At 46.2% G+C, this 1,153,433-nt stretch overlaps 2 protein-coding genes across 3 annotated transcripts in view; one reads left to right on the top strand and one right to left on the bottom strand.

The window, feature by feature from the left end:
• The first annotated feature begins 205,086 nt into the window (after positions 1-205,086).
• C3QH17orf75 (chromosome 3q C17orf75 homolog) lies at positions 205,087-922,754 on the top strand. The gene is made up of 10 exons (XM_069654978.1): positions 205,087-205,607; positions 319,326-319,406; positions 404,732-404,857; positions 536,261-536,401; positions 631,259-631,301; positions 631,430-631,549; positions 673,242-673,306; positions 765,851-765,987; positions 822,658-822,761; positions 910,819-922,754. Exons 1-10 carry the CDS (start codon positions 205,228-205,230, stop codon positions 911,038-911,040), a joined length of 1,419 nt encoding a protein of 472 aa, XP_069511079.1. The 5' UTR covers positions 205,087-205,227; the 3' UTR covers positions 911,041-922,754.
• A 92,427-nt stretch (positions 922,755-1,015,181) lies between these two features.
• The window catches only part of RHBDL3 (rhomboid like 3), a 1,128,603-nt gene continuing 990,351 nt past the window's right edge, over positions 1,015,182-1,153,433 (bottom strand). For both annotated transcript variants that reach the window (XM_069654975.1, XM_069654976.1), the window contains exons 6-9: positions 1,145,028-1,145,140; positions 1,062,890-1,062,990; positions 1,036,575-1,036,635; positions 1,015,182-1,030,057 (exon numbers count right to left, since the gene is read on the bottom strand). In XM_069654975.1, coding sequence (XP_069511076.1) covers positions 1,029,786-1,030,057; positions 1,036,575-1,036,635; positions 1,062,890-1,062,990; positions 1,145,028-1,145,140 — 547 coding nt within the window. In that variant the 3' untranslated portion in view covers positions 1,015,182-1,029,785. The remainder of the gene's footprint in view (positions 1,030,058-1,036,574; positions 1,036,636-1,062,889; positions 1,062,991-1,145,027; positions 1,145,141-1,153,433) is intronic.

Raw genomic sequence — 1,153,433 nt, 5'->3', positions numbered from 1 at the left:
ATTTGCATGCAACGAAGGGGCCTGTCCTGAAGGATCCACTGGAGAGGAGAGATATTTATTAGACATGCACACTGAGGAACATACAAAGAGAATTTACATACATATGCATATAGTGGGCTTTTTATGAGTTCATTCAGACTTTGCAGCCAGCAGTTTGTGCAGTGAATTTCGGTGACGGGGAAATTTTGGTTCGGTAGGCTTAGAGGTTGACGGAGAAACAATGATTAACCAAGCACAGGGTAAACCATTGAACAGAACAGTTTTATGGGTTGCTAGTTCCGCAGGGAACAGATGTAATCTCTCTCAGTGCATTGAAGTCTTGCAGAGGGATCCAGCCATTTGCTCTGGCCAGCAATAAACATGGGGTGAAATGGCAAATGAAGCCATCCTCCCGAGGCAATACAGACTCTCTGTCCTGTCCAAGAAGAGAGCCCACATCCAAACCAGCGTCTCTGCGGCCTCTAACAACATGGCCGAACTCTTCAAAATCTGCAAGGAGCTGGCCAATCATACTGCAGTCTCCACCTCTCCTGTTCCCTCCCTCTGCACGGCTCTGGCTTCTCGCTCCCCCCTCTAAGCCTCAGGACATCCTGTCCTCTCTCTCCTCCTCCTCCTCCTCCTCCTCCTCCTCCTCCTCTCCCTCTACCTCTCTTGCCCCCCTCTGGCCACATCTCCATCTCCTCCTGCATTCTCCTCTTTCTCCCCGACCACACCTGATGATGTCCAATCTATGAAAGTGAAATCCAAGCAGGTGACCCTCTGCTCCTCCAGAACCATCAAGGACCACATTGACACCCTCACTCCAGACTTGGCAGCTTTCTGCAATCACTCTTTTGCCACTTTTCCCTCCCTCCAAAGCACTCACTTGTGCACCCCCTCCTTAAAAGGCCTTCCTCCCGACAAACTATCACCTGATCTCTATCTCTCTTTTCCTGGGAAATCTCTTGGAAAAGCTCTGCCCCTTTGTGAACACACCAGCCCTCCCATCTGAGGTGATGTTCAGCCCCTGTGTGCATACACTAGCCCTCCTTTCTGAGGTGATGTCCCGGCACATCTACCTTCCCCTCTAACTTTCAGTGTTTTGCGGATGACACTCAGCTCTCCTTCAGGCTCCCATCAGCCTCATCTCCTCTCTGGCTCATTCCTGACTGGCTATCCGGTATTCAGGAGTGGTGCACTTCCAATGATCTCTGCCTTAATGCCAGTAAGACTGAGATCCTTCTCATTGGGACTCCTGCTCCCGCTTTTCCTCTTTCACTCTGGCCACCCTCCTTGGGCCCTCTTCCTGCGCCTTCCTGTGAGGCAAAAAACCTTGGTGTCATCTTTGACTCCACTCTCTCCTCACATCACACACCTTGCTAAGAAGGCCCACTACCAGCTGCACTTCCTCAGAGGTATTCTTCCTTTTCTCACTTTCCCCCATAAGCTCACTGTCTCCAGAACCCTGGTTCCCTCTAGGCTGGACTACTGCAACAGCCTCTTCCTCAATCTGCCTTCCTCTACTCTACTCTCCGCCCTCTGCAACTAATCCAGAACAGGACTGCGAGACTTGTCCTTGGCCTCAAGCCCAGGGATCGTATATCTCCAGCTCTGAAATCTCTCCACTGGTTCCCAGTGGCTTCAAGGATCAAGTTCAAGACCCTCTGCATCGTCCACAAGGCTTTCTGAGGCCAGGGACCGCACTACATACAACTCTCTCTTCCTAAACACCTTCCTTATCGAGCCATTCGCTCAGCCACCTCCAACTCTCTGAGGGTCAGACCCTTCTCCAGGCAGAGAGTGGGTGATAGATCTCCCTCCTCTGTAAGTGGCTCCTTCTGTAATGGCCTCCATGCCCGTCTCAAGCCTGAGCTGGACCACCTGAGGACCTTCCTTCTCTTTTTTTTCTCTCTCTCTCTCTCCCCCCTACCTGTCTGCTATGCTGACTGGCTACCCTCAGGATCCCTATGGGCATCAGGCTCCTCCACTGCCATGCACTTAGGGGCTGTATATGTAACCCTACAGTCCCCTGCCACCTTGCCTCCTTACACTTAGCCAGAGCCGCGCTGCCCTGGCTGCACCTACCTAGAGCAATGCGGCCCTGATTGCACTTCCTCCTTTCCCTCCACCTGCCACTTCTCCTCTCCCTCTCCACCCCTGCACTTGCACAATCTGAATGACACAAGGCCTAGTAAGATCATTTGTTTTGTCCTCCCTCTGTCTTCCCTACCTTGTCTTGTCGCGCCTAGACACACTTGTGTACAGGTGTGTTATAAATAACTCATCATATATCATGGTGTCCGATACTCAATTGTTATCTCAGGGTGAAACTAGAGGCCCTATGTGTTGAAGTGGTAGTCATATAAATTAGAATGTCTCAATGGAGCCAGTGAGCCAGGTGCATGAGATAACAACCATATTTCAAAAATAAGCTTTTTTTCATATTGCTTAAAGTATCTATGCGGACCATCTGTAATCACAATTAAGGTTAAAGGGCTTAGACCAGTTGTTATTAGTAATGAATTATGTTGGCACATAAATGTTTAACTGTTTGATAATGTCATGATTTACCACAGATTAAGTTCAACACAATCTAGATAAAGTGATAGGGATGGAGGCCAAGAGTTGGCTGGAGATTCAAGCACATATTGTACATTTCTGTAAAAGAAGGCAACAAAAGAAAAAGGAGGGTATAGAACAAGCGCAAAAGGCAGAGGCCAAGCTTGTTAAGAAAGAATTGGCAAAGATTTATTTGGAAGGGACAGTAATTACCAACTCCATGAAGGGACAGCAGGGGCAATAGGAACAACAAGGATAAGGTGAATCGGGTATGACATAGGGTTGGATGGACGGGTATGCCCCTGGTACAAGGCAAATAAGAGGTGTTCTGCGGGGTAAGGGAGGATTTCTGCGAGGAAGTGGATCATTTGGTAGGTTCACAGGAATGGGGCACCGGTTTAATGAGCCAATGGTAAATAATTATGGAGAATTCTATGTGATTCAGTGTTGGTCATGCGGAACGGTGAGACACATGTGACGAGATTGCTGTGACAGGCCACTGTGTTTTAACATGGGAACTCAGCAGATGCAATCTCGACCCGGTCATATGCCCCAGGATTTTTGCAATCGCAACAGGCATGGATTGAACAAAACCAAGCAACTGGAGCTGCACTGCATCAGTACAGACATTGGAGAAAAATCCTTTACCGCAAGGAACGGTTACTCATTACACTGGAGCAAGTGTTTTTGGAGGGAGTCCTTTTTCGCTCCCCGGTGCTAACATTTACCAGGAGTAGGACAGCCCACAGGGTTCTCTGATGTGTCCAGCCATGTCTGTTAGCACCGTTCCAGAAGAGGAACCCCGGATAGGTATGCAGGTAGGTGACCGAAAATTCTCATTTAAGGTCGACAGAGGGGCTAAACAATCTTGCATTAAGGAAGATGAGTTCCCCTTATCAGGTAAAACGGTGGACATGCATAGATTCTCTGTGGCTAGCCTGTCAGTTCTGTAAGGAAGGCATGGTATCAAGAATAGACAGACACAAGTGATCACAGTTCAAGGGTGTTTATTAAACTGTATAGGTAGGTTGGAAAAACACCGAATCTAAACCTAAGTCTAAGATGGGAGCAAGCTATTACCATCAAATAATAATAAGGCAGTCCTAGTATCTTGTCAAATAAAAGGGCCTATACTAAGAAAAACCTATTGCCAATCCTTACAACTAAATACAAAAGAGTGTGGGATAGGATTCACAAGAAAAAAAGAAGTTCTCACAAATGATAAGTCAGGATGTGGTAGCCGGGAGTCTCCCTTCCCCACGTTTTGAACATGGGACAAGGAGGGACTCCTGAGCACAGCAGACGTTCAATCTTCCCCAGCATGAGATGACAGTCCTGCTTCTCAGATATCAGGACCTTCGGTAGTTAAGACTCTATAAAAAGTCTCTGGCCTCCCAGGACCTCATGTGATCCAAAATAATAAACAAAAGTTCCTTCCTACTTGTACGTTGGGTGATGCCTTTTCACCCCTGGATCCCCTCTTCCGGGCTCAGATCCACAAACAGTTCCTTTCTACAAAAATCATAACCAAAAGTTATTTTCCGATTGCAATTGGATGATGATGCTCCACCCCTGAATCGCCATCTTCCGGGCTCAGACCTGTGTCAAATATCAGCCTCCCTCCGTCACGTTCACTCTGGCTTGTATTCAAAATATCTCTTCTGTTCCATTCATATCTCAATGGGGTGGGGTTTGTTCACCCTTGGATCCTCATCGTCAAGGCTCAGACCCTTCTCAAATGTTTGCCTCCCTCTATTGGGTTCAGTATGGCCTTTTCCGGTGGGTGATGGCTTTTCACCACTTCCTAGGCTCAGACCCTTCTCAAATGTTAGCCTCCCTCCGTCGGGTTCACTATGGCTTTCCTCAAATCAACTTCACTTATGGCATTCACAAATCTCAATGTCCTTTTAAACAGTTTATTGTGGACGTCCCTCTGTCGGGATCACCTTTGTCAACACATTGTTCATCGGGACTTTAGGCTTCGCCTCTTTACATCGGCATCCCTCCGTCGGGTTCACTCTTACCAACCTTTGCCAATCACACAATTTCTTTGACTTTCTTGCGATGCAGAATTCACTTCCCTTAGCTTTACAATCTTCTGCCGGTCAAAGACTTTCAACTGTACAGAGGATTTTCTTAGACTCCTGTATACAGAGGATTTTCTTAGACTCCTGTATGACAACTTTGACCCCTTTTCCGCCCCGTTCCTAAGGCCTTCTGCTAATGGTAATTTCAACAATAGGGTAATCGCCCAGAGTTGCTCAAGTGAGCACCCACATGGTGCCTGACTCTTCTGTAGCTGGTTTCCCCTCTTGCATCAACAGTTCTTTGTACTTTCTTCAAATAGCCATTTGCTACTTTTGTTCAACACAGTACGGTTTATTATCAGTTCTCCCCTCGACTCACAGGCTGTGATGAACCGATTGGCTTTTCTTGTCTCTGGAGTCAAGGACGGCGCCACCGTGGTAAGCGTGTCTCTCCGGTTTGGTTATCAGTGGAGGAGGGCCCTGTGTACCGTTGACACCTGCTGCAACACACCTTGGCTATTGTTCGTGGTCTTACGATTCCTTCTTTGGAGGTTTCACAGGTCAGGGTCGGAAAAGGGCAAGGTCGCTTTTCTCCTTGCCATCCTTTCGGTTCTCATAGTCTTTCTCCTCCTCTTGAACTGCCGTACTTGGATAGCAGCGTCATTGTGCGGTCTGCCTTGCTTGTCTTGTGCTCGTGTGCTCAGCCTTTTATCCCTGTGGGTAAGGTAAAGGGCCGTCAGGTGTGTGTGGTTCTGGTCAATTGTTTGTCTATGCCTGACCCTTGTATTGGGACATGTCAGGTAACGGCTTTGGTGTTAATCTGTTGTCTGTCGTACTGTGCGAAAGTGTTTGGGTCGGAAAAGGGGGTGGGATAGAGTTTCTGAGTATCCCACATAGCAGGATGGGGAAAAGGGGTTAGAAGAGGGGGATACTGCGTCTCAACCGCCGGTGTCCCACTTCCACTCCCCGAGGACCCCCCATCCAGGTGATCCTCCGTCACTGGTCCACCACCAGGAACTGGATCCAATGGTGGATGACTGGTCCCTAGGGACTAGTCAGGGAGACACCTTCAGGTTTCTCACATATCCTTCCCCTATGAGAAATGGATATACCAGTCCTTTGTCCAGGTCCTGTGTTGTTAAGACCAGGCAGAGAACAGGGACGAGAGATGTCCATGAATTCTCACATATTCCACTGATTGGTTTTGGTTGTTGTAGGTAGAGGTGGAGTGGTTTTACTGGTCGCTCTACAATAACCTATGAATTGGGATTTAAGGTCTATTTTATTTTCAAATTTGTTTATTGGCATTTGTAAACAAACACTGGTACAGGAAACCATTGTGCATTCATTACAAGTATACAGTAAGGTTGAATGGATAATAAACAAACAAAACAAGTCAAACAACATAACAACACTTCTCCACACATGTTGACTAGGTTTTAGCATTGTCAATTTCATGGTCAGGCCTGGAATAAGAGGACCAGCGGCATTACAATGGTACGCAGTTGGGCCATGGTAGTCGAGCTCCAGTTCGATCCAGGAACATTAGAACTGTCTAGAAGAGCTAAGAGAGTAGTGAATCCAACTATCTATGCAGCACTTTAAGCTATGACGGGGTACTCACGGTGGCTTAGGGGTGAAACATGTACCAAACCAATTGCTTCCATGACTCATAAGCTCCACCCTTGGCCGCATCTAGGCTCTGCGCCAACCTGGCCCACACTCTGGTCTCCGCCTCAGCCCAAGACTCAAAATCCCTGTGCCAGCGTGAATATTGCAGACCCCCAGCTGGGTTGCTGACATGGCAATGCAACGTTTAACAAGTAGCATGCCAGATCCATAAACGTAATGATGGGTTTGTGCTTAGTGTTCCTCGGGTATGCACCTAATAGGCACTCCAGAGGTTTCCAGATATATCTCATGACCCCGGCCTTCCTGCATGCTTGCTCAACACGGGACTAGAGACCTTGCACCTTTGTACAATGCCAAAACATGTGTATCAGATCAACCCCATTACCACGACACCCAGGGCAGGTTGACTGTTTATCTTTATTAAATTTGGCTACCTTATTAGGTGTCATATAGGTGCGGTGAAGCACATTTATTTGGATCAGTTTGACGTGGGCATTTCTAGACACATCCTTGGGAAACCTGTGAATACGTTCCCACTCCTGCTCCCCAATCTCCACTTCTAGATCGGATTCCCAGCACGTTTTCAATCTGGAACCCCAGGGATTAGGTCTATCAATTAAGGCACCGTACAGTCTAGACACTGGTTGCCAACCATCCTCCAGAGAACACATTAAGACCAGCAGCGCAGTTGCCTCAGACTCCTCAGGCCACCCAGACCATTTCCGTTTGGCCACCCCCGCTATTCTCATATATCACAGGAACTGCTCGACCATAGTGTCCAATTTTTAAAATTTACCATTTTCAAACATATCGCCCCATGTAGCAACTCCCCAGCCCTCCCACCATCATGCCACCACAAGATCATCTCTATTCCTACATACATCCGATGCTATCGGCACATCAGGCGAGTAAGGGCAGTCTTGTAGGGTGTCCTGACCCACGTTTAAGCTACCCTGCTACAACATTTGGTGCTGTGGGCTTAGGAAATTCAAGATGGCGGAAAACCCACATGTGCGCCGAAATCCAGGAAAGCTGCGCAGTTGTGCGCACACCAAAATGGTTACCTAACTTGCCACCCACCAGGGTAAAGAAAGGTCTTTGTTAACAAAATCCACTTTTACTGATGTCAAAAAGTTGCTGAAATCGTGACTCATTGGACCACTTTAAAGATTCAACCCTTTTTGTGGGGTTCCACATAACCATCTTACTGTAAGGAGCCCCATCAAAACAATGTTAAGCAAGGATTTACTACCATGTAAGAACCATTCCTGTTTAGAATGCATTAATCCAAGAAAATCCCAAAAATGGGTGCAGTACCAGTACTCACCACTATCCAAAAGCCGGCGTTTTAAAACCCACTGTGTGTTTTTCTGAAGGCAAGCAAAATGCCTATTTCAAACCTTGCAACATGTGCAAAATATTCACTGAACACCAGCAGACATTTGGCAGAATGGAGTTTTGTGTGCCTACAAAATCTGGGAAATGAAGAGCCCAAAAACAATGCTTATAACAAAAATGCTATGGAGTCAGCAGCTTAAGCCTAACTGCAACTGGATTTAAAACCACCAAAATCGAAAATGTTAAATTAAATGAGTGACCTATGTTTGGTGTCACATGCCTTTGTAACTGTTGAAATGTCATAGTTTTGCACTTAGAATCAGCATTCTAGCTGCATGTGTAAAATTACAAGTTATTTTAAAAGCAACAAAAAGTTAGCTGAAGGTCTGGCTTAAGGAACTTGATTTTGCCTAGCAACGGATCCCATCAGGAGTGAAACTTGAGTCACAACTATGTTCCCAGGCCAATGTTCCTTTTGCTGCCCACACGAAGGATATGCCATCTATCTGATAATTGAATTTCCTGTGCTCTGCCAGAGAGTGAACAAAGCCCTCTCCACTCAGGCAAAGGTTTTTATTACAGACGTCGTAAAAAGTGGCTTCCTCCTGGAGAAGCTGGGAGGGGCACTGCCTGTGAGAAGCAAGCTGGCTTGGCAGAAACTGGAAAGACTGGTTTCTGTACCATGTGACCTGAAAAGACACACCCCTGCAGCAAGGATATGGTTTTATAAAAAGGGGGATAATTCATAGTGCGGACATGTGAAAATTTTATAAATGATACCATAATTCTTGTGATTTTTCTGCCCACAGTTTAAGACGTGGTAGGAACCGGTGGTATGTTCAGGGGGGTTTTAGCGGAAAAGTGGATATTACTCTAAATGTGTGCATGTTAAAAATCTGAAACTTCATCAGTTAATGTCCCTACCCCCTGCACACATGTATGTAAAGTTGGGTCCATGTCGGAAATTGAAAAAGCAGTTAAAAAGTCAATTATGTACACTCTTTGAATGCAAGCTCCGAGAATGAGCAGATTTGGACATAGACATGGCTAAATTCAGCCACACCATGTATATGTAATTTCAAACAACTGTGTAACTCTGAAGTATGGATTTTGATCATATATATATTTGGGTGCACAGATGATAAGGGAGGTTGTTTCAAGAGATCATAAAATGACATCAATCTGACTCACAGTTCAGTTTGCCAATCAAGCGGAGGAATGGAAGCCTGACCAATGACGAATGAGAGGGGCAAGTCTAGTGATGCAACACACACACCCATTCTCAAGAAACAGATAAAAGCAGAGAGTCAGGACACATAGAGAGATTCAATTTCATCTGCCGCTGGAAGCCCTGCCGGAAAAATCCATACTTACCTCCATCAAACTCCAGAAAGCCAAACTAGAGACTTCAATCTATCCAGAGCAGAGACCAGACCAGAGAGAAAGCAGTGCTGTGCCTAGCAGAGACCAGACCAGAGAGAAAGCAGTGCTGTGCCTAGCCGAGACCAGACCAGGCGCTGTGAGCAGAATCCGGAAAGACCTGACCAGACTGAAGATCGTGACCAAGTCGCTTTCCTGTTCAAAATCTCTTGTGAGTACTTAGCAAAACTCAGAACACATCTCTTAGTTTAAATTCATCTAATTCAATCTATTTAACCTAAGTAGAACTGCCTCCTATCTGTCACCTGTCATTTCTAGTAAAATTTGTCATTTTGAAAAAGTGTGCGTTTAAAATTTACAAAACCAAAAACGACCTTTACTAAATTACTCATATCTCCGCAACCGTTTGGGCTAGAGACTTGCAGTAACTTTCATTTGGAAGCTGAGATCCCAGGCTTTCCTAGGACCCCAAAACGGTAGAGATAGTCCTTGCGGTTCCTTTGTAATAGCGCTCGGCGCATCCGCGAATTTTGCCGCGATTTGCAATTTCTTCACATGTAAAAAAACTGCTGCTGCCTGATTTCATTTGCCAGAAATTCGTTTAACCTGCTAACTATCCCTGCATCATTGCTAGTGTGAGCCTGGACTAATATTAACTAGATACCACTCATCCTGAACCTCTAAAAGGGAATTAAGAGCGTTTCCAGCATATTTCTCATTCATTGCTAGCACCTATCAAAGCATTTGGGCCTGTGTTTTCAAAACTCCTATCTGTGTTTTAAACTTCTGTTGTCTAAGCTTGGGGGGATTGAACTGAATTACATTGAATTGCATTTCTGAGAATTGTGTGCCTTCCATTTCCTTGCATTGCATAAAGAGGGGGGGAGTGAATAGCCAGAGAAAAGTGATTACATTGTTTGGTTGGAATCATATTGCGTATTTTCTGTACTGCATTCATTGAATATTGCATCCACCTGAGCCTACATAAAGCATCCTCTACCACATTATACTTTTGTTCCTATTTACCAGTGTGCTACCTTATCCATTTCATGTCAACTCATTAGTGATTAAAGAAGTGTGCTAGTGCCAGATTCTCCGTTGTTAATATTTACCATATCAGATTAAGTGTGATATTCAATTATTAATTTATTAAAAAGCGTGATATATATTTTAATTTATCAAATAAACCTTTTAAACTTGCAAAACAGAATTACTTCTTGGCTCAGTGGGGTCAGGGGGATTCCAAGAGAGGGGTGTTATACAAGGGTAGTCATCCAGAACGCATGAACTGGACCTAAAGATATATCAATAAGGGTTTTCATTCAGTATTCTAGACTAGGCGTTAACTTGGCTGTAGTGCTGAATTGAATCCTCTTACAAAGTGGGGGCTCGAGCCGAGACGTTGGGTTAGATTTACTATTTGTGCAGCTTAATACAGTGTGCTAACTGACGGGATACATACATCCGGTCGGATCACCACGCTGCATTACGCTGTGAAGCATTCCTCAAAAGGGACACTCCAAGAAAAGTTCTGTTCTGCAAAAATAAAATACTAACTTCTGTAAGTCAGGACAGAGACCAATCTCTAGAATGACGACCTTAGTAGACATGAAAATAGCCAGAGAGCACCTCTTGCATAAGCTATTTGTGAGAGGTGAATGGACCGAACAGGGCCAGGATGTGTGGTTGCAGGCCATCACACAACAAGTCACTGAAACAGGGTCAGATATATATAGAGATCAGGGTCCCTTACATGTGGCCCTGAGTGAACTATATATGGCTCCTAAAGCCAAAGAGGAACACAATAAGATTGCCAGGATAGCAGCATACCTGTACCTATATATGGGAGACATGCAGGATAGATGTGCTGAAAGCCAAAATCTGGCAAATAGGCAACAGATGGCATTACAGAAGGTCCAATCTGATCTGGACTCTTCTGAGCAGAGGCTGCAGAGGAGCCAGGAGTCAGAAAATGACAGCAGACTGTACATTACTAAAATAAAGGAGGATATGGATGTGCTGCAAAAGGAAAAGTCAGAACAGGATACTAGATTTCTGGCCCTGCAGAAGGAGCACCAAGACAGTTTGGACTCCTTACTGCAGAGCCAGAAAAAGCTGGAGCAACAGATCAATTTCAATAGGGCATGCACAGAGCAGGTAGCCACCCTGCAAATCCAACTAGACAGAGAGAAAGAGGAGAGCAATAAACTGATCCTGAAAGACCTGGATACCCAGGCAGAGTTTGATCAGGAGCGCCAGAAAGCTGGTGCCTTCCAAAGGCAAAGGGACGACCTGGCGGCACAAATGCAGGCTCTTAGTCAGGAAAGAGACGCCTTAGGCCAGGAAGTCTGCCATTTAAAAAGGAAAATGGAAGAAAATCACCTGGCCCACCAGGGACTGGGTGACCTCCAAAAAGAAAACCAGAACTTGCTAGAGCACACCAGAAGGGTGGAAGATGCTCTGGCAAGAAAGGAGCAGGCCAGTAGGGATGGGACTCAGGAGGTAAACCTCCTGCAGCAAAGACTGGCCCAGTTCTCCAGGACCAACCAGGAAGCACAGAGGGAAAATGAGGCCCTCTGTCAACACAATGATAGGCTCCAGCAACAGGTAGCGATGCAGGAGAAACTGATAGAGTCGAGTAAGGCCTTAACAGAGGAACTGAAGGCACAAATGCAGGCTCTTGCATTGCAACAGGGAGCAGGGGCAGATAGAGATGAGGTCCGCTGGGAAAGAGAGACTCCTGACCATAACCGCAGGAGCCCTAACCCCAGGGGCCTTCATCTCCCCCAGTCCCTGGACTCTGCCACCCCCATGTCCCCTGGCGCACATGAGCACAGGGCCGCAGGGATGGCAGATTACTATCCAGCTAAGAGTATGGGGCTCATAGGCCAGTACCACTCAGGAATGGAGGGGTGGGCATCCGGGTATGGGCACCCAAGTACAGTACAGTTCAATGGGGAACCCCAGGAGAGTAGGCCCATTAAGGGCATCCTGAAAACCTCTGCCCAGTTAGGTCAGTGGAGGGGGTACCCATCAAATCCTGGCAGCAAGGAGGAATCTGAAGACTCCTCTGAACTGCGCAGGACACAGGAGACCAGGTCCCCACATTCTGCCAGCCATTCCCAGGCTCGCAGAATCCGGGAAAACCTGGAAGAACAGATGGGAACCTCGGGGAGCAGTGCCTCTGAGTCCGAGGAAGAATGGACAAGGGTTACCCGAACCAAAAAGGCCAATAAGGCAAAAAGGGCTTTGCTTAAGGACCCCTTAAAGCAGATTAAGGCGATCAGGAGCGTCATTACGCCTTACCATAAGAACGCTAAGTATTCTGTTTGGGAGCACTTAGAGTTGTTTGAACAAATGATGGAGACTTTTCATTTGAAGGACAGCCAAAGCTGTATTCAATATGTAAAGTGGACCTTCTCCCCGGAATACTCCAGTTTCTTTGCGGGGCTGGAGGACCAAAATCATATAAGATGGTCCACCTATAAGGCGGCCATCCTGAAACATTTTTCTGTTCACAGAAATCCTCAAGAGGCTCGCAAGGCAGCCTACAATTTGCAATGTGGGGAGGATCAGGCCCCACAAGAATTTGTGCAGGAGTTAAAGCGGGCTTTTGCACAGACCACAAGAAGGGTGCGCACGGATAGCCGTGAATTTATAAACACGTTTTTCCATGCCTTGCCCAAATATATCATGACCCAGCTCGTGAGGGATTTTCACGAGAAAAGATCTTTAGACTGGGTCATTGAACAGGCTACCCGCATCTATGAGGTGCAGAAGCCCATAGAAAATAAAAGCAATGCCCAGAAAAACCCCAAAGCCAACAGCACCCCTGCTGCTGCCAAGGTGGCAGAGGTAAAGGTCACCCCCGTTTTGGATTTGGAGATGGGGGGGCCTAAAAACCTACCTGCACCTAATAATGCTAGGCCCAGAAGGTCCTCGGGCCAGTCGCAGACAGGGAGCCAGGGAGGCAGCCCCACAAATGGGGTCCCTCGCTCTCCTGACTATGTAAGTCCTCGCTACAAAGGTAACAGACCCATCCTGGGTTATGTGTGGACTCCTCCAGCCCAAGGGGGGGGATCCAGCCAAGCACCTAACCCAGGGAACTTCCCTCCAAACTTCCCACAGGAGGGCAGAAATTTACCAAACCCTGGGCAGAACTTTTTCCCCAGATATCCACCCGACTTCCAACCCCAAAATCATCCATCCTTCTTTCCTCAATTCCCTGAGCCCAGACCACTGAATCCGGGAGAGGGGAGGCCAAGGGTGGAGGGGTACCAAAATCTTCCCAACCCGGGGTATTACCAAAGAAGGGACAGCTACCCTTCCCGGGATCAGCCCAGGGGAGAAAACAGGGCCCCGTATCAGGCTGAGCGGGTTTCCCAGTTAGAGCGCCAGGTTCAAAACATGGCGCGGGATCTGGGTCATATACTGAGGGCGCAGCAGAACCCTCAGATCAGCATGCCGGCGCAGAACGCACCCAACTCTGGACCTGGTGCTCCAGAACAATGACGGGGGCAGCACCCCGATAACTCACCGGTTCCCAGGGAGGAGGCACAAAGGGAAGGGGGGTGTAAAGCCTTGGAGGAAGCTTCCTTCCTCACTTGTAAACAGCCCCTGGAAACCCAGGAACCGGAAACAAAATCTCTTGCCCCTGAAAGTCTGCCTCCTAAGGAGCAGAGGGGGGGTAGGAGAAACAAAAGACCCAAACAGACTCAGTTTGAGGAGGAGGTACAGATCTTCCAATTTGAGGGAGAGGGATCCTCAGAGGATCCTGGGAAAAGAATCTTCTCCTTCAGAGAGGGGGGAACTCCCCCCAAAGAAAAATGGGTCCCTAGGGATGCAAATCCAGACTGGGGAGATGTGGAGACTGAGCTACCGCCGCCCACCATCTCATCCCAGAACCAACAGCAAGAAAATCCCCTGGTTCAAACCCATCCTGGTGACTGCCTCCAAAAAGGGGGGGGCGGCCCAGAACCGGAACCAGGGGAACCCACAATGGCTCTGATCTCCAGTTGCCAACTTTTTCTTTCAGATTCCCAAGGCTCTCCACAGAATTCTGCCCAAATCTCTTCTCTCGCGATGTCCAAAACCAGAAAGTTAGCCCACCAGTTGTCCAAAAATGTACATTATCTGTGCCCCCTTGAGGAGAAGGAGGGAAGATATTATGCCCCGGTACAAGTACAGGGACAGGGTACAATTTTGGCACTGGTGGACACTGGATCTCAAGCTACCCTTCTGTCCAGAAGGGCCTTTGATGAACTGAATGCAGGAAGGGGAGAGAATTACCAAGTTCCTCTCACCTCTCTTCCTGGACAACTGCAGAACTTTGACGGGAAGGAAATTCCCGTTGAGGGGACTGCAGACTTGGACATTAAAATTGGGCGACATAAGTTGAAACACCCGGTCATAGTTGTGACCCCAGAGGGCACCCCTTGTTTACTAGGGAATGACCTCCTGAGAAGGTTGTCACCCCTAATAGATTGTGTAAACAAGGTCCTCTGGACCCAGACTAGCCGACCAATAAAATTAAAACAGAGTGTCAACCATGTTAGTTTAAACGGCACATGCCACATGGTTGAACAAAAATCTGACCAAGTAGAATTTCACTTCCAGAACAACCAAATTCCAGACGTGACGGTAATAGCAGTAGGACAACAGACTAGTGATGGGGGGTCCTCTCTATTTCTGAAAATCAACCTTCCTTCCAGTTTAAGGTGGTATTCCACGCTGGAAGGAAACACTCTGAAATTCTATACCAATCCACAATCTGAAACTCCCACTCCTATCGTCCAGAAAGATGTGAAATCAGCTCAAAGCCTGGCTGCTATTCAGCAAATTGGAGAGCAGTTGTTCATCCCTGTTCAGTTAAATGATGGGAAGGACTCTGTTCTCGCTCGAGTGTGTGTGAACAACGGTAAGAGCTTCATCAGCGAAGCCATGTTCCGCCAACTCCCAAAAGATCCAGCCATTCCCACCTTCAAACTGATAGACAAATGGGAAATGGACCTGGAAGCACCTGACTCCAAACATCTCCTGCCAAGCAGGTGTATGCTCAAAATCTCCATTGGCAACAAGAGCATAGTCCATAATTGTTGGGTCGTGCGAGACGTCACTGCCGCCTTTTACTTAGGCAGTGACATTCTCAATCGCTTTGCCATTAGTTTGGACCTAATAAACTTCAAAGCTTGGTCCCGATTAGCGGATAATCCCATGGGCTTTGATGATCCAGAAAAAGCATTTAGGTCAGCTCAATTGCTACCTTATGCAGTCGAAATTCAGGTTAAAGAGGAAGTCACCATCCCAGAAAGGACCCGACAATTCTCCCTGGAAGTGAAAGTTAAAAGGGGACAAGAGTTGAAAAACCCTGATGCTTACATACATCTAAATGCTTCTCTCCAACAGCAAGGGTTGGGGGTAAACCCAACACCATTAGTCAACATAGAACATGACACCATTCCAATAGAGGTGGATAACAGCGACTTAAAGAGTATTACTCTAGCCGCAGGCACCATTATTGGAATGGCGGTTGATGACCGACATTTTTCCATCGACTTAGTAAATGAACTGTTAGGACCAATCCCCAAGGACTGTTTTGAGAGTGACAGTGAGGACAACACAACACCAGACAGGATTTTTACCCGGCATGGGGGGAACTTCCTGGTGTACACTTCCTGCCCCTATGGTAAGGAAGATGTGACTTGTGACTTCAGGAGGGATGAGGTGATTTTCCAGGTCCATGAGGGCTGCCTTTCCCACCTGAAGCCTCCGGTCCAAATCAGCACTCTAACCAGGGACTTCTCCACCCAGCTGGAGGAGGCCGCTGAAATAGCCAAACCAGAAGTCTTTCCAGGCTTCAGGCAGATGGTGGAAGAGAGAGTCAACCTAGCTGATGCCTGTGTGACTCTGGAACAAAAGCAAAAGTTGAAACAAGTTTTCTTGGATTTCCAAGATCTCTTTGCGGTAGACTCATATGACTGTGGTCGCACTGACATCCACACAACAACAATCCCCACGGACCCTGGCATGACTCCTGTGTTTGTGAAGCAATATCGCTTGCCTCTCGCATCAATGGAGTCCCTTACTGAAATAATTAAGAACCTTGAGTCCCGGGGAATAATCCGTCCAGTCCACAGCACCTTCAATAATCCGGTGCTGGGGATATTGAAGCCAAACGGCCAGTGGAGACTCTGCGCCGACCTCAGGGAGCTCAACAAACGGGTCCATACTTCCCGATGGCCTCTGCCCTACATTGACCAAGGGCTGGCCCAGATTCAGGGGTCACAGGTATTCACTGCAATAGACCTGACCAATGGATACTGGACCGTGCCTGTCAGTAGGGAGGACCAATACAAGCTGGCTTTTACCTTTGGGGGCCAGCAGTACACCTGGACCCGGACTCCCTTCGGATACCTCAACTCCGGCAATGAATTCAACATTTTTCTACACAAGGCCATGCCTGACTTGGGTGCAAGGGGTAATTTGGCTTATGTAGATGATGTCCTCATCAAAAGTTCATCTGTGGAGGAACACATAGCGGAGATCCGTTATGTTCTGACACAGTTGAGGGCCGCCGGAGCAAAACTTTCCTTTCAGAAAGCACAGTGGTGTAGAACCCGTGTTAATTTCTTGGGGCATGAGATTACTCCTCAGGGCCTCTGTCCCCAGGAAAAGAAAGTGGAAGCACTTCAGAAACTGAAAGACCCCACAACTCTGCGGGAACTAAGGAGCCTCCTTGGACTGACTAATTACAGCAGAAAGTTCATTGAGGGCTATGCAGAGATCACCAGACCCCTGATTCATCTCCTGAAGGGGGGGGTCAAGTGGGAATGGGGTCCAGAACAAGCCGAGGCGGTAAAACAACTCAAAAGAAGCCTCTCACAAGCGCCTTGCCTAGCTTACCCTGTCAGAAACAAGGAGTTCTTCCTGGAGACGGGGTTCTCTAATACGTGCTTGACGGCAGTATTATATCAAAAGCATGACAAGATCAATAAAGTAATCTCCTATGCGAGCAAAACTTTATCCTCTGTGGAGGAAAAATTCAACGATTGTGAGAAGGCACTCCTGGCAACGGTGTGGGCATTGAAGAATTACCGCCCGTTTATCCAGGGGGAACACATCATAGTGGAGACTCCACACCAGCCTCTGCAATATCTCCAAAGTGACAGAATCCGGGCCGGAAATGTGAGTAATTCCCGAATTACTTCCTGGATTCTGTCAATGCAAGGCTTTCCTGTGGAGGTCAGATATGGCCAAAACAAGAAGAGTCCCCTCGCGCAAGGTCTGGCTGACTTGCATGATTGTGCCAGAGAAAACTGTCTCGAGGACGAAAGTCTAAAAATAAAGGACAACATGGAGGCATACCTTAATTCCCCCCACAAAGTCTTTGAAGAAGACAAGTGTGAGGGAATGCCCACTGTGTATGTGGATGGATGCTCTTACCATGTCGACAACAACGGGGAGAAAGAACTGGTGGCCGGCGTAGGGAATGCATGGGTGAATGAGTCCCCAGAACCCTCCGCTGGATACAAAATTGGTCCCCGAAGTAGTCAGGTGGCAGAATTGATGGCTGTGCATCAGGCCATCCTCACTGCTGTCCAGCATCAACTCCACGAACTGGTCATAATCACAGATTCGGATTATGTACGGAACGGGTTCGTGGAGCACCTGGTTAATTGGAAGACCAGAGGCATGGTATGTGCTAACAACAAACCCTTGAAACATGGGAAGTTGATCCAAAACATTGATGATCTGGTCACCTCGAATGGGATGACCATCTATTGGAAGAAGATCAAGGGTCATTCCAAAGTAGAGGGACCAGACAAAACTGGAAATGACTTAGCTGATCAGCTGGCCAAAACCGGGGCCATCCAAGGGGATCTAATTGAGATTGAGTCCCTGTTGGGGGAAATCCAGGTCACTGCCATCACTAGGTCCCAGACAAATGCTCACAACGACCTCTCAATTGCACAATGGAGTAAGGAGACCCCTGATGCTGATTTGATTACTGCTCAGAAGGGGGATCCAATAATTGGTAAATTTTACCAGCACCTTGAGGACCCTGAGAACTTTCCCCTGACGGATACCGATTACATTGGGAAAGAGGACCTAAGAGTGTTGATGAAATGTCCCAAAATGTTCTGAATCCAAGACGGTTTGTTGGTAAGGAAATCCAAAGCTGGCCACGATCAGTGGGTGGTTCCTACCTCATTCCGAAGCCTGATGTTAAGTCACGCCCATGATGCGGCCACTGCCGGTCATAGGGGGTTTCACACAACATTGGAAATCTTAAGAGAGGTTGCATACTGGCCACACATGGGGCAGGACCTCGACCAATACTTGAAGGGGTGTCTTGTGTGTGCACAATTTCAGCCATCATCCCTCACGCACCGTGCGCCTCTCCAAAAGAGGGGGATGACACTGCCATGGTCAGATTTACAAATCGACTTTGTAGGCCCTGTGATTCGCTCGGCTAGGGGGAATAAGTACATGTTGACTGTGACATGCTTGTTTACCAAGTGGGTGGAATGTCTCCCAGCCCCAAATTGCAAGGCAGAAACTGCAGCGGCCTTGATGATTAACCACATCTTTTCCCGTTTTGGTCTACCTCAAAGGATTGAGTCAGACAGAGGTAGCCACTTCACCAGTGAAGTAATGACAAAGATGTGGGAGATACTGGGGGTCAGTTTGTGAGCATATTAAAGAAGTTTGTGGCAGATTCTGGGCCAAGTTGGGATATCCGATTACCTCTGGTCCTAATGGCCATCAGATCTACCCCTTCATCTGCAACCAAAATGTCACCATTTGAGTTGATGACTGGGCGCAAGATGGTGCTTCCGCAGCATTTGCTCTACAGGACCCAAGAGCAGACACTGATAAATGCCTCCACTACTCATGAGTATGTAGAGAATTTAAGGAAACACCTCCAACATGCTTTTGCTTATGCTCAGCGGAATCTAGAAAGATCGACTGATAGCATGAAGACCCATTATGACCTGAAAACTTCCAGGAAGGAATATCAGGTGGGAGACCGGGTCTATCTATACAACTTCCAAAGGAACCAGGCCAAGCAGCGCAAATTTTTGCCTACATGGAAGGGACCCTTTGAGATCGTCGATAAGATCTCCCCTGTGGCCTACAAGATCCGCATCCCCAAAGGTGGTTCGGCAGAGGGGGAAGACAAGTGGGTCCACATAAACCAGTTGAAATGTTGCCATCCCAGGCACACTCTGCAACAACTGGAGGAATCCTCTGGAATCCTAGCGGGTACTGTATCAGACTAATTCAGTTCCAATCATAAAACCTACCACATCTAGTCTCTAAAATATTGTGATTTACATGAAACTGTCTCTAGTGATGCTGTTTTTTTTTTCAAAATAAGAATGTAATATTTCGTTACGATGAAATGCATATGCTGCCCCACTATCTCAACAGTGGTGGAAAAAAAAAAATCGTCTATGAGTAGATATTGCCGCTCTTCCTTTATCATCCTAGGAGAGATGAAACCATGAAGGATGACCAAGAAGGACGATCCGGAGACCGGGAGCAAAGACACAACGGGCCCGGGGTACCGCCCAATCTTACCATCAGGACCGGCGAGGAGAACTGATCGATCTGACCGGATGGAGAAGAAGATGCTGAACTGTGCCATCTACAGAAGAGGAAGAAGATTATGCGGACAGACCGGTGCGTGGGTCAAAACCCTTGGGCACGCGACTCCCCATCGACCCAAACTCAAAGTGCAGTCACGTGGGGGGGCTTGTAGGGTGTCCTGACCCACGTTTAAGCTACCCTGCTACAACATTTGGTGCTGTGGGCTTAGGAAATTCAAGATGGCGGAAAACCCACATGTGCGCCGAAATCCAGGAAAGCTGCGCAGTTGTGCGCACACCAAAATGGTTACCTAACTTGCCACCCACCAGGGTAAAGAAAGGTCTTTGTTAACAAAATCCACTTTTACTGATGTCAAAAAGTTGCTGAAATCGTGACTCATTGGACCACTTTAAAGATTCAACCCTTTTTGTGGGGTTCCACATAACCATCTTACTGTAAGGAGCCCCATCAAAACAATGTTAAGCAAGGATTTACTACCATGTAAGAACCATTCCTGTTTAGAATGCATTAATCCAAGAAAATCCCAAAAATGGGTGCAGTACCAGTACTCACCACTATCCAAAAGCCGGCGTTTTAAAACCCACTGTGTGTTTTTCTGAAGGCAAGCAAAATGCCTATTTCAAACCTTGCAACATGTGCAAAATATTCACTGAACACCAGCAGACATTTGGCAGAATGGAGTTTTGTGTGCCTACAAAATCTGGGAAATGAAGAGCCCAAAAACAATGCTTATAACAAAAATGCTATGGAGTCAGCAGCTTAAGCCTAACTGCAACTGGATTTAAAACCACCAAAATCGAAAATGTTAAATTAAATGAGTGACCTATGTTTGGTGTCACATGCCTTTGTAACTGTTGAAATGTCATAGTTTTGCACTTAGAATCAGCATTCTAGCTGCATGTGTAAAATTACAAGTTATTTTAAAAGCAACAAAAAGTTAGCTGAAGGTCTGGCTTAAGGAACTTGATTTTGCCTAGCAACGGATCCCATCAGGAGTGAAACTTGAGTCACAACTATGTTCCCAGGCCAATGTTCCTTTTGCTGCCCACACGAAGGATATGCCATCTATCTGATAATTGAATTTCCTGTGCTCTGCCAGAGAGTGAACAAAGCCCTCTCCACTCAGGCAAAGGTTTTTATTACAGACGTCGTAAAAAGTGGCTTCCTCCTGGAGAAGCTGGGAGGGGCACTGCCTGTGAGAAGCAAGCTGGCTTGGCAGAAACTGGAAAGACTGGTTTCTGTACCATGTGACCTGAAAAGACACACCCCTGCAGCAAGGATATGGTTTTATAAAAAGGGGGATAATTCATAGTGCGGACATGTGAAAATTTTATAAATGATACCATAATTCTTGTGATTTTTCTGCCCACAGTTTAAGACGTGGTAGGAACCGGTGGTATGTTCAGGGGGGTTTTAGCGGAAAAGTGGATATTACTCTAAATGTGTGCATGTTAAAAATCTGAAACTTCATCAGTTAATGTCCCTACCCCCTGCACACATGTATGTAAAGTTGGGTCCATGTCGGAAATTGAAAAAGCAGTTAAAAAGTCAATTATGTACACTCTTTGAATGCAAGCTCCGAGAATGAGCAGATTTGGACATAGACATGGCTAAATTCAGCCACACCATGTATATGTAATTTCAAACAACTGTGTAACTCTGAAGTATGGATTTTGATCATATATATATTTGGGTGCACAGATGATAAGGGAGGTTGTTTCAAGAGATCATAAAATGACATCAATCTGACTCACAGTTCAGTTTGCCAATCAAGCGGAGGAATGGAAGCCTGACCAATGACGAATGAGAGGGGCAAGTCTAGTGATGCAACACACACACCCATTCTCAAGAAACAGATAAAAGCAGAGAGTCAGGACACATAGAGAGATTCAATTTCATCTGCCGCTGGAAGCCCTGCCGGAAAAATCCATACTTACCTCCATCAAACTCCAGAAAGCCAAACTAGAGACTTCAATCTATCCAGAGCAGAGACCAGACCAGAGAGAAAGCAGTGCTGTGCCTAGCAGAGACCAGACCAGAGAGAAAGCAGTGCTGTGCCTAGCCGAGACCAGACCAGGCGCTGTGAGCAGAATCCAGAAAGACCTGACCAGACTGAAGATCGTGACCAAGTCGCTTTCCTGTTCAAAATCTCTTGTGAGTACTTAGCAAAACTCAGAACACATCTCTTAGTTTAAATTCATCTAATTCAATCTATTTAACCTAAGTAGAACTGCCTCCTATCTGTCACCTGTCATTTCTAGTAAAATTTGTCATTTTGAAAAAGTGTGCGTTTAAAATTTACAAAACCAAAAACGACCTTTACTAAATTACTCATATCTCCGCAACCGTTTGGGCTAGAGACTTGCAGTAACTTTCATTTGGAAGCTGAGATCCCAGGCTTTCCTAGGACCCCAAAACGGTAGAGATAGTCCTTGCGGTTCCTTTGTAATAGCGCTCGGCGCATCCGCGAATTTTGCCGCGATTTGCAATTTCTTCACATGTAAAAAAACTGCTGCTGCCTGATTTCATTTGCCAGAAATTCGTTTAACCTGCTAACTATCCCTGCATCATTGCTAGTGTGAGCCTGGACTAATATTAACTAGATACCACTCATCCTGAACCTCTAAAAGGGAATTAAGAGCGTTTCCAGCATATTTCTCATTCATTGCTAGCACCTATCAAAGCATTTGGGCCTGTGTTTTCAAAACTCCTATCTGTGTTTTAAACTTCTGTTGTCTAAGCTTGGGGGGATTGAACTGAATTACATTGAATTGCATTTCTGAGAATTGTGTGCCTTCCATTTCCTTGCATTGCATAAAGAGGGGGGGAGTGAATAGCCAGAGAAAAGTGATTACATTGTTTGGTTGGAATCATATTGCGTATTTTCTGTACTGCATTCATTGAATATTGCATCCACCTGAGCCTACATAAAGCATCCTCTACCACATTATACTTTTGTTCCTATTTACCAGTGTGCTACCTTATCCATTTCATGTCAACTCATTAGTGATTAAAGAAGTGTGCTAGTGCCAGATTCTCCGTTGTTAATATTTACCATATCAGATTAAGTGTGATATTCAATTATTAATTTATTAAAAAGCGTGATATATATTTTAATTTATCAAATAAACCTTTTAAACTTGCAAAACAGAATTACTTCTTGGCTCAGTGGGGTCAGGGGGATTCCAAGAGAGGGGTGTTATACAAGGGTAGTCATCCAGAACGCATGAACTGGACCTAAAGATATATCAATAAGGGTTTTCATTCAGTATTCTAGACTAGGCGTTAACTTGGCTGTAGTGCTGAATTGAATCCTCTTACAGTCTGTCTTCAGTAATTTCAGAGTTCTGTGCCAAACCTTCCTGCCCAAGCTAACTAGCAAGGGTGTAGTGTCCAGGCAGTTCAGTGGTAGCCATATCATGTCCCTGAGATGGGCAGTGGCCACCAGCTGCTGTAGCAGTAGCGACTCAAGACATAACATCATCTGATAGCCATTTCATTATAAAACTAAGTTGTGCCGCCAGGTATTAACATTCCAAATTCGGGGAGCTGCACGCCGCTCTCCTTATAAGTCAGACACAGCAGTGCAAGGGCAATCCTATGATGGGATGAGCCCCATAGAAATCCCATAATCAAAGAGTCCAATAAGCCGAAGAAGGAGACATTGATATAGTAGTGGACATTGGGGAAGAAGTACAAGAATCTAGGTTGGACAATAATTTTTATAATCGCTACTCTACCCAACACTGAGAGTGGGAGCCTAGACCAAAAGGACATTGACCTTCTCACCCCTTGCAGCAACCCAGCTGTGTTATGTGTGTGCATGTCTTCAGGCGTGTGCATGATGTGTACACCTAAGTATCTAAAGGAACACACTTCCCACGGGAGCCCCATTCTCATCAAAGCCTCAACGTCAACCCTGCAGAGTCCCGCCAATGGGAAAATGCAAGACTTCTCTCTATTGGAGGATAGCTCAGCGGCAACGGGCGTGCCTTGGCAACAAGACGACACGAAGCAACACAGGTTCGATCCCCGGGTCCGCACTCTGGGTGTTTAAGCGCGTTATAAATACGCAACTAAGAGAAAAAAACAATTACCAAAATACAAAACAAACAATTCCTGTAACAGCGCATCGATGCCTGCGGGCTGTGTGAGCGCTTTAAAAATGTAAATACAAATACAAATATCCCAGACAGTTTAGCAAAGTTGTCCAATACTACCAACACCATTGGCAAATTGTGTTGCGGCTCCCCTATATGCATCAGGACGTCGTCGGCTTACAACAATATTAAGTGTCTAATGCAACCAACCTAAATGCCTGCCTCCAAGAATTCTTGGCATAAGTAGACCACTTAAGGCTCTAGGGCCAATATGTACAACATTGGTGATAGCGGGCGTCCCTGGCGCATTCTCCTTTGAATGTCCCACGCCGCAGACACCTGCCTCCCAGCTTTAACTCTGGCAGTCGGCGATGTATACAGGATCATCACCTATCTTATAAACTGTTCCCTGAACCCAAATCCCTGCAGTACTATAAATAGCCATTCCCAATAAAGTGAATCGAAAGCTTTTATTGCGCCTAGCGATACCACCACACACTGTTCAGGGCAGTCATTGGTCTGTGCAATAATGTGGTGCAGTCGGTGCAAATTGAGGGCGAGGCTTCAGCCTGGGATAAAATCTGTCTGGTTGCTATGTATCTGACCCACAATCACTCTGCGGAGCCACCCTGCCATTATAGTTGTCAGTATTTTCATGTCATAATTGAGCATGGCCGGGGGCCGGTATGATCTGCATCTATCCATGGGTTTCCCTGGCTTAGGTACCGGGACCACCAGGGTTCCCTGCATGCTTGCCGGGCGTGCACCTTTAGTGTAGGCTTCCTCAAAGGCCTTGAGCAACACTGGGTCCAGTGTCAAATTATACATTTTCTAAAATTCAGGTGGAAGTCCATCAATTCCCGGTGTTATACTTGTAGTGAGTGATGCGATCGCATCACGCACTTCTTCTACAGTGATGGGCTGGTCCAAAGTGGCCTGTTGTGCGATCTCTAGATTGGGGAGCGCCATAAGTGAGATGGCATCCATCAAATCTTCTGGGGGAACCTGCTTTGTATGACTGTATAGTTGGGAGTTCACTTTGGCAAAAGCATTATTGATTCCAACTTGTGTCCTGCATGTGGTCCCGTCTTCCTCTATTAACGCGGTGGTTAGGTATCTGGGATGTTCCCGCCTACACAACCATGATAAAAGCCTTCCCGGTCTATCCCCCTCTGCATTCGCTCTGGTGGTTCTTACGTTATGATCAAATTTGGATAACCTTTCCCATGCCTGAAGGCAGCGGTACCAGGTTTTGGCCAACCTCTCTTCACCCGGTTGCAGTCCCACATTCTGGGCCTCCAAATCTCAGATTCCGTCCTCTTGAGTTTCCAGTTCCATCCTCAGCCTTCTTCAGATGCCCACAGCACTAGCTATTACATCTGCCCTGACCACCACCTTCAGGGCTTCCCACACTAATACCTCACTCCTTTATACTGCCCACATTGTGTTCTAAAAACTCAGCCAGTGTCGTCTGCAACTTGCCCCTAAAAATATTGTCAGTCAAGACATCTGCTGGCATATGCCACATTGGGATGGGGGGCTGCAGGACCCTTAGATTCCAAGCAACCACCAGAGGGGAGTGGTCTGATATTGTTCGACCCAGATATTCTGCCCCACATATGTCAGCCATCTGACATCACCCAACAAAGAATTTATCAATCCTGGTGTGTGGTGAAGAATAAAAGGAGTAACCCCTACCCTCAGGATTCAGCTCTCTCCACACATCTGCTTAATCCAGGTTGTTCATCGTCACATTGAGTACGGCAGACGCAGACGCAGACGATGGACCACTTGTCAAGCACAGGATCCCTAGCACAATTAAAATCACCTCCCCATATGAAGAAGCACTCCTTGTGGCGTGGCCCCTTTAAGGGCAAGCACGCGACGGAGTGACGTTCACTCCGTCGCGTGCCATATAAATAAAGGGGCGTCGCCCGGCGGCGGCAGCAGAGCCACCGGGGAGCCCACACGAACAGCATCGGTCTCCGTGTGTCTCTGTGTGCACGGGGGTGTGGGGGCTCACGGGGGCGGCGGGATCGCCCGCTAACAATGGCAACGAAGTCGGATCGATCCCTGGGACAGGTGGCAACGTTTTCGAGATGCGCAGATGATCGCGTGTGAGCGCATCCGTGAATGTTGGCCGCGGAGAGGGGAGAGACACGCGTGGCCGGCGGCCATTTTGACTACAAGGCCTCGGAAACTCACGGCTTCATAACGAAGCATCTGTGAGAGATCCGGACCCAATTTTTGGAGATTCCAGTGGCGGACAGTCACTGCTTGCAACACGTGCTGGTGGAAATGCAAGTCATTTGCATTTTCACTGTTTTTCATCGAGTTTAAGGGTGGAGCTACCTGGAGGCCTACTGGATGCACACTGGGGCCTACCCTGCTCGATTTTTGGATTCTTCAATCCTACACCGGCTGAAGTCTGGAACCTGGTGGTCCTACATTTGCCTGGAAAACCCTCGAACCTGGACATCATCTGAATCACCTGAGGGGCTGGGATCCTCATCAAGGTACTGGTTGTGTTTGGTGTCCAAGTTGCGGCCCCATCACGGGGTGCCTGTGCGCTTTACACCATGGATCAAGGTGCAGCGGCCGCCGTGGCCCAACAGCAGGCTGCTGCTCCAGCCCAACCCCCGCCTGCCCTTCCACCAAGACCATTGCAGAGACCTCCCGGTACCCTACAGCCAATGCCAGAGTTTGATGTCTCGGGCACGCCATCAAGCCTGGGACAGAGGTGGAAGATGTGGATGGACAGGCTGGAAATGTACTTCAGGGCCACGATGGAGACGAGTGAAGACAGTAAGTTGGCCACTCTCCTGTATTCTGCAGGCCCTGCTGTGCACGAGATCTTCTTGTCCTTGCAACCAGCGGATGGGTCTTTTGATGCCGCCAAAACTGCGCTCCACAATCACTTCCTGCCCATGGCCAATGTGGATTACGAACGGTTCCTAATGGGCAACACCAGACAGAAAGATGACGAGACTTTGGATGTGTTTTATGGGCGGCTGCGCAGGCTGGCGGCACCTTGTGCTTGGAATGACCCTGATGATATGATTCGCAACCACCTCATTCAAGGCTGTTCCTCTGGTAAGCTGAGGCGTCAAATCCTGCGCGAGCCTGGTATAACACTACCCCGCATCCTAGAACTGGGGAGGTGCCACGAGGTGTCGGAGCTGCGGGCATCAAGGATGGAAGCGGGTGTGCGCCCTGGTAGGGTGGAAGAGGTATGCGCAGTCGGAAGAGGTCGCGGATCAAGACGCCCCATGAATACTCAAAGTCCACGGCCCCAAGTGGCGCAGTCCTCGTGCCTAAAATGTGGATATGACCTCCCGCACCCAGCAGACTGTCCAGCAGCGGGAGTGAAGTGTGGACGATGTGGGGGCACAGACCTCTTGTGCAGATCGACGGTCCCGAAAATGGTCCCCAGGGGACCTGTCCGGGCTGGCTCTTTCCGCCCCCAGAGAACATCCAACGTTGCCCAGGTGGACCAGGCCGACGATGGCCCCCCTCAAGAAGGTGAGGAGGAAGAAGAAGAAGATGAAGAGAATGTTTTCTTCGTGTCATGCGTAAGAATGCTGAAATCGCACTCCAAGAGACAGCCGAGATGCGACGTACTGGTCAATGGGGATTCAGTACCCATGTTGGTGGACACGGGGGCGTCTGTGAACGTGATGGCCAGGCAACACTATGATGCAATGCAGGCACCCCCACCGCTGGCGGCACCGATAGCGCGCATTTTCACATTTGGAGGCAACCATCCAATCCCACTGGATGGTGTGTTTGTGGCTGACACTCAATATGGCAACTCAGGCATTCGGGCAAGGTTTTACGTCACGCCGGTGAGCACCAACACGCTCCTCTGCTGCGCAGCTGCTGAAGCTTTGGGGATTGTGACATTCGCATACAACGTATATCTTGACGACATCCGGGAGCTCCTGGAGAAGCACACATCCCTCTTTGAAGGCATTGGACAGTTAGTGGGGGAACCAGTCCGCTTGCACATTGATGAGTCCATACAACCGGTGGCTCTGAAGCACCGGCGCATACCGTTTCACCTCAGGGATCTGGTAGACCAGGAATTGGACAACCTTGTTCAGCTGGACATAATTGAGAAGGTGGAAGGCCCCACTCCTTGGGTCTCACCCATTGTCGTCGCACGGAAGCCCAAACAACCAGATGCAGTAAGGATTTGTGTCGACATGCGCCTGCCCAACAAGGCGATCAAAAGAGAGAGACACCTAACCCCCACCATGGACGACATCATTGCAGAATTACAGGGGGCGAGATTCTTCTCCAAGCTGGACTTGAGGGCAGGATATCATCAGGTGGTTCTGCACCCTGAGTCCCGATACATCACCACCTTCACCACCCATCGGGGCCTGTATCGGTATAAGAGGCTGAGGTTTGGAGTGTCCTCTGCAGCGGAAGTTTTTCAAAACATCATAAGAGGGGCATTAGCAGATCTGGATGGGGTCATCAACATCAGTGACGACATCTTAGTACACTCCAAGTCAGAGGCAGAACACATGGCCCGCCTTGCAAAGACATTTGAGCGCCTCCGTCTCTTGGGACTCACCTTACACAAAGAGAAATGCGAATTCCTCAGGACAACAATCGAGTTCTTTGGGTTCGTGTTTAAAGCGGATGGGGTGTCACCCGACCCCCGTAAGGTGAAGGACATTAGAGAGGCCCGCCCACCTGAAAACGTCGCTGAGGTGAGGAGCTTTTTGGGCATGGTCACTTATTGTGGCCGCTTCATCAGGAATCTAGCGTCCCGCTCTGAGCCTCTAAGATCTTTAACCAAGAAAGACTCCGTGTGGCAGTGGGGGCCCCTCGAGCAGGCGGCATTTGATGACATCCGGGGTGCCCTAGCGGCAGAAGACACCATGGCGTTCTTTGACCCTAGCCTGCAGACGGAAATAGTCGTGGACGCCAGTCCCTATGGTCTGGGGGCGGTCCTCACTCAAGTGGGGCGCGAGCAGGAAGTTCGGCCAATAGCCTATGCGAGCAAGGCACTCTCGGACACTGAACAACGCTACTCACAAATCGAGAGGGAGGCCCTGGCGGTGTTGTGGGGTTGCAGGCATTTTCGCCTATACATTCTAGGGCGTCCTGTGACTGTCATCACTGACCACAAACCACTGCTACCCATCATGGCAGGCTCCTCCTCCAGACCACCAGTAAGGATAGAGCGCTGGATGCTTGCCCTGCTTGAATACGGCGTGTCGCTGGTGTATCGGCCTGGTGTAAGCAACGCTGCAGACTATCTGTCACGTCACCCATGTGGGGATGCCTGGGCGTCTGTGTCCGCGGAGGAGGCTGATGAACACGTTCGTCTCGTCGTTGAGTCTGCCACCCCCAACTCCATGCAGGTGGAGGAGCTGGAGCTGGCGTCGAATGATGACGAGTGCTTCGCCATTCTAAGACTGGCCATGCAACAAGGTGCGTGGAAGACGGTGCTTGAAGCGCTTGACCGTCGAACATGCGAAGCCAGGGTGGCACTGGAACAACTCTGGAAGGTGCGGGAAGAACTTGCATTCTCGGAATCGGGACTCCTGCTGAGAGGCGACAGAATAGTGGTGCCACAGACGAAGATCCCACAGATAATCGCTCTCGCCCACCAGGGCCATCAAGGGGCGCCCAAAACAAAGGCTCGGCTTCGCCAGAAGGTGTGGTTCCCGGAGCTAGAGCGGAGGGTAGAAGAGTTTGTGGCCTCGTGTCGGTGGTGTCAGGCCGCATCCCCAGCCCAGCGGGACCCATCCATTGAGACAATGCCTAGGGGAACCAAGCCATGGGAAGTAGTGCATGCTGACTTCGGCTCTACATCTAGAGGGACGCACTTCCTAGTGATGGTCGACGAGTGGTCGCGATACCCGGAGGTGGAATTTGTGGAGTCGCTGGCGTTTGGTGACGTGGTGATCGCCGTGGAAAAGATCTTCGCCACCCATGGCCTTCCATCGGTTGTGTGCACTGACAATGGCGCACCGTATCAGGGTGAGAGCTTTGCTGAACTCTTAAAGAACTATGGCATTCAGCACAGGAAGGTCACACCCCTCTGGCCCAGGGCAAACGGGGAGGCCGAGCGCATGATGCGCACCCTTAACAAGGTGTTCCGGATCGCCCAAGGCAAGGGTGAATGTCTGCAGAGGGCCCTGTATGTATTCCTACGGGGATACAGAACCACTCCCCATTCATCGACGGGAGTAGCACCGGCGGAGGCCCTCTTCCAGAGGTGCCCTCGGGATGTCGTACCTGAGGTAGGGGCCCGAGAGCCCGCCATCATTGACAATGAGCAGGTGGAGGAAGATCGGCTGGCAAGAACTCGGGCGGAGAACATGAGAAGAGGTCTGAAGCCACCCAACATTGCCCCAGGGGATAAGGTATTAGTGAGGAACCGTCATCCGCAGGGCAAGCTCTCCCTCACATACGAGCCCGCCCCCCTGGATGTTGTAGCGGTGAAGGGGTCTATGGTGACTGCATCAGATGGGACATCGTCGGTGACCAGAAATGCCAGTTTCTTTAGGAGACTGGGTGACCCGGGAGCGAATCGAGTAGAGGCTGGCGAAGAACTACCCGACGATAGTGGAGGAGATGTCCCCACCATGGACTCGCCTGTTCGCGGAAGAACCGACTCAAGTACTCCGGTAAGGGACAGTGGCAGGAGGTACCCCCTGAGAACAGGGCGTGGGAAACCTGCCCACCTGAGTGACTATGTGACGGACTGATCTGGGGTCATGTTGGCGATGGGTCGCCGGACTGTGTGAAGGCACCGCTGGGGATCCAGGGTGGTTGCCAATAAATGGGGGATTCCTAATGTGTGTGCTGTAAAGTAGTGATTAGTCAGTTTTGTGTGCTGTAGAACGTAGAACAATTGTATCCTCCTTTGTGTTTGTTGTTATGGAAAAGGAGGAGTGTGGCGTGGCCCCTTTAAGGGCAAGCACGCGACGGAGTGACGTTCACTCCGTCGCGTGCCATATAAATAAAGGGGCGTCACCCGGCGGCAGCAGAGCCACCGGGGAGCCCACACGAACAGCATCGGTCTCCGTGTGTCTCTGTGTGCACGGGGGTGTGGGGGCTCACGGGGGCGGTGGGATCGCCCGCTAACACTCCTGGTGATGCAAAACCCGAGCACAGAGTATATGGATGTGGATGTGGATGGAATGCCGTGGTACAGGAAATAAGAATCAACTATACACACCTCAATATGGTCAATGTAACCCGCAGTATGAGGTACCTCCCTTCCTTATCTGTCTCCATCTCCAGCAGTTGGAATGGCAAAGTATCATTTATTCACATGAACACCCCTCTAGCATATTTAGAGTATGTCGCCCCATACCCTTTTCCCCCCAGCGCTCTCGGACCCTCTCCAGTTCCTCAGTAGCCAGGTGGGTTTCTTGGAGCAAGGCAATGGATATCTTCTTTTGTGTCAGGAAAGATTTCACTCTATTCCTACATATGTACGTGCCCAGCCCAGGCACATGCCAGGTCAGTACTTTAATGGGGGTCATAGTTCAGGTGTCTGCAAACCAGCCTGTGCACGAAATCATCAACACCCACCGACCCTTTCATGGTAGACCCAAGATCATGCATCTGCCTTCGATACCCCCTCACGCAGCTCCCACCCGACCAGTGAAACCTTACAAGCAGCATGCAAACCAAAATGCGTTGAAGAAATAAAACCAATAACACAGCAAACCAAACAATATTAACTCGCCCAGCTCCTGCACGGTGTGTACAGCGCTCAGACGTACCAGTACTACTAGGGCCTGTCCAGGCCGTCATATGTTGGCTAATGGGAACCAGCAACAGGCCAGCCACCAACCTATGCGTGGGGCGCTCCAACAAGGCCAGTGGTGGGTGATCAAACATTGCCCCTATCGTATGCAAAAGCTGTTTGTTCAGGCGGACATAAACTTCGCTCATCACACACAGCACAACAAGAGTCATATAATCAAATCTAACTGGTGCGCCATTCTAGGGGGTGACCATCAGGACGTAGACGTGAACCCCCCACCCAGCAGTTCCTCACATACTTCTCTACTTCAGCTAATGTTGCATGGGGTGCCAGGGTGTCGCAACATCCCAACTCTTGTGCCCCATCTCTATAATGGCGCCTGCCGGGTCAAGTGCTAGGATCTTCCCTGCTAGCCAGGTTGTTGTGTTCCAGCCACATGTTAGCAGCTGCAGGGGTATCAATGAAGTGTGCCCAGCCCTTGTAAATAATTTTGAGCTTGGCAGGGTATATGAGCATGTATTTGATATTTAAATACCTGAGCCTTGCCTTAACCAGCACAAAGGAGTTCCTGGCCCTCTGGACGCAGGTGTGTAGTCTGGGTAGATGGCAATTTTATAGATCTCTCTGGATCTCACCACCTTCCCTGGAGTGTTTCAGTATTACCTCTCTATCTCGGAAGTTCATAATCTTTGCAATGACAGGCCTGGGATGGGATCCCGGTGGGGGCCTCTTCTGCAATGAGTGGTGAGCACTCTCAACCGCAAAACCCTCCAATAGGTTCCCAGGCCCTTTTTCCTGCAGTAATAAGTTCTCAACCTACTGAGTGGGGTCTGAGCCCGAACAGCCTTACATTGTTTCGTTACGCACTCCCTTCGGCATCTTCAGCCCGCAGCTCCAAGGTGGTGTTTCTTCTCTCCAGATCCCGGACCCGAGTTTCCAGGTCCTTTGTAGAGTCCCTCATTTCCTTCAGCTCCATTTCAGCCGTCGTGACTCTTTCAGCTACTTGTTGAACGTCCTGTCGTAGCAACTGAACGTCCACCTTGACCTCATCTATTTTCATCTCCAATGAGGATCTCAGCGCAGCTATTGCGGCCAGTAGCAGATCTTCCTGGGAGCCTGTTCCAAGAACACTCGTCTCTGTTTGCATCACAGGCGCACTCTGTGCAAGTTTGCGGGGCTTACCCGTCTTAGCAAATGAGTCCATAATTGTAATTTTACCCTTACCCTTTGTCTGGGACATTATTCCAGGTGAGGGAGAAAGCAGATGTGAATTTGGGTCCCAGAGGAGATCCAGGTGCCCAGCAAGCAGCAGTAAGTGGATCAGTGCTCAAGATAGCGTTGTGGAATCGTTGTTTACCTGTGCTTTGATATACCTGATCCGCTATCGGCACACAACACCCAAGGATCTCGGCAACGACCAGACAGGAGGGGGCACCCAGTGCAGTCTGCGACCCCCGTGAGGTCTGTTTTGTGCACTCCTGCTGACCAAACAATGTAAGCACAGCAGCCAAGAATGACTAGTCACACAGGAGTATTGTGTCTTGGCCAGCGCTGTTAGTGGTCTACCCTCTCAGAATCCAAGACCCAGAGTCAGGTGGTATCTTACTCAGTAGCGTATCTGCCGAGTGCTTGCCTCTTCATATTACAGCATTCCTATCCACCTTTCATGCAATGTAATGCGGGTAGGCATCAGCAGGGTTTAGAAAAACTATGGCTATCGCCGGTCCGCTGTTTAGTACAGCTGTGGGTGGATGCACGTCTCAATATCCAGTGAGCTATGTGAGTTAATTACCCAGACTCTCACACCCAAAGGTTCCTGAGACTACCAGACCGATAGTAATGCAGCCTTTCCACCAGATCCACCTCTCGTACTGCGCATCCTCCATCCCAGTTATTTGCAGGAGGAGTTCATGGCAATTTCACTGCGCAAGCACTTCTGTGATTCACCTGCCTGCCCTGTCCTCAGCACCAGCAACTGCCTCCACCAGCAACCAGACCACAGCCACCGGTACATGCACGTTGTGTTCCTTAGGTATGCAGAGTCAGTGCCATTGAAGCCAAACGCTCAACAAACATGCCTCTGAGGGGCCCAGGCTTCCCACCGAGGAGGAAGCAAGTGTTGAAAGTGATCCAAATCCCTCACCCACCTCTCGTGTCTCTGGTGTAGCGCAAATGTGCAGGGTCAGCACTGCTCATCTGTAACACAGTCTATGCCCGCTGCCGCCTGGGTCCCCTCACATGTCCTCAGCAAGCCCCACACCAAGCAGGTGGGATGTCTGTTGCACCACTTGGCACCAGATGCCCTCAGTCCGAGCACAGCAGTGATGTGGCGTGCGATGGGTCTCCCGGTGGAGCACTGGTGGACTGCTGCTGCCTCCAAACACAGCAGAACAGCTTGCGTCGAGTGGGAATAGGCTCACATGGAGCAAGGTACCAATTTGCCTGCTGCACAGTGCAGCAATATCAGTATGGACCCCATGTCTTGCAGTACTGCAAGACATCAAACATAGAGCGGGCTCTCCTCGGTCACACGCCCCTCAGATCGCCTCTCCAGGTCTCTGCATCCAGCAATCGGGCCGCCGCTCTGCTCCGGGCACCCCTATCAATCAGGTCCCCCCAGACAGCGAGCACAGGATCAGCTGTCCTTCCTCACCGCCATCCAGATCAGTCGTCTGCAAACGTCGGTCTCCACAGCGCACCAGTGCAGGTCCAGCCCACAGTGCAGTTTGGCTTCCCAGCAGGCGCCGACCACTACTTCCACAGTCCCCTAAGCACCACAGTGCAGTTCCAGCATATAGCGTAATCCAGCACCCAGGCCCCAGCAAATATCCAGGAGGCGACCCGAGCAGCTCCCAGCAAAGTTCGCTCAACCAAGATTAACCCAGTACAGGCGACGGCAGGAGTGGTATCCCAGCACGGCCGCGTCACCGTCCCTCCTCCTCTTCTTCACCGCATCACAGCCGCAACCGGCAACTTTTCAACATCAAGGTTGAGTTTCCACAAGCACATATTCTGACCGGGCATTCCGATTTACACCAAAACAATGACTCATAGCAGGGCGATGGTGTCCCCTTTTAATTAATATTCTTGTGTGTGGCTGCAATCTTCTGAAGCCGCGGAACCATAGGATCTATGCAGGATCACAATGGGAGCTCTGTGGATTCACAGCCTCACCACATGGGCTCAGAATAAGCCCCTGGGATTTAAGGTCTTGTTATGCTTGAGCTAAAACATGGCGCTGGTGCGCAGTGTATTCTGGGAGCACTCAGAGCCATAATGGATATTTACTTCAGGCCGCAGTGAAAAGCTGTACTAATTTTGCTGAGAGCTGGATTTACTTTGCTGAAGAAAACATGCTTTCCAAACCTGGTATGCAGTCAAGGACATTCTGCTGGGAAATCTGGCTTTGTTATGTCTTGCTATGAGTTATGGGACTGTTTTCCGTGGCGTTTGTTTTTAGAGGAGGGAAGCACTTTGCTCCTTGAGGTTACTGTCGGTTGACCCACCAATGCGCAAGTGCGTTACCAGAAGGTTCGAGAAATTACCACCCCTTTTTGAGGAGTGCATATATGCGGAACCCCTCAACAGTCAGACGGAACCTCAGTCGGAGGGGGGACGCTTCCGTCCGGCATACCTGTGGGCTTTTATCAGGGTCTTCCAGCCGCTTCTGGCGAGATGAGGGATTCAGTTACGCCCACGGTGATGTATTTTCTTTTGAACTCTGTTTTTTTTCTGTGATTTATTTCTGTGTTATCACTTGTTGTTTCCAAGCTTTGAATAAATATCCGTATAAGTGCTCATTATTTTCTAAGAATGCGTGTGGTTGTAAGTCATTGCGTCATCTACCTGCGTTTAAAGTATTGGCTCTGCAATTGCATTGGTGATTAATGACTGTCCGTGCACTCTGGGCGAGCAATACAGGTCTATGTTGGGTTTTATAAGTTCTGAATTTTCCCAATCCCATATTGGAGAGTTTTGGTAGTAATTGTTTGCCTGGCAAGAACTCTGGGGTAGAAAATCCCCATAAGGAGGTGGAGTTTCCTATAAAAGAGTAGAGGATGTGGGCAAGTCCCTCCCTAGAATGACTTCTTCGGGAAGTCCTGGAATGATGGCTGATGGCACCTCACATGATTCACACAGATTTCAATGTGTACAGGTATTTTAGGGTAAACTTCATTGTCTCCATGTACACATGTAACTCTGACTAGGGCTGAATTATCTAGGACTTTTATTGAAACCAAATTGGCTCGCATAGCTGTTTGTTTACTCCTTGAGTAAATTAAAGCCCGTACCTGCTTCCCGTTTATCAAAGCCTTTTCATAGGTAAAATCGGTAGGAGTTTGACATAATCAGATGCTAAAGGTCTCTAGCTCTTCCTCAGGTTTTTCCCACTCTTCGCCCTTTAGACACCCTATTTCCATGGGTTCATCTTTTATATTCTTTGGACAGTGTATAGCCAAGTGCCCTGTTTCTCTACAAGAGAAACAGACTGGAGGAGGTTGTTTGCCCCTTTCACATCCTCTCTTCTACCTTCATCTTTGATTTTTGAGTCTGTCTTCCTGATCTCCACTCTCTCTCGTGTCAAGCCTTCTTTATTTTGGAACAACCCCCCTGGTTTATCTATTCCCTGAGTTGGAGGTCGGTGGATAGGTTTATGATCCTTCCGTTTCTCCCAACGATAGACCAAGTGGAAATGTTTAGCTGCATCAGAATGGTTTTGTGCAGTTGCTATAGCTATGGCTAGGGTAGGTCGATTTAGCTGCAGAACGGCTTTCTGCAACAAAAAAAAAGGGGGGGTAAGGAATTAGTGAATTGTTCCAGGGTGATCATTTCTGTCAATTCTTCAAAGGATTTGTCACTAATCCAGAGGGCCACTGTGTTTTTGACAGGTTCATCCATTTCTAAGTTTTTTTTTTTCCTGGGTTCAATCAAATGGCCCTCAATTTCTGCCGATAAAAATTGCAGGTTTGGCTCACTCTTAAGCAGCCCTTCTTTGATGGGTGGAAAGGTGGCTCCCTGGGCAAGATTTAGTAGCTGATAGGTGGTTTGTAAATCGCCATTCAATAGAGCGGCGAAATAGCCATTTTAAGGTTCTCTTCCCATCCTAGTTGTTCAGATAGGATATGTTTTCCTAAACTTTGAATGCATAAATCTTCACCTTAAAGATAGGGTTGTAGCACCCCTTGTGGTAGTAAGGGTCTTGCTTGCAGTTCAATCAGCTTAGCAAAATTTTCCTGAAGTCTAATCTCAGCCTGCATCTGATGGGCTGCTAGCTGGGCGATGACATTGTCTAAATCGGCCATTTCTTCCGGTGGTGTAAGGGTCCCTTCGGTAGATGGTTCGGAATCAGAAAGGAAGCAAGTTTCAATTCCGTCGGATAAGGTTTCAAAATCGTCCGACTCTTCTGACTCCGAGTTTGTTAAAGTAATGGGCTGTGGTGGATTGATCCCTGAGCACGATGGTCCCGCATTAGATGACTGGGAAACAAGGTTTGAAAGGTGGTGGATTCAGGGCACTGGGTGTTACGCTCACCTGGTATCCACGGGAACGCCACCCAGCCCTGGTTGGATGATTTGCACTCTCGAACCCTCTCCCGGTCCCTTGGTAAGGCCTCTGGTTAAAGAGGGGTCTGCAATATAGGAGAGCTGGATTCAATACCAGATTGTCTTTATGTGTTCCCACCTCCCTTGGCCTCAACTCCCCACCCCCCTTGGGCCTTCTCCTCACCTTAATATTGTAAAAGGTGGATTCTCTGTCCTGCTCCTCATGGTAGGGGTGCGTAGATGTGGGGGGGCGAGCAGCAACCAAGTTACTTCACTGGTGCAAGCCCCCTGTGGGAATCCAGGCCTGCTGCAACTCGGTAGGTTTGCTGCTTTACAGTCTTTATATGCAGTTCTTATGTTCCTCTTAGTTCGAATAATAATGTCTTGCTTCTTTCGTTTTAGGTATGGAAAGGTATTTTGGTGTTGTCATGGAGTTTGAAGATGAGCATGGGCCGGTAGGCGAAAGCACGGTGTGCGCGATGCTGTCCGGTGAGTAATGCGCGATGCGCAGCGCTGTTACACCTTTTATATTGCTAACCTGTGTCTTTTCTCTCCTTTCAGGTTGCGATGTTCCTCACCGAGCGCCGTGATGTTCCAGCGATGATACTGACCAGGAGATGACTACCCAGGTAAGAATTGTGTGGCTTTCTTCGTTCGGGACGAAACGTGAGTAAACCCTTACTAATGCTGTCTTTCTATCTCCTCTTTCCAGGTTATGGTATTCCAGGATGCATGCGGTGCCGGATGATGGAGTTCGCACCTTCAGGTGAGTGAACTGAAGTCGGCGATGGATTGAATACAGGATACCTAGTAAGTTTTGTAGTGTTCTTTCTCTCTCTGCAGGTCCTTGGTTTCAGGTAAGATGGCATCAAAGAACTGGACACGGTGAGCGTTATGCTGCCCACAGCAGAATAACGCAAAACATGTTCTGCTGTTTGGGTGCGGTTTAAATTGTCTCATGTAAAGTAGTCCAGGTAAAGTAGTCCCAGGCCCGCCACACCCAAAAGACTAGACCGCATAGCTCAGTTCCTTGAATGTGTGGAGGCTATGTGTTCCTCCATGTTGGCTGAACCCCCCCAAGTTAAATAGTCCGAAGTAAATAGTCCCATTCTAATATTGGTCTTCATGATGGCTATAAGCCTGGCGCCAATGGTGCCAGGACTGACTCCAAGAGAGTCTTGGATGAGGTTTTAAGGCCTTTGACCTGGCCCTAACTGGAAGGCTGACTTGCCAGTGAGGGCCAGGGGTAAGGGTCATGACACTTGGTCTGATGAAGGAAAAGACGTGTAAAACTTTTAGAATTATACAGTCCCACAGTTGTATGCGGTAATGAGAGAGAGGAAGAGTATCTAGCAATAAAGATCCTGTTGACCAGGTGGAACACCCAATTGCGAGAACACCTCTTTCAGCGTGGATACGTGGTCAGAATCAAGGAGATCAACTATCTTATTTTCCCCTTCTGGTGGTACCACAATTATTAAAACACAAGAAAGAGAAGGCTCAAGCTTTGAACCCTCCCGTCCCCTGCACACTGTTGTGTGTTGGCTAAACCAACTACTGTAAACTCAAAATGATTAATTCTGTTTGTAGGTAATAATAATAGACCAAAAGCAAATTTTGTAAAACACAAAAATGTGTATATTTTGTTTTAGCGTTACAAAAAAGGTTTTTGAAGGCAAAAACAGTCTTGAAGGCAAAAGCAGTCACACTATTCTTGCAAAAGAAGGTACAATTTGAAGAAGTGTTGCTAGTAGTCTGTTTTTCATTTGGCGACGCGTTTCGAGGTTGAAAACCCCTTCTTCTCAGGCCTAAGCAGACTATAAACAAATGTATAAGAAATAGACAAATGGTGTATAGCACATTGTATTTGTACATTCATGATAGAACAATTGTAAAGTTAACAGGTTAGAGAAAACAGTTAAATTATAGCACTATTTACAAAATATGAATAATAAACATGTTAGTGTATTTATATTCACATTAGTTTGTGTCACCTATAGTTCAAGTGAACAAAGTCAATCTTGTAATGATTGAATTTATAAACAGCCAATAGTGGCTCATCGGATGGGCCCAAGACCTGTGTGGATAGAGGTCCAAAAATCACCCCTGATCATCAAACCAAGTTGTAATGAAAGAATAACATGCAAGTGGAAAATAAATAGAATAAAATAATCTTGTTTACCTGATACTCTAAAGAAAATGATGTGAGTACAATGTCTAACACCCCAAGGAAAGGGGGTGTCAGTGCGTATATCGATATGCGGAAAGCTGCTTCCCAATAGGCGTAGTAGCGGTCAACCAAGTCAACAACATGGGCTAGCTCACTCTGAAAAATATGAAGATATAGTGGTAAACGGGTGTCAAAGGATTCTGGCATGCACCCTATAAATTAGCATAGTGAGAGATATCCTAAAGTGTCCAATAATAACTCCACATAAAGTTTAAATAAGGGGTGGCCATCATGTCCTCCAATCGGGGGGCAGTGTGGTCAATATACGGAGTAATTCTACATCTAATATGGCAAAACCCTCTGGTATACAAATCTTACATTGTAGAAATCCTTTCAGAAATGAACACTATATTTTGAAAAACGCTTGCTAATCCCGAATGGTCGTAGACGTCCGTTCAGCTAACACTGAATTTCCACAGTAGCTTCAAAACAAAGGTTCTGTAACCGAAATATAGAAATATAAATGTGGTGGAAAAGGTAAATGGGCAGGGGTAAGGAGAGAATATATTGATGAGTCAGAGTGGCTAGATAGAGTACGTACCTAAATAGTGCGGAAAGATGAAGCAGGCATGTTTGAACCAAATCCCGGTGTAAAAGCCGGGAAGGCCATGTTATAGATGCGAGGCAAGAATTCATCAGTGGATAGGCACAGTTTTCAAACAGTTCTACGGTATCCAAACTGTAAGAGGTAAGTAGAAGAATGCTATAAACAAGCATATAGAATAAAGGAGTTATTTTGTGAAACGTCCCTAACGGAGTTCTCTATCCAGTGCAGGAGCGATTGCTCTTATCTGTTGCCGTGTGATTGAGAAAGTAGTTCAAGCTCTGCGTCGAGGCATCGGCGAGCGTTACCATGGTAACACGCTTCGCCCTTATGAGCAGAGATCACGTCGTGTACGTGGACCAAGTTATCCAATCAGGGAACTTTAAATGATAGAAACTAGAGAGGGGACTAACCACGTCCCATAGGAGTAACCTGACCGCCATGTTTAAATGTAAGAACGAACGTGAATACATGTATAAGTGTACTACTGAATTTCAAAGATGAAACGCCTGGGATGGCGTTTAAAAATTGTAAAAACGAAGGTAAATACACGTATAATTGTCATACTAAATTCCAAAAGATGTAACGATTGGGGTGGCGATTCTTAAAATAGAAGCAGAGGAAAAGAAGTGGTAGATGGAAAGAAAAAAAGAGAAAAGACGTTGAGAGTAAACTCTAAAGCGATAATAAAGAAAATGAGATTGATAGTAGTGTCAAAAAGCTGGAAAACAGAGACCCTCAAAACACGGCCTGAATTCAAGTTCAACAGTCAATGGGATCAATCGGACCGTATCCACACAAGCTAATCAAAGCTCAATCACAGGTCGACATATTTAACAAGTGTACATATGGGCAAAAAAAGAAAAACATTTGTAGAAATTAACATTTTTACACTCGGTCTATGAATGTTGTTAGAATAGATGTCCAAGACAAATAATCCATTAGTCCATTAACATAATATAAATCCACCATATTCATGAAGTCTCAAAACAATATACATAGAGTCTCAAAAGATACATCTGATCTTATATTTTATACGAGAGTGTATAGGGCTTGGAGATAAATTTATATCTTACATAGAGAAATCCATAGTTGTACGTACGGTCAATTTGCCAAAACATCCATGATGCTGTACTAAAAAGTACCCAGTATAAAGAACCACAATAACGATTTAAAACCAGTGTAGTGTACACATTTCTAGTCGTAATAGGTTTATCTTATAAGAAACAATTGAGTGAGTGTTCTTCATTAAGACCCTTAGGATGTACAGTGTCCAAGGAGGTAATCCAAAAAAGTTCTCTCCTAAGGAGCATGGAATGATAATCACCACCTCTTTGTTTTTTTTTTTTACAACTTCAAGGATTTGAAATCTAATCTGAGCAATGGTATGGTGCTCCGAATTGAAGTGTCTTGCCACTGGTGATCGTAGACTATTGCATCTTATGTTTGATTTATGTTCTGACCACCGTTCCTTGGCTGGTCTCGCTGCTGGTCTACATAAAAATTACCACACAGGCACTTGATAGTATAAATGACCCCTGGGGTTATGCAGGTGGAATAGTCATGGATCTTAATTTTCTTGCCTGTTTGTGGATGGGAAAGCATGTTCCCCTTGATGATATTGTTGCAGTGTGTGCAGTTAAGACATGGGTAGGTACTGTTGGTTTTCTTTCAATGGTCTCTCTGCTTTGATCAGTTTGTCCCTCAATTATTTTCCTCTTTTAAAGCACATCATCAGCGCTTTAGGGAACAGTCTTAACAATGATGGGGCATTGTGTAGTATTGACCAATGTTTCTTAATACTTTTACTGATTTGAAAGCTCTGGCGAGAAAATTTAGATATAAATAATAAAGGAATGTCCTTATTGCGTGATTTAGGTTGCAGTAAATCTGTTCTTGTCACGCCTAGTGATCTGGTCTTTGCCTCGTTAAGTACAGTATCTGGGTAACCTGTGTTTAAATTTCTCAATTAGTTTGGAACACTCAGTGTCAAGCCCTTCTGGTTCTGAGATAATTATTTTGAGCCTAAGGATCTGGCTATATGGGAGACTTTGGAGCATGGCTTTTGGGTGAAAACTCAAAAAATGTAATAAGTTATTGGCATCTGTAGGCTTGTGGTAGATATTGGTTGTAATATTGCCATTTTCAATCTTCAAGTTAACATCCAAAAAATGGAGGGATGGATTGCCAATCTCCATAGTGAATTTGATTCTCGAATGGACTGAATTAAGGTAACCAAAGAACGTTTGTAATTCATCGTGTGTTCCACACCAGATTCCAAATATGTCATCAATGAAACGTTTCCAAATCAATATGTACGATGACCATTTAGGATGTTCCAGTACAAAGTAGCTCTCAAATTTAAACATAAAAGTGTTAGCATACATCGGTGCCTTGGATGACCCCATGGAGGTTCCTGAGGTTTGTAAATAGTATTTCCCTAAGAAGCGGAAATAACTATTGTATAGTATGATGTTAAGTAATTCAATAATGAATTCAGCTTCGCCTCTGAGGTTTGTTGTATTAAAGAGTAGCCATTCTACCGCTTCAATATCCTCAACATGTGGTATGGAGGTATACAGGCTACAGACATCTAGACTGAACAGAATGCAATGTGAGCCGATAGCTGTGATTTCCTTCAGGCAATTAAGAAAGTCTGTGGTGTCCTTCAAATAGGTAGACGTAGCTTGGACAAGCGGTTGGAGTAACATGTCGACATAAACAGAGAGAGGATCAAAGATACTCTCTGTACCAGCCACAATGGGTCTTAGTGGTGGATCCAAACCGTCCTTGTGGATTTTGGGCAATCCATAAAAGACCGGAGTAATCGGAAATGTGTTGATTAAGTATTCAGATGTTTTGTCACTAATCCACTGATTTTGTTTGGCTTGCTCTAAAGTTTTGGTAATTAGAGATTTGATATTCATAATAGGGTCATTGTCCATTTCATATATGTACCTTCAACACTCAGTAGGTCCTGACATTTTTTATTGTAGAATGGAGTGTCCATCACAACGATGGCTCCTCCCTTATCTGCAGGTTTAATGGTTAGGGATTCATCCTTAGCCAAACTCTCAATGTGATCCAACTGACTATTTTTGATATTCAGTGGAGAGTTCTTTCTTTAATTAATTTTGTTCAAATCATGTAAGACATTCTTCTCAAAGAGATTTAGCACTGAATTTTGTACATGGGGGTCAAAGGAACTTTTTGGGCGCATTTCCAATGGATCATCAATGGAATGATGAGATTCCATTGGTGGTTGTGTGGCAAAGACAATCTTGAGTCTGATTTTCCTTAAGAGACGATGTAAGCACACCTTCTCATCAAAGAATATAGTGTTGCAGGTCGGGACAAAGGACAGGCCTTTGTTCAATATGTTCAATTGACCACTGGATAGTATTTTGCTCGGAATGTTCACTACTAAATTCACAGAGTCTATTTGTTCTTTTTTCTTGGTTGTTTTTTTGCTACTTCTCCTGGCCTTTCTCTTGTGCCTAAAAAACCCCCAAGAATTAGAGGGTTCATTAATGGTTTGTGGTGTTGGGTTATTAATTAGAGATGGATCTTCAGTTTCGGTTGTTGTGGAACTTTATTTTGTATCGGTTCACCGATACTACTATCGCTGCTGTTGCCTGAGTTTGGTGACCCGTCCTGTCTTGGTCTTGACCGATTAGAGTTCCTCTGGCGGTAAAATTCCTGCCAGTTGTACACTATACCATGCAAATAGTCGAATGTGTCACGTTTGAATTTGTGTAGTTTTCTTTGTTCTATTTCTGATCTATAGTCTGCCAATTTGGAATTGATGTCATCTAATAAGTCAGACAATTCTTGAGGTGTTTTAAATTTTGAGAGTTGTTCTTTCAAAGTTGAGATATCAGTGTCAATAGTAGTGAGTGATTTTGATAATTCTTCTATGGTAAGAAGGATCAAATCTAAAGAGCACTTGTTAAGAATTTGATCCCATCTGGCTACAAATGCTTTGTTGTCACTGCAAAGAGTAGGTCTCAAATAAACCCTAAGACCCCTCGGTATTTTTTGTGATGTATAGTACTCAACCAGGGTACTCGCATGGAATTTTTGAGAAATTTCCCGTCTAATAATTTTTTTTTGAGAAGTGGGTGCAACCAATAAATTGTGCCACACTAGAAGGCTAGTGAAACAAAGACAAGAAAAATACAAGAATTGGTGCACTCCTGAATTGAGGAGTGCACCTATTCTTGTATTTTTCTTTGTACCATCATTATTAGCATGGATTTCACTTCTGTAGTGGGGCAATTGTTAACTAGAAAGTAGGTGTCCCCCTGCCTTTTACCAGAAAACACGGAATTATAAAATCAGAAAGAACACATTTGAAACTGCACTTTAAATTCTCCTGGAAAGGCAGCTGGCACAAATAATAGTTTGCTTTGCTATACAAGTAGGGACAGAGGAGGTATTAGCTTGTACAATTAGTGTTTCCCTTTTAAATAGAATAGACTAGGTGGAAGGAAAGCGTGTACCAAGAGAGGGTCTCGCTACTCATGTAGGGGCAGCATGGCTATAATAGGTAGGGGCATTTTGCAGCGTACCCATAGGTAGAACAATCATGTGTCATGCATGCACCCGGTACTCGGTAGCCTGCAAATAAATGCAGAGCTAATGTGTGTTGCAGAAGAAATATAAACGTGACAAAATGCCATTTTAAAAAATTGCACCAACAGAGAATTCGACCTTGCCACTTTAAGAAAGGCCCAGTAGAACACGCTTGAACAAATCAGGAAATGCTGGAGCCGGCTTGATGGTGACTAAGCCAAAGGTATGTCAAGGCCGTGCCATTGCAGGAACAGCACATGGCGAAGTAAGATATTATTGTGTTCGGTCAGTTGTCGGAGAAATCAAGTTGCAAGGATACAGCAAACCATTTCAAGTTTATAACATCCTGGGAAATCAGAAGGAGATTACAAATTAATATATTTTGAGCCCGGCTACGCATCAAGGGAAGATGCGAGAAGCAGCCTAAAAAAAAACAACTAAAATGCCTTGATGAAATCTTAGCAGGATGAGTCACAGAATAATTATTCATAAATCTGTCAAGAGCATGATGGTTCACAGAATAATTATTCATAAATCTGTCAAGAGCAGGATGGTGATTACGGATTGCAAACAAGGCTTTGAGCATGGCATGGGAGGTAAAATATGGGCTATTTGGTTTAATTAAAATAAAGCGACATGCTTGTCTCTCCCTCTCATACCTAGAAAAACATATCAGCATATAGCCAGTTCATGGATAGTTTGACTGCATTGTACCCCATTAGCACATGTCTTTTTTCACTGCAAAAGTAATTTAGGGCCTACCAATTATTTCCAGATATGATGAGGTAGCACTTTCTTAGTGGAAGGGCCATGGGTGGGGTCTTAGATAACGATTGTCCAATCCCTAGGTCACACATATAGGTTCCATATGTAGCTTAGTAAAGGGAGCCAATGAGCAGGAGCAATAAGTTTTCACAAGTGTGACATCACAAACAACCTTTCTTTACTGCTGTTGACTGTTAAAACATTGGAGAATTCTGGAGTGAGAGTTTGGCTTTTATCTTGATTTATCCTTGTCCTATTCCAATAAACTGGGTTACCTTGCATTTAACATACCACACTCTGTGTTATCTCTTTTTTGACAAATGTCAGTTGGAGGTTTTTTTGGCTTTTGACCTCTACTTAACATTTGGCAGCAGAGAACGGTTCAAGCTTGTGGAGTTATTGGGGTGCCACACCACACACTTTTTGAGCAGCAGATCAGTCAGGGGAGCAGATTTTCTTTTGTGCACAACTCAACAGGAAGCACAGCGGGTCTGACTTTTGAATGGAACCCTTCCTGGGGTACCCTCACTGGCTGCTGGAAGCAAAAGGAGGAGCTGGCCAGTGAGGGTACCCCAGGAGCCCACAACCATCAAAGATCCACTGAAAAACATGAGGGTGCTATGTGCAAGGTAACAGGGGGGTGGGACATTTATTGTATGATATTTAAGAAACTGAAGTTGATTGAGGATAGCTCAAGACAAGGTCTTGAAAGACTGTGCAGTAGGGCCACTTAGGGACCTTTTGAGGGTAGAGTAAATGAGGCAGAGAGATAAGGATATCCCGGAGGGGAACCGGAAGACAGCTGTATTTGATTGTTTTATTGTGGTTTTGTTGATTAAATTGTTGTTTGCCGACTTTGCATTGTGTTGTGAGCAGGTCCTTTAGAGGTGATTTTTCTTGTACGATTGTGAGAATAGTAGATAGTATTATTTGGTAGAGGTTGATGGGGTAAGTATGAACATTTAGATTAGCAGATTTTTTGTTGAGCTCCAGAGGTAGGATTTTGATTTTGGGGCGTGGCACCAGGGGAAAAGTGTGAAAAAATGTGTCAAAAAACTATTTCTGCTTCTAAAAATTCAGTAACCTAACCACTATTTTGCATTGTTTATTCTGTGTAAGTGCCAAGCTGCACGCTGCACTCACTATAAAAATTTACTCCAACACTTGTGCACATACTTACATGCCACACACAATGTCATGGTCATGAAGTCATGAGCACCGGCATGCAGGGGTCGCATGCACAGGAGACCTGGGTGGACACTGTCCTGGCGCATTTGGCGCCAGGCTCATGAAGAAAAGTAAACAAGAACATCCATTTAACACCAAAAAGCTTTTATTATGGAAATAGCCCTTCAGATGCATTAACCATGAACATTCCATCCATTAAGCAGGATGCATTAACCTTGAACATTCCATCCATTAGGTAGCCCCAAGTGTATTCTTGGGTGTGGCTGCTAATGGATTACCTTTGCACATGCTCACTCTCTAGGAGTGGCAGGGTGTGGCTGGTAAGCCGGCCCTAATGGGCGTGCCCACGATCTCAGCTATATAAGCTGCCCCGATCCTCAAGACAGACGCTTCGCGTTATTCTGCACTTGCAAGCAGCGTAACGCTCACCGTCACCTGAGGTCAGACTTACCTTTGAAGATCCTGCTTCCTGGACATCCTGCTTCCTGCCAGCATACTTACCAACTGGGGGAAGCTGTTCTTACCTGTACATCTCTTCGGCGAACCAAGTATTCATCTTTACACTTTCCGGAACGCCGAAATCTTCATCTTGGCACCGCAGCACGACACGCTCCATCGTTGACAGCAGCGCCTGCAAGGAAAAACAGAAGACAATATTAGACATCGAAAAAACAGTCCGTTTAAGGTTGCGCTTTGCCATACTTCGCACTTTTCCTTAAACCATCACTTACCTGCTGTCGAACTTTGGGGTAGCATCCATCTTCCATCCGGCCGCATCTTGCGTCCCACAGCTGCATTGAGGCCGCATTTACATCCAAGGGAAGAAAACAGAAGAGAGACATTATTGCGGGCATAAATAGGAGCAACATATAAAGACATTAAACAGAACGAACAGCATCACAAGAGCTCAAGAAAGACTTACCAATCATAAGGAGAAGCATAGTCGCAGCTGGACTGGACTAATCCTTATCAGGGATCAGTGAAGGAACTAGATTCCATTCAACGCCCCCCTGCCAGAAGTAGCAGGACGGAGAGATTATCTTCCATAATTCACAGGTGAGCTTTATGGGCCGGCGTATGCTCGCAGAAACCGTATTTTGGGGTGAAGGGTTCGAGAGGTACAACAATCACAGATTGGCGCACTCACACTATTATCGCCACGCAAAAAGAGCAGTATCACCACGTACCACCGCTCACAGCTTTTCTACTGAGGGAGAGGCCTGAAGAGGTGATTCAAGTTCAGGGAGGGCTGCAACCATGCTCCAAAGCCTCCGCAGAGACCAGGTGAGCGTAACACAGTGGCAGTAAGCTCAAGAACAGGCTATGGGTATTAGAACTATGGAAGACCAGTGAGGAAGAAACAGAGGGTCCTAGGAAAAAATGGAAGCTGAATATGTGTGTCAGGAGAAGAGAGCAGCCCAGTGTCGCCGCCCTCTTCCTCTGAGGAAAGCGCTTATACACAGCAAACAGCTCCGCCACCACCAGCTGAGGCAGTCAGCCACACACAATTCACAGCACCACCTCCGTATGAGGAGAGCATACCAGCCTCGACCATCTCAGGAATATACCTGATACAAGCAGCAGCTGTAGAGTATAGTAACCCCAGGTATGAATCCCCTGATGAGGAAGGGGATGAAAATAGGAGAAGGGTAAAAGTGGTAAAAGGAAAGGTGCCATTAATGCAAATGGTAAATGAAGCACAGCTCAGAGACACAGTTAAGGGATGGGGAAGAACAGAGGGGTAAATAGCTTAGAAAAGCAGCTAAAAGCAGCTAAGAAAGAGCTCCAGAGAGTGAGAGGCATGCAGATAGATGGCCATAGGGCAAGAAGTGTACCCACAGGTAATGGGGATAGTGAAGAGACCATGATGAAACCAGAGAAATAGGTAGTAGGAAAAATATTGCTAAAATTCGATGGGAAATGAACTGAAAAGAGGTATGTGAAGAGAGTAGAGTAAGATGAAATGAAGGAAGTAGCCAGAGAGGAAGTCAGGATGGGAACGCAGGAAGAGAGAGCAAAATGCACAAAGGGAGACAAAGGGAACGGAGAGAAGCAGCAGGGAAAATGCAGAGAGGGGAACAGGAAAGACAAGGAAGGAAGAGGGAGGTAGGAAAAAGAGATGAATATGTAAAGAGGCTAAATGAGAAGAAAAGGAGACTGACAAGCGAAAAGGAAGACATTGAAAAAATGAGAAAGGAGATGAGCCAAAGGATGAGCGGAAGTATGATTCCAGGTATGTGGGGAGAAGGGAGTGGGACAATAACCCCAGAGACCAGGGGCAGAGATGTGTTACCAGAGACAATGAGTGGAACATATGTAAGGGAGTCTGTTAAGGGACTGAGTTTAGATCTCATACGTGAGGATGACGAGAGCGGAGAAAGTGACAGGGAAGCAGATTGGGTAGACATGAATGGTGAAGAGGGGGGAGAAGAGGCAGCGCAAGCCCCACCAATGGATACCACGGGATCAGGCGTGGGAGAGATAGTAGATATACTGGTGCCAAACCTAAGCAAGTATCCAGCCCCCATTTCAGTACTGCCCATAAATGAAGACAATAAATCACCATATTTCTTAAGAAACATGCCAAAATGCCAGCGACACCGACATTGAACAGGAAAACTGCAGCATCACCTTTGCGCAACAAAAGGGTAACAATTCACACTGCTCCACAAGGGATTAGGGCAACCCCCATATACTCCATGTAATCAGACAGACAAAAATAACTTGATGGATAAGCTGCCATCACTGACCGCAGGGGCGCGATGTTGGATCTACAAGCTAGATCGAGAGACAGCTGGGATAGCAGTAGCTGCAGTGACAGAATATAACACCACTAAATAGGACGGGTCACTCTTTAATAATTACAGAGCTAATGTATGGAAGGCACTGAGCTAGCTATTTCTAGATCAATCTGACGTAAGTGCCATAATAACTAGAAAGATGGTGCGTACTGAGGCCCCCGCTGCATATGTTCAAGACATTAAAGAACGTTGGCATTTGAAAACTAAAGACAATTGGGATACAAATATACCAATGTTTTATCATATTCTATGCCAGGGCCTACCTGAAGAAGTACAGAGACAGTTAAAAAAGATGTGGGGATTGAAATGAGACCATGGGCGGCAATATAACTGACTATCATCCATCACTGTAGGTTAAAATAGGAGAAGGATCCAAAGAAAGTAGAGGAAAGGCAAAAGGAAGAGGCAAAATTGGCACAGAAGAAAATATCCAAAATGGCGATAGAAGGAGCCATACTGATATACGGAAGACAGGACTAAGGGATAAGGGATAAGGAGTTATCATGCAACAGCAGGGCAGGGGTGGTTGTTTTGCAGGAAGAGGGGAGAGTAGTTTTTAACCCCAGAGGAGGAAGAATAAGATTCACTCACAAGGTGAGAGGTCTTGGGTTTGGTGGAAGGACCACCCTGCTTTGGAGGTCCTGGGGGAACGGGAGCAGTATGTTGGACATGTGGGAAAGTAGGACAAATTTCACATGTGTGTAGAAGTAGAGGAGCAATGCAGCAAGGTGCAATGCAGTATGGGCCAAGAGGAGGTATGGCGTATCCAGCACCATATGGTGCACAAGAGCAAAACTATGAGTACTATGACTACAAATAATATTCATCAGATCATGCACAAACACAGCAGGTGCAGCAACCCCAAGGGCCACAGATACAGCCATAGATAGTGCCACAAAGACCACAGCAGACATTGACACAGCAACCACATCGTACAGTGCAATAACAGCAAGCAGTGAACAGTGGGATACTGTCACGATTCCTGCCCCTCATGTCCCCAGCCCTCCAAGATGTCAGGCTGGAGCCAGGCCACAATCACCTACATGGCCCTCAAGGGCCTCTCCATCCCTCCAAAGACCCACTTGGAGTCAGACTTGGCGCTTGTGGCACCAGACTCACTCACTCCCATAGGATAACATTGGGGATAGGACTTGTAGTGCATTGATGGGGACAAGATGGATGCCCCCACACATTTCGGTTCTCAGAACTGCATGTGCGGTCTGTGTCTTTTGGGTGTGGTTCAGCCCAGAGACACCTGGGATACCCAGAGACTATTTAAGCCACACCCAGGCTGAGAAACATGCTTTGCGTTTTCTGCACCTGCAGCGTGACACTCACTGTGTTCGGATCGGTCTCCAGTAGGCCTGCATCTTTCTTCTGCGCTCAGCTCCTGCAAGAACAAGAACACTGTTAGGAACAGCCTTACCTTGCGGCGCTTCTGCCCATCATTCAACGCTCCTTCTGTTCTGCGGGCATCTTCGGCGGTGTCATTCCCATCCCGGCACGCCGCTTCCTAAAGAAAAGGGAAAACAACAGAAAAAAGGCATTAGTAAGCATTCTGCAAATCTTCGCTTATTTTTAAATACTGTACGAGCTTCAAATGCTTACCTGAATCCCAGCCGCTCTGGGGGAACTCGGTCTCCGGAACTTCTCATCCATCTGCAAGAGGGAAAAGACACTCCAGGTTAGCGTGGAAACATCTAGAGGCGCCGCACACCGCACTTACTCACCGCATTTGTTCTTCATAACCGGCATCCATGCTGAAAACGTTGCGGCACCTAAAAGACACAGAAAAATAACTCTGTTCAATATAAATACAAAAGGGGTGCATCGCGCATCGCGCTCTCACTCACCTTCAGCGCTACTCATCTCAGCAGCACGCCGCCATCCCCGGACGCCGGCCATCATCTAAGGAAGGAAAGGAACGAAGTTAGAGAACTGTTCAAAAGACTCATTATACTTACCTGTCGGACTCTTGCCAGTGAAGTAACTAGGCAGCAACGAGCCCGCATCAATCAACACGCCCCTGTGCTGAAAGCAGGATGGAGAGCACACTATCCAAGAAAACAAGGTGAGCTGTGGATCAAAGGGAAGGGTTGGACCCCGGGGAAGAAGGGTTTCAAGCACACAGAGACAATAGGGAGTTAAACTCTACCAATCCTGTGTTTCAGGCTCAGTCTCCAGTCGAATAGTCTCCAGGGAATGGTTCGAGGTCGTAAGAGGTCAGAACAGGCTGAGAGACGTTCCCGTGGATACCAGGTGAGCGTGACAGATACCAATATACCTCCACAGACAACACGAATAGGAATAACAGCGGTTGGGGGGAACCCTTTTACAGGGACAGGACTGAACATGTATCCCCAATAGGACAGCCCACAGAATAGCTGAAGTGCCGTATCCTATCAGCAACCACAGACATTGAACAGGAAGAGAGGGTGGAGGTATCTACAGGTGACCAGACTCTTTCTTTTTTAGTTAACACTGGGGCAGCAACATTCTGTGACAGTAGGACAATAGACGGTAGCTATCACATTCCTATATTCCAGGAAAACACCTGTTAACATAATGGGAAGAGATCTTATGGCCAAATTCAGTATGTCAATATAATTAACAGAGGACAGTATGATATGCTGTACACCAGGCATACACTTCCAGACAGAAACATAATACATGCATGCCTTAAATTAAAGACTTCAGGGGTGCAACAACAAATAATGTTAGCTAAAAAGGTACCATCAATTATGGGAAAAGATGTGTCAAGGGTAACCAGCACACTATGAATGACCGGTCCATATGCTCTGGGTTTGTTAAAAGAACTAAAGCAGTAAAAATAAAATTAAAGAAAGGGTCAAATTTACCTGAAGTGAAATAGTACCTAATGTCCAAAGAAAGAAATGAGGGTATTTATGAAGAAATAAAATTGCTCATTAAGCAGGGAGTGATAGTGCCATCAGAATATCCTTGCACTACTGCTGTATACATAGTGAAAATATATCAAGGAGGGTTGTGCAGATTTACTTATTTATCTTACACTTATAAAAAGCACAAAACTCTCTGGCATCACGGGTTAGCAAGATTGCACCTGACTCCTTATGAGTTGGTGGCAGGTTGTAGGATGTATGTGCCCATTACAAGTAAAGTAATTCCACGGTGCCTGAGTGCGCTTTATACATTCAAATAAATAAAATGACCTCACCCATGAGCATGCAGACAGATTCCCAAAGCACTGCGACTGTTTGTAAATGTGTTACAGGGCTTGTTGTTGTCCATGACTAAATAACTCTCTTTTTCGGTTCTTGACAGGAAAGGAACAGTGGGGAGGTATCGAAAAAAGGCACAGAAAAATACAATAAAATCATAAGCTACTGCAGTTGTCAATGTTTTTTTAATTTTATTTTTTATTCTTCTATGGGTCAACATAACCAACATAAAATCGATAAAAGAGTGGCGCCTCCTTGCCCAGCTACCAGGATCCAGGGGTAGAAGAGTAACAAAAACAGACCCAGGACAAGAGCTCAAGTGCAAATTAAAAGGAATAAGAAACTTGAGAGGAAAGTTGATAAATGACATTGCACCACTTGAGGAACACTGATGCTGAAGTATTTCTGCTGCCGAGGACTATCTTTCACAAGGACAACAATTTAAAACAGATACTTTTCTCTACTTTCCTAACTGAACATTTTATTGGGACTATTTTATACTATTTTTCACAAGGACTATCATCTTTAACTGACAATTCTCTACTTTCCTGTCTACATTTTAAATGGACTATTTTTTATACTATGCTACACAAGAGCATACATCTACAACGGACTGTTTTCCTACTTTTTATCTTCACATTTTTTATTGGGACCATTTCTATTTTCTACATTTTTATATTTTTCTGTTTTTATCAGCACTATTTTTATATTTTTCAATGAACCACATAATAGTGAAAGTGGTTTGGAAATCAAATATTTTATTAATGTCATTTAATACAAAATGTTTTTAAACCAGTATATACAGCTCGCCCCACTCACTTGAAAAAATATTGACTATTGCCCGATACTAAGCAAACTGTATGAATGTTTTCATATCCTTATACTCCCGATATCTTCATAATACCCTGATCAATACGCTGCAGGACACATCTACAAACAATTGACATCATGGCTATTGTAGTTCTTCTATTTTCTTTTCTATTTTGTTGTTTTATTGCTTATTTTATCTCACATTGCATTTAAATTGATTATGATGAGATGAATGTGTCCCTATGGCAGAATGTTAGTGAAGAAGTTAGAAAACAAGTAGATTTCTAGTTAGAGAAGGAAATGGTATTACGCCCAGTTGTGGAGACAGTAAGGGCTGGGAGAAGCATTACAGATGTGGATTTCATAAGAAGGTATTTTTATAATTAGATAAATAAGGAACAAAACTCAGGGTATAGGTCAATGGAGAAGGCAGAGAGAGAGAGAGGGATATCAAGGGAATGCTGTTTTGTTTTCTCATTTATCCCCCACGCCATGACAGCCGCTCAAGCATTTATACTTCAAGAGTACAGAGCACATTGATTGGCACATCTCGCAATATGCCAGACTAGATGATAATTTCAGGGACAATAGGCCATGGTAAAGTATTTCACAAGATCAGAATTCCCATATGTAGACAACTATGTAAAAGAAGCACACATGATGGAGGGTATAAAAATGAAAAGTAAGGTACTCAAGTACATACTATAAGGTCCAAAAAGAGGAGATGTTGAAGTAGCGGATCACCAAATATTAAGGTGTAGAGATGCCAAATCTAATTTGATACCTCATTGTGCCGACAGACAGCACTTACAAATAAAAGGGAAAGTATATTCCTCCGGATTGGGTTGATGGAATGATGGGATGCAAAGCAGAGGCAGTATGGACTACACCAATAGAAGTGATAAAAAACGCGACCAGAGTATGCCGTGAGGAATGGAAAGAAACTGCAAAATATTGAACATAGGTAGAAGATGAAGCAGGACCACTACCCATAACCAAACTACAAGCACCAACATTATGCTTTAGAACTAATGGTTCAGTAAAGCTTGGTGACAATGAAGGGTACAAACGCATTATGGATTTACCAGGCATGAAAGTTGGCACAGCTGTACTAATGGACCATTACTGGGCTTGCGGTACAAGAACCTACGTGCAGCTTCCACCCAACTGGGGTGGCATATGTACCCGCACATGATGAGGAGAATGGAACCTCACAGAGGCCACATACACCCTGAAAAAGCTGCATGATAAAATGGAGGAGGAAGTAAATGACATTGAAGACGATAGCTGGTTCAGTTATCTTCTTTTTTCCCCCTGCACGATCTCAATGTCACCTGGCCTAGTAGGATCATTGTCTCTTTCTTCCCTCTGTTTCCCCTCCCTTGCCTCGTTGCGCCTTGAAACACTTGTGTATAGGCGCGTTATAAATGCCATATCATATATCATATCTATTCTCCTGGATGCCCACATGGTTGACAGATGTATTAAAATTTCTGTTAGCAATTTTGGTACTGGTCCTAATGGCGTTTTGCATCTTGAGAATATCAATAAACCAATGTAGAAGGACTGGCAAGAAGGCATTCCAAATGACAGTAATGATCAATGTGCCTGACACCGTACATCAGTATACTCAAACTGATGAGGAAGTTTACTGTCCATTGTACCCATTGGGGGAGCCAGTCAGACAACCTGGAGCATTGTTTACATCCCCAAAAGATGCCCATACCTACAATGAGCACTGGATGAAACGTGACGACAGTGCCGAGTGCTGGCTTATGACATGCAGTACAGCAGAATACATAGCACAAGAAGGTAACGTAAGGGGGGGTGGGGTCACCAGAGTGTGGCTGTCCAAGGATGGCTATAATATGATGAGAAAAATGAAGGTGTGGTTGATGACTCGACCAGAGGGGTAATGTAGTGGGGGCAGTTGTTGTCTAAAAAGCAGGTGCCCCCCTGCCTTTTACCAGAAAACACATAATTATAAAATCAGAAAGAACACATTTGAAACTGCACTTTAAATTCTCCTGGAAATGCAGCTGGCATAAAGAATAGTTAGCTTTGCTATACAAGTAGGGACAGAGGAGGTATTAGCTTGCACAATTAGTGTGTGCCTCTTAAATAGAATAGTCTAGGTGGCAGGAAAGCGTGTACCAAGAGAGGGTCTCCCTACATATGTAGGGGCAGCATGGCTATAATAGGTAGCGGCATGTTGCAGCGGACCCATAGGTAGATAGATCATGTGTCAGGCATGCAACAGATACTTGGTAAACGGCAAATAAATGCAGAGCTAATGTGTATTGCTGAAGCAATATAAATGTGACAAAATGCCATTTTAAAAATTGCACCAGCAGAGAATTTAACCTTGCCATTTTAAGAAAGGCCCAGTTGAACACGCTTGAACAAATCAGGAAAATGCTGTAGCCGGCTTAAGGGTGACTAAGCCAAAGTTATGTCAAGGCCGAGCCATTGCAGGAAGTGCACATGGCGAAGTAAGATACTGTTGTGTACGGTCAGTTGTCAGATAAATCAAGTTGAAAGGATACAGCAAACCGTTGCAAGTTTATAACATCCTGGGAAATCAGAAGGAGATGACAGATTAATATATTCTGCGCCCGGCTACGTGTGAAGGGAAGATGCGGGAAGCGGTATAAGAAAAAACTCAAATGCCTTGCTGAAATCTTAGCAGGGTGAGTCACAGAATAATTATTCAGAAATCTCAGGATGGCGATTACGGATTGCAAACAAAGCTTTGAGCATGGCATGGGAGGTAAAATTTGGGCTATTTGATTTAATTAAAATCAAGCGATATGCTTGTCTCTCCCTCTCTCGTACCTAGATAAACATGTCAGCATACAGCCAGTTCATGGCTGGTGGGACTGCATTGTAACCCCATTAGCACATGTCTTTTCACTGCAGAAGTAATTTAGGGCCTACCAATTAATTTCCAGTTACGATGAGGTAGCACTTTCTTAGAGGAAGGGCCATGGGTGGGGTCTTAAATAATGATTGTCCAATCCCTAGGTGCACACATATAGGTTCCATACGTAGCTTAGTAAAGGAAGCCAATGAGCAGGAGCAATAGGTTTTCACAACTGTGACATCACAAACAACCTTTCTGTACGATATAAACTCCTGTTGACTGTTCAAACATTGGAGAATTCTGGAGTGAGAGTTTGGCTTTGATTTTTCCCCGGTCTATTGCAATAAACTGGGTTACCTTGCATCTAACATACCCCACTCTGTGTTGTCTCTTTTTTGAAAAATGCCAGTTCGAGGGTTTTTTGGCTTTTGACCTCTACTTAACACTTCTTATCAGTTGAATCACATCCCACTTATGACACCATGTCAGGAAGGCATGGTATCAAGAATAGACAGACACAAGTGATCACAGTTCAAGGGTGTTTATTAAACTGTATAGGTAGGTTGTAAAAACACCTAATCTAAACCTAAATCTAAGATGGGAGCAAGCTACGACCATCAAATAATGATAAGGCAGTCCTGGTGGCGTCTTGTCAAATAAAAGAACCTATAATAAGAAAAACCTATTACCAACTAAATACAAAAGAGTGTGGGATAGGATTCACAAGAAAGAAAGAACTGTTCACAAATGATACGTCAGGATGTGGTAGCTGGGAGTCTCCATTCCCCAGGTTTTGAGCACGGAACAAGGCGGGACTTCTGAGCACAGCACACGCTCAAGCTTCCCCAGCATGAGACGACAGTTCTGCTTCTCAGATATCAGGACCTTCGGGTGTTAACGAAAAAAGGAGGGATTGGACCAACTGGACCAAAGATGACAGTAATCTGTTCAGATGATCAAATCTTAATAACACATCATATTTATTACACATATCAGGTGAACAATGTCATGAGAATTAATAAAACAGGCTCAACAAAAAAGAAGTTTCATCCCTTCTTACTCTATTCAATCATTACTCACACATACCATTTCCATACATACGTTCTAACAATTGGGTAAAATAATGTTCCCATTCCATATTCCAATCAATAAATGTCACTTTAACAGTTTGATGTTCATAGATGTGACCCTCTGTACATCTCCAGGGGTTGAAAATCTATCGTCGACACATGTTTCGGTTGAAAAGGCGACATGCACTTGACGTTTGCACTTCGTCCTGAGGAAGATTGATCTAAATAACAGGGCAAGGGATCCCTACCCTTGTTTGAAAATTCAACTGAAACATGTGTCGACGATAGATTTTCAACCCCTGGAGATGTACAGAGGGTCACATCTATGAACACTTAGAAGCTCTTCCTACTTTATTTCCATAGATAATCAGGGAGCCTATGCACTGGGACCTAACATAGATCCCTGATCAGGCATCCACCTGGACTCCTACGATCTATTCAGCTACCTGTGCAGTCTAACAAGCATTGGCTGCCTTTCAGCTAAAGGAACACCAGCCACAGCCCCCCTGTGGGTTTTTGTACTCTAAAAAAGTCACAAGGTTAGCATTTCTCTTTTATCCCTCCATAACCAATGGATTCTCAGTCAAACTCTTTCTTATTATAGATTACATGAATCAGATGGTACTTACAAAAATGTAATATTGATGTGCACATGTAATGTATGAGTCGAATACGATGTATATTGTACATTGCTAATCACTACTCCTGGTTTTTGAGTTAATGTTGTTCTCTTGAGACATGGAATGTACATATGTAATGAAAGTTTTGAAACACAGCATTATAGAAGAGCTACTAATAGTTATCTCATATGTACTTTTTCTATAGAACCTAATATGCCCTTGATGAAGAGTGATCCATCACTTGAAACGCATTGGGCCCTTTCTGCATCATCATCACAAATGAATTAAAAAGAAGATTCTTGTGATAAATAATTGTTACATTGTCATTTTTTAAAATTTGTGTTAGACCGAAAGTCTTCTTGAAAATGTTTATTGAATAACACTTAACCATATATGGAATGATACCCTAAATTGTCAGTCTGTCTAACCAGACTTTAGATGGTGTGCAGGGGATGCAAGTTCCCAAATTGGGAACTTTTTTCTGGTTATGATCAATTGCCTGACTGCCTGACCCTTGTATGTCAGGTAAACGGCTCTGGTGTTAGTCTGTTGTCTTTCGTACTGTGCGAAAGTGTTTGGGGCGGAACAGGGGGTGGTGGTAGAGTTTGAGTATCCTATATCGCAGGATGGGGAAAAGCTGTTAGAAGAAGGTGATACTGTGTCTCACCCGTCGGTGTCCCACTTCCACTCCCCGAGGACCCCCCATCCAGGTGATCCTCCCTCACTGGTCCACCCCCAGGAACTAGATCCAATAGCGATGGCTGTGTCTTGGCTACCTGGATGACAGATCCCTGGGCATAGTCAGGGAGACACCTTCAGGGTTCTCACAGTTCCTTATACGGAAGATCTACGTATTAAGGTAGGTACTTAAAATGTATCTGCCCCATTGTTGTATTGTACAGACACCCCAGTGAAACAATTGGGAAGAGACCTCCTGAGCAAGTTGCCAATGTCGATTCCTTTCACGGAGAAACGTATAGCGTGCTCGACTCCAGGTTTGTATCCTGTAATAGAAGCAGCGTGCTTGCATGCATACTGTAGCAACAGCGAAATAAAGGGTGTGAAGGCAGACACAGACAACGGAATTACAATTTGGGCTATAAACGTTTATTCAAAAGAAAAGAAGATTGGAAAAGACCTAACTTGCCCTATGCTAAGGTGGGATTTTCCTACCTAAATTAAACTAAGGATAGTCTATGTCATGAAGTCCAAATTAAATGTCTGTCTGTGTCCAAAACCTCTGCTTGCCCTTACATCTATTTCTATACAATGTGTAGGGATGAGGGATGTCAGCCTCAAAACAATAAGTGTTCAAATAACAGTACAGAGCTTCTTCCAGCTCTTGCCTTGAAACAGTTTTCCTTTCCCCACTGCAAGATAGTACACAGTGCAAAAAGGGCTTCCCTTCCCCAAACTTTCAAGTCTTTCAACAGTTCCAAAAACACAATTCCTTGGGATGCTTCCCAGCTCTTCTGGTCTGGTTATTGTTCACCAATTTCACAAGTTCAGTTCCTTAATATCAGTTCAAATAATATTTTCTTTATATTCAATCATAAGTTTCTTTGCAAGTATTTTACGTGGCTTTTACATAAGTAGGTGTCCTCGGTCTAGGCACAGTTGTCAGACCACACAGTCCACCCATAACAGGTCATGCATCTGACACTCCTTATTTGCTTCTTCATATGCACGTTGCCACTGTTTTCAGCTCTGCAGTGGTGTTTGACACATCCTCATTATGTTTTACCATTGCTTGTTTTGCCACTATTCACTTATTGCACTTTCATATAGCCATATGGCTCTTACCAATGCTTGTTCTCTCATATTACACAGTTTCTGTATGGCTCTTGCCAATGCTTGTTCTTTCAACCTGCACAATTCCTTTATATCCTTATGGCTCTTGTCAAGTGTGTTCTCGCAAGTTGCACAGTTCCTTTAAATCATGTGATTCGACAAATCCATAAAACTGCTTTCCTTCATAACAGTGTTGAACCGTACTTGCTTTCATTAATTTCAGTATTCAAAGTGCTTTCTTTCATTTAAATCGGCGTTCAATCATTTTCTTCTAAGTCTTACATGCTCGCCTGCCATCCCGATGTCCGTCTTCCTAGGCTGACTACCTGGTTGGTGCTTAAGGCTTTTCCGCGAGGTCTCTCTCTCGAGGTCTCTCTCTCTCTCTCTCTCTCTCTCTCTCTCTCTCTCTCTCTCTCTCTCTCTCTCTCTCTCTCTCTCTCTCTCTCTCTCTCTCTCTCTCTCTCTCTCTCTCTCTCTCTCTCTCTCTCTCTCTCTCTCTCTCTCTCTCTCTCTCTCTCTCTCTCTCTCTCTCTCTCTCTCTCTCTCTCTCTCTCTCTCTCTCTCTCTCTCTCTCTCTCTCTCTCTCTCTCTCTCTCTCTCTCTCTCTCTCTCTCTCTCTCTCTCTCTCTCTCTCTCTCTCTCTCTCTCTCTCTCTCTCTCTCTCTCTCTCTCTCTCTCTCTCTCTCTCTCTCTCTCTCTCTCTCTCTCTCTCTCTCTCTCTCTCTCTCTCTCTCTCTCTCTCTCTCTCTCTCCTCTCTCTCTCTCTCTCTCTCTCTCTCTCTCTCTCTCTCTCTCTCTCTCTCTCTCTCTCTCTCTCTCCCCCCCCCCCCCCCCCCCCCCGCCGGCAAGGGCCCCCCCCCTCCGGCAAGGGCCCCCCTCTCCATGGCTTCACTCCCACTACTGATGAGTCTATCAAGCTCAGGCCTCACTTTCCAGCTCAACCTGTTCACACTGGTTCCTTTTCTGCATTCCACCACCAGCCTCCAGCTTCCTGGCGGAAAAACACTCAGTGTTACTCACCACTCCGAAATAGGCTGAAGATGCAGAGGAGTGACCTTGGAGATGATGGTGGTACAATAATCGATATTCAGCCTTCCATCCCAGCTCCCCTGAGTACAAGACTCAGGCTTCCTCAAAGAGGGGCTCTTTTCCACAATGTACCTCTCTGCTGTTTCAGTTGGGACAGACAGAGGTGTCAATTGAATAAAAGAGCGGGGAGAACACACACCGCCAATACCAATGCTGCAAAGGAATACAAAGATATTAGACAGTGTTGAGGTTAGTGCAAGTAATTAGAACAGTTGAATTAAACTGGGCAACTACCTAGATAGGTATTGGAGTGGAGCTTCCCTGGGGTGGATCTACAAAGAATAACACAAAATGAGTGGAAATGGTCTAAGTCAATATCGGTCCCAACTATATATAGAATTGATAACAACTAACCTGAATAAGGATATATTGAGGAAAGGAATCCGGGAAACAGAAGACAACGACAGGAGAAAATAACAAACAGGGATGTTGGTATAGGGAAGTAGCCACAGATGGCACGAGGGTCACACTACTGCCGGGTTGGTGCAGTTTCAGGGAAGCGTTCATATGCACTTGAGGACAAGCTCACAAGAAAGTCACTCAATGTCCCAGAATTCAACAGAAGACAAACATCCAAACAAGTCGTGGAGATGAATAGTAGCAAAAATGGGGTTAGCCAATTAAGTATGTACCTGAGCATACATGTATCCAGAGTAGTTGTAGAAAAGTTCCAGATAGTCGACAGCAAGTCTCTACTTTTTTGGTTCTGAGTGCAGAAGCGGCAACCTGGAATGCCAGTACCGCAAGAGACAGAAGGGAGCCGGATCCAGTAACGTTCCAAGTCAAACAACCAGACGAGCACGACAGGAATAAAGGAGGAGACGAGGCAATCCAGTAGTCAGGCAAAGGTCAAAACCAGTTGTTCAGATGAGGAATCGTGTAAGAAGACGCGTGTAGCTTGTAACGCTAATTAGCAGCAACGAGCCCCTTGGAAGATGGTGGTTTTATAGTCGTAAGAGGGGCGTGTCTTGCCGTACGTCTTCCACGTACAAGACGTGTCAGCTGACTCGGAGTCCGTCGTAGTTTGTACAGATGCCATGGCAACCTGTATCTGGTTCATAGAGGAACTAAAGAAGTCGTATTGTGCAAGGAGGCCCGTGGGGAAGCCTGAAGTGTAACACTCAGCATCTTTCCGGGGATCTCAAGCCATCCATCTGCCACGCCACTCCCAGGAGAGGTCTGGTCTAATCCAGCAGACTATAGACCTGCTTCCATAGCTGATTCCACTATTTACTAGAAAAATAGGGGAGGGACTGGTAATAGTCTACAAAGGCCTGGGGGAGATCAGACTGTCTGGCAAAGGGAAATGGGGGATACAGCGTCCCACCCAACGGTGCCTCACCTCCACCCAAGTCTCCTCCACCCAGGTAATCTCCCTCGCATATCCAACCCCAGGGTCAGGATCCGATAGAGATGGCCTTCGACCCTGGAGGAGGATATCTGAGGAAAAGTAGTGAGGGCACCCTCAGATTCCTCACAGGGGAGGTGCCTGTACATGCAGAGGGCTTTATAGTAATCATTATAACCTTTCCTTGTTTGTTTTGTAAAGTTCTTATCATACCTCTTCAACTTCTTTATGTGTAACGCTCACCTGGTTCCCACGGAGGCGCGGCGTCGAAGGCGCAGAACTCTGAAGATGGACAGGAAGCGCCCCTCTATTCTGGCTTCCCTGGCTCGTTGGATACCCTCCTGTGCGTGAAAAGGGAGTATTACCAACTGTGGAACAATGCTCAAGCCTCCCACTCCCTTCCAACCCTCCACGATACCTCCTCCACGATTCCCCGTGAGGCCTCACCTTAGGGTTTGGAAGGATGAGCTCTCCATCCTGCTTCTGATGCAGGGCGCGTTGAAACCCAGTTACTTCACTGGATTGAGGATTGATGGGAGTTCAGGTAAGCTTGACTGTTCAGGTAAGGCGCTGTTAAAGTTCTGTTCAAATGTTCAAGCTTAATAATAATGTTCGTTGTCTAATTGCAGCAAGCGCTAATGCTTATGTCTTTTTCCCCTTAGGGGCCGGGGTTCGGAGTGCCGGAGATATGGCGCCGACCCGAAGTGAAACAGTTCTGGATGAGCGCTCAGGTCATGTCTTTGCATTCGCTCATTCAATGTCTGTCTTTTTTCCCCATAGGGGCCGGGGTCCGGAGATGCCAGGAAGCGGCAGGACCCGAAATGCAGTGGGAATAATCCAACAGGTAAGAGCTAAAAGGAAACTGAGCTTTCCTTATTCCTTTTCTCCCTCTCACCTTTGTTCTTGTCTTTTTTCCTCTAGGCGCCGGGGCGTAGCTGAATCCGGAAGATCGCTGCTGAAGATGGAAGCGCCTTGCAAAGGTGAGTAAAATGCAGCGCTGCAGCGATCGAAACGAAATGCCTTTAAAATTATGTCTTCCTTTTCAGGGCTGTTGGAGAAATGACTCCGGGATGCAGATTTAGCAGGCAAGGGCTTTTCTTCTCCTATTCTCTTCCTTTCTCCCCTTGCAGGTGTTCCAGGGTGCTGGCAGGCGTGGCTGAAGTCAGGATGCAGGAGCTGACACGGTGAGCGTCCAGCTGCTAGGTGCAGAACAACGCGAAGCATGTGTGGCTGTTCGGGTGGGGTTTAAATAGCCTTGGAAGAAGTTCCTGGTATGTATCCTTCCACCAATCAGGTATGTGTCCTTCCCCGACCACACCCGGGTGGTGAAGTAGTCCTACAGGTTAAGTAGTCCCATTCAGGCCTCAAGAGGGCCTGGATGAAGCAGCAAGGTCTGCATCAGGTAAGTGTGCACCCAAGCACTTAAACACATATCCTCTTCTCTGAGCCTGGCGCCTAAGGCGCCAGGACTGGGGTCCGCTATGAGCCTGGCGCCTAAGGCGCCAGGACTGAGTCCAAAGGGCCCCGACTTGGGCCCGCTGAGACTTCCCTGGGGAAAATGATGTCTGCCTCTGGGGTTGCTGGGCCCGGCCTGGCTCCTTAGAGGTAGGCATCATGACATTATGTCAGTTTTGTATTCAAAATAATCATTAGTGGCCAGCGAGCGACTACGGAGCGTACCAGGGTTACCCAACAGTGGTGAACTCATTGGTTGCTGCATACGCGTCTGCTCTGTCCACTGTCACAGTGCCTTCTGCTTCCTCTGCCACCTCCTGCACAGCAAACTGCTTCTGTTCACTTCCTGCAGCCCACACCGGTCTGGAAAGGAGCATTCCTCGCAGGTGAAGCACTCTGGTACTCGCCTGTCACCGGAGCACAACTCACAATAAAGAGATACTCTCTCCAGGGAGAAAGCTTTTCACAGTAACGCTTCCAGCGGTGCAACCTCTGCATACAAGGTCAGCAAAGGTGGAGACCCTCACGGGACTAATCTGCTCTGCAACTAGCTGCGTTTCCCGCATCTCTATTCCCCTTCTTCCTCTGCTGCCACTGCAATGTGGAGTCTCTACAATCACCCCACCTTCTATTTCGAATGGCCTGAACCTGAGGGGGTCTTGTATATTAAAATGTCTCGCTCAGGTGTGGGTCATTAGGAACACTGGACTGCACCTTGCAGTCTGGTGCCTCTGAATCCCCCTTCCACGTCCCAGTACTTTGGGCATTGTGGGACTTGAAGTCCCCAATGTTCATCACTTCACTCTTTTCATTAATTACACCTGCAACAAGAGTTTTAAAAGGGCTCAATGGTTGGTTCAAATTTAAAGGAGAGTTAGCTTTATCGGATTTTAAGATATTGATGTTTTGATGTCCACATCTATCAATCTGCTGTGAATTACAAGAGTTTTTGCTACTATAAATGTGGGCAACTTTGGGAAGGGAAGGTGATTCAGTTGTAAGGGAGAATCAGATTTATAAGAACCCAGAGTATTAATATCCTGTTTCCTATGTTGATTAGGACAGTTTTCACAACCAAAAAGATGGATAGCTTTGGAAAGGGAAACTTCACTCTCAAAACAAGCCATTACATTCTCTGGTATCACGGAAATCTCTCCCTCTGAGGATGACAAATACTCTGTCTCTCCCAACTGAGTCCTATTTCCCTGGGGGGCCTGCTCCTCCCAGGTGATCCTCCCTGCTAATACCACCCTCATGGCCAGGATCAGGTAGCAGTTGCCTACCTCTGTCCAACGGGGAGGAGACTTTAGCTAGGGTCTTTGTGAGGACTGTGCAGGATTCATCACAATGCCTTGGAGGGAGGCGAGGTACTTTTTGTCAATGGGTCTTCAACCATCAATCAGGACACTGTTGAAAGGCATACAGATGCAGCTGTTGTGGGCTTCATGGACCGGGAATACCGGGCCAGACTGAAGAGATGGTTGCCTTTGTATTACTACGCGCAAGAGGCGGAACTAGTGGCACTTAGAGGCACTACAAACGAGTATGGGGAAGGCAGTCACTATTCATTCTGACTCCGTGTATGTCACCTCCACTGTGCATTCAGGGTTATCAAAGTGGCAGAGAAGAGGGTTTAGGAGATCTGATGGGACCCCTGTCCAGCATGCTGCGCTGCTATCCAGACTAATTGAAGCGTTAACCTTGTCCACAGTAGTAGGCATAGTTAAATGTGCTGCGCATACTAATCTTACTAATCCAGTAGCCCTCGGGAATGAGGCCACAGACAAGGCGGTGAAGGAAGTGGCATACTGACCATTTACAGATTCCCAGAAAATGGAAATCGTGTCCCAGCAGATACAGTTGCCAGCCCCATACACTGCAGTCCTGGAGCTTCAAATAATAGAGATATAAGGACAAGCCCCTAGAGGAGAACAGGAGCTCTGAAAAAAGAGACGATGTGTCCTCTCACCCCCACGGATTTGCTGTGGAGACAGGAGTTGACATGGAAGGTAGTAATGCCTGTTGAGCTGCTCCTTGTGGCTTTAGAGCAACTACATTACCCATCGCACACTTCTCAGTGACAAGTTACAGCAGAGCTCCAGGAAGAATGGTTTATACCGAACCTCCAGGAACAGGTACTTTGATTCGTAGGGAACTGTGTAGTTTGCAAAGAATTCAATCCCGGAAACACCATGAGGTCAGTAAGGGGAGTCTTGCCTAGGCCCTCTGGGCCATTCAGGGAGTTCCATATAAACTTTGTGGACATGATCACGAGGTGTAACAATTTTTGGTACTTTATCCTAATGGTCCATTCTTCTGGTCATTTGAGATTGGTCCCAGCGTACATCATGATGCTTCAATCGGCAGCACGATTTCTGGTGATGGAGGTATTTTCAAAGTGGGGAATTTGCAAGGTCTTAAAATCAGATAATTGACACCACTTTTTGAATGTCTTGTTTGCAGAAATAACTTCACTTCGGGGAATCAAGCACAGGTTGTGCTTGCAGGTCAACAGGATTGTGGAGAGACTAAACAGGCTCCTTAAGGCCCAGTTGGCAAAGATCTGCAGTGATTTTAAAAAGCCATGGTACTGTTGCTTACCCTTAGCACTTTTTTATTTAAAAAATCAGTCAGGAAAGGAGCACCACTTCAGCCCCCACAAGATCATGACGGGGCAAAGGCTACATGCATCTCTCTCACCTGCACCGACTGCAACAGACGCACTCGAGACTGTAGAGATCCTAGGAGAGGAGTTTATGGAGTACCTTACAACTTTAACCAAAAGTGTCAAGATTATATCTTCACAGGTTATCCTCTCACCAACAGACTACAGTAGAAAGCGGCAAGGAAAAAGATGATTAGAGCAGGCAACAATTACTTCTGGGAGACTGGATATTCGTCCAGACCTTCATGCGCCGCTGGAAAGAGCAGTGTATCCATGGGCCGTACTGTGTTTTTTTATGCCACTCCAACTGCTGGGAATGTAGAGGGCAACAAAAGTTGGATCCACGTCAGTGATACCCAATGGGATACTGACACCCCTCCACCGGCATAGGAGCAGGCTCAAAGTTAAGTATACCATAGGATCCACCTTTCATTCCACTGGAAACGGGAGGTGTGAACAAAAATCTGTGACTTTAATGTTTGTTTAGAAAAAAAAGAAATATTCAAATTTATAATGTAAGTTAAAATGATTGTTCATATGTTTTTTTAGTTCACTTGTCATAATGTTTGAAGATGGCAACAAATGTAAATGTAGAAGGTTCACATTTATCTAGGTTTGTAGAACAGGAGGATGTATTGCCAAGAGTAAAAAGAAGTGTTGATGTTGGTTTTATGTATAATGGGGATGATGAATTATATCCCACAACAAATGAACATGGTTTCACAGTGGATAACGTATGGCACAGCCATGTAAGGAATGTTGAGAGACAGAGATCAGTAGGATATTGCTACATTTGCTCTCTCGTCCCCATGCTTCTGGGGTTCCTAGGGTGTTTATACCAAACAAAGCAGAGATAGCAGATGCACTATTCCTAGTGCACCTCGCATTTTGCAGGGTCAGAGGGCAATTTAAAGGGCAATCAGTTACAGCATCAATTATACCTATCAAAGAATGTTCGGCCACCCATCGTAAGGAGCAGAAGAATGTTTGGTACAAACATAGGGCCTGATCATAAGCTATTAGCACTGGATCACGAGTAGAGGTAAGGCAGGAAATTCCCCCCCCCATTGGGTCCATTGGCCCAACTCGTGATCGGGCCAGCCCTTAAATACACCACTAAGAGTGTTTCTGCTCCATTTAAGGGCTACAGCCCAACTCGTGACGAGGCTCAGAGTCCAATTGAGTTAGGAGATATTTGTTCTAAAAACCGATGGGAGCAAGGGGGGGAAGAGGGGATTCTCAGAAGGGGTGGCACGAATAAACCAAGAATGTGGGAATATGTAACAAAGTTATTTGCAGCATCTGATGTGGCTCAAAGAGCCAGAAAAAACATGTTAAGATACTGTAAGATACTGTGAAGAATCCGACTGATCCCTCACTGAATCTCTGACTAAAGTCTCCTCCCAGGTGGCCAGGGAAAGGCAGACGCTTCCTGATCCTGACCTTGGGGGTGGTGTACTGTGGCAGGATCACCTGGGAGGAGACAAAGCCCAGGGTGGTGAAGTGATCCAGTGGGATGACATGCAGAATGTGTCCTTTGAAAGAGAACATCTTTCTAAATTGCCAAAGCAGGTAAAGGCTTATTGCCATTATAATATCGCTGAACCACACATAGAATCTGTGGCTCTGGGCACAAGTACTATTAAACCTGAACAAGCCTTACCCACAGAAAGATGCTTCAAAGTATTTCAGGATAAACCCCCTCGATAATCGCAAAGTTATAATGGAAAGAAATCTAGAAGCATTGCCTTAAATAGATTGTCTTCCTCTATAACTACACATTCTAATGAGTTATCTTTAAGATAACTTTACGGGGACTAAATCCACCCTTGAAAATCAAAAGTTATTTAAAGGAACTGACTTTGTTGTTGGGGATTACGAGTCCTATAATATCATAAGTACTGGGACGAGGAAGAGGACTGAAGAGTCCTGCAGTAGAAATAGTCAGGGAATTAAGCTTAAAAGCCCACACCTGAAGGAGCCTGGGTGGCATTAGAGGCCCCCTCAGGTGCAGGCAATCAGAAGGAGCTTGAACTGTGCGTTATGTAGTAGCAGAAGCAGAAAGAAGAAGGAAACGCGTTTGCAAACCAAGCAGAAGTGCGAGAACCAGATGGATGCTGCAACGTGCATTTTATTTATTTATTTATTTAAATTCTTGGAACTTGCCACATGCCCGTGGCGCACAGAAAATAAGACAAGACAATACTACAAAGGCAGGAAACAGTCTTACCAAAAGATCAGCAGAGGAAAAAGTGTCGAGTATTAGTCAGGACTAAGCTTGAAGAGATGTGTTTTAATGGCTTTTTTAAAATGAAGAAAGGTTGTTGATCAGACGCGTGGAGGCAGGAAGAGACTTCCAAAGAAGGGGTGCCTGAACATCGAAACTAGTGCTGCCAAAGCGCACCAATTTAAATCTTGGTTGAACAAGTGTGGGTGCCGAGGATGACCAAAGATTTCTGGTGGGTATATTACGCTTAGCACCATCAGATAGATATGCAAGACATGAATGAGACCGGCATTTATAGGCTAGTGTTAGGATTTTGTGTGAAATCCTTTGTTTCATGGGAAGCCAATGTAGGCCTTTCCTAGATGTCGAAACTTGTGTGGCGAGAGAGATCAAAAGTTGCTTGTACCGCGTTATTCTGGGTGACTTGCAGAGCTCGAATGTTAAGAGTGGTAGTACCAGCCAGCAATCGACCCTGGAATTGATTAAAGCAGTAGAAAGCAGGGCACAGTTTTCTGTGCTAATAAAAGGGTGAATGTAGTGTATGCGTTTCGTAATAAGATCGCATGTAGAACAGATATATGACACATGAGGCTTCATGGATAGTTCATCATCCAGAACTACTCCGAGGTTTTAACCTTCTTGGAGACAAGAATAGTGTGACCCGCATTTAGAAAGCTGGAGTAGTCCGATGTAAGCTTGCTCAGACCTGCTTTGGTGGCAACGATCATAAGTTTGTTCTTTTTACAATTGAGAGTCTGAGAATTACAGGCCATGCAATTCTGAATGCCATTGTAGATGGTATGGAGGTTGCCGAGGTCCAGTTTGTAGTGCCCGCTGAGCTGAAGAACAACCTGGGTATCATCAGCATAGTTGGTATTTTGGACAACCAGGCTGTTCAACAAGTCAAGCAGAGGCCGGATGTAAATATTAAACAAGAGTGGGGACAAACAGGAGCCTTGGGGACACTGCATGTTTGTGTGATGGGAGAGGAGTGCTCATTCCTCGCACAGACCCATACAATGCGAGGTCCCGGGGGCGTGGCCTGCACGCATGGAGTGAAGTCAGCAACCCGCCGTGCTCCTGCCCATGATCCTACAACGGCCGATATAACGGCGTCTGAACTAAAAGATCCGAGACACAAATCAACGTGCTCGAAGGAGAACCCTTTTGCCGCACTTGACCGTGTCGCTGGAAAAAATCGGCACCAACAACGCAGTGAACGGAGCATCGGAAAAGGCACCCCGGTGGCACCCAAGATGGCGGCTTCCAGCACGGAGGCTGACGGAGTGCCGCGACAGTGAGACGGACTAGAGTGCCGGCGAGCTTGCTGGATGAGGCTGATGTCTCGGGCCCATCTGCGAGCAGCCGAAACGAAGCACGACTAACACCGGCACGAGCGTTGTGGCCTCGGTGCATTCACGGCGTACTGAACGCGAGAGGAGATCCTAGTTGGCGGATGAGCACAGGAGGTAACGGGGAATCCCAGCGGTGCACTGAAGCAGGGACCGTTCGGTGCCCGCTCCTGCCGGCACCCGTTAAGAGGATCGCCGAATCGTCTGGTCGGGAGACCGCGAGTGCTATCAACGGATAACTCCTCGCAACACGGTCCCATCGGTTGGAGGCGGAAGGTGAACCCGATTGCTGGAAACAACTGAGGCACGCTGGGAATAGTCCCATACACGCACCTGGTTATCTTAACCGGTAGAAGGAACCACAAAGCACCCACAATACGGAGGATCCACAGAAGGTAATTCTATGCCTGAAATTTGGCGGGCTAAGTAATACGCCAGGCGAGCCTCTGGACTAGGCGGCTGGGACCGGACGCACCGCCACCATCCGGGAACCCACAACAGTCTGTTGCACTGCTCCCTACTAACCCAAATACCACCCCACAGTGCCACAGATCTTACCGGGGCAAAAGACACCGCTAACCAGACGGGACCGCCGGAGGCATCTAACGGTTGGAGAGAATTGAATACTCACACGTGTGCCCAAAAGGTAGAGCTCCCACCCCGCCTGCCGGAGGTACAAAACGCGAAGACTGGAGGCCAAACACAGCCCATAAAGCCCGGCGGGTCAGATACTGGATCCGCACTGGACCTGTAACCATATTCCGCCTGAATAAGGGCCACCCGAAACAAACCTTTGGTCACAGGCTAAAGCTCATATCGTAGAATACAAGTCTGGATACCCCAAACCGGGCCATGTCACCTCCAAAGAACAGATCAAAAACTGCAACGATGGACGCCTTCACAACGACTTTGCAAAGGCAGCAACCAACGCAGGAGATCAATCCCCCGACTGAGACACCCACTCTGGTGGCGGACCCCCGAGACACTCAAATCCTGCAGGCTATTGCGGCCCTACGAACTTCCATGGAAGATAAGATAGGAGAAATCAGGTCAGACATTCAACTAATGAGGCAAGACGCCCGCAACCTGACGGAAAGGGTGACCAAAACTGAAGCCTCCCTACAAGAAACCAGTGAGGACACATGTGAACTGAAGGCAAAAGTCCAAGAGCTGGAATCAATAGTGGCTAGACTGGAATCTCGCTCCGAGGACGCGGAGGGACGTGCCCGCCGCAACAATGTTCGAATTCTTGGGATTCCGGAAGACACGGAGGGCCTGAACCCCACTGAGTTCATCGAATCGCTGCTACTTCAGGAAATTGGAGCAGGCAATCTCACCCAGGGATTCTCTGTGGAGCGTGCCCACAGGTCTCTCCAGAAAAGGCCGCCACCTGGTTCATACCCACGCCCAATAATAGCTAAAATCTTAAACTTCCGAGATAGAGAGGTAATATTGCGGTTCTCAAGAGAAGGCGGAGAGATCAGAAGGAACGATTCTCTAATAGTCATATACCCTGATTACACCCCCACGGTGCAAAGAGCGCGGAACTCCTTCGTACCGATAAAAGCTAAACTACGGGAACTCAATCTGAAGTATATGCTGCTGTACCCAGCCAGACTCAAAATACTGTACAAAGGGAAGGCAATCTTCCTTGAAACTCCGGCGGCTGCAAATATGTGGCTTGAACACAACAACCTCGCCGATGACACGGAAAAACTCGAAAAAGGAAACAAGCGATAAAGCAACGATTGAAACTGCCTGAGAAAAGGATCACGACACTAAGCAATCACGACATTGTCTGCGGAGCCTGAATTAACGCTGCAACTAACAGAAGTCTTAATTGGGCAGGAGCACGAGGGCCCAAGTGCAGGAACACCAGCGACCCGCCCCACCCAATACAGTGTTGGCCGAATGCCTACACACCACCCGTACCGAAAGGCCTGGAGAGGCCCCGGAGGCTCGGGAGCCCCCGAGCGTTGTGAGTTTGAAACAACTGCTGGGGGCAGTTACTTGTTGTTCCCTTTGGTTAACACATCCTTCGAGATGAAAGTTGAGAAAGTTGGTAAGTCTCCGAACGTCAATATAAGGATAAGGGATGAGAGGGTGGAAATAGTGGACTTGATGGGTTTGAACCTACAGCTAAAGGAACTTTGTGGGGGCTCAGCCAAGTTAACAGATGGCCCCTATGAGAGGTGGATTGACCCCGGACCCCTTCTGAAACCATTATGGCTGGTCAATTCAGGATAATGACATGGAATGTGCGGGGCCTGGGTACCTATCTCCGCAGAAATAGGATTAAATCCTACCTGCATAGGAAAAAAGTAGATATAGCTCTGCTACAAGAGACGCACTGCACTGCCGAGTCAGAGGCGAAGATCAGGGAACACTGGGTGGGACAGGGCTTTGGGGCCTCCTACTCCAGATTTGCAAGAGGGGTTTACACCTGGATCAACCCCCAGGTACCGTTCCGACTCACCAAGATGGAAAAAGACCCAGAAGGCAGATATGTGGTAATATGGGGGACCTTTGAGCAGATGGAAGTATGTATTGTGAATTCGTACTTCCCCAATCACAATATCCCAACACACTTGAGGGAGCTGAGTACTAAAATGCTACAATATAGGAATGGCTTCTTTATATGGGGGGGTGATTTCAATTGCGTCCATAACCCAACGCTCGATAGGTCCTGGCCTCCAACAAGGGGGCCCTCCACTGCCACCACGTCCCTGAAAGCTATGACCGATGAACTAGATCTGGCAGATGTTTGGCGGGAAATACACCCAGAGGAAAGAGGTTATTCGTACTTCTCGTCTCCACATGCCCTTCACACTAGATTAGATTATTTCTTTGTGGGTAGAGAGCACTTACCTCAGATAGGGGATGCACAATATCTGGGAAGAACCATTTCAGACCATTCTCCACTCCTAATGGAATGGAATCACACTGGCCCAAAACCTCCCATCCCCATGTGGAGAATGCCGGTGGAAGCCCTGAAAGACCCGGCATTTAAAGAGGAGCTACATGAGTCCATAGACAATTTCATATCAGAAAATACTGGGAGCGTAGACCACGTCAGTACTCTATGGGATGCCCTAAAAGTAGTAACGCGAGGAGAAGTCATTGCTAAGGCGGGTGGCATCAGGAAACTATTGCGCAGCGAATTAAGCAGGAAGGAACGGGAAATTGTGAAACTGGAAGCTGCCCCCATAGACACCCCGAAGAGGGAAGAAGAACTTAGTACGCTTAGAGAGGATTGCGCTGAAGCATGGAGCAGATTAGCTAGATTTGACTTTGTCGCTAGAACAAACAAAGCACACGCAGAAGCAGACAAACCTGGCCGGTTACTAGCTTGGCTCTGCAAGAAAGAACACCCCAGACACATAACCACCACACTACGGGATGAATTTGATGAAACTCACAACACTCAACAGGGTGTTAATGATACTTTTACGAGTTTCTACATGCAATTATACTCTCACACTGATCGAGTCCCCCAAGACCAAATACTAGATACTCTTGATGAGATTGGCCTGCCTAAACTAACTCCCACACAAACTGAGACCTTAGACATGGACATCACACCCGAGGACATAACTGAGGCAATTAGATCCCTGGCTACATGTAAAGCCCCGGGCAGCGATGGGCTGCCTCCGGAATTTTACAAGGCATATGAACCCTCCTTAACACCGCTATTACATGAAGTCTTCTTGGAATCTTATGAAAGGGGGACCCTACCGGATAGCATGAGGGAAACTCTGGTCGTCCCAATGCTCAAGCCTAATAAACCCGCAGATAGATGCGACTCTTACCGCCCCCTTGCCATGCTTAATTATGACGTTAAAATACTTACATCAATTCTAGCTAAGAGGCTATCCAGAGTAATTGGAGACATAATACATACGGACCAGAACGGCTTTGTGCCTGGTCGTAACACGACCATGAATCTGCGCAGGCTCCAGCACATAATAGCTCAAACCGATACAAGCCAGGAATGCTATGCACTACTGTCCTTAGACGCCATTAAGGCATTCGATTCTATTTATTGGGAGTGGCTGGTGGCAGTTCTGGAGGGATTTGGCTTTGGCCAGGGGTTCATTAGGTGGATTAAGATCCTTTATAATAAACCAAGAGCACGACTAAAATCTGGGAGATATGTGTCAGAGGCCTGGGACATCTGTAGGGGAACTAGGCAAGGCTGCCCTCTCTCACCCATGCTTTACATCTTAGGTCTGGAGCCCATAGCTATTTACTTTAGAAAGCAGTTTTTTGACGCGGGCATAAGGATAGGCGGGGTAGACCACATTGTTTCTTTATATGCCGATGATGTGCTTATATATGTCAACAACCCTCTTCTTAATGTGCCAACAATGCTGGAAGTCCTTGACAATTATGCGAAGGTCTCGGGCATACAATTCAGCAAAACCAAGTCCTGCTTGTTTCCGCTAGCGGGACTAAAGGGTCGGCCTGCTGAAGAACTTCCTTCGGTGGGCATAAATTGGCAAACCACTTCATTCCGTTACCTTGGGATCCAGATAATGCACACCCCAGAGCTAATGCATGAATGTAACACGAGGGCTGCACTCCCGGGACTGCGTAAATCCATGGGATTCTGGGCTAAGCTACCTCTATCAATGATGGGTAGGGCCTCCATAGTTAAAATGATTGTTCTTCCCAGATTCTTATACGGGTTCCAAAATGTGCACTTCTACATCACTAAACCCTTCTTTCTATTACTTGATGCAATAATCCGGGACTTTTTATGGGGAAGTGGTAGACACCGAGTTGCCCTATCCACATTGGTTCTACCATACAAACAAGGTGGAATTCAACTACCGAATCTAGAGAAATATTACCTTGCTGCCCAGCTGGGCTTTGTAACTAAATGGCTAGCAGACGAGATCACGTCTGAAACTCCCCTGCTACAGGACATGATATCTCCGGTAAGACTGAAAGAACTGATTTGGGCCCCCCAAAACCTGCTACGCAATGCACCCTTTTTGGTGACCCTGGGTAGAAAAATTTGGCATAGAACCAAGTCGGTCAGGCAACTAAAACAGCCATACTCTCCGGAAATGCCAATAATATCGGGGCAGGGCAAGGCCGACACCGATCTGCATAATATCAGACTCTGGGAAAGGAAAGGGGTATACACTTGGGGAGATCTATATGCTGAGGGGACCTTCCGGGAATTCCCCATGTTGCAAGCGGAGGATGGTATCCCCTCTGGCCAATACCTTTGGTACCAGAAGATTCGAAAAATAGCACGAATAGAATGGGCAACCTGGCCAGAGGAACCGGAAATGGACCCCTTCATAACACTACTATATAATCTCGGAGAAGGCGGGAGGGTGGTGTCCCAAATATACGGTCACCTAATCGACACTCCTAACCCCCGGAGTGCAGTACTTAGGTCTAAGTGGGAAACGGACATGGGACTGGAGATGTCAGATAAGGAGTGGGATAGAGCACTGGCGTTCCCTAGGGAGGTCTCTAGAAACCACAGATTTCGACTGATCCAGATAAATGTATTATACCGCACCTACCTTACCCCAAGCAAATTGGCTATATTCAACAATTCTACACAACCGAACTGCACCTGGTGCGGGACGGATAATGCAAACCTGATCCATATGCTCTGGAACTGCACCAAAACTCAGACCCTCTGGTCCAAAATAAAGCAAACGTGTGAAAAGGCGGGTCTGACCAGGTACACATGGACTCCGCATGAATGCCTTCTGGGAACCTACCCCAGACTAGCTAAATTCAAGCACTCAGTTAAACTGATGGACTTAGTGTGCATATTGGCTAAAAGAACTATGGCCATGTCATGGAAAAAGCCCACAGGTCCGATCTTCACGGTATGGCATAAAGAACTTGAGAAATGGGCGAACGCCGAAACAAGGGCCTGGGAGGATAGTGTAGCCAGATCTTCCGAAGACTCGAGCATGGCACTAGCTGCATGGAAAGACACCATGGTAAAACTGTTCCACTCTCCAGACGACAAACCCCCTTGAATAACTCGCCAGGACGAATCGCTGATCCATGCAGCCAACTAAGTCACTTGGAACTAAACCATCATGGCCCAAGAAGGCTCCTGAACTGGTTTTGCCCCCCCCCCATAACCCAAACATCCACCCTGTCGGAGACCAGTAAAACATTGTTCAAGACGACTCAGGAGACGGTTAATGTTAATTTGTTGTTTGTAGTTACTGTTTAATATGCTGCTGAACTATGTGGAAATTTGCTCATTTGATATTGACAGATGCACCCGCTGATGGTGTTGTTTTGTAACCCTAACTAAATGCCAATAAACAAATTTCAAAATAAATACAATGCGAGGTCCCATAAATGAGGCGCTCCAATTGGATGATGAGGTGGAGCAGTGGGCAACCTCTCCGAGCCTAGTCCATAGTAATGCATAATCGACAAGATCGAAGGCTGCGGAGAGGTCTAGGAGCATCAGCAGGGCAGGATGACCCTCATCTGCCATGCCAGCCAGGGTGGACTTGTGGTCAAGCATGGCAGTTTCTGTCCCATGCTGTGCTCTATAGCCAGATTGTCGCATACCCAAGATGTTGTGTTCCTCAATATGTGCCTGGAGTTCAGTATATGCCGATTTATCTAAGATTTTAAGGATAAATTGCACATTAGTTATGGGCCTGTAAAGTCTGCAATCAAAGGGTCCAGGTTAACTTTTTTCAACAACGGTGTAACCCAAGCAGCCTTGAGAGAAGATGGAACAATACCCTCATCAAATGATAGGTTGATTAGCTTTGTAAGCCATGGAACCAATAGATCAAGAGTCTTTAAAGATGTTAGAGGACAATCATCTCCTGGGCATGAGGTGGCTTTAAGTTCCTGAATGACCTTACGCACTTGTGCCTCCCAGTAATGGCTAAAGGAGAAAGATGGAATATCATTGACATTATTAATGGATATATTGGGTGTATTTTCCAGTGACGCAGGCTTACAAGGGTTTTGAGTGTTCCTGATGTTTTCTTTAGGGGCTGCTATTTTGGACATGAAGCCACTATGAACCTCTTGACACAAGGCAGGGTTTTTAACAAGGTCACTGTTGGTAGGAGAATCCTGGCCAGGATTTTGAAGAGTTCTCCTACATTCGACTGGGCATTAATGATTATTTTCATTGTAGTGGGTAGCTTTGACTGATATGATCAGAGCTTTGAATTTCTGCACCGATTGCTTGTATGCTATAAGACTGAGTTCATTGGGGTTTTTACGCTAGGCTCTTTCAAGGGCCCTTTTGGCCCGCCTACCAGCAATGATGTCTTCGGAAAACCAAGTATCCTGGTTAGTTTCAGGTTTGATAAGTTTCATTTTCAATGGAGCAAGGTTATCAATAGTTTCCTTAATGGAGATGGTTAGATGGTCTACCAGAGAAGAAGAATCAGATAAACTGGCAAGAGGCTGCAAATATGAGGATAATAGCCCAGAAAAGTAAGCAACAGTGGTATCCTTAAGATTGCGAGTACGTTTGCAAATGCGAGCAAAGAACTCCATTTTGGTGGAGGATCAGGTAATGTAATCATGGCTTGAATAAAAGCATGATCAGAGCAAACACACGGGACCACACAGTGAATTTCAAGATTCTGGGAGATGAGCCAATCCAAAGTGTGACCACTTTTTTGAGTAGGAGTATTGATCCATTGTTTAAGTCCTGTGGATGTGAGAGAGTCCAGCAATGCAATACCCTGCTTGTCAAGGGGGTCGTTTGCCCAAAAATGGAAGTCCCCCATTATTATAAGCAGGTTTTTGGATTTAAAAATGCGAGCAATGGGATCAAATAGTTGCTCTTCAAAAAGAGTCCTTACCTTGGGCGGGTCTATAGACTGTAAGCACAGTAAAAGAGGTGTTAGGCGGGATTTCACCTGCTAGTTCTGAGAGGGTCCTGTACCACCAAACTCTGAAGTGCAGAGGCTGCACAGGGAAGGACGTTTAGGAAGGCTGTCTTTCCCCATGTGAGCCTGATTGCCGTGGTTGCCATGCAGGAAATGTGTCGGAGACTGAGGCGAGGAGCTGTTGTCAAGCCGGGGGTCTCTGGAGCGAGAGGCGCTCCTTAAACGAGTGGCTAGGCCAGCGACACCTTCACTGAGGAAGGGTGTGGGTCCCTGTATAGCCAGAAGCAGTAGAAGTTGTGGCAGAAGTCGTGGAAGTTGTGCAATCCGCAGAACAAGGTGCACAGAAGCTGTTGAGTAAAACCTGGTATCGGATTCCTTGCAGAGCACTGCCAGCAACAGTATCCAGTTTCCTTTTCACTTGCGTATAATCAGAAGTTAGCTGAAGTTGTTCGTTGAAGTTCTAATAAGGGAAAAATGGAAAAGTAGGAATCGCAGGTAATTACCATTTACTCGCGTGAAGAGCAAATGCAGCGAAACACCATTGTTAAACCCTTAAAAGAAGTGGTCGCATTTCTCTCATTATGAAGAGTAAATGTTGTGAATGCCATTCCAGAACATTTACCATTGCTAAAACACGGTTTGCTAGGCGTGGCTAACCGTCCAATGAGCGGACGTGAGCCTCTTGAGCTCCCGTGACCGCCAACATATCCTGCCTTAATATCCTGGATAAGTGGCACAGAAATAAACCCGGAGTGCTCCAAACAGATCGCCAGCTGATGCGGCACAATTGAATACAATATAAATGCAGGGAAAACACCCCTGAGCAGAGGTACGAGAAGCTCAGGAAGAGCGAGCGGTGTCTGGCCAGTGCAGCAGACGAGATGGCCGATGGACCCGCGCCACCCTAAAGGACAGAGCAACCCTGATAGAGGCATCAGCGCCAGGGAGGACCAGACGGCGAGCGGCTGCCCGCGGCCAGAAACAGCAGAACCACGCCAGCAACCAGCTCTGAAGGGAAGGAAGAACATCCAGAGTCAGCCCAGAGGGGAAGCCACGATCTGGTGAGTGAATGCACTGCGACGGCCGACGAGCCCCCTAGGATCGGCACTGCAGTGGATCATCTGGCTGCAGATAATAGACCAGAGACAAGAGTAAGAGGGGCTGCCCTGTGTGGACTGGTGCCTCGGATGTGACGACTCAACTCATCTAGATGGAGGTGCAGCGACTCAGTTGGGACTATGGTGGTGTGACCGAGGAGAGCACAGAGGTACCGTTGGCAGCAGCGGACCAAAACCGGGGACATTTTAACAAGTCAGTCTCGTGCCCTTCCCCCAGCTGAACACGCTGGACTCCTGTGCATCGAGGGACCTACAGTAGGTTTCAGGCCTCATCAAGTAAGTGAGCGCTAGCCAAAGCCGACTCTGGGTGCGCTAGAACAGCTTCCAGGCAAAAAGAACAGCGAACAACATACCGTGCTGGGTGACCCCCATCCTCTTCAACCGCGGTGAGCGTTCTCAGGAGCCCCCGAAGACCTAGGCCACCAGCAGACTGTGGGCCCATGCCAGAACCGCATCTCCTGACATATTGAGGGGGGTGAGACGTGGAGCACGGGCTGGTGCCTGCGGTTGCCTTGGACCAAGGGAGGCAACACAGTGAGACACTCTCCCCACCGTGGGGAGGCGAGCAATATCTGCCTGGAGGGGGGGTGCTGTGAATGCCGGCAGGAAGACCCAAAGCAAGACCCGACCCCTGACCTGATCCTGGTCTCGCTCCTCAACTGGCGAAACACCAAACCTCCACAGTGGGCTAAGACAGTTCCACGAACTCAATGATACGAGTACATCAAAACTGCTAAACTTGGGGCACAACACTGGGACACCCACAGACCCTTAAATCCGGATACTGGGCGCCAACGACTTCGCAATGGACAGGAGATCTACCTACCCTCTTCATACCCAAACCCCACGGCCCGGTAGTTGACAACAAGCGACAGCCCCATCCACACACTGCTTGTCCTGTGGCACAACAGAGCCCCACTGCACCCTGGGCATGGGACGGAAGATGTGATTGGGCTGAGGTGATGCTGGAGGGCTGATGGGGCTGACCAAGATATCCTCACAGAGACTGAAATCTGAGGCCGCATTCTCTGGGCCGGCGTCGTTGCGCCAAGAAATATCGAAATAAAATTGCCCGGCGAGCTGTCTGAGTACTGGAGTGTCGCAAGCGATCCCTGTGATCTCCTGGCCGGTCGGCTAGTGCCACTGCTGGAGCCCCAGGAAAAAACGGACTCTACATCCAGCGTTTCCCCAGGAGACTACTGGTGACCCCGGAGCAGGCCAAAACATACTCCCGAGTATGAGGTAAGGCATAGGCCCCAGATCCTGCACCAACTAAGCCTACCACAGACATCGCGTGGTAACATCAGATAAGTGAGACAGCTACAGAAGGGCCGGAGAGAGCCCAAAATGGACGGCGACTCTGGACTGCTGGCTGAACACTAGTTAGGTGGAGGGGAGTCCACGAAGCGGTAGATAGCAATATTACACCCAGAACTGACAACTGTGACTGAGTGGTATATAGATCCTGTTTCCGAGGCCCCGATTGCAGCCGCGAGCGTCTTGTGCTGACGTACAGAGTGGCAGTCTGAGTGTGCTAACCCCAGAATCACCGTCCCTTGGCAAACCTACAGCTGCTGTGACCACAGCACCATTGGGGAAGAGGGAAAGACACTCCCTTGCATCCCATAAAATGGCCAAAGATAAGTTACGGACAGCAACAACACAAAGTAGGATGGAATATGCGGTCGCCAATGCTCCTCTGCTAACAGATCAAGCGCAGCTGCCAGCCCCCCCAGCAACAAGGACACCCTCTCACTAAAGGATGTGATGGCTGCCATAGCCAATTCTCACTCCTCCATGGAGATAAAAATGGACAGCATTGCGGCAGACGTTTCCTTCCTCCGCCACGATCTTCAGAAACTTACCTCCCACACAGGGGAAGCAGAACAACGTATCTCGGATACGGAGGACAGTATAAGGGGCATCAATCGACAGTTGTCAAAAGTGCTGGCCCGCCTGAAGACCCTGAAAGCCAGAGTAGATGAGGGAGAGGGCAGGTCACGCCGTAACAACGTGCAAATCCGAAGGCTTCCGGAGGGAGAAGAAGGTCCAAGTATGGAGCTCTTCCTAGAACAGTGGCTGTCAGACATCTTTGCAACTTACTCCTTTTCCAAATTTTTCTCTGTGGAAAGAGCCCACAGGATGTCCTCAGGCACACCTCTACCAGGAGAGCCGCCCAGAACAGTAATCGCCAAGCTGTTGAATTACCTAGACAGAGACGCACTCCTGTAATTGGCACGCTCGAAAGGAAAAATAACCCACAACGGCTCCAGGATAGCCTTCTTCCCTGACTACACCCGTGAAGTGCAGCGAGCAAGACAATCCTTTGAACCACTAAAAAGACAGTTATCCTTCATGAATGTCAAATATGGATTGTTGTTCCCAGCTCAGCTCAAAATATACCATGGAGGAACCACAGTACATTTCAATGATCCACAGGAGGCCTGGAAATGGGCGGAAACGCATATTGAGGGTGATTGGACGACAAGACCAACAAGACACAGGGGCAGACCCCGGCCCGATCGCGCCACTCCGAGGGAGCACCCAGAGGTCCAAGATCTGGTGGCTCTGGAACAGGAGGCTGACCCCGGCGAACAACAACCGGAATGACCCCAGTGAGACACAGTGCGGATAACTACGAAATGGAAGCCTAGTGTCTCCTTAAACTAAACAATCCACATAACCAACAGAAAGGCGGCACAAGTCACGTAACTCAAGGGGGGCTCTTTCTGCCACATCCTTCTGTCCCCCTTGCTTTCTACCACCTTTCTCTTGCCTTGTTCTCCCCTCTTGTTTCCGACTGTACCAAGATTGGTATAGTTTTAGTTTTTAAGTTGTAACCAACACTGTAGTTCCAGATGTCGGCAATGTTCGGGCGACAGATACTTCAGGTTGGGGTGGAGTATAGGGAGGGGGTAGGGAAAGTTGGAAAATGTTTATCATTGATGGTTTACAAGCACACGTCCACAGGTCCACATGGTGTCAAATGGAGTCACTCGCCACACATTGCCCAGTATCATTGTGAGCCCAAGCCCAATATTTGATGCAATGGTCCCCCCGGCACAAATCATGCGCTTTCCCCAGTTACATTCTAGCACTCTACAATCATATTAAAATATGGCAGTACCATCATCAACTCATACAACACTTGCGAGCCACCATAGATCCCTCAGACTAATTACCTGGAACGTGTCACAGGTTTCCCCCCTTCTCACCTGTCTGTGTTGTTTGTTCGAGTTCTTCAATGAAGTCTTCTTTCGCACCGTTCGGGTCTTGTATAACCCTGTGTGTGGGTCCTCTGGTTCCAGCGTGCAGTTCGAGTCCCGTCTCCAGGGAACGTTCAGGTGTCCGGGAAAAAAGTCCAGGAAATGGCGAGGAGCACACTCGTAAGGCGAGTGCGAAGGAAATCCAGGAATGCAAGGTGATGACAAAAAGGGGAGGATGAAGGAGGAGGAGATTTAGGGGACCGGGAACCAGGAATCAATGGAAATCGCTGTACGAACTACGGCAGCACACGTCTGACTACTGCAAGCGGTAGCGTTGAGACGCGCAGGGCCGCGGGGGCGTGTCTGCTTCGTAGAACGCAGAGCGTACAACGCGGAGACTGGCAAACGGCGTTTCACATTCAGCGGCCATGTTGGGAGTACTGCTGAGTTCAGTCCCCTATGGGTCAGGGACCACGAAGTCCAGAAGGGACGCGTCCGATGGTTCATGACAGCATGCCTCCTCCGAAATCCAGTTCCTCCGGGTTTACCCGGGTATATAAGGTGGTACCTTCGTAGTAGTCTGGGGGCATTTATGTTTGAGACTGGTTCCCAGGTGCGTTCACTGGGAGGGTACCCTTTCCACTCGACCAGATACTGTAGCTGACTAAGTCTGTACCTGGAGCCACATATTCTGGACACTTCGTATTCTAATTGATCATTGAGAACCACAGGGGTAGATCTTGGAGCAGTCCGGGAGGACTGGATGTATGGTTTCAACAGAGAAGTGTGAAAAACTGGGTGGATCCTCTTTCAGGATTCTGGTAGTTTGCGTCGGAAGGCCTCTGGGTTAACAATTTCCTTTATGGAAAAAGGCCCATAGTACCGGGTAGCCAACATATTTGGTCGTAAGTGTCGAGGCAGTAGTTGAGGATAGCCAGACCTGATCACCCACTGCGCATGAAGGCCCTGGTCTTCTTTTGGAATCTGCATAATGCTTGGTGTTTGTTCGGGCCTTTTCGAGGTGTCATTTGGCTTCTCTGTGTACGTTGATGAGGGTTTCAATCCAGGAGGCAACTGTAGGAACTGGGGTAGGATGTGGGAGTATGGATAGTAGAACCGAAGGGTGGAATCCTTGGCTACAGAAAAAGGGGCTGGTTTTGACAGCTGAGTGGTCCGAATTATTGTATGCAAATTCAGCCACGGGTATTAGAAGTGACCAATCGTCCTGGACCTTGGTGGCAAAACAGCAAAGATATTGCTCCAGGGTTTGGTTCAGTAGCTCCATTGGTCTGTGGATGATAACCTGAGGAGAGGGCACGTTGGATTCCTAGAATACAACATAAGTGTTTCCAGAACTGAGATATGTACTGAGGTCCTCTGTCAGATATGATCTTGGAGGGTAGTCCATGAAGTCGGAATATATGTTCCAGGAAGATTCCAGCGAGTTCAGAGGAAGATGGTAGTTTATATAAGGGTGTGAAATGAGCCATGTGAGTAAATAAATCAATGGTAACCATGATAGTTGTGTATCCCCTGGAAGGTGGTAGTTCCACAATAAAGTCAGTAGTGATGAATTCCCAAGGTCTTGTTGGCAGCGCTGGTTGGAGCAGGAGACCCGTCGGTTTCTTGTTATGCTTATTTTGAGTGCAGATTGCACAGGTTTGGATGTAATGCTGGACGTCATCTTTCATTTTCGGCCACCAAAACTGTCTTTGTATTAAACGGAGAGTGTTGGTGATGCCACGGTGTCCTGAATGAAGGGTGTCATGACATAGGCTTGCGATCCTTTGTCGCAGTCTCTGTGTGGGGATGACAGACCATTATCCTTGAACAAATATCAGTCCTTTGTTTTGAGATTCCATCGATTCTTCCCAGTAAACTCCTTCCAGATCCCAGAGGACTGGGTTTGAATCCGAATGTCTTCCAGGAGACTGATTGCTTGGGCAACAAATATTGTATGGTGAAACATCTTTGGGAAAGATCGGTCTTCAAGAATTTCGTAGTCGGGACGTCGGGATAAGGCGTCAGCAATTATATTGTGTGTTCCAGGAACATGATGGATTTGAAACTGGTACTGCGCAAAGAAGAAGACCCAACGGGCTTGACAACTGTTCCTACATTCCAGGGATTGCAGAACTTGAAGATTCCGATGGTCCGTGCGGACCTGAACAGGATGTTTCGCTCCCAGGTGTAGATGACGCCAATCTGTGAAGGCTTGACGGATGGCTAATAGTTCCTTTTCCAGAACAGAATAGTGGGTTTCGCTAGGAGTCAGGGTGCGTGAAAGATAGGCGATGGGGTGTTCCAATTTACCATCAAATTCCTGTTTTAGGACTGCCCCGATGGCGTAGTTAGAGGCATCCGTTTCCACTAGGAAAGGTCGATCAATGTCAGGTTGAGCCAAGATGGGGGCTTGTGAAAACTCCAAGATGAGGCGTTTCAACGATTGAAGTCGGACTGCTGCCCAGTGAAAGGGAGTATCCTTCTTCAACAATGTAATGATCGGTTGTACTATCTCCGAAAAGGAAGGTATGAATTTTCGGTAGAAGTTGGCAAGCCCCAGGAAGGATTGAATCTGTTTCACAGTAGTTGGAACAGGCCAGGATAGAATGGAGTTTACTTTCGAGCGGTCCATTCCAATTCCTTCTGGGCGAAGGACAAATCCGAGATAGTGAACAGTAGACACATGGAAAAGGCATTTCTCAGGTTTAGCCAGGAGTTTATGTTCACTTAGACGCTGTAAGACTGCTTTAACATGTTCTTCATGCTTCAGATGGTCCTTGGAGTATATCAGTAGATCGTCCAGGTAAACTATGACGAAGAGGAACAGCATGTTGAAGAACACCCAGTCCATAAAACGTTGAAAGACCGCTGGGGCATTGGCGAGTCCGAAGGGCATAACCAAGTATTCAAAATGACCAAAGGGTGTTCTAAAGGCTGTTTTCCATTCGTCACCCTCCTTTATACAGATCAGATGGTAGGCACCTCTGAGATCTAATTTCGTGAACACTACAGCTCCTCTCACCGCTTCCAGGATATCCGAGATCAAGGGCAAAGGGTAGCAGTCCTTGAGGGTGCATTGATTCAGACCACAATAATTAAGGCAAGGCCTAAGCTCCCTGGTACCTTTCTTGGGAACAAAAAACAACGAAGCTCCCGCCGAGGATTTGGATGGTCGTATAGTGCCATTTTCCAGGTTGGTATCCAAGTATTCTCAGAGGGCTCATTTCTCTGGTTCTGATAGAATGAACATCCTTCCAAAGGGAATCACTGCTGAGGGCTCAGTATCCATAGCGCAGTCTTCAGGTCTGTGAGGGGGTAGGGCCTGAACTATGGCAGTTGAGAACACATCAGTGTAATCCTGAAAGGCCCTGGGAACCTGGATGATATTTGAGACCGTGAATGGTCCTTGCTGGTCTGTTCGCGTATCTTCAGAGGATATTGACGAGGAATCCAGGGATAGACAGTGGGACATACAGTGCTCTGAACCAAGAAACAAGGATCCTGCCGCCCAGTTGATGTAGGGGTTGTGCTTCTGTAACCAGGGCATACCCAGTACCATTGGATAATGGGCAGATCTTATGATGTCAAATCTGATCCTCTCTTGATGGTGGTTTATAGAAAGCAGGATCTCTTTGGTTTGCAGGGTTATGGGTCCTGAAGAAAGAGGTCTTCCATCAATAGCCTCTACAGGTTGCATGATCTCTCGTGTTTCATATGGAATGTGGTGGGTAGTGACCCAATCATGATCTATGAATATCCCCATGGCCCCACAATCCAGTAATGCCAGAATGGGATAAGCTTTCTTGGAAGGCGATAGAAAGGCCGGCAAAATCGCAAGATTGTCTTGTCCAGGAGAGTTCAAGGATGGAATAGATGTGGAGCAAACATCTCTCTCCCGAAGCTGTGCTCCATCTAGGATCGGGAGCTGGCATTTCCTGAATGCCGTGGAGGGGCTAAAGGACATTCTCACAAGATGTTTATCAGAGGTACAGTACATGCACAGCCCAGTGTGATTCCGTCGCATCCTTTCTTGCAGAGTTATGGGTCCGCGGAAGGCTCCTAGTTGCATGGGTTCTGGGTCTGTGGTCGGGGAAGGAGCGGGCTCAGGTCTAGAGGAAGGTTCTGTAGAGGTCTTTTGGTAGGGCATTTTAGTCTTCTTTTCCGCCTTCCTTTCCTGGATACGAAAGTCTATTTGTAAAGAGAGGTCCAGGGGAGCCTGGAAGAAACTTGGACGAGCTACCATGGCTAGCTCGTCTTTTATCTCTTCATTCAGCCCTCTTCGAAAGAGGGTAAAACAGGTCTCAGAGGACCAGTCTGCTTCCTTGGCCAGTTGCTTAAAGCGCGTTACATAGGTAAGCATATCCTGGGATTCTTGTTGGAAGTCCAATAAGCGTTCTTGGGCACTGTAAACCTGTTCTGGGCGGTCAAACATGGTCTTTAGCGCCCATACAAAACCATCATAGTCATCCAGGAGGGCATCACCCGAATTAACTAAGGGCGTTGCTCAAGTTAATGCATTCCCGAAAAGATGTGAAATCATAAAGCCCACCTTTGCCCTGGGAGTGGAGAAGTAGTAGGGCTTAAAGGTAAAGTGCACTAAACACGAATCAAGGAAGCCACAAAGATTCTTTGATGAGCCATCATATTTATCCACCGCTCCTCCCAGCAACACACTTTCCTATGTCGCGCAATCACGTGACAGGACTAGTTGTTTCAATGCAGCATTCTCGGCCTTAAGATTCTGAACTTCTGTTGTTAACTCCTGCATGCCGCGCATGAGGTCTTGAACTGCAGCCTCCATGTCCGTAACTATCAGTTTGTTGGCGTCTCAATCTGTCACAGGTTCCCCCCCCCTTCTCACCTGTCTGTGTTGTTTGTTAGAGTTCTTCGATGAAGTCTTCTTTCGCACCGTTCAGGTCTTATATAACCCTGTGCGTGGGTCCTCGGGTTCCAGCGTGCGGCTCGAGTCCCGTCTCCAGGGAAATGTCTGGGAAAAAAAGTCCAGGAAATGGCAAGGAGCGCACTCGGAAGGCGAGTGCGAAGGAAATCCAGGAATGCAAGGTGAGGACAAAAAGGGGAGGATGAAGGAAGAGGAAATTTAGGGGACCAGGAACCAGGAATCAGGGGAAATCGCTGTACGAACTACGGCAGCACACGTCTGACTACTGCAAGCGGTAGCGTTGAGACGTGCAGGGCCGTGTCTGCTTTGTAGAACGCAGAGCGTACAACTCGGAGACTGGCAAACAGCATTTCACGTTCAGCGGCCATGTGCCAGGTTGGGAGTGCTGCTGAGTTCAGTCCCCTATGGGTCAGGGACCACGAAGTCCAGAAGGGACGCGTCCGGTGGTTCATGACAGAACGTGAATGGAATGGGCTCAGGAATCAAACACCGACTTATTACGCAATTCTTGAATAGATACTCCCCCAACGTGGTATTCATCACTGACACCCATCTAGCGGGCTCGAACTGCACTCTGTTTCGGAGGATGAACTACCATTCTGCATTCCATGCAGGATACACTATGGGGTCCTGGGGCACATTGGTCTTACTTCACAAACACATTCCATTTGGCCCACTTGATGTTGAACAGGACCCTAGAGGCCGCTACACACTTGTGCTCAGCACACTCTGGGGTGAAACCTTGGCCTTAGTGGCTGTGTACTCTCCGCTGGGGCTTGGAGACAAACTCCTGGATGATGTAACCACCCTCATAACGAAACACCAGCCAGATATCTGGATTCTCGAGGGGGGATTTTAACGATGTAATGTGTAACACCCTAGATCGTACCCACATCAGAAGTCGTGATCCACATATTTCCACTAGACTGGCAACATTTACTTCAGCACTGGGCCTCTGGGATATTTGGAGAGAGCTCCACCCTAGAAGCAACGGTTACTCGTTTCACTCAGGGGCTCGCGGCTGTCTTTCCAGATTGTACTATTTTTTTCTCCCTGACACAGATTGCCATAGGGCGCTTACCATAGAAATACTTCCCCCGTGGCATCTCGGATCATTCACTGATAATGGTGGAGATACGCGTTCAAGGGATAACCCCCCCCCCCATCATGGAGACTAAACAGTTATTACCTAGGCTTCCCTGACTTTATCGACCACCTTGCTGTTACACTACGGCAGCAAAAGGCTTTCTTACGAAGAACTTCCCAATCATGGAATCTGCTTTGGCATCGTTACAAGTTGCCTTGGAAACTGTTCAGGTCACGTAAACGTGCTAGTCAGCTGATCGGACGTGCTTCACTTACACGGAAGCCACGCCCCCTTGTTCCTTAAAGCCTTCAGCCGCGGGAACTTCGCTGCTGCTCATTGTACGTTACTATGTGCCTTTTAGTAGCCTGCCTACGGCACTGTTTGCCTTCCTCGGATTACCCTCTGTGAACCTTATTGACTTTGAACTCTCATTACCAGACCTTGGCTTTGTACTCCGTTTCTGCTTATCTGGATTACCCTATGGACTTGTTGCAGCGGCTTTTTCTATTCACGTGCAATTTTCCTTTACTGCTGTAAAATTGCAGAAGCCTCCCCGCTCAACTTTCAGTTCTACAGGCTCTGCGGCGCTTCACTTCCGCTCAAAACTGGACTCCAGCTTTCATACAACTTACGTTTGCACGAGCACCTCTGCTTTCCATCTGAGTTCTGGCTCTACGATCAAGACCTGCTGAGATCTGCTTCAGCGTGATGCTTGGGGATTTCGCTAATAGCGTAAGTGGCATCCTGGTTGGTGTTTTTCTTCCTATTCTATCTGAATCATCTATTTGGAAGTATAAGTCCCATCCTACCAGTGATGCATATGAATGATTGCCTTTACTCTAACTACCTGATTAACTGTGTTCACATACTGGGAGACTGTTTGTCTGATGAGGAAGCAGGGCCGCTGATGTCGATTGAGTTGCCCCCCCCCCCCGGATCAGATACAGGTCGTGAGCCGGTGGCCTCCAGATGATGGATGGGACCCGCGGGAGCAGCGCCAAGCAGCAACCGCCCCCTCAGGCAAGGTCCGGCAGGGTGGCGGAGACGAGGGCGCGAAGGCCCCGGCGGCAGATCGCCAGCTGGGCCAAGATGTTAGTTTGACCGGTTCCCGCTACCGATTCGGGCCGGGAATTCTATGGGGAATGCAGGAAAGGTTCACGAGCAAATTCCCGAGGTGTCGGGCTGCAGTGTCGTGTATCCACCTCGCTGTTTTTTTAAATGCCTGGAGGCTTTTTCCCCATTCCAGCTATCCCGGAAGAGGGGCCGCAGTACTGCCATTGGGACGGCGGTCACTGGGGCTTCTTCACGGGGAAGACCCTTACTCCTAAATAAAAAAAAAAAAAAAAAAAAAAAAAGAGACTTTGACAGTCGGAGAAAATCTTTGAAGAAGGTACCCAAGACCAACTCATCGGACTCAGGTGAGGAGCAGGAATTCAGTGAGTCAGGGCAGGAAGAAAAAGAACTTGACAACTGTAGCCCCTAATACTTCCAAAAACGTGGAGATGTTCATTCAAAATTAAATGAGCACGAGACTGACAATTGCTTGGGGAGAGCCAAAAGTATAAGGTTCAGTATGTGGGAGGAGGCTGAAATAAACACTAATGGGATCTCTGAGGTTCCGGAGTTACAAATGTAACGTACGCCGTGGATAAGAGACGGTGTGAAAGTATAGCGGGCTACAGCGAGGCAGAAGACGCCTGCTGATCTGAAAAGGTAAGTGGCTCTCTCTGAAGAGAGTATTGCGTGCTGCAACCTGGCAGACATGCCCGCCGCTCTGTGAAGGAAAAAGCAGCTCTCGCGGCAAGAGTAAACGCTGCACTGAGGCTTGACCGAGCATGGAACTCTCAATGCTGCTGAAGGAAATACAAAGCAGCGCTGACAATATCCTTGCTCAAATGGGCGCAGTGTGAGTGCGAACTTGGCAACAAGTTTCCCAAAACTAAATAAATGTCTGATAAGTCTGTGGTGAATGTGTTGCACACAGATGATGAAATACACTGGGGAACGTGTTGCGCACTAGAACGATACGATAAGATATTTATAATGTACCTATACACATTGTGTTTCAAAGTGAAACCAGGCAAGGGAGGGGGAACAAGGGAGGAAAAGACAAAGACAAACAATCTTACTAGGCCTAGTATCGTTAATTGCAAGGAAAGCTGGGACTCCAAGGAGACTCACAACCCGGTAGTGCAAGGGACCAGGTGGCAGTGCAGAAAGGCCAGCATGCAAGTGCAGGGGGAATCGAAGGGGGGGGGTTGCTAGTTTCCTATAAGACCCAGAGGAACACCAAGCAGCCAGTCTGCAGAATGGTGCAGGAGCAAGGGAGGGTTAGCAGGGGAGATGGAGAGAAAGAAGGGGAGAAAAGGAGGGGCTTCCAGAACTTAAGGAGATCCGGCTCAAGTCGGAGGGAGGCCATTCCAGAGATAGGCACCTGCAGAGGAGAGAGATCTCCCCCCCCCCCCCAATCTCTGCTTGGAGAAGCAACTCACCAGCAAAGAATTAGAAGTGAAAGAGCGGAGGGCTCTAGTAGGAAGGTACTTAGGGAAAGAGAGTTGGAGATAGTGAGAGCCCTGGCCCCAGAAAGCCTTGTGGACGATGCAGAGGGTCTTGTACTTGATCCTTGCAGCCACCGCGAGCCAGTGGAGGTATTTCAGGGCCGGAGAGATGCAGTCACTGGGCTTGAGGCCAAGGATAAGTCTTGCGTTCCTGTTCTGGATGAGTTGTAGAAGGCGAAGAGTAGAGTTAGGCAGATTTAGAAAGAGGCTGTTGCAGTACTCCAGCCTAGAGAGAACCAGGGCTCTGAAGACAGTGAGCTTCTGGGGGTAGGTGAGAAAAGGGAGAATACCTCTAAGGAGGTCCACTGGAATGGGCATTTCTGGCAAGGTCCGTCATGTGTGGAGAGAAGGAAAGAGTCGAGTCGAAGATGGCCCCAAGGTTTTTTGCATCACAAGAGGGTGAGAGCAAAGGGCCTTGGGAGGCCAGCTAGAGTGAGAGGGGGAAAGAGGGAGCAGGGGTGCCAACGAGAAGGATCTCAGTCTTACAGGCCTTAAGGCAGAGATCATTAGAGGTGTACCATGCCTGAATAGCAGCACAGACGTCATTTAGGGGTCACAGCTGCAACCCCTGTGGAATCCCTTGCTACCCCTAAAAAATAAAAAAAATAAACTAAAAACATTTTTTTTTTATGGAAGTTCCTGGGTTATGGCCAGCGCCATGTGGCTCTTTGTTTCTGGAGAGGCTGGATTTTTTGTTCAGGCCTTCTAAAAAAACAGGGGGTTCCACAAGTATAACACTTTGAGCAGTGAGCCTAAATAAGAAAGAATAAGAATAACCAAAAATGTGTCTTTCTGGAATTCTACACAACAATTGCCCATTAAAAGTTTATTTCAGGCACAATTCAGGGGGTGAGTCACTGATTTAGAGCTTCATCAGCAGTTGGGCGGAGCGGTAAAAATACAGCGATAATGGTATTGCCGCTGCATTACTGCTCCACCCAATCCCGAGTTTGGCCGGAAAGTAGCAGATTTAAATCTTTCCACTTCTGCCCATTTGTGGTGCTATTAGTGCCGGTGGTAATAGCGCTGATACTGCCCCATAGGGCCTCATCACGTGTTGGGCAGTATCCTGGTGGTAATACCACCAGAATGCTGCCCAACGCTACTGCAACTATTGCGCTGGATCACGTGTTGTAGGGGGGGGCGGTAAATCTCCATTCCCCATTGGGTCCATAGTACCCAATGGGGTTGGGAAGCGCCATTAATGCTGGCGGTAATTGTGCCAGCGGCAATAGTGCCAAAAACAGCCAGAAACTGCTGTCATTTTTACCTCCAGCAAAATCCTGGAGGTAAAAATGCAATTTTCTGCCCAACTCATTTGGCCAGCCCTTAAATGCGGCAGCAATACCGTTTCCACAACATTTAAGGGCTCAGGTGAAACCTTTGATGAGGCCAATAGAGTCCTATGGACTCTTAACAAAATGGGGAGTAATAGCCTTACCACAACTCAGTATTCAGCGCTAATAGCGCCAGACCAAGTTGCAGTAGCGTATTTGCATTGGCGGTATCCCGGCAGATTTACCTGCAGAAAACTGCCAATCTTCTGATGAGACCCTTAGTACAGACTTAAACACCTCAAATTCACAATGCAGACAAAAACTTCCAAAAAGCATTAAAACTAGAAAAAGCATCAATTTTGGACAATTTATTTTGCTTTACTCAGGTTGCCTGAAAGAGAGCTAGCTGTGTGTCATCCGCATAACACTGAAAGTTAGAGGAAAAGGTAGAGATTAGGATGGCCAAAGGGGCCAGGTAGACATTGAAAAGCCAGGCAGAGGGGATAGAGCCCTGGCGAACACAGCATGTGGAAGAGAGGTAGTGAAGAGTAAAGACCCAAGTTGAACCTGGGATGGTCGTTCCAAGAAGAAAGAGGACAGCCACGCCAGAGCCTTATCTGCGACGCCCAAGGTATCGCAGAGACAAGTGATCAGGATGCTGTGCTTCACAGTGTCAAAAGCAGGGGATAGGCTGAGGAGAATGAAGACGGAGGGAGAGCAGGAGTCAAGGTTAGAGAGCAGATCTTCTCAGGGGTTCAGAAGAGCATTTTCCGTGCCCCTGGATGCTCTGAAGCTAGACTGATGATCATGGAGACAAAATGGTCATGAAGAGAAAATTCAGGTCCAGAAGTCCCACAACGAGTAACACAAGGGAAACAGGACCAAAGAGAAGAAGAAGGAAGCTAGATGGGCAAGGGGAAATAAAAGAGAGAAACTAGAATAGCCAGGGGAGTAGAATAATACTTAACAGGAGTATTGAAATCAAGGAAGTAGCAATGCACAGAGCTGGTTAAAGAGAGCCTTCATATACAGTCTGCAATGTGTTTCTGGCCAATGTATTGGGTTGCAGGTGGCCATTTTAGAAAAGACCAGCCAGCACAAGGCTGTTTAATCTTAGTGAACAATTCTGCGCCATCTTGGATGAGGGTTGCACATGTCTTAACCCCATCCTCCTCCACTTGCGCCAAAGAGACCACAAGGAATAGTGGCTCATAACAGTAGTCTAAAGTACAGAAGCTGTGGTGGTGGTATATCTGGTTGTCAGTAGATGCAAGACTTCAGAGGTACACAAAGTGGAATGCTATGAGGCAAAGGAGAATATCCTCATGGTAAACTCAAGTAGAAGTGAAGTAGTGAAGTAGAAACAGCAGTGCTGTGACGCATCCTGACAAATATAACTATTGTGAATCCTAATCTTGTGAATGAAGATATAATAACTGTTAACCAAGACTAACATTTTTAGAAGTTGTATTTCTTCTGAACTGTACAAAGTCTTCTTGGATAATTGGAAGAAGTGGAAAAGCATTGTGGCTGGGAATAACATTGATGCTATTTTGAAAAAGGGGAGGATCTTTATTTTACCAAGAAGAGCTTTGTTGTTGTTGGAACCTTGTTTAACAAAACTTTACCTTGACATTGAACTTTCAAGAACTGAATTGAGACTGTGCTACCTATGTGGATTTCCTTATTTCTTTTGATGACCATTGAAGCTGAATTACCTTGAGTTCTTGGGAAGGGAGTTCACCCCGTTTACTCGAAGGTTATCAAGAAACTGTGATGTTCATTGTTGATGTTAATTGAATTGCCATATATTTTTGTTTGGATTTGATGTTTAGCGTGAGGGCCAGACACCTTGTGTTGGAGTGTAGTGTTTCCCTTTAGTTTTGTAATGCAGGGAAATCCTCAGTAGGGCAGGGATAGTGATGCATTTTAATATAATTTTGACTTTAATAAAATATCATATTTTGAACAATCAAACAGGTGTCTGCCTTGCATTGCTTACCCCTCACAATACAGACACTTACCCCTTTTTCTTTGTGTTTTAAGGGCGATGGCACAGTGCCCATTGGAGGTACAGCTGCCCTTTTGGACATGTTCTGGCCATTGAGAGAAGTCAGTAATGCAAGGCGGCCAACTGTTGGTAGTATTCTCAAAGTAAGACATTTTATTTAAGGATAGGTTTGCAAATAAAGCCTTGCATGCCCTACCGTACTGAGGAATTCCCTACATAGTCTAAAGGAACAATCTCTGGCATGGGTAAACTGGACCTCACTCTAAGCAACAGTGAAGAAAACTATAAAGCAATAAAAAACATTTAACCATATTTGGATGTCCTTCACCTGTCCTGGGTAAGATCCTTTTCCCAGGATTTAAAGTCAGTTTCAAAATATTCAAAGGATAATTAAAGCCGTGAACCTGTTTTTATCAGTTCCAAGTCAAAACAAAAGTTCAACAAAAATCCAGAGGAAACAAACTTCTGCTTTCAGTTGAAAAGATCCCCTTTCAGGTCAATACAAGACAATAGCACCAATGGTTATCTTGGTTATCTGCTTCTTCAAGATTATTTGTCACAATTCAAAAAGAATAATTGCTTTTAGGATTTCTTCAGCTACAACTCTGCCATAGATTAGAACTTCTACAGTACATTTGGGTAATATTTGTCAGGGTGCTCCTCTTTGGGTTTCTGCTTGCTTTTAACAACCACTCTTCTTATATTATCACTATGAAAACTGCCACAGTATGCTACCACTTCAAACCTCTTCAATATGACATCCGCTGACAACTTTATGTACCACCATAGTTCGGATACTTCTACCACTACTTTGTATATTCTTAATGATCAGACAACAGTCTGACAAGACACTTTACCTCTTCAGATAGGTAAGCCATTCTTCCCTTAATGACGGTCTACAAGGGAGCAGCCTCTTTGTCTCTTCGATGTGTCTACTGCAACAAGGGTAACCTGCCTCTGCCCACAAGACTGGCTTCCTTTCAGCTTCAGCAATCTTAAGCATTACAGGTTAACTTCTGAATAAGCTGTAGTGCCACCCTTTCAGCTTTAGGTAACAATGCCACAATTATTGAGGTCACTGGACTGTTAGCAACTTTCCAGATTAGGTGGATGAGTTTAAACAAGACTGGGTTCACTGTACAAAGGGATTGCCTCTTGGCTGGGGGAATGCTTGTTCTTCTCTTCGGTATAACAACTTCTTGAAATAAAAGAATGTCAATTAAGGATAAGACTAGGTTCAGTCTTGAAAGTGAAAACATAATTAGGCACACAAGACCACTTTTTAGGGTATGTTTTTAGCATTAATGTTTTGAATGTATTTGTAGTCCCTTGTAGTATCATGGAAGCAACTTCTGACATCTCTCAGGAAACACAATTGGCCATGCGTGACCTTCCTTTGATGCAGCTTTCACTTGTTCTTACTTGTAACTCTTGTAAGACTTCGGTATTCAGCTTTCGGAATGTATTCAATACGCGTTCCTTCTGTTCAATTAAGGACATTCGACCACTCAAGTAATTCAGAAAGAGTTCAACAATGGATAGAATAGTTTTTACGTCTCACACAAATGACCAAGCTTCAGGAATATGCACAAGTGCTACATTTCCATTGTTAATCAACAGTAAAGATGCTGCACGACTTTTACTCACTTAACACACTACACAAGTTACTTCAGAGCTGGGTACAGTTACCGGCAAGGCTTATAATGTGAAAGCTGAACGCTGTGCTTCACTCACCGGGCTTCAGGAACACTGTGGTTGCAGTTTTCTTTGCTTCCCCAACTTCCTCGACTGCTGCTACTACTACTTCAGGCTCACTTGGGACCCACCCTCTTCTGGCCCTGGGCTCCTGCATGGTCTTGGCTCTGTAATCGCAGCAACTCGGCTCACATTGGGGAAGCCTCCTTTCCGGCATATCTTCCTCTGCTCAGCCTCTGAAAAACAGGTTTTGGGAATATAGGACCCTCTCAGAACTTGCAGGTGAAATCTACAGCCTACACGTTCTGGCGTCCCTTCCATGCTCCCACTTCCTCGTGAATTGCAGCCTCGTGCTTCTCCTCTGCTACTATTACTGCAAGCCCTCCAACTCCTGCTCCAGCTCCTTCTCCCTCTTCTTTCCTGCTGGTGTCTTTTATGCCCACAGAGGTCTGACAATTGGCTTCAGTTATAAGCCATTAGTTTCCATTGCCACTACATCTATATATCTCTTCCTCGTTTCAGTTCCTCTAGGATTCTGGGACATGTAGTTTGTTCTAACAAAGTTAGTTCTTTCTACTTCTTGATTACTTGTAAGGGGAGATTTAATTCCCTTAATATGTTTAGCAGAGTGGCTGTGTGTTTTAACCTTTATAGATGTAAACCCACATTTCATGGGGGTTGCCATGTGTAAATGGGATCTGGTGTCACATTTATTTGGCAGGTCTCTCTCTCTCTTTCCGTATTGTGTGTCCAGCGCGAGAGTCTGAGGGAGACTTGGTATGCTCTACCAGCAGGGGGAGTTGGCGTGTGACCGAGGTGATTCCACCTCAAGGTTCAGTCAGTGTGAGGAGCAGAGCGGCGTGATTTTTGTTCTTCAGTACCTCATTATGGGCTGAGGAGTTTGTTTATCCTGCCCAGCGTAGAGTGACCTGTGGGGTACTAGTTTGTTTGGTGGAGGGACAAAGGGAATATCATTATTAAATGAAAAAAGGGAATATAGGTGCAAATAAACCCAAGCAAAGGGAAAGTCAGGGTAGCGGTCACAGACATGTTCCAGAGTTTCACACACAGGGTTTGGTTGTTTGATTACTACGCAGTTGTGGGGTTTACTTCCCTGCTCAACGGAAAGTGTTTTATGTAGGTTTTCGGAGGACTGAGTCGGCAAACTCTGGTGATAACCCCCCGGCTCCCTTTGTGCCATCACACTTTAATCCCTGTCTGTTGGGGTTTTGTTTTTTTGGCAACGAGGGAACAGGGAAGACCAAAGTAGGGTTGGTCAGGTAATATTACAATGCCAGTAGTACTCTGACCCCTGGGCTGATTGTGGGTTGGAACGCGCAGGGAGACATTGACTATCCAGGCTGGTGTCAGTGTACATAGGGAGAGTCGGTGGGAAAACGGATGCTTCAGTGGTGAATAAAATTACCCTGCACTGCGCACAGGGTCGTGGTGGAAAGTTTCTGGTGTTAGTTGTATTGTGTCTGTGGTAGTATTTATGTTAGTCTTAGTGTGTCATGTGGTAATCTGCAGCTACCAGGTGCTCAGGAGTACTGGGGTAAGTTAAGAGTAAAACAAGTTCAAGCAAAAAAGCAAAGGAGAGGCCAGTACTTATTTACCAAATGTGAATTGACTTTGCTCACAGGTGACCCAATTTATGCTATTTAAAAACTGATTTGCTCCCAGGCGACCGACACGAAAATATTTATTTACCAAATGTGAATCGACTCGCTCGTGACCCTCTTTATGAGATTTAACTATTTATGTACCACATGTGAACTGACTCGCTCCCAAAGGGGCCCAATTGATGATACTTATTTATTTACCAAAGGTGAACTGCGTTGCTCACTGATGACTGTTGATGTCATGTAATGATTTTATACTGAGTGTCTGTTTTTTAAAAATCATTTCTGTTGTATAAAGAAAGCTGTCAAGCTGTCAAATGAGATAAGTATGACTGTTTATTCCACCGTTGGAAAAAACTTACGGTTAGCCTCCATAGGAGAGGGCTGTCCCTTCCACACATCATACTGTCCACTCGGAGGTCCGTCTGAGGCCCTCATATGAGGGTCTCCCCCATCCCACCCGGGTTATCATGCGCACAGGTGTACAGTAAGGTTTAAGTATCCCAGGCTCAGTAATCCTACAAGTTGCTGCCCACCCTTACTTTTCAGATACATTAGGGAGAAACACCTGACACAGAGGAAGATGGTTTAAAGAAGGTAACATTTCCACAATCCTTTGTAGAGGACTGTGATGCTAGAAATACATTATGGAGGGACAGGGCCCCCTAGTCCTTGTCCTACCACTTCTCTGTGGGTTTTCTCTATGTTTTCTGCCCCTGAGGTCCAGATGGACCTCTGCCAGCGCAGCTCTTCATTTTTTCTTTTAGTGAACATCCCCCATGGAATACCCTTATGGCTTCCATGGGTGGGGCTACACCCTTGTACCCCTTATGTGTGTTTATGGGCACCTGTGTGTTGCCCACAGAGCAGGGTATGGGCTGATGACAGCTACATGCTGACTTGGCAGTGGCTCTGAGTTTCCTCCTTTTTTGGGACACCCAGGCTCTGCGTTAGGAATCAATGGATTCCTGAAGAAAGGCAAGATGGCCACTGTGGCCTCTTGGTTTCCAATGCCTTTTACCTTGTTTCCCAAAGTCCTGGGGAGCCCGGTCTCTGTTCCCTTCCTTCTGATTGGCTGTTGGGTGTAAATACTGTATATGGCTCTGGGGCTGCCTCCTGTCAGACTGCCTAGAGCCTTCCCAGGGGTTGTGTGTTGTGGGTACAACCTAGGGATGGGATATGTATGAATGGACTCTTAAGTGAACTCACATTCTGTGTTGTGGGCGTTTGGTTTCTGTGTGTGTGACACAATGAATGAGACCGCCCTGACTCAAACGGACATAAATGCAGTGTAGTGTGCTGAAAGGCTCGTGCTTATCCCAATCCACATTCTTTGTTATGGGTGTCTGGATGGAGTGAATGGCCTGACTGCCTATGAGCCTGATTGACTGCCTACCTGCATGAATGCCCTTCTGCATGATTGGCTGACTGAGTCTGGCTGTGTGTGTGTGTGAGTGTGAAATGCTAAATGCTGCAGTGTTCCTGCCTAAATCTGCCTTCCCATTTGGGGCTCTAGGGCTCCCCACGGGGAGCCCTAGAGCCCCAAATCGCAAAGCAGATTTAGGCAGAAACAACGCGGTTGTGTTTGAAAACGCTGCGGTTTTTCTTTCTAAGTTTCTCAGGCTCGGACGAGCCTGAGAAACTTAGAAAGAAAAACCGCAGCGTTTTCAAATACAATAACGTTGTATTTATGTTTGCGGTCACTTCAAAAGCTACCGCAAACATAAATACAACGTTCTTAAAGCTGCGGTTTTATTTCTAAGTTTTCCGGGCTCCTCCAGCCCGGAAAACTTAGAAAGAAAACCGCAGCTAGTGCTTATTTTAAAAAAAAAAATAGCACTTACCCAGATGCAGCTGCAGCTTTTCTGCCTGTAGTCTCCGGTCCGCGTCCTCCGAGTCCTGGCACCAATGAAGGAAAAGCCACCCAGTGGTAGCTTTTGTTTACTACAGCTGGCTGGCTTTTCCTTCATTAGTGCCGCAAAAGAAAAAGCCAGCACAGGCGGGCATCCATTTCACAAAATGGATGCGCCCATGTGCTTGCTTTTGCAAATTTTGAGCTTGAATTACTCAAAATTTTACATAGGGACTTGGAAAAAAAAATGCCAATCGTTTTTTTTTAATTTTGCCAAACTGTTTTTGAAATAAAAAATTGTGGGTGAACCATCCCTTTAAGTAGAATACCTCAGACTGGTTATGACTGTATTCTGAAACTGAGTGTGGAAGAAATAAGCCAGTATGAGTGTATGAATGCTGCTTTGGTTGCCCAGTACCTTAAGATGCTCAGGGATTATAAGAAGAGAGAGAATATGTCTTGGGTTGAATGAGTGAGTGCTGCATATATGACCGTGATGGGATGGCTTGATGGTTACAAAGCCAAGTCTTTTGTTGAATTGACTCGCCTCCTGTTATTTTAAAAGATGTGAGGCTTGTTCACCCGAGCTGTGCCAGTACATTGCTGACCAGAATATCTTAGACCCCCTTAAATTGGCCATGTTGGCTGGTAAGTGCGTCTCCCACAGGGCGTCCCCTGAGGACCCCAGTGGGAAGGACATGGAAAAAAAGAAAGGGGCCCCTCAGAAGGCTGAGGAATCCAAGAATCAGCCACATCAGAATAAAACTATGGTCCTCCCCTCCTCTCCAGGAATCACCTTTGGTGCTCCTGTAGAGATTTCCTTAGTGTCCCTTCGGGCCTGGGACCAGTACTCAGAAGTACTGGCTACTATCCACAGAATGCACATATTTTTGAGAAGTGTCCCCATAAATGGCCAGCCTTCCACTGGTTTGAGAGACACTGGGGCTGGCTGGCATGGTAGTGGTGGTCAGGGCAGAGGACTGTGTAGGTGCTCCTCTGAACCACCGGGTTAGTTGGTGGGCCTCCCAAACTATCGCATGTAGCCCTAGTCATCATTAAGATTGATGGCAAGACAGCAAAGCTCCTGGTTCAGGACAATGTACCTGCCAACATTTTGTTGGGGAATGACTTAGTAGAGATGGTATTAAAATCTGACGGGTTACTCCTGACTTCTGCTGCAGTCACTAGGTCACAGGTCAAACACAGTCTGACTGATAGTTACCCAAGCCAAAGGGGAAACCCAAAGCTAAGAGGAAGAGTAAGAAGACCACCTCTGTGAAGGGGGCTCCTCCTCTTCCAGATGTTTCAGCTGCATCCCCTGTGGTCCCAGCACCCGAGAGACTAGGCCTAGGCCCAGCAGTGACCCTTTACTCAACTCTTGAGGGAGAAGAGCCAGAGAATCCTCCTCAGGGAGAGGTACTCACCCCAGAGGATCACCCAGACCTCCAGTGCGTGTTGGCTGAATGTGGGCCCTCTAGGGCAGACTTCTGTATGGGTGAAAGAGAGTGCCACTCTTTAGAGGGTCCAAGAAAAAAGGCCCAGACCCAGGCACAAGGTGAAGTGCCTAGGTCATTTAAGATTTGTTGGGAGGGTGAGCTCCTTTACAGTGGGCCCACTCAGCCTGAACCTGATGCAGTCAACGGGTTGGTTGTACCCAAGGTATAGAGGTCCTTCCGTTTTCAGTTGGCACATGAGGTACCCTTAGCTGGTCATCTTGGGACCAACAAGACCAAGCAAAGGCTCTCAGCCTACTTTTATTGGCTCAGAATGGGAGTAGAAGAGGAAGCTCACTGCAAGACTTGTCCCACTTGTCAGTTGTCTGGCAAGACTGGAGACAAATTATTTGTCCCACTGCAGCCTGTGCCAGTGGTTGGCACACCTTTTGAGAGGGTGGGAATCGACATTGTTTGTCCCCTAGACCCTCCAACATCAGGCGGACGCAGGTTCATCTTGGTACTGGTAGATCATGCCACCTGGTACCCCGAGGCTATAACCCTTTGGAACATAACAGCCAATGTGGTTGACAGGGCTCTCCTGGGCATTTTCACTAGAGTTGGTTTTCCTAAAGAAGTAATTTCTGACAGAGTAACCAACTTCATGTTTTGTTACATGCAAGCTATGTGGAAGCAATGTGGTGTAACATAGGTTCTCCACCTCCTACCATCATCAGACCAATGGTTTGGTTAAAAGATTAAACAAAACTCTCAAGGGCATGTTGGGTGCTTTGGAAGAGCGCCTAAGGAGGAAATGGGATCTACTCCTACCATGCCTGCTGTTTGCTTACAGAGAGGTGCCTCAAGAGGGTGTTGGTTTCAGCACCTTTGAGCTCCTCTTTGGATATCCAGTGAGGGGGCCTTAGTACGAGAAGCTTTGCAAGCCACCCCGCAGGTCCTGCCAAGCAAGTGAGGGACTATGTTTTGGGCCTCAGAAGGAGGATGGCACAGATGATGGGCCAGGCAACAGCAGATCTTATGGCAAGCCAGGAATGTAACAAGTACTGGCAAGACCGTATGGCATCACAAGTGGATTGGACTCCTGGTCAGGAGATCCTTGTGATGGAGCCTACCAAGCCTCAGGCTTTGGCAGACAAGTGTACTGGACCCTTCAGGATATTGATATTTTATTTCATCGTGCTCGTACACAATTGTTTCAGAGCGTGACAAGGCAAGGGAGGAGAACAGGGGAGAACAATACAATGATCTTACTAGGCCCAGACACATTGAGAACGCGCAAGTGCATGGGAGAGGGGGAGTGGAAAAGTTCACGGAAGCGGGGAGAAGTGGAAAGTGCGAAGCAAAGGAGAAACAGATAAATAATAATAAATAATAACGGCAACAAACAGTGGTAGTCCAGCCAGCAACTGGCAAGTGCTAGGTTTGAGGCAGCAGACAGGGTAGGTCTGATAAGTGCAGGAAGAAAAAGGAGGGGGGGGGATGTATGGATACAGACCCCAGTGCAAGGGGTGGCCCGGAGGAAGTGCGTGAGGGTGGCAGGGTGAGCAGGTACCTGGGCCCGGAGGACAGAGGGTGGCCAGGTGCACTGTGCCAAGAGAGAACAGATCAGCAGGGGAGAGGGGGAGCGAAGGCAGAAGAAAAGAGGAAGGTCTTGAGGTGCTTCTGGAACCGGAGATGGTTCTCAAGTTTTAGAGTGGCAGGGAGGCTGGTCCAGAGGGAGGCCCCAGCCGAAGACAGATCTACTCCCAGCATGTTTCTTTGAAAAACGACTGACCCTGACCTGAGGGAGTTAGAGGTAGAGGTAGAGGAGCAAAGAGCTTGAGAGGGGAGGAATTTGCAGAGGGATAGCTGAAGGTATTTTGGACCCAGGCCCCAGAATGCCTTGTGGACAATGCAGAGGGTTTTGAATGTAATCCTTGCATCCACTGGGAGCCAATGGAGGGATTTCAGAGCTGGAGAGATACAATCCCAGGGCTTGAGGCCAAGGACAAGTCTCACAGTCCTGTTCTGGATTGGTTGCAGAGGGCGGAGAGTAGAGGCAGGTAGATTTAGAAAGAGGCTGTTACAATAGTTACAATATAGTACAATAGAACCAGAATTTAGGAGAGCATGAGCTTCTGGGGGAAGGAAAGGAAAGGCAGAGTACCTCTGAGGAGGTGCAGTAGGAAGTTTGACTTTTTAGAGACATCAGAGATGTGGGCGGAGAAGGAAAGTGTGGAGTCAAAGAAGACCCTGAGGTTCTTAGCCTCGCAGTTGGGGGTAAGAGGAGGGCCAAGGGAGGCCGGCCAGAGAATGAGGGGAAAGGATGGTGTGCCGATGAGGCGGATCTCCGTCTTGCTGGCATTCAGACAAAGATCATTGGCAGCACACCAATCTTGAATGGCAATTAGGCAATCGGAGATGAGAGAGGGAGGGGAGGTGGCCGAGGGCAGCCTGAAAATGAGTTGACTGTCAATAGCGTAGCACTGGATAATCTCCAAGAAGTGTGAAGTCAACTATATGGTTGATATGGGTGTTCCTGGGGTAGTCCCTCACGTCTTGCATGTCAACAGGCTCAAACCTTATCACAGGAGAGAAGTATCATGCCTCTTGCTAACTTCAGAGCAAGAAGAGGATGAGAGTGAGTCCCTACCTGATTTGCTGCATAGCAACCCTCAGGATGGCTCAGTGGAGGGAGTGCAACTCTCTCCAGATCTGACACCAGTGCAGCAGATGACCTGCAGGGCTTTGCTCCAGCAGTATGCCCCTCTAGTCTCACTGACACCAGCCCTCACCCCATGGTGTAAGCACGATATTGACACTGGTGACAGTGTACCTGTCAAGAAGAGATGCTACAGGAGGTCAGACACTTAAGAACCACATCCAGGCAGAGCTTGCCAAGATGTTGGACTTGAGTGTAATTGAACCCTCAACCAGCCCATGGTCCAGCCAAGTGGTCTTGTCCCCAAGAACCTCCAAGAACAGTTGGAGGTTCTATGTGGACTACAGAGGCGTCAATGCACTCATCAAGACTGATGCACACGAATTGCCCAGGGCTGATGAGCTCGTGGACAAGATAGGTGCTGCGAAGTTTGTGAGCACTTTTGACCTCACCTTAGGCTATTGGCAAATAGCTCTGACTGGCCAGGAGAAGGAGAAAGTGGCTTTCTCAACACCAGAGGGGCCTTACCCGTTTAGGGTTATGCCTTTTGGGTTGAAGAATGCCCCTGCCACCTTCCAAAGGTTGGTCAATCGTGCTCGCAGGGGGCTGGAGGCCTTTTCTGTGGCCTACCTGGACGACATTGCTATCTACAGTTCCACCTGGAAAGAGCATTTGACACACTTGCATAAGGTGCTGCAGGCCATGAAAAGGGCCAACCTCACTATCAAGGCAACCAAGTGCCAGATAGCACAGGGGAACGTTGCCTACCTTGGTCAGGGGGGGGGGGGGGGGGGTCAAATCCAACCTCCCCTAGTAAAGTACAAGCTGTACAGGACTGGGAGACTTCCTCTACTCAAACCCAGGTGAGAGTTTTTTTGGGCCTCACTGGGTACTACAGAATCTTCATGGCAGACTATGGCACTATAGCTGACCCTCCGACAGGTCTTTCATCACCCACATAGCCTAAGAAGGTTCTTTGGAGTGAAGACTGTCAAAGTGCCTTTGATGGCTTGAAGGAAAGTCTGTGCAGGGCAACTGTCAGGCTTGCTCCTGACAAAGAGAAAACTCTATTGTGCAAACTGATGCCTGTAACACTGGAATTGGAGCCGTCTTGTCTCAGATAGACACCCTATAATTTTCATCAGTAGGCAACGCAAGGGTAGGGAACTTAGGCGGGCCACTGTTGAAAAGGAGTGTTTTAGTATAAATTGGGCACTTAGGCATTTTAGATGTTACCTTACAGGGTCTGCCTTTAAGGTCCAAACTAACCATAAGCCCTTAACGTGGCTTATGCAGATGAAGGGTGAACACCTCAAACTGCTCAGGTGCTCCATTAGCCTGCAAGGGATAGAATTCACTATTGAGCATAGGACAGGGAAGAGTCACGACAATGCAGATAGCCTTTCTAGAAGGTATGTTGACTGTCTGGATGAGGGTAACAATATCGTGGGACATCTGGTGCCCTAACCTCAGTCTTGGGGGGTTGGGGCGTATGTGATACTCAAAATGCCTTATGGAGGGGCAGGGCCTCCTAGTGCTTGTCCTGCCATTTCTCTGTGTGTATTCTCTATGTTTTCTGCCACCGAGGTCCAACGTGGACCTCTGGCAGTGCAGCTCTTCATGTTTTCTATTTGGTGAACAACATCCATGGGATACCCTTACCCATGGGTGAGGGTTTACCCTTGTACCCCTTATGTGTGTTTTTGGACACCTGCGTGTTGCCCACAGAGCAGGGTATGGGCTGGTGGCAGCTACATAGTGACTTGGCAGTGGTTCAGAGTGTCCTGCATTCTGGGAAACTAGGGCCCTGCATAGGAATCAATGGATTCCTGCGAGAAGGCAAGAATGCTCATGTGGCCTCTTGGTTTCTATTGTCTTTTACCTTGTTTCCCAAAGCTCTGGGAATCCTCGACTCTGTCCCTTCCTCCTGACTGGCTGTTGGGTGGAAATACCATATATGGCACTGGGGCTGCCTCCTGTCAGACTGACTGGAGCCTACCCAGAAGCCGTGTGTTGTGGGTACACCCTAGGGGTGGGACCTGTATGAATGGAATTTGAAGTGAGCTCACATTCTGTATTGTGGGCGTCTGGTTTCTGTGTGTGACACAATGAATGAGACAACCCTAAATGAAACGGACATGAATGCAGTGTAGTGTGCTGAACGACTGGGTGCTTACCTCAATCCACATTATTTGTTATGGGTGTCTGGGTGAAGTGAATGGCCTGAATGCATGTGACCCTGATTGGCTACCTACCTGCATGAATATCCGAGTGATTGGCTGAGTGAGCCTGGCTCAGACAGAGTGAATTGGGAACTGTGCATATCTGGGGACCTCTCATTTACCAGTTCGTTCAGAAGCTGAAGTCGAAGCTGAAGCAAGAAGAAGCTTTTCCTTGAAGCCCAGCTGTAGGAGAAGTCTGCTGCTGCATTTTCTTCGTGTAATCCAAAAGCTGCGGTGTTCTTCCAAGGACTGATCCAAAGAGGACCTGCGAAGGAGTCCTCTTCCCGAGCCACGAGGGACCATCATGCAACCTGCTACTCATCATCAGAAGTACCCTGGAAGCCGGTCCTGTGGGCCTGCCGTCCAGAGAAGGGGTCTTTCTGAGTCCTGTAGAGGAGCGCCCTGACAAGTCGAAGAAATCCATTGGTGTAACCCAGGGTGTGGAGGTGCGTTTTATGACCCCTGGAAGCTGTTGCTATCTACCGCCCAGAAGAGGGTGTACCCTACGATAGTGCTGCCTGGACAGTTCCAAACTGCCTAAGAACAATTGAAGGGACATCCTTGTCATCATCACTGACCACTTTTTTCTGGCCGTAGAGAGTCTAGAGTCGCTGAGTGCAAAGGAAGGTTTGTCAGTGGGTTTCCCGACACCAGAAGCTAACGAAGACATTGTGCTGGTCTAGACTTGGTGAGGGTCCATGGTCCACTCTAGTGGTTGAGTCCAGGTCACCAGAAGCCATCCAGACGTCTGCTGTGGCTGCAGCACCCAAGAACCGAAAGTCTGAAAACCGCGATATTCCGAAACCCGACACGAAAAGTAACCTATACAACCACGCCAACAGAAGTCATCGATAGGTCCCAGGGGTCTTGCTCTCATCTGCCAAGCCTTTAAGGAGCCCACAGGAAGTGTCATCTTCACAGGACTTCTACAGTCAGAGAAATCATTGACCAAAGGAGAGCACTGCAAAGAGCAAAACTGCTGCACTTCAGAAAGACTTTGGTTCCATTTCTCTTCTTGGACTCAGCATCCCAGTGGCTCCTTCTTCCAAATCCCAGTGGCTCCTTCTTCCAAAGGGGTCCATCTACGGAGGGAATAGTGGAGTGAAACCGAGAAACTCTGCCACTTTGCCTGCCAAGGCACCAAAGGTACTGTGATGAGGAAGAGCATTTTCTAGTCTCAGGAGTCATCCTGGAGTCCCATATTCAACTTGGATCCTGTTCTCCTGTGGCCGCTCAGATACTTTGGGGTGATAGAACCTTTTAAAGAAAGTGGAAGGTTATTGAACGTTATTGACTGGGCTGTAAAAGACAAGGTAAGTTACGCCCTAACTTTCCCTTTAAGGTTGCCCAGGTGGGGGATCTTCATATACAGAATTGTATATCTTGTAAGGACGGCATGGCATCATCAGGAAGACAGACACAAGTGACCACAGTTTAAGGGTGTTAATTGAACTTCAAAAAAGGGTATGCTAAACGCCCATCTAAACCTAAATCTACACATGAGGGCAAGCTACGATCATCAAATAATAACGCAGTCCTAGTGGTTTCTTGTCAAAATAAAAGGGCCTATACTAAAAAACCTATTGCCAATCCTTACCTCTAAATACAAATAGTGTGGGAAATAATGTTATGAAAAAGAAAGAAGTGTTCAAAATGATATGCCAGGTTTTCAGGCCGTTGGCCTCCCTTCCCCGTGTTTTTAGCACCGGATAAGGCGGTTCACTCGAGCATAGCACAGTCGCTGGCTTCTTTAGGGCAAGGTTACCGTTCACTCATCAGCATCAGGGTCTCCAGAGCGTAAGTCTCCTTGCTTCTCAAAGTCACTTCGCTCAAAGTGCCTGATGCAACCAAATAGGCAAAAAGTTATTTTCCCTTCTAGATTTTCCCAAGTATTCACATCGTGTTATTGAATATCCACCCCCAGATACCCCTCAACCGGGCTCAGATCATTTTAGCATAAAGTGCTGCAAAGCCTTTCCTCTGCCGGGCTCGAGCCTGTCTTTCACCTTTCACTTTATCGCACAATGTTCGGAGGTTCTTCCTTTTCTGGTGACTCACGGTTCACCCCGGATCCCCCTCTGCCAGGCTCAGATCCCTTCTACACAATTAGTCTCCCTCAGCCAGGCTCGGACCAATGTCAACTTTACATCAAGTATTAAAGACTTTCGAATGTGCACAGGGTTGGGCTTGACCCATTGCAGAACCACTTTGATTTCACAATTCTCTTTCTTTTAACATTTGCATCCTTTCGGTTGGATACCTAACAGAGCCTTTCGAATGAGCACCCACTTGATGCCGGACCACTCTGTCTACTGTATCGTATTTTAGCTTCAAAGTTCATTCACTCATTTGCTGTCTTAATCTTCTTCATACAAATGTTGCCGCTTGCAACCTTGGTTTCCACACAGACCTGTCTGGCATCAGTCTCCCCAACTCACCGGCTGTGCCGATTTCACTAGTGCTGCTTTGTTGTAGGAGCCAAGGACAGTACCACAGCGGCAAACGCTTCTCCCTGCCTTGACTATTGATGCGGGAGAGCCGCGGTACCTGCGACACACAATGCAGGATTCTTCAGCTTTAATTCCAGGTCTTACGTTTCATACTTTGGAAGGCTCATGAAAGATGCGGCCTGTCGGTGTAAAGGTCAAGGGTATTTCCCTCCTTGCAATCCTCTTTGGTCGTGCCATCTTCCACCTTGTAGTAAACTGCCATTTTGAAACGGCTGCTTTCTTGTGTGCTTTGCCTTGCTCAGAGTGTGCTTTGGTGCTCCGCCTTTTATCCATGTAGGGAAGTGTGATGGAAGTCAGGTGTGTGTGTGTAATTGTCAGCAATTGCCTGACCCTGCCTGACCCTTGTGGTGGGACCTGTCAGGAATATGGCTCGGGTGTCAGTCCGTTTTCCCTCAAAGTGAGCTGTGTGGGAGAAAGTGCGTCTGAAAAGGAGGGTGGGGTGGTGTCCGTACGTATCCTACCGGGTAGGATGGGGTAAAGGTGTTACAGGGAAGGGGATACCGCATCTCGTGTCTGGTGTCCCACTTCCACTCCCCGAAGACCCCCCATCCAGGTGATCCTCCCACACTGGTCCATCCCCAGGAACTGGATCCAAAAGCGATGGCAGTGTCCTTGCCACCCGGATGACAGATCACCGGGGACTAGCGGTGAGACACCTTCATGTTTCTCACATCACCCTTCCCCTATGTGATGTAGCAACATCTGTTTCACAAGGGAACCAAGAAAGGAAATCCATGTTCCCTTGATCTTTACCTTTTTTCGGTGCTCCACAGTGAAACAGTAGGGTTGCAAGTCTAGGAACCATCGCATGACTCGGGGGTTGGAATCTTCAGTTGGCAGATCAAAACTAGTGTAGAATGTTCTGTGACAAGTGTGAAGTTTCATCCTAGGAGGTAAGGTGAATAATGGCCCACTTGATGGCAAGCGCCTCTAATTCCAACACGGAGTAATTATTTTCACGTGGAAAGAGTTTGCGACTAGTAAATAAGATAGGATGTTCCAATGCGTCGCAGAATTGTAACAAGACTGCTCCTAGCCCTGTAAGGGAGGTTGTAACAAGACTGCTCCTAGCCCTGTAAGGGAGGCGTCTGTCTGTAATGCAAACTCTTTCAAGAAATTTACCTTTAGGATCGGGTTCTGGCACAGGTTTCTTTTTTTAGGTTGTTATAACACACAATGAATTTGCTGGGGTTCAGCATTATTTAATTGGTCTGTGAGTTTAGCTGTCCTGTCCAAGTAGTTAGGGATAAACCTACGGTAATAACCAATTAACCCTAAGAATGCTCAAAGGTCTCTTTTGGCTTTAGCCACAGGGGTATCTAGGACGGCCTTCCCTTTCTCGTGTTGAGGTTGGACACTACCATTCCCTACAAAGAAGATGTCACGGCTAATTGGGCTAGCCTACAGTTGGATGGATTGGCAGTTAAGCCGGCTTCCCTGAGGGCTCACATTATAGTAAAGAGGTGGAAAAGATGGTCTTCCCTGGTTTTACTATAAATGACTTTATCGTCAATATAAGCTCCACAGAAATCGGAGTACGGCTGCAATATTCTGTCCATGAATTGTTGGAAAGTGGCAGGGACCCGTGTAAGCCAAAAGGGAGGACTTTAAACTGAAACAGCCCCAGGGGCATCGAGAAGGCTTTTTTTCTCTTTATCAGGTCCATGTACTGGGACCTACAAGTACCCCTTAGTTAGGTCTAGGGTGGATAGAAAGGTGGAGTTTCCGAGTTTATTAATCAAGTCATCAATGCATGGCATGGGATAGCCATCGAAATCGGAGATGGCATTAACTTGGCGGAAATCAATGCAAAACCTCCACGAATGGTCCGGTTTGGTGACCAATACTATAGGGGACGACCAAGGGCTTGAAGAGGGTTCAATAATATTTCCCCTTAACATTTTATTTGCTTCCTCAACCACTATCTGTTTACGGGCTTCCAGGAGACTATATGGTTTCAGATAGACCACTTTTCCATTAGATGTTCTAATATAATGATAGGTGCCCTTCACTCTTCCTGGTTTCTAAAAGAATGCATCAGGAAATGATATAACTAAATCTTTTAAATCTTCTTGTTTTTGATTAGATACCTCTTGGGGAATTAACTTAAAGTTATCTATTTCTTCTGGCACCAAAACAGGATAGTATTGTGGCTAGAGGATTTTCCTTCCACTCCTTTCAGAGATTTTCGTGATACAGATGGGTCTTTTGTTTCCTGTCGGGTTGGGGTACCTTATAAGTACAGTCTCCTGTTTGTTGTAATATTTCATATGGCCCATGCCACTTAGAGACAAGTTTGTTTTCTGACGTGGGTAGTGTGATAAACCCACGGGTATTCTCCCAAGCAAACCTCAAGGAGCCCTTATTCAGGTGGCTAAAGGAAGCTTGACATTCTCAGATCCCAGCCCTGGGGGCGAAAGAGCAAAAGGGAATCACCTGGATGGGGCAACCCAGGGTTATGCTCAGGAGATTTCCCCAGATGAGATGCAGTATTACACCGTAGAAAGGAATGAGGAAGACAAGTTCCCCGAAGCTTTTATGGGCTGCATCAACTCTTCCTCCCTTGCAATCCGATAAACTTCCTTTTCAAGAATCCATCATCCCCCTCCAACTCTGATGAATCCATTACACACCCTGCTACCTTCAGAAACCATCTTTTCCAAAAACCGTTTTTCTGTTCCCTATACGAATACTCCCAATCATTCTTCTTCCTGTCCCCCCCGATTATTATTTTCCGCACTCCCAGCCTGCTCAGGTAAAATACTACAGTTCCCACAATACCCCTTGTTTATTTCACAATCCTAGCTATTCCCATTTATCCTGGAAATCCTACCAATTCTGTCCCTCTGATTGTCACTTTCTGAACTCCGAGTCAAAAGTGACCCACAATTACAATTCCCACCCTGCCCTATATTCTGTTCATCCTGGTCATTCTCGTCTATTTCACTAACCATCCCTATCCCCTAGGAGACTGACACTCCAACCCCTCCCCTTTCCAATACAAATACTCTAATGTCAGACACGAACACCTTTACACACCCAAGACAACAGACTAATGTAAAACCTGTTTACTTGACATGTCCCAACCCCAGCGTCAGGCAAAGTCAGGCAATTAACCTGAATCACACACACACCGGAAAGCCCTTTCCTTTCCTCACAGTGATAAAGGGTGGATCAGAAGAGCATAATACGAGCAAGGCGAGCACGACGGCACAGCTATGCAGGTGCAGCAGTTCAAGAGAAGGAGAAAGGTGACAGGGATCGAGAGGGTGGCGAGGAGACAAGTGACCTCGTCCTTTTCATCCCAGGCCCGCAGAACCTTCGTGGAAGAGAGCCTAAAACCGCAAACAATAGCACAAGTGTCTTGCAGCAGATGCCAATGCTACACGGGGCAAGCTTATGTCGATAAGTAGGACAGAGAGAAGCTCCTGCGCCCGCGGTACCGGCCTTGACTTCAGGAAAGCCAAAAGCCAAGTGGTTCATCACAGCCGGCGAGTCGAGGGGAGAATTGATAAGAACCGGACTGTGTTAAAGGAATAGCGCAAGTGGCAAGTTTAAACCAAGTTTTATGAACTGTAAAAAGTGTTAAGGGGAGACCAGCTGCAGAGGAGAAAACCGGCACCACGTGGGTGCTAATTCAAGAGACTCTAGTCAATCCCTGTCTGAGTGAAACTATGGGTACCAGAAGGCCGTAGGAGAGTCGCCAAAAGAGGTCAAAGTGGTTATACAGGAGGTCTAGTAAAAATCCTGTACAATCGAAAGACTTTGATCTACACCAGTGAGAATGTAAGGGAAGTGAATCCTGCAAATGCCAGCGAATGTTAAGTTGGCAAGAGTAAGCCTGACCGAGGGATGCTGATGAGAAGGGGGAAGTCCAAAGTCCCAAGAAAGTGTGTTGACAAGAGTGAACCCGGCAGAGGGATGTCCACTAGAACTGTTTTGAAAAGACATCAAGGTTTGTGAACAAAGGAGAAGCTGTAGTGAACCTAGAGAAGGGGGGTTGAAAGTAAAGAAGGGTCAGCACCCAGAAGAGGGGGACCCAGGGGTCAACCCATCACCCAGTGAACATTTGAAAATTTCATTTGTTAAAGGAACTTTATTTTGGAACCAGAGAGGCCCTTAAAAGTGAGAAAACCTAGCTATCCGGGGTCTTGATAGCTTTAAAGAACTTTCCAGGGATTTATGGCCAGAGGAATCCTGGAGTGAAAGTCGTCACCCAAAGGCAATTGAAAAGAGACAGTCTGTTTTGTTAGTTGACTACGCCAGGTCCTCGAAGGTAAGAGACTTTTAAGAAAATGAGACTTCACCATCACCGGTCCTAAGAGCAGCTATTAGAAACTGTCGTCTCGTGCTGAAAAAACCCGAGACTGTGCTGTGCTCCAAGATCCCATCTTACCCCGTGCTATAAATGTCGGAAAGGGAGACCTAGGCTTCTGCATCCTGACATATTATTTGAGAACACTTCTTCTTTTTCTTGAGAACTATCCCACAACCCTTTTTGTAGTAATTGTAAGGTTTGGCAATAGTTTTCTTAGTATGAGCTCTTTTTATTTGGTGGAAAGAAGTAACTTGAAATTGAATGTTTGCGATAGTGGAATGTGATGGTGACCGAGTAGAACCTGTAGAGCTGTTGTGGAAGGGCACACAGAGGTTCACCTTGCCATTTGGATAGCAGAGGGCAACCTAACACTGATACATTGCATCAGCTGAGTACAGAAACATACCTAAGCATTATATATATATATATATATATATATATATATATATATATATATATATATATATATATATATACACATATATATATATATATATATATATGTATTCGGTAAAGTGCAAAGTGCAGTGCAATGTTCTTCGTACTGAGGCAATAATTCCAAAAGCTGATTCCCTTAAATGCATCATAATGGTGAACATATTTTCCTAGTTCATTAATGTGCAAAAATCCCACACAAACATTCTGTAAAAATATGACTGAGGGGATTTCAGTTTACTCCTAAAATTCCATAAACAGCAGTGCCATTGCTCCATGGATAATCCATATCTAACCCCCAACATGCTCAAAACCGGCAGCTGATTAATCTGGAGTAATAAAATAAATCGTCGAACTTTAGATGAAGGGCAGATTAACAAATATCTATGAGGAGTTAGATATGTATGCATATTCTCAAACACATGGACATATGATCTTAGTTTCCTGAGTTTGCCATAGTTATTATTGCAGTCTGTAAGGAAGGCATGGTATCAAACAGTGAAGACAGACACAAGTGATCACAGTTGAAGGGTGTTTATTGAACTTCAAATGGGTTGGTTAAATGTCCATCTAAACCTAAATCTAAGGATGAGAGCAAGCTATGACCATGAAATAATAACAACGCAGTCCTAGTAGAGTTCTGTCAAAATAAAAGGGCTGCTACTAATAAACCTATTGCCAATCCTTACTTCTAAATACAAAAGGGTATGGGACAATGGTGTATGCAAAAGAAAAAAGTGTTCAAGAAATAATATGTCAGGACGGTTGAGAAGTTGGCTTCCCTCCCCCACGTTTTCAGCATGGGGCAAGGCAGCATGTTCAAACATACTTCTCTGCTACGAGGACACTATTCAAAGCACAGACATCAGGCGCTTCTGTCGAAACCTCTTTTGTAATAACAGTCTCTTACTGCAGATGGTTTGTCGTAACAAAACAAATCTCAAAGTTCCATTCCTATCAGGATTTTCACAAGCACAAGTTCTCGCTTTCAATGTTCATCATGGACCTCCCTGCTTCATGCAGAGACCTTTTCATCACAATATTCACACTTGGTCTCCCTCAGACCATGGATCTCCCTCATTCAGGCTCGGATCCTCTGGATATGGATCTCCCTCGTTCGGGCTCGGATCCTCTTAATATCAAAATCAAAGATTTTTGAATGTGTGATGGGTTTTGCTTAAACCGTCGCTTCGCAGGACCACTTCAATTCACTTCATACAATTGTTTCCATCAATCTTCTACTTTCATTTCTCTTGGCGGGACACCTTAAAGAGACATTCGATTGAGCACATTCACTGTGCCAAACCACTCTGTCAATGGTATTGTATCTTGCTTTCTTAAGTTCAAACTTTTATCAGCAGTTTAGCTTTACTCGCGTCTTTCATCACACGCGTTTAACAATGTTTGTTACAGCGCTTGTTATACAAGGTTACCATTTGCAACCTTGACTACAACACAGACCAGTCTTGCATCGGTTTCCTCAACTCACCGGCTATGCTAATCTCTCTGTTGCTTCTTTGTTCTTGAACCCAAGGACGATACCACAGCGACTGCTGCTCCTCCCCGCGTTGGTCAGTTACGCGGGAGGGCCCTTGGTATCTTCGACACACAAAACAGGATTCTTCAGTCTGGTTTTCTGCTTTGCAGGTTTCAAGTAACAGCGTCTACCCGAAAAGGTCAAGGGTATTTCCCTTCCTGGGAACCCTTCTTGGTTTGCGATCTTTCTCCCCCTGTTCAGCTGCCGACTCAAAACTGCTGTTCTTCTGTGCGCTTTGCCTCGCTCAGAGTGTGCTCTCGTGCTGCGCCTTTTATTCGTGTGGGGCAGTTTAATGGAAGTAAGGTGTGAGTGACTGTCAGTGATTGCCTGACTTTGCTTGACCATGGTAGCGGGACATGCCAGGTACACAGCTCAGGTGCAAGTCTATTTTCTCCTAGAGCAGGCTGTTCATGTGAAAGTGTTTGTGAAGGGAAAGGTGGGGTGTGAAGTTCCCACGTATCCTACCCAGTAGGATGGGGTAAAGGTGTTACAGGGGGAGGAATACTGCATCTCGCCATCCGATGTTCCACTCCCGCTCCCTGAAGACCCTTCACCCAGGAGATCCTCCCGCACTGGTCCATCCCCAGGGTCTGGATCCAAAGTCGATGGCCGTGCCCTGGCCACCTGAGAGAAATATCCCCGGGACTAGCGGGTGAGACACCTTTTGGTTTCTCACAAGTCCCAAGTACAAAGTTTAGATTTCTATTTGTAAAATATCACTGTAGGAACCATGGACAGGTCAAACATCCAAGCCAGCTTTTCAAGCATATCGTGGCTTGCAGCTTCAATCACTGGCCTTTTTTTATAACTAAGTTCCTGCAGATAATGAACATAGGGCACTTAGGTTCTTTAAGCGTTTTAACATATATTAATCCTTTCTTTACAAGTACCTGACCCTCTAGAGATATTAGGCCCATCTCCAATCTAATTATCGGCATTGGCACGCCAGGGGAGAGCAATAGGATTCTTTGCCCTCGACTACATCCAACCATTTCAGGACAGAGATAGAATTCTCCGCCAAAATTTGGCCTCAAGTACATCCAACCATTTCAGGACAGAGATAGATAATGCTTCCAGTCCATATACTACTGAGGGGAAAAAGTATTGTGTATAAAGATGGATAATCCCAGCCAAACTGTAGCCTGAGGTCTGGTGTGCAATCTTAGCAATCAGAGATGTGTACTGTAGAGCCTTTCATCTTCTATCCAAAACGAACCTAGTATCAATAGCTAGTATCAATAGCTACATCTAAATATCTGTAGCTATTGATATATGCCAAGTTTTGATCCAGCAATTGGATAGGAGGACGTCAAGCTTATGAATGAACTTAACTGCATTACCTTAGTCTTGGAGAGGTTAATGACAAGATAATTTTCCCTGGCATAATATTCCAAGGTCCTAAGGGAGAGATTTAAACCACTCCAGGTAATATCAAGCATAACAATATCATCAGCTTAAGCCAGACTTAAAAGCTGAACCTGTCCAATCCTTGGCGGGTGTTATAAAGTTGCTACCGAGACATATGTGCATAAAAAGACGTTTATTCTATGAGCCCCCGGAGCCTAACGCCGCCGGGCCAGCATCACACATCAGTATGGCTCTGGAATGGCTACATTCCAGAACCATGTTACATATCCATTCAATGAAACGTGCAATACATACCCACTGTGAAACTACTATAACATCCCCCTCCCTTATGTTGAGAAAAGGAAAACAATTTGGAAATAAACGTGAATTATAACAGATATCAAAACAAAAGGAAAGAAAACAAGAACAAAAAACAGAAGATAAATCACAGATACAAATAACTGGAATAAACAAAAGGATACATGTGAATAGCAAGGTGGTTAACCACCACTAGTAGTAGATGAAATTGTTGTTGAAATTCTGAATCATTTTGCGGTTTCTCTTGGATAACCCACCACTTGAAACTTTGTCTCTTTTGTCATGCTCCTGACCTCTGTCGCATTGTTCAAGATGTCTGTTGTGACTTGGGCAATACCTCTACAGGTGCTTGGTCTATTAAAATACTTTTCCACTCTCGCCATATCACCACAAGACCACATCTTCCCATCTTCCAACACAACTGATTTGCCGGAACAGCTACTTACTCTCTGTGGTGATCTGAATCTAGATTCGCCTTTTATTGTTTTCTTGGGTTCCTTGATACCATCCCAATCTCCTTCCCTAATGATTTTCTTCTTCACTCCATTCTTGCGATCATAGTATTCCTTGTATCTCGCCTGTTTCTGTCTTACTCTTCTTATAACTTGATCAATGTCTAACTGCACTTCGCCTGTATCCATGAACATCCAGGCAGGTCTCAACCGTTTGGATGCCAATCTGCCACGCATCATGGTAAATGGTTCTACACCTGTGGTGGAATGTGGCGTTGTTCTATAAGCACAAAGAGCCTCCTTGAGAGCTTCCCCCCATGGGAGAGCATTTGCTACAGCCAATTGAATCACACTCTTACAAATGTGTTAATTGCAATGGGATGGTAAAGTGATGGTTTTTGTTCAATCGCTCTATTTCTCATTTCCCATTATCCGAGACCAACTCCTTGGGGTCGCCTTCTCTGTTAAAAACATCAATCAAAAAATTCTAAATTTTTCCGGTGGTGACACACCCTTCCACAACTCCCCACTCGACCCATTTTTAGGTATAGTCTACCAAGACTATAATGTATATTCTGACAGCATCATGATTTTCATACGGTCCCATGACATCAATTGCTAACTTGGACCACACATTATTGGGAGTCAACACTGGTTGCAGAGGGGTTTTCCTTAAGTTTTTTCACTTGTAGCACATGCAGTACAATTCCTGACACTCTCTTCTACTTCTCTCTACATACCCGGCCACCAATAATTACTCTTTACCCTCCACCTGGTCAGACTCCTCCCTAAATGTCCTTCATGGGCCAGAGTAATTATCTTGTTCCTCAATTTGACTGGGGGGATGATTCGGTCACCTCTATAAATATGTTCTGAATCCATCAATAGCTCCTCTTTGACTTGAGCAAAATCCCCCAAACTTTGGTCATAATTATTCCAATCACTGGCAATGGCTTCCCTGAGCTTCAAGTCCATACTAGCCATGTCTTTCCAGTCTTGTCTCGCAATGGCCGGGTTTATGGTAGCAATAATTTCATCACACACAGCCTCCTTCTCTGTTTCATGGTCCACCTCTCCATAGTCCCATGGCAACCTGGAGAAACAATCAGCCACCTGGTTTAGTTCACCTGTAGTATAGCATACACAGATATTGTACTGCATTATGTCTAAAATCCAACGCCTAATCCTTGGTGATATCAGATGGGTAGTCGTAGACTGTAGAACATGTACCAGTGGTTTATGATTGGTCTCAAGGAGAATGGGTAGACCCCACACTAGATTCCTAAAATGTTCCAAGAGCCAGTTTACCCCCAAAGCCTCTCTCTCTATCGTAGTGTAGTTCAATTCTGCTCCTCTCAAGACCCTTGATGCAAATGCAATAGTTACCACACCGTCTTGAAGCTGTTCTAATACACCTCCTAAGCCAATCTTACTGGCATCCACTGAAATTATGGTCTTCACCTTGCAGTCAAACATTCCCAGTGCTGGTGCTTTGTTGATGGCGGCTTTTATTTGCTCAAATTTGCCTTTGCACTCATCTGACCATACATACTTCGTGGACTTTTTCATAAGTTCTCTCATGTTCTTGGTTCTACTGGTGTAATCATTTACAAATTTAGAGTAGTACTCTGTCATGCCCAAGAAACTTCTTAGTTGGACTTTGTTTTCTGGTTCAGAGATGCCCAATATGGTGTTCATCAATTCCTCTTTAGGACTGATACCCTTGGCATCAATAGAATGACCTAGATATGACACTATCACATTTAATCTTACACTTTTCAAGTTTCAAAGTCAGCCCACTCTTTTGGATTACTTGCAAGACCCCCCCATCAGTTTTGCATCATTTTCTTCTTCCGTAATAGCAGATATCAAAATGTCATCTTGGAAGCAGTGTACACCTTCAAGACCTCCAAATAAAAACGACTTTAGCCTCTGAAATACCGCGGCAGCCAAAGCAAGGCCAAAAGGCATCCTCTTATACATGAATGCACCTAGCGGAGTGACAAATGACGTAAGGCTTTTTGACTCCTCTTCCAAAGCTATCTGGTGGTAAGCCGATGATAAATCTAGTGTGCTGAAAAACTTGGCAGGTTTCATGGTCGTCAATAATTCTCCTATATTCGGAAGGGGATGTCCATCTATTCAGATGCTTTTGTTCAGGTCTCTCAGATCTACGCACATTCTTATTGTCCCATCTGTTTTTTTCACTAACACTATAGGGGCAAGCCATTCTGAGCTTTCTATGGGTTCGATTATGTTCGGTTCACACAATCGCGAAAGTTCTTTATTTAGTGTTTTTGTGCCGATTGGAACCCCTCTTACCCTATGCGCTATGGGTATAGCTCCCTTCTTAAGAATGATCCTGTGTTGAAAACCCTCCAGGAGTCCAATTTTGTCACTGAACACCTTGGGAAACTGTTTTGCAAGTGTGGCTTTAATGTCACTATTGTCTTTTAGGACACTCAGGATGGGAATTTCTTCTCCTGGATAAATTCTGACACGGTGTTTGCATTACCTTGGAGCTTCGTTTTGCAGTTTGAACTCTACCCTGCTATTCACAGCATTGCAAGCTGCAGATAGCTCTTGCTGTGGCCCCTTCTGCTTCCTGGAGGAGGCGGAGCCACGCTGCATCACGTGACGGATCACGTGATTTATCCGGACCTTTTATTCAGCCGTGAGTCAGCTGAGCGGTGTGTTTGCATTTCCTTGGAGCTTTGTTTTGCAGTTTGAACTCTACCCTGCTATTCACAGCATTGCGAGCTGCAGATAGCTCTTGCTGTGGCCCCTTCTGCTTCCTGGAGGAGGCGGAGCCACGCTGCATCACGTGACGGATCACGTGACTTATCCGGACCTTTTATTCAGCCGTGAGTCACCCTCGCGGCGTTAAGCCCGGCGGGGAAAAGCCCATCAGCTGTTGTGCGGCTGTTAGGCGCTGGTGGTGCCAGATTCACTCGGGAAGTGCGCCTATGTGCAGACTGTGGCAGGGAGACAAGAAGGCAGCAAGGTAACTGCAAGATCTATTTATTCTGAAAAGACCTGTATATCAACCTGGTACTTGTGAAATCTTAGTAATTCGGCCTGGTCTTACTGACTGTTCACAATGGCGGACTCACCGGTCTCAAAGCTCTCGCCATATAGGACAGGTGTGGGCTGCTACCCCGAGGTAGCCATTACATGCAGCACTGCCTCATTCGAAAATATTTTACAAACAAATGTGGAAACGGCTGAGGAGGTGGTGAACGGATCAAGTATAGGAGAAGGGGAAGGCTCCCACACACAGCTTCACCTACAGCCCCAACAGTCTTCCAAGACCCCGGATACATCAGTGCCCCCCATAGAAATTGAAAATCGGGGACTTTTTAATAGCACGGTGGTCACTGACGATAGGGGCCAGAACGCGAAACCACAAATAGGACTGTCCCGCAAGGCCACAGTGTGGGAGGTTTCGCCCAATTCCATTCCCTTAAATTCTACTCTCTCCTCCCCAAAGGACTTGGGCGCAACTTATGATGATGAGACGGGTTCTCTAAGGCCAACCGCACCTCCTGTTGTGAACCCCTTTGTCTTCGGTTCCTTAAATGGGAACAAAAGAGATCAGCCTCCAGCAAAAAAAAAAAATTTAAAAAAAATCGGACAACGGTTGTAAACCCTTCGGGATTTCCTTACTGAACACCGATTTCCACACAAACTACTCAAGTACGAACCAGCAAAACAGGGTGACTATTCGAGAGTGTCTTCTGGACCCCTCTACGCCACGGTCTAGATCCCAACAAATGACCACCCCAGAGTCGTACACATTTATCCCTGAGCGTAAGGGGTCATCATCAAATAAATGGGGGGGGGGGGTCTCTTGCCTCAGTCAACAAAACTTTACCTCAGGGACCCCCACAAAGATTCCATAAAGGAGTATTCCCCCAGCAAGCGCCGTTTCCAAGTAAACGGCAAAGAAGACAACCTTCTCCCACAGACGAGGATCTCTTGTCCGTCTTGGAATCAACTCAAGGATATGCTCCTTCTAAAAAGGATCCCCAAATCGATCCTGGAATGATCACAGCTTTTGCTCTTGTAATGGCCCCCTTTATGAAACTTATTGAGTCGCAAAAAGATCAGCTTCGGGACCATACGACAACAATCGCAATGATGTTTTCTAAAATGATCTTTATAGAAGGCTTTGTTTCGGCAATTCAGTCGAAACTCGAAAAAAATGATGAAGATAAGACAAACACTTTGAAAAGTATCATCGAGCCAGTCATAAAAGAAAAAGAAATGAGAAGATCGGAAAGGACAAGTCTCAGGTTAGGGAGTGCAGGTGGCCCAGAGAGTGGTCCGACTTCCCTGGAACAGACTCATAACCAGCAGGTGGTTCTGTCTACAAAGAGTACTTTTGAGGAACTTTCCACTACTAAATACAAGGACAGTTCTACCAACACGGACCCTGCTGTGCGGGCAATTAGCCCAGTAATGAAGGAGGGTAGGCTAGCACCGAAGGAAGGATGTTCAGCATCTTCCATTGCAACTAATACTCTGCCCCTGGTTACACGGGATCCGCTCGAAGCTCCAGTCCCAACTAGCAACATCACATTATTTGACTTATTTAAGAAACCAAAATCAGGTTTATCCCCAATGAAGGAAGGTCTACTTAAAGTAAACAAGAAAGGCGACAAAAACTATGGGAAAATAGTCATACCAACGGACAAACCTATAGGACAGAGACATTTGCCTACAAGAAAACTCACATTGAGATCTAAAATTGCAACTGGTCTATCCCTTCTAAGGAACTTGGCACTTCCCTGCAAACTGCCAACTCATGAGAGACCAGTAATAAAAAAACAGAAATTGCTCCTCCTGCCCGCCTAAAAGTAACTCCTGATGAGTAACCTCGCCCACTGGACATCACGTCGACAAATGACAACATGGACATCGCTCTCATGGACTTATCTGTTTATTCAGACATAAACACCACATGGGAGGGGGAGTCAGGATCGAATACCTCCGGAACAGAATGTGGTATCGAGGAAGAAGATCCAGAAATATACAGCAAGATAAAAGAAGTCGACCTTAAAGGGGAGACGAAGGCTCAGACGATTAAAGAAAAAGTGCGGTGCGGCTAGTGTCCTTCAAAAAGCCCTCAATGCCCACGTTATCGATTCCGAACTCGGTCTTTGATAAAAAACTCAAGTGGAAAACTAGAGTGCACTCCGGTAGAGAAATATCGGCCAGCCCCACAGAAAAAGAGAGGGCAGACATACACCCATTTAACGCCTTGGTTTACACAACACTGGAAGACAGACAGAACTTCCTTGTCCAGAGATCCCTGGAAACTACCAGTAATAAAGGAGTCAGCCCTGACGCGTCAAAGGAAACAAAAAGAACAGTGTCATGGGCAGAAACGATTGAGAGAAAACCGACATGTGGGCCCAACAATCAAAATGCCCACAATGGACCGGGGGCAAAAAATGCCAAGGAACACTACAGAATACTATTGGAAAGAACTCTAGGCTACGAAGACAACTTAATTATGAATCGGGCTAACGTTATGAGGCTCTTACAATCCCTGGATCTTCTGGAGAAATTAAAATCGAGGGATTTAGACTGGATCGAATTTCATAATGAACAGCGACACGACAGTGTGATTCTTCACACAACTGATCAAAACACTAAAAATGTACTCTTAGAGTTGGGCCCAAAACTTAACTTATGTGGATTCGTGCTTAGGGAGTTGGAGGAGGAAAACAGATCCGACCGTGTAGCTACTCGGAAACATCTACTACACAACCACCGAAGTACCACTACCAAACCCTATAAGGACCATCCGATGAAAGCAGGAAATAGTGGTAGAGGGACCCGAGAGGTTGATAGTGGAGGAGACCAAGTGCATATTCAATCAGAAAAAGCAGGACTAAACTTGGTGAATAGTCAAGACGACTGGAGTTGGCTGGCTGGGGTCCTATCTGCTAAGTCATAACGCCAACACCCATCTACGAGTGCCCACTCCAACTCCAAACCAAAAGGGATAAAGATCATGAGTTGGAACACAAGGGGTTATGTGCATTTACTTGGCAATTCAGCAACACACCTGTCCTCTTACGACCTATTTTGCTTGCAAGAAACCTGGTTGTGCGATCTACCTCTTCTGGACAGGTTTGAGCTATATCTAAACCCCGCAACAAAGGGCTCAAAAGGCAGACCGAGCTCGGGTTTCTTGTCGGGGGTAAAGCGCACCAGTGGCATAAAAGTGCTCTCTTCTCTAAACAGAAACCCTTGGATCCAACTTACTAGTATTTCATCCACATCAGAACCAGCTTCACTTACTTCAGACTGGCAGTTGCTTATATGCAACGTATACTGGGGCCCGACAGCCAGAGATGAGGACAAACTTATGGAAGTCCTACTGGAAGCCATAGATGACGCCAGGATTGAATGCCCACTACTTGAAATTCTGCTATGTGGTGACTTGAACATGGAATGTTACGACACGAAGCAGAGGAAAATAGAGTTCCTGCCTTTGAACGCCTCAAAAAAATAACGAGAGGCGTGGTCATGGAGAAGGAACTACTAGCCAGAAATATATACTTGGTAAACGGTAACTTGGCGGGCGACAAACCAGCCGCCCGCACATGGAAACGGGGTGCCAAAACAAGTACACTGGACTATATGTTTGCATCAGAAAATCTCTTTGGCAAATTAATATCGTTGGAAGTGATCCCCACGATCCAGAGTGATCACAACATCCTGGAACTCAAAACTGAGGCCTGGAACAAGCTCTCGTCTGTACCAGGCAAACATCTACCAAACCAGTTTGAGTCAACTCCTGGTGGCAATAGACTACGCATGGGAAGAAAAGATGGCTCTGGTGCTGGATTCCTTAATCAAGGACCAAGGTCCAAACCTGATAGAATATGCTGAAACACTGAAGATCTTTCGCCCAAAAGTAGTCACCAAGGAAATTCACCAATGCAAGCGGCACCACTATGATCACCAAGTAGTGACAAAAAAAAAACTGGTTAAAAAAGCCAGGAGATTATATGTTAAAACTAGAGCACCAGCTGACTTAGTCCTGTATACTAAAGCTAGAAACACCTACAGGAACTGGCTTAAGCAACACAAACATCAAATAATGCAACAAGACAGTGAGAAGATGCTTCACCTACTATCTACTAAAAACATCACTGGTATTTGGAAGTTGATCAATGAAATAAACATCCCTTCCGACTCATAAATGGTAAATCCAATAGCCTCAGAAGTTTGGGAAACTCACTTTCGGAACATTTACTCTATGGGGAAAATCTGTGGTCCTGCCCCATTCTTACCATCGAATGAGCCCTGGGACTTTAAATTTGGAAAACAAGATATTCTAGACCTTATTAAACAGTCCAATTCTTCAAGGGCTGCAGGACCTGATGGTCTCACCAACGACATCCTCAAAAGGGACCCGGATAAATGGGCTTCGTTCATGCTGGATTTGTATAACAACATAACAAGACTAAAAAAGTTACCTAAATCTTAGACGACGTCCATAATTGTGCCGATCTTTAAGAAGGGAGATAGGTCCGTGCCCACTAACTACAGATCGATTGCCCTTTTGGATGTCGTCGGCAAAATATTTGCAGCACTAATCTTGAAACATCTAAATGATTGGAGTCGGCTGGCAGACCATCTGGACCCTTGGCAATCAGGCTTTCGAAAGGGCATTGGAACATCCTTAAATGTGCTACTCATCAACATAATCAAATGCATGGTTAAGGCCAAGAAATATAAGAACATCTATATCGCGTCAATAGACTTGGAACAGGCATTCGATTCTGTTGATCGCGGAATGCTATGGCACAAATTAAGGAAATGGGGATGTCCGACCAACCTGAGAGAACCTCTCGAAGCACTACACACGGGGACAACCCTCAGAGTAAGGTTGGACAGACAGGGCAACCTCTCAAACAATGTGGTGGCCATGCACGGTCTGAAACAGGGCTGTCGGTTGGCTCCCGCTGTTTTTTGCCTTTTTATATCCGACATGCAGGAAGCTTTCGAAGCAGTGATGTGTTTCCCCCCAAAAATCGCGGAGACCGTCGTGGGAAGGCTGTTATTTGCGGACGATCTTCTGTTGCTAGACCAAACGGCCATCGGACTTCAGCGGCAACTAAAGGCACTCGAGTCATACACACAAGGAAACGGCCTCCGTATAAATCCAAAAAAATCAAAGATCTTGAGGCTAGGACCTATCATCGGCATGGAAAATCTAAGGTGGTACCTTTCCGGGGAAGGAGTACCAGTGGTTTCGTCCATGATATACCTTGGAGTAACTTTAAACAACAGCATCCAAGATGGTCCAGGTATCTGCAGGCTTAGAAGTAAAGTTACGAACTTGGCTTCGCAAGCCTTGTTAATCAAGCGACGATACTGTTCTTTTTCCCTTCGTCCTCTGATAGATTTCTACAAACTGAAAGTTGTGCCAATTCTCACTTACGCAGCAGAGGCAAATTTCTTCATCAATTCAGATGTTTGGAAACTGTTGGAGGGCCTATTCTGGAAAAGAGTATTGGGCTTACCGACATCAACTCCAATGGAAAGTGTGCGTAAGGAACTAGGCCTATCGTCCCTTTACATATCTACGGTCTGGAAATCCCTGACACTCCTCTGCAAATGTCTGCACCCCCAGGAAAGAAGTGGATTTGTGGCAATTAACAAAGCAATCAAAAGACAATTGATTCCGGTCCTAACCAAGTGGCAATTAATTTGTTTAGAAATCCTGAATACCATAGCACTAAAACCAGACAATCTCATGTTAAATCCGCTCATGGTAAAGAGAAAACTCTTGGACTGGGAATGGATAGCCACCCTGGACAGGCTTAGTGCTTTGCCATCAATCACCTAAGGCATGGACGAGCACTATTGCAGAGGCACCGTCCACCCTTACTTGGATAAATTTCCCTCAAATACGGAAAGACAGCGGTTCTTAAAATTCAGACTAAACCTCTTCCACACAAGAGAAGTCTTAGGGAGAAGGACCAAAAAAGAGGAAAAACCCAGTCTGCTGTGTCGAGGCTGTGGGCAAGAGGCTGAAACCTTACAGCATCTAGTGATGAATTGTGTTACCTTAACTAAGTTCAGAGGGAAATGGTTGGAGACGCACCTTTCAAATTTAAGCACTTTAACCTTGCAGGACAGGTGGCTAATTCTGAGAAGGGGGGGGAAAAGTATCTACGACCCTGGCTCTGTTGATCTTTATGAGAGAAACCTTTACAATTTTGTACATTTAGTTATTTTTCTCGAGTTATACTGTTTCCCCCTATATATATATATATATATATATAATTGATGTAACTGTTTTTTTTTTCTTCTTCTTCTTCCTTTTCTTTTCTTTTCATCTCCACAATTCATTTAAAGTTTCCTTTGGTAACTAATTGATGCAATAAAATTTAAAAAAAAAAATAAATAAATTCTGACACGTAGAGCGGCTTGTTCTTCCCAAACTACTACAGACAAACCATTTCTTGCTATGTACAGTCTACAATAAGTTTCTCTGTCACAGAACTGCAACTTCACCCAGGTACATCCGATGATCTCAATAGGAGTCTTACCGTACCCCGTTGCTCTCACTCCAGTGCATTGCATCTCCTGCAAGTTGCCAGATAGTATGAATGTCTGGACATCAACCATGGTATACGGAGACCCAGTGTCCACCATAATGGGTAAGGATATGCCGTTTATTTTCATGTTTACCCATGGTCCTTTATTGTGTTCTATTGAAGTGACTGCAAGTATCTGTACATGCTGTGTGTTCTCACTGCTGACGGTTAGCATGTTGTCTGGTCCAGGGTTCACCTCAACGAATTTCACCATGTGTCTTGCTGGTCTGTTGAAGGAGTATCTGCTGAATCTGCCCGTCCTACCGCGAACATTCCTGCACACCTTGGCAAAGTGTCCTATGTGACCACATTTGTAGCATTCTACAGCTGCGGCAGGGCATTCTTTCTCAATATCATTGTGTCTGTACCAGCCGGATTCTGGACAATGGCTCCGGTTTTGGTTCCTGTATCCAGCGTCTCTACCTCTCTTGGAGTTAGCTCTTGAATTATTAGTGGTCATCCTCCTCACCATGGACACTAGAGATTCTTCCAGGTTTTCTCTTACTTCTTCTTGGACCATTTTGATTTCTCTATCCTCACTCTTGTCAAACCTTTCTCTCATGCAGCGATCACCAAGTTCCATACTCCTGGCTATCTCCATTGCTTGTTCCAGTGATGGAACTTTGGTTTGCCACAATCTTTGATGTATGCGTGAGTCAGCCACATTCAATACAGGTTGATCCTTCAAGTATTCTTCGCCAATGCCAGTGAAGTTACATGTGGACATAAGTCCTCTCAGAGATGCAATGTAAGCATCTATAGATTCACCTTTCAATTGTCGTCTCAAAAAGAATGTGTACCTTTCCAGTACCACATTGGTTTTGTTGGCAAAATGTTTCGCTAACTTGCCTAGCGCACACTCAAACTTGTGATTGTTGTCGCCGAAGTCATCCTCTGTGTCGTCCAAATCAGGGAGTGCCCTGAAAATCCTCAAAGCCTCCGCCCCAGTGCAGTTTAGTAGGGTGGCCTCTTTGAGATCGTCATTATATTTGCTGCCTCCAACAGCCCTCAGGTATACTTGGAAGCCGTTGATCCACTGCTCGCAAGGGCATGTAGGATTTCCAGGGAGTGGAAGAAATTGTACTGGTGTTGTAACATGTTGCATTGTGAGGGTGGTTAAGTTTAAATGTCTTTTTTCATGTTTTGTTTCTCTTTGTTTTTTTTGTTGCCCTTTTTATTGTCCTTATCAGTATTAGAAATCCGATCTGGATGTAGTTTTATTTATTTATTTTTTATCCTCTATAAAGCGCTCCATTATTGTCCAAAAAAAAATGTAATAATATGCCATCCATTGTCTTTGGTGTTCTTACACGTATTCCACAATTGTCACAATTTTATTGCAGATGTAAAATGCAATCCCTTGCTTAAATCAACAGTTTCCTCATGTGGTTTACAGTTTATTCACTCTCTCACAAAGAATTATTGTATGGATTTGTGATAAATCTGCTGTAAACAAAAGCTTACCTATTAGACAATCAGGGACTGGCTCTGTCAATACTAGATTAATCCGCTCCCTGAAGGGTTAAATTTCAGCTTACAGCTGACACTTAATGGACAGCTCTGGGAGCCAATCATTGATTTTCATGCCAGTGAATACAACTCTTTTTGTTTTCCTTTGGTTGCTAGGAGATCAAGGACCTGGAGCAGAGTGGTGACAGTTACAAATGGGCGTATTAAGGAGTCTGTTGGAGAAGGAGCAGTGACCCAAAATACAAAGTTATTCCGTGGCGCCGTTGCGCTCTTCCCTACAAGTTAAGCGTCTTAAAAATAAGCGATCAATCGTCGCTAAGTTTGGACTTTGTTTTGTAACCGTTGTGAGTTGAGGCGGAGTTGTCAACAGAGTACAACGAAGGAGAGGTCGTTACGTTTCGTCGGCCGGTGAAAGGCACGACGACGAGGAGCTTATTTCGGGCAGCCGGCTGAGGGAGTTACGAGCCGTCACTGAAGGTGAGAGACCGAGACGCCGGGCTGAAACGAAGCCGCGGTCTTCAGCTCTGCGGTCGAGGAGGCGGAGCTGAGTCGCAGCTGATATTGTGTGACAGTCAACGGCCATCAGCGGGGAGAGTGGAAGTAGAGCAGAGGTTTCATCGAAGGGCCGAAGAGAAAAGCTTAGACTGTTGTTACGGGACCCGATTCCTGCTTAACTTAAACCTGGTGCTGACAACAAGTGAAAGGTACATGGATCGTAACAGGGAAGGAGCGCATGAATGTGCCGAATGGTCAAGAAAGCATAAAGTGAGTTTCCGAGACAGAGGCTACGAAAGAAAGCAAGGAAGACTAGCACAGGAGCTTAAAGAGGCAGAGTGTCAAGTGGAAAGGAACTAGAAAAGCTGAAAGTACAAACTAAAAGAATATATGACAATAAACAGTGAAGTATGTAAAGGAGCTTAAGCAAGGCGAATCCAAGTTTTAAAGAATGCTTTAAAGATTAGAAGAAATTTCAGTCAGGAAGTGAACGAACTCTGAGAAATATATTTTAAAGAAAGAAGAGAGCAAGAAAAGAAAGATTGACAGTGGAGACAAAAGGAAGAAAACAACGTACCAAGACTCTTGAATCTGGTGGAGAATTGACAAAACAGATATTCTTAAAGAGACTTTTGCCAGAAAAAGAACTGATTAAAGACTTACCTTGAAAAGACAGACTGGTGTGTGAAACAGCTCCACTCGCAGTTCGGCTGATGAAAACGTATCCTTTTTCCTAAAAGAAAAGAAATTAGAATTTGAATAAAAGTTGTTTCTGAAACAAAATAACACTTACTTGCCGGCTCAGTGTAATTATTTATTCAAAACCCATAAAGACTTCACGTCATAACAGGATTGTATGTAGTTTCGTTTGGCCGGTTAGTTCATTTGTCTCTATCTGCCCTGTGATACAGTTGCCACAGTTACATGCCCATAAACAATGTTGTTTCTAAGATGGCTGCCACGTTATGGCACGCCTGTAGGTCCTTTCCACTAAAGGCTGTTGCCGTTGCAAGAGTCTTATTGGATTTATAAAATGCCGTGCGCTTGAGCCTCATCGCGTAATACTGCCTTCCCTTTTTACTTATAAACGAGCGGCTCACCATGTGCTTTCTTTCTGTGGATCAGACAGGATGTCAAATGTCCTTTGCCGCTACGACGGCAGTCCCTTTCATCTTGCAGCCGTCGTTGAACTTCCACTTGTGTTCATCGGGTCATACGGCATCTCATGTTCAGCTGAGGCGCTGAACTGAACTCCGGGGGCTCGCATGTAGAAGGTACCTCGTCGCCAAATGTTATGAAGTTGCTACCGAGACACATGTGCATAATAAGAGGTTTATTCTATGAGCCCCCAGAGCCTAATGCCGCCGGCCCAACATCACACATCAGAATGGTTCTGGAAGGGGTACATTCCAGAACCATGTTACATATGCATTCCATGAAACGTGAAATACGTACCAACTGTGAAACTACTATAACAGCTGGCAATTACAGAGCATTACTAGATGAATCCCTTCGTTTATACCTAATCTGGTTTTCCATCAGGGGGATGGTTGCCCCCTTCCATACTGTTAGGCGATCCTCTGCACACCAGGCCACGACACATCAGAACACTGCTCACATTCCCCCAACATCTCCTCCCAAGCTTCGAGGCTCAAGTGATTCGGTGAACCCACAGAACCGAAAACTCCGTACCAGTGTACGGGCTCGATTGCAACCCTTTCTGCATTGGCAACTGCCTTGGAGAACGTATAGCAGAAAGGGCGGCCTTACGTCTTCACGCCGGTCACGTGATACACTACGGCGTTCCCCATGTGATCTTGGTAGTAGTCACATGACCCAGGGGCGATCAGTATAAAGGTCTGAGAGACAGAACGCTCATTGCTTCTCAGCTGGCTTCGGACACTGTTTGGCGTTACAACTTGCTCCTTGTTACTTTGATCACGGAACTCTATCTCGGACTCCCTCGGACACCCCTTGGTACTTTTGCTTGGAACTGTTTACCTGTTGCCGGATATTTGGACTGCACCTCGACTTGTCTTTGGATCATCCCTTGGTACTTTGCTGATCTTCTATGCCTTTTCCCTACTGGGGATTCAAGTCAAGCCCTGACTCCCACAGGTGGCTACTCTTCATCCACGCTAAACCTGCGGTTCTACCATTCCAGGGACCGCCGCTTCTAATGAGCCTCGAACCTCCCTACTAGGTTACCTGGGTCTCCATTACACCAGATAGGTAAGACACTTTAGTTACTTTCGTTTACCTCATTGTATTGTGCTTGCCTGGTACTTAACCTCATTCCCTCTTGACAGCAGCATCGGTGTTCCAAGAGGCTCCGTGGATCTGAGAAGACATCTCTCACCTGTGGCCTCAAGGGTCGTACAGCGGGTTTCTATTAGTTCCCCTGTGCGTCACTTGGGGACGGAGGTCTCATCGGTCTACACGACACTCAAGTCAGAACAGACTGAGAAGCCGTAAAGTCGCGTTAGACGATGCAGGGATCCACGGATGAACCCATAGCTGCTTTGGTTCAGGCAATTACAGTATTAAGGGCAGATATGGCCGCTGCAAACACAGTGATCCATCAAAGGTTGGATTCCATACAAAGTGTTCAACACTCCCTTCCTGCAGACCCTGAGTTTGGAGATACCAGCTCCTCCACTACACCCTCTCCCTTTACTGCTCCTATAGTCCCAACTCCGATGATACTCCCAACTCCTTCCCCCTTAGCTGCTCCTGAACGCTATCAAGGGGATCCCAAGAAGTTCAGAACCTTTATTAATCAGTGCAAGTTACATTTCCTATGCAGACCTTTGGCTTTTCCTACAACCACTGCTAAAGCTGCCTTCGCCCTTTCCCATTTGGCCGGAACAGCAGCCGCTTGGGCTAATCCCCTGTTAGAGAACAATAGCCCAGTTCTTTATGACTTTGATTTGTTGGTCCTAGAAATGGCCCGAGTATTCGATACCCGACACAAGGTACAGTCTAGGGATTTGGAGTTGTTGGAATTGACTCAGGGTAAAAGGCCTCTGATAGATTACATCACCCGGTTCGGTAAAAGGCCTCTGATAGATTAAATCACCCGGTTCAATCAGCTAGTTGCGGAAACATCATGGCCAGAAAACAAAAGGGCGGTGGTCTTCTATAGGGGGTTGAGTAACACCATGAAAGATGCATTAGCAGTGATCCCTTCAATGCCTACTCAGTATCAGGAATTGGTTGATCTGGTCTTGCAGGTAGATGCACGACGATCGGAGCGTAGAGCTGAATTGGGGGCCTCTTCCTCTCCCACTCTTGTTGGCACTCCTGCTTCCAGTACTGAAGAACCTATGCAAGTGGGAGGGTTACGTAGTCCTATTACAACATCTGAGAGAGAACGTAGAAGGGTGGATAATGCATGCTTTTATTGTGGCACCACTGGACATTTCGTGAAAGAGTGTCCTCGACGGCCCAGGAAGAGTCAGGTTTTTCGGACGGCTCGACCTTAGAACCGGAGAACAGGTCGAGTGTTCCGTCATCTTCTCCGGGTACCTCCCTTGCCTTTACTCGTGTTCAACCCATTTCTGTAAAGGCTACCCTATGTCCCTCTACAGGCATTCTTCATGCAGTCAATATCATTATTGATTCAGGTGCCACTGGTAATTACATAGATATCGATTTGGCCCATTCCCTCAACCTACCTTTAGTGGTAAAAACACGACCGGAACACGTCCAAGCCGTAGACGGCTCTGCACTGGTTTCTGGTCCTGTTAGACATCAAACTGCACCCCTCTTGTTAAACATACAAGAAGTACACACAGAAACCCTGAGTTTTGATTTGATCACCACACCCCAATTTGGCATCATACTAGGGATTCCATGGTTACGTGAACATAATCCATTGATCAATTGGCAGTCAGGCACTGTAATCTTTGAGTCTGAAATCTGTCAGAATTATTGTCTTCCGGTCCATCAAGCCCCTGACACACCTTCTCGGGCCTTGGGGGCCTTAGCCCAACTCACACTGACTGTCGACGATCCAGAGCTTGTGCATACACATACTGTTGGGGGGTTGGTATCTGGGATTCCGCCAGAATACAGAGAATTCGAATCAGTGTTCGATCGGGGCTCGTCTGAGGTACTTCCTCCACACAGACCATATGACTGCCCAATCGAATTGCTTCCCGATTCCAATATTCCTTCGGGCAGGATCTATTCTTTGTCCCCTTCGGAGGAACTGGCGTTGAAAGACTATGTACAGAACGCCCTACGATTAGGACACATCCGCCCCTCCACTTCACCCGCGGCAAGTCCTATCTTCTTTGTACCCAAGAAGGAGGGGGATTTACGTCCTTGTGTAGATTATCGGCGTCTTAACGCTATCACTAAAAAGGATAGGTATCCCATCCCGTTAATCACTCCACTTCTAGACCATTTAACACATGCTTCCATTTTCACTAAGCTTGACCTACGCGGCGCATACAACTTAGTACGCGTCCGCGAGGGAGACGAGTGGAAGACCGCTTTCTGCACTCGGTATGGTTTGTACGAATATCTAGTCATGCCCTTTGGCCTATGTAACGCCCCGGCCACATTCCAACGATTCATGAATGACATATTCAGGGATATTCTGGATGTTTATATGGTTGTGTACTTGGACGACATCCTAATCTTTTCTCGTGATCTTGATGAACACGTAAAGCATGTCCGAGAAGTATTAACCCGTTTGAGAGCACATTCCTTATTTGCCAAACCTGAGAAATGTCAGTTCCATAAAACAACTGTTGAGTTTTTGGGTTTTCACATCACCCCTGGGGCGTTATCCATGAACGAATCTAAGGTCAAAGCAGTATTAGATTGGCCAGTACCTGAAACACTCAAATCCTTGCAGGCTTTTTTAGGATTCGCCAACTTTTACAGACGTTTCATTTCTTCCTTTTCCACAATTGTAGCCCCGCTTACGGCCCTGACTAGTCCTCAGGTACCATATCAATGGCAGGGAGAACAGCAGGAGGCTTTTGAGGCTTTGAAAACCGCCTTTACTACCGCACCGGTACACCAACATCCAAATCCTGATCTTCCGTTCATAGTAGAGGCGGATGCCTCTTCCTTTGCCCTCGGTGCGGTATTATCACAAACATGTCCAAATACAGGCAAATTACATCCAGTTGCATATCATTCCCGTAAGTTTTCCAGTACTGAGTCTCATTATACCGTTACGGAGAAAGAACTCTTGGCTGTCATGGATGCTTTCCGTGTCTGGCGTCATCATCTTCTGGGGGCTAAACATCCCATCACGGTATACTCAGATCATCGGAACCTACAGGATCTGGCTTCTTTGAAATGCATCAATAGCAGACAGGTCCGATGGCATCTTTTCTTTTCCGCTTTTGATTTCCATATCATGCACCGTCCTGGCACTTCACATGGGAAGGCGGATGCCTTGTCACGTTCCCCGGGGGGGGTCCAGTTACCGACATTCCCCGACACTGTTCTCGGTAAGAGCCATGTGATTTGTCTCTGTACACCCTCATTGTCTCTATTAGATTCGGTTCGGTCCTGGACTAGCAATCATTCTGACCAGTTACGAGAATGGGATCCAGTGTATTCTGATGGTTTACCTTTCGTACATGAACGCCTGTTCCTTCCTACACCTGATACACGTAATCTAGCCCTTGAGTGGTCTCATGACGCTCCCTTTAATGCCCATCCCGGACAAGAGCGCACTTTAGATCTTCTCAAGCGTTGGTGTTGGTGGCCTTCTATGAAGCGCGATGTGGAGTGCTATGTCAGATCTTGTGCGGTATGTGCTCAGGCTAAACATCAAAGGGGTCGACCGGTTGGGTTGTTGCTTCCGCTTCCGGTACCTCCCAGGCCCTGGCATACATTGACAATGGATTTCGTTACCGATCTCCCCAAGTCAAAAGGCTTCGACACCGTCTGGGTAGTGGTGGACACGTTCACAAAAATGGCCCGTTTTGTTCCTTGTAAAGGTATCCCTTCGGCCCCTGTCTTGGCGGACTTGTTTTTTGAACATGTGTTTATGCTATTCGGCCTCCCTTCGGTCATTGTTTCCGATCGAGGTTCACAGTTCACCTCTCGGTTTTGGAGGTCCTTGACAAAACTATTGGGCATTGATACGAGGTATTCTTCGGCCTATCATCCGGAGACCGACGGTCAGACCGAAAGGACGAATCAATCGATGGAACAGTACCTTCGTTGCCTCATATTGCAACATCAGTCCTCTTGGTTGGCCGTTTTGCGGCTTGCGGAGTTCGCGTATAACAATGCGGCTCATTCAGCTACTGGTTATTCTCCTTTTTACGCCCTCTATGGTCAACATCCCAAGGTTTTGCCGGTCCCTGATGCCTCTGGTTCTTCGAATCCTGCGGCCACGACATGTCTTAGGGATCTTGCTGCTATTCATGCGAGTACAGTGGTTCATCTCACTGAAGCAAAGGCCTCTATGAAGGCCCGTGTGGATGGCAAACGTCGTGCTGCTCCCCCTCTGGTGGTGGGTTCTAGGGTCTGGTTATCTTCTCGTCATCTTCGCCTAGTGGGTTGCCGGAAGTTGCTGCCTCGCTTTGTCGGGCCGTATGTGATCTCACAGGTTGTTAATCCGGTGGCTTTCCGTCTAGTACTCCCCAGCTCTTGGCGTATCCATCCTGTATTTCATGTCTCCCTCCTCAAACCCTGTCCTGACTCAGTCCGTCTTCGTACCCCTGTTGCGCCGGTGTCCTTGACCTCTCCTGATGTTTTTGAGGTGTCGGCCATTTTGGGTTCTAGATGGTTTAGGGGTAAGCTCCAATATCTGGTGGATTGGACGGGTTACGGCCTGGAGGAGCGTTCGTGGGTTTCCGCATCTGATTTGAACGCCCCGCGGATGGTAGCCCGCTTCCATAGGGATCATCCGTCCTGCCCACGGGGTCGTGGGCCGTTGGGGGGGGGCTATGTTAGGCGATCCTCTGCACACCAGGCCACGACACATCAGAACACTGCTCACATTCCCCCAACATCTCCTCCCAAGCTTCGAGGCTCAAGTGATTCGGTGAACCCACAGAACCGAAAACTCCGTACCAGTGTACGGGCTCGATTGCAACCCTTTCTGCATTGGCAACTGCCTTGGAGAACGTATAGCAGAAAGGGCGGCCTTACGTCTTCACGCCGGTCACGTGATACACTACGGCGTTCCCCATGTGATCTTGGTAGTAGTCACATGACCCAGGGGCGATCAGTATAAAGGTCTGAGAGACAGAACGCTCATTGCTTCTCAGCTGGCTTCGGACACTGTTTGGCGTTACAACTTGCTCCTTGTTACTTTGATCACGGAACTCTATCTCGGACTCCCTCGGACACCCCTTGGTACTTTTGCTTGGAACTGTTTACCTGTTGCCGGATATTTGGACTGCACCTCGACTTGTCTTTGGATCATCCCTTGGTACTTTGCTGATCTTCTACGCCTTTTCCCTACTGGGGATTCAAGTCAAGCCCTGACTCCCACAGGTGGCTACTCTTCATCCACGCTAAACCTGCGGTTCTACCATTCCAGGGACCGCCGCATCTAATGAGCCTCGAACCTCCCTACTAGGTTACCTGGGTCTCCATTACACCAGATAGGTAAGACACTTTAGTTACTTTCGTTTACCTCATTGTATTGTGCTTGCCTGGTACTTAACCTCATTCCCTTTTGACAGCAGCATCGGTGTTCCAAGAGGCTCCGTGGATCTGAGAAGACATCTCTCACCTGTGGCCTCAAGGGTCGTACAGCGGGTTTCTATTAGTTCCCCTGTGCGTCACTTGGGGACGGAGGTCTCATCGGTCTACACGACACTCAAGTCAGAACACATACTCCTGATGGTTGATTATACAGGCCTAGGTTTTAATGGTATTCCCTGTGGTTTGAATTGGTAGTGGATGTATAGATATTGACATCAGACTCCTGGCTTGGTTTTAGTTGGTTTCTTTTCCTTCCCCACCTTGGGCGATTGGCTCCCCCGCCCCTCGGGTCATTTATGACGGGCCTGAATATAGGGAAAATGAGACCTGGATAAGGGCGAGGGCAATCAACGTATCCCATAAAGGCATGCATGACTTTCTCCTCCTCTTCTGTTACCCTGTCAGAATACTACATCTCGCCCAGGGCATACCCACAAAGGCGACCACGGATTCCTCTATCCAGGTGATCCTCCTTCGCTCGTCCACCCCCAGGGTTGGTATCCAAGAGCAATGGTCCTCTCCTGGCCACCTGAATAGAGGACTCTCATGGTATTAATAGGAGGATAACTCTAGGTTTCTCACACTCTCCACACTGCATTTATGGCAAGAAGACACATCTACCTAGATTAATTGGTCCCTACAGTATAACTTGTGTGATCAATCCGGTAACCGCTCACCTTCGTTTGCCTAGGTCTTGGAAAATGCATCCTACCATTCATGTGTCTATGCTAAAACCATTTGTTTCTACCACTTGCTTTCCTGCTAAACCGTCTCCCTTTCTAGTTGAGGGCTTTCCTGAACATGAAGTGAGACGCATTCTTGATTCCCAGATAGTTCGGGGAGGTTTGCAGTATTTGATTGACCTGGAGGGTTATGGACCGGAAGAACGGACCTGGGACCGGAAGAACAGACCTGGGAACCAGTCGCCATGTGCACGCCCCCCGGCTCGCTTTCACCGTCTGTATCCGGAACGCCCATGCGATGCACAGGCTTTGGGGATGGGGAATGTCATGGTTCCAATTCATTTGGGACATAGAAGACGGAAGGGGTGGTGCCTTCACTGGTGCCTGCAAGCGTTCGGGAGCATGTCCTCATGCATGATAACCCTATCTTATTTCTTTAAAAATAAGAACAAGCTAAAGTGCTGGTCTCTTGACAGTCAAGAGCATAAAGAAAGTAGAGAAGTAGGAAGAGTAAAACTCATCATTTCCCCTTGGAGGACAAAGAGATCAGCGTCTTAAGGGGAAGGGTATGTGATGAATCTAGCAACATCGTCACGGATTCTCTGGAGGGAAGCTTCTCCTACGTGGCCAGGGAAAGGCAGAAGCTACCTGATACTGACCCTGGGAGTGGTTGTGGTTATCTGCGGGAGGACCACATAGGGGAAGACAAACTCCAGGGAGTCAAGAGAATATTAGATTTAACCCTTCAGTTGTAACTCCTAGTAACACCCAAGGACTAATATGAAATACCTGTATGGCTTATTGCAATGTGGACACTGAATTTCCTAGCCAACCACAGTATGCACTTCCCACCACCCACCCTTTTCTAGTGCAGCGACTAGGAAGAGGGATGGAGTAATGAGGGAGACCACATGCAGCAAACCAACACAGCATTCTGGTAATTGGGAACTACTGAGTAAGACCGGGACATTTAAAAACACACAGCCGAGTGACCAAAAAAGAGATACAGACCTTGCCACTACATCTGACTTGTTTTGACACTGTTTGGGACACCGGAGGAAAGAGGAGTGTGGAATGCAGCTCAGAAGCCGACAGACGGCATGCAGTGAAGAACAGCAGGAGGACAACGCTGTGTGGCTGTCACAGGAGCTGCTTGTGCTGCTAGACACAGAGTCAAGCCAAGTGGGAACGAAGCGGCTCACGGAAGACATTGCCGGTCAATGGGCGAGAAGCAGAGAGAACGGAGAAATCCAGACAAATGCCAAAGATCCTAAGAGATGCCGGTAAGCCCAGGGACAGTACATGGGTTACAGGGGGGCTTCAGGGCGAATACTGCGTACCGCACACAATGCGAGAGAGCCCAAATGAAAGAGTTGATATAATTGATGCCAATATGAACATTGTGGAAAGCCTAAAGGCAGCATATTGGAAACAAATACAAACAGACAAGTAAAGTTAATGCAAACATTGTGAAAAGTCCAAGTGAAGGCAGTACAATAGATACAGATATGAATATTGTTAAAAGCCTAAATCAAGACAGTGCAATTGATGTGAAGCTTGTGAATAGAGGATCAAATACCCTTATACTGCAGAGGTATTGCGTTGTGAACACCAAAGAGAGTGAAAGGAAAACAAAGAATCCCTGGCAGGATAGTGAACTAGGCACCCTGTGAGTCTGGGAATCCCCCCCCAAGCAGGAAAGTGGTAACACCCTGGCAGGATTGTAAACCAGGGGTGAAAGGAGAAGTGAGAATAGACAAAAGGGAAAATAAATACCCTGAAAGTATGGAACAATCAAAAAAGGTCCATATTCCTTTTAGGAATAAGCTACAGTACCTTGGCAGGAGAGTATACCAGGGAGAGGTGAGGGATTGAGAAAGCTCATGGTTTAAAACCCCTCTGTGAAAGTGAGAAACCATAAACGGTGATGGAGAAAGGAAAGAGCCATGCCCCTTTGAGTAATTAAGGACACAAGAGAAGTAACAACACAGTGAAATCCTGGCAGGAGAGTTAAGCAGGGGTAAGAAGATAATTGAATAAACTGAAAGTGTGGCACAGTAATCAAAAGGGAAGATCCATAACCCATTTTAAGGATACACCACAATACCCTGGCTGGAGAGCATACCAGGGAGAGAAGAAGAAATAAGGAAAGCTCAGGGGTCAGAACCCCTTTTCGGAATTGTAGAACATAGATAAAATGGAAAAGGGAGAAACCAGATCCCTTTAAAAATAAGTGTAATTCAGAAGAACTGTATATTGTGGAGAAGATTCAAGGGAAGAGCCGTCCTCCTTGGATAAATTGGAACCGGGATAAAAAAAATATGTGAAGCAACTAGAAGAAATTCAGGCGAAGGGAGAACCCCTTTCCTGGCAGAAAATGATTCCGTTTAATTTCTGCACTTTAGAACTGTATGTTTGAAACCCCAGGAATAAGCCATACGTTTATAGCTCAGAGAAATCGCCTTTTTTCACTTTGTGTTTACTTTAGCACGTAAGGGTCAGTTTAGGGTTTTGGACACAGCACTGAGGACGCTTTATTTATTTAACATCCTGACACAGATGTTCCTTAGTTTTGTTGAGGCAGGGAAACCCCTTGTGAGTTAGGGATAGACAGGATTTTCCCCAACCCCTCTTATTATTTGGACAATAAAAGTCTATAACCAACATTTAACATGCCGCTGTGTCTGAGTCTTACTCTTGATCACTTACAGGTCTATGAGTGACTCTACAGTGGTTCTAGTCGGTGGATGACAGTCGTCCAAGTGGTGATCTAGAGTGTGTCGATGTGCAATCAAAAAGGCGGAAGTTCAATGGCTAACTGTGCCAAATCGTTGTTGTAACCCCATGATTCGGCTTGGGTCCCAGTGTTGAGCAATCGCTTCAGGCCCACCAGAGATTGAACTTTGGCTGGGACATGATGCAGTGTCCAGCTGTCATGCCTGTGCCATGGGCGCATACATTGGCGATCATTATGGACCTTATTTCCCATTTTCGAGACTTTGGTACTTTTCTATTTCTTCCAACAAACTTCAATAACCACAATGCACTTGGCTATAACCATCTATTCCTGGCTATTCCTATTGGTCATCATCAGAACTACAATCCCCAAAAGCCCTAGGGATTTGCTCTGCTCCCACCAGCTCAGGGACAGAGAGGGAGGTGGCCGATTGTCTACAGGTGTGCTTAGCCAGGTGCGACCAATTAGCCTGCCTCTGTGCTGGGCTGGGCAGTGTAAAAGCTGCTGCCTGCAGGGGCTCAGTCTCTTGCATTAAGAGTCCTTCCAGCACCTTTTTGCTTCGATCGACGTATCTTTGTATGCGGTTCCTCTGCATAGCAGCCGATCACGCTCCGCTGCTACCTTCCGTCCTTGCCTTCCAGGATCCAGCCTTGCAGCTGACCACGCTCCGCTGCTACCTTCCGTCCTTGCCTTCCAGGATCCAGCCTTGCAGCCGATCACGCTCTGCTGCTACCTTCCGCCATTGCCTTCCAGGCTCCTGCCTTACTGCAGATCACGCTCCACTGCCTTCAACCTACAGTCTTCGTTCGCTGGGCTTCCAGTCTAGCAGCCTTCTACAGTCCTCCTGCACCCTTCTACAGTCAGCGGCCCTACTCCTCCGGGCTCACTCCTTGCTGCCCGGCCCTTCTGGGCTCCTTGCCGTGCAGCCTGCTTCACTCCGCTGCCCTAAGTCCTTTCCCTATGGGCTCCCTTCCTTACAACCCTGCTCCTTCTGGGCTTGCCCATTGCTTCCCTGCTTTTCTGAGCTTTCTACCTTGTACTCTACCATCCTCTGCTATCCACATCAGTTTACCTTCATTATTTACTTTGTTACAGTTCCTCTGTTTCCTGACTGCTGCTCCCTTGCTTTCTTCCTTGTTTTCAACCTTCAGTTCTTTCTCCCTATCCAATCCTGTTATACGGCTTTCCCTTCATTTCCTTCTGCTAGTTTGCTATTCGACTTCCTTTTCCCTGGATTTATCTGTTAGTGTCTTCTCTTGTACTGTTTGTAAATCCCTTGTACAGCGCTTGTCTGTTGGTTTCCGTCAGGCAACCTCTGCCCTTTCCCTTGTCTAGTTTCTACGTTACAGACACCCATAGCTGTTGTTCTAAGCCATGAGCAAACAGTGTGGGCCTCTGTTATAGCAAACTGTGCAGAAGGCTAGAGTTTTCCTAAGGTTCGTGGAATACTCTTTTCGTATATCTGCATACACCCCAAGAGGGAATCTATCCTGTACCTTTTCCCTTACTACACTTGACTACTCTTCGCTCTCCTTTCTTTCCGCTGTGTGTGAACTATTTCTGTCCTCTTTACTTTGGCACAGCCACCCAAATCCTTCCTGGGTGTCCTTTGTTAATAGAGTGCCATCCCTGATACCAGCTGGTGGAAGGTGCAAGCAAATGTTCTATGTGGTGGAGTAGCACAGAGACCAGCGCCAGCGACTTCCCTCTTGTTCCAGGTGCGGTGAACACAGAGCAACCAGTTCGGTGCGGTATAACAGGGAACTTCGGCTGGTTTGGTCTTCCAGTTGCTGTGAGGCTCAATAAGGGGGACACGAGAATAGGATGGTTCCATTCAGGGCCTGCTCTCCCAGCTCAGAGGATTCTGGTGCAGAGTGGTGGGTCCTGATCCACAGCAGAGGTTACTCCCGATGTGCCCTGGGAGTGGTAGTGGACAGATCTTCCTACTGTCTTGGATGATTCCTTCTTCGCCTCAGGCTGAGGACTATGGAGAGTACAACTCTCCCAAAGGAAGTCCAGTGAGATCTTCAGAATGAATATGCAGCCTTAAAGGAACTGAGCAAATATGCTGGGAGGCCCCTTCTTTTAAGGGCAAGAGTCCTCAGCTGATTGGACGAAAACTAGCCTGCCTTAGTGGTCCAATCCCTGCTTTGGAAAAGGCTGGCCTTTGCCCTGTCGGTGTCACACCCAGAGTCCTTTGCTCAAGAGGAAGTGGAGGGGACAGTATAGAGAGACAAGGACATTGAGAATCAAGATGGTGGAAACCTCTCCAACTGACCAGAGCCCACCTGCCCATCATAAGCCCTCCACCCTTCGATTCTTACTCAGAACAAAGGCGTTTAGATATGCAGCACATTGGCGTGAGGCTACTCCTTGTGTGCTCTCTTCATGCCCAGGACAGCTGCTTGCTGTGCAGCTGTCTCGTAGGGAAGGGTGTTACCTTTCCTCACAAAGAGATCAAAAAGAAGGTCCCACTCTCCAGGTTTTTGTCCTGCCATTTGATGGACTACACCCAGCCGACCAGAATACACATCACCTTCCATAATGGAGTCAACTCACAGGAGCTGACACATGTGTGATAATAATTTTAATGTGGCAGCATGCACTATGCCTAAACGTAGGGATAACTTTAATTTAGCTTTTAACCCACCATAAGCACAGGCGATTTATGATCATACTTTTGGGTACAGGGAGCATATCTTAAATGCTGCCTCTGTGCCTCAGGGACTATAAAGGTCTCTGCGGGGTATCCGGGCATTGCATCGAATACATAGTATTGAATGCAAACGTTTTGAAGAAAATGCATCGGAAAAATGCATTTTTGTTGTAGGTAAAGTATTTTTTTTACTATAATGGGTTTTAAGGGGTAAAAAAACAGGGGTTGGGGATGCCCCCATTAAAAAAAAAATGCATTTTTTCGATACATTTTTTTTTTAAACCTTTGCATTCAATGCTTTCGCATTCCATGCAATCACTAGGAACCCTCTGCGGCTGTCAAGTGGGCAGCTCTTGACCTTCGAACCTGCTCTGTGCCATGATCTGTGCCACAAGTAGATGTGGTGCCATGGATCAGGATACTGATGAGTCAGGGCACAGGTGCAGTATGCTTTTGGCATAGAGTCAACGGGGAAAGGGTATCTGGTTGGCAGATTGCTCCTTTTTTAGACAGAATTACCCTCATCATTCTATGTGTTAATGAAAATAAAAAAACTATGGCTTGCAAGATGTTGATTCCTTACAGTTGTTCTTACAATATAGGCTAGCATACCTCTTTGAAGCACATGTTTACGATGGCTTGGCCCAAAACATATGCCTGCATAGAGTATGAATAAATAATGTGAGATACAGTGTGTGAGCTACATCCTTTCTGTAAGGAAGTCTTGGTATCAACAGTAAGACAGTGTTACGCTCACCTGGTATCCACAGGGACGCCACCCAGCTGGGTTACTCGCTGGTATGCTTCTCAGCTTTGCCCTGATGTGGTCTGCGGGGGAAGGTTCTGGCTGAAAATACAGGAGGTCTGTGTTCAAGACTGACCGACTGGGGTAAGTATCCTCCCACCACCGCCGTATGCTTTCAGTCCCTCTGGCGCCCTCTCCTCACCTTGTGGTAGAATTAGGCGTGCTCTCCGTCCTGCCTTCTTTGCATGGGCGCGTTGTCTTTCATGGGCGAGTGCTTCCCAGTTACTTCACTGACGCCGGCCCGTTTTATATTATTCAGGTAGGTCTTATTGCTGTTCTTTAGTTTTGTTGCTATCCTGCATGCCTTTCTTTGTTTAAAATGTCTCTTTTTTCTCCCTTAGGTATGCGGAGCTTCAGCGCAGCTAACTGGCTTGGTTGAGCCGCGCTGGTAAATGATGGCGCATTAAGAGCGCTATGATGTGGTAAGTAAGCGCTATGCGCACCGCTGCAAAGTCTTGCCTTTGCTAACCTGTGTTTTCCTTCCTTGTAGGTCACGGTGTTCTTCAGCGCGAGTTGAATGTCCGGAGTGGTGCCAGCCGAGAGGCGACCAGCCAGGTAAGCCTTTTGAGCAGTTCGTAATTTGTAAATGTCTCTACAGCTTTCTTTAATGTTGCCTCGATCTTCCTCTTCCAGGTCGTTCTGTCCGGGAGGCGTGCAGATTCGAGGAAGCTGTTCTCAGTAGCTGCGAGTGTTTAAAGATGAAGACTGCGGGTAAGATGCTGCTGCTAATGATGTTCCTTTTGTCTCCTTGCATGTTCTGCTTCTCAGAGGTTCGAGGGAATAGCTAGACACGGTGAGCGTCACGTTGCAAGCTGCAAATTAACAGGAATCATGTTCTGCAGTCAGGGTGTCGTTTATATAGCCCAGGTAAAGTAGTACCAGGAAAAGTAGTTCCAGGTCTGCCACACCCAAAACACTAGACCGCATAGCTTAGTTCTTAGGAACCAAGCTATGTGGATGCCTCCATGTTGGATGACAATACAATAAAGTAGTTCCCAAGCACAGTGTTGTTCATGGTGTATGAGCCTGGCGCCATAGGTGCCAGGACTGGCCCCATGAGGGCTTTTGAAGAGGATGCCAGGCTCTAGAGGCCCGAGTCCTGACTCCACCTGGCCAATGGGTTTGCCAGAGGGGGTTTTGGGCGAGGGTCGTGACAGCCAGACACAAGTGACCACCGTTCACTGGTGTTTATTGAACTTCAAAAAGGGTTTGAAAACTCCTATCTAATCCTAAATCTACAGATGGGAGAAAGCTATGACCATCAAATAATAACGCTGTCCTACTGGTGTCTTGTGAAAATAAAAGGGCCTAAACCTATTGCCAATCCTTACTTCTAACTACAAATAGTGTAGGAAACAATGTCATGCAAAAGAAAGAAATGTGCAAGAAATAATAGGTCAGGATGTTCAGGCCGTTGGTCTCCCTTCCCCATGTTTTCAGCACGGGACAAGGCGGTACACTCGAGCTTAGCACACTGTCTGGCTTTTCTAGCACGAGAATACAGTTCAATCATTAGCATAAGGGCCTTCCGTGCCCAAGTCTCTTTGCTTCTCAAAGTCTCTTCTTTCATTAGGCCGGATGCAACAAACAATATGTTCTTTTCCTCTTAGAATTTCACAAGTACTCAATTTCTCAGGCGATTCACCATTCACCTCGGATCTCCCTGAGCTGGGCTCAGATCCTCTTTAACACAATGTTCAATTATTCTCCCTCTGCCGGGCTCGGACCAATTTAAATTTAACTTTTGACCACAAACATGCTTTAACCAAAAGCCTTCAGCTGATCACCCTCCACCGAGCCCGGACCAACTTCATCTACTTTGTCATCAACTTTCTTTATGCTATTAACATCAAAGACTTTCGATTGTGCACAGGATCTTGCTGGACCTGTTGCATGACTACTTTGATTCACAATTCCTTGTCACACTTTCAGTTGGATGCGCCTTACAGAGACCTTTGAATGAGCATGCACGCAGGGATGTCATTTAGGGGTCACCAAGGGTCGCAAATGCGACCCCTGAAGTCTCCCTTGCTTACCCTAAAAAAATGTTTTTTAAATTAAACTTTTTTTGTGGCTCTTGCTTTCTGGAGTGGCTGGTTTTCTGGTAGCTATAGCTGGTAAGATAGCTCAGTGGGTAGCGCGCTCACTGCGGCAATGTGTGTGTGATCTGCACATTGAAGGTTCGACTCCCGGCAAGGTCAACTCAGCCTTTCTTACTGCTGAAGTTGATAAATGAGTACCAACACAGGTTGGGTGATATTGTATGTATATTTGTTCTATATGAAGTGCTTAAGCTAAGTGCTATATTACAGAACACATCATTATTGTTAGACCTTGGATAGTGATACCGTAACCATATTGTTCATAGTTTACTTAGATACAATGCTATGTGATGCCACTTCCTGTTTTGTTTGTAGTGTTCCAATGCTTCCTGTGATGTCACTTTATCACATACGCCTCATACAATGTTCCCTTCATTGTTCACTATACAATGTTGCTGCTTGCAACCTTGGCTTCAACACAGACCGGTCTGGATCAGTCTCCCCAACTCACTGGCGCTGTTTTGTTGTAGGAGCCAAGGACAGTAATACGGCGGCAAGCGGTTCGACCCCCCCCACCCCCTGCTGACTATCGATGCAGGAGAGCCCCGGGTACCTCTGACAAACAATGCAGGATTCTTCAGCCTTGTTTCCTGGGGTTACGTTTCATATTCTTGAGGTTCATAAAAGTAACTGTTGCTCATCGAAAAGGTCACAGGCACTCGCCTCCTTGTGATCCCCTTCAGTTTTGCTGTCTTTCACCTTGTATTAAACTGTCATCTTGGAACTGCTGCTTCCTTGTGTGCTTTGCTCAGAGTGTGGGGAAGTGTAATGGAAGTCAGGTTTTTGTGTAATGGTCAGTAATTGCCTGATCCTGCCTGACCATTGCATTGGGACATGTCCGGTATACCGCTCGGGTGTTAGTCCGTTTTCTCTCATAGCGAGTTGTTCATGAGAAAGTGTTTGTGTTGGCAAAGGGTTGGGTTCCTAAGTATCCTACCTGGTAGGATGGGGTAAAGGTGTTACAGGGAAGGGGACACCATGTTTTACCATCCGGTGTCCCACTCCCCGAAGATCCCTCACCCAGGTCATCTTCCTGCACTGGTCCACCCCCAGGAACTGGATCCAAATGCGATGGCTGTGTCCTGGCCACCTGGATGACAAATCCCCGGGGACTAGCGGGTGAGACACCTTCAGGTTTCTCACATTTCCCTAATAATGCTAGCATTCAGTCACTCAATCATGCGAGACACACACTTCCCTGGTGGCTAATACCTCTTAATAGGACTCTGTAACCATCACAACAGAGCTGACTAGTGAGGGAATGGACATGACTGGTTTGTCAGCTCTGTTTTTTTATTGATTATCCGTGGAAAAAGGGTGAGTGGATCTCTACAATATGAATTATTAAAATCTTTTTGAATAATTGTTATTCACATACTAAGCCCACTGTAGCCAAACAATTTGTATTTTATTTCTATAGAATATTTTTGTATAATTGTAAAATAAAGCAATGTTTTGTTAAATACATAGGAGTTGGAAAATGGATGGTATAAATGCATGGTGAAAGAATATCCATAAGGGCACATAATTAACTTGATTGAGTATAAGGTTAATATATTTCCATTCATGTGCGTGCAAGATCCTTCTCTTGTTTATGCTCTTGATGACTATGAGAAAAGGTACGTGAATTCTTTTTTTGCAATATTTTGGTCTCCTTTGCTGGTTATATATGTATTACTTGAAGTGTAATAATTACAATTTAATTCAATCAGATTTTTAATGATTTTATAATGATGGAATTTCAGTGCGCGTTTGACGATGAGAGGCATTTCAGTGTGTCGTGTGCGCGAAAAGTTATATATTCCCCACAAAGTCCTTGAGCAGAATGTCTGATACTCTTCGCTATCGTGAGTGGGGGTTTAGAATCTATTAAAGATAGAGTATTATGATTAATCCCCTTGGTCTACTCCTCCAGCAGCAAAACAAACTGTTTACATTTAAAGGAAACCTTTTCAAAATAAACTTAAACAGTTTCTGATAACATTAAACATGGCTTCATGACCTGATGGGTTCATGACCTCTGACCCAGCCAATCACAGCCAGACCCAATACATAAAAGGCTGTTTTTATTAGTCTCTCATTCTTCTTTCACGCTCAGAACAATAGCATTTAGCAAAGAGGTAAAACAGCACCGTTGTCACTTCATATCAGCCACTGGCCTTCATACGCTGTTTTGAGGATCAAGGATGCTTCCGCATGGCCTTTCGACAGCTTGTTTGACACTAATAAACCAAGAGGAGCCTTTAAACCATGAGGTATGCTCCTCCCTTGGAACCTGAGAGAAAAGAAAGAAACTAGTGGGTAGCATGTTCAGATGACACCACAAGTTTTAATAACCTGACTTCCAAATTCCAATTGGTGACCATTGCTACTATCTGTATATATATTGAAGAAGCCTAGGAGCCCCGATATGGGGGTAAATAGTAATAATAATAATAATAATACTGCACAATAAAACATACTTTTATTCCCTTCAAGTTATACAACAACAAAACAATACACGTTTCATAGTAAAAATAATAGTAAAAATAGATATACAATTGGCTAGAAATATATTAAAAAGATGGTACATAGTCTAATAAAAACCTACATTCATAAAACAGCAGCAATAATTAGGTACCAGAATATCAATACATATGGGGTGGAATCTCGCTTGGCGAAGGCCAGTTATCCTAAATCATCACCGCTGGTCAATGGGTAGATACTGACAGGGAGAGTGAACTCACAGCCCCAGTGAAAGCATCATAGAGCTGTTTGGTCTGGACTCCTTCACCTGGAGCCTTTAAGGCATTTAATCTGTGCAACCACGCTCTGTGGGTATATCTGGCAGTTGCAAAAATGATGTTTGGTTGCATAGACTGTCTCAGGAGCTTGACAGCATCACCTGTACAGAGAATCCTCAATTCATTTAGTACTGACTTCAGGTAGCACTGTCTCAGATTAATTGTACAAGGGTATACCAATAAGTAATGAGTTAGCGTTTCTTCTGCTAATTTACACATGGGGAACATTGCAGAAATATTTGTGTGCCACCCTCTGGTGAAGGAGGCAATCTGTAAGTCCCATGTTTCATACAGATGTATAAAGATAGTTCGTAGGGGGGCGAAATATGGTCAAGATAGGTCTGTAGGTCACCTGTCGACCACCGAGATAGGTAATCCAGGCCTAGCTTTAACATGGCGGTTTTGTCGACTAATCTCTTTGACTCTTATTTTTATCGCTTCCTTCAGATTCAGTGGCCTTGAGCCTGGGCAGGATCTAAAGTGATTTCTCAATTCACTTATTCCCACCACGCTCAATGTGCGTTTCAATTGTGTGACCCATTTGACCCTGTAAACTCCATTCAAGGATAGCGGATGGTTTGCTGCTTGGTGGAAAATGGTAAATTCATCGAATTTTCACAGGCACTCCCAGTATAATACCGATTTGAACTCAATTGAGTCACACAGCGGGGACAACATTAAGTTCAAGCTGTAGTAGCGACGAAGGTGTACTACTTGGCGGATGGACCAATTCTTTCAGGAATGTGTTCTCTATATTGCCCAGTTTCCTGATATTGGCATATCCCCGGAGTTCAGATCCATAAGTGGCTGCAGGTACAGCCTGTTTATTGTATAGTTCCAAAGCCGGGTTTTTTTTGCCCCATTGCCATGCCTTCTGTGTGATAATTGAATAGCTCTCTATATTTTTCCAGAGTAATCCCAGATTTAAGAATGCGTTGTGACCTGGCCCCAGAGTCTTGAAATCTTACACCCAAGTAGTCAAAATATTGACCTGCTCCAGTCTGACATTGTTAACTTGGATCGGCATGGAGCAGTACTTGACAGACTGTGGTTTGTACACCATGACTTTTGTTTTCTGCATTCAATTCGAGGTGCAAGTCTTAAAGTCGATATTGAATGAGTTTTTCAAGCCCATCGGTATGGTGGCTAGAATGACTGCGTCATCCACATAGAAAAGTGCAGAGCTCTCCAGGGATGCCATCTTTGGGTGGTCAAAGCATCCCCTCGCCAGGGCATTTATTATCTCCAGAATGTAGATACAAAATAAAAGGGGGGGGCTAGGAAACATCCTTGTCTCATCCCTTTGTTTACAATAAAGGTATCAGTCTGTCCCCCTCCCACACCCCTGGGCTAAAGCATGCAGTGGCTTGATTTTCTCCATATAGTAGCATTATGGAGGTCAGCAATTGAGTTTTTATTACGATTTCTTACGATCTGCCGCAGTAATTTCCTTGACACTGTATCAAACGCAGTTTTTAAGTCCAGAAATAGAGCATGAAGTTTAATTATATGTAATACCGTATATTTCTGGATCACTGTTAACAATAAGAAACCATGATCAATTGTGCCACTTTTAGCGCGGAAACCACCTTACAGGTGACTCCCATTATTGTTATCAACCCATTCTTGCATCACCTTCCCAAATATCTTCCAAATATCTTCAAATATCCAAATATCTTCCCTGCACAATCCAATAGGGAAAATCGGATGGTAATTCCCTGGCAACTCCCTGCCCACTTTAATATATTGGGACTATTATTGCATTCAGCCAGGACTTGGGGATGAACCTTGAGCTGAGCGTGGCGTTAAAATGTTTAATCAATACCGGGACCCAAATTACCAGCTTGTCCTTATAGCAATGTTCCTTCAGCACCCTCACGACTTCATCAATTGATATTAGCAGCCTGAGGATGTCAAATTCCCTGGAGGGCATGGCTCACTGGCCTGATGGATTATTCCCTCCTTGCTCTTGTATAGAGCACTGAAGTGGGAGTGCAATGAAAGAGCAGATATTATATAGTGGTTGGCTTTTTCCCCAATCGATTCTTTCCCAATGACCAACTTCCAAAATGTAATATGATATCCATGAATTGCTTTTGTAAGAGCAGGCCAGTGGTTGACCGCAAATTTGTTCTTTTTCCATGCAATCAGGTTTTTATATACCCATCTAAGGGACCGTAGCTCGTTTTTATCCACCCTCCTATATGATTGTACACACCTCACTAACTTCTTTTCAGGATTTGGGGTTGTTTTACCACGGATTAAATGTTCGAGGGAGAAACGACCGAAGATTATTTGTTCGAAATAATCTTCGGTTGTTTCTCCCGTGAACATTCCTGAAGTGCCCAAATGCCTTCCCACCCACCCACCACACCCCTACTTACCCCGCCAACACACTCCTGCCACACCCCCTTACTTACCTTCAATTCCGTCTCGCTGGTCCGTGCAACGCCAGTTCCTTTTCACTTCCGTGATTGGGAACCGGCGCCGCAGGGGCCTTTCCTCTTTTTTTTCCTCTTTGGATGGGCTGCGGGGGTGTCCCCCTGTACAGTATAGTGAGCGGAGTGTTGCGGGGGACACCCCTGCAGCACCTGCAGCCTTTTTATGTAGGTTCAGCTGTGGCGGTGTCCCCCGCTCACTATACTGTGTAGTGAGCTGGGTGTTGCAGGGGTCACCCCTGCAGCCCCCACAGCCTTTTTCTTGGACTGCGGGACAGCTGCGGGGTCACCACCGCTCACATTATAGTAAGTAAAGACTGGGGGACACCCCTGCAGCCCTAAACCGAATCCAGATGACCTACCCAACCAAACATCCAAAAGAAGGTTGAACATTTGGTGATACATTTTGGTTAGGCAGGTCATCTGGATTCAGTCATTTTGGCCGAATCCCTTTTTAGCTATACCGCAGGCATCATCCCAGCCAGTAACTAGCTGAACTTCCTTTTTCGCAGCGGTTATGGGAAATGAAATGTGCAGGACCAGATTTTCTTTCAGGTGCTCAAATTCCTTTGTTATTTCAGTGTCTTACTATTACTATGGCCTCCAGGTTGTCCTAAATCGCACTATACAGTGCCGGTATGCCTCTGTGTTCTCTTAATCGGTCCTATTCTATTGATTTGCACATGTGGCTCATCAGAGAGGCGATGTGCTATCTCGTAGAGTTATGGGCTACCTCCTTATCCACACCTAAGGATAGGATGTGGATAACCAGAGGGGGGTGGTCACTTTTGGGTCTGTCTTGAACCTCAAAATCCTGACCAATTTCCCATTTATTGCCTGAGATCATGATGTAGTCAATTACAGATGACCCCGGTTCCCCATTAAAGGTCAATTTGGCCGGCTGGTCCTTGGTAAAGCGACCGTTGCATGCTCTCAAATGGAGGGCCTGTAAAACAAAAAATGATTCCTCTGCAAGTTGATGGATACTCTTAGGGGATGGAGATTTGGCAGTGAGGTCGGGTATGCCCCACACCTGGTCTTAATCATCCCAGAGACCCACTATGTTTTTCGAAGGTTTAATTTGGAGGTTCAGGTCACCAGCCACCAATGTACAGTTATTTAACACTTTAAGATGACCCTTGATTTGAGCAGGCTTTGGAGGTAGTATTGACATTCCTTGCTGGCCCTTTGCCTATTATAAAGATTACAAAGCAGCATATTTTCTCCCACAGCAGTTTTGATTGACAGCATTTGTAGGTAATTTTCATGAATGTCTATGCAACAATACCAATTAGCATGAACAGCAGCGCAGTGATCTAAAAACATCGATATTTTGTGATCTGTATGCCAGGCAGAAATAACAATAAAAGATCTAAACAATGATATAAGGCATAGCAAATCACACCTTGAGGAGGAAAATAATGTCTTGCAGCTACTCAGCAGAGATATGCGAAATCTGCTTGAGAGGAAAAAATACATTGTAAATAAAATGCACTCTATTGCCCTGAATGTAACATTATGATAGGATGGCTTGCACCTTGCCGCCTTTGGTGTTCTTTGAATGCTTTATAGAACAGATCAAGGTATGACCTACCCTTTCTTTTAATATGGAAAGTTATTCACCTTAGTGGGAAGACTTAGGCTACTAGCAGACTCCATCCCCACGGGATGAAGTGAACCTCCGTAGGTCTTTCTGTACCTGATAACTAGTTAAAATAACAACCCTGAGATCACAGTTTTTACCCCCAGACATCACTGGTATTAGAATGTGTATTCAAATATACCTTGAGTGATAATTGAAACCAAATGGGAAGTGCACCAGAACAAAACTCAAAAACAAACACTTGTATAGGTGGTTCCCTATAAACAAAAGAAATGCCCTAATCCGAAAGGTAACTAAAACGTAAGGTCATTCCTACACGAATGCTGAGGAAAACACATTCAAAGCAAGGGGAAAGAGGAAATTGATCCCGAATAGCCCTTTCCATTTCTCCCAAATGTGATGTATTAAATTGAAAGCAAGTATTTAAATGTTTCACATAAGATGATCCTCTGCGTCAGGATAAGATACATCCTGGATAGCAGAAACAGGTGATTGAGGCAACCTACCCATAGGAATATGTTTTCTAACATTCTACAAAACGGGTACCTACCATTAAAAAATAACTTAAGAGAACTAACATACTTTCTGTGCACTATAAAATGGAACAGAGTTAATTAGGATAGAGTCATGTATTTATGTTACCATAAGGAACAAGACACATTGCGTGGACTAACCTAATGCCTGCTCCCTAGGTCTGATAGCATCTCTCTTGTCAATATACATACTATGAGATGTTTCATGCAATCGTTGACACTGGATAGCTCACATTAATCTTTTCCTACTCATTTAATACTTGTCTTATTGTCATAGAATCTCAATATGCAGGCCAGCTGAGTAAAAACACACCCATTATAGTTACTGTAACATAAGGGTTTGGGACTGAACGACGGGTGAGCCAAAATTGACAAACTTGTGTAACTGCATCCCAGGGATCTAGGGTGATAAAGGAATCCTCTGAAGCAACAGGAAAGAAACTTCCTGACACCAATAACATTGAAACCATACAATTGTAAAAAATTGCCCATTGTCATTGGGCTTTTTTCTTCCAGTCATAGGATAGAATCATCTTTGCAAATACAATCCTCTACTCCAGCATAACCCAGGTATGAAAAGTGCTACTATAAACCCGGAAGGGAGGGATAATACTCTCCCTCTGTGTCTTTAATACAATCTAAACGCCCCACTCAGGTTAGCGATGGGGATTAGCCATTCTATGACAAGACCGAAGGCTTCCATTATGCAAGTTTAAAGCCTTTTTTTGCAAAGGCCTTTTTCACGAGTTGTGAGTAAACCATGTGTTACACCACCAAATCGCATCTGTTATCCCTCTGGTGCTATACTATATTCATCCCTAAAAGGCAGAAGGTGTAACCAAACCAACACCAGTACCAAATCAATCCTCTGCTAAGCAGGCAGACACTGCCACTGCCGAGCAGGCAGAAAGGGTAACAGCACCAGGCACATGGTCCCATTATTAAACTAGGCCAATCTGACAAGCAGGCTTGAGAGCAACCTAGCCCGTAAAAGTGGAGCGTGTAGGGTTCCAGTATGTGAGCGCAACTATTACACAGACAGAGCAGGGATGTAAAATAAATGTACCAAATTACATACACAAATATATAAAAGGCATGTATTCAGAAGGACACACAAGCAGAGTGCCTTTCTTACCCTCAACTTCCATGATGTAGAACAAGAGTATCGAAACACAGCAAGAATTGAATAGGACTTTCAAAATGACATACATAAATACATAAACGGCATGGGTAGTATAGCTCAGTGACAACGCACTCATCTTAGAAGCAAGATGGCGCAGCGCAACACAGGTTCGAATCCCCGGTCCGCACTTAGAAACCTCTTCAGTATTAAGAGATTTATATAAAACCAATCAAAAACGCATTCATGCAGTGAAGGGCACGCCTTGTGTCTTGATTGCCTATGATTAGGCGTGACCAAGAGCCTCTTATCTCCACCTCGTTTGAGGTTCTGAAAACAGACCCATGGTTATCAGCCACCCATGTCAAAACTCAACCTAGGCTGTGTCTGTCAGAAATCTCCACTGATAGGACGTCAATATCCCTGCTTCCCTCCTCCACCTCCTCACCTGTTGAATCAGAGTCTTCTTCAATAGATCTGAGGGTTCGATGTGCTCTGTAGTCCTTTTCTTTTTTTCTTTGTTGCGGAAGACTCCCACGAGAAGAAGCCACAGTGAGAGCGATAGAAACGCCCTGACCGTGACCCCCTCCCGGGAGGGACCAGAAAGGAGAAAAAAGCCAAGTGTAGGCAAAAACCCCAATGAATAACAACGGCAGATGGGTATCCTGATGGAGGTTGTACTAGCTGAACTCAGCGGATATCAGCAAATCTCAGAAATGGAAAGCGAGGAAAGAATAACCACGAAACAGGGAGGGTAGGAAATTACAATAGCTCCTACTCCAGGAAAACGGAAAACTGCAGGCAAACAGGACGGGAATAACAAAAAGAAAAAGAAGAAAATAGAGAGAGAAGGGGGGTCCCGGGAATTGGGACCCGAGAGGACGAGGAGGTGCAGAAAGAGGAAAAGCTCAGCGGAGCAGAATTACAGCGTATAGCAAACCGCGGCAGCAAAAGAAAGCACAGCTGACTGAAGGGGTTGCAACGCACAGAAGGAAGATAGGGTGTGGCTTAAATAACACCACGTTCGCTTGAGCGAAAGAAGACTAGACCGCTAAGTGGACGTGATGCGAAAGACGTGACCGGAATTAGGAAGTGCGTAAGCGGAATCAGGGCCAAAGACGCCAGGTAGGAATACATCATATGACAGTATGCCCCCTTCCAAGACACAGACCCCCCCCCCCCGGTTTACTGGGATGTAATCAGTGAAACTTTCTGAGAAGTATAGGGGCATGGATATGTGAACGGGATTCCCAAGAGTCCTCCGTATGAGAAAAACCCTTCCAATGGACCAGGTATTCCAGGCGCCCTTTGCGGTACCTAGAATCCAACAACTGGGAAACCTCGTATTCAGATGAATCAGGGGAGTGAGAAAGAATAGGGAAAGGTCGAGCCTTGTGAGACTGATCGGCACTCTTAAGAAGTGAAGCATGAAACACTGGGTGAATCCGCCTCAATGCATGTGGCAGTTTTAGGCGGAATGCCACTGGATTGATTTTCTCAGTGATAGCATAGGGACCAATGAACCGAGGGGCGAGTTTAGACGGTCGAGACTATCTTGGAAGGTATTTAGTGGATAACCACACTTTAGAGCCCACTTTCCAATCAGGTACCACCTGCCGGTGTCGGTCGGCCTGTCTCTCATAGACTTGTAAACTGTCGTTCAGGTTTACCTTTGCTTTTTCTTGAGTATCTTTTATCCTGGACAGTGTTTCAGCAACCGTCGGAAGGGTATGTTGAAAGGGAGAGAGAGGAATAATGGCTCAGGGATGAAAACCATATGAACAGTAGAAGGGAGACATCCCACTTGCTGAATGGCTGGCGTTGTATTCGAATTCCGCCGTTGGCAACAGGTCCACCCAGTTATCTTGTTCCAGGTTCGTGTAGCTGCGTAAGTACTTCTCCGAGGTGGCATTCAAGCGATCCGTGTGGCCATTTGTGTGGGGATGATATCCAGACGATAAAGCACGCTGGATGTTAAGGGCAGCACAAAGTGATTTCCAAAATGTAGAGACATATTGACTCCCCCGGTCAGATATGATTTTGTCTGGGAGACCATGGAGTCTAAAAACATGCCATGCTGTCAGCAGTCGGGAGACCTGGGAGCGGAGAAAAATGGGCCATCTTCGTGAGAGAACCAATAGTCACCATTATACATGTGTGTCCCTTTGAGGGTGGTAAGTCCACAATTAAATCTGTGGATATATGACTCCACGGGCGATCAGGAATGGTGTCTTGTTGCAACAATCCAATGGGCCTCTTAGTACTGTTTTTGCTCTGACAAGAGACTTTGCCGGTCCTTACATACCATTTAACATCCTCAGGCAAACCCTGCCAATAGAAGGCTCTTCTTATCAAGTCCAGGGTACTGGCTTGCCCTCTATGACCTGCTGTCTTGTGATCATGGCACCAAGACGAGATGTTTTTCTGGAGGGTCTTGGATGGTAGCCATATTTTTTGACCTTTGAAAAACAGGCCATCTCGTTCAATCATGTCATGGGGCTCCGGTTGAGAGGAGGCAGCTTCTCTGATCTGTTGAAAGAATGAAGTGATGGTAGCCACTATTCAATTCCTTGGGAACAGTTTTTCAGGGTAGGAAGAGGCTGTCTGGGAGGTAAGTGTCTTTCTGGATAGAGCATCAGCCAAGGTATTCTGACTTCCGGGAATGTAATGTCATGATCTCTGCTTCCAAAAGATCAGGACTTGCCCGACTCCCTTGGAAGCAGACCCATAACCTCGGTTCCGAGTGCCAGCCAGTCCCAATTGGGACCTTTTGGACCCTGTCCTGGCGCCAGTGGCGCCAGGCTCAAATATGCCCAGTCCCAGCGCTGCAAGCGCCGGGCTCATAATGCTTGGGTGGACTTACCTGCAGCAGACCATGCTGCTTACTTACCTGCCAGTTGAACCCCTGATCCTCTTCTGTTTGGGACTACTTTTCCTGTTGGGTGGGGCAGGAGCCACTCCCTAGGTTCAGAACACTGGAACTCTTTTGGAAAGCAGGAACTCTTTTCTTACCTAGGCGTGGCTGTGGAAGGAGACACCTAAGCACTACAGGAGGCTATTTAAACCACACCCGATGGATGAATCTTGCTTTGCGTTATTCTGCATCCTCTGCAGCAGAACGCTCATCGTGTCTTCTGCATCTGATCCTGGGCCTAGAGGAAAAAGGCTTACCATCCTGAATCCAGTCTTCAGCAACACCTATAAAGACAAGAAAGAACAGGTTAGCACTACAGTCTTCAGTGACAGCGCATCTCTTACCTGGTCCATCGGCTGTCATCAACGCCTCGCGCAGCATTCCTGCATCTGAAAGACAAAGGCTTACCTACTCTTCACGCGCTCCGGAGGTCATCGCACTGCATTCCGGCATCTGAAAGACAAAAGCTTACCAACTCTTTGCACGCTCCGGAGGCCTTCGGCGCTGCATACCGCATCTGTAAGACAAAAGAAGGTGCGTTTAAAGACATTGGGTAACGTTCAATACTCACGTGCTATTACTCCATCCACGCCGAACTCAGTGGGCATTCCGGCATCCTTCAGCAGCTCCGAACTGGTACCTGCAAAATAAAAGGACAGTTAGTGCGCATCGTGAAGCAAGCAACAAGCGCTTACTTACGCGCTTCCAGGCGCTTCTATTCCGCATACGGGTCCATCCTCAACTCACTTCAGCCAGTCAACCGCCATCGCCGGAACCCTGCAAAATAAGAGACAGCATTACAAAAGACTTTTAAAGACATTTGAAATATTCGGAACTCACCGTTCGTGAAGTAAACGACGGACAGCAGTCCTCTGAAGTCAAGAGGCCTGCGCTACCTATCCAGTGAAGAAACTGGTTACAGCACCCTGCCCCGAGGCAGATGGAGAGCTCGGCGTTCACTTACCTAAGGTAAGAGCGTTAACCTTTGGGGTTCTACAGGAGAGGAGAAAAGGAAAGAGATAGGGACACCCCAATAACCCCAGTTCATTAATCCCATATTTTCTATCTGCAGACATCTTACTCTTCGAGTCAGGCATACAGTGCACAGAGGTCCAGCCCAAAGAGCCAACCGGGTGGTGCACATCACTTTTGAAGATACGGTAGTCGCCCAGTCAAGACCGGCGCCTCTGCGAGAATCAGGTGAGCGTTACACTCCTAGAAGCAAGGTCCGAGGAGGCGGAGGGCCGCGCTAGACGCAGTAACATTAGAATACTAGGCATACCAGAGGGGACGGAGACTACAGACCCGACGGCTTTCGTGGAATCACTAATACAACAAGAAATCGGGGTGGCAAACCTTTCACAGGGCTTCGCCATAGAGAGAGCCCATAGGTCACTCCAGAAGAAACCCACTCCAGGCTCCTACCCCCGTCCCATCATAGCAAAGGTCCTCAACTTTCGCGACCGAGAGGTGATCCTGAAATTTTCAAGAGAGGGTGGGGAAATTGAGCGGGGCAACTCTAAAATCACCATATATCCCGATTACACTCCGTCCAAAGAGCGAGGAACTCCTTTGTTCCAATTAAGGCCAGGCTCAGGAAACTGAACCTGAAGTATATGCTGCTCTATCCCTCGAGACTGAAGGTTATCCATAAAGGTAGAGCAGTATTCCTAGGGACTCCAACAGCGGCCACCATGTGGATGGAACATAATAACCTGGCTGAGGTCCCTATCGAATCCAACCACGGGAAACTCAACAAAGACAGCCAAGAATGAGGGCTACACCCCCCCGACAGAGGCACAAGCACCCTACATGATACACCTGAGAACTTTTAGAACCACCACTATCAACGAAGAAAAACTACAAAAGGAGAATGCTGAACGACTGCGGGGCTCACCCAACCCTCCACACATGTACGCGGACCACAACCCCACGAAAGTCCAGTGCCGACCAGTTGTCAGCACACACCTACTCGCGCCAGACACCCGGATTGGGACAGAAAGCGCGAGAGCGCCTGAGCACTCCACTTCGGTGATAGTAGCTGGGTGCACCAGTTATAATTGTTCTATACAAGTTGTTATTGTTTTGACTGCCCTAACTGAGGACCTTTAACCAATCTGAAATGAACCCGGAACTAAACACTGGAGTAGACCACTCCACACAGACAGATTTAGGCAAAGCTCACAACAGCATACCATTAAGCCGCAGGGAAGGCAGGGAATCCCCCTTGGCAATTAATACAACCAGGCAATGGCATCAAAACTCAGGGTGATCACATGGAACGTCAGAGGGATGGGATCCTACCTCCGAAGAAACCGAATACACTCCTACCTGAAGAGAAAGATGATATCATTTGCCCTCCTACAGGAAACACACCTCTCCTCTGACTCTGCAGACAAACTGTCAAACTACTGGGGAGATCAAGGTAACGGCTCATCATACTCGAAATACGCAAGAGGAGTATACACATGGGCAAGCCCAGGCACACCGTTTCAACAGATGGGGGTAGAATCAGATAAAGAGGGCAGGTACCTGCTGATGTGGGGCATGCTAGAGAACACTTGAATATGCATAATAAACTCATATTTCCCCCAACATGGCATACCTTCCTATCTTAAAAAGTTATGCGCCAAAGTTATGCTCCACAGAGAATACACTCCCCTGTGGGGAGGCGATTTCAATTGCGTTATGAGTGTAGTAATGGACAGATCCGCCACTCCACGAATACAGAATAATCTTCCCACATGGGCCCTACACAGAGCGGTCGAGGACCTACATCTGACAGATATCTGGCGAGACCTTCACCCTGCTGACAGATCCTACTCATTCTACTCAGCCCCTCACAACTTACACACCAGGATAGATTACCTCTTTATAAATGACGAGCTAACCCCACAGATCGAGTCCGCGGACCACCTGGGCAGATCAATCTCGGATCACTCCCCACTAATGATACAACTCTGTCTCCTCCCTCCCCGACCTCCCATCCCAATGTGGCGAATATCAGCAGAGTCACTAACCGACCCCGCATTCAAGGAGACCTTGGCCGAGAAACTAGAAGAGTACATTGAGATTAACAAGGGAACGGTGGAAAAATGGAGCACTCTCTGGGAAGCATTGAAGGTGGTGACAAGGGGAGAGGTGATCGCTGAGGCAAGTGGGATCAGGAGGCAACTGAGAAAGGAATTAGAGGCCGAGGAGGAAAAGATCAGGCACCTTACAAACACCCCCTCTCCCACAATCGAGACAGAAAACGAGCTGAGGGAGATCAGGGAGGAATGCAGAACCGCATGGGATAGGCTTTCGAAATTCGACTACTCTACTCGTACTTTGAAAGCTCATAAAGAAGCGGATAAACCGGGTAGGATATTAGCCTGGTTGTGTAGAAGGGAACACCCAAAGCTGGCCCTCAATGAGATTGAAGATGGCAAGGGCATAGTCCACAGAGCACAACAAGCAATAAACAATGTTTTTTCCGATTTCTAGGAGGAACTATGTACTCACAGCGACAGAGTACCTGAGGCAGACATAAGAGACACCTTGGCAGAAGTTGACCTCCCTACACTGAACCAGGAACAAAAAGACATGTTGGGACAAACCATCACGATCAAAGACATCTCCGAGGTGATACGTTCTCTTTCCACTTGCAGGACGCCTGGGACCGATGGCCTTACCCCAGAGTTTTACAAGGCATACGAGGAGATCTTGTCCCCCATACTACACAAAGTATGCAGAGGCATTCAAGACTGGAACACTATCAGGTACCATGAGAGAAACACTCAGAGTGCCAAAGCTCAAACCTGGCAAACCACCTACAAAATGCGACTCGTCTCGCCCGTTGGCGCTCCTGAACTACGATAGCAAAATTTTAACAACCATTTTGGCCAAGAGGCTTGCAAGGGTGATAGGTTCATTAATACATGTGGATCAAAGCGGCTTTGTACCAGGGCGAAACACCACAGCCAACCTGAGAAGGCTCCAGCACATAATGGCACAGGCAGAGGAACGCAAAGAAGACCTGGCGGTTCTTTCACTAGATGCCATTAAGGCTTTTGATTCAATTTTCTGGGAGTGGCTGTTTGAGACCCTGAGGGGGTTTGGACTTGGCGAACACTTTATCATATGGGTCAAGGTACTATACAATAATCCAGAGGCAAGGGTAAAGACAGGGGGCTTGGTATCAGGGGCCTAGGCTCTTCAGAGAGGGACCATACAAGGGTGCCCGCTCTCGCCAATGTTATATATCCTAGGCCTGGAGCCGATAGCAATCTATTTTAGGAAACAGCTTTTTGACGCAGGCATCAACATCAGTGGAACAGACAACATCATCTCCCTGTACGCCGACGATGTCCTTTTATATCTTCGAGACCCCCAAAAAAATGCTCCCACAGCCCTAGACATCCTGGATAATTTCGCAAAATACTCAGGGATAAAGTTCAGCCGGCAGAAATCATGTGCCTTCCCTTTAGCTGGACTCAGGGGAAAGAGCATAGAAGAACTCTCTAAGATCGGGATACAATGGCAAGTGGAAGCCTTTCGTTACCTGGGTCTTACCATCAAGCACACACCAACCTCCACTCATGAATGCAACACAGAGGCTGCAGTCTCAGGGGTACGCAGATCCATCAAATTCTGGCTGAAACTACCGCTCTCAGTGATGGGCAGAGCGGCAATATCTAAAATGATAATACTGCCTAGATTCCTCTATTATTTCACCAATATAACATACTATATCCCCCATCCTTCTTCAAGAAGCTGGAATCCATAATCAAAGACTTTCCCTGGGGGAAGACCAGGCACAGACTCACATTAAACATCCTCACATTGTCCTACGCCGCAGGGGGCATTCAGTTACCCGACTTCCAAGGATATTATCTAGCGGCACAACTGTCTCATGTGGCCAAATGGCTATGCGACGAACCCACAGCCGAAACGAATCTCCTCAGCCAACTAACCTCACCCATGCATCCAAAGGAACTGATATGGAACACCAAAATTGGGCCTCCTAACCCGCCCATGATTGTACAAGTGGGGCGACAGGTGTGGAAAAAGGTCACCGCTATGCTGGGGCTACAACAATCATACTCGCTGGAGATCCCCATCTTAGCAGATGTATGCAAGACCTCCAGCGACTTATCTACAATGAGGAGATGGGAGAGCTATGGCCTCTACACGTGGGGAGACATGTTCGAGGAGGGGCTATTTAGAGACTTTGAATCACTTCAGGGGAAAGACGGACTCTCCCCGGGACAATTCTTATGGTACCAAAAGGTGAAGCTTATCATCAAGGAAAAATGGAATGTGTGGCCCGAGGAGCCTGAAACCCATGCCCTCGTGCAGGAGATCTATGGTGTTAGCGATGGCTGGAAACCGACTTCGAGGTTATACACCCAAATAAACGATAAACCCAACCCAAGAAGCGCGCGACTGAAAGAGAGGTGGGAGGCTGACCTGGGGCTGGAAATCGCAGAGGGGGAATGGTTGAGAGCCTTATCATACCCTAAAGAGGTCTCTAGGAACGCTAGATTCAGGCTAATTCAGCTCAATGTCAGGACCTATATGACCCCGCACAGAATATCCACATTTAACAACAGGTCCAGCCCGACATGCCCATGGTGCCCCTCTGGTCAGGCCGACATGATCCACATGTTCTGGACGACATGCCCCAAATCACAGAGACTCTGGTTCGCCGCTGAACAGACCTGTAGGAAAGCCGGCCTGGAGGTATATGAATGGACACCTAAAGAGTGCCTCTTGGGCACCCACCCGGAACTGAGTAAAATCAAACACCTGGTGAAGCTCATGGACATAGCATGTGTGCTCACAAAGAGAACGATTGCCATGGCCTGGAAATCGACACAAGGCCCCAGGTATGAACCCTGGATCAGGGAGATGGAAAGATGGACGGCAGCTGAAACCAGAGCCTGGGAGGAGGGGAACAATAGGGGTGGGGAAGACTCGAGCACTACACTGGAAGCTTGGAAGGCCCTTCTGAGAGACATGATCTTCTCAACAAGCTACAAATCTCCCTGAACCTACCCCTTGTGACGTACATGACAGCTCAACCCACGAACTGCAATAGTAATTCCACACTCACTCCCCCCGCCACGACCCCCGGAAAGCAAACAGAGCCCAACAGAGTAGAGGTCGAGATCCAACTACAAAGCTTGGGGCCAAGTAACTCAGAGGTCAAAAAGGACAGTCATGTTATTACTGTTATCTGTTATTTGTTTATTGTTTAAAGTTACTTATGCTTATTTGGCACAGGTGTATTATAACACAAGATCTGACCTATGTCATGAATGTAATGAATAGATGTCTAAAATAAATGCCAATAAAAACATTTAAAAATAAATTCAGTGCTGCTCACTCTTAGACGCATGTTTTGCAGGCATGCCATATGCAAGTTCAATTTTGGAAATTGTAAGGGTCTTAACTTGAGACTCAGCCAGAATAGGAATTTGAATTGTGATGGCATGGGTATATTCAGAATAAACCCTCAGCACTTCACTTGTGTACTCGCAGTAACCAGGGTTAGAACGCCAATTGCAACATGGCAACAGGACTCATTGAATTGCACCAGATATGAGCCATTGGATAAGCTGTGTACTCGACTGTGAAAAAATGCAATTGTTGGAACAGGAAGTGTGCATTTAGTGCTACTATCACAGGAATTAATTGGCTCTGCAAGCACGCAGACCATGTGATTAGACCCTTTGCATTCACGATAATGAATGCAATGAGAACAATGAGTGTAATGAGTAAAGTGTTATATCAGGACTTGAAGATGACACACATGCTTGTGAATAAGGCACTACATAGTCTTGTCTTCCCTGATCCAAGTATCATTAACCAAGTGCACATTACCCCAGGAATGCAGTTCCTGACGTACCATGGAAGGTGTTGTATGTGTCAAGAATGGCACTCTCAAGAGTGGCACAGGGTACCCAGGTAGGTTTTGGGTGGCTGTGCTGAAGTAAGGTAGCAGTTAAGCACACACAGCAGGAAGATCAACAAGGAAGAAGAGTAGGAAACTGTAGCTGTGAGCCAAAAGGGGCAAAAGATACAAAGGTACAAACAAACTGGATTCCCTCTTGGGGTGTATGCTGAAATGGGAAAGAGTGTTCCACGAACCTTAGGAAACCCCAGCCTTCTGCACGGATTGCTATAACAGAGCCCCACACTGTATGCTCATGGCTGGGAACAACGGCAGTGGGTGTCTCTAACACTGAAAACGGGACAAGGGAAGGGGCAGAGGTTGCCTGCCGGAAACCAACAGGCAAGCTCTGTACAAAGGGATTACATAAGACACATGAGAAGACAAGAACAGATATATCCAGCGAAAAGGAAGTCAATGAGCAATCTAGCAGAAGGAAATGAAGGAAAGGCAGTTAGACTGAAATAGATGACCTAAGGTGGAGTACAGAGGACTCAAGGAAGAGAACAAGGGAGCCGCAGTCAGGAAAACAGAAGGGCTGCAAAGTAGGAAGCAGGTCTGCAGTCCAAGAGTGGCACTAGGTGCAGGCATACTGTAGTGGGCTGTGGAGGACTGTAGTAGGCTGCAAGGCAGGGAGTCCAGAAGAACAGGACAGAGAGATTAGTAGTAGGCGACAGACAGAGAGCCCAAAAGAATAGGGCCGCGAGGTAGGGAGCCCAGAGGAGCAGGGCCGTAGGTAGCTAAGTGTAAAACAGGCTGTAAGGCAGAGGAGTGGAGCAAGCCGCAAGGCAGGGAGCCCAGAGGGCAAGGGCTGTAGGCAGCGGAGGCAGACAGGCTGCAAGGAAGGAGCCCAGAGGACACGGGCTGTAGGCAGCAGAGGGCGCAGGCTGCAAGAAAGGAGCCCAGAGGACAAGGGCTGTAGGCAGCCGGAGTGAGGCAGGCTGCAGGGAGGAGAGCCCAGAGGACAAGGAATGTAGGCAGCTGGAGTGATGCAGGCTGCAGGGCAAGGAGCCCAGAGGACAAGGACCGTAGGCAGCCGGAGTGAGGCAGGCTGCAGGGCAGGGAGCCCAGAGGACAAGGACCGTAGGCAGCCGGAGTGAGATCGCCTGCAAGGCAGAGAGCCCGGAAAGGGCACTGGATCAAAACAGGATAATGCAGCAACAGGAACAGCATACAAAGTAGCGGGTCAAGGCAAAAAGGAGCAGGGAGATCTCAAGATGCAAGACACCGTGCTCCTGTAGGCAGCTGCTTATATACAGCCCTGCCCTGTTCTGAGGCAGGCTAATTGACAGCACCTGGAGCAGCACACCTGAAGACAATCTGCCTCCTCCCTCTCTGGTCCTGAGCAGATGGAAGCAGCACTGGCCGCTAGGGTTTCTGGGGATAGTGGTCCCAATAACGATGAATGAGAATAGCCAGGAATTGAGGACTGCAGCCAGGTGCATTATGGTAAATGTAGTTAATTGAATACAATAAGAAAGAACCAAAGTTGAGCAAATGGAAATAAAAGACCAGGGCGTGAAAAGGAGTTGTTCAAGGAGTATTAGGAGGATAAATGAGTACCAAGTAGTCCATGTTGGTTGCCGATGCGTGTGCCAGCTGCGCGGGCATGACAGTATGAAGGGGAACATTTAATACACCATGCAAAATCCAATTAGTCAAGCCTGTTACCAAGGCAGATGATGCTGCAAAACCTTTTGTAAGTACACTAAGCAACAAGAACGTAGAGCCAGACATTGCCTGGCGTATTGCAACCTTGGACAAGTCAAGTGCATTTATTTGTTCTGGCCATGAAACTACATTCCTGTCTGGGACTCCTCTGCTAAGAGGGTCCAGAAAATCTGTTACCACAGAAAGACTTACTGCGGCTTCTTGGTCGCTTCTAGTCATAGACAGGTCACTCTGAACCAAACCCACTACACCTGTAATGACATCTCTAAGCGCATAGAAGCCCTGCTCTGGCGCTTGATCATTAGATTCTGATGCATGAAATCCTAGTCGCACTGCCTCACTTTCAGTCTGCAGGATTTTGTATTATTGCTTGTGACCAAGTGTAAGTTTTACCTGTTATTGACGCTTGTCCCACCTCACAAGTTACTCTAGGTTCAGAGGTGGTGCAGCCGACACGCCGAATCTGTGTGCTCCTCAGAACAGTAGATGACTGCATGATGGCTGTCCAATTCTCTTCTTTTATAAAGTTATCTAGAGATTGTACCACCTCACTCGGGTGATACAGCGAAAGCATTCCTAGGCACAGTTTACCTATGGATATAGCTTGTGTCAGAGAAGTGTTATGGGAATTCCACACTGGTTCCTGCTTCTCTTTTATTGCATTAATTTGCTTGAACCACCTATAATACAGGACCCCCTGATGCATAGTTTATATGCTTGGTGACATTGCGTTCTTTTTCTTCTCTATAGGAAGTACTCCAGAACTGAGCTTCTTCCCTCTTTCAGTCAGGGTAGAAGCTCAGGTTCCTATTAATGCAAGTGGCCTGGAACTGCGTATAATTTAAAAAATACATAAAATGTGGGAATCTATCTGCCCTGTCTAACGTGAGAACACCTTTGATTTGCCATATCTGCTGACCCCAAGTAGACCATAGAGGAACAGTTTCCAGTCATGTTTGAAACATATTCTCTGTCAAAAACAACTGAACCTGCAACATACATGTGCTGTGCATCATTTGGCTCTGGAGGGAACCTATACTGATTTTCAACCATGTAATCCCCTGCTTGGTATGGTCTCAGTGAAATATATGGGAACTGTGTATGGAATTCAGGACTATCGGTTTGGAAAGGCACTGCACAGTATTCCTAGAAAGTGTATTTTGGCCACAGGATGGGTTCATTTTTGACAAGTAAAAAGGCATTGTAATATCGCACATAACATATATGGGATCCCATCTCATGGAGATCCTCAACATCATCAAAAGCATCAAGCAACACATTTTGCGCAAATGTCTGGAGCCTAGTTCTTAACAGTCCTCTATATGTTCTGGACACAGGATTACTGCGTGCAAACAGTCTGGATTCATCAATCACAGAAAAAGTGAACTTGCAGCTGCTTGGTTGGGCCATTAAACATCTTAAATGATGGCATCCACACATGATCCATGGTTAGAGGAAACATTTGTATTGAGGCTGGAGGTCCTGGCTCTTGAAGCTCTCTTTTCTCTAACATGTGTGAAGAATTTACAGGCTTTAGAACAATTTCTCTGCTTGTAGGTAGAGTGGAAACCTTGCTCAGAAAATGCCCCAAAGTCAGTGAGCTGAGAAACACAGCGAGGCTCAGTCACAGGAGAAGGAACTATACTGCCAGCATTATATAACACTGTTTCAGAAAGTCTGTCCAAAAGAATTCTCTCATTACGTTAACAATCAGAAAGGCTTTCTGTTTCCAAATTGGCAGACCTGCGGTACTTCCCTGAATTGTGGAGTTGTAGTCAAGAGTGGCATATTCTTCCTCATCATTTGTCGGATCTCCACCTCTTCTTCTTCTGCAGGCTCCTCAACTGGAAGAGGATGATTGCATGGAAACATCGCGGTAACCATCTGGAGCGGTTTCAGGTGGTCCACAGAAACTTGACTGGTGCCTCCCTTGGGTGGTATTGCGGGCAGGACAGCAGTTCTGGACCCTTTCAATCTGATTACTTGTACTGCTGGCCTGTAGGAGGGGCCAAAGATAGTTTTCATCATCATGGATCTTCTCCAGGACCCAATCTCCTGCTATGAGAGTGGTCTCAGCATCTTCCACCTGAAGGGATTCCCTCAGCAGCATAGTCACCAGCAGTTGCTGTTGCCTAGAGAGGGGGCTGGGGAGAGTATGCAGAGCAGGCATACACATCCTTTACCCAAACAAGAGTTCAAATGGAGTTTTACCGTTAGAGACTGGCATGGTACATTATTTAAACTTCTGCTTACTAGATGCACGTGGTGTACCCAGTTCCCCCTGCCCCCCAATCGAAAGGATGCATTTAGTCAGACACAACATTGAGTGGTTTGCCCCTTCCTATGAGCCTATTTATTCTCCGGATAAAACAGGTTTAGAAAAGGTCAGCTCTGATCCCCAAGTCTCTAATGCCTTTCTCAGGGCCTGCCCTGCCAACGCTGGACCATTATCAGCATGGAGCATTTGAAGTTGCTGTCCTGGCTACTACACACTGGAGTGCCTGTATGGCTGATTTGTAGTCTGCTCTCTTTTGAGGAATCATCCAGGTGAACCTAGTACACAAGTCCACTATTACTAGAATATAATTGTACTTATTTATTGCTGGTAGAGGGTCTAGATGACCCAGATATTTAATCTCAAAAGGTGAGGTTTCCTTTCTTAATAGGAGCCTCTTTAGGTATTTTGCTGTGGTCCACAGTTGTCTTCAGACACATGTGTCACAGTTCGCTATGTATACTTTAACCTGTTGCCTTAATCCTGGCCATCAATACCAATACTTATCAAGGAGCAGCTGTACAGTTGCAGTAACCGCAAAATGGGTAGATGCAAGTCCAACATGCGTGGCTGCTATTACCTTTACCCTGTCTGCCCCATTATAGATTCATCTTGTGACTACTGCTTTATTATTATCAATGTCATACATGTAATTACTTGGGAAACCTTTTCGGCCTGGGTATAGTACCCAAACATACTTCTTTTATTTCCTCATCCATTGCAGTTGCTGAGCGAGTTATGGCTGCTATTGTTTTTCTCACTGTGTGTTCTTTGGCATATTTATCTGCTAATGCATTGCCAATGCTATCAATTTGCCCTTTAGTATGTGCTCTTGTGTGCATCACTCATTGCAAAGGGTAAGTTTGTATACCGTCCCACACTTGTCTCCAGAGTTGCCTGGAAGTAATATATGCCCAATGTCTCCAAGTCATTTTGAATCTGCCAATGCAAATCATTCTCATAAGCCCTGACAATGTAATCTGAATCTGAGACTACTAGTGTGGGCTTCTCCGAGTCTGCTTGGCGCAATGCAAGTAGCAATCTATGCAGTTCAGCTGTCTGGGCAGACAGGTCTCCCAGATGCTTTGTTGCAATATCAGTAGGTATACATACTTAATGTGTAAAATGTCCTACCCCTGCTGCACATGCAGCAGTGTATTTGGAACGTGTTCCAACAGCTGGTACGGCAGAGTCATCACAGTAAATTTGGAAAAAATCAAACAATGGCATGTCAGACAGTGATGTGTCTGGTTCTGTATCCATTGTCCAAGTCAATCCACTCATTCTTTGCAATTCTGCTTCATAATGATACTTTGCATCTGAAGCTTGTTGAGATGCTGACCATTGAATCCATCTAGTATGTAATGCCTTTGCCTTGGGCACGCTAGCTTATGTGTCAGCCTCAAGGTGAGCTACAGGTGTATTTATGTGTATAGTTCTATTCACCGCCAACGGCCTTTCTTTCTGAATGATCATCTGAACTGAAGAAAATAATCTTTTCCCTCACATGTAAATCTTAATTCAGGTGTGGAATATACATGTGACTTATATGCAATTGGTCTAGTCTCCCCTAGATTTCAAACTGTGTATGTGAAAGCATTATCTCCCACCAACAAGTTCATTTTTAAGTCTCTTTCTGTTTTTGTCTTGCAAAGGACCAGTTTAAATCATTAATAAGTACACATGGTGCGGAATGTGAGTGAGTTCTGGCAACCAATGAACTGCTTTGAAATTTGGTTTTTATCAGAGCATACAATGGGTTCATTAGCTCGGCAAAATTAGACAGATAAGACCTGTCAAAATTCAAAAGCCCTAAAACGGCATGCAATTGTCTGAGTGTTTTAGGCAGTCATATCCTGGCACATTTCTCAATAAAATCTGCTGACAAGCCTTTGCCCTCATCTGAAGAGTGTATTCTAAGAAGGTAACCTTGCGATGAGCTATTCTTGTGACTGACTCAATGAGTGTGTGGGCTGTGCATGCTGTATAACTCAAAGGGCTGCAGTACAGGGGAGTTGCTAGGTCTGGAGAAGACCCGGGGCTAAGCTGATGTTGGAACTGTTGGGACTGGGGGCTAGCTAGTCTTTTGGCTGTAGCTCCTGAGATTCTATCAGGGGCTACAACCAAAAGATCAGGGGCTATAGCCCCCTTAGACCCCCCCCAGCAACGCCCCTGCTGCAGTATGTTATTTCTCAACTTGCACATCCTTCCCCTCAATTTTAGAACGGTCTGGCATCTTTGCTTGTGAGGAATGAGATAAGCTCTCATCAATGCTATACTTTTGTGAGCTCTTCATTTGTCTACTGTCTCTGAAATCATCTGTTGGTCTAAACTGAGACTGCCCCCTAGCTTTACCGCACACTTGTTTACCCCTGTGAGTGCCTTGCCACTGCGGGGCATCCCTATCTCCTGTAGTTTTCTCATTCTTTGGTTCATGCTCTGGGTAGGTTTCTTCCTCTATTGGTGAAAGCTGTTGTCTGTGTGTTCTACCACCCTTTTTACCTTGAAATGATCCCCTTTCATTTGAGGATCACCCTTCCTGGTGTGTCTCCTTGTCTGGTTTACTATCCTTGTTAGCCTTCTTCTGTGCCTCAGCAGGTCTCCTGTCTGGGTGATCTCTGCCTAGCGATTGATAAGTGGATGTCACTATGTCCCCAAATTGCTCCTTTTTTCTTGCTCCTTTAACTGGGACAATATTCTATGAACTTCTAACCTCGCAGGCTCTCCTTTCAATAAGGGTAGAATTATGCTCTCACCCATTTGATAATTATTGAATGCTGCGGACAAGCCTATGTTCATGGCGGCAGCAGCACCAGCACCCCGTGTTCCCATAATGTCTGCCAGTATTGATTCTAAAGATGTGATAGAGCCAGCTATAAATTGAGATCCAGCGGTCACAGCTTGCTAAAGGCGGTGTGCAGCCAGAGGGAAGGAACATGGCTAGTGCCCTATGCATATGCTGCGGTGTAACCTGGGGATAGGCGGCTTGCAGCAGTCCTAGCTTTTCTGAATACCACTATGTCCTCATTTCTGGAAGGGCATGACCCTAATATAATTGTCAATGTATGCAGTTGCACTCCTCCTGCGTATATCTGTCCTTGTGGCTGCTGGCAAGGTGCTATGCAATGCTGCACAGCATATTGCAATGCAAGGTTACGTACAGTGTCCAAATGTGCAGCCAGTAGTTGATAGTCTGTTTGTGAAAAGGGACCTGTGCGGTTTGGATGTAACAAGGCCAAAAATTCTAGAGACAGGTTCGTTTTGGCTAACGGTCCATGTCTAGCATTTGTTTGTGGATAAACTAGATACCTCCAAACTAGTTGACTTGATTTGTATGTGTAAAAGCCAATTCAGGAAACTGGTATGGGTGATATTGGATGGTATTTAAGTCTCCCCTTATCAGGAGAGTTACATGCACGTTATTTACCTTGTTGGCTGGGGTTTTCAAGCAAGTGAAAAGAGATTCAGCGGACCGCCCCCCCAGTTGCCCAATCGCTACTGTAAAGTTTATATTAACTCCCTGACAGTGTGATAACCTAAGCCAATCGAAAACTGCTGTCCTGCAATAGATGGAAATATTGATTTCCTGATGGGCCATCTTCTGTACCCACCTAACCTCTTTTGATTAAAAACACTTTTGAAAATATATTTTTGCCTGGTCCATTTATCATGACTGGGGCATGAGGTTATTATTAGAAAGTCTACTACAGTCATCTCTGGGGTGCCACCGGTCTTGATTGCCTATGATTCGGCGGGACTACAAGCCTCTTAGAGCTACCTCGTTTGATGCTGTGAAAACAGACCCCTGGTCATCAGTCACTCATGTCAAAACTCACCGTAGGCCACGTCTCAGTGCTAAAAAACAGGCACGCCTAGGTTCATGTGCCCATCAACATGATTAAACATATATAGTCAGGAATAGTAAAGAATCAAAGAAATACCACTCTGATAAATTACTCTGAATCATACACTTGTTGACATAGAAGTTATCTCATTAATGCATTTAATATGACCCCCTATCTTCTGAGGCTTCTTATTTTCATCAAACAAGCTACAGCAGAAGCAGATATAACATAACATCACTCCCATGAACAAGATTGCCATGTGGACTCAGAATGTATGAGTATATAGGTAGTAGAACAAGTTCTGGTTTTAATTTAACAGCATGGATAACCTTTATCTCTTAAGCTACGCAACACTATACTAAACGCCATCAATTTCCTTGCACCCAGCAAGCATCCACCCGTCACGTTTAGAGCAGAGCGTGCTTCAAATGAAACGGCTCCTTCTTGGGTTGAGGAGTTCCGCTTAGCTGGGACTGGCTGTCTCTCTCCTATGCTGCTGCTCTGCACTCTTCCCCAGCCCCTCAAGCTTGAATGGACTGGCAAGTCTGTTGGGCTTCCTGCTTTCCCTCCTTTTACTTATCCTTGTGTTCTGCTATATATCTCAAGCAACATGGTTGCCCTGCATGTGTGAGTTTGTCATATCCGCTATTTGGAACAATGGGGGAGCTAGGTCATCACTTTGTTTGTTGGAGGAAGAACTATGTAAAACAACGTTAGATGGGTTTTGGCACCTCAAAGTGAGATCTCTGCAACTGTTTAGTAAATGTCTTCACTGTACTCTATGGCATTTGTGAAGTTCTGCAACATTACACGCCATATGCTTCTGCAGGCTATATTAGCCAGCTGTCTGTTATCAAAGGACACCTATCTCTCTTGTTACCCAGTGTTTTCCATGGTACCCTATGGCCTTTGACTTTGCGAATGAGCAAGATGCCTCTGTGCGTCTTTCAATTTCCTGTCATTGAATACTTATCAGATATAACACTTACCTGTGTGAGGTTAAAAGGCTGCTCTCAGATAACACCTCATGGTGTGAAGTCAAACAGGCTGCTAGCTGACATTTGTGGTTGGCCGATCTGCCATAACAGGGAAGCACAATTTCCTGGACATTGGATCATCTTGCAGAGCCTATGAACACTTGTTCAGCAAGTGCCGCACACAGTGTATGGATCATTACATTTCTATGTTAAAAGTGTGGTGTATATTTAAAAAACACCTTTCATGGCTACAGGTTGTATACGATATGAAAAGCTGTCTTAAATTAGTTGGCGGTCATGTCAGTGGAACCTGCAAGGCCTGATAATGCAGCAGTTCATTTGCCCTTTAAGGGTTAACCTACATTATTAAATAATTTGCCAGGGCACATAGTACTCCTATGAAAATAAACGTTTAAATAAACAAATAGCAGTTTAAAAAACGAAAATGAACATGCTAGCTCGAAGCCCCACTGTCTAGCCCCATCTTGTTACTAGGACAGAAACATTGCCCTTGATCTATTAGATGACCTTTGGTTGGAGGCAGAATTATAAATTATGTACAGTATCTGTACTGAGACTCAGGGAAATAGCTCAGTCTGACAAAAGAAGCAATGCATTTCCCAATAAAGCAGAACTCCTGTTGCTTAAACAAAAAAGCAGATTTAAATAAGCAACAAAACACGTGAGTCACATATTTTAAAAACACGTCGTGTGGGCCCTACACTGGTGTGGTGAAAGCTGGCGTGCTGGTCGATGATTGTGCTGATTTTGGAAGTTGGCCCGATTGACTCCGACCATCCGGTGGAACGGAAATAAGCTGGAGGGGGCGGTGAGGGTTTCGGGAAGCGGTGCCCTGTAATCACATCTTGAGTGAGGAGGGGGAGGTCAGTAGACGTGCAACAGTATCTCACACGCCGCGGTTATGGGGGTCTTTTAATAAATATAGTGACGGGAACAGTGACCACACAAGGGCGCCAGGTGACTGTCGAGGAGATGGTAAAAGTCGTTTTTGTGATCAGAGTTTGAATGGCAATCTTCTTTGAAGTTCGTCGGCCACACAGAGGGGACCTAAAAGATATCGTAGATCCCGTGTAGTATATATTACATACTTATCCTAGCATAAAGGCCAGCAGTAAGCAGGCCCAGCTGACAACCATTTTTACCCACTGCAGGGAAACAACCAGTGAAATGGGGAGCGTGGATCAGAGCATTTGAAATCTATTTAGTAGCCAGAGATGGGACAATGTATAAACCGGAGAACTAGACTGCGCGGTTAGTCAATTACTTAGGTTTGGAAGGACATATTGTTTTCCACCACTTGCCTGTAGCAGTAGTTCAGTATGGAGACATGGAAGTATTAGGCTGTGCTGTGCATGAGGAAGCACTATAATTTGCAGTCCAATGTGATTTTGGAATGCACCACTTCTATACTTTCCAGCAAAGAACAGATGCATCTGTGGAGTAATATCTTGCATTACTCAGGGTATTGGCAGCTGATTGGGAGTTTGGACACCTGTTGGATCAGCATTTGAGGGATCAAATTGTGGTGCATTGACACAGTAAAAGAATCCAGGAAAGACTGTTGAGTTGTAGGGATATCACGTTGGACCAGTCAGTGTACATACCAAACGGCATGTAAGTGTCTGCCAGTGGAATGAAGGCTTTGGATATGCATGTTGGTGAGAGTCCATTGTGTTCCTATGTCAACGAGAGACCTGTGAGGATGTTGTCAAGAGGAGGATCTGCATTTGTTAAAATAGTCGGACGAGGCCCTGTGATTGATTCAAGGGAGTGTTATGGTTGTGGCAATGTAGGGCACATAGCATCTAGCAGGTGGTGTCCTGCGGGAGCCAGAGCGTGCAGCACGTGTAGACTTGTGGGACATTTTGCAAAGACATGCCGGTGGGGTACAGGATGTTGGGTGAACCTTGTAGCAGGAAGTGATGCAGAAGATGACAATAATGGAGAATACATTGTGGTGATGGTCGGCATGAATAGTGAAATCGCTAAGGGAACAGATTGCCACGCTGGAAGGTGAAGATTAACGACAAGTGTGTCAACTTGGTTGCGGACTCTGGTGCTACTGTTAACATATCATCACTGGACACGTACAGGTCAAATTTTGGTCAAGTGGGTCTGATGAAAGCTTGGATTGCACCAGAGCAGTATGAAGAAGAGGGAATAACACTACTAGGTTATGTTCACACACAGCTGGAATTTAAGGGACGCTATGCAGAGGACAAAATGTATGTGGCAAAGAGAGGCCTAAAAGTGCTAGGATGGGAGACGCAGGCACGGTTGAAGATAGACTTGGTCCCATGCAGTGAACCATGCAATGAAGGAAAGGTTTTGACTGTACCCCTCAGATATGATTTGGAGAAATTTCTTCTGGAAAATGTATTTAAAGACAGGCTTGGTAATCTGAAGGTCTTCATGCATCGAAATTAAGCTGAAGAGGAATGCAGAACCAGTCAGACAAGGGGTTAGAGCTGTACCGTTCAGCATGCAGAAGAACTGGCTGACCATTTGGAGAACAAGGTTAAATATCAAATTATAGAGCCGATCGAAATAGTCATTGTGGTTGTCGCCTGTGGTAGTGGCAAGAAAAGGGAATGGAGCCATTCGGCTTTGCATAGACTTGAGAACTTAATGCTGCGATTTGGGTGGATTTCCATTCTTTGCCCATGCTTTAAGATCGGATTTCAAAGGTGGCGGATGCAAAGTGTTTTACGTCTCTAGATCTAAGAGCTGCATAGCACCAGATTCAACAGCATCCGGATTCTGGATATTTGACTGCTTTTGTGATGCCAGAAGGAGCATATCAGTTTAAATGGATGCAAATTGGGCTAGCATCAGCTTCTTCTGTTTTGCAGAACATCATGCATGAGATGTTCAGAGGTTTCAATGGTGTGGTGGCATTTCAGGATGACTTATTGGTCTTTGGGTGTAACGAGGATGAACACAATAGCGTTATGTCTGAGGTGTTAAAGAGGTTGCGTGAGAGAGAAGTGACTTTACAAAAGGCCAAGTGTGTGTTTTTAAGTGCATCAGTGGAGTACTTGGGTCATGTCATATCGGCTGAAGGAGTGAAACCGCGGGGGGGGGTTGGTAACAGCTATTAATCAGGCCATAAGGCCTTGTGATAAATAGAGTTTGCTGTCATTCATGGGATTAAGTGAATATTATTCACGGCGCGTTCCTGGGTATGCCACAATTTTTTAACCATTGAGGGAACTATTCGCAAGGGTGTAAACTTTGAATGGACGGAGGAGAGACAGAAGTGTTTTGCAATAATCAAAAGATGCATTGGGGATGCGCTGATTTTGAGGGTGTTTCGCGAAGGTAGCCCATGTATGATCACAGTGGATGCAAGCTTGTGTGGTTTGGGTGCTGTTTTAGGTCAGATGAATGCTGGGAAGGAATGTACAGTGGCATTTGAATTGCGCATGCTGCGGAAAGCCGAACAGCAGCACTCAGTAATTGCGCAAGACGCTCTGGCGTGTGTGCGGGCTGTACAACATTTTAAATCATATGTTTGGAGTGCGGTTTTTATTTGAGGACCGATCATAAACCATGGTTGACTGTTCTACAGGCAGGTGGATCGGGAAAAACAAGTCTGAGGTTGCCTCGTCTAGCTTCTAAGCTGCACAGGTATATTTATGCTATTTAATTTGTGCCGAATAACAGAAACATAAGAGCTGATTTAATGTCCCGGATGCCATTATAGGATGCTGGGGCTAATGTGGATACAGAGGTTGATGTAAAAATGGTGGCGGGTATCTGGGATGGAGAGAGTCTCATAGCACAGGAGTGGAAGAGCAAGTTAGGGAATGACGAAGTGCTGGCACGTGTAGTGAATAACGTGTTGAATGGGTGGCCTAGGGAACAACGGGTTCTGGACAAAGATGCAAGTATATGCTACGGTCCAGGAGGAATTGTCTCTGGAGGATGGTATGTTGATTATGTGAGACACCAGAAGGTGCGTCTCTAGCTAGTCCCCAGAGATCTGTGATCCAGGTGGCCAGGACACGGCCATCGCTATTGGATCCAGTTCCTGGGGGTGGAACAGTGAGGGAGGATCACCTGGATGGGGAGCCCATGGGGATTGAGAGTGGGACACGGAACGGTGAGACACGGTATCCGCCACCTTTCAACACCTTTTCCCCATCCTACCACGTAGGATATTCCAAAATACTGCTCCTCCCCCTTTGCTGACAGGAACACTTTTGCACAACACGAAAGTCAGACTAACATCAGAGCCGTTTACCTGACATGTTTCAATACAAGGGTCAGGCAAAGTCAGGTAATTGACCAAAACCACACACACCTGACAGCCCTTTCCCTTCCCCACATGGATAAAAGGTGGAGCACAAGAGCACAGGACAAGCAAGGCAGACCGCACAACGTAAGGGCTAACTCAGCACTGCAGTTCAAGAGGAGGCGAAAGACGGCAAATACCGAGAGGGTGACAAGGAGAGACGTGACCTTGTCCTTTCCGATCCAGGTGCGTGAAACCTCTGCAATCAGAAACATGAGACCACGAACAAAGGCCAGCATGTGTTGCAGCAGATGTCTATGGTACGTGAGACCCTCCTATGCTGATAACCAAGCCGGGGATAGACACTTGCCTCAGTGGTACCAAACTTGACTCGAAGAAGAAGAAAGACAAGTGGTTCATCACAGCCGGTGAGTCGAGGGGAGAGTCGATAATAAACGGAACTATGTTGAACGAAAAGTAGCAAAAGCTGATTTGAACTTTGAAAGGAACTATTGCGAAAAGAGGGGGGAAACCCCGTAACAGAGGCGACCAGTACAATGTGGGTGCTCACACAGGAAACTCTGGGTGATTACCCAATGATAAGAGACTACCGTAACTTTGGGAAGAGGCAAAGAGAGGTCAAAGTGGTCATACAGGGGTCTTGTAAAATCCTCAGTACTGTCAAAAGTCTTTGACTGACCGATGATTGTGAAAGATAGGGAATTGAATCCTGCATGGTGAAAAAGTAATATATGTACTGTTTGTTAAAAGCTGGCAAGAGTGAACCCGGCGAAGGGATGCTAACGAGAAGGGGCGTAGTCTGAAGTCCCATGGTGAACTGTGTGTAATAGTTGGCAAGAGTGAACCCGGCAAAGGGAAGCCGACAATCACAGGCAAAGCCTGAGGAACTGTTTAAAAATACATTAAGACCAGTGAAAGTAAGAAGCATTGGAAGACCAGGGTAAGTGAATGATCCCCCTTGTCAAGTGGGTCTGGTTGAGGGAGATGCAAGAGTGAAAAGTCCTCACCCAAAGTCCATTGAGAAAGGAACTTTGTTGTTGACTACATCAGGCCCTCGAAGGCAAGAGACTTTTTATTGAAAAGAGACTTATCCATCGAAGAACTTTCAGCGGGAACGGAACTGTAAGCTTGTGCTGAGAAAGTTTGAGCGTGTGCTGTGCTCCAAGGTCCCACCTTGTGTCGTTACTGAAAACCTGGGGAAGGGAGACCCCTGGCAATCACATACTGACTTATTTGAGAACACTTCTTTTTTTATTCAACACTCTTTTTGTAATAAGTTGTAAGGAATTGCCAATAGGCTTTTCTTAGTATAGGCCCTTTTATTTTGACACAACGCCACAAGGACAGCCTTATTTTTCATTTGATGGTCAATACATGCTCCCATGTTAGATTTAGGTTTAGATTAGGTGTTTTTCCACCCTGCATTTACAGTTTTAATAAACACCCTTGGACTGTGATCACTTGTGTCTGTCTTTACTGTTGCCACAATGAGTTCCTTACAATTTGTGATCACAGGATGCTTCCATCTGTTGGAGTGCGAGGGACGCTATTAAAAATGGCTCATGAAGGGCATGTGGGGGCCACACATGCTAAGAGGCATCTATGAGAATGTCATTGGTGGCCCGGGATGGACAAGGAGGTTGATTGGTTAGTTAGCGGATGTGGTATTTGTTGCTCAGCTGACAAGGGATTCGAGTGTCGTAGGGTGCCATTGCAAATTGTTGATTGGCCTAAAAGGCCATGGGCCAAATTAGCAGTGGATTTTATAGGTCCGATGAACATGTCACCCGAAGAGCGTTATGCGTTCGTTCCGGTAGATCATCACTCCAGGTGACTTGAAGTGAAATTTATGTCTGTACCAAACATTGCAAGCGTGATTGAGTATTTACAGGAGCTTTTTTGGAAGAGAAGGGACCCCTAAGATGTTGGTGACTGATAACGGGGTGCAGTCTACCTCAGGAGAGATGCAAATATTTTTAAATGAAATGGGAATCAAAAGTTGGCATACTGATTCCAAGGTGGCCGCCGTGGGTAGAGGACGTGCAAGTACCTCTCCCCACGGGGCCACAAAGAAGGGGAAAATAAAGCAACATTGGTGGTCCAGGAAACATCCCTCTGAAGAATAACTGGGCAAACAAAGCAGAGCGGCAACTAGCCTTCAATAGTGCCTGTAAAGGGACGACGCGACGGAGGTGGGCGACACAGTTTTCAGGTGCTGCCCGGATTCAACATGGAGGAAGTGCAGGCCGGCGACCAGCGTAGAAGACAGTGAGGACAGGAGGCCAGCTCCGGAATAAATGTGCATGACTATCCGCTCTAACTACCAAGGGCAGCAAAGTGTTGTGGACAAAGGTTAACAGGTGACAAGCTCAGTCCATTACCCTGACAGCAAGAGCGTCGAACCAGAGATGGCCGGGAATCATTAGCAGAAGGCACACGCATCCCACAGCCCTGGGAAAGGGGATACAAAGAAGCTCCGAAGAGGAGCACCCGATAGAGGAGCACCCGGTCGGACAGCGGTAGGGGTGCGCACAGTCAGGCGATCGGCAGGGAAGCACCACAAGTACCGAACCCGGCAGGAGGCATACCGGGCTGGTGAGGAAACCAGATGGGCACCTGGGCCCAACAAGCAGATGGGAACGAGCGGATGGGACGCCAGCAGAGGAGCAGCCTGACCAGATCTCTGCTGTATCTAAAGTAAGTGCAATAAGTGGCACGGATTGTCTGGAAGAAGCCACAGCCCCGACCACAATCACGTTAAGGAAAGAGGCCCCCCCCCAGGATGGACAAATATTGGCGACTACGGGGATTGCGAGGCCAATTGAACAACAGCATAGAGCGCCCCAAGGCATCACTGGACAACCACCCGTGTGGCATCGGGGGCACGCCAGGAGGCTCAAGACATAGAAACTCAGCATCTAAGGCAACTGGAAGGGGGTGCCTCCCACATAAAACGTGCATTAACTGCAGAGCAAGGGGTGACCTGGGGACCCACAATAGGAGGCATAAACGTTAAGAGGCCAAAGTGAGAATGGCCCACCTAGCATACCTAACGTAGGTTGGAAGAGAGGGTCAAAAAGGGCCAACAGACAAATTGCCAAGCCTAAAACAGGAGGCACAAGCCCAGTAAAGGAATCCAGACCCGGGGACCCAATGATCGACTACAAGGTCAGGGCAGAGAGCACAGGAGGATTTGAAAACAGACAACGCTGGACGCAATACTCCGGAAGATCGGGGTAAGAGCAGGCCAACCCACCAATGGGATTCACTCCCCACATGTCCAAAACAAGAGGAAAAGTGGCGGTGGAGGTGACTCAACAAACCCCCCCAATTAAAATAAGCAGTGAGCATCAAACAAATGTGGGGTACTGAACCACCTAAGATCCGGCGGCCTGGAGGCAAGGAGCAATTTTCACCAAACAAGGAGGCAGGGGCAGCAGGCACGATGGCCATGTGCAAAGAAGGAGTTCCAGGACCAGTTTATGGCCTCCTTCCAATCGCAATTTGAAACATTAAAAATTGAAATCAAGCAATCCGTTCAGGAACTAAAAATGGATGTGGCAAAGTGGAGGAAAGGACAGACACAATAGAAAGAGCTTTGCAAAGCATGGAAGAAGACTTGCTGAAAACAGGGGAGACCCTAGAATGTATAGCACGCCTAACACAAAAACTGGAAATACAAATTGAGGGCTTGGAAAACCGATCAAGGAGGTCCAACATAAGAATTAAAAATCTTTACGAGCAAGTCGAAGCTAAGGATTTGAAGCCAACAACTCAGCAACTTTTCACAGAAATCCTAGCAGTAGAAGTGGAGGATGTGGTGAGGATAGACCTGATCCAGACCTGATCCATAGATTGGGCCCACAAAGAGCTGGAGAACTACGGGCACGACCCCGGGATGTCCTAGTCGCAATTACTTTGTATACCCAAAAGGAAAAGATCCTGAGGAAAGCGAGAATCGCAGGCCGGGTCCGAATCAACGGTGAAGAGGTGCAACTATTCCAAGACCTAGAACTAACTACAATGCAAAATAAAAGGCAAATGGGCCCAGTGGTGAGATTCCTAGTGTCAAAGCAGACGAGATACAAACAGATGTTTCCTTTTGGACTGCTGTTTACGTGGGAAGGACGGCAGCACAGAATCACCACATGTGAAGAATGCTAACTGATTCTGAACCTGCAAAGAGACACAAAGGATGCGGATGGGGAATCAACAAAGAGGGGATAAGCCCCGGAGGAAGCCATGGGAATGGAAAAAGGTCGGAGGTGGGGGGTAAGAAAACTACATGATGGGCCATGAGAGGCCAGAGACTGGACTTGCAGCCCACAGGACACACAAGTAAGAACAATGTTATATTGAGCAAGGGGGGAGGATCCAAGACTCTTGGAACTCACAGTGGGGTTTAGCATCCCCCACGAGGATGTCCCTGGAAGAAATGAGGGCCAGGTGCGGCAGACATGGCGTCCGGGCAGCCATAGGAACCTAGTCCCTCCTCAGGGAGTTGTGGAGTTTTGTCAGTCCAGAAAAAGTAGACACCCCTCAATGATGAAGGCAATGTATTCTGTTGGCCGAAGATCAACCGCCTCATGTGTTTAGTATTAGAAATACATAGCCATAAGCTTGACTAAAGTGCGGCCATTTTGATGGGATTGAAATCGCCATTTTGTTTTCTAACCTTTGCCTCTTGCCTTCTGTTAAAACTGCTTTGCTGAAAACCTATTCTGCTCCACTAGTACATTATTGTTCATGCATAGAGCAAGGCTGTGAGAGACATAATGCAGTGACCCAGACAGAAATGCCCGGTCTTCTCCCGCACAAATCCTTGAAAGTAAGCAAGAAGGCATTTAATCATTACACAGGTTCCAGCTAGTCTCGCTAATACAGTAGAAAAGTTAGAAACAAACATTTAATGGCTTGAATTATGCTTTCGTTTATGGCCCCCCCCTTCCCTGAGCCCTGTAGAGCCCTGGAGAGCGAGTTGACCCCCAGAACACAAATAAAAACTAGGAGATAGCAAGGCTTGGAATGTGTCTCTCCCCTGCACGCAGCTTGCTTGCAGAGAACAGAAGCAGTGTGTTCTTAAAACAAAGAATTGTGTCTGCAGGCTCATGAAATTGCAAACTGTTGCTAAATAAATGTCTGAAGGTGTCATACTCGTCACAATTGTCAATTATCGAACCCAATTCAAAGGAAATACATTATGGGCGGTATTGAATGTGTCACCACTGATTGTAGGATGCTTTCTTTGTATATATGTAACTGTTGTACGATTCTCACTCTCTTGCGTCCCCCGGGGTCTGGAAACACGTTGCGGGGCGTGAGACCCAGTTGGCCAACTGAGACTATTTGCTTTGCAATAAACCCTAGCTTTTGGGAATACAACCTCATGTCTGGCGTATCAGTTCGTGTGTGGTGATTGTGCCTTGTTTCCATACGCGAGGGTCCCCTACTGGCCCCTTCAAGATGGCGCCCGAATAGGGACCCTCCCCCACTTGTTCCATCGTGTACGTTGTAAAATAAGGAAGGCGGAGAGAACGGCGAGGACGGGACGATCGAGCCGGGGTCAAGAGGTGTTTGGGGCGCCCCTGTGAAAGTGATGAGACTCCTTTGCAGATCTGCACACAACTGATCCCTGATCGACGTGCCCGGCCAGAGAACAAGGAGGCGAGGGTCCCAAAACGAGGCAGAGTGAGCCAAGATACGCAGATATGAGGATTATTGGTTGCGTCAGTATATGGACAAATCACGTCTTCAAAGACGACTTGATTGATCAGGTGAGTCGTGCCCCGATTCAAAGTAACTCTGATATTGGTTGAGAGTTGATTTTGCAAAATCAAACGCCCAGTGTAAGGTTGATACATGCCTGGGGTATTGTCCACTTAAGCAGGATTTTTCCACTGCGGTAGACAATCTTTGGAAACTGGCCAGGTCGCGCCACCCGTGGGGTCGCCAGCGCATGAGATGTATGTGAAGTATGGTGTAGGGGCGATAATGTTTTGTGAGATTTGCCATAGGCAAACCAGAAAAGAGGAAGATTTGCAATGGCCGAATCACAGGAGTTTTGAGATTCTGAGAATAGATTATTTGGAAAAGGTGTTGTTGAAAAAGAATACACGTCCTGCGGCATTTGATATCCTTAGAGACTCGAGAAAGGAAGCTATTCTTTGTTGGAAAAGTAGAGAGAAGAGTGCGCGCAGGCATAAGTAGAAAGCAGAAAGAGTGAAAGAAAAGCAGAAGGAGGAGTGGGATGATAGTTTGAGAAAGTCAGACAGACGTGGTCAGTTGAGTATAGATAAGATACATCCACAACAAGAGTTGCATTCATCAGATGAGTTAATAAGCAAGATACTAACTGAAACAAGGCGAGAGTGTCCAATAAGAGAGTCTAAGAAGACCACACCGGTGACTATTGCTCAGCCCCCTCCAGCTGCTCAGCCCCTCCCTATTGTTCAGATCCCAGCACAGCCACAAATCATACAAGCAGCACCTCCCATTAGCCAGCCAGCGCTGCAGCAGTTACTTCCCATTCCCGTTGTCCCATCCGCACCTCCCTCCCAAGAGATTGTTGTCCCATCCGTACCGTCAATTATTGAACTTGAACTCACTGAAAGAAGAGAGGGGACGGGACAAAGTGAATGCACTAGAGTGACCCTAAGTGTGATTAGCAAGGAGAGAAAGCGGGAGCTGCAAGAACAGGCAGAGATGTTTATAGACGGGAATGATGAAACGTCGACGCTGGCCTCGATATATGATTTCAGGAGGAGCAATGAAAGACCGGTAGTGTTGGAATGCATGGGGGAATATTTAAAGGGGAAATGGAAGCAGTTGATTGGGAGGGTACCGCCACAGCAGTTGTTGGATTTGAATGCGTTGGCACGTTGTAGAGAGAGATGAAGAAATAAAGGAACATGTATACAGGCTTTTTGAATTTAAGAATGAACTTGATGAATATGCTGAAATGTTTAGAATGCCAAGGTATAGGGGAAAGGATATAAGGAGAGACAGGGGGGAGGTGGTGATACCATATGTACAGCAGCAATTTTTTTCCTCATCAAGACAAATGGGTCATAAACTAAAAGTATGTGTACGAGAGGCATTAACATTCCCACAATGGAAATACATGAGATATTTGATGAATACCCCTTGCCAATGAAAAGAAAAGCACTGCAGACAATGGTTGAATATTTAGTAGACAAAGATATAGATAATAAGAAAGCTAACCCCCCAGAATTGATGGCGGTATACAAGAGAGCATTAGAACATGGAACAGGAGAAACAGCCTTATCACTTGATTTTGGAATAATATTACATATGAGAGAAGGGGGAGGAAAAGTGAGTGTGGTATTTCCTATGAGGGAAGTCCCACCTACTTTTGTGCCTAAGGTAGAGATTCCTGGAACAACCAGCGCGAGTAACGGAAGCACATTATACATTACAATATGTGCACCTCCCCTTCTCCAGACAGGAAGTGAATAACATAAAACAGACGATTACCGATATAAGAAAGAATCCAGTAGGATTCTATAAGGAAATAGAGTCCTATTTGAAATCGTCCATGTTCACTATGAATGATATAGATTTAATATTCCCAGTAGTTGTGCCAGCAGACATATAGAAGCAAATAAGAAAAGTGGATGATGATGTGGCCTATGGCGCCACATGGGCAGATCTAGTAGCAGAGGATAAGAATAGAGAAGCAGGCGGAAAACCATCGGCAAATATGGCGGCGTTACCAGCACGGATAATACAAAAATTGAAAGAAATTGTTCCAGAAAAAAGAATTTTATGGGACAAATTAACTGCATGCGTTCAGGGCAAGGATGAGTTAGCCACATATTATTTTAATACATTTGAGGAAGTATTTACAGATTTTAGTGGACAGGATGTAAGCACAGAAGCAGGTAAAAGACCATTTGTCGATAAGTATGTGAGAGGATTAATACCTCCAATCCAAAACCTAATAATGACGTCAGAAAGTGCATGGCAAGCAAAAACATTGAGCGAAGTATTACATATGGCCCAATATTATGAGAACAGAGTGAATACAGAGAAAGAGAAAGAGGTGGAGGATAGGGCGAATTTGAAAACGTGGGTGTTACTTCAGACGGGACACTATAGAGGGAGAGGAAACGCACAAGGCAGAAGTAATTTGAACATGCATGGAGGGCCTCTGGGATTACATCAGTGTGCGTACTGCAGAGAGGAAGGCTACTGGCGAGCGCAATGTCCACATTTGCAAAATAGAAATGGATATGGACAGAGAAGATAGCATAGGGGGCACCCAGGAACAAATGGGCAGAATAGAAACAATATGCAGCAGCACCAAAATAATCAAGGCAATGTTACTCAGAATCAGAATCAGACTGCTTTTAGCCAAAATCAGAGCCAACAGAACACGCAAAATGGAAATAGAGGGAGGGGCAGGAACATTTTTGATACACAACCAAATACGTATTATAGTAATGATTACACATTGGATGATGTGTTGTTGCCTCAATAGGACAGCCCAGGACAGGGGTCTGGACCAGTGCCTATTCCCGTGAATCAAAAAGGACCCTACATAGAAATGAAAGTCAGGAATAGAGAGCAAAGCTTTCTCGTAGATACAGGAGCGCAAAAGTGCTCGATAGACCATCACTTGGTTCCGGAGATACCACTGTCAGGGCAAATAAATATTTCAGTAGGGTTCGCAGGTACCCCAGTGATCAATCCAGTGTCCCAACCAATAGCAGTGACATTAGGTCCACACACTGAATATTGTCCATTTCTCTTAACAGAAAATTGTGGGGAAAACCTTTTTGGTTTAAATCTATTGCAAAAAGTGCAGTTATCCAGGAGAATTGAGTAAAGTGCCAACTTGCATATGGGCGATGAATGACAATGATGTGGGATGTTTGAAAATAGAGCCAGTAAAGATTGTTTTAAAAGAAGGAGTAACGCTACCGCGTATTACACAGTAAAACATTTCAGCAGAAGGAGAGAAAGGATTGAAGACTATTGTTTCAGATTTGGTAAAACTGGGGGTAATCGAAGAGATTACTGGCAGTACATGTAACAGCCCCATTCTCCTGTTATATAAAAAAGGAGGTAATGAGGTACCATATCGTTTTATAATTGATCTGCGCACATTAAACAAAGTAGTAGATCCTCAATTCCCATTGGTTCCAGACGTCACCACAATTTTGACAATGATTCCCGCCTTGGCAGAGTACTTTAGTGTTATAGAATTGAAGAATGCCTTCTTCAGTATTCCAGTACACAAAGAAAGTAGATATCTGTTTGCCTTCACATTAGGAGGACGATCATTTACATTCACGCGCATTCCACAGGGCTACACAGAGAGTCCGAGTATTTACAGCAGGGCATTGAGAGAACAACTGGATATGCGAGAATTACTGACTGGATGTGTATTGTTACAATATATAGACAATCTATTGCTCGCTGCTGATACAGAAGATATTTGTAAAAAAGTACTATTTTACTATTGTCACATTTAGCAGCGCATGGCCATAAAGCGAGCTTAAAGAAATTACAATATTGTCGAAAGGAGGTGGCTTATTTGGGCTACCTACTTTTGAGAGAGGGGAGAAGATTGACCCCGGAAAGGATAGCGAGTATTTCTGGTATGCCTATTACAAAAACACAGAAAGGAGTCAGAGCTATAATAAGCATGGCTTCCTATTGCCGGCAGTGGATTGTGAATTTTGTATTGATTGTGAAGCCAATGGTGGCATTGCATTGACAAAAAAGGATGCTGTGATGCCTTTGCAGTGGAATGAAGAATGTCAGAGAGCATTTGATGTGCTCAAAACTGCATTGTGTACTGCTCCAGTTTTGGGCACACCAAATTATGAAAACATTTTTAGGTTGTTTGTACATGAAAGTGAGGGCTGCGCGTTGGCTGTTTTGACACAGGAACAAGGTGGAAGAAATGGGCCATGCGGCTATTTTTCTTCCGCGCTGGACCCTGTACGCGCACATTGTTTGCGAGCTGTTGAAGTGGCTGCTGCGTCAGTAAAATAAACTGAAGGAATGGTGTTGGGGCACACCTTGAGTTTGATGGTGCCACATGCCATAGACGTTCTATTAAATAGAACGCAGACGCAACACCTCACATCTGCTAGATTGACTAGATACCAAATTGTGCTGTTTGCGCCACACATCCAAATTATGAGGTGTAGCGCTTTGAATCCTGCAGAATTAATGCCACTGCCCACTGGAGAATTAGGGGAGAATGAATTACCTCCCTATGATTGCTTAATGGTTACTGAGGAAGAAATGAAAGGAAGAATTGATTTAACAGATACCCCACAAAAAGAGCCAGATGGAGAACTGTTTTGTTACGGCTCCTGTTTTAAATTACTTGATGGCACATCAACTGCTGCCTATGCTATCACTACACTGAAAAGAATTGTGGAAACAAAAAGAATCCCCTACAACTCCGCCCAAGCCGCGGAGATAATAGCTTTGACAAGAGCCTGTGAAATTTCTGAGAATCAGAGTGTAAACATATATACTGACAGCCAATACTCCTTTGGCGTGGTTCACAATTTTGGTCGACTCTGGGCTGAGAGGGGTTTCTTGACATCACAAGGAGCCACAATTCAACATGGCCCTTTAATTGTACGATTACTGTCTGCACTTACGTGTCCAAAGCGCCTAGCAATAGTGAAATGCGAGGCGCATAAAAAGGTAACATGTAAAGTGGGAGAGGGAAACGCATTTGCAGACAGAATTGCGAAGCAAACTGCCACTGATTTCAATACCAAAATGTTGACAGTACAGACTGAGGAAGTGCCCTGCATGATAGAAAATGGAATTGCCACTGTCAAAGAGATGCAGGCAGAAGCTACTGCTGACGAGATAAAAGGGTGGGCAGAGGGCTCTGCTGAATTAGATCTAGAAGGTTGCTGGGTAGACAAGAAAAGTAAAAACTGGATGCTGCCCAACTCATATGTAACTGCAATGGTCACCATGGCCGACAGCCCTACTCACATTTGTGCCAAAAAGATAGTTCAGCATCTAGCCACAGTATGGGAGAAAACACACAAAGAAAACTGCAGAGAGGGTGGTCTAAAATTGTATTACGTGCCTACAACACAATGTGGGGAAGGGAACGGTGACTCCAACAGGCAGTTTCAGCCCTCCCTCTATGCCATTTGAGGTAATCCATTTTGATTTCATAGAGATGGAGAGGTGCCAAAACTTGAAGTACGTTTTACTGGTTATATGTGCATTCAGTAAGTGGGTGGAAGCATATCCATTAAAAGACTGCACCGCGATGAGCACTGCAAAAGTAATGTTGAAAGAGTATTTCTCCCGGTTTGGTCTGCCCTGTGTCATATGGTCAGAAAATGGCCCATATTTTGTGGGTGCAGTGATATTACAGATTTGCGCAGGTCTCCGGATTGACAAGAGATTCCATTGTTCTATGCATCCCATGAGTGCCGGTCTTATTGAACGTCACAACAGCATTTTAAAGGCCAAAATAAGTAAAATTTGTGCAGGAAAAAAGTTGAGCCTAACCTAGCCTCGCGCTTCACTCAATATACACCAGCACGAGCACTCAGATCTACACAAAACCAAGGCCTTGCGATCCCAAGATTCAAGCTCCACTCTGTTGGAGGTGCTAGCTTCCCTGTCCTGGCAGCCAAGCTCTGGAACACTGTACCACTCCGGATCAGAACGCTACCTTCATTCAACCAATTCAAACACAAAGCCAAGCTCTGGTTAGCTACATCCTACTAATAACTGCTCCTCTGTATTGGATGGGCCATCCGGGACCCTGCTTTGTTCTGATGATCGATGCCTGATTTGTAACGTCTATTGTTTACTTTGTTGCAATCTGCTGGGACCTTTGTGATGACATGCCCCACATGTAATGTACTGCTCCTTTACTTGTAATGTAATGTAATGTTCTACTAAGATATGCGCCCGGTTGCCCTTGGGCCTGGCCTGCGCTATACAAATAAAACAAATACAAATGAGGTGGGTGGACGCATTACCGCTAGCGTTACTGTGCATGCGCACATCTGTGCAGGCAAGAACTGGGCTCTCCCCATACGAGATAGTGATGGGGAGGCCGGCAAATGTTTGGTGTGCTCCACAGCCAAAGCGGCTAAATGAGATTGAATATCCTGTGCTCAGCATTTACTGTAATCTGTTAACTCAAAAATTGTTTGATTCATCAGCAGGTGCAGGAGGCTCTACCCATTAGGTACACTGGTCCTGGGCATTCACTGGAACCCGGAGAGTGGGTTCTAGTGAAACATTTTGAGAGGAAGTGATCACTTGCACCCAGATGGCGTGGTCCCTACCAGATACTTTTGACAACCCAGACTGCAATGCGCATGGACGGAAGGAAAGCGTGGATACATACCAAAATGGTCCTATCGCCATCTGAAAAACTGCCTGATCGAGACGATCAAGAGACAGCGGCCCCAGAAACGAAAGAAGCTGTTGCCAGTTCTTTGCCACAAAATCTGCCTGACCCCGAAATAAAGCTTGAAACGAAGCCTGAAAAAATTGCTATAAAAGGAGAAAGGGCAAAGAGTACCCCAACGTTGTCCAGCAGAATCTGCATCATTGCTGGCCGACACAAAACGTGTACCACTTTGGCGCCCACCATCTGCCGTTGCTCCGCAGGCTGACTCCGAGCTCGAGTCTGGAAGTGCGTCCACACTATTCATTGATCACACGATACCAGGAGCAAGGCGGTATAATTTACGGAACCAGAAGAAGGAGTGATCAAATCTTCATTTCTTTTGATCTTTGTTGCCTCTGTTTCCTATCACGCATGAAGTAGGAACCGGAGGCCTAGAGCAGAGCGGCGTGAGGGTTGTGCAAATAGGACAGCCCAAGAGCGAGGCTCCTCGGTGCTAAAAAAATCCATGTGCAGATCACCCCTTACGGACAAGAGGGGCTCACCTGGTACGAAGGCAATTGATAACTGCTCTGGAGTTCTTTGAGCAATGTGCAGATGCACAGAAATCTTGCCCAACGTATAGCAATCCAGGCTGCTAAGAACTGGCAGAACAAACTGTTGACATTTTCCGGACTTATTGACATTCGAACGAGTGCAACGATAAGAGACATTCACGACAAACATTGATGGAGAAGAAGAACAGCGAGAGAAAACTGCCAGATCCAGCTTTTGCCTCCTCCTGCACCACTGCGGATAATGAGTTAACTATAGAGACTGAAAGGTTACAAAAAAGAAATTGCCAAAAACATTGTATGCTGATCTTAACGATAGTCATGTGTATAATGAGTATATTAGCCCCAATAATAACAGTATTGGTATTATGGTACTTAGAGGAAATACACCCCTTGGAAGTACTCTTGCCTGTTGGAAACATATCCACTACTGAAAGCCCGGTCCATGTGATCACTCACACTCTGTCCCCGATGGAAGAAAGACACAGGGAAGGTCATGGGAATAACACATTACTGCTAATAATGAATATGACTCATTCAATATTGGGAAAAAATAATTGCTGGGTATGTGTCCACTTGCCGCAGCATGGTGGTAAGGGAAATGCTTGGTATGTGCAGCCGCTGCCATTGAATTCTGGATGTTAAGCATCCTTGAGTGCATTATATTATGGGAAATGGAACGAAAGTGAAACTGGTCAATTAGATAGAACAAATATGAATGAATTCAAAGAGATTATTATGAAACTTGTAGGTTGTTCTATATTTCACAAAGCACGACAGATCACACCAGTAGTGATGCCACAAGACAGATTATTTGTGCCCTATAAATCATCTGTAATCACGTTTCATATGAACCCAGAAGGAAACAAAGATACAGTGCGCCCCTCCTATACAGTAAATTACAGTCCACACTCTGTCCCCTTTTGCCTGAGAAAAAAGGGTTCCTATTCGGTGGGGACATTCACTAGATGCATGAATATAGCATTCCTTGATAAAGAGGTAGAGCCATTTTATGTAGGTGACCCCGTTTATTTCAAATGTGGAGAAAAAGCGTATCCCTGGTTACCTAGAAACTGGAGAGGTACTTGTTACTTGGGACTTTTGTTCCCAGGGGTATTCCTTTCAAGAACAGCAGATATAGCCAAATTAGCCAGGTCAAGACCACGGCGAATTGAGGAAGGAGGTTTGATCGCGGAAGACATAGCAAAATCATTCATACCATTTTGGGGCCAAGCAATAAACTCCTATAATATAAGACAACTGTCCAGAATATTAGAGAAAACAATAAATGGAACAGATATATTATACAATATGACATTAGAGGTAAAAGGAATTAGATTAATGACACTCCAAAATAGGATGGCTCTTGATGTAATCTTGGTTGATCGTGGGGGAGTTTGTAAAATCGTGGGATCAGCGTGTTGCGTATTTGTAAGCGACTCCTCCCCTACGATTTTCAAAGCAATAAGAAAGTTGCACGTTTTAAGCTCTGACCTACACCCCCCTGAAGGAGGTTGGGAATTGAACATAAGCTCCTGGTTCTGGGAGGTATTACGCTCATGGGGATGGAAATGATTTGCGATCCTAGTAGCAGTGCTATGAATATTCATGACATGTTGTATACACTGCTTACTTATAGTGTGTACTGAAATAAGCGAGGAGTGTGTACAGATGGTAGCAAAAAAGAGCACTACTAAATCAGGTACTCAGGAAAATGATGAATTGAAGACAGTAAAAGAATTCATGTCAATCAATATTGATGACAACGAGGAGGAGACTAGTAGTATGCAAAATTCAGAATCAGATACTTGGTCGGAAGAGGATGCAATGTATGGATGAGGCGTTTGGCATACGGCCAAAAGGAGGGTGTGTCAGTCCAGAAAAAGTAGACACCCCTCAATGATGGGGGCAATGTATTCTGTTGGTCAAAGACCAACCCCCTCATGTGTTTAGTATTAGAAATACATAGCCATAAGCTTGACTAAAGTGCGGCCATTTTGAAGTGATTGAAATCGCCATTTTGTTTTCCAACCTTTGCCTCTTGTTAAAACTGCTTTGCTGAAAACTTATTCTGCTCCACTAGTACATTATTGTTCATGCATAGAGCAAGGCCGCGAGGAAACATAACGCAGCGACCCAGACAGAAATGCCTGGTCTCCTCCCGCACAAATCCTTCAAAGTCAGCAAGAAGGCATTTAATCATTACACAGGTGCCAGCTAGTCTCGCTAATACAGTAGAAATGTTAGAAACAAACATTTAATGGCTTGAATTATGCTCTCCTTTACGCCCCCCTTCCCTGAGCCCTGTAGAGCGAGTTGACCCCCAGTACACAAATAGAAACTAGGAGATAGCGAGGCCTGGAATGTGTCTCTCCCCTGCACGCAGCTTGCTTGCAGAGAAAAGAAGCAGTGTGTTCTTAAAACAAAGAATTGTGTATGCAGGCTCATGAAATTGCAAACTGTTGCTAAATAAATGTCTGAAGGTGTCATATTCGTCACAATTGTCAATCATCGAACCCAAATCAAAGGAAATACATTATGGGCGGTATTGAATGTGTCACCACTGATTGTAAGATGCTTTCTTTGTATATATGTAACTGTTGTACGATTCTCACTCTCTTGCGTCCCCCGGGGTCTGGAAACACACATTGCGGGGCGTGAGACCAAGTTGGCCAACTGAGACTATTTGCTTTGCAATAAACCCTAGCTTTTGGGAATACAACCTTGTGTCTGGCGTATCAGTTCGTGTGTGGTGATTGTGCCTTATTTCCATACGCAAGGGTTCCATAGGGGCCCCTTCAGTTGGGGCAGGAGGGAGTTGGGGAAGTTGGGGGGGGGGGAGGGAGAGCCAAGATTAAGGGGAGGAGGACTCTCATTGTCAATGAAACAAAGGGATTGAAAGCGGATGTATTAATGTACCAGGAAACACATATTAAGAAACAGGATAAACATCTTTTAAGACCGAGAGGTTTCTCCCAAATATATGAAGCCAACACAGGGGAGAAGAGGGCGGGAGTTATGATAGCGATACTGGATGGCCAGGGAATAAAGGTGCAGGGAGCGCAGGAAGATAAGGAAGGGTGATTTCCGTATATGAATATAAGTATGGGAGATCTGGCCTCAATTTATTCCCCCCAACACCGGTCAGGATGGCTTTTTGAAGGGTGTCCTCCCTAACTTGGAAGATTTTGCTTGGGGTGAAATCATAATGGCAGGGAATCTCAATTTAGCATGCGACCCAAACTTGGATAGGAGCACAACGTACAAGAGAGAGATGGCAGTAACCCAGTCTAGGGTCCTTAAAAATAGATTGGAAAGGTTGGCACTTCAGGATGTGTGGAGGGTGGTGAGGGGATAAGATTGGGGATACACAGGTTATTCCCACGTTCATTCTTCACCATCAAGGATAGATTATATATGGGCCTCAACAGGTTTAGTAGGTCAAGTCAGAGATGTCGAAGTAGGATCCATTTCACTTTCGGAACCATGCCCCAGTTACGGCAAGTTTCAAAATGGGATGCCGTGGTAGAGGCTTGTGGAAGTGGAGGTTCCCAGCAGAGCTTTTATGGGATGAGGTTATAGTGGACTCCATCAGGGGGAAAATGGAGCAATACTTTACAGAAAACGACACATGTGGCCTACAACAGGGATATTATGGGATGCGTTTAAGGAAGTGTTAAGGGGGCAATGTTAGCCATAAAAGCGAGTACAGATAAACAAAGGCGAAGGTGGGAAGAGGAGCTGGAGGGGAAACTAAAAGAGATCCAAGGGGAAATGTCAAAGAACCCTATCAAGAAACGGAGACAAGCTAGAAGACATATTCAGGGCTAATTGGGAATGCTGCATAACAAACAGGCAGGAAAGGCGCTCCTATGCCTAAAACATAGATACTATATAAAAGCCAACAGGGCTGATAAATTCCTGGCAAGGCAACTGAAGGCGCAGGAAGAGACCAGGACAGTGATGAGACTTTGCGACCAACAGTGGTTGATCAAGACGAAGGATGAGGACATGTGAGAGATTTCAAGGGAATACTATCAAACATTGTATAAGTCAGACAGCCCATGTCTGGAAAAACAAGACAAATAGTTAGAAAATCTGATTTTCCCCCGCGAATCACAGATGAAGAAAAGGTAACCCTGGAGGGTGATATAACTGAGGAAGAGATCAGGAAAGCAATCAAAACCATGGCAAGAAATAAAGCACCAGGCCCTGATGGATATCCAGATTGCTTTTGTAAACAATATCAGGACATCCTAGCTCGCATATTAATGAAACTATTCAATACTTTTAAGGGGGAAGGCACTGTCACCCGGTCAATGGATGAGGCGAAATTGGTGGTGTTCCCCAAACAGAGGAAGGATCCAAAGCTCCCAGGCTTGCACCGCCTGATAGTCTTGATAAACTTAGATGCTAAGCTCTACACGAAGGTGCTCGCAAATAGGCTCTCATACTTGCTTCTGGCACTTATAGCTCCGGATCAATCGGGGTTCATCCCAAAAACGCAAACATCTGACGATGCACGCAGGGTATGCCATTTGATAGAGAAAGTGGAGAAAACGCATATACCGGCAGTTCTCGTTTTATTGGATGCAGAAAAAGCATTTGATAGGGTAGAGTGGTCACAGCTTTTCCGTACAATGAAACAAATGGTGTTTGGGCAGAATTTTCTCTATATGGTAGAGCTAACCATCACTCGTCCCGGATACGGATGGCCCTTAATGGGATAGTGGCGGAAACGATCGATTTAGGAAGGGGTACGAAACAGGGATGCCTGTTATCGCCCCTATTGTGTGCGTTATTCCTGGAGCCATTATTGGCTATAATAAGAGCTACAGATGGGATAAAGGGAATACAGATGGCGGGAGGAGAGCAAAAAACAATGGCACTTGCGGACGACATGTTGGTGGCACTAACAGAACCAAAAAGATCCCCCCCAGCGCATATGCAAGAACTAGACAACTTTGGGGTAATATCTGGATTAAAAATCAATCAACAAAAGTCAGAAATATTAAACTTAACGGAAGAACCGGAAGTTGTGGGAACCATAAGTAGAGAATTACACCAGAAATGGGCAAAGACAGGGGTAACATACTTTGGGGTAACACAGACACCGACCCTGGGCCAAATGTATAAAGCAAACTAACGGGACTTACTAGAGAGTGAAAGCAGATCTAGGGAGATGGAACCCCTTAAACACTTCATGGTGGGGGGAGAATGGTGGCAGTTAAAGTGGTGGTGCTGCCCAGGCTAATTTATCATTTTCAAGCACTACCAATTTGAATACCAAATGTGGATTGGCATTTCCCCATTTTCGCAGATACTATGAAGCAGCTCAATTGAGGGTTCTAAAGGAATGGTGTGCAGAGACTCCACAACGTATATGGGCAGTGCAGGATAGGCGGTAGCAGCTTCCCTACTCTCAGGACTACTATGGATGAAGGGTCAACATAGGCACCCGAATTTTAAGATTAGTGAAGTGATGGGGGTGGGAATTGAGATATGGGACGCAGCAATTAAACGAGGGGCCTTCTCAACATTTCCCTCCCCATTCCTACCAATACATGGGTATCCCGATTTTCAACCGGGGATGGGGAAAAAACTAATTTGAGAAGTGGGCCAAGGCAGGTTGTCGAACAATTAGAGATATGTATCAAGGGTGAAACTGATGACACAGCAAGAATGCACCCAAACACTGAGGCTGACGGGGAAAGATAATTTCAGATATACACAACTTCAGCATTGGTTGGCAAAACCCCAATTGCAGCAAGTGGCCACTAGACAACTGACACCGTTCGAGACATACTTGACAACAAATACGGGACAGGTGAAACTAGTATCGAACATTTATAGGTTCCTGAATACGCAGGCGGAGGAAATTCGATGAAACTAAATGGTGAAGTGGGAAAAACATTAGGGGAAACAATAACAAATAAACAGTGGGAGTATACATGGGGAAAAATCCCGAAACGTACATGCGCGATTCAAGTGAGGGAGATGTGTCAAAATATTTTCCTCCAATGGCACTACACATCGGAGAGGCTGGATGCCATGTTTCCGACAACATCAGACAGATGTTGGAGAGGGTACACAGCAAAGGGAGACTGGAAGCATAAATGGCCCGGTAATACAACAATTTTGGAAGGAGGTGGGGTATCACGTGGGTGAGATGGTACAAGGTACATAACTTCAACTTCAGGAGAGGGTATGGATGGGAGGGGGGGTTAATATGGGACCCGGATCTGGGAAACCTGACAAAGTCCCAAAAAAGGTTTTTCATGATTCTTGTAATTGCAGCATGGCTGTAGATTGCCCAGCAATGAACAAAAGAAAAGGGAGGCACCCACGATATTCGAGGGGCTCCAAAAAGTCTGACATTTCATTTCCCTCAAATGGGTAACCTACCTACTACAGGGGGCCCAGGAAGCGTTTAAGGAGGATTGGGGCCACATATTACGACACCTACAGAATGACTATATGCTACAATGGTGTCCACACAATATTAGAATAATGGACATTGTAAACTCGTAAGACATTGTAGGGGGATGAGATATGGAACACGGAATGAGGGTGGGGGGTTTGTTAAATGTATTTTATGTTTTTGAAATCGAGTAAAAATATTCAAATAAAAAAAAAGTTGCCATACCGCACTCTACCATCCCCAGGAGAATGGTTTGGTGGAAAGGGTAAACAGGACGGTGAAGAGTAGCATTCAATGGGCAATAGCTAACCAGGTATCTGTACAGTCTGCTATGTGTGACATGATTTGGGCATATGGATCCACGTCTAATGTTGTGACAGTTGTTTCTCCTTTTGAATTGTTGAGAGGTAGGAAGGCTGGGTCAAAGTTGGTGCCAGTTTGGGTTGGTCAATTGTTGTGGGATGGGTTGCCTCCTGTGGATGTTGATAGTGTACACCAAAGGGTTTTGGAAACACAGTACAAGAGCAAGGTTGGTTTTGATAGCCGGAGGTGTGTCAAACAGAATTACCTTCTAGTGGGTGATGTTGTTAGAGTTAAAAAACCATTCAAAGTAACCAAAGGAGAGTCACTGTATTTTGCACCTGAAGTTGTCACTGAGACGAGTCGTAGTGCCATTAAACTAGGAAAAAATTGATGGTGGAAACAAAGAAAGTATTATGAGGTTGAACAGGAGGGGTGGAATGGTGGAAAATTAGTTCTTTATTGGGGATGTTACATGTAATGAGAGCAAAGTGGAGAATCCTCTCATGAGTGGTGGGGAGCATGTGGACCAATCAGTTATTGGTTCAGCTGAAAGGGAGTGTAGTGATTAAATGAATGTTGGAGACCATGGTCAGTGCAGTGAGACAGTTTTGGCGGGTGATTCATGCAATCTTAGAGATGGCTCAAGAGACTATCTCAGGCGCAACATTGGATGTCCTGACAAGTTCAAAGACTAATGTTGGGAAGGAAATGAACCTTTCCTATCCCCCTAGGTGCTTAAGAGTAAGGCGAGTCCCACAGACAGACGTGCAATGTACCAGGAGGGAGAGAGCTGTTCTAAGAAACCAGGAACAAACCCAATATTGCAACATAGAGACTTAGCACATGCATATAAAAGAGACGCCATTTTGTAGTTATGGTAGACACATTCAGTCCTTCATGGCCGTGCAGTAAACATAGGCGGGCCACACGCTGAGGGCAGATGAACCAGCGCTGCTAATTCCCACAGAAACTTCCCCTTGTTCTTTAACTGTTGCAATTACTCGTTATCCCAGAGAGGAATGTGCCGTGCGAGGCCATGAGACAGCACCAGGCTCCTCGCAGCGCACATCCATCACAGCCAGGTCACCAGCAGACCTCCAACACCCACCCAGCCCTACAGGAGTAATGGCACCCACCACTGACCCTTGAATTCCGCACTAGTAGGTGACATCAGACCTCCAACTATAAAACCAATGGCCATAAAGATCTAAACAAACACAACCATTTCACCATATGCCATAAAGACACCCTCTGTAATACGAGGTACAGGGAGGAATAAATTATAGCTGAAAATGAGGGTGGAACCCTTGGGTGCGGAGAGTGCGAGATGAACTGAGCAAAGAATGTGTGGCTCAGCATGATTGTGTTCCTCCCCCTGTGCCAATTCCCAAGCTTCTCAGGTGCATGCCATTAAGATGTAGTAGTATTATCTTACAATAGCAACTCTCTAATAGCAACATGTGAAGAGCCTGACCTTCAGTCCCTGGAGAGATGAGCCCAGCTGACTCCACGTGAGGGAAAACAGATGGACAAGACTGGAACCAATCATAGCCTGGCGTCCATTATGGAGCAGGCCCATGTATAGGGTCTCACCAGCCAGCCATGCAGATTTTTACTGTATAGTGATGACGCAGTGATGGTTAGAAGCTTCTGTTTGTACTACTTTAGACCAGAACATTCTCGACCAGCAGAGTTCTTTGCTTGCATCCCTATTTTGGGGAGATTAAAACTCGTTATCCTTTCAAGAAATCTCTTGGCCTTTTTTCCCTTGCGGGTTGTATTTTTCTGGCGTGAGCGTACAGGAGCGTGCCTTCACTAGGTTTTCTATGATTAATTCTTGCTCACATTACTTTACCTGTTTGTTTCTTAATTCATTGTTGAAGGGGAGATATACTCCGATCTTCTGTTCCATGGTGCGAAGTGCCCCCGCCGCCCGCCATGGAACACAACCATGGAACGTTGGGTGCGGAAGCTGGAGGTGTGGCAGTTGGGGTTTGGCAGTTGGTGTATCGTAGCTGGTGGAAGTGGTTGGCACTGCCCTGCGTGTGGGCCCTAATAAAGTACTTACTTTACACTTGTACTTTTTTCAAACAATTTTTATTTAAGTGAACATGTTGCGAGTACAGAAAAACGCTTACCATTGGTTACAGTACAGTATGAATACATTTGGGGGGTGGCCCCTGGATCTGCAGGTTTGCTGAATAACAATGCATTACAGTCATGAGTTGGCTGCACCCGACTCTGGTTGACACCCCCGGCCACCGACAGATCTGGAAGCACAAACAACCATGCCAGGTTATCAACAGTATATATAGGTAGGCAATCTGACGAAGGCCCAAGAGGGGTGATTGTTCCAACCACCCCCTCCTGGCTTCCCAGGGGCAAGGATCACAGAGGAGAAAAGGTATTGCAACAGTGGGAGCATAGCAGCCATTGCAGGATATGTTTCAGCATAGTCAATAAATGGGGCCCACACCGAGACATACTTTGGGTAACGCCCTTCATATAGTGCCGTAATTTTGTCTGTCACCAGTATGTCCCAGGCCTTAACCCACCACATCTGAACCACTGGGCCCTCAGGCATCTCCCAAGTGCGGGAATTAACCAGCTTTGCTGCCGGAAGGAGATTACCTAATTAAGGTTGCCATTGGACCAGTAAGGGGGAGCGCCCCGCACACCCCAAAATCACCATACGTGGGTCCATGGGGAGGGACAACCCTGTGATCTTTTATTCTAGCCAAGACCTCCTTCCAGTAAAGGCCCACCTTGGGACATAACCACACCATGTGAAATAGGGAGCCTACTGCTGCGCAGCCCCGCCAGCAGGAAGCAGGTTAACCACTGTCCATGTGATGCAGCCTCGCCGTAGTGAGGTACCATCTGTAACAAAACGTATAGGTACATTTCCTATCGGTGACATAACGGTAGCACTTGAGCATCTGACCCCATATTCGCAGCCATGCCTCATCCTTGATGGGGCTCCCCAAATCGTCTTCCCATTTAGCCATATATAGCAAGCGCGCAACAGGATCTCCCATGTCCAGAAGTTTGTATAATGAGGTCCGACCCCCCGTAGTACCCTCCTGTAATAACAGCTCAAGGGCAGATAGAGACCTACCAGCCCCTTTCCTAGTGTTAGGGTGGGAGGCCCAGTGCCTCAGCTGCATATATCTGCAACTCTCCGACTCTTGTAGGTTAAATGTAAGCTTGCACTCTTCAAATATCAATGGCCTATTATCCTTATAAAGCTGCCGCAAGCATTCCACAACCCCTTCCACCCATTTATTAAAGCCCCCCTGCATCCCGGTCGGAAACCTGGGTTGTTCCACACGGGCGAGAAGGGCCCCCAAACCCCTACAGATTCCCCATCTGCGGAAAGCCCTTCCCATGTAATACAGTGTGCTTTTGGTTGTTGCGAGTAGAGTGAATCCACCTTCCCGCTCCAGATGTCTCCCTTCTATGTACGGCAACCGAGATAGGTTGACTGCCGATTGGGCCTGTTCAATTGATTTCCATTTTGGCAAGGAGGTGGGCTCTCCCCAGGTGAAATAGTGCGAGAGCTGCGCTGCGAGATTATAGCAAAGCACATCCGGGACCCTCAAACCACTCACCCTTGCTGGCTTTAGCAAGACCCTCCTAATATTTTAGCCCACTTGATCCCCCAAAGGAAACTGAGAATCTTCCCCTGAAGTGAATGAAGGTATGAGTCAGGGACCCTCACCGCCGAGCACAGATAGAGCAAACGTGGGATCAGGTTCATCTTGACTGCCGCGATGTGGCCAAACCAGGAAATCTCCTGGTGTCCCCACGTTCCCAAATCGCTCTGAGAACATTGGGGGAAAGTTGATACGATATACCTCGGATGGCTTGCTTGGGATACGAACCAGGTATGGGGTAGAGTCCCGGGTCCACTGTATAGGCGCCAGTGCTCCTATAGCTGCCCTCTCCTGGGGACTGAGAGCCACATCTAGACCGTGCGACTTGTCGTAGTTCACCTGAAAGCCCGAGACCCCGTCTAACTCCTCCAACACCACCAACGAGGGGGCAGAATTGCTCAAGGTAAGCACAATATCGTCCGCGTAAAGGGACACTTTATAGTCTGCACCCCCCCACCCTCACGCCCTCGATAGCCTCTTTAGTCCTAATGCGGTTAGCAAGTGGCTCCATGCATAAGGCGAAGATTAATTGGGATAGTGGGCAGCCCTGCTTCGTGCCTCTAGTGATGGTCAGACTGGATGACAATGCCTCATTCACGCGGAGGTGTGTGGATTGGTGCTGGTAGATTGTCATAACCCAACTAATGAACCCCGGTCCAAACCCAAAGCTTTCAGGCCAGTCCACTCTGTCAAAGGCTTTGTGAGCGTCCAGCGTGATGATCCCCAGATCCAGGCCGACCTCCACCCCACCTCCAACAAACCCAGCACGTTGCTCACATTATCCTGTGCCCCCGCCCTCTGACGAATCCTGATCCCCGTCTATGAACCGGGCAGAACCCCCATAATTCGACGTGCCAATATTTTTTAGAAGAGCTTCGAGTCCACATTAGTGAGTGTGATAGGGCGATATGAATCACAGAGGGATAAGTCCTTCCCCGGTTTGGGGAGCAACACAGTCGTTGAGGCTCCCATAGACGGGGTAACCCTTTTGAGGGACCTGAAAGAGTTGAACAGCCTCACCAGCGGAGGCACCAGGACACTGCAAAACGTCTTGTAAAAAGATGCTGTGAAGCCATCAGGACTCGGGGCCTTATTTTTCAGTGACTTTATGGCCCATTCTACCTCTCCCGATGATATAGGTGCCTCGAGGGCCTTTTGGTCTGTTAGAGAGAGGCGAGGCAGGTGAGCACCCCTCAGGTAGCAGGGCTGGGCCTCCGCCAGCGGGAGCTCCCCCCTAAACACTGCTGAGAAGTGTGCTTCAAAGATGCCCATTTTGGCAGGCTCATCTTGCTGCATCACCCCGGCTTTGTCACGTAAGGCCTAAACCGAGTTCCCGGGACTGGAGTTTGTGCAGCTTGGCTACCAGCAGCCGGAAAGCCCGATTCCCCTTAGCGTAATAAAACTGCCTAGTTTACAAGGTTGGAGCTGCCTGGGCACCTGGGAGACTGCTGGAACCGCAGGGCACCATTCCTGCGACCTGGACTGGAGGGGAGGTGGAGCCCTGCACCCCACGGTGGAGTGAGCGGGGGAGAGCAGTGCAGCAGAGGGGTGACCTCCTCGATCAAGGTGAGTTCACTGCTGTGAGCCCAGGGGAACCGCCAAGACTGAGGCAGGAATGGTGAGGGCCTTTCCCATAACCCTCAGGACTAGCTGCCCCGACTGTGGAGTCCTTTGAGGCCGCTTTGGCGGCAACTAGGTTGGTCCAGTTGGCTGTGGACCAAAAAACTCGCGCAATCCATGGAAATGTATCCGACTGGGTGTGTGGTGCTGGTGGCCCGTGAGTGAGGGGCATGTTGAGAAGCGGGGGCCTCTCCATGCCATGGAAACTTCCCTGGCACTCTTGCAGATCGTGGGCCCACCAAAATAGCCGCACTTGGCCTATGAATCCCAACGGGCCACTGAAGTCATTGGGCACGTGAGGCCCTGCACCCCATGCCCCCGGCTCATGGTAGCACATTGAATTCACTTTGCAGGTGCCACCGTTAGAGGACAGAGGGCCAACTTGGAGGAATAGCTACCGCACTAAATCCCCACTGCCTCTGCGCCCAGCATTAGGGGCAGGCACCTTTACTGCCCTTGGTGCTTCTTGGCGCCTCAATGGCCCTGGTGACGTTCAGTGTGGATTGGCTGCTCACATAGGGGTCACCTCAGGGTACAAGCCGATTGATCCTGCAAGCCCCCCTGAAAGGACACTCACCAGCTGGCTTCCTGCGGTTGCCCTGGAAGTGGAGTACTGCGCCCAACAGACATTTTTAATCAGCTAAAGACTCAAAGCCCCACAACCACCACTATGGCCGAAGTCTCGAAATATGGCAAACAGGGACATCTCCACTATGCTGCAGGCGGTCGACAGGAACAAGCGTACAGAGTTGGTGACTGCCCAGGTACACAGCACTGATCCTCTTCCGGCCATGTTCACTCAGATGTCCACGAAACCGGACCTGCAAGATCTGCTGGCAGAAATCTGCAAGGTGATTCAGAAAAGTACGGAGGAACTCTCCCATAAAATCCTGGTACTGGGCACGAGAGTCGCTGAGGCGGAGCACAGGGTGTCTGAGGTGGAGGACACAGTCTGTGAGCAATCCTATGTGGTGGAGGAATGTTCTAACCGTCTGGAGTCCCTGGCAGCACTCTGCACGGCTTTGGAGGATAAGCAGGAGGATGGGGAGAATCGCTTTCGCAGGAACAATATCTGCATCCGAGGACTTTCTGCTGCAGTAAAAGACGAAGAAATACCATCCTTTGTGGCCGACCTGTTTTGCATCATCCTCAAACTGCCTGTGGAACAGGACATTGAGCCCGACAGAACACACTAGATCCTGCAATGCATCGAATCAAGATAGGCCTGCGGATGTTCTGTCTCAGGTTCATTTTTTCCAACTGAAGGAGCGTATAATGGCAACTGCTAGACCTATGTCCACTATCACCTTTCGCAATATGTCTCTCTCTTTGTACCAGGACCTGGCAGGAACGACCCTAATGAAACAAAGCGCTGCGCCCACTATCTGAGTGGCTGCACACAAAGGACATACCATATTGGTGGGTTTTCCCACTGCTCTCCACTTCACTCACCAGGGGAGGCATTGGTTGGTGCGCTGCCTATCAGAGGCGGATGGTCTGTTGAATTCCGAGGGCCCTGGTGGGGGAAGCCAAAGGGGGGGGGACCCTGACAGAAGTGCGGAGGCAGCCTCCTTGCAAAAATGGCGCAAGTTATGTGTCTCCATGGTGGCCATGAAACCCAGATTTGCTGCACTGCCGGGGGGAGGGTGGGGCTTTCACCTGAAATGTAGTAGTGGGCTGGGGTATGGGTATGGGGAGGCTGGGGACGTTTATTGGTTAACAAGGGTTCTTCTCTGCGCACCAAGTCGAGCCCTTGATGTATTTCTCTAATGTTTGGAAAATGCTCATGTTTGAGCTTGTTTGGGGAAGGGGTTGTGGGGGTTGTGTTCCAGAATGTTGTTTGTGAGTCAGCCATTCATAAAAGGGTGTTGCTGTGAGTATGGTTCACAAGTTGGGAAGGTGGGATGGAAGCCTGCTCTTGCGGGGCCATGTTTCGTAATGTAGCCAATGCCGATAGGGGGAAGATACGATAGCAATGGGCATGTGGAATGTACAGGGCCTGAACTGCCCAGTGAAAAGAAAGTCAGTCCTGGGCAAAGTAAGGGACATGTCTTTCTCTATCATGTTCTGCAGGAGACACCTGCTCGCTCAGGATGAAAAGCGCATGAAAAACAGGGAGTTCCCACACCGGTACTTCGCCTCGAGAGGAGAGAAGAAACTGGGGGTTGCCGTCCGGGTGGGCGGGCAAATCCCGATCACGAATGTCAAGGTACACCGAGACCCACAGGGGCGATATCTATGTGTTATGGGCCTGCTGTGGGGTCGCGTGTTCACCTTGGTGTCCTTGTATGCTCCCAACGTCAGCCAAGACAGTTTCCTGGAAAGCCTCCTACTTAAGATACTGCCATTCACTGAGGGGCATATCCTCCTGAGGGGAATTTTAATTTGGTTCCCAAACCCGCAGTAGATGAGACTCTCCCACCCACTAGGTCGGACTTCAAATATTCCACATCATTTTGCCTTTTCCTCCGAGAGTTGGGGTTAGTGGATACATGGAGGCTGGCGCTTGGGGCAGGCAGGGATTTCTCATTTTACTTGCATGTCCACGGGGGCGTCTCAAGGCTGGACCTAGTACTGGTACCCAGCGCACTATACCTATGTATTCGGGAGGCAGAAATAGGCCTACATTCACTATTTAACCATGCTCCCATGCTGATGACCCTGGTGATATTGGATAGACCTGCAAGGCCCAGGTCGCCTGCAGAAACTGTATGATCTGGTCCTTAGGGACCCCAACCTGGCCCTGGTGATAGGGGAAGTAATCACCAACCACTTTAAAGAAAATTAAGAGTCTGGTCCTTCGCAGGATATGGTGTGGGATGCTATGAAGGCAGTGGTAAGGGGCGAAATTATTAGTAGGATTGCAGCATATACCAGGACGAGGAAGGTAATCCGCGAGGGGCTAGAAAAGGAAGTGGCCCAATCCGAACAGGAGCATAAGCAATCGGGGTACCGCAAAGCAATGCGGGTTCTGAGGGTGGCGCGGAAGCAGTTGGAAGCACATCTGGATGACAGAACAGCTCAGGCAATATTGTAAACTAGGCAAACACTAATGCAGGATGCAGGGCTTCTCTCCTTCTGCGGGCAGGCTTGCCCAGCAGATACCACACTGCTCCGGCAGCCCTCCCGGGCACTCAGACCGTTCCGTATGCGGCCCCACCAAGGAACAGCAGTTGGGGTCGTGGGGTGGACAGCTCACTCCACATTTCAGCCGGGTGCAGCGGCTACTGTACGGCACGCCACGCTGACATTCCGGATAGAGGATGATTTGTGAAAGAGGGCTAAATTCCTCCTTCTCCACCCTCGCAGCACCAGAGGCACTCAGCAGGCCATCTTCTCGATGGCGCGCCAAACCACGCCTTATCTACACTTGGACTTTTGTTCATCGTCACACTCACATGAACCAGTGTCACTGACATACAAAAGGACATGAGAAGGAAATAAGCCTGCAACTGGGCTGTGAAGCTCAGGTGGGAGCTAAGACTAAAGCAGTATATTTTGTCCTCCGAATGCTACGTCAAGCACTCCTCTATATACCAACCAAAGATCACGCATCTGTGGTAGAAGCTTTAACTAGTGCCCACTTAGACTATTGCAGTAGTCAATTGCTGGGTATTCCTACCAAACAGCTTCAGAGGGCACAAAATGCGGCCATCAGACTAATATTCAGGCTGAGGAAAACTGATCATGTTTCACCTTTTCGCCAGAAGCTGCATTGGCTATCAGTCGATGATCGCATCAAATTCAAGACAGCTTGTATTGTCTATAAATGTGTTAATGGCATTGCTCCCCTGTATCTACAAGAGCTAATACAACCATATCAACCTATGAGACAACTGCATCTTGCAACGGACATCTCCTAACCATCCCTCACTCGGTTTTTATATCTAGAGGTGACAGAAGATTCTCCGTCTTTGGTCCCAGGTTGTGGAATTCTCTGCCGCTATCTTTAAGAACTATGAGCTCACATCTTCAATTTTCACGAGGCACTGAAGACTTTCCTTTTTAGGTAGATGGTCCCATTTCATCTGGGATCCTTTTCTATTTTTTTTTCATCTAACCTTAGTTGTGTCATCTGCGCCGATATACGGTTCATTTTTTTTGGTGCGTGCTATAAATGTAAAAAATCAAAATCAAACTTTGTGAAACCACAAAGAAACCGGGGGAGACCCTTGGCAAACTCAATTAATGCAGGTGTTTCTCCCTTAAGCTTCAAGTGAAAACAGCGTTGGTGCACGCAGTTCGAGCATTTGCACACTGCAAGCAGGATTACAATTAAAAACATATGAACACATATAGATTGTAGTCTACTGCCTAAGCAAAAGTAAGCACATAAGCAACCTTAGCTAAAGGAACACACGTACGTAATTAGCATGGGAGAGGAGTACTTATCTACTGTGATGAGCAGCAAAGCAGCAGGCGAGAGAACTTTATCTTGCTAACAGTTTTGATCTGTGGGGTGTGGGGAGGGTAGCCTTTATGTAAGCCTTTTATGTATTGGGTCGGGCTGTGATTGGCTGTGTCAGAGGTCATGAACCCAGCAGGTCATGGAGCCATGTTTCATGTTATCAGAAACTGTTTAATTTTATTTTGAAAACTGTTTCTTTGAATGTAAAATGTTTTCCTTGCTGCTGGACGAGTGCTAGATACAGGAGATTAATGCATAATAGGTGCCTTCGTTCTTGACATAGAAGTGAGAGGGAAGTTTGTGTACACGTATGCATGAAGCCACAACTTGAAAATTCAAGAAAAACACACAACAAAGACCGCTCTCATCAACACGTGGATGAATCAACGCGGAATAATCTTCCTGGCTCTTTCCCTGAAACCAGGCGGAACCATTCTGCCCCGGAACCCAACACTCTTGCTTTGTGTATACAGGGGGAGCTGCTGGCGCCGTACCGCTGTTTGTTTTGCTGTCACTGTGTTAGTACTGCAACGTGCATGGCAGGGATCATGCTCCGCACTCAGACCTCCTTACAGGAGTCTGTTGATGGGGATGAGCGTGAGCTGGAGAGCGAAGAGGCGGTGGCGGAGGAGCGGAGGGCAGAGCGCCAGAGTTCGACCACTTACTACTGCCTGTACCTGTATCAGCCCAGCAGGTGAGCAATGCGGCCGCAGCCATTACTGCAGTGGTATTCATTTTGTTTTTTTTGTGCTAACCCCCCGGCCCCCCCTTCGAGTACACAAATTGTTTGTGGGACCCCAAATGCCATATCTGCATACATTTTCTATTACAAGCAGTCACCATACTGCCTTTGGGAAGAGCCTTCCCCCTCCCCCTGGACTTTCTTTGGGACCCCGCAGCCCCAATGTTTGAAGACCACTGTGTTGGAAAGAGAGGCTCTAATAACACCCCAGCGCTCAGGGGTGTTATTAGAAAATATGCCAGGCAAATTCTACCCCTGGTGCAATGACTTGATGGCAGATGCCCTGAGGCTCATTTCAAAATGATGCCCTGGGGTCCCCTTGCCTTCATGTTGGAAAACCCGTCTGTTTATGCCTGCAACAAAAATGCATTGATATGGTACAGTGCATTTACAGATTTTCAAAAGGGCAGTGGCATAACGACTTCATACGTTTTTGGGTTAAAAGCAGTGGCAATTGTTGCTGTTTTATATCCCTGGAGCCACGTATCTGATCATACAATATATTGTAAAGAATGGGAAGAATTATTGGAAAATGATCTGTTTTGTTTTTCATACTCTGCAATATTCTTATTATATTTCTTGGTGAATTGCAGGTCTCTAGATCAGCATAATGCAAAGAATTTGGCTTTCTTAGTAAATATATGCATTACCCACCACTTCTCCTTGCGTATTAATTCTGTGATAAAATCCTTTTGAGATATGAAATACTTGTGTTTAGTACATTACATTTCGTGAGTAGCAGTCAGAGCTGTCGAAGGGGCCGCTATGGTTCCATAGTACGCCATGAAGATGCGATAATACCCAGTGAGACCCAAAAAGGCTCTCACCTGGGTTTGAGTAGTGGGAGTCTCCCAGTCATCTACATCCTGTACCTTACTGGGGAGAGGTTGGATTCGACCCCCTCCTACCTCATGACCAAGATACGTGATTTTCCCCTGAGCTATCTGGCACTTGGTGGCCGTGATAGTGAGGGTAGCCCTTTTCAATGCCTGCAACACCTTATCCAGGTGAATCAAATGCTCTTCCCAGCTGGAACTGTAGACCGCAATGTTGTCTAAGTAGGTCACACAAAAGGCCTTCAGCCCACTGAGTGTATGATTGACTAATCTCTGGAAGGTGGCAGGTGCATTTTTCAACCCAAAAGGCATGACTCTAAACTGGTAGAGCCCCTCAGGTGTCGAGAATGCAGTCTTTTCCTTGGCATGATCCATCAGAGCTATTTGCCAATAGCCTGAGGTAAGGTTGAAGGTGCTCACAAATTTGGCAGCACCTATGGCGTCCAAAAGCTCATCATCCCTGGGCAATGGGTGGGTGTCAGTTTTGATGACGGCATTGACTCCTTGGTACCTGCCTGGGAACTTGCCTTGGGGACAAGGACCACTGCACTGAACCAGGGACTGGTTGAGGGTTCAATAACACCCAGATCCAACTTCATGGTGACCTCAGCCTGGATGTGGTTCTTAACAGTGTCTGACATCCTGTAGTATCTGTTTTTGACCGGTACGCTGTCACCAGTGTCAATTTCGTGCCTGCACCATGGAGTGAGGCCTGGTGTCAGCGAGAACAGAGGCACATACTGCTGCAGCAAATCCCTGCAGGCCCTCTGCTGCTCTGTAGTCCGATCTGGAGAGAGATGTACTCCATCTACTGAGCTATCCTGAGGGTTGCTATGCAGCAAATCAGGAAGGGACTCCCTCTCATCCTCTTCTTGCTCTGAAGCCAGCACGAGACATGAGACTTCTGCTCGCCTATGGAAAGGCTTGAGTGGGAGGGTCAAGGTGACCGGCAATGTCGATGCCCACCCTCTCAAATGGTATGCCAACCACTGGAAATGGCTGCAGTGGGGCAATGACACTGCCTGCAGTGGGACTACACTTCTACTCCGATACAGGGCCAGTAGAAATGGGCAGAGAGCCTCATGAATGTCCTAGGCACTTCTCCCTGTGCCAGGGCCTGTTTCCTCAGACCCTTGAGAGAGTGTCACTCTCTCTGTCCCTTACAGAAGTCCGCCCGGGAGGGTCCCCCTTCAGCAAACAGGCATTGAAGGTCGGGGTGGTCCTCAGGGTTGAGCACCTCTCCCGCAGGAGGTTTGCACACTGATTCTTAAAACCATTAGCATCCCACCGCTGCCACCAGTGTAAAGACTGGAGGGGGGTATCTGTACTCCTGCTCCTTATATGGCAGAGTCGAGGCACAGAGCACCCCAGCCAAGATTCTCTATTGTTGGTAAAACGTGGCGAGCAATCAAGTATCAACTTCAGCTTCTGAACGATTTCTAGGAGTGAGAGGCCCCCAGTTATACTGTTTGGACTCTCATTCATTCTGCTGGATCACACTCAGGCAACCAATCACCACTCAGAGGGACATTCAGCAGGCAGGCAGTCAATCAGGCTCACAGTGCATTCAGGCCATTCTCCTCCCTCTCAGACACTCGTAACAAGGAATGTGTATTGGTAAAAGTACCCAGCCATTCAACACGCCACACTTCATTCATACCAGTTTTGGGCAGGGCTGTCTCAGTCTTTGCATCGCATACCAGAAACCAGACACCCATAACAAGAAGTGCGTATTGGTCACACACTCCATTCACCCGGGTCCCACCCCAAGGGTGTACCCACAGCATACAGTCACTGGGAAGGCTCCAGCCAGTCTGGCCAGGACTTCCCCCACAATACCATATATGGAACTTCCACCCAACAGCCAGGCAGGGGCGAAGGGACATAGTCACAGCTTCCCAGGACTTTGGGAAAAACAAGGTAACCGGCAATCGAAAGCAAGAGGCTACAGGGGCCATCATGTCTTCTATGAGGAATCAACTGATTCTAATGGCAGGGCTTGGGTATCCCAAAATGGAGGATACTCTGAGCACCTGTCAAATTCAGCATGGAGCTGCCACCAGCCCATACCCTGCTCTTTGGGCCACACACATGTGCCCAAAAACATACACTAGGGGTACAGGGACCCACACCCATGGGTGCCGTAAGGGTATCCCAAGGGTCTGTACACCAAACCAAAAAGGGGAAAAGATGCACTGCCAGGAGTCCCACATGGACTCCTGGGCAGAAAATAACAAAGAACGTACCCGAAAAAGGACTACAGAACAAGGACAGGGAGGCCCTGTCCCTCCAATGCATTTCCAGAATCACAGAGAGTCATCCTGAGTTGGAGCCACTCACTCTCGCCAGTATTCACGTTTTGCATTCCCCCCTGCAATCCTGCTTGAGGGGTGGAGGGTTCTGCGCAGAGCTGGTCATTGTGGATCAGCATGTCCTCCGTCCGAGCATGTGAACAGGTGCATAAAGCCGAGCCACAGGGACTCACTAGCCCACCCCTATTCTCCACACCCCTGGCATGAAGCAGAAGGAGATGTTTCAATGAACTGTCACTTCTGAAGCTCTTGTAAGAACTGTCCCTGGCAGGAGAGTGTGCAGTGGAGGGTTGTGCTCTACCTGTATTGTCACTGGGCAGGATGCAGCAGCTTCACGGCCACACTTTCTGCTGTAATATGTGAGCAGGAGGCTGGTGATTAAACTTCATCCATTACCCACAGACACTGCTGTTTCGCAGCCACATAGGCCACACCATTCTTGTGAAGAAGTAAGAACTGGTGGGGGGAGTGGAGGTCAAAAGGAATTCTCAGGTACCTAGTGTACGGGTGTGGAAGAAGGAAGCTGACACAAAGGTGGCATGGTAGTTGCTTTACATTTATTTTGTAAAAAGAAACCCTCACTATCCCTATCTTCTAAGAGGGGTTTCCTTGCCTCAAACTAATACTGAAGGATCTGTCGGAATGTCTGTCGAAATCCATCGTCCTGTGTCACAACCTACTTCTATCCTTTACACTAGAATTAAAGGATAATCCAACAGAAAGTTCCTCCCCCAGAAGAATGACTGTCTTCTCCTAGTGCTTGAATAGTGTTATAAAAAATTTCTTGCAAAAGGATGCTAAGGGACTGATTCCCTTCCCCTGGATTGCGGTTCCAACAAAAACCTTTGTACAGCTCAGCTTCCTGGACCAGTAGAATGACTCCCTTCTCCTGGTATTGCTCTGCACACACCAATATAGTTCACAACAAGGCCCGGGGGAATGACTCCCTTCCCCTCGCATCTCTCTTGAGTGCATTCCAAAAGTGATTTAGTTCCTTCACCAGGAGAATGACTCCCGTCTGCTGGTGTTTGAGAGCTCTTTTCCGTATCTTTCAACTTGCCATCTCTCTTGACACTTTCTCACTGTATTAGCAAAGTCCCAAATCCTTCTCTGGGTTTCAGTGAGGTTATCTCTGCCACTGCTATGAGGAAGTTCTCCTCGAATGCTCAGTTCACTTATGTTAGCATCCCGACCCTTCTCTGGTGGTCGGTGGTCTTATTGCTGCCACTGCGATGAGGACGCTCTCCTCGGATGCTTGATTCACTGTTCCCAGTAGTTTGGTTCTTACTACTGGGCCAGGGGAGAACCACTTGAGCCTGCCTCTTTTCCATCCCTGTGTCCCCTCTGGGTCTCTCGTACCTCCCGTTACCTTCTTTGGGACTTAGGTACACCAACGGGGATCCTGGTATTGGAGTCTCTCTTTGGGCTTCTCTCCACTGCTTCTGCAGCTTCGCGCTCTGCTGCGTGAATTGGCTCTCTTCCTCTGCTTCATGTTTCGGGTCAGCTCTAGCTCTAGAGATCTCACTCTGCGATTCTGCCTGAGTCCTCTGTCCTTCTCCAGGCTGCTGACAGTATTTGAAACTCCCATGGTTGTTTTTCACATCTGTTGCCTCTTCCAGCTCGGCTTGACAATTTCTTCAGTACATTGTCTCCTCTTATGCATTGTTGCCAGTCCCGCTGTGGTGGATTGTCAAAGTCCTTTGTTTCTTTTGACAGCTTGATCTTCAAGCCTCCTCGTGGCCACCTCGTACTAGCACAGTCAGTAATCCTTATGTCTTCTGTGCTCTTCTTCGTCCTGGTACTTTCTGTTTTGGCTGTATCCCATGTATTACAAAAATACATTGGTCTACTCTCAAGGAAGTGGCCCAGAATGGAGGGGGGGGGCTAGGGAATTTTGGGGTGTGATGTTTCTCAACAGGCTGTACCGTAGGTGATCGTCCTTGTCCTTAGAGGCGGAGTTCCTCCCCATGAGGTCCTCCCGCACTAAACCACTTGTAGGGGGACTATGGAGTAGCGTCCTCACCACCGTAGCCTCACAATAGGCCTAGTGTCATTTAGCACTGCTTTCTTACAGGACATTATGGAAAAGGAGCTTGCTGGGCTGATGGTGAATAATGGAATCTGACCAATATGCTTATATTAAGCCTCAATGAATCTGGCCAGTATGTGCATAAGGGATTTAATTGAATCTGACAAATATGTACACACTGAGCATAATAGACCCTGAACACGATGTCTGTAATTGGCTCAATGAATTGGAGCCATCTGTGCATTCTGGATAGAAATTAATGTGACCAATAGGTGCATGCTAGGTTTTATGCAATCTGACCAATTTGAGTATAATGGTTATACTGGAATCTTACCATGAAGTTCTGTTCACAGACCTATATTGTGGCATATCTCTCGTAGTGCAATTACACAGCAATCAATTGTGGTGGTCCTTACCGCCAAGCGGCTATGCAAATGGCACAGTTCACATTATTAATATCCCATAGCGTAAAGTATTAACTGGGCATAATAGATTCTGACTTTGCTCACTGGGCATAATGTAATTTGATGACTGTGATTAGTGGGTATAACTAATCATGGCCATTGGGTAATGAAGTACTGGATTCAGCCATGAAGTACTAAATAATCATAACAGGCTTTATTTGATCATGATGTGCTAAGGTGGTTATAATGGAATTTGACAATGATGTGCTAACTGGACATAATAGATTATGGCCATGATGCACTAACTTAATAGAAACGTGCAGTGATGTGCTAATTTGTCATTATGGAAACTGGATGTGATGTGCTATCTGATTAAAAAAAAAAATATATGGTTTCCAGACATGATGTACTAACCGGCCATAAAGTGAAATGTCCATAATGTGGTAACTGGGTAGTTGGTGTCTGTCATTCCTGTTCTTTCCCTGTCTCCATGCATGCCTGACTGAGTGAGGGCATATGTGGAATGTTAGGTGTGTGCATGGAATGTTGTGGTATTCATTTTCGCATAGTCAAAAAGGAACATTGTTGGCCAGACCACAAAGCGAAAACCGCTGGACAGAATTTGACCAGGTATGAAACAACTTGGACACAAAGCGTTGACTCAAGTTTTGGGGGGGGGCTGGGTGTTGGGGTTCTTGTATCCAGTAATTTTTACAATATGTGACCGAGAAGGGGATGTCCCCTTCTTACAAAATTATAGAGATATCTCCAATGGTGCTTTGCAGTAGAGGGGCTTTTCAGAAAAGAAAAAGCCACCATCTTTTTTTTATTTTTATTCCTGTTGCAAGAGATATTCGTAAATATTCGAGGTTATCCGAAAATGAAAATTTTAAAAATGCCATTTGGCGGAGGAAAAAGAATGAAATGGTATCAGGCTAGATGCGGCGTGATGATTCAACAATGATTCACCTTCATCCCCACAAAGCTGGCCTGTGACACGTCTTGTGTGCTTAGGGAAGGGCAAACGCTTCCTGATCCGATATTCTGTGGGAGGATCACATGGGGAGGGGGGAGAGAACCAGTCAGGAACTGGGAAACCCCCTTGTGTAACTTTTCCCACAATCCCACACATCTAATGGCTTATTGCCAAGTACAATAAATAAAACATAATTCTGTTGGTTTGGATTACAAGTCCCATAATCCCCTAAATACTGGGACGAGGAAGAGGGCTCAAGAGCAATCTTACAGGAGTAATCTGCTTGTTAAGTATAATGACCCACACCTGAGGAAATCAGGGAGGCTTTAAAGGTCCCCTCAGGTACAGGCCATTAGATCGAGTTGGAGCTGGAATAGTTGCATCAGTAACAGCAGAAGGAGAGCACGCTGTTGGCAATCCAGGGAGAAGTTGGGGGAAAGAAGAGATGCCAGGACTTTGACCAAGCAGATTCCAGCTGCCTGTCCTGAGAGGGTCCTGTTCACCCTAAATATGAAGTGCAGAGTATACTGTCATGATCACGGGCAGGACACTAGGGGTTAATTCCCATAAGAAGGTGTTGAAAGGTTGGTCACTGGCATGGCATGGTTGGTTAACAGCTTCAGACAAGGTATAGGCTTATGTGTAAATTAACTCTCTGCCTTCTTCTCATGGCCGCCTGCATTGGGCACTTGTAAAGAAGTTGTGTTTCTTTAAATCTGTCTTTGACATTTGTAAATTGTGGCAAAACATCTTGAACCAGAACATCACTGAAGCAATTTGTTGGAGTGGAAATCATTATTCAAGTAAGAAGAGAAATATTTTTGTTGTTTGAACATTGTTTAGCAGAACTATCTATGACAAAGTGAAGGAGCCAAGAACTCAAACCTGAATTTCCTTGTTTCTTTTTGCTAAACATTGGGACTGAATCTAACTTGAAACGTGGAAGGGGATTTAACCCAGGTGACAAAGGTAGACTGTGACTACATTGAAACTACCATTGTTGATATTTGTTGTGAATTGCCAGACATTTTCTTGTGTATTTTATGCTTAAGCGTGAGGGCCAGATATCCTTAGAGTGTTTCCCTTTAGTTTTGATAGGCAGGGAAATCCTCGTCAGAGTAGGGATAGTGAGGCGTTTGACGAAAATTGTAATTTAATAAAATGGCATATTTTGAGAAATCGTCCAAAAGTTCTCTGCCTCACATTTCTGACCCCTCACAGTGGGGAGGGGGAAAGAGGATACCATGTGAAATTGGGGAGTAGAAGGAGGGGGTGGGGGTGCTGTGGACCAAGTTCAGAGCTTGTACTTTGTCTTATATCCAATGTTATTTTTTCATATTCGAGGTTATTTTTGAAAGTCTGTCACAATATTTTCGGAATATTCAGGGTTATTTGTAGTTAATTTGTAGTTAATTTCTGAAATAACTGCAGGCATGGGGGAAACTTTTTCTTTTTTTTAAAAACAAGAGCGAGTTAAAAAAATTTGAAAAAGTGGCCATGACCAGTGAGCACGAAGGCCTTGCTCGCTGTCCAGGGCCAAAGGCTCTGGCTAGTGGGCCCGAAAGATGTGTACAGTGGCTATGGCCATAGGCCACAGCCACCTAGTGGGTGTAGAGAAGTCATTTGAAGCTCACACCAATAAAAATACAACCCACTAGGGAACCAGGCCCAGCACACCTCTTGCAAGGAGAATTATTCTCATAAAACGACAAATGCGCGCAAGCAAAGAACTCTGCTGCCATAGAGCGCTCTGACGAATTCAACATTGGCAATGGTATGTAAAGGAAAAACGTGTCTCAGCTGACGTACCTTACATAGGTTACTGATCCACGTAGCTGGTTGGAGCGACCCTATACATAGGCAGGCTGTTGCATATGGGATGCCAGGTCATTGGTCCCAGCTCCTTCTGTCTGTCTTCATCCACATGGGGTTCTTCCTTGCACGTCATCGGGCACAGAGTCCCTAATTGCATATTATAAGCACTAATCATAACATTCCCTATCTGTAACCTAATGTGCACCTGGTATTGCAGCCATGGGCATAGAGGATACTCTCGAGGTCATCATAACTTGCAACCCCGGCTCGATCCCAGACATGTCGTGCCGTTCCAGTCCTTCTCACCCCGGGCTTAAATTTGTTACTTTCCCTCTGACACCTCGCAGCACAAATCACACGTGTCTAGGATATTTTGCTTTGATCTTTTTGATAAATTGGTGATCTAACAGTTTTATGGTTGTGGTCTGATGGAATACTGGTGTCTTTGGATGGTGGCTATCTGAGCACAGTATGTTATGGTTTGTACTGGGGAGGGACGGAGGCTCGTGCCCTACTTCTCGTGGGATGTTTTTGTACAGGGACCTTCCGGCCCCCTCATGGCTTTGAAGGGCGCATTCCGTCTGGGATACGAATGCTAGTAGTGTGAGACAATGAGAGGTTTATGACTGTCCACGGGTTTGGACTTTCACTGTTCTCCTTGCTGCAATCTGACCCTGTATGCACATGTCTATCTCTATACTCTGAGGCTGTGCCTGCTGTCCTGGTTGTAGTGCGACACTAATTCTAAAATGGCAGCTAGTTTCTAAAATGGCGTTTTTACTCTCAGCACAACCTACACTTAAGCAAATAATATCTACCCATGAGGCAACTTCTATACAACAATCCGCTAATCCCCATAACGTCCCCAGGTACCTATAACGCGCTCACGGGTCTCTACCTCATCCGGGACCTCTTGGGGAGCCTGGGATGATCATCCCCTCTTCCCAACATTCCCCCCTTTCGTTAATCCAACATTAACAAACTCCCAGGTAAGCCTTTCTCTATCCTCCTCGATTTTCTCCCTTTCCAACCTTTCTACTTCCACATATGGCGATGTTCCCTCCTTGGGTACCCATGTTCTACACACAGATCTTAAACGTTCCCCTGCCTGCACATACTGCTCTGGGGTGCATGTCATGTATATACACCCTGTGTATCCTGCTATGTCAACCCAGTGTTCTTTATAGTTCTCAGTGTCTGGTGGGGGAGTGATGATGGGGCCTAGGGGTTGAAGGCGTGGCTCTATTGCAGCAGTCTTCAAACATTTTTGGCCTGGTCACCCCCCTTGAGCGAAATGTGGCTGGCCGGGCCCCCCCACAATTGACAAATGGATCCTAAGTCTAAATGGCTATGAACTACAGCGCACTGTCACCGCACCCTACTCCAGTATAGTGTCTGGGCTCTCCTCACCCTGTTCCCATCACTATGCCATGGCTCCAACCATCCTGCTCCCACCACAGTCCCTGGGCTCGCCCCACCCTGCTCTCAGCACAGTGGTGGCTGGTGAATTTCTTAAGTGGGGGCGCATAATTAATTGTCACAAGTAAGCCACAGCAACAGAGCATAGCGAGGGAGCCCGAGCCAATCAAGCAAGGTTCTGGGAATGAGGGGGGAATAAAAATTCAGCCACCCCCCGGGGTGGGAGGGGTGTGCCCCACAGTTTGAATACCTCTGCTCTTTGCAACCTGGCTGGGTATGTTGGACCTGGCTGTCTTTTGCACCGCAAGGTGCGTCCTGTATCCTAATTGAAACCATCATCAATGCAGTGCTAGGCATTGCATTGGCACAACATCTAATTACCATTTGGCTGGAGCAGAAGATCACCAACACGAGCACTATCACTGGTACCAGTATTTTCACAATCGCCCCCATCCATGATGGTGCCCAAGAGAAAAGGTCATTGCACCAGTCACTTCTCTGGATGCCAGCCTCTGTGTGCATGTGGGCGCCAAGGGTGTGCAGGGCCTCTATTATGTGCATGAGACCCGTTGTCTGTGTCGTTTGGGGGTACGTACGTACAACATGAATTCCCCCGATCTTCTTACAGACCCTGCCTTCCATTGCTGTAAGCAAGTCCACACACAGAGGTTCTGAAACGTCATAAACCTGATTGCTTGCATCTCCATTTTTCTGGCATTGAGGCCATGTTCAGGGTCATTTGCCAGCTGTACCACCTCCCAACGGATGATCTGGAGCCACTGGGGATTGGCAGCTGCTTGTACTCCTGGTAGTAACGATGCGAAAAATGTCTCTACAATCTATTGGTCTGGTATTCCTTTGAGCTATTTTGATGAATCTTGGGAAATAGTTGGGCCTCGCTTTCTCCACAAGTTTTCTTTCTTCTCCTTTTCTGGCAGGATACTGAATATGGGCTGCTGCAGAGGAACTGTGGTGGGACATCTGACACTGGTGCAGTTGTTGGGGCGGACAAGCCACCCGGTCCCACTAAAAGTGCTCCTCAGGGACCACCAGAAGAGCTGAGTGCACCGAGGCCAGTGAGCAGGTGCCCCTCCATGGAGGGATGTGCAGAAACACCTGCTGGCCACAGACCCAATAATTGTCCATCACTGCTGCTGTCCCTTTTTTGATTTCTGGGATGTATGTCTTGTTGCACTTGTTGTTGGCCCCCACAAAGACGTTCCCTTCATTATAAAAACCCAGCTCATGTTCTCCTTGTTTCTTCAATTTACAGGTTTTTCCATCGCCTCGATCCACGTGAGTTTCGCCACTTGCTCATTCCAGTATTCTCAGCATACAGCATTCACCTTTTGTATTACTACTTCTCCGAATCCCATGAGGCCTCCCGGCATGCAGCTCATTGTAGTCTCTTGCCATCTGTTTGCCACAAAATGTACACCTTCCAGCTTCAGATATGGTATTTGTAAACACTGTGTGCTTCTGGGAATGCGGGCACACTGTAGTTCCTCTGGGTCCATCATCACGAGTTGTATGATCTGTGCCTGGAAAGGGCTCCGCAACCTGCATAATGTCAAATGGACCATACATTGAGCTTCCAAAAGCAGAGTTTCTTGCTGCGTTAATACCTTGGGGACCCCCCACGCGTGTGATATCGAGGACCACATGTAACCGCTTCCATTAACCCTCTTTTTCCCCCACCGAGCTCATGTCTGCGTACCAACTGTTACTCAATTCTGGATAGCACATCTTCTATCACATCTAAACCCAACCCTCTTTACTCGTCATACTTTGCTCTTTTCAATTGTCTCTTGAAACGTTTAGATGTGGTACTGTGCAAAGAATTCAAATTTGCAGTAATGTTAAAAAACTCATTAGGAAATAATAATCACATAACCAGTTTAGCGAACTTCCCCATTTGCTCCCGGGTAGCATTTGTGTTGCTAGCAGTTGTGTTTGTTTTTATAACAGCTGTGTTGTTATTCCCATATGTTGAAGAAACATTAGCAATATTGGCATGTGAGGAAAAATGTTAGTCATATTGCCATTCCCCTGTCCCAACCTTTTTATATGCCCTCCCCATATAAAACTACATCCTAAATATATCCCCAATCCGAACATAGATAAAGCAAACAGTCCAGCGACACAATGCATGACACAGGCATATGTAGAGAAAAATGTGGCAACCTCAGAGCGTTCAGGCGAACTTAAATATCGCTTTTTTCCAAATAGGTTTGTAGGTTTCTGCATTATATCAACGGAAGGAAAGAGTGAGGAAAAGAGAAAGATGGAGGGATAGAGTTGCAGAAGACAAGGCAGAGATAAAACAAAGTGCAAATTGTGCATAGCAGCATAAATCATTTTTCGAGGTGAACAGGTTGCAGAAACACAAATCTAAAAAGTAATATCGCAAAACAATGTGATGGTGCAATTTATGTACATCAGGAACATTGATATGTGATATCAGTCTGTCACAGTTCTCGCACATTTAACATTTACTCAACCTGTGCCGGAGGTGCAGCATTGAGGGCCTTCTGGACATCCGAAAGATATATCCAATACCGCAGCTACTAACCTTAACTGCCAGTGGCGTGGCATAGACAACAGTGAAGGGACCCCTGTACCTAGGCTTGCTCCATCTGTCGATGAAATTCTTCATGTAAATCTGATCGCCTGGTAGGAGCTGGAGTGGTGGTGACTTCCCTGAGGTAGATGCAGCACTGGTTGGATCTTCAGACCATGGTGGTGCTATCTGTTGAGAAAAAAATTGTATTGCTTTTGTTAGAGTAGAAAGGTTATCTCAGAACTCATCCCCTAGAACGGACACAACCCTGTGAGCATCTGAATCTCTTCTGATGGGAGACACGGGCGTGTGTATTTGCCGTCACGTTACCACCTTGTGGAGCGATAAATGATTATCCTTATAGGGCTGCGTGCGCATGCTAAACAAGGCTATGGGCAAGCAGTGCACCCAGTTATTCTTTAATGTGGTGCACAACTTTGAAAGTTTACTCTTCAAAAGACCATTTATCCGTTCTACAATCCTGTTGTCCTGGGAGAGTTAATTGTGCATAAATGATGCTTGATACCCAGTAATGCTGTTATTTCCTTAAACAGCTAATTGAAGAAGTGGGTGCCATTGTCAGACGCTAATACATCGGACACGCTCCATCAAGGGAAACCTCTCTGACCAGAAATGTAGCAGCACACCTAGCATCTGGATGTGCACAAGGACCTGCGTCCACTCATTGGTAGAAGGGACACTCAATTACAATCATATACTGACACCCATTCCATCTCTAACTCATAGCCGTGTAGTTGATGTGTAACTCACGGAATGGCCCACTTGGGTGCGGTAGTGTACCTCGTATAGTTCTCAACGTGTGGCCATTACTGTAAGATTGACAAGTAGTGCAATTAATTACCAATTTAGTCAGTGTCTCTTGCAGACTGGGGACAAACAAGTCCTCCTGTAAATCTGCAGCAATACATTGTTTTGATATGTGAGACGGATGGTGCAGCTGGTCTAAAGCGACCAGCAGGAGCTCATTCGGCATAACCGCCTTGCCTGTTGTTTTCTGTTGCCATAGTAAGTCTGTAGGTGACTGTTTACATCCCCCTTTGTGCCACAAGTTCTTCTCCTCCTGTGGGGTACGGCCCTGTAATTCAATAATCTGTGCACTTGGTATTGAGTTGTAGGCAATTGCGCTTATCCCTGTGCCATAACCGGATATTCAGAAACACTGGGCGCAGGGAAATGCTTGTTTGGCTGCTGCATCCGCATCAGCATTCTCGAGTGAAACCTCATCTGTGTCATTGGTATGGGTGATGCATTTTACCACCAATGCTGCCACGGAGGGCTGGGAAAGCGTGTTGATAAGTTTGTCTAATAACACTGCATGTTTTACTGGGGACCCGTCAGCCCTCCTAAAACCCCTTCTTTTCTATTGTGCAAGTCCTGAATGCACTGTTGTGGTAACATAGGGCGAGTCAGAGTAAATTTGTATTTGTATTTTGTTTATTTGTAAAGCGCAGCCAGGCCCAAGGGCAACTAGGCGCATGATCTTACATACAGGTTACAGAACGTTACAGTTACATAAAATTATCAGGAAGATACAGTTGATCAAGGAAGGAGACTCAAGCTCTCCCCCTTTACAAGGAGATAATGGAAAAACAAACAAGTCAGTAATGGTAAGGCAAATAAATAAATAGGAAAAGTACAAAAATAAAGGCAGAAGACAAACCTAATGATCTAAGGAGGTTAGACTGTCATTGTATCCTTGTCCTGAAGCCAATGTTTAGTGTTGTGCTTGAATACATGGAAGGAGGGTTCTGATCTGAGAGAAGCAGGAAGTGTGTTACATAACTTTGAAGCCAGTACAGGGAAGCTAGCACCTCTGGAGCTATGGAGTTTGAATCTCAGTATGGTCATTGTGTGCACTTGGGCCGCTCTAAGTGGTCTTGAAGACGTATGCGAGGTGAGTTGGTTAGTAAGGTAGGCTGGAGCGAGGTTGGCCCTAGCTTTGTGTGTTAGCGCAAGAGTTTTGAGCGATTATTCTGTGCTCTACCGGAAGCCAGCGCAGGTTGCATCTAGTCTCAGAAATAGGAGATTTCTTCGGGATGTTGAGTGCTGCCCTGATGGCATTATTCTGAATTACTTGTAATTTGTTCATGTTTTTGTGGTTAGTACCTAATTAGAGGGCGTTAAAGTAATCAATTTTGGACAGAACTAGAGTTCTGGTAAATGTGATGCAATTAGGTGTGGTAATGAAAGGCCTGCAGGCGGTGATTAGTTTACATGTATATGCGGATGATGTTGCTACTGCGTTAGTTTGTTTGGAGAAGGATAAGGTGGCGTCAAGGTAAATGCCAAGAGTTTTAGTGTTGTTGGAGACGGTGAGGGAGTTACCAGCTATAGTAAATGATTTGAAGGCAATGTTTAGTTTCTTCAGTTTAGCGTGTGTACCGAGGATTAGCATCTCCAATTTTTCGTCGTTTAGACAAAGATCGTGTTGCGCCATCCATGCTTGTATCACTGAGTAGATTTCGTTGAGGGTTTTGCTGCCAGGTGCATAGTCTCCAGAGATGGGAATGAGTATCTGGGTGTCATCCCCATAGTTAGTATACGTAACACCCAGATGGTCAAGGATGTCAAACAGGGGCTTAGTAAAGACATTGTAAAGCGTAGGGGACACACAAGAGCCTTGCGGAACCCCACAGGGTACCGGGGAATGTTCAGCAGAGTCCGTGGGAGAGAAGACCCTCATAGTTCTGTTAGCCAAGAAGGAGCTGATCCAAGAAGTGGCAGAGACGGAGAAATGAGCTGCAGATTTCAAATGGTGGCAGAGCATTTTTTGATTGACCAAATCAAAAGCTACTGACGGATAAAGCAGGAGGAGGAGTGCTAATTTACCATTGTCTTTTAGTACTTGAATTTGTGTGGTGAGATTTATCAAGGCAGTTTCCGTGCCGTGTTTTGGACGGAAACCGGATTGCCGCATTCCCAATAGGTTGTTGGATTCTAAGTAAGCCTGTACTTGCAGGTAAGCTGCTCTATCCAATATTTTTTGTAAAAAGGGAACCGTTGTAATAGGCCTGTAGTTAGATGGGTTGGCCGGGTCAAGAGTCGGTTTTTTGATTAGAGGAATGATCCAAGCGTCTTCTAAATTGTCAGGCACTACTCTAGTTTTGAAGGAGGCATTGATAAGGTTAGTGATAAACGGTGCAAGGTCATGTGCAGCTGCTTTGATGATCGGAGCAGGGCAGACGTCACCTTGGCAATTAGATGGTTTGAGTTTCCTAATGATATTCTCCACTTCCCAAATTGTCTGGGGAGAGAAACTAAATGGTTTGCATGTGGGCTCAAAGGTAGGGGTCTTACTAGGATATTGCTTGTAATCGGGGTCAGAGAGTAGCATACATTTTTTCGTGTTAATGTTAGATTGTAGCAGGGCTATTTTATCCAAGAGAGCCTTCTGGATGTTAGTACACCATAATGCATCTGTGATACATTTGTCAACAGGAGCGATGGGAGATTCCAGTACTTTTAGGATCTTAAAAAGTTATTTTGTATTTGATTCTGCTTGTATGATCCTTTTTGTTATAGGTGTCTTTTTTAGCAAGAATAATCGCTTTTTGTAGTTGGGTGATGCTAGGGTCAGCTCATTCTTATTAGTTAATGAAGGACACTTTTTCCAATGTGCTTCTGCAGTTCTCTTAGTTTTGCGCAATTCCCTTAGATGCGGCATGAACCATGTATTCAGATGGCGTTGAGGTTGAGGTTTAGGTTTCCACAATTTTAGAGGGGCGATGGTATTCAGTGCTTTAAGTATTGCCTGATTGTAAATATCCACTAGGACTGTGGGGTCCGAAGTGGGAGTATTGTTCAGGAGGGGGAGTATTAGAGGAAGGAGTTTATCCAGCGTAATGTCTTTCTTGTTCCTGGTGTAGGTGGCAGGAGCAATGATTGGTGCAGGACATAGTGTGGTGGCTTTGATGGAAAAGGTTATTTTGTGGTGATCGGACCAAATACATGGTTCGTTAGATAGTAGATCAATAGTGCAGTTAAGGTTAGTGAGCCAGTCCAATGTTCTTCCTTTAATATGTGTGGGCTCGTGAATGATATGGGTGTGACCAAGGTCTGATAAGAGTGTTGGCTAGGTCAATGGCGTTAGTATTCAAGGGGTCATTAAGTCCAAGGTTAAAATCACCAAGGAAGATACTTTGTGAATTAGGTTTGGTATTAGTAGATATAAGGGACACAATGTCCTCAGTGAATGTAGAAATAGGTCCTGGTGGTCGGTAGATGAGGTGCACTGTTGCTGTATGGTTAGGTGATAATGGTAGTTTGATGGACAGGGATTCAGCAGAGGGGATTTGTAAGTCCTGAATGACTCTAATGTCGATGGTGTTTTTGAAGATGAAGATGAAGGTGAGTCTGCCTCCCTTCACCTGATTGGTGTTTCTATCGCACCTGATGATGGCATAGTCATTAGGTATGGCTAGGGCCAAGGAGGGGCCAGATGCTGCGTTTAGCCAAGTTTCCGTAACCGCAAGTAGGTCAAGGTTTTCAGAAGTTATAAAGTCAGCAATGTCCAATGCGTAGGCAGGGAGGAACCTAGCATTCACTAAGGGTGCTTTGATGACAGTGTCTGTTGCAAGGGGTTCCTGCGTTTGTAGGGGAGTGTCAGCCAGAGTGTTAGAGGCCAAGCTAATATCTAGTTCATTAGCCTGGTTGGCTGGATTGTTTTGCTGACGCACATGTTTATTTCTCTTGTGGGGGTGAGGCAAGGAGTTTTAGTCCACAGTCGAGCTCCTAATCTGAGGTTTCTGCATGTAATGCTCGGGTGGTAGTAGCGTGGTATGATTTGAGCATAGTTGCTTGTGATATTGTTGGGTGGTGATGATGAACTATTATATAGCTTAGAGTACGAGCACTGTTTTAATGAGGTGGCTCTGGAGTTCAGTCTAAGGTTTTTCTGTAGTAATAGTACAGGGTTGATTTGGTGTTGGTCTGGTGGCAAAGTGGCGTATCCAAAGTGCAGACCATAGTGTTAATCCACAAGGTGTGGGTGATAGCTACGTAGGGAGTGAAAGTGGACGTGTAGTGGCCAGTATGTAGGTGAGACTGGAATGTCCAGCGTCTGGTGTAGATGTACAGTAAGTGAAGGAGAGTAATTAGGCACCAGTACATAATGGAGGTATGATGTTACTTGTAAGCAGGAATTGTATGCTAGTACTCTGGATGTACAGATCAGATGGTACGCTAACTAATATAACACAGTCCGCCTATAATGAGGAACGTTTTACTTTTTACATACCCATCTGTGCTAGGGGATACGATTGGCAGATGCACTTGTATTTGTCAATGTAACAGTCAATACAGAGTATTGCTTACTTACGTTGCAAAGCGCTGCGAGGCAGCAGAGATAAGGATGCAATTCTATGAGCACACAATGTCAAATGTGATACAAAGCGCTGCAAGGCAGCAGTAATCGAGATGCAAAGTCATAGGCAGGCAGCATAAACACGGATTCAAAGCGGTGCACGGCCGTGATAAGGCAGTAGTATTGGTGCACGAACATACAACACAATGCTACAATGATGATCCAAAGTCAGATGTAATTGTGAGAATACTTATACTTAAGGATGGGCAATTTAATAGACAGGAATAGTAACGTGGCATGTGGCCAGAGGCGGAGAGCTCTTGGGGTAGTATCTATTGGAGCGCACTAATGTAATTTGATAAATGCAAATGCTAAAAACATGAAATGCCAGGGGGGCTCATTTCTCTAAATGCGCAATGCAAGGCTAGAATCGGAGGGCTCGAATGTCAAGATGCCTAATGGACACGTTAAAAGCAAATGCTAAAAACATTACATGCCGTAGGTGCTCATTTGTCTAAATTCGCAATGAAGGTGCAAAGGGCACGGCAATACATTATCAGGGTGTGTGGGTGGTTAGATGTGCGGCAGCGGATTGAGAGAGGATGAGCGCGGGCCGCATGGTTCATTGCAGGGCGTATGGAACCCATAATGATGTTACAGGCAATTACAACTTGTGATATAGTTACGACAGGGGCCCAAGGTGTGGAGCTCAGCATGTTGTGTCGATAAAGTCACGTAGATTATTAGAGGCAGCTGTTCTTACCCGGCATGGAAGATGATTCCAGGTAATGGTTCCAGGCGGGCGCGGGAAGCACGGCCAGAGTTCCTGGCCCTGGTCTCTGTCGGCTCTGGACAGGATCAGGACCAGAGCTTGTTCCTTGTTGGGTTCCTTAGTGGGTGGGCCAGCGCGCGCCTGCCGGCAAGGGATTGGTCCTCTTAAGGGGTGAGAGGCCAATCAGGGTGACCTGGAGGGCCTGGTAATGGTTGCAACTAGGCTGCATCAGTGGCCTGGGGCGGCGGCCATCTTAGATTGGAGTAGCCTCATGGTAGGCAATGGAGGCAGAGCGATTTTCGGCAACAAAAAGATTTTCAAATGTAGATGGTGCAAAAAGCAGCAATTGCAAACGAGCGTCAGCACATGAGCACAATTTACATGTGCTTTTGGATCAGATTGGGCGTCGGAGAAAACTGCTCTCAGCAGTGGGTGGCAGGGCAGCCAGGGGGCCTACCTTCTGGACGGCTGAAGCTCCAGCTTCCGTAAATAGTGATACAGCAGCCTTGGAACGTTAGAAGCGATTCGATGAGCGCTAAGAGCTCTGCCGCTTGAGCTGAATAATGCAGGGGCAATCTTTTTTTTTTTTTTTTTTTTTTTGTACTATCCTCGTGCTCTTTGTCCACTAGGCAGACAACTGCTGCACCAGTATGTCTCAGACCTGTCCCCTGCTCAATGGTTGCTGACCCGTCAACGGAAAGGACACCACCGCCCCTCCCTCAAGTGCACAGTCTTTTGCATTTGCATATCTTCTTCCTTCCCCTCAAATGTTACTCAGTCATGTTTTACAATATCTTCTTTGGTACATAGTTCTGTTAAGAACGTGGCAGGATTTACTGCCTTGCCATGTGGATATTTGGGCTGGACAAGATTGCTTTATATGCAAATGCCCGCTGTGTGGTCAGAGTTGATTTAGATCGATCAAGGATGTCAAATACTACATGCTTCACGTACAGTGTTGCGGAACACCCCATGATCATTCCTGAGCATTTCTCAATGGCAAATGCAGTGGCAGCAAGCGTCTGTTCGCCAGGGAACTGGCCCTTCATTACTGGATCCAGCACTACACTGTAATAGGCCAATGGCTTGTGGCCCATAGTGCTCTTCTGCGTGAGTACCGCAGTCGTCATTTCACCATTAGAATGGGAAAACAAATAGAACTATTGGGTGTAATCGTGGGTTGCTAGCACTGGGGCAGTACAAATGGCCCCTTTTAGTTTGTCAAAGCTGGTGAGCATGTCCTCTGTCGAAGGTATTGGTAGTTGAAGGGGCAGTAACAGCTATCACTCAAACGGAACCACCAGGGCAGATAGCAGCATGAACGGATGCAAGAATAGCTGCGCTTTGGCCAGGCAGAGGACAAGGACAATGGAACGGTAGACCCCAGCCACCTGGTAGGTTTACTTAGATTTCATTGCAGAAATAAGAGATGTACAATTACAGAGTGCAAAAAATATCGCAAAAAAAAATATCAACATGCCTTTTACAGTGCACATTGTAAAAATAACTAATTTTAGGGCCTGCGGACCCCCCAACCTCCCTTACTTACTCCTAAACTTTTTTAGTCTCCCTCTCCTCAATCCAAATTGTAACCTTAATCTGTTGTTTTTTTTTTTAACATCTAATACCACCCCTATGATTAGATTATCTTTTCTTTATTTCGATATTTTGTCTGCTGTTAGGTATTTTTTACCCGCTCTATTATTTCTGGCACTATTTTTTTCATCTTTGTAATTTCATTCTTTTATTTCCTGCAATATTATCACTGGATGCTGACTGGTATCAAGGAGTTCAGAAGCATGGAAGACTGGGGGGGTAAGGGGGGTTGCAAAGGTGCAGAGGCGGATTTGGATGGATGGGGCCAAGAGGGAGAGCGGGACCAGTTCAGTGTTGGGGCTGCGGGAAGTGGGGTAAATTCACAAGGGAATGCAGAAATAGGATGAGAGCACGATACCATCCATATGCCAGTGCAACAACAGCAACACTTTCCCGCGCCCCGATAGCCACATCAATACCATATGAAATAGGCTGTAGGAATGGTTCCGTATACCGAAGAGGTAGCTATGAAGATGAGAGGAAAAGTGGTGCGTGCAATCTTACTATACTTAAAAAGCTCCCCAGTGAATTTGCTGGGGCGCGTCCTCTTCCGCAAGCTGAATATGACCCATTTCCTTCACAGAACAGTGAAAAGTATGTGCTACCCCGGGGATGTGTGCCATGAGGGCAATGGTGATCATACATGCAATGGGAGGAGAGGTGGTGATTCGCGTCATTTCCGTCGACCCTGATATGTTTGTGTATAGGATCATAGTTTTGCGTGATGCAGTACCCAGATTTGCAAGGCCTGTTGGCGAATACCATCTGATTTTATTTTCAGGCCGTTGTGATCCCAGAGCTTGTGACAGGAACAATACTATCGTTGGATCTGCAGTGGTTGGTGGTGTCTGCAAAAAGGATTATTGTCGTGGGGACTGATTCAGATGGGTGCGAGTGGCGCATTGTATTGTATATTGTGCCAACTGTGCCCCTAGAATATTTGACAGATGTAGAATTTTTTGAAGATGGGGGTGGAGAAATTGTGTTGGCTATCTGTATCCCCTGTGAGATCATGGGGCAGTATCATAAGGTTCAGGGTTCTTTGATGGTCCTTGCCATTCCACCCTCCTTCACTGAAAAAGTCCTAGCGCAGGTCCCTGAGAGATAGTGGACAACCAGTGCCCAAGATGTAGGACTCTTTCAGGGAGTGGCACCCGTAGGAATCGCACTCAAGCCAGGTGTAGTGTTGCTCCGTGCAAAACAATATCCATTGTCTAAAGAAGCTCAGGAGGGAATCTGGGACACCATTTCTGTACTCCTACATCAAGGGACTGTGCTGTTGTAATTACATGCATATACATGGTCTGTTAATGTACTTACTTTGTCGGATGTGAAGGGGATTCCTTTTGCAGTTCTTATCTTCGGCAATGTGCTTGTTTCCTGTAATTGAAAAAGAAAGTTAGTGGAGATATGTGGTAATGGTGAAGTACTTTTAGTAATCAAGGTTGTTATTTATGAAGGTAGGAAGAGTTGTTGGGGGGAAAAACAGTGAATTAAATTGATGGACATTTAAAAATATATGTTTTTAGGAGCATTTTCATAAAAGTTAAGAAATGCGTACGTGCATTTATAGACGCTCTGTGTGTAACGTTTTGTAAAAGAGAAGAAAAGTTGATGGAAAAGATTTGTAGTACACTTTTAAATGGCACTTGCTGAGTTGAATTTTAATATGCAAGGAGTATATGCATACTTGCCAATATGATGCATTCTGTAGGTGCTTATGTAGTCCTAGATTTTTTTTTTTTGCGTTCTGGGACTTGTAGTTCCACGTTTCCCATTATAAAAGTTGGAGTACAAGTCCCAGATTGTAGAGAAAAAATTAGGACTGCATAACCACCTAAAGATTGGAATGGGTTATGTTAGGCAGTATACATGTACTGTCAATATGTTAAACTGGCACACACTGAGTGCCAATTAAAAACGGTCTACAAATCTATTTTATCCGATTTTTACTTCTTTTATGAAAAAGTGACACAGTGCTGCTATAAATATACAAAAGCGTTTTTTTACTTTCATCAAAATGATTCCAAAAATAAATATTTTGAAATGCACAGCATTTTATTTTTATTTAATATACATGTCACAGTTTCGAATATTCAAGTCCAGTCCTGTTTTTTACTTTGCATTCTCACACTTGTAGTTTGAGTTTTACAATGGGATAAGTGGAATTGGAAGTGACAGAATGCGAAGGAAAAAATGAAGGCTTAATAAGCACCTATAGATTGAAATCAGTGATGTGGCAATGTATGGATGTACTGCCAACATATTAAACTGGAAAATATCCAAGGGTTATTGGAACACTCCAAGGTTCAAAGTTAGATGCTCTAAATGAACTTTAGGACAATAGATAAATACATTTCAAGGTGCAGTGGAGGAACTGTAGTCCTGGCACAGAACCACCAATCAGTACAAGAAGAGGAAGCAGATTCATATATGGAATCCTCCTGTCCCCTGCACACTTTCTAGGACTGTGAAACACAGTTTGTGTTACATTTAAGGATGTGTATTCGCAATCAATAGTTGGAGGAAAAATATAATGATTATTGAGATTCAAATTTCATAAAAAGACAATTTTAATTATTGAACGTTTCAGGCAAAACAAAACAGTATGTCCAGTAACAATGACTGATGCGTTTCTTGGGCGAAGCCTCTTCTTCATGAGCCTTACGGACTGCGCAGAAAATATCATACAAAAAGATATATTCAGTCACATGTATATTTAAAGGAATGGTTCGCCCAAAAATTTTTATTTCAAAAATAGATAGCCAATATAAAAAAAAAACGATTGGCATTTTTTTTTCGAAGTCCCTATGTAAAATTTTGAGCAATTCAAGCTCAAAGATAGCACATGGGGGCATTCATTTTGTGAAATGGATGCCCGCCGCTGTGCTCGATTTTGGCTTTTGCGGCAAGGAAAAGCCAGCCAGCTGTAGTAAACAAAAGCTACCACTGGGTGGCTTTTCCTTCATTGGTGCTGTACCCGGAGGACGGGGACCGGAGACTACAGGCAGAAAAGCTGCAGCTGCATCTCGGTAAGTGCTATTTTTTAAATAAAAATAAACACTAGCTGCGTTTTTTTTTCTAAGTTTTCCGGGCTAGAGGAGCCCGGAAAACTTAGAAATAAAACCGCAGCTTTAAACTTGTATTTATGTTTGCGGTAGCTTTTGAAGCGACTGCAAACATAAATACAACGTTATTGAGAGCACTGGAGACCCAAAGTGAAAGCCAAGGCAGGCAGAAACACAACACGGTTGTGTTTACATGCCACAGCGTTTCTGCCTACAGCTGATTACCTATTTGGGGCTCTTGGGCTCCCCAAGGGGGCCCGAGAGCCCCAAGTGGGAAATGCTAAATGCTGCAGTGTTTCTGCCTAAATCTGCTTTCCCATTTGGGGCTCTAGGGCTCCCCGTGGGGAGCCCTAAAGCCCCAAATGGGAAAGCAGATTTAGGCAGTAACACAACGCGGTTGTGTTTGAAAACGCTGCAGTTTTTCTTTCTAAGTTTCTCAGGCTCGGAGGAGTCTGAGAAACTTAGAAAGAACAACTGCAGCGTTTTCAAACACAATAACGTTGTATTTATGTTTGCGGTCGCTTCAAAAGCTACCGCAAACATAAATACAACGTTTTTAAAGCTGCGGTTTTATCTCTAGGTTTTCCTCCAGCCCGGAAAACTTAGAAAAAAAAACGCAGCTAGTGCTTATTTTAAAAAATAAATAAATAGCACTTACCGAGATGCAGCTGCAGCTTTTCTGCCTGTAGTCTCCGGTCCGCGTCCTCAGAGTCCCGGCACCAATGAAGGAAAAGCCACCCAGTGGTAGCTTTTTTTTACTACAGCTGGCTGGCTTTTCCTTCATTAGTGCCGCAAAAGCCAAGGCGAGCACAGCGGCGGGCATCCATTTCACAAAATGGATGCCCCCATGTGCTATCTTTGAGCTTAAATTGCTAAAAATGTTACATAGGGACTTCGGAAAAAAAAATGGCAATAGTTTTTTTTTATATTGGCTATCTATTTTTGAAATAAAATATTTTGGACGAACCATTCTTTTAAGTACATCTTCATATTGAGTTTTTTAAAAGCACAATTTGCATAGTAGGTGAGTTAAGCCAATGCACAAAAGTTAATTAACACCAGCTTCAGAAATGGCCCAAGGCCCCTGCCGACTGCTAATCTAGATGGTGCCATCTGGTTGCAACAAACACCTCTTTGTTTCCACTAAGTTTGTATTTGTATTTATTAAGTTTATATAGCGCTTTACGTCAAAGCGCTTTACATTACAACAGCAATAAAAAATTAGAATAACAAAGGAGCATAAATTACAAAACCTGAGACAAACCATCAAAAACAGAATGTAGAACAATTTACCAAGGTCAATAAAAAGAGAAATCGAGCAGAGGAAGAAAAGAGGGAAGTAGTGAGGAAAGTCAGGGCGGGGATTAAGAGAATTCAAGGGGGAGGGGAAGGAGGTATATGTCATGATGCCTACCCCCGGAGCACCAGGCCAGGCCCAGCACCCCCGGGAGCAGGCATCATGCCCCTGGGTAAAAGCCCAGCGGCCCCTTAGAGGGGCTCTTTGGACTCTATCCTGGCGCCGTTGGCGCCAGGCTCATGTTGGACATCAGTCCTGGCGCCATAGGCGCCAGGCTCATAAAGGAAGGTGTTTTATGCACTTACCTGATGCAGACCATGCTGCAAGATTCGGGCCTCCCTGAGACCTGAAAGGGACTATTTTTTCATTGGGACTATTTTGCCACTCGGGCGTGCCCAGGGAAGGATACTTACCTGGAACTACTTTGGGGGCTATTTAAGCCACGCCCAGACAGTAGCTCACGCTTCGCGTTGTTCTGCATCCAATCAGCTGAACGCTCACCGCGTCTGCTCCTGCATCTGGTCTCCAGCCACGTCTGCCTCGATCCTGGAACACCTGTAAGGAAAGAAGAGAAAGGTGAAAACCAAGAATTTTATCAAACTTCTTACCTGCATCCGGAACCTTCACGCCAGCGTTCCTGAGAAAAGACTTTCATTTAAAAGCACTGCGTTGCTCGCTGCAGCGCCGTGCTTCACTCACCTGTCCTCGGGAGTTCTTCTGGCTCCACCGCGACTGTCTGTACCGGTCGCCACATCTCTGCGCATAGGGGAGAGAAGAAGAGACAAAAGGCGAGCAGAAGGAACATATGAGGAAAGCCTAATTTTCTGCCATAACACTTACCGGTCTTCTGTTGGTGGACCATTCCTCATTTCGGGTCGGCGCCGCTTCGTTGGCAGGTACCGCACCCCGGCCCCTATGGGGAAAGGACAAAAGACATTACTGGAGGAATATAAAGACATTAAGAGGGATCGCCCCCATCTCTAACTCACCTGAGTTTACCATCGGCAATTCAATCCCTCAACGCATCGCCTTCATTCTGCACCTGAAATAAAGGACAGATCACAGGTTAGGAAGGCAACAGAAAAGGAGGCTCTACACTTGAACGTTTGTAATCTTCATACTTACGGCGTTCCGCTCGGAAAAGTCAAGTGGATTTTGCCAGCGCCATTCTGAAAACCAGTGAAGTAACTGGACAAACACGCAACCCTGCACCAGAACCAGGATGGAGAGTTCATCCTTTCAAACCATAAGGTGAGCTTCAACCGGGGATTTCGGAGGAAGTTAGAGAAGAACGAAGGGGGGAGCAAGCACACTATTCTGCAGACTGTTAATCCCCTTTCTCATCTGCAGAAGGATATTCCTACGGGCCAGACCAGCAAGATTTGAGGGTCCTGTTCAGTCGGTGTTCCGAGTTCTGCGCATCACGCTCAAAGAGGCCACAGCAACCCAGACTAGACCAGCGCCTCCGTGGGAGTCAGGTGAGCGTTACAGTATAAGAGAGAATGGGGAAGATAGGAAGGTGTAAGAAGGAGGGAAAGAATGAGGGATGAAGGAGACAAGTAGCGGAAGTAAGGAGGGAAGTCAGGACAGGGGGGGGTGAAGAAGAAACAATTTCAAGGAGGCACGGAAGGAGGAGTAAGAGTAAATGGAGCGGATAGAGAGAGGTAGATAGTTCCAGTGTAGAGGGGCAAGGAGCTGAAAGGATCGGAAATGAGAAGAGGCACAAAGAGATGGAGGAACAGTGAGGAAGAAGAGCATCAGCAGATTGGAGGGAGCGCGAAGGAGTGTAGAAAGAAAAATATCTACACCAAATTCTCAACATCATTCATGGGTGATAGAAATCCCTATGGGTACAATACTCGGGGTATACACTCGTACCCGTCTTGTTCTGCCACTCCCTTCATTCCATCAAAGGTTTGTAAACCTTCACTACTTTACGTCTGATGTGAGTTCAGATAAACCAATCAATAGGTATATATTCCTGTGGGGACATAAGAATTCCCCCCTGTGAGTATGCAGGAAGTAATGGAACTATGTTTGAACTAGGGGTGACTAAAGTTAAAAACGGGAGAACAATCTCCATATAGGCAAAATGTACATGAGGTATGCACAATTAAGGCCACTCGCCACTCAAGGTGATCCTGGTTGAACCAAAATTCATATGCGTGAGGAAACCATTTTAGTGAATCTGAATCGCGTCACTTTCTATTGTGCACCCTCCGTGTGCTGTTAGTTGAGGAGAGCCTGGGGAGAATATATACAGACATATCCCTATTGAGGTTGCGTGAATAATCCAAGGCACCATTATATATTGGTCGCAATTTTGGTTGGTGAAGGAAGTAAGTAAAAAACACTTACCCCCGTATGTAGAGTATTCCAATATAAACATAGGAACTATGAGGGTGGCGGAATTCGGCATCACTCTGTATCCACCATTCTGCGCGTTGAACAGACCAAACGCGTCTTCACTCTACAAAGAAATAAATTACGTGAACTTTTTAGTCCGTAAACCCGAAGGAGACTGGCAAGAATACTTTCCTAGTTGGGTCGACAAACTCATTCAAATGAATCCATGCTCAGTAATGGTAGTAAGAAGGAGAGACTCCCCATCTCTGCATCTGTCCCCAAATGGGTGTTATGGGATATATCGAGAACCTGGGGTAAAAGGAATCTTCACATGCCTGGTGACGCGCGTTGTAATCTCAAATGCATAGAACTGCTGTAACAGAATATTGTAAATATTTCATATTGGCCGCCCGGAGATCGGGTCATTCATCTGTCATATAGAATGGGGAATATCCATTCGGCTTACCAGTGCGTTCAGAAGGGTTGCTATCCCCCTGTGCAGGTACGATGGTAAGCGTCGGTAGTCACAGCAACAGTGCAAGCTGTCGGATTGTGCTATGCGCCATCTTGTGAAAGTATAAGGTTTCGGGCAAGTAAGTGATTAGAAAATGGACTAGGTAAACGCATTGAAAGTGTAAGTCCATATTGGAGTGGAGGAGGTCATACGTGGAGTCTATCCAAGTTCCCATCATATGGATTGTGACCCTAGTTTTTAAAAGAGGACAGTGAATAACATAATAGTTAAATTGTTCAAAAATATTTTTTTGGGTGAACATAGCAGAAAACAATTTAAACTGGCATACATTAAGTGCCACTTAAAAATGGTCTACAAATCTATTTTATCTGCTTTTCATGTCTTTTATGAATAAGTGACACAGTGCTGCTACTATAAAGGCACATGTACATTTTTTTTACTTTAATCAAAATGCTTCTAAAAAGAAGCCATTTTGAAATGCAGAGCATTCTAATCGTTTTCTGCTTCATGTGAGCAGGTGATGAATGCTGCAATGCCTAGCATTTTCTAGAGTGGTTAAAAAAGAGAATATGCTTATTGAGAAGCTTATCACAGGGTAAGTAGCAGTAACCCTTGTGTATTTGTCCAAGTCTTAGAAAATGTTTTTTAAATATAAGCATACCTTTTCTATGTCTTGTTAGATGCAGATTGTGTTAAATCTGGATATCAAAATCTTGGACGGTTTCACAGTCATTTTTTGTATGCAGATGCCGTTGATTAACAGGAGATATGTATTCTCACAGTTTGTGTACATCTGAAGTTTTGAACTGAGATGACTGGGTTGGCTATAGAGGTTTTGGATGTGATTGGTGGATGGATCTGCGACTCTTGGAAAGCAGCCAATGAGGGAGTGTTGATAACATGAAAGTGTAAAAGGTAGGATGGCTGCCCCTGTGTTAGGCGGTCCGCAGACAGCATGTGCCACATCCAGGCCTTCTGAGGATGCCTGACACGGAAAGGGGACTGTGGGAATCTGCCAATTACATTTGCTGGCTGTGGTGTACAGGAAGAGAGGGGTTTGCTAGCAGGAGTTATGAGAGCATGGACAATAGCTATGGCTATGTCTTTGAGAAGGCAGTGTGTGTGGATTTTGAGGTACTTCTGGGCCCATTGGTTGAAGGTCTATGCTGAGCAGTGTGGATTGGTGGGAAATCTTCGAGTCCATGAATTTGAAGTGTCATGGTATGGAGTGCGAGCGATGAAGTGGGTGGACTTGCTCCCATTTTCTGCAAATATGGTTCAATTGAAACAACCGGACATTATTATTCTTCATTGTGGAGGGAACCATTTCGGTTATGTGACTGGAATTTCATTGCAGTTCGCAATGAAGGAGACATTGGAAAAGTTGAAGGAAATGTTCCCAAATTCGAAAATGATTTTTTCTCGCATTGCTCTCAGACGGATGTGGATGCGTTCGAGTTTATTTGGTCCGCAAATGGAAAAAGCGAGGCGCAACGTCAATAAAGCTGTGTGTGCTTTTCTGTGAGATGTTGGCATGACATCTTTTCATAATTGGAACATTTAATTAGATATTGCCAACATGTTTCGGAGAGATGGGAGTCCATCTAACTGATGTGGGTAATCAGATTTTTTTGGAAAACATTCAAAAAACTTTGAAGTGGTTTTTGTGAAAGTTAGAAGAAATAATATTCAGTAAAATGTTTCTTGGTTCCAAAACCAAAAACAGAAAAGAAAGTTATCTTAAGAGCCGCCATTTTTGAATGCAAAACAATTAAAATGATTTTCATGCCCCCACCCCACGCCTGGAATTTTTCTGATGACCATGGAATACTGCACTGTCTGTGGACTATGCCAGCTGCACATGGGCCTGGGACTCTTTTTCTCAGTTCTATTTTTCAACTGTGAAATATGGCTCCTAAAGGAATTTTTCTTTGTTTTTAAATTTTTTTGGCTTCTTTTTTTTGCACGAGGTGCAAGGTAGGGGAGGGAAAGGAGGGATGGGGCACCAACCACAGGGACGAAGTGGCAGGTGGAGAGAGGAAGATGTTGGGTGGGCCTTAATCAGGTAGGTGGCAGTGGTTCTCGTGCTCCTTGACCGCAGCCTCAAAAGCACTCCGAAACGCCCCCCCCTTACAGATCGATGATTCACAGTACAAGCAAAGCACTCTGACCCTCGAAAGGTAAGGGTCAACAGCGTTCTGTATGGCCTGCGAGGCAGACTTTGGGATCCTCTGGCCCAAAGGAGTATACCTTGTGGTAACAGGAGCAGTAGAAGAAGATGGAGTAGAGGGCGTCAAAACTACTTTTCCCTGAAAAAGGTACCGCCTTCCACTGTGCCCCGGGGTGATTGGACCTGGTGTGGTGCTGCATGGAGGTGGTTCCGCAGGAGTAAAAGCCTGGTTTTCCGCAACTGAGTACAACTTTGCACTCAGTGAATCAAACTTTGGCTGCCCGAGCCTTTGGTAAACCCACTATGGTAGTGAAAAAATGCCACATCCAGGACTCACTTTGGGTGCTGGAGATAGGGACTTTCTCTACTTCATCTTCTTCTTGATCCTCCTCTTCACCGGGCCTCTTCCCATCTCCAGGTCCTCCAGATGGGGGTGGTGGTGGGGGTGGTTGGGGAGCAGAAGTGGCCATAGGAGATGTCATGATGGTTTCCACAAAACAGATCTGCAAAGCAAGAACTCGGGAACTGCAATCAGGTGCTCTCTCCTGGATAGCCAGATTGAGATTAAGGTAAAGTAATGGATGGGTCCCATCAGAGGAGCTGTCCGCAGACTACCGAGTCGAAAATGGACCTTGGAAGTTGTAAAAATATGACAGATCACCTAACAGTGGGTCGAGGTGCTCTAGAAGGGTACACTTTCAGTTTGAAACATATTAGATTAGCGGCAAATGCAGTTTTAAAACCCCTTCATGCCACACGGGTGCAGTCACATGATAACGTCATGATGACGATGTCTGCAGTCATGACAGCTGTCCGCGGACAACAATCGGGGAGGGAGATGCAGTGAGCATGTGCTGGATGTCCGTAGAACAGGCGGACTAATTAAAAGGGCATCATGCGAAAACCGGGCATGTCCGGACATCACGCCTGTCTGAGGGCATCTCCTTTTTTAGTGCAGACACCCCGGATAGGCGTAGTTCCGCACTCAAAATTGGGGTTTAAAAAGAAAAGGGGTGACCGAGCAGTATACACAAAAATGTACAGTATAAAACATACATTTATTTAAGAAAGATATTGGGTATCGGACAGGGAAACATAAATGGGAGAGTTAGGAATTTAATTTCTGTACAGTAATCATTAGGGGAGGAAGGGAGTGAGGTTTCATTAAAGCGTCTTTCATGGAAAATGTTGGGAATTTGATGGGGATGATTGCTGCGGACAGGTGCAAGAAGGGACAGTGATAGTGAAAATGTTTAACTACATGAATTTTACTTATTGTAAAAGTTCCTTAAAATTATTACTTAGTTCATCCAATTTTGTAGACAAGTTCATAATTTGATTATCTACAGTTGGGGGTAGAGCTTCTCTTGGTAATTCTTGGGATTGTGTATAATTCATTTGGTAGATAGATAATCACCATGCACACCTATTTTTCATTCGTATTATTTTGTATATGAAAAAGTATATCTCCCCTGCACCTCAAACAGTATACCACATTTGACCTAATTATCTTGAGAAGTGCTCAGCCTTGGTATCTAGGCTGGAATACATACATGGGACAAAAGTTTACTAAGTAAGGAAACCTGCGTCCCCTGCACACTATCAACAAGAGGCACAAGGCCTGTAAAGGAGTTTTGTAGGGTACTGATAGTAACCTAATGATTTTTAACAATTTTTTTTTTTTTAACTTGTATTTATTAGTTTTACATAAATAAAGCAGGGTATACACCATTAAAACATTATAACTTTCCCTTCTCCCTCCCCCCTCCCTCCCTTCGGATCGGATGAGTCATATTGTCCCGTGTTCTTATTATGCGTTGAAAAGGTCTGATATTTTGATATTATGCGGGCACCATTGTTCCATAAAGTCTGACTGGAGATATTGCAAAGTCCCTTCCCACTCTTTTACAAATTTATCTCCAGTGCCTTGAATTTTGTGGGTGATTTTCTCCATCGTTATATGGGTCCAAACCTTCTGTAGCCATGTATAGATCAGGGGGGTATTCTTATTTTTCCAATTTTGTGCTATGGTGGTCCATGCCGCTATAAGTAGTCCCATAAAGCTTCTCCATTGTGATTTGCTGTATAGCCTTGCAGTATCATCTCTTATTCTGCATGGCCACACCTCCTCCCCCATCAATCCCACCTCCGGGAACATTTTGCCCATTTCGCTTTTCACTTCTTCCCAAAAGGGTATTATGCCTTTGCAGTCCCACCATATGTGTCTCCATGTTCCCACTTCGTTACAACCTCTCCAGCATTGGTTTGTTGTGTTTGGGTACATTGAGTGGAGCCTCTCTGGAGTGTAATGCCACTGAGTCATAATTTTGATCCACATCTCCCTGGTTTGTGCCGAGCGGGTCATTCTGGGGATCTGTTTCCATAGGTGTTCCCATTGTCCCTTCATTGGTTCCTCCCCTAAAGTTTTGCCCCATTTAATTCTGTATGACCATTTAATGCTTTCCCCTTGCGAGTTTATGTATTTGTACAGAGTTGAGACACACGTTTTTCCCCCTGTGTTGGAGATGATGTATGTCTCGAATCCTGTAAGATCTCTGGTTGCTGCCTCAGTGATGACCGGGGAGGTTAGCCAGTGTTTTAGCTCCTCGTATCTATATCTGTCACTTTTGGGGATATTCATGCCTACAAAGCAGGATTCAAGGGAAATGATTTCCTTATCTGTGAACATCTCGCCTATTTTAGTAATGCCCACCTTTTCCCAGTTATCATATGCCCCTTTTTCCATCCCCGGTGGAAATTGTGGATTTCTGCAAATGGGCGTAAAGGGTCCTAATGCCGTGGTCATTATGCCTTTTCGTGTTTGGTGGTCCCATGCTTCCAAGGTGGTCTTCATAATTTCACGTATTCCTAAATTTTCATGTCTGTACTGCCTCTGTTTCCAATGGAGTTCTACCAGTGGGGTCCTCGCTACTGCTCGGTCTTGTTTGGCCCATATCTGCTGCGGATTCTCCCACACCCATTCCCTCAGGACTTTAAGCTGTGCTGCGTGGTAGAATTTTTTTGAAATGGGGGAGCGCCATCCCTCCTTCTCTGGTTGGGGCTGTGAGAACCATCCTGGCTATTCTAGGCGTTTTCCCCTTCCATACAAAGGACGATACTACTTTTGTTAATGTTTTGAAGAACGTGTCTGGGACACCTACCGGGAGAGCCTGAAAATAATATCGAACCTTTGGGAGAATGGTCATCTTGACAGATTGAATTCTACCCCACCAGGAAATCTGTAGTGGGTTCCATCTGCCTAATTCCCTCCGGATGTATGTAATTAGTGGTGGGTAGTTTTCCCCATAGAATTGCCCTATTTTTTGGGGTACAATTATTCCCAGATACTTTATACCTCTCTGTACGATCTTAAGGTCCAGTAGTTTTGCTTCCCTTTCTATGTTTGCTCTATCCCCAGCCAGAATCAGGATCTCTGATTTTTTCCTATTAATTTTTAGGCCAGAGATGGCCCCGTAATTTTCCAGTTCTCTCACTGCAGCTGATAATGAGGATTCTGGGTCTTCTAGGGTTATTAACATATCATCCGCATACGCGATCACTTTGTGTTGCTGACCTGCCATATCTATCCCTTTTATGCGTATTGTTTCCCGATGGATGGGGTATTGTAATTCGCTCTAATGTATGCAATATATTGGTCCCCGAAGCCCATTCGCTCCAGAATTTTGAAAAGAATTGACCACTCCATCCTGTCAAAAGCTTTCTCTGCGTCTACCGACAGTAGTATCGCTGGGGTGTGGGTTACACCTATTTTTTCCACTAAATGGGCTAGCCTCCTTGTGTTATCGTGGGTCTGTCTGCCGGGAATAAAGCCTGATTGATCTTCACTAATCAGTTTTGGGAGGAGCGGGGATAATCTTGTTGCCAGAATTTTCGTATATATTTTTGCATCTAGATTAATTAGGGAGATTGGTCTATATGATGCTGGGCTATTTGGGTCTTTACCTGGTTTGTGGAACAGCAGTACCTTCGCTTCATTCATGGTGGGGGTCACATTACCGCCATTCTTGAAGGAGTTCAGGAGCCTTATTAGGATCGGGGTCAGGATGTCTGCATATTTTTTATAAAATGGAGCCGTAAACCTATCTGGGCCTGGGGCTTTATTACTCGGAAGTCCTTTTATGGCTTTACTGACTTCCTCTTCACTGATAGGGGTCTCTAGCGATTGTTTGTCCTCTTCTGAAATTTTTGGGAGCTTAAGGGCTTCTAGGTATGAGACTTGGGCGTTTGTATCAGGGAATTCTGTGGAGTAGAGAGTTTGATAGTATTGCCTCAATGCTTCCCCCATGTTGCGTGTGCGTGTTTGGAGATCACCCTTCGCATCATATATGACCTTAATCGTTGTTTCTTTCTGCTTTACCCTTAATTGTCTCGCCAGGAGCCTGTCTGCTTTGTTCGCTCTCATGTAATATCTCTGTTTCAGATAGAGTAGGTTCTTCTCTGCGCCTTTCGTGCGTTTTTAACAATTTTTGACAAGAAATATTTCTGTTTCAACAAGTTAAATTGCTTTGCTCAGCTCGCAAAGATATTCTAAAATCACCCAATTATTTTTTGACAACTCATCTGTTTATCAAACAAACAGTTATTTATTCATTTTTATGACAACAAATCATAGATCACAATAAAAATGTGGCCCAACGCGTTTCGAATATCGAAATTCACTCTTCATCAGGGGCAATGCGTTCTTTATTCTTAACAAATACATTTCTGAAGAAAAAAATGAATTCAATTAATTCAATAAGTGTATTCATGTTTGTACATTTAGAGACACAACAAGGTATTTTGTTAGTTAGATAGTGATACAAAAGAGAAAATATACACAATTCATAACGTTATTGCATTTCTTTAGATTATAAATCATTAATCAGCTTCATTGTTCAAACAAATGAAAATGTTTATAACTGCTAGGAGCCTTTTAAGTTAGCAGACAAGACCCAACCATTAGTTGAAATGCTAAAACATCACCCACTGTGAATAAGGTGTAGAACGGTGTGTGAAGGTTCTGATCCTATAATCTCAAATGCAAGCCTAGTTGTTAAGACATCAGAAGTGAGAGTAAGGTAAAGCGTCTGGTTGGACTTACTCAAAAAGAATCGTGTATGACTCCATCCACCCGCTCCAGTGCTGCCTCAAACCATTTATGGAAGCGTTGGGGGTCTGGAATGGCATCCTTGACCCCCGGCACCCAGAGATGACCTAGTGAAGATGGCCATGTTGTAACCCCTCTCATGTGTCAGGACGCCAAATGTCCCAAATAGTTCTCCCAATCGGGTGCTCACAAATTCTGCGAGGGAGCCTGCCTGTCGGCACCCAAGACCAATTTCCTGACTGTGGCTGGGCGGAACTGAAAGTTACCCACAGAAGATCCCTTTGAACCCTGAGGTGAGATATAAGAACTCGAAGCTGGGCTGCCTTATAATAGAGTTTAATGTCAAGTAGGCCTACTCCCCCTTTGTCTTTGGGCAGGATCAGGATTTCCCTGGATATCCTGGGTCTCTTCCCCTGCCAGAGAAATTGGATCGTGCACACCTTATTTCCCTGAAAAATGTGCCTGGTATCCGAATGGGGAGCATCTGGAACAGGTAAAGGATCTTCAGAAGAACAAACATTTTAATTGCATTGAGGCGCCCCAACCACGATATTGTTTAATTTGCACCATTTTTCCAGATCAGGTTGGGTAGGGGAGTTTACCCCAAATAAGTCCCCTACGTCCCTCGGTACATTCATTTCCTGGTATCTAGGCTTTGCCAGGTTAACCTGCCGGTCCAGGGCTCTGACTCTCCCCGCCTCCCAATCTTTCCTCCTATCCAGAGGGAAGAGGACCGACTTTGCCCTGTTCATTTTAAATCTGGCTAAGGAACCATATTGCTCGATCAGTTGGATCGCCGCTGGAATGGAGGACAGAGGGTTCCTTATGTGCAAAAGGACATCACCAGCATAGAGGGCCACTTTACAGATCTAGTCTCCCACCTGGAAACCCTCTATGTGGGGACCCTCTCTGATCCTCTGGGCGAGAGGGAGAAAACAAGGTCTGTCCGAGAAGGCAGCGCTGCCTGGTACCTCTTCCCAAACCAAACCACCGGGAGTGCCCCCCATTTACTGCAACACATGCCTTGGGTGAGGAGTAAACTGCCACCATACCCTGAGAAATTGTTCCCAAATACCGCATTTAACGAGCACGCCACTCCACCCTGTCAAGAGCTTTCTCCATGTCTACTGAAAGGAGGGAGGGGTCCCCCGGGAGCCCTTGGGCTTTATGCACCAAGTGTAAGGTTTTCCTCATTGTGTCGGCCCCCTGACGCTCCTTAATGAAACCCACTTGGTCTGGGTGAATCAGTTTTGGCATGTACCCCCTCCAGCCTTGCCACCAACACCCGGGTGTAGATCTTGGCATCTATCTTCAGGTGGGAGATTGGGTGATACAAGCCACACGTCCGGGGGTCTCTCCTCTCCTTATGTATCACCGGAATAAGCACCTGGGCAAAGGACTCCGGAGCTCTGCCAGTGTTCAATATGTCATTAAATAGTTCTGTTATAAACGGGAGTAGTACTGGGAGGAACGACTTATTCTGTAGAGAAACCATCCTCCCCCGGAGCCTTCCCCAACGGCAACCTCCCCACTGCTTTCTTGATTTCTTCCTCTGTTATGGGGGCCTCCAGGACACCAGTTTTGACCTTGGACAGCTTAGGAAGATGGATGTGCGCTAGGTATGTGTCCGCGTCGCCCTCCCCTTATTTGGAGTCTGATTCGTACAGTTTCTCATAAAAGGAGGCAAAGGCCTCCTGAATCCCTTCTGAGGAGGACCTGTGTGCATTATCCCTCCCTTCAATTTCAGCCTGCTGCTTCTTAGTCTAGCTGCCAGGAGTGTAGTTCCCATGTCACCCGTCTCATAAAACCTCTGCTTCAGAAAATTGCAGGTTACAGGTTATTTTCCCCTCCTCCAAGAGCCTCCCTTCCTCTCTTCCCCCTTGCCTCCAAAATCCACTCCTCACGTCGCTCTGATGGGTCCAAAGCCCTCCTATCGAGCAGTGTTATCTCCTTGCACAGTATTTCTTCAATTTGTGACCTCTCCCTCTTTTTCCTAGCCCCCTTCCTGATCAGAATCCCCCTCCAAGTGGCCTTCCCTGCCTCCCAAACCGCTCTTTTATCCACCTCCCCTATGTAGTTGGCGTGGAAATATTCCTCAATTTCTTTAGTCAATTTGGAGAGACTGATGCAGTCTCTCCATAGGGACTCATTACACCTCCACCTTGAGCCCTTGGGGCATATTCCCCACCAGCCTAAGTCGACCGTTACCATGTCATGGTCCAACCAGTTGATAGGATGAATCTCTGAACCCTGTGCCTCCTCCCACAGGTCCCTCAAAATATACATGTAATCGATTCTTGTAAAAGTACCATGGGGCTGGGGGGGGGGGCGAGTAGAAGATGTATCCCCTTTTCTGCTGATGGAAATGCTGCCATATGTCCCTCCACCCAAACACCTCCATTGTATCCTTGATCTCCCCGTATCCAGACCTTGGGACATCTTGTTTGTTGGGTAACGACACCTGCCTATTATCTAGGGTGACGTCAGCCCACAGTCTCCTCCTAGGATAAGGTGCCCTGAGCTCTTAAGCATTATTTTCCTAAGGATGGAATTCAGGAATCTCAGCTGTCCCTCTGTCCCTCTGTCCCTGGTTCGGGGCATAGATTGTAGCAAGCGTAAAGCTCATCTTCTTAATGGTGCCCGAGACAAGGAGGGCTCTCCCCTCCTCATCGGACTAGATTCTAGGATCCTCCACTTTACTTGCTCTGCTTATTAGAATTCCCACCCCCGCTTTCCTAAGGGGACCAGATCCCCAGTATTCCTGGCTGACCAAACTACAAGGGATCCTCCGTTCTTCTCCCTAAATGAACCTAGTTTCCTGTAAGACCAGGACATCCAAACTGGTTCTCTGGAATGCCCTTGCCACCAGAGATCCTTTAGTTGGGGAATTCAGCCCTTTAACGTTGAGGGTGCCTATCCAGAGGCGGTCAGCCCGTGCCCCAACTACTGTAATTGCCATCATGTAAACCCACTACTGGAGCACCCTCCTTCCCACCTGTTAAGCCTCCCGGTGCCAATTCAAACCTCTTCAAAAAAGGATAGATCAAAAGGAGCAAACCTGTACTAAGGTCCCTCCCCCGCCCCCCTGAACTCCTCACAATTCCCCCAAAGGCACCATGTTTTCCCCAGTTAGCTTCACTAGGTCGATGCCGGACTACCGGTTGGACCCGTATCGACGCATCCCTGCAGAACAAAACACATGCTCTAGGGACCCCTCTTCCCCCCCCACCCTCCCTTAAACTCTCATAAAACTTTAACTCCATGTCCCCCAGAGCTTTGGCCCCATCCAGGCCTCACTGTGAACATACTGAGACTGATGGGTGAACAGCAGACCGCATCCAGGGCCCTCACTGTGTCCCCCCCCCCAACCCTGCGTGAGGCACCACCGGCGTGTCCCCAGCCCATTCTACACCGTCACTTCAGGTCTCTGTGCGGGAGATGTATTCAACTTTCTAAACTTTCGGGATTCAGGCACTTTTCATCTCCTCTGGCCCTTGACTCTCCATTGTCCGTCTCCTTACCCATTTGCATTTGGCCCATGTGGAGTTACAGGTTCTCCGGTTTCCCCTAGGAGCTCCCTAGTGACCCTGCGGATTTCCTCCTCGGTGGATATCTTGTGTTGGTTTCCATCAATCTCAAACGTGATGGAGAACGGGAACCCCCACCTGTATCTGGCCCCTTTCTCATTCATCCACTTTGTGAGGGGTTGGCACAATCACTTCTTTTTGCCAGGGTCAAGGAGGAGAGATCCTGGAAGATCAATACTCTAGCCGTGCCCTGCATTACCAGGCCCTTCTCCCTTGCTTTCTCCAGGATCTTGAGCTTCTCCGCATAGTTATGGAAGCGAACCAGGACTGACTTAGGCCCTCTTGTAGACCCACCCGCTCGATGGATTCTCTGTTATTGCTTCGTCAATGGAGTCCGCATCGAAGATAAGTTTCATAACTTCATGTAAGATTCTTCTTAGGTCCAACTCTGACTCCCCATCCCTCTCCAGGATCCCAAAAATTCTCAAGTTATTGCGTCTTTCCATGTTTTTGAGGTCGTCCAACTTCAATAGAACTTCAGCTTCCCTTCCCTTTTGTCCTTCAATTCTATTTGGTCAGTATTTAAAATAGTTATTCAATTGTTAGTAAATTATTCTGGCACGTGTAGCTGCAGCAAAGTTTTATCTCTGGGAGTGCTTCCCCTGTCTTGCAGACTCTCGTTTGGTTTCTGCGTCGTCTTCCCAACCACTCACTGATGGGACTGAGATAGCCCCTACAGGACCACGTCTCCTACAGCCTCACAGTGGCTGTCTGCCTTACAGCTGTCCCTCTAAGGCACCCTCTGCACTTTGCCAGACACCCAGTCTTCCAGTAAAGTATGATTCAACCCAGTTGCCTGCATCCGTTTGGTTTCTTTAGCACGGCTCGTCTGTGTCTGCTTCTTATGTTGGGTCTGCTGCCCACTTTGCTTGCTCTGCAGCTCTCCTCTCCTTAATTGCAGCTGTTCCTCCGGTTTAAATGTCCTGTGCAGCTGATTGTTAGGCTGACATCGAGTCTGCACGTTTACCTTGATGTTACTTTCATTCCACATTGACTCCAACTCCCATAAAGCCTCAAGTACTGAGAAGAGGAGTAAGGAGTTCAACGAATTTGTAGGTCTTTTTAAGTTGAATTAATTCACACGTGCCACCCCTAAATCGTGGAAGAGTGCTGTTGTTGTCCCCATCTTTAAAAAAGGAGATAGGACTAACACTAAAAATTACAGACCGATAGCGCTTCTTGAAGTGTTGGGGAAAATCTATGCCACTCTCCTCCAACAGAAACTCCTAAAATGGTCCACGGAAACCAATCACGTGGACCAGAGACAAGCGGTGTTCGTAAAGGGAGTTGGTTGTAGCCTAAACCTACTATTGTTGAATTTGCTAAAGATGGAAGCGCTAAGAACCAACACCAAGGTCTATTTAGCACTCGTACACTTTTCCCATGCTTTTGATAGTATCAACTGAGACCTGATGTGGAAAAAACGAAGCATATGGAACTGTCCTCCTCGTCTTTTGGACGCGATCAGAGAATTAGATACTGATCATTCGATTAAGATCAGATTAGACGCTAAAGGCATTCTATCGGCTCCGATCTGCACATTCAAAGGCGTCAAACAGGGCTGCCCCTTGGCGGCCAGCATTTTCAATTTGTTTCTATCTGATGTTAACAACGTCTTTAACGGAGCTGCTACGTTCCCACCAAAAATCCATGGATCTCACTTTAATTACCTCGATTACGCTGATGACCTTATTCTACTGGACTTGACCCCAATAGGGTTTTAGCGTAAACTTGGCATCCTCGAAACCTGTGTAGCAACTAATGATCTATGCATCAATAAATAAAAATGTGAAATACTGGTGTTTGAAAAACTGACAGGAAATGGTGCACAAAGTAAAAAATGTAAATGGCACTGTAACAAAGAAATCTTGAAGACCATAAAAAACACTACCTGCTTAGGTATGAGGATTAGTGCTAACAGAAATGATGCTCCATGGGACGAAACCTCGAAGAGTAAACGTCGACAGTTGGCATGCCAAGCCTCAATGATAAACCAACAATATGGACATCTTTCATTGAAGGCAACTGTCACCTTTTATCAACAAAAAGTAGTGCCAGCGTTAATTTATGTTGCGGAAAATGCCTTTGGGTATTCACACGATTTGTGGAATACACTCAAACATTTTTTGAGTCAGAGTGTTACAATTGCCTAAGGGAACCTCGACGGTTTGCATACGCTATGAACTGGGCCTCATCTCGATCCAGGCCAGAGAATGCTGGAATTTACTAACTTTATTTAGGAAAACGATGCTAATGGTGCCAGTGCCGCAAGTAAAAATTGTACATAATCCAGATACGGATAAAGTGTATAGCATTCTTTCAATATGAAATGAACAATGTCTTGAAACGCTGAACGAACATGACATTACCATAAAAACACTTATTGAAAACCCGGATTTGGCAAAAAAGAAGTTATGGGGATTTGACTGGCGCCTTACATGTGATCTAAGGTCAAAATCTAAACTGATGAATGAGGTCCCTGGCGAAGCGAGAGCATATGGCCAGCTGCAAGCCTATTTATCTCGCTTTCCAGATCATAAAACGAGATCTTTGTACATGCAATTTAGGCTAAACGTGTTGGCAACTAAAGAACGATTAGGCAGCTGGGCTTGGTATGTTGATTTAGATCCTAAATGTCGCTTTTGCATGAGCAAACAAGGAGACACTGAAGCACCTATTCTGCTCTGCGTTTCGAAACCAAAGAACTAACATTTTGGGACCTGTGATTAACTAACATCAAACATTGAGTGCTGACGACTGGTGGAAAGTAATGTTCGACGGATCTAATAGAACAGCGTTGTTAGCTTTGACTACTTTTTTGTGAGTCTTAAAAGAATGTCTTGATGTCGAGCGAGTTATTCTTGAACTTGGTCACTAAGGAGAACGCTCCACGGACTCTGAAATGACAAACAATCTGTGCTAACTTAACAGGTGACGGTATAATGTGTGGTGTCATAAGAGTGTCATATGTGTCAAAATGTGTATGTTTTTATACTTAAATTTGAAAGGTTGATTAATTTCAACTATAGCAAATAAATAAAATTGTCATTTTCCTGTACCTTTGCTTGTCTTTTTTTATTTTTTATTTTAAAAAAAAATCTGTTGAAAGGTTTGACTAAACTGAATAAGAATAAAAAAAAAATAATAATTCACATCTTTGTTTAAATAACAACCATCATAAAAAGGAGATGTTAAATGTGTTTTGTGGGTTTTATGTATATTTGAAGATTGAATGGTATTCTGTCTAGGATGTTTGACAGAAGGGGTTTCAGGGTTTTACCTGAGGGTTTTGAATACTGACAACATGCCATCAGGAGCTCTGGAATTATAGGGTCTTTGCCACATGAGAGGGAGGAATACCGCATGGAGCCACCCAATCTCCCTGACAGCCATCTACTCCTCCCTCTCAATACCAACCCCAGGGTCAGGATCAGGTAGCGACTGCCTTCCCCATGCCACCTGGGAGGAGACTTTAGGCTGGGGATCAGTGATGACTGCATGATTCATCACATAGCCTGCAAGAGACAATGCCTGTAGGGAGCAACAACAGTCCCAGTAGATGGGGTGGGGGAAGGTGGGCATACATCCCAAGAGGTCTCTCAGTTCCGTTTCCAGTTCCCAAAGGGGGGGAGACTGTAAAATGGGATTAGAATTCCAGAGGGTTCATCAGCGCAAGGACATGACCATAGGGCCACAATCTAGATTGTGAATAAGGGGGTGCAGACTGAGAGATGGGCTTGTAGGACTTGCTTGATCAGGGCCATGTATTTCACTGGCAGAGGAATCAGCAAGAACCAGTAAGACTGGGGTCCCTATTCTTCCACAAAATATGTGGGATCACAGCTTCAGCCCTTTCACACAAGATTTCCTTCACCCCTTTTGGCAGTTGTTCCAGAATGGCTGTATGGGGTTGTCCTTTCCAAAGCAAAAACAACCTTGTAATGCAGGTCATCTGCGGCACTAGCCCCAGGTTTACTACTTCCCCCAAGCCCCATCCCATGGTGTCTGTGCACTTCATCTTTTCTTTAAAAAAAATATAATCTATATCTGAGTGTTGTCATGGCCTGGGCAAGAAGAAATGCAAAACACTGAAGGGGTGGCTAGGAGCTGAGCCATTTGTGGTGCCTCTGGGGAGAGAGCGGCTTCCCTACTGTGCTCGATATATTTTTTTATTTGTGTGATACAGTTAAGAAATGGAACCTATTCACTTAATTTGTTAAACCAAAAAAAAGAAAAAATACAGTATATAAAGTACATACACATATATATTACACGGCCCGCGGTAATGGCCGTATAGTTATGGATAAGTTGCTCAACTCATAGGAAGAGCACTTTTTGGGTGGCTTCTAACTTCGCTCCCTGTGGACGAATCTTCACCAAACTCTGCAAAGAAAGTATATGGTCCACTCTGATTTTTTTCGCCCAGTTGGGCGAGGTTTCGTGTGTGGGGGGAGTTATAGGGGGTCCCACGTTTTTCTTTTTTTTTCTCCATAGACTGAATGGGGAAAACCTTTGCAGACGGCTACAGGTCGAATGGCTGGATGGATTTTCACCAAATTTGGGCCAGGGGCTTGGGCCAGAAAGCGTGCTTTTGTGTGTTTGGTGGAAATCGGACCGGTAAATCTGTTATAAAACACTGAAATGTACGGCCCAAAACATTTGTAATATCTGGGTCCGCTCCGTGGACCCATTTTCGTGTTCGCTTTGCGGACAGAAGTGTCATTGGATCACGGTACGGCGTGGTGTCGGAGAAGTTTGTACGCGGCCGGTGGTTAGCTGGAGGGAAGCGTGCTGTGCGTCTTTGGGAAAGCCGCCATGGTATATCGGAGGACACTGCAGCGACGGCAGGGTCTGCAAAATATACCGTACGCATTGTGTCGGCGGCCATAAAGGAAGGAATGGCTGGGGGAGTGAGAAGTGGCTCATGTGACATACGTAGGCTACTATTTTCTGTGGTGATTGGAGGCAGCAGTAGTAACAGTCCTTTTCTTTCTGGCGTGACCTGTTTGTGGAGAACTGCTTTCGTGGTGACGGCTCATTTGCAGATGAGGAGTGAATTGCACATGATAGGTTGGGTGGGAACGCGGGTGGCGGTGCGCTGCGGATGGAAAGCGGTAGTTGGGTGAATGAATTGCGGTGGGTCTGTGGAAGGATTACACTATTGGGTGCGTGGTTGAAGGCCGTAGCCGTAGGCTGTAGGGCATGCACTGGGGAGCGTAGGGCGGCATCATACACACCGCAGGAAGGCATGTTTCAGTCTGCATCCGGTACAGGGTGATGCTTGCAAAGTGCAGTGTGTGCCAATTGGTTGCAGTAGCGTTAGTGCTGCAATCAGATTGTGGGGAGGTTGGCAGTGACACAGTACTTTGTGCATGGCTGTGTGAAGAGGTGGTGGAGGATGTGGTATGTTTGTGCATTCCAGTAAGTGCAACCTATGTTCGTAATTGCGTGTTTTATGGTGTGGGAGAGTTTGGGTGAAGTGCTTCTACCCACGTGTGGTACGTTTGTGCAAAGTGGTGACGGCCCACGTGGCCGTCATGAAACCTTTGTCATTCTGCTGCTTTGTAGCGCCATGGCGGTGTACAGGTTGGGTAGGAGTGTTGGTGGCAGTGGTGTCTATGTGGATGGTCGGAGAAGCTGACATGGAGACATTACGTTGCATGGTGGCCTAGATTATTGGATGCATGGCCGAAGGCCATAGGCCATGCATTCAAGACCCTAGGCATGGAGGTCACGCACTCCAGTAATGCATTTTTCAATGTGCATGAGTTGGAGGATGGTGACATGTAAGGAATGGGTGTGGAGCCCATTTCAGCCGTTATAGGCCCCTGTTGCAAATAGATTGTGGGTAGGTTGGCAGTGGCACAATAGTTTGTGCATGGTAGTGGGTACGGTCATAGTATGTGATTGAAAGTGTACTGGGATGCAGGAGTGAGTGTCTTGTTTGTACTTTATGGTAACTGTTGCAATTTGTTAGTGCATACCTCCATGGTAGTGCTCTGTGGTTGGAGTTGCTGCAGAGAAAAGTCACGCTGTGTGGGCACTGGGTCCAATGCTTGTGCCAGTGGTGCATATGTGCATAGTGGTAGTTGGCAATATGCTGACATGTATTGTTCAATTACGGTGGGCGGAATGTGTGCAAGGAACAGACCCAGTGCAGCAATGCGGGTTTGGTAGTGCATGCCGCACAGGGTGGTGATGTTTGGAAAATGCGTGTGAAGCACATTGTCGACATGCTACAGCAGACCAAGTGTGTTGCAAAGCGTTTATTGTGCATTCTATGTTTGTGGTGATAGTTGGAACATGCCACAGTATTTGGTGTGCGGCAGTAGATGGTGCAGTGAGAAGTTGGGTATAGTGGCCACAGGGTGCAGTGCGTAGTGCGTACATAAGGTGACTATTGAAGTGGGTATGGTTGAAGGGCAGCTTATATGTGGTTGGCTACTCTGCTGTGTGCAAATTTATTGTTGTGAAGGTGGTGTGCATAGGTTGGCAGTGACACAATAGCGTGTGATAGGTAGCGCGTAGGGGTGGTGCAGGCTGCACTATGGTTGTGGCTTCTGCTGAGTGAGACACGTTTTCGTGCATGGGTGTTTTATGGCTTGAGGGATATGGGTAGAACTGGCACTACGTATTAAACGTTTGTGCATAATGTTGGGTACCCACATGGTGGCTTGCTTGGGTGTGCAGTGTTGCGGTGGTTGTGGAAAGGGTTGCAATGCTGTCTGCATACCTAAAGGTGTGCTGGGTGCGGGTTAGGATGTTTGTGGTTAAGGCAATACTTCCTTCTTTAACAGACATTTCTGGTGGAGGGGCTTTGCAAACAAATTGAATGTGTACTGAGAGTGTTGAACGGTAAAAAAGGAGAAGTGTACAGAAATGACAGTATGCAATGCAGAGGTTTTGTATGCGATTGGTGCATACGTGTTTTGAAATGTGACAGCACCCAATTTGGGGAGTGCTGCAAAAAGTGACTGTGCAAAGGGACGAAGTATTGGCACAGCTTTATTGGGCCGTGGACCGCACTGTAGATGAGGAAAGCGCATGTGCACATCCTCCCATTATGAGCAGGGTGGAAATGGAAATGTGGGAAATAGACAATTAGGAGTTTAGGGCGTGGTTAATAGGAAGGGGCGTTCCATTTCGTCACAATACTGTGTCGTGAGGGTGGTCGACATGGAGAGACGGACCGTACTTCTCGTCAGTGATATCTTTGTGCGTCATCTGCACAGGTGTTGCATGCAAAGAGGCGTTGCTGGTTGGAAGGAGTGGACGCTTTCTGGGTCTGACAGGGTGACTGCAGTTTCAGCGGGATGGTTCATCTTTGCAGCTATGTGGCGTCCGTCACGAATGTGGACTGTGTCGTGGTGGACTAAGTGCACATTTGGGTTTCATGCCATGTGGACGATTAATCCGTCTACTGATGAGGTTGCTGACTGTAGTAGTGAATATTTTCCCAACTGCCAACGTGGCTTTCTCATGCATCACACCAAGAGAAGTGTGGGTCCATGACGGTGTTATTTGTCCCCAACTAGCGGTCGGAAGGTGTGTTGTAAACAGATTTATGCGTCGCTTTATGCAGACTGCTGGCAAATGTTCTCTACCCACTGAGATCATGAGGTCACAAAACATGCAGTAGTTCCATAGAAATGGCATTTATTTGAGCGCCGTTGGCAATGCCGTTTTTTTCTTCTGCACTGTTCAAGAAGCCTTGACCAGAATGTTGTAAAAATTTGAGGACAGGCAAACAAACGCATACGAAGAGAAAATACAGAAAAAATTAGCTTGTATGCACGAAAAAAGAAAAAAAAAACATTCACATATATATGCTGGAAGACTGATTCCCCTGCCTAGTTTCAAATTGTTTACCACCCAGCACACCGCTCCCCCCTCCCCATCTTCAATATCATGAAAAGATAATGGATTACGCTGCACTTTCAGGATGTCACGTGCCACATCCTGGGTGGCCATGTAGATGTATGCGGATGGAGAAATCGTGCATACTTTCATTGAACTTTGCAGTGGACCTGCTTTGAAATGGCACAACTTTTGTTCTGTGAATGTGTAACGGTACATTCGAAAGTGTTGTACAGCAGTGACAGTGTTCGATGATGGAGCCTTTAATGCGATTGGTGGATGCTTGTGTGGAAGGAGGACCATACCAGTTATACAGAGGTGCGGCTCATGCGCTACTTTGTGAGGTGCACGTGGCAAAATCTGCCCTTTTAGACCACCTTGCCCAATTGTCATGGCAGTGTGGGGATTAGCCAATTAAGTAGAGTGGGTGTGGTTAACAGGAAGGGGAGGGGATACGGTTGCACATTACACTCTGCGTACTGAGGGTGGCTGACATGGCGAAACGTATTGTGTTGCCTGTAGGTGCTCCCTTTGTAATAGATGCGCACAACAGTGCTCTGCAAAGAAACTTTGACTGCAATTTTGGTTTGGAAGGAGTGGACGCATTGTGGAATGGTGTGTATGAGTGCTATTTCGTCGATATGCATGCACTTTGCAAAGACCTCGCCACGTTTCCAGTAGTAGATCTTACCGTAATTTCTTACTGTGGTATGCATATGGGTTACCTGCCTTGCTTAAATTTGTCTCGTAAACTGAGGAGGTTGCTGGGTGTCGTAAGGACGCTTTTTCCCACCGCCAAGGTGCTTCTCTCATCTACAATACCGCGAAGAGCATGGCCTACCATGGATGTTGTGCCAAACCAGACGAAGGAAGGTGTCGCATCAACAGAAGCATGTACACTTTTTTTGTCCACTTCTGGAATGTTCTTCTGCAACAGTGACCTTATTACATGTGGACATGCTGAGTGTTTCCAAGAAAATGGCATTTTGTTCTCCTCCATTGGCAAAGCAGTTTCATTTTCTAGTCTACAGGATGCGGTGAAGTTTACTGAACTAATGTGCGTAGAAGAAAACTCAAAAGCTACTGAAAACGGACAAAAAAGGTGTTTTTGTAGAAGGATCTAAAAAAACGGCCTCTTTTAAGAGTCGCCCCTTACTACGAACTCCCCCTGCCCTGGATGCAAGTTATTCCCCCACGGCTGCACGCAGTACGAAAGTCACATGCAGGGATTTTACGGGTGGCGGCCATGGAAATGGAACTGTGAGGATTGTCCAATGAGTTGCTTAGGATGTGCAGCAATAGGAAAAGGGACTCCTGCTGCACTGGGTACCGGCCCTCGACGTACTTGGGGACTCGCACGTGCCACATTCAACGCTCCTCACTATGTTGGACTATGGAAATGGGACTGTAGCGATTGCCCTATGATGTGGTGCTCAGGGTGTGCGTCAGAGGCACGCGCGCCAATATGATGAAGGACTCCCCCGGCTTTACTGGGGCGCGGCCCTGGCGGTATTTGAAGAAAGGCACGTGCCACATTCTGCGTTTGTGAGCATGCTGGCCAATTAAAAATGGGACTATGCCCTTTGGCCAATGAGGTGCTCTGGGTGTACGTTACAGAAAAGAGCACCAATAGGGCGAAGAAGTGCTCCTGCTTCACTGGGGCGCCTCCCTCAGTGATTGGGGAAAGGCACGTGCCACATTTTGCCCTTCTCACCATGTTGGCCAATGGAAATGGGATTATGGCCGTTGGCCAATCAGGTGCTCTGGGTGTGCGTCACAGGAAAGGGAGGCATTCGCTTTTCCAGAACTTTGTGTACTGTGGCTTGGAAACATGGCAAGGTGCACAGTTTTCGTCGTGGGTGATTACTTTGTGGAAGATCTGTGCGTATATGCCCTCCAAGAAGACTTGTCTAGCAATTTAGGTTTGGAGGGAGTGGACATTTTGTGGAGTGGTATAGAATCGTGCTGCGTCGGTGGGCTGCTTCTAGAATGTCGAAGTGTGGCCTCTTCGGCAACTGTACACGTTGTGATCGTGCATTTTGGAGGCTTCTTTTTGGGTTCCAAACCTTGTTCTCGTGTGTTCAGTCAACTGAAGAGTTTTATGAAATCGGTGGAGCGCATTTTTCCTACTGACAAGGTGCTTTTCTCATGTATACTGCAGAGAATCGCCTGGCATTATTCCAATGCTTCCTGTCCGCAGCCAGAGGTCGGAAAGGGGTCTTGTGAACAGAAGCATGAGTGACTTCTTGAGTGCTGCTGGGATGTTCTCCTGTGAGAATGAAAACGTTGGTTTCCGATACATACACCTTTTCAAGGGAAATGGCATGTCTTTGTCGGCCAGTGGCAATGACATGTTCGTGCAGAATCTACAGACTGCACTGAAGACCCTACTGTAAGATTGTGAGCTGCAGTTCAAAACGCACATTCATGTATGAAAACAGCAAAAAAAGTGTTTCTAGGGAAGCACCTTTAAAAATAATAAACCCCGCGACATGCACTCTCCTAGTACAAAGTTATTCCCCCACTCCCGCGCATCACGAAAAGTCCACAAATATCGCAATAATTGCAGGGTGGCACGTGGTACATATGCCCCTTTTTCAGATGACGTCCATAGAAATTGGCCTGCAGAGGTGACGGGATTGGGCAGTGAAGTTTGTGGGTGTGGTGTGTACGGCCCAACAGAGCTACACTGTGTATTTGTTCACAGAAATGCAGAGGGTGCCGTTATGGGTGTGTGTTTTTTGAGGCACAGCATGCAGATTTCAGGGTATGCCGACATGCATTCAGTGAAAGTGAATGCAAGACACTGTGCGCTCAGTACTCATTTACCAATCTATGATGTACATGTGTACTGCTATGGACTAGGTACAATGAAGTGCCTGATTTTGGTTTGTGTGTGTGATACGCAAACATGCCGACATTATTATTGTTCATTATGCAGGGAACATTGCACAGCATGTTACAGGAGTTCCAGTGCCGTTTGCGATGAAGGAAGCACTTGCCGAGGTCATGCGTTTCTTTTCGGTCTCTTGCATAACTTCTATCGCAGTATGCAGCTACCAATGTGGCAGTGTAATTTTCTAATTGGTCTGTCAGAGGAAACCGCGCGGTACATTGCAAAGAAGGGTATTTGTGCATTTCTTTGTCACGTGCCAATGGCATACTTCGTCCATGCCATTATGACGTTTCACAGCACAAGTACTTTTCCCTACCTACAACGTTCAACTTACTGTGCCAGCTATCTCGATTTCTGCACACCCCATCTAAATTTGCTTGGTGCCTTTCTTGCAAGTAGTGATATTTTCTTGCAGTAAGAGTTGCACTGCGACTGTCTTCAAAACGCTCTGCAACGCGTAAAGAAACCTCTTTCTACAGTGCACTCCTTTCTAACCGACTGCACTACAGTGTTATCCACAATGCCACGCCTCCACGAAGGTTCTTTCCTTACCTTTTTTCGTTCTCAAGTGCATCTTTATTATTGTGTTCTCATACACACCACAGAAGGAAAGACAGGAAAAGTCTGCTACAGAAGGGTCCGCACCTGCCTAGATATTATATGGGGCGTGCCGGGAGACGGAATTATTGGGTGGCCATCACCTACATAGGCGGTACTCATTGTAATGCTCCTGTAACGACCGTTGCAATGCACTTCCCCTTTATGTACAATACAGTGCCCTTTTCCAGGTAAGGGTCTGTAGCGCAGCATCTGCTTTGGAAAGGTTGTTTTACAGCTCCGATGCCGTATCAGTGATGTCATCAATGACATTTGTGATGTCATCTTTGATGTCCTGGGTGTTAGTGCACGGTGGTGGCACGAGTTATGGTTGCTTAGCTTACCAAAACTGCGAATTCCTGAGGTTTTTTTCGGTTTTACTTGTAAGCATAACGTCCCTTTAACAATGTTTTTTCAGTGAATTGTATAGGTTTTTGTTAGTGCAACTTAACAATAAAGTCCATTTAACAAAAAAATTCTGAGAATTCCATGGGTTTTTACCAGTGCATGCTATTTTCCTACAATTTATTAATATCATACTTACCCCAATATAGCCACGTTTTTGTCCAATTTACATTTCACCTTAAAACTCTGCCACTTCCCACCTTCTAGCATCATTTTTAACACTTCTATACTTTTTCCACTGTTTTTGCTTCCATGGACGGCATTGTGAACCTTTCGGATTGTGCCACGTGACCATGCGTTTGTGCGTGGCATGATGACGTGTCCATTAATGTGTTTGCACTTCGCGTTAGGGTCCTTGCTTCGAGGACATTTCAGAACTGCATTTTCAACTGATCTAGGAACTTTCAAGATCAAAATGTACCCATGAACAGATCATACATCTATTCTTACTCATTATCCATTAACAATCTAGTACAAAGCACATACTTAGAAGAATAGTAGCAAAACTGCTATTTATCTTAAAAGTGGCATCATCTATTGCCATCCCTCCTCCCCAAGAGCCACCACCACCACTAGCTGAAGGACCCACACAACAAAAAAAGAGCATTATTTCCAAAGACAATGAGGAGGACCAAGAAGATGAGGTAGAGGAAGTGCCTACCTCTAGCACCCAGAGAGAATCATGCGTGTGGCATTTCTTCTGGTTTATACTCGAACATAAAACCTTTACAAACAAAACATCAATTATCGTAATCTCTCAACCTTTTAGTACATAAAGTAGTATGGTTGTAATTTCTCCAATAAATCCCTGAGACATGTCACAATATGCTGCTTCCGCAATTCATTTGCGTGCAAAGTAGCAAGTGTTCAAAATGTGCTGTATAGTCATGTGTAAAATCCAGACTAAAAGACTACTTAAAAGACATTATATAACTTCCACATTAAAAGATGTAAAACCCACATGCCCGTATTAAAGAGTGTACGATATCTAGTTTAAATCGAGCATTGGTGTCATAATTATTAGTGGGCCAATTAAAGATGGCCACAGGAGATACATATTCATGTGAGATAAGTTAAACATAAGATACATTAAAGATTTTAGTAATAAAATCACATTAAACATAACATTACAGTATAATAGTTTAAAATATTACACATTTGTAATCCTACATAAAAATTCAATAATTATAGCCAATAGCTGGGTGAGTTCTTTACCACTGTTGGGAATGTACCAAAGGCTAATTCTCCAAATATGAAATGCTCTGAATGCAACTCTGTCGCGGACTACCTGGACATTACTCCTACGGGACCACCTCCATGTGCCTCCACACCAAATCCAACTACTGCATTGCTCTCAGAAAGATTTTTCCTTTCTTAGCAAGTAGTAGACTGTCTTCTTCCACATCGTCTTCCTCGACCAATACAGCAACCACACAGCCTACTTCTGTGGGACACAAAATCCCACCAGCTACCTTGCAAGCAATATAAGAGGCTGTAGATCCATATATTTGGAAGACAACAGTCCTCTGTATATAATGAAACACACCGATCTGCAGGCGAAAGCAATTTCTATATGCGTTTGAAGCTGTAATCCAGGAGCATGAGAAACACTGCCCACTACCTTAGAAGTAAGACACGCGCAACATCTTCCCTTCTCCACCTGCCCCTCCATATTGCATGGTGCCTCTTCCCTCATTTCCCTCCTCACCTTATGTTCGAACCTCACTGCAAACATTTTTTTTTTTAAAACAACAAGAGAAAGATTCCTTTAGGAATCACCTTTCACAGTTAAAAAATAGAACAAAAACAAATCTTAGACTCCATCTACTTTACATTTCTCAGTAAAGTACATAGACTCGATCCGTTTTGCCAACATTTTCCATTAGCATTTTGTGTTATACTAATGGGACTAATGTGACGTTCACCCCCCATTTCAGAACCAGAACGGGGGGATAACGGCCCGGCAGACCACGTTATCGGCCCAAGCGAAGTGTGTCTGTGTGCGCCCTGATGCCTGCGGGCTTCGGCGCGTTTATAAATAAATAAATAACGAGGGCTCCAGACTATTATCCTCCATTGCAGCCCCTGCAATGTGGGATAAAGGCCATTAGCACCCCTGGTTCCCAAAGCGGGAACCCGGGTTCTACAAAATGGATTTATCTTCTTGCAGCAGGAGATGGCGACTATGGAAAGAGAAGGCGGGACTCCATACAGAGCCCCTCTTCCCTTTCCATGGCAGCCTGCCGAAGGCGAAGTCAGGACCTTATGACCATATTACCACGATCACATTTATTTCCCCTTTCAAACCTATCCTACTTTCGAATAACTTTACCACATAGCCGGTCCCAGGTGGATATGGCCACTTTAACACAATTTTTCATCCCTCGCGGTCATAGTCCGTAGCCAGATTGTCCAGGTCATGGCCTTATACCATGACTCGGACAATCTGGCCACGACCTATGGCCACAGGCTATACCTCGGTCATCAAAGGTATATCACTATTTTATGTACCTACATTATGACACTTGTCAAAAAATAAAACACGGGCACATTTGCTAACCCATGCTTTGAGGTCCTTGCCAATGCTTCTTACACGAGTTTGCTTGAAATCGCCCATGTTTTATTTTTTTCAAAAGTGTCAAAATGTATTTGTACCACGCACAGTCACCAACAGAGTCCCAGGCGCTCTGGCAGATCTTCAAACGAGAAGGCTTGGTGGGTTAGTAGGGTGAAGGGGGAGTTAGGATAGTGAGAGGAGTGGTGTTCTGTTGGCAGTTTCATCTTGGTATACACTGCGCGCTGAGCTTTGTTGTGAGTATCGGATGTCAGCCCTCGTGTGCTGTTGGTGCGGCTTATGTGTTGTTGCGGTGTGGTGAAAGGCATGCGGCTTGCAGTGGGAGAGGTGGTTGTGTGAGCTTTTTGAGTGATTTAAGAACACAGAAAGTTTGAGCTTTTTTGTTAATGGGTTATATGTTTTGCAGCTAATCTTCACAGTATGGCTGAATGCCTAGATTTCGGGAATCCTGTGTGGTGTGACAACAGTTAGATTTAAGAGTCCTGCATGGTGAAGCGAGAGGCCTCACCTAGCAGAGTAATTGAGTATAGTAACATATGCAGCTGGGTTTGAGAAACAATTGAATGATTCAGTATAATCCTAAAACGCAGCTAGTTTTGAGAGTGATGCATGGTGGGAGAGAGGCCTACGCCTAACGGTGTAATTGAGGTTTTAGTGTGGCGCACTCCCTGTTGTATTATAATGAACTATGTATGGTGTAGTATTCTAATGAACAATGTGTAGTGAGGTTCGAGTGTCTATTCTCCTCCATTGGGTGTCGGAGCATGAGTTGCGGTGTCCTCTTTCCTTACTATCTATGGGAATTTGTCTGCTGGAACTTCGGGTGTTGTCCAGGCCGGGATGCTATGGGTGAGTCGTCTTGGTCTGTATATGTGTTCAGTCTCAAGTGTCCTCCTCTTGTGGCTATCTCTCATTATGTCTTATTGTATGTCGTGGAGGGCGTTCCATGGATTCTGTTTGTGTACAGTTGTTTGCTGGGAACCGTGATTGGTATCTTTTTTTCATCGTTGTTTTAGCGGTGTGGGCGTTCTTGTACATACAATAGTCATAACTTGGCTACCACTTGACAAAATCCATTCAGTCTTTACACAAACATTGAAGGTTGGGTCTATAATCTTTCTGAACTTTTGTCCACATTCGTCAAACGGCAACAAAGTTATAAGCCATCTAAAAATGTTGAGATCCCCCCCATCTAATTTAGTCCCCTCTTGAGAAAATCCCACTAAACTTTACAAAAACATGTATATGTAGATTTAAAATTATTTTGCAAAAGTTTGTGCAGATTCATCAAATGGCACCACATTTATAAGCCTTTACAATATTTTGGGACCCCCGACCCTCTAAATTTGTTCGCTCTTGACAAAACCGCTCCACACTTTCCAAAACCATTCAGAAGTTATAAACCATCCAAGAACTGCTTTTCACCAACCCTGTAATGCAGAAATAGGCATAGATGTTTCTGAACATCTGAAGAGATCGCGAACATGACAGGACTGTCTCCGAACATCTGGACTGTTCGTAGATGTTGGGGATAAAAAACATCAGTTTTTTGACTTCTTACGGTCATATCCCATCCCATCCTCATCACCCCTCAATTCCCCAGAGATAGTTTGATAAGATTGACATGTGCAATGTTGAGTTTTTTAATGTTTCTACCGCGGTGTCCTCAAATCCAACATGGCAGGCATTTCCAATATTTGGACGCACTTCATGCTTTTCACCATCCAATCAGTGGGCGTGTCTGATGTCCACGGACTTCATGGCACCCTCTAGGCCAATCGTACACCTGTCCACGGACCGAACAGGGAAATGGGTCAGCAAAACAGAGCCAGATATCACAAATGTTTTTGGACCTACATTTTGGTCATTTTAAAAATAACAACTGGACGAATTTACACCTAATTTATAAAATCACGCACTGCGAGCGAAGTGCCAGGAAGTGCCTCTTCGCCTCGTCTCGCTGCTACTCTGTGTTGGAGCTCCTGCACGGACTCTGCTTGTTGGAGCATTCCATTGAAGGACTATTTACGTGCGACCTTTCGCTAAACTACGTCCACTTGGGGCATTTACTACATATTGGACGGCGCGCGCGCACCGAGCAGGCTAACGAGCTAGCTTGTACTTTGCTAAGCATTAGCATATATTTACAACGTTCCTTTTCTCCTTCTACACCGAGCGAAGTGCCAGGAAGTGCCTCTTCGCCTCTTCGCCTTGTCGGCAATCTCCCTCATTAGCGGGCCACACACCGGTAAGGTGCAAAGGTGCCGAGGGGGGTTCTCACAGCATGGACATACGGATGTTCTGCAGTGGGTCCCTCTCGGCGCATAGAGCCAGAACCAGGTTAGTCAAGGAGCGGACTTTGCCTTCATCTGACAACTTAGTAGGAGTGCTGGCGCAGCCTTTTCCCCAAGAATCGTTCAGTGACTTGGTACATTCTAAAGAAAGTGCGAACTTGGGGCAGGCTGTGAAAGCAACAACATGTAATGATTCAATCACGGACACTGCATTGCGTGATTTGATATCTATTTCCACAGACCATGGAGTGTACTAATATAGATTTAACATCGAAGGATGTTGTTGTGATTGATCTTGATCTTAATGATTCTGTGTTTTCTAAGCAAATGTTATCTGAGAATCTGTCTCAATCCCCTATGATGTTTACTGAAGAATCACATTCTACAATCCAAACTGTGTCCCCCATGACAGGTCAAGATAGGAATAGAACACAAATTGACACACATGGCACAATGTCTTTGGCTGGTTCACAACGCATAGATACCTCGATAGATGTTGCTATGCATGCAATGAATTTGGCCATACAAACATTGGGGAGTTTATACCAAACGGTGGAGAAAAGAATGACGGCCCAGGAATCAGTATTAAGGCAGGTGTTGACGGTTTGTGACACATTGAGGTCGGAAGTACAACAAGTACATGGATCCATTAAGCAATCTAACATTAGCGTATGCACTGTTTCCTGTCAAACTGACCAAAACATAAGACACAAAGTGAATGATGTAATTGGGTCAAATCAAATAGAACAAAACGAGAGGTGGAAGGTTTTCCCATGTATTGATTCTATAATTTATGATCCTAAGAAGCTGAATAGAGAATCCCGAGTAGATATATGTGTGGACTCACAAAAAAAAATTATCCCTTGTTTTCATCTGTTTTCGCACATCGCTGCAATAAGGAAAAGTTGTTGGATAAAGATACTTCCCAACAACTAAAGGGTAGGTCAAATACTGAGAAATTGATTTAAAAAAAGCAGTGGAGAGCAACATTGGTAAACTATCAAAAAACATAGCAAGTACAAAGCACCCGGGAAGTGCGGCAACAAAACATATTTTAAAAAATCGATTACATTGCCTAAAAACAAAAAAACCTCCAATATTAATGGAATGGCTTCCAAGGCAATCAAAGATAAATATGAGAAGCAAAGGCTAGAGAAAAAGAGAATGGGGTCTTTGAATTTTCAGGCCAAACATGTGCTAAGCTATCCTCCACTAGATGAACTAATTAACATAGTCACACAGTCGGAGGAGACACCAACCGTAATTAGGGCTGGTGTAAAGACTGAATGTGTGCCGAACAAAATGCCTGTAAATTCCCTGAGTAAAGAGGCAATAAGGCAGGCGGTTGATGCATACATGTCAGGTAGAGCACAAACCCCTTTAGAGACCTTAAAATCAGTAGGTACTTCAGCCTCACAACCGTCTGGGATTAGTAGTGCGCTAAAAGAGAATACGATTAGTGAGAAGACGGTGGCTAATGATGCCCATTCAAAAAGAGACTCAGCAATAAGAGAAGTGTTACACATGCCCGAAACAGATTCTGCTCAATTGAGTCATAAAAAACCTTCTCAGGATGACATTAGAAACCCGATAGTAGAGGACTCGCTCTTAGCAAGTGATCTATCTTGAGTGGTCATGCGTCTAATTGAGAGTGCCTTGGGAAAATTTAAGGCCGATATATACGGTAATGGCAATTTTTTCAGATGTGCAGCAATTGGAAGATATTGTGTCATCAGATCTGACACTAGTTGAATTTGTCAATAAGGACAATTTAAATGCAGTACAAATTTGGACGCATTCTAGGGTTGTTCAGAACCTCATATGGAAGGCGAAGGATTCCCTATTTCAACTGGGATTTGTTTTAAGCATTGACCAAGTATCTAGGCAAGAGACCTCAACACGTCACAAGAACACTGAATTAAATAACAAAATGTTGCGGAATGTTAGTAAATCAGCATCTACAAATAAGCCCTGCTGTTGCCATGGGAATGCTCAGCAGGGATAACTAGACCCAGTACCCTCGAATTGTACCCTGTCCTTGATTAGCTGGAACTCGAGAGGCCACATGCATCTGTTAAATAATAATCAACATCACTTAGGTTTGATGTGGTCCTCTTGCAAGAGACATGGTTGTTGGTGAGACCAATTTGGGAAGGAAATGATGTGCATATAAATTCAGCTATTGAGACGGCTGCAGGAAGACCTATGGCGGCTCTTAGTAGCTGTAAAAAAACAGCAGGGTTTAATTTCCACGTTATGGGCAACACCGAACAAATTCATGATGTTAGTTAAAGTCATTTCTCAATCTGTCGGCCATGCTATTTTAAACATTTATTGGAATCCTATTGCTCTCAGTGATGAATGTTTCTTTAGAGATATAAACACTTTACTTGATATTCTGGCGGAAGACCAACTGATCAAATTTTTCACATTGGCTGGTGATTTAAATCTGAAATGTATGGATGAGAATAGTGATTCGAATAATCAAAGAATGATACAATGGAATAGTCTGATGCATTTCAGAGGGTTTATCTGGCTTAATGGGGCCTTTTCTTCAGACATTCCTCCCCGCCCAACTTGGCACAAAGGCAAATTGACCTCTATCATTGATTATATATATGTGAATCAGGCCTTGTGGCCAGTGGTTCAAGAATTTAAGGTAATTGCCTCTGAGGCCAGTGATCACAATATGTTGGCAATGGAATGGGCTGTGCAAGAGACTTTCCGTCCTATTGCGAAGCCACCTGGAAAAGGATCCTTAGTGGTAAATACAAGTGGTAATCGGCTCTGATGGACAGAGGATGCACTCATACACTTTAGGGATCTATTGAGTGAATCAAATGCGCAGGACCATAACAAATTAGGCAGTGTTGGCATTGTTTATAGCAATGCTATACAAGCCTTTTGTCAGAGTAAGAAGACCTGGGCCAATAACAAAGGGATACAGCACTTACATGTTTTCTATAATACAATGCGGTTGAAGAAAGATATACATTGCGCTGAATTAAGAAAACTCAGTAGGCTTACCCCCCCTCTTAGAGCTGGCAAAAGTAAAAAACTACATAACATCTACACCAATTGGGTTAAAAGACATAGAATGAAATTGTACCATCGTGATGGAGTCAATATGTTGGGGCTCATGGCCAATAGAAATATACCCAAAATGTGGGCTGTGATGAATCAAGTATTGGGTCGGCAGCAGTTCAGTCTACAGAATTCCGCTGTTGAACCGCATCTGTGGGTGGCCCATTTTAACAATCTTTACGCTGTTACAGTGAACAGTACAGCTATAGAGCCAACCATAACAGATACGTTCAACTTAGCCTTTCAGGAAGACGATCTATTACACCTTATAAAAACTGCTAGTAAATCGAAGGCAGTTGGACCCGATGGAATATCAAATTATACTATGCAGCAACACCCAGAGCTATGGGCAACTATTCTGTATCATATATTCACTTCGATCAATAATGAACAGAAATTGCCTCTGACATGGACTCAAGCAATAACTGTGCCGATTTATAAGAAGGGCGACAGGCAACTGCCGGCCAGTTATCGCCCTATATAATTACTTGATGCTCCGGGCAAAATTTATTGCAGGCTGATTCTGAATGAATTGAAGAGTTGGTCGGAAAGGATGAATTTGTTAGATTGTTTTCAATCTGGTTTTGTAAAGGGCCTCGGTACGATCCCCAACATATTCACAATCTCGATGATTCAAGAGCAGCAATTGCCGCAAAAGCACCCGTTATATTTGGCTTTCGTGGACTTCAGAGCCGCATTCGACTCAGTCGATCGCTCCCTGTTGTTAATGAAGCTAAAGGAACATGAATGCCCCAAAACTTTAGTAGCGTTAATAACTATGCTTCACACAAATACAACGATGCAGGTACGTGTGTCCACTGATGGAACACTATCATCTGTGATAGCTACGCAGAGAGGGTTGAAACAGGGCTGTGCCCTAGCTTCATTCCTATTCAATTTTTACATTTTAGACATTGGCGTTTCATTGAAAGGTTGTGTAGGTGACCCGCCTCGGATTGGCATTCAACGGATACCCTACCTATTATACGCTGATGATCTAGTGCTTTTATCATAGACTACCATAGGTTTACAGAACATGTTAAATCAACTCGACATGTATGCTCAGAAAAATCATTTGAGTATACATTTAGAGAAGACTCAAGTAATGATATGCAGACCAGGTCGGAAGTCTAAGATATATAAACAGAGATGGTATTTACAACAACAGCAATTGCATGTTACATACCAGTCGAGATATCTGGGTGTGGTGATTCATCAGAGAAAATCACAAATCCAGTATATGTGTGAAGCGAAGGCCAAATTGTCATCATTAGTGTCCCAAGCCAAGATATTGTGCAAAAGATTTGGTAAATTCTCAATGAAACACGTTATTTCGTTCTTCAAAATGAAGGTTACACCAATCTTGTTGTATGGGGCCGAAGCCATGAAAAGAGTGTTGCAGTTGCCTAATGGTGTCTCTTTAGCACCCATTAGCTATGAGATAGGATTATCGTCCCTCTATTCATATGCAATATGGAAGCAATCTGCCTTCCTCCGGAAAGTGTTGGAAGGGGTTGACAAATTGTGCGTTTTGCAAACTATAGCCTTTAATCTCTTTTTGTCTGAAAATAACTTTCCACGGGTGTGGAGGGAGCATGTCATGGAAAATATGTATATGGCCAATGTAACTGTGTCACTCTTGATGGAGAATCCTGAGCGTGGAAAAACTAAGATATTACAGCATGATTGGGCTGAAACTATCCAAAAGTGTATGCTTCTCAAAGACTTTCACATATGTTTGTTAGGGCTCAAAAGGTATGGAATAACAGCCTCCTACTTAGAAAAATGCCCTTGCGCTATGCAGCGGAGGAAATACATCAGATTCAGACTGAATTTATGGCCTACACGAGACATTCTAAGAAGGAGAGGAATGATTACTGATGAGACCAATTATTGTCGTTACTGTATGGAAGTGAATCAGATTGAAACATTGCAACATCTATTAGTAGAATGCGAAGTTGTGAGCAGGGTGAGAAATAGATGTTTTAAGGATAAACTATTATTCCAGAATCACATGTCTCAGTACCAAATATGGCAACAGTTGTTTTCTAATCCAAGAATTACAATACAGATTGCAATTGTACAATTCTTAGATATTGTTTTGCCTGCTATAGAGTGTATATAGGAGAGCACTGGGAATCTATGAACATAATCTAATGAAAAGGCACATCGCTCTTTTATCATATTTGGCCTTGTGAATAAGTTTTACTAATTGCAGGAATTGATTTTGATATTTTATGAGTATGTTTTACGGTGTTATTTATGAGAATTTGTTAAGTATGAAGTAAGAGGATTTTATGCTAAATCTTTTATTTTGACAAAGATTTAAATGTAATTACTGGTATGAATTTATATAGATATGTATTTGAAAAGTTGTATTATTCAACTAAACAAATACATTTTTTTTTTTTTTTTAAATCACGCTTTCAGGACAAAGCTGCTGCTCCTGGCACAATATTTGGTGAAAATCTGTCCAGCAGTTGGGGCTGCAGGCGTGAGCAAAATTTGTTTCCATTATGTCTATGGAAAAAAAAAAAATGTTGGGACCCCCCTCTATAACTTTGCCCCCTCTTGACGAAACATCACCAAACTTGCGAATATATTTTTTTTGCTGCAACGTTTGGTAAGGATTCGTCCAGGGGAAGCGAAGTTCTAGGCCGCTCTTCCCATGAGTTGAGCAACTTAACCATAACTACACGCCCGCTACTGGGCATGTATATAGAGATACACATTTTGAAGAGCTTTTTTTGGGTGGCTTATAACTTCGCTCCCCCTGGACGAATGCTCACCAAACTTTGCAAAAAAAAGTATATGGCCGGCTCTGAATTTTTTTTACCAAGTTGGGTGAGGTTTTGTGCAGGGTGGAAAAGTTATAGGGGAGGGTGCCAGATTTATTTTTTCCATAGACTGAATGGGGAAAAACTTTGCCCACGACTACAGGCTGAATGGCTGGATGGATTTTCACCAAATTTGCGACAGGTACGCGGGCTTGGGTTAGAAAGCTTGCATTTGTGTGTTTGGTGGAAATCGGACCAGTACTTTTGTTGCAAAGAACTGAAATGTACGTCCCAAAAAATTAGTGATATCTCGGTCCGGGTGGTGGCGGGAAGAAGGGATGGAAAGGGTGGGGGAGTGAGAAGTGCTTCAAGTGATGCATCTCATTAGAAGAAGACAGTGGTTTGCCAGCGGTATCCGTGCATACTACGCCAATTCACAGTTATCTCAACAGGAAACAATCTTGTCTGGTCATTGCTGGCAGTCTATGTTATGGCATGCCAGCTGCAGCAGTGATACATTTCTGTGATGAGTGGTGTCAGGCACATTTGCAGAAGGGGAGTGCATTCCACAAGACCTTTATATTTACAGATGGGGCGTACTATGGTGTGGTGTGTGTGGTAGGTCCGTAACCCCTTTAATGCATGGCTGCAGCTCTTGCACAGAAATGTATGTCCACTGGTTGAAAAGGTATGTCGACTGGTTGAAAGTCGGTGCCACATTGTCGCTTTGTGTGTGTGGTTTGCCTGCATTGCACACATTGTTGGTTGCATGGGTGTGGTGATTGGTAGAACATCGTACAGTTGTCGGTGTATGGGTGGAGATGCTGCAGTGACCAGTTGTGTACTGTGTCCACTGGGTGCACTAACGGGATAGTGTAAATATGGAAGAGGTTACGGTGCAACTGGTTCTTACATGTGCTTGCGTAGTGTGCATTGCGCTGATTAGTAAGTGTTGCAGTGCACTATGCAGTACTTACTGCTTGTGTGGTGGAGAGCAGGACCAATGTTGCGACGATTGTGGTGTTTGGTTGGCATTATTACAATAGTTTCTGAATGGAAGTGGGTAACGGTCCCAAAACCTATGGTATGTTTGTTCATTACGGTAAGTGGAACATGTGTGCATCCATTCCTGCTTTAGGGTGCAGAGGTTGTGTAGAAGTGCTGGTGCCTATGTTGCCTTTCCGAATTGTGGCACATGCCTACATGTTCGCCTGCATGGCTTTGTTATATTGTGGTGGGTGTGGACAAGGCCTAGACTGTTGGGTGCATGGGCGAAGGCCGTAGGCCATGCAACCAGCAGGCTAGGCCGTCATCACAGCCACCACAATGTAATGCACTCATGCACTTGTCAGTCTGCATGCATGTCAGGTTGATGACTTTTACGCAATGGTTGTGGAGGACATTGTGCACTTGGTAGAGCAGCAGAAGTGAGCTGCTATGCGTACATTAGGATACAGTGCACATCATTGCCACTGTTGCACAGTAAGGGGGCACATGTCACCACATGCGTTTGCTATGGTTAGACCCTTAGAAGACCCTTGCTGTAGGAAGTAAGGTAAGATATGTCAGCAAGGGCATGCTCAGCAGCACACGCTCAGCAGCACACATGTAAAACATGGCCAATGCACACAGCCTCCTACATACCGTTCACCACACCTGCACCCAACAGCGTAGGCCTTCAAAGCAGCCACCACAACATATTGCAGCCATGCAGTTGTCACTCTGCATGCATTTGAAGATTTGAAGTTGGTGACTTTTACACAAAGTTTGTGGAGGACATTGCACACTTGGTATACCAGCGGAAGAGAGTTGCTATGCATAAATTAGCATATGGTGTACATCATTGCCCCTGTTGCACAAAAGGCCACCACATGTCACCATGTGCGTTTCATATGGTTTGTCCCTTATAAGCCCCTTGCTTTACGGAGTGCCTTCAGATATTGCAGCATGAAAGGATGTGTTGAGCAGCACACATGTAACATATGGCTAATATACACATCGCCTACATACCATTCAGCACACCCAACAGACCGTTATGCAGCCATGCATGCAAATATGTGCCCAGGGTGAAAGCTGGCAGGCTCAATTGAAGATGGGGAGTGCAGTGCACATGGCATGAGCATTTAAACATATTGTGTACGATGGTGTCTGCATACATGTGAAGTTGGTGACTTTTACACAATGGTTGTGGAGGACATTGTAGACTTGGTACAGCAGCAGAAGTGAGCTGATATGCGTACACTAGCATACAGTGTACATCATTGCCCCTGTTGAACAATAGGGAACCACATGCCACCATGTGCATTTCATATGGTTTGGCCCGTATAATCCCCTTGCTTTTGGGAGTGCTTTAAGATATTGAAGCATGAACGTCTGTGCTCAGCAGCACACATGTAAACTATGGCTAACGTAGACGGGCTCCTACATACCGTTCGGCACACACAATGCAACGTTAAGCAGCCATGCATGCAAATATGTGGCCAGGGTGAAAGCTGGCGGGCTCAATTGCAGATGGGGAGTGCAGTACACATGACATGAGCATTTAACCATAGCGTGTGCTATGGTGTGTTTTCTGTGGGGCGTCCCTAGCGCCTTGCATGCATGGCTGGAGTGGAAAGGGAAAAAGCAGTTCTCCCGCTTTACTGGGGCATGGCCGTCACGGTACTTGGGGAAGCGTACGTGCCACATTCTGCGTTTCTCACCATGCTGGCCAATGGACATGGGACTATGGCCTTTGTCCAATCAGGTGCTCAGGGTGTGCGTCACAGGCAAGAGCACCAATAGGGAGAAGGACTCCTCTTGCTTTGGGTTTGGAGGGAGTGGAGGCTTTGTGGCGCAGCGTCGAAGCGTGCTGTTTCAGCGTAGTGACATTTGTGATGTCATCTTTGATGTCATGGGTGTCCTTGCAGTGCACAGTGGTGGGGCGAGTTATGGTTGCTTAGCTTACCATAACTGGCAAATATTTGGGGTTTTACCTGTAACCATAACGTCCCTGTAACAATGTTTTTCCATTGAATTTGATAGGTTTTTATTAGTGCAACTTAGCCATAATGTCCCTTTTAACATTGTTTTTGTTAGTGAATATATACACATATATAAATATATATTACACGGCACACGGTAGCGGCCGTGTAGTTATGGTTAAGTTGCTAAACCCATAGGAAGAGCCCTTTTTGGACGGCTTATAACTTTGCTCACCCTGGACGAATCCTCACCAAACTTTGCAAGAAGAGTATATGGCCCGCTCTGAATCTTCTTGCAAAGTTCGGTGAGGTTTCGTTAACGGGGGGGCAAAGTTATAGGGGGGCATCCAACATTTCTTTTCTTCCATAGACTGAATGGAGAAAAACTTTGCTTACGCCTACAGCCCAAACCGCGGGACGGATTTTCACCAAATTTGCAGCTTGAGCAGCGGCTTGGTCCCGAAAGCATGCTTTTGTAAATTTGGTGGAAATCCGTCTAGTCGTTTTTTTTTTTTTTTTTAAATGACCAAAAAGTAGATCCAAAAAAATGTGTGAAATCTGGGTTCGGTCCGCGAACCCATTTCCATGTTCTGTCCGCGGTCAGGGCTCTGATTGGCTTAGAAGGCAACGGGGTGTCCGCAGCCCCCATCTTGGATTCGCGGACAGCAACCGGTGTCCCTGAACATTGCAGTAAAAACATAACACATTAAAAAACACAACATTGCACTTGTCAAACTTATCAAATAATCTCTGAGGATGTGAGGGGTGATGAGGATGGGGTGGGATTTGGCTGCAGGAAGCAAAAAAACAGGTGTTTTCGACATAAAAGTCACGGAACAGTCCTGTGAAGTTCGCGGACACCTCTGCATTACAGGGTTGGTGAAAAGCAGTTCTTGGATGGCTTATAACTTTGGCGCCACTTAATGAAAATGCATGACATTTTGCAAATATATTCTTGACCTGATTCATTCGTTTGCAGAGTTTGGTCGGATTCTGTCAAGAGGGGGCAAAATTAGAAGGGTGTCCCAAAATATTGTGAAGTCTTATACATGTGGTGCCATTTGACGAATCTACACACAGGTTTGAAAAAAGATTATACATCTAGCTATAAATGTTTTTGCAAAGTTTGGTGGGATTCTTTTAAGAGGGGGCAAAATTAGAGGGGGATCCAAAAATATTGTAAAGGCTTATAAATGTGGTGCAATTTGACGAATCTACACAAAAGTTTGCAAAAATATTTTAGATCTAGATCTACATGTTTTTGGAAAGTCTGAATGGATTTTGTCAATTGGGGGCTAAGTTATATGACTGTTGTATGTGCATACATTTGACACTTTTGAAAAATTAAATATGGGTGGATTTCCAGCAAACTTTTATAAGGAGCATTGGCAAGGACCTTAAAGAATGGTTTTGCAAATGTGCCCGTGTTTAATTTTTTGACAAGTGTCATAATGTAGGTACCAAAAATAGTGATAAACCTTTAGTGACTGAGGTATAGCCTGTGGCCATAGGCAGTGGCCACATTGTCTGGGTCATGGAATAAGGTCATGGTCCGGACAATCTGGCTACTGGCCATGACCACGAGGGACAACACATGGGGTTAAAGTGGCCATGTCCACCTGTGAGGGAGCATACTGCTGTCGGGAGAGCGGTATTTCTTTGCTTTGTGGTAAAGTTATTCGAAAGTGGGATAAATTTGAAAGGGAAGAAAAATGTGCTTGTGGTGATATGGTCATAGGGTTCTCTCTTCGCCTTCTGCAGGCCGCTTTGGGAACGTGGGGTGCTAATGGCCTTCATCTCCCATTGCAGGGGCTGGAATGGGGGGGATAATGGTCCAGAGACCTCGTTATCCACCATCGCTTCGCTTGGGCTGATAACTTGGGCTGCCGGGCTGGTATACACCGTTCCAGTTCCTGGAACGGGAGATGAACGCCACAATATTCCCTTTAGCATAACACAACATGCTAATGGAAATGTTAGAAAATCTTATTGAGTCTATGTACTTTACTCAGAAATGTAAAGTAGATGGAGTCCACGTTTTCTTTTTAGTTCTATTTTTTAAATGTGAAAGGTGGTTTCTAAACGAACGTTTTTTTTGTTGCTTTTTGATGTATTTACTTTTTGGGCAGGAGAGCTTAGAACGAAAGGTGGGGAAGGAAAAGAGGGAAGAGGCACCAAGCACTAATATGTAGGGGCAGGTGCACAGGGGAAGATGTTGCACATGTGTTACCTCTAAGGTAGGTGGCAGTGTTTCTCATGCTCCTTGATTACCGCTTCAACAGCACTTCGATGTTGCTTCACTCTGCAGAATGATATATTGTAGTATATACACAAGATTTTTTTCTTAAAATAATATGGATCAACAGCATCTTTTATTGCTTGCAAGGAGCTAGTGGGCACAGAAGTAGGCTGTGTGGTTACAGTATTGGTTGAGAAAGATGAGGTGGAGGAAGATAGCCTCCTACTTGCTAAGAAAGGAACAACCTTTCTGAGAACATTGCGGTCATTGGATTTGGCGTGGCAGCACATGGAGGTGGTCCCGTAGGAATACTGTCCAGGGAGTCTGCAACTGAGTCTAAGTGCATTTCACTTTGGCAGCTTTAGCCTTTGGTACATTCCCAACAGTGGTAAAGAACGTGCCACACCCATGATTCTCTCTCTCTGGGTGCTAGAGGTAGGCACTTCCTCTACCTCATCTTGGTCCTCTTCATTGTCTTTGGAAGTACTGTCTTTTTTTGTTGTGAAGGTCCTCCAGCTGGTGGTGGTTGTGGCTCTTGGAGAGGAGGGATGGCAATAGATGATGCAATCTTTAAGATAAATAGCAGTTTTGCTAACGTTTTTCCAAGTATGTACTGTTTAATAGATTGTTAATGGATAATTAACAATGAGTAAGAATAGGTGTAGGAGCTGTGCAAGGGACATTTTGAAGTTGATAGTTCCTAAATCAGTAGAAAATGCAGTTCCGAACTGTCTGCGAAGCACGGATCTGAGTGCAAAGTGCAGACACGTTCTCGGACACATCATGCCGCGCGCCAACATATGGTCATGTGGCACTGTCCGGAATGTCCGCTATGAAGTCAGATGTTAGTGGCCAAGTTTTTTTTCAATGAATTTCATAGGTTTTTATTAGTGCAACTTAACCATAACTTCCCTTTAACAAAGCTTTTTCAGTGTATGTATGTATGTGTGTATATATATATATATATATATGTGTGTCAAAACGAGGAGAGGGGCGCACTCCAGTTCCCTGCACAACCTTCTCAGCCACTGGTGTTCTCCTCCGACCGGTTTATGTGCTCTTACGCGTCATCAGGGAGGTAGTCTTAACTTGCAGCTCACAGCAAGTGCAGGTGATGTTAATCAAAGATGATTTCTGCTGCAAGGGCTTCTGGTAGATGTAGTCATCAGGTTAGCAAGGAAAAAGCTCAGGCCCAATCCCACAATGGAGAAAGGGGGGGAGTAGACTGCAGTGAGGCACTCCCCCGCCCCACTGTGGGATTGGGTGTGAGCTTTTTCCTTGTTAAACCTGATGATACGCGGAGCAGTCTGCAATGCTTATCCCTGCCATATGGCTCTTCGCGCTGTAGTTCTGCCGCAGTTCTACGTTCATTGTTCCTAAAGTTCAGCAGTTCATGAAAACTTCAGAAGTTCGTTGTTACTGAACTCTCCACACCATCAGCATTCTAGCTGTCATTAGCGGCACTCACTTTTGAAGTCATGCGGGTGACACAAAACTGTGCTTTGGTAGTAATGCGGGTGACTGGAAACAGTGCTCGTCCCTTCAGTAGTGTCTGCAATGATGTTTATCACATTGTGGCAAATCTCTCATGATAATTACAGAAGCTTTATTTCCCACGGAAGTTGATGAATGTATGCCATCTCAACAGTATAGAGCTTACATGCTTCAGCCGTACATGTGTGGGTATGGCAATTCAAGCTTGCAGGCTTCAGCCCTACACGTACAGCACTTATGTTGGGGCCGCTGATGCCTCAGCTGTAGATCAGGACACCAATAATGTTGCTGCGCAATCTCAATGCTCAAACTCAAAGTAGCTGCAATCAATTTAGGGGATTCATGCTTTTCTCATGGTCAGCTTTATTTGGCTTGCTCCAGAGTTAGAAACAAAGACAGTCTTTTCCCACTAGCTTGTACAGGAAAGACTAGCAACATTGTCTACAAAGAAGCATTGGTTTAGTTAATTAAATAAGCTTCAAACTGGGACTGAAGTAGTTATTACCATGCGAAGCATGGGTACAACTGCTAGTTCATTTATAAAATACTCCTATTGTTAGATTTACATTTTTACTAACCAAAAAATCATTTTACTCCTGACTTTAAAAATATAGGAAGTAAAATACTCCCACTTCCAAATCTTATCTGGAGCACTGCCCTCCCCTTCTCTTTTCATTCTGTCTCTGCCTATTGTGTCCCTAACACAAATCTGGGGAGGGCGCTAGAGAGCCCAGCCAAGATGGCTGTGAGCTCCTGCACGCCTCTAAAGATCCGGCAACTATCCGGAGGATACCTGTCATGATCTCTGCTTCCAAAAGATCAGGACTTGCCCGACTCCCTTGGAAGCAGACCCATAACCCCGGTTCCGAGTGCCAGCCAGTCCCAATTGGGACCTTTTGGACCCTGTCCTGGCGCCAGTGGCACCAGGCTCATAAATATGCCCAGTCCCAGCGCTGGAAGCGCCGGGCTCATAATGCTTGGGTGGACTTACCTGCAGCAGACCATGCTGCTTACTTACCTGCCAGTTGAGCCCCTGATCCTCTTCTGTTTGGGACTACTTTTCCTGTTGGGTGGGGCAGGAGCCACTCCCTCAGTTCAGAACACTGGAACTCTTCTGGAAAGCAGGAACTCTTTTCTCACCTAGGCGCGGCTGTGGAAGGAGACAACTAAGCACTACAGGAGGCTATTTAAACCACACCCGATGGATGAATCTTGCTTTGCGTTATTCTGCATTCTCTGCAGCAGAACGCTCATCGTGTCTTCTGCTTCTGATCCTGGGCCTAAGGGAACAAAGGCTTACCATCCTGGAATCCAGTCTTCAGCAGCACCTGTAAAGACAAAGAAAGAACAGGTTAGCACTACAGTCTTCAGTGGCAGCGCATCTCTTACCTGGTCCATCGGCTGTCACCAACGCCTCGCGCTGCATTCCGGCATTTGAAAGACAAAGGCTTACCTACTCGTCGCATGCTCCGGAGGTCTTCGCACTGCATTCCGGCATCTGAAAGACAAAAGCTTACCAGCTCTTCGCACGCTCCGGAGGCCTTCGGCGCTGCATCCCGCATCTGAAAGACAAAAGAAGGTGTGTTTAAAGACATTGGGCAACTTTATTACTCACGTGTCATTACTCCTTCCCACGCCGAATCCAGTGGGTATTCCAGCACCCTTCAACTTCTCTAAAGCTCCGAACTTGTACCTGCAAGATAAAAGGGACAGTTAGTGTGCATCGTGAAGCAGGCTACAAGCGCTTACTTACGTGCTTCCAGGCGCTTCTATTCCTCACGCGGGTTCGATCCTCCACTCTCATCAGCCCGCCATCCGCCATCGCCGGAACCCTGCAAAACAAGAGATATTATTACAAAAGACTTTTAAGACATTTGAAGTGCCCAGAACTTACCGTTCGTGCAGTTAACGACGGACAGCAGTCCTCTGAGGTCAAGAGGCCTGCACCCTTATCCAGTGAAGAAACTGGTTACGGCACCCTGCCCCGAGGCAGGTGGAGAGCTCAGCGTTCACTTACCTAAGGTGAGGGCGTTAACCTTTGGGGTTCTACAGGAGAAGAGAAAGGGAAGAGGAGGGAGGCACCCAATAACCCCAGTTCATTAATCCCATATTTTCTATCTACAGACATCTTACTCTTCGAGTCAGACATACAGTGCACAGAGGTCCAGCCCATAGAGCCAACCGTGTGTTACACATCACCTTTGAAGATACGGCATTCACCCAGTCAAGACCGGCGCCTCTGCGGGAATCAGGTGAGCGTTACAGAACGCAAAGCCTACCGCAAAACTCCCACCCAGGCGCTATGGAAACCTCAGATACCGACCAGCTAGCCCAGTTACTTGGGGAACTAAGAGCAGAAGTGCATGCAGCCCGTCAGGAAACGAATGCTCTGAGAAGGGAACTGATTATTTCCAAGAGCGAACAGACGCTCTCGCTAGACAGTTGCTACAGTCACAAGCCGGACAAACTCCGTTACCCGCATCAGGAGCAAATCTTCCTTCAACATCCTCTACGAACCCAGTGCAGATCAACCTACCTGGGAATGTACCTCTGGCTCCGCCCGAACGATTTTCTGGTGACCCAAAGAGGTTTGCAGTATTTATTAATCAGTGCCGGTTGCACTTCTTATGCCGGCCAGCAGCCTTTCCAACTGATCAAGCTAAGGTAGCTTTCGTGCTTTCGTACCTTAGTGGCAATGCGGCAGACTGGTCGATCCCTCTAGTTAATCAAGATGATCCGGTTCTCCATGATTTTCAAGCTTTTCAGCTCAGTATGGAAAAACTGTTTGCAAGACATTCACAGGGGCAGGCCTTGGACAATGAGCTCCTTTCATTGCGACAGGGTAATCGAGACCTTTTGGCTTATATTGCGTCTTTCAACAGACTGATAGTGGAAACTCAATGGCCTGAGGACAAAAGGATTACGCTGTTTTATAGAGGTCTACGTGGAGAGCTCAAAGATGTGTTAGCCCAAGTAGTGAATCCCCCGCAAGACTGTTCGGACTATATTGACTTAGTCGTTCAAATTGACCACAGACTGCAGAACAGGAAGGCCGATCGTTCCAAGTTTGATGCTCGAGTATTTTCCAAACCACCAACTCCTACCAAAGGAGTAGACTCCGGGGAACCCATGCAAATAGGGGGCCTGAAAGGACCACTAACACAAAAGGAGCGGGAAAGGAGAAAACAGCTGCAATTATGCCTCTATTGCGGAAACTCGGGGCACTTTCTTCGAGACTGTCCGGTTAAACCAGCCAAGAAGGCAGTAGGAGCTGCAGTTACCAGGGTCACAAACTCTGAGCAGGGAAACGACCTCGCGCGGCAAGAATAGAGGTCCTCTTGCCGAGCGTTAAAACCAGTTCCGTGACCTCGCATTTCGTGATACCTATGGTCCTCATTAGCCCTGAACATCCGGATCGATTACATTCGATTGAAGCTTACGTCGACAGCGGTGCCATCGGCAATTATGTGGATCATGAAATGGTTTTGAGGATGAATCTGACTCTTTGTCCAAAGGCTGTAAAGGACGTCATTACTACGGTGGACGGTACGGAGATAGCCTCCGGACCAGTAACGCACACCACCCAAGAAGTGACGCTAGTAAGTCAAGATGGACACCATGAGAAGATCGTGTTCGATGTGATCAAGGCCCCTCAGTTCCAGATTATTCTAGGAATTCCTTGGTTAGAAAAGCACAATCCTCAGATCGATTGGCGAGCAAGAACGGTTCAGTTTCCAGAATGTGTCTCTACTTGTCATCCTCGACCTGGTGTTGCACTGGCAGCAATTTCCTCGGAGGCTCCCCAGTTACCTCCTGAATACCTAGAATTCCAAGATGTTTTCCGGAAGGATCAGGCTAACTCTCTACGTCCTCATAGGTCTTATGACTGCCAGATAGACCTGATACCTGGATCTACTTCTCCTTGTAGTAGAATGTATGCCTTCACCAAGCCTGAGAATCTTCACCTCCGACAATACCTGGATCAATACCTAGCGAATGGGTTTATTCGTCCTTCCAAGTCCCCTGCTTCCTCAGCTTTTTTCTTCGTTCCAAAAAAAGAAGGGGACCTTAGAACTTGTATAGATTATCGCGCCCTGAACCAGATCACCGTTAGGAATAGATATCCGTTACCTTTGATCCATGAACCCCTGGACCAAGTCAGAAAAGCATGCATATATACAAAGCTGGATCTTAGAGGAGCCTACCACTTGGTACGAGTAAAAGAGGGCGATGAATGGAAGACGGCCTTCCGCACCAAGTATGGGCTATTTGAATATCAGGTCATGCCCTTCGGACTTTGCAATGCCCCGGCCGCCTTTCAATATTTTATGAACGATGTCCTCAGAGAGCTCATAGATGTGTGTGTTGTTGTTTACATTGACGACATCCTCGTTTATTCTTCATCGGAAACTGAACATCGGAAACATGTGAAAATGGTCCTCGAGAGATTGCGTCAACACAAACTTTTCGCTAAGTTGGAAAAATGTGTTTTCAACGTGACTGAAGTTGAATTCTTGGGATTCATATTATCACCTAGCGGAGTGCGTATGGATTCAAAGAAGGTCGATGCAATTCTCAAATGGCCATCGCCATCCTCCGTAAAAGGTGTTCAAAGCATGTTAGGCTTCGCTAACTTTTACCGCAGGTTTATCCCCGAATTCTCTCGAATAGTCCAGCCCATCACCGCCTTGTTAAAGAAAAACAAACGTTTTGAATGGTCTACCGAGGCGGAACAAGCTTTCCAGAATTCTAAGACTAGATTTATCTCTGCACCGATCTTAAAACATCCTCGCCCAGAACTCCCCTACATCGTTGAAACTGATGCTTTGAGCCTTGCCATGGGGGCAGTTCTATCACAAAAGGACCCAGTAACCAATCAGTTGCATCCTGTGGCATTTTGGTCCCGCAAATTCTCGCCTCCTGAAATCAATTACGCTATTACTGATAAGGAACTTCTAGCTATCAAGTCCGCCTTTAAGGCTTGGCGGCATTATCTTCTGGGGGCCCGACACACCGTTACTGTGATTACAGATCACCGAAACCTGCAATATTTGAAAACCGCAAAAGCTCAATCCTCTAGGCAACTCCGTTGGGCACTATTCTTTGCCGAGTTTGACTTCATAATTACCTATCGACCTGGTACAAAAAACGGTAAAGCTGATGCCCTTTCTCGGATGGGAGTGGAAGAACATTTGATCAATCCTAAACCTGTACCTATCATTCCCGAACAAAGAATTCTAGGTGTAATCGCCACACAATCCATAGAGGAAGTTGAGGATAAAGCCAGGCTACTGGTAACTCCAGCAGACATTCAGAATTGGCATCTGCAGGGAAAGGACTTTACGGTGAAGGACAACCTATTATATTTCCAAGAACGGTTATACTTGCCCAGCACCGATTTACAGAAAAAGGTAATCTCTTGTTATCACGATTCTTTAATGGAAGGACATCCCGGTATGACCAAGACCTCGGAAAAGATCAAGCGCTACTTCTGGTGGCCGTCTTGGAAAAAAGATATCAGAGAATTTATAATGTCCTATGGAGTATGCGCCCAAAACAAGAGTCAAAAGGAAAAACCAGCCGGCCTCTTACACCCCATTGACATCCCACCTCGCCCTTGGCATACGCTTTCTATGGACTTCATCACCGATCTACCTCCATGCTCCGGATACAATACGATCCTAGTAATCGTGGACCTATTCTCCAAGATGGCGCATTTCATTCCACTCAAAGGCTTGCCAACAGCAGCAACTCTGGCCCGAGAATTTCTCGAAAACATCGTCCGACTGCACGGTTTTCCTTCAGTTCTCATTTCGGATCGAGGTAGTCAATTTATTTCTCATTTTTGGCGAAGTTGCTGTCGGTCGGCTCAAATTGATGTGAGACTTTCGACCAGCCACCACCCTCAAACCGACGGACAAACCGAGAGGACCAATCAAACTCTGGAACAGTATTTGCGCTGCATTCTACAACAAACTGAAAAACCTTGGAAAGATATCCTTTGGATAGCCGAATATGCCTACAATAACTCTGTCCACTCGGGAACTGGGAAGACCCCGTTTTTTCTTTTATACGGTAGTCACCCTCGAACCTCGGAGTTGGATCCACTCCAAGATCTTGGAACACCAGCAGTAGACCACCTGCATTCTACCATCACCCAAGCCTTTAAGGAAGCCGTTTCTGACCTTCAAAGGGCTAAAGAACAATACAAGAAAGGAGCAGACCAACATCGGAAGGAAGCCCCCCAATATCAAGTAGGAGATCAAGTCTGGTTATCTACCAAATATCTACCTCTAAAAGGACCACGCACATTCAACCCAAGATACCTTGGTCCCTATTCCATCACTACCATAGTAAATCCAGTAGCGGTCAAGTTGGACTTGCCCCCTCACATGAAGATACATCCGGTCTTCCACGTCTCTCTATTAAAACCCGTGCAACCTGAAACCCGACTAACTAAATCTCCAAAACCTATTCTAGTTGATGGAGAACTCGAGTTTGAAGTCAAAAGCATCCTGGATTCCAAGATCTCCAAATCTAAACTATTTTTCCTGATTGACTGGAAAGGCTACGGTCCCCAAGAAAGATCCTGGGAACCTGCAGAATATGTCCACGCCCCTCGTCTAATCAAAAGATTTCATCGAACATTTCCTAACAAGCCAAAACCCCCGGAGGGGCCTTGAGGGGGGGTGCTGTCATGATCTCTGCTTCCAAAAGATCAGGACTTGCCCGACTCCCTTGGAAGCAGACCCATAACCCCGGTTCCGAATGCCAGCCAGTCCCAATTGGGACCTTTTGGACCCTGTCCTGGCGCCAGTGGCACCAGGCTCATAAAGATGCCCAGTCCCAGCGCTGGAAGCCTGCAAAACAAGAGATATCATTATAAAAGACTTTTAAGACATTTGAAGTGCCCAGAACTTACCGTTCGTGCAGTTAACGACGGACAGCAGTCCTCTGAGGTCAAGAGGCCTGCACCCTTATCCAGTGAAGAAACTGGTTACGGCACCCTGCCCCGAGGAAGATGGAGAGCTCGACGTTCACTTACCTAAGGTGAGGGCGTTAACCTTTGCGGTTCTACAGGAGAAGAGAAAGGGAAGAGGAGAGAGGCACCCAATAACCCCAGTTCATTAATCCCATATTTTCTATCTGCAGACATCTTACTCTTCGAGTCAGACATACAGTGCACAGAGGTCCAGCCCATAGAGCCAACCGTGTGTTACACATCACCTTTGAAGATACGGCATTCACCCAGTCAAGACCGGCGCCTCTGCGGGAATCAGGTGAGCGTTACAATACCCTGCTGACTTTCGTCTCAGAAGTGGTGCCGTGCTATAGGAGGCTTACATGCACAACAAGGCAAAATCGGCACACAATACAAACTGGGGAAGTGTATATACGGAGCACATGTGGAGGCCCGGCCTGCTGCTGCTCGGAGGTGGGGGAGGAGGAACCGCCTCTGAGAGTTAAAAACTGGCGAGCTCTGGCAGGAAGGAAAAAGCTGCCGGGACAAGCCGGGTGCTCGAACATACACCTGCATCGTGTAGGAGCCCCATTCTGATCCCATCTGGCATCTGAAAAGTCTGCGGGAGGTGAGTGATCGGCAGGAATTTGGGTGCTGACATTGCTGTCCCGGGAAGTCTATCCTAGTACTGCCAACTGACGTGGACCAACAGCGGAGGCGAGGGGACTTGAGTTAAGCAGCATCTGGAGGGCTGGCGAACTGAATCCGCGGCTCCATTAACATCCCGGTAACGCTACGAAGCGTGGTGTCGGACTGCGGAGTAGGGGGCTGCGGACCTGACCCTAGAGTGGCTGCAGGCGTGGATCTCATGGGGCAAGGGCAGAAGGTGCGCGCCTGGGACCGCACCCGGGGAGAGCGATCAGGCAGGAGCCATGTGCCCTGTCCGCACAGATTGAGAGGAGACAAAGTGGCTCCGTACCGGCGGCATTGGGCTGGTGGGGCAGAGAGCGTACTGGTGCTCGAGAGGAACCAGAGCGTCCTGGTGGCGGAGGTGCCCCTTTTTCGGGTGGAGGCTGGGATCCTCTACATCAGCGGAACTGCTGTCCTGCGCTAACGAAGTAGGAGTCGATGGGTGACCGCTCCGCTGGCATACACACTTGCTACCGACATGCAGTGGACAACGCTAGGGAAGGCGGGCTGAAGGGGGGAAGGAAGGAGCATAACCTGGTTGTTGTGCATAATTTATTGGCTAGCGCGGTGCCTACCAGGACAATACTAGACAACGGACTTGTGAGTGGAGAGGGTGAGGACCCGCCCGATCCAGAATTTGTATACCATCTGGACCTGAGGGAGAATACTGCAGATAAATGTGAGGCTTGACAGGAGGGAGCGCCTGACAGCACAGAGTTGGGCCTGGCACTGCACAGCTTGTGGGGAGAACCAGTGTGCACTGCCAGAGAAGAGGAGCACTGGCCTGTAGGGGGAGGAGGAAAGAACCCCCATCTCAGACGGCGAAGCTGTGATCCCACAGTTCTGGTGGTGGGGGCAGCAACCCATGCAGCTGCCGGAACAAGGACCTATCTGAACACGGAGTAGATGGTGCAAACATAGCAGGTTGTGGGGAGGTAGGTGAATAAACGGCGACAAGGCTCGCAGAGTAACACAAGTCACGCATCTACAGCGGAGTACACCTGCTTAGATAGGTCAGGTGTTAGACTAACGGCAGTGCTAGATCTCGATCTGCTCTGGTGCGGGTGGTGTAGTGAGAACGTTGGGGCTGACATAAGCTGCTTGATGGGCAGGGACAGGTGACACAATATTAGTCTTTGACCGCAGAACCCTATTGCTTGAAAGGATCCCCTGCCTCTGGTACCTACTACAGAATACGCAAGCTGCAGGGGTAGGAAAAAGAATGCAATCTGAAGGCTCTTCAAATCACCACTGAGCATTGTAGCTGCATTTGGGGTCACTTGGTAATAGTCGGTGCCTGAACAGGTAGGGGGCTGCATCAGATCAAGATCTCAACCGGGACTGGACTAGCGCAAAGGAAGTCGTAATGACCCAAGTTGCTGGATAAAAGTAGACAGTGGGTGGAATAACAATCCTCCAACACGGAACCGTTTCGCACACGAGGAGTTCCTGTTGCTGTTCCATACAGACGTATAACAACCTTGGTGCAACAAAAAAAGGGTGCAACCGGAGTATACTCTGCAGCAACACTTTGGGGGCTCCCCCGGATAGAGAGCCAAACACAACACGGCGCACTCATACTACAGAAGCATCAGGAACAGTGGAGATGCCCAAATCCGGTAAAGGGGGCAAACGGCAGTCCAAGTTACATTTCGACACGCCCTTGCCGATGAGGAACAACAAAGCAATGGAAGACTCTCCAGAGGCGCAACCCCAACCAGCATCCCAAGACCCAGCGGGGGCGTTTCAGGATATTTAAGGTGATGTTTAAACAACTACAGTCCAGCATACAGTCTCTGGATGGGAAAATGGACACGCTCACCTGCAAGGTTGATCACATGCAGGTCCGCTTGGACAAACACGGGAGAGGCTAGACGAAGTAGAGGGGAGAGTGTCTAGTGTGGAGGATGAATCCGCATCAGTAGCCAGAGATATGACATTGGTGAAACGGGCTCTGAAGTAGCTTGCCGATAAACAGGATGACTGAGTCGAGATCCAGAAGGAACACCCTAAGAATCGTTCCGTACTCGGTTGGGGCAGAGGAACATGCAATATCTCCTCCATGAGAGGTTCCATGAGGCATTTGGAACAGAGGAATTCTCAGCAGTATACATAGTAGAAAAAGCACACCGGATCCCCAGTGGAAATGGGCCAATCACAGGGGCACCGCCCCGCCCGCTCATTGCCCGCTTGTTAAACTATCGCGATAGAGACACTACCCTCCACATAGCCAGAGAGAAAGGGACGGTGACCTACAAAGGTGATACGATAAAACTCTTCCCGGATTTCTCTGACAAAGTTCAGGCTTCTAGGAGGACATTCATGGAAGTCAAGAAACAACTAAGGGATAGGGGCATCTGCTATGCCATGGTATTCCCGGCCAAGCTATGCATAGAACACGAGGGACGGGCAATCTTCTTCCACACCCCGGAGGAGGCTATTGCTTTTCTGGAGCTGCAACCAAGACAACCCCGGCAACGTGGGAACAACGGGTGACGGCAAGATAGGTGACATGTTTCCTTGGCAATGCATGGCACCTGAGATAAATTGAGACGTGACCAGGGACGCAACCACAACATTGTAGAGATGCAGCGGGGGGCTGGTGCCAGGCTACCCCCCCCCCCCATGCGAAAGCTCATGTTTTGTGTGCGGGAAGGGGAAGGGAAACAGCTGATGAGTTGGGGTGATTGGCAGGGGGTTGCAGAGATCAGGATACTGACAAGTTGGGGCTGTTGGTGGGGATCACAGAATACAGACAGATTGGGGTTGTTTGTGGTGGTGGGAAGAGGGGGAATCGGTACGAGCACTACAGTAAGCTACAGAGGGGGCACTGAGGGGATAGAAAACCTAGAGTTCAACTCCCTAGGACACACATGTTTAACGATACTCGATGACACCACTTAACTTTATAACCTGGAACGTTTAGGGGGCTGAACTGCCCATGAAAAAGCCAGAAGGTCCTGCTGTATATGCAGCGCCATCAGGTGGGGGTTGCCTTCCTACAGGAGACCCACTTAACATTGGAGGTGGAGGCCAAGTTTGGGAAGAGCTGGGGTTGTCATAGGTACTATTCATTGTACTTCTCATACGCGAGGGGGATGTGCACCCTCGTACACAACTTTGTAGGGTTCCGACAGGCCAATGTTGTTAAGGATCAGGAGGGGAGAGCTCTTGTGGTGCAGGGTACCATTCAGAGTAAACTCTGCTATGGCCCGAATCGGGATTCTGTAGAAGCACTTGATTGGATTGAACTACAGTTGGGGAAGCTGCTGCCAGGAGAGATATTTGTATTTATTTGTATTTTATTTATTTGTATTGCGCAGCCTGCCCGCGGGCATCAGGGTGCATGTTTAGAAAGGTGGTTACAAGAAAGTGTTACAACAGGTAGTTAGAGGTTACACTTATGTATACATAAACATATATAAATTATGTACAACATTTACAAGGATAGTATGCAGATGCATTATATACAAGGTAGCCGGAAGGTGCAGCATGCAGCCAGTGTTACATAGGATTGGCCGTCATAGCGTTTTGCTCATGGAGCCAGTGTTTTGTTTTCCTTTTGAAGGATTGGAGGGAAGGGACATTCCTAAGTTCATTGGGTAGGGAATTCCAGAGTTTCGCCGCAAGGACTGAGAAGCTCGAGCCTCTGGCAGTTCGGAGCTTGAAACTGGGGATGACAAGTGTGTGCGCTTGTGCAGATCTTAACGGTCTGGAGGCTGTGTGTTGGCTGAAGCGCGCTGATAGGTGTGCCGGTGCAGCGTTATTCTGTGCTTTGTGACTAAGAACAAGTGTTTTGAGGGCGATACGCCGTGCAATGGGGAGCCAATGTATGTTGCGTCTGGTGGAAGAGATGTTGGCGCGCCTGGGTATGTTTAGGGCCGCCCTGATAGCGTTATTCTGTGTTACCTGTAGTTTATCAATGTTTCTTTGGCTCGTACCAAGGTAAAGGGCGTTGCAGTAGTCAATTCTTGATAAGATGAGGGTTCTGGCGAGAATAAGGCAGTTGTTCGTTGTTAAGAAGGGACGGCAAGCTGTGATCAGTTTACACGTGTACGCGGATGCTGAGACTACTGAGTTGGTTTGTCTGTTGAGTGATAGGGTGGAATCTAGGTAAATACCGAGGGTTTTGGTGACATTATTAACCTTGATAATGTTGCCATCAATGTTGAAGGCCTCATATTTACGGTCGAGTTTTGAGAGTTTGGGCTGAGATCCTAGGATGAGTAGCTCAGTTTTCTCGTCGTTTAGGCAAAGCCCATGGTGGGCCATCCACGCTTGGATGGCAGTGTAGACGGCATTAAGCGCTTTGGTGTCCGTTACATAATCCCCAGTGATAGGGATGAGTATCTGGGTGTCGTCTGCATAATTTGTGTAGGTGACACCCAGATAGTCAAGAATATCGAAGAGTGGTTTCTTAAATACATTATAGAGCGTGGGTGATACGCATGAGCCTTGAGGGACTCCACAGGGGACGTGAGCTGGGTCCGCGGCGGCAAGTGGTGAGAAGACCCTCATGGACCTGTTTGCAAGGAATGAGCTGATCCAGGAGGTGGCTGCATCAGAGAAGTGGGCGGCAATTTTGAGGTGCTGGCAAAGGATTTGGTGATCAACCAAGTCGAAGGCCGCAGAGAGATCCAGTAGGAGTAGGAGCGCTTGTTTACCCTTGTCTTTCATGTCCTCAATTTGGGTTTTTAGATCTATCAGAGCTGTCTCAGTGCCGTGTCTCGGGCGGAAGCCCGATTGTCTGAGGCCTAGTAGGTTGTTGGTATCGAGGTAATCTTGAATTTGTAGATACGCAGCGCGGTCCAAGATTTTGAGGAGGTAGGGTACAGTGGTGATGGGCCTATAGTTAGAGGGATTGCTAGGGTCTAGGTTAGGTTTTTTGATCAAGGGGATTACCCAAGCATCCTTGAGGTTGTTAGGTACTATGCCAGATTTGAAGGAGGAGTTGATGAAGGCGGTGATGAAAGGGGCAAGGTCGTGTGCTGCTTCCTTTACAATAGGAGCTGGGCAGGCGTCACCTTGGCAATTGGATGGTTTTAACTTCATAATGATATTTTCCACTTCCTTAATGGTGAGGGGTGAGAAGCTGAAAGGTTGGAAGGAGTGTTTAGGCGATGGGATATTGTAGGATTGGGGATTACCTGTTGAGACAAGGAGGTGGGTTTTTTGGCATTGATTTTAGCTTGGAGTGTAGTGATTTTGTTTGGTAATGCTTTTTGTATGTTAGCGCACCATTCAACGTTAGGGGTACACTTGTCTAGAGGAGCAACTGGGGACTCTAATTCCTTGAGAATTTTAAAGAGTTCTTTAGTGTTGGATTGTGCTTGTATGATCCTGTTGTTGTACAGTTCTTTTTTAGCCGCTAGTATGGCTACCTTGTACGAGTGGGTGATGGATAGGAGGTTAATTTTGTTTACTGGTGAGGGGGAATATCTCCAGAGAGACTCCGCTTTACGTTTATCTTTGCGCAGTTCTCGAAGGTGTGGGGTGAACCATGAGTTAAGGTGGTTGCGCGGTTTTTCTTTGCGTTGTTTGATAGGGGCAATGGAATCAAGTGCTTTTAAAATCGCTCGGTTGTACGTGTCCACAAGGACAGTGGGGTCGGTCCAGGTGGAGGAGACCGAGTTCAATAAAGGGAGGATGAGTGGGAGTAATTTCTCAATAGTGATGTCCTTCTTGTTGCGAGTGAGGGTAGGTGGTGCGGTGCAATGTTTGTCTATGGGTTGGCAGGAGGAGTTGATAGAGAATGTTATTTTATGATGGTCGGACCATGCACATGGTGACACTGAGATTATGTTTAATGCGCAATTCAAGTCTGAAACCCAGTCTAGTGTGCGTCCCTTGATATGAGTCGGTTCATTGACATGTTGGGTGAGGCCAAAGTCAGAGAGGACACTTGCTAGGTCGCAGGCTTTGGAATAGTGCGGATCCAGGTAGCCCAAATTGAGGTCACCAAGTATGATGATTTGGGATTTAGGCTTGATGCTAGCTGCTAAAATGGCATAGATGTCCTCTACGAATGTGGAAATGGGACCAGGTGGCCGGTAGATGAGGTGCACTGAAGCGGTATGGTTGGGTGAGATTGGGAGTTTAATTGAGAGTAGTTCGGCGGAGGGCAACTGGTGGGTGTTCACAGCTCTCAGATTAAGAGAGTTCTTGAATATGAATGCTAATCCTCCCCCCTTTGTTTGGTTAGTGTCCCTGTCGCACCTAATGATGGAGTAGTTGTCGGGGATGGCAAGCCGCGTGTAACCAGGTTTCTGTGATAGCCAGAAAATCAAGGTTTTTGGTCACAATGAAGTCTGCGATGTCTAGCGCGTGAGCGGGGACAGACCGGGCGTTGATGAGCGCACCTTTGAGCGCACCTTTGAGTTTAGCTTGGGTATTAGGGGTGTTGGCTGGGGGGGGCATCTGCCGTTGAAGGGGCTGCTAGGGTAGAGGTATTATTCTTGATGGAATTGACCGGATTGTCCCTATTGTCTGTGTTCACGTGATAGGACCAGTGGTGACATCTGGTTGCTAGTCGTAGGTTACGAACTGAGGTGACGCATGGTTTGCTACGTAGCCTTGGGGTTAAACAGCTAGATAGGCCTGGCGATGAGGGTTCGTCTGCTGTGGGTGTAGGCTTATTGGTATCAGACAGGAATGAAGTGATGCAGTGCCGTGGTGTAGAATGTGTTCTTGAGGAGTAGTGTAGGCGGGAGCCAAGCCTCGCATTTCTGATGGGTGTATGGCACGGTTGGATAGGGATGGGTTTGGAGGTGAAGTGTCGTAGCCACAGGGCTGGATCATTGAGATATGGGTTTGGAGCTGTCGTATTGTAGGATAAGGGTGAGCGCAGTAGGGTGGTGGAAGTGGTGGTCGCCAGATTATGTTGAATAGCCATAGTGGGACCAGGTTGCGCGGTGGTTAAGGCCAAGATGGTGTGCAGGGTGGTGTACAGTAAATGAAGGGCACAATGTGGCCGTGGCAGAAAACCCGGTTTATATGAGATGGTGTCTGGTAATGGGCATTGTGGGTAAGTGGTCGGGGTGCAATGCGTTGTTGACAATAGTGAGGCACAATGTACCATAAGGCACAATTACAATAGGGTCAGAAAGCGACTATAAGGCACAACACAATTGCAATAAGGTCTGTAAGCGACCATAAGGCACAACACAATTGCAATAAGGTCTGTAAGCGACCATAAGGCACAACCAAATCACAATAAGGTCTGTAAGCGACCATAAGGCACAACACAATTGCAATAAGGTCTGTAAGCGACCATAAGGCACAACACAATCACAATAAGGTCTGTAAGCGACCATAAGGCACCACACAATTGCAATAAGGTCTGTAAGCGACCATAAGGCACAACACAATCACAATAAAGGTCTGTAAGCGACCATAAGGCACCACACAATTGCAATAAGGTCTGTAAGCGACCATAAGGCACCACACAATTGCAATAAGGTCTGTAAGCGACCATAAGGCACAACACAATTACAATAAGGTCTGAAAGCGACTCGTTGTGAGGGTCAAGGTTAGGTTTCAGCACATGGTAGTTAGTATGGTTAACTGGTGCCATTAACTTCCCTTGCTTCGCTAGGATATCTGGCTAGAGAAGGATGGTGTAGATAGCAGGTGGCAAAAAATACATGTACAATCTGGGTAAACCTAATCTCAGTGCGCTAGTAATGCAAAGGGCTAGTGTGCAGCTGGGTGGAACATTGTATCAGCAATAGCATGGTGGTGTAAATAGGTAATACAGAGTTGGTACAAGTATTTACTAAGCAGGCTAAGTGCGCAGATAAGCGGTAGAGACAATAGAGTGGCCGAGATCAATATAGAACAGCGTAGGTTTAGTGGTCTATGCACTGTTTATTATGGTCTGCAGCTTTGTGCGTTAGTTTTGTGTACAGCACTTTGGAAGGTGAGCTTACCTGGGGCTGCGTGGAGAGCAGAGTACTGGGCCCCAGGCTCCTTAGGAGGCTGGATATACAGGTGCATGGTTGTGACGGATCATCGCTGGCGCCTCGTCGGTAAATGCAGGATTTAACGGATGCCCTAGACAGTTATATGGTTGTAGTCAGAGGGTTCAGATGTTGTTCAAGAAGGGTCTAGTGAGGGGACCTAGATAATCTAGGCTGGGGACTTCAAAGCAGTTATGAACCCGGTGCCAGATAATACTGGGAGCCGACACGTCCAGGGGGCAAGGGGACTAGTAAAATACAGGGCATACACATCATGTGGGAAGTTGAAGATGTGTGGAGGGTCAGAAACCAGGACGCACGTCGATACACACAACACTCAGCACCCCATAACTCTGCCTCATGGCTAGACTTCTTTCTGACTTCACAATCACTGCTTGGGTGGGTCAAGGAGTTAGTAATACTGGCCCGTACATTGTTGGACCACGCCCCTGTGCTCTTGGCTGTTGGAACTATCGGGCCGGGAGGTGGAGGAGGCGGCCTCCATGAGCTTTAAGAGTGAGGGCCTCATGGATACTGTGTTTGTGGATGGGTTAACGGAGGCCATAGACTCTTTTTTGACGTTAACGTGGGCTTGGTGAAATTTCTGGGGACGTTATGGGAATGTTTCAAGTGTCTGATCAGAGAGGAGTGTAGATCCAGGGAATCGGGATTTTAAAACAAATTAGAAAATAATTGACTGCCCAGAAAAGCAAAATAAGTGCATTACAAGTGGCTGTGCCCACCCCTTAACACCAAGAACAAGCAGAGATTCTGCAACAGCTCCGGGACTTCCAGGAGTTGGCGCAAAGAGAAGCCAAATGCATATGGGGGAGGGTGGCACTGCGCCAATATGGAGATGGGGCAGGTTTGGCAGATCATTATCAAGGGCAACCAGAATGGATAACCTTGGGGGTAGGGTCCCAGCGATAGCGGACGAACAGGTGGTGGATACATTTGAGGACAAGGAGATCGTCCATCACTTTCATGGGTTCTATGACCGACTGTACTCATCCCAAACCTGGGCCTGTCAAATTGATGAGATAGATGCATGCCTAGATCAGGTTGCTCTGCATTGGTGCACCGAGGAGCAGAGGGAGTGGTTGGGCTGCCAACTGACATTGGATGAAGTGCTGTACGCTATTAAATACGTGCTGTCTGGGAAGTGCCCTGGACCAGATGGTTTTATGTCAGAATTTTATAAACACTACGATAATAAACTGGCTCCCCACTTGCTGCAAATGTATCGGCAGAGCCTGGAAGACGGGCGGCTGCCGGAATTCCTAGAGCCGAATAAGCCTGTCAATGACTGTTCTTTCTACTGCCCGATATCACTCATTAACCTAGACAACAAGATTCTAGCGAAAATCTTGGCGTCCCAATTATCTCCATTGATGCAAACAATGGTGAGAGCGGACCAGTCAGGATTTATACTGGGGTGTTCCACCTCGTATGGGTTGAGGAGAATGTTTGGGTTGGATTACGGGGGTACAGCGGGAAGACTCAGTGGTGGTGGCGGCCCTGTTGGATGCCACAAAGAGTTTCTATTCAGTTGAGTGGCCATTCCTGTTCATTGTGCTATGCCACATGGGATTGGGGGAGCAGTTCATAGCCTTGGTGTCCTTATTATATACGAGTCCGGTTACCAAGATAAGGGTGAAAGGTCAATTAACATTGATAATGGCACTAGGAAGGGGGACACGACAGGGGTATCGCCTCTCCCCTTTGCTGTTTGCCCTAGCAATAGAGCCGCTAGCGGAAAGGATAAGAGAGGTGCACCTGCACCCTGGAGTTCAAATGTATACTCATAAGGTATTGATATTGCTGTATGCAGATGATATGGTGCTGTTTATTAGGAACCAATAACCTAATCTTGAACCAGTTATGCAGGATGTACAATGGTTTGGGGATTTTCCGGGCTTAACAGTGAATGCCACTGAGTCAGTTCTCTTCCCATTGACGGACAAAGTGGAACAGTATCGAGACAGATGGGGGTTCCAATGGAAAATGGTCCAGACCCGCTATTTAGGGATTAATATAGCGAGGGACATGAAGGTTGTATATAATGGCAATTATATGAGAGTCCTGGAACAGGCAAAGACTGCCATGTCCAAATGGAATAACCTACCTCTCAATCTATACGGTAGGATTTCTGTGATCAAAATGACGTTGCTCCCCAACGCCCCAATAGCGGTACCTGGGGAATACTTTTGGGAGCTGAAGTCGGCAGTGCTACAGTTCGTATGGACGGACATAGACGCCAGGGTCTTCTGGGATAAACTAATGGTGCCCATACAGGAGGGGGGTCTAGCGATGCCAGACTTTGAAACATATTATAATGTGGCACAGGTGGGGTTCATCCTCTACTGGTTTGAGAAACTTGGAGATAGATGACACTTGGAGGTGGAGAGGGCGATTGTGGCACCAGCTCTTCTGCGGTACGTAATTCTTATGGCGCCGGGTAGGGCAATTCGGGCACAGTATACGGCTGAGGTAACCTGCAGAGCCTGGACCCGTATAGAATGCAAAGCCTGAGGAGGAGGTCCTTTACTCGCCTACGCTCCCTGTAATACATATCCCCGGAATACTGATAACTGGGGAGGTAGTCTTTGTGGCCATGGTCAATAGGAAGGGAATATCACACTTTGCAGAGCTCTTCCCTGAAGGGAGGTTTATAACACTAGAAGCACTGAAAGAGAAAGGGGAACTATCCGCGCTGGATATATTCTTATACTACAGATTGAGGGTGGCCATATGTCACTATTTTCAACCTTCCCGGGGCAACCACAAATAGCTTGCACGCTTGACCGACTACGTCAGGGGGGGCCTTGGTAGTAAGGTGACGTCCGGATTGTATGCCATGAGTCTTGGCATTGGCGATGAAATGAAGGCCTCTCCCCGGAGGAGGTGGGAACAGACCCTGGGGCGGGAGATTTCGGATCGGACCTGGAGGTACTGCTGTGTGATGACAAGAAAAGGGGCCATTAATGCGAGGTATAAATGACTTCACTTCAAATATTTGCATCAATTCTAGTACACCCTGACACAATTGAGGGGATATTTTCCAGAAACCTTGGGTAGAGGCTTCAGATGTGGCGGAACATCAGCCGATTTCCTTCACGTGGCCTGGGGATGCCCTGTCATACTGCACTTTTAGGAGCAGGCATTTGACACGATTAGCAGGGTCACAGGTCAGGAGGTAGAATTGGACCCGCTGACAGCTCTGCTGGGCTATACAAAGCTGATCCCCATGCATTCACGAAAGTTAGTGGGGTTGCTCCTGATACTTGCCAAGAGACGGGTTGCGATGCTGTGGGGCCGGAAGCAAAGCCCAAGGATTAATCAGTGGAGAGCAGATATCTTATATTGTAATGACATGGAAAGAAGATGGGGCTTTTTGACCTGTAATCAGTATGGCGATAGACGCATGTGGGACCCTTATGTCCAATTCTTGATCAGGCAATCTGATGAAGGAGGGGCGGGTCCTAGTACATCTTAGCTTAAACCACATAGGCGAATTGGAACAATGTTTTGCTGCGTTGTACACGTGGACTTCTCAATCACTTGACCACTGCTGGTTGTCACGTAGGAAAACTTGATGTGATACTAACTGGTAAATGCACATTCCATGAAGCAACAAGTGAATTATATCATGTAAACTGTTGGAAGGTACCAAGGGGAGGGAAAGTGATACCAGGGATGTTGGCACATTTGTACTGGTTATGTTTTAAATGCCAATGAAGAAATGTTTTAAAAAAAAACCTTTATACAAATCTACCTCTCCCACCACATCACATTCCTCACACTTGCAGCTTCTTGCCTAAACCTATCTCTGTCTCACCTTCCATCGGTCATACATGCCAGTTTCACTTCTCAATGGGCTTGCCACAAAAACCTCCCATTTCTCCCTCCTTTCTCACCCTCTTACCTCTGTTTGTTCAACCCAATGCTTATGCTGTATATCCCTTTGTACCCGTACAGGCGATTGGGTCTATTTTATGGGTGGTGTCGGTTTTGTCTTCAGGCTTCTGTGGGGACAACCAGTCTGTTGAGTTCTGATGATTTGGTTGTCCCTGTCATCTATTTGATAGCACGCGACTTCGTGGATAGTCATGTTAAAAATTGAATGGTTCAATGCCAAGGTCATTCCCACCACTGATTCTCCTACTTTGTTTTTCAAACATGAGAATAAAATGTAAGTCAAAGTAGAAATTGGATTTGTAGAAGTCCCAATCTGAGAAAAAGGAATGGTGGGATGGTGGTTGAGAAATGTTCAAGAAAAATTTGAAATATCACGAACTATAACTACACTAAATATATATATATATATTTAATTACACGGCCCGCGTTAGCGGCCGTGTAGTTATGGTTAAGTTGCTAAAAATAGGAAGAGCACTTTTTCGGCGGCTTATAACTCCCCCTAGACGAATCCTCACCAAACTTTGCAAAAAAAAGTATATGATATCCTCTGAATTTTTTCGCCAAGTTGGGCGATGATTCGTGCAGGGCAGGAGGGTGCAAGGGTATAGGGGGGGGTCCCAACATTTCTTTTTTTTCCTTAGACTGAATGGGGAAAACTTTGCGCATGGCTACAGGCCAAAAGGCTTGATGGATTTTCACCAAATTTGCGGCAGGGTTGTGGGTCAGAAAGCGTGCTTTTGTGTGTTTGGTGGAAATCCGACCAGCAATTTCTTTGCAAAATACTGAAATGAACGTCCAAAAACATTTGTGATATCTGGGACCCATTTAATTGTTCGCTCTGCGAACAGAAGTGTCATTGGCTCGCAGTACAGCGTGCTGTCGCAGAAGTTTGGACGCGCCGGTGGTTGGCTGGAGGGAAGCGTGCTGTGCGTCAATTTTTTGAGAAAGCCACCATGGTGTATCGGAGGACAGTGCGGCGGCAGAAGGGTCTGGAAAATTTACCAGATGCAATGTGTTGGCTGCAATAATGGAGGGAACGGGTGGAGGAGTGAGAAGTGGTTTGTGACATATGTAGGCAAGTACTTTGTGTGGTGATTGGAGGCAGCTGGCGTAACGGCCCCATAGCTTCTGTCGCGACCTGCTTGCGGCAACCTCTTTTTGTGGTGAATGGTGGCAGGTCCATTGCAGAAGGGGAGTGAATTGCACATGACATAGGTTGGGTGGGAGCGCAGGTGGCTCTGCGCTTCGGAGGATGGAATGCGGTAGTTGGGCCCATGCTGGCATGCATGGGGGAATGAAGGTGAGGTGGGTATGTGGAAGGATTAAACTGTTGGGTGCCTGGCCGAAGGTCGTAGGCTGTAGGGCACGCACTCAAGAGCGTAGGGCTGCAACATACCCACTGCAGGAACGCATGTTTGACTCTGCATCCGGTAGAGAGTGGTGCTTGCATAGTGTGGTGTGTGCAGATTGGTTGCAGTAGGGCTAGTGTTCAGAATAGAATGTGGGTAGATTGGCATAGACACAGTACTTTGTGAATGGATGTGGGTATGCCCCTAGTATGTGAATGAAAGTGCACAGGGGTGCAGGAGAGATTGTTTTGTTTGTACATTATGTTAACTGTTGCAATTTGTTGCTGCATAGCTCCATGGCGGTGCGCAGGTTGGGTAGGAGTGCTGGTGGCAGTGGTGTGTATGTGGATGGTCGTAGTTGGTGACATACATGGTGGCATTACGATGCTGTGAGTGTGTTCAAAGCCTGTGCTGTGTGCAGATTTGTTGAAGTAGGCCCAATGTTGTGAAAATGTTGTGGTTAGTGACGCAATACTTTGTGAATAGCTGTGGGTAGGGGTGGTGGAGGCTGTGGTATGTTTGTGGATTCTGCTAATTGCGACCTGTTTTCATGAATAGGTGTTTTATGGTGTAGGGGAGTTGGGGTGAAGTGCCGCTACCTACATATATGTTTCGTTTGTGCATAATGATGCCCCCATGGGCGTTATGTTAACTGTTGCAATGTGTTGCTGCATAGCTCCATGGTGGTGCACAGGTTGGGTAGGTGTGCTGATGGCAGTAGTGTGTATGTGGATTGTCGTAATTGCTGACATGGTGACATGGTGACATGGTGGCATTACGTTGCTGTGGGTGTGTTCAAGGCTTAGACTATTGGATGCATGGCAGAAGGCCGTAGGCCATGCACTCAAGAGCCTAGGCCTTGAGGACACCCACGGCAGTAATGCATTTTTGACTGCACCAGTTAGAGGGTGGTGACATGTAAGGAATGGTTTTGGAGCACATTTCAGCCATTATAGGCCAGTGTTGCAAACAGAATGTGGGTAGGTTGGCAGTGGCACAATACCTTGTTAATCGAAGTGGATACGCCCATAGTATGTGATTAAAAGTGCACAGGGGTGCAGGAGAGAGTGTTTTGTTTGTACATTATGGTAGCTGTTGCAGTTTGTTGCAGCATAGCTCCATGGCGGTGCGCTGTGGTTGGAGATGCTGCAGTGAAAAATCACGCAGTGTGGGTGCAGTGTTTGCATACTGTCACTATGGTAGAGGGTATGATTGAAGGGCAGCTTAAGCTTATTTGTATTTATTTGTATTTATTTAGATTTATATAGCGCTTTAAGCCAAAGCGCTTTACATGAGGAACAAGCAATACGTAACATTGAATCAAACCAGAAAACAGTACAGGGAACAATTTACATTATTTTTGATGTTAAGTGCATATGGAGGGGGATTAAGTGAGAGAGGAGGGTTAGAAGGTGAAGGAGGAGGAGGACTCAATGGAGAAGGAGGAAGCAGAGAGCTAGGGGGTGAATGGAAGAGGTAAGATTTTAGAGAGGTGCGAAATGAGGGTAAGGTGGCAGCAGAGCGGATTGGGAGGGGATGGCGGCTCCAATGGTAAGGAGCAAGAAGTTTGAAGGAAACGAAGCAGGAAGGGGCACAGGGTGGAGGAGGATAAGAAAGAAGGAAGAGATCTGAAGAGCGGAGAGAGTGAGGAGGGGTGTAGAAAGTGAGGAGGGAGGATAGATAGGGAGGGGCAAGACAATAGAGGGCTTTGAAGACTAGACAAAGTAAGTTAAATTTAAGCTTGGAGTGAAAAGGGAGCCATCCTAGTGAGTCAAGGGAAGAGGAGATAAGAGTTGTGAGGTGAGAGAAGGCAGAGGGAGTGGATATCGGAGTGGTAGATGGATTTGAGGGGTGAGGGGTGAGAGGTGGGAGGAGGGGAGTCCAAAGAAGAGAGTGGAGCAGTAGAAGAGTCTGGAGAAGATGAGGGAGGAGACTAGGACTTTAGTAGCATGGAAGGTTATGAGAGGACAAATTCTACGGATAATGTAGCGGTGGAAGCGGCAAGATCTGGCAGTGAGAGAAATGTGGTGAGAAAGAGAGAGGTGGGGGTCGATGTGGAGACCAAGGTTGTGTAACGCTCACCTGGTTCCCTCGGAGGCGCGGGTCTTGACTGGGCGGTGAAACCGTCTTCAACGTCAGGCGTAGGATTCGTTTGGCTCCCGGATTTGGCCCCTTTCTCACCGAAAGTTTGACCTGAAGGGTGAGGTGTCTGCAAGTGGAAAATCAAGGTATTAGTGGCTGGAAGGTTGGGAGAAGTTCCAAGCCCCTCTCTCCCTCTCTCCCCGTGGTACTCGGTCGATTGTTGTGCTCACCTTAAATAGGTGAATGCTGGGCTCTCCATCCTGCGTCTCATGCAGGGGCGCTGGGTCCAGTTACTTCACTGGATATGAGTTCAGCCTCTTAATTGCAGAGGGTAAGTTGAGAGCGATGCCGCCGTGTGCTGCACGAGCGTGACTTGTAAGTATTAAAGTTCCCTTTAGATTGCTCTCTTCAAATGTCTTATCTCCTTAATGTCTATGTCTTTTCCCTTTCAGATGCTGTCGGTGCCGAAGAAGATGCTCCCCCCAGGTTCGTGGCAGAGAGCGTAACAAGAAGATGGTGAATGCGAAGGCACGTAAGTAGAAAGGCTGCTCTAGGGCTGTAGAATGCACCTTAATGTCTCTTTTGTCTTTACAGGTGCCGGAATGCAGCGCGAGCAGAGTTGGAGCGAGCGTAACACAGGTAAGCAGTTTTGTAACTAAGCGTTACTAACCAATGTTCTTTGTCTTTGCAGGCCCGATGCCGGACGAGATATGCAGAAAAAACGCCTTGAATGCTGCCGATGGATCGGGTAAGTTGAACCGCTAACTTTGCCTTTGCCTAACCTGTGCCTTTTGTTTTGCAGGAGCTGCTGAAGACTGAGGATTGGTTCCCAGCAGGTAATTTTCGTATTCACAGGATCCGGAACTGAAGATTCGCTGGAGCTGACACGGTGAGTGTCCTGCTGCAGATGCAGAATAACGCGAAGCACATTGCACCAATCGGGTGTGGTTTAAATAGTCCATAGGAGTGCCTAGGTTTCTTCTTCCACAGCCTCGCCCAGGCAAAAGAGTTCCTGCTTCCAGAAGGGGTCCAGCATCAATGATCCAGGGAGCGGTGCCTGCCCCACCCAGAAGGAAAAGTAGTCCCTGCCAGAAGAGAGTGAAACATCATCTTGCTGGTAAGTAAGCAGCATGGTCTGCTGCAGGTAGGTCCACCCAAGCACTTTCACACTTGTTATGAGCCCGGCGCTTCCTGTGCCGGGACGGGTCCATGCTATGAGCCTGGCACCACCGGTGCCAGGACAAGGTCCAAAAGGTCCCTATTGGGACTTGCTGGTGCCGATAGTATATGTCATGAGCCTGCTTCCAAGGATGTTGGGTAGGTCCTGACTCCTTCGAAGCAGTGGTCATGACAGGTTGCGGGCATGAGGGGAGAAGGGGAGTTGGGAGGGGGAGAAGGAAATGAAGGGAGGAGGAGAGGGAGGAGGAAGAGTACTGGCAGGGAAGAAGAGGAGTTCAGTTTTATCAGAGTTGAGAGAAAAGGAAGTGAGAGGACATCCAGGATTTAATGGCGGAGAGGCAAGAAGAGAGCTTAAAGTGGATATCAGGTGTGAAGGAGGAGAAGGAAAGGAAGAGCTGGGTGTCATCGGCATAGAAATGGTGTGATACACCAAAGGAGGATATAATGGGGGCAAGGAAGGAAGTATAGAGTGAGAAGAGAAAGGGGCCAAGGACAGAACCTTGGGGAACACCGTGGTTGAGAGGAAAGACAGGTGAGGAATGGCCACCCCAGGAGACTGAAAATGTGCTATTAGAAAGATAGGAGGAGAACCTGTCGAGGATGGAGTCTTTGAGGCCAAAGGATGAGAGAGAGTTGAGGAGAAGAGGGTGGTCAACAGTATCGAAGGCAGCTGAGAGATCAAGTAGGATAAGAATAGAAGAGTGCTTAGAGTAGCGAGCAGATAGTAGAGAGTTAAGAACGGAGGTGAGAGCAGTTTCCGTGGAGTGAAGAGGCCTGAATCCAGATTGGGTGGGGGGAGGAGTGAGTGGGTGGAGATGAAGGTAGAGAGTTGACAATAGACAATACGTTCTAGCAGTTTGGAGAGGAAGGGAAGGAGGGAGATAGGGCGATAATTGGATGCGAGATGGGGGTTAGCAGAGGGTTTTTTGAGAATTGGGATGATGGTAGCATGCTTGAAAGGAGAGGTGAAGGTGGATGTAGAGAGACAGGTGTTGAAGAAGCACGTCAGATAAGGTATTAAGAGAGGGTAGATTTTAGGGATAAGGGAGGTAGGAATGGGGTCCGCAGGAGAAGCAGTTGGATGAGTTTTGGAAAGGAGGAGGGTGACTTCAGGTTGAGTGTTAGGGGTGAATGAGGACATGGAGAAGGGAGGGGGAGAAGGGGGATGGAGGGAAAGAATAGGAAGGGGAAGAGAGAATAGATTGTCGGAGGTTGAGGACTTTGTTGGAAAGGAAGGAGGCAAGGTCAGAGGCAGAGAGAGGAGAGGCAATGGAATGATCATGGGTGGGAGGAGAAAGGAGTCGGGATAAGGTTTGAAAGATGCAGTGTGGATTGGAGGACTGAGAGTGAAGAAGGTCGGAGAAGTAAGTGCGCTTGGCAGAGTTGAGACACAAGTCATGCAGATTTGTTGGAGGGGGTGGGGTGTTTGAGCCAGGAACGTTCAAAGCGCCCAAGAAGGCAGCGCATGGCGGAAAGATGGGGGGGAAGCCAAGGTTGAGCAGTACGGCGGGAAGGGTGAAAAGAGGAGAGCGGGTAAAGATGATCTAGAGCAGAGGTGAGGGAGAAGAACACTTCAGTAGCTGAAAGAGAGGAGAAGTGTGAGAGGAGGGGGAGGAAGGAAGAGCAGGAAGTAAGAAAGAGAGAAGGATTGAAGTTACGTAGGTCACAGCGGAAGAGGGGGGAGGAAGAAGGGGGAGGGGGATGAGGGGGTTGGGGGGAGAGAGAAGGAGAGTAAGGAGTGGTCAGAGAGGTAGTTAGGTAGAGAAGAAATTGGAGAGGCAGAGATAGAAGAGGTAAAGATTAGGTCAATGTTAGAGGCATATTGGTGAGTGGGAGGGGGAAGAAGAGGGGGAAAGGAGGTAGGAATCAAGGATTGACAGGAGAGGAGAGGAGGGGAAGTTAGTGGAAAGATTGAGATTGAAGTCACCATGTACGATTAGAGGGGAGGGGCTGGGGGAGAGGAGGCTGAGAAGATGGTTGATGTCTTCGTAGAATGAGCCAGGAGGGCCAGGAGGGCGGTATATGATGAGGAAAGATATAGCGTGGGGGGAATTAAAGATTTTATACATGTTTTCGAAGGAAGGGAGAGTGGGAAGAGAAGTAGGAGAGGGAGAGGAGGTAAAGTGAGGACGGAAGAGAAGGCCTAGGCCGCCTCCACGACCAGAGGGTCGAGGGACGTGCTCGAAAGAAGATGAAGAAGAGGTGAGTGATGCGGGAACAGAGGTGTTATGGGGTGGGATCCATGTTTCAGTGACACAGAGAAATTGGACGTTGAGACGTAAGAATAGGTCAAGAACAGCAGTAGTTTTATTGCAGATCGAGTGGGTATTCCAGAGGGCAACTTCGAAGGTATTGGGGGTATGGGAGATTTGTGGGTAGATAAGGTTGCGGTGCCTGAGTGAGTGGTTAGGAGGTGGGATGGAGTGGGTTTTTTGGACTGGAGGGAAGGTTGAGAGAGGAAATGGCAATGGTGATGAGGTAGATAACCTTGAGGGGGGAGAGCGGAGGGGGAAGAAAAGAGGTGGGGTGGGACAGAAAGGGGGAGTCGCGCATAACAAGGAGCAATAATTAAAGCAGAGGTCAGGTGAGGAAGGACTGGAGTACCAGAGTAACGGCTGGTAATCGGTGGGGAGGGTTGTAGGGTAAATTGTAGTCCAGGATGCTCAGGAGAGTTAGAGGTCCAAGGGGCTGATGCCTAAAGCTGGTGAGGACGCTGTCGGAAGGGCGGGTGGAGTAACGAAGCAGCGGTGGTAAAGGTTGAGGGGGTAAAAGGAGCAGCGGAGGCAGTGGTGGCTAAGGTGGAGATGGTTGATGCGCGGGTTGCAGCACTGTGGTTGCGGAGGAGATGGCTGATGAAGCGAGCCAAGGATCTGCAGGGCTGCGATGGCTGTAGGGGTGATGGTAGATGTAGCAGTACAAGGAGCTGTAGGAGCTGCTGTGGCTGTGATGGCAGTCAGATGTGGCAGATGCCGTAGATGGAGCCATCAAGGAAGCAGAGGAGGCTGAGGCAGAGAGGTAGAGGTGCACCCAGGGGTCTCCAGGAGCCGTTGTAGGAAGCTGTTGATGAAGGCAGCGGAGGACAGTGAAGGGAGTCAGATGTGGAAGGTGCCGTTGAAGGAGCAGTCTAGTAGGCATAGGAGGCTGTAGCGGTGAAGGAAGAGGTGCCCCAGCAGTAGAGGGAGGGAGAAGCACAATAGGTCCAGGGGGAGTAGGCCAGTGCTGGGCTGCAGAGTCACACAGTGGACACTGGAGCTGCGGAGGCCGTGGCAGACTGGTGTAGTGGGAGCATCAGTATGCTGAGTCAGGAGCGGCCTGCGGTAGTCATCTGCGGAAGGGGGAAGGCTGGTGGATGAAGTAGCTGCCAAGGCGTGAAGCAGGAAGGAGACCAAGTGCAACTGTGGAGCTGTCAGGACTGGCTGTGGAGGACACAATAATGCACGTAGGAACCGTGGGAGCCAGTTGCAACGAGACAGTAGTTGGGCGTTTTAGGCGCAGTGGCCCGACACTGGAGGGAGTCAGGAGGATGACTGCAGCGATATCTGGACAGGGCAGTGGAGGCGGAGTTTGTAGCAACTTGATGTAGGCAACTTGGACCTAGAATGGAGGGAGTCACCAAAACGAATGCGAAGCTGACTGGCCCGAGCAGAGGATGCAGAGGACACAGCCGGAGGTGGTAGGAAGAGCGGGCCCTGGAGTGGTGGGGACCGCGGGCTCAGAGGCAGCGGGGGCCGGACAGGCCGAGGCAGAGTGAGCCACCGTATGTGGAATGAGGAGCTGTCCATGGGAGCTACGAGGGACCTGGTGTACAGGAACAACGGGGGCTAATGCAGACGAGGTTGTGGTAGCCGCCGTGTGCGGTGAGAGGAGCTGGCTGCTGGATCCGGGTGCTCGGGAGCAGCGGGGCCGCTGCAGGCCGCAGCTGAGAGAGCCGCTGTATGTGGTGTGATGAGTTGTCAGAAGGGACCGGGGGCCATTCCAGGTCGAGGTTTATGCAGGCTGCCGTATGCGGTATGGAGCTGGCTGAAAGGACCGTGTGACCAGGAACCGCGGGGGCCGTGGCAGGCCGAGGTTGTATGTGCCGCTGTATGGAGCTGTTAGCAGGGTCCGGGTGCATAGGTGCACAGGAACTGCGCGAGCCGTTGCAGGCCGAGGTTGAGGAGCCGCAGTAAGGAACTGGCTAAAGGGGCCCGGGTGCTCGGGAGCTGCAGGGGCAATGCAGGCCAAGGCAGAGAGAGCAGCTGTATGGAGCTGGCCGTGGGGGCCTGGTGCCCAGCAGCTGAAGGGGCCATTGCAGGCCGAGGCTGAGAGAGCAGCCGTGTGGAGCTGGCTGCGGGGGCCTGGGTGCCCAGGAGCTGAAGGGGCCGTTGCAGGCCGAGGCGGAGAGAGCAGCCGTGTGGGGCTGGCTGCGGGGGCCTTGGTGCCCAGGAGCTGAAAGGGGCGTTGCAGGCCGAGGTGGAGAGAGCAGCCGTGTGGGGCTGGCTGCGGGGGCCTTGGTGCCCAGGAGCTGAAGGGGCCGTTGCAGGCCAAGGCTGAGAGAGCAGCCGTGTGGAGCTGGTTGCAGGGTCGGGGCGCACAGGAACAGCGGGAGCCGCTGCAGGCCGAGGCCGTGAGAGCCACAGTATGGAGCTGGCTGCGGGAGTCCGGGTACTCCGGAGCTGCGGGGGCCGTTGCAGGCCGAGAGTGTGCGAGCTGCCGTATGCGGTGAAGAGCTGGTCTCAGGAGCGGTAGGGTCCGGGTGTGAGAGGCGGGTGGCTCGGAAGGTGGTGGTGAGTAGAGGGGACCACTGGAGCCGCTGCTCCGTGGCAGCAAGAGAGAGGAGTCTCAGGAACGGCAGTAGGGCTTGCAGATCGCTGGAGTAGCCGCTGGGATGAAGGACCAGGACGCCATGTTGTAGTCCACAAGGCTGGATGAAAGCAGAGGGGGGCTAAACAGGTAGAAAGGAGCTGAGTAATAGCAAGCCAATGCAGCTGAGTGGTGCACAGGATGTTTACAAGGTGAGAAATTGCAGCGAAGTAGTATAAATTGTTAAATATACTGCTTTCAGGAGATAGGATTCAGCCTGAGGAAGGGAGACGGATCAGGCTTCCGATGCTTGGCGCCCCCTGCTGGTATACGTGCTTGTGCTTGGATAGTGTGCTGTGTGCACAATGCTTGCAGTATGGGCAATGTTGTAAACATTTTGTGGTTAAGTTGAGGGGAAGTGGGTAAGACAATAGTATGTGAATGAAAGGGCGTAGGGGTGCCGGGGACAGTATAATGTTTATACATTATGGTAACCTTTGCATGTAACGCTGTGCATATCCATTGCGGTGAGGAAGTTGATTAGGAGTGCTGGTGCCAGTGGTGCGTTTGTGCATAGTGGTAGTTGGTGATATGCTGGCCTGCATGGTTGCATTACGGTGCAGGGAATGTGTTCAAGGAGCATACCCACTGGAGCAATGCAGGTGTGACACTGCATGAGGCACAGGGTGGTGATCTTTGGAGAATGGGTGTAGAGCACATTGTCGACGTGCTACAGCACCACAAGTGAGTTGCAAAGCGTATATTGTGTGTTCCATGGTTGTGGTGATAGTTGCAAAATGCTACAGTATTTGGTGTGTGTGTCAGGAGATGGTGCAGTGAGAAGTTGTGTAGTGTGGCCACAGGGTGCAGTGTGTACGTAATGTGGGTATGGTTGAAGTGCAGTTTATATGTGGTTGGTTACTCTGCTGTGTACAGATTTATTGAAGTAGGCCCAATGTTGTGAAGCTGTTGTGCTGAAGTGAATACTTTGTGAATGGCAGTGCGTAGGGGTGGTGCAGGCTGTGGTATGTTTGTGGATTCTGCTAAGTGTGTGTCAGAACTCTCCTGCAAAAACCTTGACCCTGTAGTGAAGAAGACAAATTCTTCCCACTAATGTAACCCTCTGGATGTACAAAGGAACATACAGAGGGATCAAAGACTGGATACCCCCGAGACAACAGTGGCTGCAAAGAAAACCCTTAAGCTTAGTGTCTTTGAACTTAGCATAAGTACTCCAAAGAAATAAGGCAGACTACCCACTAAACTGTGCCGTGGTAGCAGATAACTCAAAATACCAGATTGAACAAGAGACACAGTAAGTTGTTATAGGTTCTGCATAGAATGATTGCAAGAAATAGCCAGTAAACAAAACAGAGCAAGAAGCAGAGTTAGCAAAATAGTCAAAACAGAATCAGTCTTACCAAGGGATCCGTGAGTGCTTATAAGTTCCAAAGATGATGTGAAGTTCGTGGTTGTTGATGTAATCCAACACAGACTATTCCCGGAGGCACACGGATGCCTGATATGTCCAAAAACCATGTACCGACGGAACGAGGACACCTGGGGCATACACAATTCCAAAAAGTCTCTAGTTCGTGTGTGAAGATAGTATTTTAATGCAGTCCACAGTTCCTTAGTAGAAGAAGCAGGTTGTGCAGAGTCACTCCCAAGTTAAGTCGAGTGCGATCCAGCGATGGTTCCACAAGCAGTCGGAGCGGGAAGAACAGAGCCACTAAGCCAAAGCCTTCCGCATACACTTTCCGAGTCGTAGCACTAGCGGGCAAAGACAAAGCAGTAGGTTGAAGCAATTCGTTTTCCGAAATACAGTCCGTTTCGTAGCAAGAGGTGGGCAGTGACAAGGCTGAGGGATTAGACAGAGGAAGGTCCAAATACGGTCTGGGTCGTAGAAGCAGACGATCAAAGATGGTACCGAGGATAAGACAGAACAAGGTTAGAAGATGTAAACAGAGGGTACGTAAATACCAGGGAAGTCGATTATTACCAGTACAGAACAGGGCAATCCAAAAACAGGTCAAAACACAAAGCAATAATGGACACGTAACGCAAAAAACAAAGTAATCGCTAATCAGAAGCAACAAGAGACTGCCAAGGCGGGACTAAAATAATATTAGTCACATGAGACCGGCGTCGGAGCCCAGGACGTTGGTTACCTCCCCTTAGCAACGGATTGCATAGCTTCCATGGCATCTTCCAGTCACCACGGAAAACAGACTTCCGGACTCCTGGAAGCCGATGAGCACATATTTTCTATTTTTATGGGAATTCTTTTAATATGCTGTCTGTTGCATAGATCGCTTATTTGTTTATCAGGAGCCAAAGTGAATCTTGATGTCGGCACACAGCGCCCCGAGTGCTTATTCCTGACAGTGTGACACGTTTCCGTGAATGGGTGTTTTATGGTGTGGGGGAGTTGGATAGAAATGCTGCTATGTATGTTACGGTTATGAATAATGTTTGGTGCCCACATGGTCGCTTGCTTGGATGTATAGTGTTGTGGTGGTTGTGGAAAGGGCTGCACTGTGGTGTGCATGGCCAAAGGTGTGCTGGTTGTGTCTTAGGATCTTTGTGGATGCTGCAATTGTGCATTCTTTAGCAGAAGTTTCTGGTGGAGGGGCTTTGCAATCAAATGGAACGTGTACTGAGAGTGTTTAACGGTAAATATGGAGTGGTGTACAGAAATGACTGTGTGCAATGCAGCGGTTTTGTATGTGATTGCTGCATGCCTGTTTGAAAATTTGACAGCACCCAATGGGGGAGTGCTGCAAAAATGACTGTGCAAAGGGAAGAAGTATTGTGTGTGTGCACTTTACTAGGCCGTGGCTCTCACTGTAGATGGGAAAGCGCGCATGCCACATCCTGCCATTATGAGCAGGGTGGAAAGGGAAATGTAATTGTGGCAATTAGGAGTTTAGGGTGTGGTTCACAGGAAGGGGCGGTATCATTTCATCCCAATACTGTGTCGTGAGGGTGGTTGAGATGGAGAGACACACAGTGCTCATCGTCGGTGATACCTTTGTGCGCCATCTGCACAGGTGTTGTGTGCAAAGAGGCGTTGCTGGTAATTTCAGGTTGGAAGGAGTGGATGCTTTCTGGGCCTGCAGTTTCGGCGGGATGGTTCGCCTTTGCAGATATGTGGCGTCTGTCACGAACTTTGACTTTGTCGTGGTGCACTATGGAAGTCTACATTTAGATTACATGTTGTGTGGACGATTAATCCATCCTGAAGAGGTTGCTGACCGCAGTGATGAGTATTTTTCCTACTTGCAAGGTTGTTTTCTCATGCATAACACCAAGAGGAGTATGGGTCCATGACGGTGTAATTTGTCCCCAGCCAGAGGTCAGAAGGTGTGCTATAAACAGAATTATGCGTGAATTTATGCAGACTGCTGGCATGTTTTCCACCCACTATGAGATCATGAGGTCGTAAAATATGCAGTGGTTCCGTAGAAATGGCATTTATTTGAGCGCCATTGGCAAGGCCGTTTTCTTTTACATTGTGCAAGAAGCATTGACCAGAATGTGGTAAAAATGTGAGGAGAGGCAAACGTAAACGCATATAAAGAGAAAATGCAAAAAAAGTTGCTCGCACGCATGTTAAACCCCCCCCAAAAAGCTTTATACATCTACGATGAAGCACTGAATCCCCTACCCAGTTTGACATTGTTTACCCCGCCACTCCCCTCCACCCCCCAAGAAAATTGCATTTTGTTGTCACCCATTGGCAATGCAGTTTTGTTTGCTCCTCTGCAGGATGCGGTGAAGAATTTACTGTACTAATGTGAGCACAAGAAAACACAAAAGCTAATAAAAAACGAAAAAAAGGTGTTTCTGTAGAAGCATCTAAAATAAACAACCAAACAGGCCCTTTTAAGAGCCGCCCCTTACCATGATCTCCCCCTACCCTGGTTGCAAGTTATTCCCCCACTCCCGCCTGCAGCACGAAAGTCACATCCAGGGATTTTGCGGGTGCCGGCCACGGAAATTGAATTGTGGGGATTGTCAGATCTTAGGGTGTGCGGTAATAGGAAGAGGGACTTGGGGAAAGGCACGTGGCACATTTTGCGCTTCTCGCCATGGTGGCCAATGGGAATGGGACTGTGGCCTTTGGTCAATCAGGTGCTCTGGGTGTGCGTCACAAGAAAGGGCAGCATTCACTTTTTCCATTACTTTGTGTACTGCAGTTGGCAAACATGGTAAAACGCACAGTTTTCATTGTGGGTGATGGCTTTGTGGAAGATCTGTGCGTGTATGCCCTCCAAGAAGACTTGTCTGGCAATTTCGGTTTGGAGGGAGTGGACGCTTTGTGGTGTAGTGTCGAAGCGTGCTGTTTCGGCAGACTGCTTGTAGAATGTCGACGCGTGGCCTCTTCGGCAACTGTACATGTTGTGATCGTGCACTTTGGAGGCTTCTTTTTGGGTTGCATGCCTTGTCCGTGTGTTCCTTCAACTGAAGATTATGATGAAAGCAGTGCAGCACATTTTTCATACTGCCAAGGTGCTTTTCCCATGTATACCCCCGAGAATAGTGTGGAAGTATTCCAATGATTCCTGTCGCCAGCCAGCGGTCGGAAGGGGTCTCGTCAACAGAAGCATGTGTGACTTCTTGAGTGCTGCTGGGATGTTCTCCTGTGAGAATGAGAACATTGGTTCGCGATACATACACCTTTTCAAGGCAAATGGCATGTCTTTGTCGACCAGTGGCAATTAAATGTTTCACAATCTACACACTGCACTGAAGACCCTGTGTAAAAATGTGAGCTGACGTTGAAAACACACATTTAGGTATGAAAACCGCAAAAAAGTGCTTCTGGGGAAGCACCAAATAAATAAATAAATACCCACAAAGGTTCTTTTAAGAGCCACCATAACCAATGAGGTCCGCTCCCCTGGTTGAGTTATTCCGCCACTCCTGACCGCCCAGCACAAAAAGTCAGGTAATATCGGCATAGCTGCAGGGTGGCACGTGTTGCATACGCCCCTTTTGCAGATGACGGCCATAGAAATGGGCCTGCAGAGGCTATGGGATTGGGCAATAAAGTTTGTGGGTGTGGTGTGTACGGAAAGACTGTGCTACACGGTGTGTTTTCACGAGGCACAGCGTGCAGGTTTTAGGGAATTCCGACATACATTGACTGAAAGTGAATGGAAAACACTGTGCAGTGACTACTCATTTTGCAATCTATCATGTGCATATGGAGTAGCTACAATGAAGTGCCTGATTTTGGTTTCTCTGTGTGACACTTTGGTGAGACGCAATCATGCCAATTTTATTGTTGCCTATTGTGCAGCGAAAATTGCATAGCATGTTACACGAGTTTCAGTGCCGTTTGCGACAAAGGAGGCTCTTGCCCAGTTCATGCATTTGTTTCCGATCTCTTGCATACGTTTCTATCGCATTATGCAGCCACCGATGTGGCAGCGCCATTTTTTATTTGGGCCTTGAATGCAGACAGCACGGTACATAGCAAAGAAGTGTATGTGTGCCTTTGTTCAACCTGTGCCAATGGCATTCTTCGCCCATGGGAATATGATGTTTCATGGCACGAATACTTTTCTCCAGCTATAACGTTCATTTTACTATGCCAGCCATCCCGATTTCTGCACACCCCATCTAAATTGGCTTGGTGCCCTTCTTGAAAGTAGTGATATTTTCTTTTATGTACGTGTTGCGCACTGACTCTCTTGAAAACGCTCTGCAACACGTAAAGAAACCTCTTTGTACTGCGACCCCCTTTCTAACCGATTGAACTAGAGTGTTTACCACACTGCCACGCCTCGCACCCTGCATGCGTGCATTGGCAATTCCGTTGTTGATCTGTGAAAGGTGCTTTTTTTATTTATCTTTTTTCCTTTCCCAGTTCATTTTAATTTATTATTGTGTTGTCACACACGCCACACAAGGAACGGCAGGAAAGGTCTGGTACAGAAGGGGCAGCACCTGCCTGGATGCTATGGGGGACGTGACGGAATTATTGGGTGACCCTCACCTACATAGGCGGCAGTCATTGTAATGCTCACATAAGGACCAATCCCACGCACTTCCAACTACCTTCCCTCGGTACAGTAGGGCGTTGCAGTGCATGCACAATACAATGCCCTTTGCCGGGTAAGGGTCTGTAGCGCGGCATATGGTTTGCAAAGGATGTTTTACACCTCCGCAACTCTTCAGAATGCCCCTCTTGTTGCCCACAGCACATGTGGCAAGTTCTGTACATGAAAGTACCCTTTGTAATTGTTGGAAGGGCGGTAGCTTGCCCACTGGTCCCTTGTTCTTTCATTTCATTTGTCGTCACATGTAGTACAAACACTTTATGCTACGCCATTAGTGTTAGGGGTAGCATTCCCGGATATACATACATTGTTGAATACAATAATGTTTACACCAACGCGAAACGCAGCTTCGTTACGTGCAGCAGGAAGCCATTTATTGTGTGCGATCCATGCATCTACAGTGCTTTTCTAACTACCACTAAGATTGTTTGCGCTTTGCATATTCTGCTGTTTCCTTACTTGCCTTTACCTGCACTAGTATGTGTGTGAGGAAGGTGCACCAGCTTTGCCATTTTGCAGACTTACTAAAAACTGTCCCACCTGCAGTTACATGTTTTCTTGAACTGTACGACCGGCAGGCGACCTCTTGATCCTTTCCGTCACACTGCTGAGTGCAGACACAATATATCTGTTTCACAGGTCATGGAAAGGCAAGCAGAAGATAAATCAAAGTAATACGACATTTAACACGACCACAGCAGGTTGCTGTTCCTTGTTTGCAGTGGCCGTTATACCGTTGGGAGTACTTTAGCCACACATTGGTAGGTTTGAGAGCCGCCCACGAAGTCGGCAGCAGTACTTAAATGTGGTAGCTTACTGCATGAATTTGTAGGGCTGGCGACAGGGGTGGTGTTACCAGCTTACAGTGGATGACCTATGAATGAGTCTAGGTGTGGAATGGAAACACGTGAGCTTCCACAACTACTTTAAAGTGCATTCGAAGATGCAGACATGCGGTCACTAATGGAGTCCTACGGATACTTGCAGTGTGATTGCACATACGCCAACCAGGTGCAGTCTCCCTAGGAAACGTCCATATTGCTAATCTGTAGTCATCTCGGCCAGTAGTGTGCAGCACAGATTTATCATGCACTGTTAACACAGAAAGAGAGCCTACTGACACACTAAACAACATTTACTATGTACATCTGTAATTGGTACATACACCAGACAATTTGCCCTTTCCACACGTTTATTATGAGGGCAGCCAAGGAATCCGTAACAAACTGTTGTTAACGGGACTTTATGGTTATGTTGCCGTACCAAATACCTATCCTCTTTACAGAAAACGCTATGCTAAAGCAACATTCTGCTTACAGTGCCCTACTAAAAACCTATGAAATTCATTAACAAAAACATTGTTAATGGGACGTTATGGTTGAGTTGCACTAGCAGAAACCTATGAAATTCAATGGAAAAACATTGTTGCAGGGACCTTATGGTTACAGGTAAAACCGAGAAAAAAACCCCCAAAATTTAACAGTTATGGTAAACTAAGCAACCATAACTTGTGCCACCAGTGTGCACTGCAAGGACTAACACCCATGACATCAAAGATGCCAGCACAAATCTCATTCATGTCCCGCTGTAGGAAGGAAAATTCTTTTCCAAGATGGCCGCCGTTTAAAGAGAAGGCGGGGCTCCGTACAGAGCCCCTCTCACTTTCCATGGCAGCCTGCAGAACCCCATGACCATATTACCACAATCACATTTGTTTCTCTTTCAAACCTATTCTACCTAAGAATAACTTTACCACATAGCCGGTCCCAGGTGTACATGGGCAGTTTTTTTTTTTTATTCAATTTTATTGAGTTTTATTCAATGCAAGTCACAATAAAAAATACAAAACTCGAAATTACAGAACAAAATCAGAGCTTTTCAAGACTATGTCTAATGATACATCTTTTAGGTACATCCGTCTTCCAGCTGCAAATCTTCAACATGACTTTCCCTTCTCCCTCCCTCCACCCCCCTTTGGGCCGAGCAAGCATCGTTGGAGACATGTCTGTGTGTGTCTATGCGTGGTCACAGTTTGTAGATGAGGGGACTGCCCTGTTGGGCGAGTCTTCTTATGCCTTCATTCACAACCTTGCAGATCTCATGCATTACATTTTAGCCCAGTGCATCAGTCAGCTTAGACCCGCTCAGGGGGTGGGGAGCTCCACCGTCGATCCCTTTTCCATCACTTTGGTACTCCTGACAAGTGTTTACTTGTGAAGTCCATCCATAGGGCCTCGTATTGTGAAGGTCTCCCATGGAGAGATGCTGTTATCCTTTCCATTATACATATATTTGAGGCCACGTTAACCCATTCGCTCTCACTCGGGATCGTTCTGGACTTCCATTTCTTCACCTGTATGGCACGGGCAGCTAGCAATAACTGAGGGGCCAGACCTTTAATCCTTTGCATTTCTCAAGACCAAATAATATGAGATGGGGGTCTGCAGTTCTGTGAATGCCGTCTATATCTCTGATCCAGCCCAGGACCTCATCCCAGTATACTCTTATTTGGGGATAACCCCACCACATATGCCAATAGACGGCGACCCCACCACATTCACGCGGTGCTTCGTGGAATGGCCATTTGAAACCTCTTAAAGAGCCTGAGAGGGTCACATTGCCATCTATGTAATTATTTGATAGCGTGTAGTTTGTATTGACTCGATATGGAGGTTTGCGAGGCCGCTCTGCACATTCTCCCCCCATGTCTGGGCTTATGTATTCACAGAAGTCCCTCTCCCATCTGCCTCTCGATGGCTCCGTAGTCCCGTCCCCCGCTTCTGCCAGTTCTTTATACATGGCCGATATCAGGCCCTTGATCTCTGTTCTAGAGTCTAATAGCATTTCAAAGGGGGCAAGGTCCCGCCTCAGCTTGTCCCTCCACTCTGCTTTCATCAGAATGCCTTTTATCTACAGATATTGAAAGATGGACAATGTGCCTATCCCCAGGGCTTCTATCTATTGCGGGAGTGTAACAAAAGTCCTTTTCAGCAATTGTACCACCCTCTCTAGACCGGCCTCATACCATGTTTGCAATCTCTACACATTAGGAATGTGTTCGTTAATTCCCGGGGACCATAAGGGCTCAGTGGGGGATGGCCATGTGGAGACCTTTAGCATCTTTGTACCCTTTCTCCAAATCCCCCATATGGTGCTCCATATTGGGTGGTTTTTGAGTCTGTTAAAAAAACTTTTTCCTGGGGGCCCAAAGCCACTCTGAAACTGTGGCCGGTGATAAGTAATGATTGTCCATGGGAATCCATTGGGGTTCTTTGTGGTTGCATAGGTGGGGGATTAGGATTCTTAGTTAGGCCGCTTCATAATATTTTCTTAGATCCGGGAGACCTAACCCGCCTTTGTACTTGGGAAGTGTAATGGAGTCACATGAGATTCTAGCCTTTTTCCCCTGCCAGAGGAATCCCACAATAGCCCTCTTGACCTCCATGAAGAAATTCCTTGGCATCTCGATGGGGAGAATTTGAAGGGGATACAAGAACCGGGGGAGACGAAAAATTTTAATGGCATTGAGTCGTCCCAACAATGAGATCGTCAGCTTTCTCCATTTACTAAGATCCGCGTGAAACTTTTGGAGAAGAGGAGGGGGGAAGTTGGCTTTGTATAGGCCGACTAGGTCTTTAGTGATTTGTATGCCTACGTATTTCAGCTTAGAGTGTTGGATCTTGAGACCTAGTAGGGAGAACTTGACTTTGTTTGTCTCCACCGAACCCTGTAGGGGGAACAGAGTAGACTTGGCTTTGTTCACTTTAAACCCGGAGAGTCGACCATAGTCTTCTAGCAGGTGAAGAGCCCGGGGGATGGATGTTATGGGGTTAGTCATATGTAAGAGTATGACATTTGGTGTAAAGGGCTACCTTGTATTCAACCTCTACCAGTCCCATTCCCTCTACCTGGGGGTCAGCCCTCATCTTTTGTGCTAAGGGTTCCAGAGAGAGAGCAAAGAGAATTGCGGAGAGAGGGCATCCTTGCCGAGTGCCTCGTTCTAGTTCAAACCATCTGGAGTATTCTCCACTCACAAATATGGATGCTTTGGGAGATGTATAAACCGCCTGTATTCCCTTTCTAAAACATGGGCCTATCCCCTACCTTTGCGATTGACCGCCCTCAAAAATCCCCACTCTACCCTGTCAAAGGCCTTCTCTGTGTCGATTGAGAGGAGGACAGACTCATTGGGCATATTCCGGGATGCGTGAATAAGATGGAGGGTTTTCCGCATTGTGTCGGCTCCCTGTCTCCCCAGTATAAAACCCACCAGATCGGGATGGATGAGTTAGGGCATTAGTGTCTCTAATCTGGAGGCCAGAACCCCAGTGTAAATTTTTGCGTCTAGGTTAAGCAGGGAGATGGGGCGATATGATCTGCATTTATTGGGGTCCCTTCGATCTTTGGGAATTACCGTAATAAGTGCTCGGATGAAGGAGTCTGGGGCTTTCCCTGAATCTAGTATTTTGTTAAAAGGCTCTACCATGAATGGCATGAGTTGTGCGCTAAAGGATTTATAGAATCCGGCCATGTAACCGTCCTCTCCTGGGGATTTGGCCAAAGTTAACCTCTTTATTGCATTTTGGACTTCTTGTTCAGTTACAGGTGATACTAACAGCTCTGAGTCTGAACCTGATATCTTGGGCATATTGATAGAGGACGGATAGGTTTCGATATCTGGTTGGTCAGGGTCTGTATCCGAAGTGTATAGAGTCTCATATAAAGTGGCAAAGGATTCCGGGATGGTAGGAGTGGTCTCGGCTGGGGCAGGACTATCTTCAATTATTTCTAGCACTTTTCGCTCAGCCCTTTGTTCCCTAAGTCTGTTGGCCAACAGTGCATCAGCTTTGTCTCCTTTTTCACAGAATTTCTGCTTCAGGAGTCGGACCTTGCGCACTATCTTCTCATGTTCTAAAAGTCTCAGTTCCTCCCTTTTCTTTTTTGCTTCATTGATTTTATTGGGGTCAATCTCATCCCCTCTCCTAACTTCCCCTTCTAGCTGACAGATCTCAGTTCTTTCGATAAGCTTTCTCTCTATCTTCTTGCGGGACCCCTCTCTTATTAGAATACCTCTCCAGGTAGCTTTCCCCACTTCCCAGACTACCTGTTTGGGTACCTCCCCAGTATTATTCAATTTAAAGTATCCACTAATCTCTGTCTCCATTTCTGTCTTGAGGACAGGGTCCTTCCAAATACTCTCATTACATCTCCATTTCCCTCCCGCAACTGGCAGGTTCTCCCACCGGGTGTCAGCTACAACCATGTCATGATCCAACTATGCAACTGGGACTATCTCTGACTGTGTTGTAATTTCATAGAGATCCTTGGATAGGTATTGTGTGGGGTGGAGTAAAAAGTGTAACCCTGTTCGTCTGGGTGCATTCCTCTCCACACATCTCTCATTCCATATATATCCATCACATCAGCAAACTCTGTGCGGTCACCCCTATTCTGATCTCTCGCCTCTGGGTTACCAGGCTTCCGATCCATAATTGGGTCTGCCCATTGGTTGAAGTCACCGCCTAGAATGATATGGCCTGTGGCCTCTAGCATTATTTTAGGGATCGTTTTAGCCAAGAATCGGGCCTGTCCTGAGTTGGGGTAGTAGATTGTGGCAATAGTTACCAGCGCTTTTCCAATGGTCCCCGTCACCAATAGGGCACGCCCTTCTACTTCAGACCAGGTCTTGGCTACCTCAAACTCTATTCCTTTCCTGATGAGAATCCCCACTCCCCCTTTCCTTAGTGGTCCAGAACCCAAGAACTCTGTACCCATACACCTCCTGAGGATTTGCCGCTCTTCCCCCTTGGCATATTTAGTCTACTAGAACATCTATCTTGGCCCTACCGAATTTTCTGGACACCAGTGATCTCTTAGTTGTGAGTTGAGACCTATTACATTGAGTGTTCCCACCCTTAAGTAGTCCCTTCCCCTGGCATCAAATGTCATTGCCATTGAATAATCTTGTGGGGAAATGGCTTACATTCTGTGACCAGTAATTTGTCTGCCCGTTATACATCACACAATATCTGACCTTTTGAACCAATGCAGATGCTACTCCGACCCTGTCCCCTTCTCTACTCCCCTTCCCTACCCCCTTCCCATTTCTCAGTTGGTGGCGTCCGATCGAGCCAGGTTGATAGCACCGGCCCTGCATCGAACCACCAGTGGGGGCCATTACGTCACAGCCTGTGACATGATGAGAAACCTCAATGTTAATTTAGCCCCTGTTGTGTCCCCTCCCCCCTAATTCACATGTCAGAATCATGGCCCTGCTGGAGTCCTTTAAGTTGGCTGCTTAATCAGGCCACATTCTCTACAGTAAAGTGTTTCTAGCTTACCGAGTTCAACAATACTTAGTTTTCCCCTTCAGGGGAGACATTGCCTCTCTGATATTTTCTCAAGTCTTTCACCCGCTTTCTCCTGCGACCCTGGATGCGCCATTCTCGCTCCTCCCGTCTCGGCTCTTCCCGATCTCCTCCTTCTTCCCGAAGTCCAATTAGCTCAGAGATGCATGCCTTAATTTCTTTTTCCGATCTTACTCATATCTTTGTTCCTTCATATTCAAAGGAGAGGGAGAAGGAGTATCCCTACCTGTATCGAATGTTCCGTTCCTTCAACCATTTTGTGAGGGGTCTGCACATCCACCTGAGAGCCGGTGTCAGGGAGGATAGGTCCTGATAGATTGATATTTGTGCGCCTCTTAGAGTAATCGCCTCGCTACTTCTTGCCTTCTTGAGCACCCTGGCCTTGTCTTGGAAGCTATGGAATCGGGCGAGGACCAATCTTGGTCCTCCCAGGGGACCCCCGGCTATATGGATCCATTCTATTTTGGGTTTGTCTATCGCATTGTCAGTGACCAGGAGCTTGATGATGTCGTGGAGCATTTTCCTGAGATTGCTTTCAGTTTCTCCTTCTCGTTTCGGAATCCCAAAAATGCGCAGATTGTTCCGTCTTTCCCGGTTTTCCAAATCGTCCATTTTGTGCTTAAAGTCCTCTTCTTGTTGCTCCAAGTCTGTTATCCTATGCTCGAGCTGTGCTTCAAGGGTGTCTATTGACGCTTGATTGTTTTCCACCCCGTGAAGTCTTTCTTCCATGTTATCTAGACGTTGTGTGATTTTTGTCTATTTTGCCTCCTATGCTGGCCCCCATGTTCTTGATTTCACCCAACAGGGCTGCAATGTCTCCTTTCGTGGCTGCCGATTCATTTCCTGTGGCGTCCATCGCTGCCATGATGGAGTTATCAAAGCGAGTAGGTGTTGGAGTGTAGGCAAAGGGGGCTAATTTTTGTTTCCTGCTCATGTAGACTTAAGCAGGCATATTGGCGATGGGTAAGGATTCCGATTAGGGCAAGGCGGTCCAAAGGTTTGATGGAGGTTTTGAGCGTATATTGAGCAGTCTCATGGAGTACTGAGGAGCTGAGCGCTTGGTTTTTCCCCTTTCAAAAACTTGCCAGTGTTGCTATTGATGGGGTATCTGTTGCATGTGTTGATGCACTAGGGCGGCCGGTGGTTCTCTAATGTCCCCTTGGCATGTGGCTTAGTGCCCAACTTCTCTGCACCCCTCTTTCCTCTTTAATTGTTTATATGGCATGTTGGGTTGGTCCTCGTACTACTTTCTTAAAGGGATGTCAAACCATGGGATCGTATTAGAGGATGCCTTCAGATTGATTCCAGGAGTTGGCAGCGGTGTTGGGGCTTTTACCAAGTTTACCCTAGGTGTTTTTATTCCAGGGTGTGATTGCCTTCTGCTCGTTGTTCACCTTGAGGAGGAAGGGGGGTGGTTGTGCTTTTCGCCCCTTAAGCTGGGCCCCCTCTTTATTCTCCCATCAGGACTGCCCCGGGTGGGGGTCGCTGTGCGCTTCCTCCGTTCATCTAATTGTGAGGACATAAACAGCGCGCTGAGTGAGTTACAGTTGTTAGGTTGGCGGGGGTCTGATAAATCCCCGGGAGGAAGCGTTACTGGAGTTCACACGTTTGTCCTCTCCTGGCGCTGCAAGATTGGGATCTGCAATTGTTTATTTTGGTGTAACTTGATCCTGCGTGTACGTTGTGGCGTCCGGTTCTCGTTTTTGATCATCTTTGTGTGTTTATGCGATTGCCCCTTTGTTGCGGTCCATGCTCCGTCCCATGCCTGCTTAGGTGGCGCTGTGAAGTGGGTCAGGGATGGGTGCTTTCGTGTGAAGTCACTGCTAGTAGGGGGTTCCCACTTAGTAGTCACAGCGCTCCCGTGGTTCGCATGAGAGCACGTGGGATTATTCCGCTCTGCAGGCCATGGGGACGCAAGGGTGAGCAAGTTTTAATATTTCGACTCACCGCACGAATGTCTGGTACGCCTTCAGGGTCCATCCCACAGATGCCCGATTTCCCGGAGTCCCACGAATCTGCAAGGTTTCTGGAGCACTTCAGGACGTAGAGCCATGGATCTCCGTAGCCGCCGTGCAGGCAGGAGAGTACTTGGAGGCGCGGTGCATGTCTCGAGCGCCTCCTCTTCTGCTCTTCCTCGGGTGGGGGGCTCTGTCGGCTCCCACCATGCAGCATGATCTTGTGTTTCATGCCGCGCACCCCGGGACACAGGGCAGAGCAGCGCCCAGTTGAGAGTGGCTCCGTGGTGCTCCCTCGGTGCGAGTATGGGGAGGAGCGGGTCATGGGCTCCGCAAGGTTGCTTGCCTCGTGGTTGGATTCATCCACCTCTTCTGTCCTCTTGGCCGACGGACTGTTCCCTTCAGTCCGCGTATCACTCGGAGCTGGAGCTGGGTGGCGAATGTTGGCGAGCCGTCCGCTCGCCGCAGGACAACCTTTCAGCAGTCCAGGATCCGTTGGCTCACGTGTGCCTGCCTGCTTTCGTTTTCTCCAATCCGGGTCCGGCAGACCGTAATTTATGGGGGGAATTTCACCTTGATTCTTCCCGGGATTTCTTCTGCTGGGGGGCGCTTACTTTTTGTCCACGGGCCGTGGGGGCAAAAGTGGGGACTCAATTCACTTTTTGGGCCGTAGTAGCAGAGCTCACACAGAGCGCATGGTTACCTGTGCGCCCCCTGGTGGCCAGTCCGTACATGGCCATTTCAACACGATTTTTTTGTCCCTCGCGGTCATGGCCAGTAGCCAGATTGTCTGCGTCAAGACCTTATACCATGACCCTCAGTCACCAAAGGTATATCATTATTTTTTATACCTACATTATGACACTTGTCCAAAAATTAAACATGGGCATATTTGAGAAACCATGCCAATGGTCCTTACACAAGTTTGCTTGAAATCCGCCCATGTTTTATTTTTTCAAAAGTGTCAACATGTATGTACACACAGTAGTCATATAACTTAGCCCCCACTTGACAAAATTCATTCAGTCTTTACACAAACATGGAAGGTTGGGTCTATAATCTTTCTCAAAACTTTTTTCCACATTCGTCAAACAGCAACAAAGTTATAAGCCATCTAAAAATGTTGAGACCCCCACCTCCAAACTGTAGAAAAACATTTATATCTCGATCTAAAACCTTTTTGCAAACTTTTGTGTAGATTTGTCAAATAGCACCACATTTATAAGCCTTTACTTTATTTTGGGACCCTCCCCCCATCTAATTGTGCCCCCTCTTGACAGAATCCCACCTAACTTTGCAAAACCATGTATATCTCGCTCCAAAATCGTTTTGCCAATTGTTGTGCAGATTCGTCAAATGACACCACATTTATAAGCCTTTACAATATTTTGATACACCCCCTCTAATTTTGCCCCCTCTTGACAGAATCCCACCAAACTTTGCAAAACGATTCAGAATTAGGTCTAGAATATAATTACATGCAGTTTCATTGAGTGGCAGCAAAGTTATAAGCCATCCAAAAACTTCTTTTCACCAACCCTGTAATGCAGAAATAGGCACATATGTCCTAGGTCATCTGAAGTGTCCGCGGACTTTCGGGGATGGAAAACGCCAGTTTTTTGGCTTCTTATGGCCATATCCCATCCCATCCTCATCACCCCCACCCGCCCAGAGATTGTTTGTTGAGTTTGACAAGTGTAATGATGTGTTTTTTCCCGTACCACTTGTAATACCGCTGGTGGTAATACTGCCGGACCAAGAGGTGGCAATGGTAATATCATTGGGTGGTATCTCTGTGGTTTTCCCGCTGAGATACCACCAAACTCGCAATGCGACTGATTGTAATGACTGTGTAGAGGAGAAGGATTAAAATGTTGATTGCTTGCTAGTATTCACTCATACACTGTGTTCTAATGTTAATCGTATTCCTGACTTTTTTCCCCTCTTATGTTTCTGATTTTGAAAAATGTGGTAGTTCTTTGGTTTTGAGAACAGGACGTTTCAGAAGCCACATATAATGGTATCTAGTCCAAGGGGTGAGGGTACGTATTTTTTTGTTTTAAAGCGCAAGCTAAGTTGCCTGCATACAAGACCTTGATTTATCGCATATTGTTAGGACCAGCCCTACAGATAAGGGGTATATGGTAATATTACCCCACACAAATGGTCGCCATACATATAGTCGCTGCTGTGGCAACATTATGTGACCATTTTGTGAGGGGAGCGGGGCTGTCCCCTGCTCGACTTGGGGGGATGAGGGGGAACAAGAACAAATAAAAATAAAAACAGGGGTTGCAGGGGTGTCCCCCGCAGATTCACAGTGATAATGTTGCTGCAAACCACAGCCTTTTTGCGACTTTTTTGCCACACAGCCTTTTTGAGGGGAAATGATCACATGGAACCAGATAAAGGGTGTATCTGACACTTTTACTCCATAAAAATAGGCAAATACTCACAAAAAATAAATATATGGAGTAAAAATACTCCCAACAAAAACAAGAAATATACATAGGAGCATGCCCCACTGCTTTCATTTACGAAACTCCAGGGATATGTTTGGACAAGTAGTACACTTACTACTACCGGAAGAAACTCTGCTATTACTGTCTGATCTGAAGAGGTAAAAAAGTATATTTTAATGTGCATGAATAACTTGGTGCAAAGAAATATCTAGTTCAAAACATTTGTTTTACAGTCAAAACATTTTTACTTGCTTATTAAATACTTGCATTTGGAATGGGGCTTACTTTTTTACTCCCTAAAATATCATTTTACTCCCAACTTTAAAAAATAGGGAGTAAAATACTCCCACTTAAATAGATTATGTGGAGCACTGGTTAGGACAGTGAGAAGAATCATTAGGGCTTGTTTTGTTCATTGCAACTTTACAGCCCTTGGGGCATCTGTGTATATGAAGTATGACATAACATAAAGTATGATTAGGTGGAAAAGAAATCGCTGGTAAGCGATCCGCGCCTTGATGCAGTTCACACAACTACTGTTAAATGTCGCACACATTAAGCACATTTTCAAGTAAACATTTTAACAAAAGTATAAGTCTTATAGATTTTCATCTTATTACAGATCTTCGCAGTCCGGAACAGATAGTGATGATGAAGGGCGACAAAGCATAGCTGCAGAAACCAATTCCATGGAAGATTTTAGGTAAATATACGCACTGTGCAACTCCTTACTGTAGTTATGTGAACCAAAAGGCATTGCCCTTTAATGTTTCCTTTGAGTTACTTGATGACACTCTAAGAAGCTTCCTCATCCCTTATACTGTCAACTGTTCCGTGCTCACAACTCAGAGATTTGTTTTCCAAAACCTTTATAAGATGGGAAGAATACAGGTGTTGTCCCTTTGGCTGTGACAAGCTCAACAAATTGCAATGTAAGTACCAAAGTAGATTTCCATATTTTATTAAGAACAAGATTTGTCACGTTGAGGGGAGACTCTGAAGTTGGGTTCTGGGCTTGCCATAGGATCCACTTGGGTACTTAGCAGTTAAATTACCTCTTGGAACTTTGACTTCAAGTTTGCAGTTTTTTCTCTTTAGGTGTTCATAGCCTGAATGTCTCAGTGACTTTGATTCCAGCATGTTCACTTTCCTTTTAGGTATTTGTTGTCTTCCAATCCCAGCATGCAGCCATTCCTTTGCTCCAGGTGCTGATAGGAAAATGTTTCTGTGGTTACTGACATCAGAAAAATACCACCCTCCCCTGGTTTACTATTATTTAATGCTCCATCACTTTGCCTAGGCTTGGGGAAATCACCCTCCAACTTGCAGCCTGCATCAGTCGTTCTGCCGCACAATGTATCCCCATGCTCAATTACCCTTTTCTCACAATTACAGCCGTCAACCTTTTCCCTCTTTTGCTTGCTCAAAGCCTTTGTGAGTTCATCCTCCAAATTCCACCATGTACTAGCTCTATTCTCATTCATATCATTCATTTCTTGTCTGTTCCAGCCATCAATGCCTCTTTCCGATAGGATTCGGACACAGAGATTGAACGTTTGGAATAAAGTTAAATATCAAGAGCATGAAGAAGATGCTGCAGAATCTCCCGTAGCATAAGAGGGGACAAAGGATTACTGTTACTGCACAGGCTACTTAATCTGTATTACTTTTAGTCCTACTCTGCCTCATCACAGTACTGAACCGTGAAAGCCGCCTGCTTTCTACCGGTATCTCCTTGAAAAACCTTTTGCTTGCCTCCCCCCACTCGCATCCATGCATGAATGTAAAATACATACTACAAAAACTCACGTGCCATACCCAACGAGTCAGGGGATCTGTGAAACCGGAGATATGTGAACCTGGGCAGGAGAGGCAGGTGCAAGTAATGTGATTGGAATGAGCAGGACTAGGAGTAATTACTGGTAATTAGCCATGTCCCTCTTCCTCAGCCCAATACTAAACAGTGAAGTGTGCAAAATACAAAATTCTGAGATCGATCCTACTATCTGTGACGAATCCAGGTAGATTGTCACCTCTCCCCAAGGGGGAGCTGCCCCCTTTGGGACTAGGCAGGTGAGCCAGCTACCCTTAACTTCCCCTAGGGGACAGGGTAAGCGGGATCCCCTCTGGAGGTGGGCCCACCTATAGGTGACTGGGACCTCGAAAGGGTTATAAGTCATGATTTCTCCCCCAGTTATTAACTTTTTTGCGGGATATCTAGGTGCTATGATTTACTATGAACACTCTTTTGTAATGGCTTACTTGGCTTCTGACCTTACCGTGCCCAATCTTCCATAGAGAGTGAAGAGATGAGTGAACTAGCCCCGTGGAGGAACGGCCCAGTGACAACCAATCAAAGAGGAGTCTCAAGAGGCAGTGTGGAACTTAACTTTGCAAAACGGAAAGAAGAGAGTGTGTCCGACGAGAGAGGAGGAATGCCAGTGTGGGCGTTCCGACAGAGGACGCACATTAAAGATCAGCGCTGTAGAAGGCCAATTGGAGCAGCCAGTGTGCGTAAACGACTCAGCCTGATCTGCTACAGGAGCGATGAGGGAGATCCTCGAATGACCGAGGGGTAGCCCAGTAGACAAGATGCAGAAAAAGCTCAGCAAGCACAGGAGAAGTGACCCTCTTGCCGAACACCACAGCAGACAAGCAGGTATGCTTTAGCTCCAGTGGAAAAGGAGGCAGGCAACCGAGTGGGGAGAGAGAGAACAAACACCCCAGAGTGGGGAGAGAGAGTGAATACCCCCGAGTGGGGAATATGAAAGAGAAGAATCCCAGTGTTGGGAGCGTGTGTAGATACCCTAGATTGGGGAGTGTGATAGAGAGAAGCCCCAGAGTGGGGTAAAAGCAGTGGAAACCGTAGAAATGGGAGTGTGAGGAATTTGACGATTCGGACGGGGGAGTGTTCGCTCGGCTGGCCTTTTTTATTTTTGAATAATGAAAATGAATAATGGGAGATCAACCTCCGAAAATGTGTGAGGCTACCGCACACATTTTGTTTGCTAACCGCACAAAATGCATAGTCATGTGTACTCTGGGAGGACACAGCCTACAGGCGCTGTCCTCCTATGTCATGTTTAGCTGGAATGTGACAGCCACGGTACATCAGAGCATCTCAAACAGGGGGGGTACACCTTCCTCCAGCCATGGAGAGCCTAATTAAAATATCAAAGGCTCCATGGATCTGCTTTCCCATTGTTTAGTTCGGCTGGTGGCAGTACATACTAATGAGAGATAATTGAGGCAAGCCTGGAAGGGGCTTGGTTGCCAGACAGACGACAGGAAAGAGGGGCTAACGCCCAGTTGGTATGCAGTGTGTCAACTTGAAGCTAGTTCCCACCCCTCTATATGAAAGGCAGTGAATGGAATTTATTTAATTGGTTTTTTATAACATGCTTAATACCTGAGTTTGGTTTCTAAGCGCAGATCTGGGATTTGAACCTCTTTTGCTCTGTGTAGTCTTGCTTCTAAGACCAGCACGTTGCCCCGGTCATATCCTCCGTTCACTGGCATGCCTGGGTCCATGGGTACCCCTGCAGAGCGAACCCCTTTTAGAGGGGAGAAGTATGTGATTTGAGGGAGACAGGAAGTGTGCTCTCGTCGCAAACTTCAAGGGAGAGCTGCGCTTTAATCAAGAGTTACAGAGTGCTCTGTTAACCAGAGAGACACTTTGATCTATAACAGACAGGAAGATGTGTGAGACTTGGGTAAATGTTATCACACCTTAGCTTTCCTGTGTTGGAGCACTCTGGCTCTGACCTCATGCATAGCAGAATATTGTTGGTGGGGACCCAGGATTGATTCATTAAGGTAGGCTTAGACTGGGGAGTGGGGAAGAGACTAAGAAAACCCTAGAAGGCGGTAAGACTGAAAAAACTAAAAGCTGGTGGCGGTCATGGAGTCATGGGGGGGAAGCAATACCATGGGCTAGAACACGTGGAGAATCTCCCGGCATCCCAGGAACTGTCTTTTGTTCTGAACTGCAACCATAGGCAAAGACCTTTTACTGACGGGAAGTAAAGACATTTACTGACAGCAGCCATCCCCTTGAGTTGATATTTCCACAAAGGCTTTCTACACTTATCTTTTATTTTTGTTGGATTGGTTTATTTTTGGGAAATGGGGACAGTGATAGGTTAGAGTAGGATTCTGGACAGATGACCGCTATTAAGTTACAAGACATCCTGACCAGGCACCTTTTGACTTTCTTTCATATGATGGGACAGTCGCAGCAAAAGATTCATTTTTAACCTTACACAGAAATAAACAACCTGTGAACCATGCCTCGTTGTCAGTCCTGGTTCTGACCTGCCGTAAATACCACACAAAAAAATGGACAAGTGGAGGGGATGTGGCACACTTAGTAGCAAATGTATCAACCTCTGTATACTAGAAATTATGGATGTGCGGCTTGAAGCACCTCTGGTAGGTGCAGTCTGTAATGGTGAATGAAAGGGGACTGTCTAGGCCATGTTGTTTCATATTCCGTTTGGAATTACCTGGCTGGCAAGTAATGCCGGTCTTCAAGAGGAGGAGCCCTCCCTCAACCCTAAGCTGTGGCTTAGCCCACAGGAAAGCCCTAGCATCCTTGTTTTGCGACACAATAGCACAGGGTCGTTGCTCAGAAAGCTTGGTAGACGTCTTTACCTTTGTCTGAATACAACACCCATTGTGTGCCTGCTACAATGGTAGTTATTATTGATTAGGTCTGTTTGTTTTGTCTTGTGCAACTCAATGGTAACCACCCTCCTTCAACCCTTTCACATAATCCCATTGATACAACCCTGTTGCCTCATTATATAAAGTGTAACTTCATGCTCATGTTAAAGAGTGCTAGAGCAGAACAACACAGAAGTTAAACAGAATAGCATAAAAACACATCAGCACATCATTTGCACAAAATGTAAATTGAGTCAAAAAAGGCAATGGCTTTTGTTATGTAAATGAATACATTTTTATTATGAAAAATACTGTCCATCAGTTTGTTCTTTTAATGAAGCACCAATAAATCGGATCAATTCTTTTAGAGGGTACAGTTCACATTTTTATTAAATCATATTCATGAGCAGTGACTGCAGGACACTACCTTCCCAAAAACACTCCAAAGTTGTTATGTTCATGCACCCACAGGCAAAGCACAATTTCTCCTTACAAAGGTAAAAACATCAATACCAACTTTGAACACCTGCCAATGCTAGGTATCCAAACTTAAACTGAACAAAAGCATATATCATACCCTATCAATGCAAAAGTGGAAATGCAATGCTGCAATGAAATAATGTCAAATGAACCAATCATATGTCATGAAATTTGCGAAACCTAAAATGTAACATGCAATGTTAAACAATGGTAAATAAAGCAATCTATTTCAAAAATGTAATGACCAGCTAGAACACTAATTTAAGTCAAGCTATTGCTCAGCAATAGAACCTATTGAATGGTCATCTTTCTAAATTCTGCAAGTTCCTTCCCTGTAGCATAGCCCTGTCAATTTATGACAGGATCTTCTGATCACTTCAATTTGAAAAAAACCCTGATCAATATACTCGCATGTCACTTGATGGACCATCCCTCTGGGTCTAGTGTCCCTAATCCAGATCTATTGTTGCTGAGACATTGTATCCCTGACCTAAGATGTGATGTGTATCAATAAATCATTTGTTACGCCCCCACCAACATTAAGTTGGGCATCAGCTTTAAGTTGTGTTAACAATTCTCAATGCTAAGTGGCATATCTGTCACATGCAACAAGTTTGCTTCATGTCTAAGGCCACGTTTTATCAGCCCCGCCCCCCCCCGGAAAAAGGTTCCTGGGATAGACATAGATAATAAGTAATTATCTCTCTGTTCTATCAGTCTTCAGCTTTTTTGCTTTTGACTGCTAGTGTCCTGAACGTGCTATCACAGCACAACATAAATCTTGTATTTACAAAGTGCAAGGTCCTTTTGTGCAATGCTTCCCTTGAGGGCTGCTATTCAAATCCCTTTTGAGAGGGATAAAAACAAAATGGCCTTTTGCTGGTTTTCTCTACATGGTATAAAATATTTTATGCAGAGCTACATTCATAAATTAAAATGTATCATAAAAGCAAACACCTCACTTCAGTGGTTGTTTTGCAAATAAAATCAAAGACTTTGAATAATCGATTCTGCTCGATAAAATCCTATTTGAAGGAATGATCCCGATTTCATGGCAGAAGGCAATCCTAATACCCATTTATAAAAAGGGTGATAAGTTTGACCCAGCTAACTATACATTACTATCGATGCTGGATTGTACTGGCAAACTTTTCTCCAGCCTGTTACTAAATGAACTACAGGTATGGGCAGATAAAAAGAGATTGTTGAACCGCTTTTAGAGCGGCTTTAGGCTGGGTTATTCCATTACACATAATATGGCTATAATCGATACCCTGTGCACGAATACCAGGAAATCAGGCAATCCTCCCGTTTAACGCCCTCTACGTCGATTTTAAATCCGCTTTTGACTCAGTCCGAAGAGAATTATTGTGGTTAAGATTGGAAGCACTTGGTTGTCCACACAGCCTCTTAAACTATCTGAGGCTTCTCCATCAAAATAATACAACTTCCCTAAAGTTGGATTTTCAAGGAAATATGACTGCACAGATTGAGCAAAATCGAGGTGTCAAACAGGGTTGTGTCATGGCACCAACACTAATATAATTTGTTTGTTTACGATCTACCAGAGGCAATCTGTGCAGTTCATAATTGTCCCCCACTGATGGGATTTGAACATTGTCCGGTACTAGCGTACGCGGATGACTTGGTCATTCTTGACCACACATTTGGCGGCTTGCGGAGATCAGCAGTGGCTTTATGGCTGTATGCTAAAAGTAAATATCTTATAATTAATCTGGAGAAAACACAAGTTATGGTATTTTTCAGTAAGAAGATCGCTGGCACAAAATTAAAGGTACAAGAGCTAGAGCTACTGTATACACCTAATTACAAATATCTCTGTATCAAATTTGAAATTAGTAATGACTACCTGCTATGCATACAAGCCAGAAAGGTTAGAGCTTCTCAAATTACGGCTCTGGTCTATCGTTTTACAAAGACTCATGGGAGCTTCACTATTTGGGCCGCTCGATTACTGTATCAACAGGTTCTGGCGCCAATGGTGGTATATGGCCTTTAAGCTTTGCAGCTAATTGACCTTAAATGGTTACAGGTAGTTGAGGGTAAATACTGGAAAAAGATTTTAGGCCTTCCTACCTATATACCTATGGCCATCATTGGGCTTGAATTGGGGTTACAATCGCTGAAATCACTGGTTTTAAAGAGAAGGGCCGAACTGTATTTGAAGATAATGACTACATCCAGTAACCAGCTATTGGTCTCTTTGCGACAGGAATTAATGAAGGAGATGAAGAAGAATTTGCTTAAGGAAAATATAGAAAAGTATCTTGGCGAGATAAGCTGGAGTAATCGACTGGAGGAATACTGCCCGGCAATTAAATCTGCCCTAGCCAGAAAAGTTGATCTTGGGGACTGGCTAGAAAATTACGCACAGTTTGTGAAATATATGTGTTATACTTGCAAAAAAACCACAGCAACATCTTAATATGTGCCCAGCAATAATACCTAGGCGATTTATACTACTTTTTAGTATTAATCAGCTACCAGCCTTAGCAACTGTAGGTGCAGTAGGCCAGTTAGCTATGACAACTGTGTAAGGACAAAAAAACTGTAGAGACAGGTAAATATTTATTGACCAGTTGCCCCAAGATGCGGAATACCTACAATAGGCACTACGATAAATATGTACATAACATAGAGCATGTTATGGAGGCTATTTTTTGGTGCCGAAATATTAATACTATACATTTGAAGTTTTTCATTGCAATGTATAACGTTTGGTTATTGATTGAGAGCCTTTTAGGAATTTTTATTTGATTATAACAGAACTGCTCTGTAATCGATTATGACAACACGTTATATACGCTAATGAAATTGAAAATTAAGTAAGGAAATTATTTAAAAGTTGTTACAATCTTAATATTGTTCAATATTATATGATTTTTACTTGGTTTTTCTGATGTAAGTGTTGATAAATTGCTATTGTATGTATGTGGATTATGAATATATGTTTAGATATATGATTTATAATATATGTGAAAAGTTTATAAACTGTAACACATGAATACATTATTAGTATTATAAAACAAATACATTGAATACAGGTTAACTTCAGGCATCTAGCACTTAAGGTGTTTTCATGCTTATTCAAAGCATCAGCACTATAATGCATATTCTAAATGCATCCTAACTTAAAAGCATAGCACATTAACTATTCAATAGGACCAAAGCACTATATTCTACATTTAGTATCTTGTCAGGCATAGGCTGGCTCTGCTTCTATAAGGGGAAATCTAGCAGGACATTGTGTCTTATGTTCCTTCCCTAGCTCGTCGGGCAAAAGGGGTGCCGATGCATGGTTGCCGATGCATGTCAATGTGCTCTGCAGATATCCTGTAGTGAAGCCCCTCTAGCTTTCATCCAAAATGTTTCCACAGCTTGAGTGGAGTGGCATTGAACTCCCGAGATGGAGTATGCCAGGGGGATTGTATATTTGAGTCTGTTGAAAGCTAGAGAAGATGCTTTGTGGCCCCTACTGACAGCCACATAAGCCTCATAAGAAAGGAAGAGGCAGTTGGACTTGTGTAAAGTGCCTGTCCTCTCCAGGTAGGGCAGTAGAACCTGACACATTTTCAATCCCGCCAAAGATTCATTATCCCCTACCAGGCAGTAGTATGCTTGTCCTGGAATGGGATATTTGAAATGTGGATGCCTTCTTTGTCCTGAATGTTGAGCCGCATCTCAGGATTATGGCATTGGAGACCAGCTGAAGGTAAGGAACAGTACACCGGAGAGCCCTAAGATCCCCATTGTGACAGCAGCTAAGAAAACTTACTTCATATTGAGGAACTTGTGTTCATCCTCTTCCCGGGGCTCGAAAAGAGACTCCTGCAACAATCTGAGGACAGGGTAGGCCCCAGGAAGGTGTTAGTCTGAAACCTACTACTAGAAGTGGCAAAACACTTAAGGAGTCACACGATCAGAGACTTAGCTTGAACCATTCCAACTCGCAGACCGAATTCCTGCGCACTGGGCCCTAGGGGACGATGGAGACAAGCCCATCAGGAGCCCATTGTCTTGGACATAGAAGATGGCAAGTTTTCTGAATTCTAACAGTAGAAAGTTAATTCTCCCACACCATGAGGAGAAGTTCCCCAGTGCCTGGCATAGGAATGATTGGTGGAAGGAACTGTTGATGACCATGAAGATGTCTCCTGAAATACCTTGTAGGAAACGACCCTCCTTTTCAATGTTTATGCTTCCCAATTCCAGCTGTTGACTGCCAGAAGAAGGCTGGATCCTCTACCGGCAGTGGGAGCCCTAACGGCATTAGGGAGGAGCCAATGCCAGATGTGGAGGGAGGTGAAACGAGGTTCTCCTGAGCCAGTATGGGTAGGGAATGGCACGGGCAAAAGCATAGAGGAACACATGGAGCAAGTGAGTATTCAGGGTAACCCTGCCCCAGGCCATCAGCTCTGGGGACCTGGCGTTTAAGTGGTGCCACGTCATGTTCTCTTAGGAAGCTAAGAGTGCTTAGGCTGGGCTATCAAAGGTATGTGCAAATTTCCTGAAGACATCCGGTTGCCGGGTCAGGTCCTGTAAGGATTGAACATGCCAGCACAGTCAGCAGAGTGTACTCCACTATCTTGATGATGTGTTGTCGAGATGGAAAAGAAGGTTATGTTCTTCCCAGCTCCCCAATCCTCTTCATTAGTGGACATCTGGTCCAGCCATTTCAGTTGATACAAATCAGAACCATAGTATTGTCAGTTGTGATGAGCACTGGAGGCACCTTTGCCTGTGGAGCGAATACTATTGGGGCTTTGTGTGTGGACTCTAGTTCCTTGCAACTGGAGGTTCTTGACAATTAATGAGCCGACGAGAAACACTGCATAGTCAAATCCCCCATGAAGGGACCCCACCCATAGCGGCTGTCCTCTGTCATCAGGGTGTGTGTCAATGTGTTGGGGTATAAGAGGGAAGGGGAAACCCTTTCAGTAGATTGGTGGTGACCAACCATTACAGGAAGTGCTGTCCAGGTGCAAGAATCCTAGGGACTGGAGCTTCCCAGACCATCAATGATGGTGACCACTGTTTGCTATACGTAAGCCAGGAAGGGGTGTAGATGGAAACAAGGCCCATAGGGTCACAAAGATATAGTCTGCCATTAGGTCTTGGACCCTGAGCCATTACTTGGCTGAGGTCTCTGCTCAAAGGCTTAGCTTGGACATTTCCTGTATTATGGACTTGCTCCTGTCCAGGGGAAGCAGACCATCCCTATGTGTGTCTGTAAAGGCATGCCTACGAACTGTAGTTCCTGGTCTTGAGTTAGACGATATTGTTCACTTTTAAGGCGGAAACTAGACTTTAGTAAGTCATTATTCTTCACAACACAGATTATGATCTCTCTTGTGTGGGACATAGGATGAGCCAGTCATCTAAATATGGAAAGATTGTCACACCCACCTTGTGCAGCATCTTTATCACAGGGTGACAAAACCTTTTGTACAAACCAATGGAGCATAGCATTATTCAAATGATGAGCAATGTAAACTGGTAGTGATGGACCGGGATTGCAAAGCTCAGGAATCTGTAATCATTGAGGGGGTGGGTGTGAGGGATGATGGAAATTTGGTGATTGGCACCTCATCCTGGAAAGAGAGGTTGTACCAAATATTTGGAAAGGAACTCTTAGACCCAAGGGAACTGAAATGCGTGCAGTGAAAGGCTTTCATCAGCTACACAAAATGGCCAGCAAGGAGGTCAAAACCCCTGCTTGATCGTGGGGCATACAATCAAGTTGCAGGCTACTAGCCAGCCATAGAAAAGTAACTTGCCACGTAATTTCTGTACATAAACACAGCACACCATTTCATACTCACCAAGAGTCGAAATATCACTATCCAATGGCTAGTGGTGAGTGCAAATTTTGCGTCCATGTTGGGTGTTTTGCCAAGAAGATAAGACTGTCTGACAAGGATTATGGTGAGGAGGGAAAGAAAAATATCCATCCTACTGTGCTGATCCGTAGTTCCACCGAGACCAAGCCTTGAGAAAACAGTTGAAGTTAAAGTCCAGGAAGGACGAATCAAGAAACCACAAAATTAACCTAAGATCTTGGTCTAGCCATCTCTGAAACACAAAGATAAACCTAACGTCCAGGATGTCCCAGTTAAGGGACCAGAGGTTTCAGAGGACTAACTTCACAAATGAGGAACTGTATTTACCGTCCAGGAATGCCCAGAGAAACCGAAGATAAAAACCAAAGCGACCAGGGGTAAACGGCTTTATGGAAGTTAAGACCATGAGGTTGGTCTAAGCCTCTGCATCAGGAAGGCTGAGAGAGATGATGCTGAGCAAGTTTGAGACCAAAAGGAATCCAGACTGGCACCTTCCGAGGCTGGGTAAAGCTGAGAGGCATCTGAAGTGACCAGGAGGTAATGATCAAAGGAGAGAGCGGATCTCCCCAAAACCGAAAGATATAAATACTCCCAAATGTGATGATGGACGACAAGCCCCTGAACGCATATAGCAGGAGGCAGAAAACTCTCAGCGATAGAGGTCTCGATTAGAGAGGATCCAGGAAGAGGCAGGATCTCTAAACTCTACAAAATGTTGGTGGAAGAGTACAGGGGCAAGAAATTACCATACATGACAAAATGGGAGCGGGTGCTAGAAACAGAAATACCGGAGGGCTTGTGGTCCCACATATGCGGCGAGTCCAGAAAAGCTCTAGATTAACAAGAATAAAGGAATGCACATACTAAATGATGATGAGATGGTATTGCACCCCCAGCGCCTTAACCACCTAGCCCCCACCCAGTCTCAACTTTGTTAGAGAAATTGTGGCATTATAGGAAGGCTGGGGTACATGTGGTGGATCTGCCCCACAGCGCCTTTTATTGTAAGGAAATACTCTCGAGAATTAGGCACATCACTAAGATACAGATTCCCTTAGACGGTTAATCGTGACGCTGGGTAACTCGGAATAGGAGATGCTGTATGCCTCGAGTAGCGCATCCCTAATCACACACTTCCTAAATGCAGCCGGAATAACCCTAGCTTGGGCCTGGAAGAACCCAGAGGGCCCACAGGTAGTAGCTTGGTGGGGCAAGTTTTGGGAAATATAGTCCATGGAGAAGATCTTCGCCAGCCAGACTAATACAACAGCAACATTTTCCACGATCTGGGACCCATTCCACACGCACTACCAGAACACACTAACACACATAGGCCACAGATATTGAAACAAGTATGACTGATCTAATACAACCTGAGAGTAGGCCACAAAGCTATAGTCAATAACGGATGGAAAGGGAAGTGCAAGGGTATAATTGATGAACTATATGGGGAATAATCAAAACAATTGCCCATCTCTATTATCTCTTGTTTCCCTTCACCATATTTTCAAATGTCATTCAATGAGATGATAGATTACATCGAATTCATGCCTTGCTGTCATATAATCATAAATTCTAACTGCCGTAAAGTGCATTGTTACGAATTATATTAAGCTATGTTGGAAAAGTTCAATGAAGTTGACCAAAAAAGAAAAAAGAAAGGCCACTGAACAGTGCCCTTTGTTGATCATCGGGTCCCATAATAAGGACAGCTCAGAAAAACATTAGGCATTATGTATCCCAGTTAATATAGCAAGATTAGTCTAAGTTAGAAATGTTTAGTGAGGCAGCAGCATCAACTGTTCCGCGCTCGTACATCAAACGGTGCAATTATACTAGCGGTAGCACCTGCAGGCAGATCCCAGTTGATAAAAACTAAAAATTCAAATATGACTTGGGCCGATCACCCCCTTCGCCCGCGCACACTTGTGATGAGCAGTTTCCTCGTTCAAGCATTCAAGCACATAAATGCAGAGGAGTCAGTACTGTGAACAGTGGTAAGAGACACTCATAATAGAAGCTTGCTGTGTTTAAGCACATGTGCGCAATGAAAGTCGCCCTCCATGGAGTCCCTAAGCTCTTTGCCTGATTGGAGTGAGGAGGACATCCCTGATGCAGAATGGGGATCTATCCCAAAGTTTCAAGAAAGTCCTGGGGGACTTCTTAGTCTTGGCGGTTTCGTAAGAGGTTAAACCCATCCAAGACTGCTTGAGGTATTGGAGTCACTCCTAGCCAGTAAAGGAGCAGGAGTGTTGCAGGAAGTGTGCAGAAAATGGAGGGCGAGTAGCCAGGCAAAGGGACATCTGCTGGGCACCATAAGAAAGGGGCTGATGACAAGGGGACTAAGAAGGCCCGGAAGAGGTCCACCTCTTCTATTCCCCCGGGCCAATCGGAAAGGGGGAATACTATTCCCTGGAGGTTGCCAAGGCGTTCAGTAAACTCAAGACTGCTTTCCTTACGCAGTCGGCTGTGCCAAAACTCTTACCCCCCTAGCCCAGGGGCAAGCAATATAGAGTGGTAGACGGAGGAAACACATGATGAGGATGCAGGTAACTGCCCGGAGAGACATCCCAGCGAGCCGGGTCCATGTAGAGACCTGAAGACTGCAGCCCGAGAGAAAGGAGACGAAGGGGAGAATAGGGAGAAAATGTTTGACCCCAAGGCAATTGGGCACCCCAAGTCTATGGACTGGTTGCTCTCTCAGAGGGGCTTATATGGCTCAGCGGATAAGAAAACTGCTAGAGAAGAAAGTAAGATTTCGCATGAGGGCCGAATGCCTAAGGCCAGATTTACCCGGCAAGGTCATGGATACCCCCGAAATAAGACGCAAAGATGGAGACCTTTGTCACAAAAGCATCAAGAGACATCGGACAAGGAGTAGACCGTGCCTGAAGGGGCTGCCAGGACAAGTTACTGGACTTGGCCAGACCCATTGCTAAAATAATGGACTTAGCCGAAAGTCAAAAGACTTAGGAGAGCCTGTGGATGCACAGACACTGGCTAGCTGGGTTCAAAGAGCTGTATGCCTACTTGGGAATGCCAACTGTGCACTTTCCTCCAAAAGGAGAAGGAGCCTGCTGTTAGATAATTAGCTTGGCGATCTCGCATCGTATGAAGCAGATGAACTGGCACAAGGCATTCTCTTTGGGGATGCCTTCATGAAAGAAATGATCAGATTTGCCAGCACGTATTCAGCGATACGAAAAATCTTCCTGGGCGTGTTCTTGCCGGGACCATTCGGCTCAGAGTCTGTTTGACTGGTAGCTTCAGCATGCAACAAGGGCCTCAGGGACCCAGGGCCCAATACTGGGAGTCGAGGCAACACACCGGTTTCTTCCCCACCATTGGGCGTCAAGGAAGAGGCTCCTACAGGCAGCAGAGTGCTTCTGGCGGTAAGTGCGCAAGGCAGTCAAAGTCTTGTGGTGGGGGGCAGAACAGCATTGTTTGCAAAGAGGTGGCAGGAATTGTCAAGCGAATCTTGGGTTTTGCAAGCAGTGAGAGGTCTGAGTTTAAAGTTTTTAGGGTCCCCAGGCAGAGAGCAGAACCTTGACCCATACAGATGGTGTGGGGGAAAGCAGAAATATTACATGCAGAGCTCAGCAGTCTGTCGAACAAGGATGTTATAGAGCACAGTATAGCAGACTGTCCCAGCTTCTTCAGCAATATGTTTCTGGTACACAGAAAAGTGAAGTCGTGACTAGTGATCAACCTGAAGGATCTCAACGGGTGGTTAGTCTACCACACTTCAAGATGGAGGGGATTCATCTCTGGGACCTGCTCCAAAAGAAAGACTGGTTAGCGAGACATCAGAGGTTCCTACGTTTCCACTGTAACGGGGAGAGTTAACAGTTCAGATCCCTTCCCTTTGGCCTAGCGTCAGCACTGTGTGCGTTCACCAAAATGATGAGACCCGTAGCAGCGCTGACCAGGGTCAGGGGAGTAGGAATCATTGTTTATCTGGATGACATGCTTATTCTGGTGCAGGACAAGACAGCCCTGCAGGAGCTAGTGTAGTGGGTATCCATACTCTCACCCTCATTTGGCTGGGATTCTTCATCAATTGGGACAAGCCGGAGTTGAAGCCCAGCCAGAGGCTGGAGTTTCTGGGCTTCATAGTAGATACCACAAAAGCTTCTCTGGAATTGCCCTATCAGAAGATGAGGGTAATCATGAAGGAGTTGAGGTCAGTGATCAGGAAGACAAGTATTTTGCTTGGGAATCGAGCCAGAGTAGTGGCGCTTTGAAACACATTTCTGTTGTATAAAGTGCTTTATGAATGCTCAATAAAATAAAAATAGTGGGGCTATTGGCTTCCTCCATCCAAGCGATTTTCCCCGGCCCAATGCATTACAGGGCTCTGCAAAGATTGAAGATCAGGCTTCTCAGGGGCGGTGTAGGATACCAGCTGGTACTGTTAGACGAGGATGTAAGGGCAGAGCTGATGTGGTGGTTGCATAATATGGAGGCATGGAACGGCAGCGACGTCTTCGGTGATGTTCCGGACCTGATAAGACGCAAGCAGGGCCAGTTGGGGCGCCTGATTCAGGGAATTAGAGACAGGAGGCAAATGGTCCAAAGAAGAATTGTAGCTCCACATAAATTGTCTGGAGCTGTTAGCAGGATCATTTGCGGTAAGGATGTTTGCCAGAGACCGGGCAAACTGTTGCTTGCTGCTGAAGATGGACAACATCTCTGCAGTGCCGTAGGCTAGGAGGTACGAAATCCAAGATGCTCGCCGAACTGGCGAAGGACTTTTGGCATCACTGCCTAGAAAGGAAGATAGTGGTAGCAGCAAACTATCTTCCAGGGGCGCAGAATATGGTGGTTGATTGGAACTCACACTACCTAGTAGATTCCAGCGATTGGAAGTTGCATCCAGTAGTATTCGCGAGGCTGCAGGAGATCTGGGGGCTCTGGACATCTCTTTTTGCGTCCAGGTTGAACAATCGGACACCCGAGTATTTCAGTTTGAGATTGTACTCCGGAGCCCTGGGGACAGATGCGTTTCTCCACATTTGGGCAGAAGCAGTCCATTAGACCTTTCCCCTGTTCATTATGTTTGAGAATGTTAGTGAAGGCTTGCAGGGAAAAGGAGGAGTTAGTAGTGGCAGCGCCATTATGGAAGTACCAGGCTTGGTTTCCTGTGCTAATGGAACTTTCCTCGGATTTCCCGAAGATGATTGCACATCGAATAGATCTGTTAATGAGCCCATCCGGTCAGGATCATCCGTTAGTCAGAGGGGAGCCTTCAAATGCTGCCTTGCTGGGGTTCGGGCAAATATGGGCACTGCAGGGGCTTTTGCAGCTTGCTTCTGAATTCATTAAATAATCATGGGCTCCCTCCACTTTTAGGAGCTATGGCGCTGCATGGGACAGATGGGAGTCCTGGTGCGGTCAACAGGGTGTTTATCCAGTTTCTATACCTGAAGTGCAGGTGCTCACTTTTTTGCCACACCTGTCCTAGGATGGCAGGGCATTCCGAACTACAGGGGTGTACAAATCAGCCATATCGGGTGGCCATGAGAAAGTGGACGGTTTGCCAGTTGGGGAGCACTCGGCAGAAGTGCGTTTGCTTCGAGGCGTAAAGCTGCGGAAAGCCTCCGGCTCTGAGATATTCAGTGTTGTGCAGGGCTGGACTGGGTACCAAAAGAGGCCCTGGAAATAAAGTTCAAAGTGGCCCTGTCGGACACCTTTTCAGCAAGCCCAATGCTTTTCCTATGAGAAAATTTGGAAATACCACAGAAAAGAGGCCCAGGGTGCAGAGGCCCACCGGGAAATCTCCAGCGTTCCCTCTGGGCCAGTCCACCCCTGGTGTTGTGGGATGTTGACCAGTGTTTAGACTGTTCGTAAGCTGGCCGGAAAACAGCCAGATGTCCATCACTAAATTGTCAGGGGGGAAGTTAGCAGTGTTGCTATGTTTAGTGTCATGCAGGAGAGTATTCGATGTGAAGGCATTGGAGATGAATAGCAAATTCTTCTATCCAGACGGTGTAGTCTTTAGCATAGGCAAGCGAATGAAAAGTGGATCTAGATTGATATCCTATTAGTATTTCCCAGGTAATCCTAGGCTCTGCTTGGCCCAGTGTATTAAAGATTGAGAAAGCGACGGGCCATGGCAGGCCAGTAGGGGTGCACCAGTTATTGATAGCAAGCAGGAAGTCTTTTCATGCGGTCGTTTTATCCACCGTAGCCAGGTGCGTCGGGGAGATTTTGGAACTGCCAGGTATCGATTTATGTGTATTTGGAGCACATTCTGCTTATGGCGCAATGGCGTCTAAAGCCTTTGCAGCAGGCGTTTCTTTACAAGATATTCTGAAGTCTGCTGACTGGCCTTCCGCTGCAATGTTCAAGGCGTTCTATTGTAAGCCAGTGTTCACTGTTGCAACGGCAGTATTAAACAGCTTTGAACAAGCATAATGCTCGTCTTCGGTCTTGACCTAGAATGAAGATCTAGGCTTATAGCACAAAGTCTTGATTCTATTAAAGACAGAGGCAAGCATTATCGCACCCAGAGTCCATTGTGCATTGTAATGTGCTATGCTGAAATGACTGTGTTGCTATTGTTTGTTCTGCAACATGTGTACCCCAACCTCACTGCATTGTTTTTCTTACCTTCATGTTCTGGTGATGACCAGAAGAATACTTGATGGGCCGGCAGTCCGATGATGCAGAAGACAATTGTTCAGCTTCTCTGCAACATCTTGGAGGAGGTTGTTCACTGGAGCCGCTGCTCCCTAATTGCTAACTGGACTTGCTTCGTTACTCAATTTTGCGAGTTGATGATAGTTTCAAGTCATCAAAAGAAAGAGGAAGGGACCCATGCAGGATGTGCCTCATAAGGACTGCTGTGTCAGGATTGTTGGATCGCAGGACTTCAAAATAAACTGCACTTATGGATATGGAGTTTTGTAGTTGCCCGAGTGTTTTGTTTCTTTTAAAGAGTATTTGAAAGAAAAATAAAACAAAACAAGTTGAAGTTTAATTTTAAAGCTGCTGGACAGTGGCAATAAAAAAAGAAAAGGATAATGCTGGCTTGTATGTTTTTAACATTGAGAGAAAGCCTAAAGACAAATGGGCAAGGGGAGACCGTCAGAAGAGAAGCCTTCCTTTGGCCACTTTTAGTTGCTACTGTTAGTGGTGGGATCAGGTAGGTTTAGGGTTGGACTGAGAACGTTTTGAGTTTGGACTTCATAACAACAGACGGCCACCTTTTAGTTTAAGTTAGCTAGGGAATTCACCTCTAGCGATAGGGTGAGAGAGGCCCTTTTCCTTATTATTTAAATAAAAGAACATCAGAATTTCCACTGTCTGACTCCTTCTTCTGACGAACCACAGTTTCTAGAGGATGTATCCAATAAGCTTGTCATACTCCAAGCTGACAAGAGTTTAGGAGGTGTATCGACAACCCATGGAATGGGTTCAGCTCTGATCGTGCAGGTTTTTTTTGCCTTTCCAGCCCAGTTCCAACCCGCTGTTGACGGTTTACTTGCTCTTCGGTGCTGTTGCATTTCTATATCTTTGTCCACTGTTTGAATGCCTGTGTTCTGATTCATGAGGGCCTCTGTTTTGCAGGTTAGTGATTGACCTTTCATTGGTGTGTGAATTGCAGACCTGAACCAGTCTGTGACATTACGGAACATCCAGCATCGAGTATGGGTGCCAGGGGAGAGGTCCTGGAACAGCTGTACTTTTAGTCGTTCATAGACTGTGTCTCCACTGCTTCTGGCTTTGCTTAAAATTCTCTTTTGTCTTAAAAAGTGGACTTGGGTAAGAGTTTCTGGGGTCAAACCCTTCTTCCATTGGTAAGAGGTATACACTCAATGTGTGCAATCTAATATAAGCTGTTTGTGTTCCACAGGCAGGCAGAATCGTTTTGAAGAGTGCTGTGATGTATTCTTCTAGTTCGTGGTTTACTGTTCTTATTGGAATCTCCTAGATAGGAATGCTGTTTCTCTGGGACCTCTTCTCATAATCTTCTTGTTATGCGCCGTGTTTCGAGTGTCTCAACCCTCAGCTATGTTAGGTCACAGGAGAATCTGCATCTTCTACTTCACTTACTCTTCTTTCCACTGCTTGGACCAGAGTGTCGAGTTGCAAGACTTTCTGGTCAGTTCCGCAAGGTTTCCAAGAATCTCTTCAAGATTTTGTAGGTCAAACTTTGTGGCTGGCACATCTAGATTCGGCATCGGATTTGGCGTCTCATCTTGTGCTGCGTTTGTTGTTCCTAGTGTGATCTTGATTAGCAGAGCTTAGAGTTTCTATGCTCGCTTTCCTGTTTTTGCCCATTCGAATAGTTGTGTGGTTTATTGCACTCTTGATGAGGAACTCTGAGGTGGGCTGCTTGGCTTGCTTAGTGCATTTGATTTCTTTGTTGCAGGGGTATGCATCTCCTGGTTGTTTCACCCATTTTTGGTGATGATGTGGAGTGACTGCAGGGTTCGGGGGGGATTGTGTGATATTACCAACTACTTGTCAAGGCTGGATTGACTCGTACCCTCCCCCTCTCTCCTTACCCTGGTGGAATCTCTTCAGCTCCTATGACTGGGGCCTTCCAGATCACTTCTCTGCTATGTTTGGTATATGGGCATTGCCCCCATTTGATGTTAATGTTAGGACTTATCAATAACTCCCCCCAGTATCATACGAGGCAGCAGCATGATGTAGAACGCCCTTGTGTTGTGCCACAAAAAATAGGCCTTGGTTTACAAGCAAGTGTTTTTCCCCATATCGATCTTGCTGCTCTCACCGTCTGTCGGTTTTGCATGTGTTCTTTCTGCAAGAGGGCTCACTGCAACACTCTGAAGTTGTCACCAGACGGTGAGGGGGCCCCCTTGAGTGCGGCAACGTCTTGGATTTCCACAGGCAGAGCCATAGAGTGCTGCAGTCGAGCGGCAGCCTCCTCTCTTCCCAGCCCCCCTGCCACGAGGTTAGTCCTATGTTGTGCCCCCCACTGTACTCGGTCTTGATGGCACTCAGCTCGGACCCCAGGTCGTAGGGCTTCTCCAGCAGTTTGTGTCCGTCATTTCCTGCATGTGCTCGCCGGGTCCCCATTCAAATTGGCTGGGTGCTCCAATATCACCTTGGCACAGCCCCTGTTACGTGAGTGTCTGAGGCCGGCCAGGCCACTTGTGGGACAGTTCTGCAGTTCTTTCTCTACTTGTGCTCGCCAGGGTACCACCAAAGCCGTCCGGGTGCTCAGTTATCACCACTGAGCGCGTGGTTTCCATAGCAAGCTCTTCAGGTCGACCAGCAGTCCAGCTCCGGGCCATCTCTGCAGTGCACCCCCCGTCTCAACACTCCAGTGCCCAACCTCCAGGCTCCTCCTGAGCCCCTTAGATTAAGCTTGCACTCTGGGTCACTGTACCTCCCACATGGACAGTATCACAGGGACATGCAGCCCGGGTCTCAGTGGGTCTCCTGTATTTATGTTGTTGTTTAGAGTGCCTCTCGCCACCCGTCTCCTTTACTCTCATGTCCAGGGGGGCTTAGGTCTCTCAGCCCCCATTTGTCATAGGCCCCACAGGAGCTTGTTTAGTTTGCGGGCGCCATGTTGAGCTGTCAAGCCACGACACATGCAGTGGCCTTTCTACAGCCACGTGGTGAGGAGGGACTTCAGAAGTGGACTCCACCACGTAAAGTTGTCGATTCCAGCCATCATCCTGCAGGAGCATTCTAAAACCTTCAGGTTAGGTTATTTATGAACAAGGGATATCTACCGTGATGCTGGAAATGCTTTGGAGGGACATGGCCTCCTTGTCCCACTACTTCCCTAGTTTGTGTTTTCTGTAAGTTTTCTCACAGGTGTCAAGTTCTAAACCCTGGCCGTGCTATTCTACATCTTCATTTTCGGTGTACAAGACACATGGGATTACCCGTTTGGCACCTATGGGTAGGGGTACATTTTGGTACCCCTAGTGTGTGTTGTTGGGCACCTGTGTGTTGCCCCACAGAGCAGGGTATGGGCTGGTGGCAGCTACATGCTGATTTTGCAGTGGCTCTGGGTCGCCTCCATTTTTATGACACCCAGACCTTGCCATAGGAATAATTGGTGGCTGCATGGATGCCTTTGTGTGTGATCGGCTGACTGGGCCCAGCTCAGCCTGACTGAATGTGGGAATTTGTGTATATCTGTCATGGCCACAGGCCTCAGAACACAAAACCCACACCATCTAGTGATGGGGGCAATGGGTCATTTGACTCACTTATGTCCCTTTGGGACCCATAAACACAGGGGCCCTGGCTGGACTCAGTCCTGTTGCCTTTGGTGCCAGGCTCATATAGAGATATGAGTAGGAACACTTTATTTCAGTGCTGGAGTGCTTTTACTTTATTTCAGTGCAGGAGTGCTTTTATTTTACAAGAATTTTCCAGGAGCTGAAAGCCTTTATTCCAGAGAACATCCTCATGTGCTGACTCATCGGGTGTAGCTCCCTAGGCCTGGTCTTCATGTGCTGACTCATCGGGTGTGGCAGGCAGGCTGAACCTGGTGGGCCTGGCTTCAGAAGCTCAGCTATATAAGCTGCTCCATCCTTAAGGCCTGTGCTTCATGTTACTGTGCACTCGCGTGCAACGTGACGCTCACTGCCTCTTGGACCAGTTTACTTACCTTTGAAACCAGCCGTTCTCCTGCATACTCGCCTCCAGGAAACCGGTGCTTCATCACTTCATCTGCAGACTCATCTCCTGACATCCAGTGATCCTGATCCTGACGCCGCAGCACCACTCTCCGTATCCACGAACTCAGACCCTGTGAAGAAGAAGAAAGACAAGGTTAGAACATCTGTCCTAGGGCCGCGGCGCATTTGCACCACACGCGCCCCCTAGTTAACAATTCACCAGCTACTGTAAACGCTGCAGCTTCGTTCCTCATTCCCTCCGGCTGCCGGGCCGGCAACATCACCTGCAAGGGAAGAAAGCAAAAGAACAAACATCAAAAGTGAAACGGACAGCAATACAAGACAACAAACTTTACAATACAACAAAAACAGACGAGGAAAGACGAAGGCAAACAGGAACACTTGCCTGAAGTATAGTGGCTTAGTCACAGCAGGACTGGACTACCACTTGCAAGGGACCAGTGAAGTAACTTGGTCCAGATCATACAAGCGCCCATGCCAGAAGCAGCAGGACCGAGTGCTCGCTAAAACTAATCAACAGTGAGCTTTCCAGGGACAGCGCATTACATGGGTACCACAGTTTGGGAGAAGGGGTCTGGAAGGGGATCAGGCGCACAAGCTACCATACTCACGCCCCCTATTCTCCACGCAAGAGCAGTCCAGAGCAGCATCACCTATTACCACCAGTCACCACATAAGCACAGGGGGCAAAGTCAGACCCGAGCGACCTCACCCCCGGGAGGGCTGCAACCATGCCCCAACGCCTCCGCAGAGACCAGGTGAGCATAGCAGAACCCGAAGCCTCTTCGAATCTCTGCCTGGGTGTTATGGAAACTTCTGAAACTGACCAGTTGGCCCGATTACTGGGAGAGTTACGGGCTGAAGTTCATGCTTCAAGACAGGAAACCAATGCCATAAGGAGGGATCTAATAGTGAACCGGGAGCGGACAGATGAACTAGCAAGGCAAATGCTCCAGGCACAGGCAGGCCAGGTCCCACTGCCAGGGTATGCCCCTCCTGCCGTGCCTCCACAGCCCACGCCAGTACAGGTGGTTCTTCCAGGGGGGGGTTCTCCTGGCCCCACCAGAACGCTTCACAGGCGATCCGAATAAGTACGCCATCTTTATGAATCAATGTCGCCTACTTTTCTTGTGCAGACCTGGGGCATCCCCCAATGATCAAGCGAGAGTGGCATTTGTACTCTCATATTTGGAAGGTAGTGCAGCGGACTGGTCAATACCCTTGTTAAACCAGGATGATCCTTTGCTTCGAGACTTCGGAGGTTTTCAGCGTGAAATGGAGAAACTATTTGCAGGGCACACTCAAGGGCGGGCTCTGGACAATGAACTGTTATCACTGCGGCAGGGTAATCAAGACTTACTAACATATATCACTTCCTTCAATCGTCTGATAGCACAAACTAACTGGCCAGAGGAGAAAAGAACTACGCTCTTTTACCAAGGCTTGCGAGGGGAACTTAAGGACGTATTAGCCCAAGTAGTAAATCCCCTGGAAAGATGTGCTGAATACATCGACCTGATAGTGCAGCTCGATCGCAGATTGCTGGATCGGAAGATGGATTGGGCCAAGGCCGAGGGGCGGTCGGTCTATGTGCGACTCCGTGAGAATCAAATCAAATCGAATGACACGAACAGTCCGAGCCAATGCAAATTGGAGGCTTGCGGAGCCCACTCACCAGGGCAGAAAGGGAGAAAAGTAGACAGCAGCAGATTTATTTATTTATATTACGCTGGTAGCTTGTGAGCTTCGGGGCGCAGATACATGAACACAAAGGACAGAAAAAAAGGAAGAAAAGGCAGAACACAGAGCACAAGACAGTACAATAATAAAAGAGGGAGCTGAGATGGATTGGAGGCTGTACTTAAAGGCTTTTGGCTTTACTTAAAGATTTGTGTTTTCAGTAATTTACGAAAACGTAGATAGTTTGATTCCAAAGATTTGCCTGCACCGTTTTTGTGTCTTAAAGGGCCACAGCAATAAAGCCTTGATCCGCCGATCTAAGCTTCCTGATGGGCACGTAGGGAGTGAGTTTGGATTTTAGGTAGGCAGGAGCTTTACTAAAAATACATCTGTGTGCCAGTGTAAGAGATTTAAGAGATTTAAACTGGACCCTTTCCTCAAGTTTTAGCCAATGCAGTTCTTTTCTTGCTTCGCTGATATGCTGGTTTCTGGTTTTCTGTTTGATGATTCTTACTGCATTGTTTTGTAAAACTTGGTAGCTATTATAGCATTGTTATTGGAGTCTAGGATGAGCGCATTGCCTTAATCAAGGCGAGATAAGATTGTGGCTCTTGCAATCGTTGCGCTGTTTTTTTTCCGATAAGTAAGGTTTTATGGCTTTTAGTAGGCGAAGATGGTATGAGCAGGTTTTTTTAACGTATTGGATTTGAGCATCTGATCCCAGGGATGCTTCCAGCATCATTCCAAGGGTCTTGACCTTGTTCAAAACTTGGATTTAGGTATCTTTTATTGTGAAGGCACTGTATGAGGGAGTGAGCATTGATCTGGCTAAGTCTGTGCAAAAAACCATGAGCTCTGTTTTCTTGCCATTAAGGCAAGTTTTTGTTTGTACTGTGGTAAGGCAGGTAACTATGTCCGATAATGCCCGGTGAAACCACTCAGGAAAGCAGTTGGAGCAAGTGACAAGGGTGAAGAAGAACAGGACTCGGGGAATCTCCAACGCCCGGCAAGCATAGGGGTCCACTTGTCGAGCGGTGAAAAGGAACCTACACAGACCTCACATCTAGTCATCCCTGTGCTCCTGGTAAACCACAAGCAACCATGGGAAATACATGCCTCGGAGGCATACATTGACAGTGGGGCTGTGGGAAATTACATGGACCAAGATCTTGCTACCCGGATAGGCCTTCCTCTCTGACAGAAGCAGGTTTTGGAAAACGTCACAGCAGTTGATGGATCTCAGCTATCGACCGGCCCAGTGACGCATTACACCGAGAAGGTCACTCTTCTGTGTCAGGACGGTCACCAAGAGGACATCACCTTCGATCTCATCGGCGCTCCTCAGTTCCAGATGATATTGGGAATGCCCTGGCTGGAGAACCACAATCCCAGGATTGACCGCCGTAAACGAGTTCTGACCTTTCCCCAAGACTGTGCCGACACCTGCTATAGCAAGAGATTCTCATTAAAAGGTCTTACCAACCCAGGTTCGTCGAAGAAAGAAACCATACTGGTCCTCACCAGTTCACTACCACCTGAATACCAAGATTACCAAGATGTCTTTCAAAAAGAGCAATCAGACACCCTACCTCTGCACAAACCGTATGACTGCCAAATTGATCTGGTACTTGAAGCTCAAGTTCCCTGCAGCCGGATTTACGCCCTAGCAGAACAGGAACACCAGCATCTAAAAACCTACCCCGATCAGTATCTGGCAAATGACTTCATTTGTCCGTCCAAGTCTCCCGCATCCTTGCCTCCTCCTTTTTTGTGCCTAAAAAGGAGGGAGACCTGAGAACTTGCATTGACTACAGAGCACTTAACCAGCTCACGGTAAAAATACGGTAGCCGTTACTGCTTCTCCCCGAGCTCTTGGATCAAGTCAAAAATGCTCAGATATATACAAAACTAGACTTGCGAGGGGCCTACCATCTAGTAAGAGTCAAAAAAGGAGACGAGTGGAAGACGGCCTTTCGCAACGAAATATGGCCTTTGTGACTATCAGGTTATGCCCTTTGGACTATGTAATGCCCCGGCGGTGTTCCAATTTTTCATGAATGATTTGCTCTGCGAACTGTTGGACGTCTGCGCTCTTGTCTATATTGATATTCTTACCTATTCGACCACCAAGGAGGACCACGTCAACCATGTCCGGGCAGTTTTGGAGAAACTGCGGCAACACCGGCTATATGCCAAATTGGAGAAATGATTATTTCATGTGACAGAGGTAGAATTCCTCAGCTTTATTCTCACACCACAGGGCGTATGCATGAACACACGCAAGGTAGACGCTATCCTTAACTGGCCCTCACCGACATCCATAAAGGGAGTACAGAGTATACTTGGGTTCACCAACTTTTATCGCTGGTTCATTCCCGGGTTCTCCCAGATCGTCCACCCAATCTCCTCTTTACTACAGAAAAATAAACAATTTAATTGGTCCGCAGAGGCAGAGAAAGCCTTCCAGGAGCTAAAACAAGCATTTACCACAGCACCAATTCTACGGCATCCTCGACCAGAAAGACCATACATGGTCGAAACTGATGCTTCCAACATAGCATTTGGAGCAGTCCTGTCACGAGACCCCTAAACAGGTCAGTTGCATCCCGTGGCATTCTGGTCTTGCAAGTTTTCAGCCCCTGAATTGAATTATGCAATCGCTGATAGAACTGCTAAAAATTAAGGCAGCGTTCAAAGCCTGGTGACATTTTCTTCTTGGAGCTAGACATAGTCACTGTCGTCACGGATCATCGTAATCTACAATATCTGAAGACGGCTAAAGCGCAATCATCACGCCAACTCCGCTGGGCTCTCTTCTTTGCGCAATACTACTTCGTCATCACCTATAGACCCGGAGTACGCAATGGAAAAGCGGACGTCCTGTCTCGCATGAGTGAGGGAGAAGAGGCATTCACTAGACCAGACCATGTGGCATCATCCCTGAAGGACGAATTCAAGGCATGATTGACGCAACCACCACTCTAGACAACTTAAAATCTGACCTGTAACACTTGATGAGCCCACCAGCGCAACAGGAATGGCTAGGGAAGGGAGACTGGTATACGATCATGGACAACCTACCATACTACCAAGGACGATTGTACATCCCGGATAGGAAATTACAGAATCAAATCATTGCAAACTTTCACGATTCATTAGTAGAAGTGCATCTGGGAATAGCCAAAACCGAGCTAAAATAAAGAAAAATTACTGGTGGCCAACTTGGCGAAAGGATATTGTCCAGTTCATCGCAACCTGTGGCACCTGTGCACAACACAAGTCCCAAAAACAAAGTCCTGCAGGTCTGCTACATCCTTTAGACGTACTCCCAGTACCTTGGCATACGCTATCAATGGATTTTATTACAGACCTTCCCTCCTGTAACGGATACAATACCATCTTAGTTGTCGTATATCTGTTTTCCAAAATGTCCCACTTTATTCCCCTGAAAGGTCTCCCAACTGCTTATACTCTGGCTACCGTGTTTTTGGAACAGATCGTCCGGCTACACGGGTTCCCATCAATATTGATATCAGACAGAGGAACTCAGTTTGTCTCTGCATTCTGGAAAAGGTGTTATAAAAGTGCCAAATTCGACCTCCGGTTATCTACAAGCCATCGCCCCTAAACCGACGGCCAGACCGAACGGACTAATCAGACCCTCGAGCAATACATAAACTGTATGCTGCAACAAACCGAGGATACCTGGAAGGACATACTTGGAAGGACATACTTTGGTTAGCAGAATACACATATAACAACTCCATTCACACCAGTATGGGACAAAGCCCATTTTACAGTGTACGGTCGACATCCACGGACATCTGTTTTCGACCTACTCGAATCATTAGAAATGCCCGCTGTAACAACCTTACACAAAACCATCACGCAGGTTTTTAAGGACGCAGCAGAGCATCTTGCCAGAGCCAAAGAGAAACGGAAGCAGTTTGCAGATCAACACCAAAGGGAAGCTCCCAACTACCAAGTTGGAGACAAGGATTGGTTAGCATCCAAAAACATCCCCCTGAAAGGACCACAGGCGTTCCGTCCCAGATATCTGGGACCCTACACTATCAAGGCTGTGATAAATCCTGCGGTGAGGAAATTAGAATTACCGGCCCACATGCAGATCCACCCGGTGTTTCATGTCTCCCTCCTAAAACTATTGAGACCAGGTACGCGGATCGATACTCCACCGGATCCCGAAATAGTTGAAGGAGAACCAGAATACGTAGTTAAAAGGATCCTAGACTCTAAGATGGTCCAGTCCAAGTTATACCACCTTATAGACTGGAAAGGTTATAGACCCCAAGATCGGACCTGGGAACCCAGTGAGCATGTCCATGCTCTGCGATTAATAAGGCAGTTCCACCGCAATAACCCCACTAAACCAGGGGCAGGGGGGGGAACCACCCATGAGAGGGCCCTTGAGGTGGAGTGCTGTCATGGCCAAAGGCCCCAGAACACAAAAACCACACCATCTAGTGATGGGGGCAATGGAACACTTGACTCACTTATGTCCCTTTGGGACCCATAAACACAGGGGCCCTGGCTGGACTCAGTCCTGGCGCCAGGCTTATATAGGGATGTGAGCAGGAACACTTTATTTCAGTGCAGGAGTGCTTTTACTTTATTTCAGTACAGGAGTGCTTTTACTTTATTTCAGTGCAGGAGTGCTTTTATTTTACAAGAACTTTCTAGGAGATGAAAGCCTTTATTCCAGAGAACATCCTCATGTGCTGACTCATCGGGTGTGGCAGGGTGTGGCAGGCTGGCTGAACCTGGTGGGTGTGGCTTCAGAAGCTCAGCTATATAAGCTGCTCCATTCTTAAGGCTGGTGCTTCGCGTTACTGTGCACTCGCGTGCAAAGTGACGCTCACCGCCGCTTGGACCAGTTTACTTACCTTTGAAACCAGGTGGTCTCCTGCATACTCGCCTCCAGGAAACCGGTGCTTCATCGCTTCATCTGCAGACTCATCTCCTGACATCCAGTGATCTTGATCCCGACGCCGCAGCATCGCACTCCTCAACCACGTACTCGGACCCTGTGAAGAAGAAGAAGAAAGACAAGGTTAGAACATCCGTCCTAGGGCCGCGCCGCATTTGAACCCTGTGCGCCCCCTAGTTAACAACTTACCAGCTACTGTACCACTGCAGCTTTGTTCCTCATTCCCACCGGCTGCCGCCTCCAGGTCCGCAGCTTCTGCCGGGCCGGCAGCATCACCTGCAAGGGAAGAAAGCAAAAGAGCAAACATCAAAAGTGGAACGAACAGCAATACAAGACAATGAACTTTACAATGCAACAAAAACAGATGAGGAAAGACAAAGGCAAATGGGAACACTTACCTGAAGTATAGTGGCTTAGTCGCAGCAGTACTGGACTACCACGTGCAATGGACCAGTGAAGGAACTCGGTCCAGATCATAGAAGCGCCCCTGCCAGAAGCAGCAGGACGGAGTGCTCGCTAAAACTAATCAATAGGTGAGCATTCAAGGGACAGCGCATCCCACAGGTACCACGTTTTGGGAGAAGGGCTTTCGAAGGGTATCGGGCGCACAAGCGGGCATACTCACGCCCCCTATTCTCCACGCAGGAGCAGTCCCGAGCAGCATCCTCTATTACCACCAGTCACCACATAAGCACAGAGGGCGAAGTCGGACCCGAGCGACCTCACCCCCAGGAGGGCTGCAACCGTGCCCCAACGCCTCAGCAGAGACCAGGTGAGCGTAACAATATCAACAAAAACCCTCACTTACCTCATTCTTGTTGTCTCAAGGCTAGTAAGAATGCTATTGTATTATTCCCCTGCTCCTTCCCCTGCCTTGAAGTGCTTTGAAACACATTGTGTATAAGCGCTATAGAAATAAACTATCAATATCAATACCTCTGTGTCAGAAGCTTCGAGTTTTCCTGGAGGCCTTCATCCTGAGTGCAGCAGGGGTGAAGACGTTCTGCTCTTCATCAAATCGTAAGGCTGCTGTGTTGATTCAAGGACTGATCAGAGAGGAACGGGACAGGTGACCTCTTTCCGTAGCTATGAGGGGACATCGTGCAACTGTAGTTCTTCACCTGAAGTATCCTGGAAGCCATTCCTGAGTGCCTGCCGTCCTGAAGAAGAGTTACTGGGCATCTTGGGCCCAAGAGGTCCTCCAGCATCGTCCAGGGTCTGGAGGCTGTCTGATAATTGGAAAGCCAGACTGCGGTGTATAGCCAGAAGAAAGGCAACCCTTGCTTAGTGTTTCTTGACGCCTAGAGCTTTCCAGCTTGCCAAGTTCAAACAACTCAAGAAATTTTCAAGTGACACTGCAGACCCTATATCTGTCCAGTTTTCCATGACTGAGGAAGTTCAGTGTTGCCGCCTGTAGAGAAGTGGCTGCCGGTGGTTTTTTCACCACTCTGCACTGCCGAAAGAGTCTTGAGGGTCCAAACTTAGTGGAGGTTCGCAGAGGAGCCAAGTGCTCGAGTCCAATTCACCAGAAGCCATCCCGTCATCCATGCAGCAGCTGCGGAACCGAAAAATCAAACGGTGACAAACTGCTAATTGACGAAACCCGACACATACTTTTGTCACTGCACCCGTTGACACCGAAGGTCATTGATGAAAACCAAAGAACTCATTTTCACCTTCCAAGCCTTGTCGAGGTCCAGTGTTAGAATCAATTTCTGAACTCTGCACTGGTGAATAGATGTTCAGGAGGCCACCCTAGTTTAGTGAAACGGAACACTTCTGCATAGTTAGCGAGGACAATTCAAGGTACTTTGGAGAGCTGTCAAGGCAAAGTCTCAGGAGTAGTGGGGGTGATATGAGGTCTTGGATGAGCACACATAATAGGAGACAAGAATTACTCTTAGACAGTAGTATATCAAAAATATACAATTTATTAGCCCTTTAACGAACACGTGAATAATGAATACAGTAGTATCACTACTTAAACACACACTATGTAAAATATATATAGTGTCACTTTTCAGTCAGTGCAGTAGAGTGCGGATTCCCACCAAAACCTACGAGAAGAGAAAAAACACAAACCCGTGAAACACAATGACCAACTCCAGAAATTGATATTCTGGAGGCACGCCCTCTCCATAGCCCTCCTGCCAGGATACACCCTTCTCCGGCAGGACAGCCCGATTTCTAAACGAGGGGATGTGGCTCTCATTTTTAAGGATTCACTATCAATCAGACAGATCAACTCCCTTATAGGAGGCAATGTGGATGCCCTTACCGTGAAACTCTCCATTTCGCCTAACTGCACAATTGCCATCCATGTCATCTACAGGCCGCCTGGCCCACTACTTGACTTCCAGGATAACCTTCTCCACCTATTTAGTAGCAACCTGAAAAGCGCCACTAAATCCATACTATTGGGGGACCTTAACCTTGGCCTTAATGACCCAAAAGACAAACAAGCTAAATCTCTGGCCAAAGCACTTCAGGACTTGGGCTTTGAACAACGAATCTCTAACCCCACTCATTCGAAAGGATGCACCCTAGACTGGGTAGTGGACTACAACTGCAACATTGACATCAGCTCCAACACCCCCTGTCCATGGACCAACCACCACCACATCCACTACTCCATTCCCGCCACCCCAAACACTGTCACACCTATCACACCAGCGCCACCTGCCTTTGCTAGAAGCGCGCGAAAACTAACGGAAAACAATATCCTCCCATTCCTAGACATCCCTGCCCTCAAGCCCCTGTTTTCCAAGGATCCCATTGCGCTGGCAGAACTTTACAATCAGACAATCAAAAAAGCAATCAATACGATTGCCCCTCTCGAAAAAAAAAGAAAGCGAACTACGGAACTCAAAGAATTAGGCACCCTCAAACGCACAGAACTCAAACTGGCAAGCTAACCCTCAGGACATCACCCTACAGACCTACAAGAAACTTGCAGCTCAATACAAAAATGACATTACAGTAGCGAAATACTCATCTTATAACACAAGAATCTCTAATGCCAAATCGGAATCGAAAGGGCTATTTGCCATATTTAATCCCAAACCCAAGCACCCATGATATTGTGAAAGATGAATGATGGTGTTCAAGCATTCAGGCAGCGATGCTCAATAAAATCGATCTTCTACAGACTAAAATTAAATCCCACCTTGTGGCCCTGCCTAAATCTGATATGCCCACCCCACTTTCGACTAACCCACACGTCACGCTTGAAAAAACGCTTTTCCCCTTCAAAGATGTGTCTGAATCAGAGGTACTAGCCATCATGAAAAGCATAAAACTATCCATCTGTAAGGGTGACGTTTTCCCGGCCAATCTCATCAAAGATTGCGCAGACACATTTATTGATGCCTCTTTTGCTTCCAGCACTGTCCCCTCATGCCTGAAAGAAGCCTGGGTTCGCCCTCTGCTGAAAGAACCACCCTTAGACCAGGCCTCGCCAAACAACTACAGACCCATCACCACTGTGCCCTTTCTCCTAAAAAGACTAAAAGTCTTGGACAAAGCTGCATCCACCCAAATCCAACTCTTCCTAGAAACTAACAGTATCCTTGGTAAGAGGCCATCGGGGTTTCCGCCAGGGTCACAGGACAGAAACAGCACTATTAGACCTAAAAAACCAATACGGTGAAATTAGATGAAGGTAAGCCTGCCCTTCTCCTCCTCCTCCTCTTCCTCCTCGACTTGTCTGCAGCATTTTATCTCATGGACCACTCTGCACTCTGCAGGCAACTCATCAACTCGGCCCAATTCTCCCAAGATGCCACGGCCTGGATTACCTCATTCCTTGAAAGGAGAGTCATGAAGGTATTCTCAGAGCAGGCTTGCGCATCTCCTACCACCATACACTGCAGGGCTCCTGTACTTGCCCTACACTGTATAATCTCTTTACCTTACCTCTCCAACAATTTGGACAATCTCTGCATAGCTTACACAAACTATGCCGATGATACCCAAGTTCTCCTTCCCCTAACTGGTTCATATAAAACGGACGCAGAATCTCTTTGACAAAAAATCTACACCACCATCCAATCTTGGATGCCAGCCAATTGATTATGCCTCAACAGTGATAAAACTGAGCTCCTTCTATTAGGCCCCAAAGAAATTCTCAAGAAGCTTGACAAACCATACAACTCCTTCCTCATTTATGACTCCCAAATCCCTGTCTCTGCAGCAGTCAAGATCCTGGGGGTATACATAGATTCCACGCTCTCAATGACACGCCATGTCAGAGCCATTGCATCTTCAGCCTCCTTCACAACCAAACTAATAAATGCGTTCAAACCATACTTCTCAGAGACTAACTGCCTCTCCATAGCCAGTGCCACCGTCGGGTCCAAATTAGACTACTGTAATGTCTTATTTGCCGGCACTTATTACAAAAACTTGTACCGCCGTCAAGTCATACAAAAGAATGCACTAAGGGCCGCCCTCCGCATCCCAAAAAGAGAGCACGTTGCCAGTGCAAGACAGAAAGCTCATTGGCTTCCTGTGAAAGAAAGGATAATATTCAAAACCATGTCCATAACACACACATGCCTCCTGCTCACAACCTCCCCCACCCCCATATCTTGCAGAAAGATTTAATAGAGTATCATTCTCCAGACCGATCAGGACTCACCACTCCAACCAGCTAAAAGTCCCCACCATCAAAAGAGTCAAAGCAGGAGGGACCTGCGTCACGTTCCTTGCCCCCAAGCACTGTAATGCCAGTCTCCCACTACCCTGCGAAACTAAACATCATATCGAACCTTCCGCAAATCGCTGAAAACCGAGCTCATCAATTAGCTCACCCAGTATTCTTTGCACACTCCCCTGCATCCCAGGAGGTAGCTGACCGCCCTATACTGTTTTACCACCCCAAGTTGCCTGCTTGTACAGTGGAACTCTCTCTTTTACCACCATTTCTATCTTTGTACTGCTCACCTGTCTGGCAATAGGTTCAATGTAACTAAGAACCACAGCCAGGTGCCACTGTCTTCTGCCTTGTAACTAAGTAAGCACTGCTGTAATAGCGCCACAATGCCCCAGGGCCACTGTGCGCTTTATAAATTCAAATAAATAAATAAAATATTCCAACTTAAGAAGTGAAGATTGGAGCCTTGTGCTCGATGTTTTGTTTGTGCGTAAACAGCGCTCATCGATGCATATAAAGCTCACAAGGGACCAACTTCAATGGGAAGGATAAGTTATTAGAGGACACTGGAGAGTGAGGAATTTGCTTACAAGAGTCGGAGGCGGGCCTGCTACGGTGAACAAAGTTGTCCCCGACTTTCGGATGACATTGGGAAGCAAGAGCCACCAAGCAAGTCAAGACAAGGACTACAAGGGGATCCTTTGTGCGTAAAAACGGTATGAATGAACTAGAGGCCTGATTACTCACCACCTTTGGCTAACTCCGAGTCAAACTTGCTGGGTTTGAAAAAGGTTGCCTGGACTAAGAAACTCCCTCATCGGTTACGCTTCAAAGTGCACCGGCGCTGCGGGCGCAGGTCCAATTTACATCAGGAGCTGGAGCTCTCGTCACGAATGCAGGACAAAGAAAGCACCAATGCAACTGGTCTCAGGACACTTGAAAACGTGCAGGAAAGTCACCAGCAGCGACTGCCACTGTTGCACAGTGACGCAGGAGCACCCAAGTCTTGCGGACTGATTCACGCTGCTCTGTCGGGGTGCAAAGCAGTAGGGACGACGAGAATTGGCAAGAAGGTGCTTTGCAATGTGAACTAGGGTTGTCTCAAAGCTCGAGCCGTAACTCGATGTAGCAATGCTCGAGTACGGGTGCTAAGGGACAAGGTGGTCAGCACACTGGAGGGCCCAGGTACACTTCTGAGAAGGCTTGTTTCCAATGGCGCCATGGAGACGTTGAGTGATTGGTCCCACCACTCAAAAGGGCTGAAACACCTTTGAAACACCTCGGTCTTTGGAGATCGAGCGCAAAGCAGGGCTTTACCGGGACAACAGCGGGCTCAGGGTGCCAAACTTTCTCTGCACGGTTCCGGACAGTCTCTTGGATCTGCGTTGCATCTCAGGATACTTGGCTCTGTTAAGAGATCGATTCGGACCTCAGGGTGATCTGCGGGTCTGCACTCCGGGGCACTCCTCATATCCTAAAGTCCAGTGAGTGCTCGCCAATGAGGAGACCTGCCCCACTCATGCATGCTAGCAGTGGTCCAATCGGGGACCACTGCAGCTCTCATGCACACCAGACATGCTAACACCAGTAGTGTGGATTGGGACCAGAGAGTCCCAGGCCACTTCCTGGGTACCCACACAAGTGTCGTGCATTAGCCCGCAAAAAAAGCTCCAGCTTTCGCAGGTGAATGCATGCCCAAATAAGTACTCCCTAGGTCACAAAGAGCAAGGGGAAAGCCAAAGGACAAAATGGCCAAAGGAGAAGACACAAGACCTTATAGCACGGCCATGGCGCACACTAGCCACAGTCATGAGCCAAACGCGGTAAGCACGGTATGGGTCTGTAAAAGTGAATACGAATACACAAAAAGCTTCTGCTGTCACCAGTCTCTACTCCTAGGCACATTGTCAATTTACCAAAAACTCCTTAAGGGCTGTCTAGGTCCAGAAAACGCAAGTACCCCAGTATGTGGACAGTAATACAGTTGCCAAAAGTGGCAACAAAGCATAAGGCTAAGGGAAACCATGAAGGACAAGTCGTTTCCCCTGGATGATGAGCGAAAGCCTAGTGGAGCGCAGCTGAAGGCTGTGCTTCGTTGGCAAAAAATCAGGCAGTTGAAACAAAAGCAAACAGTTGTGGGGTCCACAAATGTAGAGGTAAAACAGCAGTAAGTGAAATCCTACCTAACTCACAGTGAGTTTCTGCATCGTGGGACATCCCCAACCCCGTAGTTACCCGCCCAAGGAAACCACTGTGACAGGCCATCATTGCTGCCTTTCCGACACTGCCTGGTTCCCTTCTCCTGCTCGACAGCAATGACTTAGCGATGACTTCGTCCAGAGGAAATCCATCCTCATAGGGCATCGTCAAGTAAAGCTAAGACACACCACAGCTTTAACTTCAAAGGCACCCAAGGTACTGTAACAAGGAAGCAGGACTTCCACCCGCAGAGTCCACCCAAGGGTCACAGATTGGTCCTAAGCCCGGATCCCCTGTTAATTCCCATCACTTAGTGGGTGGTGGGACCTGTAGGAATAAAATCAGACACTACACCATCTCGAAATTCCACTCGACATGGCATGAAAGGCTGCTGGTCTCCCATCTCTCTAACCTGCCTCCTCCTACCTGCTCTGAACTGTCGATTTCAAACCATGGTACTGCACAGGTGTCTCCTGGCTGCTTTCCCTTATTTCATCTGATTTTGTTGTCCCATCACTGATGCTGCAGCCCCGTTGCTCTCCCCTTCCAACCCGCTCCCTCCCACGCCATCCACTTCCTGTTTCCATTCCTCCAGTCTTCCCTAATTGGCTTGTTGCCGATCTTAACTGACCCTCGCAGGGCAGCCCCCTACCCCAGCAGCCCCCGCTGCTAAGGGTCCCAAGGCAAAGGGCGGCTCCAACAGTGGCGGCTCAAGCTAGTGTCTGCAGGTGTCAGCAGGGGACTCCAGTTGCCAGCCGTCAACCAGCAGCGACTAAGGAAGGTAGGAGTGACCCAGGTTAGGTATAGAACCTCACTCTACCTCGCTAACCTGTCCATATAGTAGTACCTCAAACTTAGGTGTGTTTTTCCTATTGTATTTAAAATTGCATTGTGAAAGTAGTGACGTTCTGTGGCTTTGCCTCCTAGCAAAGAACTCATCTAGCAAACCTTTCTACCACTATCTAAGCGCCTGTCGTATTATCCAATTGTCAACTTGTCTCTCTCTGTCTCGTCTGCTTGCACCCTGCCCTGTGTCCTTCCCTAGTGTTCTCCCCTGCCCCTTCCCTCTCCCTTCCTCTTCTCTCCTCTCCCTACCTACTCTGTGGTGCTCTGTCCCTCCTATCTTTTCTAACTGCTTCTCTATCGAGACTACACAAATCATGTGCCCAGTTCTCATGGCACTCCGGTGCGGTACGCAAGAAATGGTCTGATATGACGCTCCCATATGAGAAAGGGGGGGTTTACTGCCCCCGACCTAATATCTTACTGGACAGCAGCGCAGGCCCAATACGCCACTCACTGGTACCCCGGCTCCCCAACCCGCCCACATGTTAAGCTGGAAATCCACTACACATTTCTTTCCCCGCTGCAAAGCGGAGAAAGCTGATCATTTGCATATGTTTTGGAACTGCCATAAATTGGGGGAATTCTGGGGAAGGATCCTAGAGACACTTGCCGAGGTAATAGACATTACAATTGACCCTGACCCACTGGGGATCTTGTTTGGGGTGTGGAAAACCAACAATATTAAACGCATGGCTAAATTCGTTAATATAAGCTGCATAGTGGCCAAGAAATGTGTACTTCAAAGCTGGAAGAGCCCCCCTCTCCCCTGACATTTCAGAAGTGGTTAAGCTTGCTTACATGGTCTCGAAACTGTGAAGAAGAGTACCTTACTATGCTCCCTGCTCATTCCCGCCCCAAGAACATATGCACTGCATTCAACAGCTACCTTAACAATCAAGAGGAGAGAACATCTGAGAGTGGCTCCTCTCCGGCCCCATTAGAAAGTACTTGATCACCATGAAACATTATACTTTGTTAATTCCTCGCGTGCTATAATATTGCCTTTCCGGTTGCAGCACTAATGTTCATGTGTATATTGAATGCATCTCTCGCTTTAACATGTGTGATTGTTGTAAACCTCTGCCAGCAAAAATAAAAGGTTCAAAAAAAATAATAAGAACTCTACCATCACTATGCGATACACAGCCATCGGGAAAGGGGAAACCGACTAGGGCGAGGTCTAGACACGTCTTACAACCCGCCACGAAACTGCGCCACAGCATAACTGATCCCGCTGACACTGCATGAAAGCAGACAATAGGTGAACTGTCGTATGATAACCCGTTCACATACCTAAGAACTGCGGTCATTTTTAGCCACTGTGGGCTACCCGAACACCCCAGCCAGCTTACCCACGCTGAGCCAGCCCTTTTTGTACACTGTATTGGGCCCCTTTGCCGCTTGGGACCGGACGACAGATATCGGGGTTACCAGAAAGAACATGAGGTCTGGGAGCTCGATGCAGGTGAACCCAGACGAAAAGACAAAGTTAGAATTGTAATCTTCCCTAATTCTGTGACATCCGTGCTCCAGGCCCCTGGAATCAGCATAGTAGCTGGACCACATACCAATACCACTTCAACGCCAGACATTACCCAGCGATAGCCTGCCACATCCCTAACCAACAATTGGCACCCAGAACATAAACTATTGTGCTGGACTCTAGCCCCAGAGTGTGCGCATGGCAACGAGTCAGAACCCATAGGGAAACCAGCCAGTCCCCCCGGTGCTGAGCTAAAACCTATGCTGCCTAACACGCAGGGTCATGAAAGAAACATAATACTGCAAGCCCATTCCGGCCCAGAGGAACTCATGCTCAACTATACCCTTTGAGAGGCAACCACAGCATAACTTCAAGACAAGTGCATTCACGCATATACCAGGCCTCTGGCCCCAATGAAGGACTGTCCTCCACCGTGTCATAGAACCGCAATACAGCACAACAGATTTTCACCACAGTGCCTACTAGAGAGAGTACATAGAACACTTGGCCCCCCTCCACGCCCCTGGGCCCCTATCCCCCTCCCCCGAGGACGATAATTGCTAGACTGCTAAACTACCGCGACAGGCACTTGGTGCTTCGGCTCACCACAGAAAAAGGCACGCTACAGTCTGAGTCAAACAGAATTCATATATACCCTGACTTCGCGACGGGCATACAAACACAGACAACATCTTACGACAATGTGAAGTGACTCCTCTGTGCCTGAAAGATCCTATATTCATTGAAGTTCCCAGCCAAACTGAGAATCCACCATGAGGGTAAGGCAAGGCTCATTTCTCCGAAGATCCTGCTCATGTGTGGAAGCAAAAATACCTATACCTCCAAGACAGCCGCCCCCGAAAGCCATCCATACCGCGTAATAATGAGAAAGAAGATTTAGATGAAAAAGACTGACAAACACAAACTCATGACAAGGCTGGCCAGAAACTCTGACAACCTACTACACCGAAGATGGACAAATAAACTATGAATCCCCACGCAATGTCCAGCTGACCAGACAGCAAGCCGACGACATGGCCCCCAACCCCTGGAGATTGTCAAAGAAACCAAACCAAAGCAGCTTACACAATAAATCAGATCATGTCACAATACAGCCCAATAGATATCTGGAGAGCAGAACACCCAACCTCCAGGGAATATACTTACTAGTCCACAGTGCATGATGCCCACTCCCTGATAGACTTCTGGCTGGTATCTGAAGCCTGGTCAAATGGAAAATGCAAATCTACAATAGTTTCACGTATCTGGTCTAATCACTCATCTATAGTCCCTGAAATACTACAAAACGGCGCCGCAGTTTCAAGACCTCTGGAGAATGCCTCCGTCTGCACTATTCGACAACTTCCTTGTAGAAACACTGAGGATAGAAATTGAAGCATTCTTTGTTGAAAACGAGAACTCTGTCCCAAAAATCTCCACAGTCTGGGAAACCTTCAAAGTGTGGCTACGAGGAAAAAATTATTGCCACCACATCAGGCATTTTTAAAAACCACTAGAGCAGAGTTGAAAGAGATGGAAGGAAATCTTAGGGAACTCGAAAACGAATACAGAAAGACACATGATAGAACACTACTGGGATTGATCAAGGGTAATAGACAAAAGTTCTGTGATTTAGCTAGTCGTGAAGCCTGTTTCATGACCTGGAAAGCACAAGCACGACGATACAGCGAGGTAGACCGCCCCGGGTTGCTGCTAGCCGGGATAATTAAAGGAGAACGCAATACACAACACATTGGAGGAATAACCAAACCTATTGGTTAGACTACTATTAAACACAAAGAAATAAACCATATGTTCAGGGTTTACTATTAATCACTCTACTCTAACAACGATAGCGTTACTATAGAGGAGGTTCGACAGTACCTATCGCAGACCAAACTTCCCACGATAGAGGATGCCATTACTGCAAAACTGAAAAGCCCCATCACAGTTGAAGACATCATAGACACTATAGCCTCCCTGGCATCAAGTAAAGCCCCAGGCCCAGATGGCATAGGCATAGAGCTGTATAAGACTTATAATAATAATAATAATAATAATAATTTGGCATTTATATAGCGCTACGAACCCTCAGGTATCTGAGCGCTGCTTATTATTACCCACGGTGTGTGGTGCTCATTTATCGACCTCGGAAGGATGAAAGGCTGAGTTTGGCCCTGCCGGGATTCGAACCTCAGTTAGCAGGCTCTGCACGGATGTCAAAGCGAGCGCTCTACTCGCTGTGCCACTTGACCGGCAATCTTATAAAGATATCCTTGCCCCGAAACTCCTTAACTAGTGGGAAGAAGCATGCACTATGGGCAAACAACCAATCTCCCTCACTGAGGCTGTCATAACGGTACTCTCTAAACCTGGGAAACCCGTAAACGAAATGGCCTCATACTGACCTTTATCTTTGATAAACTCAGATATGAAAATCTTCGCCAAGACTCTTGCCAATAGACTGATGCCATACATGCCTTACTTGGTACACCCCGACCAGTCAGGATTTATATCTGGAAGATCAATAGCTCTAAACTTAAGACGGCCATTCGGAACTATGGCACAAATAAACTGTGAACTCCCGGAAGCAGCAATGATATTAGATGCGGATAAAGCATTTGACTCTGTATCATGGAATTTTCTAATTGGTGTCTTGCATTGCATGGGAATGGGAGGGGAGTTCAGTAAATTCGTCAGACTACTATATACTGATCCAGGGGCCAGAGTCTGCACTAACCAGTAAGGCCTCTGGTTAAAGATGGGTCTGCAATTTAGGAGAGCTGGATTCAATACCAGATTATCTTTGTTTTCCCACCTCGCTTGGCCTCAACTCCTTCCTCCCCCTTGGGCCCTCTCCTCACCTTAATATTGTAAAAGGTGGATTCTCCGTCCTGCTCCTCGTGGCAGTGGCGTGTAGATGTGGGGGACGAGCATCGACCAAGTTACTTCACTGGTGCAAGCCCCCCTCCTGTGGGAATTCAGGCCTGCTGCGACTCCGTAGGTTTGCTGCTTTACAGTCTTTATATGCAGTTCTTATGTTCCTCTTAGTTCGAATAATAAATGTCTTGCTTCTTTCCTTTTAGGTATGGAAAGGTATTTTGGTGTTGTCATGCAGTTTGAAGATGAGCATGGGCCGGTAGGCGAAAGCACAGTGTGCGCGATGCTGTCCGGTGAGTAATGTGCGATGCACGGCGCTGTTTCGCCTTTTATATTGCTAACCTGTGTCTTTTCTCTCCTTGGAGGTTGCGATGTTCTTCGCCGAGCGCCGTAATGTTCCAGAAATGATACTCACCAGGAGATGACTACCCAGGTAAGAATTGTGTGGCTTTCTTCATTCGGGAGGAAACATGAGTAAACGCTTACTAATGCTATCTTTCTTTCTCCTCTTTCCAGGTTATGGTATTCCAGGATGCATGCGGTGCCGGATGATGGAGTTTGTACCTTCAGGTGAGTGGAACTGAAGTCGGTGATGGAGTGAAGACAGGTTACTGTTCCAGGTAAATTTCGTAGTGTTCTTTCTCTCTCTGCAGGTCCTTGCTTTCCGTAAAGCTGGCATCAAAGAACTGGACACGGTGAGCGTTCGGCTGCCCACAGCAGAATAACGCAAAGCATGTTCTGCTGTTTGGGTATGGTTTAAATGGTCTCAGGTAAAGTAGTCCAGGTAAAATAGTCCCAGGCCTGCCACACCCAAAGTAGTCCAGGTAAAGTAGTCCCAGGCCTGCCACACCCAAAAGACTAGACCGCATAGCTCAGTTCCTTGTACCTGAGCTATGTGTGTACCTCCATGTTGGCTGAACCACCCCCCCCCCCCCCCCCAAGTCCCATTCTAGTGTTGGTCTTCGTGATGGTTATGGTTATGAGCCAGGCGCCAAAGGCGCCAGGACTGACTCCAAGAGAGTCTTGGATGAGGGTTTAAGGCCTTTGACCTGGCCCTAACTGGAAGGCTGACTTGCCAGTGAGGGCCAGGGGCAAGGGTCATGACAAGCCCCCCACAAAATATTTCGTGTTATGCCGCCGACACCCTAACATACTTGAAACACCCTTAGGAAAATATATCACCGATACTGGCAGAGATCGATAACTTTACCCTGCATTCAGGATATAAAATAAACACCTGGAATTTGAGTTGTTCCCTCTAAATGAAAAAACCATAGAACCCACGCAACTGCATGGAATGAAATGGGCAAACACAAAAGTCAAATACCTAGGAGTACAGGCAGCGAGGTCATACAAGCTTCTGCACGAACATAACCACGCAAACGACCTATCCATACTGGCACATAAGCTTACTTTATGGAGTAAACTTCCAATATCGTTAATTGGCAGAATAGCAGTTCTGAAAATGATTGTCGCCCCAAAGTTGTACTTTTTCAATACCATCCCGATATGGCCAGGTCAGCAGTTCTTCGATACACTGAGTAGCTTAGTAGTGGGGTTTGTTTGGGGGAGATAACATGCTAGAGAGAACTGGGAGTCTCATAGAACCTTATAACCACGGGGGACTCGCAGGTCCCGACTTCGAGATATATTACTGGGCCTCACAGGCACATTATGCAGGGCTATGGTACCAACCCGACACTAAATATTCACATGATGAAATACAAATGACATTAAATCCATACTGATATGCTCATGCAAGATTGACCCCTGCCCATTCGATCCACTATGCACTACATGAGAGGCTTGGAGGCGCATAATGAAAAGACTTAACATCACCAGATCATATAATCGGAACATCCCACTATGGGACACCCCAGACCTTCCTCCCACAATGGACGCTGACATTGGGGCGCATGGGATCCTGGCAGAACATTACACCTGGGCGATCTCTTCCCTGAAGGCAGATTTGTTAACATAAACCAATTCAAGGATAAACTGGGTGATAACCCTATAAAGACACTACAATATTATTGCATGAGAGCTGCGGTGAGACGGCAATGGCTGTCCTACCCGAATGAACCTGAAACCAACGAATTGGTAATACACAACAACAACAGGAAAGGACTTCTAGCGAGACTGTATTCCAAGATACAAACCGAAACCCCATTACAACCTAAACTCTGAGAAAAATGGGAGAGAGATACGGGAGCAGTGATTGACGATGTCAAGTGGCAGAAGATGTGTACCCTAACTAGGGAAGTGTCGCTCAATTCAAGACTATGATCCAATATAAGTTCCTAAATAGACTGCATTATACTCCCAGACACATCACGAAATTCAACCCACATTGCATACAGACCTGCCAAAAATGCAACTCTGAAGACGCTGATAAAACCTTGCTATGGAGTTGTAAACCAATCGCCGACTACTGCCAACAAATTGCACAAACATTATCTGTCATGCTAGCAATCCAACCTACTTCCCAGCCGCTAAAATACCTCCTAGTTGACATTGGTAAAACGGGCATAAAGACCCAAAAATTGTTTATGTTGGGATGTATCATTGCCAAGAAATGCATTCTACTAAAATAAAAAGCAAAAGAAGCCCCGACACTCAATCAGTGGCTCAAGGAGATGTCGCAAGTGAGCAAAAATGAGGAAGGATATGTGCAATCTATAGTCACTAAGTCCAGACCAAAAGACATATGGGCCCCATACCGTGTATATTTAGATAAGGAGACTTGTTTTGCATCTGTCCCTCAATTTCTAAAAATCGTTTTGGGCTGGGTGTATTTGTACATCTGTTCACCTCTATTGGAAAGAGGGGTGCACGGATGTGGAGGTACACCCAACCCAAAGCGATTTTTAGAAATGGAGGCACAGATGCAAAGCAAGTATGTCCCTCCAATTTCTAAAAATCGTTTTGGGTTGGATGTATTAGTACACCTTTTTTTATTTTTTTATTTGCTTTTATTTCAATTACAAATAAAATAACCTTTGCAAAGATAGAAAATTAGAATACAAAATATTTCTTTACTTCAGATTAGAATTAAAATTTTTTAACAATGCGTATTCAGATTATGTAAAATACTCAGATCAACATCATCATTAAATATTTCTTGAGTGCGCCACTTTTGTTGTATTTCCATATTTAAAGTTTAAAAACTCTTTACCACTTGACGAATAAACGATTTACCATATTATTGTTATTCCCTATTTCAAGCAATGCAAGTTCTTTTTCAATATACTTACAAAAGCTTACCACTTCAAATATTAAGGGGTTATGTGCTCCTTGCATAATTCGAGACCATAAGGACTCCAGTCTTCAAAATCAATATGAACAAATTTCATCAATCTATCAGTTCGGATTCGTTTGAAATGAGGACAATAAAGAATCAAGTGCTTCAATGTTTCAAGCGGTTCATTACAACCATCAAAGCGACATCCGACTAAATCTTTTGTATTATTTACTTTCCAATTCTTAATCCTTTCTCTGGTATAATAAAGGTTAAATCTAAATCGAATAAATGCTTTCCTAGTGATTTCGCAAGGAAATGGTATAATATGATTATATCGCGGAATACGCTGCTTAAGAAAAGCTCCATATTCCTGATATAATTTATGTCTTAATCCGATCAGTAGTTAAACACCAGTCTGAATCAAAGTTTGTTTTTTTTTTGCAAATGAGGGACTGTAATATTCCCTTCGCACAGAACTTGTTGCATTTTCATATGATATTTATAGAACGAGGTTGGAGTGTGTGAACCTAACATCTTATTCATATCCACATACAACGAATTAGTAGGTGGGTAATGAATTTTCGCATAATTAGAAAGCTGTCTCTACTTCCATCGGGTCGATAATGAAACCAACCCCAATTCATGTCGAATAACAGCATTAGGTATTGGCATTGGAAGGAACATTGCGGCTTTCAAAAGTGATCCTTGTAGGCAATCCAGACTAGCAGACATGTCACACAGACAAATGTCCAACGCATAGAGGATAACATTCTGTCTTCAGTGCCATAAATTCGATTAATGGTGTTAGTGAGAATTTACACAGCCGTGAAAAAATCTTTTTCATCTGTAACAAAAGCGGCCTAATCTTAGACCTAATGATATCCGTCCACAAATTCATTGAGCTCTGAGCTGAGAGATGATACCCCAAATAAATTGTGGTATTGATGGATGTTAATTGTGTGTCTTTGATGTGCTATCTAAAATTGCCTTTTTTCTGTTTTAATCCAAATTGCATAATGGCAGTTTTTGCCGGATTTGGAGTCAAGTTATGTACATGTGCAAATTCCGCAAAAAGTGATATTTTGGTTTGTAGCCCCACCAGAGTTGGGTCGAACAAGATAATGTCATCTGCAAATGCCATCCATTTCAGGGAGATACTCCCAAACTTGACAGAGAATAAGTTCTTATTATCCCAAACTTTATCCAAATCGACATATAAAGATTAAATAGGGTTGCTGCTAGATTGCAACCCTGTTTTAGTCCCAATGCTGTGCCTATTGGAGCTGTGGTACCTCCATCCATTGAAACTTTTACTCTATACGATATTTTTGTGTATAGTTTCATAATCCAATACATCAAATCACTCGGAATACCCATCCCCAACATTTTCCTCCATAACAGGTTACAAACTACATTATCGAATGCTGCACTCATATCTATCATTGCAATGTACACTGGGTTCGAATTCTTGTGCTTTGCTCCTGCTATAACGTGGGCGAGAGTGACTGCGTTTAAAGTTGTGCTCATACACTTCCTGAAACCAGATTGATATATAGAATATAAGCCCTTTGTTTCAATACATTTCTCTAGATCCTGTAAGAGTAAGATCGCAAAAATATTTGCTTTAGTATCAATTGGAGAAATCCGGCGATAGTTTTCAGGAAGTGAAGGATCGCCTGTTTTAAATATATGAACTATATTTGCCGTTAGCTATGATGGTGGAATTTCCCCAGATTCGAAGATGGTTTCAAATTTCGTATTGGTAATTTCTGCCCACATAAGAGGGTGCGCCTTACAAAGGCAGGGAGGGAGTCCATCAGGACCCGCGGCCTTAGAGTGGGATAGCCGTGAGATTGCCCAGATGATGTCACTAAGATTCCAGTTAGGCCGTGGTATGTTATTAAGATCTGCTAGAATGCTCGTGCCAGACCGAAATTTGTTGTGTAATTGGTATTTAGCAGTTATATAATTTACCCACGTCGATTCAGAAATACAGTTAGGCATAGATAATACAACATTTTTAGAATCGGCTTTTAAAGTGCACCAAATAACACGAGTGTCATGTGACACAATGGCTCGTATTAAAGCGCAATTCTCCTCATTGTGTCTTAGTATACGTGCACATTTTAGATAATGTTTATAAAAAATTATAATTTGAGACTTCCTTTCCATAATTTCCTTATTAGTTATTTTACTCTGTTTCAGTTTTCTTAAAGATTTTTTTTCCCCTTTTTAGCAATTTACATTTTTGGTCGTAAGAATGAATATAATGCCCCGTACTTTGAGTTCTTTGGAATCTGCCTAGTACTGTTCTAACTATTTCAGAGTATTCAATGGTGGAAAGTCTTCTAAAATTAGCACGATCTTTCCTTTCTAATTCGAGCAAGATCTGTTTAACAATTTGATTACATATCCCATTGTTCCATCTGATAGAATGTTGTGGACGATCAATTTCAACCACTGCTGATGTACTATTTGCTCTAAGGTGGTGATAGTTCAGTTTCAAAGATGTTGTTAATTGTGCATGATCACTGATAAGTATCTGATTTATTTCCAAAGGTGCCATAAAAGTAATGAGATTGCGAATGACGTAAATAAAGTCGATTGTTGATTTCCTCCCTCCTCTTCCCATGTTGCACTAGCTTTCAATTCATTAATCGTTAGTAGATCAAAATCCCAATTAGTTAAAAAATCCCGGAACTTGGCTCCTCTCCTAAATGATAAAGTGAATGAGTTAGCAATGCCTATTTCATTTGAATTTCTACAGTCACAGTTAAAATCCCCCCCTACTATAATCTCACAGGACTGGTACTTTCCAGCAATGAATTCTAGACATGTGTCCAAATCATCAAACATTTAATCTATTGTTACATTCACATGATTCCAATATAAGGAGATTATAATTAATGACGGGTATCTAATAGAGGGTATCTCAGGGTGAATGCCTAATAGACTTCCAGAGTCCCAAACTATTGTAGATTGCAATGAGAGTGAAGTGTTAAATGCAATTGCTAACCGCCCAAATGGACGACCCTTTAGATGTCTCTTAGCTAGCGAACTAAAGTTAGAGTATCCCCTCATTACTAGGGGTTCAGTTTTCATCATTTCCTGTATAATAATTATCGTGGGTAATGCATCACTACATAAATTAAGATACCAGTTCATTAAATTCCCGAATACACAAGAGTTCCAAGACATGATTTTTAAATATTGAATCATTGAGTGGCTATACTGAGGGCAATTTAATTGTAGATGAAGAGTTGGAGCTCAAAATTGCCGAAACCATCGGCTCCAACCAGGGTAAACCCTTTGAGTTGGCAACAACTTTAAGGAGTTCAACCAAGTCGGCATCCGAACCTTCCTTTAATTTCATGGTTGGACCTTTCAGATCACAGCAATTTTCATCAGAAAGATCTGGTGGTTCTAAAAAGGCAGCCGCATCGTCCTCAGTTGCAAAAGTGATCAATAACCAAGCCTTCCCTTTTTATATCCTCCCGGCAGAAACAAATAAATTTCATTATTGCCTCTGAAGTGAAATAACATACAGCTTTGTAATTATTTGATCTAGCCATAGATACCCTAGAAATATCATCCGACTGCACCATTCTCAGTTGGGGAATTTTAGAAAATAAAGAAAATAAAAATGATCGATTGATAAGTCTGTCCTTCAAATCTACAACATTCCCTCAAACCCAATTATATACTGCCTTGGAACATCTGACTGTGTGTTGAAATTAGATTTGGGTTTGGAATGTCCTCCATTCCTCTCTTCAGAGATTGATTTTGTAGAACTGCCGTATTAGTAGTTGGATTCTGATACTCTGAATTTAGCATTTTATGCTGTACTGTATGTCTTTCATGAAAGTTCGGCAGAGTTCCATTATTATTGAAACTTTGTGATAGTGAACTACTTTGTGAAAGGCCATGAATAAATATACCGTTTTGTGTTTGAATAGTACCATTAGATTCACTTTGGGGAGGACAGCTAAACGTATAATTCTCAATGCAAGGCATCTTCATTGGTTCGGGTAATGCTATTTTTATATTTTTGCCCATACCATTTGCTGACATAATCGAATTGATGGTATTCACCTCAGCTACTGTTTTACTGGATGATTAGCCAAACACTACTTTTGTGGTTTTACCCCTACCATTTACAGCAACTAAAGTCATTTGTTTTCTTTGCTCATCTAAGATGTTCGCTGTGGGTGCTCTGCGCACCGCATGTGAGCATACTTCACTATAAGATTTTCTTAACAATGACTGAGAGTCTACACCACTAGGAGCACCATGTTGTTTATTGGCAGTTCTAGTCGTGCGGGTTCGCCCTATTATAGGGAAATAGTTGTTTAGATTAGTTTTAACTTCCGTACATATCATCGGTACAATTGCTGACCCTATACCTTCTTTATTGTTATTTTCCATCACCTTCAAGGACATCTTACGTGTTTTGGCTTCAATTGAGGATTTAGAAATGGATAAGACCTCGAGAGAATCATTCCTAGATTTTATACTTCCAGATTTAAGATTTAAAGTCTTTGGAGGAGCTACTGCCCCTGTTACTCGATTCATAATATTATGATTATCTTCCTCTGCCAAGATAATATTTGGGTTAAGAGCATCTTGACTTTCTTTTGACAATTGTCCTACATCAATGTGTTCATCATCAGTTAATTCTAATGTGGAATTGACTCTTTTGTCCTTTCTAGGTTCATTGCTCGTGTGAGTCTTTACTTCCTTCTTCCGCTTGGCGGACCTCTTAACAGCTCGCATATGCATTCTTTTTGCTCGACGGGACATGAAAGTCTGTGTCTCACTGGATGCATCGTTTTCAAGCTCCTCCTTTTTTTGTTGTTGGATTATTTCAACTAGTGCAGATGGGCTATCAGGTATTGATAAAAGTACTGATGAAGATGGTTTCCTAATTGGTAGGTAAGTTTTAAAGGTAGTGCTCAATGCATTAACCGATGCCTTGATCTCTTTCCAATCATGTTCACATTTGCACTTTACAGGTCCAAGTATGATATCATGATTAGTCTGTTGTGAACCATTCATACATTTACCAACACTCTCAGTACATGCCTCACTGGTTCCTTTCTCGCCTGATTCGGACTTAAGGAATCTGAGGGTATCGATAGCAGTTATGAATCCCTCAATTCTATCAATTTTAGAACATAGATGCTATAAAATAGCCTTAGTCTCTCTAAGTTCGAGGTGTGTGAGTTCATGACCCTTGTCAAGGAGATCCAAGATTTTAATAATCACGGGGAGGGAAGTTGGGGTACACTTCCGTCTGCGTCATTAGTACCTACCACAGATTCAATCTGTGGATATTTGTTTTGTGATTTGATCTCCTCCGGGGGATAAGTGTCTGCGATATTGTTCCCAAATGTATCTCTTCCAAAACATGATCGTTGCTCTTGATGAATTGACTACTCTTAGATTTTCTAAGATTACTCGTCTGTGTTGTGTTGTATACTAATGGAGTCATCATACTGATAGATTGATTAATTTTTGCGTCTAATGCGGCCATCCTCTGTATTGTAATTTTAAATTGCTCTTTACTAGGAGTACACAGGGCTATTGTGGTTGCACAATCACTTATACTCACATGTACAAGGTCACTTACTACCTCCTGTGTAAAGCTATCCGTACATGCAGTTGATGCAGCATGAACTTGAGCTAGGTGGATAGCTTGATTGGCATGACCTGTACAAATTGGACGAGCAACAGGCATGCTCCCAGCCAAGGCATCCAGTGATAATGATTCCTGGTATGATGTATATCCTTTACATACCATAGAATCAATGCTAGATGATGATAGAGCTTTAGTTGTGGCCTCCATAGAACGACCACTTCGTAAGCCATGTGCCATTATCAATTAATTAACGTGAGGTAGGGATAAGATCAACAAAGTACAATTATTAAAAGTTGGATTTTGAAACTAAAACAACTGCGCTGAGAACTCCTCCGCCTAGCGCAGGTATCAATAGGGTCGAAATGCAAAGCTATTCAGATAAAATTGCAATTAGATTTATGCATAAAGCATCCAAATATCCCAGGATTAACCAGGAAAACGAACAAACAGCTATCAGCCTGCATTACTTATCATATATCTCACAAATGCTGGGCACGAATGCATTAAACTAGATAGATATAAAAGAATAAGTGACATTGGTATGGGGTGGAACGCCACTATTCAGAGACACCTGGATAGGATCAAAGAGGAAATACCTCCACAGTTTCCTACCAGGCTAAGCGCCACCAGCGCCTAACAGCCGCACAACAGCCAGCAGGCTTGTCTGCGAAGGGCATAACGCTGCAAGGGTGGGTCTTGCTCTCCTTTCAGGCCCCTGCAAGTCACGTGATCTTGCACGTGTGTCCCCTGGCTCCGCCTCCTCCAGGAAGCGAATTTCAATGGCAAGAACAACGCTTTGCTCGCAGTGCGTGGTCACGTATAAGCAATGTAAAAAGCGTTCGTTTTCACCAGCGTTCCACTTCTGATGTGAGTGATGCAGTCTTGAAGCAGTTTTATTTATTGTACATCTGTGCACCCCTCTTGGTAAGAGGGCTTCTATAATTGTAATACTATGCTTTTGTTGAGGCAATGCTAGTTCATTTTAGTGGGGCTGCTATACTTTTGATGGGACAACATCAGCACTTCTCAGTTGAGCTGCTACACTCTTATTGACAAGGCCCCCCAGCACTTCTCAGCAGTTTTATTTATTAAAATTTTAATTGGTTATTTATTATGCACGTAATACCCAGAGGTTTCTAAGCACAGACCGAGGGATCGAACCTATGTTGCACGGACCGAGGGATCGAACCTGTGTTGCTCAATGTCGTCTTGCTTCCAAGGCGAGCATGTTGCCCCTGAGCTATCCTCCCGAGACTCTGAAGATCTGAAGTACTTTTAATGATAGAGAACCAGAACTATTGAGCAAGTCTGAAATCATCATCATCACCATCATCAGAATAACTAAACACTGTTGTGGTTATACAAGAGCTAATATATGTAAAAGGATGGAATTACTCAGAATGTAGCGGCACTATTCAATAACCCAAAGTGCTTAAGCATAGTTAATGTGAAAATACTACACTTCTCACCGTTGGGACAGCAATGCCACTTCTCACAGAGGCTTCTACACCTTTTATGGGGCAGCACTGATCCAGCCTACTGGACATCTTCACTTTTAATGGCACTTCTCAATAGGGCTGCTATACTTCAATAAGAAATGACCAACACTACCCCGCAGGGAATTGCAAACTCTTGATGCCACCGAAGCAGCACTTCCACCAACCACAGCTGCTTTATTTTTAATGGCACAGTGCGTGTACTTCTCAGCCACTCTGCTTTACATTTAAACAGACCAAATTGTCATTTCTCAGCAGGACTGCAACACTATACCATTGTGTTCTGTATGTTGAGTGCTTCTTCACCACCAATGTGGGTTCATGGCACTCTCCCAGTGTCTAAATAGTAGATCCGGTTACATTCAATTGGCAACAGGCATGTCCCGAGCTCCCTGCTGTACATAAACTGCCGCTCAGAATGTTGGAAGCTGTGATGGGGCAAGGGATAGAAGGCTCAAGCCTGTAGGATAGCACAATTAGCAGGGTCTTAAAACCTGCTCACTCATTCTGGAGTGAGGGGCCATGGGGCAAAATGAGCCTGGTCCCACATACAGGGGGGTTGTTACCCCTTTATCTCTCCTTTATGAAAGAATGAACTCTCTCAGACACAAGTTATCACCCCTGCACACACAATGAATTAATATGGTATGGATCTCTAGATTGAGAAAACTGGAGTGAGAATTCAGAGTGTTTTAACAGAAATATAATTGTCTTCCCAGATGGGAGACTGTCTCCATTAATATACATGGGGTCACTGAGATGACCGAGAGTGAAACTGTACGTCCAGTTGTGAGATTACCAGCAACGGGTATACTATGCTCCAAGGAGTGAGGTGCCCACTCAATATATCACACTGTTTAAAGGTGTGAGACCCATCCTGAATGCTTGCCCAAAGAGCCTTGGCCAGAGTTTCACACTGAAGAAGTGAGCATGTGATCCGGGGTCTGCAGCCCACTCACACACACGCATGGGATTCCCATGCACCCACTTGCGTGATTTGCACCAAATTAGTGGAATCCAAGGTAGGAGGCACACACGTAGTCTTTGCTCTGAGGTTTGACACACCCACAGGATGGGATGGCATTTCGTTCTCCCATCCTAGTTGTGTTGCTCTGCCTTTTGAGGGCTACTACAACCTGGATGATTATAGAGAGGTAGAGTAGGGGCAGTGTTGGCCTACTGGAATGCAACTGGATGGTTTAAACCACCTTCTTACTTGACTTTAGTATATGCAGTACATGCGAGCCAATGTTTCCCCTGTTCAGCGCTCCCTCCCACCCCCCCTCGCAACAAGTTGGCGACAACGTGCAAATGCGGTCATATAACGCTGGTGATGTCACTTCCTATATTTGGGCACCCCCACGGGAATTTCATAAGTCGGCTCCCCTGCTCCTTGGCATCCACACCATATTCTCTGTGTGCCTGGGGGCCTCTGTGCCTCAGTTTCTGTCAAATTCCTCCAAGTCAAGGGGGGCCTACCTCCCTTGTGCAGGTCTGTCACTGATGCTCTCTCTGTGGGAGGCCCTCAACCACGACCTGCCCGCTGTCGCTGCATATATGAGCTCCTCATGCCGTACCCCACCACTCAGTTTGTTTAGGCTGCACGAGGTCAGCACCTCTACGGGCTCTCCTCTTTGCGCTGCATTGCTGTGCACCTTGCAGGTCACACCTCACAGCCCTGCACTCGTACTATTTGGAAATTAAGAGCCTTTGTCCATTATCAAAATGTATTTTTATATTTTTCCCTTCAGCAAATGAAGGGTGGCAGTTAGGATTAAATGATGAAAAAGAAATGCAAGGCCTAGCACAATGGTAATCTTTGGACTATGCATGTAGTCTGCATAAAAATGGATCTTGTGTCTACTGTGAGGGGTCTGAAATGTGAGGCACACATACATACAGTTTTCTCAGTATTTGCCATTTTATTAAATAATAAAGTGTGAGATAAACTCATATATTTCCCTATGCTAACGTAAATGTCCCTACCAGGCAAACTGAACTAAAGAAGAATTACCTAGTGTCCAAAGTCTCTGGCCCTCGCACTAATACAAACAACAAAATAATATCAGGACTATTTGCAATCTTCAATTCAACACCCGGTGCAAAGGTTCAAACATGTAAGTTTCAAAGAGCACTCCTTGTGACCAGGGTTGTGTTCCCTTCCCCTGGCTCAAAGCAGGAACACTCAAAGAATAGTTCTGATTCAATAAAGTTCATTTTAATCCAACACAAGTACCTTTTCTCCCAATACGACTTTGCCTTGGGTAAAGTAAATGTCTCTTCATGAACACTTGTTTCCAAAAACAAAGCACTTGTTGTTCTTTCCACTTTACTTTTGGTTAAGGCAACTATCTTTTCATAACACTCTTCTTCCAAATATCTTCCATGATAGTCTTTTTATCAAGACCAATGCCTTTCTCACCAAACAGCAGTTTATGACTTAAGAAAAAAGTTTCTCTTCAAGACAGTGTAATTTTATTTTAGCATTTTTATCAGTGTCCAAGACCCTCGGGTATCACGGGTCTAGTTACAGTAAGTGCAACGTGAACAGGTAATAATAAAGAGAACACGCATAATGGTTACAACATGCAGAGGGGAGTTCCAAGACGAAATAGGTTTGGGTGCATCCAGACTGGCAAAACCTCAACTCGTGGTGCTGGGGACTACATCAGGTGTACAAGTACAGGCCGGTAGTAATAGACAATGATACAGGTGCATCATTCGGAAAGCCTCACCTCTTGGTGCAGGGGGCTACAACAGGTATGCAGTTACACGTAGGTAAAAAGCAACATTGCTAAGGGTGTACCATGTGGAAAGCATCACATTTTGCTGCGGGGGGGTGGGCTGTTGGGAAAGATTTCTCTGAATGTAATGTTCCCTCCACATTATGGACCTCCCAAGCTTTTTGCTTTTGTTTGGCTATCCTGACCTGACTTCTTCTAGTGGAGCCTTCAGCTGCGCTCCCCTGGGCTTTCGCTCATTTGTTATGGGGAAACTGACACGTCCTTCAGGCTGTCAGTAATGGGAAACTGTTTCCCTTAGTATTTTACTTTGTTGCCATTTCTTGGTAACTTTTATCAGTGCACCAAGTACATTACTGTACCGTGCACTGGGGTCCCTTTGTTTCATGGCCCTAGACACCCTTGAAGGAATTGTTGTGCCTAGGACGAACTGGTGGCAACAGTTTTAGCTTTCTGGTATTTTAACTACTTTTTATCAAACCATACCGCGTTTACCGCCTATGGCTCATGACTGTGGCCAGTACCGAAAATGGCCGTTCCACAAAGCCTTTTGTTCTGTCCTTTGGCCATCTTGTCCCTTTGCCTTCCCCCAGGTCGAGCTGAGGTTTAAGGCATGCATCCCGCGAAAACCGTATCTTTCGCAGTCTCCTGCATGTCATGGTGCTAGCGCCCAGGAAGAGGGTTGGGGCTGTCTGGTCCCAATCCACTACTGGTGACAGGATGTCTGGTATGCATGAATACACGAGGACCACCGTGGACCATGCATGCACACCAGCCATGGTCCAATCAAGAGAGCATATCTTCTTTTGGTTGTCCAGGTTCGATCACGCATTGAACTTTGGATAAGAGATGGGGCCCTGCATCCATTCCAGGTGGATCTACGTGTTTCATACCGAAGTAAAGTATTCTGTGAGTTAAAGCAGACTTGTGAACCTGCCGGAGACTAGCTGGAAGGTTTGGCACATTGGGCCCCCTGCCGTCATGTTGGACCCCTGCCTTGCTCTCAACCTCAGAAGGTATGCGAGGGCGCTTCGACCCTTTTGAGGAGTGGGAACAACTACTCTCAGCGTCTCCTGATTTCCTGCCAAAAGATCCTTCTTGGAAGTGTTCGTGGGCCGTACAAAGAACTGACCAGGTCTGTCCCGTGACGTCACGCAGAAGCACGGCCGTTTTGAGTTGGGGCTTGAAACTTTGGGTTCTTGACACTCTCCTGCCAAATTTAATAGGCCTAGCTCCTCTGGGTCGTGAATTAGGAGAGTGCATCACACTGCAAGCATTTGTGGTCCCTGCATCACTGCGTTTTGGTCACGTCATGGAGGATGACTTGTGGTTACTGTCCTGTCATAGACTAGTGTCCCGCAACACCTGAGAGCCGGATCAGCAAGCAAAGGTGGAATTCACAATTGCAGACTACCTCGACTAAACTGGCATAGTTTGGTCCGGATTGAAGCAAGGGACATAAACGGTACTTACATAACTTACCTGTGACCCTTGGGACATCAATTTGTCTTTATGTACAAGGGTTCCTAGGGAATCCTCCCTTTGGCTCCCTGGCCTGTTCCAAAAGTTGGACACTGCTCTGTCTGCAAGGGCAGGCCTTTCCCTTGCGATTTCAACTCCTTCTACCCCCCTTCACCACACTTACCTAACTATCCCAGAATCTTGAAAATGTACTGTCTTCGATTCATGCACGACCACACGTTTTTACGCACTGCTGTACTTTGAGCACAAGGCTCCCCACTTCGTAGGGCTGGACTGACTAAGTTAGGGTTTCCATCCTGAAGACTGCCTGATGCTTAAATTGTGTTAAACCCCCTTCTGTTAAAGGTTGTGGATGTTTTACTCCCTTTATCGCATTAGGATACAGCAGTTGTATATGTGTTAGACAGTGAAATGCTTGTGTGGTAACTGGCATTATTAGTTTGGTTATTCCTGTTTTATTAGGCTTAAAATAAATGTAATGTATTTTTGATATACACCTGTCTAAGAGTATTCTGTAGTATCTTTACTGTCTGTGCTCATTGTGGGCTTCTGATCACTCTCACCCTTCTGGAGACTTAGTCCTGAGCACCTGCCAAACTACCGTGATTGGTCTGGCTTGTCTAGGAGGTTCCCTGTTTCACTCAACTAGGGTTGCCTCCTAAACTTCAGTCCATCAAGCCAGAGTTTAGAAATCCATTCTAACAGGGGCTACATCAAGTGTGCAGTTACAGATAGTTAAAAAAACAACATTGATTAGGGTGCAACATTTGGTCCACAACCCATAGTCTGATTTTAATCAATTGGTTGCACAGACAGTCAGGGCCAGGAGCCTGTGATGACTTGCTGTTACTGATGAGCCTAGCAACTTCAAGTTTGCTTTTCAGAAAGAGCCACTCACCGGACTGTTGTGGAATTACAGGCTGTTCCAGGTTGTTACCCCCAAGTGTGTCATTAATGTAGGTGACCCAGGCAGGTTCGGCAACACAATTGATTATGGCAGTACAGCTCTTATTTTGTTTAATAATGATCTGCCAAAATCTTTTAGAATCATTAGTTTGAGCACTAAAAACCAAGTTCTTCCACTTTTCATGTTCTCTAAACTGACGATGTTGTCGAAGTCACTTAGTATAGTTGCCCTTATTGTTCTTTGGCCAAGGGCATATTCATCCTGGTCGGTATTATGTAGGGCCAGGTTGCACAACTCTTCCAATCTAGTTGCATGTCTTCTGTTACTCCCGGCATTTGGGAATATAGCATTGTTAATGGCTAGACCACACTCCTCATATTTGGCCAACAGTTGACGGCCAGAGAGCAAATCCATCTCCTGTCGATGGGAAGTCTCTTTTGCACAAAATTGGTCGACTACCATATGCGCTATTGCTAAAGCAGCTTCGAATTTAGTAGAAGACCATTTTATGCTAGTCATGGCATTAAGTGAAAGAGACCCTGTGTTTTTTATAAACAAAGTTGCATTGTTGTATTGAGTAGATAGGGTTGGTGGTTGGTCGTGAATAGGGCCATCTTTATCTTTCTACCACCATTGTGGGTGGTTACAGATGGAACATCTTCACATTGATAGGCAATCTTTGTCATCTGGGTGAATAATTTGTAGCAGTCTGATAGTTTGGAATAACTCCATGACCTGTGACCGATTTAGGTAGTCACATGCTTCCTGGCAAAGAGGCTTCTAATTTGTAAGGCCTTCTCCAAGTGCTCAGACTGGGTGCTGGGCCCCCCTGTTCCCCGATGCCCCTACCAGAATGGGGTGAGTATAGCAGGCCTTTGTTTCTAGAACATTCCTTTTATTAGAGCTGATGGTTCTAGGTGCACCTATGGTCTCCACAATCTTCGGGGTTGATGAGGACATGGCCATCCTTTGGACCCATAGAGGTAGGAATATCGTTGGTTGCCACATCTGTTCAACAGATGTTTCAGATTATAGACTGGAGTGTTATCAGCTTGAATTCCTCCTCCAGCTGGCGCGAATGTATGTTCATTTTTTAGAGCACCCCTTTTCTTCTTACCCAAGGCCCCACTGGCAGTGGTGGAGGATGGTTTGGCTTGTGGGGCAGGTTTAGCAGCTTAAGGTTGTACCAGGATGTTTGCATCGCACAGTTAGAAGTTGGATTTCCTTTGTATGGGCCTTTGGTATTGGACTCCGGAACACCATGATTTAAGTAAACTGCCTTCCCAGTGATGAACACCAAGCTTTGTAAGGACGCTTCTTCCATAGCGTTGGTTTGTTAGTCGGTACCAGTGATTTTTTTTTTTTTTTTTTTTTTTTTTTGCTGTTGATTACAGATGAGTCGTTCAGGGAGCATTTATTAGACAGGGCTAAACCTCTGAAAACAGGAAACACACCACCTGGGCCTGCTCCCGCAATTGTCTCTGGCGGGATATCGGGCAAAGATTTTTGATTTGCATAGATTTTATTCTCATATTTTTTTGCCTGACAAATGACTCGCTTTTTTTTCAATGCATGGCAGGAAGCAGGAACACAGGGGGGAACTGGATCGTTTGTTAAGAATGTCGTGTCAGCAGGATTTTCGTGGATAACTAGCAAATCTCACGATAGATGGTTGGGGGGTGTCAACCGCTCGAAGTTTGCCCCTATTTCGGCAGTCTTAGGTACAAGGACTAGTTGTGTTGTTTCCAGTGATTTGACAGTGCATTCTAAAGTGGCATGTAGGAGGTCTTGGTGCATCACATGATTCAATATTTCATCAGTGCAGGAGAGTAAAGTCGAGAGTAGGTTCTCTGGTGTATCAAATATAGCTGCAGAATTGAGACTGCTTGTGCTATACACGCTACGTGAGCCATTCTGAGACACCATAGCATGATTCGGAGAGACCGAAAAGTGCCATCCTGGTGTATCCCAGAATTATTGAAAAAAGCTGAAAAGTGATCATTTGTGTTGTTGGATACATTTAGGTCATGCAGTATTGTAGTTGGATGTACTTCGCCAGAATTGCCTTTGTCTATATTTGCAGTTACGACCCCTATGGATGGTATGGTACAGGGTGGAACATCTGACGTTTGTGGTGTTAGTCACCGTGTTACAAAGGGTAGGTGAATGTGGAACCCTGGGGCTTTCCTCGTCAATAAGATGACCATTGCTGGCCCCTATATTGGAAGTGGAGCCGATTATAGCCATGTCGTGATTGTTATTAGTCAGTAGTGGCAAGTCGATACCTCCCAATAGGGCCGTGGAGACACTTTCAATGAGCTTAGTTCTTAAGCAGGGCACCGAGCAGGATAGCTCTGCCATCCACTCCACACTGGAATCTGTGGTAGAACTCATGGTTGCTTCAGCGAGGGTAGCCGGGATGGCAGAAACATGGTCCTCCTTATGCGTTTGCTGCAATTCCGTTAGTTCAGAATTATCACTCGTGATTTCAAGAGATAGTACTTCCATCTCGGACCCAAACAAGAATGTCTGACGTAGGCAGGATTTTGGTGAACATGTAGGGGGGAGAGTTTTTTGTTGTTTGCTCAACTGATGTAAACAGCGGATATGTGAGCATCGGCAGATTGTTTCTCGGGGAAGATTTTTTGTTTAAGGATCAGTAGTTTCTTTCTCCGTTATTGTGGTCAAAGCTGTATGCACTGTGTCGGTGGACGCAGGTTTCACAATAGTGGGAAAGAGCAATTTCTTGGCTGATGCAGCCACAGCAGCACTATGGATTCCCATCAAGAGTAGCACTAGGGGAAGTTGCTGGTCTGTCGGTACGCTTCGCACTAGTGGTGTATTTAAGGCTTGAACTCCCAAAGGGTACATATAAGCCGATTAGACTTGCTAATACGTCTTCTCTGGATAGTTTCATGAGAGGGAATTAAACAATGACAACATGCCATCTGGTATCTGGGAACCCCCTGATAGCCATCTCCTCCCATGTGAACCTCCCTCCTCACACAACCCACAGGGTTAGGATCAGGTAGCGGCTGCCTTTCCCTGGCCACATGGGAGGAGATCTTAGGCTGGGGCCAGTGATGACTCCACAGGATTAATCACACTACATAACTGAAATAGGCATGCATATATGTACAGGTGTAGCTCATAGATGGATATTATTTCAATAAAGTATCTAATGTAGTCATGTTAAACTTAACATTTTACATGAATCTCGGGTAAGGACCATGTATTAAAATAATACCACATTAAGCCCTTTAATAATAGCCACTCTGAACTCATTTAATGGTAATGGAATAACATTTAATTGGGTTTTGTATAGTGCGGCTTATGGTGATTATAGTGCCCTTGGTACTTCTCAACATTTCAATGCTTAAAGGGTGAAGGGCTGAGTGGCCTTTCCAGGGATTCGAGGTTGCAAAGTACATACTTTCCCCCTGTCAAAGGCAAGCACTTAATCTGTGAGCTATCCCCCTGTCAGTCATAGCAATGGTAAAATCAAATGTTTACATAGCGCTTCATGCCAGATGCGTCCCTCTTCACCCAGCTCAATTCATGGATCACAACAGATATGCCCTGGGGCCTTTTGAAGTAAATGAGAAAGCTGTGAAAAGAAAGTGTTTCTCCGACAATTACCTTTTTTTAAAAACATTTGCTGTATTAATATGCTTAGTTCAAAAACTTTTCACATCACAAATAAACACAATCATATAACAAAATGTATCAGATAGAATTCCAATATAAAATACTACATTCATAAAACAATACTGTACATTACTCTTCCACTCTTCACACCTTTTACCCCAGTTTATTAGCTATAAAACCAATGCATACTGTACAATCCTTCATACGTCTATAAAACCTTTTTATCCCTTACAATCCTCATCGGCTCGGTTAACTCTTCCAAGTTCAACCGTCATGCCTCTAGCACATTTCATTTAAACGTACAATCCTTATCATTTGGTCACTTTGTCTAGTATACTCATTATATTTTGCCCCATCCTAAACAGAACCATATTCAAATTGCACTTATTTGCCATTAAGCATAATCGGCAAAATGACGTTGTTTTTATGAAATCCAGATTGTGGGTGAATTCTCCCAAGAAAACCATGTACACTGGCCCGAGCATGCTACACCTTGTCATTACATGTCTATTTGATTCCAAAACATGTATAATTTTTCTCAACTGGCACCACAAGGGATCCCCGTTCTTGGAACATTAAAGGCATGGTCTAGTAAAAATTATTATTGTCCCTACGGGTCGGCCATGTTTTTTTTAAGCCTAAGTGGCTCGATTTTAGAAAACTTTCCTATGGACCTTACCCGAGTTTTCATCCATCAAACGCACGCGAAAACAAGCACCAGGGAACTGCCATTTTGTGATAATCCTATCATTTCCCCCATCGCCCTCGCTGACCTGCTTTTGCGGCACTAAATCATATCCCCCGCCCCTGAGCCTGTCATCAGCAGACTCGTACCGCCCATTTCCCAACACCAAAGCACGTCTTGTGTCAACATTCGCTGCGCTTCAGCTAATGACGTGTCGCCATGGAAATGGCAGGAACCCTCTTTCCTCAATAAGTATAAACAGACCGTTTCACAACACACAGCAGCAGATTTTCGATTCCATTCCTCTCTCTGTGTTACTTGAGTATTCTGTGACTCGTTTCTGTGCTCTGGTCAGCTACCTTCGCCGCTTGTAGCCCGCGAGAACACCTGTACCATCTCGGTAAATTATTTTACTTTGTTTACCACACAATGGCTACAATAATGCCCTACATGTACAAGCCCGAGTATACCGAGGAGGAACTACTGGAAAGGGAAGCACGCGAAAACGATGGGGATTCGGATGGCAGTTGGCAGGACGAATCAACAGATGAAGAGCCTGGGCCTAGTCGCATGGACGGCGTCTCCACCTGGTGCACATGCAATCGATGCGAACTATTGCCGACCGAGGACGAGAACTGCTGCTGCCGAGAAAACTCGGGATGCCTGGCCTACATTTCGGAAGGCGAGCCACGACCGCAATGCATCACCGAGCTGCCAGACTTCAGGGCAGCCTGCCTCACACGGGCCGTGTTGAGGATAATGATGGTGCTTATGCACGAACTTCGCGCAACTGTTCGTCCTTGTAATCCGAGTAACGAGTAAGTATACTCTGCTTGTCATGCCACTCCTATTACATGTTCTTCTACTATATCCAAAATTACATCTACATATCATTGTAAAGCATGTAAGTCGTTCAATAGTGTGCATTGTCTAGATAGCATTTGTCCGTGTAGAATGCCATTAGTTACAAGAATTGTCATTGACAACAAACGTTTATTAAACTTATCTTGGTCATTTAAAAACAGTTTGTTTCATTCCTTTTCACTGGTGGTACAGGCTGGTGGCCTATCGTTCCTTTACATGGTGGCTCCACGGGAGGCTTGGACAACGCGTTCGAAGATTGATACCCGCCTGTGCCGTTCGTGCCATTAGAGAAACGTTCCCGAGTGACAGCGGTCAGTACAGGGGATTTTTTCTCGCTGTGCTGCTACCTGACCTGTATAATCTTTAAAGTCTTGTATTTTTGTGTCATGAAAATAAGATACAAAATAAAACACCACATATATTTTAACAACGGTTGTTTCGATTTTTTTAAATGAATCAAGTGTGTCTCCATTCAAGGATGGACGTCATACATCTGTGCTCCGAATGGGTGAAGGTCTGGTCGCTGTGAAGCAGGGTGGTCACTATCTATCTAAGCTAACCTAACATATTCTTGATAATGCATGCACTAAATAACACTTGTTCAAAGTCTTTCAGTAGGTTGTCTCTATAAAAGTCACACATATATCTATACTAACAATTACCATTGGATTATACAGGCCTAAGGGTTGACCACTATAATACACCGGTTGAAGTGTGGGTCTGTGCTCACAAGAATCTCCGGTATGTGGCATTTGTTATTGATAAGCAACGAAATACTATCAAAGGCGGTTCGCGCCAGTGGATGAGCGCTGGCATGGGGGGCTGTCAGGGGCGCGAAAGGCCAAGGTGCCAAACTGCATGTACACTTCAAAAGGTATCCCACGCCAAGGGGCCATCGGTCACATGGCCTCCTCAGACCCCGTGTCTCCAGCCAGGCCTCCCCTTGAGGCAGGCCGCCCCCCTGCAATCGCCATAAGTGGGTCTCCATTCAGCAGTCTTCCTGTGCCTTATCTGCACGCCCCAGGCCCATCCATCCCACCCCCCTCTATGAAAGGGGGTTCGCACCCGGGGATGAGCGCTGGCATGGGGGGCTGTCAGGGGCGCGAAAGGCTAAGGTGCCAAACTGCATGTACTCTTCAAAAGGTATCCCACGCCAAGGGGCCATTGCTCACATGGCCTCCTCAGACCCTGTGTCACCAGCCAGGCCTCCCCTTGAAGCAGGCCGCCCCCCTGCAGTCCACATAAGTGTCTCCTTTCAGCAGTCTTCCTGTGCCTTATCTGCACGCCCCAGGCCCATCCATCCCACCCCCCTCTATGAAAGGCGGTTCGCACCCGGGGATGAGTGCTGGCATGGGGGGCTGTCAGGGGCGCGAAAGGCCAAGGTGCCAAACTGCATGTACACTTCAAAAGGTATCCCACGCCAAGGTGCCATTGGTCACATGGCCTCCTCAGACCCCGTGTCTCCAGCCAGGCCTCCCCTTGAAGCAGGCCGCCACCCTGCAATCCACATAAGTGTGTCTCCATTCAGCAGTCTTCCTGTGCCTTATCGGCACGCCCCAGGCCCATCCATCCCACCCCCCTCTATGAAAGGCGGTTCGCACCCGGGGATGAGCGCTGGCATGGGGGGCTGTGACGGGCGCAAACGGCCAAGGTGCCAAACGGCATGTACACTTCAAAAGGTATCCCACGCCCAGGGGCCATCGCTCACATGGCCTCCTCAGACCCCGTGTCTCCAGCCAGGCCTCCCCTTCAAGCAGGCTGCCCCCCTAAGACCACGACATACATACGTCATTCATTCACAAACACACCCCTGTTTCTAATACTTTATAAACCACTTGATATGTCTCATGAGAACATCTTTGTGCTTCGCAAGTCAACTCCTGAACGTGTTACCTGGCAACCACTGAGATCTAAGCTAATCTGCTCGTCGTCCTGCTATCCGTGAACTTCTGTGACCGCTTAGAGCAAACCCATCAGTGTGCTACCTGTGGCCACCCACCTATTCTCCTGCAACATACTGCTCTGCTTGCTGAAGCCAACTGTTTGTTGGTCAAGGTAAGGCCATGTATCCTAGTCATATTTCGCAGATTTTTAAATGTCTATCTATTTGCGAGTAGAGTACACAATAGTGCTATGTTCATTGGTCTTATTGCTATTGACTTGAGTTTCCATTGCTATGCTATCAATAGATCTATTTATTTTCATCTGTGTCTATTGTCATCGAATTGCATCCTTCGGGGGTCCAGTCTATAATGTAAGCATGTTTCCTTCTCGTGCAAGACAGAACATCCAAGGGACGAGTCACATGTTCAGATTTTAGTCACATCATTTATACATTTCTGCAACTTATGCAAATACTAAGCCACACATAATGAACTGGTATAGTTCCTGCGACCAAAACAAACCTTGCATTGATCATTGTATGATTCATTTACTTTTGTATCAAATCTTTATTCTTGAAGATTGTATAATAATGTCGATATTTACTTTTCAGATTTATCAACAATGCCTGCCTGTTCGATTAGCGGTTGCACTTCGAAGACCCATGCGAAATCTGAAGGCACTACAATGCATGTATTCCCGAAAACTGTTGATCGAATAAGAGAATGGGTCAGACATTGCGGATATCCACTGGATGAGCTGGAAAGTAGAGTCCAACAAGTCTTACAGGACAAGAGGGGTGATCGATACCGCATCTGCAGCCGGCACTTTTCCTTGGACATGTACACAACATCTTGGGTAACAAAGAAGAATAAATGGCGAACGACACGGAAATTGCTCAAAAACGCTATTCCCACTCTATTCGTCCACATTCCGCCACCGGTGAGTCAAGTGTCCGGATTTAGCTTTAGGCCTTGCGGTAGTGTGTAGGTAGCCGAACGGATTAATTGATTTTGTAGGTGTTCTATCCCTTGTAATAATTTCGATATTGATATGAGTGTATAGTTTTTTGAATAATGACATTTATCAATATATTCTTTTTCGATTTCATAACCCACAAACGCAATGTATATATATGGGAACAGGGAACTGTGCTGTATTGAGCATTTTTCAAGTATTCTGTCGCCTTACATGCCTATTTTTAATATTGGCATTTCATTATCAATCATTAATTTACCTTTACAACTTCTTGACTATCCCTTGAATCTGAAGCAAGAAAATTCTACATCCTTGACGTGGTCGCAGTTATCAACCACTTCTAGCGCGTATCAGGTAATCTTACTAGGCTAATCCGCTACAGACTTCTTTTATGCATGTCAAGTAATAGTTTTACTTTATCGTGTAATTATTTTACCGAATGTTTGGTTAGTGCTTTCCAATTGATATACACCTTAGTTATCGTCCACTGGTGTTTGTTTTCAGTTATAGTGTTATCCATACTAATGCAAGTACTGTCTTTCAGGGAGATGCTGAAGAGTCCGCCACATCTACAACATTTCTAGATGTTCTTCACCAGCAGGAGGTATGGATACTGACAGCTCCATCGAGCGTCATCATCAGAGCTGGAATTCTTGTCGTTTGATTGTTCTACACAATGTTTCATTCGTGGTTAGCCGTTGGTGTGTACCTGTGCTGTCGACCCCAGGTGTGTGTTATGTTTTCACTATTGTAATCCTCACTAATGCAAGTACTATGTTTCAGGCAGTTGATGGAGCGTCAACCCCTGCACTTGATGCAGAGCCTGACATTCAAGTAATTCCAGGGGAAGTGGAAGCAGGACCATGCGTATACGAATCAGCGCAACAGCTTTCGGAAGTGCGCACTACATTTGCAACATCCATAGATATTCTTCAGCAGCACGAGGTATGGATACTGACAGCTCCATCATGCGTGATCATATAACGTGATTCCGTTTGCTATACTTTCTTCCCTATTAACGCAAGTGCTGTGTTTCAGGGAGACGACAAAGCTTCCACTACAATCACAACATCCAATTTAGATGATGCAGATGTAAATAAATCGGAGAAATAAGTCGATGAAATGTGATCTTATTTAGATTTTCCTTGATTCTTTTGAACAATGCATCATTTGTGGTTATCTCTTTATATGTACCTGTGCCGTCGACCCCAAGTGTGTGTTATTGTTAGGGAGAATTCTCTGTTTAGGCTGAATTTCCTAACCTAGTGAGTCCCCCAGCAGCTTTACTGGATTCTTGGGGTTTATTTTTTTCTCCTGCCAAGAGTGAGACTTTCTTACCCTCACTCTTGGACATGATTTGAGTGTGTTTCTTTGAATCTAGAAGTGTTTAATGGGCTATGGGGTCTTTTACTCCATAGGGTTTCATGTGCTTTTGTGATGTGTGTTACACAGCACCCTCAGTGCAGTGACACAGGGGTGTCTTAGTGATCCCCCAGTATAGACTCCATACCCTGGGACTGACTACTGTCTCCCAGGGCATGTAAAGTCACCATTGACTTTACTAGTCTTAAATTCTGGACAGAACCAGTACAAACCATCATATTGTGGACGTACTGGCTGGGGCAATTCGATTGCCCCAGGGTCTGTTAGTCGAGGGGGCACGTCTCCGTCCCCCCTGATCGAGTTTTGGCTGGTGGCAGTGGATACTACTTTTTATATTCAACCGCGAATATTTTCCTATGGGATTTCCCATTGTTTTAGGCTACTATCTTTATTTAATTATTTACGGTAGCCTCGAACATACCGCTGGTTTATTTCATTAATATTAATTCTCCGGTTGGTATTTTTTGCCAAAACTTGATTCTAAAATGGCGTTTGTGTTCTCTTCTGTGACTCCAACCCAAGTCGACCCCTTTGTTCCACTTTTTGGCGGGCTTCTCCACAGAAGCCCTCCAAAGTGGTGCCACTCTGTCTGGGGTACTTAGGAGGGGTGGAGGGGAATTTAGGCACCCTGGACTGAGTTGCCTAGGCAACTCAAGTCGCACTCCATCCTGATTGGCCCAAGTACTTAGCATGTTTGAGTGACAGCTAGGCTGAGTGAATGGGGGTTTGCTGCATAAAAGCAGGGTTTTGGGGACTGGAACTTCAGAAGTCGCCACAGGACCTAAGAATCCGACGAGGGAGAAGCTGAGCCGACCTGCCACGACACCACCACCGGTGGAGCCCTGCTGGACCGCCTCACCACTTTTCCCAACGACAGAGGAGATCTCCCGCCGGAGAGTCTTCTTCCTTTGACTGGTGGGGATAACCAGTTTCACCGTCTTTTCGCTTTCCAGACGTACCTCGTGGCCGCCTTGCCCGTGCCAAGCACCCCGGCAACCGGGATACCACGTTTTACCACGACCGTGAAACCAAGGTACCACGTTTAACCGGAAAACTCCGCGGCTGGTTTCTTCCCTGGTAGTGCAAAGACCTTCATCTTTCCTCCAAGTCGAGATCTTCTCTTCCCCTGGACGACGACGCAACTTGCACCCACTACCAGGAACAACTGCCACCGCTGGAGGATCCTTCCCACTTAAGGTACCGTGTCCCGCCTGGCTTCCCTTGCTACGACTGTACGGGGTAGATTTAGCCCTCGGCTTTCGAACCTGGGTTAGCCTCGGACACCTTGGCTAAACTTTTCTAAGCCTCTCTAAACTCTTCTTGAACCCTCTGCAAGACTGTCTAAGCCTAGTGTAACTGTGTGATCTTGGGCGCATTTGTGCTCTGCTCCCTCTAAGAGTGGGCCCAGCCTTTGGACTTTGGCTCACCAGTGACTTTTTGCTCTCTGCCTTGCTAACGGTGTTCCTGGATCATAGAGTGGTGCACCTCTTCATCTTCTGTCTTTTTCCCTCCCTTTCTCACAAACTTATTAGAGTGCAATCTAGTTAAGCGCTCACCTCTGTATGAAAATAAGTGGTGTTTTACTGTGATTTATCTAATAGGGAAAAGGGGGTGTATATATCAGAATAGTAACTGTGTTTAGAATATTTTACAATAAGAGTGCTGGAGTGTTTCTACTGTGTGTTTTTTAATAAATAATTATATACTTTGATACCAAAGCTCTGGTCAGTGTTTGCTTGTATTATTGTATCTGAGTGCCTATTGAGTATACTTTGCATACTGCCTAACTCTTCTTGAGGGAAGTCTGACTGCTCAGCCACAGCTACCAGGTAAATCTGGGTGGTACAGACTGCTACCAAGTGGGTTTACTGCCAACACCTATAGTCTTAAATCTTTTGCAGCCTTCCCTAAGGGAACTGCACAGGTTTCTGCCTAACAGTTACGTTTCCAATATTGAAAAGCATCCTAATGCAAGTACTGTGTTTCAGGAAGATGCGGATGCCTCCTCTCCAATACAGCCATTCATGGCAGTCCATGCAGAGCCAGAGGTATGGATACTGACGGCTCCATCGAAATAGATCATCACTGGTCGAATACTTGTCGTTTGATTGTTGCACACAATGTTTAAATCGTGTTTGGCTATTGAGATGTACCCGTGTGTTCGTCCTCACGTGTGTTTTATGCTAACAATATTTTGATACATAGTAATGAAAGTAGTATGTTTCAGGGAGACGATGGAGCCTCATTCCGTGCTGCCTATGCGGATACAGAAAATATAGTTGATGCAGCGCAAGAGGAAGGGAGGACATGCGGAAACGAATCGGAGCTACAGCGTGCAGATGTTGAAGGTCGAGTCAAAAAAGTTGCAAAGAAAAAATACAAAAAAAGGTTAGTTACAAACAGTTCATAAATTTAAAAAAATGTTTGTGCTGGGGACTATTTTATGTTTTTTTCCAGTCAATTGGACTACACTTTATCTTGTGTTTTAAACTGAACATCCCTTTTCCAATCTCTCCTCCAGTTACCCGTGGGTGTCAGAACTATACATACACAGACAGTGAAGCGAATGAGAGATGTTGCTTGCCAGACCATGTACACTATGGAGGAACTATTCATTGAGGCGAGGCGTGTTCAGGCTCGAGATACTCATGTCCAATGGCCAGAACATGAATTAACTGTGTTTGGAGACTACAGCAAAGTTGCATTGGACCATAGCTACAGTGCGACCGCACCACCACAAGAAGATGTTATTGAATGTATGGAAGATAGCTCTGAAGTAGTTGCAGATCAATTCACACAATCTACACCGGCAAAAAATTTGCCACCAAAAAACCTGTCGACATTGTTGTGTTCTCCCATCAATGTTGAAGTAATAGATGTCGAAATGACAGAGAATGAACCAGCCGCAGCATCTATAGACGCATCAGAACTTGATATCAGCGATATTGCTTTCCAATGTGTTGAAATCTCCACAACGTCACAGGCCGAAACAACGTTGACGTAGGATGACAGTCTAATGAAAGAGAGCAAATACATTGTATTCGACAGTTGTTTGATGGAAATTATAAGTATGCTGAAATGTGTGCATTCCATTAGAGGGAAAGTATGTGGGAAGCCATTGATTAATGTGACTCGTCAAAAGGCAGTAACGTCAAAATAAATGCCGCCTGTAGATTAAATCATAGGTTCTCATGGTCTGCACAACCGATGCTGGGGAAACTGCCAGCAGGCAATCTACTGTGTGCAGCTGCATCACTTTTTAGTGGCTCCAGTTTTAGAAAGTTAGAGGCTTTCTTTCAGTTTGTGGGACTCCATTTCATTTCTAAAGCGCTGCACTACATATACCAACGTGATTATCTGTTTCCGGCCATTAGTGATGCTTGGAAAATTGAACAATTGTCTCTAGCAAGTACATTTGAAGGCAAACGATTCAGGCTAGCCGGCGATGGACAGTGGGACAGCCCTGGATTTTCTGCCAAGTACTGCACCTACCACTTTCAGGACATGGATAGTAAGAAAATTGTGAGTTCGGTGGTCGTGCAGGTAACACAATGTACATCGTCAGTTGCCATGGAGAAACTAGGATTTATAAAATCAGTGGAATATCTACAATCAAGGGGAATGCACATCGACCTCATAGCCACGGACAGACACGTTTCAATTGCCAAGACAATGAGAGAGCAGTTCCCACATATTAAACATCAATTTGACGTATGGCATCTTGCTAAATCAATCAATAAGAAAATCTCGGCTGCAGGGAAAAAAAAAGGTTTTGAAACTATTTTGCAGTGGTCTCTTTCTATCACCAACCATCTTTGGTGGAGCTCAAAAACTTGTGAAGGGTTAGTGGAAATACTACTTGAAAAATGGCGGTCACTGATGCACCACTGTACCAACGTTCACCGCTGGACAGCAAATCAACATTTCCACCAACGTGAACATGGCCCTTTGTCCCCAGAGGAGGCACGGAAGAAGAAGTGGTTGATTCCATCTTCACCGACACACAAAGCCATTGAGAAGATTGTTTTTTCGACAAAACTCTATCAAGAGATTTGAGAGGACTGACAGAATTCTGTCACACTGGAGATTTGGAGGTGTTCCACAATATGTGCCTAAAGTACAGGCCAAAGCGCTTACATTTTAGCTTTCGGGGCATGAAACATCGCACTCTACTAGCGGTCTTGGCCCATAGCAGCAATGTCGGACGTGAACAATCTAGGACTAGGGGTAAAGTAAGGATGCCTCGCTACACTAAGGTGTTTTCAAAACGAAGGAAGCAATGGGTGATCAAACCAGTCTATGATGAAATGGAGTTCGACTTTGTGAAAGGCCTTATTGTTGCTGTGTTAGAGAAGCACAGATATGGAATTTTGGACGTTTCTGTGCAGAGCAGTGATCCATTGCCACCGAACATTGCGACTGTGCCATGCCCACCCGAAGCACAGCTGGTTGTGAAGTACAAATCCCCGTTTAAATAATTGCAATACGATTGTCTTTTTGTAAATAAATGTTATTGTACAGTGTACCTGTAACCCTAACCCCTACCTTCACCATCATGGGTGGCGAACAAGCTGGGTGTCATCTTTGAATTCTCTCTATTCACCTCATATATGTGTATGTATATATTTTTCTCATGTCTCATCTCATGTAAGTGTAAATGCTGCGCACTGTTAACGGAGTGGAGGCTTGCATATTGCAAATAATAAAACAAACAAACAAACAATAAATCTCACTTTTAACTCAACTCCTGTGGTACTTTATACTTTCCCTGACCTTCCGCCAAAAATTAAATGTCTCAATTTGGGCTGCAAAGCTCGCAGACAACGAGGACAAAATCGGGGCACTTAGAACGCGCCAGCCAAGCGGGCCGTGGCATTTGGGAGAGAAGCCAGTTCGCATTTGCACATTGAGGCGCACTACATAGACGGATTCTAAACTTCAAATTCTCACAGATGCCTATACTACGTGATGTTGCAAATAAAGAATGCGAAGGACAGCGGCTTTGATTTTCAGCTCGCGCCCAGATGAGGCCCACAAGTCGCACTGGAAGTATAAGGGTCTATTGTTTTTTTGACCTTGAGACAGGGACCATGCCGAAAGAACTACACTTAAAGGGGGTGCGCAATAACGTAAGAGACGATAAGGCAGAAAATTCAGAAACTAGACAGAGTTTCATTTTAGTTCAGTATACGAAAAATCGTTGTCAAGAGCACGGTCCGTTTTACAGACTGCATTACGAAGAGACACAATGGAAATTTCAAATATAATGTGAGTAAATCTTTACACGCTTTTATACCGGAATTAAGATTTAATGAATGGATGCATGAATAAATGAATGAATGAAGAGCTAGGAAAAGCAAGGAAAACGTGTTCGTAGTGGGCACATGGGCATGCAGGTCCACTGGTCTCACCGATCTCGGTCCTTGGCCCAGCCACTTTTCCCTGCACTGCCTACCTGCACTACGGGACTGTCTCTGTATCCTTCAGCCCCTTCTCCCGGCATTTACCTTGCACTTGCCACCAGCTGGCCCTATTATTTAATTTGTATTCAACTAACCATGTACAGCCCTTCCCCATGCGCGATCAGAAAGATACCTGGCCTAGTAGGATCGTTGTCTGTCTGCCCTTGTTCCCCCACCTGCCTCGTCGCGCCTAGAAACACTTGAGTATAGGCGCGTTACAAATGCCATATCATATATCATATCATTCCTCACGCATGTAGACTGTCGTTTATCATTGTGTGTTGGCCTCAATTTATTTAGTTACTTTTCGCATTGATTTTAGAGCCGAACATACTCCATTGAACTATCCTTTCAAGCAAATAGTTTCTGATGGGCTGTAATAAATAAAATAAGTAATATTAATGAAGATCGGCTGGCGAGACTAATTATAATTTTTTTGTTTTCATAACAGGTATTTGCTCCCCTTCTGCTACTGCCATCGGTTTGAGACACCAGCAGATGGCTTTTACAGCAGACACCTGCAGCTTCGTGTGAACAACTGGAGCACACTGACAATTTTATGGGACGATCGCCAAGGGCCCACATGCCCTTACGCTGTACTAGTGGCTAGAAGCAACATATCAACCTTTACGATGGACTAGTGCCTAGTTGATGGAACAGCCTTGCGGTTCACCGTGCTTCCAAAGTGCTTCTTTTAACGAAAAGCAACACCCTGTGTACCATGGCGGATACAGATAAAAGAAAATAAATGGCTTTCGGAGTTCATATGGCAATTGCTGAATATTCTCTAAACATTTAATGTAAAATAAATGTACTTTACCAAATGTACCGTGTTGCTGTTTGATTTTAAAGTACAGTTTCATATTCCGAATTGTGGCGCGCTGTGTTGTGAGATGGTCTGTGTTGGTTTCCGGGTTCTGTGTGGAGTCGCGTAGAAGACGACTGGGCGCGTTTGCCTACGCAGCACAGTAACGTCACGGAGAGAGGCGGGGAATATGAATGTTTGGATAATGTCAGGCTCAGGGGCAGGGGAATTGATTTAGTGCCGCAGAAGCAGGTCAGCCAGGGCGATGCGGCAAGTGATAGGATTATCAGAAAATGGCGGCGCCCTGGTGCTTGTTTTCGTGTGCGTTTAATGGACGAAAACTCGGGTAAGGTCCATAGGAAAATTTTCTAAAATCGAGCCACTTAGGCTTAAAAAAACATGGCCGACCCGTAGGGACAATAACATTTTTTACTAGACCATGCCTTTAACCCCAACGCATCGACAGGGCAAACCTTCTCAAAGCTGGCGAGTGGGAGAGTACCAAATATTTTTGCGGCTATAAATGTCGTTTGGCATCCCAGGTAATATTTATATGTTTTTAATTTCGATAGATGGTCATGGTTATATCTCCAATACCATTCTTTTAACTTTATGTTAAATTCTTTTCTTCGCTGATGGAGGTCCACGTCCCACTTCGGCACCCAACCAATCCCATTAGACAGTTTTATGTCAAGTTTTTTTAACTCACTTATCGCGTGCCCGTAATGGTCCTTCATATTTTCCCTGAGCAAAGAAAGCAATAGACACTTGGAGCCTTTTAACGCTATTATGTAGTTGTCCTGTGCAAGAGGTCAGCCCCAGCTCCAATCTTAGCGCCTCCATGTGCGCACCCTGTGGCAACTGCAAGATTCCTCTCCAGATTTGTCCTTCTATGACCTTAACCAATTCATATTTGTAATGTACGCATCAAGGCCATATATCACAGCAGGAGTTATGCTTTGTTTGTACACTAGCATGACACCTTTTAGGGTATACCCCGCGGTTCTTTCTGCACATATTTTCGTCTTGGCAGTAAGGGCTAATGCATTTATTCTGTTGGGTTGTTACCATATCCACGCATTTTGCTTCCTTGCTTATGTGAAGGCCCACATATTTATAAACGGATACCTATTTAATACATCCTTCAGCGGTGTAAAGACCACGACCTATTTTACGACATTTTCCTATTCTCATAAACTTGTTTTTTTCATAATTAATAACCAGGCCATTCTGTTTCGCATAACAGTTTAACTCATTTGCAGATCACATCAGTCCCACCAACGTGTAGTCCATCAGAACCACATCGCCTGCCTCTGCTAACCAGGGCACGTGATGCCCTCCTATACGTGGGGGAAAACGCCTGATCTTACACAGTTTGTTAAATCGGACAGGTAAAGGTTAAACAGCATGGGGGCAAGCACACAGTCTTGTTTCAGCCCTTTTGATGTCAGTATCGCTCTAGTGCAACACCCATGCTGTTTCAGGATCCACAATAGGTTCAGAAAGACATTGTTCTAGTTAAGACCACAACCGCTGTCTATCCACTGTGTCGAATGCTGCTTTAATGTCGACATACAGCCTATGTAACGGAGCGTTGTTATGCTTTCACGCTGTTAGCCAGTGCATTTAACCCCTTAAATGCGGAGAACGAGGTCCATTCACAGTGCGGGGTACGAGTTGCCACGTCCGCCGCGCTGCTTTAATTTGGGGGGTGGGGGTGGATTCCCCCGTTGCTCCCTCGATCACCCGGACCCCCAGGCAGTGAAGGGGAGGACTTCCCCTTCCGTGCCTGTGGGTCAGGGGGATTGCCATGATGATGTTGGTGCACGCTATGTGTGCCGACGTCATCAGGAAGTGATATTAGCATGTAAATATCACAGCCATGCTTTTGCCTGCTGCCCAGGCATTTCTATCCCAACTTCCTTGAGTGAGGGCTCGTTGAAAAGGGGGGAAAGTTCAATCCTTGACCAGCAATCGCCACTGAACCACCAGGGAATTGATTTTGGGGGTGCAGGCACCCAACCAGGCTAAACAGCCCCTCGACCCCACCAAAAAAAAGAAAAAGGCCGAAAGGCAAACTTGGGGTCACTGAGGGGCTGGCCCTGTGCCTGTGGGCCAGCTCCCTAGAAATCCCCCCAGGGAGGAGCAGATTCTTGCTACTTCCCATGGGGGGGGGGAATTGAGTTTGACTCCATGTCATCCCAGGGAACCATCAATGACCACTAGGCCACAAGGGATAGGACCTTGGGGGTGGAGTGTGGGTGGGCAGGCCAATCAGCCCCCACCCCCAGAAAAAGCCAACCCGATGGCATAATGTTTTGTTTTTTTTGGGGAAATTGGTGCAGTTTTGCACCGATTTGCCCCCAAGGAAGGCACAACATTGCACTCCACATATAGTGGAACGCTTGTGGTACGAGGGGGCTGGCCCTGTGCCTGTGGGCCAGCCCCTTAGGATCCCCCCCAAGGATGGGCAGACCCTTGCTGCTTCCGTTGGGGGGCACAATTGGGGTTCTGGCCCCATTTTGCCACCCTTGGGAAGCAGCAAGGAACACTAGGCCACCAGCGATATGATCTTGGGGGTGGGTTCCCAGGGTGAGCTCCCAGGCCAATACATGGCCTGGGAGCTCACCTATGCATGTAGGGCCAGCCCCCTCACAAATCCTCCCATGGAGGGTCAGATCCTTTCTGCTTCCCTGGGGGGGGGGGCAAACTTGAGGGTCTGGTCTCATTTTACCAACCCTGGGAAGCAGTAAGGAGCGCTAAGCCACCAAGGTTAGGGCTGTTTCGCCCGTTGCCCGTCGCAGTACACCCAGCCGTCCTGGAACTCTGGCAGGCCCACGTTAGAGCTTTTGCCTCCAGGGCGGGATGGGGACCCAGCAGGGGCTTCCTGGGCGGGTGGGGAGGGGGCCGTCGACCCACATGCGAGGCAGACGCTAAAGGCCGGGGCAGAACTCCCGGACGTCCTAGAGCTCCGGCTGGGCTGCCTTTCAGCTTTTGCCTCCGGGGTGGGAGGTGGACCCTGCCGGGGATCCCTGGGACCGGCGCTGTACTTGTGTACGGTCGACCCAAATTGGACACTGGTGCCCAAGGCTGGGGGCTGCATCCCCCGGCCGTCCTGGAGCTCTGGCTGGGCTGAATTACAGTTTCTGCCTCGAGGGAGGGATGGGAACCCTGCCGGGGCTCTCGGGACTGCCACTGGGCTTGGGGGCAGTCGACCCATATGGGAGACAGGCGCCCAAGTCCAGGGGCAGCAACCACGGTTGACCTGGAGCTCTGGCTGTGCCAGGTTACAGCACGGATGGTGACCCTGCCAGGGCGCCCTGAGACTGCCGCTGGACTTTGGGATAGTCGACCCACATGGAACACCTGTGGGAACGTGGTACATGTGTTTTTGCTGGCATGTTTCGGTGGTTTCCTGGTGGCAAATGTCTAAACATTTTGTTTTTTCACCTACATTTTGGACTTTGCCAGGTCTTGTGGGTAATAAATTCTAGGACGATTTGTGCAAGTCAGACCGCTTTGGATTCCCACGGGTTTCTTCTTTTCAGAAATGCATGGGGTTCCCTGTTTTCCTTGGTGGCTGCAACACTCCATGCCCAAATCTGTGGGTTGTCCACAAGACCGAATACAGTTAAAATGTGGTCTTCTCTGGCCCTTAGTGTACCAGTGGTTTTGCCTTTTCCGGGACACCTGTGGCAAGGTAGGAGATGTGGTGTTGACGGCGTGTTTCTGTGGTTTCATGGTGGCAAATGTATAAAAATTGTGGGTTTTTCCCCCCTACATTTTGGACTTACCAGGCCTTCTGGGTAATACATTCTAGGGTGATTTGTGCAAATCAGACCTCTTTGGATTCCCACAGGTGTCTTCTTTCCAAAGAATGCCCGGGGTTCCCTGTTTTCCTTGGTGGCTGTGACACAACAGGCCTAAATCTGTGGGTTGTTCAGACTGCCAAATCCAGTATTTCCTATGGTGTTTGATGTACCAGTGGTTTCGCCTTTTCCTTTTGCGCCCATGTCAGTGCACAGACACATGTGAGGTACCATTTCTATCGGGACACCTGTGGGAATGTGGGAAGGTAGGACATTGCGACAGGGTTTGCTAAAAAGGGCGAGCTTACTATCCACCACCAGAAAACACCTACAGGAGAGAAACCTTATAAGTGCACTGAATGTGAGAAAGTGTTTACTACTAAGGGAGCGCTTACTATACACCAGAGAACACATACAGGTGAGAAACCTTATGAGTGCACTGAATGTGGGAAAGGGTTTGTTCAGAAGGGACACCTTATTCGCCACCAGAGAACACATACAGGTGACAAACCTTGTAAGCCCACTGAATGTTGGAAAGGGTTTGCCCGGAAGGTAAAGCTTACTATCCACCAGAGAACAAATACAAAAATAACAATACAATAACAAAAAAAACCTTATGAGTGCATTCAATGTGGGAAAGGGTTTGCTCGGAAGGGCGAGCTTACTATCCACCAGAGAACACCTACCGGTCAGAAACCTTAGGAATGCATTGAATGTGCGAAAGGGTTTGCTATGAAACAAGGCCTTATTGACCACCAGAGAACACATAAAGGTGAGAAACCTTATGAGTGCGCTGAATGTGGGAAAGGGTTTGCTCAGAAGGGACATCTATTAGCCACCAGAGAACACACACCAAGGTTTATGACCTGTATATTGAATGTGGGAAAGGATTTGCCCCAAAGGGACAATTTATTTGCCACCTGAGAACGCATATAGGTGCGAACCTTATGAGAGCACTGAATGAACCTTTGTATATACCTGCCACAAATTGTATATATCTTGTGTATATCCTGTACAAAACTGTAACTATTACTGTATATTCTCGTCCTGTTGTAACTATGTTGTACACTAAGTGAAAGCGCCCAGATACTTCTGGGTTCGGTGCACTATATAAGCAAATAAACAAAAAAACATTTGTTGTTTTCTCTTGGTTTTGTTAACGTTTCATAAATTTCCTACTGCACTTTGTTACACAACCCTTTCATTTTCCAAATGTGACCTACATTTAGGTGCTGCTTTAGGCACTGTATGCTCTTGTAACATGTGCAAGTCACCTATCCTTCAAAAGGTCTGCCTGTGCTCTTTCAAAAAATGTATGCTTGCCATTCTTCACCACATTTGTTTTCCTTATTTTCATATGCTAAGTACATCTGTTTAGGCCGTCGGCATAAAAATCCTGTGTACCATGGCTCGGTTTTTGGCTTGTGGTATTGCTTGTTTTGTGAAACATTATGAAAAATGTGTAATTTCCTAACTAGAAGAGTCAGGGGAATGTAGTGGTGCATTGCTTTTCTCAATATTCACAGAAGCCATTACCTTACAAGTCCAAACATGTCCAGCACATACCTTTTTTGTTTGTCATTTTTCCAATTGTTTCACATACTATGAGACATTTAGCTACCTAGTTGTTGCCTGACCTGCACAAACGACTCCTTCCTGAAATTGGAATTTTGTCTTCTTTTCAGAAATGTATGCCTTTCTGTCTTCTAATACAGCTTCCCTGCTTTCCTCTTCCATTCCATCCAAGCATGTCTCACAAAACAGATGGTAACATATTAAAAAAATATATTTTTTTGTTTCCACTCACCCTGTTCTTGAAAGTTTGGAAAATGGCGAATTCAGAACAGCAAACCATTTGCTCCTTGCTCTTATAAGGAAAAAAACGCTGCTTTGCACCTAATTTTATTGGCATTTTCTGAAAAAACACAATATATTTTCACTTTTTTGTTATTTTCTCACCACCTCTCCCCACCACAGCAAACGTGAGCCGTTGGTGGCATAAGAACCGCCTACACCTGGGAAGAAAAGGGTGCACGTTTGGCCGGGATACCACTAGTAACAAAAAAGTTACAAGGGATTGAATGCAACATACCGAAATATCAAAGGAAGGGCTCAGTACTGGGAGTGAAAACCCTCAGCGGTAAAGGGGTTAATAATAACATGTTATGCGATGTAGCAGAGGCAGCCCTAAAACCAGTTTGGAAAGGGCCTGGAATAAAGCGTTCTACAACCCAACGTTTGAGCTCTTTTAAAACAATTGTTGCAAATATCTTTAGAGATACTGGCACATCCTATAGAGATATGAGTCTATAATTAGCTGGATCTGTGCGCAGGTTTTTATTTTTTGTTTGTGTGAGTTCTGATTGCTTGTCTCCATGAGTCTGAAATACATGCTTCCTCACATACTATTTTAAGTAGTGTCAACAAGACCTCCCCCACACTACCAGATTGTTTATCAGAACCATGTTGGCAAGGACTTCAGACCTTGGCGCTCTAGATTTATTTTACCTTCTTATCATTAGTTCTATTTCTGCCTTGTCAAATTTCAAATCGAATAGTGACGGCAGCTTAACTACCACACAACTGCTCTGGCCACTGTTATCGCCATATGCCTTGGTTATATAACCCCCAAGGCCACTTCGTCAATGGGGTTAATAATGGCTTCCGACTTTGCCTCCTTGATGTCTTTTAGTACACTCCACATTCCCTTGGAATCACTCTTTTGAATAATTCCTAACATAGACTGCCATTGAGCATTTTCTTTTAGAAGTCGCAATTTCTTAACCCAGTTGTTATATTTACACTCAACCCTCTTGATTTTTATTACTGCCTTCTCCACCTCTGTAACCTGCCTCTTTATTAACCTAATGTTCTTCCCAAGTAAGCGTTTTGCTTCTTATCACTGAGTCATACACCCTCCCCCCCAATGTCTCACACCTTCTCTATGTACGTTTCTATTGCCAGTAATCGCAATATTAGGACGCTGGTATATCATACCTTTTGCATATTTCCTCTAGCTCTTTTCCTATCATCAGGGTGTTCGTAGCAGTAAGGATTTTACTGGTCCAATTTATTCTGTTCCTCCCTTAACTTATCTCCACATCTGTGACCATTCTTGGCAGGAGCATTTCCCGTTCCAAATTAACAGCAGCCTCACAGCGGCATGATCACTGAATTAATTAAATTCTATATTTACGCCCTACACATAGTTTATATGACTGCTGTTAATAAAGAAGTATTCCAGCGTAGCCTGCATTCCGCCCACCTGCCAGGAAACATTGCCCAGGTTGTCACCCCTTAACCTACCATTTTAACCTAACCTGCCTCTAAGCATAACACCTGGTAGGACTCCGAACTTGTAGCCCTGAAATACAAGTGCAGAGCTGTGGAACGGAGGTGGCAGACCTCAGGCTCACCCTTTGACAAACTGGCCTGTCGCCTGCTCCAAAGGCAATAGAGACTCTCCATCCGTGCCAAGAAAAGGGCCCAAATCCAGGCTTGCGTCTCTGGTGCATCCAACAATACAGCTGAACTCTTTACAATCTGCAGGGAACTAGCCAACCCCTCCGCAGTCTCCTCTTTACCTCTTCCCTCCCAGGCCCTCTACAACGCATTGGCCACACGCTTCACTGCAAAAGCTCAGGACATCCTGTGTACCCTTGCACCCCTTTCCCCCTCCCCTTGCCACACCCCCTTTTCTCCTTTGACCTTCCATCCGCCCTCTTCCTTTCTTTCCTCCTTCTCTCCTATCACACCTGATGAGGTCACCAAAGTTGTCTGCTCCATGAAGGTCTCATCCAAACAGGTTTCACATGCTCCTCCAGAACCATTAAGGAATATTGGCTCCCTTGCCCCTGCACTCGCTGATTTCTGCAATCACTCTTTTGCTACTGGATTTTTCCCCTCCTCCCTCGAGCACTCTTTTGGACGCCCCCTCCTGAAAAAACCTTCTTCAGACCAGTCTTGCCCAGCCATCTACCGCCCCATATCTATCACTGCCTTCCTTGAGAAACTCTTGGAGCAGCTGGTCGTCCCCCAACTGACCCAGCACACTGAACTTGTTGGCTGCCTCCACTACCATCAATCTGGATTCCAAGCATCCAGAGGCACGGAAACTGCTCTTCTGAACACCTGCGAAGAATTGCTTGCATCTCTTGATACCAACTATCCAGCTGTTCTCATTCAAATTGATCTACCCTCTGCATTTGATACGGTCAACCACTCCATCCTCATAAAATTCTAATACCTTAGGTATCTCGGAGCGGGCGCTGAACTGGCTGACCTTCTTCCTCAGCGACCATACGTCCCAGGTTATTCTGGGCTCTTTCTCCTCCCCCTCCTCACCTCATTTCTACCTTCTCCCAAATTTCCACTGTTTTATTTTTTTTAAAACAATTTTTATTGGTTTCCAAACAAACAATACATTTAACAATCAACAATAAACCAATAACTCCCTCAGTGCTTTGTATTATCTTGCATGATTCAGACATATATTTAAAGTCTACTGATCCCTTTATCCCACCCTCCAACAAGCCTACCCCGCTCCATCCCCTTGCTCTTTACTTGCACATTCTGAATGCTCAAAAGGTCTAGCAGGTCCGCCTCGATCTTTCATTGTTATATTTGATTTTCATTCTCGCGTTTCCTCCCTGTTGCCCTGTGGGCGCTTTGGAACACAATTTACTTGATGTATAAGCGCCTCACATATTCACAATAAATAAACAAATACAGCCCAGCCAGCATTTCCCCTGTTCAGTAGTATACTTCTACTTCAATCTGCACACAGCCCCGATATTCCCTATTTCATCAGTAGTTTGGCCATCTACACAGTGTGTTGAAGTCGCCACCGATTAGAACCAGCCTGTCCCCATTAATCATGTACCACCTTGCGATTATCGCTCCTATAGTACCCTGGATGCCATACGTAAGTGAACTCCCTGGGGTGATCCTAAACATAAATTAACATCTTGTCACATTGGCTCTTCTCCTTAATAGTGACCTCAACTGCCATAATATACTGATGGTTATAAAATCTTTTCTAATTCCTATTAATATTCCCCAGAAGGGTTTCCCCACCATGCCCCTTTTGGCCAAAGCTTGAAAAACGGTATATCCATCAATCTAAACCGGGGCTGTCCTCCAGCTCTCTTGTATGAAAACAATATTGTTACTGGCTGCACATTTGTATGTCCTTTCACAGGTAAAGTTTCTGCAGCCCCTGCTATTCCAAGTTAACATAGTTAACAATCACGGCCTGTTACTCTGATTCATAGGTAAAAGCCTGTGAGCCAGTCCCATTCTTGGGTTCTGGAGGTATTTTGTCCACAACCGTCGTACCCACCTTTCTTTCCCCCCTATTTCCTCCCTCTTGGGGATGTCACTTTCAGACCTGCCAGTGGATGCGTCAGCTCATGCATTCCATTCCTCCCACAGGTGTCATCTCCCTTCCTGACTACCCTACCTCTTACAGTGGAATGGGTCAGAATAGCAACATCGTAGCCCATCTTCATGAAAGTGGAAAGGTTAGCCCTTACTAGGCCAACCGTCGCGCAAGAGAAGCAGTGAACCTTCGTAGTAGGGACTTCCATATTCTCCATCAGCTCAATAAAGTCAGTGTCTCTAGATTGGAGCACTCAGAGGTGCGGAATAGTATTGAACAGTTTTAGTTTGTGCTGTCTATTCAGCACAGAGTCCTTTCTAGCTGGGCACCGACATATTATGGTAAACGTATAACTGTCCTTCACCATTACCCTGTTCTTTCCTTCTTCGAAGTCTACTTCAGGATTGCTCTTACCATCTAGTACTGTTAACAAAAAAGACCTTTCTGGGGTGGAAGATCCCTCAATATTGTGAGGGTGTAGGAGAAGGAGACTGACAAGGAGGGGTAATTTTGTGGCTATAAGCTTTTAGTGTGTAACTCCCAAAAAAATCTCTCTCCCTACTTTGAAGGGGCTTGCACTGCCTCAAACAAGGACAACTTTTTGACCTTTCAGAATGTCAGTCAAAATTAAATGGTCTCCCTCCTCTGTCAGAAACCAACCAATCTAACCCTAACACTATAAACATAAGTCTTCAACTAAAGTGAAGTTTGTATTTCCTTCAACAGGAGAATGACTCCCTACCCCTGGTTTCTTGCTTCAATCTTATAGTACAAGTAACTCCTTCAATATTCCTTCACAAGGGATAAGGGGAATGACTCGCTTCTCCTGGCTCTTCTCAGAAAGGTCTCCACAGTGGTCTTTAAGCAGTCTGAGAAAACTTGGATTAGTCTCTTTAACACCTTCCAGGAAGTAGAAAAGCTCAGTCTTATTTGGCTTCCATTTAGCACTCTGATGAGGGATACTATTCCCGGGGTTCTTTTGTATTTCTCACACGTCTCCTCACTGGATTTCTTCAAAAGTAGTCTCTTGATGAGGGACATGTCTTCTGAAGAATTCTGGTTTTGTAGCTGGATTTAATGTACCAGTACCATGAGGGAGAGGGCTCCCATTACGCTCAGTCTTATTAGTGGTGTTAGATGGACCACTGTGACGAGGTAGAAGACTCCTGAGGCACTCTGCTTTTTCATTGGGAGATGACTCTCGATGACCTCTGTTCTATTTGGGCCACTTCCTGGACACCACCCGGTATTTCTGCCCTTCCAGTTACCTGTGGTATTTTTGGGACACGGCTCTGGTTCTTCACAGGGTCACGGGCGCCTCGCTTCCTTCTTCCTGCCCGGCCCAGCGGCAGGCTGGTTGTCTCAGCCTCATTTCCGGCCCAGACGGTCCACCTCTCTGCAGCCAAGCCACCACCAAGTGCGATGGCTCCCAGCCGGCTGTCAGAAAGATTCGGCAGCGTTCTGTCATTCTGGTGAGATACTTCTGCTTCACCTTCGGTCTTCCCAGTTTGAACTTTCCGGGATTGGTTTGCGTATTGCAGGCTTCCGTGATGAGACTCTCGTGGTCCTTTCTTGCTTTCTACCTTATATGGTTGATTCCGCCCTTGCGTAATGTGAACACCATTTACTAAAGTCCCTTTAGTATTCTTCATGCCTTCCGTGGGCCACCTAGTTACAGTACTTGATTTGTATTTGCATATTGCTATTCCATATGCTTCCCTTGCTCTTCCTCGTCCCAGTATATTTTACATCTGGAACAGTATAGTAGCACATGGTTTCATTATCAATGGTTTGAGAAAAGGATGACCATGAGGGAAGGCGTTTAGGTAGGATTACATTGGTGGGCTCCCAACATCTGTTATCATTTTTAAACATCAGCTCGTTACTGGACTGAGAGTGAAGCAAATGAATGTGGAAAACCGGGAGCCCGTGGAAAGTAGAGGGGCTACTGTACAGCGGTCGCCTTTTGAAAGAGCGGCTTTTCAAAATCAACACTTCTTGTGAATTAGAACACATGATAAAAATGTAAACATCTATTTATTGATTGTGTTTTTCTTTGGTTTCTTTAACCGTTTGAATAATTAAAATAAAACGAGAGAAAAAAAACATTTAAAGCTATGTACAGCAAGACAACAATGCATAACATAGAATCGTACACATATTTTGCTTAGATTTTTCATTAGCATGTACTCTATTCAACTCATGTGACTTTTCTGTCATTTGCTTCAGACTAAGCAATCAGCGATTCCAAGTATGGATCTTTACTTGTCTCGGCTGATTGAAGATTGAATCGAGTGGCAGGTTGGGCGTTAGGTGACTTTTAGGGAGGCTTTTCACCAGGTGGATGATCTTATCCTCAGGAAGGGAGTCCCTTCCTATGAGGTCCTCCTGCATATTACCTCAGGAGGGAGAGTCCCTTCCTCTGAGGTCCTCCCGCATATTACCACCTCCAGTAGGACTGGTGGGTAGCGGCCTAAGTGTGAGACTTGGTGAATCGTCACAATATCTGACCTAAAACATCCTCTTCCCGAGTAGAGATGTTATCTTTGTCAGCTGCAACCTCGTTGACTTTACCATTATCAACCGATTGCACCAGCCTTTTTTCTTGCTTGCTCTTTTAGTTTTATTTTGGCGTTCTTCCTGGCCTTTTTTGTTGCTCGTACCGGGGGCTCCCTTCTTTTTTAGGATTGTTTTTGACAGAGGTCGCAATGTGTTGCTTAGCGATGTTTTTGGATTTCAGTGTTGCAATTCTTTTTAGACTACGTCTCTTTGCGTGATAACCTTTCCACTTGCGCTTCCAGTTGAGTCGGGGTTGTCCCTCTGACTCTGCACCGGGGTCTCATTTTCACCTGCAATGTTATCTGACATGATTATAGGACTTACATCGCCGACAATGTTATTAGGCACAATTGTCTGACTCACTCCTTCATCCAACGAATGTTGTTGCCACCCCTCATATGGCGTTCGTGAGGGATTCATTGTTCTCTCCACTTTAGCGATAACCTGCAATTTCTCAGTCCTTGTCAGGGAAGTGCCCACGTTTTATGATGAACTGCAAGGTACCCATGCTAGTGCTTTGTATGGTCGTATATTCACCATTATCAGAGTGAAGGTTGTTGCTTGATCTATCTGCAAACTGTTCTGGCATGTCTGAGAGGCAGTTGCTAAGAGGGACTCCTTCCGTAACATGAGCCAAGTGTCACACTTCAGGCTGTCCAGGCACATCCACCAGCATTGTGAGTGGCAAGTTGTTTCGTTTTGAAGCGAGTAGGCTATATCTAGTAGTAAGTTGTTATCCACTACCATTGACTTAGATCTGTTTGGAGCCTTCAATACCGCCTCTTCCCCAGCTTTATTACCTGCCACCTGCCGATTATGCTCAAAGAAATTCATCATTTTTTCTTTGATTCATGTCATCTGACTGTGTGTTTGGCATTCACGTTGGGCCCTTTCTATCGCCATTTCTCTAGCCGCTTCCTGAGTAGCCATCTTGCTGCAGTTTTACCCCTTATCCTTGCTGCTAGATTGAAGGTTATGACTGCCCTTCTTACACTTATTACAGTTTGGCATGCTGTGACGAATCGGTGAACAGGATAGCTGTATTACACTTCTCTTTACCCGGTGGGTTAGAGGCGGGACAATATCCAACTGATTAGTTACTGTGGCACTTACTTTCCAGTCAATGCCGTCTTCCGGGCAATACCCTGGCTGCCACTGACGAGGGCCATGACCACCGACCTGCAAGACTGCAGACACTTAGCACGGCACTCGCCAAACGCATTGTGCAAATGTGCTGCGTTCTGAACTTAACGCCTCTCAGGAACACAGTAGATTACCGACCCTGCAGCCCAAACAGGTTGAAAGCAGATACTCTTCTCCAGCAAATTGGCCGGTACCCCTGCAAGACTGCACGCACTTGGTACCACACTTGCCATACGCACTCTATTCTAAAATTAACCTTTATAAAAGCAAAATCAATTTTTTTTTTACTTTTCTTAAAAAAATATTTGTTTAAATAGATCAATGTGAAAACAACTTGTATTAAAATTACTATTTTGTCGAATTAAATATGTGCAATCTCTTGTGGCAATTGAATTTAAAGAGCCTTATTGAGGTTTGAAAGTGAATTTGCTCAAATTTAAAAGACTCTATATTGGGATATTTACAAAGATATACCGCTTATGAGGCACTAACATTTTAAATTTCAGTACAAATTTATAATCTAAAACCAGTACGGATTTTTTGGTATATTCTTAAAAATGAATTTTAATTGTATTGACAATAATTTTAACAAAGTTTATAATGCTGAATTGTAATTAAGTAGTGTAAACAATAGACACCAGGTCTTTTCTACTCACAAAGAAGTTAGAATTATACCATATGATGCTCCTGCTCTTTGTTGGTAACTTTAAGATATCTGAGTATGGCAAAATGTAGAGAGACTGTGATATGGGGTCCTAAAACTGGCGATTTTATGTCATTGGTCACACTTGGCTCTCTTATGATGGGGTTAAATTAGAAATATCTCCCGGAACCCACTATAATTATTCCAGGAACTGAATAACGTATAAAAAAAGCGCTGATGCACTAGGCACCTTATGGAAACAGCACAATGCACTTTAAAAATATCATTTTGCACTTTACCATTTTAGGATTTGCACATGGAATGATCCCACTCCACTATGTGGATGGGGGAACTCCAGAAGCACTAGGCACTTTCAATGAATTGCTTGCACGATGCACTTTATATTGTTTTTACGTTAATTCATTTTAAATGGCATAATTTTAGCTTAGAAATCAAAGTGGGGTTTTTAAATTTAAACGTGAGTGTGACACACATAACCATTGAGTTATTCTGTCCCGTTCCAAGATGGCCGAACTCAGAATATCCAGCCACTCAGTCTTCTTTCTATGGCAAACTTCCTGTCACATGGGATGTTTTTAAACAGTATTGGCTGTATGGATCACTTGTTGTAAACAAGCGGTGAGGTAACCGCGAAACCAGTCAATTGGGGCCATACTTTATGGAGCACCACAATTTAGGTGGTTTTTATTGACAGTCATGTGTTCTGCAAAATAAAGAGGACATTTTTTCACAAAATACTGGTTTCCTGGTGATTCTTCAAAGAGTGGGGGAGTGCTTCTCACCTAGACTCTAAGAAAAACAGTCTCAACATAAATGTATGTGTGTGTATGCACTTTGTGTTTTAAATTAAGTTATATTAAGAGAAGTGTCTGTATTATATTGAAGCATTCCGGTATTTGTAGTTATTAAAAATGTATTTTTCTTTTAAGTCTTTCCTTGTTGGACACTAATTTACCTGCTGATGCAGAGCCAGAACTGCGTGGTTTCGTTGCAAAGCGTCTCTGTAAAGGAACACTTTTCGAAGGCATGGGCAATACTACATCTGTTGAATTAAGGTAAGAGCATACCTTTTTATCTGCAATTGGGTTTGTATAATTCGGACTGTAAATATTGTAACCTGATAATCTGTTTTTTTTAGTCTTTCTGGGCCTTGGTATATCTAACAACTTTAATCTCTCTAAGCTGGGCAGGAGGAGAAGCACAACATTAGATATTATGCAGTGCGTATGAACAGATTTAAGCAAATAGCAATGTTTGCTGTCAAATTAGCTTTTGAGGCGGGAAAGGAAGTGTAGTAGAAGTATTAGCTGTATTATAATTGGTTATTTATAACTAAAGCTTCCCGTTTTCCAATTTTATTGATTTTTACACATAAATACAGATGGAAATCAATCTGTCTGTATGTATTCTGGTCCTCTATGATGTCACTCTTACCTGCGTTTCCTTTCTTGTTTTGTCTCTTCTGCTTGCACACCCCCCTCGTGTTCTCCACCAGTGTCTCCACCACCACCCTCTTCCGCTCCTCTCTTTCACCCCCCACCCCCTTCACTCTCCTCTTCCCCCTCCTCCACATCATCCATGGCTCGCTCTATTTCTCCTATCTTCTCCAACTGTTTCACCATCGTCTATCCCACCCTTTTCACAAAGTCTGGTAGGAAGAAGTTCATAAAGGATATCCTGATCTCCAACCCTAGTCTCCCTATCGCGTACACCTACACCAGTGCTTCCTCCAGACAGATCCTCACTGACGTCCTCTTTGTTGTTCCTTCGCCAGACCTATGGACTCTTCATATGCTCTCTGTGCTCTCTCCTCTTCTCCCATTAATGGTGGCATCCGTTGGGAGGCCCTCCTGGCATCCTTCCACTCCTCTATGGTCATCATTAATGTTTACCTTAATGGCACCATCTTGGTCCAAGGCTCTTGGGCCAACCTCCTCTTCTTTGACAGAAGTTTCCTGCGATTTATCAATTTCCTTTCCTCTCCTGCTGTGGCCTCTCTCCCGTCTTTGGCTTCCTTGCCTCCACCCTCTACCACCTCTCTGACAACCTCTTCCTCTGCTACCTTGCCCTTTCCTCCTACCTCCTCCACCTTCCCTCAAGCTCCTTCTTTGCCTCTGCAGGGAGTACCTCTAAATTGTACCTCTCCCCAGAAGTCTTTCCAGGATGGCAACCTTCTCCACCTCACCACTCTTAACTCTCACTCAGCTGTGAAACACTCCTCTGGCATCTACCATCTCCTGGAAGAACTGTACCTTGATGTCCTTGGTCTCACCGAGACATGGTTCACAGTCAGCTCTGTCGCAAGCTTTGCCACTCTCCTTCCTGATGGCTACAAGATACTCTCTGCACCCAGATCCAACCGTCTCGGTGGGGGTGTGGCCTTGATCTTTCCAGAGTGGATCCCTGCCCTGATCATTCCTATGCAGGCCTACTCCTCCTTTTGAATGCCTTGTTTGTTGGGTTTCTCTCTCGCCTGGCTACTTTCTCACAGTTGCCACGATCTACCGCCACCTGGTCAGATCACCTCCTTCCTCTCTGAGTGGGCGGACCTCTCTTCCTCCCTCCTGGCCTCAACCACTCATTTCCTCCTCCTTCGAGACTTCAACCTCCAGCTGGATGCCTCCTGTCCTGCCACGGGACTCTTTTGCAACTTCTGCTACTCTCTCTATCCTTCTCTCTGGCCCAACTCACTCTGCAGGGCACACTCTTAATGTTCTGATCTCCTCCGACCTCCCACTCTAACCCTCTCACTGCTCCTCTCTCCTGTAGTGATCACTATCTCTTCTCCTCTCATCACCCCCCCAGGCCAATCCTACCCCCAAATTGCCACCCACCTTCTCAGTCATACGACCTATGAAACGTGTGTCTGTTGAGGCTTTCGCTGCATCCTTCTCTCTCCCTCCTGCACCTCTGGCTGACTCGCACCCTGACACAGCCCTCTCCATGTTCCACTCTGCTATCTCTGATACTCTTTATGTACTTGCCCCTGTCATGAGGATCCACATGAAGCCTAAAATCAAGTGCAACTCCTGGTACGACTCTGGCCTCGCCACCCTTCAGCGCAAGTGTAGGGTAGCTGAGAGTAAATGGTTGGCATCTTGTACATCCTCTCACAAACTGGCCTGCCACCTGCTCCAAAGGCAATACCGACTCTCTCCTTACCAAGAAGAGAGCTCCCATCCAAGCACGTGTTTCCGTGGCATCTAACAACTCAGCTGAACTCTTTAAAATCTGCAGTGAACTGTCCAATCCTTCCACAGTCTCTACCTCTCCCGTTCCTTCCCAAGCCCTATGTATGACCCTGGCCTCTCACTTCATCTCTAAAAATCCAGGACATCCTGTCCACCCTCTCTGTTTCTCCTGCATCTTTTTCCACTCTCGCCTCTTCCACTGGACCCGTTGTGGCCACACCCCTCCCTTCTCTGCCTTTCCTCTCTTCTCCCCTGACAAGGTTTTTAGACAAGTCCGATCTATGAAAACCTCATCTAACCATCTAAGCAGGTTCTTCCCTGTTCTTCCAAAACCATCAAGAACCACATTGACACCCTTGCCCCCCTTAAGCACTCACTTGTGCACCCTCTCCTCAAGAAACCCTCAGCCGAACCCTCCCTTCCGGCTAATTATCGCCCAATCTCTATCACTCCTTTCCTGGGCAAACTCTTGGAAAAGCTTGCCATCTCCCAGCTTAACCTCCACACTGACACTGTTGGTTGTCTCCAGGACCATCAGTCTTGCTGCAGAGCAGCCAGAAGCACAGAAACTGCTCTCCTGAACGTACGTGAAGACCTGCTCTCCAACCTTGATTCTAACCTCCCCTCTGTCCTCATCCTACTGGATCTCTCTTCTGCCTTTGACACAGTCAACCATGCCATCCTGCTCAACCGGCTCCGTGATAATCTGGGTATCACTGACCAGGCTCTGACCTCGCTGACTTCTTTCCTCTCATACTGACCCTCCCAGGTCCAACTTGGGTCCTTCCTCACCTCTACCTCTCTCTCTCCACCTGTGGTGTTCCCCAGGGATCTAACCGTTCTCCCTGGTTGTTCAACCAATACCTCAATGCCACATTGCTGCTCTTTGCTCCAACTTCCAGTGCTATGTGGATGACACCCAGCTCGCCTTCAGGCTCCCCTCTGCCGCCTCTTCTCTTTCTCTCATCCCGACTGTTTCAAATCCAGGAGTAGTGTGCCTCCAACAATCTCTGCCTGAATACCATTAAGACAGAGATCCTCCTCATCGGTACACCTGCACCCCCCTTTACTGCCACTCTCTGGCCGGCCTCCCTTGGCCCTCTTCCTGCTCCCACCTATGAGGCTTAGAACCTCGTGTTTATCTTTGACTCCACCCTCTCTTTCTCCCCTCGCATTTCCGACATCTCTATGAAGTCAAACTACCAACTGCACCTCCTCAGAGGTATTCTTCCTTTACTCTGCTTCCCCCAGAAGCTCACTGTATCCAGAGCAGCTCTGGTTCTCACTAGGCTTGACTACTGTAACAGCCTCTTTTTAAATCTACCCCCATCTACTCTCCGTCCAGAACAGGGCTGTGAGACTTGTCTTTGGCCTCAAGCCCAGGGATCGTATATCTCCAGCACTGAAATCTCTCCGTTGGCTCCCCGTGGCTGCAAGGATAAAATTCAAGACCCTTTGCATTGTCCACAAGGCCTTCTGGGGCCTGGGACCAAAATACCTCCAGCTTTCTCTTCAGAAGTATCTTCCTTCTCGAACTCTCCGCTCTTCCACCTCCAACTCCCTGAGGGTCAGTCGCTTCGATAAACAACGAGTTGGGGGCAGATCTCTCTCTTCGGCCGGTGCCTCCCTCTGGAACAGCCTCCCCGCATCTCTGAAACTTGAGCAGAACCAGCTCCGGTCCGGAAGCAGCTCAAGACTTTTCTCTTTGCTTCTGCCTTCTTTCTTCCACTTCCCTGCTGATCTCCTGTCTGAAAATGCACTGGTTACCTGTCTACCCTCTGCATCACGGACCCAGGTCCCTGCCCTCCCAGTTGCACACTTGCACTGCCTCCTGGCAACCCTGCACTTGGGGGCTGTATCTGCATCCCTACAGTCCCCCTACTTGCGATTATCCAACACTTGTCGTCTGCACTTAACCCCTGCACCGCCCCCTGTTGGGTGCACTATTTTCCTATGTCTTGATCTTTTGTCTCGCACTTCTCCTCCTCCCCCTTGCAATTTTCCTCTTCCCTCTCCCCGCACTTGCGCAATCTCAATGTCACTTGGCCTAGTAAGATTGTTGTCTTGTCCTCCCTTGTGTCCCCCCCCTTGCCTCATCGCGCCTTGAAACACTTGTGTATCGGCGGGCTATGAATAAAACATCATATCATATATCATATGCAAATCACATTGTAGATTGGCAGCATGGAGTAAAGGTTGTTTAAAAATAGCATTAAGGGTCTTCAAATTGCTGCCAGCATATATCTTAAGACAACAGCAGTTACGGAAGCCACATTTTGTTATGGAAACAATTAAGCTAGCATTCTTTTTCCTTTATGGCTGCATGTGTGCATTAATAATGCATTTTTCAATAATTAGAATAAATGCAGAAAAATACTGCTTGTAAATTATCTTTTTATATGACAAAAAATAAATATGGATACATACAAACCCAGAGTGTGCAATAGTTACACCTAACTTTAACCCACAATGCCAAAGCCAAGAGAGGATATTATTGAACTTTCATTGCCAAAGCCAATATTGAAGCCTAGCTACACCTGACATTGCCAAGAAATATTAACAAACCTTGGCTTCGCTATCACAGGAAAAGGGGAAGCAGTTGGATATATGCCAAATGAATACGTGGAATGAGGCGACATCAATGGATGTTGTAGCTTTGTGGAAGAAGTTGTGAATCTCAAACTTGTTGAAAGCTGAAGAAGTTGAGAATTTCAAGCTTGCAGAAAGCAGACTTGAGGTTAAATTAATCACAGATTAATTGTAGTACTGGTTGGTGTTTTTTTTGTCCTGACAGGCGAGTATACCTGGGAAAGGGCCTATTATTGGTATTCCTGGCGGGTTAGTGAACCAGGAAGAAGACATTGAAGTACTACATTGTGGTGAAAGGTTGGGGTGGAAAGAAAGTGGCAAGGCCACTAAAGTTGTTTGAACTGTGATAAACAACAGCCTGATGCAAACATTGTTGTTTTGGTTGGGAAGCAGTTGTCTTTTTCAAAGAACAGAAGTCCTACTTTGAATATTCATTGGAAATGTGGAACAAGGAAATTTTCATGCGATAAGCTGAAGCTTGTGGAAAACTATTTTTGCCAATTGATGAACTTTGTACAGCCCTAAACATAATCCAAGTATCCAGTAAGCCAGAACTTGGATGTTGAAAAGAACTTTGGGGTTATTTTTAAAGTGGAATTTGACCATTAGAAAGAACTTGTACTTTTTGGAACTTTATTCAGAGATCCTGCATTGATCTTGGGAATAGGATCCAACCCTGGTTACAAGGTTATTTAGTTTCATTTGAATTTAATTGTTTTTTTGTTGAACTTAAAAAGCCATCTGTATTCTTGTATGGTTTTTTTGTATGTACAAGTGTTGTTACACTCACCTGGTCTCTGCGGAGGCGTTGGGGTGCTGTTGCAGCCCTCCCTGAACTTGAATCACCCCCTTCAGGCCTCTCCCTCAGTAGAAAAGCTGTGAGCGGTGGTACGTGGTGATACTGCTCCTGCGTGGAGATAAGAGTGTGTGAGTGCATCAATCTCTGATTGTTGTACCTCTCGAACCCTTTACCACAAAGTACAGTTTCTGTGAGCATAAGCTGGCCCATAAAGCTCACCTGTGAATTAGGGAAGATAAGCTCTCCGTCCTGCTACTTCTGGCAGGGGCGCGTCAAATGGGAACTAGTTCTTTCACTGATCTCTGATAAGGATTAGTTCCGTCCAGCTGCGACTATGCTTCTCCTTATGATTGGTAAGTCTTTCTTTAGCTCTTGTGATGCTGTTCGTTCTGTTTAATGTCTTTATATGTTGCTCCTATTTATGCCCGCAATAATGTCTCTCTTCTGTTTTCTTCCCCTAGATGGAAATGCAGCCTCAATGCAGCTGTGAGAAGCGAGACGCGGCTGGATGGAAGATGGATGCTACCGCAATGTTCGAAAGCAGGTAAGTGATGGTTTATGGAAAAGCGCAAAGTATGGCGAAGTGCAACCTTAAACTGACTGTTTTTCCGATGTCTAACCTTGTCTTCTGTTTTTCCTTGCAGGCGCTGCTGTCGACGATGGAGCATGTCGTGCTGCGGTGCCAAGATGAAGATTTCGGCGTTCCGGAAAGTGTAAAGATGAATACTTGGTTCGCTGAAGAGATGTACAGGTAAGAGCAGCTTCCCCCAGTTGGTAAGTATGCTGGCAGAAAGCAGGATGTCCAGGAAGCAGGATCTTCAAAGGTGAGTCTGACCTCAGGCGACGGTGAGCGTTACGCTGCTTGCAAGTGCAGAATAACGCTGAAGAATCTGTCTTGATGAGCTTATATAGCTGAGATCGTGGGCACGCCCATTAGGGCAGGCTTACCAGCCACACCCAGCCACTCCTAGAGAGTGAGCATGTGCAAAGGCAATCCATTAGAAGCCACACCCAAGAATACACTTGGGGCTGCTTAATCGATGGAATGTTAAAGGTTAATGCATCCTGCTTAATGGATGGAATGTTCAAGGTTAATGCCTCTGAAGTGCTATGTCCATAATAAAAGCTTTTTGGTGTTAAATGGATGTTCTTGTTTACTTTTGTTCATGAGCGTGGTGCTAAAGGCGCCAGGACAGTGTCCACCCAGGTCGCCGGTGCATGCTACCCCTGCATGCCTGTGCCCCTGACTTCATGACCACGAGAGTGTGAGGGACAGATAGACTTCTATGTGAGAGTGTTTTCCTTTAGTCTTAGTTTTGTATGCAAGGAAGTCCTCGTAAATTTAGGGAAAGCGAGGAGTTTATCTCACCCATATACTGTAATAAAATGGCTACTTGTGAAAAACTTTTACCAGGTTGTCCGCCTTGCATTTCGGACCTCTCACAGTCTGTTCCTCTTTCCTTTTCATGTGTAGTTGGCCCCATTGCTCCCTAAATCTATGTAAGGGGGCATACTTAAGAGTAGTGTGGTTTTGCCCTTTCCTTTCACAGTGATCTGCCCAAGATTTAAAAATAGCATGTGTCCCTGATGCCTCACAGAATACACCCACAGTCTACGACGGTTCATGTTTTTTAAAACCTTTATGTAGGGCTCTGGGGCTATCCGTCTCTCTCTTGTCTGAAAAGCACTGTCCTCCGTAACCCAGGCGTCCCTACTCCTCAGTTTAGTATATACAGCATATTTCATCCTACTGTTCTTTCTTAGGCTAGGCGTGAAGACCTAAACGAGCAATGCCTTCTCTATATGAACTGCCTCATGGATTTACTCAGCTCTCACTACACTATCAGGGAATTGTAATCCAAAGGGGTTACTGGGATGTGCTGTATATTTACTCTGCTGGATTCGATCTCCTTTCATTTATGCCCACCAACTACACCCAATTTATTTTCTCCACTCCCTTTGTCCTTCTATGTCCTGCCGACGTCACACTCTCTTTAGAAGGCTCAAGTCTTCTTTTTCATATTACAACTCTGCCCTCCACGCTACTGCTCCCCACTCCATGCTAATGCTCCTCCCACCTGTCATGATCACTGCTTCCAAGGAGTCAGGACCAGCCCAACGTCCTTGGAAGCAGGTCCCTAACCTTAATCCTAGGCACCAGCCGGTCCCCACTGGGACCTTTTGGACCATGTCCTGGCGCCGGTGGCGCCAGGCTCATCAATGCCATCGGTCCCGGCACTGGAAGCGCCGGGCTCATAATCTATATGAAGATGCTTGGGTGGACTTACCTGCAGCAGACCATGCTGCTTACTTACCAGCTGCATAGGAATCCTCAGTAAGCTGGAACTACTTTCTCACCTGGGTGGGGCAAGCTCCACTCCCTGGATACAACACTGGAACTCTTCTGGAACAGGAACTCTTTTCTTACCTAGGCGGGGCCGTGGAGGAAGACGCCTCAGCACTCCAAGGCTATTTAAACCACACCCGATTGATGAAATGTGCTTCGCGTTATTCTGCATCTGCAGCAGAACGCTCACCGAGTCTGTTCCAGCTTTTCTTCTATCCGGGCCCGAACCTGCAAGAACAATACTTACCATTCCTGCATCCAGTCTTCAGCAGAACCTGCAAGAACAATACTTACCATTCCTGCATCCAGTCTTCAGCAGAACCTGCAAGAACAATACTTACCATCCCGCATCCAGTCTTCAGCAGCACCTGCAAAATAAGAAACTACAGGTTATCACGGCAACCTTCATACGAAGCGCATTACTCACCTGATCCATCGGCAGCGACCATTTCATCACGCTGCATCTGTTATTTCTTACCGGCACTCTGGGTCTCCAACGCTGCAATCCGGACCTGAAAGACAAAAGGAGAGACATTAGCCGGGTATTTACTTACGCCCATCGCGCTCGCCATAATAGGACGCCTGCAAATACTCCGGCGTTTTCCAGCATCTCTTCAGCACGAACCCGCAGCTGCAAGAGAAAAGAAACAGTTAGAGCGCTTGCATTTACTCACGCATTCCAAGCGCTTCATTCCCATTCCAAGGCTCTGGCTCCAGCTTCGGCTCCCTTCACACCATCTTCTGTCTCCAGAGCCCTGCAAAACAAATAGGAGAAAGCATTATACCAAACCCTGATCTACATAAAAGTGCCCTCGCACCTAAAGACTTTAAGGACAAAAGGTGTCCGGAAACTCACCGCTCGTGCAGTTAACGGCGGTAGCGATCCTCTGATGTTAAGAGGCCTACGTTTTACCCAGTGAAGGAACTGGCAACGGCACCCTGCACCAGACGCAGATGGAGAGCCCAGCATTCACCTATCTAAGGTGAGCACGTTGACCTGGGGTTTTCTACGGGGAAGCTGGGAATAGAGAGAGAGAGAGAGAGAGACACTCAACTGCCCAGATCATTAACCCCCATATTCTCTCACCTGCAGAAATCTCACCCTTCGAGTTCAACACACAGTGCGAAGAGGCTCAGCCCCAGAAGCCAACCGAGTCCTGCACATCACCTTTCGAGTCACAGACACCTTCCTGCCTAGACCAGCGCCTCCGTGGGAATCAGGTGAGCGTTACACCACCACTGCAATGCCCTGCTCTGCACTACAACCCACAACTTCCTGCTGTCCTTGATGCTCTCCATCCTCCTGCCATGGGACTTCTGATCCTGGTCAATACGGCCCTGTCTTCCCCACCCAGGAGGTGATGCAAGCAGGCAAGATATTAAATAATGGGTTACACACTGCCTCTTTCTTCTGTGCGAACCCGCCACAGAATAGTGAAGGCGGCCCGCAAAGTAACTGTCAAAGTTCATGTTAGGGGAAACCTGGTCCCGGCTACCCTAGGGTAAGTACAGGATAGGGTTTTGTGCCACTCTGCTTATTCCGTGGTGCTCTAGTGAGCCTTCCACCATCTGCGGGTCCTCACTGCTGGTGCTGTGGCGCAAACTATGGCTTTGCTCTCATCCTTTGTGGGAGTTTAAATGTTGTGTCCCAGCTGTCTCGGAGATGGGGGCAGAAATTGGGGCCTCTCATTTGCCACCCTCCTCCTCTGGAGTAGGGCTGGCTCTGTATTTCTCCCTGATACGCCCCAACTCCAGGCGGAGAGGAGATCCCATCCCCTCTTGATAAGGCCAGGCTACTAACCTTGTTACATACCGAATTTTTCATTTCGGGATGGCAAATCCCCGTTTTGTCAAACACATCAAATAAGAAAATGTGCTTAAAAGGACAAGGGTAAACATAAGGTCCTGTTGAAATTCAGTGCTCCAGATAGGATTTTGGAGTGAGAGTATTTTGCTCCCAATTGTTAGAATTGGAGAGTAAATCAAATTTCAACAGAGTAAAAATTATTTTCCTCCTTCGCAATAGAGTAAAAAGTATCTGACAACTATCCAATGTGTGCGTAAAATTAAAACTTGTTTGAAAAGCATGACAAAACAGCTGTATTTCAAAGTGGTTCTAAATAACGTATTCCACCTATGGAAAACATTTTCCCCAAAAAAGAACTGTGCCGATGCATGCTACCCAGCTTCATCTTCATGATACTTGGGCACAAACTCTGTTAAGAGTTACTACAGATGCCAGCTAGTTACATCGGGTGATTCATAAATGAAGTCCCTCACTCTACCAGGATCACTTCTGTCTCTCGGGCCTTCTGTTGCTGACTGACACTACCTGCTTGACAGCCACTCCATGTTTTTGCTCCATCTCTCCTTCCTTTTGCTTCTTTGTTTCCCCTGTCTCTCACTTTCTGATGCTCTGCCTCTCACCCTTAAGTGTTGCGATGCCACATTTTGCGGTCTGTTTCTCTGTCACTCTGGATCTCCCATCTCTGCAGTCTTTTGTTGCTTTTTCTCTCCTATATCGGTTGTTATAACTCCTCTTCCTCTCTCATGTCATTCCTCTGGCTATATCTGTTTTTTCATTTTCTCTGTTTTGGTTGCTACTCCTTTAGATTATCTTTCTTGCACTGTCTCTTGCAGCCCTGAAGAGCTGTGTGTGCCGAGCCATCACAGTTATAGCAGCCCTGATGAGGTGTGTGTTATAAGCCATTACAAGTAGAGCATCCCGGATTAAATGTGTGTGTTCTTTATCACTGAACATTTAGTAGTCCTTTTGACAAGTTGAAAGTTAAGTCAACTGTGTTACAATTGAATGTTACATGCATCCTAAATGCATATCTCTGATGCAGACTAATTAACTCACCTATTAACAGTATTTGAACTAACGGGTGCACAGTCATCTCTGCAGCAGAGTTGTTGACCCACTGAGCTGCCTTTACCAACAGGCTGTTGACACTGAAAGGCACATAGGGTTAGGGCACTGGTAGTCCGTGCGTGTGAGACTTGCCTGACATAAATGGCTTGTCAAAAGCTCTAAGCCAGTTTGGACTATCTTAAATTAGTCAAGCGATTCATAACGAGGCTTTGAAATGTGCTAGCTTTTTGGCAGTGGGACTCGGTAATCGGACATGGGAGAGGCGGAAGTTTTGAAAGTGCAAGAATGAGTAGAAGGGATTGGAGTATATGACAGCAAAGCCATCATCTCACACTGTCGGAGGTTGGTGGGAAGAGCTCAGGCACTGTTCTTGCTCTGTACTTTAGCTCACTGAAGAAATTGCCAACACATGTTCGTGCTTTTTTAACAGCAGCTCTGTTAAGAAATTCAGGTACTGCCCCAAAACATAGCAGTCCTGCTAAGAAATGCGGCCATGATGCAATCAGCCCTGCTGTGAATATTTGGCATTGTGTGATGACATGCATAAGGTATAACAGCTCTGTTGATAAATTAGGCTACTTTGCCTGAATATATAGGAGTCCTGTTAAGAGGTACAAGTACAATCGGTGCCACTGAAAATATATACAATACTGCTTCTACCTGTATCCGATATACCTGCTTGCGGTGGGTGGTCAGAGAGGGAGTTAAAGTTCAAACCACATGCCTAGCTATGCAATTGGCGTGCTGTGATGAAAAGAAAACAAAGTATGAAATGCCCATGCTGCTGCAAATGCGTTGCCTCTATTAAAGCCAATTAAGCAGAAATGCAGCCTTTGTTTAACAATAATACATGTGTCTTAAAACAAAGAGCAAAGCATGTTCATGATTCAAGATGCTTTAGTAACACTGTAACCTACAAAATGCAGGCAGTTGAACAAAGTGAACAAAACACAAATTCCCTTTTACATTACTCAGAAAGTATTATCTTGATAGAATCATTAACACATGAGTGTGTTCAAAAAATTAAACAGACCAGGACTCATCCCAGTTGCTTCTTTCAAGGAACTGTGTCGATTACTAAGGTAAAGAGTGGATTTTCAAGCTGCTACTAGCCAGGCTGTCACCAGTGAGCTCCATGATTTATGGGGGTGCTGCCATAAATAGCCTGTTTAAGTGGTTCGCAAGCAAGAATTAAAAGGGCCGTATTGACAAGATTTCTGTGCGTAAAAAGGCCTGATACACACCTTATCTGGAGGGCTGTGTAGCAATGTTCTCTGCATTCAAGCGCTACCGGTCAACTGTTTCACAGAGAAGGTGTGGTTTCCCTTGTATGTTGCTTCTGTTAGCATGCTGCGCTACATTCCATCAGGTATGGTTTGAATCTGGAGACTTTCACCTTATTGAGCTCCTATTACTAGTTATTCTTTGTCTGTGGCTCAAGAGGAGAAAGTAAGAGAACTGTTTCTAGCCACCTGCTCGAAGGCACAGAAGAGAGATCGATGTAGATTGTGGCTTGTAGTAGTAATGCCTATTTCCGATTTGGCATTGCCATAGTTTGAAACTCTTAACTCATTTCTGTGGACGCGGTTAATATAATTTTGGATAAAGGGCCACTGCCAACCAACATGAGGAGGGCAGTTTATGACCGCAAGTACAGATTGTGCACAAAAATGCATGGAGGCTGAATTGGAAGACTCTAAGATGAAGGTAGCGTGCTTGTTGCGTACAACAGTTCAGTGATGTGATGCTGTACACAATGTTAATCATTTGTTACAAGGGACTTGGACATGTGCAGTTCCTGGATGGCCCACTCCACATGCTCTTCACTAAGATACTAACTCATGTAAGGAACGCATGGGGGCAATAGTAAGACTGGCACACGTGACCACAGTTCAAGGGTGTTTATTGAGCTTTTGCAATGGTGTGATAAACGCCTATCTAAACCTACATTTATAGCTGGGAACAAGCTACAACCATCAAATAATAAAGAAGGCAGTCCTATGGAGTCGTGTCAACATGAAAAGAGCCTATACTAAAAACCTTTTGGCAATCCTCACTATTAGTTACAAATAGTGCGGGGTGCATTTCATGAAAAAGAAGGAAGTGTTCACAAAATGATAAGTCAGAATAGTTGGGCCGTTGGTTTCCCTTCACCATGTTTTCAGCACGGGGCAATGGAGAACAGAAAAGGCTCCATCCACAGATAAACTTAAAGACACTATCCTAATGTCGGGGTGTCTATATAGTTCTATTATGAAAAACTTCAGGGTAGTGCTTCAAAATAGTAAGCCAAATATCCTTTACATGCATTATTAGGTCATCAAACGTGATAGAAGAAGGCACAAATCCCTCGTTCTTAATTGTAGTTAAATTCAATTTATTGATTTTTTATATTAACCAAACAATCATAAGCCATAGCTGGCTAGTTACTAAACAGAAAAAGAAACATAAGTACAATAGTTGGAAAAACAATTTCACAATGGACAACTCTCGCTGTTCAGTAGTCACACAGTGAGTGGGTTAGTATCATCTAGTGGTGCAAGAAAACCTATTTGTGCATAGTGAACGGAAAGAAACAGGGTCTTTTCAGTTATATCAACAAGTTGTTCAGTTATTCTGTAACACAATTAGAATGAATATGCTGGCCAATTGTTTGGTCCCCATGCTATAACAAAGGCTGACTAGTAACTCTGTTTTAAGTTGGATGTCCAATGGGTAAAATTCCACAGGTCAGAGTGAATTCAATCAGAGTAGAACCAAATTGGTATATCCAAAAAGATGCTTGTGAATAATGCACAAAGAACAGGGAAAAATATAGGAAATGGGGGGGAGGGGGGAGAGAGCCCGATTTGTTAGTCCACTAATACAGCCAGGTGCTCAAATTGCCCAGCTTTATTTGGGGGGACAAAACAATCAAATCAGGATGTCAATTGAATTGCAAGAGCAGAGGACCAAAACCATCGGTCTACGCCAGGGGGAGGGGCCCCCTATCAAGTTGTAAAGGTCAAAAAGAGCACATAAAGTGCTGGGACTTGGGTGTTTCGGCTGGAGAATGGATAGCCTTCGTCTGGGCCTCCGGTTTGGAAATCTGTGGTTGAGAGCCACTGGACTTCGCCGCGGCGGGGCGGGGATCCCGTCTCAGTCTAGGCACCTGGCATCCACGTGCAGGGATGGTTCGGCTGTCACAAGGTGGGTGCACCTGCAGGTGGGAGTTGGTGGTCCCTTGCGTAGTAAGAAGGGTCACCTCAAGGGGGGAAACTCTTAGAAGGGAGTCCTAATGGATAGGTCCCCAGTCGGCTGGCGAGGTGTGGAGGAACTGGCGTGCTGCAGGCTGAAGCTAGCTGTCAGCACTTCATATTAGTCACAGTAAACAGCTGTGGTGGAAACGTTAATTCCAAATATTGCGTTGTGCTCCGTTGTGGCTGGAGCTTTCCTAATGCCGCGAGGGAGCTGAATCAGCACGGGGCAAGGCAGTTCACTTGAGCAAAGCGCACACTCTGGCTTCTGCGGCACGAGGATACGGTTCCGGTTTCATAGTTCACAAACTCAAGACATTCTGTGTTCAAGTCTCTTTACTTATTACCAGTCTCTTGACTCAGAGGGCTTGCTGTAACTGAAAGTACACGTAAATGTTATCTTAAGTGTTTTCAGTATTCATTTTGGGTATTCACCCTGGATCCCCCTCTTCTGGGCTCAGATCCTCTCAACATTGGATTCCCCCTCTTCCGGGCTCAGATCCATTTACCAAAACAAGGTTGAATGCTCAGCCGGGCTCGGACCAAATGGATTTACTTTATACTGTCGAAGTCATTTGAATGTGGACAGGGTTTAGCAAGACCCGTTGCATGACCACTTCGATCTTAATATTTCTTTCATACTCGGGTATCAGTTGGATACCTAACAGAGACTTTCGAATGAGGACCCACGTGGTGCCAGACCACTCTGTGCATGGTGTCTTTTCTTGATTTCCTCCTAGTTCAATTATGACATTCAAGTAATTCTTTCTGGGTTTCAAAAACAGTTGCGTCGCGCATTCCAAACGCTTCATACAATGTTCCCTTTGTACAATGTTGCTGCACGCAACCTTGGTTCAACCTTGGTTTCCCATTGTTATATTCCCCTTTTAGGGTGCATCAAGATTGCAAGATGATTGAAGAAAATAGACAAACGTCTATATAAACAAGACCGAGACTTTGACAAAATTAATTGTTGTCTTCGCTAATTGTAACCACGACTAATTATGTTGCTAGTTAGTCCTGAAGAAAGCGGATACACTGACATTGATCATGCTGAAACAAGTCGACCTAAAGAGTGGTTCAGGGTTATTATGTGAGCCATAGAGACTTCCAGATAGACTGCAAGCTCAGTTAAAACACATCATTCCATTTAGCAGATTAATTCTGCAAAGGTTTTTGTGGAACTAGTTACATACAAAAAACTTCCCTTGTTTTTTAATATTGTTTTAAAATTTGATAAGACAGATGAGAAGGAAGGGTTAAAAATACATTTGACTTCCTATAGTGTGCGACTGTTTTTAGTTGTGAGAAAAGTAGTGAGTGAGTGAAGGGTTAGTCTCTTTTCTATCCCCTAACTTAGACAGGCGGCACACCAGCGCTGACTAGGGAGACTGCACTCAATTGAGTGAGAGTTAGTCTCTTCTGTACAGGGATATTCAGTAAATTAGGCTATTAGTTAGACAGTATGCTATTGTAGAAGCTATGAATAACTCAAATAACTTCTGTCTGTGTTGTGTGAAAAAGTATTGCGCATCAGGCAGATTTTGCAGCTCTTAGACTTTGTGGTATTTGGACCACAACACTCCTAGAACCGGGTGGTGAATCACCCTTCTTGGTATTCTATTTTGCAAAACCCAAAGCCACTCACCCATTGACACAGGAGCCAAAACCGCATTTTCGAATGAATTGTGTCCTCCCACGTATTCATCATCTTTGATATATTCAAGTCCGCATGCAGCTTGCTTCGGAAAGTTTTTTTCATAGGGTCGAGCGTCGTGCAGTGCCGAATCGTGGTCCTCAAATGCCTCTGTAGCGTCCTTTTGTGACGTCAACGCTGATTATCTATTGGCATGCGCGCTGACCCTTACTGCAGTTCTGTTTTTTACACATTGCTGCGTGCTTCGGAGTTACATACCTCAGCGATAAAATGTCTTCTTACTTCGAGAAATGGCTTCCACACTGAAGACGGGCTTCAAGAGGTGTTCAGACTTTGGGGTCAGGGTGACTATTACAGACCTGCACCGTGTTTGTCTGTGGTGCTTGGGATCGGGCGACAAGGCCGATGACTGTGGCTCATGTCAGTCGATGATGGTTAAGGCCTTGCGGGAAAGGAAGGGGAAACTTGACGTAGGTAAGCCCTCTCCCAAATCCCCGGCCCTTACCCCTTCGAAGAGGAAATCTTCCTTTGATTCGAGAGATGTCTCTCCTGTTAAACATTGGAAACATAGGCATTCGAGGTCCGGTTCACGACGCTCATCATCCTCTTCCCATAAAAAGGGTAAGAAACGGTGTTGCAGGTCCTCGTCTTCGTCTTCCTCTTCTGAAAGAGTTAGGTGCCCAAAGAAGAACTCTGCTTCTCCAGCATGGGGTCTGGCATGGATTCACATGCTCATGAATATTCCCCGTCGTCAGGCTGGGAATCCTCGGTAAAGAAAAAACCAGTATCAGTTTCGTTTCTGATCTGTCTTTCGTAGTAATAACCAATCACTGGTCTCTGCGTCATACTGACCACAGCCAATGACTGCCCTCTACCTAAGCACCGCCTCTGGCAGCCATCCTCCGATTTTTACCGCACGTTCATGTGTTGGGATCCTCGTGCTATTGCTCTCGAGCGTTAGTTCTATTTTTTCACGTTTTTTCTCAAAAACTTCGTTTTTTTCGGTCAAAAGAGCCTCAAGCTCCACCGACTCTCCATCCGATCAACGGGGACCCGTGTCGGATTCGTCTGCGCCCCTCAAGGGTGAAGATTTCGTCGAGCTACGTTTTTGGAGGACTCCAGAAGCTTCTCAGGCCCGGACATGGCCCTGGAGAAGGGAAGCTCGACGCCCGGAAAGCTGTTCAGGGTCTGCCCTGGATGCCAGCTGCAGAACGTCTTTAAGGAGGACGAACACTCCTTTTGTCTCTACTGCTTACATGAGGACAAGACGCACGTGGAGAAGGACTGTGCGTTTTGCGGCAATATGTCGGAGCGGACCATGAAGGACCGCCATCAACGCCTCGCCAACTGGCTGGAAGGGAAGAGCCCGTCAGGCGAGAAGAAGAGGAAGAAATCCGAGCGGTCTTCTAAGACCTTTGAGGACGCCCCGGCGACGGGGGTCCAACACAAGGCCAAGCACCGCGAGTCCGCTGGCACCGGGAGCGCCGAACGGTCGGGCGCCAGGCAGGGCGCACCCTCCCCGGCACCTTCAGCCACGAGCCAACGCTCTGGGTCGGGTAAGAGGAAGGGCGAGCACCCGGCGAGGCTCCTGGAGATGCCCCGGTCGGGCTCGAAGGCCCCATCGGAGGGGGAGCGATGCAGTGTCCCCCCCTCAAGGATAAGGAGGTGAGCGCACCTAAGGTGGTGAAGGCCTTAATCCATCCAGCCAAGCCCTCTATCGATACTGTCGCGGCGGCCCTGGCTCAGCCTGTGCAGGCTACACCAGTGGTGGCGATCTCGGGGCTCAGAGTCTCCCTGCCACCTCGGAGGAAGTCCTCTTTTGTGCCCATCGATAGGACCCCCGTGAAATCCCCGGCGGGGAAGAAAAAGGGGGGGCAGGGCGTCGTCGTAGATTCAGCTCCAACCTCGGAGGAAGAGCTGATCGAGGTCTTAAGCCACGGCCTTGGCGTGGATGAAGACCGGCCCGTCGGGATGGATCCCGACGCAGGTGACGACGACATCGTCGAGGGTGCCGACGGGGCCCCTGATCGCCCGTCGGATTCCCCTCTGCCAGCGCCGCAAGACAACTCGGCGGCCATTTTGTTGGCTATACAGTCCTTATGCTCAGAGATAAGGACGAGACTACCGTTGCCGACGGAGGAACCTCTCCCGTCGGGGGATCCTGAACCGGGACCTTCGGGTGTTCCCCCGCCCAAGAAAAGAAGGATTCACCCTCCACCTCCTTTTCAGCCGTCGCGACCCGTCCAGCCCTCCTCCCCATCCACCCGAAGGGATGATACGGGGACTGACACGGCAGCGACGGGTACGGACGACGAGGTATACGACGAGGATCTGCCGTCGTCACCTCCCACCAGGGCTTCTCCGCCCGACGAGATTGGATCGTTCCACTCCATGATCGCCAGGGCATCCGAGCTTTTCCAACTCTGCCCTGAGGAGAAGAAAAAGGAAGGATTCCTTTATCAACGGCGCGAGGCCAAGAGGAAGACGGTCCTCGCGGTGCCTCTACTGGACGACATTTGGGATGAGGGCCTCGCCCTCCTCAAGAACCCTTCCACGACGCCAGCTAGAAGAGACCGGTACGAGAAGAAGTACCGGGTCACGGACGCGGCCCCCCTGTACTCCGGGCGCAGCCTACCCCGGACTCCGTCGTCTCTGCGGCGGCCAGGAAGAAAGCGGGGGGGTGCGGCCTCCACATCGACTTCCCCACCGGACGGCGAGGGAAAGAAATTGGACGCTATGGGACGCAGGGTCTTCTCGTCTGCAGCGACGACGATTAAAGCGGCCAACGCCTTGGCTATCGTGGCCCGCTACGACAGGGAGCTATGGTACAAACTGGCTCCCCTGCTGGACTTCCTACCGGACGACAAGAGGGCGGATGCCCTGGAGATCTGGAGATCCTACAGGAAGGTGAGGTGGCGTCGGACCACGCCATCACTATTGCGACGGACATCGCCGACACTGGGTTTCGCCAGTTGGGCAACGGCGTGTGCCTTAGGCGGCGTGGATGGCTCAAGGCTACGGACTTCCGTCAAGACGTACAGACCAGAGTCCTGGACATGCCGTTCGATGGGAACAACCTGTTTGGGAAAACAGTGGACGATTCCCTTCAGGCCATTAAAGCGGACACTGAGACGGCCCGGGCCCTTGCGGTTCTGCAGCAACGGCGGACGCCCTTTCGGAGCAGCGGAGGCAAGGGCGCCTCCAAAGGTTCCGGCGGCGGTTTCTCCACCTACCGTCAAGCGGCCCGCTCGTCGTCTCAGGAGGCCTAGAGAGGACGAGGCAAGTCTGGCGGACCCCGCCGTCGTTGCCAAGGAGGTCAAGGCGGCAAAGCCTCGTCGAAACAGGATTGAACCGGCCGTGGGGTCGGGCCCCCGCCGAAGCACCCCGGTGGGATGCCGGCTGGCGAGCTTCGTCAGCGTGTGGGAGTCAATCTCCGCCGACCGTTGGGTGCTGGATGCCTTAGCCCGGGGCCACGCGCTCGAGTTTCAAAGAAGGTGCCCGCGCGTCCCCCCCGTGGCCAGGAAAGAGCTTCACGTCCCTCAGCTTCTCCTGAAGGTAAAGGCGATGCTCAGGAAGGGCGCCATCGAACTTGTCCCAAAGAGGCTTCGGGGCTCCGGAGTTTACTCGAGATACTTCCTCGTGAAGAAGAAGACGGGAGGATGGCGCCCCATCCTAGACCTGCGACGTCTGAACAAGTTCATCAAGGCGCAGAAGTTCCGGATGGTCACCCTCCAGCACGTCCTGGGTCAGCTGGAGGAAGGAGACTTCCTGTCGTCGTTGGATTTGGAGGATGCCTACTTCCATATTCCCATCCTAAAGGGGCACCGAAAATTCCTCAGGTTTGTGGTCCAAGGGCGTCACTACCAGTTGAAAGCCCTCCCCTTCGGACTACGGTCGGCACCCAGGGTATTCACCAAGTGCCTCGCACCGGTGGCGGCGCAGCTGCGCCGCGAGGGGATCCACGTCTACCCCTACCTGGACGACTGGCTCATCCGAGCCAAGACGAGGGAGCTCGCCGTGGAGCACACGGCAAGGACCGTCCAACTTCTCACGGACCTGGGATTCTCAGTGAACTACGCCAAGTCCCACCTGGTACCCGCGCAAAACGCACTGTTTCTGGGAGCGAAGCTCGACACAGTGTCCCTTCTGGCCTCCCCGTCGGAGGAAAGGACCAGGTCCATCCTGGGCAAGGTACAGCGGATGTTGGTTTCCGACGCGGCCAAGGTGAGGTCCATCAAGTCCCTCCTCGGAATGATGTCTTCTTGCATCTACCTCATTCCCATGTGCAGGCTCCGGATGCGCCCGTTGCAGGAGTTCCTGGACGCATGCTGGATCCAAACGACGGGCGGCTTCGAGGAGAGGATCACACTCGACGAGAGTTTCCGCCGAGCGGTCCGGTGGTGGGGCACCCGCGCGCATCTGACGGCGGGCATGGACTTCCAGACCACCAGGAGACAGTGACCACGGATGCCTCCCTGGAAGGGTGGGGAGCGCACACTGAAAATCTGCACGCGAGAGGCCTTTGGCTCCCGACGGAGAAGTCCCTCCATATCAACGTCCTGGAGCTCCGTGCAGTGTTCTGGGCCCTCAGGTCCTTCCTTCCGTCCCTCAAGGGCAAGGTGGTGAGGATCTTCGCCGACAACACCACCACCATGTTTTACATCAGGAAACAGGGCGGAACCAGGTCCCCAGCACTGTCCAAGGAGGCGCAGGACCTGTGGCATTGGGCCGTCGCCCAAAGGATGTTTCTGGTGCCGTTTCATCTGGCAGGGATAAAAAACACCATCGCCGACTCACTCAGCAGGGAGCTGCGCTCGTGCCACGAGTGGGAACTACGGCAGGATCTAGTGGATCGCCTCTTCAGACGGTGGGGCACACCCCAGATCGATCTGTTCGCGACGGCGACGAACTCCAAGTGCCAGAGGTTCGCCAGCAGGTTTCCCCAGGCGAGGAGCATGGGCGATGCTTTCTCGTTCCCCTGGGAGGGCCTGTTCCTCTACGCGTTCCCTCCTTGGCCACTGCTAATCCGGCTCGTCAACCAGCTCAAGAGGTCACGGTGCAGGATGATCCTCGTTGCACCTGCGTGGCCGAGGCAGATATGGTTCCCGGACCTTCTGGACTTGTCAGCGTCCCCGCCAATCAAGCTGCCGGTGGACGCGGATCTACTCTCCAGGGAAGGAGGCGCCATCCTCCACCACGACCCGAAATCGCTGAACTTGCAGGCCTGGCTCCTGCAGCGCTAGAGTTTGGAGGATATGACATACCGGCCGACTGCAGAGAGGTTCTTGCAAAGGCCAGGGCATCCTCGACTCTTAAATGCTACGGACACAAATGGAAGAGGTTCTCTGTCTGGTGCCACGCACAGAAGATTAACCCTCTACGGATTACGGCTCCCCAGGTACTGCCGTACCTGCTGACGCTGGCCAAAGCTGGACTGGCACACGCATCCATCAAGATTCATCTTGCTGCGATCTCCCGATACACCAGAACCACGGGCCGGACGTCCCTGTGGTCTCATCGTCTGGTGAAAGAGTTCATGAAGGGACTGTTCAGATCGTTCCCGCCGGTAAAGGCGCCGGCCCCGGCGTGGGAGCTCAACGTGGTGCTGACCATGCTCATGGGACCTCCGTTCGAGCCTCTGCACTCGGCCCCGTTGAAGTTTCTGTCGTGGAAAACAGCGTTTCTTGTGGCCATCACCTCCGCACGACGGGTGGGAGAGATCCAGGCCCTTTCCTGCAAGGCCCCGTACTTGACTTTTCACGACACAAGGGTAGTGCTCAGGACGCACCCCTCCTTCATGCCCAAGGTACCGTCGGACTTCCATCTCAACGAACCCTTAGTGTTGCCTGTGTTCTTCCCGTCGCCTTCGTCGCCGGCTGAGAGGACTTTGCACTCGCTGGATGTGGCTAGAGCGCTGAAGTTCTACGTGGACCGCACGAAGTGTTTTCGGAAGACGTCACAACTCTTTGTGAACTTTGGACCTGTCAATCAGGGGAAGGCTCTCTCGAAGGCTTCCATTTCCAGATGGCTCTCCGGCTGTATCATGTACTGTCATCGGTTGGCAAACCGACCGCTGCCTGGCCGTCCGAGAGCCCATTCCACCAGAGCGATCGCAGCTACCACGGCGTTCCTTTCTGGTGTGCCTCTGCTGGACATATGCAGGGCTGCTACGTGGAGGTCGACGCACACCTTCACGAAATTCTACTGCGTCGATCGGGATTCCAGGGAGGAGTCCAGGGTCGGCCAAGCAGTGCTGCGCAACCTGTTCGCCTGAGGTGAGCCTGGTTAGGAGGTAAGATGCTTAATGTTGAGTTTGATGTAATGCTTAATGTTGAGCCTTTGCCACCTCCCGTGGTTGTGCATGTGTGTACTGCTATGTATTCTTTATTCATGAGCATGTGAATCCATGCCAGACCCCATGCTGGAGAAGGAACAAGTTACTTACCTGTAACTGTTGTTCTCCAGCATGGATCTGGCATGGATTCACATGCGAACCCTCCCGCCTACCCCTCTGCGGCTCTTCACTTGGTCATACTGCCACTTCACGTGCTTCCAAATCTGAAGATGGCTGCCAGAGGCGGTGCTTAGGTAGAGGGCAGTCATTGGCTGTGGTCAGTATGACGCAGAGACCAGTGATTGGTTATTACTACGAAAGACAGATCAGAAACGAAACTGATACTGGTTTTTTCTTTACCGAGGATTCCCAGCCTGACGACGGGGAATATTCATGAGCATGTGAATCCATGCCAGACCCATGCTGGAGAACAACAGTTACAGGTAAGTAACTTGTTCCTTAAAAATGATAGACTTTTTTAAAAGGCACGCTCCTACGAGTGTTGCTCTATAGTAGTCCGAGAAAAGTGGCCACTCATCAGCGTCTATTGAGACTGGTAGGGAGTCCCTGAGTCCCCTTTTTGCGGGCCTAAGAGCCAGAGAAGAGAGGTTCCTTGACATTAATTGAATTAATCTTCTTTGACGCACAAGAAAAAGCCTGTGTCTTACCTCGAAACATTCACTATAAGCATCGAAGCCTTCTTTGAAGGATTCAGAATGTTTGTCACCTGAACCTTCGAGGCATATAATTCATATTGAGCCTTCGAAGCATAATTCGTCCATAGTTTGGAAGAAACCGTCGAAACCTTCGATCTCATCGGAGCATTCTTCGCTCTCGAAGATTGTAAAATCTATTCCTAAGCCTAAATTGTTTCAACACATTCCATTACCTGATTTCTTTAGGCAAATGGGTTCTATCTTTGAAGATGATGATGAGCTGGAAGAGGATCAGCCCCCTTTGAGTATGAATATATAACCCCAAATGTTCCAGAGGAATTAATATCAGAGGAATCCAAGATGCAGAATCTTGTAGATACACTAAAGGAAACCAGTAGTTGGGAAACATCACCAGAGACAGAATTTGGTAATGCTGAGATAGCTGGTTACACTAATCCTTCATACAGAATGGCTATTGGTGAAGTAGCTGAGTATCTGGGATAGTCCAGACCTGCAGCCACTGTGGAAAGTGATGATTTCACTGACATATTACACAGTGGACCAATTAGGGAAACCTTTCCTGCCATTCCATGCAGCCCTCCGGGTCAGAGTAATGGAAAACTGGTTGAAACCAGATTCTATACCATCTGTTAATAAGTTATTGACAAAGAAATACAAGACTGCTTCAGTGGCTCCTCCATTTCTGAACAGGCACCAAATGCCTGAAAATTTAGTGGTTCAAGCAGCAACAGCATCATCAAAGGCAGGCTGCAGCCTATCCTTCTGCTCCAGCAGATTAGGAGAATTGACTCTTCGGCTAAAAGAGTTTTTATTTGCAGGAAGTACGGCATTCAAATCTGCCAATGCTTCCAGTGCATTAGTGAAATGCGCCCATACCCTTGGGGTGTGACTGCTCTAGCAGCAGAGCACATACCAGAGGGAGAAGAGAGAGAAGGCTTTTTAAGCCTCATACAAGATGGCAGGGATGCCATGAGACAATCCCTGCAATCTAGTTTAGATACGGTGTACTCGACCAGTAGACCCATGGCTGCCAGCACGTTACTTAGACCCATGTCCTGGCTGAGAAAGTCTGGATTTTTGGGAGAAGTCTAGGTACGTCTGTTAGACATTCGGTTTGACAGCACTTCTCTTTTTGGGGAGAAGGCTGATAGCAGTCTAGAAAAACTGCAAGCTTCAGAGCTGCAGCTAAATCTTTGGGGGCAGTGATAAAACAGCCTCAATCTGTAGGTCAAGCATGGCGAGGTTGTTCTTTTTGTTTCTATTCTTCCATTTCTAGAGGTAGAGACCAGTTTGCACAAAGAGGTCAAAGACCCTATCGTGGAAGAGGTAGAGGAGGAAGGACTCCTCGTTCAGTGCCTGCGGAGTTACCCTCAGCTGCAGGTGGAACAACACGATGACTCCTTCAACCACAAAACTGTGGTGTAGCGATATATTACACCGCACAAGCAAGTCGGGGATCTCCTTCCCCTACAATAAATGTTGCGCACAATAAAACGCTTGCATTTTCTTTAATACATCAGGTTCTTTGTTTGAGTAGGCCTCCAAACCGTCTCGCACACAACCTCCACAAACACCCTGTGTCACAATGGACTAGGAACCAGGCTGGTGTGTATCAATACGATTTTTATTAATTTATTATTTAATGTCAAATTAGAATCAACCAATGTTGTGGCAACACTAAACGCAATATCCTCTTTTATGGAACAGTATACTGAGATAACTCAAAAGATACAGTACAAGAATGTCAGGGTGCATGCCCCCAAAACCCTGAAATCTGCGAGCCCAGCCCCGATTCTGGCTTCCTTTGGGACTTCCCAGGCCCCAGTTAGGCTCACCTGGGCTCAGTCCTGGCGCCGCTGGCGCCAGGCTCATGGTAAGTGTTAAATACATGGGCCATTTATTTGGCTCTGAGATGCTGAGCCATTCAGTACAGGGTGTGGCTTGGGACTACTTTACCAGTGAGACAGGATACGATGAAGGGGATTATTTTCCTGGAACTACTTGCAAGGCTATTTAAACCGCGCCTTGCAAACTGAACACGCTTCGCGTTAATCTGCACTCCTGCAGCGTAACGCTCACCGTGTCAGTTCTTGCTTCCTTTCTGCCACGTCCGTCCAGAGTCTTCTATCCATCGGCACCTATGAAAATAGAAGAACAAGAGTTATTCACGCATTGAAGGCCTTACCTGCAGAACATCCGGACCTCGCCTTTATGCTTATCCAAGGGCCGCCGCATCTGTAGAAGATCAGAACAGAAGGTACCCTCTCGAGTAGCGACGCACCTGACTCGGCCTCCTCCATGAACTCCAGCGAGCAGTTCTCCATCATTCTGCATCACGCCGCATCTCGACACCGTCAGTCGGACCTTCCATCATCTTCCTGGAAAAGCACTGCACCTGCCGAACAGAAAAGACAAAGCAGGTTAGTCGCACACAACAAGAAGGCTAAAATAAAGCAAACTATTAGCGCATCTCGCACAGCGCTCTACTTACCGGCAAGAATCCGGCACATCATTATCAGGAGAGTCCTCCATCATCCGAAAACAGCTTTTGTGCCGCACCTGAAAGACAAAAAACGAACATTAGATATCTTGCATGCAAGGATTTAAGGCAGCTATTTCAAGGAGTTATTGGAATAGAGACTTACCTGCTTACTCCAGTCCATCCACTTCAGCAACCTCCACCGGATTAGTGAAGTAACTCGATCCTGGAACTACAGATTAACCGCACCCCTGCCAGAGAGTGTGCAGGACAGAGAGCTCACCCATATAATAGACGAGGTGAGCCAGGGAAAGAGAAGGATAACACGGAAGGAGGTGAAAAAACCAGCTCCACACGGTTGGCTAATATCTTGTTTCAACTTGCAGACGAACATCTCCTGAGGCAAGACAGAAGGGAAGACGAGACATCATCCTTCGCATACGAGCACGCCCCCATGGAGACCAGGTGAGCTTGACAAAGAATTTACTTGTTGTTTCAAAACACACCAAGAAAATGATTGCAAACAGGAAAATGCAGGTGCACAAAAATGAGGCTCAAGTCCCAGCACCTCACCCACTCCTCAGCTCCCCACATCCCCACCTCCCCCCAACCCATCCCCCCCCCCGATGTCCACTAGGTTTGTCAGTTTTGGACGGAAGGCAGGGGCAAGGAGTGAGAACAGAAAAAGGAAAACATTGGATTTGGGATCTAGTTCATAGAAACTATATGGGGAGCAAGCACAGAATGTGAAAAATCTGTTTTAGCACATAATGGAGAAATTGGGTTTTTAATTAGTTATCACAGCTTCTATGGGAACGCATAGAACAGTCTGGCAGGGCTTTAGAGAATATTAGTCAGCAGACAAGGGGACATCGGTTTTTGGATATTTCAACACGTAGGCAATGTGAAAGAAAATGCAAAGGGAAATCTGTTTTTATCTCGCCGTAGGTAAAGAGGAACAGAAGGGGAAAATCGTTTTTTGGGATGTTAAGCTCAATTTAAATGGGAAAGAAAATGCAAATGGAATTTGTTTTTACTGATGCTTACAATGACAGGCAAGCTCTGGGAAAGTGGTAGCTCACAAAAGGAAAATCGGTTTTAGAATATGATGACAGATGCACTGGGAAAATCCAGTTACATATGGAAATTCGTTTAGCGGGACACAATTTAAACACAGGGACAGATTTGTTTCTCAGAACACAAGGGGTTAATTCTTTGGGTCACACTTTATAAATATAACAATTCACAAGACACTGGGAGGAGATGTTGGTTTCGAATTCTAACCATTCAAATCCTGTGAAATAAATGGGGAAATAAATTGATTTAATTAGAAAAATATACTAAGGATTTACGCAGGCAAATGGGTATTCTTCAATGGGGATTTGCTTCCATACACAAGCAAATAAGGAATTCTTCATTGGGAAAATGACTGAAATACACAGGCAAAGAAGAGAGGGGATTTTCCATGGGGGAATCTCTATGGCAATGCTGAAAGAATATAGGGCTTATGCAATCGATGGCTTGGGGTATCTATGCGTACAGGAGTGGTCTGTACTGGACATCGGGTGGAGTCGGGACACTGCTGGGACAGCCAATGGGGTCAGTCAAGGCAGCTTCTAAACCTCCTGGCTCCACTGCAAGTTTGGCCTCTTCCAGATTTCACCAGCCGCTCGCATCAGGATTTAGTGGGAAAGGTGCTGATTTGAGGAGGGGTTACCTAGTTATAGGGCAGATGACATCACTAATGTATCATGGTTTCCGCAGAAGGGACTGGTCCTGTGTCTCTAGTCCACTCTCATCTGTGTGCTGATAGGTCCGGAAAATGTAGGAGTGTTTTGGGATACCAGGGGAGGAGACCTATCCATCATCTTCCTTCGACAGGGGGACTTGGTCTGGTTCAGGGAGATGGAAATCTCACTGCCTGACAAGTACCCTTAATCTCCATAGTTTTACACATATGAATACATTTTTTAACAATATATTTTTCGGCAAATCACCTAAGCTTCGTCAGGTGTCTGTGCATATATTGGTGCAAAGATACAGTTTTTCTTCAGTTGCTCCTGAACTATATCCGTGAAAAATATGACGTTCAGTGGGCGGAATATGAATCAAATTTTGCAGGTTTTCTCAAATTGTCATACCCCTCAACTACACAAGGAGGGCCCCATGATGTTTTCATAAATATCCTAAGGTGTGTAGGTCCCACAAAAATTGTTTTTGGGTGACCAGAAAGGCCTGTCTGACACCTTTTCAGAACTACTAAAACGATTATTGTGGGGTAAATATACTTTATTTTATATGATAAAAACCATGTCTCCCAATGGGCAATGAACTCTTTCCTTGGCTTCTGGCCCCCACCCTTGCAGTCCATGTTCCTGGCTGTGATGCCAAGAGGGGTCCTGTTTCGAGATAAGATTACATATTCCAAGAGCTAATTGCCAGGTAAGGCAGGTTTTATTGTGGCCTCAGTGACCTGGGTCATAAAAAGCTGGGGAACAGAGCTGCCTTATCTTGCCACACCGCAAATGAGTATTTAGTTACAAATGTTTAAAAGGATGGCCCTCAGGTCTGCAGTGAGCCAGGCTTACATCCCTATGACAACCAATGGAAAGAATTTAGTTTCCCATCTGAGGAACCCACAAACAAAGGGAGAGAAATGAAACCAAAGCCTTTCCCCCCTCAGTTGAATTTGACTTAGCTCGCATTTTAAATTGACATTAACTCTTGAAAGGCACACACTTAATATGTTGAAATACCACTGCAAAGTTGTTCCCCTGCATGCCGTGGTGAAAGAAAACATCATAATTAAATTTTTAAAGGCTTTGGTGTAATTCTGGCTTTGCAACGTGGAAGCAAAATCTAATGAAAAGGCATTCATTTTACTGCAGAAGTGTAACCCAGTTCAGCCTCGCAGAATGACGGGAACAAAGTTCATATTTTAAAAATCCTGCATACATTTTGATGAGCATATTTTTAGTTTTGAAAGGGAAAAATTTAATTATTCATTTTATTTAAGGTTCAGGACAGACCGCAATCTGCTTCACTGCATTTTCTGCACACAATGCTGACATCCCATTGAGGGTTCTGTGGACTGTAGCTTCTGAGGATGTTACTTCAGCTCTCCAATAATTTGGCAAAGTTTGCAATCTTGCAATGTGTCTTTCCCTTATACCAGGCAATTGTCATTTTTCTGCATCTGCATCTGCATCTCCATGTTTTGAAGCTCAAATTCACTCCTTTTTGCTTTGAATGTGCAGGGCCTGGTTTCCACATTATTTTAGGGCAGGCCTTTCATTTCTGGGGACACTTCAAAGCTGACTCTGACCTTTAAATTATGGCATCCAAGGCTATTTCACCCACATAATCCCCCCCTACTAGCTCTTTGATGTGTTTATGCAGAGAGAAGAGCTAGGAGAGAGTGCGGTGTCCCTTTCAAGGTGGCTTCGGTTTGCGCCAGGAATCTCCTTTAGAGCACGCCTGCTCTTGGGTTTGTTCCAAGACTCTCCTTCTGAGCACGTCTGCCCTTTTCCTGGTCATGATAGAGTGGTACACTGATTGGTCCTCCACTCTTTTCGGATTTTTATTTTTCCATTGTTTTTTTTCCCTGGACCTCTCCCTTTCTGGTGGCTCCCCTCTGGCCTGTAGAGTCGAGGAGTTATTTTATCTGCCAAGAAGAACGGAGAGATTAAGTATTTCATACAACACCAATTTCCCAGGTAGGGACGTGAAAATTGGCAACAAAAGAACAAGCGAAATATCACCATATATAGCATTACACACATTGGTTTACATGCCAATCATTTACCAGCACTTCAAAATAAGGATAACGGTTCTACTCCCTGTAAATGTATGATTTTCTTCATCCGGGGTCCAGCTCTTCATCTGATTTATATGAACCCATTTCTCTTCCGTTTGTCCTCCTTTAGGGATGCCGATCTTATATGTGACAGGTGAAATTTGATCTAAAATTTCAAAAGCGCTGCACCATGAGGGAAGGAACTTCCGCTCTTTGGTCTGGTTCCTTTGAACATTGTACAACTAGGCCCTGTCTCCTACTTGGTACTCTTTCTTAGTGGTCTTTACATCATAGTGGGTTTTTCGTCCCCTCTGCTGACTTTTGTAGATTTCACTGAGCATATGCAAAAGCATGTTGAAGGTGTTTTCGCAAATTCTCAACGTATTTGTGTCGTGGACGTGTTGATCAGGGTCTGCTCTTGAGTTCTGTAGAGCAGATGCTGAGGTAGCACCATTTTCCGTCCTGTCCTGAGCTCGAATTGAGACATTTTTGTCGCAGAAGATGGTGTAGACCTAATGGCCAACAGGACAAGCAGTAATCAGATGTCCCAAATAGTCCCAGAGTGCGCCACAAACTTCTTTAGGATGTTCACAATCATTTTATTGTATCTCTCAACTCCCCCACTAGAGGCTGGGTCGTAGGCAATGTGGATTTTTCTCTTTACCCTGAGTATCTCCCACATCTTTGTCATCACCTCACTGGTAAAGTGACTTTCTTGGTCCGACTAACTCCTTTGGGGAAGGCCGAAATGCGTGAAGATGTGTTTGATAATCAGGGCAATTTGGGGCCGGGAGACATTCCACCCGCTTTGTAAACAAGCATGTCACAGTTAATATGTGCTTGTTTCCTCTAGAGGGGCCCGATGAAATCTACTTGGAAATCTGACCAAGGCAGTGTCATCCCCCTTTTCTGTAGGGGAGCTCTGTGTGTGAGGAGACGTGGCTGAAATTGCGCACACACAAGACACCCTTTCAAGTATTGGTCGAGGTCCTGGCCCGTGTGTGGCCAGTATGCGACCTCTCGCAAGATTTCCAAAGTTGTATGAAACCCCCTATGACCAGCTGTGGCCGTGTCATGGGTGTGACTTAACATCCGGCTTCGAATGAGGTAGGTACCACCCACTGGTCACATCCAGAGATGGATCTCCGTACCAAGAAACCGCCTTGGATTCAGAAAACATTTTGGAAAACTTCATCAACACCCGGAGATCCTCTTTCCCGATGTAATCAGATTTGATCAGAGGAAACTTCACGGGGTCTTCAATGTGTTGATAGCATTTCCCAATAATCTGATCCCCTTTTTGCATTGTAATCAAATCAGCATCTGGGGTCTCCTTACTCCACTGGGCAGTTGGGAGTACCTTGTGGGCAAGTGTTTGGGACCTGGTGACAGCAGCGACCTGGATTTTGCCCAACAGGGACCAGATTGTTAATGGCTTGTATTAATTTCCCATGCTTGAGTGGTTTGTTGTTTGCACACAGCATGCCTTGACTTTTCCAATTCATCAGGTGCTCCACGAACCCGTTCCTGACATAATCTGAATCAGTGATTATGACCAGTTTGTGGAGTTGGTGTTGCACGGCAGTGAGGATGGCTTGATTTTCCGCCATCAACTCTGCCACCTGACTACTTTGGGGACTTGCACCCAGCAGAGGGCTCCGGGGCATCATTCACCCAGGCATTCCCAATGCCCACCACCTGTTCCTTTTCCCTGTTGTCAACATGGTAGGTGCGCCCATCCACATAAACCCCTGGCACGTGTCTTCCTCATAGACTTTGTGCGAGGAAGTCCGGTATGCCTCCATGTTACTGTCTTTTGTTTTTAGACTTTCGTCCTCAAGACTTTTTTCTTGAGCACAATCATGCAAGTCAGCCAAACCTTGCGTGAGGGGACTCTTCTTGTTTTTGCCATATCTGACCTCCACAGGAAAGTCTGGCATGGACAGAATCCAGGTAGTAATTCTGGAATTACTCACATTCCCTGCTCGGATTCAGTCACTTTGGAGATATTGCAAGGGCTGGTGAGGAGTCTCGACAATGATGTGCCCCCCCCCCCCCTCGATGAACAGGCAGTCATTTTTCAATGCCTACAATGTTGTCAGGAGTGCCTTTTCACAATCGTAGATTTTTTTCCTCCACAGAGGACAAAGTATTGCTCACATACAAGATGACTTTGTTGACCTTGTGGTGCTTTTGGTACAATACAGCTGTTAAGCAAGTATTCGAAAACCCTGTCTCCAAGAAGAACTCTTTGTTTTTGAATGGGTAAGCCAAACAAGGCGCTTGTGAAAGCCTTCCCTTCATTTGTTTCACTGCCTCTGCTTGCTCTGGACCTCACTCCCACTTGACCCCGGCTTTTAGTAAATGGACCCAAGGGTCTTGTGACCTCTCCGTAGTCTTCTATGAACTTCCTACTATAATTAGTAAGTCCAAGAAGGCTTTGTAGTTCACGCAGGGTCGTAAGGTCTTTGAATTTCAGTATGGCTTCCACCTTTTTTTTACCTGAGAACTAAGACACTCCAGGGTAATTTCATGCCCTAGGAAGTTCACGCGGGTCTTACACCACTGTGCCTTCTGGAAAGACAGTTTCGCTCCAGCTTCCTTCAACTGTTGAGCTTTTGATAAGAAATCTACATAGGCCAGGTTTACCCTTTCGCCCAAGTCTGGCATGGCCTTATGCAGAAACAGGTTGAACTCATTGCCGGAGTTTATGTATCCAAAGGGGTTCAGGTCCACATGTACTGCTGTCCCCCGAAAGTAAAGGCACGCTTGTACTGGTCTTCCCTACCCACGGGTAATTTCCTCAGGTCAATGGCGGTATACACCTTTTGACCCTTGCATCTGGGCCAGTCCCTGATCGATGAAGGAAAGAGGCCATCGGGACATGTGGACCCATTTAACTCCCCAAGGTCTGCGCAAAGTCGCTATTGGGTTTTAGGATCCCCATTACCGGGTTATTAAAGTTACTGTGGACTGGACACATTATCCCACAGGATTCTAAGTTCTTTATAATTTCTGTGAGTGACACCCTAGACGCGAGGGGAAACCAGTATTGCTTTACAAACATGGGAGCTATCCCAGGGTCTGTTGGTATGGCGGTGGAATGTATCTCGGTGCGACCAGTCGTACGAGTCCACAGCAAAGATCTCTTGAAAATCCCAAAACACCTGTTTCAGCTTCTGCTTTTGCTCCTCAGTCTCGCAGGTATCAGTGAGGTTGATTTGTCCCTCAACCATCTGCCTGAAGCCTGGAAATACCTCTGGTTTTGCAATTTACGCAGTATCTTCTAGTTGAGTGGAGAGATCTCTTGTTATGGTGTTGGCCTGGGAAGAAGGTTTCAAGGAGGGTAGGAAGTCACTGTTGACTTGAAATACCACCTCATCCTTCCTGAGGTCGCAGGTTACCCCCCCATAAGGGCAGGAAGATTACACCAAGAAATTCCCCCCCTTGCTAGGTGAAAATCTTTTCAGGAGGTATGTCATCGTCACAGAGGTAACAGTCGTTTGGAATTTGTCCTATAATCTCATTCCCACAGTAAATTGAAATATGTTGGGCATCAACCGTCATTCCAATGAAGGTGTCTGCACCCAGAGTGATACTTCTAGGGTCGCTGTTACCTACCAATATTCGAATGGTGTCGTGTTCTAGGCCAACTAGTGGTGTCAGGTTCAAATACAACCCCTGCTGTTGTAGGTGAACATTTAGATGTATATAAGCGTCCGGGTTTTTGATGTTTTGTCCTCACTTAATTTTTAGGGGAATGGTGAATTATCGTACCAGTCCTGGGATGGTGACCTCTTCTCCTATTTGAACTTCAACTTCATTTTAGCTGAAATGTCTTCAGGCTGAGTATGATAGTTAATTTCACATCCTTACTGTTCATGGCCTGTAAGAATGTCATTGTATTTTCCCTTGTTCCTCCCTTGCCTTGAAGCGCTTTGAAACACATTGTGTATAGGCGCTATATAAATACACTATCATATCATATGGCAGCAATTGAGGTGACCAAAATGCCTTCTCTGGATTGTCAAAGCCCACAGGGTTACCCACCCAGTCAGGACCAGACTTTGTAATTAATTAGGTCCCAATTAATTGCAAATTCATTGAGAATGTCACTACCCAAAAGTAGAATGCAGAGGGGACATCCCTCACAACCCAACAATTATGGTCTATGCTTTTGTCACCAATGGACATTTTTTGCATGCACCTGCTAGGCAGGAGATATTTGGCCCCAGAGGGAGGCCGCAGCCGAAGACAGAGATCTACCCCCAGCTTGTTTCTTTGCAAAACGACTGACCCTGAGGGAGTTAGAGGTAGAGGAGCGAAGAGCTAGAGACGGGAGGTATTTGCGGAGGGATAACTGTAGGTATTTTGGACCCAGGCCCCAGAAAGCCTTGTGGACAATGCAGAGGGTTTTGAATTTAATCATTGCATCCACTGGGAGCCAATGGAGAGATTTCAGAGCTGGAGAGATACGATCCCAGGGCTTGAGGCCAAGGACAAGTCTTGCAGTCCTGCCTGTTCTGGATTAGTTGCAGAGGGTGGAGAGTAGAGGCAGGTAGATTTAGAAAGAGGATGTTACAATAGTCCAACCTAGAGAGAACCAGAGCGTGGGATACCATGAACTTCTGGGGGAAGGAGAGGAAAGTCAGAGTACCTCTGAGGAGGTGCAGTAGGAAGTTTGACTTTTTAGAGACCTCAGAGATGTGGGCAGAGAAGGAAAGGGTGCAGTCAATGATGACCCCGAGGTTCTTAGCCTCGCAGTTGGGCGTAGGAGGAGGGCAGTTAGGCAATCGGAGATGAGAGAGGGAGAGGAGGTGGCCAAGGGCCTGAAAATTTGTTGTCAGCGTAGCACTGGAAAGTTGAGCAGAAAATGGCAATGCAGTGGGCAAGAGTTGCCAGGTATTGGTTGAAAAGCCAGGGCAAGAGGTTAGATCAGTGATACCCAGGTTTTCATGGAGACGGTTGAGCAGGACGGTATGGTTGACCGCATCGAAGGCAGAAGAGAGATCGAGGAGGATGAGGACAGAGGGAATGTTAGTCAAGGTTGGAGAGCAGATCTTCACGGATGTTCAGGAGAGCAGTTTCCGTGCTTCTGGCAGCTCTGAAGCCAGATTGGTGGTCATGGAGACCGCCAACAGAATTGGAATGAAGGTTAAGCTGAGAGATGGCCAACTTTTCCAGGATTTTGACCAGAAAGGGAGTAATGGAAATTGGGCGATAGCTGGACAAGAAGGATCAGCTGTGGGTTTCTTGAAAAGAGGATGCACAAGGGAGTGCTTCAGATGGGAGGGGAAGGATCCTGAGGCAAAGGAGTGGTTGCAAAAATCAGCAAGGGGCGGAGCGAGGGTGTCAATGTGGTCCTTGATGGTTTTAGAGGAACAGGGATGAACCTGTTTTGATGAGGATTTCATAGATCGGACTTGTCTAGCGCCTCGTCAGGGGAGAAAAGAGGAAAGGACGAGAAAGATGTTGGGGGGTGGCTAAAGGAGGGTCAGCAAGCACAGATGGAGAGGGGAGGGGAGGGGTGGAGAGGGTGTACAGGATGTCCTGGGTTTTTTAAATTAAGTGAGAGGCCAAGGGCATTGCAAAGAGCCTGTGAGGCAACAGGAGGGTTAGAGACTGCAGCAGGGTTAACCAGCTCCTTGCAGATTTTAAAGAGTTCGGCCGAGTTGTTAGATGCTGCAGAGACACAAGCTTGAATGTGGACTCTCTTCTTGGTGAGGACAGAGTGTCGGTATTGCCTTTGTAGCAGGCGACAGGCCAGTTTGTCAGAGGATGAACAGGAAGCCCTCCATTTTCTCTCTGCAGCCCTACACTTACGTTTAAGTGTAGCTAGGTCAGAGTCATACCAGGAATTGCACTTGGTTTGGACTTCAAACGGATCCTCATGACAGGGGCAATAGTATCAGAAATTCAAGAGTAGAGCAGAGACAGGGCTCTGTCAGCATGTGAGACAGCCAGAGGTGGAGGGGGGGGAGAAAGTGGCAGCAAAAGCCTCAACTGACACACGCTTCATGGGCCGGATGTCTGTGAAGGTAGGTGGCAGCGATGGGGTAGGCTTGGCTTGGGGGGGGGGAGAGATGAGATGAGAGGAGGGAGTGATCGCTCCAGGAGAGAGGAGTGGTCAGAGGGATGGAGAGGGGATGGTCAGAGGAGATCAAGATATCGAGTGTGTGCCCTGCAGAGTGAGTCAGGTGAGAAGGGAGGATGGACAGGGAGAGTCACAGAGGTCACCGAAGAGTACAAAGGAGGAACAAGGAGTGTATAAATGTATATTGAGGTCACTGAGGGGGAGTTGTTGAGCGGTTGAGGCCAGGATGGAGGAGGAGAGGTCCGCCCACTCAGAGAAATGAGGTGATTTGACCGGGAGGCCGGTAGGTGGTGGCCACAGTAAGAGAATGGGTAGGCGAGAGAGGAAGCCTACAGACAAGGCATTCAAAAGAGGAGTAGGTCTGAGTGGGAATGATAGAGGCAGGAATCGACTCAGGAAAGATCAGGACCTGGCACTCCATTTGCAACATCCTCTCTGGTTGGTATGGGGGTCTAAAGTCATACCTTTGCTGCTCTCGGGAAGAGTAGCTGTCCCTTCTAGCATAGTAGCTTGGGTATTAAGGGTTTCCCTGGTAGCCCTCCATCCTTGGTCTCCCTTCTTCCTGATTTGGGGGTCTAGAGTCCTGGGAAGAGAGGGAGAGAGAGGGAGGGAGAGAGAGGGAGAGAGAGGGAGAGAGAGGGAGAGAGAGGGAGGGAGAGGGAGGGAGAGGGAGGGAGAGAGAGAGAGGGAGAGAGAGGGAGAGAGAGGGAGAGAGGGGGAGAGAGAGGGAGAGAGAGAGAGAGGGAGAGAGAGGGAGAGAGGGGGAGAGGGGGAGGGGGAGAGGGAGAGGGAGAGGGGGAGAGGGGGAGAGTGGGAGAGGAGAGAGAGTGGGAGAGGAGATATATATATATATATATATATTGGAGGGTACCTGTGAAAGAAACCTAAATTGGAGGGTAGAATATTACTTCACTCCTGAGGGAATTTTTGGGGGAAGTTCCTTGGGCCGTGATTGGACCACTCCTCCCCCCATTGTGCCGGGGGAGTCCATATATACCTCAAGTTGGGCCAGTTACCCTGGTAGCTCAGGCTAATGTAGGTGGCTGTCAGGTGATGCACTTGTTGGATACCCTGCCTAGCTACCACCCACTTGGGATTGATCAGAGGGTCTCCTCTGCCTCTCATTTGGCTTACTAGAGGCAGGAGTGTTTTTAGCCCCCCCTCTATTTGTTGGATGGTTTGGGATTTTTGTGGTGGTTTTTGTTTTCTACTGCTTTTGGGTCTCATAGATCCGGGTTACCTGTTCTATTACCCAATCCAGGGTCCTTTGCTCATGGAAGTCCCTAACCAGTTGGGTCATGATATACTTAGGGAGGGCATGAAAATAAATATTGAGAAACTCCTTACTATTGGTGCGCCCCGTCTAGGGGTCTGGGAAAATGCCTGCTTCAGTTTCTGCACAAACTGTCTTGGTGCCTGATCCTCTCAGCACTGCAGGTTGTAGGCCGCCTTGCGAGCCTCCTGGGGGATTCTGTGCACAGGGAAGTGTTTCAAGATGGCCGCCTTGTAGGCAGACTTTCTTGAATGATCTTGATCCTCCAGCCCGGCAAAGAAGCTGGAGTATTCTGGGGGGAATGTCCACTTGACAAACTCCATGCAATTGTGATAGTTGTTTATGCCAAATGATGTCATCATCTGGTCATACAGGTCCAGATGCTCCTATACTGAATATTTTGCATTTTTGTGGTAGGGAGTCATGAAGCTTCTGATGGCTTTTATTTGCCGAATTGGGTCTTTTACGAGAGTTCTCTTTTGTTTGGCAGCCTTCTTTTTCTGCTGCACCCGAGTCCATTCTCCCTCAGACTCAGAGCTGCTACTATTTGTGGTTCACTCCCTATCCTCTAGGCGCTCCCTGATTCTTTGAGACTGGGAATCCCTCCCAGAATGACGGGGTCTGGTCTCTGCTCCCTTGTGGTGCTGTGGGCTCGCTAGTTCACTTCCCTTGGGCTCTCCCTTTCGCACAGGGGAGTACTCATCTTGCTCCTCCGTTCTTCCGGGTGTGGTGGAGAACTCCCCCCACCTCCCTGAATGGGTGGAGGCTTTCAAGATGCTCTTTTGACATCTGGACTCTGATTCTTCTCTATCAGCAAAGTGGACCAGATAGTCCCTTTGTAACCTGTGTTTCTGCCAGTCTAGCTCCCTGATCTTCTCATCATGGGATCCCTCCTTGTCAGATGTATTTGCTAAGATACTTTTAAAACCTAAATAAAGACAAACGTCCGTCAATATCTGACAGGGACTGGCTTTCCGGCTCAGTTATACTAGGCCTGATTGAGTCCAGCTGCCCGATGTTTCCCTGTTCTTGTAGATTTTGTTGCCAGTACAAGAGTGCGACTGAGTATGCAGCACCCTGGAGTGCGGACTTCCCATCTTGCAGGGATCCAGCCACTGACCAACACATCCGGGATCTCTCACACCAAACAGAGACCAGGATCTCATCAATCAACACCACCCAGACATAAACTATGGACTTCTGGGTTTAAGGTGGATGTGGTAATCACTGCGGGTTTAAGGTGGATGTGGTAATCACCGCCATATCATATGGAGAAGACGATCTAACCTGACGTTGCAAATTAATGGTCCTGATGAAGAAACGGGATACACAATAGAACCAACACCACTGAAGTGGAGAACAGCTTTTCTCATTTTACCAATGACTTTTGATCATAACAATGACCATACTGGGGTTACTTGGAAACTTACGATTGATTGCCGAGAATAAAATAAAACAACTGTCAACAATAGGGTGTCAATCTGGCCCCAGGAGAAAAAGAAAAAATAAAGACACTTTTTCGGCCAATCACCCCAAATGACAACTTGTGTAATCCATAGAGGATTGCCTGAAGACTGTCTTCACGATCTAATTAAAAGATTGTTTTAGACTTGACTTTAGATGATTTTGGGCTAACCAACAAATCTTTCATTAGATCTATATAAATACTGTTGACACACTTCCAGGAAGGTCATTAAACGAAATACGGGGCATGTGTACCCTGAGGAAACAGTTCCTCCATGAAATGTTCGCAGAATGAAAATATACACGGCTTACCCATTTTATTATAATCTGTTTGTCCACCAAGAAACACACTTGAGGAGCGCACCTTGTAGATATAGGGACACCTCTCCTTCTTCTTTCCCTATTAGATAGGCGGTCCACCACCTCCTACCTAGGGATAGGCACCCCATACACAGGGAAAGGGTGTTCCGTTTCGGGATTCCAATAGTTCACACATTCACTGTAAAAAGAAATGCTCGAAGAAATGTTTTTTCCTGAAAGTGTTGTGTGTTAAAGCGGTTACCTTAGCGAACACTTAAGGCTAATTTGCTATTCTCAATCATATTCCCTGATTGTTTTCTTCTTGTAAATTGGTAGACATGAAGTTAGCAGCATCCTGCACATATATTGTGGTGAGTTGGCTTGAGGCCCCTGGTAAAGATGCCATCCCACCGTGTGTTGCCCTTCCGTACCCTAACTGTTCGGGGTTCCTCAAGGCCTGATCAAATCTAGACAGTTACTTCTCTAATCCCTCTGATTTATCTTTCTCAGCCCCATATCTCTTGGTGGTGTGCAGAGGCCTGAGCCTTGAGCTCTGCTACCAGGGCTTGAGTAGCTTTTATGATCTTGCTTTGTGCCACTACCTGGCCATGGAGTCCCTTGTTCTCCTCACAAAGGGCCTCATTTTCTTTCTGTGAATCTTGTATTATCTGGGAATACACAGACCTCTTCTTTTGCAGGAGACTAATCTCCTGGGCAACGTGCTTGGAAGTAAGACGACATGGAGCAGCACAGGTTTGACCCCTGGGTCCGAGCTTAGAAACCTCTAGGTATTAAGTGCGTTATAGATAACCTATCATATCCTCACTCTGTGCATTTTTGGTCTGTGTTGTCTGCTCTAGGTCAAATTCTATTTGTCAATCTATTTGTCAAACATGTCCTATAAATGTTTCATTTTCTACCCTCATGTTAGTCAGTTCCTGAAAACATGACTCACTTTTCTCCAGGTCTGTCTTTATCTGGCACACTTCCTGGGGTCAGGGCACTTTTCTCCTCATTCAATTTGCTATTTTGTTCACTGAGGTGATCTCTGTCATTTCATAGCGCTCAGATTGTGGCGCTCCTGGTCGAATTCTGCCGGTTAATGGACCTCCTTTATGATCCACTGGTTATTCTCCTCTTTCAATTGCTTAATCTGCATCTGAAATGTACAGATGTCCTCTTAGCAGGCTCTATTATGCACCACTTGTTGACTCAATTTTAGTTGACTCTCAGGTTCTCAACACCTTCTTGGCATTCCTCTCTTAGTGCAGAGAATTGGGACTCTGTCTCTAAATTCATTTTCTGCTGCACTGCTAACTCATCCTTTAGCTGCTGAATCATGTTTTCTAATTTTAATTCAGCATTTTGACCCTGTTTCACTTTCTCCTCTACTTGCCTTAACTCTCTCTGTGCTTGATCCAGAAGCTCAGATTGATTTTGTACACAGGCAACACTCTCCTGGTACCTTTCTTCCATGATCATCATATGGTAGTACATATATGCTGTGAGCTGGACCATTTTAATTTGCTCATCTCTGGTGGTCTGTGTCATATAAAAATCTGTCAGGGCTTGATGTAACAGGCCACTATCCTGCCACACATCCATATTTATAGAGGTAACCTCTTGCATCATTCTAGATTGCAATGCTTCACGTTACTGTTCTACCTATTCCCCTTTAATGAATAATTTGGATTGAAGGTGCCTCCTAGCCTTGTTAATTTCTACGGTGCTCATTTTGAAATATGTTCTGCACCTAATGGTTTCTTTATGCCAGGACAAAATCCCAACCCTGTTTCTGCTTAGTTTGTATTCACAATATTTTCTTTATACACACAGCTCTGAACTCCGGGTGCAAGTTTGGATGGTGCCTTCACAATGCAACCCAGCTTTTTATCCACCAAAAGTAACAATACCTTCAGTGACTAGTATTCTCTGTTGCACTTTCACGGGTGAACACACTTTCCTCAATTATGGCACAAGCCCCCACTTTGTCGCAATATATTGCACAGCACAAGCAAGTCAGGGATCCAATTCCCCTACAATAAATGTGGCGCACAATAGAAAGCTTTACTTTTTTTTTTTTTTATTACCTCGGATTCTTTGTTTGAGTAGGCCTCCAACCCGTCTCGCAACCAACCTCCACAAACACCCTGTGTCACAATGGACTAGGAACCAGGTCGGTGTGTATCAATAAGATATTTATTAATGTATTATTTAATGTCAAATTAGAATCAACCAATAACAGCCACCAATGTTGTGGCAACACAAAACGCAATATCCTTTTTGATGGAACAGTACACTGAGATAACTCAAAAGATACAGTACAAGAATTTAGTTTTGCTTTCAAAACACACCAAGAAAATGAATGCAAACAGCAAAATGCAGGCGGACAAAAATGAGGCTCGAGTCCCAGCACCCCTTACCCCCCAGATCTCCACTATGCTTGTCAGTTTTAAATGGAAAGGAGTGGGAACACAATGTAAACATCGGATTTGGGATCATTACCATCAGGGCTGAATGCAAAGTGGCCTTGGTGCAGGTACCTCTCCATGATGGTGGGCGGTGCAGGTATGCTTGTTTGCCACACACCCAGTAAGTGTCCATTAATGCTGCTGTGCCTTCTTTAATGTCTGGAAGGATGATTGTCTTGTTGCAATGTCTATTTGAGCCCATGGGCACCCTCCCTTCGCGGTGAAAACAAGAGTGTGTGCTGAATTTCTTTTTGTATTTTGATTGGTATTTCAAGGGCTGTTACCCACGTTAGTTTGGCGATGTGTTGAGACCACTTTGGAGTGCATGTTCGTTTGACCTATTGAAAGTTTTCTTGCTTCAGCTTTACATGTGATCGTTTCTTCATGCCATTTATTTTCTGTGAGCATTGTCCCTTTGATGATAAAAAATTGCTCTTTCACACACATTACGCCTTTAGGTTTTGTTTTCTCGTTCTGCAGCATTTGTATCGTTTCCGTGTGTGCTTGGAAGGTACTTTGAATTCTACATAAAGTTAGATGAACCAGACACTGGGCATCCAACAAAGTTGTTTCTTGGGGTATGAGAACCTTGGGTGTGCCAGAGGCATGAGGTATCAGAGAGCATACATCATAACTCTCATTAGTTGCCTGTTTAGCCGTGGCATTCATATCCGAGTACCATTTATTCGATCGGTCAGGGTGGCAGGGCTTGCTTCCACCCAACGTGAAAAGTGGCATACCACTACTATGAAATATATTGAACCGTTCTCCCATATCGGCATATTCCATGTGCAATTCTTTAAACGGTCCTGACTGGTGTAGCAGTGTTCTCAGGGTCATACCTGAACTGTTTGTCCGGCATGTTGTGCATTCTATTATCAATTTAGTTAGTGTTCTTGTAAATTGGGGACAAACCAGTCCTCTTGAATGTCTGCTGCTATGTGTTGTTTTGTTACGTGTGCAGGGAAGTGAAGCTGTTGGAACGCAATTTGCAATAGTTCGATCAGCATTACTACTTTCCCTGTCAGTTCCTGACGCCAGAGAAGGTCTGTGGGCGATTGTTTGCACCCTCTCTTTGTCCACATTTCCTGCTCATATGGTGGGGTCCATTTTTGTAATTCTGTTAACTGTATTATGGTTGTGGCACTGTACCCTTCTTCTTTTTCGTCTTGTGTGGGTGTTTTTACCACACATTCTATTGCTTGGGGAACTTCAAAGTATGCTGCTTCTTTTGCAGTGGTGTCTGCCGCTGCGTTCCCAAGTGAGATTGTGTCTGTGTTATTCGTATGGGCCTGGCACTTCACTAAAGCCACTACCAATGGTTTTGCTAATGCTTCAATGAGGTTGTTCAACAGTTGTGCATGTTGCACGGGAGAGCCATTCGCTCTCCTAAATCCTCTTCATCGCCATTGTAACAAGCCAGAGTGCACCGTTATTGTCACGTATCCTGAGTCGAAATAAATAGTTACTGCACATCCTTTCGCTGTATGCAATGCTTCAATTAAGGCTACGAGCTCTGCTGCTTGTGCTGAAAAGTGGGAGGGGAGGCACTTCTGTACTATCACTTCATACTCTTCTCTCACTATCCTTACCACCGCTGCACCTTGTTTTTTTTTCTCCTGTTTCACAGTCAATGGACACAGAACCGTCCACAACGTATATCTCACCCCCTCTAGGGCATTTTCACTGGCCTTGGGCATCTCGTCACCTTCTCCCTCATATGTGGCACAGTCGTGCGTTTGCACATCCTCCACTGTACAGGGTTCTGTGATGAAAGTGGCTGGGTTACAGTTTTACAACGAACAACGTGAATGTTTGGGCTGGAGATTATTATTTCGTATGCAGTTGCTTTCTGTGTGGCGAGTGTGGACTTTGACCTTTCTAATATGGTGAACAGAGAGTGTTCAACAAATAATGTTACAGAGCATGCCATCACTATGGTGTTGCTTTCTTCTATCGCGAAGGCTGCTGCGGCGAGAGCTTGTTCGCACGCAAAGTGCCCTTGTATTACTGAGCCCAATGTGCTGCTGTAATAGGCCAAAGGCTTATGGCCTAATGATGTTCTTTTGCGTTAGCACGGCTGTCATGTGTGCCATTAAAATGGGAGAAAAAGTAGACTCCCGATCATAATCTGGTGTTGCTAGGACGGTTACAAGAACTTTGTGATTAGGTCTTGTAATTTAAAAAATGGTGTCATCATCTCTTGTCTCCATTTTATGGGGGCTTTGTTCTTTTGTGCTTCTTTCAGTGCTTGGAGAAGAGGGCAGGTGTATGCTGCATAGTCTAGTGTCCATGCGTGGCAATAATTACATATGCAGAGAAATGTCTGCATGTCTTTCACAGTGTTGGGCATTAGGGCGTGGCTTATTGCTGTTGCTCTGTCGGGTACAATTATTTTACCATCTTTTGATATTAACTAACCTAGATATAGCACTTCTGTTAAGCAGTACTGCAGTTTTCCTCTGTCCACCTTGTATCCTTTTGCTGCTAGTAGGTTCAGTAACTGTATGGAGTCGGCTCTGCACTGCTCTTCACTTTCACTACAAATTAGGAGATCATCCACATATTGAATGGTCGTGCTTTTTACATCAGTATTACCATGGTCTTCGTGTAGAATTCTGTTAAATATACTGGGACATTCACAGTAGCCTTGGGGTAATCTACAATGATCATATATTTTTCCCCCCAGGGGAAAAATATATGCTGCTCCTTCCGCATACTCATCTAGGTTGCTCCAAACCTTCTCTATTTCCCTGTCCAATTCTCCACTTCATTGTTCCTCCTCTGCTTGGCTACCTTCTTGTTCTACTCGTACTATCCTTATGGGGGTATTAAGTTGGAAGAAAAACTCCCCAGATTTCCACTCATCTTCCGGCCTGCTAGACGCGTTTCCGGGCGGGAGTGGGGATGGTGTTGGCCCCCCCTGCCGAGATCGATGGTGTCTCCCCTCCCCCGTGCAACATTTGGCCTCTGTCACATAAGGCCCTTAGTCTCGTCAATTCCATCGTTGCCGAGACAAGCTGCCTCTCTAAATCACCAGTGAGGTGTGCAAGGTTTACTGAAGGGGCACTTGTAGGCCCATACAACCCCCATGGATCATAGGGAGGCGGGCCGTTGCTGCGGGGGTGTAAGGTGCACTTGGTACAGGTAAATAAAATGGGTCACTGTACCCCGCAGCAGGCCTAGTTAACAATGGATATAGTCTAGTGAGTTCTTCGTCTCCTGCTTTTACCATTTTCCCCTCTGATGTTTCTCTCCCCTCCCCTGTTGGGACTGACGCGGCTTCCGATGATGCCTCCTTCACTGTACCATTAACGGGGGATGTGTCTTCGAACATCCTCCAAAGATCTAATACTTCACGCCTGTACTGGAGCTGCGTCCCCCAATACTTTGCTAATAGGTGGGTTGTCACAAGATCTAATATTCACTTATCGAATGGCCCTCCTTTTGGCCATACTTGGGATGATCCCTCTCACTTTATCTCGGTGAGCCATTGATCATGGTATTTTTGTATTTTCTCACTATACAGGGGGAGGTGCTGGCAAATATGAGCTAATGGTGTGTCTCCCCCCATGGCTCCCCTCTTCACCTTTTGAGTTTACTCGGGTATGTGTTGTGCGTAAAAAAAGAAAAACTAATTGAAACACACTTCTGTTTAGCTTATAATATTTCAACAAATACTTTGTATGTTGCAATTTAGTTAGGAGAAAAACGTTTTCACTTACACCTTCTCGTCGTCACATAATCAAAAAAAGTTATGCTACTTCAATATTCATACAGCACACATTTACTTTGTAGACATACCAACACAATTGACTTTAACGACGATCAACATAAAACATAAAATTGCTTTGTTTCTGGCTATACTCCTTACCCTATTTTTTTTAGTTTACACTACCATATTTTTCTCCAACTCACTCTCCTTGCCCCCCTTCCCTAAACCCCTTTAGGCTGACTTCTAAAAGAGTTATGCTCACAAGAAAAAGAATTTGCTAATACCTCTCGAGTCTAGTGACTACACAAGACTCCTACATTTTTTCTACTTTTTCATTTCCTGCACTGATCGAGACAATGCTATGCAGCGCCGCCTTCCACCCCCTTTCGGAGCTAGGATCCCGTACTCTTCCCGTATTCTGTTATCTCCGTATTCACAACCTAATGGCCATATAAATAAAATAGAAGAAAAAGCATACCCATTACACTCACACAAGCCCTAGGCCCTAAATCCAATCCCCCCTTATTCTCTCACGTTACTCTTACACCTATAACCTTTTCCCCTCCTTTGATATTCTCGCAACCAATACTCACGTGTCCGGGGTGATCCAAGAGGCTCCGTTCACAGTCTATCCACAATCTGGGCCGCACCTCAACCAAGCCGTGACCCGCCCTGGCGAACAGTCTGGTATTTGCAATGGCTGCGACACTTGGAACCTCTCTTTGTACGTGCACTGGTCAGCCGTAGGAGGCAATGGTTTTACTGGGGGGGCGTCCCGGATCTCGCTGCATGGCACAGGGGTGTCTCTTGGTACACCCTCTGATCACGTCATGGGGGGGTCACCAAGTGAAGACGCTCACTCCCCAGAATAAAGTACACATCCCAGTAGGGAATGAGACCAAGAGATTGGTTGTGCGAGTCATCAAAGTCTTTATATAAAATTCAGCATCTAGAGAACTCTACTGCCTCGAGAGAGCTGTGGCAAACAATACAAAAACAATATGTTTTAAAAGGTTACAGCGTCATCAGTGATGATTTCTATACAGGCTAAAAGTTACAGTTTCATTGGTTAGAAAGGAGGTGTACATATAGGTCTGTACAGGCCGGCTCCACGGGATTGGTTGACGACTTGGCAGGAGGTTGAACATCACATGGTTCAGCTGGGCCGGTTTGTGCGAGGTGAAGTTTGGGTCAGATCGGAGAGGCGGCTGGTCCTCACTAGACTAATCTACACACTTATTCTAGACATGCAATAAACATCAATATACCTTTGAGTAAATCTTAGAAGCCTATAAATTGTACACGTGTGTTTGCATTGTCCCACTTTGGGTCATTCGTGAGGTGAAAGGGTGTGGGGGGGATCTTGCCCCTGAGGTAACCTGCTGTGGTCGGGGTGGATAGCTGTCAGGTCTGGCACATCAGAGCGGGAAGGGGGTGGAGTGACATATGTTAGTTTAGGACAGAATATAGGGAGACATAGGTCTGGTTTTATTAGGGGCACTTTAGGGTGGTCAACAAGGAAGGGTCACACTTCTGGTACATCAAGAGAATAGCTTTGGAGGGACACAAGATTGAACAAGCAGTAATTCTCCAACAGCAGGGAGGGTGAGAGGTGCGGGAGCAGGTTTGTTGAGTTGGATGAACTACAAGTCATGGTTCAGCTCGGTCACACACAGGACAATGATCTCAGAGGAAGAGTGAGAAGAATACATTGTTTATAAGTTTGTAACATCTTGTCTCAGAGCATCCGTGAGAAAGGGAATTCGAAGGCGCAGGAGGAAAAAGGTGGGGGGCTCTCAGTGCTCACTGTGTGTGCGGCGCTGCTGAGGGGAGAGGAGACTTCGCAATGCCAGAATGCGGCTTAGTCCAAAGATGGAGTTGAGGATACACAAAAATGGAGTCCAAGTGTGTCTTGCAATAGCCCCGACTGCTTATGCCAGGGCCTCATTCCCCATGGCTTCAGAAGAGCAACAGAGGCGTCCCCCACTAGTACAAGAGCAAGTGTTCCCTTTAGCGTTGAATGTATGGGGGGGGCTCAACCAACCCCCTCCATCCTTACACTATATGGGAAGCAAGCAAAGAACGGGAAAAATCAGTTTTTAGCACACAATGGAAATAATTAGTTTTTAATTAGTTATCACAGCTGCTATGGGAAAGCCTAGAACAGTCTGGCAGGGCTTTAACGAATACTAGTCAGCACACAAGGGGACAATCGTTTTTTGGATATTTCAAAACATAGGCAATGTGAAAGAAAATGCAAAGGGAAATCTGTTTTTAGCTCACCATAGGGAAAGAGGAACAGAAGGGGGAAATCGGTTTTTGGGATGCTAAGCTCAATTTCAATGGGAAAGAAAATGCAATTGAAATAGTTTTTTATTGCTGGTTAAAATGACAAGCAAGCTCTGGGAAATGGGTAGCCTACAAAAGGAAAATCGGTCTTAAGATATGATGACAGATACACTGGGAAAATACAGTTCTAGATGGAAATTTGTTTAGCAGGGCACAATTTAAACACAGGGACAACTTTGTTTCTCAGATCACAATGGGATTACAATACTTTGAGCCACACTTTATAACTATAACAATTTGCAAGACACTGTGACATGATCTCTGCTTCCAAAAGATCAGGACTTGCCCGACTCCCTTGGAAGCAGACCCATAACCCCGGTTCCGAGTGCCAGCCAGTGCCAATTGGGACCTTTTGGACCCTGTCCTGGCGCCAGTGGCACCAGGCTCATAAAGATGCCCAGTCCCAGCGCTGGAAGCGCCGGGCTCATAATGCTTGGGTGGACTTACCTGCAGCAGACCATGCTGCTTACTTACCTACCAGTTGAACCCCTGATCCTCTTCTGTTTGGGACTACTTTTCCTGTTGGGTGGGGCAGGAGCCACTCCCTAGGTTCAGAACACTGGAACTCTTCTGGAAAGCAGGAACTCTTTTCTTACCTAGGCGTGGCTGTGGAAGGAGACACCTAAGCACTACAGGAGGCTATTTAAACCACACCCGATGGATGAATCTTGCTTTGCGTTATTCTGCATTCTCTGCAGCAGAACGCTCATCGTGTCTTCTGCTTCTGATCCTGGGCCTAAGGGAACAAAGGCTTACCATCCTGGAATCCAGTCTTCAGCAGCACCTGTAAAGACAAAGAAAGAACAGGTTAGCACTACGGTCTTCAGTGGCAGCGCATCTCTTACCTGGTCCATCGGCTGTCACCAACGCCTCGCGCTGCATTCTGGCATCTGAAAGACAAAAGCTTACCAGCTCTTCGCACGCTCCGGAGGCCTTCGGCGCTGCATCCCGCATCTGAAAGACAAAAGAAGGTGCGTTTAAAGACATTGGGCAACTTTAGTACTCACGTGCCATTACTCCTTCCCACGCCGAATCCAGTGGGTATTCCAGCACCCTTCAGCTTCTCTAAAGCTCCGAACTTGTACCTGCAAGATAAAAGGGACAGTTAGTGCGCATCGTGAAGCAGACTACAAGCGCTTGCTTACGTGCTTCCAGGCGCTTCTATTCCTCACGCGGGTTCGATCCTCAACTCTCATCAGCCCGCCATCCGCCATCGCCGGAACCCTGCAAAACGAGAGATATCATTACAAAAGACTTTTAAGACATTTGAAGTGCCCAGAACTTACCGTTCGTGCAGTTAACGACGGACAGCAGTCCTCTGAGGTCAAGAGGCCTGCACCCTTATCCAGTGAAGAAACTGGTTACGGCACCCTGCCCCGAGGCAGATGGAGAGCTCGGCGTTCACTTACCTAAGGTGAGGGTGTTAACCTTTGGGGTTCTACAGGAGAAGAGAAAGGGAAGAGGAGAGAGGCACCCAATAACCCCAGTTCATTAATCCCATATTTTCTATCTGCAGACATCTTACTCTTCGAGTCAGACATACAGTGCACAGAGGTCCAGCCCAAAGAGCCAACCGTGTGTTACACATCACCTTTGAAGATACGGCATTCACCCAGTCAAGACCGCCGTCTCTAAGGGAATCAGGTGAGCTTTACACACTGGGAGGGAAATGGTTGGTTTCAAATTCCAACCATTTAAATCCTGTGAAATAAATGGGAAAATGTATTTATTTCATTGGAAAAATGTACTAAGAATTTACGCAGGCAAACGGGTATTCTTCAATGGGGAATTGCTACCATACACAAGCAAATAAGGAATTCTTCATTGGGAAAATGACTGACAGGCAAAGAAGAGAGGGGATTTTTCCATGGGGGAATCTCTAAGGCAATGCTGAAAGAATATAGGGCTTATGCAATCTATGGCTTGGGGTATCTATACTTACAGGAGAGGTCTGGTCTGGACTGGACATCAGGTGACGTCAGGACACTGCTGGGACAGTCAATGGAGTCAGTGAAGGATTCCCTCTTTCCTAGCGGTCCCATGGCAGCTACTAAATCTCCTGGCTCCACTGCAAGTTAGCCCTCACTGTGCTGGGATGGTTCTTCCAGATTTCACCAGCCGCTCGCCTCAGGATTTAGTGGGAAAGGCCCTGATTTGAGGAGGGGTTACCTAATTATAGGGCAGATGACATCACTAATGTGTCATGGTTCCCGCAGAAGGGATTGGTCCTGTGTCACTAGTCCACTCCCATCTTTGTGCTGATAGGTCCAGAATATCTTACAGTGTTTTGGAACACCAGGGGAGGAGACCTATCCATCATCTTCCTTCGACGGGGGGCTTGGTCTGGTTCAGGGATATAGAAATCTCACTGCTTGACAAGTGCCCTTAATCTCCATATTCAGAAACATATGAAGGCATTTTTTAACACTATATTTTTCGGTGAATCACCTAAGCTTCGTCAGGTGTCTGTGCGATATACTGGTGCAGAGATGCAGTTTTTCTTCCTTTATTCCCAAACTATATCCGCGAAAAATATGACGTTTGGTGAGCGGAATATGAATCATATTTTGCAGGTTTTCTCAAATGTTCATCTCTCAACCACACAAGGAGGGCCTCATGATGTTTTCATAAATAACATGAGTTGTGTAGGTCCCACAGACCAGAAAGGCCCGTTTTACACCTTTTCAGAAATCCCAAAACGATTATTTTGGGGTAAATATTCTTGATTGTATATGATAAAAACCATGCCTCCCATTTTATACAATGAGCAATGAACTCCCTCCTTGGCTTCTGGCCCCCACCCTTGCAGTCCCTGTCCTGGCTGTGACATCAGGAGGGGTCCTTTGTTGAGATTAGATTACCCATTCCAAGAGCTAATTGCCAGCTACAACAAGTTTTATTGCGGCCTAAGTGACCGGGGTCATAAAACACTGGGGAACAGAGCTGCCTTATCTTGCCACACAACAAATTAGGTCTCTACAAGTATTTAGTTTGCATTTTTAAAAGGATGGCCCTTATGTGTGCAGTGAGCCAGGCCTATATCCCCATGACAACCAAGGAACTAATTTAGTTTTGCATCTGAAGAACCCACAAACTAAGAGAGAGAGAGATGAAACCAAAATCTTCCCCCTCAGTTGAATTTGACTTTTTAGCTCGCATTTTAAATTGGCATGAACTCTTGAAAGGCGCACACTTAATATGTTGAAAAATCACTGCAAAGTTGTTCCCTGCATGCAGTGCTGAAAGAAAACATCATAATTACATTTTTAAAGGCTTTGGTTTAATTCTGTTTTTTTAACGTGTCACTTGGAAGCACAATCAAATGAAAAGGCCTTCATTTTACTGCAGAAGTTTAACCGAGTTCAGCCTCCCAGCATGACAGAAACCAAGTTCATATTTTACAAATCTTGCATACATTTTGATGAGCATATCTCTAGTTTAAAGGGAATACTGAATTATTCATTTTATTTAAGGTTCTGGACAGACCGCAATCTGCTTCCCTGCAATTTCTGCACATAATGCTGACATCCCATTGAGGGTTCTTTGGACTGTAGTTTCTGAGGATGTTACTTCAGCTCTTCAATAATTTGGCAACCCTTGCAATGTGTCTTTCCCTTATGCCAGACAATTGGCATTTTCTTGCATTTGCATGTTTTGAGGCTCAAATTCACTCCTTTTTGCTTTGAAAGTGCAGGGCCTCATTTCCACATTATTTTAGGGCAGGCCTTTCGTTTTTAGGAGCCCTCACAACTGACTCCGACTTTTTAATTATGGCATCCAGGGCTATTTCACCCCACAGTGGTAGGTGGCAGACTGTCGTACCATGTCCATAGTTGGCGAAGCATAACTTTGGATTCATGGGCCCTACAAACAGTAGCAGACGGATACTGCCTACCATTCCTGAAAAGAGCTCCCGATTTGCTCCCCAAGAGCAAGATCAACCTTGGTTCCAGACCTGCTCCTCCAAAAGGAGATTTTCACGCTTTTGGACAAAGGTGCACTAGAATTGGTGCCTGTAGCAGAGAGGAACCAAGGTTGGTACTCTCCTTACTTTCTAATACCAAAGAAGGACTGAGGAGTGTGACCCATCTTGGACTTGAGATGCTTAAACAAGTTCCTCAGGAAGGACAAGTTCAAGTTGGAAACTCTTTCGCAAATCCTTCGTCTCCAGGATTGGTTGGTGTCTCTGGACCGTCAGGATGCTTACTTTCATGTGCCGATACATCAGAAGCCCAGAAAGTCCCTAAGGTACACGGTTGGTGGTTCTCATTATCCGTTTTGAGTTCTGCCATTTGGGCTAACCTCTGCCGCAAGGCTTTTCACCAAGCGTATGACAATGGTGGTAGCAAGTCTCAGGAGGGGGGGGGGGGTTCACATCTACTCCTACCTGGATGACTGGCTGATCAGAGCTGTTTCTCCGGAACAGTGTCTGAATCATCTCAGTCGGACCTGTCGCCTCCTCCACAAGCACGGTTTCTCACTGAACTTCAAGAAGTCCCATTTGACACCCTCTCAGAAGCTTCAATTTATTGGAGCAGTCCTGGATTCAGCCTCAGAAAAGCTTTGCCACCCGAGCTAAGGGCTCAACATCTTTTGCAGATGGTCCAAACATTTCAGAGTGCCCAACGTCTTCCGGCTTACGACTTCCTAAGGTTGCTCGGCCTCATTCCATCCTCCATTTTTCTGGTGCCAGACGCCAGTCTGAGAATTGGATCCCTTTCGTGGGCTCTTAGATCCCAGTGGTCTCATTTCTCCGGCAGAATGACAGACCTTCTCCAGGTCCCGGAAAAGGTCACCCAGGAGGTCCTGTGCTGAGCCAGCTGAGAGAATGTGATGAGAAGATAACCATTTTGGAAACCATGGCCAGAGGCGACAGTTGTGACAGACGCCTCCCTCACAGGTTGGGCAGCGCACATGAAAGAGCTTTCAATAAGTTTACACTGGTCTCAGTTGGAGTCCAAACTCCATATCAACCTTTTGGATCTGAGGGAAATCATACTAGCGCTGATGGCATTCCAGCCCTCGATACAGGAAAGAAGTGTCCTGATAATGACGGATAACACAGTGGCCATGCATTACCTCAACAAGAGAGGGGGGGGAGTAGGGTCACTGTCCCTGTGCAGAGGTGATACAGTTCTGGTTCTGGGCACTAACAGAAGGAATAACTCTTTTGGCAGTTTATCTAGCTGGAGAAAGGAACACGGCGGCGGATGCTCTGAGCAGGCAGAGCACATTTGAACTGGCTCAGGAAGTCCTTCAAGAGATCTTTGCCCTTTGGGGAACCCCTCAAGGGGATCTGTATGCGACCAAGTGTCAACTGGAAGTGCACACTGTTCTGCTCCAGGGAATTTCCCCAAAGAGGAGCTATAGGGGACCCGTTCCTAGTGTACTGGGAATTTCCACTCCTGTACACTTTTCTGCCAGTCCCGGTTATTCCTCATGTAATACAGAGGTTGAGGACGTTCGGGAAAGCCATGATCCTCATTGCTTCAGATTGGGCCAGGAGAACGTGGTACCCGGACCTTCTGGAAATGCCCATCTGCCCTCCAATTCGTCTTCCGCAAAGAGAGGACCTACTCTCGCAAGAGGGAGGTCATTTTCTTCGCCCAGAAATCAGGACTTTCAACCTTCACGCGTGGTATATGAAAGGGTGAGATATAAGGATTGTGACCTTCCAGAAGACGTAATGGAGGTGTGGCTTTCGGCGAGAATACCAGCAACTAAAGACATGTACTGCTGCTGTGGGAATAGATTTCGCAGCTGGTGCAGGGAAAATAAATTGGATTCTTTCTCATGTAAACTTCCCCAGGTTTTTATCTTTCCTTCTTCACTTGACCCATTCTGGGTTGCAAGTAGCCACGGTGAAGGGCTATTTGCAGCCCTTTCAATTTTCAAAATATCTCCGGATGAGGGATCATATTTCAAAGTACTGATTCTGACACAATTTCTGAAAGGCTTAAAAATGTTTTCCTGTCTACTCCCTTCATTGTGCCATCATGGGATCTAAACCTTGTACTAAGAGGTCTTCTGGAAGCTCCCTTTGAGCCTTTACATTTGTGCCCGCTACGGATGCTCACCATAAAAACTGCCTTTTTTTAGTGGCTATCACATCTGCCCCTAAGGGTAAGTGAGCAACAGGCTCTATCTTCCAAACAACCTTGCACAACCTTCTCCAAGGATAAGGTTCTTTTATGGGTTGAGTCATCTTTCTTGCCCAATGGTTGTCAGAATGTTATTTGGTACAACCTATTGCACTACCATCTTTTTATCCTCCTCCTCATCGATCTAAAAGGAGGAAGACCCATCTTTTAGACCCAAAGAGGGTTCTAAGTTTCTGTATTACAAGGACTGCAAATATTTGCCAGGATGAACAGCTTTTTATTGGTTATGCTGGTCATTGGTTAGGATTAGCTGTCACAAACCAAACCGTCTCTGGATGGATTGTTATGTGCATAACTGAGTGTTACTCATTGGCTGGCAAGGATTCACCTGAAGGTCTAAGGGCGCATTCTATTAGGAGTTGCTGCTCATTAGCTGCATACATTTAATACATTCTACTGTGTAGATTATTTTTCAGGAGAGGAAGCCAAATTTGGCAAAGCTGTCCTCCACAACATTAACACATAAAGTTAATTCTTAGCACACTCCGCCAAACTCAAACTGCTTTCGGAGTCTATCAAAGATGAGGTATACGGGTAAGGACACAATCCATTCGAAGGACAAGTTACTTACCCCTGGTAACGTTCTTTCGACTGGATGTTCCTCCAACGTAATCCTCATCGCCCTCCCATCCATCCCCTGTTGTCTAGAATTTCCATGTTTTACACCTTCCTTTCTCTCAACGCCAAGGCTATCTCCTCCTGGAACACAGCATGCTACTTAAAGAGGGGAGCAAATCTAAGAACTGAGGTAACGGTCAGCGCGCGTGCCAATATATAATCCGTGTCGATGTCACAAAGGACTCTAAGGAGGCCGTCAAGGACCAAGATTCGACGCTGCACTACACTCGACCCTATGAACATTTTTTCCAAAGCAAGCTGCAAACAGACTTGAATATATCAAATATGAGGAATACGTGGGAGGAACATGCAGTCTAAAGAATGTTACCTGGGGTAAGTAGCTTGTTCTTCTAGGGACACCAATTGCTTAACTGTCTGTGGGTCCATATAGTCCACTGACCCCTGCAATTGCGCTGCTTCGTAATACAACACAAACTTGGGGAACCCCACCCCTCCCTCGTCACTGGGGAGGGCCAAAGTCTCATAAGCTATTTCGAGGTCTAGCCACTCCCTCCATAAAAATGTCAGCAGCACTTTCTTAAGGACGTCAAAGGAAAGGGGAACCACTACTGGCAGTCAGAAACAAAAACAAATGTTTAGGAAGCACATTCATTTTGATGATGTTCAGCCTGGCCATCCATGAGAGGTGCAGTCTCTCCCATTTGTCCAGGTCTGCCTTAACTTGAGCCCAGAGAGGGGGGGGGGGGGAGTTCTCCTCAAATGTACAGCTCAGAACATTTGGGATCTGAATTCCCAGATATCGAAACAGACTATCCCGATCCTGAAATGGCAAGCTCTGTATGTACTCTAAGTCTGCAGCCACCAGTGACTCAGAGGGAAAGGCTGCCCACTTATCCAGGTTTACCTTAAAGCCTAACAATTGCCCATATTCAGATAATACCTGCAGCCAACCCTGCAGATAAAGGGTGTATTGGCCACTTTTGCTCCCTAAGAATAGGCAAGTAAAAAAGGGGAGTCAAATACTCCCAACAAAATATAGGAAACAGACACAGAGGAGCCTGCCTCTGCGCTGTCACCCACACAGCTCCATGGATCAGTTTGGACCAGTAGTGCACTTAGAAACTATTATTAGTACTGCCTGATAGGAAGAAGTAAACATGTATCTTTTAATGCTTATGAATAACTAGCTGGGGTACCCGGCGTTGCCCGTGTCCTGATCGCGTGGTGTCTCATGTGCCCTGGAGGATGTTGCTCTTGTCCTCTTGTCGGCAAGTCTTGCTTCAGTTTGCTCTGGCATCTCATTTGCCCTGGAGAAAGTTGGTCTTGTCCTCTGGTCGGCAAGTCATGCTGCTGTTTGTTATGTTTCAAAAGCTCTTGATATTGATTTTTGCTTTGCTTCGGATGGAGCTTTTCCAACTGATGTTGGTTTTTTGTGCAGCATGTTTCAGTCACTCTATGGCTTGAGCACATTTGAGAAAATATCCAAGAAAGATTGATCAATTGTGGTCTCTTCTCTTGAATGAACTTAAGTAAACTGTAACCTTGCCATTTCCCATATTTGGAGTGGTGTGATAAAAACATTTTAATTTCTTTTTATTCCCTTTAAAAAGGCTTTAATAACTTTCGAATTGTATACAGTAGTAATACATTTCAAAGGAATAACTAACACATCGAACATTTTGCTTCAGACACTTTTCTAAATGTTGCCTCCTTCTAGTACCTACTGTAGGGAATCTGGGTTAGCATCAGTAAATGAGGGTCTCTAAGGAGTACATTTTTTGCATCCAAGCATAGACTGCAATCATTTTACTCCCAACTTTAAAAAATAGGGAGTAAAATACTCCACTTCAAAATCTTATCTGGTACTTTGGCCGGAGCAAATACATAAAATCCTGTGCGCGTATGATCTATAATGTGTCGTCTGCAAAGATGCTTAATTTATATTCCTTGTCCCCATTGTAACGCCCCTGACTTCCACTGCCCATGTCCCCATAACAAATGCATATAGAAGAGGAGAAAGAGAGGTCAGCCCTCTCTAGTCCCTCTCTGCAAGGGAAATACCAAAGACTCACCCAGATTGTCCAGAACCTTTGCCATGGGGGTGGAGTACAAGCCCCAATCCACCTCATCTTCCCGAAAACCACCCTCATAAATGGCCAACTAACCTGATTAAATGCCCTTTTCAGCATTTTGGCATAAAAAGAGGGGCCCTTATCGGGCTACTTCATGGGAGGCGAGAAAGGTTTAAAGTCTTCCTAAGGTTGTCAGAGCCTTGCCTGTTTTCCGCAAACCCTGCTTTGTCCCGATGTACCTGCTTGGGGAGAACCTGCTCCAATCTGGATGCCAGGACTTGCGCAAACAGAACAGCCACGCATCAACACTGAGCAGCGATATTGGCCTGTAATCTGAGCACTGTGTCTGGTCCTTATCACACTTAGGAATCACTGTTTTTAAGGTGGCCAAGAAGGAGGGGGGGAGTCAAATCACCTGTATCTTTGATGGCATTAAAAACATTAGCTAGCCGGGGGAGAATATCCTGGAATCGTTTGTAAAAACCAGAGGTAAAGCCATCTTAACTTTGCATCTTCCGTGCTTCAAAAATACCTAGCAATTTCAATACCTCCTCAGCAGTGATACCAGGTACCCCTCAACCTTAGTGCTATCAATCCCTCCCTCGACACTATTTAAATCCTAATAAAACTCTGCAAATCACCTGAGAATCCCCTCCTGGTTACATGTAGTCCTCCATCCCCATCCCTAACCTGCTCCACTCTCCTATCAGCCCTTGTCGCACGTATCCTATTGGCCAAGATCGCCCCACTGTGGGTCACCTTTTTCATAGTATCTTTGCATAGTATATCTCATATTTGTAAGTACTGCGCCCATAAGCAGCGAATGCAGTTCTTGCCTCCTTTCCTTAATGGAGTTCATGATGGACTCTGCGTCTCTGCCTTCCTCCAATAGCTGGGTTATTAGAAGTCTAATATCTTCCTCAAGCCAACCCTCTATGATGCCCCTTTCTCCCTTTTTTCCTTGCTCTCTCCGCAATGAGAAGCCTCCTAAACACGGCCTTGGCAGCATCCCAACGTGTTTCATGGCAACTTTCTCAGTATCATTGACCTCGAAGTAGCTCTTGATCTCCTTCTCTAGGAAATGCTGAAGACTAAATCCACAAGGAGAAAATTGTTACACCTCCTGCGAGACTTAACCCTCTGCTGCTTCTCCACTTTCCACAAAGCCTTGACCTTATCATGGTCCGACCCCGCTATTGTCTCAACCTACTGTTGCTGTCACAGGATGAGTTCCCAGTCTCATCCTGGGTTCTTTGTCTGCAAAGATGCAATTTTTCTGAATTTTCTGACAACCCTCACTTTCCTTCGAACCGGCGTTTGTGCAAATGCCTTCTTGAATGGTTCCCGAATTTGCTGCTGAACATCCTGTGTTCGTGGGCTCTTTCTCTTCCTGCAGTTCCTGAAGGATTTTCTCTGCCACATCGCCTTGTTCCGCCTCGTATTGTTTTCCTCTGAACTCAAACGACAAAGCAAACTGAAATCTCCATCAGTAGCGTAATGCTTCTGATCTGAACCATGCCGTCAAGGGCTTATATTGTCTTTGTAAGTCTAGGGTATACAGTGATGAATCCTGGAAAATCTTAATTGGGGCCCCATCCCATTCGTAAGTATCCACCTTTCTGGACTTCTGCAAAATGTTATCCTTGACTTTGAAATAGTGGCACTTGGCCACCACTGAATTTGCACCAGATCCTGAACCGGCCTCTCTGTGGACCATATCAAAGAGGATTTGTTGGTTGGCTTCTGGGCCTATGAGCTCCTTCAGTAGTTGTATAACCTTCAATTCAAGGCCCCACACTCTAAGATTGTTTCTCGGCTCCCTGTTTTTGATATCGTCCAGCTTATACCATGTTTCCTGTTACATATATTACAGCGCCTTGAGCCATGCCACCAAATTGACCTACATGACTGCCACTGACGGCTGATGGTTTTCTAGGGCCTCCACCTAATTTTCAACCATAACAGTCTGCTCTCTAATGGCACCCATAGAAGACTGCACTTCAGTTCGGAAGGCTTTCAATTCCTTAAGGATTGTGTGTATGCCATCCTGTAAGCCCTCCATCTCCTCACCCATGGATTTATACTTTGCATCCATTTGTGGTTCATCACCACCTCAGTCCCTGTGTATTTCGCACATAGACACTGCGTTGATAGTGGCACACACAGGTCTTTGCTGTTATAGGGGCTTGGTCAGGGCTGAAAGTAACAGATGTCTCAGAATGACTGCTTATTGAACGCTAGGATATACCCCAGACTAGTCAGATCATTAGTAGGCTATCATACCAAGACCACTGCCAGCTGGGACATCGGCTGGGTCATGCATCACCACCTCAATTCGTCTCTTGCGTTGTATATTGGTGTGGGTGCAACACTGCACAGCTGCTCCACTTACTCAAGTGATCATCTGACTAGGATTCAAATCCTCTAAGCTGTGTCAGTCACCACACCAACCTCCAAGGCCCAACACTTGCCGCACTTACAGGGTCACACCACCCTGTCGTGGCTTCTACCATGTAGGGCTAGTGTCATCGCGGTCTAGGTGCATCTGTGTCCCCCTCCTCTTGTGCCGGACCAGATGAAAAAAAATAATAGCTCCGCAGTCACCCAGGTGCTGCACTAGGCCTACTCTGCATGGGTGCTATTGGCGGACCGCTTCCTCAGCGCACTGCCACCGGGACTTTAGGTAGGACTTCTGGCCCCCTTGGATCTAAACTGGGCCCCCTGGCGAAGCCTCAGGCATACATTGCTCTACCTACTGCCATATAGGCACAGCCTCTGAGGCCCTCCGCGACCGTTAGTGGTGTGGATACCGGCCTCTACCACTGAATCCTCCTTAGTCTGCTCTGCTAGTGCGATCAAAACCATTCCACAGTACGCAGCCGATACCAGGCAGCTTCTGCGCAGACTGCCTCTCTTCCCTTTGAAGCGCTGCCGTCTCCCTTCTCCTCAGCTTCCTATGGCGAGTGGAGGAGCTGTCACTCTGCCCTTCTGGCACTTCTGCAACCTGCAGATGTGTCCTCTGCGACAGGCCCCCGAAGACTAGGGCATTCACCTCTGGCTCCCTGGAAAGCAAGCTGGAGCGGGAGCAAGCTGCCTACATGGCCATTCCTGTCCACGCCTCCTTGTTGTATCCCGTTTTGGTTTTGACCCAGATTTGTCTGGCTTGCTTTTTGAATTCACCTCTTGCAGTAATACCATGCTCACCCCCTACATGTATGAACTTAGCATACATTCTGGACTGTGTCTTGGATACTTTATCTGGCAGGTTGCTGGCATTGGATTCTGTTTGGCCTCTGGAGTGCTTTGATCATGGATTGGGCAGGTCAGTTTTCGCTCTTCTCAGTGGCATACTTATTTCCCAACGAGTTGCATCCCGGAGAGTTACACAAGTTCAGGTATTAGCAACATTCAAGGTATCTGGTATTAGGAGTGGTACTTGTGAGACAGCAGGTGTAGCAAGTCAACTTTCATTTCATCCTTTGAAGAGAGCTATGTAGCATTCCTCCTGGCTCTTTCGGCCCACCTGGGGTCACAACCCTCTTCTGGATTCTCTTGTGGGCAGGAAGAGCTTGCCAACTGCATAAGAGGGTTAAGGAAATATTCTGAGACCAATTCAAGCTCAGATCACAGCAATCGCATAGACCTTTTACAAGTAGTAGGATATCTGCTCAAATGTCCAGGGCTCAATGTTAAAGGGCTTAGTTGACAAGAGGTACAGTAATGGTAAGTGAGTTGAATTCAAGGAGCTAACTGGGAGGGAAGGTTGGGTGTTCCATCCCTTTGAACAAGGCAGTGCTTTAGTACTGATTTGAATGGGAGAATCTTGGTGTTCTTTTATTGTCAGGATGTAGGCAGCTTCAGTGGAACGGGTAAAGAGGTAGAAAGAGCGCATTCAGGAGGGCGAACATGGCAGGTGAGAAATGGACAAGCTGGGATAGGAGCCATACTATATGGTTCGAGAAGTGCAGTAGCGAGACCTAGAGGATGTTAGTAAGTCTAGGAGTAGATATGAAGACGAAGAGAAGAGGTTTATAGAGCGACTGGTTTTTGATGGATAGCCAGCCAACAGGTAGGCAGTGAGGAAAGGTGCATGAGGAGTGGGTGAGGTTGTAGAGGGTGTGCAAGGTTAAATTAAGGTCTTTGTATAGGGATGAAAAGGAGTTGCAAGGTATGCTCATAAGCAGACTAGAGTAGTAATCCAGGTGGTGGAGGACCACGTTTGATTTGCACATTTTGACAGTGATAAGTGAGGATGGGATGGATCTTGCCGATGTTGAAAAGATTGAGCTCCATTGTTTTTCTATTTTGTGGTATACGAGAGGCAATGTTTCAATACCATTGACAGGATCTACAATGTGTGCCAATCCTGTACAAAGTAGTGACCGACTGACATGTCTGTTTTGTAGATTGAGTTTCATCAAGTAGTTGAAAAACAGTGTTCGGTCATAGATAACGTCACAAACTCCCAGACTTCAAAATATGGTTCAAGGATTTTTATTGAACACATAATAAGACACAAATAAGATATCCAGACTTGCAACACAGCAATCTGGGGTTGGGCCAAACTAGTGGGCATCTCTCTTGTCTTCTAATCGAATTACATCTCCATAGCCCAGGCATCCCTACGCCCCAGAATGTCAACTATCGATCAGTGGCCCCTACTGTCTAGGAACTAGCTGATGTGGGGCCCTAAATGCCGTAGCCTTCTGTATCTGCCTCCCTTCATGGTTCATAGCACTTTAATATCTTGTCAAACTACAAATGGACAGCAGCATATACAATTTCAAGCAGGCAACTCAGTCCAGCCCGTGCTCCAGATAAGATTTGGAAGTGGGAGTATTTTATTCCCAATTTTTCAAAGTTGGCAGTAAAATGATTTTTAGGGAGTAAAAATGTACATCCAGTTCCCAAAAGGAGTATTTTACAACGAGTAAAACAATGTTTTAACTGGACAACGGAAATGTTTTTGTAATAATTTCTTTGCACCTAGTTACTTGTGCACATTAAAAGATACATGTTTATGTCTTCCCATCAGCAGTTATAATAGTAGTTTCTTCCTGTGTTACTATGTTTACTACTGGTCCAAACATATCCATGGAGCTGTGTGGGTGAAAACGGCAGAACATGGTTTTACGTGTCTGTTTCCTGTTTTTTGTTGGGAGTATTTAAATTCCCTATTTTAATTTTTTGGGAGTATTTGCCTATTTCTAGGGTGGCACCCTATGGATGGAGAGGTATTAATGCTTGGTAATGCTGGACTCGGCTCTACAGATAAGGGGAGTATAGGCCACCTTCACTGGGGATTCATAGTACTGTTGAAGTAAGTCCTGAAACCGGACCAATAATCCTTGGGCCTGTCAGCGGAGAATACCAGTTCTCTGTGATGAATCTTGCTGAGTCCTCACAAAAACCCTACCCAAAGTCTCCTCCCAGGTTGTCAGGGGAAGGCAGCCGCTACCTGATCATGACCCTGGGGATGGTGTTAGCCGGGACGACCACTTGGGAGGAGAAGGTCCCCAAGGGAATGGGAGGACTTAATAAGGAGATACACTGTGTTGTTCTTCCTCTCAAGAGGAGGTGGCAATAAAACCGGAGTCTATAATAGCCTGTTTCCAGAAGAAGCTTTTCTTCCCCAAAGATCATTATTCTGATGGTGATAAAAGCAGTTCTAATCAGTCCTGTATTGGAAGTAGAAATCCTTTTCCCAAGGTTAAGCATAAAAGGTAAAACCGCTCATGCTCAACAATGGAATATGAAAGATGAATCTGTGAATATTAACATATTAGTTTCTGGAAGTTATAGAATTCCTAGAGAACAAGACCATGCAGTAAAACCATATTGCAATCCTTTTTAAAAGGGGTTCAAGCAAAGAAACAAAGTTTGTAACAGTTATTTCTTTAGGAGTAGCAGCAGTAGTGGAAGGTGGAGTGCTTTTCGTGATACCCCAACAAGATCGCAGCTGAAGGGAAGCTGAGACGCCGGAACTGCCGGCTTTTGCTGTACGGATGTAGGTTTTGCAAGGGTTTCTCCCTTCAAGGACTCTGTTTGCAGAGGTCGTTCAGCTGGAAGCGTTATATGGAAAAGCTTTCCCCCTGAGGATAATGTTGGCAGAGATTGTGCAGCGGGAAGCGTCAAGTGGGAATGCTTTCCCCAAAGCAGAACAGGCTTGGGAGGCAGGCCAACACCTGACAGCCTGGGGAGCAAGGAATGCTCCAATTTCGAAAGGTGCGGCACGCAGAGAACCGAGCGAGGCAGTTTTCCAGTCTGCATGAAGCAGAAGAAGCAGAGTGCCCACCGGCAGCGGGGTGAACGGACACACTAGCCAAACCCGGCGAGTTCACTTGAATACTGTGACCCTAGTGCGCTCCGTGATTGCTTGCTAGCAGAACGTGGGACTTTTGAATATCGAACTAACGAAGGAAAACTAAGTTGCAGAAAAGTAGATACCATATGAATCAAACTGGTGGAAAGCTAAGATATATTCACTTTGAATGGCACGTTGATACAAAGGGGAGGAAGTGGAAGAACCATTATAAATCTAAAGGTCAGAACAATTCCCAACAACATACAAGGGCAGTATTTCTAAAACCCAGAACCAACCAACATTGCCTAAGTCAAAAGGGGGAAGTTAAGCAACCTTCTGTGTATGTACCCTATTGTAAAAGGGAAATAGAGGCAATAGAAAGCACTGGCCTGAACAAGCATTGCCTAAGCCAAACAAGAGCAGAAGTGGGAGAAACCCAGAATCAACAGTTATACTTAAAACCAGAGTCCGAGAACAAGAGTGGCAGGAAGGCTGCCTTTCTGACATGTGTTCAGAAGGAGAGGAACATAACCTGCATTGCATGTGTCAATTACAAGTGTGGAACAAACAGTAGCAATGTGTCTCATGTTTTCCCAGAAGAAGTAGTCAACATTGAAGTTGTGGAAAGTCAAAGACTTTACACGTTTTTACAAAGCAGATCTATGCCATAGAAGTACTTGCAGTAGTAGTAGTACTTTATCATTGTCCTAGCAGGAGAGGACACTTTGGCAAATGACTTTTGTATTGTAGGCTTGGTAGGCGAGTAGACCAGGCAGAACTCTTGAAGTACTGTGGTATTACTGAAAGTGCTGGAGAAGTGGCAAGACTACCAAAGCACATTTTTAAGTGTTGTGGAATTATCTTGGCTAATCAACATTATTGATGAGAGTACATTGTGAACTATTGCAGAATCATTCTTGTTGAGATTTATACACTGTGGAATTATACCTGTTAGTTGCCAAGAAGGTGATGTGTAGGACTCGCCATCAGTGGAGAGGCAAAATAGTTATGGAGCATTAATTAACTATTGATTTATCACGAGTGGGAGACTTGTCACGGAAGAGGAACTTTATTTGAACTTGGTTCTGCTACTGGATTTCCTTAACCTTTTGAATCATTGACTGTAATCCTGATTGAATCTGGGGAAGGTGACTTCACCCAGATTACAAGGTGGAACTATTATTAGGTCTGACAGATCAATGTTCATATTTGTCATGTTTAAACTGCTATGCGTTACCTTGTTGAGTGAATTGTATGTACAAGTGTGAAGGACAGAATCATTTTATTAGAGTTTTTCCTTTAGCTTATTTGATAGGTAGGGAATTCCTCATTAGTTTAGGGATAGTGAGGCATTTATCAAACCTTTTTGAGTTTACAAAATGTAATCTTTTGAAAAATCTTCACAAAGTTGTTACCTTACATTTCTGACCCCTCACATCTATAAGTGTCCTCTTGCTCGTTGCACTAGGAAAGGTCCCTTAACCAGTCTTCTGCCATTGGAGGCTGTTGTGTACGATCTTGCTTTGGAAAGTCCCTGGTGAGTCCCAGGGACATATCTATGGGCTAATCTGAATATCAGTCTCGAGTATTTCCCCAAGTGCTGTCTGTATTTTCCTCTAGTATGCAGTCACACCAGCGCATTCCCATGCCATATGTGAATGTTTACATTTTGAACTGGACGACCTTTTGTTTTTCATTCATGGAAACTTTCCTAATTTGCCTAATTATTTTATTTATTTATTGGTTATTTATAATGTGCCTATACAGCAAGAGGTGTTCCAAGGCGCAACACGACAGAATAGGGGGTGCAACAGATGAAGAATAACAAAAATGTTCCTAATATGCTTTGTGACATTCGGATCGTGCAAGTGCAGTAACAAGATGTGCAGGGGAGTGGGCAGGGGGGGAGAGTGCCGGTGTAGAGGAGGTCCCAAATATAGCCTGCACTCAAGTGGCCCATTTTGAGGTACCAGGAACGTTCGCACCGAGATATGTGACGTATGATGAGCAAATAAACCTACAGAGAGCCGCAGTAGGGCTCTGCCCAGTACCTATCAGAAGAACAATACCTATTGAAGTACCAATAACCAGACAACCAGGGGCAGTAAGGTACCCATTGAGAAAACCCTACCAACAAATGAAACGAAATGAAGATCGCTTAAGTGCTGTATAGGAAGAGACGAGTAAATCCTTAATGAAGGGTGAATCGTGATGTCATAAAATGCCAGACTAACGTACAGATAAGGATATGACGACCCAAGGATGACACAGGGGGACGAAACGCCATGAATAAAGATACCATGAAAGTAAAAGAAGAGAACATTGTTGAAATTACAAGGGAGCTTAAGCTGAAAGCATGGTGAATATATTCAACCAACTAACGCTTGTACATATGCTTGTAACCGCTAGAAGCTGAAGAAAAAAGTGCGGCTTGCAACGCTTAGTAGAAGAATAGAGCGGTAAGCGCCATTTTACATAATCTACCTCAAAACAAAGCACGATATAAGTGTGAATCATGCATAAAAAGCAGAACCAACCCAGGTTATTCCAGGTCAAACGCAAGAAGTTTCATATTGTAGCATCAAGAGGAGAAAGACTGAATAGAAACTCGGCAGAGGCAGCTTGTGCCAGGGAAGCCGAGGCCACATAGAAGCGGTAGACAGTAGCTACTTTTAATTGAGGTGGAGATCAGAATATCCTGCCTCTGAAGAATCCAGATAAGAAAGCGAAGGCAGGTAGCAGGGTGAAACAAAAATCAAATGCTTCAATGAAGAGAAACAAGGCAAATTCATGGTGCATTAGCACATGACCAGCCGAGTGAGTAGCTGCACTGCTTCACACCTATGCCTGGCACCGGCCCAGATAGAGATATCAAAACTTTTTTCCAGACAGAAGATGCAGTTTCAGAGCCAAACACAGTGATGATTGATAGAAGGAAGCCAGGGTGAGCTAAGGGACGTCCTGCACCTGGTTGACCATTCTGCATGCTGCTAGGCAAAGTGGAGAGTTATGCATGGGGTTGATGCCAACCCAATCACAATGGACCAAATAATCTAGGGTCCTATAGTTGGTAGAACCAATGAGACTTCATACTTTTAGTGACATCTATAGTAGTCATTTGTAAAGGAAGGGCTTAGATGCCCACCTGACAGTATTTACCCAATCCCCTCACTCCGTTACCAAATACAGATATAGCACCTATGATAAAGTTTATTTTTTTCAACCAATAGAATTGCATGCTAATTTTTGAGTGTTACACGACCTGTTTTTAGTATAAAAGTTATGATGTGTGTGAAGTTAGAGGGAGTTGGAGTGAGACGGGCTGTCGCACTGCTGTCGATGTCCATGTTTCCCCGTTTTTTGTACTAGTCATTAAAGGGACTCCCTTTTGCCAAAAAATTGAGTTGTCCTTATTGATTGGTGTTGGAGTAAGAAAATCTGCAACCCCATCCATCTCGAGGTGCAGCTATCTCGTCTTAATGTACTGCAGGGCAAACCCTGACTCTTTCGGCCGGCCGGGGGGTCCCACGGTACACTTGGTAGCAAAGATCGGATGGTTTATCGACTATCGAATAATTAATTGACTGTCGACATAAAGTAACTCTAGGTCTTCGGAAATATCACAAGTCCTTTGGCATTCGGCTGAGTAGACCGTGAAGCTCCCCGTAGACAATGGTAGTGTAAAAGAAATCTGCAGTAAGGGCCTGAAGGGACCCGTTTTCCTACTTATCCCTTCCCATTCCTACGGGCAGCTGATTGGGTGAAAACCGAAGAAGGCGGTGATCCCGAGGATCCAGAGAGGAACCAATGCGAACGGTGAGTGAAGAAAAGATTTGGTGCTTTGGCAAACAGTGCATGCCTTAGAACAAGTAAAAGAAAAAAAAAAGGTAACGGAGGGAGGAGGGAAAATAAAAAATATAGTTAGCAGTAGAGAAGACTATATATATATATATATATATATATATATGTGTGTATATATATATATATGTGTGTATATATATATATATGTGTGTATATATATATATATATATGTATATATATGTGTGTATATATATATATATAGGGATAATGACTCAAGAATAAATAATTAAAGGTTACCAGGGCGGACACCTGAGAAGAGAGGATTCGCCTTATTCCTGCTCTTTAAATATAGCGGCTAGAAGAAATGTGTACCCAGAGTCCCACATAATGGGGATCAATTAGGCTACCACAACGTTTAAAGACGTCATGAAAGGGGTAGTTTAAACTCCATGAAGGGGTAATGATTAGAGGCAGAGATATTTGTGTCTAGCTGGTGTCTGTCTAGTCTGTTAAACGTCTGTCTTACATGTTTTCTGTTGTGATGTCATAAGTGATTTTATCTTTTTTGAAAACTGAGTGAACATTTTTGCGTGATTCACTAGCTGAGACAGAATCGCATATGAAGTGATGTTTGAGTAAATTGGAATATGTAAAATATTTGTGAGAATTTGGATTGGAGCTTGCAGTGTTTGGTGCTCGCTCATATTGTCACTGGTTGTTTAAGCCACACAAAAGCATTAGCAAGTGTTATATAAGAGGAAAGGGAACAGATCTAAGCATGGAAGACATAACTCCATTAACACACTTATGCAAGCAATTGCCAAAACACGCACCCAAGCTGAAGAAGTATAGCACCGAGTGGGTTAAAGGTACTTCCCACAAGATGTTCATGCCATGGCCACAAAATGGGTCTTTATCTAAAGCCGTTTTACAACATATGACGACATATTTGCAAGCCACATATACAGGCAAGAAGTTGAATTGTGGAAAATGTACGAGCAAGCAAAGGAGGAGGAGCTGCCAACAGATTGGATACTTAATGTATGCACAGAGGGGGGGGTGAGACGCCTACTGCGCCACCTGCCCCACCCGAAACGAAAGATGAAGGAAGTAAGGACGAGGGGTTATACCCATTGAGATAACTTAAAGCAGCCACGGGTTATAGCAACCGCGCATATGAGTCACCTACACACAGTAGTGACGAAAATCAAGTGAAAGATAAGGACAAGGATATTACCTATGCAGTTGTAATAAATATGTTTTCTGAACAGTGATATAAATAACTGAATGGTTACCTCAAGGACTCACCGATAGTTTTCTTCCTTTCCTTGCTTCCTCTTTGCCCAGGGAATATGTCCAACAGGGGGGTGAAAGCGAAGGCCTCCCTAAGTCCCTTCCTCCGCCTCTTGGTCAAGATTAGTTGAGGGGAAAGGCCTCAGGGAAACCCTCTGGGGGAGAAAACCCTGTGTCGACAGCTGCTGGAGTGATGCCGGCTAGACGGCGAAGATTCAAGAAACTGCAGGTTGAAAGCCGTCTGATGGAAAAGGCAGAAGAGGATGGTGAGTAAGGGGTAGGTAAGTATGAGACAGGGAATTCTCGTTAGAGAGCAAGGAATACCTGTAAAAGTGAGTGGTTGATCTATCAGGTTGATCTATCAGGCTCGAAGGGAAGTCCTCCGGTAAGAACCTGATGTGTATAGTAAATGGTTAGCTCAGAACTGAGTTCAGAATAAACAGAAGAATTGTTTAGGAATATTACCTGATTGGATCAAAAACGGGGACGTATAAGGAAGTACGGGAAGAACAAGCACCGAGAGGGCGGGTTGGACCACAGGACTCAAGGGTCCTAAATATTGTAAACGGAAAGAAAGAGTCAATTTGAATTGACCTTGGAATCCCTGATATTCTATCCTACGTACCGAACACTAGGGGGTGAAACTCTTTGGTGGACTACTCCGCTATTTCCAGATCGTAGCTGGTGAGAGTAAGAACGGAGGCTAGAGTCCCCTGCTTCGGGAAGGAGCCGGGAGAGAGGGTTGTGTCTGAATAAGGGAAGTAAGTAGGACAGGATTAGAAGGAAGGAATATAGAGCACAGAAAGGTTTAGTAACAAACTTCCTAGAAACTAACTCGCGTAGCATTGGCAATGAAGAGTAGCAACGCGTCCGCGCGTTGTTGACAGGAAGAGATGAACTGAATCTCGAGCAGGAGGGGGGTCCTTCCTCAGCGCTGGGCTGTTCAACATCTAGACGCACACCTTCCGTAGCGGCGGCCATCTTGGTAGTAAAAATGGCCGAAATCCATCTATGGGACCAACGATGCCACAGTGACCACGGTCTCCGAAGAGGCGTGACAGCAGTCCCTAGGGACAAGGGGAGGCGCGATGATGAAAGAAATGATCAGGCACAGACAAGTGCATCTCTCGACAAGGAGAGAGAAGGGAAGAAATTGAAAGGGAGCGGAGACAGAACTGATGAGATGGCATTTGCGAAAGACTAATGGATGGGAGGACACATTTTATTGAAATTTGATGGTAAAGGTATTGATGACGCAAAGCAAAAGGAGAAGTTAGATGAGACACAGAGGAAAGGGAAAGAAAAGGAATTAAGAGACGAAAGGATGAGGAAAGACAGATAAAGGCGAGAACAGCTATATCGCGAGGAGCAAGAAAAACAGCTCGATCTCAACCCAAGAGTAGCCTACGATCCAGACAGAAGCAGCAAAAGTTAGAAGAAGAGCAAAGGGTACGTGAGAGAAGAAAAAGGAGACAGAGATGAGGAAATGCGAAGGGCAGATTAACGTAGAAATGAAAAGAAAAAGGAAGAAGCTAGGGTCAGAGAAGAGGCGAGGAAGCGCAAAGAATTTGACGACGATATCGAACGTAAGCGAAGGCAAAGAGCATGCGATCTTGAGTATTTGGAGAGGGAAGTTAAAATAAACCAGATCCAGTTGTAGACTGGAAAGATATCGAAGAATTCTTTCCTGCGTATGACGCAGTACCAGGTACGTCAAGGGCAAATATTGACAATGACTTTGACACCAGAAGCATCAGAGAAATGATCGATAGAATATATGATGAAATGGGGCTAGAAAAATACCCCAAGGAGAGAGGGAAGACGAACGCTTGGAAAGCACTCAGCTGTATGACACCGAGGAGCTCACTCGTAGCATTGGGAATAGAGAGCTATACATGGATAGATTGGAAATAAGCAGAAACAAGGAGGATACGAGAAGGTGTGTGAACTGGGGACAGACAATGTCCGACTCCGAAAGGGAAGAGTGCGAAGAAAACGAGGAAGGGAGGCGAAGTGAAAGGCGACTCCCAAGGGAAAAGGAGATAAGATGGTCAGACACTAGCGAGTCTGCACCGAGGGCATCAGAGTCAGCCACGCAGTCTGACCGACATGAAGTATCTCACGGTCAGAGAGGGGGTGTCTTCACCCCCCTATGTGGACAGGCTAAGGACATTGCCAGGTAGACGGCGATGCGGGAATATTACCCCTGCAATAGACAGGAGATCAATGAGAGAAGAAAAGGAGGGCTATGCATTCCAGTTTCCGCTACTAGAGAAGGGGGGAGTAAGACCACAATATATTGCATGGCCACACATGGATCGGGAAAACATGAGAAACAAGCTTCCAATGCTGACATCGGGAGTCGGAAAGTGGATACAGGAGTTGGAAAAAATGACAAGAGGAAGCACATTAGCCACAGGGGACATTAAGCGTCTCCTAATTGCCATACTTGGTGAGAGAGCAGACGATGTGTGGGCACGGGCAGGGTACCCTGGTGTAACCACAATCAATAACGCACATGATGGAGCGCCATTTAACAATTGCAGAGCAGCAGTATGGAAAGCGCTGCGAGTACTCTACCCAGATACTTCCGATATGGGAGCTATAATGACAGGAAAAATGAAGGATTCTGAAGATCCGTTACTTTATGTACAGAATTTCCAAGACGCGTGGGTGCTTGGAAAGCATGAATCTTGGTCAAAATCCATACCTGTGTTTTATCATATATTGTGCCAAGGCCTGCCAGAACCGGTACAGAAACAACTCAAATTGATAGGAGTTGAGGCTAAACCTTGGGCTGAAATACAATTGACTATCACACATTACTGCAGACTGCTGCAGGAAAAGAATCGCAAGAAGGAAGCAACTCGAAAGGGTGAGGAAGCAAAACTACTGCAGAAGAATCTATCAAAGTATGCTCTTGAAGGAGCCATGCTAACTAACGCCGCCGAACAAAGCATACAAGAGGTCAGTCCACAACAGAATAATCAGGGCAATGTAGGATTTTGCCCACGGGGAAGAGGATTTAGGGGAAGAGGATGGCCGAGTAGTCAAGGAGGCTTCCAAAATAATCAGGGAGGTTTTCAAAACGTGCAAAATAGAAACCCAGATATGTCAAATGGACAAATAATCCGACCACCGCCAGTATGTTGGCTGTGTGGAATGACAGGGCACTTGGCGCGCAGAAATCAAGGCATGATGCAGGTATGGCGAATCCACCTGCAGCTGCACAACAGGGCGTTGCTCAGAATCACGGTGCAACAACAAGCGCCAGGAGCGCAACAAGGAGTGCAGCCACAGAGTGTGAGCAGTTTTCCGCAAGGACAAGCCCAACAAGCACCGTTGCAAGGGTCACACACGATGAGCACAGGACAATCTCCAAACCCTGGAAGGGGGATTAACAATGGGAACGGGGGAAATCCACAAGTGCACAGTGGTCCAAATTGTATATAAACTAGGACAGCTCACTGGGAACCCTGATGTGCTGTATCCTATCAGTGACACCAGACCCTCACAGGGAACCTAGGGTGGATGTCGTTATAGGGGGGGTAAAGATTATTCCTTCCTAGTAGACAAGGGTGCAACACGCTCATGCCTACGTGAAGGCAAGTTTTCCTTGTCCAGCGAGGCCATGGATACCCAGTTTCACAGGAGCTCACAGTCAAGTTCCCTTTACAAACGCACTCCCAGTCTCCATAGGAAAGTGCGAAATGAATGTACCCTTATTATATTCACGTCAGGCCCGAGTAAACATTTTGGGTCGAGACCTAATGACAAAGTTGAACATGACAATTGCGTTCACGGAGGAGGGCATACTATGCTCCACTCCAGGAATGCATTACTCAAATGTATGTGAAATGATCAGAGCATACTCAGGACACACAGCCATGAGGGCCATACCATTAGAGCCCGAAATGTTTTCATATGGCATGCGTGTGCTTATGGCGGGATTGCCAGGCCTTGCAGACAAGGTAATGAGAACCCCTAATGAGTTCCTATTCAGACCCAGAATATCAATGCGTGAGGAGGAGGGACACGTATTGCCCTTGATAATACACGCAGCTGCAGTGCGAGGGAAAGTGGTGTTGGTTGACAGTTACAATGATGAGGGCAGACAATGGTGCACAATTATTGCCATCGAAGATGGATATCGAGTGACTGACGTCACCGATGATTATCCGAAGAACAAACAGACATAGGAGAGACAATGGTAGAAGTAAGTGTCACCTTCTGGGTAAAGATGATTTAAAAAAAAAGTACCGCAGAGAATGATGTTGGCACTGAAACGTCCTGAATATTTTGATGACGATATAGCTAAAGTGCCTGTCTCAGTATGGACTACCGGACCCTATGACGTAGGCCTCTTGAATGGGGTGGGAGAAGTGAAAGTTAAATTGAAACCAGGAGCAATCCTACCAAGAGCCTGATAATATCCCATGTCCAGAGAGGCAGATGAAGGGATTTCTAAGACAATTTCTGCTATGATGGACCAGGGCATCTTAGTGACGTCAGAGTCACCATGTAATACGTCAGTTTATCCTGTCAAAAAAATTACAAGATGGTCTTTGAGGCTAATTCATGATCTTAGGCCGATAACCGATATTGTTGAGGCCGAGTTCCCTCTAATACGTAACCTGTCTACAATTCTATGTAATATACCAGTTGAGGCAAAATATTTCAGTGATTGACCTGAAAAATGCATTTTTCTCAGTCCTGTTGCACCGTGACTCACAAGATCTGACGTCATTCACGTTCAGACAAATGCATCTGAAAAGCACAAGGCTGCCACAGGGGTACTGTGAGTCCCCACCTATTTTCAACAGAGTCCTGCAGATGGATTTGAGCAATATTGCACTAAAAAGTGTTGTCTTACAATATGTGGATGACATCCTAATTTGCAGCACCTCAGAAGAGCAATGCAGACACGATTCTGTTCAGCTACTGACTATACTGGCTGAGAAAGGATATAAGGTTGACAAAGAAAGGTTACAATATTGTCAACAGGAAGTGCTGTACATAGGCCAGCTGATCTCACATGAAGGCAAGAAAGTGACCCCAGAAAGGGCTAAAGCCATAATGAACACGGCTAAGCCACTCACGATAAAGCAAGTGCAGAGCTTTCTAGGCCTATGCAATTATGTTAGAGCATGGGTTTTCGATTACAGCTCTTACACTAAGCCTTTACTTCAGGCCTTAAAGAAGGCCCAAGTGACAAAGGAAAAGATTGAATGGTCTGAAGCCATGGAGGAAGGGTTTGCTGAACTTAAGAGAGCAATTTGCACAGCTCCAGTTCTCGGAATACCCAATTATGGAGAGGAATTTTACCTGTTTTCACGCACAAATGGCAGCGTCATAATGGCAGTACTCGCACAAAGAACCTCCTTGGGGTACAAGCCCCTAGCATACTACAGTGGGAATCTGGACCCAGTAATGAGAGGCCACTTCCCATGCGAACAAAGTTTAGCTGCTGCAGCGTTCGCCATAGAGAAGGCTACAACCATTGTAATGGGATGCTCCATGACATTGTACGTCGAGCACTCACTATTTGACATTCTAGAGAAACCAAAGGGCCCATTGACATCACAGAGAGCTTCTGCTTTTGAAGTGATCATATCAAACTCATCGATCAAAATAATCCGATGTAAGAAAGTAAACCCAGCCATGTTCATTGCAGAACCAGTCACTGAGGGAGAACTGATACATGACTGCGTAAACTATGAAGAATTCAATGATGAAATTGCCAGGGTAAAAGAAAATGCCTTGGCAGGAGGAGAGATCGTCTTTATTGACGGGTCTTCGAGAATCGAACAAAGTGATTGGCAAAGATACACAGGCGTTGCTGTGATGAAACACACAGCGAATGGAGAGTTTCGAGTGCTTCTTAGTGCACGAATACCATCTCACTATTCAGCACAGGCTGCAGAAGTATTGGCGTTGATACTCGCCATTGAGAATCACGCAGACCAGGAAGTAACAGTGTATAGTGACTCCGCCTATGTGACGTCAACAGTGCACGTATGCTTAGCGCGCTAGAAAAGGAGGGGCTACCTACGAGCGAACAGCACACCAGTGCAGCACGCAGCCTTATTGGACAGGCTGATTAAGGCACAACAGCTCCCAGTGGGCATAGCGGTCATGAAATGCGCCGCCCACACCAAGGGAACAGATTTTGTCTCACGCAGGAACCAAGCAGCAGACACGGAAGCCAAGCGTATCGCATCCAAAAGTGAGATGCTCATGGAAGTGAAAGTGGTGTGCACCAATGAAAGGATGTTGGTTGCTCGAAAAACCTCCAAAGCCTATAACAATCTAGGGCAAACCCAATTAATGGAGCTCCAAGGGGTGGCAGCGCAGGAAGAGAAAAACCTATGGAAATATCGAGGGTGTTCTTTAAACCCCTCTGACAGCTTGTGGCGACAAGACAGCATTGGTAAACAAGTAATGTCTGTAGCCCTATTAAAAATAGCGCTGGAGCAGTTACATTACCCAGTACATATGTCAAAAGAGAATCTAGCAGCAATGCTCGCGGAAGACTGGTTCATACCGAATTTAGCTGAGCATGTTGCATTTTTTTTATGGTGAACTGTATAATTTGCCAGCAGTTCACCGCTGGGCACACATTAAAAGTAATGAGATGAGTTATCCCCAGGCCAAATGGGCCCTTTCAGCACTTGCATGTCGATTACGTTGACATGATTCAAGTATGTAACGGGTACAGATACTTAATTGTTGTGGTGTGCATTCTCTAGATGGATAGAAGCAGGTCCTTGTACACATCCAGACTCTGCCTGTGCTGCCAAATTTCTAGTGAGGGAAGTGTTTCCCAGGTGGGGGGTGTGTGCGGTTATGAGATCAGATAATGGGGCTCATTTTGTTAATGCAGTGTTCGAACAGATTACCTTGCTGCTTGGTATAAAGCACAAGTACTCGTCGGTGTATCATCCAGAAGGTAATGGTATCTGTGAGAGGCTCAACGGCTTGTTAAAGGAAAGGATAGCCAAGTTGAAGCTTACTCTAAAGAGGGGATGGCTGCACTGCCTTCCATTGGCACTGTATGCTCTTCGGAACCAACCCGGCTCCGACCATCATCTTACGCCACACCAGTCACAGGAAGAAGAATGAGAACTCCCCTCACGCCCTGAGACAGAGCTAGATGTGATGCCCAGTTAACGGGAGAGGTTTTTGGGTCTGAGATGCAAAACTATCTGAACTGCATGACATCTTGCCTTACTGTAATTTCAGACCAGCTGCAGCGATGACGAAAAGGGTGCAGTGCAGCACAGAACACAGAAGAAGACACTACACCAGACTCAGCTCAAGGTCTACGAGTTCCACTCGTCTTCCCTGGAGACGCTGTATTAGTAAGAAATCATACAAGCAAAAAGTGGGATGAACTAAGATTCAACGGTCCTTTCATCATAGAGGACTGCATTCCGTCCGCTGTGAAGCTACAGGGCCAGAGAGCTTGGATTTTTCTTGGGGACATTAAACCTTACATCGGAGAAAGCCCCCTGCCTGCACACCAACGAGAGAAATCGACTAGCAACGGGGAAGAACTACAGCACGTGCAGACGAGATCCATGATGAGGAAGAAGGACTCATGACCAGCAAAGTAAGACAGAGAACCCTTTGCAAAAGGTTGTGGCTTCATTTTGGACATTCCTCTAAGCAAAAAAGAGGATAAGGACATAAAACGGACACTCTGTGCATCCTAGTTGCAGGGTGAAGAAGAGAATTACGCTTATAAGCCATAACATAGGGCCTCATCAGGAGTTGGGCGGTAACAAGTTGGCCGGTTATTGCCCATTCCCCATTGGGCCCATTCAGGAATTCCTCATTCCCCATAGGGCCTAATGGGGAAAATTCGTGCTATTGCCGCCGGCGGATTTCCCGCCAGCGGTAATCGCACTGAAAATCAGCAATTTTGCTGCGGATTTCCCCCCAGCCCAGAGCTGGGGGGAAATCTGTCAAAGCCATGATCTGGCAGACCCTTAAATGCAGCGGTAATAGCTCTACTGCCGCATTTAAGGGTTACCGCCAGACTCGTGATGAGGCCCATAGTCTGTAAACTTTGAACTTTGGACTGAGGGCACGCTTAAGCCTTGATGAGAAAGACTATGCCAAATGTTGACCAAAAACACATAAAATTGAAATGAGATACAGTACCCTAGTTCCTGCCACACTGAGACCCTATTTGGAAATCACTTATGGTGTCCCACGGCAGAGACATCACGAAGGACGTAGTTACATACTTCAACATAGTGCTAAGATCATACCCGTCACTTGTAGGAAGAATCACCAGTGTTGCAGACTTCCTTCAAGACCCTGTAAACGAAAAAATAATATGGCAACTACTTACAGTCATTGCAGAACAATTCATCGTACTCCCCGAGTACAGTGAGGAAGAAGCAAATGCTCCCAACACAGGAAAAGATAAATTAGCTTATCCTCATGGTATGCCTTTGCTTAATACTGCCCAACCATTGTCAGAAGAACAGACACACGTACATTCCTACAAGACCCAGCGAACACTGAACATTTAAACCAACTTCTAGATAAAACCAGAATTTTGATTGAACTTCACGCAGACGGACAGTGCAGACATTGTTTACATCAAAAGGAAAACCTGTGATCCTGAATCTCAACAGAGATTGGACCGATCTCTCTATCACCAGAGGACAGCAGGCTGGCGCATAATGTTCTGTTTTGCATAGTTACTGACTTTCCAGAGCTAGTGGGGAGAACAATCGATGTTGATGTTCTCACATTAATCAGAGATCCAGCTAATATTGCACAAATGGGAACGCTACTTTATGGGATAATGCTGCAATTGGACCTTTCAAACTATCAGAGAAGTTTTCTGAGGAGATAATGAAACCTTCTGCCGAGGAACAGATCGAGGAAAAGGAGTTGATAACTTCACTTGTCATACATGTTGTTTTTCCTTCCTATCTTGCTCATACTGATCAGTTTACAGCATGTCCTCAGGACTGAAGCAGATTCGGGGGGTGGATTGGGAACTCACCTACTTTGAACGCGCACAGTAAAAGGACACACTGAAGTATTGCCTAATTTGATTTCATTTCCATAGTCTAACAAAAGGAACTGTATCCTGAATAAAAGACAATTGACACTTGCAAGAAGGGGAAGGGGAACACCATCTTAACAACAAACACTCGTAAAGCCTGAACCTGAAGGGGCGACATTGAATAAGGAAATACTAACATTAACATTGGTGAATGATCGAGATGGGGGCCCAGAGCAGCAACCTGGTACTCCCACAAGAAGAGAAGCATCCCGGCTTCTCTGGGTGGAAATGCTTTCGCCTCACGTATCGAACCATTATGTACTTATGCATTGTATTCATCATTATTTTACTGTCATTAACAATCAGAACTGCATTCTATATTGGTGCACAAAGCGTCCCAATTTCAGTGCCCCCAGCTAATGATATACGCATGAAACCCTCAAAGGCACCCAGACCCTATATAGTCATTCCACTCCCTAGGAGATCTGATGGTGGAGTGAATGAACTTGAAATGGATGTGACTAGCAACGATATACGCACTCTTGTGGTAACGAACGAGAAGGAAAGCCGGAGATGGGGTCGGCACGGAATCTATGAAGTAACATCACTGACAACTACACGCACACAAACACTGAATGTACACGAAACAGGCCTAGCATCAATGACTGCAGAACCACAGACCAAAGCAGCAGGAGGGAAGAGACCTCCTGCCGAGAAACGTCACAAAAGCCGTCATGAGAATACAAGGAGAATCAAAAGAAAAACCAATAGAAACAGTCCTAACAGAAACCCTTAAGAAAACAGAAGCGGCCTCAGAAAGGCTCTCCACAAAGACACAAATGCTAATAGATGTACTATTCCCATACATAGCCGGAGCGAGGAAACTACAAGAGGAAATGAAGAACAAAACAGCAGAAACTGTATTACCAAGCATATATGTTCCAACACAAGGAAAAGGGATGCCAGACTCCTGTCCGCTCAAATGGCGCAGATGAAGAGGCCTGCACTGTGGACCAGGATACCTGAGAACCCTCCAGCAAGAAAAAGCCACTAGATGCATTCAGAGACGTAGTAATAGCAAAGTACATGAAAACCTTAAGGATCAAGAGAAGGACGCATGAAGACGACCATGAACTGAATGATTATCTGGACAGCACAGCACACCTGGGAAATAACATTTGGTACCAGCACATGAAGGAAGTTGGAAGACGAAATTCTGAAGGACAATGCTATGTTTGTGCTCACCTACCATATAGTATGGGAAAGTCGTGGCTGTAGAAATTGATGTCCAGACAGCACACTGTCTCTCACAAGTAGCAATGTGCAAGACTAGAGGCCAGTTTATGGGAAGTGATGCTTCACTAATATGGGCAATTGAAACAGCTTATCCTGATGAAGATGATTATGTTCAAGACATTAAGACGAGAAACAGAGCTCATACGAGGAATCATGTGATTAGATACAAGAAGCCTGGAGTCAAAGGAGCAGGAATAAGATGGGAAGTGAACCCGAGACTAAATGTCCAAGGAAAAACTCCAGAAGAAGCGTGGTAGTGGAAGAACAGAGCCCAAATGCAGATTTGGGGAACAGTGCTTTTACCAGATGGATGGGAAAAAGGAGTGACGATTTGCAGAGCATGGATGATCGCAGGACTCTACAAAGAAACTGTTGACATTGTGCAAAATGGTTGCAAGCCATTATGGCCAAAACTTGCAAAACTGCTGACATGGGTCAAAGACAGAGGAGGACCCCTGCAGATAGTGCCACTGGAAAGCCCAAAGTTCTGCTTCAGGAACAATCGCACAAGAAAGATGGGAGAGAATCATAACTGTGGACAAGTTTTTGATGCTCCAGGAATGGTTCATGAAACTGCAGTAATTATGGATCACTATTGGGCATGCGGATCCAAAGCATACATCAGACTGCCAAGAGACTGGGGAGGAGTATGCACGATTGTGAATGTCCACGTTCCAGCGCTAGTGATCCCAAAAAACGACCTAAACATTGACAGTTTCCCGAAAGCAGACGCTCACCTGAGGAAAAGGAGATCTGTGGAACTGATAACTCGAAGGAAGAAGGAGAATTACTTTTCTGCCAAATCAGAAGAAGCTTTTCATGCAATCCCATATGAACACATGCTATTCAGCCTCACCTCATCAGTGTTCGCGACAATCCTCATGCCGAGATTCCAAGTTGGAGCCAATACGAAGTGGTTGTAGATAACGAGGTGGGAGTTACTGCAAACGATCAACATGACCATAAAAGGATTCAATGCAATCAAGGAAGAGCTAAGGGCTATCAGACTAATGACTCTCCAGAACAGATATGTACTTGACACGATCACAGCTATGGATGGAGGAGTTTGTGAAAAAATTGGAGAATCGTGTTGCACATTTATACCTTCTCACGATGAGGAAATTGGAACTTTAACAGAAGCTATAGGTATGCTGACAAACCTACAGAACCAGATGATCAACGAAACCGATGAAGTTGATAACAGCTGGTTTGGATAACTATTCTCATGGGTGCCACAATGGATGGCGGATGCTTTCAAGTTCCTAGGAGCCGTGCTAGAGATATTGCTAGGATTTTGCGTTATGATAATAATTTCACAATGCCTGAAGACTGCAAAGAAAGCCATAGGGATGAAGATCATGACTGATGTCAAATCAGGATGGAAGCCCAAAGATCTGACTGATGAAGAAATAAGAAATTTTGTGAAGGCTAGCAAGCACGCCCTAGGAGGTACAAAGTTTCTCTATCCCAGGAAATGGAAAATTATGTAGGAAAATGGATTTACTGCAACCCAAATGGACAATGTCAGCTGATCGCCTGGAACAAAGATGAACATATGAGGACTGCAGGAAGCCTGAGAGGAGTAAAAAAGATATGGACACCAAAAAGACACTTCTTCAAGCCATCATGTACAGAACCAGAAGATGAAGAGGGAAAGTACCCAGAAAACGAAATGAAGATGAATACAGAAGAACCAAGGAAGATGAACCCAAAGGAGGAAGTGGTTGATGAATCGACCAGAGGGGGGGGGGAGTGTAGAGGAGGTCCCAAATATAGCCTGCTCTCCAGTGGCCCATTTTGAGGTACCAGGAACGTTTGCACCGAGATGTGACGTATGATGAGCAAATAAACCAACAGAGAGCCGCAGTAAGGCTCTGCCCAGTACCTAACAGAAGAACAATACCTATTGAAGTACCAATAACCAGACATCCATGGGCAGTAAGGTACCCATTGAGAAAGCCCTACCAACAAATGAAACGAAATGAAGATCGCTTAAGTGCTGTACAGGAAGAAAGCTGTAAATCCTTAATGAAGGGCGAATGGTGATGTCATAAAAGCTCAGACTAACGTACAGATAAGGATACGACGACCCAAGGATGACACAGAGAGACGAAACGCCATGAATAAAGATACCATGAAAGTAAAATAAGAGAACATTGTTGAAATTACAAGGGAGCCTAAGCTGAAAGCATGGTGAATACATTCAACCAAGTAACGCTAGTACATATTTTTGGAACCGCAAGAAGCTGAAGAAAAAAGTGCGGCTTGCAACGCTTAGTAGAAGAATAGAGCGGCAAGCGCCATTTTACATAATCTACCTCAAAACAAAGCACAATATTATAAGTGTGAATCCACTTTGCATAAAAAGCAAAACCAACCCAGGTTATTTCAGGTCAGATGCAAGAAGTTTCATATTGTACAATCGAGAGGAGAAAGACTGAATCGAAACTCGGCAGAGGCAGCTCGTGCCAGGGAAGCCGAAACCATATAGATAGAAGCGGTAGACAGTAGCTACTTTTAATTGAAGCTGAGAACAGAATATCCTGCCTCTGAAAAACCGAGATAAGAAAGCGAAGACAGGTGGCAGGGTGAAACGAAAATCAAATGCTTAAATGAAGAGAAACGAGGCAAATTCATGGTGTACTAGCACGTGACCAGCCGAGCGAGGAGCGGCACTGCACCTACGCCTGGCACCGGCACAGATGGAGATATCAAAACTTTTTCCAGACAGAAGATGCAGTTTCAGAGCAAACCACAGTGAACTAATTGACACATAGCTCATAAAGTGATGATTGATTGAAGGAAGGCAGGGTGAGCTAAGAGACGTCCTGCACATGGTTGGCCATTCTGCATGCTGCTAGGCAAAGTGGAGAGTTCTGCATGAGGTTGATGCCAACCCAATCACAGTGGACCAAATAATCTAGAGTCCTATAGTTGGTAGAACCAATGAGACGTTGTACTTTTAATGATGTCTACAGTAGTCATTTGTAAAGGAAGGGCTTAGATGCCCATCTGACAGTATTTACCCAATCCCCTCACTCCGTTACCATATACAGATATAGCACCTATACTAAAGTTACCTTTTTTTCAACCAATAGAATTGCATGCAAATTTTTGAGTGTTACATGTCAGATTGTGACCCGTTTTTAGCATAAAATTTATGTAGTGTGTGAAGCTCGAGGGAGTTGAAGCGAGATGGGCTGTCGCACTGCTGTCGATGTCCATGTTTCCCTGTTTTTTGTACTTGTCATTAAACGGACTTCCCTTTGCCGAACCATTGAGTTGTCCTTATTAATTGGTGTTGGAGTAAGAAAATCTGCACCCCCATCCATCTCGAGGTGCAGCTATCTCGTCTTAAAGTACTGCAGGGCAAACCCTGACTCTATGGGCCGGCTCCCACGGTACACCGGTCAGAGCGGAATGCGCTAAAGCTAAGGAGGAGAAAGGAAGTGCAGGTCGGAAGTGCTTGGGGGTGTGGGGGAGGTGAGGGAGCCCCTGGGCTAGGCGAGTGCTAAGGGGAGGCCAGGTGGACAAGTGCCAGGGGAATTCAGAGCTTGTAGGGGATTGAAGGTCTAAATGCTAAGTGCGTGGATGGGGGCTGTAAGGGCTCGAAAGGAGTGCAGGCACTGCCAGGCTGGTGCAGGGGGAGAGAGCCTAGTAGGGCAAGTGCTGGTTAGGGAGGGGGTGTTCAGCGGAGACCGAAGTGCTGGGATAGACTGGGCGAGGATGGCCTGGTGCCTTGTAAGAATCAGAAGGAACCAGGCACCAGTCATAATGCGGCAGAGGAGGACATGAGCAGGGGAGGGGGAGAGGGAAGGAAGAAGAGAAAAGGAGAGTTTTGAGAAGCTTCCAGAACTTAAGGAGATCCGGCTCAAGTCTGAGAGGGGCAGGGAGGCAATTTCAGAGGGAGGCTCCTGTCGAAAGAGATAGATCTACCTCTCACACTCTGCTTGGAAAAACATCTTAACTGCAGAAAATTGGAGCTAGAAGACAGAAGGGCTCTAGCAGGGAGGTATTTAGGGGGGAGAGAGGTTGATGAAGCGTGGTCCCAGGCCCCAGAAAGCCTTGTGGATGATGTAGAGGTTCTTGAACTTGATCCTTGCAGCAACCGGGAGCCAGTGGAGAGATTTTAGGGCTTGAGAGATGCTGTCCCTGGCCTTGAGGCCGAGGATAAGTCTTGCAGCCCGATTTTGGATTAGTTGAAAGGGAGAAGGGGAGCGATTAGACAGATTAAGGAAGAGGCTGTTGCAGTAGTCCAGCCTAGAGAGGACCAGAGCTCTGGAGACATGAGTTTCTGGGGTTAGGGGAGGAAAGGGAGAATGCCTCTGAGGAGGTGCAGCTAAAAGTGGGCCTTCTTGGCAAGCTCTGTGATGTGATGTAAGAAGAGAAGGCGAGAGAGCAGTCGAATATGACACCAAAGTTGTTTGCCTCACAGGAGGATGAGGGAAGGGGGTCCATGGAGGGCAGCCAGAGAATAGGGTGTAAAGTGAGTCCCAATGAGAAGGATCTCAGTCTTACTGGCGTTAAGGCAGAGATAGTTAGCCGTGCACCATGCCATGCCATGCCAATACTTATGTATTTACTATCTTCTTTAGCTATACCATTGCCTAGGGCGTTTTCCTATTTCCACTATGCTGTCTTTGACTTGCCACATCGCCACCCCTGGGCCATTTGGTGCATTGCTGCAATCGTGTTTGCATGTTGGAGGACTGGGCATTTGTGGGAATGTGTGAAGCGCAGCACTTATTTCCTCTTAACCCCCATGTAGATTGTTGTCTGCTGCATGAGCGTTACACCCCCTATATTTCTCAGCAGAGATGAGTCTGCCCGCTCTAAACCAGTCATCTATTTTGATGATACCCAGTGTAGCAAACTCCCTAGGTATCCCAAGGTCAAATGTGCAGTGCAGGCCGCCTATTCTGTTGAATAATATGTCTGTTGGAGTGGCAATGAGTTGGTTGTGTTTTGCGTGGAGTCTTTGTAGCGCCACCAGGGATGTGCAAATCGTACATATCTTGCTCTGTGGTGCAAAATGCTTCCCTCACAGTTCCCCAGTGAGCCTGTTCATGAACACAATGGCTCTTTCCAGGGCAACTTGCCGGGCATACAGTGCGACTCCATACCAGTGCTTGATGTGACTGGCCTGCGCTATCTGGTAATACACCTTGAGATCTGTGGCCGCTAACCTGGCATCAAGCGGGAGCATGAATACCTCCTACGATACTTTTGTCTGTCTGTCTGCCCATATGTATATTTCGAGCAACATGGAGTGTAGTCTAGGGAAGTATGCTCTGGGTGGCTTAATCAAGACTGTCAAGAACACAATTTGGGAATGACTACCATTTTGATGACTGATATTGTTACGCTCACCTGGTATCCACGGGGACGCCACCCAGCCCTGGTTGGATGATTTGCACTCTCGAACCCTCTCCCGGTCCCTTGGTAAGGCCTCTGGTTAAAGATGGGTCTTAATATTGTAAGAGGTGGATTCTCCGTCCTGCTTCTCGTGGCAGGGGTGCGTAGATGTGGGGGGCGAGCAACGATCAAGTTACTTCACTGGTGCAAGCCCCCCTGTGGGAATCAAGGCCTGCTGCGACTCTGTAGGTTTGCTGCTTTACAGTCTTTATATGCAGTTCTTATTTTCCTCTTTTTCGAATAATAATGTCTTGTTTCTTTCCTTTTAGGTTAGGAAAGGTATTTTGGTGTTGTCATGCAGTTTGAAGATGAGCATGGGCCGGTAGGCGAAAGCGCGGTGTGCGCGATGCGCGGCACTGTTTCGCCTTTTATATTGCTAACTTGTCTTTTCTCTCCTTGCAGGTTGCAATGTTCTTCGCCGAGCGCCGTAATGTTCCAGCAATGATACTGAACAGGAGATGACTACCCAGGTAAGAATTGTGTGGCTTTCTTCATTCGGGAGGAAACGTGAGTAAATGCTTACTAATGCTGTCTTTCTTGCTCCTCTTTCCAGGTTATGGTATTCCAGGATGCATGCGGTGTCGGATGATGGAGTTCGTACCTTCAGGTGAGTGGAACTGAAGTCAGCGATGGATTGAAGACAGGATACTGTTCCAGGTAAGTTTCGTAGTGTTCTTTCTCTCTCTGCAGGTCCTTGGTTTCAGGTAAACTGGCATCAAAGAACTGGACACGGTGAGCGTTACGCTGCCCACAGCAGAATAACCCAAAGCATGTTCTGCTGTTTGGGTGTGGTTTAAATAGTCTCAGGTAAAGTAGTCCAGGTAAAGTAGTCCCAGGCCTGCCACACCCAAAAGACTAGACCGCATAGCTCAGTTCCTTGTAACTGAGCTATGTGTGTGCCTCCATGTTGGCTGAACCCCTCTGTGGAGTTCAAATGCAGGTGACGGGATGCCATTTCTTATCAATTTGGCCATAGGATTGGCATACAGTAGCTTGATCAATGGAAGTATTTAAGTGCATGTACCTATTTGTTGCTGGACTGGCAAAAGAGAGGACAATCCCTGCGAGTAAAATGCCTTCTCGGCATCCAGTAGTATAGCCACTGCCTGCATGTCTGAGTCTGACAGAGAGAGAACCGCAAAGAGTTTGCAGAGATTAAATTGGGTAGACCTTCCCGGTATGAATCCTGATTGAAAAGGGAGAACAAGTGTACTCATCAGGGGAGACAGCCTGTTTGTCAGTAGCTTGACTATGCGCTTATTATCTGTTTACAGTAATAGGGGTCTGTATGATGCACTCTGCCGATTGTCATTTGATACTACCTCTGGTTTATCATAGAGAGCCGAGTAATATCGTCTCACTACACCCCCAATTGCCTCCTGTCCTATGTACCACTACATCCCAAATGACATCCAATATCGGCACTGGGGCATGTTCTGGACGTATTGCCCAGGCTAGCATGGTTCCAGGTCTATCATATTACCTGGATCTCCTAGCTGAGCGCCTACGCCCGATGTATCTGGTCTCTCTGTTGGCTGCGTCTCGGAATACGTCCAACTTTTCCATGGTCTTGGCAAGTGCATTTGTGGCTCAATCCCTGATGTATGTTGCTTCTAGCACCTTGAGTTCACTTTTCTTTCTATCAAAAGTGCCTCTCTGTGCTTTAAGTAACCCATTTTCCTTTGACATCCAGTCCCCCCAAAAATATGCTTCGTATGCTTCCCAAAGTGTCACTATTTGATCCACACAGCCTTTGTTTATATCTAAAAAGTGTGACATATCTAAATGGATATTTGCCTTAAAAGGCACAACGCACAGGAAGTATGGCTTGATTCTCCAATTTCATTTCAGCAATTTGACATTAAGGAGAAGTAGCCCTACAGTGACAGCAGTTGTAGGACAGCGTACACGGTAGGATATTGGTCTGCTTCACCCACATCGCAAGTTGCTTATAAATCATCCATTTATCAATACAGGAATGTGAATCTTGAACCTTGGAATAGTATGTGTGTTCCCGCTGCAATTTGTGATCATCCGTCCATATATCTAAGAGGGTGTATTTTTCACTTAATTCTATTGGTGCCTTGGCAACACTATCCAGACACCTTGTCCTGTCTGAGGATCTATCCTGCTGAAGGTCTGTGACAGTATTTAGATCCCCAGCCATACTTATTTGATACTCCAGGAACTCCTGTAGCTTAATGTAGATATTGTCCAAGAAGCTGGGGTCATCAACATTTGGAGCATACAAGTTAACTAAAACTACATAATGGGACTGACCTAATGCCAGGTTGACATATGTCCCCTCAGCATCTTTTGTCTTGTGCAGCTGAAAGCCTACAGATTCTTGAATGATGGTTATGACTCCCCGGGAGTAAGTGGTGTAGGAGGAGGCCCAGCTAGTGTGCATTCTAGATTGCCAAAACCTGTCATGCCCTGCTAGCGTGAGGTGACTCTCTTGTAGCATAATTGTACTACTCTGATGCCTTTTTAAATACGCTGCTATAATCTTACGCTGCTTTATGGGGTTATTTAACCCAATGACGTTCCATGACAGCAATGTAATATTGGCCCTGCCAGACCTTTCAGTTGGAGACATGATCACTGTGTACACAACCCACTAGCCCTGTGTGGGGTAATTTCACCAATGGCCACTCAATGCATTGTACGTGCGTATACTGTCTGCATATTGCTGCACCCATTTATTCTGCTACTAACCTATTTCTGTTAACCGCTCTACCAGAGAACAACCACCTCTCCCTCCCACTACATTCACCGGAATATTTTCCCAATCTCCATTGTAGCTCCCAACCTATATAACCAGCAGAACTAATATCAGGTCAGTAATGCACAGGACTATGGCGCTGTTACGCTCACCTGGATTCCACAGGGGCGTTGTACGAAGCTGGACTGCTGCGATCTCCACCAGTGTGACTCGTAGCGAAGTGATGATCGACTGCACTTGCCCACTCAGTTTCGTCTGCCTTGCCCGCAAGAATATTTTCATAAAAGCAGTAAAGGGGATTAGCCACCCGTGGTAGAGGTTACACTAACACTATTTTCCCTGACTACTTCCAGTATTCGAATTGACTTGTAGTGGATAGATACTTGGTCCCGTGCGCTATTCACCCGGCCTAAATTATTGTAATTAGCAAATGTAAAGCATCCAGCTGCGGGAGTCTCACAACCTGAGAATCCTCCATAAATGACAATGGTTTTTTGTATGTTGCAAAGCTATCACCGCGCTTGGAACTAATAGTCCACAACCATAGTATTCTGTTTAGTAACAATTAAAGTCCACACATTGGAATCAAAATATTGTTTTCTTTATATTCTTGTCGTGCAGAACAATGGTATAGTCGACACGTGTTTCGACCTCTGCGGTCGATCTCAAGGCTATTTGTGTCCATAAAAAGCATATTAAACCATAAGCACATTGATGATCAATGTCATTGCAAACAATATCAATATGGAAGTTACAATCAAAACAAATCATAATTAGCATCAAATAGAGAGAAAGCAAATTTTCAAAACATGCCACACAGGTTGTTGAAGGTTGGGAAGTGTAAGCATCCACGGCAATTACGGCTCCGGGCAAGAAAAAGCATTTCCAATTAACTATGCATATGGAATTGGCATATATTCTCACACAGTTCTTGCAACTCGTTATCTTATTCTATACGTTATTGTGATTAATTGTTAAATAACGTGTTCCATAAACCATCATTGGGGTACATGCGTTTGGTGCAACCTTCTACCAATATTCGGTTGTTTCTAATACCTAAATCACCATAAGCCTTGCCGAAAATGTCTAACGTAGGATGGTGACCAGCGCTGCCACGAGCGGTAAAATTCTGAGTAAGTATCTTGCGGTAAGTAAAAGAATGTCTTTGGCGGAACCCCCGTCACCTTTGTTTGTTCTTGTCTTTTCAGATGCTGATGTTTCGGGCGGCGATTCAACGGGTGCTGCGCCGGGTCGTGGAGATGCTCTGAAGACAGATGAGTATGGCGCGGCGCTGCAGCTGGTAATGCGACGCGGTTTATTTTAATGTCTTTTTCCTTTATCCACAGGTGCGGCTGCTCCAGGAAAAGATGATGAAAAAATCTCCTTGTTCTAACCTTCTCTTCTTCTTTCCTATTCTCTAGGATCGGCTCCGGACACAAGATGGGTGTGGCTGTAGACTAGATGGTGAACTGCAGACACGGTGAGCGTTACGCTGCTAAGATGCAGAATAACGCAAAGCGTGTGCTGCTCTTCGGGCGTGGTTTAAATAGCATCAAAAAAGTAGTTCCCAAGTAAGAAGTTCCAGTACCACACCCAAGCAGCAAAATAGTTCCTAAAGGAAAGTAGTCCCATCATGGCCTCATGATGGCCTGTACATGAGTTCTTTGCAGGATGACCTGCATAGTTTAAAGTTGGCAATACTAGCCTGGCGCCTACGGTGCCAGGACTGAACCCATATAGCCCCTAGGCGGGGTTTTGGGAATTCCTGATGTCTTCTTGGGTGCTGTTCCCTGGACAGATGGACCTGTTCCGGATCTCTGGGGGCAGGCATCATGACAGGCGCCACGTACTCCAAGTTTTCTAGCGGGGTGCTGACTTGGATTAGCGGGTCACTACCCTACCAATTACTTGAAGTGGAGAGCGACAATGATGGGAGGTATCTAATTCTACAGGGATACATACACACAGAGAAATCTGTATCATCAATTTATACTTCCCGAATCATACCTTCCCGTCCTATGTTCGCACACTTTGCAACTTAATAGGACCCTGACGGGAGGGGGGGAGGGGTGGGCGACTTTAACTGCGCTAGAGACTTCACGCTTGATGCGTCCTCTCCTCCCCGGGGTGGCCCTTCTCCAGCTTCCATCACCTTGAATGCGACATTAACTGACCTAGAGCTAACGGATATCTGTAGGGAACTACACCCAACTACCAGAGGGTACTCCTTTTACTCAGCTCCATATAAACTGCACACTAGAATTGATGACCTATTCACTGGGGTGGGGCAAATAGCAGAGTTTTGCAGAGCAGAATATATGGGCCGCACCATATTTGACCCCCCTCCCTTGATGGTTAAATTGAACTGTATAAACACCAGACCTCTCATACTGACATGGCGCATGCCTACCAATGCTTTGACTGTTGAGGTTTTCAGGAAAACACTCACATTTCTTTTTATTTCTTAGATACCAATGGTGGTTGTGTGGCGAGCTGGGGCATCGTTTCGGGAAACTCTGAAAGTGGTAACCCAGGGGGGAGGTCATAGCAAGTCCTGGGGCGTATGTCAGATGCTGCGGGAGGAACTGCAGGTCATCGAGGATGAGATTATAATATTGGAGGCCCAACCCCCAAATCACCGGGCGACTGTGGAAAAGCTGGCTGAGGTTTGTTCCCGGTGCCAAGGAGCATGGGGAAGGCTGTTCAAATTAAACCAACCTATTACTGTGGAGGAAATATGTGAGGCAATTGCATCCCTCTCTACCTGTAAGACGCTGGGAAAGAGACCCCCCTGGAGTTCTACAAAGCTTATAGTTCTACTCTAGCCCCAATAGTCCTGAAGGTCTTTGAGGAGGCTTATGACAAGGGCATAATTCCCACTGGTATGACGGAGACCTTGGTAGTACCTATCCCTAAACCTGGGAAACCAATGGATTGTTGTGATTCATACCGCCCCCTTGCCATGTTGAACTATGACATCAAAATACTCAAAACTGTGCTGGCGAAAAGCCTCCGTAGAGTTATCTCTTCTTTGATAATTACATACCAAAAAGCTTTTGCACCAGGTCATAGCACTGCGCTAAACCTCTGAGACTTCAGCATATCATTGATCAAACTTAAACCCCTGAGGAGAGAATTATGTGGTGCCGTCCAGGGACGGCGTCAAGGCTTTTGACTCGGTATACTGGGAATGGTTGCTCACCTCGTGCAACATTTCGGGCTGGGTGAATGTTTTATTCGGTGGGTGGTCTTACTATACACATCACCGATAGCCAGAGTGAAATCTGGACGTCAGATATCTGAGGTATGGAATATATGTCGGGGGACCCGTCAAGGTTGCCCGCTTTCACCAATGTTATATATGTTTGCCATGGAGCCTATTGCAGCATTCCTAAACCAGGAATACCCGGATGCAGGCATCATGGTTGGTGGACTCAGGCACTTGACATTGCTATACGCAGATGATGTACTACTTTTCCTATGTGGACCACAACACAACCTTCCCATGATCCTTGATGTATTAAACAGATTTGCTGACCCATCTGGAATTTCTTTCTGTAACGCTCACCTGGTTCCCACGGAGGCACAGCGTCGAAGGCGCAGAACTCTGAAGATGGACAGGAAGGGCCCCTCTATTCTGGCTTCCCTGGCTCGTTGGATACCCTCCTTAGGGTTTGGAAGGATGAGCTCTCCATCCTGCTTCTGATGCAGGGGCGCGTTGAAACCCAGTTACTTCACTGGATTGAGGATTGATGGGAGTTCAGGTAAGCTTGACTGTTCAGGTAAGGCGCTGTAAAAGTTCTGTTCAAAAGTTCAAGCTTAATAATAATGTTCGTTGTCTAATTGCAGCAAGCGCTAATGCTTATGTCTTTTTCCCCTTAGGGGCCGGGGTTCGGAGTGCCGGAGATATGGCGCCGACCCGAAGTGAAACAGTTCTGGATGAGCGCTCAGGTAATGTCTTTGCATTCGCTCATTCAATGTCTTTGTCTTTTTTCCCCATAGGGGCCGGGGTCCGGAGATGCCAGGAAGCGGCAGGACCCGAAATGCAGTGGGAATAATCCAACAGGTAAGACTTAAAAGGAAACTGAGCTTTCCTTATTCCTTTTCTCCCTTTCACCTTTGTTCTTGTCTTTTTTCCTCTAGGCGCCGGGGCGTAGCTGAATCCGGAAGATCGCTGCTGAAGATGGAAGCGCCTTGCAAAGGTGAGTAAAATGCAGCGCTGCAGCGATCGAAACGAAATGCCTTTAAAATGATGTCTTCCTTTTCAGGGCCGTTGGAGAAATGACTCCGGGATGCAGATTTAGCAGGTAAGGGCTTTTCTTCTCCTATTCTCTTCCTTTCTCCCCTTGCAGGTGTTCCAGGGTGCTGGCAGGCGTGGCTGAAGTCAGGATGCAGGAGCTGACGCGGTGAGCGTCCAGCTGCTAGGTGCAGAACAACGCGAAGCATGTGTGGCTGTTCGGGTGGGGTTTAAATAGCCTTGGAAGAAGTTCCTGGTATGTATCCTTCCACCAATCAGGTATGTATCCTTCCCCGACCACACCCGGGTGGTGAAGTAGTCCTACAGGTTAAGTAGTCCCATTCAGGCCTCAAGAGGGCCTGGATGAAGCAGCAAGGTCTGCATCAGGTAAGTGTGCACCCAAGCACTTAAACACATATCCTCTTCTATGAGCCTGGCGCCTAAGGCGCCAGGACTGGGGTCCGCTATGAGCCTGGCGCCTAAGGCGCCAGGACTGAGTCCAAAGGGCCCCGACTTGGGCCCGCTGAGACTTCCCTGAGGAAAATGATGTCTGCCTCTGGGGTTGCTGGGCCCGGCCTGGCTCCTTAGAGGTAGGCATCATGACAGTACCCCCCCTCAAGGCCCCTCCCAAGGTCTTTTCCTCCGGGGGTTTTGGTTTGTGCGGGAATCTTCGATGGAATCTTTCAATTAATCGTGGTGCGTGAACATAGTTACTGGGTTCCCAAGATCTTTCCTGAGGTCCATATCCTTTCCAATCAACAAGATAGAAGAGTTTCGACTTAACTATCTTGGAATCTAAAATGTCTTTCACTTCGAATTCTAATTCTCCATCAATTTGGACAGGGCCTGGGGGCTCAGACAGTCTGGTTCCAGGTTGTACTGGTTTTAGAAGAGATGCGTGAAAAACGGGATGAATCCGCATGTTGGATGGTAAATCGAGTTTAAAGGCCACTGGGTTGATAATAGCTTTGATGGGGTAAGGCCCAATGAATCTGGGATTAAATGTTCGCTGACCCTTGAGGGGTAGATGTTTAGTTGCTAGCCATACCTGATCTCCTACTTGGTAAGGATGAGTTTTACTTCGGTGCAAATCAGCGTTTTCTTTATACTTTTTCTTGGCTTGCTGTAAGTGGGTTGTAGCTTCTTTGAAGGCTTGGGTTATTGTGGAATGTAGGTGATTTACTGCAGGCATCTCCAGGGTCAGAGGTGGATCTAGGTCAGAGGTCCGAGGATGGTGACCATACAGGGTATAAAAAGGAGTCTGTCCGGTTCCAGAATGCACTGAATTGTTGTATGCATATTCTGCAATCCAAAGGATGTCCTTCCAATTCAACTCGGATTGGTGTAACATGCACCGCAGATATTGCTCGAGAGTCTGATTGGGTCTCTCGGTTTGTCCGTCGGTCTGGGGGTGGTGGCTGGTGGATAACCGCACGTCTATTTGTGCTAGTTGGCAACATTTCATCCAAAAGTGGGAGATAAATTGACTTCCACGGTCTGAGACTAATATGGAAGGGAAACCATGTAACCGCACTATATTTTCCATAAATTCCTTGGCCAAAGTGGAAGCTGACGGCAATCCTTTTAAAGGGATAAAATGGGCCATTTTGGAGAATAGATCCACTATTACGAGAATCGTGTTGTAACCACCACAAGGAGGCAGGTCAGTTATAAAGTCCATTGACAAGGTGTGCCAAGGTGCTGGTGGAATGTCCAAAGGTTGAAGTAGGCCGGCTGGCCTTTTCTTTTGACTCTTATTTTGGGCACAGATTCCGCAAGACAACACAAATGACTTTGTCTTTTCTCCAAGAAGGCCACCAGAAATGGCGTTTGATCTTTTCTTCTGTTTTCGCGATACCGGGGTGTCCTTCCATTAATGATTCATGATGACGGGTAATGACAAGTTCCTGCAATTCTTTACTTGGCAGAAATAACTGCTCTTGGAAGTAGGGTAAATCATCCTCAACAGTGTAGTGAGGACCCTTTTGACTCCATTCCAGTAAGGCAGAAGAGTCAAAAAGCTGTTTTACTTGAGCTTGGATGTCCTCAATGGTTTGCAATGAAGTCAAGCCCAGAATTCTTTGTTCCGGTATGATTGGCACAGGTTCTAAACTCGAATTGGGTTCTTCCATGCCTATCCGGGATAAGGCATCTGCCTTACCATTCTTGCAGCCAGGGCGATAGGTAATTACAAAATCAAATTCCGCAAAGAATAAAGCCCATCGGAGTTGTCGCGAAGATTGAGCTTTGGCCGTCTTTAAATACTGCAAATTTCTGTGGTCTGTAATTACGGTGATGGTGTGTCTTGCACCGAGAAGATAGTGACGCCAAGCCTTGAAAGCTGATTTAATAGCCAGTAGTTCTTTGTCGGTAATTGCGTAATTGAGTTCAGGTGGAGAGAATTTTCTGGACCAAAAGGCTACAGGGTGTAGTTGGTTAGTTTCTGGGTCTCTTTGCGACAGGACAGCTCCCATGGCCGAACTGGATGCATCGGTTTCCACGATGTAAGGGAGATCTGGGCGCGGGTGCTTCAATACAGGTGCAGAGGTAAATTTGGTTTTCAGGTCCTGAAAGGCTTGTTCAGCCTCAAGAGTCCATTCAAAGCGTTTATTTTTCTTTAGGAGAGCTGTGATGGGTTGAACAGTTCGAGAAAATTCCGGGATGAACCTTCGATAGAAATTGGCAAAGCCAAGCATGCTTTGCACTCCCTTCACAGAGCTAGGAGATGGCCATTTGAGAATGGCGTCCACTTTCCGCGAGTCCATTCGGATTCCTTGAGGTGTCAGGATGAATCCGAGAAACTCCACTTCTGTGGTATGAAAAACGCATTTTTCGAGCTTGGCAAATAATTATTGCTGGCGCAATTTCTCAAGAACTGCCCTAACATGGTTTCTGTGATCAGATTCTGAGGAGGAATACACCAGGATGTCGTCAATATAAACGATGACACAAACATCGATAAGTTCCCGAAGAACATCATTCATGAAGTACTGAAAGGCGGCAGGTGCGTTGCACAAACCGAAGGGCATTACTTGATATTCGAAGAGCCCAAATTTGGTGCGGAATGCAGTCTTCCACTCGTCGCCCTCTTTTATACGTACCATGTGGTAAGCTCCTCGGAGATCTAGCTTGGTGTACACACGAGCATCTTTTACTTGGTCGATAAGCTCAGGTATCAGGGGCAAAGGGTAACGATTCTTAATCGTTATCTGATTTAGGGCGCGGTAGTCAATACAGGCCCTAAGGTCTCCTTCCTTTTTAGGTACGAAGAACAAAGCGGAAGAGACTGGTGACTTTGATGGGCGAATGAAACCATTGGCCAGGTATTGATCCAAATACTGGCGCAAATGCAGGTTCTCAGGTTCAGTAAGAGCATAAATCCTACTACAAGGTAGTTGTGCATTGGGTACCAAGTCGATTTGGCAATCGTAAGATCGATGGGGAGGTAAGGTGTTAGCCTGCTCTTTCTGAAAAACGTCTTGGAATTCTTGGTATTCAGATGGTAGCTGTACAGGGGTGGAAGTTACAGAGGCTAGACCCATAGCTGGATTCCTTGGGTAACAGGTTGGTTCACAATCGGGAAAAGTTATCTTCTTTGCTCGCCAGTCTATTCTCGGATTATGTGTTTCTAACCAAGGGATTCCAAGAAGAACTTGAAATTGTGGGGCCTTGATCACATCAAACACGATTGCTTCCCAATGTCCGTCCTGACCCACCAGAGTGATTTCAACTGTGGAATGCGTTACAGGCCCTGAGGCTATTTCGGTTCCATCAACTGTAGTAATTGCATCTTGGGTTACTTTCGGGCGGAGAGGAAGCTTAATCCTGGAAGCCAATTCACGGTCTATGTAATTTCCAATAGCTCCACTGTCTATGTATGCTTTTATAGCATACAACTGCTGAGGCTGTTTTGGGTTCACAAGCACCATTGGCATGACAAAATGCGAGGTCAAAGAGTTTGTTTTCAAGCTCGGCAAGCGGACCCCTACGCTTGTCGGGCTAGGTCGTTTCCCGAACCAGGTGTCAATAACTCGTTATCAGTGGCTCCAACCACCTTCTTGGGTGGTTTAACTGGACAACTTTGAAGAAAGTGACCGGAAGTTCCGCAATACAGACAAAGTTGCATTTGTCGCCTTCTCTCTCGTTCCTTCTGCGTTAATGGTCCTTTAACACTGCCAATTTGCATAGGTTCGGAAACGTCAGTACTCTTGGAGTTAACGTGCGTCTTGATAGGTACTCTGGTTTCATACTTGAGCCGATCTGCTTTTCTATTTCGAAGTCTGTGATCAAGTTGAACCACTAGGTCTATGTAGTCTGCGCAGGCCTGGGGTGGATCTACTATCTGAGCTATAACATATTTAAGCTCCCCGCGCAGGCCTCGATGAAACAATGTGATCCTTTTATTTTCAGGCCATCCGGTTTCCACAACTTGTCTATTAAAGGTGGCGATATAGGACAAAAGATCCTGATTACCTTGTCGTAAGGATAGCAGTTCGTTGTCAAGGGCCTGTCCCTGCGAGTGTCGAGCGAATAATCTTTCCATGCAGGCCTGGAAGCCCTGGAAATCCCGGAGAATGGGATCATCCTGATTTACCAATGGAATAGACCAATCGGCAGCACAGCCACTGAGGTAAGATAGTACAAAGGCTACTTTGGTCTGGTCGCTGGGGAAGGCCCCGGGCCTGCATAAAAAGTGTAAACGGCATTGGTTCATAAAAACGGCATATTTCTTGGGATCCCCCGCAAAACGTTCCGGCGGGCCAAAGGCATGTGTCCAGGTAGATTGATTTGTACCGGGTTATTCGAACCCATTGTTGTAGAAATGTCTCCGGAAACATGTAAAGGAGTGTGCTCTGCCTGGCCCTGCAATAACCTTTTGGCCAGATCATCAGTTCTTTCCTTGGATAGGATTAGTTCCCTTCTGAGAGCATTAGTCTCCTGGCGGGCTGAGTGCACTTCTGCCCGTAATTCCCCTAAAAGATGGGCCAGCTGATCTGTCTCGGAAGTCTCCATAGCGCCCAGGTGGGAAATAGTGGTAAGGCTTCGCGTTCTGTAACGCTCACCTGGTTCCCACGGAGGCACAGCGTCGAAGGCGCAGAACTCTGAAGATGGACAGGAAGGGCCCCTCTATTCTGGCTTCCCTGGCTCGTTGGATACCCTCCTTAGGGTTTGGAAGGATGAGCTCTCCATCCTGCTTCTGATGCAGGGGCGCGTTGAAACCCAGTTACTTCACTGGATTGAGGATTGATGGGAGTTCAGGTAAGCTTGACTGTTCAGGTAAGGCGCTGTAAAAGTTCTCTTCAAAAGTTCAAGCTTAATAATAATGTTCGTTGTCTAATTGCAGCAAGCGCTAATGCTTATGTCTTTTTCCCCTTAGGGGCCGGGGTTCGGAGTGCCGGAGATATGGCGCCGACCCGAAGTGAAACAGTTCTGGATGAGCGCTCAGGTAATGTCTTTGCATTCGCTCATTCAATGTCTTTGTCTTTTTTCCCCATAGGGGCCGGGGTCCGGAGATGCCAGGAAGCGGCAGGACCCGAAATGCAGTGGGAATAATCCAACAGGTAAGACTTAAAAGGAAACTGAGCTTTCCTTATTCCTTTTCTCCCTCTCACCTTTGTTCTTGTCTTTTTTCCTCTAGGCGCCGGGGCGTAGCTGAATCCGGAAGATCGCTGCTGAAGATGGAAGCGCCTTGCAAAGGTGAGTAAAATGCAGCGCTGCAGCGATCGAAACGAAATGCCTTTAAAATGATGTCTTCCTTTTCAGGGCCGTTGGAGAAATGACTCCGGGATGCAGATTTAGCAGGTAAGGGCTTTTCTTCTCCTATTCTCTTCCTTTCTCCCCCTGCAGGTGTTCCAGGGTGCTGGCAGGCGTGGCTGAAGTCAGGATGCAGGAGCTGACGCGGTGAGCGTCCAGCTGCTAGGTGCAGAACAACGCGAAGCATGTGTGGCTGTTCGGGTGGGGTTTAAATAGCCTTGGAAGAAGTTCCTGGTATGTATCCTTCCACCAATCAGGTATGTATCCTTCCCCGACCACACCCGGGTGGTGAAGTAGTCCTACAGGTTAAGTAGTCCCATTCAGGCCTCAAGAGGGGCCTGGATGAAGCAGCAAGGTCTGCATCAGGTAGTGTGCACCCAAGCACTTAAACACATATCCTCTTCTATGAGCCTGGCGCCTAAGGCGCCAGGACTGGGGTCCGCTATGAGCCTGGCGCCTAAGGCGCCAGGACTGAGTCCAAAGGGCCCCGACTTGGGCCCGCTGAGACTTCCCTGGGGAAAATGATGTCTGCCTCTGGGTTTGCTGGGCCCGGCCTGGCTCCTTAGAGGTAGGCATCATGACACTTTCAGTAGGTGGATATCCTGTCTCTTCCCCTTGGCCGGCCTTCTCAGGATCTACAGGTTTGTTAGCAATGTCAATGCCTGTCTCGCTTGCACACTCCTCACCTGAGGTATCTGAAAGGCCTTCGGAAGGTTCTTCAGAAGAGGATTCTTTCTTCTTTCCTCTCCAGGGCACTGGTAACTTCTTTCTTTCTTTTCTTGCCTTTCTTTTGGTAGAGATAAGGACGGGCTCCCCCGTAGGCCACTTTGCCTAATAAGCAGCCTGCACAGCAGCGGGGACTCTGGTGAGCCCGCCCGAGTCCAGGGAAAAGCAGCGGTTGTGAGGACTGGTAATTCCAGTAGAAATGCTTGAGGAGCAGAAGTCTTCGTTGTTTCTTGATTCGAAGGAGGACTACAGATCCCAGCATGCACTGGGAAAAAGCTGCGTTCCGTAAGCGGGTCAAAAGAGAAGGGTAAGAGAGCAGAAGAGCAGCACCGTTGAGCACCCCGTTAAGACTGTGGGAGGACTGGAGCCACAGAGGGAGACCGGTACGTGAACCAGCAACCCGGCAAAAACACGTGGAAGAAAGGAAGGAGTCTGTGTGGGACGCGGAGAAGGCCATAGCAGGTAGGCCAAAAGGAGAGCAAGGGGGGGCGTTGGATGCTCCTCAGAGAGCACAGAGGACTGGAGAGAAAACAGGTTGCAAAACACACTAGCGTCAACTCGCCCACAGCAGAGGGTTGCAATGCGCCGGCATGTACTCTGTCTGTTGTATATATTCAGTAGCGACGGCCATGATGGAAGACTAGACCGCTACCTTATTCTACTTAAATGATGTGACGGTCCGATCAATGAGCTCTCCAGCAATCCCACACCCGCCAGGGTCGGATCGTGACAGGCCTTCGGGGAGAAAACGTGACCGACTTGCCGGATTTGGGCATCCCGTGGGAGGAGAAATCCATTAAGTATTTGGGAATCCAGATCACTCACGCACCCAAAGATACACATAACACGCTTTGGGTGGTTTATGGCCTCAAGAAGTCTGTCTTTCTGGTCTCGGCTACCACTGTCTCTTATGGGTAGGGTCGCCATTGTCAAGATGCTTGTGCTCTCTAGATTCCTTTATTATTTCATAAATGTCCACTTTTATATAGGAGTAGCGTATTTTTTGCCTTTTAGACTTATTAATCAGAAATTTCCTTTGGGGCTTGGGTCGCCATAAATTGTCCCTTTCTGTGTCGTGCCTGCCTTACAAAGACGGGGGGGCGCAGTTGCCAAGGTTTGAGCTTTACTATTTTACTGCTCAGTTGAGCTTCATTACACAGTGGCTTGCTGATGGCCCTACATCAGAATTGACACTGCTTCAACAGCTAGTGTCGCCGGCCATGCTTAAAGAGGTATTATGGCTTCCGGAAAGCTGCATGGACGCCTTACCCCTGCTTGTTGGGCTGGGTAGGCAGATCTGGGCCAGAACTTTGAAGGTGCTTAGGGTGACCCGTCCCTACTCTCCCAATGTCCCAATAGTTGTGGACGTGTGTACGAACAGAGATGACCTGAGCATCTCCAGGCGGTGGGAGCAATGTGGCATTTATACCTGGGGGGGGGGGCCCTATACGATGAAGGTAAGTTCAGCAACCTGTTAGATATAACTCAGCAGCTGGCCCTGCCCAAGTGCAATTTCTGAGATTCATGAGGGTGAGGGGAGTGGCAAAACGTAGATTGGGAGGATGGCCTGAAGAACCAGAAGAAACACCACTCCTGGCCCTGGGGTACTCGCTGGAGGATGGTTGGAGGCCTGTATCTAGACTTTATAACTGCCTGTTGGAGGGATCCAGCTTTAGAAACCGGATCTGAAATGGAGGTGGGAGACGGATATGGGCACCGACATTACTGACAGTTTATGGGATTGAGTACTAGGCTTCCCTAAGAATGTTTCCTGTAATGCTAGGTTTAGATTGCTACAGATTAGCTTACTCCATCATACATACATGACTCCTAATAGAGTGGATACATTCAGTAACAACACACAGCCCATCTGTCCCTGGTGCCATCAAGAAAATGCGGACCTCATTCACATGTTTTGGAAATGTGTAAAAGTTTAATTATTCTGGTCCCGAATTGAACAAGCTTGCAAAAGAGCTGAAGTCACTAGATTCAAATGGTCCACCATGGAGTGCCTGGTGGTGCATACCCTAGACAAAGCAAGTATAAACATGTAGTTAAATTTTGCAATTTGGCATGTATACTTGCTAAGAGACAAATTGCTATGTCCTGGAAATCCCCTGGTGGCTCTCAGTTCAAAATATGGTTTCGTGAGTTCGGCACTTGGGGTGAAACTGAGACAAGAGTTTGAGCACCAGCATTGCCCCCCCACTTCCCTGAAGATAACCTGCCCGACACATTGCTAGCTTGGAAATTACTAATCTTTGATATGTTCCACCTATCGGATGATAAGCCACCATGAAGGTCTTAACTACTCACTTGATATTTTACTTTGTGTACTTTGAGGATTACCCCTCATGTCCCTGCCCATGCCGGAATCGCACCTTTTCATGAGTCCACCTTCTTTTTCTCATGCCATAGCCCTGGACTGTAATACACACCTCTTAACAGCCACCTCATTCCATATCCTACGGCTATGTATGGAAAAGTTATATTCATATGTTGTTGAATTCATCTTGATTGTACCAAAGATCTTACAATGGCCAAAGCTGCATTTAAAATCTCTGTAATTCTGCATGTTCTGTCTTTTGACCACTCTGAATGCAATAAACACATTTTAAAATAAATGTGATTGTTTTCCAGTAGTCCCCAAGTTGTGGGCATCCCCACCATATATGGAGCCCATCCCCCACTACGCCACAGTCCCGTCAGCATTTCTTGGTGTTTGAAGGGTAAATTTGTCACAGGCGCACCAGAGTGTACTGCCACTGGGTCATTATCTTGTACCAGAACTCCCATATTGGAATCCACACCAATCCTTCCCCCTGTTCTTGGATCCTACTCGCTTCGCCTTGGTACAGTCACTCTGTATATAACTGATCCTCGTGACTACTGCCCGTCTCACATCTGTACTGGTCACCTGAAGCCACCCATGCTACTATTGGACGGCTCTTGCTTCAGGACTACCCTCTTGTCTATAAGTTCCTTTTGCAAAGTTTTTTCTGGGCTAGACACCTTCTACCATCAAAAAATAAATAAAAATACAAATGTACATATAAAATGACTTTTTTTAAATTTATTTTTTATTTCATTTGGTCAAAAACTGATCTTTACAAAAAACATGAAACAATTTTAGAAAAAAGAAAGAAAATAAGTAAAACAAGATATGCATTTAAGTTCAGTATATCATCCATAAAAAAATTAATGGATGCATTATAATACAACAATTAAAAGTTTCCTTTGACTAAAGGAGTTTAAAAGGTTAACGAAGAGGTTTGTCAAAGAAAAAGGAAGAATTATTGAAGGGGGCAGGAATAATGTTCAACCAAGCCGTTGTAATGGTTTCGTCTTTAGCAGCCTTATTGCTGCCCCATTTTCTGACTACCAACCAATTATCTTGTGGCTTGAGGTTCGAGAGCCAGTGGGGGTGCAAGGCTACTTCTTTGGTGAATCTATTTCTTTGAGGGCAGTGCCAGGGTTCAGTGAAAACTGATGTGAGTAACACTGGCTCTTCCAAGGAACTGGCCTACTGCTATTGTTAAAGCTGTGTTGCGACCTGAAATAAACATGTTCTAGAAGTTCTCAGAGATCAACCAGTCTTCTTTGTCCAAAAATCAGGCGAAGTGTTTTACTCTTAGATCCCATGTGCCTTTACAGTACCGGAGTAGATGGCTCAGGGTTTGATTCGCCGGATTTGCGCGAATGTTACACAGCTTGATTGCATTTTGTTCTTGTCCTCTGATGTTCAAAATTTCTCCTGTATGGATAATGTTTAAGCGGACCCTTAAGAACGTATTTCTTTATTCCCAATTTCTTGTCCACTACTAGGAAGCTATTGCAAGGTCTGATTTGGTGCATTTATTCGAGAGTTCTGATCCAATCCCTGATTTCGATATTTGTTTTGCTTTCAAAGGGTTTGTGCTCAGGGTTTCGATGTTAGTGTCTGCTTCAAGCTGAGCTCTCATGGTCTTTTGTTCTAGAATCTTTGATTTATGAGAACGCAGGAACGACAATTAACCTATACAGAGAGAGTAACCTCCAGTCTACTAAAGACTCTAAGGATTTGAGTCCTAGTTCAAACCTGAGGGATGGCATGGGAAGGCATAATGGCAAGCGTAGGGACCTCTTCCAAATCTGGCCTTCTGCTTTTTGCCCGTCCAGCTCCCAAAGTATTGGTTTGGTCTCCAGTCCGTACAAGATTATTGCGATAAAAATGACTTTTATCATAGAATGCTGCCACACTTGGGTTTCTGCCCATATGTCTTTTGTTCACATATTAAGTATACAGTAGTAATACTTTAGTATATATTAATTTTTCTTAAGATAAATCATGTTACATTTCTTATTTAAAAATTGTTGTGATGGACCCAACCTAAATCTGCCTAGTTCTTCAGGTAATCGTAGGAACTAGATTTGTATGCAACATTTTCTGTTCTGAATTCATTGGTGCATGGTACTTTATCTATTAGACAAACCTATTTGTGTGCATGTAAATAATCATTAGAAATCATTAGTGCCAATGCAACTCATATAATCATACCAAACTCATTAAAGGGGATGTTAGTTCAGAAATGTGTTTGTCCTAGTGGATCGGGCATGTCTTTTTAAGCATACTGTAAATCGGTTTTTAAAAGATTTCCTATGCATCTTACCTTAGTATTCCTCACATTTACGCATGCAAAAACAATGGGTTGGGCGCTGCCATCTTGTGCTAATCTTATCCGTTGATACATCGCCCTGAGTTTAAGTCCCCTCACGGGATGAATATAGTTTGTCCGCCCCTCAAACTGACATTATTAGACGCTTACGCCCCTTTTCACAACGCCAATGCACGTCTCATGTCAACGTTCTCTGTGCGCAATCTATTGACGTGTCTCCATGGAAATGCCAAGACGCCTCGTTCCTCAAAGTATAAACAATTTGTTTCTGATCACACAACATTGGAGTTTCTTTTTCCTTTGTGTCAGTGTATTTCGTTTCGAGCATCCGTGACTTGTTTCTGCTCTGTTTAGCTATCGCCTAGTTCGACGCCCTGCAAACAGGTACATACACTATCTAAACTGATTGAACTCAGTAGTCGCTTTTTATTTAAACATTTCTTATATTATGTGCAAATGTCTTTGCCAAACCATATTTAAATTGTACTTTTACAAGGCTTATTTTTTCCATGTGTGAATGCGAAATTTCACAGTTTCTGCCTATTCATGTCTTTGCACTATGAGTTTTTGTAACATGGCAGTGTGTTCTCTTGTCCTTCTTTAACAGTAGTTCTTGTATGTATACCAACAAACACAATCTTATTTTTCTGACTTTTGATTTTTTACTTATTCAATAATCAGAAACTATGGTAATAATACAGCCATACCAGTAGGAGCCTGAATATTCAGAGGAGGAATTAATTGAAAGAGAAAGAAGCAGAAACGATGGGCACATGGTTGAGAGACGTGATGATGAATCACTAGAGCCTGAACCCAGTTACGTGGAAGACGTTTCCACCTGGTGTACCTGCGATGGTTGCAAGGTTATGCCAACCGAGGTGGAGAACTGCTGCTGCCGAGAAAACTCTGGTTGCTTGGCCTACACCATGCTATGCGTTACCGAGCTGCATGACTTCAGGGCAGCCTGCCTTACATGATCTGTGTTGCGGATGATGATGGACCTTATGCACGAACTTCGAGCAATAGGTTGCCCTCGTAATCCAAGCAATGAGTATGTTTACTCTAGATCTGATGTATATGTTTGATGATTGAGACGGCTAACATTTGATGTTGTTCTCCTACATCTTTGCAACTTTCATCGATTACTGACAAATGTTTTTTTTCTGAAATTTGAATACATTTCTCGTACTAATGTAAAAGAGTAGTCATCACTAGATGTAATGTCCGAACAATTACGTTTCTTTCACTTCGATACTTCAAATGGCATTTCAAAATAAATAAGTACAATTATCTATTCATTCTAGTAGAATACTTCTGTTTCTCTTTCACAGGTAGTACAGGCTTGTGGCCTATCGTGCGTTTACATGGTGGATTCATGGAAGGCTTGGATTCCGCGTTCAAAGAGTAATACCTGCCTGTGTCGTTCGAGCCATTCGCATGAAATTTCTCAGTGACAGCGGATAGTACAAGTGATTTTTGCACACAGTACTGCAACCGCATCAATAAAATTTGTAGTTTTTGTGCCATCTACAATACCAAAGTAATTAAAAAAGAGTTAATATGAATAGTTGTTTGAATTTCTCAGTAAGTCAACACATCCAACAATCTAGGAGGATCATGAAAGAAGTTTTAATTCAACAGAACAAACAAGATAAGGATAATCCTCCATTGATTTATTTGTCACAGTACTCTACAAGTAGCGCACAGATCAAAAGGTGTTTACAGAAGAATTGGAAAAACACTTGACTAGACCCACAACTCAGTACTTTGTTCCACTTTTGAAACCACCGCTGTGGCATACAATAGAGGAAGGAACCTCCGGGATTCACTAGTCAAAGCGGAGACAACGACCACAACAAAGGTTATTATTAAAATCAAAGAAAGGGACATTTCCCTGTTTAAACTGCAGTCAATGCAATAATGTCCAAAAAGATTCCACAATAAGACATCCCTATACAGGCCAAAAAATGAATTTACAATATTACACAACCTATGAAAACAAGTGTGTGATATATAGACTAATTTGCCCTTGTGGCAAGTATTATGTTGGCCAAACACTGAGACGTGTGAATGATCGTATATCTGAACACAAGTCGGATATTAGAACAGGTAACATAAAATCACCAGTCACAAGACACTTTCGAGATTACCATCACACAATCTCACAACTGAAGTTTGTGGTCCTTGAGACCATTACACGACCAGCGAGAGGTGGTAACTTACAACAAATTCTGTCTCGCAGAGAGATGTTTTGGGTACACAAATTGGATGCCCTAAAACCTAGAGGCATGAACGAAGAGTATTCCTTGAATGTGTTTTTGTAAACAACTGATAACATGAAAATAACAACATGTCTAGACCAATAAAATGGGAACCAACAGAATATGCTGGTCAGATTGGTTAAAAAGTTGTTAAAAATTGTTAAAATATCAATATTTTGAATCTAACCATGATATATGTTGCCTTGATTGTGGGATAATGAAAAGAAGATCTGAATACAATTAGCCTCCTATATAGAGGCACTACAATTCCCAGAATCCTGTGTGGTCATGTGATTAACATCACTTGACCTATTACCATAGCACGTATTGATAATGTTTCAAATTTCATATATTTACAAAGAAGTATACCTGGTGAAGCTACATAGAAACAAAGGCGAATTATGTATAAATTCTGTGCAAGCATGCGATCAACATCATATGTATCAGTGCACAGACCCGAGTCTATTAGAATTGCAATAAGCATATTTGGCGAATACACTTAGAAGTTTAGGCGAGATTCATACATCTATGACATACACACACAGGTCGTTTACTAATATGAAAATTATACTGGAATTCACTACGATGCCCAGAATTCCGGGTGGTCATGTCATTCACATCACATGACTACTTAAAGAACTACGTGCGAGTGAATCGTTTTTCGCTCACCAGAATCAGGAAAGAAATGCTGACGACTAGCACACGGAGAGGTTGAGGTAAGACTTGCTAATGCTGCACAATTAATTCAGCACATAACAGCTAGAAACCACCGAATTTTGACAGACATGGGGCCTCATTACACGGTAGGCGGTAAAAAATGTGATTTACCGTCATGGCGCTATTAGCGTGTCCGCCATCGTAGGAGACCGCTAATAGCGTTCCATTACGAGTTAGCGGACACGCGCATAGGGCCATGCCGGTAAATGACCCTACCGCCATGGCGCAAAAGCACCTTTCCGGCTCCGACCAAAGTGCTGATAGCACCTCCGCCCTCATGCTGCACGCTATTAGCGGTTACCGCTGTTAGCGGTCACTGCTATTAGCGGTCACCGTAAAACACCGGAACCGGAAATAGCGTCATCGAACGGGAAAGAGCCCGGCGGCCATCTTTAAAAACACAATCCATTGCCATCCCCTGCACTCAGGACCTGCAGCAACACCACGACTGGCAAAACCACATCCCACAAGAACAAACAATGCCCAAGGCCCTAAAGAAAGCCGATGCGCGCCAGCGCAAAGAACGCTTCTCAAACGAGGAATTGAAAATGCTGGCAGACACCCTGGCTGCAAATGCAGACGTAGTGTTTGCTAGTGACATGCGGCGCCCTGCACTCCTGAGAAAAAAGGAAATCTGGGCTGAGGTGGCGCAGAAAGTCAGTGCGGTGGGCTCCACCCCCCGCACCGTAAAGGACGTGCGCAAGCGGTGGGATGATCTGCGCCTCCGTGTACGCAGCATTTTATCGGCCAACAGGAATCTGGCCATGGGCACAGGAGGCAGAGGTGGATCCCCGATGAAGATGCAGGAGTGGGAGGAGACATGTGCCAGCACCATTGGCATAGAATCCATCGAGGGAGTGGGCCGAATGGAGTGTGGTGTGGCAACAACGTCAGACGGAGGTGAGTGACCACGCAAAACACAGCAATGCTAAGCATGAGTCCCTCCCCCAAATGTGAAATGGGAATTAGCTAATGGATGGGGTCATCACACACACATGTACACAACCCTGCATATATGCCGTGCACATCCCCACACAACCACATGCATGCAGCACCTCACACACGTGTCACCCTGACACATGTCCGGATGTGTCACCCTGACACATGTCCGGATGACCCACCCATCTGGCCAACAACCTGCAGGCCCAAACTAGATGTCCAAATCCAAAGAACTGCAGCAACAACAACATATGCATGATGCACGTTGACCCATCACTGATGCTATCCCTGTCTTGCTCCCCCACAGGGTCACATTCTGACAGTGAGGAGCTGGACTCTGCAACGCAGGCCCCACCACCCAAAAAGCAGGCCAAGGGAAAGGATGCAGGCACCAGGCCCAGTACATCGAGGGGCACTAGGATATCTGGAGTGGCCCAGCGTTCAAAAGCCACACGCGCAACGACCACACCAAGGATCGAAATGCCATCCGACACTGTGGCAGCACCCCCACCACCCACCCCCACCACTCAGGAGCCAGTGCCAGAAGGCACGCCGTCCGCAGCCAATAGCTCCGTCGGGGAAGCAGCAGCCACGGCACCTATGAGTGATGTGGACGACCCATGTCCGACACCGGAAGGGCAGCGTACACCCAGCACCCAGCTGTCCCCACTCCACAGCCCATGCAACACATCCAATGGCAGCATCCATGAGGTGCATGCCGGAGATTCAATGGATGGGTCATTCAGTCCCGTGGCGAGCTCACCTGATGTCGGCCACATGCAGCAAGCTGCGCCGAGGAGTAACAGGGGCAGGGCCGCAGTCGACACCATGAGCCTGACGCGCCAGCGCCAGGAGGAGCTCAATGCCCTGGTTGCCCGGCAAGTGAGCGGGGCTGCCTCGACCAGGGAGGAGATCCGGGTGTTGTCAAGGGACACGAAAGCTGCCATGGACAGCAACACGACGCGCCTATGTGACGAGATGGCCGCTATGAGGCAGGTCCTAACGCGCATTGCTGAGGCGATGGAGAGCATGCGTCACTCACAGGGAGCAGATCAACCAGCCACCCCCTCGTCTACTAGCTCCGACCAGACAACCATCCTGCGCAGGTCCAGCCGGTCCTTGCGGCGGTCAGACTCACAACCCCCCAATGGTGGTAGTGGAGGAGGGAAGTAGGGCCAGCCTGTCCCTGTTGACACTTGGGAACTAATGCAGCACTGATGTGCACACCATGTTTGGTGGAGTTGTGGGGGGAGGGGGGTGAGGGTGTTTGGTGGAGTTGTGGGGGGAGGGGGGTGAGGGTGTTTGGTGGAGTTGTGGGGGGAGGGGGGTGAGGGTGTTTGGTGGAGTTGTGGGGGGAGGGGGGTGAGGGTTGTTGGGGTGGAGGGTACATGCACGTTTGAATGACATAATGCTCAATACACACGTAATGGCATGGATAATCACATGACTGGACATTGATCATTGTGTATGTGTGCTTTATTGTTGAAGGGTGCACTGTGTTTATGTCCTCCATACACCCCGTGCCCTGAGCTGAACACCAATTGCACCCTCCTAATCCATGTCCTAATGGTCTATCAGGTGCTGCCGCACAGCACGTCCCTCATGGGCATCGCCACCTGCATGACCTGCAGCCCCCTCTCCTCCATCCTCATCCCCGTCATCATCCTCAGACGGTGGTCGCAGTTCTATGTCAGGGGGCATTGGCACATTCGGTCTGATACACATATTGTGAAGCATGACACATGCCATGGTGATCTTGGCCACCTTCTCATGCCCGTACAGGAGTGCCCCGCCCGACCTGCTGAGGCACCGGAAGCGTTCCTTCAATAGGCCGAATGTCTGCTCGATCACCACGCGGGTACGGGTGTGTGCATGATTGTAGTCCTCTTCGTGCCTGTTCTGTGGGTTCCGCACAGGGGTAAGGAGCCACCTCTTCAGGGGATAACCTGCATCACCTGCATGGGTGCACAATGGGTATGTGTAAGTGTCTACATAATGTGGAGCGTGCACATATCACACAAACAAACATTGCATATTCAACGACATCCACAGATCCAAGCACGCATGGCAATCAGGGTAACTGCAATGTGGGAAGGTGAGGTGGTCCTTGCAAGTGGACATGCACCATGCATGCATACGGCAGGGATTGCCATGTCCCGCCTGAGTTTAAGTGATTTGTGTTTCCTGGACCTGGCAACGTTAGTGCCACACTGCTAGTACACTGCCATTCCTTAGTTGATGTCCCCATGCTGTTTGATGGCAATTCAGTGGTGGGGTACGGGTGTGCCTCACCACAATGGCTACAGGGGATCCATTTGTATGCACTCATGTGCGCGGACCATTTCTGATGTTGTTCAGCGTACATTTCAGTTGTGATTTTGATATGCATGTTGCTGATTTGTGTAATGGGGGGAATGGTGTGTTGTGCAGTGTGCATGTTGTTTCGAATGGCCTGTTTGGCGTAATGGATTGATATGTTTGTCGTGGCACTCACTTCCAGCATGTGGTTTTGTCTCTGGTCCATTGTGGGCTGCCTCACTGTACAGTGATGCAAAAATGTATGTCCATTCTTCTCATGACACCAGTTCACGCCCAGTTGGAGTATGCATCTCCCCCCCCCCATTCACGCCCAGTTGGAGTATGCATCTCCCCCCCCCCATTCACGCCCAGTTGGAGTATGCATCTCCCCCCCCCATTCACGCCCAGTTGGAGTATGCATCTCCCCCCCCATTCACGCCCAGTTGGAGTATGCATCTCCCCCCCCCATTCACGCCCAGTTGGAGTATGCATCTCCCCCCCCCCCATTCACGCCCAGTTGGAGTATGCATCTCCCCCCCCCCATTCACGCCCAGTTGGAGTATGCATCTCCCCCCCCCATTCACGCCCAGTTGGAGTATGCATCTCCCCCCCCATTCACGCCCAGTTGGAGTATGCATCTCCCCCCCCCCATTCACGCCCAGTTGGAGTATGCATCTCCCCCCCCCCCTCACAATCCACATCACACTGACATGTGGTCGGCCTGCTACTCACCAAGTAGCCACGAACGTTGTCCAGCATGTCGCTCCATGTATCGTGGTATTGTCGAGTTCCGCAGGACCATTGCATCATGGGTTGAACCGGGATATCGGGCACAGCAATGTGTGATGATCTTGTTGGAGTCACATACCATTTGAACGTTGATGGAGTGGTATAGCTTTCTGTTACGGTACACTGCCTCATTGGCATGTGGGACCACCAGTTCTACATGGGTACAGTCGATGGCCCCGATGCAACTTGGGATGCCTGCCAGTGAATGGAAGCGACCTTTGGTGTTGGAGATCTCCTGGGCAGTCCGTGGCATGTATATGTGTTGACTTGTGTGCTTCAGGAGGGCATCGAGCACCTGGTTCAGTGTGCGTGAGAATACTGGTTGTGATATGCCATGCATCTGACCTACCGTATGCTGGTAGGTGCCTGTGGCCAAGAAGTGGAGCACTGTTACTACCTTCAGTAGAGGGGGGATGGCAGTACGGATGTCAATGAGACTCACAATGTCGTTGTATATCATGTCTACTATGGTGGTGATGGTATCCCAGTCCAGACGGTACAGGGTGTGTATCTGCTCAGGGGTTAGGTTGACTGGACTGGCTCTGATCCTGGGAATTGGTGGCTGCCTCTGTGGTATCACTAGGTGCACTGGTGGTGCTTGCTGCGCCTGTCTTGCCCTCCTCCTCCTCCTCGTCCTCCTGCGTCTCCTCTGTGCTGCCTGTTGTTGTAGCTGCTGCACTGCAATCATGTCCTCTAGCCCATGTAATGCTGCTAGTATTGCATCCATCTTGGTGTGGGAATGGGTGTGGGGAGGGGTGTGGTGTGCTCTTTTGTGCTGCCAGTCTCCATTGCCTCCACCTGTGCTGATTTTGTCCACCTGTAGCAGGTGGGAACTCTGCTGTGCTCTTTTAACGTGTGGTTCGCGATGCCGGTATTAGCGCCTTGCCGGTAAGGGTTCTTTGGGTCTACTACATGCCGGTATTGCCATGTACGCATGGCTCGTGATGCCGTGATATTAGCGCTATGCCGCTATTTCCGGTCTGAGGGGGCGCGCGCTCACGGACTTGCTGCTAATAGTGCCACCGTACTTAGCGGTGCCGCTAATAGCGGTATGTCCGGGTCGTGATTGGGGAGGGGATTTACCGATACCGGTAATCCCTTACCGGTAACGGTATGTCCCTACCGCCTACCGTGTAATGAGGCCCATAGTCTTTTCTTTAGAAAATCGAACACTTGAGGGTAACTAACTCTGGAATTTGGACCGCACAACATTACAGTTCAAGAAAGTATTAACGTTGACACCAGTAGAACGTGGGCTGTATCAAACATAGCACTCTGCGGAGTAGGTGAGTGCATTAAATAGTTCCAATATACACATTGTGTAAATACATCTTATTTGTTAAGCAGAACAACTGAAACACATACATCTAACAAGTGGATATACTTACCTCCATAGGGCAATATTATTTTAACAGTCTGGCATTTGGACATCTGAGACCCGTTGGTATATGCCATAACACCACACAGGTATTTATCTGATTACTATCAGAACCTTATTTCATCCACACATTACTAATATTACATATCAATATTGTTCACAGAATCTCAGAGAATTGTGCCACAAGATGTCGTTTCCATAATCCCACAATCGAATGATCTTGTTGAAGACACACAAGACAATTAAGCTGGAAAATTCTATTGTGTTTGCACAAAGTTTGAAGAAAAGGCATTATCTTGAATTAATGAATTGTAAAATTTTCGTCTAAAGAATTTCTGTTAAATGCTTTGCTTTAAATATTGTTGATTGCTCCTGAAGAAGAGAGGCTCCCTCTCGAAACGCGTAGAGCTCATGATCATTACAAATTGATATTTTTGAGTGAATTGAACTCTCATTTTGATCTTCAATTATAGTTACAAGATTAAAATATTTTTAATTGAACGTTTGCTTGAATGTTTCAAAATAATTGCCAAAAAGTAATTGCTTATATTGAAACATACGCTGTTTGAATTACTTAAGTTGTTACAATATTGTTTGGAACTTTTATTTCCAATACCAAATGGTGTACAGGGGACGGGAGTTTCTATTGATAATAGGAACTCTGTTTCTTTCCATGTTATACATGACTTTTGATACCAGAGTCATTTTCTTTCTCCCCGGCACCTTTTAAGACTAAGAAGTTGTGTGAGCCATCATAGCTCTAAACTCTATAAACCCAACTAAATTGATTCTTGCTTAACAAATATAGGGTGTGCAGTTTCTCTTCTATATGTTCTTGTGCTCGACTCATGCCCATCCATCTCCCTCCAGTATAAATAGCAGTTTGCACCTATGACTGCGCGCTCCCGTGGGGGCTGGGTGCATGGGGACACGCAAGGTGCCAAACACCCTGTAAACCTCACAGGGGTCTACTGCACTGCGACCATTGTCCACATGGCCTCCCCAGACCTGGTGTCTCAAGACTCCCCTTTGGAGACCTTGTCCCTGCAATCAACATATGTATGTATCCCTTGAACTTTGTTCCAGGCCATTTGTGCTTGCCTCATGCCCATCCATTGGATTGGTGGGTGTCAACGAACATGTCACACATTCACATACACACCCACTTTCTAAGCCTGTATAAACACCTTGAGAGTTCACTAGGGAACATCCCTGCAATCCACAAGCTATATCACCATAGATCTACTTGTTACCAGGCTTGTTCAATCGGATCATCTGTGCGTCCAAGTAAGGGTTGGTCAACTATTTCGTTCTGTAGTTTTATTGATCGCTGCTCGGAAGGTTTGTATTGTTTTATACTCAATGTACACCGTATTCTCCTTTTCATTTATCTCAGAGTTCACCATTATCGACCTTTTTATGTATTTTTATCTCTGGAATGCGCACATTTTATTGCAGAGCATTGTATCAAAATGTAATGTTTCGTAGACCAAGTTTTCAATGCATGTTTACTTTTGGTGGCTCAAAGTGTATTGACTAATTTGATTGCTGTGATAATTTGACATGGTTACAGAGTAAAAAAGAAAAATGTAAAACAGTTTACCAACAAAGCTATGTGATCCATGCTTTGCTGACAGTGATACTTTAGCAATTTTAATAATTATTTATTTTTCTTTAACAGGTTTTATGGACATTTCAAGAATGCCCTTAATATATCGTTTTTGATTGTCCTACTGTGAGCTATGTTAGAACTCCTGGCACAGTCCTGCATGTATTCCCAAAGGATTTAGATTTAATAATAACATGGCTTTCAAATTGCAGATTTCCATTGTCTGAGATTGAAAGCAGAGCCAAGGATGTCTTGGAAGACGTGAGGGGCAATCGATTCTGCGTCCGCAACATGCACTTCTCAGACAATATGCACGAAGCATCCCACTACACTAAAAAGCATCGCCCCAGAAGCCTTCGCAAATTACTTCCCAATGCAGTTCCAACTAATTTTCAGCACACGCTGGCTCCGGTGATTAGTGGACAAAGAATTAGTTATATATGTTTGTATATGAAAAGAGTGCTCTCTATAAATATGGCTTATAAATTATCTCGCAATCTAATGAATTAGTGTGGGTAAAAGGAAACATGATGACCGTTTTTGACTTTTTGGGGAATATTTACATCGATGTTATATCACACAAGTTGCGCTCGCGTCTCAAAGCAAGTGTACTTTAAAAATGTGTCAATCTCCACTTTCACTTAATTTTTTTAAATGTGTTGGTTAACATGCCTTTCTGTACGTAGAGTACACTGATGGAAGTACAGACCATCACCAATGAGATAACATCAGACAGGTCCATTATCCCAATGGTGAGGCCAAGCCACATTCACGTAGTAATGTTTTTGCTGTTGGATGTGGTCACATTTAGAATACAAATGTACCTTTTCAATTGGACTCTTTTCTGATTATATAATTAATATACAGGAGCAAGATTCATCATTGATCACTATTCAGGAGTCAACAGCAACATCACTCACCTATCAAGTAATTATTGTATACTAATCCTTTATATGCGACTGAACAATACGTGCATGTGGCCTACTTCGAATTGAAACATATTGAAGATTATTATGTATGATATTATTTATTGAAAGGAAGTGGCTTGTAGGAGTGTCTCTCAATATATACCATCGTCTGCATCTGATGTTTTCTTTTAAATTTGCTTTAACAATCGTATTTAAATAATTACATTTTTATTAGGGGATGCTGGAACTTTTACGACAATACCTTCCTCATTTGAAACTGGTCCAGAGTATGAGGTATGCATAGTTATAATTTGTGCTACATTGGTAGTTGTGGATCTACTTTATTTGGTTTGATAGTAACATAAGCATTTTATTTTTCCAAAAATGCACAATACTGTTCGAAAAGTGCAAAAAATTCAATCAGCAACCTTGTTTTAACTATCACCCATAGACCTGCAACAATTAAAGTAAAACCTCCCAAAAACATACAATGAAACTGAAATGTATGTAACCTTTAACTGTATGAAAATGTTCTGTTTTTTAAATAACATTTAGCTTCCTACCCAAAGCAGAATACATTAAAATGAAAACATTACAGCGCAAACTAATTTGGGAGGCAACATTTCAATCACTGTTTTTCAGGATGATATCTCATAAACTCCATGTGACATCTTGGAAGGTTATCCGGTCAAACATAAAATATATACGTAGAAAACGTCACACGTTCCAAGTGTTCGACATGATCTTGCTAAGAATTTTCAAATTGTTTTACAATGACCAACCTTATCATTTCAGGTCGACAATTATTTAAAACAATTTTGTTGAGAAGTACTTTGTGAGATCAAAGATTGTACAATTAAATGTGCTCGACAATTAACTTTTTTTTAAATGAATGTTTTGTCCAAGGAATGTACCACTGAAGTGGTCGAAATGTAAGAGACGCATAGAACAGAGGTATACAAACAATAATCGGAAATATCATTTATTATCATATCGGAATGGCATTGTAATTATTGTATATTTTAATATGTTTGAATGTTTTACGAATGTAAAGCAGGTTCCATTTGTAGATATGTACAGATGTTTCTTTGGGTGGAAAAGACATTTGCTGGGTTTATACATTGTAAAAATGCTCTTTTTCTGCTTTGTCTTGTGGTCGGCACATCGAACGCCACTGTTTCAAAGAAAGTAAAGGAAACAAGGGTAAAGAACAAACAAGTTTGTTTAGGAGAGGTTTTTAAGTAGATATTTTGCTGATATTATGTTTTGTAGTTGTTAAATCATATCTTCTGTATGTGTGCTACGAATTGAACATATTTTAATTTCAATCTGTTAGAGGACCAGGAGAAGGAGGAGCATAAAGACTCCGACAACAACAGAAACTAATGATGCCGCTTGCCAAACGGATGTGACTATGGAGCAACTACCTTTTGAGGTACAGCATGGTCCAGTCAAGGTTCAGAGTTGTGTTGCAGATGTCTAGTGGCCGGAATATGAACGCAATGTCACCAGCGAGCCATGGAAAGTAAGCACGGATCATGATGAAACTGAAGACACAGAAGATTTATTGGAAATGTTTGCAGACCAGATAACACAATTTACACCCTCTAAAAAATGTCCACCGATGAAACATTCAATTATCCCTGTTTCTCCAATTCATGCGGAAATATCACAGCCCGAAATAACTGAAGCATCTTCGCAAATCATTGACGAATCTGCTCATAATCTCGACTTCAGTATTCCTACTTTGGGGGAGTTGTCCACTAGCATCAAATCGCAAACCACAGAACTGAAGGATGATTGGCTTTTAAAGGAGCAACAATACATTGTATTCAACTGCTGCCTGCTAGAGATTATACAAATGATTAAATGTGATCATAAATTACATAGGAGAATATGTGGGGTGTCATTGGTGAATTTTCCTTGTGTAGTCAAAGGCACTAACCTGAAAAGAAATTCCAGGTGAGCTGTGTCCACCAATTTAACACATTTTCATGGTCGGCGCAACCTATGCTTGGAAAGGTGCCTGCTGGAAATGTACTTTGTTCATCTGCTTTGCTGTTCAGTGGATCAACTTTCAGTAAAATTTCAAGTTTCCGTCAATTTGTGAGACTTGAGTTACTTGCTAAAACACAGTATTACAAATATCAGAAGGATTTCTTGTTCCCTGCTGTTATCCAGGCCTGGAAACACAAACAGATATCAATTGACAGTACACTCGCTGGCAAAAGGGCCATGCTTGCTGGCAACAGACAGCGTGACAGCCCAGGAATTTCCGCTAAATACTGCACTTAGCACTTCACTTTCAAGACCTGGATAGGAAAAAAAATAGTGTGTTTGGTCATCGTGGTGGTGTCTGAATGTACATCATCTGTTGCCATGGAGAAACATGGTTTCATTAAATCATTCGAACTTCTGCAATCCATGGGAATGCAAATAGACCTGATAGCCACTGACAGGCACGTTGGAATAACAAAGGCCATACAAGAGCAGTTCCCACACATGGAGCATGAATTTGATTCATGGCGCGTTGCAAAATCAATTTCTAAAGAAATTACAGTTGCTGGTGAACAGAACATTTTAAAGTGGTTTCAGACTTTCAGCAACCATCTTTGGTGCAGCTCAAAAATTTGTAATGGATATGTAGACATTCTACTTGAAAAGTGGCGTTCGATGATGCACCGGTGTTCAAACAGACACTCTTGGAGAGAAAATGAAAATTTCCACGAATGTGGACATGGACCTTTGACTAAGGAGCAGGAGCGTAAGAAGAAGTGGTTGGTGTCCGGTTCCCCTCCTCACGCAGCACTGGAGAAAATTGTGTACGACAAAATGCTTTCAAGAGACCTGAAGGGACTCGCCGAATTCCATCACACTGGAGATTTAGAGGTGTTCCATAATATGTGCTTAAAGTACAGGCCAAAAAGGGTTTATTTCGGCAAACACGGTATGGAGGCCAGAACAAGACTGGCTGTACTTGCGCACAACGAGAACGTTGGGAGGGAACAAAAACTGCAGGAACTTTTTGGATGCTTTGTTTACCAAGTAGCGTTTACAAAATGAAGCAAACAGTGGGGGGCCAAGCCAATGTTCCAGGAAATGGATTTTGACTTTGTGAAAGCTCTGTCCTTGACTGTGCTGGCCATGCATACGTATGGAATGGCTACAGAGCTTTTTTCCAGGCCCCAGACTACGCCACACAATATTGCAAAAAGAGGCTTGTCCTCCAAAACTTGAACTTGTTGAGAGGTTGACACATTTTTCACAAGCAAGTTTCAATATGTTACCCAATGTTTGGACACTGTATTGATTAAAAAAGAAATGTAACAGAATAAAACTTGCAATGTTAATGTTCAATAATGTATTTTTATTTATTTATTTTTGCCGATGTAATCGTGTTAAATATGCATAAATGGTTTCATTTGACCTTTCCTCTCTTTATATTGCTTTTCCTCTGTCATTGTATATATATTAAAAACTTAAAGGTCAATGTGATTTATTTGAAGTATGCCTTTATTTCAAAATCATGGAAAAGTTTTTGGTGATTGAATTCTTGAGAAGTATGCTTTTCGATTCTCTAAATCTTTCTTTGTCGCTCCCTCTCCGGGTATGTGGACGACCCACATGGTCTCTGTCCTCTCCCGTTTCTCTTCATCGCTCATTAATAGTAGCACCAGATGGGAAGTAATGGGCCCCTCTGGTTGACCCTCACCCCCTGCAACCCATGCAATCCCTGGCATTTGCGCTCATGGCCTCCCCTTAGCAGTGGCCTAGCCCCTTTTGCGCCCCTCTGCTCCACCCTCCTACCCCTTTCACCTGCCTGCTCTCCTTTTTACTCTGCACTTCCCTTCCCACACCAGCACTCTGCATTTCGCCAACCGGCACTCACATCCACACCTCATCCTTGCACTTCTTACTAATGCACTTGCACTATCCAAATTTCAAATTAACTAGTAGGTGTGACCGCTATTGTTATCTTTTTATCCCTTGTCCCAAACCACCTCCCCAACCCCCCACTTGGAAGCCTTGTGGCACCTTGAAAGACCATTAGTTTTATAGGCGCATTACAAACATCCCACAAAATCTATTCAAATAAATAAAATTCAAACAAGGATCGACGGAACAGTAAACATTAGTTTTGTGGTTGATATTAATCAAGAAATCTTACCAGACAGAGGTGGTAGGGGTGCTAATGTTTGTATGCATTAGCCCAACTGCATTTACCCACATAGCTCATTGACCATTTGCTTGCAACTCTCACCACCCGCCATTGCCCTGGTTTGGTTCACATGTACATTGTAGATCACATTTACCATTCATGTTATGCGATAGTTGTGGTTGTGCACTTGATGGTAAATGTATCTATTGGGAACACCCACGAACAACTGAGCTAAAGACACTCTGTCCACTTGACCATTATTTTACTGACATATGGACCATTGTTCTAAACCTGATACATATTTCCAATCATGCAAGCATAGGTAAACGTGCGTAATGTCATCCGTGGATATGGCGATGCAGAGGGAATAAGTATGACTAATAAAAGTTGTTTTTATCTGTATGAAGTGGAGGTGTGTTCCTCCTAGAGTAAACGTTTTCTGGAAAGTGTCATGGAAAGTGGTGAAAAGGATGGCATCCCAGATGCGCACATTTAGATTGTAATCGAACAAAGGCCTATGTTCCTAATTGCCTCATCAGGACACCTGGGCCCTCTTTTCCCCCTAACCTCTGCCCACCATCTTTGGGCCTCTACACCAACCATCTTGTGAGGCACAAAAACTCAAGGTCTTCTTCGACACTGCTCTTTTCCCTCACCGCCACCCTTCATGGACCCTACCAAGAAGTCCCACTCCAGCTCCACCTACTCATAGGCGTTCTTCCTTTTCTCAACTTCCCCCAGAAGCTCAATGTCTGCTGGATTACTGCAACAGCCTCTTTCTCAATCTCCCTCTTTCCTCCCTTTGCCCCCTCAAGCTAATCCAGAATAGGGCTGCAAGACTTATCCTTATCCTTGCCCTTGAACCTGATGTACTGCATCTCTCCAGCCCTAAAATCTCTGCACTTCCTCCTGGTGGCTGCAAGGATCGAATTCAAGACCACCTTCATCATCCACAAGGCCCTCTTTTGCATTATCCCTTACACGATTCACAGCTAATAAACCAACTGCCGCTGTGACAGGTGGTCTGTTAATCATGAATGTCACAGGATCCCAGGACCATCCTCCCTGTCAGTACCAGCAGCCATCACCACACTTCACTTCCTAGCGGTCCCCTGCTTGCTGGCTTACATACCACCCGTGTGAGTCGCCTGTACTAGCACTGAACCCGAGGTTCTACTCATTGGCTCCCCTTAGCACTTCCCTCCCAGATCCTCCTCCAGCACTTGTCCACCCCTCGGCTCCTCCTTCCATCCCCTTCACCAGCACCTCTCCACAATGCACTTGCACAGGCAAATGCCACGAGGCCTAGTAGGACAACAACAGCATATTACTGTTTTGCCATTGTTATTATTTCCCATGTTCTGTTCACATCGAGCATTCTGGCGCTTTGAAACACAATTCTCTTGTGTAAAGCGCCTTACAAATGCTAAATAAAATAAACACTAGATAGATAAACCACATTGAATTCCCGGCTAGCAATAATGGTTACTTCAAGTGCGATAAAAGGCAACAGACAAAATAGGTATGAGTACACAGGGCCTGATTCATGGAATTTCTTGCAGCGTGCAAAGTGACTTTTCACTGATGCAAAGTGATTGCACACTGCCAACAAGCACCCTGATTCACGGAACAGTGCAAAGTGTCTTTTTGCAGTGCAAAGTCACTTTGCACTGCAAAAATACCCTTTGCACTGCTCCGTGAATCAGGGTATGTTGGCAGTGCAAAGTCACTTTGCACCAGTGAAAAGTAACTTTGCACAGTGCAACAAATTCCGTGAATCAGGCCCACAGTGTTTCAAAGCCTCACCTTGGGGTGCCTGTGACTACTTGATATGAGAATAAACACACGGGAGACATATGTAGTGTGATCACGCAATCTCACCCAGTATTGCCTGGTGGTACGCATGGCTGCTTCAGGTGCGTAAGTGAGTATGGATGGACATGCAGGAATTATAGTAAGAGGCGTACAATGTATGCCAGAAATATAAGTTGCGAACAAACGAATCAAGGGTGGAGCAGAGACTTAGTAATGAAGGTCTGTAGGTTTGTATGCTTTGGGCCATGAAAGAGTGCGGTACGAGCGAGAGATAGCTCTAGAGGTAACAGCAATACACAATTTTCTGGTGTGTTCTCCTGTTGAGGCACATATTTTTAACTGGCCTTTATTTTCTAAACCACGTGTCAGAAGCGCAAGATCTCATGCTGTATTTTTTTTGTGGCATTTATTCTCCAATACCTAACCCACCCTTCGCTTGCTTAGATCACTGAATACAGGCTGGCATTGTTATTTGTCCTTGAATGAAACACACTAACAGTTCGAAGGACACAATGTGTCGAATAGCCACAAAAAATTGATAACATTGACTATTGAAAGTGGACATAAAAAACTTCAGTTTCTATTTCTGGGATCTGTTGTTCGGAGCGGTTGTTATGCTTGACATTGAATGGAACACCCTGAAATTATGTAAGCCTAACTTTACATAATGTTTTGGGTGATTGAAAACGGCATATATGCTGTGCGCTTGATGACTATGTGACGAAAAGAATGCAGATCGTACATAGTTATGTTGAAGAATATTTGTCACGTGCTATAACCGCCCAAGTGTTGCACTTGCGGTTTGTTCTGCCTTTCGCAATCATATATTCTGTGCAGAGTTGTATGTTGTTAGGTGGCCTAATTTTGGTGAAGACACCTGCACCCACAACCTGTGTTCAGGCTAATGATATCTACACCGCTTTGTCCCGTGGCATATCCCGGTGTGCAGCGACCATTGCATCCCTGAGCACTGTTAAGGCGGGGAGGGGCAGAACCTTTTCCCTGTGCCCTTGTGCTCCCTGGGGTTATTTATTTATGCATTTGATACAGCGCACAAATTCCTCAGGTATCTTGACGCTAGTCTCGTTGGGGTGCATTAGTTGGGTACATTAGTTACATTGGGTTGCAAAGGTTACAGTCTACTCTACTTGAAAAGAGGTGCATGAGAGTTTCATTTTACAATAGAGAAGAAGTTAAGATAGGGTGGTGGGGCAAGGCAGAAGGGTAAGCAATAGTCTTAGGGGGGTGTAGTCAGTTGAACAGCCATGTCTTCAGGTTTCTGCAGAAGGTCCAGTATGCCTGTTCTTTTCTGAGAGTAAATGGCAGATTGTTCCAAAATTTGGCTGCCATTACCGGGAAACTCTTTCCTCCTGCTGAGAGGTGTTTGAACCTGGGAATCTTCATGAAGTGAGAGTTGGACGACCTCACAGGGCGGGTATGGGTGCACTTCTCTGCACCCCTTGACAGGTAGGTCGGGGCAGTGTTAGAGAGACAACAGTGGATCAGGGCTAATGTTTTGAATTGAATCTTTTGCCGGATGGTTAACTAGTGTGCAGCTCTCCTGGCATCTGATTTGGAGAGGCCAATGGCCGCTCGGAGGGCGTTATTCTGTTTTGTCTGGGGTTTACTTAGGTTCGTTCGGATGTGCCAGTAAATAAGGCGTTGCAATAGTCCAGCTTGGCTCCATTGATGGCTATTGCTATTGTAATGCAGTTAGGAATTGAAAGGAATGGCCTACTGGCATGAAGCAGTTTGGCTGTGTAGGATGCCGCTGATGCCGTTGACTTTACGTGCCGTGAGACGTTGATGTTGGCATCCAGGTAAACTCCCAGGGTTTTGGCAGTGGTGGAGGTGGTGATGCAGTTACCATTGATGGTGAGTTCTTTGTAGGCTGGATCAATGTTAAGCAGTGTTTTGATTGAGTCCACAATGAGGATTTCCGTTTTTACGTCATTGAGACAAAGTTGGTGGGAGGACATCCAGTTTTGAATGAGCTCATAGACTGTGTTTATGGTTGCTTAGTCCTGAACGTATGATCCAGAGAGTGGGATAAGGAGCTGCGCTACTCTCACCACTTAAATTATAATGTCCTCTGTCTGTGGTTCAACGTAAGACGTTCCTATCTCTGCCCTTTATTTCCGGAAGGGGCCGCTATAGGAAATGGGTGCACCTAGCTCGCCTTCCCATTCAGTGGTCTGATAATTCTGTGCACTTTCCTGCATGTCATGGTGTGACCTACTCCCCCGTCTTGACATCTGTGTTAATTCCGTATGGTGTGGGTGTTGCTCATTTGTTTTTGCCCGGTACTGAATTAGAACGTAACTTGTTAGCTAGCATATTTTAATGTGTATTTTCGATTATAAAATGGCTACTGAAATACATTCTTTTATTCTGTCATTTACATAGCTGTTGAAGAGGGGAGGTCGAAATCTACCCCTGCTTCCCCTTCCCCCAGACAGATGGATCGGAAGAAGAACAGAAAGAAATATGCTTGCACGCACCATTCTGCACCAGTCCCCAGCACCCCAGTAAGTGACAGATATGCTGAGAGGTACCCACTCTGCCAACCCTACAGCCCAAAAGCAACACAAACATTGCCCAGAGTAAATGAAGACACCTCAATTGACAGTCTTGACTAAAAGCACCAAGAAGACAGACTCAATGTCGTTGGAGACCTCATGACATAGCGGCGTTAGACATGAAGTACGCGTGCCATCAGCACATCGGGATACAATCATACACCCACATACACGAAGAACATATGATATTTTATTTTATTTATATCGCGCTCGTACACAAGTGTTTCAGAGCGCGATCAGACAAAGGGAGGGGATCAGGGGAGAACAAAACAACGATCTTACTAGGCCTAGTGACATTAAAAACACGCATATGCGCCAGTTCTTTGAGATTAGAGGACAAATACATTTACACCCTGCTTTTGCTTTATTATTTTGTTCATTATCTTGACTGCAGCAGTGCTGAAACAACAAGAGGCAAGAGACCCTGTTTAAAAGCTTGCAGATGCTTACGTGCAAACAACCCTATGGAAATGCAGGAGCACTCGAGGGACCTGACAGAGCCATGAGCAACTAAACTATGTATACTGTATGGAGCAATGCAGACAAGTTAGAAGCAATGCCATGCCTTGATTTAGGGAAAATTACAGCATGCCGTAGCTGTCTGAGTGGAGCTGGATTCAGCGTGAACAAAGGAGTCAACCTTGTGAGCCAGGCTGGCTACCAAGGACACTTGTCGAAGATAGCATTCCATTCCCCGAACTTCAGTAAACTTCAGCACAGCAAATACTAACAATTCTTCATAAATTCAGACTAATTCTGAGCAGTGTCCAGTCATAGTTTAGAAAAAAAAGGATCGAATGACCTTTTTTTTTTCGAAAGCAAAAGGACCGAAAAAAAAAATTCAAATGCTTTTTTATTTATTTAGATATTTTTTTGTATAGTATGCATAAAAAAGTTAAAAAAAAAAAAAAGAAAATGGGGGGTTGGGGGGATCCCCCCTATTAAAAGAAACTAAAAAAAAAAAAGCATTCAAAACTTTTTTTCCCCGCCACTTTTGGTATCGAAAAAAAGGCATTCGATCCTTTGTTATTTCGAACAAGTCACCTACAACCATTCAGAGCTGCAGAAGCTCAGAAACACAGTTGTTGAACACGTGGTCCGGCAGAGCTGACATTGAGTCAAGACTGACAGCTGGGAGCGAAGGACATCCTCATGAGCCAGACATGACTAGCAACAAAGTATTACAGAAGAGACCGCATGTTGAATGGTGAGAGCGAGCACTCGCATAAAGCATCAGTGGTTCACACACATATAATGCAGAGACATGGTTATTCTTTGTACCTTTTCAAGGTAAAAAGAATAACCATTTCGAGCTGGGAACAGATTCTCTCCCAGGCCTGGGGGCACCAGCTCTAACCAATCACTGTTCAAGGTCCAATGAGAAGACCCTCACACTGCAACATTTTTGTTAACTAGATCATTGGGGACAAGCAAGGCCAGCCATCTGACATAGGAGAGCCAATTAGATAATACATGTAGGGTCTGCTATAGGTGGACTATTACTCAGCGCCCAATCACAGAGTGCAATAGGTTTTCTGGGAACTGGCCCAAGCTGTGATGTTCGCATGATGCTGTTGTATTACAAAACTGGCAAGCTCTGAGACAGAGTGCTTGGACCCTTCTTCCGTGCACTGATCCCTGTGGACTTTTGGCCATAATAAACTACAGTTTGAACTTGCTGTTTGTGTGGGCCTCCGCTCCTTTTGGCAAAGGGAAGGTGTTGGGCTTTCCTTGAGTTCTGGATCCATGGACTCCCAGTAGCCCTAACCTACCTGGGTGTTTTTCTCTAACCCAACACTGTATTCTACCGTTCTGCTCATGCTATAGTTTCCAGCTCCCGTCTGATGGATTTCTTCGATCAACATTGGATGATAATAATCAACAGCGTTTCTGTGATTAACATTATTGCTGGTCGATCGCCAGGGACCAGTATGTCCTTTAGCAGTCGCAGCAATAAGGAGCAACCTGTCAGCGTTTATGATATGAAAACCAGCTGATGTGAAGGCGTGGAAACGACTCCTTATCTTCTGATTAATGGAACACCATGTGGGTTTGAAAAGAAAATCGGCGATGTAACCGAAGGACAAAAAGAAGCGAGAAGAAATGAAACACGTAATTAATCGATAGCTGAACACAATCCGCTTTTCATGAGGAATTTATACAAAAAGATTCGGAGCATGCAATGTTTGCTGGCTATATCTTCTATTGTCTAAATCTTCGTGGACATAATCTTCTATTTTGAGCGTTATGTAACATTGTAGACTATTGTTGTTTTCTTCTCCTATTTGTGAAAAGAAAGAAACATTTTGTGCTGTGAGAGGATGTGTGTGTTTATCTTCCTGGTTCTGCGTTAGGTAACGTTATGGCGTGGGTGATGACCGTGTAGGTTTAGCTACGCTGGCCACGAATGTCATGAACGTAGGTGGAGCATATTGTTTGGACAAGTGATGTCAGTTTAAGCGGCGGGCGATCTATATTCTTGCCGCGAGGGTACTTGAACTTAGAGCGATGTATCGACGGATAAAATTAGCACAAGATGGTGTTGCCCAACCCGTTGTTTTCGCATGTGTAAATGTGAGGAAAACTAAGGTTAGATGCATGGGACATTTTTTTAAGATAGATTACAGTATGCTTAAAAAGACATGCCCGATTGATTGGGACAATAACGTTTCTGAGCGAACTTCCCCATTAATGTTAATTTCTTCTGCTGAGGTACATTCTGCGTCTACTTCATCTATAAGAAGTGGATATCAACCAGCGAAACTTGAGCAGGACTTTTCCCTGGCTGCCACCTAGCTTCACTTCTCTTTCACTGTTTGTAGCAAACCAAATCCTTTGGCATGGGACTCTGTGCATTAAACATTGTAAGCCTCAGGCGGCATGACCATTCTTATGGCATGGTGCACAGAAGGCCTTTCTGATTCTGCCAGCCCTGCGACAAAGCAGATCTTCACCATCTAGTAAAACGCAATATTCCACAAAGCCAGATTTGAGATCCATTCATTTATGTTATCTCTCAAGAAAATGCAAAAATGACCATGAGGTTCCAAGTGAGCACATCGAAAGAGGCCCAGAGAGAACAGCCCACATTCAATTACTTTGAGGAAATATTTCCAGTGCCCACACCCAAGATTTAGTTTCCATCTTGCTGAAAACCAGTCCTGGAAGTCGAGCACTGATTTCATCTTGCTGGATTTTAACTTCAAGGTCCTAAGTCCCAGGTCTGATGCCATGCCTGCTAATGCTTGGCTTAGATCTATGAAGCACTGACTTCTTCCTGGGACAATCAGTGATTCTAATTCAAAACCCAGCCTACTTATGCTCATACACTACTCCACGTATCTTATCTCAGCTAACTATGGAGAAAATATCATGTCTCTCACAGGTACAGAGCACACCCACCATTATGTAATGTAAGAACCAACTATCACATATGTGAACCAGCAAAGTCACACCCCTTTATAATGTGACAACCAGCTAAAATATACCCGCCATTTCATAATGGGAGAATTTTGTAGTGTGCAACTTAACATAGGCATTACTCTATCTTCAACCTTTACATTTGGAAATCCTCCAACATTGTAAACGTAAGCTACTTCTGTGATATTAACCCCTTAACTGCGGAGCTTTAATCAAGTATATGGGAAAAGGTTGAGCATACTTGTCCTTAGCACTGCAAGCCACATAAGCATTGCTTTAATCTTATTTAAGATCGTTTGCTAACTGGTGTTCCGTTAGCATTGGTAACACAGTTCAGCGATTAGGAGTACTAATTGCAGTTAGATAATAATAGTGTGGCTAAAGGCTTTCTAAAGCTCTTTGGTGAAAGTGTTGTAAAAAAAAGATATTATCATTATTAAACCTGGCTGCCTGAATTGTATCTAAACCACTACATTTGTACCTTTTGATTCTGAGAACCTTCTAGGTTAGGTTTTTTACAAGACTTTTTGCTGTCCTTTGTCCGGCGCTATATACATTCTTCTAAATGCTGTATAAAACATTTTGCTCATTTCTACTTATTCAGGACTTGTTGAGCTGGTCACTGAAACCCAGAGGCACTAGCTCGGGGACCTTCTATGAGCAAGGAAATAAAGAAAATCACTTCTATCTGAATGAGGCAGCAATTTATACGGAATAGCAATCTGAATAGCCAAGGGGTGTTCTGTTTTTTTTTTTTAAAGTGAGACATTTGCAGCATTAACAATATTTTAAGTCTAAGTAGAGCTAGCTCCAGATGAACTTTGGCCCTTTTACCACAAAAGGCCTCTATGATGCAGGAAATGCCTTCTGGAGGGATGGGGCCTTCTGTCCTTGTCCTACCACTTCTCTGTGTGTGTTTTTCTCTGTTTTCTGCCACTGAGGTCCATCCTGGACCTCTGGCATTGCAGCTCTTCATTCTTCTCTTTTGTTGAACATCACCAAAGGGATACCCTTATGGCACCCATGCATGGGTGTACACCCTTGTACCCCTTATGTGTGTTTTTGGGCACCTGTGTATTGCCCACAGAGCCGGGTATGGCCATGGTAGCAACTACATCCTGACTTGACAACGGCTCTGAGTTTGCTCCATTTTGGGACACCCATGCCGTGCCATAGGAATGAATGGATTCCTGACAGAAGGCAAGATGGCCCCTGTGGCCTCTTGGTTTCTGTTGCCTTTTATCTTGTTTCCCAAAATCTTGGAAAGCCCTAACTCTGTCCCTTCCTCCTGAATGGCTGTTGGGTGGAATACCATATATGGTTCTGGGGCTGTCTCCTGTCGGACTGACTGGAGCCTTCCCAGGTGTTGTGGGTTAACCCTAGGGGTGGGACCTGTGAGAATGGAGTCAGAAGTGAAATCATATTCTCTGTTGTGGATGTCTGGTTTCTGTGTGTGTGACACAATGAATGAGACAGCCTGCTTGAAACTGACATGAATGCAGTGAGTGTGCTGAAAGGCTAGGTACTTGCCCCAGTCCACATCTTTTGTTATGGGTGTATGGGTGGAGTGAATGGCCTGAATCCCTGTGAGCCTGATTGTTAGTTATGTTATGTCAACAGATTTATATTGCACCAAGCCCGAAGGTATCCAGACGCCCCTTAACAGAGAAAGTGAGCCGACAGTTTCCCAGTATTACTCAAACAAAGTGGTCTTCAACAATTTCCTGAACACAAGGTGGTTTTCTTCCCTACGCAGAAGTTCTGGTAAGGCGTTCCAGGCTCGTGCTGCCAGTGCGTGCAAGGCACAGCCGTTTCCATGGGCTCTTTTTATGCAATCAGCTTCTAGGCTGCATGCCTTGGCGGATCAAAGGTTTCTTTTTGGGTGGTAGACCTTTAACCTATTCTTGAGGTATGTCGGGGCATTACCAAAGACACATCTATGGCAGATGGACAACAACTTGAACTGGATCCTTGCTGAAACAGGCAGCCATTGCAGATCCCTCCGTACCGCAGATGTAGGTTCAGCATGGCTCATCTGATGTATGATGCGTACTGAGGCATTCTGTATTTTTTACAATTTCTGAACGTCTATTTTATATGCCCCACCTAGGAGAGCATTACAATAATCTACCCGGGGAAGTATTGCAGCTCTGACCAGCTTCATACGGTTTTCCTTAGAGACCAAAGGGGCAACTTGCCACAACACTTTAAGGTGGCAATTAGTGTTTTTCACTATTGCCTCCACATGGGCACCACTATCTAGGCTGGCCTCCAGGTAAGTACCTAAGGTCTTCACCTTAGACATCACTGCAATCTGGCTACCGTTGATCATAAAACTTACAAAGGCCTGGCTCAACTTATCTCTGGCATGCCGAGACCCATAGAGCATGAGTTTTGTCTTTGCTGCGTTTAGGCATAACCAATTAGTGGTCATCCAACCCTTGATGGTCTGATAGACCAAATCCAGCTTTCTCTGATCATTTTCCTGGTTCCCACTGATCTCGAGTGCCAACTGAAAATAGTCTGCATAATTACAGAAGAGATCCAGGTTCTCCAAATCCATACACAGCAGCACAATGTATATATTAAAAAGTAGGGGAGAGAGACATGCCCCCCTGGGGGATTTCACAGTTAGTGATTACAATTTCAGAGGTGTTTCCACCCCAGTAAACTGTTCAACGACTACCCTCGAGAAAGGACTTTAGCCATTTAATCGCCTCTACTGAGAGTCCCCCTACAGTGGCCATCCAATCAAGCAAGATCTTGTGATCGAGCAAATCGAAGGCTACCGATAGATCCAACAATACCAGCAGCTCCAATTTGCTCAGCTCTAACTTGGATAGCATATGGGTCTGTAGATCTAGTAGTGCACTCTCAGTGCCATGAAAACTGCAGAAACCAGATTGCTTTTTATGTAAGATGCCTTCGCCTGAAATATGAGTCTGTAGTTGTACCGTGGCAACTTTATCGGTTTCTGGAAGAAAAGGGTATTAGTAATGGGTCTAAGATTTGCGGCATCATTTGGATCTTAGCCCGCCTTCTTTAACAGTGGGGTAACTGCTATGTCTTTTATAGATTGCAGAATGACACCTGTTCGAAAAGAGGCGTTGACAAACCTATGGAGAAACGGAGCAAGAATTTCCTTATGTTCCAATATTGTCTTAGAAGGGAGGAGTTCTCCCGGGCAACTGGTGGGGTGCATAGTTCTAAGAATATTGTGAATTTCTACCGAAGTCATCTTGGAAAACCTAAAGCACACAGATGATTTCCCCTGACTCTGGGTTCTATGCTCTATGCTCTGGGGATCCACCTTTGCATTTACACTACCCACCTCCTTATTTTCCTTACTACTGCTTTCAGTCGTAACTGTAGGATGTAGATCTTGCCCAGTTAGCTCTTCCCTGATCTTTTTTTGTGCTAGTTGCAGTTTGTCGGAGAAAGCTTTTTGAACTCTAGTCATCTTTTGGGGGTTTGATAGTCGGATTTATGACTGGATTTTTCCCTAGATCTAAGAAGTCGGAAGAGTTCTTTAGTTTGGTTTCCGGCCTAATTTACTTGGTCATTGTAGAAGCTACATTTTGCTTCTATAATCATGGCCTTATATTCCGTTGGTTTCCTGCCTGCATGAATGCTCTACTGTGTGATTGGCTACTGAGCTTGGCTCAGCCGGAGTGAATGAGGGACAGATGTGTATATCTGGAGACATCTCACTTACCAATTTGTTCAGTAGCTGAAGTCGAAGCTTAGCAAGAAGAAGCCGCTCCTTGAAGCCCAGCTCGAAGAGAAGTCTGCTACTGCATTTCTTCAACAATGCGAAAGCTGTTGTCTTCCAAGGACTGATCCAGAGAGGACTTGCAAAGGAGACCTCTCGCCGAGCTATGAGGGACCATCGTGCAAAACTGCTACTCTTCATCAAAGTATCCTGGAAACCAGTCCCGTTTGCCTGCCGTCCAGAGAATGGGTCTTCGAAGTCCAGAGGAGGAGTGCCGGACGTCTCGAGCCAGAGAAGTCCATTGGTGTCGCCCATGGTCAGGAGGTGCATTTTGTGACCGCTGTAAGCCGTTGCTGTCTACCGGCCAGAAGAGGGGGTACCCTGGCATACTGCTGCTGGACAGCTGCGAAAGGTCCAAACTGCCTAAGAATATTTGAAAGAACATCCATGCATTCACCGCTGACCACTTTTTCCTGCCAGAGAGTCCAGAGTAGTTGGGTGCCGTGGAAGGTCCAGCAGTGGCTTTCCTGTCAACAGAAGCTATTGAAGTTGTCCCAAGGGTCCAGACTTGGTGAGGGTACGAGGTCCACTCCAGTTGTCGAATCCAGGTCGCCAGAAGCTGTCCAGAGGTCCGTGCTGCGGCTGCAGCACCGAAGAACCTGAAAGTCGGAAAACCATGCTATGCTGAAACCCGACACCAAACGTGACCTGTGCACCCGTCGCCGCCAGAAGTCATCGAAGGGTCTTTGGGTCTTATCTTCATCCACTGAGCCTTTAGGAGACAACAGCAAGTTTCTTCTTCACAGGACTTCTACAGTTGGAGAAATTGCTGAAGAGCCAAACTGCTGCCATTCCGAAAGATTTTGGTTCCTTTTTTATTCTTGGACTTCCTCCTCGGAGGGAATCGTCCAGTAAAGCCAAGAAACTCTGCCACTTCGCCTGCCAAGGCACCAAAGGTACCGTGATGAGGAAGAACGTCTTCTAGCCTCAGGAGTCATCCAGGGGTCCCAGATTCGTCTTGGATCCTGCTCTCCTGTGGCCTCTCAGGTTCTTTGGGGTGGTAGAATCTTTTAAAAGAAAGCACACAGTTATTGAACAATATTGGACTGTGCTGTAAAAGACAACATAAGTTACTTCTAACTTTTCTATTACAGTGGCCAGGTGTGGGGGTGATCACTCAGAATTACTTGTCTAGTCTAAAGAAAGCACTCAGCCACTGTTCATAACTAACCTGCCTTTCTTTCCTACTCTAAGTTGGTTACACCTTATTTAAGAATTCACCTGCCATTTAAAACTGTCTGTAGTGTGCGCAGTACTTACCAAATTTATGTAGTGTGTGGTACCATATAGTGTATATATTTACCATTCTCTGAATAGTTATTCCATTTATAAAGTGTTATTATTTATATGTATATACTGTTTGTAGAAGTAGCAATCCTTATGTTATACAAAGAAGCTGTGTTATCACCTAACATAGTGTGTGGACATTCCTTTGTGGGGGCTTTGGGGAAACACTGTACTTAAGAACCTGCCTGCATCACATCCTGAAAGCTTAAGCCTGTCTGCTCTACACATTTACCTAATTGAGAGCCTTGCTGGGCTTGTTCTGTGCCTTTACCCTAATTTATAGCTAACCCCCTCCAGTCTTTACAGCCTCACATTCCACTCTCTAGGGATCATTTTAAACATTCGTAATTTGCTGGCACCTACATGTGCACTTACTTGCTATGGGGTCCCCTGCATGCAATTTTCAACATACTCTAAGCAGGGAGTAACAACTTGAGAATAAAACTCTGTGGCATTGCCTTTACTTTTCAGTTTTATTCTCTGTTTTCAGGGATATAAAACACTGCATGCAAATATGCTTTGCAGGTGACATGTTATAATGTATTCCAATGGAATCTGCTAGATGTACCCTACGCATAAAAGCAAGGTGTGTTCTATTTGAACCTTTAGTTTTATTCCTGCATGAAACCAAACATTGCCATACAAACAAATGCTTTCTGGTGACGGAGGAGGAAATCCAAGCATAGATGCTGTCTGTGGTTTGCTGCCGTCCTACATCTCAGGACGGATGTAAAATGAGGTGGACTGTAAAAGGAATGCATAAAAGCATTTTACTCTTTCCAATTACGATCCAGTTCATCGACAATTGCCACCTATGTTATTTGAAGCCATTTAAGGTTTAACAAAGCTAGTCTCTTGGGATCATGGGTTGAATCACAGGATAAAGTCTGGAAGTCCTACATATAAGCCATTGCAATAATAAAGACAAGATCAAATTATGGATCTGATAAATTACTGTTTGTTTTTTGGTTGAGAGAAAAAAGTAATATGCAAGCTTGTAACTCTGTCCTTCATGGATACTTTATAATCCTAGATGTTATGTCTCTGAGACGGTTTTAGCTACCTTACCGTTGTATGAAAGCAGGTCAGTTTTCTTTATTGGAAACCAATAGAATGTATAAGTTGGCCGTCTTGACTCTATTCTTAGCTAGCCAGTAGCGATATAGGATAAGGAGTGTGTGCAATTTAAATTGTATTCCCTTAGTTATTCAGTTTTAGCAATAGCTGTGCCATCCCTGTAGAAATAGTTCATGTGTCCATGGCTTCTGATCGTATTCAGTTTGACTGGGTTAGGGATAGTTTCCCAGTCCCACTTGCTAGAAATGGTTACTGTAAATGAATTGTTCATCATAGATAGATCATAGATAGATCATAGATGGCCTCAAGCCTTTTAGAATATCATGAGTTGAGGGATTCCAACATGATTGCTAATGCTAGAACTGTTAAATTAGCTTTTGCAGCCTATATCAATTCCTCCATTCAGCAGCATGTATTGCATGTTGTGGGATGTCCGTTAGTCAGACAGACTGAAGTAAGGAACTCAGTGGCCCTTTATAATAATTTGGAGTGGTATGCAGTAAATATCCCATAAAGAAGTGTAAAGACATGAAGAAAACGAAATCTAAAAATAGCTAAAAATGACAAAAATGTTATTTAAATAATATTTGTGTTAGTATAATTTTTCAATCTTCAGTCTAAAACTTAACATTACTACAACTACATCCCAATAGAAGTAAATTGCTTTAAAATTGTAAAATAATTCTGAATAAGTAAATTAACCAAAAGGTTTTAACCACTTCCGTAAGAAACTATAAGTGATTTATGGCTTTCCAATTTAGAAAGCTAATGCATGTGTGGTATTCTAAAGGCAGTGCTCTGAGCACTATGGCTTCAGGATTAAAAACATTTTGAGAAGCTGGTCGAGTGTAGACAAGGGATTTTTGGTGATTTCGAATTTGTATTGAGACTGTGCAAGATATTGTCCCTTTTTAATGAAATATGGTGTTTGGCTGATGCCATAGTAATTGAAGGGTACAAGGCATTGCCCCTAATGCAATCCGTTTAAGAAAACATATTAGGGTGGTTGTGGAAGGGATTGAGTAAGTGGTTCCTTTCTTCCAGTCAATCACCTTCCTTCTTTGTGACATTTTTTTTTCTCATTTCAGGCATATATTTATATGTGTAACTCTGAAGGCAAATTGCTTATATTGGAGTCTTCAGGCAACCAATATTTATATATACTATTAAAAGACTGCATGGTGTCATCATCTGGATTTTATCCAATTATCTTTTTCTCTCCAACATTTGAGCAGCATTCTGGTAGAATATTCTAGTGCCTCAGTATTAAAATAGTAATGAAACCTTTTTTATTTTTTTATCTGTTTTTTATAAAAACAAAAATAACATCATCAGCATTCCATAAAAAAAAGAATGTAAGTGAGGAGTTAAAGTCTTGTTTCTATTTTGGCTGCAATCTTTAGTGTATTCCATGACATCAGTATCACCTGTAAAGGTCTCACTGTTTTTGTTTGTCTCCCAGTATAAAGAACCATATCAACTCTTCTGGCATCGCCTTCGGCTCCGGAGCTGCCCACATAGGTCAATTTCTAAGTGCAAACGCTATTTACATTTTTAACAGTGTACTCAGATATCCTTATCTTGATGTTGTACTGTACAAATTCTGCTCCAACAATGTGTAGAAGCTTCAAAGAAATCCAAGCTCTGCTTGTTTGTTGAAATCCTAGTTGGTCAGTGGGACTTGTTGTGTAGAGCTATTGAGTAATAAAGTGTGATACAGATGCATAATTTTAACTCTTACCATATTATTTCTTACAGTGTACCTGAATGTGTCTTTGGCTGCTATTACTGCCTTCTCCAACAGCAAAGCGATCTTAAGAAGGAAATGATGGAATCCAGCAGCAACACTTCTGAATATGTTGTCTGTTTCCTGGGAGGTTCTGAGAAAGGACTTGAGCTATATCCTTCCCAAGAGTTTTTCTTAAGTGAATCTAACCGAGCAAATGCATTTCCTCCTGACTTCTTGCCCGGTTCACAATGTCTCTATCCTGAATGCCCAGGGCTGTGTATGCCAACTGCTCCTCCAATCCGAGTGTCTGTTAAGCCCCTGTAATTGTTATGTGTGCCTTGTACCTGACTTGTGCTGTACTAGGCCTTATAAAGTTATGTATACAGTTTAGTGAAATAATCACAGGTAGTCTGAAGTAGCCTGGATCACAGTGTCCTTCTTCTCTTGGTTTCATTCATCTCTCAATAGAACGCTCTGAGTCAAGTCGGCATCATCAAACACCAGAGAAAGAGATGCTTAGCCTACTGGTTAATTTTGGTTGTTTAAAAATCGGTAATTCCCAGAAACTGCCTGAAGTAACACATGTTGTGGTGAACTAGTAACAGTTCTGTTTGGTACACTCTAAATAACTAACACACACTCATGCACATCAATATATGTATAGGTTGGTAATAAACAACATGATCGCAAAGCCCAAGTGAGGTGCGAGCAGGTGAGGAAAGAAGCTAGCTCGAATTTTGAGGAAAAATCAGTAAAAATACATCTGCAGCAAAAAATATCTGCAGTAAAAGCGGACTGGGAAAAACACATGAAACCATCTGGAGAGCCAAAGGTTGTAGACCCATTATTAGTGCAATCCCTAACTCTAGGGTATGGTTTTGAGGATTTGGGATATGCTTTTCAATTCTGTAAATGCTACTATCGGCTAACACAGTAGTGGCAAGCTTCTCTATGCAGTTACCATAAATCTGCCAGTCAGAGCTACCATGCTCCTCTTGTCTTTTGAGGCAACCTTTACTGCCATCAAACCGATAGCACAGCTCGCTATAATAATTGACTTGATGGTTTTCAACTTTAAATGTTGCATTCTTAAGTCAATACATGAGACTAAACACTAAATCAGAAAAATGTGTTGGTATATACCAATTGTTTCTTTTTCTTTTTTAAATTTCAAAATTTATATTGGTTTTAAATGGAACAAAGGAAATCACAGGAAGTACTGAACACGAAATTAGCACAATCACAGTCCCTGTCCAACCCCATTTATCCCGGGAACTCCTCCCCACACCCCCACCCGCGGCGGCCACCCGGTACCCAACAATGAAAAGAGATCAAACATGGTGTACAAATAAATTAAAATACAATCGCAACTACACGTACAATGCTACGGACCATCCATCAAGGCAACTTACCCCATGTAGCCAAGGGATCAATCGGAGAGGCAAGCAGACCACTCACCCCAGTCAGTTCCAGCACCACCATTTCCCATTTCCCTCAGGTGGCCCTTACACCCCTTTTGTATTTCGTGCAGATCCCCAGCCAGCTCATCTCCAACTCCGAACACCCCACATGAAGAGCTGCTGTGATCCTTTCATCCAAGTAAATCTCCTTCACCTTTGCTACCCACTTGTCATAGTCATGAAGTCAGGGGCACAGGCATGCAGGGGTCGCATGCACAGGAGACCTGGGTGGACACTGTCCTGGTGCCTTTGGCGCTAGGCTCATGAACAAAAGTAAACAAGAACATCCATTGAACACCAAAAGCTTTCATTCTCCAGCATGGGGTCTGGCATGGATTCACATGCTCATGAATATATTCCCCGTCAGGCTGGGAATCCTCGTTAAAGAAAAAATCAGTTTCAGTTTCGTTTCTGATCTGTCTTTCTTAGTAGTAACTAATCACTGGTCTCTCGGTCAAACTGCACCCTCCCTAAGCCTCTCCCCTGGCAGCCATCCTTAGATTTTTAGCGCACGTTCAAGTGTTGGGAGTCCTCGTGCTATAGCTCTCGAGCTTTTACTGCGTTTTGCGATTTTTCAAAGAGTTTAATCTCATTTTTTCGGTCAATCGGGCCTCAAGCGCCACCGTTTCTACTTCCGATCAACGGGGACCCGTTTTGGAATTTTCTATGCCCCTCAAGGGCCCAGCAGGTGAGAAGAAGAGGTCAGAGCGGCCATCCAAGTCCTTTGAGGGCGCTCTGGCGACGGGGGCCCAACAGAAGGCAAAGCACCGCAAGTCCGCGGGCACCGGGAGCGCAGAAGGGTCGGGCTCCTTGGCTGCCAGGCAGGGCGCACTTTCACCGACGCCATCAACCACGAGCCAACACCATGGTTCAGGGAAGAGAAAGTCCAAGAACCGGGTAAGATTCTGGAGAAGTCCCGGTCGATCTCGAAGGAGTCAGCCGAGGGGGAGTGAGGCGGTGACCCTCTCCCTAAGGTGAAGGCCTCAAACGCGCCCAAGGTGGTGAAGGCCTTGATTCACCCGGCTAAGGCCTCTATCGAGGGAGTCATGGCGGCCCTGGTGAAGCCTGTGGAGGCTACAGCAGTGGAGGCGACCTCTGCGCCCAGAGTTTCCCTGCCACCGCGGAGGGAATCCTCTTTTCAGCCCATCGATAAGACCCCCGTGAAGACCCCGGTGGAAAAAGAGGGGGAGGAGCGGTGGCCATTACGGACACGGATACAGCCTCTGAGGAGGAGCTGGTTGAAGTCGTGAAGGGTCTCAACAAGAGGTTTGAGGAGGCCCGGTCCCACGGGAGGAATCCTGAGGAGGCGGACGAGGAGAGCGACAGTGGCGCCGTGGAGGAGGAGCAACTATCGCGCCCGTCGCAACCAGTGCCCGAGCCTGAGGACAGCTTGGCAGCCATTTTGATGGCAATCTAAACCTTATGCACGGAGATAAGGACGAGGTTGCCTCTACCTCCAACGGATGACCCAGCAGAACTGGGCCCATCGGGAAGCCCTCCAAACAAATGGAGGAGGAGAGTTCATCCCCCCCCTGCCCTTCCAGCCCTTGCGGCCCACTGAGCCTTCATCTCCTTCCCCTGATCCTAGGGAGGACACAGGAACAGATACAGCCACGATGGGGACGGATGACGACGGTGGTGATGACGGGATGGGCCTTCCATCACCACCCCCTTGGGGCCTACCCGCCTGACGAAATTGGCTCCTTCCACGCCATGATTGGCAGGGCATCCAAGTTTTTCCAGCTCTGCCCCGAGGAACAGAAGAAGGAAGGCTTCCTCTATCAACGGCGCTAGACCAAGAGAAAGATGATCCTCGCAGTGCCGTTGCTTGACGACATCTGGGACGAGGGACTTGCTCTCCTGAAGAACCCGTCCATGACGCCTGCCAAGAGGGATCGGTACGAGAAGTAGTACCGGGTCCCTGACTCCGCCCCTTTGTGCCTTAGGGCATTGCCAACCCTGGATTCGGTCGTCTCAGTGGCGGCCAAGAAGATAGCGGCGGGGGCGACGGCTTCAACTTCAACCTCCCCCACCTGGCGGCGAGGGAAAGAAACTGAACACCATGGGACGACGAGTCATCTCGTCTGCGGCGACGACAATTAAGGCGGCCAGTGCCCCAGCGATTGTGGCCCGTTACGACAGGGAGTTGTGGTACAAGATCGCTCCCCTGCTGGACTTCCTACCGGACGACAAGAGGGCAGAGGCCCTGGTGATCTTGCAGGAAGGTGAGGTGGCGTCGGACCACACCATAACGGTGGCCACGGACATTGCTGACACCGGGTTCCACCAGTTGGGCAACAGTGTTTGCCTGCGACGGCGGGGATGGCTCAAGGCAACAGATTTCCGCCAGGACGTGCAAACCAGAGTTTTGGACATGCCCTTCGACGGGAACAACCTGTTTGGGAAAACAGTGGAATGAGTCACTTCAGGCCATCAAGGCTGACACGGAAACGGCTCGGGCCTTGGGAGTTTTGCAGCAACGACGGACACCCTTTCGGAACTCCAGGGACAAGCAAGGTGCCTCCAAAGGATTCAGTGGTGGCTCCTCTACGTACCGCCAGGCAGCCTGTTCCTCGTCGCAAGAGGCCTACAGAGGGCACGGCAAGTCAGGAGGATCTCGTTGCCATCGCCAGGGAGGCCAGGGCGGCAAGGCCGCTGCCAAGCAGGACTGAACCGGCCGTGGCGTCGGGCCCCCACCTGAGCACACCGGTGGGAGGCCGGCTGGCGAAATTCGTCAGCGTGTGGGAATCCATCTCCACCGACCGTTGGGTGCTGGATGCCCTGGCCCACGGGCACACGCTCGAATTTCTAAAGAAGTGCCCCCGTATTCCTCCCGTAGCCAGGAAGAAAAATCACATCCCTCAACTGCAGTTAGAGGTAAGGGCGATGCTCAAGAAAGGTGCCATCAAGCTCATCCCAAAGAGGCTCCGGGGCTCCGGAATATACTCAAAATACTTCCTCGTCAGAAAGAAGACAGGCGGTTGGCGCCCCATCCTGGATATGCTTTGGTTAAACAAATACATCAAGGCCCAGAAGTTCCGGATGGTCACCCTCCAGCACGTGTTGGGACAGCTGGAGGAAGGCGACTTCCTATCGTCGCTGGACTTGGATGATGCTCACTTCCACATCCCCATTCTAAAAGGACACTGAAAGTTTCTCAGATTCGTAGTTCAAGGACGGCACTACCAATTCAAGGCCCTGCCATTCGGATTGACGTTGGCACCCAGGGTATTTACCAAGTGTCTGTCACCAGTGGCGGCGCGGCTGTGCCTGCAGGGGATCCACGTTTACCCTTACCTGGACGATTGGCTCATCCGAGCAAGGACAAGGAAGCTCACCATCGAGCACACAGAGAAGACCGTCAAACTGCTCATGGATCTGGGATTCTCCATCAACTTTCCCAAATCCCACCTGGTTCCGTCACAGGTCGCACTGTTTCTGGGAGCCAAGCTCGATACAGTGGCGCGAATGGCTTCTCTCTCGGAAGAAAGGACGAAGGCCATTCTGGGCAAGATGTAGCGTCTGCTGGCCACGGACGTGGCCAGGGTGAGGTCCATCAAGTCCCTTCTCGGCATGATGTCCTCTTGCATCTACCTGGTGCACCTATGCAGGCTGCGGATGCGCCCTCTTCAAGAGTTCCTCGACGCCCGTTGGATGCAAGCGGCGGGCAGCTTCGAAGACAAGATCCCGCTCAACGAGGTCTTTCTCCAAGCAATTCGGTGGTGGGGCACCCGCACGCATCTCGCAGCGGGCACAGACTTTCAGACCCTAGCACACCAGGAGACTGTGACAACAGATGCCTCCCTGGAAGGATGGGGAGCACACACCGGAGATCTTCACGCAAGAGGCCTTTAGCTCCCGGAGGAGAGGTCACCCCACATCAACATCCTGGAGCTCTGAGCAGTGTTCTGGGCTCTCAGGTCGTTTAAGGGCAAGGTGGTGAGGATCTTCACCGACAACACCACCACGATGTTCTACAACCGGAAGCAGGGAGGAACCAGGTCCCTGGCCCTATCCAAGTAGGCCCAGGATCTGTGGCATTGGGCCGTTACCCAGGGGATGTTTCTGGTGCCCTTCCACCTAGCAAGGATAAATAACACCATCGCGACTCGCTCAGCAGGGAGCTGCGCTCGTGCCACGAGTGGGAACTGCGTCAGGACCAAGTGGATCGGCTTTTCCGACGATGGGGCAAACCCCAGATCAACCTGTTCGCGACGAACTCCAAGTGCCAGAGGTTCGCCAGCAGGTTTCCCCAGCCGAGGAGCATGGGCAATGCTTTCTCGTTCCCTTGGGATGGCCTGTTCCTGTATGCGTTCCCTCTGTTGCCGGTGCTACTGCGACTCGTCAACCAACTCAAGAGGTCCCTGTGCAGGATGATCCTCGTCGCACCGGTGTGGCCGAGGCAGATCTGGTTTCAAGCCCTTCTGGACTTGTCAGCGTCCCCCCCCCAGTCAAGCTACCTCCGCACGCAAATCATCTCTCCAGAGAAGGAGGCGCCATCCTTCATCACGACCCGGGGTCGCTGAACTTGCAGGCCTGGCTCCTGTGGCACTAGAGTTTGGATGGTACGATATCCCGGCAGGCTGCAAGGAGGTACTTGCAAAGGCCAGGGTGTCCTCAACTCTCAGGTGCTATGGACACAAATGGAAGTCTGGTGCCGTTCTCTGTCTGGTGCCGTGCACAGAAGATTAACCCTCTGGGAATTACGGCCCCTCAAGTGCTGCCGTACCTGCTGTCGCTGGCCAGGGTGGGGCTGGCTCATGCCTCCATCAAAATACATCTAGCGGCGATCTCCTGCTACACCAGCACTACGGGACGATCATCTCTGTGGTTCCATCGCCTGGTGAAGGAGTTTATGAAGGGACTGTTTCGTTCATTCCCGTCCGGTGAAGGCTCCGGCCCCGGCGTGGGAGCTCAACGTGGTACTGACCAGGCTCATGGGGGCGCCCTTCGAGCCTATGCATTAGGCACCGTTGAATTTCCTGTCGTGTAAAACGGCATTTCTTGTGGCCATCACCTCTGCCCGATGAGTGGGAGAGATCCAGGCCCTATCCTGCAAGCCTCCATACTTGACTATTCACGAGACGAGGGTGGTGTTGAGGACGCACCCCTCCTTCGTGCCTAAGGTGCCGTCGGACTTCCATCTCAACGAGCCCTTGGTGTTACCAGTTTTCTTCCCGTCGCCTTTGTCGCCGGCTGAGAGGACTTTGCACTCGCTGGATGTAGCTAGAGCGCTGAAGTTCTACGTGGACCGCACAGAGTTTTCGGAAGACATCACAACTGTTTGTGAACTTTGGACCTGTGAATCAAGGTAAGGCCCTCTCGAATGCTTCCATTTCCAGATGGCTCTCCGGCTGAATCATGGACTGTCACCGGTTGGCAAACTAACCGCTGCCCGGCCTTCCGAGAACCCATTCGACCAGAGCGATCACTGCTACCACGGCATTCTTGTCTGGTGTACCCCTGCTGGACATCTGCAGGGCTGCTACGTGGAGGTCGACGCACACCTTCACGAGATTCTACTGTGTCGACCGGGATTCCAGGGAGGAGTCCAGAGTCGGCCAAGCAGTGCTGCGCAACCTGTTCGCCTGAAGGTGGGCCTGGTGAGGAGGTAAGAGATGCTTAATGTTGAGTTTAGGTAATGCTTAATGTTGAGCCTTGCCACCACCCGTGGTTGTGCCTGTGTGTACTGCTATGTATTCCTATATTCATGAGCATGTGAATCCATGCCAGACCCCATGCTGGAGAAGGAACAAGTTACTTACCTGTAACTGTTGTTCTCCAGAATGGGTCTGGCATGGATTCACATGCGAACCCTCCCTCCTTCCCCTCTGCGGCTCTTCTCTTGCTCATACTGCCACTTTACATGCTACCAAATCTGAGGATAGCTGCCAGGGGAGGGGCCTAGGGAGAGGGCTTTCATTGGCTGGAGGCAGTATGACCCAGAGACCAGTGATTGGTTGCTACTAAGAAAGACAGATCAGAAACGAAACTGATACTGGTTTTTTCTTTACCGAGGATTCCCAGCCTGACGACGGGGAATATATTCATGAGCATGTGAATCCATGCCAGACCCATGCTGGAGAACAACAGTTACAGGTAAGTAACTTGTTCCTTATGGACATAGCACTTCAGATGCATTAACCTTGAACATATCATCCATTAAGCACTTCAGATGCATTAAACTTGAACATTCCATCCGTTAAGCAGCCCCAAGTGTATTCTTGGGTGTGGCTGCTAATGGATTCACAGCTATATAAGCTTCCCTGATCCTCAAGACAGACGCTTTGCGTTATTCTGCATTTACCAGCAGCGTAACGCTCATCGTCGCCTGAGGTCAGACCTGCTTACCTTTTGAAGACCCTGCTTCCTGCCATCCTGCTTCCTGCCAGCATACTTACCAACTAGGGGAAGCTGTTCTTGTCTGTACATCTCTTCGGCGAATCGAGCATTCATCTTTACACTTTCCGGAATGCCAAAATCTTCATCTTGGCACCGCAGCAGGACACGCTCCATCGTCGACACCAGCGCCTGCAAGGCAAAACAGAAGACAAGGTTAGACATCGAAAAAAGTCAGTTTAAGGTCACGCTTCGCCATACTTCGCGCTTTTCCTTAAACCATCACTTACCTGCTGTCGAACGTTGCGGTAGCATCAATCTTCCAACCAGCCGCGTCTCACAGCTGCATTGAGGCCGCATTTCAATCTAAAGGAAGAAAACAGAAGAGAGACATTATTGCGGGCATAAGGAGCAACATATAAAGACATTAAACAGAACAAACAGAATAACAAGAGCTCAAGAGACACTTAACAATCATAAGGATAAGCATAGTCGCAGCTGGACTGGACTAATCCTTATCAGGGATCAGTGAAGGAACTAGATCCCATTCAACGCGCCCGTGCCAGAAGTAGCAGGACGGAGAGCTTAACCTCCATAATTCACACGTGAGTTTTATGGGCCAGCGTATGCTCACAGAAACCGTACTTTGGGGAGAAGGGTTCGAGAGGTACAACAATTACATATTGGCACACTCACACACTCTTATGTCCACGCAGGAGCAGTATCACCATGTACCACCGCTCTCCTACCGAGGGAGAGGCCTGAAAGGGGGTGATTCAAGTTCAGGGAGGGCTACAACCGTGCCCCAACACCTCCGCAGAGACCAGGTTAGTGTAACATCACTCCCCCTTACTTGGTATCCTCTCCCTCTTCCAGTAAAACACCAGTCACGCTCTAGCCGCTAACAGTGAGAAGTGAACAATGTGAGGTAAGCCCCTATATTCCCCCCCCCTCCTCCTCTTCCAATCCAAAAAACAACAAGGGGGGGTGAAGGGTGTGATTGATTGATATTTTATTTCTATCGCGCTCGTACACAAGTGTTTCAGAGCGCGACAAAGCAAGGGAGGGGAACAGGAGAGAACAAAACAGCGATCTTACTAGGCCCAGTGCCCTTGAGAACACGTAAGTGCATGGGAGAGGGGGGAGGGGGAAAGTGCATGGAAGGGGGAGAGGTGGAAAGTGCGAAGCAGAGGAGAAACAGATAAATAACAAAAAATAAAGACAACAAACAGTGGTAATGCAGCCAGCAATTTGCAAGTGCTAGGTTTAAGGCAGCAGACAGAGTAGGTCTGATAAGTGCAGGAAGAAAAAAGAGGGGCTGTATGGGTACAGATACAGACCCCAGTGCATGGGGTGGCCCGGAGGCAGTGCGGGAGGGTGACAGGATGAGCAGGTACCTGGGCCCAAAAGACAGAGGATGGTCAGGTGCACGGTGCCAAGAGAGAACAGATCAGCAGGAGAGAGGGGAATCGAAGGCAGAAGAAAAGAGGAAGGGCTTGAGGTGCTTCCGGAACCGGAGATGGTTCTCCTCAAGTTTTAGAGTGGCAGGGAGGCTGTTCCAGAGGGAGGCCCCAGCCTAAAACAGAGATCTACCCCCAGCTCATTTCTTAGAAAAACAACTGACCCTGAGTGAGTTGGAGGTAGAGGAGCGAAGAGCTCGAGAGGGGAGTTATTTGCGGAGGGATAGCTGAAGGTATTTTGGACCCAGGCCCCAGAAAGCCTTGTGGACAATGCAGAGGGTTTTGAATTTAATCCTTGCATCCACTGGGAGCCAGTGAAGAAATTTCAGGGCTGGAGAGATACGATCCCAGGGCTTGAGGCCAAGGACAAGTCTCGCAGTCCTGTTCTGGATTAGTTGCAGAGGGCGGAGAGTAGAAACAGGTAGATTTAGAAAGAGGCTGTTACAATAGTCCAAGCTAGAGAGAACCAGAGCTTGAGATACCATGAGCTTCTGGGGGAAGGAGAGGAAAGGCAGAGTACCTCTGAGGAGGTGCAGTCGGAAATTTGACTTTTTAGAGACGTCATAGATGTGGGCGGAGAAGGAAAGGGTGGAGTCAAAGATGACCCCGAGGTTCTTAGCCTCGCAGGTGGGGGTAGGAGGAGGGCCAAGGGAGGCCGGCCAGAGAGTGAGGGGAAAGGATGGTGAAGGTGTGCCGATGAGGAGGATCTCCGTCTTGTTGGCATTCAGACATGTGAGACCCACTCAATCTCCTTAATCCACCCCAACACCTCCAACCAATAAGTCTGTACCTTCCTACAGTCCCACCACATATGCCAGTAAGTGGCACGCTCTTCACAACCACACCAGCACAAAGGGCTTGCACCTTCAAACATCCTGGAACAGCGGACGGGGTCATACTGCTACCTGTGGAGCAGTGTGGGACGAATTGACAAAGCGAGGTGTACTATCAACAGTGCCGGGTCTTTTCACCCCTATGTTTGGGAATCCTGACTTCTACCCAGGAATGGGGAAGGGTGCGTACTCAGATTGGGAACGTGCGGGATGTACGATGATAGGGTTGCATGAACCGTCACTACCTCTTTGACTGTTAAGGTCGGGAGTGTGACCTCCTGTAGATTTACATCCAACTCATCCCCCTCATCTATCTGTGTGTCTCTCTCCCATAATGCCTTTCATAACATTTTGCAAAGCATTCTGCTATTCCTTCCAGGGACATGTCAACCCCTTCATCTGGTCCACTAATCCTTTCTACCCATGTCTCAGCCCTCTGCCCCGGTAGACAGGTTGCGAGAAGCCCTTCAGCGCTATCCTCCTTCTCATAATACTTTTGTTTCAGGAATTGTAGCTGTCGAACTACCTTGCCCATCTCAAGAGATTTCAGTTCCTCTCTTTTGGCCATAGGCTCCTGTATCGGGCCCACTCTACCCTCTTCATCCGCCTGTATCCTATGCTCTAGGAAAACAATATCCCTTCTCAAGGTGTTCTCCAGATGGTTTCGCTCCCTTTTGTTATTCACACCTTCCCTCATCAGGATGCCACACCAGGTAGTCTTTGCTGCCTCCCAAACGGTGGCAAGCTCCACTTCCCCCGTATTGTTGGATTTGAAAATATTTCGTAATCCCCTTCTCCAGCTCCTCTCTAAACCTCGCATCCTTCCAGAGGAAATCATTACAACTCCACAGCGTGTCCCGGCCATGCATCCCCACTAAAGAGAATCCTGCTTGAACCATATCATGGTCTGACCAACAAACCGGGATCTGGTCACAACCATCCACATGGCCCATCATTTCCAGCCCCAAGCACATGTAATCAATACACCTATAGATCTAGAGAATAAGGTATAGCCCAGCTCCCGTGGACGGAGCCCTCACCATACATCCTGCAGGCCATAAACTTTCAAGCATTCCACCAGGACCCCTATCTCCAGCCCCATCACTGGATCGTCCCCCATCCTCAGGGTCTTCCTGTCCGGGTCCGACCACATATTAAAATCTCCCCCCAGTATGAGCAATCCCTTAACCTCTCATCAATAGGGCAATGGTCTTCCACAAACACCTTCTGCCCCTGATTTGGGCAGTATATTGTTGCAAAGGACATCCATACCATCCCGTGCCTACCTGATGCCAACCCTCCCATTTTGCCCTCTCCAGACCTTTACCTCTTCCAACCTGTAGCAGGATCCCAACTCCCTTCACCTGCCCTGAAACCCAGAACACGTCTCCAAGTAGCCCCGAAGGGATGCGTTTCTCCTCTCGCTCCACCAACCTTGTTTCCTGGAGCATTAACACATCCAACCCCTGCTCTCCGGAACTCCTTTGCCACCAACATGTACTTAGTAGGGGAGTTTAAACCTTTAATATTCATGGGCCCCACAGCCAGGTGGTCAGCTTCTCCCCCTTATTACCACCTATTGTCGCCATTTTCGTTCCACCACATTTCAAGCAGGCTGTAGCATGCTTCGTTGCCAGATCTCCGAAGCATCCACACAGAACCCCCTGCCACCCCAACCGTGAAACAGCTCACCCCTCTACCCCCCAAACCCACACCAACTCCAGAGACGCCCATCAACAGCTGGGAAGGAACCACTTCCACCCCACCCCCCACTCAACATTGGAACCAACATCCAGAATGAATAGCATATCAACAACTTCCCCTCCATTACAGAGATTTTATCGCCCCCACAAGAAAAACCAGAACAGAAAGACCCACTCGTGTCACTTCACTGGGAGGGGACGTTGAGCTTTCTAAACTTCCGGTTGTGTGTGACCCTTTTGCGTGGCCTCAGTCCCCCCCCCCCCCCCTTCTTCTTGTTTCCCATCCACCCTCCCCGCCACCCCTCTGTCAAATTTCCATCCCCGTACCTTTCACTCTGAGGGGTGCGGGAGAACCTGCTCTGCCTCTGCCCCCTTGGTGATGGGATAAACCACCTCCTTAATCTCAAAAACCAATGCAAATGGAAATGTCCACCTATACTATATACCTCTGTCAGTCAGCCAGGTAGTACGCGGCCGGCTGTCCCTACACCTGGCCAGCGTAAAACTTTACATTTGGATAGTATCCCCCCTTATAGTGGATATTCCGAAGGTGCTTTGCCATTTCCAGGACTGCCGCCCTCTGTGTAACGCAGGAATTTCACCACCACCGATCTCGTGCCTCTGCCCGAGCCTTTCCTCCACGGTGCGGTTGCTCGATCTCCACTTCCATTCCACCTTCCTCTGCAAATGGAAATGGAACATTCACCATTCAGAACATTCTCTGTTTTAGAGATCGTCCATTTTTTTTTGTACACTTTTATTTTCATTTCCAAAACATACAACAACAGATGACTCACCCCCCGCCCTCCTCCCTCCCCCGCCAGAGGTCGCTCTCGGAGTCTTTTAAACATCTCACACCCGAAATAGGTCAAGAATTCTGATATTGTGCGGGCACCATTGCACCATATAGTCCGATTAGAGGTATTCCAACACTATTCCCCAGTCTTTTTCAAAGCATTCATTCCCCCCTTTCACGGAATATCACAGTTTTTCCACCGTAACTAGTGTCCAAACTCTTTGCAGCCAATTAAATATCAGAGGGGGATTAGAATACTTCCAGTTCTGGGCTATGGCCGCCCAAGCCGCTATCAGCAGGCCCATAAAACATCTCCAATGGGCCTTGCAGAGTCCCTTGGCTGAAGCATCCTTAAGGCCGCACAACCACACACTCTCCCCCATACGTGAGGTCTTCGGAAATATCCTCTGAAGTTGCAGCTTTACATCCCCCCAGAAGCCTTGCAGCTTGTCACACTCCCACCAAACATGCTTCCAGTTACCCACTCCTCCACATTCCCTCCAGCACTGATTGGAAACACAAGGATACATCACATGCAATCTTTCTGGGGTCAGATGCCATTGCATCATCACCTTCACCCACATTTCCCTCTTCTGCACTGAGCGTGTCAACCTCGGAATATCAACCCACAGCGCTTCCCAGTGCTCTCTAGCGATGGGCTCCCCCAGAGTCGTTCCCATTTTCTCATATATGACCAGCTGACTCTTTCATCATGTCCAACAATCAACCTGTATAGGGTGGACACTAGTTTCCTAGTGCCTGGGTTGGTTATCGCAAAGGTCTCAAAATGCGTGAGCTCTCATGTGGCCGCCTGTTTTATCGGGGGGGAATTCAGCCAATGCTTCAGCTGCTCATATTTGAATCTATCTGCCTGTTTAATCTTCAAATTCTCCACACATTTCTCAAAGGATAAGACTTCTGACCTATCCATCATTTCCCCTATCATCGTACATCTCGCAAGTTCCCAATCTGAGTACGCACCCTTCCCCATTCCCGGGTAGAAGTCAGGATTCCCAAACATAGGGGTGAAAGGACCCGGCACTGTTGATAGTTCACCCCGCTTTGTCAATTCGTCCCACACTCCAAGGGGGGCTTTCATTACCACACTCAGTCGTAGGTTAACATGCCTATGCTGAGTGTCTTTCCATAAGAGTTCCCAAAGGGGAGTCCTAGCTACCGCCTGGTCCTGTTCGGCCCACACCTTCAGCTGCTCCTCCCCCCAACCACTCCTTGAGCACCCACAGCTGCGCTGCCTGGTAATACTCATAAAAAATGCGGGAGGGCCAGCCCACCTTCTTCCACTGGGGCCGTTAACACCATCCTCGAGGTCCTCAGGGTTTTCTTCCTCCAAATGAAGGAAGTAGTGGCCCGGGTCAGTGCCTTGAAGGAGCCTGGGATCTTTGTCGGACAGGCTTGGAAGTAATAAAGCAGCTTCGGTAGTATAGCCATTTTAATCACGGCCATTCGCCCCATCCCCGAAATCACCTGTGGTTCCCACCTCTCGAGGTCTCTATTAATCTCCCCCAGCAGCCCTGGAAAATTTGCCCCATACCAGCCTCCTACCTCCCTTGCCAGGAAAATGCCCAGATATTTTATACCTCTACCCGCACAACTCAGGCCCGTTGCCGTGGCTACTCTCTTCAACTTCCCCATGTCCCTCCCCAAGGGGAGAACCACTGACCTACTCCTGTTAATTTTTAGGCCCGCCAGTGCCCCAAACTCTTCTAATTCCTTAATCACCTCTGGGAGAGTACGGGCCGGATCCCCCAAAATCATCATCAAATCGTCAGCATAAGCGACCTCTTTATGTTGCCTCCCTGCCATCACAATCCCCTCTCACACTCGACTCCCGTATTCTTGTTAGCAGCGGCTATAGAGAAATGGCAAACAGCAGTGGGGACAGGGGGCACCCCTGTTTGGTGCCTCGGAAGAGATCGACCCTGTCTGTGAAGATCGTCCATTTTTAACTGGTAGTCCTCATCATAGGTCTCGAGGTCCGACAACCTCCCTTCAAACTTAATTTCCAAGAGATCTGCCCTGCTTGAAGCCAACAGTATCCAGGTCGCCATCATACCCTCCAACAAATCTGTGCCCCTTGTCTCTTTTAGCTGGGCCCTGGGAATCACTCGCTGTGGGCGCTGAGCCACCTCCCTTCAGGTCACAGTTCACTCACCGGTTTGCAGGGCTCAATATGACCCCATTGGGGGACCAGGGGAGCGGACTGCCCCACTACGGAATGTAGTCTTGCTGGGCCCCGCTGTCCACACCTGGCAGGGCCCACTCTCTTCTTCCTCTACACGTTCCCTCCAACAAGGTCGGCTCTAATGCCCGCGGATCCAGGCTGGGTCAAAAGTCTCCACATAAGCTGGGAGGTGAGCCAAGCCTCCCGGTCCTCCCTTTCTCACCAGATTCTTCAAAAACGACTCTGCCTGAGCCTCTGCAGGTCAACGGAGATCGAGGGTTCCCGCCGCCGATCACAGACCACCGTTTGATGTTCCCTGCCACGTGCCAGAACACCGCTGCAGGCTGTAGGGTTCAGGAGCCTTCCTCACCAGCTCTCACCCGCCACTGCAGGCTGCAGGGGCACTAGCACTGTGCTGCACTCATGTACCACAGACTCTTCTGCCTCTGCTGACCTCCCTTCGGGCGCTGGGACTTCTGCTCTGTTCCATGCACTTTTTTCCCAGGAATGTGCCTTTGCTCCGTCTCAGGCTGCTGTGGGGGAAGGAAGTGTTTGGAGCTCTGTCACAATGCAGCCATGCTGATCCGCGCCCCCTGGTGGTCTCCCAATTGTTCAATGTTTTATGTTGTATTGGACGTACATGAAATATTTTACCTACCCTTCAACTCCACCCGTGACCACAGGTTCCGGATGGGAAAAGTCGCAAACGTGCAATATGGAGTTGATGTGCAGTTGCAGCAACTTCACTGCCTTTATAGGCATGCAGTGATGTTAACAATCACTTTCATTGGAAACAAAAATGAACTTAATGGTCAGAGTGGGAAGGGGAATAGTCTATGGTGCCTGACTCACAATAAGCCACTAAATCTGGTCCTGTTAAAGGGCCATTACTAATGCCATTGGCAGGGGAGCTGCTAAAGTCAGATATTAATGTGGCATTTTTGCTTTAAAGACAATCAGAGGCAGAAATAATGTGCATTTATGTGTGAGGGTTAAAATCTGTGTGTACATGAGTGCTATGTATCAGTGGGATGTCAGGTGTATGTGGCTCAGACATAATGGTGGCATGTTTTAGGATATAAAAACAAAAGGTTGTCGGTGCACACCAATCTTCAGAGTAAAAGTCTTTTCTAACAGAAAATTGGTTTTATTCTAGGAGATTTCAAGGTGCAGGGGAGGAACTGTGGTCCTGGCACAGAACCAACACTAGACACAAGAAAGAGGCGAGGATCCAAGTTTGGAAACCTCCCGTCCCCTGCACACTATATGATACCGTCAAAAGACAGTTAAGGATTCAGTTTAGAATACATAAGTAGTACATGCTTACGTTAATCAATTCCAAGAAAGTATATTCAAACAACTTTTTAAGTAAAAATTGCAATTTATTCATGAATGAAGAATTATTCAGCAACGCTATCCGTGTGTCCAATGTGAATGGCTGACCCGTTTCGAGAGAAAATCCTCTTCTTCATGGGCCTAATTGGACTGCGCAGAAATATCACATAAATAGATGCTATAAGTATGCTGCCAGCCTTGTTATCCAATAAAAGTCTTACATTATGTCAATCATCTGAGCTTAACATGACTAGAGTCAAATCAAAACATTGTTCCCAACTTAGGTGAAATAATGGGCCAAATGGATGTGAACCGACCCATCATATAACCTGGTTTCCCGAGTATCACAGAGGATACGTGGCTCACCCCAGTGAGATTTTCAACATTGTTATTCAGACATGGAAACCTTATTAAAGTAATCTTTGTTTCAAGTTATTTGCCTTACTAAACATTTGGCACAAATATTTATACCCGATCTCAAAAATTGAGCAAAGTGGACACTGTCCTGCTCTTTTGGGTGTTGACTAGTATAAACAATTGAATAGTTTTAGTTTCTTTCCTATATAATTTGGTAGAGAGTTTGCCTTCACTGTAGCAAGTCTTTAAATCCATAAAAGGTAGATTGCCTTTAATGTTCATACAGTATCCCTCGACGGCCCCTGTCTGCTCTCGACCATGATGCGGGTGTCAGAATAAATGGTACGCACAGCGCCTGTTGCTTCAGTTTAGTTTTTCCGGCCATTGCTTCGAAACGGTGCACTCGCCTCTGTGATTATTTTTCCTTGCTGCGTATTCGAGTTTACTCGACAATGTCTCCCCCGAAAACCGGGTTTAAAAGGTGTTCCGGTTGTGGTTCCAAGATGTCGATTATGGACCTGCATCAAATATGTCTTTGGTGTTTGGGTACAGGCCACAAAGTCGATGATTGTGGCTACTGTCAGTCAATGACAGTGAAGGTCTTAAAAGAGAGGAAGGCGAAACTCGTCCTGGGTAGGCCTTCTCCCAATTCCGCTTTGACCACCCACCAAAGTTTAAGATCTTCGGAGGACAAGAGTTAGTGAGAGGTTTCTCCTCGCCGGGCCAAGAAGCGCAGCAAGCCTGCGGTCCAGGAAGAGGCACCATTGGTCTTGATTGCCTTCTTTGGACGTCTCGCCCGATGGAAAACAGGTCAGCTTCCTGAGAAAAACAGCTTCTAAAGCCTAGTTTGAAAGATTCAGACAAAACATTTTGGGGGCATTTACAAAGGCAGCAACACTTATCCTTCCGATAAGTCTAAGGAGGCTTCCGACCCCATCGTGCCACGTCAGGCCGACGGGGTGTCATTGAAAACCTCTGTTTGCGTGCCCAAGAGCCCAAACAGAAAGTTCTCAAAGGTTCCTTGAGTGCCACTTGTGGACTCGACACCTCAAATCAATTCAAAGCCAACTCCCACTTCCGTCTGCTCTGTTGAAGGTTTTGATGTCGAGCCCCTCGACAAAGTCATCAGTATCGAAGCCTTTGACATCTTCATCGAGCCTGTCTAAGGTCTTTTAGCCATAGACGAAAAAATATTTGTGTTAAGTCAATGAGCTTCATTTATGGAGCAGAGCCCTTTATTTGGGTTTGGACTTCATTATGGCACACCTGGTGTCCTAGAGGAGATCATCTGGAAGAGTCGAGAATGAGGGACCTGGTTGACACCCTTAAGGATGCTAGTGGTCTGGACACATCTCAAGAGCTGGAGTTTGATTCTCCTGAAAGATCTGGGCATTCGGAGGCATCTTACAGATCAGTGATGTTGAATGATGTGAATATCTTGGCTGGGATAGTGCTGCTGTGGAATTTGAACAGGATGACGGACATCCTTGATAAAGGTCTTGCAAAGGATCCCATCCTTCCATTCCATTCCAAACTGCAGTGAAAAATAGAGTTCAGGATAATTGGAAGAAACAAGATTCGACCCCTGTAGTGAATAAAGACTTCGCCAAGAAGTACAGACCCTCCTCTGTTGATCCGGAGTTTCTTTTCAAACATTCAAGTCCAGAGAGCTTGGTGGTACAAGCAGCCACCTCAACTTTTAAGCGGCATATTCAATCAGACAGGGACGGCAAGAGAGTTGATTCCCTGGGGAAGAGAGTGTACTCGGCAGGGAACAATGCCATTGAAGGCGCTTAATGCCATTTGTGCCTTGGCCAAGTTTCTTTACACTCTGTGAGAGGTTATTGCGATGGCTGCTGAGCACATCCCTGAGGGGGAAGGTAGCAAGTTTCTGCTGTATAATACAAGATGGAAAGGATGCCATGTGCCAATCTCTTCAGTCTGGGTTGGACACTGCAGATTGTATCAGTCGCTCCATGGCAGTAAGTACTGTTTTAGGGAGGTTTGCATAGCTGTGGAAGTCTTGTTTCGCACCAGATGTGCAAGCAAGGCTTTTGGATATGCCCTTTAAGGGTTCTCAGCTTTTTGGCTCTAGGGCGGATGACTGCTTAGAAAAGCTGCAGTCTTCAAAAGCTGCCGCTAAGTCTCTCAATGCTGCAATTCGTCAGCCTCAGCAGGGCCGACCGACTTCTCAGGGATGGAGGGGTCAGTCTTTTCAATTTTACTCTTCCATCGAATATCAAGAAGTCGGCTTTCTCAGAGGGCACAGAGGAGACAGCCCCTGTAGGCCAGTCCTTGAAAGATCCAGATCTGCTGCTACTCTTGCAGGAGGTTTTTACCCTGTTAGAAAAAGGTGCAGTCAGATTGGTACCTGCAGTGGAGAGGAATTGAGGCTGGTACTTCCCGTATTTTCTGATCCCCAAAAAGGACAGAGTATTGTGACCCATCTTGGACTTCAGATGCTTGAACAAGTTCCTCAGGAAGGACACGTTCAATGTGGTCACTCTTTCGCAAATCCTCCAGGCCCTTCAGCTCCAGGATTGGATGGTGTCATTGGATCTCCAGGATACTTAACCCATGTGCCAATACATCACAAGCGCAGGAAGTACCTGAGATTCGCCATTGGCAGTTCTCACTATCAGTTTCGAGTTCTGCCTTTCAGGCTCACGTGCGCCCTGAGGGTCTTCACCAAGTTGATGGCGATGGTGGCAGCAAATCTAAGTAGGGGTGGGATACACATCTACCCCTACTTGGATAATTGGCTGATCGGAGCCTGTGCACCTGAACAGGTTCTGCAAGATCTAGAAAGCACCTGCCACTCTCCACAAACTGGGTTCCTCCCTCAACTTCAAGAAGTCCCACATGACACCTTCCCAAAGGCTGCCATTCATTGGAGCAGTCCTGGACTCTTCCACAGGGAAAGCTTTGCCACCCGAGGTAAGGGCTCATAATATTTCGCAGATGGTAAGCAAATTTCAGAGTGCCCCACTTCTACCGGCCTTCGATTTTCTGAGATTGCTGGGCCTCATGGCATCCTGCATTTTCCTGGTGCCGGAGGCCCATCTGAGGAGGAGATCTCTTCAGTGGACCCTCAGATCCAAATGGTCACAGTTCTGCAGAATGACAGACCTTATTCAGGTCCTGAGCAAGATCGCTCAGGATCTCCTGTGGTGGGCTTGCGAGGAGAATGTGTTGTAATGGAGAACTCTTTTACCAACCATGGCTGGAGTTAACAGTAGTTACAGATGCCTCCCTCACAGGTTGGGGGGTACATACCAACGATCGGCATTCGCTGGTCTCCATCGCAGTCCAAACTACACATCAACCTTTTGGAGTTGAGGGCAATCAGACTGGTGCTGATGGCCTTTTTGACATCGGTATGAGGAAGGAGTGTCCTGATAATGACGGGCAACACAGGGTTAATTTTTTTATGACTCCTGTCATAATACACCCATACTTGATCTAGTTGCACTCTCTGCTATCTTGTGTGAGGCTGCAGATCTGGTAGCCCCTCTAAAGGGGTTTCAGCTGAGGAAACGCCCGTCTGCCCCATGGTTCTCAGAGGAGTTGAAGCTCGCCCGTCTGAAGGTCAGGCAGGCTGAGCGTAAATGGACACACTTCACTGGGAGGTGAGAGGTTGGCGTTTGCAATCCACATCATTGAAGTTTGCAGCAGCGACGCTTCCGTTGAATGGTTTGCCCGATTCGTGTGTGATACACGCGACAGGTTTTCAGTGTATGCTGATTTAGCTACTTATGGGTGTGAACTGCGGTTTGGGCAGCAGAGACATAGCAGCAGCGACCTTTCCATAGATCCTGACACGGTTGGATGCTTCACGTCACTTTTTTCAGTTAAATGACTGCTAAAACCACTACCACACAGTAATGCCGCAGAGACACAAAAATGAATTACTTCCGGATGAGACCCAATGGGATGTGACGCGTGAAGTCAATTTTCCTGAGGTACAAAGAGCCATGGAGTATAAATTAGAATCCGGTGTCCATTACTTTGTCTCTACGACTGAAGACCAACCAGGACACAGTTGGTGCAAGTTGTTCACTTCGCGCACACGGCTCTGGCAGACCATTAGACCTACACATTGGGCATGGTCTACTAAAATCCTCTTGCAAAAGAGTAAACATGTATGCTGTGCTTTGAATTCTGGACCAACTAGAATTGGACCACTAAAAGGCCAACTACCGTGTTCGGAATGAAGATATTGTCAATTTTCTGAGATTTTTGTGTTGTATGTTGTTGATTACTTGACAGGCAAGTTTTCCCCTGAAGAAATTCCCTTGATTTTAAAGTGCGAGTGTGAGGAATGAAACATGTTGGGTGATTTGAATGAGAATTGGTGTGATTGAGAATGCAATAGCTCTGCTTTGAATGAATGAATTGTGTATTAATATGGTTTTTGTTTATATTGTTTTGGTATTGGTTTACTTTTCACTACTTTGTGTATAGTACAGGGAACATTTTACCTCTACTACAATTAGTTTTTGTGTATCTTCTTGTCTGCACAACTGTTTTTTTAGAGTTTGACATACTATTTTGTCTCTTTAAATTTGAATTTCTTTTGATGTTTTCATTAATACAATTTTAAATTTTTGTTAACGTAACTAGACTGGTGGCAGGTTTAATTTTCCTACAGACCATCGGTATTGTCTAACAATGCAAGTGTGTTTGTGTATCCAAGATGTACTAGCACTCCTTTCCTGAATCAGAAAGCTGCCTACAAGCCTTGTTTGTTAAAGGTGTCATATCTATATTTGAGGGTGGAAGCTTGTAGAGCAGGGTAAATATATACTTTATTCCCTCCTACCTCTTTGTGTTTTGTGAGCGTAAATGGTGCCTGGCCTATACTCACGAGGATAAGGTGGTGTTTAAGGACCTTACCCATGAATACCACGCAGTGATCCGGGCGGCCAAACAGGTCTATTTTACTCATAAGGTTGAATCAGAACTCTTTTTCTTCAACAGCTGGCTTCACATCTTGCATTAACCCTACTCAAAGCCTTTGTGACTCTCTGAGTTTTTGGAGACTAGGATTGTCGATATTCGCAATTTCATTAGAATTACTGCCCCCAACATAGGATCTAGTGTAGCGACTGATTCCCTCGCTAGCCCCCAGGTATGGTTGCATGTTCCTGTGTTCTCTGCGGAAGAAGTTTCTAGGGCAGTTAGCACATTGAAATCTGTCTCTCCTTCCGATCCAATTCCCCTTACTATACTTAAGGACATTCTGCAGACATTATTCCTTGTCTTACGACAGCGGTCAACCGCTCCGTCAACAGGGCTCTATTCCAAAACAACTTAAACAGACCACTGTCATCCCTCTTTTGAAAAAATCCTCACTGGATGCGACTACTCTGGCTAACTATCGTCCTATTTCCCTCCTCCAGTTTCTCATGAAACTATTAGAATCACTAGTCCCTCCTCTTCTATCTTCATTCCTTGAGTCTTCTCATTTCTTTGACCCTTTCCAGTCTGGTATCCGACCAGGTCAGGGGACCGAGAGTGTCCTGGTATCTGTGGTTGACGATTTCACCATGTTGGTTGACCGGGCAGGAGTGGGAGCTCTGATGCTGTTAGTTCTGGCCCTGTCCTTACCTGGTTTTCCTCTTTTCTTACAGATGGGGCTCAATCTCTCTCACTTCCACCATTTAGTTACTCTTCTCATGCACTTTTCTGTGTTGTTGCTCAGGGATCTGCCTTTTCCCTGATGTTCTTTAACATCTACGTTGAGCCACTGAAGTGTCTCATCCACTCCCATGGCTTGCAGTGCTATTCTTATGCTGAGGACACCCAGATTCTGGTCCGTTTAGACCTTGACCAATCTGAGTTATTGGGATGGCTGTGTGATTTCCTGACGCCCGTGGGGGAGTGAATGGGCCGAAATTGAAGCTCAACAGGGATAAGACGGAGGTCCTGGTGGTAGGGTCCTCAATTGATACTGCACTCTGGTTCTCATCTCTATTGCCCACTGCTTTGGGTGTTGTTCCTGCTCCAGTGTCTTTGGTGAAAAATCTCAGTATCTGGTTCACTGTCTGTGTCTGCTCAAGTTAGTGCTGTATATGAAACTGGCCACTTCCTACTACGGTCTCTTCGAGTGATTCTGCCTTTTCTCCCTACCCACCTGCGTCCACTTTTTGTAGCTTCTGCTGTACTTGGTCGTATTGACTACTGTAATGCCTTGTTTCTGGCACAACCTGTGAAGCTGATTCACCGGTTGCAGCTTCTCCAAAACTTTGCTCTTAGGGTGGCCACATCCACCACCTACCGTGCTCATATTAGTCCGGTACTCCACTTCCTACATTGGCTCTCTGTCACCAAGAGGATTGACTTTAAATCCCTCTGCCTGGTACACAGAGCCTTCTATGGACAAGTAGCTGACTACCTTCATGAAATATTTCTACCTTAAGTCCCGGGTCATGCTCTTCGCTCTGGAAATGCTCTCCTAGTGACTATTCCGAAGTGTCACTTCTCGAGGATCGGTGGGCAGGCCTTTTCTGGTGCTGCCGCCAAATTGTGCAATGAGCTACGTGTTGCCCTTAGACGTGTTGAGAATCGCCTCCCACTTCTTTGTCTCCTGAAGACTGCTGCTACTCAATAGTGGTCCATGCACTGTCCTCGTGCCATGATGCCCTTGGGTGACCGTGCACGCTACAAATGCTGTTAACATAACAGTGGTCATGCATTACCTCAACAAGAGAAGAGGTGTAGGGTCAATAACACTGTGCAGAAAAGCAATGCAGCTTTGGTTTTGGACACTGCAAGAAGGAATCTCTCTGCAGGCTATTCACCTAGCCGGAGAGGAGAACACGGCGGCGGATGCTCTGAGCAGGCAGAGCACTGGCTCCCATGAGTGGGAGTTAGCTCAGGAAGTCAGTCTAGAGATCTTCGCCCTTTGGTGAACCCCTCAGGTGGATCTGTGTTCTGCTCCAGGGAATGTCCTCAGAGAGGAGCGCTGAGAGATGCGTTCATGGTGGATTGGGAATTTCCGCTCCTGTACATGTTTCCACCAGTCCCTGTCATTCCTCATGTTTTTGGGCGGCTGAGAAAGTTCGGGAGGTCCATGACCCTGATTGCCCTGGATTTGGCCAGGAGGATCTGGTGCCCGTAACTTGTGGAAATGTCCATCTGTCCTCCATTTCGTCTTCCTTTTAGAGAGGTTTACTCGCTCAGAAAGGAGGTCACCTTCTCCACCCAAAAATCAGAACTCTGAACCTTCACGCCTAGTTTCTGAGAAGTTGAGATACAGAGATTGGGACCTTCCGGAAGACGTAATGGAGCTTCCGCGGTAAGAAGTTTTGCAGCTTGTGTAGAGATAAGGAAGTTGGGCCATTCACTTGTGATACACCATCAGTGTTATCATTTCTTCTGCATCTGACCCATCAGGGGCTTCAGGTTTCTATGGCTAAGGGCTATCTGCCTGCGCTGTCCATTTTCAAGCGTTTGCCGGAATAGGACTCTTTACTTCAAAATCCCTATCATCAGCCAATTTCTGAATGGGTTGACTAATATCTTTTTGCCAGTTCCCTTTATTGGTCTGGGACCTCAATCTAGTCTTGAGTTTCCTGATGGGCGCTCATTTTGAGACTCTGCATTCCTGTCCTCTCAGGATGCTATTACCTCTGTTTGTAGGGTTAGCGAGCTTCAAGCTTTGTAGTGTAAGCAACCATTTATGGTTTTTTATAAGGACAAGGTAGTTTTGAGGGTTCACCAATTGATGTACCGTGGTTCTGAGTTGGACTAGGGGCATACAATAGGTGAAAATATAAAGTTGAAATTGAAACTTGCTGAAAAACAAAAAACATATATTCTAACATAGACAAAAATGCCGAAATGTTCAAATATATTTTTAAATTTCATTCCGTACTGCGTTGGATTTATAAGTCTAGATTTAGGCCAAATTGGGGGGAGGGGTGGTTAACCTACTTTCAGGGACACATTTGGGTCGTATTGCTAAACATATCGTATTTTTCTTATGTTAATACACTAGCATTTATGCTTTATTCACATTTTCATGATGGCTTAAGTGGTTCCTAGTGATTGCCTTGAATGCAAAAGCATCGAATGCAAAACCATAGAAAAGAAATGCATCGAAAAAATGCATTTTTTTATTTTTTATTTTTAATGGCGGGGTCCCCCTAACCTCTGTTTTTGTACCCCTTAAAACCCATTATAGTAAAAAAGACAAACCTTTACCTACAAAAAAAATAATTTTTTCGATGCTTTTGCATTCGATACTATGTATTCGATGCAATGCCTGGATACCGGCTTAAGTGCTATGGATTCCTATGGAATTCCTCTGCTTTTTACACCAGCAAAAGCTATTTTATAGAAATCCATTGTAAATCCTGCATTGTAAGACACAAATGGAAAGAAGCCAAAGACCAAGTGGGATGCAAGGTCACACAGCCGCTCTCTTAGAAGACCCAATCAGGGTATATAAGTAATGCAAACTCTCCAAAGCTTGATGAATTCCAAAGTAAAATGTTTACATATTCAAAAATGATGATAGCCATAGAAGTTCAGTGATTTTACAAAAAGCCTTTTATCAACAAATGATTTTGTAAAAGAATAATGCGTCTCTTGATATGAGGCGTCACTAATATCTTCTTAGTGAGGAAGAAAAAAGCCACTAGCATTTTACATCAGACCAGAACATTTTTGCCAATGCATTTCGGATTTACAAATCCTTCATCGGGGCAAGTATGCAATTAACATGTACGATTTCATAACATCCAAAAGACAGTGTATCAAAATGCACATTCGCATAAAAAATGTAAATAACGTACCAATCATTGTAGTGGTAGAAGTAGTTGAGATTGGTTGATACATAGAATATAAAACAGAAAGAGAAAGAGCAACGAGAGGCCTGTTTATAATGAGGTTGACAGTGACAAGAGATGCAGAAAGCATTTACCTGAGAAAATGGTGGAATGCTTGCATAGAAAGTGGCTTGGTGAACGAGAACCATGAGGTAGGCAGAAAACTGCCCGGAGAATGTCAGCGCCGAGGCGCAGCCTTCAGTAGATAGGCTGAAATGTAAGAAAAGCATTGTAAGAAACACGGGTGGAATCCATGTGAAAAATACGTGTCATAGCATCAAGGAGGCTTACCATGAGACCAGCGAGGAGTCGGACTGATCCTCTCGCTTGCTGGCGTGTAACTGCGTTGTTCGCATCGGAGCGTTGCCGAGACAACGCTCCTTTAATACACTACGTGACCGTGACCTGGAGGGCCACGCGGTCTGGGACTACAGGCTGCATACGGGTCTCCGAGCAGGAGTTCAGAGATAAAAACTAATTATCAGCATTGATGGGAATGTGTCAAGAATTGTGATAACAAAATAATGTAAAAAACAAGGTATGTGAAAAACATAGAGATAGAAGAAATACTCCAATGCAAGCCCTGATGATAAAATCAGGGAAAAAGTAATATGGAAAATCACAGGTGGGCAAATATAACAGGAGTGAAAAAAAGTAGATAAGAGGTTAATAGTAACGAGGAGAGAGTCATGAAAAGGAAGTAGTGAATACAGAAGAGCCCAAAAAGTAGCTGGGCTGCTTCGAGGAATTCGCAAAGTCAACACATGGTAATAAAATCTACATCAACATTAATATGTTTTTGCCCCTACTGGACCGTGTCGTCAAGTGACGGCATCTGGGGCTGTTTAGTACAGTCATGGGTACAATCCGACAAATTTACTAGAGGATAACCGGCAGTTAGGTTAATGGCACATTAGTCATTCTTTATGTACACCCCCACTGCAATGGTGTCGCCGCCAGACGTCACCTTGGGTCCCAGACATTGTCCAGGAAACACAGCGGGGTGGCCTAGATCCATAACACACAGTGTATACCGCAGCATATAGTAGCTAGAAGCATATACCTAAAAGCAAAGAAATTACAAGATTATAAAAAACAGTGATAGTTAATCTCCTCGTTGATCCCATTGGGAACCAAACACCCAAGTTTGTCAATCCAAAATGACTCCCTGCGATTAAACCGTTGGTTCAGGTCTTCATGTGGGCTGTTTCTTGTGAGTACATCCAAAACCACAAATCTAATCTGGGTCAAATTGTGTCCGTTCTCCATCCAGTGCCGTGCCACGGCAGAGTTGGTGTTGGCATTTCGAATACATGAACGATGCTCATTCCACCTTGACACAAATGGAAGCAATACAAAATGTGATGGTTGGAAGGTTTCGAATTAATCATAACCTCTGGCGCAGCTCTCGGCAACCCCCCAAACCGTCGTTCTTTAGCCTGCAAAGCCATTACAGAGGAAATACCATATGCAAATCAGGCTTGGTCCCACCCCAAAAGGGGCAGTCCAGCCCGAAATGCAGGGTCACATCCCTTCTGCACCAGACCACAAGCATCCCCAAAAAATGTTTTGGCCTAATTTCGTGTCATCAGTAAACATTTTCCCATGAATTTTTCTCCACTCTACATTTTCATAAATGTGTATGGTGGAAAGGGGGCAGAGAACAGAATTTCCGTTTCCACCACACTCATCCCCCCATACAATTAAACTAGTATTTATGTTTACATGACATTTTCATGATGGATTCAGTACTGTGGATTCCTATGGAACTGCGCTGCTTTTTACATCAGCAACAGCAAGCATACTCTATAGAAATCGATTGTAAATCCTGCCTGCCATACACAAATGGAAGGCAGCATTTAGAATGTCCACTGCGAAGTGCAAAATGATGGCGTGCCGGTGATTTCACATGTTTTGTACACCTACCTCTTGCACTTTATACTACAAATGACATAAATTGCATGGAGGGGTCCTGTATGTCCCTACTTGCAAACATAACATGTCCCCTCCATGCAATTTGCGACTTTGAGTAACATGACTTCCTATGTGATTGGCCTTTTAAAAGGAACAACACTTTGCCATCCCTGCTGACACTTAGTCTGCAGACCCTCAAAGTGACGACAGAAAGGACGTGGTGCAAAATATCAAAAACAGATCTGTTTAAAAGTACTAGTTGAAGTTTGACTTCATGCTTTAAACTTCTTAATCAGTAAGGTTGTCTTTTAAACTTGATGGTGCCAGAATCATAATTAAGTTGAATGTTTTCCTCTGTTGCTGGAGTTCAAGGACTACCATTTAATAATGTATGAGCTGTCATGGCCATTGCTACTGTCACGTGTTGCCTGCTTTCTAAACCTCCTTCATGCAGAGAGAAGAAAACATGAGTGAAGCAAATGAATAATTGCCTTACCAGTAGTACCCGTGTGACATTTCCTAAGCTTCCTTTATTCATTCCCTTCCCTGCACCTTGTATCGGTTACATGAACTCCTTTTTTGTTTGTGTTTGTTAAAGAAATTAGGAGAGGAATCATGTTGACTACGCACAACACGGTCCATCCCAGAAAGACAAAGTTAGCATTGTAGGTTTGGAGCCTGCTGAGAGGAGGGCTACATGCACAAAGGCCGCCTCCAGGACGCCCTCACGCAAGATGCCATCAACATTTGAATTGAGGTTCCTCGCTCGGCGGCCTCAGAGTAGAGAAGCTGTTTTCTGCTCTAGCAAAGCATCTCAAACCTAAAACTGAAACCTGTCCAAATTGGTGTATGTGACCAGGGCCAGTCCTAGGATTTGCTGGGGCAAGTTATGTGCGGGCCCCTTAATTTGCATGTGATGACATCGCGGGGAAGTGAGGGTTACTTGCATGCAAACATGGTTCTTCATAATTTGAATATTGCCCCAGACTGGGAAATTCCAGAAATGTAAAATAAACATGTACAGAAGTAAAACACTTAAATAGGTTTTGCCTATAGCCCATGCACTGCCAAGGAAGCTTACCACTAACCATTCAATCTTGGGCATGTAATTTCCATCCCCAAGGCTTTTCTTCAGATTCACCAGTTGCACGTTGGAAGAAATACTATAGCACAAACAAACCTATGGGAGTAGGGGGGCCCTCACGTGGATATATAAGAGACAGTAATTCTTGAGAATGTATTCTACCTCCAGTATTGGGCCTTTTATAGAGTGCCTTACTTTTTCATTGGTACGAGAGACAATTCTTTTGCCCCAGTCTGACCCTGGGTACACTGTGCTGGTTGTCCCATGCAACATCTTACCTCGGCAGAATCCCTTTATACATCAGCACTTAAATATCTTTCAATTCCTTTTAAAGAACCAGCACACCGTTTGTGCCCATCATGAGGGCATCCAGCACTGCAATGCTAGGCAATGCTGGAGTCTGCCTAAACCACTAGGGACTGGGATAATGTTTCATGAAATTGAAAAGCACAAACATGAGCTCACTGGCACGCTCACAATAGTGTGCACACACAACTCATAAACGCAATGTATCCCGACACACACCATAACTATCACATACTAAGCACTCGCACAACAAAACCACCTACACACAGCCCAGCCCCACTGACAAGCTGACCACTGGGTGCCTCTCTGGCAATATAGAGATTCAGCGAGTGGGGTAGCCTGAATCTATCATATCACAAGGGTTTGGAGAAACAGGCCACGTTCGCAAAGGAGGCATTCATGAAAACTTTCTTTCGTTCTTTCTTTCTTTCTTTCTCTTTTTTTTGTTATTATTTGGTTTAATCAATAAGATTTTTACAAAAGACGGTAAATCATTTTGAGCTGTGCTGTTGCGAAGAAAAGAAACGAAGAAAAACACAAGACTAAGAGGATGAAGACGCCAGAAGAAAGAACTATGATGAAACAGCCGATGAAAAAGGAGAAGGATAGCCAGGGAGCTTTGATGCTCATTCGGCAGCCCGGTTAAGCCGGGGTCGACCGACCAAGAAGTTCAGTGTTCACATAGTCCAACATTTTGTAGGTGGCCAGTAGCCACGAGGGTCGTCTCCAGCATTCAGTCGGGACCAACACACGTCCTGGTCGCTCAATGTGTGGTCCGAGAACATCTTTGTCAGGTAGACTGTTCTAATCCTGGCTGTGCTGGGACATGTCAAGAGCAAGTGCCTGATTGACTCAGTTACTTCAGGCACTTTGCAGAATCGGCACTCGTTCGATGCGGAAAGTCCTCTAATTGCCAGGATCTCATTTGTTAGGAGATTCAGTCGAGCTCGCATTATCAGATCTCGAGCGTGTCTTGATGGAAACTTTTTGATATAAGGTTGTAATTCGTTGAATCTTCTGATGTTGATAGGTAGGTGCTGTGTCAATTTATTCTTTGAGGCTGCTTCGCTAGTTTGTATACAGTCAATCGCTTTACGTTTTTTTTGGATTTTTGTTGGGTTTGTGAAGAGTGTCTGTCTCCTCGTCACACTCTGTAGTAGCCAGTAGAGCCAGGTTTGCTTGCCTCCAACGGGTTAGCATTTTGCTTTGGCCATTTTCACATTCTTTCTTGATTAGGTTGAAAATTGATAGATCCATCGAGATTCTGGACTTGCGGTAAAGCATAAGCATGCTGGATTTCACTGTGCCCCCGAGAGATAATAAGCTGAGTTCTTTCCTTATTGTAGTGACCGAAGTGGAGTTTGGCAAGCCCAATGTCCCCCTCCAAAACATCGCTTCCAGTCTCGGCCACAAAGTAGCTGGTAGATTCGGGAGTGCATCAGCGCCGTAGGTCAGATTGGGTATAACCTTTTTCTTATAGAAATTTAAGACAGGGATCAGAGAAAAACGTCCAAACTTTCTGTTGATGGCTTTGGCTTGCGCAATCAGCTTTTTTGTTGTTGCTTTTAAGATGGACTTGCATTGCCAATTCATTTCTGGAACAGTCGAGAGTAACTCCCAGATATCTGAATTCATGAACTTTCTCGACTAACTGCTTTTCCAAGAACAGAGCGTTTTTTTTATTCTGCTTCTTTGATGATGTAGACAGAATCATACATTTTGTCTTTTTTTCGTTGATCTCAAGTTTGTTCTCGGTCTTGTATTCCGCGAGTGTCGACACCTGCCGCTGCAAACCCACCAGCGTGTGGTCCAAAAGAACCAGGTCATCCGCATATAGCATTCTGTTGATGTGGGTAGTACCCAGCTTCGGCGGAAAGCAGCGGATGTCTTGAAATGTGTTTTGCAGGTCCCCCAGGAAAGCAATGAAGAGGGCCGGGGCCAGGGGGACACCCCTGTTTTACTCCTCTCGCAGTAGGAATAGCTGGCGATAAGAGGCCTTGCTGGTTTAATCTCACACGCATGGAGGTAAAAAATGCTTTGATTGGCTGCAAGATCGGGGTGGGACATCTCCAGGCTTGGAGTTTCTTCTAGAGCCGTGGGCGCTCTACTTTGTCGAATGCCTGGGTAAGGTCTATGAAGATGACCTAGAGTGGCGGTCCGCCTTCCAACACTCTTCCTTTGAGCACGCTGAGCATCAGTATTTTGGCTACTGTGCCCAGTCCTTTTTTAAAGCCTGTTTGTAGGTAGTCGTGGCAGCCTGCCGTTCTGGCCCAGTTGTTAAATTCTTTCAGCAGGAGTGAACCAAACACTTTTCCAATACAGTCTAAAAGGGCTATGGGCCTGTAGTTTTTTGGATCTTTCTTGTCGCCCTTTTTGTAAATTGGAACAACTGTAGCTGTTTTCCAGGATGGTGGGATGCAGTACAGTTCTTTCTTTCTTTCTTTCTTTCTTTCTTTCTTTCTTTCTTTCTTTCTTTCTTTCTTTCTTTCTTTCTTTCTTTCTTTCTTTCTTTCTTTCTTTCTTTCTTTCTTTCTTTCTTTCTTTCTTTCTTTCTTTCTTTCTTTCTTTCTTTCTTTCTTTCTTTCTTTCTTTCTTTCTTTCTTTCTTTCTTTCTTTCTTTCTTTCTTTCTCCCTTTCTCCCTTTCTCCCTTTCTCCCACCCCCCTTGTGCTTTGGCAGACACCATCTGACCATCTGTATTCGAGCTATCGACTCAGAAATGAGTCTGTCCATACACTTCAAAGCTTTGCTATGTGGAAGCAAGCACCCCGTATTGTGCCCTTTTAAGGACAAGGAGCCCCTGTAAAGGGATCAAGCTCATTTCACAAGGCAATGACCAAGTGGCCACATCAATAAAAGGGATGAGCGGTTTACCCTAATCAGTCAAGACCAACAGACTCCTCCCTGCTGTGTCATTCTTTCGCAGGGCGATGCTGCGTAGCAGGGCGAGTGCCTGCCCTGCAGGGCCCTCCACTATGACTGTGCCCTGGCTGGGCCACACTGTCCCTCTCGACCTGTAGTCAGCAGAGCCCCTGCTGGAAAACTCTGCGTATATGTCTCTGAGCCCCTGCTGGGCAACTCCGACTGTGCTGGCGAGTGCCTGCCCTGCAGGGCCCTCCACTATGGCTGTGCCCTGGCTGGGCCACACTGTCCCTCTCGACCTGTAGTCAGCAGAGCCCCTGCTGGACAACTCTGCGTATATGTCTCTGAGCCCCTGCCCCCTGTATATATATATATATTCTGAGGCTTGTGGAATCTGCTTAGATCACATGCTGTGCATAGGCCGACATCTAGTGGAACCTGCGGAGTATTACAGTTTGTTTTTCGAAAATGGGCGTCGACACAGGGCGTGCCAGTAATACTATCCCTAGTGTGATGTTCACTGTACCCAAGAACCCTCACACGTGTAGGATCCTCATATTGTTTTTTTCCGCCATACTGGTCGGAAGCATTTTGCGGGGTCCCCTTGCCTTAGCCATACTTTTGCTAAAATAGTGATTAATTTACTTCCTTTCCCCATCCCAACGTCGAACTTCGACACTCGACGCCGGCTTGGAGAAGAAATCGACCGTCGGCTGCTGCACGACGGATTTGGGCCTCGGAAGGCCTTTGGTCTCGGCTCTGCAAGTAGGGAGAGTGGGGGGTTGGACATACTCTACACTCTTGGTATATAGGTACACCTTATACATTTCCTACCCTTACCAGCCCGCTGCCTCAAGGTGCGTATGGAGGGTACCCCTTTTCAATTCTGCCCCAAGTGCAATCGCAAATACCCTTGGGTCGACAGGCACGCCACGTGCAATCTCTGCTTGCGAGGGACCACCACGAAGCGAACTGCAGAGCGTGTAGTAGGTTTAAACCTAAGACACTTAAGGACCGTTCGACGAAGCATTGGGCCCACCACGCCAGGAAGGCGGCTATGGCAGCGGAGGGCGCCTTCAGCGATGGCAGCGACGCCGTGCTTTCGGACGGCGGGGGCATTATGGCATCGAAAGACAGCCGAGCGCAGGTCCCCGACCTCGGAAGGTCGTCCGACAGGGCGGCTATGGGGAAGACCCCCGGCGACACAAGCGCTTCACACACCACTCACACAAAACACACGAAGTCCAACCGAGACTCGACGACGTCGAGCTCTCGGAAAGAGGCACAGACAGAACGGTCCGAATCGGTGTCCTCTGGGCGTTCTCGATCGAGATCGCCGCATGACTCCAGGCAATCATCCACTCTTGCCAAGAGTGCCTCGCTCCGTAGGCTAACAGAAGTTTGATCGTCGGATGACGAAGACGACTTCCACCCCCAGGCCGCTCTCCAGGAGTCGGAGCCCACAGACAAGATCAGCGCGGCCCCACGTTCGAAGGACAGGGACTCTACGCCCGATCCTCGACGCCAGGCGTCGAACACCTCCAGAGCCACAAAGGGACAGGGAAAACACTTTTCCACTCACGGGGAGGGGGGAAAACAGCAGAAGAAGCAGCCTCTGCACTCTTCCACACCTTTGAAACACTCCACACCTCCTAAACAGGCAGACAAGACCAGGTCTGCTGATATTTCTAAAACCAGCAAATCTACTCAAGATACTCAAGATAAATCTCCTAGACTTTCTGAGTAAGTCATTCCCAGTTCCAAAAAATGGTCGAGTGATGACATAGATATGGTCATGTCAAGGATGTCTTCTTTGGCAGACTTTTACGATAAAAATCCAGACCATTTCCTTTCATATAATCCACAAGGGGCTACACCCTCAGGCTCTAATGATCCTATCCCCCCCCCGAGTAAGAAGCCCCGGTTTGAGACACCGATGAGGTCTACGGACCCCTTCGAGGTACAACCATAATCACGGCCATACTCACTGTATCAAGGAGAGACTTCCTTTGGTGAGGACCAAGATTTTGGCATGGTAGAAGAGCAAACCGGGACGGGCTACTATGGGGATGATGAGGACCAAGAAGAGGAAGAGGAAGACCCTGAAACCTACAGAGTAGATTCCCCGGTAGAGAAGGAAGCCCCGATTACCGACTCCCCTATCGATAACCAACCCCTCCTGAACAAGGTTCTCGCACGAGCAGCAGAACATTTCCATATTGACACCCACGGTGTCCAGGAAGAGAGGGACTTCGCCGAGGAGTTAGTAGGAGAAAGGAGGCCTTTTGCCCAGACCATCCCTAGCCTTAAGTCTATTCAACGAAGAATAGACCCGTCCCTGGTGAACCCGAACCTCACCAGAGCAGTCAATCCCAGAGTTGAAAAACTTTTCAGGGCAGCCCAGTCTGACCCTCTCTATATAAGAGGACATCTGAAGCCAGACTCCCTAGTTGTCACTAACACTCGTAAGAGGGCTGGAACACCCTTGTCATCGTCCGAAGCTCCTCCAGACAAGGAGAGCAAAAAACTATATGGTTTCTGCAGGAAAGTAGCCTCAACGTCCGCCTATCAGGCAAGGATTGCAAACTCCACCACCCTGTTGGCCAGCTACAACTGCCATCAGTGGGAAGAAGTCGCAGCACTCATAGCCTCTGCACCAGAACCCTTAAAGGGCCAGTTAGCACAAATTTCCGCAGAGGGTAGAGCCGTGTCTCGTTGCATTTTAAAAGCAACTTTTGACGCCGCGGACAACGCAGGCAGATTGATAGCAGAAGGTACTGTTATCAAGAGACATGCGTGGTTACGGCAGTCTGGTTTTAAGGCACAAACCCAGGTATCATTGTTGGACAAACTGGTGGAAGCCAATCTGTTGTTTGGTAAGGCGGTCAAGGACGCGCTGAAGAATGCCAAGGATGAATATGAGACACTCAAGTCCCTTGGCCAGTTAACCAATAAACCCCCTAACCAGAGAGGGAATAGTAATTTTTGTCGCCCACGCGGCCAAAATTCCCAGAGAGGATCAAACTATTCCCAGGGGCAGGGTACACAGTGGAACAACAACAGCCAACAGTCTACCCAGGGTTACGGCAGGGGTAATAGGAGAGGACGTGGTAAAGGCAGAGGCAGCCCCAGTAAAGGATGCGGCACGCCTCCACCAAAGCAGTGACGCTCAGTTCAGGGTCCCTTCTCACGCAACCCCAGTAGGGGGACGCATTTCCAACTTCACCCTGGCTTGGGAAGGGATCACATCAGACAGATGGGTGCTGTCAACAGTATCCGCAGGGTACTGTATAGAACTACTGCAGCGTCCCCGGAACCATCCTCCACAACAAAGAGTACACTCTTTAAAACATCAGAAGATTCTCCTCGAGGAGATCGCCAATCTGCTAGCAAAGGACACGATAGAACTCGTCCCGGGACACCAGGTAAACAAGGGTATTTATTCAACTTACTTCCTTGTGCCGAAAAAGATTTGACAATGCGCCCAGTATTGGATTTACAGCCTGCCAACAAGTATGTCAAGCCCCAAAAGTTTCATATGACTACGCTACAAGAGGTAATCCCCCTCCTAAAAAAGGGGGATTACATGGCAACCTTGGATATGAAAGATGCCTATTTTCATATTTCCATGTTCCCAGCGCACAGAAGGTACTTGCGCTTCAAGGTGGACAGTCGGCACTACCAGTTCAAGGTACTGCCCTTCGGGATAGCTTCGGCACCAGGGGTATTCACCAAGGTACTGGCAGTGGCGGCTGCACACCTACGCAGGGAGACAATCCCGGTGTACCCTTATCTGGACGACTGGCTCATAACGGGGGAAACCCCAGTAATTTGCAGAACAAACATTGAAAGTACTATCGACCTCCTCCACGAATTAGGCTTCTCAATCAAAGAGAAAAAGTCAAGCCTGGTGCCAAGCACCTCCAAACAGTTCCTAGGTGCATGGGTCTGACATGGATTCACATGCGAACCCTCCCTTCGACCCCTCTGTGGCTCTTCTTGGTGTCACGGTTTATTACACGGCACACGTAAACTAGGGAACTCCTTCCCCTACAATTGATGTGGTGCACAATAAAGCGCTTTTTATTTTTTAATAAAGTACGGATTCTTTTGAGTAGGCCTCCAACTCGTCTCTCACCCAACCTCGACAAACTCCCCCCTCCCACTTCCCGCCGTGTCACAATGGACTAGGAGCCAGGCTGGTGTGTATCAATAAGTTATTTACTAATTTATCATTTAATGAATAAGGAAAATCAAACTATTTCACAGCCACCAATGTTGTGGCAACACAAAATGCAATGATCTCTACAGAACAACCTGGTTAAGATATCCTATTACAGTTCGCTCAGGTCTTTGGCAAAACGGAAAAAGATTTTTTTTTACAAAGTGATTGCACCAACGGTTTAGCACTCACTTGGTTTCTTTGAATGCAAGACAGTGGGAAGGATTGGGAATAGAGAGAGAAAATCGGATTTGGGGTAAAACCCACCACCACAAGATGGGAAGCCAGCAAAGATAGGGAAAAAACGTTTTTGGAGCAAAGTGGAAGAATGGGATTTAGATTATTACTCACAGCTGCTAGGGGACAGAATAGAAGAACATTCGTATTGCTTACACTTAGGAGATAGGGAAAGTTTAGAGAATACTAATCAGCACACCAGGGCAAGCTAGCAATGAAGTAGAAAAATCGGATTTTGGGGAAAAAGCAAATGCAAAGGAAAATAAAGTAGCAAATGGAAATTAGTCTACACTGAGCCTTACAATGACAGGCAGCTCAGGGAAGGGTTTTAGCTGACAATAGGAAAATCGGTTTTCAGCGGCAAGGACACAGGCACAGAACAGGTAGACTTCTAAGCAAAAGGGATTTCTCACAATGGGAACAGCGGTTTGGGTTTAATAAGACTGATGCAAATAGGAATTTGTTTGGTAATGCACACAATACACGGACAAATTTGGTTTTTAGTTACCAGGAAAATAATTATTTTGAGGCACCACTTTAACGACTATAACAGTTAAATACCAACACCAGGAACAAGATGGTTGATTTCGAATTGCAACAATCTTGAACAGTGAATTTCAATGGGGGAATTAATTGATTTACTTAATAACAATACTAGATATGCTAACATACACAAGCAAACAAGAGATTCTTCTATGGGGAGATGACTGGATTACACTGGCAATTTGGAGTTTTCAATGGGGTATTGGATTATATGTACTACTATAAAAATGAAGCGTTTATGCAATTTAGGGCCGGGGTTATATGCTGCTTACAAAGCAAGTCTTGGTTTAGGATTCAGGAAAGCCAGCTAGGTCTAAGGACACCCTGGAAAGAAAGGGGAAGGGTCAGGTCACTGCACTCTCAAAGATGATCAGGTTCAGCAGCCTTCTCTCTGTTCTCCATTTCTGTCTCCCCAGTTGTTCTGTGTCCTGGAGCCCTAGTACAGTCCCCCTTATATAGCAGAATTGACATCACTACTTTTACAATCTAGAGGGAGTACCCTGTAATTATCCCTGCCGCTCGGATTGGACCATCCCTCTCTCTGCCCCTGTCTGGACTGGTTCAGGGGAGGAGAGCACCATCTGTCTGTTTGCATTTATTACCTTCCTTTGTTCTCATTACAACTTTTTGGCAAAAACGAGTTATGTCTCATGGCTTCATAATTATACTAGCCACTGCCATATGAAACAATAATTTGGTTTTAGCTGGTCATAGGGTATTAGGTAAGCCTATCGCCCACTCTGTACGATGTAGCATGGCCCTGCGGCAGATTTCTGTCTTTTTCATAAAATGTACAACAGTTATGAATTTGCAAATGATCCAGAATGTTCCTAATTTCAATTTTCACCTTTTCATCAAATCTCATAATTGTCACATGTTCAGATCAGCCTGAAACCTAATCTAACTGGTCATTACAGTTCCCAAAGTCCCATGAAAATGGAATTTATATCCTTAAAACCGCCTGCAAATGAAAAAAATGGCATGAAATTATATTAATCCTCATTCTGATTGGTGCGCAGAAATGCCTAAAAATGAAATCAGTCTTTTAATATCAATTGGGAGTGTCTTGTTCCAGTTGTGGGAGGGCCGCTTCATCCCCCGCAGCCATCTATCTTACTCTGGGATCAGCCAGTGACCAGAGATTTTTATTGAGTCCCTTTGAAATTGGCAGTTTGCTCTTTGAAGTGGGTGCAGGAAGAACTTGCACCTTCTCGTCATGTTTTAGCCAAGGATTTCCTTCTTTGAAATCTCTGGGCTTCTGCCATCAAGTCTGCAGAACAGGGAATTATGACGCCTCCAGCAGTATAACATTTTATTGCGGGATTGTTTAGAGGAGAGGTGTGAAATCCAGACGGAAGTGGGGCTTTGTCACCATGAAGTTCCTGTCTCCGCCAGAACTGTTTTTTCCTGCAGTAAGTGTCTCTTCAAAGGTGACTGGAGTTTTGTGGGTTGAAACCTGATATACATTTGCTTTGATCACCCCCCACATCATATTTCCCTGACATTTTCTGTGTGAGCAGTGCTATCTTTTTCCACTTTGGCTTTATAAAGCCATTTTTATTTTCACACATGTGCAGGCCGTTTTTGCTCTTAATATTTAAAATCCTGTCTTGCAGTCACAGGATTCTTTCATTCCTCCTTCTTGGGTGAATTTACATTTGTTGTTTGTCCATAGCTGATGATGGGTAGGCCCCTTTCCACATGGTTCTTTAATTCGACATGAACAAACAGAAAAAGCTTGGCTGTTTTTTGTTTGTAGTGTTTAAAGGGCTCTGAAACGATGAAAGGGAAAGTGTTGCAATTCTTGCCCCTCATGTGAAATAAAAGTAAAACAAGCGGTTTTTGGTTTCGGTGTATAGCTTCTTGTCATTTATGTGAAATAAAAGCAAAGCAAGGCTGTTTTATTTTTTGCTTGCAGTATTTAAATGCTTGCCACTTGTGTGACAGGTATAGCAATGCAAGGCCGTTTTTGGCAGCAGTGTTTAAATGCTACTGTTAAAGTGAACAGCACTTCTGTTTGGGGCCTTTAAATGCACCCCACATGGGTTATACTGCCACTTTATGTACTTAACAAATCTAAAGATGGCTGCCAGAGGAGGGGCTTAGGAAGAGGGCTGTCATTGGATGGGGGCAGTATGACCCAGCGGACAGTAATTGGTTTAGAGTAGAACTGCAGTTTGTAAGTGAAAGTGTTTTTTATTTTACCGAGGATTCCCAGCCTGACGATGGGGAATATTCATGAGCATGTGAATCGATGACAGACCCATGCTGGAGAACAATAGTTACAGGTAAGTAACTTGTTCCTTTTTTGGCAAAAATGTTTAGATAAAAACGTTATTAGTTATTTTTAATTCGATAAAATCACTGCATACCGAATATTTTATTGATGAACAGTGATTTATTTACAAACTAAAATATTAAAGTGGGAACTGGTATGCGTTCAACAAAGTGAGAACATATGGGATAGTGTAAGGTAAACCTTTGGTCTTCAGGTGTTTCTTCGAAGGGCCTGGCTGATCAACGATGATCAGCACTTCTTTTCAGACATTAGGGAACCTCTCTTCCAGCTTTTTACTTTCATGCCCTGTTTATTGGTCCCTGGAGTCAGTTATAAATCATAGTCTGCTTTAAGAGACATACAAGCTTTTAATTTACTTTCCCACTTCCTGTCTGTGTGCTCTGGCCAGGGCCCCAATGTGTAGTCTCTGTCAATAAGCTTAGTCATTTTTCCTTCGATTCTATGCCTAATTTTTATTTGCATGCCTGTAGACCACTCCTTTAGCTACCTGCCCTTGGCGAGTCCCTTCTTATAAAAATATCACAGGATTTGAACTAGTAGACCAAATGCAAAGGTGACGGAGTACACAAGTGGTTTTAGATTGGTTTACAATTCCCAAGTTTATTTTCTTTAATTATGCACAAGATGCTATATCAAAAAATATATATATTCAACATTTCATATAATTCTGTGGCCCATACTCTTACTTCATTCATTCACATTCATACTTTCTACATCAGTCTATCATTCTACACTTCATACTTTGGAAAAATGGTCTGTATATAAAAAACAGTAAAAACATCTGTTATCTCTACATATGTTTACAATTCATTGTGAAACACATCCCCGCCAATTAGGGGTATTACACAAGTCTGTGTTCTGTTATTCCCACAGTTCTCACGTCGACACGTGTTTCAGTTGCTCTCAGCGAGCATCCACATTAATGCTCTCTTTGTATGGCAACCTTCTTCAGGACAAAACAACCCATTTTTCAGGCACATGTATTAACATGTGCCACACCATCTAGAAAAATACATAAAACACTATGAATATTGTGTATCCCCGTCACTCCTTTTCAAGTTATTTGATTGCATATTAATATGCTGTGTTCTATAATCACTAGAACAACAAACCAACTCACCTCCTATCCTGATGGGGTCAGGAGGAACAGTGGAATCTGGAGGCCAATAGTCCTCTCGTCTATGGGGTAAAAGATTGTATCCATTACCAAAAAGCTGTCTCCGTTTCACTTGATCGCAAAAGCCAATATTTTATTTATAACTTTACAGATCACTACGGGTGGAAGAGACCCAAGTTGAAGGCTAAGTCACTCACTCAAGGTAGCAACAGCCACAGCTTCCCAGGTGGGTTCATCCAAGACGGGGTGTTCTATGGATGAAATGTCTGAGGCGGAGGCTTATAATTCCAAAGCTATCCGTCTGTCAACGCCTTTTCTTCTGGTTCATAAATCTAAAAATAATATATAAACAAAAATATATAAACACCATTGGTTGGTTTTATATATTGCACTTAAGCTAGATATTATTAGATGTGGAGTTATATTACTCCGTGCTCATACACTTTTCTTATCTCTTTTGAATTGTCAACACAGAGGGAGTAGAATCAATATTTGTCCGCTTTTTTAATAAGACATTAATCTAAACTCATTTGTTCAGGTGACCAATGACTAGTACTAATCCTAACACATATAAGTCTCTTATGGTTAGAGAGACATGGATCGATCTAACGAGAACACGCGTTTTTGCCCATGTTAGTTATTTACAAAGCAGCTGCCTCCCATTTATACTTATGCCGGCGGCATCATCCCGTATGTCAAAGGGGATTCATTTATACTGTCACTCTGATGGGGTATACTTACCCGATTCTCGCCGTCACAGATTTTCTTTCCTGCCTGCACCACAATGACGCATACAGCAGCCAGCGGGGTCGTGAGTGCCATCCACACGAATCCTCGTGTTAATGTTCATAGAAAGCGGACTTGAAAAGTTTACGCGTGCACCGAGGGACGTCTCCTCAGTTTGCGCGCTCTTATGTCATGTCTTGATTTATTATTTTGTCTTTTTTATTTTGTTTTGTGTGTGATCTCATCATCACATTTAGTTAAACTTCTAAAAGCAATATTTCTGTATCGATAGAAATAAAAGACAGACTAATCCAAAGTCTGTTGCTAAGGGATTTACATTACCCCATTTGTTGTAAGGACGCAGAGTAAAACTCCTATTCAGGAGAATATACATTATCGCACGTCTTTTTTTCTTTTTGTGTAAATACCGCATACACTACTATACCATGCGTTGGTAGGCGTATTCATTAAAAAAATGATGGATGTTATCAGTTGTTTTGGTAACGTCTCTGGGTGTAAAATTCTAATTCGCTGCAAAGTAAAAAGTTGCAGGGAACAAAGCTAATTTTACATATGGGCAATCGGATGATTCCATTCCACTGACAGGTTTAGGCCTCGTTTCACTGTATCTAAAGTGTATATCCAACGTTGTTCCTTCTGATGTAGGAGAGTGCCCATATCGCCACCTCTTCTTGAGGGTTTTATTACTTGTAAGACAAACCACGTTAGGTCTGTATCTTTGTGACCGTATCTCCCAAAATGTTCCACAAGCGGCTTATCCGCCACTTTATTCTTTATACAGGATCTGTGTTCTGAGATGCGTTGCCGTACTTCTCTAGTGGTCTTTCCTATATACAAAAGATCGCACGGGCATCTTATTACATAGATTGCATTCTTGGTTTTGCAATTAGTATGCATTTTTAGTTGCCATTTAATTTGTCTGTACTCGAAGTCGGTTCTCACCTCTGCCAGTGGGCAGGCTACGCATCCTCCGCATTTGTGGTGACCGATCACGGGGGGCAACCCCCATTGACTGAGTATCGTGTGATTGAGTCCCTTCTTATGACACTGGCCCTTTGCACAGTCCACCTTACGACTGTTGCCCCTGGATCAGATTCCGCATACTGTGAATATTGGAGTTGGGGTTTTGATCCTCTGAAGGTGGTCTAGGAATGATGTAAGGGAGACATCTTTTTGGCAGCTCAATGTTCTTGATGAGCGACTGGATAAATCGATACAGTAGAGGATTCTCTTTTACCAGTAAATAATTTCTTTGTTTTACTATTTTCCTTAAGTTGTTTGTCTTATGTCGGTTCCATGCACAAGAGTGACTCCGAACTCCCATACGGTGTCTGCTTGCTGTGCCTTGCTTATCAAGTCTTTGGTTTCTCCGTAGGAGTATGACTACCCACTGTCGCATGGAGGGTTCATATATTCCTTGCTTTGTGAGCAATTGGTCTTTCATGGAACGGAACCCACTTAAAAAAAGGAACACACAAAGTAAGATGCATCATGTAAGGGATACCAGGGTAAGGTCGACACATGGGTACTGGGTAAACTAGGAGAAAATGGAAATGTAACTGGGAGAACCTGCGATATGGGACAAATAAGGAGATTTGCACTAGTGGATATCAGCACTATAATTATTGAGGGAGAATATAATTGGAAATCTGGACACCAAGGAAGTCACGTTTATTTTATTACTTTAAAGAACCTACAACTTGAAGGCGATCTATCACCGGAGAGATTTGGTCATAGTGAAGGCAAAGCATGGCAGGAAATGGGAATGTAGATGGGTGGCCATAACTGTGAATCAATCGTAAGCATGAAAATGTACAGTGATGAGAGTGGTGTATAGGAAAATAGATAAATAAATTGAAGTAGTGATGCAGCAGGGATCCTGTGAAAGCACTATTGGCGGACATGATTTGTAATGTGTGCAAGACCAATTTGTGATAGTTGTGAGACCGGCATGGGAGACACAGGCTGAGAGAATTGTTTCAAAACGTTTATTTACTAATGTTTTTGGGTTGGTGTAATACCTAACTGGCTCTAACACTAAAGGGATGGTTACCTTAACTGATGTTTCTAAGTTCCATCGAAGTCTGGAAGTCCAAAATAAAAATCTGTCTGTGTCTAAACCTATGCTTGCCCTCATACTTTGACAAAAATGTTTTAGGAAGTCTTAGAAAAGCAAAAAGTGGTGTTTCTACAAAAATAGGAAACCAGGATTGGTTTCCGGTGGTCCTCTCACCAGATGTAGGTGGGTCAGCTTCCAAAAGAAAAACTCAATCAAAGGGGATCGTTTATAGGACCTTCATAGTTCAAACAATGTCAGTGTTCTTAATACCTTCGGGTTCCCTTCCACAAGCTTCAGTTCCTTGAGTAACACCAAATAATCAAGATTCCACTTTGATAGGCCTCTTGGGGTTCCCTTCCCCAAGCTTAGGCCTCTTCCAAGTTCAAATACAAGTTCAGCTTTTATACCTCGCAGGGTTCTTTTCCTCAAGCTCAGGTCTCTTTCAAGTTCAAATACAAGTTCAGCCTTTAGGCCTCTCAGGGTTCCCTTCCCCAAGCTCAGGCCCCTCTTGGGTTTCAAAACACTAGTTCAGATTGTCAGGATGTACATTTCTTTCAAGGGGTAGCATCAGAGACTTTAGAAAACGCCATGTTCTTTGCTCCTAAGCGTGACCACTCTGAGCTTTACCCCTTCACTTTTATTTCCTGCTCTTAACTCTTTTCCTTAAGGGGCTTTCTGCACCCTTTCTTGTTCCCCTCTGTTTTCTCTACTTCTTTCTTGTACCCATTGGCACCTTTCTTTCCGTTTCCTGCACACTTGCACCTTCCTCTCCTTGTGCCCACTGGCACCTCCTTTAACTTCCACTCTGCACATGTGCACCTTCTTTTGTCCCTTTTGTGCCCCCTGGCACTTTCTCCAGATTTCTCGTGCACACTTGCAAACTTTCCACTCTATCGGGTCGCTTGTCCCCTTCTCTCTTGTTTAGGGTTGCTTACGCCTTCTTTATTACAGTTCTTTCACTTTGCGCCCCTTGCACTTTCTGCTTTTCTTGCTTTCTCTTAATCTTGTCACTCTTCTTTCACTCTATATTGCTTTACTAGTTTACTTTCTATTCCGTCGTCTCTTCCGCTCTGTGCTACTTCATGCATTTCGCTCACTCTGCTTCAGTCAGCCGCATGCTCCAGAGTGTGTCTCTTTCTCTTTCTCTCTTTCTCTCTTTCTCTCTTTCTCTCTTTCTGTTAGGGAAAATTCTCTCTTTAGGCTGAATTTCCTAACCTAGTGAGTCCCCCAGCAGCTTTGCTGGATTTCTGGAGTTTGTTTTTGTTCTCCTGCAAAGAGTGAGACTCTTTTTCTTCCACTCTTGGACATGATGTATGGTGTTCCTTTGACTGTTAATGTGTTTTATGGGCTATGGGGTCCTTTACTCCATAGGGTCTCATGTGTTTTTACTATGTGTGTTACACAGCACCCTCCGTGCAGTAAGACAGGGGTGTCATAGTAACACTCCACCATAGACTCCATACCCTGTGACGGACTACTGTCTCCCAGGGCATGTAAAGTCACCATTGGCTTTACTCGTCCCAAATTATGAACAGAAACCAGTACAAACCATCATATTGTGGACGTACTGGTCGGGGCAATTCGATTGCCCCGGGGTCTGTTAGTCGAGGGGGCACGTCTCCGTCCCCCCTGATCGAGTTTTGGCTGGTGGCAGTGGATACTACTTTTTATATTCGACCGCGAATATATCCCTATGGGATTTTCCCATTGTTCGAGGCTACCAACTTTAATTATTTAATTCTCATAGCCTCGAACATACCGCCGGTTTATTTATTTAATATTAATTCACCGGTTGGTATTTTTTGCCAGGACTCGATTCTAAAATTGCGTTTGTGTTCTCTTCTGTGACTCCAACCCAAGTCGAGCCCTTTGTTCCACTTTTTGGCGGGCTTCTCCACAGAAGCCTCCAAAAGTGGTGCCACTCTGTCTGGGTACCACAGGGGGTGTGGGAGGGGGTTTAGGCACCCTGGACTGAGTTACCTTGGTAACTCAAGTCGCACTCTTGTGTGATTGGCCCAAGTGGTGAGCCGGCCGGCTCACCACTTAGCATGTTTGATTGACAGCTAGGCTGAGTGAATGGGGGTGTGCTGCATAAAAGCAGGGCTTTGGGGACTGGAACTTCAGAAGTCGCCACAGGACCTGAGAATCCGACTAGGGAGAAGCTGAGCCGACTTACCACGACAACACCACCAGTGGAGCCCTGCGGAACCGACTCACCACTTCCCGACGACAGAGAAGATCTCCCGGCTGGAGAGGCTTCTTCCCCTGACTGGTGGGCACAACCAGTTTACCTTCTTTTCTTCGCATCCCAGGACGTCTTGTGGTTGAATTGCCCGTGCCAAGCACCCCGGCAACCGGATAGCCACTTACCACTGGACCGCGAATAAAAGGACCGCTCCTTTTACCTGAGAACTCTGCGGCTGGTTTCTTCCCTGGCAGTGCAACGGTCTCCTGTCTTCCTCCCCGACGAGATCCTCTCTTCCCCCGGACGAAGCACCGACTTGCATCCGCTGCCAGGAACAACTGCCCCTGCTGGAGTATTCTCACCACTTTAAGGTACCGTGTCCGCCAGGCCTCCCTTTCTAAAGATTGCTACAAGGTAATAATAATCCCTTAACCTTCTGGACTGGGCTGGCCGCCTTGACCTTCTAATTGGTCCCTTTCTTATGGTCCAACTCTTTTTGAACCTTTGCAAGACTCTTGCGCACTTCAACCGTGTGACCTTGGACACAATTCGTTCTGATCCTCTTAAAGTGGAATCCGGCCTTCTGAACTCTAACTTCACGGTTTTACTTGCCTTCCTCTCTTGTTTTGTTCTTATGAAAGTGTTGGGATCTGTTTCACATTATACTCTGCTTTTCTCTCCCTTTTAAAACGAATTATTAGAGTGCCATCTGCGTTAAGCGCTCACCGCTGTCTGAAAATAAGTGCGGTTTTACTTAAGACTTGTCTAAAATTCTTCTAAGGGAGTGTATATCTTTTAGTTTTTTTGAATTGCTTACTATTAGTGCCTGTGTGTTTTTCTAGATGTCGTTTTTAAATAAATAATTATATCTCTTTTACACCAAGCCCTGGTCATTGTTTACTTGTTCTACTGTGTTCTTTTGACCTATTGTGAATGCTCTGTATACTGCCTAACTCATCTTGAGGGAAGTCTGACTGCTCAGCCACAGCTACCAAGTGAATCTGTGTGGTACAGACTGCTACCAAGTGGGTTTACTGCCAAACACCTGTAGTCTTAAATCTTTTGCAGTGGTCCCAGAGGGAACTGCACAGGTTTCTGCCTAACACTTTCTCTCTTTCCCCCCACCCACACCCTCACCTGGGCTGCAGCACAGTGACAAGCCGGCCTGAGTTCAGGGTCTCACCACCTGCCCCTCAGACATCCTTGGGGCGTCACAGGTCCAAGGGAACGAGCAATATTCCGACCACCTATAGCAGCCTGCAGGGTTCTTCGCTCAGGCTCCCTGGAGACACGGTTCCCTAGCCACACTGCAGCCCCTAACAAACACTGGGCCAGCGTCTCGACACGCCGTTCTCCTGCTGCTTGCCTTCTCTAGTCCAAATATCGTCCCCAGCTCTCTCTCTCACCAGTCTAGAACCACACCTTTTATAGTTGGAAAAACAGTCAAGTGGAGTCAGGTGTGAGTGATAATTAGTAAATGCCTGACTATCAATGGGGCAACTTAAGTTCTTTCTACAGCTGGTTTCCCTTACAACTCCCTATGTTATCCCTATGGGAAAACTTCACTACTTCTGGTTGCTTCTTCCTCGTCCCAGTATTTGTTGGAAATGGGGAGGGGGTGATGGAAGGGTTTTAGAGGATAGTGTCAGGATGCCTACCCCCGGGCATCCGGATCGAGTCCATCAGCCCCGGGAGAAGGCATCCAGATACTCATTAAAACCCCAACAGCCCCGGCTGGGGGCTGTTTGGATTCAGTCCTGGCGCCTTAGGCGCCAGGCTCATAGACTTTACTTACCTTATGCAGACCGTGCTGCAAATGAGTCCAAGCCAATGTGAGGCCTGGATGGGACTATTTTATTACAGGGACTATTTTTCACTCGGGTGTGGTTCTGGGGAACTTCTTACCTGGGACTACTTTGCAGGCTATTTAAACCACGCCCGAACAGCAGCCCATGCTTCGTGTTACTCTGCATCCAGCAGCGTGACGCTCACTGTGTCTGCAAGTCAGCATCCAGTCTTCTGCCACGCCCGCCTCGAATCCAGAGCTCCTAGACAAAAGGAAAAGAAAGGAGAAGAGGTTAGATCACAGACATTATTTGATTCCTTACCTGATTCCGGACCCAGCACATCTCCGAGCCTGGAAAGGACATTATTTCAGCATGCGTCGCTTCGCCAGCAGCGCCGCGTTATACTCACCAGTCCACCGCATCTTTCGACTCGGCGCTGCCTCCATCCTTTTCTTCGTCGAAATCCAGAACCCTGGGGGGAAAACAAAAGGAATAACAAGGTGAGCCGAGAAAACCGACAAAGACAATCTCTTTGCCACCATAGACTTACCTGCTTTAGCACCGGAGGTATTATCCTTTAATTCGCCGCATCTTCCTATGCCGCACCTATAAAGGGAGAGAAAACAGCAAGTTAAACTCATGCAATGCAACTTTTACCGGGCAGTGTTTGGTAATAAAGACTCTTACCTGAACGCCATCAGCTGCCTCCAGGCAATATTCTTTTGGACCCAGCTGCAACCTAACGAGGGAATGGAACAAGAGTGAACATCGGACATATTGAAATCTTTGAACTTTATAGACACTGGAGTTAATATTCCTCCGGAACTCCTCCAGTACCTTCAACCCAGTGAAGTAACTGATATCTACGCACACCTGCATGCCATGCAGGATGGAGAGCTCATCATTTAAAAACATAAGGTGAGATTACCAAAAGGGGATATCGGAGGTGATTAGTGGGGAGAATGAGAACTGTTGGGGGGCCATCACTAAAGTCCACGTGTGGCTAAATCCCTTTCTCCACTTGCAGGAGAATACTTCTACGAGTCTAGCAGACAAGATTAGGCAGGCCAGTCCAGACTGTCATCTCTTCACTACGCATCACGTTGGTGGAGACCGCAGATGTCCGGGTCCGATCGACGCCCCTGTGGGAACCAGGTGAGCGTAACAGATAGATCTATTTCCCCCTATTCTATCAGGGAATCCACAATGGACATAGGGAAATCTTGTAGCCTGATTTTTTTCCTCAAGGGGATGGTTGCCCCCTTCCATATTCCTGATTGTTGATTATACAAGCCTGGGTTTTGATGGTACTTCCTGTGGTTTAAATTGGTAGTAGATGTATAGATATTGACATCAGACTCCTTGCTTGATTATTCCTTCCCCACCTTGGGCGATTGAATTGTTCCTTCCCCTCCGCTTGGGTCATTTATGACTGGATTGGATTTAGGGAAAATGAGACCTGGATTAGGGTGATGGGAATCAGCGTATCCCATGAAGGCATCCAGGTCTTCCTCATCCTCTTCTTTTGCCCTGTGAGAATACTGAGTCACGCCCGGGGCATTCCACACAAAGGCGAACCCGGATTCCCCTACCCAGGTGATCCTCGCTCATCCAGCCCCCCGCCCCCGGGTTGGGATCCAAGAGCGATGTCTCCCCTGGCCACCTGAATAGAGGGCTCTTGGGTTCTTAATGGGAGAATAACCCTAGGTTTCTCACACAATCTAGAAATAAAGGTGTGTGCCGGGCAGTTCAGGGTTTTACTCTTCATTTGCTTAAATTGTGCAGTGAAATGATTTTTTAGAGTAAAATAGCAATTTCCATTCTCTGAAGGGTATTGTTTATGCGCATAAACTATACTACTTTAGCTCTTAAACAGATTTCTTTTGATCCATATGTCTATCCCTAATTCATGCTCATTGAGAAGTGAATTTTGTTGCTTTATAGTTCTTCTTCAAATCAGTCAGGTAGTTATAATGCTAGCACTCCTTCCTGTGGCTCTACTCCACTGGCACCACTGATATGAACATATTCATGTCGCTGTATGGGTTCCTAACAGTTGGTTGTTGCAGATCAGGTCCCTGCGTCACTGGTGAAGGGGTACATTTCAATGTCTGGTTTGGGTCCGGCTAGCTGGCTGTTAGATACCTAGATACCCGGTTATCAGATTGTTGGATGTACCACCAGGTTGGATTTCAGTAGCCTAATGACAAAACACCTCTGCGACAAGACTGGATGGAGCAGACGAAAGATGCAGTTGAAGAGACACCGCCAAGTGTCCGCAGGCATGAGGAGTCTGGACCAATGAATCTGGCTGTAGGAGACTGCTCCCTCAGAACAGAAGACAGAACAGGGCACAAGGTCTCAGTCCCACAACAAGACTCCCCAGGAAGTTTCCAATGAGATCTGTAAAGTGGGTACAAGGCAGAATACAGTTCCTGCTTCTCTTCTGAGCTCCAGGATAGCTGAGCGGGATGCAGGATTATTGTTTCCACTAGTCCAAGGGAGGGACCCACATACATGTCTCAACTGTCTCACAAGAGGCCGAACCTCACTGGGCAGTAGATTGGCGTGGCTGGTGTAGGTTGCAGCAGCAACCCTCCTACATCCCTCTGCAGCCTCTTCGTCATTGGAATCTTGGCTCCAGTCTTTGCCTGAAGGATGGTGTTGTGGGCAACCGATGACCTAAGAAGTGCAACATAGAAGGATCAAGGAGCCAGGAAGTAGATTAAGTATTTATTCAATAATCTGCTCCCAACATGGTAGCCGCACCTTGCAACGAAAAGGCAACTGTCGCTCTGCCGGTACCCCGAGCAGCACATCACACAGAGGCATTCAAAGGATGTCTCTGCACGCCTCTCTGCATGAGGGACAGGCCGGCAGCCCCAAGCCCATAGGGATGCACGTGGCTGAAGAATACTCTCATACACACCTTCCCCTTTAATTAAACAAACTCAATACTTAGCCCTTAAACTTGACAGGCAGGTGCCGGATCCGTGCACCAATACTTTCTTGCTCGACTTGCCGTTCACTGTTCATCTGCAAGTCAATTCCAACCTGCCTTTCCGATGATGATGATTCTTCCTGGGAGCTCATCCCCTCTCCCTCTACACCATTTGCACTCTGATCCACAACACTCTCACTCTCAACCAAGAGGCCCCAACACATCTCTCACCTCCCTTCTGAGACCCCTGACAACAACTCCATCCTCACCAGGCAACTCCTATAAAACATCTTTGTGCATTAAACCTCTGCACTCACGCTCTGCTTCATGACACCTCACCAATTGACTTACTCTCCATTTCGTGTTATCATCCAACACCACAACTGTACATAAAACCCTGCAAACCCTCTTGTGTGCAGATAGATATGGAACTTCAGCACCTCTCACCCTCGGGTTCCTTATCCTGACAAAATCGCCAGCCACCAATTGCGAACTACACATTATTTTCTTACTGTCCTACAATTTCTTATACCTCTCCTGGCATTTTTCTTCTCTATCAATGAGCTCTTCTCTGTTAACCTTGACGGGACCTGGGGTTCTCTCATCAATCGGCCTCCTGCCCCTCAATCCCACAAAGGTTGTAACACCCGTAGTAGAAAGGGGCGTGGCCCTGAAGGACCAGAGCATATGCTGGACCAAACTCACCACATAAAAATATGAGATTTTGGCTAGTTGGAGCGTCTCTTTCCCTACTCTGTTGAAATACTCCACCATGCCATTCTGAAGTGGACAGTACATCGCTGTGGTCTCATGATGAACAAAATAGTCAGCTACCACATTAATCTTGAACTGCACCCCATTGTCAGTAAACACCACTGTAGGAATTCCTTCAACCCTGAAAATGGTATCCAGGAATTCCACTACTAACCTGGCAGTAATGTCATCTGACCACCCCACGTATGGCCACTTGGAGTGATAATCCTAAGCATAAACATGTATCTTCTCCCTTAATAGCACCTTGGCAAAGGACCTCTCCCAAGGCTTGGCTGTAAAATTCATAGAACACAATAGAGGTTCTGTCTCCAGATGCAAACTTACCACTGGACGCGGAAGACATACAATTGTTTTCCAAAAACCCCACCTCAGCATCCATGTTGGGCCTGTGGGGGACTCATGGTGGCAATAGTAAAATAGTAAAGACAGCCACAGGTGATCACAGTTCAAGGGTGTTTATTAAACTGTATAAATGGGTAAGAGAAACGCCTAATCTAAACCTAAATCTAAGATGGGAGCAAGCTACGAACATCAAATAATAATAAGGCAGTGGTGCCTTGTCAAATAAAAAGAGCCTATACTAAAAAAATACCTATTGCCAATCCTTATTGCTAAGTTACAAAATAGTGTGGGATAATGTTCATCAGAAAAGAAAGAAGTGTTCTCAAAATGGTAAGTCAGGATGGTATGGCTGGGGTCCCCCTTCGCCATGTTTTTTGCACGGGCCAAAGCGGGACAACTGAGCACAGCACACTCCTGGGCCTCGCATGAGGTTACAGTTTGTTTCCAAAATATCAGGGCCTTTTGTGGCTAAGTCTCTTTCACACAGTCGCTTGCCACAGAGGACCTGATCTGTTAAAATCAACAATAACAATGGTTCCTTCATTAAATCTTCATGGCGCGATTACTCTTCGCCTTAGGGTCCCCCTCTGCCAGGCTCTGATCCCTTGTACAATGTGGGCCTCCCTCACTACGGCCTTTCATTCACAATGTAACATTCAAGAGTCTCAATGTCTTTTTTAAGCAACCATTGACTCTGGACAACCCTCAGCCGGGTTTGCTCTTGTCGACACAATGTTCGCAGTCGTATTACTGTTCACCACAGTTCGCAGGCATCCCTCAGCCGGGTTCACATTTTCTAAATACACAGTTCACTTTTCTTTCTCACAATGCAGGATCCACTTCCCTTTGCTCTCCTTCTGGTCAATGTGTCAGAGACTTTCGATTGTACAAGGGGTTTGACTCAACCCTTGTATGACCCCTCTGACTCCTCACGCTGGCCTCTCCTAGGGCCTCCTGGTACTTGTAGTTTCAACAAAGGGGACCAGTCGGAGTCCTTCGAATGAGCGCCCACGTGATGCCTGACCACTCTGTAGCTAGTCCTTCAATGTACTTTCTTCCCAGCTTAAACACACAAGTTCTTTGTTCACAATTTCAAACAATGTTCCCGTTCGCAACCTTGGGCTCAACACAGTCCGGTTTGCTAGCAGCTCTCTCTCCGACTCACCGGCTGTGCTGAACCCGCTGGCTTGTCTTGCCTCTGGAGTCAAGGATAGTACCAAGGCAGCAAGCGTGCCTACCCGCCTGGGTTATCAATGCGCCATTGACATTTGTTACACCACACGCCAGCTGTAAATCCCGGTCTTATGATTCTTTTCACAGAGGCTTTGCAGGTCTGGGTTGAAAAAGGGAAAGGGCACTTCCCTCCTTGTCGTCCTCTCAGGTCTCACCACCTTTCTTCTCTGTTTTAATTGCTGGTCCAGAATAGCTGCTTCCTTGTGCGTTTGGCCTTGCTCTCCGTGTGCTTTCGTGCTCCGCCTTTTATCCCTGTGGGGAAGGGAAAGGGCCATTAGGTGTGCTTAGTTATCAATTTACTGACTCTGCCTGACCCTGGTGTTGGGACATGTCAGGTAAACGGTTTGGGTGTTAGTCTGTTGTCTGTCACGATGTAAGAAAGTGTTTGTGTGAGAAAAGGGAAGGGGGGTAGAGCTTCTGAATATCCTACGGGGTAGGACGGGGCAAAGGAGTTACAAGGAATGGGGTACCGCGTCTCACCATTCGGTGTCGCACTTGCACTTCCCGAAGACCCCCCATCCAGGTGATCCTCCCCCACTGGCCCCCCCCCCCTCCCAGGAACTGGATCCAATAGCGATGGCTGTGTCCTGGCTACCTGGATGACGAATCTCTGGGTAATAGCGGGTGAGACACTTCACATTTCTCGCAGGCCATTGTTACGCTCAACTAGTCTCTGCGGAGGCGTTGGGGTATGGTTGCAGCCCTCCCTGAACTTGAATCACCCCCTTCAGGCCTCTCCCTCAGTAGAAAAGCTGTGAGCGATGGTACGTGGTGATACTGCTACTGCGTGGAGATAAGAGTGTGTGAGTGCGCCAATCTGTGATTGTTGTACCTCTCGAACCCTTCACCCCAAAGTACAGTTTGTGTGAGCATACGGCTGCATATAAAGCTCACCTGTGAATTATGGAAGATGAGCTCTCCGTCCTGCTACTTCTGGCAGGGGCGCTTAGAATGGGATCTAGTTACTTCACTGATCCCTGATAAGGATTAGTCCAGTCCAACTGTGACTATGCTTCTCCTTATGATTGGTAAGTCTTTCTTGAGCTCTTGTGATGCTGTCGTTCTGTTTAATGTCTTCATATGTTGCTCCTATTTATGCCCGCAATAATGTCTCTCTTCTGTTTTCTTCCCTTAGATGGAAATGTGGCCTCAATGCAGCTGTGAGACGCGGCCGGATGGACGATGGATGCTACCACAATGTTCGACAGCAGGTAAGTGATGGTTTAAGGAAAGGCACGAAGTATGGTGTGGCGCAACCTTAAACTGACTGTTTTTTCGATGTCTAACCTTGTCTTCTGTTTTTCCTTGCAGGCGCTGCTGTCGACGATGGAGCGTGTGGTGCTGCGGTGCCAAGATGAAGATTTCGGCGTTCCGGAAAGTGTAAAGATGAAGACTTGTTTCGCCGAAGGGATGTACAGGTAAGAACAGCTTCCCCCAGTTGGTAAGTATGCAGGCAGGAAGCAGGATGTCCAGGGAGCAGGATCTTCAAAGGTAAATCTGACCTGAGGTGACGGTGAGCGTTACGCTGCTTGCAAGTGCAGAATAACTCGAAGCGTCTATCTTGAGGATCGGGGCAGCTTATATAGCTGAGATCGTGGGCAGCCACACCCTGCCACTCCTAGAGAGTGAGCACAGGCAAAGGCAATCCATTAGCAGCCACACCTAAGAATACACTTGGGGCTGCTTTAAGTGCTATGTCCATAATAAAATCTTTTTGGTGTTAAATGGATGTTCTTGTTTACTTTTGTTCATGAGCCTGGCGCCAGAGGCGCCAGGACAGTGTCCACCCAGGTATCCTGTGCATGCGACCCCTGCATGCCTGTGCCCCTGACTTCATGACCATGACAGCCACCAATACGTTTCTCCCACACTTTGTCTGGTCATGTTTCTCCCTAAATACCTTTCAGTGGAACTAACTTCTTCCCTCTGCATACAATGTCACCATCCATCCACCACTCCCCTTTGACTTGATCAAACTGAGCACATACCCCAACTATCCGCGCTGGCCAACCATCCCTCAATGACTGACAGACCTTGGTCATCTTGTCGTCTGTTTCATTCTCTACGTGCCATATAGCCAAATCCAACACCTTGTTCTGGCCAATGACAGCGATCATGGACCAACCTTCCTCACAAACCTGCCCCCCCACTTCAAGGGGAATACGAGACAGACAATCTGCCATGACATTCTTCGAGTCAGAGACATAGACAATTGAAAATTTTACTCCTAGGGGGCATGAGCCCAACGATGAATACTCGGGGATCCTCCCACGTTTCGCCCTTCCAGTGCATGAACCAAGGGCTTGTGATCAGACATCAAAACTAAAGGCACACCCCACAAAATAAATCTGAAGTGGTTGACCACCCAAAAACACTCCAGTGCCTCCCTCTCTGCAGTTGAATAATTCTTCTCCGCACCTTGTAAGGCCCTAGATGCAAATGCTATTGTGCACTCTTTGCCATCCTAAATCTGAACAAAGGCAGCTCCTAGGCCCATCGCACTAGCATCTGTCAGAATAGTTTTACAGAACGGATTAAAAATTCTGATAGTGGGACCACTGGCAATACTACTTCTGATGCATGAGAATACTCTCTGACACTCCTTGCCCCACACAAACCTGACATTCTTTTTCAAAAGTTCCCTCACAGGAGCGCAAATGGTTGCAAATCCTTTTATAAACTTAGAATAACACTCTGCTAGTTCCGTAAATGCCCTCAATTCATCCTTGTTCTGGGGAGCAGGAGATTTCAGCGCTGCCTCCACCAAATCAACTTTGGGCCATGCCAATCAATAGCATGTTCTAGATACAACACTTCCCGTCATGTTGAACTTACACTTTTCTCTCTTGACAGTGAGACTAGCTTGATCCAAAATCTTCAAAACTTGGCACACATACTCTTGATGACATACTGGGTCAGAGGCAAATACCAAAATATCTTAAAAACACTTTATATAGGGTAACTCTCCAAACAGATTTTCCAGGACCCTTTGAAAAACAGCCACTATGGATGCCAACCCAAAAGGCATTCTTTTAAACCTGTAAGCTCCAAACAAGGTCAAGGACCTTGAATTCGGATGCAACACAATCTGGTGATACGTGGTAGACAAATCAGTTGTGCAGAAATACCTGGCACCATGCAGAAGGGTAATCATTTCTTGCACCTTGGGTAGAGGATGTCGGTCTACCCAAATGTTATTGTTGAGTGACCGTAGGTCCACACATTCTGATGTCGCCATCCCCCTTTTTTTGCAATAACCACAGGGGAGACCCACTCAGCAGCTTCAATAGGTTCAATTACATCATAGGCGCGCATCTGTTGCAAGTAATGTTCTAAGTACTGATTGGCAGCGCTATTTTGTTGCAGAATTATTTGGAACTGGACTTTTGCTTTAACAAGGCGTGTTTTTGGCATGTTATCATCCAATTCATGCCACGCCCTTTGTTTGAACCGCCTCCTGACGTCCTTACAAATTGTCATGATCCCTGCTTCCAAAAGGTCAGGGTTTTCCCAACTCCCTTGGAAGCAGATTCATAACCCAGGTTCCGAGTGCCAACCAGTCCCAATTGGGACCTTTTGGACCCAGTCCTGGCGCCAGTGGCACCAGGCTCATAAATATGCCCAGTCCCAGCGCTGGAAGCGCCGGGCTCATAATGCTTGGGTGGACTTACCTGCAGCAGACCATGCTGCTTACTTGCCTGCCAGTTGAGCCTCTGATCCTCTTCTGTTTGGAACTACTTTTCCTGTTGGGTGGGGCAGGAGCCACTCCCTAGGTTCAGAACACTGGAACTCTTCTGGAAAGCAGGAACTCTTTTCTTACCTAGGCGTGGCTGTGGAAGGAGACACCTAAGCACTACAGGAGGCTATTTAAACCACACCCGATGGATGAATCTTGCTTTGCGTTATTCTGCATCCTCTGCAGCAGAACGCTCATCGTGTCTTCTGCATCTGATCCTGGGCCTAAGGAAAAAGGCTTACCATCCTGAATCCAGTCTTCAGCAACACCTATAAAAGACAAGAAAGAACAGGTTAGCATTACGGTCTTCAGTGACAGCTCTTCACTTACCTGGGCCATCGGCTGTCACCAACGCCTCGCGCTGCATTCTGAAAGACAAAGGCTTACCTACTCTTTGTGCGCTCCGGAGGTCTTCACACTGCATTCCGGCATCTGAAAGACAAAAGCTTACCAACTCTTCGCACGCTCCGGAGGCCTTCGGCGCTGCATCCCGCATCTGAAAGACAAAACAAGGTGCGTTTAAAGACATTGGGGAACTTTAATACTCACGTGCCATTACTCCTTTCCACATCTAACCCAGTGGGTATTCCGGCACCCTGCAGCCGCTGCAAACTTGTACCTGCAAAATAAAAAGACAGTTAGAGCGCATCGTGAAGCAGGCAACAAGCGCTTACTTACGTGCTTCCAGGCGCTTCTATTCATCACACGGGCTCCATCTTCAACTCACTTCAGCCCGTCATCCACCATCGCCGGAACCCTGCAAAACAAGAGACATCATTACTAAAGACTTTAAAGACATTAGAATTACTCGAAACTTACCGTTCGTGCAGTAAACGACGGACAGCAGTCCTCTGAAGTCAAGAGGCCTGCTCCCCTTATCCAGTGAAGAAACTGGTTACAGCACCCTGCCCCGAGGCAGATGGAGAGCACGGCGTTCACTTACCTAAGACATCTTACCCTTCGAGTCAAACATACAGTGCACAGAGGTCCAGCCCAAAGAGCCAGCCGTGTGTTACACATCACCTTTGAAGATACGGTATACGCCCAGTCAAGACCGGCGCCTCTACGGGAATCAGGTGAGCGTTACACAAATTGTGCATGCTCGCGCATCTGCGCGCACGCACTTGTTGCAAGTACCGTTCTAAGTACTGCTTGGCCGCTTAGACGCAGCGTTGCAGCAAGTTGGTTCTTCCTCCTCTGTTATTCAATTGGAAAGTCCTAGGGAACACTGTATCATTGAAGGCGGTAAGCTCCTCTATTTATCAAGCTGGTTATTTTGGAACAATTAACTATGCGAACCCGCTTTTATTCTTTGAAATCTTGCATGCCTAACTACTTGATCACACCCATGGCGCCAGCTGAACGTATTAAAGTTAGCCACACTTCCCATAAGGCCATTACTCTGACGCCAGTCCCCTCTCATAAAGATATTCAGGGATTTTGCTCACCTGATCCTAATAATTTAGCAAGCCCCGTGGCCCAGATAGCGTGGAACTCCTCCACTATCTTTAACAATTATGAGACACAACAGTCCCACAGTGTTTTAATACGCCTCAATCCCTCTTCACTGCTAACACGTTCCACTGGTGTATCGCCAGTACTTCAGACTGTATCAGATCAGACCATATTACACTCGGCTTCATCGGCGGCGCTTCAGCCCAAATCAGCTGAGAAGTCGCCTTGTTGAGAAATGGATATTAACATGAACACGAGTAGAGGCTGTTCTGACATCTCGATCTATGCAAGTCAATGTGAATCACCCATTTCCGTTTACAGTGAACATACCAACTATCATGATAGATGTTCCATGGACTCGTCCACTCATTCCATTTCAGTTTCATACGCCCAGCCCACTCCACGCAAACATTCTGTGCCTCAAAGTAAAATTGCAAATGGCTCTTTGATTGAAATTACATTAACAGCCATTAACACCACGATTAACAGTTTATACAAATTGTTTGTCACTGGATGAAAAGGCGACTCTCCAAGCTAAGCAAATATCACAAATTTCAGAGTGGATCGCTTCTGAGCTTAAAAAATGTCCCATTATCAAAAGACATTACAAATGATTTATCGCTAATTTTGCTTGACAAGCCTGATATTGCATGCCCTGCCTTGCCCGTTGTTGTCAATATTCCCTCTATACTTACATCATTCACCCAGATAATCCACCCGATACTGGAGTTGCCTGGGTGCATGTTGGAAGAGACAGAAAACAAATCATGGTCCAGTGTTGATGCCTTTGATCTTATTCCCCAATTGATCCTGACAAAACCTCAAGTGGAGACAGTGATCAGGCGAGACTGTTGTCTTGACTGTCGTGTAGCCGAAGAGTCCTCTGTCCACAAGTGCCGCACAGAGAGAATCAAAGTGACTTTCTGTGCCGCCTTTGAGGCCACAGGTGGGAGATGTTCTTTCCGGAACTGCCGTACTCGTGGAACCCCGAACCACTGTAAAGGAAACACCGGTTAAGTGTCAAGCCAAAACAGTATCAACAACCAATCAACAAGTAAGTGGAACGGTCTTACCAAAAGGTGTCTGTGGAGTGGCAGTTTAACCTATGGGAAGGTTCCGAGACCCAGCAAAGCTGTTCTTCCAGAGTGTAAGTATCCCAGCAAGGTTGTAAGTGCCAGGCCCACCTGATGCCAGAATCCGCACGAGATGGGCGGAACGTAGAAGGAGTCCGTGAAGCAGTCCGTGGTCGTAATAATGATCCAAAAGCAAGTATCAAAGCCAAGGGTTATCCGTTGCCAGTCCGTGAAACAAATCAGAGGTCAAGATCCAAAGGTGTGAAACAAAAGGTATGTAGCGCCGTACAGGAATCCAGAGAAACAGCTGTGAAGCACCGAAGCCCCGCAACAGAGCCGTTTAAATACTGGCGCTGCTAATTCCTCCCAGTCACATGACCCGCGAGCGCATCACGGGAGTGTAGTCCAGAAACACGTGAGCGGAAGGCGGCGGTCATGTGACGCGGAAGAAGTCGGTCTAGCAGCCGCCACGGAAGACGCCAGGAAGGTCGACGTCTCCACGTGCAAAGAGCATGCCGACCAAAGCTTTGTGGCAGTCTGCGCCGTGGCAACTGGGGCGAAGAGACAAGCTGTGAGTCCAGGAACCGGGCAAGAGGGTGAGGGGTGTTCGGGGCACGGGGAAGAGGAATGGGACCCCCAGAGGGAATGGAGTGCGTGACAGAGACTCCCATAAAGGGCACCATGCTATCTTTAAAAACAAATCAAAACAGTTTTTACTGCAGAAAAAGAAGTCTAAAAATGCTGTGACCGTACAACAAATTGCGAAAAAAAGTATCAAACCTTTTTTTCGTGTCGTCGCAGTCACAAAACCAGCAGACTCTTTGTCTTCCACCGATATCTCAGGTGACAAATTCAAAATTGGTTGAAAAATTGTCCGCCCATTCTTTCCAAGCCCCGCCGCCACAATATGTACCTTTTGAATGATCTTATCCAGGTCATTGAACATGCCGATAAGCAAACTCTCAAAATGTCACTGTCTACCAGCACAAACCCATAGTTGCAGGATAGGCCATTAATACTCAAAACGACAGCCTGCAAGGAGCCAGAGTTGGTGAGCATGATTGATGAACTAAAAAAAGCTGTAGACACTTATTTAGAAAATCATACATTATTACCCAAGGCTTTACACAACTACCGAACTCAGAAACCCAAGTGCCACCTCTGATGCATTTTAAGGCCCCAGTGGTGGCTACTGACTCAGTTAGGGTAGCAGCTAATGTCCACTCTCACAGCCTAATATGCCTGTCGGATGCTATTCATCACATAGCACTACACTTCGGCCAAATGAAGCGTCCCATGTTGATCAAGCACTATTAGCCCACAAAACACACCGTCCTTTGAATATCCACCATGCTTGCTTTCACACCTTAATTATGAAGTGTCGGGAAGCACCCTTCATTAAATATGATTTGAACAGAAAGAGTGCTAAATATCTTCAATTAACTGCTTGATCTGGAGGACATGACCTGATCAGACATAGACCAAGTAGAATTCTCATTGACTATACCTGTTCTATTGTCAGATTATGGATTCCGTCTGGTGTGGTCTTAAATACCATCTGGAAATCTAAGATGGACCTCTTAAAAATGGTTTTTTTTTATAGCCCAAGATCCTGGCCGCCAGTAGAGCAGAGATACATCTGCGAACATGATTCCACCTTGCGCTACTTGTGACCATTTGTGCACTGTACTTGCTCACCTTCCTGCTCTTCCCCACTCAACGATAGCATAACCACTAAACTATGTTGTATCTAATTCCTTTACTTTGGCTAGTTGGAATACCCGAGGACACACATATCTACAAACATTTGTTGACAATCACATAGACACATTTGACATTTTGGCACTCCAGGAAACGTGGTTAACAGCGATGCCATTATGGGATGATCATGAAATGTGCCTACTTCCGGCGAAGGCTGCGATGAAAGGGAGACCAACGTCGGGCCTTTTGGTCACGGTTAAAACGAGCTCTGGGATATCCATGCAACCATGGGCAACCCACAGTAACTTTCTGCAACTAGTCAAGATTGTTGTGCACCATCAGACCATTGCCTTATTAAACATTTATCGCGATCCGGCGGGCATAGCGGACAATACTTTTAATCAAGCTCTGACTGACTTACTAGATGCAATATCAATGGCCTCCGATATAACCACAACTATCACAGTAGGAGACCTGAATCTAGATTGCATACACACCAAGGTTGGCTCAAAGTGTTCTGATGCCCTGAGATGGAAATCTTTCATGGCGGATAGGATCCTTAGGATGGCAAACTGATCTCTTCCAGGTGATGTACCACCCCAATACACCCGGAGTAGGCGCTCTTCATATAGTATCATTGATTACATCTATGTAAATGCTGCATTTTTATAGATAATTGAAAGATTTGAGATCATTGCTCAACCCCATAGCGATCATAACTTATTATCACTTAGTTGGTCATGGTCGCTTAAAGCAGGGCAAGCGGTGAGACAATGGTCAAAGCAATCTTTAATAGTTGATAATGCCAAAATTCAATTTAGGTGGTGAGAGTCTAATCTATATAACTTGAATAGGGTGCCTAAAGGCTATCTAACCAAAGGTGCCTCTTTTTAATGTACACATGCTTTGTCTCCGTTTAAGAAAGCGATTATGGCAACAGGACCAACTGCCTTAAAACATAGACATTCATATGATCAAGAACTTCGATCTAGGAGGGCGGAGTATAGGAGGGAGAGGAAATCCATTCTAAAATCTCTAAAGCCTGATCAAGTAAGAGCACTTAAATCAGCAAAGTGCAAATATCACAATTGGATGAGAGCAAGAAAAGCGCTAATATTCCAGGACAGTCAATCTTTGCTTACAGCGATGACTAATAAAAACATTGCAGAATCCTGGGCATTGTTAAACAATTGTACCCATGACAAGCAGCCTAGTGCTCAGTCTAATGATGTGCAAGAGCATCAGTGGCTGCAGCATTTTTCCGAACTCTATGCTGACCCACACTTTGATAACCATACTTATGAACAGCGCTCCACTTGTCCTTGGTTAATAGAATGCTCGGTAAATACTGTTGAGGATCTCATCAAGAAATCCAGTTCATCACGAGCAGCTGGCCCTGACGGCTGAAATAATGCCATGCTTAAGGCTCACTCCTATCAATTATTTTATATAAAATCTTCCAACACATTTTGTTAAACCGTGTCATTCCGATCTCATGGTGTACATCATTAATCATACCCATTTTCAAAAAGGGTGATAGATCATCACCTCACAATTATAGACCTATCTCGTTGCTCGACGCTGCTGGCAAGTTTTTTGCCCGGCTGATATTGCGTGACTTTAATGCCTGGGCCCTATCCCATGAGACGTGACCCGAACCAATGAGGGTTAGTTGCAGGTATGGGCACGGCAGTGAACCTGTTCTGTCTTAATGCAATTAAAGCTCAGTCCCACGCCTCAAGACAATCCATCTATTTTGCCTTCGTAGACACTCAGCATTTGATTGTTTCCTGAGTCCTTCTCATGTTGAAATTACCACGAGCTGGGTGCCCTTCCTCATTAAGCAATATCATGTACACTTTTCATTCAAACATGTCCATCCAGATTTGCCCGTCAATGGAGGGATTACTCTCGACATCGATCCCAACAGCACGAGGGCTGAAACAAGGATGTATCCTTGCTTCAGCACTCTTTAACTTCTTTATACATGATGTTCAACAGGCTTTTGAGGACGTAATTTCGGACTCCCCTAAGATCAGTGGCACATCAATTACAGCCGTACTACATGCAGATGAACTTGTGCTAATCTCTAAAACTCCTATGGGCCTACAGAAATTATTGACTGCCTTTTGATAGATACATCGCTCAAAATGAATTAAAAATTAATACCATGAAAACACAGATCATAACTTATTCACCTAATAGATCATCTTGAGGTCAAATTGTATGGTCTATTAATAACGTAAAATTGGAAGTGGCGCCCAGTTATATGTATCTAGGGATGGTCTTTGAACGTTGAGTTAATGTGAGAGGCCACATGGGAGCTATTGAGCGAAAGCTAGTTTCAGCCACATCGCAAACTAAAATCCTATTATATAGATATGGTACATTTTGTATAGAACCTGCACTGACATACTGGAACTTAAAAGTCACCCCGTGTCTCTTGTATCGGTTGGAGACAAGAGCGATTTTGCCCATCAAATTTCTTAACACAATTCTGGCAACCTATTCTCCAACTTCCTCAATGTATTCCAGGACCTTGGCTGCGCTATGAACTGGGATTGGTTTTGCTCAATGCGCTCTATCATTGGCGCCTTTGTGCTTTATTTAGAAAATGTCTTATATATACAAACTTGAATGTGATGCTGAAGGTGTTGTCTTCCTCTGTGTTCACATCCCAACATCTATTTATACAAGCTTGGATAAAGGGCATCTATCGAATTCTTGCCTTGGCTGATGTCTCTATTGAAACACTCGTCTCTAATCCTGACAAAGCCAAGTTGAAAATATATTAAGTAGACTGGATTGAGACAAGAAATCAGTGTTTGAAATATAAATACTTTGCTTGCAATCTATTTGGAGACAAGAAACTTCATCATCTGGAACCTTATCTCTGCAAATCACCATCTCCATGGATTCATTCAGCCATTCAACGCCTGCGTTTCAATCTGTGGCCCACTAGATCACATAAGATCATCTCTATGGAGCAGAACTTGAATCGAATGTGTAAAGACACTCTTGAACATTTGATTTCGCGTTCCTGCACTGACCGCATTGCGTTTGAAACATTTTGTAAGATACTGCTCCTATCTCAGTTATATGAACAGAGAGAGGAGGTGGTCAGTTATTTTATGTACATCTTCCACTACAATTCACATTGCAACGGCTAGTTTTTTTTAGATGACTTAGTTCTAGAACCTTGAGAGCTGTGACACTAGTAAAACAATTACAGTGGGCCAAATATCTTAAATCATGTTTAGTTCTCATCATCATCATTTGAAGAGTTAATGAGAACACTGTTTGGTGTTTTGAGGCGTTCACCTACTTTTTTTCGCTTGTCTTTTTCTTTTTTTCACCTTTTCTCTAAATTCTTTTGACAAGTATGATATTGTGTGCTCAGAATTTTTAAAATGTTATAAGTGTGCTTATATAGACACATGTATCAATTGTTTTTGTATTTGTGTTTTTACTATATCATCACACCATTTTATGTTAAAACCTATTGAAAAGTTCATTCATTTCAGCTGAATCAATAAAAAAAATAATTACATCATTCAACACCAACTTGTCGAGCTCAACCTTAAGTTTCTCCCTTAGCAACAAAGGAACAGGACACACTTTGTGCACAACAGGTTTCGCTCCCCTTTTCAAAATTATTTTGTGGCTGGACCCCTTCAGGCAACCAAGACGGTCAACAAACACATCATGAAAGCGACCACTCCAACCATTCTCTATAAACATGGCTGGTTGCAAAGCATTGTGATTGAGGACCATACTTCTGATACCGCCAGCTTGTTTGCCACATACAAAATTGCTCTGCTCATTCTATCGTTGAAAGCAATCTCAACAGATGTTGACCCCAGTATGTAAATTGGCGAGCCCCCATAACCTTTAGGACATATATCAGGAGAATCTAATTCTTCCATAGTAATGCCAAGTATATGCATAACATCTGCTCCCACAACTGTGTATTTCGAGCCTGAGTCGGCCATCATTCTCATCTCATGTCCATTGACCTATACTTCAACCCCAGGAGCATCTACATCCTCACCATCTACACTAGCAATGAGCAAATCATTCACTCCCACAAGGATCAGGTTATCTTCCTCCTCAATGCATCCCACGTCTCCCCCGTATGTGCACACTTTTGCTAAATGCCCCTTCTTGTTACACTTGGCACATGTTGCACCCTTGGCAGGACAACACGGGCTGGTGGAGATGTGGTCTCCCTCGCCGCAGGGGTAGCACTTAATCCCGCAGCTGAGGAATACTCCTGCACAAATGGCTCTTGATCCTCTCATAATATACTAAATTCAGGGTGGAGGGTGGCCACAGTCCACTGTGATGAATGAAAGGTATTCGTCCCTTCTCCTCAATGGGGAGCCATCCTCTGAGGCTAGGGAGGTGAGCTCCCTCTGCAAGACCTTCCGTAGGGGTCTGGGCAAGTGGGGCCTCACTGGGAGTGACTCTCATTTAGGGCCAAGGACTCTAATTCCCTTGAGGAACTCTATAGACTACCCATTGTATCTGCCTATATGGGACTGCAATCCATAAAGAATATATCTTTAAGAAGAGATCTGTATATAACTGGTTTGAGTGGATCACAAGAGGAGAGAGAGTATGGTGCGCAGAGGAAGCCCCCTGATATAATCATGCCTCGGAGAGGCAGACTATGAGGAAACGAATAACGCCAGCTCAGGACATCAGAGGACCGGCAAAGCAGACAACGAGGAAGTCGTTGTGAGGATGGGAAGAGAAAACCACTCTGATGTGGTGGTGTGCCCATTACCATCCCATGGTGGACCAGATGCCTGTCTAATAACGCTGAGACCATACCAGCAGGGAGCTCTGACTGCTCCCACCCACCAGCGTCCCTGGACCACAGCAACCGACAGAGGTGAGGAACGGAACGTTGGATAAGCCAGAGACCGAGAAGCAAGAACACGAAGCAGGTTATCCTAGTGAGGGGCTGAGCCCCGCGACGTCACCCTGGACAAACAAAGGTACAGGAGTGAATGGGAGCAGTGTGGGAGGCCGCTGGGGCAAACGATTGTAAAGAGGAATGTGTGAAAGGTAACAGTAAACCCAAATAAGTAGATATGTGAGGAACAAATAAAGTGCTTGACAAACAAGGCTGAGTGGGAAACAGAGGAAAGGTGGAAACAAATAACCTGGGTAGAGGGAGAAACAACCACAGGAGTTCAGTGTTGAAGAGTGGGGAAGACACTCCATCTACAAGTGTAATAAGAATTAGAAACTGCCAAGTGAATTAACTAACAAGAGAAAGAAACCAATAGAGCAAACCCAAGAGAGGGGGATTCCTAACACATATACAATCTTACAAAACCTAAGAAAGGTTGGATCGCAAGAACGTGAGAAACCTGAAAGTAAAGACTGTGAGGCAGTAAATTCAGTAGAATCGTTCTAAGTATAATACTAAGAAGAGTTACAGACCGATGAACAAGCTCATGAAGGAAATTCCCCAAGAGAGTGTCAGAGAGATCAGCATAAGCAACATATTTCTAAAACCGAGAAATTTTATTTATTGACAATATAAAGAGCCAAGATAAAAACTCTGAGATTAAGCCGCAGTCAAGAAGGCATAAAGAGAATGACCGGGAGACGAAAGACAATCTTTTGTTTTTTTTTATTTGTATTTAATATGTTTGGTTTATTACAAACCTTTCATCAATTCATTTACAGATTATCTTCTTTAAAACTTCATATAGCAGTGCAAGCATCACAATTCGGAGCAATGTCACCATAGAAATAAAAACCAAAATGAAAATCCAATATCAATCAACTAACTCATTACATGTCTTTGCATTTGTTTCGACGATCGTTATCCAGTGACAACAATTTCTCTATCGCATCCACTATCAATTACAATTCTAACACATTTTGGATACATTTTGTTACAGCTAAGATCATGTGGTATTTCTCACCCACTAAGAGCAAGTTCCACCATTCATCTATAGTCAAAGACCATTGATGAATAACCACCTCACTCATATATCTGTCTTATTGACAATAGACTTCCACATTGTGTCACCAGATGTTTTAAAGTTGCCATCTTTTCATTCTTTTTACAAAATGTGCATAACAAGGTCACGTCAGGATTCGATCCTCTCACACTGAGTATCTCTATTGTGGGTAAGAAGTTTAGTCTTAATCTCATGAAGACTTCTTGATGTTTAGGACTGGGAAATTCTTCTCGATATCTGGCAAGTTGGTTCAGAGATCTCTGTTCATGAGCTAAATTTAAAGGTGCTTTATACGATGATCTTTTGTCTTGAGTTTCGATCCAATCCTGCCTCTTTAAATAGAGTTTTACCTTTTTGGCATTCATAATCAAGGTTTCTTCGGATTGACCAAGCATAGACAACCACTCATGACACTTCCCTTTCCAGGAGTCTACTAACCATTCCTTCTTTGCTTTGCCCCTATTTTTTTAGTATTTCGAAAGAATGCAAAGGCTCTCCATCAATACACTTTCGATAGAGATCCAAAGTTCTCCATTTGATCATGGACGTTAGGGATTGTAAGCACAATTTGTATCTTATTTGGGATACTTGGAGAGCTCTCTGGAGGTGAAGAACTTTCTTCCAAAAATGACCCTCAATCACATCTCAGAATCCTATCGGGATGTTCGAAGCAGCACCCTAGATCAAAATGGGAGCAACATTTTGTTTATAAAAAATGACTACTGGTATTCTGATGTTTTGAGAATCATTGTGGCCTGAGTGGCTAAGCAAGCGCATTCTGACCTGCATCCGGAGACAATCTACCTCCAAATAACCCTTCTGTAGGAGTTTTTGCTAACCGAGCAGCTTTGTGCTTTCTGGGCCACGTGGAGCACTGACTCTGTGGCTTCCTTGCTTTGTGCAGCAATTTCATACATATTTCGGCACATTAAGATGGGCGCCACACTTTGTGTGCTTTAGAAATCTCGTTCCAACAACTGTTAACATGGTTGCCAAGCAACTGATCATGTGACAACGCTTATTTCAGCCTATTTGAAGGCTGAATTAAAGGCCCTGTCCCGAGCCTGTCGGAGCCGGGAGGACCGTGGAATGTGTACCCTTCCTTCCAAAACTCTAGTTCAGCAGTAATCCCGCTGTAACTGGGTAAGCACCCTCACCTATATCACCCACTTGTTTATTTTCCTGTATCTGCGGTCACCCCCTTTGCCATTCAAATACCATACTGTGTCCTGTGTATGCACGCCGTTACCAGCCACCTGGCAATAAGGCTAACCATTCATTGCCCACTTATAATGTAACTACCAAGCAATACTCGACCCCTCCACGGATTGAGGCGCGTACTCTCGCCGCAGCCGTCGCTGACGGTCTGTCTGCCCATTGCACACTACAATGTTTCCGCTACCACCTGACCTAACCGTGAGCACCTTGCACTGTATTTCCATTAACTCGCATGTGGCGTAGATCAGCCACATAATTGCCAAAGTGTTCTTGTTAACGCAGCTTTGCTTTTCCCCATGTGCATTGTAAGCTTCCTTGCTGTATGCCTATAACATTACTGTTTCCTCATATACATACTCTACTCTTCATATCCCTATTTTAATCTTTACTCTACTCCCTCCTCTGACCTATACAATTGCATTGGCTGAAATATCCTCACCTGCTAGTACCGCACTACCATTGTACGATATCTACTGTATAATTGCCTCACGTCGCATTTTCTGTAAAAATTACCTGCCAGTTTTACACCATTACTGTATGATACTTAGGACTGAATGAGCTTCAGCATTTTTTTTGTAATACACTTAGCCAGCTGGTATCGCATCACTACTGTATGATACTTAATGTAAACTGCCTCCTGACGCACCGTTGGTCCGCTACCGTAGAATAGTAGTTTAGCCAATAGCCTATAGCCCACTACCTGCTTCTCAGCCACCTGATCTATAGACTATTCTGACATACAAAAGTACACTAGATCAATTTTGCAACCATACATTTTTACTACTAGACATTTTTACTATGCACTCATACTAACCTGTGTCCTTTGAGTACTCGCCAAATTAATCTGCTAGATACACATGGACAAGCCTCTTCATACTACGAGCTCCCACCTATCCGTATTAGACAAGCACCAGTCTTGAGACATAAGCGACCAGTCATGCCTACGCACAATGTTATTCCCTTACCTAACCAACTCACTCAAACATTTGTGACACTGGCTTCCATCACCACCATACTCTTTCTCGCATAAGTTTTGCCTGGCATAAACAATAATGGGATAACTATGAAACCTTCCCACAACCATGCCACACCATCCAGGAAGAAAAACACAGCTTTCACCATGTCTATGTTTCTACCCCACCACAATTCTGTAGCTCCGAGCTACTTCCTACCCTCCTGCTTACCACAGCCCACGTCTCATTCCTCTGCCATTCCGCCTGCAGCTAACCATGCCAATGTCCTCACACCTATCCAATGGATTTACCGTACTGCCACCAAACCTGTTCCCAACCTACCTTGCCCTTCAAGAATCCGAAAACTCTAGACTTTGTTCTAGATTCAGACTGACCTCACTACCAGTCTCTGATAGAGCTCCAATCAAACATGAGTCTACATCCACTACTGTTAACAAAGACCTTGAACTCTCTTAGAAACAACGATACCTGACTCTCCCTGCTCTCCCAACAGTACAGCTCCACTCAATAAACTTAATAAACCTAACGCTCCTATCAAAAGAGCACTCCTCAATGACAGATCATTGACGCCACATGCCCTAGACATTGCTGACCTTATCATTGCTCATCAACTTGACTTCCTGGCCATAACGGAGACCTGGATACATACTGCAGCTGGACCCTCACTTTCTTCAGCCATTCCAGTTAACTATACCATCACTAGACTTGACAGAGAAACCTCGAAGGGTGGTGGAGTCGCAATTATTTCCAAGACTCATCTGGGATTAAGAGCATTGACACAACTCCTGTTCCCATAAGCAGAGCTACAATCGCTGAAGCTCCCACTTTCAGAGTCACGCATTGTAAAAATTCACCCCTAGGTCCTATTTTGACCTTTTGAGGAAGATACTTTACAGCTCCTCTCCACGAATACCAAACCTAGCTCCCAAATCTCACTTCTTGGTGATTTCAACCTAGGCTTCCTCAACGCCAATGACAACACTGCTACACCCATTGACACCTCAATAGCATAACTAGGCTTCTCACATCGGGTCACCAAAGCTACACACAATAAAAGGAGAATATTAGACTGGATTGCTGACCTTAATTGTGATACAAATATCCTTACTAACTCACCTTGTGGGTGGACAGACCACCACTTTTTCATTTATTTTACAGTCTAGCACTCATCTAAACTTGCCTGCTGCCATCGCACCACAGGCACTAACTAGGAACAAAAAGAACATCACAACTGAGAATCTACTTCCTCTTATACGCCCTGTCCTGGATTACCAAACAACCAATTCAGACACCTCTACATTTGTAGACCTATACAATTCAACACTTAACTAAGCCATTGACACCTTAGCACCATAGAAATTACGTAAAGCTAAGCCTCAAGCGCACCTTAACACTTGGTTTGCCCCAAGTCTTAAAACTTTACACAATAATGAAAGAAGAGCAGAAACAGCTTGGAAAAACCATCCCTCAGGCATCAATAAAGACCTTTTTGCTAAAACTTCAAGCTGTTACAAGTCTTCTATCCTTCAATCTAAAAGTGATACTTATAACACCAGAATTACCAATGACAAATGTGGAACTAGGGAACTCTTCACGATCATTGGAGAGCTTGAGTCACCCCACCCCCTACCGAAACCTGCTCTAAAGACAAGGCCTGGTGTACTAAGATTCAAACAACCCTACTAGATAAAATATTGTTGCTACAATCTAAAATTGAAAAGAAAAAATCTAGTATTGCCTCTGATCTTGTCCCTCCTAAGCGTGATTTGTCCACTCCTAAACTTGGTAGTCCATTCAACTTCATTATCCATCAAAGTGGTTCAAAATATAATATCTAGCCTTAAACCTTCTCGCTGTCGGTGACATTTGCCCAGCTAACATCAGTAAATATGCAGCCAAGGAACTTGCACCACCGATAACCACCTTTATAAATGCCTCATTTGAAACGAGCCGGGTCCCATCCAACTCAAAGAACGCTTGGGTGCTACCATTGCTAAAGAAACCAAACCTTGACCTTGACATCCCTACCAATTATAGACCCAACACCACTGTGCCTTTTTTCTGAAAATCCTAGACAGGGCTGCTTATTTACAAATACAAGCACATCTACAAACTAATAATCTTCTGGGCCTGCGACGATCTGGGTTCAGACCCAGGCATGGTACTGAGACAGCATTATTAGACCTAAAAACTCAAATAGATGACCAAAAAGATAAAGGCAATATATCTGTTAGATTTGTCAGCTTCCTTTGACCTTGTCAGTCATGAAGTTCTGTGTAACCACCTCACATCATCCGCGTACTTCTCTGACAAGGCCACGGCCTGGACACAGTCTTTCCTTGACAGTTAAACAATGCGGGTGTGGTTTCCTACAGCATGTGGGGATCAATCCCCAGTAACCTGAGGTGTTCCACAAGGGTCCTGTGTCTCTCCGACGTGCATTTTTTTTTAACTAAGCCTTTGATCGATGATCTGGACCACTTTGGTGTCACCTACACTAATTATGCAGATGACACCCAAGTCCTCATTTCCATCACTGGGAACTACGACCTGGATATAAAACTACTAAGCAAAATATACCTCATCATTCAGGCATGTATGGCTACTCGCAGCCTCTGTCTCAATGATGAGAAGACAGAATTACTTCTTACCGGCTCCCAAGCCAAACTTAACAAACTTGATACCAGATACAAATCTTTTAACATCGATGGCATTCACATCTCAGGTTCCAAGGAAGTCAAAACATTAGGATTCTATCTTGACTCAACCTTATCTTTGACCAAGCAAGTAAATGCAACAATCTCCGCCACTGCCCATACTTGCAAGCTCATAAACGCCAGCAGGCCTTTCCTGTTGACAACAAGTTGCTCCACTCTAGCCAGAGCACTTATTTTATCAAAATTGGACTATTGTAACGCACTCTACATAGGCACCAATAAGTGAAACCTGAGAACTGCAACTATATTGTCTCGGGAGGATAGCTCAGGGGCAACTTGCTTGCCTTGGAAGCAAGATGACGTGGAGCACCACAGATTTGATCCCTGGGTCTGCGCTTAGAAACCTCTGGGTATTAAGCACATTATAAATGACCTATCATGACATATTGCAAAATTAGGCGCTCAGATCTGCCTTTAACATACCAAGATCACACCATATATCCGAAACCAGGCGCAATGCCTGTTGGCTCTTGGTTAACAGTAGAATTTCCTTTAAAACTCCCACACTTGCTCACAAATGCCTGTCAAACTCCGTGCCTAAATATCTGTCAGACAGATTCACCAAAAAACATTCGGAAATGCTTACCTGAATCAATAAAATATCTACTCCCCCTTGGACTTACCTGATGTTCCTTATCTATTGTACCTATAATTGTATAGATTAATAATGTATCCATAATTACATTACTATAAGATACTCGCCTTATGTATCCCTCTGTATATAGCTGCTTTTGACCACCATACCCTGATACTTGTATTATATCGTAATTGTCTTTATTACTATTTGTGTAACCTTTGTTCTGTATCATAAGCAATGCGCCCAGTTACCTGAGGGTTAGGTGCGCTATACAAAAAACAATTCAATTCAATACCATCTGTCCACATTTTCTCAGTTGAGCTACAATTAATGTGGACTCCCAGGTATAAAATTGAGTCCACTTTTCCCAAAATGTCCTTATCTATGGACCAGATGAAATCAGATTTCTTTTTCACGCGTGTTAGCAAGGGTCATTATTTTCGATTTATTACTATTGATTCTAAGATCATTATCTTTTATGTAAAGGTCTAGATGGGCCAATAGCCTCTGGAGTCTTGTTGGAGTTTGATCCATCAAGACCAGATCATCTGCATAAAACATCATTGGGATGACCTTGCCATATATTTTTGGGGGGAAAGCTCTGACAGATTTCTGAGTTAACTCCAAGTCAAACATATATAGGATAAAAGGAGTGGCTGCCAAGGGGCAACCTGGTTTAACTCCTCTACATCTATTCATGGATTGTGTCACTGTGCCTTCTACTGACATTCTAACTTAAATTGTGGTCGAAGAGTAAAGAGCCCTTATTGCTTCCAGATAATCATCAGGACAACCCCATCTTGCTACCTTCAGCCAGAGTTTTTCTCTGTTAATGCTATTGAAAGCCTGTTCTAAGTCCATAAAGGCTCGATAGACTTTCTGTTGCGTTTTAATTGCTTTCAGTTTTAAGATGTTAAGTAGGAACAAATTCAAGTTCGTTCCTATACCTTTGGTGAACCTTGATTGTTTTTTGTCAAGAATTCCCGCAGTGGGGGCCCATGTTTTAAGCTGTAGTAAGAGGATCGACGCAAAGATCTTACCAAGTGAATCCAGGAGGGCGATGGGCCTGTAATTTTTGGGGTTTTCCCGATCTCCCTTCTTGAAAATTGGAATGATCAAGGCAGCCATCCAGGAGTGAGGGATCTCTTGTGCTTGAATGATTTGTTTAAAGAGCATGAGGCAAAAATCTGACCATTCCTCTGAATTTTGATTTATGATGTAATTATTCAGTCCATCAGGGCCAGCTGCACAGGAAGGATTCAACTTCTTGATTAAGAGGACTAAATACTCTATATCAAAATGAAATAACCAGACGGGGGATGCTTTAAGATCTGGAACCTGTGTTTCTTGTAGCGGATGGAGAATAACTCAGTAAAATATTTAATCCAGGTTTCCTCCTTTACTGCTGCCACTGAGATCGCTAACTGATAAGTGGCATTGTTGTTCAACAAAGCCCACAATTCACATGTGTTCTTATTAGCAAGAATTTTGATGATTATTCGCATGGTAGCGTTGTGCTTTTGAGGAAAGCAACCAATTTCTGTATTGCTGCTTCCTTTTTTTCCTATAGAGTGCTTTGTCGCCCACATGCTCACGGTCCATTTTGCATAGGTCTGCTCTAAGAATTATTTTCATCTCTTTCACTTGTTGGTTAGGATAGTGAAGTCTCTTAAATTCGATCTTTTGTCTCCATTCAGAAGTCTACGAGAACTCGAGAATAATCAAGATTAAACTTATCTACATCCAGGAGGGCGCTGAGTTTGGTGTTAATCTTTTTGACATCTATGGCAAAATTCTAAGATGGTTTCCCCCATAATTTACAGATAACTTACCAAGGCCCACTTTGTGGTTACCCAATCTTAAAATCTGCGCAATACATTCAACCTCAAAAGTAAATCGCGAGACGAGAAGTAATAGTCTAGGCGGGCTGTCGAGGCACCACGGGGACCAAGTGACACCGGCCGGAAAATCACCATGTGTCTTGCCACTCAACATAAGGATGTCTCGTTCGTCTGATTCAGAGATCAATAGCGCCGCTTTTTTTGATAAAGCGGCTGTTGGAAGAATTAAACTACACTTGTCCATGCAATTATATTTAGGTCTCCACATAATATATGGGGATCCTTCAATTCAATATGTACATTGTTTTTTAATGTCTACTAACTCTAGCAATGCCCCAGAATCTGTCACTATTTACACAAACGCTGCATCAACCCACACACGGTTTCACTAGTGCCCAGTACCCTAGCAAAACCTACACACCACTAGCCAGTAGTATCCAACCCAACTACACACCATAGTCACTCGCCTAGACCCTATCTGATACCCAACATCTAGCCCTAACGACCATAGTCAGCAGCTACTAGACCTCACCCATCATTATTGTTCCCATGAAGTCCTGCATACCAAGCATGGCGAGACGCATCAAGAACGACCTAGTCGGCGTGACATCTCTCACAAGCTTAGCCATACCTTGCCACCTTGACGACCCCAATCTTACTCAAATTATAACCATAAGGATGACATCCAACCTACCTGAATCGAACACTATCCATCCCACCCGCTTCATACCACCTATCTACATGACCATCCCTCTGGGCCTCTTACCTCCCAGCGACCAGAATCCCAAACCCTGCCAATTCAAGACTCTGACCCACCAGTACACCATACCTAAGACTTCGACTAACATCCCAGGCTCTCCAAACCCACTCATGACAAGCAATTGCGGCCCCACCGACATTCAGCAACAACCCCACTACCCCCACAAACCACTACGATTCCTTCACTAACATGGAGAAAAACACACCTCAATTCAAGAACACCCCTCCCTACTAGCAGGAGAGCGCACCGACTCCACCATCTACAGCTACATGCTGAAACACAAAGCTTCCTACCAAGAAAGCGATACCCACTACATCCAACCAAAGTAACCCGACTCATCACCAATACCTTCTGCATAGCGGCCATCACCACAGCAGCCACCACCACACAAACATCAGCTATCATGACTGACACGCCTACATCACATGTCACCAATAACTTAGAAGATATATCACTCAAAGGAACCTTCATTAACGATAGATCACTCCCAGCTCACACTTTAGACATCGCTGACCTAATCTTGACAAATAACCTAGACCTCCTAGCCCTAACCGAAACATGGCTCCATGCAGCAGCGCGTCCTGCACTCCCCTTGGCCACCCTTGATAACTATACAATCTTCAGATCAGACAGACAGGGTGCCAAAGGTGAAGGAGTGGCAATCATTGCCAAAAAACACCTCCTCATAAGCGAAATCCCCTACCAGTAATTTCACTCAGGTGAACTACTCTCCATTAAACTGTCCCTAACCTACTCCAGCACTGTGACTATCCATCTCATATAAAAGCCCCCCGGAGCAATCCTCTCATTTGAAGAAGACGTGGCTCGTCTTCTCTCAGGAAACACCAAGCCCTCCTCTCAAATCATTCTTATGGGCAACCTCAACCTGGGCCTCCACGGTCCAAAGGACGAAAAAGCCTCTACCATCGCCAACACCATTGATGCGCTTGGCTCCACACACCGCATCACTAGCCCCACCCACATTAAAGGTCGAACACTTGACTGGTTGGCAGACCTTTATTGCCAGACCGAGATCCTCTCCAACTCCCCATGGTCCGATCACCACATTATCTCATTCACCATACCCAAAAGCAAGACCCAAGACACACCACACTCTCAAGCCCCAGTGCACCCTCCAGAAAATTCTCGCAACATAATGGCAGAGAATGTTCTACCACTAATGCACCACATCACTGTTTACCAACAAAACGCTAGCAACAACCCAACTACTATGGTGGATCTGTACAACCAAACCCTCCTAGCTGCCATCGACAAGGTAGTACCACTAAGCGTGCGCAAAGCCAAACCTCAAGTGCACCTTAACTCCTGGTATAACTCTGACCTCGAAAATGTATGCAATACCAAAAGAACAGCAGAGTCCAACTGGAAAAAAGCACCCAATGAACAGAACAAAGTCATTTTCACCAGTTCCTCCAAAAACTATAAAAAGGCTATCATTCAAACCAAGTGCTCCACTTACAATGACAGAATCACTGAAGCCAACTCCGGCACCAAAGAATTATTCACTATTCTATGCGAGCTTGAGTTTCCAGTACACCCCCTGCCCCCAAGAAGCATGCCATAAAGATACTGCCTGGTGCACAGGTATAGAAAAAGCGCTTCTAGGCGAAATAGCTTTGCTCCAAACTAAAATGTAACTAAAAAAATGGAACCTAGCTCTTAGCCAACCTGCACAAATTCCCATATTCTCAACACAGAAAGTGAATTCATACTTCGACTTTGCCTCAATATCAACAACTGAAGTACTGAATATTATCACAAGCCTCAAGCCATCCAAATATCAAGGTGATATATGCGCAGCCTCACTCATCAAAGAATGTGCAGCTGAACTCACACCCTTCATCACAACACTAATAAACACCTCCTTTGAAACAAACACCATCCCGACCAACCTCAAAGACACCTGGGTTAAACCACTACTCAAGAAACGCGCCCTCAACCCTAACATCCCCACTAACTATTGCCCTATAACAGCGGTTCCATTCCTACTCAAAATATTGGATCGAGCAGTCTACCTGCAAATCCAGAAACACCTAGAAACCAACAACCTCCTCGGCCACAGCCAATCAAGCTTCCGACTAAGACATGTTACCGAAACAGCCCTGCTTGATCTCAAAATTCAAATGGACGAATTTAAAGACAACAGCAAACTAGCACTCCTCTTATTACTTGACTTATCAGTGGCCTTCGACCTGGTTGACTACAACATACTCTGCAATCACCTTGCCGCGGCTGCACGTTTATCAACTGATGCCATACTCTGGATACATTCCTTCCTGTCCAATAGAACCATGAGGTTCAACGCCACCTGCCCCAGTCTCATGTGAAGTGCCGCAAGGATCATGCGTCTCAGCCATGCTCTACAATATATTCACAAAACCACTTTTCGACCTGCTCGATGTTCTGGGTGTCACCTATCCCAACTACATGGATGACACCCAACTCCTCATACCCCTTTCAGGCTCACACGACATTGACACTTAATCTCTAAACCAAATCTACCAAATTATCCAGGCATGGATGGCCCAACACAGCCTCTGTCTCAACGATGAGAAGATAGAGCTTCTTCTCATCGGCCCACAACACTGAATAAACAAACTTGACAATACCTACAGATCCTTCACAATAGACAGCAACACCATTAACGTATATAAGGAAGTAAAAACCATGGGTATCTATCTCGATTCAGCCCTCACGCTAAAGAGACAAGTTAACGCTACGGCCTTGGCGGCTGTCTACATATCCAAGCTCACCATCACTTGAAGACCCTTCCACTCCTCAGCCAGCTGCACATCCCTAGACAGAGCTCTCATCTTATCCAGACTGGATTATTGTAATGCCCTCTACATGCGGACTAACAAAAGCAACATAAACAAAACTACAGCTGATACAGAACAATGCACTAAGATCAGCCCTGAACATCCCCAAGAAGAACCATATTAGCAAGGCAAGACACTACGCCCACTGACTGCCAGTACATGACTGCATCCTTTTTAAAACCATCTCCCGGACCCACAAATGTATCTCACAATCAGCCCCCAAATATCTATCCAACAAGTTTGCATTGAGCAAATCTAGCAGACCTATGCTCGGTGCCTACACCCACCTCCTCGCCATCCCCAATTTCAAATTACAGAAAGCAGGAGGCAACAGTTTCCCAGTGTAAGCCGCTAAACACTGGAACACCCTACCATCATCACTAAGGTCTGAAGCCTCATTCTGGACATTCTGCAAACTCCTGAAAACACGACTATTCACTCAAGAGCAACACGCTTAACCCAACCACCTTTCAGATTTCCAGCTCTACGCTTACTACCTATCCTACCTATCCAAATTCTAACTGACACCGATATCTGCTCCTGTATCTGATGTACCCTCAAATGCAAAGGCATGCTGCCGACGATCACTTACAATTTTACTGCACCACAAAAATATCTATATTCTCGCTTATGCTTTACCTGTATGCAAATATATAACGCGTATGCCGTTCCAACTGCTACTGATAACATGTATGTAACATTTTTGAATCACTAACATGTCTTTAAGAATATCAGCGCCCAGATGCCTCAGGCTTGCTATATAAATGTCATTTTTTTTAAAAATAAATGATATAATGGATCCTACAAACGTAATATCATTGATTCTCACAGAATCCAAATAGAGATTGAATAAAATCAAGATGGTCGTGGGAGTAGACTCCCAGACCCAAGGTAAAATCAGCATTTGGGTGTAGGGGTTTGGATTTATCTCAACCAGTGAAAAGTTACTCCCCCATTCTTTTGGCCGGATATAGTTTGTATTAGTGGAACGGTCAAATAGTTAGGTTTAGGACTGATTACATTTACTTTGCACTTACTGGCGAAAGACTAGCACCGTAAGTCACTTTAGTAAGGCACGGAAACCCCTGTAGCCAGAAGGAGAGATGGGCCTTTTCTTTTTTTTTATAACTCTGTTTATTGAGTTTAAACAACAAAGCATTAAGAAACGAACATGAATGAGACATGAATCATCGTTATACACATGTTTGAAGGCAATTGGCCACAATAACAGCACGCGTGGGCCCACTGGGTCGAGGACCGCAAGACATCAATAGGACAAGGCAGGCAAACAATGCTGGCAGCGTTGGTGATGAGCCCCCACTCGCTGATCTCATTGAGCATCTAGCCATTTACCCCATATTTTTTCAAATTTGCGAGGGCAGCCCCTTGCATTATAGATCCGGCGCTCTAAGGTTGCGCACCTGTACAACTCCTTACTCCAACGGTTCAGGCTCAGTGGGTCGGCAGATCCCCAGTTGGCCGCAATAAGTCTTTTGCCTGCCCCCAGCGCAATTGTCAAAAACATTGTCAAAAACATTTTCGTATATTTAGACAGGTCCACTTCACCCCCGATGCCCAGGAGTACCATCTTGGGATCCCTAGGGATTGGTGTCGCCAGAGCGGCTGAGATTGTGTCAACACAGTCCCCCCAGAAGGCCTGTATCGCCTGGCATTCCCATATCATATGGTAGAAGGTGGCGGGTTCAGTTTTGCATCGAACACATGTCCCGTCTACTACACCCCCCCATCTGGCCATTGCAGTGCGTGAGTGGTATGAGCGATGGAGGATCCTCAGCTGTATTAGCCTAAGCTTGGATTCTATACCAATTTCTCTGGGGGACATTAACGCCTCCACCCAATCTTCAGGTTCCAGGGGACCCACATCTCTTTCCCACTTTGCCCTTAGCCCGTCGAGCTGTGCAGCCCCGAATGAGTTAAGTGCCTGATAGAGAGTAGAAGTGACCTTAGAAGAGATGTGCTGCGGGAGAATGTTGGTCTCAATGGGAGAGTAGGGGGGTATGATCGTCGTGTCAGGGAATTGGGTTCGGATGGCGTGGGATAGTTGCGCATGCCGGAACCGGTCCATGGGTGCCAGGTCGATTTGTTCTTGCATGGTCTCAAAACTTAGGAGGCGACCCCCTTGAATCACGTGTGCTAGTGTGTGTATTCCTTTGGTCTGCCAATGACCAAAAGGGCCCATTTTCACTAGTTCCGGGAGGAGCGCATTGTGCCATATGGGTTGTGTCAGTGTTGGCTGTCCTTACCAGCCGATTAGTTTGTGTGCTGCCCGCCAGGCGCGACGGATGTGGTGGGTCATTTTGGGCAGCAGCGGGAGTTGATCGTGGGTGGCGTAGGGGATTTGCAGCGGTGTTAGCGGGGCCATGTTCTCTAGCTCAATACGGGTGTGTGGCAATGTGGGGTCCGCGTGCATCCAGTCATTCACTACTCCTATCTGTGTGGTCAGGTGATAGGTGTGTATGCAGGGTAAACCGATGCCTCCCTCCCACACCGATCTCTGGAGTGTGTCAAGGGCGATCCTGGATTGTTTCCCACCCCATAGCAGTTTGCGCAGGTTCTTGTCTATGAGTGCGAAGGTTTCTCGGGGGGATGGGGAATGGGGCGTTCTGGAGGACATATAACAATCTGGGAAGGGTCATCATTTTGAATAGCGCGGCTCGGCCTATTAGCAATAGGGGAAGAGATTGCCAATGGGGGGTGTCTCTGTTGAACCGCTCAATTACTGGTTGTAGATTAAGTCGGCGAAACCCATCAAGTTTCGGGTCAAGCCGTATACCCAGGTATTTAAATTCCCTGATAGAGACATGATATGGGCAGGTCTCCGGGATCGCAGACTCACCGCCCTGAATCGGGAAGAAGATGGTTTTGGCATCATTAACCTTCAGGCCTGCAAAGTACTGGTATTCCCTGAGTATGAGGGAGACCGCCGGGCAGGAGATACTCGGGTTACTGAGATATATGAGCAGGTCATCCGCATAGAGCGAAAGGCGGTCTTCTCCCCCTCCTGGCCAAGCGAAACCGGTCCAGTTGGTGTTAGCTCTAAGCTCAATCGCTAGTGGCTCGATGGCCAGGAGGAAGAGGAGTGGGGATAGCGGGCATCCCTGTCTCGTGCCCCGACCCAAGGGAAATGATTTGGAGGACCTACCGTTCACCCTCAATGTGGCCTCTGGGGATGCATATAGAAGTTTTACCCAGGATATAAATGTCTGCTCCAGGTTCATCCTAGCCATGATCTCCCACAGAGCATCCCACCCAACAGAGTCAAACGCCTTTTCGAAGTCCACCGCCAGGAGGGCGAGTGGGGCTGGTATTTCCTTTGCCCTGGACAGCGCCAATTGGACTCTGCGTAAGTTCATTCGAGTCGATTTATTGGACATGAAACCACATTGGTCCGGGGGGACGAGGGTCTCAATCACCTGCAGTAGTCTGATAGCGAGCGTTTTGGCGAGAACCTTCGCTTCGCCGTTGATCAGGGAAATCGGACGATAGGAGGCGCATTCCTCCGGGGGTTTCCCAGGCTTGTGTATGACAACTATGCATGCCTTCCTGAGGTCTGGTGGGAGTGCTCCTAGTTCTCTGCTGCGTAGAAACATGCGATGCATGTGGGTAGGTGCCTGCCGCCGAGGCATTTCCACGTTTCTGTCGGGAACCCATTGGGGCCCGGGGTTTTTCCGGGTTGGAGTTGTGCCAGCGCTTCTTGGACCTCAGTATCGGTGATGTCAGCATTCAGGAGATCTGACTGGTGTTGTGGGAGTGTCGGAATCTCGATTTAGTCGAGGTAGCGAGAGGGGTCCACGGGTGGATTCCCAGTGGGAGGGGTATAGAGGTTTTTGTAATAGGTGGCGAATGCCTCGACAATATCAGAGTCTTCTGTCAACAGTGTTCCATCCGGAGATCCGATCGCCCTTACGTGTCCCCTGCTTTGTGTGCGTCTCTCCAAACAGGCCAAAGTCTTGTTAGCTTTGTCGCCCCGTTCATATATTTGGCTCCGGACTAATTGGTGGGCAGTTTGTGCGTTGTCTAGGGACAAGTTACTGAGGGCGTCTTGCGCTGTGAGCATCGCTTCCTTTGCTTCTTGGGTGTTTTGTATGAGGATTTGTCGTTCACACTCCAAAACGCGTGCTTCTGCTTCCCTGACCTTCTGGACTTGACGTTGTTGGTAGGCGGAAACCACGGAAATTGCCTCCCCTAATAGGACTGTTTTGTACGCCTCCCAGATCGAAATCGGGCAGTCCACTGAGCCCTCATTGAGTTCGAAATATTCCGTTGTCTTCCTTTCTAGCTCCTCTGCAATTTCAGGAAGACGGAGATGGTATGCATTTAGGCGCCAATTACGATCCGGGCGGCGGAAGGTGTTCTTAACAGTTAGAAGGAGCGGGGAGTGGTCCGAAATTCCTCTTGCGAGGAATGCAGCGTCGAGAAGCATGTGGATTATGTTGCGGGGGGTGAAGACGTAATCAATCCTGGAGAACGATTTGTGGACCCCCGAATAGAAGGAGAACCCTGCCTCGTCTCCATGAAGTGAGCGCCATGTGTCTACCAATCCCGAGGCCTCGGCGAACGTGGCGAGCGGTGTGGGGGTGGGGCGTGTTCCAGCTCTCCTATAGGTTCTATCGACTGCGATGTCCATTACTTCATTAAAGTCCCCTCCAAGCACCCACGTATCAGCCTCTTCCTCCAGGAGTAGGCTCTGTAGTTCGGAGAGCAGTTCTTTTGTCAGCGTAGGGGGGGCATAGATTGCTGCCAGGCCCCACTTCTCACCCCAGATGTTCTCCAGCAACAACACATAGCGGCCCCGGGGGTCTGCCCTGATCTTCCTGACCTGGAGGGGGACTCTCTTGTGAACTAGTATCATCGTGCCCCTAGCACCTTTCGTGAATCCGGCATGGTAGACATTCGAGTAGTTGGATCTTTTGAAAAAGTTGGTGTTTGTGCCGACCAAGTGTGTTTCATTTAAGAGGGCAATGTCCGGCGAGTGCCGGTTTAGGTACTGGAGCACCAGTCTCTGCTTAATGCTGGAGCCAAGGCCATTGACGTTCCAGGACAGTATTGTCACCTTGTTGGAGTTCATCCTGTCTGCGTGAGTCTACTTGTTGGGGTGGCTGGGAGGATTAGTGGCAGTTGCGCTTTTTCTGGGGGCACGTGTCGATTTCCTCTCAGGGGAGACGTCCGGGGGTTGCCTCGCATTGGAGTGCCTGAAGACTGGCAGACAATTGCGTCCATGGTCCTGGCCCAGAACAGTGTTTGTTTACCTTGCCTGCGCTCGTCGGATTCTAGCTTTCTTTTCTTGTGATTCCGTTTCCTTGAGTCTCCAAAACTCCCCCCACCCTGTACTCCCCCCCCCCCCCCAACTGGGAGCACCTGTCGCCCAAACATTGAACTTATAACTTGGTAAACTTAAACTTCGTCGGAATGACCCGAACTAGGGTGGTAACTCCTGTGGAGCTACCTGGACTGTGCTTGAGACTGCGGTGCCTAGGCGGCCGCAGTGGTGTCATTTCCATGGTATCCCGTAGCAGATTCAATTCTGTGATGCCCAGGCCTCATCCGTTCTCTGTTGTGTTTCTGGTGGGCGCTGTGGTGAGTCAGTTTCTGGGTCTATTGGAGTGAGAGGTGGCGAGTTCTGCCCAGGCCCGGGCTTGCGGGCGGATGGTCCAGGGGGCGAGCGTCGGGCCGCAGGCCCGTTGAGGATCTGTGTTTCGAGCCAATCCATGCTTCTTTGGGGTTGTGGAATAGGTGGGTCGTGCCCTCGTAGTGGACCTTGAGCATCGCCGGGAAGAAAAGGGTGAACTTGATTGACAGAGAGTGAAGTTTCTTCTTGACAGAGTCAAACGACTGACGGGCCTTCTAGACCTCTTTGGTATAGTCCGGGTAAAACCCCACGTTGTAGCCGTTGTATGTGATTGGGCCAGAGGCCCGTGCCATCTGTAGAATAGCGTTTTGGTCCCGGTAGTTGAGGAGGCGCGCAATTATAGTTCTGGGCGGGGCTCCTGGGCTACCGGTCGCCCGGTGGGTACCCTATGTGCTCTTTCAATAGAGAAGAATTTCGACAGTTTCTTGGGGCCGAATATGTGAGTCAGCCAGTCTTCCAGGAAAAGTTCGACACTGGGGCCTTCCTCTTTCTCCGGGATCCCAAGAATCCTGAGGTTAATGCGGCGTGCGCTGCCCTCACTGTCTTTGGCTCGGTATTCAAGTTGGTTGACTTTTTGGGCAATTATGGCGAGTTGTTGTTCCAGCTGGCGTACGTTGTCTTCTGTGTCTGACACTCTTTGTTCCGCTTCTCCGACCATAGACGATAGGTTGCGGAGATCTTGGCGTAGGAGAGACACTTCCGTGGAAACTCCACCTATTTTGAGTTCCAGCAATGTTCTCGAGTCCCCAATTGCCTTCATTAAGTCATTCAGGGAGAATTGGGGGTCCTGAGTTTCCACTCTGTTGCCTGCTTCCGCCAAGTTTTGTGTCCCCTGGCGAGGGGGTCCTCCACTGTGTAATGGTCCATTTTGCTCTGCAGAGTCTGTCTCTTGGCCTTGTCCTTGCCCATGGCCGAGTCGGTAGTTTGTGCGAGGATTTGGGCCCGGGTGGGTCTTGTGGGTGCCCCGCGGGGATTGACGTGGAAACCAAGGTGGGGTGGGCTTGCTGGACGTCTATCTTTCGCCACTCTGTCTTCGCTCCCGGGCCTCGGCGGGGCAATGTGGATTGGTGAGAGCCGATCTCCTGTTCTGGCTGGTCTGGTACGCTAGTTGGAGGGTCAGGAGTCCGCTGGGGGGGGGGGTGTGTGTCCATAGTTGCTTCCTTGTGAGGAGGAGCGTAGTCTCTGAGTATGGGCCTTTCCTCGGGAGCTGCCGGAGGTGTGGGGAGGAAGGGTGCAGCGTGGGCGCGACTCAGCCCCGTGGTGGTGGTGCCCTGTGAGGGTCGTTCTGCTGCGTGTCTTCCCTGGTTGCGGTCGTTGCACCGCGGGGGAGAAGAGCGTCTGGGGGGCCCGCCGTGGGCAGGGGGTGGCTCAGTTGTTTGTGGGGAGAGATGCCTCCCGCCGCCGCTCTTCGAATTCGGCTCCGCTGCGTGTAAGCCACGTGGGGAGAGCCGTAGTACCGTTGTCCCCAGTGTATAAGGGGCCGTGGGGGGGAGATATGGCGATTCCCCCGTCTCACTCACACGCGTACCTGATTGTTGCTGGGCCCGTGTGCAGCGTATCGTCCATCAGCAGGGGAGCCCAGCACACAGTCCTTCTTGTTGTGCTACGGCTCGACACCACGCGTTGCAGTCTCGCTGATGGGGGAGGGCCTCGATCTCCAGGGGGGAGGTAGATGATGTGGGCCTGGGCCCGAGCAAATATGCAGGTTGGCGTCCGAGGAGGGGGTATGGTGTGTTATAACACCCACCCCTCACTAATGCCTCCCGGGTCCGCTCACTTGCAGCGCTGCCTGGGCCGGGAAGGGTGTCGTCGCGGATAGCCTTGGTTGCTTCGGGTCTCGCCCTCCGTTGATTTCACCAGGGTCAGGCAGGTGCAGGGACCGCCGTTGGTTCTCCAGCTGTATCGGCGGGTCCCTGCCGGGTCTTGCGGTCAGCCCAGCGGAGCGTATGCCTTCCGTCTCCGCTTCCAGAGTCTCCACCGTTCGCCTTGTCGTGGAGGGGGGGAGGGGTGGGCGGACGCTTCACCCACGCCACAATTGCCGCGGATCGCCCGCCTGTCGAGTACAGGCCGTTCTTCGCACCCCCTGCTCCGATTCGTCGCGGGGATGTGGCGACTGCTTCCTTGCCGTGTCCGCCACCTCCTATGTGCCGCTGGGGTGTTACTATTCAGCAGAAGAGGGTTAAATTGCAGGATATATGCAGCGGCCGCCAGGAGCTGGTGCGATTAGGTCCGCATGCGTCGCGCGCGCCGGCGCAGTCGGGGGGGGGCCTTTTCTTTATAATTTAATTAAAAGAAAGTCAACATGTTCAGTGTGTCTGACTCCTTCTAACCCGCCACACCACCAATGAATGAAGCTGCAACTTACTAACTGGGCGGTTTTCCAATGGTGGAAAGGCAGTAGTCGCGGCATGACATCACAGGCTGGAGTGTATTGGTACCAGGCGGTCCCTTGACCCAGTTCTTCACAGTTGCGCATGCGCTGTTGGTGAAAGTCTGGAATTGAAAATGTGATGTACTCCCCTATCATACTGCTGAATTATAATATTGAGCAGGTACTGTAAACTGCCATGTTTAAGCAACTGTTTCTTGCCTGTGCGAGGTGAGGCCTTAGGGTTTACTGCACATGTACTTGCAATGAAGGCTCTTTGCCTAGTGTGTAGCTATGCTCGCCTTTACATCTTTTGCTGCTGACGTGTTTCCCTTTTGGCATATGTAAGCATGTTTAGGCTCCTGCTTTCTTAGGAAAAGCAGCTATAGCAGACGGGCGTCTGTGTGTGAACCTCTGAGGACAATAGTCAGCTCCATTTATGTATCACCTTATGCTGTCCTCTCAGATAAAACTGTCTCAATAAGTGAGACCGCATCTGGTATCCTTGCTCAATGCTTCTAACATTGTTTCAGTATGATTCCTTCCCCTGTCTGGACCTCCCTTTCCATTGAAATCCATGTGTTCCTTTGGGCATAAGAGAATGGTGCACGGAGGAAGAGGAGTTCTCACTTGCGTCCAAGTTTTGTACCGTCATTGGTTTGTTTTTGTCCAGTTGCTTGCTTTTTACTAATAAATTGTTCACCAATCCACTGGAATAGTCGCTGGTCATTTATTCAACACCAAGTTTGGTGCCTGCGACTCGAATTCCCTCTGCCCTGCTGCCAAGTCCAAGGGTCGCCAGGCAAACCTCCCGGTGATCCCATGGGCTCAGGAGAGACTTTCATTGGAGTAGTGTCTATCCAAGAATACTGGATGGAAGCTACCCTGCCTACAGAACTGCTTATCTGAACAATAAAAAGAAAAAGCGGTTGGCCACCGCAATTTAGAATAAAAATAAATAAAAGCAGCCCTTCCATGCTCCCTACCGACACAAGAGGACATGAGACCACTGCACCGGTCATAGTACTGTAGTATGGATCAGTGACCAGGATGGAAATGTTCTTTGGAAGTGTGAAGAAAATATTTTTGATGAGATCCCCAAGACTAAACCCGTACTTTGATACATGAAACCCAAAAAGTTCAACTCGGTTGCAACCTCGCTTTATATTTCACACACTCCTCTATCCTAGTACGGGAGCTGTAAAAGGCTTTGTTTCTACAGATTATGTGTTTTGTCGTTGACTCGCACCTACCCAAGTCCCTTGAACAAGCTAAAATACTGCTCTACATTGTGCTTGCGTAACTGGGGATATAGACTGTGAACCAGCAGCCATCTGAAATCTGATCAACACCTGCCTGTGTCACTCAAGTTTCTGTACGGGGGAGGAGGGGACACAGAGATACCTGGGCCTCGGAATAAATGTGGCAGAGCAGTCAGCCATAGGGCACAGTAGCTTCCCGATGCAGACAGTTAAGAACAGACCTGGATCCGTAATAAGTCATAACTTGTCTCACCCCTGTGAGAATGGGTTCAGGTCAGTCTAGACAAGTGCCACTTCCTCCTAAAGGAAGTCCATCACACTTCATGTTTACTCACTACTCGCCCAAAGCATGTAAGTACCTAGATAAATGGCACAAATATACACAATAGTGATTCACTTAGACCCTTCACTCAGGAAGGCACATTTGATTTAGAGAAGATAATGAACCTACGCAAGACGTTGGAAAAGAAAGGTGCACGTGTACACCAACGGCAATGGGACAGCTATCAAGATGAGAATACTAAAGCTACTAAACGACAGTGTCCAAGAAAAGCTCCAGGAGCAAGTTAAATCCCTGAAAACCAAGTACTCCAACATGCAGGTACCAAGCCCACAAAGCTGGGTACAAACGTTTCTATCCCGTAATCCAAGGGGACCTCCCCAACAAGAGAAGCTCCTGAAGATATTCAGGACACTTGCAACCCTGCCATTTTAAATATTGCACCCGAATATCAACCGGCTAGCTCAGACTACCCAACCGCCAACCTATCATCCGCCCACCCCAACAAACCCCATGGTCGGCCTATCTGCCCCTGAAATACAAGCCCAGCTCCCCAAACCTTTTTCGCCCTCCTCAGCCACATTTGAAGGGTTTTTGAATTTGACAGTCAGTACCATTACTGGTGCATTCCCACTCAGACAGCTCCCCGGAGGAGGAGATACGTAGTTGCTGGACATGCCCCATGGAGCGCAATCAATAGTTCAATATCATTCAGAGATTCCCAAAGATACGAGAGGATCCTGTTAAGCTCCAAAAGGAGCTTCAAGTTATAATAGACTATTATCACCACACGTGTGTTGATTTGAATCAATTGTTTCGAGCACTGCTGCCCACAGATACATTTACCTTACTGAAAGTGCGTGCCAACTGGCCAGCTGATGAATCTGCCACCTCCAGGGACCCGAAAACCTTTACTGATAGGCTAGTACAAACCTTCACTGAATTTTGCCCTGGAAAGACTGATTGGTGTAAAATGAATGCATGCAAGCAAGCCAAGGGTGCACATCCTGGGGAATATCTCGAGCGTTTGAAACTATGTTTTGAATAATACTCTGGGATCTTTGAATGGAATGGGTTTGGTAGAGGTTTTATTACCTGCACAGCACTTTTATGAAAAGGTCAAAAGTTGAAAAGGTCAAAAGACAACAAGAAACGACTGAAGCCAAACTTACGGCATTGCATATACAGAGTTTACAACCTTCCCAGGGAAGGGGAGGCTGTCGCCCCACACAAGGTGGGCAAGGGCGGCGACAGGGAACAGGGAGAGCAGTACACCAATCACATGAACCAAGGCAAACTTCTGTGAGGTATTACACAAACCTGTTCAGTGATCAGTGTAATTAATTTAAAGAGTTTGGACACTTTAAAAACTCAATATCCACATTGGCCTCAGAATGACAGTCAGGGCGGACAGCCAACTGTACCTAGTGGAATGACTAGTTCCTAGCCTCCACCGACCCCACTCCACACCGATGGTTAGAATTGCCAAGGGGTTTCCGACCAGTGCTGTTTGACAGAGAAGCACACGCCCCACACTAAAAGTCTCGTATTTACTACAAATGATGCATTCTAATAAAATTGTTAATGCTGTAAGTATGGGGGCTCCACCCATATGCCATCCTGTGTCTACCCTGCTTATGGTCACGATCGGTCCAATTTCTGATCAACCTGCATTCTTCCTGATTCCGTTTTCCTGTGAACTTGTTTGGATTAGATCTACTGTATAAGCTAAGTTGCTCCATTTACTGTTCTACATTGACATCCCTGCTCACAGAGAGCACGAGGTGTTGGCAGTAATACAGGAAATTACCCATTCGTACTCCCGAGACTGTGCCGACAATCCCTGCTTGCGAGAGGGACTGTTAGACTGAGTCACGGCCAATTTATGGTCAACCCATGCAAATGATGGTGGTTGTATGGTCAATGCGAACCAGTTAAAATGACTGTAAATCATGCTAAACCTTTGCCGTGTGTACCTCCTATTTCCTGACAGCTAAAGTAGGCATTCGCCCTGTAATAGAATCCCTTCTCCATCAGGGTGTAATTGTACCAACTCCGTACAATCATCCAATTTTACCCACAAAGAAGCCAGGTTTATTTTTTCATTCAGGACCTAACCTGTAATGCATTCCCTACTCAACCAAGTATTTTACTGTTGTAGATCTGTGTTCAGCATTTTCCTCCATACCTATACAGCCGGACAACCAGTATCTGTTCGCATTTACCCATAAATCCACGCAGTATGAGATCACTCATCTTCCAATGGGATACGTAGAGAGCCGTACCCTATTCTCCCCCATTTGAAAGAAAGATCTTGACTCAGTTCGGGTTCCCAGGTTGGTCCACGCTGGTGCTGTCCGTAAACAATCTGCTCCTAGCCTCTCCCTCCCACTCCCTGGAAGCATGTGAGGAAGACTCTCATTCTGAAGACGGCGCTCACTGAAAAGAGTCACAAGGCATCTAAAGTTATAGTGGTATCTGCCCTGTGTGCGATACCTAGACCATGTGATTTCAGCCGGGAAAGACATTTGTCCCAAGATCGGATTACACCGATTCAGAATGTCCCCAAGTGCCAGACCAGAAAACAGATGGGAGGTTTCCTCAGGATGGGCGGTTACTGTAGGGAGTGGGGTCCTGGGATATGTATCCATAGTTAAGCCCCTTCAAAACCTCATGCATGATTCGACCCCCAAACCTCTGCCATGGCCTCAGGAAGCAGAAGATGCCTTTGTCACCATTAAGCAAGCACTTGCAACAGCTCTGGCTTTAGGTTTACAGGATTATAATAAGCCCTTTGTGCTGTAATACGATGAGCGGAACAGGCTTTGCTCAAGATTTTTGACTCGGTTACACAGTGACAAGCACTGGTCCGTATCCTACCACAGCATAGCCTTAGATCCAGTAGCCGCGAGACTCCCAGATTGTCTGCAAGCCGTTGTCGCACTGTTGACAGAAAAGACACTCACTGCTACAGTGTCACCCTGTTACGATTGCAGTTCCCCTTGCTGCGTTGTCATTACTGCTTAAAGGGAAGACCCAGCATGTCTTATTCCCGTCTCACCTGATATGAAAAGTTGCTTATTTCTGCTGCTAATGTAACTTTGAACAGATATTTAGTCCTGAACCCTGCTTCTTTGCTGCCAACCTCGCAGGACGGGGACCCACATGAATGTCCAGTTGTTGTTGAAACGCTTATGTCCCTCTGAGCTGATTTATTAGATGTTCCCCTGTTGAACCCTGATATGATTCTTTTTGTGGATGGCTTGTGTCTCTGTGTCCTAGAAACTGGGGGATTGGTTTCTGGTAATTTTGTAAGTACGCCCATGCCACCTTAAAAGCTTATCAATTACCAATGGCCAGATCTGCTCAGGTCACTGAACTCATGGTTCTCACCCATGAATGTACCTTGGCCGGGGATAGATTGGCTGCAATCTATACTGACTTCAGGTATGCTCACAGGGTTGTCCATGTCTTCGGAGTCCGTTCGAAGCAGTATGGGTATTTTACATCCACGGGCACCCCAATATTGAATGGAAAATACGTGTCAGCCTTATTGAATGCATTGTTACTTCCAGCTGCTATAGCTATTGTTAAATGTAAATGACATGATCCATCTCCGTCATTTACAGCCCAAGGAAATACACTAGCAGATGGTGCAGCTCATTCAGCAGCCTTAAACGGGCCTCTGGTTCCTAATGAATTTCTTGTTTGTGTTGCAGTCCCAAGGTCACCAATCGCCTCCCTCTCCAGTCTGGCAATCCTCCAATTCAGAGCCCCTGAATCTGAAAAGGTGACCTCGACCCAACATTACTGTAAGTTGGGAGTAGAGTCCCTGTGGTGTTCCCCAGACAGCCACCTGGTGATACCCAAGTTACTCCTCCCCTACCTGGTCCGTGAAGCTCACAGCTTAGCCCATTCAGATAAAAATGCCATGATTACCCTATTGAATCTCAATTGTATGGCCACTGGTTTAGCCTCTATGGCTCAACGTTATTGTGAGAACTGTGCTACGTGTTCGACACACGATGTTGGGAGAGCAGTACCCACAAGGCTGTCTGCACATCCAGTACTGGCAGGTCCCTTCCTGCACGTGCAGACATACTTCATGCAGCTCCACACCTGCATAAACATTACTTATTGTTTATTGATAGTGGACATATACTTTGGTTGTCTAGAGCTATACTCGTGTAGAAAGGCAGACTGTGTCACAGTGGCTAAAACGTTTTTTGGCATAGTTCATACCCCGATTTGGGTTGCCGATCAGTATAGACAGCAACCGTGGCACCCATTTTACTAGTCAGGTCATTAAAGAAGTGTGCAAAGCTCTAGGTAGGAATAGCTCAACAGTTCCATTGCGCTTATCACCCGCAGTCCAGCACACATTGCAATGGGGATCTAAAGTTGAGACTTCAACTATCTAAAGTGTGTAAAGAGACAGGGTTGCATTGCCCCAAGTCTTGCTCCTGGCTCTGTTTGTTTGCCCTATAGTCTGCAGCGTAAACATAATCTGTCTGCGCACAAAATCCTCACTGGTCATCTCATGAGAATGGGAACTGTACCCCCAGCAGTCCCCTATATCCAATGTTTGCCTTTAGAGGATGATACTTTACTCCCAATACTGTCACATGTTGATTAAAACTGTTCGATCCCTCCATGCTCCTTGAAGCCCTGCCTGAACCAGTTACTGAGCCCTGTCACACTTTACAGCCAGGAGACTGGGTCCTGGTGAAGATCCATCAGCAGAAATCTGTCAGCCCAGGTGGCGTGGCCTGTTACAGGTCCTCCTCACGACACACACTGCAGTTAAATGTGCTAGGATCTCGGCCTGGATTCATGCAGCACATTGTCACAAGATCACCACCCAGTTAGCGACACCTTCTCCGCTTTGACTGATCCTCCTCGACTTGGCTCCAGTCCCACTGCGACCTCCGATTCCTCCACCAGTGATACCACCGGCCGTTTGCCGATGTCCGAACCTTCCAGCTGTGCTGGAATGAACGACCAGTACCAGACGACGAGGGCGTGGACCTCGGTCACCCAGTATGGCCACGGGCTGACTCAGGACCCACAGCTTCTGAACCTCTACCAACCGGTGAGGTCGCTGCGGTAGCTACTGCTAAGGCTCCATCGTCAGTCGGTTGAAGCCCTGGAGGAAACACTAATTCAAACCTCACTTTTGGCATACCACCTTCAGTGCATGACCCCCCTGAATCTCACAACGCCGCCCCCATGGATCCCGTGGAAGAGCTCCTGAGAACCAGTAGCTCTGAGCAAAATGGCAACTAGCCAGGTCACTCATCCCTGGATTTGTCTTCTCAACGATGATGAATCCATGTGAAGTGGCATTCCACTGGCAGAGAGTAGACGCCACCACTGTAGACTCACCGATGCCTGCAAGTTATAGTCACTGCTGGTATCACCTGCTTAACATTCTCTTCTTTTTGATGACCCTTATATGCACGTGGCTTTGGTATTTTCTATATCTTTAGTTTGAACTTTTAGCTGGCTATGGACTAAAGAATTTTTCACTCAATACCCGATTTCTGTTGGAACATTTGAACAGTGACATTTACCTTGCTACAACTTGACAGAGCCTATAACACGTTGCACTGAAAGCTCTGGCCTGGCGAGCTTATATCACTTGTGCCCCGCACATCCCCTACCTTGATGAACTGAGCAGAACTTTGTCTCCTAGCCACAAACTTGTTTGCTTCCGCTCCAACCTGATTTATTTAACCTGGACCTTTCAGGATTGGCCTGTAGTGTACACCATGTATGGCTGTATTTCTGTTGTCATAGTTATTGTCAGAATGCTGATATATAGTCATTTCACTGTGACTGCTGCTTTCCGTACGACCTGTCATCCCTGGGTTCACAGTAAAATCCGTTATCTGCACCTCTCCTGGCAGTATGCCTGTATTTTTAATCTTACTGACTGCTGGGTCTGTGCCTATCTGCCTCACGACTTATACTCAGAGTTCCCTATTGCACCCATCCCCTTCCAGTGGGGGGATGTCTGTTTGGATCCAAAGCTGGTCAACCAATCCCAAAGCCTATTACGCTGTAGTGATGCTAATTCCCACTTGGGTTTTACCAGGCCTCCGAATTTCCCCACCCCAGACCATATACACAGTAAGCCAACAGCACTCCATCGTTCCTCCCCAGCAACTGGTCTGGTATGTTACACCAATCCGAGTCCTCTGTTCATGGGTGCTAGCAAATGTCCATTTCCAGTGCAGTGGTCAATAATGTTAGATTTAACTTTGACCCACATTTTGCATTTTCCCAATCCAGGTACGCTATGTACTCCAGAACCTATTGCATTTATGGATACAAAACATATCCCTGACTGCCCGTTAATTGGTGAGGGAGTTGTTAAATGAGGTATGTCCTGCATGCAGTGCATCATACTCCCACCTTTCCAGCTCAGCCTTGTGCCAGGAGAAGTACTGCCGGGGAAGATTTTGTTGCTGGGTTAGATATCTCAGACCAGCACTTGGGATTAAGATAAATGGAGACCGTCTGACCCAATTGTCACGGTTAGTAGAGAATATTGCAAATGCCACACCATCCTCCTTAACTGTATTATCTATGAAAACAAGCAGCCATCCGAACCATGGTGCATCAGAACGGTATGGCTTTAGCTATCCTCCTAGCCCCACAAGGAGGTGTCTGCGCAGTCGTGAAAAGGGAGTGATGTACTTTCATACCCAGTTATGCAAGTAATATTACTGACATCGCCGCACACATTCCACGCACTGTAAGCCTTCTTCACACCAATCTGGAGGCTTCCTGGGCATTTGGGTCTTGGATCGAAGGTCTATTGGGACTTCTGGGATATCTTTTGGTCAGATTTTACTCCTAGCGCTAGTCATAATCCTGAGTCTGTCCTGTTAATTGATGATTTGTAAGTGTCTATATTATCGAGCATGTGATACCTGCTCTGATGTTTCTCGACTGCCCAAGTGCTTTATTGCCTTGCTACTGAAGAAATAATATGGTATAATATGCCTTGATGTGATGTTTGTTCCCCCAAAGATGTATGGAATGCGACTGGAGCAAAGATCTCAGGACGGGATTGTGGGGGCTAAGTTTGGAATTGAACATGTAATGTACTCACCTAGCATACTGCTGCATTATAATATTGAGTAGGTGCTGCAATCTGCCATGTTTAAACCACCGTTTATTGCCCATGCGAGGTGAGGCTTTAGACTTTACTGCACATATCCTTGCAATGAAGGCTCTTCGCCTAGTGTGTAGCTATGCTCACCTCAACACCTCTTGCTTCTGAGGTATTTCCCTTTTGGCATATGCAAGCATGTTGTGGGCTCCCGCTTTCTTAGGAAATGCGGCTTTGGCATACAGAAGTCGTCATACTACAAGCATTCTTGCCTGCCTCAGACCGTGTGTGAACCTCTGAGGAGTAGTTTTATTAATGTATCCCTTTATGCTATCCTCCCTGATATAACATACTCCACATGGAGAACACAGCTTGTCTTAAAGACTTGTGTAGTGGGGCTTTTTTCCCTGGTTGCAACATTGTTTCGGTATGATTCCTTGCCCTTTCTGGACCTCCCCTTCCATTGAAATTCATGTGTTCCTTTGGGTGTAAGAGAACGGTGCAGCGAGCTCATTTGCATTGAAGTCTCATACTGTTGTTCGTTTGTTTTTGTCTTGTTGCTTGCTTTATTACTAATCAATTGTTCACCAATTCACCTGAATAGTCAGTGGTCACTTTTTTTCATGATAACCCTAAGTCATTAGGGGTAATCCATATGTCATGGCCCTGCTTAGTGTACTTTACAGAGGCTCAGCTACACCTTGCTGAGTAGGCCAAACAAGGCAGAAACGCGTGTCTTGGGTTGCTGATGGTACTCTTGTTCAGATAATTGCCTAGCATTTCGGTGCTGGACCAGAATTATTTGCAAAAATATATTTCTCCTCTGTGAAGGGTCATTGAGCTAAGACTTGATTGTGGACCCTCCTGAGTGGAAGAAACTCTATAGAACAGGTTTCTACATTCTTGTAGTAAAATAGCTATCTTGCCGTAAATGAGGGACACAGTAGTTTACACAAAAAGGGTTCAGAGATATGATATTGCATTCATAACGCGCCTATACACAAGTGTTTCAAGGCGCGACTTGGTGCCACAGCTACTGCCTACCAATGTTACACTGAGAAGTGTAACTTAATACACTAAAATGAAAGCAAAGGGGAAAACATGTTTCCCTGCAGTACTCCTAAGGAGGTTGTATTTGTACACCAAAAATGATTAAATGGGATAAGACGTTCACTGGGATGGTAGTGATACAGACTGACAAATGCCCCAAACAAAAGTGAAACGAACCATGGAGTGGGGATGAAACAAAGTCTCACTCCCAAAAAGTATTCCAGGATCATGCAGGCCTTTGAAAGATTTGCTATGAAGCCTCACATAACCTGGTGGTAAAGCTGCAAAAAGAGTGTATTTCCTAACCATTGCAAAAAAGATTTTTTAAACACGTTTTGGAACCTTTTACAAACTGTTACCAATTTACAAGCATGCATTTTATTGGGATTCTAATTTACATGTCAACTGGGTTATCTGCAAGTGGGAATACTGATGACTGATGAAACAAAATTGTTGTCCTTAAGAATACACTTTCAGACTTGAACTGGACAAATATCTTGAAGGCATGAAGGAGGTAAGATATGCCTACTTTGTACATCTTTACGTCTTGCAGATGGTCTATGCCATACCGTCCTAGCTTCCACATGTATTTAACACTGGTGCTGGGACAATTTGCTAACCCCATCTTTTCATTTGCAACAGATGAATAATCTTGACACTTATATTAGGCCCTACTTGAGTAGCTGGTTTGAAGATGCAGTATTGCCCATAACGAGAGTCGTGCAACTCTTTCAAGAAGAACTTGCCTTTTTATTACATGCTGTAAGTATACCTTTGACAATTGAAGGTGATTTGTAATGTATTTAAGTTGAAGAATTGTACTGGCCAGTAATGATATCCATATCAACTTAGTTCTGGTGAGGTGTTGTTTTATAACTGGGGCAAATTACATGTATTGTGCCACTTATGTGATGCAATCTCCATATATTACTTAATTGCTTTGGAATAGATTCACTTAGAAATGAGTAAATATGCTCACGCATTCATAGACTTTGGTGATATAAGCATGTCAAACGTGCTAGCTGAGCAGTGGATAATGTGGGAACTTTGTCCATTACAGAACTAGGTTATCCCTTAATGCATACAGGCTCTCAAGATGCCAGCCTTGTAATGTGAAGGGATTGTGTTTAGTTATTTAATAACGTTTGTAAGAGGAACGATGCAGACATTTTATTTGTGTTAAAGCATAATTTGGGAATTTGTAAATGAACATTGCTAGTTGTGGTAGTTGGGGAAATTACCTTAGTAAATGCCTACGTTTGTGAATTTGCGCAAACCAGTTATGGAAACATAAATAAGATTTATAGCAGGGCTGTGTTCAGTGGTGAATCTGCGTGCCTAGCTAAAATGAAAAGATAATGCTAATCTTTCTAGAATAATCCCCAAGCTCCCCTTTTTTCTTTCTCTCCCTCTCCCACCTTTTCCCTCTTCCCTCCTTAAGCCTATCCCTCCATTTCCCCCCACCCCATCCCCTCCCCTCCCTTTCCCTCCTCCTCTTCCACCCTCCCTCCCTCTTCCGCCTAAATCTACTCTACTTCTCCCCCCTTCCCTCTATCTAATTGCTCTACATACTACTTTGTTGACTGATTCAAGTTTGTAATTTTCTTCTATTGTTACTGTTATTATTATGTTAAATGTATCCTGTTGTTATATGTGCAGCGCTTTGGTCTAAAGCGCTACATAAGCCTAATAAATACAAATACAAATACAATCACAGATGTAGCAGCCGGTAAATTCAGGTGAGGATAATAACTTTGTGCATTATTACAGCATTATCTTTGTGCTTTTTTACTGCTATAATCAATTGCTTTTAGTAATTTAATATAATACCTATGGCTACCAGAATTCCGTTTGGTCCCTTGCAATAAAACTGACCATGCAGGGGCGTGGCCTGGAGCGCCAACGATGCGGCAGCTCCTGTGATGGCCTCCGCATGGGACCGCAGCAAAGCCTGAATCTCCTTGGTTTCCGCTATGGTCGGAGCACTTAGTCGACCAGTCTAGGTAGCAGAGCCCAGGGGGCGCTTGTGACAGCAATTTGGGCACAAAATGCGGTTGTATTCCCTGAAAACGCAGCAGGGAGAACCGCCGACTGTGACCCCGCACAGCCCCAAAATGGTGGGCGCGCTGCCTCAACCCCAGCCCTGCAGCCTCCTACCGCCTCTTACTGGCTTCAGGACCGCCCCCGAGGGTGGGATCCCCTCAGGGACCAGCCACGAAGCCCGACTACTTTAGATTCTGAGCGGCTTCCTGCCGCGATCACAGCACAGCCAGGGGCTGCCGGTGTGCCGGGCTCGGATCTGGCCCGTGAGGACTGTGTCACCCGGAGGTGCCGCCCCCACGTCAGCGCCCTCAACTTGCCCATAAGCGGACCACCTGAACTTACTTGTTGCCCCGCTGAAGTACTCGGTCCCTCCTGGTCTGGGATCGGGGAGCGCGCGGAGTGCCTGCGATGTCCTTCCACCCGCTGGCATGGGGCCACTCGCTGGCAACGGCCCTTGAGCCTGGGATGGGGCCCTGGTGAGCGGTGGCTCCTGAGGCTGATGGCTCGCCGCCCTGAGGTGCCTGAGGATATTTGGTGACCTCCAACCGCACAGAGGCGGGCGCTACCTTGATTGATCCCCTGCTCACCCCACGCAAGCACCACCCGGGGACCGCTCCCCTGCAATTCAACTATATGCAGGGGCCCTCTGCCCTCCTTTGTGGGCCCCCATCAGAGGGACTTTTGGCCTGATCCACCAGGGCCACAAAATCTGCTTCCTCCGCCCCCTCTGCAGCCCTGGTTGGCTCCACTGCTTCCAGCAACTTCCTGGGGCGCACCTGCCCACACCTGCCTCCTACAGCCTGACTCCAGCACCTTCATTTCGGGAGCTAGCAGCGACTGGCGAGTAGACAACCAACAGCTACCTTACGGGTGAGAACCCCTGCTTGCCCCCTCTACTCACACCCTGACCGCTACTCCACTTTGGCATAGGCCCCATGTAGCCTTCTCTACCGGCACACTTCCTGGGGCGCCCCGGCCCATTCTACTCCGACCCCACTATATAGGGCGGTGCTGGGGCTCCCTGCAGGTCGCTCAGCTCCCTATCCGCCTGTTAACTTCTCTAACCTTACACAGTGCTCGCAGGAACCCGCCCCCCCTCCCCAGAACCATGGCCAAATCTATGAAACCTTCAAAGTCTGCAGATATTTCCACCATGCTGCGGGCAACGGAAAAAGCTAAGAAGGCAGACCCTCCTAAACTCACTCCTCAAAAAGTGCTGGATGATAAAGGGACCCTTGCAAACAAAGAAGTCCTTCAAGCTTTCACATCCGATATCAATGCAGAGTTTAGATCCTGCATGTCGGGGCTCACCACTAAACTAGAACAAACGGAGCACAGGGTCAGTAACATCGAACACAGGGTGGGGGAAGCTGAAGAATTAGCTCCACACTCCAACTCACTGGTAGAGGTACACTGCACAATCCAGACCCTAATAGACAGAACCGAGATCCTCGAATACAAGCAGGAGGATATGGAAAACTGCTCCCGCCGCAATAACCTGCGCATTCAGGGGGTGCCTTCCTCAATCCCCGACAAGGAGCTACCCCATTATGTGGGCAACTTTTTTCAATCATTGCCACTGAACCTTGGTGAGTCCCAACTCTTACTTGATCGCACCCACAGATTGCGTCCACATCAAGGAACCGACGTGGATTCCCCCACGGACGTAATCACGAAAGTCCACTTTTACACCACCAAAGAGGCCATCTTGGCAATTGGTCGCACACGCGACAAACTATCTTTCCAGGGCTCCCCTCTCCAGATTTTCCAGGATCTCTCCCCTCTAACCCTACAGAAGCGCAGGATGCTGCGCCCCCTCACGCTCTTCCTCCGAGACCAGCAGATCCGCTATCGGTGGCTGTTTCCGACAGCGCTACAATTCTCGCACAATGGCACCCCGCGAACCATCAGCCATCTCGATGACGCTGCATCGATCCTACGCCCCGGTTCCCCTCGGGACACGGGGTCCTCCTCTCCCGGCCATGGGATTCCCAATCCGAGTACAGCTTCTCCTAAGCTGAGGCGCGCCCTCTGGACAAGAGTGCAAAGAAACCGCAAACCTAGGTGAAGATAAGAGTCGCCTAAAGAACACACAGCTCTGGAACCAATGCTACTCACGTAAGCTTGCTGCGGACCCCACGCGGTCCATACCCGCCTCCAAGGTGGATGTCACCGTTTTGCCCCTGGAGTGAATTACGTTGGCTGATGACAGCCTGGACAGCCAGGGGTCTTACTGAAACCTTAACTTCGGCCCCCCTGGCCACAGTTCTGGCCCCCTGTTGGAGGCCTAGGTTAGGAGTTTATACCTCCCGTTGGAGGCTATTTGAAAACCCACAACTGCAGGAGTATCCAAAGCAGCTGTCCTCTCCTGTCAATGGCTGACCTGGCTCTCCCCAAACCCCCTCTCACGGCAAGAGTGTTCGGAGGGCCTGCACCCACGTCTGAAACTGAAGTTCACCACCTTGAACGTCAGAGTCCTAAACTCCCCTCCGAAGAGGAAATCCATGCAACTACTGCATGATGAAGGATCTTCAGTGGCGTTCCTGCAAGAAACTCACCTGATTCCGGCGGACTTCTCCCGTTTGTGTTGCGGACTCTTTCCTCTACAATTCTTAGCCTCCAACAGCAGCAAGAAGGGAGGCACCGCTATCCATTTTGCAAAAAACCTGAACCTACAGGTTCTGGACACTCTACGATGCCTGGAAGGTTGCTTCATCGCAATCAAATGCATCATCTTTGGCCAACTCTGCACCCTGGTCTCAGCTTACACCTCCAATGAGCATCAGGAAGGGTTCTATCGAGACGTGGAGGAGTCCCTCCTCTCTTTCACTGAAGGGCAAGTCATCATCATCGGAGACTTTAATGGGGCTCCAGACCCCCTCGAGGACAGATCGCACCCCCCGTTCCCCAGGGACCTGAAATTGGCGAAAGACCTGCTCCACCTTTTTCGGACGTTGAATGTTGTAGACACCTGGAGAGTGTTATCACCGGAAGAGACAGACTTTCTACTCATATGTGCACTGTACCTTCTCCAGAATTGACCTGCTGCTGGCTTCCCCCCAGGTCCTGGCCTTCACGGACGACGTCTATATTGGCTCCCGGATTCTCTGACCATGTCCCGGTCTCACTAAGCCTACGGGCTCACAATCCGGACCCCCCCCCTACCCTCCCACCGCCGATGGACCCTATATGACTCTATCCTGGGTGACTTGGCAGTCCGGGACTCCATTGCTAGAACAATTAAGAACTTTTTCATGGAAAACCGGGATGAGGACACTTCACCAGCTAACACCTGGGACACCATGAAGGCTGTCCTGAGAGGGGAACTGATTGCCCAAGGCGCAGCCTACCAGAAACGAAAACAGGCGGCCCGCGCTGTCCTGGAAGCTGAGGTCCGTGAAGCTGAAGCAACTCATAAGCGAAAGGGCTGATCCCCGAAATCTCATAAGGCCCTACAGGTAGCAAGGAAAAAATTGGAGGCGCACTACGCTGATACCACGGCGAACCTACTAACAAGAAAGAAACAATTTTGTATTTATTTTATTTATAGAGCGCACCAGGCCCGAGGGCATCCGGGCGCGTACTTTAGTTACACCATGATAAGGCAGACGGGGCAATACAATTGCAGTTTAAATTACAGTTTAAAATTACAGTTACATTTATAAACATATATACATAATGCAGTTACGGGTGAGCAGGAAGGTCATAGCCTATGTACAAAAGGTGAGGCAGGTGGCTAGCACATGGGGGGTGGTTGGCTAGTAGGTGATGGGTCTTGGGCAGTTAGCCAGGCTTTAGCCATGTTTTTGAAACTGTGGAAGGAAGGTTCAGATCTTAGCAAGTTGGGAAGCGAATTCCAGAGTTTCACTGCCATTACTGGGAAGGTGGCTCCGCCAGATCTTTGAAGGTTGAAGCGTGGTATAGAGAGGCAGTTAGTCTGAGCAGTTCTGCGAGGTCTGTTAGTGTTGTGGAGGGCGAATCTGTTGGCTAAGTAGAAGGGTGCTTGGTTGGATAAGCATTTATGAGTGAGAGCAAGTGTTTTCAGTGTAATTCGTTGAGGGGCAGAGAGCCAGCTTAAGTTACGCCTGGTGTCTGAGATGTGTTGGTTCCTAGGGATGTTGAGAGCTGCTCTAATAGCATTGTTTTGGATGATTTGTAACTTATTTAGTATATGTTACATTTGTTGGTGCCCAAATAGAGGGCATTACAATAGTAATTGTTGACAGCGCGAGAGTCCTGCCAAGTGTGACACAGTTGGCTGGTGATAGGAAAGGGTGGCTAGCTGTAATGAGCTTGCAGGTGTATGCCGCTGCAGAGGAAACTGCATTTGTTTGTCTGGCCAAGGATAAAGTAGAGTCAAGACACCTTTCCATAGTTAGTTGGAACACATGTGGTCATGTACACTTACTTAATGACTGCTCAAGCTTTTACCACACACAATAGTAATGTTACAGGAAACCTGGTTGCTCACAACACCATTATGGAATGGCTATGAGATAATTTCATCTCCTGCAATTAAAACAAAGGGTAGACCAGCTTCGGGCATGTTAGTGGCACTAAAAAATGCAAGAGGTTTCACATTGGAACCCTGGAGTACGCCTAACCCATATCTACAATTGGTTAAAATTATCTACAAACATGGCACAATAGCAGCACTTAACATATATAGAAATCCGATGGGAATCACAGACTCAAAATTCTTCAAAGACATAGAAGATTTACTAAACATTATTCCAATGACGAAAGAAATAACAAATACTCTGATTGCGGGTGATCTAAATCTTCACTGCCTATCCACCGAAACTCATAAGAGAAATGCAGTGTGTCTTAGATGGGAAAGCTTGATGAAAACCCGAAATTTCATCATGCTAAATGGATCTCAAAAAAATGATATACCACCCAAAAACACGTGGACAAGAGGTACGTCTAAGTCAATAATTGACTATATGTATGTTGATACTAAAACTTTCAGTCAAATAACTAATTTTGAGGTGCTGCACCAAAAACACAGCGACCATGAAATGTTGTCTGCTACTTGGAAGAATACACAACTGAATGAAATGACTAAAAATAAAGGATATATTCCGGTGTTAACGATTAACAACTCAAGAACTCGTTTTAGGTGGAATCCAAGTAATCTAGAAAAACTAAATTACGATATTACACTAGGAACCAAGAAAAATGAAGCTATAAAAGATTCTTATATTTCGTGCTTACAAGTTTACAAAGTAACCCCAAGTAGGGGTAATCAAAATTCTTATGCTTCCAAATTTTAAGTTTGATGAAAAAATTCAACAGCATAAAAATAACTTGAGAAAGGAAATAAAATTGGCAAAGACCTTATCAACGGAAGCTAGAGGTGGAATCATTAAAACCTTAAAAAACAAATATAAGAACTGGTTAAGAACACATAAAGCATGGCTCTACCAAAACCAAGGAGAAGAAATGTTAACTGCATTGGAATCTAAAAATATTTCAGAAATGTGGACATTGTTAAATAACGCAAACCAATTTACCCAACTGTCAGTACAAATAAATGGTGTATAGAATCGGATTGGGTTAGACATTATCAAGAGCTATACGCTGGAACAGAGTTAATAAACCCAGAAAGTTTGAAAAACCAAGACAACTTTCAAGATTTACTTATTTCAGAAGAAGACATTTTAAGCTTCATAAAAAAATCTAGTAGATCACGAGCACCGGGCCCTGATGGGTTGAGTAACTATATGCTCAAAGAACATCCTGAGCAGTGGACAAAAATTCTCTTCAACATTTTCTCCTTGATTATAACCACAGGTATAGTCCCGGCATCATGGCGGAAGTCAATAATAGTACCCATCTTCAAAAAGGGCAATCGGACATGTCCTTCCAACTACAGACCGATTGCACTTTTGGACGTACCAGGGAAAATCTTTGCTAGGTTTATCTTGAGAGACTTCAACAAATGGGCAACAAACAACGACAAAAGAGACCCATGCCAGACAGGCTTTATAGCAGGCCTTGGCACCTCAATCAACCTACTAACCCTAACTTCAATAATTCAACATCATAAACAAACAAGACAACCCCTGTACATGACATTTGTAGATTTCCGTGCTGCCTATGATTCAATTTCACGAGAAATGTTGCTTCAAAAGCTAATTCAAGAAAATTGCCCGTTGCACATAATTACTTTAATAAAAGCTTTATATTCGGACACAAGTATCCAAATAAGGATAAACCAAGAGGGTCTTTTGTCCCCTCCTATTCAAACATGTAGAGGACTTCGGCAGGGATGTATTCTTGCTTCTGCTTTATTTAGCTTTTTTATAGCAGATTTACGAAGAATATTTACTGCTGAATTTGTGGATGCACCTAAAATAGCCAACAAATGCATTCCGGCCTTGTTATATGCCGATGATTTGATACTTTTGTCAAAAACACCTGTGGGACTACAGAAACTGCTGGACGCATTATCTACATACGTAACAGAAAATTTATTAGTGGTTAATCTGGAGAAATCCAAGGGTATGATATATAAGCCATCACTGCAAAAAAATAGGAACTACATATGGACAATACAGAAACAAAAATTGGAAAAAGTTCAACAATATACGTACCTGGGGATGATAATCACAGGAGCTACTCATGAAGCACAAATATCAAAATGGACCAATAAACTTGACATGCTGATTTCGCAGGCCAAAATAATTCATGCAAAATATGGGAAGTTTTCCATCTCACCAATCCTAACATATTTCAAACAAAAGGTAACACCGATACTATTGTATGGAGCTGAAACTCTACCAATCTTACATGAAAGCTTATGGGCTAAATTCAAATCAAAATTCTGGAAGAGTATTTTAAATTTACCAAATTGCACTCCGATAGCATTAATCAGAAATGAATTGGGACTGATTTCTATTTACGCTCGCTATTTGTGGTACCTAATATCTTTAAGCAGGAAGTGCATTCTAGCAATCAACTCAAATATGCTTATAGGAGTTTTGGCACAGCACATACTCTGCTCAGATGACACCTTTGCGCAAGGCTGGCGTAAGGAGGTCATAAATGCAATGGCTTATGCCGATGTTACACTGAAGCTACTAATTGAAAACCCGAATGCAGTCAAAACCAAACTATTCCAGTGGGACTGGGGTAGAAACAGAAACATGTGCTTAAGATATAATGATTTCGATGGAACGGTGTTCATACACAAGAAATACACACTGGCTGAACCATATTTACTAAAAAGCCCATCTGTGCAACATAGAAAAGAGTTTATGAGATTAAGATTTAATCTGTGGCTAACACAAGAGGTTCTAGCAAAAAGGAAAAAAAAATTTAACAACAGAAAAAGATTGCAGGTTCTGCAAAATTACATCACAAACGGAAACCTTACGCCACTTACTGGTTGATTGCAGAGAACTTTGTAACCAAAGGGTTAAATTCTTAAAACCAGCGGTAAAAGATCATATAAACCTGTCACATAACACTCTATGGAAAATGATAGTTGGTGGACTTTCTATTCGGTTAAGAATGGGAGCCTTAAATTTTTTAAATAGCTTAGAAGAGCTGAGAACACAAGATAAAAATAAGGAATAAAACAACGAATCCAGACAAAAATCAAATAGCTTCTGATGCTGAAAAAGATAATGAAGTGAACTTTTATGCAAATGTTTTATGTAAAGTAAATGCTACACAAATGCGATTAATTGAACACACTTGACCTTATTGTTGTGAACTGGCTCCTCTTTTGATGTCTAAATTCATTTTAAATGATCTTTTATCGTCATAATCATGTTTTTCATTTTTGTATTGATAAATAAATTGTAAAGTTGATTAATCTCAACTAAAAACAATAAAAAAAAAAAAAAAAGAGTCCAGGTAAATCCCTAACGTTGTAGTGTCCTTAGAGGCCTTGATAGTGTTACCATCAATGATGAAGGAATTGAACTCAGGGCCAGTTTGGATAGTTTTTGAGGAGAGCTGAGAATGAGGAGCTCTGTCTTCTCGTCATTCAGACCGTGTTGCGCCATCCGGGCTTGGATGACTAGGAAGATAGCATTCACAGATAGAGAGTCGGCGACGTAGTCTCCTGAGATTGGGATGAGTATCTGTGTGTCGTCAGCATAATTAGTATATGTGACACCCAGATAGTACAAAATATCAAATAGAGGTTTTGTGAACACGTTGTACAACGTGGGAGGGACACAAGAACCTTGTGGTACCCCGCAGGTGACGGTTGCCGGCTATGCTGCTGCTAGTGGAGAGAAGACACGCATCGATCTGTTGTCCAGGAATGAACTGATCCAGGCTGTGGCTTTATCAGAAAAATGGGCAGCTATTTTAAAGTGCGGACACAGAATTTGATGATTGACGAGATCAAAAGCAGCAGAGAGATCGAGAAGAAGTAGTAGAGCAAGTTTACCCTTGTCTCTTAAATCATCGATCTGTGCTTTGAGGTCGATAAGGGCAGTTTCAGTTCCGTGACAGGGCCGAAACCCAGATTGCCTTAGACCCAGGAGTTTATTGGATTCAAGATAGTCTTGAATCTGTAGGTATGCAGCTCGGTCAAGGATTTTTAGTAAGAACGTCACCGTGGTGATGGGCCTGTAGTTTGTAGGTATATTGGCATCCAAGGTTGGTTTTAGGAGCGGGATAACCCAGGCATCCTTCAAATGGTCCGGTACAGTCCCCGTGCTAAAGGAGGAATTGATGTGAGTGGTGATGAATGGAGCTAGCTCGTGGGCCGCTTCCTTGATGGGCGCTGGGCAGAGGTCCCTTTGACAGTTAGAAGGTTTAAGACTATTGATAATCTTTTCCACTTCAGTGATAGATAGGGTTGAGAAGCTGAATGGAGTCAATGAATCTGGGATAGAGTTGTTTATAGTTGGGAGAGAATTGGGTTGCAAGTTGGATTGTAGATTAGTCTGTTTATCGTTAATTTTGACTTGGGGAGTGGCTATCTTACCAAGGAGAGCGTTTTGGATATTAGTGAACCAGGTGCTATCTTTGATTGAAGTGTCAGGTGCAGTGACAGGGGTTTCCGATTCTTTCAAGATTCTGAAGAGTTCTTTAGTATTAGATTTAGCTTGCTCAATGCGTCTGTTGTGTCTTTTTTCGCCTGCAGTATAGCTTCCTTCTAATTTAATGTCGCTAGAGTGATACTAGATTTATTAACTTCTGTAGGGTTACTCTTCCAATGTGATTCAGCGATTCGTTTTTCTTTACAAAGAATTCTTAGTTGGGGTGTAAACCAGAAGTTGAGATGAGCTTGTGCTTTAGGTTTTCTCACTTTTGATGCAGCAATTAGGTCAAGGGCTTTGAGCATAGTATGGTTGAAGGTGTCAACCAGGACAGTAGGGTCCGTGCATAATAGCGCTTGTTCATTCAGGACTGGAAGGATGAGAGGGAGGAGTTTGTCGCAGGTTATGTCACGCTTATTTCGTGTGGGAATAGTAGGTGCAACGTGTGGAGTGGAGCTGATTGTTTTTGCGGGGATGTTGAAGGTGGTTAAGTGGTGGTCGGTCCAGGCACAAGGTTGGTTAGCTGCCACATTGATTCCGCAATTGAAGTCAGCTATCCAATCAAGGATTCAAGGAGGTGTTGATATTCTGGGTAAAGCCTGCGTTAGTAAGCAGGTTGTCAATCGTCAGGGCAGCTGTGTCATTGGGGTCAGTGAGTCCCAGGTTAAAGTCACCTAGTACAATAATTTGGGAGTTGGTTTTAGTGTTGTCTGTCAGAATGTTGGAGAGGTCTTCATCGAAAGTGGATAAAGGCCCTTGGGGCCTGTAGAGTTGGTGGAGTGAGATAGTGTGGTTGGGGGTGAGGGCGAATTTGGCTGTTAGGGCTTTCATAGATGAGATTTGATGAACAGTGGAGAGGGGGAAGTTGAGGGAGTTTTTGTGGATGATGGCAATGCCACCACCTTTAAATAGGCTAATATTGCAGTCATGTCTGATGATATTATAGCTTGTTGGAATGGCTAATGAGAGTAGAGGTCCAGAGGCTGCGTGAAGCCAGGTTTCCGTGACGGCCATAAAGTCCAGGTCATGGGTTAGGATGAGGTCTGCCACCTCTGTAGCGTGGACTGTGAGAGATCTAGCATTAATTAATGCCCCTTTGATAGTGTTCACAACAGGGTTAATGGGTTGGGATGTGGGTGTGTGTGGAGAGGAAGCAGTTCTGGTGATAGGTTGTGGGTGTTTATTTTGGCGGAGGGAAGTGTGCTGGTGGTAGGAGGCGTGAGTGAGTCTGGTGCCAAATCTGGCGTTTCTCATGGCAAGTGAGCATGGTTGGATAGGAATGGGTTTAGATGCAAAGTGTTGGAGCCATAGGGCTGGGTTGTTGTGGTATGGATTGGTGTTATGGGTAGACATAGGCATGGTTGTGGTGTTATGGTAACGTGAGTGTGGTAACAGAGTCGTGATGTGTTTGAATGTGGGCACTAGGTGGATGGTAAAGTAGAGTGTGCTAACCAAGGCTAGGGCAAATAACTTTGGAGAGGAGACATGAGGAGTGAAAGACTGTTGGGGACTGGTGCATGGTGGCAAAATTCACCAGGGCTTGCAGGCAATTGCAATCACAGTGCAGAGGGCAGTATTGTATGGCAATAAGTAAGCCAAGCACTCATTTAAAGCGAGGTAGGCTGAATAGATAATATCAAGATAATATCACAAATGATTTGGGGCATCGGTACTGCTAAAATACATTTTGTTAGAGTCAGTCAAGGTGCAAGTACAGGGACTAACAGCTCGATATGCTAAGTGGCATGACATACAGACAGGCAGGCTGGTGCACTAGATACAGACAGTAGGGTACCAGCAAAGCGGCTGTAAAAGCCTGGCCGAGGTTAGCTGTTCACATAACATTGAGGGCATGTGTGGCGGTTCGGAGCTATTAGATGGCGGTGCAGGAGCAGGCTGGATGCAGCTATCAAATGGCACTTCAACAATCAAATGGCAGTGCAATAGCAGGCTAAATGCAGCTATCAAGTGGTAATGCACTAACAGGCTAAATGCAGCTATCAAATGGAAATGCACTAGCAGGCTAAATGCAGCTATCAAATGGCAATGCACTAACAGGCTAAATGCAGCTATCAAGTGATAATGCACTAACAGGCTAAATGCAGCTATCAAATGGAAATGCACTAACAGGCTAAATGCAGCTATCATATGGCAATGCACTAACAGGCTAAATGCAGCTATCAAGTGGTAATGCACTAACAGGGTAAATGCAGCTATCAAATGGCAATGCACTAACAGGCTAAATGCAGCTATGATATGATATGATATGATATGGTATTTGTAACGCGCCTATACACAAGTGTTTCATGGCAATGCACTAACAGGCTAAATGCAGCTATCAAATGACAACGCCCTAACAGGCTAAATGCAGCTATCAAGTGGCAATGCACGAACAGGCTAAATGCAGCTATCAAATGGCAATTCAGCTATCAAATGGCAATGTATTAACAGGCTAAATGCAGCTATCAAATGGCAATTCAGCTATCAAATGGCAATGTAGTAACAGGCTAAATGCAGCTATCAAGTGGCAATGCACTAACAGGCTAAATGCAACTATCGAATGGCAGTATAATGCATGTGCAACTGTTAAAGGCAATACAATAGGTTTAACTGACAGAAGGTGATGCAGCAGGTGGCTGGGTATAGATATCATGTGGCAATACATGAACTCGAATACAATTATCAAATGGTACTACAGGTGGGAGACAAGTGGTAGTACAGATACACGCAGGAAGTACTCACATTTGGGGTTACCTCTGTGATGTAAAGTACTGCGTCTGCTAAGTCCTGGTTAGACCTCCAATGAAGCCTGGTGTACTGCGAGGGCAGAGTCCAATGCTCTAGACCTGGGCGTCCTAGATAGGCTCGGGTCCTAGGTAGGCAGGGGCTAACTTTGTAGGCAAGTAAGGCAGTAGTCAAATGGTACTATGTCAATAACAACAAAGCTAATAAGCTGCTGGTGAATAAGCTAGCCAAAGAGAAGTCCAGAAATACCATCTTGGGCCTCCGTGACCCACAAGGGGTGACCCAATTTGCGGAGCGCGAGAAGTTACGCCTAGCGGTAGCTCACCTAAAGGAGATAATGACAGCATTCCCGAGGGACCTAAACCAACAACAGTCCTACATCTGAGAGGCAGCGCTTCCCCCCCCTCACGCCCGCGGACAGAGAAGGACTCAAAAGGCCCATAACAAGCGAGGAAGTCGAGGAAGCCATAAAAAGCCTGAAACCTAGAGCCCCATGCCCAGACGGGTTTTCCACCCGATTCTACAAACTATTCCGCCCCCAACTGGTGGCCCCATTAACCCGTCTTTTCAACTTGTTTGCGGTCGCCGGAGTTGTCACCCCGACGATGCAGGAGTCCATCACAATCCTCATCCTCAAACCCGGAAAAGACCCCAAGGATAATAGTTCGTATAGACCCATCTCATTACTAAATCTGGATGCCAACATATACTCTAAGATCCTGGCCAACCGCCTAGCGCCCATCCTCCCCGGCATTATAGACACAGACCACACCGGGTTCACAACCCACAGGTCAACAAAGGACAACATCCGGAGGGCACTAGACCTTATAGATATTGCCATCAGGATGCTCAACAACTTGCCCTGCTGGCCCTCGATGCAACCAAAGCCTTTGACAAAGTGGACTGGATTTATTTACGCCTCCTTCTCGAGGCCTTCAGGTTTGGCCCGACCTTCCAGAGAAGGATTCTGGCTAATTATCAAACCCCCAAGACCCGGTTGCGAGTCAACAGGCTCTTATCGGACCCAATCCCTCTCACATGCGATACGAGACACGGGTGCCCTCTGTCCCCCCTACTCTCGCCCTAGCCATGGAACCCCTCGCCCAATGCATCCGCCGAAGCCCACAGATCAGAGGCCCTCAGATAGGCCCCACCCAACACAAGATTGCTCTCTACGCAGATGATGTCCTCTTGACCATCACCGACATTGAGGCTTCCATGAAGGCGGCCATAGCTGAAATTCATAACTTCGGGAGGATAGCAGGCTTCACCATCAACTTTGGAAAATTGGTGGCCCAAGGGGTGAGACTGGGCACAGGTGAATTGGAAACCCTAGAAAAGCAAAGCCCAATCCAATGGAGTGCTACATCCATACCATACTTGGGGGTCCACATCCCTGCCCAACCAGCAAAAGTATATCAGACACATTTCCCCCCCCCCTCTTCGAAGAATTGGAAAGGGACCTTAACCGCTATAGGCCGCATCACAGCGTGCAAAATGAACCTTCTCCCCCGGTTCCTTTACGTCTACCCCTCGCTTCCCGCCTCTATCCTGGTCCCCCCTCTACAGCGGCTTCGACGGAAAATGATTAACTTTATCTGGAAAGGAAGGAAAGCATGTATCCCCTGAAGAACCATGATGAGCAGTGCGAAACTGGGTGGACTGGGGGTTCCAGACCTCTGCAAATACCAAATTGCGGCGCAGCTGGCCCACTTTCAAGCATGGGGAATCACTTCGGAGCACCCAAAGTGGGTGGAGATTGAACAATCCCGCCTTCCTCTCCCACTCCGCTTTCTCCCGTTCATCCCCCCTGCGCTGTGCCAAACCAGGCCAGACGTACTTTCCTCAACGAAACAATCAGAGGGCCTGGGACTGGGCCCGCAGACACAGAGGTATCCCAGGGGACTTGAACACATTTTCTCCAATCTTTTTTAACCCAGCGTTCTCCCCGGGCGCCTGCCCAAGGAACTTTAGAAACTGGGTGACAGGGGGCCTCGAATCACTGGGGCAGCTCTTCGAGGAGGGCGCCCCCGCACTATCGAACAATGCAAAGCAGCCTTTCAACTCGCGGAAACAGACAGGTTTTCCTACGCACAACTGAGGCACTGGTGCTCCCACCCCCAAACCCGAGTGGCAGCAACTCGAGCCCCCGCCCCCATGGAACTCACAATGAACGACCTGCCAGCCCGGGGGAAGATTTCGGCCCTCTATAAACTATTGCAGGAGGACCCTTTCCTCACTAAGCCCTCTTACATGGCCCAATGGGAGGCGAATCTAGGTCACGATATTATACCTGGACGGACATTTGGACGAGAACGCGTACGCCCCCCCCCGCATCACTAATCGGGAATGCGCTCACAAACTGTTGTTGCGCTGGTGCTCACCCCTCCCCCACACCCCACGCCTCCAAAACTTCCAGCCGGCTCTGGATCCACACTTCTTCTGTCTCTGCAGCCTCCCAGGATCCTATTTCCACATGTGGTGGACATGCCCAAAGGTAAACGAGTTCTGGTCCCACTGCCTCGCCGCAATAAAGGATATCACCCAGGTGACGATTCCGCTGGCCCCCGACCAGGTCCTTCTGGGGATTCCGACCACAGACTCCTGCCCAAGGTCAGGACGGACGGCAGCACTGATAAACCCAACTTCTGCAGGCGGCCAAAATCATGGTGGTACGCACATGGAAGTCCGCCGACGGCCCCCTGATGGCCGAAAAGGTCACGGCCGCCAAAGCGGGCCTCCTCCATTGCTTTATGAACATTTGGGCCCCGCTGTTGGAATATGATCAGAACTATCTGGCTCTGACCTATAAGGCACGCTTGATTGCGAGAGCCCTTCACGTCACCAGCGAACTCGCAGTGCCTGATCTGGCCCATTGAGACTGGATTCGAGGCCCACCTTGGGATAATGGGGGAGGGAGGGGATGATGAATTCTTAAGAGGCCGCAAACAAATGTTAATGTATATGCTCTCCTGTGTGTTGTTATAAATAAACAAATAAAATTAAAAAAAATGACCATGCATTCAAGGTAGACAATCACTGTTGCCCATGACTCTTCAGGTAGATCCTGTCTCCAATGTTATTTATTCTTTAAAAGGGAGCACTGAATGATCTTTTTCCAAACTTGGGGGTCTTCATGCAAGCAAGATGCTGCTCGGCCTGCAAATAACCTCTGTTAAGCATGTTCATCTTATGGGAAACTGCCTTTAAAGGAACTAGTCATGAATGGAAACCTTTTTCCTAAACTGAACACTTTTACAACTGAACTTGCATTACTTTATAACTGTAGATTACCTCTTTGCTTTCTCAAAATCTTAGTTTTACTTTTAAATCTTATCTTACCCTTAAAACTCACGTTCAGCATGTTCTGCTTATTCCATCGCATCTTCTTTCAAAGCTTTTACATTTATTTATTTTGCTGGGGAAGAATGACCACGTTAACCAATGTATTAAGGCTTCTCTGTTGGCTTTCCGTAGATAGATTTATCATGTTTAAGATAACGTGCATCATGTATACATCATTGTATCTCCATTCTCCAGTTTATCTGTCCCATGTTAAGGAAGAGACCTTAGAAGTTATGATCAGTGCCAGCTTGAAGTTCCTCTGTTTAAAATGGTTAGCACTGCCACCCGTCTATTTTCAGGAAAGCTGCTTCTTTATTTAACCAACCTCCCAGGGATCTGAAACTGTCTTTCAATGTTTTGTCCTCTTGGACATGTTTAAAGATGGGAGCTACTTAGCTTTATTTACAGGATGAAAAATGCTCGTTTGATCATAAAAGAACATACAATAGATGAGAAATAAGAGTTGATGAAATGCAGTGAGCTTCTTACAATCGTTTGAGTTTGAGAGACTTACTATGCAGGTTGTGGAGGAGAGTAAAAGGAACAGTCACCGGGAACAATACATAAGTGGACATACATAGATTAAGGACAACCAACATTGGAAATTCTTAAGTGCAGGTAGGTGGTACGGCCAGCTGTGCTTGGGATGTGACCATGATGGGTGAAGTGCTGGAGTGGCGGGAGAGTAAGTGAGGGACAGAGGCCGGTTAGAGGTGAGCGAAAAATATTAGGTAGGCAGATGAGAGGTAGGTTAAGAGGGTAACTCAGAGGCATTGAGGTAGGTTTTTAGTTTGGCTTTGAGCAGATTCATGTGGACTGTTTCTTGGATGTGCAGGGGAAGAGAATTCCATGCAAGTGGAGCAAGAAGAGAGAAAGAGCGGAAACAAGATGAAGCACAGGGAGGGTGAGGAGCCACAAGGGTAGGTTTGTAGAGTTGGATAGAAGAGGATGGATACAGTGGTGCCTTACTGTGGATAGATTTGTGAAGTGAACCAGGATGAGACATTTACTGGTCTGGTAACAGTGCGAGGAAGTAGGTGTAAAGCAAGGAAGTTCAAAGAAAGTCCTGGTTGCGAAGTTAGTTATCTTGTCGAGAGGCCAGAAAGCATAGTTGGTGCGACCAAAGAGGATGTTGGCTCGGTAGTCCAGTTTAGAGAAGACAAGAGTGGTTAAGAGATGTTTGGCAGTGCCTGATACTCCTAATATTTAGGAGGTTGCAGTGAGTTGCTGTTGCAGTTTTGGAGATGAAAGTAGAGAAGGGTCATTGATGACGCCAAGGTTTTTTGCTGAAGAAGAGTAGGGGAGAGTGTCGGGTGGGAACTGGATAGGCCAAGGAACAGATGAGAGACAGAGCTATTGTCGGGGAAGAAGAGCACCTCTATTTTGGTAGAGTTTAACATCAGTGTTTACAAAACCATACAATATTTAATGGCAGAGAGACAGTTGGAAATGTTGATAGGGAGTTCAGAAAAAGATGATGTGGGTGTCGTACTCAAAGTGTTGGTAAGAGATCCCAAAGGAGGAGATTAGTGCCCCAAGAGTAGCGGTGTAAAGGGGAGCGGACCCAAGACAGAGCCTTGTGGAACACCAACAGTTAGGGAGTGAGTTGAGAAGTGTTGTTGCTCCAGAAGAAAGAGAATTGGCGAGGTGCAAGATAGGTTTCAACCCAGGCAAGGGTTTGATCGCAAATCCCAAGAAGAAAGGGAATATTAAGGAGATCAGGATGAATGACAGTCTCGAAGGCAGCAGACCGGTCACAGAGAATTAGGATAGAGAATAGGTGTAAGTGCTTAGCAGAGGCGATGAAGTGTGACACATTCATGAGTAGTTTCTGTGGAGTGACAGGAGAGGAAACCTACTTGTAGGGGGTCATTAAGGTTGTGGATGTCTAAGAAATTGGTAAGATGGTTGAACATGTCCATTTGAATCCTGGCAAAAAAAACTAATGCACGCAGTTTGCATTAAAATGTGCCATCCTTTTATTCTTAGACAACATGGACATAACTTAGTGTCATAGATTGGTTTCATTATTTCTAATGATATTCTTGCAAATTTTAAAAAAAACTTAATTCTGTTTCACACATACCTTAGTACCATCAAAAAAACGTTTTACACTGTTTTAGAATCAACATTCTTCGGATTTGTGGTTTGTCACTTCAAGGTAGTGTGTGGGATGGTGTAAGATGGGATGCTTCAGTGGGGGAATGGGCATGTGTGTGACAGGTAGTGTGTGGGATGGTATGGGAGTCACATTTGGATGTACCCAGGTCCTGTTTTATCACCTTGTCCAGCCAAAATCGATTCTAGTTGTGCCCATTTGCTGCATGTGTTTTCACCTTGTCCAGCCAAAAGTCGCATTTGGATGTACCTAGTTGCTGTTTGTGTTTCACCTGTCTAGCCAAAAATTGATTTTAGTTATGGCCAGTTGCCTCACGTGTTTTCACCCGTCCAGCCAAAAATCAAAATTAGGTGTGCCATCTGCAGCCTCTACTCCATGCCCCCTGCTTCTCCCCTCCCCTGCCCACCCTACCCCACCCTCCCTGCTTGCACTCTCCTCTTCTCCTATCCTCCTCGTATTGTTGTATTGCCCCCCTTCTGATGCCAACCCCCTCTCCCCATCCTCATATCACCTCCATCCCACTTCCCCTTCCCTTATACCTTAAATGCCCAGTTCCACCATTCCTACACTCCTCTTCCCTTCCCCTCTCATCCACTCACCTCCGCTATATAATTGCATGACCCACCTCCCTCATCATTCGCATTGTATAGTAGCCTATATGTTCTACCCTGCCCCCCCGACCCACTTTTACCCTATTTGTGTAAGGCACTTGGAAATTCTAAGGACCGTTGTCAGACATGAATTATCTTCACTGTTTAATGTACTATAGTTCTCATCCTCTTAGTACCGCAAATTGGGCCTCACCCATGACCACCTTTCCAGTCACAAACCGGACGATTATTTTTACGTATCGGGTCTTCACTCATTACCCCTCACCACCCGTGACACAGTGACCCCCCCAGCCAATTGTCAGCAACCCTAAAGGCCCCCACCCCCCGTGGTTCACTTTGCTGCATTCCTTTTACCTTGCCACATTCCCTTTACCACTTGCCTTGCTCTTTTCTTTTTTCAGTGATTCTTACTCGACTTCCTCCTCCTTAATCTATAACCTTGTGAATAGTCACTGAACCAGTATACAGGGCTCCTCCCTTGAACACAAACCAGGACTTAAACCAGTCCCCTCAATCCCTTATCGGCAAGTCTGATTTTCCTGGTCTCATATTGACCATACGGGTGCCCCCACTGGGCGAGATTTACATATTCGAGGGGATTGGGTCCTCCTACATATTCCATATCTATGACAGGTAATCACCACAGCTGTGCTGCTTCGGAAACTTTTTTCTGCGTCCTGCGTCGATGACGTCGATGCGCCGTCGTCGAGGACCTCCTCCGACGTCATCCGATGTGATAAGTAGGACGCACGACGCCCGTAGCCTCAGTTCCGTTTTTTCCGCGAACGTGTTGCTTTGCGAATCTCGGTTAACGCCTCGACTCTTTGGAGTTCGGTTCTTCGAACCTGTTCGTTTTTGTGAGAAAATCCTTCCTGTGAAGATTTCTTCTACTTCGTCTTCGACCCCGCGTCCGGGCTTCAAGAAGTGCGGGGAGTGTGGGTCCAAGATGTCGGTGACAGACTCGCACAACGCCTGCCTCTGGTGCCTCGGGGAGGCACACGACACGGATGACTGTATCGACTGCCAGTCGCTCACGTCCAAAGCCTTACGTGAACGTAAGAAGAATTTGTCGGTAGGTCGGGTGTCCAAGCCCCGGAAGTCGAAGTCTGCGGGACTTTCGACGGATGATTCGAGAGGTGACCCACCGCGTCATCGTCGGAAGTCTCGTGGGTCTCCTTCTAGGAGTCGGTCTCGCCACTCCTCAGCCTCTTCGAGGCATTCTCGGAAGCGCCGACAGCGGTCGTCTTCCAGGTCCTCTTCTGAGGACTCTGCCCGGCACGTCGCTTACCCCACCAGCCGTGCGACGCCGGAGGAATGGGCTTCCTTCGGGAAGAAAATGCTGCCGATTCTCGAGTCGCAGGGTACTAATCCGTCCGCGCCCCTGAGTGGGGTCGGCCATGAGAGGTCGAGAGACACCGCTCGCAGAAGTGGTCGGCACGAGTTACGGGAGAGGTCCCGTTCGGACAAGGGGACTCGTTATCGACGTACCCGTTCCAGGTCCCGGTCCTCGACGCGTTTGAGACTGTGTGCACCTGTGATGTCTTCGAGGAAGACATCGACGTCTGAGTCGTCGAGGGCTTCGACAGGCTTTCTCGAGGCTCCGGCTCTGAGGAAGACGTCGAAGGACACGCTCGGAGCTCCGGCTTCGAGGACTGTGTCGACGCCGTCGATGCTGGCGGCGCTGCATCTGACGTTGACGCCGATTTACTCGACGTCAACGGCGATCCTCTCGGCGCCGATACCTGTTCTCTCGACGCCGGTGCCGATTCACTCGACGCCCTCGATGTCTTTCGAGGCCAGGGTGTCGGAGGTACCCCGTGGCACGGGGGAACCCCCTAGGAAGGCTCTGGTTAAGTGCAAGCACTCTCGGGTGCCTTCTTTTCGCCACCTGGAATATATTTCGGAGGTGGATGAGGATTCTGATGGCCTGGTTCCTAGTCAGGTTCCAGATGAAATGGTCTCGGGCCATAGTCAGTTTGATGATTTGAGGCAGTCACTGCATGATGCCAGTGGACTGGACACCTCTCCGGAGGTGGAGTTTTGTAGGCCTGAGCCTGGCTCTCATGCCGATTCCTCGTACCGGCGCCTTAAGGCTAGGGTTTCCGAGTACTTGGGATGGTCTGCTCCCCCAGGGGAGTTTGTGCAGGATGATCTCACGGACATCCTTGATGTTGGTCTCCCAACTGACCCGGTACTGCCGTTTCATATGGCTCTACAGAGAAGAGTGGTGGCGGCTTGGACTGCTCCAGAGAGTCTCCCAGCGGTGGGCAGGTCCTTGTCGCGAAAAAACCGTCCAGCCAGTAGCGACCCCTGCTACTTGACAAGGCACTCCACTCCGGAGAGTTTGGTGGTGCAGGCGGCCACGGCCCCGGCAAAGCAGGCGTCGTAGCCTACCATCCCTCCTGATAGGGACGACAAACGTTTTGATGGCTGGGCGAAGAAAGTGTTTTCTTCTGGTGGTATGGCGCTTCAGGCGGCCAACTCCATTTGTGCCTTGTCTCGTTTCACACACACTCTGTGGAACTGTGTTGCGTTAGCGGCTGAACATATTCCCGAAGGGGACGAACGGGATGGTTTCCTTGCTATGGTCCAGGATGGTAAGGATGCAATGTGTGAGTCCGTTCAGTCGGGTTTGGACATGGCTGAATGCGTCAGCAGGTCTATGGCGGTGAGCACCGTGATACGCAGGTTTGCGTGGTTGCGGAAGTCGGGGTTTGCTCCTGATGTGCAGTCCCGGCTCCTCAACATGCCCTTTGACGGTGAACACCTTTTTGGCAGCAAGGCTGACGAGAGCCTTGAGAGGTTGCAGACCTCCAAAGCTGCAGCGAAGTCGTTGGGCGCTGCAGTTCGCCAACCTCCACCTTTTCGTCCTAGGGGACAGCAATGGAGGGGTGGTTCCTTTCGCTATTACTCGTCCTTCTGTAAAGCGAGAGGAGCTAGCAGTCAAAGAGGCCAACGCAGGGGTACCAGAGGTGGACGACAGGGTACCCGTGGTGCCAAGGCCGCTCGGGCAGTTGCCGCTTTGCCCTCAGGTAACGCCGCAGCCGCTACCTCTAAGTCATGAGGCCATGTCCCATGGTTTGCCGGTTTGGGGGAAGGCTGGCGCAGCATCTTGTAGAGTGGCGTGCCATTACTTCAGAAGTGTGGGTTCTGGAGATCATAACCCACGGCTACTGTCTTCCCTTTCGGCAGAGGCCTCACAACAATCCACCAGGGAACCTCTCTTTGTAGAGTCCGGATCCGCTCCTTGCGCAGGAAATTCAAGCCCTGCTGGAGAAAGGCGCCATAGAACTGGTGCCTGTAGCGGAGAGGAACAAGGGATGGTATTCCCCTTATTTTTTGATTTCCAAGAAAGACGGGGGATTGAGACCCATCATGGACTTGCGCGGTTTGAACAAACTCCTCAGGAAGGACAAGTTCAAGATGGTTATTCTCTCTCAAGTCCTCCAGGCCCTTCAGCTTCAGGACTGGTTGGTGTCTCTCGACCTCAAGGATGCTTACTTCCATGTGCCGATCCATCCCAAGCACAAGAAGTACCTGAGGTTCGCAGTTGGCGACTCGCACTTAAAGTTTCGGGTCCTGCCGTTCGGATTGACCTCCGCCCCGAGGGTTTTCACCACGCTCATGGTGGTGGTGGCAGCGCATCTCAGGCAAGGGGGATTCACGTCTATCCCTACCTGGACGATTGGTTGATCAGGGGGAGCTCTCCCGAGCAAGTCCTGGATCATCTGTCCATCACCTGCCACTCCCTTCACAGGCTGGGCTTCTCCCTCAATTTAAAGAAGTCCCATTTGACGCCAACACAGCGGATCCAGTACATCGGAGCAGTGCTCGACACTTCCCTGGAGCAGTGTTTTCCTCCCCAGGTGAGGGCTCTTCACATTCAGCAGATGGTGCACAAGTTTCAGCACGCCCAGACGCTCCCAGCGTTCGAGTTCTTGAGGTTGCTCGGCCTCATGGCATCCTGCATTCTTCTGGTGCCAGAGGCTCGCCTGCGGATGAGATCTTTGCAGTGGGCACTCAAGATGCAATGGTCGCAGTCCTCCGGCAGGATGTCGGACCCGGTTCAGGTGCCACCCTCGGTCGCCTGGGACCTTCTGTGGTGGGCCGTCGAAGGCAACTTGATGAAGGGGGCTCCATTTTGGCTTCCCTGGCTGGAGGTGACGATCGTGACGGATGCATCCCTCACAGGATGGGGAGCACATGCCAACGAGCTGACAGTCAGCGGTCGTTGGTCTCCGTCGGAGTCCAGACTCCATATCAATCTGTTGGAGCTGAGGGCCGTCAGGCTAGCCCTGAAGGCTTTTCTGCCGACTGTGCGAGGAAAGAATGTCCTGATCCTGACGGACAACATAGTGGTCATGCACTACCTCAACAAAAAGGGGGGGGCAGGGTCACTTCCTCTGTGCAGGGAGGCGATGCAGCTCGAGTTCTGGGCCATCCAGCAGGAAGTTTCGATCTCGGCAGTTCATCTGGCCGGAGACGAAAATGTGACGGCGGACGCTCTGAGCAGGCAGAGCACGATCTCTCACGAGTGGGAGTTGGCTCAGGAGATTCTCCTGGAGATCTTCGCCCTTTGGGGGATCCCTCAAGTGGATCACGCTTGGCTTCTGAAAGGTTGAGGTATAAGGATTGGGACCTCCCTGAAGACGTGATGGAGGTGTTGCTCTCGGCCCGACGGCCAGCAACAAAGTCTCTGTACCGTTGGCGTATGTTCTGGGACTGGTTCAGAATGTGGATCCGTTTGCATGTGACATCCCCATGGTTCTGTCCGTTTTACTTTCTTTGGCCCACACAGGCTTGCAAGTGGGTACCATTAAAGGTTACCTGGCGGCGCTGTCCATCTTTAAGTGCTCGTCTGAAGAGTGTTCCTACTTTAAAATCCCTTTAATTTCACAGTTTCTGAAAGGACTCACTAATGTGTTCCCTCCGTCACCTTTCCTGGTGCCCGGTTGGGATTTAAACCTTGTTCTTAAGTTTCTTATGGGTGCTCCGTTTGAGCCTTTGCATTCTTGTACTTTGAGGCTGTTTACTCTGAAAACTGTGTTTTTGGTTGCGGTTACTTCTGCTCGCAGAGTGAGTGAGTTACAGGCACTTTCAGTTAAGCCACCCTTCACTGTATTTCACAAGGACAGGGTTGTCCTTAGAGTTCGTCCTTCTTTTCTTCCGAAGGTGGTTTCGGAATTTCATTTGGCCCAGAAGGTTGTTCTTCCGGCATTCTATCCTCCTCCGCATCCTGGTAAGGAAGAGGAGAGGCTCCATAGGCTTGATCCTAGGAGAGCTTTAAGCTTTTATGTTTCACGCATGTCCCCGGTCAGAGTGGACGATCAACTCTTTATTGGTTACGCTGGAAAGCGTTTGGGACAGGCTGTGACGAAACAGACTTTGTCTCGCTGGATTATTTTGGCCATCTCGGAGTGTTACCGCTTGGCGGTTAAGGACCCGCCGGCTGGCTTGCGGGACCATTCTACCAGGGGTATGGCTGCATCTACTGCCCTGCAGAGGGGGGTTCCTATTCGCAATATCTGTGATGCAGCCACCTGGGCTTCTGTACATACATGTGTACGTCACTATTCCCTCGATTCCATCCGAGGACAGGATCTGGCCTTTGGCAAGGCTGTCCTTTGCTCTGCTATTTGATTGGCAATTCTAAATTTTGATTCTAAATTCTTTCCCTCCTCCTTGCTCTGGTACTGCTTTGGGAGTCTGTCATAGATATGGAATACGTCGGAGGACCCAATCCCCTCGAAGAACAAGTTACTTTCTTACCTGGTAACGTTCTTTCGATGGGATGGTCTGACGACGTATTCCATATCGCTCCCTCCCAGCCTTCCCCGCTGCAGAATTTCTTGTGCGATTGCAGCTTACGTTCCGCAAGGCTTTGTGTCTGACTGGCAGTCGACTAATGTCACAGGTTCTGGGGGAGAAAACTACAACTGAGGCTACGGGCGTCGTGCGTCCTACTTATCACATCGGCGGACGTCGGAGGAGGTCCTCGACGACGGCGCATCGACATCATCGACGCAGGACGCAGACGCCGAAAAAAGTTTCCGAAGCAGCACAGCTGTGGTGATTACCTGTCATAGATATGGAATACGTCGTCGGACCATCCCATCGAAAGAACGTTACCAGGTAAGAAAGTAACTTGTTCTTCTAACATATTCCTTCCCTTTCCTCCCTCTCTCTCTCCCTGGAGTTGATAGTCCTAGACTTGGGAGGAGTGAGGATTGAGTTTAGGGTGCTCTGTAGCCGAAAAGGATGGTTAGAGTGTGAGTCAATGATGGTTAGGTAGAATTCCCTTTTCACTCTATCAACAGTGGACTTGAGAGAGTTCAGGGCAGAGAGGTGAAGTTGCAGGTCCTCATGCAAGTGGGTATGTCTCCATTTGCACAGCAGCCAATGCACATTTGGGCAGAGATGGCATATAAATGGCGTTAGCCATGGTTGAGGATGCTGAGATTTAGGGGGGAAAGTAAGCAGTGGGAAGTTAGAGGGGAATGAGTCATATAGTAGGGATTGGAAGCAGGATAAGGCGGTGTTGGGATTGGGTGAAGGAGGAGAGTGACAACTGTAGGTCAGAGAGAAAGGGGGAATGGCAGAAGGTTTATATTTCCTTTTAGTAATAGGTGAAGCAAGTGGTGAGGAAAGTTCAGATGGTGGAAAGGAGATGGTGGTAGAAACAATTGGATGTTCAGATGTGGATGTTGTAACCGAAGCATTAGTGACTGAGAGAGAGGTGGAGATGAATATGAGATCCAAAGAGTTAGCTCTTCTGTGGGTAGGTAGGTTATAGATAGATTGGAGGGCGTGGTTACTAAGAAAAGACTGTAGTTGGGATTTATGAGAAGTGGTTGGAGAGGGAAGGTTAAAGTCACCTCAGGGAATGAGGTGATGTTTAGTGGAAAGAGAATCAAGGAGTTGCCCAAGATCATCACAGAATGGCTCAGTGGGACCAGGAGGGCGATAGATGGAGATTATGAGGACCGAGTGAGGCAGAGCAATAGTAGAGATGATGAATGGAAAAGAGGTAGGAGAAAACGTGACATTGGAGATTTGTGAGGCATTGAGGCAGGAAGAGAGTAGGTGTCAGATGCCTCTACCGTTCCAGGTGGAGAAATCCAATTTCCAGTGAGAGCAAGAAGGTCTAGGGGAGGAGAGCTGGAGTGAAAGTAGTCAGTGGTAAGGGAAGATTTGTTGCATACAGATTGAGCATTCCAGAGTGCATGTTCAGTTGATGAGGTAAGGAAGAGTAGAGAAGTTGAGTCTGAGGAATCGAGGTGGATTGGTGTTAGGGAAGATGTTTAGCTGATTGACTTTATTTGTTGGAATGAGTTGGAACAAAGATGGAGTAGTGGGAGTTTTGAGTTGTGGGCTTTATAATGGGGATAGAAAAGGAGGACGTTGTAGCATGATTGGAGAAAGCATAGGGAGAAGTGAGCAGGTGTGAATGCATTATAGATGGGTAGCACAATGTGGTGAGACAGTACAGTAATTAGGAAGCTTGAGGTACTCACAGGTGCAACAGGGAGAAGGACAAAAGCAAAGGTTCACTGGCTAAGAGGGAAAGGGCCTCATTCCTGTCTCCTTCCCAAGTGCCTGTTTATATATGTGCAGTACCAACTTGAGGAAAATGCTGGACAAGTTTCCTCCTTCTTTGTTAGAAACTGATGCAGCAGCACTATCGAGAGACCACCTGCGGCAATACAACTCATCAGCACCCTGCGCAATCTGCTTATAATCATATGAGCCCCCAAACTGGCAAGAAGTGAGAGAGCCAGCGGATGAAGAAATAGAAAGCCTTCTCGGCTGCCTGACATGTCCCGCACTGTCCCCCTAGTACTGGTGCACACTGTAGCTGCACAGCTGTGCCAGACTTATTCCATCAGAGACGTGACAGGGGGCAGCGTTTGCGTAACAAATTTCCAATTACCTTGTAGATTGCTGCACAGCAGCCCCTAACACGAACTGGGACACACTGCACCATGGATCACCATGGTTGCAGTGTGGCAGCCCCACACAGCGATAAGGGGCAGGGCGTAGCCCGCTATTTGTGAAAAGGGGTGGGGCTTAACCCACTATTTGTACATTTCAGTGATTGTTCCACATACCTGTCGTGGAAGATGGGATCAGTTTGATTAGCACCAGTAATCCAATGGGAGAATGAGGGGAAGATAATAGAGGGAACAGGAAGGTGTGGGTTGTACGGGTAAGGTCAGAGGAGGGGAAACCAAGAAACCAGCAGGAGGAAGGACGGTGAACTGGACTGTGGAGGCAAATTGGATCGAAGGTGAGGTAGTGGTTGATGAGAGCAACTTGTCCTGTGATGTGAGGGTGCATGTAATTGTAGGAGTGTGAAAGTGAAAGGAGGGTAGTGGTAGTAGTAGTAGTGTGTAAGAGCGAGTAGTAGTGTGGAAGTGCGAGTAGTACCATTGAAGTGTGGAGGCAGGTATAAGAAGGATAGTGAGACCACAGAGGGAGAGAGGAGGAGGACATAGGGAGAAGGAGAGTAAGTGGTTGGAGTTGTACCCAGGAGAGTAGTGATAGTATAGTAGCAGTCAGAGGATGAGGAGAGGAACATCCGGGTGTGAGAGGAAGGAGACGAAGTTGGCAAAGTGCATGAAAGGCACATTCCCTAATCCCTTTTAGTTTTTAACAACATCTATAGTGTAGGGCTTATTTAGAAAGTCCCAAAGGGATGGGGGGTGCTGTTGAGCAACGGCAAGATGGCGACTTAAGTCTGTTGCTCCAGCCCTGTCAGAATCAGTTTTCAACAAACATCCTGGCTAACAGAGTACACCACACGACGGTGAACACGAAGGAAAGCCAGCCTCCATACCCGAGGAACAGGTGGCTGATCTGAAGAGGCATCCGACGACCTACTCGCTGGTGTGATCACCGACATTGAGTGCTGCCCCGGCCGCAGTGAACTGCTGGAGGGAGCAGCGACCTGTGGAGAGCTCACTACAATGAGGCTGGAGGGCAAATGGCGAGTGCTACCAGCGCTATCAGATGTACTGGCCTTCTGAGTAGTAGCACGAGGCCCGGGGTCCAGTCTCTAACACCGCAAATGAGCAGAGCTGGCTGGAGGTTGGAGTCTAGTTTGTTCTTGTCCAGCTGAGACTCAGTATTGTACCCAGTGCTCTACCTTGGTGAACCATGGCCTATTGCCAGCAGTACTATCACCACCACATTGCTCATATTGCACCTGTAACCTGACCTGTGGACATTAACTGCAGGAGAGAGTGGTCCCGGTGCCTGTCCCCATCTGGCCCTTGGTGCTGAATTGTACTAGAGCTCCTGCTGATTCCCCTGGTCACCGCACCTGTGAGGGGGCTTGACACAAGTGGCTGCTCTTGTGCCAGTCCTGGCTGGCATACCGGATGTGGCTCTTACGGTGGAGGAACGGATCGCCAGATGCAGCACACATCTGGAAAAGTGGGCAGGGGGCTCCATCCACGGTACACTTGATTGAGGGGCCAGATACTTACACTTGGCAGAGCGACCTGGACATTGGTGGCAATCTGACTCCATAAATTGGCCAGAAGAAGCGGACTGGGTCTGTGAGCTGGAGTGTGTACAATCGGGATTGACACGCGTTTGGGAGTGCAACCCGAGTGAAGGAACCAGTGATTGTAGTTACATGATGACGAAAGGGGCAGGGAAAAAGAAAGGGCCCATGGACACACACACAAGCACCCCCGTGACGCCCGCCAGGACGGATGAGACTGAGGGCGACGGCGGCCATGGTGCCCCGAGTAAGAGCTCCAGGGATGATCAGTTACTGGCAGCATTGCGAACCTGCTTCATGTCAGTAAACTTCAAACTGGACGATATTGTGGCTACTATCAGCTCCCTGAAGTCCAAACTGGAAAATTACAGTAACCGTATCACTGAAGCGGAGCCAAGGATAGTCATGGTGGAGGACAATGTGGGACAGCATGGCCGCGCCATTAATGGGCGGAGGGCTGAGCTGACTGCAGTTCGGGCAAATGTGATGACCTTGAATCGCAATCTCGTCACAATAATTTGCGAATAGTGGGAGTGCCTGAGAATGCGGTCAAGGGGCCCATGGAGCCATTTGTCGATCTCCTAAGGCAGCTATTTGGAGTTGACAGGTTTTCAGCATAGTTCTTGATAGAGCAAGCCCTTTGCACCTTGGCACCCGTTCCGAAGCCGGGGGCTCCACCACGCACCATCATAGCGAAATTGCTTGGTTATAGAGACAGAGATCAGATCTTAAAATTGTCAAGGGCACGGTGCATGCTCCGATACAAAGCTGCCAGCATCCACATTTATCCGGAATTTGCAGCTGGGGTTCAAGCACATCGAAGATCCTATGACCCAGTCAAACGACTACTGCAAGCCCGACAAATACCATATGCTCTTATGTTCCCTGCTAGATTGCGAATGCAGCGCAGCGTTTCTGGAGACCCCAGCTCATGCTACTGCCTATATCGAAGCATCCATTCCATTACTGCAGAGAGAGCGGTGTAATGACAGAAGTCCTGATTGGGAAGCAGTAGTTGCACCAGAGATTGATTGATTGATTGATTTGTTTAGTTATAGAGCGCTTTACACCAAGGCGCTGTACAATGGAACAACATAATACAAAATAAAATAACAACAACAAACATTTGGAGCAAAAATTTACTGGCAATACTGTTGCAATGTATGATCGAATAATAGGAAAATTTGGATGTTGGTTCACAAAGAAGATGGAGTGTTTTGCCAGGGCAAACAGCCGCCTTACACCTTACAAGTAATGCTGCAGCTCGCAACGCACCCCAGGAGATGTCCACTATTGCCATGGGGAACATCATCAAGTTGGGGCAGATGATGATGAGGGAGGTTCAGGAGGTTGGTGGGACTATCCCTGGCTGGGGAGATGGGGTGTGGGATCGGGTGGGAGGGGTTGTTATGTTTGAAAAGATGGCAGACCTGTTACCAGATGAATATAACACTGCAATGACCCATTCGGGTTTGAGTGACACAAAGTTCCTCATTTATGTTTTATATAGAATCCAATGGGAGAGTCAATAACATTGATATTGTGTAATGTCCATGGTCCCAACCCTGTTAAGGCACAGAGGGTCCTGGCCTATTTAGACCGTCATCGGCCCAAGATTGTGAAGCTTCAGGAAACTCACATGCTGGGACCATTGATCAAAGGGTTTGCACCTAAGTGGGGCCAGCACCGCTACTACACAGAGTACTCCTCGCAGGCGAGGGGTGTACTCACACTAATACACTGATCAGTGTGTTTCCAAATGGTTAAAAGCTGTATAGATCCTCAGAGATGTTATGTGATAGCTTGGGGGAAACTATCTGGTACAAGAGTAGGTTTTTGATTTATTTATTGATTGATATTTTATTTGTATTGCGCTCGTACACAAGTGTTTCAGAGCACGACCAGGCAAGGGAGGGGAGAAGGTTGGAACAAAAACAACAATCTTACTAGGCCCACTGACATTTAGAATGCGCAAGTACAAGGGAGAGGAAAAGTGCATGGAAGGGGGAAAGTGGAAAGTGCGGAACGCAGGAGAAAAGATTAATAATAAATATAAATAAATAAAAATAAATAGATAATAGAGGCAACAAACAGAGGTAGTGCAGCCAACAAGTGACAAGTGTTGTGTTTACGGCAGCAGACTGGGTGAGTCTGATAAGTGCAGACAAAAAAGGAGGGCTGTGTGGGTACAGATACAGTCCCCAGTGCAAGGGGTGAACAGGAGGCAGTGCAGGAGGGTGGCTGGGTGAGCAGGTACCTGTGCCTAGGGGACAGAGGGTGGCCAGGATGATCAATACATATGGCTCAAATGTTGATGCCCCTACATTTTATGCTGGTATCTCTAGGATCATTATGAGAGAGGCCCATGTCCCAATTATCTGGAGAGGGGATTTTTATACCGTTCTGGGCTGCGCGCAGGACCTTTCGAGAATTACACATCGAGGACTGTCTGGTGCTGCGCGCCTCATCCAACAATTTATTTTTTTTAAAAAGTATTTTATTGGCATTTATATAAATACAACACAACCATCAAACGGTAACACAACAAACAAACTAAGTCAAATTAACTAATTAACTACCACAGTCTTCGTAGCTCAATATATTGTTCGTAATTGTAGCGGGGGGAGAGGGGCTGGTGTGCGGCACACCCAAGATCATGGGGGCTGGGTTATCAGGTTGACCATTCTTGGGGGTAAGTCACAAGCAAGTCTCTAGTAGGGGTGAAAGCTCAGGGGGGTTTGTGGTCGGAGGCAAATTGGATGTCGCACACCAGGGCCTTCCATGAGTCTAGGGTGTCGTTGGAGTCATCATCGTTTGAGCGGATTCCATCCTGCCAGGCCCTGGTCTCTGCCTCCGTCCACTTTTCCAGGTCCTTAAGCCAGCGTCCGTGCCTTGGGCCCCTTGGGGATTTCCATGCCATTGCTATGGACCTTTTTGCGAGGATGCAGGCTAGGTCCATTAGTTTGACCAGGTGTTTGTATTTGCTAAGTCTGGGATGGGCTCCCAGTAGGCATTCCTTTGGGTTCCACTCATATCTCGTGAGTCCCGCTTCGGTGCAGGTACGTTCCACCATGGACCAAAAATTCGCTGTTTTGGTGCAGGTCCAAAACATATGGATCATGTCCGCTTTGTCATTTCCGCACCAGGGGCAGTTCGGCGGTGCATGTTTGTTGAAGGTAGCAACTCTTAGTGGGGTCATGTATGTCCTGTATAGCACGTTCAATTGAACTTGTTTAAATCTAATGTTCCTCGACACCTCTTTGGGGTATAGTAGTATTCGCTCCCATTCACTGTCAGTTAGCGTGGTCCCTAATTCGGATTCCCATTTTTGTCTCAGGGACATGCTTTTCAGGTTGGGTCTGTCATTTAGTTTGGTGTACAAGCGGGAGACCGGTTTCTAACCGTCTGCTAAATCATAAATCTCCTGGAGGAGGGGGTCCGGTGGGGGTTCTTCTGGCCAGACAGGCCACTGTGCCTTTGCTGTCCGCTTGAGGCGGTGGTACCACAGGAACTGGGTGTTCGGGATGGCTTCATTGGCTTGTAGCCATTCGAGTTCTCTGAACGTGCCGTCTTCAAACAGATCTCCCCATGTATAGATTCCGGCTCTCTCCCATTTCCTAGCTGTCGCTAAGTCTGCCTGAGTTTTGCACACATCCGCCAGGATGGGAGTATTGGGATTGTAGGGGTGTTTCAGTTGTCGAAGGAAGCCAATTCTGGCCCATATCTGCCTGCCCAGAGTAACAATCATGGGGACTCCAGAAGTTTGTTTCGTCGGGTTCCAAAGCATTTCTTTAGGGAACAGCTTGGGAGTCGGATGTCGCAGGAGCCCTACTTCTGCTGACAGGTCGTCAGAGAGCCATTTCGTTGTGTGGCTGAGCTGCGCGGCTAGGCAGTACCTTTGCAGATTTGGTAGTTTTATCCCACCTTCTTTGTACGGGAGCGTGAGTGTGGGCAGGGAGATCTTGTGTCTGGACGACCCCCATATGAAGTCCTTGATTAGAGAGTCTAGTTTTTTGAAGAAGGGAGGTCTGATGTAGAAGCATACATTCGTGAAGTGGTATAAGAAACGGGGGAGAACTATCATCTTGACTATTGCCGCTCTACCCAGTACTGCCAGTGGTAACTTCGACCAGAAGTTCATGGATTTGCGGAGGGCTCTTACTGCTTTTTCCGTGTTCTGTTCGTGCGTGAGCGCTGGGGTATGACACACCTCGATTCCCAGGTATTTAAACTGTTCTGGTTGCCATTGTATCCCGACATCTGGGAGGTCGGGCTTATCCAGACCCCTGAGTCTGGCCAGTGGGAACGCACACGACTTTAGTTTGCTAAATGTTATTCCAGAGTATCGGGCATAGTTGTCGAGGATGTCCAACGCGACTTGTGCATTGAGCTGGGGGTTATTTAGGTACAGGAGGACGTCGTCCGCATACATAGATATTATGGCGTGATCACTGCCCAGTCCAATGCCCGCGTCGAAGTGTTGTGTCCTGAAGTAGGCAGCCACTGGCTCCAGCCCAGTATGTATAACATTGGGGATAGCGGGCATCCTTGCCGCGTGCCCCGCTGTATCGGCCAGGCTTCGGACAACGTCTTACCAGTCTTCACTCTCGCTGTCGGCGTGTTATACAATACCTCGACCCACTTTACAAAGTTCTCGCCAAAGCCGAATTCTTTTAGCGCTTCGATCAGCCACTCCCAGTTGATGGAATCGAAGGCTTTTATGGTATCCAAGGAGAGTACTGCTAGGTCCTCGTCCCGATCATAGGTCTCTGCCATGATGTGTTGGAGCCTCCTCAGGTTCGCGGTGGTGTTGTGTCCTGGCACAAAACCATTCTGGTCCTCATGAATCAGGTTTCCAATCACCCTCGCCAGCCTTTTATCCAGGATTGTGGTCAGGATCTTGCAGTCATAGTTTAGCATGGCGATTGGGCGGTATGATTCACAGTTGTTGGCGGGTTTGTTGAGTTTGAGTATAGGGATGATAATTGTCTCTTTCATGGAGTTGGGTAAGTTTCCGTTTTCGTACGCCTCCATATACACCTTGTGGAGTGTCGGAGCAAGGGTCGCTTCGTACGCTTTGTAAAATTCAGGCGGTAGCCCATCGCACCCGGGGGTTTTGCAGGTGGTCAGTGATTTAATCGCGTCCGTCACGTCCTCTGTAGTGATTTCCGCGTCCAGTAACTCACTTTGGGCCTCCGTCAGTCTTGGGAGCTCAATCTCGGCCAATGTGGCCTTTATGTCGTCCACTGGTATTTTGGTGTCATGGGCGTACAATCTGGAGTAGAAGGCCGCAAAAGCTGAGTTAATGTCTCGCTGCGTCCGGTGAGTTATCCCCCTTTCATCGGTTATTTCAGTTGGGAGGTGTCTTGGGAACTCGCGCTTACATAGCCAGGCCAACATTCTACCAGGCTTATCCGCTTCTTTGTGAGCTCTGGCTATGTAGGTTGTGTAGTCAAATTTGGACAGTCTGTTCCAGGCCAAAAGGCACTCCTCCCGGGTGCCCTTCAGTTCTATTTCGGCGTCCGGCATGATGTTGATTTCAGATTCCAGGTGGGTGATCTTGTTCTCCAGTTCCTCCATTTCCAGTCTCAGGTGCTTACGGATACCACCGGCACCTGATATAACTTCACCTCTTGTTACAACCTTCATGGCCTCCCATAGTATGCTCCAGCTGGACACTGAGCCTGTGTTAATGTCTAGGTATTGTAATGTCCTCAAGTTTGGTGCCAAGTTCCTCCCTAAATGCGTGGTCTGTGAGTGCTGCGGGTGGCATTCTCCATAGCGGGATAGGCAGTCTGGGTACTCTAGGGGCCCATTGCATGATCAGCGGTGAGTGATCGGATATGGTTCTGCCTAGATAGAGTGTGTCGTCCACTTGTTGAGCCAGCTCACGATCTATTCTCGTGTGGACCTTGTGCGGGGCAGAATAATAGGAGTAGCACCTCTCGGTGCGGTGTTGTTCCCTCCAGATTTCCACTAGGTCGAGCTGTTCTATTGCAGTGTTTAGCGCGTTGGATGCAGGGCTATTTGAGAGACGAGGGGGTCTGATCTGTCCACAACACCGTTCCTGATGGAGTTGAAGTCGCCACCCCATATGAAAGCACTCTCTCTCCGGGGAATCATTTTGGCACTGAGCGTTGCGAGGTGTGAGGGTATTCCGTGTTGCGGAAAGTATGAGTTCACCAGGCAGATTGGCATGGATTCAATGGTACCCCATAATATTAGGTATCTGCCCTCTTTATCGGCTTCATAGCCCAGTAGGTGGAAGGGCACAGTCGGGCCCACCCACGTAAACACTCCTCTGGCGAATTTGGAGTATGGCGCCCCTTTCCCTATACCTCCCCATCTATCGGATAATTTGGCCGTGGTTTCTTCCGTGAGGTGGGTTTCTTGAAGCATTGCTACTGACACCTTTTTCCTACGCTCATCCAACAATTTATGTCCCAGGTGGGGCTAGTGGATGTTTGAAGAAATCAAATCAAGGGGTAGAGCCGAGTATACATATTATTCGTCGGTACATGACATGCAGTCCAGGATTGACTACTGGTTGGTGTCAGCAGAATGGGTACCGAGGGTGAGGAATTGTAAGATCCACCCGAGGACGCTCTCTGATCACTCGCCCGTGGAGTGATCAATGAATGAGACTCGCCGCTGTGCCTCTGTCCTTGTGGCGGATGTCTCCTATGGTCTTATCAGATACTGGGTTGCAATTATCTTCACAGGAGAAGGTCGAAGGTTTCTTTGAAAGGAACAAAGGATTGGTGTCTCAATATGCAACAGTGCGGGAGGCGTTCAAAGTATGGCTACGGGGGGAAATGTCAACGACAACTGGGGTATTGCGGGAGGTCCTCTGAGAATTAAGGGTGGTAGAATTACAGCTTGAAAATAATTATGGCATATCCAGTGATAGGGCACTACTGGGGCTTATAAAAGGGAACTTGTTGAAGTTTCGGGAGTTGGCAGATAAGGAAGTCCAATGCATGGCAAGGCCAGCGTAGGAGTGCTGGTACAGCGAGTTGGATAGGCCGGGGCGCTTCCTGACAGGGGTCATACGAGGCGAAAGAGGGTCACAATAGATAGCCGGAATCGAGGGGCAGGCTGGTGACACGTTAACTTCAACTGAAGGCATAAACGGGGAGTTTCGTGAATATAACACAGCCCAAACACGCGAATGCTGATACGCGTTCCAATGAGGAAGTAGGACGATACATTGGGGGAAATAGCCCTCCCGGGGTTGACGGAAGAAGCACGGACAACCCTTGATCAACCAGTTATGTTGGAAGAAATAGCAGACACAATAGCATCCCTGGCATCTGGAAAAGCCCTGGGATTTGATGGGTTCCAAATCGAACTATATAAGGAGCTCAGGCCAGTACTGGCACTGAGACTTCTGAGGTTGTGGGAGGAATCCTGAGTCTGGCCAATTGCCACTGACCCTCTCCGAGGCTATCATCTCAGTATTGCTGAAAACGGGTAGACTACCACACGAAATGGTCTCGTTTAGGCCACTGTCGTTGATTAATGCAGACGCCAAATTGTTTGTAGAGATCCTGGCCACCCGATTGTTGCATACATGCCTCTACTGGTACATCCAGACCAGTCTGTATTTATTCCAGACCGATCCACTGCGCTCAATTTACAATGACTTTTCTGTTTTATATTGCAAATAAACCTGAAGGCCAGGGCGGTCACGGCCTCCCTAGATGCTAAATAAGCTTTTGATTCAGTGTCTTGGAAATGTTTGTTTGGAGTACTGCGGCATTTGCGTTTTGGGGGTTATTTTATAAGCTGCGTGCGGCTATTGTATGCTAATCCAACTGCTAGGGATCCCACTAATGGCACGTTATAACAGGAGTTTCGACTGGAACGTGGGACACGACAGGGGTGCCCACTGTCCATCTTGCTGTTTGCCTTAACAATAGAGCAATTAGCGCAGTTGAGACGGCATGGACACAGAGGAATTATACGCTGATAACACACTGTTGTATGTTTAAGACCCAGAGCGAAATCTAGGCATGGTAATGGAGGAAGTCCGTATATTTACGCATTACTCCGGCTATAATACTAATACGACAAAATCGGAGCTATTTCCACTTACAGACGATGCGCCACAGCCGATAGACTTGATGGGGTTTAGGTTTAAATATCTGGACGTTTTGGTGTCCCACTCACATCGTTCACTATATGAGGAAAACCATGAGATGTATCTAAATTTCCTACTTGTTGAATTGCAGTTATGGGCCACATTACCTATCTCACAGTATGGGAGGCTATCCTTATTGAAGATGGTGGTGGTCCCTAAATTACTGTATTATTTTAGTACTATTCGGATCTGGCCTAGCTGATCATTTTTACCAAAGTTTCAGTCCTTAGCTATCGAATTGGTCTGGGGAGCTGGGGTTGCCCGAATTACTTGGGAGGGTCTAGCGGAATCCTATGAGAAGGGTGGTCTAGCGGCAGCAGACTTCGATTTGTATTATATAGTTGCGGATTTGAGATCAATCATTTTTGATTCCTGCACATACGACCCGGGCTGCACGACAGTGAATGCATGGTCTTGGTTATTTTTGAGATTGGGTGTAGTGGCTCCATTTAGTGCAGCAGTACCCCTGTGGAATTTCCCCAGAAGTCTTGGGACACTGAGCGGCAGATGGTTTTGCAGCACTCATTTCCGGAAGGGATGTTTGTGACACTCAAGGAATTAGTGGCAAAATTAGGTAATAACCCCATCAACACATTACAATACTTTAGGATGCGAATGGCGGTCCGACGCATAGGGCCATCCTTTCCAGTGGAGCCGGAAATCCAGGAATGTATTGAGGCGGTAGTGTTGAGTCGGGATGCCAGGAGGCTGGTCTCAAAGATTAAGCCAGGCTACATAGCCATTAGTAACCAAGGCACGCCAGAAATGGGAGAGGGACCTGGCCACTGAGATACACGATGAGCAAGGGGGCAGATGGTGTATATTTACACGGGATGTCTCATTAAATGTCAGGTTTACACTGATACAATTTAAGATTTTGAATCAGTTATATTACATACACAAGCGCATTTCTAGGTTTACGCCAAATGTCAGTGATGCATGCCTGAAGTGTGGGAGGGAGGGAGCGAGCAGACGCCATTCTCATGTTTTTGCCCATTGATAGCAAGATTTTGGCGGGAAGTGGCAGATATCCTGCACGATAAGGTACAGATAGCCCCTGCACTCTCTACCCCCAAATACCTCTTAGGTGACATAGAGAAGGTCTCCGTATAAGTGCACAGATAATTTATTAGCTAAGAAATGCATACTGAAATAATGGAAATCCAAAGCAGCACCCACAGGTAAGGAATGACTTGGGGAATTGACATTTGCTAATGAGAGCGAGGAGGGATATATTGCAACAGTTGTGCCTATACGTAGACCAAAGGACATTTTGGGGCCATTCCGTGACTACCTCTCACGTACCATGGCAGATTGAGGAGGAAACATCACGGGAAATGGCAAATGGGGGTGTTCATGGTAATGCTCAATGTGTAAGGAACCATATCGTTGCTGATGGACGGTTACAAAATGTTGTGCTTATTTGTGAATGTTTAAGTGCTCGTCTATGGCGCAGTGTGACATGTCAACCGAAGTTTTAAATAAAGGTGTAAAAAAAAAAAGAAAGTTTCAAAAGGAACTTAGAGATAGAAGGTAATTGCTGTTGTGTGCCCATTAACTGTTATCTAAAGACTAGATAGTAGGGGATCAATAGTCTCCATATGGCAACCCGGGGAATAGGGATGATTGGGTTAGGGTGGAAACCGCTGTATCTAGACAATAGAGTGAGGGCCTGCCCTATCCCCTAACCAAGAAATCAATAAAAACACTTGAATCTTCTTTGGGAGTTGGAATGTTCTTTTGGACACCTCTGAGGGGGTCAGCAATGAGAGGTAGACACAAAGTTGAAGTGTTCTCAATATTCACCATTTTTATTGAAATAAAATGGGTTTAGAAAAAAAGCCTATCTTGCACTAACCAAAAGAGAATGTCCCTACTTACTATGAAAACAAAACTAAAATAAGTTGACCTTGAGTCCAAAATGCCTCTAGCCCTTACACTAACATAGCAAATCAAAAGGTACAGTATCATTTCTATTGTCACTTCAAGTTGTGCGAACATATATATACAGTTTCAACAAAACCACCTGTCTCCCCAGGATTTAGTTTCCCTTCCCCTGAATGGTTTCAGAAAAATGCATTTGAAATACTCTGTTTCACAAAAGTTCCATTAAGGGTAATGAGGATATCTGTTTCCTTGGTATTTTCCTTAAGATGGCAAGGCAAATATTCCTTATACAATATGGGTTTCAATGCATTGAAAGGCAGTCCTTTATAGTTTTTAGGATGGCCAGAGCAAAGATTTTCAGTTTTAACAAAGGCTTGATATAACACATTTATTTTTCAACAAAACCTTGGATTTCCTGGTGTACTCCCCTGCCAAGAACTCCTGTACTGCAATATCCAATTTCAACCAAGACTTAATAGAACAGAATCTTTTCAACACATCATTATATTTCATGGTATACTCCTGTGCCAAGAATAGCCTCCTTTTGGCTCACACAGATCCCCTTGTGTAGTCTCCCGCCAGGCATCTCCTCCAAAAAGGTTTCACTACCTGATGTTCTTATCAGACCTGTCTGCAACATTCACATTTCTTTTAAATGTTCTCACAATTGCACCTCTTCAGCGGCACAACCTTGTTGACTTCAGTTAGCCCTTGCACCTATTTCCCCCATACTGACATTCCCCATATGAGGGTTTGCTCAAGCTCCTTCGTTCAACCTCTTTTACAATGTCGCTTGGCAATGCTTGTTCCATGTTACCCCCAACCGACAACTCCCGTCAGGAAAATTGTACAACTTCTGCCTCTTTGTTTCTCTTAAAATATCTTTTGGCTTTTGGCAATGCTTGTTCCAGGTTTCACCCAACTGACATCTGATGTCAGGAGAATTGTACAACTTCTGTCCCTCTGTTTCTCTTACAATGTCTTTTGGCTTATGGCAATGCGGGTTCCAGGTTTTCCCCAACTGACATCTCTCATCAGGAGAAATGCCCTGTGTTTGCCCTCTTGTTTTCTCTAATGTCTTTTGGCTTATGGCAATGATGGTTCCAGGTTTCCCCCAACTTGCATCTCTTATCAGGAGAATTGCACCATATTTTCCCTCTTGTTTTTTCTGTAACTATTTGGTCAGTATTCAAAACGTTCATTTAATTGTCCAAATACCTGTCGGAACACCCCACGGTCACCACTATCAAAGGGCCAACTCACCCATTTCTCCTGGCATCTCCGACTCGTGGTTCGCTGTAGTGGCCAAGTTTTGCTTTGGGTATGACGTCCACAGATTGTCAGATCTTCTGTCGGGTCCTCTGCTGCCTTTGTGGTTCCCTCGCCAATACGGTTGCTGCTTTCTAGCTTGGCAGCATCATGGACAACTTGTCTGTGTTTTACAATATCTTTGCTGGCCTTTTCTGGAGCCTGTTAACCTCAGTTGGGTCACCCGCCACTCCGTAATATTGGGGTGACAAATGGCAGTCCAGGAGCACCTCTCTCCTTCAGTCTGATGCACTCCCATGCATCTGCCTCTCTCTGCTGCTGCATAGCGTACTCTACTGCCCGATCTGGCTTCTCCTTCTCCTTCTCGTTCACTGTCCACAGGTGTTTCCCTGATTTAAATGTCCCATGCAGTTGAATGAATGGACAACAACTAGACTGCACGCTACTATTGGCATTGCTGTTGATCTTCATTGACTCCCTACCCCTCCTCTTCGTCCCAGTACTTAAACCTTTCTGGGATTTGAAGTCCTAAGGATTACCATAGTGTTAAGTTCTGTTGATGCACATTTTTGTCTACACAACAATTGTCATTAACATTAGATGGAGTTTTAAAGGGGTTAGGTAAATGTGAAGGATGAATAAAGTTCTGATTAAGATGTTTGACAGCAGTAGGTTTTAAGACTTCACAATTAAACTGTTCTGATTAAGGACAGCAGGTTATTAGAACTTTTGGGATTTGGATTTCTTCTTCACAGTCACGGGAAGAATATCACGTCTCCTGTGTCGGAGCAATCACCTCCCCCTGACAGCCATCTCCTCCCATGTGATCCACCCTCAGAATGCCACACCCAGGGTCAGGATCAGGTGGCGGCTGCCATCCCCTGGCCACATGGGAGAAGACTTTAGGCTGGGTATCAGTGATGACTCAGCAGGATTCATCACACATCTGTGACAGTAGTTAGAAAACATGGGTAGAGTGACTTGGCTGAGCGAGATGGGAATGGATTAAATTCGCAAGTACAGTCTACATAAGTTGTCTGATACTAGACTTGCAAATCGCTCATTGTTGATTGAAAGCTAAATATCAAGATGAAATACCAATTTCAAAAATGTTGCAGAATTGTTCGCTGATCAGCCCTAACCATTAAAAGTGTGTGTGAAAAAAGGCACTCAAAATATTTCTGCTCCGTCAATATGCCGATCAGCCGATGCTATGGTTGCCGTCACCATATCCCTAACAGTCTCACGTTTTATAAAGTGAATATATATACTCTCACTGTTGCCTTAAAAATGGTTTTATGGCTTTCGTGGTGTTGCTGTGTGAGAAAGCTCTAAACTTCATCCGCAAGATGACTGAGTTCATAATTGAAGTAGGTAAATGAATTGCAGTCAACCCCCTTTCACTAGTGGCACATTCACACAATCTGTTTTTTTTTAACCAAAGAAATCCTTGGAGACATACACTCGCATGTACATGGATGTTCCCACCTTGGAGTATGTTGATTTTGAGCTTTGCTTAATTCTGTACAACTTTGTCTGCTTTGGTATGGTAACTTTTTTGGTTTTGTGGCACTAGACAAATGATGCTAAAGTTTGCATATCCTGTTAAGAAATACTGTTTTGCAAGAATCACTTCAGAAACTGGGGATATAGATTGCACTCCTGACTGCCCAATAAATACTTTATCATGAAATCTTTTTTTTAAAGTTGTTTGTTTTAATTCCACATGTATACAAAACCAATCTTCACTATTCCATGTATGAATTTGTTTTTTAGGCATTGAGTTCTACTCCGGTTGAAGTGAAAGAATCAGACAGTCAAACAAAAACAGACATTAACAGGTAAAACAGGTAAACATTGACATGACGTTATGACATTAATGTTCATGTTAAAACTATTTATAAGCTTACGCTCCCTAAAGGGCTCCATACAGCAAAAAAAGTCGTTGTAAATTAATCATCAGGGACTCCTTGGGAAAAGGCTCTGGATTTCCGGAAAAAAATGTTTTGATGTTCTTGAGGTTTTGCAGCATTGAGTTGCAGATTTCAGCGGCCTGTGGGGAGGGGGGACCGAGGGACATTTCAGAATACGTAAGTAGGACACACACAGAAGTTGATCATTAGTGGAACAAAACACAGGCTGCTAAGTAGTACGTGAATTTTGTCTGCTCGACATTTGTGACCCGGTAAATTAATAAATGTGTGTGCCGCAAGAAAGGCTTTAAATGCAACCCACTGGGAGAGCATAGTTGTCCTTGATCAGTGCCTCCGTTATGTAGCTTAAGCAGAAGTGTTAAGAGTGTGCTCTGAATACTTAATAGAGACCTTCTAAAGCACTGAAGCCCTATATTCCAGCATGGCTGATATAGAAGCATGTTCTACAGTGTTCTGGTGACTTATGGATGAACAGTGAAGGATCCATTTTCGAGTTCACACTGGGCTAACCAAGATTGTATTACTTTATTTATTTGAGGGATTCCAGTTGGTTGTTCTAGATTAAAATCCTGACATTTCATACCATGTATACCGGAACAGATGGGGTGCCCAATGCAGGTGGTCTTATGGAGGAGTTCCAGATATTGCCTTTGGAACCATACATGAAAACCTCTGTTTTTAGACCAATCGAATTTCATTCCGGTTTCATCCAATCGCTTGCTGAAAGCAACATTGTTTGTTGTAGAGATGTTGCGGCTTCCAGCCTCAATAAGATTTGTGTAACATCAGCATACATTTAAGACACTTACTGTGGAGTGAGGCAATGATGTAGCTTGATTGGTATTGGATGATGAGCCTGAAAGTTCACCTCGGTTTATTGTGTAGAGCTTGTTATTCAAAGGCCTTCCAAGCAATTGTATGAGTATGATTGAGAAGAAAGGACTGAACCCACTACCAGAGCAATGTTAGTAATTCCAAAACACTGCATTCGGCTCAAGATGATTGATGGTGTGATGAACGGTTGTGAACACCACTATTAGATACAGAAATAACAGCCACTGACCTCTCTGTTGTTAACATGGTTCTGGCTTGGTAGGAGTCCAGAATAGTAAAAGACCAACAGTGCTTCTGTATTCGGGGGGACGTTGTTCTTTCCATTAACTCTGCACACTTTCACTTACTTGCATCCATGCAGTTCGTTTGTTTTCTCCCTTTTGTTTCTGTTTTGCCACTCTACTTAAATTGTTGTTGCCGTTGCACTTTTTAGACAACTGTGCACTTTTACCATATATGATGGTATGCCTTGTTGCTAGGACTTTTATTAATGTGACCCATTGATTAACTGTTTTTTATGCTTTGTGCCCTTTATTCATTTATCAACCCTTGTTTTTACCATTTACAGATTGTGAATTTTTTCACCATGTTTTGACGTTCACCTTGCGACTGCAGGGACAACATCTCCCAGATGATCTAGTGGTAGTTCTTAGCTCTTACCTCATCTTGGCGAGACTGTAGACTTTAACGGACTTAGGCTTGGTCATGGCAGTCGGCGTGTCCTGCTGCAGTTAATTGTCCGCTTTTAAAGAGAAGAGCATTTTAGCTATTGCTCTGCTCATTCACTGCCATGTATCTCTTTTTAGCTAACTCTGTGCTTACCATGGCATTCTGTCAGCATTATCTTAGTTCCATGAACCAGCTTCTTGCCTTTAACAACAATCTGGGGTCCATCACTCTCAGAAGCCTTAACAAAATCCAGGCCAACTATATTTATAGAACCCATTGTATTCATTCTGGTTAACTGTTCCATAATTCTCCACTTTCAATGTTACCTTCAATGGGTCAGAATTTAGTTTTTGTGCGCTTATTACCGCCAGATCTGCAGTTAGCAACACAGTGGCTATAGTTTACCAGTCACCACAACCTGGACTTTTTATTTATTACATAAACGTAGTATCCATGGACTGCCATCTTTAACTTGTTAGTTTCAGGAGGTTACTGCATACAATATGTCAATAAGGAAAATCGTGAAAGTGATGGTATCACAATCATTTAAAAAAATGCGTCTGTGCGTAATTTTAAATCTTTAAATATGGATGATTTATCTGAATTTTGCTGACACACCTTATAAATATCACCTTCAGATACTAGTTATTTTTAGCTATAGGCCTCCTCATTGTACAAACAACTTTCTTTCAGGCCTTGGAAATCATCTTACCTCTGACATTTTTTCTAATCATATACTGCTGATTCTTGGTGATTTTAATATTTGGCTTGATTACCGTGACCCCAGGAAGGTCCCATTATACACATAACAGCTATTGGCAATGCAAAAATCCCTTTTAATCACAATCGCATCAGCCGCGCAATCAGTAGGCCTGCCCAACTCTTTTCGATTGTAAAAATGTTCACCAATGCCCCATGTAGCTTTCAGTGCAGGTTGCCAATGACTTGACTACTTTCTTAATTTCTTTTTTTAATATCTTTATTTTTGAAGTCCTAGCACAATATAGAATAAACAGGTAAACCAACATAAATGAGAGAAAGGTAGGTAATTGTGCACAACCTCAGAGAAGCACCCATGCACCATCTCTGATGGCTTCCATTATCAAGCCATAAATGTAAGGCTACTCAATGAAGAGTATGTCATGGTGCACTAGCAACTCATGGGGTAGCATCAGTCTTTTCAGTGGTCCTGCTGCCCTGATCAGCTACAAACACAGTGTCAAGCAACATCCTGAACATAGTCCATATATCTGTCGGCAGTGAGCTGGGGGCACCTGATTGCAGTAGTTTATCTCGTCCGTGGCCCAAACCAAATCCTTCAACCAGTTATCGACTGTTGGATGCACCCGGTGCGACCCCGACATCAGTATATGTTTCTTAGCCATAAAAGTGCACATTGCAAGTAATTTCCTGTTTGTTATGGACACACCACAATTTCCCCCACCCCCAAGGAGAAACACCATTGGCTGAGGAGGTACGGCTTCTACAACTGCTTTACTTATTACCTCTCGAACCTCCTCCCAGTAGGACTGTATTAGCGGCCAAGACCACAAAAAATGAAAAATCCCTTCCCCCTCGTCCCCTTCATTTATTGCAGGCATTCTTACACTCATTGCCAAAGTTGGCCTACCTCGCAGGAGTCATAGAGGACCAGTGTAGCATCTTAAATTGTATGAACCTATATCTAGCATTCACTGCAACCCTGTGAGTATATTGTGATGAATCCCAGGATGTCATCAATGCTTCCATAAGAGGAGCTCCTTCTCAAGTCACGAGGGAGATGAGGGCACTACCCAATAGTCCCCCAGGGAGTCGTACTAAGCGGGAGTATCTGATGGGGAGGGAAATCCCCTATGGGACCAGTGGCGGCTATTCGCGGTGAACGCAGTATATACACTACACCCACACCTCTCCTTCAACCCCACTCTCTCTATCCCCAACACCCTCTCCCATATGCTTTTGTAGCGCTACCGAGATGGAAACTACTGAGACACGGAAGAATAGGCAGAAGTTGAAAGAACTAATATGTAAAACCACTGAGATGAGGAAGAGCTGCAGAGCCCTACCGAATAGACCGTAGAACCAACCTGAGCGGTCTACCAAAAAGGAACCAAGTAGAACCGGCCTAGTGATACAAAGGAAGGAAGGACTACCAGAAAGGGTAGATCCTCCCAGGAGGAGCCGAAAGCCTGGAACCTCTCCGGCTGTGGGTGAAGAGGAGGATGCCAAATGGGACACAGAGGTGACGTCCCATTTGAGTCTGCAGTCGGCAGACCGAAGAGAGAGCTGGAGGAATGGGAGCAGAGCAGAAGCAAGCCCTCGAACAGCGTGGCTGTGGAGAGAGACACCACCGCCCAGCCTCTATCACTGCAGAGAGAGAGAAGAGCCTATGAGAGAGCAAGAACACGGGAAACGTAACAGAGCAACTTGAACGCTCCTTACCTGGCGAGGATCCCAGTAACCAAGCTCTGGGACGCATCACTGCAGAGCTGCCGCAGAAAGAGCAGAGCATGCGAGAAAGAGAAGATGCAGGAAACTGAACTGACCTGCAGGAGCACTCCACACCTGCAACGAAGACCTGACAATGACCCCGAAGGTAACTGGGTTGTTGGGGTGTGGGGGAGCAGGAAAGACCAGAGTAGCCCAAGAACCAGCATCTGGGACCCATACAGATGGACAGAGATGGTCATAAGGAGAGTGAGACAAGAGAATTCCTGGCAGGGTAGTGAACCAGGTACACCAGATATAGAAGATAACGTGGGGGTCTGGGACCAGCAACCAAGTAGGGAGAGAAGTGCATGCGATCTCCTTGGCACAGTATTATAATTGGTTATTTATAGCACGCTTGATACCCCAGAGGTTTCTAAGTGTGGAGCCGGGGATCAAGCCTGTATTGCTCTGCGTCGTCTTGCTTCAAAGGCGAGCGCGTTGCCCCTGAGCTATCCTCTCAGTACTTGGCAGGGGAGTGAACGTGGTCTGTCAACAGAGGTCTGGGACCTACACACAAAATAAGCCAGAGAAAGGCCATGGGAAGGGAGACATTTCTTCATCAGTTGTTGAACTGTGTGATGAATCCTGCGGATCCATAACTGGTTCTGTGGTGATGATTCTCCTCCCACTTGGCCAGGGAACAGCAGCCCCTACCTGATCCTGACCCTGGGGGTGGTACTGTGAGGTAGGATCATTTGGGAGGGGACGACTGCCGGGAGGAGGTGGTGACTTCATTGATATGGATGCAGTATTCCCATCCCCCTCCTTAAGAAATCCCTATGACACATAAGTTCTGATGGCATGCTGTAATTTCATTCAAGACACATATAACACTCCTTTAACATCTGTTGCCTCTAATGGTCCTCTGAACAAAAGATCTGAACAATATCATATTGGAAATCACAGACGTTCTATGAACTCTTAACTCCCAGAAAGCCTCAAGTACTGATACGAGCAAGAGGAAGGAGGAGTTCATGCAGATCAAAAGAAAGAGTACATTTATTTGTAAATGTTTTTATTGTCAGTTATATTATGCGTCACCAATTCGGTGTACACTTGTTAGCATCAGTCAACAGGGGTATAGTAAAACACAAATGAGCAGTAACCAATATTTAAGAAAGGAAAGAAACAGTAAACAAATTAAACTAAACAACCAGTCTTTGCTTGCTGCATTATCTTGTTGGGGTACATAACCCCTCCTATTGAACATTCCGGACTTCTGGAACTCGTTGGTGCTAGTCAGGCCAGAGATGCTGAGTCTAAGTGCTCCACAGCTGGACCCCTGGTATTGTCTTTAGTCAAACGCAGTTGCGGTGGGTAGGGGCAGCTCAGGGGGGGGGGGGTTTTGTCATCCGATGGGTGAAACATGTCCCAAATTAGGGCCTTCCAATCCTCGTATGCTGGGCTTGCCTCCCCTCCTGCTTTGGCCACTCCTTCTCCCCATACTGTTGTTTCCGCTCCTGTCCAATGTTCAAGTTCCTTGTGCCACCTGTCGAAATGCAGGCCCCTCAGGGATTTCCATGCCATAGCTATAGTTCTTTTGGCTAGCACGCATACCATTTCCATCAGCTTCACTACATGTCTCAGCTTGCTTATTCTTGGGTATGCTCCCAGGAGGCATTCCTTCAAGGACCAATCGTATCGCACCACCCCTGCTCTCCTACAAGTCTGTTCTATTTTGGCCCAAAAGGTCTGAGCTCTCGGGCAGCTCCAGAATATGTGTGTCATTCCCGCCCTTTCTGAGTTGCATCGGGGACACAGGAGGTTGGTGCTCTGACTGAATTTGGCTGTTCTGTCTGGTGTCATGTATGTTCTATACAGGATCTGTAATTGGATTAGTCTGAACCTTGCATTCCTTGACACCTCTCGGGGGGAGGGGGGTATATTAGGATTCTCTCCCATTCATTTTCAGTTATGTCCATCCCCAGGTCCGCCTCCTACTTCGTTTTCAGGGTTTCACTATTAGGGTTGGGTCTATCCGCTAGTTCAGCATAGAGCCTGGACATTGGTTTCCACCCGTCACCCAGATTGCATAGTAGTGTTAGTAGTGGAACTTGTTCAGGCTCACCGGGCCACTCTTTCCACTGTTTCTTAGCCCCCTCTCTTACTCCCCTCTACCACAGGAACTGGCCTTTGGGTAGGTGTCATGATCTCTGCTTCCAAAAGGTCAGGGTTTTCCCAACTCCCTTGGAAGCAGATCCATAACCCAGGTTCCGAGTGCCAACCAGTCCCAATTGGGACCTTTTGGACCCAGTCCTGGCGCCAGTGGCACCAGGCTCATAAATATGCCCAGTCCCAGCGCTGGAAGCGCCGGGCTCATAATGCTTGGGTGGACTTACCTGCAGCAGACCATGCTGCTTACTTGCCTGCCAGTTGAGTCTCTGATCCTCTTCTGTTTGGAACTACTTTTCCTGTTGGGTGGGGCAGGAGCCACTCCCTAGATTCAGAACACTGGAACTCTTCTGGAAGGCAGGAACTCTTTTCTTACCTAGGCGTGGCTGTGGAAGGAGACACCTAAGCACTACAGGAGGCTATTTAAACCACACCCGATGGATGAATCTTGCTTTGCGTTATTCTGCATTCTCAGCAGCAGAACGCTCATCGTGTCTTCTGCATCTGATCCTGGGCCTAAGGAAAAAGGCTTACCATTCTGAATCCAGTCTTCAGCAACACCTATAAAGACAAGAAAGAACAGGTTAGCATTACGGTCTTCAGTGACAGCTCTTCACTTACCAAGTCCATCGGCTGCCACCAACGCCTCGCGCTGCATTCCGGCATCTGAAAGACAAAGGCTTACCTACTCTTCGTGCGCTCCGGAGGTCTTCACACTGCATTCCGGCATCTGAAAGACAAAAGCTTACCAACTCTTTGCACGCTCCGGAGGCCTTCGGCGCTGCATCCCGCATCTGAAAGACAAAACAAGGTGCGTTTAAAGACATTGGGGAACTTTAATACTCACGTGCCATTACTCCTTTCCACATCTAAACCCAGTGGGTATTCCGGCACCCTGCAGCCGCCCCGAACTTGTACCTGCAAAATAAAAAGACAGTTAAAGCGCATCGTGAAGCAGGCAACAAGCGCTTACTTACGTGCTTCCAGGCGCTTCTATTCATCACACGGGCTCCATCTTCAACTCACTTCAGCCCGCCATCCGCCATCGCCGGAACCCTGCAAAACAAGAGACATCATTACTAAAGACTTTAAAGACATTAGAATTACTCGAAACTTACCGTTCGTGCAGTAAACGACAGACAGCAGTCCTCTGAAGTCAAGAGGCCTGCTCCCCTTATCCAGTGAAGAAACTGATTACAGCACCCTGCCTCGAGGCAGATGGAGAGCACAGCGTTCACTTACCTAAGGTGAGAGCGTTAACCTTTGGGGTTCTACAGGAGAAGAGAAAGGGAAGAAGAGAGAGACATTCAATAACCCAGTTCATTAATCCCACATTTTCTATCTGCAGACATCTTACCCTTCGAGCCAGTCATACAGTGCACAGAGGTCCAGCCCAAAGAGCCAGCCGTGTGTTACACTTCAACTTTGAAGATACGGTATACGCCCAGTCAAGACCGGCACCTCTACGGGAATCAGGTGAGCGTTACAGTAGGCCTTCTGCCGCTGCCATGGACTCAGTCTCTGAAGGTCACCTCTTCATATGTATCCCCCCGGTGTAAATGCCATATTCCTCCCATTTTCTCATCCGGGCCAGATTTGCTTTCCCGCTGCACGCCCCTGCCACAATTGGGATGTCTGAAGAGGAGGGATGTACCTCACCTGTGAGTTTCAGGGTCCTATCCCATATCTTCCTGCCCAGATCTATTAGCATCAGGAATTTCCCTAGACATTCCACTGGGACCCATAGTGTTTCTTCAGGTTCGCTGGTGTCACTGGTTGCCTGAGCAGTCTGGTTTCAGAGGTAGTCTCATCCGCTAGCCACTTGGCCGCATGGCTCATTTGGGCTGCCAAATAATATCTTTCAAGGTCTGGTAGTTGGATACCTCCTGATTTATATGGGAGTGTTACCATGCTAAGGGATATTTTGTGTCTGGTGTTGCCCCATAGCAGCTCTCTTATCAGCTTTTCTAATAATCGGAAGAAGGAGGCCGGGATGTAGCAGTGTACGCTATGGAAGAGATATAGGAACCTTGGTTATACTATCATTTTGACCACCGCAGCCCTGCCCATCACCGATAGTGGTAGTTTGGACCAGAACTTCGTTGATTTTCTTAGCCCATGCACCGCTACCTGGGTGTTACCCCTGTGCATCTTTTCAGGTGTGTTCCAGATGTTGACCCCCAGGTATCTGAATGTGTGTTTTCCATTGGATTCCCACTATTGGGAGGTCTGCCTCATCTTTCCCAACCAGTCCTGCCAGCGGTAATACACATGACTTCTCTCTGTTGAAGGCGATCCCCGACACCCGGGCAAAGTTCTCTATGACCTATAGGATTGTTGGTAAATTGAGATGGGGTTCCTCAGGTATAGCAGTACATCGTCTGCGTACAGTGAGACAATGTGGTATTCCCCTTCCATTCTAATGCCAGCATCAAAGAACTGTTTCCTCATGTATATGGCTAATGGTTCGAGACCCAGAATATAGAGCACTGGGGACAGTGGGCAGCCCTGTCTAGTGCCTCTCTGGATATCCCACAGTTCTGACACTATCCTCCCGTTCTTTACCCTGGCCACTAGTGATTGGTATAGTATTTTTATCCATTGGATAATGGATTCCCCCAACCCGAATTGCCTTAGGACCTCTAACAACCACTCCCAAAATATGGAGTTGAAGGCTTTTATGCCATCTAGAGATACCACCGCATATGATTCTTGTGAGTCATTTATTTGTGCCACTATGTGTTCTAGTCCACGTAGGTTCGCTGCAGTGTTCTAGCCCGGTATGAACCCATTTTGGTCTTCGTGTACCAGTGTTCCTGTCACTTTTGTCAGCCTTTTGGCTAATATGGTCGTCAATATTTTGATGTCGTAATTGAGCATGGCCAGTGGCCTATACAAACCGCATTGGGTATCAGTACCACTAGTGTCTCCCTCATGCTTTTCGGTAGCATCCCTTTCTCGTAAGATTTGTTAAACACTTCCAGGAGGGTGGGGGCCAGGTCAGCATTGTATACTTTGTAGAACTCGGGGAATCCGTCACTGCCCGGGGTCTTACTCATGGATAATGATTTAATTGACTCAGTTATGTCTTCAACTGTCAGGTCCCCGTTTAGGGAGGCCCGTTGGGCTTCCTTCAATGTTGGCAGGCCTATATCTTCCAGTGTGTCGAGGACCTCCCTCTGTGATACCACCGTTGCGTGGCTGTACAGCCAGGAGTAGAATTGCTTGAAGACATTGTTGACGTCCAACTGCAATGTGTAAACCTCGCCAGTGGAGTCTTTAACCTCAGTAATCAGACATTTCGGGTGTTCCCTCCTGCACAGCCATGACAAGAGTCTACTCCGTTTATCGCCCTCAGCATGTGCTCTTTTTGTATTCTTGGCTATGTAGTCAAATTGAGCTAATCTGGCCCATGCATTTTGACAGTTGCTTCGGACTGCGAAAAGTTCCTCCTCTGTCTCCCTCGTCTTAGGTGCAGTGGTTTCCAGCTGGGTGATACAGCTCTCTCCCGCCTCTAGTTCATTCCTCAGTGTTTTCCTGATACCCCCAGCACTAGCAATGGCTTCCACCCTAACCACCACTTTTAATGCTTCCCAGATTGTGTCCCAACCCTTCACACTCCCCACATTGATGTCTAGATATTCTTAAATTTTGTCTCGGAGGCCCTCCCTAAAGGCGAAGTCTGTGAGGGCTTCTGTTGGCATTCGCCACATTGGTATGGGTCCCCCGTGTTTTCCACTCCATGAGGAGTGGGGAGTGATCCTATATCGATCTTCCCAAGTAGGATATCGCCTCCACCTGGGGTAAATTTTGCTTGTCTATTAGTAAGTAATCAATTTGGGTGTAAAGTGCATGGGGTGATGAGAGGTAAGAGTATACCCTATCGTTTGGGTGTAATTCCCTCCAGACCTCTGCTAGGTCCAAGTTCTCTATTACCTTGTTTAATGTAGAGTGGGTTCAGGTAGGTTGTAGCGCTGGGGGATTCGATCTGTCCAGTATGTGGTCACGTATACAATTGAAATTCTCTCCCCATATGGAAAAGCATTCTTGATAGGAGGTTAGCTTGGCACTTAGCTTGGTCAGGTACACCGAGCTCCCGTTGTTGGGGAGATAGGAGTTGACTATGCATATGTCCAGTTGTTGTATGCTGCCTGTTAGTATCAGGTATCTCCCTTCTGCATCCACCTCTTTTGACAGAAGCTTGAATGGTGTTGCGCCATCTATCCATGTGTACAATAAGTGCACGTATTGCCGCGCCAAAGCCTTGTCCCCCACACCACGTGGTCAGTTTAGCAGTACTCTCAGTAGTTAAATGCGTCTCTTGCAGGAGTGCAATTTAAACGTGTTTCCTCTTCAAGAAGGATCTGATCCTGTTCCTACGCATAGAGGAGCCCAGCCTCCTGACATTCCATGTCAGCACCTTAATGTCAGCCGCCATCCCTGTGTTGTAGTGTCCATTTCATCAGTTCCGGTGTCCATTGTACACATAGGCATATCCTGGCGAAGACTGCAAAACATTTCAAACAACAACTCCGTGAACTGAACCAACTGCACCAAGCAGTTCCGCTGTGTGGGCGACGCTCAGGTGCCACCAACTCATCTCAACCGCTCCAGATCGTCTGTGGCAGGTTGTGGTGCACCGGCAACGGGCCGGCACCAGTCTTTTCGCGGGGTCGTGCCATCCTGTTCAGGTCAAGCGGTGTGACAGGTCTCCCGTCTCTGGCAAGAAAATTGGCGTGGTTTGTCTTCTCTTTAGGAACCGTCTGTCCTCGGCAGGGCTCTGCAGCGGTCATCATTCTGGTTCGCAGCTATTTCTTCTCTGCTTGCCATGTAATTGTGCTCGAGCCATATGTTTGCTGCTGCTGGTGTCTCTACGAAAATAGCCCTCCCTTTGTGTATGATCTTGAGCCTGGACGGGTAGAGCAGCATGTACTTAAGGTTCAGCTGGCGCAGCCTGGCTTTGACTGGAACAAATGAGTTTCTCACTCTCTGAACCGCAGGGGTGTAATCCGGATGTATTGTGATCTTAGCGTTGTCTCTGCTTATTGCACCCCCCTTGCGTGAGTGGTGTAGTATGACTTCCCTGTCTTGAAAATTGAGGATCCTAAATATAATCAGGCGTGGGTGGTGGCTTTTTTCTGGAGGGCCTTGTGCGCTCTTTCAACAGCAAACCCTTGTGAGAGTCGACCAGCGCTGATTTCTTGTTGTAGTAAAGTTTCTACGAAATGTGTGGGGTTAGGACCCTCAAGTCCTTCTGGAACACCAAGTAGACATACGTTATTGCATCTGGATCGGCCTTCCGCGACTTCGGCCCTTTCTTCTAGCATCTTGTTGCATCTCTCCAGTTCCCGTATCCTGTCTTGTACATCTTTTAGCGTATGGGCATTTTGCGTTGCTCTGACTCTGTAGTTGTTACTCGTTCCGCAAGGTTGCGCATGGCCTGGCGCATCAGTTGCATGTCCGCTCTCACCTCCTCTATCTTAGTGTCGATAAAGGTACGCAGCCCAGATATTGCCTCCAATATTGGTTTATCTTTAGTGTGTTCCTCGGGAGCTTGTTGGGCTGGTTCAGTCCCTTTAGACTCTAGTCTTTGTTCCTTCGGTCTGACTGTGGCAAAGGATTCCATGATGCTGTGTTTGTTTTCCCCTTTGGAGGGGACATGTCCTTATACCAGGGGTTGGGACTGTGGTGGGTCGCCAACCGGAGCTGCCCTGCCCTGCCCGTATTTGGGTTCAGCTTGGATATGTGCTTCTGTGAGTTCCTCTCCAGAGGCCCTTGATCTGGCCCTTCCTTGTTGTTGGCTATCCTACGGGAGTTACCACCCTAGCAGGGGGTTGAGTAGCGTGGGCTTCTGCGTCTGGCCTGCCTAGTTGTTTGTTATTTGCACCAGGGCCAGTGGTGCTGACTCCCCATGTTATGTCATGTCCTTGGGGCACTCTCTTCCTCCAGTGTGCGTTCCGGCTCTGCTTGTGGTACAGTGTTGCTTGGTTGTGTGTGTTATGCTCCCACTCGTATTGAGTGGTAGTCCGTCCCGGTGGGGCAGTGTGGGCCCAAGTAGGTGCGGGCACGCGGTTTTCACGTGCCATCAGGCCGACAAGCGGTGCAGGCGCTCAGATGAGGGTGCAAACTGGGTGCCAAGTGGTGTGGGCTTGCAGTTAATGGGTGCGGACTGGATCAGTGTTTTCTTATTATTTTGGCTTGTTTACATCCCACTTGTTTCAGTGTTGTCCTTATCTCCCTGGGTAATTGCGTGGGGTTGGGTAGGTGTGCTCCCTGCTCTCCAGCTGCTTTGCACCCCACGGTGTGTGCCTGGCACCCTTTGGTAGATGTAGTGCAGCATCTCCTTGCAGATTTTATTTGGGGGAGCTACTCCCTCCTGTGTCGCCCCGTTGCGTGGTCCCGCAATTACGCTGTTTCGTGTGCCTCGGGGAGGGGGGGGCAGCGGGTCTGTTTTGTGGTCGTGGACTATCGGCTGGCGTGTGATGGCCGCTGACCGGCTCGCCCAGGGAGTCTCTGGCTGTTTGCAGGGTGGCGCGTTACGGAACGCGCTGTCCTGCTCCGTCCCCCAACCTCCGCTTGTCTCCTCCTCGCTCTGCCTGGGCCACGTCACCCAGGGCTGGCCAGGCCTCCCCCGGTCTGTAGGATACTCGCTCCACAGCCAGGGTCCCAGTGTCTCACCTCTGGCCTGCTGCTTCTCCGTGTCAGCTGCAGGGGTCGCGGGCTGTTCATGGTCTCCCGCGCTGTTCTCCATCAGAGCGCCAGCTCCCGGGGCACCCCTGCGACTGTCCTCTGGACAGCTCCGCCCGCTTCTCATTGAGCTTATTTCTGTGAGTTTTACACCATAAATTTCAAGGATCAGCTAAGGGTCTGGACGGGAGCTTAGTCCCAGCACGTCCTCACATCTCGCGCTCAGGCCACCAAGAAACAGAGTTAAACATGCAGACTTTTTGTTTTGGGGAGGTCCGAGTAAGCAGAACATTTGAAAATTGTGTCCACTTTCAAAACAAGAGAGCTTGAAAAGAAGGAAGCAAAGCCGGAGATTGGGAAAGCAGCGCAAAGCAGACAGCAGTACGGAGAAGGGCCGTGCTGGGAGAAGCAGGCACTTCCACTCGGCTGATCGCAAGCGTTCTATACCGGAGTCGCACAATGCCAGAAGGGACACTACAGGTGCCGTGAGAGAACCCTCGACGAGCTGGCATCAACAGTGGAGCTACCGGGAGCGTGGTTGTGCAGAGGAGCAGCAGTCTGTCTGGCAAGTGAATGTGGAGCTGCTCGGAGAGCGGGAACGAGGTCAGCAGTGCAAGGCAGACCGTTCCAAAGCAGGAGCTTAACATGCCATGGGTCGGGAACGGTTCAATGCACCGGCGAGTTTACCCAGAACCATTTTGGACCTGGGGTGTACCGACAGGCATATGAATCGATAAAGATATTTGAATACCGACCCAGTGAAATACAAAAACAGAACTTGAACAAGTCCCCATACATGAGATATCAATATGGAGAAATTTGAAGTAAGTATTACCGCAAGCAAATGAATAGTAACGAAGATGTAAAAAGGCAGAACTTGAACAAATTCCCATACAATGAAATGTCGGTGTGGGGAAGGTTGAAACTAGTAGTACATCAAGTCATTGAAACAGAAAACACAGTGAAGTAACACAACTTTGTTGAATTAAAGGACAGTAAACTCAAGAAGTAGTCCTGGTGAAAGGAACACACCAGACAGTGAATATTGGAAGCCAAGATACCTGGCAGGAGAGTATACCAGGAGGTCCAGTGAAGTTGTACAAAGAGTGTATAGATCTCAACTGCCTGGTATACTCACCTGCCAGGACTCCCTATGTGTTTCACAGTTCTTGAATTCAACTTCAGCTGTCTGGGGTATTCACCTGATAGTGTTAAGATGTACCACAATAGCATATACCATGTAATGCTTGGTATATCTGGTAATAATTTGCTCAAATATACTTGCTCAATTTTCTCCCCTATATTTGCATTTTATGCTTCTGTATTTGCTTGGGATTTGCTTTTATACTTTACCTTGGCTGCATTCAAACAAACTTGGCCTTTGTACTTAGCCTTGACTGCATTCAAACAAACGTTGCTCTTTGTTTATTTTCTGCATTTGCAATCTTGCACCATGCAATCCCTTGGTGGTGTGGTTGTCGGAACTCCTCAGGGCCCTCAGCTGCTTTGGCTAGACTCACTGGTCTTCTCCAGCAATCCTGATGTTACTTGCGCTTCTGTTTTATGGCTTTTTCCTCTGACTTCCAGGTATGAGTGAGCAGATGCTTTCCCAGCACCAGGCATGCCTCTGCGATCACACACTGATATTGATATTTTATTTGTATTGCGCTCGTACACAAGTGTTTCAGAGCGCGAAGAGGCAAGAGAGGGGAGCAAGGGAGAACAAAACAACAATCTTACTAGGCCCAGTGACATTGAGAACACGCAAGTGCATGGAAGGGGGAAAGGAGAAAGTGCATGTGAATGGGGAGAGGTGGAAAGTGCTGAGCAAAAGGAATACAAATAAATAAAACATAAATAATAAAAGTAACAGACAATAGTAGTGCAGCCAGCAAGTGGAAAGTTCTTGTACAGAGGTGGTCCTGTCCTCAAACATTTGCACTACACTTGAATGTTGTAGTCACAATTCTGACACTTCTCCAAGTTAGTGTTAATACATCTACAACAGTATGCATCAGTGGAGGACAGTTCAAATCCAAGTACTGGAAAAACAATTGTGGTGTCCTTTATTAATTAGGCCACATGTATGCACATTGGTAATTCGTTGTAGAAAAATAAAAATTACACATAGAAGATAAATTGAAAATGAACCTTGTCACCAGCTTAGTGAGTGGTGTAAACAGAACAGCATGTATTGCAAATATTTAGTGCATATTTAAATAACATTACATGTTCAGTGGTGACAGGTGGTCACTAGATTTGGACTGTTTTTGTCCGTACAGTCCAGAGTTCTAAAGTGACTTTTTTGAAAATACACAAGATTCAACAAAATTAGTACAGTGTGTTGACTGCACACTACTGTACTGGTGCTGTGTTGTGTTGCCTGTGCCCAGTGTTGCAAAGTATTGCATCATATTTGCCAGTTGGACACTGTGTTATCACGGTAACAGTCAATATTTACACAGCACAATGCTTATAGCTTCAAGAAACCTAGAAATAGGGTCTACTAAAGTGGAAAGTGCTAGGTTTAAGGCAACAGACAGGGTGTTTCTGATAAGTGCAGAAAACACGGGGCTGGGGGGTCGACTGTGGGGTTACAGATGCAGACCCCAGTGCAAGGGATTGCCAGGAGGCAGTGCGGGTGGGAGCAGGGTGTGCAGGTACCTGGGCCCGAAAGTCAGAAGGTGACCAGGTGCATTGTGCCGAGACAGTACAGATCACCAGGGGAGAGGAGGAGAGCAGGCAGTAGCAAAGAGGAAGGTCTTGAGGTGCTTCCGGAACCAGAGATGGTTCTCCTCAAGTTTCAGAGTGGCAGGGAGGCTGTTCTAGAGGGAGTCCCAAGCCAAAGACCTAGATCTACCCCCAGCTCGTTTCTTTGAAAAACGACTGACCCTGAGGGAGTTAGAGGTGGAGGAGCGAAAAGTTTGTGAGGGACGGTATTTATGGAGGTACAACTGAAGGTATTTTGGGCCCAGGCTCCAGAAAGCGTTGTGAACAATGCAAAAGGTCTTGAATGTAATTCTTTCAACCAGTGGAGAGATTTCAGGGCTGGAGAGCTATGACACCAGCTCTCCTGCTCGGCCCGGGGTGCAGTCTGCTTCCTGGCAGAGCAACCGATCCTCCAGGACCACCTTCTCTGCTCCCGGCATCTCCATGGCCCTTCTTGCATGCACGCAGCATTCCTCTTCTGTTCCCAATGGCCTCCTCTGCTGTGCCGGCTACATCAGTGTGCTTTCCCTTCAGGAGTCCCGGCGTGAATGGCAACGTCCTTTTCTGCTGCACTGCTCGCTGCACCTGCTCCTGCACCTCCTCCCTTCTTCATAGTGTGATTGACATGTTTAAATGTCCTGTTCATTGCAAATTTGGAAAAGTAACTAGTCCGAATGTTACACTTTGAGCGCCTGTCACTCTGCACAAACTCCCTTCTCCTCTTCCTCGTCTCAGTACCTGAGTGGCTATTGGAGTTGAAGTCCATACATTTCTTTGGGCTTTAAACTCCTGGATGTTTTTTTTCGCGGTTTTCAGAAAAAGGCACATCAAGAACAAAAGGTGTTCTGTGTGAGTGTTTGGGTGAAAGGTGGGGGCCTGGCTAAAATGACAATAGGCCATTAAGAACTCTGGTATCGGAGGGTCTTCCTCATGGGGAATGGGGGAACAGTGAATTCGCCAATGAAGTAATCACATTGCCCCGGTAGTTGTCTCCTACCATGTGATCCTTCCTCATGGAACCAAACCCAGGGTCAGCATCTGGTAGCGGCTGCCTCCCTGGCCACCTGGGTGGAGGTTACCGCCGGGGTATCTGTGATGACTACATTGGATTCATCACAAGAGACACCGCAAATATGTCAACAAAATATGCAGAAAACAATACATCTTCTGCATCAATTGGGCTTCTCAATCAACAAAAAGAAGTCAAGCATTGTACCCAATTAGGGAAAACAGCTCCTAGGGGTTACAATTCAAACAAAAGACACTTTAGCCTTCCCTTCCAACAAGACTGTCCAAAACATACTAAAGCAAATTCCATGTTATACAATCGGTCATCAGATACTAGTCAGGAATGTAATGCACCTACTGGGCCTGATGGCATTCTGTATCTTCATTGTCCCACATGCAATACTACCAGCCCTACAGATAAGGGGTGTATTGGGCACGTTTCTCCCTAAAAATAGACCGATGCTCCAAAAAATGTAAATGAGTATAAATACTCCAATAAAAAATTGGAAGCAAACAGTTAGAACCTTGTTCCCTTGCTTTCACCCACACAGCTCAATGGATAGGTTTGGACCAGTCGTGCATTTAGTACCACAGGAAGAACCTATTATTACTGACTGATCGGAAGAAGTAAACTTATATCTTTTAATGTGAATGAATGACTAGGTGCAGATAAATAGTTCCAGTTTAAACATAGCTTTATTTGTTTATGAATACTTCTATTGAGAATTGGATTTACATTTTTACTATCTTAAAAAATCATTTTACTCCCACTTCCAAATCCAACACGCTTTCCTGTTGCAAAGCACATGAGCACATACATATTATAAGAGAAGGGATTCACAATGACATACAAAATGCCATTGTAGGGCACATGGCATTATGGTGGACATGAACAGGAACGCGCTGAGTTAAGCTGGTCATGACATCCCACATCGCTGAATTTCAACGTTTTTTTGTTGTTGCGTTAAATCTGTACAATTTAGCTGTACCTTAACTAAGGTTTTTTCAGTGAATATAAAAAATAGTGAGTACGTGGTGGGATGAACACTCCCTACAAAATTATATTGATGTAGGGGGGATACCTCGAGGGTTGAGGATGCTTACTATCCCCTCATTTGAAGAGCAAGATCCAGAGATGTTGAAGGAATGGGGCGATGCCACTAATAGCTGCTCCAAAACCTTTCTGAAATTGTTGGTGAAATACGCTGGTGGTGATCGTGAGAAGATACTGCCAAAAATGGCAGCCATAGAAGCGAAATTGAAACTCATATCTGATAGCGAGGCAGGAAAGAAATTGAGAATGAATATGGAGAAAAATCTTTTAAACCATGACGAAGAAATCAAACTAAGAAAACAACAAAAGTTTCTATGCGATAAAGAGGACTATGAAAATGGCCGGGTGTATACATTTGCGACAAACAGCCATGTGCAAACCCACAGGACCAACTCAAGACAGTGAGTGCATGCGAAGCGATACTCCGTCAACTTCTGAATCAGAAGAAATGCGTCTGCTATGTCAAGACGGCAGTGCACTAAAACAAGGAAGAGGAGGAAATTCTACACAGGGACGAGGAATAGGTGGACGAAAAAACAAGGAGGGGGCAGAGGGGCAGGAAATGCGGCGAACAGCACATCGGGCGGATTGCTACGCTCTGGCAAGTAGACAATTCCATTGCAGAGAAGAATAGCCAGATGAAGATCATACATATATCTGACCATACCGTTACTGATAACCAACAAAGAGATTTGAGTCTGGGCCTAAGCGTCTGCCCCACGGCACACTATGACTACGTACACACACGTATAGACTTCAACCACTTCATACGGACAGTAAGACTACTAAAGTTTTTTCCAATTAACACCTATTTGAAACCTGTGACATTATCAGCAAAGGGGAGAACTGGCATTATGATAGGGGAGCTTGACACCTTATCTACTCTAGTGGGATTGGAAAAAGGATTGGATGCAGCCACAGAAAATGATCCGATTGACTTTACTACGTTGGTTATTAATACTGACTGGACTAAAAGTCAACTGAAACCCAAGTCCAGATTTAATCCGACAGTTCCATTTGGCAGTAACATAGAGGCATTCCAAATGCTTATCATTGAGGATCTTAAAGACGTACGCAGAAACAAAGAGATGAGTCCTCATGATATGTCGTTGGCTAACAAAATCGCCCTTCAGGAACTACATGATTTACCTGATTGTATCATTAAGCCTTCGGACAAAGGATGTAATATAGTAATAATGAATAAGTGTGATTACATCAAAGAAGCCCACGAACATCTCAGTGATGCCAAATGGTACAAAAGAATCACTTCAAACCCCATCCAAGACCTTGAAAAAAAGGTGAAAGCATCCATAATGGAATGGGATTATAAGGGCATTCTTGTAGAAGAAGATTGCAGATTTCTTTTTACCACCAATTCCATTACGCCCACCATTTATTTTCTCCCAAAGATACACATGAACTTTACCAAACCTCCAGGCAGACCCATCGTGACATTGGCTGGTTCTCTCCTTGAAAATATGTCAAAATATATCGATGATGTACTTTTCCCGTTTCTTTCCTCTCTTCCTTCTTACTTAAGGGATACCACTGACTTTCTCACTCACATAGATGACAGGGAAACTAATTACATCTTGGCGACCATGAATGTTGTATCTTTATACACATCTATAGTACATGATTTTGGCAAAAGGGCTTGTGAACATTACCTTAACACAAGGTCCCTCGATTATCTATAACACACAGAAATGGTTCTCGAGTTGATAGATCTTTGTCTCACCAATAATGTGTTCATGTGTAATGATAAATACTTTAGACAGCTACAGGGCACCGCCATGCGCACGACATTCATGCCTGCCTATGCCAATCTGACCATGGGGTTCTGGGAGAAATGTGACGTATGGACAGAGCAAAATGAAGCTATAACGGAAAATATCGTAATATGGCTCCAATATATTGATGACCTCTTTATCATCTGGAAAGGGACAGAGCGAGAATGGATAGATTTTATGAAGTTGCTCAATGTCAACAATAAAAATTTAAGATTCACTGAAACACACCGTTGCACTTTCATCACCTTCTCAATGTCACCTTGAGAGTTGTGGATCACAAATTCACTAGTGAGTGACATAGGAAACCTACAGGGTCAAATGCACCACTCCATCCGATGAGCGGGCATCCCAAGAATTTAATATGGTGTGTCCCATATGGGGAATTTGTTAGACTTCGGAGGAATTGCTCCACTTTGGAAGCCTTTGATAAAGAGAGTAAAATAAGCTTGGGGATTCCAACAACAGTCTTACCCCAAGAGAGTCTCCTTACAGTATCAAGCACAACCAAGAAGACTGACGATGAGAAAGCAGCTACACGTCTCATACGTATGCTCAGCACTTAGGCCCAATCCATTAGACATATACTCAGACATTGGAAGATTATGTTGGCTGACATTGATTTATTCAACGGACTGAATGCTAATCCAGATATCAGTTTTAGAAGGAATCGTTCCATCAAGGATACACTTGTAAACAGCTTCATGAAACAAGAAAGAAATTAAGTAAACAGGACGTGGCTCCATGACCAGAGAAAGGGTTTTTCGAAGTGCACTAGATGCAGGATTTGCCAATATGCATCTAACTATTGTTCTTTTATACATCCAGTACAGGGACCAAACATTCCCATAGTCAATAAAATTACATGCAAGTCTGACTACGTGGTGTATGTCCTGAGATGCAAATGCAATAAATTGTTTGTTGGCAACACCCAAGTGCAAGTTAAGTCTACATACAGCAACATGTAAGAGCAATATTCAAGAACGATACCATCTATCCGATGGCTAAGCATTTTGCTGACTTTCGCAAAGGCACATTTGTGGGTTTCAGCTTCTTTGGTATCCATGGTATTGACATTGGGCAACGAGGAGGAGACAGAGAATTTGCCCTTAGACAACAAGAAACACTATGCATCCTGGAATTTGAGAGAAAATATCCTAATGGACACAATATTGATGACGAGATGTACACATTTCTGGGACCATGATATAGCCATGATTGCACTGTTGTTGGTGTCGCCTTACAATTTGTAATTCTTCCTTTGTTGTTGAGTATGTTGCTTTCCATTAATATTGGTGCTTATTCATGTCTTCTCCCTTCTCTTATTTCACCTACAAGTGATTTTGTTTTTCTTTTCATTTGATTTTGTTACCAATATTTGTTTGCCTTCTATCTATGTACATTTTTTCTTCTCAGTCTTATTTTAGAGATATCACTGATACTATTATGGTTGAGTGTACAGGGGTTTCTTTCTTTTTTAGCATTAGGGTAAACTTTTTCCCGGGCACTGGTTTTGATTGGGTTGCTTTCTTCTCTTTACCTTTTTCTTTTTTCTCTTTCTTTCCATTCTTCTTGCGTTATTTTTCCTATTGCATAGCAACAGGAGTTTGATTGTGGTTACACATCTGCATTGTGATCCCTGTATTGGGCTAAATGATTGGGCGTTTCATTTTTGCTGTGTCACGGATGGAATGGACAGTGACTCTTATCAGATCTGGTTTAGCTCAGTATATGACAATATGCCTTGCTTTGCACTGCTTTTGGCAGCTAGCTATAGGTCCATGCACTATGCACTTCACAGTCAATATGATGGTTTTCTGACAGCATGCGCTCCCACTGTCATGTTATTCCAGCGATTATGCAGTAGTATTGTATCATTGAAATGGTAGATGTGCCCTTGTGATTTCGATACAGCAATGCATTAGCACTTTATTATTATGCGGCGTGTTGCACAGCACTATGCACTTTAGAGGAGCATTTGTATCAGGAGCATGCCCCGTTGCGAACCAGTTTAGCTAGCTATAGGCTCATGCACTTTGCATTGTATTGCACGTGCGTTGGTTGAATTACAGCTGACTATGCCATTTTGTTCTCATAGTGGATATGCACCAGTCCGTTATCTTCATAATGTATGTACTGTTTAATGATGGGTGCTTAACAGTTGTTATCGGTGTTGTATTCGTTTTGGTAACGGTATTGCACTAGCACTTTATTTCTGTGCTGTATGGTACATAGCATTTTGTATATGAGAGAAACATGCACATTGGGAGGAATTACCAACTGTGATGCTCCAGTCATTTGCATAGGAGGGCAATAGCCCCCCTTGGATCTACTCAGAGACCGTATCGCACTGCATGCGGCACTGCACTATGCGCCTTACCAACATGTTGGTCCCTAGACTGCAGCAGCCAGCTCAGATGCTTTCTGCACACAAAGTCACAGCACTGAGAGATGCCTTACCGCATGTAGCTACTTGAGATGCCACACTTTTTGAGGCTTTATGGTTTAGCGGGACAGTCATCGTACATACACTTGTATAATTGTGGGTAATGCATCTTACCATGTGCATGAAGCCATGGGGGGGGGGTAACATCTCTCGTTGCAGGGTAAATACATAGAAATGTATATGCTCCGATGTGCTCCATCCTAAAGAACATTGCAAAACTAAAACCACACGTGAGCTTGGAAATGTATGGACCCACGGTTTACCAGCACGGGGCACATAAAATATGGCTGACAGTGAAATCTCCATTGCAGTATTCCATCCACTATGTTTACAATCTCTTTCACCTGTTACTCCTCCCTTAAATACTCATTGGTTGAATGGGTAGTTGATGTGATCAAGTGATGAGCAAGTTGCAAAACACGTTATGTTGCCGAACGTTCAGGTTTTACTGTCTGCGGGAACGCCATATGCTGATGACTTTTAAAATGTCTTGGATGCGTTAATAAAGGCAGTTTGCTTACAATTGGACTCCGACGGTTTGATGGTGAAAGTCGAGGCTTCGAAGGGTGCAACTTAACGTCTGTTGTTCCATCAGCAGAATTCAAACATAAATATATATATTCTCAATGAAAAAACGATGTTAAAGGGATGTTATGGTTACAAGTAGAACCGAAAACCCCCAGAAATTCACCAGTTATGGTAAGCTAAGCAACCATAACTCGAGCCACCACTGTGCACTGCTAAGACTAACACCCAGGACATGAAAGATGACATCACAAATGTTATTGATGGCATCACCGATGTCATCACATATCTGGGCCACTTGGTTTTGTTTACTGACCTGATTAGGCTTGTTTTTTGTTTTTACTGACTGAGAATTTCCAAAATTTAAATGGTGCTATGTATCTACACATTAACCTTTTTCTATGTTTTTAAAGTACTTTCCTTAGAGTTTAATCTGAGCTCATAATGCATATACATGGGGCAATAAGCACGCCTCAAACACACAATTAATTTGTGTACATGAAGATTAACTCTGTTGCTGTCATTTTTTGGTGCTGTTGTTTCTTTCTTCCTTACTTTAGTTTCCCTGTATGTGCCTCTAATTTGTATGCATTGTGCATATTTATATGTATTTTCTCCTACTAACACAAGTGTGTGGTAAGTTTTCAGTTGTTGCCTATTTATTCCATGTGTAACCTTACTAAAAACTCTGATAAGGTAGTATTTATTATTTTACTATCGAAAATTGCCAGATTAAAAAAATTGTACTGCAATCATTGCCTATATGTATGTATGATTAGGTTCCTCTACTAACAACAACACTAGAATATAATGATTTGTTTACATGAGTACATTCATTAATACATTAAGTAGTTCTTGATACTTCTCCCAATCACCACAAACATCTTGTTTCCAACATTATAAACTCAACCCCTTTTAGGGAATGTTTATTAAAATGAATTTAATATGTGATGTCATCAGTGACATTTGTGATGTCATCTTTCATGTCCTGGGTGTTAGTCTTAGCCGTGCAGGGTGGTGGAACGAGTTTTGGTTGCTTAGCTTACCATAACTGGTGAATTTCCGGGGTTTTTTGGTTTTACTTGTAACCATAACGTCCCTTTAACACATTTTTTTTCAGTGAATTCCATAGGTTTTTATTAGTGCAACTTAACCATAACATCCCTTTAACAACGTTTTTTCAGTGAATTTCATGGGTTTTTACCAGTACACTCTAATTTCCTACAACTTACTAATATCATACTTACCCCAATATAGCAACATTTTTGTCCAGTTTACAAAGTTTCACCTTAAAACTCTGCAATTCCCCACCTTACAGCATAATTTTTAACACTTCTATACCCTTTTAGCAACTTTTTCCACTGTTTTTGCGTTAGTCGACGTTCGTGAATGTCTGACAACATCGCAGACTTTTCGGACAGCGTCATGTGGCCACGCGTGGAATGATGTCATGTCTGCGCTTCGCGAACAGTTCAGAACTACATTTTTCAGCTCATCTTGGAACTTTGGAGTTCAAAATGTACCCCTGCACAGCTCCTACACCTATTCTTACTCCTTATCCATTAACAGTCTAGCACACAGCACATACTTGGAAGAATATTAGCAAAACTGCTATTTATCTTAAATATGGCATTAGCTATTGCCATCCCTCCTCTCCAAGAGCCACCGGCACCACCACAACCAGCTGGAGGACCTACACAACGAAGAAGCGCAGTACTTCAAAAGACAATGCGGAGGACCATGAAGATGAGGTAGAAGAAGTGCCTACCTCTAACACCCAGAGGGAATCAGAGCTTTACCACTGTTGAGAATTTACCAAAGGCTAAAACGACCAAAGTGAAAAACCCCATCAGTCGCGGACTACCTGGACAGTACTCCTACGGTACCACCTCTATGCACCGCCACACCAAATCCAACCACTGCAGTGCTCTCAGAAAGGTTGTTCCTTTCCTAGCAAGTAGTAGGCTGTCTTCCTCAACCAACACTTTAACCACAAACCCTACTACTGTGGGACACAAAATCCCACCAGCTACCTTGCAAGCGATAAGAGGCTGTTGGACCATATCCTTCGAAGACAACAGTACTACGTATGTACTGCAACACACCACTCTGTAGGGGGGAGCAATTTCAAAGTGCTTTTGAAGCTGCAATCAAGCAGCACAAGAAACACTGCCCCCTACCTTAGATGTAACACACGTGCAACCTCTTTCCCTGTCCACCTGCCCTTCCATATTTGTGGTTGGTGCCTCACACCTCATTTCCGACACCACCTTACTTTCTGACCTCTCATGTAAAACAAGAAAAAAAATATCAAACACCAAAAAAAGGTTCCTTTAGGAACCACCTTTCATAGTAAAAAAAATAGAACTAAAACAAAATATCTTATAGACTCCATCTACTTTACATTTATCAGTAAAGTAGTTAAACTTAATAAGATTCTCCAACATTTCCATTAGCTTTTTGTGTTATGCAATAATGGACAATTGTATACTAGAGAAAAATATAAAAGGACAAACAATTTTCTGTCCCAAATACTTTTCTCTAGCATACAATAAGGACCATAATTGATGGCCCTTTATAACTGTCTCCACAGCCCCCTTTCTAAGCTGTGGATCATTAAAAGACCCAGATGGCACGTCCATACCATCGCACAGGGCAGCCCTTCTACCCTTTTTAATTTTATGTTTGTAACACTCCCTCAATCCCTGCTTTCAAACAGCCACACATCCATCCACCAATCACTTCCAAATACTGTACATATAAGCCTATGACCATATTAAGCTTCCACACACCAACTGCCACTTAACAATCTTCTACAAATCTTTTTCATCTGCATTTCCCTTACTTATACAAAATAATTTACACAGTGCTCCTGTAAATGCACATATGCATTGTGCAGTTTAAGAATTGCAGAAATAGAAGTGGCTGTAAGGATGGGCAAGTGCTCATGAGAACCCAGGAGGGAAATGCCAAGGGATGCCAAGGTGGGACGCCACTGGCTAACTACTGGAGCAGAGTCCCAAGGGTGGGATACATCTTAACCGTAACATCCCTTTAACAAAGATTTTTCTGTCAATTGAATAGGTTTTTATAAGCAAAAATGTTTCATGGTGTTACATCACTGTATATACGTTATTAATAATTCCTTTTTTCATATATATCAAAGAACTAGAACTCTTGTTTAAGAAACATGCTTTTTGCAACACATACTTATGTCTATAGTTATCAGCAGCGCATGCTGGTGATGCAAATCATCGTTAAATTGCCTATGGCAATAAGGCTCAACCATGGCCCCAGCTCAACCAAACCACCCCTATTATTCACTGCACCTACCCTGCATTTTAGATGAGTGTCCACTATACCCTATTAATGTAACCAATGGCTTATGCTCATGACTTGCAGCTATGGCCAGTCACCAAAGCCATGGGCTTCGGCCATGCCGCATTCCCTAATAAGAAAATCAGAGTACACATTTGCGTTTGCGGAGGGCCAGGCCCACTACCCAGACACCAAATGTTATATCACTAGTTTTTCTACTTACATTCCTACACGTTGGAAAAATAAAACACAAGACATATTTCCAAAAACATGCTTTCAGGTCCTTGCTAATGCTTGTCGCGCAAGTTTGTTGTAATGTAGTCGACCATTTCAGGCTGTAACCGTAAGCAGATTTTCTTTTTCCCATTCAAACCTACCGCTTCATCCATGCTGCATGCCCCAATAAGCAAATTACAGTACACATTTCTCCTTGCTGACGGCTAGTCCCATTTCCCAGACACCAATGTTATGTCACTGTGTTGTGTACTTACATTTTCACACTTTCAAAAAAAGAAAACACAGGACATATTTGCAAAACCATGCTTTCAAGTTCTTGCGGATCCTCCTCGTGCATATTTACTGCAATCCCATCGAGCACTACAGCCTGTACCGACAAGCAGATTTTATTTCTTCCCATTCAAACCTATCCCTATTTCGAAAAACTTTAACACATAGCTGGTTCCTGGCATCCATGCCCACTTTAACCCCATTGCTGGTCCCTCGTGGTCATGGCCAGTAGCCAGATTGTCCGTGTCATAGCAATGACCCGGACAATCTGGCCATTGCCCATGGCCACAGATGATACCTCAGTCACCAAAAGTATATCACTATTTTTTGTACCTACATTGTGACACTTTTCAAAAAATAAAACAGACACATTTGCAAAACCATGCGTTGAGGTCCTTTCCAGTTCTCCTTACACGAGGTTTGCTGCAAATCCACCCTTGTTTTATTCTTTGAAAAGTGCCAAAATATAAGTACATAAAAATAGTTATATAACTTAGCCCCACTTGACAAAATCCATTCAGGTTGGGTCCATTCAGAGTTATATGCCATCTAAAAATGTTGAGACCCCTTCTCATTTTGCCCCCTCTTGACAAAATCCCATCAAACCTTGCAAAAACATTTGTATCTAGGTCTAAAATCTTTTTGCAAATAAATATTTATGAAGATTCGTCAGATGGCACCACATTTATAAGCCTTTAAAATATTTTGGGACCCCCCCTCTAATTTTGTTTACTTGACAAAACAGCACCAAACTTTGCAGAACTATTCACTGTCAGGTCTAGAATGGAATCTGAGTTTTCATACAGTTTCATTGCAGCGGCTTTCGAGAACAAGACCATCCGTTGATGACTACGACTCAGGTCTCGACAAACTTTGTCTGTGACCTATCTTAGCCTTGGCCCTGTACAGTAGGGAGAGCGGGGGGAGGTTCATATTCCATCTAAATATTGCATATTGTCCTATACTCCCTTGTATTCTGCCAGGCTACCATCTTTAAACACTATGGAAAATACTCCATTTAAGTTCTGTCCTTCCTGCAATAGGAAGTTTCCCTGGAAGGACTCACACCGAGTGTGTACCCTTTGCCTCCCTAGCGACCACGACGAAAAACAGTGCAAGTCTTGCAAACTGTTTAGGCCTAAAACTTTAAAAGACTGCAAGACTAAACACTGGGCATACCACGCCATGCAGGCTGAGGCCGCCATGGACGATGAGGGAGCCTCCAGTGATGGCAGTGTCGGCGTCCTAAGTGATGCTGAGGGCGATCGGGGTCCAATGGAATCCCACGTGTGAGCCTCCGACTCCAACAGGCATGCTCGTGGTTCTGCTACAGAGATGACACCCGGAGGCTCAAGCATCTCCGTTACACGCCACACCTAGCACATCCCCCACGTCCGAAAGTCGACCACTTCGTCAACCGATAAGCCGCACGTGGTGTCGAAGTGAAGGTCTGAACATTCCTGTCCTCTGGGCCATCGCGGTCGTAATCACCACATGACGGGCCCCCGAAACACACATCAATGTACGTTTCCGAGACCGTGTAAAAATCTGGGAACTCCTCGGGTTCTGGTGACCGTGCGTTGAAAGACGCGTCAGCGACTCCTGTAAAAAGCTCTAAAATGAGCGACTTAATTAAAAAACACATCCCTGACACCCTACTGAAGGCTACAACATCGAAAAACTCAATATCCTTGACACCCCAAGCCTCAAAATCACAGGATTTTCATACCACTGGGGACACCCTTTCAGGGGAAATGCATCATAAACAGCCCTCTGCTCCAGTGCCTCAACCTACACCTACATCCTCAGTGTTGCCAAGCTCCTCCCAATGGACCCCAGAACTGTTTGATAGGGTCATGAGGAGAATGTCTAGTTTTGTAAATTTCTTTGATCAACACGCAGATCAGCTGCCCAACCTCCAGGGCCCCTCGTGGCAAAGCAGCTAGCAAATAGCCTGATGCCAAAAGAGCCCTCCTGGACGCAACACAGACTGATACCTCGTCCTATCAAGATGTAGGTCAGGACACATTATTATGACACTCAAGGCTCACAAGACCCTGGCTCATTTACAGACCCAGAAGACCAAGGCAAAACAGGGGACTTAGTCCAATACTATGATGCTGACGATGATGATGTAAACATCATCTAATCCCCAGAGCATACCAGCCAACCAGTGGCTAATTTCCCATTGGACAATCAGCTGCAGTACAATGTCTTGCTCTTGAAGGCTGCAGAACACTTTAAGATAGATACCCAGGAAGCTCAAGTCGATGAAGACTTTGCAGAGGACATCCTTGGGGAAGATGTCTGCAGCACAGTTCATCCCTCGGCCCCAATCTGTCCAGAGGTGTATTCAGCCGTCTTTGCTTAATCTGACAAGGGTGGTCAACTCACGCATCAAAAAAGAAATTGGACAAGCCTCATCAGACCCTTTATACATTAGGGGGCAGCTAAAGCGTGACTTTCTAGTAGTCACCACCACGAGAAAGGGAGTAGGAATACCCCTGCCATCTGCCGAAGCCCCTCCTGACAAGGAGAGTAAGAAGATCTACACCCTGGGCAGGAAAGTAGATTCCTCGGCTGCTTGTCAAGTAAGAATAGCTAACAACACTACACTGTTATCCAGCTATAATTGCCACAAGGGGGACGAGCTCACACAACAAATAGACTTGGTTCCAGAGCTCCTAAAGGCACAGCTATTAGACACTATTGCTTAAGGAGGACAAGTAGCAAGCTGCATTCTTTAATATAACTTAGACGCAGCAGACAATGCAGGACTAATTGTGGCAGAAGGTACACTCATCAAACGCCATGCATGGCTCCGTCAATCTTTTTAGGGTGTAGATCTTTTTACTCGCCTTGTCAGGAGGGGCTTCGGCAGAGGCCAAAGGGGTTCCCGCTCAGGTTTTAGCTGCCCCCAATGTATAAAGGGTGTGAGGGGACTGGTCTACACATCTTTTCGATGCACAGGGGTTGACTGCCCATGTCAAATTGGGTGTAAACAGAGAGGGTTGAATACGTCTCTGGACCGATTGCAACAGGGCAATAAATTGAGTTGCCGATTTTCTTCTTTTTTATCCACAAAGTCTTTATCGACTTGGGCTTCTTGGGTGTCTGTTTTGAAGTGTTCTGTAGCCTTTAGGAGCAGATCATTATATTGCAGTTGGTTATCTACCAGGGAGTGAGCCACCGGTGGGTCAGTGTGGTCTGACGTAAACGTCCTCATCATTGTCATAATATTGGTCCAAGTTTCCCATGTCCCCTTGGTCCTCTGGGTCTGTGTAGGAGCCAAGGTCCTGTGAGCCTTCGGGGTGGTCGTCAAAGAAGTTTACAAAACTGGACATTCTCTTCATGACCCTTTCAAATTGTTCTGTGGTCCATTGGGAGGAGCTTGGCAACACAGAGGAAGCAGGAGTAGGTGGAGGTTCTGGGACAGGGGTCTTTTTATGATGCATAGCCCTGAAAGGGTGTCTTGAGGGGTAGTGTAATCCATGCTTTTAGTAGCATGTAACGTTTTAACCTGGTGCGTTGAAGATTTATGGTTTTTTGACGTTCTGGCCTTTAGTAGAGTGTCTGGACCATGTTTTCTTAATTAACTCGCTCAATTTTGAGCTTTTTCCCCCCTAGGCAGTCGATGCGTCTATTGACACCCGGTCGTCGGCATCCGAGGGCTTCCCAGATTTAGGTATGGTGTCGCAAACAGACTTTAACATCTGTTTTGAGGGCCTGTTGTGTGGTGATCGCGACCGCGATGGGCCAGAGGACCAGGAATATTTGGACCTACCCCTCAATGCTGCGTGTGGCTTATGGGTCGACGACGTGGTCGACTTGCGGTTGTGGGGGATGTACTTTGTGTGATGTTACTTGGTAGTGCTTGAACCTATGGGTGTCGTCCCCATAGCAGAACCACCGGCATGATGTTTGTGATGTCATCTTTGATGTCCTGGGTGTTAGTCTTAGCAATGCGCATAGATGGTGCGATTTATGGTTGCTTAGCTTACCACAATGGGGGAATGAGCAGTGTTTTATGGTTTCACTGTGAAGTATAACATTCCTTTAACAAAGTTTTTTTACTGAATGTACATATATATATATGGTAGGTGTTAAGATGGATTTCTGAACTCTGTCCTGAAGGGGGGAAGAGGTTCAGAAGGCCAGCCTAGTTTCTTGGAACAGGTAACCTCTGGACAAGCAGAGCAATCAGGGTAACGATGGCGGCGGTCAAGACTAGGTCTCAAGAGGGGTGAGGGTGACTGAAAGGCCGCAATGAGCACACAAAGCAAGGACGCTTACAAATTACTCCAGACAGGTGTTCTATTAAAAATATAGACACATTTATTACAAGGCCTTTGTGACATCGACCATAGTAAAGAATCACAGTAAAACTCCAATAAACCAACACATCACGATCAATACAATATATATACAAGACCAAGGGGTCTAAAGAGTTAGAAGCACGAAATATGCAGACCACCTAGATGGGGAGGAAAACAGGCAGTGCAAGTAATCGTTAGACCCAGTTCGACATCAGAGGCCACCTAACTAGAAGGAAGTCTGAGCCCTACGAAGAGTGGAGCCTTGTGCTCAAAAGTACCTGCACACGCGGGTGCCAATGGGCAAAGGGGAGTCTCTTCAGGGAAATCAGGCAGTTCAGAGAGGTGAACAAAACAATGATGAACAGATCCCTGCTACTCAAGCGCGACCTCCACTTGTGGGCAGGAGCAGGGCACGAGTGCGGAAAAGGGTTGCTGTTTACGACAGCGATGGAGAGCCACAGGCTCCTGCGGGAGGGCTACCGGTTAGGGTATTGACTACTCACCGGTCCCCGATGCAGGCAGACCCAGGCTTCTCCGGTTCCGTTTCGGTACTGGCAGGTTCAGATGTGATCAGCAGGATGTCTCGACGCCGTGTAGATTCCGCGACAGCAGGAGTCAGGGTCGAGGGTGTCCCAAATGCAGCGAACACGCACAGGTTTGTTACCACAGCAGTGCAACTCGGCAACCGCGTGTATTCCGGTCCCAAAGCACATGTCTCACTTCAGACCTGGGAACGCCAAGTGTACGAACCGTGTGAGAGTGCTGAGGACTCGGAATTTAGCAGCAGCCAGACGGCGGTGACAGACCAAGGTTCCTGTGTAGGCTGGTCAGTCCACTGGATGGCCCAGGGACGCTTCCGAAGGCTTACGTACAGGATTTGGTGAAGATGCCGAGAATAGTTGTTCCCACTATTCTAAAGGGTCGAAGCGCCTTTGCAGACCTTCTCGTTCGATCAGAGGTCTCGCAGGACGACAGCAGTGCAGGGTGCCAAACCTTCAGCAGGTCACCAGCGATTCCTCGACTCGGCTTCTTAGTTGCAGGATACTTGGCTCCTTATCCTTTGTTCGTGAGAACTCAGGAGATTGACATGGTAGTGGGGTTTTCAGCCTCCTCTTATCCAGAGTTCCCTTCGCGCCAAAACGGAGAGGGCCCAATGGGAGATCCGCTCACAAACACTCACACCATACGTGGACCTATCACGGACCACGGTGGTCCCAGGCATTCAGGACACTCTAGACTCTCTGGCACCCAGGATGTGTATTGGGAACAGACATCCCAGCCCACATCCTGGAGGCACCCACAAGGCATTCAGAAGCCCGCGAAAGCATTGGGTTTCGTGGGAAAGTGCATGACCAAATAAGGACTGCCCCGGATCGGCTCGACCTGGGGGAAGGTGAAGGGGCAAGACGGTCAGCGGATAGGACAAAGAACCTCGTCGCATGGCCATTTTGGAGGCCAGGCCACCCATTTGGGACAAATGCAGGAAGTGCGGTTAACATGGCAAAAAAGGGTTCAAAACACAAAGCAACGATAGCTGCCACCAGTCCCGTCCGTGACACATTTGCACATTTCATGATAAGTCCAGCAAGAGTTTCTAGGGCCTTTGGAATGACTAGAGACCCAAGAGCGCAGTAATGTAAGTTACAGTGCACTCTTGTTTCATGTTGCTCAAAAGCTGCAACATGAGGAAAGAACTAAGGGAGACAAAGTCTCCCGGTACTGACTGTCTTAAGGGCATGTCAGTTTCCCCGTAAGAATGGAGCGAAAGCCCAGAGGAGTGTGGCGGAAGGCTGCCCTTCTCTGGCAAAGTCTAGATCAGGGTGTAAAACAACAGCAAAACGTTTGGGGGTTGCCACATGGAAGGAAAATTACCTACAAATATGAAATCTTTCCTAACAGTAGGGAACGAAAACAATGCAATGTCGTCAATAATGTCATCAGTGACATTTGAGATAACATCTTTCATGGTCTGGGTGTTAGGGTTAGCACTGCATAGGGGCGGTGGCAGGTTTGGGGGTTTAGGTTACCATAACTGTCGAATTTCAGGGGTTTTTCGGTTTTAATTGGGACCATAAAGGGGAGGGTAAAATTATTTTTTTAGTGAACTGCCCAGGTTTTTGGTAGGGCAACTTGACCATAACGTCCCCTCAACAAAGATTTTCTGGAGTGAATTTTACAAGTTTTTGGGAGGGCAACTTAACCATAATGTCCCCTCAACAAAGTTTTTTTGTAGTGAATTTTACAGGTTTTTGGGAGGGCAACTTAACCATAACGTCCCCTTAACAAAGTTTTTTTTGTAGTGTATTGTACAGGTTTTTGATGGGGAACTTAATCATGACAGTGTGTCAATGAAGGTGTTGTGTGGAATATACACTGGATGTTGTGATTTTGGGAGATATGTAGTATAATCTACATACTTGATATACATTTAACATAGAACATACAGAACCACCTCCCTATTGATAATAGAAAGGGACTGACTGAGCACCTGTTTGCAGACTGGGGCGGACAGGAGCAACATTACCCAAAGAGGCGGGGGGAATCTGAAAATGTACTATTGTCTTACACAAAAGTGTACAACGTAGAAGAAGGACATAAAGATATTATAAGTAGTTATAAGTAAATATGGAACCCTGAAGATGTGAAAAGAAAAGAACACATTTAATAACCATGTAGAATGACATGGAATGACATGGATGGTACCGTAAAAAAGAAAAGGATGCCTCCATCGTATTCACTGCACAGAAACACGACAGTCTGGAGCGACCGTGGACGGACGCAGTAGGATGAAGGGAGATTACATCAAAAGAGTGAGTCGAGGTCATTTTTTTGTATGTGTGTGTGTTTTTTTTTGGTATTTGGTGCAGAAATAATTTCTTTCTGTTGTTTTGACTCAGAAATGGCTAGTACTTTGGAGTGGCTGGAGGAGTACTTTCCACATGGGGAAATGTCTGAAGACAGGGACAATAACAGTACACATTGCTCTGCATATGCAAAATAATGACCAGAATTGTATAGGCATTTAACATATGTATATTTTTTTTTTAACAGACCAGGAAAGAGAAGACGAAAGGCCAACAAACGAGACATAAGAAGATAGGATAAAAAGGATTGAACAGAAAATGGACATATTTTTGAATGAGAATTTTAAAAGTTTACAGGAGTTTGTGGAGGACTGTGTGAGAGGGAAAGTTCGTTATCATTGCCCCACCTGTACCTGCCCCGCTTCTCCATTCCGTAGTGAACCTTCCCCAAACCTTCAAGAGGAAAATAGACGTTTTGACAAAATATCTGTCCCTTCTTCCCCTCACAAATCTTCTCCTCATAACCAGCCTGTGTTGAATCCTAATTCCCCCATATTTGTGTCAGTGCCTGCTTCCCCCGCTATTTCTTTGGAGTGAAGTGTGTGTGTGTGTGTGTGTGTGTGTGTGTGTGTGTGTGTGTGTGTGTGTGTGTGTGTTTGGAATGTTTTTGTACAGTACTTGTAGTGAAATAGTGTGAGTAAAAAAAATATTTTTTAAAAAGACGTACAATGTTCACGAACAATGCGCCTGTTCGACCTATCCGTAAGGAATGGAATGTGGGTGCTGTAAAGGCAGCACACCTACCCTTACTAATGTCAAGTAAGATGGACTTGATGTTTGACCACACCATCTGTTGAAGTTGTGCGTACATAAACAGAAAGGGGCGTCCTAAGGACATTATACCTCGCTGTACCGCTTGTAAACGAGATGAAACATGTTGGGACAACTTGACACACAGAGGACTTTTCTGCACAAGGTGGGATTTAACCCCATGAACCACTGCACTTTCCATGCATTATGCTGCTAATTGATCTGAAAGAATATAAGGGGATCTAACCCGTTTATTGTGGAAGACTAATCACACATATAATAGGGGTACTAGAAGAATTCAAGACTAATAGCCTTGATTTGAAAAAAGTCTCAGGGAGACCGAAACACGTGTCATCATTCAAAGGGCACTTCAAAATAAAGAAACCTTTTCGATAATTGGGCGCAGTCTCCTTCCGGGTTATTCATAATTTTACTTATGTTCGTAGAACACACCAGATGTCAGGGATGGCTGTAAATGAGCAAAATGGGAGTGTATGAAGGACAGTATACCTGTCCGTATCGGGCGCAGCCAAAATGGTGCCGTCCGTAGAACAGGCGCGGTGGCCGGCAAGTTCGTAGGCAAACAAAATGGAGTTGTCCTAAGAACACTGGAACTGTCCTTACAGTAAACATAGCATGTATGCACATGCGCAGTACAACCGTAAGCATAGCGAACATCACGCCTGTCCCTAACTGTCCGTCTCACTTGTGTCGCACTTTGAATTAGTTTGAGAACCCGAACACTGTCCGGGGGACACTTGCGCGCATGCGCACGTTTGATACTCTGCATTTGCTGTCCAGTGGACTCCCATTTCTGGCGTGGATGTGTTCAGGACGTCATCATGTACCCGCACCCACGCTGAGCGTGTGGACTAATTTGCGCAGTTTGTGTGCTTCCGCAACAGTCCAAAAGAACTTGTAGACACAAGGCAAAGTATTGTAGAGAGTAAAAATATAAATTCACATATCTCAGAAAATAGCTGACTGAAGGACTTGGTGTGCACAATTTTTGTACCGCTTTGCAGTGATGAAGACAGTCACGAGGCACACCCCTACAAATGGCCACACCCCCAAGTGCATCTTCATTGTCCTTCTAGCTATAGCAGATTGAGGTGTACTGCCTTTACTGCTATAGTGACCAGAAGGACACTAATCGGTATGGCTTCCATGGCTGCTGTTTGTTCATTAGCCTCTACACCACCCCCAAACCCGCCACCACCACCTCCTCCCCAAGGGCCTACAGAGAGATATATGGGTGAGGATGTAGAGAGCGAGGAAGATGAGGAGGAAGAGAATGAAGTGGAGGAACTTTGCACTAGGAGCACTCGCCGGGAGTCTTGGGTGTGGCGGTTGTTTTCCGTTTATGGGAACGTACCAAAACCACATGCAAACTTGTTGAAGTGTAACCAGTGCGAGGTGGTGCTGAGTCACGGAAGAGTAGTTCGTACAGCTTTGGTACGACAACCATGAAGCGACACCTCACTTCGTTCCACACTGCGGACTTTCGCAAGGTAGTGCCATGTGAAGAGTGTAGTCGATTGAGTTCCTCCACAGCATCCTCTGTGTCCGATCCTCCCACCACAAGAGACACTCCTGTGGGGGAGCGCCTCCCTCCAGCTGCCTCACAAGCCATTCGCAATGTTGTTGACCCTTACCTTTCAAAGGTGACAATAGTGTGTAAGTATTGTGACGCAGTACTCTGCAGGGGGGAGAGTTTTCGAAGTGCTTTTGAGGCTACGGTCACAGAGCACCAGAAGATCTGCTCCTTAGCTAAATAAAGCTCACCCTATATCTTTCTCTGTTCACTTGCCCTTTCTTATCCCCGTGGCTGGTGTCCCTTCCTTACCCTCCTTTGGCCTCTTTTCCTAGTGTGTTGTGTGCTATGAAGCAATAAACGTGAAAACAACAATTACAGAAAAGGCTCTTTTCAGAGCCGCCTTTCTCAGTTTAAAGATAGAACTATGAATTGACGGTCGTAGACCCCCACGGAGTGGTGGAAAAGTTTGCGGACAGTCGTAGGGGAAAAAAGGGAGGGTGCAAGCGGAGCAAACACAATGAAGTGTACACTGGGAGTAAGTAGTGGCTCTGAAAAGCGCCTTTTGGTGGTGTGTTGTGTGGGTCAAAAACTGGATTGGAGAAAACAGATTGTCAGATAGGTTAGTGTGACTTCAAAAGAGGTTGCAATGTACAAAAAAAAGCTGATTGCCAGCATATGTGAGGTGGACTCCATCTCTGCGAAAAATGAAAGAGCTGCGAAACAAAATGTTTTCATTGTGGAAGGAGGACATTCCAACATCTCTTAAAAAGGCACAAACAGCCTTATTCACATTGCGTCTCGCTTTCTCCGTTTGTGGACCAAAAGCAGAAGAACGCAGCCATATTTGTCTTCGTGCAATATGGGAAAAAAGTATTTGACAATTTGGAAACATGTCCGTGAGCTTCGCAAGTCCATGAAGAAATTCCAGAGACATGGCCTAAACTGTTTCCTCCGCAATGAATGATAAGTATATCTGGAGGACGCTCTGTCAGTAAAGTAACACACAGAGATACCAGGTCCAGCCACGCACGCCATGCCAGTGCACTTCCACATCAGGAAATCCGAGATCTGCAGATGAACTGCAGCTTTCTGCATGCACCTTCAACCAATGTATCCATGAGTCTCCCAAGATCCAGGTAATCTGTTTTCGAGCCTGGAAAGCCATGGCTGTGTGGTCTCCTATGAGGGAGAAGACGCTCTTACTAAAGTGCGCCGTTCAGAACACACCTACTGAACTTTATGGACCAATCCGTAGCTCCGCTCATTCTCATTTGCATGCGTCTCCACCCCTGAATTCCCATTGGTGATATGCGCTGGCTGCTAAGTACCGCCATGTTTGCTGACATGTATAGGATCACAGCGTGACGACAGTACATTAAAGTGTTATTCCCCCTTTTCCCCTTTAAGGTGGGCTCTGAAAAGAGCGTTTTTTAAAAAACTTTTGGCCAGATACCGTACAGACATCTTTTATTTTATTTCTTTTTTTGTATTTTTCTGTCCTTGCTTTACTCCTACAACCATTACAGAACCTTCTCTAAAGCAAGCCTTACGTTCCAAAAGAACATCGCATTTCCCAAAGAAGATAGTGCAACACCATCTGCTTCAAAATAATCTGTATTGCTTGAAGCAATGTTATCGTGGCTGCAGAAAAACATCCCAGCTCATAACATGAATGCACGCATGCCTCGATTGATGATACACCTCCCAATAGTTTGAGCTGGACAGAAAACAGAATTGTTGTCCCATTTTACTCTAGGGATTAAAGCAGAAAAATGACTTCCGTTGTTGGGAAGATGGTCATGAGTGCTTCAACTATGTCAAATCTGCCAACAAAGTACGTGAACTCACGTATCCCAAATGGGAAGCACCGTAGTGCAAAATGAACACATGAGGAGTGGTCATAGTACGCATGTCTCTGCAAACATACAGAATTGCCGCAGCATTGGCATCAGTGTCAGTGCTCCACACCACCTCCACCCCTCTCACATCGAAATGGTGTGCCACATGCCTACTCTCGGCATAGTGTTGTAAGCCATGCACAAAAATGTCTCCAAGCACCAAAACCCTGACCCTCTCCACCTCTGCCATCTTCAGTGTACGCACCGTCTTTCGACACAAAAGAGTAATGTGAACATCTGATTGGCTGATGCCTACAGTCCCCTTTCCATGCAGGATTTGCTGTAGAAACCCGTATGTGACACACACTACCCGCGGACAAGCGTTGTGTACATGCGGCACGCAACACTTACCCAGTCCTTCTACCCTTTCCACATCCGTAGCAAATCGAGTCCCTCATTGGACACAACTAAGCAGTCACACAACCATCCACCAAGCACATTGAACATCGGTAATTCTAACTCCGTCATCAACATTGCGCACTTCAAAATTACTGTTGATTCTGAATAGAAGTCGCATATCATTGCAAAGCACCTACCTCACAAGCTATTGTGCAAGTATTGCAAATTTCTACGTACAGCTCCATGTAGGCACACATGCATGAGTATAGAATACAGGTATGTATATTGTAATCAGAGAACATGCGCAACCCTTATGATTTAATTTAGACAAATTAATGCTGCTAAATGTGCATAGGCAATACATACGAACGCTCCCCCTTTTAAGTGCAAGATGTCCGATTTATCATTGACAAACCGCATGACTGCTTACTGTCTTCCGCATAACCTATACACACGTTGCAAGCATGCCTATTTAGGGCAGAACTCAATTTTGTATGTGAAAATGTCGGAGTTGTGTACTGTGTATGGCCTACAGTAATGCTACTTGCAATGTAATCGTATGAGAAAAGTAAGCGCTCCCGATTGCTGTGGTGACATCTCCCTCTGAGGGTCTCCTGATTTCTCCGCATTGTGCTTTTAATTTGCAAGTAGAAAATGTTTTCCCATCTACTACTGTGCCCTATCGCTTACAAACCTCTCTCCTATACATAGAACACTGTAAAAAACAAAGAGGCCGATTCATGGAATAATTAGCGCGGCGCAAGTGGCCAAAAACGTGCGAATCGCAGTGGAATAGCGAAAATCGCAGTGCAAGTGTGAAAATCGCACGAAAAGCAGCGCACATCGATTCATAGAAGGCCGTGCGCGAGAAAACCATCGGATGTGCGATAATAAAGTGCGCGGTGCACGTTAGCGCACAGGCCATCTAACTGCGTGCGCCAGGTCACAGCGAAAATCGCACAGGCCACAGCGAAAATCGCACATAGCGCGGCGCACGCAACAAAAGTAGGCGGAACACGGGGCGTAACACTCCGAATGGAGAACAACTTGCCAAAATGTGGGCGTCACGGGGGAAGTACAGGGTACAAGTGCGCGGAACGCCCACACGCTCGCCTACAACACGTATTCATGGAATAGAATAGGGCAAAAAAGTGCACGCTCAAACCAGCACACAGGCACAAACACAACTGCCACAAGAAAGTAGGCGATAGCGTCTCTGCGCCTGTAAGAAATGTGCGCCAAAAGGTGCGGCAAAAAATAGCACCTATATACTGCCATGATGAATGTCCCATACTGTGGCCCTCCAGGACAAATGACGTGTAAAGGGGTACCCACAAACACGGACACCCGCTGACAAAAAATACGTGTGCGTGTATACCGGGGTGCGCGGGAAGTCTCACACGCGAATTGGCAGGGCATGTGAATTCCAGGGGTTTGCGGGAAGTTCCACACGTGATTTGTCAGGGTACGTGGATTACAGGGGTGTGCGGGAAGTTCCACACGCGATTTGGCCGTGTACGTGGATTCCAGGGGTGCGCGGGAAGTTCCACACGCGATTTGGCTGGGTACGTGGATTTCAGTGGTGCGCGGGAAGTTCCACACGCGATTTGGCCGTGTACGTGGATTTCAGGGGTGCGCGGGAAGTACCACACGTGATTTGGCCGGGTACGTGGATTTCAGGGGTGTGTGGGAAGTTCCACACGCGATTTGTCAGGGTACGTGGATTTCAGGGGTGCGCGGGAAGTTCCACACGCGATTTGGCCGTGTACGTGGATTTCAGGGGTGCGCAGGAAGTCCCACACGCGATTTGGCCGGGTAAGTGGATTTCAGGGGTGCGCGGGAAGTTCCACACGTTATTTGTCAGGGTATGTGGATTTCAGTTGTGCGCGGAAAAATTCTACACGCGATTTGGCTGTGTGCTCCCAGGTATTCCCTGTACACCCTCCACGGCCTCTGCAGGCAGCACACACCACAGGGGACTACCCTGCACACCTGCTCATGTCACCCAGCACCCCACCCCCCAGCATCCAGGGGCACCCTCCACCAGGCCCCCACTCATGTCTCCCACCACCCCCACCCCCAGCCACCATGGGCAGCCCCCACCAGGCCCCCACTCATGTCTCCCACCCACCCCCACCCCCCAGCCACCATGGGCAGCCTCCACCAGGCCCCCACTCATGTCTCCCACCCACCCCCCAGCCACCATGGGCAGCCCCCACTCATGTCCCCTATCACCCCCACCCCCCAGCCACCAGGGGCACCCTCCACCAGGCCCCCACTCATGTCTACCACCACCCCCACCCCCCAGCCACCAGGGGCAGCCCCCACCAGGCCCCCACTCATGTCTCCCACCCCCCAGCCACCATGGGCAGCCCCCACCAGGCCCCCACTCATGTCTCCCACCCACCCCCACCCCCCAGCCACCGTGGGCAGCCCCCACCAGGCCCCCACTCATGTCCCCTATCACCCCCAGCCACCAGGGGCACCCTCCACCAGGCCCCCACTCATGTCTCCCACCACCCCCACCCCCCAGCCACCAGGGGCAGCCTCCACCAGGCCCCCACTCATGTCTCCCACCACTCCCACCCCCCAGCAGTGCAGGGGCACCCTCCACCAGGCCCCCACCCATGTCTCCCACCACCCCCACCCCCCAGCCACCAGGGGCACCCTCCACCAGGCCCCCACTCATGTCCCCCTGCACCCCCACCCCCCAGCATCCAGGGGCACCCTCCACCAGGCCCCCACTCATGGCCCCTATCACCCCCACCCCCCCGCCACCAGGGGCAGCCTCCACCAGGCCCCCACTCATGTCTCCCACCCACCCCCACCCCCCAGCCACCATGGGCAGCCCCCACCAGGCCCCCACTCGTGTCTCCCACCACCCCCACCCCCCAGCAGTGCAGGGATGGCCTCCACCAGGCCCCCACTCATGTCTCCCACCACCCCCACCCCCCAGCAGTGCAGGGGCACCCTCCACCAGGCCCCCACTCATGTCCCCCTGCACCCCCACCCCCCAGCATCCAGGGGCACCCTCCACCAGGCCCCCACTCATGTCCCCCTGCACCCCCACCCCCCAGCATCCAGGGGCACCCTCCACCAGGCCCCCACACATGTCTCCCACCACCCCCACCCCCCAGCAGTGCAGGGGCACCCTCCACCAGGCCCCTACTCATGTCTCCCACCACCCCCACCCCCCAGCCACCAGGGGCACCCTCCACCAGGCCCCCACTCATGTCCCCCTGCACCCAGGTTCTCACAATCACCAACCATGTGCTTAATGGTCAGCCTCTACAGCCAAAAGGCCCTACCAAGTAACCCATTCACCCACATGGAAATGAAAATTACATGTTACACCCCCAACGTACATAAAGCAAATGAACCCATGTCTGTCACACACAATGGTTGCAAATGAATTTGAAAACACCCAACATGACATGCATGAAACCAATGAGATGATACCACACAGTGAAGTATGAAAACAAAAATGTATTAAAAAAATATGAATGCAAATGAAATGAAACAAACTACAATGCAAATGAAAAAAAGAAAAGGTGCATGTCCGTCCCAAAAAATGAAAAACACCAAATCCAAAAAAAATGTACTTCAAAGTCACATTAAAAATGAAATCAATCCGACAGAAAAAAAATAAAATCCAAACACCATTGCTCCATGGAGAAGAAAAAATAAAATTAAAAAATAAAACAATCCAATGAAGAACTATGTACAAAATATCCAAGGGTCCATGAGCCCAACTGAACAAAGGAAACCTACTAAAAACCCTAACAAAAAAGCAACTATATACAAAAAGTGGAGCTGTGTCCGTCGACTCCAAATCATAAGAATAAACAAATGAAACCTAAAACTAAAGAACTATATACAAAGGCGGCGGGCAACTCCAGCGGCTCAGTCCGTAGTGTTACGGGCCAGGGCATCATCAAACTCCTCGTCTATGTCCCGGAGGCGGTCCTGTTCCATGGCCCCGAGGGTCCGCAGGGACGACGCCATCTGCTCCTCCAACCCCCTGCAGATTGCCTCGAGGCACTCAGCCCGCCTCAGGGCCCTCCGCATGGAGTTCTCCGCCCTGACCATCGTGAGCCGCTCCTCTTCCGCCCGCCGCCGCTCCGCACCTATCTGCTGGCCCAACCGCAGCCACACGGAAGACACTCTCTGTCCTGGGTCCTCCTGCCCTTCGGCCGATGCCTGTGCCTCCGATGTTGATGGCCCCGAGCCATGATGCCTCCCACGTTGACTCTGCTGCTGCCTCCGACGCAACTGCCTCTGCCAGCACGACGGCATCCAGGCTGATGGAATCCACCGATGCCGTCGTGCACGTGCCCTGCCTGATGATGCCGGCACATCCTCCATCTGCTGGGGTACAGTTGCTGTGGTGTCCACCCCTGCTTGACCTCCGACTCCCGACTGTGGCAGGGATGGGATCCTCACCGAGCTGGCTGCATAGGTCAGGGCAGGTCCACAGGGGGCCCTGGTGGCATCTGGGCCGGAAGACGGCAAGGAGAATGACTGGCGTATAGCCTCCACAGAGGAGGAGAGGGCCGCCAGATTGGCCGACACATGCAGGAAACCCCCGAACATGGAAGATCCCAATTGGGCCACGTCGGCACGGTGCTCTTCGTGATGATGTGCATGCTCCTCCCGGGAAGCACGCACGTCATCACGAATTGCACCCGCGCACATCGCAACCCCAATCAGGACCTTCTCCATACGGACACGGGTCCCCTCCCGTGTTGTCATCTCGTCGGGGAGTGAGGAGTCCGGTGCCGCGTCCCAGGCCGCAGCTGCCGGGGGAGGTCCAAGAGGCAGAGGTTGGAGTTGGACTCCTCGGCAGCAGAAGGGGCAGCTGGGACCCCACAGGGCCCAACAGGGGAAGATGGCACGGAGTCATCCAGGTTGGTGGGGGGTTTGGTGGAGGAGGAGGCCGTGCAAGCACCAGAGACGGGGTCTGGAGGTGGGGATCCCACTGGTGCTAGTGGTGCAGTGCAGGACCAGGGACAGGAGGCAGCACAGGCCGCCGCGGAGGTGCCTGTGTGCAATCCTGTCCCCGATCCTGTCCCTGCATCATCTTGCACCAGCAGGGATGCCTACGTCCAGACCCGTTTTCAGGCAGGGGATGAGCTGACGTCAACTGGCCTTCCTCTGCCTGCGGACGTGGCTATCCAGGTCCGGGTTGAGCCTGTCCTGGCTGGTGTGGCGTTTCGTCAACGGGCCATGCGAGGTGACCTGCAGTCTTTTCATGGAGAGACTGCACGTCATCTCGAATGGCTCGTTGACCACGTCAGCCTGCTGGGACAGGTCACCCAGGCCGGATTCCTCTGTCTGATGGGGCTTGCTCCGACCCCCTCCTCAACTGGACCCCCTACGCGCCAGTCGTCCTCTGTGCCATCTTCCCACCCATCAGTCACCTGGGTGCCCTGTGGAGCTGCCTCTGACGGTGCGGCCAGGCTGGTGGAGGAGGCATCCCTGCCACAGTCGGACGTCCAGCAGGGGTGGCCACATCTACGACTGCACCCCAGCCAGCGGAGGATGTGCAGGCAGCAGGAGGCAGTGCACGGGTAGAGGCAGAGCAGCAGCAGCAACATGGTGGGAGCCATGAAGGCTCGGGGCCTTCGACATCGGAGGGGCAGGCATTGGCCGGAGGGCAGGAGGACCCAGGACAGAGAGTGTCTTCCGTGTGGCAGCGGTTGGGCCACGCCATAGATGCGGAGCGGCGGCGGGTGGAAGAGGCGCGGCTCACAATGGTCAGGGCGGAGAACTCCATGCGGAGGGCCCTGAGGCGGGCCGAGTGCCTCGAGGCAATCTGCAGGGGGTTGGAGGAGGACACGGCGTCGTCCCTGCGGACCCTTGGGGCCATGGAACAGGACCGCCTCCGGGACATCGAACAGGAGTTCGATGATGCCCTGGCCCGGAACACCACGGAGTGAGCCGCTGGACTTGCCCGCCGCCTTTGTATATAGTTCTTTAGTTTTAGGTTTCCTTTGTTTGTTCTTATGATTTGGAGTCGACGGACACTGCTCCACTTTTTGTATATAGTTGCATTTTAGTTAGGGTTTTTTGTAGGTTTCCTTTGTTCAGTTGGGCTCATGGACCCTTGGAAGTTTTGTACATAGTTCTTCATTGGATTGATTTTATTTTTCATTTGACTTTGGACAACATTTTTTTGGATTAGGATTTGGTGTTTTTATTTTTTTAAACGGACATGCAGCTTATCTTTTTTTCATTGCCATTGTAGTTTGTTTCACTTCTTTTGCATTCTTATTTTTTTTAATACAATTTTGTTTTCATACTTCACTGTGTGGTATCATCTCATTGGTTTCATGCATGTCATGTTGGGTGTTTTCCCATTCAATTGCAATCATTGTGTGTGACGGACATGGGTTCATTAGCTTTATGAACATTGGGGGTGTAACATGTAATTTCCATTTCCATGTGGGTGAATGGGTTACTTGGTAGGGCTTTTTGGCTGTGGAGACTGACCATAACGCACATGATTGGGGATTGTGAGGACCTGGTGGAGGCTGCCCATGGTGGCTGGGGGGTGGGGGTGGTGGGAGACATGAGTGGGGGCCTGGTGGAGGGTGCCCCTGCACTGCTGGGGGGTGGGGGTGGTGGGAGACATGAGTGGGGGCCTGGTGGAGGGTGCCCCTGCACTGCTGGGGGGTGGGGGTGGTGGGAGACATGAGTGGGGGCCTGGTGGAGGGTGCCCCTGCACTGCTGGGGGGTGGGGGTGATAGGGGACATGGGTGGGGGCCTGGTGGAGGGTGCCGCTGGGGGGTGGGGGTGGTGGGAGACATGAGTGGGGGCCTGGTGGAGGGTGCCCCTGGTGGCTGGGGGGTGGGGGTGGTGGGAGACATGAGTGGGGGCCTGTCGGAGGCTGCCCCTGGTGGCTGGGGGGTGGGGGTGGTGGGAGACATGAGTGGGGGCCTGGTGGAGGGTGCCCCTGCACTGCTGGGGGGTGGGGGTGGTGGGAGACATGAGTGGGGGCCTGGTGGAGGGTGCCCCTGCACTGCTGGGGGGTGGGGGTGGTTGGAGACATGAGTGGGGGCCTGGTGGAGGCTGCCCCTGCACTGCTGGGGGCTGGGGGTGATAGGGGACATGGGTGGGGGGCCTGGTGGAGGGTGCCCCTGGTGGCTGGGGGGTGGGGGTGCAGGGGGACATGAGTGGGGGCCTGGTGGAGGGTGCCCCTGGTGGCTGGGGGGTGGGGGTGATAGGGGCCATGGGTGGGGGCCTGGTGGAGGGTGCCCCTGGATGCTGGGGGGTGGGGGTGCAGGGGGACATGAGTGGGGGCCTGGTGGAGGCTGCCCCTGCACTGCTGGGGGGGTGGGGGTGGGGGTGGTGGGAGACATGGGTGGGGGCCTGGTGGAGGGTGCCCCTGGTGGCTGGGTGGTGGGGGTGGTGGGAGACATGAGTGGGGGCCTGGTGGAGGCTGCCCTGGTGGCTGGGGGGTGGGGGTGGTGGGAGACATGAGTGGGGGCCTGGTGGAGGGTGCCCCTGGTGGCTGGGTGGTGGGAGACATGAGTGTGGGCCTGGTGGAGGGTGCCCCTGCACTGCTGGGGGGTGGGGGTGGTGGGAGACATGAGTGTGGGCCTGGTGGAGGGTGCCCCTGCACTGCTGGGGGGTGGGGGTGGTGGGAGACATGAGTGGGGGCCTGGTGGAGGCTGCCCCTGCACTGCTGGGGGGTGGGGGTGGTGGGAGACATGAGTGGGGGCCTGGTGGAGGGTGTCCCTGGTGGCTGGGGGGTGGGGGTGGTGGGAGACATGAGTGGGTGCCTGGTGGAGGCTGCCCCTGCACTGCTGGGGGGTGGGGGTGGTGGGAGACATGCATTGTTGATCAGTAGTGCAAGGTGACATGTGGGTTGGCTGTGGGCATGCCCATGGTGGATGGGCTGCCTGCGGGACATGAGCAGGGGTGCAGGGTAGTCCCCCGTGGTGTGGGCTGCCTGCAGGGGCCGTGGAGGTTGTGGAGCGTACAGCTGGGAGGACCCACACGGCCAATTCACGTGTAGTACTCCCCAGAACCCCTGAAATACACATACCCTGCTGAAATCGCGTGTGGAACTTCCCGCGCACCCATGGAATACACGTACCCTGCTCGCACTGGGCCAATCGCGTGTGGAACTTCCCGCGCACCCCTGAAAGACACGTACCCTGCTGAAATCGCGTGTGGAACTTCCCGCGCACCCCTGAAATACACGCACCCTGCTGGAATCGCATGTGGAACTTCCCGCGCACCCCTGGAATACACATACCCTGCTGAAATCGAGTGTGGTACTTCCCGCGCACCCATGGAATACACGTACCCTGCTCGCACTGGCCCAATCGCGTGTGGAACTTCCCGCGCACCCCTGGAATACACGTACCCTGCTGAAATCGCGTGTGGAACTTCCCGCGCACCCATGGAATACACGTACCCTGCTCGCACTGGGCCAATCGCGTGTGGAACTTCCCGCGCACCCCTGAAATACACGTACCCTGCTGGAATCGCGTGTGGAACTTCCCGCGCACCCCTGGAATACACGTACCCTGCTGAAATCGCGTGTGGTACTTCCCACGCACCCATGGAATACACGTATCCTGCTCGCACTGGCCCAATCGCGTGTGGAACTTCCCCCGCACCCCTGGAATACACGTACCCTGCTGAAATCGTGTGTGGTACTTCCCGCGCACCCATGGAATACACGTACCCTGCTCGCACTGGCCAAATCGCGTGTGGAACTTCCCGCGCACCCCTGAAATACACCTACTCTGCTGTAATCGCGTGTGGAACTTCCCGCGCACCCCTGGAATACACGTACCCTGCTGAAATCGCGTGTGGAACTTCCCGCGCACCCATGGAATACACGTACCCTGCTTGCACGGGGCCAAACGCGTGTGGAACTTCCCGCGCACCCCTGAAATACACGTTCCCCGCTTGGCGTTTGCTGTTTGCCAGCCCGGTGAACTGGTCCAGGGTTAGCGCAGCCCTTTGCGATGATTTAGCGATTTTGATGGCTTTTCCTTGCGCGAGGGCGTTCTTGGGGCGTTACTGGCGCTGCTGCAGGGTCGCTGCGATTCTCTGCGCCACAGCTGGTTTGGGAGCCTAAAATCCATGAATACGCTGTGCGCGGAAATCGGTTTTAGCGCACGTGCCTGGCGCAGACAATCGCACGCGGACACTCGGCGCCAGCCGCTTGCGACACTTTTCTGCGAAATTCTATGAATTACCTTGAAAGCATTTCCATAAACTTAAAATTGTTAGCAATTTTGAAGGACTTTCAAGTACCATATTGCAAATACCATGCAAAGACCGCACAGAGTGAAGTGAAATGCACACATACAGTGGGTTGAATTAGAAAGTAGAATGCTGTGACGAAAGAAGCACAATTAAGGTGTGTAGTATCATCACTGCTGTAAACACACAAAGTAATTGATTTTGTTTTTTGCACCGCAGTGAAGACTACTCTCCTGAGAATCAACAGCATCTACACTGCAGACAACATATCCGAAGAAACCTGGTTATTTTGCAAAAATAAGTAAGTACAGTACTACCTTTATATTGTAACTACTCCTCAAAGAGGCTGTGTGCGTTATTTGTTTAATTTGGGCGCCAAAGCAAACATTGATTTCTAAACCATTCTACCTACAAATATTCATTTATTGAACAAAGAATAACAGGCAGAATGGCTCACAAATACCTGTGTGCTTGGAACTCAAATAACAAACGTAATCCTTAGAAGGTTAGATTTAGAAAATAAGTTGCTGTTGCAAGTTTATGGCATTTTGTTTATTAATAATGGTTCTCGAGCCCACTTTGTACTCTCATCTGAAGTACATTATAGTAGTATACAAACAGTAAAGTAGCCTTACCAAATCATTGCAAGAGTCCAGTGCACATTGACACACCATGACAAAGAGCTTCCCCATCAGACTCATGCACACAGGAAACGTACATTGGACAACAGACCAAAGTATACCTTTTTTTTTCAACAGACATCAAAGAATGCCTACCAAAAAGCAACTCTGTAGAAAGGAACGCAAAAGTAGAGCAAATAAAAATAAAAGGGCCCAATGTAAGCATCCACCTGTTGTACAGTTTGTAGAGAATGTCGGAACAAACCAACTAATGCAATCGGGTTCAAAACGAAGGAAGTCTCAACTATCGAAACTTTACCTCCTCCATCCAAATGTGTCACAAAACACAAAAATGTTGTCATAAAAGCGACTACCAGTACAGCTAACATTGCTCCTAATAATCCTGATAGTGCAACAAGAACGCATAGTAAAAAAAGTATTTTATCAAAAATGTTTTGTCACAGAGTCCTTCAGAATCTACTAAGAAGAGGACCGAAATCATCCTCGCCCCTTAAAACCTACCGTAGAAAGTTAATCCTACAAGCTCTCGTGGACAGTGCAATCCTTCTCAAAAGGAAGTTGTTTATATTAGTGTTAAATAGAATGAAAGCACTAACAAAACTAAGTACTAAACTACAAAAGAAACTCAGCAATAAACGGAATGTGAACAAAAATAATATCGTACATGTTTGTGGTGGTGAATGGAGTCACACAACAACCACAGAACCATATTTTAATGAAGAAGCATACAAACAAAATCAAATAAACGCAATTGCAGTGGACGAGGGTATGAGAAAATCAATACTACCATCATGGAACAAGAAACACGGCTTACAAATCTATTCCCTGAAAACTTAGAATTAACTTAGAATTAACTCTCGATTCAGCAGAACCACACCGTCCAGTATACAAATGGTTGTGCACATCAATGTGTACCATTCCAAACAAAGCATTCAAATCTTTACGTCAGTTCCTCAATCAATATGTAAAAGGTAAAGACAAAAGTAAAAATGAAATTGCTGCAAAATATGGATATTTGTCCAGTGCGGAAATACACAGGACTAAAAGGATATTCATTAGCCTGCATTTCTGGGCCCATTTGCAAAAGCACCTTCCATGATATCAAAAGGATATCAATACATCATTCCAATGTAAGAAATCTAGTGTATAAAATATGCTATGCAAAAAGTCCAGCTTCAGAATTAGGCAACTTAAATACCACTCTTCTGCATGGTACACCCAAATACTTACAAGAAGAAATTGATCATATTCAGAGAAAGTATTTTGGAAGTGAGAGCCACTTACAAAATTCAACAGTTTTAGAACATAGTAGCAACAAGTCTGCACATAGCAACCTTCTATTACACACATACAGAAAAGAAATAGTAAAATATAAAAGGTCATCGGCTGAAGTACCAAACCATGTGTGTGTTGCCGCAGAATGTTTTACAAAAGGAACACAAACAATGTGGACATAGCATACAAAATAGAAGACAATGAAGATTCTAAATGGTTTGAATTAGCTCTCTACCTTTTAGCAGAAAACAAATATGAACTAACTGAACGCCTAATATGTTGCAGTTACTGTACTACAAAATTAGACAACAACCACACTCTTTCACGTGCTATTAGAAATAATTTGGAATTGTTTCCATTACCAAAAATACTGCAACAGCTCAATTTGTATGAGAGCATAATAATTCAAACAGTTCACCCGTTTCAAGCAATTATACACCTTCATTCAAAAACAGCAAAATTACCTTCCTCTGAATTGGTGAAAGGCATTCGTGGCAAAGTAGTTCATTTGCCATTAGATCTAACGGAAAATGTACACACTGTAGGAGTGGAACGTTCAATAGAGCATTCTTTAATAGTCTTGGTAAATGGAGTACCAACAAAGGACAACACAATTTGGCAACAATTAGTGGACTTACACAAAGTTAGACAAGCATTGCAGTATCTAAAAGACAATAATGAGTACCATAAGGAAATAAATATTGATGAAAGCTTAAGGGAAACAACTGAAATAATTCAAGAGCCATCAGAAACTGGACAATTCGAACTTCTGGATCCTGCTACAGTATCCACTCTTTTGGCCCATTACACAATTCATCCATTGCATTCCAATGAAAGCATAGATGATGCACTGGAAACTTACCAAATGCGACAAACCAAAGGGTCACCAATGAGTATATGGGAAAAAAGTATAGAAGCACATGCTTTTCCACTGCTATTTCCTACTGGCAAAGGTGGAAGATGCGATGATAGACCCACTCAGATTGGGACATCAGAATACCGTTCATTACGAATGTATTCTCAAGATCCCAGATTTAGACAAAATGTGGAATACATATTCCACCTACTCTATGAAAGTGAATTAGCAACCCTATGATACGGAGATGCACACATTCTTAAATCTGGTACCCACTTTCAAAATGTCAGCTATGCAGTTAATACAAAAAGTACAGGAAAAAGATGAGGTTTTACAATCAAATATAGCAAATTTGTTTGCAAACATGTGTGGTACAAAGGAATACTGGTTCCGACGGCACGGAGACGTGCGTTGTATAATCAGAAACCTTGGACCACCAACTTGGTTTGTTACGCTAGGTAGTGCCGAATCTGCATGGGAAGATTTACATGAGTTCCTACGCATAGCAAACAGCAACAAAAACAACATAGATATATTAACACCTGGAGAACTTTGCTCTCTAGATCCAGTTAATGTGTCAAGATATTTCCATCATCGTTTCATTGCCATGCTACACTTTATTTGCAATAAAACTGTTGCTCCCCTTGGAGAAGTGCAACACTTCTTTTGGAGAAAAGAATATCAAGCGAGAGGAGCACCACATATTCACATGCTGTTATGGATCAAAGGTGCACTGAAATTTTGTCACGACAGCTACAGCACTGTTTTGCAGTTTATCCAAAATTATGTCACTTGTGAAATCCCTGTCATGATCACTGCTTCCAAGGAGCCAGGATCAGCCCAACGTCCTTGGAAGCAGGCCCCTAACCCTGATCCTAGGCACCAGCCGGTCCCCACTGGGACCTTTTGGACCTTGTCCTGGCGCCGGTGGCACCAGGCTCATCAGAAGCCTCGGTCCCGGCACTGGAAGCGCCGGGCTCATCATTGGTGTGAAGATGCTTGGGTGGACTTACCTGCGGCAGACCATGCTGCTGACTTGCCAGACTCTTAAAAGTCCTCGGTGAACTGGGACTACTTTTCTTACCTGGGTGGGGCAGCACCACTCCACTGGAACTCTTCTGGAAGCAGGAACTCTTTTCTTACCTACGCGGGGCCGTGGAAGGAGACGCCTCATCACTCCAAGGCTATTTAAACCACACCCGATTGATGAAACGTGCTTCGCGTTATTCTGCATCTGCAGCAGAACGCTCACCGAGTCTGCTCCAGCTTTTCTTCTTTAGATCCTGAACCTGCAAGAATTATACTCACCATTCCGGTACCCGAGCAACATCAGCACCTGCAAAAGATCAGAAACAACAGGTTAGCAGAACGAACTTTCACACGCAGTGTTTGCTTACCTGATCCATCGGCAGATGCCGTGTCTCACGCTGCACCTTCGCCTGCAAAGACAAACAGCATTATTTTACTTACCGGCACGCCGTGCATTCCGGATTCTTCACGCTGCATCTGCACAAAGACAAACAGCATTATTTTACTTACCGGCACGCCGTGCATTCCGTATTCTTCACGCTGCATCTGCACAAAGATAAACAGCATTATTCTACTTACCGGCACGCTGTGCATTCCGGATTCTTCACGCTGCATCTTCACCTGTATAGACAACAGCACTCACCGGCACGTGGAGGATTCCGGATTTCTTCTTTCTGCATCGTCACCTGCAAAGACAAAGAAAGAGATAGTAAGAGCGCTTGCCATACTTACTCAATTCCAGGCGCTTCACTGCCACGCATAAAGACTATAAAGACTAAAGGTGCCCAGAAACTTACCGGTCGTGCAGGCAACGACGGTACTCATCCTCTGAAGTCAAGAGGCTAACGTTTCACCAGTGAAGGAACTGGCAACGGCACCCTGCACTAGACGCAGATGGAGAGCCCAGCATTCACCTATCTAAGGTGAGCAAGTTGACCTGGGAGGGGAGGCTCAACAGACAAGCTTGGAGGAGAGAGATAGGGACATTCAACAACCCAGACCTTTAATCCCCATATTATTTCACCTGCAGAAACCTCACCCTTCAAGTTCGACACACAGTGCGGAGAGGTTCGATCTCAGAAGCCAACCGAATCCTGCACATCACGTTTCGTGTCACGGACACCTTCCTGCCAAGACCCGCGCCTCTGTGGGAATCAGGTGAGCGTTACAATCCCTTCTCAACAGACACATAGTGAGCTGCATGGGCAGATTTTACAATTTCAAAGACACAAATGTGGCAAATATTGTCGCTGCAAATACAAAAACAAAGGTAAATAATACACCAAATGCCACTTTGGTTTCCCTAGACCAGTTACAGAAACAGGTGAAGTAAACAACTTCATGGGCCTCATTACGACCCAGGCGGTAAGTTACCGCCTGGGCCGTGACTTTACCACGATGGCGTAAACTACGTTTACGCCATGGTGGTTGGCGGACTTACCGCCCCATTCCGACCTTGGCGGGGCGGTAAGTCCCCAATCCCCATTTACCCTTCCCCATTCCCATTTTTGCCCCATAGGGCATAATGGGAGTGGGGAAGGCGTTAATTACGCCACCGTAAATTACGGTAGCGTAATTAACTCCATGGTCCCTTAGCGCCATGGATTTTAACACCTGCTAAAAGCAGGTGTTAAATCCGCCATGGCGCTAAGGGACCTCGTACTCAGGCGGTAAGGGTCGGCGCTGTTTACGCCGTCGTAAAACCCTTACCGCCTGAGTCGTAATGAGGCCCCATGTCTTCATTTCGACACAGTCTTAAAGGTAAATCACCTAAGAACAGGTATTACATAAAAAAAAGGGAAGAATCAAAATATATCAATGATTACAATGCAATCATTGCCCTCTTATGGAATGCAAACATAGATGTGCAGTACATTGCAGACAATTCAACTGCTGTTGCACGATATGTTACAGCCTACTTAACAAAAGCAGAAAAAAACAGAGCTTCAAGACCCCTGGGATGACCTAGCATCAGACAAAACATTATCACAGAAATTGTACAGCCTAGGCATAAAAATGCTCTCTCATAGAGAATGTGGCACCTATGAAGCAGCAGACCGTTTAACCGGTACTGCTTTGTATGGAAAATCAGACCACATAGAATGGCTCAGTCTTGGTCCTGCAAAATCTAGAAAAAGAGTGCTAAAATCATATGAGGACATAGAAACAATTGCCAGAAATGATCCCAACAGCCAAGACATTTTAAAGAACAATTTACTGGACACATACTATCCGAACAGGAGTAGCACTCTGGAAAGCATGTGTCTATACCATATAGCTCAAAACTTTGCATACAAAAATAATGTAAAACCCGATGAAAGCAAACATAGATATAGAGTGACCGATTGTGAAGGGAGCTTAGTAAAACTTACCAAACGAAGCTTAATTAATCATGTAAAATTGTCATTAAAAACTCCTCAACCGAAAGAACTATATTACATGTCTCTGTTACAACTTTTCAAACCATGGAGAAAAGAGGAAGGCATACTAGAACTATGACTGCTATGAAGATGAGTTGAAAGCAAATGAAAGCGCTATCACTGATGTAAACTTTACGCAGTACAAAACAATGTTACACAATGAGCAGCAACAGGAAGAAGAACTTCAGGCCCAACTAGATAAAGACTCTTCCGACAGTAGTCAACCTTCTGTAACAGGAAGTCAAGAACCACTAGGACAACCACTAATAGCAAATGAGGCTGAAGTAGCTATGGCAGAAGTAGAAAACACCATGTATCAGTATCAAGAAGATACAGAAGACTTAACTGTACAACAAGCAAAACTTAACAACGATCAGCGCACCATTTTTGAAGACGTAACAAAGCAAATTGTACATGGTGTAAAACACGAAAATAAAGAATGTACCTGCCAAAAATTACAAACCTATACTGCTGTACGTCAGTGGTGAAGCTGGATCAGGGACAACATTCTTAATCAAAATAATCAGCAAGTTCCTTAAACAATTGACAAACAACAAACTGTCAGCTGTTGTAACGGACCCACAGGTTTATCTGCCTACAACATAGGCAGTGTCACTTTACACCAATTACTACTGCTTCCAGTAGAGCATCAAAATAAATTAGACTACTACAAACTTTCTGCACAGCTAGAATGGAATTACACAGAGTATTAAAACAAATGAAAATGCTACTAATAGATGAAGTGAGCATGGTCTCCAAAATAATGTTGGCTTTGATTCATCTCAGATTGCAAGCAGTACTTAAAAGTAACAACGAAGAACTTTGCAGGGAAACACATTATCGTTTTTGGAGATCTTCTACAATTGACACCAGTGAAAGGTGAACCGATTTTTAAAACCTTAGGCCACAAACTCTGCCGGAAAACTGTTGGTAGCATAGGTAATGTTAACCTTTGGCAACATTTCTAATATAGAGAATTAACTGAGAATATGCGGCAATCTGCAGATCTCACTTATGCCAAAATCTTAAAAAGTATTAGAGTTGGTGTATAATCGCAAGAAGCACAAGTTGTATTGAAAAACCGGCACATACATGCACTTTACGGCGACAATGCATGTGCAACTGATGTTATGGAACAAATAGCGCACAAAAATGTCAATTGTATGGCCTTAATGCCAACTCTTGCAAGCTGTTTCAAATTCAATGAAACAATGTTAAATAAAGAAATGCCACCAATACTGGAAATTAGCGCCACAGACAAACTAGACGTACATGGTATGACAGTACACATGTGTGAGCAAGCCACAACAAAACAAAATAGTTTAGAAAATTCAATCTCCAACACAGCTGGTTGGAAAAAATATTGAAATTATCCTTAAATTGTAGAGTAATACTTAAACGTAACCTTGACGTAGAGCAAGGGCTAGTTAATGGAGCACTGGGCACAGTTGTTGGCTTTCAATCATACCCACGTGATAGCAACATTCAGTTTGTCAATAGTCGCTTTGATAAAGTTTCAGAAGTGAAAAGGATAGGGCGCTCAATTGCTCGATTCCTTCTCTCCAAAGACATGTATGTACGTAGAGAGCAATTTTCTCTAACTCTTGCATATGCAGTTACCATTCATAAATCCCAAGGTCTTACCCTAGACAAAGCATTGATAGATATAGGAAACACAGTCTTTAAGGAAGGCATGAGCTACGTAGCATTATCACGCTTACGTACACTTGACGGTCTATTGCTAATAAACTTGGATGCAAGTAAAGTCAAAGCTGATATTCCTTGCATTCCAGAATACAATAGATTGTGTTCACTGTACACCCCTCAACTGAAACAATACCCTGTTCCAGATAAAGTAAAATGTGGTAAAAGAAAACTAAATGAAACAGAAATGCAACAGAATCCAACAGCAAATTCAGAACAGAAAAATACAGAAAAGATAAGAAGGTAAAGTTTCATCAATTACCGCAAACATAGAAGAACCTATTAGGGAATGTAAACCAGGTACGTTGGCAAAGAAGCAACAGAAATTCTGAAAAATGCACTCAGATACAGAACTTGCTGGACCATTCAAATTTGCAAATGAAAGTTGGATAAGTTGCTATGCAAATGTAGCAATGAATATTCTATTTCAATTGCCACCAATTGTTAATAATATTTACCTGCACAGTACAGACCAATTGTGTTTGCAAATGTTAGTACTGCATAGAAATGCAACAAGCAATCCTGACAACACATACAGTGTTCATGGAGTAAGGGAACAATTCGACGACTGTGCTAGAATGGTGAGATTCACTATGAACTCACATGAAGATCCACAAGAATGTCTAATGTACATACTATTAGTATTGGAAAACAAAAGAATACCTGTAAATCAAATCTTCCAGATTTCGTACATGTGGAAACATACATGCACTCTCTGTAGCAAAGTGATGTCTGCCGTCATGAGTGCATAACAGCAAAGTGATACAGGAAGAAATCCCAAATGAGCGATTTGTGTATGCTTCCATACCAAATTGTGAGAGCATTCCATTTCAGCAACTTGTACAAAATGCAAACCATGGCAGATTATGTACTATTTGCAATTCAGACAATCGCTCCACCTTACTGATACAATCACATAGTGCCTACATAATACTTATGCTTCTACGTTATAATGCAGATGGAACCAAAAACAACTGCAAACTGACTGGATTCACACACGGTCAAGTGTCACTTGGAAAGAAAACCTTTACAACAGTAAGTATAATCTACCATGCAGGAGCTACAACCAATGCAGGTCACTACACTGCATACATTAAAAAGAATTGTGGATGGTTCGAATGTAATGATAGCACCATTACTCTAAAGCAGATATTGCCAGCTAATCTTACAAATGCGTATTTAATGTTCTTAAAGCCAAAATTTACGAAATAATGTGTACATCAAGTTTTTAAAAAGAATGTATGCGAAAAACTACGAACAGTTAGAATACGCCAGCAGGTATCTAACTACCCAAGAGGATGTAAGAATGACACAAATAAATGAATATCACAGATCGTTGGGAACAAATGCACAGGTAGAATACGCCTACAGGTATCTAACTGTTGGTAAAAATCGTCAGGAAGGCAACAAACATAACATTAATCAGAAAGATGAAGGAAACACTCAAAGGAAACAAGGAAGTAGTACCATAGTAAATTAAGTTTTTTTTTTTTTTTTTTTTAATCCGACAAGGATTATTTTTCCCCAGACCCAAGGATTAGAGAAGCAAACACAGAAACTGAGCGCAATACACAGTGCACTGGTTTGTAAACTAAATATGAGGGTCAACAAAAAAAAGGTAAACTGTCTATTAAGCAATGTAGTAAATTTTCAAAAAATGCAAAGACTAACATACCTGTTTCTCTTATCACAGAAATGGAAAAAGGGATACTTCCGCCAAGTACGATAAGCAATAAAAAATTGTATGTGGATTCTGAACAAAGTAAGGAGGAAGTATATTGGCAGTCATTTTCTACACATGCGAATCTACACATCTAATCTATGGTACTAATATGCTGCAGTGCCTGTAGGCTGACCCTTGCATCTTCAAAAGAGTTTTATAAATAGAGCATATGTAGGCTGGTTGTTGCTCCGCTTTCGGCGGATCCAAGATGTCGGGCGCATCCAAACAATCTGACGCAGAACACGTCTCGCAGCAGCCAATGGGCAGAGACGTTGCGTGTCCGCGGTCATGATGGCAGCCCCTTAGCCAATCGTTACCTTGTCCGTGGACCGAACAGGGAAGTGTGACCGCAGAGCGGACATATATATCACTAATTTTTTCAGACCTACTTTTTGATAATTTTAAAGAAAAGTACTGCACGGAAGGTCACCAAATTTACAAAAGCACGCTTTCTGGACCAAGTGCCTGTACCTGCTGTAGATTTCGTGAAAAGTGGTTTGAACTGTAGCCATGCGCAAAGTTTTTCCCCCATTCAGTCTATGGAAAAAAATAAGTTTTGGGTCCCCCCCTATAACTTTTGCCCCCATGGACCGAACATCTCCAAACTTTGCAAAAAGATTCAGAGTGGCCCATATACTTTTATTGCAAATTTTGGTGAGGATTCGTCCAGGGGGAGCAAAGTTATAAGCTGCCCAAAAAGTGCTCTTCCTATGGAAACAGCAACTTAACCATAACTACTATACTATATACTATACTATATATAGTACTATATATATATATATATATATATATATATATATATATATATATCAAAAACAGCCCGTAAACACAGGATTGGACTTTACTCCAGTGACCCAAAATAAAATACTGAGTGCCAAGGCCTCTAGGAGGCAAAATAAAAACTGCAACGCATTTGGCACTGCCTGGCGCTTGATCACACGGCTAATGATGGGCAAACACTGCATACATAAATATAAAGTCCATCATCCATTCAATGCTTACAATCCGCCTGCCCCTCCAATTAAGTACTCTTACGTCCTTTCCCCTTTCCTTCATACTGTATGGGCGTCCCTTCCTAGGAACGGAAGACGGAACCTTTTTCACCCAAAAAACATCTTCCCCTTTAAATTTAGGGGCGCGCGGGGGTGCGGCCCTGGGAGCATGCAATACCCTGTCTCTGCCCACTGGTGCCACTCCTCAATCCCCTTTTCCACGTCGACGGGAACGGGCCGATTTCACCAGCGCTCTTGGTCTTGGCCTCGCCATGTAATTCCACGCGCTCTTCCCCGGATTCTTCTTACCTTTTTGTCTTTATTTGTCATCTAGGTACTTGGTCCTATGGCGTCACGCTCCTCCCCAGCGCTTTTCGACTTCAGCGGGTTTCAGCAGGTGCCCAGCCTGCGCGGATTCTTTCCCACGTCTGACCCGCACGGTCTTTGCCTCCGCTGCCTTGGCCCTGAACACGGCTGGGAGGGTTGCACTGCGTGTAACTCTGACTCCATGCGCACTGAAGAACAGGCTAGCCAGATGGAAGGAACTCTTCCAAGCTCCGCCTTCAGAGGACTTGAAGAAGTCCAGCAGAGATCGAGGCCCAAGGGAGGGCCGTTATTTTCCATCGCACCTCGTAAGGGTGACTCCTTCCCGAGGAAACGCTCAAGCGGGAGGAACCTCTCAGGTTCTGTTACCAGCACACGTACCGAGGCTAACCCAGCTACTGGCCTTTCAGCCGAGGAGTCTTTGGACCCTACCGGTATCAGTGCTGAGGGACAGCAAGGTTCTTCTACTGGGTCTACGCCCGAGGGGCTTCACCCTAGTACCGGCACCATGTCCAAGGGGGCGCCTACACGCAAAAAAAAAAAACGAGGGCAGGACACCTTCCAGGCCTAGACCTGAGGTGTTGGATAGGCCTCATGCTCCAACACAGAGTCTTGGCCAAGGCCTTGTCCAGAGGGCCATGCACCACGACCTTGGCACGCAGCCTGACAAAATGGCTGCCCCGCCAGATAACATGGCCGCTCGTCCGATGCCGCTCCTAGGAACAGAGCAGGCGGGTGAACAAGTTTCAAGGTGGCACTGGTGTCAAACAGGTATGTGGCCTACAGTGTATCCATCAGTGGCGCAGGGCAGTTTCCTCCTGCAACCCAGACGGAGTGTGCTCTGGCCCCAGCAGCCCTCAGCCACTCCGTCAGTATCCCCTGCCTCATCTTCAGCCCCCGAGGACAGGTTCTTCGAAAAGTTTTTGGGGCTGATGCAAACCCCCAAGATGGGTGCCATCCTGAGGGATGCAGTCAGGGACTTGCTCCCTCCGGTCACTCCACCGGCGCCTATAGTCATTCCTCCCATGGCTCTGGCACCACAGACGCCAGCGCAGCTCCCGCTGCCGGCTCCTTCGAATCCTCTCCCAGTGCGGACAGTTCCGAACCAATCTCTGCAGCAGCCTCTGGTCTCCACACTGCAGCTCACGGCACCCAGCATTCCCCCTCCCGCAGTGGACCAGCCAGACACCCAGACGGATACAGACGAGGAGGAGGACCCTGACACGCCGTCGTCAGCAAAGGCCTTTCACGACAGGCTTGCAGGTTTGGCAGAATATCTGGGCCTTCCTCATCCCGAGTTAGAGCAGCCCGAGGAGGGGGTCTCGGCGGAGGTCTTCTCCCTAAGACCCCCTACCAAGATGGGTATCCAGATGCAGAAGGACGTCGTCGCTCTGGCCAAGAAGGATTGGCTCATGCCACACTCGACCAAGCCTGTCAGTCGGCGCCTCGATGCCAAGCATAGACAGATGCAGGGGATACACTCTTGATATCAATGCACCCCCAGCCGCACTCGTCTGTGATTGCTGTGGGGTCACTCTACTCTAAGCCTCGGTCGTCCTCGGCCACCTCGTCCTCAGTACTGCTAGGCAAGGAGGAGAAGATCTTGGAGGCACACGGGAAAAAGCTGTACTCAATGCCTAGGCAGCCGCTAACCAGAGGTTGTGGTGGGAAATAGCAAATTTCCTTCCGGAAATTCTATTGCAGAGCACGGCACGCTTCAAGGCAGGTCTAGGAGAATCCAAGATGGTAGTGCCGGACATCATGGAGTCCACAGTGGCCCACATCGATACCTCTTGCCAGGCCATCTGCATCCCCACGGATATGAGAATGACGGCCTGGCTTCGGGCTACTAAGTTTAACCCTGGCATCCACAATCGCATATTGGACCTTCCGTTCAAGTGTAGTGACCTCTTCCACTCTACCACCGACAAGGAATTGTATAAGAAGAACAGCTCACAAACTGCAAAGTCTTTATCCTGACGAAGGCGATGCCCAAGGCGTAGACCCAGTTGCATCAACGCTCTGATAAGGGGTGGGTGTTTGGCGGGTTCCGGGGATTCCAGGAACAGAGGTCGAGACAACCGGACCGCTTGCCGAGTCAGCACCGGCACAAGCACCAAAAAGGGCGGGGAGCAAGGACTTCTTCCAGTCCCCCTCCTCAGCAGCAGCCTTAGAGAGTAAAAAGGCATGACGTGCCCCTCTGGGTCCACGTGTCTCCCGTGGGGGGGCGGGCTAGCCTCTCGCATACATTTTTGGCACCAGGACTTCGCAGTAGGATCCACAGGTTACCGCCTACCTATTAACTCCCTCTCCTCTTTCCTCCTCTCCGCTCCCACAGATTGGGACAGCAACTCTGTTGGTGGAGATCAGGTTGCTCATCGAGAGCCAGACAGTGGAAGAAGTACCAGTCTCCCAGGGAGGATCAGGCTTCTATTCCAGGATTTTTGCCATACAAAAAAAGAAACCGATTGTGTTGGGCCTCTCCACCCTCAACCTCTCCCTCCCTCTTCAAAAGTTCAAGATTATGCCAGCACTCGTTGCAGAGACACTAGACAAGGGATATTGGATGTGCTCCATGGATCTGAAGGACGCCTACCTACTCGTCCCGATTTGGCAATCCCATCACTCCTTCCTACGCTTCAGGACCATGTGCTGTCATTTCCAGTACAAGGTGCTAACCTTTGGCCTCAATTCAACCCCAAGGGTGTTCACCAGACTTATGAATGCAGTGGCAGCCATCCTCAGGGCCCAGGGCCACCATGTCTACCCGTACCTGGATGACTGGTTTGTCAGGGCGAGATCCCCGGAGGGGGTTGTCCACACTTCCTCCACACTTATGAGTACACTCCACAACCTGGCGTTTACCATCAACCTCAAGAAGTCTCCGCTGCAGCCCACGCAGAGCCTCACCTTCCTGGGCCTTATCTGGGATACGAACTCTGAGAAGGTATTTCCCTCGGAGGACAAGATTACGGCCATCAAGAGGGCCACCACGCACTTCCTTACCAGACCAGTGACTTCGGTTTGGTGGTACCAGAACTTACTGGGTATCATGGCAGCGTTCCTCTTGGCCGTGCCTCACAAGAGGCTCTGAATGAGGAGAGTGCAGCTGCACTTCGCAGCCTAATGGAATCAGGAGAAGGACTCCCAAGCGGAGCTGGTCAGCATACCGCCTTCTCTCCATTCGGACCTCACATGGTGGTCCAAGGACTGCAAACTGTGGACGGGCAGGCCATTCCGGCAGCCGATTCCGCAGGTCACCATTACTACAGACTCCTCCCTAGAGGGCTGAGGAGTCACTCTGGACAGCCACAACGTCCATGGAGTCTAGACCTGGCAGGAGCAGGATTTGCATATCAACTGTCTGGAGCTCAGAGCCACCTGGCTAGCCCTCAGGGGCCTTCCTTCTGCTCATCAAGGGCAGGACCGTCCTGACCCAGACCGACAACTCCACCAGCATGTACCTTGTCAACAAGCAGGGGGGTACAAGGTCCCCTCTACTGTGCAACCTAGCGGTCCGCATGTGGGAATGGGCCCTGGAAAATATCTACCTTAGGGCCGTCCACCTCCCGGGGGAGGCCAACTTGGAAGCAGACAGACTTGGCAGGCTTGGAGCAGACAATTACGAATGGCAATTGAACGGCCAGGTGCTACAGGTGGTCTTCAACATACAGGGTCATCCTCCGGTGGATCTTTTTGCCTCCTGGAGGAACAAGAAGTGCCATCAGTTTGTGTCTTGGCAGAGACTAGGCCCCGGCTCCCTGGCCGACGCAATGCAGATTCAATGGGAAGGCATGACAGCCTATCCTTTTCCGTCCACACCCCACATCCCCAAAGTACTCTGTAAGATAAAGGAGGCTTGTCACCTCAGTATCATAGTGATAGTGCCTTGGTGGCCGGCGAGACCGTGGTTCACTGAATTGCTCAGCCTCTCAGACGACCACCCATTAACCTTCCGCTGGACCCAGCTCCTCTTGTGTCCCGGCAGGGGGCAGGGTTCTCCACCCTGCTCCTCAGGAGCTAGCCCTTGCAGCGTGGTTCCTGAGCAGATCTCACTGAAGCATCTGAACCTCTTTCGGGCTAATCTGGAGATCATCCAGGGAGCTAGGAGCAAGGCCACTAGGAGCCAATACAGGAGTAAATGGAGCAGGTTCTGTCACTGGGCAGATTGTAACGAGATCAACCCCCTGACGTGTACACTGGACGATGTGCTCTCTTTCTCTGCACACCTTGCCCACTCAGGAGTACAGGTAGACACATGTTGCACCTATCTTGCAGCCATAGGTGCCTACAGAACCTCAGAGGAGGAGGTCTTCTCCTCTTCCAGTCCGATAGTCAAGAAACATCTGGTGGGCTCGTCCAGGCTTTACCCGCCCATCAAGAAGCCACACCCTGTGTGGGACATCAATGTGGTGTTGGGTGCCTTGGTGCACAAACCCTTCAAGCCAATGGCGTCCGCGGACATCAGGCTGGTCACCATCAAGACAGCTCTACTAGTAGGGCTCGCCTCTGCTCGCAGAGTCAGCGTGATCCAGGCGCTGGTGGCTTCAGAACCCTATACCAATTTCCACAGGGATAAGGTGGTCATGCGGACTGACCCGGTGTTCCTACCTAAGGTACCCTCTGTATTCCATCTAACAGAGGAAATAGTCCTACCTACATTCTTCGCTGACCCCAAGGATGAGGCTCATAGTCTTGCACTGTCTGGATGTCAGACACGCGCTGAAATTCTATCTGGATAGGACCAAGGGTTTCCGCAAGTCGAACGCACTCTGTCACCTTTGGGGGCTCCAGACCCGGTTATCAGGCGTCCAAGGTCCCCATCGCGAGGTGGATGGTTGCGGCCATCAAGGAGGCCTATGGGGGCAGCGCAAGCCGCTGCCAGCCAACATGCATGCCCATGCTGTCAGGGCCAAGTCACGGCCATGAAATTACAGCGGCAGGTTCCGTGGCAGGTCATAAGCAGGGCAGCTACCTGGGCCACCGCTTCAGCTTTCTGTAAGCATTACTGTTTGTTCTAAGCCAGACCCAGCCTTCGGACAGGCGGGTCTAAGGAACTTGTTTGCTTAAGGAGGGTCTCCTCTCCACCCTTGAGCTACATTCAGTTGTAATCGCCCATACAGTATGAAGGAAGGGGGACAGGACTTAAGAGTAATTACAAGTTACTCACCTTAGTCCCCTTTCCTCCATATGTCACACCATCCTCCCTCCTAATAATACTGGTGTCATTAGGGAATAATAAATATTGTCGACGCGTCAATGGGGACTGAGGAGTGGTGCCGGTGGGCGGAGTCAGGGTAGCTCATGCTCCCAGAGCTGCACCTATGCGCACCTCTAAATTTAAAGGGGAAGGTTTTTCTGGTGAAAAAGGTTCTGTCTCCCGTGCCTCGGAAGGGACGCCCATACAGTATGGAGGAAAGGGGACTAAGTACGTTGTATTGCCTGTCGGCCATTTTAGAATATGCGCTAGTACAATACTCTGTACCATGAATGCCGTGTTGCACACATAAACATAGCATTTAACGGAATTATCCAGAATAGTAAATACCCGAAAGCTAATGTGTACTGTCCACACATTAAACAGCATAATAAAATGAGCAGCAAGCAAAATCCTCAAACTACTTCCTAGTGTTCACATTAACAAACACATATTCTCAATGAATAACCGATGTAAAGATCATCACCTGGTATACAGGAAATGAAGAAGATGCATACGCAAAGATGCGTAGTGCAAAGCAGCAGTAGATATAAAAAATGCGATGTGCAAAATGGCAAACCATATAGGAGTACAACGTCCATATTGTACATTCATGGAGTGATAGATTCCAAATCAGACAGGCAGATAATCTGAGGAAACGAGAAAGGCTGTAGGGTACCTCACCAATATAAGAAGGGGAAATGAAAGATTAAGTCATCAGTATGACCATGTGGTGCGATACGGCAGGTGGAGAACAATTATGTACATATGATGTTCATGGATAAACTGGTGACAGATCACCCTCCACAAGGTGAGGAGCTGTGGAAATCATCTTATTAGAGTCATGAAAGTAGATGCAAGAAAAGCACAGTTGCAACTTATAACAATATGCATCTCCGGACCAACAGAGTAAAGGACATGTATTTATATTGAAGGTGCACATGAAGAAATAATAACACCAAAGCAAAAACGGTCATCCTTGGCAGGACTTTGGGATATTAGGCATTGCTACTGGGAAGTCCTCCTAATGTAGGTCGCAAAAAGGCTTGAACAGTATTTAGCTGTGCAATAAAGTGCAAAGTGCTGGAATTTATGGCTCATCGCACATGTGTGCTAGAGAAGCTGAACACAGTATAGAAGTACCGTATAGTGCACATAACGAGGTAGAAACATAATAGTGCAAATTGGCAAAACGACAACCTGTAAACTCCTAACCTGCCAAAGTCACTATCCTGCTAAAGTGCATATAGCAGAGGGGTACACTCCTCACAGTGCAAAATAGCAATCTCACTAGCCTGGGATGTAGATTAATTTGAAGACAAACATCCCAAGTACCTGTTAACACACAGTTACGATAAAAACTCCTGAGTTCCATAATATATCATAAAACCTCTTCTGAAATGGTTACGCAATGAAAACTTATGACTAGACAGAAAAATGAAATGACACTGTCAGCTAATATATAAATTGCACAAACCCAACATTAAAGTGAAAAGCTGTGTAAAACACAGACAGAAAATGTATCACAGTGATAGTACTTCAATGGCTTATACTCCTAAAAATGTGTATAACTACTCATCAACATTGTGTCCCTTGGGATATTTAGTATCAAAGTCCAGAATCATCCATGTCTCCAGCTGCCTGAGTTTTAGATTCCTATCCCCCCATGCGTGGATGTGGCGATACGTGGGCAACTCCCCCAAAAAAATCAATTCCTCACTTTTGCTATTGTGATATTCGAAGACATGTTTAGCCATAGGATATGCATGTTCCACATGTTTTATGTCTCAATGTTGCAGTATGTACACTTTTAGCTTGCATGTGGTACTCCCCTCATCCCTCTTTCCACAAGGACAGCTAGGCATATAGACAACAAATATGGTATTGCATGTGATGAGATGTTGAATGACACGCGCAGTGCCCAGCACCGGATGCACATACGTTTTCAAAGGCAATGTATTAAAGCAAACCTTACATATCATGCACTTAGAAAAGCCTTTGACTGGGTTGGATAATTATGTGCACAGAGTTTCAGCCAATGGGGGATATTAATGGGATGATTAGTCCCCTCTTCAGTCTCTACCCCAGTACTAATGCATCTGTTACTACCCCTGAGGCATAAGGCCTCAAACAACAGAGGAGATTGAACTGGATTTGGAAAGTGCTGATATGTCAGGTGAAAGCAGACGGCAAAAGATGTGAAGCAGAACTGAGAGAGAAAGAGGAACTGGCAGAAGAAACTGGAGTAAGCCTATCTACAACACCTGAAAACGTTAGGAGTAGCAAACCTACTCCAATCGTTCAGGTTGCAATGATGGGAATATCTCTGAACCGTCCCCTCCTCCCAAATTCCATAAAGATCTGCAGAATGTGTATGATGAGATAGGTGATATTTTGGATTGGGTGACCTCCTTTGAGTTGGCTTATAAAGTGCAAACAGTAACTATCCAAAACCAGGCTGCATGATTGCTTAGTAGGCTTCCCCAGTGCTAAAATGGATTTTCAGAACCAACCCTGAGGGAGTGTTCTGAGAGGCCACAATATTTTAGTGAACAGGAAAAAGATGCTTAGGTATAGCCAAACTCAGTGAAACTCTATCAAGGTAGTGTAGCTGGGCAGTAACGTGTACACTTCAGGCGATATGCGGGTGGTGTAGTGGTAAAATGAGGCACACAAACAGCACCCAAATAAATCAGATAGTAAGTATAAAAATACACTATGCATTACACCTCAACACACTCTAAGCAATCAAAATCACAGGTAAGTTTTACTACTAAGTTAATACTATAAACATATGTACATTCACAGTTGGTGATCTCACTAGAGATAACCCACACTTTATTTTTAAAACCGCCCTAAGTGACTCAGATATGAACCATGAAAACTGTAATAAGTAAAGCAAGTGAAAAACAAGCAATGTGAAAGTAAATTTAAATGAAGAAAATGTCAAAGCAATGGAAACCATTTACCCAGCCTTATTAAATAAGGCCCCTAACATTTAGGAGGCCCTCCCCTCTTTAAAGTAAAGAAACAAGTATTGGCAAAGGCAACAGGTGAGTAAAATATTCCAATTGTAGAGGAGGTCCCAAATACAACCCGCACTCCAACTGTCAATTTTGAGGTACCAGGAACGTTCACACAGAAATATGTGACGTATGATGAGCAAATAAACCAGCAGAGAGCCGCAGTGGGGCTCTGTCCAATACCCATCAGAAGAACAATGCCTATTGAAGTACCAGTACCAAGGAAACCATGGACAGTAAGGTACCCATTGAGAAAACCATATCAACAAATGAAACGAAATGAAGATAGTCTAAGTACAGTCCCTGAAGAAGCCAAAAAGGTCTTAATGGAAGACAAATGGTGACGACACGAGAACCTGGACTGACTCGCATACAGAAGAGATGACGACCAGAGAATGACGTAAAGAGACGAAACGCCATGAAAAAGGGATATCGTTAACCTAAAGTGAAAGGACAAAGTCAAATATAAGAAACTTAAGCTGTAAGCATGATGAAGATATTCAACCAGTTTACGCATGTACATATGCTTGGAACCGCAAGAAAGCTAAGAAAATCGTGCGGCTTGCTATGATTAGTAGAAAGATAGTGCGGCAAGCGCCACTATACATAATCTACCTCAAAAGAAGCACGTTATATAAGTATACTTCCACTTTGCACAAGAAGCAAAATGAACTAAAGGTTCCTAAGGGCCACACGAGGAAAGCTTCATATTTAGCACAATCGAGAATAAGCGGCAGAAACTAAACTCAGCAGAGGCAAATCGTGCCAGAAAAGCCAAGGTCGTATCAGTAGAAGAGACGAACAGTAGCTACAATTAATTGAAGCTAAGAACAGAATATCCTGCTTCAGAAAGGTCAAGATAAGAAACTGGAGGCAGGTGGTGGGTGAAACGAAAATCAAATACACTAATTACATAAAGAAGAGGCAAATTCACAGTGTCTGAACCACGTGACAAGCCGAGCAAGGAGAAGTGAGACCTTCACACCTACGCATGGCAGCAGGCCAGGCGAAGATGTCAGAACCTTTCCAGACAGAAGATGCAGTCTCGAGGCCAACCACAGTGAAATAATTGACACATGGCCACTAAAGTGATGATTGATTGTGACAAAAATTGGAGGAAGGCCGGGAGCTAAGGGGCACCATGCACCTTGCCAACCATTCTGCGTGCTGCTAGGCAAAGTGGAAAAGTATGTGTGGGGTTTGGTGCCAACCCAATCACAGTGGGCCAAGTAATCTAGGGTCCTATAGTTGGTAGGACCAATGGGACGTCATACTTTTAGTGACGTCTACACTAGCCATTTTGAAGGTAGAGCTTAGATGTCCCACCTGACAGAGTTTATCCAATCCCTTTACTCTGTTACCATATACAGATATAGTACCTATATTAAAATTACCTTTCCTGAACCAATAGAATTGCATGCCAACTTTTAAATGTTAAACGTCAGTGATGACGAGATTTTGGTATAAATGATGTCGTTTTTATGAAGTTCGTTGGAGTTGTGAAGCGAGAGAGAAGATAACGCATCCGCTGATATTCATGAGACTCCCTGTGTTTTGTACTTGTCATTAAACGGACTCCCTTTGCTAAACCATCAAGTTGTCATTATTGATTTGGGGTTGGAGTATTAATCTGCACCCCCATCCATCTCAAGGGTGCTGCTATTTTATATTAAAGTGCTTCTGGGCAAACCCTGACTCTATGGGCCGGTTGGGGGTCCCAGAGCACACTTGGTAGCAGAGATCGGATGGTTAATCGATTATAGATTAGATAAGACAACCATTGACCGTCGCCATAAAGTAACTCTAGGTCCTCGGCCATATAACGAGTCCTTTGCTATCCGGCTGAGTAGACCGTGAAGCTCCCCGTAGACAGTGGTTAGAGTAAAAAATAGAATCTGCAGACAGAGGTCTGAAGGGACCTGTGTTTCTCCACGTAACCCCTTCCCACTTCTACGGACAGCTGAGCCGGCGAACGGCAGGAGAGGCGGTGACAAAGGCGGTGATCCTGAGCATCCAGAGAGGCAACATGCGAACGGTGAGTGAAAAAGACTAAGCGCTTTGGCAAAAAGTGCATGCCTTAGAACAAGTAAGGGAAAGGTAACTGAGGGAGGTGGGAAAACAAAATATAGTCGGAAATAGAGTAGGATGTGTATATATATATATATATATTTCTGAGGCTTGTGGAATCTGCTTAGATCACATGCTGTGCATAGGCCGACATCTAGTGGAAGCTGCGGAGTATTACAGTTTGTTTTTCGAAACTCGAAAATGGGCGTCGACACAGGCGTGCCAGTAATACTATCCCTAGTGTGACGTCCACTGTACCCAAGATCCCTCACGCGTCTAGGATTCTCAGATTGTTTTTTTCCGCCATACTGGTCGGAAGCATTTTGCGGAGTCCCCTGGCCTTAGCCATACTTTTGCTAATAATCGCAATTTATAATTCTTTATTGACATCCTTCCCCACCCCAACGTCGACCCTCGACACTCGACGACGGCTGGAGAAGACATCGACCGTCGGCTGCTGCACGACGGATCTAGGCCTCGGAAGGCCGCTGGCCTCGGCCCGGGCCTGGTAGGCCGCTGGCCTCGGCCCTGCAAGTAGGGAGAGTGGGGGGTGGTACATACTCTTCACTCTTGGTATATAGGTACACCTTATATATTTCCTACACTTACCAGCCCGCTGCCTCAAGGTGCGTATGGAGGGTACCCCTTTCCAATTCTGCCCCAAGTGCAACCGCAAATACCCTTGGGTCGACAGGCACGCCACGTGCAATCTCTGCTTGCCGAGGGACCACCCCGAAGCGAACTGCAGAGCGTGTAGTAGTTTTAAACCTAAGACACTTAAGGACCGTTCGACAAAGCGTTGGGCCCACCACGCCAGGCAGGCGGCCATGGCAGCGGAGGGCGCCTTCAGCGATGGCAGCGACGCCGTACTTTCGGACGGCGAGGGCATTACGGCGTCGAAAGACAGCCGAGCGCAGGTCCCCGACCTCGGAAGGTCGTCCGGCAGGGCGGCTATGGGGAAGACCCCCAGCGACGCAAGCGCTACACACCCTACACACACTAAGCACACTAAGTCCAACCGAACCTCGACGACGTCGACTTCTCGGAAAGAGGCACAGATAGAACGGTCCGACTCCGTGTCCTCTGGGCGCTCTCGATCGAGATCGCCTCATGACGCAAGGCAATCATCCACTCTTGCCAAGAGTGCCTCGCTCCCTAGACTAACAGAAGTTCGATCGTCGGAGGATGAAGACAACTTCCACCCCCAGGCCGCGCTCCAAGAGACGGAGCCCGCAGTTAACACCAGCGAGGCCCCACGCTCGAAAAACACAGATACCTCTTACGATCCTCGACGCCAGGCGTCGAAAGTCTCCGGGGCCTCCAAGGGGCAGGGAAAACATTTTTCCACGCACGGGGAGGGGGGGAAACAGCGGAAAGCACATTCTTCCACTCCTGTAAGACCATCCTTTCCCCCGAAGCAGACAGACAAATACAAGTCTACTGAAAGATCAACATCCAGCAAGGGTACCCTTGATAAGTCCCCTAAATTGCCTACTAAAGTCATCCCCTGTTCCAAAGAATGGTCCAGTGAAGACATAGACAGGGTCATGTCAAGGATGTCTTCCTTGGCAGATTTTTACGACAAGAATCCAGAGCATTTCCTCTCGTATGACCCTCAGGGGGCCACACCCTCAGGTTCCACTGATCCTATCCCCCTAAGTAAAAAGGCCCGGTTCGAAAGAGCTGAACCCTTTGAAGTGCAGCCTTACTCTACTCCATACTCTACTCCACACCCCAGGTACCAAGGAGAGCCTTTCCCCGAGGGGGACCAGGAGTTTGAAATTATGGAGGAACAAACCGGGACGGAATACTATGCGGTTGATGAGGACCAGGAGGAGGGAGGAGATGAGCAGGAAATTTACAGAGTAGATTCCCCGGTAGAGAACGAAGCCCCAATTACCGACTCGCCAGTCAATAACCAGCCCCTCCTTAATGAGGTTCTCGCTCGCGTGGCAGAACATTTTCACATCGACACCCACGGTGTACAGGAGGAAAGGGACTTCACAGAAGAGATGGTGGGAGAGAGGAGGCCGGTCGCTCAGACCATCCCTATCCTTAAATCCATCCAACGAAGAATAGATCCGTCCCTGGTGAACCCAAACCTCACCAGAGCAGTCAACCCCAGGGTCGAAAAACTTTTCCGGGCAGCCCTGTCTGACCCCCTCTATATAAGAGGACATCTTAAACCAGACTCCCTAGTTGTTACCAACACTCGGAAGAGGGCTGGAACACCCTTATCTTCGTCAGAAGCTCCTCCCGACAAGGAGAGTAAGAAACTTTACCGGTTTGGCAGGAAGGTAGCCTCAACGTCCGCCTACCAAGCAAGGATTGCTAACTCCACCACCCTGTTGGCCAGCTACAACTGCCATCAATGGGAAGAGGTCGCGGCACTCATAGCCTCTGCTCCTGAACCGTTAAAGGGCCAATTGGCTCGGATCTCGGCAGAAGGGAGAGCCATGTCTGGTTGCATATTGAAAGCAACTTTCGACACCGCGGACAACGCAGGGAGATTGATAGCAGAGGGTACTGTTATCAAAAGACATGCGTGGTTACGGCAGTCGGGGTTCAAAACAGAAACTCGGGCTTCATTAATAGACAAGCCGGTGAAACCCGATCTATTGTTTGGGAAAGCAGTCGAAGACGCACTGAAAAACGCCAAGGACGAATACGAAACACTGAAATCCCTTGGCCAACTAACCAACAAACCCCCTAACCAGAGGGGGAACAGTAATTTTCGTCGCCCACGCAGCCAAAATTCACAAAGAGGCAACTATGCCCAGGGACAGGGTACACAGTGGAACAACAGCCAGCGGTCTACCCAAAGTTACGGCAGGGGTAACAAAAGAGGTCGTGGGAGAGGCAGAGGCAGCCCCAACAAGGGAGGTGGCACGCCTCCACCAAAGCAGTGACGCTCAGTTCAGGGTCCCTTCTCACGCAACCCCAGTAGGGGGACGCATTTCCAACTTCACCCAGGCTTGGGAAGGGATCACCTCAGACAGATGGGTGCTGTCAACAGTGTCCACAGGATATTGTATAGAATTACTGCAGCGTCCCCGGAACCATCCTCCACGACAAAGAGTACACTCCTTAGAACATCAGAAGATCCTTCTCGAGGAGATCGCCATTCTGCTCGAAAAGGACGCGATAGAACTCGTCCCAGGACACCAGGTAAACAAGGGTATCTATTCAACTTACTTCCTTGTGCCAAAGAAAGATTTGACAATGCGCCCAGTATTGGTCTTACGGCCTGCCAACAAGTATGTCAAGCCCCAAAAATTCCATATGACCACGCTACAAGAGGTAATCCCCCTCCTAAAAAAGGGGGATTACATGGCAACCTTGGATATGAAAGATGCTTATTTTCATATTTCCATGCTCCCGGCGCACAGAAAGTACTTGCGCTTCAAGGTGGACAGTCGCCACTACCAATTCAAGGTACTGCCCTTCGGGATAGCTTCAGCACCAAGGGTATTCACCAAGGTACTGGCGGTGGCAGCTGCACACCTACGCAGGGAGGCTATCCCAGTGTACCCTTATCTGGACGACAGGCTCATAACGGGGGTAACCCCAGGAATTTGCAGGACAAACATTCAAAGGACTATCGACCTCCTCCACGAATTAGGCTTCTCAATCAACGAGAAGAAGTCCAGCCTGGTGCAAAGCACCTCAAAACAGTTCCTAGGAGCAATCCTAGATACTCAGAAAGGGTTGACCTTCCCTTCGGAAGAGAGAATTCGGAATTTACTACTGCAAATTCCACATTATCAGTCCGGTCAACAAATAACGGTACGCAAAGCAATGCGGTTACTGGGCATGATGGCGTCATGCATTTACCTGGTCCCCCACGCGCGACTGCGCATGCGTCCCATGCAGGAATGGTTGGCGAAACAGTGGTCTTAGGCAAGTGGTCAGTGGGACGATCTAGTGGTCGTTTCGCCAACACTTGTACAGAGCCTACACTGGTGGACAAGAGAGAATCTCGCAAGGGGAAAACCCTTTTACGATCCCGAAGTACAGGCAGTGGTGACTACAGATGCATGCCTGACTGGGTGGGGAGCTCACCATCTCCACCACACAGCTCAGGGTCTCTGGTCTCACTCAGTAGCCAAGAACCACATAAACCTGCTAGAGATTCTGGCAGTATTCAGAGCACTTCGGGCGTTCGAGCCCCATCTACTAAACTTATCGGTGCAGATCCGGACGGACAGCACGACAGCCATGTTCTATCTGAACAAGCAAGGAGGGACTCGTTCGCCAAATCTGTCCAAGCTTGCCCAGAAAATCTGGATATGGGCACTCAAACGGAACATCTACCTGTCATCGCAACATGTTCCAGGGGAGCTCAATTCCCTAGCGGATGCTCTAAGCAGAAACTCCCTCCCAGAAGAACACGAATGGGTCCTTCACAGAAAGATCGTAGAAGATCTCTTCTTTCAGTGGGGTTTCCCCACTATAGACTTATTCGCTACAAGCGAAAACAAACAATGCCCAGGATTTGCATCCAGGTTCCCCCAGCCAGACTCCCAAGGGAACGCCCTGTGGATGAACTGGTCAGGGATGTTTGCATACGCTTTTCCACCAACTCCTCTCATCAGGAAGGTGGTGTACAAGATGAACAAGGAATCGATGACGCTCATCCTAGTTGCTCCCATGTGGGCGAGGCAACCATGGTTTCCACACCTACGCAGGATGGCGGTGTGCGAGCCCATCAAATTTCCAGCCTGGTACAACCTACTGTCCCAGCAACAAGGTCAAACAGTGCACCAGCAACCCAACTCAATGAACCTGGCAGCATGGCTCCTGAGGTCATAGAGTTTGGACATCTCAATTTACCACAGAGGTGTATGGACATCCTAAAAGAATCCAGGAAACCAAACACAAGGCACTGTTACTTTAACAAGTGGAAGAGATTCGTTATTGGGTGCCAGAATAAACAAATCAACCCTGTTAATTGCACTCCTTCCAACATTGTAACATACATGCTCCACCTGCTGGATGCAGGATTGGTTTTTAACTCTCTGAAAGTACACCTGGCAGCCCTCTCGGCTTACACCACATCCCATAACAGGGTGTCGTGGTGGAAAGTACCAGTAGTTAAAGCCTTCATGGAAGGAGTAAAGAGACTTCACCCTCCTATTTCGAACCCACCGCCAGGATGGGACCTTAATGTGGTGCTAGCTAAGCTCATGGGCCCCCCTTTCGACCCATGCATAAAAGTAGTCTCAAACACCTGACTTACAAAACGGCCTTCTTAGTAGCCATTACCTCTATAAGAAGGGTCAGTGAAATTCAGGCTCTGTCAGTGCAGGATCCTTTCTTTACTATCCACAAAGACAAACTGGTTTTACGCACACACCCTAGGTTCTCACCTAAATTTATATCAAAGTTCCATGTAAACCAGTCCATCGAGCTTCCGGCTTTCTTCCAGAACCTGCAAAGCTCGGCTGAGGTGAAACTACACACCCTAGATGTGCGTAGGACGGTCCTCTACTATGTAAATAAAACCAGACCGCTAAGGAAAACAGATCAACTGTTTGTCTCCGTAGCTACAGGCAGAGAGGGAGATTGCGCTATCTCGAAGTGGATTATCAACTGTATACAGCTGTGTTACTCTCTTTCTGGAAAAACTCTGCCTTTTACGCCAAGAGCCCACTCTACTAGAGGCATTGGGGCCACTCTGGCTTTCATTGCAAATGTTCCCCTCGACACCATTTGCAAAGCATCTACTTGGAGCTCCATTCACACTTTTACTCAGCATTACTGCATTGACACTCATTCCAAGACAGATACACAAGTGGGACAAGCGGTTCTAAGACACCTGTTTGCTCATGACCCTTCTCACATCCCACCTCCTTCTTCTGGTACTGCTCGCTAATCTATGCACAGCATGTGATCTAAGCAGATTCCACAAGCCTCAGAAGGGATACATTACTCACCGTAATCGTATTTCTGATGCTTGTATCTGCTTAGATTCACAAGCGACCCACCCTTCCTCCCCTCCGAGAGAAGGCGCACGATTGCTTGTAGTCTTACCTTTCTGTCTATCTGCTTGGATTATCTGTACTCACGCTACTCCTCATGCTTCCTCATGTCAGAAAAAATACAATCTGAGAATCCTAGACGCGTGAGGGATCTTGGGTACAGTGGACGTCACACTAGGGATAGTATTACTGGCACGCCTGTGTCGACGCCCATTTTCGAGTTTCGAAAAACAAACTGTAATACTCCGCAGCTTCCACTAGATGTCGGCCTATGCACAGCATGTGAATCTAAGCAGATACAAGCATCAGAAATACGATTACGGTGAGTAATGTATCCCATATATGGGGAAGGAAATAGTGACTCAAAGGGTGACTAAGTAGTAAGAAAGGGGATACCGGGGAGGACACCCGAGAAGAGAGAGGATACTGGGGAGGACACCCGAGAAGAGAGAGGATTTGCCTTATTCGTACGCCTTAACATAGCGGCTAGAAGAAACTTGCATACATAGTCCTGAATAAAAGAAGAACAAATAGGTCACCACAGCGGTTAAAGACGCCTGTGAAAGGGATGAGTTTAAACTCCATGTCGGGGTAATATTAGAGGCAGAGTTCTATGTAACCAGCTGGAGTTTGTCTAGTCTGTGAACGTCTGTCTTACGTGTTATTTGTTGTGACGTCATAGGATGACATTTTTCCTTCGAGGAACTAGCATAAAAATTACGCGATTGGATACTTGAAATATTGTAGAATACAACCTGATGTTTATGGAGTAAAATAGAAGATATACAATTTTATGGAAAAAACGGGATTGGAGCTTGCGACTATTGGTGCTTGCTCATATTGTTGGAATTGTTTAAATAACGAAAGACATAACAAGTGTTGTATAAAGAGAAAGTGAACAAATTTAAATATGGAAGACATGACTCCATTAGTACACCTGTGCAAACAGTTGCCAAAACGTGCACCTAAGCTGAAAAAGTACAGTGCAGAATGGGTTAAAGGAACCGCCAACAAAATCTTTATGCCTTAGCCCCAGGGTGGATCGTTATCTAAAACAGTCCTGCAACACATGACGACATATTTGCACGCCACATACACGGGCAAAAAGTTAGACAAACGCCTAGCTAGTCTAGAGTTGTGGAAAACTTACCAACAGGATAAGGAGGAGGAGCCGCCAGTAGATTGGATACTTAATGTATGCACAGAGGGGGGTGAGTTGCCCACAGCACCACCCGCCCCATCTGAAATGAAAATTGAAGGCAGTAAGGACGAAGGGTTATACCCGCTAAGAGAACTTAAAGCAGCTACAGGGTATAGAAACCCGGCATATGAGTCACCTACGCAAAGTAGTGATGAAAACCTAGACAAAGATAGAGATATCCCCTCCAAAGTCCCGAGTGACAAGGAGAGACGTGAGAACGAGAGAAAAGACCAGGCACAAGCAAGTACATCTCTCAATACGTAGAGAGAGGGTAAAAGATGGAAGGGAAGTGAGGATAGAACTGATGAGATAGCATTCACACAGAACGAATGGATGGGATGTCAGATTTTATTGAAACTCGATGGTAAAGGCATAGATGACGTGAACCAAAAAGAGAACCTAAACGATTTACAGCGAAAAGAGAAGGAAAAAGAAAAAGGATTGAGAGACGAAATAATAAGGAAAAAAGATAGGCAGAGACGAGAGCAGTTATATCATGAAGAGCAAGAAAGGCAACACGATCGTAAACAGAGAGCAGTAAATGATCTGGACAGACTGGAGCAATGAAGGATAGAGCAAGAACAAAGGATACGGGAGTAAAGAATAAAAAGTTGACGGGATGAGGAAATTCGAAGGGCAAATGAATGTAGAAACGCAAAGAAAGAGGAAGAAGATGGGGTCAGAGAAGATGCGAGAAAGTGCAGGGAATTCGATGACGATGCAGAACGTAAGCGAAGGCAAAGAGCACACGATCTTGAATATCTGGAAAGGGAGGTTAAAAAAACCTGAGCCAGTAGTAGACTGGGAAGATATAGAAGAGTTCTTTCCTGAGTACGATTCAGTACCAGGCACGTCTAGGGCAAATATTGTGGATGACTTCGACACCAGAAGCATCGGAGAGACGATCGATAGAATATATGATGAAATGGGGCTAGAACAAGTACCCCAAGAGGGGGAAGACGAGCGCCTAGAGAGCACTCAGCTTTACGATACTGAGGCTGTCTCCCGAAGTTGTGGAAATGGAGAAGTGTCTCTAGAGATGTTGCATGTTGCAGAGCATGAGGAAAAGGAGGAAGAGAGAAGACGCGAAAAGCGATTTTCAGGAGGAAAAGGGATAAGATGGTTAGATTCTATTGGGTCTGCCCCGAGGGCATCAGTATCAGCCTCACAGTCAGACCAACGCGAGGAAGTATTTCACGGTCAGAGGGGGGTGTCTCCACCACCCTTTGTGAGCCGGCTAAGGACATTGCCCGGTAGGCGGCGATGCAGGAATATTACTTTTGCAATAGACAGAAGAACAATGAGAGAAGAAAGAGAGGGCTATGCGTCCCAATTTCTGTTGCTCGAGAGAGGTGGAACGAGACCACAGTATGTTCCATGGCCACATGGATCAGGAAAACCTGAAAAATAAGCTTCCAATGTTGACATCGGGAGCTGGAAAATGGATACACGAGCTAAAAAAATGATGGGAGGGAACACGTTAGCAATAGGGGATATCAAAGGTCTCTTAATCGCCATACTTGGTGAAGACGATGTGTGGACACGTGCAGGTTACCGTGGTGTGACCACAGTTAATAGCGCGCACGACGGAGCTCCATTTAACAATTGCATAGCCGCAGTATGGAAAGCATTACGATTGCTATATCCGGATACTTCCGACATGCGAGCTATAATGACACGTAAAATGAAGGAGTCAGAGGACCCTTTGATTACATCCAGAATTTTCAAGATGCGTGGGTACTCGAGACGCGGAAATCTTGAGGGAAATCTATACCCGTGTTTTACCATATATTATGGCAAGGGCTGGCAGGTACAGAAACAACTCACGAAATTGGTAGGAATCATGGCCAAACCGTGGTCTGAGATACAGTTGACCATCGCACACTATTGCAGGCTACTGCAAGAAAAGAATCGCAAAAAGAAGCTGCATGAAAGGGTGAAGAAGCAAAATGAGTGCAGAAGAAATTATCAAAAGACGCCCTTGAAGGGGCAGTGATAACTAGCACAGACGGGTAAAACATGCAACAGGTGAATAATCCGCAGCAGAACAATCAGGGCAATATTGGGTTTTCCCACAGGGGAAGAGGATTTAGAGGACGAGGATGGCAGAGTAATCGGGGAGGTTTTCAGAATAATAAGGAGGCTTCCAAAAAATGGCAATTAAGATATGTGAAATGGGCAAATAATCAGACCACCGCCAGTATGTTGGTTGTGTGGAATGGTTTATGGTCATAAAACCGAAAAAACAAATCCCGAAAAAAAAAATCTCGAAATGAAAAGGTCGAAAAAAAAAAAAGTCGCATTTTTTTTATGACGTTTTTTGTTTGAAATGGGGGGGTTCCCCCCCCCCCAACCACCCTTTTCATTTTTTTTTATTTTACCCCTTTTTTTACTTACCTGACCCCAAAAAAGCATATAATTAAATAAATAAAAAAATCGACTTTTTTTTTCGATATTTTTTTTTCGAGATTATTGTAATTCGAGATTTTTTTTTCGGTCTTTTGACTGACCACCGTGTGGAATGACAGGGCATCTAGCAGGCACATGCAGAAATCATGGCATGATGCAAAATGACCAAGGAACCGGAACAGGTATGGTGAATCCACCTGTGTTTTTACAGCAGGGAGGAAATGGAGTTGCACAGAATCACAGGATGCAACAACAAACGCCAGGAGCACAGCAAAGCTCGCAACCTCATAATTCGGTAATTTTTCCTCAAGGACAGTCTCAACAGTCACCAATGCAACTGTCATAGACAGTAAGTGCAGGACAGGCTGCGAACCTTGGAATGAGGAGTAGCACTGGTGATGGTGGGAAGTCCATTCACCCAAGGTGGGACAAAGTTATATATGGACTAGGACAGCTCACTGGGAACCCTTATGTGGTCTACCCTATCAGTGACACCAGACCCTCACCAGGAACCAAGGGTGGATGTCATTATAGGGGATAAAGAATATTCCATCTTAGTTGACAAGGGTGCAAAACGTTTGTGTGTACGTGAAGGCAAGTTTTCCTTGTCCGGCAATGCTATAAATACTCAGTTTCACAGGAGCTACATGTCGTATTCCTTTTACAGATGCACTTCCAGTCTCTATAGGAGAATGTGATATGAATGTATCGCTATTATATTCGCGACAATCCCTAGTAAACATCTTGGGTCAAGATCTAATGACGAAGTTAAACATGACAATCTCGTTCATGGAGGAGGGCATAGTATGCTCAACTCCAGGAATGCACTATTTGAACGTATGCAAAATGATTAGCGCATACACAGGACACAGTTATGAGGGTGCTAATGGCAGGGCTGCCAGGCCTTGCTGAGAAAACCATGAGGACCCCAGATGAATTTCTGTTTAGGCCAAGAATACCTATGTACAAGGAAAAGGGACAAGTATTTCCCTTGGTGATACACACAGCTGCAATACGAGGGAAAGTGGCTTTACTTGATGGTTGTGATGATGAAGGCCGACAATGGTGCACAGTAATCGCCATTGAAGAAGGGTACAGATTGACTGATGTCACTGATGACGATCTGTTTGACGAGCAAGCAGATAGGGGAGGAACAGCAGTTGAGATAAACCTCACTTTTTGGGTGCAAAAGATCAAAAGAGAAGTGCCGCAGAGAATGATGTTGGCACAGAACCGTCCTGAATATTTCGAGGATGAAATGGCCCAGGTGCCTGTCTCAGTGTGGACCACAGGCCCCTATGACATAGGCTTATTGAAGGAGTCGGAGAAGTGAAAGTTAAACTGAAGCCAGGAGCAATTCTACCAAAAGCACGACAATACCCCATGTCCAGGGAGGCAGATGAAGGAATCTTTAAGACAATTTTGGCTATGATGGAGCAGGGCATCTTAGTGACGTCAGATTCGTCATGCAATACTGCAGTTTACCCTATCAAAAAATCAAAGGCAGGGTCTTGGAGGCTAATTAAAGATCTGAGACCGATAAATGATATTGTGGAAGCAGAGTTCCCTTTAGTCCCTAACCCGGCTACACTTCTATGTAATATACCTGTTGAGGCAAAATATTTCATAGTGATTTACTTGAAAAATACCTTTTTCTCAATCCCATTGCACTGAGACTCACAAGATCAGACGTAATTTACGTTCAGACAAATGCTTCTGAAAAGCACAAGGCTACCCCAGGGGTACTGTGAGTCTCCTTCTATTTTTAACAGAATCCTGCAGATGGACCTAAGCATTATTGCTTTAGAAAGTGTTGTCTTACAATATGTGGATGTCATCTTAATTTGCAGTACTAAAGAGGAAAGATGCAGACACGATTCTGTTCAGCTATTAACTATATTGGCTGAAAAAGGATATAAGGTTGACAAAGAGATGTTACAATATTGTCAACAAGTAGTAGTATACATAGGTCAGTTGATCTCACATGAGGGAAAAAGGGTTGCCCCAGTAAGGGCTGAAGCCATACTGAACACGGCTAAGCCACACATGATAAAACAGATGCAGAGCTTTTTAGGCCTTTGCAATTATGTCAGGGCATGGGTCTTCGACCACAGCTCATATACCAAGCCTTTGCTACAGACCCTAAAGAAGGTACAGGTGACGAAAGAAAAGATCGAATGATCTGAGATCTGGAGTAGGGATTTGCTGAACTCAAGAGAGCCATTTGCACAGCACCAGTTTAAGGGATTCCCAATTATGCAGAGGAATTTTATCTGTTTTCGCACACAAATGGCAGCGTTATGACGCCATTGCTCACACAGAGAACCGCATTGGGGTACAAGCCCCTGGCATATTATAGGGGAAACTTAGACTAGACCCAGTGATGAGAGTTCATTTCCCTTGCCAACAAAGTTTAGCTGGCGCAGCGTTCGCCATCTAGAAGGCTAGAACCATTGTGATCTGATGCTCAATGACGTACGTCGAGCACTCGCTATTTGCTATCCTAGAGAAACCAAAAGGCACATTGACATCTCAGAGAGCTTCTGCTTATGAAGTGATCATATTGAATCCATTGATTAAAATAGTCGGATGCAAGATAGTGAACCCAGCTATGTTCATAGCAGACCCAGTCACTGAAGGAGAGCCAATACATGACTGTGAAAACTATGAAGAATTCTATGATGAGATTCCAAGAGTGAAAGAAAACGCATTATCAGAAGGAGAAATTGTCTTCGTTGACGGTTCCTCGAGAATCGATTCAAAGCGATGGACAAAGATATTCAGGCGCTGCTGTAATAAAACACATAGCAAATGGAGAATTGTGAGTGCTTCTTAGTGCACGATTACCATCTCATTATTCAGCACAGGCTGCAGAATTATTAGTGTTGATACTTGCGATTGAGAATCACGCAGACCAAGAAGTAACTGTGTACAGTGACTATGCCTATGTGACATCAACAGTGCACGCAGGCTTAGTGCGCTGGAAAAGGAGGGGCTACCTCAGAGCAGATGGTACACCAGTGAAGCATGCAGCCTTATTGACAGGCTGATTAAGGCACTACAGCTCCCAGTGGGCATAGCGGTTGTGAAATGTGCCACCCACACGAAGGGGACAGATTTTATCTCACGTTGAAATCACGCAGCAGACACGGAAGCCAAGCGCATGGCATCCAAGAGCGAGACGATCATGGATGTAGAAGTCACAAATGTAAATGAAAACATTGTTGCACGGAGTGACCCTGAGAGCTACAATAATATGGGACAAACTCAGTTAATGGAACTCCAAGGGGAGGCACCACAGGAGGAGAAAAACCTCTGGAAGCGGCGAGGGTGTTCTTTAAACCCCTTCGAAAGCTTGTGGCGACAAGACAGCACTGGTAAACAAGTAATGCCTATAGCCCTGTTAAAAATAGCTCTGGAGCAGTTACACTATCCAGCACATAGGACAAAAGAGAATCTAGCAGCAACGCGCGCTGAAGACTGTTTCATACCGAATTTAGCAGAGCATGTTGCATTTTTTATATGGTGAACTGTATAATTTGCCAACAGTTCACGGCTGGGCATACACTAAAAGCAATTAGAGGAGTCATCTCAAGGCCCAATGGACCTTTTCAGCACTTGCATGTCAATTACATCGATATGATTCAAGTATGTAACGGGTACAGGTATTTAATTGTTGTGGTGTGTCCATTCTCTAGATGGATAGAAGCAGGTCCATGTACACACCAAGACTCTACCTGTGCGGCTACATTTCTAGTGAGAGAGGTATTTCTCAGATGGGGAGTATGTGAAGTCATGAGATCAGATAATGGGACTCACTTTGTAAATGAAGTTTTTGAACAGATTAGCTTGTAGCTTGGTATAAAGCACAAGTTCTCGTCGGCGTATTACCCGCAAGGTAATGGGATATGTTAGAAGCTCAACGGCTTGTTAAAAGAAAGGATAGCCAAGTTGAAGCTTACTCTAAGAAAGGGATGGTTACACTGCCTTCCTTCTGCGCTGTATGCACTCGGGAACCAACCCCGTTCTGACCATCATTTTATGCCGCACGAAATAGCCACAGGAAGAAGAATGCACACTCCCCTGACACCTCGAGACAGAGCTAGATGTGATGCCCAGCCAAAAAGAGAAATCTTGGGGTCTTGAAATGCAAAACTACTTGAATTGCATGGCATCTTGTTTTACTGTAATTTCAGGCCAGCTGCAGCGACGACGAAAAGGGTGCAGGATAGCACGGAACACAGAAGGAGATACTATTGCAGACACAGCTCAAGGACTACGTCTTCCATCAATCTTCCCTGGAGACACCGTCCTGGTAAAGAACCACACGAGAAAAAGGTGGGACGAGCCAAGGTTTAACGGTCCCTTTATAGTGGAAGACTGCACTCCCTCTGCAGTGAAACTACAAGGAAGAAGAGCTTGGATCTTTTAGGGTGCCATCAAGCCATAAATCGGAGAAGGCCCCCTGCCTGCACCCCACCATGAAGAGACTACGGACGACTGGGAAGAACCACAGGTGCAGACGCGATCCATGACGAGGAAGGACAACGCATGACCAGCAGCAAAGCAAAAACAAGGAACTTTTATGCACAAGTTGTGGCTTCCTTTGAGACATTCCTCTGAGCAAAAAAGGGGATAAGGACATAAAAATGGACACTCTGTGCATCCTAGCTGCAGTGTGAAGAAGAAAATTGCACTTATAAGCCACAACATAGTCTGTTGACTTTGAACTTTAGACTGAGGCACGCTGAAGCCTTGATTTGAAAAGAATATGGCAAATTTTGATCAAGGACACATACATTGGAAGAAAATACAGTATCCAGATTCTTTCCACACAGAGACTTTGTTCGGAATCACGTATGGTGTCCCACAGTAGCGACATCACCAAAGATGTATTGACATATTTCAATCTAGTGCTAAGATCGTACCCGTCACTGGTGGGGAGGTTCACCAGGATCACTGACTTTCTTCAAGATCCTGAAAACGAAAAGACTATAAGGAGGCTGCTTACTGTAATTGCTGAGCAGTTCCTCCTGCTTCCGGAATATAGCGAGGAAAAACCAAATGTCCCAAGCGGAGGAAGAAGCAAATAGGCTTATTAATGTACTGTTCTTTTGCCTAATTGAAGGCTGTTTGGATCTTGTCGGAAGAACTACAAACGTATTGACATTTCTTCGGGCTCCAGCAAATACAGAACGTTTAAGTATAATCCTAAATGGTATTGTTATTCAAGTTGCTCTCCACGCACACCAAAATTCTAGAAACTGTTCACAGTGAGTTAGGACCAAGCAGTTCCAAACTTCAGCAAGGGAGGACAAATGTCCCTGTCAGCAGAAGACAGCAGATTGACAATACATTTTTTCTTTTGCCTTATCAAGGATTTTCCTGAACTTGTGGGGAGGCCTGTCGATGTTGACGTCCTCACATTCATCAAAAACCCAGCTAATTCTACACAGATGGGCATGCTCCTGCATGGTGTTGTGATGCAAGTGGAACTTTCTAATCAGCAGAACTATCTTGAGAAAATTTTAAACCTTCCGTCGAGGGACAGATCGAGAGAGTCGTGCAAGAGATTTCACTTTTGTTACACTGACAAGGACACAGCATGTCTTCGGGAATGAAGCAAATCAGAGGCACAGACTGGGAACTCGTATATTTTGAACATGCATAGTAAAGAGACTTGCTGAATTATTGCCTGATTTAGACACTTCCCATAGCCTAGCAAGAGAACTGTTTCCAGAGATAATAGATAATTCATTCTTCAGACAAAGGGGGACAATTGTTTAGTACCTGCAACTCACAAACAGAATCCAGAGATAACATTGTTTAGAAGTTGTATTAAAAGTTAGCATCTTTTCAACGGATTATCGAGAAGAGGATCCAGAGCAGCAATCTCGTCCTCCCTCGGGAGGAGAGACGTCCGTACTTTTCTGGGAGTAAATGCTGTAGACTGACATACAGGGGTATTATGTATTTATGCATTATATTCATCATTTTTGTTTACTGTCACTGACGATTAGAACTGCATTTTATATTGGTACACAAAGCGGTCCAATTCCAGTGTACCCGCTTAATGATGCACACATGAAGCCCACAAAGGCACCCAGACCTTACATAGTCATTCCAGTCCCTAGAAGATCTGATGGTGGAATGAATGAACTCCAGATGGATGTGATTAGCAATGACACATACACACTTATGGTAACAAGCGAATCGAAAAGCCAGAGACAGGGTCGGCAGAGTATGAATGTAAAAAGGTTACTGAAAACCACACGCATGCAAACGTTGAGAGCACACATACCAGGCCTAGTGTCAATGACTGCAGAACCACAATCCAAATCATGGGAGAAGCAGAGACTGCCTACTATGAGAAGTTCCAATACAAGTGAGGTGATAAGACAAATGGAAAAAACTGAACTCCTGAAGAGACAAGAGGAGTTGGAGACTAACCCAACAGAGACAACATTAACAAGCACGCATGATGCAATGAAGAGGATGAGTACAAGTTCTGTGATACAGCCATATACTGGACCAATGTCAAAGTGGATGATATGGGCATTTCTAACCAGAAGAAAAAAGATGCAAGAGGACAAAGATAGAACTGCCAGACATTTGTCTACTCAAATGGTACAGATGAGGAGACCTGCACCATGGACCAGGATACCTGAGAATCCTCCAGCAAGAAGAAGCCATACAGATGCATTCAGGGATGTAGTTGTAGCAAACTACATGAAAACATTAAGAAATAAGAGAAGCATACACAGAGATGACCGTGAACTAAACGATTACTTGGACAGCACAGCACGTTTGGGAAACAACATTTGGTACCGGCACATGAAAGAAATTGGAAGACGAAGTTCAGAGGGGGAATGTTTTGTCTGTACACTCCTGCCATACAGCATGGGCAAGTCCAAGATCTTCATAGCTATCGAAATTGATGTCCAGACAGCACACTGTCTTTCACACGTAGCAATGTGCAAGACCAGAGGCCAGTTCATGGGTAGTGATGCCTCACTGAAATGGGCAACTGAAGCAATTGATCCAAATGAAGACGATTATATCCAGGACATAAAGACAAGAAACAATGGAAAAACGAAACACATTGTGATCAGATATGAGAAGCCTGGAGTTAAAGGAGCGGAAATTAGAAGAGAAGCAAACCAGAAGCTAAATGCCCAAGGAAAAACTCCAGAAGAGGCTTGAAGTTGGAAAAACAGAGGCCAAATGCAGATTTGGGGAACAGTGCTTTCACCAGACGGATGGGAGAAAGGAGTAGTGATTTGCAGAGCATGGATGGTCATTGGTCGTTACCAAGGCACCATTGACATAGTACAGAACGGATTCAAGCCATTGTGGCCAAGGCTTGCACAACTGCTGATATGGGTCGAAGACAGAGGAAGACCCTTGCAGATAGTGCCACTGGAGAGATCAAAATTGTGCTTCAGGAATAATGGCACAAGAAAGATGGGAGAGAATCAGAACTGTGTACGAATCTTTGACGCTTCAGGAATGGTGCATGGAACTGCAGTAATTATGGACCATCACTGGGCACGTGGATCCAAAGCATACATCAGACTGCCAAAAAACTGGGGAGGTATATGCACAATAGTGAATGTCCACGTTCCAGCGTTGGTGATCCCGAAGAGTGACCTAAACATTGACAGTTTCCCGAAAGCAGATGCTCACCTGAGGAAGAAGAGATCTGTGTAACTGCTGAATTGAATGAAAATAGAGAATTACTTTTCTGCCAAATCAGAAGGAGCTTTTCATGCAATCCCATATGAACACAGGCTGTTCAGCCTCACCTCATCAGTGTTCATGACAATCTTCATGCCAAGATTTCAAGTTGGAGCAAATACTAAATGGTTGCAGATAACCAGATGGGAGTTACTGCAGACCATCAACACAACCATAAAGGGATTCAACGCAATGAAGGAGGAGTTAAGGGCAATCCGACTGATGACTCTCCAGAACAGATATGTACTTGACATGATTACAGCTATAGATGGAGGTGTTTGTGCAAAAATTGGAGAATCATGTTGCACATTTATATCATCTCATGATGAAGAAAATGGAACTCTAATGGAGGCCATAGGTATGCTGACGAAACTACAGAATCAGCTCATTGATGAAACTGACGAAGTTGATGTTGACAGTTGGTCCGGATCACTATTCTCATGGGTTCCACAATGGATGGCAGATGCATTCAAGTTCCTGGGAGCCCTGCTTGTGATGATATTGATAGGATTCTGTGTTATCAAGATAATAATCTCTCAATGCCAGAAAACTGCAAAGAAAGCCATAGGGATGAAGATCATGATTGATGTCGAGCCAGGATGGAAGCCCAGAGACCTAACTGATAAAGAAATAAGATACTTTGTGAAAGCAAGCATTCATGCACCAGAAAGAACAAAGTTTCTATATCCAAAAAGCATAGAAATTATGTAGGAAGATGGGTTTACTGCAGCCCAAATGGACAGTGTCCACTGATGATGTGGAACAAGGACACACACGTGAGAACAGCAGGAAGTTTAAAAGGAGTCATAAAGATATGGACCCCAAAGAGACATTTCTTCAGACCATCATGTATAGACCCAGAAGATGAAGAAAGAATGGACCCAGGCGATTAAGTGAAGGTGAATACCGAAGAACCAAAGAAGATGGATCCAAAGGAAAAGATGAAAGTGGTAGATGAATCGCCCAGAGGGGGGAGTGTAGAGGAGGTGCCAAATACAGCCCGCACTCCATCCGTCCATTTTGAAGTACCAGGAACGTTCACACCGAAATATGTGACGTATGACGAGCAAATAAACTAGCAGAGAGCCACAGTGGGGCTCTGGCCAGCACCCATCAGAAGAACAATGCCTATTGAAGAACCAGTACCAAGGAAACCATGGACAGTAAGGTACCCATTAAAAAAATCATATCAACAAATGAAAGGAAATGAAGATCGTCTAAGTACAGTCCCTGAAGAAGCCAAAAAAGGTCTTAATGGAAGACGAATGGTGACGACACGAGAACCCAGACTGACTTGCATACAGAAGAGATGACGACCAGAGAAGGACGTAAAGAGACGAAACGCCATGAACAAGGGATATCGTGAACCTAAATTGAAAGGACGATGTCAAATATAAGAAACTTAAGCTGTAAGCATGATGAAGATATTCGACCAGTTTATGTATGTATATATGCTTGGAACCGCAAGAAAGCTAAGAAAATCGTGCAACTTGCTATGCTTAGTAGAAAGATAGTGCGGCAAGCGCCACTATACATAATCTACCTCAAAAGAAGCACGTTATATAAGTATACTTCCACTTTGCACAAGAAGCCGAATGAACTAAAGGTTACTAAGGGCCACACGAGTAAAGCTTCATATTTAGCAAAATCGAGAATAAGCAGCAGAAACGAAACTCAGCAGAGGCAAATCGTGCCAGAAACGCCAAGGTCGTATCAGTAGAAGAGACGAACAGTAGCTACAATTAATTGAAGCTAAAAACAGAATTTCCTGCTTCAGAAAGGTCAAGATAAGAAACTGGAGGCAGGTGGTGGGTGAAACGAAAATCAAATGCACAAATTACATAAAGAAGAGGCACATTCACGGTGTCTGAATCACGTGACCAGCCGAGCAATTAGAAGTGAAACCTTCACACCTACGCATGGCAGCAGGCAAGGCCAAGATATCAGAACATTTCCAGACAGAAGATGCAGTCTCAAGGCCAACCACAGTGAAATAATTGACACATGGCCACTAAAGTGATGATTGATTGTAACAATAATTGGAGGAAGGCCGGGGAGCTAAGGGGCACCCTGCACCTCGCCGACCATTCTGCGTGCTGCTAGGCAAAGTGGAAAAGTATGTGTGGGATTTGGTGCCAACCCAATCACAGTGGACCAAGTAATCTAGGGTCCTATAGTTAGTAGGACCAATGGGACGTCATACTTTCAGTGACGTCTACAGTAGCCATTTTGAAGGAAGGGCTTAGATGTCCCACCTGACAGTGTATATCCAATCCCTTTACTCCGTTGCCATATACAGATATAGTACCTATATTAAAGTTACCTTTCCTGAACTAATAGAATTGCATGCCAACTTTTAAGCGTTAAACGTCAGTGATGACGATATTTTTGTATAAATGATGTTGTTTTTATGAAGTTCATTGGAGTTGTGAAGAGAGAGAGAAGATAACGCATCTGCTGATATTCATGAGACTCCCTGTTTTTTGTACTCTTCATTAAACGGACTCCCTTTGCCAAACCGTCGAGTTGTCATTATTGATTTGGTGTTGGAGTATTCATCTGCACCCCCATCCATCTCAAGGGTGCTGCTATCTTATCTTAAAGTGCTTCTGGGCAAACCCCGACTCTATGGGCTGGTTTTGGGGTCCCGGAGTACACTATGTGGTGCAGAAACAGTAATCTCGAACATTAGTGGCTCTCTCCCAATCCCACCACTTGGGGAAATCCTGGAAGGGTGGGTATCCTTTGCCAGAACTCCTCTGATTGATTACAACCAGGCAAGCAAGACGTAGGGTGAGGAGTTTGTGCCCATACAACCCTATGCCAAGAGGGAGGGAGGGAGGGAGGGAGGGAGGGAACAGGTATTCAAGCTTGCCCCCTTACTTCAATTCCACTAGTAACCACCCCAAGGGTTTGTAGATTCACCTGACCCACTTAATTTGATCATTGATTTTGTTGCAGAGGGTGCAGGGCCCACAGGTACAGTGGTAGTTTTCGGGTTTGGGTCTGGCTCAGAGGTGGTTTGGAGCTCCCGATGCTTTGCAACTGGTCAACCAAGATGCAGACCACTGCACGTCCTATGAAGTCAAGGGCTGTCAAATCATGGACCGCTTCCTCCCCCCATATCGGCCAAACAAGACATACCTCGTGCCTGACTGTGAATTAGGACTAGATAGTCCCAGCCCTCACGTCCGGCCAGATAATGACACTGCCAGGTTGTCTGGGAAACCTAAGGTTTTGCTCGGGAAAGTGCTTGCCTCATATTGTTTTTCCCATCCTGAGGGGCAGGAAGCAAACTAAAGATCAAAGGACAGGCTGAAAAATGTGTGGCACATCCATTTTGTTTTGAGTATATGGTATTCAAAATGCGGTAAAATGCAAATGTGCATGTGAGATAAATGAAAAGCAAGATAGAAATATATCCTCTGTTGCCAGCCCATCTTGGACACATCATACAAGTACCAAAAGAGGTACTAAACAAAAAGAGATACACAGACAACCTGCCACACTTTACTGTAAGATGTGCTCAGCTTAAAAAAAACAAGGAATGTTCCCATGCCTTGATTGCCTTAGGTACTGATCAGTGCCTCCAAAACAGATGATCCAAGGTTTGGAAGTAAAGCAAAAAGGCTTTGCTTACCTCCAAAATTCAGGACCGGAATAAAATCACAGCAAAACGTTGGGTGAGGGTTACCTGGCGATTAGTGGAGGGAAACATGCAAAAGAAAAATCTTTCCTAACACCCAGAGTGGATGTAATGCTATTTTGGAGTTCAGTGCAAGTGAGAACTATGTTTGTGCTTGCATGATGTGAGGCACTCGTACTCGATTCTTTAATTCCTAATACTTGAAGTTCAGTGATCACTTGCAGAAAGGTAGTGACTTGGGTAACATGGGCAAATTACTCACTTAGAAGCATGCCTGGTGGAAAGATGGGCAACAAGTGAAAACATTTTTAGACATGGTATATGTGTTCATGCTTGAGCATATTTTTGGAGCTTGTTCTCCAGAGTTGACACTGCACTTGCCCCTTTCAAATGACCTAGATCCTAAGAGTTTAGCAGTAGCTTTTTACTTGTGGGGTGGAGGGTGTCCCACAGGATATCCCACAGGGACAGAGGCACTCATTGGAAATATGAGGAGAACAAGAAAATGGCAATCAGATCATCATCCTCCTGAACTAGCTCGTAAACATAAGGAAGGTAAAGTTTTTCTGACATCCTAGTAAGGGTAGTGGGTCTCCTGGTTCCAAGCAGGATCATGTCTGGTCAAAGGAAGCCCAAATGTAAGAGAACATTTGCTAGTTACTTTATTTCTGTGGCTAAGACCTCGGAGGTCCTTCTGTCAACATTATGTATTTAATGACCAACGCAGTCTTCCCTCCCCCTGAAGATCCAATGGGAGTTCAATTTGAAGTTAATGTAGTGCCCTGAGGATCCCGGAAGCTTCAGTGTGTCCAAACCTATAATGATATCCCAGATAGCACCAAACAATACCTCATGGATATTTTCTTATTAATGGCTAGAACATCACTGGTATGGGGTCAGAGACGCTAAGGGCAGCATGGCATTAGTAGACAGAAGTCTTGCCACACCAGAGGAGTATGCTAGGGCTCCTCTGAGGCCTTCCAAACCTGCCAACGCCATCCTAAGAATTGTTTCAGTTTTACCTGAACCTGAAAAGTGAATGACATTATTGTTACTGTTTCTGTCAATTTACAGAACTATGTCCTAGGCAGTGACCTAAAACCATTGGGTCTATTTACCACACTGCTGAGCTGCCCTGGACTTGATCCCAAACCAAGTAGACTAAGTACTTGGTCATGGTAAAGCCAAAGACAGAGGGAACATCCAGTGCCCAGAAGGGATGTTTTCTCCCTATACCACCTTGAAGTTTACCTGAGGTGCCTGAACCTTCCCAGACTCCCTACTCTTGGCTAGCTCGTAGAGACCATCTTTGAACTGCAAAGTGTTTGCAGAAGATGGACTTTCTTAAGGGTCAGAGTGAGTGTCCAACCCTAAACGTATCGAGAAGGCAAGCCTGTTCCCAATCAATAGAGTTTGGGCCCAGGTGTGGTATGGGGAAGGATCCTTTGATCACCCCCACTTAGTCTCCTCAACTGGGCAGGGGACAGTCACATACACAGCATAAACATTGCTTGGTTTCTAAATGTGAATGCCTGGAAAGAATTTCATAGTCTGAAATAGTGGGAGCCCTGAGCCATAAAATTGAGAGACTTGGATAGGTAGAGGAACAAGCATGCAGTGAAATATGAAGGATGTGCAGGTGAACCCTAAGGAGAGATAGAAAGAGAGGAAGGGACTAGGAGACATTTCCGCAGGTGTAAGCATTTGCCAAGACTCCTTGGGGGAAGAGTATGAGTGAGCAGGGGAGTCAGGATCTTGAGGAGGGGAGGTGGTTAGAGTCTTCGTAAAAAGCTAGTGGGATTTATTAAGTGGTCTGTTTTGTTTGAGAATCCATGCCGTGTTTAAAAATTGGGGTCATCTTCATCTTCTTGCTCAGCCCCATCGGGCAACTTCTACTGTGGCATGAGATCACGAGAGGTTGTCTCCCCACTGCACTCAAGCCACAAAAAAGCCCCAGCCAAAAAGAGCAGGTTTGGTAAAGAAACATCAACCAGAGACTGTGAGTGACAGGGACTGAACTCTGAGAATCCAGGGATTTGTCAGTGAGTTTCTTTTGGTCTCTTATTGTGCCAAGCAGCCGGGAGGGACCAAGGCACTGGCATGATGAAGATTGTAAGACTTTATTTTTCCTTTGATATTTTTGTTCATTTACAAGAGGTACTCTCCTCTGATGTGATGAACCGGCGACAGATGACCTATCTGATTAAGGATTTGTCCTGAAAAGTATGTTTACTTTTATTTGGCCTGAAATGGATTTCATTTGAGGACCCCTTCTTTCACCTTCTTTTCCATTAACCCCTAATAAAGGTGAATTGGAAAATAACTTGGTGTTTGGCCTATGTTTGATCCGTGTTTGCTCATGACAGCATACAGTGCCTAGAGACTTTTAGATGCAATGGAGTGCTACATAAATGCGACCAGTCAATCAATAATACATGAGCGGTCCTAAGTATAGATTGAACAAAATGTTCCCTGATCTATTGCACAAGAAGTGGGGGAAAGAAATGTGTTGGATTGTGGCTGTGAGAAAAGTGATACAGGCTAGACTTCTTTCACATGCTTCAAGGTTCTGCTAGCAAGATTGTAGAAAGGGGAATTAAGGCACCGACTCTTTTGTTGTTGTTAAGCAGGTGAAGATTGTGGAGGACAGATGTTTGGGCCAATTAATTGCTTTAAGCAGAAAGGAAACATGCTTTTTGATCAGGATACACCTGGGAGGTGACTGCTGACTAAAGGGGTTTCTCCTGTAAAGGAAGATTGGAAATAAGGCAATAGTTCCTTGTTTCAGCACTATAATGCAATTATTTTATGATAGATGGGGAGGCTACGGTTTGCTTCCAAGATGAAGGGAAACCAAGCCAGTGATAATAGGGCCATTGGGTGTGTGGAGGGTACAAAGTGCAGACTGTATTTTGCTGATCTGAGAGAAATTTGGAAGAGGAATGTGGTGATGGGCGCTAAATAAAAGAATTTGAGAGAGTAGGTAGATGGAGATGGTGAATTGAGATCAGTTACTGGTGGGGGGGTGTTTGGAAGATGAGAGCTTGTTAATGATCTGGAACAGTTCTCTAGGTCAGATTGGCTCTTTACTCTCACTTCTCCAACCTGGTTCATATGAGTAGTTTGTTATAGTTTGCTTTTCTCTTACCAGGTTTCTAAGTGTTGCTAGTCTCCAAGGCCTAGTTCAGGAAGGCACAATGGCATCACTATGTATAGCAATGACTGATGAGCAGCAGAAAACCCTTGTGATTGACTGCAGTGGATCACGCCCCCAGTTTCACAACTCAGGTAAAAATACAATTGATATCTTTTATTGGTCCATTTGTATGTGTACTGTCTGTAATAGTGTAACACCATTTAAAATTGTTTATGTGGGATATCAGCCATAATGGGAATGGAACGTTTCAGCACCGTAGAATATTTCTTTCAAATGCAAAGCTGGGGCACTTTAAATGGCAACTCATGTGTGTATCCAACCTTCCAAACACTGCTTTATGACTTTACACCTGTCCTTTCTAATTTTCCTTATTTGTGGTTGATGGCTCCTTGGCTTCATCAGGTACATCCCTCTCCTGTGCACTCTGATGTCATGGTGTTGTAACCTACAAGTTCTGTCTAAGTAACTTTGTGAAGTTGGCCCTGCACACTCTTTGCCTTTAATGTCTAAGACTGGACCACGCCTAGGATTTGGGTGTCATGTGTGATTCAATTTCTTATAGGTGCTCTCTGCTTGTCTCAGATGCTGGGATGAGTTTTCAAAGACTTAAACCAGATGTGATTCTGAGGTTTGGGCACAGAAATAAGACTTGGGTGTGCCATGAACCTATTTTTATTCTCACCCAGCTAGTGTCAAGTGTACCACAAACCCCAATAGTCTCCATTGTGGTTCTCTGGCGGCTGCCTTCTGCTTCATGGGGGGCATGACCAACCCTGAGGTTCCCCTATTAAGACACAATATCTGTGCCTCTGGCACCAAGAACCGACATTGGCCTATCACCAGAGTCTGCTGAACTTTAGTTCATCCCAGCAGCTGCAACTATTGGGAATTGCAGCAAAGCAGCGGAGCATGTTCAGAGTTAATCGCCAGAGCCAATTAAGGTTACATACACAGCTGCTTACAGGTTATGCCTTCAAGGCCAACTCAGGTGACTTGTGACACCATCCCTGGTAATGTCCTTCATGATTTTGTGTCAGCTATTTCCTGCTCCACAACGGGGGTGACAATCTTATGGTTCACCTATTTAGGGTATCATGCCTGTGCAACTGGCATCAATTGCTGATCTAGCCTTTCACCAGAGCATTTTTCATGGTGGTTCTCAGACTTCCTAAATGTATTGTCGCAGGGGAAAAATCTGAGACTTGCACCAAGGGAGTGTTTATGCTGAGGAGTCCTACCCAGCTTCTTGAGGGTGTACCTTGAAGATCTGCAAAGACTTTCCAGATAACCACATTACTTTCTGAGCTATGGCACTCTGTCCTATAGCTTTCCTTTACGCATGCATGTGGTGCACAAGTTGCTCCAAAAAACAGGCAACAGGCCAGGGCTCCTCTACATCTTGTAAATCTCATGGAGGAGGGGGGAATGCAGATTTTCAACCTTTTTTTCTTTCACTCTCAAAGTCCCTATTGACGGCATTTTGGAGAGAAGTTCAGAAGCTTCGCTAGCAGATGGAAAAATGAAACTCTGCAACCTGACTGTCTTATATTTCCATTGACTGGGGTGACACAATCCAGAACTTGGGCAATGAGTTCCAACAAATAACCTGTGGTTTACCTCTGTCCACTTTCCTGTTGACACTCTGCCATGCTCATGGATATTGATCCAGGGTCAGTCACTTATGGAGCCTGACCCACATCTCACATACCTTACCTGAGCTCCCTCTCATTCTGGAGCACTCACTTTATCCATTCTGCTGGTCCATTCAGTCTGTGGAGGAACCATTATTTGCCAAATGTTATACTTCACAGGCCAGGAAGTCTTATTATCTTGATTTGATCAAGGAAGTGGACTCTTTCCCAGTTCCCACTCTGCCTGCGGGACGGGTTTCAACCTATTTGCTCCAGCTCTACTGCATAACCCTCCTTTGCAGGTAGATCCTCCTCCAGTTCATCTTCATCCGCCTACTCAACTACAGAATCTCGCCTCAGGTACCTCACGTCTGACCTAAATGTGGGAAACATGGTGTCAGGCTCGAATGGTAACACGGTTAAAATGAACGGCTATCGGTTGTCAGGGATTTATTTGTCTGGATGTCTGGTTTCTTGGAATTTCTGGTAATCATGGTCACTGACTCCCCCATCCCACCTCCTTCTGCTCCATCTATCCACACTAATGGAGAAAGTAGAACTTGCACCTATCCTTTTGAGAAAAAGAGGCCATAGCATGAGAATATTAATGTAGCAGGATGCACTAAAGGAATCTCTAATATATGGGAGAAACCACATTGTACTTAAACAGTAAATAAAATAATGGTACAAGGTACAGTGCTGTACATTTGGAAACAATCTGTGCTTCTACTCAGCCCCAAGCCCAGTAGTCTCTTGTTGCAGTGCCTATGTTGAGGAGAAGAAAGATCTTTGGCTTTTTTTTGCTTTAATGCTGTCCACGGTTAACCAAATCCTGGAATCTATGTGGAGATCAATCTCTCAGAACTCTTGCTTACACCTAGGGTAAACCTGTGTGGACACAGTTTCAACAAACTGCATTAATAAACCATAGAAGACTCTTGCAGTATTTAGCAGTTTGGATTGCAGACCCATTAACAGCAAGCCCTAATGACGGCAGCATGGTTACCATATGCATTCTGGTATCTGCCCTCCACAATGTGGATTCAGCTGTACAGGCAATGTTCATTCGGATGGATATCCACAGAGTGGCATGACTGTGAGTGATGATATTCCATTCAGACACTTGGGAGGTGTTGCTGGACTTCCTTTTTGAGGGTTTGGGTTGATTTCACTCCACAATGGACGAGGTGCTGAATGAGGAAAAAGCGAGTGCCCTTATGGCTAAGTCACTGATGGTCCCTAGAAAACAGCTCTCCAAGTGTACCTCATGTGGTCAGCCCAAGCCAGATAGGCTGTACTCTATTGCAATAATTTGGAGCTTCCTGGACCACATGTACTTGCAAGCATGAGCTGTTTGGGGCTGGGTGTCTACTGGTTGTGGTGCAGAGTGTTTTCTTTGCCAGCCAACCGCTTCAGACCCAAATCCTTAACAATGAGTTTATTGACCCAGCTATTGGTTGCTGGTGATTGTAAGAGTGGAGAAGTGTAAATGTTTTCCCTGAATTACATGGAGGGAGCCAGAGCCATGAAGGGGGATGTTTGTGGGGGTTCTTATCCAGAGAATTGTATTTACATACTGGGTTGGAATATGGCTGTTTTATGCCTTGTATTAATTGACTGCTCCCCTGGGGTTTGCAGGTGGAGACTGGCATGAATGCAGGGCACCTTCTAATTTAAAGCAGCTCTCTTCTATACTATGCGTATGCCTGGTTTATGACAGAGGCGACAAGTGGTTCCCCGTCCACTGCATGTGCTGGCAGAGCGGTGAGCCAGAAGTGAAAGATTTATCAGCAACATGCAGATAAACTGCACGGTAGGACGGCACTCATGAAGAGAAAGGGGCGATGACCAATTGACAAGCACCACAAGGAAACTGAGGACGACTGCAAGGGACCCTGATTGCAGAACTGATTGTGCACAGCATAGAGGCCTGGTAAAGCCCCTAGAGAAAGGGTGACAATGACATGGTGAAAAGCAGTTAAAGAATTTGGGCCCAACCCGACCTTGTGGCAGTGGTACATAGGTGACCTAAGGCAACCCAGTCCCACAGGCACGCTACTAGGCTCCAGCACACCCGACGTGCAACGCCAGAGTAGCCACTTGCCTGGGCCTTGCTAAAAACCATAGTGATCACCAAATGTGAAGGTGTGGGTCCCAAGACCATTGTTAACAGGCACAGAAGTAAGTGTGAAACTCCTTGGCTTTTTGCAACATGGACACGTGTCCTGCCATCATATACTCCCACCCCAGAGAAAAACAAGAAAATGTAGTGAAAAAGTGGCGAGTGCGCAGACAGTAATGCAGCTGGATCAAAGAACATTGTCAGAGCACAGAGTGGAGCGCACACTTAACATAAGCTCTGCAAGGAGGTAAACAGTGATTCAGAGTGACGCCAGAGACAACCACTACTAGTGCCTCTTGTCCAAATTATCTACTGGATGAAACTGAGTCAACTTATACCATCCACGGCTAAACTGTGTCGTCATAAGGTGGAAACAAGGAAAATAGAAGGCCTGAGCACAAATACACAGACTTTGAGGTCTGAGTGAACTTGGATGGAAGCACAACATATAAACTCCAGCCGCTGAACACACATAACCATACAAACAAACCCACCCAGACACACAGGTACCATTCTTTCCCTTCTCCAGGCAAGCTAACCACACAATAGGAAACTTAGTTAGACTGTTTTCAGGTCTACTTGAGAGCTGCTGGCCAACACAGGTACAGCGAGGATCAAAAGGAACCCACCCTTCTACACTGTTTATGCACAGAGAACCTGCGAATATTCCAACATCTGTCAGAGTAACTTGAGATGTTCAGAGTTGACATCGGCTTGTTGAAGGATTCAAACACAGGATAAAACTTGAGAGGTTTGCATCCTAGGGTGCATAAAGTCAGGCCAGTCCCAGTGGGACCCATGATGGAGCTTCACTTGAAATTAGAGAGACTGTGTAAGAGTAACTTATTGAACCCATCAGTGCTCCAGATAAGATTTTAATGTGGGAGTGTTTTACTCCATATTTTGGGAGTAAAAGGTGTTTTAGGGAGTAAAAAACTGAGTCTAATTACCAATGGTAGTATTTTATAAGCGAGTAAGTATGTTTTAACTGGAAAATTGAATGTTTTAGAATATTAATGATTTCTTTGTGCCCAGTTAGTCATGCACATTAAAAGAGACATGTTTACCTCTACATATCAGGCAGTTAATTATAGTTTCGAATGGATTGTGTCCTCCAACGTATTTCTTATCTTTGACATGTAGTGTCCACAGTTAGGCTGCTTTGGAAATTTTTCGGCAGAGGGCGGCCTGCGTCGATGGCATCGGGTCGATGTCCCTCTAAGGCCTCCGTCGAGGGTGACGTCATGGGGTGTTCTAAATAGCACGCACGGTGCCAGATGCCTCAGTTCCATTTTTTCCGCAAACGTGTTTGCTTCGTGAAACCCGGCGCTCCTCGTACTTACTAGTGTTTGCTGTTGAAGTTAATCGATATGTCTTCATCTTCTAATCCGACGACACCACACTGCGGATTCAAGAAATTTCGGGATTGTGGCTCCAAGATGTACATCACAGACCTGAATCGTGTCTGCCTGTGGTGCCTCTGCAAGGGCCATGGTGTTGGTTACGTGCTCAAAGTGACAGTCGATGACGGTAAAGGCCTTGCAATAACAGAAGGGGAAGCTCAAGGTAGGCAAAGGTGTCCAAGCCTCATAAGTCTCGACCTGCTGGGCCATTGACCGATGAGTCGACAGGCGACTCTCCTCAGAGGGAGAAGGCCAAGCGTTCAAGGTCCAGGAGTGGTTCCCGTCACTCGTCCTCGTTGAAGCGCTCGAGGAGAAGGCCCCACCAGTCGCCATCCTCGTCGTCTTCTTCAGGCAGCACCCCGAGAGGGTGAGATACCCGTCCAAAAAATTGACGCCAGCTGAGTGAGAAGCTTTCCACGTGGAAAGGCTTAGGATTTTTGAAAAGCAGGGCAGGGCCCTGTCCGCGTCTTGTGCTGAAGCTGGCAGGGAATGGACTCATCGGGATACTGAAGCGCCTCCAAGCACAAGTAAACGGCATCAGGAGCAGATACGGTATCGATCGAGACGTGAAGCGAGGTCATGGTCTTCGTCTCCATCGAAACCATCGAAACCCTCGATGCCCTCGAAGCCATCAATGCCGTCAACTCCTTCGACACCATTGGCGCCACGCCAGTCGATAGTGCCTGACGGGTCCTCCACCCAGGTCCAGCCCTTGATGCCCTCGGCCCTGTTGTCAACGCTGATTCCATCGGCGCCAATTTTACCGGCGCAGCGCCAGGTGACGGTGGAACCTCCTAAAAAGGCGGTGTCTAAGTCGACGACTTTGAAGTCTCTGGCTGTTACACATGAGAAAAGGTGTACTCCTCTGCCAAAGAAAGACTTTAAGTCCCTCAACTCCATTTTTGAGGAGGAAGAACGTTCTGATGAGGATGATGCTCCTTTTGGTCTCCAGTTTGGGACCCCTAATGTGCCAGAATGCCTCATCTCGGAGGAGAGTAGGATGCAGGATCTTTGTGATACCTTGCATAATGCAAGTGGTAGAGACACTTTTCCATAGCTAGAGTTCAGCAAACCAGACCCAGGGGAGCATGCCGACTCCTCTTACAGGCGACTTATATCGAGAGTTCTAGGGTATTTGGGTTGGTCTAGACCTCCTGTACATTATTATCAGAATGATTTAACGGACAATTTGGATCAGGGTCCCCCTACAGATCCCACATTGCCATTTCATGTAGCTCTGCAGAACAGGGTGGCCAGAAATTGGGAAAACCCAGAGACTAATCTGGCGGTGAACAAGTCTCTGACAAGAAAATACTGCCCCTCCAGTAGTGACCCCGGCTACCCGTCATCTCACCCCTCTCCTGAGAGTCTGGTGGTCCAGGCAGCCACCACTACCTCCAAACAGGCTGCGTGCCCTACCATCCCTCAGGATAGGGATGATAAGCATGTGGATGGATGGGCGTGCAAGGTATTTTCATCTGGGAGTATGGCGTTGAAATCGCCAACTCTACTTGTGCCTTGTGCCTTGGCAAGATTTTCATACACTCTTTGGGAGTGCATATCTATGGCGGCTGAACATATTCCCGAAGTGGAAGAAAGGGAGGGCTTCCTGGCCATTGTTAAGGATGGCAAGGAAGCCATGTGTGAATCCCTTCAGTCTGGGTTGGATGTTGCTGACAGTGTCAGGAGGTCCTTGGCTACGAGCACTGTATTTTAATTTGCGTGGTTGCGGAAGTTGGGTTTTGCACCGGATGTGCAGGCTCGGCTTCTGAACATGCCTTTTGACTGGTCTCATCTTTTTGGCAGCAAGGCTGACGAGAGCCTTGAGAAGCTGCAGACCTCTAAAACAGCTGCCAAGTCTTTGGGCGCCACTGTTCGGCAGCCTCAGCCTTTTCGTCCTAGCGGACAGCAATGGAGGGGTAGATCTTTTTGCTACTACTCCTCATTTGGAAGGGTAAGAGGAATGGCCAGTCAGAGGCTAACATAAGTTTCCTCGTGGTGGACAAGGTAGAGGTGCCAAGCCTGCTCAAGCACCAGCCTCTTTGCCATCGGGCACTGCTACAACCGCTCTAAAACCGCTCTGAGGCCTTATGTCACAGCTCACCTGTGGGGGGCAGGCTGTCTCAGTATCTAGAAGAATGGCGAGCCATTACTTCAGATGCTTGGGTTCTGGAAACAATAGCTCATGGGTACTGCCTTCCTTTTATACAGAAGGCTCACACCAATCCACCGGGAGTATACTCTTTGAGGATTCCAGATCTGTTCCTTGAGCAGGAAATATTAACCCTGCTAGAGAAAGGCGCTATAGAACCAGTGCCTGTAGCGGAGAGGGACAAGGGATGGCACTCCCCTTATTTTTTGATTCCCAAAAAGTTACGGGGTCTGAGACCCATCTTGGACTTGAGAAATTTGAACAAGATCCTCAGGAAGGAAAAATTCAAGGTGGTAACTTTCTCAGATCCTTCAGGCCCTCCAACTTCAGGATTGGTTGGTGTCATTGGACCCTCAGGATGCTTATTTTCATGTGCGATCCATCTCAAGCACAGAAAATACCCGAGGTTCACCATTGGCGGCTGGCACTATCATTTTCGAGCCATGCCATTCGGATTGACCTCTGCCTGAGGGTATTCACCAAACTGATGGTGGTTGTGGCAGTGCATCTCAAGAGAGGGGGGGGGATGCACGTCTACCCTATCTGGAGGGTTGGCTGATCAGGGCGAGTTCTCCCGAACTAGCCTTGGCTCATCTCACTGTTACCTGCCACTCCCTTCACAGACGTGGCTTCTCCCTCAATTTCAAGAAGTCCCATATGACACCTTCCCAACGGCTTCAGTACATCAGGGCAGGTTTGGACACATCCTTGGAAGTGCTCGCCACCCAGGGTGAGGGCTCAAGACATTCTCCAGATGGTAACCAAGTTTGAGTGCCCAGAGTCTTCCGGCCTTTGAATTCTTGACGTTGCTCGGCCTCATGGCATCCTGCATTTTTCTGGTGTCAGAGGCCCGTCTGAGAATGAGATCCCTTCAATGGACTCTCAGGACTCAATGGTCCCAGTTCTTAGGCAAGATGTCGGATCGCCTTCAGGGTCTCACAGGATCTTCTCTGGTGGGCCTGCGAGGAAAATGTTATGAAGGGAGAACATTTTGGCAACCATGGCCGGAGATCACTGTAGTGACGGACGCTTTCCTCACAGGGTGGGGAGCTCACTCCAACGATTTGACCGTCAGCGGTCGTTGGGCTCCATCGGAGTCCAAACTACACATCAAGCTTTTGGAGCTGCGAGCAATCAGGCTGGCACTGAAGGCTTTCCTGCCATCTGTACGGGGAAAGAATGTCCTGGTAATGACGGACAACACGGTGGCCATGCATTACCTCAACAAAAGAGGAGGTGTAGGTTCACTGTCTCTGTGCAGAGAGGCAATGCCGCTCTGGTAGTGGGTAATTCAAGAGGGAATCTCCTTGGCGGCTGTTCACCTAGCCGCAGAGGAGAACACGGCGGCGGACGCTCTGAGCAGGCAGAGCACAGTCTCCCACGAGCGGGAACAAGTTCAGGAAGTCTTTCAAGAGATCGTCGCTCTTTGGGGAACCCCTCAGGTGGATCTGTTCACGACCGGTGCCAACCGGAAGTGCAAAAGGTACTGCTCAAGGGAATTTCCTCTGAGAGGTGCTCTAGGAGACACATTTGTGGTGTACTGGGAATTCCCGCTACTGTCATGATTCCTACCCCTCATGTCCTCAGCCCTCCAAGATGTCAGGCTGGAGCCAGGCCACGATCACCTACATGGCCCTCAAGGGCCTCTCCATCCCTCCAAAGACCCACTTGGAGTCAGACTTAGCGCTTGTGGCACCAGACTCACTCACTCCCATAGGATAACATTGGGGATTGGACTTGTAGTGCATTGATGGGGACAAGATGGATGCCCCCACATATTTCGGTTCCCTGAACTGCATGTGTAGTCTAGTCATTTGGGTGTGGTTCAGCCTAGAGACACCTGGGCTACCCAGAGACTATTTAAGCCACGCCCAGGCTGAGAAACATGCTTTGTGTTTTCTGCACCTGCAGCGTGACACTCAGCGTGTTCGGATCGGTCTCCAGTAGGCCTGCATCTTTCTTCTGCGCTCAGCTCCTGTAAGAACAAGAACACCGTTAGGAATAGCCTTACCTTGCGGTGCTTCTGCCCATCATTCATTGCTCCTTCTGTTCTGCGGGCATCTTTGTTGGTGTCATTCCTATCCCGGCACGCCACTTCCTAAGGAAAAGGGAAAAAAACTGAAAAAAGGCATTAGTAAGCATTCAGCAAATCTTCGCTTATTTTTAAAGACTGTACGAGCTTCAAACGCTTACCTGAATCCCAGCCGCTCTGGGGGAACTCTGTCTCCGGAACTTCTCATCCATCTGCAAGAGGGAAAAGACACTCCAGGTTAGCGTGGAAAGATCTAGACGCGCCGCATACCGCGCGTACTCACTGCATTTCTTCATAACCGGCATCCACGTTGAAAACATCACAGCACCTAAAAGACACAGAAAAAGAACTCAGTTCAATACAAATATGAAAGGGTCGCATCGCGCTCTCACTCACCTTCAGCGCTACTCATCTCAGTAGCACGTCGCCATCCCCGGACGCCGGCCATCATCTAAGGAAGGAAAGGAACGAAGTTAGAGAACTGTTCAAAAGACTCATTATACTTACCTGTCGGACTCTTGCCAGTGAAGTAGCTAGGCAGCAATGAGCCCGCATCAATCAACGCGCCCCTGCGCTGAAAGCAGGACGGAGAGCACACTTTCCAAGAAAACAAGGCCCAGTCTCCAGTCGAGTAGACTCCAGGGAAGGGTTCGAGGTCATAAGAAGTCTGAACAGGCTGAGTGACGTCCCTATGGATACCAGGCGAGCATTACAGCTACTGTACGTTCTTAGGAGGTTCAGACGGTTCGGGACCCACATGATCCTCATTGCTCCAGATTGGGCCAGGAGATCGTGGTACCCGGCCCTTCTAGACATGTCCATCTATCCTCCGATGTGTCTTCCCCAAAGAGATGATATTCTCTTGCAAGAGGAAGGTTGGGTTCTCCACCCAGAGGTCAGGACTCTCAACCTTCACGCATCATGGTTTCTGAAAGGTTGAGATACAAGGATTGGGACCTCCCGGATGACGTAATGGAGGTGTTGCTTTTGGCCAGGCGGCCAGCAACACAGTCTCTGTACCGTTGGCGTTGGAATAAGTTCTGCGACTGGTTGAGGGAAAAGAATGTTAATCCTTTTCATTGTTCAACTCTGGATGTTCTATCCTTTTTGCTTTCTTTAGCAGCGCTCTGAATCTTTAAGTCCTCATCCGAAGAATGCTCTTATTTTAAGATTCCACTGGTTACTCAGTTTCTAAAAGGGCTCATAAATGTGTTCGCGCCATCACTGTTTCAGGTTCCGGTTTGGAACCTTAATTTGGTCTTAAAGTTTCTGATGGGTGCTCCATTTGAACCATTGCACTCATGTCCGTTAGGTTGTTGACCTTTAAGATTATTCTATTGGTGGCTATTACATCTGCACGTAGAGTGAGCGAGTTGGGGGCACTTTCTTCTAAGCCACCCTTTACTTTATCCCACAAGGACATGATTGTGTTGCGAGTCAGACCTTCCTTACTCCCTAAACTGGTTTCAGACTTTCACTTAAGTCAGAAAATTGTGCTACCTGCCTTCTATCCTCCTCTGCATCATAGTCAGGATGAGGAAAGGTTGGACCCTAGGAGAGCATTAAGCTTTTGTATTTCCAGAATGTCCAAGGTGAGAGTGGACGACCAGCTGTTTTTGGGGGTTACAGGGCACTAACTAGGTCTGGCTGTTTCTAAATGGACCTTGTCTAGTTGGATCATCCTCACTATTTCTAAATGCTATAGATTGGCGGGTAACGACCGTCCTGAGGCGTGCATGCTCATTCCACCAGAGGCATGGCTGCGTCGACAGCCCTACAAAGGGGTGTCCCTATCAAAAACATCTGTGATGCTGCAACGTGGTCTTCCATGCACACATTTACTAAGCATTATTCCATGGATGCTTCCCATGCTCAGGATGTGGCGTTTGGTAAGGCAGTGCTTTACTCTGCCCTTTTTAAAATTCTAATGTACAAAATTCCTCACCCTCCTCCAAACATTGATACTGCTTTGGGAGTCTCAAAGATGAGGAATACGTTGGAGGACACAATCAATTCGAAGAACAAGTTACTTACCCCTGGTAACATTCTTTTGCCTGGATTTTCCTCCAATGTATTCCTCATCGCCCTCCCAATCTAACCCTCTGTAGAATTTCCCATGCTATTACAGCTTTCGTTCCAACAAGGCTGAGTATGGTCAGGCCCAATTTATGGGCACTTCTGTTGCACGAGGAGTGGGGGAGCAGAACTGAGGCAGTGGGCGCTGTACCTGTTATTTATAACATCTGATGACGTCACCTTCGACGATGGCCTTCGAGGGACATCGACCCGACGGCAACGACCGAGGGCGCCCGCTGCCGAAAAATGTCCAAAGCAGCCAAGCTGTGGACACTAGATGTGAAAGATGAGGAATACGTTGAAGGAACATCCAGTCGAAAGAACGTTATCCGGGGTAAGTAACTTGTTCTTGCTGTGTAACTATGTGCACTTCTGGTACATACTAATCCATGGAGCTGTGTGGATTGAAAGCAGGGACTCATGGTCCTATGTGTCTGGTTATAAATGCCATATCATATTGCCATTTTTTTTGTTGGGAGCATTTGTACTCCCTATTTTCATTCCTCGGGAGTAGTTGCCTATTTTCTGAGAGTCAAAGTAGCTGATTCACCCCTTATATGTAGGTATGGAACCCATCAAGTCACGTGAGTGGTTGGCATTAGTAGTAATAGTTTATAAGCCGGATAACACTATCAAAATATGTGTCGACCTTGGAGATCTCAATGCAACCCTATGATAAACAGCCACCCTGTGCCCAATATCAACTAAATACTTAGGACCCTGATACCGGCAAAGGTGTTTTGCCACCCTTCAATAAACCAATTCTCTGTCATACGTTTCACATCGCTGTTCTATAACAGTCTGTTGCTACCGCTGCAAACACATGGAAGTAGTTTGTGGAAGAGCAAGTGGACCGGCACTGATCCAAAGGCATTGGATCAGCGTTGGGTCCCTATCTGTTCCACAGAACAATAATTTCCACTTGTTACTTGATATATTGGTATGTTATGAGATGGCACCCCGCAGAAGGTCCTGATAATATAGAAATGATTAAATATTAGCGAAACGGAAATGTCACGCTTTTTTGATGTCCATTGAAGTATGTAACTGTAAACACAGTTCTGCGGATTTTATACCAAATGGAATGCCTTTAAATTGATAACAGCCAACCACCTAGCATCGCAAGTTTTTGCAATATTTTGGATGAGTCAACATATGAAAATCAGCATTTTTCATAGCCCAGATCGTCATGGCTGTTATCGTCATGTTGTTGCTCACGTGCCAAAGTAGTTTCAGGCAGTACTTCTCCCAACCCCAACATTATGTTCCGTAACTGGTAGGGTGCCCCGAGGCCTGTGGCAACTCCCCATGCCCTGCGGAGACAGAGGCGAGACATCACGAGAGCCGCACCTGCCAAGGGAGGGCCACAGAACAGATGCCAGGGGGGGCGACGCATTCCTGCACCAAGTCAATTTTGGAAAAAGGGAGGAGGAGAGAAGGCGAGGCCAGGTCGAGCGGTGAGCAGGACACACTTCAGGATGCCGCCGCTTGGGTGAGTCCAGCAGTGGTAGCAGACTGCTGAGAGAGAGAGAGGAGCTGGCTGTGCCTTGGCAGAAAGAGATGCTGGAGGAATGCTATGTGTCAACACAGCCTCAGGAAAGTGAGCATAGCTCTGGCACCCAACACTACCTGGAGCCAACGCATAGGGAGAAATCCACTAGCCCATCGGGGCCTGTGAATGTTAAAAGGGGCATACAGGAAGGCCACGTCAGCAGGGGAAGCCAGTTCTCCATGGACTCTTTGTTTTTTTTCCACTATGAACCCTGCATGGCGAAAGTGGGCAGGGTTTTGGCCCCTTTTGAAATTTTCCAAGCACACAACCCTAGGGAATTGAGTCCTTATAATGGCTAGGGCCAGCATCCAATCATTGGAGGTGGCAGGATATTTAAGGTTGCAGCAGCGGGGGAAGGCCATCCCCCATGGACCAAGAGGCACGTTGGTGCTTTTTATTCCAAACTCTTGACTGCCACTTGCAATGCTGGTTATGCTCCTCTCCTTCTGAACTCCTGAAAGATGGACAGCTGTCCTGCCACTCTTGTTTTTCCCCTTCTGCATTAACCAAGTGCTGCCAATGGTTTTCTCTCACGCCTGCTCTTTTTTTCGGTTTAGGCAATACTCATTTTGGTAATTTCCCCCTATTGCTTTGTTCTTCCTGTGATAATGGGGTTTATGAACAGCTTGCTTCTTAATTGCCCCCACTTGACTCTGGCAATGTTGGTTCTTCTTAAAAAGATGTTGTATTGTATTCTTTGGCTTGGGCAATGGTGGTTTGTTTTTACTTTTAGCAATATTGTGCCCATGTGTTGTTGACAATTGTTCTGACCTTTAAAACCACAATGATATTCTACTGGCCTGCTTGCAAAGTCCTTATGTTGGCACTTTCTCCACTTCATGCCCACTTGGTCTGCACAATAATAATCTTTCTGCTACAAAACAGTTTGACATGCATAAAACTCATATTTCTGGCACTTTGCTTTTTTTTTCTATTAGTTCCATAGTCAAAATAGCCAGTACGGGCCAGCGTGGAGCACTCTAGAGTCACAATACACAAGTGAACTCGCCGGGTTTGCTGTGCATGTCCACTCGCTGCCTTCGGATTGTCTGCTTTTACTGCTCTGGGCGGCATGGAAAACTGCTTCGCTCGGTTTTCCTTGGCCCACGTTGATCGAAACAGGAACGCTCCTTGCTCCGAAGGCGCTCTGGTGCTCGCCTGCCACCAGAGCCTGCCTCATTGGGGGGAAAGCTTCTCAATTTCATGCTTCCCACCGCTCTACCTCTGCATACACAATCTTCTGGGGGAAAGCTTTTACAAACAACACTTTCCTCTGCGCAACCTCTGCAGCCACAATCTTCAGGGGAAAACCATTTGCAAATAACGCTTCCCACTGCGTGACCTCTGCAAATCAGGTCGTTGAAGGAAGAGACCCTCTCAGACCATACTGCAAACAGCGGTTCCGGCCTCTCTACTCTCCTTCAGCTGCAACTGCATTGTGGAGCTACTGCAACCACTCCGCCTCCCACTGCTACTCTTCTTCTTCTATGACCTGCACCTGAGGGGGCCTTTATTGCCTCCCAGTCTGCCTCAGGTGTGGGTCATTAACCCTATTAACCTGTAGCCTGCAATCTAGGGCCTCTGCATCCCTCTTCGTCCCAGTACTTTTGGCATTATGGGACTTGAAATCCTTAATGTTCAAGTCACCCTTTTCCACAGTTTCAATCTTACAATAAGCCATAAACCAGTAGGATAGAAGGGTCCTATGTCATTTCATCGTCCGGCATTTCAAAGCCTGCAATTTAAACGTGTTTGACAGTTCATCAATTTATTTTTGTTTTTGGGGGGTGTGGGGGAGCCCCACCCCAAAACCCCTCTCCTGCACCTATTTTTACTGATACCCAACCCCTCCACCCCCCCAAAAAATTGGATGAACTGTCAAACACGTTTAAATTGCAGGCTTTAAAATGCCTGACGATGAAAGAACGTCATACCATGAGAAGTGTCCTAGGCCACGTTTTCGGGGTGAATCATCTTGGATTCCTCACATCGGGCAATGGTAGTGAGGAGCGAGGTGATAGCAGTGAGAGGTAGCGGTAATAGGAGGTAGTACTAACGAAAAGGAGAAGTAGCGATAGAAGAACAGAATGGTGGTGTTAATAGCGGTAGAGGGGTAGTAGTGGTAAGCAGAGCCTGGTAGTAGTGGTAAGAGGAGACTGGTAGTCGTGGTAAGAGCAGTTATAGTGAGGCATTAATAGTAAGTGGGAGAACTGTAGTGGTAGAGGAGTGTTTCCCAATCATGGGAGGGTGGCAGGAGATTTAAGTAGAACACTGGTAGAGGAGGTGTGGGCTGGAAGGGTGAGGTCAGTGTTGGAAAGAGGAGGAACGAGAGAGATCAGCAGGACGGTGGAGTGTGAAGGCTGTTACGGGGATAGGCTGCTGTGGAGTGAGTGTTCATGTCTCAGTGAGTGATAGTGACAGTACCGAGGCAGTAGTGGAAGTCAGAGGAGACAGGTGGTGGTAGTCGTAGTAATAGTGAGTGGGAGCAGTAGTTCATGGTCGTGGGAGCAGAAAGACGGTAGCAGTGAGAGCAGGGATGTCATTTCACCAAAATGCCAGGGGTAGCGGAAGTGACTTCACACGACCCTTGACCGTGATGACACCACAGGAAGTGATGTCATTTGATCCCACCCTGAAATGATATCGCAGGAAGCGATGGAACATGACCTTTCACAGGTTGACAAAACAGGGAGTGGCATATCATAGAATTGTACACTACGAAAAATATGGTTGATATCACTATGTACATTTCATACAAGAATGGATCGCCATATGTATCGTTAAGATCAGTGTCTATAGGCCCATATTACCAAATTACTGTGAATGCAAGCAGACGTCCATGAACAAATGATAATTATGTGTTATTAAATAGCACTTGCGCTTAAGCGCTTTATATAGAAAAAATATACACCCAACCTGTGTTGGTACTCATTTATCGACCTCAGAAGGATTAAAGGCTGAGTTGAGGCGTTTAAGAACAGACTAAATCAGTGACTCACCCCTGAAGTGTGCCTGAAATAAACCTTTGAGTCTAGCAATTATTGTATAGAATTCCAGAAAGACACATTATTTGGTATTCCTATTCTTTCTTATTTAGGGTCAGTGCTGAAAGTGTTAGACTTGTGGCACTCCTGTACTTATTTTTCTTCTTTTTTTAAATTATTTTTTAAGGGGCCTGAACAAGAAAGCCAGCCACTCAAGAAGTAAAGAGCCACATGGTGCTGGCCACAGCCCAGGAGCTTGCATTACAAAAAACAAAAAAAAGTGACCCCTATATGACATCCTTGACTGAGAGAGGTAATAGTAATTTGAGGTAGTAGTGAAAGGGAGAGGTAGGGGTAGAAGAAGAGAGTGGTGGTGGTGGTAGTAGGAGAGGAGGGATAGTTATGGTAAGAGGAAACTGGTAGTGTTAAGAGAGCAGTAGTAGTGAGGCGCTGGTAAAAGTGATGAGGTTGGAGTAGGAGAATTGGAGATGTGGTGGTATTAGAAGTGGCAAGAGGAGAGGAAGTAGTAAAGGAGTGAGGAAGTAAATACTGAAGCAAAAGATTTACTTTTAGGCTAATTCTCATACCCACAATGCCTTGCTGATGTGGCTATGAATTGGAGGTGAACTTCCAACGATGGCTACTGTGTGGCGTAGTGGAATGTGTAACTTGGCTCAAATTGATTATCCTAATTTTACATTTCAGATGAACAGGTTTTTTCCAAGCCTTTTTAAACCCACCATAATTTTACTGGTGTATGGTAATTATATGTTAAAGTGACGATTCTATGCTTAATAACGTCTGAGTAGTAGGACGTATCAGCACAGTGTGTGATATTTCTATATTAGGGCCCAGGCCCCTGAGGACTGGAAAGATTTGTTCACATCTGTGTTATGTTTCAAAAGATATAAACGGTAAAAATAAATTGTTTTTTTCGCTTTTGCATTGCTCACGCGCAGAGCCCACACTGCTGGACGGATTTGCGCCAGATATGAAACAAGTCAGACACGAGGCGCTCAAAGGAAATACTTTCTTGTTTTAGCGCACATCTGTCCAGTGAGTTTATTTATATTTGGTGCAGAGCGGGGTAGCCAAAAAGTTAGTCACATCGCCCATGATGCATTGCTGTTGACAAACTTTTTCACTTCTGAAAGTTCGCCATTAAACGATTCGAGAATCAAGTCCCGAATCGAGTTTGGAAAATGCTCTACAATAATATAAAGGGTATTAAGTAGCTAGTTTTGAGGGCGGGGAGCATATGGGCAGCGTGAAGGTCTGGGGCTTGGGGATGGCATAGTTCTTTTTTTTTTCCCAAACGTTTTGCCGAGATCGAGAAGCGGCGCGAAGGGGGAAAACCAGTAAATACCCAACCTATTATACATCATGATGTTTTAATCAGTGTGGTTTCTACTGTGGGAAGAGGAGTATTTCAAGGTAATTTCAGATTTTTCGGAGGGAAAATATATATTTTAAAAAAACAATTCTAAAATAACTTAAAATGTGTAGGGGGTTGTTTTAATTTGTAGAGTAACCCCTAATTGCTCACACCAGAAAAAATAAAACCCACAAGGAAAATAGGCCCAGCACACCTCTTGCAAGGAGAACAAGGTTTAATCTAAATAAATACCAGTACATGCCAGCAAAGATCTCTGCTGCCACGGAGCACTCTGACAAAAACAGCATGAGCAATAGCTTTTAAAGATACACAGCGTCACAACTGACTTATATTGCAATGGTTACAAATCCAGGTAGCGGCTTGGTGTGACCCTATACACATATAGCTTGCTCTACACGGGATGCCAGGAGATTGGTCCCAGCATCTTCTGTCCGTCTTCTTCCACGTGGGGATCGTCTTCTGCCGTCATCAAGTACAAAGACGATAACTGGCAATTATTTACACAGGCCATAATTTCACAACTCTGCAGTGCACCTGGTATCAAGGACATGAGGGAGGTGGCTACTTTTGAGGTTGTTGTAACTACTCAGAACTATGTGTACTCCAGCCCCTTTCCCAGACATGTTGGAGCCTCCACATCTCTCCCACCCGTAGGGGGGGCGCAGTTGCGCGTACTGCAGGATGCAGCGCTGCGACTGAGCTCTGTGACCAGCCGAGGCCCGGACCGGAAAAAAACACTGAAGTCAACCCGGGTTTTAGTCCAGACCAGTAGAGAAGGCGTATGAAGATATGAACTACCTGCACGTTAAAAATGAAGTAAATTGGAGTGTTAGAATGGAAGATTCACCGAGTGTCCACGCGGCCACGAGGGAGGGGCTTCCTGAGCCCTGTGAAACACGTGTGCCCCAACACCAGAAACAACGCGGACACCGGAGGCGAACTTGAGCACGCAGGCCACCATAACCACTCCTTGCCCACACCCCCGGTGCGTCGCGGGGTCTTCGGCGGACAACAAACATGCTGTGGAGAAAAGATGTCTCCCCCTGCTCCTCGAGTGGCATGCTGGCGCTCCGGTAAAGGAACTGTCAAGCGCTAGCGGGCCGAAAGATCGGAGTCACTGAAACCCAGAGACGCTCTCACCCAGACACCGCTTCCCGGAGGTGCCGTAAGCGACGAGGAAACGACCCTGCTGTTATGGTAATACATCCACGAGTCTCTTTAGAACCTCGTGCATGTATATTCCATTTGAGAGTGCCTCGCCAGTTGGTGCCTCCACTGTGACTACCCCGGAGGCCTCGAATAAAGCTCTTACTCACCTCCATTTCAATGTGCCTCTTTATTACAATGGCGACGAGGATGGGATGGTAATACATGCACGAGTCTCTTTAGAACCTCGTGCATGTATATTCCATTTGAGAGTGCCTCGCCAGTTGGTGCCTCCACTGTGACTACCCCGGGGGCCTCGAATAAAGCTCTTACTCACCTCCATTTCAGTGTGCCTCTTTATTACACCTGCCCAGGTCAACGGCTGCACCAACAGAACTACGCAGGTGAAGGCACGGGTACGGTAAGCCAATTGACCCGGCAACATCAACCGTAGCCTAAGATAACATAGCGAGACGCCACCACATAGACATCACCTGGCTTTTAGTATACCCCTGCAGGTGCCCTGACTCGAGACTACACCTTGTTTACTTCTAAAACAGCCACGACGGCCATCTGATTGAAGGGGCAGTACTCCAGCGCACCTTATCAGCAACACACATGGGAAGAGAGCGGCAACGAGGAGGGACACAATAGCCACCAGCAACGAGTGGAAGTCCTGGCTAACACGTATGAGATACGCCCCCAATAGACACAAGATCAGCTACTACACTACACCACAGAACGCACTGAGCAGCCACCTGCGATTATATTCCCTGGAGCCTAAATATGCACTCACAGTGGCAACCTCTCTTAGCTGTCACCAGAGGGTGTAACGCACATATCGAAGTAACTGCGGCAGAGTGGAATACATTGCCCAAGAGGGCGACATCTAAAGGGAAAACGGGCACAATAGAGAAGTTCACAACAATAAGCACTAAGGCAGGCACCTTGAATAAGGCTGCCCCTGCATGAGCCTCCCCCCCTACATTGACCGCCACATCAACAACTATGGACCCACAGGCGATCTTTGCATCTATGCAGCAAGGCTTTGCAGCATTGAATGAAAAACTGGACGGGATTAACTCCAATGGAACAACTATCAAGAATCAACTCGAGAAAGCCACAAGCCGCTTAACCGAAGCTGAATCAAGGATCAGCACGACAGAAGATGCGCTTGAAACACTGCAGAACACTGTGACAGATATGGCCAAAGACTTTGGGACGTTGAAGCTCAAATCTGAATATTTGGAAGCAAGGTCCCGCCGCAATAATGTGCGCATAGTAGGGGTGCCAGAGGACGCACTCAAGGGCCCAATGGAACTCAGTAGAAAAATTGCTCAAAGACCTACTGGGAGACCCGGGTTGGTCACCCATGTTTGTCGTCGAACATGCGCATAGATCACTGGCACCCCGGCCCAAACCGGGCGCCTATCCTAGGCCGATCATAGCCAAATTAATGAACTACAGGGACAGGGACCTGGTGCTACGCGCTGCAAGGGATAAACAGGAATTGAAGGTGGGCTCCAATGTGATCCTGGTGTTCCCAGACTATACACTGGCGGTCCAGCAGAAACGTTGATCATTTACAGGAGTTAAGAAAATGCTCCGCGAGCGCACAATACCTTATGCAATGTTGTACCCAGCCAGATTACGCCTGCAGCACAACAATAAAACATACTTCTTTACCTTCCTGGAGGAGGCTGCCACCTTTGTAGAGACTAACATCCCCAGTGTTTTGCTCCTGCTATAATATGCACTGCCTCAGTATTTAAAATTGCATTGTGAAACCTAGGCCTTTCCCCCTCTATTCAGGATTCTCAAATTTAGGTGTGTTTTGCTGCTGCTACAATATGCACTGTCTCAGTATTTAAAAACTGCATTGTGAAACCTAGGCCTTTCTCCCTCTATTCAGGATTTTTAAATGTAGGTGTTTTCTCTCCTGTCTTAAAAATGTGCATTTTGTAGCTCTTAATCCTAAGCGTCGTCATCTTGACCTACTGCTCAACTTGCTTGCCTCTCGCTGTCTTGTCTGCCTACTCTAGTGTCCTCCTCTAGTATCTCCACCTCTCCCACTTACGCTATTGTGCTCTCTGTCTCTCCTATCTTTTCTAACTACTTCTCTATTGACTATCCTGCTCTACTCACTAAATCTGATAGGAAAAAGTTTAAAAAGGACATCATGGTCTCCAACCCAGGCCTCCCTATTGCTGACACCTATACCAGTGCCTGCTGCAAGGAAACTCTGACCGACATTTTCTTTGTCGTTCCTCCGCCAGACCTATGGACCCTTCATATGGTCTCTGTGCTATCTCCTTTCTTCACTTCTCCCATTAATGGTGGCACCCGCTGGGATGCCCTCCTGGCCTCCTTCCATTCCTCCAAGGTCATCATTAATGTTTACTCAAATGGGACCATCTTGGTCCAAGGCCCTCAGGCCAACCTTCACCTCTTTGATAGACACTTCCCGCGCCTCATCAATTTCCTTTCTTCTTCTGCTGTCCCCTCTCCTCTTTCTGTGGCTACCTTGCCCCCCTTTCTGCCGCCTCCTTGGCTACCTTGCCTTCTCCTTCCCTCTCGGCCCCCCCTCGGGCACCTACTACACCTCCGAAGGGTGTACCTCTGTACTGTATCCCTCCCCGGAAGTCCTTCAAGGATGGCAACCTTCTCCATATTGCCACTCTAAACTCTCGCTCTGCTGTCAAACACTCCTCCGATATCTGTCGCCTCCTGGAAGAACTTGACCTCGATGTCCTCGGTGTCACCGAGACATGGTTCACGGCCAGCTCTGTCACAAGCTTTGACACGCTCTTTCCTGACGGCTACAAGATCCTCTCCGCGCCCAGGTCCAACCGCCCTGGAGGAGGTGTAGCCCTGATCTTCCCTGAGTGGATTCCTGCCTCTGTCACACCCACACAGGCCTACTCTTTCTTTGAATGTCTCATCTGCAGGCTCTCTCTCTTCCCTAGCCATTCCCTTACTGTGGCTACTATCTATCGGCCACCTGGTCAGATCTCCTCCTTCTCTCTGAGTGGGCAGACCTCTCCTCCTCACTCCTGGCCTCCACTACTCAACTCCTCCTTCTTGGAGACTTCAACATCCACCTCGATGTCTCCTGTCCTCCCTTAGGACTCTTTTGCGACCTCTGCGACTCTCTCGCTCACTATTCTCCCCTCTGGCCCAACTCACTCTGCAGCGCACACTCTGGATGTTCTGATCTCCTCAGACCTTCCCCTCTCTGTCCCCCTCTACACTCCTCTCTCCTGGAGTGATCACTTTCTCCTCTCCTCCCACCTCACCCTCCCGACCCCCCAGGCCAAACCACTTCCATCACTGCCACCCACCTTCTCGGTCATCCGACCCATGAAGCGTATGTCAGTTGAGGCTTTTGCTGCCACCTTCTAACCCCCACTCCCTCTTTGGCTGACTCTCACCCTGGCACAGCCCTCTCCACGCTCCACTCTGCTATATCTGATACTCTTGATATCCTTGCCCCTGTCATGAGAATCCGCCTGAAGCCCAAAGCCAAGTGCAACTCTTGGTATGACTCAGACCTCGTCCCCCTCAAACGCAAGTGCAGGGTGACCTCTGACAAACTGGGCTGCCGCCTGCTCCAAAGGCAATACCGGCTCTCTGTCCTATCCAAGAAGAGAGCGCATATCCAAGCCTGCATCTCTGCCTGCATCAAACAACTCGGCTGAACTCTTTAAAATCTGCAAGGAACTGGCCAATCCTGACGCAGTCTCTACCTCTCCTGTCCCTTCCCAGGCACTCTGCACAACACTAGCTTCTCACTTCATCTCCAAAACTCAAGACATCCTGTCCTCACTCTCCTCTTATCCCCTCCCTCCCTCTACTTCTGCTCTTCCTCCGGCCCTTCTGCAGCCACCTCTCCTCCCTCCTTCTCGGCCTTTCCCCTGTTCTCCGCAGACAAGGTTTCTAGACCAGTCCGATCTATGAAAGTCTCGTCAAAACAGGTCCACCCCTGTACCTCCAAAACCATCAAGGACCACATTGACTCCCTGGCTCCTGCCCTGGCTGATTTCTGCAATCACTCCTTTGCCACTGGAGTCTTCCCATCCCCCCTAAAGCACTCCCTTGTGCACCCTTTTCTTAAGAAACCCTTCGCCGACCCCTCCTGCCCAGCTAACTATCCCTCAATCTCCATCATTCCCTTCCTGGGCAAGCTTCTGGAGAAACTGGCCATCTCCCAGCTTAATCTCCACACTGAATCTGTTGGTTGTCTTCATGACCATCAATCTGGCTTCAGAGCGGCCAGAAGCATGGAAACTGCTCTCCTGAACATCCGTGAAGACCTGCTCTCCAACCTTGACGCTAACACTGCTTGCGTCCTCATCCTGCTTGATCTCTCTTCTGCCTTTGACACTGTCAACCATGCCATCCTGCTCAACCGGCTCTGTGATAACCGGGGTATCACTGGTCAGGCTCTGGCGTGGCCGACTTCTTTCCTCTCTTGCCCACCCTCCGAGGTCCAACTTGGGTCCTTCCTCACCGCTATCTTTTTCTTTACCTGTGGTGTTCCCCAGGGGTCTAACCTCTCCCCATGACTGTTCAACCAATACCTGGCACTCCTTGCCCACCGCATTGCCACTCTCTGCCCCAACTCAGTGCTATGCGGACGACACCCAGCTCATTTTCAGGCTACCCTCAGCCTCCTCCTCTCCTTCCCTCATCTCTGACTGTTTGTCTGCTATCCAGGAGTGGTGTGCCGCCAATGACCTCTGCCTTAATGCCAGTAAAACCGAGATTCTCCTCATCGGCACACCCGCTCCCTTCTTTCCTGTAGCTCTCTGGCCGGCCTCACTTGGCCCTCTTCCTGGTCCCACCTGCAAGACGAAAAACCTTGGGGTCATCTTCGACACCACACTCTCCTATTCTCCTCACATCTCTGACGTCTGTAAGAAGTCACATTACCAGCTGCACCTCCTCAAGAGGTATTCTTCCTTTCCTATCCTTCCCCCAGAAGCTTGCTATCTCCAGAGCGCTGATTCTCTTTATGGTGGACTACTGCAACAGCTTCTTTCTAAATCTGCCTGCTTCTTCACTCCGCAACTTATCCAGAACAGGACATTGAGACGTGTACTTGGACTCAAGCCCAGGGATCGTATCTCTCTAGGACTTAAATCTCTGCACTGGTTCCCAGTGGCTGCAAGGATCAAGATCAAACCCCTCTGCATCGTCCACAAGGCCTTCTGGGGCCTGGGGCTGCAATATCTCAACTCTCTCTCCCTAAATATCTTCCTGCTCGAGCTCTCCACTCATCTGCCTCCAACTCCCTCAGGGTCAGTCGCTTCTCCAAGCAACAAGTTTGTGGTAGATCTTTCCTCGGCTGGTGCCTCCCTCTGGAACAGCCTCCCTCCCTCCCTCCCTTAAACTTGAGAAGAACCATCTCCGGTTCTGGAAGCAGCTCAAAACCTTCCTCTTTGCTTCTGCCTTTTCTCCTCCTCTCCTCTGCTGACCTACTGGCTATAACCTGAACTTGCACTGACTACCTGGACACCCTCGGATCTCGGGCCCAGGTCCCTCCCCCGCCTGCACTTTGGACTTTTCTGTATCCCTACAGTCCCCATACCAGCCTGACACCTGATGTCTGCACTTACCCATGCATTTGCCACTTGCTGGCCATTACTTACTTATTGTTATATTCCCATGTACTGCACTGTCCCTTCCCCCTTCCCACTCAGTAGCGTGATCTGAATGACACCTGGCCTAGTAGGATCGTTGTCTGTCCTCCCTTGCCTTGTCGCGCCTTGAAACACTTCTGTATAGGCACGTTATGAATGCCATATCATATCATATCATATATCATATATCACCAAGCAGAAGCCTACTGACAACGAAGACAGTATGAATAGATTGTTGCCGCATGGACAAGATGGGTGAAAGTACTTGAAAAGATGCAGTAACTATGAAACTTTGGACACAAGGCTATTTATGAACTCAACCACGACTACATTTTCTCCTGGATCGGGAACAGTTAGGCTGATAACTGCCTCAGTTTATAATGTGTACTGGTAACGCAAGCAAGACTGGTATGGGCAGTAATGTTAAGACGTCTGGCCTCGGCCAGCACGGAAATGACCCCCCAAATGCGAGTGCACGAGTTTGTTAATCAGGTTAAAGAGGGAAGGGGTGGGAAGGAAGGGAGCATATGCATAGTTGAAGATCTGGGAACTATGAGGGTGGGGGTGGGGGGAGGAAGGGATGTTTGGGGTGTTAAAGGTAAAAAGGCACAGACATATAGTACTGATACCCGCATGATAAATATGGGACACTGGAACATAACGAACCCGAGAAGGAATAATATAGAACATGGCTGAGAAGAGTGTGGCTGAGATTGAATTAATACGCTGGAATGTAAGAGGACTGGGGATGCCTCTGAAGGCGAGGAAAATAATGGCATACATCAACAGAATAGGAGCACGAATAGTATATCTCCAAGAGATACACTTACTGGGCCACCAGGCTGATAAGCTTGCACTGGGGTGGGGGAACCAATGTATTACATATCCTTCTCAAGCAGAGCCAGGGGGGGTGATGATAGTAATACATATAACTCTACCCTTCATACACTACACGACAGAGAGCGACCCAGATGGAAGGTATGTGGTAGTCCATGGGAAACTACGCAAAATGGAAGTCCTACTCATCAATATATACGCCCAAATTTAGATTACCCTGATTACTACAACAGGGTCTTCTAAAAATGTGCCAAATACCTTACAGCCCACATAATTAGCGGTGGAGACTTCAACACAATTCTCGACACGGAGGTAGATCGGACAGCCAGTACCCCCAGTACACCCAGAGCACTCACCAACGCTGCCTGCACAATACACACGCACATAGAAGACATGGGAATGCGAGATGTATGGTGATCACTACATGGACTACAGCGAGCATACACCTTCTACTCATCTGTGCACGACATGCACTCTAGAATAGGCATATGGCTGGTGTTGCGGAGTTCTAGGCTGGGTAACAGAGGACACAATATTACCTAAAACACTATCGGACCATTCACTGGTGCTGATGCAAATGGCCATCCCCAAATTCATCCCACAAAGACCCCCATGGCGATTCAAAGCAGCTGCTCTGACAGACCACATATATAAAACCAGCATATCACTGAATACTTCGAAAATAATGACGGCTCGGTGGAGAGCCAGAGACACACTTGGCAAGCATTCAAGGCCTATATCCGAGGCATTGCCATGTCGACTGAGCTCAGAGTACTCAAGGACATCAGGAGGGAAAAGGGGAGGCGGGAGGAGAGCATAGCCAAGCTACAAGATAAATATGCGACCACCCCTACGGCACAAATAAAATCAGATATCAATCCCCAGCTAGAAGTATTCAGAGCAGCAGCAGATCATGAGATATAGCACTCTGACAGGCCTGCGGCAGCAAGACGATACGTAGAACAAGAACGGGCCGGCAAACTTTTAACAAAGATGTGAGAGGGGAAAGCAAGCACAAACATCTCATGTATAACTCGACACAACGGGGTAGTAGTGACAGATCAGAAAGGAATCCAAGAAGCCTTTTATTTGTATTGTATTTATTGTGTTTATATAGCGCTTTAATCCAAAATGCTTTACATTTTAACAACTGGATACATATAAAATTATAACAGTAGAAGCAATTTACAATTATGAATCAAACCAACAAAACAGTAAGTAGAGCAATTTAACTGTGAGGGAAGACGGAAGGGTGATGAAGGGACGTAGGAGGGAAACAGAAGGGGTATAAGGGCGAGAATGGGGGAGGGTGGAGGGAAGGGGAAGGTAGAGGATCATGGGGAAGATTCAAGGGAAGGAGAGGGAATGAGAGGCGGGGAGGGTTTCATGGCGGGGAATGGAGAAGGAGAGATTTCTGGGAAGTGCGGAAGGAGGAGAAGGTAGGTATAGAGCGGGTTGAGAGAGGTAAGGAGTTCCAGTGCAGGGGGGCTAGGGGCTGGAAGGAACGGAAATGGGAGGGGGCACATGGGGAAGGAGGAACAGTGAGAAGGAAGTGGTCAGCTGAACGAAGGGAGCATGAAGGAGTTTAGAAAGATAGGAGAGATAAGGGGGAGCAAGGTCATGGAGAGATTTAAAGACTAAACAGAGGAAATGAAATTTAAGTTGGGAGTGAAAGGGAAGCCAGCAAAGGGAGGAAAGCAAAGTAGAAATGGAGTCTCGGGAGGCAAGGAGACAGAGGGTACGGACGGCAGAATGGTAGATAGATTTGAGGGGGACGAGGTGAGAAGCAGGTAGTCCAAAGAGTAAGGAGCAGTAGAAGAGGCGAGAGAAGATAAGGGAGGAGATTAAAAGTTTAGTAGCATGGAAAGTGAGAGAGGAGCGGAATTTGCGAGAGGTAAGAGAAATATGATGAGAAAAGGAGAGAGAGGAGTCAAAGTGAATGCCTAGATTGCGAGCGTGGGCAGAGATAGGAAGATTAGAGGGGGGAAAGTGAATGAAAGCTGGAGGAGAGGGAGGGGGAAGAGACTTGGAAAGGAAAAATAAGACTTCAGACTTATCGGTATTGAGGGAAAGAAAGCAGGATGACATCCAGTTTTTAATGGCAGTAAGACAGGAAGAGAGTTTAAGGTGGAGATGGGAAGAGAATGAATAGAAGGAAAGGAAGAGCTGGCTGTCATCAGCATAGAAATGGCCAGAAATACCGAATGAAGAGATAACAGGAGCAAGGAGAGCGGTGTGGAGTGAAAATAGGAAAGGGCCAAGAACCGAACCTTGGGGTACGCCGTATTCCAAAGGCAGGGTTGGCGATTTGGTTAGGTTAGTTCTAGTTGGTTAGGGTTGGTTAGGTTTTAGGATTTCTTTGTCGCACTGTACTCCCCCCAACGCACAGCCTCTGAAGAAGGAATAGACAACTACCTGGCTAGGATCTTTCCCACCCGTGGCATACATTCGTTACCTTCTCCCCTGGCACCTCGCAGCACAAATCATATCGACTAATAGTGGGGGCAGCATTCCCCTTGCTCTATGATTTTCCTGATCGATTGATCATTCTACAGTTTTATGGCCAGGGGTCTTGGGTTGGTCAGTGTACTCAAATGTTTGTGTCCTGGCCTTTGGGGGTCTCTGGCTGCTATAACTTATAGATCTAAACCCTAAAGCCCTTTCCCCCTCCCCCCTTTCTCATGGGATAGCTCTTCAAAGACCCATTCCAGCCCTCCCTTGGCCTTGCATGGCACATTCTTTCTGAGTTGCATGTACTACTGGTAAGACACAATGAAGAACTGTGTGTGTTCAAGAAATTAACCTTATGCGTAGCTGGCAGGGATCTGAGCAAAGAACATACACACACCCTTCTAACCCTCTGGACTGAATGTAAATGAACTAGCATAGCCGTGGCACCAGGCCTCAATTTCAAGATGGCGTCTATAGAGTTTCAATAGACACGTGATTCTAATATTACAATTCACTACGTTTCCACTACGATATGGCTTCCTCCATTCTCCTAGCTCCTATACAGCATCTCTTTCTACAACTGCCACATCCCAAATCGCCTAGGGGCCTGGGATTTTAGCCCCTGCTTTCCAACATTCCCCCTTTTGTTAATTCTCCATTAACAAACTCCTTTGCTATTCTTTCAGCCTCCTCATACCTCCATGTTCCTTTCTACACTCTACCTACTGACCGCAAACTTTCTCCCGCTTAGGCATAATGCTCTGTGGTGCACGTAAGGTATATATAGCCCCCCATCTCCTTCTAAGTGAACCGAGTGTTCCATATAGCTCTCAAGATATGGTGGGGCCGTGATAACTGTTCCAGGGGAATGTAAGGAAGGCATGGTATCAAACAGTGAAGACAGACACCAGTGATCACAGTTCAATGGTGTTTATTGAACGTCAATTGGTTTGAATAACGCCTATCTAATCCTAATCTAATTATGGGAGCAAGGTTACGACCATCAAATAATAATGAACGCTGTCCTAGCAGAGTCTTGTAATAAAAAGAAAAAGGGCCTCTAGTAATAAACCTATTGCCAATCCTTACTTTTAAATATAAATGGTCTGGGAAACAATGTCATACAAAAGAAAATTGTTCAGGAAATTATATGTCAGGATAGTTGAACCTTTGCTTCCCTTTTCCACATTTTCAGCACAGGACAAGGCGGCAAACTTGAGTTTAGCACATACTCTGGATTTTCTATCAGGAGGATGTAGTTATAAATCTGAGTATCGGGACCTTCTGTGCCAAAGTCTCTTTGCCATTCAAAGTCTCTTATTTCAGAGGGCCTGATGCGACAAACATTCAAAGTTCCTTTCACTTCAGGATTCTCCTATGTACAACTTCTTGGGTGATTCACTGTTCACCCCAGGTCTCCCTCCGCCGGGCTCAGACCATATTTATCTCATGTTTCAAACTTTCTTTGTTATATCAAAATCGAGGACTTTCGACTGTGCACAGGATTTAGCTTGACCCTTCGCAGGACCACTTTGATTCACAATTCTTAGCTGGATACCTTACAGAGCCCTTCGATTGAGCACCCACACAGTGCCGGATCACTCTGTCAAAGGTATCGTATCAAAGTCTCTTCAAGGTTCAAACACTCATCAGCAGTTCAACTTTACTTGCGTCTTTTATCACACACATTTTAACAAAGTTCACTCGAGCGCTCGCCATACAATGTTGCTGCTTGCAACCTTGGCTTCAACAAAGACCGGTCTTCTATCTGTCTCCCCAACTCACCGGCCGTGTTGAATTCACTGATGATGCTTTGTTCTTGGAGCCAAGGACTGTACCACAGCGGCTGCAGCTTCTCCCCGCCTTGATTAGTGATGCAGGAGGGCCTGCTTCAGCCTAGTTTCCTGGTCTTATGCTTTTAATCTCGAGGGTTCTTGAAGATAGCAGTTTCTTGTCGGAAAGGTCAAGTGAACTTCTCCTGTTTTGCTGTCTTTCATCTCTTGTTCAGCTGCTGTCTCAGAACTGTTGTTTTTTCCTGTTTTTGCCTCGTTCAGTGTTCTTTCATGCCCCGCCTTTTATCCGTATGGGGAAGTTTAATGGAGGTCAGGTGTGAGTGATGGTCAGTAATTGCCTGACCTCGCCTGACCATTGTATTGGGCCGTGTCTGGTATACTGCACAATTGTTAGTCTGCTTTCTCCCAGAGCGGGCTGTCCGTGTGAAAGTGTTTATGCAGGAAAGAGGGAGTGGGGGGGTAGAGTTCCTATGTATCTTATCTGATCAGGATGGGGTAAAGATGTTACAGGAAAGGGAGGGATACCGCGTCTCACCATTCAGTGTCCCACTCCCCGAGGACCCCTCACCCAGTTGATCCTCCTGCACTGGTCCACCCCCAGGGTCTGGATCCAAAGGTGATGGGCATGCCCTGTCCACCTGAGAGAGAGAGAGAGAGAGAGAGATCCGCTGGGATTAGTGGGTGAGACACCTTGTGGTTTCTCACAGGGATCAATACTTTGCTCTAGCTTCACCATGCTGGGCTTATTTGGGTCTTCTAAGGTGCACTTCTTACCCCAATGGAAACCATTATAGCACTATTTGGGATTGCTTTAGCACAGCATCGAAGTCCCAACTGGCCGGTGCAGAAGATCACCAGCACGAACACCACCACTGGCACCAATATCTTCACAACTGCTCCCATCCATGATGGTGCCCACGAGAAGAGGTCATTGAACCAGTCACTTTTCAGAATTCCTGCTTTGGTCTGCATATGTTCTCCGAGGGTGTGCACAGCCTCTATTATTTGCGTGAGAGACCCATTCGCAGCATCGTTTGAAGGCACGCAAGTGCAGCAGGATTCTCCTATTTCTTCTTTAAAACACCCCCCTCCATGGCTCTAAGCAGATCGAGCCCCTACCGGTTTTGCAGTGTCATCAACTGGATTGCTCTCAGTTCGACCTTGATCGAATTGAAGCTTTGTTCAGTATCATTCGCAAATTGCATCGGCTCCCACCAAACTATCTGAAGCCATTTGGCATTGGCTGCTGCAAAAATGTCTCTTTATTTTACATTCTCTATTGAACAGGTATTTCTTTGAGCAATTGAGCTGAATTTGTCAATAACTAGACCTTTACTTTCTTTTCAGAAGTATGGTTTTTTCTTCTCTGGCAAGATCCAAAAAATGGGGAACTGTAGTGGTTAATGCAGAGGCAGTAGGCCCTGGTGGTGGCGTGGGGGTACCCAAGCTCCCTGGTCTCGTGATTAGGTGTGCCTCAGGGATCACGAGCTGAGTGGTGGGAGGTGTTGGAACGCCTGCTGGCCGCAGACCCAGTAGGTATCCATCACTGCGGCTGTTCCTTTCTTGAGATCTGGAATGTTTATTGTTGCATTGCACTTGTCATTGGTACCCACAGAGACATCTCCTGCATTATAGAAGCACTGTTGATATTCTTCCTGTTCTTCACCTTCACCGGCTTCTCTTTTGCTTTGATCCATGTTAGCTTTGCCACATGCTTCCCCCCGTAGTCTAGACATGCTTCCTTCACCCTCTGAATCACTTATTTTTTCTGTCCTAGAAGTCGCCTGCCATACAGCTCAGCACAGTCTCATCCCACCGATTGGCCACAAACCTCACTCCTTGTAGCTGCATATATGGTCTTTGCAAACACTGTAGGTTTCTGGCGTTTTAGGCACATTGCTGGATCCATCATGAGAAGGCGTATGCTGTGCGCTTGGAATGTGCTTCACAGTCTACATAGTACTATATGGACAAGACATTGAGCATCCAAAAACGGAACCTCTTGTGGTATCAATACCTTGGGTGCTCCAGACGCGTGTGGTATTGTAACGCTCACCTGATTCCCGTAGAGGCGCCGGTCTTGACTGGGCGTATACCGTATCTTCAAAGGTGATGTGTAACACACGGCTGGCTCTTTGGGCTGGACCTCTGTGCACTGTATGTCTGACTTGAAGGGTAAGATGTCTGCAGATAGAAAATATGGGATTAAGGAACTGGGTTATTGAATGTCTCTCTCTTCTTCCCTTTCTCTTCTCCTGTAGAACCCCAAAGGTTAACGCTCTCGCCTTAGGTAAGTGAACGCCGTGCTCTCCATCTGCCTCGGGGCAGGGTGCTGTAACCAGTTTCTTCACTGGATAGGGGGAGCAGGCCTCTTGACTTCAGAGGACTGCTGTCCGTCGTTTACTGCACGAACGGTAAGTTTCGAGTAATTCTAATGTCTTTAAAGTCTTTAGTAATGATGTTTCTTGTTTTGCAGGGTTCCGGCGATGGCGGATGACGGGCTGAAGTGAGTTGAAGTTGGAGCCCATGTGATGAATAGAAGCGCCTGGAAGCACGTAAGTAAGCGCTTGTTGCCTGCTTCACGATGCGCTCTAACTGTCTTTTTATTTTGCAGGTACAAGTTCGGAGCGGCTGCAGGGTGCCGGAATACCCACTGGGTTAGATGTGGAAAGGAGTAATGGCACGTGAGTATTAAAGTTCCCCAATGTCTTAAAACGCACCTTGTTTTGTCTTTCAGATGCGGGATGCAGCGCGAAGGCCTCCGGAGCGTGCGAAGAGTTGGTAAGCTTTTGTCTTTCAGATGCCGGAATGCAGTGTGAAGACCTCCGGAGCGCACGAAGAGTAGGTAAGCCTTTGTCTTTCAGATGCCGGAATGCAGCGCGAGGCGTTGGTGACAGCCGATGGACCAGGTAAGTGAAGAGCTGTCACTGAAGCCCGTAATGCTAACCTGTTCTTTCTTGTCTTTATAGGTGTTGCTGAAGACTGGATTCAGGATGGTAAGCCTTTTTCCTTAGGCCCAGGATCAGATGCAGAAGACACGATGAGCGTTCTGCTGCAGAGGATGCAGAATAACCAAAGCAAGATTCATCCATCGGGTGTGGTTTAAATAGCCTCCTGTAGTGCTTAGGTGTCTCCTTCCACAGCCACGCCTAGGTAAGAAAAGAGTTCCTGCTTTCCAGAAGAGTTCCAGTGTTCTGAATCTAGGGAGTGGCTCCTGCCCCACCCAACAGGAAAAGTAGTTCCAAACAGAAGAGGATCAGAGGCTCAACTGGCAGGCAAGTAAGCAGCATGGTCTGCTGCAGGTAAGTCCACCCAAGCATTATGGGCCCGGCGCTTCCAGCGCTGGGACTGGGCATATTTATGAGCCTGGTGCCACTGGCGCCAGGACTGGGTCCAAAAGGTCCCAATTGGGACTGGTTGGCACTTGGAACCTGGGTTATGGATCTGCTTCCAAGGGAGTTGGGAAAACCCTGACCTTTTGGAAGCAGAGATCATGACAGTACCCCCCCTCAAGGCCCCTCCCAAACCGGGCTTCTCCGGGGGTTTTGGCTTGTCAGGAAATGTTCGGTGAAATCTTTTGATTAGGCGAGGAGCGTGGACACATTCAGCAGGTTCCCAGGATCTCTCTTGGGGGCCGTAGCCTTTCCAGTCAATTAGGTAAAATAGTTTAGATTTGGAGATCTTGGAGTCCAGAATGCTTTTGACTTCAAACTCGAGTTCTCCATCAACTAGGATAGGTTTTGGAGATTTAGTTAGTCGGGTTTGAGGTTGCACGGGTTTTAATAGAGAGACGTGGAAGACCGGATGTATCTTCATGTGCGGGGGCAAGTCCAACTTGACCGCTACTGGGTTTACTATGGTAGTGATGGAATAGGGACCAAGGTATCTTGGGTTGAATGTGCGTGGCCCTTTTAGAGGTAGATATTTGGTGGATAACCAGACTTGATCCCCTACTTGATATTGAGGGGCTTCCTTCCGATGTTGATCTGCTCCTTTCTTGTATTGTTCTTTAACCCTTTGAAGGTGAGAAACAGCTTCCTTAAAGGCTTGGGTGATTGTAGAATGCAGGTAGTCTACTGCTGGTGTTTCAAGATCTTGGAGGGGATCCAACTCCAAGGTTCGAGGGTGACTGCCGTACAAAAGAAAAAACGGGGTTTTCCCAGTTCCCGAATGGACAGAGTTATTGTAGGCATACTCGGCTATCCAAAGGATATCTTTCCAAGTTTTTTCAGTTTGTTGCAGCATGCAGCGTAAATACTGTTCCAGAGTTTGATTGGTCCTCTCGGTTTGTCCGTCGGTCTGAGGGTGGTGACTGGTCGATAGTCTCACATCAATTTCAGCCGACCGACAGCAACTTCGCCAAAAATGAGAAATAAATTGACTACCTCGATCCGAAATTAGAACCGAAGGAAAACCGTGCAGTCGGACGATGTTTTCGAGAAATTCTCGGGCCAGAGTTGCTGCTGTTGGCAAGCCTTTGAGCGGAATGAAATGCGCCATCTTGGAGAATAAGTCCACGATTACTAGAATCGTATGGTATCCGGAGCATGGAGGTAGATCGGTGATGAAGTCCATAGAAAGCGTATGCCAAGGGCGAGGTGGGATGTCAATAGGGCGTAAGAGGCCTGCTGGTCTTTCCTTTTGACTCTTGTTTTGGGCGCATACTCCACAGGACATTATAAAGTCTCTGATATCTTTTTTCCAAGACGGCCACCAGAAGTAGCGCTTGATCTTTTCTGAGGTCTTGGCTATACCGGGATGACCTTCCATTAAAGAGTCGTGATAACAAGAGATTACTTTTTTCTGTAAATCTGTGCTGGGTAGGTATAATCGTTCTTGGAAATACAATAAGTTGTCCTTTACTGCAAAGTCCTTTCCCTGCAGATGCCAATTCTGTATGTCTGCTGGAGTTACAAGTTGCCTGGCTTTATCCTTAACTTCCTCTATGGATTCTGTGGCGATTACACCCAGAATTCTTTGTTCGGGAATGATTGGTACAGGTTTAGGGTTGACCAAGTGTTCTTCCACTCCCATCCGAGAAAGGGCATCGGCTTTACCGTTCTTTGTACCAGGTCGATAGGTAATTATGAAGTCAAACTCGGCAAAGAATAATGCCCAACGGAGTTGTCTAGAGGATTGGGCTTTTGCGGTCTTCAAATATTGCAGGTTTCGGTGATCCGTAATCACAGTAACGGTGTGTCGGGCCCCCAGCAGATAATGCCGCCAAGCCTTAAAGGCAGACTTGATAGCCAGAAGTTCCTTGTCAGTAATCGTGTAATTGATTTCAGGAGGCGAGAATTTGCGGGACCAAAATGCCACGGGATGCAACTGATTGGTTACCGGGTCCTTTTGTGATAGAACTGCCCCCATGGCAAGGCTTGAAGCATCAGTTTCAACGATGTAGGGGAGTTCGGGGCGAGGGTGTTTTAAGATTGGTGCAGAGATAAATTTAGTCTTCAAATCCTGGAAAGCTTGTTCCGCCTCGGTAGACCATTCAAAACGTTTGTTTTTCTTTAACAAGGCAGTGATGGGCTGGACTATTCGAGAGAATTCGGGGATAAACCTGCGGTAAAAGTTAGCGAAGCCTAACATGCTTTGCACACCTTTTACGGAGGATGGTGATGGCCATTTGAGAACTGCATCGACCTTCTTTGAATCCATACGCACTCCGCCAGGTGATAATATGAATCCCAAGAATTCAACTTCAGTCACGTTGAAAACACATTTTTCCAACTTAGCGAAAAGTTTGTGTTGACGCAATCTTTCGAGGACCATTTTCACGTGTTTCCGATGTTCAGATTCCGATGAAGAATAAACGAGGATGTCGTCAATGTAAACAACAACACATACATCTATGAGCTCTCTGAGGACATTGTTCATAAAATATTGAAAGGCGGCCGGGGCATTGCAAAGTCCGAAGGGCATGACCTGATATTCAAATAGCCCATACTTGGTGCGGAAGGCCGTCTTCCATTCATCGCCCTCTTTTACTCGTATCAAGTGGTAAGCTCCTCTAAGATCCAGCTTTGTATATATGCATGCTTTTCTGACTTGGTCCAGGAGTTCAGGGATCAAAGGTAACGGATATCTATTCTTAACGGTGATCTGGTTCAGGGAGCGATAATCGATACAAGTTCTAAGGTCTCCTTCCTTTTTTGGAACAAAGAACAAAGCTGAAGAAGCAGGGGACTTGGAAGGACGAATAAACCCATTTGCCAGGTATTGATCCAGGTATTGTCGAAGGTGAAGGTTCTCAGGCTCGGTGAGGGCATAAATTCTACTACAGGGAGGAGTAGATCCAGGTATCAGGTCTATCTGGCAGTCATAAGACCTATGAGGAGGTAGAGAGTTAGCCTGATCCTTCCGGAAAACATCTTGGTATTCTAGGTATTCGGGAGGTAACTGGGGAGTCTCTGAAGAAATTGCTGCCAGTGCAACACCAGGTGGAGGGTGACAAGTAGAGACACATTCTGGAAACTGGACCGTTCTTGCTCGCCAATCGATCAGAGGATTGTGTTTCTCTAACCAAGGTATTCCTAGAATAATCTGAAACTGAGGGGCCTTGATCACATCGAACACGATCTTCTCATGGTGTCCATCTTGACTTACTAGCGTCACCTCTTGAGTGGTATGCGTTACTGGCCCGGAGGCTATCTCCGTACCATCCACCGTAGTAATGACGTCCTTTACAGCCTTGGGACAAAGAGTTAGATTCATCCTCAAAACCATTTCATGATCCACATAATTGCCGATGGCACCGCTGTCGACGTAAGCTTCAATTGCATGTAATCGATCCGGATTATCAGGGCTAATGAGGACCATAGGTATCACGAAATGCGAGGTCACGGAACTGGTTTTCACGCTCGGCAAGAGGACCTCTATTCTTGTCGGGCGATGTCGTTTCCCTGCTCAGAGTTTGTAACTTTGGTAACTGCACCTCCTACTGCCTTCTTGGCAGGTTTCACCGGACAGTCTCGAAGAAAGTGCCCTGAGTTTCCGCAATATAGGCATAATTGCAACTGTTTCCTCCTTTCCCGCTCCCTTTGTGTTAGAGGACCTTTCAGACCCCCTATTTGCATGGGTTCCCCGGAGTCTACTCCTTTGGAAGGAGTTGGCGGTTTGGAAAATACTCGAGCATCAAACTTGGAACGATCGGCCTTCCTGTTCTGCAGCCTGTGATCTATTTGAACGACCAAGTCTATATAATCCGAACAGTCTTGTGGGGGATTCACTACTTGGGCTAAAACGTCTTTGAGCTCTCCACGTAGACCTCTATAAAACAGCGTAATCCTTTTGTCCTCAGGCCATTGAGTTTCCACTATTAGCCTATTGAAAGATGCAATATAAGCCAAAAGGTCTTGATTACCCTGTCGCAATGAAAGAAGCTCATTGTCCAAGGCCTGCCCCTGTGAATGTCTTGCGAACAGTTTTTCCATACTAAGCTGAAAGGCTTGAAAATCATGGAGAACCGGATCATCTTGATTAACTAGAGGGATCGACCAGTCTGCCGCATTGCCACTAAGGTACGAAAGTACAAAAGCTACTTTTGCTTGATCAGTTGGAAAGGCTGCTGGCCGGCATAAGAAGTGCAACCGGCACTGATTGATAAATACTGCAAACCTCTTTGGGTCACCAGAAAATCGTTCGGGCGGAGCCAGAGGTACATTCCCAGGTAGGTTGATCTGCACTGGATTCATAGAGGATGTTGAAGGAAGATTTGCCCCTGATGCGGGTAACGGGGTCTGTCCGGCTTGTGACTGTAGCACTTGTCTAGCAAGATTGTCTGTTCTCTCCTTGGAAATAATTAGTTCCCTTCTTAGAGCATTCGTTTCCTGACGAGCTGCATGCACTTCTGCCCTTAGTTCCCCAAGTAACCGGGCTAGGGGGTCAGTATCCGAGGTTTCCATAGCGCCTGGGCGAGAGTTTTGCGGTAGGCTTTGCGTTCTGTAACGCTCACCTGATTCTCGCAGAGGCGCCGGTCTTGACTGGGCGACTACCGTATCTTCAAAGGTGATGTGTAGCACCCGATTGGCTCTTTGGGCTGGACGTCTGTGCACTGTATGCCTGACGTGTAGAGTAAGATGTCTGCAGATAGAAAATATGGGGTTAATGAACTGGGGTTATTGCGGTGTCCCTATCTCTTTCCTCTTCTCCTCTCCTGTAGACCCCCAAAGGTTAACGCTCTCACCTTAGGTAAGTGAATGCCGAGCTCTCCATCTGCCTCGGGGCAGGGTGCTGTAACCAGTTTCTTCACTGGATAGGTAGCGCAGGCCTCTTGACTTCAGAGGACTGCTGTCCGTCGTTTACTGCACGAACGGTAAGTTTCGAGTCATTCAAATGTCTTTAAAGTCTTTAGTAATGATGTCTCTTGTTTTGCAGGGTTCCGGCGATGGCGGATGACAGGCTGAAGTGAGTTGAAGATGGAGTCCGTGTGATGAATAGAAGCGCCTGGAAGCACGTAAGTAAGCGCTTGTTGCCTGCTTCACTATGCGCTCTAACTGTCTTTTTATTTTGCAGGTACGAGTTCGGAGCGGCTGCAGGGTGCCGGAATACCCACTGGATTAGATGTGGAAAGGAGTCATGGCACGTGAGTATTAAAGTTCCCCAATGTCTTTAAACGCACCTTGTTTTGTCTTTCAGATGCGGGATGCAGCGCCGAAGAGTAGGTAAGCCTTTGCCTTTCAGATGCCGGAATGCTAACCTGTTCTTTCTTGTCTTTATAGGTGTTGCTGAAGACTGGATTCAGGATGGTAAGCCTTTGCCTTTCAGATGCCGGAATGCTAACCTGTTCTTTCTTGTCTTTATAGGTGTTGCTGAAGACTGGATTCATGATGGTAAGCCTTTTTCCTTAGGCCCAGGACCGGATGCAGAAGACACGATGAGCGTTCTGCTGCAGAGGTTGCAGAATAACGCAAAGCAAGATTCATCCACCGGGTGTGGTTTAAATAGCCTCCTGTAGTGCTTAGGTGTCTCCTTCCACAGCCACGCCTAAGTAAGAAAAGAGTTCCTGGTAAGAAAATAGTTCCTGCCTTCCAGAAGAGTTCCAGTGTTCTGAATCTAGGGAGTGGCTCCTGCCCCACCCAACAGGAAAAGTAGTTCCAAACAGAAGAGGATCAGAGGCTCAACTGGCAGGCAAGTAAGCAGCATGGTCTGCTGCAGGTAAGTCCACCCAAGCATTATGAGCCCGGCGCTTCCAGCGCTGGGACTGGGCATATTTATGAGCCTGGTGCCACTGGCGCCAGGACTGGGTCCAAAAGGTCCCAATTGGGACTGGTTGGCACTTGGAACCTGGGTTATGGATCTGCTTCCAAGGGAGTTGGGAAAACCCTGACCTTTTGGAAGCAGAGATCATGACAGTTATTAAGGAGCAAATATAGCAACTCCCATTTACCCTCTGTTTCCCCACAAACCTCCAACTGTTACTCATCTCTGGGTGGTGCATGTCATCTATCATACCAAAACCTTAACCTCTATACTCGTTATATTTCTTTCTAGTTTGTCTTTTAAGACGCTTTAACATTCTTACATATGGCACATAAGACTTTACTTCTGATAATACCTTTATGTATGATCACATTCCCATTTGGTGGTGTATTAGTGTGAATTCCCAATATTGTGTTATTCTGATAGGTACACCCCGCCCCTGGTGCACCTCCCTCAGGTATAATTCAAACATAAAAACACAGAATGTTTTAGTGCGATATGCATCACGCACATATACATGGACAAAAACATGGCAGTACGAGACCTTTTCTTTGCTTCATATTGTACAGTAGAAATAGGTGCATCAATAAGCAATTTCACTGACATTCTGAGAAAAAAGAAAAATAAACAAAATAAGAAAATCAAACAAAGTAAAAAAGAGAACACATAACTCCAAATAATAAAAGTATACTAAAACATTACTAAAAACATTCTTGCAAACATAAGTCCAATTGTAATAGAAACTACTCATGAACTATTGCTGTGCTCGTTCGGCGGGGTGCAGCATCGGGAGCCCTTTGGACATCAGAAAGGTGGACCCAATATCGCAGCTCCCGGACCTTCACCGCAAACAGAGTGGCATGGACAACAGAAAAAGGCCCATTGTATCTATGTTCACTCCACCTGCACACAAAGTTCCTTACGAACACCCAATCCCCTGGTGACAATTGAAGAGGCTGTGTAGTCGGAGTAGCTGCAGCGCTGGTTGGTTCTTCTGATCGCTGTGGTACTATCTGTTGAGAAATACATTTGATGGATCTGGTCAAAACGGTTAGATAATCCTTGAATTCCTCACCCAGAATGGACCCCGCTCTGTGCGCATCAGATGCCCTCCTTACTGGAGATGCGGGCATATGCATTTGCTGGCCTCTACCGCCTCATGTGGTGATAAGTGATGATCCATCCTTACAGGGCTGCGTACGTTAACTGAATAAAGCAAGAGGGAGACGGTGCACCCAGTTTCTTTTACGGGTGGTGCATAACTTAGAGCGTTTTGCTTTTAGTAATCCATTGATCCTCTCCACAATCCCGTTGGCCTGGGAGTGGTAAATTGTGCACACCCGATGCTTGATGCCTAGCAACGCGGTTATTTCCTTAAAGAGTTCATTAAAGAAATGGGTGCCATTATCTGACCACAGCACATCACAGACACACCTATGGGAAAATACCTCTCACTAAATATGTGGCTGCGCATTTAGCGTCTGGATGTGCACAAGGACCTGTCTCAAACCATGGTGAACAGTGACATACCACAACAATCAACGAACTACACCCATTACACCCCCTCCCATGTCTGCATAATCAATGGGGAGCTCCCGAAATAGCCCAGTAGGGCGAGGCAGTATACCTCGTATTGTTCTCAGAGTGTGACCAGTGCTGTATGTTTGGTATGTGATGCAATTTATTACCATATCAGTAAGAACTTTGTGTAGATTAGGCACGAACCAGGCCTCCTGTATATCTGCAGCAATATGTTGTTTTGACAAATGAGATGGATTGTGCAACTGGTCAAAGACAATCAGCAGCAATTAGCGCAGCATAACAACTTTACCCGTGCTATCTTGCCACATAACACATCTCTAGGGGTTTGCATACACCCTCTCTACTGCCACAACTCTTTCTCCTCCTGTGGTGCTTGGCCTTGTAGTTCAATAATTTGTGCTAGCAGAAGGGAAATGTACTTGGACGACAACTACTCGTGTCTCTATGCCACTGGATACTCTGAAATGACAGGCACAGGAAGATACGCCGCCGTGGGTCTGTGGCAGCGTTGCCCAGTGAAATTGCGTCTGGGTCATTGGTATGGGCGGTGCATTTAACCACCGCCATTGCGGAGGGCTCATAGAGAGCATCAATCAATGTATCCAATAATACTGCATGTTGAACTGGGAACCCATCTGCCCTCCTGAACCCTCTTCTTTTCCACCTTGAAAGTCCAGAGTGCACCGTTGTGGTGACGTATGCAGAGTCAGAATAAATAGTTGCTATAAGCTCCGCTGCTTGAGCCGAGTAATGCATGGGCAGCCTTTTTTGCACCACCACCTCATACTGTCCACTAGGTGGAGAAATTGCTGCACCAGTATGCCTCAAGCCTGTCCCCTGGTCAATAGTTGGTGACCCATCAACGAAAAGCACTTTCCTCCCTCACGTACGCTGTCTTTTGATTTTGGTATGTCCTCCTTAAATGTTACACAGTCATGTCTAGCAAGGTCTTCCTCAGTACACGGTTCTGTCAGGAAAGCAGCAGGATTTACTGTCTTGCACCATACTATGTGGATGTTTGGGCTGGATAGAATTACTTAATACGCGGATGCTCGCTGGGTGGTCAACGTTGATTAAGACCGTTCAAGAATGGCAAACACTGCATGCACCACATACAATGTTACAGAATACCCCATGGTAATTGTGGAGCTCTTCTCTATTGCGAATGCAGCAGCAGCAAGTGCTTGTTCGCAAGAGAACTGTCTCTGCATTACTGAGACTAACACTCTGCTACAATAGGCCAATGGCTAGTGGCCCATTGTGCTCTTCTGAGTCAGTACTGCCGTCATCATTTGACCATTTGAATGAGAAAACAAATAGAACTCTTCAGTGGAGTCGGGGGTTGCTAACACTCTTTCAGTTTGTTAACGCTCGTAAGCATGTCCTCTGTCCATGTTATCTTATTGTTTATCTTCTGCGATTCTTTGTGGCCTTCTTAAAACAGGGGCCAAGTGTATGTGGTGTAATCCAAGATCCACACCTTGCAGTAATTACACAATCCAAGAAACGTCTGCATTTATTTCACAGTTTTTGGCTTTGTGGCACAGCGCGCTGTGGTATTATTTTCCTTTCATGGACAGATATTAATTGCCCCAAATAAAGACCTTCCTAGATGCAGTATTGCAACTTTGCTTCGTCTACCTTGTACCTTTTGTATTCTATGCTAGCAACTGCAAAAACGTGACAGATTCCCTCCAGCATTGTTGTTTATCGTCACTGCATACTCGCAAGTCGTCCACATATTGAATGATAGTGCTGGGTACCAGTATGTTCCCCAAATCTGCATGTAATAATCTGTTAAAGATACTAGGGGATTCACAGTATCTCTTTGGCGGTCTTGTGTGTTTGTGCCTTTTTCTGCCATGCGTAAACTGTGAGATATTGAGAGCCTGGGTGCAAGGGTATGGAAAAGAAGTCATTCTTCAAGTCCACACCAGTAAAATGTGTAGCTTATTTTGGGATGCTACACAAAATGGTTGCAGGATTAGGAACTACTAGAAATTCTGCCTGTACAATGTCATTCAGGGGGTGGAGATTCTGGATCATTTTCCAACTTGACCCCTTTCCCTTTTTTTTTTTATTACAAACATTTAATTTATCGATCAAGACTTGAAATGAGACTTGGGTTCAGTTTTTGTTAGAGATGATTAAGTTACTGATTCAGTAGGACCATGCGTCAGCTCTAATACATTTCGTAGAAATTGCACTATTGTAAAGATGAGGTTCTTTTCTTGGCCATTCATAATTTGTGCCCTTTCCCTTTTTTATCGGGTGTATGGGCGTGTTGCTTGGAGAGTTGGAGGGCACAATAATCCCCTTATTTAAGAGTGCAGAAATGGTATCTCTTATTTCCTCCTCTGCTTCTTTGGACAGTGGGTATTGTTTCACTAGGGGCAACACTGCACCTTGCTTAAGTGTGATTCATACGGGTGCCTCTCCCTGTAAGAGACCAATATCGTGGGCAACTCCCCATCTCCGGCATGTATTATCACCATTGCTCTCATAGCACACATTCCTCGAGTAGCAAATATTATTCCTCAACCTGTAAAGGAGATGGTCATGTTTTACTTGCTTAGGAGGTTGCGCCCTAACAAATTCACTAGTGACGTTTATGAATATAATAGAGTTGCACGCACCATTTTCCCTACTATTTTGATTGCTACCTCCTTTGTAAAAGGAAACGTTGCCGCAGCCCCAGATAAACCCTGCGTGTCAAGAGTTTCACCTGACAACGGGAAGTTGTAGTCACTGATGCACGATTTAGTGGCACCTGTGTCAACCATAAAGATGAATTGTTTATTTCCTATCTAAGCGCCCACCAAGGGTTCCTCATCTGGGTTGTTAGTCACAGACAGGACTGGGCATGCAAGAACTTTCTGTGGGCTGTCCTAGTCAGGATGTGTATTGGTACCTGGGAACGTGAAAGGATTGCCTCCCAGGACACTCATTCCCCAATAATGTGTTGCTGCCCCATTGGGGACGGCATTGCTTCTGGGTATTGGAGCGCTGTATGATTGGGTTGTCGGTGCAGCTTTCCTTGGGCCGCCGGGCGGGACAGGCAACTCTGTCTGAGGGAGCCGTGATGGCAGCTGTATTATATGCTTGGTGTATTTCATATGGGATCAACGTAGGCATCGGGGGTGCAGGGGAGTGCTGCTGCTGTATTGGGCATGCGGGAGTGTATGGACTGTACCCCGATCCCATCCTATTTCTGCACACCCTCGCAAAATGAACATTTTGTCTACATCCTCAACACTGAATCCCCTTCTTGCTTGCTGTTGACCTCTTTGGTACCACTCAGGGTACTGCGACTGAGATCGCCGATTCCACTGCCCTCTGCCTGGCCAAAATGCTGCTATTCTTGCATCCGTTCGCGCTACTGCCTGCTTTACTGCATCCATTTGAGTAAATGCCACTACCTCCCCTTCAACTGCTATTTTTGCCATTTATTTCTCTACCAGTTTTGCTTCCTCAGCCTGCAACCTTTGTGCTGTTTCCTTCTCTCTTTTTTTGATTTGCTTACAGTGATGTATAATAATAGTTTGTATTTCGTCCCACCCTTTCGTCTCTATACCCGCCTCTATACCCACAGTCTTATCGAGAGCCTTTTGTACTTCTTTTGGCAATTCCCTTTTAATAACGAAATAGAAAAGCAGAACTGATTGCTCCCACTGCTTCCTGTCACTCCTCATCTCTTGTACTTTCAAAATATTTTGAGCGGGGTCTTCATCATCCCCCATTGTATACTGCAGTATGGACTGCAAATCTGCTGTATCAGGATATTGCCACCCTGATGTGGTTAAAGTGCGCCCCATCATGTACATCATCGTCTATTTTAACTCCGGAATATCCAGCCTTAACCCAAACAGCCCCTGCCTGATCTCTCACAATTGCTACACGCAAACCGCTTATATCTCCCACTGCTGAAGGGATTCTAGCCGTTTGTTTTTTGAAAGCATATATCCATTTCCCAGCACCTATAGTGAGGGACGGGAGTGGTTTAATTAAGTAGTTTTTGTCCATTTGGGCCCATGGTACATACTGTACCCTACCTGGGTCTTTATGCAGTAATGGCAACTGTGTGCCCATTCCCCTCCTTGCCTTCTTGCTGTCACTTGCATTTTTCCTTGCCACTACTGCCTGCCCAAATCTGCACCCAAAAGCTTTCTACCCGTGGGGTAACTGCTGGTGCCTCGTCTTCATCCTCCAATTCATCCACTGTGTTCCACTTGTCCTCCTGCAACTCCCTATTTGTATCTCCATCTGAATTCACTGTCTCGTAATCTACGCTTCCTGCTCCCCGTTCATCACACTTCCTTCTCAATGTGCACATCCTTAATCGCGGTGCTGTCTAATCTAAATAAAATGTCTCTCGCACTCCATTCATCTAGTCCATACCCCGATCTGCTCCCTTCTTCCCAGAGGGCCCTCAACCTTGCTAATTCTGCCTGCACTGCCTTTAAAGCTTCTTCTAACTCGTTCTATGGTTTCCTATCCATTGGTACAGCAGCGTTAGTGCTCGTTTGATATCGGGGCGGTAACACAAATAGGGGTGGTGCTGTGGCGGTTGGGGACACATACGTTGGGTTAGTATATCCTGTAGCGGGACTGGTTGGTTAACATCCTACGGTGGGCAGAGGTGACAGTGTTTCCTCAGACGTTGCTGTTTTACCTACAATCGGGACTGGGCTGCTATCACATTGGGATTTACACTCATCATTGTCCTCTGTCCTGCTCCTTTTTCCATAACTCTAAAATCTCTTTCGTTCTTTGAAGCTTTTTAACTTTATATTTGGCAGTTAAAAATGTGCACATGTGTTCCAGTATCCCTTTTATTATTCGTACCTTGGGCGGAACATTCCTCCCTGTGTCTCCGCCGCCGACTGCTTGTGATCAATTTTATCGTTCTACAGCGGCAATGCGCTAAACGTATACTTTAATGGTGTAGCTACCCCCATATTGAAAGCCTTGTATACAAAAATGTCACATCATATATAAAATAGTTTGTCTTTGCATTCCTACCAGTCCTTCTCTCCCGTTACCCCGTCGCCCCCTTCTTTCCCAGTCACTCCACACACCCACACGCACATTTGTCCTACATGCAACACCCACACTACTTCTTCCACAGGCCCTCCCTTGGCCCCCACTGCTTGCACAATACATGTTAAAACACTAAAACAACAAGCTAAAACAATAAACTAAAACAGCCACTACTGTACCTTATTCGCCCTCCTGGGATATATTGGGCACATGAATTTGAGTACACTAATTATACGGGAGTCCTACTTCTGTATTCTATTATTTTATTTCAAAATATGACTCCATCTTCTTACCTAACTAGGAAAGGACCCCACTTCTGTTTTTCTCCCAATTTACTTAAAATAATAATTAAAAAAGATATATAACTGCCTTGCGGTCGTTACACATCTTTACAAACTACTCAACCCAGTCATACACCATTCCACCATACACCCTCCTCTCCTCCTCTTCAATGCACACAACCCCACACACACCTTTTCCCTGTTCCCCCAACTTCCCTCTCAGCGTCTATCTCTGTTGTTTTCATCCGCAAGAGGTGTACTTACATCAGCGTTTTCACCCAAGCTCCTCCTTCATGGGGTCCAATGTCAGCCGGCACCGTCCTAGGAGCCGCACCCCGCTCCAAAGAGGAGACCGCAATTCTGTCAAAACAACTCCTGTACACCACTACGGTTTGCACGCTTGAGACTGGTCGATGCAGGTTGGCGCGGCCCCACCAGATGTGCGGCCTGGAATCCTCCATCTCTGCTGACAACATGGGATCACGTCGGGATCACCACATTTGTAGAGTAACCCCCAAACACTCACACCAGAAAAAATACAACACACTGGGGAAAAAGTCCCAGCACACTTCTTGCAAGGAGAACAAGGAGAATCTTAAACATACAAGTACGTGTCAGCAAAGATATATGCTGCCACAGAGCGCTCTGACAAAAACAGCATGAGCAATAGCTTTTAAAGATGCGCAGCGTCACAACTGACGTACATCCCATAGGTTAGAAATCCAAGATTCTGGTTGGTGACCCTATACACATATAGCCTGCTCCATATGGGATGCCATGTGATTGGACCCAGCATCTTCTGTCCGTCTTCTTCCACGTTGGGGATCTTCTTCTGCCGTCATCAAGTAAAAAGACAGTAATTGGCAATTATTTACAAAGTCCATAATTTCACAACTCTGGTTTCAAGGACATGTGCGAGGTTGCTAGTTTTGAGGTTGTGATAACTTCTCAAAACTATGTGCTCCTTTCACAGACTCGTTTTCACCTCCACATCTTTCCCACCTAGCAGCAGAAATCAGATGGACTAATAGTGGGGGCATCCTGCCCCTGCTCTCTGATCTTCCTGATCGATTGATTATTGTACAGTTTTATGGCCTGGGGTCTTGGGCTGGTCAGTCTACTCAAATGTTTGTGTCCTGGGCTTTGGAGATCTCGGGCCGCTATAATTCACAGATATAGACATTGAAGGCCTAAAGCCCTCACTCCAATTTTTTCATGGGATAACTCTTCAAAGACCCATTCCAGCCCTCTCTTGGCCTTTCTGGGTTGCATGCACTTCTTCATAAGACACAATGAAAAACTGTGTGTGTGTTCAAGAAATAAACCTTCTGCGAAGCTATCAGGGCTGCGAGCAAAGAACACATGCACACCCTTCAAACCCTCGGGACTGAATGTAAATTAACTAGCATAGCCGTGGCACTAGGCCTCAATTTCAAGATGAAGTCTAGTTTCTAAAATGGTGTTTCAGTACACATGTGATTGTAATGTTACAATTCACTACGTTTCCACTACTATCTGGCTTCTTTGAGTGAGCCCTCTCCCCCCTCCGTTCTCCCAGCTCCACTAGAGCATCTTCTTCTACAACTGCCTCGTCCAAAATCGCCTGGGGGCCTGAGACTTTTGCCCTTGCTTCTCAACAAAGGTTATTTAACGTTCCACCTTTGTGTATTGAGATCAAGAACTTTTTTATTTAAGTTTGTTTAGTGAATGTAAAGTGTGCCACTGAGACGCGTTCATGGCAGAGCCTTGGTTACATTGTGTTTTGTTGTGATTGGATGAGGTTTTCATGTGGTCTCAAGGAATCCATCTCGATTCAGTGTTGTGTTTTGAGCGGTTCTTGAAGTCAGGCTTTGTATTGAGGTTAGAAAAGTAGTAGTCTGGACAGAGATAACTCTGCTCGATTTTGTATGATTTCTTGTTTGTAAGGAATGACTAACGAGAAGAATATGCAATGTAAAAAATATACATCATTTATATGCGCAAGTTCACAATACACACTATGTGAAAATATTTGTTTTGTTTAGTGTGTATAGACATGAGGTTACACTAACTCGCATGACTTCTCGATTCGTAATGTACAGGAATGAGTAAGAGGGAGAACGAGTAAGAGGGAAAATTAGTCAACGTTTTGATTCGTGAATCACTCTACCTTTACGTGGTTCTCAAAGTAGGTTTTTGTACAGAGCGATATCAAGAACTAATAAAATACTCGGACAAGGAGAAATATCCTTAAGAGCTGTTGGTACTCTTGTTCAGAGGAGAATTGTCTAGCATTTCGGTACTGGACAAAAACTTATGTGTTTGGGATATTTCTCCTCTGTGAAAGATAGTGAGCTAAAGACTCTGGGTAAGGCACTTGTAACCAGGACTCATGTCTGGCAGAGAGTCTCCCAGGACCCCCCTTGTTATTTGTGTATAGCCATCAAAAACTATTTCTTAACTGCACTTCTTGTAACAATAATATTTTGTTCATTGAGAGCTTTATTTAATATCATCATTACTGTTGAAAACCCTTGCGTTCCAAACTAATGAGGTAACACTTTCAAAAGTTCTTTTTTTTGTTAAAGACCCGTGCCTCTGTCTCCCAGTCTTCTGAAATCACCTAACACATTTTGGGGAAGCCATAGCCCGTCATCTTGGTTTTTTGTGCATCCATTTTCAGGGGATTCACTAAATGTACAGTTCCAGCCAATGCTAGTTTTATATTTTTTGTTTTTTAATTAACATTTGGGTAAAAACAAACCCGAAAAAGGGAGTAAAACACACTTCCTGTATGTGAAAATGGCACCTACGAGAGACATGCGTTGGCTTTGAGGGTCCAACGCAGTCGCAGCAGAAGCAAAACTCCCATCATTGGCACCAGATGAAGTCTCTTCAAAATCTGCTAGGAACTTGCCAATCCTACTGCATTCTGTACTCCTTTTCCTTCCCAGGCCCTCTGCTTGGCTTTGGCCTCCCACGTCACAACCAAAACTCATTACATCCTGTCCTCGCACTCCTCTACTCCCCTTCCTCCTCCGCCTTCACCTAGGCCTCCCTTGGCCCCGCTCTCACTTTATCCCACCTACTCTCCTTCTCACCAATAGCACCGGATGAGGTCACTAAGATTGTTTGCTCTATGAAAGTCAACTCCAAACCGATGCTTCCCTGACCCTCTAGAACTATCATGGACAATTATGCCACCCTTGCTCCCTCTTTCACCGAGTTCTACAATCACTCTTTTGCCAGCAGTGGCTCCTTCCCATCACCTCTCAAACACTCCCTTGTGTACCCCCTCCTAGAAAAGACGTCTGCGGTCCCTTCCTGCCCAGGTAACTACTGCCCTATCTCCTAAACCCCCTTCTTGGGAAAACATTTGGAGAAGTTGGTCATCTCCCAACTAATCCACCAGACTGAATCTGTTGGCTGTCTCCACAACCACCACGCTGGCTTCAGAGCGGCCAGAGGCACGGAAACTGCTCTGCTGAACACCAGTGAAGAGTTGCTCTCTAACCTCGACTGCAACTCTCCTGTTCTCATGCTCCTTGATCTGTCCTCTGCCTTTGACACCGTCAATCATGCTACCCTCTTAAATCGACTCTGTGATACTTTGGGCATCACAGACCGGGCACTAGCTTGGCTGACCTCTTTCCTTTCGAATCGGCTGACAGGTTCAAATGGGCCCATTTCTCTCCTGTACCTTACTCTCTGCCTGTAGTGTCCCTCAGGGCTCTATGTTCTCGCCATGGCTTTTTAACATTTAACTAACCCCTCTTGCCCACCACCTTCTCTCCTCACTTCCAGTGTTATGTGGTTGACACCCAGCTCTCCTTTAAGCTTCCATCCTCTACTCCTCTACCTTCTCTCCTTCCTCTCCTCCTCTACCTCCTCTCCTTTCTCTCTCATTCCCGATTGTGGTCTGCTATTCAGGCATGGTGTGCTGCTAAATCTTTGTCTTAATGCCAGTAAGACTGATATCCTTCTCATTGGAACCCCTGCCCCACCCCCTTACTCTTTGGCAGCCCTCCGTGGGCCCCATTCTCTCCCCCTCTTGTGAGGCAAAAGACCTGGGTGTCATCTTCGACTCTGCTCTCCTTCTCACCTCATATAGCTGACCTTGCCAAGAAGGCTCACTTTCAGATTCACCTCCTCCGATGCATTCTCCCTTTCCTCCCCTTCCCCCAGAAACCCAATGTCTCTAGAGCTCTGGTTCTCTCCAGGCTGCAATACTGCAACAGCCTCTTCCTCAAGCTGCCTCTTTCCTCCGTCCGCCCTCTTCACCTAATCCAGAATACGACTGCAGGACTTATCCTTGACCTCAAGCCCAGGTACTGCATCTCTACATCCCTAAAATCTCTCTACTGGCTCCCGGTGGCTTCAAGGATCAAATTCAAGACCCTCTGCAGCATGCACCGTGCTACATCTGGCTTTCTCTCCCTAAATATCGCCCTGCTAGAGTCCTTCAGTGCTCTAGCTGTAACCTTCCACATGCCAGATATTTCTCCAAGCAGAGAGTGGGGGGTAGATCTTTCTTCGGCAGGAGTCTCCCTCTGATATGGCCTCCCTGTCCCTCTCAGACTTGTGCCGGATCTCTTCAAGTTCTGAAAGCATCTCAAGACCTTACTTTTCTTCTCATCCTTCCCTCTCCCCCTTCCTTGCTAATGCGCCGCCTGCTGTGGCGACTGGCTTCCTGGTCCCTTCTGAGTCAAACAGGGTCCAGGCACTCCCTCGACCTGTCTGCCCCAGCACACCCCCACACCCTCTTACCAGCACTTGCCTTCGAACACCCTTTCCTGACTAGAATGATTCTAGTCCACCCCCACTTCTCACACTAGTTACCCTCTCCCGTCCCCCTGCACACTTGCACTCCAGGCTCACCCTAACACTTACCCAGCCCCTGGGGCCCCTCCTGCATCCTCCCTCACCTACCTTCACCCTGACCTGCCCCTCCCCTGCACTTCCTGGTTGCTGCACTTGCACGATCCGAATGTCACAAAGCCTAGTAGGACCGTTTATTGTTGTTTATCCTCCTCTGTTCCCCCTTCCCCCTTAGTCTTGTGGTGCCTAGAAACACTTTCTGCTGTATAGGCGCCAAACAAATGTTCTTCTGCGCCTTTTGGCATTGCATGTCTGGTTTGCCTGTTGCTGGAACCTGCTCCTGAAATGTTCATCCACTTGTTGCCAGTAGTAATGAATCAGGTGGTTGACTCAGGCTGTGGTGCAAAGACTGTGTAGGAATTGAAGAGCATCCTCTCCTGTGTACCTTGCAACAAAATGCGCACAGTCCATTCTCGACCTCTGACAATGATGTGCCTTTAGGCGCCTTAAGGTACTGCCTGCAGAGGGAAGGTGTGAAACTCATGCAACAGTACTTCACAGGTGGAGCTAGCTGCTCTAACCATTTTACCTCATCTGGGTCTTCAGGGACAGAGACGAGGTAGAAGTCTTCATCGCTAGAGTGTTCCTTGGGATGTTGTGTCATCATCTCCCAAAAATGATCAAAAAGTAAAATCCAAAGAAAAAAACAATTAAAACAAAAAAGATCAATACATCCTTACAAAAGGGACTACAAAAAACAAAAATGAATACAAAACAAATAAACCAACAGAAAACAAAGTACAAAACACAGGGAAAAGAGTTGGTTAGGGAACAGTGCACTTTGGCCAAAAAGGACAGTCAAATGTGCACTCTGACTACCTGACTTTATCTCCAAAGCAATGAGAAAGTGTAAGGTTTTCTGGAGAATATATATGTGATTCGCGATCTGTGATTCTATGAACTAATCGGCTCTCGAATTTCAATCCGTGCACTTGCCATTAGGCCAAATCGTTTGCAGGTTTTTTGGTACCCACGAATTGTGATTTGAAATTAAATGAGTCTGTTTTTTATTCTTTTTCTATTAAGGATTTTTTAATATATTAAGTGACAATTTGGTTGTTGAGGTGTGGCAAATACTTACTTCTACAAAGGTTATATCTCTGTTTTGCCTTATGAATATTCTGACAAATCGTGATTTGAGAGTTGAATGACAAATTTTAGTGCTGCTCACATTGAAGTTTGAATCGTGAAGTTAAGCAAAGTAGTGTTTTTTTTTGCTCTGTTTCTACTAAACTTTTTCGAAAAGAGACTGCAATTATCTATGTTTTTTGTGGTGTTTGCATTTTGCCTTCACATAAAATAAAGTATTTGGAAGATTAAGATGCAGTTTTAATTTCATTGCGTGAATATGTGGTTCTCGATCTGCATTGTTGTTCAATGTACTCTTCCTTGTCTCAGTATCGTCTGATTAAGTCAGAACTTCTTAATTCGCTTTGGGTGGGGGATCGAAACTACATGTGAATAATGTTCAATTAATAGTGTTTACTCATTTGTAGAGAGACTGTTAATTAATCTAGCTCTAATATCAGCACTTCCCTCTTCCTCGTCCCACTACTTTCGTAGATCTCGATCTTAGTATTATTTTTTAAAAGTTCATATTTATAGTTGTCCTTAAAAGGAGTTCTGTGTTTATAACACGTAAGGTACCAACTCACTCTTCCTCGTCATAGTCCCCCACTAACCACGCCTCACTATTCCTCATCAGTCTCCAACTATCCCACCTACTCTTCCTTGTCACAGTTCCTAGAAGCACCTTCAAGCCTTGCTGCATCCTCTATAAGGTAGTCTCTTTCAAGTCATGCAGCTACCTTGTGGAGAAAGCTCATCATCTCTGGCGGATAGCGCATGACCAGAAGCCAGGACACGTGCAGACTTGAAATCCGCCGCTGCAAAGGACCAGAAAACAAACCTTCTCTTCCTACGCCCCAAGAATATGGAGCCTCCTCCCCGTCAGCATCAGACTCGCCCCCACGCTCCTACAATTCAGAAAAGAACTCAAGACCCACCTCTTCAACTTATCTCTCTGCCTCAGCACCTAGGCCATCACATCAACCCTTGAGCCACCTGACTCGCTAGACGCCGCCCACCCTTCTTGTGCCTGCCACCTAGGACAGCTGTACCCTTCCTCTGTGGCCCTCTATATCCCACTCTCAGTGAAGTCCCGGTTTTGCAACCCCTTGGAAACGTTCTGTTAAGCCAAATCACCTCCCTAGCCTCAAGGGGCTGGCTCCCGCCTGGGAAGAAGGAATGAATTCCCTAAATTTGTTACAGTACATTAGTTCATTCTAACTAGCCGAGAGATTGTGATCAAGATAATGGACTCGGGTTTGATACAATTGGAGATTTTCTTTAGAGGCTATGTGTCCCTCAAGAGCACAAGCTATCAATGCATCAAGAGAATCTTGTTTGCATGCTTTCAATAGGGTAGATGCTATTAGGAAGTCATTAGTGTACTGCATTAAAGTGGACTCCCCTTTGAATACCAGCGGGTCAAGATATTGTTTTCAAATCTGGGAAAAGAGTGTCAGACTTTCCACATATCCCTGTGGTAAATAAAAGGTAATCAATACTGACCGGCAGGATGCACAAGTATAGAAAAGAAGGCAAACCACAGATCCACTACTGTGAAGTGTGCAGCAGTTGCAGCAATGTAAAATAATATGATTGCAGGGTTGGGAACATCATGGAAAACAGGCAGAACTGTTACATTAACAGCACAAAGGTCGTGTACAAATTGATGTTTCCTTCCCAGATTTTTGACAGGTAAAATAGGAATGTTACAGGGGCTGCGGGTAGGAGCAATAATTGATTGCTTAAGCAGGGACTCAGTGACTGGTTTCATACCGTCTTATGAAATATGGTACTGTGGGATACACGGAACAAGTTTGGGTGGGTTCAGAGTGATAGTACTGATTCCACATTTAATATGCGTCCCGCTTCATTTGCATGCGTGCTCCACAATGTGGAGGAACTTGGCTCAACAGTCCCTGATTCAACAAGAGTGTTGTTCTGTGGTGCCTTTGTCAACTTTAGAGACACTTGCAATACTGCCAAAAATGCCAATTCTCTATGTATCAGAACATCCGACTAAATACCATCAAGGGAACAATAGATAGTACAGCCCATTTTCCACAACAGATTCAATCGTAATAAATTCACTGGCGCAGAAGGGTGCAATAGAAATCCATGATGCTCAGAAACATGACCCAAAGTGGCATCATAGGTTGTGTCATGTAACTGTATGAGGTATGCGTTGAGCCCCAATAACTTCTGCGTTTACCACTTAGTTTGAACAGGTGACATATGGAAATTCAGAGGCCCTGAAACTTGAGCATGACACTCCAGTATCAACAAGGCAAGAAACATTATTCCAGTTTACTGCCCACTTAAGATAAAGAGCAGGAGGTTCACACCAAAGCAGTGGTGCAACCCGTGGTCGAAGTGGGCGGGAGCCGTCGGGAGCAGTGCTCCTATACTTCTTTTAAATAAGTTTTACCGTTCCTATACTTTTATTTTAAAAAGAAACCGGTCCGGAACAGTTTCATTTTAAAATAAAAGTGTAGGAAGAAGTTGAAACTTGCACTTTCAGTGCACTGCACTGGACGTGCCCTTAAACAGCAAGTGCATGGGTTTTGGGGTTTGTATTGTGCATGGGAAGTGGTGTGGCAATGGGGTTTGTGGGGAGCGGTGCAGACCAGTAGGCAACAATAATACTTAGATATATTTCTAGGGTTGTGTGGAGGAGTAGCCCGTCAGTGAGGTCTGTTGATGCCACCCCAGGGCGTGCTTGCAATGGCCAATTTTGTTTCTGCTTCAATAAAGTTAACGTGTCTGGAGGAAAAGCAACTCAGTACAACTGATTGAGATCAGAGCATATGCGAATGTAACTATTATTGTTACTCTCTTGAAACCTAACATGGTGTTTATGAATTTTGGAAAACCTTTGCACAAGAGAAAATAGATCTGTTGAGCGCCAGGGTGTGTGCACATTTACTATTGCACATTGAGTATCTGTCAGAGCTCTTGTCTTACACTCAGAATGCCTTTAGTGGGATTCTTACCAGTCAAAAATTGGAATCCTACTGCTTTTAGTGAATTTTCTATCCCAAGATCTTTAGAGCTCCTCTTAAATAAATAAACCAGTCAAGATCAAATGTACCTCCTGCTTTGTGATATCACTGTGTCAAATGGTGCCATTTATCCAGGTATATGCAAGTCTTGGGCAAATAAATGTGCACAAGAAAGCCATCAAACTTTTGTCACTTTCTCTCAGAACTGCCGCCAGCGCACTGAAGAAAGTTTCTTTTTAGCCTATAAGTGATAAAAGGGAAGAATGCATCTTCCTCTTCTTTATATTTTTTCCATTCTGCAATTTTTATTGATTTTTGTCCAAGCTTTTGTAACAAGAATAGTAGTCAGTATTAGGTTCAATTAACATAGTTATCATATCATTACTATAAACAAATTACTATTTAGCCATGATTAATATCCAGAGGTTACAATGGCTCAGAAACTGAGAGAGCATAGTTATGTAACCAGCAAAATATTAGCACCAATTGTTTGTTTCACAGATTTCCAATACTCACTCCCTTCTTTTGTACAAACAGTGAAGATAATATCTAGCTCATTTTGACTTTTAATTCATTGCATAACTCACATGTATGACAGCTGTTGCTTAAAGCTGTTGCATCCAATCTGATACGATATATGATATTTTATTCGTAGCACTCCAATACACAAGGGTTTCAATGCGTGACAACTATTTGATCAGCCCATAAGACTATAAGTACTTTGTTTCTTTTTTTTGCCTCTCCTGTGACATGCATTGTTTTTCATCTCAGATTGGGCAGTTTACCGTTTTAATAAAAGTTGCTGGTTTCTTTCTGGTAACTGTAGGGACTTATTTTCTTGGCTTTATCGGTTACTTTACTTTGGAGATATACACTTATTGTATAGATGGACTCCAAACATTGCACATTCCCTCACACGTGTCATTTTTCGTGCTGTATTCATTTTTAAACTGGTGCGTTTCTTTCTTTGTAAACTCTTCTTTGTACTAGGGTTCCCCATAGGAGCCACGCAGAAAGTCAAGTAATCCTGAGTGTAAAATTCTGTACTGGGTCGTTCGATGCTTAGTCACGGCCAATAGGCAAATTAGCTCAACCTGTTGCAGTGAGAGGAAGATTCAATAGCCGCATTCAAGACACCTTACCAAAACACAGACAACCCATTAAACTAGCCATGGGGGACACAGGCAAGGTTACCTCGAGCCAAGAGAGGCAAGAAAGGAACCATTTAGGGCAGCTATTAGATAATGAGTAGCTCTTTACAATTTCTCAGTGAGACAGAGAGGGGGTCAGTCATGAAGGTGATGCTAGTAAGAGAATTAATAAATAAGGAGCTGGATTTGGAAGCAAGCCACAAGATTGCAGAGGGCTATATCCCAGACACTGACTTGAGACCAGCACCAAAGGAGATCAAGCTGATACAAACCTCCAAGGATGTAGTCAATCCTTGGAAGGAGGAAACCAAGAACCTGTTGAGGATGGAAGCAATAGCCTAGAAGAACAACTTTGTGCAGTGGAGTTGAAATAACACAGCCTAACAAAAACTATAAGGTACAGGGAAAGAAACACTTGTTAGGAGTTTCACCTCATATCAAGAGTCCAGGAAGGTGACCTGCAGCTATAGAATGAGAATGACTGTGCCAAAGATCTACTTGTCTGTAAAGGTCAAGAAGCGTGCTGGGCACTATATCCATAGGACTGAGACGTAAATGAGGGAGCTGGGCACTACACCCCTAAGAGAGTGAGTTGAGACAAGAAATGAGCTGCTAGGTGCTCTAACTCTTGAGGCAGTGTGTTTTAGATTCGAGAATCCTGGCAAGGATGGTTATTCCTTTAAATGTGCCCTTCCACCTGGAGTTTGCCGTCCTGACACTTTACAAATTGAGGACAATATTGAGTTGCAGTTGAAAACCATTAGGCATCTAGGCTGATTACAATCCAACCTGCAGTGTTTTTATAACCTGTTAAATTTGAGATGTTGTTTCATATTTTCTGTTGGTCACTTTGTCACGATTATTTGTATCATGTGGAGCACTTCATTACATATCATTACATTATTCCAAAGAAAACAATTGCTTCTGACACAACATGGGCAGTCCTGTTTGGTAGGATCATTAAGGGGATTAGCTCTTGGGATACCTGTACCCAGTGATTTCAAAACCCACTGTACATTTTGAAGCTGATTTTGAATGTGGTTTGGAGGTCTGGAAATGGATTGATGTAATTGTTAGATTATTAGTGATTAAGCAGATACCGTGGTGGAATGTTTGATAGTGCGGTAAGCGGAGGTAGTGTGAAGTGTAACTCAATAAATTTAGGATGAAATGTAAAAAAGTTTAAGTACAACATCAAAATAGTAACGAGAACACAGCATTTGACTTTTTCCCTTTGCATTGGACTAATTATATTATAATTTGCTTTATAATTCACTTTAATTCTACACAGACGTGATGGCAGCTATTTATATCCTCTTATTTCTGTATTGTACATTGTTTTTCTTCACTTATGTAGTTTGTTCATCCATTTCATAACGTTCAGCGCAAGATATTTATAACCTCCCATAATTTTTTCTTTTCAAAAATTGCTTTAATAGGCAGCAACAAATTCTGTGAGGACTGGACACAGGCCTTTTTAAATCATGCTGAGGGTGGAAATCCTTTCCTTTTTCGACAGAAACTAGAGAATTTTAAGCTGAAGGTAAATGCTCATGTTTTCCTTTTAGTAATATCTTTGTAAAGGAAAGTTTTATCGCTATTCAACCAGGGGAAATAGGTGGTGAATGAACCATAGCAAAATAATTAAGATATGACCTTTGCAATAGTGAAACATTATCATATGAAGTGATGGTGTAAATTAAGTGAAGTGATTACTTATTGTAATTGAAGTGTGGGCTGTGGGCATTTGCATTTATTTATTCATCAGTCCCTGTCCCAGGATAAGCTTGTTTACCGCCAGTAGTAATTCTGCCAAACTACCCATGGGGTCCTATTGACTGCATAAATGGGGACTGACGATGTTGTACTACAATTTGTAATCCAGCGGTAATTCCGCCATACCAGGTGGCGGTAACGTAAATATGTTTGTCCGTATTCTGCCGAATTTACCACCAGAATTCCTTCAAATTTGTAATGACGCCCGTAGTATTTACTTCATCCCCCCCCCATCACCTGCGCAGATCCTATTCCTCTCAACTAGTATGACCACTTTTCCATCCCAATGTCGATCACCCACTTGACCATGTAGCAGACAGTTTAGGCTAAACACCCCTTCACTTAGCGCCGCTCATTCAAAACCTTTCCAGTCAGTAAGCATGAAGCAAACTTCTCAGACCTCCTCACTCCACGGAATGCCTCAGACCGCATAGAATTATTCAACACCTCTAATATGAAACTGGTGGACACTTATGCCCCTCTACAAACTATGCTAGGATCAAACCATTTGATTCTTGGCAACCACTCCCCCCCCCCCAAGCTCGCCTTCAGCAAATGCTCAATGAAAGCCCCTAGAGCGGGCGGAAGGATAAATCAGGGGCAACGTGTTTCTCTTGGAAGCAAGACAACGCAGCACAACACTGGTTTGAATCGCAATCCTGCACTTAGAAACCACTTGCTGGTAATAAGCGCGTTATAGATGAACAATAAAATAAAAGGTGGTGCAAAAATTGGATGCCTGAAGATCTCACCAACCAGCGCCAACTATAGGATTCTGTTTACCGAGGCCAAAGCTGCTTTCTACTCCACCATCGTGGCTGCCTCGGTACAGGAGTAAAGCCCTCTTTGAAGTAATAAAGCATTGTACCAATCCCTGACCTGACCCTGAGGTGCCAGCTACTCTGAAAAATGTGACTGAATGTTGTAAATATAGACAATATCAGTCAGATCATCAAATTAACCTCCCTCAGCATTAGCCCACCTGCACGCCAGCACGCACACTACCTATCTAGACCTACTTCTCCCCTCTCTCTTCCCCAGACAACCTAACAACAAACGCCTTCCTCAAACCTACTTCTTACTCAGACAATATCATACTGGCCTCCATCATTAAACAATTTATGTGCCTGGCGCTAATGCACTCCTCAGCATCATTGAGGCCTCTTTCACAGAAGTCAGTCCCGGACAGCCTCAAGACTGGTCCCATACAAACTCTTTGGAAAAAAACGACCTTAGATCTACATGATCTCGCTAACAAACGGCCAATTACAAACCTCACATTATTGTCAAAATCTTGGAAAAACTAGTTGCTACACAACTACTCGCCAGAATCTAACCACTGCACCACCTAAACGACTATCAATCTGGGTTCCTGTCCCAAGTGTAGCATTGAGATAGCCACCATGCGGGTGGTGGATGATGCCTTCCAAATCATGAATATGCGCGACTCATGCCTCCTCGTTCTCCTTGACTGCTCATCTGCATTTGACACAGGTGATCACATCATCCTTCTCATCCTCTTCGCTGACAGGATAGGATTCTCTGGCGCTGTTCAGAATTGGTTTACCTCCTACCTTTTGGCCAGACACCAGGCCTTTCATATGAACGCTTTGCATTCTAACTGACTCCCAATCTTCTGCGGAGTCCCCCAAAGCTCCATCATCTGATTCTTTTTAACCTTTAAATGGTGACTCTGGGAACACTCCTCAAAGATCCAAATAAAGCCTTCCACCAATCTGCGGACGATACTTATATTTATAGGAGTGTAAAAAGCCCACAGGCCATCAGTCGTTTCTGCGATTACCTAGCCATCATCCAGTCCTGGATTTCAACTGCCTACCTCAAACCTAACGTCTCCCAGACAGAATTTGTCCTCATTGGCACCCCTGCTAAACATCTCTCCAAGAATGGCTCAATAATATGTGCCTAGTAGGATTTGATCCGCTACATTTGGATTCAGCGGAATCCTTATTGGTCACAGCCTGTGCTTTCAGAAACACATAGCCAAGAAGGTCCAAACGGCCTGGCTTCAAATCTTCACCCTTTGCAAAATCAAACCCTTCATCCCACTGCAGGACTTCCGGACGTAGTGCAGGGCCTTGTGGTCTTGCACATCGATAGGGAAAAGGGACTCCTAACAAGGCTTCCAGCCTCTTATTTGCCTCCTCTAAAAGCAGTCCGCCACGTTGCAGCACGTTTTGATACGGGTTGCTTGTAAATTTGACTGAATCACCAACATTCTATTCAATCTACATTGGCATCCTCTCCAAGCTAGCATACTGTTCAAGACTGCATGCATCTTCTACAAAGCAGTCTCCAGTAGCACATGAACATACCTGGCGGCTAAACTCCACATATCTGGTGGCATACACACCTCGTGCAGCAAATTGACCAACCGGCTCAAATCACAACTCATCCGCAAAGAGAACATCCATAACCAATCCTTCTCTTGTCAATCATCCACTCTCTAGAACTCAATCCCAGTTTTGGCTCAGAATGCCCCCACAATTCTCCAATTTCGCAAATCTCTGAAAATGTGGCATTTCCAACAATACATGTTGAAGACTCATGACTAAGACCCCATGGAGGCACAAGCTGACACACAGACCGCAAATCACAATACTGCGCTACTTATAATTATATTTATATAATTGTTCTTTTATGTTCACTTCCCCGGGACATCCAGACACTGGATGTACTGCGCTACTTATAATTATATATGGATGTACTGCGCTACTTATAATTATATTTATATAATTGTTCTTTTATGTTCACTTCCCCGGGACATCCAGACACTGGGGCTGCAGTGCGTAATCTGCTCCTCAAAGTGGCTGATCCCACATGTCTCACCAGAAGCAGACCATTATCCGGTAAGCCCACTTGGGCCAAGCATTGTTTTAGAGCGCATCATCGCTCATGTGCCTGAGCTGTGTTTATTTTATCAAACTGCTATCATGCGCATACTGGAGTGCCTGCTCACTAAGTCTGGTAGGAAGAGGTTTAAAAAGGACATCTTGGTCTCTAACCCTGGTCTCCCTATCACTGATACCTATACCAGTGCTTCCTCCAGACAGACCCTCACCAACATACTCTTTGTCGTTCCTTCGCCAGACCTATGGACTCCTCATATGGTCTCTGTGCTCTCTCCTTTCTCTTCTCCCATTAATGGTGGCACCCAGTGGGAGGCCTTCCTGGTTCCCTTCCACCCTTCTAAGGTCATTGTTAACGTCTACCTGAATGGCACCGTCCTGGTCCATGGTCTTTAGGCCAACCTGCTCCTCTTCGATAGACGCTTCCCACGCCTCATGAACTTCTTTCCTTCCATACTTCTCCTGTTGTGCCTTCTCTCTCTTCTCCGGCTCTTCGCCTCCCACCTCTGCCTCCTCCTTGGCTACCTTGCCCTGTCCTCCTTCCACCTGTGACCCCCCCTCGGGCTCCTTCTACACCTCTGCAGGACGTACCTCTGATTTGTACCCCTCCCAGGAAGTCTTTCAAGGTTGGCAACCTTCTCCATACTGCCACTCTCAACTCTCGCTCTGCCGTGAAACACTCTTCTGACATCTGCCACCTCCTGGAAGAACTCAACCTTGATGTCTTTGGTCTCACCGAGACATGGTTCACAACCAGCTCTTTCACAAGCTTTGACACTCTCCCTGATGGCTACAAGATCCTCTCCGCACCCATATCCAATCGTCCCGGTGGGTGTGTAGGCTTGATCTTCCCAGAGTGGATTCCTGCCTCTGTGATTCCTTTGCAGGCCTACTCCTCTTTAGAATGCCTTGTCGCCCGGGTTTTTCTCTCTCTCCTGGCCACTCTCTCACCATTGCTACTATTTAACGGCCACCTGGTCAGACTACCTCTTTCCCCTCGGAGTGGGCTGACCTCTCCTCCTCCCTCCTGGCCTCAACCACTCAAATCCTCCTCCTTGGAGACCTCAACATCCTTCTGGATGCTTCCTATCCCTCCTCTGAACTCTTTTGCAACCACTGCGACTCTCTCTCTTTCTATTTTTCCCTCTGGCCCGACTCTGGATGTTCTCATCTTCCCAGACCTCCTCTCTCTAACCCTCTCACCACTCCTCTCCCCTGGAGTGGTCACTTTCTCCTTTCCTCCCATCTCTCTCTCTCTACCCATCAGACCAAGCCAACTCTTGCACTGCCACCTACCTTTTCAGCCATCCGGCCCATGAAGCGTATGTCAGTTGAGGCGTTTGCTGTCACCTTCTCTCGACATCATCCAGCTCTGGCTGACTCACATCCTGACACAGCCCTTTCCAAGAGCAACTCCTCTATCTCTGATACTCTCGATATTCTTGCCCCCGTCATGAGGATCTGCTTGAAGCCCAAAGCAAAGTGAAACTCTTGGTACGACTCTGACCTCGTCACCCTTAAATGAAAGTGTAGGGTGGCTGAGAGGACATGGCTGGCACCTCTGTCCGTACTAAGAAGAGAGCCCACATTCAAGCCTGCGTCTCTGGGCGTCGAGCAACTCGGCCGAACTCTTTAAAATCTTCAAGGAGCTGGCCAATCCTGCTGCAGTCTCTACCTCTCCTGTCCCTTCCCAGGCCTTCTGCACAGCCATGGCTTCTCATTTCATCTCTAAAACCCAGGACATCCTGTCCACACTCTCGTCCTCTCCTCCTCTTCCCGCTTCTCCCTCCACTACCTCTGGGCCAGTGGCGGCTGGTGAGTTTGAAAGGTGGTGGGGCGTAAATTTCCCAGGGCGAATTTGGTAGCGAGCGTGCGAAGCGTGCGAGCCTCCCCCCACCAAGGGGGGTGCAGTTTTCTCCCCCCTGCAAAATTTTTGGAAAAATGGCCTACAAAATGTGCAATTTACTGTCCAAAAAACCTACCGAAATATGAAAAAAAACATTCGGTTTTACATATTAATGGTGGTACACTATTCTTACGTGTGCAAGTGTGATGGTGTTTTTTACAGCAGCTTGTATTGAGAATAGCTGGTACTATGGTGTATGCATAAAAAATTCCTGAGAGCTTTGGTATTTGACTCAACACCATGATTAATTCAAAGGGACTCGATGTTGGGGTACAGAAGTCTCAAAACAACCTTGAAGGTCATTGTCTCCTACCTCCTTGTACCCTTCGATTCATTGACATTTGTTTAGGGGGAATAGCTCAGCAGCAACATGCTCGCTATTGAAGCAGAATGACACGGAGCACCACAGGTTCGATTCCCAGGTCCGCGCTTAATACCTTCTGGTATTAAGCGCGTTATAAATAACCTATCATATCATTTACATCTGTTAGACACAGGAATCATTCAGTGTAGCAGGGCCACTGGCCAGGTGTGGGATTTGTGAGGCCCTGGGCACACAAGATGTGCAGAGTCACCGACATCCCCAATAGTGAAAATACAGCAAAGGACATCACAGGGGGTGAGGTCAGCCGTTGATACTCGTCTAGTGCATGCATCATAGTCGCATTACAGGCAATAGCCATAAGTAAGCCAAAGGACAAGGAGCTTTGCTATATGCAAATGAATGGACATCATTATCATATATGTTATACGGTGAGTCTGGCTTTTTCGAGAAGCATACACTGTAGATCACTCACTTCTACAGAATTGAGGTTTCAAGAACATGATTTGCCTAATGGTACACACTTTAGTTAAGCCCCGCAGGGCCGCAGCTGAGATTTGAGCCTAGTCTGCAATTCAGGCACTTGGCCCTATATCTTCTCAGCCCCGGTCTAATTGGTAAAAATGCATAACACAGCAACCTCACAAATATATAAATCCATATAGCAATATTTAAAAAACCTGCAGAATGTGACGAAGATGTGAAGTCCCTAAAGGGCAAAGGGACATCACGTGGGTGCACGCGACAGTACATAAATGGGGCAAGGGAGGTAATGGCCTTGAAAGAAGACACAGATTTCAGGAGCCACCGCTGACCCAGAGGTTTGTAAGCGCTGGTCCGTGTCGTCTTGCTTCCAAGCCGAGCGTGTTGCCGCTGAGCTATCCTCCCGAGACGCAACTTCCACTTTGCGTCATTCTAGACTTCCACTTTCCTCCACATACAATTCTACTTGCCTCCACGTGCCTCAGTTTCCTTTTTTCATGGCTTTGAGTTTCTGTCAGATTCGAACTTCCCTGTCCTTAACATACACTCCCGTTTTACTCTACATCCTGTTCCCACTTTTCTGCGCTCATGGACCCCACTTTACTGGACATAACACTCCAACTTTCTGCCAACTTTCCGCCATATGCTGTGCCCACCAGACGCCCCTAATGAGTGACAGGGTGTTAACCCACCATCACTTATGGAGCAGCCAAGCAAGCCCAGTTATAAATCCATGAACACACCCTCAGCTGCAGCAGGCACCTGAGACAGTGTTCCTGGGATGGCTTCATCTATACACGGAAATGTGGTTCCCCTCTGAAAGTCGAGTACCCTAGCATGCATGCCCAATGTGCCATGCCAGGCTGAGGGCATTTTGCTACGCCAGCCTTTCATGGCCCGTTGGAGATGCAGGCTGGGGTGCTACAGGGCACTCCTGTGCCTTCCCACACGTGTTGAGGCTGAGGCTGAGGCTGCGACATGGTGGCCCTCTGTGCATGCAGAAGAGCCAGTAAGTTCTTCCTGGTTCTTGCTCGCATGCTGCACCTGAGCCAGAGGGCCACCATGGCGGGGGTGGCACGTGCCCCAACACATCAGTTAGTATGTTGGAGTGATACTATAACTCCAACATTCATGTAAACTTAGGGTGCACTCGCTGCATGTACTTGCCTCAAACATGGTGCCAGCCTGCTGTTTGCAATCCTGGCAGAGCAGATTTGCTAATCCAGCAAATATCAATAAATGGAGCACTGTTTATTTTGATACCACCTATTACAGTATTTAGACGTGAGAGGTATCAAAATGACGTGTTCTAATAGAACCGGTTTAACACAGGTTTGTGTCACTCAAGCCTCCCCCATCCATGTTGCTCATAACAGTAGAATGCTGCAGCTTAATTTTGATTTGATCAAATGACACAAAATGCAGATGAAAGTATAATTTGATGATGTTACTGCATTTTTTAAGGCTGAACACAAAAAATGCAGATTTATTTCAGCCGACTTTGTCTGGCTTTTAAAATGACGCAATATAGAATGTTGAACCCCCCCTCACTCCCATGCTCCCTAATCCCACCCTTTTCATTTTCTGCCGACCCGCCTTCCCAGCCCCACGCATTCACCCTCATTCACACCAGCAGAGAAGCAAACACACTTTAACCCATCCCCTCCCTTCACACACACACTACACATACACAACCCCCACCCCCCAAAAAACTCCCCTTCCCCCAATTTCCCTTTGTGGGTATTTATATCAGTTTACAGTTCTGTGCAGAGTGCCTCCCCACTGGACAGTCTCTGTTCCAATGTAAATGTTGCATTTAATCACTCAAGGGTAATAACTGCGGTCAACAGTGCACAGCGTACCCCAATCTTCCCAGTAAGGCCCCCCTCTCATGAACACATTCACCCTCAGTGTCGAGAGTCTTATGAACTCAATTTCTAAACGGATATATCCACGTTTGAGGCATTGACGGCCTCAGCAAATCTTAAAACAGCCTTTAGTAAAGCGTGTGCGATTCCTTAGAAATCCCAGAAAGACCTTACAGCCGCTTCTGCTTCTCACCAGCTTAACTTGGACAAGAATAAGAGCCGCCCTAACATTGCAAGCCAGACACCCAGGGCTTCTAATGCAATACGTTATTCATAAAAACAGTACTTCTGACGATTTAACCCATACTTTCCAAGGCATCCTGGCAGGCTTTCCATGGTTGGAGACAATGACGTCATGCAAACAGATGCTCAACCCTCACCAGCTCAGTGCCTGCTCTACAACCTTCAGCAGTCACTCCTGCACTACCCCACGGGCCTCTTGCACTGCTGAATGGCCTGGTGTTATAGTGGGGCCAGCTGGCCTTCTATGCACTCATGGGTAGGGTCACAGGCGATGACCCATCAGAAGGGTAGGGGACATTAACTGGGGTTATTGACTGGTCGGAGAGCCTATTAGCACATACCAATGCAGCCATTGTCACAGAACCCTCCATCATATGTGTGCCCATCCCCCTCAGATCCCCTCCCAACAGTGCCCCCCTTCCTTTCTCACTTCGGCCCCCTTCATCCCTGAGGGAATTCTGCCCATCATTCCTTGGGAGGAAGGTTGAAAGGGTCAGAGGATGTGTAATGAGGCAGTCAGGGGCACTTCTAGAAATAAAATATGCTATTTTTCTTCCATGAAGATACAGGAGTATGAAGATACTACTGGCAAACCACTAACAGCTCACCCCGGAGGTACCACCTTCTACAGCACTCAGGACCTTCACCCCTTCTCACCTGCCATGCCCATGCCACAGGGGGTTGCAAAAAGCAGTGTGGAAGGAAGGGGTGGGAGGCAGAGGAGGAATAGGTAAGTGGTAAGGGTGTGTGAGTAGAGAGAGAACGGGCGAGAGGTAAGGGGGTGTGAGTAGAGTGTGAATGGGTAAGAGGTAAGGGGGCATGAGCAGAGGGGGAACGGGTAAGAGGTAAAGCGGTGTGAGGCAGAGGGGAATGGGTAAGAGGTAAGGGGGTGTGAGCAGAGAGGGAGCGGCTAAGAGGTAAGGCAGTGTGAGCAGAGAAGGCAATGGGTAAGGGGGTGTAAGCAGAGAAGGCAATGGGTAAGAGGATGTGAGCAGAGAGGGGGATGGGTAAGAGGTAAGGGGGTGTGAGCAGGGAGGGGATGGGTAAGAGGTACAGGGGTGTGAGCAGGGAGGGGATGGGTAAGAGGTACGGGGGTGTGAGCAGACGTAAACGAGTAAGACGAAAGCGGGTGTGTGCAGAGAGGGAATGGGTAGCAGGTAAGGGAGTGTGAGCAGAGGGGGAGCAGGTAAGAGATAAGGGGTGTGAGCAGAGGGGCAGCCGCGGCCCGCGACCACTCCCGCATGTGAATTGTGCCGTTTTATATTTTCGGCATTTTTTGACGAAAAATGCCAAAAATATAAACGGCACAATTAGCATGCAGGAGTGGTCGCGGCTGCAGTATGGGCAGGAGCAGAGCACTCCTGCCTGCCCTGGGCCTTGCGTAGCGGTCCGGCGTGGCCCAAGGCGAGGCCCTTGGGCCACGGCATGGACCGGGCTAAGCAAAGTAGGCCCAGGCCAGGCGGCCCCCACCTTGGTGGTAGCGGGCGGCCTGCTACCACCAAGGCTCGCCGAGTCGCCCCAAGTTGAGGCAGTCAGCGAGTCGGCACTGCACTCCAGCAACACTGAGCGACGTGTAGGCCCTGGCCTACACGTCGTTCAGTGTTGACGGGGCCTGGGCCGCGTGGTGGACCTCATAGTTTGGGCCCGGGGAGGGGGGTGTAAGTCAAGTGTAACACTCCCGAGTCCCCGGGCCCAAACAATGCAGATTCTAAACAAATACAATGCACAATGGGGGGTTACTTACCGCGCTGGTGCAGCAGCAGCACTGTGTTGTTGTTGACTGGTCGACTCGTCGGGCTGAAAGAAACAGACGTGAGAAGGCGGCGCAGGCGCACGCACACACCCTGCGCCGCCAGTCATAGATACAGTAATGTCATTGGCTGTTTGCCAGCCAATGACATTACTGTATCCATGGCAGGGGAGGGAATAAGTGCGCTGTTTGCGCACATTTTACACTGGCGGGGCCACCCCTAAAGCGCCCCGCCAGGCTTCTAATTTAAGGGGCTACGTAGAGTGCGTGGAGCTACGAGCTCCACGCACTCTACTATACAAAAATATATACTAAATTGGGACGCGCCCCGCTGCCGGGCAGGCCTATACACTATTGTTTCCTTGCCACAGCGCCCCTGCGCTGTTGGCAAAAGAAATGCAGCATCTAAGCTAAAAGAGATTCAATCAGAGAAGTTCTCTCTGATTGAATCTCTTTTAGCTTTCTCTTTTTTTCTGGGGGGGCGGCGCCCGGCCACCCTAGCATAGCAGCCGCCACTGCTCTGGGCCCCTGTAGCTGCGTCTCCTCCCTCTTTCTCTTCCTTTCCTCTGTTCTCCCCTGACGAGATTTCTAGACAAGTCTGATCCATGAAAGTCTCGTCAAAACAGGTTCTTTCCTGTTCTTCCAAAACCATCAAGGACCATATTGACACCCTCGCTCCTGCCCTGGCCGACTTCTGCAATCACTCCTTCGCCACTGGAGTCTTCCCCTCCCCCCTGAAGCACTCTGTTGTGCTCACTCTTCTGAAGAAACCCTCAACTGACTCCTCTTGCCCAGCAAACTATCGCCTCATCTCTATCATTCCTTTCCTGGGCAAACTCAAGGAAAGGTGCCAGAAGTACAGAAACTGCTCTCCTAAACATCCATGTAGACCTGCTCTCCAACCTTGATTCTAATCTACCCTCTGTCCTCATCTTACTTTAACTCTCTTCTGCTTTCTACACGGTCAACCATGCCATCCTGCTCATCCATCTCCATGATAACCTGGGCATCACTGATCAGGCCCTGGCCTGGCTGACCTCTTTCCTCTCCAACCGACCCTCCCAGGTCCAACTTGTGCACTTCCTTTCCTCTATCTCACTCGCTGCCTGTGGTGTTCTCCAGGGGTCTAACCCCCCCTCCCTGGCATTTCAACCAATACCTGGCCCTCTGCATTGCTGCTCTCTGCTCCAACTTTCAGTGCAATGTGGATGACTCAGCTCGTTTTCAGGCTCCCCTCTGCCTCCTCTTCTCCCTCTCTCATCTCTGACTGTCTGTCTGCAATCCAGGAGTGGTGTGCCGCCAATGACCTCTGCCTTAATGCCAGTAAGACAGAGATCCTCTTCATCGGCACACCTAGACCTCCCTTTCCCGTCACTCTCTGGCCGGCCTCCCTTGGCCCTCTTCCTAGTCCCACCTGTGAGACTAAGAACCTTGCGGTCATCTTCGACTCCACACTTTCCTTTTCTCCTCACATCGCTGACGTCTCTAAGAAGTCACCATACCAGCTGCACCTCCACAGAGAGGTATTCCTCCTTTCCTCTCCTTCCCCCCAGAAGCTCACTTTCTCTACAGCTCTGGTTCTCTCTAGGCTGGACCATTACAACAGCCTCTTTCTAAATCTGCCTGCTTCTACTCTCCGCCCTCTGCAACTCATCCAGAACAGTAATGCAAGACTTGTCCTTGGCTTCAAGCCCAGGGATCATATCTCTCCAGCCCTTCTTTCTTCCTCTCCCCTGCTGATCTCTGTCTGTTACTGCACTGGGCACCTGGCTAACCTCTGAAATCGGACCCAGGTCCCTGCCCACCCAGCTGCATACCCGCACTGCCTCCTGGCAACCCCTTGCGCTTGTGTCTGTATCTGCAACCCTACAGTCCCCTTACCTGCACTTGTCATCCTAGCGCTTAACTCCTGCATTTGCCACCTGCTGGCCACACTACTTATTGTTTTGTTCCCTTGTTCAGCACTTTCAATTCCTCCCCTCCCCCTTGCACTCCCCCCCTCTTCCCTCTCCCCTGCAATTGCGTGATCTCAATGTCCCTGGGCCTACTAAGATTGTTAACTGGATATGTAGAGGCGCACTCAATGTTATATGGCTTCTTGTGATAATATTTTAAGATTAAATAGTTCTTGGGTTTATCTTCAAAGTGCTCCCAATTAGTAGAGTGCTACCTCTACTTTAACAAATGTGGTAAGTGAATGGTCCAATGATAACCTCGTTGTACAAACTGGGGCACAGCAAAGGAAAAACATTTTTTGCTTCTAATTCAATACAATTTCTTGAAGTACTATCATATAGTCGATTATTCAATAGGTACATATTAATTCATATTCAACATCTTTCATATAAAAGAAAGCATTTATTTGTGTTTCAGACATTGCTTCATAAATAAAATCAAAGTTGTGCATCATAAACAAAATATTGACATATTAACTCATATTTTTTTAACAATACACATTTCTTTCACATATTTTTCTCATATGTTTCCAATTGTTATTTGTTCACGTGATCCAATAATCTTGATAGGTTTCCCAATATAGTTTCCTATCTTTAAACTACGCGTTTCGGGCAATTGATACCCTTCTTCAGGTTTAAGAGTATTGGATTGTTTTCTGTAAGACAAACATTGATATATCTAGATTACTTAGTTTGTAATATGTTTATTAAAGAATAAACTTGTAATGGCTCTGGTCAGATAAACTAACCTTAGAATTCATATCTCCCTCTCAGAAAAAGCTTGCTGCCTACACAGGGTAAATTTCAAAAGCTGTAAAATAAGGATAAAACGTGTTTCACTAGTGAGTGATCTTAGTTGTAAGGAGCGGTGGTGTGCAGAGGGAACAGTCGCTATAATGAGCGCTGGGTCCCCCTGCATATCACCAAATTCATGAGAGTTCTTAATACGGTACATAATTCACAGTATGACATTTGTAACTCACCACCAATTAGATAGTCGAGTCTATTGGTAACTGCCACTGTCTTCTTAGGTTATTGCTTCAATTTTGGAAGAACCCTGAAAATAAATCAGGCGTGGTTCTTTTTAGAATGTGCTAAATGCGGTTTACATGTTTAAGTTAATGCATTCTCTTTGCTGTGCACCCTGCTTTGCCCATTTCCTACCTTATGGGTGTGCACGATATAATTCACTTCTGCCGTGCTGTGCTAATCTTGAAGTTTAGGAGGGTTGCTGATCGACCCGTAATGTTTCCTACTTTTACTTGCTCTTCCCCCGTACATCTGTGATAACAGGGATTCGATTAGTTCTAGGGTATAGGGCTTGGCTAAGAACCAGTTTTAATTGCAAAATTTGCAATCGAACGCGAAAAGCTATTCTTACCCGTTCGGAGCCGGTATACGTGCATCTCCATTCCGCGAGCTGCTGCTCTCTGCGAAGTTCACAGATGCCGGGCTGCAGCGCGTGTCACTAAGCAACCGCGGCGGCTCGTTGTCAGTTTTATTAAGGCTATACTATCAGGTGCCGGTTTGGGCGCCATGTTGGGAGAACTAGAATGTTAGTCTTACTGAGAGATTCTCTCTATCTGTAGATTTATCTACTAGGAATGACGCTATAAAATCTTGATATATTTCAACCAGATGTCCTAATTACCATAAATTCGCCTGAACAGTTAAATGATGTTACACAGTCACGTTATTCGGCGCTATGAGAGTCTAAGTTTTATGAGTTAGTAATCCTCATTCAATCTTAAAACATTATCCTTTTTACCCATTATTAGCCTTATGTCAATAGAAATACATCATGCAAGTATACAGTTCTGCATCTTATACATCACGTGACCCTTCAATCATAGAAACACATTAGAAGGCATTTTTGCATTTGCAATTCTCGTTTGTGACAAGAGGGTCCCTGTGTGTTTGCAACAATCTCAAGAATATTGCTTAAGTACTCATGTGATCCCTGGTACCGTGGTTCACAAAAGTCTTTGTATAAAGAAAGAACTCATCACGTTTCATTAGTCACACATTCACGTCCATTTCTTTTTTAATGGGAATTTCTATAGATCGCAATTAAGATCCCAATCTAAATTCATCCTTCTGGGGTTCATTGTGCCGAGCTTCTCGATCCAGAATATTTCTCTTTGTTGTAACAATCTAGTGATGTTACCTCCTCTTTTTGGTAGTTTTACATGTTCTAGGATGACAAACTGGATTTGTGCAGTGGAATGTTTTGCAGCATCAAAGTGTTGGGCTACTGGAGATTTCACTGAATGATTCCGAATATTTGATTTATGTTCACCCAAACAGATTTTGGCTTTTCTGGTTGTTAATCCAATATAGTATAGTCCACAAGGGCATTTTATGCCATATATGACATTCTTGGCATCACAAGTAGAAGTATGTTTCAAAGAGATACATTGTCCAATATGGGGATGATTGATAGAATTGCCTTTCATCACATTATTGCAGGAAATACAGTTATTGCATGGTATAGTCCCCCTCTATATTTCTTTTGTCGAACAGTATCTTTGACTGAAGTCAGATTTAATCAAATGATCCTTCAATGATCTGCTTTTGTTATATGCAAATAATGGAGGTGATGGAAATAATTTAGCCAATGTAGCATCCTGGGACAATATTATCCAATTCTTTTTGATTATTTTCTTTATTGTGGTACTTTGCTGTGAGTAGGTGGTAACATATACCAAATCAGTATTTGTGTTTTTTGCTTTTGTCGTTAGTGATTCTTGTCTTGTGATGTTCTTGACTAACGTTGTGTGTTTACTCAATATTTCATTGTTGTATCCTCTCGATACATTTTTCTCCGAGTTCACTTGATTTCAATTCATATTCATCTTCCTCTGAGATGATACGTCTGTACCTCAAAAACTGATTTAGTGGAATGCTTCAAATTGTTTTCCTCGGATGGAAGCTTGTAGCCAAAAGAAGACTGTTCCTATCTGTTTCTTTTGTGAAGATCGTTGTTTCCAATTTGTTGTTTTTCAGGTATACCTGGACATCTAAGAACTCCATGGCAGTCCGGCTGTATTTATACATAAATTTAATACGTGGGGCTAAGTTATTCATGAAATCAAAGAACTCTAGAAGCTCTTCTTCACCTCCTCTCCAAATGAAATGCCAAACCGATCATCAATAAATCTTGTAAGAAATGTTAGTTTGTCTTTCCACCTTGGGTTATTAATTACTTGTGTCTCTTCCAAGTAGGACATGTAGATATTTGCGTAACTAGGGGCCATTTGTAACGCTCACCTGATTCCCACAGAGGCGCCGGTCTTGACTGGGTGAATGCCGTATCTTCAAAGGTGATGTGTAACACACGGTTGGCTCTTTGGGCTGGACCTCTGTGCACTGTATGTCTGACTTGAAGAGTAAGATGTCTGCAGATAGAAAATATGGGATTAATGAACTGGGGTTATTGGGTGCCTCTCTCCTCTTCCCTTTCTCTTCTCCTGTAGAACCCCAAAGGTTAACGCCCTCACCTTAGGTAAGTGAACGCCGAGCTCTCCATCTGCCTCGGGGCAGGGTGCCGTAACCAGTTTCTTCACTGGATAAGGGTGCAGGCCTCTTGACCTCAGAGGACTGCTGTCCGTCGTTAACTGCACGAACGGTAAGTTCTGGGCACTTCAAATGTCTTAAAAGTCTTTTGTAATGATATCTCTTGTTTTGCAGGGTTCCGGCGATGGCGGATGGCGGGCTGATGAGAGTTGAGGATCGAACCCGCGTGAGGAATAGAAGCGCCTGTAAGCACATAAGTAAGCGTTTGTAGCCTGCTTCACGATGCGCACTAACTGTCCCTTTTATCTTGCAGGTACAAGATCAGAGCTTTAGAGAAGCTGAAGGGTGCTGGAATACCCACTGGATTCGGCGTGGGAAGGAGTAATGGCACGTGAGTAATAAAGTTGCCCAATGTCTTTAAACGCACCTTCTTTTGTCTTTCAGATGCGGGATGCAGCGCCGAAGGTCTCCGGAGCGTGCGAAGAGTAGGTAAGCCTTTGTCTTTCAGATGCCGGAATGCAGCGCGAGGCGTTGGTGTCAGCCGATGGACCAGGTAAGAGATGCGCTGCCACTGAAGACCGTAGTGCTAACCTGTTCTTTCTTTGTCTTTACAGGTGCTGCTGAAGACTGGATTCCAGGATGGTAAGCCTTTGTTCCCTTAGGCCCAGGATCAGAAGCAGAAGACACGATGAGCGTTCTGCTGCAGAGAATGCAGAATAACACAAAGCAAGATTCATCCATCGGGTGTGGTTTAAATAGCCTCCTGTAGTGCTTAGGTGTCTCCTTCCACAGCCACGCCTAGGTAAGAAAAGAGTTCCTGCTTTCCAGAAGAGTTCCAGTGTTCTGAACCTAGGGAGTGGCTCCTGCCCCACCCAACAGGAAAAGTAGTCCCAAACAGAAGAGGATCAGGGGTTCAACTGGCAGGTAAGTAAGCAGCATGGTCTGCTGCAGGTAAGTCCACCCAAGCATTATGAGCCCAGCGCTTCCAGCGCTGGGACTGGGCATCTTTATGAGCCTGGTGCCACTGGCGCCAGGACAGGGTCCAAAAGGTCCCAATTGGGACTGGCTGGCACTCGGAACCGGGGTTATGGGTCTGCTTCCAAGGGAGTCGGGCAAGTCCTGATCTTTTGGAAGCAGAGATCATGACACCATTGCGGCTCCCATAGATGTACCTGATATTTGGACAAAATATCTATCTTCAAAAGAGAAGAAATTGTTAAGTACAATTGTAAGAGTTTCAAAATGAAGAGACGGTCACTTTTAACTGGTACTTCTGTATTCAATAACATCCATTCCACAGCTTCCAATCTGGCTGGGTGCCTTGTGTTGGTATATACGCTTGTTACGTCCATAGAGAATAGAATATCTGTATTTGTATCAAAAGTTACTTCTCCAAGTTTCTTCAGAAATTGATTAGTATCTTTTATATATGTAGTACATTCTTGTGCAACAGGTTGGATAATCTTGTCAATGTATTTGGCAATTGGTTCAAGTAAACTGTTATTAGCTGCAATTATTGGTCGACCTGGGGGTTCCATCAGATTTTTATGAATTTTAGGTAAAACGTAGATGACTGGTGTCAGCGGATGTGTGTTAGTGAGGAAACATTTGGTTTTGTGGGTGATGATCTCTTCCACTTCAGCTTCTTCTAATGTCTCCCTAATAATTTCCCGTACTTGTTCAGTTGGGTCTTGATCATTCACTTGCTTAACTACCTCTGCTTTGTATTTACTGGTGTCCATTATCACTAAGGCACCTCCTTTATCAGCTGGTTTGAAAATAATATCTGGGTTCTCCCATAGGCGATCTAGTGCTTGTTTTTCTCTTAAAGTGAGATTACCTCTTGTTCTGTTTATAAATCTAATCTTCTTCATGTCTTTTAGCACCAACTTCTGGAAGGTACGCAGTGCTGTATTCTGTATAGGCGGTGTAAAAGTACTTTTGGGTTTCAACTCAAGAAAAGCTGATTGTTGTCTCTTGTCCGCAATTTCCACAGTGTCAAAAGTTTCAACTTCATTTTTCTCATCAATTTGAAAAATGCTATTTTCTCTTTCAGTAATATACTGCTGTACTGTGGGACAAACGATATCCCTTTCTGTAGTGTCTGTATCTCAAATTTGGACAGTTTATATTTAGAGATATTCACCACTAGGTTTTCTTTGGGGGGTAATTCACCTTCTTTGGGGGATTTTTTCTTTTTGCTTTGTCGTGTCGGATTCGATCTAAAAGAGTATACTGCTTTAGATTTCTCTGGTTGACACTTCGCGGTACTCTGTATCAGGTCAGTCCCTCTCGTTTCACTATCAGCTTGTTCTGTTTCAGTAGCGACTTCTGGAGTTTCGATTTCACTACTTGATGCCTCCGATGATGATGGTCTGGTCTTGGATGATGTTTTTGTTGGGGAAATGGTCTTCCTCCCCTTTGTTGGTCTTTTTGTTGATAATATTCCTTCCACGAGTATACTAGGTCTAATTTATAGTCTAGAGTGTCTCTCCTAAACTTCCTTATTTTCTTGGACTCAATATCTCTTTGATAATTTTCCAATTTTGTCTATTTCCGTCAATAAAGTTGTTAGTTCTTCTTTAGTCATGTAACTTGCTAAAGACTTTTTAGTACTTTCCAGATCGACTTCTATGGACGTAAGCGATTTTGACAATTCTTCAATTGTTAATATTATCAAATTTAATGAACACTTATTCAAAATGAGTCCCCATCTTTTCACGAATTCCAGATTTTGTTTACATAAGGTGGGCTTGAGGTCAATTCGTAATCTCCTAGGGATGCGTTGGGCCTTATAATACTGAGCTAGAGTTGTTGCATGAAGTCTTTGGCTTATTTCACATCTGATTAGCCTTTCCAATTGATATACCAATTCTTCCGGTTTAGCTGGTGAACGGAGCTCTTGTTCAGTGCTTTTAATTAATTTTAAGATTTTTGATGCTTCTTCTTCAGTACACGTAAGGGTTTCTGCTTTGTTGGTTGTTAGAGATCCAATTTTTGAGAATGGCATATTTCATAAGGTGGTGCGTCCTCCAGAATTGGTGTAGCAACAATATGAAATGGAAACTGGATATGTAGAGGCGCACTCAATGTTTTATGGCTTCTTGTGATAATATTTTAAGATTAAATAGTTCTTGGGTTTATCTTCAAGGTGCTCCCAATTAGTAGAGTGCTACCTCTACTTTAACAAATGTGGTAAGTGAATGGTCCAACGATAACCTCGTCGTACAAACTGGGGCACAGCATAGGGCAAAACAAATTTTGCTTCTAATTCAATACAATTTCTTGAAATACTATCATATAGTCGATTATTCAATAGGTACATATTAATTCATATTCAACATCTTTCATATAAAAGAATGCATTTATTTTTGTGTTTCAGACATTGCTTCATAAAGAAAATCAAAGTTGTGCATCATAAACAAAATATTGACATATTAACTCATGTTTTTTACAATACACGTTTCTTTCACATATTTTCAGAGGGAACAGTTGCTATAATGAGCGCTGGGTGCCCCTGCATATCACCAAATTCATGAGAGTTCTTAATACGGTACATAATTCACAGGATGACATGTGTAACTCACCACCAATTAGATAGTCAACTATCTAATTGGTGGCGAGTTACACATGTCACACATGTCATCCTGTGAATTATGTACCATATTAAGAACTTTCATGAATTTGGTGATGTGCAGGGGGACCCAGCGCTCATTATAGCGACTGTTCCCTCTGCACACCACCGCTCCTTACAACTAAGATCACTCATTAGTGAAACACGTTTTATCCTTATTTTACAGCTTTTGAAATTTACCCTGTTTGGGCAGCAAGCTTTTTCTGAGAGGGAGATACGAATTCTAAGGTTAGTTTATCTGAACTGAGCCATTGCAAGTTTATTCTTTAATAAACATATTACAAACTAAGTAATCTAGATATATCAATGTATGTGTTACAGAAAACAATCCAATACTCTTAAACCTGAAGAAGGGTATCAATTGCCCGAAACGTTTGGTTTAAAGATAGGAAACTATATTGGGAAACCTATCAAGATTATTGGATCACGTGAACAAATAACAATTGGAAACATATTAGAACAATATGTGAAAGAAACGTGTATTGTAAAAAACATATGAGTTAATATGTCAATATTTTGTTTATGATGCACAACTTTGATTTTCTTTATGAAGCAATGTCTGAAACACAAAAATAAATGCATTCTTTTATATGAAAGATGTTGAATATAAATTAATATGTACCTATTGAATAATCGACTATATGATAGTATTTCAACAAATTGTATTGAATTAGAAGCAAAATTTGTTTTGCCCTATGCTGTGCCCCAGTTTGTACAACAAGGTTATCGTTGGACCATTCACTTACCTACTAAGATTGTTGTCTTGTCCTCCCTTGAACCCCTCCCTTGCCTTGTTGCGCCCTGAAACACTTGTGTATAGGCGTGCTGTAAATAAAATATCATATAACACACTTAATACTGGAGAGCAGTTTCTAAGTGCGAGACCTCTGTTGCCCCTGAGCTATCCTCACAGCCTATTGAAAGATGTAGCCCAAACGTTGGCTACCCACACCCCGTACAGTGATTTGCTGCTCTCGAGCTAGGTACTGCTTTAAACAAGGTACAAATAAATAACATTTTAAAATGTATTGAGTGCTTACGCCTAAGCCGTGGACAAATAATTGAACTGTACATTAAAATGAACGTGATGGATAATGAATTAAAACAAAAAATTGAGACAGTGAAGAAAGGAGGACGGGTTTGAGCCTGATACAGAAAACAGGCAACAAAGAGGAAGACTTTGGCGCCAAGAGGCAAAAAGATCAAAATCGGCACAGGGAGGCTTTGGCATGGCTAAGAGAACGGGGGATTGAGAGTAGAAAGAGCAGGGAGGAGAGTAAAAAGATTTTCACGATGAGAGATGCCAGGATGGCACTTGAAAACGATGCAGAGGAAATTAAAGAAGGGATGACCTTCATATGAAAGCCAAGAGAGTGAGAAAAGAGCTGAGGAGATGGAAGGGTGAGAGGGGAGAAGATTGCGGTGGAGGGATTGTACATTGACTAGAGAGGAGAGAGCTAAGAGTAGAGAGGAGCTGTAGAAATGGCAAGAAAAAATGTATGCAGAAATTATGGTTTTAGCAGCAGAAAAGGACAGTATATGAGGAATCTTGTAGATAATGTATTAGTAAAACGTCAGTTATGGGCCATTAGCTTATTATGATGGGAAAAGAAAAAGATAGAATTTAAGAGTACACCTAGATTCCGTGCGGAATTAGAGAATGGTAGCAGAACAGACAGAATGAGAGAGTAGAAACAGGAAGGGAAAAGACTGAGGAGGAGAAAGGAAAGAAAAGGACTTCAGTCTTTGAAGGATTAAGATGAAGATATCAAGACTGCATCCAGTGTTGGATAGCAAGCATGAAGAGATGTGTGAAGTGTCGAGAATGTTGTCTGCATTGAATTGAAAAGAAAAAACAAATTTAGAGATGATCTCGGAGAGCGAGGAAGTGTAAAGACAGAAAAGGAGGGGTGCAAGGACAGAGCCTTGTGGGACACCGAATTGCAGTTTGAGGGAACCTGGAAGCGGACCATAAAAATGAGACGGTATGGTTCCAGAGGTAGGACGAAAACCAGACAAGGACAGTCAATGAAACCCAAGGAGGAAGGAGAGGGAAGAAGCGTGGCGTAATCAACTGTGTCAAAAGCTTGCAGGGTGGTTGAGTAGAATGTGTATTGAAGAGTGTTTGGTTTGTCTGGCATTGAGGAGAGAGTTGGTGACGTGAAGCAAAGCTGTCTCAGCCGAATGAAAGGATGTGAAGGAGCTTGATGGCATGCAACTTGTATTGACTGGAGGTTGAGGTTTTTGAAACTCCCCTACAAAGTCTGTCCCACAGTACTGGATCCATATCAACCACCATGTTTTGCTCCCACTTAGTTCTAAGTTTTTCCGTGGACTGCTTCCCTTGCTGAGATTAGTCTCTTCATTTCACTACCATAGTCTAAGATTTCTTCAACGGGGGTGAGGTCTCTCTGGATCGGTTCCCTCCATTGAGCTTCCGTTCAATTGAAGGTACGAGAAAACTGAGAGTTTACCAATGCCCAGGGCCTACTCCAGGTCGAGTATCTTGATGAAGCTACCCTCCCTCCATAGTTGGCCAATCTGCTCTAGTTCCGCCTCAAACCATTTCTAGAAGCGTTCGGAGTCCGGAATAGCCTCCCTAACTCCAGGCATCCAGAGATGACCTGGAGGGGAAGGGCCACGTTGTAACACCTCTCATGTCTACACCTTGTTGCCATATGACCCATATAGTACCCACAATGGGATGCTCCCAAATTCTGCGAAGAAGCTTACTTCTCGGTACCGACAGCCATTCCCCAACTGTGGCCGGGCGGAACTGAAAGTTATCCAACAAAACACATGGAAGATCCCTTTGGGCCCTAAAATGAGGTATAAGAACCCTAAGCTGGACATCTTTATAATAGAGTTTAATGTCAGTTAGGCCTACTGCCCCTTTTTCTTTGGGCAGGACCAGTACTTCCCTGGAAATCCTATGTCTCTTCCTCTGCCAGAGAAACCTAGATAGGGAGCCCTTTATTTCCTTGAAGAATGAGTCCGGGATCCGAATGGGGAGCATCTGGAACAAATAAACGATCCTGGGGAGAACAACCATTTAACAGCATTGAGGCGCCCCAACCATGATATTGTTAATTTGCTCAATTTTTCCAGATCAATTTTAATTTTGGCTATCAGAGGGGGGAGGTTTACCCTGAATAATTTCAATAAGTTCCTTGATACATTAATTCCCAGGTATTTCTTTTATTTATTTTATTTATTGCATTTGTTACATGCCCAAACCCAGGGGTTTCATGGCGTTGGTTACTTAGAAGCTTAGCTGGTTACAAATAATGTTTAATCAAACACAGGAGTTACCATAACATGTTACATACACAGTGTGGCAGCAAATCTCTCTGAAGCCATGGTAGGCACTAGCCTAGTTGAATTGATCAAATAGCCAGGTTTTGATCAGCTTCCTAAAGCGCTGATGCAAAGTTTTGTTTCTAATGTAGATTGACAGGGTGTTCCACAGGTGTGGTGCAGCTACTGGGAAGCTGGAACCCACAGCACTTGAGCTCTTGAACCTGGGTATGTATTTCATGATCAGGGTTTTAAATAGATTTCTAGCTTGGACAGGGGGCCAGTGTACATCTCTTCTGATGTAATAGATGTGTTTGTTCTTTTTTAGTTCAAAGGCTGCCCCTGTAGGGCGTGGTTCTGTAACAGTTGCATTTTAGCCAGGTTAGTTGTTGTGGTACCTAATAGGCGGACGTTGCAACAGTCACATTTTGATAGTATGAGGGCTCGCGCTAAGGTGAGGCAATTCTGTGGTGTAAGGAATTGGCTGCTGAGCAAGATGAGTTTGGATGTGTAGGCGGTTGATGAGGATAGGCCATGGATAGTGTTTAGTCATGGATAGGTGGGTATCTAAGTATACACCCAGTGTTTTTACCTGTTTGAGGACTGGGATAAAGGTCCCATCGATAGTGATGGCAGCGTAGTCTGCAGGTAGTGATTTTAAGCGGGTAGGTGAGCGTACAATGAGGGTCTCTGTTTTATTGTCATTAAGACAGAGGCTATTGGTGACCATCCAGTTTTGTATGATAGCATAGATCTTATGGATGGTAATGGTATCAAGTTTGTAATCTCCCGTGATGGGGATCTGGGTATCATCTGCAAAATGTGTATATATGACTCCCATGGCGTCAAGGGCTGCGAATAAAAGTTTAGTATAGGCGTTGTACAAAGTGGGAGATGGGCAGGAGCCTTGAGGAACACCTAAAGGTACGGGGATGGGGTCCGCGGCCTCATCACCAAGAAAGACTCGAGAGGTGCGTTCTGATAAGGACTTGACCCACAAGGTGGCATCTGGTGAGAAGTTGAAGTTTTCCGACAGAGCAAGGCACAATTTGTCAAGGTCTCACAAGTCGAATGCGGCGGACAGATCGAGGAGGAGGAGGAGGAGGATGATGCCCATGTTACTGGCGTCTCGAATACTATCCATCTGGATTTGTAAGTTTTGGAGAGCTGTTTCAGTGCTATGTTTAAGGCTGAATGCCTAATTGCCTGGCTTCTAGCAGGTGGTTGTTTTCCAAATAATCTTGAATTTGAATATAGGCTATTCTGTCCACTATTTTCAGTAAGAATGGAACAGTCCTAATGGGTCGGTAGTTAGTGGGAGTGGATGTGTCTAAGGAAGGTTTGTTAAGTAGTGAGGTTACCCAGGCCGCATTGATGCTAGCAGGGACAGAGTTGGTAATGAAGGAGACATTAATGAAGTCGGTGATAATAGGTACTAGTGCAGGAGCACAACGTTTAACCAGATGTGCAGGGAAGCTTTCACCTTTACAATTTGAGGGTTTCAAGGTAGAGATAGTTGCTAGAACCTGGTCCTGGGATACCATATTGAATTTGAATTGGGGGACAATAGTTGTGGCCGGGGTGTCATGCGCAATCGAGGTCCTACTCTTAACAGCTAGTAGCTTTTTATTCAGTATTTTCTCTTGAAGGGTCTAGATTTTAAATACTAAGGCAGTTTGGATAGTAGTGTACTATGCTTTACCTGTGTTTACAGGAGTGCTGGGGAATGAGAGTTTCTTTTTTTTTCTTTTTTCATCTCTTCAATGAAGAACGTCAACGCTATTGTTAATTTTCTGTCAGTTTAATCGAATAACAATTACCATCAGTCTTCCGCACTTAATGTAGGTGTCTCTAACATAAACCTTCCTAAGTGCTTTGTTCTCTCCTCACATAAGGCTTTGCAAAATAACGTAAGGTGTTTCAATGTTTCTTCATGGGAATTTCACAGCCTGCAGAGCTCTATGATTTTATTGTCCTTAGACCACAATCTTACTCTTTAGTCTTAAACAAGTTCATACGAAACTTCATATATATAGCGTTCTGCGATGTGGATCAGGAAATTTCTTCCAAAAGCTTTGTATTTCATTCACAGCTCTTTTTTCACTGGGGACATTTTTCATGATGTTATGATTCCGTCTTTATTCACAGGTTGCACTCCAGTCGCATCTCCATAGCATTTTCTTAGCATGGTCTGGATTAGATTGTAGAGTGTCAATACCAATATCAAGTTCATTTAGGGTCTCTTTACATCGATCTGCCCAAATGGAGAGTACAGAATGTTCCTCTCCTTTTCCAGGATTTTGCAAGATTTGAAACTGTGGAAGAATGTCTTTCCTAGTCATTTTCCCATAAAGATTGAGCATGTTCCTCCAGCATACTCTTGCATTTATTGAAGTTAGACTAAGCTTGTGACGAATACATGCTGTAGGAGTTCCTCTAGGAAGACATAGGACCCTAGACCAAAAAATGTTTTCCAGGGTACTCCATAATTCGTAAGAGCAACCCAATGCATATTCCGCTACGTGAATTAAGGCAGAAACTGCCTTTTGCTTAAAGAAGGCAAGAACTGGCAACAATGAAAATTTACCATACTTTTTGTTAAAGACGGCTGCTTAAATTGACAATTGATTACATTTTGTCTTGATACTTTCCACCCAGGCTGCGTCGTTTAAATTGGGATTGATCTGCATACCCAAGTACCGAGCGTGTGGTATACTTTTCAGAGACACTTTTCCTATTTGCCATTGAAGTTTTGTGTGACGCTGTGTATTTTTGTCCTTCAGATCTTTCAACACTGATATTTCCGACTTTGATGTGTTGATACAGAGCCCATTAGCAGTGACGTAGACTTCAAGTGCATTCAGTTTTCACTGGAGACCAATTGGTGTTGAAGCCAACAAAATTAAATCATCTGCATAAAGAAGTCTGGTTATATGAGATCCATTAATTTTAGGTGGAAAGGATGGAACACTGTCAATGCTTTGGCCCATGTCCGACTAAAACAAGTTGAAAATGATTGAAGCCAGTGGGCAACCCTGCTTTACTCCACAGTACGTTTGAATTGGTGATGAGTCTTCCTGATCGATCTAACCTAATTCTGATTTCGGTATTAGTGTGAAGCTCTTTGATGGCCATTAAAAGGCTTGAGGGACAGTTCCATTTGACCAGTTTAGGCCACAAAATCTCACGGTTTATGCTGTCAAATGCGTGCAACAGATTTATGAAGCAAGATAGATCTTACCACTTGTTCTTAAGGCTTCCATTACATGATGTTTACAATAAAGAGGTTCAAGCTGCACCCGACCCCCTTGACAAATCCGGTTTGTCGAAGATCAATGTGGTTGCTGGAAATAGACCATTCAAAAGCTGATGTTGAAGAAAGGTTGCATATATTTTTCCCAGCACATCCAGTAGTGCAATGGGGCAATAGTCCTTTGGCTTGGCTCTGTTACCCTTTTTAAACACAGGCACAATAATCACACTTTTCCATGATCCCGGGGTAGCACATTTGATGACGATCTTCGAGAATAAGGAGTGACAAAAGTCAGACCATTCCTCGGGATATCCTTTTAGGGTGAAGTTAGTCAGACCGTCGGGTCCCGGGGCACGTGACAAACTTATTTTTTTAATGATGTCCAAAATGTCACTTATCAAATTTCAGGTCCCACTGATCTATAGTGGGAAGCGTGGGCTCTTCTATGTTTCCTTTTTTTACTATAAAGGTAATTGTAATGTATCGTCCATTCTTTCTCAGTTACCATGTTGGATTGAAGGGAATTCTGGGCTCTTCTATGTTCATTGATAAGCCCCCAAATGCCTCGAGTGTTTTTATTTATCAATTTGGACATCATTGTCTCCGCGTCTCGCTGTATCATGATGTCCTTATGCGATTTCAACCAGTTTTTGTAGGATTGTTTTATACGTTTTTTTCCAACAATATATTTGGCGTTGTCTGTTTTCAAGCACAGTCTGATGTCCGCTCTCATTTTGCATTTGTTTCAACACTTCTAGATGAAATCTGTGCTTAGAAATAAACGCAGGATTTCTCAGTCCATGTTTTTCCCCGTAAATTGTGTGAGAAGAATTGATATTCAAATTGGTCGTATTCACTCTGATAAGCATGATTGATCATTTTCCCCTCTTGATCATCAAGCCTCAATCTAATCTGCTAGATTCAACAGCTATATCATGTTTCCAGCAACTAGTGGAATTTTTGGCCAATGCAGCAATGCGGAGCATCACCAAATTATGGTCGCTCTCAGGTTTTTGTACCACTTGAAGGGTTTCAACCATCACATTTAAACAGTCTGAGGCAAAGAAGTAATCCAGGGTTGACTCCTGCTGTAGCCTCTTCCATGTGGCTTTGGCTGGGATGTCACCTGTTGTGTTTCCGTTCAACATGTGCATGTTTCTAAGTTCCATTTCTGTACACCATTGCACTGCCACATTTTGGGTGTTCGAGGTTCTGTTCAGGTGATTTGTTTTTGCTATTGATGTTTAAGTCTCGACAAAGCAACATTTTTGGTAAGGTTTCCCTCTCATTGATTTCATCAATCAAAGATGTTACTTGGTCAATGAATGTCGAGGCTCCCGTCGCTTTGTGCTGCCAATGTACATTGATGATATGAAGGCGGTCATTTCCGGCTTTTGGAATACCTTCTGCCAACACAAGTGTTTTTTTAATATAGGATGAGGTTTTTATTGATTCAACAATTTTATATCCGGACATTTTTCTTACAACCATGGGTCTACCCAGTGCCTTTTTAATTGCAGGATTTAATTTCAAATTCATCAAGTATTGGACAATCCGGGAGCCAGGTTTCTTGTACAGAGGCTATATCGAGATCCTCCAGCCAGTTACATTGAAGCAAATGTGAAAATCCTCGGGTATTCCAACAGCCAAAGGTGTTGGAGATCTTTTTTCCTGATTTATGGCATTAACCGCGATCCAGCCTGACTAATGCTTTGGCAATCCAGTTCCAGTTGTTTACTTCCTCACGTGGCCTTTGTGTACCCTCAGCATCCAGATTTCCTCCATTTGTTGTAATGTCATGTTCAAAGGAGATTTTAATAAATTTGACAGGCTGAGTCAGCTTGGGACTTTCAGTTGGTTCCTTCCAGACAACTCCGGCTCCAAGTTGTTTTTATATTACGAGAGACCATTTGCACATCCGCGCCTACTCCAAACTTGTCATCACGTTCGTTAATGGCCAAGACCTTTTGTCCTGAGTCAAAAGTTTTCTTTGAGCTATTGCTGGTGTCTTGAATTTTGAATTCCAGATCCCTTTGGACTTCAAAGATATCAAATCCCATTGAGATTAACACTGGAGCCGCCTCTAATAGGATGTTACATATAATTCTTGAGTCAATGTGAAGTTTGAACTCCATCGATTTTCGGTTCTATAAAAAATTCCCCAATTTTTACGTCATTTGACTCGATTGTGCTGAGGTTTGGGACATAGTGCAGCAATCGTAAAATGTTGTTTTGATTCAACATAAGACCGTCCTTACTTGCTATAATATGCCCCAAGACGAGGCAGTATATTGAGTGTGCTTTTTTGATGATGTTTGGTTGTCATTTTTGGAATGATTGTTTGAGTCTTAGTTCCTGATCTTTGTCATGAGACTTAAATGAGTATGCAACCCCCTTGTCAATGTTCTGGGTCCTGAGAGTTGCGTCAGCGTTGCGAATGGGGCCTTGTTGTAATCATTGATTGTTGTACTGGCCATTTCAATTTTTCTCCTAATGTCACAAATAATGGGCTGCTAGGTTTTAAGTTATTTGGATGAATTGCAGTGGTAAGTAAGGATAAAGTGCACACTCTAGATGGTCTGTTGTCGGTACAAGACGGCAGGCTGGCTGGCGCATCATCCATGGCCATGGCAATGACAGACATGAATATTTTGCAACATATTTCGGGCAAGATCTCAACCCCTTTGTCATCTTCGTGTATCGACAAGTCTAACAGATTGATCGAAGTTTCATTGTTGGTAGGGGATCCGACTGCAGTCTCGCTTTTTAGTAGATGTTTTGTCCTGAACTTTGCTCTCTTCCAATATTTTTTCCGAGCCACTAGAAGAATCTGTGTTTATGGTCAAACTTAGTCTTGATGTTATGTAGAAACTTTCTCGATCTATTCATCAAACGTGATTTCTTTGTATTTAAGTTTTTTGATTTTTTTTTTTTGCTTGGACTGGTTTAGGAGCTGCCGACTTACTGGTTTAGGAGCTGCCGAATTTCCGGCTTGTTTGGTCCTGGCATTAAAGATTGAGAACATCCAATCAGTGGCACCAACAGGCCCCGACACAGTCGGAGCCATCACGGGCGAGATGTCACCAAGACCTTTAACATCTGTTGATGTAGATGGTATTTTCAAGTCTGTTTGCACTGTTACCGCTCTGTTTCGCGCTTTTGAGAGCAAAGGATGAAATTTCCTCCCCTAATTGCAACTCTGGGGCTCCATTAGAGTTGACTTCATTCTCCTCTGTCTCCGAGGACACTCGCTCGTCTCTAATGCTTTCCTGGCAGGCAACTTATGTGTTGATTTCTTTGTTGCACATGTTAACCCTGACTTTTCCTATGTCAGATTGAGGGGGTTTGATGAATTCCTTTCCTTTTTGACACCTTTCCTGCGATGAATTGTTCCTTTCATGTTTTAAAAGCCCAAGTGCTTCCTATGCGACCTCAGTGAGAAGTTTTTTATCCTCACTGTTAGTGGTTTTTTGATCAGCCAACGCGGACAGAGAGCAGTCAGTTTTGTTAATTACTTCATAAGACATTTGTTTAACTAGTGTGTTGTCACATTCTAGGTTTATCAATTTTTAATTAATTAAAGCAAACAACGTAGTTAAGTCTTTAACACTATCTTTCATTTGTTCATACATTTTTATAAAAGGGGCTGATAGTCATAGACATTGAGGACATCAAGATTGGTTTCAGCTCTTGTATAATTTTTTTGGTCATTTCATCCTGATTCCGATTATGGTAGTTTCGCCTCAGATTAGCGTTATGGTGAAGACGCTGTGTTTTGGGGTAATCTCGTTCAATGAGGGAGGACTCTGTAGAAGGGTCATCTGTCAAGAGCTCACTAGAACCATAATGAGCTCTTAATCAGCCTATGCTCACATCTTTCGCTGGTTTTTGTGCAGGAGGGTCCAAAGTTCAAACACTTGCATTATCCGACAACTCCTTGTGTTCTAAACTTTTGCTGATTTTTTGTTGAAAGCAGTGAATTCCGGGTGACCCACTATCCTCAATCCGTCTCCGTTTCAGGGCACCACTGTGCCACCTATTCTCAGTAGGGCAGGGCTCTTAGATTTTATGATTGATTCTTGGTCGATTTTGGACAGGTTTTTTGTTATTTCAACTGGCCCATAGTTTTTTTGCCCACTGCATGCTGTATTAATCTGCGTTAAATCATGAAGAAGCTTATTAACAACTTCAATCGAGTTTCTCCTCTCCAATCTTTGATCATATTCCGCGGAGGCACGCAGACCCTCCTGGGTAGGTGGCCGACGAGGGAGAGATTCTGGCAATAATGTTTGATTCGGGCCCGCCGGTCACATATCAGTTTCAAGTTCCACCAGCCTCTCGGAGAGATGTGCGCCAGACTTTCTTCATTCTTTTACAGGCAGTCCTTGAGAAGGCAGTTCCGGGGTAGGGGTTGACTCTACATGGGTAGATGTTATAACCCCCTTCAGTTCTATTTGAGTTACCCAAATAGAAAACACCTCATCATCCATCGAAGCCTTGGTTGTCAATAAAGCTTGAGAGTTTTCAAATACGAGTGCCGCCTCCGACAAGATTCCGGTTAAAGCTGGCAAGGCCATGGACTTTGCGTCGAATTCAGTAGGTTTGTTGACTGCTTTCAGTGTTTCCTCATTAGGTGCACAGTCCATCAAGGTGGGCTGTGTACTACTTCCTTGAGTACTGGTATTTGTGTTAAAAAAGGGATCAGCATTCAACGTACATTCAGGCAGCCAATCGCGTGGCCAGTCTCCATGCAAGCACCCGCAGTGGGGGAAAACAGATCGATCACCAGGCAGGTCCTCCCCTCCTGTCAAGCAGGGCAGCTGCACGCCCAAGGGGTGATTACCGCCATCTCCGCTACAGACACCAGGAAACTTATGTTGCTTTTGTATGTTAGAGTTGATTAAAGGGGCACACCGGCAGTGTGTCAAAGCGACCTGTAGCGACTGCCGGGTGCCCAGGTTTTCCATGTCCCCCCCAGCATGTCTTACATGAGCCGATTACAGTCACAGAGGCAAGTTGTGTTGTAGCGCTCGTCAGACTTACTTGTTGGGCGGTACAGGGCAGTTCAGCTCCAACGGTCCCTCGACGCAGCTTTGACCGTGTTAATGGTTGTTGTAGCGACCTTCCTCTGCTCCGCGTCGACAGTTGTGAGTTGCTGCACGGGTCAATGTTTCGGGAGCCGGTAGAGCCCCCACGCCTCCAAAGACTCCTAAGACTCAGCTGGACTCTGCATCTTTGATTTTGAATGTTCCAAGGTAGTGATAGCTCTGCCTCCAGGTAGTTGCAATGGAAAAAATCACTGCTCACAGCTCAGTCTGGTCTCCTAAGACTCAGCTGGACTCTGCGGCCGCTCTGCGGCGAGTCTTTGATTTTGAATGTTCCACAATAGTGATGGCTCTGCCTCCAGGTAGTTGCAATGGAAACAATTAATGCTCACAGATCAGTCCTGTCTCCTAAGACTCAGCTGGTCTCCGCTGGAGTTTCTAATTCTCTAAGAATAGAGAGTAGTAGTTTGGTGTTTGAATCAACGTTGTTGATGCAGGTATTGAAGGAGTTGGCTTTATGTGCTATCACGGCTGATTTGTAGGATGTGTTCGCTACTACAAACGCATTGGTTGTAGAGGGGGACAGGTTCTTTTGTGGAGGTGTTCCAGAGCTCTTTTATTACGGCGCAAAAGTACAAGCTCTTCATCAAACCAAGAATTAGCTCATTTTAGTTTACGGGGCATTTTGGAGGTGAGCGGGGCAAATTAATCAATGGTAGATTTGAGGCACTTGTGGTAGACAGTGGAGATGTTCTCAGGGTTAGTATCTGATGTTGGGCAAGTCTTGAGGGTATGTAAAAGAACCTTAACAAGGTTTTCCGCTTTGAGTTTCGGGTGTTTCTCACTGAGCTAGGGCACAAGCTGGTTTGTGCAAGAGCCTGGGTCCTCGTGGTCAGGATATCGAAGCCTATTAGATGGTGATCGGACCAGGTAACTTCTGAGGTGGATTCTAGTGTTTACGCTTACATTTAATGTCCGGATCCAGTTTAGGATCCTTCCTTTGGCATGGGTAGGAGAATTGAAGATTTGAGTAAATTGCATTTCATGGAGAGCCGTCGAGAAAGCAGTAGCTTGTGGTCCAATATATCCTTGTAGCCAAGGTTAATGTCTCCTAGGGTAATACATTTAGTATTAGGTTTAAGGAGGGGCATGATGAGTAATGGGATGTCGGATTCAGTGTGTTTTGAATGATTGGGTCGTCTATAGATGATGAGAAAGTTGATTGTAGTTTTAGGGTTGGTTGTAAGTTTTAATAGGAGTTCATAACCCAATACCGGGTCTAGGGAGCATGGTATGAACTGCAGAGTAGATTTAGCTATAAGCGCTACTCCACCTCCTATGGTTTCCTGGCGATCTGCCCTAAAGATAGTAAAATCTGGGGGCATGGTGAGGGTGAGTGAGGGTCCTGAAGCTGGGTGAGGCCAAGTTTCTGAGATAACTAGAAAGTCGAGGTGTTGGTCGAGGAGTAAGTCATGGATGTCGATAGCATGGGCTCCTAGAGACTGAGCATTTATGAGTGCACCTTTGAGGCTGGAGTTAGGAGCTATAGAATGAGAAGTGCAATCTGTAAGAGGTGACGGGGGCAGCAGATCTGTGCGCCTTGGGTGGTGTGGGCACGATATCGTGCTGAGGCATAGGCAAAATGGTGTGTGGTAGGGGGTTCAAACAAATGTGTGGAGTTAGTCTCAATTGTCTCAGGGTCTCTAGGATGGGAATAGTAGTGGGGTGAGAGTTTGCTGATCTTCTAGAGCTGTGCCACGTTTGCCTAGTCATGGATCAGTGGATCCTGGTAGGCCTAAGGTGCTGGGTGTTGTAATGGATTGCAGAAGTGTAGGGGGCTAGGGGCATGTCAGGAAGAGGTGCGGTGGCCAAGGTGTCCCAGAAGAGGCTGAAAGGGGTTGCTATGCCTTCTGGCTTCAGAGTTATTGTGATAGTACCAAAGGGCCCTGTTGAGGGTGGTGGGAAAGGGGCTGCTTTGGGTAGTAAGGGCGTAGGACACGGGTGGGGGTGGTAGCGTGGACAACGGAGTCACGCTAAATCATTGCCATACTGGGCAAAGGTGCCAGCCTTGCAGGGCAATAGGCTTGTCATGATCTGGTTGGATTCTGTCTGTGGTTAATCACCTGAGCAGTTAGTGAGCTGCAGAGAGTTTGGATCCTGGGGGTAGGCTTTTACACCTATTTGAACTGGAATACTGAGTGGGTCTAGGTAATGTGGTGGGTGTGGGCAAATTAGTGACCTAGGGGTATATCGGGGCCCAGTAGTGAGCAGGGGTGCCAATTCACATAGGCGTACAATTTAAAGTACCCTGGCGTAATTAAGGCTAGTGCATTTAAGCAGGTCAGCATTACCAGACAGTGCAGTGATATCAACTAGCATAGGTACACAATTGAACATACACTCTGGCATAATTAAAGTAATGGCATATAAACAGGTTAGCATTGCTAGATGCTCTATAATGTGCGTGATGTGAGAGAGAGAGGGGCATTCAGGTGTGCGGAGAGGAGTACTAAGGTTACAATTCACAATGCTGTTAAGCGTTCCCAGGTTGACCTGCAGACCCAGGGACGCGAGTTTCTCAGCTTCCCCATCCATCTTCCTATCTAAAGGAAAGAGGACTGATTTCGCTCTATTAATCTTAAATCCTGCCACGCAGCTGTATTTCTCAATCAATTGGATCGCTGCTAGTATGGATGTCAGGGGATTCCTTATGTGTAGGAGTATATCATCCGCATAAAGGGCGACTTTATAGATCTCATCTCCCACCGGGAATCCCTCTGCGCTGGGGTCCGCTCTAATCTTCTGGGCGAGAGGTTCAACCAAGAGGGCAAATAATGGCAGGGAGAGGGGGCAGCCCTGCCTGGTACCCCACCCCAAACCAAACCACCAGGAGTACCCCCCACGTGCCTTTGGGGAGGAGTACACTGCCATAACTCTGCTGAGAAACCTTTGCCAAATACTGCATTTGATGAGCACTTCTCTGAGGAAACCCCACTCCACCCTATCAAATGCCTTTTCAGTGTCTACCGAGAGGAGGGAAGGGTCCCCAAAGAGCCCCTGGGCTTCATGCATCAAGTGTAAAGTTTTCCTCATTGTCAGTCCCCTTGGTCTGGGTGAATCATTCTTGGCATATACCCCTCTAACCTGGCCGCTAGCACCCGGGTGTAAATTTTGGCATCTATGTTAAGAAGGGAGAGGGGGCGATACGAGCCACATGTCCGGGAGTCCCTCCCATCCTTGTGTATTACCGAGATAAGCGATAGACGAAGGACTCGGGAGCCTTACCAGTATTCAATATATCATTGAATAGTTCAGTCGTAAATGGGAGTAGTACAGAGAGGAACAATTTTGTAAAACCCTGCTGAGAAACCATCTTCTCCCAGGGACTTTCCCAGCTGTAACCTCCCCACAGCCGTCTTGATTTCTTCTTCTGTTACGGGGACCTCTAGGATACCGATTTTGACCTCAGACAGTTTAGGTAGATGGATGTCCGCTAGCTATGTGTCTGCGTCGCCCTCCCACGATTTGGACTCTGATTTGAACAGCTTCTCATTAAAGGGAGCAAGGACCTCCTGAATCCCTTCAGACGAGGATTCATGTACTTTATCCCTCCCTTCAATTTCAGTAACCCCTCATTGAGCCCGCTGCACTCTTAGTCTAGCTGCCAGGAGTGCATCCGCCTTGTCCCCTTTCTCATAACATTTCTGCTTCAGAAATTGTAGATTGCAATTTATTTTCCCTTTCTCTAGGAGCCTCAGTTCCTCCCTTTTCCCCGTTGCCTCCAAAATCTGGTCTTCCTGTCCCTCCAATGACTAATGTGCCCGCTTATCAAGTAGTGTCATCTCCTCACACAGCCTATTTTCAATTAGTGCCCCTTCCCTATTTTTCCTAGCCTCCTTCCTGATCAGAATCCCCATCTTAGTGGCCATCCCCGCGTCCCATACAATTCTTTTCTCCACCTCACCTGTGTGATTGGTGTTAAAATATTCCTCAATTTCTCCAGCATTGGATCTTTCATGGATTCACATGCTTAGAATATTCCCCGTCGTCAAACTGGGACCCTCGGTACACATATATAGCCTTTTCCTATAGGAAAAACTTCCGACACTTTTGTGTCCTATCTACGTCCTTTTAGGACCCGCCTACGCATGCTCCGTAGGCCGTCCCAGTATAAGAGGCCCGCCCCCGCGGCTCCCCTTCAGATTTCGGCCCCTCCAAAGTAGGAAGGGTTAAACTTATCAAGCAAATACATTGCATTCCGGGGAGGCTGGTGGGCGCATGTGAATCCATGAACATACCAATGCTGGAGAAATGGAGTTACAGGTAAGAAACTATTCCCTTCTCCAGCATTGGATCTTTCATGGATTCACATGCTTAGAATAGATTGAATAGCAGTAACACCTGAAAACGGCAGTGATAATGTAATGTAATATACCCTCACCATAATACACAACGCATATGTACAGCAGGAATAAGTTTACTCATATAACCTTACCCACATAAAGTATACTGTCATCAACAGGTAGAAAACAGACTCTCCACAGCGTGGAGCTTACCTTACTGAAACAGATGGCGCAGGACAGCTCTTCCCATCTGCACCTCGTCCGCATGCTGACTGGCAAGGCAGTAGTGGCAGGTAAACGTGTGGGGCACTGACCATGGCACAGCCTGGCATATGTCTGTTAGCGGAATTCCTGCCCATAATGCTGCTGAGGAGGACGTTGATCTTGTAGAATGGGCTCTAGGATGCCCTTGCAGCGGCCTTCCGGCCTTGGAGTGGCAAAGCGCAATCGTCGATGAGACCCATCGAGCCAATCCTTGTTTAGAGATTGCTTTTCCCCTCGTCGACGGACCATATGCGATGAACAGTTGTCGAGTAGACCTGAGTTCCTGTGTACGATGTAGGTAAAATTTCAGAGCCCTCTTAACGTCCAAGGTATGAAGAGCTGGAGAAATGGAGTTGCAGGTAAGAAACTATTCCCTTCCTTAGTCATCTCCAAAAGAAATACTGGATCCCTCATAGGGACTCATTACAACTCCACCTCAAGCTCTTGGGGCACATTCCCACCCAACCCAAATCGACTGTCACCATATAGTGGTCTGACCAGAAGATGGGGCGAATCTCTGAGGACTGTGCATCCTTCCACAGGTCCATTGAAATATACATTAATCACTCCTAGTAAAGGATCCATGAGGGGGTCGGTGGGTGAGTAGAAGGTCTATCCCCTTTCCTGCTGATGGAAATGCTGCCATATGTCCCGCCACCCATATACTTCCATTGTATCCTTGTTCTCCCCATATCCGGGCCTTGGCACTTCTTGTTCATTGGCAAGTGACACATGCCTATCTAAATTGACATCAGCTCAGATATTAAAGTCCCCTCCAAACAAAGCACATACTCTAGAGCCCCACTACTTCTACACCCCCAAAGCAATCTCTTGTAAAACATTAACTCCAAGTCCCCCGGGGCATCTGCCCCATCACACCCTCTTTCAGAACAAAAGGAGACAAAAGGGTATTCAGAAGACCCCATGTGTGAAACACAATTGGAGTGTTCACTGCTGATTCTACACTAGTGTCATTTCAGGTCTCTGCTGCGGGGAATGCATTTAACTTTCTAAACTTCCGGGATCCTGTCATTCTCCGTCTCCTTGGGCCCTTGACAGTCCATTGTCTGTCACCTGACCCCTTTTCTGACGGACCGCGGAGAGTTACGGCTTCTCCGGCTTCTCCCAGGAGCTCTCTTGTGACTCTATGAATGTGCTCCTTGGTAGACAGCTTGTGTTTGTATCCATCAACCTCCACCTGTACTGGTACACTGTCATGATCTCTGCTTCCAAAAGGTCAGGGTTTTCCCAACTCCCTTGGAAGCAGATCCATAACCCAGGTCCCGAGTGCCAACCAGTCCCAATTGGGACCTTTTGGACCCAGTCCTGGCGCCAGTGGCACCAGGCTCATAAATATGCCCAGTCCCAGCGCTGGCAGCGCCGGGCTCATAATGCTTGGGTGGACTTACCTGCAGCAGACCATGCTGCTTACTTGCCTGCCAGTTGAGCCTCTGATCCTCTTCTGTTTGGAACTACTTTTCCTGTTGGGTGGGGCAGGAGCCACTCCCTAGATTCAGAACACTGGAACTCTTCTGGAAAGCAGGAACTCTTTTCTTACCTAGGCGTGGCTGTGGAAGGAGACACCTAAGCACTACAGCAGGCTATTTAAACCACACCCGATGGATGAATCTTGCTTTGCGTTATTCTGCATCCTCTGCAGCAGAACGCTCATCGTGTCTTCTGCATCTGATCCTGGGCCTAAGGAAAAAGGCTTACCATCCTGAATCCAGTCTTCAGCAACACCTATAAAAACAAGAAAGAACAGGTTAGCATTACGGTCTTCACTGACAGCTCTTCACTTACCTGGTCCATCGGCTGTCACCAACGCCTCGCGCTGCATTCCGGCATCTGAAAGACAAAGGCTTACCTACTCTTCGTGCGCTCCAGAGGTCTTCACACTGCATTCCGGCATCTGAAAGACAAAAGCTTACCAACTCTTCGCACGCTCCGGAGGCCTTCGGCGCTGCATCCCGCATCTGAAAGACAAAACAAGGTGCGTTTAAAGACATTGGGGAACTTTAATACTCACGTGCCATTACTCCTTTCCACATCTAACCCAGTGGGTATTCCGGCACCCTGCAGCCGCTCCGAACTTGTACCTGCAAAATCAAAAGACAGTTAGAGCGCATCGTGAAGCAGGCAACAAGCGCTTACTTACGTGCTTCCAGGCGCTTCTATTCATCACACGGGCTCCATCTTCAACTCACTTCAGCCCGTCATCCGCCATCGCCGGAACCCTGCAAAACAAGAAACATCATTACTAAAGACTTTAAAGACATTAGAATTACTCGAAACTTACCGTTCGTGCAGTAAACGACGGACAGCAGTCCTCTGAAGTCAAGAGGCCTGCTCCCCTTATCCAGTGAAGAAACTGGTTACAGCACCCTGCCCCGAGGCAGATGGAGACCACGGCGTTCACTTACCTAAGGTGAGAGCGTTAACCCTTGGGGTTCTACAGGAGAAGAGAAAGGGAAGAAGAGAGAGACATTCAATAACCCAGTTCCTTAATCCCATATTTTCTATCTGCAGACATCTTACCCTTCAAGTCAGACATACAGTGCACAGAGGTCCAGCCCAAAGAGCCAGCCGTGTGTTACACATCACCTTTGAAGATACGGTATACGCCCAGTCAAGACCGGCGCCTCTACGGGAATCAGGTGAGCGTTACAGAACGCAAAGCCTACCACAAAACTCCCGTCCAGGCGCTATGGAAACCTCGGATACCGACCAGCTAGCCCAGTTACTTGGGGAACTAAGGGCAGAAGTGCATGCAGCCCGTCAGGAAACGAACGCTCTAAGAAGGGAACTGATTATTTCCAAGGAGCGAACAGATGATCTCGCTAGACAATTGCTACAGTCACAAGCCGGACAGACCCCGTTACCCGCATCTGGGGGAAATCTTCCTTCTACATCCTCTATGAATCCAGTGCAGATCAACCTACCTGGGAATGTACCTCTGGCTCCGCCCGAACAATTTTCTGGTGACCCAAAGAAGTTTGCAGTATTTATCAATCAGTGCCGGTTGCATTTCTTATGCCGGCCAGCAGCCTTTCCAACTGATCAAGCTAAAGTAGCTTTCGTGCTTTCGTGGCAATGCGGCAGACTGGTCGATCCCTCTAGTAAATCAAGATGATCCGGTCCTCCATGATTTTCAAGCTTTTCAGCTCAGTATGGAAAAATTGTTCGCAAGACATTCACAGGGGCAGGCCTTGGACAATGAGCTTCTTTCGTTGCGACAAGGTAATCAAGACCTTTTGGCTTATATTGCGTCTTTCAACAGACTGATAGTGGAAACTCAATGGCCTGAGGACAAAAGGATTACGCTGTTTTATAGAGGTCTACGTGGAGAGCTCAAAGATGTGTTAGCCCAAGTAGTGAATCCCCCACAAGATTGTTCGTACTATATAGACTTAGTCGTTCAAATAGATCACAGACTGCAGAACAGGAAGGCCGATCGTTCCAAGTTTGATGCTCGAGTATTTTCCAAACCGCCAACTCCTTCCAAAGGAGTAGACTCCGGGGAACCCATGCAAATAGGGGGTCTGAAAGGTCCTCTAACACAAAAGGAGCGGGAAAGGAGAAAACAGTTGCAATTATGCCTCTATTGCGGAAACTCAGGGCACTTTCTTCGAGACTGTCCGGTGAAACCTGCCAAGAAGGCAGTAGGAGCTGCAGTTACCAAAGTTACAAACTCTGAGCAGGGAAACGACGTCGCCCGACAAGAATAGAGGTCCTCTTGCCGAGCGTGAAAACCAGTTCCGTGACCTCGCATTTCGTGATACCTATGGTCCTCATTAGCCCTGATAATCCGGATCGATTACATGCAATTGAAGCTTACGTCGACAGCGGTGCCATCGGCAATTATGTGGATCATGAAATGGTTTTGAGGATGAATCTAACTCTTTGTCCCAAGGCTGTAAAGGACGTCATTACTACAGTGGATGGTACGGAGATAGCCTCCGGGCCAGTAACGCATACCACTCAAGAGGTGACGCTAGTAAGTCAAGATGGACACCATGAGAAGATCGTGTTCGATGTGATCAAGGCGCCTCAGTTTCAGATTATTCTAGGAATACCTTGGTTAGAGAAACACAATCCTCTGATCGATTGGCGAGCAAGGACGGTCCAGTTTCCAGAATGTGTCTCTACTTGTCACCCTCCACCTGGTGTTGCACTAGCAGCAATTTCTTCAGAGACTCCCCAGTTACCTCCCGAATACCTAGAATACCAAGATGTTTTCCGGAAGGATCAGGCTAACTCTCTACCTCCTCATAGGTCTTATGACTGCCAGATAGACCTGATACCTGGATCTACTCCTCCTTGTAGTAGAATTTATGCCCTCACCGAGCCTGAGAACCTTCACCTTCGACAATACCTGGATCAATACCTGGCAAATGGGTTTATTCGTCCTTCCAAGTCCCCTGCTTCTTCAGCTTTGTTCTTCGTTCCAAAAAAGGAAGGAGACCTTAGAACTTGTATAGATTATCGCTCCCTGAACCAGATCACGGTTAAGAATAGATATCCGTTACCTTTGATCCCTGAACTCCTGGACCAAGTCGGAAAAGCATGCATATATACAAAGCTGGATCTTAGAGGAGCTTACCACTTGGTACGAGTAAAAGAGGGCGATGAATGGAAGACGGCCTTCCGCACCAAGTATGGGCTATTTGAATATCAGGGCATGCCCCTTGGATTTCACAATGCCCCGGCCTTTTCAATATTTTATGAACGATGTCCTCAGAGAGCTCATAGATGTGTGTGTTGTTGTTTACATTGACGACATCCTCGTTTATTCTTCATCGGAATCTGAACATCGGAAACACGTGAAAATGGTCCTCGAAAGATTGCGTCAACACAAACTTTTCGCTAAGTTGGAAAAATGTGTTTTCAACGTGACTGAATTTGAATTCTTGGGATTCATATTATCACCTGACGGAGTGCGTATGGATTCAAAGAAGGTCGATGCAGTTCTCAAATGGCCATCACCATCCTCCGTAAAAGGTGTGCAAAGCATGTTAGGCTTCGCTAACTTTTACCGCAGGTTTATCCCCGAATTCTCTCGAATAGTCCAGCCCATCACTGCCTTGTTAAAGAAAAACAAACGTTTTGAATGGTCTACCGAGGCGGAACAAGCTTTCCAGGATTTGAAGACTAAATTTATCTCTGCACCAATCTTAAAACACCCTCTCCCCGAACTCCCCTACATCGTGGAAACTGATACTTCAAGCCTTGCCATGGGGGCAGTTCTATCACAAAAGGACCCGGTAACCAATCAGTTGCATCCCGTGGCATTTTGGTCCCGCAAATTCTCGCCTCCTGAAATCAATTACACGATTACTGACAAGGAACTTCTGGCTATCAAGTCTGCCTTTAAGGCTTGGCGGCATTATCTGCTGGGGGCCCGACACACCGTTACTGTGATTACGGATCACCGAAACCGGCAATATTTGAAAACCGCAAAAGCCCAATCCTCTAGACAACTCCGTTGGGCATTATTCTTTGCCGAGTTTGACTTCATAATTACCTATCGACCTGGTACAAAGAACGGTAAAGCTGATGCCCTTACTCTGATGGGAGTGGAAGAACACTTGATCAACCCTAAACCTGTACCAATCATTCCCGAACAAAGAATTCTGGGTGTAATCGCCACAGAATCCATAGAGGAAGTTAAGGATAAAGCCAGGCAACTTGTAACTCCAGCAGACATACAGAATTGGCATCTGCAGGGAAAGGACTTTGCAGTAAAGGACAACTTATTGTATTTCCAAGAACGATTATACCTACCCAGCACAGATTTACAGAAAAAAGTAATCTCTTGTTATCACGATTCTTTAATGGAAGGACATCCCGGTATGGCCAAGACCTCAGAAAAGATCAAGCGCTACTTCTGGTGGCCGTCTTGGAAAAAAGATATCAGAGACTTTATAATGTCCTGTGGAGTATGCGCCCAAAACAAGAGTCAAAAGGAAAGACCAGCCGGCCTCTTACGCCCTATTGACATCCCACCTCGCCCTTGGCATACGCTTTCTATGGACTTCATCACCGATCTACCTCCATGCTCCGGATACAATACGATTCTAGTAATCGTGGACTTATTCTCCAAGATGGCGCATTTCATTCCGCTCAAAGGCTTGCCAACAGCAGCAACTCTGGCCCGAGAATTTCTCGAAAACATCGTCCGACTGCACGGTTTTCCTTCGGTTCTAATTTCGGATCGAGGTAGTCAATTTATTTCTCATTTTTGGCGAAGTTGCTGTCGGTCGGCTCAAATTGATGTGAGACTATCGACCAGTCACCACCCTCAGACCGACGGACAAACCGAGAGGACCAATCAAACTCTGGAACAGTATTTACGCTGCATGCTGCAACAAACTGAAAAAACTTGGAAAGACATCCTTTGGATAGCCGAATATGCCTACAATAACTCTGTCCATTCGGGAACTGGGAAAACCCCGTTTTTTCTTTTGTACGGCAGTCACCCTCGAACCTCGGAGTTGGATCCCCTCCAAGATCTTGAAACACCAGCAGTAGACTACCTGCATTCTACAATCGCCCAAGCCTTTAAGGAAGCTGTTTCTCACCTTCAAAGGGCTAAAGAACAATACAAGAAAGGAGCAGATCAACATCGGAAGGAAGCCCCTCAATATCAAGTAGGGGATCAAGTCTGGTTATCCACCAAATATCTACCTCTAAAAGGGCCACGCACATTCAACCCAAGATACCTTGGTCCCTATTCCATCACTACCATAGTAAACCCAGTAGGGGTCAAGTTGGACTTGCCCTCGCACATGAAGATACATCCGGTCTTTCACGTCTCTCTATTAAAACCCGTGCAACCTCAAACCCGACTAACTAAATCTCCAAAACCTACCCTAGTTGATGGAGAACTCGAGTTTGAAGTCAAAAGCATTCTGGACTCCAAGATCTCCAAATCTAAACTATTTTACCTAATTGACTGGAAAGGCTACGGCCCCCAAGAGAGATCCTGGGAACCTGCTGAATATGGCCACGCTCCTCGCCTAATCAAAAGATTTCACCGAACATTTCCTGACAAGCCAAAACCCCCGGAGAAGCCCGGTTTGGGAGGGGCCTTGAGGGGGGGTACTGTCATGATTTCTGCTTCCAAAAGGTCAGGGTTTTCCCAACTCCCTTGGAAGCAGATCCATAACCCAGGTTCCGAGTGCCAACCAGTCCCAATTGGGACCTTTTGGACCCAGTCCTGGCGCCAGTGGCACCAGGCTCATTAATATGCCCAGTCCCAGCGCTGGAAGCGCCGGGCTCATAATGCTTGGGTGGACTTACCTGCAGCAGACCATGCCTCTTACTTGCCTGCCAGTTGAGCCTCTGATCCTCTTCTGTTTGGAACTACTTTTCCTGTTGGGTGGGGTAGGAGCCACTCCCTAGATTCAGAACACTGGAACTCTTCTGGAAAGCAGGAACTCTTTTCTTACCGAGGCGTGGCTGTGGAAGGAGACACCTAAGCACTACAGGAGGCTATTTAAACCACACCCGATGGATGAATCTTGCTTTGCGTTATTCTGCATCCTCTGCAGCAGAACGCTCATCGTGTCTTCTGCATCTGATCCTGGGCCTAAGGAAAAAGGCTTACCATCCTGAATCCAGTCTTCAGCAACACCTATAAAGACAAGAAAGAACAGGTTAGCATTACGGTCTTCAGTGACAGCTCTTCACTTACCTGGTCCATCGGCTGTCACCAACGCCTCGCGCTGCATTCCGGCATCTGAAAGACAAAGGCTTACCTACTCTTCGTGCGCTCCGGAGGTCTTCACACTGCATTCCGGCATCTGAAAGACAAAAGCTTACCAACTCTTCGCACGCTCCGGAGGCCTTCGGCGCTGCATCCCGCATCTGAAAGACAAAACAAGGTGCGTTTAAAGACATTGGGGAACTTTAATACTCACGTGCCATTACTCCTTTCCACATCTAACCCAGTGGGTATTCCGGCACCCTGCAGCCGCTCCGAACTTGTACCTGCAAAATAAAAAGACAGTTAGAGCGCATCGTGAAGCAGGCAACAAGCGCTTACTTACGTGCTTCCATGCGCTTCTATTCATCACACGGGCTCCATCTTCAACTCACTTCAGCCCGTCATCCGCCATCGCCGGAACCCTGCAAAACAAGAAACATCATTACTAAAGACTTTAAAGACATTAGAATTACTCGAAACTTACCGTTCGTGCAGTAAACGACGGACAGTAGTCCTCTGAAGTCAAGAGGCCTGCTCCCCTTATCCAGTGAAGAAACTGGTTACAGCACCCTGCCCCGAGGCAGATGGAGAGCACGGCGTTCACTTACCTAAGGTGAGAGCGTTAACCCTTGGGGTTCTACAGGAGAAGAGAAAGGGAAGAAGAGAGAGACATTCAATAACCCAGTTCCTTAATCCCATATTTTCTATCTGCAGACATCTTACCCTTCAAGTCAGACATACAGTGCACAGAGGTCCAGCCCAAAGAGCCAGCCGTGTGTTACACATCACCTTTGAAGATACGGTATACGCCCAGTCAAGACCGGCGCCTCTACGGGAATCGGGTGAGCGTTACATACCCCTTCTCATTCAACCACTTCGTGAGGGGTAAGCAGTATCTCCTTTTTGCCAGGGTCAAGGAACAGGTCTTGAAAGATCATTACTGTAGCCGTACCGTTCATTACTGGCCTTTCTTGGTTGCCTTCTCCAGAATCCTGAGCTTGTCCGTGTATTTGTGGAAGCACACTAGGACTGACTTTGGTCCTCTTGCCGAACCTCCAGCTCTATGGATCCTCTCAATTTTCGCTTTATCAATGGCGTTGTCCTCAAAGATAAGTTTTGTGATTTCATGTAAGGTCCTTCTCAAGTCCAACTCAGACTCCCCGTCTCCCTCTGGGATTCCAAAAAGTCTCAGATAATTACGTCTTTCACGGTTTCTGAGATCGTCCATTTTCAATATTACCTCGACCTCTATTCTCTCCATTTCTGACATTCACACATCTATTTGGGTCTCCAGGGTGTTCAAGGAGGATTGATTGTGCTCCAATCTCGCTTCCATTTTGTCGATTCTATCCCCTCCATGTGCCATCAGGAATCGCCATGCATGCCCATGTCTATGTGTGGTGGACCGACCCCAGACTTGCACGACTACCCCTTTGTGTTGGGGCAGCCTTTACATACCTTTCCCGTCTCCTGGGCAGATAGCTATTGCAAGTCTCTGAGTTATCTCGGTGATATGCTTTATCCTTTATGTCTTTTGAACTCCAGGAGAGAAGGCCTCTTATCCGGGAGGCCCACGTATAGCACAATATCGGCTCGTGGCTGCTGTTGAGCCACCCAGGCACCAATACTACGCCCACAGAGACCTGGCTAAATAATGCCGCAGGACCCTCACTTATGCTAGCCATCCCAGATGGCTACATGATTACCAGGCAAGACAGAGAGGGTGCAAGAGGCGGTGGTATCGCCATTATCTCCAAACTGAGCCTCTCTCTCAGACTAGCACACACTCAACCGTTCCAATCATGCGAAACCCCATCTGCCAAATTCCAGATAAATAATTCACAAACACTTACTATCCATCTTTTATACAGACCTCCGGGCCCTCTAGGTACCTTCGAGGAGGAACTCCATAATCTACTTACTTATAACCTCAAACCTTGTTCTCAATTACTCCTACTTGGGGACTTCAATATAGGTTTCCAAGATCCTATGGATAATAATGCCCCGGTGGTAGCTAATATGATTAACACGCTAGGCCTGACTCAAAAAGTCAACAATCCCACTCATTTGAAGGGGAGAACGCTAGACTGGATAGCAGACTACAGTTGCTTAGCCACCATCTCCTCCATAATGCCTTTACCCTGGACAGACCACTCACTGATGTCCTTTAATCTGGCCACCTCCAGACCTACACCTATGGTCCCTTTACCAGCGCCACCATGCTTAACCAGAAATAAAGAGTGTATTACTGCAGACAAAGTTATACCAGCTATCCTACCCACTCTCAACGCTTTATCAGAGAACTCAGATCCTAGTACCCTGGTGCATGAATTCAATAATATCATGCTCTCCACACTTGACAAATTGGCTCCTCTTAAACTTAGATCAAGTCAACCCAAAGCTCATCTAAATAAATGGTTTACACCACAGTTAAGAGACCTACGCATATTGAAAAGAAAAAGCAAAACCACTTGGAGGCTCAGCCCTTCAAATGACAACAACGCTAAATTAACCTCTCTCTCCTCGATATACAAAAGAGAAGTTTGCCAGGCGAAACGTAACTCGTATGACCATCGCATAGCTAAATCTAATTCCAGCATGAAAGAGCTCTTCTCTATACTAAAAGAACTTGAGTCGCCAATACCCATACAGGATAACTGCACTAAGGACAAGTCCTGGTGTTCAGACATCCAACATGACCTAGCAAACAAAATCAGCACACTCCAAAACAAAATTCAGTTAAAAAAAGAAACTCTGAAAATTCAGGACTCAATCGAAATTCTCCCAACCAACAATCCTCCCTTGGCACATAACAATACTGTTTACTTTACCAAATTGTCTACCTTGGAAGTAGAAAAAATTATCCTTTCGGTTAAACCCTCCAATTGTAAAGGTGACACTAATAAAGGATGCTGCCAGAGAACTATCTCCTTTTATTACTAAATTAACGCCTCCTTTGCCTCAGGTTCCATTCCTGCCAACCTTAAACAGTCATGGGTACTCCCTCTCCTCAAGAAACAGACCTTAGATCCCCTCATCCCTACCAATTACCGTCCCATTACGACGGTACCATTTCTACTGAAGATATTGGACAAAGCTGCGTACAATCAGATCCAAAAACACCTAGAACTACATAAACTCTTAGGTGAGAGACAATCCGGCTTCCGCCCTCTACATGGAACTTAAATTGCCTTAATTGATTTGAAAGCCCAAATTGACGATCTGAGAGATAAAGGGAGGACAGTACTCTTGCTACTTCTGGACCTCTCAGCGGCCTTTGACTTAGTGGATCACAGAGTCCTCTGTAAACATTTGGACTCTGCTGCCCACTTCTCTTCAGAAGCCATCAAGTGGATCGAGTCATTCCTCAGCGAAAGAACTATGAGAGTCTTCTCTCCATCAGCAGCCGCAGATCCTATGCCCATCTCGTCTGGTGTCCCCCAAGGCTCCTGTGTTTCCCCAACTCTTTATAACATCTACACCAATCCTCTATTCGATGATCTGGACCATCTAGGTATCACCTACACTAATTATGCAGATGATACACAGATCCTCCTCCCGCTTTCTGGGGACCATAGTAAGGACTTGGAATTGGTGAACAAGGTTTATCTTATCATCCAGGCATGGATGGCCACTCGCGGCCTCTGCAGAAAATGATGATAAGACCGAGTTGATAATTCTGGGCACCCACGCCAACATTAAAAAACTAGGCCAGGAATTCTCTTTTAATATCGATGGAAATATCATCCAAGTCTCCAAGGAAGTAAAAACCCTTGGTTTCTACCTTGATTCCACGTTATCATTTGATAAACAGGTAAAATGCTTGGCCTCCACCACGGCTTACACTTGTAAGTTGATAAGAGCCGGCAAGCCGTTCCTCTCCAATGACAGTTGTCTAATCCTGGCCAGAGCTTTAATACTCTCCAGAATTGACTACTGCAATGCGCCATATGCAGGAGCAAATAAACAATCATTCAAAGGCTACAGACACTACAAAATAACTCTTTAAGAGCAGCACTTGGTATAAATAAAAGAACCCACATCTCCTCCGTCAGGCGCCAACATAAATGGCTGTCTACTGATAATAAAATAATAAAATACAACTAAAAATGCTATCGCTGACCCATAAAGCTCTTAATAATTCTGCCCCCACATATCTGATAAACAAACTTCACAGGAGGATTTCCCTCAGACCGACCAGGGCTGCAAATTCGAACTGCTTGATAATACCTAGCTACAGACTCACCACAATCGGTGGAAATAGTTTCCCAGTTAAAGCGGCAAAAACTTGGAACTTACTGCCACAAGACTTGAGAGGAGATCAAACTTACCCACGCTTTAGAAAAAATGTAATTCAACACCTCATAACTACTGACCCTTAGTCGCCTTGACCTGCCCCACCTACCACTTGCTGTATAGCTGCTAATCCTTACTGTATATTGTACTTTGTAAACCTGCGTGTTGTAACTATTTAGTGTCGCATTCGGCAAACTAGACTTATGCTACACCTGCTAAACTTTACTGTGTATTTTGTATATTTTGTAATTATGTGTGATTTCAGATGTTTATTGTATATTGTATAGTACACATTACTCTAACTTGTAACCATGTAAGCCTTGTATCTTCTTATTGCTGCGCCCTGCTACCTATGGGTCTGATGTGCATAAAAAGTGAATAAACAAACAAACAAACAGAGGCGAACCGCCTCGCTCATACACTTTTTCCAACATTCAGGCAGCCTCTCAGCCCCGCCGATGGGGCTCCCCATGCCGCCAAGACAGCTCCAACCTGTTCCGAAAATGCCTCTGCCCCGGGATCCCCTGGGGTTTTAGCTTGCTCCTTTTCAAAGCAGCCAGGGAGGTGGACACGCCCCGGGGTAGGGGGCCCACACCTCCTTGCACCACTGGTGTCACCACTGTCCTTCCTCTCTCTCCGGCGATGAGGGGGGCCCAAAATGTGTGCTGCCTCCTGTGGGCCCTTCTGGCATGAAGGTGGGACTGCCCCGCCACCTCCGCGCTCGTGGATCTCCTTGATGGCGTTTGCCGCTATGGGCCGGGTGCCCTGCGTCTCTAGCCACAGCCCGGGGGACCGGATCAGGCACGCCACACACACCAGAATGCATGCAGAAGCGAGGCCAGCGGCTCTCCCTTGCCTTGCTCCCCTTCGCCCTCCTCCACTTCCCCTAGAAGACACAGGCCGATTCAGGGAAAGTCAATTGAGGCCGGGTGTCTGTCCGGCACCAAAGTAAATGTTAACTTTGCCACCTGCTCCAGTTGCTCCTATGGGGGGTCCTCAACCTACCCCTCCCCCAAGTGGAAGGGCCCAGGGGAGTGTCGGGGGGGGGGGGCACTCACCTCCGGACACCGAGGCCCAACCTTGCAGCAGGGTCCCTGGCCCAGCAGAAAGGCTGCCGACTGTTTCTCCCTTGCGTCCCTCAAGCGGGAAGAATCACGTTTGTTTTCTCCCTCCGACATCGCTGGGTCAAACTCCATCCTCCCTTGACCAATTTACACCGTTGTTGGACCGGGAGGTGCAGGCGGCCTTCACTGCTCATGTATCCCGGGGTCGGGCGAAAAGTGGCGGCTCTCACCACTTTTCAGGACCTTCACGCGAGAGCAGAGCACTCCGAGGACCTTCATTCGTACACCCTCTAGTGGCCGTCCTGCAAACCACTTTTAAAGTCCTGCTCTTTTTTTGTATTAAAAAGTTCTTTTGAAATGCCTTTTTTTTAGATCTGTTGATGCCAGAAAAACCTCATTAAGGATGCCCAAACCTTTCAAAATGTCTAAAAAGAAATATGTCCTCTTGAAATTGGAAATGGATCACATCTCATCCAACAAATTCCTGATTGCACTGAAAAAATTGTCTTTGTAATTTTACATCTCACAGTGTATTCCTACAAATGGTAAAATTGCACATTTGCATTTTGAAATGTAGCCATTATTTCATAGCTTTAGCATTTTACTATTGGCTCAGCACCGTTCCAGATTCGTTTTCTAAACACTTTCATACATCATTTTTAAAACCGCAATAACAAAAAATGATCTTTTTTTTACTTTGTATTGAAGATTTCAAGAACATCAAGCAAATCACATTTCATGTTTAATGCCCTACATATGCACTGTATGCTGGACATGCTAGGCGCACTGCTATTACTGATGACCCAAAACCTGTATTGATATTTGTATTGGCCGAATTTCATGTTTAATGCCCTACATATATTCACTGTATACTGCACATGCTAGGCCCACTGCTATTACTGAGGACCCAAAACACATATTGAGGTCTGTATTGCCTGCATCGCATACTAACCGTCCCCCACATGTGCTCTGAATACTGTGCATGCTTGGCTCAGTTACTACCAGGCAGATGCCTGCTAAAGACTAATCCTGCCCTTCACGCATATCCTCACGGCCGACACCTACCCGATACATTGTAGCCGTTACCAACATCCGATATCCACGACAGAACCTAGATCCAAGAAGCATGTTAGCCAGGATACCTAATATGTCTGCCTCCTTAGCCAAACACTACCTGCACATTTGCTCTACTACTACCAGACTTGGGGCAAATCCATTGTATCCCTCTCCACGCCACATCACATCCTCGACTCTAATGCCATCCCGCCGACTCTATTCCTCCCACCGGGCTATCACCTCAACCCACTGCATACTAGCAATAGCCTAACCACCCAACCAGACAAGAGGAGAACTGCCTTGCCTACAATCCAGAGTTACAGCCGCCCATGCAAACTAACCATCAGAAATCAGAGGCTCGCTACAAAAACTAGCCACAACAGAGACGTTATATCTACCACCACCCCTGCTCTATTGAGGAGGAACTCCCACCTCATTTACAGAACAGCCTACCCCTGCGCCACCACTACTTAATACCACCCTCCCTACACGAAGGATAAGCCCTACCTAACTACCAGCAACATGAGTGCTAACATCAAACCAAACACATCCTCCCAAACCCCCCAACCCCTAGTGGCACACAGTACCTCACCCACTGCCGCCACATACCAAAGTATGAGCAAAGCCAACCAAGTAATTCAGGGTGCCCCCATCAATGCCCGATCCCTTCCGGCTCACGCCCTTGATATCGCTGACATTATCCCCACACACATTCTCGACTTCATAGCGATTACAGAATTGTGGCTCCACGCAGCTGCTGGCCCTGCACTTGCCCTAGCCATCCCAGATAACTACACAATCTTCAGGATGGATAGACCCTCTGTCAAAGGTGGAGGAGAAGATATTGTAGCAAAAAACACCCTTAACATTAGAGTAATACCAAATACCTCCCTACTTTCTGGGGAATTACTCCCAGTGAAAATGATGCTCTTCCCCTATCGCCACCTTGAACATCCACCTGCTATACAGATCGCCGGGCCCTGTACTCTCCTTCGAGAACTATGTTGCCCAACTCCTCTCAACCAACACCAAACCCAGTTCCCAGACTATCATCCTAGGTGTCTTCAATCTAGGCTTAAATGACCCGCTAGACAAGAATGCACTTTCCCTAGCCAACACGATCTGAGCCATAGGCTTCTCTCACCGAATCCATAACCATACACACATCAAAGGCTGAATCCTCGATTGGCTAGCGGACCTCAACTGTAATACGGTCATTAACTCGAACATCCACTGCCCATGGTCTGACCACCACCTCATAACCTTCAATATCAACACAATGCTTGGCCCTACTAACCCCCCCACAGTTGGGCCCTGCCGCCCCATCCATAAACAAACGGAATGTTACGGTTAAGAATATCCTACCACTTTTACAACCTATCTTGGCACCCCTAAACTCGGGAACAAAAGACCCTCCTACTATGGTAAAATTGTATAATGAAACTGTACTTGCTGCTATTGACAAATTAGAACCCCTCTCCATGCGCAAAGCCAAAACCAGCAGCTCACCTTAATATATAGTTCACCCCTACCTTAAAAACCCTACGAAATGCCAAAAGACAAGCTGAGACTAACTGGAAAAAATTGCCAAGTGAACCAAACAAAGCTGAATTCACTACAGCCAATCCACCAGTCCAAAAGTACCAGGTAGAATGAAAGAATAACCAATGCCAACTCAAACACTAAGGAGCTCTTTGACATCCTCAGAGGTTTAGAGTCCCCTGTACCACCAGCGGACGTCTGCAACAAGGACACAAACTGGTGTTCTAACATCCAGAATGTGCTATCTGACAAAATAGCACTACTTCAATCTTTAATTGAATTTGAATCGAAAAATAACCACTATCCAACCCACCCAACCACACCTTATGCCCATCACTGTCCCAGGTACTTGAACAGTGCCCCAATTCAAATTTACAACTGTCACGAACGCAGAAGTCCTCAAACTTATCACCAGCCTTAATCCTTCAAGGTGCCAAGATGACCAATGCCCTGCCACGGTCATCAAGGACTGTGCCCCTGAACTCACCCGATTCATCACGAGTCTAATTAACGCCTCGTTTGCAAACAACATGGTCCCAATTGATCTAAAAAACACTTTGCTGCTCCCACTCTTAAAAACCCTTTTCTGAACCCTAATACACCAACAAACTACTGCACCATCACAACAATGCCATTCCTATTGAAAATACTAGACAGAGTAGTGTACCTACAATACAAAACTACCTGGAAGCTAATAACCTCCTTGGTATATGACTATCTAGTTTACGCCCAAGACATGGGACGGAAACTGCTCTCTTGGACTTAAAAATCCAAATGGATGAACAAAAAGACAAAGGTAAATTAGCCTTTGCTACTCCTACTTTACCTCTCCTCAGCATTTGATCTTGTTGACCAGAAACTCCCAGCTTCGGCGGCTCACTTCTCCCCTAAATGCCATTCAATGGATACAATCATTCCTGAAAGACAGAACAATGAGAGTCTTCTCCCCTACTGCGTAAGCACAACCACCCTCGGTCACCTGTGGAGTACCTCAAGGTTTCTGCGTCCCTCCAACACTAAATAACATTTTGACTAAACTTTTTTTTTACCAACTCAGTGACCTGGGCGTCACCTACACTAACTACGCAGATGGCACCCAAATCCTCATCCCCTTCACAGGCGACCATGTCACTGACTCTGCCACTCTCAATGCCATCTACCTAACTATACAAGCCTGAATGGCCTGTGGTCTGTGCTTGAATGACGAAAAGACAGAGCTGCTCCTCATATGATCACAATTCCGTCTTACTAAAGTAAATGACGCCTTTAAAACATTCAACATTGACGGTAACCTTATAAAAGTTGCCAAAGAAGTGAAAACCCTCGGATTCTACCTGGACTCATCATTCACTTTAGCTAAACAAGTCAATGCCACTGCGTCAGCAACAGCATACACCTGTAAGCTCATTAATGCCTGAAGACCCTTCTTGTCAACTGACAGCTGTATTACGCTGGCCAGAGCCCTCATCCTGACTAGACTGGACTATTGTAATGCCCTTTATGCTGGTACCAAGATCCAAAATATCAAATGTTAGGTACCACAAAATAATGCCCGCAGAGCGACACTCAACATTGCTAAAGCCACCCACATATCTACAATTAGACGGAATGCTCACTTCCTACCAGTTCAAGAATGTATCAAATTCAAAACTCTTATCCTGACACACAAATGCCTGCACAAAATGGCGCCCACATATATTGCAGACAAAGTGGCCAGATCTCAATCTAACAGGCCCACTCTTTCAGCTAACATGAATTTACTAGCCATCCCTAGATTCAAACTACAAAAAGCAGGAGGTAGTAGCTTCCCCACAATAGCCGCAAAACAATGGAATGCCCTACCATCCAAATTGAGATCAGAAATCTCTTTCTGGACCTTTCATAAACAATTGAAAACCCTACACAGAGAATATGTAACTCACTCACTATAACCAGCAAGTTAGCCCAGAACCAAAATTGCAGAACCATGTCACCAGGTAGCCTGACCTGTTAGTATCTGTATTGTCATTAGTCCCTCTGCCATGCTAATATGCAACTGTATAATTAACTGAATTAGCATGTCAATAACCTGTACTATGTATATATGTAACTAAGGAAGAAATGTACTTCAGACTCGTCTCATGTAAGATAAGCGCACAGATTCCCTCTGGTTAGGCGTGCTATACAAATGGCAAAAATAAATAAAATAAATAAATACATTGAATGTCCCCATATCCCCATTGGTGAATATCCAATTTGTAAAGAAATTGCACTGCATTGGGAATGTGATCATGAAGAATGAAGAAGCACTTGTCATAAACACCTGAAACAATCAACCCATGCCCCCTCAAAATTAAAGTATTTAGCAATAAATGCACATACCGGTCACAAAAGAAAATGTATATCTACCTTTAAAGCTTCTATCCCTCTGCCATCCACAGTGACCTGTTGCAGCACTGTCATTTTTTTTAGTAGTTCTGAGATTCTTTTAAGATTAACATTTTTGAAGGATTCTCACTCTTATCTTGTTATCTTAGTGATTGGTCTATTTTGTTGTGCAAACAGTTCCAGCTGGGATTTTTCATGTGCCTTTTTCCTTTCAACCTTAGAATGGCTCCTCTGTTTAGATGTGAAATAAAGCAGTTAGAGCAGCGGAGTCCTCTTTTTATAGGGGGCTGTGTGGCAAAGCACTAATATAAACCTATAAGGCAAAAAGAATACCACAAAAACAGCTACCCGCCTACACACGTGCCAGGTGTGCCTAGTTGCACAACGTGCTACCTTTCATGTCGGTCAATTATTTGCGACAGAAAACATAGAGAAATACATATTTTAATTCATGGATACAAAACACTTAGAGAAATTTATATTAAAAACAAGAGGGACAAAAATGCACATAACATTCCATAAAAGAACCTATACTGAAAAACAATTATCTTGACCAGTTGGTTTTAACTGAACACATTCGTCAGATACTGGTGATGTAGTGAGGTTAGAAAACAAATAAGGTGACATCCTATTATTAAATGAAACCTTGATACAATTCACTATCCTTGACTTTGTCAATTTTTCTGTCCTTGACTTTGTCGACACCAAAGAGTGTTTTTCTGGGTCCTGGCAAAAGGTGGTTAAACAGGCTCAGTAGCTAGTTATTTAATGCTATCAGGCATGCGTCGGACCCGTCTTCAGGACTTGATTTATATAGATCTCCCAATTTGGAATTTCAGAAATAGTTCATTGGTAAATTTCCTAAAAACCAAACGAAAAAACCGTGTTGGTAACAAGATAAAAACAAAGTGTAGTGTCTCTATGTGTGTGCACATGCAACTGATTCAACTAACCTTTTCGTAGTTTACTTGGCGTGTGTGGCCTTGATTTTAGAACAAATGCGGACAGGATTCACTGGTCCCAACTGTGATTTCTTTTCAAAGATTTGGAAACTGCAACAAACGAAGATGATTTTTATGAAAAGTTTGTTTTCTCTTTTGCGCTACATTCATTAGAAGGCAAAAGTTCAAAAATGACTGGCAACAGAGCCACCTAAATGAGCCAAATCGAGTTCATATTTAAAGCGGTGCAGACTGCCTTTGAGTGTTTGTCTTTTATATTACATTCGTTAGAAAGCGGGAGTTCAAAACGAAAATGGAAGTGAAATAGCAGCGAAGCCAACTAAATGAGCCAAGTCAAGTTCGTATCTAAAGTGATACAAACTGCCTTCAAATCAATTATGTTGCACTATTGTTTTGAGCATTTTTTAATAAAATACTACATGTTTTTTTGAAAAGGGAAGAACATACCTTTTGATCCAAGCGAAGATATTCTACGATATAGCCTCATTCGCGGACACACATGTCACGTATGTGGTGTTTTTCGTATTGTAAATTGAAGTTTACCTAGTTTGTTAAAGGAAATACGGAGATGTAACGATCCGTATGTAGCTAACAGAATAGTGCTGTTTGCATATCACAAAAGCGCGATATGAGTACTTACAATTGCTGTTTTTCAAGGAACTTGCTTGATCACAAGTGTTGTTGCTTCCACTCGAAACGAACGCGGGTAGTTACTGCCGGGTTCGCTTTCACTCACGTTAGAAAAAGGCTAGACTCACTGTATTTATAAATTCACCTAATCGCGACCGCCATCTTGGAAGGAACAATGGCGGACGCGGCCAGATTACTAAAGGGAAAGGGGCTGCAATGACTTAAAGGGCTGAGAAAAAGTATGCTGCACAAGAATGAGGCATCCTAATTGCAAACATTAAATAAAATTGCTTAATTGTACTTTGGTAATATTCTGTTTAGATGCCACACTCCTCTAAGAACTGCCACAAGAATCAATTTACAAGTTGCGGCCCTTTGTCCATTGTAATGCGATCTGGGTACACCTTTTTTATGTTTAAAACCTTCTTCAGGAAAGTGACTTTTGCTACATCTGTAGCTTTATGCACAACCTTTTATTCCACACATTTGAAAGGTGCATCCACCATGTGCACACTTTTTCTGCGATCTCATACGCACAACAGCCAAATCACGTCCACTGGCAATGTCCACGACACTGCCCTTGTCATGAGTGGTAGCGTGAGGGACACATAGAATGGAATAATGAACAGGTTAATTATCTTAGGGAACTGCATTATTTCTCATCTGCACAGACGCAGAGCAGGCTGCGGGGCTAGTGGCAGTATGGTGCATCAGCACAGTTTTGGGGTGATGGTATTGGTAAGCTAGTTCTTAGCCAAGCATGTCAGTCTGTCCCAGGAGACTGGTGATGGCAGGCATGGGTCATCTCCACTTCTGTAATGAATGATCACTCCCAGGCCGGATCCTTCAGCCATACTTCTTTTTTAAGCACTGTGACAAATCTGGCCAATTCGTCCCTTCTCCCCAGAGGGGAGCCACCCCCTGTGAGGCTTGGGAGGTGAGCCTGCTCTGCAAGATTCTCCCCAGGGCTCTGGGACAGTGGGACCTCACTGGGAGTGACTCCCCTCTCTGGGACATGGGCTCCCAGTCCGTTAAAACCCTCCCAGACCAAACTACATTGTTCGCCTACATGGGACTCGGAAGAACTGTTTTTACTTCTGTTTTGACTACAACTACCAGTAAGCCTCCTTCCACCCCCTTAGCGTCAGGTAATATTGGGTTTCATCGGAACACCACCGTCCAGGAAAAAGGACACACCGTTTTTGATTTTGATGACGTATATAATCACAGGGAGAACTGTGAATCAGGGGAAGCTCCTTCGCAAGGAGGACAATGAGTCCTACGCAGAGGTGAGTCTCTGTGGAGGAGACGTCTTAGAGGGGCGGAGCCACGCCAGACCACAGAGCCGGCAGTAGCGTGGAGAACTAGCCTGATGCTAGCCAAATGCTGGGAGGCTGGCGTCCCGTCTGCCTGGAAAGTCCAGGTTTGAGGAAGAGGCAGAGATAGGCAAGCACCGGTTTCCTCTGGTTGCGTTACCACAAGCAAGCCGTAGTGGGCCTGGAGCCTGGTAACCAATGCCGAGACCAGATCAACAGGGAGAGCCCCAATCCCCAAGCACAGCACCCAAACAATGTTGGCTGCCGAGAGAGGCAGCACATGGGAAACAAACGCTTCCACAGAGAGGCTACCGGTGAGAGGTACTCATACTTTGAGGTAAGGCTGGGAGAGCCTATGAGGTTCCATCAACCTGAGAAACCTGAGGACAAGCGCCCCTGTGCATCACAGCAAGAGATACAAACACTGTAAATCCAGGCTGGGAAAGCCAAAAACTTTACAGAGTGCTGAGAAACCAGAGTGGGCAAGTGCCCTATGTCAAATACATATATACTAAGGAAGAGCAAGTGTATCAGAAGGCTGTAGGACTTAAAGGAATGATTCAATCAGAAATATGAATTGCTAAAATGATTGGCAATAGTCTAAAATATAGTTTAGACATATTTTGAATGGAAGTTCCTATGTAAACACTTTGAGAAAACGAGGCTCAAAGTGTTTACATGGGAGCATCCATTTTGTGATTTCAGGCAGCCTCCTCAGCTCTGCCCTTGCAGCACTAAACAAGCAGCAAAAGCCCCCTACTGGGAGATTTTGCTTACTGCATCCTGAGCAGAGCTGAGGAGGCTCCCTTCACTTTCATTTTACGTTTTCTGTGCTCCCCAAGCCCAGGGAAGCACAGAAAATGTAAAATGAAGGCAAAAAGCCGAGGCGCGTCAATTAAAAATAGAACGTTGGTCTATTTGTGATTGCCGTGGTTGGAAAATCACGGCAATCACAAATACAACAACTTTGTTATTCTGACAGCGGCAGCTTTCGCGTGGAGTCTCCTGGGCTCCCCCAACCCTGAGAGAGTCCAGGAGACTCCCAGCGAAAGCTGCCGCATTCAGAATAACAACGTTTTTGGATTTGTAAATACTGCAGCATTTACAAATCCAAAAACGTTGAATTTTTCACTGCGCCAGCTTTCGCTTGGAGTCTCCTAGACTCCCTCAGGGTTGCGGGAGTCCAGGAGACTCCACGCGCAAGCTGCCGCAGTGAGAAGCACTGCAGCATTTCTAAACACCCGTGTTGTGTTTCTGCCTGCAGCAGATTTCACTTTGGGGCTCTCGGGCTCCCCACGGGGAGCCCGAGAGCCCCAAAGTGAAAGCTGCTATAGGCAGAAACACTGCGGCATGGAAACACAACTGCGTTGTGTTTCTGCCTGCCTTGGCTTTCACTTTGGGTCTTCGGTGCTCCCCCACCGGAGACCCAAAGTGAAAGTCAAGGCAGGCAGAAACACAACACAGTTGTTTTTCAAAAACGCTGCAGTTTTTCATTCCAAGTTTCTCTGCCTCCTCTGGCTCGGAGGAGCGCGAGAGACTTAGAAAGAAAAACCGCAGAGTTTTTAAACACAACAACGTTGTATTTATGTTTGCGGTAGCTTCACTAGGAGGCATCCATTTCACAAAATGGATGCCTCCTAGTGCTTCCCTTTTTAAAGTTTGAGCTTAATTTGCTCAGATCTTTACATAATGACTTTTGAAAAAAAATGATTTAGATATTTTTTTTATTATTTGCTATCTTTTTTGGCCAATAATATTTCTGAGCGAACCATTCCTTTAAGGGAGTCCAAGAGCACCGGACGTGTTATATAAAGACTTGTACAAAGACAAAACCACGACAAGACAGTTTCTTTTGTACAGTTTAGTCTGCTACGAAGACTTGAATGGTGGTACTGTATTCAAGACCTTTTGAACTAAAAACACAAATCTAGTGTTGGGCCAGGCAGAAATCCAGACAGAGACCGTGTGCTAGTCGCCTTCTTTTTGGGGTTTTCTTAAGTGGTAGGGTCAGTTAGTTGGTTAGGATTCGGACAGGGGACGTTTTACTTTGGACTTTGACATGCACCCTCAGTTTTAGTTTCTTTAATAAGGGAACTCTCCTCATAGAGCTCGGGCAAGATGCACGTTTTCTTTATATTGAATAAAAAACTTTGAACATGTCAACTCGTCTGACTCCTTCTTCTGGTCCGCCACAGCACACCTGAACCCATGCTGGAAATAAGCAACTGTCTCCGAATGGAATCCCCTCGAGTGAAAGTTCCAGACCCATCCCTCCAGAGGCTGGCATACCAAGATGAGCATAACCAATAGATCGATACCACATAGGTCATATCTGACTGTCACGTTAATCAATCTGTTGTGTTATGTTGTAATATTTAAAGTGCACATACAACTGAAGCGTCTTGAGCCATCGGGTGATCAGTGAGGAACCAAAGTTAGAAGGGTGTCGAATTTCATAGATGAAAGACCATAGCAAAGACGTCTTTACTGCCAAGTGTTTCCTTTTAGGTGCGCTTCACAGACTTTAAGTTGAGCAAATTAGATTGTAAGTATCTGGAAGAAGAGTGTCAGTGAAATGTATTCTACAAAAATTGATGGTCAAGATGATGAGAGGTCCAGTGTGCAATATGCTATGATTAAAACTGTATCTATTGAGTTAACAGGAGCATGTGAAGACCACACAGCTCAGGGTAGATCAGTTCAGTTTTGTTGTTGTCGCCTCAGAGGTCGAGCAGCTGCATTTTGGATCAGGTAGATCCAACAAAGTTGACAGGACAGACTGAGCTCCTTAGATAGAAATAATAAAATGATCATGTTTGAACAAAATGCTATGACTCCACTGCAGCTAAATGAGAAGGATGATGGAATGGGAGTTTTTTGTGCATGAAAGTAGCAGGTGCCTGCGCTGGATAGTTATAGGCACAAGCAGCTCATGCATCAATTACAAATAGACTGCGATTTTGGCTAGGGTACATATGCTATATGCAAAACAAAGGGGGTTCTGGGAGTCTCTCTACCAGCACAAACACAGCCCATTGACCTGTTCGTGGGTGGATGGCCCCTGGGAGAGTCTCAACCAAGTCTTTAGCTCACTGTCCCTTTCACAGAGAATAAATATCCCTGCATATCAGTCTTTGTCCTACCCAGGGGCAGTCCAGCGCCGAAATGCTAGGCAATTCTCCTCTGAACAAGAGTACCAACAGCAACCCCATACACGTGTTTCAACCTTATTGGGCATCATCAGTGAGGTGGAGCTGTGCCTCTCTGAGAACAGTGAGTAAGGGGTCCACGTCTGGATTCCCCTGGTAACTTAGGGTGAGACCCAAAGTTACTTAATATGCAAAACAAAGGGGGTTCTGGGAGTCTCTCTACCAGCACAAACACAGCCCATTCACCTGTTCCTGGGTGGATGGCCCCTGGGAGAGTCTCAACCAAGTCTTTAGCTCACTGTCCCTTTCACAGAGAAGGAATATCCTTGCATATCAGTCTTTGTTCTTCCCAGGGGCAGTGCAGCACCGAAATACTAGGCAATTCTCCTCTGAACAAGAGTACCAACATCAACCTCATACACGTGTTTCAGCCTTGTTGGGCATCATCAGTGAGGTGGAGCTGATGAGCTGAAGTATCTATATTCATTGACGACTTCTGTCGCCGAGTTTTCAAGCACCCATTTAACATCATTCTTTCCTATGCCAAACGCCACAATTTTGGTTTTTGCAATGTTCAGCTTCAGATGCATCTAAAAGTTGTTATTAGCATACTCCAGATTGCGCTGAAATCCTCTGACAGTCAGATCTATAAGGACGGTGTCATCAGCCTACATAAGCTAACTAAACTTTACACCGTGTAAAACAGGGGGCATCGATTCGCAAAGAAATAAAGTGAATAATAGGGGCGCCATAGTGCATTCTTGCTTGACACCCTTATTAGTACCAAAATCCCTTGGATACCCATAATGCCTATCTCACCAAACCTCCACGTAGGAATCTGTATAAAGTACCTTAATTGATTGGAGGAGCCTTCGGGGGACCCCGATTCGGTTTATCTTATCCCATAGTAGCGTTCGGCTGATGGTGACAAAAGCTTTGGAGAGATCCACAAATGCGGTAAACAGGCTGTTCTTCCTTCTTTTTGTGCACTTCTCCACTATCGCATTAGGAATAAAACACTGGTCGATAGTGGAGAACCCTTTGCGAAAACCAGCCTGTGTGTCTGGGAGGACAATCTATGTAGCCCATTCCTCCAGTCTCGCTAAACATCTCGCAAAAATCTTTTTAGAAACATCAATTAAGGCAACTGGCCGTTAACAATGGGTATCGGTCAGGTCTCCTTTTTTTAACAGTGGGACTACTAGGCTCTTTTTCCAAGAGGAAGGTAATACACTAGCAGAGACAATTGAGTTAAAAACCTAAGAAGAATCGGGGTCCACCAATCACTCATTTCACCATAGATTTCTGGCCCCAGTCCAACTGGGCCCGCTGCTTTTTATTATAGATTTTAATTGAGCTTTAATTTTAGCAAGCAAAAATAACAGCGCTTTTCCCATCTCGCTCGCACCTATAAGGCGTACGGGTGGGGGCAGCAGTTGCTCCTCTGCCTCTGGGTAAAAAAATACTACCTCAAAATGGGAGACCCAGCGTTCTGGGTTACTAGTCCCCACATCTCACTCCTTGACAGCCTCCCTCCCACATGCAACTAGCATCCAGAATTTATTCAGGTGGTTTTCCCTCACCGTCCTGTCAAGAAGGCCCCTGTGGGCCTCAATTGACACTTTCTATTAATTAGCAGGTTCTTAGAGGATTTTTTAATGCAGTGAAGATGGCCTTCTGATGTTACATACTCCTGTGAAGCTCGATGCAGTACCCATTTTGCCTATCTGCTTTGAACCACGGGGCGTCAATTCTTGAGGAACCTATGCTCCTTCCATCATCAAGCAGATCATAGGGGTCAATCTGATAGAATCTTGCCTGTAAGAGTTCTAAGTTATATCACCTCATAGTGGTGTTTGGCACCTAGAAGCTTATTGTGTAATGTGATGATAACCTTATCATGAAGCAAAGTTGTCATATCTGAGCTCTCAATCTTTCTCATTTGAAGAGACTGGTGCAGGTCAGGTATGGGGAAGGCCTTGTGTCCTGAGAATGCACCCATCTGCCACCGTACCGCCATTGAGTGATGATCGCTCTCTGGTCGATCATATATTTTGAAGCCTTTGACTTTATTAAAAGAGAAATAATCGACCAGGCAATTGCCTGTAATTGTTTTCCTTGGGCCTGCCTTATAGGTTGGATTTGGAGGCTCTTCCCCAAGAGATCTACCATTCAATTCCACAAACAGATATTTAGACATAAAGAGATTCATAAACCGGCCCATAGCTGAAAACGTAACGCTTATTGATCTCTTAGGGGTACCACACATTTCCTCCACCTTGAGCTTATCCTCAGTCGTTCCTCTGTTTTGCCCCAGCTTTGCATTCAAATCTTAAATCAGTAAAACATTTTCCACTTCAAATGAGACCTGATCTCAGAGAGCTGGCCAACTAATGATGAGTTACATGACTTCTTAACCATTGTCGCTAGAAGTGGAAGATGATTGAGGGAGGTTGAATACAGTTTGAGTCACAAAGTTGAGTACTTTGTATATTTGAGAAAATAAATAAGGAATAGTTGAGGAAGCCTAAAATACTGGCATTGTAGTCAAGTTTGGCAAGTAGTTGTGAGGAGATTTGGTATCGAGTAGTAGAGAAAGGGAGGAGGGAGGGAAGGATTGATTTTCCTGATGTTCAGAAGGTTAGGTCTCTCGGCAGAAGCAGTTTTGGAAATAAAGTAACAAATATTTTAAGATCAGACTCAAAAATTAATTCCAAGGCTTGTAGGCTGAGGAGGAGAAATGAAGGAGAATGGACGAAAAGAGATGGGGAAGGAGTAAGTGTGGTATTTGAAGCAGGAAAGTAGAAGGTCCCTGTTTTACCAAAGTTAAGCATAAGACAATCAAGAGCCATCCATTGCCAGATAGTCGTGGCAGTTGGTTAGTCAAGTGGTGAGTTAGTATCATGAGAACAAAGTTGATAAGGGCAGGCAAAAGTAAAATTGGCAGCCACCAAGTGAAGTTGTAGATGGGTAAGATGAGTGTACCTTTGGGGACACCAACAGGAAGACAGGGTCAAATGAAGGAGATTTTCAAGAGATGGTCAGCAAAATAGGAGGATGTTCATTTGAGAGTAGTGTTATTAAATTGTATCAAAAGCTTTGGGGGGCTCAAGGAGAATAAGAATAGAGGAGAGTTTAGATTGGTGGACAGAGGTTGTAAAGTTAAACAACAAATTGTTGCATACAGAAATGAAAGGCTGATTAATGGGGGTCAAGTAATATTGGTAGGACTTTGGAATAGTGGGGGAGGAGTGAGACCAGTTGATAGTAAGCAACATAGTTTAGATTTGCTTTTTTTTAAATGGGGAGTATTCCGGCTATTTTTAGTAGCTGTGAAAGGCACCATTAAAACCGCAGAGGTTGAACAGAGATGAAAGCTGCGAACAAACAATAGGGGCAGTATACTTGACTATCTAATGGGAGAAGGAGCTGTCAGGGGTACACGAGATTAGTAGCATGAAGGTGATTATGGCCTTGGAGAGGTTGGTAGGTGAAAGAGGTAAGGAAAGATTTAGAGGAAGGGGAAAAGGTAGGTGAGAAGGATTAGGAGGCAGGGCAGAGGGATGAAAGAGGATAGTATCCCAGATTTTTTAGATTTCAATGTAGGACAGTCAATCCAGTTCTTCTGTCCCTTTCACTCACTCTTTCAGGCATTGAGGAGTGTGTCTAAATACGGCTTGCCATTATTTGGTAGTGTACATGGCTTGCTTCCTCAGCATTGGTGATCTTGAAGTCTTCTTGGCCAAATTCAAATACTAGAGCCAATGGGAAGATCCATCTATATCTTATTCCATGCGAAGTTAGCCAGGTCATCAGCTGGTTGCACTATCTACTCTTTTTGACCGTTGATCTTGAACTTTCTGGATGATCCATATGTTGGACCCTCCATACTCCATCTGATCCTCTTCTTGCTCTTATCCGCACCTCTGCAGTTTGCTTATAGTTAAGGCACTTTACCACTACAGACCTTGAGTCCTTCCCAGAGGTTCCTTCCCTGTCTGTTCTTTCTATGCTTAATTCCTTTCCTCTCTTCTTTGAATAATTGTTTCCTTTCTATGTCCTCTAGGGAGCCCCTTCCACCTCTTTCAGTATTAGGATCCTTAAATTGTTCCTCCTTTCTCAATTGTCTAGGTCATCAATTTTCAATTCTAGTTCTGCCTCTCTTGTCTCCAAATCCATCTGAACATTGTCAGCAGACAACTGATTGTTCTCGATGCCCTCCAATCGCTCTTCAACCTTCTCCACTCTTCCCCGGAGTTCTAAGATTGTATGTCAGGGTGCTGTGCTTTGATTTCATGTACTGTGCTCCACATGTCTACTTTCGTCACCACTTCCGTCGTCCCGCCTTCCATCGTGCTCTTTAATTCCACTGGCCTTCGATATGTTTGCAGTGCCTGTATCCCGATGTAGCCTAATTTTTTATTTTATTGGTTTAAACAAAATGTCATACAGTTTATCAAAATCCATAAATTACTCCATACAATACAGATATTAATATCAAAACAAAACAAATAAAGGGAAAAAAAGATCATTGTAAATAAAATTCATCAATACATTTTAACACTCTTAAAAATGTTATCAGGGTAATTAAAAGAGCTATGCTTCTTCCACTAAAACCATTTCCAAAACCCATCCTTATTTAACCAATCAATTTCATGTACAAAATGTAAAAACATTTCCTGTCTCAGTGATTGGATGGCCAAAAGTTCTATCACAATGGGCCTCATTACACGGATGGCGGTAAGGATTTTCCGGTACCGGTAAAATACCGGTACCGGTAAATCCTTACCGCCTTACTACGAGGTCCCTTTGCGGGTTGGGGGATTTAACGCCTGCTTTTTGCAGGCGTTAAAATCCAACCCGCAAAGGGACTTCGGAGCTAATTACGGCACCGCAAAATTGCAGTGCCGTAATTAGCGCCTTCCCCATTCCCATAGAGCTCTATGGGCAGAAATGGGAATGGGGAAGGGCAATGGTGGAAGGGGGATTTACCGCCCCTCCAACCTTGGAATGGGGCAGTAAATCCCCTTTCCACCAAGGCGGTGCCGGTATTTTACCGGCATGAGCCATGGTGCTAATAGCGCCATGGCTCACCGCCTACCGTGTAATGAGGCCCAATATGTTTCAAGGTCTCAGTATGACTATTGCAAAATCTGCATTCACTATTGGCACGTAATTTCCTACTGTGTTCAATTTGTCCAGTCTATAACAAATTAAGCCTGAATCTTAAAAACATTTTTAAATAGCACCCATCCGGACACTTTTCTAAATAGGGCGAGACAATCCCATAGCACCTATTTTCACTAGCTAAATCTGTATACAGTTTGTAAATTCTTCTTTTATCACAGGTCACTATCCAATGCCATTCATTTAACTTCTTTTTAACCACGTCCAGATTACTCACTAAACTTTCACTAGTTAGGTTTAGGATACTAAAGTATTCTCAGATTTTGCTGTAAGGTGTTTCGGACAGCCTGGGTCTGGTTTCTCCAGCTGTTGCAACAAAACGTGACATAATGAATTTTCTGTTGCTATAATTATATTTCTATAGAGAGCAATAATCTTCCATTTATATATTACCTGCATCGAATGTAACCCCAGTTCATATTTTAATATCACAGTGGGGACACTGTTGGGAATGGAGAGGGCTTTATGCCAAATTGATGTGAGGTAAGAACACACCACTGGTAAGCTTCACAACTGGTTTATTGAAGCAAACGGGTTGCAATCCCCAGCGCAGCTTTCTCCCACCAGCTCTCTTTCTTCAACTGCTGTGCCTGGAACTATTTATTCATTGTTTGCTTGTTAGGCGCTTATACAGCAAGCAAAGGCTGTTTCAAAATGCCCACAGAGCGAGGGGAGGGAACAAGGGAGTGGACCACATTACAAATACAAGATTTAAAGCAGTTGAGGGAAAAAGAGAACAAACCTACTATGCCTTGTGAGTATTGAGAACATGCAAGTGCTGCAAGGAAGAGGGTAGAGGAGGTAACTGCCGGGGAGTCCGAGCTCATGAGTGACCCACAGATGAAGTGCTTGCAATGTTGAGTGCTATACGGCCTGGAGCCATGTTGGGTGTAAGTGTGAACGTCCAGGGCAGAGGGTGTGCCAAGGCAAGTGCTGAGGGTAGACTGTAGCTGGGCAATTGGGTGTGGGAGGACAGGGGCCCTGAGGATGCATAAGGTCCCCGGACACCAATCACAGCAACTGTGGGATCAGCAGAGGAGGGAAGAAGGGAAGGAGGAGGTAAAGGGGAAAGTCTTAAGGAGTTCCCAGAATTTAAGAAAGCCCTTCTCAAGGTGCAGAGGGAGGGGGATGCCGGGCCCTACCGGGTAAACCAAGACGAGAATTTTGAGATAGGAAATACCGGAGACAGAATCGAAAAAGCTTATCGGGAGATGAGGACAAAAAGTGAATTGAGGAACAGAGGGAAAGAAGACCGGTCTGAAATTGCCCAGTCACGAGGCAAGGAGAGAAGCCTGTTTAGTCTCGAGCATAGGACCTTCTCTTTGGACAGGCGGACTCTAAACCGAGATGAGAAAGATGATAGCCATACTAGTTGGGGACAAGATATGTCAGACGAAGACATGGAAACCTTGCGTGAGGAAGAGGGTGTTGGTGCATGCGGTTCTGATGGATGTTTCCAGACAGATAAGGAAGAAAGATGGTCAGATTTGGACCAACCTAAAGAAAGGTGTACCCAGAGTGACCTAAAAGGCTATCTCATAGTTAGAGGGGGAATCGCCACCATATGTGAACAGACTGAGGTCTTTACCAGGATGAAGGCGATTAGGAATCATTGTCCCTAATATGGATAGGCAGACAATGGGAGCCGAATGCGATTTTGGGATTCCCTTTATTAGAGAAAGGAGGGGTCAGACCACAGTCTATCCCCTGGCCCCAGATGGAGAAAGATAATTTAAGATGCAAATTGCCCAGTTTAACGGCGGGGTCGGGGAAATGGATTTATGGAAAAAATGACGGGAGGACATTCACTAGCCATAGGAGACATTAAGGGTCTACTAGCAGCTATCGTTTGGGAAAGGGCTGATGATATTTGGACGAGAGCAGGATGCTCAAGTGTCACTGCACAGAATACAGTGCATGATGATGCACCGTTTAATAATTGCAGAGCAGCAGTCTGGAAAGCGCTTGGAGTACAAAATCCTAATACGTCAGATATTTGTGCAAGAAGCTGGTAGGAATGGAAGCAAAGCCATGGGCAGAAATACAGTTGACCCTTTCGCACCATTGCCGATTATTGCAAGAGAAAAATCGGAAGATGGAAGATGCTAGAAAACTTTAGGAAGTCAAGTTAGTTCAGAAGAAATTGTTGAAGTACGCTATGGAAGGCGCAGTACTGACAAGCAGAGAGGGTTTGGGGACACAGCAAGCAGCGGGTATGTCACAGGCGAACAATCAACGTCAATCAGATCAAGGAGGGAACGGGTTCATGCCGAGAGCCACGGGAACAGGTTTCAGAGGAAGAGGAGGCTTTCAGAATAATCAAGGAAGCTTCCAGAGCAACCAAGGTCGTTTCCAGAATGTACAGAATGATAATCGAGGCATGCAGGGAGGGCAGATTAGAAGACTCCCTCCTGTTTGTTGGACATATGGAATGACGGGGCATATTGTGCGAATAAGTAGTGGCAAGGGTATGTGCAAAATGGGAAATTCTCAAGAGAGGGGACAGTTTATCCTCCAGCATATGGCCCAGAAAGTAGGGATGGGTTCGCCCAATATCAGACAGTGCATTAAGCACAAGTACCGTAAATACAACAGGCTTTACCAACACAGCAAGAACCATTGAATCCGCCGCTAGGGCATTCACAGCATGCACCCATGCAGATACAGCAGAGTGCAAACACAGGACAGTTATTGACTCCTAGAGTAGGGGTTGTCACAGTCACAGGAGGGAATCCTTTTACAGTTATGGGAATAAGTATGTACCCACAATAGGACAGCTCACAGGGTGACTTGATGTGTTCATTACTATCGGTGATGCCGAGTCCTCAAGAGGAACCAAGGCTTGAGGTTACCATAGGAGGCAAATCCTTTTCCTTTTTAGTAGAGACTAGGGCAACTCACTCATGTATACGAAAGGGAACATTTTCATTATCAGGAAATGCCATGAATGCTCAAGGGTTCTCTGGAGCTACAAGTAGAGTTCCTTTCACAGAAAAATTATTAGTCTCTATGGAGAGTATGATATGTCTGTCCCATTATTGTTTTCTATACAGACGCCAGTTAATATTTTGGGCCGAGATTTGATGACAAAGCTAAATATGACGATTTCCTTCACGGACAAAGGCATAGTGTGTTACACGCCAGGAATCAATGTTTTCAATGTGGGTGAATTTATCATGACATTTTCAGGACAAATCGCTCTGTGAGGAACACTGTTAGTGCCTGAGGTTTTTCACTACACGGTACGCATTTTGTTAACATGGCTTCCCGGTTTAGTGGGCAAGATCATGAGAGTATCTGACGAATTTCTGTTCAGGCCATAGATACCTATGGATGAAGAGGGGCGACAGGTTTTTCCCCTAGAATTGCAGGCAGCCGTAGTACGAGGGGAATTGGCCATGCTTGAAGGATTTGATGATGAGGGCAGGCCACGGAGAACAGTGATTGCTATTGGGGAAGGGTACAGATTGACTGACGCCAGTGACGAGGATATGTTTAAAGACGACCCGTCAGATGACTAAGTGGTGTTCGAAATGAGCATTACTTATTGGATCAGAATAGAAAGAAGAGAATTCCCACCGTGAATGGTGATAGTGTGGCAGCGTCCCGCATTTTTTGATGAAGACATGGAAAAGGTGCCAACCTCTTTATGGAATACGGGCCCCTATGATGTAGGCCTGTTGAAGGAGGTGGGAGAAGTTAAGATTAAGTTGAAACCGGGAGCAATTTTACCTCGAGCAAGGCAGTATCCTATGTCTCGAGAGGCAGATGAGGGCATTTTTAAGACTATCTCGGCTATGATGGAACAGGGCATATTGGTGATGTCAGAGTCACCATGTAATACCGCAGTGTATCCGGTTAAAAAATTGAAGGGGGGGGGTGTGGTGTTTAATTCAGGACATGAGGCCGATTAACCCGATTGTAGAGGCAGAGGTTCCTCTGGTTCCGAATCCTGCAACGATTTTATGCAGTGTTCCCCCAGAAGTGCGATATTTTACAGTGATTGACTTACAAAATGAGTTTTTCTCAATCCTGTTGCACAATGATTCCTAAGATCTCGCTTCATTTTCGTTCTGTCAGACTGAGCTGAAAAGCACACCTTTGCTCCAGGGATACTGTGAGTCGCCATCGATCCTGAATAGGATAGGGTCCTGCAGATGGACCTAAGCAATATTGATTTGCCAAGCATTGTGCTGCAGTAGGTAGATGATATTTTAGTTTGTAGCACAACAGAGGTAGAGTGCAGATGCAACTCGATTCAGCTGATGATTATTGTAGCAGACAAAAGGATACAAGGTGGACGAGGAGAAATTGCAATGATATTTCAGGAAGAGGTGTTATACATAGGTCAGTTAATTTCGAATGAAGGAGAGAAAGTTACACCTAAAAGAGCTGAGGCAATTATGAAAACGTCAAAACCGCACACAATAAAGCAAATGCAACCGTTTTTCGGACTATGTAATTAGGTCAGAGCATGGGTATTTGATTATAGTTCATACACGAGACCTGTTTTGCAGGCTCTGAAGAAAGAACAGGTGAATAAGGAAACAATTGAATGGACTAAGGAGATGAAGGAAGGGTTTTATGTATTGAAAAAGGCAATTTGCAGAGCTCCAGTTTTAGGGCATCCTAATTATTCAGAGGAATTTTACTTATTTTCTCATACGAATGGAACGGTTATGACAGCAGTCCTCACACAGAGAACCACATTTGGGTACAAACCCTTAGCATATTATAGTGGGATTTTAGACCCAGTTATGTAAGGTCACTTCATTTGCGAACAATCGCTGCCAGCAGCCGCGTTCGCTATTGAGAAGTCCGTAAACATAGTGAACGGGTGTTCCATTACTTTATTTGTTGAGCATGCTTTGTTTGCTGTTTTGGAGAAACCTAAGGGTACGCTGACATCTCAGAGAGCTTCTGCTTATGAGGTGGTCATATCGAATCCAGCGATCAAAATAGTCAGATGCAAAATAGTGAATCCTGCCACGTTTGTAGTAGAACCTTTGTCAGTTGGTGAACAAGTGCATGATTGCTCCAACTATGAGGAATATTATGAGATCCTAACAGTAAAAGAGAATGCTTTAGCAGCAGGGTAGATTCTCTTTATTGATGGGTCTTCGAAGATCGATCAAACTGATGGAGAAAGGCATTCAGGTTCAGCTGTGGTAAAACACAAAGCTAATGGGGAATTTGAAGTTGCAGCAAGTGCGAGACTCCCGTCTCATTTTTCAACACAGTCTTCAGAATTGGTGGTGCTTATTGTCACGCTTGAAAATCACGCAGGGCAGGAAGTAATGGTGTACAGTGACTCTGCTTACGTGACGCCAACTGTGCACACAGGGCTACCATGTTGGAAAAGGAGGTGCTACCTCCGAGTGGACGGCACTCCAGTGCAACACGCAGCATTATTGGACAGGCTCATTAAATCACTACAACTCCCAGTAGCCATTGTAATAGTTAGGTGCGCAGCACATATTAAGAGAACTGACTTTATCTCACGCAGAAACTAAGCCGCAGATGAAGAGGTCAAAAGGTTTGTATATTCATCTGATATTTTTAGTTTTGATACTCCTGATGTGAAATAAAGAATGGTTGTAATTATGGTTGTGAGCAAAGGGTTTAATCATTTGTCAAGAACGCAATTGATGGAAATTCAAGCTGGAGCTCCACAGGAAGAAACATAACTGTGAACACGGAGGGGGTGTTCTCTATCCACTTCCGAAGCATTGTGGCAAGACAGCACTGGTAAACCGGTGATGCCTGTAGCCTTATTAAGGGTGTCGTTAGAACAGCTACACTACCCTGTGCATGTAGCTAGGGAGAGCCTTGCAGCAACTTTTGCAGAGGACTGGTTCGTACTGAACCTGTTGGAACATGTTGCTTTTTATGTAGTAAATTGCATCTTATGTCAAAAGTTTACTAATGGCCACACGCTGCGAACAGTCAGAGGAGTAATTCCTCGACCAAATTATCCTTTTCAGCATTTACATATTGACTATATTGACATGCTGCAAGTATGTAATGATGCAGGCATATGATAGTGGTAGTGTGCCCCTTTTCAAGATGGATTGTAGCTGGTACATGCACATATCCTGATGCCACTTGCGCTGTGAAGTTTTTAGTTTGAGAACTATTTCCCAGATGGGGAGTATGAGAGGTGATGAGATAAGACAATGAAGCTAATTTTGTGAACAAGGTATTCAAACAGATTAGTCTATTGCTTAGTATTAAACACAAGTTTTGTTCTGCTTATCACCAGCAAGCGAACGGGATATGTGAGAGACTCAAAGGTCTTCTCAAGGAAAGGATAGCAAAGTTGAAATTGACACTGGAGAAGGGGTGGCATATTGCCTGTCCCTTACATTATATGCATTAAGAAATCATCCCGGTTCAGACCACCACCTCACACCCCATGAGCTAGTTGCTGGGAGGTGGATGAGAACGCCTCTGACTCCTGCATAGAGGACTAGGCCCAGACAACTGCAGAACTGTTATGAAATGAGCTACATGCGTACTTAACATGTATGACGGCTAGTATCTCTGCCATTTTAGATCAACTCAAGCGGAAGGGATGTCGGTCTCAGGACGCAGATGAAGACAATACAGCAACCAGACTTGAAAACTATGTGTTCCTAAACTTTTTGCCAGAGACACTGTTCTAATTAGGAACTTTACTAGAAAGTGGCATGAGCTCAGATTTATTGGCTCTTATATAGTGGGAGACATTACTCCCTCTGCAGTTAAAGTCCAAGGGAGGCAAGGTGGAATCACTTAGGAGATGTGAAAGTCTATGCTGGTGAGGCTGACATACCCCCACGCCATTCGGAAGCAAGTCAAGAAGAAGTTGTTCAGCATGTGCAGACTCGATCGATGACAAGGAAGAAGACCGCAAAAACTATCCATTAAATAGACGAAAGTGTACATTTGGACTGTGGCTCCCCTGAAACACTCCTGATAGATGTTATAGCAGGAAGTGAGAAAGTTACTGTTCTTGAGCCACAGGAGTTTGTTGACATTGGACCTTAGGAGTGCTGAAGCAGATGAAAGATGCCCGATTTGGACTTCCTTTTCAACGACTGGAAAAGGGAGCAGTTCCCCGACTCATTTCTCACTGAATTTCTCTTTGGACGCATAAATGGTTCTGTCAGATGTTGATGTGCACAGACTACTTCTGGCTGTCTTCGTTATTATACTTCGAGCTTACCCTGCTCTAGTTGGGCTCAGCACTGACGTGCATGCTTTTGTCCAAGAACCTAAAAAGGCCTGGCGATTATACGATTATTGGCAGCAACTCTAGAGCAAATCAGACAGCTACCTGAGCATTTAACGAGATTGCCAGATTAAAAATAGTTTTTCCTTCCTTAAAAGTAATTGCAGGCAAAATGTGGTCTATTGAACATATTGCAATTGCAGAGAGTGAGCAGAATCAACAACGTATGGAGAGACACTGATGGTGGGGCCTAATGTATTGGTGCATAATATATGCCTGTTCAGCATCTATTATCGTTTTTTTTTGTTTCTATTGATCCACACTGTTTACTTTGTTGGCCCCAAAAGGGAAGGAGTTCCGTTAATCCTTCCCACTCCAGTCACCTTTGCAGAACTAGACACTGTAAGAAGGCCAAGGCCATATGTGGCACTCCTACACCAGTAGCACATGTGAAGGCACCGATTTCTCTGACAAGTGGCCCTGTGATTATCCCAGTAGGAAGAATGTATACTGATGTATTTCATTAGTTGCTTGGGAGAAATGGAAGGATGATTACTAATTTAATGCCTATTTAGACAGTACAGAACATTTGGGGAACAACATGTGGTATCAGGACATAAAAGAAGTGGGTAAAAACTTCTAAGGAGAATTGATATTTATGTGCTCTACTGCCTTATGCTATGGGAAAGTCTAAGATATTCATAGCTATTGAGATAGATGTCCAAACAGCTCATTGCCTGACTCACCTTGCACTCTGTCACTGTCATACAAGAGGTCAATTCCAGGGTTGAACTGCATCCTTGGTATGGGTGACCTCATGGTCCGCTCCAGAAGAAGATTACTATGGCCAAGATTTGAAGACAAGAGAAAAAGCACACAACAGAGATCGTGTGATGAGATATGAACGGCCTGGCATGAAACGAGCTGGAATTGGGTAAGAGATAAACAGGAAACTCAACTGCCAAGGAAAGACTGATGAAGAAGTTTGAAGCTGCAAGGAAAGAGGCAAGATGAGACTTTGGGGAACAGTACTGTCTCCAGATGGCTGGGAAGAAGGCATAGTTGTATGCAGAGCTGTGGCAGTAACTGGTCATCACAAGCCAGTTATTGAACAAGTAGAAAAAGGATGCAAACCTCTCTGGCCGAGTCTTGAAAAACTTCTGACGTGGGTTGAAGACAACGGAGGCCCTTTGCAGATAGTGCCTTTGGCTAGTGCAGAGCTATGCTTCAGACACAATGGCAAGAGAAAAGTTGGAGAGGATCAGCAGTGTGGTCAAATCTTTGATGTGCCAGGAATGAAAGATGGGACAGTGGTGATAATGGTCCTGTGGATCTAAAGCTTATATGAAGCTGCCCAGAGATTGGGGAGGACTATGTTCTATAGTGATTGTTCATGTTCCAGCGTTGGGGATTCCAAAGAGTGACCTGAACATTATCGAGTTTCCAAAAGCAGATGCTCACCTAAGAAAGAAGAGATCTGCTGAACTCCTTAATCGAATGAAGAGAGAGAACTATTTCTCAGCCAAATCGATACAGGCTTTTGATGCTATTCTATATGAACACAGATTGTTCAGCAAGACTGCTTTGGTTTTCACTGTTATCTTTATGCCTGGGATCCAGACGATGGCAAATGCCAAGTGGTTGCAGATTACCAGATGGGAGCTTCTGCAGACGATTAACACCACCATAAAGGGATTCAATGCTATCAAGGAGGAGTTAAGAGCCAACGCCTGATGACTCTTCAGAACAGATATGTCTTGGATATGATTACAGCTATGGATGGAGGTGTCTGTGCCAAAATCGGAGAATCATGTTGCACATTCATACCTTCTCACAACGACGAGAATGGCACCTTCATAGAGGCCACAACAATGCTAACAAACTTGCACGTCAAGATCGAAGATGAAGTGGAGGACATTGCTAATGACTGCTGATTTGCGTCAACCTTTTCATGGATTCCACAATGGATGACGAACATTTTCAAGTTCCTTGGAGCTCTGTTGGTGATGATCATGTTCGGATTCTGTGTGATCAAGATAATAATCACACAATGTAGAAAGACTGCAAAGAAAGCAGTAGGAATGAATATCATGATTGATGTCGAATCAGGATTCTAAACTAAAGAGTTGACAGATGAAGGAATCAGAGACTACGTAAAGGCCATTATTCATGCACCTGAAGGAACAAAGTTCCTGTATCCAAATAAGTATGTGGGAAGATGTATCTACTGCACCCCGAAAGGACAATATAGTCTTATGACTTGGAGTGTTGATGAACAGGTGAAATCAGCAGGATGCCTGAAAGGAGTCATAATGATATAGACTCCAAAGAAGCACTTCTTCAGACGAGGATGTCTCGATGTAAAGATTGATAAGAGTGGTTGATGAATTGCCCAGAGCGTAGGGGAGGAGTCAATGCCCATATCAGAAGCTTCTCCCCCATGTTGCTTATATGTTGGGAACCGGAAATTGCAACATGCGCAGTACCAGTGAGAATGCCTATACTGCAAAGAATTCTTGAGATAAAGTATCCACTGAGAAAACCCCATATGCATTCACGAAGAAATAATGTTCTTATGGAAAGAGTTCTGGAAGAAGTATGAAAATGAATGAGAAAGGAGACTGGTGAGGTCATATGAAGCAGAATTGAAGCACCCAGAAGAGAGACAAATGAAGAAAGAATATAGACATTCTAGAAGATCTGAGGATGAAGCACTGAAGTAAAGCAACATTTTGGGATCGAAATGAAGATTCTCGTGCACAGAAACACCGAAGAAAATGCAAAGTCATTTTACAACTGTACAGATGCTGTAACGCAAGTAGCCGAAGTAATCCTGAGGCTGGCTTCGTAGTAAATAGATTGCGGCAGTGCGTCAATGTATACTCATAGGAATGTATAGAATCTGTATGTTCCACAGTGTACTCTTGCAAACTTCGAACCCCGTGAATGGAAAGGGCTTGAAGTGTGGCGCAGTTGAAAATAACTAATGGCGAAGGAGAATTCAAGAAAGGCTGGCTGGTCCAGCACCAAGAGTCGAGGCCACCGTGAGCCTGGTTTTCTGTCAAGAAGCTACATGAACGTGAGAAACAACCTTCTGTTTGAGGTGTAATGGAAAAACACTGATGGTGCCAAGAGTTCATCATTTAATAGTATTCTATGCAACAAAGAGCTTGAAAACATGGTCTCCAGTCACATGGTCGGATAGAAATAGACTGTGGCTTGAGCCCTCCGAAACCAGAAGATAAGACCATGCCATACTCCATTTTATTCTCAGGCACAATGAGCCTCTACAAGGCAGAGTTCAAAGCTTAATTGAATGACAGACCGCATGACCAGGCCAACCCTCCCAGCACCTGGGGTAACCAGCTTGCGTGCTGCTAGCAAGTGGAATATTCCAGAAGGGTTACAAGCGTACTAACCAATTATAGAGGGCCATGTACCAAAGAGCCCTGTAGCTTGTGTAACCTATAGGGTGTCCAGTGTCAATAAGACACGCAAGATGGCTTGCACTTGAGATGGGCTTAGTTGTCCACCTGATCATAGTGACCCAATCACAACCCTCGTCAGTATGGAACGTATACTTAGGTGTTCCCTTTAAACCTATCACATCCCCTAGTAAGTTTCCTTAATTTGCCACATAGGATGACGTCAGTAGTGACAAATTTTTAGTATAAGAATGTTGTTTTTTCATGTAATGCTTTGAGAGAAATCGAGCGAACGTCCGTTGATGTCCGTTGTAACTCCCAGTTTTAGATCATTGTTAATAAAACAGTACTGAGTTTCGCCAACTTCCTGAGTCATTTGATTATTGATGTACGAGCAAGTTCTGCTTCACCATCTATCGCTTTTGTAGTGCTAGCTCGTCTTAAAGGGCCCCAGGTCCTGGGGTTCAAGGCACCTCCAATTCATTCACGGCATCACCACCACCATCTCCAACCAACAGAGACATGGTATCAAACATGTGTTGCCCTTCATAACCCAAAAATGCATTAACTGGGAGACCTTCCTATCATTAGAAAATGAGTTCCCAGATGCTCCGTATATATAACGTAGAAAGCCTTTCTTCACTGATTCTACTTAATATTGACAGGTCCAAGATATGCCATAAAAATGGCCGGTTCAGGTAGCTCAGGCATACACATCAGGTCCCCTCTTCTGACTGATGCGACGCGTCATACTAGCAACTACCAATACAGACTAGGACGCACGCACAGCGCGCTGCAAAGCTGCTAATCGGATTCCTTTCCTTCACTGCGGATGCACTGCTCGTCCTGATCCTCCTGTGGGTAAAAAAAAAAATACAGCCCTCTCACTATTGTGCAGGTGTCACTGGCACTCCACCAGTGATGCTGGAGAGCTCAGAGCTGCGCAGCAGACTTACTATTAAAGCAGCCTTAGATGTTTCTCTTTTTTTCCACATGCTGGATGCTTCTCAGTATGTCCTCACTTTCGCCAGGCAGGGATCCACACGCCAAGGCTGGATTGGGGACGCCTTCCCACTAGAGCAGAGCCGGCACACTTCTCGTCACAATGTGGTCGTGCTACGGAACTGCACCGGAAGCACTCCAGATAGCGGACGCACTATCAGCTTCCGATACCTCAGACCCCACTTCTTGGTCACTCCAAACCCCTGTGGGTTCTTGATCCAAGGTCCCACCGAACCTCTTCTTCCAAAGCTCCTCCTTTTTTTTTGTAGGTAGGATCTGCCCCGAACGGAAGCCACCCTGACCCTTGGGTGAGTGGTTCGGGGGGCCCCTCCTCCGGTTCAGACCAATTAGGGGGAAAAGCCGCTAGGCATAAAAAAACCCTGTCTGGTGGTGTCTGTTGGTATTCCCTTAGAGAGGTATTGTTAGGTAGAACAGGTAAGGATGAGAGGCAAGGTCTATTAAGATGACCAGCTGTCTTAAGTAACAGTTTGTATCAGATGACAAAAAACAGGTAAGTAAAGGCAAGCAGATGGGCAAACACGGAAACTGTCAGTAACAGGAGAAAAGACAGGAGTCGAGAGGCTTTGGAGGTAACCCTGGTAATGACACGATAACGCGCACCTATTAGGAACGAGGAAGAGGACAGAGTTCAGAGATTGCATGCGGCAAGGTGGAGAGGAACAGAAGGAAAAGATATGGCCAGCAGCGAGCCGAGAGGAAATCACAAGCGCTTCAACCCGAAAGCCTGATGCTAGTAGGTTACAACGCGCAGGCTTCCAGGTTGGAGCGACGGAAAAGGGCTTCCCCCGCGACCGCCCAGAAAGACTAGACCGCCGCGGAGGGTTGCGCTGAAACGCAGCGGGGAGGGCTAATGGCCGCTCCAATGACATCGAATCCACCCAACCCAACTGCGACGGCGTTTGACACGCACGCCAGGGGTTGCTTTCTTCTCACTTAACTTGTCCCAATTGATGTGTGGTAAGAACACACCACTAGTAAGCTTCACTTTTGGTTTATTGAGGTATACAGGTAGCAGCCCCCAACACAGCTTTCTCCCATCAGCTCTCTTTTTCCAAATGCTGTGCCTGGAATCTAGAGCTATATTCCTACAATCACATTCTCGAACAGTGTTTCGCGTTCTAGGACGCATCAGAACACAAATCTTGCCCTCTAATACATCTACATTGAACTTTTCAGTTGCAGGGCCAGTTTCAAGGCCATACATGAGTGCCAGGATAATCTTCAAAATATAAAACTAAATGAGAGGGACTGAGGTGAACCTGCAATATGTATGTGTGATGTGTTCCATTTGTGCACCAAATTGCTCCTCCTTCTTGTGAAGTCTGCTTTAAAGAGCATCACAATATGGTTCACTAGTTAAGTTCTTTAGATCCCGAGTAGCTCCTGCACCACCTCCAATTTCAATTCTCATAATTTCCAACAATAAGCTTCTTTTTTGTCTCGGTACACGTAAATCATATTATATTAGTTTGAGATGGATGGATTTTCAATTGATTGGCAATCGTGTAGGATTGGAAACCTTAATGTGAGAAGTTCTCCATGTCTGGGGCATACGTTTAGTTCTTAATGTGTTGTTAAAAAGAGTAAAAAGACAAGTTTCCCACATTTTCAAGGCTTCCTTGCAAGCCATCTGGTGCCTGTGAATTACATGTTTTTTAATAGATACCAATATTTCAAAGTATGACATTTTAATCTTTGACACACGTTCTACATGCTGCGAAGCTGTATTTCCATTAGAAAGATTGGATACTATGTCACCCAGGTGTCTTCTGTTATAGGATTAGTTTGGATGTCAACTTGATCATTACCCTTATTCTTTACATATGTCCAGATGTTCAAAGCATTGTTTTTATTTTTTTAAACGTGCAATTTTTATTGAAATTCCGATGAGCACAATACAAAAATAGCACTTAATGAATATCAAGTACCAAGAAAAAAACATGACATCGAAAAGAAGATAACGGGATGTAAAACATTGCGGTCGGGGGTTGGCCCTATCTTAATCTTCTTGAGCGGGGGGGTTCGGCTGGTGATTTCGGCCTTAATTTGGTCATGGCTTAATAAGATACTTCAAAAGTAAAGGCTGGAAAAACATCTGTTCTTTGTCTGCCACATGTTCCAGGAAAGGCCCCCATATACATGGGAATGTAGACCTTCGCCCCACCGCTAGGACTGAGAGTTACTCCATCCCCAGCAACTCTACCAAAACTTCACACACCAGTAAGGAATGTATGGTCCCTCTTCCAAAAGCGTGCTCGAGTGATTCGGGCTGCCATAAGCAGCTGGGTGCTCAGTTCGGCCCTGGCTCCCGACATGGGAAACAAGCCATCATCCAGGGGCGTTCCCCAATAGTAAGACAAGCGGATCCATGGGGAGCAGGATGCCCATAATCTTTGATTTTGGACTGAACCTCTGACAAGAAACTCTGAATTACGGGACAATGCCACCACGTGTGGGCTAGGTCACCCAGCTGCCCGCATCCATTGTTTTTTGATTGCTGGCAGCAGGGGGTCTCTCCCCGCATTACAAATCGAAAAAAGTGCAAAAATGTGATTAAAGCAGATTCATATGTAATCTATCCTGGAGTGCGAAGCTCCCCTTTACCAAGGTGGTCTGCTGGGAATATCTCCCTTTACATTACCATTTAGTTTATTTAATCCCCATTCCCTACAAGCCTCAGGCCAAAGCTTGCCTCAGGCCAAAGCTTGCCTCAGGCACTTTTTCAAATATTGTGACACCAATCCTCGTGAGTTGTATCACTGTTAAGAGTGGTATTGCAAGCCAAAGGTGCAGGCAACCAAGACCAATCCTCATCCAACTGCCCCTGTGGCAGGGCTTGTTCTTTAAGGCAAAACTTCCTATATGTATTATTAATGCTGCACGAAATGGTCAGACCAAAGCCAACTTTATCTAAACTATTATAATTTTTCCCATAAGAAATATGTCGGGTGCTCTGAGGAATGAAATTCAAAGAACTTGTTTGCAAATCGTAGCCCATTGTCCTTAGTGATTCTGCTTCTTTCATTAGCATTGTGTAAACTGCTTTTGAGGGAATCTTGATTGGAACAATATCGGTTCTTCTAGCGTAAAAAGAAAATCAACAGGCTCAATGTCCTTAGAAGATATTTGCTGCAAACGTGGAATTTTGCTAATTAAGGATAAAGTGTTTGAATGATTTAAAAAGTGACTGATTTCCAAAATGTAATAAAAACCTTTTGTATCCAGGATGCGAAAGGGTGGGGTAGGTGGAGGACCAGAGTTGTGTCCCTGATGTGTGGGCGTTCACACGATCCTTCAAGTATTTTCGGCAGGCATCGGACTGGCATTTGAAAGACAGTGTGAGGATCTTATGGGTGATCCTGTGTACCACTGGTAGCCAGTGTAATGTCCTCCTAGTATTAGATACATGGGCACTTTTGGACGTGCCTTAGATGGCCTGAATTGCGCCATTCTGTGCAACCCGTAGCGATTGCGTGTTTGAGAGTGCAGTTCCAGACAGCAGGCTGTTAAAATAGTCAAGTTTGGATTTTATTAATGTGGAAGCTAGTAGCACCCAGTTCTTGACTGAGAGAAATGGGCGGATGTAGTTTAGTAACTTGGAGATGAGGCCACAAGAGGATCGGATATAAGAGACGTGTGGTCTCATCGTCAGTTCAGAATCAAGAATGACCCCTAGTGTCTTGACTTTTTTGGACATGTTGATGATGTTCCCTGAAATACAAAAGTTGGCATAGGCCGGATCCATTTTATTAAGGCAGGATCTAGATGCTACGATCAGGGGCTCAGTTTTGTTGCAGTTCAGAACAAGTGAATTGCCTGCCATCCAAGCCTGGACTGCATCATAGATTTTGTTTATGGCAGCTAGATCTTATTCTTACTCCCTGCTCCGCTCAAGGACGACCTGGGTGCCGTCTGCATAATCTTTGTACTGCACACCCAGGGCGTCCAATAGGTCGAGCAGGGACCTGATGTAGACATTAAACCGGGTGGGTGATAGACATGAGCCCTGGGGGACGCTGCATGTTTGAAGAACAAGGGAGGAGCTTGCTTTGCAGACTGCTACCCGAGCAGTCTGAGGGCCAAGGAATGAGGAGAACCAATGAGATGCCTGATCGGAGCAGTGCGCTAGCTCCCAAAGCCTTGTCACCAGAAGAGAGTGGTCCACTAGGTCGAAGACCGCAGAGAGATCTAAGGGCGTCAGCAGAACGGGATGACCCCTGCCCGCTATGCCAGCCAAGGTGCATTTAAGATCAAGCATAGCGGTTTCCGTCCGGTACTGAGCTCTGAAGCCTGATTGACGTGACTCAAGATGTGGTGATCTTCAATGTGTTTCTGCAGCTGCAAATATGCCAATTTGTCCATGAGCTTAAGGATGAATGGCACATTTGTTATTGGTCGATCGTTACCAGTAAGACAAGGATCTGCATTGGTCATTTTGAGTAAAGGTGTAATCCATGTCTCCTTAAGGGAGGATGGGACTGAACCTTCGTCGAAGGAGAGATTGATATGTTTTGTCATCCAGGGAGCCAGCAGCTCAAGAGAGCCCTTAAAGACATCTGCCGGGCAGCAATTGCCGAGGCATGAGGTAGGTTTAGATCGTGAATGAATTTAGAAACGTGTTCCTCTGTACAATGGGAGAATTTAAAAATGGGGATGTTGTTAAGTAGGGGAGTGGAGTTCTGAACGACATTTGCATAGCTAAAACACCATTGCGATAATGTCTGTATATTGCTAATAGTCTGTTTATAAACTGCAATCTTAGCAATGAACCCATCATGGATTTCCTGGCAGCATGTGGAGTCCTTGGTCAGGTCATAGTTAGTGGAGGGGGTGACCTGAAAATCGGTCAAGATTTTAGAAAAAATCACTAGTACTGGATTGAGCATTGTTAATCCTATTGTTAAAATAGGTGGATTTGGACGTAATAATGCCAGTTTTAAATTCCTTCACTGCCTGGTTATATTGGGCTAGTGTGTGTGGGCTAGGGTTCCCCACTTCTCTGGGGGGCCTGTAAAGTGTCAAGATACTTAGGTAGAAGTTGGCCAAGGTCTTGATCTTGACCCCTACTGATTCAGTCATCTGGGCTAGTATGAGTAATGATATGGCAGTCGAGGCGATTTTTGCACATCAGAGCTAACCCACCCCCCCTTATTGAGTCGATCAGATCAAAAGATCACATAATTAGAGGGAATGGATAAGGTTGCATTACTGGGTATGGAGGGGTTAAGCCAGGTTTCAGCTAAGGCGAACAAGTCGGGGCCAAATTCTGAAAGGTAGTCTGGAACCTCTGCTCCATGCTTAATCAGTGATCTTGTGTTGAGAAGGGAGAGGGTGAGAGTGGAATTGGGTGCATCAGTGTTACTGGATAAGGTGCGCTGTAAAATAGCCCTGTTGTCTGCCTCAACTTCTGTTGTACAAATAAGTTCTTCAGTACGGCCGGCAGGGCCATGGGCCACATTCTTCCAACGATAGGAAGCAAGATAAGGCAACATACACAGTACCTGTGTTGTAGAGGCTGACCGTATCTCGCTGTGTGCAGTCCTTGCCCAAACCGGCGCTAACCGGCCTTGTGGAACGTGACGATGCTGACGCGCTGCGGCAGTGTTAAAAACCCTTGGGCTGCTGGGAACTGTAGTTCCCTGTGGCCGAGGGTGCAGGCTTGCAAAGAAAGGTAGGTCAAAGACGAGCATTAAATTCGTTTTTGGCCACGCTGGGTGTGCTACTAAATCGTGGAGTGCACTTGATTGAATTAGGAAAATGTCAATTTCTGTCACAAATGCACTAAGCCAAGTGGCTACCCCCAAGATATATCAACATGCAAAAGTATCCCTACAGTCAAGCATAAACACAACAGACACTCACTTGAGAGTCTAGAGTAGCAGTCTCCTTATATGCCGGCACAACCAGCCTTACGGAACACACTTGAGCTGAGGCGCAACCGAGACGCCACTGACGGGGTTAAAAACCCTTGGGCTGCTCGGAACTGTAGTCACAGGCCTATGTCCATAGACGCAAGAGCAATTAAACTGATCATTAGACTTTTATAATAATGAATTAGAATGTTTGTCAATAATACATTCATTATTGGAATTATCAGATGACAGAATTAATGTTTGTGTTGTTTGATCACAGCAAAGGATCCTGTTTTCCTTGTTTGTTTTCCCATTATTTCTACCTCTTTCTATTTTGTTAGTGTGTTGCTCATCTTGCGGGGAAGTTTGAATTTGTTTATTTTGTTAAGGTAATAAATGTGTATTGTCAGTATATCCTAATTCTTCATTAGCCGCCACTCAGTGAGATGTAAGGAACAAAGACATTTTTTGGATTTTCTTTAGTTACTGCCTTTTCTCTTTAGATTTTTAGTTTTCTTTGCATGTGCCCCCTGATCTTGCAGTATGCTCTGCTGCGCTTCACACTTTTTCTTTTTGGTGTTTGTTGCAGTACCCCGAGGTGGATGGGTTTATATTACCTAAGATCTTCATTGACTCATCTCTGCAAAGGCAGTCAAAGGGACCAACCTGAGCTCCAATTCCCGTTAGGGTCCGTATTACTAGACCATCTTTTTTTGGTTACATTGAACTATATTTGTGCCTTTGTGAGACAGTGCATATTTGGGGAGAGAATTTAAAGTTTCCAATATTAATTTGATCTCACTCAAAACTGTAGTATGCAATCTCACTTCATCCAGGATATTATAGAGGCTGACAAAAGCTCTCAAAACCCAGTTCAAAGCAGAAATCGTTGGTGCTGATAATTTAATCAGTTTGTCTGCATCTCTTAAGGTATGGTGTAATATAGGAGAATCGGGGTTAAGCGAAGAGGAAGAAGAGCTTGAACTACTAATAGAAAGAGGTACGATCAGCATTGAAAGGTTTACCGTAGCGGGATGCCTCCCGAATACTTATTTCTTTTTTAACCAAAGTCGTATTGATGCCCCTATTATCTGTTCCCAGGTGGTCTAAGTAAAATGTTTGACAACCCCCAGCTTCACCCATCTAATGCATACTTGAGTAATTTATACTGTTGTTTACTGAGGTTTAATGGGGTGCCTATTAAATACAGGTGTCATTTCAGTGGTAGACCCTGTTAGGGGGGAAATAATCTGTTATTTCCTGCCCTGCAATCGGTGTAATAGGATTCTCTTCCTTATTTTTAGTGTTCCCCTTAGCTTTCTTTTGCCCTTGGTTGGTCTTGGGGAGGGAGTGCCTGACTGTGGGCATACAATTACGGCAATTGTCACGTCTGCCTTGCTGCTTCGGTAATAAGCTGTAAGTCATTGGGCTCCGGCATACCTAAATTGGAGGTAAACTGCGTGCCAACCTCAGCACAAAGTGCAAGCTGAGTTACTTTGCAGGTTGTATGGGGCTTTACCTGCCATAAAACATCAGATGGCTTTCACGGCTGCCACAAGCTGTTGTCAACTGCAGACCTCTACAGCACTCTGCTGCGCTCTGCTGGCACAGGAGTTTTTAATCGCTCCGATGTTGGGTCCATCAACCGGCATAACGCTCAAAACAATCCTCCTGAAACACAGGTCAGAAACCGCAATTCCTGCTGTCAACTGCAGACCTCTACAGCACTCGGCTGCGCTCTGCTGGCACAGGAGTTTTTAATCGCTCCGATGTTGGGTCCATCAACCGGCATAACGCTCAAAACAATCCTCCTGAAACACAGGTCAGAAACCGCAATTCCTGCTGTCAACTGCAGACCTCTACAGATGTGGGCTCTTATGGTTTCCAGTTATTAGCTCTATGTTTGTGAGCTCACTGTCTCCAGTGTTTTTTAAGCATCACTGTTATACTTATTTATACTTATACTTATTTCAGGGGATTCTTGCTCTGCATGGATGGTATCGGAACCACCGCGTGGTTTTGTTTCTGTGTATACACATGGCCCATCTCTCCCTGCCGGCAACGGATCTATCCTTGCCCGGTGCACCGGACTTCTTTTACCTGTCTTTTTAGCCGCACGTTCTCCTTGCACGTGTGTCGTCTCCGATGTTCCCCAACCCCACACCTTATGTGTCCTTTAGGGGGTTTCTGTGAATTTTTGTGATGGTGCCCCACCCTTATCGATTTCCCAAGGTACCAGGGTAAGACCCCTCAAGACATCTATGGGGCGCTGCAATTCTCATGTTCGGGTAGTTTTGTCACAATGTTTTTGGGAGGGGGGGATCTGTGCCCCTCCACTGGTCTCTCTAGTGCACCCACAGCAGAGGACTTCTTTTTAGAGTATCCTGGACCAAGTGGAGAGGCTTGCCCTCGGTATTCTCATGATTCTTCTCACTGTCGGTACTCTCCAGAGTCCTGCAAACTCTAATAAATCTTCCAGAGATCACTGTGTTGTGAATCCTTCCCAGTCTGGTACATGTATATGGGATGGGCCTTGTCTGCATCTCCCCCCTGTACTGCGTACTTCGCTCAGTGGTTTTTGAATCTTTGGGGGTGTGCTTGCTATGAGGCCTCTTCTTACCCCTGCGCTCCCTTCCCTGCGATGCTTCCTTTTCAATGCTCCACCTCTGCGTCTTCTCTCCTGAGCGCTGTGCCTGCTGGGGTCTCTGTAACCCCTGTGCTCTGTACTCTCGCCTGCCACCACTCCTAGGCCTCTCTGCTCCACTTCTTCATCTCCCCTTCTGAACGCTTCGAGACTGCGGGTGTACTTCTTCCTTGCCTGGTCCCAACTCGCTGGGTTCTTGCTCAGCTTACGCTGGGCCCTCTGCGCCAAGGTCCTGTCATAGAGGCCTTGATGCACTTAAGGCTTCTATTGTATCGAGAGGTGCAGCCTTCATTTTTTAGCCTTTCCTGTGTGAACCATTTGGGGGGAACTTTCCGTCACGACTTTAGTCTTCTTTGTGGAAAAAAACCTTTAATAATTCGGTTGTGGATGGTGGGTGGCAGAGGTGTACCTAATTTGCTGCCATCTTGGTCCGCACCGGCTGGCAGTCTCCCATGTGAAGTCATTTGAACTATTTTAGTAATATGTGTTATGCAAATATGTCTGATATTCATATGCTGTATGAATCTTGTGGGTACTAACCTCATCATCTCAAATGCAAATGTGTTCAGTACATTTATATGCTATAGTATGTTTTGAAGATAATCGCCTTGCAGGAGGATTTTCTGTCTTCAGTATTCACCATATTCTGAACATATATTATTGTCATGGCAAAGCGCCAAAAACAAATTATAATTCATTTTGCATGGTCTTCTATTATTCATGAAATTAATATATGTATTTTAAAGGAACTAGAAACAATCATTGTCTTGGTTAGGCCATTCCTTGTGATCATAAGTAACAACATCCATAGGCTTTCTTGCCCTCTTAGAAAGACTGGAGTGGTGTTCACAATGTTCAATGCCTATATATTCTAGGTTCCCCAAAGGAGAATTGTTATGTATAATGTCCCATTTGCATGCCAGTGGCTATATAGAATTTTTATTTGTAATCACCCTTATATGTTCGAACAGCTGGTACTTTTTTCTGCATTACTCCTACAAATGTTGACACAGATTGTTGTATAGCAGTTAATACATCTTGACATTATGTGTTTACAACTGGTATTCATTTGGAATTATTTAGTCTTGCCCATGTCATTTTGCAGGTGCCACATAGGGAAAAGGTCTATGGTAGGGCCGGGAGCCATGTAGGGTTTACGGTAGGGATTGGTTTTAGGGTTGGATAGTAGGCCATTCCCGGATGAGATGTAACAGTTTCCTAAATCTGGATACAATTGTAGAAAGTGCCACTTTTCATAGGAATCTTGTAGAAGGTGTGGCTGTGTATATTGTAGGGTGTGATACACTGTCTATACTTCATTCACTTTCTTTAATGTTGATCCCACAGAAAGATGCTTTTTTGCACGGCTGACACTCGGTCCCCATGGCTGACACTCGGTCCCCATGGCTGACACTTGGTCCCCATGGCTGGCACTCGGTCCCCATGGCTGACAGCTGACCTCTTTGACCTCTGTGCTTCATTCTGACTCCTATTTTTGCTGATTCCTCTTGGGAAATAATATCACTATGTCATCACTATAGTTTTGCTTGTGTCGCATGTACTCCTCCCACGGAGTGCTTTCTTTCGTTTTTCTTGGATGTGTACTCTAGGCAAACAGATATACTGAATTTACTGCTGCAGGCTTTCTGAACAATTTCGTTTATTTGTCATTTGTCAAAACCTATACCGATTGCAAAATCCCAAAAATGATATTAAATAGACAGTGTGTATTCAAAGGTTTGTGGTTGAACCATGTTACAAAATCCAATAATAATGATTTATTCTGATCACAATTTTCAATGATATCATCATCAATGTAATGATCTGAAAGTTGAACAGGTTTCAGAAATGGGTTATCAGATTTGATTGCATTTTGTGCAGTTTCAAATGCTGCTTAGCCATTAGCTCATGCTGGAACGTAACTATTGCCCTGGGGAGTCCCCATAACATTCTAATACAGTTGAGTATTGAAAATAGATACATATTTGTTAAGGTGAAATGCAGGATTACTATTATCATGTTCTTTGAAACGTAATCGGCTGATCTTTGGACCTAGCATGCTGCCCTTTTTGCCTATTTGCGTTGACAGTCGCATTGAATGAACCTCCTGCAGAGGTTATGGGGGCTCTAGGGCTAATGATGCCCACATGCTTTGTGATGGGCTACCTAGAGAGAGTTCCCCACCCTTCCATGCCTCTTGAACATCCGGGCATGGATTGCACCATTTGTAACACATACCCAGGAAGGTAAGGGAAAGGCAAGAGATTAGTTTCCATAACTTTGCAGCCTGCCCCATCAGAGACAGGCCCGTACTGCGACCCATTCATTTTCCCTGAATTCAAGCCAGACTCCTCACTCTCTTTTAACTGGCAGGAGTAGAGAATAGTAAATCAAGGGTAGTTTTAGGATGCAGAGGATCACTGGTTTTTTTCATCAATTGACGTTCTCCCAGGTCCTGCTGACATCACTCTCCCACCTATAGAACCAAATTAAACTCACAACTCCATGGGGAATGCATCGAACAGAAACTTCGTTGCTTCATGGAGCAATGCAATGTCACTCATGCCTGACTTCAAAACGGTGGATCTCGTCTTTAAACCCTTGGTCAGTGCAACAAGGGGAATTCAGGTAACCAAGAGGAACGAACTGGAGGATGAGAGATGGCACATGGGTCCCTTGATGGGAGAAAAGGCAGCACCTGAAGTATGAGGTTACAATAGCACATTTTGACAATGACACTGGCGATGGGAAAGAAATACTTGCTTGGTACATTCTAGGTAAGGCTTGGAGAAATAAAGTGTTTCTGTTAACAGAGCGTCTAACATCAAGACCAGATGCCAGGGGGGTGTGAATATATGTTACAAGAAAACCAAACCTCTGAGAAGTCGTCGCTAGGAACAAGTGAAGAAGGGAGCTGGGTAGTATAGCTCCCTGGTAGCCAAGTAGCAAGCTGGTCCTTGCACCCGTTTAGTTATCCACCCTGACGGTTTTAAAACAGTTGCCCCTCTTGAGTCCTAGTTGAATCCCTAGTCCTTATAGGCATTACTCCACCGCTGCACTTGTTGTATTTGAACATAAGGTGTTGAATTAAAATGCTGCCCCCCGCTGCTTACCAAGTGAATTATGTTCTTTGTTATTATTTCACTTAAATGACATGTTATGTTTCAACGAGCTTTATTGCTATTTTTCCACATAAGACCACATACACATTCTTTATGGCCGAAATGTGGTTGAAAAGACTGGAGTTGCTTGTGTTTCCGTGGAGAGGGGACCTGACCTAGCAGTTTCGGGCTGGGCGGCTACGATTGGTGGCAATACCTGACTGATTTGCATATGGATGGACCCCTTTACCAATGGTGCAGACGGGCTAAAAACGGTTGTGTGGAATGTTGCCCAGAGCCGTGCCATTGGTTCAGATTCATTCAAAACCTTCCACCCATCACTTTTTTGGTTAAAGACTGTTGTTAAAACCTGTGACAGATGGAGTAAATGTATTTTGACTGCTAAAAGAATTTTAACCTTCACCATAATAATTAGTTTTTATCTGTATATTTTGCACCTCCTTGCACTTTTTTCAAGAGATTATTCAATTGATTAGGACTGCAACACTGCTGTATAATTCTTTAATCTTTGACCCTTAGGCCATTCAAGACATGAACAACCTGAAGCGGTTCATTCGTCAGGCGGAAACAAGCCATTATTCGCTCTTCAAGTGTTACATGTTTCTGAAGAACTGTGGCAACGGTGATGTACTCTTGAAGATCGTAAAAGTTGAGCATGAGGGCATGCCAGAGGCTAACAACGTAGTGGAAGTTCTCGAGGAGTTCATGTATGAAGTAGCAGCTTTGCCTCTGGTTTCCTAGCCATTGATTCTAGGACAACTTATTTGAGGATATTTTTTCCTTTTGGAATTCACTACTGTAAAGAAGTAAGCCGTAAATGAAGGTAGTAGGCGTTACAATGTGATTGCACAAATAATCTATAATTGTTCCTGGAGGATATTTACCTTTGTTCTCAATTGAAGTGACTTTGAAAAGATACAAATGCTGCACAAGTTTATTGAAAAGAAATGGCTCCATTAATAGTCATCTATACATTCGGACTTCACCAGATGCATCCAGACAAGCCGAACATGTGATTGCTGTGGTTTGTGTTGATAAACCCTTTTTAAGGTGAAGGGATATAGCCCTGACTCGACATACTGAGAGACACTTAGTTGGGTGCATGACCTTGAACACATGTTTGGAATTGGTTTTATACATTCTTCTGAGTGAAATCATTAGGAAATAATCTTCCGTGTGATTTTCAAAGAAGCCTATTGAAGTAGAATAGCATATGCTTCTTTTGTTTTTCCCCATTATCTTACAGCGTACTGGTTCAACCGGCCCAAAGTGGGGCCTGAAATGTGGAGGCTTCCTATAAGACCTCCTCAATTTGCGCATGGAAGCCTGGCAGTTTGCAAAGAAAACCAAGATTTCAACTTTAGAGTTGGGTGTGCAATAACTCTTGCTCGTTAACTTGACTGATGATGTACAAGGTTTTCAAATGGTCATTCTTAATGGGCTTAATTTGCAATTCAATTAATTGCCCGATGTATTAATGTATTTGGCAATCCCCAAGCTGGAGCTGTGGAGGGGTTAAATCCTGTACATTTTAGCTTTTGTAGCTCTTGGCCCTTAACATTTCTTGCAGAAAATTATGAAGTGAAAAAGAAGACATGGAATTTACCCCCATGGCTTTGGTGTCCCTACTACTAGCTAGGCAGAATCATAACACATATAGCAACACCTCATGTAAGATGCTTTCCTGGTTGTCGTGTGTGGCACCGTCTTCATACACAACTAGATTTAGGTTTAATACATGATATAACTTCAATAGGGTTGAGCTTGAAGATGCAGAGCCTAATAGCCTCCCTTGGAAACCGAGCTTGATGTACAGTGATCTAACCAATTTGTTCCCTGTCTGTGGATCAGCAGTAGTGCATGAGGGAAAACGATTGACTAGGATTTGAGTTACATCTGTACATTTACTGTTTCCCTCTTCACAAACAAATCACAGACCTTTGATACTATAACTAGTGTGATATTCATGTTTTCAGCCTAACAAATGAAGCAACGCAGCAGTTGACTGATGCTGGGAGACCCTGTTTAAAGGCCATTGTAAGAGTTGAAGCAGGACTGGCATACATACTAATTAAATTCATTGTTGACACTGGAGGCTTGGCAACACCTGTAATTGGAGCACCAGCAGTAATGCTACTTACGGCCAGCAGTAATCCTACTTACGTTGTGTTTCATAAGGGGTTTCACACTCTGTACAATGATACCCAATAGATATGGGCCTTTCCTATTTTCTCTCACAAGCATGAAAGATTTAGCTACCTGTAGAGAATTCGAACCTCTCTATTGAGTAACACCGACTATTGAGTAACACCGAAATGTACTATCTTAATGAGTTTCCCTTTCAGCCGCCTGAGATTTCAAGGCCTGAATTGCTTGGGGCTGCACCTTTTACTCCAGGCTATGGGACCACATCAACGGGATGGCCAGCATCATCATGCCCTTTATGTCAATTACATTGTTCGCAACATTGAACTTTGTCATCAGGAACTCATTTAAAAAGCACACAAGAGGTTGGTTGGTGCCTCTTGTTCTCAAATAGAAATTTTAAACAAGGGAAAGTACCCATTGAAATAGTATATCAAAGACTTGGTTATGCCTTCTCCAGAAAGAAAACTCTCATGTTTGCATGCTATTAAACTGACTTTTTTCATTTATTCATGACTATTTAATAAGCTGCTTTACATTGGCGACTGTCATATTCTATTAAATGCTGACTCTCCTGAACTTCACTTGTTTTTGGGTTTGTGAATTTTTTTATCTTTAGAATCTGAGAGCACTGTGTAGGTTTCACCATTTGCTAGAGTTCTAAGGAAACGGTTCAAACTAATTGATTTCTCATGCAGCAGTTTCCTTTCTCTTGAAATTAAGTCTTTATGACCCGATTGCCTTCCTTTACAGATGTATAAACATATTTATTCAATTCAATTTAATTTATAGCCCAGAAGCCATGATTTCAACAACTTGCCACCTTCTTTTCTTTGGTCAAAGATGTCAAGTTAGCTGTGATACCTGGACCATTTAGTGGTACAAATTAGACAGTGTAGGTTATACATCTTTAAAAAAAAGATTATTTTCAAATTCTGATTTTCTCGAATACGTTTTTTTACTGCTGGATATGGGATTTCTATGTGAATTCTAAATTGCAGAAAGGCGTGCTTGAAAAAGTATGATTCACCCTTTTACTTATACCCTTGGAAGTGATAATGCTCAAGGGCGTGAATACAGAGTAGACAAGTGTCAGTAATCAATTCACTGAAAATACTGATCCCTCTCCATGGTGTGTTAACTTCTCTGTAACCACTTATGTTTTGCCTGCGAGCATTGTGGCTATAACGCCTATCTTAAACAAGCTTTCCTTTGACCTTTCTTCTCTTGCTATGTTTTCGTCACATGAAGCCTTCCTTTCCCGACCAATGGCATTGAAATTTAGGTAATTTCATAGCGCCATACACATTTAGAAAGCTTGTTCTCCAGACCGTTTTCAATACGGAGCCATTCTCATTAGGGGAACTGGTCCGGCTACATTATGGTCTCCAGTGGGCTGTACATTATGGAGACTATTTGATGTGGGCATCATCTTTGATGCTCATTTAATTCCATCTCTCTGAAGTTATTATGCTTCAAGGAGGAGTTAAATCGTCCGTCTTGTATGATCAGCTTGTTACATTAGGCAGCTTTTGTTCATCCTAACCCTCCCTTTTTTCAAAATCTATATTTAAGCAGTAAACCTTGACGTAGAGGGGGCATTAGCGATCAGGTAATGGCCGGGTGTCTGCGTTTCAGGCCAGAGCGAAACGAGACACTATTAGCATCCTGGCATGCTTTCCAGGTGCTAATGTTACATAAAATCAAAGTGATTCAGAGATTTCCAAACAACACTCCTCACCAAGAATATTCTTCAAACATCTTGGAATACTAGGCCATCCAACTCGAAAGACACCCCTCCAAAAGTTGCTTTTTTCCACAACTCAGAAAAACAGCGCATTCGCCAATAAATTCAGTAGCAGCTTGCCTCCCACATTCTTGTGCCACAAAAGCAAGAGAATGGCGTTGTGGGGTAAAGCAATTTGGGTGAATGGACATCTCATGAAAAGAACAGTACAATGTATACTACAGAAAAGGATATGCATCCTGCCAAGAACACCCCACATGCTAATCTAGTAGAATATCACAGCATATAAAAATGGTGCAGGCTAGTCTAGCAATTGCCAAATCAAGCATTCTGAGCCCTCACCTAGCCCTCTACCCACAAATCTTTATAAGAAAATCTTTGGCTGCCTTTTTCTGCCAAAACGTGTATTTTCCCCCATACGAAAATCTCAGGACTGGTTGGATAGAGCAATGTCACATCGTCTTGACTGTGTGATACTCATTCCTAACATCCAAAAGCTACCTATTAACTGAGACTCCCAGGAAAGATTAGGGAACACCAGAACTCGAGCCCCCTGGAAGGTCGCATCTTTTCCACCACTGAAAGAACCACGCCCGTCTCCCTGGTGTGTCTCACATTTGCCAAGACTGTGTCTCTCCCTTTGACCCCATCAGGGCCGCTAGTGCAAAGACCCATTGCCTAAAGGACCTACTCAGATCCAGCAGCATGAGCGGGTAGGACAGCCATCATCAGGAAAGATTTTCATTCTGACTCAGAGGCAAACCCAGAACCCCACTGCTACTTCACTAAAGTGATTTTCCCGAATGCTGAATAGCTGATTCCAGCTGCACAATTGAAAAGAAGGCCCAGCTCTGGAATTCCATCTCGTGCTCCAAGTTCTCTCCATGAGATTTAAGAGTGCTCTCCAACTTTTAGACATCTCATTTTAGCATAGCAATCCCCTTCTCATTACTTTACAGTCCTGCCTCCATTTCCTCAGACCCACGGAATGCGCCCATGTAAGGCCTCAGCTAGTCTTTGCTTTTCTTGCACCCCGCTCCACTCTTGCAGCTAAAATATTCCAGTGCGTCTCACACAGCCTTAAGGGTAGAACTGGCACCGGAGTTCACAGAGGGCACAGCCATCATGGTGCGTGGCTGGCTCCACCCTCAACCCTTCCTTTTAGCATCTACTCTCACCCAGTTTATTATTCCCTCAATGCCTACTGAGACATGTGTTTCTGCTGCCCATTTCAAGTCAGTTGTTGCATGAGTGAGAAATTAGTAAAGCTTAATGGCTCCCAAAATATGACCTTTCCCTATGCTACTGCTGGTCCTACTAAATTGATGGCTCTCTTTTAAACCCAGGATCGCAGCATTGGTTCTACTGTTCTTTTAGATTGTAACTTGAGTTACTTTTCCAGATTTTACTACCACGAATGATTTTACTAGAAACTTCAAATCGGCAAGATTGCCAGACACTGCAACCCTTTTGTTATCCCGTAGTTCCTATATCTCTGCCTCTAATAGGTTTTTGCTTTGAAGGTTGCATGCGCTTCTTTCTCCATTTTACCTGTTGTGCCCCAGTCTCTGGTTACTTTTGCTTCAGGGTTTACCTTTGTATTTCGTTTAGAAATCTGCCCGGCACGCCACTTGAGAACCCTCCTTTCAGTAGTGTTAGGAAAGGTGGTAGAGCACTTTGTGACCAAAGTCAGTATTCTTGAAACGCTCTTCTTCTAGACCGTGGCTATGTTTAATTACATATTAATTTCAGGATTTACCAGAAAGACTTCTTTATTATTGCAGCGTGCGATCAGTACCATTTGGTGTTTCTATGAACAGTCTATACAAAGAGTACTCTCGCCCTTTCAAGCTCCCTTTTGTGGCAGCCTTTTGCATCATATCCGGCTTTTTACAGTCCTTTCCTGGCTGTGTGGCGCTCTGTAAATGTGGCATTCAGTCTCGTCACTCCGGGAAAGCGGGTAGAAATATTTGAGCCCATTCTTATTTTAAGCCTCTTCATTTTGTTATTCCTACCTGACATAAAAGAAATATTTGCTGTTTTTATTTCAATTGATAGGCTTGAATTTATATATTTTTATTTTTTCCAACTGTCACCTTTTGCGGCCAACGTGAATCCTCAAGGCAGCATACGCCTGATAAGGTCTTAAGGCTAATAGTTTTGTATGTGCTTTTTAGTATGCATTTTAATCAGGATTCCTTGTGAACATTATCTTGTTGTTCGGGCTTTAGACACGCCTCTTCTTGTTTATTAATGAATGTTTGTACACCCCTGTCGGGTTTGCTACATTTGAAAGACTACGCGCCAGTTTTACCCCGGAGAAGGTTAGCACACATGTGTGTTCTCTGGTGTCATCTAATCTCCCCCACTCAACAAAAGCTTTCCTCACATTAAGGGCAGTGTATGCAGGACTCCAGATAAGAATTTCAGGTAAGAGTACTTTATTCCCTATGTTGGGATGTTGAGAGGGAAAGGATTATTTTGTGAGCATACTCGCAGTGCCCATTTGTGACTGCCATATTTTAATCATGTAAACATATATTTTATATTTGGGAAACAAGAACAATGCCCGTTTTTGAAAAATGCTTTGTAGAACATGGTTCCCATAAATAAAAAATGAACATTTTTATTTTGTAGGCCGTCTTGACATCTGTCAGACCTATAGCAGATGTCCTCATTTTGGAAGGGACGGATTATGCCATTGGTCAGAACTCTTCAACTGGGCAGTGTAGGTGTCATAACAGGTCTGAAATATGCACACCTGTTACTTATTTTCCTATGCTGGCAGTATCGGGCCAATTTTAGGTGTCAAAATAGGTAGCAATGCTCCTTATATGATGGAACCCTGCATATGCGTTCTCCTGTGGTAGCAAAGGATTCCCTGGTGACTGCAGTATGTCTTACTTGCAATACATAATCTGGTGAGGTTTTCTGTTTTATTGTGTTCTCTCATGTATAAAAAGATATTCTTTCAGATTAAAGTATTTTCCATTTTTGTTGCACATGTGCAGTATTTAACTCTTGTGTTATCTGTTGTTCAGTGCAAATTCCAATCTAAAGTAGGCTTTTCCCAGTCATTGCGTTGATATGATATCCCACCCCCATCTGTTCCGTGGTGGTACCTAGTTTACTCTATGAATAAAGGTGTTCTATCATTTAGTTCATTGACATTTCTTGCCTGTATGTGTATTCTGAAGCTAAGACTTCCTTATTGGCCGAGACCTTTCCCACATTCACTGCACTAATCAAGCTTCTCATCTCTTCTTTATGTGTTCTCTCACAGACAGAAGGTTGTTCTTTCAGAAGGAATCAGTACAAATATTCTGGGGAAAAAAAACCAAATGCGAGCGAAAATCGGCTGTACGGAAAATGCGTACAGACAAACATTTCTAAAGAAATCTCCCATTCGGTGGCATTATAGTGAAAAGGGGAGCAGGGGTTCCAGGGGTTTCCCCTGCACCCTTGTTCACTATTATGCCATTAGGGGGTTGCAGGGGTGTCCCCCGCTCCCAATTAAACAAAGAAAGAAAGAGGACCCTGCGGTGCCGGTTCCCATCCATGTAAGTGGAGGGAACTGGCATCGCAGAGAGCTGCAGGAGACAGCGGCATACAAGAAGGTGTGCCGCCAACATGTAAATAAGGACATAGGGGGGCGGTGTGTGTTATCAGAAATGTTTGTGCAATGAAAACCGAAATGATATATTCATGAACAACCCTTTCAGAATACAGGTTGTTTAAGATTTTGTGAATGTTTACATTTTCTCACCAGCATTTGCTTTTGGCTCCTTCATGCATATAGCTTCGCCTTTTAGATAGTGCATTGTTTCTCGCCTGTATTCTCTAATGAATGTTAAGAATAGACGTCCCAATGAAGGTTTTTTTTTTACATAGAACCCTTTTAACTACTGCAGGCGTATCTGGTAATGTTCCCTGGAGGTCCCATCAACTGTGTTGGACATGAACATCCACGTTAGTGACACCATTTGTAATTGTTGCAATGCTGTGGTTTTTGTTACAGTTCCTGGGCTGTATATTTTTTGTTGGATATAATGGGTTCTCTTTAAATAATGAATTTCCCATCTGTGTGTGTTGTCTGGTGCTATCTGCAATGCATCTTCCAGCCAAAGCTTTTGTCATGTTTAGTGCATTAATTACTTATCTTGTCCATAGGTTTTCTCTTATGGTATGTATGATGCCCTTCATGCTGAAGCTTCTCTGATTTGTAGTACCTGATGTTTTCCACATTCCGAGGACTTGCCCACCTCTAGTTCTCCATTACCTCATGTTGATGCCTGTCTTTCAGAAATGTTTCCTTCTAAAATAAACTGAAAAATGACTTTTCAATTGGCTAAACTTTACATTGTATTAGTCTTTCAGGTGAATTGACAACTCTTTTGTTGGAATGTTTATCTTGATACATACTGTTTTTTGTATTTCAGCAGTAGGCATCAAGCATTTCTTTCTTTTTTCATGTAACTAGGTCGAACTTTTTGTGGCCATTCTATAAATCTGCACCTCCAGACAGTTTACAGTTGGCAATCTGCCATAGATGGTATTTAGCTGTGCACATTTTAGTATCAATATACATCTTGGGCCGTATTCCCTGCTAATTTTCTCTCATTGTTCAGGCTTTGCATATGCCTTGTTGTAATTTTAAAGGTCTGTGTAGGCTACTGTCTGGTTTTTCACTTTTGTTAAGAGTGAACTCAATCTTGTTGACCTGTCAGACGGATATGTTGGTTCTTGGGTGGCATCAAGATTCCCTTCCGAATAAAAGCTTTCTTAACTTTAAATGCATTTATACATCTTTTTTCTCTTTGTGCAAAGGGCTCCAGATCAGCATCTTGAGGTAAGAGCAGTGCTCCAGATAAGGTTTTGAAGTGCGAGTATTTCTCTATCCATTTTTGAAAGTTGTAAGCAAAATGATATTTTAGGGAGAAAAAACATGAGTCCCGTTCCCAATGGGAGTATTTTATAAAAGAGTTCAACTGCAAAAATATGTTCAACTGTAAAACAGAAATATGTTTGTGAGAAATACTTCTTTGCACCAAGTTATTCATGCACGTTAAACGATAAATTTGACCTCTTCCATAATTCTAGTGGTTTCTTTCCACTACTGGTCCAAACACATCCATGGCCTGTCTGGGTGAAAGCAGGGGCACAAGCTACGATGTGTCCATTTCCCAGAGAGTGGTCGGTACACCTCTTATCAGTAGGGATGGGTAAGAGTGTTTTACTCACTATTTTGTAAAGTTGGATGTGTACATTATGTTTTAGGGAGTAACAACATAGTTCACGTTCTCAACTTGATTATTTTTTGGCAATTAAAAATGTATTTTAATTTAAGAGATAGTGATTTTTTCTTTAATCCAAAGCTTTTTTGTAGCTAGCAGTTTCCTAAGTAAAAAAAAAACATTTAATCATATAGTCTGTCTTTTGATATCCTCTTTGTGGAAGATGCTGCTTATGCCACTGGTCTGAATACATCACCTGAGTAGTGCAGAAGTCATAGAGAGTACGGGTTACACCCTATTTTTCTTTGTTGCCAATATTGCCTGAATTCAGGTGGTAAAATAGACATGTTCTCTATCTGGAGCACTGCTTGTATGTTCTCTGTTGGCACATGAGATATCCACTGTAACTGCAGAGTTTCTTAATTTCAATCTACAGGCTATGTTTCTTATCTGTGTGTTCTTTCATGGATAAAAAGATATTAATTAAGCGTTCTCCATTGTTGTTGCGCATGCACCATTTCTCACCCGTATCTGTTTTCTGTTGTTCACTGTGTCTTCTTATGTGAATTAAGCCCTTCCCAGAGTTAGTGCACTGATAACGTTTCTCATCAATATCTGTTCCCTGGGGTAAGTAGGCTTACTTTACAATGAAGCTTTTCCGTCATGTACTGCACCGATAGCCAATCTCTGTGCTCTATGTACACTGGCGGTCACATTTCTCTATTGATCAAACATCAATCACTGCACTGATCAGGTTTCTCACTGTATGTGCACTCTCATGGATAGTAGACTGTTCTTTCAGAATTAAGGGTTTTCACATTCAATTTTTCACCGACATGTGTACTTTAGTGGAGAGTATGGTCTTCTTCCTGAATGAAGCTTTTTCCATATTTAGCGGATTAAAGTTTCTTGCCTATACCTGTACTCTCATGAATGGTAAACGTGGACTTCGCAATGAAGCTTATTCCACATTAACCTTTTAATTGCCCAGGGGATGGCTCCAAGTCCTCTGCAAGCCAAATCAATTGCAGAGGATGTGGGATGGCCGCAACCTAGCAGCATGTGATTTAATTGCAGGCGCCTCAATGCTGTGTTTTTTTGTCACTGCAGCTCAGATGTTAATTACAAAGTTTCTCACCTGTACGTTCTTTGTTGGTTAGAATGTGGTCCTTTTCGAATGAGGCATTTTTCTCATGTTGTGCATTGAGGAGGTTACCTCCTCTGTGCGTCCTCTGGTGCCATCTGCAATGCATCTTCCAGTCATATTTAGTGCACTGGTTAGTTTTCTCATCCGTGGGTCTGCTCCTATTGCCAGTGCACTGGTTCGTTTTCTTATCCATGTGTGTGCTATTAGTATATGTTATATTGCACTCCTCACTGATGCTTATTCTATATGCAATCCATTGTGCAGTTTCCCATCAATATGTGTTCTCCTATAGGTTGTAAGTTTGTTTCACATTCCGAAGGTTTCTCTACTCCTAGTTTCCTACTACATTATGTAGATGCCTGGATTTTAGAACCTTTTCACTCTAAGTGACCTGGAAACGTAGCTTTTCAATACCCCAATGCTACATGTGTTAATCTTTCAGGTAAAATGTTTATATTTCTGCTCAGGAAGCAGCCACCTTCCCCAGGGTGTATTGCTAGATTTTAGAGATTTTGCTCCCTGGTGCTCATAGTCTTTTGCTGCAGGTGGTCTCTTAGGCCTTATGCTGTGTTTGCCTCCAGCTTCAGATGTACACATTTGGGGGGCACATTGGCAGAAGTGGGGCATGCAGATACTATAGCTCAGGGACAATTGGTAGATGACCATTGGAAATCTCTTTTCTTGTACAGCTGCTTTTTACATCATTGACCGCCCAGCTCTGAGAAACCGATATCACCATTGAAACCTTTCCAGAGCTGTTCGTTTACAGCCTGAATCTCTGCTCCAGTCCAGAAACTGCTTCATACCATTAAACGCGATGAACTCAGATCCTCTATATTACCTGGAAGTGACTATGTGGCTGGACTCTAAACGTTTCATTTAATTTCCTGCCTAACATTATGGGTTCATGCACACACATGCCATTTTGTGGCATGACTGCAACCTTACAGGCTTTACATTCACGTAGCAATGTTGTTTCACTGATTGTCTTTTAATGAAGAGACCTTTTTAAATGTTCATTGCATCATTTATTCACTCATGTTTGTTTTCATCAAAATTTAATAAAAATGTATTTGCTATTACATCACCGTTTTAAAAATGAAATGTTTGGCATGACGTTTTCATGAAATGTAAAAGTACCATACAATTGCATACAGAATATAAATAACTACATGACCTGATGTTTTAAAGCTAGTTACTGAATGTGATTGTATATGCTGAATTGTCAGAATTAGAATTTCATTTAGGAATGAACGTAACATTGACATGTTTTGAGACCATTCAATATTAACAGTAGTACTTGTGAGAGTTATGACTATTGTGGGGGATTAAGATCTTTGCTGTGAACACATGTGATTTGAAGTGCGCTCATTAACCGTTTGTATAGCTGCTTAGTACATTGAAGTATTTGAGCATTGCAGTGTTGCCATGCTCTGGGTTCCAATGCACCATAGACCGCATTTGCATAATTGATTGCATTGCGGACGTATATGGCAGATTGATGTACTTTTCAGTGATAGTAAACTGTGACATTAACCCAACATTGCTGGTAGAGTTAGTATCACATAAAACACAGCAATCTATCCCCTACTGCATCCTGGCAGCATAGTCATGCTGCAGGTTGCCATGAGGTGGGTGGCTGTGCAAGTAGAAAGTGGCGACTGTCTGTCCAGCCAAATCGGATAGTCACGCCCGTGGGTAGTGTAGACAGTGTGAGGTTGGGTGGCTCAGTGCATTCGGGAGGCCACGTCCAATTCCCTAGAGTGGCAAGCCCTGCATTCATCAGGCGAAATACCCAACGTGTCTAGCAAAACTGGGTGTAGCCTGGCATATACTGGCGTAGCATAACATAGTGCTGCCTACCCCAGCAAGAGGTAGACTGCCCCTAGGGCACAATTATTTCAATGCATTTTACTGTTCAGTCTGTGTTTTAAAGTATACAGTTGATTAGAACCACCTTCTTGCGTATTGTAAACGTATGATGTTTGAGTTTGTTTTACTGTATGTACAATATCAAGGTACACTGTATTTAAAATTTCTATATTTTCAAATGTTCTTTTAAATGAAGGTCTAACTTATGGATGGCGTCCCGTTTTTCCTCTACTGTGTAATTGTTGTGTTAATCTTCTGGAGAGTGTAATATGTCATGATCATGCAAAATAAAGACTACGATGTACGCAGACTGGTGCCTGATTTTTACTTGCCTGTTGTGAAATCTTCATAGGTTTGCAAACAATTCTGCAGCCTCTATGTGACCAGTCCTTGTTGTTTTCATTCGTGTGGCATCAAACTTTTACATTCATAATCCTCTAAACGATAGCTGAGATATTGATCTCATGCATTGCATGTCCAAAGGTGTAGGTCACATAGGCATCCAGTAACGTAAATGTTCTTGATTAGGCGTACACATTTGAGGGACATTAAGTATTTCCTTTACTTACACCAATTATAGAGAATTTTTCTACAGTCTATTCACGTAAAACTATTCCCTAGCTTAGTATAATTATTGTGGCCGAAGGTCAATATCCTGTATATACCTCTTCTGTAGCAAATGTTATCAGGATGATCCTGCAGCATTGGTGCTTGTACTGAGATTCTTGAAAATTCTATTTCATGTTTCTTGAACTTGTTCAGTGATCTACAACTGGCTTGACAAAATGTGCTACACAATCCTGTCTCCTGAGACATCTTAAAAATCTTCCATTGGTGCCTTGAGCATTTTATTTCATAGTTTTGAGAGCGGTACCTAGAGTGCGTGTATGTTTGTGCCTGACCCTCTACTGGCTAACCATAACTCCACACTTTTTCTTCTCGTACGGTTTCTCTTTGTACATTCATAAATGTGTGCTGTCACAGATTGTTTAATTTTTGCAGAAACACCCAAGTGGACTTTTGTGACAAGGTCAGGTGCAGGAGGCTAGTGGTTTTAGGTTGGTGACTCAGCGGACTGCCACTCACTCTGTGATGCTGGCTTCATAGTCAGTATAGGAGGGACCTTCAAGGGCCCCAATCACATCTGTAATTGTGGCCTGTGTCTATGTAGGTCCCGTTCACCATCTTGGAATCTCACAGTGACCTTGTTGCAGGGGGTCTATCCTGACTTAATATATCCCTACGTTATGGTTTCTTGACTCCCTAGGCTGACCGTGGCTGGCTAAGCCTGCAGTATTTTGCTGCAACTGAAGATTAAAAACTTCGAATGCATTGTGTCCTCCCACCTATTCCGTATCTTAGATATATAATTTTTTCTCTTGTCCAGCAGAGGGCGCTCCACTCGAGGCCGCGGCCTCGATGTCCCTCAGCGGGATCCGTCGAGTATCAACGCCATCCCTCGTATAAAAGCCTCAAGCGCGCCCGTTGGCCTCAGTTCCGTTTTTCCGTTAGCTTTGCTTCGGATCGAGTAAAACGGCGCTTCAGTCTTTCGTGACAAAAAGCGTTGTCGTCTTCGAAACCTTCCACGCCGAAGACAGGCTTTAAAAAATGGCTAAGATGTGGAAAGAAAATGTCTTTGACGGATCCACATAAGAACTGTCTATGGTGCCTCGGCCCGACCACCGAACGGAAGACTGTGGTTCGTGCCAGTCGATGACCCACAAAGCCCTAGAAGAGCATAGAGGTAAACTGGCGATGGGGGAGGGTGTTTAGAAGCCTACTTTAAAAAAGAAAGACTCGGATGAGTCTTCAAAATCTCATCATAAAAGACATTCGAGAAGTAGATCGAGGAAATCTTCTTCGTCTTCGAAGAAGGCAAAGAAAAGACGGCATCAATCTCCCTCATCCTCTTCGACATCTTCGGAAGAGGTTATAACATGCCCATCCAAACATGACTCTCCTAAGAAATGGGAAGCCTTTCGAGTATCCATGTTAAAAAATTTTAAGAACGCGGCCCAGACCCCCTCAAAAATAGCTAAGGAAGACCATGCTCCTGCTCACGAAAAAGGTGACGGAGGAAGGTCCAAAACAAGAAAGGCTCATAAAAAGACGTTGAACGTCATCGAGGGATTCTTCTCGATCACCTCGTAAGACACATCCTTCGGTACATAAATCGAAGGCAGAGGGAAACAAAATGGCGTCGAAAGATCATACGCCATCGAAGTCGATATCGACGCCGCTGAAGACTTCGAAGCTCCTCGAGTCGACCACTCACTCGAAGGAAGCTACATCGAGCTTGCGCTCGAAGACCGTGAAGGTTCCTTCGACGTTTTCCACGGCTTCCTCGATGATTACATCGAGATCGTCAAAAGTTCCTTTGACGATATCGAAGGAAGTGGTTAAGACTACGGTGCCATCGACGCTTTCATCGACGCCCAAGCCTCTATTGAAGGAATGACCTGTAATGCCTGAAAAGGTTTTTGAACCTGAGAGTCGACATGAGTTTTTCAAGACCATGTCATCCATATATGAGGGAGACTCATCAGAACAAGAGGAAGTGTCCTCTGCTGGTGTTAGATATGGTACAAGACCTGTCCCAGAGGAATTAATTGATCCTCAATCAAGAATTAAAGACTTGCAAGAATGTTTGCAAACAGCAAGTGGCCTGGATACTTCTCCAGAGTATTAATTTGACAAACCAGACCCATTAGAACAAGTGGATACGAGTTATAGAAGACTCATGGGCAGAGTTACAGAATTTATGGGGTGGGGTAGGAGTTCACCAGTCAGTCATGATGATGACATGACAGTTATATTATCTGGAACAACAAGACCCCGTTTTACCCTTTCACATTGCATTACAAAGAAGGGTTAATTCTGCATGGGAAGATCCTGAAGCCATAGGGGCTGTGAATAGAAAGTTTGTGGCAAAGTATAGACCTTGTACATCTGATCCGGAATACCTCAGTAAACATCCATCTCCGGAAAGCTTAGTAGTACAGGCAGCCACTTGCACAAACAATGCTGCATACCCTACAATCCCTCCAGATAGGGACGGTAAAAAAGTGGATGCATGGTCCAGGAAAATCTTTACATCGGGCAGTATGGCTTTGAAGTCTACCAATGTAACCTGTACTTTAGCAAGGTTCTCTTATACCCTCTGGGGCTGTATGTCGATGGCAGCTGAACACATCCCAGAAGGCGAAGAGCGTGATGGCTTTCTAGCTATTATGAGGGATGGAAAGGAGGCTTCGGGAAAATGCTTTCAATCAGGACTGGACACAGCTGACAGCATCAGCAGGTCTATGGCGACTAGCACAGTGCTACGCAGATTTGCGTGGCTAAGAAAATCTGGGTTTGCTCCTGATGTGCAATCCAGACTTCTTAATATGCCCTTTGATGGCTCGAGGTTGTTCGGTAGCAAGGCAGATGAAAGTTTGGAGAAGCTACAGACCTCCAAAGCGGCAGCAAAATCTCTAAGTGCCGCTATAAAACAACCTCAGCAAAGCCTTACACAGGCTCATCTTCCTGTAGGGGTTGTCCTTTTTGTCATTATTCCTCAATTGGGAGAGGAGGAGGGCAGGCCAATCAAAGAGGTCAAAGAAAATTTCCTCGGGGAAGAGGAAAAGGTGCTAGATCAGCCCCAGCTGCAGCTGCCACAAAACCACTCTGAGGTTTTGACCCACAAGACCCCGGTGGGAGGCAGGATCTCACAGCATCTGAAAGAATGGCAGGGCATTACTTCAGATGCTTGGGCACTGGAAACAGTATCCCAAGGTTACTGCCTTCCTTTTCTAAAGAAACCTCAGAACCATCCTCCGGAATACAACTCTGCCAAGCATCCGGATCCGCTCCTGTTGCAGGAAGTTTTAACCCTACTACAGAAAGGTGCAATAGAACATGTACCTGTAGCAGAGAGGAACAGGGGTTGGTATTCACCATACTTCCTTATTCCAAAGAAAGACGGAGGACTGAGACCCATCTTGGACTTGAGAAACTTGAACAAGTTCCTAAGGAAGGACAAATTCAAGATGGTCACACTTTCTCAGATCTTGGACCTTCAGGATGCTTACTTTCATGTGCCAATACATCTCAAGCACAGAAAGTACCTGAGGTTGGCGGTTGACGGTTCTCACTATCAGTTTCGAGTTCTGCCATTCGGGTTGACCTCCGCCCCAAGAGTTTTCACCAAGTTGATGGCGGTGGTGACAGCGAGTCTCAGAAGAGGGGGGAGTCATGTCTACCCCTATATGGACGATTGGATGATCAGAGCACATTCTCCAGAACAAGCCCTGGATCACCTGTCCAAGACTTGTGACTTCCTTCACAAACTAGGTTTTTCTCTGAATGTAAAAAAGTCAAGCATGATACCATCACAAAAGCTCCCAATTTATAGGAGCAGTCCTGGATACATGTTCGGGCAAAGCCTCGCCTCCCGAAGAGAGAGCTCACCACATTCTGCAGATGGTGACAAAGTTTCAAAATGCCCAGCATCTTCCGGCCTTCAATTTTCTCAGGTTGCTCGGTCTGATGGCATCCTGCATTTTCCTGGTGCCAGAAGCCAGATTGAGAATGAGATCTCTTCAATGGGCTCTCAGAACTCATTGGTCCCAGTTCTCAGGGGAAATGTCAGATCTACTGCAAGTCCCAGCCCAAGTAGCACAGGATCTTCAATGGTGGGCTTGCAGACATCATATCCTCAGAGGAGAATCTTTTTGGCAACCATGGCCGGAGATAACCGTAGTGACAGACGCCTCACTCACGGGGTTGGGAGCCCACATCAACGATCTGACAATCAGCAGACGTTGGTCTCCATGGGAGTCCAAACTACATCTCAATCTTCTGGAGTTGAGGGCAATCAGACTAGCGCTGAAGGCCTTTCTGCACTCTGTACGGGGAAAGAATGTTCTGATAATGACGGACAACACAGTGGCCATGTACTACCTCAACAAGAGAGGAGGAGTAGGATCACTACCATTGTGCAGAGAGGCGATGCAACTCTGGTTCTGGGCAATACGAGAAGGGATCTCTCTATCGGCAATTCTTCTAGCCGGAGAGCGAAACGCAACAGCGGATGCTCTGAGCAGGCAGAGCACAGTCTCTCACGAGTGGGAGATAGCTCAGGAAGTCATTCAAGAGATCTTCGCCCTTTGGGGAACCCCTCAAGTGGATCTGTTCGCGACCGGGGTCAACCGGAAGTGCGAACTGTACTGCTCAAGGGAATTTCCCCCGAGAGGAGCTCTGGGGGACGCGTTCGTGGTGGAATGGGAGTTCCCTCTACTGTATGCGTTTCCTCCAATCCCTGTGATCCCTCAAGTAATCAGGAGGTTGAGAAAGTTCAGGAAGACCATGATCCTAATTGCTCCGGATTGGGCCAGGTGAACGTGGTACCCGGACCTTCTCGACATATCCATCTGCCCTCCAATACGTCTTCCACGAAGAGAGGATCTTCTGTCGCGACAGGAAGGTCATGTTCTCCATCCGGAGGTCAACACACTCAACCTTCACGCATGGCTTCTGAAAGGTTGAGATACAAGGATTGGGACCTTCCGGATTGCGTGATGGAGATTTTGCTTTCGGCCAGAAAGCCAGCAACTTAGTCTCTGTATCGGTGTCGTTGGAACAAGTTCAGTAGCTGGTGCAGAGAAAAGAATGTGGACCCTTTTCAGTGTAATATCCCCACAATTTTATCTTTTCTGTTACATTTGGCCAATCTGGGGCTTCAGGTTGGGACAATAAAGGGATATTTAGCAGCGCTATCCATCTTTAAGCGCTCTTCTGAAGAAGAACCTTACTTTAAAATACCTTTGATAATTCAATTCCTAAAAGGTTTAAATAATGTTTTTCCCCAGATACCTTTCCAGGTTCCAGTGTGGGATCTAAATCTAGTTTTAAAATTTCTCACATGTATTCCATTTGAGCCCTTACATTCTTGCCCCTTAAGGCTCCTTACGTTAAAAAGAATTCTTCTTGTAGCATTGACATCAACCCGCAGGGTAAGTGAGTTGCAGGCGCTTTCGAGCGGACCTCCTCACACCATCTTTTAGAAGGACAAAGTAGTTCTTAGGGTTAAATGTTCTTTTCTGCCAAAAATTGTTTCGGATTTTCATCTGTCACAAAAGATAACTTTGCCTACATTTACCCTCCTCCTCATGCAAGCAAGGAAGAGTAAAGACTTCAAAGACTAGATCCCAGGAGAGCTCTTAGTTTTTACATCTCAAGATTTGTAAGATTTGCCAGTGTGATCAACTTTTCGTGGGATACACTGGACGTAAACTGGGCTTTCCGGTAACAAAACAAACTTTATCCAGATGGATAATTTTAGCCATAACAGAATGTTATAGATTGGCAGGAAAAGAACCGCCTGATGGACTAAAAGCTCATTCGACCAGGGGCATGGCAACTTCTACAGCATTAAAAAGGGGTGTCCTTTGTGCAGCAGCCACTTGGTCATCTATGCACACCTTTATAAAACATTATGCATTGGACTCGACTTCTTCTCAAGGGGGTCTGTTTGCAAAATCTGTACTACATTCTGTACATGATTAGAAAAGGATACTGTACTCCCATCTCCGAGACGAAACTGCTTTGGGAATCTATCTGATGAGGAATACGTGGGAGCACACAATCCATTCGAAGAACACATTACTTACCAACTGTAACGTTCTTTCGATTGGATGTTCCTCCCACGTATTCCTCATCGACCCTCCCATCCTAACCCCACAGTACAGTTTAAGTGTATTACTCTTTTAGGGCTTGGGTCAAAAGAGGCATACCTAAAACGAAGTAAGATCCATGGACTATATTATACGAAAAAACAGAACTGAGGCCAACGGACGCGCTCAAGGCTTTTTTATACGAGGGATGACATCGATACTCGATGGATGCTGCCGAGGGACATCGACGCCGCGGCCTCGAGTGGAGCGCCCTCTGCTGGACAAGAGAAAATAATTTCCGAGGCGAATCCTAAAGGTAAGGATATATCTAAGATGAGGAATACGTGGGAGGAACAGCCAATCGAAAGAATGTTACAGTTGGTAAGTAACTTGTTCTTCTTACTTACCGACGCTTCGGTATGCGGGTCCCAACGCTGGAAAGTGTTAGATTTTGGATTTCTCCAGTTCTGTGAAGATAAAGCATATGTCTGGTTTAATTGGGGTGTTTGGGGCGGTGAGAGATATCCAGCACACAAGGCTAGGAATGGATAAGGGGCCTAGCATCTTTACCTATATGCTGCCTGTAAGGCCATAATCACAGAGCAGGTGCACAATCTTGATTCGTTAACCACTCTCATGCGACCTCATGACAAACCTTCCCCTGTTCTTTAAACCTCCTCCTTAAACCTGATTTTCTAGGGAAGAGCCGTGGGTTGCCCTTCTCATAATTGGTTCTTCCACATAACATGGAATGTAGCTGAGTTTCACAGATGAAGTCTCATTGCGGACCACAGGTATCTTTCTCATTGTGTACTGCCCTCGGAGGAGTGGTCTATGGTTTTCTTTATGGAACTCTGCTGAGTCTTGTCTCTTCTCCAGACTGCTATCAATCCATTGGGGAAAGGAGGGAAGGGTGAGTGCCTACAATATTTTGTTCTGCCATCCAAGGCCTCACAGCTGCCTTCACCAGTAGCACCTCACCATAAATGCTTTGATAGCTCTATCCTCATGGATGCAAGCAATGAGACGGAGGTATGGGCTATGAGCTATTGTGGGAGGATGGGGGTTTTTCAACTTCTAGAATCCCATTAGGCTGTTATGACTTGGCCATCTAAATCCAATGGGACTGTGATGAATCCTGAGGTGTTGTCACTGCTTTAGATTGGGAAACCCCTTTCCATGAGGCCAGGGAGGTGAGGCTGCTACCCAACAGTCCCCTTATGGGTGGTTCTCAGTGGGAGGATCTCATGGGGAGGGAGGAACCCAATAAGAGTAGTGACCATTTCGGGAGAATGCAGTATCCCTTTGACCGTCCCACCTTCCCCCAAAAACCCTCCAATTCTGCATTTCCTAATGTCCTTATTTACAGATGTAACACATCACAAGTAAGAACTACTGGACCGAGGAAGAGGCCACAATTAATGATGATCACTGACAAGAATGGATGCACACCCTCTATCCTTTCCAGTGATTTCATTGCTCTGCTGTCATTCAAAGGCAGAGAAGGAAGAGAAAGATGGCGTCTTCGTTTTTTTCCACAGCATGGGCTGCGAGAGTGGCCAGGTACGTGTAGGCCAGGATTGCAGAGAAGCAGATGGTGTCTGAGAAAGAGGCTCACTCGCAGAATGCCCAGAAAGCAGAAGCCAGACTGTAGAAGAGGGAAGCTTTCTACAGGTGACCGAGGCTACTGGAGGGCAAAGAAACCACAGCCGAACTGCAGAGGAGAAGCGCAGAAGACAGGGGAAGGCTCCGGCAAACCTGTCGAGCGGGAAATCATATTTTGCCTCCTATACTATATGACTATATGTATATTGGCCTACGCCAAGCTGCTTACAAGCCATTTACGAAGAAATCTGCGTTGCAATGTCTTGACCTTAGATCTGAGTAAGCCGCCATTTTAGGTCTATCCACCATTTTAGATTCTCTAAAGTCACCCTGTGTTCTAAGATGGTGGACAGTGTCATTCAGAATGTAACATGGCCGTCTTGACCTCTGTGTACAAACTAATATGTAACTTGCCTGCAGGCCACATGTTGGGTCATTAACTGAGATCTTGTCCTTCGTTGACCTGTGTGTAGAGGATTACCTGCGCCAACGAAGCCAATCCATGAGCTTATGTTAAACACAATGTATTCAAATACTGAAATGTGAACACTTGTTTGACTGCATTGTATAAAACTGTTTGAGAAGGCTCTACGAGAAATCCTAAGACATACTGTTGCCATTGTGACTTGTTAGTGAATGTATTAATGGTAAGCCCTAAATGCATAGATGTATGAACTCGGCATAAACCCTAGATCTGTGTTGTATTAACTTGTATTAACTTGTAGGTGGGCTGAATATCATGTTTCTGATAGTATAAAAGGTGCAACTACTCTAATGTACAGCCCCACTCACTGAGCACACCAAACAGCGCTGGAATTCGTTGTGTTGTACTGAGGGCCGATAGCTATCTGTTGGTTTGTCCTTTGAAACTGTTCAGTATAGAATAAAGATCTTTGTATCTTTCTTTGTAACCCGCGTTTGGTGTATTTCCTTTTGGGGTAGTCATCCTCGATATCTTCTTTTTGTTTTCACAGATGGCGTCCGAATAGGGACTGTCAAGATTGATGCCAGCTCGTTGAAGGTTGACGCAAGCTATCGGACCGGGATCAGACGGTGTAACAAAAAAAAGGGGGCCCCTTTCTGAAAGAGACGCGACACCTCAACAGCGCTGCACGGCCCGATCCCTGGATGATGAGCTTGCGGTCCGAGTCGGCATCTTGACAAGGGTCCACTTATCGAGGCGGGCAGATTTGCCAAAATCACCAAACACAAGGTAAAACCCGTTAGAGAAGAATTTTGAAATCTGATCGGACCTCCTTAGGATTGATCAGGTGAGTCGTGACCCGATTCTTAAGTATCCTGATAATTTGTTTTGGCGCATTGTATCTGCAAATACAATTATTGACCAGGTAACACCAGTGTTCTGATATGCCTGGGGAAATTGTCTGCCTGCTTCAGGGCATTATTCCGCGGTGACAGACAATCTTTGGAATTTAGCCATCCGGCACCACAGGAGGGGTCGTCAGCATGTACTATGTACTGTAAACATGGCAATGGTAGTATAGTGTTTAATGATATTTGGCACAGAAAAACTAGACATGCTTCCGAACTTCAATGGCCAATCAATGGTAGTTTTGAAATCCCTCGTATTGAGTACTTAGAATCCATTTTATTAAATAAAAAGGCTAGACTTGCAGCATTCGATGTTTTACAGAATTGCAAGAAAGAAGCTTTGTCACAGCTTAAGAGTAGATAAAAACATGCGTGCCGTCATAAGACGAACGCCGAAAAAGCGTTGCTATATGACCAGGATAAACAGTCTGAGTCGGCTAGGAATATGGATAGGGCTTTCTCACTTGGCATTCAGAAAATCTATCCTTCTAAAGACTTTCATGTTTCCGACGAATGTATTGATAAATTGCTAAATGAACGAAGGCCTGGTGCCACTGCGCCACCTCCGTATGTTCCTCTTCCTATTGCTCTTCCTGCTGTTCCTGCTCCTCCGACTGTTCCTCTTCCTCCACCTCTTCCTATTGTACCAGCGATAGTACCTCCGTTGAACTTGCCTGTTCTCCCTCTTCCAAGTGGTCCTGCACCGCTTGAAGTTGATCAGGGAGCGGGATCGAGGGTCGTCACTCGCAATACTGTACCTCCAGAGAAGAAACGTGACTTGGTTGCGTGGGCTAAGCATTGTATAGAGCTAATGTTTTTGCTACACTTTCTAATATGGATAATTTTCCTGAGAAAAATGTTTTTATTGAGGGATTAGGGATTCACTTATGCGTAATGCGGGGCAGATTAAACAATACAGATCTCCCACAAGGGTTGAGGGATCTGAACACCTTAGCACTTTCTAGAGACACTGTGGAGAAAGTACAAGAGCATGTTGAGAGGATATTTGAGTACAGAAAGGAGTCGGAAAGGTTACAGAATGAGGATGAAGATGAGGATAGTATGTATGTACAGAAGCGGTTCCTCCCTTGTCGTAAATCGATATCCGAGGAAACACGAATTTGCACGAAAGACGCGATTAGATGGATCTCACACGTCGATAACTCCAGTTGAAGTATATGATGCGTATAGTCAGTATACACCAGAAATGCAGAGGAAAGTGATACAGGTAATGGTAGAGTACCTACAGGATGAGTGTGTAAAGAGAAAGATTTGTTGTCCCACAGAGTTATTGAGTATAAGAGAGCTTTTTCACTTGACACTCCTTCGACTGCTTTAGCGCTCGATTTGGCTCTGTTGCTTAGTAAGCGTTTGGAGTTGCCTACTTCTCAGTTGCCTATGAGAGAGGTCCCAAAGGTTGAGATTGCGGCTAATCTTGCAACGGGTGCCGCTGCTGTGGATATTCCTGCACATTATGTGTCGCAGTTTGTTCACGTCCCGTTCTCAAGACAGGAAGTGAACACTATTTGAGAATCTATTCCCGACATTAGGAAAAATCCGACAGGGTTCTATAAAGAAATGGAGTCTGTCTTGCAATCCTCAGTATTCACCTTAAGTGACATTGACTTATTTCCTGTACTCCTGCCCGTAGATTTGTGGAAACAGGTTAGGACTATAGACGACGTACCGGGGTTAGGAGATACATGGGCTAACATAATCAGACTCGATGGAGAAAGGCCAGCAGGCGAGAGACCGCCTCAGGTGAGACTAACTTTACCTGACAGAATCATTGCGAAATTGAAAACCATAATTCCCGAAAAGACAATTATTTGGGACAAGCTTACGGCCTGTGTCCAAGGGAAGTCTGAGGGTGCTACCAAGTTCTTCAATCGGTTCGAACAGGTATTCTCGGATTTCAGTGGACAAGACTTAGGCACGGAGTCTGGGAAAAGATTATTTGTGGACAAATTTGTGCGTGGATTGTTGCCTGACATCCAGTCGCAAATGATGTCTTCTGAGAGCGCTTGGCAAGCAAAGTCTCAATCAGAAGTACTGCACATGGCTCAGTACTATGAGAATCGTGTCAATAATGAAAAGGAAAGAGTTGAGAAGAGAAAAGGTGATTTAACGACAAATGTATTATTGCAGCAAATTGTTAGAGGCCCTAGAGGGGGTAATTTGCAGTTTAGAGGTCAGTATGTTCCACAAGGAAATGTGCCCTTGGGTCCTGTAAACATTAACCAGTGTGCCTATTGTCGACAAGAGGGTCATTGGCGTGCACAATGCCTGATCCTTCGACAAAGGTCAAATAACACATTTGGAAATATGGGTAGACGATCCAGAGGTCGCCCGGTTGTAGGGGGCTCTGGTAGGGGTCCGTTTGCACAGGATCAACAGCAACCTTTTTCACAGGATAATCAGGTACCAAGTATGGATACGAGAAACATTTTTGATCATCCATCTGCTGCTTACCTCTCTGAAGAACTCCCTTTTGATGACATTTTGTTTCGTTAGGATTGCCCAAAGCAGGGTTTGGAACCGACACCTATTCCCGTTAATCAGAAAGGTCCCTACGTTGAAATGATAGTGGGAAATAGGAAACATCTATTCTTAATAGATACAGGGGCACAAAAGTGTTCCATTGATCATTCTCGGGTTCCAAACATTCCACTGTCAGGGCAAACCAATGTTTCTGTAGGGTTTTCTGGCACACCAGTTCAGTTGTCTGTCCGGTTTCTTCGCCGGTACCTATTTCTTTGGGTCCTTTATGGACCACTGTCCATTTCTTTTGACTTCGAATTGTGGAGAGAATTTGCTGGGGTTGAATCTGTTGAAGGAATTAAATGCAGTAATTCATTGTTCTTCTGATGGAGTGCGTTTGATGATTTCACCACAGCAAATTTCCGTTTCCCAATTCTTGGCTAGACCTTTGCTGCCAGAATTCAGTGGTGTACCAGAGTGTTTATGGGCAATTGGCGACAATGATGTCAATGTTTTACAGATTGAGCCTGTTAAAATAGTTTTGAAACATTGAGTAAAGCTTCCCCGTATTCCACAATATAAAATTTCAGTCGTGGGTGAGCAAGCTTTGAAATGCACCGTCTCCGATTTTGTGGATCGAGGGGTGATTGAGGAAATCGCAGGTAGTTTGTGCAATAGTCCAATTTTGCCCGTGTACAAAAAAGACGATAATGCAATTCCATTTCGTTTCATAATTGATCTACGTGCCATCAATAAGGTCGTTGTTCCACAATTTCCAATTGTGCCTGATGTGACAACGATATTAACTATGATTCCGGCTTCAGCTACTTACTTTATTGATGTGCATCTGAAGAATGCTTTAGTTAGTATTCCTATACACAAGGACAGTAGATATTTGTTCGTGTTCACCTTAGGGGGACGCTCGTTCACCTTTACCCGTGCAACGCAAGGTTACACGGAAAGTCCTAGTATCTATAGTAGGGCTTTGAAAGAACAGTTTGATACTCTTGAATTGCCCTCTACTTGTACACTGCTTCAATATGTTGATGACTTGCTTTTAGCTGCCGACTCAGAGAGCGCTTGTAAGGAGGGCACTGTGTTATTACTTATACACTTGGCTAAACATGGACACAAAGCTTTGCTTACAACATTTCAATACTGTTGTCAGGAGGTCGCCTATTTAGGCTATCTCCTGTCAAAGGAGGGAAGAGGGAAGAAGATTGACGCCTGAACGGATAAAACTGATTTCTAGCATGTCTGTCCGAAATACACAGGGGGAAGTCAGAGCCTTGATAGGTATGGCTTCTTACTGTAGGCAGTGGATCCCCAGTTTTTCACTAGTGATTAAGCCGATGTTGGCTTTGACGAAAAAGGGCATTTCTTCGCCATTGCTGTGGAACATGGAGCACCAGCGTGCATTTGATCTGCTCAAGACTGCATTGTGCTCGGCACCGGTTTTGGGCACACCAAACTATGAAAAGGCCTTTGTGTTGTTTGTGCATGAATGTGATGGTTGTGCTTTGGCTGTATTAACGCAGGAACATGGAGGGAAGAATAGGCCATGCGGTTACTTTTCTTCTGCCATTGATCCTGTAGCATGCGCTTTGCCAAGATGTTGCTGCTGCTGTGACTGTAAAACAGAGTGAGGGAATGGTCCTAGGCCATCCTCTAACCCTGATGGTGCCTCACTCTGTAGATGTTCTATTGAACAGAACTAAAACGCAACACCTCACTTCCGCACGGTTGACGAGATATGAATTGATCTTGTTTGCTCCTTACATACAAATTAAGAGGTGTTGTGTTCTTAATCCAGCTGAACTCTTACCTTTCCCGCAAGGTACTGCTTGCAGTGACAAAGAGTCACGTGACTGTCTGTACACTACTGAACAAGAGACAATGGGTAGAATTGACCTAAAACACACTCCTTTGAACAATCCACAAGGGGAACTGTTTTGCGTTGGCTCCTGCTTCAAACTTCCGGATGGTACATCCACAGCTGCTTATGCAATCACCACATTAAGCACGGTCTTGGAAACCAAGAGCATCACGCACAACTCCGGGCAGGCCACAGAGATTATAGCATTGACCCGAGCTTGTGAACTTTCCGAAGGGCTTACAGTAAACATATATACTGACAATCAGTATGCCTTAGGGGTGGTTCACAACTTTGGTAGACTTTGGTCAGAAAGAGGGTTCTTAACTTCACACGGTACAAAGATCCAGCATGGCTCTCTAATAGTACAACTGCTCTCAGCGCTTGCACTTCCCACTCAGTTAGCTGTCGTAAAATGTGCAGCACATCAAAACATTGTAGATGATATAGGAAAAGGGAACCCTTTCGCTGATCAGATAGCTAAACAGACTGCCACCGACTTCTCTGCAGATGTATACATTTCAAGAGGGACTGTAAATCCCTGTGCAGTGGATGAGGGTGTTGAGTCTGTAAGGGACATCCAAGCCGATGCCACATTAGAAGAGTCCAAAAAATGGGCTGAAGGCTTGGGGAAACTTGATGATAATGGGTGTTCGGTGGATTTAGTCGAAGGGAAATGGCTACTCCCTGACGCAATAGTCAAAAGAAAATGGACCAGTGGAATGGGAAGACGCAACAGATTATTAACTTTCATACAGATTGTTTATTATTTCATTAATATAAATTTTTCACTTCATTAATGTATGTATAATATAAAATCATAAGACCACCAAATGCATATTATAAATTCAACATTCGTAACTCACACATTCATTCATTACCCCATACTTTCAACGGTAAAACCTATTGGCATATCACGGCAATATAAACTATACTTATTGCTCTTGTTTTCCTGTATTTATGACCCAGCCTATAATTTCAGGTGTCAAAAAGGAAAAAACTCTAGTGTTCCAATTATTCCAGAGGTACACTGTAGGTCGTCGACACGTGTTTCGGTCACAAAGACCTTCTTCAGGACGTAGGGCTCCCGATAGTAATTCAGCCCTTCTTGGAACCATAAAAGCCAATGTTCATTCCCCAATGATCTATTCACAGTAGGGCAAGTTAGCCAATGGAATAAATCCACAACAGAACTCTATCACAATAGAGATATCAGTCACTGTCGACAATTCCAGTGAAGTCCCACACCTCCAATGGAGTCCTCAATGTTAATGCCATCAGCATCCCAGATGCAGTCCACTATGTTGTTGCTCACAGACCCAAATGGCGATTCGCTTACAAACGCGTCTCTCATTCAATTGCCAATGAGAGACGCGTTTGTAAGCGAATCGCCGGTGGAGGCTTTGTCCCAATTACGCTGGGGTATAGACTACATTTGGGTCTGTGAGCAACAACATAGTGGACTGCATCTGGGATGCTGATGGCATTAACATTGAGGACTCCATTGGAGGTGTGCGACTTCACTGGAATTGTCGACAGTGACTGATATCTCTATTGTGATAGAGTTCTGTTGTGGATTTATTCCATTGGCTAACTTGCCCTACTGTGAATAGATCATTGGGGAATGAACATTGGCTTTTATGGTTCCAAGAAGGGCTGAATTACTATCGGGAGCCCTACGTCCTGAAGAAGGTCTTTGTGACCGAAACACGTGTCGACGACCTACAGTGTACCTCTGGAATAATTGGAACACTAGAGTTTTTTCCTTTTTGACACCTGAAATTATAGGCTGGGTCATAAATACAGGAAAACAAGAGCAATAAGTATAGTTTATATTGCCGTGATATGCCAATAGGTTTTACCGTTGAAAGTATGGGGTAATGAATGAATGTGTGAGTTACGAATGTTGAATTTATAATATGCATTTGGTGGTCTTATGATTTTATATTATACATACATTAATGAAGTGAAAAATTTATATTAATGAAATAATAAACAATCTGTATGAAAGTTAATAATCTGTTGCGTCTTCCCATTCCACTGGTCCATTTTCTTTTGACTATTATGTATTTCACCTGAAGGACCAGGGATCATAATCGCAGGTGTACCCCTTTCATTATTTCTACTCCCTGACGCATACATAATGATGATGGTCATCATGGCTCATGGCCCTACACATATATGTATCCGGAAACTTACAAAAATGTTGGAGAAAGTTTGGGCGAATGACAAAATCTCTAAAATAGCTGAATGATATCTTCAGAACTGCATGATCTGTTTACAGCACAATGTGGGAAAGGGTACATCAACTCCTAGGTGAAGTTTTGGTCCACCTTCTGTCCCCTTTGAGGTCAAACACTTTGATTTTATCGAAATGAAACGGTGCAATAATTTGAAATGTGTTAGTTGTCATTTGTGCGTTCAGCAAATGGGTTGAGGGTTTTCCTGATAAAGACGCTACAGCCATGACTACTGCAAAAACTATGTTAAAGGAGTACTTTCCTAGGTTCGGACTACCAAGAGTCATTTGGTCGGACAATGGTCCACACTTTGTCGCTGCTGTAATTCTGCAGATATGTGCGGCACTACAGATCGACAAACGGTTCCATTCGGCCAGACATGCCCAGAGTGCCGGACTAGTAGAAAGACACAACGGCATCAAGAACAAGCTCGCTAAGACGTGTGCCGGCACCAAACTAAAATGGCCGGATGCCTTACCGATCGTGTTACTAACCATGCGTACAACCCCTCAAACTAAGACTGGGCTCTCTCCATTTGAGGTGGTAATGGGGAGACCTGCGAATATCTGGAACCTTCCAAAATGTCGTTCTTTGAAAAATGTTGAAAATGTACTTCTTTTAGATTACTGTAGCCAGTTGACTAAAAACCTGTATTTGATTTATCACCAGGTGCGAGAGGCTTTACCTGTACGATACGAGGGCCCAGGTATTCTGCCCGGTGACTGGATGTTGACGAAGGCATTTGAGCGATCCTCTTGCCTTGCACCTCGGTGGTGGGGCCCATTCCAGGTCCTGCTGGTCACACAGACGGCAGTGCGGGTCACAGACAGAAAAAACTGGATCCACGCGACCCACGTTAAGAGGATTCCACGCCCGGTGCCATACGATACAGAAGAAACAGAACCCCTCCCCAGTACTGCAACCAAAGATCCCGAAGCAGTAAACAGCATTGAGAGTGCATCAGAGATTCTCTCTGAGCCCATGAGGCCTGGTGAAACAGCCATCTTGTCTCCACCCAGTTTTGCTTCCGGAAACTGTTGTTCCGGATCTTGCATCTTCACTTGCTCTTGATACGTCGCTTCCAACGGGAAGTGACCACACGTTGTTCTTGGATCAATCAGTACCAGGGACAACAAGGTACAATTTGCGTCCAAGGAAATAGACTTACGGCACGGTTTAGCTGTGCATTCGAAGGAGGAAAATTCATTAAGGGCTAGCTTTTTGCCTAAGTAATTGTTTGAAAACGGGGATTCTGTAGGCTAGGGTTGTGGAAGGACTAAGAAGTCGCTCGGCCGGGAGGTCGTCAGCCAAAAACACTGGGGTTTTTCGTTTGAAGACTGCAATGCCTGCAACCGCTACCGCTCGTACAGGACTGATAAATGATCGTGTGACCATAATGTCAATTGGCTTTATAATAGTAATTTTTTTAGGCTTTTGGTACCTGGAAGAAGTGCATCCATTTGAAACCTTGTTACCTACTGAAAATGTACCCAATGTCTCTACTCCTTTCGTGCATCTGCACACTTTATCTCCTAGAGACTCTCAGCATAGACAGAGATTCTACAATAATACATTATTACTCATCATGAATGCTACACATGCCATTTTTAATAAGTCCAACTGTTGGATCTGTTCACATTTACCGCAACACGGGGATAAGGGGCTGGGTTGGTATATTCATCCTTTACCTTTGACAACTGCTTGCTATGCTTCTCTTAGAGCACTGTTCTTTGGCCGAAGGAACGATAGCATCTCAGGGAACTTTGACGGTACTAATTTGAATAGTTTTGAGAAACGTGTTCTTACGCCCCACGGATGCTCGCTTTTCGCGAATAGGAGCAAGCTCAACGTTGCTACTATTAGGCCTTCTGATAGATTGCCTCGTCCTTTCCAATCTTTTATTTCCTTTAAAATGGCTCCTATAGGCAATAAGGATGCCATGCCTCCTTCTTACACTGTTAGCCATGGCCCTGATTCAGTTTCTTTCTGCATACAGAGGAATGTTACTCATTCAATGGGAAATTTTAGAGTTTGCGCCAACGTTGTAAATTTGACTGGGGAAGACAGACCTTTGTATGTAGGCGAACCTGTCTACTTTGTTTGCGGTAATGTAGTATTTCCATGGCTACCCAGGGATTGGCAGAGAACTTGTTATTTAGGGATCCTGTTACCCGGGGTATTCATAGCCAGTACTGTAGAGGTTTCAAAGGCTCGTCCACGGCCGGACGAGAATGGTGACACTCCAGCACAGGTTCTGGGAGACGTAGCGAAATCCTTTGTAGCATTCTGGGGACAAATAGCGAACTCTGAAGACATCAGGAGACTAGCGAGAGTACTGGAGAGAACCATCAACCGGACCACAGACATACTCTATAATATGACTTTAGAACAGAAAGCAATAAGGTTAGTAGCACTTCAGAACCGGATGGCATTGGATGTCATTCTGGCTGAACGTGGTGGAGTGTGTAAATTAGTGGGGTCCGCTTGCTGTGTTTTCGTGCCAGATTCCTCCCCAACTATCTTTAAGGCAATACAAAATCTGCATGTCCTTAGTTCAGAAGTGCATGTTCCTGAAGGAAACTGGGATCTAAGTGCTTGGTCCATGGACTTCTTGCAATCTTGGGGTTGGAAGGTGCTTTCGGTCTTACTGATCATTTTGGGAATTCTGTTGTTCCTTGGTTGCTGTATACATTTTCTACCTAGTATATGTTCGATGCTAGGGGATGTTGCGCACAGGCGATAGGTACATTAGGACACAAGGTATACTCCCCAGATAAGAACTTCAAAGAGTATGTGTTGAAAGAGATTCTGATAACCGATCTAGTGGCAATAGATATTTCTGACAGTGATTCAGGGTGTATGGATGTTCAGACATGGAGTTGTTCGTAAAGTGACCAGAAATAGTTTTAGTGCTTGGCATAGGCAAAAGGAGGGTTTGTCGAACGGGAAATCATATTGTGCCTCCTATACTATATGAATATATGTATATTGGCCTACGCCAAGCTGCTTACAAGCCACTTACGAAGAAATCTGCGTTGCAAGGTCTTGACCTTAGATCTGAGTAAGCCGCCATTTTAGGACTATCCGCCATTTTAGATTCTCTCTCTAAAGTCACCCTGTTTTCTAAGATGGTGGACAGTGTCATTCCGAATGTAACATGGCTGTCTTGACCTCTGTGTACAAACTAATATGTAACTTGCCTGCAGGCCACATGTTAGGGTCATGAACTGAGACCTTGTCCTTCGTTGACCTGTGTGTAGAGGATTGTCATGATCTCTGCTTCCAAAAGATCAGGACTTGCCCGACTCCCTTGGAAGCAGACCCATAACCCCGGTTCCGAGTGCCAGCCAGTCCCAATTGGGACTTTTTGGACCCTGTCCTGGCGCCAGTGGCACCAGGCTCATAAAGATGCCCAGTCCCAGCGCTGGAAGCGCCGGGCTCATAATGCTTGGGTGGACTTACCTGCAGCAGACCATGCTGCTTACTTACCTGCCAGTTGAACCCCTGATCCTCTTCTGTCTGGGACTACTTTTCCTGTTGGCTGGGGCAGGAGCCACTCCCTAGGTTCAGAACACTGGAACTCTTCTGGAAAGCAGGAACTCTTTTCTTACCTAGGCGTGGCTGTGGAAGGAGACACCTAAGCACTACAGGAGGCTATTTAAACCACACCCGATGGATGAAGCTTGCTTTGCGTTATTCTGCATTCTCTGCAGCAGAACGCTCATCGTGTCTTCTGCTTCTGATCCTGGGCCTAAGGGAACAAAGGCTTACCATCCTGGAAGCCAGTCTTCAGCAGCACCTATAAAGACAAAGAAAGAACAGGTTAGCACTACGGTCTTCAGTGGCAGCGCATCTCTTACCTGGTCCATCGGCTGTCACCAACGCCTCGCGCTGCATTCCGGCATCTGAAAGACAAAGGCTTACCTACTCTTCGCATGCTCCGGAGGTCTTCGCACTGCATTCCGGCATCTGAAAGACAAAAGCTTACCAGCTCTTCGCACGCTCCGGAGGCCTTCGGCGCTGCATCCCGCATCTGAAAGACAAAAGAAGGTGCGTTTAAAGACATTGGGCAACTTTATTACTCACGTGCCATTACTCCTTCCCACGCCGAATCCAGTGGGTATTCCAGCACCCTTCAGCTTCTCTTAAGCTCCGAACTTGTACCTGCAAGATAAAAGGGACAGTTAGTGCGCATCGTGAAGCAGGCTACAAGCGCTTACTTACGTGCTTCCAGGCGCTTCTATTCCTCACGTGGGTTCGATCCTCAACTCTCATCAGCCCGCCATCCGCCATCGCCGGAACCCTGCAAAACAAGAGATATCATTACAAAAGACTTTTAAGACATTTGAAGTGCCCAGAACTTACCGTTCGTGCAGTTAACGACGGACAGCAGTCCTCTGAGGTCAAGAGGCCTGCACCCTTATCCAGTGAAGAAACTGGTTACGGCACCCTGCCCCGAGGCAGATGGAGAGCTCGGCGTTCACTTACCTAAGACATATTACTCTTCGAGTCAGACATACAGTGCACAGAGGTCCAGCCCAAAGAGCCAATCGTGTGTTACACATCACCTTTGAAGATACAGCATTCACCCAGTCAAGACCGGCGCCTCTGCGGGAATCAGGTGAGCGTTACAAGGATTACCTGCGCCAACGAAGCTAATCCGCAAGCATATGTTAAACACAATGTATTCAAATACCGAAATGTGAACACTTGTTTGACTGCATTGTATAAAACTGTTTGAGAAGGCTCTACGAGAAATCCTAAGACATGCTGATGCCATTGTGACTTGTTAATGAATATATTAATGGTAAACCCTAAATCCATAGATGTATGAACTCGGCATGAACCCTAGATCTGTGATGTATTAACTTGTATTAACTTGTAGGTGAGCTGAACATTATGTTTCTGATAGTATAACAGGTGCGCCCTATTCTAATGTACAGCCCCACTCACTGAGCACACCGAACAGCGCTGGAGTTCGTTGTGTTGTACTGAGGGCCGATAGCTATCTGTTGCTTTGTCCTTTGAAACTGTTCAGTATAGAATAAAGATCTTTGTATCTTTCTTTGTAACCCGCATTTGGTGTATTTCCTTTTGGGGTACTCAGCCTCGATATCATCTTTTTGTTTTCACAAACCAGAGAAGCCACTAAAGCTCCTGGGAGACCCACGAAAACCGGAGGATGACAGCCAAGATCCTGCAGGTACTAGGGTGGCTAATCCCAGGGTTGGGGAGACCCAGAAGGGCATTAGACCCAAAGCGAAGCCAAACCACGGCTGTGGGTGGAAGTGAAGTTGGCGAGAGAAGATGGTGAGAATGAGCTTGTACAGTACCCTACTTGGCAGGATAGTGGACCAATGAGGGGGTACTGAGACAGTGTCAGAGACCCTCAGCACAGCTTGGGAGAGAGAACCAGGCTATTTTTCTTGGGCGCAGTACCTGGAACCCGAGTCTGCTCACAAAGGGTCTGTAACCCACAAGACTGCTTGGAAAAGGTGTCCAGGACATCCTTCCTTATTGCAGGGCCTGGGAGCCAGGTCTACCAAGTGAAGATAAAGATCTATCCATTTTGGATTAAGTTGGAAAGACTCTGGGGAAAGGGAGTCAACCCCTTGAGTCTTGGTTAACTTTTGTTTGCTTTTCTACACCTTTTGGAACTTTTGGTTTTGAATTAGAAAGCTTGTCTGCAGGCGAACTACCAAGAGACATGTCCCTTTTCACCTTATATTAATTTAGCTTGTGAGGGTTAGGTTGGGATTTGGACACAGGACGGCAAACTTTACTTTGGACAATCTGACACCGACCGTTTCATTAGCTAGTTTTGTTGAGGCAGGGAAGCCCCTCTTGTAGGTAGCATTAATTAGGATTTCCTCCAACCCCTCCAATTTCTGTTATTAATAAAAGTCTTTGCCAATCAATATGCCACCCCTGTGTCTGACTCTTACTCCTACACCCTCACATATGGTGTTAGCGGTGGGATTGGATCTGATTGACCCAAATCAGGAAGCGCTACAATTTACCACCTCTCAGTTAACGCCTCCACCCCAACTGTGGCTACCCGAGAGTCTATTGGCTTTGACCTTTTTAGTAGCCAAGAGTTAACCCTATAGCTAGGTGAAAGGCAGATAATTCCAACTGACATAATCCTAACTCCACCACAGTGCACATACATCCGGCTAACATCTAAATCCGGGTTAGCTTGGAGGTATAGATTGGATGTGTTAGCAGGAATAGTAAACCCTGATTATAGGGAAGATGTAAACATTTTAATGCAGAATAACAGGAAGCTCTCTTACCGAATTAAGGTAGGGGATAAGGTGGCCGAAGGTATCTTGGAAAGAGCAGTTTTCCCCAACATAGAGGAACTTCGTGACTAAGATCAAACGGACAGAGGGACAAAAGGTTTTGTAGAGGCAGATCTACTACTATCCACCAGTACCAAGGTACCCGAACCCCAAGTTGACCAAGAGGAGACGGAAATCATGGCAGATTGTGCTTTTGCGCAAAAGAACGACCCAATCTCATCTGAGGCCTTCCTCCGGTAATACAAGGAGGGGCTGTTTTATTTTTTGTAAAGCATGTATTGCTGTATAGGAGGAATTTTAGTAGTGAGTGGGTGTCCCAGTCCCAAATAGTCCCCAAAAGCCATCAGAGGGCGGTTCTTGAGATCGCCCATGCCCATCTCACCGCTTGATATCTCAGAACATGTAAGCACCAAAGTCAAGTGGTTGACTGGTTCGATTAGCCGGGTATCTTTGCCGACATCAAAACTATATCGAGGCATGTCCTGTGTGACATAAGCTGATCCCCCAAACGCCTTTCCCAGTTCCCTTACAACCCTTAACCATTATAGAGGTACCATTTTCGAGAATAGGGATGGATATAGTAGTTCCCTTAGAACCTTCCAATTTGGGAAATCGGTATATATTGGTCATCTTGGATTATGCCACCCGCTATCCTGAGGCTTTCCCTATGCGAAGCAATACTACCCAACAAATATTGAAACATCTAATCCCTTTCTTGTCATGAGTTGGCTTTCCCAAAGTAATCCTTACCAACCAAGGCACGACATTCATGATTAAAGTTATGGCTGAGGTGAATGAAGTCCTTCAAATTAAAACCCTCAGAACGTCTATCTATCACCCACAGGCTGACGGCCTGGTGGAACGATTAAACCAAACTCTAAAAAGGATTCTAAAGAAACTGGTTGAGGCAGATAACAAGAATTAGAACATGATGGTATCCTGGGCCATGTTTGCTATAAATAAAGCCCCCCAAAGTTGTCTGTGATTTTCACCCTTTGAACTTTGAAATGGGAGCAATCCCAGAGTTGTACTATACATGGTTAGAGAAACGTGGGAAGAGAGGGAGGATGCTATTTTATCATTGTCTCAAACTGTGCAACGAATTCAAAAGCACACGGCGCTGGTAAGGGATATAGTCAACTCCACTCTCGCCAACGCCCAGGAAAAACAGAATGGATATTATGAGAAAAAGACAGCTCCTTGGTCTTTCCCAGTTGGACAAAAAGTCCTTGTTCTCCTTCCCACATCCGAAAACAAAATGTTGTCCCGCTGGTAAAGTCCCTATTTGATCCTAGAGCAGTGCAGACTAGACCACCAGGTCTCCCTATCATACCGACGATTAAAAATTCAAGTGTACCACATCAACCTCCTTAAGGTGTGGAAACAAGATCCAATGGAGTCAACACCTGTGGTAATGGCTAGTTTGCTGACCGAAGAAGATGATGATTTAAATCCAATCCCTTAGGACCTTCCTAGCCAACAGGATATTCAGGATCTCCTGATCCAATTTCCTGATGTGTTTCATCACGAGCCAAGGAGGGTAAGAGGTGTGTATTATCCTATTCGCACCCCCTAACAAAAGTCATAAATCTGAGACCCTACTGGATCCCGGAAGCTCAAAGGGAAATAATTGTTTAGGAGGTTGAGAAGTTGCTGGCTGAGGATATTATAGAACCATCTCAGAGTCCATGGTCCTCTCCAATAGTCCTTGTAGCAAAACCACATCAGTCGTGGTGGTTTTGCACCGACTTTCGCAAATTAAATGCGGTGTCCCAGTTCGATAATTATCCAATTCCTACAATTGACGGCCTCATCAATTGACTAGGTACCATCAAGTATGTCTCCACGATTGATCTAAGTGCTATGAACCCTGATGATAAGGATCAATAGCCTTCTCCGCCCCTAGCGGACTATTTCACTTTAAGGTACTTCCCTTAATGTTTCACGGAGCACCAGCAACCTTCCAAAGGTTGATGGACCAAATGTTGCAACCTAACTCGAATTCATGTAGGGCCTATTTAGACGACATTGGCTTACACACACCAAGTCGTGGAATGAACATATGTTGCATCTATATCAGATAGTTATACCCCAACGTAATGCCAGACTAACCGGTAACCCAAAGAAATGCCATCTTGCCCGTTCGGCAGTCAGGGAGACTTCTACACCTAAAAGCAAGAGAGAACTAAACTTTTTTGATGTCTTGTAGGGAATTATTGGAGGTTCATACCCAATATCTCCTCTGACTTCTTGCTTAACTGACAAGATGAGAAATGCAGAGCCACAAAAGATCCAATGGTGGAAAGATCAGGCTTCTTTGACTCTATGAAAACAATCCTCTGTAGTGAGCCCGTACTTAAGGTGGCTAATTTTAATAAAGAGTTCATCCTAAAAAGAGACGCCTTCAAGACGCCTTCAAGGTGGGTCTTGGAGTAGTGTTGTCCCAGGTCTATAATGGGATAGAACATACAGTGCTGTATATCGGCAGAATACTGCTTCAGAGAGACAGAAATGATGTTACCATAGAGCTGGAGGCCTTGGCGATAAAATGGGCATAGACATCGCTGATACTACCTCACAGGGAGAAAATGTACATAAGTCACTGATGATTCCCCATTAGTATGGCCCAGCCTTAGAAAAGATACCAATCCCGAATTATGGGATAGTTCCTTGACTTGCAGCCACATTGTTTTAGCGTGGAACGTTGCAAGGGCAAAGGAACAGGGGATCGTAGACTTCCTCTCCATTTCCTTTTAGGAGAGGAAGTAACTGAAAACCATAATGGAAAGGGTATCTGATAAATCCGGAGGTGTAATCAGTGCTTTAGATGGGGAAGCACCTTTCCATGGGGCCAGGGAGGTGAGGCAGCTAGGGGTGGTGCTCAGCTGAAGGATCTCATAGTGGCTATTTCGGGAGAACACAGTATCCCTTTGACCCTCACATCTTCCCTCAAAAACCCTCCAATTCTGCATTTCCTAATGTCCCTATGTGCTGTTGTAACACCTCACAAGTAAGAACTACTGGTATGAGGAAGAGGCCACGAGTAATGAAGATCACTGACAAGAATGAACTAACATACTCCAGCCTTTCGAGTGAGCTCACTGTCAGCTCTCATTCAACGGCACAGAGGGAAGAGAACGATGGCTTCTTAGTTTTCGGCATGGCGTGGGCCTAGAGTGTGGCCGGGTATTCATAAGCCAGGAGATCAAAGAAGTAGACTGAGTCCGAGAAAGAGACGCAAATGCCGAAATCCCATAACTAACCAGGCAGACCGCAGGAGAGCATGTTCCCGCCGGTGGCAGAGGCTGCTGGAGTGCAATGAAACCACTGATGAACTGCAGAAGAGACATGCGGAAGGCCGGGGAAGGCTCTGGTAAACCAGAGAAGTAGCTGTAGGTCATGGGAGACCCGTGAACAACAGGGGGGTGGCAGCCAAGACCCTGCAGGTACTAGGATGGCTAATCTCAGGATTCGGGAAACCCAAAATGGGCATGAGACCCGAAGCGAAACACATGAGGAATCTTCACCGGACAAAGTAACCAAGTGAAAGGGGTCTGGGACCCATATTGGGGCGGTACATCCCAAGCAGTAATAAGAAGATATACAAAACTTACGTGCACACGTGACACTCTGAGATCTTGGCAGGAGAGTAAACCAAGACTGTGGGTGGAAGTGAAGTCAGAGAGAGAGAACAGTGAGAACGAGATTGTTCAGTACCCCACTTGGCAGGAGAGTGGACATGGGAGGGGATACTGAGAAATGGTCTGGGACCCTCAGCACAGCTTGGGAGAGAACAAGGCATTCTTTTTCATTGCAGTAACTGGAAGCTTGGCCTCCTCATAAAGAGTCTGGGGCCCACAAGACGGCTTGAAAAAGGTGTCCAGGCCATCCTTCCTTATCGCAGGGCCTGGGAGCCAGGTCAACCAAGCGAAGATAAGGATTTATCCATTTTGGATAAAGTTGTAAAGATTCTGTGGAAAGGGAGGCAACCCCTTGAGTCTTGTGGAACTTTTGTTTGATTTTCTACAACTTTTTGGAAATTTTGGTTTTAAAATACAAAGCTGATCTACAGGCGGACAGCCAAGAGACATTTCTCTTGTCACCTTATGGTAAGTTTAGCTTGTGAGGGATAGGTTTGGATTTGGACACCGGACGGCAAAACTTACTTTGGACATTCTGACACAAACAGTTTCATTATCTAGTTTTGTTGAGGCAGGGACACCCCTCTTAGAGGTAGGGTTAGTTGGGATTTCCTCCAACCCCCACTCCTATTTTTGTTATTCATAAACGTCTTTGTCAATCAACATGCCATCCTTGTGTCTGACCCTTAAACCCTCACAGGGACATAATCCCTCTTCCACCAGTGCCTTGGGTTAGCATATCCAGATGGTCTACTGGGACTTCTTCAGTTCCCTATATGCAGTAGGTGGGAACTACCGTATTTTAGAAAACAAATTACTTTACTACTATCAATTCAAAGGAGCTACTCGGCATAAGAAAATCCTATGGCGCAAGGATCAAGATATGCAAACAAAAAGACTGGGCGTTTACACTCAGTGGGCCTAGTGCTCAGAATAAGCTCTTATACAAAAAAATGCAATTTTTGAAGTACTTTACTTCATAATTAAGAAGTCATTATAATGTGCAAAAATTAATACATTGAATCTTTAGAAAAAGTGCCCAAATTCTTGTTTAATTTTCTATAGCAGTATTGACAGTGTTGGCTCATAAACCACTGCATTTCGGAATACTATTCCATCTTCAGGGCTGAGCACTGTTAGAATCACAGTGTATAGTATCAAAAGAAAAGTGGAATTCGGAAAATGTACATCATAACGTATAGTATTGATGGGAAAGTGAACTTCAAAAGATGTACATACACAGACATCCGACATTATGAAGTGCATTAAGGATAAAAGAAAAGGATATGTTTGGAGGATTGTAATCATCACGTTAGTAATATTGTGCAGTGCTTTCACGCACATGTAAGTCAATCAAATATAAAAAAATGTACCTGCAGTAATTATGCCTGTGTATCAATTCCCTTCAGCAATAACTAGTGTCCATGGGCTATTCCGTGGCTTTCTTAGGTCAGGTCTGCTATCACATTTTCTGCAGGCAAACCCATCAGGGGTTGGTCATCAGCTTTGTTTATTTGTGTTCCCTCCAGGTGAAGGGTAATGTTCGTGGCTGCTGTCTATTCAACACCTGCTCCCTGCTACACAACAAGAGGCTGATGGTTTATATGTAGGCTGTCCACCCTTTTTTGAGGTCCCAGACTTTTTCCACCTTTTCACTGCAGCTTTGGGTTGAGACCGGCGTGGTGGGTGCCTATTCCGGAGTAGGCTGAAGTAACTGACATATGGCTTTCTGGGAGTACAGTGTTGTGAGTTGCAGTTATTCTAGCGCCACAGTTTCAGCTTCCCAAGTTCACCCCCTTCAACCTATTTGTTAAGCAGGCTTTGTATTTCATAAGCAAGTTGTTCATGTGTTTCCAAAGGATCATGGCCAAGCCCCTCAAGAAACTCATGCTTTGGGGGTTCATAACCAATATCACAATCGGGATTCAGGATGATCAGGGGGTCAAACATAGTATCCTAGGGTGCAACTGCTAATTCCTGATGCCTGTACCCCATCAAACAGCCTAAGGGTGCTTATTGGGGTTCCCTGCAGCTTAGTCCAGGATGACCAATGCAAAATCTGGGAAACCACTGCAGCGACCAAGAATGGCAGAGTCCACAAATGGTGAGAATGGAGAGAAATCCCCACTTCAAGAGAAGCTGCACTGCACAATCTGTGTCAGCATTGCCTGCGGCTGAGCTCCCTCTACCGATTGCTCGTTTCACGACTTTCTTTCAGTTCATTCCTTTGTCAACACTCAGCCATATAGGTCTTCATGAGTTTATTGCACAGAAGCGCATGCAAAATCAGTGAACTATACCTTGCCATCTGCACCCTTTGCACTTGTTTATCTCCTTTACTGCTTCTACTGCTTACAGTCCTTATTTGTTTCATCAAAATCACTGCAGCTTGCTCAGTTTGTCGTGGAGGTACAACTAGAGCCTGTTTTCAGCACACCAATGTGGTGCGAGTCAGATGTGCGGATGGATTTTGTTCTAGATCCTTCTTGATTTCCTATTTGTTGAAGCTTCTGGTCCTGCATTGTTCTTATTTCAGTTCAGTTCATTTAGCCTTTATTTGTTATAGATCTTTAGGCACAAAAAATACGAAACAACTCAATTATACTTTATCGATTATAAAATGGAATAAAATATAATAAAACCATAGCACGCCTGTAAAATATGTTCAGTACAATAATACATGTTGTTAAAATTAGTAACCTATACATCTCTTAACAATTCCTTAAAACAACTAATTTATCAGAAATATGCAAATGTACTATAGAATGCCTGCCAGAACTTAGGTAAAATCCCCATTGTTAGCAATAAACTTTTTCCACCATGTCCGATGGATATATTTAACCACCCAATATGCCACTTCTAAGAATTGGTAGTTGATTTCCAAAATGTCATGGCGGCCAAGATGGTACAAATATTCCAGTGGATGAGGATGGGTCTTAAATTAATTCTTCTGAAGACTCTCAATTCTTCAAATAGCAATAGAAAATGTGTGTCAGATTCCTTACATTTTCCACAGAGTGGGCATATACCTGTGTTAGCCTCATCCCAACACTTCACAAAGGAGGCAACCTTTGGATGCCCAGTCTGAACTCCAGATATAAGTTTTTGCGAATACAGGCAATACTACATCTAAGTATTGTTCATACCCAAAGTCTGGTTTATTCTCTAAATAGCCTGTTCCTAGGCGTAACCGTGAGCATGAACCCACCAACTTCCTCCTGGACACCAGCAATCCCGACCATTTTATTGGTGCTGCGGTGGCTGTGCCAATAGTACATGATTTCTCCCACAAACTGGTCACGTTAAGATCTTCTAGCTGCTCTTCATATGGGCCACCCACAAAAGACTTTTACCACCTTCAAATGATAAGAAATGCTGTAAAGCCTCTCTGTATTTTCTGAGATGGTGTTCCCCACAGCCTCACCCAGTAGAGGACAGGTCTTAACTTGACCTCGTCCCCCATTTGGCTAAGATCAACCTGCACGTGAAGCAGGACATTGGGAGACCCCATGGACAGCGACAATAGATTTTTCAAGAACTTAGTTCCTGCAGTTTGAAGAGCCTTGGGATTGATATATCCCCAGATATTTGCCCTGAAAAGGGCCAAGGCCTTTGCCTTGTAAAGTTGCAGTGCTGGGGTGAGATTGCACCCTTCCCATTCTTTACAAAACATTTCCTGATGCCGCCACTGTGTATCTATATATGACGATAGGCCAGTATCAGAAAACCCAATACCCAAGTAATGAAAGACCTCCACTTGTTCCACTTCAACAGCATTAGCCAAAATGCGCACACACACATGGTTTCTTGTGGTTCCTGGGGCAGAAGCAGAGAGTCTTAGCACAAGGCCCAGCATTCTGCATTTGGCCAAGAAACACTCTAGGGTTTTCTTTAGTCCTGTTGGGTTGTAGAGAGAAGAACTACCTCACCCGCATAAAATAAAGCTGGAATGCCCTCAATACCCAATTTATGAGGGTCTTGGCAATGTTCTTAATTGATGATTAACTTCCGTTCCAGGTAGTGTGGTGCTTTGGTTGTTCTTTCCATCTACAGAAACAGCAGGTCTTGGAAATGACAGTGGCCAAATACGGGCAGCAGTATAGGTAACATTTCTTTGGTCAGACGAGCAGCCCAGAGTATTACCATCTTCTTGAGGCCAGATTGTTTTTTTTTTTAGCACGTAAGGCACTACTGGCATCGAGATGAGAGAAGATCATAGCCTGGACTGCGTTCTTTAGTCAGTTTAATGTTGACAAACTGGAAGGCCTGGTACAAAGGCGTTTGGGTTTTCTTGGCAAAGAGATCACTGTTGATAATGAACCTGAAAATTGGGTTGTAAACCGCACTCGTATCATCTATAAGAGCCAGCCTTGGATCTGGCCCTTTCTTTCTCAATTCTCCCCATCAATTGCCCCTCATTACTTACAGCAGGAAGATAGCTCAGTGGGTTGAACCCTCGCTGTAGAATTCTGTGTGTTACCTGTAGGTCGCAAGTTTGAATCACGACGAGGCCAACTTAGTCTTTCATCCTTCTGAGGTTGTTAAATGAGTACCAAGGTGGGTAATAATGCACTAAACTAACAATTGATGGCCAATGCTCTCACACCGGAAATCAGTGGTGATAGACGGGCTCGAGGGCTGAGATACAAAAAATCAGTGGACAGGCCCCACTACTGACATGTGACAACCATTTGCTGTCTAATTTCTGAATGCCAAATAGCAAAATATTCATCAAAAAAAGCATCTACGTGCAGTTACCTTATTTGTAAGGGTGTCAACAAAACATCGTAATTGATCAGAGAAAGACCGACATTAAATAGACATAATTCTAAAAAGATCTCAATGCAATACACAATTCTCAAAGTGCATAGTACATTAGTAAAGTGCAGAACCAGAGCACATACAAAAGTGCTTATATAGTACATTCAAAATGAAACCGTTTTTATAAAACTGTACAGGAGGAAAAAAGATGTTAGTGTGCAACCAACACGTTAATTCTTCCCATTGTCGAGGTCAAACATGATAACCTACTTTGCACAGCATATGCAATGTGCATGATCTTTATAACGTGTTCCAATGCAAGCATGTTATTATAACAAACAGTCTAGGAAATGTTTTATATGTGGCGCCTAATTCTGCACCTATGTTTCGGCTAAAGTGCCAATCATTTAAGGCTATGCCTTAATCAGGACGCAAAAGTAGTGTTCGTGGGCTCTTGGACTAAAAAAAAATGCTCCAAACTGTGCTCCACTTTGCACTGTTCGTGTGCACGATTATACGTGTGCCTTCTTCATTGAGGGACCCTTGGTTTCACATGACATGCTGCAATATACAGCCACGCAACACCTATGTCCTTATGTATGGAGAGTGGCAAGCGTGTCCGCTCTCTACGTTTCTCGGGTCGCTGTGCATACACATGTTCTATCTACAGCACTGGTGAAAATATATTAATAACAAATTATCTCATCCCCACCTCCGACCTTTAATATCATAGTGATCAGCCATGCTCCCTCTTCTTCTCACTTTCTAAATATTACTGTTTCCCCTCTATCTTTTGAACTTTCTAATTTGTATACATACGGTGATGACACCAAGACCCCCCCTGAAATCTTCAGTAACCGCTTGCTACGCAGCTGGATGGCTATTAAGCACTTAAAACAGAAGTCAATGAATGTGGGACCCACTGGCACACTTTGATCCAGTCCTATCCTATGGCTTTCCTCTTCAGAGCCCTTCCGGTCACAACACATTCTATACTGCTCATTATATTTTAACCCACAAATTACTAAAGTTGGTTTCAGTTGAGGATTATGAGCTGCTTGACAAACTTCAGTGAGTCACAGACACCCATGTGCTGGTTATCTCACTGGACTCCCGTGAGCCCAACTTCCAGCAGTCAAGATTCTGCTTAACCTACCATGCTTTACCCTCACCCCAGGTGTTTTGCACAAACTCCACTGACAAAAGGATCATATGTGTGGTTCAGCAATCAGTGTTGCACCTGCTGCTTCTTTTACTGCAGATAGATGTGTGCTATTCGCCCACTAGCGCTCTCCTGAATCTACCAACTAGTCATCCCACGATGTAGACTTTACTGTATTAAAGGCTGCCACTTCTGCTTTAAAAATAAACGGAATGCTCTGTTGAATTTGTCTTAACGCAGATGATGTTTCAGAAAAAGGTCTCACTCAATTTAATCACAGGCATGTGTGGTTGGTTGTACTTGGTGCCAATATGCCTGTATTAGATGACTGCCTATGTTGAGACATAACATCTGAAGTAGTTCTCCTTCCTCTTGGGAAGACACCAGGCCGTACATATGAACACGTTGCATTCTAACCAACTCCCAGTCTCCTGGTGAGACTCCCAATGCTCCATCGTCTCACTGATCCTCTTTAAACTTTTCATGGAAATCCTCCCCAAACATCCCAATTTAGCCAATACATGCATGATACTCGGCCATTATCAGTCCTGGAAGTTGATTGCTTCACATATCTGGTGCCACAGGCTCCTCGCACAGCAAATCGACCAACCAGCTTGAATCACAACTGGTCAGCAAAGAGGACCAACAAACAATCCTTCTCTTATCACGCACCCACCCTCTGGAACTCAATCCTTGTATTGGTCTGGAAACACCCCACAATTCTCCAATTCTGCAAAGCTGTCAAAATGTGGCTTTTTCAACAATATCAATACAAGGACTAATCCTGATGGGTATACAGACTGAAGCACAACCCACAATTTACAGTGCTACTGTTAAACAACACAAGCCCAAATACTGGCCACCCACACCCTGTACAGATCTCTGCTACTCTTGAGCTAAGTCCACGCTTTAAATAATACTATAAAATATATGTGAAATAAATAGTTGTTAAGGAGGATAGATTCAGACTTTGCCGAGTTGATCTTTAGATGATCATGTAATACCCATGCTTGTTTGATGGCAATGCATATTTTGCAGTGGGTGTCTTTAGCTTTAAAGAATTTGAGATATACCTGTGAATCAACAGCACACTAGTGAATGTTGGTTCCGTGGGGGTACTGAGGGTTTTGAGGATATTGGTGAGGACTGTGTTGGAGAGCTTCTTGAAGGTGGTCTTTTTGGGGGTGTGCCATGGGTGGGCACTATCAGTCAGTGCTGTTGATGTACTGTCAGATATGGCTATGTGAAGTATTGGTTGATGGTGTTGCTTTTTCCATTAAGTAAGGAATGTATAGATCTAGGACTTGGTTGATGCATTTCTTTATTGCTTCTGTTGATACATACTGCCAATACAATGTAGGTCATGTATGCATATGTCTGTGTGTGTGTGTGTGTTGGGTGCCCTCTGTGCATTAAAATCAAGAATTGTCATAATTCCTCTGACCTTCTAGTGCACGCTTTCCATGTTGCGTTGTGGATTCTTGTGTCTGTTGGTTGTTATAAACTTGATTTAGTTTGTCCCTTCGAAATTACTTTCACAGGTGTTCCATGTGGGGTGATCTGTTTGTACGTGTGGCTGTATTGGGGGGTGTAAACATTTCATTAGGCCCTCTGTGCCAAAATAGCATGTCTGGAAATATAAATATACCTCAATTTTGCCTGATTTGGTTTTGGACGTTTGTACAATATACACTACTTCAGCATAAGAAAGTGGATATGCAGGTAGAAAGTTGTCCGATATTGTGTTCTAAAGAGTGGAAAGCCCCATGCTTGTTAGTGAGTGGTCAGAGTCCTTAGGTGTATCTTCTTAACTTGGGCACTGCTAAGTATTCCCGCAAGTGCACCAGGCTCTTCAAGTTGTAGTTCTGACAACGCTGCCCAGCCCTAACTCTCGGGAGCAAATGGTGTGGTCATCGGGCATGTTCCACACTTTTTATATATAGTCAATGGGTGAATGTTCAGACACTATATTTTTATTAGAATGTCATTATTTAAGAAAAGGCAAAGAGAAAATGCACTACTGTGATGAACCCGATGGTGTCATCACTCCTTTCTCGGTGATGACCTCTCCCCATGTTGCCAGGGGGCAGCAGCCGCTACCTGATCCTGACCCTGGAGGTAGCTATATGAGGGAGAATCACATGGGGGGAGGCGTCCCTCACGTAGTTGGGGGGTGTTATGACATTGGAGAAGACATTGTATCCCCCTTTTTTGTTTGATGATACCCCTTCCGTTCCCCATGCCCTAATGGCATATTGTCATCCCTCCCCTCACCTACCTAAGAAGGGTATTGAAGACCTCTTCCCAGATTCTGCACACAAGACGTGAGAACTGACTTGCCCTTCAAGATTTCTAGGGACACTGTACGAAACTTTGCACAAAGGTTATCAGAAATAGACTTTTATTTCCATGGATGTGAACATGCTGCGATGAAGATAATCAATGGAGATCAAGAAGCTGGGAAATGTACACCTGCACAACAGCTGACGGAGAGACGCTGGCTGGAGAACCCCACTTCTGTGGGTCTGTAGTGGTGTTCGTGGAGTGAACTGTTTTTTCCAACAAGTGAAAGGAAAGCAAATGCAGGCGAACATGTGCACAAGGACGCCAGAAGCAGACAGAGAGTTCCTGGGTGTTCGCTGGTACTGCAAGGCAGTCTCCACTGCACCGAAGCCCGGAGAGACGTGGAACAGAAAAGCAGGAGCTGCGAGAGGCAGTGAAGCTGGGAAGCAGAGGAGGCGAGAGAAAGCAGAATGGTGAAAGGCCCCCACCTGGCTTGCAGAGGAAGAACCGACATATGCCAGCCAAAGCCAGTGAGCCCATCCAAGGTAAGCGGTGTGATGAATCCTATGGAGTCATCACTGATCCCCAGCCCAAAGTCTCCTCTCCTGTGGCCAGGAAAAGGCAGGCGCTATCTGCCCCAGACTCTGGGTGGGGTATTCTGGGGGTGGATCACATGGGCGGAGATGGCTGGCGTGCGGATGTGGTGACTCCAACAGGAGGGACACAGTATTCTTCTCTATCGTATGAAGAAGACCCTTTAATTCCAGAATCCCTGATTCGCATGTTGTCATTATTCAAAACCCTTCAGTGGTAAAACACCCTGAAACATCTTTCTTTCAACATTCCAGACAAAATATTATTCGCTCTTCATGTGTACATAACACCCTTAAAATACCTTTAACATCTACTGTTTATGATGGTTGTTATTTAAACAAATATATCAACCAATCCAACTTAAAACGGTCTAAAATTCCTTTGGGACTGCAAGTCCCAGAAAGCCTTAAGTACTGAGATGAAGAAGAGGGGTAAGGAGTCAATGTGGCGTGAAAGTAACATCAAGTTCAACTTGGGGTCTAGTTATCAAGTTCACAATCGGCTGCGCAGGACATTTAAACCTGGAGATCAACTGCAATGAAAGGAAGGAGAGGAGAGCTTCAGAGAAAGCAGAGCAGGAAACTGACCCAAAGGAGGAGGCAGGCACACACGAGACGAGCCATGTCAGAAGAGCAGAACGCTTACAGGCAACCGCCTCGAGGCGGCCCTTACCGGCAGAATGGCAGTCTGGTAAACTGACAGCAAGTGTTCCGTAGGGACCGCTGGGAGAAAGACAGCCGTGCAAGACCGAAGAAGATGCAGTAATGTGGAGTTGCCTTGGTTCCATCAGCGAGCAGGTAGAAAGCCGATGCTGGAACCAAACAAGAGTCTGCCTGACAGGGGAAGTCTGCCCAACAGTAAACCTTTGCCGCAGCTGCACGTTTCACCAGTGAGTCAACCCAGAGAGGTTGGGGGCCCCAGGACTTGCCAACAGACTTGTGAACGCTTAGGTGATTATTCTGAATACCTACCAAGTAGAATTGAAGGGCAAAAGTGGTTCAGATCTCGATGTATAGGGATCCTTAGATCACGCATTGCCATAAGCCAAGAGACACTAACAAAGAAGTTGAAAGGCTAAAGCTGTACAAATCCCCATATACGATATGTCAACAAGGTACAAGCTGTGAGGAAGTGCACATCAGGCAGTGAGCCCTTTTGGGAAAGAGATACCTGGCTTGAGAGTACACCATGGAATCTCCATGAACCAGAAAGGGGGTAAGAGGGGTTCCAGGGATGGGAGTACACAAGGTAAAGGAAAGGAAAAGATACATTGAAAAATAACTGGCAGGAGAGTACACCAGGATATCTGAAGTTTCAGTTGAGAAGTTCCTTGCAGGAGTGAACAATTGTGTGAAAGAGACACTTTGTCATTTGAAGCAGTTGTTGAAGTTAAACATTTCGCCATCCTTTAAAGTAGAAAAGACTTCCTTTTGCTATACTTTTGTTGTACCATCCTGAGAAAAGTGTTCCATGGAAAAGATATTTGCTTTGCCAACCTGAAGAAAGTATTTTGTGAAAGAGACATTTTCATTGACTTTAACAAAACATTGTTGGAACAGAAAATTTTCAACAGTTTTCCTGAAGTAGTTCAGGGGAAGGGAATCAACCCCTGGACACAAGGATTGCTTTGTTGCAATTAAACATTTGGATTTGGGCATATTTTTGTTGAGTTGGAAACAGAGGCATTTACCTTGCACCTTTTAGTTTCATAGGCAGGGACACTTTAATTAGGATAGGGACAGATCAGCCATTATTCAAATCCCTTTTCGTTTTAATAGAAATGACTAATGTTGAAAACATTACACCTTTTGTCCACCTCTCCTTTCGGAGCCTTCGTAGTGGGGACACGTGGCCTATCAACAAGCCTTCCAAAACCAAATAAATGTAAATAAAGCAGATAAGAAAGAAAAAACAAGTGAAGTTCTCTTTGAGGCATAACGGAATAAGCATAAAATACACGTTTGTGTGTATGCAGTACACCTAGAGTAGAAACCCTGGCAGGATAGTATACCAGGGGGATTTAAGACAGGACAGAACAGATATACAAGACTATCAAGTCTGCAAGTGTGCACAGTGCTCACATGAGGAAAAGCCCTGGCAGGAGCGCATACCAGGCAAGATAAAGGTGCAACAATATGCACATGTGAGAAAGCCCTGGCAGGAGAGTATACCAAGTAGATTCAAATCACAAGAATATATACAAATCAGAAACGCCATGGCAGGAGAGTATACCAGGCAGATATAGTTGCAAGTATCTTTATGTGAAAAGCCCTGGCAGGAAAAGCAAACCAGGCATGGTCAAGTTGAACAGTATGTACTAATCCGTACCAGAGGAAGTCCTTATCAGCATATCTCAGCACTAGCAAAAAGTCTGGGAAAACATGTCAAGGAGAAGTGGAAACCTGCAGGAGAGTACACCATGTATCCTAGTAAGATACAGACTAACAGCCAAGTTATTTTGTGTTTTGATCAGAAGAAACATGAGAAAATGACATTCTTGAAAATATGCAAGAGAGTGAAGAGAAATCCGGGGGAAGAAAACCACCCTCTGGAACAAGGAACTCTGTCCTTATTGACCTTTTTGTGTAAAAGTTACACATTTCCTTTTCGAAAAAATGTTTGCACTTCTAAAGGCCAAAGACATTTTCCCTTTTCACCTTGGAATTGTTTTTCCTAGATGTGAGGGCCAGAATAGTACTTTGGACACAGGACGGTTTGCTTTGGACATTTTGACATGGGACAGACCCTTAGTTTTGGTTTTAGGTAGGAAAACACCTCTTAGAGCAGGGACAAAGGCATTTCCCAACACTCTTTTACTTTAATAAAAGTCATTGACCAAACCCATGAATCCCTTGAGTCTGCATCTCATTCCTGGCTCCTCACACTACACTCGCTGGCAAGTACACTTTGCAAAAAAAAGATGCCACTATGTATCAGGCAAGTAAACCAGTTTCAAGAATAATTTCTACGTTCAATAGTCCTTCCTAGAAGAGAAAATGCAGCGGCAGGTAAGCAGCACACTTTGCTATCTAAGCCAGAAAGCTACGAGTGATCAAGGGAGAACATTTGTGTAGATTTTGCTAAGTGTTTTGTGGGAAAGAGCTACCTTCTGAGAAAGTGTCCCAATGAGCTGTTTCTGCAGTTCCAGTGAAGTGAGGCGCACAGAAGGCCCTTTGTGTAGAAGAGGGGCCCTAAAACAAAGAAATAAACATAGAAAAGTCTCACTAACAATGAGGAAGAATTAGGAGAGCACTTTACGGAAACAGTTTGGTGGTTTTCAGAGGCAGTCACTGTACACGTTGTTTGGTGACCATCTTAGATTCCAGTGATGTTGTACTGGTGCACTAATGACCCCAAGACCCTTGGCAAGGATGAATATTTGCAATTTGGTTATTCACAGGTCAAAGTTGTGAGGCAGAAATGCTGTGGTCCGCAGTAGTCGCCAATGCAGGGTTCCCACGTTGTCCTATATCACAGGATTCAGCTTCTGAGGGAAGTTTTGCCTTGGGAAGACTTCATGGAAGAGTGAATATGGAAAAGCTTACAAAGTCAGACTGGAGAGGAGCCAGCCATGGAAGGAGGAAAGGGAAGCGAGTTTGGTAGTGGTGCAGAATCAGGCACAGCACAGGCCCATGAAGCTTCCCAGTAGGGGAAGGTAGAACCAGTGCTCTTGCCTCATCTCATGCAATGAAGATTCTCCTATCAGTTTGGCACAGAGTGTTTTCGGGTCCTGGCAGCAAAGGACTCCTGGCAGCCAAGCGTTACTCGCTTCTGGATCTGCCAATGCAGGCACAGTCAGGAGCTTCATGGAGAAAAGCCATTTGAGAATGTGCTGGGATTCAGTTGTTCCTACTAGTTCAGAGGAAAAGAACGCTGAAGTTGGTTTCTCCAGATCTTCTGGAGAGGCAGAGCTTTGAAGTCGGTTTTGGTGGAGCGTCAACGGATGCTGATGCAGAGCTTTGGTTTTGGTCCTCCCTCAAGCAGCAGGCTTCCCGGTATGCAGGTACATAGTTTCAGTAGTAGACAAGCAGAGCAGGTAAGGAGGTAGGGGTCTATTTATATACCCCTCAGATGCAGCGAGTGAACACAACACCCAATTGTTCATACAGAATGGTGGTCAGCCACTGGCAGACCATCCCTCCAAACACACCCATTGATTCAAGAAGTGTCTCTTGCACAAAGGAATCTCTCTCTCTATCTCGCGCTCTCTCGCTCCATTTCTTTTAACTGTTGATGGATTGCCAGCAGGCAGGCCCCCAGATATAGTTACTCTGGTCTACTTTTTCACAACAAAACAAGAGATCCTAACAGCCAACCTGCCGCAGGGAGACCTAACAGCTGCGCTATCACTCCCTCTTCCCCGCCATTCTACAGTTTGTCCTTGGTGACACAACCCGCACTATCGGCTCACTAGACGAAGCGGAAGATATCCTAAACATGCCATCCCCGGAAGCATTGAGAAAAGAGTTCTCCAGACCAAAGCGAAACACCTGGCGAAGGTAGCCAAGGGGTGTAAGCCAGGTACCCACCCACAACAAACCTGAAGGCCTCCTCGCACATACTCTGGGCACTTCTGATTGAGCGAACAGCCGGTGTGAGGAGCGTCTGGCACCGGGTGTGTCGTTTGAGAAGGTGCCCGGAGGAGCTCCAGCCCCGTATCCCACGCACACGGAAGCAGCCGAGCGCGGAGTGATCCACCAATGCTCTCCAGCCTCTCCCCAACTAACCAGCACTGAAGTTCTGAGGAGGTTGAGCAGCAGAAAAGATCAAAGCAACAAACAGGCCTACCGAAATGGGAAAATCTGATAAATCGCAGAGGAAACTAACATTCGAATTAGGAACAGTGGTCAGAACCCCCAAATCAAATGACCAACCAGCCGATCCCGGGGAGACAATGTCCAACTACGGTGACACCAACCAACCCATAGACATCATAGGGATCCTCCTCAAGCTTAAAACCGGTATTGGCAACATCGACCGCAAGCTCGACTCTGTCTACCAAAGTCGACCAGATCCAACACCGATTAGACAAACATGGCGACAGACTGGACACAGCCGAGCAGTGGACCTCTGACCTGGACGTCAAGGATGTCAACACTAAAAACTCAAATGAAGGCCGTCTTGGCAAAAAATGAGGATCTCGAAGGGCGCTCGTGCCGAAACATCAGGATTTTAGGGGTAAGAGAACATCAAATCGCAATGAAAATGGAGGACTGCGTAGAATCTGTCTGCAAAACACTGTTCGGAAGCCCAGCGCTTTCTAGTCTGTTCGTGGTGGAACGTGCCTACAGAGTCCTGGCAAATCGCCCCATCCTGGGGGCACCTCCACGCCTGATCATAGCTAAACTCCTCAATTTCAAAGATCGTGACACGATCCTACGCCTGGCTAGGGAGAAAGGAGGCCTGAACTATGAAGGTGACAACTTACAATTCTTCCCAGACTTCTCCCCATGAGTCCAGGCACAACGCAGAACATTTACTGGAGTGAAACGGCATTTACAAGATAACCAAATGCTCTACTCGATGTTATATCCAGCTAAACTGCGTATCCAACATGGCGGAAAGTCCCAATTCTTCAGCAACCCTGAGGAAGCAAACTCCTTTCTAAACAAACTTGGCTGCAGGCCATGTGTGAATAACCTGAGACCCCCAAGGACAGACCGACCTGGAAGAGTCCCACCATGACGCCTTCCCCCGCTCAAAGGCGACCAACACTATACTACACGACCGATAACCTGGAACCTACAACAGCGATAAGAAATAGGGTGCGCAGGCCCTTGGGAGGTCACAAGCGCCCCAAGCGCAGCAGTGTTATGTTATGGGATTTAGAACTGGGAAATTCGACGTGGAAGTTGGAGGTTGCCTGCTTTGGGGTGGGACGTTGGTTATTGTTTGAGAAACGCGCCTACCAGGGGCCCGCGCCCCACCGCCTGCCTTCACGAACTTCCGTCAGATGCACCGGAAAGGCTCTTTGCCAAATAACATATGTACCTACACACCAACCTACTAATTAGTGGTCTACTACAATAAACAGCAACACAGACCCAAAACAAGTTAAACAAGTTACCACTCCACTACATTCAAGCTAGCCACTTGGAACATTAGAGGGGCAACAACCCGACCAAAAGGAGGAAAGTAATCCAATATCTCCGGAGACACAAGGTGGACATTGCACTGATCCAGGAAACCCACCTCCTTCCAGGTAAGGAGAACCGCTGGGCCCGAGAATGGGACTGCCACAGATACTTCTCCTCGTATTCATCATACTCCAGAGGGGTGGCTATCTTGATTAACAAAAGCCTAAAAATCAAAGCTGATACCGTCCAGCAAGGACACAATAGATGGAGCACTCCTGGTACATGGGATCGTGGAAGGGACAGAACTCATAATTGTGAACTCCTACGGCCCCAATGTTGATGGAGCAAATAACTATGATTGGGTTATGACACACCTGGAGGGGGCTGGGTCAGCTACAATCATTTGGGGCGGCGATATGAATACCATACTCGATCCCAGGAAGGATAAATCACATACAACATCTACTCCGACTCCCAAGGCAGGACTTCAAATTCTCGAGATTTGCAAAGCATACGACCTGGAGGACGTCTGGAGACGCCAACACAGGTCCACCCAAGACTACACATTTCATTCCTGGGTCCATAAAACAAGTTCAAGCCTAGACTACTTCCTGGTGTCCGCGCACAGTGATCTACAATGCAGTCCATGTCATATCCTCCCAAGGACAATATCCAACCACTTGGCAGTTACACTTGAATGCACCCCCCCTGACCCGTCGGAGGGGCACCGACACTGGAGATTCAAACCTGGTGCATTACAAGACAAAGTGTTTGCAGAAGAACTTCGTACAGAGATTTTCTCCTTCCTAGAAATAAACCAGGGGTCGGTGCCTTTGGCCAGAACGTTATGGGAATCCCTAAAATGCTACATAAGAGGGGTATATCTAAGGAACACAGTATACTGAAACTCATAAGACAAGAATTTACCTCTAGTGAAGCCCGATTGAAAGCTCTTGAACGTCAAAACCCTGCACCTACCGACCCACACATAATTGCAATATTGAAAAAAGAATTGGACAAATACAAAGATACAGCCAACTGCGAAATAAAATCTCTCACTCAAGACCACTGCATTCGCCAATACGGCGAGGGACAAAAACCAGGGGCCCTTCTTGCAAGGCTGATAGCAGCAGACAGAAAACCCTCACAGATACGGGGCCATAATGGCTCCCTTGTCCACACTGACAAAGAAATTGCGGAATCCTTCCGCACCTTTTATCAAAATCTTTACAAATCCAACTACGGCGCAAGCCAGGATGAGCTCCTGTGATAACTAAATGGAATCGAACTCTACTGGGTGAGCACCACATTAAGAGAGCCACTAAATCAACCCATCACATCAGAGGAAATCCTTCTAGCAATAAAAGATCTCCCGAGCACCAAAGCTCCTGGCCCGAACGGACTGATCAGGGAATTCTATAAAGCATTCGCTTCCCTCCTTGCCCCATTGCTGCTGCAGGTCTTTGAGGAAGCGCTCGAAATAGGAGCCCTCCCACCAACCTTCCCGGAAGCAAATGTAATCCTACTACATAAAGCAGGGCAACCTTCAGAAGAATGCAGCTCCTTTAGACCAATCTCACTGATTAATCTCGACAACAAGATTCTAGCCAAGATCCTTGCCACTAGACTGCTCCCCCTGATGCCAGCTCTGGTGCTCGCAGACCAGGCACGCTTCATCCCCAGCCACAACATGACGTTTGGCATAATGCAAATGTTCGGAGTCATGGAGGTGTTGAGCCCATCACACCAAGTGGTGGCAACCCTACTTGACACCGAAAGACGTTCGATTTTATTGAATGGCCCTTCCTATTTGAGGTCCTAAAAAGAATGGGCCTTGGCAACTACTACATCAAGCTCATCGCACTTCTGTACAATCAACCCCGTTCACACATAATTCTGGGAAGAACCCGTTCGTCACCCATAGATCTACAGAGGGGAACCAAGCAGGGTTGCCCCCTGTCTTCAATTCTATTTGAGTTAGTAATGGAACCCCTCGCCTCAGACCTCCGTGCCTGTCATATACATAGAGGCCTATCTTTCGGCCCACATAAATTAATTATATCCCTTTATGCAGACGACATTGCACTCTACATTCATGACCCTATCGAGAACCTAAACACAATCATGCGGGACATCATTAAATTCAGCACTTTCTCTGGCCTGAGAATAAATCAAAGTAAGTCAATAATATTCCCTCTGACTCCAGAGACCCGGGAGTTCCCTAACGATTATGGATTTAAATGGGAACATACCAAGGTTAGATACTTAGGCATACGTCTGGCCAGATCCCTCCAAAAACTCTTTGAAGACAACTATGGCAAAGCATTGGAAAATCTCAGAGAGAAAATCAATAGATGGAAAGCATTGCCACTCATGCTCTGGGGTCGGGTATCGTTGGTCAAAATGGTGATTCCTCCCAAATTACTATACCTCTTTGCGAATCTCCCTTTATTGGTACCCCAAAAGTATCTCCAATATTTGCGTAGCCTGCTTCTGGAACTGCTGTGAGTGGGCAAACTAGCCAGAATAGCATACAAAGCACTGATTCAGCCAGTGTCAAAAGGAGGCATGGTGCTCCCAGACCTAGAACAATATTATTGGGCAGCACAAGCCCAATTTCCAGGCCACTGGTACGCTATTCACTTTATCCGACCCCACGTCCAGCTCGAACGAGCCCTTGCATCACCTAACCTGCTAAGAGCTGTCATTTTAGGGCAAACACACATACCACACGCAACACTAAACTCGGTACTCTCCACCATTGAAATCTGGAAAACAGTAGGGCAGAAATGCGGTATACAGGCAAGGTTCTCCCCCCTCCTGCCGACAAGATTCATCCCTGGAATCCCCCTAACCTCAGAAAAAGTCTATTTGAACTGGACAGGCAAACTCCAACTACACACCATGGGGGACCTTTTTATTGACAGGAAATTCCTTACACCTGAACAAGCCAGAGCCTGTGGAGCTACCACCGCCCTGGACACATTTATCTATTTTTGCCTCAGGGTTACACTCCAGGCCATCTTTCCATTGTTTCCACAACAACCGCCAACATGGAAACTACTGCACGGGGTGATCCAGTCTCAAGGGGGGGGGGGTAGGCTAGTGTTGCTAATCTACAAAACCATACTATCCGACACGGCCCCACCGCTTACAGCACCGAAAGTTAGATGGGAGAAATCCTTCCGTACGACAATTCCAGATGAGGAATGGGACTATATCTTTGCCCAAACCCAAAAAGTATCATTAAACACACAATATAAACTAATACACCTTAAATACGTGCACCAGGCATACCACACCCCTGCCAGACAACACTCCCATCACCCCACCACATCACCGTCGTGCAACCATTGCAACGCCCCATTAGCAGATTTACTCCACCTCGCATGGTCATGCCCGGCCATACACCAATTCTGGAAGACAGTGCTGGAGAAAACAGCAGCAATCATTGATACCCCACTTGAGCCGAACCCCAAGATTACACTTCTTGGACTAACCAAGTATCTATCTCCCTCAGTGCATAAACTATCTGGGCTGCTGCTGTTACCGGCCCAAAGAAGGATTGCAATGTCCTGGGGGAGAGGACCGATTCCGACAATACAACAATGACTGATGGACATAACATACTGCCAAGACACAGAAGCGAATTTCATCAGACTCCTACCTCTGCATGCACGCCCCCCCCCCCCCGATATCTGGGGCCCCTTATATTACCTACCTAATGTCCATCCCGAACCATGATTCCTCACAAGACTCTTCCCCAGGTCCCAACTCTGATGAATCAGCCAACACTTCAATAGGGGACTGCGACAGGTACAACCAACAATCCTAAAATGCGGCAGATCCGGTCCGTTACCAGGGGGAGAGGGGTGGCGGAGGGAAGGCGGACACTGAGGCGGATGTTATGACCTTGTTTCTCTTTTTGTTTGTTACTGTATGTGCAGTTGAAAATACCAAAAATAAAGTTTACAACAAAAAAAAATGGTTACTGGCAGTAGGCTGGATGTCAACTGCCACTGTTTTTTAAAGCTTCATAGTTGGAAGCAAATGTTAAAAACCTGGTTGCCCAGTGAGATCACATCTGCAATAGACCTGGATGGCGGTTAGAAATGACCAGGTGCCCCCCCACCCCCAACACATTGAAACAGGAATCTCCCATGGATCCACTGCCCCATCAGAAACTGATCTTTATCTCGCTCAATGTGAAGAGCCTAAACGCACCTACAAAGCACAAATCCACGCTTCAGTGCCTTCAAGATTTGAATGGCTCTGTGGTCTTCTTACAGGAGACCCACCTGCTTCCACTGGACTTTCCCCGGCTCTGAAACAGAAACTTTCCACTCCAATACTTGGCTATCAGTGGCTCAAAGAGAGGCGGCACGCGGCAATCCTCTTGGCGAAAGGAATCCTGTTCAAAGCACTGGGGACATACTGTCTAGAAAGACGCTGCGCAGGAATCAAGATCTTTGGACAACTGTATGGCTTGATTTAAGTCTATGCACCCAATGAAGGACAAGAGTCTTTCTATACAGAGCTGGAGACCAAACTGCTCCCCTTCATCGAGGCCCAAGTGATCGTTAGGGGAGACTAAAATGGGGTACCCGACCCCCTGATGGACAAATCTCACCCATCGGCCCTGAGAGACTTCATGTCAGCCACGGGGCTCCTTCATCTGTTTAGGTCGCAAGGGGTGGTGGACACCTGGAGTGTACTACACCAAGGTGAAAAGGATGTCTTTCTTCTCGCATGTACATCGGACTTTCTCGTGGATAGACCTACTCTTGACATCTCACCAACTACTGTCATCCGTCAACGAGGTGTGCATAAAGCCGAGAATCTTGTCAGACCACGCCCCAGTCACGCTGACTTCCCAGGTCTATAACCCAGACCCCCCCTCGCATACCTCGCTGGAACCTCTATGATCCGATCCTAAATGACATGGCACTGAGAAGCGCCATCACCAAAGCTTTCCAATCTCACTTTCAGGAGAATCCCACAGAGCACCAGCAAACACCTGGGATGCCATGAAGGCAGTGATCAGTGGAGAACTTATAGCCCACACGGCAGCTTACCGGAAGCGTAGACTGGAGACACACACAAAACTAGAAAAAGACATAATAGCCAAAGGGAAACACAAGTGTAAGTCTAGAAATGACCCTTAGCAAGTATAGAAGGTATATTATGTTGGCAGAAAACCAATCGCATCGTATGCCCTACATCGCCAACATAGAATCGTCAGTATAACCATAGGGCGTCCATTTTGTGTAACATCTGCCATTTGCTTTCTCTTCCTTTCTGTCAAACGCTTTGCAAAATGTATTTTATTCTGAAAGCTCATACACGGTGGGAGGCCACAGTCTACATGTTGAAAGATCGGCCCAGACAGAACTTGCCAAATAGTACAGAAATACATTGTTTTCCTTCCTCACAAGTCCTTGAAGGCGACTAGAGAAGGCATTTAATCAGCAGCCCAGGAGCCGGCTTGTCTCGCTAGAACTGTAGAAACAGACAGTTAAACATGAATTATACTTTTCTAGCGGCCCCCCTTCGGGACTCTTCCTTAGATCAGACTGACCCCTAGTTCACAAATAGAAACCAGTAGATAACACGCTTTGGAATGTGTCTCTCCCGCAAACACAGTATCCTTTCCGAACAAGTGCCTTATGTTCTTCATAACAAAGAACTATGTCTGCAAACTGCAACTGTTGCTAAAATGAGTATAACAGATTAATTAAGAAGCTTGTCATAATGTGTCATATTTGTCATAATTGTCAATTACCGAACCCTAGCTCGAGAAGATACATTATGGGCGGTTTTGATGAGTCACAAAAAGATTGTATGATTGCATGTTTATATATATGATACTGATGTATATTGTTCGCTCTCTTGCGTCACACGAGGGCTGGGTGACACACGTTGCGAGATGTTAGACCCCAGTCGGCCGACTGAGAATATATTTTCTTTGCAATAAACCCTAGTACTTGGAAATCGAACCTTGTGTCTGTCGTATCACTAGTATATGGTGATTATGCCTTGTCTCCATATGCGGAGGGTCTTCAGGGCCTAGCACAAGAAGGGATATCTCTGAGGGCCCACCGATCCCTACAGACTCGAAGACCATTACGCAGAGGAAACAGCTCACGCTCTATCTAGAACTAAGAAGGGCTATTACACCTAAAGCAAATATGTTCTTGGTTGAGAAATTAGCCAAGATAAAATGACGGAATACAATAACAGGCTTGCAGGACCTACAGGGAAGGGTCCAATATACAGAAGCCAAATTACAATTGGTAGCGGCCCATCTCACCGACACCATGACGGCGGCTGCCCGCAATGGAACAGAACAAGAACAATATATCGAAGGGGCCACTCTCCCGCACCTCAGTAAGACAGACACAGAAGCCCTGGATGCCCTGATCACAAGCGAAGAAGTAGACTTGGTCATCAAAGCTCTTAAAACAAAGGCCCCGGGACCTGATGGGTTCACAACTAGATTTTACAAGCTCTTTCACCCCCAACCTTTGCCCCCCTCACGGCACTCTTTAACTCTTTCGGCACGTCTGGCTCTGTCACTCCAACAATGCAAGAGTCTGTGACTATCCTCTTACTAAAGCCAGGAAAAGATCCCAGAGATTGCACCTCATATAGACCAAACTCCTTACTATATATAGTGACTAACATATACTCCAAGGTCCTAGCAAATCGCCTGGCAGCAGTTCTCCCCAAAATAATCAACCCAGACCAAACAGGCTTCATTCTGGGTAGATCAACAGGATACTATCTGGCGAGCACTGAATCTGGTGGAAATAGCAATCCCAGAGCACCATAAAATAGCACTATTATCCCTTTATGCATTCAAGGATTTTAACAAAGTGGACTGGTCCTTCATGGAACTTATCCTTCAGGCTTTCCTATTTGGCCCACTCTTCTGCAAAATGGTCCTGGCCAACTACTGCTCGCTGAAAACCTCCCTGCTGGTTTACCAGAGACTAACAGCACCCATCTCACAGAACTGCAGGACAAAGAAGGGTGTTCTCTTTCCCCCCTGTACGCCCAAATAATGGAACCTCTGGCCCAACAGATACAGAGGGACCCCAATATTAAGGGATTGCAAACATGCACCTCACAACACAAGATCTCCCTTTATGCAGACAATGTCTTGCTGACCATAACAAACATCCAGCCCTCATTGAAACACTCCCTCCGAGAACTACATAGATTTGGAATGGTAGCTGAATTCACAATCAACTATGTGAAGTCCACAACCTTGGGGGTGGGATTGACTGCAGAGGAGATGGAAGTCCTTAAACCACTGTGTCCCGTTCAATGGAACGGGAAATCCTTTAATTATTTAGGAGTAAAGGTCCCAGCCGACCAGGAGAAGTATATGCAGCAAACCTTCCCCCCCTTTTTAAAGAACTAGAAAGAGATCTCGAACAATGAGCCTCCCAAGAAATATTGCTACTGGGGCGAATTACAGCCTGCAAAATGAACCTGCTTGCGCAATGTCTTTACTTTTGCTCCTCCTTACCCATCTCAATCCGTTACCCTCCATTCTCCACCTACAGCAAAAAATGCTTTGATTTATATGGAGGGGGAAAAGAGCCAGGATCCATAAAAATGTGATGATGGGCAGTGCTCGACTGGGTGGTCTAGGGGTCCTGAACCTACGCAAATATTATGTGGCCTCACAAATGGCACGCTTCCGAGCTTGGCACTCCTCAACAGAGCCCCTGAGGTGGGTGGAGATTGAACAATCACGATTGCCATTACCCCTCGATTCTCTTCCTTATATCTCTTCCCCCGATATGGAACTCCTGGTCAGGAATACTTTCATTAACGAAATACACACTGCAAACATGGAACTGGGCAATGAAATTCAAAGTCATCCCGTGTGGCTTGGGCCCAAATACCCCAATCTTTCATAACCTGTCCTTCACGCTGGGAACCCAATGCACAAACCTGAGGAACTGTCTGAGAGGGGGCCTGAAAAAACCTATCACAACTATTTAAAAATGGCCAACCACTGACGTTTGAAAGCCGTAAAACTGCCTTTCAGCTGGTCGAAAACGACAGATTCTCCTACGCCCAGCTCTGCCACTGGTACACTCACCCACTGGTCCGACTCGGGTCACACGTGACCTCATCCCCACCCTGCAAGGGGAACCAACTGGAGGAAAGCTATCCAATCTATATAAACTGCTACAAGAGGACATGCTAAGCCTCACGCCCACATACATGACACAATGGCAAACAGATTTGGGACACCTGATCGTGGATTACACCTGGGTCGACATTTGGACGAGAAGTTACTCCTCCTCGATATGCGTCACAAACAGAGAATGTGCCCTTAAGCTGCTCCTCCGCTGGTACTACCCCCCAGTGCGGCTCCACCACATCCAACATTCACTAGATCCACAATGCTGGCGCAAATGTGGGCTGCGGGGCACCTACCTACACACATTGTCCAATCCTCCTGAGACCAAAGTCTCTCTACAATTGAGGCCATTACCCGGATCAAGATTCCCAAAACTCTTGAGGTGGTCCTCCTCGGCTCCCCAGTCCAGGGGGGTTACCCAAGAAAGGGGGCGTCAGCCAAACTCTGCACTCAGCTGTTCCTCGCACGAAGAATTACGATCATCCGCACCTGGAAGACCCCAGAGGGCCCGTCGCTGTCCCTTTGGTGGATCAAAATATGGGACATCCTGGTGGCGGAAAAGGTTACTGCTGCCAGGGAAGGCCTCCTACATAGATTCATGGACATTTGGGCCCCAATTCTACACTATGACCGGGACTTCCCAGCACAATCAAACAAACCCCACCTAACATGGCTAGTCCTACAAGACCATTTCCAATAATGGACTCTGCATTGCCGAACGGTACTATGGGGGAGAGAAACGGGGACAGAGGGACGACTAGCGTCCAAAGAAGGGAGAAAAGAGGTCGTTTTTCATCTGCCGCTCCATCCGATCGCTAAATAACTCTGTATTTATGATGCTGTTTTGTTTTCCCATGTATGCAACCAAACCTAAATAAAGTTTTAAAAAAATAATAATAAAGTTAAGTAGTAATTGTTGAATATTACATTGGAACAAATTCTATTGGGTTACAGTTGGCTAAGCAAAGGAGCAATGTGGTTTTTTGTCATTTTATTTATTTCATTATGCACTAATGGCTCGAAAGGAATCTAAGTGCATGGGAGCAGAAATGGCAGAATTGACTTAGACCTTGTCACTCTAGATATAGTGGAGATGTTCGCTCCACATAGCCTTTTGACTGCCAAATAAACCCTATTCTTAATGTGGATATTCTGTGCTTCCATATATGTGTATGGACTGAACAATAAAATGTATACTTGAAGGCTTCTAGAGAGAAGAAATCTGTAAACCGTTTCATTCACCACTCTTTTTCTCAAGTCATTTCGTCGCTCTTTTTTTAATCCAAGCTGATTGTACATGCAGTAACTACATAAAATCAGTGAAGAATTAGTATCCATTAACCCGGATATTGGTCAGGTTGGATCAGATGAATCAACACTAAAAACTCAAATGAAGGCCGTCTTGGCAAAAAATGAGGATCTCGAAGGGCGCTCGTGCCGAAACATCAGGATTTTAGGGGTAAGAGAACATCAAATCGCAATGAAAATGGAGGACTGCGTAGAATCTGTCTGCAAAACACTGTTCGGAAGCCCAGCGCTTTCTAGTCTGTTCGTGGTGGAACGTGCCTACAGAGTCCTGGCAAATCGCCCCATCCTGGGGGCACCTCCACGCCTGATCATAGCTAAACTCCTCAATTTCAAAGATCGTGACACGATCCTACGCCTGGCTAGGGAGAAAGGAGGCCTGAACTATGAAGGTGACAACTTACAATTCTTCCCAGACTTCTCCCCATGAGTCCAGGCACAACGCAGAACATTTACTGGAGTGAAACGGCATTTACAAGATAACCAAATGCTCTACTCGATGTTATATCCAGCTAAACTGCGTATCCAACATGGCGGAAAGTCCCAATTCTTCAGCAACCCTGAGGAAGCAAACTCCTTTCTAAACAAACTTGGCTGCAGGCCATGTGTGAATAACCTGAGACCCCCAAGGACAGACCGACCTGGAAGAGTCCCACCATGACGCCTTCCCCCGCTCAAAGGCGACCAACACTATACTACACGACCGATAACCTGGAACCTACAACAGCGATAATAAATAGGGTGCGCAGGCCCTTGGGAGGTCACAAGCGCCCCAAGCGCAGCAGTGTTATGTTATGGGATTTAGAACTGGGAAATTCGACGTGGAAGTTGGAGGTTGCCTGCTTTGGGGTGGGACGTTGGTTATTGTTTGAGAAACGCGCCTACCAGGGGCCCGCGCCCCACCGCCTGCCTTCACGAACTTCCGTCAGATGCACCGGAAAGGCTCTTTGCCAAATAACATATGTACCTACACACCAACCTACTAATTAGTGGTCTACTACAATAAACAGCAACACAGACCCAAAACAAGTTAAACAAGTTACCACTCCACTACATTCAAGCTAGCCACTTGGAACATTAGAGGGGCAACAACCCGACCAAAAGGAGGAAAGTAATCCAATATCTCCGGAGACACAAGGTGGACATTGCACTGATCCAGGAAACCCACCTCCTTCCAGGTAAGGAGAACCGCTGGGCCCGAGAATGGGACTGCCACAGATACTTCTCCTCGTATTCATCATACTCCAGAGGGGTGGCTATCTTGATTAACAAAAGCCTAAAAATCAAAGCTGATACCGTCCAGCAAGGACACAATAGATGGAGCACTCCTGGTACATGGGATCGTGGAAGGGACAGAACTCATAATTGTGAACTCCTACGGCCCCAATGTTGATGGAGCAAATAACTATGATTGGGTTATGACACACCTGGAGGGGGCTGGGTCAGCTACAATCATTTGGGGCGGCGATATGAATACCATACTCGATCCCAGGAAGGATAAATCACATACAACATCTACTCCGACTCCCAAGGCAGGACTTCAAATTCTCGAGATTTGCAAAGCATACGACCTGGAGGACGTCTGGAGACGCCAACACAGGTCCACCCAAGACTACACATTTCATTCCTGGGTCCATAAAACAAGTTCAAGCCTAGACTACTTCCTGGTGTCCGCGCACAGTGATCTACAATGCAGTCCATGTCATATCCTCCCAAGGACAATATCCAACCACTTGGCAGTTACACTTGAATGCACCCCCCCTGACCCGTCGGAGGGGAACCGACACTGGAGATTCAAACCTGGTGCATTACAAGACAAAGTGTTTGCAGAAGAACTTCGTACAGAGATTTTCTCCTTCCTAGAAATAAACCAGGGGTCGGTGCCTTTGGCCAGAACGTTATGGGAATCCCTAAAATGCTACATAAGAGGGGTATATCTAAGGAACACAGTATACTGAAACTCATAAGACAAGAATTTACCTCTAGTGAAGCCCGATTGAAAGCTCTTGAACGTCAAAACCCTGCACCTACCGACCCACACATAATTGCAATATTGAAAAAAGAATTGGACAAATACAAAGATACAGCCAACTGCGAAATAAAATCTCTCACTCAAGACCACTGCATTCGCCAATACGGCGAGGGACAAAAACCAGGGGCCCTTCTTGCAAGGCTGATAGCAGCAGACAGAAAACCCTCACAGATACGGGGCCATAATGGCTCCCTTGTCCACACTGACAAAGAAATTGCGGAATCCTTCCGCACCTTTTATCAAAATCTTTACAAATCCAACTACGGCGCAAGCCAGGATGAGCTCCTGTGATAACTAAATGGAATCGAACTCTACTGGGTGAGCACCACATTAAGAGAGCCACTAAATCAACCCATCACATCAGAGGAAATCCTTCTAGCAATAAAAGATCTCCCGAGCACCAAAGCTCCTGGCCCGAACGGACTGATCAGGGAATTCTATAAAGCATTCGCTTCCCTCCTTGCCCCATTGCTGCTGCAGGTCTTTGAGGAAGCGCTCGAAATAGGAGCCCTCCCACCAACCTTCCCGGAAGCAAATGTAATCCTACTACATAAAGCAGGGCAACCTTCAGAAGAATGCAGCTCCTTTAGACCAATCTCACTGATTAATCTCGACAACAAGATTCTAGCCAAGATCCTTGCCACTAGACTGCTCCCCCTGATGCCAGCTCTGGTGCTCGCAGACCAGGCACGCTTCATCCCCAGCCACAACATGACGTTTGGCATAATGCAAATGTTCGGAGTCATGGAGGTGTTGAGCCCATCACACCAAGTGGTGGCAACCCTACTTGACACCGAAAGACGTTCGATTTTATTGAATGGCCCTTCCTATTTGAGGTCCTAAAAAGAATGGGCCTTGGCAACTACTACATCAAGCTCATCGCACTTCTGTACAATCAACCCCGTTCACACATAATTCTGGGAAGAACCCGTTCGTCACCCATAGATCTACAGAGGGGAACCAAGCAGGGTTGCCCCCTGTCTTCAATTCTATTTGAGTTAGTAATGGAACCCCTCGCCTCAGACCTCCGTGCCTGTCATATACATAGAGGCCTATCTTTCGGCCCACATAAATTAATTATATCCCTTTATGCAGACGACATTGCACTCTACATTCATGACCCTATCGAGAACCTAAACACAATCATGCGGGAGATCATTAAATTCAGCACTTTCTCCGGCCTGAGAATAAATCAAAGTAAGTCAATAATATTCCCTCTGACTCCAGAGACCCGGGAGTTCCCTAACGATTATGGATTTAAATGGGAACATACCAAGGTTAGATACTTAGGCATACGTCTGGCCAGATCCCTCCAAAAACTCTTTGAAGACAACTATGGCAAAGCATTGGAAAATCTCAGAGAGAAAATCAATAGATGGAAAGCATTGCCACTCATGCTCTGGGGTCGGGTATCGTTGGTCAAAATGGTGATTCCTCCCAAATTACTATACCTCTTTGCGAATCTCCCTTTATTGGTACCCCAAAAGTATCTCCAATATTTGCGTAGCCTGCTTCTGGAACTGCTGTGAGTGGGCAAACTAGCCAGAATAGCATACAAAGCACTGATTCAGCCAGTGTCAAAAGGAGGCATGGTGCTCCCAGACCTAGAACAATATTATTGGGCAGCACAAGCCCAATTTCCAGGCCACTGGTACGCTATTCACTTTATCCGACCCCACGTCCAGCTCGAACGAGCCCTTGCATCACCTAACCTGCTAAGAGCTGTCATTTTAGGGCAAACACACATACCACACGCAACACTAAACTCGGTACTCTCCACCATTGAAATCTGGAAAACAGTAGGGCAGAAATGCGGTATACAGGCAAGGTTCTCCCCCCTCCTGCCGACAAGATTCATCCCTGGAATCCCCCTAACCTCAGAAAAAGTCTATTTGAACTGGACAGGCAAACTCCAACTACACACCATGGGGGACCTTTTTATTGACAGGAAATTCCTTACACCTGAACAAGCCAGAGCCTGTGGAGCTACCACCGCCCTGGACACATTTATCTATTTTTGCCTCAGGGTTACACTCCAGGCCATCTTTCCATTGTTTCCACAACAACCGCCAACATGGAAACTACTGCACGGGGTGATCCAGTCTCAAGGGGGGGGGGTAGGCTAGTGTTGCTAATCTACAAAACCATACTATCCGACACGGCCCCACCGCTTACAGCACCGAAAGTTAGATGGGAGAAATCCTTCCGTACGACAATTCCAGATGAGGAATGGGACTATATCTTTGCCCAAACCCAAAAAGTATCATTAAACACACAATATAAACTAATACACCTTAAATACGTGCACCAGGCATACCACACCCCTGCCAGACAACACTCCCATCACCCCACCACATCACCGTCGTGCAACCATTGCAACGCCCCATTAGCAGATTTACTCCACCTCGCATGGTCATGCCCGGCCATACACCAATTCTGGAAGACAGTGCTGGAGAAAACAGCAGCAATCATTGATACCCCACTTGAGCCGAACCCCAAGATTACACTTCTTGGACTAACCAAGTATCTATCTCCCTCAGTGCATAAACTATCTGGGCTGCTGCTGTTACCGGCCCAAAGAAGGATTGCAATGTCCTGGGGGAGAGGACCGATTCCGACAATACAACAATGACTGATGGACATAACATACTGCCAAGACACAGAAGCGAATTTCATCAGACTCCTACCTCTGCATGCACGCCCCCCCCCCGATATCTGGGGCCCCTTATATTACCTACCTAATGTCCATCCCGAACCATGATTCCTCACAAGACTCTTCCCCAGGTCCCAACTCTGATGAATCAGCCAACACTTCAATAGGGGACTGCGACAGGTACAACCAACAATCCTAAAATGCGGCAGATCCGGTCCGTTACCAGGGGGAGAGGGGTGGCGGAGGGAAGGCGGACACTGAGGCGGATGTTATGACCTTGTTTCTCTTTTTGTTTGTTACTGTATGTGCAGTTGAAAATACCAAAAATAAAGTTTACAACAAAAAAAAATGGTTACTGGCAGTAGGCTGGATGTCAACTGCCACTGTTTTTTAAAGCTTCATAGTTGGAAGCAAATGTTAAAAACCTGGTTGCCCAGTGAGATCACATCTGCAATAGACCTGGATGGCGGTTAGAAATGACCAGGTGCCCCCCCACCCCCAACACATTGAAACAGGAATCTCCCATGGATCCACTGCCCCATCAGAAACTGATCTTTATCTCGCTCAATGTGAAGAGCCTAAACGCACCTACAAAGCACAAATCCACGCTTCAGTGCCTTCAAGATTTGAATGGCTCTGTGGTCTTCTTACAGGAGACCCACCTGCTTCCACTGGACTTTCCACGGCTCTGAAACAGAAACTTTCCACTCCAATACTTGGCTATCAGTGGCTCAAAGAGAGGCGGCACGCGGCAATCCTCTTGGCGAAAGGAATCCTGTTCAAAGCACTGGGGACATACTGTCTAGAAAGACGCTGCGCAGGAATCAAGATCTTTGGACAACTGTATGGCTTGATTTAAGTCTATGCACCCAATGAAGGACAAGAGTCTTTCTATACAGAGCTGGAGACCAAACTGCTCCCCTTCATCGAGGCCCAAGTGATCGTTAGGGGAGACTAAAATGGGGTACCCGACCCCCTGATGGACAAATCTCACCCATCGGCCCTGAGAGACTTCATGTCAGCCACGGGGCTCCTTCATCTGTTTAGGTCGCAAGGGGTGGTGGACACCTGGAGTGTACTACACCAAGGTGAAAAGGATGTCTTTCTTCTCGCATGTACATCGGACTTTCTCGTGGATAGACCTACTCTTGACATCTCACCAACTACTGTCATCCGTCAACGAGGTGTGCATAAAGCCGAGAATCTTGTCAGACCACGCCCCAGTCACGCTGACTTCCCAGGTCTATAACCCAGACCCCCCCTCGCATACCTCGCTGGAACCTCTATGATCCGATCCTAAATGACATGGCACTGAGAAGCGCCATCACCAAAGCTTTCCAATCTCACTTTCAGGAGAATCCCACAGAGCACCAGCAAACACCTGGGATGCCATGAAGGCAGTGATCAGTGGAGAACTTATAGCCCACACGGCAGCTTACCGGAAGCGTAGACTGGAGACACACACAAAACTAGAAAAAGACATAATAGCCAAAGGGAAACACAAGTGTAAGTCTAGAAATGACCCTTAGCAAGTATAGAAGGTATATTATGTTGGCAGAAAACCAATCGCATCGTATGCCCTACATCGCCAACATAGAATCGTCAGTATAACCATAGGGCGTCCATTTTGTGTAACATCTGCCATTTGCTTTCTCTTCCTTTCTGTCAAACGCTTTGCAAAATGTATTTTATTCTGAAAGCTCATACACGGTGGGAGGCCACAGTCTACATGTTGAAAGATCGGCCCAGACAGAACTTGCCAAATAGTACAGAAATACATTGTTTTCCTTCCTCACAAGTCCTTGAAGGCGACTAGAGAAGGCATTTAATCAGCAGCCCAGGAGCCGGCTTGTCTCGCTAGAACTGTAGAAACAGACAGTTAAACATGAATTATACTTTTCTAGCGGCCCCCCTTCGGGACTCTTCCTTAGATCAGACTGACCCCTAGTTCACAAATAGAAACCAGTAGATAACACGCTTTGGAATGTGTCTCTCCCGCAAACACAGTATCCTTTCCGAACAAGTGCCTTATGTTCTTCATAACAAAGAACTATGTCTGCAAACTGCAACTGTTGCTAAAATGAGTATAACAGATTAATTAAGAAGCTTGTCATAATGTGTCATATTTGTCATAATTGTCAATTACCGAACCCTAGCTCGAGAAGATACATTATGGGCGGTTTTGATGAGTCACAAAAAGATTGTATGATTGCATGTTTATATATATGATACTGATGTATATTGTTCGCTCTCTTGCGTCACACGAGGGCTGGGTGACACACGTTGCGAGATGTTAGACCCCAGTCGGCCGACTGAGAATATATTTTCTTTGCAATAAACCCTAGTACTTGGAAATCGAACCTTGTGTCTGTCGTATCACTAGTATATGGTGATTATGCCTTGTCTCCATATGCGGAGGGTCTTCAGGGCCTAGCACAAGAAGGGATATCTCTGAGGGCCCACCGATCCCTACAGACTCGAAGACCATTACGCAGAGGAAACAGCTCACGCTCTATCTAGAACTAAGAAGGGCTATTACACCTAAAGCAAATATGTTCTTGGTTGAGAAATTAGCCAAGATAAAATGACGGAATACAATAACAGGCTTGCAGGACCTACAGGGAAGGGTCCAATATACAGAAGCCAAATTACAATTGGTAGCGGCCCATCTCACCGACACCATGACGGCGGCTGCCCGCAATGGAACAGAACAAGAACAATATATCGAAGGGGCCACTCTCCCGCACCTCAGTAAGACAGACACAGAAGCCCTGGATGCCCTGATCACAAGCGAAGAAGTAGACTTGGTCATCAAAGCTCTTAAAACGAAGGCCCCGGGACCTGATGGGTTCACAACTAGATTTTACAAGCTCTTTCACCCCCAACCTTTGCCCCCCTCACGGCACTCTTTAACTCTTTCGGCACGTCTGGCTCTGTCACTCCAACAATGCAGGAGTCTGTGATTATCCTCTTACTAAAGCCAGGAAAAGATCCCAGAGATTGCACCTCATATAGACCAAACTCCTTACTATATATAGTGACTAACATATACTCCAAGGTCCTAGCAAATCGCCTGGCAGCAGTTCTCCCCAAAATAATCAACCCAGACCAAACAGGCTTCATTCTGGGTAGATCAACAGGATACTATCTGGCGAGCACTGAATCTGGTGGAAATAGCAATCCCAGAGCACCATAAAATAGCACTATTATCCCTTTATGCATTCAAGGATTTTAACAAAGTGGACTGGTCCTTCATGGAACTTATCCTTCAGGCTTTCCTATTTGGCCCACTCTTCTGCAAAATGGTCCTGGCCAACTACTGCTCGCTGAAAACCTCCCTGCTGGTTTACCAGAGACTAACAGCACCCATCTCACAGAACTGCAGGACAAAGAAGGGTGTTCTCTTTCCCCCCTGTACGCCCAAATAATGGAACCTCTGGCCCAACAGATACAGAGGGACCCCAATATTAAGGGATTGCAAACATGCACCTCACAACACAAGATCTCCCTTTATGCAGACAATGTCTTGCTGACCATAACAAACATCCAGCCCTCATTGAAACACTCCCTCCGAGAACTACATAGATTTGGAATGGTAGCTGAATTCACAATCAACTATGTGAAGTCCACAACCTTGGGGGTGGGATTGACTGCAGAGGAGATGGAAGTCCTTAAACCACTGTGTCCCGTTCAATGGAACGGGAAATCCTTTAATTATTTAGGAGTAAAGGTCCCAGCCGACCAGGAGAAGTATATGCAGCAAACCTTCCCCCCCTTTTTAAAGAACTAGAAAGAGATCTCGAACAATGAGCCTCCCAAGAAATATTGCTACTGGGGCGAATTACAGCCTGCAAAATGAACCTGCTTGCGCAATGTCTTTACTTTTGCTCCTCCTTACCCATCTCAATCCGTTACCCTCCATTCTCCACCTACAGCAAAAAATGCTTTGATTTATATGGAGGGGGAAAAGAGCCAGGATCCATAAAAATGTGATGATGGGCAGTGCTCGACTGGGTGGTCTAGGGGTCCTGAACCTACGCAAATATTATGTGGCCTCACAAATGGCACGCTTCCGAGCTTGGCACTCCTCAACAGAGCCCCTGAGGTGGGTGGAGATTGAACAATCACGATTGCCATTACCCCTCGATTCTCTTCCTTATATCTCTTCCCCCGATATGGAACCCCTGGTCAGGAATACTTTCATTAACGAAATACACACTGCAAACATGGAACTGGGCAATGAAATTCAAAGTCATCCCGTGTGGCTTGGGCCCAAATACCCCAATCTTTCATAACCTGTCCTTCACGCTGGGAACCCAATGCACAAACCTGAGGAACTGTCTGAGAGGGGGCCTGAAAAAACCTATCACAACTATTTAAAAATGGCCAACCACTGACGTTTGAAAGCCGTAAAACTGCCTTTCAGCTGGTCGAAAACGACAGATTCTCCTACGCCCAGCTCTGCCACTGGTACACTCACCCACTGGTCCGACTCGGGTCACACGTGACCTCATCCCCACCCTGCAAGGGGAACCAACTGGAGGAAAGCTATCCAATCTATATAAACTGCTACAAGAGGACATGCTAAGCCTCACGCCCACATACATGACACAATGGCAAACAGATTTGGGACACCTGATCGTGGATTACACCTGGGTCGACATTTGGACGAGAAGTTACTCCTCCTCGATATGCGTCACAAACAGAGAATGTGCCCTTAAGCTGCTCCTCCGCTGGTACTACCCCCCAGTGCGGCTCCACCACATCCAACATTCACTAGATCCACAATGCTGGCGCAAATGTGGGCTGCGGGGCACCTACCTACACACATTGTCCAATCCTCCTGAGACCAAAGTCTCTCTACAATTGAGGCCATTACCCGGATCAAGATTCCCAAAACTCTTGAGGTGGTCCTCCTCGGCTCCCCAGTCCAGGGGGGTTACCCAAGAAAGGGGGCGTCAGCCAAACTCTGCACTCAGCTGTTCCTCGCACGAAGAATTACGATCATCCGCACCTGGAAGACCCCAGAGGGCCCGTCGCTGTCCCTTTGGTGGATCAAAATATGGGACATCCTGGTGGCGGAAAAGGTTACTGCTGCCAGGGAAGGCCTCCTACATAGATTCATGGACATTTGGGCCCCAATTCTACACTATGACCGGGACTTCCCAGCACAATCAAACAAACCCCACCTAACATGGCTAGTCCTACAAGACCATTTCCAATAATGGACTCTGCATTGCCGAACGGTACTATGGGGGAGAGAAACGGGGACAGAGGGACGACTAGCGTCCAAAGAAGGGAGAAAAGAGGTCGTTTTTCATCTGCCGCTCCATCCGATCGCTAAATAACTCTGTATTTATGATGCTGTTTTGTTTTCCCATGTATGCAACCAAACCTAAATAAAGTTTTAAAAAAATAATAATAAAGTTAAGTAGTAATTGTTGAATATTACATTGGAACAAATTCTATTGGGTTACAGTTGGCTAAGCAAAGGAGCAATGTGGTTTTTTGTCATTTTATTTATTTCATTATGCACTAATGGCTCGAAAGGAATCTAAGTGCATGGGAGCAGAAATGGCAGAATTGACTTAGACCTTGTCACTCTAGATATAGTGGAGATGTTCGCTCCACATAGCCTTTTGACTGCCAAATAAACCCTATTCTTAATGTGGATATTCTGTGCTTCCATATATGTGTATGGACTGAACAATAAAATGTATACTTGAAGGCTTCTAGAGAGAAGAAATCTGTAAACCGTTTCATTCACCACTCTTTTTCTCAAGTCATTTCGTCGCTCTTTTTTTAATCCAAGCTGATTGTACATGCAGTAACTACATAAAATCAGTGAAGAATTAGTATCCATTAACCCGGATATTGGTCAGGTTGGATCAGATGAATCAATCAAATGAGGTTTCTTTCACCTTTGCAGTCCTCTTGCGCAATTCATTATTTAATCAGTTAAGTGTTTTATGACTATTCAGATAAGTTTGAGATCATCTGCATCAATGTTGTCGTGGCCTTTAGTGAAAGTGAGGCAGCCATATTTTGCTACATCTCTTGTAAAAACTTTACCCACATAATTACTTAGGTCTACAAATATCAATTTTATGCTTGTGAAAAGTAGAATATGTCTGATGTATAATATCGCCAATTCAAGTTCAGGTGCACACCAACAACATTCAGGCAATTTTCGACTGTTCAATTTCCAAATGTGCATGATGTTTTATTGGTTAAAACTATAACCTTTAACAAAAAAACACAGAAAATGAATAATTTCATACCAACAGAAGCAGGAATAAATAAAAATGTACAACAATTTAAAACAGCACAAAGTATAAAAAATTCCACATCTGTTAATACATTTATTTCCCTTGGGCATAACCATTCTCATAGGTTCAAGAAGTTTACAAAATGTACCACTGCTATCACAATAGAAGTGGTGCAGCCAGCCAAACAAAGTTCCCACAAGTGCGCAATACAGAGTGATTCCTAAAGGCCTTGACCCATTTTTCGGACAGTGCAACACATTCTGTCAACAAATGTTTTAATGTTTCTCTCTCTGGCCTTGTTTGACAAAATCTACAATAAAGGTGCTCCGTATTCTCGAGGCCATACCGTAGCAAGATTTCTTTGGTGTGCAGAATGTTTCAGCGAAACCTTAAAAACCTTCAAAACTGATTCTGCGCTCCCCTGTCAGGATAGATCCCCAGAAACAGGGCCAAAATGCCCCTTTTCTTGTGTTCGTCATGGGGATGCATCATGGAAGGATACCCATGGAAGGCCTTGATTGTTTGGATCCAATCCCAATCAATCAAGGATTTCTTGACTGCCAGGATTTCCCGCCAGCTCTTGAAGAGAGCTTCCCATGTCTAGGAGAAGCTGGTAACAGTAGTCTTCCTATTCAGACAGAATCTTTGACCCCCTACCCTGAATTACCAGTTTAAGGACGTCATAACGTGAGGCACCTTTCACAACCAAAATCGTCCGATATAATGTCAAGTGCTTCCTCTGGGCTCTGGCCAACAGGGAAGTCAAACCCAAATCATATCGGACCACAGCCAGGAGAAAAGAGGGTGGCATTTGGAAAACACCCCTCCACATCTGTCCCTTCAAGGCAAGCAAATAGCCCAGAGTTGATAAATCCCATACAGACTTCAATCCCATACAGTATTTTCGGGACAACATTTAAATTGTAAAAGCAAATACAAGCTGTAGCAGAAAATGTCCCAAATTTTGAGTCTATATTCTGTAATTGATTGGCCAGCCCTGCGGCTTTAGATTGGAACCAATTCTTGATGGTTATGCTCGATTTCTTTGAATTTATCAAGAAGCCCAGATAAAGAAGGGCATCCAGGCTCTGCATCCTTTGCCCTCGAACATGCAAAAATAAGGAAGATCTTTTCCTAGTGTTGGAGAATTGGATCACTTTGGTCTTGGAAGGATTAATGGTTAGCGCGTGTGCCTCCACAAAATCAAGAAAACCCTCCATGAGGTGTTACAGACCTAAAGGTGTTCTGTCAAATATTAAAACATCATCCGCCTAAGAGGGACGAAGGTGATGCAATTTCGGAGTTACCCAGGTCCTAGGTTGCAGATATCTATTAATGTCTGCCATGTATCGATGGTAGAGTCAAGGAGCCAATATGCAACCTTACCGAACACCCCTGGAGGTTTTAATGGGCCTGGACAGTTTGCCTTGCCGATCTAAGCACACCTGAATTGTTTAGTTTTCATGTATGCCTGCCAGCAGTCTCAGCAGACCCTCTGGAATGCCCCATGACTGCAATTTTTGCCAAAGCAATGGGCGGTCAACTGCATCGAAGGCAGACGTCAGGTCAACCGAGGCTACCTAAAGCAGGTTTCCATCTTTGGCCCATGCTGAACGTTGAATGCATTTTAGAATTGTACCATTGAGGGAAGTTCCCATCTTGCAACGGAATCCTGTTTGCCACTTGCTAAGGATCACTGTAGATGTAGCCCACTGTTCCAAGTGCCCTAACAGTACGGAAGCAAATACTTTGGAATCTGCATCCTTCAGCAAAATTGAGCGATAATTACTGGGAGACGGACTAGCGCCCTTTTTGTGTATGGGGATTACATGGGCCTGACTCCAAGTCACTGGAAATCTTTCTGTCGTAATTATGTCCAGAAACCGGGATGTGAGTACCTCAGACCACAGCTTTGGATTGGATCTAAAAAGATAATTCGACATTTTATTGGGCACAGGAGCCTGGGATGCACTCAAGCCCAAAATAACCTTCTCGACAACTTCACAACTAAATTCTATTTCCCCCTCCTCCTTTGAGGGACTTTTACGAGGACTAGGACCTGACAAAGTGGAAGGAGCTCGGGCATACAATATTTATTTCAAAGTGGGATACCCACTCTGCTTCTTCCACTGCATGAACCATTCTCCCTGATTGAGAACCCATCTGCCCATTGATTAAAGCCCAGAATGCTCCAGAATTTTTAGTACTAAGTACTTTCAGCATTAACTCTGCATCTAGGTGTAAGGTGAGTGCTTTAAATGCTTGCTGCAAGTTTGTATATGACTGGCAAGCTTTTCTTCCCCCTGATAATCTTCTCGGACAGCAAGGTATTGAAATCACCCTTTATTCTACAAATTAAGGTTCTTAGGCTTTTTCTCTGGCCAACAAGCTGGAGGGTGTACGTATGTCTATGAATCTTCTGCATTAAATTCGAGTTCCCTACATTAGCAAAAGCAACCAAAATAGCATCTTTTGCAAAACAGTCAAAGTTGTCAGAGGTTAATAGGTTTGATCTATGAACCAGTGGATTATCCACCAAGAGATCTACAAAGAAATTGTTCACCAGCCTTGCATGATTGGTGTCGACGCTATGCAATTGCCCTGAGTGTTCAGAACTAGGGACTCTCTTGCCGTTCTACTTACTGCTGGCACAGTGAACCAACTCTCTGTGTCAGTGTGCTGATGTTAGCGCATGATCACTCAGGGTCGTTAGTTTCACTGTGAATTTACTGCAGAGATCATGCAGTCCCTTATTTACGTAGAAATAGTCTGAGATTGAACTAGTGACTCCATTTGTCCAGGTGGCACGTGGGGGGATATCCCCCCTGATTGTGCCATTCACAACCGTCAATCCTAGGCTGGAGAGCGCATTATCCCACATTTGGCCATGCTTTAGTTTAGACTCTGACGTGGTCGCTGTGGCCCCCAGATTGATACAGCCCTGACCATTCAAGCAATCCGAGTTTAAGCCCCCCAGCCCACAAAATCATGGCCCTTGGCTCTCGAACATACCAATCTAGAACAAAGAGTGTAACAAGATCCAGAGCCTCAGTGAGTGGGCACATTCTCTGGTGCCAATAAATGTTCAAGATGAGGATGTTAAATCAGGTCTGCCGACCAATTCTGATGTGAGTCACCATTATTCCAAGAGTTATGGTCGAATTGCACACCACCCACAGATTCAGATCTGATTTAATTACTGTTTATTTATTTTAAAATGTGTTTATTGGCATTTATCTTATTACATTTGCATGACACACTTCATGCCCGTGGTTAAAGGATAATGAGCATTTCATAATAAAAACCTTAACATTTTAAACAAAACAACTTTAATTGACTCCTTGTTTCGTCCCAACAGGGTGGGTCCATGTCTTTTAGCATAAGGGGGGTGGCTGGGCGGGGGGGAGGGTAGGGAGGGCCTCGAGCCAGTAAGGTCCCATTAGGGCTGTATCTAGTCGCCCCTGAGGCACCGTAACTTTGGTCACAAATCTGAGTTCTGTAGACTATTTGTGTTCATGGGGGCTTGTCATCTGAGTGGTGAAATAAAGATCCTGTGATTTCTTTCCATGCTTCTAATGTCATGCTGGAAGCATCTGTGGATCTGGTGACACTATCTTCCCATGCCTTTGTTTCAGCGTTCACCCACCGCTCTAGTTCCTTGTACCACAATTTATGTTGCGGTCCTGCGGGCTTCTTCCAGGACATTGCAATAGACCTTTTCGCCAGTATACATATTATATCCATTAATTTTGCCAGGTGCTTAAGTTTAGCCGGCCTGGGGTATGTTCCCAGAAGGCATTCATCCGGAGTCCACTTGTACCCAGTCAATCCTGCCTTTTCACTTGTCTGCTTTATGTTGTCCCAAAGGGACTGCGTTTTGGCGCATGACCAGAATATGTGGAGAAGATCCGCTCTATCTGCCCCGTACCAGGCACAGTTAGATTGCGTTTGTTTATTGAATTTCGCCATCCTGGATGGGGTTAGGTATGTTCGGTGCAGCAGGTTTAGTTGTATCAGCCTAAATCTGTGGTTTCTGGACACTGCTTTAGGAAACGCTAGAGCTCTCTCCCATTCCCCATCAGTTATCGCTCGACCCACATCAGCCTCCCATTTACTTTTCAGTTCTGCGCTTCGTAGGTTAGTAGTGTCACTCAAGTGGCAGTAGATTTGGGACACTGGTTTCCATCCCTCGCCTAGGTTATACAACAATGTAATCAGGGGGTCTGATTCTGGTTCCTCTGGCCATGTTGCCCACTTGTTTCGCGCTGTAGTGCGTAGCTTTTGGAACCATAGGAATTGACCTGTGTGAATGCCATCTTCCTCTTGTAGTATCGGAAATTCCTTAAAGGTGCCATCCGCGTACAAGTCTCCCCATGTGTATACCCCTTTCTTTTCCCAGTGTCTAATGTGTTGTAGATCAGCATCTGTTTTGCACAGGTCTGAGATCATTGGTATGTCTGGGGGGTATGGGTGCTTTAGGTGGGCGAGTGCCTTCGCTCTATGCCATATTTTCCTACCCAGGGTAGCTAAGAAGGGGGCATTTCAGAGCAGTTGGTGGGGGGCCCAAATAAGTTCCCTTAAATGCATCGGGGAGATCATGGATTGTTATAGAGGTGTCTCAGATGTGTTGTCATCTGCTAACCACTTGATCACAAAGCTGAGCTTTGCTGCCAGGTAATATTTTTCTAAGTTTGGGAATTGGATTCCCCCCTGCCTGTATGGTAGGACTAATGTGGAAAGCGCTTTCTTGTGCCTGCCCTTCCCCCACAGGAATTTGCGAATTATCGCCACCAGCAGGCGAAAGAAAGGAGCACTGATGTAATAGTGCACGTTCTGGAACCCGTATAGGAATCTGGGGAGGACAATCATTTTAATTATTGAGGCTCTGCCCATCATTGACAGGGAGAGTTTTGCCCAGAAGCTCATAGATTTATGTAAAGTGGGGATTGCCGCCTTCGTGTTGTGCTCATGCATTAGTTCAGGGGTGTGCATTATTTGTATACCAAGGTATCTAAATGAGGTGGCCGCCCACTGTATCCCCACTGAAGGAAGTTCTTCTATACTCTTGCCCTTTAGGCCCGTCAGTGTAAAGAGACAGGATTTTACCTTGCTGAATTGTATGCCTGAGACCCTAGAGTAGTTATCTAAGATGTCTAGCATTGTGGGCACGTTGTTATGTGGATCCTTAACATATAGTAGTACATTGTCCGCATAAAGTGAGATGATGTGGTCCACTCCTCCCAGGCGTATCCCTGCATCGAAAAATTGCTTCCAAAAATAGATGGCGATGAGCTCGTCCCAGAATGTAAAGCATGGGGGATAGCGGGCATCCCTGCCTGGTGCCCCTGCATATGTCCCAAGCCTCGGATACATATTTCACGGTCTTTACCCATGCTCTGGTTTTAGTGTAGAGTATTTTGATCCATCTAATGAACCCAGGGCCGAAGCCGAAACCCTCAAGGACAGCCAGCAGCCATTCCCAATATATGGAATCAAACGCCTTAACGGCATTAAGGGATAGCAGCGCGTATGGGTCTGTGCTTGATTCAGTTTGTTTTATGACATGTTGTAGTCTGCGTAAATTCATAGCAGTGTTTCGGCTCGGTACGAAGCCACACTGGTCCATGTGTACAATTTCACCTATTAATTTAGCCAGCCTCTTAGCTAGAATTGTGGTCAATATTTTCACATCATAATTGAGCATGGCTATTGGTCGGTAAGAATCACATTTGTCAGTGGGTTTGTTGGGCTTGATAATCGGAATAAGAAGGGTCACTCATGCTTTCAGGTAGTATCCCTCTCTCGTGTGCCTCTTGAAAGACCTCATGTAATAGGGGTGTTAGGGAAGTCGCGTATGCTTTATAAAACTCGGTGGGTAGCCCGTTGCTCCCAGGAGCCTTGCAGGTGGCCAGAGATTTGATTGCTTCAGTTATATCTTCAGCTGTGATGTCTGCATCTAGGGCCTCGGCCTGTGCAGGGATAGCCTGGGCAGTCCTATCTCCTCTAGTCTATCTGTTATTTGTTCTCGGGGGTCCTGGTCTTTGTGGGAGTATAGGTGCTCGTAAAAATGCTTGAAGGTGTCATTTAAACTCTGTTGCGTTTGTTGCATATTGCCTTCTGTGTCCTGTAGTGTGGTGATTGTGTGTATTGGGTGTTCCTTTTTGCATAACCAGGCCAGCAGTCTGCTTGGACTATCTGCTTCTGAGTGTGCTCTGTTCGTTCTAGTGGTGTGATCAAATTTTGCTAGTTTATCCCATGCTGTCGTGCATTCAACTCTGAGTGTTTTAAGGTTGACTTCCCTCTGGTGGGTGTTTATGGGGGTGGCTTCCAATCGTTCGACCTCTCGTTCCCACTGGTCTAGTTCAACCCGCAGCTGTTTTCTAATGCCTCCTTCTTTTGTTATAATTTCTCCCCTTATTACTACTTTTAGGGCATCCCACATCGTGCTGATGCGGTCGACACTACCCGTGTTTACCTCGATAAAGTTATCTATGAAGTCGTGCAAATCTTCTTTGAACGCTAAGTCGCTCAGGGCTTCCACCGGCATTCTCCACATGTGAATAGGGGGTCTAGGGCCAGTGTGGTTCCATTCTACCAGGAGTGGTGAATGATCTGAGATGGTTCCCCCCAGATACTGTGCTCCATCTATTTGTGACAGGTGCTGTTTGCTTATAAAGACATAATCTAATCTCGTATGAAGGTCATGTGGGGATGAGAAGTATGAGTAGCCTTGTGTGTCTGAGTGCAGCTCCCTCCATGCATCTGCAAGGTCTAGCCTGTTCGTCATTAGGGTTAGGGCTGTTGTAGCCACAGATGGGCCTTTCGGGTGGGGCTGGGACCTGTCAAGTTCAGGGTTATGCACACAGTTAAAGTCTCCACCCCAGAAAAAGAGGCCATGTCTGTATGGCGTGATTTTGGCGTACATTGTGTTCAGGTGCGCCAGAATATTGTTGTTGGGGAGAAGAGAGTTCACTATACATACCTCTGTTTGCTCTACTCGGCCCCATATTATCACGAACCTGCCCTCCGAGTCTTTTTCCGACTTAATTAAGTGTAATGGGAGTTGGGGATGAATCCAGGTATATACACCTCTAGCGTATTTGGAGTAGGTGGTTCCAACTCCCTGTCCTCCCCAATGTTCACATAATTTAGCCATAGATTCCGCCGTGCAATGTGTTTCCTGTAGTAATGCTATTTGCACACCCTTTCTGTTCAGGTATGACTTGATTCTGTTCCGTCGTAGATAAGTTCCCAAGCCTCTCACATTCCAAGTCATTATTTTTATTCTAGTTGCCATAGTGGTTTAGGGTTTTTTTTTTTTCCTGGTATCCTGGTCCGTCGGTGGGGTTGTTTGCAGCTTCAGTCCAGCAACTATCAAAATCTTCCGCTTGCTCGCCCAGTTTCAGCCAGTTCTCCCTCTGCTCCGCTCTCTCTGCCCCTGCTGTGGTACCATTTGGAGACTTTTTAACTCGTACAACTCTCATTTTGGTGAATGAGGAAACAAACAAAACAACTTTGAACTGCCCCTAGCAGTTGCTTCCAACTTGCAGCGCTCAGGGAGTCCCAAGCCTTCTGGGCCACTCCTTGCCTTTCGGAATGGGTGGTGTGTAGGCGGGCTGTCTGCACAGTTTCTGGTGGTGTGGGTCATTTTTCGTTTTCACGCGTCGTCCTTTGAGCTCCTGTCTGATTTTGCTACCTTCATGGTAAGTTTCAAATGTGGTATAGTTGTCTGTTCCATGCATTATTGTGGGAAAGTCCAGTTTTGCTTTTTGCAGTGGCAGGTGCTTAATTATCTCATGTCTGACTTTATTGGTTCTTCTCCGTCATCCGCAAGATTATTATGTTCAAGCCACATATTTGCTGCAGCTGGGGTCTCCAGAAATATCACTTTTCCCTTATAAAGTACCTTGAGGCGTGACGGGTAGAGCAGCATATACTTCAAATTAAGTTTCTGTAATCTTGCTTTTATTGGGATGAAAGAGTTCCTTGCTCGTTGCACTGTAGGGGTATAGTCAGGATACATGACTATTGTAGAGTCCTTTCTCCTGATCTCTCCGCCTTCCCTCAAGTACCACAGAATTGTTTCTCGGTCGCGGAAGTTTAGAATTTTGGCTATGATTGGGCGTGGGTGCGACCCCGGTGGGAGACACTTCTGTAACGATCTGTGGGCTCGCTCTACAGAGAACCCTTGGGAGAGTTTCCCTGGCCCTATTTCTTGTTGCAGCATCGTTTCAATGAATTCCATCGGGTCTGGGCCCTCCATGTCCTCCGGGACCCCCAGGATGCGGATGTTATTCCGACGGGCACGTCCCTCAGCATCTTCAGAGCGCGCCTCCAGTCTCGCCACTTTTTGTTCCAGATCTTGGACTCTTATCTTTAGGTCTTAGGTACTCTCAACGTTGTCCTGTAGGGTGGTTTCAGTTACCGTCACCCTTTCTGTCAAGTTACGGGCGTCCTGGCGTATGAGCTGCATGTCCGATTTTACCTCCTCTATCTTATTGTCAATAAATGTGCGGAGTGCTGCTATTGCTTGTAGGACTTGCATGTTCTTGGGGCCCTCTTCTTGTGGGGGCGGCTCCTCCGTGGTTGCAGTATCTTATTGTGGTTGTTGTTTGGGCCTAACTTTCGTGAAAGCATCCATCGTAACCGATTTCGATTTGCTTTTAGGGGGAGACATCACCTTCCTCAGGGCCCTCAGTCCACTGTGGCGGGTTGGGTCTAGCTATTCTGCTGTCCAATTTGGTGGCCCCTTACCGTATTGCAATCGTTCTATCCCCAAGAGTGCAGCGCTGGCTGGATCCCTTCGACGGGCGGCTGCCTGGCAGTTCAGATTGGGGTAGCACTTCTCAATGCTACTCGCTCTTGTTCCCTGTTCAGTTGGCCGGGGTGCAACCCAGGTGGCTGCCTTTATCACTAATGGCCAGTCCCTGCCCCCGTTGTGTCATCTGACTTGTGGTTCTTGCTTTGCTGTTGGTTTACAACTGGGGGCGAGTGTTCATGAGGCTGATTACTAGTTGACTTGTTGCCGCTCTTTTTGCCTGCAAATCATTGCTTTTGCTGCTAGCTGTTGGTATTTAGAGATTCTGTTCCTGTTCTTGTGGGTTCTGGTCCTTTGTCAAGGGTGGGGCTCTTGTACAGAATTTTGCAGTTGTGCCGAGGCTGGCACCAGTTTACCTTGTGTGTCCATGCGGGGGCGCCGGAATGTGTGGTTGCGCCCAGCGGCCTCTGATTCAGGCAGGCGACAGCTCTCTGCCCACGTTGAAACACTTCTGTTGACTCAGTTGGTGCCGCTATGGCGGTGGCGGCCAGTTCTCGCCTGCCGTTCGTGTCAGAAGTCCGCCCTTCTCCCCACGAGCCCAGTATCTGTTCCGGGCCTGCTTAGAGCCCGTATTGCTATGCTCAGGCTGTTCCTCTGGCACCACTACCCGGTTCTGGGCCGGCAGGTCCAGTTGTCCTCTCCCCTGGCTGGGTGGCCATGTGGGGTAGTGCCTGCCACACACTTGTGCCCTTATTATGGGTGATGTGGGGCGGGGGGTCCGACACGCTCTTCACCCTACTCACTATGCTCCCCGGGTGCTGGATCTTTGTTTTCCCCACTCAGCCGGGGTCTCTGTTGGCTCATGCGGTCCAGACGGCCGTCGCTGGCGCCGCCTCCATGCGCTTCTCACCGGTACGCTGAGCCGATCCCCGCACTTCCAGTCTCATGCGTGGTGTCGGCTTTCACCAACCCAATCGTCGCTCTGATGTCCGGCTACTTCGTCTTTCCTCCGCCTCGGGGTGCCTCCTGGTGTTGGCGCCTCTGGCTCCGGCTTGTTGGATGCTGTTTCGTGCAGCTGCTTAATGCACTGATGCTGGCTGAGGTATGACCGGAGGGTAGGCGTTTCACCCTGTCAAAATAGGAGAAGGAAAGTGTTCTTTGTTGCAACACCCATCCCCTGTTGGACAAGCTTGTTCCTGTTTATTGCAGCATTTTCATTCTATGGTGGGCGCCGCCATCTTGGGAGTCGCAGGGGCTCCACTTTCAACTTCCCGTTTTCGGACTTTGCGGCTCCAATTCTCTCCAGGAGCAGAGTCGAGTGTTGGAAATAGGTTACCCCACACTTATGTGTGTTTTTTTTCCATTGACAGATAAATTAAAGCGATATTATCCTTCTTAAGGATCACGGACCGGAGTTCCTTTGATGCCTGTCCTCACTGCCTGCGTGCTGGCCACGCCCCCTGATTTAATTACTGTTAATAAGCCCCCATAAGGACGTCCACTCACACTTTGGCATGCCTCTTAAAATAAGGACGGGTATCCGTCGAAGGAAGGTGCTGTTATTAGCCATGTTTCCTGTAAAATGATGAATGTGTGTTGCCTAAGAATTCGGGAGAGATCATTATTGTTAAAGAGATGAACATTGCCCCTTGAATTAAAGAGCATGAACTTTAAACAGGTAGCCCGGGCTCGCTCCGACAATCTAGCTTTGGGCAAACCCCTGAAGCCATGACTAGTCACTATTCTCTTCAGAGGCACGGATCCTCCTTTTTAACTTCAACACCTGTTCCTCCATGGAGAATTCCGTACCCTGACTAAGGCCCTGGACTCCTTGCGAGGTCGATCTCGTACTGAGGGTGTGTGTTCCCCCTCCAGCAACCTGCTCAGCGCAGGGGGATAAATCAAAGCCCATACGACGCAGTGATTCTTTTTCCTTTAACAGGTTGTCCCACACTTTCTTGGGGTTTAGGGAAATCACTGCTCTATCGTAGCGCTGACGATCAAACAAGAACACCCTTGCTAGGTTGCCGGACTCTCCCGAAGGAGATGCAGGATGTGCGGCCTGTTCATGGTTATCTGGTGTCTTTCAGGCAGCACACTTTCAATGAATATGTTATAGTGGTGCGCGTTCGCCTCTTGCTGAGGCTGCTGATTAGAAAAGTTGGAATTAGCTAATAAAGCTGGTGCCACTGGATATCGTTCTTGAGCTCGCCCGTTTTCTTTAATGTTGTATAAAGAGCTCTGTGAGCTGGCCAATTATGATGGTACGGCTCTCCAAGGTGGCACAGTTGGCGTAAGTTGCCCGAAAGGTTGTTTAGAATTGACAGGCATTAGCAGCTGCCAGGCAGCAATATCAATGTTATTCGGGCCATGAGTAGTGGTTGCCACTGGGACCAACACATTGTCCGCAGCACAAGGGTGTGGGATAAGTGCCTGCAAGATTGTCTGCGGGGCCCCTCCCGCACTGCTCTGAGGCAGACTCTGCAGTGATACCAGTATTTGCAGTGTTTAAGTAAGCGTCAGGGAGTTTGAGCCCTCCAAGTTCAAAGTAGATTTTCTTGCAGTGCCTGTGTCACCGAGAGCAGTGGTATCCTTGGGGCGTACTGGCACATCTCTGGATTGTGACAGTGCTGTCTTCACTGCAGATTGAGAAACTAATGCATGTATACATTGTTGCACTGTTTTGCTTTTTGATGGGCTTCTGTATTCGGGGGCCTGATTTTTTTACACGGCTATCAAGGTAAAATGGATTCTTCCCCCCCCCTCCCCCCGTCCCGCGCCCCCCACGAACAATGGGCTGGGAGGGTTCTGCTGTTTCTCGTTGTGCATTAGTTTGGATCTGGGGTGCTTGGGAATGAGGCTGGTTTTCAGCAAAAGTCACATGTCTCTCCATAAAACAGGTGTCCATCGGCGAAACTCGAGTTTCCAAGTTCGCCTTTGAGTTGATGGAGCAGGAGTGTTTACTTTGCAACTTTGCTCTTGGCTCCTAAGTGCACAAGCTGCCGTGGAGGAGTTCAGATGTGTAGTGTTTGGTACAGGGGGTCTCAGAGACCCATACGCCCCCCCCCCCTCTCTGGATTCAGCCTTTTCCGTATGTACCCGGGTATGTCCAAACGGGAATTCTTTGCCAACTAGATGTATTTTTACTCTAAAAGTGTCTTTTTTACTTGGTTTTTCGCGGGAGGCCCTCTTACATAGAAACCAAGAGGCAGAGTGCTTGGTTTATTTCAGTCAAACAGCCCTCTCCATCGTATTTCGTGGCACCATAGATCTTGGGCATTACTGCAGAGAAGCGTCTTGGTGGGAGAGGGGTGGGCGAGGGGTCCGGAGATGAGGCACATAAGTCGGTTCCAGACAAGTAGTGATCGCTATGTGTTGGCATTTTTGGTGAAAGACTGAAGTCAGGAGGTGTATCAACCATTTGCATATCTTTAGAGCCATTATCTGAAAGCTTGTGGGGTGACATGCTGGACTGATCCGTTGGAATGCTACTTGAGTCTTTTGTCGCACCCCTGCCAGAGATTCAATGATTACCCCAGAATAAGACTCAGTGTCCCTTACTGGAGAAGAAAAGAGGTAATCAAACTGGATTTTGACTTTAGGACCACCCGTTTTAGATCTGGGTTGGGAGAGTGGGCATATATGGTATAGGAAGATTTTACCAAAAAAAATGGTCGCAATGACCAAAAGTTCTAAAAATGCTACCACCAAAGGTTCGAACACAAAAAGTTCGAACATTTGGTGGTAGCATTGTAAAAAAAGAAATGGGGGCTGCGGGGTGATCCCCGCATCGCCCCGCTCACTATACTGTATGGTATAGTGAGCAGGGGCTGCGGGCGACAACCCCACAACCTTCCGTTAAAAAAAAAAAAAGGAAAAGAAAAGGACCCTGTGGCACCGGTTCCCCATCACGGAAGTGAAAGGGAACTGGCGCTGCAGGAACCCAGCGTGAAGATTAAGATAAGTGGGGTTTGTGTATGTTGGAGGTGTGGGTGGGGGGGGTGTTATGGGTGTGTGTTATGGGTGTGTTGTGTGTGTGGCTGTGAGTATGTATGTGTGTTCGCATGAGAAAGGTGCAAACTTTTGGTAGTTTGCACTTTTCTCATGCAAACGTTTCGCCCGCAGGCAAATAACTTAGATTCGGCATATATTGCAGACTGCTCGGGCCAAGTAGGGGAAGCGGTAAACTAGCCGCTGCCAGTAGTTCCTCATCAGATAGGGGGCCTGAGGATACGGCAGAGGTGGAGTCCCCACTGCGAAGATCATACATGGTATACTGCATGGGTGGAGGCAACTGACGTGCACAGTAACGTCTGGAGTCAACACCAAGTACTGAAGTCCTGCTGGAGTGATGCGTGTTAGAAGGTAGGAAGTTGCAAGGTTTTTGGCCGCTCTCCCTACACTCCAAACACGCTGAACACCCTGCGAACACTGTGCGTGCTACACGCTGGGAAGGCATTTTTTGCAGCAAGGCTCCTCCTTCACTCCTCCTTCACGTAGCAAACGTCGAAAGCAGACTCGGCCAGCAAACGTGTGCTGCCAATTCCACCTCTCCCAAAACACTGCGCTGGGAAGGTGTTTTTAGCAGCAAAGCTCCTCCTTCACGTAGCAAACAGCAAAAGCAGACTCTGCTAGCAAAAGTTTCCTGCCAATTCTGCCTCTCCAAACACACTGCGCACACCGCCTGTCATATTTAATGCATTCCGAGGTTGCCAATTTTTATCAGTTTTCTCAATAAGTATTCTAAGGTGATCGCTTTTATTACTAAAGTGTTACAAAAGAAGTTGAGTTTGAATTTTCACAAAAAGCATAAATGGTATATTTTTACTGCTTAGAGATGTCCGGATGTTGTAGTCCTTCTGCCTCAGACTCCCACTTCATCTTGTACTATTTTGGCCCTAAAGTAGCCCGGATGCATGACTGATACAGCTCGGCAAGACTTGCTCTATCGTTTTTATAGTAGGTGTCTCCTTGTTGTACAATGGGGGCCCAAATGTTTGCACAAACGCGCCCATTCCTTTCCATAATGCACACCATTCCCCCAAAGGCATACAGACCTTCTGATTAGCACCATAGGCTGGACGTTGGTTGATTAAAGGTTACAACACTCTCCTGAGCAACCAGGAGTACTGACTTACAACCGCGTCACAAACGCTTTATTTTATATTTTGTATTTCAGCCATTAACCCATGCATGGCACAATTTCATTGATGGTGATATAACTTTAGGCAGGCTGAACCAGATAATTGACCAGACAAACAAATAATTAAAGGTTCACAATGGTGATGTAGAGTTTTATCCTTGGAAAAATGATTTCTAATATACCCATATTTTGATTTTGTATTAATAACATGCTGATTATTTTTGATTTGGTAGTGTTAAATCTTTATATGTGGTATTCATAATATGGGGTATTCAAAGCTGATGGTTTCGTTTAACTTTTCGTCTTGTTCAGGCTGCATACATTTTTTCATGAAAAATAAACATGTATTAGGCAGTAGGTACTAAAAACCTGGTGCGCATATTCATGGAGGGCACAATTACCATAGGGAACTAGTTGAGTCCTCAAAATGTCAGTCCAAAGTAAAATATTTTAAACATATCCCCAGTTCCATCCCTTCTATATGGTCAGTGCTGTTATAGGACTACAGAACTACAGCATGATTAGCAGAAATCCATAGATATTTCCTCAGTTAAGCCCCCTTTGTTCAATCATTTTCATTTTACCTGATGTTTATATGGAGAAGTGATCAGCCAAAAACATGATTTCATAGTTCAGGCGAATTCATACAAAACCTGTTCGACCTAACAGAAAAGACTGCCCCAGTATGTCTGTAAAAGGGCGCATGTCACCATAAACACAGTTATTTGGTGCAATGCTGCCACCCAAAGACCAACTATGCACAGTAAAACATGTATTTGCCATTTACGGGATCCTCCCCCCAAACCAGTTCAAGTGACTGTCTCCAGGAAAAGGGGAACCCGCACAGAATCTGGAGAAAAAGGAGATTCCCAAATCACTCAAATCACAGGGTGTCAAATTTTCTTTACAGATTCCCGGACTCCGACACGGAAAACTGCCCAAGTGCGAGAGTTCAAAATAAAGAAATTAACTGCCCAGCTGGCCCAAAATGCACATTTCCTTTGCCCCCTTGAGGAGAGGGAAGGCAGGTCTTATACCTCCGTCAAGGTACAAGGCCAGTGTGCATTTTCAGCGCTGGTGGATACAGGATCCCAAACCACCCTTCTAACCAAAAAGGCATTTCATCAAATCAATTCAGGAAGGGGGGGGGGGGAGAGAGTCACCAAATTTCCTTCACACCACTTCCTGGACAATTCCAAAACGTCAACGGAAATGACATTCCCGTCGAGGGGACTGCGGATCTGGAGATCAAAATTTGGCCACATAGGGTGAAACACCCAGTCATAGTAGTCACTCCAGAGGGCACACCTAGTCTCCTAGAGAATGACCTCCTTCGGAGGTAGTCACTGTCAATAGACTGTGTGAATAAGGTCCTCTGGACCCAGACTAACCGGCCAATAAAACTAAAATAGAGCGCAAACTATGTGAGTCTAAATGGCACATGACATATGGTTGAGCAGCGGTCTGACCAAATCAAGGTCCACTTTTGGAACAATCAGGTCCCCAACATCACTGTAATTTCTGTAGGATAACAAACTGGTAATGGGAACCCTTCTCCATTTTTTAAAATCAACCTTCCTCCCAGTTTCAAGTGGCATTCCACACTTGAAGGAAATACCCTGAAATGTTATACTGATCCACAATTTGAAGAAAACCCAAATCCCATGATAAAAGGTGATGAAAAACCAGCTTAAGGTTTTGCTGATATTCAGAAAAAGAGTCAACAGCGGTTCCTCCCCATTGAGGTAAATAAGGGGGGAGCTGTTCTCACCCGAGTATGCCTGAATAATGGAAAAAGCTTCATCAGCAAAGCGTTATTCAGGAAAATCCCAAAAGACCAGACCATTCCCACATTTAAGTTGACTGATAAGTGGGAAATGGGACTGGAAACTCCCAATTCCAAACATCTCCTGCCTAGCAGGTGTATGCTAAAAATGTCCATTGGTGATAAAAGCAAAGATCATAATTGTTGGGTTGTGAGAGAGGTACCCTCTGCCTTCTACTTGGCAGTGATGTTCTCAATCGATTCTCAATTAATTTGGACCTGATTAATTACAAAGTCTGTTCCCGACTGGGGGGGGGTAACCCCATGGGCTTTGACAATCCTGAAAAGGCATTTCGGTCAACTCAATTGCTGCTGTATGCAGTCAAAATTCAAACTGGATAAGAGGTCACCAAACCAGGACTGGTCCGACAATTCACCATTCCCCTAAAAATTAAGCAAGGACACAACCTCCAGAACCCGGACGCTTATGTAAATTTAAATTATCACCTCCAACAGCAGGGGTTGTATTTGAACCCGACACCACTAGTTGACCTAGGACATGACCCCATTCGAATATTGGTGGATAACAGAGACCCTAGGAGTATCACTCTGGGCGCAGACACCTTCATTGGAATGCCGGTTGATGCCCAACATTTCTCCATTGACTTGGAATGAGATCATGGGACAGATTCCCAATGGCTGCTACGATTGTGACGATGACTTAGCTCCAGAAAAGATTTTCACCCGGTAAGGGGGTAATTTCTTGGTGTACTCTTCCTGCCCTTATGGGGGGGAAGAGGTGACCTGCGACATCAGGAAGGATGAGGTAGTATTTCAGGTCAACAGTGACTGCCTCTCCTACTTGAAACCTCCTGTCCAGGTCAACACCATAACAAGAGATCTCTCCACGCAACCGGAGGATACCGCGTAAATTGCAAAACCCAAGGTATTTCCAGTCTTCAGGCAGATGGTTGAGGAATGAATCAACCTTGCTGATGCCTGTAACAGCGAGGAGCAAAAGCAGAAGCTGAAACTGGTGTTTCTGGATTTTCAAGAAATCTTTGCCGTGGACTCGTACGACTGTGGTCGCACCGAGATACATTCTACATCCATACCCATGCACCCTGAGATGGCTCCCGTATTCGTCGACAATTTACCATTCCCCTAAAAATTAAGCAAGGACAGAACCTCCAGAACCCGGACGCTTATGTAAATTTAAATTATCACCTCCAACAGCAGAGGTTGTATTTGAACCCGACACCACTAGTTGACCTAGGACATGACCCCATTCGAATATTGGTGGATAACAGCGACCCTAGGAGTATCACTCTGGGCGCAGACACCTTCCTTGGAATGCTGGTTGATGGCCAACATTTCTCCATTGCGAGGAACAAAAGCAGAAGCTGAAACTGGTGTTTCTGGATTTTCAAGAAATCTTTGCTGTGGACTCGTACGACTGTGGTCGCACCGAGATACATTCGACATCCATTCCTAATGCACCCTGAGATGGCTCCCGTATTGGTGAAGCAATATTGGTTGCCTCTCGCGTCTATGGAGTCACTCATATAGATCATAAAGAACTTAGAATCCTGTGGGATAATTCATCCAGTCCACAGTACCTTTAATAACCCGGAACTGGGGATACAAAAACCCAATGGCCAATGGAGACTTTGCGCAGACCATAGGGAGTTAAGGAAATGGGTTCACATGTCCAGATGGCCTCTTCACTGCATTGACCAGGGACTGGCCCAGATCCAAGTATCAAAGGTGTATACCACCATTGACCTGACCAATGGTTACTGCACAGTACCCGTGAGTAGGGAAGACCAGTACAAGCTGGCCTTTACCTTCGGGGGCAGCAGTACATGTGGACCAGAACCCCCTTCGGATACATAAACTCTGGCAACAAATATTAAAAAATTCTGCACAAAGCCATGCCCGACTTGGGTGAAAGGGGATACCTGGCCTATGTAGATGATGTTCTAATCAAAAGCTCAACCATGGAGGAACATATAGCGGAAATCTGTTATGTTCTGACCCAGTTAAAAGAAGCTGGAGCAAAACTGTCTTTCCAGAAGGCGCAGTGGTGTAAGACCCGTGTAAACTTACTAGGGCATGAGATCACCCCCGAGGGTCTGAGTGCCCAGGCGAAAAAAAGGTGGAAGCCGTATTAAATTTGAAGGACCCTATGACTCTGCGTGAACCAAGAAGCCTTCTTCGACTGACTAATTATACTAGAAAGTTCATAGAAGACTACACAGAGGTCACAAGACCCTTGGTCCATTTACTAAAGGCCGTGGTCAAGAGGGAGTGGGGACCAGAGCAAGCCGAGGCAGTGAAACAACTGATGTGAAGCCTTTCACAAGTTCTTTGCTTAGCTTACCCCATCAAAAACACAGAGTTCTTCTTGGAGACAGGGTTCTCAAATACTTGCTTAACAGAAGTATTATACCAGAAGCACGACAAGGTCAACAAAGTCATCTGCTATGCGAGTAAGACATTGTCCTCTGTGGAGGAAAAAGTTCAACAATTGTGAGAAGGCACTCCTGGCAACAGTGTGGGCATTGGAAAATGACCACCCGTTCATCTAGGGGAGCACATCATTGTCGAGACTCCTCACCAGCCTTTGCAATCCCTCCAAAGTAACAAAATCTGTGATGGGAACATGTGTAATTCCAGAATTACTTCCTGGATTCTGTCCATGCAAAGCTTTCCTGTGGAGGTCAGATATGGCCAAAACAAGAAGCGTCCCCTCGTGCAAGGTTTGGCTGACTTGCATGATTGTGCTCAAGAAAACTGTCTCGAGGACTAAAATCTAAAAACCCAAGACTACATGGAGGCGTACCTGACTTCCCCGCAAAAAGTCTATGAGGAAGGCACGTGCCAGGGAATGCCCACAGTTTATGTGGACGAGTGCTCCTACCATGTTGATAACGACGGGAAAAAGGAACTGGTGGCTGCATTGGAAATGCCTGGGTGAATGATGCCCCGTAGCCCTCTGCTGGGTACAAGATCGGTCCCCGAAGTAGTCCGGTGGCAGAGTTGATGGCGGTTCATCAGGTCATCCTCACTGCTGTGCAACACCAACTTCACGAACTAGTCATAATCACTGATTAAGATTATGTCAGGAATGGGTTCGTGGAGCACCTGATGAATTGGAAAACCCGAGGCATGCTGTGTGCAAGCCACAAACCACTCAAGCATGGGAAACAAATACAATCCATTGATGATATGGTCACCTGTAATGAGATGACCATCTCCTGGAAGAAGATCAAGGGTCATTCAAGAATAGAGGGACCAGACAAAACTGGAAATGACCTGGCTGACCAGTTGGCCAAAACCTGAGCCATCCATGGGGATCTCATAGAAATCGAGTTCCTGTTGGGGGAAATCCATGTCACTGCTGTCACCACATCCCAAACACTTGCCCAAAATGAACTCTCAACTGCCCATTGGAGTAAGGAAACCCCAGATGCTGATTTGATTACGGCACAAAAAGGGGATCCGATTATTGGGAAATGTTATCAACACATTGAAGACCCCGTGAATTTTCCTCTGACTGAAACCGATTACATCAGGAAAGAGGATCTACGGGTGTTGATGAAGTTTCCCAACATTTTCTGAATTCAAGACGGTTTGTTGGTATGGAGATCCATCTCTGGATGTGACCAGTGGGTGGTACATACCTCATTCTGGAGCCTAATGTTAAGTCACGCCCATGACACGGCCAAAGCCGGTCATCAGGAGTTTCATACCACTTTGGAAATCTTGCTAGAGGCCGCATGCTGGCCACACATGGGTCAGGATCTCAACCAATAGTTGAAGGGGTGTCTTGTGTGTGCGCAATTTCAGCCAAGTTCCCTCACACACCGAGCTCCCCCACAGAAAAGGGGAATGACAGTTCCTTGGTCAGATTTGCAAATAGATTCCATCGAGCCCATGATTCGCTCCTCTAGAGGAAACAAGAACATGTTAACTGTAACATGCTTCTTTACCAAGTTGGTGGAATATCTCCCTGCCCCAAATTGCAAGGCAGAAACAGCAGCTGCCCTGATGCTCAAACACATCTTGTGTTTCGGCTTTCGCCAAAGGATTGTGTCAGACCAAGGAAGTCATTTTACCACCGAGGTGATGACAAAGATGTGGGAGATACTTGGGGTAAAGAGAAAACTCCACATTGTTTATAACAAGCCTCTAGTGGGGGAGTTGAGAGGTACACTAAAACAATTGTGGGCATCCTAAAGAAGTTTGTGGCAGACTCTGGTCCTAGTTAGGACATCCGATTACCGCTTGTCTTGATGGCCATCAGGTCTACACCATCTTCTGTGACAAGAATGTCTCCATTTGAGCTAATGACTGGGTGAAAAATGGTGCTACCTCAGCATCTGCTCTACAGAACACAAAGGCAGACCCTGATCAACATGTCCACGACACATGAATATATTGAGAATTTGAGAAAACACCTTCAGCATGCTTTTGTGTACGCTCAACTAAATCTGGAAAAGTCGGCAGAGGGGATGAAAACCTACTATGATTTAAAGACCACTAAGAAAGAATATCAAGTAGGAGACAGGGTCTACTTGTACAATTTTCAAAGGAACCAGACCAAGGAGCGGAAGTTCCTTCCCTCCTCCATGCCGCCTTTGAAATTGTAGATAAAATCTCACCTGTCGCCTATAAGATCTGCATCGTTAAAGGAGGAGAAATGGGTGCACGTCAATCAGTTGAAGAGCTGTCATCCCCAGCAGAACTTCCGACTTAGTGATGGTAGAGACCAAGAATCCTCCAAAGAGTAAAGGTAAGAATTAGAACCTGGAAAAAGAAAATCATACATTTACAGGGAGTAGAACAATTATTCTTATTTTGAGAAGAGGATGAAGGAGTTAAATGTAAGACAACAATGTGTGTTTGCAATATATATATGTAAGAAAAAATGTGTGTTTGCATTTTATATGTAAGAAAAAATGTGTGTTTGCAATGTATATCTTGTATGTGCCTCCCCTGCTTTCTGTAGTCAATTTTCATGTCCCTACCTGGGAAAATGGTATTGTATGAAATACTTAATCCCTCTGTTCTCTTGGCAGATAAATTAACTCCTTGCCTCTAAAGGCTGGTGGGGAGCTGCCAGAAGGGGAGAGGCCCAGGACCCACAACCTACCGGAAAAATAAAAAATCGGAAGAGAGTGGGGGCTGACCAGTGCACCACTCCATCAGGACCAGGAGTAGAGCAGACACGCTCTGAAGGAGAATCCTGGAATGAACCCAGGGGCATGCGCGCTCTAAAGGTAGTCCCTGGGGCGAACCCAGGCCATTGTGAAATGAACACCCCACTCCCTCCTAGCTCTTCCCTCTGAATAACGCTACCAAAGAGCTAGAAGGGGGATTTGTGGGGAGAAATAGCCCTGAATGCCACAGTTAAAGGCCAGGGTCAGTATGGGGGCTCCCCCAAATGAAAGGCCTGCTTTGAATTAACATGGAAATAAGGCCCTGCAATTTCAAAGCGAAAAGATGCAACATTAAGCATCAAAGCATGGAGATGCCTAAAAATGTTAATTGCCTTACTTAAGGTGAAAGACATGAGACAATGGCCCCATTTATTAATCAGGGATTTGCAGGCAGAATGGCACACAAATCCTGTTTTATTCGGCACAAATAATCCATGAATCAGGGCCAACATTTGCAAAAACTCTGGGAGAGCAGAAGTCATATTGTCAGAAAATGCAGTATCCAGAATGTTAAATGAAAATGCCAAGTTTGTGTGCAAGCCTGCAAAAACGAGTTCTGTCCATCTGGAGCCCATCACAGAGGAAACCATAATTCACAGAATCTACAAGGAGATGTGAATTGCAGCAGAATGAAGGTTTCACGGCTGAAACTTCACCCAGTGACATTGCAATTGTGCCTTTTAAAATGAACACTTTAAGCATTCAGATGTACAGCTAAAGTCTCTAAATATATAATTACAGTACCCTTATGTAACCAGTGTTTGCAGGAAACTACATTTGCAAGGGTTTACATGTTCAGATTGTGTGCATTTGCTGGGGTAAGTTAAAAGTAAAATGCTTTCAGCAGAGGCAGGCCCCAAATCTTGGTTTCTGGTTTTGTTTCCCTGCTGTAGGTCCTCAAATGTGAAACTAGATTTCAAAGCCTGTTGTCATAGGAATGGAAGTCTGGTTACCCCTTCAAACATGAGGCCATTCTGTTAAAAATCCAAACTAAAGGCTGGTAGAGATAATTTTTGTGCAGGGGACGAGATAATGAATTGCCCTGCTCCCCAGCTTTTATGACTCAAATCACTTAGGTCGTAATAAAGCTGGCCATAAACCCTTGAAACCTTGGGCTAATCTTGACGTCACAGCCAGTAACAGATCCATTCCAGGGGTGGGGGCAAGAGCTAAGGAGTAGTTTCACTATCATTGTACAAAAAGGGAGATATGCTGTATAGGGGATAACTTTGGCAATATTGATTGCACACTATTCATGTTCAGATTTCTGAAAAGCTGTCAGCGAGCCGCTTCATGTGAGCCATAAATGGTTTGGTGACACCAACATACCAAAAGTTATGAAGGAAAACTTGATGTGGCTCTCTGTATAACTGTGAGAATCATAATAATTTGAGAAAATATGATCCATATTCCACCCACCGAGCGCCATATTTTTCATTAATATAGTTCAGGAGTAAATTGGAAAATACTTAGTTTTGCACCAGTAGGTCGCACAGACACCTGAAAAGTTTATGCGATTCACCGAAAAAAATGTATTCTTAGAAAATGCTGTCATATGTGTCCAAATATGATGAGAAAGGGCATTTGTCATACAGTGGGATTTCCATGTGAAAAAACCAGCCCAGCCCCCTGTCCGATTTGATGATGGATTGGGTCTCCTCCTCTGGATTCCCAAAACACTCGCTCATTCTCTGGACCTCTCAGCCTACAGATGGGAGGGAAACCTTGAACACTGCCCAATCCATTCTGCAAGATCTATGACACATCAGTGATTTCACTTGCCTTATGAATAAGTCACTCCGCCTCAAATCAGGGCTCTCCCTACTAAATCTTAAGGTGTGCAGTGGACAAAATCTGGAACCATACTTGCAAAGTGAGGCCTAAATCTTGGAGTGGAGCCAGGAGCTGTAGTAGCTGGATTGGGACCCTTTTGGAGGACAGAGAGAATCCTGACCGACCCCTTGATTTTCCCAGAAGTGCTGCTCTGATGCCCGCCTGATGTCCATCAAGCCTTCTCCTGTAGATATAGACATCCCCGGCTATAGATTAAATAAGCCCTTTTCTCTTCAGCATTGCCATAGAGATTCCTCCATGGAAAATCCCCTATCTTATTTGTTTGTGCAATTATTTTCCTATTGAAAAATCCTTTGTTTGCCTGTGCATTTCAGTCATTTCCCATTGAAGAATCTCCAGTTGTTTGTGTAGATCCTTGATATATTTTTCTCAGTAATTTAATTAATTTCCAAATTTATTTCACAGGATTGGGATAGTTGGAATTTGAAACCCACTATCTCTTCCCAGTGCGTTGGAAGTTATTATAGTTATAAAGTGTTACCCAAATAAATCATTTCATTGTGAGCTAAAAAACAAATCTGGCTGTCTAAATTGTGTCCTACCAAATGAATTTCTATTTGCATCTGCATTTTCCTAACCTAAAAACTGACGTTCCTATTGTGAGCCTACCTGTTCTTTGCCGCTGTCATTTTGACTAAAAACCGATTTTCCTATTGTGAGTTCCCCATTCCCTAGAGCTTACCTGTCATGTGCAGCCTTAGTCAAAACAAATTTCATTTGCATTTTCTTTTCCATTGAAATTGAGCTTAATCTTTTAAAAATCGTACTTTCTAGTCTGTTCCTCTTCCCCTACTGTTTTGTGAGAACAAATTTCCAATTGCATTTCCTTTCCATTTGCCCATGTGTTGCATAGTCTAAAATCGTTGTTCCTCTTGTGTGCTGTCTAGTATGTTCTGAAGCCCTATTTGTCTTCTAAGTGTAAGCAGCACAACGTACCTTCTGTGCTGTCCAATCACAGTTGCCCTAACTAGTTAAAAACCCATTTTCCCTGGTGCAGAAAAACGAATTGTCCCATTCCTTGCTGGCTCCCCATATTGTTTCTGAAAGCCCCACTGAAAAAATCCGATTTTAAGCTGTGTTCCCATTCCTCGCAATGACCTTCCATTCAAAGCTGACAAGCCTAGTGGAGGTCTAAGGGGGGTGACGGTTGCTGGGACTCAAGAATCCTTTCTATCTGCATGCACTTTCCTGTGGGTTGCATTCATTTTCATGGTGTTGTGAACTGTTTTGATGGTATTGGTGAGAGAAGTAAAAAGTTCATCCTTGTGCTATACGTGTTTGAGTTGTCTGTGTGCCGCTTGACTAAAAAGGACTCTGAAATGTGTGTTGCCACACCTTGGTGGCCATTGTAATTGTTTATTCTATTTTCCCGTTAAATCATAAATTAATAAAATATTAATTGATAACACACCGGCCTGGTTCCTAGTCTACTGTGACATGGGGTGCTTATGGAGGTTGGGTGCGAGACAGGTTGGAGGCCTCCTTAAACAACGAATCTAGATTGTAAAAATAAAAAGCTGTTTTATTGTGCGCCACATTCGTTGTAGGGGAATGAGATCCTTGACTTGCTTGTGCTGTATAATATATCGTGACATCATTTTGGGTTCAATCGATTTCTTTATTTCCTCTCTAAAAAAGATTTTTCTTTTTTTTTTAGTACATTCTTTAAAAGAAAGGTAGGCAGCAGATGTGGAGTAAGAAATGCTGGAATGGTTTTTAGTTAGAAGTTATGTGTAGGGACTAATTGAAACTAATTGCAAGACTTTGAGAAAGATACCGTAATGGTCCTTGGAAATCTCAACCTAGGTGAGGTATAAGAGAAATAGTGTATAGTATTTAAAGATAGCCTTCCTTATCGGGGTCAGCTATATGTGTACCTGCAAATGAACTGCTACAACAGTTCTTAAGGTGATGTCAAGGCACGACATTGGCCGAATACCACGGGATAACACAACTACATCCATTTTTAAGAGGCCTGTTTGATGCCCCTCAATTCAAATGTATGGTATAGGAATATATGTTTACATCTCGGGAGGATAGCTCAGGGGCAACGCTTGCCCTGGAAGCAAGACGACACGGGGCAACACAGGTCCGATCCCCGGGTCCGGCTAGGAAACCTCTGGGTATTAAGCGCATTATAAATAAACAATTGTGATTTGTAATTACATGTGAACGCTTTTCTCTGCCAAAAGGCTAATTGGGCAGCTCCTGCAGGGCTTTTAAGTCTGTTCACCATGTATTTATGCCTTTAGAAACCATCACCATGGACTACCTTCTACATGCATCTTTGGAGAATGGGTTTAACATTGTTTGGATGGTGTGTGGATGATTGCCCAAAATGTTCAATTTTACACTAGTACAAAGAACTCCATCCGTGACTTGCTATGCGTAATTGCTCCTACAAACGTGCCTGGTGAAAGGGCTGCCTTTGATCATAGTGCCTGAGCAAGATTCATAGTTCACCTAACAGTATTGAAAAACCGATTGTACAAGATTACAGCAAAAACACAACTACTTCCCAGTTACCAGACCCAAACCGATGGTCAAACTGAACACGCTGTGAACCTAACACTTGATCCCTTTTTACATTTCTTTTGAAGTGATGATTTGATTGGCATGGGCTACCTTTAATATTGCAGAGCGCAGTTCTCTTCATAATGCGTCATTCTTCAGTTTTTACTGAATACATGTCAGATTGATACCCACTAAATTGCCCATTATTGGCAATCTTCTGGTTGCATAATCATTGTTAACATTTGCAAACTTACACCATTTAAGTTAGAAAACTGATTCATAAAGTGTCAATTAGGTGGAAGATTCCATTGTTCTTGAAAATCATCTTTGTTTAATGTATGTTGCTTTAAACAAGCTCTGCTAAGTTCTCGTGCAAGAAAGACCAGACAATTCTTGACACCCGATCAAAATGTTTACTCTCTGTTTCTGAGACTACACTTTCATGCATAAATCCTATGAAAGTCCTTGGGGAAGTGGCAGTCATCAGGAGGGTAATAGTAGCAAGTCTAACAAGCTCACATCAATAATCTCCAAGAAACAAGTAGGCCTCAGGACAGCATGATGTCGCCTCAGGACAGCATGATCTCGGTAAGACATTGCTGCTACATTCAATTGGCACAGTTAGAAAGTTGTGAGATCCAGCAGGAATATTGTTTACATTTCTGGACAGTGACTTTGGAGTTCCTGCTGGGTGTGCTAGACATTGACACTCTTAGTACTTGCATTAAGAAGTGCTAAGATAGTGCGGCGGGGACTGTTTGCCGAAATTTACCGCGCCCACGCCCTACATTCATCAGGTGGTGCAGAGTGAAAAAGGGGAGAGGTACTCTCCCATTCTTCCCAGAAGGTTTGTCGAAGTGTTTGGCATACATCGGGGACGGACATTTATAGTTTTCACTGCCTTTGCTGCGGCCTCCTTTGCTGCGCCTGTACCCATATGCTGTAATTCTTAAGGGGGCCTCTGTTAACAACTAATAGCCACTATTAACCACGACCTTGGTAGCTAGTTGGTGTGATAGTTGAGTGGCTGTTCTTGGGGACTTTGGGGGATCGCCGTGTGGCTGGCCGCTTTGACCCAGGAACTGACCTATTAACACTGTTGTGTTTATTTTGAACTTTCCTTTAGAAAGTGGCTTCAGGTCCAGTAATTGTGAGCTGGAACCCGACCAAGTACCTAATCTGGGGCTATGCCAGTCTCCAATGATGAACTAACACGGAGCCCTCCACTTAGGCACATATCTGCGGCTAGTAACAGTTTATTCTGCACTGATGCTGCAATAAAGGGGACAGATGGAGAGTTCCTAATTCTAACAACTGCCTTCATTAATCCAATGCCGTCTGATCTGGCCTTAGGTGTCCTTCCCATGAACCTTTTATCTTCACATAGAAGGGTTATGGATACTCTGGCAGGTGCACCATCGGGCGAAGGATTGCTGGAATTAACTGACGCAGAATGTCTTCAGGAAGCTGAAGTGCTGGCAGTTCCTCCGCCTATGAGAAAAATAGTTAGGATTCATGCCTCCACTCCACAGCCTACCGTGAACCTCAGAAAATTGGGTGAATCAGGTGGCTTTTCAAGCTGCAAAAATGGGGTGCTTCTAAAGTGACCTCTAATTCAAATATCTCTAATGTCTTTATTTTTGGAAAATGTAACGAAGGAGGGTCATCTAGCAATGACTATCACCGCCTGCCGGAAAACTATGGTGGTCATTTGATTCAACAAGGTCCTCTACAAGGGAGCAACTCTACTGGTACTGTTGAGACTGGTCATCAAGATCGAATTCCGGAGAGCTTTTTGGATGATTCATTCCAAAGGGTGGCTAATGGCACCAGGGATTTGCTAAGGGACACTATTGATCTGGACATAGCCCCTGCTTTGGTAGTCTCTAATCATGGGAATGGTCTGCCTATAATGTCCACAACAATTAATTCTCCTATTGCTCCCAGTATCTTAAAACCGGGGGTGGGCACTGAATCTCAGCCGTGCTTGGGTAATCCTAAGGCACGTCTGAGATGGGGATCTGTGAACTAATTTGTCCTCTTTTGCCCAATCTGCACATTAGTTTAAATTTGGCGCTAAAGGCCTTATGCGATACACAGGAAAATCTGGGGGGGGGTTTGGCTGGACAGCAGAGGGCTTTTAATGATATCATTGTATGTATGTCTGGTTTTGAGAATTTGCTTAGTAATGTGAAACTTGCAAGCAGACCTGTATCTATGGGAAACTGCACCCAAGATGACTACAACTGTAGACTGACAATACTGGATGAAAAAGTGTCTGCTATATTGGAGGCTCTGTCAGCTAGACCCCAGGCGGACCTGGCAGAATGTGGGTCCCACTGTAGGGTCCTCGGTCACTCCAAGAGGATTGCTCGGGACACGTCAATGATAAATCAGGTTGAAAATGGCCTGGACAGTCCCCCGGCACTGATAGACGCTATGGGTCTTTTGCATGACAGAGCTGTGGAACAGGAGGTAACTGTGGTGGCTGACTTAAATCCCTCTGCTATTGAAAATGAATTTGATGTACAGTCAGCGACGACCAATCTTACAAGGGGAAAAAGTGTAGGAAGAAGGCTGAACACACTAATAAAACAAAACATTAGGGGGAGAAATTCTAATCTTAAAGCCCTAGGCAACCTACATCAGCATGATATGCGTAGGAACAACAAAGGTGGTTGTGTTGAGCCGGTTAATGGGGATTTAGAGGAAGTATCTATGACTCCTCGTCCCGGCCTGGTCAGAGGTACTGGTACATGTGATGAGTTTGTCCCAGAGAGTCCTGGTATCTCAATGGGAACGAATAGGGGGGTGAGGTTGAGAGTCTGCTGGAGCGTCCTCAAACAAAGCAGACAAAAATGACTGCCTTTGGCAAAGTTATTAGCACAATGCATGCTCGTACCTCCTCTGGTCCATTGCAGCTTAGTGCTGCTATTAATGTTCTGGTTGTTAGTTTTCCTGTGGAGACTAGTTTATCTGTGGTGATTCCGGATAATAGACCGGAGGAGCTATCGAGAAGATGTTTGTCTGCTCCCAGTGCAGTTGTTGGGCAAAGTAGCTCTCTGATAGTTGGTGCCAGTGGGTCTGCTTTGGTGCAACAGGTAGGCACTAGGGGTCCCTGTCAAGTTCTGAAAGGGGCTATACCCCTGAGTTCTGGGCCCAGTCTAGGTCAACAGACATTCATGGGGGTAAACGTGCCGGTGGTAGGAGAAACCGCACCTTCCAGCAGTAAAATCATAGGCTGGGTACCTAACGAGAAGTGTATTAAAGGGACTAAATTCAATAGGACAGGGTTATTGGCTATCTTTAAGTCGATTCTGTTTCTTAGAACGATAACCACTGATGATATAGATGCCATTTCTCTTCCCAGAATTGATAATGGTAGAATGGTCAGTAATTTCCACTCGGTCATGGCTGCAACCATGGTTTGGGACCAACAGCTTATACTCCAATCCATGGGATTCGATCTTGTGGAACTACAAAATTCTGCTGAAGCTTTCATTTAAGGAACGTGTTCCATTCACCTCAGAAACAGTGTTAAGGTCTCCTCTTGTACCGCAATGTGACTCTGGAACTGTGATGTCTCTTATTTATAACCTCCTGGGCAATGGTCAGGACAGGTCTTGGATTCAACCTGCTCTTAAGTCTTTACAGAGCTTGAAGCAAGGTCTGGGACATGCATGACAGAACTGTTATTGAAGTTATATGTTGGAATAACTGCTGTAGTTCTAATTTGTATACATTCTTACTTCGCATGTATCAGTATTCCAAGAATCTATCTTTATTCTATCTGAATATCCCTCGTAAGTTGGTTCAGTTGATTGCTCTACTGCACTCTAACACTTCTATCTGTGTTCGCTTGTCTGAGGATGGTGTTCTCTCCTCAGAGATACTCATCTTTACAGGTGTGAAACAGGGGTGTACCCTTGCACCTACGCTCTTCAACCTTTACACGCGCGATGTTGATGGACTGTGGCAGGGTCCCTCCATCGCACCGGCAAGGTTGGGGAGTGTTAGGCTGGAGTGGATGGCCTACGCAGACGATTTCATACTGTTCGACAGAACGCCGCGAGATCTCACAGCTAAGATGCAGCTTTTTTTTAAATATGCCCAGGTAAAATAATCTATTGCCCAATGCATCCAAGTCTAAGGTCTTGGTTCTTTCTCTTAGACCAAGGACATGCAATATGCTTGGACCATGGGATCTGATAGTGTGGAGCAGGTCATGACATTAATCTATTTGGGATATCATCTCGCTAACAGGTTCAGTATTGAATACTGGAAAACCACCCTGAATGACAAAGCAAAGAAACGTACTGCTCATATGAAGTTTCTAAAGCAGAAAGTGTGTACATTTTCTATGCTGCCCTTGAGGCGCCATTATCCAGCCAAATTTGAAGCTTTTATTCTTTATGGTCTTGGCCTATGCTCCCACAACATGGGTGACATTCTGAATATTATTCAGGGAAGAATCTGGAAGGACGTTCTTGGACTTTCTATGGCTATTCCGAATGCGATTATCAGACACGAGTTGTGTCTTGTGTCGCTTAAGGCGAGGTACGTCTGGAGACAGCTTTCTTTCTTTAGAAGATTGATTGCTCCACCTAAGAATTCCCTTTATGAGAATCTAAAGGCTTCTATGCTTGCCAGCTCTGTTCTGACCCTGAGAGAGTTCAATGATCGGATGTGTTCTATGCTGGTGTGCATTCGAGCCTCTGAAGACGATCTGGTTCTTAGACCAGGGCACATTAAAAAGATCCTGTTTAGGTTAGACCGGGCTGAGACAGTGGACTGTATCTACTCCTATGGCAGCTTTGAGGAATACTCACAGTTTGTACATGCAAGGGAATGTCTACCACTTTACCTTCAGAAATTCCCCTGCCCTGTAATACGTATCAACTATATGCGTTTCAGGCTCAATCAACTGCCTACTTATGAGATAATTAGGCATTGGAGCAGCCCGAATACCTTGGCTGATTCGCTTGCACCTGAGAGGGAATGTAGGTTCTGTGGTGTAAGCAATTCTAGTGAAGCCTTGACACACTTGGTTATTGTGTGTAAGTTTTTTGATAAGGAACGAGCCAAGCTATTCAAGGATAAGATCATTGGTAGCTCAGAGGTGTCCAGGAATCTGTTTTGGTGTCGTTGTATGTGGGGTACTGCTATTTCTTTGAACTTAGCTCTGAATCTCTTTCTTACACTCCTCAGCTCTGAATTGAAAAATCTAGAATTGAAAATTTTAAATTGATTCTATTTTACCAACAAATGTATTGAATGGTCTGTATTTTAATGATTTTTAATATGAGATGTGATTTTTGTAATTTATAATTTAATTTCTCTTTTTTTTCTTTTAAGGAACTTATGTTGTGTAAGGTTTTTTGTAAACTGTAAATGCAACAATAAAAAAATAAATTAAGAAGTGTTTAAGGAGAATCAAGCTATCCTCTTGATTGGCTTGAACATCCATTGTGACTTTATTTCTCGGTGGTCTCTCACCCATGAGTGGGGCCTGCACTGTTTTCTTTTTTTTAAAGTATATTCTGCAGAACCACTGCATGCCATCAAAGGGGTCCTATTGTACAATATTGTGATTGCTACACACAATACTTTTTTTAGGTTTCTTGTAAGGAATATCCTGTATTCTCTCAAGATGTTTGTCCATTAGTTCCAAACAGTGCCTGAGATTACCATGAACGTCTCTACTAGATCTGCTTATGGTACTTTTTCTTTCAACGTTGGATGCAATTCTCCATGGCGAAGAGCGGAGATAGTTTGAGAAGGTGAAAGGATTACTGAGCTCAATTGCTGATGTAACCATTCCCTCATGCCTCCTAGCGACCTTTTGGTCAAACCTGATAACTGACCTACTGCCCCAGGCCGCCTTGCATTTCAGGGGCACCAGCCTGTTTGGATGTCTCCCTGCTATCTGTGAGCTGGCATGTATTCTGATTGTATTCACAGGTTGTGAAATGTACATCGCTTTGAGGTTTTGATTCCAGGCATATGTGTGATAATGAAAAAACATGTAACAAATAACATGTGAAATAGTTCTCTTTTTCAGGCACTCTGTTTATTTAAAATACATACATTCTTTTAGTTTACATTGTGTATATATTACAAAATTATTCCATTAGTTTTACAAAACATGTTAATGACATTCATGTTCAGATAATGATAATATATGTTACAACAAAAAATATACAAAATACACAGAGGTACAAAAATAGTTGAGACCAAACATGAGATGTTATGAATTTCAATGAAGATTTAGCTGTGTTAGCCCTTTTTGAAGGGAACTTGCAGAATCAGTAATTCTGCTTTGATTTTTGGATATCACAGACCAATGGGGTTTTGAGTCTAGGTATCAAAAGGGACTCCATTGCTGAGTTTGTAAGAAATATTATGAAGTTGTGGATACAATCCATAGCTGTGAGGACACCGTTGGTAGTAGAAAACATATTTTAGCAGCTCTTTACAATGATTTTGTTTTGAATTCCCAGGTAATCACGCTTCTCAAACTTCAGTCTAGCGTTCAATTCAAGAGTCGTACGATTGAGGAACATTTAATCACATCACTTTAATTATTTTAACTCTGACAATAGGGACCATTAAACATGCATTTAGCATTATTTCATGGAACTCATGCTTGAATCAGGAAAATAATATAGGGACACAGCCACTATATTCTGTTGTGCAATACCCCACAAAATTGGATGGGAGCATTCAAGAGCCTGAAACAGTATCCTCATAGAAGATGCTACAGTTGATGATGCATGGGGGTGGGGTTTGGACAGGGAATTTGACGGAAGTTGTTGAGCAATAGAGCAAGTCATCGCGACTGTATCTCACAGTTTGGTTTTGTAGCACATTTCTATCGAGCCCCTTCCACCTGCCTAGGCAAACCCGACTAGTGTTCCACAGCAGAATCTTTTTCTGTCATGAGGTTGCAAGCTGTGCATGCTTGTGAGAGCGTTTATCTCATGCGCCTTTGCGTCCAATGAGTATTTCTTAGAGTCCTCTCTCTAATTACGGACATTTGTGTGGAGCACGCAAATGTCCAGTGAACCAACTCTAAGCAACCTCAGGAGTGGGGTACACCTAGGACATTCGGGTAAGGGATTTTCTCTGGAATGGAGGTGGGGCCCTGGACAGCCGGGAGTGTGCCTGAAATTAATAAGGGTGTGCGTATAAAGCTCTCTCATTAAATGAGTGAAATTGTTTAAAAGAGGCAGTATTGTGGGGGTTTTAAAGGTGCAGGTTTGCTGTTGTGTCTTGTGTTAGCTGAACATGCATGGACCTGGTGGTGGGTCCTTCTAAATCAGGATAGGTCAACGTAGGGCCTTATTTTTGATTACGTGGCTGTTCTTGTTTAGGGCAGATGCCACACGGAACACGGTGACCCATGCCACCACCCACAAGGCGATCCATTGATGTGCCGTGATTCACAAAAACAGCCCTTTGCACCATACACATATCCCAAACCAGTTTCTGCTTGACCAAATGAACCACACCTCTAAGATGCAGGCAAGGTACCGACTTATCTGCATCCAGCAGGCTTTCCCTCAGACATTGAGCTATTTAAATCGTACCACAAAAAACCCCTCTGCTCTTCCCCGTGTTTTCTGGAGAGAAAATCAACCAAATCAAACATCAAACCAGGTTTGCCCCTCAAAGTGCTTCTTGGTTATAATTTCCTTTGCATTTTTCTATGGATATATCACAAAGCCGTCAAAGCTCCATGAAACCAGCTTTGCATTCAAACATTGGTGGAGAAGTCCTACCTTTATTCAAAACATTTGCCAATCTCTGTTTTGATCTTCTTTCCTTGTATGTATACCCCATATTGTGACTCACACTGAGGTAAGAACTATCTTTTTGACCTATGAAGATTATCATAAACCACTGTTGCTTAAGGAATATAAGAATTATATATGGGTAGCTATCAAGTACAGGTATATAGTCATGTATAATCAAAAGGTTTTGCGTGACTTCTGTAGACAAGGAGAGTGAAGCTCGAGTTGTTCATGATGTCACACAGAACCCTGAGATGGAACACACCCAATAGTTGAAATCTATCCAGGTTTCATTTTAGGTTGTTTTTCCCCAGCCCCCATTGTTCCTTTTCCTCCTCCTGCTCTAGGCCAACATTGGAGAGGGTGTAGATTAGTGGCTGGGAAGGGGGCGGCTATGCAGAGAATGAATAATTACCAGGGTCTTTCTGCCCTCACCAACTCATAACAGGAAATATAAATCTGGCTGAGAATATGCTCTATTCTACTGCTATGATGTCGTAGCAGTGGATTATATAATACCCTGCCATTATGCCACAGTATGAGGATAACACATTCAGAAAGGGTACTAGTTATTAATGGCTTCCTATGGAAACTATACACTGCAACTGGGGAAGGAATCACTATTTTGTGCAATTTCCACTACACTCCTTCTGTGTGTCCATGTAAATAGTATTCTGTGTGTTGGGGGTGTAACAAAGTCCCCCACTTAGTTCTGGGAATTACCAGGTCAGTGACCCCGGGAAGATGAATGTCACCCCGAGCCAGTGAATGTCGTACCCTAGGCAGGTGTGGGGAGGGTTGCTTCAGCACAGGCCAGCCTTATGGTCTAGTCCCTCTAGACCACTCCACTGTCTTGACTGGGCAGGCAAGCCAACCTTGGTCCCTGTCCGAAACCACAGTAATACCGACATAATGGGAGTGCCCCAAATCCCCGCTTGAGAGATCCTAGAGCTCACCTCAGCCCGGGCCAAATCTCCTCTACTAAAAATAAAACATTTGCCTTTAAATAAATCAATTTCTGTGCAATTGACAAAGGTAGCATGCACAGAGCTACTGATGCCAGTTCACTGGCATTCAAAGGAGTTCTGGTTGGAGGGCCACGGAATACACATTCAACACTGCAGTTCCACTGATTAGTGTTTCCATCCCACGACTTCCCGAGCCTGAATAAACTGACATGGGAAGCCATTTTACAGCATCCATGTTGCTCGGCAATTAAATTGTACGCTGGGGAACCAAAGTATTGTGATCCCAGCTCGCACAATGCCACCGATGAACATGAAAATATGTAAAGCTTACCCAGTGCATTTTCACTCTAAGGTTTATGCTGCAAATACCACCACCATTCGCTCAGTGCAGACAGCCTCAGGGAGGCTTGGAGGAAGAAACTGCAACATGGCTGACAAGCCAGACAATGGGCCTCATTACGAGTTTGGAGGCAGCCATGCCCTTAAGAAGGGCAGGGCTGCCTCCAAACTTGGGTCGGGGTCCATGGTCCCTGAATAGGGAAATACCGGGCCATTTCGACTTTGGAGGGCCCGGTATTAACCCATTCAGGGAACCCAGACCCGTACCATCCCCATTTGAGACCCCATAGGGCTCAATGGGAATAGGGAGCATGCTAACAACGGGCCCGTTAATGACGATCCCGGTGTTAGCATGCTGGTCCCCTCGCGGGACCCGCAAAGGACGTCTGGTCTGACCAGACGTCCAGAATGGGTCCCGCAAGGGGACCTCGTAATAGGGGGGTACGGGTTTAACGGCTGTGGCACCTTTACTGGCGCCGTTAACCCCTTACCACCCTCCTCGTAATGAGGCCCAATATCTTGGTTCAGCACCCTGAGCAGACAGAGCAGCTAACCAACCCATACCCTCGCTGAGTCAACACTCACTGATGCAGGACCTCAGAGCAAGCCCCACCAGGAGGAGGAGTTAATACAGTATGAATGCAAAAAGCTCCACTTATTCAGTGTTGTTTACCATAGGAGTGGGTTCAGGTTTTGAGAAGGCTGGAGAGTAGAAAGCAGAGGAAGAAGTAGATACTGTCGTGGCGGAAGAGGCTGAAGAGGTGGTGGCAGTGCAGAAGAGTAGCTTATGGGTCAGGAGGGACCTAGACGGCGGTGTTCCTATCAGGGTGGAGAATGAGCAGAAGGAGAGGGTGGTAGCAAGAGAGGCCTAGGAGGAGGTGGTAACATCAGTGGTAGAGAGTGAGCCGTAGCAGGAGAAACCAAGGAAGCGGTGGAACATCTGGGGTGTGAGTGAGTAGAAGGAAGTGGTGGTAGCAGGAGAGGCGGCAACATCAGGGTTGAGAGTGAGCAGAAGGAGGGGGCGGTAGCAGGAAAGATCAAGGAGGAAGTGGAAACCTGAGGGGTGGAGAGTGAGTAGGAGAAGAGATCAAAGAGGAAGAAGTGACATTTAGATAGGAGAGAAAATAAAAGGAGGTTGTGGTAACAGGAGCAGAAAAGGGACAGAAGTAGTTGATGTCAGTAAAAAAGTGAAGGTAGAAGTTGTAACATCAAGAGGCGAGAGTGAGGTGGTGGTAGTAAATGACAGCGAGGCAGAGGTTATATCCTCTGAAGGTGGGAGGTGGCAGAAGGGAACGCATCTATGATAACAATAAAGGAGATGACCAAAGCGAATGTGGAGAGATCAGGAACTGGAGAGGCACAGGAGGAAGATGAGAAGACGATATCAGGATCCAGGCGTACAGAGGAGCTGGTGGAAGACGAAGTCAAAGAGGATCAGGTGGAACCCGAGCTAGGAGAGGGTGTGGAGATCAGGGCCCAGCATTAACAGAGAACTAGTGACCTCACACAAGGATGATATGGAGGAGGAAGGAGGGACGTCGAGGAGATTAAAGAGCAAAGGAGAGGGTAAGTAAGGCCTGGCTATTGATAGTGAGAACAGGACGGTTCAAGCGGCCCATGTCTTGCCTAGGCAGGCCCAGACGTGGGAGGAGGGATGAGACAGGGCTGAGGGAGGTTACGATCAGCTCATTGAGGCAAACGTGAAGAAGTATAGGGTAGGTTCAGCATGGCCCAGAGAACTCTCTCTAGAACTACCTGCCGACCATGGACAGGGAATTCTAGAGAGAGTCGCGAGACTTTGTGAGAGGGATCCTTGAAAGTCACCAAGTAGCTAGACAAAAGAGGTGGGTTTGGGCTACCAAGCCGATAACACCAGAGGCGGGGAGCGGAAGCATCCACCACTTCCTGCAGGAACTGCAGAGTCTCTGACATTAGTCCAGGGGCCTGAAGGGCTAAGCACACAGGCAGCAGGTGAGACATGGCTTTGGGAGGAGATAATGCTGGCAACTGTTAGTTCTGATGGCGAGATCCTGCTTTTGTATTTCAGGAGACCTTTCTTGTAGATAGTGCCCAAAGAAAGAAACTAAACTGTCTGCACATGGTTGTTGCGTCCTTCAAGATCACACATGACAATGGTCATGAAGTTATGTTACACGCCGCTGATTCTCACCTATCTGAGGCTGCACAGGATTTCTGGAAGAGCTCGCTCCCCAAAAACAATATGCCTTCACAGCAACTAGATGTATTCACTCAAAGAGCTGTGCTTTATCACCCTTGCTTATGGAGAGCACTTTTCAAAATATATCTACCAATTGTCCAAAGGAATCCAAGATTGCGGTTGGTGTGTGTTAAGTGTCCCCACAAATGTGCACAGCAGAATGGCCCTTTGAAACGGCATGTCCCCGTGTGTGCTGCCGCAGGTGTCACACAGGAATGAAACAGCGATGTAGGGGGTTGGCGTTGTCTTTCACTACACTTGGCAACACCTGCGCAGTGTTGAAGAGTAGAAATGAGAGTGTGCTATTAACGGGATATAAGTGTTCTGTGTCCACTCTTGCCAGGTCCTCGTTGAGCGCTCAGTCCAGGGCTGTACGCGGTGCTATCAGAGAGCTCAGATAGGCCTGGCCGGGATACTCAGCTTTGTAAGGATGTTTTCCGTACCTTCCCCACTTCACTCTAAACTCGGAATGAGCGCTTTAGGCCCAGTGCCTGCAAGTCACGTGAATGAGCGCGGTGCTCCTGTGGAGTGGTGGCTGCACTGAGCACCGATTCCACTGGAATGGGGACTAAAACCTGCTGTTGCAATAGTTGAGTAAAGTCTCACTGTCCATTGAAGCGCGCAAGGACTGTCGGTAAGTAGATCAGGCGGGCAGGTCTTTTAGAATTAATTCTCTTGTTCGATTTTATATTTTGGGCTGATGTTTAAGTCTTTAAAATATATTAGGGAACTTTTTTATGGAAAATATTGTTTATGCTGCTTTCGCAATGCCTAGTAAGGCACAGGTACCATTGCACTTTCACATGTGCCAAGTATATTCTCCAATGCCCAAAAGGTGCCACTATGTGGCCCAACAATGTCAATGAAAACAGAGCCGATGGATCCATTGTTACTTCGTGGCACATGAGCACCAGATACGGGGGCGGTCCATCAAATGCAAGTCAACGTCAGCATTGTGAGCCATACATCGGCCACGCTGCGCCGTGACCCACCCGCAGGGCAGATTTCAGGTAGGTTTCACAGGGGAACATTAACAATGGAGTGGGGCTGCATTGGCCAACAGGCGGACCTTCACTAGTGCAGGTCTGCAGGGGAAGCTGGTCATATCCCACTAAAGGACCCGTTTCCCCCAGGTGGTTCCTGCTCTGTGGTCTTCATGGGCATGCGGATGCATGATCTTAGGTACCTCTGATGGCGCATTGGGTCGTTAGTATTCTGGGGTGTTTTTGTACCCGGGTGCACCTTTCATGGTGCGTTGACCTATATCGGTATAAACGGGTTTCACACCTGGATGCGCCTAACAAGAGGCCTTTCCTTATTGCATTTTGCATGCCATTTCACACCTGGCTACATACAGGATCCCTGTATTTTCCCTGAAATGTGCACTATTGTGTTTGCAGGAAGGGATTGCAGCAAAGGCTGGTCACACTGTCAGTACTGTGCCCTGCTCTGTCTCACAACTAGGTATCCCAACAAACCCACAAACAAGCTCCTACTCACCCGCCCTCACTCACCACATGCTGGACAACCATCCCAACATAGATGGCTAGACAAAAAACATTCTTCCTAAAAACTCGCAAAACAGACATCTCTCTACTCATCGTGCAAACTTCATCAATCCACTCAAACACCCTGACAAGCCAAATATTGGACGTATCCCACCTGGAAGCAATACACCTCCGGTATACACATCTAAACCGACCCAGACAGCACATCCGCACAGCCGCCAGTGACTTCTGGTTCTCCACACACCGTATCCCACCTGGAAGCAATACACCTCCGGTATACACATCTAAACCGACCCAGACAGCACATCCGCACAGCCGCCAGTGACTTCTGGTTCTCCACACACCGTATCCCACCTGGAAATAATACACCTCCGGTATACACATCTAAACCGACCCAGAAAGCACATGCTCACAGCCGCCAGTGAGTCCTGGTTCTCCACACACCGTATCCCACCTGGAAACAATACACCTCCGGTATACACATCTAAACCGACCCAGGCGGCACAGCCACCAGTTACTCCTGCTTCTCCACACACCGTATCCCACCTGGAAACAATACACCTGCGGTATACACATCTAAACTGACCAAGACAGCACAGCCGCCAGTTACTCCTGGTTCTCCACACACCAATAGCGAAGCACAACTCCTTGTCTTTTGCCTTTTCTCCCCTAATCAACCCACTCCCACTTTCAGATGCACAAGACTGGAGACCATGATCCAAATGACAGTGGTGCGCAATATAGACCAACATAATATAACATCAAATGGGAGAAGCTCAAGTGCATCCACGCTGGTTGTCCGGTCGGGCTGGCTTTTTACACAAAGCATCTGTTTAAGAGGCACCTGCCTCCTTGATGTTCCCTACCTCGGTGTAAACCCTCCTTCATCAATTCTTCATCTCCGCACCACTTGTCTGGAATGTGAAGCCCCTGTGCAGACAGCGACGTCTCAGCACTTCCTCCCAGGAATTGTAAAGGAGAAACGCTCTCAGTGAGTCCCTGGCGCCAAACATTGACTGCAGCCTTTCAATGGCCTGAATGAACGCGCCCGCCATGTTTGTCACTGAAATGCTATGAGCTGGCTGAGTGCGACGCACACGCTGTGGCATAAAACGCTTCATTTGTCCCAGGCCCCGGGCCGCATGAAATGCGGGCCGATGGAGGGCCTGGGAGTTTAGGCGCGGGATGGGGGGAAATGGCGCAAAAGCAGTAGGGAGGGGCGTCCGAATGGCGCCATATGAAACAAAAGGCCAGGAAAGGGCAGGAAACAGCACCTGGGGAAGGTGCGAAATATAACAGCAAGGGGTCGGGGGGAAACACGGCCCCCAAGAAGGAACAAAAGGTCTGGGGGGTATAAGTAAGCCAGGAAAGGAGAGGCGGTACAAACCAGGTAAAGAGCTCACCTCTCTCGGGTAAGCTCTTAGTGCCTGGACAAGGGGAAGGAAAAACGTTTGCCACCCAACCCACCCTACAAGGATAACGGAAGAAGAAGGAAGCAGGCAGGAGCCGGAACGCCGAGTACTCTCTTCGGTACACGCTCCAAAGTAAGTCGTAGGCGGCATGTGCCCAGGAATGAAGGCCCAGGGGTAACAAGGACTCGGGAGGAGCCTTGGGCAACTTCGAAACTGGACACAAGGTGCCCAAAAGCATATGGCAGTGTATTGATTTTTGTTGTTATGTATTTTCTGTAAGAAAATAAAATGCCTATGGCCTACAATTTTTCCATAAACATAATTGGTCTGTGATTTATTATTTAGGTAGGGATCTGGTAATAAGAGCAAAGCGAGCCCACACTACTAAGCCTATGTGGCACTTGAGAGAAGCCTCTTCTTCTAAGAAGTAGCTGTGGGGTCACTGCCCTGGCATTGGAAATTGAAAAAGGCTGATAAAGTGCTTTCCTGAAAATTGGAGCCACTTCCGTTTATAATCCCATTTTTGCTAATGTCATACAAAATCGCTATTCATCGTCTTCCTTATGCTGAGAGTTCAGTGCTGTACTTCAGTAGCCTACATCCGGGACCTTTCCCGAGGGATCGCTGTAGCTGCATGTGAGATGCTTGCACGTGAGTACACTCCATCGACTGAGCTCCAGAGAGCAGGAGAGGGAAACGGTGTAAACACTGACTTCCCCCTCGAATGTCATTGCAGAGCTTCCCATCATAACTAAAGGGAGGGTCGGTGGGGGGTGGCTGGATTCAGGATGCAAACAGCAAAAGCCAATGGGTTGTAATTACAGGGCTTGGGGTTCTTCTGCACAGGAATGCTAAGAAGAAGACACTCTGCAAAGTGAAGGGGATGGGGGATTTGGCTACTGTGAAGATGTGGCGCGAGTCATGTGCAGTTAAACACATTGGCCCTCATTACAACCCCGGCGCTAAACCATAGCGCTATTAGCACCATGGTTGGTGCCGGTGTTGTAACGAGTCCGCCATGGTGAAATGGGGAAATACCTCCCCATTCCAAGGTTGGCGGGCGGTATTTCCCCATTTCACCATGGCCCTTCCCCATTCCCATTTTTGCCCCATAGGGCTCAATGGGAATGGGGAAGGCGGCAATTGCGGTACCGCAAATTGCAGTACCGTAATTGCCTGCGAGGTCCCTTTGCGGGTCCCTACTTTAACGGCTGGTCCAGACCAGCCGTTCAGGTCGGGTCCCGGAAAGGGACCTCGTAGTAAGGCGCTAAGTGGTTAACGGCGCTGCAGCCTTTAACGGCGCCGTTAACCACTTAGCGCCTGGGTCGTAATGAGGCCCATTGACTGCAAAGTCTTTTTCCAAGTATAACAAACAGTTTGATAAAACGTGATGCAATCATAATTATTCTTCCCCAAGGAATATGTCACATCTTATTTCGAGATCAAACAGAATTGGTGGGGACTTGACTGAATATGGGAAACCCTTTGATGGCCTGGGTTAGCGGATGGCACAGCCCGAACCATGTCTGCATCACAGATAGAAGACCCACACGACAAGGCCACCAAGAGCTCATAAGCAGCACTGCAAGTCCCTATGGGAATGTTTACATGGAAGGGCTCAGAGACCGCGTTGCCATAGGTTACTCTTGATCAATGGCATTTCAGTGAAGTGAAGGAGCCTGGAGAGGTAGTAGAACTGTTTTCAAAAATGGAAAGCGATGGCGACCCTTGACATCCTGGGTGGAGAGCCTGACAGGGCAATCAGGGCATGGTAGGCTGGCAGGGCCGGGTCAGAGTCAGCAGCACCACTGCCTTGGCTCCAGTGGTGCTGGCCGGCTAGAGGCATCTGGATTTTGATGAACCTTCTGCCTCAAGCTATGGGCCTGTGAGCATCTTGACATCACCAGCTAAGCTTTACTCGTAAGACCTTGTGCAAAAAGCATACTTTTATTCAAATACAGTGTCTGTAAATGTAAACAATGGTTATAAAGAAAGAAGATGTGGTTATAGTCTGTGGGATCGGGCCCAGTCATCAGCTTTAGTTGTGCAAAACCTCATGGTTTTTCGGGGCCCGTGGGACCTGGTTAGGAAAAAAAAGAGTACCTTCTAATTCTTCTGATCAAACTTCCAAGGACTTCTAAAACAAAGGTATCCTAAGTGGTAGTGGCTTGCAGAAAGGTGTGGTCAGTGACACTAGGATATGAACCCTCATTCTAATTGGCAAATAGTAGTCCCTGAGTGGGCGAGTACCCAGCTCTAGTGGTACCGTGGAGGAGAATGAGGGTTCATTTAAACATAGCCGTCCCCACACCAGGACCTACCTTCTAGCTGTCCTGCACATATCAGGTGTTATTGACATGTCTTGCTTTATAACTTGACAGTGACTCATAAGGCACTCCATAGCATGCCCACAATCCTTAGCAGTGGACCCAGTTGGGTCAGCGCTGATGCACAGAGGCTGTTAAAATCAATAAAATGAGGTTTAGACCAATAGTAAAATCACCCCTGGGATTTTGTACAGTGGCATGACCAGCTTTGCTTTGGGCACTCGCCCAGTCCATATAGGAAGTACAGGCCTGATCCATCATCAATTATTGCTTAAAAAGTAGTATGTGCTCCAATTCACAGCTGATGGTAATACACATCCAGTACATATCCCATCCAGATGACAGTCTGACTTGCCACAGTATATTGCTCCAACTTTTAATTAGTAGGACATTTTAAGGGTTTCTGAATAATTTACCATATATTTTAGGATTAAAAATAAGTAACATTTTTGAACCATGTCATGCAGAGAAGGGCTCTTGCTCCATCACTTTCAAGCTGGCGATGCAAAGTGTCCTCTTGTCGGGATCTGTAGTACTAGACGCTGGGGGATCCGTAGTGTTAGATGCTGGGGGATCCATAGTGTTAGACACTGGGGCATCAGCTGTTAGATGCTGGGAGATATGTTTTGTTAGATGCTGGGGGATCCATTGTGTTAGATGCTGGGAGATATGTCTTGTTAGACGCTGGGGGATCCATTGTGTTAGACTCTGGGGATTCATACTGTAAGATGCTGGGAGATCCATAGTGATAGACGCTGTGGGATCCATTGTGTTAGACTCTGGGGATTCATACTGTTAGGTGCTGGGAGATCCATAGTGATAGACGCTGTGGGATCCATTGTGTTAGACTCTGGGGGATTCATACTGTTAGATGCCGGGAGATCCATAGTGATAGACGCTGTGGGATCCATTGTGTTAGACTCTGGGGGATTCATACTGTTAGATGCTGGGAGATCCATAGTGATAGACGCTGTGGGATCCATTGTGTTAGACTCTGGGGGATTCATACTGTTAGATGCTGGGAGATCCATAGTGATAGACGCTGTGGGATCCATTGTGTTAGACTCTGGGGATTCATACTGTTAGATGCTGGGAGATCCATAGTGATAGACGCTGTGGGATCCATTGTGTTAGACTCTGGGGATTCATACTGTTAGATGCTGGGAGATCCATAGTGATAGACGCTGTGGGATCCATTGTGTCAGACTCTGGGGGATTCATACTGTTAGATGCTGAGAGATCCATAGTGATAGACGCTGTGGGATCCATTGTGTTAGACTCTGGGGAATCATACTGTTAGATGCTGGGGTATCCATTGTGTTAGATGCTGGGAGATATGTCTTGCTAGACGCTGGGGGTTGCATTGTGGTAGATGCTGGGAGATATGTCTTGTTAGACGCTGTGGGTTTCATTGTGTTAGACTCTGGGGATTCATACTGTTAGATGCTGGGAGATGCATAGTGATAGACGCTGTGGGATCCATTGTGTTAGACTCTGGGGATTCATACTGTTAGATGCTGGGAGATCCATAGTGATAGACGCTGTGGGATCCATTGTGTCAGACTCTGGGGGATTCATACTGTTAGATGCTGAGAGATCCATAGTGATAGACGCTGTGGGATCCATTGTGTTAGACTCTGGGGAATCATACTGTTAGATGCTGGGGTATCCATTGTGTTAGATGCTGGGAGATATGTCTTGCTAGACGCTGGGGGTTGCATTGTGGTAGATGCTGGGAGATATGTCTTGTTAGACGCTGTGGGTTTCATTGTGTTAGACTCTGGGGATTCATACTGTTAGATGCTGGGAGATGCATAGTGTTAGACTCTGGAGCATCAGCTGTGTTAGACACTGGGGGATAGTGCTGCACTAGGGTAGAATGGGAGCACAGTAGCTTGTGCTCCCAGTGCTGGAATCAGTTTGACACCCCCCTTCTCGCCCCCCAGAAGATCGCTGGGTCATCTAAAATGGTCTCATCCTTTCATCCTCCTGAGGTAGATAAAGTGATGCTTGAGTCTAAATAGGTCCATACAGTATTCTGTGGATGTTTATTTAAAGCACCTCTGGGCTCCCTAGTAGGGACAATAGGCTCAGGTGGAGATGTTGGGTAACTAGGCTGCCAGTATCCGGGGCGACCACGCTGCACCTTGATATGATTTGGGGACACAGCATGTATCGGGGCGAGAAACCAAGCACAGAAAGAGCAGAGAGGAGGTCGCATGTCTCTGAGCTCTTCAGCAGGAGTGCCGGGCCTCTGCCCCCACCTCTATTTACAGCAGTGCCCAGGGGGAGCGATTCCTTGTGGCTCGAGCATGGCACAGTGCAATCTTTCTTCTGTTGTGACCCCTTGCTTACACTCAATCCCCTTAATGTAAGGTCATGCGCCTAGAGCCTCATGTTTTCTGCCTGTTAGCCGTGTGCAATGTAGGTCTGTTTTGGCTTTTTTATTATATGGTGCCGGGGACAGACAGGCCTACAGGGAAGTTGTTACACTTCCTGAATGGCATTCACCCTCGTGGGCAAGACGGCCAGCTGACACGTGCCCGAGCCCTGCGCCTTTTCAGAGGCATGCAAATTTCCTAACTTACCTATCCCCAGTCTGCCCATTTTGCATTGTACAATATAGTGTGGTAACTAAGTAGGATCACCAGTGTGAAAGTGCATGTTCAGGTTGGCCCCTGGCTGCAGCCGCAGGACAGGATTGGATGCAACCTGCGTCTGCACACAATAGTGCGGCGGACAGAATGTTCTGAGAGGGGATTCTGTCAGTGGTTAATGCATGTTGGTCCACTGGACAGACTCCTGAGAGGGGACTGGTGAAAAGGAATGCCACATTTATAAACAGCTTGAGGGATTGGGTTGTTACACTTCCTGAATGGCATTCACCCTCGTGGGCAAGACGGCCAGCTGACACGTGCCCGAGCCCTGCGCCTTTTCAGAGGCATGCAAATTTCCTAACTTACCTATCCCCAGTCTGCCCCTTTTGCATTGTACAATATAGTGTGGTAACTAAGTAGGATCACCAGTGTGAAAGTGCATGTTCAGGTTGGCCCCTGGCTGCAGCCGCAGGACAGGATTGGATGCAACCTGCGTCTGCACACAATAGTGCGGCGGACAGAATGTTCTGAGAGGGGATTCTGTCAGTGGTTAATGCATGTTGGTCCACTGGACAGACTCCTAAGAGGGGACTGGTGAAAAGGAATGCCACATTTATAAACAGCTTGAGGGATAGGGTCTTACCATCCACTGTCCCGGAACGTCTCGGGGTGGTGTCACCGAGGGGTGTTGCTAGGACTGGAAAAGATCTGGGGCTACGCTAATGTCAGGACTGGTGGGACTCGGGGCTAGCTAGCCTTTTGGTTGTAGCACCTGAGCTTCTATCCGGGCTACAACCAGAAGACCCAGGGCTATAGCCCCCCGAAGCACCCCCAACTAGCAACGCCTCTGGCGTCACCTGGTCTTGTCTTGATCTTCCGAGAACCCACCATTGGCTATGGAAACCTTGGTGAAGAATGATCAGTGCTTTGGGTATTGGGGAAATATTGGGTTGGAAAGTATTGTTTTTAGTTTTATGGATCAAGACTTTTATGATACGAATTTAGAACAAATTTAGATCCCGGGGAAGAGATGCATCGACTGAAATAAATATTTGGTCAAACACTAACATTGTAACATCATGAAGTTGGCACGGCTCAAAAGTCAAAATGATGCGCCTTAAGTCTGAAGACTTGTTGTTTGGTGGATAAAGGTTTTTCTGTACTGTGTGCTGTGTATTGTAGACGATGGCACTCGCTTTTTCAGCGTTAAGGCCCAAAAGTCAACAATCCGATACACAACGTCATGGGCAGGTGATATTTCTCTGGTTTGTGAGCAAAATATCTCTCGGCTGGGGGCTTGAGTCAGGCGGGGGCTTCGACACCACCCTCGGCATAGTTTAAGACACAAATTGTGCGTTCCTTCGTAACTTGTGCATAATTTGTAAATTGATCCATGGAACATTTCTTAGAAAAATAACAGCTTATTTGATAGTTTGTGGTGTGCTGCTCGAGGAGAGACCAGATATTCAGACCCCTTGCTTCTGGGGTCCCTAAGGCGGCAGAGGTAGCTTCAGGTCCAACAGCCCGTAGGCAAACACATTCCAGAAAATGGCAAACAGGATGAAGCACATGTAGCTCGTGCTTAAGATCCACCAGAGCGACTGGTCCTGCAGGCGTTGCTCGTAGTTCCTCAGGATGACCACGCCTAACGTGATCCCCACCAGCACACCTCCCAGGTGGGCCACAAAGCTGGGGTATGGGCAGGGCGGGTACACGGATGGGTGGAACCGCAGCCACACAGCTCTTCCAAACTCGAAACTCACTGCAAGGAGAGCAGAAGAAGGTCAGTCTGCGATCCACACAAGAAAACACATTCCACCGCTAGTCTGGGACATGTTTCTAAAGCGTGGTCCAGCCAGGCAAAGGTAACTGAGCACTGTGCAGTGAAATGAAGGACAGTTCAAAATAAATTATAAAACATTCACAGCAAACAAGCAGACAAGCAATTATCTTGACAGTGAGTAACATATACAGCAACACAAAACGACGAAGGTCATGGATTTCCTCAAAAGGTGACTAAAATAAACACCAGCATTGCCAGAAATGTCACTTCATGCAAGTTACCTCCAAAGTATATTTGTTTCTTGCACTAATAATCCACCATGCTCTCTATAATATCAAGGTGTTGGTCAATAACCTTTTGATTATACCAGGTTGACTTGGATGGTATTTCACTGATCCAAAAACTGTAATACTGCGTTTGGAATGGTAACAAGCTGTCAATGTTGGGTTCAGCATGGCCAGTACTTCACTAATCCGATGTTTAAAGATGTTGCCTGACTACAGGCAAGTGATCAAGCAAAATAGGGTGCTGTTAGTGTGACTGATGCGCCCTGCTGCGGGATCCATCTAAAACTGGGACTTATCCAGAGTTCCGCTACGATATTTGCATATATTATGCTGTTCCCCTATTATGAGCATTTTGTTTTCTTGTGTAATGGGTGCTCAGCTCCTACCTGGATCATCTATACTCCACTGCTGAGCTCTAATGAGAGAGAAACCTTGTCAGGAGTTGTTTTTGCTTATAACATGTTGGCTTGGATGGCAATTTACCAATACAAAGGATGTAGGACACTGCCTGGAATGGCACACATGGCTGTCATTTTCCAGCTTGGCATGAACAGCACTAAACTAATCCAATCTTTAAAGATACAGCATGCGACTGACGCCACACATTTGTGATGTGCTCCAACTACAATGGAACTTACCCAGAGTTTCCTTTTTGTTTTTGCATATATATGTTTATGCACTACTCAGTGGTTCTGAAATGGAGGCGAACATTGATGACCGTTGGGTGGTGCTGTGCCATGTGTGGCATAGCTAAATGGCTTATTCTACTCTTACATTTCAGATGGAAGGTTTTTGTTTGTGCTTTTATAAACCCAACAAAGAATTGATGGCGTTTGCTAAACATACCCCAACGCTCCAACCACCAGGATGTCAGGATACACCACAGATTATCTCCGCTGAGAGTACAATGCCTACGTGTCTGCCTCCTTGAGAGCTCTCTCTCTTAGGTTGATACATCTATGTAAAATAGCACTGCCCTAGAACATAAGGCATGCCTTTGAGCTTATTTGCATACCCACAGTGCATTGCTTAGTAGCTCTGAACTGGAGGTGAACTTCCAGGGAGGGCTATTTGGTGTCTGTGACTTAGTTGAAATGACTTATTCTACTCTTGCATTTCAGGTAGACTATGTTCATGGTAGAATATGTTCATGTATTTTTAAAACCAAACATAACATTAATGGTGTTTGCTAAACATAGCCTAATGCTCCAACCGCAATCGCACTGAAGTGAACTGATGATTCCTAGTGAGGGTAAGATGTGTATGTGGTTGTCTGTATCTTTGAGAGCGATCTGTGTTGGTTTGAAAAAGCTTTGTATAAAATAATGCTGCCATATAAGATAAAGTACATTATCTGTAGAAAAACACATGCTTTTGAGATAATTTGCATACCAACCCATGCACTGCTCAGGGGCTCTGAAATAGAGGAGAATGTCCAAGGATGGCGACTGGGTGGAGCTGTAGAATGTGTGGCTTATCTTAAATGGCCTAATATATTAGAAATAACAAGTTACTCACCGTAGTGACTAATGGACTCCTAGCCTTGTTTCCCTTTCCTCCATACTGCATGGGGCGTGCCTCGCTAAGGACGGGAACAAAATCTTTTTTCTACTTAAAAAAAAGCATTTCCCGTTTAAATTTAAAGGCGTGCCTACTGGAGCGTGTCCTCTGCTGATTCTGCCCCCTCCCCAGCGCCGCACCGCAGTCCCCTTTTGCGCATCGGCCAGATTAAGACTACTGACTAACTATATAATTTAGGGGGACGGATGGAGGGTCATGTGGAGGAAAGGGGACTAGGACTAGAGTGCTTTATTCACTACAGTGAATAACTTGTAACTACTCCTACATCCCGAACCCTTTCCTCCATACTGCATGAGTGATTACAACTGAAGATTTGCCCTCTGGGAGGAGAGGTGACCTATAGCCTTACGCAAAGAGATTCCTCAGCACTGCTTGGACAAAAGCTGCATCTGACCTTGCACTGCTGTCCAGACAATCATGCTTGCAAAAAGCTGATGGAGAAGCCCATATCGCCGACCTGCTGATGACCTGCCAAAGCACATGGCTTTGGAACGCCACTGGCGTAGCCTTTGCCCTGACTAAATGGGCGTGTAGATTTGATGGACAATCCTTGTTCTGCCCCTCGTATGCTTCCTCGATAGCTGCCAGCATCCATCTTGCTATGGAAGCTTTAGAAGCTAGAGATATTGATATTGTATTAGTATTGCGCTCGTACACAAGTGTTTCAGAGCGCGACAAGGCAAGGGAGGGGAACATGAGAGAACAAAAACAACGATTATACTAGGCCCAGTGACATTGAGAACGCGCAAGTGCATGGGAGAGGGAAAGTGCATGGAGGGGGGAGAAGTGGGAAGTGCGGAGCAAGGAAAAAAGAACAGATAAATAATGAATAAATAATACAGGCAACAAACAGTGGTAGTGCAGTCTTCAAGTTATAAGTGCTGGGTTTAGGGCAGCAGACAAGGTACGTCTGGTTAGTGCAGGAAGAGAAAAGTGGGGGCGGGTGGGACTGTATGTGTACAGATCACAGACTCCAGTGCAAAGGGTGGCCCGGAGGCAGTGCAGGGAGGAGGCAGGGTGAGCAGGTGCCTGGGCCTGAGGGACAGAGGGTGGCTAGGTGCACAGTGCCGAGGGAGAACAGATCAGCAGGGGAGAGGGAGGGCGAAGGCAGAAGCAAAGAGGAAGGTCTTGAGGTCCTTCTGGAACCGCAGATGATTCTCCTCAAGTTTCAAATGGGCAGGGAGGCGCCAGCCGAAGACAGAGATCTACTCCCACGGCTTGAGAGCCCGATTTGATCCTCCAAAGGTTACATATAAAGCATTGGACGTATGGAGCTCCTTTGTCCTTTCCAGGCAGAACTTTAGAGTTCTCCTAACACTGAGACAGTGCAGGACTCTTTCAGCGTCTCACTGCGGATTGGGGAAAAATGTTGGAAGCACAATCACCTCGTTCAAATAGAATGATGAAACCAGTTTAGGTAGGAATTTTGGATGAGCGTGAAGCACAACTAAACCCTATCCTTGTAGGAGGTAGTGTATGGCTCAAACGCAACCAGCGCTTGTATTTCACTAACTCTGCGTGCGGATGTGAGACCACCAGGCAGCACTGTTTTGATGGTGACAGGTCTAATATCTGTCATCGCCATAGGCTCGGAAGGCGTATGTGCAAGAGCATTGAGCACCACATTTAGATCCCAGACCAGTGGATACAGCCTTGTCAGTCCTGTAGGATGTTTCTTCACCACTGGATTTGAATTGGAGTAGGATGTGGAGTCTGGGTTTTTGTACGCCCCTATAGCTGCCAGATAGGTGCGACAGGTACCCATCTGCACTCCCAACTTGGCGAGGTGCGCTGAGAACGACAGTTAGCTCGTGCCCAGAAACAGAACCTTGTCCACTTGCTTTTATACTGGTTCCGCGTGGAGTCCTTTCTCGGCTTTATGGTGATTAACAGATTGTTCTCTGATAATTGTAAGTGTTGGAGAGTCACGTGTTCAGGAACCACGCCACTAGGGCAAGCCTCTCTGGAGCTGTGTGTACCACAACCCCTTCCCCTTTGATGTGAGAGTAGGACAGCTCTCGTAAATGGAAGTGCAAAAAGAGTGTGCCGCAAGATTTGTGGAGCTTAGCCGCTAGGTACTCTGGTGTGCTCCTCGTGATGGCCTTGGATGTGATACATGCTGTCTTGAACAGTACCCGGGCCTGGAGAGGAAACCAATCTAGTTTGCGTAGCACAGCAGTGATTCGGTCAAATTTCCATGCATCCGTAATAGGACGTGCTGGCGCATGGCGGTCTGCTTTTAGGGGAGCCAGGTGCGCAGCTGGCAGCCCCGTCAACAGGGCATTCCCCCCTCCCACATCGATGTGCGCTACGGTCTGGAAGTCCTGCGGTGGGATTGAAGGTTTGATTTTGCAAAGGTTGGACATTTGGAGCCTGTTCGCTAAATTGTATTAAATTACGTTAAATCAACGACCTGTGTCGTGTCAGTGTCAAATGGGCCTTCTGTGTTCAACACGCAAGTCTGCCTCGGATATACCGCGACTGCTGGCCACAGTTTCTGAAAGCGCTGCACGTGAGAACAACGTTATCAGTGACTTTGCACTTACTTCATAAATAATGTCGAGACTCATTTGTCGATAAACAAATGCGGCCTGTGTCGACATTATTTTGTTCCATGGCAATATCAAGCAGAACAGTACAGTGAATATTAACGCGGAAGGCACAGCTTCATTTTGTTTCGTGGGTGCTCCCAATAGCAGCTACCATGCAGTGCTGTCAAACTTTAAACATAAGTACACGCTTCTGTTCGTTACGTCTTCTTTTTTGTAGGCCCTTCCCTGCAGTTGCAGTCATACACACTAGATGGCAGACATGGACTACACTGAAATAAACTGTGACCAGACAATCGAGCTATATCGCCCTCGATAATCCCGCGCCTCAAACGAACCATGTGAAGGACGTTTAACCCAATTTTTGGGTCAAATATCAGTTTTAATCGTAACCATAATTACATATGTGTACTGTCAAAGTGATAGGACCAGAGCCAATGGGAGAAAGGGGATAAAATGGGGATGAAGGAGAGATGTTTATCTCAAACCAGTAATATATTTAAGGCACAATACTGCATTCATAGGGCCATTACCAGCTGGCAACAGCTCTCATCCCAAGTGACCCTAAAACATGGTAATAGCGCGCTTTGGGTTGGGCATTACTTTTAATTAGCACGCGGGCAGTGGAGCCAACCAATAAGGTTGCTCGGATTGCGGGCTGAAACACACAATCCAGGCCTGCGGTTCAAGCAACCTGATACCACACCATCATCTTTCCCCCATCGTCCCCTCACGTCCCCTCGAGTTTCTCATCCCTTCCCACCCCCTGACCGCACTTACCTGATTCCCTCAGCGCTGCTGCCGCTCTGAGTCCCCGCCGGCCACCATGGAAATAGAAAATGGGCTCTGTGTGAAGCCCCTCCTTCCAGCTACATGGCGGCCATCTTAAGTAAGTATTTTATTTGAGTGAACGGGATGCTGCGAAGTGTCCCATTCGTTCAAACAAAATACATTGCTGTTAGCACCCTAGATTTCCAGATTGAAAACCTGGGGTGCTAATAGCAATAACAACCGATCCAGTCCGGCGGTAACGGTGGTAACGGTGATGGGGCCTATCGTCAAGTTAACTTGGGCCCTTGGCCGTTACCAACTGATCCGACCCGCCAGATTGGGTGTTTTTGCTATATTACAACATCAAACCTTATTAGGGTAGAATATTTTGTTTAAAACAAGGACAGACAAAGGGGAAAAGATTGGAATGTTGGGACAGAAGACTTGTACCAGCCATTATTGGCCTCTGCCAGTGCATTGTCTGAAACAGAACGGCCAACGGTCCAATGTTCTAAGTGTGTGGACGATATGGAGAACCTCCACACACATTTCTTGACCCTCGGGAAGCATCTCACATGCATATCGAGGATCCCAAATTCAGAGGTAGAGAGAATTCCCGGGACATAGCCCAAAAGCTAGGAGTCAGGCTGATGTCCGGTCTTTCTCCCGATCCAGGAGCAATGGCTAATATTCCCAGTTGAAAGAATTGCAGGGGAAAAAGACGTAGGTGGGTACTACATTAAATATTAGGAGACAGTCATCGTTTCTATTCTTTTTATGGGGAACGGGACAGACGCCTTTGTCAATTGTGTTTACCACCGTCCTGTGCGTCACTGGAAATTAAGAATCTAGTTTCTGCAGCAATCGGAAAGTTGAAATGGCACCCGACTGTCAGGCCACCTCTTTGGGGGTCATTGGGACTAGGCAGGGACTACCAACATCGATTCGTTTTACTATCCTAATTCTCTTTCATGCAGGTGGCAATCTCGGGGGTGGACTATCAGCCTCAATCTTTGATAAGCCAGAGGCGATGGGGTTCTCAGTGGTCTTCAACAAGGGGGTCTGTTGGGGGCGTGAGGCTCTTTCAAATGGGGAGCTTAATAGAAAATACAGGCAGTTCTGGCATTTGGGAGGTGGGCAGCAACAGCATTTGTGCTCACGGGTGGGGGTCCAGCATAAAGGGTTTGCCAAGCACTGGAAGCAGCAGTAGGATGTAAGGACGGAGCATCCCATCTCCCCCCCGCCCCCCTTGCTGCATACGTCTGCAGTGCTCCCAGAAGCAGGATAGGGTGGCGCGTCCATACTCACTGCAAATCAAGGCGATGGCCATGCGCAGCAGCTTGAATTGGCACTTCATCCCGGACCAGTTCTGTGCACAGAAGGAGACACGAGGAACAGTTTGCAACAATGTTACTCTCCAGTTAACAATGGCGCGAGATTTAGACAGAGTGCTCTGTGCATTTAAATTAGACTGCATGCAAAACACAACGAGAACAGTCAGTCTGCAATTTGTATTTAAATTAGGTTTAACTTAGTTTTCGAACACACTGAAAAACGATACAAGCCATTTACCACAATTACATAGAACCCCGCATTGGCGTTATTAAGAAATCAGATGCATTACTATAATCAAAAGGTATTGTACATATAAGGTGCTTGATAATACACAACTCACGCTGCTCTAAATCCAAGTGTCAAGGTGGAAAATAGAAACACTCATGAAATTCAGTCTGCATAAGGACCATGGTCCCAATAGCATTCTGCAACCTCACAATTATACGCAACACCACATGGATTGAGAGTAAGGCCCATTACTGCCCTAGTGCAGAGGGCGATGGGCATGCATGACACTCACAATCTTCAAAGAAGTCCCAAAACAAACCACCATCATTACAATTTGTGAACCTCTGGTGGTACATGTGTTTATTGTGATTACACTAATGTGTATTGTCTGGATGCATAGCTCTGGTGATTGGGTTAGTTTAAAACCAATCAGTTATTAAGGAATCCTCACCCAAACTATTATTATTATTATTATTATTTGTTATGCACAACCAAAATGGCCCAGAGGCATAGGGGCACAGGTCCAGAAAGGAACAAGTTACTTACCTGTAACTGTTGTTCTCCAGCATGGGTCTGGCATGGATTCACATGCTCATGAATATTCCCCGTCGTCAGGCTGGGAATCCTCGGTAAAGAAAAAAACCAGTATCAGTTTCGTTTCTGATCTGACTTTCGTAGTAATAACCAATCACTGGTCTCTGCGTCATACTGACCACAGCCAATGACTGCCCTCTACCTAAGCCCCACCTCTGGCAGCCATCTTCAGATTTGGAAGCACTTGAAGTGGCAGTATGACCAAGTGAAGAGCCGCAGAGGGGTAGGCGGGAGGGTTCGCATGTGAATCCATGCCAGACCCATGCTGGAGAACAACAGTTACAGGTAAGTAACTTGTTCCTTCTCCAGCATGGGGTCTGGCATGGATTCACATGCTCATGAATAAAGAATACATAGCAGTACACACATGCACAACCACGGGAGGTGGCAAAGGCTCAATATTAAGCATCACATCAAACTCAACATTAAGCATCTTACCTCCTCACCAGGCTCACCTCAGGCGAACAGGTTGCGCAGCACTGCTTGGCCGGCCCTGGACTCCTCCCTGGAATCCCGGTCGACGCAGTAGAATTTCGTGAAGGTGTGCGTCGACCTCCACGTAGCAGCCCTGCATATGTCCAGCAGGGGCACACCAGATAGGAACGCCGTGGTAGCTGCGATCGCTCTGGTGGAATGGGCTCTCGGACGGCCAGGCAGCGGTCGGTTTGCCAACCGATGACAGTACATGATACAGCCGGAGAGCCATCTGGAAATGGAAGCCTTCGAGAGAGCCTTCCCCTGATTGACAGGTCCAAAGTTCACAAAGAGTTGTGACGTCTTCCGAAAACACTTCGTGCGGTCCACGTAGAACTTCAGCGCTCTAGCCACATCCAGCGAGTGCAAAGTCCTCTCAGCCGGCGACGAAGGCGACGGGAAGAACACAGGCAACACCAAGGGTTCGTTAAGATGGAAGTCCGACGGTACCTTGGGCATGAAGGAGGGGTGCGTCCTGAGCACTACCCTCGTGTCGTGAAAAGTCAAGTACGGGGCCTTGCAGGAAAGGGCCTGGATCTCTCCCACTCGTCGTGCGGAGGTGATGGCCACAAGAAACGCTGTTTTCCACGACAGAAATTTCAACGGAGCTGAGTGCAGAGGCTCGAACGGAGGTCCCATGAGCTTGGTCAGCACCACGTTGAGCTCCCACGCCGGGGCCGGAGCCTTCACCGGCGGGAACGATCTGAACAGTCCCTTCATGAACTCTTTCACCAGACGATGAGACCACAAGGACGTCCGCCCCGTGGTTCTGGTGTATCGGGAGATCGCAGCAAGATGAATCTTGATGGACGCGTGTGCCAGTCCAGCTTTGGCCAGCGTCAGCAGGTACGGCAGTACTTGGGGGGCCATAATCCGTAGAGGGTTAATCTTCTGTGCGTGGCACCAGACAGAGAACCTCTTCCATTTGTGTCCGTAGCATTTAAGAGTCGAGGACGCCCTGGCCTTTGCAAGAACCTCTCTGCAGTCGGCCGGTATGTCGTATCCTCCAAACTCTAGCGCTGCAGGAGCCAGGCCTGCAGGTTCAGCGATTTCGGGTCGTGGTGGAGGATGGCGCCTCCTTCTCTGGAGAGTAGATCCGCGTCCACCGGCAGCTTGATTGGCGCGGACGCCGACAAGTCCAGAAGGTCCGGGAACCATATCTGCCTCGGCCACGCAGGTGCGACGAGGATCATCCTGCACCGTGACCTCTTGAGCTGGTTGACGAGCCGGATTAGCAGTGGCAAAGGAGGGAACGCGTAGAGGAACAGGCCCTCCCAGGGGAACGAGAAAGCATCGCCCACGCTCCTCGCCTGGGGAAACCTGCTGGCGAACCTCCGGCACTTGGAGTTCGTCGCCGTCGCGAACAGGTCGATCTGGGGTGTGCCCCACCGTCGGAAGAGGCGATCCACTAGATCCTGCCGTAGCTCCCACTCGTGGCACGAGCGCAGCTCCCTGCTGAGTGAGTCGGCGATGGTGTTTTTTATCCCTGCCAGATGAAACGGCACCAGAAATATCCTTTGGGCGATGGCCCAATGTTACAGGTCCTGCGCCTCCTTGGACAGTGCTGGGGACCTGGTTCCGCCCTGTTTCCTGATGTAAAACATGGTGGTGGTGTTGTCGGTGAAGATCCTCACCACCTTGCCCTTGAGGGACGGAAGGAAGGACCTGAGGGCCCAAAACACTGCACGGAGCTCCAGGACGTTGATATGTAGGGATTTCTCCGTCGGGAGCCAAAGGCCTCTTGCGTGCAGATTTTCGGTGTGCGCTCCCCACCCTTCCAGGGAGGCATCCGTGGTCACTGTCTCCTGGTGGGCTGGGGTCTGGAAGTCCAAGCCCGCTGTCAGATGCGCGCGGGTGCCCCACCACCGGATCGCTCGTCGGAAACTCTCGTCGAGTGTGATCCTTTCCTCGAAGCTGCCCGTCGTTTGGATCCAGCGCGCGTCCAGGAACTCCTGCAACGGGCGCATCCGGAGCCTGCACATGGGAATGAGGTAGATGCAGGAAGACATCATTCCGAGGAGGGACTTGATGGACCTCACCTTGGCCGCGTCGGCCACCAACATCCGCTGCACCTTGCCCAGGATGGTCCTGGTCCTCTCCTTCGACGGGGAGGCCAGAAGGGACACTGTGTTGAGCCTCGCTCCCAGAAACAGAGCGTCTTGCGCGGGTACCAGGTGGGATTTGGCGTAGTTCACGGAGAATCCCAGGTCCGTGAGAAGTTGGACCGTCCTTGCCGTGTGAACCACGGCGAGCTCCCTCGTCTTGGCTCGGATGAGCCAGTCGTCCAGGTAGGGGTAGACGTGGACCCCCTCGCGGCGCAGCTGCGCCGCCACCGGTGCGAGGCACTTGGTGAATACCCTGGGTGCCGACCGTAGTCCGAAGGGGAGGGCTTTGAACTGGTAATGACGCCCTTGGACCACAAACCTGAGGAATTTTCGGTGCCCCTTTAGGATGGGAATATGGAAGTAGGCATCCTCCAAATCCAACGACGACAGGAAGTCTCCTTCCTCCAGCTGACCCAGGACGTGCTGGAGGGTGACCATCCGGAACTTCTGCGCCTTGATGAACTTGTTCAGACGTCGCAGGTCCAGGATGGGGCGCCATCCCCCCGTCTTCTTCTTCACGAGGAAGTATCTCGAGTAGACTCCGGAGCCCCGAAGCCTCTTTGGGACGAGTTCGATGGCGCCCTTCCTGAGCATCGCTTTTACCTCCAGGAGAAGTTGAGGGACGTGAAGTTCTTTCCTGGCCACGGGGGGGACGCGCGGGCACCTTCTCTGGAACTCGAGCGCGTGGCCCCGGGCCAAGGCGTCCAGCACCCAACGGTCGGTGGAGATGGACTCCCACACGCTGACGAAGCTCGCCAGCCGGCCTCCCACCGGGGTGCTTCGGTGGGGGCCCGACCCCACGGCCGGTTCAATCCTGCTTCGACGAGGCTTTGCCGCCTTGACCTCCTTGGCGACGACGGCGGGGTCCGCCAGACTTGCCTCGTCCTCTGTAGGCCTCCTGAGACGACGAGCAGGCCGCTTGACGGTAGGTGGAGAAACCGCCGCCGGAACCTTTGGAGGCGCCCTTGCCTCCGCTGCTCCGAAAGGGCGTCCGTCGTTGTTGCAGAACTCCCAGGGCCCGGGCCGTCTCAGTGTCCGCTTTAATGGCCTGAAGGGAATCGTCCACTGTTTTGCCAAACAGGTTGTTCCCATCGAAGGGCATGTCCAGGACTCTGGTCTGAACGTCTTGACGGAAGTCCGTAGCCTTGAGCCATCCACGCCGCCTAAGGCAAACGCCGTTGCCCAACTGGCGGAACCCAGTGTCGGCGATGTCCGTCGCAACGGTAATGGCGTGGTCCGAAGCCACCTCACCTTCCTGCAGGATCTCCAGGGCCTCTGTCCTCTTGTCGTCTGGCAGGAAGTCCAGCAGGGGAGCCAGTTTGTACCAGAGCTCCCTGTCGTAGCGGGCCACGATAGCCAAGGCGTTGGCCGCTTTAATCGTCGTCGCTGCCGACGAGATGACTCTGCGTCCCATAGCGTCCAATTTCTTTCCCTCACCGTCCGGTGGGGAAGTCGATGTGGAGGCCGCACCCCCCCCGCTTTCTTCCTGGCTGCAGCGGAGACGACAGAGTCCGGGGTAGGCTGCGCCCGGAGGCACAGGGGGGCCGTGTCCGGGACCCGGTACTTCTTCTCGTACCGGTCTCTTCTAGCTGGCGTCGTGGAAGGGTTCTTGAGGAGGGTGAGGCCCTCATCCCAAATGTCGTCCAATAGAGGCACTGAGAGGACCGTCTTCCTCTTGGCCTCGCGCCGCTGATAAAGGAAACCTTCCTTCTTCTTCTCCTCAGGGCAGAGTTGAAAAAGCTTGGATGCCCTGGTGATCATGGGGTGGAACGATCCAATCTCGTCGGGCGGAGAAGCCCTGGTGGGAGGCGACGACGGTACATCCTCGTCGTATACCTCGTCGTCCGTACCCGTCGCTGCCGTGTCAGTCCCCGTATCATCCCCTCGGGTGGACGGGGAGGAGGGCTGGACGGGGCGCGACGGCTGAAAAGGAGGTGGAGGGTGGATCCTTCTTTTCTTAGTAGGGGGAACACCAGAAGGTCCCGGTTCTGGGTCCCCCGACGGGAGAGGTTCCTCCGTCGGCAACGGTAGTCTCGTCCTTATCTCTGAGCATAAGGACTGTATAGCCAACAAAATGGCCGCCGAGTTGTCTTGCGGTGCTGGCAGAGGGGAATCCGACGGGCGATCAGGGGCCCCGTCGGTACCCTCGTCGTCACCTGCGTCGGGATCCATCCCGACGGGCCGGTCTTCTTCCATGCCGAGGCCGTGGCTTAAGACCTCGACCAGCTCCTCCTCCGAGGTTGAAGCCGAATCTACGACAACGCCCTGCCCCCCCTTTCTCTTCCCCTCGGGGGATTTCACGGGGGTCCTATCGATGGGCACAAAAGAGGACTCCCTCCGAGGTGGCAGGGAGACTCTGAGCCCCGAGGTCGCGACCACTGGTGTAGCCTGCACAGGCTGAGCCAGGGCCGCCGCGACAGTTTCGATAGAGGGCTTGGCCGGATGGATTAAGGCCTTCACCACCTTAGGTGCGCTCACCGCCTTATCCTTGAGGGGGGGGGACACCGCCTCGCTCCCCCTCCGATGGGGCCTTCGAGCTCGACCGGGGCCTCTCCAGGAGCTTCGCCGGGTGCTCGGCCTTCCTCTTACCCGACCCAGAGCGTTGGCTCGTGGTTGATGGTGCCGGGGAGGATGCGCCCTGCCTGGCGCCCGTAGAGCCCGACCGTTCGGCGCTCCCGGTGCCAGCGGACTCGCGGTGCTTGGCCTTATGTTGGACCCCCGTCGCCGGGGCGTCCTCAAAGGTCTTAGAAGACCGCTCAGATTTTTTCTTCTTCTTCTCGCCGGACGGGCTCTTCCCTTCTAGCCAGTTGGCGAGACGTTGATGGCGGTCCTTCATGGTCCGCTCCGACATGTTGCCGCAAAACGCACAGTCCTTCTCCACGTGCGTCTTGTCCTCATGTAGGCAGTAGAGACAAAAAGAGTGTTCGTCCTCATTGAAGACGTTCTGCAGCTGGCATCCAGGGCAGACCCTGAACAGCTTTCCGGGCGTCGAGCTTCCCTTCTCCTGGGCCATGACCGGGCCTGAGAAACTTCTGGAGTCCTCCAAAAGCGTAGCTCGACGAAATCTTCACCCTTGAGGGGCGCAGACGAATCCGACACGGGTCCCCGTTGATCGGATAGAGAGTCGGTGGAGCTTGAGGCTCTTTTGACCGAAAAAACGAAGTTTTTGAGAAAAAACGTGAAAAAAATAGCACAAACGTTCGAGAGCAATAGCACGAGGATCCCAACACATGAACGTGCGGTAAAAATCTGAAGATGGCTGCCAGAGGTGGGGCTTAGGTAGAGGGCAGTCATTGGCTGTGGTCAGTATGACGCAGAGACCAGTGATTGGTTATTACTACGAAAGTCAGATCAGAAACGAAACTGATACTGGTTTTTTTCTTTACCGAGGATTCCCAGCCTGACGACGGGGAATATTCATGAGCATGTGAATCCATGCCAGACCCCATGCTGGAGAACTAACATTACTCTAAAGACAAACAATGGCCCTCAACCTCATATAAAGAGGTGGGTTTTGAGTTTATTCTTAAAATCCTTGATCGTCCTACAGTTTTTAACATCAGAAGGTAAGGTGTTCCATTTCATAGGGAGGATAGCTCAGCGGCAACATGCTCGCCTTGGAAGCAAGACGACATGGAGCAACACGGGTTCGATCCCGGGTCCGCGCTTAGAGCGATGTAAATAACCACTGATATCATATGAATAGGGGCACTTGACCAGAATGCACCCCTTCTCACTAATTCCAAGGTGGTTTGGGGAATTTGTAAGTTCCTATCTCCATTAGAAGGAAGTGTGTGTGCTGCCTGTTTAGTTTTTAATCTATTAATGATATAAGGGGGAGCATCTCCTGCAAGTGCTTCGAATGTGATAGTTAGCAGCCTAAACTCCACTCTTTCCTCAGTTGCTAGTCAATGTGGCTTCGGTTTTACCTCAGACACGTGTGCAGATTTGCCTCGGCCCATGATAGATCTTATGGCGCTATTCTGCACCACTTGCAGTTTTTTTATTTCGGCCTTATTCACTCCAATCAGGAGTGATCCGCAGTAATCCATTAACCCATTTTAGCGGATATACTGGCTCTAGCAATGGTTTCAAAGCCATTTTGGGTCGTATATGTGCAAGAAGTCTGATATAGTATGCTGATGCCGACACCAGATTATTAACATGAGCGGCCATAGTCAGGGATTGGTCAAACGTTATTCCTAGAATTTTTACTTTTTCTTTGACCAGACTAACCAAGTCCCCTGCCATATCCATGGAGACCAACAGTGGGCTGCTGAAATGGGCTGGGGGCGGTCCACGGGGGGACCTCAGAGCATTTCAACTGGGTTACCGCACTAAGACAGGGGACATTCACAGCAGCACCAATACCCCCACCAACAGACCCCCATGACTCCCACTGAAGCATTCTCATGCCCACTGCTATACGGACACCCATGACCAGCAAGGGGGAAGTCATGGGGATCCCAGGTGCACCTTCTATTGGTCCAGCATCCACTAGCTGGCCAGCACATGACCAGCAAGGGGGAAGTCATGGGGATCCCAGGTGCACCTTCTATTGGTCCAGCATCCACTAGCTGCCCAGCCCATGACCAGCAAGGGGGTAGTTCTGGGGATCCCCTGTGCACCTTCTATTGGTGCAGCATCCACTAGCTGACCAGCCCATGACCAGCAAGGGGGAAGTCCTGGAGAGCCCAGGTGCACCTTCTATTGGTGCAGCATCCACTAGCTGACCAGCCCATGACCAGCAAGGGGGAAGTCCTGGGTATCCCCTGTGAACCTTCTATTGGTGCAGCATCCACTAGCTGACCAGCCCGTGACCAGCAAGGGGGTAGTTCTGGGGATCCCCTGTGCACCTTCTATTGGTCCAGCATCCACTAGCTGACCAGCCCGTGACCAGCAAGGGGGTAGTTCTGGGGATCCCCTGTGCACCTTCTATTGATGCAGCATCCACTAGCTGACCAGCCCGTGACCAGCAAGGGGGTAGTTCTGGGGATCCCCTGTGCACCTTCTATTGGTGCAGCCTCCACTAGCTGACCAGCCCGTGACCAGCAAGGGGGTAGTTCTGGGGATCCCCTGTGCACCTTCTATTGGTGCAGCATCCACTAGCTGACCAGCCCGTGACCAGCAAGGGGGAAGTCCTGGGGATCCCCTGTGCACCTTCTATTGGTGCAGCATCCACTAGCTGACCAGCCCATGACCAGCAAGGGGATAGTTCTGGGGATCCCCTGTGCACCTTCTATTGGTGCAGCATCCACTAGCTGACCAGCCCATGACCAGCAAGGGGGAAGTCCTGGGGAGCCCAGGTGCACCTTCTATTGGTGCAGCATCCACTAGCTGACTAGCCCATGACCAGCAAGGGGGTAGTTCTGGGTATCCCCTGTGCACCTTCTATTGGTGCAGCATCCATTAGCTGACCAGCCCATGACCAGCAAGGGGGTAGTTCTGGGTATCCCGTGTGCACCTTCTATTGGTGCAGCATCCACTAGCTGACCAGCAAGGGGGTAGTTCTGGGTATCCCCTGTGCACCTTCTATTGGTGCAGCATCCATTAGCTGACCAGCCCATGACCAGCAAGGGGGTAGTTCTGGGTATCCCCTGTGCACCTTCTATTGGTGCAGCATCCACTAGCTGACCAGCCCATGACCAGCAAGAGGGTAGTTCTGGGGATCCCCTGTGCACCTGCTATTGGTGCAGCATCCACTACCTGACCAGCCCATGACCAGCAAGGGGGTAGTTCTGGGTATCCCCTGTGCACCTTCTATTGGTGCAGCATCCACTAGCTGACCAGCAAGGGGGAAGTCCTGGGGATCCCTGTGCACCTTCTATTGGTGCAGCATCCACTAGCTGACCAGCCCATGACCAGCAAGGGGGAAGTCATGGGGAGCCCAGGTGCTCCTTCTATTGGTCCAGCCTCCACTAGCTGACCAGCCCATGACCAGCAAGGGGGTAGATCTGGGTATCCCCTGTGCACCTTCTATTGGTGCAGCATCCACTAGCTGGGGGTGGCCCAGGCTCCATTGTTGGTCCACAATGTTAGACAGGGGGCCTCATCACTTATCTCCCCTTATCCCTGTAACCGCACCCCCACTTCGGCCTGGGGTAGCCAGGTGTTGGCTCCATCTAGGTTCTATTCTCTAGGGAAGGAGGGAGATGTCCCCCTCTTTTTGCAAAGTCTTGGGGACACTCCAGGTCCTGGGGTGAGTCTCCTTCCTGACCAGGAAGAACAGCATCCGTCTTCTGGGACTACTGAAGCTGAGGCTTATGGACCCATTGCTCGCAGTCTGGAAGGTCAGTCGCTAGAATGACGTCTTGCCGTAGGCTGTTTAACTCTGCCAGCTGGGTTGCATGGTCCCCAACCGGAGTGCGGAAGTGAATCCAAGCTTTTGGATAGATATGCCAGTTGGCATGGGTGCATAGGGTGGGCATGACTTTCCTAGTATTCATTCGTTCGGGATATACCAGGTCCACCCTTATTGCTGAACGCCTGCTACATTAGTCAAGGAGTGCTAACACTTCTTCACCCCTGATATTAATGTGCATGTAGTAGGCATGGTTAGGGGTCCATTGGGCCTGATATTCCAGCTCTAACCACCATGCGGGCTCCTCTTCCTCAGCTTCCATTTCTGTATATTAAATGGTGCCTCTGATTATGGAGGTGGAAGAGTCTGACAGATACGGGCGAAGAGTCCCAGCATTGGGCAAGAATGGAATCGTATCATTGGTCGCTCCAGAGGGCTGGGCCCCATTTTCTTTGTCTCCATCTGGGTGACTGAGGTCAGCGCAGTGGGTGTCAGGTGGGATGGGATGCTTCTTCTGAGTTCCTGCGGTTTCTCAGGTTTTGTCCGGTCTCCCATCCATGGTGTGGGACCCCCTGGGAGTTACTGGTGCTGGGGTCCAATGGAGGGCTGCTCCATCGGCTGTGATCTTCCATTGCTGATCTCTGTGCCGCCTTGAGCCTGTTTGAAAGGCAGTCTCCAGATTAGGCTGATGGAGTCGCGGGGCTGTCTGCTGCAAAGAAAGTCCCAAGTGGCTCCCAAACTGATCCAGGATGAGTTCTTCTGTGCATTCCAGGATAGTCTTCTTCCCTAGCCACTGATGGATTGGAAAACAGATCAGACAGCTCGGTTACGCCAGGTCTGTCAAGGATGCCTAGACGCATGTCATTGTATGTGGTCTGATCGTCAGCATTCAAAACCTGGTAGGCCATTGGGAGCTCTCTGTTTAACAATTGGGCGAACAGGTGTGGCCAATCAGTCTTGTCCCAGTGGGCAGCAGCAGGGAGGCGTTTGAATTGCACAGGAATGCCTTGGTATCCTGCTTCAGTGTGCTGCTTACGTAGGGGCATGGCTGGTGCTGGGATTTGCCGTCTGGTCACCCTAGTGAGGTGGAACTCTAGATTTCGACATTCTTTCATTTTCCTTGTGCTCTTTGGGGAAAGGCAACCCATGCGAGGAAGAGTAGAGGAAGGGGAGGAGCCAGGGAAAGCACGCATGGCGCTCCTCTTTTGGAGGGTTAGGTTGTAGAAGTAAGATAAACATCCCTCTAGCTTTTTCAGTGCGAGCTAGTGCTTCTTTGGCTTCATTCCGCACTGTGGATATCTGAGGTGGTCCTAGTTCTAAATGGAGTTTTCAGACAAAACGTGGACGCGGCCTGATTTTGCTTACTGCATCCTAACGTGTGTTTCTTATTTTATTTCCCTTTTAAATATCGCTGTCTATATACACATGAACGCATTTGGGATGAGGAGTATGCAGAGACCAAGCTTCCCCTGGACCCTGAGTAGTATGCATGGAATGTTGGCGTGAGTGACAGAGAATGCAGCCTGAGAGAATGTTAATGTACGAGTGGTGTTCTGTGACAGTCAGTTGGAGATGTAGACCCCTGAGAGAGAGGATGCCGGTGCTCGTTATTGTACCTATGAAGTTCCTATTTGAGGAACTTGACATAAGAACTGGATGTAATGTACAAGGAACATATTAAAGAAGTCACTGGTACATCCCAAGATGTCAGAGTCATCTTTGGTAGAACCTATTCAGATGCCTCATTTCTCTTACTGCATCCTAACGCGTGTTTCTTATTTTATTTCCCTTTTAAATATCGCTGTTTATATATACATGGATGCATTTCAGATGAGGAGTACCTTCCACAGAGGGGGCGGGATCTCAACGAGTACCGCTTATCATGTCTCCACGTTCCGCTCAGTGGAGTTTTGATAGTTTCCTGGTGGTGGCGAAGAGAAGCCACTGGAGTATGTCCTGTGACTTTCCACACCGCTTTCTGGAAACAGTGAGTAATGCTGGCGCTTTGCCACCCTGGCGGGCTGTGAGGGCATTGCATTGGTGCTGGCGAAGACACTGGCGTATTTCCAGGGGGGAGTGGTCTTTATGCTCCGCCCCCAGCCCCATGCAGGAAATAGGATTGTATTGGGCCAGAATGTACTTAGCAGATGGAGCGTTATTTTCCTTCCAGCCCGTTGAACAGCAGCTCAGGTATGAGGCTGGTAGTGTTGTCACTGTGCCTGGTATTATTGGGGTCTTGGCCAGGAGGCCTACTGGCCAAGTACCCTAAGTGTCCAGCCACAGCCCCCTGGCCAGCATGTCATTACATTGGCCTTGGTGCAAATGCAGGTGGAATTGCCTGCACACCTTCTTGCACTTCTCAGAGTAGACCAGAGGTCTTCAAACTGTGGCGCGCACGCCCCCAGGGGGGCGCAGCCGCATCCCAGGTGGGGCGCCAGAGCGCAGCATGAAATGTAAAAAAAAAAAAAGTTTTTAAAAAGAAATTTTTTTTAGATTGGAGGAAATAGGAAGGGGCAGCTCACATGGTCAGACTGGACCATAAAACGGTCTTAACGGTTTTAGGCACCAATGAAAAAGTGGCCAGCAGTTGGAAATGGATATTCAGTCCTTTAGTCATAGACTGTTTGAATAGTACCCAAGGGGTTGTTTTTTGTTCAAATGTAAACAAATTGTGATATTTAAAGAATATTTATTCAACAACAATGGTCAAAACTACTAGCTGCATAGTGAAGTAACTCCTCAAACTGGCCCACACTGGCCAAAAAGTGGCCCATTTTGACTGGCCTACACTAGCATTTTGCATTTTTGGTACGGTCATCGCCCTATTGCCTTATAGGCCAGTCCAAGCCTGCCGGCTCATTCATAATGGGTGCGGGGACATCCACCCACTGGCCACCTCACCCATTATGGAGGAGCCGAGGAGCCAGCCCAGTGAAACACTGAGCACTCCCTCAGCTGCTTTTTCCAGCTGAGGGAGTGCACCTGGGCTGGCTGAACTGTCAAAGGGAAACACTGTTTGCCTTTGATAGTTCATTTCCACAGCCGCACATGCTCACTGAGCCATGCAACGCTGGGGGCGTTTTGCTTTGCCAGCCTTGCATAGCTCATTGGAAATGCTGACTGGGGCACTGCATGTATGTATGTGCGAGGGGGTGCTCCTCCGCCTCCTCGCACATACGGGCAGGGTAACCTGGAGCGAGGCATTCTAGCAACCAAGCGCAAGCCCCTGCAGAAGGTACGTTTATGGTGATTTATTTTTTATTTAAATGTGTATGGATGTGTGTATGCTTGTGTTATGGGACTGTGGTGGGAGCAGGATGGGCAGGAGCACTGGGATAGTGGTGGGAGTAGGGTGGGGAGAGCCCAGTGTCTGTACTGGCAGTAGGGTGCAGTGCCGGCACACAAAAGTTCATAGCGATTTCTACATACTGTCCATCCGGCACTTTTGGGGAGGCCCGGCCTGCCCAAACTTTGCTCAGGAGGGGCCCAGGCCAAAAAAGTTTGAAGACCACTGGTGTAGACTGAGTAAACATTGCGTGCCATTTACGCATGGCATGCAGTGCTTACAATGCATTCCTATGGGAAAAGTCGCGCTGGCGTGAAACCACAGAGTGTTTGGAAGCAGATGGGAAAAGGGAGATGGAAAACGAACTCCCATAAAAATACCCCAAAGTGCGGCTAAAGGTCTTAAGACAGGTGTGACATCTTTACGCCTGTCTTCAGCACCGTTATCTTTACTCTGGAGACTTGGAAAGGGAGCCCTGTACTGCCTCTAGGGGCGGGGTGAGTGTGGCGCGTGGGAATATGCGTGAAATATGATTAATGTATCCTATGGCCTAAACATACACTCAATTCACTCAGACATTCACTCGGCTGAGCGCCCTGAGGCCTTTGGGTGTGTGCGCTATATACATTTTATTTCGTTATTTAGATTCCCAGCTGTGACGCTGGGATTTACTCATAGGCCCTGCCAAGCAATGTGCAGGGACACTTCATAGCTGCGGCATGAAGGCGCTTTGCTCTTGTTTTGGTTTCAGATTACAAAGGTAATACATATATTACAAATACAACTACCATCCCTGTGTTTGCGGCCCAACTCGGTTTGGTCGAACCCAAGCTTCTGTGTTACAGTGTGGGGCTGGCCCAGGTCGCCTGTGGACAGTGTGGAGGGGGGGGGTAGCAACAATGGACTAGGGGTTGCTTTCCTTTGCCCCTCCTCACCCCCCATACTATGGTCCTAGTTGGAGCCCTAGGCGATGTCGGCAGCTGGCCAGAGGCGTTGCTACTTATTGAAAAGTACCGGCAGATATGTTTGTTTTGGCAAAATACAGTGAAAAGTGCTGGTAGCAATGAGTACTACATGCTGTGGGCCTGGCGACAGGTGTAAGAGGAACGACGATGGACTGAGTTCTTCAGGAAACCTCTAGGGGGCAGCAAAGGCATGCTGGCTGTCTAATAGAGTCAATAATATTTACAAATCATAGACTAGTCAGGGCTGAAATAAATCCTAAAACCTTCTGCGCAGACAAGGACGCGCCATTTCCCAATTCACGTGTGACTAATAACTGGAAAGAAGGCCGCGAGGCCGCTTCAGCTGAAATATATATACATTATGAAGTCTCCGAACTACAAAAAAAAACAGGAACATGACCTCTTCCATACAAGATATTTAGTTTCATTGGCTTTTACCGAAAGATGTATCACTAATGCAACATGTGCCCAACTTTGCATCTTGTGTACAGCGCCTGCCCGTGTATAAGGACAGCTCGTCAGGTTACGGCAGGTTAGCAATGCTGATAGGTCCGCGAGGAGCCAATCAGGAGCAGAATGCGGGCTGTGACGGGAGGCACTGGGAAGTAAAGAGATATAGCCTGAGGGGGCCAAATGATTCCATGTGTGTTGAGTGAAGGTGGTCAAAATGTACGTCTCTTGAATTGCAAGGTGGCGATTGATTAATTCTAAACCATTCTATTGGCTTTGCTTACATTATCTGTAGAGTGCAGTTGGACGAGACCAATACATTTATGGTGGGTTTAAAAAGGCTTGGAAAAAACCCTTTCACCTGAAATATGAAAGTAGGATAATCCATTTGGCCGAGTCACACATTCCACAACGCCACCTAGTAGCCATCGCTGGAAGTTCACCTGCAGTTCAGAGACACGTCAGCAAGGAGTTGTGGGTATGCCAATTATCTCAAACACAAGCCTTTTGCTCCAGGACATTGGGTCTCATTATAAGCGTTGCGGTAAGGCAACACCGGCGCCCGTAGTGCTAACGGTGACGTTGTTACCTCGCCGCAACATAACGAGTTCTGCTCACGGGGCCGCTCTTCACGCCTGGCCAGAACAGACTTGCAGAGCGGCACCCGCTAGCGGAACAGGATGGTAGCAACGGGCCCGTTACAAATGGGTCCGTTGTTACCATCCTCCCCATTCCCATTGAGCCCTATAGGGACGGACATTTTGCAAGACTACATAGCTGGTTTCATCCTTATTAGGAAGCATCTGGCAGCCTTGAGGTTGCAGGTGCTTTGTAAACATACCCCAATGCTGCATTTGTAAGAGACGCACTGATGCAGTGTTGCTTTCTGTATTTCTACATGAAGAGTGCACGATAAAAGTAAAAATCGCCACATACTTGGAGTGAGTAGGTGTTGCTTATTAACTGTCCTTAGGAGCCCTTTAATGTACTTCTCATTTACTTTTACTGTCATAGGGTCTCATCACAAGTTGGGCATAATCCCGACGGTAATTGCGCTGGGATACAGCCCAACACTATTAGCGTTACCACTTCTCGGTCCAGCGCAATTTGCATCGGATCCCGAGTTGCCGTGAGGAGGTAAATCCCCATTCCCATTGGGTGCATTGGACCCAATCGGGTTTTGTCACGATATTAGCGCCGGCGCAATTAGCGATTCCCTCTCTAGAGCACTGCCTTCCATCAGGGTGTGCCTTTTCTTATAGTGCTCATCCACAGAGTACAGTCGGAGTGCGTGATGACCATATCTGTTATTCAAGGGCCAAGAGACGGGTGGCATCGTGGTGTGTACTACATACGTGGTTTATATTCATATTGTTGCACCCCCACATTATGAAACTTCCTGCCCCCGACTGTCCATCAATATTATATCGTCATAAAGCGCTGCATACCCACGCGCGCCATCCTGCCATGCTAACAACTGACTGCATTGCTTTGGGGGTGCTTTCTTGGCACTCCTGCTACGTTAGTGGCAATGAGCTCTTGGATCCCTTCCAGCAACATCGCTTTGCTGCAACCTGGGCCACTTGGCAGCACTGCATTCACTTGAATGTGCTGGTGCTGGACCTCCAGTTGCGCTGCAAAATGTAGCTCGCAGGTGACGTTGTCATGCCCACACATTCACAATGTGCACATAGGCTGCGCTGGGGCGTGCTGGAAGGCTGGGATCTCTGCTGCATCATGGAGAGTTGCCACTGAGGAGCTCTGGAGGTGGTTGACTGGAGGAACGGAGTGGAATTGGCAGCCTCTATGGGCCTTCGTTTCTGAATTTGTAGCTGGCATTCACCCAAGATCTAGCTATATTAGTTTGTGTGGGGGACACGTTCACTCATATAGAGCTGGCCGGGGGGAGAGGGGACTCCTGGGGTTATTGGGGCACCTGGTGCTTTCTATGGATGGACCGATGAGCACTTTTTCTATTATCGCTCATTGTGTATTGCTCCTATGGAGGTTCATCTCTGCTGTAGAACGAATGGCCCATAAACCCTTTCTAGTATTTCTGTTTAGGATGCATTGTCCTTATTTTTTGATGTGCTTTTCTGTTAGCTTCCATTCTTTTGTGACAATTGTTGCGTCATTTAATGCTTTGATGGTTATTTCTCAATGAAAAGTTTCACCAGTTTTGGAGACCCAACCCTTACGGGACAGCAATGGGAAGGCATATTTGCATTTCAATGTAAAATCTGCAGAGAGGGGTACATTTCTCAGAGAATGATTTTGCTCTGAACATTTCACTGCAATTATATGCGGTGAGAGACCCGCACAGCGCCCCTCCCCATACTCCCTGGGGTATCTGGGCGCGTCACCAGTTATTTGTAGATTACCGGTTGCATATAATACATAGTAGAATAAGTACAGTACATTCTTTACATTATTTCTACAGTGAAGATAACACTATAAATACATCAGAAATGATTGCAGTCTTGCAGTGTAGTCTTACAAAGGTCTTTGAGCCTGGATAAATCTGCACTCCGGCCAGGGCATCACCGTACTCTCTCGCAGCGTAAACCCTGGTCTGCAAGCACACGCGGGCAGCCGAATCCATACAACCTATCTTAAAAACGGCTTCCAAAGCCTACAATATTTAATACATATTCAAACTGATGTCTTTTTTTGGGGGGAGTTTGGTCGGTTTGTCGACACTTGTCCTGCTCCACTTATAGTCGATGTGTTAGTACAGTATTTAATACACAGCTCACACGCACATATTTTTTATGACCCTAAACCTCCCACGTATATCATTTTGAGGAAATGTGCCCCTTGCGATTCGGCATTTTCGTGTTCAGCAGTGATGACATGACAGGGTAATTACGGGTCGGGTTTTTTTCTTTCTCATTTTTGTTCAGTTTGTTTAAAATAGGCACGGATGGAATGTGGTTATGTGAAAGGGTTTAATATGAAGCCATACCACAATAAACATTTTTTTTTTTTTTTTTTACAAAATTGCGGGTTTTTACCTTCTATCCTCCAGATCCTGAAGACGCAGGTGCAGAGGGAGTGGGAGCTAAGTCTTTTGAGAAGGCAATTAAAATAATGAGGAGGATTTTGCAGGAACGATTCATCGCTGTGCTGGAAATAAACGGGATGTTCTCTAGAAGCAAACAGTGTTTCAATTGACGGATGTTTGTTATGTGGCACTAAGAACACTATTTTCCCAAAATAAATGTTCTATGGGTGGAGCAGGCATAGGGAAGAGATCGGTCAACTATGCACACGTTTTTGGGGGGATGGGCAATGGCCTCCAGGGATCTTTGGTATATTGTAGATATGGGCGTCCTGGCCATTGAAGGAAGGGCTAGCCCCCCTCTTATTTCTGCTAACGGGTGAGAGAAGGTTAGGATGCGGTGCAAACAGCTAAATATACACACATGCGCAGATCACTGGTTATTTATATTGTATTGTATTGTACTGAAACTTAATAAAGCGCCAACAAGACCAATGAAGGCATCTAGGCACTGGGCATATTGGTACATGTGATTGTGCCTTGAACGCCCGTCCATCAGCGGGGTCCCAAAAGTAGAAACAAGGTATGAGCTATGGTCTATTTCCAAGGTGAAAGGTTGCTTGCACACCAGAATGGCAGCCGTGCTTTCTGAACTAGACACTGCCGATGCAGCGTCACAGTCTTACAGGAGCTGTGCAGGGGGTGCCGCTATGCATGTAGGTTGTGCGAGCAGCAGCAATGCCTGAAGGCCCTGCAGTAGCAGGATGGCTAGATGCCTGGAGCAGACGCGGCCGCCTTTCCATGACACGTGCTTCGGATGCAGCTCCTATAGTGGTATGCTGGTTGAAAGCAAGCTTGCAAAATCTGCAGTCCTTCAGGGAGAAGGGGTTTCCGTGCCGTTCTCGTGTGAACGTTTGCTGTGCGCTGTGCGCAGTGCAATCCCCAGTCTCGCAGCAGCATTTGGGGGAGATCTGTGCGAGTTCATGTGCGTGATAAGAACACCTTTCTGAGACACGAGTTTGTGATGCATGAGTTTACTGGATTAAACACCCAACTCTTGCTGGGGGATTTGGAGTAGTTTGGGGTGTGAAGGCGACAACCTCGTCGGGCGATGGGGGCTCTGCAGCTTGCATTACAGCAGCACTAGAGCTAGTTTAGGGGTGGAATGTGCAGTCTTGCAGAGATATGGGGGTTCTGAAGCTTGCATTACAGCAGCACTAGTTAGTCTAGGGGTGAAATGTGCAGTCTTGCAGAGGTATGAGGGTTCTGAAGCTTGCATTACAGCAGGACTAGAGTTAGGTTAGGGGTGGAATGTGCAGTCTTGCAGAGATATGGGGGTTCTGAAGCTTGCATTGCAGCAGCACTAGAGTTAGTTTAGGGGTGGAATGTGCAGTCTTGCAGAGATATGGGGGTTCTGAAGCTTGCATTACACAGCACTGCACTATAGTTAGTTTAGGGGTGGAATGTGCAGTCTTGCAGAGATATGAGGGTTCTCAAGCTTGCATTACAGCAGCACTAGAGTTAGTTTAGGGGTGAAATTTGCAGTGTTTCAGAGATATGGGGTTCTGCAGCTTGCATTACAGCAGCACTAGAGTTAGTTTAGGGGTGGAATGTGCAGTCTTGCAGAGATATGGGGGTTCTGAAGCTTGCATTGCAGCAGCACTAGAGTTAGTTTAGGGGTGGAATGTGCAGTCTTGCAGGGATATGGGGGTTCTGAAGCTTGCATTACAGCAGCACTATAGTTAGTTTAGGGGTGACATTTGCAGTGTTGCAGAGATATGGGGGTTCTGACGCTTGCATTACAGCAGCACTAGAGTTAGTTTAGGGGTGAAATGTGCAGTTTTGCAGAGATATGGGGGTTCTGAAGCTTGCATTACAGCAGCACTAGAGTTAGTTTAGGGGTGAAATGTGCAGTCTTGCAGAGATATGGGGGTCCTGAAGATTGGATTACAGCAGCACTAGAGTTAATTTATGGGTGAAATGTGCAGTCTTGCAGAGATTTGGGGTTCTGAAGCTTGCATTACAGCAGCACTAGAGTTCGTTTAGGGGTGACATGTGCAGTCTTGCAGAGATATGGGGGTTCTGAAGCTTGCATTACAGCAGCACTAGAGTTAGTTTAGGGGTGAAATGTGCAGTCTTGCAGAAATATGGGGGTTCTGAAGCTTGCATTACAGCAGCACTAGAGTTAGTTTAGGGGTGAAATGTACAGTCTTTCAGAGAGGTGGGGATTCTGAAGCTTGCATTACAGCAGCACTAGAGTTAGTTTAGGGGTGAAATGTGCAGTCGGGCAGAGATATGGGCGTTCTGAAGCTACTAGGAGATGCCCCAAAACTTGGTACACAGCAAATTGTATGGTTGCTATATGCGGACGATCTTGTCCTCCTGTTTCAAACACCGAAAGGATTACAAAATCTGCTGGACAAACTAGATGCCTATGCGCAGGCAAACAATTTGCTGATAAACAGGGAAAAAACCTGAGTTGTGGTTTGCGATAAAAATGACAGTCGCAGAACATCTAAGTACAAGTGAACTTTACAGAATACTGAATTATTGACTGTAGCACAATACAAATATCTGGGTGTGTTAGTTAACAACTCTCTGTCTGATGAGACAGTTTAGACCTGAAATTACTAAGCCTGATTTCGCAAGCAAAAATTCTTGTACACAAATATGGTAAATTCTCTGGTACCCACGTCATGATGTTTTACCAGCAGAACGTGGTTCCAATTCTGCTGTATGGCTTAGATACAAAGCATCATAGGGGCCAAAAATGCTGGGATTTACCCGAGGCCCGTTTCTGGAAACGAGTCTTAAAACTACTGAAATGTACCCCATTACCAATCATACGTTTTGGATTGGGTTCACTGTCTCTGTTTGTCCAGGTTCTTTGGAAAATGTGTAGTCTATTAAGGAAATGTTTGCTGGGTCTTAACACCAATAACATTCTGAGTGTGGTAGCCCACTATTTATTAACTTCTGGTCATTCACTTCCTCAAAATTGGTGCAATTTTATTACAGATGCATTATCAGATGGCACCGCCCTGTAGGCGAACAGAAGGCATGGCAGGAGAATATCCCATTTTCTCCTCAGGTGCTCCTCCAAGCCATGTATCATGCCTTTCAGGGTCTTGTTGAACTGCTCAACAAGACTGTTTGTTTGTGGATGAAAGGATATAGAGAACCGGTAGATGACTCCACACTCTTCCCACATAGCCTTCATATACGCTGATATGAAGTTTGATCCCCTTTCAGAAACGACTTCCTTGGGGAATCCAACATGGCAGAATATCCCAATCAGAGCCTTCGCAACCACAGGAGCTTTGATGCTCCTCAGAGGGACAGCCTTGGGGTACCTTGTGGCGTGGTGTGCCACCACCAAGATTTATCTATTCCTTAAGCAGGTTTGCGGATCTAAAGGAGCCACAATATCCATGCCTATTCTCTCAAAAGGCCGCCCAACAACGTGTAGTGGAAGTAAGGGGGCCTTTGTGGCATCACCTGACTTGCCAGAAGCTTGACAAGGCTGGCAGGACCGTACACATTCCTTATTCTTTTCGTGGAACTGCAGCCAGTAAAAGTGCGCAGAGAACCAGTCCGATGTCTTAGTCACTCCCAAGTGACCCACTAAAGGAATTCGGTGAGCCAAGTCCAAAAGGAACTTTCTGTGGTACTGGGGAATCACCAACCTTCTGGTGCCCTCGACCTCAGAGTCTTTTGGCTCAGTGTACAGTAGTCCATCCTCCCAGTACACTTTGAACATTCCAGGGGCCTCGCCCTTAGTCTGCTCATCCGCCTGCTTCCGCAGACCGATCAGAGTGGGACACTCTTTCTGTGCTGTGAAGAAGTCAGTCTGATCTGGGACCCCATCTCATGCAAACTTATCGTGTGTGGGTAGGCCCTTTAGATCTGCGCCCAACTGGTCCTCCACCTCAGGTTCCTTCACTGTGCCAGGCAACTCTGAAGTCACTGAATCGCCTGCTACCAAAGTATGGTTCTCATGGCTACTGGCCCCTCTCCCGCTGGAGTAGGCATCAAAGCTGTCTGTGGAACTGGATTAGGGGCTACCGGCCATGCCGGTTCTTAGAACAAGCCCTCTGGAAGCACTCGAGGCCCTAAGTCTCTGCATCGAAGTGCATCGACAAGTATCAACCAGCTGCCTGATATCCGCAGCTGTCTCCCGTCTTAAACTCTGTCCCAGAAGCTGCAAAGCACCCTGAAACGCTACACTGTTGAGCACCAAAAGAGCCTCTACGAGCAGAAGGTACATTGTGGTTCTGTCACCCTGGTACTTCTCCGAAAGCCACTGGTGACATTTTACAACCTATTGCTCCTTTTGTGTTGAAACCAACTATCCTTGAACTATTGTGATTAATTGTGTTTTAGCTGTGTTGCAACTAACCAACGATCCACGGCCTTGCGGAGATAAGCCTGCCGTTCCATCCACGTTACCAAAATTCGACAAAGAGGTTTATAATTTGCTTGTGTTTCCAATCTGTTTGGATCCCTTCTGGTGTACTAGAGGTGTGGGGCTGATTGAAGATTTAGAAACCGATATTCATCCCTGGCCCACTGGTGGCCCGGAAGTTGATTTGTCACAGTTGTCCTCACTCTTAACGAATATTATATGCCAGCTTATGTTATGTTTATCTGTTTTTTTAACCCTATTTTTCCAAATGTTGAACCTCCAAGCCCTAGTTACATTGTTTGGGTTGTTCACGTGATGTGATATGGGCTATATTTCCAGGGCCACTTTTGGTTCCCAGTCCACCTCTGGACCCGATCATGTGTTGGGTGTATCAAAAGACATAGTAGAAAACCCTGGAAACACCAAAACACAAGCAAAACAAACCAACCTCAAAAAGAAAAACCAGAAAAGAAACATAGGCCGTTAAGCCACTCTAGGAGAAAACTCCTACATTTGCGGGTATTGGCCGGGACTTGAACTCAGGAAAATAGTCTTTTTTTGCTGACAGCGGGATAACGAACATCTATTGCTCGTGGCTGTAGCTTTAAAAGAGCTAATTGTATTAGCTACAAATTCTGTCAAAATTGCACTGTGATAAAAGAAATCGCATTAACCCATCGCCCAAATGAAGAATAACTCACTCGGGGCGCTGAATTCACCTCACGGTGAAAGAATTATATGAGCAAAAAGGAACGGTATTACAAAAAAAAAACTCTACTGCAATGTACAATGTATGGAAGAAAATCATTTTAACTCGGGGCCGGCGGCTTTTCTCGGTGACTTGCAGAGGCATATTTTAGGGCCAGTAAAGATATTACCCGGTAATATCAGAGGCTGGTTACATTGAATCTGCTGGCATTGTGCCCCATCCCAGCACAGAAGGCACTTTCCCAAAATAAACAGCACGATTGTTCTCCGTTTGCATCACTGATGGAAACGCCTCGGGCAGCGCTTATGACTCAGGCTCAGAGCAGTAGCTTCCGCGCCTATGACTGCGTGCTGTCCAGGCCTCCAGGCGCACCTGTCTGAAGTGCCAGGATCTAACCACATTTTAAACATGCCGTAGAGATGTGCACTGGTGAGTTCATCATAAATTGAGAAGCTAAAGCATTGCTTGACATTACGGCTCACAATTGCGGTTCACCCTCTTTCATCACGCCAAGTCTACCATCTACGAGGTCCCACAAACAGGGCTTTAAGTGCGGCGAAGCTAGCAGGGGCAGGGTGCCGGCAGTCTCCAAATACCGTCTTTGACCCGGGGCCCTGCCCGGGCTCTTCTTCTTCAGTCCTCCACTGGGAGCACCGCACAGAACTTTAGCCCCGGCCGCAGAAAGACATGTGTGCTGGAAAGCGATCGTCTGTGCGTTTGTGTGTACTTTGGGGGAGTGGGGAATGATTGAAAACGCTCAATCTACCACCCCCAGAGCCATGCCATGGATTGGGGAGTGCTAAGGTGTGCTGTGAAAGGGCTGCAACGTGTATTGTTTCCTCGCTGTCTGTGTTTAAAATCCTGCAAAAAGGGTCGCAAGGAGGGGGTCGTTTTAATAACAAAACTACAAAAGGGGGCTTAAGCAGTGCTATCAGGTAGCATTGATTGCTGTGCTGGCCAGCCCCTTGAGTGCAGGCGGAGTGCATGCCCAGTAGACAGCAGGGGTCTAAGTAGGAGGGGGAAACGAGTAACTGGTTCATTTAAGCCCATATCACCATCGATGATATGGAATCAGAATCCAGCTACAAAGCAACTTAGAAACCGTGATATTTAGTGTGTGTGTTATTAAATACGGTTCTGTGCGCTTGTCTATGTGTGCAGGTCTATATTTTCTTATGCTTGTGAACCCATGCGTTTATGCATTGCTAATTTAGGTAATGCAACTATGTATCATGTTCAGCACCCGCTATGCCAAATCACACTGTAGCAAACACCTGTGTGTTTACACACATTAGAAGGCAATATGTGCAGGGTTTTAAGTGGGACGGGGCTAGCCAGGCCAGAGACCCGGCAGTCTAAAAACAAGGCCATTGAGCCGGGCCGTGCTGGTACTCATAAACATCCCTGCTAGCCCCAGCCAGCATTCAAGTGCAGGTGTGATTCTTATCTGCTTGGTGGGGATGGGCTGAACGAGAGAGATGTGTCATCAAACTAAACTACAAAAGGGGCCTTAAGCAGTGCTATCAGGGGCCGTTGATTCCCATGCTGGCCCTTGTATGGCCTGCCCCTTGAGTGCAGCTGGAGTGCATGCACACAATAGTGCCTGGTTTGAAGCAGCGAGGCGCTGGGTTTTTCAGTTTTATGTTCCTTGTTTGGTTGAAACTAAATGTGAAATAAGTGAGCATTTTACAAGTGCAGTATTTATTTGGATGTGAGACATTAGAAATGGCTCAATGCGGAGTCAGTGGGAGTCAGTCTGAGACATTACAACACATTGGCATGTTATGTATTTATTTGTTTGCGCCCCTGCCACTTTAAGCCATGCCCACTACTTAAGCCACGCCATTTGTTAGAGCCCCCCTCGATTCTTCACTCCATTTAAAGCACTGAGTATGTGTACATTATGCATGCTAGTGTGTACAGACCTGCCACACATACCACATGTGTCACATATACACAAGTCTCCTGCCCCCCCTTTAGGTCACACCCAGTACAATGTGGCCATGCCGCCACTCCAGAGCCCGCTCTCGATTTGTTATGCCCACACATTAAGGAGATACAACGTTTCCTTCTCTTCCTGATCTACCTAAATTCCTTCCTTCTAGTCCCTCCCTTCGCCCGCATTACAATTTTCCTTTTCACTTCCACCAATCCAGGAAGGTGTACTCCAGGCGGGGGCACAGTATGCAGTCCAGACAGGCCTCAGCACTGGGAGACCATTACAGTGGCATGTGTCACTGTGTAAATGACCATTACATTACATGACAAAGGCTGTGTTTGAGCCATCTCTGCACCCGTGCCTCGTTGCACCGCTTACTGTCACGAGAAGACACTCAAGTTCAGGTAGCTTACCTTTGCAGTGCATGTTGGCATGCCGAAACATGCAGACCAATACAACGGCATCCGGCTCCTCTAACTCCACATGGAGGAGGAGCCTCCTAAGCAGCAATGTGGCCCGAAGGAACCAGCCAGAGAATCTGTGGACGCCCCGCTTTCTGTGCTGGGGCTTCCATCAAGGAAATGACTTTGGCTAGAAGGGCAAGGTGAGGAGCACGGAACCTCTTGTGAGCCCCTTAAGAGGTGGCAGGGCTATAGGCTGGGAAAACCATATGCAGTGCTTTAAGTGGGCCGCGGGCCAGCAGGGGAGGGCCCTGGCAGTCTTCAAAGAGTAGGGTTGAGCCGTGATCCCTCCCCCATCCCATCCCACCACAACATTGGGAGGACACATGATCATGCTGCGGCTGCAATGGGATATGCGCACCCCATTTTCTGGTCAGGCATTTTCGAGTCGCACGAGGGGTCACAAGAGGAGGTTACTATCCTTTTGGTTTCCAAGCCCCTTCCCCAGGTCACTGCGGCATCTTTGACCCTCGGTGAACCTGGAGAATCTGTACTAATTTATATGTTTATAAACGATGGCTTGAAAAGTACACAATTCAAGTCATGTTTTATAAAGCTGTGTCGATGGTCAAAGACGCCTCAGACTTTGTCGTCGTCAGAGCTTTATAAAAGATGGATTGAATTGTGTACTTTTCAAGCCATCTTTTATAAACATAGAACATTTCTATGTGTAAAAAAGATGGCTTGAAAAGTACGCAAACCATAATGTAGGCACAGAAATATATAAATGTTATATATTTGTGTGCGTACCTTCCTATGGTTTGTGTACTTTTCAAGCCATCTTTTATAAACATAGAAATAAGTGACATATTTGTATGTTTATAAAAGATGGCTTGCATAGTACACAAACCATAGGAAGGTACGCATACAAATATATAAAGGCTTGCATGCATTTATATATTTGTTTGTGTACCTTACTATGGTTTGTGTACTTGTTAAGTCCACGCCCATCCCGCAAGCCACGCCCCCATATATCGATTTCTTACTCCACTTAAAGCCCTGACCATATTGGTGCACAAATAACAGCCTCTGCGTGTGGACTTCATATGTCAATATCAATTTAGATGACGCTTAAACACATCAGATGAAATGAATATATTGTACGCTGTATTGATAATTAAAATGGACTGCTACACTTGTATCTTCTAATTCACACTCTTATTCACCAGGCATGCCCTTAAAGCCTGTGAGATGTATTGTCATCACCGTCATTTGTCAGATTGTACTATTTTGTTTAAACATGGTGGCACTATTTCCTGTGTTATTTATTGACTGTGCACAAACAGGTTCTTTAAAAACAAGATGGCGGCCAGACTGGAAGTGGTTTGTACCCGCACTATCCACGTGCAGCGGCCCAGGTAGTTTCTTACCATGACTATGTTGGCGAGATGAGCAGAAACGAGAGCGTAGACCCCTCCCGAGGACCCGACCACGGGAGCCGTCATGTCAGCAACAGACACGGCCAAGGAACCTAGGGAAAGAAAAGAGTCGAGTGACGACGATAGAACAACAACATCCAATACACATTTTGTCAGGCACTATTGAAAAATAACACAAATGCCTGTGAGTGAAAAAGCAAAGCTACATCCAATTGTTATATTACAACTGTTCTGACCAAGTATTCAGTTCTTCATGGGTGTACAGCAAAGCATACAGGCTTTCATGTTTTAAAAAAAAGTGTATTTTCAAGTTTGGGACATGATTTATTAAATAAAACAACAATTTGGCTTACTATTCGGGCGGATACTTGACAAACTATTCCGCTATTTTGTACAGACTGGAAGGGGGCCAGTGACGTGGGTAGGGCGGATGTGATTGCATTTGTGCTGATTACCAGTTGGGTGGACGTGTGCCGTAGAGCTTGCATGGGTTTTGTTGGCATGAAAGGTGTGGCAAAGGACTCTGATAGCAATTCAGGATAAATAGTGTTTGGCTATGGTAGTGAATACCATTAATTTGGTGCTTTTGTGCTACAATAACATGCACCATATGCAATGCAAACATTTTAAAGTTAAAAAAGCAGCGTTTTGTCCAAAGAACAGCACTTGTTTTAATGCAAACTCAAAATAAGGAACACAGCCAGGTTGCGGAATATTTAACCCTGCAGAGGTGTGATGAAAGCTCTGTGTAACTGAAACAAATTATTCTACGCAGAAAAAATTAATCCTTCAAAAACAGGGACTGCAAAGGTTGAAAACAAAGTGGAGGGATTCAGAAACAACATTTAAGAACAATGACGGGATGGTCTCCATTGTGTACAGAGGCCATTGTACAGTGTGTTCCTCTTGTGACTTGGCACCTGAAAATAATTCCTTCTCAGGGTGAGGAGGAAACGTCTCAGATTACACACATTCATCCAGTATAACGCCACCAATAATGACGCCACTTGGAGCACTCCCCGTGCCCCGCCTTCACCGCGTCGGCATCCGCGGTGTTTACTGTGCGCGCAAAGAAAGGCATGTTTTGGCTGGAAAATTCCCAACGGCGTCTCTAGTGTCTGTCTGGCCCCAGAAGGTCCCAAGGCGGGGGTTACCGGGATTATAACATGACCATGGCAAAAGAGACGGCTGTATGCCCCCACCTGAACAATCCAGCAAAACACCACACACACAGGCAAAGGAGGCCAACGCGGCCTGGCATCCAGCTTAAGGGTCGCGATGGATTTCACGTGACATGAAGTCGGTCCTTCTTCCGGAAGGGGTTGTCAAGGAAACATCCAGTGCTCTGAAGGGCAGGGGTGGGACTGCAACAGCATACTTGGTTGAGCTTTCATGCTCTTGCAGCAGACAGACTGGGCTTCCCTCATGGGGAACTCATACTGCCACTAACAGTGGGGCCATTTCAACCAACTCCAAGGGTTTCAGAAGTAGCGCCACCTAGTTCCATGACATGTCAGGAAGTGACATCACACAGTTGGTGACTCTGATAAGAAGTGATTGATAACCGATTCCAAAAGCCGTCAATGAGGACAAGAAAGAGCCAAAAGCGCACTTACCTTTAATAGATCAGTAATCAAATTGGTTATACCAGAGAGAGATTCTATAAATCCCATTTCACCCTTATTGGTGTTTTTTTGTAATGCAAAGGGGCTGCACAACAACGCACAGGTGTTGCAAACAGCAACAAAGTGGTTGCCACTGCCACTCCTAGCCCCTGCCCGAAAAAAATACAGCCCCCCTAGAGGCTGCATTAACGATCTCCACGATGAGGTCAAACGTACAAGACAAGATTAGCACACAGCTTTTACAACAGTCTCAGGAGGATAGCTCAGGGGCAACACGCTCGCCTTGGATGCAAAACGACACAGATTCTATCTCCGGGTCCGTGCTTAGAAACCCCTGGGTATTAAGTGCGTTATAAATTACCCATTACAAGGAAATCAGCGTGTTTCACTTCTAAGGAAGCATTTTTTATAAACTATTGGATTTTAACATTTGAATTGGTTCAACTGCAAGAAACCAAAACTACAGTTCCCAGAATACATTTAATACAAGGATTGGATGTTTTGTATCATGGTGGCATGGCATCATACTGTATAACCAATTTCAAATTAGACCATTAAGCACAACAAAAACACCAACAAGGAAGCGCTATCATGACTATTTCTTCTTTTAAAACACAAAACAAAAGAAATGATGGTTGGAAGGCTTAGAATAAATCTTAACCTCTGGCATTGCTCTGGCCAACCCTCCAGACCATTGTTCTCCGCCTGCCAAGCCATTACAAAAGGGGAAAGACCATATGCAAATTAGGCTTGGTCCCACCACCAAAGGGGTAGTCCAGCCCGAACTGCTAGGTCACATCTCTTCTGTACGAGACCACAAGCATCGCCAGACATGTTTCAGCCTTTGTGGGTGTCATCAGTGAGGAGTAGCTTGGGTCTCTAGGCCCAGCAGGCACAGGACCCACGTCTGGGCATACCCATCCCACTTGGGGTGACAAAAGAAAAACAAAAGAGGTGATGGTTCGAAGGTTTAGAATAAATCTTAACCTCTGGCATTGTTCTGGGCAACCTTCCAGACCATCGTTCTTCGCCTGTTTTGGGATGCTCGTGGTCTCGTGCAGAAGGGATGTGACCTAACAGTTCTGGCTGGACTGCCCCTTTTGTGGTGGGACCAGATCTGATTTGCATATGGTCTTTCCCCTTCTGTAATGGCTTGGCAGGCAAAGAACATGTTGCTTTTGTTCTTCTTGTGGGGGCGGAATGGCTTCACCTGTTGTGGCCTTTCTTTTTCTATGTGCCTCGTGGCATTTCAAACACAGCCACTGTTTTCTGAGTCACCGAGGTGGAGTCTTGTTTCCCCCTCCCCTCCTACACACTGCAATCAGATTGGCCGTGGGCTTCACTTATTGGCCTATCGGAGACCGGCAGGCTTTAGCTGGCCTCCTCACCAAAGGCCCACTTTTAAGGCCCCTGTCTGCTCCCTGTCCGCTTCAGGTACGGTTCTCACCGCCCGGTCGCCCGTAATGCTGTGTGTGCCCCCACACCCCCTGGTCGCCCATGTTGCTATGTGTGCCCCGACCCCCCGGTCGCCCATGATGCTGTGTGTGCCCCCCCGGTTGCCCGTGTTGCTGTATGTGCCCCAGTCCCCCCAGGTCACGCGTGATGCTGTGTGTGCCCCCACCCACCACCCCTGGTCGTCCGTGAGGCTGTGTTTCCCCCACCCTCTTTCTTTCCCCCTCCCCTCTTGCCACTCTTCCAAACCTGACAGTGCCCCTAATTAATGTTTGCATTTACACGCTACCGCCCTGTAACATGGGGTAGGCACCATGTATCTTCCCACTGATTTGAGTTTCGCATCTGTGTGCTGCGGCCGCCTTGCAACATGGGGTAGGCACCATGTATTTGTCCACTGATTTGACTTTTGCATCTGTTGCTGCAGCCGCCCTGTAACATGGGGTAGGCACCATGTATTTGCCCACCTATTTGACTTTCGCATCTGTGAGCTGATGCCGCCCTGCAACATGGGGTAGGCAACATGTATTTGCCCACTGATTTGACTTTCGCATCTGTGAGGTGCTGCTGATCTGCAACATGGGGTAGGCACCATGTATTTGCCCATTATTTGACTTTCGCATCTGTGAGCAGCTGCCACCCTGCAACATGGGTTAGGCAACATGTATTTGCCCATTATTTGACTTTTGCACCAGAGTGCTGCTGCCGCCCTGCAACATGGGGGTAGGCCCCATGTATTTGCTCACTGATTTGACTTTCGCATCTGTGTGCTGCTGCCGCCCTGTAACATGGGGTAGGCACCATGTATTTGGCCATTATTTGACTTTCGCATCTGTGTGCTGCTGCCGCCCTGCAACATGGGATAGGCACCATGTATTTGCCCATTATTTGACTTTTTGCATTTGTGTGCTGCTGCCGCCCTGCAACATGGGGTAGGCACCATGTATTTGCCCACTGATTTGACTTTCTTATCTGTGTGCTGCTGCCGCCGTGCAACATGGGGTAGGCACCACGTATTTGCTGATTGCCGGACTTTCGCATCTGTGTGCTGCTGCCGCCCTGCAACATGGGGTAAGCACCATTTATTTGCCCATTGCTGGAATTTCACATCTGTGTGCTGCTGCCGCCTTGCAACATGGGGTAGGCACCATGTTTTTGCCCATTGCTGGACTTTTGCATCTACGTGTTGCTGCCGCCCTGCAACATGGGGTAGGCACCACGTATTTGCCGATTGACGGACTTTCGCATCTGTGTGTTGCTGCCGCCCTGCAACATGGGGTAAGCACCATTTACTTGCCCATTGCTGGAATTTCACATCTGTGTGCTGCTGCCGCCCTGTAAAATGGGGTAGGCACCATGTATTTGCCCACTGATTTGACTCTTCATCTGTGTGCTGCTACTGCCCTGCAACATAGGGTAGGCACCATGTATTTGCCAATTGCTGGACTTTCGCATCTGTGTGCTGCTGCCGCCCTGCAACATGGGGTAGGCACCATGTATTTGCCAATTTCTGGACTTTACCATCTGTGTGATGCTGCCGCCTTGCAACATGGGGTAGTCACCATGTATGTGCCTACTGATTTGACTTTTGCATCTGTGTGCTGCTGCGGCCCTGCAACATGGGGTAGGCAACATGTATTTGCCAATTGCTGGACTTTCGCATCTGTGTGCTGCTGCCGCCCTGCACCACGGGGTAGGCACCATGTATTTGCTTACTGATTTGACTTTTGCATCTGTGTGCTGCTGCGGCCCTCCCACATGGGGTAGGCACCATGTATTTGCCCATTTCTGGACTTTCGCATCTGTGTGCTGCTGCCGCCCTGCAATAGGCACCATTTATTTGCCCATTGCTAGACTTTCACATCTGTGTGCTGCTGCCGCCTTGCAACATGGGGTAGGCACCATGTATTTGCCCACTGATTTGACTCTTCATCTTTGTGCTGCTGCCACGCTGCAACATGGGGCCAGGCTCAATGGATGTGATCACCATGTACTTCTCTTTTGCACTTTGCGTATGATGTATTACCATTGCACGTTCCACGATATAATTCACCTCTTATGCTTCCTTTTCTGTAACCCGAAGCACTGAAACTAATCTCTTAAGTTTAAGCGCCTAGATACCAAACAAACATTCTCCACCTCCCTACAGCCTGATTATTTGGATACAAGCTCTGTATGTCTTTTAGTAGATCACACAGGATTTTGTGGTCCTCGGGACAGTGTCGAAGGTGGTTTCAAAATCAATGGAGATGGCATAAATGCTATTCTGCCTTAGCCTGACATATTTATCACAAATCAGGGCTAATTGCAGGCTTTGATCGATTTTCGGAATCGAAAGCTACCCCCTCCACACGGTTGATCATTTAGTCTCTGATATGATACAAAAGGTAAAAGTGTTTGAGGATAAGATTGAAGAGAGCGAGGGTTGCTCCTGTATAAGTGACATCCGAATACAGGACTCCCTGAAAAATAAGAGGGGCCCAGTGTCGCACTATTCCTGGAAAAATGTCTAGCTGACTCAATGAAACTTAGAGGGCTCTCAAATTTCTTCTCCATTGAGAGGGTTCACCGGACGCCCACCGGCACACCCACACCAGAGGCCTCACCTCAAACTATTATGGCCAAACTGTTGAATCACCGGGACTGCAAGGCACTTTTACACATGGCATGCAACAAAGGCCTAATAACATATTACGGAGTGAGGACCGCCTTCTTCCCGGATTGCATTAGAGCAGTCCAGAAAGCACACCAATCGTCTGATTCAGTTAAACGAAAGCTGCAATCCTTGCGAATAAATTAAGCCCTCTTTTTTCCTGCACAAGTAAAGGTATACCTAAATGGGAAACTCACCTTTTTTTTTCCAGTCCTTCAAGACGCATGGACATGGCTGGACATACATGCCGAGAATGGGGAAGGGTGCCACCCCTGACCGCCGAAGACTCCTCTCAACCAGGACCCTAAACCTCCTGCCCAGCTGGCCCACCCACAGGAGGGAGAATCAGGACAACGAGAAGGGGAGGCACACGTGTCTGGCAGAGTGGGATGAAAAATCGTGCTATCGATATGTCCCAAGACCTTGAGCGATAAGACAGTAAACACATCCTTCAACAGAAATAGGGACCTATTTGAGGCCATTTGGTCTCAGCGACTGCAACGCCCCCTGCCACAGTTTAAAAGTAATTGTTGTTGATTGAGCCAATCCAGTTGGCGGGTTATATGTTTGGGGCGAAGGGTACTTTGTGTTGGGTTGAAGTATGGGGTGGGGGAACAATGGGTTTTATGTTGGTTAGGGGTTTAGGACAGAATACTAAGGTTACTCCTGTCGTCTTGCCATCCCTCGATCTGTCTCATCTTGATCATTCACATGCAGACCCATTCCTCACATTGGCCCTATGACACCATAGATGGCGGAAAGAAACGGTCACTCCTCATATGGAATGCAAACGGTTTATGTGATCAAATTAAAAGAGGAGTTGTCTTGCAATACAATAAAAGACAGACACCAGACATAGTTTTCCTTCATGAGAATCACCTAGCAGGAGCGGAAAGTAGATTCTTTAGAAGAACCAATTACAGGACCTCCAAACATGCCGGTTTCTCGAAGGGTTTCAGGGGAGTGCTGATTATGGTACGCAAGCACCTACCGCTCACACTCTTCTCGGTTAAACAAGATTCCTGAGGCAGATATGCCTTGATAAAAGAAGCAGCATGGAGTAAAACCCCAGGCCTTCTGAACGTACATGATCCACCACTGCTTTCTGTGGAACCCTTTGGAGAAGTCCACTTCTTGATACTTCAGTACCCGACTGACTTATGGATCCTGGGGGGAGACTTTAATGACGTTGAAGATCCTGTTAGGAACCGCACTCACTTGCAGGTTAGAAACCCAGCCACGCACACTAAACTGTATACCTTTGTCTCTGCAATGAGTATGTCAGATGTCTGGAGGTAACTCCACGCCCAAGTACGGGGGTTCTCCTTTCACTCGGGAATGCACACCTCCATGTCAATGTTGAACTACTTCTTCATTCTACAACGGGAAGCTCACAGGCTAACATCGGCTAGATTCCTACCAAGGGGAATATCGGATCACTCACCTCGGCGAATAGACCAAGAGCAAAGATGCATTGTCACCTAAAAAACTACTATTTGGACTTCCCTCACATACTTGAAGGCTTAACGGACAAAACGGAAGAACACTCACAATTAATACACCATTGGTTCAAAATCCAGTGACACTGTGGGAGGGTTGTAAAACAGTGGTGCAGGGGGAGTCTATATCCTTAATCCCAGCACAAGACAAGACCCAGATAAGATTTACTGAGGAAGTAGAAATGGAATTGGGAAGGCTCGAGGAGGAATTCCTTGGCACAGGATCTACTGACACACATAGACTCCAGTTTACGGTTAGAGAAAGATTCTGTAACCTTTCCCTCGACAATGCACGCCAAGCTCACTGGGAAAAATGAAGCAGAATCTACGACGCAGGGGCTAAAGCATGGAAGTTGCTGGCGTGGCCTGAGAGATGAGATGCAGAATCTCCATAGGTTAGGGAATTGAGAGACGAGATTGGGGAATAGTCTCTGAGGACAGGGAAATTGTGGAGGTATTTGTGGATTATTCCGAAATGCTCTATTTGGCTCCCTGGGACCTTGGTCCCCCCCAGAGATCCAGTTATGCTACACAGTATTGCGCTGCTAAAACTCTCTGAACAACAGAAGCTTGATGTGGACTTAGATATGAAGGAGGAGGAGATAGCGGAAGTAATATCAACCTTTCACTCCAGGAAAACACCTGGTCTGAATGGACATCCGGTGGGACAATGGAAGAAGTTGGGCAACAAGATCACAAAACCCATGCTCAATGCTTTCCATAGGAGTAAGCACACTGGTGTGCTACTCCCAGATTTAGTTTTGCCACAATAGTATTCATCCCATAGAAATACAAACCCTCAGCAGAATGCTCCTCCTACAGACCCATCTCACTCATTGGCAGGGAAAACAAGATTCTGGCCAAGGTACTGGCCAAACATTTACTAAAAGTCATCCCGTCAGTGATTCATCGCGGCCAATGTGGGCTTTTACCAGACAGATCCACCCTGATGAATATTAGGCGATTGCATGTAGCAATTGACCGAGCTGCAAGAATCCGCGATCCACTATCAATCCTTTCCATTGACTTTGAGAAAGTTTTTGACTCAGTCTTGTGGGGATTCCTCTGGAATGTGATGATGCAAATGGGTTTTGGTGATAACTTCCTGCAATGCATGAAGTTGATCTATGAGGCACCGGTTTTGGAAGTCAGGGTAAATGGGACGGCCTCTGGAACATTAACTCTGGAGTGAGGGACCAGACAAGGCTGCACCCTTTCTCCCCTCCTGTTCACTTTTACCATTGAACCTTTGGAGATCCAGTTGAGAACTGACTCGTCATGGTATGACTTTCTGTGGCCAACAGGGCACAAGGATAAATTGGCACTCTAAGCGGATGACCTATTGATATTCCTGGGAGACCCTACCACTCCTGTCTAAAAGTGACAAAAATACTCCAAGATTACGGGGCACTAAGTGGACTTAAGGTGAACAGGCCTAAATCAACGCTGCTTTCCATACAAGGCGATGATTTAGTGATTCCTCCCAACTGAGCCTATCAGATAGCATGAGAGAGGTTCAAATATCTGGGCATACAGGTATGCAAGGACTGGACACAATTCATTAAACAAAACAACCGATTATGGATCGATTCACCCAAGACGTTAAAAATTGGACATCTCTTCCGATTACACTATTAGGGAGAGCTCCACTATTCAAGATGTGGATGTTGCTTAGATACAGGTACATCCTTCAGAGCACCCCTTGCGTGGTGCCCAACATAGAATTTGATAAAGTGGATACAGTGCTTAGGGATCTCCTCTGGGGGGTCCCAACCTTGTATTGCTCTAGTGACATTGCAACAATCTGCAAGGGAGGGGCGTATCGGATTATCAAACATTAGGAAAATACTACTGGGCGAGAACCATGGTAATGGCCAACAATGGATGAAAGGGGTCACATCACTTCAAGTCCTATACGGTGGCAAAGGGGAATATACTTTACCTAATATGTTGCTAACGGTGCCGATGCTTCCGTGACAACCATGCCGTTAGGGGCCTGAACTGCCAGCAGGTCACGCCTGCCGGGGGAACCGTGGCTCCTATCAGCATTGTTGTAGTACCGGCACCCTAGTTTCCAGACCGCCATACTTGTAATGAGGCCCATTAATGTCTGTGTTCTGGGATCTCTCAGCATGGAATCTGAACAGCAGCTGTAGTTTGGCTAAATATTCAAGTGGCTTAACGTTTCAGAGACACTTTGGCTCCCATGGTACATAATACGGTTGGCAATGTATTTCATAAGTAAGGGGGGTTCTGGGAGTTTTTCTCTCCCGGGTTTGAGTCTCAACCAGAGTCTTTAGTTCACCATACTTTCACAGAAGAGAAATGTCCACTACATATCAGTCCAGCACCAAAATGCCTGGCGATTCTCTTCTGAACAAGAGTACCAACAGCAACTCCAGACGTATTTAACTAGGACATGTTGGGCAGCACCCATGCCTCTCTTTTAGTAAGCACGATAGAGATTGCAGGAATGCCCTTGCCCTGTTCCTCGGGTAATGCCCTAAATGTAGCATAAATATAGCCAGAGATATTGAAACCGATCAGAAGATTGATTGCCTGATCCATAGGGACTCATGAAGAAATATTTCAACAAGTTATTTGTGGCGCAAATCACAGGTGTTCCATTGTAGTGAGCTACAACGGCGGGTCCCAGTCCATTGCCATTTCGGCCCCCTCCGTGCAGAGATGCAGTGAAACCTTAATTTCACAGAGCGCTTACTTATACTGAAGACAGTAAACGAGAATCCATAAACTGGCGGAAGACACAGGAGTGTTATGAGGCTCAGAGATTGGGAACCCGCAATAACAGTGGTTATTTATGAGGAGCGTAAAGTATCAGACACCAAGACAAAGAGGGCCTCAGAATTTAGAAAACAGCTTTTATGGCTCAGGTTAAGGCTGCGGGACTAAGAGCTATATATTTAAGTGCCCATTTCTCTGAAACGCTGCTCTATGCAGTACACCACGCTAGTCGCGTCAACATTATGCAACGGATATGTTCAGGCAGCACTCACTGACAGACGGATGCCGCAAGGGTGCATGGCACGGTTCGTATTATGTGCCAGCTATTAGTACTTGGAAAATACAACAAGTAGAATGTCATGTGAGGCACACGTGTGCACTGTGCGTAACCGGATATGTATAGGGAATGGCTTTAGGGCCAGAAAATGGCACTGTGTGTCCCGAGTAGACACGGGGCCTGCACGCGCTTTGGGTTCTCGTTTAGGCTCCAACTTGCTATATCTACAGCATCTCCTTCTGATTTGATGCATCTACACGTATCGACTTATCTGTAACTATGCTCTGCCCCCCACACCCCCCGCTCATATATATTTATATTTTTTTATTATTATTTATTTGTTTATGGCTTTCCGAAGAGAACCTTTACAAAATCGAATTCTAAAAAGAAAGAGGAGCATTAAAAGCTTAAATGCGTCACTGTCAGCCACGCTATTTTTACAGATTTGAAAATCAGCCACTACATACAAGTCTGGCTACTCTTTTACCTTGCGTGACAGAGTCAGGGGCTTGATGATGTCAGGGTGGGGACAGAACCCTCACAACCTTGGGTAGGGCGTATGGCAGATCCAATCCTACCCCAGAGGCGGGGCAGGGAGTTGGGGGGACTTGTATGATTCAAATGTTGGTACCACTGTCTATCCCATTATACCTTCTAGTCTCCTTTCTGGTCAGAGTTCTTTCTGGTTACTTACAGGACAACAGTTCCCAGAATCCAACATGTAAGCATCAGAGCGCACCGCGAAGAGAAGCAGAAAGGGGCGACCATGAGTCTAGCTCCTCCGACACCATCCAGACTACCGGCAGGAACGACAACTTCCCAGAGATGAAGGAAAGAGACATGCGCAACAAACCCCAACCAGACTGGGCCACATAAGCCCCACAAATGCCTGCGACTGAAAAGGGCGGAGTGTCAAGTGGGGTTTTTAACGGCGTGTGTCATTCTAACCCAGCCAAAGGGAAAAGCATAGGGTTAGTTTGGCCAGAGTGATCAGGTGTTTTAAGCCCCAATGGGAAAAGGAAGGAGGTAGAAAGCAAGGAAAGTGACAAGTGTGGCACAAGAGTGGATGAAGGGTGTTCGAGTGAGGCAAGAAGGAGGGTTGGTGGATGGAGGGACCAGGCAGAGGGTGGAAGTTGGAGCAGAGTGCTGAAGAGTTTCTGGAAGTGGTGGATACGAGTTCAGGTAAGGTATTACGTGTGTGAGAGAGTGGTATCAAGCATCAGATACGTTTTTGTGAGAGTTTATGTTATAGTGAATGGTAGTAAAGAGCGGATCCGGAGATAGGACGATAGTGGGTGAACATAGATAGTGGAAGGCGAGATTGGTACAGGAAGAGAGGGGTGGTGAAAGAGAGAGGAGGGTGGTAGGAGAGAGGAAATAAGTGTAGCTGGGGAGGTTGGAGAAAAGAAGGAAGCAGCAAAAGTGAAAGGGATTACACAAATTGACCTTTTACAATTTACCTTTTGCACAATTGACCTAATTATAGTGGTCCTAATTGACCTTCTGCACAATTGACCTTTATATTATTTTAGTTATTTTATATATGTATTGTGTTGGTTTTGGATTATAAATAATATAAGGGGATTGGGTGAGGGGTTGCAGGGGCTTTGGATTGGGTGGGGGGATTGCAGGGGTTCCCCCCCCCGCATATATGTCCTAATTGATCTTCTAAAGTAGGTCAATTCTCCCGAGGTCAATTGTGAAAAGGTCAATTAGTATACAACCGAGTGAAAGACAGAAGGGAAGTGTGGGAGAAGATCAGAGGGGCAGAGAGGTAGAAAGAGAGAAAGACAGTGTTAGCAGTAGGCGGGCAATAGAAAGCGAGAGAGGGAAGTGGGAGAAGAGGTCATTTAGGAAGAGAGGAGAGATAGAAGGGGGGAGAGAGGGGACCCAGAAAGAACATGGGGGGAGAGGAGAGGGAGAGAGAGAGAGACATGAAGAGAAAGAGTTGGAGGAGAACAAGTGAAAGAGAGGAGATGTGGCAAGATCAGGGAGAGGAGAGAGAGGAAGAATGGGAGGGAGAAGGGCAGGACATCATCAGAGTAAGGATTCCTTAGAAGACCCAGAGGGTGTAAGGTAGATAAGGCTACAGCATTTAGACCTTCATTGACAGAACAGGTCTGAATCAGTGGGGGTTTCCCTATCACTAGTCTTCTGCTGCAACCTGTTGGGGAATAGGGAAGCCTGGCTAGGGTGGAGGGACCCCCTGGAGGTTAAGGGCTAGACAAGTGAAGTCCCTTAATCTGTCATTTAATGCAGACAATAATCAGCCACATTGAGATCTCCTAATATAACGCCCAAACTGCATGGCCACATATTTTAATTATTGAAGCCACCTGTGACACTTGACTATCATCACCTTCCCCTTGTCCTCTTTCCAGCAAAAGCGAGGGTATCATCTACCTACAGATATCTAGATTTTTTAATACTCACAATCTACTCACTCCGCTTCATGTGCTTTCGTAATATCCCCAATTCACTCACTCAGCTTCAGTCTGGATTTTGGGCTTTCATAATACCCCCAATTTACTCACTCAGCTTCAGTCTGGATTTTGGGCTTTCGTAATATCCCCAATTTACTCACTCAGCTTCAGTCTGGATTTTGGGCTTTCATAATACCCCCAATTTACTCACTCAGGTTCAGTCTGGATTTTTGGGCTTCCTTAATACCCCCAATCTACTCACTCAGCTTCAGTCTGGATTTTGGGCTTTCATAATACCCCCAATTTACTCACTCAACTTCAGTCTGGATTTTTGGGCTTCCTTAACACCCCTAATCTACTCACTCAGCTTCAGTCTGGATTTTTGGGCTTTCATAATACCCCCAATCTACTCACTCAGCTTCAGTCTGGATTTTGGGCTTTCATAATACCCCGAATCTACTCACTCAGCTTCAGTCTGGATTTTGGGCTTTCATAATACCCCCAATCTACTCACTCAGCTTCAGTCTGGATTTTGGGCTTTCATAATACCCACAATCTACTCACTCAGCTTCAGTCTGGATTTTGGGCTTTCATAATACCCCCAATCTACTCACTCAGCTTCAGTCTGGATTTTGGGCTTTCATAATACCCCCAATCTACTCACTCAGCTTCAGTCTGGATTTTGGGCTTTCATAATACCCCCAATCTACTCACTCAGCTTCAGTCTGGATTTTGGGCTTTCATAATACCCCCAATCTACTCACTCAGCTTCAGTCTGGATTTTGGGCTTTCATGCCCCGGGAGGATAGCTCAGCTGCAAAGTCGTTCGCCTTGGAAGCAAGACGACACGAAGCAACACAGGTTCGATCCTCGGGTCCGCGCTTAGACGCCTCTGGTTGTTGAAGTGCGTTATAAATACGCAACTAAGACAAAAAACAATTACGCAACTAACATACAATTCCTGTAAAAGGCCTCGTTTCCCGCGGGCTGTGTGAGCGCTTTAAAAAAACAATATATATATATATATATATATATATATATATATATATATAAATAATACCCCCAATCTACTCACTCAGCTTCAGTCTGGATTTTGGGCTTTCATAATACCCCCAATCTACTCACTCAGCTTCATGAGGTTTGTCAAGGTTTTGGTCCAGGTTAGTCTGAGGAAACTGATATTCTTTCAGTGTCTGACTTCTCCCATCAAGCACTGCGCTAGTGTGTCTCCTGCCCCTTGCTCAAGTTCTCTTAGATATTTCTACAGCACTTCACAGAATTTGTCATCCCTCACCTCGGTTAACTCTCCACTCCTGGGATTTCTGCTCCTCTTTCTATCCATCACTTCGCTCCTTCTCTCTGAAGTCATTCTTTATCTGCCCCCATGTCAACTGCGTCTCGGTTGCCTCTGTATTTTGTTCCTGCTTGGATGTCCTTCCTCTTGATTTTAACATTATCACACTCATGGTGCACTTGCACCTATCCACAGAGGATGCCTAGACTTTCTTTCCTTTGCCTCCTCTAATACAGCAGCCTTAAACCTTATTAGATTCAAACAATTTTCCTTCCAGCCAGGAGGCTATCTATTATCTCCTCTGTTCTCATATTTCTTCTGGCTCAACATCTTGATTTCCAATTTAATCTAACGCTTACTTTTCTTGGACACATTAATGTTGGTGCTTCACCATGTGGCAGCAGCTATTTTATGAACATTGCCCACTAGTCAACGGTAACCTCTCCTTCAAGGCTCACATCTACAAGAGCACTGGAAGTGCCTGCTACCTGCTCACTCTCCTATGAAAGATTCAGCAATTCCTCCTGTCTCATACTTCAAAGGTGTTGTCTAGGCTCTCATCCGCACCCACTCGCATGGCAGTGTCCCAGCTGCCTCGGCTAACTGGATGGCCTTCAACGTGAGTGTGAGTTAAAGGCCATATAGCAGGGCACAGCCACTCCCATCAAAGACAACGTCCTACTCAACGCCACCATGCCTAGCCTCAAGTAGCCCCACTGGCTGCCCCTGCAAGCCATCAGCCCCTTAGACTTGCATCACTTACAAGGCTGTGGCAAGCAATGCATCCTCCCACCTGGCCGAACAACTCACAATCTCGAGACCTCAATGCACACAAGAATCTCCCTCATCACTTGGCTAAAAAAATAAGATAAGCAAGAAGAAGAAAACAGAAAAAGCATCCTTCTGATGGTCTGCACAGAAGGCTTTGGCAGCTGCTGAAGACAGTGCCCCTGTTCCAATTGCATACCCTTCTCCTATGTACAGTGCTTTGCCACTTCCTAGCTAGAGCCCTGGCCATGCGCTCAACCTGCCCCTGATCCAATTGCATACCCCTCTTCTGTGTACAGTGCTTTGCCACTTCCTAGCTAGAGCCCTGGCCACGCGCTCAACCTGCCCCTGATCCAATTGCATACCCCTCTTCTGTGTACAGTGCTTTGCCACTTCCTAGCTAGAGCCCTGGCCACGCGCTCGACCTGCCCCTGATCCAATTGCATACCCCTCTTCTATGTACAGTGCTTTGCCACTTCCTAGCTAGGGCCCTGGCCATGTGCTCGACCTGCCCCTGATCCAATTGCATACCCCTCTTCTATGTACAGTGCTTTGCCACTTCTTAGCTAGGGCACTGGCCACGTGCTCGACCTGCCCCTGCTCCAATTGTATACCCTTCTTCTGTGTACAGCGCTTTGCCACTTCCTAGCTAGGTTTTTGCTATGGAAATCACGCACGCATAGATAGCAGATGGGGGGCGGGGTGCCCCATGTGCCATTAACAGGCATGGCACATGCCCACTTAGTTAATAAGGATTGGCCTGTGTGCAAGAGGTAAACATTTGTACAGCAAGGTAGGCACGATGCATAGCCGTGTAACAGACAGCGAGTGTCTTATGTGCCCGTGGTTAGTTCTGTGTATGATCCAGTACCAGATACACCTTGTTCTATGTTATGATATGGGCCAGTCCCCACTGCAGTGGTCTAACATCAGTGTGCGCTTTTCATGGGTAAGCACAGGTGTACATCCATCTTGTTGCCACCAAGTGCAAAGCATAACCTTTTGGGTTGGGGAAGGTCATTTTTCACAGCTGCCCAGTAGCTGGGGTTGACCCACAGTTCTTAACGGTGGGCAAATATTTTTGATGAACAAAGTCCAACCAAAGAAGACTTCCCTGGCCCCATTGTCAAAGATGGAAGATAGCGATAAAGGAGGATAACAAATTGCACAACCACATGGACATATGTACCCTCTATAACTATTTAGAATGCATAACATTTAAAACCATTGTAAGTCAAGATTGACCTTTGAATAGCCTGGCACTCTCTTATGCCTTATTTCGGAGGTCAGAGAGTCCGCAATCATGTGGAGCATATAGGCAGGCGCAAGCCTTACCAGAGCACAACATGGTGCAACAAAGACCGATCCGCAACCCAACTTCCCTCACAGCCGTGCAGCTCCCGCAGCCTCAGTGGATGTGGTAGATTAGCCAGTGGACAAAGGTGGCGCCATAGTAATACAAGACAATGAATGCTTAAGACAATTGGCCGACACAGAGAAGTATATTTTATTAACACACAATCCCACCATGGAGATAAAGAATGAGCTAGAAGCACTTTTGGATGACGCATTGGAAAACCATTGGATTACCGAAAAAGCCAGATCATACTTATTCACATCACACCACAAAATGGCATACTTATATATTGTTCCCAAAATGCACAAAAGAATGGATAAACCCCCAGGAAGACCGATAGTGGCTGCAACAGAAAGTATTCTACAAACCCTTGGTAAATACATCGATTATCTTCTACAACCCATCGTTCAAGCAACCCCCACATTTGTTAAGGACACTACTCATTTCTTACAAATATTAAACCAAATCGAAGTAGAAGATCAGGACATTCTGTTTACCATAGATGTCATAAGCTTATATAAGAGCATTCCTCACGATCAAGGTCAAGAGGCAGTCCAGACCCTCTTGCTTCAAAGTGGGCAGATTGGAGCAAATAAAGAGTTCCTGATGATTCTGTTAAAATGTATATCTATGCACTCCTGCTTTGAGTATGATCAAAAGTATTACAGACAAATATCCGGGACAGCCATGGGGGCAATCATGTCACCATCTTATGCAAACTGTTTTATGTACCAATTCGAAAGCAAAAATATCCTTGGAAACACAAGATAGAAACCATATTTGAAAACTTGGGTTCGTTATATTGACGACATTTTCGGAATATGGTCAGGAGATAAGAAAGATTTGGAAACCTTTCTAGTATACTTGAATGGCATAGGAACACGATTACAATTCACCCTAGAAATTAGGAATCCCAGTATAGACTATTTGGATGCACAAACAGTGATAAACAGAAACAGAATAAACACAACACTCTACACAAAGCAAACGGATCGGAACAATCTCTTACATCGCATGAGCTTTCACCCACTAAACATTCTGCGCAGCCTACCATTTGGACAAATGTTAAGGATCAAACGAATTGTCAGTGACCCAGAGGACTGTGAGAGACAATTAGAACTGCTCCAAGAGCGACTGAAAGAGAGAGGCTACCCACAAACAGATCGGCAAGCAGCACGTGAGAAAACAGAAACACGCGATCAACTTCTCACCAAAAGAACAGATCGACAGAACCCAGAATTGGTATTCATCACAACATATGCCATACAAAGCAAGAAAATCAAAGAAATTATTCGAGATAGATGGAGTATACTGACAAGTGATATACAGATTAAAGATCTATTTCCACAACCGCCAGTTTTTGCCTATAAAAGAAGCAACAACTTACGTAATATGCTAGTCAACACAATAGGCAAAAATACTATCAGGAAACCCGATAAACACTCAGGCACTTACCCCTGCATGATGAAGGGTAATACTATAACGCACCCTAAAACAGGAGCTAAAATCAAACTCATGTACCATGCCACCTGCATGTCTGAAAACGTAATTTATGCCATTATGTGCCCCTGTGGTATCTATTACGTAGGAGAAACAGCACGCAAAATGCGAGTGAGGATCAATGAACATAAATCATGCATTCACAATAGCAATCTGACTTCAGCAGTAGCAAGACATTTTAAGGTGAATGGACATTCCATAACTCAACTGAGGTTTGCAGTACTTGAGGTGCAATCGACCAAAGGATCCAACAAAGACATGATAAAATGGAGGGCTCAGCAAGAAGCTTTCTGGATCGACAAATTAGACTCACTATCCCCTGATGGAATCAATGAGGAGTTTGATTTAAGTTGTTTTTTGTGATTTTACATGGTATCAGCAGCGTAGCTACTATTGAATTATGTGAATGATGCTCAACCATATTATCTTCCATGTGGTCCTTCACATAACCAACCAAGCAATCACCAATTTGGGTGACATGGATGTGCTTTAAATATTCTATCCCATTTATATATTGTCTTGATAGAAACAAGTTATGAATAGCTAATCGTTTAGATACAATTGTAAATGTATATGAGATCAGTATAATAGGTATACATATTAGTTATTCTGTTGTGAATTTATCAATTGATTCGATTAATCAACGTTCCCTCAACACAGACTTGCAGTGTTGAGATTCACCAATCTAACATACTGATCAGAGACTTTTTGAACAAAATTTTATTTGCAGTGGTATTATACATTTTTCTTTAAATCAGTACCCCATGCCGCATGGTATTTCCACTAACATTTGACATTAGAGTATATCTTTTTAGGTATAATCCTATTATTACTAGTGACTACAGACTTCAGGAATTACATATATCACAATTATTGTCATTGAACATTTTACGTGTTTTACGTTTCTCAACATTCTAACGTTGCCTAATTTTAGTTTAGATATATACTTACCTAATGTGAAATCGAAGCAATATCTTCACACACAACTATGCACCCAATATATATAGCACGGCTACTCCAATGGACCTAGTTCACATTATATCATTGCTGCCACTTTTTACCTATTGCTAACACGACTTCTAGGCGTTCCCATAGCAACCCTATAACAACATTGCCACTCGCAGTGAAACGCGTGTCCCTGCGGCTTCACGGCGTTTCACTGCGAGTCACAGCGAGACACTAGATAAGTTCAGGATTATTTTAGAATTCTGCAATCTGTTCATCTTGATCACAGAGAGTGACTTCTTTTCTGCAATTATAATATTTTCAGATCTTCTTCGAGAGATCTTGCTAAATGCCTACTGATGCATTAAGCAGCACCCGGAGAATACTTATACACACGTTACACGTACAGAAGCCACGCAACTAACAATAGAGGTCAGTTCATACTGCACTGAATTTTTTTCTCACTTGATTCGTGACGGATCAAAGAGCCAATTGTAATATTTTATCCTTTTCCTTTATGTTTTTCGCTAACTCCGCAATCACATCACTTCAATTAATCCTCCTGACCCGTATGTATATTTAACATTTTCCTTTACTAATTACTGTGATGCATTCCGTTGATATTATTTTTGGTGTTACATCTGACAATATGGATTGACGCATTTTACTTATGGGGATAAATTCACTCTTGTAATGTCAATTAATGGGATGTGACCACAATGGTTACCATAAATGTAAATTTTTGGAATGGAATATTTACGTGAAACAAACATGGTTATTATTGTACTTGTGTAACATTAATTCATGGACTGTGGCCAAATATGGTCATTTGAATATTGTTTTACTTTGGTGATTATTAATGTGTGTTATGATTATTGAAACCAGATAAATAAGGCACTGATGAAGGAAGTTAATTCCGAAATGAATTGGCCTTCCTTATGGCACCTGCATGAATAGAGATTTTACAATCTCAGAATACATATGAATAAAAATACAGAAAAATCAGATGAAACGGACTGAATATACGATTCTTTTTACTTTGATATATTTTTACTATAAACCAAGAGAAACCAGTGGTCAAGGGAGTGCAGCCCGCACCGCTGGCTTCACAGCCAAGGTCTTGGCACGATAGTAGATTAGCCAACTGCCTCTTTTGGTTTATTTAAAACTTTTTTTCCAATTGCATTTTATTAATTTTGACAAAATCAAAACAAAACACAACAGCAACAAACCTTACAAGAAGCAACTGGCACCAGACCAGTGAGTACAATAAGAAATCACAAAGAATGCAACTGGGGTTTCAGGTGCAGAGACTGCACCAATCAAGACAAAGCTCTTGCATGCAGAGAATACAAGAAAATAAAAACACAACCATGGGGAATGGACTCATATGCTGTGGGGATCAACACCATTAGGGTACATGGGTATCAATTGCCTACAGCTGGGGACATGGCACAGAGGTCCAAAGCAAGTGAGTTAAAATGAATAGTACACCAACAGGAACATCCCCGCTGGCCCAAAATGCCTACACCATCGTGAAGGCAGCCGAGCTCTGGGGTTTATGATGGATCAGCCGAAAAGCATTACTTTCCACAAATTCGATAAATGGACGCCAGGTTATAAGATAGGAAGTTAATGGGCCAAAATGTCGCCCTCACAATTGCGACGGCCGAAATGCCCGACTTTCTATTTTTAAACACCCCCTTTACACCACATACATATGTGGGGGGAGGTATGGGATATTATAGTAATATGGAAGGGGTTGCGGGGGGTCCCCCCTGCATATCTATGTGGTGTAAAGGGGGTTTAATTTAAAAAACAAAAAAGTCGGCATTTTCGGCCGTCGCAATTATGTGTGGTCGCAGTGATCACATAGATCTGATAGGAAGACAAATCCCCTTTGTTAATAGCATCAGTTGTATCCATAGCCAAAGAGAACCAAACCCTAGCCCACCACTCACGAATATCGCAGGATGCGTTTCCCTTGTAGTCATGCGCCAGGGTAATCCGAACTGCCACCAAAAGGTGTGAAACCAGCTCGGCTCCTTTACTAGAAGCTTATAACTGTTTTCTTTCAACTGAACGCAATGGGAGGACCTAGGAGCTCTAGACCAAATATTAAACCGCCCACCGGTCCATATAAGTATGAGGGGGGCTAAAGAGTTTATTAATAAGAATCCTTTACAGAGTGGATATTTTCCAGGCGGGGGGGTCTCCCACAAAAAGACTCTCAAACTTAGTGGTGTCACTACTCCCCACCGATTGTCATTTTAGGCAGAGGCGTTGCTGTGGGTGGGCTAAGGGGGCTATAGCCTCTGGTCTTTTGGTTATAGCCCCGGAGAGAAGCTCAGGGCCTACATCCAAAAGGCTAGCTGTCCCCGGGTCCCGGCAACCCCGACATTAGCAAAGCCCAGATCTCTTCCAGATCTAGCAACACCCCTGATTTTAGGGGACCCAAGCCAATGTCGCAACTGCAAATAAGTATATTTAGCCACCCCTGGAAGAAGAAAGGACAGTTGGCATTCTTGGAATGACAGTGCCCAACCAACAGTAAATAATTGGCCAACACTCCACAGACCACCCATCGCCCAGTGCGAAAAGGGCCTGAGTGCAAGACCCGGTTGAAAGGCCGGCTTCCGTACTACCAGGGTAAGCAGAGAAGGTGTCGTAAAGACATTATACCATCTATTAGCCCTATCCCAAACCACCCCAAACCATCATTGAGTCCTTAGTGGCTGCTAATGTGGAGATGGGGTAACATCTGTTTGCATGGGCAATCCAACACCACTCATTTAATGGTGCGCCCAATCCCTCCTCTCAATCTCTTCCCAATGCTTCTGAATGCAAAAGTCCCACAAGTCCAGAAAAGGGGAAAGCTTGGTGGCGTAATAGTAACTTTCGAGGTCAGGAACCCCCAACCCACCGTTGATTTAGCAGCCAACATCGTCCGGCGAGAGACCCGGGGAATCTTCCCGGCAAAAATAAACTGCAGAACTTGAGCCTGTAAATCTCGCAGGGTATTCATTGGAAAGATAAGAGGTAGGGCCTACATCACGTAGAGCAGCTTAAGTAAAAGGGATATCTTAACAGCCGTGATCTTACCCAGTCATGAAATCTCTTGGTGGGCCCATCGCACCAGATGATCCTTGAGATGTCTGCAAAGGGTAGGGATATTACTAGAAAACAAAAGTGATGGGATCTAGCAAGAGGGATCCCCAAGTAACTCAACGAGTGCTGGCTCCATTGAAAGTGAAATTGAGACTTAAGAGCCACAACCAATCTCTCCGACCCTGTTATATTCAAAATATATGATTTGGAGAAGTTTATTTTAAACCCAAAGACCCGACGATACAATTCCAGGGCAGAAACTATATGTGGTAGTGACGTAGCAGGGATGCGCATAAAAAACAGCAGGTCATCTGCATAGAGGGCTAACTTATTTTGTGTCGGGCCTATCCAAAACCCCTTTATAAGAGCATTGAACCTAATCCGCAGAGCCAAAGGTTCCATAATTAGAGCAAAAACAAGAGGCAGCAAGGGGCAACCTTGACGGGTGCCTCTGGACCCATTCAATTTGATCTGAGTTGTAGGGCATACATAATTTGCAAAAACCCATTTCACAAAATGTGGTCCAATCCCAAAGCTGTGTAACACCTCCCTGGTGTATGACCAGTCAACTCTGTCAAAGGCCTTCTCAGCGCTGACCAACAACACCGCCAGAGAGGTGTTGCGGTTATGTGCCCAATCAATAATCTCCACTGCTCTATGGATATTATCATGGGTCCGTCGACCTGGAATAAAGCCGGTTTGATCAGTGTGGATCAAGGACGGTAGGACAGAGATCAGCCTGTCTGCCAGCACCTTAGACTAGATCCTGGCATCATTGAGCACTACTATGGGTCTGTAAGAGGTTCACTAAAATGTGTCCTTCCCCGATTTTCAGTATTAGCAATAATTTGGATTCACCCATGGAGGGCGTAACCGCGCCCCTTTCCAGAAAACCATAGAATAGAGTGGCTAGATGTGGAATTAATAAGGCGCAAAGTGCTTATAGAAGGCTGCCGAAAACCCATCCGGGCATGATGCTTTATTCATTGGCAGACTTTTAACAACCTGTAAGACTTCCTCTGGGGATATTGGGGCTTCAAGTCTCTCACGGTTCAATCAAATAATGGTGTCTAGTCTGGAGCAACTGACAAGAAATCTTAGAAGTCCAAAGCACCTTCAGCTCGGCCCTAGCTGCCTGAAGCTGTCCATACACTGCTCTGCAAGTCTATATTGAGCCTACAGAACCTGAATCCTCCCTTTCGATATCAACCTGGTGGGCTACCAAAGATCTCTTCCTCTGTGAGTCCTAGGAAATGAGATAACCTCTGATAGTAGGTTTGAAGGCCTCTCATATCGTTTCAAAAACCATCCCAGGTGTACAATTCTCCTTGTAAAATTGGGAGATCCGGGACAAAATAGCTGCATGGAAAACCGGGTCTCGAAAAAGGGAATCATTTGTCCGCCACTGATATGGCCTGTGAAGTTGATGGGGGTCCCACGAACGTCGGAATCAAACTGGGGAATGTTTAGAGACTGAATCCACTTGGATCGTGGACTCCAAAATTTGACTGGGCAGGATGTGCGAAATGAAAAAATAATCCAATTTAGAGTTCGAGTGATATACATGCGATAAAAAGGAATAATCTCTTTCTGTAGGCTGTTGCCAAGCATCTACTAAATGTAAATCTGTCATAGCTTGGACTAAATATGGGGAGTGGCTCAATCCCACCGATGAGCAGCCCCGGAATCTATCGAGATCCTCGTCTAGGGTGACATTCCAGTCCCAGGCCAAAGCTAAATTCCCTCTCTGAAAATGAACCACCTTAGGGAGCAGATCAGCATAAAACTGGTCCTGATACTGATTCAGGCTAAATTCTGAAAAGAGAGTCAGTGTCCTCCCAGCTACCTCCTTGATAAGACCCATATAACACCATGCAGGGTCTCGGAGTATCCCCAGTTTAGAAAAGGAAAATGACCTTGCCACCAGAATTGCAACCCCTGCTTTCTTGTCAGGCAATCAGGTGAAAAATTGGTGAGAGGTACCAAACTGACCTTAATTTCGGCCAGCTGCGTCTAAGAAGGTGCTACTCTTGCAACAACGTAATATCTGAGCCTAGTTGAGCCAGTCTGGTCAATATACTATGCCTTTTCATTGGGGAATTGAGACCCTGGACGTTCAGAGCGAGGAATTTAAGGGCCATTCAAATGAAGCCCTATATACTCGTGAAACAAGAGCGAGATCGGAAACCCAGCTGTGGCTCCTGTAGGGTGAACCAAAACGGGCTGGAAGAGGAACACCCCGCTGAAACCCACGTAGGGACCCATGGATCCCCGTCCATGCCCCACAAGCCTCCACCACCCGATCCAGCGAGAAGAGAATAGCATGCATGATTGTCCCTGTGATTGCCAAAACAAATAAGACCCCATAAATAAACAAAGAACAACCAACAAAAAAAGGAAAACAAGCTATCAAAGTCAGTCCCTAAAAGAGGAACCATCAGGTGCAACACCTGTAAAGGGAAGCGAGCGCCTAGTGTAACTGAGGCAAACATGGCCTACGTTGAACTATAAACTTGCCAAACTATATGAACTAGACCCAGCAGAACTAGACTATACTCCCAACTGCAAGACCTAGGCCACAAGAGAACCTACATGCTGCCAATAAACAAAAGCATAGTGTCTCAGGTGGGTTCCGCAGAGTCAAAGCTCCTTTCGCGGTGGTCCTGCCACGGGCCCCATAGCTGCCTTCATCTGCATCGTCTGGATTGTACTGGAGACCAGTACTGGAGCTGGTCCAGATCCTCTGACATCTTTGGGATTTGAATCTCTGAAGTGGGGATTTTCAAAGTGACCACTGCTGCCCGTAATGTGGAGAAGCGATGCCCATGCCATTGATGGAGAAGACGATTTTAAATGAGAACCCCCACCTGTAGGGAATCTCTTTTGTTTGCAGCCAACTCGTCAGGGGCCTCAGTTGTCAACGCTTGGAAATGGTTGATGGGGCCAGGTCTTGAAACCCCTCCCTCCTCTCGGTGGACAGTGAAAAGGCATTTGATAGGGTGGAATGGAGGTTTCTCAAGGCAGTGCTCACAAAGTGTGGTATAGGAGAGAGGTTTCTCAAGGGAATAATGCCAGTGCGTGCATTCATCCTCCAAGGCGTGTGTGGCTGTAAATGGTGGGTATTCCCGGTGGTTTGGGTTAGGCAGGGGAACAAGGCAGGGCTGTCCCTTTTCACCGGGGTTATTTGCTCTCTCAGTAAAGCCGCTTGCCCAGAAGATTAGAGACAACCCCCTGGTTGAGGGAACCTGATAGAAGGAGTGCAGTACAAGATCGCACTTTATGCAGACTACATGCTTTTACACATAAGTTACCCCTGACCTCCATACCAGTGGCGGTACAATTCATTGAACAATATGGCTCCATGGCGTGATTCAAGATTTATACATCTAAAGCAGCCCTCTTTCCCTTGGATATGAGTAGAAACGGGGAGATAGAGCTTCACACCCCTGGGTGTGCAGGTCAATTTGGGACCTTAAGATACTTGGGAATCAATGTCATGAGAGCCATAGCAGACCTATACAAGGCTAACTTTACCCCCCTGATGAACAGAATTAGGGCTGACTTTGAGAAGTGGAGCCAACTAACAATATCTTGGTTAGGCCGCCTCAATGCTCTTAAAATGGTATTTCTCTCCAGGATCCTTTATATGTTCCAGATGGACCCCATCTGGTTCCCAGACTAATTGTTTAGGGAGATCAATGGTTCACTTTTAAGACTTCTTTGGCAGGGAAAAAAGGCCAGGATATCGATTGATGTGTTGATCCTGCCTAAGGATAAAGGAGGAGTAGGCCTGCCGGACATTAAGTTGTACTATAAAGCTGCTCAGTTTAGGGCCCTTATACCCCATTTTAGGGTTCACAGAGATCTCCAATGGGTCGCTCTAGATAACCTACAGTTACACCCTACCACAGCTGAGCAATGGCTGTGGGTACCGAGAAATAAGCTCCACCACACAATTCGGGACCACCCTATAGTGGGGCCCATATGGGATATCTGAAGACAAGGTGTAGAAATGAAAGGAGTAACGACGCGAACCTCACCCCTTGGCCACCTCTGGGTGCCAGGAGTAATGGATGCGATCCCGAACCCCGAACGATTTCAGAAGTGGTTTGAGGCAGGATTGAAATGATCGGCCAACTCTGGAGGGAGGGTAGCTTCATCAATATAATAGACCTGGAGGAGGCGCTTGGCATAGCGAAACTCTCAGTCTTCTTTACCTCCAATTGAAGGAGATACTGGAGGGGATTGCAGGGAACAGATTCAGAAAGACTTTACCCCCTTTGAAAAACTCCTAGATAAAGGAACAGGTATGAAGGGACTGATCTCGGCAATGGATGGGGCTCTTGTGTAAACCAGGTCTCAGTCCACCGAGAAAGTTATGAGGAGGTTGGAGCGAGACATGGGGTGGATATGGATCCTGTTCTCTGGGGTAGACTATGCAGGGGAGTCTCACAGACATCGATCTCCACTCAATACAAGCTGCATGCCATCCAGCTCCTCCATAGGTGGCAATATGATCCGGTCATACGCTCCAAAATGTTTCAGAATGCTGACCCTTTGTGTTGGCATGAGTGTGGAGCATGGGCCGATTACTGGCATATGTGGTGGGGATGCCCAAGTGTGCAAGTATTTTGGAATGAAGTCCTGGGGTGAATCAAGGAGTTGGATGGGGTCACCAGTATTACATTGCCCATGCTGGCCTTGTTTGGTCTGGAGGGGGAGGGTGGCAAATACGACAGATTGCCGAAAATGGCTGCGTCATTGCTTTTGGTTGCAAGAGCTTGTCTAACCATGAAAGAGAAGAGTGCAGCTTCCGTGGAAGTGGAGTGGGGAGAATTTATAGACAAATATTTGAACTCTGATGCAAACCTGTCATTGGATAATACACATGAAAAAGATATGAGGAGTTGAGAGTGCCTGGTGTAAATGAACATGGGCAGTGCCTAGTAAGTCATCTCAATCACACTGGGTTAATGCATACAGAGTATTAATCTGAAGAGATAACGAGGTGGTTTAAGAAGGGAGACATTAGTACCAAAGGGGGGCGGGTAGAGAGGGGGTGGAGGGTTGGAGACAGTCGAGAGAAGTTATTGTTGGGGTTGGGGGTTTAGGGGAAAGGTGATTTAGATCTGATGACAAATCTGCCGATAAAGTTGATTCTTGTACTGTATCAAAACCTAGAATAGAGGAAATAAAAAATTAAATAAAAGAAATACAGGAGCGATGCACCATGAATCATTGCCCACGGTCAAAATGCCCTATGCTACACTGGAAGCAAATGGGGACTACCTCTCTGCATCCTGCTCTGCTTGGGTATGATTTTGGGGCTTAATTCCAGGTGTAAGTAGCTACATTTGGTCCAACCCGGCAGTGCCTCTCTGCCTGACCAGGCCATGTACTCCACCAAGCCACTATGGAACCATCAGGTAAACGCCCGCCTCAGCTCCCCACACCTACCTCCGGCACCATACACGTTACCCGCAGCAGCTGACCACTGCGGCAACGCAGAGTGCACAAGCAGGCCCACGAGGTGGAGGAGGGGGTCAAACGGATCCAGCTTAATTCACGCCCTTGCCTCAGGGTGAATTCATTTAACTTTCATCGGTCTGTGGTGCTGAGGTTGAATTCTTCATGGTCAGCAATGCTATGTGCTTGGCTAACATGCACACACACACACCTACACGCACACACACTCGTTCAATGGGAGAGTGGAATAGACCGTGGTTCCTTCCGTGGACGCTGCTCCTGGACCTGAACATGGGGCGGCAGACATGTCTGCTCCTGATAGAATGAGTAGCGTTAAATAAACAACCATTAATCTTGGCCACGACCTTTCAATCTCAATCCCAATTGGAGAGTGAATCTTTCAACTATTCTTCTCCTGCTTTAATTGGATATTGATCTATTTGTCATCCATGTTCCATCACCTCTAAAATGCTGGCAGTGGGCGATATAGATCAGACCCCTAGAACAGCCGCCCAGCTCTGCACGGGTGCACAGCGCAGCATTTTCTGATCCCACAGGGCGTGCTGCCTGCACCTTACCCCTCAATTGATTAGCCCCACTTTAGCTTTCTGCTAATATTATGTCTATCAGAAAACAGACCTTCACCTGTCGGTTAATTACCGTTTTTCCAGGCTTGGAGAAGAGACCAGTGAAAATGCATTTACCAATCTGTTTCATTTCAGAGTCCTATGGATGCTCAAGCCTTGTCACTGAGAATCCTACTTCAGTCTGACTGCTAACAAAAAACACGTGTTTTTACATTAAAACACAAGAAGAGGTTCTCTTGGTTTTTTAAATCAAACTTAAACTCTGCTTTTTATTGAACATTATCTCTTGAAGTCCTGATGGCTGATTGAGTTTGAACTTCACTGAGGTTTCTTTATATCAGATCCAGGTTCAGAAGAAGTAAGACAATCCTGCACCCCACAACTCTGATCCTCCTCTTCAGAGGAGAAGGAGAAACAGACCTGTGCATTATTGGTATCAAACTCTACTCTCAGGAGCGAGCAGAACTGAAATCGGAAAATGAGTTTACTACACCTCTTGCTACAACAATGAATGGGTAGGTTCTTGCAAATGGGTTATTCAAAACGTATGAGCTGAGAAACAAATGATGAGCTGCTAAGAGCCGGACCATGCATACAGGGTGATAATGAGAAGGTAAAGAACAAAATCCCGAAGTGCTCTGGGGATGGGACAATGTGAAAAAAGGATATTTCTGATGGGACAAAGAAGAGTGTATGCAATGCCCCAATGGAGAGATAACTTGTTGACAAAGAAAAGGAACATTTCCCTGGCATCCTGAGATGGCAAGATACTCAGGAATGAGTCGTGCCCCGGTGGTTTGTCCATTTAGCTATTGCCTTTTTAGTGTGAACATTTAGTTTGGTGTAATCTAGAGTGCAGATGTCACAATCCAAACATTGCATATCTTTTATGCGGGTTTCTGCTCCTCCTTTCCGAGCTGCCGTGGTTAGATATGATATGATATGGCATTTATAATGCGCCTGTACACAAGTGTTTCTATGTGCGACAAGACAAGGAAGGGGAAATAAAGGGAGGACAAAACAACGATCTTACTACGCCTTGTGTCATTCAGATAGCGCAAGTGCAGGGAAGAGGCAAGGGGAGAAGTGCTGGGGGGAGGGGAAGGGAGAAGTGCAGGTAACTCAATAAGTGCAGACAGCAGGTGGCTCATAAGTGCAGAGAGAAGGGACTGCAGGGCTGTGGGTAAAGACCCTTAAGTGCTGGGGAAGCCCGGAGCAGTGTGAGGGCAACTGGACATGCAGGAGCCTGCACCCGAGTTCAGAGGGTATTCAGGTGACCAGTGCACAGAGCAGTAGGGTGCATCAGCAGGGGGGAGGAAGAGAGAAAGCAGAAGCGAAAGGGAAGGTCTTGAGTTGCTTCTGGAACCGGAGGTGGTTCTGTTCAAGTTTGAGAGAGGCAGGGAGGCTGTTCCAGAGGGAGGCCGCAGTCGAGGAGAGAGATCTGCCCCCAACTCTCTGCTTGGAGAAGCGTCTGTCCCTCAGAGAGTTGGCGGTGGATGAGTGGAGAGATCGATAAGGAAGATGTTTTGGAAGAGAAAGTTGAAGGTATAGCAGTCCCAGGCCCTAAGCCCCAGAAAGCCTTGTGGACAATGCAGAGGGTCTTGAACCTGATCCTTTCAGCCACTGGGAGCCTGTGAAGAGATTTCCGAGCTGGAGAGATACGATCCCTGGGCTTGAGGCCAAGGACAAGTCTTGCAGTCATGTTCTGGATGAGTTGTAAAGGTCGAAGAGTAGAGGCAGGCAGATTTAGAAAGAGGCTGTTGCAGAAGCCCAGCCTAGAGAGGACCAGAGCTCTGGAGACAGTGAGCTTCTGAGGGAAACTGAGAAAAGGAAGAATACCTCTGAGGATGTGCAGCTGATAGTTTGACTTCTTAGAGACGTCCGAGATGTGAGAAGGAAAGGAGAGGGTGTAGTATAAGGTTCTTAGCCTCTCAGGTTGGAGGAGGAAGAGGACCCAGAGTGGGCGGCCAAAGAGAGAGAGTAAAGGAGGGAGCAGGTGTCCCGATGAGGAGGATCTCAGTCTTGCTGGCATTAAGGCAGAGATCATTGCTGGCACACCATTCCTGAATTGCAGCCAGACAGTCTGGTATGAGAGAAGGAGAAGAGGTGGCTGAGGGGAGTCTGAAATAGTGATGGGCGTCATACATATTACACAGAAAATTGGAGCAGAAAGTAGCGATGCAGTGGGCAAGAGGTGCCAGGTATTGGTTGAAAGGCCGGGGAGAGATGTTAGACCCCTGGGGAACACCACAAGTAGAGAGAGAAATAGAAGAGAGGAAACACCCCAGTTGGACCTGAGAGGGTCAGTCAGTGAGAAAGGAGGTCAACCAGGCCAGGGCCTGATCAGTGATATCCAGGTTGACAAAGAGGCGATTGAGCCGGATGGCATGGTTGACTGTGTCAAAAGCAGAGGATAGGTCGAGGAGAATGAGGACAGAAGGGAGATTAGAGTCAAGATTGGGGAGCAGGTCTTCACATGTGTTCAGGAGAGCAGTTTCCGTGTTTTTGGCAGCTCTGAAGCCAGACTGGTGGTCGTGGAGACAACCAACAGATTCAGTATGCAGATTAAGCTAAGAGATGGCCAGCCTTTCCAGGAGTTTGCCCAGGAAAGGAGTAATGGCGATCGGCCGATAGTTAGCCAGAGAGGAGGGATCGGCTGAGGGCTTCTTTAGAAGGGAGTGCACAAGGGAGTGCTTAAGGCGGAGGGGAAAGTTCCAGTGGCAAACGAGTGATTGCAGAAATCGGCTAAGGCTGGAGCAAGGTAATCGATGTGGTCCTTGATGGTTCTGGATGAGCACGGGAGAACCTGCTTTTATGAGACTTTCATAGATCAGACTTGTCTAGAAACATTGTCAGGGGTGAACAGGGGAAAGGAGGAGGAGTGCCGGCCTCAGACGGGCCATGAGTGGTAGAGGAGAAATAGGAAGTAGAGGAAGAGAAGGTGGACAGGATGTCCTGAGGTTTAGTGGTGAAATGAGAAGTCAAGGCCGTGATGAGGGCCTGGGAGGGAACAGGAGAGGTAGAAACTGCAGAAGGATTGGCCAGCTCCTTGCAGATTTTGAAAAGTTTTGTCGAGTTGATTGATGCAGCAGAGACACAGGCCTGGGTGTAGGCTCTCTTCTTGGAGAGGACAGAGAGTCTGTACTGCCTTTGGAGTGGGTGGCAGGCTAGGGTGTCAGCCGGTGTGCCTAATGCCCTCCACTGCCTCTCTACCACCCTACACTTGCATTTAAGGGTGGCGAGGTCGGAATCGTACCAAGAGTTGCACTTGGAATTGGTCTTCAAGCAGATTCTCATGACAGGGGCAAAGACATCCAGGGTGTTAGAGATAGAGAGATGAAGGTTAGAGAGGGCTCTGTCGGGGTGTAGGTCAGCCAAAGGTGCAGGAGGAGGAGAGAAAGTAGTGGCGAAAGCCTCAACTGACACATGCTTCATGGGGCAGATGACACAGAAAATAGGTGGCAGTGCTGGAGTCAGCTTGACCTGAGGGGTAGAGAAAGAGAGGTGGGAGGAAAGGAGAACGTGATCACTCCAAGAGAGAAGAGTGGTGAGAGCGTTAGAGAAGAGGAGGTCTGAGGGGTTCAGAACATCCAGGGTGTGCCCTGCAGAGTGAGTCAGGCTGGAGGGAAGAATAGAGAGAGAGAGCGAGTTGCAGAAGTTGTGGAAGAGTCCCCAAGAAGAGCCGGTAGCATCCAGGTGGATGTTCAGGTCTCAGAGGAGGAGAAGTTGAGAGGAAGTGGCAAGAAGGGAGGAGGAGAGGTCAGCCCACTCAGAGAGGACTTGGCCAGGCAGCGTGTAGATAGTGGCCACAGTGAGAGAGAGGACAGGGGAGATAGAGAGCCTTCAGACCAGGCATTCAAAGGAGAAGTAGTCCTGCATTGGTATGAAAGAAACAGGGATCCACTCTGGGAAAATCAAGGCTACACCCCCAACAGGACGGTTTGGTTCTGGGTTCAGAGAGGATCTTGTAGCCATCGGGAAGGAGAGTGTCAAAACTCGTGACAGAGCTGGCAGTGAACCAAGTCTTGGTGAAACTGAGTACATCCAAATGAAGCTCTTCCAGGAGATGGCAGATGTCAGAGGAATGTTTGACATCTGAACGAGAGTTGAGAGTAGCAATGTTGGAGAAGGTCCCACATTGGAAGGACTTACGGGGAGGGGTACAGGCCAGAGGTATGCCCTGCAGAGTGTCAGAGATGTCCGAGCATAAGTAGAGCAGGAAGGAAGAGAAGGCAGGGTAGTCAGAGAGGAAGAAGAATGTGCCAGAGGGGTGCGGAGGAGGGACGCAATATGGTGGCCAGAGAAGCAGCAGGAGGTGCCGGAGAGGTGGCTGAGGAAGGAGGCAGCAGAGGAGCATGAGAGGGGTAAGCAGGGATAGCAGGAGAGGAAAGGAAGTTGATAAGGTGCGGGAAGCGTCTATCAAAAACAAGGAGATTGGCATGAACGCCCTGCACCAAGACAGTACCATTTAAGTAGACATGATGGTCTTCAAGGAGTGGAAGGGTGCCAGGAGAGCCTCCCACCCGGTGCCACCAACAATGGGAGAAGAGGCAAAAGGAGAGAGAACAGAGACCATATGGGGGTCCATAGGCCCAGAGAGGAAACGACAAAGAGTATGTTGGTAAGGGTCTGTATGGAGGAAGCACTGGTGTAGGTATCAGCGATAGGAAGGACTGGGCTAGAGATCATTATGTCCATTTTGTGCTTCTTCTTGCCAGACTTAGTGAGTTGGATAGGATAGTCGATAGAAAAGCAGTTAGAGAAGATAGGTGAGACAAAGAACACCATGGGGGGTGCAGGGAGGAAAGACAGGGGAGAGGGAGAGAGGAGCCCAAGCAGGGGAAGGCCGGATCATGTAGGGGGGGTAGACAGGAGGTAGGCACAAGGGGGAGACATGAGAGGGAGGGGAGCACAACAAAGAACAAGAACAACAGACCTAAAAATCAGATGCGATACAGAATCAACAGCAAAGCACAGAGCGCAGCATGGACCTAGAAGTAAAGAATGCAGATGCAATACAGAACCAACAGTAAAACACAGAGGTCAACAGTAACCTGGAAGTGAAGAATGCAGACAATGCAATGCATTGCCACAGACCGTGGAGACCAACACAATATCAAAAGTCAATATCATCAACAAGGTACAGAACACAACAGGAGCCTAGAAGAAAGAATGCAGTGGAGCACAACACAATGTCGAAAACAGTACACAATAGATCAAAAAAGGGAAGGGCTAAGATGCGAGCGGAAGGAAGGGAAGGGAACAGGATGCGGGGACCTACGATGTGAGGGAGTACACGCGGCCAGAAGAGCAAGGGAGCGCACGTGGCAAGTTGCGAGGGAGTGCACACACGCAATCAGGGTGCAGGTACCAATGATGAGAGGAAGCCAACGCGGTTAGAGAAACAAGGGAGCGAACGTGGTCAAGATGCGAGGGAGCGCACACACGTGAGCAGGATGCAGGGACCTACGGTGCAAGGGAGCGCATGCAGCTGGAGAAGCAATGCCAGGGAAAGCACATAGCCTGAAGTTGCGGGGGAGCACACGCAGCCTACGCTGCGAGGGAGCAAATGTAAGAGGGGGAGACCCGAATACGTGGGGGCAAGGGGTGCATGGATCGGTTGCGGGGAGAGCAACTCGAGTACAAGAGTGCAAAGGGGCACAAGGTCAGGAGGGTTGCATGGAGTGTAGTGAAGCTAACTCTCCCCGCAATGTCTTAAAATGTGGCTGCAGACAGGAGGGTGAGGTTATCCGCACTCACAATCTGTGCCGCTACCCCATCGCTGCCAAACACCTGCATCGCTCTGTAGCAGAAGGTCCGAACCTCGGTTCTTATAGACACGAACGCATGGACATAGCAAAGCGTGCTATGTATAATCGGGCAGCATCTCCTGCGCACCTGTGTCGCTCAACACCGCGGCATTGTCCTCAGAGGGCTTTAGTAATTCCCCTTTCACATCTTCTATGGATGTGAATGTTCTTTTGCTGAATTATTATCACGCTGTGTGCTCAATTGCTTTCTTCTGCACTTGATGCCAAGCATTGGCAATGTGAACAGTTTGGGCTTTTGTGTAGGGATGGCAAAGGCACTTGTCAAGCACAGCCATAGTAGCATTAACTGCCCATTAATGGTAGCAGGTGCCAAATGGTGTGAGTACCTGGGCATCTAATAGACGTGCCTGGCAAATGTGTAGTATTTGTACACAAGCCAAAACTGTTGGCTTTGCCAATGCTTGTTTTTAACAGGCCTTCAGTGAAGGACATGCAGAGTGGTTATAAATGGCTGGCAGAAGGTAGACATTTTTATAACACCAGTAGCGGGTTTACAACTCCAATTAAGTCAGTAACTCTCAGAAGGCAGCCTTGAAAAAACACTAACAGGAACTTCCATTGGATGGTGAGACTTGATTAAAGCAAGCTCAAAAAGTTCCCATGAGGAGGTGTTTTGGGTAGGTAGGGGCAGGAATTGGGTGGGAATGGCCATAGGGATTAGCATGGCCATCGGCAGTCAATGGGTGGGCAAATAACCAAGCAACAGCTACACACTGTGTGTCCCTCCTCGTATGCCATTTCTCCCTAGCTGTACTCGATTGCAATAGTTTCTGCTTATAGGTGTCGCAAGGGACACCCAATAGCGAAAACTAAAAACAAAGGGCCATCGTTCTGCCGTTGGGATCCCTTGGAATTACAAGGAGAAAAAAAACATATTTGCAACACTTTGGTGTTAATTTCACACTGATTCACTTCCTGCATAATGCATTTCTGCATTACAGCATCTTATACAGTCCGAGTCAACTTTCCTGCAAAACCAAATTGCAAATTCTGCTATCAGCCTGAAGTAACCTTTCAGTATTAGGAATCGCAATGGTAGTCCATTACGTGCAAAGCTTCCATTAACCAACTCCGCACATTCAATTAATGCTTTGTTACAATAATTGAAACTATCAAATATACTCTTGCTCCCAAAGTTCACAATTGTACAGCTCCTATAACTGCCATTTGACTCTTGTGGCACGGTCATGGGCCTGACCCCGTCAAGGTGGGACCAAGGCCCCCAGAGAGGGAATAGGAAAGTTGAGGTGGACCTACCACCCAGGCTCCCTGTTACGAACAGAGCCATGTATCAGCCTCTGTCCTTGCCAGGCCCCCTTTTCTGATCTTTCAGGTCATTTCTCAAAGCCATGGAGTTCAGAGAGGCCTGATTAACTAACACAAACTACAGCTACAAGCATACACCAGGCTCCTCAGAAACCTGGGATGGCTTGTAGATCCCAGCAAGAACTGAAATTACAAGTACCACGCTGGCTGGGAGCTATTAAGCTCCTGCTTGTAGCCTTAAAGAGCTTGGTTAGATTGACACCAACAGCTACCAAGAGCTACTTTAAGCTCCCCAGGACAAATAATGCCGAACAAACACACCTATGTGAATTTAACTCTGTGCATTTGAGACCATCTATAAATAAACATTAGGATCTATATGGTATTTAAAGCATAAGGTGTCATAAATAATGGACACCATTATGTTCGCTTCGTATGTGGAAATTAGATTTTCTATGTACTTGCTCTTCATTTCCCAAGTGGTAGCTCTTGCTCACTGGTTAATGCTGGATACCCAGGAGCTGTTTTTAGCTCCTGCTTATCCATTCTTAATTTCAAGCCCTGCTACAGGGGAACAGTGGCGCACTGGCTGCAGAAACTGAGTCAATGGGGAAATGTATAGTAGTAGGGGAGGCCAGGAGGCACTCTCAAAAACCAATTTAGAGAGTGACTTACTTAATCGAGGAATTGGGGGACGGGCATAGAACAAACGATACAGGAAATAGCATGGCAGGCTGGATAAAGATGGAGACTGGAAAGGGGTGGGAGTAAGCACCCTTAAGAGTACTGCCTGTGAAATCTGAGCCCACAAAGGGAGGAGATGGGAGGAGTTGGAAGTAGCTTAGACAGAGATTGGTCCAGGGAAGCAAGGGGCCTTCAAGGCAGGAATGGGAGGGCTATGCCCAGCCAGTAGAGGTAGCCTGCAATGAGACATGTTTGGGTGAGGTTGAAAGGAGGACCAAGAGACGAGGGAGGAGTGTGCAGCCAGTGGCGGAGGACTTGGAGGACACTTTTGCTGTGTTTAGAGAGAGTGATGGTAAGGTGTTGGGACTGACAGAGTGATGCATATTTTGGCTGTTTCTATGTGGGTGAGTGTGCGAGAGAGAGAAAGAAGACTTTCTTGCGATGGGGGAGTAGATGTGGTAAGGAGTAATAGGAAAAGGGTTTTGTGAGCAGGACACCATTTATTTGGGTGTAGTTTACTGATCAAGGAGCTATATCCCTGGGGCCAGTTCATTGAGCAGGGCACTTTAACCCTGAAAGGTGAGCAGGGTACCATAGCCCTAGAGGTGGTTGGGGGGGAATAGAGACAGGAGTAGTGATGGGACAACAGGATGAGGAGGAAGGCGGAGAGTAGAGACAGGTTAAGGGAATGAAGTGATAGGGTCTGGAGTAGGAGTGTAAAAAGGCAGGACGAAGGAGAGGGGGAGAGGGGGATAGGATAAGGAGAGGTATAGAATAGTGGAGAGAGGCGTAGTGAGAGATGAGTGATATTAAAGGTTACAAGAAAGTCATACAGACCCAAGGCAAGCCAGAGCGATCCACCTTCTCCATTGAGGTCAGCTAGGGAGTCCCTGAATTAGTCAGATAGATAGGGCAATAGTCTACTGGAACTCCCACAATCAGGGGCGGATTAGACAGTAGCGGTTCCCTGGCTATAGTAAACCATTCTTGGAGCAAGCCATTTTTGAATAGGGAAGTGGGATCTGTCTTCAAGGTTGGGGGAAAGGTTACAAGTACCACCCCTACACTGGGACCTCAATTGTCTATTTCTGTGCATATTTTGAGAATAAAAGATGAAAACATATCTACGTTGTCACTTGGTTTATTGAAACCCTGGTCACACCATGGGCTATCAAGGGTTGGGACTCTTTATTTTTTGTGCATTTCTTTTCTCCATTTTCTGTGCTTGGAAGGATTTCTCCTGCTCCCAGTCCCCTCCCACCCCACCTCACCCCCTACCCACTCAGCTGAACCAGACTGGTCCAAGAGCCATCCCATGTGACCGGAAAGGTCCAATTTCAGAGGTCTCCCAGGGCAGCCTTGCCACGGAAGCCGGCAAAGAGCCAGAGGCAAAGAGCATCTCCCCTCTGGGCAGCTTCCATTCCCTGTTTGCCCCTGGACACTTGACAGGACACCCTACAGCAACAACCAGGTAAGGTAGTATGGGAGGGGGGCACAGCCATTACTCCAGTAAAACCCTGCCACTCGCTCATGTCTACCACTCGCTCTCATATTGTGTTGCTCTGCATTGTTCCCTGTAGTCTGCCATTTTATTATATTGCCAATATGCAGCAGCTAGAATAATTGTTTAAGTTGTCCTCCAGGCACCACATATACTTTGCAACCACGTGCACTGTAGGTACCCTTTTCTATTTCTGCAAATTGTTCTGCATTTAGCTGTGACTGTGGGCCTCATCAGGGGTTGAGTGGAGCGGTAGAACTACGGCAGTAACGCCATTAATGCTGCATTACTGTTCTGTCCAATCCTGAGATTGGGCAGAAAGTGGGAGGGTTACCTCCAGGTTTTCTGCCCATTTTCACTGCAATTACTGTCACTCCTATTACCGCCGGCGGTAATACTGCCGAAAAGCCCCATGGATTCCTATGGACTCTGAATAAATGGGGACTAACAGCGCCACCGTAACTCCGGATCCGGTGCAAATTGCACTTTCCCGAGTTGCAGTATCGCTAATAGCGTTGGGCGGTATCCCGGCGCATTTACCGCTGAGATACCACCCAACTTGTGATGAGGCCCTGTAACTTTAGTCTTACCTGCATCTAGCTGTGTTCATGATTTTAGCCTTATCCTTCATCTAGATTTGAATTTGATGTTAGCCTTATCTTGCATCTAGGTGTGATCTTCATTTTAGACTTATCTTGCATCTAGATGTGATCTTGATTTGAGCCTTATCTTGCATCTAGCGGTGAATTTGATATGAGTGATTTTGACTTTAGCTTTATCTGGCATCTAGCTGTGATTTTGATTTTAGCCCTGTCTTGCACCTACCTGTGAACTTGACTTAGCATTGTCTTGCATCTGGCTGATATTTCCAATTCCAGCGTGCACTACCTTGTATTTCTGTTTTAGTCTGTAGGGCACCTACATTCTAACCCAAACGTGCCCTTACCCTTCTACTGCATATAGCTAGGAGTACACCTGCAGGCACCATGGCAACCAACGCACAGTTCAGAGGGGCACTCTGGAGAACCAGAGGCCCACTTACCCCCTGACCCCCATGTCCTAACCCACCCTCTAGACAGACACCTCCTCACAGGGAAACACACATCTCCACTCCACCCTTGCCCTCTTGCCCACCCACCCACTCCATGCTATCTAACTCTCAGTCCAGAGGAGCCCCCTTGCACACAAAAGGACTGGCTAACCATCCCCCACAAACCCCCCATTCACTCACCTCACCCTCCCTGCCCGCCAGAGTAATACATCACTCGCTCCCAACCACAACCACCCCTCCAACATCCCCACACTAGGTTTGAGAGACTCAATGTGCACCACACCTGCCTTTCCTGTCCAACCCACCTCTCTTTTACCCTGCCCCACATCAATCCAGTCTCCTCCAGACCACCCTGTACCTCAGCCTTTCTGTCCCTAAGCGTGTCCCTTTTAGCCCTCACCAAAACCCATGCCAGTCCCACCCCAGCTGACCCACCAACCCTCTAGCAGACACCCCAAGCAGCCAAGCACACTGACAAATATAGAACCCGCAACTCCCACACCACCACATCTCTGCACGCCTCCCCCATCTTGCACCAGTCATGCGCACACACACTCATGATACCGATGCTTCGCCACCCAAACCCAGTAATGTCCCTACTTGGCAGATGTTCAAACACCGACCCCCGCAAATCCACCCCTCCCAGACAGTAGAGCACTGCATCATGCCTCAACTATACCTCATAATGTACTCTTCCGACGCCTCCCCTCAACACACTGCACATTCCCCAAGAAACCCATAGACCTCTGGAACTGCAACTGAAACCCTCTCAGACACTCCTCCTCTTCACCCCCCAACACTTCTGACTCTCGCCCAAAACCCAGCACCTCACAAACACTCTTTTCAAAAACTCCCGTCCCATCTACACACCCCAGTCACCCCCACAAAGCCTCCACAGTGGACTTCCCCTAACACTGTATCAATCCAACGTACCTAACCCACCCACCCCAATTTCCCAGAGAAGTACCCACCCTTTCCCATCCTTACAATTCACCTGCATTCTCATCAATGCCTGATCGGTCGCCAAAAACAGACATAGTATTTTTTACTTCATTACCTCAGAAAACCCAGACCTCATGTTCATCACAGAAACCTGGTTCTCAGATGACTTCTAACCCATCGCAACCCCATGAGTACACACTCATTACGCACAACAGGGCCAAGAGAGAAGGCGGAATCACCATCCTACACAAACCCCACATAACTATTTCACACTCCTAATCAAACAATTCTTCCACCGCTCATGCACCCACAGCTTACTACTCATTTACAGGCCTCCCAGTTATGACATAGACTTCACCAATGACCTCTGCTACTCCTAGCAGCTATGCTGGTCACCCACCCCTACTGGGAGATTTCAAAATTTCGTTTGATGCTCCCGACAACCCCATGAAACGACCACTCCTAGATAACGTTGAAGCCCTCAACCTGACCCAGCAGGTAACAGGTCCCACCCACACAGCTGGACACACCCTCTATGCCATCTGTAGCTCTACCAACCTCATCTCCATCCTTCCTCCATGACCACTCATTTGGACAGACCACTCAGCCATTCTCTTCTCCCTCCTGTCACCCCCGACCTCCTCCACAAAGGACTATCACAGACTGACCATCCAACATCTGTCACACTTAGATGGTTTCTGAGGGTGGGCAATGTGGCACTCTTGGGTGGATTTCAGGGTGGGCAATGTGTCACACTTAGTTGGATTTTAGGGTGGGCAATGTGTTGCACTTGGATGGATTTTGAGGTTGGGCATTGTTTTGCACTTAGATGGATTTGAGAGTGGGCCGTGTGTTGCACTTAGATGGATTTGAGGGTGGGCAATGTGTCACACTTAGATGGGCTTTTGAGGGTGGGCAATGTGTCGCATTTGGAAGAATTGGGGGCTGGCAGTGGGCCGCATTTAGAATCATTTGGGGGCTGGCAATGTTTTGCAATGAGATGAAATTTAAAGTTAGCCTACCCGAGACCTCCTCTCTGCACCCTTCCACTACATGCCCTACTCAATTACACTTCGCACAACACCTCATCCATTAGAATGCAGCTATCCCCATGATACAAATGTGGTCTAGCTGCACACATCATATCTCTTGCGCATACTCTCTATAATACCTCTCTGCACCCACCCACATGCCTGCACAACATGGGTGACTAGCAGGGACCTGCCGACTCCTACCTACCAGCGTATTGGCTAAAATGCACACACACATTCTATGACCCACTGATGATTTTTCTATACTTGGACTTCTGTCCCCAAGGGCGTTCAACCAACAGCACGTTGAGACCATACCAGAAAGGCGCTATACAAAGGCCCATTACATTACATTACCTTATTGATGAAAATGTCATTCAACTTCTGGCTTCAATGAAAGCAACTTTCTCCAAGGACAGTCCCCATCAGTTTTAATAAACAGACACATCCATGTCCTTATTTTGGCTGCCTAGAGCCAGTCCATCAGTTGCTCAGGTCACTTTATAGAAGGAGGGTCAAGAATTGTTTCTTCTGAACAACATCTTGATTTCAATAATGTTAACTCTATTACACCCTTGCCTTTTTTAGGCTTCCTTGAAATATGTGCAGCAAATCGACTTTCAGTTCACTTGTCCAATCCCAATCTTCTCAGGGGTAACCAATCTGGTTTCCATCCCTGGTGCAGCACCGAGGCAGCTACCCCACAGGTGGAGGATGATGCTATGCTCACTCTGGATGAAGGAGGGAACGGTTTACTTATGCTTCTCAATCTCTCAGCAATATTTGACATGGGGAACATCTTATCCGCTTGCATCAGAATTGTCTTGTCAATCCTGAATTGGATATACAGACAGGGCATCATTTGTGCAGGGAGGATCCGCCACGGTATGCCTCTTCCCACAGGATAGGAGCTCCACGGTGCTTAGTCCTGTCTCTGTGGTGGCCTGCTCTGCTCTCTTGGTTCATCATTGTTCTGACAACATACAACTGCCACAGTGGCTATGGGGACTTTGATTTAATCCTTCAAAGACTGAATTCCTATTTGTTGCTACAGCTTCTGGCTGCTTTTATCCTATGCACTATTGCCTTTCTTCACTTTCTATCTTTCATATCTGACCTATCCTGTTGTCCTTTGCATAAACCTCGGGCTGGCTTCACTTTAGGTACAAACCTACATTTGAAACCCATATGTCTCATCTTTATAAATTGTTTTTCTAGTTCTCGTCACACAGTGATAAAACATTGTATGTTTCCCTGAGATTTCCTTATGCCTGGTGTTATCGGCGAGTGATGGTGGCAATGCTATTGTTATGGGTCACCCATCCTGCTCTCTAGCACTTTTAAAGTTTGTCCTCGATTCTTCCACCCAGCTGATTTCGGGTGCATGGTTACGTGAACACATTCACTCGTTAAGTGCTGAGGGTGTCTACCTTCATCTTGAAGTCCCATAAAAAAATCATTGTAGGCTCCACCCACTCTCGCAGTTAAGTGTTGCAGTACACTACCTTCTGTCGCAGATGGCCTCTAGAGCACAACAAAAGAGTTGATGGCTGGAAGGTTTAGAATAAATCTTGACCTCTGACATTGCTCTGGGCAACCCTCCAGACCATTGTTCTTCGCCTGCCAAGCCATTACAAAAGGGGAAAAACCATATGCAAATCAGGCTTGGTCCCATCCCCAAAGGGGTAGTCCAGCCCGAACTGCTAGGTCACATCCCTTTTGCACGAGACCACAAGCATCCCCAGACATGTTTCAGCCTTGTTGGGCGTCATCAGTGAGGAGTAGCTTGGGTCTCTAGGCCCAGCAGGCAAAGGACCCACGTCTGGGCATACCCTTCCCATTCGGGGTGACAATAGCAAAACAAAAGAGTTGATGGCTGGAAGGTTTAGAATAAATCTTGACCTCTGGCATTGCTCTGGGCAACCCTCCAGACCATCGTTCTTTGCCTGCCAAGCCATTACAAAAGGGGAAAAACCATATACAAATCAGGCTTGGTCCCACCCCCTAAGGGGTAGTCCAGCCCGAACTGCTAGCTCACATCCCTTTTGCACGAGACCACAAGCATCCCCAGACATGTTTCAGCCTTGTTGGGCATCATCAGTGAGGAGTAGCTTGGGTCTCTAGGCCCAGCAGGCAAGGGACCCACGTCTGGGCATACCCTTCCCACTCGGGGTGACAATAGCAAAACAAAAGAGTTGATGGCTGGAAGGTTTAGAATAAATCTTGACCTCTGGCATTGCTCTGGGCAACCCTCCAGACCATCGTTCTTCGCCTGCCAAGCCATTACAAAAGGGGAAAAACCATATGCAAATCAGGCTTGGTCCCACCCCCAAAGGGGTAGTCCAGCACGAACTGCTAGGTCACATCCCTTTTGCACGAGACCACAAGCATCCCCAGACATGTTTCAGCCTTGTTGGGCGTCATCAGTGAGGAGTAGCTTGGGTCTCTAGGCCCAGCAGGCAAGGGACCGACGTCTGGGCGACAATTGCAAAACAAAAGAGTTGATGGCTGGAAGGTTTAGAATAAATCTTGACCTCTGGCATTGCGGTTTCTACCTCTCCTGTTCCCTCAACAGGCCCTCTGTATGGCTTTGGCCTCTCGCTTCTCCTCTAAAACTCAGGACATCCTGTCCACCATCTCATCTTCCTCTGCCTCTTCCACTCTCGGCCCCCTTTGGCCATCTCTCCTTCTCCTCCTCCTTTTTCCTCTTTCTCTCTAACACCTGACAAAGTCCCATCTATGGAAGTGTCATCGAAACAGGTGCTCGCCTGCTCCTCCAGAACCATCGAGGACCACATTGACACGTTCCAGCCTTGGCTGATTTTTGTAATCATTCTTTTGCCACTGGAACTTTCCCCTCTCCCAAATTCTTGGAAAAGCTGGCCAACTGCCAGTTTACACTCCACACTGAATCTGTTGGTTGTCTCCATAACCATCAGTCTGGTTTAAGAGCTGCCAGAGGCACGGAAGTTGCTCTCCTGAACACCTGCGAAGATCTGATCTTTAACCTTGATTCCAGCATTCCTTCTGTCCTCATCATCCTGGAACTTTCCTCTGCTTTCTACACGATCAACCACGCCATCCTGATAAATTGACTCTGTGAGAACCTGGGCATCATGGATCAGGCCCTGGAGTGCCTGACCTCCTTCTTCTTGGACCGCCCCTCCCAGGTCCAACTTTGTCCCTTTCACTCCGCTACCTCTCTCTACGTGTGGCGTTCTCCAGGGCTCTATCCTCTCACCCTGGTTTTTCAACCTCTACTTGGCCCCTTCGACCCACCTGATCTCTACCTTCTCCTCTAACTTACAGTGTTATGTGGATGACACTCAGCTTTCCTTCAGGCTCCCCTCAACCTACTCTCCTCTCTCGCTCATTCCTGGTGTGGTCTTCAACTCCACTCTCTCTTTCTCTCCTCACATCTTGGACATCGCCAAGAAATCCCACTACCAACTGCACTGCCTCAAAGGGACTTTCCCCCAGAAGCTCACTGTCTCCAGAGCTCTGGTTCTCTCTAGGCTGGACAACTGCAACATCCTCTTTCTCAATCTGCCTTCCTCTACTCTCCACCCTCAGCAACTAATCCAGAACAGGACTGCGAGAATTATCCTTGGCCTCAAGCCCAGGGACTGTATCTCTCCAGCCATGAAATCTCTCCACTAGCTCTTGGTGGCTGCAAGGATCAAGTTCAAGACCCTTTTCATTGTCCACAAGGCTTTCTGGGGATGGTATCTGCACTACATCCAACGCTATCGTTGAGGCCTGTCTGTAATAGGCAATAATGGGATTGAACGAGAACTTGCCATATTTTCTGTGAAGTATACAACCTTGTCTTGATAGGGTTTGGGCTGTTTGGTCAATTTTGTCTATCCATTGCTCTTCTGATTTCGATTGATTTATTGGAATACCAAGGTATTTGAAGGATGTCACATTTTCAATTTTGTAGTCGCTGATGGTAAAGATCGGTTGGTATGGTTTTTTTGTGGGTGGTATGGTGAGAGTCATTGTCTTAGTTTTTTCAGTATTGATCGTTAGTTCGTTTTTCCCATGTATTGACTTAGAGCTGTCAGAGAGGCTTGTAGTCCAGTTGGTGTTTTATCTAGTAGGACGATATCGTCTGCATATGCCATAGCCGGAACTGGAATCAAATTGATTTTTGGAGGGTTGGTTTTGTTGGATGTTAGATGCTCTTCGATGTCAGCAGTGTACAGGTTGTAAAGTGTTGCTGCCAGAGGGCATCCTTGTTTTAGTCCATTTGCTGTTGGTATGGCGGATGTTGTGGCTCCTTGTTTCGATAGTCTTACTTTTATGGTAGTTTTTGAGTAAAGTAGGATAATCGGTTCAAGGATATTCGAAGGACAGTTCCATGCTCTAAGTTTCGACCATAGTTTTTCGCGTGAAATTGCATCGAAGGCCATCTTTAGGTCAATGAATGCTGCGTATATTTTAGTGTTGGAATTGATGGCTTCATGTTTGATTAGTTGTAGTAATATCAGATTGAGATTTTTTCCAACGTTAGCCGTGAAGCCTGTTTGCCTGGTCGAAAATGTGTTGTTTTTTATGGCCCACGTGGTTAGTTGTTTTAGGAGTACTGCTGCAAATAGTTTTCCTAACGGATCGAGGAGGGCAATCGGGCGGAAATTTTGGGGATCTTCCCTTGATCCTTGCTTGTGAATTGGTACAATTATTGCCGACCTCCAGGAGTTTGGTATTCGGTGGAGTGTGTTGATCAAGGTTGTGATGTGGCACAAGAAGTTCGCCCAGGCAATTGGGTCTTGTTTAATGACAACATTGGATAGACCGTCAGGGCCTGGTGCTCTGGAGGTGTTAAGATTTTTGATCAGCTGGATTAAATCTTCGAATTCCGCATGTACTTTCCATGTTGGTTCTATTGCAGACAGTGTGTTTTGAGGGTCTGTTCTCCGTGATGCATAGATAGTGGCAAAGTGGGTTACCCAAGTTTCTTGTGGTACATTGGCTGTAAGTTTATGTTGTTTTTGATGGTTTTCGTTGAGCAAGTTCCAGAGCTCTCTGGTATTGTGAGTCTTGTGGAGTTTCAGTATGTTTTCTGCGTCTGCTTGTTGAATGACGCTTTTTTGAGATTTGATCCAATTGGAATGCTTCTGTTTCAGAGATTTGATCTGGTTAATGCTCTTTGCAGGTGAGGTTTTCTTTAGATGTCGTATTGTTCGGTTTAGGCATTTTTTCCTTTCAGCAATTTCTTGGTTGTATGTATGACGGTGGTCTTTGTGAAGACGGTTTTTGATGGTTTGTCGGAAAGGAACTGAAATCCATTCATAGTTAAGTTTTACAGAGTCTGTCAAGTTGGCATCTTGACATTTTTTCGGTAGAGTGGCTAGGATTGGTTGTGGAATCCTTAGTCTTGATGTTGTACCATTTAGTTCTAGCAGAGTTAATATTGCTGGTTCGCTTAGTTGGGGCGAAGATTGAGAATGAACAGTGAGTTGGTTATGATCGCTCCTATCGGTAGATACCGTTTGTACTTTTGTGACTGATTGATGTAGGCTGTCAGATAGAAATATATAGTCGATAATTGCGTGGGATGAACCCCTAATCCATATTGGGGTGTAGGGTGCAGAGGCGTTTGCATGGTTCAAGAGAATCAGTTTTCGTGTCGTGATTTCTTTTATCCATCTCCTTGCCTGTTCTGAAGTTCTGAAAGGGTTTGAAGGCAACCATTCTTGTTGTACAACTTAATGTTCAAGTCGCCACAGATTATTATTTCCAATAGCTGATGTTTTGTTGTAGCTTTGTCAATTGAGAGGAACACTCCATCTAGGAAAGCATCCTTTGTTATTGCTGCTGGGTTCCAATAGAGGTTTAGGATTAAGAGTATTGAGTTATTTTTACTTTCTCCGTTTTGGTCAATCTTTGTGCAGGTTAGTATAGTAAATTGGGTCCATGGGTTTATGTTCTCAGAGGTCATTACTGTACTGTAGGGGTTTATCTTGATTAGGGTGAGTAGCCCAGATGCGGGTCTTCCTTGTTTTTGCACAATGTCCGGGTTGAGAAAGGTGATAAAACCGTCACATGCTGGTGGGTCACTGAGCCAGGCTTCTTGGAGGCATATGATTTGGTATTGATCTAATTCAGTAGATGGGTTTGTAAACAGGTGTAAATTCCCTCTAGTGTTCCACGAGCAGAGTGACCACGTGAACCCGAGATTAATTGATTGTTATGAATTGGTCATCATTGAATCTTCTGTAGATGCGATTTCTGAGAAAGAGGTTTCGGAGTCATAAATTCTTCTGATAGTTTGTGCATCTCTGTGAAGTTGACCTGTTCGTGTTGAGTCTTCTATAGGTACGGTGTCTGTGGAAGAAGTGTCAAAGTCGTAACTTCTTCTACTCGGTTGATCATTTCTGCGTGGCTGACGTGTTTGTGGCGGGTGACTTAGACATCTGTCATCACTGGTGTATTCGGGTATCTGATTTTTCTTGTGTGATTTTATTTGATCGTGGTTCTTTCTCTCACTCCTTGTGATTTCTTTATACTTCGGTCTGTTGGGTAATCTTGTGTATGTTGAGACCCAGCATGTGAAGCCAAGTTTATGTAGTTGGGCTTGCGTTGATCGAATGAGTTCTTGATTGTTAGGATCGGGTATCTCTATGACAATCTTGTCTAAGTTTAGGTCATCTTTGAAAGTTATGAGATTGATGTCTTTTGTTGTTAGTTTATTCAGGTGAGGTATTGCACCAAAGAGACGTAGTAAGTTCGTTCTGTTTCGGATTATGGGTTCCAGTCTTTTGATTTCATTTTCAATGTGGATTTCACATATTTCATTCTGTCGTAATGGGTTGACAAATATTCGAAGGATCTGACTATGTTCAGTAGAATCTTGTAGTGTTCTTATTAGCGAGACCGATGAGATTAGATCATAGGATTCGTCTCTTGTTTCATCTGTTGTCTCGTTTTCCATCAATATAACTGAGATTTCTTTTAGAGAGAGTTCTGTAGTTTTATCTTGATTTTTATTTGGCTGTTGTTCGTAAACTGAGGAATATTCATCAATTATTATGAAGCCCGCCTGGTTTGTTGGTTGAAAGGAATGTCGGATGTTTTCTGATGCTTGTTCTTCGTGAATGGTTAGGTTAAGCAATTCCTCGTCAATAGGTGATTGCGGTGGAATCAGTTGCGGTACTTGAGAATGTGTCTGAATTAAGGGCTCTTGATCACTCTGTGTACTGGTGGATGGTAATATTGTACGAGTTGTGATTTTGGGCTTTGGTGGTTGAGGAGGTTGAATGTTCTGATTTACAGTCCTTAGAAATGCTCGCGAACCCATTTGTCGTTTTTTGATATTTTTCTGTTGTGTGGGTTTTGTATCATTTGTTGTTTTTTCCTTTGTGAAGATCTGGTAGGCTTCGGTTGGTTTCTTAGTTGTTTTATTTAAGTTGATTGTCTCTGGCTTTTGGGTGATAGTGATTTGATCCGGTTCTTTTGGTATCTGTTGTGTGCCACTCGAGCTTGTCTCCATTGGATGTTGTGGTAGATTTGGAAGAGGAGGGCTCGAAGTTCCTCGGTCATTTGGTATGTTCAATTGTTGCTGGTGATGTGTTTTAAGCATCTGTAGTAATTCTGCTGTGAGTTTTGTTTTCTCTTGACGGTCGCCTCTCGCTATTTCAGCTAGTCTTTGTTGCCATCGATGTGTTTCCTCTGATTCGACTGTCAGACGGGATTCAACTGTCGAGACAAAATGTTCCATATGAATCTGTTTCGAGTGAATTAGCGCTAGAAGAGTTGCTTGATCCTTCATGGTGTCTTTCATAGCTTCATATAATTTCAAAAAAGGAATCATCGCTTGGGAGAGTGTTGTGATGAGCATGTTTTGTAAATCTAACATTGTTGTAGGAATCCTCAGGTTTATGTTTTCTTCAGAGTGATCATGATTGTGCGTGGCGTTGGCATTTTTTTGTTGGAGATTGCTCGGTTTTGGGTTCTTAGTTGTGGGATCTGGAGTGTAATAGGAGTCATCTGAGTCGTAATTGAAGCGTGTTGAAGCCGTTTTTCCCTCAGCAAGATCAGATTGCTGTTCTCTTTTCACCAGTTTGTTTGGAGTGCTGTGCAGGATGCACGGTGTCGAGGTTAGTTGAATTTGGTTTGCTTCTGTTATGTTTCCAAATATTTCTTTTCTTTTTTCTATGGTTGTCATTATTGACTCAATTTCGGTAATGTCCAATGATAGTCTTGCCACTTTGGTTCTTGGTTTGGAGGTTGTAGGGTCCGCTGAAAGTGTGGGTTTGATGGAGTTGTGGGTATGAAGCCACGCAAGTCGTGCAAGTCTTGATTTTTCTTTTTTCGTCTGTTGAGATGTTGTCGATACTGATGATTGGATATTTATGTCTTCTCTCAGTTCAGTTGGTTGGTGATGTGGGGTGTCTTTACCACCGGTGTGGTTGAGTATATCTTTTGTTTTTTGTTTGCTGATAATTACATGTGATATGACACTGGTTTCAGGAGTTTGTTCATTTTTTGCACTTGCTTGAATTTGTTCAGTTGTCGATTTTGTAGGCTCCTTATTATTGATTATAGAGTTTGACGGATCCTCATGTGTCATGTTATTAGGGAAATTGTGGTTTGTAGGTCGCTCTTTTCTGTTAGGGCTGGCAAAAGGATTGTTTTCTTGACTTTCAAGTCGGGGTCGCGGATTGCACAGGGGTGCGGCGGGTAGAGTATCTTGTTGGGTTTCAGAACACGGATTGTGAACTTGTGCTTTGGTTTCCAGAGGTAGCAGCTCGGTTGAGTTGAGTTGGTGGTTGTCTACTGTAATTTGTGTCCCAAGTGCTAGTTGGGGAGTTTCCTGGGTGAGGTTGTCGTTTTCTGACTTGTCTTCTATGATAGACTGAGATTCTTGTTTGGATTGAGGGTTCGATAACAGGGCTTTTAGGTTTCCTTTGTGGATTGATGCTTTCTTAAAGGATTGTTCCATTGTTAACTGTGATAAATCTTGATCCGTGGTACTAGCAGTCGCTAGTTTAGTTGTTTGTCTTGTTTTTGGACGTTGAATGGGCTGTTGTTTAATGGTTCGAATTGTCATCATCGTTGTTGGATCACTGTGTGCTCAGCTGGGATCCAAGGAGCTTGTCCTTTCGGGCTCCCAAAGATTTTTGCAGGTAGGGTTTTATTGATGTAGAGTTCAGGTTCCACTCCTCTTATCAATGGTAGGGTCAGAGTGTGTTGGGATCCAAGGATGTGCTCCTTTCGGTCTCCCAGCAGTAGTTAAGAGTGGAATTTAAATGATGTTGCATTCAGGATCCAAGGGACAAACCCTTTCGGTCTCCTGGTCAGCGACAGGAGCCAAGGATGTGTTCCTTTCGGTCTCCTGCAGTAGTTGAAGGTACGATTTAGATGTTGTGGTATTCAGGATCCAAGGGACGAGCCCTTTCCGTCTCCTGATCAGCGATAGTATCAAGTTATTGAGCTCTAGCACAGTGTCCCTTTCAGTCTGTCATCAGGACTCGATAGTCACAGTTTTTTACAAGGGTTAGGATTAGGATGACTTTCGGTATCCAAGTGACAAGGTCTTTTGCTCTCTTTAGTGGTGAGGAAAATTAAGGTCTTTTTGTAATGGCGTGCAGATATCAATTTTCTTTGTTTCGGCTCGAAAGGATGAAGCCTTTCGATCTTCTGCTGATTTCGATTTTATGTTAAAAGTGGTCAATGGTGCAAGATCCAAGGGGAGAGACCCTTTCGGTGTCCTGTTTCTATTTCGCACAGAGCGCGACTTTCTTCTATTTGAAGGTATAATGTTAGAGATAGCTTTTTGTTTCGGTTAGATATCAGCAGGGAGGCGGTGGTTGGAAGTTTGGTGTTTTTGGGTTGGGACTGTTATGTCCTTGGTGGGGGGCTTTTTTTAGGCTTGTGGGCACGATAGGAGGCTGGTCCAGTGAGTTCCTTAGAGTAGGGGGTCTTTTGTTATTTCTTTCCTTCTATTCCTTTTTTTTTTTTGGTTTAATTAAAACGTTTTTGGATAGGTGTTGGCTGCAGATGTAGGTGGAGAAGCGACTTCTGGTCCGTAGCAGTGAGGCGGCAGCGTGGGCTCACTGTCTGCTAGGGGCAGGCGCGTGGAAACAGCGAGGCTGTGGGCGTCGAGGACCGACAGGCGGAAGTGCTGAGTCGGAGGAGTGCAGGCGCGGGCTCACTGTCCGCTTTGGCACCCGACCAGCAGGCAGGCAGACGCGGAAAAAACAGCAAGGCTGCGGGTGCCAAGAATCAACAGGCTGGAACGCTGAGCCGGAGCAGCGCGGACAGAGGGAGAATGGAATCAAGATCAGCAGGCAGGCAGACGCGGAGAAACAGCGAGGCTGCGGGTGTCAAAGACCAACAGGCTGGAACACTGAGTCGGAGCAGTGCGGACAGAGGGAGCATGGAATCCAGAGAGCCCGCAGCAGTGCAGAGAGCCCGCAGGGACCACAAGCAGTGAAATGGGTGAGTGTGGCGGTCCGTGCCGGTATTGGAGCCGGTATTGGAGCGGAAAGTAAATGATGAAGGGGTGAAAGGCCAGGAAGCAGGGCAGAGAGAGGGGGGCTTTGTGGGCTACCGTAGAGTCCAGGTGGAAAGGGGGTGAAGGGGGAGGGAAAGTTGGGCAAGGCACTGGAACGGGTGGGTCAGCGCGGTTCCGAGAGAGGAGAGAAGGAAATGATAAGAGTAAGGGGTCTCACCCCCGAGGGGGGGGGAGTGTGTCTCACCAAGAGAGCTGCCGAGGAGTTGCAGCCAGTAGTAAAAGGCAGTAAATCTGCGTGGGTTTCCAACGAGCCGGGAGGCAGGGTTTGGCGGGCGCCGCAGAGCCTGCAGAGCCTAAAGACCGAAAGACTCTGCAGCAGACTCCGCGGCCGCTCCGTGGCTTTCTGGGTGTTTTAAAGGAGGCACCAGTTGAAACAAAAAGAGGACAGGAAGTAGGTCACAGTTCCTCACAGGTACAGGAGCAAACGCTGTAGAGTCTTCGCACAACCGCAACCAAAAGACTCTGCAGCAGAGTCCGCCACTGTTTTACCTGCATTCAAATGCCACATTTTTTAAGCTATTGAAATTGTGATGTGGGTTTAGTACTTGCACGCCAGGGGAGTGATTGGAAGGGTAGAGCGGAAACAGGAGACCAGTCATTCTCACAGCAGCCCATACGTGGGTGCTTTCAGACCTAATGGAGAGAGTTAACTGCTTGTAACATTGAGGCTGCACTAGAATAGTCTCATTAAAATGCATAAAGAAGTTAGATGCCCCAAACAAATAAGTTTGCACCTCCCCACCACACATGAAGTTAGCATTCTCCCAACATTTGAAAAGTTAGCCTCCCCTGAAATGTAGGTTTTGTTGCGCTCCTGAACACAAGCACACACACCATTAACCATATATACACACGCACATCCAGCCATCCATATATTTAAGTGTGCACCCTTTCACCATACAGGCACACCCAGGCAGCCACCTGTACATTTAAGTGTGCAACCTTTCACCACACAGGCACACACACCCAGGCACCTATCCATACATTTAAGTGTGCACCCTTTCACCATACAGGCACAGCCAGGCAGCCACCCACACAGTGTGCATCCTTTCACCGTACATGCACACCCAGCCACCCATACATTTGTGTGCACCCTTTCACCATACTCTCACACATAAAGTCACCTATACATTTAAGTGTGTACACTTTCACCATACAGGCACACCCAGGCAGCCACCCATACATTTCAGTGTGCATCCTTTCACCGTACACGCACACACGCATACCCAGCCACCCATACATTTGTGTGCACTCTTTCACCATACACACGCACACGTCATGGGTTGAGGGGAGCCATAATACTTCATAAATACATTGGGCCCCATTAGGACCCTGGCGGTGACGGTATGACCGGTGCCGGTAAGGCACCGGCACCGTTCATACCGTCCCGCCGCATTACGAGTTCTGCTCGCGGGTTCCTGACAGCCCGCCAGGTCTTACCTGGCGAGTTGTGCGGCACCCGCGAGTATAACTTGTAATTGCGCCGACACCGTTATCAACGGTGCCAGCGCCACCATGCTCCCCACCCCCATTCTGCCCTATTGGGCAGAATGGGGATCAGGAGCCCGGCAATACCGCCACCCGCGAATGGGCAATTACTGGCCCATTCATCTTGTAATGGGCCAGTTATTGCCCAATCGCGGGAGGCGGTGCCGGTAGGGAGCATGGCAGTAGCCGTGCCTTCCATACAGGCACGGCTACCGCCATGCTCGTAATGAGGCCCATTGTTTCTTTTTGAAATCACTCTGACTTCATAAAGAAATTATTTCCGTTAAGGACTGAACCATAATGGAAATCATTTCTTTATGAAGGCAGAGTGACTTCAAAAATAAACTATTTATTTTTGAAGTCATAGGGCTTACCCCACCCCATGACATTTTTTACTCCGTGGGGCACCTTCCAGAACATGTGGTTCCGGGGCCCCCCACACCGCAGGGGGTGTGGGGGCCCCTGTTACGCCAATGACCTTGCCCTTCCTGGCCGGTCGGCATGTTGGATGCAGTAGCCTAGGAGACGAGGACATAGAATACACGGGGAGAGGATGTAGTAGCCATGTTCTGGTGGTTAAGAGGGTAGATGAGGTTGCGATCCCATTCGAAGCCTAGTGAGGGTAGGGTTAGGCTGTGGAGGGAGGAGACACATGGTGATGGCTGTTGGTGAGTAGTAGCAGTAGCAAATACTTCATAGGTAGAATGCAGGATAGCATGTCTGGCCCTATCAGGCCCGAACAGGCACAAACAGGTGAGGTCCTTGTCTTCGTCCATCCTTTGCTGAGAATACCAGCAATGAGGATGCCTAAGGAGGACTGATTAAATAGGTCGTGGGTGAAGCAACTGAATGGCAGGCCTGGTCATGTGACCAGCAGCCTCCTCAATGCAGTCTTCCTGGAGTCCATAAGAAGCTACCTGGAAGGCGTGAACACGGGTGGCCGGTGGAATAACTCCATCTGCTCAATGCAGTTTGCATGGAGCAGGCTTGGAGTCCTTAAGAAGCTACTTGGAAGGTGCGATAATTGGTGGTGGGTGGAGCAACTGAATGGCAGGGCCTGGTCTTGTGATCAGCAACCGCCTCAATGAAGTCTGCCAGGAATTCTTAAGAAGCTACCTGGAAGTAGCTGCTGGCTGGCTACTCTTGAGGGTCGAAAGGCAAACGCCATATCTATCTGACTTCCTCATCTTCAAATCTCTGAAGTGCGACGGTAAGCGTGACTAATTCTGCAGCTTGTGCTGAGTAATGCAAAGACAATCTCACGCTTGTCACTACCTCAAATTCACCCTCAGTTCAGCTTCACTACCGCTGATCCAGTAGGCCTTTCACCAGTTGTTTGGTCAATTCCCCCCCCCAAATATTTTTATTGCCATTTATTAAACATTTGAAAACCCCCCCCTCCTCCTTACCCCCTCTCTTCCTTGAGGATACCCTTCTCAACTTCCGCTTCACTCGCACACATCATCATTTCTTCATTGCTCTTCACCATGCACCAGGAGGTCAGGTCAAATGTTTTGGGGGCAACACTGCTGCACAAAGTCGCTTTTTAAAAACCGTAGCATTTCTCCCCAGTCTTTCCGAAACTTGTCTGCATCCCCTTGAACCCTGTAAGTGATCCACTCCAATGCTACTATGTCCCAGAGTTTGCAGCACCAACTGATCACTGATTGGGGCGCTCACTGTTTCCAATCTTTAGCAATTATCATCCATGCGGCTATTAATGCCGCTGTCAAGGCTCTTTTCTGGGATTTCGAGATTATATACAGCGCCGGTCTCAACAACCCACCCATGATCTCAGCTAGCGTAAGAGGTAATACTTCTGAGACTATTTCCTGTAACATCCCCATAATCTCCTCCCAAAAACCTTTTATCTTAGGACAGTCCCACCACACCTGTCGAATTGTAAGGACCTGGCTAGTTTTGGTATGTTCTTCCACAATTCTTCCCAATGTGTATGTTCTTCCACAATTCTTCCCAATGTTTCAGGGTTATTTCTCTGCTCAGTAAATCCTCCCATGCCACTTGGTACGGCCATCGCGGTGGGGATGGGCATGCTTGTAATAATCTATATATATCCGCCACTAGGTGTTTGCCCCCAGAGTGAGAAGTGATGTATATCTCAAATTTTGTCAGTGGCCTGATTGCGGCTTGGTATGTCTCCTTCTGTCTCAGCCAGTGCCTCAGTTGCGTGTACTCAAACTATCCCCCTCCCCCACCCCCACCTGTCTTTTGCACTCTACGAATGACATTACCTCCTCAGACAGAGGCCTCTCGTTCCCTCGCAAACAGAGCAAGCCTGTCAGGGGTCTCCTGGCCACAGCTCTGTTCATCCGGCCCCTATTTTGTCTGTGCTTCCCGAGAACCACTCCCTGACCACTCTGAGATGGGCTGCTTCATAGTATAGGTATATATTGGGGAGTCCTATTCCACTGCTGTGATTAGGGGAACTCATTAAGTCCATTGCTACTCTCTGATGCTTATTGTGCCATATGAATCTCGAGAGTAGTGAGTTCAGTGATGTATAAAACGCCTTCAGAATCGCTATTGGGAGAGTGTGAAACCTATAGAGAACCCTCGTGAGGGTCACCATTTTCACCAGGTTTATCCAACCCAGCCAGGAGATGGGCAACGGGGACCACTTTGCAAAGTCGACCTGCGTTTGCTTAATTAGGTCTGGGAAATGTGCTTTATATAGCACAGCCACTGTACTTGTTAATGTTATACCCAAGTATGCTAAGCAACCCTTGGCTGATCGAAATGGGGAGATGTTCTGTATTCGACCGGCGGCCTCCTTTGAGAGTCCCGCCTCTAACATCTTGGATTTCCCCATGTTTATTTTCAGACCGGACAACCCCTCCTGTTCTTTGAGGGTGACGACCAGCGCAGGGATAGACCTCTCTGGAACTACTAGTGTAATTAGCATGTCGCCTGCATAAGCAGCCATTTTGTGTATTTCCCCCCCAAATAAACTGGTTTTGTCTAATTGCTTCTTGCAGGGGTTCTAAGTAAGTAGCGTACAGAAGTGGCGATAAGGGGCATCCCTGTCTCGTTCCCTGTTCTACCCGTATTGCTTCAGAGATTTGATTGTTCCCTACCAGGTGGATCAAAGGATTACTATAACTAGCCCTAACCATTTGCATATATTTGGACCCAAAGCCCATTTGGTGAACCGTCGGTTCACCGCCACTGCACCCTATCAAAAGCTTTCTCAGCGTCCAAGGAGACTAGAGGGGCCAATATGTTCGGTCCATTTTTGAAAAACCATCAATAAAGAGAACTTCACCTCTCCCAAGAGCATTTTCTCTAGCTTGGGGAATATCATCATGGTATTCAGTATACGTTGTGCAATCAGGTACATAATCATCCTTCCCTACTGGTTCTGCTATGAACATTGCTGGGTTGACTGTCTTGCATCTAATAATTTTGACCGTAGGATTAGAAATAATGACCTTGTATCCTGATGCTCTTTGTTTAGTTAATGTACTTCTGGGTTGCTCTAAAATAGCAAATAATGCATTCTCTATAAATAGTGTTACTGATAACCCCATTGTTACACTAGAAGCTTTTTCAATCGCGAATGCAGCAGCAGCTAAAGCTTGCTCACAGGGATAATGCCCATTCATAACTGGATCTAAAATCTCACAATAGTAAGCCAATGGTTTATGTCCATGTCCTAATGTCATTTTCTATGTGAGAACTGCTGTCATAACTTATTCATTTGAATGAGAAAATAAATAATGTTCATGATAATCTGGAATTCCTAACACAGGGGCTGTACTGATTGCCTTTTTTGATTCTTGAAATCCTTCAGTCATCTCACCTGTCTATGTTATTTTACTCTTACTCACTTGTCCCTCTTTAAATCCTTTTAAAAGTGGTTGAATATATATATATACTGTAATCGAAAACCCAGGCCCTACAATAATTACATAGGCCTAAAAATTGTTGCATTTCCTTCGTTGTTTTAGGTTCTGAAGTCTTCATAATTGCTTCTGCTCTCTTAGGTGTAACTTTCCCCTCTTTGGCAGAAATCAATGTCCTATATAGAGGACTTCTTCCTGACAATATTGTAACTTTTCTTTGTCCACCTTATACCCTTTCTCTGAGAGTATGGCCATGAGCTTAACTGAATCTTCTCTGCATCTTTCTTCTGTCTCACTACACACCAAAATGCCATCCACTTATTGAATTATTGCACTTTCGAGGTGAACATTACCTAGGTCCATCTGAAGCACTCTATTAAAGATTGAAGGGGACTCACAGTACCCCTGGGGCAAACGAGTATGTTTCAGGCAAATATTTCTATACGAAAAGGAAGTCAAATCTTGTGTGTCTTCATGGAGGGGAATTGAAAAGAATGCATTCTTTAAATCTATAACTGTGAAGTATCTGGCCTTAGATGGGATGTTGCACAATATTGTTAAGGATTTGGAAAAAAAGGAAACTCAGCTACGACTATATTGTTTAAGGGGCGAAGGTCCGGTATGAATCTCCATGATCCCCAACCCCCTTCATTTTTCGCTAGGTACACAGCCTTGCTACATAGAGAATCTGATGGCACCAACATTCCTTGCTTCTTAAAGCAGAAATTGTCTCAAACATAACTTTATCCGCTTTTCTAGACATCAGCTATTGCTTTGCTCGTGGCAAAAGTGCTCTGGTTTTTAAGTTTGATTTCAACTGCTCCTACTCCTTTTAATAGACCCACATCATATGTACTTGTGGTCCATAAATTATTTGGCACTATTCTCTAAATATTCCTGGAAAATGATGGTTTCTTGTTTACCAGCACTATTCTCTGTGGTATTTCTCTATTCTCTACTTTAATCCACTAAGTAAGACTTATGAAAAATACTAATTCATCATCTGAGTACTCATCCCTAAACAGCGCCTCGTCTGTCAAATCTGTCAACCTGCATCCTTCATGGAGGGCTATCATTGTCCTCCATCCTCTGTCCCATGAATAACTACCCTTTCCTCTCTAACCACTGCAGCGTCTAACTCTAAGGGGATAATCTGCCTTTCTTCATCGCCCATCTGGATTTCTGGTCTAAACAAAAATTAATCAGGTATTCTCAATAGTTTACCTATCAACCTGGGTAAACATGATAATAAAACAGTCACTCCATATAAAAATACTTCTGGTTCTAAGGGAACTCCCCGTAATGCCTTCTGGCCTATGAAGGCTAATATAAGCTCTCTCATATTCATATAATGTATCCCTAGAGTAGAACACACTATTTCTTCATCATTAAAAGATATCTCTCTTCCTCCAGTTGTTCCTGTGCTTCAATCAGCACTATGTTTCTCTGACATAGATAATCTATCTCAACATCTTTTAATCCCCTACTTCTGTTCATTTCTTCTTTCCTTCTCCTCATCTCCCTCAATTCATCTTTATCTTCCTCTTGCCTTCCTTGCAACCTATGTACTTTCATTCCTTGTGCTTCTACCTCCTCTTCTTTCTTCTCTTCTAGTCTCTCCTTTTCTTTCCTTGTATCTGTTGCGTTATTCCCTTTGTTTGCGTTCTCTTTCCTTCTCTTTTTTGTATGCTCTCTCTTCTTCCTTTTCTTTCTTTTCCCGCTCTTTTCATTCTTCTCTTTCTCGAACCCCATCAATCCCCTTATCGTCCAGCTTAAGTAATATTTGTCCTACCATGCATTAATTCTGTACTAGTGTTGCCCCCTTAGCTTTGTCCTTTATTTATTTCTGTTTCCTTGCATCTTCCTCTATCTCCATCTATCTTGCCTGTGCTTTCTCTCATCACACTGTTTACTTTCATTGCTTGCTAATGTATATTTGTGTACTCTGCTTTTGCTCTCTTCGGCATTGTCCCCAATGTTATAAGCAGGGGGCTCATATGTCAGATTAACATACCCTGTTGCTGCTTTCAATTCTTTTAAGGGATAAAATCCCTTATGTTTTGCATCTACGCTCTTATTTTCAGGAGGGGATGGGGAGCTGAAGGCGTTACATCCTCCCCTCCATGCTGATTAAGCATCCACTGCTTTCTCACTCAGATCCATCTTCCATAACTCTAAAATAGTCAACTGTTTCTGTAACTTCTTTCCTTTATATGCAGTGTGCAAATATGTTGTCAAATGTTGCAATACTGTTTTTGACAACAAACCCTCCTGGGCCACGGCATGAGTGTCTTTTTGGTCGTGCCTCAAACCTACTCCAAATGATACTTCCTTATTTAGGCTGTGTATTTTGGCAATGTTCTACATAAGTGTAGAAGAGGAGTGTCCCCCATGATGCTGAGTTGATCTCGACTGTCTATACTTACCCAACCTTTTATTTTTGTCTTTATTTGATCAAATATACCACACTGATCAATTTGATCAGGCACCATCAATCATCGCTTATTATCCAAAAATCTAAATATTTTAACCACTTTTAAAATCTATGCAACAATGTTATTTTTGTTCCTTCATTTATGCGTTCTATCAATGTTTAGTATTTTGTTGTTTTATCATTGATATTTTAAGAATCTCTTATTAATTTATTTATCAGCTTCTTTTGATTTGTATCCTCCTAACAGACGTCAGTCTTTTGGTTAAAAGAAATCTAATGATCCCTTAAATCTTTTACTATCACTTTATATCTATTAATCTAAACACAACACACACATTATACTGACATATTATAACCCCATTCACATGTGCACTTTAATTACTTTCCCTGCGTATGCCTTCCTTTACTACCTTTAGTAAATGTATCTAATCTCATTGGTTACTCCATCTTGAAGTTGGCCTTGCCTCAGGAATCCTTAATACCCCTATTTGGAGTCTTTTATGTGCGTAACCTTCTGTCCCCTCGGAACAAGGAATCAAGGTATCTATTTCTCTTCTTTATAATCTCAAAAAATCCCATTACTTTTAAACCTTATATTCACAATACAATACCTCCCCTATTTTTGCCACGTTTAATGTTCTACTTACATCCGTGGCTCAGCTCGAGTCCCTCGGCATTGATTCTTCCTCAACCGACCAGTTTGCCTTCAGCCCGCGACACACCTGCGGGGACTGGACAGGAATTTCGTCAGAGTGACCTTAACTCTATCTTTTTACACGTGTTTTGTTACGCACTGTTCTCCACAGGAAGCTCTGCGGTCTTCTGGCTAATGGCAGAAGCAGCCCAAAGTCAGAAGATCTGGGCCTAGGTCAATTACACCTGAACCATCCACACCACTACCAAAATATGCTTTAGTACCTTGCAGTGTCTCACTTGCTAGATGGAATTACCAATAAAGATCTCAAACCAAATAAGCTGACAGATTCTGAAAATATGACAAATACTACTTTATTCTCAGTTTAATAAAGCAGGGCAAACTGGCAGACATCGAACTGATGCTTGCAAACTTACACACAAACTTGATTATACAGAGTTTATATACCCCAATATGCGTCATCTATGACGTCATTCTACGTGGCTAACTGCAAAACCTATTGACGGGAAGGATTGGTTAAGGGAACCTATGTACCTATGGTATTCATATGGGTTAATATTTCATTGGCTGACCCTTATTTGTAAGGCACGCCTCGAACTACCTCTAAATACGTATAATGCTGTTTATAGCAAAGAAAATGCCCCTTTTCCAGGGGTTTATAAAGGGCAGGGAAGGTTCGGGAGCAAGCAATGGTTGGTGGCGATTTACATGTTCTATCACTGCTCCTGATCCTTCCCTGCAGTGTCAGGCCTGGTGGTGGGGGCGGAACAGTCTGTTGTGGGCAGGTGTGTCGGGGCTTTGGAAAAGGGGGCTTTTTTAATTTAAAACAGTAGAAGGGGTTGTACGCCCCAAGTATCTTGTGCAGCAGGGAGATTGGGGGAACAGGGGGCTTCAAGTGGAGCTCCTTCGGTTGTTGGGGCAGTGTCAGGTGTGGCTTAGGTGGGGGTGCCTGTGAGTTCAGCGAGCTCCCTCTTCTCGTCTTTGGGGAATCTTCGGTTGCAGGGAGTCATGTCGGACCTGGGGGAAGGCTGCAAAAAAAAAGAATACAAAAGGGAAAGTAGGTGAAGGGGAACAAGCTTTTATCTTCCTGGGCCCGGCCCCGGAAGTTCAGGTGCTGCAAGGGGTGCGGTGGCCCTGGCCCGGGTTGCAAGCCCCAAGTTTGGCCCCTCCAGGTAGGATGCCAGGTTCGGTTTTTGAGACGGGGGTTAGCATGGTGGTGGCATCTGGTGGAAGTTTGGGAGGGCATGAGATGGGATATATAAAAGGAAAAGTAAATAAGTAATAAAATGAAGAGGGAGCAGATAGATACAGGTGGGATGGGTTGCAATATCGGTGGTGTGTTTTGCGGTAGTAGTGTAGGACAAGATGGAGGGGTGCGTACTGGCAGTTTGGGAGAGGGTGCAGGGGAAGACCATGTCAGGTGTGTTTGTGGATGGTCAGGCATTGTGGGAGGAGCTGAGCATTATCAGCAGGGTATCTGAAGCCCAGCTAGAAGGGGCGGTGCAGGAAGTCACAGGGGAGAAGGGGCCCAACGAGGGAAGGGTACGATGGAACGCAGAGCAGAGGAGTGAACGCCTCGCCTGAGAAGAGGAGCAGGAAGGGGTTGGTGGGGCCCCGCCGAAAAGACAACACAGGAGCATCAGGGTGGATGCCCCGTGCTGGCTCGAGGAGGAACTCCCAGGCCTGAGTGGGATCACACAACATGATTGGTAAATTGCTGGGGATGATGAAGGGAATGAGGAAGGTGTGTGAGGAGATGCGTCAAAGGGAGTGGTTTGGAGGAGAAAGAAGACGTTGTGGGGGGAGTTTTGGGGTGGAGGGGGAGCAGGTGATAGGGTGAGAATGCGGAGAAGAGGGACAGTTGACACTGATAATGCTTTTTATCCATGCTGAGGAAAGAAATGAGGAGTATCGGTGTGGAGGCCAGGATGACGCGGCTGGGCAGACAGGGCGGCAAGAGGTGAGCAATGCTCGGAATGGTCCTCGGCTTGGGTTTGGTTGGGAGCTAAGTGGGGGCACAAAAAGGGGAGCATCAGGCACCTGGGGAGGGTGTGAATGACATGGGGGTGCAAGCAGGGGCCTTGGTGCGGGCAGAAGCGAGAAGTGTAGCCTCGGTGGAGGTGCAGACGGATAAGGTCTCAGTTTCTCTGGTGCAAGTGGTGGTGGAGTTGCCTACTGCAGGTATGTGAGAGTGCGCAGAGAAGGCTAAGAAGCTAGCCTTTATGGGTGTTAAAAAGCCGTTGGGCACGTATTTGATGTTGGCTGCAAAAGAGAAAATTTGGGCCGGAGAGTTTGTAGATGTGTTCAAGCTTTTACGTAGGAAAGTGAGCGCTAAAGAGAGGTGGAAGAAAGAGGAGCAAAAGCTGGCGGCAATGCTGCGGGTACCCGTTATGATAAAAAATTGGACATCTGCATTTATAATAAGCGATAGCGTTTATTGTGAGAAGTACCCTGAGAGGTGTGTAGCTTTGTTTAAATCTATGGATGTGATTAGGAAAGCGTTTACAAGTTTCTGAGGTTTTGCTTGGGTGAGATATAACGAGGAGTTCAGGGCAAGGTTGGGTGAGGACAAGCACACTGTCTGGGTTTGCCTGTGGCTTACCAGACATTCCCAATTCGCCCAGCCCTCGATGGGGCGGGGTGAGGAGGCAGGGGACAACCGTCAGTGGCATGCTGGGCCTTTAATAAAGAGGGTTGCTCTATGCCGGTTTGCAAATTTATACAGGTGTGCAGCAGATGTGCAGGACGGCATCCCGTTATGCAATGTTTTTCAATAGGAGAAGTAGGGAGGGGATGGGGCGGGGCGAGTGGTTGTGGGTAAAGTACTATAGTCCAGTTAGGGAGGAGGTGCTGTGAGGAATGGCTCGGTTTCGCAGTGTTATGCGCATTGTTTGCGTATTTTAGCTCTTTCGGCATTGGGTTTTAACGTACATTTATGGTTGTTGGAAGCGTTGCACTATTTAGTTGATTTCCTGTTTGTCAGTGGGGGAGGGGTAGGGGAAGAGTGCCAGCAGATGCAGGAGGTTTTTTCAGTTGCTGATGCTTGAGTTGGGAATGCCACAGGCAGAAGAGAGGACAGAGGGCCTGGCGGTGGTTCTGATTTTTGAGGCATTGAGCTGGTTTGGTTTCTGTGGCTATGACATCACACCTGCTGGACAACAAGGTGAGAAATCTGTTACATTCGCAAGGGGTCCCAGTGCCTTGGGAGGTGCACGTTCTCTTCAAAGTGGCGGGTGCTGGAGGATTTGGCATGATCTGGAGGGGTAGATAGTGCGTGGAGAGGTGGCCTGAACAGTGGACCAGAGGTTGATAGGGACCAGATGGTATTAAATAGCAAAAATGAGCAAGGTCATGGGATACCTGGCTGATGAACGAAGGGTGAACACACTCCTATGGGAGTTACACCTTGGCAAGTGTGTAAACGTTACTGTAAATGAATCCTGACAAAAATGTATCAGGACAATTCTGAGTACTGCAGTGAGATTTTTAATAAAACTGCAGTTTACGTGTTTGTAGATACACTTAACTAGGAGTTACACAAGATACAACAGTATTTACACATTTTTCAGGAATAGTGACCAATCTGTAAGTGACAAATGTCAAATATTTGTAGCGTCTTTCCAATGCTTACACATAGACTGAGGGTTCCTTGGGAAGGAGACCAGTGGATTTAGTGAGGTGATAGCATGTAATAATCAGCACATATGCATCAAAACAATGCAGGGTTGAACAAGGACAATGCAGACAATATAACAGTCAACACAACAGTGTTTCGGCCAGAAGGTGAGCTAGGATGAGCTCTGATGGTGTGGCTTTCATCAGGACGAGATATTCCAAAGCAGGAAGTATCTTGTGAGGTCGGAACTTGGGAGTGCAGTGGCTCAGGGAGTAGCAATGTCAGGAGTACACTGGAGGATTTTCGAGGTCCTAGAAGTGGCCGTTCCTTAAGGAGGCCTGTTACCGCGCAAATTTGGGTGGAACAGGCTGGCGTGATAAATACGCAAAGTCAACCGCAAGCGCGAGGGGCTAGGGTAAAAGGAAGGATAAGCGCTGCAGAGCAAGCGGTCGCGGTCCCTGGCTGCCAAACCTGCGCGGTAACAGGCATGTTATGTAGTGACCTCATATTTATTCTCTATTTGGATAGAGCAAGGAACATACTGCACTGTATCCTAGCACTTGTGTGGATTTCAAATTTATTGATTGCAATAAAAAAATATGTAAAAGTAAATGTAAAAAATTAAAGCACATATGACAGAAATAAGTCGAAAGTACAAAATTGAAAGAGAAGATGCCTGTTGTATGTGAATTCTAAACAACATGTACTGGCATTCAGAAAGAATATTAGAACAATAGTGCATTTAAAACATTTCTTCACTTCTTATGAGCTGGACATTTTTTACCATAACCTTGTCTCAAAAACAACGTAAAACACATGTTTGAATCAATGTAGCTTAAGTCAACACACAGTAGCCTATCCTGTTAGGTAACATTAGAACAATGCAAGGCTGTTAAATAGTACAAGATAATTGTGTGTGTGTACAGTTTCAGCTTGGTTAGGTCGATTAGGTGTTTGGTTTTCAGCATGAGGACGGGGAGGGGGTGACGGCTGCACAGGTTTTAGGGGTATTGAGGAGGACTCTGTGGGTGGTCAGTGAGTGGGTGGCAAACTTCGGGACTCATTTGTTCAAGATGGGGGCGGCATTCGAAGGGAGCAGGGTGGGATTGTCTGAAGAGAAGGTGAAGTGCCTGGGGCGCTGTAGATCGCCAAAGTATAAAGGGTACATCAGAGATCTGGGAAAAGGGGGCTATTAGGAAACAAAGGGCAGGGGTGGGAGATCATCAGAAGGGAGGAGGCTCATTGTCTTTTTCTTTTTCAGATTGCGATTGGAAGAGCTGTGAATTGCCTCAGATATGGATATGCAGACACTCCATAGTGAAATGGGCACGGTACCCAGTTAGGGTGCAATTGATTTAACTTTGTTGAGATGGTTTGAGGTGGTGGGACCAACTGTTGTCTACACTGGGGGGTATGAGAAAGCTTCATGTGGTTCTGGCGGCTCTGCTTTTACATGCGGGGGAGAACGATCTGGTTAGGGAGACAGGTGCGGCGTCTTTAAAAGAGATGAAGAGGGACCTTAGTTGGTTGAAGGAGATTTGGACTGGGGTGGCGTTGGTTTGGACCCTGTTGTTGCCAATTAGGGAATGGAGGGGAGCTGTGAAGGAGGGGCAGTGGAACGGACGAAGAAGAAGATTAACAGGGAGATGTTGAAATTGGGCTGCAGACCCTTGTGCACCTGGAAAAGGCATATGAGGCTTTTCAGTTGTTTCGGGAGGATGGAGTTCATTTGTCACGTATGCACTATTTGACGGGTGTTATGGTGGCGGTGGACGATATGATAAAGGGTTGGAGGTATAAGGGATTTGCGTGTGTAGCAGAAAGAACACCTCAGGGAAGGGTTTTTCTGGTGCTGGGGACGCGGCCCTTTGGAGGATGGTTGGGGGAAGAAAAAAGGGGTAGTAGCACCGTAAAGGAGGGGGGTAGTGTTGTTTGCACAAACAGACTACCCCGGGGGGCACAAAGAAGGGGAAGAGGTATTGAAGAAGAAGGGCCTTGGCCTTGGGCAGAAGATGGCGGGAGAAACCGAGAAGTAAGGTTGAGAGGAATTGAAGGGGAGGGAGCAAGGAGCAGGAAGTGATGAAATGCTGAATTGCTTAATTGTTTTGGTGATTGTTATTTCATCGGTAGTATGTGAATTTTTGTGCAGTGAGCCCAAAGAGGGGTCCTGGATGGTACGCCTAAGAGTTTACCCCTGGGGTGGTTTTGGGCGCTGCACAGGCCAGCGAGCTGGCCTGGAAAGAGTGCCCCTTTACACATTAAGGGAACCTTTTCCACCTCAAGCGAGTCTGGGAATAGTTATGCAGTGAGCCCAAATGTCCACAGTGCTCTGCTTGATGTTTGTTTGTTTGTTTATTTATTTATTCAGCGCGTCAGACCCTTGGGTAACTGGGCACCACAACATACAAGGTTACTTAAACTTTGTTACAAAGTGAGGATAGATACAATTATAGAGAAGATGCATAGTTGGCGAGTCTAGGAAGTGGATATACAAAAAGAGTACGTAAGTATACCTGATTAGCAAGTCTAGGTAATGGAAATAAAAAAGTACATAGGTATACATGGGTTCAGGAGGGAGCAGTAGTCAGAAGGTCCATGCATATGTTTTGTCAAGTTGGGCGATCGTTAGAGCGTAACCAAATAAGGATGTTGCGTCTAAAGTTGTAGTAAGATTGATCTTTCCTAAGGTCAAGTGGGAGTGTGTTCCAGTACTGGGCAGCCTTAACTGGGAAGCTTCTACCACCTGATTTTTGTAGTCTTAATCTAGGTATTAGAAGACAGTGAGAGTTGGTGGAGCGAGTTGATGTTCTTCTGACTATTCTTTCCATCAGGTAAGGTGGGGCTGTGTTGTTGAGACACTTGAAGGTAAGTGAGCCTGTTTTGAGTGCAATTCTATCGCTGATTTTGAGCCAGTGATATTCTTTCCTAGTATCAGATATATGTTTGCTATTGTGCATGTGCTCGGACATTCTAAGGGCGTTAGTCTGTAGTATCTGAATTTTGTCTGTGATATATTTATTAGCTCCTAAGTAAAGGGCGTTACAGTAATTAAGGCATGAGAGTATGAGGCCATTAGCGAGGATGATGCAACTGGCTTGGGTTAGGAAGGCTCTGCATGCGCTAATAAGTTTGCATGTGTAAGCAGTAGATGATGCTAGGGAGTTTACCTGTTTCTTCAAAGTTAAATTGGAATCAAGGTAAAAGCCTAGATGCCTTTAATTCTTTGGCTTCTGTGATAGTATTGCTGTCAATGTTGAAGACAGAGTATGCTGGGTTGAGTTTTTTTAGGTTAGCGGCATATCCGAGGAGCAGGATCTCTGTTTTCTCATCATTCAGGCATAGGCCATTAGTTGCCATCTAGGCCTGAATGATGAGGTATATTTTGTTTACCAAGGCCGTATCCGAATTTCTCGAAAGAGGAATGAGGATCTGAGTGTCATCAGCATAGTTAGTGTAGGTGACACCCAGTCTGTCTAATTTGTCAAATAGGGGCTTGGTAAAGATATTATACATAGTTGGCAAGACGCAGGAGCACTGGGGCACACTGCAGGCTATTTTAATAGGATCTGCGGCTGCTGAGGTGGAGAAAACTCTCATTGTTCTGTTGTTTAGAAATGACTGGACTCAGGCTGTAGCCTCTTTTGAAAAGTTGGCTGCCAATGCCAGGTGTTCGCACAGGACTGCATGGTCCACCAGGTCGAAGGCCACCAATAAATCAAGGAGGAGCAGCATTGCAGTATTTCCCTTATCGTTAAGCTCATCAATTTGTGTTTTGAGATCAATTAAGGCTGTCTCTGTACCATGTTGTGGTCTAAAACCAGATTGTCGGGAGCCTAGGAGATGATTAGTTTCGAGGTAGTGCTGGATTTGTGAGTAAACCACTTTATCTATTATTTTGAGGAGGAAGGGTACTGTGGTGATGGGTCTGTAGTTGGTGGGGATAGAGGGGTCAAGGGTTTGTTTCTTAAGCAGTGGTAAGACCCATGACTCTTTTAGCATACTTGGTATAGTGTTAGTGGAGAAGGCTGTGTTAATTAGTTTAGAGATGAAGGGAGCTAGGTCCCTTGCAGCGTCTTTAATAAGTTGGGCAGGGCAACTGTCTCCCTTGCAGTTAGAAGGTTTTAGGGATGCAATCATTTTTTCCGTTTCCTGGACGGATACTTTGGTAAATTTGAAAGGAGCAGGGCAAGGCTTATTTTCAGTTGGGCTAGTAAGTATAGTTTCACTAAGGGGTAAGGTGGCTTTTTTCTTTGCTATTTTAAGTTGGAGAATTGTTATTTTATTAGCTAAGGCATTCTGAATGCTGGTACACCATTGTTTGTCTTTGGGAATGTTGTCTGGGGGAGGTATCGGGGATTCCAATTCCCTAAGGATAGTAAACAGTTCCTTAGTATTAGAGCTGGCATTAGATATTCTTTCATTATATAGATGTTCTTTAGTGCGTAGGAGTTCTTTTTTGTAGTCATTGGCAAATTGTTTAAGTAGTTTTTTATTTTTGTCGGATGGGAAGTGTTGCTAGAGGGATTCCAGTTTCCTTTTTTGTAATCTAAGTTCTTTAATATGAGGGGTGAACCAGGAATTGAGGTGTGGCTGTTGTTTGCTCTTGCGTAGTTTTAGAGGGGCGATGGAGTCCAGGGCCTTGGTCATCGTTTTATTGTAGATTTCCACCAGGAAATCTGGGTTGGTATCATTAGGGAGAGCATTGATGGTAGGTAGGAGGAGGGGTAAGAGATTGTCAGGTGTGATGTTGTTTTTGGCTCTGTTGGGGAGAGGGGGTGCCATAACTTTGTCTTTGGGTACTTGTTTGTCTAAGGTTAAAGAAAAGTTGATTAAATGGTGATCCGTCCATAGTTGGGTGGTATTTCTAGTGATATTAATGGGGCAGTTCAAACTGGCAACCCAGTCTAAGGTCCGTCCTTTGTTGTGGGTTGGGGTGAGGACTTTTTGGGTTAGGCTGTGTTTTTCAAGCATGACTTGGGCTTGTTTGTCCTCTGGGTCATGAAGACCTAGGTTGGAATAGCCTAAAATAAGTAGTTGGGATGAGTCTTTTATGTTATTGGCTAACAGACTGGATAGGTCCTCCTCAAAGGTACCGATGGGGCCTGGTGGTCTGTGTATTAGGTATATGGAAAGGGTCCGACTATTAGAAACAGGCATTTTGGCAGTGAGTTTCTCGCAGGATTTTAGAGGGGATACAGTTCTGAGTATTAGAGGAGGGTTGGCTTTGGCTATAATGTCTAGACCGCCTCCTCTGCCGCTAGGTCTGTTCACTCTGATTAGTTGGTAATTATCAGGTATGGCAAGTGAAAGCGCAGGGCCTGCTGCTTCGTGCAGCCAGGACTCTGTGACAGCTAGGAAGTCAAGGTCATTAGTCAGTAGGATGTTGGCTATCTCAGTGGAGTGGGACACTATAGATCTGGTATTAATCTGGGCTCCAGATGGAATAGCGCAGGTAGGTTTTTTTTGGAGTTGGGTAGTTGGCCTAGGAGTTATCTCTGGGAGTAGAGGTGGCTGTTATGATTTGCGCCTTGGTTATCTTGTAGCTCGGAGCTTTAGGTTCGTAGAGACGTGGTAGTCTAGCACGGAGTCTGGAGTTTCTGTCCGTAGTAGGGCAAGGTATATAATTGGACAGGGACATGGTCAGGTACATAAGTGGTAATGTGAGGCACAGCAGGGCAGTTACTAGTAAGTTTCTAGTGCACATGATGGTGGTGTGTTAGTTAGGCAGAGGTGAGCATGGCAGGAGTATGGTAAACAGCCACAGGTAGGCAAGTCTGACATGTAACAGTAGGGTGAGCTAGTTAAGTATATGCATATGAGGCAGATAAGGCTAAGCCATAGTTAATATACTTACTAGGAATGCATACAAATACAGTTTTAACAGGTAAGTATCACTGGTGACTGTTAATGTGTAGACTAAGAATGCAGGAACAGATTTAACGGTTAGCAAAGCAGGTGCGTTGCAATGGGGTCAATCACTATGAGGTCAAAAGGGTTCAGGCATAGAATTTCAGATAATAGACTGAGTTATGACATGTTACTTAAACAAGCACTAAATTAGAATTGGCGGTACATGAGGGAACCAACTCGGGATGGTAGGCAGCTCTAGGCGGGTCTATCAGGTGCAGTAGCGTTAGGCTAAACAGGTGAATGAAAGAGTGATAGATCTGGTAGTGCTCGTGCATATATACGATGTGCATACACTACGGTCGCTACGGGTGCAGAGAAAGTTCAGGGAGCAGTTGTGCAATAGCAAATTCAAATGCAGGCAGTTAGCTTATCTGGAGACATGCATTGGCATAAAAAAATGGCAACAGAATCATAGGGTAAATACTATCTGGCTTAAAGACATTCGCGAAGGGGTACGACTTACGTGCTCCTCACGCACTAGTCGGGTCCATGGTGACCTGCAATGTTATTGTTCATAGAGGCCGTCTCTTTCTGGATGGATGGTAGTCCAATAATGGTGGGCGGTGGGGGCGCTAGGTGGAAGAATGGTAGGTGCGTCCGTTGAGAGGGCAAACGGGCAGCATAACAGGCCGACGGCCGCTCACGGCCAAGACAGGCACAGACCTTAGCTAGCTAGGCCCTTGGGCTAGTCCTTCGGCGTTGGGCTTCCGGGGCGGCGGCTTCCGCCTGGCGGTGATGCTGGGGGCTGGATAAGGAGGCAGATGGCCAATCATGTCTCAGGACAGGCATGGGCCAGTGCATCCATTCATGTGCATACTGCCATCGAAATACATGGCGGCCATTACCGCATTGCCAGTAATGGTGATCCTGTGGGAGCCCTGAATCAGGAGCGGTCGGTGCAGGGCAGGTCACGCAGATTGTGCAGTGACAGAGATCCACATGCACGCTCCAGGCCAAAAACAATATTAGGCCTCTGATGCTAGTGGATAAGGTTGAATTCTTTCCTTACCCCAGATGCAGGAATAATTCCGGCATGATGCGCCGAGATGAAGGAAGGGGGAGAGGGGAATCCTGCCTGCTCCGCTCACACGCCATCGCAGCTGAATATTGAATAGGGCCCAGGCAGGCCCCTAGGCTAGCCTTTCGGCATGTGCACTGTACACGCACTGTAGTATGGGCACAAGAGCCCAAATGGGCACGTTTCCTGGCTGAGCCTGCCACAGGAACTTGAGGTGTCCCTCTCTGGGTCACTTCCTGTGCCTTTCATCGCGAGCCTCAGCCCGCCCGCGATACACTGGGTGCCTCTGGCACCATCTATTCAGTTGCTTTCTGATAATGGAGACATTCTCTTATTTTGGCAATGCCGCTGTTTTGAAAAGTCTCGGGGAGCACCGTGTGGATGCCTGAAATAAAAGTGCGCTGTTGTCACAGAGCCATATGCCCTTAATGGGACCGCATAGTGTTTTACTGACGAGCTCTGCGCTTGATGAGCCCTCAGTTGCAATGTGCGGCTCATTGTCTCGCCATGGGAAAGATGAACAGATCGGCAGCCCGGCTGGGATCTGAACTTTTGAACCTCGGGTTACAGAAAGTTCCTCAGAGACTTCCAAGGGCGCGATTCATGGAATTTTTTGCACGGTTCAAAGTGACTTTGCACTGCTGAAAAGTGACTTTGCACTGCCGACACAAACCCTGATTCATGGAACTATGCAAAGTGTATTTGTGTAGTGCATGACCTTGCACTGACTTTGCACTGCAGAGATACACCACAGAAAACAGAGTTTTTAGCTACACCTGGTACAAGTGCAAAGTGAGGAAGTTTTGACCAAACACGATTAAAACACTCATGAGTCGTGTGCCTTGCCAACAGCAGTAAAGGGGGTAAGGCTGGGACTCTAGCACCTGTGCAAACACTTGTAGACTGGTGCTAATTGGGTGGGGGGCAGCAATGCTAGCACAAGTGCTACACAGCCGTGCATGATAAGCAATAAGCATGTCAGCAATAATGTCAGCGAGAGTGTCAGGGTGAGTGGGTTGCGCCTGCACCAATGTCGCCCAACGTGTGTGCCTAACACACTGCGGAGCATCTCCTGAACAGCAGGGATCAGGCCCAGTGACTCACACGCATCAGCACGTTGCAGGGTGATGGCGCGGGCGCGGGAGGGAAACCACAGTGGCGAGGGGCGCTTTAATGAGCACTGCAGACACGCTACCTTCAGCAGGTGCCATGATTTGCTGGGAAGTGACTCTCCATGGCGGGAATCTATAATTGGCTCCAGGGGTGGACTGGGAACTAAAAGAGGCCCTGGAAATAATGTTCAAAGTCGCTGCATATGACGCATTTTCAGCAAGCCCAATGCTTTTCCTATGTTGTGAAAATGTGGAAATATCACACAAAAGAGGCCCAGGGTGCAGAGGCCCACCGGGAAATCTCCAGAGTTCCCTATAGGCCGGTCTGGCCCCTGATTGGCTCCATGAACATACAATGCACGGAGAGTTTGGCCCACTTCACCTGCAAGTGATATCCACATTTACAAGGGTACTGATAAGTATGGCATAAAGTACTACCCCAACATTCGGTATAACAATGTTGCAAATCACGGAGGCCTTCCATGGTCACATAGAGAAACAAGGCCAAAGGCAAACTCCCTCATAAGGTCACGGAGCTCCGAGGTAGCTTGTACAATTCTCTTTTCTTGGAAAGTAGGGGATATTGTGTTCATTCTAATACAAGGTCACACCATCATCCCCTTTAATAGATCATGAATATTATTATCATTGTTTATGGTTTTTGGTTTGTATTAAACCTTTACAAAAGTACATAGATAATTTCATATTAGTGTAGTATAAAAACAAACATACTTTTCATAGAATCATTAGCAATCATCTTACACATCAATCTGCATAAAAAAATGTATCTAAAACATATCGTTTCTTTATCGTAACTTCGCAGTTTAGGAAGCAGCAAGTCGTTTCTTAGTTTCAGAGCATCAGATCGAATCATGGCTTTTCTTATTTCATATTTAAACAATCTCCTCGTAAAAGGCATCATTACTCGATTCTCAGTGTAAGGATATGCTGCTATCATGATAAGTTACAAAGGTTTTTCAGGAAGGTTATTACTCTTATTTTTAAAACATTAGAGTTGCCATGCCGTATCTGATACCACAACAGTTCTCTGTTGACACAGTGTAGTTGATTCACAAATTGTTTAAAATATAAAATACGTTGTTGTAGCAGGGCTGGACAAACTAAAAGCAAATGCTGCAATGTCTCTTCAATTCCTTCCTCTCTACAAAACCGACACCACCCCCATTCCTTATCAGCAATCAGCCATCTCTTCAATATGTAGTTAGTTCTTAGGACATCGAATCTGAATCTCATGAACACATTGCGTAATTCACGCACAGGATATGACTCGAGATATGTTTCAAGTGTAGGATAGAATTTCCAGAATGAGTATATGTGATACATAGACTTTGATAACATCACATACAGCATTGTTTGCTGCCAGTCATGCCCTTTAATAGTCTTCTTCACCTTTAGCTGGTTTAATATTAGGGTGTCTACGGATAGGCCTAAGTCCTGGAGGTACGTTTTCATTAATTTGCTTTGGTGGATATAGTATGTGTTTCTATTGTCGTTTCCAACAATCGAGTATAACGTATCTGCAGGATTAGTTAAACATTTCCTCCATAAACATAACTTCTTCCATACGTGTTGAAAAACATTTTAGACTCAGGGTCTGTAATAGCAATCGGTCTGTAGCTGTCAGGTGCTAATCTGGAGCCTTAATTTAATGAACATCAACATGTCTAGCGTTGTTACATGAATAAATTCCGAGAAAATGTTCGCACCACCTTCTCTCAATTATTTGGGTAAATTGCATGTCTTTTTGTGTGCGGTCAACATCATTAACAATTTGCCAAAGATTCACGATATCTTTGCCTTTAATAGCATGGAGCATTTTTTCCCCGTCTTTTTGAGCTCTTAGGGACCTGGCTAATCGCCCAGTTCTTTTACTGTTGCTTGACATTTTTAATCAAACCAGTTGTATCAGTACACACAGCATTTTCTTTCAGAATAGCACGAATATCTCTCCTCATTACAGATTTACGATCGTGGACCTCGGCATCAAAAGAATGTTTGTGTTGTGGTCTATTGGTCCTTAGCCTATAATCATTTTTTACGGTGTATTCACAAATATCATTCACATGATCAGTAAAGATCCCAGTACCAAACAACCACGCACGATCATTCATAGTCATTTCACAGAAGTCTTGCACTAACACAGAAGTAAATCTCTTCATTTTGGAGTAAGTCCATCGTATTCTGTTGCCTTTGGAATTTGCAATCAGGCCTTCAGAGTACCGTGAGGTTTGTTCCGACAGGGTTGCGAACCCCAGGTCAACATGCAGTAGCTTATGGTCACTGGTAGACAAGTCAGTGACAGCTAAATCGGGCATATATTTCTCCAGACCACGAGTCACAAACATATAATATAGCATAGAGGTACAACCTCTGGCTGCCCATGTGTCACATTCTTTAGTTATTTTAGTCATTCCCATGATTTCAATAAAGTTACACCATAAAGCTCCTCTAATTTTGAGGTTCCCAGCAGCAGTTTCGGATTTACTAATTCCAAGGGTAGTAGACAGTATCATCTCATCCAACTCTTTGTCACTAATGTTACAGGCAGCATTCAAATCGCCAGCTATAATCACCAAACCATTTGTGTGCACATACGCCATTCATCAATTTTAAGACTCAGATTGGTTAATTCCTTTTTAAGCTGTAGTATCGAATATTTCAAAGGATTCTAATATACATTTATAATAAGTAAATGCGTTTTGGTACCATTCCTAACAATTACATAGGTCGCGGTCAAAAAAGAATTGAGGCTCGACCATTCGTTAGATACCAAGGCTTGTAAGGATTGTTTGCATGCGATAATCAGCCCACCCATTGGTCTACCTCTGGGCCCTTTGATGGCTGGTAGTTGAATCATATGAAAACCTTCCCAAAGCAACATTTCAGTGGCCCAGGTCTCTTGCAATAGGAGCAGGTCATATTTCTGTAAAACATCAGTAACCTTATTATTATGAGTTAGGTGAAAATTTCCTCTGGAGTTCCATGAGGCAAAGGTGATGTTGTTCTCATAGCTAGAGTGGCTTTCTCATATCATTTAGGGTATTGATTGATTCTCTAAGAGACAGCTCCAGCCATCTCCATTCCTGTTTATCATTCATATTGGAGGTTGCAATCTCGGAGTTATTATAGGCAGTAGCTGATTTAATAGGCTCTGGTACATCAATCATAGCATGTCTGGGGGTGTCCAGCCAGCTGCTTTCATACTGAAAGATGTCAAAACCCCTGCGTTGCAGAGATTCAGCCTCTTTCAGCAGAATACCCCTTACCAAAGGAGATGTAACAACCAGTCGTACATAGTCAACTCTCTGTGTGTGTATAAAATCCACCAAGGCTATATCTGTGGTGGTAATCAGTTTCAGTTCAGGGATAGCAGCAAATAAAGATAGTATATAGGGACGATTTAATACTATTTGGTTTCTTTACCCGAACAATGCCATTAGGATCAGGCTGGGTAAATGGGGCAAAGCAGGTTTCTTTAGGTAGCCTGATTCATTAGCACCTAAATTGTCATTTGTCGACTTTCTGGATCCTCCAGGCTCCATAGCTTCTTGAAGCATGTCGGGCTCATTAGGCATCTTATAATTCGCAGATGAATAATCATCTTGTAAGATCCTCCTGATAATACAAGCGATTTCATATTTTTTGGTGGCCATTGGCACTGTTTTGTCATTGTTATGGGTCTCAGTTGTCTTCGAGTCCATAGTATCAACAGCCTTAAGACTCGTGTCAGTTCCCGCTTGAATAGCGGGCCCGTTGGTAATTGCACGGTTTTCGTAAGTACTAAGTTGGTTGTTGGATGTAGGTTGGAGGGTAGTCTCAAGAGGAGTAACCGCCAGACAACCAGCATCAACACCAAAACATGTCGCCTTGTCATCCTTACTCTGTGTATAATTAGAGCGAGTGACAGTATCTGCATCTGCAGTTCGAGAGCTTTCTTTTGCGCAGGCGGTAACAGCATTTGGTGGGATGGTAACAGTGATTTTTGCGTTTTTCTCATCCAGTATCTGGTTGGTTGGAATAGTCGAATTGATTGCTAGGGTGGGAGGACGGTTGATATCAGCGGCTATTTTCATTGTTGATATCGAATTGGCTTTAAAAATTTCAAAGATGTCAACTAGCCCAGATTTCAGTGAAGATAATTGTGTAGCTATATCATCCGTTTCATTTTTTTTATTTTTCAACACGTCTGCAATCCGGGTGTCTGCTTCGCTATAGCTCTCTTGTGCACATTGAGTCATCTCGTGCTGTCCTCTAACAGGATTATTTGAGGTTTGCACCGATATAATTTGTACAATTTATGAAAACACTTGCGATCTACTAGATCATGAATATAACAGCAGTGGTCGAAGTGAGCGGGAACGGTCGGGACCAGTGTTCCACTGCTTTTATTTCTTACTGTTAACAGCTCCACTACTTTTTGCAACCATTTTCACCAGTCCAGAACTGTTCTTTATGAAGTTAAAGCACACTTCTCCACTTTACCGCTACACAGCTCTTACAGCCAAACTGACATCTATTTAAACTCAACTGGCTGTCAACCAGCATGACTGCAACCCTTGAAAAATGTGTTGCACATTGCACCTTTCCTTCCTACTCTGTCCCCTGCCGGAGTCACAGTTCCACTATTTCTTTGGTGCATCTCTGTCACTGATCAACAGTAAAACATGTGGTATTATAAATACCTCCCATTTCTAAAATACACTTACGTTTGAGTTGGGATTTATGCGTTTGAGTTGGGATGTATGCGGTTGAGTTGGGATGTATGCATTTCAGTTGGGATGTATGCGTTTGAGTTGGGATGTATGGCTTCCATACAAAGTACTGCATAGGGAAACATAACTGTAGAAGCTGCATGGAAGAAAAAGAACACCAACTTTTTTGCAGACCCCCTCCCACCATGGCAGTGAGGAGGTCCAGCATGTATCTATTCTGGAGCGTCATCAGCCTTATTGCACACATTTCCATCTTGATCGCATTGAGGCCTTGCTCTGTGTCATTGGCCAGCTAGATCACTCCCCACTGCACGATCTGGAGCCACTTGGCATTCACAGCGATCTGCACCCCCGGCAGCAACGCGATGCAATTTTATTTTCTTCTTTACTGTATAGTCGGTATCGATCAGGCATTTCCTTTAGTAATTGTGAGGAATCTTGCGATAGATAATTCTATCTTCTCCTCTGCAATTTTTCTCTTTTCTCCTTTTCTGGCAGGGTGTGAAAGATATGCTTCTGTGGTGGCACTGTGGTGGGGATGCCGGACCTTGGTGTAGTTGTTGGAACCGACAAACCCCCTGGTCCCACTATGAAATGTTCTTCAGAGACCACCAGGAGCGATGGGTGCAATGAGGCCAGCGAGCAGTTGCCCCTCCATGATGGCGAGAGGTGAAAAAACACCTGCTGGCTACACACCCAGTAGTTATCCATGACGCTGTCCCTTTTTTGAGACCTGGTATGTACAATGTTTTATTGCACCTACTATTGTCCCTTTTTTGAGACCTGGTATGTACAATGTTTTATCGCACCTACTATTGACCCACACGAGGATGCTCCCTTTGTTGTAAAAGTACAGTTCGTATTCTTCCTGCTTTTGCACTTTGACTGGTTTTTCCATTGCCTTGATTAACGTGAGTTTTACTACTTGTTCATTCCAGTATCTGCTGCACACGCTGTTCACTTTATCTATCACCTCCTCTCCAATGCCATGCAGCTCATTGTAGTTTCTTATCATTTGTTTGCCACGAACTTGACACCTTCAGTTTTTGATACAGTCTTTGCAAGTACTTCACACTCTTGGGGTTTTGGGCACATTGCAGTTGATCAGGGTCTGCTACCTTTAGTCGTATGCTTCATGCCTGGAAAGTGCTTCACAGCCTGCACAATGTCAAATGCAATAAACATTGAGCCTCCACAATTTGAATTTCCTGTGGCATTAACACTTTGGGGGCTCCCGACACGCGTGGAATCAAGGAGCACACGAAACAGCTTCCATTAACTTCATGTCTACGTACCAACTATTACTTAACTCTGGATGGTGCACATCCTTAATCATGTCTAACCCAAGTCCTTGGTAGTGATCATATTTAACCCTTCTAATTTTTCTTTTAAAACGTTTTGATCCACCAAAATGTGAAAAGGAAGTGTAATTTACAATTATGTTACAGAACACATTAAGAAATAGTGATAACATGATCAGATTTGCAACACCCCCCATACGTTGCTGGGTGACAAGAGTACAATTTAGAAATATATGAAACTGTTTATCATGGACTACGGCTGCAGTATTATTTGTGTCAGTTGTATTTGCAATTGCATTTGCGTCTTTGTCATGTTCTAAAGATCCCACAGAGCCATTAGTAAACGATCCGTTAACATTAGTTGCATTTCCAACCCCCCCTTTTATATCATTACTCCATATAAAATTACAACCTTCATATATTCCTAATTCAAACATAGAAAAAGCAAATATATTAGCTACCAATGCATTACACATATGCACGTTGGGGAAAACAGAGTTACAAGAGGATCTTGATGAAAACGAAAACATTGCTTTTTTATGAATGGAGTTGTTGGACCCATGTACATCAATTGCAAGGTAAACAAATGGAAGAGAGGCAATAGAGAGGGAAACAATAGAGAGAGGAAGAGAGAGAGAAAAAGAGAGCTCTTAGTGCAAATAATGCGTTACAGCATTTCTATCTATCACAGAGGTATGCTTGATGTAGAACCCCACCTTTTTTCTTCTTCTTTTTTTATTTTATTTAATAAGGTCAAAAACACTTCAGGGGACACCAGAAGTTAATCTGCAGCTGACCGTTGTTTTATAGAATTTTTACCTAGATGATAGGTATTACTCGGCAGACACTTAATACGCACCGTTTAGTACTTTTATTGGGTTTGGGTGGGGGGTGCGGCCTGGGGTCCTTTGCGAACATCAGATAAATGCACCAAGTACCATAATTCACGAACCTTTACTGCCAGAGGGGTAGCAAAAACCACCTCAAAGGGGCTGTTATATCCACCGGCGGCAAAGTTTTTAATAAAGACGTGGTCGCCAGGGGAAAAGCTGAAGAGGAGGTGAGGTTGGTGGCGTATTAGATGCAGTGCTGGCTGTTTCTTCGGTCCTTGGCAGTGCGATATGTTGAGATACATTTTCTGGCTTTGGTTAGGGCACACAAGTACCTACAAAATTCATCCCCTAGAATGGACGCAGCCCTTTGAGCATCAGATGCTCTCCTGATTGGAGACAGAGGCATGTGTGCAAGCAGTGCCCTGTTACCCCCTTGTGGGGTGATAACTGATGATCCTTACTGGGTTGCATGTGCATGCTGAACAAAGTAAGAGGCAAGCAGTGCACCCAATTCTGTTTTAGTGTGGTGCAAAGCTTGGAAGGTTTACTCTTGAGAAGACCATTGATCCTCTCCACAATCCTGTTGGCCTGGTGTGTTAATTTTATACACATTCGATGCTTGATGCCCAATAATGCAGTAACTTCCTTAAAAAGCTCATTGAAGAAGTGTGTGACGTTATCAGACCATAAAACCTCACACACACCCGATCGAGGAAAGACCTCTCTTACAAAAAATGTGGCATTATTAAAAATCTCCTTAATAATAATGATAAAAAATACAAAAAATCCCACATTGCCATTCCTTGGCAATTATGTGAAGAAAAAACAATACTGGCTCTATCTCTAACCTGTTGTGCACCTGGTTCTGCAGACATGGACTAAGAGGATGCCTCGAGGCCATCGCTTCTAACAAACTAAAACTCCATTCCAGACACGTTGGCGCCCAATAAGAGCTCCCCGCCATCATTTTAGCTATGTTGTTTTATCCTTCCCGGCACCTTGCAGCACAAATCACGCGACCTATGGTGAAGGCTACTGATCCCTGTTTTCAGATCTTTTCTGATAGATTGGGGGTTTAACAGTTTAATGGTTGGCGGTTTGGGACTGACTGGTATCTTGGAATGCTGGGGGTCTTGGGGCTGGGGCTTTCGGGTGCTATTTCTTAAGGTTTACTCTTGAGAAGACCATTGATCCTCTCCACAACCCTGTTGGCCTGGTGTGTTAATTTTGTACACTTCCGATGCTTGATGCCCAATAATGCAGTAACTTCCTTAAAAAGCTCATTGAAGAAGTGCGTGCCGTTATCAGACCATAAAACCTCACACACACCCGATTGAGGAAAGACATATCTTACAAAAAATGTGGCATTATTAAAAATCTCCTTAATAATAATGATAAAAAATACAAAAAATCCCACATTGCTTTTCCACACTCTACCGTCACCAACACACACACTTCACTTCCCCACTCACTCTTAGCCTTTTTGTTGTTGCTCGCAAGAGTTGTACTTACATTTGCGTGTTTACCCAAGCTTCTCCATCACGGGGTCCCAACAACAGCCTGCACTCAACTAGGAGCCATGCCCTGCGTCAAAGAGCAGACAGGAATTCTGTAAAAACAGCTCCTATAAACCACTGAGGGTTGCATACTTGCGAGTGGTCATTGTAGGTGGGTGCGGCCCCTCCAGAGATGTGGCCTGGAAGCCTCTGTCTTCGCGGGTGTCGCTGGGATCACGTCGGGGTCACCAAAAATGTAGAGAAGCCCCTCAATGTTCACACCAGAACAAATACAACCCACTTGGGAAAAAAGCCCAGTACACCTGTTGCAAGAAAAACAACGTTTTATTTCCACAAAAATAGAAATGCGCCAGCAAAGGACTCTGCTGTCACAGAACGTTCTGCTAAAATCAGTACGAACAACACTTTATGAAAACACACAGTGTCATCCGTGACTAAGTTACATAATGTACAAATCCAAATGACTGGTTGGTCGAGACCCTATATATAGGCTACCTGCTCCATAAGGGATGCCTTGCCATTGGTCCCAGCCCCGTCTGTGCATCATCTTCCATGTGGGCTCCTGATGGCGCATCATCGAGCATAGGGTTGTAACTAATTGCCAATTATGTGAAGAAAAAACAATACTGGCTCTATCTCTAACCTGTTGTGTACCTGGTTCTGCAGACATGGACTAAGAGGATGCTTCGAGGCCATCCCTACTAACAAACTAAAGCTCCATTCCAGACACGCTGGTTCCCAATCAGAGCTCCCCACCATCATTTTAGCTATGTTGTTTTATCCTTCCCGGCACCTTGCAGCACAAATCACGCGACCTATGGTGAAGGCTACTGATCCCTGTTTTCAGATCTTTTCTGATAGATTGGGGGTTTAACAGTTTAATGGTTGGCGGTTTGGGACTGACTGGTATCTTGGAATGCTGGGGTCTTGGGGCTGGGGCTTTCGGGTGCTATTTCTTAAGGTTTACTCTTGAGAAGACCATTGATCCTCTCCACAATCCCGTTGGCCTGGTGTGTTAATTTTGTACACATCCGATGCTTGATGCCCAATAATGCAGTAACTTCCTTAAAAAGCTCATTGAAGAAGTGCGTGCCATTATCAGACCATAAAACCTCACACACACCCGATTGAGGAAAGACCTCTCTTACAAAAAATGTGGCATTATTAAAAATCTCCTTAATAAATATGATAAAAAATACAAAAAATTCCACATTGCCTTTCCACACTCTACCGTCACCAACACACACACTTCACTTCCCCACTCACTCTTAGCCTTTTTGTTGTTGCTCTCAAGAGTTGTACTTACATTTGCGTGTTTACCCAAGCTTCTCCATCACGGGGTCCCAACAACAGCCTGCACTCTCCTAGGAGCCATGCCCTGCGTCAAAGAGCAGACAGGAATTCTGTAAAAACAGCTCCTATAAACCACTGAGGGTTGCATACTTGCGAGTGGTCATTGTAGGTGGGTGCGGCCCCTCCAAAGATGTGGCCTGGAAGCCTCTGTCTTCGCGGGTGTCGCTGGGATCACGTCAGGGTCACCAAAAATGTAGAGAAGCCCCTCAATGTTCACACCAGAACAAATACAACCCACTTGGGAAAAAAGCCAGGTACACCTCTTGCAAGAAAAACAACGTTTTATTTCCACAAAAATAGAAATGCGCCAGCAAAGGACTCTGCTGTCACAGAACGTTCTGCTAAAATCAGTACGAACAACACTTTATGAAAGCACACAGTGTCATCCGTGACTATGTTAAATAATGTACAAACCCAAATGACTGGTTGGTCGAGACCCTATATATAGGCTACCTGCTCCATAAGGGATGCCTTGCCATTGGTCCCAGCCCCGTCTGTGCATCATCTTCCATGTGGGCTCCTAATGGCGCATCATCGAGCATAGGGCTGTAACTAATTGCCAATTATGTGAAGAAAAAACAATACTGGCTCTATCTCTAACCTGTTGTGTACCTGGTTCTGCAGACATGGACTAAGAGGATGCTTCGAGGCCATCGCTTCTAACAAACTAAAGCTCCATTCCAGACACGTTGGCGCCCAATCAGTGCTCCCCACCATCATTTTAGCTATGTTGTTTTATCCTTCCCGGCACCTTGCAGCACAAATCACGCAACCTATGGTGAAGGCTACTGATCCCTGTTTTCAGATCTTTTCTGATAGATTGGGGGTTTAACAGTTTAATGGTTGGTGGTTTGGGACTGACTGGTATCTTGGAATGCTGGGGGTCTTGGGGCTGGGGCTTTCGGGTGCTATTTCTTAAAGGTGGGACAGGAAGAGTCCAAGGCTTGGCCTCTCCTTCTCCTGTGATCACTTTTCACAGTGAGCTCTCAACCCCTTTGTGACCTTGCAGGGTGCATTCCTTCTAGGATAAGAGATGTAGGCAACATGAGATAATGAAGGGTCTATGAATCTCTGCAGCTCTGGCCTTTCTCACTGGTGCCTGAGCTGCAATCTAGACCCGCCTGCATACACTTGATTTCTATGTGTGTGGTTAGGGCTTGGGGCCCTTGTTTCAACGCAAAACTATGCCTCAATTCCAATATGGCTGCTACTATCTAAGAAGGTGTTTGATTCCCCTTGCATACTTGGGCAAAAACATACCACACCCTCCCTGCACTATGGCCTCTAGCGACACCTCCCTTCATCCTGTAACCTCCCGTAGCCCCTACTGCACATTCCTAGGGCTCTGTTTCATCTGAAAGTGCCGAAGGGCCTGGGACGATTGTCCCTCCTTCCCAACACAAGCCAAAGTTCATTCACTGTGTAACGCTCTTACATATTTTTTAAATGTGAACGTATTTATTTGTTGACACTCAAGTTCTGCAATCACTGTTTACTTCCCCAGTTCACACAATTACTCTGTAACTCACAAATTCACCAACGTATTTTCTCTTGCCTGAGTTGGTGTACCCTGATGACGTTCTGGTGGCAGATCAGAAAATTATGGGAAGCAGTGCCAGGTCACACCAAATACTCATGCAGGGCTGGTGGGGATTGTCATTATAGCACTGCAAGCGAGGCTGCATAAGTGCCTGAGCCTGCACTGGGTACCTCTGAGTGTGCCCTGAGCACAGCACAGGAAGGATCACGGGTTCGACCAGAGAATGTACCTGCCAAGACGCCGGCCATGTAGATGATGCCGGTCCTCAGAGCACCATGCACCATTTCCAGAGGAACGCCAACCAGGAGCTGCAGGGCGATGTTCAATCCAAGGTGCTCAATCCTGGGGAGTAAAAAAGAAACACAACTCTTCAGTTTATCTTCGAAAAATGGGGGCATACTTTAAAGATCTCAGGCAGAGGAATGGAAAAGCGGGGGATGGGGAGGGAAATTCTATTTCTGGACTAAAAGCAAAAGCAAAACAAAAATGATCACATTACTGCGCACTGGTACCGGTGGTGGCAGACAGTGCTTCAGTGTGGATTACTCATTATGACTTTGCTGGTCTGGAAAAAATGATGGTAATTTCTGGCACCAGCAATTTTTCCTGATCGGCAAAACACAAGCTTGCCGGTGGGGACCACGGATCTCCCGGCAGGGCTGACCTGCCGGTAGTTCAGGCCCCAACTGGCAAAGAAATGCCCGCATCACCAATCCCATCCCATGGAGTCATGGGACTCCATAGAATGGGAACTTACCGTCGTCTCCGCCGCCAGTTTGCTGCTACCCCGCCTTAATTACCGGCGGAGTACTGGCATACTCATAATGTAAATGTTACAAACATGCTATGCTCAGTTCAGGAAAATGTTCAAGAATTTCAAACACGCTTGCATTGTACATCATTTAATGTTACTGGTTGAGACCTACTTAACTAGTAACCACGGAAAACTGCAACTAAACACTTAACCGGCCCACATACTAAAAAGCACCGGGATGTCAATTCCCCAAAATGCCCAGGCTAGCGGAGTGACATGACATGCCGGAAAACAACGCCGGAAGTGACATCATAAGTAGCAGCATCCCATGACCTTTGGTACTGATGATATTGCAGCGATATCACAGATGTAAAAAACAAGCTTAAATGTGTTTAAGAAAGCAAACAAGCGACTATTTTAGTTGGCGACAAAGTTTTAACACGGGTGCTTCCTTCATATGCTACCAGTGGGGCAATGGCATGGCAGACATGCACCCATCAGAGCCAACATTGGCCAGGAGCCCTGACTTTCTTAACCTGTTCAGCCACCTAAGGCAGTTACTGCCATCTTAGAAAAGTTTTAGCACACGTCAGGTGATGATTAGGGTGCAGTCTGATATAGCCAAGTGCTGCCATCACATTCAAAGTGCAGCCTCAAATGCCCCAATACCACCATATTATGCCAGAACATGCTCATCTGCCTGCTATGGGTGCCCTATGCAAAGTGACGCTTCACATTTGCAGGTTTGGCCATAATATGCCAAGTGCACCCTGAAGTGCCTAAGCAATGCCATCGAAAGCTAGTAAAGGCCTCGTCCACTGGTAAAGTCATATGTAAGATTAAAGCTCACATTTCGGGGCACTGCATCCATATACAAAAGGAGGCTTCAAATGTCCCAGTAATGTCACTAAACATGCGCCCTGGTGTAGCCCGATTCATGAAATGGGGACCCTCTTGGAGTGAAGAGGTTTTTAACATCATCTTTCCTGCACAATAAGCAATCTGCCATACTGTTTAGATTGATCACTAGCAGCAGTGGTCCTGCTCCGCGGCGAGATTCTGGCATCGGGGTTGAAATCCTGTGATCCAAATGTTCGAGGGAGAAAAGACTGAATATTATTTTCCTGAAATAATCTTCCGTCTTTTCTCCCCTGAACATTGACAACTTGGCCCCCGCCCCCACCCACACCCCACCACAACAAAGTAGATTTGCACTGCAGAAAAGTGACTTTGCACTGCCGACACAAACCCTGATTAATGGAACCGTGCAAAGTGCATTTTTGCAGTGCAAAATCCAGGCAAATTCAGCGCATAGTCATTTTTGCAGTACAAAATGACTTTGCCCGGACTTTGCACGCCAAAAATACACTTTGCACACTTCCATGAATCAGGGTTTGTGTCAGCTGTGCAAAGTCACTTTTCAGCAGTGCAAATGCATTTTGAACCGGGCAAATTTTCTGTATGCTTTGCCCCAGTTCCATGCTTTGCCCCAGTGTAATTTTGTCTGTGACTATGTGCACAAGTGTAACATGGGCCATGTGTGCACAGTGGACCCGGGGGCAATCATGCAGGTCATGATGGGTGCCAGGGCTATATAGAGGTGTGCATTGGTGAAGATGAGGGCCAGGGCTATAGTAAGGGTTGCATATGTGATGGCCAATCCATCACTGTATACTTTGTGTGTCAAAATCACTCAAATATGTATAATCTGTATAATCTATTCTTAGTGTGTCATTACCTAAAATGAAGGGAAAGGACAGGCATGCACAACACAGCTCGTAAGTTTTTATCAGTTACATGTGGGACTCTGGGCCAGTCCTGGTCTTTTTTTAGACTGTATGCTGATCCTAGCAGGCCCCTCCTTACAATAGGAAAAATGAAACTACAAGGTTCAGCATGCAATTGGAAAACAAGGACTGGATCGAGGTGTCACGCATGGAACTGAGAAACTTGGCAGGTAGGACAGCATCTATCAGCCACTGGTATGGCAAAGAAAGCACTCCCCAATAAGTACTCAGCTATTTCTTCCAGGCCTCTTTTGGTGGTGGTGCATTAGGAGGCAGGACAAGACAGTTTAAAGCCCCAAATCATAGCCGTGATTATGGTTCTTGTAATAATGTGTTATGCTAGGGAGCTTTATAAAGCGCGGGTGTCACCGGGTAGTCATCATGACGCTACATAACGTGAAGGTGAGCTCCACATTGCGGATGTGGCTGCACTCCATTCTTTATTAGTTGTCCTGAAAAAGCCATGTTTTCAATCTTTTCTGTAAACATAGAATCAGGGACGTCATTTCACCAAAATGTCAGGGGTAGCAGAAGCGACACAACACGACCCTTGACCTCTGATTACATCACAGGAAGTGATATCATTTGACCCCACCCCGATGGGATATCACGGGAAGCGATGGAACACGACCTTTCACCCCTTGACAAAACAGGAAGTGACATCACATAGCATTGTTGCTAAGCACACTACGAAAAATATGGTTACAATATTACTATAATGTGATATACATTTCATACAAGAATGGATTGCCATATGTATCGTTAAGATCAGTGTGTTATAGGCCCATATTGCCAAATTACTGTGAATGCAAGCAGACATCCATGGCCAAATGATAATGATGTGTTATTATATAGCATTTACACTTAAGCGATTTATATAGAACAAATATACATAAAATATCACCCAACCCCGTCATGGTACTCATTTATTGACCTCAGAAGGATCAAAGGCTGAGTTGAGGTGTTTAAGAACAGACTAAATCAGTGACTCACCCCCTGAAGTGTGCCTGAAATAAAACTTTAATGACTCTAGCAATTCTAGAAAGACAAATTATCTGGTATTCCCATTCCTTCTTATTTAGGGTCACTGCTGAAAGTGTTACACTTGTGGAACCCCTGTTCTTTTTTTAATTTATTTTTTTAAGAGGCCTGAACAAGCAATCCAGCCACTCCAGAAGCAAAGAGCCACATGGCACCAGACCAGGACCTTGCATTTTTTCGGGGTAGCAAGGGAGACCACAGGAGCAGCAAGGGAGACCTCAGGGGTCGCAGTTGCGACCCCTAAAAGACGTCCCTGTGAATAATGCCTGTGTCTCGATTGCCCAGTGGTTCTTTCCTCCACTCTGTTGCACTCGTGGGCGGCAGCGGCCATTGTCTGCGAGGGGCTTCCCTTCCCAAGCCCATTCACTGGCATCGCATGCCCACTGCTGCTGGCATGTGAGGGCTAGCAGGATTCAGGTGTCTTCCTGCTGGGGCTGCCAGAACTGTGTACAGCTTTCCATGGAAAATGCTGTATGGGGAAGTGCGATTGGATATCATGGAATTTTAGAAACAGGACTCTTTCTCTTTGAAGTGATGGGAAATGTGGAGGCAGAGCAAAGCACATTATTCATGTATTTTGAATATACATGTTTGCTTGCCGATGAAAGCCATTTTGAATGATTTTGATCGTGTGATTGTTTATTGGGTTCACTGCTCATCCTGTTCTGGTCCCTCTGGGGGATGGGATAGTGTAGTTATAGAACACTTTTATGCCTTTGATTTATTTCAGATTCTAAGTCTGCCAGTAGCATTGCATAGCACTGTATGATGCCCCCTAAGAAATAGCGACTTATTTTGACTCAGCTCTCAGAAGGCCTGGGCAGCAGTAATCAACGCTGGCAGCCTTTTCAAGCCAGTTAGATTGCTGTTAGCAATTCCTGCCTCCTGCCCCGAGGCTGACGCAGAGCAAGAGCAGGTCCCCCCACCAGTTAGCCAACAGAAAATGAATCAATACATACAGAGAATTGGAGGTACCATAAAGGAATGGCTTCCTGCCCTTGATATGATATTATATGATAGGTTATTTATAGGTATTATCCAAATTGTTTGAACACAATTGTTCGAATTACCTAATTGACCGAAAGTCAAGGGTCCGAATTGATCTTTGCACAATTGACCATATATATATATATATATATATATATATATATATATATATATTCACTACAAAAAAAACTATGTTGAGGGGACGTTATGGTTAAGTTGCCCTACGAAAAACCTGTGTACTTCACAAAAGAAAATGTTCGCCCTCCCCATTATGGTACAAATTAAAAACTGAAAAACCCCTGAAATTCGCCAGTTATGGCAGACTGAACCCCCATACTTGCGCCATCACCACTGTGGACTGCTAACACTAATACCCAGAACATGAAAGATGTCATCACAAATGTCACTGATGACATCACTGACGACATCACATGTTCAGCACCTTTGTTTTCGTTCCCTGCCCTATATATATATATATATATATATATATATATATATATATATATATATGTACATTCAGTAAAAAAAACTTTGTTAAAGGGATGTTATACTTGACAGTGAAACCAAAAAACACTGCACGTTCCCCCATTATGGTAAGCTCAGCAACCATAACTCGCAGCATCTACGTGCATTGCTAAAACTAACACCCACAACATCAAAGATGACATCACAAATATCATTGATGACATCACTGATGACATCACATGTGAAAATAATGTTGCCGAAAAGTCCCTACCTACAAGGGGTTCTTTCTGCTATGTTGGTAGCAAGATGTCGGGGGTGATCGTATAATGTTAAACATGTAATAACTAGCTAACAATTCAAGACTTAATACACACTTGTGCTAGTACAAACAATACATATGAAGACCCAATGCATATAAATCAGAGGCACATACAGGGAAACTCAAGTAAAGAAGAAAGAAACAGCATCATCAGAAAGTGTATCTTCCTGTATACAAATTAATTGTGTGTTTTAGGCCTGCTATTGCCCCATGCATGTGCATCATGAGCTCAGACCAGACCCTAAGGAAAGTACTTTAAGAACACACGACAAGGTTACTGTTGATATACAGCACCTTTTCAATTTTTATATTGTGTTTGTCAGTGAATAAAACCACCTGGCCTAGATTTTTCAATGCACCAAAATAAGTGAGGCAGACATGTGATATCATCAGTGATGTCATCAATGATATTTGTGATGTCATCTTTGATGTCGTGGGTGTTAGTTTTAGCAATGCAGGTAGATGCTGCGAGTTATGGTTGCTGAGCTTACCATAATGGGGGAACGTGCAGTGTTTTTTGGTTTCACTGCGAAGTATAACATCCCTTTAACAAAGTTTTTTTACTGAATGTACATATATATATATATATATATATATATATATATATATATGTATATATATACATATATATATACATATATATATATTTATATATATATATAGGACAGGGAACAAAAACAAAGGGGCTGAACATGTGATGTCGTCAGTGATGTCATCAGATGGCATTTGAGATGACATCTTTCATGTTTTGGGTGTTAGTGTTAGCAGTGCACAGTGGTGATGTCAAGTATGGGGGCTCAGTCTGCCATAACTGGTGATTTTCAGGGGTTTTTCGGTTTTAATTTGAACCATAATGGGGAGGGCGCACATTTTTTTTAGTGAAGTACACAGATTTTTCATAGGGCAACTTCACCATAACGTCCCCTCACAAAGTTTTTTTTGTAGTGAATTTTACAGGTTTTTGGGAGGGCAACGTAACCATAAAATCCCTTTAACAAAGTTGTTTTAACTGAATGCCATAGGTTTTTAGTAGTATAAATGCATCATAACAGTACTTTAACAAAAATGTTGTACTACATTTATCAGGATTCTAATAGTAACACATAAGCATACTACTGTAAAGGAACATTTGAAGTAACTGCCCGCCTTCAGAAGAATTCCACATTATTATATGCTGGCGCACGGCATGGGGGCGTGTTCGAAAAGTCATACCCACTTTACAGTGAGAGGTGTAACTCGGTGAAAGTGCGGAAGTACTTTGTATATTCTTGTAGGAACTTGTAACTGGAAAATTTCCGGCGCAGAACTCCACAAGGCAAGTGTGCAACACAATATAAGCAAGAGTGCATACCAACATATCTGGATCATTAACCCCCATTCCCCCCCAAAGAGTGAGGGATGAATACCATTAGCATTCCAGATTATACAGCAGTAACCCGTGGTACCAAGAAAGAGAATTTTTATTTTCTTCAACCGGAACGCCTCTGGCATTCCTGGCTGAAGAAAACAAATCCTTTTTCAAGATGGCCACCATAGAAAGGGAAGACGGGTGTTGGATAGAAAGCCTTCTTCACTTTCCATTGCAGGCTGCATAAAGCAGAAATGAAACTGTGTGACCGTAAAGGCAGCACCACATTTGTGTTCCTTGAGAAATGTATGGTTATGAGCAAGACCTTTACCAGAAAGGAAGTCCCTGGTGGACATGACTACCTCAATGCAATGTTTTGTCCCTTCCAGTAATGGCCAGTAGTCACATCCCCGACATTGTGGCCACTAACCATACATAGAGGCTACCCTTCAGAGACGGAAGCTGTACCGTTGATTTGTTATGTACATGACAACACTTGTAAATATGAAAACACTATCACATGCACAACATGAAGCTTTTCGGGTGTTGTCAATGACTTTTTATATACATGTGTTGTACATGTAGTAATTTTTTTCTGTAAAAATGTGCTTAAAAAACGCAAAGGATTAGTCTACTTACATTTACATATAATCTCAAACAAACTCTGTGATGGGAAGCGCAATGACGTTAGAAATACTAGACGCAACACAATTACCACTCACCTTTCGACATATAATTTCGTAAGTGGCACAGGTCGAAAGGTGTGAAGATATGTGTATTGGGAGGGTGTAACCATGTATTATTTTACAAACATTTCTATGCGGCAAACACTTGCAGTGCACCTTACCTCATTTTTCCACTTTTAAGAAGATACTAATCATTCTAAAGTAATCTTGGTTGATAGGGCATCTGGGTGACAGAAATTGGTCTGAGGTGACAAGAAATTAGCCTGACGGCACTAAAGCATATGAGATGGACCTGACCCTCCCGTAGCCAAAGCAAGTGGTATGCAGTACCTTTCTCCATAACGTTCCTTGGCAGCTTAAACAAATGCTTCCATATTGACGTAAGTGCCGTGATGTAGCACCTACAAAAGAACACATTACGACCTGCAACGTAACATGCCACATTGTGAAAACAGAGAGTACATTTGTAAAAAAAAAACACTAACATTTAACAATTAGTACAGTAGTTTTATTTCACAATAAACTGAGCTAAATCATCGCCCTATGCAATTAGTAAAGTAGTTGTGTTTCACAATGAACTGCGCGAAATGATTGCTCTGTTCACATTTCCATAGAATTAGTAAGTTTGTCTCTTTGGTCGACAATGAAAATGGTAATGGCCACATTGTTTTCTTTCACACACAGAAAGTAAGCATTGCCACCACAGAAGTCATTTTCCTCCCACATTCATGTGCAAGACGACGTCAACTGCTGTGATCTACACCACCAGAAAGGATGGAATGTTACTCCTTATAGCGACAGCAGCGTAAGGACACACAGGTCCTACACGGTCATCCCAGTGAATTATAACGCACACACAACCGGTAATGAACAGTTGCATTTGACGGTTAAAAAAGCCATCACTCGGCAGCTGTAATCCGTGACAATCACAATAGGGGAGCAAGTATCTGAGGGGCAAAAGGTAAAAAAAATGTATATCAATGCGCAATCTCTTCACAAATCGAAGTTGTAACACATACTTTTATTATTAAATATTAATTTAATTTGGGGAAATGTAATAGTACCCTACAAACGGCGACAATGTGCAATGTCCATAATGCGGAAAAAAATTCAACGGCATATAAACCTTGTAATTCATTAGGAAAACAATTGTTTTTTCCCCAAAGTAAAAATGTAATGGCAAATCGTTATATAGGCAGGGAAAAATACACTTACATGATATGGACCGGCTCCATTGCGTTGGCTGCA

The sequence above is a fragment of the Ambystoma mexicanum genome, chromosome 3q (assembly GCF_040938575.1).
Source record: "Ambystoma mexicanum isolate Mex_15411 chromosome 3q, UKY_AmexF1_1, whole genome shotgun sequence".
In the NCBI taxonomy this organism is placed as follows: Eukaryota; Metazoa; Chordata; class Amphibia; order Caudata; family Ambystomatidae; genus Ambystoma; species Ambystoma mexicanum.
This window is presented reverse-complemented; position numbering and strand designations above follow the sequence as displayed.

Bases quoted from the DNA above. Each gene is read 5' to 3' on its own strand.
- C3QH17orf75 (XM_069654978.1), top strand. From the start codon at position 205,228: ATGAAGCCACAACTTGAAAATTCAAGAAAAACACACAACAAAGACCGC. The intron at 319,407-404,731 runs GTAAATATACGC...TTTTCTTTTAAG, and splicing joins AATTCCATGGAAGATTTTAG to TCTTTCCTTGTTGGACACTA. The intron at 631,550-673,241 runs GTAAGTATACCT...TTTGTTTTTTAG, and splicing joins TTGCCTTTTTATTACATGCT to GCATTGAGTTCTACTCCGGT.